At 43.6% G+C, this 961,330-nt stretch overlaps 3 protein-coding genes and 3 long non-coding RNA genes across 13 annotated transcripts; 3 read left to right on the top strand and 3 right to left on the bottom strand.

The window, feature by feature from the left end:
* The first annotated feature begins 16,863 nt into the window (after nucleotides 1-16,863).
* On the top strand, nucleotides 16,864-27,178 carry LOC140207805 (uncharacterized). Its single transcript, XR_011888663.1, has 2 exons — nucleotides 16,864-16,996; nucleotides 25,840-27,178. It is a non-coding gene; the product is annotated as an uncharacterized lncRNA (long non-coding RNA).
* Nucleotides 27,179-122,278: 95,100 nt separating this feature from the next.
* LOC140201242 (uncharacterized) lies at nucleotides 122,279-142,934 on the top strand. The gene is made up of 3 exons (XR_011886805.1): nucleotides 122,279-122,455; nucleotides 122,772-122,881; nucleotides 141,566-142,934. It is a non-coding gene; the product is annotated as an uncharacterized lncRNA (long non-coding RNA).
* Nucleotides 125,320-182,242, bottom strand: LOC140201239 (uncharacterized). Its single transcript, XR_011886803.1, has 4 exons — nucleotides 182,169-182,242; nucleotides 179,334-179,440; nucleotides 174,063-174,121; nucleotides 125,320-125,970 (listed from the first exon to the last, which is right to left on the bottom strand). It is a non-coding gene; the product is annotated as an uncharacterized lncRNA (long non-coding RNA).
* Nucleotides 182,243-182,598: 356 nt separating this feature from the next.
* rad51b (RAD51 paralog B) lies at nucleotides 182,599-881,439 on the bottom strand. Of its 6 annotated transcripts, none has more exons than XM_072264949.1 (11): nucleotides 881,412-881,439; nucleotides 878,848-878,941; nucleotides 871,891-872,004; nucleotides 866,212-866,328; nucleotides 864,893-865,029; nucleotides 863,263-863,382; nucleotides 856,809-856,992; nucleotides 525,152-525,248; nucleotides 480,754-480,872; nucleotides 426,369-426,447; nucleotides 182,599-183,265 (listed from the first exon to the last, which is right to left on the bottom strand). In XM_072264949.1, the coding sequence occupies exons 2-11, from the start codon at nucleotides 878,929-878,931 to the stop codon at nucleotides 183,105-183,107; spliced, it is 1,212 nt and encodes a 403-aa protein (XP_072121050.1). In that variant the 5' UTR covers nucleotides 878,932-878,941; nucleotides 881,412-881,439; the 3' UTR covers nucleotides 182,599-183,104. The 6 variants fall into 6 exon arrangements, with proteins under 6 accessions (XP_072121050.1, XP_072121033.1, XP_072121042.1 ...); XM_072264932.1 differs by lacking the exon at nucleotides 881,412-881,439 and adding an exon at nucleotides 879,996-880,111; XM_072264941.1 differs by lacking the exon at nucleotides 881,412-881,439 and adding an exon at nucleotides 880,024-880,041.
* On the top strand, nucleotides 187,480-194,028 carry LOC140201226 (mRNA decay activator protein ZFP36L1-like). 3 transcript variants are annotated; one of them, XM_072265003.1, is made up of 3 exons: nucleotides 187,480-187,625; nucleotides 188,026-188,066; nucleotides 191,097-194,028. In XM_072265003.1, exon 3 carries the CDS (start codon nucleotides 191,103-191,105, stop codon nucleotides 192,078-192,080), a length of 978 nt encoding a protein of 325 aa, XP_072121104.1. In that variant the 5' UTR covers nucleotides 187,480-187,625; nucleotides 188,026-188,066; nucleotides 191,097-191,102; the 3' UTR covers nucleotides 192,081-194,028. The 3 variants fall into 3 exon arrangements, with proteins under 3 accessions (XP_072121104.1, XP_072121102.1, XP_072121093.1); XM_072265001.1 differs by lacking the exon at nucleotides 188,026-188,066 and having other exon boundaries at nucleotides 187,481-187,625; XM_072264992.1 differs by lacking the exons at nucleotides 187,480-187,625; nucleotides 188,026-188,066 and adding an exon at nucleotides 188,910-189,348.
* Nucleotides 881,440-951,695: 70,256 nt separating the features above from the next.
* LOC140207726 (transmembrane protein 229B-like) lies at nucleotides 951,696-952,205 on the bottom strand. The gene has a single exon (XM_072276309.1). It carries the CDS (start codon nucleotides 952,203-952,205, stop codon nucleotides 951,696-951,698), a length of 510 nt encoding a protein of 169 aa, XP_072132410.1.
* Nucleotides 952,206-961,330: the final 9,125 nt, after the last annotated feature.

The raw sequence follows: 961,330 nt of genomic DNA, 5'->3' as shown, positions 1-961,330 counted from the left end.
TCTCTGCTCCCCTTCCTGCCTTGGATTCTGAAGATCAGCATTTACTACTGACCCTGGTGATCTTTTGCCAAACGGGGCCAGAACCACCTCTCACCCCAGGGTTAAGAGCCTACCCACCATTAGCAGATAATCTCACTCAGGTTCCAACATCTCCACCTCAACAGTGAAGGGCTGAATGCACGACTGTCTCCTCGATCTACTGTCTCAATGTTCAGTCTTCTGGGATGGCTCACATTTTGAAATGTTCTCTTCAGCTGTCAATGCTAGTCACCATGAACTTTGAGGTTTGGTTTTCAAAACATTTTTGGGAGGAGGATTCCCACGTCAAGTTGCTGGCCGTTAGCATGCGCGGTCTTACTGGAATCCCGCAGAGGTCTATGCATGCTACTGTGTCCTCATACCATGCATTTTTGTGCAGATTGTTTCAGGGCCTGTGCCTCATCCATTGAGGGCTGCACCCTCCTCCACCCTCCTCAAGGCAAGTCGAGTTTATTGTCATGAACAATAGAACGCTGTGCAATGAAAAACTTGCCTGCAGCGGCACAGGCACGTAGGTACAGACAAAACACGGAATATAAAAATATACGCAAAATAATACCATACAGCAAAATCACTGGACTGTGCAAGAGCAGGGCAGTGCAAACAAGACACAATCAAAGACAAGCCCATGCTGGTGCAAGAGGCAGCCTATAGTGTTCTGCTACATTGTTGGGGCAGAATTAAGATTGTGCAGGTAAGTTCAAGGACCTGGTGGTCGAAGGATAGCGGAGGCACAAGGGTGTGCAGATGCTGGAAAGTGGAGCAACATGTTTGTCGACTGCCCCATCACCCCAGAGACTCCTGGCCCGCTGAATTCTTCTAATGCAGTGATTCCCAGCAGGGCAGTTGCATGTCCTAAGGGGATGTTAGAAGAGATAGAAATCATCAGGGGCTGTTCAAGGTTCTTGAGCTGGGGGGGGGGGGTGGGCAGTAAGTGGCACCCTAACTTGAGGCACAAGACCTGACTGACCGTGTCAACTCAGTGCCATCATTAACATCCAGTAGGCATTCCCAGATTGTGTTCAGTTTTCATTTTTATTTCACCTCGTTATTGATGGATAAATACATAAATACGGAAACAGAAACCACAGAAAGCGTGTCAATACAATGTACCTGGCTTATGGCTTTATTCTGCTTCCATCAGATCAGCAACACCCCATGTGTCTTATTTGTAATACTGTAATGTCTAATGAAGCCATGGAACCACTAGATTGCAGGAACATTTCAGGTAAAAGACACCCTGAAAAGGCTACTAATGATATTACTCAGTTCCAGGAGATGAAAGAAGCAGTTGAAAAGCATTGCACGCTCATCATTTGCCGAGAAAGCTAAAAATGACTGTGAGGGTGGTCTCATTGCTTCTTATGACATTTCCAAAATGATAGCAAGCTGTGGAAAACCTCACACAATTGGCGAAAGATTAATAATGCCTGCTGTATCACAAGTGCTCACCACTGTTCTCAAAATGGATACCAGTATTTTAAAATCAATTCCTCTGAGTAATAACGCTGTAGCTCATCGTACTGATGAAATGACTGAAGGCACTGAGTATCAACAATGCACGGAGCTACAAAACACAAAATCTGGAATGCAACTGGATGAGTCAACTGTGCGAAATAACAAGGCATTGCTATTGGCATATACACAGCTTAACAAAAATGGAGAAGTGTATGAAGAGATTCTTTTTTGTAAAAAGTTAAAAACAAATATCAACAGAGAATCAATCTATGACAAGCTCAAAATGTATATTGAAGATACAAGTGTTCTGAATAGGAACAAGATTTCTTGTGCAACCGATGGAGCACCTTATATGACAGCTCGCCATGCTGGTTTAGCGGCATTTATGAAATAAGAAATTCAAGTCTGTTTGCAATCCATTGTGTAATTCATCATCAACATCTCGTAACCATAAACCTCAGACAGCAACTTTTCACAACCATGACTCTTGCAATATCTGCTATCAACAAAATTAAAGCTCATCCATTAAATAGCAGATTATTTCACCAGTTATGCCAAGATAATGATGAAGAGTTTGAACGCTTGCATCTTCACATTGAAGTGCATTGGTGGTCAAAAGACTTCTGCTTGAAAAGTTTCTTTGATCTTTTTGACACTGGTTGAATTTTTGCTCAAAGTTGACAAGAGCTTGGGAAACAAGACTGAACTTCTACGTGGAGATGTGGCATACCTAGCCGATCTGTATGACAAAATGAACATTCTAAATGTGAAACTGCAGGGTGAGAATTTTAGGTTAATCCAGGTAAAAAATACAGTGTTCACTTTTATTAGAAAATTGGAAATACATAAAAAAAGCTTTGGGAGAAGAATGTTCTCCAAGATTCCCTGCATAGAAGAAATGGCATTCTCTTTCACGGATGATGATTTGCAAGAGTATTGCTTATACCTGCAGTCACTGACGAAGGATTTTCAGAATTAGTTCAAGGATTTGAACAATCTGGAATTGTGGGTCTGGGTAAATAACTCCTTTCCTTGCAAGGTGGAAGAACAAGAACAGAGTTTGCAAGAAGAAATTACTGAAATTTAGAATATTGAAGAAACAAAAATGCTTTTCAAAAATGTCGGCTTTTGTGATATGTGGTTACATTGACATACAAAGTTTCCTGGTCTTTGGAGAAGAGCCAAACTGCTATTCATTGCATTTCCATCCTCCAGCCTTGTTGAAAGAGGCTTCAGTGCAGTGAACCACAGACACACAGAAAACAGAAACCGCTTGGATGTTGTTCCATGTGGGGATTTAAGGCTTTGGCTGTCACAACTTAACCAAATATTTCAATTCTTGCTAAAAACCATCAAGCTCAAGGATCACATTGATACTGAAGCTGCTGTACATCACGCAGGTACTGCGTAGGCTAGGTTTAAATACAAATACAAATTTAAAACGGAATAATTTTTCTCACGTTTTATTTTAATAATTAAAATAATTTAACAATAATTTTTCACATATGGTAGACATTTTTTTTACACTAAGGGGCTGCCGGAAAGTATATTGTGCCTAAGAGGGGTATTGGCAAACATGATGGTGCTTTAGGGGCTGCTGGGCTAAGAAAGGTTGAGAAACATTGCTCTAATGTATCAGAATCAGATTGAATATCATTGGCAGATGTCATGAAATTTATTGTTTTGCGGCAGCAGTACATTGCAATACATAAAAATCTATAAATGACAATAATAAATAAATATGTATTCTTATGACAGCCACCTCTGATGGTACATCCTGTGCAATGGCTTGTCCTGCCAATGGCTGGAAATGGCAGGGCTGAGGGACGGCACAGAGGGCACTGCTCTTGACTGCACAAGGACAGGCACTAAGCACAAGAGCAATAGGAGCGGGGGTCTGGCACAACTGACAAGACCCAAGATGCCGACAGTGCAAGGAATCCATCGAAACCATCCAGCACATAGTAGTAGGGTGCAAAATGCAGGCAGGGATAGCATACACTGAACGGCACAACTGAGTTGCAGGAATTGTACAGGAACAAGCACCCATCTTGTGTACAGGAACAAGGTGAAGTTACTGGAGTTAGAGCCAGAGGACTGGATCACTGAACTATGAAGAGAAGCGCCCTCACAGTAGATGGGGGACATAATTCACCCTACTACACAACACGTGCATGAACTAGCATCAGGAATAGACTAGACAGTTCCCCTAACCTGCTCCACCTTTCTACAATATCATGATTGTTGTACTTGTAACTCCAACTTTTCATTCCCACCTACCCCCAATGATCATTCGGCCCCTTTGCCTCTTTGTCTAACTCTGCCTTAAAAGTATTCAAAGACTCTGTTTCCACCATCCTTGAGGATGAGAGTTTCCACAGAGTGAGAGTCATGACCTGGGGAGGGAAAATGTTTGCCTCCTCCATGTTTTCATTGGATCCCTTTTCATTTTTAAACAGTGACCCCCCCCCGCCCATTCTTGATTCTCCCACCAGAGGAATCATCCTCTCCCACACTCTCCCTGCTAAGATCTCTTAGGATCTGATTTGTGGAAATTTGAGTTCTTCTCACTCTGTAGAAACTGCTACTGGCAAACGTTACTAAACTCCCACGTTGTTGTACAAGGTCATCCAGTGGAAGGAACCTTCATTCCAGCCCCACCGATACAGTTCTTTGGATCAGGGTCAGCCATTGACCACCCACCAGGTTCAGGAACAGCTACTTTCTGACAACCATCAAGGTCTCATTCTATCTAACCTGTCCCTGCCTCAGCACAGACTAACTCTTGCAATCTTTTGCCAGTTGTGGGAGGGAGCAAGGAGTTGTCAACATATTCTCTTCAGCACTCACTCTCCCTGCTTGAATAGCCCCATTGTCTCTGTCCCATTCACTCTCTCTCTCTATCTCTTTCCTTTCTTTTATCCATTTTTGAATGGTTTCTCGACTGTGTACCTGATTCATGAACAGGGTTAGTTATTAATCTGTTCCTAAGTGTACATCCATGAGGACAATCCGCTCCGCCATCTGTGGACTGGGTGATTACATTTGTCCCTTTTACCTAGACCAGGAGTCCCCAGCCTGTTTTGCACCGCGGATCGGTTTAATATTTACAATATTCTTGTGGGCCGACCGGTGGGGGGTGGGGGGGGAGGGTGTTCGAGTAGGGTTAAACTCACCTCAACGTGTCTTTTACAGTTAGGGTTGCCAACTTTCTCACTACCAAATAAGGGACAAAAGTAGCAGTCAAGTCCCAGGACACTTTACCCCAAGAAAGACTACTATGACCATGAAGCCTTGCGCGGGCACCTGTGTGCGCATACGTGATGTGCGCATAGTCATACTTCATTGATCCCGGAGGAAATTGGTTTGCGACATGATGTGTGCATGTGTGTACGTGCCGATTTTTTCTTTCACAAATCGGTTTTGCCTTCATCTTCCCAACTATACTGTGCATACATTATTTCTACCTTACATAGGCTGTGTATTTATCATAGCATTCCCGCTTTTACTATAGGTTAGTGTTATTTATTTTTGGTTTTATGTGTTATTTAGTATGATTTGGTAGGTTATTTTTTGGGTCTGGGAACACGCAAAATTTTTCCCATATAAATTAATGGTCGTTGCTTCTTCGCTTCACGCCATTTCGGCACGAAAGGTTTCATAGGAACGCTGTACCTTAGCGGGGGAAATATGGGACAAACCAATTTAGCCCAATATACGGGATGTCCCGGCGAATACGGGATAGTTGTCAACCCTGTGTTCAAGTTCAACAGTGCGTGACAGGGAATGAGGGAAGGTGCAGCTGACTCATATCGTCTCCTCACGGCCCGGTAGCACATGCTTGCAGCCCGGTGGTTGGGGACCACGGCCCTAGACAATAGTTGATGCTTGAACAAAATTGCTGACTCAGGTTTTGCATGTCAACATTGAGACTGAACCAGTTCAGAAGAGTTCACAGAGTCACAGAGCATGGAAACAAGGCCTTTGGCCCAACTCATCCATGACGATAGTGTGGCCTAGTGAGACAGGCCCATTTGACCCATAGTCCTCCAAGCCTCTCTTATCCATGTATTTACCTAGTTGGCTTTTAAATGTTGCAATTGTGCCCTCCTCAATAACCATTTCTGGTTGCTCATTCTAAATAATCAGTGCTCTTTTGTGTGAAGAAGCTGCTCCTGGGGTCCCTTTTAAACTTCTCTCCTCTGATCTTACACTCATCTCATCTCCTTTTTAGCTTCCCCTCCCTGGAAAAATGACCGTGACCTTTCACCTGCCTGTGCCTCTCATGATCTTACACACCTCTATCAGGCTACCCAAGATCTGACTTGATACATTCTTGGACTTTGTGGGAGACTAGAGACGAAATTGCAGAACTAATTGCTTCATCATTAGCCACTGGTGAAATTCCTGAAGACTGGAAAGTGACTACTGTTGATCGGTTGTTTAAGAAGGGTAGCAAGAACAAGCCAGGGAGCTGGAGGCCAGTCAGCCTGACATCAGTACTACTACTACTACGTTGACTCAGGCCTAGGGGGCCGGCGTCGGGCACGATGACAGACTCTCCACTTCTCCCTCTCCCTCATCAGTGTGTTCATTAGCCGCGTCTACATTAGCCGCGTCGCTGTCTTCTAGGAGCGTGTTGACCATAGTCTTGGGAGGGCGCCCAGGGTTCATCCTCCCATGCTTGGGCTCCCGTATGATGACTAGGCTGGCAGGTAGCTCGGGGTGGCGTAGAAAGTGCCCCGCTAGTTGCAGTCTTCTCGTCTCGATTTTAGTGGTGAGCATCGGTAGGTCGTCATAGGGCTCGACGTTTGTCATGTGCTGTTGCCAACTCAGGTCAAGAGCATCAGTGGTGGTGGAGATACCGGATGGAATTCTGATCAACAGGATCTACCTGATCAGGAAGGATCAGCATGACTTTGAGTCGTGTTTGAGAAACCTTTTGGAGTTCTTCAAAGAGGTAACCATAAGGGTCGATAAGGGTAGGGCAGTGGATATTATCTATTGAACTTTAGCAAGGTCTTCCTGCACTGTAGGCTGGAATTGAAGTTTAGGTCCCATGGGATCCAGGGAGAGCTAGTAAGGTGGATTTAAAATCAGCACAGAGGTAAGAAGCAGAGGTTGGTAGCTGAAGTTTGTTTCTTGGAGTGGAGATCAATAACTAGTGGTAGACTGCGGGAGCCGTTTTGGGACCCTTGTTATAAGTGACTTGGATGTGACTGCACAAGGCTCGATCATTACATTTGTGGATGGCACGAACTTAGGTGTTGTTAATAGTGAGGAAGGATATAGTGGATTAAGGACTGACAAATAGATTTCAATGCGGATGTGTGAGACGATGCAATCTGGGATGTCAAACCGGAGTTAGACTGACAGTATACTCTGAATGGTAGGCATCAAGGAATGTAATAGAACAGACGGGCCAAGGAGCAAAAGTGCATAATTTGTTGAAATTTCAAAGTTGGCATGGAGATCCTCTCACTCCTGCCTCACTTCCGGCCTTGGTGATGAACCTTCATCTGCTTAAAGGTGCCGTACCTGCCTGGTCTGCCAAGTCCTTCAGACGATCGTGAGATCTGTAGATCATTAAGTTGATTTAAATGTACTTTGCTTAGAAGGAAGTTACATGCTATAGGTTGCAGTGAGAGTAATTTGCAAGAGATATATTTAAAAGTATATTTGGAATATTGTCTGCGGCCCACAGAATATCACCGATGATCACTGGCACCATCTTGTTACTTATTGAAGTGGCCTTACAGTTAGACAGGGTGGTGAAAAAGGCGTTTATCACACTGGCCTTCATGAGTCAGCACATTGAACATAGCAGTATGGACATTATGGTGCAGTTGTATAAGTCTGGTGAGGCCTCGCTTGAAGTATAATGTTCAATTATGGTTGCCCTGTATAAGAAAGATATGGTTAAACTGGAAAGCAGGCAGAGGAGATCCATGAGGATGTTGCCAGGGGCAGAGAACCTGAGTATAGGGAGGGGTTGAGCAGGCTGGGTCTTTACTCCTTGGAACCTAGGAGAGTGAGAGGCGATTTTATAGAAGTGTTCAAAATTTTGAAAGACATAGATAAGGTGCATAGCACTAGTCCCTCTAAGCTGCACAGGAAGTGCTCCTGTGCATCTGGAATCTTCTTTATGTAACGTTAATATAAAGTGCCACGCAGTTTACAGGCCGTGTAAAAATTTCCTGCTCAGAGCAATGGTTTGTCTGCGCAGTTGTGAAAAAGTATGTTAGAGGGAACGTTGGTGGATAGCAGCAGTCTTTTCCCCAGGACCAGGGAGTCCAAAACTAGGGGGAATAGATTCCACGCGAGAAGGAAAAGATTTAAAAGGGACCTGAGGGACAACACCTTCACACAGGTAAGTAAAGGAAATGAGCTGCCAAAGGAGGTGGTTGATGCAGGTAAAATAATTTAATTTAAGAAGTACCTGAACAGGTACATCGGGGTTTATGAGCCAAATGCAGGAAATTGGGACTAGCTTGATGGAAAATGTGGTCAGTATGGACTATATCCATGCTGAATGACCATGGCTCTATGACCTCATAGAATCTTTGACATTCTAGGGTACAGTGTCCCAGTCTATGCAACCTCTTCTTGCTACTCTGTGTTCAGGCAACATCCTGGTAAATCTTTTCTGCACCCTTTCTAGTTTAATAACATCCTTCCTGTAGTAGGATACTTCAACTGTACACGATACTTACCGACATCTTATATAACTGTAGCATAACATGCTTACTCCTGCTCTCAGCACACTGAATACTGAAGGGCAGCATGCCAAAAGCCTCCTTCAGCACGCTGTCCATTTGCAAGGTGTTAGCTCATAGAAAAAAACAAGGTATCCAATAACGTAAGAAGGTCTGGCACCATTTCGTGATTGTTGAAAGGTGTTGGCATTTATTGTTTTAAGTGTCTGTCTCCCTAGAAACTACATGGCTAGCACTGTGTGTGTGTGCATAGAAATTGCAATTTACTCTTTTGTGATGAGGAAAATAGTGTATTGTTACCACACAGACCTGGTCACCCATAAAGGACCAGGAAATTGGAGGAAGTCCCGGTTAAAAGATCAAATAGGTGATTATATTCCAACATTCAAATTAGTAGCCATTCAGTCCCTTAAATCTTTCTAGCATTTAATAACATCACAAAAGATTTCAGTATAACCTTTCACCCCATTGTTTATCAAGTTTCTTGAAAATATTCACAGGCTCTGCTTCCGTTTGAGGGTGGGAGTTCCAAATTCTCATGAGCATCCAAAAAATTTCACCTCAACTCTGCCTTTAACGGGAGACCCTTTTTAGATTGTCCCACCAGAGATGGGACACACACATGAAAAAGCCCCTCCAAGCCTCACACCATCCTGACATGGAGATACACTCAATGGCCATTTTTATAAGGTACACCTGTACACCTGCTCATTAATACAAATAACTAATCAGCCAACCTTATGGTAGCTACTCAATGCACAAAAGCATGCAGACATGGTCAAGAGGCTCAATTGTTGTTCAGATCAAACACCAGAGTGTGGAAGAAATGTGATCTAAGTGACTTTGACCGTGGAATGATTGTTGGTGCCAGATGGGATGGTTTGAGTATCTCAGGAGCTGTTGATCTTCTGGGATATTCGTGCACAACGGTCTCTAGAGTTTACAGGGAATAGTGTGAAAAACAAAAAAACATCCAGTGAGCAGCAGGTCTGCGGGTGAAAGCACCTTGTTAATGCGAGAGGTCAGAGGAGAATGGCTGGACTAATTCAAGCTAACAGAAAGGCAGCGGTAACTCAAATGACCACTCGTTACATTCGACATTCGACACATCGAATTGAAGCTGATGGGCCACAGCAGCAGAAGACCACAAACATACACCAATGGCCACTTTATTAGGTACAGGCAGTGCCCAGTAAAGTTGCCACTGAGTGTACATCACCGGTCCTTCATTGTTCTGCTCTAAATCCTGGAAATTCCTCCCCCCCCACCCCCCCCCGCCACCCAGCAGCACAGTGGGAGCACGTTCTCCAGAAGGACTGCAGTAGTTCAAGAATACATTTCACCACTGCCTTCTCAAGGGTCAATGGGGACAGGCAATTAATTGTGCTTCTTTCAGTGATGCCAAAATAATGAGTTTATGACGTGCTGCAGTTTTTTTATGATCCTGTGCAGCAGCCCCTCCATACCAGACAGTTAGAGTGCTCTCCACAAAGTGGAGAGACATTTGCTGATTTCTTTGGCGACAAGCCAAATCTCCTCAAACTCCTAATGAAATATAGCCACTGGTGTGCCTTCTTTATTAATGCATCAATATGTTGGAGTCAGAATAGATCTCCAGAGATGTTGATACGCAGGAACTTGGAACTGTTCAACCCTCTCCTTGATTTCCTCTTCTTAACAACCACTATCAATTTCTTCATCTCACAAATGATGAGTGCAAAGGATGTCGTTGCAGCATTACTCAACCAACTGATCTTCCTCACTCCTGTACATGTCTGATCACCGTCTGAAATTCTGCCAACAACAGTTGTATCGTTGGCAAACTTACAGATGGCATTTGAGCTGTGCCTAGCCACACAGTTGTGAGTGTGGAGAGAGTAGAGCAGTGGGCTAAGCACACCTCCCTGAGGTGCACCAGTGTTGACTGTTATTTTTTGATCCACACTGACTGTGATCTCCTGACTAGGAAGTCAAGAATTCAGTTGCAGAGGGAGGTATAGAGGCCCAGGTTTTGAAGCTTATTGGTTAGTACTGAGGGGGTGATGGTGTTGAATGCTGAGTTGTAATCAATAAACACCAGTCTGATGTAGGTGTCCAAAGTTCAAAGTAAATTTATTATCAGAGTATACACATGGCACTACATACAACCCTGAGCTATTGCTGTTATCCAGATGGTCCAAGACCGAATGTAAGATTGCATGCAGTAGGCAGATTGCTGAGGGACCAGGTCCTTGTCCAGGCAGAAGTTAATTCAGGCAATAACTGCTATGCTTTGTAGCTTCAAAACATTAAACTAATTCAAGGGAAGACACAGGAGTCCAAAATGTGAGTCTAACTTAACTTTAAGTGGGGTGCACGCGTATCACATGGTAATGTGATGTCATATGTAATTCATTTATTTATACATATAACTTGTAATGCATTATTTAAATGAACAAGAATGCTTAATCAAACAATGTCTACACAAGATCACTCAAATATTAAACACACAACTACCACCAAGCTCTCAAAGCACTTCATCAGTATCGGAAGTGGAGAAGTCGTATCCTGATGGCTGAGGCCCAGAGGCCTGTTCTGGAACTGGAGGACTGTCCGTGTGTGTGGGTGAGAGAGGAAAGGGGCTTGTTTTCTTGTTGTTGTTATTCTTTTTTTTGCTTATTTTGTTGTGTTCTGTGTTCTTCTGTCATTGTGGACATGCTCTGTTGGTGCTATAATGTGTGAGGACACTTGCCGGCTGCCCCCAGCACATCTTCAGGTGTGTTGGTTGTTAACACAAATATATCTATCTAGAGGAACAGGGGAGTAGTGGTTCAGGAAGTTGGCCCATCACCACAGTCTCAGCTCAGCCAAGGGTGCTCAACATGCAACAGCCTTGTCAGCAGCTCCTGAAATGCTGACAGTTCCTTTCCTTGCCACAGATGCCCCTTGGTCTGCTCTGTTTCTTCAGTAGATTGTGGGTTACGCCAGCAAGTCCTACAGCTTCAGGATAACCCTGGCAACTGGCCACTGGTTGGTTGCCAGAGAAATGGAAAGCAGGTCACTAGAGAGAGCTCATCACCCCTCCTCAAGAGGGGCCTATTAAAGTAACTCAGCCATACACGGACACTGCATGGACCCCTCCGTCGCCAGGGCAATCGGGCCACAATTGTATAAGCCGGCATGAGGCATTGACCAAGTGACACAAGGGCACCTATTTCAGAATGCTTTTTCTGGATTTCAGTTTGGCATTCAACACTATCGTCTCACAGACCACAGTGAAGAAACTCCTACCCCTCAGTCTAAATACACCACTGCAATGGTGTATGTTCCTAATGAACAGACTTCAGATAGTTAGAATGTACAACCACTCCTCCCGCTCCATCACCCTCAATATGGGTCGTCCCCCCCTCCACCCCCATGGCTGGGTGCTGAGCCCATTGTTGTACACTCTGCTCACACACGATTGTACGGCCAAACACCTGAGCAATCACATCGTCAGGTTCACCAACGACATGACAGCGGTGCGGCTCATCGCCGACAATGATGAGACGGTTTACCGAGAGGAGGTGGAAGAGCTCGAAGCCTGGTGCCATGCAAGTAACCTCTTCCCTACTGTCAACAAGAAAAAGGAGGTGGTTCTCGACCTCAGGAAAACCTGAACCACTCACACCCCTCTTTACATGGTACTTGTGAGCAGTTTCAAACTCCTGGGAGTGCACATCTTGCATACAAAATCTCGTGGTCCCAGAACACATCCTACACAAGTCAAGAAAACTCATCAATTCCTGTACTTTCTGATGAGACTGGAGAGAACTGGACTTTGCACATCTTCTACAGATGTGCAATAGAGAGCATCCTAACATGGTGCATTACTGCATGGTATGGAAACTGCACTGCGGCAGACAGGATGACTCAATAACGGGCAGTTACAACTACTCAGCACATCACTGGACCAACAAGCCCATCATCAAGAATATATACAGGCAGTCCCCGAGTTACGAACGTCTGACTTACGAACAACTCGTGCTTACGAATGGAGGAAGGATAACACCGTCCACCATTTTAAGTCAGATCTCGTTGCCGTTAACACTGTGTTGAACGTGTAACTTTGTATTTGGCTTAAATTTTTCTTAGCAAGATTCACCCTGACCCCCCTTTTCCAGTCAGAACCGCCCCCACTTGTCCCATTTAACCTGTCTCAGTGCAGGTGGACTTTAGGACCCAGGGGAGCTCAGGACCCGCTGCCCGCGGCTGCTGCTGAATCCAGTGTTTCTGTTCCGTTGACGGAAAACGATCACAATTGAAAATAAAGCAATCGGAAAGAGATGAATCGCCATTGGTCATTGGAAAAGTGTTAAGCTACAGTCGGCCAATGATCGGAACAGTCTTAAAGGATAAAGGATAAAGTGAGAATAATGGAGTATGTGAAAGGCCCTGCCCCGATAAAAGCTGCAATTATTACTAAGCAATGCAGTGGTTTAATTATTGAAACACATACGTTTCTTAAGTGTTTTATATGCATAGAAAGGTAAAATATATACTATATACTAAGACAAATGTTTGACTAACTGATGCTAAATAATACCAGATGTACCTGTTCCGACTTACGTACAAATCCAACTTAAAGGCGGACTCAGGAACGGAACTCGTTTGTAACCCGGGGACTGCCTGTATATACAGAAAGATGCTGGAAGAAGACCAGCCAGCAATATCATGAAGGATTCCCACCCCGCTTATGGAGTGCTTGTTCCACTCCCTTCAGGAAAGATGCTAAGTTTTTAAAAACACAATTCATAGGGATAATTCAGGATCCCGTCACAGAAGGATGTAAGAAATAAAGCCAATTCACTCTTCACTGCAGCCGATCCAGGCAAGTGGATTCATGGAATTGTGCATACCCAGTGGGATGTCAGATCCTGATATCCCTCATTTGCTTTATTACAAGGCAATGTTCCTCACTGGAGCCAAATTTAACCCTTTGTGACTGAAGGCTTTTCTGTGGCTAGAAGCGGGAGAGCCTCTGCATTCCCTCGTACCCAGGCTGAAGTTCCTGCCTATAGTGCGGCCTTGTATCCACAGCTGCTTCTCCTGGGAGATTCTCATTTACTTAGCCAGTGGTAAACAGTGAGATCTGCCTGCCCTTCAGCAGTTCAAAAGTCAAAGTGTCTGCAGTGGATCAACTAAACAGGCAGCTCTTGTCAACCATGACATTTCAAACAGAGCTGCAAACTGAAAGTTGCCTGACTTGAGACGACATTAAAAAAATACGCTCTTTGTTTATGCCTTCTGCTACTTTGCTCCCCATAGCTGGAGGAGGTGATTCTCACTGAGGGATGGTGGGCCTTGATCAAGAGGTTGCAAGGCAGTTAGAGGGGCGGGGGGGGGTGTGGTATGGACACAGCATCAAAGGCTACAGGGAGAAGGCCAGGGAGTGGGGCTGAGGAGGGGGAAAGGAAAGGATCAGCCATGATTGAATGGCGGAGTAGACTCGATGGGCCAAACGGCCTAATTCTGCTCCTATGTCTTATGGTCTTATGGAATTAGGTGAATTAACACCCAATTATGTCTTGTTCCTTAAAGGGTCTGTCTGCTTGAGGGCATGGAGGTGGAGGGTCAGTAGGTGAGATGGAGAAGCTTTGGCTCCTGGCAATCTAGGCAGGTACAGTTCCACAGGCACAAAGTAACTCCTGCTCGTCTGCCCAGCCTCAAGACCCGAATTCCGACTTGGGAATGTGTTGACAAAATCCAGTTGGGTCATGGACGTCACTGACTGAGGACTTGCCTCATGAGAAACAGTACAGGCCCTTCAGCCCTTTACACCGTGCTGACCTTTTAATCTCTTCCGAGATCAACCTAACCCTTTCTGAATCAGAATCAGGTTTAATATCACCGGCATAGTCCTGAAATTTGTTGTTTTGCAGTGGTTGTCCATCGGTAATAAATACTATAAATTACAATGAGAAGTAGGTATTAAAACAAATTAAATATATTGTACAAAAAGAAAGGGAAAATACTGAGGAAGTGTTCATGGCTTCATTGTCCGTTCAGAAATCCGATGGCAGAGGGAAAGAAGCTGTCCCTGAAACATTAGGTCTGTATCTTCAGGCTCCTGTACCTCCGCCATAATGATAGAGATGAGACGGGGTCATCCTGTGTGATAAGGGTGCTTAATGATGGACGCCACCTTTTTGAGGCATCGCCTTTAGTAGGTATCCTGGATGCAGGGGAGCCTGGTGCCCACGATGGAGTTTACAACTTTCTGCAGCTTTTTCTGATCCTGTTCAGTGGCCCCTCCATCCCAGACGGCGATGCAGCCAGTTAGAATGCTCTCCATGGTACATATTGTGGATATTTGTGAGTGTCTTTGGTGACATATCAACCCTCCTCAAACTCCTAATGAAATATAGCTGCTGTTGTGCCTTCTTTGTAATTGAATCAATATGTTCGGCCCAGGATCGATCCTCGGAGATGTTAACATCCAGAAACTTGAAACTGCTCACCTTTTCCACTTCTGATTCCTCGATGAGGACTGGTGTGAGAACCCTTGACTTCCCCTTCCTGAAGTCCACAATCAGTTCCTTGGTATTACTGATGGTGAGTGCAAATGTTTTTGCTGTGACACCACTCAGCCAGCTGATCTCTCTCACTCCTCTACGCCTCCTCATCACCATTTGAAATCCTGCCAACAATAGTGCATTATCAGCAAATTTATAGTTGGTGTCTGAGCTGTGCCAAGGCACAGAGTCATGAGTGTAGAGAGAGTAGAATAGAGGCCTAATGTGGTGCGCCACTGCTGGTTGTCAGCGAGGAGGAGGTGTCGTTTCCGATCCGCTCAGACCATAGTCTCCCAGTGAGAAAGTCAAGGATCCAATCTCAGAGAAAGGTACAAAGGCTCAGATTTTGGAGCTTTTTGATTAAAACTGAGAGGATGACTGTGTTGTACACTGAACTGTAGTCAATGTACAGTAGCCTGATGTAGGTGTTGCTATTGCAGAGAGATGCAAAGCCAAGTCTGCCTAGCCTCAAGCCCTGAATTCAGACTCGGGAAGGTTCTGACAAAATCCAGATGGTTCATGGACATCACCGACCGGGGCAGTGAGATTGCATCCACTGTACGCCTATTGTGGCAATAGGCAAATCACAGTGGGTTCAGGTCCCTGCCTAAGCGGGAGTTAATTCTGGCCATGAACAACCTCTCAAAGCACTTCATCATAGTCGATAGTGGGCGGTAGTCACTGAGACAGCTCATTCTGCTCTTCTTGGGCACTGGTATGAGTGCCACCCTTTTGAAGCAGGTGGCAACCTCCGACTGCACTAATGTGAGGCTGAAGATGTCCTTGAACACTCCTGTCAGTTGGTTGGCACAGGTTTTCAGTGACCTACCAGGTACATCATAGGGCCAGACACCTTGCGACTGTTTACCCTCTTGAAATATGTTCTGATGTCGACCTCCAAGACAGAGATCACATGGTCACCGGGTGCTGCTGAGACTCACATAGACATAGTTTTATTCTCCCTTTCAAAGTGAGCATAAGAGGCATTGAGCTCATCTGGGAGTGAAACATCACAGCCATTCATGATGTTACGTTTCGCTTTGTGGGAAGTAATGGCCTGCAAACCCTGACAGAACTGCTGTGCATCTGTGTCTGTCTCTAGCCTCAATCAGAATTGTCTCTGACGCTTAAGATAGTCTTCTGTAGGGGGTCATACCTTGACTTCTTGTATAGTTCTGGATCACCAGTTTTGAATGCCTCAGATCCAGTCCTCAGCAGACTATGAGTCTCCTGGTTCATCCACATCTATTGATTTTGGTATGTCCGGGACCTTATTGCTGGCACATACTCACTCACACAGGTCTTGATGAAGCCGGTGACAACTGTGGTATATTCATTCAGATTCGATGATGAAGCCCTGAACATTGTCCAATCCACTGACTCAAAGCAGTCTTGTAAACGCTCCCCTGCCTCCCTTGACCATACTGTCTTGGTTTTCATCACTGGTTCCTCCCACTTAGGAATTCTTTTTTCATCCATGTACCTATCTAAGAGTTTCTTAAATGCCCTTAATTTATCTGCCTCTACCACCAGCCCAGCAGTGCACGCACCTCCCTGTGTAAGACCTACCTCTGACATCCCCCCAGTATTTTTCTCTAATCACCTTAAAATTCTGTCCTTATATTAGCCACTTCTGTTGTGGGAAAAATATTCAAGGTTTAAAATAATTTATTATCAGTCTTCAGAGTACTCGAGTGTAACAGTTATCCTGGGTCCAATCCTGCTTAAAAAAACTTAATTAGCATAAAAACACAATAAAAAAACAAAAAAACCCACAATAAATGTAAGTATAAAAGCATCCTATGTACTGTACAAGTCACTGATTAAGTGTGGCTCTATATATCAGATTAGCTTATATGCATAGACTGACTGCATTACATAAAGTGCTGCTTGGTGCAGGAGTATCTGAACTTAAGATGTCTCTGCCAGGAAATGATAAAGTTACGAAGGGGATGTGAAGTGAAGTTGCTGATATGTAAGCATTGCTGTTGGGGAGTGGTGGGATGGATTTAATGGGTGGAGGTGTCGGTCAGCCTGGCGGCTTGGGTGAGTAGATACTTTTGAGTGGAGTGGTCATGGCATGAATGCTGCGTAGCAACTTTCCTGAAGGGAGTGGGACAAGCAGTCCATAAACTGTCCATCAAGTAGCTCCTCCCTTCTCTCTCTGTAGGAACTTAGAAGCTGCCAGTTTCCTTGCAGCAGTTCCAGACAAACTGTGAGCAGCCTTCACCTCTCTCTCTTAATAACAAGGTGCGTGTGTTGAACAACTCTCTCTCTCTTTTTAAAAACACAGTTCATAGGGATAATTCAGGATTCCGTCACACTTCATATACATGAGGAGAAAAATCTTTACATTACATCTCCATCTGAATGTGCAATGTGCAATTTATAATAATTCGTAATAAATAGTATGTACAACAGGACAGTCAATATAGCATAGAAATACAATTGTATAAGTGAACTAATCAGTCTGATAGCCTCGTGGAAGAGGCTGTCCCGGAGACTGTTGGTTCTGGCTTTTATGCTGTGGTACTGTTTCCTGGATGGTAGCTGCTGAAACAGTTTGTGGTTGGGGTGACTCAGGTCCCCAGTAATCCTTCGGGCCCTTTTTACGCACCTGTCACTATAAATTTCCTAGATAGTGGGAAGTTCACATCTACAGATGCGCTGGACTGTCCACACCACTCTCTACAGAGGCCTGCGATTAAGGGAGGTACAGTTTTGATACCAGGCAGTGATGCAGCCAGTCACGATGCTCTCAATCGTGCCCCTGTAGAAAGTCCTTTGGATTTGGGGGCCCATACCGAACTTCTTCAACCATCTGAGGTGAAAGAGGCACTGTTGTGCCTTTTTCACCACACAGCCGGTACAGTGAAAGACTTCGCTATCCGTACGGATGATAACATCACACCGTTACATCAAGATAGTTTGAGGAAAAGGTAACACTAAAATTTATAATGAAGATTGAAAGAGGAAGCGCACTGCAGGCAGACAATATGATGCAAGGCTATGATGAGGTAGATTATGAGGCCAGAAATCCATCTTATCATAAAACAGGTCTATTCAATTGAAGGATTAGCAGGATTAAATAAATAAGTAAAGGGTAGAAACTGTCCTTGAGCCTGGTGATGAATGTTTTCAGGCTTTTGTAAACTAAGGTACAGCTGCTGCCATACCTTCTTCATGATTGTACCAAGATTTTGGGCCCAGTATAGATCGTCTGAGATGTTGATGCCCAGGAACTTGAAGCTGTTCACCCTTTCCACCACTCACTCCCCCCAACGAAGACTGGTGTCCATCCCCCCAACTTCCCCTTCCTGAAGCCCACACGTAAGGTGAAACTGGGTTCAAAAGCTGATAAACCTAGCTGGGAGCCTTGCAAGGGTTGCGCTCGGGGCTAAAGCTCTGACCACAGGCCGTGGTATGAAGTTCCAGCTTGGGCTGACGATACATCCAAATCCCGCAGTGCCTGGTACTTTAGGGAAAGATGCCATGTAAAGGGGTCATTGCAGAATTAACACAGCACTTTTTCACTCATGGTCTGTGATGGGCACTCTGAGCAAGAAGGCTGTGTGAGCACGTTGAGACCTTATCTACACATGAGTGCAGCACTAAGGAACTGGAGCGTCGATGGCCGGGCGGGGGTGGGGGGGGGGAGGGGGGTGCGCGGGAGGAGGTCCATGGTTAAGAAGGAAAACTGAGATGAGATCCTGCCTGCCACCTCAAAACGTTGGCTGTATGATTTCTGGGGACATCCCAAAGCTGTGATGGGCTTGGGAGCTGACTTACTGTCTCATTTGGAGTCAAGCTGACAACTCCCATGCCTCGGAGTGCCAGAGTGCCGGAGTCCCAGGTTAAAACCCAACCCCGGGTGCTATTGGTAAGGAGTTTGTGCATTTTCTGTGTGGTTTCTGCAGGATGTGATCTAGAAAACCGCCATTAGCGTAGAGAGCTACAATGAATGGCTTGTTTTCTCCCTACCCTCTAATCAATAGCAATAGCCTGGGCAACTTCCTTCTTTAGTTGCTGTACTTTTATTCACAGGAGCCCCAGGACCCACCGTCAGGTTCAGCAACAGTTACTACCCATCAACCATCAGGCTCTTAAGGCAAAGGAGGTAACTTCACTCAACTTCACTTGCCCCATCACTGAAATGTTGCCACAACCTAGGGATTCATTTTCATTGATTCTTCATCCCATGTTCTCAATATTTATTACTTATTTATTTATTTATTAATTATTATTATTTCTTTCCTTCTTTTTGTATTTGCACAGTTTGTTGTCTTTTGCACACTGGTTGAACACCCAATTTGGGGCGGTCTTTCATTGATTCTGTTATGGTTATTAATCTGTGACTTTATTGAGTATGCCTGCAAGACATATATGGTGACATATATGTACTTTGATCATAAATTTGCTTTGAACTTTGAACTTTGAAACCCCTTGGCTTTCCGGCTGGCTGGATTCACTGGTTAGACCAAACTTAGTCTTGTGCACGATTCTGGTCACCACCATGTGGTGGAGAGAGCACAGAGAAGACTCACCAAAATGTTAGTTATGGGGAGAAATTGGATAGTCAGGACTTGTTTTCCCTGGAGTGAAGGAGGTTAAGGGATGACTAAATGGGGATATGTATGTCAGGAATAGGTAAACTAGAGAGGCGAGTTTTTTTCCCATGATTGTGGTATCAAAAGTGAGAGGGCGTAGGTTTGAGATGAGAAGAAGGAGTTTTAAAGGGGAATTGAGGAGTAATTTTGTTTTGCACAGAGAGTGCTTGGTACCTAGATCGTGCTGCCAAAGTAGTGGTGGAAGCAGATAAAATCACCATCTTTAAGAGACATTTAGACAGACACTTAAATTATTTATTTGGAGTGCTGCATAGGCAGGGCCCTTAGTATTATCAAGGATCCCACCCATCAATCCAGCATCCTCTTCGACTTTCTACCATCAGGCAAGAGACTACGATGCATAAAAACAAGAACGGTCAGGATGAGAAACAGTTTCTTTCCCCTAGGCCATGAGGCTTCTAAACTCCCTGCCACAAAGTATTCAAAATGTCACTGGTTAATCTGTTCCATACTTCACAATATTTAATTTATGCACTTTAGTTTGTTACTTATGGGTGATGCATCCTTACTTTCATAAGTTACCGTATGTTATGTGTATTACTGTACTCTACACTTGGTTCAGAGAAATGTTCTCTCATTTCTATATGCATTATATGGTTATATACATTATATACAGTATGTGCATGTAGTTAAATGACAATAAACTTGACTGCCATATGATGAGGCACTCAGCTGGCTGAGGAACATTTGTGGGTGGAAAGAGTTGAAGTTTTGGGCTGAGTTCCTGCTTTGGGGTTGAGAGTGGAGCAGTGAGAAGGCCAGCACAGAGTGGAGAAGGGGGGGGCGGCAAGAAGGAATCCTGAGGCAATTCTCAGTCCAGATGTTGGGTTTTGACCCAAAAAGTCAACAATTTCTTTCATCCCACAGATGCTGCTTGACCCTCAGGTTCCTCCCGCAGATTGTTTATTGCTCCAGATTCCAGCATCTGAAGTTTCTTGTGTTCCTGAGGCATAGGAGGAGATCGTCCAAATGCAGGCAAATGAAATTAGTGTTTGTTCATTCATAATGTGTCGTGTTAGATGACATGGGTGGTCATGGTCTTCCCATGACCATGATTGTACTTGGCAAATTTTTCTACAGGTGGTTTGCCATTGCCTTCTTCTGGGCAGTATCTTTACAAGACGGGTAAACCCCCAGCCTTTATCAATACTCTTCAGAGATTGTGTGCCTGGAGTCAGTGGTCGCACAACCAGGACTTGTGATATACACCAACTCCTCACACAACCATCCACCACCTGCTCTCATGGCTTCATGTGACCCTGCTCAGGGCTAAGCAGGTGCTACACCTTGCCCAAGGGTGACCTGCAGGCTAGCAGAGGGGAAGAGCGCCTTACACCTCCTTTGGTTGAGATATATCTCCACCCCACCACTCAATTAGTGTAAATGGATAAAGAGGTCCTAAAGGACTTGGTGGGCTGGACTACTCTATGATTTCATGACAAGATGGTGCAATAATCTACAGTGTGGGCTGATTAAAGCAGAACATCATTACAGCAGCTGACACAGTCCAGCACAGTTCTGGGATGTCTGTTTTCTCTCCATCGCTGAGCCTCTGCTGCAGCCCCTTCGACTCCAGCATTGCAGTCACTGCTTTCTATTCGTTCATGGGGTGTGGATGTCCTCCTTGCCGCTGAACCCAGGGGACAGGAAAGAGTCAACCACAAGGAACATTCACTGCTCTCTATTCATTAATGGGACACAGGAGGAATTGGTGTTGACTTCAGAAGGAGTAGCGGACCGCACGACCCAATTTACATCGGTGGTGCGCAAGTGGAACAGGTCAAAAGCTTTAAGTTCCTCAGGGTCAATATCACAAATGACCTGACTTGGTCCAACCAAGCAGAGTCCACTGCCAAGAAGGCCCACCAGCGCCTTTACTTTCTGAGAAAACTAAAGAAATTTGGCCTGTCCCCTAAAACCCTCACTAATTTTTATAGATGCACCGTAGAAAGCATTCTTCTAGGGTGCATCATAACCTGGTATGGAAGTTGTCCTGTCCAAGACCGAAGGAAGCTGCAGAAGATCGTGAACACGGCGCAGCACATCACACAAACCAATCTTCTGTCCTTGGACTCACTTTACACCGCACGCTGTCGGAGCAGTGCTGCCAGGATAATCAAGGACACGACCCACCCAGCCAACACACTTTTTGTCCCTCTTCCCTCCGGGAGAAGGCTCAGGAGCTTGAAGACTCGTATGGCCAGATTTGGGAACAGCTTCTTTCCAACTGTGATAAGACTGCTGAACGGATCCTGACCCGGATCTGAGCCGTACCCTCCAAATATCTGGACCTGCCTCTCGGTTTTTTTTGCACTACCTTACTTTCCCCTTTTTATTTTCTATTTATGATTTATAATTTAAATTTTTAATATTCACTATCGATGTGTAATCCAGGGAGTGGGAAGCGCAGAATCAAATATCGCTGTGATGATTGTACGTTCTAGTATCAATTGTTTGGCGACAATAAAGTATAAAGTATAATGGGACGCGAATGTCCATCCCTCCTTGCCGCTGATCCCAGGAGACAGTAGGGAACAGCATGCTGCACAGCTGGTGGAGGTGTTGCCTCACAGTGACAAAGATCCTGGTTCTGGCAGCTTCTTCCCGTATCTCTTTTTGTCAGAAAATTGCTCTTCAGGTTGCTATTAAATATATTCCCTCTCACCTGAAACCTACACCTTCTAGTTCTTCAGTCCCCAACCACGTGTGCATTCACCCTGAGCATGCCCACCGTGGGGAAGGGGTTCATTGTTGTCACATGGACCGAGATAATGAAAAACTCCATTCTGCATGCTACCCATACAGGTCATTTCATCAAACCGAGAGATTGAAATGATATAAGAAAGCAGAATAAAGAGTTAAGGTTACAGAGAGAGTACAGTGCAGTGCAGACAATAAGGTGCAAAACCATAACAAGATAGATTGTGAGGTTAAGAGTCCATCTTATTGTACATAAGGTCAGTTCAATAGGCTCACCACGGCCAGGAGGTACATAGAAATGTAGAAATCTACGGCACATTACAGGCCCTTCGGCCCACAATGTTGTGCCGACCATGTAACCTACTCGAGAAACTGCCCAGAATTTCCCTAGTGCATAGCCCTGTATTTTACTAAGCTTCATGTACCTATCTAACAGGCTCTTAAAAGACCCTATTGAATCCAAAAGACACTAGTGTATGAGCTTTCAGGTTTTTGTACCTTCTAGCTGAGGGAAGAACGGAGAACGTAGAACATAGAACATAGAATAGTACAGCACATTACAGGCCCTTTGGCCCACAATGTTCTGCCAACCCTTAAACCCAGCCTCCCATATAAGCCCCCACCTTAAATTCCTCCATATACCTGTCTAGTAGTCTCTTAAACTTCACTAGTGTATCTGCCTCCACCACTGACTCAGGCAGTGCATTCCACACACCAACCACTCTCTGAGTAAAAAACCTTCCTCTAATATCCCCCTTGAACTTCCCACCCCTTAACTTAAAGCCATGTCCTCTTGTATTGAGCAGTGGTGCCCTGGGGAAGAAGCGCTGGCTATCCACTCTATCTATTCCTCTTATTATCTTGTACACTTCTATTATGTCTCCCCTCATCCTCCTTCTCTCCAAAGAGTAAAGCCCTAGTTCCCTTAATCTCTGATCATAATGCATACTCTCTATTCCAGGCAGCATTCTGGTAAATCTGCTCTGTACCCTTTCCAATGCTTCCACATCCTTCCTATAGTGAGGCGACCAGAACTGGACACAATACTCCAAGTGTGGCCTAACCAGAGTTTTATAGAGCTGCATCATTACATCGCGACTCTTAAACTCTATCCCTCGACTTATGAAAGCTAACACCCCATAAGCTTTCTTAACTACCCTATCTACCTGTGAGGCAACTTTCAGGGAACTGTGGACATGTACCCCGAGATCCCTCTGCTCCTCCACACTACCAAGTATCCTGCCATTTACTTTGTACTCTGCCTTGGAGTTTGTCCTTCCAAAGTGAACCACCTCACACTTCTCCGGGTTGAACTCCATCTGCCACTTCTCAGTCCACTTCTGCATCCTATCAATGTCTCTCTGCAATCTTTGACAATCCTCTACACTATCTACAACACCACCAACCTTTGTGTCATCTGCAAACTTGCCAATCCACCCTTCTAGCCCCACATCCAGGTCGTTAATAAAAATCACGAAAAGTAGAGGTCCCAGAACCGATCCTTGTGGGACACCACTAGTCACAATCCTCCAATCTGAATGTACTCCCTCCACCACGACCCTCTGTTTTCTGCAGGCAAGAAGAGAGAATGCCCATGGTGAGTGGGGTCTTCGATTCTGTTGGCCGCCTTGCCGAGGTAATAAGAAATGTAGACAGAGGAGATGAGAGTGTGGAGAAAGTACAATAGGTTTAGTGTAAATGATTGGCTGATGGTAATGGGAATTCACTGAGTGACTCTGTGACTTTATATAGGCCAGGCTGGGTTAAGACAGTTGACTTTCTGCTCTGAGGGACACCAAAGGATCACATAGGGTTTTTCCAGCAATCTAGCTGTCATTTCATTTCAGATTTATTTAAATAGGGAAGTTAAATTTAGTTATTTAAAGATACAGTGCAAAATAGACGCTTCTGACCCTTCGAGCCACACCCCCAGCAACCCCTGATAACCCCAATTAACCCTAACCTAATCGCTGGACAATTTACAACATCCAGGTATGTCTTTGGACTGTGGGAGGGAACTGGAGGAGCTGGAGAAAACCCATTCATTCCACGGGGAGGAGGTATAGAGACACCTTACAGAGGATGCTGGGACTGAATTTTGAACTCTAACGCCCCGAGCTGTAATTGTGTGGTGCTAACCGCTATGCGACCGTGATGTCCAAAATCCCCCAGTTGCTGATTCAACAAGCCCGGAATCTGGTTCACTGGAGTACTGTCAACTTCTACCCTCCCTCTGGACTGATCTGCAGAGACGTCAAAAGCAGCTCCAGTCTCCCAAAAAAGGCATTTTAAGATGAGATTTCTACTGTCACTTACTGTATACGGAATCACTTTGCAATGCATTCCTGCCTTGGCCATTAAGGGAAACTTTAAGGCAGATTTAGAGTAGTGTTTAGCTATCCTGGAATGAATACCCTCTGCAACAGGAAGCTTTCATTCTCCAAGGCCTGGCACCTGACACACTAACCACAGCCAAGTCTAACTTATTAATTTTGTCAGTGTTTTATGCCTGAGGTGCTTCAGTCAGTGAGTCCAACAGAGAAAGCCAGGGAGAACAATACCTTTGTGTGATAATGCAGCTAATTCCTGGGGTGTTGTGCGTGGAGAGCTCAAGGCACAACATCGAATGAAACGTTATTTGTGTCTCATCTCACTGGCTGTCAGTCTGCCTTACTGGAGACCGTTTCACACCTTGCTCCAGGCCTTTGTGTCCGAATGTGAAACATGATTAGCCGTGCAAGTTATGAAGTGTCAAAGGAGGGGCTGGAGCATCTTTTGGTGCGTAATCCATCTGGAAAATGAGATCGGGGGGAAGTGGAGGAATGAGAAGGGTAGGCACTTGGCTTTCCTCGACCTCCTGGGCACAGACCAAGGCTTCCTAATTGGACTCCGTTTTACAAAGAGGGCGTGCTGCTAGTTAGTGAGCTTACAGTGCTACTGATGGACTTAGTGGTGGCTGTTAGTGTCTGCCAAGGTCCTTGTTAGTTGCCAGTCTAGAAGGCAATATGGAAGGTAAATACAGAGCTGGCTGCAAGCCTGGTAGAAAGAGCAAGTTGTGTTAATTAAAAAGTGTATCAATAAATTCACTTTTTTTCTTCTGAGGGCCCTGCCATGTAATCCTTGCTATTGGCCAAATTAAATATTTTGCCAGGATGTTACTTGTTGTCAAAGAAGCAAAGAATTCCTTGAAAGATGGAACTCCCCTCTGGCATCTTTTGATGGTTTTCCTAGTTATTTTGAGAAATCCATCTTTTTCTATATTTCCCTGAGCTGTTTGGAGTTGGCTTTGAGGTGTTACGATGGAGATTTGTGGGGTGGAGAGCAATGGCTGGCTGTCTAGCCAGTAACACCATGAACAGTCCATGAGAGAGGCTGCTGGGGAAATATGTGGGACACTAACCAGTCAGCTGGGGTGCTTAAAATCAGACAGGCCGCTCTCCCACTGTGAGCGCAGAGGGAGCTGGGATGAAAATGAAGCAGTGGGTAGATCACAAAACTGCATGAGAAGCTAAGCCAGGCAAGCAGAATAAATGCTACAATCCAGAGAAGCAACAGATTACTTTGGGCACAGTTTAATGATGACAGAGAATGTAAAACAAGAGGAGAAGTGGAGCGAGTGTGGTTGCTGCCTTTGTACTAAGCAGTAAGAGTGGTCAGGGAACACCTGTGATGAGAAAAAACAGAGTTTTCCCTGAAACATAGTTAACAGGGAAAACAAGTTGTTCTCTTCAACCTGAAATACTGATTCTGTTCCTTTCCCCACAGATGCTGCTCGACCCACTGAGTACTTATTGCAAATTTCTGTGCTGGATTTGTAGCACCTGTGGGTTTTTGTTTTCCACTGTGGCAAGACAACACCATTGGGCCAATGAATACAGAGGTCTCACCCTGTGCCAGCAGCTGTAAACTTTAAAGAAGTCGCCTACGCCTCCATTTGACCCGAGGAGATTAAGGAATTTTTGTTCCGCTCCTTCAGAGCTGATGTCAACCCAAGTTGGCGGAAGACCTCCTGATCTCTACCACATTGTGCCCTAAAGGAACCAGTGTACACTATGCTCCGCGCAATTTCAGAGCGTCCTCACACACCTCACAAAAGGCAACTTCTTCCTGGTGGGCTTAAACCACATGAGAGATAGCTGAGGTTTGTTTCAGGAAAGTCCAATGAGCACAGGCTCATGTGCCTTTGGCCAGCAGGAAAGAATATAAGGAACTGTTCCATCTTGCTCAATCTCTGAACATACCAAATCACTTAAAGCCACTCATGCATTTTTGACTGTGGCAACTACTGTAGCACAAGAACCCCAGCCGTCAGTTTAGGGCAGCAAGATCCAATAAACTTTAACTGCACCATCAAGTGTGTCATCTACATTTAGAAACAATTGCCCACATGCTGGAGAAGTGTACTACTGTCATGTAGAGTCTTTCACACTCACCCCAGGAGAAATGTTGTGGCCTTGTCTTAATGCTGCATTGAGTGAGGATATACTGTACTCTGGTGCTTTTTCCTTCCATTTCAAAAGGGCCCCTCCCAGGAAAGCCATGAGGTTTCAAATTCAAAGTATATTTATTAATAAAGTACATCTATGTCACCATAGTCAGTAAATCCAAGAACCACAATAGAATCAATGAAGGACCACACCCCAACAGGACAGATGGACAACTAGTGTGCAAAAGACAACAAAGTACACACTGTAAGGTTTCACTGTTAATGTAATGGCTTCGCGGCAATGTTCCGCTGTAATGGTTTCTCTGTAGCAGCAATGTTTGGGTTACGACTAGAGATAACGGGGCATGTTAGCCAATGAGCAGGATGTTATTCTTTCTTGTGTGTCTGGGAGCCGGGAATTTGAGGTCTTTTACTGGGGAGAGATGAGGAGAGAAAATGCGAATGGAGAGAGTTGGTAGACCGCCAGACGGAATGAACTTGGAGCGAGGGTCCGAAGGTCAGCGACGATTGGAGGAGGTCGATGGTGGACAAGTGACCTTATCAGAGAGCTCCAACATTGTTCATTAGACAGTTTCATGAGAATGGGCCCTTTTTATTTGTTTCTTTATTAACCATATAGTCAAATTAAGAATTATAAAGCCCAATCGTTTAATCGCATATTGTGTACTTCTTGTTATTTCATGGTACTGATTTGTAACAGGGGACACATTGTGCAGCATCCACCCAAGCAAGATTTCTTAAGTTTGGCTGGGCCGGGGACTATATTAAACTGCTAGCCGAAGCAAGAGTTACTTGTGCAAATACAAAAGAAAAAAACAAATAATAATAACAAATAATAAGCAATAAATATCAAGAACATGAGATGAAGAATCCTTGAAATTGAGCCCATAGGTTGTGGGAACAATTCAATGAAGGGGCGAGTGAAGTTGAATGAAGTTCTCATTCAGAATAAGATGATGACTGTCATGGTCCCGACTGTTGCCTCCTCATATTCTCCTAATTCCCTTTTCCTCGTGTTCTCCCGGGCTTCTTGATTGCGGCACCTGATTCTCATCTAAACCTGCAGCATAAATACCGTCATCCATTCATCGCCAGATTGTTGTTTCTGCCAGTGTGGTGATTCACATTCCCGGCCACTTAGGATTGTGCATTCTAAGTTTTGTTTCAGCGCAGTGGTTTGCCTGTGTTAACTCTGTCTCTCCGTGTCAAGGTAAGTATTGCCTGCTGCCTACCTCTCCGTTCATCCTCCTGTTTGCCGTTCAGCTCCAGCCTCGCTCATGCCCTCGTCTGCATCCCAACTCTATCTACGTGCCAGCGTCCTGTATTTGGGTTCACCCATTCTACGCAACAATGATGCAGTCATTCCTGCTGTCAGTTTCTCATCTGATGTGGAGGCAGGGTAGCAGCAGGAGTCTTTGCAAAGAGAGGGACAAGAGACTGCAGATGCTGTAGTATGGAGTTCTGAAGCAGAGCTTCAACCTAAAGGAACAATTCCTTTCCTCCCAGAGATGCTGATCAAATCATTAAGTTCTTTCAGCAGTTTGTTTGGTGTCTTGGAAGTGAGGCCTGGCTGAGCTAGGTGTAGTAATCGAACGGGGCCCATGAGAAGAGAATAATACATCAGGTTGAATGGATTAGTAGTATCTGGAACATCAGACACTTACTCATTTCTTGCCAAAGTTCACACAAATTCAACAATTTTGACAGACTTGTCAACTCTCTGAAGACTTGATTACAGAACAACTAAAAAATAATTTTATAGCGATTTTCTTGGGGACCTGGGTGTCACCGGCAAGGTGCATGCTTGCCATTTATTGTCCATCCCTAATTCCCCGTGAGATGGTGGTGAGCCACCTTCTTGAAGCACTGCAAGTGAGGGTATTCCCACAGTGCTTTTGGGGATGGAGTCTAGGATTTAGACCAATAAAGATGAAAGAATGGGGACTCCTTCTAATCAATATGTTTATGTTCCATAACTTAGTCGTGTGGTTAGAGGACATTACGTAATCATTGGTCATAGCAGTTCCTCAGAGCAGTGTCCTAGAGCTAACCCTGTGAGTGTATCTTCAGTCTGACCTGAAACATCAACTCCACAGATGCATTGAGTTCTTCCAACCCTTTGTCTATTTTTGCACCAGATTCCAGAATCTTCAGTCTCCTGTGCACCAACCACTTTGCTTTATCTATGACCCTCTTTTCATCCTACAGTCAGAAATGGGCATGTTGTTGATCTTGTAAGTTCCTAGTGGTGCTGTTGCTCTGTTTCTCCTGTACTTGTTCTTGTCTAGCTGGTAGAGGTCAGGGCCTGGAAGGTACTGTCTAAGGGCTGCCCAACAAATGAAGCCGTCCATTCCTGAACGCAGAAAGACGCCGTCAGCATTCTAGCATAAGTGGCAAGCACGATTGAAAGCACGAAAATGCCTGTCAATGACGACATCCAACAAGTAACACCTACCTTTGACGTTCAATGACACGACCAGGTTCAGACCCACGTCATCCCTACCCTCATCTCCATCAGCCATTAGGGCCACCTAACTAACCATGGTTGCTACAAGAACAGATTGGACCTAGGCATCCTCTGATGTCCTGATAATCCAAAACTCGTTCACCATCTGTAAAGGAGGACATTATAAGTCATCTTCCCTTACTGACAGGTGCAGCACCATCACCTACCCAGAGCAAAGCAACTCACTTGAATGGTTAATTGGCCACTGTAAATGACAACTCATGTTCATTCATCATGTGCCATGTTGTATGACATGGGTGATCATGGTCTTTCCACGACCAGGATTGCTCTTGGCAAATCTTGGCAAAACCCAAGGGCAAGGGTGACCTGCAGGCTAGTGGAGGGAAGGAGCACCTTACACCTGCTTTGATAGAGGCACATCTCCACCTGGTGCAGGCAAGGTAAATTGGTGAATTGGTTTATCATTGTCCCATGCCCTGAGAGACGGTGAAAGACTTTGTTTTGCATGCCACCCATAAGGATCATTTAATCACATCAGTGTATTGAGGCAGAATCAGAATCAGAATCAGGTTTATTATCACGGCATGTGTCGTGAAACTTCTTAACTTAGCAGTAGCACTTCAGTGCAATACATAATAATAAAGAAAGAAAAAATAAGTAAATCAATTACAGTAAGTATATCCATGTATATTAAATAGTTGAAGTAAAGCAGAAATAATATTAAAAAAGTGAGGTAGTGTTCAAGGATTCAATGTCCATTTAGAAATCGGATGGCAGAGGGAAAGAAGCTGTTCCTGAATCACTGAGTGTGTGCCTTCAGGCTTCTGTACCTCCTACCTGATGGTAACAGTGAGAAAAGGGCATGCCCTGGGTGATGGGGGTCCTTAATGATGGACATTGCCTTTCTGAGGCCCTGCTCCTTGAAGATGTCTTGGATACCATAGAGGCTAGTACCCAAGATGGAGCCCACCAATTTTACAACTTTCTGTAGCTTCCTTTGATCCTGTGCAGTAGCCGCTTCCTCCCCCCCTCCCCCACCCCACAGAGATGCAGCCTGTCAGAATGCTCTCCACGATACATATGTAGAAGTTTTTGAATGTTTTAGGTGACAAACCAAATCTCTTCAGACTCCTAATGAAATATAGCCATTGTCTTGCCTTCTTTTATAGCTGCATCAATATGTTGGGACCAGGTTAGATCCTCAGAGATCTTGACACCCGGGAACTTGAAATTGCTCACTCTCTCCACTTCCGATCCCTCTATGAGGTTTGGTTCGTGCTCCTTTGTCTTACCCTTCCTGAAGTCCACAATCAGCTCTTTCATCTTACTGACAATGAGTGCCAGGTTGTTGCTGCAGCACCACTCCACTAGCTGGCATACCTCAAGCTAAAACCATTCTGCACATGAATAAAGCTGAGTTCAGCATCGAACATTCAGAGGAACTAACTGCCCCCCACCCACCCCCGATTCACACCAACACCCACAATCACACCTTACCAGAGAAAGCATTCAGGCTCGGAGTTCCAACATGGCTGCCCAAAGAACACTGCCCCACACCCGCCAAGTGGGGGCTCCAAGCAGTATTCCAGAAACTATCAGCCTGACTGCTCAGGCGTGAGGTCAGGTGACTCAAAGACCTCAGAGCGCAGGCAGACATCATGAGTTGCCAGGCACTCTGGGTGGAACTCACAGATCTTGAAAGGCACTGCTTTCCACACCGTTTGGAAATTTTGAGGAAGAAGCTGAACGTACCAACAATTAGTCAGTGCCCAGCTACTGAAGTCAGACCCCCAGGTTACTATTACAGGAACCCCACATGGACTACTGAATTATTGATGGCATTCTGCACACCAGAGGGCTAACCTAAGCAGGCAGAACACACTCAGCTCTGTTTCCCGCCTCCCCCGGCCGATATATGATCTTAGTCCTTCCTGCACGATGAAAGATCAATGTATGAGATCCGAGTGAAGAATTAACAAGGCTCATGGATTCCATGCAGATTCAGAAAGTCATTATGCCCCCATCCTGCCCTTGCAACTGATTTATTACGTGTTAAATGTAAATTACATGATTTCCCCCCCAAGGTCAGAGCAATTATGTTTCACAACAAGGGACCTTTGTTGCCTGATTTTCAGTGAGCTGGAGTTTCTGTCAACATGTGCAACTATTTAAAATTCCTGCCGAAAGTTTAAAAAAAATTGAAAACAGGAGAAGCTGAAAGGAAGGGGGAATGTGTCAGATCGGATGTGAGATGAGCCATTAACACCTCCAACATATGTGGCGTGCTCGAGCTGGCCCTCTCCCCTGGTACAGGTCAGTCCCAGTGTAAGTGGCATCACAAAATCTTCTCACTCCCACGCTATACCCTCCCCTGCTGCACCCAGGGTATTGACAGCACACAACGGCTTGTACAGTTTCGGTCGCCCTGTGATTGGAAAGATGTTTAAACTAGAGAGAATGCAGAAAAGATTTACCAGGATGGTGCCTGGACTCGGGGGCCTGACCTGCAAGGAGAGTTTGTGTAGACCAGAACTTTATTCTTCGGAATGTAGGGAATGTAGCAGATTGAGAGCTGATCTGATAGAGGTATAGAAAACATATCAATCCTCATAGAGGGATCAGAAGTGGAGAGAGTGAGCAGTTTCAAATTCCTGGGTGTCAAGATCTCTGAGGATCTAACCTGGTCCCAACGTATTGATGCAGATATAAAGAAGGCAAGACAGTGACTATACTTCATTAGGAGCTTGAAGAGATTTGGTATGTCAGCAAGAACACTCAAAAACTTCTATAGATGTACCACGGACAGCATTCTGACAGTCTACATCACTGTCTGGTATGGGGGAGGAGGGCTACTGCACAGGACTGAAAGAAGCTGCAGAGGGCTGTAAACTTAGCCGGCTCCATCTTGGGTACTGGACTACAAAGTTCCCAGGACATCTTTAGGGAACGGTGTCTCAGAAAGGCAGCGTTCATTAATAAGGACCCCCAGCACCCAGGGCATGCCCTTTTCTCACTGTTACCATCAGGTAGGAGGTACAGAAGCCTGAAGGCACACACTCAGTGATTCAGGAACAGCTTCTTCCCCTCTGCCATCCGATTCCTAAATGGACATTGAACCCATGAACACTACCTCATTTTTAAAACATATATTATTTCTATTTTTGCACAATTTTTAATCTATTCAATATACATATGCTGTAATTGATTTACTTATTAATTTATTTTTTACTTTTTTTTCTTCTATATTATGTATTGCATTGAACTGCTGCTAAGTTAGCATATTTCACGACACATGCCAGTGTTAATAAACCTGATTCTGATTCTGAAAATCATGAGCGGAAAGCAGGGAGGGGTTGATAAAACAAGGGGCCGTAGGTTTAAGACCAGAGGCAAGATATTTGAAAGGGATATCAGGGGCAGCTTCTTCACACGAAGTCTGATGCATATTTGGAACCAGCTTCTAGAGCCAGTCATTTAGGAAGACATGTTAGCAACATTTAGAGGCATCCAGATGGGTCTGTGGATAGGAGGGGTTAGAAAGCTGTGAGCCAAACACGGGTAGATGGGACAGACTGGATGGGCAGCACAATCTGCATGGATGAGATGGGCCAAAGGGCTGGTTTCTCAGGCCGGATTCCTGTCACAGTATGTGGACAGGCCGACTAGGGGGAATGACATACTAGATCTAGCACTAGGCAATGAACCGGCTCAGGTCACAGATCTCTCAGTGGGTGAGCATCTGGGGGACAGTGACCACCACTCCCTGGCCTTTAGCATTATCATGGAAAAGGATAGAATCAGAGAGGACAGGAAAATTTTTAATTGGGGAAGGGCAAATTATGAGGCTATAAAGCTAGAACTTGCGGGTGTGAATTGGGATGATGTTTTTGCGGGGAAATGTACTATGGACATGTGGTTGATGTTTAGAGATCTCTTGCAGGATGTTAGGGATAAATTTGTCCCGGTGAGGAAGGTAAAGAATGGTAGGATGAAGGAACCAATGGTGACAAGTGAGGTGGAAAATCTAGTCAGGTGGAAGAAGGCAGCATACATGAGGTTTAGGAAGCAAGGATCAGATGGGTCTATTGAGGAATATAGGGAAGCAAGAAAGGAGCTTGAGAAGGGGCTGCGAAAAGCAAGAAGGGGGCATGAGGAGGCCTTGGCAAGTAGGGTAAAGGAAAACCCCAAGGCATTCTTCAATTATGTGAAGAAAAAAAGGATGACAGGAGTGAAGGTAGGACCGATTAGAGATAAAAGTGGGAAGATGTGCCTGGAGGCTGCAGAAGTGAGCGAGGTCCACAATGAATACTTCTCTTCGGTATTCACCAATGAGAGGGAACTTGATGATGGTGAGGACAATATGAGTGAGGTTGATGTTCTGGAGCAACTTGATATTAAGGGAGAGGAGGTGTTGGAGTTGTTAAAATACATTAAGACGGGTAAGTCCCCGGGGCCTGACGGAATATTCCCCAGGCTGCTCCACGAGGTGAGGGAAGAGATTGCAAAACCTCTGGCTAGGATCTTTATGTCCTCGTTGTCCACGGGAATGGTACCGGAGGATTGGAGGGAGGCGAATGTTGTCCCCTTGTTCAAAAAAGGTAGTAGGGATAGTCCGGGTAATTATAGACCAGTGAGCCTTACGTCTGTGGTGGGAAAGCTGTTGGAAAAGATTCTTAGAGATATGATCTCCGGGCATTTAGAGAATCATGGTCTGATCAGGGACAGTCAGCATGGTTTTGTGAAGGGCAGATCATGTCTAACAAGCCTGATAGAGTTCTTTGAGGAGGTGACCAGGCATATAGATGAGGGTAGTGCAGTGAATGTGATCTACATGGATTTCAGTAAGGCATTTGACAAGGTTCTACATGGTAGGCTTATTCAGAAAGTCAGAAGGCATGGGATCCAGGGAAGTTTGGCCAGGTGGATTCAGAATTGGCTTGCCTGCAGAAGGCAGAGGGTCATGGTGGAGGGAGTACATTCAGATTGGAGGATTGTGACTAGTGGTGTCCCACAATGATCGGTTCTGGGACCTCTACTTTTCGTGATTTTTATTAACGAACTGGATGTGGAGGTAGAAGGGTGGGTTGACAAGTTTGCAGATGACACAAAGGTTGGTGGTGTTGTAAGTAGTGTAGAGAATTGTCAAAGATTGCAGAGAGACATTGATAGGATGCAGAAATGGGCTGAGCAGTGGCAGATGGAGTTCAACACGGAGAAGTGTGAGGTGGTACACTTTGGAAGGACAAACTCCAAGGCAGAGTACAAAGTAAATGGTAGGATACTTGGTAGTGTGGAGGAGCAGAGGGATCTGGGGGTACATGTCCACAGATCCCTGAAAGTTGCCTCACAGGTGGATAGGGTAATTAAGGAAGCTTATGGGGTGTTAGCTTTCATAAGTCAAGGGACAGAGTTTAAGTGTCGTGATGTAATGATGCAGCTCTATAAAACTCTGGTTAGGCCACACTTGGAGTACTGTGTCCAGTTCTGGTCGCCTCACTATAAGAAGGATGTGGAAGCATTGGAAGAGGTACAGAGGACATTTACCAGGTTGCTGCCTGGTTTAGAGAGTATGCATTATGATCAGAGATTAAGGGAACTAGGGCTTTACTCTTTGGAGAGAAGGAGGATGAGAGGAGACATAATAGAAGTGTACAAGATAATAAGAGGAATAGATAGAGTGGATAGCCAGCGCCTCTTCCCCAGGGCACCACTGCTCAATACAAGAGGACATGGCTTTAAGGTATGGGGTGGGAAGTTCAAGGGGGATATTAGAGGAAGGTTTTTTACTCAGAGAGTGGTTGGTGCGTGGAATGCACTGCCTGAGTCAGTGGTGGAGGCAGATACATTAGAGAAGTTTAAGAGATTACTAGACAGGTATATGGAGGAATTTAAGGTGGGGGGTTGTATAGGAGGCAGGATCTGAGGGTCGGCACAACATTGTGGGCCGAAGGGCCTGTACTGTGCTGTACTATTCTATGTTCTATGTTCTATGTTTATATATGACTCTATGACTGGATGTTAAAATGCAGACAGCTGAACTGGTCAACAGAGCAGCACTTAAGTTTCGTCAAGGCAAATGGAGAATTTGAATTTAGTGAAGTAATTAAGAAAATCTAGAAAGCATCAATTAGAAGAATGCCTGAATGATTTATACCTTCTCTCAGGGAGAAAATTAGGGCTCAGATTTCCCGTGCAGTACGGCAACAGGCCCTTTGGTCCACTGAGTCTGTGCTGACGGTCAACCAGCCCTTTCACCAAATTCACTAATCCTTTTTTATTCTCCCCATCTGTTGGAATAGCTTTCCATTCTGCTTCCTTGTGCCTCCAGAATACCAGTGCAACTGAGGTGCCTCTGAATGGGTGCTGACGTTTCTCAGGAAAGTGCTCTTCCATCTGAGGCCCTTCTAGAGGGATCTCCGCACCTTCCCTGTGGGTTTGAAGTTGGGTAACTTGCCAGTGAAGAAGCTGGCAAGACAAAAATCCCATGTGCACCAAGGCCCTCAGCGTGCATCTGCCAGGGTTACAGAGCAAAGGTAGGTGAATGAAGATACGTAGTCTAACTGGACTGAGGGAACAGCTTGAAGAAGAAGGATGGTTTCCTTAAAATCTTTCTTAAAATCTCTTAGCAGAAGTAGTGATAATTGGCTTGCATGCCCTTGTTTTGGGGAAGGAAGTTACCCTGCCTCTGGTCACTAACCTCTGACCCTTTGAGGAGGACGTCAGGTAGAGCAAATAGCCAGCTCCTGCTGCAATGCCTTTGGTGGGCTAACAGGTTGTAAAAGCATGACTTTTTACCTCCACCTTCCCCAACCCCCTCCACCCTGCAGTCGCCCGTGGGATGGGACTGCGCCTCAGGCCTGAGTGCTTAAGTGCCTCACAGATGAAATGCCTGAGAACTGGCCCAAAAACACAAGTTTAAGTTCAGGCTTATTGGTGCAGAGTTCACCAGCTGCAAGAAAGAAAACAGGCGGGAGAAAAAGGGATGCTCGCTTGGCGGAGGCAGCACTGGAGGTGATGGGAAATGAGAAAAAAAGGCAAGTCATTGCTTCCGCAAATGTATAATTACATGTGTGCACAGGTGGAATGAAATAATTGCTGTAGCATCCCGGACACAGAGCGTCAGATACACAACATCCACAAGAAAAAGATAAATTAGCTATAAAATATGCCAAAATCATCAGGAGGAGAGTTTCTGGGCAATGTGCAAGAGAAAACTGACGGACTGGCCTTCTTCTCTTTCATAAGGAAATGTAAGAATGTCTTCTAAGTCGCAGTGCAGAAACAAGCCACCAGCCTAACTGGGTTCTAGATGAGGACTCTCCCACTGCTTATCTGATGCACGTCTCTCAAAGACCGTCTGTGTAATTTCTATTTTATCAGCCTGATGGGGTGCATCATTCAGGCCCAGGAAGCTATGGAGAGCAGCCTCACACCAGTGCCCCACCCACTTCTATGCTCATGAATCAGCCGTTGCATGCCTGGGTGGGGAAAACATGATTCCTCTAATAAGCAAATTGGAATAGTTGGTTTGTAAATCATAGCCCAGTCACTCGTTCAGGAATTTCAACACAAGGGCAAAAAGAACATGAAATGTAAACAGAAACACGTTCCACACGCTGACATCTGCTGCAGTCTACAAGTGGATGCAGTATCTGGATAGATAGTAGCTGCCTCTTTAACCCCAAAATCCAGATCGCCTCTATAAGTGCAAAAATATCTTGACAATCATGTCCCTCCCTTCCTCTCTACACCCCCTCTCTTTTCCGGATGTCAGACACCAAAACTATTTAATAATTCCTCATAGTAGAGCAAAGCCCCGGTAATCCGGCCTCTGACGTTTCCGAGATCCTGATGGCCATCGTCTGGGGTCAAGAGGGGCTGGTATACCAGGAAATGTGCAGGGCATAATTTTTACACAGATCGTAGTGGGTGCCTGGTGTTAAAGAGTGTCTTACATAGGCACAAGAATATGCAGCCCATAAATTCAGTTTCTGAAGAGTTGTGAATGGGATTGAACCTTGTCCAAAATTTCCTCTTCTGGCCTTATGATGGAAGGTTGTTAATGACGCAGGTGAAGATTTCTGGGCCCAGAGCACTGTCCCTCAGGAACTCCTGGGGCTGAGATGATTGACCTCCAACAACCACAACCACCTTCCTTTGTGTGAGGTATGACTTTCGGAGGCTTCACCCTCTGATGGTGGATGACTTTAGACTTACCATGGCTTACACATCTCCAGAATTCAGCTGCTTATTTCATATCTGTCATGAGGTCTGGAGCCAACGGGTGCAGTCAACACTCAAATGATCCAACAGTGATCAGGTTGTTGTGAGTAATTATCAGTGGATAATACTGACAAGACATCTTCTGTCACTTTGCTGTTGATTGGGAGTAAATTAATGGGGTAATAATTAGCCAAAATGATAACTTTCTGCTTTGTGTGTAAAGGACATACCTAGAGCCATTGAGTCATGGAGTCATAGAAAAGTACTGCACAGAAACAGGCCCTTCAGCCCATCTAGTCCATGTCAAACCTTTTAAACTGCCTAGTCCCATCAATCTGTACTGGGACCACAGCCCTCCATATGTCTGCCATCCATGTACCTACCCAAACTTCTCTCCCTCTTAAATGTTGAAATCAAGCTCGCATGCCCCACTTTCACTGGCAACTTGTTCCACAATCTCACCACCCTCTAAGTGAAGAAGTTTCCCCTCATGTTCCCCTTAAATTTCTCACCTTTCACCTTTAATCCATGACCTCTAGATGTAGTCTCACCCAACCTCAGTGAAGAAAGCCTGCTTGCGTTTATCCTGTCTATACCCCTCATAATTTTGTACAACTCTATCAAATCTCCTCCCAATCTTCTACATTCCAGGGAATACCTTCCTAACCTATTCAATCTTTCCAGTCCTGGCAACATCTTTGTAAATGATCTCTGTACTCTTTCAACCTTGTTTACATCTATGAGCAACGTTCCACGCTGTTGGGTGGATACCAGTTTTGTAACTATACTGGAACAGCTTGTCTGGAGACACAGCTAGTTTTGGACCATAAGTTGTCATTCTTGCATCTGGGATGCTGCCTGGCCCCGCAGCCTCCAATGCATCCACTTCCCGATTTTGCACAATATGAGTCAATCTGGCTGAAGACTGGTGTGTAAAAACTCGGGAGAAAGTTGGACCATTTACGTGGCAATAGACATGGCAGCCATGTTATGGTGCTCCATGCTGGACCCTGTTTGGAGCTTCCTCCTCCAGTTACCTATCCAATCGTAATTACACGTGGCCAGCCTGCAGCGCCATGGCCCAACACGTCAGCTGTGGGATCATTAATCTTGGTTCCTTCTGTTCTGCTGCGTGCATTTCCCTGGGGCGGCATTTCACTTTTAGATAGCCCTGGCATGGCTTCCAGCATGCCCTCCTCACTGGTCTCAGTGAAGGGAATATTGGGCTGCTACATCCTACACTATCTCATAGACATACATTCTGCAGCTGCTGAATATGCCCATGCCTCTCATGGCTCATGCCATGCAACATCACAGAGGGTGTCCAGAATTATTTTGCCTCAGTGACAAGCTCTGACCACCTCCTCCAGCAATGGCAGTGGCAGATCGATCTGCCACAGTAGCTTGTAGGGGCAAACACATGGATTTCAATCTGACAAAGGAACTGTGGGGTTTTCAGAGATGAGCTGGGGAACAAACAGACTGGAAAGGACTTGCAGAAAGCCTAAGTAGATCTAATGGACTGTATACTCTGCAATATAAAGATTTTGTGACTCGTTTCCTGACCCTTCACCCCCTGAGCACCATAACCACATTAAACTCTCCTTTCCAAGGGTTAAAGTTGCCAATCAATGAGTACGGCTTGGAGAGTTAGAAGGTTATTTTTATCATTCGTTCACATCAGGGGATTGGTGTCAAGGCCAGCATTTATCACACATCCCTCGACTGGTGAGCTGCCTTCTCGAAGGTGAAGGTGCTCCCACAGAGTGGAGCTTTCGACTCAGCCGCAGTGAAGAATCAGCAATGTTTCCAAGTTACATTGGTGTGAGTGTTGGAGGGGAACCTGTGGGTGGCGGTGTTCCAAAATACATGCTGATCTTGCCCTTCTTAGTGATATGTTTGAGAGGCTGGTTTCCATGATTAACAAACAATCTGCTGGCAGAACTCAGCAAGTTAATTCACATCTGTGGGAGGGAATGAACTGTCGACATTTCGGGTCAAATATATTGCGTCAGGATCCTGCAACACTGTATCCCCATGGTTTTTGTGATGGACTGGGCTGCATTCACAACCTGCTGCAATTTCTGTTCGACTTAGGCAGTGCAGTTGCCCCACCAAGCTCTGGTGCATCTGCAGTGGATGCTTTCTATGGTGAGATCTGTAACTTCTGGTAAGAGTCTTTGGGTTAATGCCAAATTTCCTCAGCCCCCTGAGAAAGTAGAGATCCAAAGATCCAAAGTACACTTTTTATCAAAGAATGTATAAATTACACAACCTTGAGATTCATCTGCCTACCGGCAGCCACAAACCAAGAAACCTGAAAGAACCCAATTTAAAAAAAAGAAAGACCAACCCACAATTTGCAGAGAAGGAGAAAAAAACACAAATCATACAAACCATAGAAGCGAGCAACAACAACAACATTCTGACCCAAATTGAGTCCTTAGGCCCAAATGCTGGAGCAGCCCAGAGTAGGCCCAAAGCCTCGGTCTCAGTTCACCGTATAAGAGGTGTAAATCACCGTGAAGCACACAGACTTGAAGCACAGCAGGCGGGGGCAGTTTCACAGCCTCTGTGTTGTGGGAGTGAACATCGTTGGAGAGCCAGTGAAGTCAGCCCAGCTCTCATCTCTGGGTCCAGCAGCCTGCCTTTCCAGTCTATCTAGGCCGGCGTTTAAATTGTTCAAGCAGTGGACTGAAATCTCACATTAGGATCCGGGCACCACCACAGCAACTTGCTATGGACCTAGACCACTGCCTCCCAGCCCAAAGCCGTTCTCGACCTCCCCAAATTGGCTTAGCACTTAGAGCCATCCAACCTCACACCCAGGACGGGCATTGAAACTCCTCTGCCTCAACTCCTCCTCACCAAATCTATCCTTCCAAATCCATCTGTGTCGGCTTTGCAGCTCACCAGCACAGCTCATCTCTCAAATTAATTTCGTCTTCCCTTGCCTCTTCATTGTTTGTGGTGATAGTTTACCACAATTTACTTCAGGAAAGGCGTTATTAATAATGCCTTTATCAAATTTCTTACCAGAAAGCTGCTGCTTGCCTTCAGTACCGCCATCTTAAATGGGAATAATAATGATAATAATTTTACAGAGGTGCTGGTTTTTACCCATGGTGGAGAGAACGAATGTTTAGGATGGTGGTGGGGCACCAATGATGTGAGCTGCTTTGTCCTGAGTAGTGTTGAGAGGTCGTTGAGTGTTGTTAGCACTGCATTATCCGAGCCAGCGGAGAGTACCCCACTGCACACCTGAATACCCCACTGCGCACCTGAGTACCCCACTGCACACCTGAGTACTCCACTGCGCACCTGAGTACCCCACTGCACACCTGAGTACCCCACTGCGCGCCTGAGTACCCCGCCGCACACCTGAGTACCCTACCGCGCACCTGAGTACCCCACTGCACACCTGAGTACCCCACTGCGCACCTGACTACTCCACTGCACATCTGAGTACTCCACTGCGCACCTGAGTACCCCACTGCACACCTGAGTACTCCACTGCACACTTGAGTGCTCCACTGCGCACCTGAGTACCCCACTGGACACCTGAGTACCCCACTGCGCATCTGAGTACCCCACTGCACACCTGAGTACCCTACTGCACACCTGAGTACCCTACCGCGCACCTGAGTACCCCACTGCACACCTGAGTACCCCACTGCGCACCTGACTACTCCACTGCACACCTGAGTACTCCACTGTGCACCTGAGTACCCCACTGCACACCTGAGTACTCCACTGCACACTTGAGTGCTCCACTGCGCACCTGAGTACCCCACTGGACACCTGAGTACCCTACTGCGCATCTGAGTACCCCACTGCACACCTGAGTACTCCACTGCGCACCTGAGTACCCCACTGCACACCTGAGTACCCCACTGCGCACCTGAGTACCCCACTGCGCACCTGAGTACTCCACTGCACACCTGAGTAATCCACTGCGCACCTGAGTACCCCACTGCGCACCTGAGTACTCCACTGCACACCTGAGTGCTCCACTGCGCACCTGAGTACCCCACTGGACACCTGAGTACCCCACTGCGCATCTGAGTACCCCACTGCACACCTGAGTACCCTACTGCACACCTGAGTACCCTACCGCGCACCTGAGTACCCCACTGCACACCTGAGTACCCCACTGCGCACCTGAGTACTCCACTGCACACCTGAGTACTCCACTGCGCACCTGAGTACCCCACTGCACACCTGAGTACTCCACTGCGCACTTGAGTGCTCCACTGCGCACCTGAGTACCCCACTGGACACCTGAGTACCCCACTGCGCATCTGAGTACCCCACTGCACACCTGAGTACTCCACTGCGCACCTGAGTACCCCACTGCACACCTGAGTACCCCACTGCGCACCTGAGTACTCCACTGCACACCTGAGTAATCCACTGCGCACCTGAGTACCCCACTGCGCACCTGAGTACTCCACTGCACACCTGAGTAATCCACTGCGCACCTGAGTACCCCACTGCGCACCTGAGTACTCCACTGCACACCTGAGTGCTCCACTGCGCACCTGAGTACCCCACTGGACACTTGAGTACCCCACTGCGCATCTGAGTACCCCACTGCACACCTGAGTACCCCACTGCGCACCTGAGTATTCCACTACACACCTGAGTACCTCACTGCGCACCTGAGTACTCCACTGGACACCTGAGTACCCCACTGCGCATCTGAGTACCCTACCGCGCACCTGACTTGTGCCTCCACAGTGGAGGGAAGTCACTGCCAGCAGGATGTCCAGTGACGCACTCACGTAGCAGCAGTCTTTATGTGGCTGATCTGGATGGGCTGCTGTTCAAGATCAGAAGGAAAGATTCAATTTGAGCTGGACTTGGCTCAGTGGTAGAGTGTCAGACCCACAGCCCCAGAGACCTGGGTTGTGTGTGTGTGTGTGTGTGTGTGTGTGTGTGTGTGTGTGTCTGTCTGTGTGCGTGTGTCTGTGTGTGTGGGTCTGTGTGTGTGTTTGTCTGTGTATGTGTGTGTGTATGTGTGTGTGTGTGTGCGCGCGTGTGTGTCTGTGTGTGTGTGTGTCTGTGTGTGTGTGTTTCTGTGTGTGTGTGTGTGTGTGTGTGTGTGTGTGTGTGTGTGTGTCTGTGTGTGTGTGTGTTTCTGTGTGTGTGTGTGTGTCTGTGTGTGTGTGTTTCTGTGTGTGTGTGTGTGTGTGTGTGTGTTTCTGTGTGTGTGTCTGTGTGTGTGTGTCTGTGTGTGTGTGTGTGTGTGTTTCTGTGTGTGTGTGTATACGTGTGTGTGTGTGTGTGTGTGTGTGTGTGTGTGTGTGTGTTTCTGTGTGTGTGTGTCTGTGTGTGTGTTTCTGTGTGTGTGTGTCTGTGTGTGTGTGTCTGTGTGTGTGTTTCTGTGTGTGTGTGTGTGTGTGTGTGTGTGTGTGTTTCTGTGTGTGTGTGTCTGTGTGTGTGTGTCTGTGTGTGTGTTTCTGTGTGTCTGTGTGTGTGTGTGTGTGTGTGTTTCTGTGTGTGTGTGTCTGTGTGTGTGTGTCTGTGTGTGTGTTTCTGTGTGTGTGTGTGTGTGTGTGTGTGTTTCTGTGTGTGTGTGTCTGTGTGTGTGTGTGTTTCTGTGTGTGTGTGTGTGTGTGTGTGTGTCTGTGTGTGTGTTTCTGTGTGTGTGTGTGTGTGTGTGTGTGTGTGTGTGTTTCTGTGTGTGTGTGTGTGTGTGTGTGTGTGTGTGTGTGTGTGTTTACACATTCTCCCTGTGATTTCATGACGATTGAACAGCTTGTCATATGAAGAGTGTTTGGTGGCTCTCGGCCTGTATTCACGAGAACACAGAAGAATGAGGGGTGACCTCATTGAAACCTATCGAATGGTGGAAGGCTTCAATAGTGGACGTGCAGAGGATGTTTCCTTTACAGGGAAAGTCCAAGACCGGAGGACACATTCTCAGAATAGAGAGGTGTCCTTTTAGAGTAAAACTGAGGAGGAATTTCTTTAGCCAGAGGTTGGTGAATCTGTGGAATTCATTGCCATAGGTGGCTGTGGAGACCATGTCATTGGGCATATTTAGGGCAGAGGTTGATAGATTTTTGATTGGTCAGGGCATGAAGGGATACGGGGAGAAAGCAGGAGATTGGGGCTGGGAGGAAAATTGGATCGGCCATGATGAAATTGCACAGCAGACTCAAAGGACCAAATGGACAAATTTTGTTCCTATATCTTATGGTCTAATGTCTATGATGTGCAGTTAACTGCAGCCCCCCCCCCACGCACACAGATTGGTTCTGTATGGGTGAGGGGTAGAGTCTAATGGGACTGAGAGAATAAAACGGGGCTGAGTGTAAATATATGATTGATGGTCAGCATTAACTGAGTGGGCTGAAGGGCCTGGTTCTGTTTTGTATTTCTCTGTGAGAGAGTGGATTTTGCTGGGAACTGAGTAGCAAACACACATATTTCCACTCAAGCATGAGTTTAAATGACTAAGTGCCTTTCCACTGTCCTTGACTTTCATCCTGTGCTTTGAATTCTGAAAGGGAGTGGACTGGGCCCAGGGGCTGGTGAATCTCTACAAAGGGAACTATGATAAGGACTATCAGGCACCACACCTTTCCATTTTTGGCAGGATATTCTTCCTCCCTTGTATTTTGACACTGGAAATAATAATGATTCGGTTAGTGTCAAGTGCATGGGGCAAGATGTCAAACTTTAGGAGAAGCAGGACAAGAAATAGCAGGAGTTTGGACAGTCTGTCCAAGGCAAGAGTTGTAGTGAAACACTGAGGCTGAGGCCCATCAGCTGAGCTGTGGAGGCTGTACTTGGATGTAAAAGGCGGGGAGTTGAAACTTGGGGACTCTTTTCACTTTCACTAGAGTGAGTTCTGCTCAGCCCTGGGAGAAATGAGCAGAGATGCAGAAACACTAGAGACTGCAAATGCTGGAAATCTTGATGTATACACACACACACACACACACACACACACACACACACACACACAGACATACACACACTCACACACACACACTCACACAGACATACACTCACACACTCACACTCACACACATACACTCACACACTCACACACACACACACTCACACACACACACATACACATCTCACACACACACACTCACACACACACATACACACACACACACACACACACTCACACACACAGACATACACACACACACACTCACACACACACACTCACACACACACACACACACATACACACACTCACACACACACACAAACACACAGACACACACTCACACACACACACATACACACACTCACACACACACACACACTCACACACACAGACATACACTCACACACACACACTCACACTCACACACACACACACAAACACACACACACAGACATACACTCACACACACACACAGACACACACACAGACACACACACACACACACACACACATACACGTATACACACACAGAGAAACACACACACAAATATCTTTCTGGGTAAACTCCACGTGTACTGAGATACAGTCAAACATAAACACGAGAAACTCTGCAGATACTGGAGATCCGAGCAACACACACAAAATGCTGGAGGAACTCAGCAGGCCAGGCAGCATCTATGGAAAAGAGTAAACAGTTGATGTGGCTTGACCTGCTGAATTCCTCCAGCATTTTGTGTGTGTTGTTTTCGTGGGTAAACTGTTGGATTGGTTCTGTAAACCTGGCATTACCCAGAGCCATTTATAATGCGAGTGGTGCTTTCCCAAATGAGGACATTCAAAGTCTGCATCCTGAAGAACCAGCTCCTGTCTGACAGCACCCCAGTGTGGGTCATAGGTTCTCACACCTGACCAGTCAGCACTCAGTACCTGCACGCCCACGGTCTTTAGAAACAAAGGAACACAGAAAACCTACAGCACAGTACAGGCCCTTCAGCCCACAAAGCTGTGCTGAACATGTCCTCACCTTAGAACTACCTAGGGTTACCTATAGCCCTTTATTTTTCTGAGCTCCATGTACCTATCCAGGAGTCTCTTAAAAGACCCTATCGTATCCGCCTCCACCACTGTTGCCAGCAGCCCATTCCACACACTCACCACTCTCTGCGTAAAAAACTTACCCCTAACATCTCTTCTGTACCTACTTCCAAGCACCTTAAACCTATGTTCTCTTGTGGCAACCATTTCAGCCCTGGGAAAAAGCCTCTGACTATCCGCACAATCAATGCCTCTCATCATCTTGCACACCTCTATCAGGTCACCTCTCATCCTATATCGCTCCAAGGAGAAAAGGCCCAGTTCACTCAACCTATTCTCATAAGGCGTGCTCCCCAATCCAGGCAACGTAAGTCTCCTCTGCACTCTTTCTATAGTTTCCACATCCTTCCAGAACTGAGCAGAGTACTCCAAGTGGGGCCTGGCCAGGGTCCTCTATAGCTGTAACATTATCTCTCGGCTCTTAAACTCAATCCCACAGTTGATGAAGGCCACCTTTGATCACTTGTTACTCTAAGCTGTCCCATTGCATGTCCTTTACTGTACCCCTGGCCTCACCTGCACCTATTTCCGTAACATCCTTCAACCTATAGGCTCCTCTGATTCCCTTCTCTAACGAATTCCATTTTTCAGCCGCTCCATCTCTGCAGAAGTGTTTCCAGGAACTTTTCTTCTAAACCAATGAACCTTTCTGCTTCCCTTCATTCCTTCAATGCGCCCTTTAAGTTCATGTCCTTGTCCAAACTTTCCATAGACTACCTGTATCATAATTACTTATTCTATTCAGGGATCGCAAGACTCTATCTGACACGGGTAATGTAAAATACTGCAACTCCTGTTCACTGGTTTATTGGAGAGACTGGTGGCAGCGGAGCAACGTGGCCTCGGTTAGAGTGAGGATGAGGCTCACGGCACCGGCTTACCCATTGCAGCCGCCCAGGAGGGGAGACTCCAGAGTTGGTGGGACACAGCGTCCATGCTAAACTGTGTTGGCTCGGTGCATTGCATGAGTTCATCTGCGAATTGCTGGGGCTTGTTCTTGCCAATAGCACCCATGCACCATTAATTCACAAGGCATGTCAACTCAGGGTCTTGGAGATACATAAATGTTTTTTGTGTGACTATGTTTACTGCTATGTTATATGTGCTATGTGTGCCTTGTGCTGTGTATGACTATCAGTACTGTGTTTTGTACCTTGGCCTGGAGGAACACTGTTTCATTTGGCTGTATTCATGGATAGCTGAATGATAATTAAAGTTGAACTTGAGCTTGAAGAGATACGACACGTTACCAGGCACTTCCAGCCCAATCAGCCCACACCCGCGCAACAAGTAACCTGCTAGCCTATAGATCCTTGGCATGTGGGAGGAAACCAGAGCATCTGGAGGAGATCTGTGCAATGTCTGGGAGAACGTTTTAATCCCTTACAGACAGTGCTGGGATTGATCCCAGGTCGCCGGTGCTGTAAGAGCACTGCACCAACCATTACGCTACCCTGCTGCCCATTATCTGCCTGTAGCTCTAATATCCCAGGAATAACTTACAAAATGAAATTTTATCTTAAAGGAACAGTGAATTTTAGGTGCCAAAGCACCCCGGCACTAAAAGAATCTGGTGGCAGATTCAGTCTATGGTCCTTGAAGGCGTGGCCAGCATTGTTGTGGTGAATGAAGCTATTACTGCTGATCCCAGTACAGACTGAATACAAAACTGTCAGTGCTTGGACTGTTCAAGAGAGTGAGTGCCTTCATGCTTACTGTCCTGACCAACATGGCCACAAAACCTCAAACAGCAGGTGTCACAGATCTGGTAGTGACTCAGGCTGAATCCTGCAGAAGAGGTATGTGAATGCTGTAGGCTGCCTTTCCTGTACATTGCTCTGAGTACTCGTTTACAACAGTACTTCAGACCAAATATTACACAGAAGCTCTAACCACTGGCTTGGAAAAACACGCCTTAGAATCTTCCAGAAAGTGCAGCAGAAAATCAATGTTCATCTTTTAGCAAATGTCACTAAAATTATTTCCAATTTGTTGTCACATTGCAACTGGTAGGATCTATGTGCCATATTTTCTTATAACATATTAAGAGGCCATTTGGCTTATTGAGAGTGTTCTGGCTGTCAGATCGGTCCTATCAGTCTCACTCCCTCCTTTATTTCCCCATTACATATTCTCTCTCACACACTCACAAGCTCATTCAGTTCTTCTGCCACCTACCCATACAAAAGGCATTTTACAGCATGCTGTTAACCCACCTGTACACACATCTTTGTGGTGCGGATAGAAACTACGCAGGGTAACTGAACGCGGTAACAGATGGAACATGCAAACTCCAGGGGTCAGGATTGAAGCTGGAGACCGTGGCATGAACTGCTGCGTCACACTGTACAAATCATCTGACTTTTCAATAGTCCTCCGAGGAACATCTTATAGTCGGCAATGCAAACACAATCCTAAAACTGACCCAAATGTCTTAATTGTCGTTAAAAAGCAGACAGAAGGCAAAATTCTTGGAGATTTAGATCATCATTCAGGCACAACTGTTTGCCCTGGTTTTTAGATTAACTAGAAATCAGTCAATACATTCATCTGACTGTCAAAGCTCAAAGTACATTTATTATCAAAGTGTGTATACTTTATACAACCTTAACATTCGTCTCCTTACAGGCAGCCACGAAACAAAGAAACCCAATCGAACCCATTACATAAAGAAAGCTGTCAAACACCCAATGTGCACAGAGAGCGAGAGAGAGGGAGAGAGAGAGAGAGATTGAGAGACATTGAGAGAGAGGGAGAGAAAGAGATTGAGAGAGATTGAGAGAGAGAGAGAGAGAGACAGAACGACAGAGAGATTGAGAGAGAGAGATAGAGAGAGAGAGCGAGAAAGAGAAGCTATACAAACGATAAAAGAAAGCAAATAACATTCATAACTGAAGTCTATGAAGACAGTCTCTCCACAGACCCTCAGTTCAGCGGAGAGCTGAGCAAACGTCACTGAGCAAGGAGCTGAACTCTCCTCGGGCCTCAACATCTTGACCTTTTCAATCTGGCCCGGTGCTTAAACCGTCATCCAAACATCGGGTTATGTCACTTCGATACTCTCTGGAGCCTGGACCCCTCCGCCTCGATCGCCCTGTACCTGGCCTTTTCAATTCAGCCTGGTGCTGTGGGACTTTCCTCGCTCTTGCCAGAGGGCTCGCGCCTTGGCTCTGCCACACCGAATTGCCTCCAATTCCAAAGGGAAATTACAGGCTACTGTTTGCGGTGATCTTTTACCAGAAAAAGAGTGATTAACAAAATATTTAGTTAGTTTCTTTGTTTCATCAGCCACCAGCCAAAACTCACTGAAATTCACCAACACCATGTTAAACCAGAAGTCATCTATTATGTAATGTAGCTCCATACAGAAAATTTTTAACGTGGCTCTCTTCCAGGCTATGAATGTAACTCACTAATGCCTCTCATCAATATAATTCAGTGTAAATTATTGTTATTTGATGACAGATATAATATTGTTTTTCCTTTGCCAAATGTCCAACTCGTACTTGCAATACCTCCCTTTATTACTTTACTAAAGTGAAACTCATAATGACAAATATGTATTATGTAATATCAGTTTCCTGCTTCACAAATCAATGAAGTATTTTCAAGCAATTTTTTTGCAGCAGCTTATAACCAAGACATTAAAATTTTCTTAACCATAACACATCACCGTGCTGAGTTGTATCTTCTGATTGTGAAGATATCAGTGACCATGGTCAATCTTAGTTCAGTTACTCAGTTGTCAGCACATTAAACTGGTCTCATACTTCCTGGAGGCTGGACAGATTCCTGGGAGAAACTAAGCTGCCTGGGTCTGTACTCTCTGGAATTCAAAAGAATAATGATCTCACTAAAAATTACAGAATTCTTACAGGACTTCACTGTTAAAATTCGGAGCTGATGGTTCCTCTGGCTGGATAGTCAAGAATTATGGGGTCACTGTCTCAAAATAAGCAGCCGGCCATTCAGCACAGAGAAGAGGTGACAGTGTAACTCCAGTTATAAATCAGTCCAACCTAAGAACGTAAGAAAACTCATCTTCTCCTCTGTGCCAATGCCTCACAACCCTTAAATCTCCAATTTTAAAATGCAGTTGCCTCTTTAAATAATGGCAATGATCCAGCCTCCATGACTCCCTGGAGACTCACCACGCTCTGAGAGAGAAAGATCCTCTGCACCTCAATTCTAAACGTAGCTCTGCCCCCCTCCCCCCGCAGCTCGAGTGGTGGTGGAAACATCTCAGCATCTTCCCTGTTGTGTCCTCTCAGGATTTTAGACCATAAAGACCGTAAGATATAGGAGCAGAATTGGGCATTCGGCCCATCGAATCTACTCTGCCATTTCATCATGGCTGATTCCTTTTCCCCCTCAACCTTATTCTCCTGCCTTCTCCCTGTAACCTGTAAGACCATGTAATATAGGAGCAGAATCAGCCCATTCAGCCAAATTCTATACAGTTTATATGCAAGATCACCCCTCATTCTTTTAAACTATGAAGAATACAGGCCTAATTTCTTTAATCCTTTATCACAGGGCAACAATTTCTCCCCTTAACAAAGCTGATATTTTTGACAAATTATCTGAGGCTGGGACAGTTCATACAGATGGGGTAAAACTGGAAGCTTCTCCTGTGTGTCTTGGGGTCAGGCTGATACAGCCACTGGTGACCCACCTCAGAAAATAACCCGCTCCCAGAGTGACAAAGTTATACAGCATGGAAACAAGCCCTTCAGCCCACCCACTTATACTAACCCCTCACCATTCCCACACCATTGTCCCCATATCCCCATCAACTTCTTCTCATCCATACACTGGAGACAAATTCCAGGGAGAACATGCAAACACTGCCTGAGGACAGGGTTGAACTCGGGTCCCTGGAGTGTGAGACCAGCAGGTCTATCGGTTGTGCCTCTTCTCTTTGATTAAAACCACATGCAGAACATACAGGGAGATTAGCCACCTGTAATTCACCAGCAAGACAGGGATATTCACGTCTGAGTACACACAGGCTGAGGTACTGAAATTGCTTGTACTCACAGAGGGAGCTGCCAGCAATAATAGATAGCATTGACGAAGGTCTCAGTACTGGGGCATGCATGGAGCTGCTGTTCAATTAGATCATCTGTCTCACCTGAACCTAAATCGTTTACCCATCCCCGACCCCAGATTTTCTCACCCCAATCCTTCCCAACCTGATCCAATCCTTGCCACCCTAATCCATCCCATCCAAATCCTTTCTACCCTCCCACTAAATCCACCCCACCTCAATCCTTCCCACCCTCCCACTAAATCCATCCCACCTCAATCCTTCCCACCCTCCCACTAAATCCATCCCAGCTCAATCCTTCCCACCCTTCCACTAAATTCATCCCTAGTCCATCCCATCCAAATCTTTTCTACCCTCCCACTAAATCCATCCCACCTCAATCCATCCCACCCTCCCACTAAATTCATCCCACCACTATCCTTCCCACTCTCACACTAAATCCATCCCATCCCAATCCTTCCCACTCTCCCACTAAATCCATCCCACCTCAATCCTTCCCACCCTCCCACTAAATCCATCCCAGCTCAATCCTTCCCACCCTCCCACTAAATTCATCCCTAGTCCATCCCATCCAAATCCTTTCTACCCTCCCACTAAATCCATCCCACTCTCCCACTAAATTCATCCCACCACTATCCTTCCCACTCTCACACTAAATCCATCCCATCCCAATCCTTCCCACTCTCCCACTAAATCCATCCCACCTCAATCCTTCCCACCCTCCCACTAAATTCATCCCACCTCAGTCCTTCCCACCTTCCCTCTAAATTCATCCCACCACTATCCTTCCCACTCTTCGCACTAAATCCATCCCATCCCAATCCTTCCCACTCTCCCACAATATCCATCCCACCTCAATCCTTCCCATTCTCCCACTAAATCCATCCCACCTCAATCATTGTCCCCCAGTCCTCCCCAATCCTTTTTGTCTCAAAGCTTCCACCCACACCAAATCTTTTCCTTCCTCAGTCCTTCCCATATTCCCATTCCTTTCCTTTCCATCCCCTTCTTCTCTCCCTCCATCTCCATCCCCTTCCTGTCCCTTTCCATCAGATTCCTCTCCATCTCCTCTCTACCTCCCTCTCCACTCCACTCTCCATCCCTTTTCTATCTCCCTCTCCATCACCCTCCTCATCCCTGCCTCTCTCCATGTTTGTCTCCTTCCCTCGACAGAGTGGGAAATCCTCAGTCTGTAGGGTTGTGCCCGGAGCCATGTCCTAAGCATGTAGGAAGAGTGCCACTTCAGATCAGTGGAGGGAGGGACCACCGAACCATTCCACTTATACCTGTGGTTTGACTCTAATTTCTCTCATATGGTTTGCCAAGTGCCTTTGAGGCATGAAGCTCTGGGTTTTATGTGATAAAATCGGTTGACTTGTGGCTGTTTTCAAACACAGCCAAAGGACAGGCAGTCTACAGACCACCCAAAACTTATTCATCCGGCCTCATCTTAATGACTTGTATTTGGCAATTAAAAGAGCAGTGATACTGCTCACGTTTGGCTTGTTATACAGTGAAATAGCAACTTCAGCTGCGTGTGCATGCTGAAGTCTACAGCTTGCTCTCAACAATTCCACTTAGTGTGTTATTGTGCATTCCTTCAGTACGATCAATAGCATCAGTGAACTGGCATCAATTTTCGATATGATCAATTATTCCCCAGTTCCAAAGCAACTGCAGCAATTTTGTTTGTGTGGGGTGTGATTGATTTTATAAAGACATGCACAGTTGTCACTATTGCTTAACTATCTCTGCCAGGCCTGGATAATTAATTTTAAAACTGTGAAATGACATTCCAAAAATAAGCAAGGGATCCAATCGTTATTAGACCAGCAGCTGGAGTTCAAGTCCATTGATCTTCAGATCTGAGTTCAAATTTCTCTGTGGCTGAAAGGTTTTAAATTTAGGTAAGTAAATAAAATTGGAACTGAAAGAAATATATCTTTTGTTGGAAAGGCAGCAATAGCTCTGATGCTTATCACTCCAACCACTGGCCCTTTTTGATTGCTTTGGAGGTTTTCTCTACGCTCCCTCAGGACATAGCTGTCCTTGGCTTAAGCAGAGTCAAAACTGCCCGTGACTGCCCACGTTGTTCTATTCCATGACTCTAGCTCATGGATGTTGGAGACGGTTGAATACAGAGGGAGGGCAGGTAGAGTGGGGCAGGGGGGAGGAACCTTGAGCTGAGTTTTGGCTCTCAAAGAGCCAAAGGGGCAAATGGTAGAAAACCTAAAGCAGCCGGGGCAGGGGAGGGGGGAAGCGTGTGAAATGAGTTCAGGTTGCTCCATTGTCAGAGCCATAGCCTCTGCAGTGACTTGGGGCGGGTCTGACCTCAGGTTGCCAGAGCAGAGGGTGAAATGGATCCAATGGCTGACCCACTTTCTGCCTGAGCCGTCCACCCACTGGTGAACCTGAGCCAGCACGGCAGATGGAACTTCGAAGAGGTGGTTGGAAACTTACAGCCTGTGTCACCCCGATCACATGGGCCACTGTACAACGAGAAAACACAAACTGTGGTAAGTCACTTCCTCCACCCATACAGCCATACTGTAACTGAGAGCTTGTGCATAAACATCCTGTCAAGAGGCTGGAAAACACATTTGTACCCAACCACTAGGCAATAAGGCACCTGTCTCCTACACTATCAAGAACTGTGGTAAGCTCCCATCTTCTAGACTTCATTCTCTCTACAAAGACTCATCTAGGCACCCAATTTTGCCTGACATTTCCTGAAGCTGTTGTAGAGATCTCAAAGCTGATAACCCATAGTTACATTCCCTCCTAATCAATTAACAATCTGTAGCGCTTATAAGCACAACACAGAAAACATCTCATCTGGTTCATAATAACTTGGTACAGCAACTGCTCTGCCCAACACCGCAAGAAATTGTCAAGACTAGTGAGCACATCCCAGTTCATGAAGAAAACCAGCTTCCCCTCCATGGACTCTGTCTGCATTTCCTACCACCCTGAGAAAGCAGCCAAAATAATTAAAAACCCCTCCCGCCCCAGTCATTGTCTCTTCTCCCACCCTCCATTGATCAGAAGATACAAAGCTCGGGAGCGTGCACTAGGATCCTGCACTTATAGGGCTATTGAATGGACTTGTTGAACAAAGAGGAACTCTTGATTTCCCAGTCTACCTCATCGTGGCCTTTGTAGCTCAGGACAACTGAACTACAAAGGCCACTTTCTCTGTAACTGTATATTCTGTATTCCATCACTGATTTCCTCTTATACTGTACAGATGGCAAGTAAGCAAAAACTTTTCAAGCAACACACATCAAAGTTGCTGGTGAACGCAGCAGGCCAGGCAGCATCTCTAGGAAGAGGTACAGTTGACGTTCCGGGCCGAGACCCTTCGTCAGGACTAACTGAAGGAAGAGCTAGTAAGAGATTTGAAAAACTTCTCAATGTATCTCAGTGTGTGTGACAAGAATAAAGCTTACCAAATCACGTAGGCACTAGGACAGGGATCCGCTCATAGGCACCCCAGGGTAATGGTGAATACAGTTTTATTCAAGCCTTCTGGCTCTTCCACAGAGTTTACGGTGAGGGTTTTCGAAGGATCTCACAGACATTCAGATGTGCAGTCTTTGATGCCGACAGTCATACATGGTCTACATGGATAGATACCCAGAACTGGGGCTTCACTTACATTGTCTCCCTTCAGCTAGAGAGGGCTGCAAATATTGGGCAGCAATCCTCTCAAATGGAGGGTTTTGAGTGAGGTAATGAGGAAAACAGCTTCTAATGGCAGGAGGGTCTGTAACCAAAGGACAAGTTGGAAAAGACTCAGAGGTGATGAAAGAAAACTTTATATGATACACAAGCGACCTGCCACCATTGGGATGACGGAAAGCAAATGGATAAGGTCCCTGAGTGGAAATAGTAAATAACGAATGGAGCAGCCTCCTCACAGCTCCAGAGACCCGTGTTCAGTCTTGGCCTTGGATGCTGTCTGCGTGGAGTTTGCACGTTCTCCCTGTAACTACATGGGATTCCTCGAGGTGCTCTGATTCCCTCCCATATCCTAAAGACATACGGGTCAGTAGGTTAATTGTAAAGGTGAGGTGGGGTGCTTGTGAGCACGTGAGGGGGACCAGGTTACAATGGGACATAGATGATGCAATTATCCTTAAAGGCTATTGAGCTCAATTGGCCAAATGGCCTATTTCTATGAAAGACTAAATATGACAGGGCGGGGGAGAGGATCTAATCGGACAGCTGTACCCTCATGGGGTGAGCATCCTTCTCTGGTGCATCATTGTTTGATTCTATGTAACATGCTCAACTTATGGTGGCTCCATGAACTGGTAAAGCTCTGAGTCTCGCATCTTGCAGTGCTGTCGCAGAATGTCCTCATTGCGTCTGTGCCTTCAGTTAAAGGGGATACGGATGGGATTCAGACCCTGAGCGGCTGGACTTGTTTCACGTCTGACAAGAGTCTCAGTTTCCAGCCGCCCTGCCCCCCCCCCCCCCCACCGGCTATGGAAGCAGAGGAAACGTGAAGTCACTTCCTGAAGATATAGAGAAATGCTGTTGAATGGAAAGTGAGAAGCGTGTGGTTAAAGAAGCTGAGGCAAGAGGCCCCAGTGATCACCGGATCTGCACCCACAGCACCTTCACAGACTGCAACAGCCAACCGTGAACACAGCGGCGCTCAGCACGCACTGACATCATTCAAGCATCCTAAAGGTCACTGAAGAAAGTTCCAGCATGCCGGCAGAGATTGAGGGAAAGTCACAAATGACTCAGTTCTAGTACAACAGTGTTGTATCTCTGCATTTTTACAGAGTGCTACGAACCTGCATCAAATGCGTATACATTTTATAATATAACAGAATGTAGCTCTGTGATCACAACATACAGCATGCCTTTCCAGTCATAATATTCAGAGCGTGGTTTCACTCCTTTATACATGAACTCTATGTTTATCACTGTTTTACCTCTGCATTTATTATATACTGTAACAAAGTTCAAAGTTCAAATTTTGTTATCGAAGTACATCTATGTCACCACATGCCAATTCTGAGACTCGTTTTCCTGTGGGCACACTCAGCAATCTATAGAATAGTAACTGTAACAGGATCAATGAAAGATCAACTGGAAGACAACAAACTGCGTAAATGCAAATATAAATAAATAGCAATAAATAACGAGAACGTGAAATAACAAGCAACACACATAGAAGTTGCTTCATAAAAGTCATATCCCTTTTACCAATCAACTGTCCATCTCTTGGCTCCATCCCTCCCCCTCCTGTCTTCTCCTATCATTTTGGATCTCCCCCTCCCACTCCCACCTTCAAATCTCTTACTCACTCTTCCTTCAGTTAGTCCTGACAAAGGGTCTCAGCCCGGAACGTCGACTGCACCTCTTCCTAGAGATGCTGCCTGGCCTGCTGCATTCACCAGCAACTTTGATGTGTGTTGCTTGAAATTCCAGCATCTGCAGATTTCCTCATGTTTGTATGAAATAATAAGCCCTATTTGTTGTGGGAACATCTCAATGGATGGGCAGGTGAAAGTAGTTATCCCCCTGTGTTCAAGAGTCTGATGGTTGAGGGGTAGTAACTGTTCCCTGACCTTTGTGATGTGAGTCCTGAGGCTTTTGTACCTTCTACCTGATGGCAGCCACAAGAAAAGGGCATAGCCTGGGTGGTGAGGATCTCTGATGAGGGAGGCTGCTTTTCTACGACAACGTTTCATGTAGATGTCAATGCATTCAATATCAATGTATTCATAATATTCACAGTATGTTGTATCTATCCATGTCTCTAGGGTTGCATTTACATTGGTCATATTCACAACCCTCACTACCAATTATTTCCCGTCAGTCTATATTTATGATGTACTCACAGCAGAGTATCAGATTTTTAATAAGAACCTAAGCATTAGCAGCAAGAGTAGATCACTCGTCTCCTTGATTCTGGTCTATGACTCAATAAGACTATGGTTTGGAATGCCTCTCATGTCTACAGGCCAAGTGCCAAGCAAGAGAAGGTGGAAGTAGATTGAATAACTGTGCTGAGACTGCCACAGATAGAGAAGAATGAACTGCCTCCTCCTGTGTCAAACTCAACTTTAATGCCATATGTACGCACATGTACTCAAAGGTACAATGAATTACTTTCTTGCAAGCAGCGTTACAGGTACATCACACCTTATAAGTGACATTCACAAGAAAAATATAAATTAAACATGAATTGTACATTATTTTTACAAGAAAGGACACATTTCGACCACTTAGGACTCCAAGGATAAAACAAAGTCAAGATGGTGCTAAACGGTGACTTCTTTGCTTACATCTTCGGAAACAGCTCTATTTCTATCTTTGATATCCCTTTTTTTCCCTTTCCAGGTTCCTTTGAAGACCCTGACCTGGAGTTACACTCTGACTTTGGTTCTTTGCGGGAATGGGACCTGCTCTCAGGGCCTCATGACCGGTTGCTTTTTGATATCCCAAGGACGCCGCCTGGAAGACTAGTGCACCTTCAGGGTGCCGGATTTTCATGGCTCTGGAGGCAGGCAGATTCGAGGTTGGTGCCCTGACTGAGGTGTCGCGAGAGAACACAGAACATCGGGAGCAGCAGGTTAGCTGCCGTGGGCTGTGTGTTCAGAGAGCTGAGCCCTGGGGCCGACTCTTTGGGCAACAGATATTTAACACCATAAATCAGTGCGTTGTTAGTTATGTCTCCCCTCTCGCTGTGAAATGTGGACACCTCTTTTTCCCTTATTAGGAAGAGAGAAAGCTTGTGGCATGTTGAATTACTGGGTGAACATGTAGTCTTTGAGGTACTGTCTTTATTGATACTTTGCTGCACGCTTGAGTGCTCAATGGAGGGTGCTGATGCTTTTTTGCTGGTGGGGGTTGGGAGGGGGTTCTTTGCCTTGCTGCTGCTTGCGTGTGGGAGGGGGGAGCTGGGGGGACTTTGGGGTTGTAACATTTAACTGTCATTCATTCTTTGGGGCACTCCTCTTATTTCGTGGATGTTTGTGAAGAATAAAAATTTCAGGATGTACACTGTACACATTTCTCTGACATTAAATGTACCTATTGAAAAGCGAAGTCCATTTCAGTGCAAAGTGATCAAAATGGTCACAGTGTTGCTAGTCTCTAGAGATTAGGGTTTTGACGCTCAGTTAAAGAGCTGAATGGAAGCAGTTGTTTTTAAACCTGATTGACACAGTCTCAGAATAGAGGGGCATCCTTTTAGAACGGAGATGAAGAGAAATTTCTTTAGCTAGAGAGAGCTGAATCTGTGGAATTCATTGCCACAGGTGGCTGTGGAGGCTAAGACATTTAGGGCAGAGGTTGATAGATTCCTGATTATCAGGGCATGAAAGGATACAGGGAGAAAGCAGGATATTGAGGTTGAAAGGGAAAATGGATCAGCCATGATGAAATGGTGGAGCAGACTTGATGGACCAAATGGCCTAATTCTGCTCCTATATCTAATGGTCTTAAGGCATGAGAATTCAAGCTTCTGTACCTTCTGTGTAATGGTAGCTGTGAGAAGAGGCCATGGCTTGGGTGGAGGGGATGGGATCTTTGATGATAGATTTTCCTTCATGAGGCATCATCTCCTGCAGATACTACTGATGGTGGGGAGGGATGTGACCACGATGTACTAGGCTGAGTCCATACTCTCTGCAGCTTTTTGCAGTACATGCACTCAAAATGTCATACCAGACCATGATGCAACCAGTCAAGGCACTTTTAAAAGTACATCTGTAGAAGTTCATTAAACTGTTCAGTGCACTAAATATTATCAAGAGCAAGGAATTGACTGTAAACTTCAGCAAGGGGAAGTCAGGAGAACATACTCGAATCCTCACTGAAGGGTCAGTGGTGGAAAGGTTGACGTTTTTCATTTCCTGGGCTTCAACATCTCATAGGATCTGTCCTTGGCCTGAGATATTGATGCAATCAGAACAAAGGCACACCAGTAGCAATACCTTATTAGGAGTTTGAGGACATTTGGTTTGTCACCAAAGACTCCAGCAAACTTCTACAAATGTACCGTGGAGAGCATTCTGACTGGTTGCATCACCGTCTGGTAGGGAGGCTCCAATCACAGGATCAGGAGTGGCTCCAGAGGGCTGTAGACTCACCTGGCTCCATCATGGACACAAGCCACCCACTATTAAGGACATCTTCCAAAGGTGTGCCTCAGGAAGGCAGCATCCATCTCTAAAGTGCCTCACTGTCTGGAACATGCCCTGTTCTTAGTAAGGGAGGAATTACAGGAGTTTCAATGTTTCAAAAATAGCATCTTCCTCTCTGCCGTCATTTCCATCTTTGCACTTTTTTATTGTAACTCGTAGTAATTTGTTATGTCTGCACTGTACTGCTGCCACAAAACAACAAATTTCATGACTTATGTCAATGGCAATAAATCTGATTCTGACAGGCCAAACTTCCTTAACCTCCTAAAGGTAAAGATGCTGGTGCTGACTGTGGTGTATGATCATGTGAAGTCCATATTCTGTCTCACCCTTCCTTATTCCCTTCACTTAAAAACTCTCAGCTCTGAAAGTGGCCACCAGCTGAGCTTCCACACCCCTCTGGGGTCATGGATTTTCATGATTCACATTTCTGCTAGTCACAGTCTAGGTGGCCAGGATCTTGTGTTTGCATGTCCTTGCTCTTGGTTCTCCAGCTTCTGGGCATTTCTGCTGTCAATCACTGACAAAATACTCCGGGTCTCATCGTGAGATCATTGTTCTGAATTCCAGTGAGTGAAGTCAGTTTTGCCCAGCTTCTCCTGACATGACAAGCCCTCACCTCAAAAATCTCCACTCCACAGCCTTTAGCTGGAAGCTCAAACTACACATTGTACTCCAAGTGAAGTGTCATCAAAGATCTGGACAGCTTCTGCAAGATCTATTGATTTTTGCATTTCAATCCCCTTATATTAAATCACATTGACTGTTTAGAGTAACTGCGTTCTGTACCCGCATGTTTATTCTGCGTGCCTCGCGCAGACCTCTCCGCATCTCATTATTTTCCTATTACTTACCGTGCAAAAATCATTCTGTTTTTCATTCCCCTGACTAACCTGGATAATCTCATTTTTCCCAATGTTATTCCCCAACTGCCAACTTCTTCCGCATTGGATTCACCCATCTTTATTCCATTACAGACTTTATATCTGTCTCACAGCTTTTATTCCCACACTCTGTTACTGTATATCATTCAACTTGAATATGGTAGGCTCTTCATCCTAATCCCCCACTTCATTTTAATATCTTGGGGATTCAACAGAGACTGAAGTGGAGTAGTCATACACACAAATGTGGCTACAAGAGCAATTTGAAGGCTAGAAGTCTGTCTTCCTAACTCCCCAAATCCTGTCCAGCATCTACAAGGCCCAGGTCTGGCATTTTCACTTGCCTGGATGAGGGCAACTTCAACAACACTCAAGAAGCTCAACACTAAACAAAATTTAGCTGCCTGCTTGATAGGCACCCCATCCACAACCATTCACTCACTCCACCCACCGCTGACACACAGGAAACCTGTACTATCTACAGGGTGCACCACAGCAACCCACCAACACCAGCACCTTCCAAACCCATAGCCTCTAGCAGCCAGAAGAATAAGGGCAGTGAAACTTTGGAGACACCAACAGCTGGAAGTTGCCCTTCAAGCCCCACACCAACCTGACTTGGAAATTTATCATTTCTCCTTTGCCGTCACCAAGTCAAAATCCTGCAACTGCCTCCTGAACAACATTATGGATCTACCCACACCTCAAGGACTGCAGCAGTTCTAGAAGACCACTTTCCCAATGGCAAGTAGAGACAGGCCATTAAATGTTGGTCAACTAGGAAGCCCATGTCCATTGAATGAACTAAAATGTCACCAATGTAAATCATGAATACCTTAAGTTCTAGAACTAATCATTGTGACACCATGATGTATGAATCAAGTATATTATATCTTCTGGATAAGACCAAAGATTGAGGGTCCTACATCCCCAGTCCTTACAGTCACATCCTTCTGCTCCTGACTACTGCCCAAATATAGGCAACTGCCTAATTTAAAGGTACTGTTTCATGGATCATCCTGAACAAGTATCTCACTCTGTCCATAAATTCTGCAGCTTGAACTCCAGCACAACAACTCCAAGCCAAGTATCCTTAAGATGGAGACATATTCTGCAAGTGTGATTGTGGAAATTCTCACAATTCTCAGTAAGTCTTATTGAATTTATTTAATTAGTTTCTATTTACTGGATATTGTTTTTTTTAATGACGTAATCTACCAAAATAAATGAACCTATATTACTTTCACCCATACTGGCAGTGGTAGTTAATAGTGTTATTCTTCTGTTACTCAGTCAGCTGCCCCCACATGGGAGGAGTTCACAAGCAGAGTTATCAATAAAGTACAGCTGAGGTTCCTACAAGGCTGGCGACCTAGTGTGATCTGCACTCTCCATCAATACCGAACACGACAATATTTTCTTCTACTGTAAGCCTTCTAAAAATATAATCACATCAACTTTCGCTAAGCATTGGACTAATTTTGAACGCCTACTGCTAGAAGCCTCCAGAAACCATCACAGTCATTGACAGGATCTCTTCCTCCCTGAGAACAAATTCCCATGATGATCAAATTCCTCACTTTGTTGACTTTGCCCTCCATTTAAGATCGCCTTGTGCATTTGCAAAGAGCTGTTTCCTCGTGTCTTTAGAACACAGATAGTGCTTTATCTTCACAATTTAATCCCTTCTGTATTCATAATGGATTCACACTGCTGCCTCGCTACATTTACAATATACAGACTGCTGTACACAAAGAGGGTTGTTTCTTGAATGTAAAATTTAAACAGGGCAGTTTCCAATACATGCAGAATTAGCCCATTTTAAAATGCATATTAACACCTTGGTATGGCTGCACTTAGAACATACACAAAGATATTTCAATTTATTATATATCTATCATGCTATTTCTCTGTGTTTATAATATACACATGCTAAGCCTACATACAAAGTCAGGAATGGAAAAAATTGAGCATTGTGGGACTAGTGTTCTGAGCTGCAGATATTTCAATGCAAGGAATATTGTAGGACAGGCAGGTGAGTTTAGGGCATGGATCAGCATGTGGAATTCTCACATTGTAGCCATTAGTGAGACTTGGTTGCAGGAGGGGCAGGAATGTCAGCTCATTGTTCCAGACATTTCGTTATTTTAGACATGATACAGTAGGAGGGATGAAAGGGGGAAAGGTGGTATTACTAGTTAGGAAAAATGTCTCAGCAACGTTCTGTCAAGACAAACTGGAGAGCTCGTCTAGTGAGGCTTTATGGGTAGAATTGAGGAATAAGAAAGGTATGCTCATGTTAATGGCATTATATTATGGATTTCCCAACTTTTTGCAGGATTTAGAGAAGCAAATTTGTAGAGAGGTTGCAGGCTATTGCAAGAACCATGAGGTTGTGACGACAGGTGATTTTAACTTTCCACATATTGACTGGGACTTTCATACTGTAAAATGGCTGGATGGGAAAGAGTTTATCAAATGTGTTCAGGAAAGTTTCATACTAGTCCCAACAAGAAAGTGTGATAGTAGATCTCCTATTAAGGAATGAGACAGGGCAGGGAACTGAAATTTGTGTAGGGGAACACTTTGCATCTAGTGATCATAATGCCATGAGTTTTAAGGTAATTATGGTAAAAGATGGGTCCGTCTGATCCTCAGGTTGAGATTCTAACCTGGAGAAAGGCCAATTTTGATGGTATCAGAAAGGATCTGGTGTGTGGATTGGGACAAGGTGTTTTCTGACAAAGGTGTACTTGGTAAGTGGGAGGCCTTCAAAGGGAGATTTTGAGAGTACGGAGTTTGTAAGTTCCCATCAGAATAACAGGCAAGGATAACAGGTTTAGCAAACTTTTGTTTTTGAAAGATATTGAAGCCATGGTTAAGAAAAAAGAGGTGCATAGTAGGTATAGGCAAGTAGGAACAAATAAGGTACTTGTGGAGTATAAAAAATGCAAGAGAAAGAAATCAAGTGGGCTAAAAGAAGACATGAGGTTGCTGTAGCAGACAAGGTGAAGTAGAATCCTACGGGTTTTTGCAGACATATTAAGAATTTTAGAGTTGTACGCTTTGATAATAAAAGAAGTGCTACACCCAGGTTAATCTTTTACTGCTAAAACTGTAGGCTATTTCATTTAATCGTTTTCTGTAAAAGAAGTGTGTTATGCTGGTAGCGTTTGGGTTGCTGTTAAAGATAAGGGGTTGTGATGTTCAGCTTAGGAATGTCAGGTCAGCCAATCAGGATGGTGGAATTAGAAGAAGGTTCTAGAGAAAGTTGGACAGAGAGGTTTTATGATGGACACTAAAGGGGTCGAGGTCCTTTCTCGGCGGGAGATAGAGAGAGAAGAAGATCGAGAGAACCAGCAGTAGGATTCGATCCAATCAGAATGAGCGATTCGATGGAATTCCAGATGGAAAGTTCAATTGGTGATCGGTAATAGGAGTTGGCTCCGTGAGTACAAGGACACCTCTAGCTTTTGAAAGGTTTGAACTCCAATTTTATGCACATTTGGCTGTTTTAATTATAATAGACCCTTTTCTATTTTTTCTTCTCTTTCTTCTTTAACAATCATTTGATTAAGTTGATATTCATAAATATACTTTCTTTATAATTGTATGCAGTGTACGATCTGTTATATCTTGCCGTCCGGTAATTGCAAATGGGCAGCATTTACACAGTATTCACTCAGATTGGAGTGTGGATGGTTGAAACATCCAGGCTCTCCCAGTCTGGTGGGACCCAAGTCATAAAGATCCTCGATATACAGAGTTCAAGAAAGGTGGTTTTCTCACTAGTCTATTGGCTTGTTAGTGAGGGGCTAACTAGCCGTGTTTCTAGAGACACCCAGTAGAAAGGGGTTTCAGAAGAATTTCAGAGATGTATACTTTGATAATAAATGAACCTTTGAAGAGTAAAAGGATATCAAGGGACAATATTAGTCCTCTGGAAGATCAGAGTGGTAACGTATGCATGGAGCTGAAAGAGATGGGGGAAGTCTTAAATAGATTTTTTCCATTTGTATTTACTTGGGTGACAGACATGGAGTCTATCGAAGTGAGACAAAGCAACAGCAAGGTTTTGGACCCTATAAATATTACAGTGGAGAAGGTACTTGCTGCCTTGAGGCAAAGTAGAGTAATAAATCTCCAGGGCCTGACAAGATGTTCCCTTGGACCATGTGGGAGACTAGTGCAAAGATATTTAACCACAGGTGATGTACTGAAGGATTGAAGGTTAGCTAATGTTGTTCCATTATTTAAGAAAGGCTCTAAGAATAAGATGAGAAATGATAAGTCAGTGAGCCTGACATCAGCAGTGGGAAAGTTTCAGAAAGGCATACTAAGGGACAGTATATATGAGTATTTGGATAGACAGGGACTGATTATGGATAGTCAGCATGGCTTTGTTTGTGGTAATAAGTCTAACCAATCTTACAGAGATTTTCAAGGAAGGTACCAGGAAAGCAGATGAAGGCAAGGCAGTGGATGTTGCCTACATGGACCTCAGCAAGGCCTTTGACAAGGTCCCACGTGGAATGTTGGTCAGGAAGGCTCAGTTGCTTGGCACTCAAAATGAGGTAGTAAATTGGATCAGACACTGGCTTCGTAGAAGAAGCCAGAGAGTGATTGTAGATGATTGCCTCTCTGACTGGAGGCCTGTGATCAGTGGAGTGCGGCACTGGTGCTGGGTCCATTGTTGTTTGTCATCTATATCAATGATCTAGATGATTATGTAGTTAACTGGATCAGCGAATTTGTGGATGACACCAAGACTGGGGTGCAGAGGACAAGGAAAACTATCAAAGCTTGCCACAGGATCTGTACCAGATGGAGAAATTAGCTGAAAAGTGGCAGATTGACTGACAAGTGCAAGGTGTCGTTCTTTGGGAGCGCCAACCAGGTTAGGTCTTAAATGGTGAGTGGTAGGGCACTGAGGAGGGCAGAAGAACAGTGAGGCCTAGGAAGACGGATCCATAATTCATTGAAATTGGCATCACAGGTTTAGTAGACAGAGTTGTAAAGATAGCCTTTGGCACATTGGCCTTCAGTAATCAATATACTGAGTGCAGGAGATGGGCTGTTATGTTGAAAATGTATAAGGTGTTGGTGAGACCAATTTGGAGTATTATGCCCTGTTTTTTCACCTACTGCCAGGAAAGATGTCATTAAGATTGAAAGTGCAGAGAAAATTTATGAGCTTGTTGCTGGAATTTGAGGACCTGAATTATAGGGAAAGGTTGAATGGGTTAGGTTAAAGATTGAGGGGGGATTTGATCAAGGTATACACAATTATGAAGTGGGGTAAAAGCAAGCTGGCTATTTCCACCAAGATTGGAAGAAACTGGAACTAGATGACAGGGTTAAGGATGAAATTGAAATGTTTAAGGGGAACAAGAGGAGGAACTTCTTCACTCAAAGGGAATTAAGAGTAAGTTGGATAGTACAGCACTTTACAAGTGTCTTTGGCACAAACAGTATATATAGCTAGAATGCCTAAGTCTTTTGCACAGTACTGTATTTGTCAACATGGAGCAGAGAGCGAGTTTGTAAATCTACCATGAGCAAAGGATGTTGGGAATGGGGAGTGTGGAGTACTGCGGGAGGGGTGTGGGACAGCTGGCAGAGAAGGAGTGCTAGGGTTGGTGGGTGGCGAAGTTGTAGACACACCCAGCCCTGAGACACCAGGCAAGGTCATTTGATTCCAAACAATTGGTTTATTGATCATTACAGAATGTCTCTCTGGTGCTTCTTGCTCCTTCTCCTCTCCCTTCCCCTTTTCCCAATCATGATTCCCCTCTCCCTGCCCCCTTCCCACTCTCAGTCCACAATACAGGCCCAGATCAGAATCAGGTTTATCATCACTCACATGTCATGATTTTTATCTTTTGCGGCAGCGCTACAGTGCAATACATAAAATTACTACAGTACTATGCAAAAGTCTTGGGGACCCTAGCTATGTATATGCGTCTAAGACTTTTGCACTGTACTGTACATGGTTGGGAAGGGTATGGAGGGCTATGGTCCGGGTGAAGGTCGATGGGAGTAGACTGATTAATGGTTCAGCAGAGACTAGATGGACCAAAGGGCCTGTTTCTGTTCTGTAGTGTTGTATGATTCTATGACCATGGTTACCTATCTATATATACATTCAGTGGCCACTTTATTAGGTACAGGAGTAAAACCTGGTGTGGTCTTTTTCTGTTATAGCCCATCCACTTCAAGGGTTGGCATGTAGTGCAATCAGAGATGCTTTCCTGAACACCACTGTTGTAACACATGGCTAGTTCGGTTCCCATCAGTTTCCTGTCAGTGCAACCCAGTCTGGCTATGCTCCATGACCTCTCTCATTAACAAGGCATTTTCACCCACAGAACTGCCGCTCACTGGATTTTTTTTTTGCTTTTCGCGCCATTTTCTGTAAACTCCAGAGACTGTTGTGCGTGAAAATCCCAGGAGATCAGCAGTTCCTGAGATACTCAAACCACCCCATCTGGCACCAACAATCATTCCACATTCAAAGTCACTAAGATCACATTTCTTCCCCATTCTGCTATTTCGTCTGAACAGCAAATGAACCTCTTGACCATGTCTGCATGCTTTTATGCATTGAGTTGATGCCACATGATTGACTGATTAGGTATTTGCATTAATGAGCAGATTTGCAGATGTACCTATAAAATGGCCACTGAGTATATTATACACACTGCCATTTATTTTTATTTATATTGTACACACGACTATTTCTCTGTTCTTATAATGCACAGAAAATGTTGTAAACATATGCTGTTACTTCATTGTATTTATGTTCAACACACAGAGCCCTTTCCTTGTCTTTATATCCAGTGCTGAATGTCTGTACTGCTAGTACGTCCATTTTATCTGTGGAGCGAGATTTCCACCATCATCCTGGTATTGGTGTACATTTCACCCTGGCCAACATCAGCCAGGCACTGGGGGAGCTGCGCACCGTGATCAGCAGGCACAAAACAGCATACCCTGATGCCTTCCCTATCATTGTGAGAGATTTCAACCAAGCTAGCCCAAACAACTACCACCAACATATCACCTGTGCAACCAGAGGAGCCAACATACCTGTCCACTGATACAGCACCACCAAGAACACATACCGTGCCACCCGACGCCAACACCTAGGACAGTCCAATCACCCGGAATATAGGCAGAGACTAAAGACCACAGGACAGGTGGTGAGAACTGAGAAAGTATAGTCAAGGGAGGCACAGGAACACTTTGAGTCAGAACACTGAATAATATTCAGGGATTCACCTTCGTATCTGAATAAATACACCACTGTTGTCACCAGCTTCATTGAGACCTGTGTGGATGAGTGTGTGTCTTTGAGAACATAACCAAGCCAAAAGCCATGGATAAAACAGGAGATTCATCATCTGAAGAGGGCTACATCAAGACTGGTGATCCAGAACTATACAAGAAGTCCAGGTGCGACCTACAGAAGGCTATTTTAGGAGCAATAAAACACAGAAGTTAGACATAGAATCAGATGCACACCATCTCTGACAGGGTTTGCAGGCCATTGCTACCTACAAGGTGAAACCCTACATCATGAATGGCCCTGACGCTTCACTCCCAGATGAGCTCAATGCCTCTTATGCTCACTTTGAAAGGGAGAATAAAACTACACCTGTGCGAATCCAGCAGCTTCTGGTGACTCCGTGGTCTCTGTCTCAGATGCTGACGTCAGAACTTCTTTCAAAAGGCGGACCTGGTAAGGTACAGAAAACCTGGACCAATCAACCGGCAGGAGTTTTCAAGAGCACCTTCAACCTCTCACTGCTGCAGTCGGAGGTTGCCACCTGCTTCAAAAGGGTGACAATCATACCAGTGCCTGAGAGAAGCAGGGGGAACTGCCTTAATGACTATTGCCCAGTGGCACTCACATTTACTATGATGAAGTGCTCTGAGAGGTTAATCATGGCCCAAATCAGTTCCCACCTAAGCAAGGACATGGACCCACTGGACTCTGCCTGTTGACACAACGGGCAATCTCACTGGCTCGCCACTTGGCCTTGGATCACCTGGACAATAGTAACACCTACGTCAGGCTGCTGTTTATTGATTACAGCTCAGCATTCAATGCCACCATACCCTCAGTTGTAGTCAACAAGCTCCAAGACCTGGGCCTCTGTACCTCCCTCTGCAACTGGATCCTCGACTTCCTCACTGAGAGACCACAGTCTACGCAGATCAGAATTAAAGTCCCCTCCTTGCTGATGATAAACACTGGTGCACCTCAGGGGCGTGTGCTTAGCCCACTGCTCTACTCTCTTTATACCCACGACTGTGTGGCTAGGCACAGCTCAAATGCCAGCTATGAATCTGCCAATTATACCACTATTGTGGAAAACAATTTCAGGTGGTGACGAGGAGATGCAGAGAAGTGAGAAAGATCACTGTCTGAGTAATGTCACAACAACAACCTTGCACTCAACATCAGTAAGACCAAGGAATTGTTTGTGGACCTCGGGATGTGGAAGTTGAGGGAACATAGACCAGACCTCGTCGAGGGATCAGTAGTGAGAAGGGTGAGCAGTTTCAAGTTCCTGGGCCTAACATATTGATGCAATGACAAAGAAGGCACATCAGTGGCTACATTTCATTAGGGGTTTGAGGAGATTTGGTGTGTCACCAAAGACACTTACAAATTTCTGCAGATGTTCCATGGACAGTATTCTAACTGGTTGCATCACCATCTGGTCTGGAGAGGCCACTGCCCAGGAATGGAAAAAGTTGCAGAAAGTTGTAAACTCAGTCAGCTCAGTCAGGGACACCAGCCTCCCCTGCTTCCAGGCCATCTTCAAAAGGTAATGCCTCAAGATGGCAATTTCCATCATTAAGGATGCCCATCATCAAGGACAAGCTCTCTGCTCGTTTCTACCATCAAAGAGGAGGTACCGGACTCTGACGACACACACTCAATGATTCAGGACCAGCTTCTTCCCCTCCACCATTAGATTTCTGAATGGACAATGAACCCGTGTACACTACCTCATTATTTTTCCTTCTTTTGCTCTCTTTTTGCACTACTTATTTAACGTAAAAAATATCTATCTTATTGTAATTTATAGTTTTTTATTATTATTATGTATTTTGCAATGTACTGCTACAACAAAAAGCGATAGATTTCATGACATAAGGTATCCGTTAGTCTTGCGAGACCATGGATCTGCGCCTGGAAAGTCTTCACTCTCCAGGGCGCAGGCCTGGGCAAGGTTGTATGGAAGACTGGCAGTTGCCCATGCTGCAAGTCTCCTCTCTCCACGACACCAATGTTGTCCAAGGGAAGGGCATTAGGACCCATACAGCTTGGCACCAGTGTCGTCACAGAGCACTGTGTGATTAAGTGCCTTGCTCAAGGACACAAAATGCTGCCTCGGCTGGGGCTCGAACTCACGACCTTCAGATCGCTAATCGAATGCCTTCCCCACTTGGCCACGTGCCCACAGTGACATATGCCAGTGATATTAACCCTGATTCTGACGTGTACATAATTTCTGTGGGGTTTTCTGTAACGAGCTGCCCTGCTGTCACTACAAAGACTGTGGAGATGGATGGGCCATCTGACCAGGTGGTAGGTGGCACAGTGGCAGAGTCGCTGTCTCACGGCACCTCCTTCGTGGGAGAGAGAGCCCGTAGCATGTTGAAGTGCGGGGAAGAACACAGTTTCTGTCTGATTGAGTCTGGATCATGGTCCCTTTGGAGGCTTTGCTATTGCCTGCATGGTGGGTGGTTGGGGGGCAGATGCTTTTGCTGAGGCAGGTGTTAAGGAGGGGTGAGATGTTTGATGTTTGTGCATGGGGGGTAGCGGGGGCTTTGGGGATCTATCATTTTTCTGTCATGCATTCTTTGGGTTTTTTTCTTCCGTTTTGTCGATGTCTGTGAAGAGTAAGAATTTTAGGTTGCATACTGTGTACTTGCCCTGATACTAAATGGAACATTGAGCCATCGAACTGCTTTCCTTCCACAATGCAAGAACAGGTTGATGGGTTCATCGGCCCGGGTGGGAAGGTGGGGAGAATACAGTTGGGTTAGTGTACATGGAAGGTCCTGTTGCACCTCTTCATCTCTCCATGATTCTGTGACCAGCAAGTCTTTGCAGAGCCAGTTGACTTGACCTGCCTGATCCACATTGTAAGCTCTACTGCTGCTCCTGTAGCTGGAACTATTTGCTCACTCTTTCCCCATTAGTGCAATAACAACACTTCCACGGCACTGTAGAAAGTAACTTGACATTTACTTTTTGAATGTGAGTGGGTGCTGTTATGCACATTTACAGTTGAGTTGCACCTAACAGCACCCTCTCCTATCACTCATTACCTAACACTCTGCGCCTCTGTACACCCACTGAAAGGAATCCCTTGAAAATTATTTTTAAAAATGCAGACGTTGGAAATCTGAAATAACAACAGAAAATGCTTCAAACACTGTTATATTTATACAGCTTTCCTGGTTACACTGACACTGACTTCCAAAATGGCAGGAACTGAAGCCTTCGTTGTGGTCTCAGGTTTAGTAGCCCTTTAGTTGTTTTTCATAGGCTCACTGGAATGGTTCTTGGCAGAGAGAGGGAAGTTAGGGGTCAGGTTAGAGTTTAGGTACAGAGATGTGGGGGAATTAGGCGTCAGCCCAGAGTCTAAGCCTCTTCTCTGTGTTTAAAAGCCAGTGATGTGGGCATGGGGCATCCACGGGCCAGGCCGGCCTGTCTGGCTGGATGTTGGACTGGCAGACCAACATGGACAAGGGCTGGTGCCCACCTCTCCGCCCCCAAGAGTCAGTGAGCTGTCGGTGGGTTCTGTACAGGCAGCAGGAATGGGGTCTGGCGAATCAGTGTGACCAGAGATAGAGGCCTAGTGTCCGGGGTCCTATCATCAGCGAGCCTGGAGTTCAAAGCCTAGCATTCAGTAATCGGCAGGTCCTGGGGTCAATGCCAAGGACTGAGGCCCGAGGGTCAATTCGGAAGTCCGGAATTCGGGCCCCGTGGTCAGAGCCCCCGAACCTGTGAATCTCTGAGAGTCCCCTGGGGAAGTCGAAGTCCGGTGTCTATGAGCCCAAGTCTGAATCTGCTGGGGGCTGGAAGCTGAAGAAACGGCCTGCCCTGAGGTTGTGGTTTGGATGAAAAGGCCTTGTTTTGGAGTTGGTGTTTCGTTGCTTGTGTTCTTTATTTATTTATGTGCTGAGCATTGTGGGGTTGCCATGTTGGCACTAGAATGCGTGGCGGCCCTTGCGGGTTGCCCCCAGACATCCTCGGGCCTGTTGGCTATTAATGCAAACACCGCATTTCACTCTATGTTTCAATGTACTCATGATAAATAAACTGGAATCTCGAACTGACTGATCCACTGGGCACTTCCTACAGCTCTGACCTGCACTACACATCTTTTGCGTCCCTGTCCAGACCCTTTAACTGCCCTCAATAGCCTATCAGGTGGATTATCATCACAGTAAACCTGGCCCCAAATTACCAGAGAACCTAATTTTTTTCCTATACATCCCTCCCTCTCTGCAACTTAAAACTAACTTGATTGCTTCTCTTTCCCAGTTTTAACAAATATTGTCAGACCTGAAACATCAACTATTTCTCTCTCCACTGACCTGTTGAATGTGTTAGTGAAGCTACACTCACCTCTCCACAGCCTTCATCAGTCAGAACTCACCCCTAACATGTCTACCACCACATCTCTCCTCAGAGCCTTCACCGAAACACACTCTTTATCCTGCCAAACCTGACCTACTTATGCCAACACCATTTTATCCTCCCCACGTTGCTACCACCTTCCCACCTCTGACTTGCCGAAAGTAGGTGAAATTTGCATCTACCCTATTAAGCTCCCAACTCACACATCTTCGCGATGAAGTAGAAAAGCAGAGCACTGCAAGGAAACCCACAGAGGGAGCAAACCCCACCCGGACGGCACCCGAGGTCACTGGGCCTGTGAGACAGGGCAGCTGCAAGCTTTCTACTCTTCTCTCACAGCTGCAAGCACTTGTAACTAGTCAGCCTTAACAGGCATATTACATGCCTCTCACCAGCACACATTTCCACTGGAGAATGAGGTGGCACGTTGGGTGTGAAACATCTGGCACGTTGGCAGGCCCATCAGAGGGCCTGTTCATAATGTCTAACAACATGGAGGAGCAACCCTACTAAAGACTTTGAGGCATGTCCCTGACAGAAAGAAGGCTAATTTCGTCAACAAAATGATGCCCAAGCTACTTTATTATTGTACAAGCGATTGAGCAGCCTTCTGTCAGGCATAGACCATAGAACATAGAACTATACAGCAGAGAAACTAGGCCCTGCAGGTTGAACATGATGTCAAATTAAACTAATTCCTTCTTGCCGGCACAGGATCCCTCCATTTTCTGCATATTCATATGTCTATCGAAAAACCTCTCGAACACCTCTATCATATCTCAGAATCAGGTTTATTATCACCGGCATGTGACGTGAAATTTGTTAACTTAGCAGCAGCAGTTCAATGCAATACATAACCTAGCAGAGAAAAATAAATAAATGAACAAGTAAATCAATTACGTATATTGAATAGATTTAAAAAACGTGCTAAAACAGAAATACTGTATATTAAAAAAAAGTGAGGTAGTGTCCAAAGATTCAATGTCCATTTAGGAATCCGATGGCACAGGGGTAAAAGCTGTTCCTGAATCGCTGAGTGTGTGCCTTCAGGCTTCTGTACCTCCTACCTGATGGTAACAGTGAGAAAAGGGCATGCCCTGGGTGCTGGAGGTCCTTAATAATGGACGCTGCCTTTCTGAGACACCGCTCCCTGAAGATGTCCTGGGTACTTTGTAGGCTAGTACCCAAGATGGAACTGACTAGATTTACAACCTTCTGCAGCTTCTTTCAGTCCTGTGCAGTAGCCCCTCCATACCAGACAGTGATGCAGCCTGTCAGAATGCTCTCCACAATACAACTATAGAAGTTTTTGATTGTATTTGTTGACATGCCAAATCTCTTCAAACTCCTAATAAAGTATAGCCGCTGTCTTGCCTTCTTTATCGATATGTTGCGATCAGGTTAGATCCTCAGAGATCTTGACACCCAGGATCTTGAAGCTGCTCACTCTCTCCACTTCTGATCCCTCTATGAGGATTGGTATGTGTTCCTTCGTCTTACCCTTTCTGAAGTCCACAATCAGCTCTTTCGTATTACTGACGTTGAGTGCCAGGTTGTTGCTGCAACACCACTCCACTAGTTGGCATATCTCACTCCTGTACGCCCTCTCGTCACCACCTGAGATTCTGCTCTGAATATCACTGTTCCAGGCACCTACCACCCTCTATGTAAAAATATTGCCTTTTAAACTTTCCCTCTCTCACCTAAAAGCTTTGCTCTCCAGTATTTGACATTCTTATCTGGAAAAATAAGACTGACTGTCCAACTCATGAATGCTTCTCATAATTTTATTCACTTCCATCAGATCTCCTCTCAGCCAATCTTCCCTTATGCCTCATCCGGGCTGGATCCTCACAAACCTCTTTTCAACTTGCACAACAGTCAGCAGAAATAACCATCCACCAGAGCATCACAAATGGCACCCTCCCAAAATCCATAGTCCCGAATACAAAACGCTGGAGGAACTCAGGAGGCCCGAAACGTCGACGGTTTACTCTTTTCCATTGATGCTGCCTGGGCTGCTGAGTTCCTCCAGCATTTTGTGTGCGTTGCTCGGATCTCCAGCATCTGCAGATTTTCTCCTGCCAAAAGGCCTGCATCCCTACAGGAGCCGGAGAGGGCCCGAAAGCCTTGATCTCTGTTCACCACGTGGCGGAGCAAATAGCTGGGAGGTTCGCAGACACAAAGTGCCTAGCAATGGGAGCAGCCTCATGGCCTTAATGCTGTTGAGAGAGGAGGGAACATCATGGGTGAATGAGCAAAATCGGTCTGGCTCTCATCTCTAGTTCCAACAACCTGCCTTTCCGGTCTATCTGGGCCAGTGCTTAAATCGTCCAAACACCCTTCACTTCTTTATCCTTTCCCACTCTTCCTAGTGAGGACCATGCTTTGAACAGAGCACCATAACCATGCTCTGGCTTATTAATATCACCATAGAATGGTCAATGGTTTGCTCATCTTCCTCAGAAAATGACAGCCTGTGTCAGAGGTGTGTTACATTGGCGTTTCTCTCCAGCAGGGCAGAAGGAAATGGAATGGGTTCCTTTTAGATGTAGAGCTGAAGTGCTTTCCCTAACAGAGATGCCCAATTCCAGCCTGAGGCATGAGCTTCCACTTCTGCGGACAATTTGGCACAGACTAACGATGTGCCCTGCTCTGAGATTACAGGATTACAGCAATGGCTGAGACAAGGGGATCAGGCTGCACAAGCCCTAGCATTTCACAGGCTGTTACCTGCTGATAATTACTACTTAAACAGCCAGGGCAGGTGTCCTGTTCTACTCTGAGGGGAACGCCTACTGTTACATCAATTTTCCAGGGCGCCAGGCTTGCACTGAGGTTTTCAGGGCTGCAGAGCCTTCCTGAAGAACTTTGCAACAATTGTGTGCTCTGCAAAGCAACAACCTCTTGTGGGGTATGCAGTACTGCCTAGGCACATATTCTGTATATAGCTAGGGCGCAAAAGACTTTTGCACGGTATTGTATTTGTCAACGTGGAGCAGAGAGCAAGTCTGGGAATGGTGAGGGTGAGTGCCATGGGAGGGGTGTTGGACAGGTGGCAGAGAAAGTGTGTTGGGGGGAATGGCCCAGGTACAGACACACCCAGCCCTGAGACACCAGGCAAGGTCATTTGATTCCAAACAATTGCTTTATTGATCATTACAGACCGTCTCTCTGGTTCTTCTCACTCCCTCCCCTCTCCCTTCCCCTTTTCCCAACCATGACCCCCCTCTCCCTGTCCCCTTCCCACTCTCAGTCCACAACAGAAGCCCAGTTGTTATCATCACTCATGAACTTTGCATATGTGAGTGATGATAAATCTGAGAGTACTGTAGTAATTTTATGTCTTGCCGTACAGTGCAAATCACTGCAGTACTGTGCAGAGGTTTTAGGCACCCTAGTTTTAGACCCTTGCACAGTACTTACACTCAGTGACCACTTTATGAGCCACCACTCTACTTTCTAGAAGAAGGGAAGGCTGCTGGCGGGTCCGAGATACATGATTTTGGGCTTGCAGTAGAGAACGAGCTTGTCAGTGAACTGTCGAATGGGGATCAGTGAACGTCTCATAACGATCCATTCAGTGCTTGGCAACAGCCAGGTGGCAACTGTGTGATTGCTTATGCACCAAATCTGCACTCACATACCTGCCACAGGTAACCCCCATTGTGCATGGGACGGACAACAGGCTTTCCAACCTCAACTGGTTCAAGGCCAAGAACAAGACCAGCACCAACACTGTCACGGAGCTTCAGTATGCCAATGAGGTCATCACAACACGCTCTGAAGAAGATCTCCAATGTAACCTGAATGCCCCTGGCAAGGCAGAGGCCCTATACCAGCCACTGCCTGACCCTCCATAAAAGTTGACAATATCACCCTTGAAAATGTAGGCGACTGTCTCTACCTCGGTAGCATTCCCTCCTCAAAAGCAGATATCTTCTCAGAGGCCTACTACCACCTAATGGAGCCCAAGCAAGATTAAGGAAAAGTGCCTTTGAAGACTGCCACCTACAGGTCCAAACAAAACTTTTGGTCTGTACAGCAGTCATCCTTCCTACTTTACTGTATGGAGATAGACCATGGATCATCTTTTGTACAGTAGGCACATGAAGGCCCTGGAAAAATGCCACCAAAGATCCTTAGGAAAGATTTTTAGATCAGCTGCAAGGATAGACACACTAACACCAGCAACCTGGAGGAGGTCCACATGAACAGCATCTTCACCATGATAAAGTAACACCAACTCCAGTGGGTAGGTCAATTCATCTGGATGTCCAACTCACATCTCCCCAAACAGATCCTTTACTCCCAGTTGAAGGGAGGCCAGCGAGCCCCTGGAGGCCAAAGGAAATGCTTCAAAGGTAACATCAAAATCAGGCCGAAGAAATTCAACATTATATCTAAAAACTGGGAAGACATTACACTCAAAACATACACCTGAAGGATATCTGTTCAAGAGGAAGCTGTGTTGCTGACAGTGACCTCTGCTGTGCCGCAGAGAACAAACAGCAGCTGCAAAAGGAGAGAAGGAACAACCAATAGACCCAAACGCTAACCACAGCCACCACTTACTCCTCCCACACTGCACCAGAATATGTGAATCCCTGAGGAATCACCAATAGACAACCCCCTAGGAGACCATCTTACTCAACTCGAGTGATCTTAATGCTACTACTATACCTGTTTAATGCAAATATCTAATCAGCTTTTGTGCGGCAGCAGCTCAACATAAAAGCATGAAGACATGGTCAAAAGGTTCAGTTGTTCAGACCAAGCATCAAAATAAGGCGTGCTCAGCCTCTCCAGTGAAATGATATTGTGTTTGTTAAATAGGGTACCATGCACAATTCAATTCTGATTTGATGGAGACAGCCGTGAGAAGCACAGAGGAACATCTGGAGAAACTTCTGGAATACCTGGTTCGCTGCCGCTGCTACTGTGTGATTGAAAATCTCCAGAGGGAAGGCCCCAAATCCTCAGCTTTGCCTGCTGCTGGCGACCGGGGCTGGGGTCGAAGCGTTTGGCAGAGATGGTGCTCGGACTTCGGTGTCGGAGGGCTGGTCAGAGGCTTAAAGTTTTCGGACGACTCAGAGTCGGACTGTGGTTGGGCATGGCAGGGAGAGTTTTCTTCCTTCTCCCGTCTGTGTGAGATGTTGGACTTTCAAGAGACTTTGAACTTTTTTTACAGTGCCCATGGCCTGTTCTTTCATCAAGTAACGGTATTGTTGCACTGTTGTAACTATATGTTATAATTATGTGGTTTTTGGCAGTTTTTCAGTCTTGGTCTGTCCTGTGTTTCTGTGATATCACACCGGAGGAATATTGTATCATTTCTTAATGCATGCATTACTAAATGACAATAAAAGAGGACTGTGTGTCCTCATAATCTAATCTAATCTAAATGTAATCTAAGTTACTTTGACCGTGGAATGATTGTTGGTGCCAGATGGGATGGTTTGAGCATCTCAGAAACTGCTGATCTTCTGGGATTCTCAAGCACAACAGTCTCTAGGGTTTACAGAAAACCAAAAAAAAAATCCAGTGAGCATCAGTTCTGTGGGCAAAAATGTCGTGTTAATGAAAGAGGTCAGAGGAGAATGGCCAGACTGGTTCAAGCTGACAGAGTAACTCAAATAACCATACTTTACAACAGTGGTGTGCAGAAGAGCATCTCGGAACACACAACATGTTGAACCCTGAAGTGGATGGGCTGCAGCAGAAGAAGACCATGAAACATGTACACTCCACTTTATTATGTATGGGAGGTTTCTAATAAAGTAGTCACAACAGTTGTCTTCTATCATCTAAGCTGCATGCAACTGAAAGTCCCTTAACCAAGGGAGTAGGAATGCCTTCTGTGACTGTGTGTGTGGCTCTGCAGAGTTAACAGAGGGAGTTAGCTGTGGCATTAAGCTTCAAAGTGCAGTTCTGGTGGCTAATTGGAATTGCGCACTGATCGGTGTACTCATCAGACCTAAGCCCAGTGGACAAACTCACTCACGGGACACTACCAGAGTGTAGTGGTTACCACGGCGTTATTATAGCTCAGGGCGTCAGGGTTCAGAGTTCAATCCCAGCATCCTTTGTAAGGAGTTTATACATCCTCCCCATGGAATGCACAGGTCTCCTCCGGGTGCCCTGCTTTCCTCCCACAGTCCAAAGATGTACCAGTTGGTAGGCTAATTGGTCATTGTAAATTGTCCCCTGGTTAGGCTAGGGTTAACTCGGGATTTTCAGGGCTGCTGGCGGTGCAGCTCGAAGGGCTGGAAGGAATCATTCCACACAATATCTCTAAAGAATTGAACATGTCAACCGGTGAAACCCAGACCCAAATGTGGGCATGAGCATTGACTGAAACAGCTTGCCACCTGGAGTACAAAAACTGTTTTTCAATGTCTGCTTTTGTTTTTAATGCAGCATAATATCTGAAAGTCGTTAAAGTTCATCTTTGTGTCATTTCTCACAAATGAGGTAAGCTGTCTTCTGGAGCAAGGAATAAAGATTGTGGTGATAAATTTCGCACCCACGGTACAGTGAGGGCTTGTTGGGTTTTGTCACTCATTGTAGATACTCAGTGACACAGAAGAGGTTGGAGTTTTAACCCCATCCGTTTTGACTTGAAACCTTCCTGGCTGTATTTTGAATCACTGCCTTCAGAAGTCAGTAGAAGCCTTAGCCGTCTCTTCCATCACTCCAGTCTACTGTTTCTCTTTCTGTGTGATCGTCCCAATTTTATAACATTACTTTTGGCCTTTGTGGTTTTTGTCTCCAAAGGCTTAAACTCTGGAATTCCCTCCCTAAAATCTTCAATCCTATCACTTGTCTTTCCCCGTTAGGATTTCTTTTAAGACCTACTACTTTGTCCAAGCTTTTGATCCATATCTTTTCTGTGGATAGAGTCAAACATTGCTAATATCTCTCTGAGAGATGGTGTGACATGTGCACTATGTGGCCTCAAGTGATGTAAGACACTCACAAAGGAGATAAGAGTGCAAGGTAGCACTGACTGAGCTCCTGATTTGTCATTGTGGCTGACGGAGACTGGCCTAGAGAGCTCATCTCGAAATAGAGTTTCTGCTCGCTTTGGAAACTACTGTATGGAGCGGTAGAGCCCTTCCCAATGTCTGATGCAAATGCAGAAGCCTAACAGCACCCATGTTTGCTTCAGCCTGAGCTGTGTCAGTTTGAAGTGGTCTTAGTTCTTGCCTGGAGTATTGAACCCCAGTGATCACAAGGCCCAGGGCGACTCTTTCCTGTCTGTTCTCTAGCCTCCACTGACCCCATCCACCCAAACTCTGACAATGAAATCTCCACCTTTACACCAATCTCACCGTCTAAATGATCTCCAACCCCTGGCCACCCAACCTACAATTGCTTTGCACTCTTACCCTCCAGGCACTAACATCCCACCCCCACCAACCCGAATCATCTTCACACCTTCTCCAACCGCTTCCTCTGTAATCTCCTCAGTATTGAGCTGTGCTGGTGCCCACACACAAAACTGGCCTTTGTCTCCCTCACACTGTGCTCCTTTACAATGTGCTTTCTTGCCATATTACAGTTTTTAATCCTTGAGGAAGTAATGAGCACATAGTGGCAGTGGTGAGAATTGTGCTCGGCAGAATCCCTGAGGCAAATTTCTCTCCTTCCCTTTGCAGCCCATGCTTCCACTGTAGTGTAGCCTCCTACAGAGAGCCTGCTAAGAGATTCTATAAATAACCCTCATCTCAGCTAACCTGACATCACCATTCACTTCCTCTATTCAGATAACCGCTCCATCCCCAGGTATTGTGAGCTTATTACTGATATGCATTGGTGGCCTCAGAAACTCAGAAAAATTACACGATATTTTGTAGGCTAACTGCAGATGTCCCAAACCACTGACAACTAACGAACAGAAACATGGGCATTTAGCAACTATTCACCAATACGAGGATCTTTAAAACATTAACTCGTCTTAAGTTACAGTGATATTGTAGACCAGGTGTTCCAAACCCTTTTAATACCATGGACCCCCCGACCGTTAACTGAGGGTTCTGTGGACTCCAGGTTGGGAACCTCCTGGTCTAGACATTGTAGGATACGCAGTGGCTATAAAATACAAAAACAACTAACCTTAAACTTGACCATATGTACCAAGCAGGGAATGCTCTACCATTGTCTTCTCACCAGTCCACAAGGGACAATAGCATGGTCTCCAAGATATCCCAGGTAAAATTGATTGGGGTACTCCAAGCTGCTCCAGGACGCTGTTGTTCGCTTCAGATGTTTGCATGATTTGTATTTTTTTTTCTTTCTCTTGTGCATTGAGTGTTGGTCTTTTATTTTTATTTTTATTTTTTTTTTCTTTAAATTGGGTTCTTTCATGTTTCTTACTTTGTGACCTCCGGTGAACAAGCAGTCTCGAGATTGGATAACCATTCTTTGATAATAAACGTACTTGAAATTGGATGGAAGTCATATGCGAGGTTCAAAAATAAAAGCAGGTTTTACACCGGTTTGAGAGAGGAAAGGAGGTGTGAGAGTGAGAGACAACACAATTGAATTTTAATGACATGGTAGGTTGGTCTAGAGGTGCAGCTAATGGAGCTGCTGCCTCACAGCTTCAGAGATCTGAGTTCAGTTCTGGCCTCGGCACTGTTTGTGTGGAATTTCCCTGCAACTGTGTGGGTTTCCTCCAAACGCTCTGGTTTCCTCCCACATCCCAAAGACATGGCCTCTATTGTGTCGCTGGGGAAAACTGGGAAGAATAAAACAGAATGAGTGTAAATGAGTGGTTGAGGGTCAGCACAGAGTCAACGGGCTGAAGGGCCCATGCTCTATGCGTCTATGGCTTCCCTTGGATCTCGTGACCTTTACATTTCAGATCATATTTCAGACATTGCCAACCTGGTAGTCAAGGCAAGATTTAGCGGCACAAACCTAATGGCAGAGCTTCAGAGTTTTCAAGAAGAAACCACCTTAGAAGGCTGGGAGGAAGTAGGTGGGAAGTTAACACGTAGACAGGTCCAAGATTGACGCCAGTACGGAAATAGTTAATTCAGAATTACCACTTCACATTAAACCGTGGGAGCAAATGTAAAATCAGCCATTTGAAGCAGAGACGGGTGCTCCTTAGTGAAGAACGTACTGAGGTTACAGATTGGATGGAGGCGCCAGAAGCTCTCTTAAGCGTTATGCTGAGACTGATGGCCTTCCTCATTATCGTGGGATCTTGTGACGCCAGAGGGGTTGCAGTGCGAATCAGATTGGCCTTGTGGTGCTCTGAGTCAGACAGATTCTTCAGGCTAACCTACGCTGATCATGCCAACCGATCAGTTGGAGGGAGAACTCAGTGTAAGAAAACATTCGCCCACTTGCTCCTGTCCTATAGACGTACAGTGTAAGACACAGCAAATTCTTTCCATACCTTCCCGGGGCTGAGTCAGAATCGGTGGTGGCTGGATCTGAGGGGACAGTGAAACCTCCTCCTGCTCTGATTAGCTGTTCTGAAAGCTGCTAGGCTTTCACTTTGACTTTTGTGCTCACTGATTGGCAACAAACACCAGCTCCACTGATAGAGGCCATTCTATTCTTAGTAAACCATCAATAATTATGTTCCATAGACCCCACTCTGGGGGTGACTTCTGTATCCACACACCAGCTGGATTGACGAGATCTCTACTGGGTCCTGGAACTGTACAGAATCAGACTCCAAAGTAGCACTTCACTGCTCTCGGCTGCATCTTACGAACAGTGACAAAAGAGGTGATTGTGGACTTCAGGAAGGCACAGGTTAACCGTTGCACGTCAATGGCTCTGCCGTGGAGAGAGAGTGAAGAGCACAAAGTTACTTGGGATGCACATAACGGGCGATCCAACCTGAACCCACAACGCCTCCTCGTTGGTCAGGAAGGCACAGCAGCATCTAAGCTTTCTGAAGAGACTCAAGTGTCTAAGGCTCGCCGCTCCGATTCTACCAACTTTCTACAGGAGCACCATTGAGAGTGTCCTGTCAGGCTGCATCATTGTGTGGTACGGAAGCTGCAAGGCATCGGACCGTAAGACCCTACAAAGGGCAGTAAAAATTGCAGAGAATTTCACTAGGGTCTTCCTCACCCCTATTTGTGACATTATGCATGGGATGATCTATTTGGGTATCATGTAAAGTAAAAGCTTTTCACTGTATCTCATTCACTGTATTCATCGGAATAAGTAAAAATTTAAAAAAACAATTCCCAATTACGATCCACCAACAAGGAGCCTACTCTACGTAAAGCTACCTTCGACTACAGAAAGGCAGCTAATGCCACAGACTCTGTCCAGCATTGACCCACCTGGAATGTGCAAGAGATGGGAAACTATGGTCAACAGGAGAAACACGTGATGTCATAGCCAGTCATGTAGAACAGAAAATGGTGAATGATGATGAGGGGTATACTGTACATAGAGTGAATGGGAAATGACCACAGTTTGCAGCTTAATTTTCCACAGTAAATCACCCCTCGTGAATTTATAAGGGTTAGAATCAGGGGATGTGGGAGGGAAAAATATAAGAGTTTAATATCAGCTTAGTGGAAATGGGTGGGTGATGAGGAGTACAGATGCAATGGGTCGAAGAGCCTCTTTCTATGCTGTCTCTCTATGACTTTATGGTTGTTTCCTCTGATGAGAGAGCTAGCATGGACATTGTGGGCTTAATGGCCTCTTTCTGTAAGGGGTCACCAACATATGATCATGACTGAGAGAGATAGCGTGAAAGAGAGAAGAGGAACAGGGAAGAATTTCTTTGTTGGGCAAGGAATTTTCTGCGACAGGGAGTGATCAAGACAGAGACATATGGATCTTTTTCAGAGAGAAGTGGACTCACATTTGAAAGTGTGGAAACAAGTCTATAGAGATGGCAAGGGATTAGTGAATGTTTTTCGAGGGAAAACGGGGCCATGGAGGACTGAACAGCCTTGTTCTATACATAAAACAAACAGTGGCAGCACTCAACGGGTCAAGCATCAGCTGTGGAGGCAGTTGTTTGCCCTGAGGTTCAGGTGAAGGCATCAAGACTAAGGATGCAGAAAGAAAGAAAGAAGAGGTGATAGGGTTAGAGTGAAGCAGCAGCTGAGAGCTGAAAGATGGATCCATGGGAGAAAGGGCTGGTGAGCAGATGAATCCAGGCAGGTGAAGGAGGGGGTAGAGATAACAACAGAGGGTGCGATATGATTGGCTGATGTTGCATTTTAGGACCCTACATTAGGATGAGGGCCATTATTGAGAGGTGAGATAGGGCTGCCAGGTGATGGGTGGAGCCTGCTAAGGAGGTGGGCTTGTGAGCACATGGAACGAGGTGGGGGAATGTTATGTTTGTAACTTTAAACTAATTGGAAGATAAACAAGAGAGCCAAGAATGCATCTCCTGCTCTGTTGTTTACTTTAAGCGAGGAGTGTATGTATCATGTGGTACAGTGATGATGTAGGCAATTCATATATTTATACATATAACCCATAATAAATGATTTAAATACACAATCATTCTTAATCAATGAATATATATATGTATAGGATTACTCAAATATAACTGAAATATTAAATCCGTAAGACCATAAGACATAGGAGCAGAATTAGGCCATCTGGCCCATCAGTCTGCTCTGCCGTTCAATCATGGCTGATCCTTTTTTTCCCTCCTCCTCAACCCCAGTTCCTGGCCTTTTCCCCGTAACCTTTAATGCCGTGTCCAATTAAGAACCTATCAATCTCTGTCTTAAATACCTGGCCTCCACAGCTGCCTGTGGTAACAAATTCACCACCCTTTGGCTAAAGAAATTTCTCTGCATCTCTGTTTTGAAAGGGCGCCCCTCTGTCCTGAGGCTGTGCCCGCTTGTCCTAGACTCTCCCACCATGGGAAAAATCCTTTCTACTCTGTCTAGGCCTTTCAACATTTGAAAGGTTTCAATGAGATCTCCCCTCATCCTTCTGACTTCCAGCGAATACAGACCTGCAAGTTAACCTTTAAGGTGTTCTGCACAAGGACTCCCAAGGCCCTTTGCATCTCAGATTTTTGGATTTTCTCCCCACTTAGAAAATAGTCCGCATATTTATTTCTACTACCAAAGTGCATGACCATGCATTTTCCAACATTGTATTTCATTTGCCACTTTCTTGCCCATTCTCTTAATCTGCCTAAGCCCTTTCTGCATCCTACTTGTTTCCTCAACACTACCTGTCCATCTACCAATCTTTGTATCATCTGCAAACTTGGCAACAAAGCCATCTATTCCATCATCTAAATCATTTATATACAGCATAAAAAGAAGCGGTCCCAACACCGACCCCTACAGAACGCCACTAGTCACTGGCAGCCAACCAGAAAAGGATCCTTTTATTCCCATTCCCTGCCTCCTACTAATCAGCCAACGCTCTAAACATGTTCGTAAATTTCCTGTAATACCATGGGCTCTTGGTAAGCAGCCTCATGTGTGGCACCTTTGTCAAAAGTCTTCTGAAAGTCCAAATATACAACATCCACTACATCCCCTTTATCTATCCTACTTGCAATCTCCTCAAAGAATTCCAACAGGTTAGTCAGGCAGGATTTTCCCTGAAGGAAACCATGCTGACTTTGTACTATATTGCCCTGTGTCGCCAAGTACTCCATAACCTCATCCTTATCAATTGACTCTAACATCTTCCCAGCCACTGAGGTCAGGCTAACTGCTCTATAATTTCCTTTCTGCTGCCTTCCTCCTTTCTTAAAGAGTGGAGTGACATTTGCAATTTTCAAGTCCTCTGGCGCCATGCCAGAGTCCAATGATTTTTGAAAAATCAGTTCTAATGCCTCCACAATCTCTAACGCTACCTCTTTCAGAACCCTAGGGTGCAGTTCATCTGGTCCGGGGGACTTACTTTAGGTCTTTCAGCTTTTTGAGCACCTTCTCTCTTGTAACAGTAACTGCACCCACTTCTCTTCCTTCACACACTACAACATCAGACATACTGCTAGTGTCTTCCACAGTGAAGACTGATGCAAAATACTCATCTAGTTCATCAGGCATCTCCTTGCCCCCTGTTATTATTTCTCCGGCCTCATTTCCTAGTGGCCCTATGTCCACTCTCATTTCTCTTTTATTTTTAACATACTTGAAAAAACTTTTACTATCCACTTTGATATTAATTTGCTAGCTTGCTTTCATATTTCATCTTTTCCCTTCTAATGATTTTTTTAGTTACTCTCTGTAGGTTTTTAAAAACTTCCCAATTCCCTATCTTCCCAAGAATTTTTGCTTTGTTGTATGCCCTTTCTTTTGCTTTTACAATAGCTTTGATTTCCCTTGTCAGCCATGGTGTACTATTTTACCATTTGAGTATTTCTTCATTTTTGGAATATACCTATCCTGCACCTTCCTCATTTTTCCCAGAAACACGCACCACTGCTTCTCTGCTGACATCCCTGCCAGCAGCTCCTTCCAATTTACTTTCTCACACCACTGTAATTTCCCTTACTCCACTGAAATACTGCTACATTAGACTTTACTTTCACCCCGTCAAATTTCAAGTTGAACTCAATCATATGGTGATCACTGCCTCCTAAGGGTTCTTTTACCTTAAGCTCCCTAATCGCCTCTGGTTCATTACATAACACCCAATCCTGCATAGCTGATTCCCTCTTAGGCTCAATGACAAACTGGTCTAAAAAGCTATCTCTTAGGCATTTAACAAACTCACTCTCTTGAGGTCCATTACCAACCTGATTTTCCCAAATGACCTGCATGTTAAAATTACCCATAACTATCATAACATTGCCCTTTTGACTTGCCTTTTCTAATTCCTGTTGTGAGCAGTGGTCCACCTCCCAGCCACGGTTGGGAGGCCCGGATATAATTTATTGGAAGGTAGGGCAAGATGGTAAAAAGGAGAGATGCAGTCAGGACCTCAGCCTATGGTAGACCTGAGGAGGAAAGAAGAACTGGCAAACAGTGTGAGAATTAGCAAAGAATGTTTATTCCTTGCTTGTTCGGCTCACTGAGATAGAACTAGGGAAATCTGAGAATGGACAATAATTCCGGATGGCACCTGCAGAGGCAATGTTGAAGGTTGATGAGTTTGCATCATGATTCAGATAAATTAGCAATGGAAAGGGGCTCTGTCCTGAAGAGAAATTGGGGAGGCATGGAGATTGTCAAAGGCATGGCCTATGATAAGGTGGGGACCAGGAGAGAGGGATTACTGAGGGGTGAGTGCTGACAAGTTGGCAAGGGCCGGAGAATAACAATAGTTGTGCCTGCTGAGATAAAGGTGAAATCACAGCAGGTTACAGCAAGAGTAGTTCAATGTATACAGTATACAACCTGAAATTCTTACTCTTTGCAGACAACCACAGAACAGAAAAAAAGAATGAATGAATGACAGATATGTCAGAGCTCCAAAGCCCCCTCCCAAGCACAAACAGAAACAAAAGCATCAACCCTCAACCTCCTCTCCCCCCCCCACTGGCTCCAGCAAAAGCACCGAACTCTCCCCCACCCCCCATGGAAGCAATAGCAAAGCCCCCAACGAGACATGATCTAGAGTCCATCAAAAATCCGCTGTCCATCTCAGCACTCCAGTATCTCAGACAGGACTTCTCTCACCAGCGAGGGAGAGAGAGATATCACTTCTGCAGCAACCAGTGTGGGAGGGCAGCAACTCACTGTTTTGATGTTACGGTCTGCTGCATCACTTCGAGCCCCTGACTTGAGGACTGCCAGGCTTTCACTCACCGAGAGAGAGTGTACAGAGCCTTCTTCCAGCAGCAGCACACACCGCCTGTTGCCTCGATGTTCCAGTCTCTTGCAACGCTTTAGTTGGCTGGGTTGTCGCAGATCTTCCAGGCCATACCTGGAGATATGGAATCGCCAGGCCACATGGCGAGTCCAAGAATGAGCCCCCCCTGTGCGTGAAAAACCGCAGTTTGAGCAGTAGCTGTAGATCACGGACTCGGACGGGACCCCAGCCACCTTGAAAAGAGAAGAAAAAGCTGTTTCGCGGATGAATTGGAAGAAGTGGGCTGGGTCTGTAAAGAACATCTGGCACCATCTTTTCCAGCTCCTAGGAAGGGAGTCATTTTGGCTCATGTAATCAATACCAGACACTTTGGCCTCACCTAATGCATTGCCCCTGGTTGTAGTCCCCTGTTGCTTGAGTTACTGTATAAGGAGAGGTTGGACTGACTAGACTTTATTCCTTAGAGTGAAGGAGACTGAACAGTGACCTAATAAAGTGTTTAAAACCATGGAGGGTACAGATCGGGTGAATGCAGTCATTTTCCCAGGGAAAGGGAAACAAAACCTAATTGATTTAGGTTTTAAACAAGATGAGAATGATGTGAAAGGACATCAGGGAAAACTTCTTCACGCAGAGAGTGGGGGTTTATGCAATGAGTTACCAGAGGAAGAAGTTGAAGAAGGTGCCTAGGAGGTAATTTTATGTATTGCACTGTACTGCTGTCACAAAAAAAAACAAATCTCATGACATATGTGAGTGATGATAAATCTGATTCTGATCTGGGTCTCTATTGTGGGCTGAGAGTGGGAAGGGGGCAGGGAGATGGGAGTCATGGTTGGGAAAAAGGGAAGGGAGAGGGAAGGGAGCAGGAAGCACCAGGGAGACAGTCTGTAATGATCAATAAACCAGTTGTTTGGAATCAAATGACCTTGTCTGGTGTCTCAGGGCTGGGTGAGTCTGCATCCACACCACTCATTCCACTCCTGGCATTCCTTCTCTGCCACCTGTCCCACCCCCCCACGGCACTCCCTCCTTGCCATTTCCAACAGCCTTTACTCCCACATGATTTACAAACTTGTTCTCCTGTTCACATTGGCACCGTAGTTGTTGTATATGTGTCACACACACACAGAGTTAGCTGCTCACCTGTTCTCCTGGACCTGCTCTGCCAGTCAGCAATGTCACTAATAATCCCAATCCCCATTCACTCATACGTGTTCAGAAGCCATAAATCTGTGCATGACAGCCATGAACGGGAGCCACATGCTGTGGTTTGTTTGGGTGAGCTGGGAGAGGCTTGTGTGAAGCATAAAACACCAGCATGCCAAAGCTAAAAAATTAGCTTCATTTGTCACATCTACATCGAAACATACAGTGAGAAACTTTGTTCATGTCAATGACCAACACAGTCCAAATATGTGCAGGGGGCAGCCTGTGAGGTCACCATACGTCCAGCACCAACATAACTTACCGACTCATCCTAGTCGGTACATCTTGGGAACGTGGAAGGAAACTCTGATGAAACCTATGCAGTGACGGGGAGAACGTAGATTCAGCGGGTAGAATTGATCAACAATCACTGGCTCTGTAAGGTTTTACACTGGCTGCCATGCTGCTTTGCTGTCCGGTAGTGAGTGATCTCTGACGGCATTGTAATTTGTAATACTCAAATCCTACACTTGCCTGGTTCGTCAGTAGGACAAGGCACACTCACGCAGTGGTGTTGTTTCCCTAATCACAATCTTCTATGCACAAGACCTTATTCTGAGATTGAACCCTAAGACCCTTGAATAGAGAGACTGGTTAAAGAGTCTCTCAGCAGCCAGCCAGACAAACCCATGCCCTGTTTTTGGAGGGCAAGCCAATAGCTTCTATAATCAAAGTGCAAAGCACCACAGCTGCAGAAAGACCGAAAGTGAACAGAAGTGAAGAAAGTGAATGTAGATTGAAAGTTGACTGGAGGAACACCTCCCTTCAGACAACAAGGGTGTTTGTGGGGTTCCAGTCAACTGGCCCTTTGATTCCCCAACCAAATCCCATGATGAACCAGCCGACATCGGCCGAAGGTAAGCTCAGGTAAATACCTCACCATCAACAATTTATGGAAACAGCCTGTCCAGTGTGGGTCAGGCAAGCTTTACAGACATTTTCTACCTATAATTTTAACCTGGCTCATCACTCTCCACATCTCTCCAGCTTCAAGATTACCTTTAGGCATTTCTGTCTTTATATCACTCACCCACATAAACTATATATCACTGGACCCTGTGGTATGAGACAGAGATGCACGAGACCCTGTGCTGTGGGACAGAGAGACACTGGATCATGCGGTGTGAGAGAGTGAATTACTAGTGTCTGTGGTGCAGGACAATGAATCTCCGAACCCCTGTGGTGTGGGACAGAGAATCACTAGATCCTGTAGGATAAAATCAATCTCGTTACACACCCCATTTGAATAGGTCCCCTGACCGATCTCTTCCTGATTATCCAGTTCACTGTAACTTGACTTAAATCAACATTTCGACAAGAGGAAAAAGCTGTCAGCGGTAATCCTTTCCAGTCTCCTGGTTCGCTATTTTACAGGCCAAATTCAGCAGCTCATGAAAAAGGGCCATCTGTTTGTCAGCGATTTGCAGGCCTCGTAACTCACTGCAGGAAGAGGTACTCAAAATAAACCGATGGAATCGCTCCCACGGCTCGGTGAAAAGCCGATCTGTCTGTATTGCACAACCTGGGAATCATGTCTCCCTGAGCACTCCCCTCTTCAGTGTCCATCTTCATGCTCATCCTCACGTACTCATCTGATGCATGTCCAGTCAGTGTGTTCCTCATGCAGTCCTCCTGCCTTGGACGGGAAGTGCTGGGATTTTACTGCCACTGTCAGGGAGAAGTAGTGACCTACAGGGCCCCCTACATACCCTAGAGCTTTCCCCAGTTTGTGTCCCTGTATGGTGGCAGGCCTCTCTGCTGCTCCGTCCTGATGGACGTAGCTGGTCTCCTGCCTCTGCTCCTTCCACAGCCCTTCCTTCTCTTCTGGCCAATGCACTGCATCCTCTGTGGACCCCTCAGCCAGCTTCTGACTGTAGAGGATGCCGGCCCCACAGCAGTGATAGTGGGCACCCAGTTAAATAAAGAGCAGCTGGAGGAACTCGATGTGTCAGGCAGCACCCGTGGAGGGAAATGGGGAGATGATTCTTCTTCTGGACATGTAGAATAGAGGAGATTTCCCCTGTGAGTGAGATTACCTTACGCACGTGTACTGCATAAGAAGGCTGGACAGCTTCTAAAATAACAGACAAAGATTCCATTTTCAGTCTGAGTGCATTTTCTATGATTCAAGGCGTGCTAAGTCTACAAACAGGCCATTCAGCCCAACTGTGCTAGCATCTGTGCTCCAAACAAACCCCCTTCTGCTCAAGTTAAGCCCCAGCTTGGCTGGTCTTACTTCATCGGTTGCCTCTGGTGTTAACAAAGGTGTATACTGTATAAAATCTACCTGTTTTTCTGAAGCAGAACTGAAAACTTCTGTCATTCTAAGCAAGTCTTCATTCCCGCGCTTGAGATCTCTCACAGAGCTTGGGATCGCCCCTCTTCTCTCCATTAACCAAGCCCTTGCAAGAATATGGTGAGGTAGATTGTGAGGCCATTTGAACTAGTTAAATGTCTGAGATCCTTCATTGTGTGCTCTGATGAAGTTTCTCTCTCCACGGATACTGCCTGACCTGCCGAATGTTTCCAGCAGCTTCCATTTTCATTCTGCATTTCGCCCAGCTCATCCCAACACATCATCCGTGCTGAAAGACACTGGGAATTCACAGGCTTTGGTACAGAAGGAGACTATCTGGACCTTAGTGACTATGGCAGCTTGCTACCAGATCAATCCATCAGTTCCATCCACCAGCCTCATGGATGTAACAACGAAGGATGTGATCGAGGCAGAGGAATGAAAGGTGGGGGAGTAGCATTGCTTGTTAGGGAAAATATTACAGCAGTGCTTAGGCAGGACAGATTAGAGGGCTTGTCTACTGAGTCCTTATGGGTGGAGCTGAGAAACAGGAAAGGTATGGCCGCATTAGTGGGATTGTATTACAGACCACCCAATAGTCAACGAGAATTGGAAGAGCAAATCTGCAGGGAAATAGCAAGCAACAGCAGGAAACATGAAGTTGTGGTGGTAGGGGATTTTAATTTTCCATATATTGATTGGGACTCCCATACTGTTAGGGGTCTAGATGGTTTATAGTTTGTAAAATGTGTTTAGGAAAGTTTTCTAAATCCATATATAGAGGGACCAACTAGAAGGGATGCAATATTGGATCTCCTGTAAGGAAACGAGTTAGGACAAGTGACGGAAGTCACTTTGGTTCCAGTGATCATAACACCATTAGTTTCAACTTGATCATGGACAAGGATAGATCTGGTCCTAGGGTTGAGGTTCTTAGCTGGAAGAAGGCCAAATTTGAAGATATGAGAAAGGATCTAAAAAGCGTGGATTGGGACAGGTTGTTCTCTGGCAAGGATGTGATCGGTAGGTGGGAAGCCTTCAAAGGGGAAATTTTGAGAGTACAGAATTTGTATGTTCCTGTCAGGATTAAAGGAAAAGTGAATAGGAATAAGAAACCTTGGTTCTCAAGGGATATTGCAACTCTGATAAAGAAGAAGAGGGAGTTGTATGACATGTATAGGAAGCAGGGAGTAAATAAGGTGCTTGAGGAGTATAAGAAGTGCAAGAAAATACTTAAGAAGGAAATCAGGAGGGCTAAAAGAAGACATGAGGTTGCATTGGCAGTCAAAGTGAAGGATAATCCAAACAGCTTTTACAGGTATATTAAGAGCAAAAGGATTGTAAGGGATAAAATTAGTCCTCTTGAAGGTCAGAGTGGTCGCCTATGTGCAGAACCAAAGGAAATGGGGGAGATCTTAAATAGTTTTTTTGCGTCTGTATTTACTAAGGAAACTGGCATGAAGTCTATGGAATTAAGGGAAACAAGTAGTGAGATCATGGAAACTGTACAGATTGAAAAGGAGGAGGTGCTTGCTGTCTTGAGGAAAATTAAAGTGGGTAAATCCCCGGGACCTGACAGAGTGTTCCCTCGGACCTTGAAAGAGACTGGTGTTGAAATTGCGGGGGCCCTAGCAGAAATATTTAAAATGTCGCTGTCTACGGGTGAAGTGCCGGAGGATTGGAGAGTAGCTCATGTTGTTCCGTTGTTTAAAAAAGGATCGAAAAGTAATCCGGGAAATTATAGGCCGGTAAATTTAACGTCGGTAGTAGGTAAGTTATTGGAGGGAGTACTAAGAGACAGCATCTACAAGCATTTGGATAGACAGGGACGTATTAGGGAGAGTCAACATGGCTTTGTGCGTGGCAGGTCATGTTTGATCAATCTATTGGAGTTTTTCGAGGAGGTTACCAGGAAAGTGGATGAAGGGAAGGCAGTGGATATTGTCTACATGGACTTCAGTAAGGCCTTTGACAAGGTCCCACATGGGAGGTTAGTTAGGAAAATTCAGTCGCTAGGTATACATGGAGAGGTGGTAAATTGGATCAGACATTGGCTCAATGGAAGAAGCCAAAGAGTGGTAGTAGAGAATTGCTTCTCCGAGTGGAGGCCTGTGACTAGTGATGTGCCACAGGGATCAGTGCTGGGTCCATTGTTATTTGTCATCTACATCAATGATCTGGATGATAATGTGGTAAATTGGATCAGCAAGTTTGCTGATGATACAAAGATTGGAGGTGTAGTAGACAGCGAGGAAGGTTTTCAGAGCCTGCAGAGGGACTTGGACCAGCTGGAAAAATGGGCTGAAAAATGGCAGATGAAGTTTAATGCAGACAAGTGTGAGGTATTGCACGTTGGAAGGATAAACCAAGGTAGAACATACAGGGTTAATGGTAAGGCACTGAGGAGTGCAGTAGAACAGAGGGATCTGGGAATACAGATACAAAATGCCCTAAAAGTGGCGTCACAGGTAGATAGGGTCGTAAAGAGAGCTTTTGGTACATTGGCCTTTATTAATCGAAGTATTGAGTATAAGAGCTGGAATGTTATGATGAGGTTGTATAAGGCATTGGTGAGGCCGAATCTGGAGTATTGTGTTCAGTTTTTGTCACCAAATTACAGGAAGGATATAAATAAGGTTGAAAGAGTGCAGAGAAGGTTTACAAGGATGTTGCCAGGACTTGAGAAACTTAGTTACAGAGTAAGGTTAAATAGGTTAGGACTTTATTCCCTGGAGCGTAGAAGAATGAGGGGAGATTTGATAGAGGTATATAAAATTATGATGGGTATAGATATAGTGAATGCAAGCAGGCTTTTTCCACTGAGGCTAGGGGAGAAAAAAACCAGAGGACATGGGTTAAGGGTGAGGGGGGAAAGTTTAAAGGGAATATTAGGTGGGGCTCCTTCACACAGAGAGTGGTGGGAGTATGGAATGAGCTGCCAGACGAGGTGGTAAATGCGGGTTCTTTTTTTAACATTTAAGAATAAATTAGACAGATACATGGATGGGAGGTGTATGGAGGGATATAGTCCGGGTGCAGGTCAGTGGGACTAGGCAGAAAATGGTTCAGCACAGCCAAGAAGGGCCAAAAGGCCTGTTTCTGTGCTGTAGTTTCTATGGTTCTATGGTTCTAAGAGGCACAGCAGCATCTTGACTTTCTCAGAAGGTTAAGGGGATTTCGCATTTCACTGAAAACTCTGACAGGTATACTGCTGAAAATATCCTGACTGGTCATACCAAGGTCTGGCACAACAATTTGAATGTACTGTACCAGAATGTAAGAAGCTTCAGAGAGCAGTGGGCTCAATCCAATACACCGGGACACATCCCTCCCCAACACCTACAGTAGGCACAGCCCCTTGAAGGCAACATCTACAACCAAAGATCCCCACCAGCTGGAATCATCATGCAGAAAGTACAGAAGCCTGAAGTCCCATACCACCATATTCAACAACAGCTACTTCCCTTCAACCATTTGCTTCCTGAACCAACCTGTACAATCACATAAACAACAGGAATTCTGCAGATGCTCAAAATTCAAGCAACACACATCAAAGTTGCTGGTGAACGCAGCAGACCAGGCAGCATCTCTAGGAAGAGGTACAGTCGACGTTTCAGACCCAGACCCTTCGTCAGGACTTTTTTCCATAGGTGCCGCCTGGCCTGCTGAGTTTCTCCAGCATTTTGTGTGCGTTGCTTAAAAATAAAATACACAGAATCATACAAGAAAGAGCACAAGTAGCACAAATGTGACAAAGTCCATTGAAGTGCAAAGTAGTTGTAGTATTGCTGTACTGAGGATGTGATTGTACAACACACATCAAAGTTGCTGGTGAACGCAGCAGGCCAGGCAGCATCTCTAGGAAGAGGTACAGTCGACGTTTCAGGCCGAGACCCTTCGTCAGGATTGAAGAAAAAAACTTTTTTCTCCTGTGGACTGGAGCTAAGTGACCACAGGGACAGTGTGAGTGAAGACGAGAGACTCAGATTGACAGGAAGTAAATGTTGGGAGGCAGTTTAGCAGAGCATGGTGGCATCCACATCAGGAGGAAAGAAAAGGCGCGTAAGAGGGTCTAGCACAAATCGACATTGGACAATCAACACCAGGGAGTGTGTAAAAAGAGCTGGCTTTCGATCAGGACTACGATTGAGATTTTAAAAGTAAAGCTTCAAGGCAGTTTCTCTGCATTGTAGAGTGACCAATCAGCAGGAGGAATTCATTAGAAAGGGCCAATAAAATTAGCACAGGTGCAAGAGGAGTGGCCATTCTTTCGAGTGTGCAGTGTTTAAAGAGGCTTTTGTTCACCAGACTTGGATGAGGTAAAGTATCTTGTAAGTTTCTCTCTTTCTGTTCTTATTCGTTCATTCCTCATCTGTTAGGGCACAGTAGTTTAGTGAGAATGGCTCCAGGGGCAGTGTTTTGTACTGTGCTTGGGATGTGGGAAGTCTGGGCGGCCTGCAGTCTCACAGATAAACACATCTGCACCAGATGCATGGAGTTGCAGCTCCTGAGAGACCGTGTTAAGGAACTGGAGCTGCAGCTCAATGACCTTCAACTCATACGGGAGACTGAGGAGGTGATAGGCAGGAGCTACAGGGAGGTAGTCTCCCCTAGGTTGCAGGAGACAGGTAACAGGGTGACTGTCAGGAGAAGGAGGTGAAATGCACAGCCAGTGCAGAGTATCCCTGTGGCCATTCCCCTCAATAACAGTATGTAACTGTAGATACTATTGAGGGGGATGACCTACCAGGAGTGGACCACAGAGGCTGGGTCTCTGGCACTGATCTGATGCTGTGGCTCAGAAGAGCGGAGAGAGGAAGAGGACTGCAGTGCTGGTAGGAGTTTCCCTAGTTAGAGGAGGGCAGTCTTTTTAGAACGGAGACAAGGAGGGATTTCTTTAGCCAGTGAGTGGTAAATCTGGGGAATTCTTTGCCACTGGCGACTATGGAGGCCATCTTGATGTATATTTAAGACAGCGATTGATAGATTCTTGATTGATCAGGGCATGAAGGGATATGGGGAGAAGTCAGGATTTAAAACCTCAAGCGAACTACCTCTCCACCTCCTGAGGGAACAGATATTCTGACACAGAACACCACATCAATGTCAGACCCACACAGATAGGCACCTCCCAGTCACCACCCAGCTAACAGGAGTCACCTGTCACCCATTTCCAACTCATCACCTGCAGCCTATTTAAACCCAGCTCTCACCCACAGTCCTTGTTCAACCATTGAACCAGCCAGCCTCAACCCAGTTGCTTCTAGCCATCAGTTACCTTGTTGCCTGTGACTATAGTATCTGTTCTCTCTTGCTTTGTGGCCCTTCGTGGCTTGTTACCTTGCAGCTTATTAGTAAAGTATTGTTTACTGCTAAATCATCTCTGCTGTTTCGCTTTTGGGTCAAGCTTCCTCTGCAATTCCTGACAATCAAAGCCAGGTATGGAGGCTCCAACACATAGGGTCACAAGCGGCTGCAGGGAATTGCAAACTCTGCCAGCCCTATCAGGGGTACAACTCTCCCCACAAGTGGCTACGGAGCATTGTAGACTCAGCCAACTCTATCAGGGGTACAACTGTCCCCACAAGAAGACATCTGTAAGAGGCGGTTCCCCAGGAATGCAGCATCCATCACTGAGGACATGGCTTCTTCTTATTTCTACCATCAGGGTGAAGGAACCTGCACTCAATGTTTTAAGAAGAGCTACTTCCCCTTTGCCATTGTATTTGTAAATGGTCTATAAGCCTCATTATTCCTTATTTGCATTATAAACGCTAGCATGTAAAGATATGCAGAGCTATGGCCCAGATGCAGGTCGATAAAGCTAGGCAGAATAAAAATTCAGCGTAAACTAGATTAGGTTAGATTATGAGGACACGCAGTCCTCTTTTATTGTCATTTAGTAATGCATGCATTAAGAAATGATACAATGTTCCCCCGGTGTGATATCACAGAAACACAAGACAGACCAAGACTGAAAAACTGACAGAAACCACATAATTATAACATATAGTTACAACAGTGCAAGCAATACCGTAATTTGATGAAGAACAGACCATGGGCATGGTAAAAAAAAAGTCTCAAAGTCTCTCAAAAATCCCATCATCTCACGCAGACGGGAGAAGGAAGAAAACTCTCCCTGTTGTGAGCTTCCAGTGCCGCAAACTTGCCGATGCAGCATCCTGGAAGCACCTGATCACAGTCCAACTCTGAGTCTGTCCGAAAACTTCGAGCCTCCGACCAGCCCTCCAACACCAAGCACCGAGCACCATCTCTGCCGAGCTCTTCTACCCTGACCCCAGCCCCAGCAACAAGCAATAGGCAAAGCCGAGGATTTGGGGCCTTCCCCTCTGGAGATTCTCGATCGCACAGTCGCAGCGGCAGCAAACCGGGCATTTCAGAAGTTTCTCCAGATGTTCCTCCATGCTTTTCACATCTGTCTCCATCAAATCAGGATTGTGCATGGCATCCTACTTACAAATACGATATCATTCACCAGAGAGCTGCGCGCGCTGCGTCGCGCCGCCATCTTCTCCTCCCTCCCTTTTGAAAAGAGAACACTTTGCCTTGAAGAAGGGAAGCAGGTGGAGCAGTTGTAGGAAGCAGTGTGGCTGGTGACAGACCCCCATCCAACTGATGGCAGCCCTTGTGATGAGGAGATATTTTCCCGAGCTCCCACTGGGCTCAGTGTCTACAGGACAGCTCACCCAGTTTTACACAACACGGACAGGGAGGCCATTGTGTGCTTTGTCAGTGAGGTGTATTCCACCCCCCCCACCCCCGACCCAAGGTAGGTGCAGTATCTCCACACACCCCTCCCTGCAAGCTTGGCATGAACACCCTTGTATATACATAGCACACACACATGAGTGTATGCACAAACCCACACTCCTATACTCACACACACAACTCACACACACTCACACATGTGCATACATACATACACACACACACATATATATGCACACATGCACACAAGCACACAAACACACATTTACTTACATACTATACACACTGATACACAGACACACATTTGCAAACACAATGACACAGAGATATACACAAATGAACATACAGACATGTGGACATCTACATATATATATATATATATATATACACACACACACGATTTGCACATATTCACACACACACATGCAAACTCTCACACATCCACAGACACTAAAACACACTCATGCAGTTGTGTGCACAAATGTGTGCATGTGTGTGCACAGTGACAAAGATGTGAACACACACACCCCCATAGAATTTCTCTGGGAATCTCGGGTGACTCCAGTAAAATGCCTTGGATGAGAGCACACCGAATCCTGTCTCATTCATTGGTCCCCGTCTAGGTCAGGATATGGACTTAACCAAGGATGTCCCTTGTTATCGGAAATGGGTGACCTGGCACTGGCCAGAAGGTGCATTCAGGGCAGTCAATGGCCACAGCCGGACTGTTAGAGAGGATGAGGTGCCAAGGGTTTGCACAGATCTCAGGGAGAAACTCGTCGACAGTTTCATCGACAAGACAACACAGCTCTGAAGGCAGCCCTGAGTGACCAGTGGATACCCGGGCTGTTGCCAGCTTCACTTTGGCTGGAGGAAGCTGCAGAGCATGGGGTTAACCTGCACTACCTGCCCTCTGAGACCACTGGCACTCCCAGGAGTGTGGCTATGTACCTGAGCTCCACACTCTGGCTGCACTGAGGCTGCCAACTTCCCTCCTCACCCCTGTATACCCCGTGCCAGGTCCCTGGCTGGTCCATCTGCTGCTCCTTTACCTCAGTTGCTTCTTCTATTCATGTACTTTCAGCTCAAACCAATCTTGAGACACACAACCGATCCACTTCCTGGTCTGATAACAGCCCTCTCTTCAAACAAAGACCAGTACTTTAAATAGGACCTCAAGATGTCCCAGACCACGCAGGGATCAGACTTCATAAACATCCCCATCAGACCGCTCACACCAACATTTCCCACTTTTGGAAAGCCTTGCAGCCCGCACTACTGCCACCTTCCAAAGGACCCAGGAAGGTCCCCCACAGTGGAATCTCCCCATTTGCCCTTGGTTGTTCTCCTGACAGAAGCCAATTAACCACAAGCAAAAGCTCCTAGAAGAGCGATACAAATTTGGGGAAATGCCTGAAAAGTGCTGACCTTTCTAATGTTCCTCACCCAAGCTACATTGAAATAAACACGCAGTCCGGCACACTCCAAACACTGGGAGCAGCTATGTAAAGAGTAAAAGGGAGGCAAGAGTAAATATTGGATTGCCGGAAAATGACACTGGAGAGGTATTAATGGAGGACGAGGAAATGGCACTCTTCACTGTGGAAGACATTAGCAGTATGCTGGAAGTTCAAGAGTGTCAGGGTACAAAAGTGAGTGTAGTTGCTATTACTAGGGAAAAGGTGCTTGAGAAGCTGAAAGGTCTGATGGTTGATAAGTCGCCTGGACCAGATGGACTACAGCCCAGGGTTCTAAAGGAGGTAGCTGAAGAGATTGTGGAAATATTAGTAATCACCTTTCATGAATCAATAGGTTCTGACATGGCTCTGGAGGAGTGGAAAATTGCAAATGTCACTCCACTTTTCAAGAAGGGAGGGAGGCAGAAGAAAGGAAATTATAGGCCATTTAGCCTGACCTCAGCGTTTGGGAAGATATTGGAGTCAATTGTTAAGGATGTGGTTTTGGGATACAGTACTTGGAGGCACATGATAAAATCGGCCAAAGTTAGCAAGTTTTCTTTAAGGGAAAATCTTGCCTGACAAATCTGTTGGAATTCTTTGAGGAGGATAGACAATGGAGAATCAATGGATGTTGTGTACTTAGAAGGCCTCAGACAACCTGCCACACATGAATCTGTCTAACAAGTTAAAAGACTATGGTATTAAAGGAAAGATATTAGCATGGATAGAACAATGGCTGAATGGTAGGAGACAGAGAGTGGGAAAAAATGGAGCTTTTTCTGATTGGCTGCTGGTGACTAGTGGTGTTCCACAGGGGTCTATGTTGGGACCCGATTCTTTTTACAATGTATGTCAATGATTTGGATGATGGAGTTGATGGCTTTGTGGCCAAGTTTGCAGATGATGCGAAGATAGGTGGAAGGGCAGGTAGTGTTGAGGAAGCAGGGAGGTTGAAGAAGGACTTTGACATACTAGGAGTATCGTGACCAGGTTTCACCCCTTATTTTAGAAAGGATGTGCTGACATTGGAGAGGGTTCAGAGAAGGTTCATGAGAATGATTCCAGGAATGAAAGGCTTTATCATATGAGGAGGCATTGATGGCTCTGGGCCTTTACTCACTGGAATTTAGAAAAATGAAGGGGGAATCTCATTGAAACCAATTGAATGTTGAAAGGCCTCAGTAGAGTGGATGTGGAGAAGATAGATATGGTGGGGGAGTTTAGAATCAGAGGGCACAACCTCAGAATAGAGGGACATCCATTTAGAACGGAAATGAGGAGGTATTTCTTTAGCCAGATGGTGTAGAATCTGTGGAATTTGTTCACAGGCTGCTGTGGGGGCCAGGTTATTGGATGTATTTCAGGTGGAGGGTGAGGGGTTCTTGATCACTCAGGGTGTGGAAAGTTGCAGGCAGAAGGCAGGAGAGTAGAGTTGAGAGGGAAATGAATTAGCCATGAGGAAATGACAGAGCAGACTCGATGGGCCAAATGGCTTAATTCTGCTCTTATCTGCTATGGTCTTATGGAAATCTGAAATAAAAGCAGAAAGAGGTAGAAATAAGGTGCAAGTCGGGTAGTACCTGCAGGGAGAGAATCAATGTGTCAAGTCAATGACCTCTGACCAGCACAGAGAATTTGCAGCATTTTCTGTTTTTATTGCAAATAGGCTGCTAACAATCCAAAGCTGAAGTGAATGGGACTCTGTGGGGAAATGAAACCCACTCAGAAGGGAACAGGAGAAATAACCCAGGATATCCAGAGAGCACCAGCCTGATGCTACATTCCTGTCTGTCTAATGAGAATATTGAGTCCTTTCAATATCACTGCCGGATTGAGACACAGGTTCATGCTGCTGGTGAGTATGAATACCACTGTTTGAACATCCTGAAGTGTGCTTACATCCTGCTGGTGAAGATTACGACGTGTGACCTGTTTTCTGGGTTGGGAAATATTGAATGTGCTGCTGACGAGGGTTGAGGCACAGTTTTGTAAGCAATTTTGTGGAACGTGATTGTCGGTGGTAAGGCCACCACATCTTGCCCAACGTCACCTCACCCCTGGAGGTCAGCTCTGTGGTCCATGTTGGGAGGGTGGCATCAGCAGAGTTACCACTTCACAGCTCCAGAGACTCGAGTTTGATCGTGACCGCGGGTTTTGCCTGTGTGGAGTTCGCATGTTCGCCCTCTTCTTGTGAAGGTTTGTTCGGTTGCTCCAGTTTCCTCGCACATCCCAAAGACAGAGAACAGAGAACATTACAGCAGGAGCAAGACCTCTGGCCCTCAATGTCGCATGGAACTAATTAAACTAGTAATTAACTACTTAACTAAGCTAATTCCTTCTGGCTATACAATGACCATATCCCTGCATTCTCTGCACATTCATATGCCCTTCTAAAGCCTCTTAAATGCCTCCATTGTATTTGCCTCCACCGCCCCCCCCCCCGGCAGCACATTCCAGGCGCTCACTCCCTTTTGTGTAAAAAAAACTGATTTCAGACACTCACCACCCTTCGTGTAAAAAAAACTGTCCTGTTCTCCTTTTTGAACTTAGCCCCCACCTTAAATACATGTCCTCTAGTATTAGACATTTCAACCCTGGGAAATGAAATGAAATATCTTTATTGTCATTGCATAGTACAATTTGTCATGCACCAATACAGCGAAAATGAGTTTGCAACTCTTGTACTCAATGCTATAAAACAACAAATAAAATAAATAAACAATAAATAACATCAAGTAACCAGCCAGTACAACCAGCAACCATAAAACCATAAAAAAGATACCTGCCTGTTTATCTTTCTATCCACGCTTCTCATCATCGTGTAGATTTCTACCAGGTATCCCCTTAGCCTCTACCACTCAAGAGAAATTCAAGTTTGTTCATTCACTCCTTATTGGACATGCCCTCTAATCCAAGCAATGTCTTCTGCACCCTTCTCCAAAGCCTCCACATCCTTTCTATAATGGGGTGACCAGAACTGAATGCCGTACTCCAGAGCTTTATAAGCTGCAGCATAACTTCCTGACTCTTGAATTCAATGCCTTAACAAATAAAGACAAGCATGCCGTACGCCTTCTTTACCAATCAATCTGTGCAGCCATATTGAGCATCTTCCAAAATCCCTCTGTGAAGGGTCCTGCCATCAACAGTGTACTCTCCCTTTACATGTGATCTCCTAAAGTGCAATAACTCACACTAATTGTGGTTGAAACTCCACCTGGCATTTCTCCGTCCTTATCTGCAACTGATCTACTATATGTAATGTGGCTTGGTAGGTTAACTAGCCACTGTTAACTATTCAGGGTGTGTAAGTGAGAGTTAGAATCTAGGAGAGTTTGTGGAAGTGCTGGAGAGGGTAGGTTATAGAGAATTAAGTAGCTCTGATGCTATTGCACTAAGAGATGGCATCAGCTCAATGAACCAAATAGCCTCCTTCTACTTCATAAGAAAAGAAATTTTATGTAATTTTAAAATGTGTTGAGGAAAGGAAAATTTTAAAAATGCATATGGTAAAAACCTCAAATAAAAACAGAGAATGTTGGAAACAGGGCAGTGGGGTGGAGATAGGTCTGTACAAAAGAAGGCGCAAGGGACTCCTTCCCTCGGCTAGCCTGCGGCCACCTTTGGGCAAGGTGTAGCTATTGCTTAGGTCCCCCCACCTCCCCTCGTGATCAAGGTCATGTGAAGCCCTGGAAGCAGGTGGTAGATAGTAACAAAAGCAGCTGGTGCATGTCACGTCCTAGTTATATAACCACAGACACCATGCAGACAGTTTCTGAAGAGTATTGATAATTGATGATATCTGTAAAGACACTGGCCAGAAGAAGGTAATGGCAACCACTCTGTAGAAAAATTTGCCAAGAACAATCATGGTCATGGACAGACCATGGTTGCCCACATCATACGACACAGCACATAACAAACTAAGGAATACCCGGAACACTCAGCAGACCAGTTGTATCCGTGCAGAGAGAGACATGGTTAACATTTCAGGGGCAAGATCCTACAAGAACATGTGTTGACACCTGGAGGCAAGTAGTCCTGGTAAAATTCAAATGGTGAAGCCAGAGATATGTTTGTAGTTCCGCTGGTGAGGATAGAATACATTTGTGTCCCTGCTGGTGTGATGGAGGTTATACTTGTGTCTCTGTTGTCAAGGTTCACTCAAGGGTTAATCACTGCCTATCAGGTTGGAATATGTTTATTCTTAGCTGATTTGGTATTGAAGCTTTTTGAAAATATCCTTCTGAATATTAATTCCTTTGTTTTCTCTATGGTTTCTAAATTCCCCGGCAACAAAGTAGGTTTATTAAAACCCAAAAATTTATGGCGCTGCACTGCAATCTACAAAAACACACCAGAAATATGCTCAACAAATATGGGACTTGCCGTTGGCCAAATCAGCTTAGATAAACATTACATTAAATAAAGTGTGATACAGATCGAGATCATCTCTGCACTCACATTGAGTGAGAAAGAGAGGGGAGCGGTGGGAGTGATGGGGGAGCAGAGAAGGAGTTAATACAAGGATGAGGGAGAAGGAGAAGAGGGGAGAGAGTAGAGGTTAAAACTAAGATCAAGGGGTTTAGATGGGGTGGAGTTTGTTCGGTGTGTTCAGAAAAGTTTCCTAATGCAATGTGTGGATAAATCAACTAGAGGAGAGACTGTACTTGATCTGGTATTGGGAAATGAACCTGGTCAGGTGTCAGATCTCTCGGTGGGAGAGCATTTTGGAGGTAGTGATCACAATTCTATCTCCTTTACCACAGCACTGGAGAGGGATAGGAGCAGACAATTTGGGAAAATATTTAATTGGGGTAGGGGGAAATATGATGCTATCAGACAGGAACTTGGGAACGTAAATAGGGAGTAGATGTTCTCAGGGAAATGCACAGCAGAAATGTGGAAAATGTTCAGGGACCATTTGCATGGAGTTCTGCATAGGTATGTTCCATTGAGGCAGGGAAAGGATGGTAGGGGAGAAGAACCATGGTGTACAAAGGATGTAGAAAATCTAGTTAAGCAGAAAAGAAAAGCTTCCGAAAGGTTCAAGAAACTAGGTACTGCTAGAGTTCTAGATAATTACAAGGGTGCCAGGAAGGAGCTCACGAATGAAATTAGGAGAGCTAGAAGGGGCCTAGAGAAGTTCTAGGCAAGTAGGATTAAGGAAAACGCCAAGGCATTCTACAAGTATGTGAAGAGCAAGAGGATGAGCCATGTGAGAATAGGACGAATCAGGTGCGATAGTGGAAGCATGTGCATGGAGCCAGAGGACGTAGAGGAGGTACTTAATGAATACTTCGCTTCAGTATTCACCAGTGAAAAGAACCTTGACAATTGCGGGGATGACTCACAATGGACTGAAACACTTAGTGTAAAGACATTAAGAAAGAGGATGCACTGGAGCTTTTGAAAGATATTAAGTTAGATAAGTTGCTGGGACCTGACAAGATATACCCCAGGCTACTGTGGGAAGCGAGGGAGGAGATTGCTGAGCCTCTGGTGATGATCTTTGCATCATCAATAAGGATGGGAGAAGTACCAGAGGATTGGAAGGTTGCACATGTTGTTCCCTTGTTCAAGAAAGGGAATAGAGATAACTCAGGAAATTATAGACCAATGAGTCTTACTTCAGTGGTGGGCAAGTTGTTGGAGAAGATCCTGAGAGGCAAGATTTATGAGCATTTGGAAAGATATAATCGGATTAGGGATAGTCAGCATAAGCCTAATTGAGTCTTTGAGAATGTAACAAAGCACATTGATGAAGGTAGAGCAGTGGATGTAGTGTATATGGATTTCAGTAAGGCATTTGATAAGCCTTATATCAGAGGCATTGATCATGTGGATAGCCAAAGACTTTTTCCCAAGGCTGATAAGGTTCCCCACGCAAGGCTCATGCAGCAAGTAAGGAGGAATGAAATCCAAGGAGACTTTGCTTTGTGGATCCAGTATTGGCTTGCCCACAGAAGGCAAAGGGTGGTTGTAGATGGGCCGTATTCTGCATGGAGGATGGTGACCAGTGGTGTTCCACAGGGATCTGTTCTGGGATACCTCCTCTTTGTGATTTTTATAAATGACCTGGATGAGGAAGTAGAAGGGTGGTTTGGTAAGTTTGCTGATGACACAAAGGTTGGGGATGTTGTGGATAATCTGAAGGGTTGTCAGAGGTTACAGTGGAACACTGATAGGATGCAGAACTGGGCTGAGAAGTGGCAGATGGAATTCAACCCAGATAAGTGTGAAGTGGTTCATTCGGTGGGTCAAATTTGAAGACAGAATATAATATTAATGGTCTGACTCTTGGCAGTGCAGAGGATCAGTGAGATCTTGGGGTCCATGTCTATTGGACACTCAAGCCGCTGCACAGGTTGACAGTGTTAAGAAGGCATATGGTGTGTTGGCCTTCATCAACTGTGGGATTGAGTTCAAGAGCCGTGCGGTAATGTTACATCTATACAAGACCTTAGTTAGACCCCACTTGGAGTACTGTGTTCAGTTCTGGTCACCTCACCACAGGAAGGATGTGGATGCTATAGAGAGAGTGCAGAGGAGATTTACAAGGATGTTGCCTGAATTGGAGAGCGTGCCTTATGAGAATAGGTTGCGTGAACTTGTCCTTTTCTTCTTGGAGCGACGGCGGATGAAAGGTGACCTAATAGAGGTGTCTAAGATGATGAGAGGCATTGATCATGTGGATAGCCAGAGACTTTTTCCCAAGGCTGAAATGGCTAACATGAGGGGGCATAGTTTTAAGGTGCTTGGAAGTCAGTGCAAGGGGGATATCAGAGATAAGTTTTTCACACAGAGAGTGGTGGGTGCGTGAAATGCACTGCCAGCAAAGGTGGTAGAGGTGGATACAATAAGGTCTTTTAAAGTGTTGCTTCCTCTGATTTTTTTTTTGTTTGTGATAGACCACTTGAAGCTGAACACAAGTATAATTTCAGACTATTTGTATCACATAGGAATTTGGAGAAACAAGAAATTAATTTTTATTGAATATAATGCATTTAATTGCATAATGGTATTGTCGCTTTGCAATAATTCAACTAAGCTAAAATGTTTGTTGATGATTTTCATTTATACTCAGTGTCTGAGGCTTCTCGCTTCAGTGTCTAACAATAATTAGCCAGCATTGATGGATTCCAGTTTCCCTGACACTGTTTCTCCATGACCGCAATGTCCAGGTGAAACCTTTCACCGTGCTCGTCACTGACAGCACCAGGATTTGCAGGGAAGAAGTCTAAATGGGAATGCAGAAAATGAATCTTCAGTGACATGTTGCACTTCATGGACTTGTGTGCTTGAAATATGCTGTCAACCAGCTGCACGTAGTTTGCTGCTCTGTAGTTGCCAAGAAAATTTTCAACAACATCCTTGAATGCCTTCAATGTGATTTTCTCTGGTCCCACTAGAAGTTCTTCGAATTGCCTGTTATTGATGACCTGTATTGACTTGTGGACCAACAAAAGTGCCTTCCTTAATCTTGGCATCAGTTTTTCTGGGAAACATCTGTCTCAAATTTTGAAACCCTTCTCGGAAATTTATAGCCTTTCTAAAACTTGTCCTCCGCCCTGTCTAAGCATGCCCAGGCATGCCTGGACAAGATAGAAAACTTTTCAGCTTACATTGTGGGCAACATTTTAATTGACTTAAATTATGAATTGAAATAACAAATATAGGGGATTTCAAAAAAAATGGTGCATGATAGGGAAATTTCATGGTGATTTTCATGATCAGCAGCCCACAATCCATAAGATACAGCCAAAATTATTCAGGAAGCAAAATCATTGTTATCCAGTGTTATGTTTTCAATCAGTAGTTTCTTGGGCACATCTCATAATTCTGATATGACATAGTTTCATAATTCTTACAGGATTTTCAGCTCATGAAGTCTGTGTTGACCAGGAAATAAGTCCACTTATTTCCCTGTAATCTACCCTGAGATTCTGCCCTATACCTACACTCTAGGGGCAAGTTACAGTGGCCAATTAACCTGACAACTCACATGCCTTTGAGAAAAAACTGGAGCACCCAGAGAGAACCAAAAGGAGAGCATGTAAACTCCACACAGATAGCATCTGAGCTCAGGACCAAATCTGGATCTCTGGAGGTGAGATGAAACTGTACTATTGTGTAACCAATCACTGAGCTCTCCCATGGGTATCCGGGCACCTGACATTTCAGTAGAGTTCTCTTAATAGCCAATATTTACGGTGCTGCTTGGGCTGTAACATTAGTAACCCAATGGGATCCAACTGCACAGCTCATCTATTACACAGACCTTTCTCATACTTCCTTATGGCAGAAAACTGGGCAAGAACAAGAGGAGAAGACCATAGGGAACAGGAAGAGAGAAGGGGAACTTGGGAGAAAAAGTGGAAGAGGGAGGAAGGATTGGATAAGCTGAGAAGAGAGTGAGAACTTAATGGGTAAAAGGGGGAAGGAGGGGAGAGGACCAGTGGGTGAATGGGGATAAGTGAGAAAGGAAGAGAGGCAATCAGATCAAAGAAAAAGGTCAATTCTTCGTCAATGGTGCCTGATCGGGAGAGGTTGTGCAGCCTATTCCTTCTGCACTGCTTTTCACCACAGGCTGTGATCATTAGACAGAGCAAAACAATCCGACACACCAAGATGAATGTTGTGAATTCTCAGTTCTCAATGCTAGCAACATATCTGGCAAATGGCCTCACACACCACATGGGATTCTGATGGAACCAGGTACTTATTCAACTTTTCCTTCAGAAGTCTCGTTGAATCTGCTTCCATCACTTTATCAGACTGTGTACTCCAGGTTATAATAGTCTGCTACTCTGCAGAAGGAATTCTACTCATTTGTGTGTGATTGCCTGATTGTGCTTGTGCGTGTTTGTGCGTGTGTGTGAGCATGTGTGTGTACACATGTATGTATCCTTTCAGGGTAGAGAATTCTGGACACCACAGAACAGGTTCTTGCGCTCCAAGATGGAGAAAGAGCGAGACAAACATGTAGCAATGGTCACCCTTGAGATAGGTATGGGATTAATAGACCCCAGAGACTTCAGCCACTCTTGCCTGTAGAGGCAAACATCATCAGGGACCCACACCATCCTGGCCATGCCCACTTCTGAAGACCCACACCTCAAAGTTCAACAATAGCTCCTTCCCCACTGCCACCAGGTTGTTTCACTGACACAAACATTTCCAACATTATCTTGACTGTTTATTGTTCCTCTCCCTTAATATTGCATGAAGATCATTATGTTAATTCTGTTGTTTATTTTGCATGGTGTGTATGTATAATCTATGTTCATTTAAGTTTATGTTAGTTTATGATTGTCCTTGTCTTGTGACAAATGTGTTGCTGCAAAAAAAAAAACACAACTTTTGTGGCATCTGTGCCCTGTGTATGTGTGCCTATGACGAGAAGAAACTTGAAAGAATAAGATTGAAGATCTGGCTGAATGGTGGGTCATACCAACAACCTCTTACTCAACACCAGCAAAATCAAGGAGCTAATTATTGATTTCAGAAGAAGGAAACCGGAGGTCCATGAGCCAGATTTCATCGGGGGATCAGAGGTGGAGGTGGTCAGCAACTTCAAATTCCTTGGTGTTATCATTTCCAAGGATCAGTCCTGGGTAACTATGAAGAAAGCATGACAGCGCCACTACTTCCTTAGCAGTTAGCAAAGATTCGGCATGACATCTAAAACTTTGACAGACTTCTATAGATGTGTGGTGGAGAGTATATTGACTGGCTGCAACACAACCTGGTATGGAAACACCATTGCCCTTGACTGGAAAATCCTACAAAAAGTAGTGGATATGGCCCAGTCCATCACAGGTAAAGCCCTTCCCACTGCTGAGCACATTGCATGGATCGCTGTCGCAGGAAAATAGCATCCATCATCAGAGACCCTTACTCCCCAGGTCATGATCTCTTCTCACTGCTGCCATCAGGAAGAAGGTACAGAAGCCTCAGGACTCAGCACCAGGTTCAGGAACAATTACCCCTCAACCATCAGGATCTTGAACCAAAGGGGATAACTAACTTCTCTCGCCCCATCACTAAAGTGTTCCCACAACCAATGGACTCACTTTCAAGGACTCTTCATCTCGTGTGTGCAGGATGTGCCCCCTTCCCATTGTTACTGTCAGGAAGGAGGTACAGAAGCCTGAAGGCACACTCTCAATGAATCAGGAACAGCTTCTTCCCCTCTGCCATCCGATTCCTAAATGGCCATTGAATCCATGAATGTGAATTCACTACTTTTTATTTCTGTTTTTTTGCACTACTGTACTTATTTTAACTTAACTAGTTAATAGACATATCTATACTTGCTGTAATTCAGTTTTTTTTCTCTGTATTTATTTATCATGTATTTCATTGAACTGTTGCTGTAAAGTTAACAAATTTCACAACATGCACCGGAGATATTAAACCGGATTTTGATTCTGATGATCTCAATATTTATTGCTGATTTATTTATTTTATTTTGTACTTGCAGTTTGTTGTCCACCTATTGGGTGCAGCCTTTCTTTGATTCTATTATGATTATTGGATTTACTGAATATGCCTGCAAGAAAACAGGTATCAGGGCTGTATGTGATGACATATATGTACAATGGGGAAGATTAGATGGGTTCACAGATTGGAAAGAGGACAGGGCCTAGTATAGGTCAACTGGGGCATCATGGTCAAGTAGGTTCTAGGACCCGTTTCCATGCTGTTTGATTCTATGACTCTGATGAGATGGAAGGAGAGACGGGAGTGACAAGACTCATTCAGAACTCACTCGCTCAGGGGCGTAACCCCCTGTATTCTGGATTTCCGCTGGAGAGAGTGAAACTGGGGGCTGCTTGCTGATCCTGGACCAGATTTTCAGATTCTCCACAATCACAGCTGTTGCAGATTATCCAATGTCCTCTCGCCCACATCCGCGTAGCATGGTTGTCTTTAACGCAGAAGAATCCAGTGAAATTCTTGACAGATGACAGAGCTTCCTCCCCGGCTCTGATTCATAGCTTGGCCTGGTGCGGTTCCATTATCCTCAGCCGCTTGCCTCCGTCCCCGAGGAGAGCATAAGCGATCTGACTGTAAGCCAGCCGCCCTCGATGGGAAGCACATTGATGGTGTGGTGTAGCAGGGCTGCAGTCGTTGACTCCCTGAGTGAAAGCAGCTGGTGTGGTTCAGAGAGAACCCGAGTGACCCCCTGTACTCACCACAACCCCCACCCCCCACCTCCCACTGTCAGCTCAGCTCCTTTAGGAAACACAGAACGTTCCAAAAGCTTGCCTCAGCAAAAAAAAAGTAAACTTGTTTTGCAAATCCAGTACCCTGCCTGCCTCATCCTGAGTTTTTCTTTAATTTATTGGTTCTCTTCCAAGTGGATTAATTTGAAGCCAATGAGTTATTGATCAGACACAAGCAAAAACACTGTGGCTCTATCCCTCATCCTCCTTAACACAATGTCTATACTCACACACGGATCCCCAACCCTCCTGTTTTAATTTGTTTCTTTCTCTTCTGTTGCCAATTGCTCTTTTTTTTAAAAGTAATTGCCACCTTGCACCCTATCACGGACACTCCCACATTCTCTCCGCCCCGAAGGGACTTGGTCTGTAAGTCCGATAATCGACTACCCCGTTGTTTGGGAATCCTGATGGTTTGGCATTGAGTTCTCAGGACCCAATCCCAGACTTCTTGAGGCCTCAGTTCCTACACTCACTTTAAGCTCATGCCGTCTGCTTTCCCACACTCCCTTTCAACTCGCCAGGGCCCTGTTCCGGCACTTTCTTCCAGCACACTGAGGTGCCTTTTCCTGGGAACCACTTCCCCCCCTCCCTTTAAACTGACTGGGAGTCTCGCTGCTGCTTCCCCTTTTAAACACACTGAGACTCTGCTTCCCTCAGCCCCTTCAGGCTTTTTGGCATCCCGTTTCCTGCAAACACTTTAAACGCACTGAAGTTCTGTTTCCCACACTTTTTAAACACACTGGGTTCAATTAAAAAGATTATTATGCCACATCAGATAAAGTGGATTACAAGTACCCTGGGGTTTTAATAGGAGTAACATCCAATTGACTGGAAAATGTTCCAGTCTGACACCTCGATTGCTGTTGGATTGCTGGTGTTTTTCTCTGTTGACCATTCTCAGGCTGTGGCGGAGTTGGTGGCTTGTGTGTGGGGGCAATAATGGCCTTAATGGGACGCCGGCCTAGTCTGGCCTGACCCTTACCTTCTCAGCGCTCTAATTCAGGAACTTTCCAGTAAAGTGGAACGGGGAAGGTGTACACCCACGTTACCTGGCTGGAAATCATGAGGAAGTGAGTTCGAGTCCCACCAGCGCTGTTTCCAGATCTTGCCCTGAACTGATCCAAAAGGAAAGGCTGCTATTAGTCAAGGTGACTCTGAAGATTATCAATAATCTATCGGATCATCGTAAGGACATTTCAGGAAAGGAACCCCATAAGTCATTACCTGCTCTAATGTATCATTAGGTCCTTGTCCCCGGTCCCTCGCTGTCTGCTGAAGTGTCCTCATTTACTGGTGCAACAGTGACAATTTCTAGGTTACGCAGAACAGTACAACATTGGAGCAGACCCTTCATCCCCACAGTGTCCATGCCAACCATGCAGCCAATGAAAGCTCATACTATCCACCTGCATGTGGACTCCATTTTCTGTCTGTTGATGTGTCTGTCTAAATGACTTCTAAATACTGTTATTGTATCTGTTTCTACCTCACAACCCCCAGGAACCTACCAATTCATGCTTAAAAAACTTGTTCATAAATCTCCTTTAAACATTCCTCCTCTCACCTTAAAACTAAGTCCAGTAAGATTTGACATTTCCACCCTAGGAGAAAGATGCCAACTATCTACCCCACTAGTCTCCTCATAACTGTATATACCTGTAGGTTAGTAGAGAAATATCGGCCTTGTTATCATTCGTTCCATGTTCATTGAAAGGAGAAGTGCTACACCTGCCCATTCCCCTCCTCCCTCACCCGCAATCAGGGCCCCAAATGTTAGGCAACACGTCACCTGTGAATCTGCTGGGGTCGTCTATTGTAACGAGTGCTCCCGATGCGGCCTCCTCTACATTGGTGAGACCCATCGTAAATTGGGGAACTGTTTCATCAAGTGCCTCTGCTCCATCCACCAAAAGTGAAACTTCCTGGTGACCAAACATTTTAATCTCAACTCCCATTCCTGTTCTGACATGTCGGTCCATGCCCTCCTCTTGCGCCATGATGAGGCCACCCTCAAGGTGGAGGAGAAACACCTTATATTCCACCGGGTAGTCTCCAACCTTATGGGGCAAATATCAAATTCTCCTTACAGTAAAAAAAATTCTCTCCCCCTTCCTTCTTCTTCTATTCCCCACTATGGCCTCTTACCTCTTCTCACCTGCATATCACTTCTCCCTGGGTCCCCTCCTCCTTCCCTTTCTCCTATGGTTCACTCTCCTCTCCTATCAGATTCCTTCTTCTCCAGCTCTTTACCTTTCCAACTCATCTGGTTTCATCTATCACCTCCTAGCTATCCTTCCTCCCTTCCCCCCACCTTTTTATTCTGGTGTCTTCCCCTTCCTTTTCTATCCTGAAATTTCCACGACCGACTTCCTTCAGCATTTTGTTGTTTTGGTTCCTAAATGGTCATTCTCCCTCCAGCTCTGGGGCCTCAAATACCAAGCTCCCTGTCTTATCCCCGGATAGTTCAGGGGAAACCCTCAGGGAGCCATCTTGCCTGCTCAGCTCGATGAAGACCCATCAGTGGAACTGTGGAATTCCCTCTACTGAACAGGGGAGAAGGCACCTCTGTGCTCATAGACCCACTCACAGAGTCATACAGAGTGAAACAGGCCCCTCAGTCCACAGATCTGTGCCAACCGTCACTATTCCTACATGAATCACATTTTATTGTCCCCACACTCCCATTAATTTCCTCAGATTCCACCACTCATCTACGCACCAGGGGTAATTAACCTACCAGCCCAGGCACCTTTGGGATGGTGGCAGAAACTAGTATTCCCAGAGAAAACCCATGCAGACTCAGAGAGAAGCTGCAAACTCCATTCAGAGAGCACCCCGAGTCAGGATTGAACTTGGTCACTGAGGGAGCAGCTATACCAGTTACGACACTCTGCCACCTTTCTTTGGGTGGCTTTGGGTTTCATATGGAGACAAGTACTGAAATAGGAAGCAACTCAGAAAGTGCTGGAGGAACTTAGCAGGCCAGGCAGTAACTCTGGAGAGAAATGAACGCTGGCGTTTGGGGTCAAGGCCAGATGAAGACCAACATATTGAATGGTGGGGCAGGCTTGAAGGAACCAGTGGCCTACTCCTGATCCTGTTTCTTTGTGTGTTTTCAATGCTGTTGAACTGCTCAGTGAGATCTCCTGCTGAAGCGCCCCTTCCCAAATCCAGTTCTGCTCCTGCATCCAATGCATCAAATGCAGCAACATGGAGCCTGGCGTGGAATCATTTCAAGAGCTCTAGGACTTTTGGATGACTTACTAAATTTGGTTAACTACTGAATTGTTAGCGAATTAGAAAAGATCCGAGAAAGGAATTGTAACCCCCTGGGGAACTGTTTCCAAGTCCAGAAAGACTGGTCTGTTTCAGCCCTGCCCAGTTTGTAGGGTGACCTCGCTGAACCCAAGTGTGCATTCATTTAAACTCTACTCAATACCTGCTCACCATGCAACACCAATTGCCAACAATGTCTATTTGCAGAGGTTACAAACTTATGTATATAATGTACAAAGAGCTTAAAAACAAGGTGGTCTTTCTTAATTCACGGAGTCATTACAGACGGCCTCCCCACAACCTGCCCAGCATTGTTGCTGCTGATAGGGCAGTTGCAACAGGACTGAATCTAAGAAGAAGTAATTGCCTTGGAAAAGCAATATTATTAGCCACCAATATTCCAAATCCAAGAAAGGGAACTGAACTAGCACATGTAGAAATGCTGGAGGAACTCAGCAGGTCAAGCAGAAATGGACAGTCAACATTTCAGGTTAAGACCTTTCACCTGGACTGAAAGGTCGAGGGGAAATGGTCAATAGAAAGAAGTGAGGGGACGAGCTATGACGGGAGCTGAAAAGCGATAGGTAGATCCAGGTGGGGAGGGGGTAACAGGCAGATAAAATGTTCACATGCTGCATAGGATATTCAGGCTGGTACACGGGTACAGTGACAGAGGTTGCTGCATCACATTACCAGAGACGCAGGTTCAATCCTGGCCTTGGACGCGAGCTGTGTGGAGCTTGCATGTTCTCCTGTGACTCTGTGGGTTTTCTCTGAGTGTCCTGGCTCCTTCCCGCATCCTAGAGACATGAGGTAGTCGGTCATTGGGAACTGTAAATTGCCCCCCTCAATGTAGCTGAGTGGTGGAACATGGGGGGTGTGGAGAATAACATGGACTTAGTAAATGGTTGATGGTCAGGAGGAAATCAGTGTGCCAAAGGGTCTATTTCCTTCAGTGATTGGTTTGCCACTTTTTCTGATCTTCTTCATGATCCCGGTGCCACATGTTTTGACTTCCCAGATTGCCCAGACTTTGCCGGAGTATTGTCAATGACATGTTATTTGCTGACCCTCCTCGGCCATGTGACAGGCGCTCTCCTCGTGAACAGCCACGGCACGCATATCAGAAACATCTTTCCCTTGCCCTGCTGTGGTTACAGAAGCACACTTTGGTACGGTAGCTAGTCTGAGGATATCATCCACTGGCAATACGTGGTCAATGCGAACCTTGCGGACAAAAAAATGAGGCCTTTGGAAAATCAGGTAGCACCTATGGAAAGACATGATATTTTAATTCTGCCAAAGGGCCTCAGAGCTGAAATGCTAACTGTTTCTCCCTCCACCAATGCTGCCCAAGTGTTTGCCCCATTTTCTGATGGTATTTCAGATTCCTTGAAAGCCTGGAGTTTTTGATTTTCAGAGACCTTGTGGAATCTGTTTCCAATTTTCACTGGATAATACCTGGTCCTATAAACCTCCTGCACTTCGCCCATGGTCTCACCTCCGACCTGTTGAAGGTGCTTGTGCCTCTCAGAACTTGTGACTGGAGCCATGGTATTTAACCTGTCTCCATTTCTGCTCCTCTGTTTCACTCTCCCGTGGTACATCACAGGCTCCTTTTCCTTCTCATTGCATGTCAGCAGTCTACATCCTGCCGTGGCATGAACTGTGATTCGATAGCTTCAAAACAATGCCATTTGACAACCCACCCACCCTGCGTAACTTGTTTCTGTTGTGGCTCCTCTACCCTCAGAACTGTTTCACTTCCCCATGGGAAGATGGGTGGCAAGGAGAAGTGAAACAATCCTTTACCACATCAGTAAATACAAACTCTTGTCTGACACCAGCGCTTGAGACAAACAGTCTGTGTCAAAGATTCCCCGAGTGTTCAACAAGTGGGTGTCAACCAGTGCCAAACACTGCCGCATTCTGTGCAGTCCTGAAGAGCGATCATTAACCGTTTATTCATTTCCATAGATGCTGCCTGACCTGCTGACTTCCTCCAGCACTTTGTGTACGTTGCTCTGCATTACTTTTCATACACTCGTCAATATTGCCCCTTGCTGCACCTCATCTGGTGCAGTAACAAGAAACGTTCAGCATTTTGAACAACTATTTTGGTCTTCTTTGCCTTGGCCAGTCGTTAGCCCCTGCGGCCAAAACCTTCATGTTCAAGTGTTGCAATCTGATGGCATGAACATTGACTTCTCTAACTTTCGTTAATGCCCCACCTCCCCTTCGTACCCCATCCCTTATTTATTTATTATTATTATTATTTTTATTTTTCCCCTTTTTTCTCCCTCTGTCCCTCTCACTATACACCTTGCCCATCCTCTGGGTTCCCCCACTCCCCCTTTCTTTCTCCCTAGGCCTCCCACCCCATGATCCTCTCCCTTCTCCAGCCTCGTATCCCTTTTGCCAATCAACTGTCCAGCTCTTGGCTCCATCCCTCCCCCTCCTGTCTTCTCCTATCATTTTGGATCTCCCCCTCTCCCTCTCAAATCTCTTACTATCTCTTCTTTCAGTTAGTCCTGATGAAGGGTCTCGGCCCAAAACGTCGACTGTACCTCTTCCTATAGATGCTGCCTAGCCTGCTGCATTCCACCAGCATTTTGTGTGTGTTGCTTGAATTTCCAGCATTTCTGCAGATTTCCTCGTGTTGCACATGGAGTTCCTTTATGTGTTTCCTCTGATGGCTGGTGGATAGTTCATCCTGCATGTGGTTCCATGCCTTCAGAGAAGCTGGCACAGAGCAATTCAATACATGAACAGGCTGTTTGCCCTGCAACATCATGCTGAACCTAAATAAATTAATTAAATGCCTACAACAGGAATTCTGCAGATGCTGGAAGTTCAAGCACAGTGATCTCCCAGTGGCCTGCCAGAGAAGGTAGGATCTCCCAGTGGCCAGACATTTTAATTCCACATCCCATTCCCATTCTGATATGTCTATCCACGGCCTCCTCTACTGTAAAGATGAAGCCACACTCAGGTTGGAGGAACAACACTTTATATTCCGTCTGGGTAGCCTCCAACCGGATGGCATGAACTTTGACTTCTCTAACTTTCGCTAATGCCCCACCTCCCCCTCGTACCCCATCCGTTATTTATTTTTATACACACATTCTTTCTCTCTCTCTCTCCTTTTTCTCCCTCTGTCCCTCTGACTATACCCCTTGCCCATCCTCTGGGTTTCCACCCACTCCCCCCCCCGTCTTTCTTCCCGGACCTCCTGTCCCATTATCCTCTCATATCCCTTTTGCCAATCACCTGTCCAGCTCTTGGCTCCATCCCTCCCCCTCCTGTCTTCTCCTATCATTTTGGATCTCCCCTTCCCCCTCCCCCTCCCACTTTCAAATCTCTTACTAGCTCTTCCTTCAGTTAGTCCTGACGAAGGGTCTCGGCCTGAAACGTCGACTGTACCTCTTCCTAGAGATGCTGCCTGGCCTGCTACGTTCACCAGCAACTTTGATGTGTGTTAATTAAATGCCTAACTAAGTGAATCCACTAAATGTTCGTATCTCTCCATTCTCTGCACATTGATGTATCTATCTAAGAACCTCTTAAACACCTCAATTGCCTCTAATGCCTCCATTACATCCCCTGAAAGTATATTCCATGTACCCGCTGGTCTGTGTAAAAAATTTGCCCCACACATCACCGGTAAATTAGGCTCGCACTCCCCACCTTAAATGCATGCCCTTTGGTGTTAGACATTTCAACCCTGGGAAAAGATACTGGCTGGTTACTCTGTCTATCATATCCTAACCTATTGGGCATTTCTACCTTCTGTTTTAAAAGCCTGCGTTTCTGGTTAAAAAACAATCCTTTTCAGCATTGTGGCCGTCACATTGAGTAACCTAGACATGTTGCTCCCTGTAGTGTTGGTCTTTGCAGCCTGTTTACGCTGTGGTGGTCTTGCTGAGGTAGTCCGATGGTGATTCCACCACCCCGGGAGCAGCAGATTGATTCCCATTGTAGCTCGGAGAGGTTTGTGTTCGTAAACTGGGAGCAATGCGAAAAATGGTGAAACCTTATCTGTCAGAATACAATCATCAATCCAGCCCCTCCCCGGATTTGTGTGTGTGTGTTGGTTTGCACATTTTTCTCAGAATGTGGAATACTTATGCAATGTCACTGTCTCTGCATGGTTAACCAGTGCCTCATCTCATGCCTCAAAGCTGAAGTCATCTTCAACACACAGTTGGTGTGGTGACGTGCTAACAAACCAGGCCTCTCTTGCACAAGTCAGGGGTTTGTCCCTGATTCCACTCCTCCGCCATGACCTGCCTTTCTTCAACACTGGTGAACTGTGGCAGGGCAGGGTAGGAACCTGGAATGTTATTGAAGCATAATGAGATTAACTCTGGAACATTTCCAGACTTCCTGATTTCACCTCAAATTTCTCTCTTACTCTCTGCTTTCCCATTCTCATCTACCCACAGGCTCTAACAAATCCCCATCTTCTAGATGAAGGCACATATAAGCCTGTTGCCAAGTTTGCAGATGTCACCGCTGTGGTGGGCCTATTCTCAGATAATAATGAGAAATGATGAGATGGAGAACAGAAATGATGAGATAGAGGACGGATAATGATGAGATGGAGAACAGAAATGATGAGATGGAGTACAGGAATAATGAGATAGAGGATGGATAATGATGAGGTGAGTACAGAAATGATGAGATGGAGGACAAATAATGATGAGATGGAGAACAGAAATGATGAGATGGAGTATAGATAATGATGGGATGGAGGATGGATAATGATGAGATGGAGTACAGAAATGATGAAATAGAGAGCAGAAATGATGAGATGGAGTACAGAAATGATGAGATAGAGGATGGATAATGATGAGGTGAGTACAGAAATGATGAGATGGAGTACAGAAATAATAAGATAATGGATAATGATGAGATGAGTACAGAAATGATGAGATGGAGGATGGATAATGATGAGATGGAGAACAGAAATGATGAGATGGAGTATAGATAATGATGGGATGGAGGATGGATAATGATGAGATGGAGAACAGAAATGATGAAATGGAGTGCAGAAATGATTAGATGAAATACAAAAATGATGAAATGGAGTGCAGAAATGATGAGATGGAGTACAGAAATGATGAAATGGAGAACAAAAATGAGGAGAAATCCTTTAATTCCTTCAACCAGTCCCTTCCAAGAAAATGAAAACTGTTAACACAGTGAAGCTGATAGAGTGCTCCAATAGTTAGGTCAAGGGACTGCTAATCCATTTTGCTCTTGATCAGTGTGGACAAGTTGGGCCAAAGGGTCTGCTTCTGTGCAATACCACTCTATGACTCCGATATGCAACAACAGCTTTGCCTTCTGGTCTGCGGTGAGCTAACGCACAGTCAAGTTACCAAAACAGTCTCACAGTCTCACCAGAAGTTGTTCTTCATCTTGAAGTGCTTCTCACCAATGAACAAGCATCTGTTAGTGGGTGTCCCTCCCCTGTATGGACCAGTCTAGTAATAAGACCACAAGACTATAAGATATAGGAGCAGAAGCAGGTCATTCGACTCATCAAGTCTGCTCTGCCATTCAATCATGGGCTGGTCTAATTCTTCCAGTCATCCCCATTCCCCTGCCTTCACCCCATACCCTTTGATGCCCTGGCTAATCAAGAACCTATCTATCTCTGCCTTAAATACACCCAATGACTTAGCCTCCACAGCCGCTCGTGGCAACAAATTCCACAGATTTACCACTCTCTGACTAAAGTAATTTCTCCACATCTCAGTTCTAAAAGGACGTCCTTCAATCCTGAAGTCGTGCCCTCTTGTCCTAGAATCCCCTACCATGGGGAATAACTTTGTCATATCTAATCTGTTCAGGCCTTTTAACATTCGAAATGTTTCTATGAGATCCCCCCTCATTCTCCTGAACTCCATGGAATACAGCCCAAGAGCTGCCAAATGTTCCTCATACGGTAAGCCTTTCATTCCTGAAATCATTCTCGTGAATCTTCTCTGAACCCTCTCCAATGTCAGTATATTCTTTCTAAGATAAGGAGCCCACAACTGCACACAATACTCCAGGTGTGGTCTCACGAGTGCCTTATAGAGACTCAACATTACACCCCTGCTTTTATATTCTATACCTCTAGAAATAAATGCCAACATTGCATTTGCCTTCTTCATAACCAACTCAACCTGCAGGTTAACCTTTAGGGTATCTTGCATAAGGACTCCCAAGTCCCTTTGCGTTTCTGAATTTTGAATTCTCCCCCCATCTAAATAATAGTCTGCCCGTTTATTTCTTCCACCAAAGTGCATGACTATACACTTTCCAACATTGTATTTCATTTGCCACTTCTTTGCCCATTCCCCTAAACTATTGAAGTCTCTCTGCAGGCTCTCTGTTTCCTCAACACTACCTGCTCCTCCACCTATCTTTATATCACCTGCAAATTTAGCCACAGATCTATTAATACCATAGTTCAAATCATTGGCATACATCGTAAAAAGCAGCGGTCCCAACTCCGACTCCTGTGGAACTCCACTGGTAACTGGCAGCCAGCCAGAATAGGATCCCTTTATTCCCTCTCTCTGTCTTCTGCCGACCAGCCAATACTCCACCCACGCTAGTACCCTGGGCTCTTATCTTGCTAAGCAGCTATATGTGCGGCACCTTGTCAAAAGCCTTTGGAAAACTATGGGGCAGTCTGGTAATGGAGTGTTCCTTCCCTGCATGGTGCAGTCTACGGCTCGCTCTGTAACGATTTTTATTTTAATTTTGAAACCACTGCTGTCATTTTCTTTATCACTGCTTGTGGTGTACATTGTGTCCAAACTGACCTCCCAACACTACTTGTCCATCTCAATGTTGTGCTAACTTCTCATCTGTGGGTTTTGACCCATCATCGCCTTCCTTCTGTTGTACTCAGCTGGGTTACCACAACTCTGGATCATTGTGTTCTGTCCAGCCTTCCATGCATTTTACTGCGCTAAACCAAAAGGACTGTGACTCTGTGGTTCTCATGGAATCAACGACAGGACTTTCGACCATAGTCGTTTCTTTTGCTACTTGTCAGTCGAGTTTATTGTCATGTGCACCTGTACATGGAAGGCCTAATTCCAGCAACATCGTGGACACAGAATATTAGGGACACAATCCTCACAAGAAAATACATAAATTATGCAAATTTATACAAGGAAGGACGCAGAACAAACAATGACGAAGTCCATTGTACCACAAAGTGATCACAGTGTTGCTGCATTAAGATAATGGTCGGGGATGTACACGTTGGTTCAGAAAGCAGATGGTTGCAAGGAAATCGCTGCTGTTGAACTTGGCGGTGTTGGTCCTGAGGAAAGGTCTCAGCCCATAGACGCTGCCTGACCTGCTGATTCCTCCAGCACTCTGGCTCTACTGTTGGTGGCTACAAGAAGATGACATGGTCTGGATGCTGGGGAGTCTTTGATGTCAGGTACTGCCTTGTTGAGACAAAACCTCCTGTAGGTACTACCGATGAAGGGAGGGATGTCTCTCTGACATATTGGTCTGAATCCACTACTCTCTGCACCTTCTTACTGTCCTGTACATTCGAATTGCTCTATCAGACGATGATACAACCCGTCAGAATACACATTCAAATTGCTCTATCAGACAATAGACAATAGGTGCAGGAGTAGGCCATTCGGCCCTTCGAGCTAGCACCACCATTCACTGTGATCATGGCTGATCATCCACAATCAGTACCCTTTTCCTGCCTTCTCCCCATATCCCTTCACTCCACTATCTTTAAGAGCTCTATCTAACTCTTTTTTGAAAGAATCCAGAGAATTGGCCTCCACTGCCTTCTGAGGCAGAGCATTCCACAGAACCACAACCCTCTGTGTGAAAAAGTTTTTCCTCAACTCTGTTCTAAATTGTCTACCCCTTATTCTTAAACTGTGGCCTCTGGTTCTGGACTCCCCCAACATTGGGAACATGTTTCCTTCCTCTAGCATGTCCAATCCCTTAGTAATCTTATATGTTTCAATCAGATCCCCTCTCATCCTTCTAAATTCCAGTGTATACAAGCCCAGTCGCTCCAGTCTTTCAACATATGACAGTCCTGCCAACCCGGGAATTAACCTCGTGAACCTACACTGCACTCCCTCAATAGCTAGAATGTCCTTCCTCAAATTTGGAGACCAAAACTGCACACAATACTCCAGGTGCATGATGCAACCTGTCAGACTACAATGCATTCGTGCTGATGGGACCTTTACTCATTGCTGGGGATCCTATCACTTTGCTGGCATTGGCACAAATAAACAAACAAACAGACAAATAAATAAATAAACAGACAGATTAAATAGACAGATCAAATAGACAGATAAATAGACAGATAGACCGATAGACAGATAAATAGACAGATGGATAGACAGATAGATAGATAGATAAATAGACAGATGAATAGACAGATAGACAGATTACATAGATAGATTGATAGACAGATAGATTGATAGATAAATAAACAGACATAAATAGACAGATGGATAGACAGATTAGATAGATCGATGGAAAATAATAAAAGCATGAGTTGTAGAGTCCTTGAAAGAGAACCTACAGGTTCTGGAATCATTTCAGCGTCTAGGTGTGTGAAATTATCCACATGCTTTTGAGGTCTGATGGTTGTAGTGTAATAACTGTTCCCAAACCTGGTCATGTGGTGCCTAAATTCCTCTCCCTTCTGCGTGATGGTGGTAGTGGGAATAGACCATGGCCTGGATGATGAGGGTCTTTGATGATGAATACTGCTTTCTTGTGGCAGTGCTCCTTGTAGATGTGCTCAATGATGGGCGGGGGGATTTTCTTGTGATGGACCGGGCTATATCCACTACTTTTGTAGGGTTTTCCATGCTTGGGAACTGGTGTTTCCATGCCAGGCCATGATACAACCAGTCAGGATACTCCCCATTGTGTATCTATAGAAGTTTGTCAAAGTTTTAGATGACATGTTCAATCTGTACAAACTTCGAAGAAATTAAAACCATAAGAATTAGAGGCACTGCCGTGGCTTCCTTGTAATGGCACTTACATGCACGCCCCAAGTCAGATCCTCTGAAATGATAATGCCAAGCAATTAGGTACTGGAGCCTGAAGATGCACACTCAAATGTTTTAAGAAAAGTTTCGTCTTCACTGCCAATCAGATTTCTGTACAGTCCATAAACGTTATTTTTGTCTGTTTTTGTTCTACTTTGTTTAATGTATTTCTTATTGTAACTTATAGTATTTGTTTATGTATCACGCTGCACTGCTGCTGCAGCAGAACAAATTTCACGACGTATGTCAGTGAAAATAAACCAGATTCTGATTCTGATTCATAATCTTACTAACCTCTATCAGATTTCCCTTCACCTCTGTTGCTCCAGAGAAAACGATCCTAATGTGTCTAACCATTCTTTATAGCCTTCTGATTGAGGCAACTTCCGAGGAAACCTTTTCTGTGCCTCTCCTGAGCCTCCACGTCCTTCCACATTGGTGTGTCTGGCAAAATCACCTCCTTCTGTTCACGTGTAGCCGCATCACAGGCACCTTCTCACGTCCTCTATCTCAGTAATGACATCTACTGGGGTATAAACCCTCTCTTCCTTCTGTCTATGATTTGTTGCAGCCTCTGAGATTTACCATAAACCCTGTCTGAGGCTGGTCTGCCACTGCATTGTCCACCAGCCAAATTTTATAATATTGGCTTGTACTTTGCAATCAATTTTGCATGGACTGTTTTTCCCTCACTTCATCTCACCATGATTGATTGGGAATTTCCCAGTGTCAGGTTGTCAAGGTAGAACCAACCATCTCCACAATTGCTGCAGAGAACATATACTCCACAATGATCCTTTGTCATGTCAACTCCATCACCAGTGTTGCAATGTGTTTCACCAAATAAAATCCATTTGCAGAGTGTGCAGATAAACACACAAGGAGTCACAAAGTGAGACCGCTTTATGGAAGACCCTCATACACAGCCTCCCTTAAACATTCTATAAAATTGATACAGTGATAAGGTCACTTGGTCACATAAAATAATCCTTAAAAAAGTACCAGCCTGAAAGCGATTATTACAGCTCACGGATAATGTTACTTCAACGTAGTCACTCACTGTCTCACAAATACCTCTTGGTAGGGCATGGAAAAAGGCCAATTGTAACGTCCTTGCCTCAACAATGATGTCACAACCCTGAGGACTGGCAACACAACAATATTTTGCAAACATATGACTCACATCCTGAGCTTGGAAAGGACACAACCGTGTGGCTCTTCGCATTAGCCACAGACTGTTTCTAGGCACAGAGCAAGAGAGGAAAGCCACACTCACTTTCTGTTCAACTGCCTCTTCACTTCTGCTTTGGGATTTCCCAAGTCTGCAGAACTGTAGACTTGGCAACCCTTTCAGACACAGGCACAGCTATCTGACTGCAGATAGCCTCAGCCCTTCTCAGTATATCATGGCGTCATAGGAATGCTAGTGCAGACTTTGGGACGTGGGCCTGCTGATGTGTGAGGGTGAGTCAGTCAGGGTAAAGGACGGACTTCACTCCATCATTCCTGAGAGCACTGGCTGCTCCAGTGGGCACCACCATCCATTCTGCCATAACTGTGGCATGTACAATATTGACTCTGAACTATCCTTGTTGTCCTAAGGCTCTATCCCTTTAAGGATTGGCTCAGGGGACCAATTGTATTGTTGCAAAGTTTTATAGCGGGTAATGTTCCAGATGCACTGTGTATGTCGGGGGTGGGGGGGGGAACAGAGTAACAAATGTTGTCTGCTTTAGTTTTGAAAAGTAATTTATCATTAATTTCAATTGCTATTTTCCAGAATTTTAAAGTGAACAATACCGAGACATACTGCCAGAAGTGCTGGTTGATAAGGTGATGAAGTTAGACTGGCCAGGCCCAAATGAGGAAAAATGTTCTCACCCCAAAGAGGTAAAGGTGAATGTGTACTTAGAGGTAATGAGGTGCATGATTCTATTGAGGGAATGCACGATAGAGCATTTGCTAGTGCCCAGATCACTGGCATTCTTCTCACTACTAACATGTTTTAGATTCTTCCTTACTTCTAATATTTGTATATCTGTGCACTTGTAGTGCTACTGTGACACTGTAATTTCCTCTATCAGGCAGGAGGTACAAAAGTCTCAGGTCCCTCACCACCAGGTTCAGGAACAGTTATTACCCCTCAACTATCAAACTCCTGAACCAGCATGAATAACTTTACTCACCCAAACTCTGAACTGATTCCACAGCATCATATACAAAAGTCTTAGGCACACGTACATAGCTGGGGGGCCTAAGATTGTTGCGCAGTATTACAGTATTTTATGTTTTGCATTGTACTATGGCTGCAAAAATAAATCCTGACATCTATGAGTGATGATATACCTCATTCTGATCTGGGTCCCTATTGTAGACTGAGAGTGGGGAGGGGACAGGAAGAGGGGTACCGTGATTGGGAAAAGGAGAAGGGAGAGGGGAAGGAGTGGGAAGCACTAGAGAGACAGTCTGTAATGATCAATAAACCAAATGTTTGGAATCAAATAACCTTACCTGGTGTCTCAGGGCTGGGTGTGTCTGAGCCCCCCACCCCTGCCACTCCTCTGCCACCTGTCCCACACCCCACCCTCGCCATTCCAAACATCCTTTGCTCCTGCCAGATTTTAAAACTTGCTCTCCACCCAACATTGACAAATACAGTTCTGTGCAAAAGTCTTAGGCACCCTAACTATACAGTGCCTATAAAAAATATTCACCGCCCCCCCCCCCCAGAAGTTTTCATGTTTTATTGTTTTACAACATTGAATCACTGTTGATTTAATTTGGCTTCTTTTGACACTGATCAACAGAAAAAGACTTTTCATGTCAAAGTGAAAATAGATCTCTACAAAGTGATCTAAATTAATTGCAAATATAAAACACAAATAATTGATTGTATTGACCCCCTTTAGTATGACACACCAAGTCATCACTGGTGCAGCCAATTGGTTTTAGAAGTCACATAATTAGTTAAACGGGGATCGCTGTGTGTAGTCAAGGTGTTTCAATTGATTGTAGTAAAAATACACCTGTATCTGGAAGGTCCAATTGCTGATGGGTCAGTATCCTGGCAAAAACTACACCATGAAGAAAAAGAACACTCCAAGCAACCCCGCAAAACACTTATTGTAAAGCACAAGTCCGGAGATGGATGCAAGAAAATTTCCAAGTCACTGAACATCCTTTGGAGTACAGTTCAGTCAACATCGAGAAATGGAAAGAATATGGCACAGCTGTAAATCTGCCTGGAGCAGGTCACCCTCGAAAGCTGAGTGACCGTGCAAGAAGGGGATTGGTGAGGGAGGCCACCAAGAGACCAATGACAACTCTGGAGGAGTTGCAAACTTCAGTGACTGAGATGGGAGAGACTGCACATAGAATAACTGTTGCCCTGGTGCTTCATTAGTCACAGTTTTATGGAAGAGTGGCAAAGAGAAAGCCACTGTTGAAAAAGATTCACATGAAATCTGAGTTAGTGTTTGCCAGAAGGCATGTGGGAGACTCTGAAGTCAGCTGGAAGAAGGTTCTATGGTCTGATGAAACCAAAATTGAGCTTTTTGGCCATCAAACTAAATGCTATGTTTGGCGTAAGCTAAACACTGCACATAATTAAAAACACACCATCCCTACCGTGAAGTATGGCGGTGGCTGTATCATACTGTGGGAATGCTTCACTGCAGCAGGCCCTGGAAGGCTTGTGAAGGTAGAGGGTAAAATGGATGCAGCAAAATACAGTGAAATCCTGTTGGAAAACTTGGTGCAGTCTTCAAGACAACTGTGACTTGGGAGAAGATTTGTTTTCCACTAAGACAATGACCCCAATTATAAAGCCAAAGCTACACAGGATGGCTTAAAAACAACAAAGTTAGTGTCCTGGAGTGGCCAAGTCAGAGTCTAGACCTAAATCCTATTGAGAATTTGTGGCTGGACTTGAAAAGGGCTATTCACTTATGATCCCCGTGCAATCTGGCAGATCTTGAGCAGTTTTGTAAAGAAGAATGGGGGAAAAATTGCAGTGTCCAGATGTGCAAAGCTGTTAGAGACCTATCCACACAGACTCAAGGCTTTAATTGCTGCCAAAGGTACTAAATACTGACTTGAAGAGGGTGAATACTTATGTAATCAATTATTTTGTATTTTATATCTATAATTAATTTAGATTACTTTGTAGAGATCTGTTTTCACTTTGACACAAAGTCTTTTTCTGTTGATTAGTGTCAAAAGAAGCCAAATTCAATGTTGTAAAACAATAAAACATTAAACATAGTTTAATTAGATTATGAAGACACACAGTCCTCTTTTATTGTCATTTAGTAATGCGTGCATTAAGAAATGATACAAAATTTCCTCCGGTGTGATATCACAAAACATAGGACAGACCAAGACTGAAAAAACTGACAAAACCACATAATTATAACATATAGTTACAACAGTGCAACAATACCATAACTTGATGAAGAAGTCCATGAGCACAGTAAAAGTTCAAAGTCTCTCAAATGTCCCACATCTCACGCAGACGGGAGAAGGAAGAAAAACTCTTCCTGTCATGCCCGACCACGGTCCGACTCTGAGTCATCCAAAAACTTCAAGCCTCCAAATCAGCTCTCCGACACCGAGTACTGAGCGCCATCTCTGTCCGAACGATTCGACCTCAATCTCGGTCGCTAACAGCAGGCAAAGCCAGGGATTTTGAGGCCTTCCCTCCGGAAGATTCCCGACTGCACAGTAACGACAGCAACGAACGAGCATTTCAGAAATTTCTCCATATGTTCCTCTGTGCTTTCACGTCCATCTCCATCAAATCAGAATTGTCGACGGCCCCTATTTAACGGATACGACATCATTTTTCGCCGGAGGGCTGAGTACACGCGGTGCGCTGCTCTCTCTCCTCCCACTATTTGTCTTCTTTTGCACATTGGTTCTTTATTTATGTATAGATTTTCATAAATTCTAATGTATTTATTTTATTTTCTGGTAAATGCCTGCAAGAAAATGATTCCTAAATTAGCAGAAGGTAGCATATGCTGACATATACATACTTTGATAATAAATTTACTTTGACTTTGATTTTGGATTTCAAGTCAAGTGCCTGTGTGAAGATTGGAGAGACAATTTTACTTTGTGTTTTGATCTAGCTGTGGAGGATAAATTAGAGGAAATGAAGGCCAAGATGTGATTGTTGTCAAAGGCAGGGGAGGAGAGGTCTGCACTCGCGTTCCAGGACATGTTTGATACACTGCAGACACACTTCAAGCCCGGAAGTGAATGAGCTGAGTGCTTTTGGATCTCTACATGCAACCAGGGTTAGGGGAATCCACTGACACTTGCTCAATGGAGCTGAGAATGCTGGCAGACTATTGCTGAGTTTAGGGGCTCTCTCAAGCACAGGGCAGCTGATTAGTGAATTTCAAATCCATTCCATTACACAAGATGGAGATAATGAAGTTGCTGTTTAGAAATAGCAATGAACAGCCAAAACAGAAGAGCCCAGATCTGAGAAAGAGTGGGTGGGATGTGGATTGGAAAATCATGTCTATATTCAGTCAATGACAAACAGCAGGTTGAGATGAGCCATGCGGAGTCAAGACTGGGTCAGACTCACAACATCTGTCGAGCTCACTGCACCTTGTACCAGGCGAGGTTGATTCAGTGTATGTTGGTGCCAGGGTGTCCTGTGACATTTCACTTGACTTGATGAGGTGGTGCAGTTGAAACCAACGAGCCATGTGCTGATCATATACAATCAGCCGGCACTGGAAGCAGGCTGTGACATGCCCAGAGAAGGTAATGAACCCAAAGGAACATGGGAGGAACGATGGAATTTTCAAAAAATAAAGAATCACTTTATTTGGCACATGTAATCAAAACATTGAAATGTGTTGTTTGCATCAACAGCCAACACAGTCCAAGGGTGTGCTGGGGTCTGCCGCAAGTGTTGCTCTGCTTTCAACACCAACACTGCAAGCCACAGCTTACTAAACCATACGTCACTGGAGCGTATGTGGGAGGAAACTGGAGCACCTACAGGAAACGCCCATGGTCATGGGGAGAACATCCTCACAGGGAATTGAACCCCAATTGCTGCAGCTGTAAAGCGCCATGCCAACCACTAAGCTGCCTTGCCACTCCTTGTAGAGACAGGAAAGATAATCACTCCCATAATCAGAACTGGTAAAGATGCAGTGAGATGTCCTGAAGCTTGTTCCAGTGCGACACCAGCCACGGATCAGTCTGTCTATCTCCGCGCCACAACGGGTGCCGAGGATACAAAGCCAGAGACAGTCAGCGTGGTGAGCCACAGGTCAATCTCTCACCACTGACTGGAGATGGAGAAGGCCACCAGACAAGTCAGTGGATGAGAGGGCTAGAATATTAGACCACACTTGCAGTATTGTGAGCAGTTTAGGACCCCTTATCCAAGAAAGAAAAATGTGCTGGCAATGGAGAGGTTCCAGAGGAACTTCACGAGAATGATCCTGGTAATGAAAGGGTTAACTTATGAGGAGCTCTTGATGTCTCGGAGCCTGTACTCTCTGCCGTTTAGAAGAATGGGGGGGAATCTCATTGAAACCCACTGAATATTGAAAGCCCTAGACAGAGTGGACATGGAGAGGGTGTTTCCTGTAGTGGGGTAGTTTAGGACCAGGGGACACAGCCTCAGAATAGAAGACATTCCTTTAGAGCAGAGACGTTGAGGAGTTTCTTGAGCCAAAGGGTGGTGAAGCCGTGGAATTCATTGCCACAGATGGCTGTGTAGGCTAAGCCAATGGGTACATTTAAAGTGGAGTTTGATAGGTTCTTGATTAGTGTGTGTTAAATGTCACAAGCTTTGAGTTACTCTCTAAATCCTACTCACCAGCCACAAGGCTCACATCAGGAGTGTGATGGAACACTTTCACTTGCCTGGATGAGTGCAACTTCAACAACAGAGGCTCAACAGCAAACAGGATGTAGGAGCCCACTTGTCAAGCTCCCCATCCACAACCACTCACTCCCTCCATCACTGACCCACAGTGGCAGCAATCTGTACCATCTACACGACCCACTGCAGCCACTCACCAACCCTCCCTAGACAACACCCTCCAAACCCACAACCCTTACCAGCCAGAAGGACAAGGAAGGTGTCCGTTGATCAGGGTCAATCACGGATGTCTACATGATACAGGGCAGTACGATATGGAGGGCAAACTCTTGCCCAGATAGCAAGCTCCCCTCGCCAAACAACTGATGAACCCAAAGAACGGCAGAGACCGATAAAGTCTAGCACCAGTGGAGTTGCAGGAGTTACCAGTCAGCGTTGAACTCAACATGGGACTGCCTTAGGGGCTCCAGCTCTGGATTTTTCCCTTGGGGTTTACTCCCAAAGACTTCCACATGAGTGGGTATAGCTGAAAGGCAGCAGAGGTTTGAGATCAAGAGTTTTCCTTCTCCCAGATGAGCTGCCAACCAAGGCTGATGAACCCCATCTGCCCGAAGGGACTGGTTTTAAGTGCCAGTAACCCACCTTTGCCCCTTTCTCCTATCAGTAGAAGCAGTTCCACCGGGCTCAGTGCTAGGCCACACGTGAAGGTCAGGAGCTGGACTTGATTGTCACAGGCTATTTGAGGCGCATGCCTTTGGGAGTATTTAACAGGTAGTGGGAGCTTGTTCCCATTACCACCCCCAGCTATAACAACCTGAAGGGACCAGAAGGACAAGGGCAGCAAAAGCAAAGGAATATCTTCAAATGGAAGTTGCCCTCCGAGCCACACTCCATGCTGACTTGGAAGTATATCACTGTTACTTCACCTTCGCTGGGTCAGAATCGTGGAGCTCTGTCCCCAGTGCGTGCACCTGCCACTCAAGTAGTGCAGTTGTTCAAGAAGGCAGCTCATCGGCCACCCTCTCGAGAGCAACCCGGGATTGGCAATAAATATTCCTGTTATACGTACCTGGTCTGAATTACAGACTCCTGGAAGGACTCAGCAAGTCAGGCAGCATCTGAGGAAACCAGCAGATAGTGCTTGAGCCTTTGAGCTCCTCTGGCAGATTTCTGATCTGGATTTCCTCATCTGCAGCTTCTTGTGCCTCCTAAATTACAAATTGGTCTCCAGTGTCCCAAAGAGAGAGAGATGGAGGCTTAATGGTCTGGGGAAGTAGGGAGAGGAATGCATTTTCCCTGAGAGCCAGCACAAACTTGATGAACTCGACCGTCAGACTTCAGGAACATGTGCCATATGGAAATATAAGCAGCTGAATACAACAGTTTACACTTGGTGACATCAGAGAGATCGACTCCCGGCCAGCTGCAGCAGACAGCCCTGGGAGGCTCTGTCTCATTAAATGCCTTTGCACCTTCCCATGCCAGCTGGAAAACCAACAGCCTTTGCCCCTCAGTTACAGTACGAGCCCAGACTATCATTTATCACACCCAGAGAAGCATTCAAACCAAATTTATACAAGTCGCATTTCAACTATTGTGATGTTTCATTGTTGAGAGCAGTGTTTTTAATTCCTGGCGGGTTTGTAAGTCTGAGCCAGGATTGTTACCCTTTCTGTGCTGAGTTCACTGTGACCTCAGCTTGGACTATATTTAGTCTCAGCGCGCCTGGGTTAACAGAGTGGGGGAGGGGTGGAGCTGCTGTTCCTTCTCACTCCAAAAGCTCCAGAGTCTGATTAGCTTCCGCTGCAAAATGTGGGTCATTGGTCGAGAGCAGAATTAGAAGCTGCTCCTGTCCAAATCTCAGGCTTGGTTCCCTAGTCTCAAGGAGTCAAAGACCATGTAATAGGGTGACACAGTGAAACAGCTGGGTAGAGCTACTTCCTCACAGCTCTATTGACCAGGGTTCGATCCTGACCTCTGGTGTTATTACACGTTTTGTGTTTGCTCAGGGTTCTCCATTTCTGAGCTCGTTCGGAAGGCATTTGGCGTGGGTGCCTTTATTGGACGAGGCAGTGAATATAGGAGTTGGGACGTCATGTTATGGTTACATAAATTGCTGATAAGGCTGCACAGAGTATTCTGTACAGATTTGGTCGCCGTGCCATTGGAAGAGTATGATTAAGCTGCAGTAAACTTCACACTGACGTTACCTGGATGGCAGGGGTGGCTTTAATTATAAGGAGAGACTAGATGGGTTGGGGCTGTTTTCCTTGCAGCATAGAAAGCTGAGGTAGTAGACTTATACAGTCATGATGGGCTTAAACAAGGTAGACAGTCACGGTCTTTTTCCCATGGTAGGGGAGACTAAAACTAGAGGTTATAGGATCAAGAGTGAGCGAGGAAAGATTTAATGGAGCGTGTTTTCTACACAAAGGGGGATGGGTACATGGAATAAGCTACTGGAGGAAGTGGTAGAGGCATACAATTAAAACATTGAAAAGACATTTGGACAGATGCATGGATTGGAAATGTTTAGAGGGATATGGGCCAAATGGGACTCGTGTAGATTGGCATCTGGGTAGACACGAACAACTTGGGCCAAGAGGCATGTCTCCACACTGTATGACTCTATGAATCTGAAAGGCGGTGTGTGTTGTTGGAGGAGCAGTTGGGTTAACCCTCATGGAGTCACCCCTGAGGAAGGAACCACGTTGACTAAGACCCAACAAGAGAGAGGCAGCCATAGGGCAGGAAAATGGAGGTGAGTGAACTTTAACACATTTATATTCACATGTGCATGAAGGAATATTCCCTGAACCGTCCTTTCTGGTTTCTTGTTATAGAACATAAAAACATAGAAAACCTACAGCACAATACAGGCCCTTCGGCCCATAAAGCTATACCGAACATGTCCTTACCTTAGAACTACCTAGAGTTACCCACAGCCCTCTATTTTTCTAAGCTCCATGTACCTATCTGGAGTCTCTTAAAGGACCCTATTGTATCCACCTCCACCACCGTCGCCGGCAGCCCATTCCACGCACTCACCACTCTCTGCGTAAAAGGCTTACCCCTGACATCTCCTCTGTACCTATTTCCAAGCAGTTTAAAACTGTGCCCTCTCACGCTAGCTATTTCAGTCCTGGGAAAAAGCCTCTGACTATCTCCAAAAATATTATGGTACAGCTTTCCTCAAGGAACCCTTCCCGCGGGGCTGATTTGAATAGAACTGCAGAGCACACGCAGTTCCCTTGTCTGTTCAATCCAGTGACGGTCACAAAATTCCTACTGCATCTTCATTATAGGAACTTTTCGTAAATTCATTTTTAGGATCTGGGTATCATTTTTAAGGCCAGCATTTACTGTCTGTCCCTAACTGCCCGAGTGGTTAGCTCAATCATTTCAAAGTTACCCATCCTGCCACAGTGGCTTGAACGCTGAAACCTAGACTCCAGGCAGATCTAAACCTGGGCAAGTAGATTCATGTAAAATAAACATCTTGGTCAGCATGGGCCAGTTGGACTGAAAGGCTCTTTTCTATGTTATACAACTCTATGACTCTCTGGTGCAGTAGTGAGGGAGCACGGCACTGTCACTGGTGCTGCCCTTTGCATGGGACTTTGAACAGGGACCCCCATCTTGTGGCGGCAGCTGGTGGTGTGGGACCTGAGGCTCCTGAACATGCTTTTTGATGGCAGAAGTGAGAAGAACCAGGGTGTTGAGGATCTACTTCCCTGCAACGGTGCCCCCTGTAAATCTGATCCATGGTGGAGGGGGGGCTTTACCCGTGATGGACTGGGCCGTATCCACTACTTTTTGTTGGATTTTCCATTCAAGGGCATTGGTGTTTCCATACCAGGCCATGAAGCAACCAGTCAGTGCTAAAGAAGTTTGTCAAAGTTTTGAATGACATGCCAATTCTGTGCAAACTTCTAAGGAAGTAGAGGCACTGCTAAGCCGTTTTGTAATGGACCCAAAACAGATCCTCTGAAATAATAGTGCCAAGGATTTTAAAGTTGCTAACCCTCTCTTTCTCTGATCCCCTGATGAAGACTGGCTCATGCTCATGTTTTCCTCCTCCTGCAGTCAATAATCAGCTCTATGGTCTTGCTGACATTGAGTTAGTGGTTATTGTTATGACACCACTCAGCCAGATTTTCAACCTCCCTCCTGTATGCTGATTCATCACCACCTTTGAATTGGCCAATGACAGTGGTGTCGTCAGCAAACTTGACTATGGCATTGGAGTTGTGCTCAGCCTCACAGTCGTAAGTGTAAAGTGAGTAGAACAAGGGGCTCAGCACACAGCCTTGTGGTGCTCCAGTGCTGACGAGATTGTCGAGGAAATGTTGTCCCCAATCTGAATAGAAGCAACTATTGAGATGAAGGTCTTGAAGCTTATTGATTAGTTTTGAGGGGATAACAGTATTGAATGCAGAGCTGAGCGGAGAGCCAATGAAATGGCATCTGCTGTGGACCTGTTGTGATGATCGGCAAATTGGAGCAGATCCAAGTCGCTCCTCAAGCTGGAGTTGATATTTTTTATCACCAACCTCTTAAAGCACTTCATCAGTGGATGTAAGTGCTACTGGGACTATAGTCATTGAGGCAGGTTTCCATGTTCTTCTTGGGCATGGTTTTAGTGAAGCCTGCTTGAAGCAGGTGGGTACCTCAGACTGCCAAGGCAAGAGGTTAAAGATCTCAGTGAAAACACTACTGATTTGACTAGCAAACACAAAGAAATCTGCAGATGCTGGAAATTCAAGCAATGCACACAAAATGCTGGTGGAACACAGCAGGCCAGGCAGAATGGGGCATGGAATTAAAATATGTGGCCACTGGGAGATCCTGCTTTCTCTGGCCAATTCCCATTCTGATATGTCTATCCTTGGCCTCCTCTACTGTCAAGATGAAGCCACACTCAGATTGGAGGAACAACACCTTATATTCCGTCTGGGTAGCCTCCAACCTGATGGCATGAACATTGACTTCTCTAACTTCCGTTAATGCACCTCCTCCCATTCTCACCCCATCCCTTATTTATTTATTATTTTTCCCCTTTTTTCTCTCTCTGTCCCTCTCACAATTACTCCTTGCCTGCTCTCCATCTTCCTCTGGCACTCCCCTCCCCCTTTCTTTCTCCCTAGGCCTCCCATCCCATGATCCTCTCCCTTCTCCAGCCTTGGATCCCTTTTGCCAATCAACTTTCCAGCTCCTAGCTCTATCCCTCCCCCTCCTGTCTTCTATCATTTCAGATCTCCCCCTCCACCTCCACCTCCCCCTCCCACTTACAAATCTCTTACTATTTCTTCTTTCAGTTAGTCCTGAAAAAGGGTCTCGGCCTGAAACATCGACTGTGCTTCTTCCTATGGATGCTGCCTGGCCTGCTGCGTTCCACCAGCATTTTGTGCGTGTCATTTGAATAGCACAAGTCTTCAGAACTCGGCCAAATATTCTGTCTGAGCTGGGTATTTTCCATGGGTTTACCCTCCTGAAGGATTCTTTCACATCGGCCTCAGACACTGAAATCACAAAGTCAACAGGACTGTGAGAGTTTGCGAAGGTTCCTCCATGTTTTGTTGGCCAAAAAGAGCATAAAAGGCATCTGTGAGCAAAATCTTGTTGTCACCTATACAGTATCACTTGGTTTTACTTTGTAGGAGGTGATGGAATTCAAATTCTGCTACAGCTGTCAAGCATCCTTCTTTGATTCAAGTTTGGTCCAGAAATGCCACTTTGATTGTGAGATGGCTTTCGGGAGAACTGCCTGGACTTCTTGTACAAACAAGAGAAACTCTGCGGATGCTGGAAATCCGAGCAACACACACAAAGTGTTGGAGGGGCTCAGTTGGCCAGGCAGCATCCATGGAAAATAGTACAGTCAACGTTTCGGGCCAAAACCCTTCAGCAGAACTGGAGAAAAAACATGAGGTCAGAGTTAGAAGGTAGGGGGTGGCAAGAAAGAAATGCAAGGTAGTAAGTGATAGGTGAAACCGGGAGGGGTGAAGTAAAGAACTGGTAAGTCAATTGGTGAAAGAGGTACAGGGCTGAAGAAGGGGAGTCTGATGGGAGGGGACAGAGGTCATGGAAGAAAGGGAAGGGGAGGAGCACCACAGCGAGGTGATGGGCAGGTAAGGAAATAAGGTGAGAGAGGGAAATGGTGAAGAGTGGGAGGACATTACCGGAAGTTCAAGAAATCGAAGTTCATACCATCAGGTTGGAGGCTACCCAGACAGAATATAAGGTATTGCTCCATCTACTAGAGAGTGGTCTCATTGTGGCAGTAGAGGAGGCTACCGACTGACATGTCAGAATGGGAATGAGAAGTAGAATTAAAATGGGTGGCCACTGGAAGATCCCATTACTTCTGGAGAACGGAGTGTAGGTGCTCGGCGAAGCGGTCTCCTAATCTATAATGGGTCTCACTGATGTTTGGGAGGCCACACCTGGACTTCTTGTATTTTACTTTCCTGTCAGATGTGAAAGGCACTGATCTGGCCTTCAGCAGATTGCAGATGTCTTGCTTCTTCCAGGACTTCCGGTTGGAGAAGACTGAGTGACTTTGTGGGGACACTCATCCACAAGTGTCTTTATAAGGTCCATGACAACTGTGGCGTATTCATTCGGGTCCTTTAGAAGGGCCGAGTCCACCAACTTGAAGCAGACCTGTAGCTGCCCCTTCGCCTCTCGCGACCACATCGCTGTTGTCCTTCGCCCTGGAGCTTTGCCTGTATGCAGGTAGCAGTACAGCAAGATGACTAGCTTTCCCAAAACGTGGTCTATGCATATGGCATGCTTGCATTCATTGGGCAGAGCACTGAGTATAAGAGCAAGGAGTTCACATCAGAGCAAGATAAAACTTTGGTTCAGCCAGACTTGGAGTATTATGTACTATTCTGGTTGCCCCATTCAAGGAGGATGTGGGGGCTTTGAAAACAGTTCAGAAGAGGTTTACCAGAATGCTGCCTGAATTAGAAGGCATGTGATTAGAGGTTGAACAAGCTTTAATTGCTTTTTCTGGACTGTCGGATGCTGTGGGAGACCTGATAGAATTTATAAGATCATGAGAGACACTGATAGGGTAGACAACCAAAGGTTCTTTTCCCCTGGGTAGAAATGCTGAATTCTTGAGGGCATAGCTTTAAGGTGATAGAAGGAAAGTTTAAAGGGGATGTGGGAGGCCAAGGTTGTCATGGGGATAAGACGTTGAAGTCATCTTGTAGATGGGTTAATGAGGACCAATATTCCCTCTGCACATTGAGGCTAATAATTTGTGATGCAATTACAAAGCCACTACCCTCCCCCACCTGGGACAGTCCGACCAGTTTTCATTGTTTCTACTTCCCAAGTATAGCCCCGTCATTAAACGTGTGAAACCCACAATGAAGACTATTAAGATCTGGCTGGAGGGCGCTGACTCTGCTCTTCAGCACCAATTCCGGCACACAGACTGGAATGCGTTTGCTGCCAATGCCACCACAGACCCTCAGATTAACATCGATTTATATACCAACTCTGTCCCTGAGCACATCAACAAGTGTGTAGATAGAGTGACATCACAAAGACAAATAAAAGTTTTCCCCAGTCAGAAACTATGCATGAACAGAGAAGTTCACCTCCTGCTCAAAGCCAGAGATTCAGCCTTCAGGTCTGGAGACTGGGAGGCTGACAGCTCAGCCAGGGCCAACCTGAGGAGGGGAATCTCTCAGGCTAAACACATATACAAACAGAGGATCGAGGAGCATTTCAACTCCTCGGACCCCCAGCGCATGTGGCATAGCATACAGGTCATTACAGACTTCAAACCACCTAGTACTGTTCCCCCTTGCAGCTTTGCTTCCCTCCCTGATGAGCTCAATTACTTTTACGCTCACTTTGACCGAGAGAACAAGGAGGTCACCCTCAAAACGGATCTCCCACCTGGTTAGCTGCCTCTCTCTCTTTCCACCTCCGATGTCTGCGCCACCCTGAGCAGGGTGAATGTACGGAAGGCAGCTGGTCCGGATGGAATACCTGGCCGTGTGCTCAGAGTCTGTGCAGGACACTTGGCCAGGATCTTCACGAACATTTTTAATCCGTCCCTGGCCCAGGCAGTTGTCCCCACAAGCTTCAAGATTGCCACCACCGTGCCAGTGCTGAAACATTCCACTGCCACGGGCCTGAATGACTTCTGTCCAGTTGCACCCACCCCCATCATTGCAAAGTGCTTTGAGAGACTGGTTCTACCATATCTGAAATCCTGTCTGCCCACTACCCTGGATCCCCATCAATTTGCCTATTGCGCCAACAGGTCAACAGAGGATGCCATCTCCACAGCACTTCACTCTGCCCTGACCCACCTGGACAGCCTCAACTCTTACGTCAGAATGCTGTTCATTGACCTTAGTTCGCCATTCAATACTGTGATCCCCTCCAAGCTGATCACTAAACTTCGCCAGCTTTGTATCAGCTCATCCCTCTGCAATTGGACCTTGGACTTTCTGACTAACAGACCCCAATCAGTTAAGTTAAACAACCTCTCCTCCTCCACTCTCACCCTGAGCATTGGTGTGCCTCAAGGCTGTGTGCTGAGTCCTCTTCTGTACTCCCTTTTCACCTATGACTGCGCTCCTGTACACAGTTCTAACTTCATCATCAAGTTCGCAGATGGCACCACGGTGGTTGGCCTGATCAGAGAGGATGACGAGACGGCCTACAGGGATGAGGTCCAGCACCTGACCACGTGGTGTGCCGACCACAATCCGGCCCTTAACACCCAGAAGACCAAGGAGATCATTGTGGACTTCAGGCATGCTAGGAGCCACACTCACGTCCCCATCTACATCAACGGAGCTATAGTGGAGTGTGTATCAAGCTTCAAATTCCTTGGTATCCACATTTCCGATGATCTCACCTGGTCCCTGAACTCCTCCATCCTGATCAAAAAGGTGCAACAGCACCTTTATTTCCTGTGAAGCATCAAGAAAGCTCACCTCTGTCCCAGGATACTGACAGACTTTTACCACTGTACCATTGAGAGTATACTCACCAACTGTATCTCAGTGTGGTATGGCAATTGTCCCATATCGGACTGCAAAACACTCCAGCGTGTAGTGAAAATTGCCCAGTGGATTATCGGCACCCGATTACCCACCATTGAGAACATCTACCATAAACGCTGCCTGGGCAGGGTGAAAAACATTATCAAGGATGCATCTCATCCTAACCATGGACTTTTTACTCTCCTCCCATCCAGTAGGCACTACAGGAGCTTCCACTCCTGCACCAGCAGGCACAGGAAGAGCTTCTTCCCTGAGGCTGTGACCCTGCTGAACCTCACATCACAGCGCTAAGCAGTATTGCACCCATATTGTACTGTCTCAGTACTTTTATGTTTGTGTGCTGTAACACTTACTTTTTATTCGCAGTTATTTTGCAAATAACACTATTCTTTTGCACTTCTGGTCAGATGCTAATTGCATTTCATGTGCTTTGTATCTGTACTCGGCACAATGACAATAAAGTTGAATCTAATCTAATCACTTTGAAAATCTATCCAATTAACCACACTTTCCTGCTCTACCCCATTTACCAACTCATTTGTAAAATATAAACCTAATTCCCTTTCTGAAAGCTCCCACTACCTTCTTGGGCAATACATCTAGAATGCAAACGGTTCCCCCTATGCCACTCCCGAACTTCTCAACAACTCTTAAATCTAGTTACCAGCTCTGCAGGCAGAGTAAGTAGTTAACTTTGATTTACTCACTGTAATAGCCATTTTCAAAACCTCCATCAGATTCACCCTCAACCACAAATGTTGTGACGATTACAATCCTGACTTTGCAAACCCCATAGAAAGCTGAAGTCCCCTATCCCTCCTGTCAACTATGTCCCTCTCTGAAGCCTGGTCACCCTTCTACCATCTATCACATGGTTTCCAAGAGCTATAAAGTCCATATTTACCACAGCTTCCTTTACCCTGTTCTTCTGTCAATAATGCCAAGGACTCCATTTACCTTTTCTAAGTTGCCTTGCCATTCCCAAAGCCTCATCTACATGAACACTAAACTTGCCCTGATCTGCTCTCTGCCTTTCCAAATGCATCGCTTGTTAAACATAACACTCAGATTTATTTACAGCCAATGCAATAACACAGAAGCAGGAAAGCTGAGAGTCCCAATCCTGCAAATACTTAGAAAACAATAATGAAATAATCAGTCCACAGAAGATTAAACCATCCGATTCAGAACACAATGTTCTGATGTAGAAAGGTTTGGGGTAAGTGGCCTTTTGAGACTTCCTGACATTATATCTGCCCAAGAGTACTTACATTGCTAATTTAGGTCACGGGGGTAATGCGTAACCAAAACCACTGAACTGCAAACTGAGCAAATGGTTCTGCAAAAGGTTGGCAGTGCATAACTTAATCAAGTGATGTTTAGTAAGAAGCTGTCAAAGACTCAAATCAGAAACACAGCAAATCGCAGTTAGTTGTTCATATATTGGCTAGCTTTTGTATATTAATTAAGACTTTGATCATATGTAATTAGATTAGCACTGGGGCTGATGTTTTGCATGAATATAAGAACTAAGCATGCTGAATAGCAGAGTTTCTGCAGTTGACCATGTCCTCTATGAAGCCTGGTCACCCTTGTGCTGCCTGACATACTGTTTCCAAGAGTAGTAATGGTAGCGTATTGGTCAGCACAATGCTTTACAGTACAAGAGACCCGGGTTCAATTCCTGTCACTGCCTGTAAGGAGTTTGTATGTTCTCCCCGTGACCATGTGCTCTGGTTTCCTCCCTGTGCCCTGGTTTCCTCCCACAGTCCAGTGATATACTGGGTAGGTTAACTGTTCATTGTAAATTGTCCCGTGATTAGGCTGGCATTGGGTGCCATGGCTCAAAGGCCCAATTCCACACTCTGTCTCAATAAATATATAATGTTTTACCCATTGCCATTCATTTTAGCACTTACAGAAGATAGAACAGTACAGCACAGCACAGGCCCTTCAGCCCACAATTGTGCACTGACCTATATGACCCAGCCCATGATCAATCTAAGCCTTCACTCCCTACACAGCCTATAACCCTCCATTTTTCTTACATCTATGTGCCAAAGAGTCTTAGATGTCCCTACTGTGTCAGCCTCTACCACCATTGCGGTAGTGCATTCCACACACCCATCACTGTGTGTGTAAAATGCATGATAAGTTCGTGGCCTAAGGTAGGAGGAGATGAGTTATACAGCTCTCATTACATGCACGCGCAGTTCAACTCGTTAAGTGATTATGCAGACCACGAACTTGTCAATCACCCCTGCTGCGGACCACTTTCTGGATGTCCAAGATGCCGACTTCTACAAGGAAGGATCCCTATGCTCCACGACCGCTGGACTAAGTGTGTAAATGTAGGAGGGGACGATGTTGAAAAATAAATGTGCTAGGTTTTCTAAAATTGACTCCTTCTACCTTAGGCAATGAACTTATCAATCACCCCTCATAGAATCTTACAGCAGATACTTCAGTCCACAATGCAGTGTCAAACTTTTAACCCGTCCTAACATCAAACTAACACCTCCCTATTACATAGTCCTCCACCTTTCTATCATCTATGTGCCTATCTAAGAGTTTTTTTCAAATATCCCTACTATAGAGGGAGTACAAAGGAGGTTCACTAGACTGATTCCTGGGATGGCAGGACTTTCATATGATGAAAGACTGGATCGACTAGGCTTATACTCGCTGGAATTTAGAAGATTGAGGGGGGATCTTATTGAAGCATATAAAATCCTAAAGGGATTGGACAGGCTAGATTGCAGGAAGACTGTTCCCAATGTTGGGGAAGTCCAGAACGAGGGGTCATAGTTTGAGGATAAAGGGGAAGCCTTTTAGGACCGAGATGAGGAAAAACTTCTTCACACAGAGAGTGGTGAATCTGTGGAATTGTCTGCCACAGGAAACAGTTGAGGCCAGTTCATTGGCTATATTTAAGAGGGAGTTAGATATGGCTCTTGTGGCTAAAGGGATCAGGGGGTATGGAGGGAAGGCTGGTACAGGATTCTGAGTTGGATGATCAGCCATGATCATACTGAATGGCGGTGCAGGTTCGAAGGGCTGAATGGCCTACTCCTGCACCTATTTTCTATGTTTCTATGTTTCTATATCTGACTCTACCACCAACCTTGGCAGGGTGTTCCATTCACCCAACATTGTGTAAAAAACATGTCTCTGACATTTGCCCCCTGCCCCCATACTTTCCACCAATCACCTTAAAATTATCCCCTCTTGTATTAGCCATTTCCACCCTGAGAAAAAGTCTCCGGCTATCCACTTCATTTATGCCTCTTAACATCTTGAACTCCTCTAGCGATTTGCTTGTCATTCTCCTTCATTCCAAAGAGAAAAGCCCCAGGCTCTGTCTTCAAGTTTGCCTTTTCAAAGTGTATCACTTCACACTTTTCTGGATTGAACTCCATCTGCCACTTCTCAGCCCAGCTCTGCATCCCTCAATGCCCTGTGGAAATCCACACTATCCACACTCCACCGATCTTCGTGTCATCTGCAGACTTACTAACCCACCCGTCCGCTTCCTCATCCAATTCATTTATTAAAACCACAAAGAGTAGAAGTCCAAAAACAGGACATGTGGAACACCACTGGTCACTGACCTCCACGTAGAATATAACCTGTCTGCTGCAACTCTCTGCCTTCTGCAGGCAAGCCAGTTCTGTATCCACTTAGCCAAGTTTACCTGGATCCCAAGCCTCCTGACTTTCTGAATGAGCTTGCCATGGGGAACCTTGTCAAACATCCTGCTAAGATCCATATACACCACATCACATCCACAGATCTACCGTCATCAATGTGTTTTGTCTCCTCCTCCATCAGCCTTGTGAGGCACAGCCTGCTCCCCACAATGCCATTCTGACTATTCTTAGTAAGACTATGCTTCTCCGAATGCTCATGAATCCTTTCCCTAAGAATCCTCTCCATTAGTTTGCCCACCACTGATTTAAGACTCACTGATCAGTAATTCCCAGTATTAGTCCTCTTACCTTTCTTAAATAATGGAATAACTTTTGCTATCCTCCAATCCTTTGGTACAACTCCTATGGCCAATGAAGATGCAATCACCTCAGAAAGCTCTTTCCTCACCTCCTGTAATAACCTGTGGAATATTGCAATGAGCCCAGGGACCTATCTATCCTAATGCTTTTCGGAAGCTCCAGCAGTTTCTCAACACATTGCAGCACATTGGCCTGTTTTATGCTGACCTCACATTCAAGGTCCCTCTTCTTGGAGAACACTGAAGCAAAATTTTCATTAAGGATCTTCAATACTTCCTCGGCTTCCAGGCACATTACCCCTTTGACCTTGAGCGGTCTCACTTTATCTTCCTCTTCTTCACTTACATGTCGGATGCCTTGGGGTTTTCCTTAATCTTACCTGCCAAGGCCTTTTCATGTGCCCTTCCAGCACTCCTAATAAACTCCTTCCTGGGTACATTATAGCCAGAATCCTGTCTGATTTTTGTTTCCTCAGCCTTAAGTATGCTTCGTTCTTCTTCTTGACTAAATGATCCATGTCTTTTGTCAACCATAGTTCCTTCTCACAACCATCCTTTCCCTGTCTCAGTGAGACAAACCTATCCAGTGCCTCTAAACAAACTCTACATTTCTGCTATGCACTTCCCTAAGAACATCTATTCCCAAGTTCCTGTTTAATTTGCAGGCCCCTTTGCAGGAGGAGGAGGAGAAGATGTGGCACGACGCAGCGCACGCGGCCTCTCCAGCAATGATATCTGTTATCTGTAGAGCAGGATGCCGTGCACAATTCTGATTTGATGGAGGCAGACATGAGAAGCACGGAGGAACATCTGGTGAAACTTCTGAAATGCCTGTTTTGCTACCACCGCTACTGTATAATCCAAAATCTCCGGAGGGGAAGGCCCCGAATCCTTGGCTTTGCTTGTTGCTCGGCGGCTGGGGCTGGGGTCGAAGCGCTCGGCAGAGATGGTGCTCGGTGCTCGGTGTCGGAGGGCTGGTCGGAGGCTCGAAATTTTCGGACGGACTCAGAGTCGGTTGTGGTTGGGTGCTTCCAGGATGCTGCATCGGCAAGTTTGCGGCGCTGGAGGTTCATGGCAGGGAGAGTTTTCCTTCCTTCTATTGTCTGCGTGAGATGATGGGGCTACCGGGACTTTGAGACTTTTTTTTACCGTGCCCATGGTCTGCTCTTATCAAATAACGGTATTGTTTTGCACTGTTGTAACTATATGTTATAATTATGTGGTTTTTGTCAGTTTTAGTCTTGGTCTGTCTTGTGTTTCTGTGATATCATACCAGAGGAACATTATATCATTTTTTAATGCATGCATTTCTAAATGAAAATAAACGAGGACTGAGTGTCCTCATAATCTAATCTAATAATATCATCATAATTACCCCCCCCCAATTAAATACTTCCTCATGTTGTCAGCTGTTATCCTTGTCCATGGTTTTGCTAAAGTTCAGGGAGTTCTGGCCATTATATCTAAAATACTCACCCACTGAGATCTGTCACCTGTACAGGTTCAGGTTCATTGCCATATCCAGTACAGAATTCCCTCCAGTCTGCCTGTCCACATACACAGCTAACAAATTCAGCTCTATCTAAATCTTTTGTACTAAGGAGGTGCCAATCTGTAGTAGGAAGCTGCACTCACTCATGACAACAGCCCTGGTGGTTTTCTGCCTTTCCAAAGTCTGCTTTTGGGGGGGTGCAATAGAATACTCCTATAAGAGTGATTGCCCCTTCTTGTTTCTGACTTCCACCCAGACTGACTGAGTAGACAATCCCTCCATGACATCCTCCCTTTCTGCAGCCATTACATTATCCCTGATTAGCAATGCCATTTGCCCAGCTCCCCCCCCCCCAACCCCTTTTAATTATCTCCAAGTCCCTTTTGAAACATCTGAACCCTGGAACAACCAGCAGCCATTCCTGCCCTTGCAATAGTAAATTCTCCATAATTACCATCATAAATCCATGTACTTATGTTGCAAAAATCTTTCTCATAGACTGAAAACTGCTTCATCACACTCAATATAAAATAGTTCAAAATCTTTGGGCAATAAAAGTTGTTTATACAAGATATATATCTCCATAATTTTTCCTCTTCGAATTTCCAACAAATGAAATATGTTCCATATTTGTTAAGCTGACTAAAAGACTTCAATAATCATCCCTAGAGGGACTACAGCCAATAACAAGCCAAATCCATGCATTTCCTGAGAATCGATGGCAGCCAGCCGATGTCTTGGGAATAGAGATATCCACAGCTAAGGCTGTGGAAGCTCCTAGGAGCCCAAATCTGTGGGCTGGTCCTCACAGGGGGAGCTGGTAACAGTCAAAGTGTGCAAAACAATTGGACGGCTTTCACTTGACACTGTTCAACGCACGAAACCTGTGGCTGCTTCAAATTCAGTCTTCTCATCAGAAAGAAATTTCCCCTCAAGCTAAAGAGACATTGGCATCAGTAACTGAGACAACAACAATCCAGTATGGGAAATATATCCAGTAAAAACTAAATATATATGTATATATAATAATCAGGACAGCCACTTATTGGGACAACTCTTAAAGAACAAAAACAAATTGAGAAAATAGCTAGGATTCCTTGAGCTTATTTGGGACAGAATGACCCTTAATTGGGACAGGAGACTTGTCAAACAGTTTCTAACCAGTGTCAGTAACATGCACATAGTGTGGCTATTAGACACTATACTGTGCTTAGAGCGAACAATTTTTAAATAGAGTCACTTGTGTGAGTTTGTGTTCAAAAAATAGTGACTTTTGACACTGATAGTTGGTAAGTAATAAACACTAAGACAATTCAGAACTGTCTTGCTCACTGGGGTTTCAAGGATTCAGGTTAGAGAAGCTAGAAACGGCTGTGAGTGAAAACGAAACAAGTTCACTATTTCAACAAATTGAGAACTATGAAGAATTTGAAGGTATCAACAACCATCTTGAATGCTTCAATGAAAATGAAGATTTGAGAATGCAATTTTCAAAAGCATTGCGTGAAGGCAGTCCATTGTCTGCAGAAGGTGTCTGCGCTGATTTTTATCAGTTATAGTCAATCAAAAGAACATGGCAGCGTACAATGGATTAATTCCTCCATCAATAACTATTAGGAACTAATACACAGCTTTATAGTACCGTAGTAATTTTGGTAGTGTTCTAATTTGTTCAGTATTTCAGTTAAATATATAATTTGCTACTCAGTTAAGTAATAGTTTGTCTTTTTGAAAACCTTTCCATAAAATTTCAGCTAATTGGGCAGCTGCATAAATGGTCCAAAATGAATTTGTCCTGACCTGTTCCAATTAATTGAAATCCACCGTATATATGTATCTTTGTGTGTAACTCATTGATTGAAGTTCCTCGTCCTTTAGCAGTATTTCTTTTCAGATGTAATTAATTCATGGAATAGTTTCTCCCTGTGAAAACAAAGAACAGGAGCCAAGCATTTCCCAAATTGGAAGTGATCATTCCAGCTCATATCTCCAGGATATTATTAGCTGCCTTTCCTGTCACACATGCAAAAAGTGCTGGGTTGCTCACAGGGGACAGGGTGGACCCTCCACTGGGAGGCTAGCTGCATTGATATATAATAAGCCAGTGTTGGTAGTATTTCCCATCAGGATCAGGTTTGGGAGCTGGGTTCGAATCCGATACAGACATGAGAGACAGATGTCTGCTGAATGCAGGAGAGTTGACTGGGTTCTTACTGAGTGAGGACTCACTCACACAAAACTGGGCAGCCGTCTGCAGTTAAACTGGCATTCTTCCTCAGAAAAATCACAGAGAGAATGGCATCAGGATCACTCTTTGACATTAGGACAAAGATTTTTTTACTGGGGTAAAGGTAGAGGAAGTTTTATCTTAAAGTCAGTTGTTATAGTGTCATGGAATCAGACAGTACAGAAACAGGCCCTTCAGCCCCTCCTAGTCTGTGCTAACCATCATTTACACTAATCACATTTTATTCTCCCCACACTCCCATTAGCTCCCTCAGATTCCACCACTCCCCTCCACACCAGAGGCAGGCGCACTGGCCAATTAACCCACCAATAATGGATGTAAATGCCAATTTTTACAGATGCATGATATCTGGATGCATCGCAGTTTGGTATGGCAACTGCTCTGTCAAAAACCATAACAAACTATAGAGGTGTGAACACAACTCAGTCCATTATGGAAAGCAACCTCCCATCCATAGTCATTTTGCACTATTTATCTACTTAAGTTATTTTTAATAAAGTATGTCTTTGCTGCTGCAGGACAAATTTAAGTCAGTGATAATACTGGTTCTGATTCATCTGCCAGCACTTGCCCCAGCCCTTTCCTCCACTTTTTGTATTATTCCCCCCACTTTCCAGTCAGATGAATAGTCTCAACCCAAAACATTAACTGTCCATTTCTCTCCGTCGATGCTACCTGGCCAACTGAGTTCCTCCAGCACTTTCTGCATTGCTCCAGATTCCAGCATCTGCAGTCCCCTGGGTCTTCACCCCAAACACTTGCTGCCTCTCCACCTCTGCCCGTTTCAGGACTGTCTGCTTTGAGGCTTGCTGTTGAATTCTGTTCCTGTGAACACATTATTCCTCCATTAAAGGTACTAATTAAGCACGCAATAAGCACTAAATATGCTCAAGGGTGATACTCGTAAGTAGTGAAGAGATTCCAAGTATCGCCTCCGTGGAATCTCAGGATCTTGCCATCAACAGCTTGCACTCCTAGTGCAGTTTCAGTGTAGGTGGAAATGGAGTGATGGTTCCTCTTACACTGTCCTATCAAACTGTGTTAGATTTGCAAAACAATTCTCTCCACACCCTCAACCAACACACCCAGCGTTGTGCTGTGCAGGTTAGAAACAGAGTAAAAGGCGTGCAAGGGATTGCAGATGTTGGAATCTGGAGGAGCTCAACAGGTCAAGTAGAAGATTGTTTGTTGCTCCAGATTCCAGTTGCGTCAGGTTTCAACCTGAAGTGTTGACAATTACCTTCCGCCCACAGATGTTACTCCCTCCAAGAGGACCACAACCTTGTTGTAGGGTTTGGAGGCTTGTGTGCCTCAATGACCCAGAGAATTATGTTGGCTGGAGTCAGGCCTTTCTGCTTTGCCTCTTGGTAGGGTCACTCATGCCAAACAGGTCAAAGGGCAGCGGCCAGATTAAGAGTGAACCGGTCCTCCCGGTTCAAGGGTCACTGATCAAACAAAGTTGTTATGGAAACAGCAATCCAGGTTCAAGGGTGACTGATCAAACAAAGTTGTTATGGAAACAGCAATGAAGAATCCTTCTACATCTGAGCGCAATGATATTCATGAGTCTCAGCCTTGGACTTGTATGGCTGACAGTAGTGAAAGCTGAGAGGGAGCTACCGGCATGATGAAGGAAGCCCTGAACCCCTCCAGAGATGGAGGCCCTTCACTGCTGCCTTAAACACCATCGGTGTAACGGGAAGTAAGTCGATGGAAGTCAACCCACAGAGTTCCACCAGCAGATTGTTACAAACAGAATAAAATTCCCTCCTGACAAATACTGTTAGGTTAAGAATAGTATGAGAAAGATATGGAATAAGGCTTACCCTACGCCATTCCATTCAATACACTCAGAATTGTACTGCACAGAATTGAAGCTCTCTCGAGATTATCCCAATAAATGTGACTAGATGAAGAAAACAAGTTAGACACAGAGCACAGTCTTCCTATGTTCTGGAATAATATAGATAGTAATTAGATATTAATAATAATTAGATATAGAGTGAGACTCCTTTTAAAGTTATCTGACATTTTTCACGTTGTCTGGCAGCCATGAGTGATAATTAGGGTTAGTTCTGTGCTGTGTGCTCTCTGGGACCTTGGTTTAAACTAAATGCATACACTTCCCTAAAGGAGCAGGTTTTAAACCCTCTGCTTGGAATCCCAAGCAAATCAACAGGAACAAACCCGCAGCTGTGGCCCCATTCTCCTCTCTTTAGTGCTCCAGGTTTGACTGCTGTCGCAGGCTAGTCATTTGTTTAGGTACAGTTCAGGCAGAATGCTACATCAAGCTATAGCCACACAGCAAAGAAACATGAGAGTATCACTCCAGAGAGCCAAGAGACAAGTGGTGTTATTACAAGGGGGAAATGCTTATTGAACTGCATTTAGGAATGTGGAGACTGTAGTTTCCTCAGAATGCGAGCCAGCTAGTGGTGAGTTGGGTTTCCCACACAGCCTAGTGGGGCCTCACAAAGGCTGGACAGCAAGGTTCACTTCTGTGCTTGCCCTGGCACTGACAGCTCTGTGCTCACTCCAAATGTACTGCTGGGAATGGCCCAATGTCACTGGACCGATGAGATTGTCTGATAGATTGGGATAAAGTTACACGTGCAGCCTCAGAATGCCCAGTCCCATCCCGAGGCACCTTCCACCAGTTGTATTGATGTGCAATCAGTGTTCTCCAACATTCCAGCAAAGTATTCCTACAGCAAGGCAAATGAAAAGTCAACGTTGCTATTGCTGGAAGAGTTGAACACTTTGACCCAATGCTGAGAATCCCCTTCAGATACAACAGGGTGTTACATGATTGGAAGTGTTTCCTTGAAAGGAAGCTGAGGGTTGACCTGGAAGAGGCGTCCAAAACTATGAGGGGGATAGATACGGTAAATACTGAGAATCATTTTCCTGTTTACAAGAGGTTATTGCTTTAAGCTGAAGATGTAGGAGGCTTAGAAAGAATCTGAAGGGGATTTTTTTTTCACACAAAGAGTGATTGCAATCTAGTATACACAGCCAGCAAAGCTGGTGAGGCAGATAATTCCACAACACTTAGGAAGCATTTGGACAAGCAGTCAAGTCACCAAGGCTATGGATCTAACGTGGTCTGGATAAGTACCGTAGTCGGTATGGACATAGTGCTCCCCAAGGGCTGTTTCTCCACTACCTGGCTCTCCATTCAGCAGATCTCCTGTTGGATTCCCAGCGGTTGAGGAGTTAGTCTGCCGCACCGCCACGCCAGAGGCCCATCCACTAAAACTTTCACCCTCAGCACGGACCAGCCCTCAGTCAGATTTCAAAGTGTCCAGTCTGATAGTCACAGCAGAAGTTACACTCAAGGATGTGGGAGTCAGCTTACTGAGGGAAGGAAGGGCCCACACTGACTATGCTCACTCTGCTGACTTGCTTCAATCACATGCAGGAGGGAACTTGAGGTAGAGAGAGAGGGCAAACAAATCAGTTTTGCTTCCTGGTTTTCCTTTTCCCTTTCTCTGTCTATTGACAGGACAACTACCCGCCATTGCTTCCCCATTATGATGTGTGCTGATGCCAGAGATAGGGGAAATTTTACTCCAATTAAGAGAATGTTGGGGATCGAGCTGGGTGGTGATTCATAATGGTATCACAGGGATAGTTATCCCAGTGCGTGCCAAGTACTCTCCACTCCACTCCCCGGCGTCCAGCAGCGTATCCCATTGTCTCATTTTTCAGTAGAAAAGATCTCACCAGGAAATCGCTTTGAGGTTCAGCTCAGGGTGCTGGAGAGAGGTTGAGATTCAGACCCAGCTGTAGAAAGCTCTCCAGTCTTCCCTTCTGGTAACAGTTTCATTCTCCACTGCGACTGGTAACATGGCTCACCTCTCCTCTTCACGTCCATCTTCAGCCATTCAGTCAGCCCGATCTCTGGGCCTCAGGCTCTATTAATCTCCTCCCTGGCAGCCTTGTGCCATCTTCGAAGTGACAGACATTCATTTCCTGTGGTCTATCACTGCATAACAAGGAAGTTTGTGACACCCACTCCTCATCAAGTGCCAGTCATTGAATGATTTGGCTCTCTAATCCCCTCCTCTTGTATTCTGCCAAATAAAGTCCATGGTAGTCACAGCGACTCTTTAATCCACTCCCTGAACTGCCACAAGCAAGTTCATTATTGACAGCTCTGGCTCCCTTCACTGTGCCAATTAAACCCCATTACTGATCAATGTGACTCTTTAATACTCCCTCTGCTCTACTATGCCAAATCATTCCATAAGGATTGACTGAAGTTTATTAATCCCTCCCAGGTGGACTTTGCCAAGCATTACATATCTTTGCTGCTCTGCTGACAGATGTGGCTGTTGGTTTATTATTGTTTCATGCAGTGAGATACAATGGGAAACTTTCGTTCTGTGCACCATCCAGACAGATCATTCCAGACATGGGGTAGTACAGACGGGGAACAAACAGAACGCAGTGTCCAATGTTACAAAGGAAGTGCAGGCAGGGGAATAAAGTGTAAGGGCCTTGATGGCATAGCGTGGGAGATCAAGAGTTCATCTTTATCACTTAAGAGGTGATTCAAAAGCCCTGCAACAGTGGAGTAGAAGCTGCCCTCGACTCTGGTCGTATGTATTCCATACCTTCTGCCCGAAGGGTGGGGAAGGAGTGACAGTAGCCACAGTGGAAGGGATCCTCGATTATGTTGACCGATTCTTATGTCAACAGGAAGTGTAGAGAGAGTTGTAGAAAACTGCAGTACAGAAACAGACCCTTCGGCCCATCTAGTCCATGCTGAAGCACTTAAACTGCCTACTCCCATCGACCTGCACTGGACAATGGCTCTCCATACCCCTACCATCCATGTATCTATCAAACTTCTCTTAAACATTGAAATCAAAATCACATCTACCACTTGTGCTGGTAGCTCATTTCACACTCTCAACACCCTCAGTGTGAAGTTTCCCCTCACGTTCCCCTTAAACATTTCACCTTTCACCCTTAAACCATGACCTCTCGTTGTAGTCTCACCTAACCTCAGTGGAAAAAAGCCTAATTGCATTTACACTATCTATTCCTGGCATAATTTTGTATACCTCTATCAAATCCCGCCCCCCCCCCCCCCCCGCCTCAGTCTTCTATGTTCTAGGGAATGAAGTTCTAACCTATTCAACCTTTCCCTATAACTCAGGTCCTCAAGTCCCGGCAACATCCTTGCAAACTTTCTCTGTACTCTTTCAATCACACTTACATCTTTCCTGTAGGTAGGTGACCAAAACAGCACAACAATACTCCAAATGAGTCCTCACCAATGGAATTAAGGTTGGTTTTAATCACGGTCTGAGCTGCGTTCACAACTCTTGCAGTATGTGAAAGATCTTCAACATGCTGAATGGTTAACTTGCTTCATGTCTGTGATGGGGTCAAGCATGTAAACAGGCTCCTTGGCCCAGCATGTAAATAGGCTCCTTGGCCCAGCATGTAAATAGGCCCTTACCCAGCATGTAAACAGACCCTTGACCCAGCATGTAAACAGGCTCCTTGACCCAGCATGTAAACAGGCCCTTGGCCCAGCATGTAAACAGGCTCCTTGACCCAGCATTTAAACAGGCCCTGACCCAGCATGTAAGCAGACCCTTGACCCAGCATGTAAACAGGCCCTTGGCCCAGCATGAACACAGGCCCTTGGCCCAGCATGTAAACAGGCTCTTTGGCCCAGCATGTAAATAGGCCCTTGACCTAGCATGTAAACAGACCCTTGACCCAGGATGTAAACAGGCTCCTTGGCCCAGCATGTAAAAAGGCCCTGACCCAGCATGTAAACAGGCCCCTGACCCAGCATGTAAACAGGCCCTTGACCCAGCATGTAAACAGGCTCCTTGACCCAGCATGTAAACAGGCTCCTTGACCCAGCATGTAAACAGGCTCCTTGACCCAGCATGTAAACAAGCCCTTGACCCAGCATGTAAACAGGTCCTTGGCCCAGCATTTAAACAGGCCCTGACCCAGCATGTAAGCAGGCTGTTTTGCCCAGCATGTTGCAATGAAATGGACTTTTTTGGTTCTAATTGTTTTCTTTCTTGTTAAAATGTATGTTTAATTGATGTTCTGTTGTGAATGCTGCTGTTATAGTGCTCTGTACCTGTGAATCTGCTGCAAGCAAGGTTCCCACTATGCTTGTGCGTATATGTACCTGTGCTCATGGCCTCAATTTTGACTCTCAAATACTCATTTACATCAATCCTTCATCAATCCCATTTTATGCTCCCCATCAGCTCCCTCCCCCCAGGTCATTCTACCATTCACCCAGAAGAAAGAAGAAGCATATGACATCACAGAGGAAACGTGCAAACTCCACACAGACGGCACCCAAGCTCAGGACTGAGTGAGGGTCTCTGGAACAGACAGGTAGCAGTTTGACTCACTGCACCACTTCACCCTCCAAATGTGTCAGGGTACGCAGAAATCCTGAAAAATTTATGTCAGTTAAATTAAAGAAAAAATTTCAAAGCCCACAGCCTACCATCAGATAACAATCAGACCTCCATCTGAAGGAAGTGTTCCTGCATCGAAGAGATTCATAATCCCGAGATAAAATACCATAACTTACACCAAAAGCACCTGAAGTTCCAAAGACTGAAACTTTACCCACTCACCGCAACCCACACAGTCATCTCAGCTAGACATACTTTCACTTGGCTGGTAACCCTTCGGTGTCTGCAGCTTCCAGTGAACCTTAAAGCAACAGCCCCACATCCTCCCTTTATTACAACAAGCACATTAACCCAAGGCCAAAGGACTAATGGCCAATCCTCAACCTGCTTTAGGCACAATAAGATGAGTGCTGGCCTACTGGTGGGGTGAGTGCAGCATTAAGCCAGGCACGCAGCTGTACTGGGTAAAGGACGCCAGGTCACCACCTTGAGAAGAGTTACGGAGTTATCCTGGGTGCACCTAACTACTTTCACAATATTTAAGTGCCTCACTGAGTAACTGGGTCACTTCTCTCGACTATGAAGACTAGAGACCAAGCTGGTAACTGGATTTCTATAGGCAGGTATTTGGTGGGGCATCTTTCTGTGCTGGCTCTGATCCTATTCGGAGTGGTCCACTCACGATGGCCTTTCCGGAAACTTCTACATGCCACCAGTGAATACAAATAATTCTTGGTCCTGAGATACATCAGAGGCAACGTGGGTCAGGTCAGCATGGCATTACCGGGTGGATTTGAACAGGCTCAGATGGTCACAGAGTACACAACGCAGAGGTAGTCTCTTCAGCCCAGCTCCTCTATGCTCACCAAAATGTGTTTATTTAGAGATAGAGCACAGAGCAGGCCTTCCCGGCCCAACAAACCCAGCAACCCACCTATTGCAACCAGAGCCCCCCTCATCGCAGGACAATTTACAATGACCGATCAGCCTACTAACTGAATCAGAATCCTTTATTATCACCAAGTACGTGGACACATACAGGGAATTTAATGCTGGTTTCCCTGAGCTCTCCCTGTACAGAATCAAAAAGCAAACAAAACAATAGTGCAAATAATCATGAACTATATACAATGAGGTTATACTTGTGTATGGACAGGTGGACTTGGTTTATAATAGACTAAAATTCAAGTGTTCATAAGACTGATGGCATACGGAAAGAAACTGTTCTTGTATCTATTTGTCCTGGCATACAGTGATCTAAAGCACCTACCAGAAGGAAGGAGTTGGAACAGATGATGTCCAGCGTGTGATGGGTCTACAATGATGCTGCTTGCTCGCTTCCTGACTCTAGATGCATATAAGTCCTGGATCGAGGGCAGCTTCACATCAATAATCCTTTCCGCAGCCCTGGAACGTTTTTGTACTGTGGGAGGAAACTGGAGCACCCAGTGGAGACCCACACGGTCAGGGATGAACGTATGGACTCCTTGCAGACAGTGCTGGAATTGAACTTTGAACTCCAGTGCCCTGTGCTACTATGGCGCTCGTCTAACCCAGACTCACTTGCCTACATTTGCCCTATATCCCGCTGAGCCAGGGGCTCCCAGCCTGGGATCTACTGACACCTTGCCCAATGGAAGGGATCCGTGGTATGAAGAGGGTTAGGAACTCCGGCCCTCCACCTTTCCTGTCGATCTACCTGTCCAAACGTTTATTAAACGTTGCTGCACCGACCTCAACAACTCCCTTTGTCAGCTCACTCCATATACGTAACCATCCTCTGTGTGAAGAAGTTATTGCTCGGATCCCTTTTTAAAGCTGTCAACGTTCCACTTCATCCTATGAACGCCTAGTCTGTAATTACCTTTTGCAGGGAAAGAGCCCTGTATGCATTCAGCCATCAGCATTTCACACATCTCTACAGAGGTCACTGTGGGTGTGGGGTGGAGGCATGTCTCTACCAAAGTAGGTGTAAGGTGCTCCTTCCCTCCAATAGCCTGCAGGTCACCCTTGGGCAAGGTATAGCACCTGCTTAGCCCCCCAGATCAGGGTCACGAGAGCAGGTGGTGAATGGTCGTACGAGCAGCTGGTGCATATCGCAAATCCTGGTTATGTGACCGCTGATTCCAGACAGACAATCTCTGAAGAGTATTGATAATGGTTGGGGTCACCTGCCTTGTAAAGACACACCCAGAAGAAAGGAAAGGCAAACCACTTCTGTAGAAAAATTTGCCAAGTCAAGGACCATCAATGCCTACGTCATACGACACGGCACATAATGATAATGATGATAAGGTCACTCCCACACTACAAGGAATTAAGTCCGAGCCTGCCCAACCCCTCTGTTTAATTTAGGCTCTCGAGTCCTGGCAACATTCTCATAAATCTTCTTTACACTCTTTCTAGCCGATAGACTTTCTTATAACAAGGTGACCAAAACTGTGCACACAATATTCCAAGTGTGGCCTCACCAACATCTTGTCCAGCTGCTTTATAACGTCCCAAACACTGCCGAGAGCGCCTGAAACCACCTCTCAAAAGCAGGCAGGCAGAACTGTTCCAATGAAGAGCCTTTGACCTGTTTCTGTCTCTGTGGTTGCTGCTTGAGCTGCTGAGTGTCTCTGCTGTTGTTCCTTTATGCATCAGATAATGATCCTTTTCCCAGGCAAACCGGGATCTGGAGAACGTTCTCTTCCCTGATGAGAATTCAGCTAATGGTGTTCCAAGGGCATGTGAGGGAAGAGCCCACATCCCTCCTCCCAATGGAAAAAGGTTGGAGCAAGACCTGCCTCTTGCCTCACCGACACCTCCAGAGTGACTGCTCTAGCTTTGACCCAACAAGGAGGGTTAGCCACAGACTCATACAACACAGGAACAGACCATTCAGCCCATTGAGTCTGTGCTGGCCATCAGCCATCCATTGACACAAATCCCATCTTATTCTCCCTCAGGTTCTACCACACACTGACATACTAGACTGAACAATTAAACTCCAAACCTGCTCCTCGTTGAGTTGTGGGAGGAAACCAGAGCTCCCAGTGGAAACCCACATGGTCACAGAGTGAACATGCAAAGACCACAGAGGCAGAAGTCAGGATCAAACCCATGTCTCTAGAGCTGTGTAGATGTGTCTCTACCATCTGCACCATAGTGCTTTCTATGCCATGCTGAATAAGGGGAAGGGGTGCTGTAGTAATCCGGCGGACTGACCGCTACATTGCTGAGGCAGGCAACAACTCTCAGACACCTCCCCTTAATTACCCCTCGAACATGACCTCACTAAGAAGCCCCAGGTCATTGTCTCTGGCACCATCACTGACTTTATTAACTCTGGGGATCTCCTGTCCACTGCCACCAATCTCATTGTTCCTGCACCCTGCACTTCCCATTTCTACCTCCTACCCAAGATCCACAAACCTGCTTGTCCAGGTAGACCCATTGTTTCTGCTTGTTCCTGCCCCACCAAACTTACATCTGCATACCTCAGCTCTGTTTTATACTGCTGATTCAGTTCCTTCCAACTTATATCTGCAACACTTCACATGCCCTTGATCTTTTCAATGACTTCAAGTTCCCTGGCCCTCATCATTTCATTTTTACTGTGGATGTCCAGTTCCTATACACCTCCATTCCCCACCAGGAAGGCCTCAAAGCCCTCCGCTGCTTTCTGGACACCAGGACCAACCAGTTCCCTTCCACCACTCCCCTCCGACTGGTGGAACTATCTTCACCCTCGACAATTGTCCTCACTCTCAACAATGTCTCCTTTGGCTCCTCCCACTTTATTTAGACATGGGCACTCACATGGGTCCCAACTATGCCAGCCTGTTTGTCGGCTACGTGGAACAGTCTATGTTCCAAGCCCACACTAGTGTCACTCCCCAACTTATCCTATGCTACATCAACAACTGCATTTATGCTGCTTCCTGCACCCACATGGAGCTCGTTGACTTAATCCACTTTGCCTCCAACTTCCACCCTACCCTCAAATTTAATAGTCTATTTCCAACATTTCCCTCCCCTTTTTCGATCTCACTGTCTCTGTCTCTGGAGACAGCTTATCTACTGATGTCTTCTATAAAGCCACTCTCACAGTTACCTCTTCCCACCCTGCTACTTGTAAAAATACCATCCCCTTCTCTCAATTCCTCCACCACTGCCACATCTGCTCTCAGGATGAGGCTTTTCATTCTAGAACAAAGGAGATGTCCTCCTTTTTCAATGCTGTCCTCAACCACATTGCTTCCATTTCATGCACATCTGCTCTTACCTCACCCTCCCACCACACTACCAGGGAAAGGGTTCCTCTTGCCCTCACCTACTACCCATTAGCTTCCACGTCCAGCACATGGTTCAGCTGGATCCCACCACCAAACACATCTCCTTCACCACTTCCTGCTTTCCGCAGGGATCGCTCCCTACACAACTCCTTTGTCCACTCGTCCCCCCCTACTGATCTCCGTCCTGGCACTTGTTCTTGCTAGCAGAATAAGTGCTACACCTGCCCCTGCATCTCCTCCCTCACTATCATTCAGCACCCTAAACAATCCTTCCAGGTGTGGCAACACTTCACCTGTAAGTCTGTTGGGGGTCATCTGCTGTATCTGGTACTCCCGGTGTAGCCTCCTGTATATCGGTGAGACACGACGTAGATTAGGAGACCGCTTCGCCAAGCACTTATCAGAAAACATGGGATCTCCCAGTGGCCACCTATTTCAATTCTACTTCCCATTCCCATTCCAACATGTCAGTCCACGGCCTCATCTACTGTCACAACAAGGCCAAACTCAGGTTGGAGGAACAACATCTTATATTCCACCTGGGTAGCCTCCAACCTGATGGCATGAATATCAATTTCTCGAACTTCCAGTAATGTCCCACCCCGCCCACCTCTCCTTCACCATTTCACATCCACTTTTCCCTCCCTCACCTTATCTCCTCGCCTGCCCATTACCTCCCTCTGGTGATCCTCCCCCTTCCTTTTCTTCCATGGTCTTCTGTCCTCTCCTATCAGATTCCCCCTCCTCTAGCCCTTTATCTCTTTCAATTCCCAGCTCTTTACTTCATCACTCCCCCTCCCGGTTTCACCCATCACCTACCACCTTGTACTTCTTCCTCCCCTCCCCCCACCTTCTTACTCTCCGTTCTCATCTCTTTCCTTCGGTTCTGATGAAGGGTCTCGGCCCGAAACATCGACTGTACTCCTTTCCAATAATGCTGCCTGGCCTGCTGAGTTCCTCCAGCATTTTGTGTGTGTTGCTCGGATTTCCAGCATCTGCAGATTTTCTCCTGCTTGTGATGCTGAATTCCTTCCTGCCTGGCCTGATGTTGATGTTGTTTGGGAGTTTTAGTTTCCCTCTTTACTGAGGATGACTTTCAGCTGAGCCTTTGACCAACAATTGTGAGGCACAGTCTCCACACACCTCCCAGCCACCGAACGCAACCAATGTCTGGGCTGCATGTCAGGCTGGGGCCTTCAAGGATCTGATCTCATAGCTGATGCTCATTGAGGACATGACTCTCAGCCAACAGATCGAAGGCAGAATCTGTTACTGCTGGGAGCATGGAAACTTGGACGAAGCCAGGGCTTACACTATAAATAGACAGTACTGGAGATCAGAAAGATGGGGGGGGGGGGTGCAGTTTGTAATAACATCCTGCAAATGGAGGCATGGGGTGGAGAGGAAGATTTGCCTTCATTGGACAGGGTACTGAAGACAGGACACAACGAGGCCACACCTGGAGTACAGCGTATGCTCCTGTTTCCCGTCTGTAGGTAATCTGGTTCATTATTGTCATGTGTACCCAGGTACTGTGAACATTTCTGCTTTGCCTGCCATCCATACAGATCATTTCACCACGTCGCCAGGACGTGTCATGAAATTTGTTGTCCTGCAGCAACAGGACGGTGCAATACGTAAACAATTACAGTAAGTTTCAGTAACAAAAAGTAAATAAATTGTGCAAAGCGAGAGCAAGATCGTGAGGTGGTGTTCAGTATTTCATGGTCTGTTCAGAAATCTGATGGCAGAGAGGAAGAAACTGTATCTAAAATAGGGAGTATGTGTCTTCAGGCTCCTGTCCCTCCTCCCCAGTGATTGCAATGAGAAGAGGGCACGTCCTGGGTGGTGAGGGTCCTTAATGATGGATGCTGCTTTTTGAAAGCCTTTAGAAAATGCCCACAAGGGTGGGGAAGCCCATGGTGGGGCTGGCTGAGACAGCTACCCTCTGCAGGTGCTTTTGGATCTTGTCTGTTGGAGCCTCCATGTCAGATGGTGTTGCAACCAGTCACATTACATCTGTAGAAATTTTCTAGACTCCTTGGTGACATACCAAATGTCCTCAACCATTAGAGGGATTTAAAGGGATATGGACCAAATGGAGGGAGAGGGAATTAACTCAGGGGGACAATTCGGTTGTCACGATTGAGTTGGCCCATAAGACCTGTGTAATGCTGAGACTCTGTGAGTGTGGCCAGCACTGAGTACTCACTACACAACCCTTACTGTTCAAGGGTCCAGAGACAAGAGGAAACTTCAGCAAAGCTGACAGAGGCTTTTCTGAAACAACAGGAATTCTGCAGATGCTGGAAATTCAAGCAACATACATAAAAGTTGCTGGTGAACGCAGCAGGCCAGGCAGCATCTCTAGGAAGAGGTGCAGTCGACGTTTCAGGCCGAGACCTTTCGTCAGGACCGCAGGCCAGGCAGCATCTCTAGGAAGAACTGCACCTCTTCCTAGAGATGCTGCCTGGCCTGCTGTGTTCACCAGAAACTTTTATGTGAGAGGCTTTTCTGATTTTGGATCTAGTTGTCAATCGTGGTTCAGTGATCTGATAAGACATGAACCTGGAGTGACTTGGGCCCGGGTGGGTTGTTGACATGTCAGCAGCCTTCTTGATACAGATCTCCAGTCTAAAGTTCATACTAGCATCGGTTCACCATGGTCTTCACTCCTCAAGATGAGGAGGAGTTGAATGCAGCATCATCTATAAAGAGCAGGCCATCAATACTGAACTGGGTAGCGTGCTCAGAGATCACCTGATGTTGAACAGGATGCTCCTCACCCTCGATTCCACCGGTACACCATGGCTCGCTTTGCAAAGAGACGATAGCAGAGAGAGGACACAGCCAGTATCAGTGGTGAACTAGGGCAATACTTCACTTTCGTACCAGGTGGCTGCTGCCTTGTAAATGCGTTAACTGGGGAGAGCACCTATTGTGGGTTGCCAGCTTTCGACAGGATCATTGCAATCTGAAACCCTTGCCCAAGTCTGACAAATGTTATGTCAAGCTGTGGCTTTTTTCTTTCAAAAAGCGAGCTTGCCTGCAGTGTCTGCTTTCACAACAATCGAAGAGCAGGACACCTCAAGGTCAAAGAACCTTGTCTGACAGTCCAGACAGCCAGCAAATGCTGTGCAAAGAGATTCGGGTCTGCTTTTGAAGTTTCAGAGAGTGTGTGTTTTCCACGGATGCTGCCCAACTTGCTGAGTTCCTCCAGTGCGCTGTGAGTGTTGCTTTGACCCCAGCATCTGCAGAGTATTTTGTGTTTACCACCATCAGGAAGTTGTCACCCAAGCTGCACACCATCCTGACTAGGAAATATACCACCTTTCCTGGGTCAAGCTCCTGAAATTCTCTGCCTGACAGCAGTGTGGGTACACTCACACTTCAAGGGTTACAGTGGTTCGAAAATGCAGTTCATCTCCACCTTGTGAAGGGCAATTAAATGGTGGCTTAGCCTGCGAAGCCCACATGACTATAAAAACACGTCCTCTATGACTCGTATGTTAGTGGTGCCTTTCCAACGTTCTCACTGGGACACAGTCCATGCATTCTCCAGATTCATTATCCCACTTCTGAATTTCTCTTTGTTCCTTGATATACAACAGAATCCCGTTCATCTGTTTTTAACGTATTTTCTTCAGCTCTCTTACTTCCAAAGTCTGTAGCCTCTGACCCCTTATGCTCATTTCAACTTGCTGCTGTTTTCTACCAGGAGCACCCATCCACTTTCAGGAGTGGGTACCAAGGCATAGAGGCACAGGTGACCTTGGGTGCTGTCCATGTCGAACTTGCTCATTCTCCTGGGGAAACCCATGAGGGTCTCCTCTCTCCTCACAAAGACATGTAGATCTGTAGTTTAGTTATCTACTGTTGATTGCCCCAGGTGAGTGGTGGAACAAGGAGAGTCAATGAGAGAGTGGGCAGAAAAGCTTGCAGGAACAATTATTGACTGAATGGAACTACTCCAAGAGCTAGCGTGGACTCGATGGGCTGAATGGCCTGATGTTGCTGGGAGGTATGTTGGGAAAGAGTTAAGGATCCTACCATCAAGGTGAGGCCATCTTTATCAGTTGCTAATCAGTTCTATTTGTGTTTCATACAGTGGCACCCCCATGTAACCCCCAAAGCCCAGGGGTCAGCAGTCTCAAGGAGAAAGGAAAGGTTAAGAATTATTTCAATTCTCTATAAATGTCATAACTTTCCCTCACCTTCCTGCCCTCTCACTATCAACACTCCCTCTATTTGCCCTCTCAGAAAGAGTCAAAGGTGATTCCAAAGGGAATCCCCTGCATGGTAATTCATGGCTATGTGACTGCACTCTCCACCCCTGACTCAGCTGTCTGTGGGTTAAAGAGTTATTCCAGGGAGTTGACCACAAAACCCCGGCAGGTTTGAAAGGAGGTGTGCTGGCCTGCCACCCTCCAGATCAGATGATAAACCTGAACTCTATCTGCCCTCACAGATGGATGCAAAGGATCGCGTCGCTTTACCTCAAGGATCAGAGGATTTCGTTTGGAATTTCAGCATATATTGACATTGTGAAAACATCGTACTGTGGCCTCAGTGTAAATTGATGCTGTGTTTCCATTAGTGGTTCCCCTTTGCAAATCGAGATTTGCCTGTTAAGTACTTGAGGATATGAAAGCCATTATACATGCTCAAGTTATTTCTCTGTACTTCCTGGAAAAAGAGGAGAAAAGCCACAAAGTGGCCAGAAGATGTCTGAAAGGTTTAGAATGCCACACAGCAACTGTGGAGAGAATTGTGATCTAACCAATCTAGAACATAGAAACCCCACAGCACAATACAGGTCCTTCAGCCCACAAAGCTGTGCCGAACATGTCCTTACCTTAGAAATTACCTCGGGTTACCCATAGCCCTTTATTTTTCTAAGCTCCTTGTACCTATCCAGGAGTCTCTTAAAAGACACTATCATATCCGCCTCCACAACCATAGCTGGCAGCCCATTCTACACACTACCCTCTGCGTAAAATCTCTCTAGTTTCACAAAACCACACAGGCTGCTCCTACTTGCATTTGCCTGATGATTTGCAGGGTGAAATGGTTCTCTGATTGTAAGACTCTGGTGAAAAAGGAAGATAGCCTAAGCTAACAGGATGATCATGATGAGACTGCACTCCAAGAGGAAGGAAGGGTACAGGTGGAAATGGAAATGTGGAGTATGAGGAGGGGGTGATGTTCAGAGAAGTTTGGTGGAGGGTTGTAATCCACTTTATTTCTCGTGGGTTCAAATGAAGCTCCATCGTTATTCATTCAGGGATGTTGTCCAGATCTATTGAATTTGCCCATCTCACTCTCCCAAAGTAGAGTGATACAAGGGCTGAGTCTCAGTTATTGCAAATGGGGCAGCATGACAGTCATGGAACGCACCAGCCATAGGACAGTCTGGGCATAGGCTGGCTTTGACATTGGGTAGTCCAGACATTGGATGGTCTGGATATTGGTTGGTCTTGATATTTGGTAGTCAGCATATTAGTTGGTCTTGGCAGTGGGTAGTCGGGACATTGGGAAGTCTGGGTATTGATTAGTCTTGGCAGTGGGTAGTCTGGATATTGGTTGGTCTTGCTGTGACAAGGTTGAAATCTGTTCAATTTAGTTATAAATAATTGTTCAAATAATTTTAAAGAATCAACATTTTTTTAATGTGAATGTCATTTTCAGGTTGAGAAAAAGGGCCTCTGTCATCGTGGCTATCCCTCGAGGTCGAGGATGATGGCCTTCGTTCTGAAGAAATGGCCCACAGGGTGAAGACGCCTGTGCGTGTATTTGTTTAACGTGTACATGATGTTGCACTCCAAGAAGCACACGATACTTCACAAATCAACCAACTGATTCCAATGGCATGGAAACCATGACGATTGGAGCTGATGGATTTGTTGCAGCCTTCATCCGCCTTCACAGCCGTTGAGTTCGAAGTAACTTCGTCTGCCTGTTCCACCATTGAGGTCTTGGTTGGATTGTTCTTTGTCAGGGACCTCACCCTCGACCTTACCGCTATGGGTGACCCTACCAGGAGCATAGCTCCAGACGACATTGCTCTCGGGATCACAGGACCACACAAGCTTCTCCACCATGACAAGGTGACAATCCATGGAGAAGAGAAAAAAGGCATATTAATTTTCAAAATCTCTTACTAGCTCTTCTTTCAGTTAGTCCTGATGAAGGGTCTCGGCCCGAAACGTCGACTGTACCTCTTCCTAGAGATGCTGCCTGGCCTGCTGCGTTCACCAACAACTTTTATGTGTGTTGCATATTAACTTAAAAACATGCAAATATGTTTAGTTGAAAACTCTGAGAATCTGTGTGCAAGATATTCTTTTATAGTATTGAGTACTGAATCTGCCATTGACTTGTAAAGCCTTGCATTCAATTTTCAGCATGCAGTTGATTGCTCATGCCTGCCGGAATGCCGAGGTGGGGAAGTACACACTGTATTCCTCATTCACCTTAAACTCACTGAGGAGTAAACAGTGTAACACATCTGTTTCATTTGCCATCTCCCTTTTTCAGTACTACAATAGCAGTGGGTGGTCTTGGACAGTGGGTGTCTCGACAGTGGGTGTCTCGACAGTGGGGGTCTGGACAATGGGTGTACTGGACAGTGGGTGTTTTGACAGTGGGTGGTCTGGACAGTGGGTGGTCTGGAGTGTGGGTGGTCTGGACAGTGTGTGGTCTGGACAGTGGGGGTCTGGACAGTAGGTGTCTTGACAGTGTGTGTCTGGACAGTGGGTGGTCTGGAGAGTGTGTGTCTGGACAGTGGGTGGTCTGGACAGTGAGTGTCTTGACAGTGGATGGTCTGGAGAGTGTGTGGTCTGGAGAGTGTGTGGTCTGGACAGTGGGTGGTCTGGAGTGTGTGTGGTCTGGAAATTGTCTGATTATCAGTCGATCTTGGGCTTTGTGATTATTGGGTTCATTTAGGCAGCCTGGTATTATAGAAACATAGAAAACCTACAGCAAAATACAGGCCCTTCGACCCACAAAGCTGTGACAAACCTGTCCCTACCTTAGAAATTACCTGGGGGTTACCCATAGCCCTCTATTTTTCTAAGCTCCATGTACCAGTCCAGGAGTCTCCTAAAAGACCCTATTGTATCCGCCTCCACCACCATCGCTGGCAGCCCATTCCACGCACTCACCACTCTCTGCATAAAAACCTACCCCTGACATCTCCTCTGTACCTACTTCCAAGTACCTTAAAACTGTGCCCTCTCGTGCTAGCCATTTCAGCCCTGGGAAAAGCCTCTGACTATCCACACGATCAATGCTTCTCATTATCTTGTACACCTCTATCAGGTCACCTCTCATCCTCCATTGCTCCAAGGAGAAAAGGCCAAGGGCCTTGTATAGCTGTAACATTACCTCTCACCTCTTAAACACAATCCCACAATTGATGAAGGCCGGTGCACTATATGTTTTCTTAACCACAGAGTCAACCTGCTTAACAGCTTTGAGTGTCCTATGGACTCGGACACCAGATCCCAAGGGTCTTAGCATTAATACTACATTCTGTCATCATTTCTGACCTACCAAAATGAACTATCTCATACTTACCTGGGTTGAACTTCATCTGTCACTTCTCAGCCCAGTTTTGCATCCTATCAATGCCCCGCTGTAACCTCTGACAACCCTCCACACTATCCACAACACCCCCAACCTTTGTGTCATCAGCAAATTTACTAGCCCATCCCGCCACTTCCTCATTCAGGTCATTTATAAAAATCACAAAGAGTAGGGGACCCAGAACAGATCCCTAAACACACCACTGGTCACCAGCCTCCATGCAGAATATGACCCATCTACAACCACACTTTGCCTTCTGTGAGCAAGCCAGTTCTGGATCCACAAAGCAAGGTCCCCTTGGATCCCATGCCTCCTTACTTTCTCAATAAGCTTTGCATGGGGTTTCTTATCAAATGCCTTGCTAAAATCCATATACACTACATCTACTCTCTACCTTCATCAACATGTTTAATCACATCCTCAAAAAATTCAATCAGGCTCGTAAGGCATGACCTGCCTTTGACAAAGCCATGCTGACTATTCCTAATCATATTATGCATCTCTGACTGTTCATAAATCCTGCCTCTCAGGATCTTCTCCATTAACTTACCAACCACTGAAGTTATTTAGTGTGGAAATAACTGGTCTGGCCATTGAGAGGTTTGGGCACCAGATGCTGACACCATTCAACATCTAGCATTGGGTCATTCAACAGTCTGTTCATTTGGTAGTCTGGTTATTTGTGACAGACTGGTTATTGGTCACACTGGTTATCGGTCTCACTGGGTATTAATGACAGACTGGTTATTGGTCACACAGATGATTGGTCTCACTGGTTATTAGTGACAGACTGATTATTAGTGACAGACTGGTTATTGGTCACACTGGTTATTAGTGACAGTCTGGTCTTTCTGGGCATTGGACTATCTACTGACTCAGTAGTTTAGTTAGCAGACAGATACCCGGACAATCCAGTAACTGGGCAAATTAATCAATGGACTAACTTGGCATTGTCCAGTCTAATTAGTAGGTGTGCAAACAGGTTCAGTTTCAGGACGAATGGCCAATGGGAAAACTGTCAGATGCATGGACAGAAGTTATGCCATCCTGAATGAGAAATGGCAGATCGATTTTGGAAAAGCAGGTCTTGAGAAAATTGGTTGTGTCGAATGGTAGAGCAAATGCACCGAGGGGTCTCGTGTAGATCAGATATGAGGAAACAGATCGTGGCTATATCAGTCTTAAACATAGATATCAAAATCTATTCCCAGCACAGGGAAGTCTAAAGCCAGTGGCGTTGATTTGAAGTGAAAGGGAAGAATTTTAAAGGAGATCTGAGTGGCCCGTTTTTCACAGAAAGGGCAGTGAATATTTGGAAAGACTTTCCAGAGGAGGTGGCAGAGGCTGCTACTGTTATAATGTTTAAAAGACATGTTGACGAATACAAACGTTTGTAATTGGACAGTTAAGGAGTGGCATGCTATGGGCCCGTTGTGGACAAATGGGGTTAGGGGAGACAGGCATCATTGACAAAAGGAGCTTTGGGGACCTTTTTCTCTGCTGTGGGAGCAGATCAGTCTTGGGAAGACTGTTCTTGAGCTGATTGGTTGGGCAGAGTTTTTTGGTTACAATAGTCTTATGCAGAGTGTTATCTGGCTATTTAGCAGTCAGCAAATCTTAAAGATGTGAAAAGCAAAAGAAATGAAATAGCGATTATCATGAGTGCTGCAAAGAAAAATGCAGGAACTATGACAGGTTTTGCTCTCTAAATATCCAACAGGTTAGACATTCACTGACTAGATAATAAGAGACAGCAGCCTCTACAAATGTGAAGTGCGTTGGTAGAGTAGACATCGAGTGGGTCCTTGCAGTTACGGCAGTGATGGATGGTTTGAAATCTTAAGGCTGTGAAATTATGAGAGGTATAGATAAGATGACCGTACACTGCCTTGTTTCCAGGGCGAGGGAGTCAAAAACTAGAGAGCACGGGTTGGGTTGAGAGCACAGAGATTTAGTAGAAAACCGAAGAGTAACTTCTTCACCCGGGGGTGGAATACACTGTCATGGAAAGACACCTCTGTCCCTACATTATTTCAATGGTTTTCTCAAATAATGTTATGTCTTAGCTTGGAAAAAATTGGAAGTAGAACTTTTGATCCTCGATTCGATTTTGAGAGAAGATGGGGCTCTTTTGCCAAATATTACCATTTAATTTGAATTAATTTATATGGTTTCCTTCCAATCTTATTTTATATAAATGTGAATTGGCGGTTGATGATTTTTCTTCTTTATATATATAGATGATTGTAAGACATATTGCTCCAGGAGTTGGTTCCTAATGGGTTTTTTCCCTCTTTTTTTATTCTTTTTTTCTTTTTCTTTCTCTGTATTTAGTGTTTTATTTCTTTTAGTTAGTTGGGGTTCTCTTTTTTCCTTCTTTTCTTTATAAAAAGTATTTTTTTTCATTATCATACATTATTCTTTTTTGATAAGTTTTTTTCTTCAGCTTTATTAACTGTATATTTATCAATTTGTTGAAGTCTTGTATCATTTTAAAGCTGTAGAAGATAAAAAGATTTTTTTTAATGGAATACACTATCAGAGGAAGCAATATTTAAGGACGTTTGAATGGGTACAATGATAAGAAAGGCGGGATATGGGTCAAAGGCAAAGGGGACTGGCTTAAATGGGAATCTTGGTCGCCATGGACCAGTTGCGCCAAACAGACTGTTTCCACACTGCATGACTCTATGGCCCCATCTTAAATCGGGAATCGCTGAAATGTGCCGAACTTCAGATAAATAAGAGAGAGGGATTTCAAGGTAACATTGATAGGTAGGGGTTAGAGAAAGGTACTGGGGAGCTTTCTAACTGCCAACCCAGCAAACTCTCAGACAGCCTAATGGCCAATCAATGCAATGACCAATTCACAGGTCTACCAACATGTCCAAATAACATGACCCAACCCCCCAAAATGCCCAATGACCTGACCATCATGGTTAAATGAAATATTGTGTGGGAGGCACACGTGAAACACAAAAATAATCTCTGTATTTTCATAACTTAACTAAAACTAGAAATTTGAAAACATTTTAAAAGGCTAATGGAACATTGGCCATTTTCCAAAGGGGTTAAACTATAAGGTAGAGGAAGCTACGCTCCAATTGCAAAGGGCCTTTGATCAAACCCCATCCGGAGTACAGTGTCCAACACAGATCTGTTGAGCTGTGTAGATTTCCTCAGACAGGTATAATGTAGCAAAATGTGAGCCCACCCTCCTCCAAGCAAAGCTAAATCCTTCAGAATATAAAAAATAACAAGCTGTCTTTCACATGGGATGTGAAACCAGAGCTCTATCTGAGTTAGCAGATAGAAACAGAAAGTTGCAAAGGGAAGTTGAAAGGTTAAATATGTAAACTAAACTAAGGAAGACAGAGGTTACATGGCAAGTGAAAGACTTTCTCAAAAAAGGGGAGCATCCTGGAAAAAAAAGAGAATCTGACTGTTTTCTGTGGATTTGCTTTGAATACTGTCTCTATTTCCATGCATTATTTAAAATGCAAAGCATTCAGAATACTGGACTTTATCCAGAGGAGTTAGACTATGAAGCAGGGGAAATTATGCTCCAATTACAAAGAGTGTATGTTCAGACGCCGTGTGGGGTACTATGTACCATGTTCAACTTTGGCCACCACATCTCAGCAAAGATAATTAATGGCCCAGGAAGCAGTGCAGTGCAGAATCGTCAAATTGACACCGAGGTGCGGAAGGTTAGATTACGAAGATAGATATACTTGGCAGAGCTGGCTCTAATTTCCTTCTGGATGGGAGACTAAACCACAGAGGACTTGTCAAGACCATTTTAACCTCTGGAGCATCAAGTGCAGAGAAACCCAAGCTTAGAGTTAGACAAGCCATTTCATATAAAAGGGGGTGAGGAGAACAGAGAGGGCGGAGGGGGGACGTGGGAAGGTCAGTTGATGGAGGCTACGTCAGCTGAAGCCATTATAAGAACAAGGATTTCTCCCCCTCCCAACGTGTGTCCAGAGACATTTGGAATATCCAAGGTGGTTGTTAGGTAGAACCTTATGGAGATGCTATTCACCTCATAGAGGAGTATAAAATTATGGGCCATAGATAAGAATCCCAGTGAAATTGAATCAAAAGCTTGACAGCTTAAGTTTAAGTTGAGAGGTGAAAGATTAAAAGGGACCTAAGAGACGACCTCATGATGCAGTAAGTGGTGCGTGTATGGAATTAACTGTCAGAGAAAGTAGTTGAGGCAGCATTTAAAAAGTATTTTATAAGTATACAGATAAGAACTGTTTAGAGGGATTTGGGGTAAATACAGGCACTTGGCACTAGCTTAGATGGGCATCTTGGTCGGCATGAACTTAGCTGTGCCGAAGGAGCGGCTCCCATACTGGGTTACACTATGACTCCAATGGAAATGAAGCAAGGATTAAAATGAGACATGATGTCATTGAGTAGCGTGAGGGGTCTCAATGACCCATTCTTCTTCCGCAAGGTCTTACGTTACCGCACAGCAGGTCCCCACAGTGTACCAGCAGCAGACATGAAATTGCACCAGGCAGTCTGCCATCCGCTCAGCTCTGGCAAAGGGAAACCTCGATCAACTGAAGCCCTTCTCCTGCTAATCAGCCTTCCTAGCCTCCCCCGGCCCTGATTCATGGTCTTGATACAAGGTCTGGAAAGCAGCTTTCCTCCCACTCCACTACAGTGACTCCTAAACACAGGAGTTTAGAATTCTAAACCCATTGGACAGTCACTTCTTTTTGCTTCCTTAGGGTGGAAAATACAAAAACCTGAAAACGTGGGCCACTAGGCCCACGCACAGCTTCTATCCCGCTGCTGTAAGAAAATTAAACAGACCACTTGTGCAATATGATGGTCTTCTGACTTCACAATCTATTTCCTTGTGGCCTTGCGACGTTTTGTCTGCCTGTGCTGCACTAACTCTGTAACACTTTATCTGCACTCTTGTGTAAGTTCTCCCTTGTGTGTATTGTTCTGTGGAGATGCGATGAAATTTTCTGTATGGGTGACATGCAAAACAAAATCTTCCACTCTACCTCGGTACATATGACAATAATAAACCAATCGCAATGTTAGTGAGGAGGATGCTGGACCAGCAGACCGGAGAGTTTAGACTGCTTAAGACTGAGATGGAAGGAAAGTTCAAGGTTGTAAAACTTCAGAATTATCTACCCATAGGATTGCAGATGCTCACTCATTTGATCTTAATCACTCAGCCGCAACAAATAAATCTCACCAAATCCCCACCCAGAACATTGTCTTTTCACTAATCACCATTCATTTACTTTTAAGGCTGCTCCATCTACCTTTCAAGATGTTCCTACAAGCCATTCCCTTATCTTTGTCTGGGCACATTGGTTAGAAATTGTAAAGCTGGGAAAGTGAGACCTGAGTAGAAATGAGGGCGGGGGGGGGGGGGTTGTGGATGAGGGAAGAAAAATCTTAACACAATTACATAAAATGAAAAAGAAGATTTAGGGATTTTGAAATAATTAAAGGGAAGCCTAAAACTGTTATTACTTCCTATTTCAACTTAAACCCAGAGGCATCTACTGAATGAACGATTTGCTTAAGAATGGAAAGTACCTGATTTTGATGTTTACTGACAAATACCCAAAATAATACAAAACGCTCCACAGAGGATCCAGTGATAAGAATTCGAATGATCACATGCAAAGGGTGAAATCAACAGATTTTTGGATACAGGTAATGGAAGGATATGGGAATAGGGAGGAAAGTAGAGGCATGGAATGGCATACAGGCATCATATTGCCTTCTCCTGCTACTATTTCTATTGCAATCCTGGTCACTGTATGACCTGCTCCAACCACTAAGTTCAAGAACAGTTATTACCAGTATCAGCCATCAGGCAGGCTCTTGAACCAAAGTGACTAACTTCACTTGCCCCATCACTGAAATGTTCCCACAACCTAGGGATTCGCTTATATTGAGTCTTCATCCCATGTTCTCGATACTTATTGTTTACTTATTTATTATTATTATTTCTTTCTTATTGTACATGCACACTTTGTTCTTTGCACACTGATTTTGGTGTCTACAATAATAACTCTGGTTATTTATTCATTTCTGGATTTATTGAATATGCCCAAAGAAACTGAATCTCCGGGTTGTATATGATGACATATATGTTTTTTGATAATAGATTTACTTGGAACTTTTGAGCAAACTTTACAGCACAGCCAGGTTAGTTTCGGAGTAAAGTTCCCTCTACGTCGTCCCTCGCAGATGTTCCCAGACCAAGTCCCCATGCTTCTAAAGCTTACTGGGATGATAAGAGCATGTTCTGCACCCACTGTAAGCAACAAGAATCCACCACCTTCTGTAGGATGGAACATCAAGAACCAATGTACAGAGAAGTTGCTTGATTTGTCACACCTACATCCTTCAGGTCATGTTTCAGCACAAACCCAGAGGAGTAATGTTATTATAATCTACTCTCTTTGCCTAGTGAAACACAATGAGAGTTAATTATACACATTTATTCTCGGATTCCAGTGCCCTGACCCAGTGGTGAAACTACAAACTAGTTAGTGAGTGCTGACTTGCCAATTGGAACCCAGCAGGTCAACTGAGAGCCATAACGCAGAGTCCAACGAAAGAAACCATCAAACTTCAGTCATCCTTTCCACTCTCTAGATTTAAGAATAACTGTCTTCTCTCTAGTAAATGACATTTTTCTAAAAACTGCTGATGCCATAACTGTGAAATAAGAACAGAAAGCACTGGATACTCTCAGCAGATCAGGCAGCATCTTTGAAAAAGGACACAAAGTTAATACTTCAGATTCAGGGGGAATTTTTTAACAAGTGAAAATGAATTTTGACCTGAAATTGTGCTTTAGAAAATAGGAGGAAGGTTTAGGGCACATTTAGAACTTCAGTCAGAAATACTACCTGTTCCGCTCTCCGCAGATGCTGCTGACCTGCAGAGTGTTCCCACATCCTCCCTTCGTTTCTTAAGCAATGGGGATGGGAGAAACTCTAGGTACTGTCATCAACTCTAAACGTTAATTTTGATTTTATTTAATTTCTCACTCGATGACAATAGTGTGACTGTATAATTGCTTCAGTTAAACCCAATATGGACAAGCTGCTGATAAATTTAGTGAACCGCCAAACAAGTGAGCTCTTACCACGGCAACACTTTAAATGATCATGGGACACCTCGACAATGCTCATTTTAGTACAAGGACACTGCCAAGCCAATTCTTTGTCATGTATAAATTACCCCAGTGTACAGGGTTTCTTTAAGAAAAATTCTATTACTCTGAAGATTTCATGAGGACATATCTAATGTTTACTGGACTCGTTGTTCTGAGATTTTTTTTGCTCTTTTGGTCATACCTTCCCTGACCAGTCACGGCACAAACCAGATTGAGATTCATTTATTTATCTCATGTGCATCAAAACAGACAGTGAAATGCATCGTTTGCATTACCAACCAACTCAGCCTAAGGATGTGCTGGGGGCAGCCTGCATGTGTCGCCGCACAGCATAACATGCCCACAATGTTCAGCTGAGCAACACCAGCAACAGTCCTCCTGATGGACCCTGGAGTTCTCGCCACTGGTTCTACAATAGCCTTGTAGGTCTATGCTAAGTGCAAGGTCTAATGTGGAGACCTTGCTTCAACGAGACATTGTGCATCAGTCACGTGCGGCTTTTTTCCCTGCTCTCTAGCAAAGAGAGGATTATCATCTCTTTGCTAGAGAGCTATCATCGCTCTTTGCTATCATCGCTGTGTCGCTTGACGTGGGCGATCATGGTCTTCCCATGGCCATGATTGCTCTTGGCAAATTTTCCCACAGAAGTGGTTTGCAATTGCCTTCTTCTGGGCAGTCTCTTTACAAGATGGGTGACCCCAGCCATTACCAGTACTCTTCAGAGATTGTCTGCCTGGCGTCAGTGGTCAAGAAACTAGAAACATATAAAAATATGAAAGAGATAGGTAAGGTAGAGGCAGGAAGTAGTTTCCACTGATAGGTGAGACTAGAACTAGGGGACATAGCCTCAAGATTAGAGGGAGTAGATTTAGGATGGAGATGAGGAGGAACTGCTTTTCCCGGAGAGTGGTGAATCTGTGGAATTCTCTGCCCAATGAAGCAGTGGCGGTATCTCAGTGAAAATATTTAAGACAAGGCTGGATGGATTTTTGCATAGTAGGGGAATTAAGGGTTATGGGGAAAAGACAGGTAGGTGGAGATGAGTCCATGACCAGATCAGCCATGATCTTATCGAATGGCGGAGCAGGCTTTACGGGGCAGATGGACAGCTCAGCTGCTACTTCTTATGTTCTAACCAGGACTTGTGTTCTGCACCAGCTGCTCATACAACCATCCTCCACCTGCTCTCATGGCTTCATGTGACCCTGATTGGTGGGGGGGCTAAGCAAGGGCTATACTTTGACAATGAGTGACCTGTAGGACAGCGGAGGAAAGGAGACTTGCATCTCCTTTGGTAGCGACGTATCTCCACCCAGCCACCCAAAAGAGGGGATAGATGTCCTAAGGTGCTGAGCTTTGACAAGACTAGAACAAAGTGGAGCAGGTTAAACAAAAGGAGTATCTGGCAAGTCTCTAAGTGAGTTTCGTTCAAGGATCTGGAATGTCAGTAAGAGGGAGAGAGAGACAGATTTCCGTTAATTGGAATTTGGGAAAATGAGTTTGGGGTGAAGGAGTTCAGTTGTGTTGATAAACCAGAGAAGTAGAGAGTGCTCCTTGTGGAAGAAGGGACAGAGATCAGAGAGCTGATGAAAGATTTTAAAGTAATGAAGTGTCCAATGAGCAGGTAGAGAGAAAGTGATCCCAACGTGCGTGGGGGGGGGGGTCAAGAACAAGGGAAATCAGAATGAGTCAGCTAACAAAAGCAAAAGTGGCAGGAAAAGTGACTCCTTTACACAGTGAGTGTTGGGGGCCAGGGGCAGAAACATTCCAGAGACAGTGAACAACAGGAATTCTGCAGATGCTGGAAGTTCAAGCAACACACATCAAAGTTGATGGTGAACGCAGCAGGCCAGGCAGCATCTGTAGGAAGAGGTGCAGTCGATGTTTCAGGCCGAGACCCTTCGTCAGGAGTCCTGACGAAGGGTCTCGGCCTGAAACGTCAACTGCATCTCTCCTACAGATGCTGCCTGGCCTGCTGCGTTCACCGGAGACAGTGAAACATGTTTCTGAAAGGAAAGAAATTTGCAGGGCTTTGAGCAGAGGGTAGGAGGGTGGAATTAACAGGATGGCTTTTACGGAGCAACACACATGATGCTACAAGAAATTCAGCGGGCCAGGCAGCATCCATGGAGGGAAATGGACAGTGCACATTTCAGGTCAAGATCCAGTCCAGGTGAAGGGTTTCAACCCAAAGCGTCGCCTGTCCATTTTTCTCCAAGGATTCTGTTGATCCACAGGGAATTAGATGTCACCGAGGGTCAGACTAGTGACAGAGAGATAAGGAGATCACTGACGCCATGAAATAGAGTAATACAGCCTGGAACAGGCCCACTGGCCCAACCTCTTGTGTTTGGTGTTGGAAGTCCTGAAAGAGTAGAGCAGCTAGTGCAGTAAGTTCTTGAGGATCAAAGTGCACTAATAGTACTGCAAAATACCGGGTCCAATTTACAAAAGATCACTGAAACCAGGCTAGAGGAGGAGAGCACTAATTCATACTCTAGGTGATTACACAGAAATGACCAAGGAAGCGATTTCAACATACAAATTACCGAGGAGGGATTGGTGGCTTCAAGTACATAATTACATCAAGGTAGTGCAAAAGAAAAACAAAAACAGAATGCAGAATATAGAACAAGTGCAGCACATGTAGAGAAAAATAAATTGTAAGAGCCACCATGAGCAGATTGAGCGATCAAGAACCCAACTTTATCATACAAAAGTTTTCTAACGGTGGGATAGAAGCTGGCCTTCAGACTGCTGGGGCATGTTCTCACAGGCCTTTCTGCCTTCTGTCCAACAGGAGAGTGGAGAAGAGAAAAGAACCGGAGTGGCAGGGTCTTTGTTTACCCTGGCTGCTTCCCCTGGGCAGCGAAATGGAGGGGGGCCTGCCTTCCGCGGTGGGCTGAGCTGCGTCCGCAACACTCCGCAGCTTTCTCTCCCGCGCTCTTGGACAGTACAGTTGCCACACCAAGCCGTGGTGCATCCGGACAGGATGCTTTCTAGGTTTGGGCACAGGGGCCAGCTGCGCACTTAGTTTCTAGCGTGCCAGAGGTAGGAAGCTAAAGTTTCTTCAGTTAGGAAGCAGCAAATATAAGTGTATTGGAAACACAGGCCACCTTGTGTCACAGCGCCACCAAAGGAAAGAGCCGGGTACTGCGACTACAGGCACGGCACCAAATGACTGGCTTTAGGTAGCCGGGAGTGGGACCGATTACCCCCGTTTCCTTCCAGCCTCTCCGCAGGCAGTCACTGTCCTTTCAGTTCAGAGTCTGACGGTCTCCAGGGTTCAGGAAGATGCAGAAAAGCGGGTTATTCTCATGTCACTGTGAGAGCGGCGTAGACTCGGATTGATAGGCAGAAGCGGTGAACAACACAGAGCTAAAACAAAAGAGGAAATGCGCAAAAAGCACTAGGTACTTTTTAATATTTTGTAAATATCGCTGTCATGTAGGCAGCGGCTAAAATTAGCCTCTCTCTCTATCTCTCTCCCTTCCTCCCAGCAGTTGAACACTTCAGTGTAAACGCTGTCACATACTGATAGATTACAGTGCGTCACGCGAACAGGCCTTTCGGCCCGTCATGACAATGATGCCAACACAAATCCCATTTGCCTGAATATGATTTTTATCCCTCCTCCCTGAATGCCTCTTCACATTGTGATTGTATCTGCTGCCACCATTTCCTCTGGCACCGACACTCACCACTCTCTCAAACTTAACTGGCACCTCTCCTTAAACTTTCCCCTCCCTCACCTTAAAGCCAAGTCCTCCAGCTCACTTCACTTTGTTCAATAAATATCGATTCCGTCTTTTGGTTATTCAACCTGTGGAGAGAATCTAAATGGGTTCCCCAGTTATTTTTTTTGGGGTGGGGGGGAATTTTCACTGTAACTGGACAGAAACCATGTTTACTCAGGGTGAAGATTTTCACATAAAACAGCCGGTCCCTTGCCATATGTTCCTTACCTTTGGCCTGGTCCAATCTGCCTGTCAGCTACCTCACAGGGCCTTAATGATCCTGAAACCTGAAGGAATATTTCAGAGGTGAAAAGATGTAGAATCACGATTCATTAATCTTCTGAGAGGCTGTCAGTTACCACATACCAAAAGCCAGGTCCCCTGACATTGATATTTTCTACATGCCAGTCCTCTATAAGGAACTTATTTATGTCTTAAGTCATTTATTTCAACTAATTTGCAACATTTCATACGCATTATATTGCATTACCACAGACAGCATTCTGTCTGGGTGCCTAACGGCTTGGTACGGCAACTGGTCTGCACGTGAGCACAAGGAGCCGCAGAGAGTCGTGGACACAGCTCAGCGCATCACAGGAACCAACCTCCCCTCCATGGACTCTGCCTACACTTCCCACTGCATCAGCTTAATTAGAAACACCACCCGCCCCAGACTTTTCCCTCTTCTCCCCTCTCCCATCACGCAAAGCTCATAGGACCAGGCTCACGGACAGCTTCTATCCCACTGTTATCAGACAGACCTCTTGTCCGATCAGATGGACCCTTGACTCCACCATCCACCTCATTATGATCCTGCACCATCATCCATCTGCTCTGCATTTCTTCAGTTGCATGTACACTTTATCCTTCATTGTCATTGCCCTGCTCAACGTACTGTGTAATGATTTGAACTGTATCAACTTGTACAAGACAAGCTTTTCACTCTGATGACCAATACCAACACCAATGATCCCCCAGTGGCAGCAGGCAACCAGTCCCAGATCTGGCTGCTGGAACTTCTCACGGTGGGGAGCACCTTCACCAGAGGGACTGAGGAGCTCGAGGAGCGAGCTGCTCGCCACCTTCTCAAGGGAAGAGAGGGATGAACGGTAACTACTGGCCCAGCTCTCAAAAGAAGAGGAATTGAGGCTCGCTCTCAAAAGAGGCAACGAGTGAGAGGAAACCGCCATGACGTCAACACCATGAGCGAGCAGTCGGTGAGCCACGCTGCCCTCGAGGAGAGGGCACTGCAAGGGAAGGGGCTCTCAGGGGAGGACATGGGGCAGAGTGGATGAGCTACAACAAGTGTCCATCACTGGCCGTTCTGGTGGCTTCTCCCTCATCCCATATGTGGGGCACGAGTGCAGATCCCTCCCTCCAGGCTGGTGCCAACGTACAGCTAGGGACTGACTCAATGACAACCGTTGCTGTCCCTTCCCTTCGTGATTCAGCCTGCAGCAGCATACATCCCTCGGGATCAATAGGAAGGGGCGGTCAAGCACAGCGGCAGAAATCTGTCCCACCGAGGAATCGGCACCCTGAGGTGAGTATGGAGAGTAAAAGCAACATTCAGAGTGACATACTGGACAAGAGAGGGAGAGAGTATGCTGACCGTTTGGGGAAATGACTTGGCCAGATTTAGTAATCTGCACTAACAAAGTGCACCGTCCAGTCCCTGTTGGACACATGAGAGCTCTGTGCCATATTCCTGCCCGATAGGGATGAACGTCTAATGTCTGAGCTTGGCATGACTGTCCATGCCTGTACTGTCATGAACTCCACTCCAGACAGTTAGCAACACGCTAGTTGAACTTGCTTCACGCCATAAGACATAGGAGCAGAATTAGGCCATTCAGCCCATCAAGTCTGCTTCACCATTCCACCATAATGCTGATTTATTTTCCCTCTCAATCCATTCTTCTGCCTTCTTCCCGTAATCCCTGACACGCTAACTAATCAAGAACCTATTATCAATCTCTGCTTTAAATATACTGATGACTTGGTCTCCACAATCATCTGTGGCAATGAATTCCACAGATTCACCACCCTGTGGTTAAAGAAATTTCCTCGTCATCTCTTGTATTCTGAGTCTGTGCCCTCTGGTCCTAGACTATTCAGTAAAGATATTCTTCCCCAACAGACATTGATGCTGATGGGGTCCCTCTTAATGGGAGGGCTGGGGAGGAACAGCTGTCTCCTGCAGATGGATCCTACACCCCATAAGACATAGGAGCAGAATTAGGCCATTCAGCCCATCGAGTCTGCTCCGTCATTCAATCATGGATTCTCAACCCCATGCACCTGCCTTCTCGCCATATCCTTTGATGCCCTGACCGATCAGGAAATGATCAACTTCTGCCTTACCCACGGACTTGGCCTCCACCGCAGTCTGTGGCAGAGCATTCCACAGATTCACCACCCTCTGGCTAAAAAAATTCCTCCTTACTTCTGTTTTAAAGGGCTGTCCCTCAATTCTGAGGTTGTACCCTCTAGTACTGGATACCCCCACCACAGGAGACATCCTCTCCATATCCACCCTATCTAGTCCTTTCAATGAGATCCCCACGCATTCTTCTAAATTCCAGTGAGTACAGGCCCAAAGCTACCAAATGCTCCTCATATGTTAACCACTTCATTCCCAGAATCATCCTCGTGAACCTCCTCTGCTCTCTAATAAAAGGTTTTGGAAGTGGTTTCTTCTCCACAATGTTGGGAGTGATTGTGTGTAGGTGTGACTGTGAGTGTGAAAATGATGATATCGTTGTATGTGTGGGCTTATGAGTGTGAGTGGGTGTATAGCAGAGTGCACACATGTGTAAGGATAAACGTGTAACGTGAGTGTGTGTGTGTGAATATGTCAGTGTGACGATGTGTATGTAGGTGTGTGGAAGCTGACTGTAGTTGTGAGTGTATGGGTAGGTTGTTCTGAACATCCTCTGTTTTCAAAGACCAGGGTTTCCCTTCCTCCACCATTGATACTGGCCTCACCTGCATCTCCTCCCTTTCCCGGACAACTTCCCACCACCTTAACAGGTATAGAGTTCGTCTTGTCCTCACCAACCATCTCATGACCCTCCGCATCCAACGTACCATTCTCCGCAACATCCACCATCTTCAGCCAAACACATTTCCTGCAGGGATCGCTCCTGCCTCAACTCTCTTGTCCATTCATCCCTCCTCACTCATCTCCCTCCTGGCACACATCTCTGCAAGCAACAGAAATGGTACACCTGCCCATCTGCCTCCTCCCTCACCTCCATTCAGGGCCCCAAGCGCTCCTTCCAGGTGAGGCAGCACTTCACTTGTCTATTGTATCTGGTGATCCCAATGCAACCTCCCCTACATCGATGAGACCTGTCGTAAATTGGGAGACAGCTTTGTTGGGCACCTCTGCTCCATCCACAAGAAGCAGAATTTCCCGGTGGTCAGTTTCTACCTCTATTCCCATTGCGACCTGTCGGTCCATGGTCTCCTCTTCTGCTCCTTCAGGGTGGAGAAGCAGTGCCTTACCTTCCATCGAGGTAGCCTCCAACTTGATGGCATGAACATTGATTTCTCCTTCCGGTAATTTTTTACCCCCCCCCCCCTTCTTCAGTTCCCCACTCTGATCTCTGACCTCTCCTCCACACTTGCCTATCACCTCCCTCACCTTCTCCCATGGTCACTCTCCTCTCCTATCAAATTTCTTCTACTGCAGCCTAACCTTCACCTTTCCCAAGCACCTTCCAGCTGTCCTCCGTCCCGTCCCCCCGCCTTTTATTTCCAGCGTTTCTTCCTAGTGCTGGAGGGTCTCAGCCCAAAATGTCGACCGTTTACTCATTTCCATAGTTGCTCCCCGGCCCGCTGAGTTCCTTTGTGTGTTGCTTTCGATTTCCAGCATCTGCAGAACCTCTTGTATTATGATTGTGCATGTGTTGGATATGAGTGTGGGTGTGTGAAACGGCACGTGGTTGTGTGTGTATGTATGTGTGTGTGTGTGTGTGTGTGTGTGTGTCTCTGTCTGTGTGTGTGTGTCTGTCTGTGTGTGTGTGCACGTGCACGCACGCAGATAAATGTGGATGTGTCGTTGAGGATGTGTGTGGACGCATGGGTGTGTGTGTGTGAGTGAGAGAGAAAGGAAGAGGAAGGAAGAGATGGAGAGAGGGGGGAGAGAGAGAGAGAGAGAGAGACAGAGAGGGGAGAGGGAGAGAGAGGGGGAGAGGGAGAGAGGGGGAGAGAAGGGGAGAGGGGTGGAGAGAAGGGAGAGGGGAAGAGAGGGGAGGGGGAGAGAGAGGGGGAGGGGGAGAGAGAGAGGAGGGGGAGAGAGGGGAGGGGGAGAGAGAGAGACAGAGGGGAGAGGGAGAGAGAGGGGGAGGGGAGAGAGGGGGGGAGGGGGAGAGGGGGGAGAGGGGTGGAGAGAAGGGAGAGGGGAGAGGGGGAGGGGGAGCGAGAGAGAGGAGAGAGAGGGGGGGAGAGGGGAGGGGGAGAGAGAGGGGGAGGGGAGAGAGAGAGGGGGAGAGGGGGAGAGAGAGAGAGATAGATAGATAGATAGATAGATAGATATGGATGGATGGAGATGGAGACAATATGGGTATAGATGTTTGAACTAATTTTTCCAGAGAGGGTGCAATTGTGTGTTTGTGCATCTGAGTGACATTGAATGTGTGAGTATGCAGTTTTGAAAATGTAGTTGTGAGTGCACGGTGGTGGCTGGTTAGGCATACCATTGTGAATGCTTATTAAACTATACTGACACACTGAATAATATACTGCACACGAGTACATGAGAGTGATTGCACGAGAATAAGTGCCCAAGTGTGTGGTTGTGAGTGATTCTGTGAGTTTAGAGGAGTGTGTGTGTGAATACGTTGGAGTGAACATGTGCATGGTTGTGCTGGGGCAAGTGCGGTTGTGAGGCACTGTGGAGTGTAGCTGTATTGCTGTGAGTGCGTGAGTGGAAGTGTGCAATTATGGTCATGTGGTTGTGAGTGTGAGTGTGCAAGAATGTCAGTCATTGTGGAATTGTGGAGCTTGTAGGCTCTTGATCCCTACACACACATACAAACACACTCTCACACACACACTCAAACACACACACAAACACACACTCATACAAACACACTCACATTCTCACATATACAAATACACACACATACACACTCTCTCACACACGCACTTAGACACGCGCACACACATATATACACACACTCATACAGACAGACATTCTCACACAGGCACACACACATATACAAATACACACTCACACATGCACTCAAACAAGTGCGCGCGCGTACACACACACACTCCATTGTGTGTGAGAGGGAGCCCAGGCTGCGCCTGAGGACCTGACCCAGGGGCTGATGCTCGGCAGACCTTGTAACCCCAGGGATGGGTGTGTGTACACTGACAGTGAAGACTCAGTTCCACTTCAGCTACCCAGGGCAGGAAAGCAAGCCGTGTGCCTGTGCAGTCGGTCCCCTGTGGGAGCGAGCAGCCAGCCGATCCACCCCACCCCCTCACCTGCAGTCGCTTGTCCGTGGAGCTCCAGACCAGGCAACATGGGGTGACGTGATGCCCGTTTCTTGGTCCTGCTCCCAGCGGCTCTGGGGCAGCCAGGGGACTGAAGCCTGGCGAGAGGCAAGAATTATTTCTGCTTTAATCCCTCCAGCCCCGTCACATGGTTTCACTTAGAACAAGGCCCAAGTTCAAGTGAGAGCTCAGCATCGTGCCCGACTGCTGCTCTGTGCTTGAACGAGACTTTTAAACCCATCAACCCAACAATCAACCCTTTCTTGTGCGAGATCCTCCCTCGGAAGTTCAGGATTTGGACTTAAGATCCCATGTCGGCTCTCTCCCATTGGTTTTGCTATGGGACAGATGCACCCCTCCCCCCAAATCCCTAGCTTTCTTGTTGCCTGTGGACCCTGTGTGCCACCTCTCTGCCTCTCTCTAGCTGTCCTCAGCAAAAGTGGACTTCACCTGAACCCCTCCCCCCACCCCCTGCCATGCCCAGAGGACACGAGAGGTTTGGAGTGATGTGCATTGAATATGGGTAGATGGGAACTACCATGGAGAAGTTTATCTGTTGCTCTGTAGCTCTAAGACTTTAAAAGGGTCAGGCATGTTTTCACAATGGGATCAATGGTTGGGAATCCCAGAGACACCGCCCCCGGAATGCTTAGAGTCAACCAAATCCCCCAGCAATCCAGCACCCGTCAAATACGAGGGGTGATTGATAAGTTTGTAGCCTAAGGTAGAAGGAGATGAGTTATTAACTTCAAACTTTCTGCATAATCACTCAAAGAGTTAACCTGCATGTGCATGTAACGAGAGCTGTATAACTCATCTCCTTCTACCTTAGGCCCCGAACTTATCAATCACCCGTCTGTGGACACTTTCTGGAGGTCCAAGATCCGTATGCTCCACGACCGCTGGACTAAGTGTGTAAATGTAGGAGGGGACTATGTTGAAGAATAAATGTGCTAGCTGTTCTAAAATTGACTCCTTCTACCTTAGGCCACGAACATATCAATCACCCCTTGTAGGCACAGGCCGAGAATGGAGCCTGGGACTTTCCTGGTCAGCAGGACAGCAAGAGGCACACCAACCATGGCTGACTTTCAACAGAAAGGGGCTTCTCTCCCACCCAGTACTTGAGACCATTTCAGTTGGATTTGTGTTCCTACCTCTTCCTTTTCTTTCCAAGACTGCACCGTGAGGTGGAGAGCAAAGATGCTCCCAGGTTCGAACAGCTCGTGCTTACAGAACAGTGATGCAATGGGTTCATACTGAGATGGCCCCAGCTCGGGTTTCTGGCTCTTCCCACCCATCCAGACTGATCAGGAATTAAAGCACAATCTCCTATCAGGCTGGGAAGAAATGACTGACTGATGGATGCGGTTTTTAAATGTAGAAGTAAGACATTTGACCAACAGGAATCACCTTAGGCTCAAGAGTTTTATGCCATGGACCAGTACTGTAAAGTTAGGGGTCTGTGAAGCCCACTTTGGGAACACCTGCAGCAATAGAAATGGGGAAATAAAACAGCAATCGCTGGAGATACTTCTCCACCACCTCGGGAAGGCAGACAAGGATCCCTCCCACCCTGATCATTCCCTCTTCTCCCCCCTCCCACTGGCAGAAGCTATTGACAGCTTTAGAGCCCATTCCACCAGGCTTGGGGAAAACCTCTGTCCTGTTGTTATCAGACAATTAAATGGAGCTCTTGCACACTAAAAGCAGAACCCTTGATCCTCTAATCCACCTCATTTTGTCTGCTGCACTTTATTTGCCCACCTGCCCAGCACTCCCTCTGTAATGGAAACACCACACTCACTGGCCACTTTATTAGGTACATCCGTACACCTGCTCGTTAATGCAAATATCTAATCAGCCAATCCTGTGGCAGCAACTCAGTGCATAAACGCGCGTAAACATGGTCAAGAGGTTCAGACCAAACACCAGAATGGGGAGGAAGTGTGATCTAAGTGACTTTGACTGTGGAACGATTGTTGGTGCCAGACAGGGTGACTTGAGTATTTCCTGGGATTTTCTCTAGAGTTTACAGAGAAACAATAACATCCAGTGAATGGCAGCTCTGAGGGCGAAAATGCCTTGTTACTGAGAGAGGTCGGAGGAGAATGGCCAAACTGGTTTAAGCCTACAGAAAGTTAACAGTAACTCAGAAAGTTGTGTGTTACAACAGTGGTGTGCAGAAGAGCATCTCTGAACACAGAGCTTGTTGAACCTTGAAGTGGATGGGCTGTAACAGCAGAAGACCACGAACATAAGCTCCGTGGCCACTTTTTTAAGTACGTCCTGGAGCTAATAGAGTGGTCACTCTGTATTTAGCCTTCCTTTCTACCAGCTCAATGTATGGCATGATCTGCCTGCTAGCGTAAAAGCTCTTCACTGTACATCAGACGGTAATAAACCCAAACCAATACTCAGCAGGTCGGGCAGCGCTGTGCAGAGAGAAACGGTTGATGGTTCAGGTCAAGGACACTTCACTCAGAGGCGGGAGAGTGAGGAAACGAGTGTGTTTTAAGTTGCGGGGAGGCGTAACGGCAATGTTTGTGACAGGCTGGAGAATCCTCCAGGTTTCTTGGATTTCCTTGGTCTCCACCTTTCCCCCTGCTTCACGTTTAAGAGACTAGAGCTCCACACCAGGGGAAGTTCTTTCAATTTATCAGCGTTGTCGCCAGCATAGACAGGATGTTGTAAGTGTGTCGGCAGTGGCCACATTCACATTGCTCCTACAACCCACAGCACTCCAGCTCTCGCTACCCGCCACCCCAGGAACTGACCACGTCCTGCGTGCTCGCAGAAATCGCTCTATACCGCACGCTCACTGACCTTGACGGGGCCATTCCACAAGTGGTGGAAAAAGTGTGGTGTCCGTGAGCTGGGGGAAAACGTTGTGTCATGGTTACAGCGGAAGGAAGTAGGAGACGATGATGATTGATTGACCAAGGCACTGGGTGGCTGAGGAGGTGGGTCATTCTCCGCAGTCGGGTAAACAGGGAGCCAGATTCATGTACAACAAGCACAGGGCCAGGTTTTGATATGTGCCCTGGAGGGAAATGCTGTGAGTTATCCACTTGTAATGCTCACCCAGTTCTCCCTCCCCTGACGCCACTTTGTCCACTGGTCTTTTCTCAAACTTCTCAGCTTTAGCATGAGCTCTTTGCTTTCTCACTTCAACTGCCCTCATCGACCTATGACCAGATAAAGGGTTATAAAATCTTGAGGGGCATAAATAAGGGCAGTCGCAGTATGTTTTAAACAAAATAAACTTTATTCATAATAAAAAAAACTTGATTTGCAAGAATAAGTGTGCAATGATTTTTCATTCTTCACATTCCTAGTCAATGCTTTCTGTACTGTTCTTTTACGTTCCCACGCATCAATAGCTCTGCCGACACTCATGAGGACCCCTGGGGTGGCATCGTGCTACCACTGTAACTGAAGGGCTTCCTCACCCAACCTGTCCCCTCCCTCTCCAGTAGCAGGACAACCCTATACCGAGGTCCTTCCCCGCCAAGCACTTGTGGTGGCTGCACCAGGCTCAGTGTGCCCCCCAGCACGCGCTCTTGCAGCCCGGGACGTGCCCGTTAGCAGCGTTCGTCCACCGACAACTCGATGTGTCGGCTGACCCACAACGTTCGGGCAGCCGTAAGGGGTGAAAGGTAGTCACACTCTGTTCCCTAGGGTAGGGGAGTCAAAAACTAGGTGTAAGTTTCAGGTGAGAGAGGGGCCTCACGCCTCACACTTGCAGCAGGTCTCACCGGGTCACCGCTCCAGGCCGCTGACAGCTCTCCCAGGGCAGTAGCAGTCACGGCAATGTAGAAAGCCTTGCACCGGGTGGTACCATCCACAGCAAAGTTCGCCATTGTCGGTGGAGTCCCCTGACCAGTGCCCTGGTCCCCTTTGCTCTCGCTGTCGTGCAGATGCTGGAAAGATAAAACAAAACACAAACAGAAAATTCTGGAAATGCTTAATGAGATCTGTAGAGAGAGAAAGAAAGTTAACCTTTCAGGCCAGAGGCTGTCAGAATGGGGAAGGAGTTGTGTTACGATGCAGAGACGATAGAAAGCAGGTAGGGTGAAGGGAATATCCCTGTCTGGGTAAGGGTTGCCATAGTGATAATTGCTGATTAGAGTCACAGTTATAGTTATAGGCCATTTAACCCTCTATGCTGAACAGGTTGACAACTAATCCAGTCCAATTTGCCCGCATTTGGCCCATGTTCCTCCCAGAGGGTCCACAGAGCACTTGCTTAAAGGCATTGCTCTAAGACATAAGAAAGATTTGGAACCTCTGCACCTTCCCTGTCCACGTACATTACCTGTCCAAGTGTCTTTTAAATGCTGCATTACACCTGCCTCTGCCACACTCCACTTACCCACCAGTCTCTGTGTCAAAAAGGTTAGACTGCAAGGCATAGGAGCAGAATTAGGCCATTCGGCCCATTGAGTCTGCTCCACCATTTCATCATGGCTGATCCATTTCCCTATCAACCCCATTCTCCTGCCTTCTCCTCGTAACGCTTCACTCCCTAACTAATCAAGAACCTATCAGCCTCCACTTTAAATGCTCCCAATGACCCACCTTCGCAGGTGGCAGTGAAGTCCACAGATTCACCACCCTCTCGGTAAAGAAATTCCTTCTCATCTCCATTCTAACGCAACGTCCCTCTCTTCTGAGCTGTGCCCTCTGGTCCTAGGACCATCCATTATAGGAAACATCCTCTCCACATCCATTCTATATTCAATAGGCTTCAATGAGAGCCCCCCCCCCCCCCACCATTCTTCCAAATTCCAGTGAGTACAGGCCCAGGACCATCAAACGCTCCTCATATGAAACTCTGATGAGTTTCTCCTTGGGTCCCCTTTAAACCTTTCCCCTCTCATCTTAAACCTATGCCTTCTAGTTTTAGACTGCCCTGCCCTGAGAAAAGTCCTGACGGTGATGGAGAGAGGAAACAAAGGGGTGATGTTAAAGCAGTGAAATGCAGGTCAGGACCGGCAGTGTCAGTAGGAGAACGGAGTGAGTTTTACAGATCCATTACCCACAGAATTGTTCTCATTGCTGCCAAAGCTCAGCCCTACCCTACTGCTCATTCCAACCTGGAGTCACTTTGGAAGCCCAAATCCTTCAACAGTAAAGACTACACTCAGCATCTACAAATGAATAAAGAACAATCATTCTGCCCTTTCGAATGCCTCCCTCTTCACCACAATGACAGTGTCCACCCTTTCCAAGTTTTGAATAGCAGTGAGTTATCAATTGACCGTTTTAACAACCCTTAAGTCTTAAGTATACGGAAGCAGATAGTAGAAAGAAGGTTGGTTGCCCAGTCACTAAGTGAGCCATGTGGATCAGGCTGATTTAGCTATCAAATAATAATGCAGCAAAGTCAACTAGTACATGATTGGGTCAAGAGTTGGTGGGAGGGGGAGGGAATAATCAGGCAGCCTTCCTGTTCTTTGCTAAAATCCAGATTGAGTTCTTGGTATCCTGAGCACCAAGTAAATTTGACGGGCCCTCTGTCCTTTTAAACTTAAACTTGCAATAGAATGAGCTAAAAAGTAGGTTGTAAACACAAGAGATTCTGCAGATGCCGGAAATCCAGAGCAACACACACAAAGTGCTGGAGCAACTCAGCAGGTCAGGCAGCATCAATGGAGGAGAATAAACAGTCAACGTTTTGGGCTGGGACCCTTCCTCAGGACTGTTGAATAAGGAAGTACACTGTTAGTTGTTTACAGGCTGCATCAGGAGGAAAAGTGAGATCAAGTAATCCACGTGACTCCAATCTAGTGAATGAATCCAGCTTTTCCGGGGAGAACCCACTCCTCCTCTTCAGGATCATTGATGTCATCAAACTCTTTGGGAAGTTCTGGAGTGGACCATGGCTTTAGACGTGAGCCCTTCACCCACCCCAGGAAGGAGCAGAGTCTAAAGATATTTTGTACCCTCACATCAAGTCTCCCTTGAGTTGAGTCCTTATCACTGTGTTGAAAATGTGCCAACCCGGTTGCACAGAGCAAGATCCCACAAACATGATCAGGTAACCTGTTTTAGAGATTCCGGTTAAAGGGATAGGGAGTTACTAATTTCCACTACTGCCACAGCCAAAGCAATATTCCCCGTTTTATACCAATCCCCGGCCCCCAATCACTGTTCTTATTCCAACAGTTCCATGGGATCCTTTAGATTCTTTTTAAAAGGTAGAGAAGGTCTCCATTTTTCTTAACTAAGAGACATCACTTCCAAACAACAGAACTCTCCCCAGACGGTGTGCCTACAACCCTGACTGGGAATCAAGAAACAACAGCATTTACTGAAATCCTGAAATGTAAGCCGAAAACACTCTGTGGGTCAGGCAGCATTTGTGGAGAGAGAAACCACTCAATGGTAACAGTTAAACTGAGACGTTAGGTGACACCACCTGACCTGCTCACCAATGACTACTAAGGGACATGAGGAGTTCTAGTTGTTGCACCCTAGGAAAGATGTATTGGTACTCGAGAGGGTGCAGAGGAGATTTAGCATGTGTATGTATTATTTCAGTAACAATGTAAATATATTGTTTGTTTAAGCATTCTCTGTTGTTTATGCATTGTGGCTTATTTATTTACTCATTCACTTACTGAGATACAGCGTGGAATAGATCTTTCCGGCCCTTTGAACCCAGCAATTCCCCATTTTATTCCTAGCCTAATCACGGGACAGTTTACAATGATCAATTAACCTAAACGTAAAAGTATGTAAATGGTATACGTCATCACGCTGCCACATCATAAGTGTGTGCCTCGCTTAAAGTAAAAAACAAACTTAGACATGTATTATGGACTCTCTGTGTTTTCCTTTCAATCAGATTTATATTTTGGAACCTGAGATAACTACCCACCTGTTGAAGTGCAGCGAGACGTTTGAGTTTAAAAAAAAGTGAAAAAGCAAAAATGGTTGAGTAAAATAAACTGCAGAGCATGTGTTCTTCGGAAGGGAAGACAGCTGGAGTTTTAAAAATGGCAGAAAACAAAAGAGTGCACAGGTTCATAAAAAGTGAATACCGGCTGATAATAATCATAAATTTTAAAAAAGAACAGAAATGGCTGGCTATATTGTAAAACTAGACACATTCAATTGCACAGCAGATAACTGGAATATGCATACTGAGCTAATTGTGCAGTATTTTTAAGCAAATGAATAACCAACGAGAAACAAGTACCAGTTTTGTTGGGAAAATGTAACAAAATGCAACATGTTTTGGAGTTACAAAACACAACAGGAGATTACCTAGACTGGAGGACTTCAGTTATGGGGAGAAACTGGATAGGCTGGATCTCTTTTCCCTGTAGTTAATCACATTGATAGATTAGATGATCAATTTTTTTTCACAGGGTAGAGGTATCAAAACAAGAGGGCAAAGTTTAAAATGGAAGGAAGGAGTTTTAAAGGGTGTCTGAGGCAAAATATTTATTTTACACAATGATTGTGAAAGAGGTGGAATCAGACAAACTATTTTTTAAAAGGCTTTCAGACACTGACACACACCAAAGGGCTGGAGAACTCAGCAGGTCAGACAGTAGATGGGGAAGGAAAACGAACGGTTGACGTTTCGGTCCAAAGCAGGACTTGGGCCAAAAACTTTACTGTTAATTTCCCTCCATAGATGCTGCCTGACCTGATGAGTTCCTCCAATATTTTGTGTGTGTTGCTCCAGATTTCCAGCACCTGCAGAATCTCGTCTCCATAGACAATTAAACAGACAAAATACAAAAGGATATGGTTCCAATGAAGGCAAATAGTATTAGTGTGGAGTGCAAAAGCCAGTACCGGCGTGACGGGCCGAAAGGCCCGTTTCTGTGCTGAACAACACAGATGTTGCGCTCAAAAGGGAAAGACTGGAACGCTGTGTCTTTAAATAAAAGCAGAGGGTGGGGAAAGCGAGTGGTGTGTTATTTAAGATTTTTAAAAACTGGGTAAACGTTCTAGCGAACTATCCAAAGCGGGGGACGGGTGAATCGGGGCCTGTTTTGCGAGAGCCGGAATTGTTTATAGTATATGAGAGCAGGAAGTAGTGCGATACGCCGCCATCCCAGAGAGAACCTCCCCTCCCTGTCGCTGGAGGGGGGGGGGGTGGTGGGGGTGGGGAATAGGTCCCAGAGCAAGACTAGGCATTGACCCAGCACATGGAGAGACTAGAGTCGGCAGAACAAGGAGCAGTTGCAAACCCTCAGATGAATCTAAAGAGATTGTCTTTGGGTTCGAATTTCTACAAAACATATCACAGTGGCCGATAAGGTAATTAACTTACAAACAAAAACTTTCAAACTGACCCAGTCTCCGCTCATTCCGACATCCCTTGTTTTGAGAAGAATGTTCGTGTCGCTACAGCGTTTCCACAAAAATAAAGTTGAGTTCACGTAATTGACAACTTTCTGCCGAGCGACAGGCATATGCGGATGGGTTTAAGAGTTTGGGGGTGGATGTTTGTGCGTTATTTTCATTTCCCTAAGGTGTTAAACTGGGGAATCAGCACATTTCTTTGACCTTTCCTTTGCGTCTTCAGTTCTTAGTTTAACATTGAGGAACGCCGAGATGTGAGGGAATTTGACAGAAACGCACGCACGAAACATATTTAGTGAAAGTATGTCTTTTTTTTGTTGTTGCTAATCCGGCAAGTATTTATTAAATTCAACAGGAAATTGGGACCATTTGGAGCGAGTTCTGTTTTTGAAAGAGGTAGGAAATGTAGTTTTTAATCTTCAAAAATTCCGTGAATTAAATCGGAATTCTCGATTCTGTTTAGTTAAATAAAAAGCCTGCCGCATTCCTCCAGCCAAAAGACAAGGCAAAGAAAAACAGGCCTGGCTACTAATATAAATACTGGTTTTCCCCTGTCAGCTGGTTTTAATAAGCTTTTTAAAAAAAAACCTCGGGGGTTATTTTGTTTAGGATTAACAGCTGGAATACTTGACTATTTACTTTAGAAATAATCGCTTACCCTTTAAATTCGTTTTTAGATTTTAATAACATTACCCCTATTTAATTTGAACCCCCCTCCCCAGCTCAAAAAAACCCTTTTAGCGCCATGTGCGCTCTCCCGCCAAAACCCGTTGCAACAGACCGAAATTGCAACCATCTGTTACACATGATAAGCCTCGCACAATGCAAATCAGTCGAAAACGAGTGCCAGAACACGGCTAGTGGACGTCAGGCTTTGCGGGGAAAAAACACTAATTTAGGCTTTAACAAACAACTCTACAAACTTCTAAGCTTATTCAACTTTTAACTGCCTTTAAAGAAACACAAGCACATCAAACCTAGACCCCTTGCAGCCGATTACATTTAAAAATGAGGGAGTGAAAGAAAGCGTTTTAAATGACCGTGCACTCTGTCCTCTAAAACATTTCGCAATAACTTTTACCCCCCCCGTCCAGATCCAATCCCTTTCGAGCTAGCAGCTAGTCCAAATCCCGCCCCAGAAAACAAACAACAATAAAAAAAACGCTTATCAATTAGTAACTTATATTTTCTCATTGAGGTCATTAGAGTGAATTATTTATTACAATAATTTTACGATCCAAAACTTTATTACTTCAAAAATGAAATGATTTTAGATGGTTTTAAAATCGTTAAAAGTGTTTAATGTTTCTTTCTTGGGACGAGTTAAAAAAAATGTTGGTGGGTGTAGTTACTGTCAGTCAAGAAGTTGTTTCGCTTGCCCACAAGCTTGGCTGATTTAAATACCAGAGATCCGCCTACGGATGGAAGGGAAATTATTTATGGCAGATGTCGGACTGCGAGTTGCTAAAAGTCTGTAGGTGAATTTAGCAGAGAGAGGAAAGAAAAATAATAGCAGCCGGGGACTCGTAGTGGTCGATCGACTAGATCTAAGTCAACCCGTCCCGTCTCCGGCCGCCAGTCTCTCCTCTCCGCCGCGTGGCCCTGCTCGCTGTTAACATCGGCAATGTCCACGAAATTAGTCTCTTGTTTCTACGATATTGGAGAAGCTTTATGCAAGGTAAAAAAAAAACAAACTTCGAATCGTGTCGGGTAGGGGAGGGAGGGTGTGGAAAGAAGTGGGCGCTATTATTAACAACACACTGCAGTTTTTAAACACTCCTCTTGTACCATTCAATCCAAACTTGTTTGAAATTTTGCAGTTGGAAAACGAGTCTGTTTTCGCAGAGCCTACGAAAACAAATCTTTATTCGGGTGTTTTAATTTTTAAAAAATGCCATCGGATTTTTAAAATTTCATTCCAGTGTTGGAGTTTCTGCGACTTTGGATTTTCTGTTGGAAGAGCCAGTTGATAGTTTTTTTTTAATTTTGTCTAACTCATTTCTGTGTCTCTGTATTGAATTTTAACTCTAGTAGCTATAACATTGAATCCACTTCTATCTGACTCCCCCTCGCCAAACTGGCTATTTTAAGTTCAGGATCAAAACCTTTCACTCTGAAAAGAGTAATGTTGACTTTGTGTCTGGAGGTTCTGATTTTGAACGTCGCTGGTCTGATTTTGAAACGTTGGCATTGTGATTTAGAACGTGCCCGTGTTCTGAATTAGAGCGTTCGATTCCCGCCAGCTTCGTTCCCCATTGAGTGTCTGTCCGTCTTGTGAACGCGACTCGAGAGGGTCGACCGCCTCCTTGAAACCACCCCCGCCGTACAGATAAGGGGCTGGCAACGGATCCCGCGGGCGGGGATCTACAAATACGACCCGAGCCACATGCGGGGACTCTCACTCACCCGCCTTAAATATGCGCTATACATTTTGGGTTTAATTGCGTACTTTTTTTTTGAGATGTTGCTACTTTATTTTGTTTGCTGGGAGGTGTGTGTGTGTGTCTTATTTTCGGATGGGGTTCTCGGGGCATTGGAGGGAGAGGGAGAAAGTCGGGAGGTAGAGGGATAGGGTGGGCGACACTGGCTTGGTGATTTGCAGGGGAGAGAACCTTAAATCTGTAATCAACAGGTTTAACAAAACCACAGTGGGGCTTTTATTATAGCTGCAGGGGGACTAATTGGTGTCTACTTCCGCCCTGTTAACTGCAGTCTGCTTCTTGCCTGCTAATGAATGTAAACAATATTTTATCACATTTGATGTCAAATTCACCCAGCCTCTACTGGGGGCAGCACTCTTTCTAACTTGTCAAGGCCATCAGGCAAAGAGGAAGTAGGCAAGAGGCACTTTTGTTTTAAGAGGGTGAAACTGGATCAGGAATAGGTACCAGGGCAGTCCTGCAGGGAGGGACAGATGAGGCTGAATTCTACTGCACCCTCCAACACTGTTGGCTCCTTGTGCCTTCTGCCCAATCACCTACAGGGCAGACCGAGGGACGTGTTCAACACCACTGCCTGCTCGCCTCCAATGGGGTGGTAGGCCTGGCCTACAGTACCCTTCCACTGGACAATCCCGCCTCCATAGCCCCACCCCCCCACTTTGATGAAGTCCTATGCTGGTTCTCTTCCCCTCTCCCCCCCCCCCCCCAAATCCTGTACCAGCAACCCCTTCACCCAGGTTCATGAGCAGATTTAATATGGGGCTCATCTTTGGCAATATTCAGCAGATACTCTGAGGCCTGTGCTGAACTGTTAAGTTCTTTCTCCAGTTGGTGCAGTCTTAAAAGGAAGCTGGGAGCAGGGATAAGACTAAAGCTTGCATTGGGCACTTGGGCCGAAAGGCCTCGCTCTGTGTTTTGGTGCTGCACAAGGTCTCTAATATGATATGTCATTTTTCTTCCCCTCGTTGACCTTGCCCATTTGCAGAACAAGATGATGAGCTACAACAGCAACACGGGGGTGCCCCTGCTGGACAGAAAAGCGGTCGGGACACCAACGCTGGTCGATTACCAGAGGCGGCATTCAGTCACCTTCGGCAACACTAACTCCAAGTTCACGCAGAACCAGCTCCTCAACAGCCTGAAGCTGGAGCAGACCGGCGGCGGGGGAGTGGCCAACAAGGAGAACAAGTTCCGTGACCGCTGCTTCTCGGAGACGGGCCTGCAGAAGCCCCAGGGCCAGGTGAACTCCAGCCGGTACAAGACGGAGCTGTGCCGCCCCTTCGAGGAGAACGGCTCCTGCAAGTATGGCGACAAGTGCCAGTTTGCCCACGGCATCCACGAGCTGAGGAGCCTTGCGCGCCACCCCAAGTACAAGACGGAGCTGTGCCGCACGTTCCACACCATTGGTTTCTGCCCCTACGGACCCCGGTGCCACTTCATCCACAATGCGGAGGAGCGGCGATTGTCACCCGCCCATGAGCAGCAGCACCAGCTCCCCCTGTCCTCCTCCAACAAGGTGGACAGGCCCTGCCTGCAGCACAGCTACAGTTTCTCCGGCTTCTCCAGTTCCTCCAACAGGCTGCTGGACAGTCCCACCTCTATCACCCCGCCGCCCATCTTCACCACGGAAGAACTGAGCTCCTCCCCCACCCTGCCAAACTGCGCCAGCAACCCCTTCACCTACTCCAGCCAGGAGCTGGCCAGCCTCTTCGCGCCCAGCATTGGCATCCAGGTCCCCTTGGCGTCCACCGCCAGCACCACCGAGGGCAGCTCCCACTCCCCGACTTCGTTCCTGCTCCGGCCACTGGCCGAGTCGCCACAGTTCTTTGAGACTTCGCCCAGTCCCCCCGACTCGTTGTCCGATGATTGCCTCAGCAGCTCCGGCAGCATAAGCGGCTCAGAGTCGCCCATCCTTGACTTCAACAAGCGCCTCCCCATCTTCAGCAGACTCTCCATCACGGACGACTAGCTCAGTTCCTCCTGCCCCATCCCAAAGAGCCGAGGAGCTGTCAGCAGAAATGAAACGTAGCCCTAATCTGAACAAGCATTTAAGATGGACCTTTTATTCCTTAATGTACCAGTTAGCCAGCTTTTGACCCACTACCCAGGTTAGAATTGACTTGCCAGCTATGTACCATATCCGCTGATGACCTACAATGCAACTGTTGAATTTTTCACTGTGATCAGCAGGGGTACCGCACAATTAATTTAGCTCTTTCTGTTTTGTGTGATCAGAAATTCAGATTTTGGAAATGTTTGGTTTCCCCCACCTTCCTGACGTGTCAGCAGTTTTGGGATTTGCAGAGCATGTTCGTCCCAGTGTAATCTGGTAGGCTTGGACTGCCCGGTCGGATCGGCCCAGTTGAGTTGAGGCACTTTGTTGGAAGAGTTTGACGTCTAACAGCTACCTACCTGCCGGACTGTAGAAGTTTGTGTGTTGTGTTAAAGAGCCGCACGGTGTAATTTCCCGTCGCTTGCCGAGAGAGACTGTTGAAGTAGCAGAACCTAGATGTGATACCCCTTTGCTGTAACTTTTCTGTGCCCTCCCCACTGGAGCTGCTGTACCTGTCTGTGACAGAAGCCTCTCTACCCCCTGCCAGACACAGCTAAGTGGGGATGTGCCGATAAACATCCTACCCTGATGCCTTTGTGACCAGAAAATGAACCGGGTATCAGGACACCTCTGCTCACTCACCCACCCTTACAAACCTCCCATTAGTACCAACCCTGCTTACCTCATCCCTCACCCTGTTTTACCCTTCCTTCAGAGTCCTCCAATGACAATTTATCAATACCGAGACTGGATTTGACAAGCATGGTGCTGATTGCCTCCATTATGGCAGCTGGGATTGACAGTGGCTGGTGACTTCCTATTGCGATTCTGGTTGGCTTGTTTCCGAGCACCCATTGGAGGAAACAAAACAACTGTAGCAATTAGCCATTTCTTTGTGTTGGGGAAGGGGACAGGGATAACTTCCTTGCAGGGGTTTAAAAAAAAAATAGTTGGATGGTCAGTATTCCAGCTTCCAAATGGGTGGGGAGGGGAAGGTGAGAGATACAATATAACCAAGCTAGTCCTTAGCTTTTGGCTTGTGCCAAGTTAATTCATTTTATTTCCTTCTTTTTATCTCCTTTTAAAAAAGTTCCGCAGAACATTCAGAAAGGATTTAAAATATCGCTTGTCACTGCATTCACTTACACATACACACAAAAAAATGCTTATTTAACTTATCAAAAACATATTTATTGCAAAACATATGCATTTTTGTTTGTATTTATCACAATGACGAACGATAGAAATATATTTTTCTTTTATGTTTAAATTATGATCATTAATCTTAAAATTGTGAGGTTTTTCCTTTTCTTATTTTCGTTTTGACAGTTTAATATATTATACTACAATGACGAGGGTTTTTGTAACTTTACTGTTCAGTTATTTTATTTAATAAAAAAGTAATTTAAAAACACAAAAACATTTTGAATTTATTTATTTTTTAGTTTCCCCTCCCTGCCCCCTTCCTTTCTAAGATGAAATAGTGTTTTTCTCATGTATTTTTATGTCAGCCTTGTGCTTACTGCCTTTTCGCTCTTGTTGCCAACGATGGCCTTTATTTTAGGATTTTGGGTCAGCTTCCACAATGCAAGAGAGTTAAGAAAATGCAGATTCAGTACTGTGACACAAAAGTGCCTGTTGAATACATTCCAAGCATCGATGTGTGCTTTCCATGTAATTAATACTTGTATTGATAGGTCCTGCCCTCTTTTAGAGAAAAACAAGCAGGACTTGGCACAAAGAGAAATTGAATGTATTTTTTTTCTCAGTTGTTCACTACATTTGTTTATTTTTAATGTCTGTTTATACAGAATGCTTTTGTAATGACTGGTTCTGATGTAAACCAATAAACCCCAATGTTCTTTTTCCAAAATGTGGTAACTCTGCATTTGTTCCCCTGCCCGGAGCTGTTGCCTAGAGCTCTGCTAAAAATCCGTGACAAGGTAGTGCTAGGGTGTGCTGGTGTTGAATGATGTGCTAATGATGTGAATTAATGCTTTCCTAAAAGAAATTTAATGCAAACACAACGGTCACTGAACTTGCAGAACCTGATCTCAAACTTCGACTTGCTTTTCCAGCATGTGACAGCCAGATCTTAAAACAAGCTGATACTGCTCCACTAAAGCCTAATTAGAGGAAATTGGAACCCGCTAGGGGCCAGGGAACAGAGGGAAGGTTGGTATTGCCTTCACAGCTCGAGTGACCTGGATTTGATCCTGACTGGGACTGCTGTTCACATGGAGTTCGCACATTCTCCCTGTGACTATGTGGGGCTTCCCCTGCTCTTCCAGTTTCCTCCCATCCCCCAATGATTGATGGGTGGGTAGGCCCATTGGCTGCTGCAAATAGGCCCTGCTATTGCAGGTGAGTGGCAGGATCTGGGGAGAGGTGATGGAACTGTGGGCAGAGTAAGATGGGGTTAATATAATTGGATGGTTGAAGGTCAGCAGGGACTTGGGCAGAAGGGCCACCTCCTATGCTCTGACTGACTGATGGAAGTTGCTGTACTTCCAGGGTGGACTGGGAAACTGTGTGTGCTGGGGATAAGTACATTGGTCCAGGCAGTAATGATACACCAGAGGCAGAAGATCGTAACCCAGCCTTGGGCAGTCTGGTAATAATGGAGGTGAGCGGTACCTCCATTATGGGAGAGAGGAACGTGAATATTAGTGAACAACGAAACAAGGTCATCTTTAACACCATAAAAATCTATTGTGTGCTCCGGTGCTGGCTGTTCTGAGATATCAAACTTGCAACTGAGTTGAGTTAGCTTTGACATGTTGCACAAGTAGCTTTTCCCTGCCTTGGAAGGAAGGGGAACAAGTGCATGTTTCAAGGTGCTTGTGGTTTGGAATATTGAGAACTGAAAGGACCTCTTGCCCCAACAACCCCACCTGGATTGGTGCAAAATGCGAGCTTGAAGAGCCCTATGCTGTCTGTATAGTAGAAGATAATACACAAATTGGAACTAAGTGTGGTATGGGGACATGAATAACAAGTTCCTAGGATATGGTTCTAAAGTGGTGCTGTCAATTGCGGTCAATGTGCAATTAGTGCATTTGTGATTCAACTACAGTTAATGCTTTATGGAAAAGGCTGATCAATATATATGGTATATTGTTTTAATATATGGACCAGATTCACTGTTCCCTTACAAGGATGTTTTACACATGGACCAGATTGACTGTGTTCCCTTACAAGGCTAGCTACCTAACAGTGTCTGGTTCCTCACCAACACCTTTCCGCCATGGTGCTGTCAATCTAAACTTGACCAGTGAGGGGAAAGAATGGAGCCAGTTTTAAAGGAATACTTTTGTGGCATCTCAAGTGGACCAGATCTGGATTGCTGTGGCTGCTTGGAAACCTACTGCCATCTCAGATCAGACCCTCAGCCGCTGGAAGTCTTGAAGCAACTGACCCTCATGTTTGGTGATTTTCTTTTTTTTTTCTTTGCTTTCTGAAACAGGCAAAGAATTTTTTTCTTGATCTATTTAAAAGCGAAGCTCTCTGTTTAAGCAGCCAAGCAATAGTTTCATGAATCCAACTCAACCTGCCTGCAATGCCTCATGGGCATGTGATGGTGAACTCCATCTTTCAACTAAAAGGAGACTGGAGGATTTACTTATCCTCCTACCCTTCGAAACTTGGACCAGTTGAAAGTATGTCTTTGCAGGGTAGAGTGTGGACTAGTGCACTCGTTTCATTCCCTTTATCTTGTGTCGCAATCCAACTATTTTGACACTGTCCACCATTGGTGTGGCTGAAAAGTCAATGAATATGGCCTTGTGGTCCATGGGTGAGGGATTCCTCTCCCCCTTCTGCTGTGTTCTTCTCACCTTCTCAAATCTGACTGCCCCTGCCCCTCTCTAGTTCCCTGCCCTTTTCCTTGATCCAAGACTTATCACCTGCTTTTGTTTTCTCTGCCCTCCACATTCCCCGTTCTGTTCCCTAACTTGCTGCTCCTCCCTAAGCCCTCCAGGAGATCTGAAGGTGGGTGGGTTTGCGGAAAGAAAACTTCAAGCAGTATTGAGGTGGGGGGCAATGTGAGTGCCAACAGGTGTGTGGGTGCTTGCCCATCTGGAGTGCCATGACATACTTTCAGCTGAGAGCCTGGCAGCTCCATTTGCCCTGGGCTCCCTTGCCACTGGTCTAAGACCATCCTCTGTCAGGACTGTGGCAGCTGGTCTGTACAACCACCCCATGTTCTTTTTAAAAAAAAAACCTTGTACGGCAACCTTTCACTCTAGTGAGATGTCCAGTATCCTCAACCTGTTTGAACACAGGGACTGATATTTTGACATTGGTATTGGTGAAATACATCAGACAGGAGGCAGCAGCTTGACAAGACATTGCAGCAAGCCAGAGATTTTGGATCATGGTGTGGGATAGATGTCTGAACAACTTCCCTCATGAAACAAATGAATATGTCATGATCTTCTGGCTCATTTGAACACAGAAACAGCAGGTCACAATCATGAATACATTTGCTCAACTCGGGGAAACTCCAGATGAAGCCCAATGAAAATCTCTGCTTTGATTTTGGAAAAACCCTGGACCACAGCCCAGAAGGAGATAATCTGATTCCTCCTGGGCAACTTCAATATTGTGTTGGATAACATGCAATCTTCTGGAATAGGGGAGGGTAACTCAATTCATAGTGTTTTGTCGTAGTTAATAAAAGTCAAGCGCAGGAGCTGAGGGTACTGGTTCATGTTATCTGAGCGAGAGACTAAGACTGCGCTCGTCACTCATGCCAGGCATTTTTGACTGCTACCTCCAACAGCCCAGCCCCAGAACAGGGATAGCAGCAGGAATTCTACTCAAGGGTCATAAAATCCAGTGAGGCTCTTCTAAGAATGAAGGTCTTCCATACATTTTGACAGCCCCAACCAAATGGAGAGACAACCCGTAGTGTTAGCAGAGAAATTCCTGTCTTCTCTACCACAAAGTGTGGTCACGTGACCAAGCGGTTAAGGCATTGGACTAGCTACCTGGAGGTCGTGAGTTCGAGCCCCAGCTGAGGCAATGTGTTGTGTCCTTGAGAAGGCACTTAATCACATATTGCTCTGCGATGACACTGGTGCCAAGCTGTATGGGTCCTAATGCCCTTCCCTTGGACAACATTGGTGTCGTGGAGAGGGGAGACTTGCAGCATAGGCAACTGCTGGTCTTCCATACAACCTTGCCCAGGAAGAAGACTTTCCAGGCGCAGATCCATGGTCTCGCAAGACTAACGGATGCCTTTACTACCACAAAACACTGGAGAAGAGAGGCTTTGATGTTAATGATTGTGACATTTAACCACAAATACAAGATGTCTGTGGATTGGAAACTCCTTCGTACTTAAAGGAAAAAGGAAACAGCTCTCCAGGCATCCAAAGCACATGGTCCAATAGAAAACCCATCACAGCAGGAGGTCCAGTAACTTGCTGGTAACCACAACATGAGCTTACCTCAGAGCTGGTAAGACCACCAGTTATAGCTCAAACATCCAAGAGCTTGTCCTGTTGAGAACAGAGAATGGAGGGAAGCAAAGATGGTAAGAACTTCAGTGAGATTTGTCTCAATCCCACAGGGCAGTTTCCTCTCAGCCACAGAGCAACAAAAGCACACAAAACAGCCCTTTGGCCCAACTCAGTCATGCTAACCAAGTTGCCTACTTGAGCTAGTCCAATTTGTGTTTGGTCTGTATCCGTCTAAATCTTTCCTTCCGAGTGCCTTTTTAAGTGTGTAATTGTACCTGTCTCTACTACTTTTTCCAGCTGTTCATTTCATATACCTACCAGGCAGCATGGTAGAGTAGGGGTTAGGACAATGCTTTATAGTCCTAGGGACCCAGGTTCAATTCCCACCACTGCCTGTAAGGAGTTTGTATGGTCTCCTTCGAGTGCTCCAGTTTCCTCCTACAGTACAAAGACACAGGTTAATTGGTCATTGTAAGTTATCCTGTGATTAGGCTGGGATTAAATCGTGGAAATGCTCCTTTATTCCTGGGAGAAAAAGTCCCAGCCTCTCCAGCCTCTCCTTGCAACTTGAACCCTACAGTCCCAGTAATCGCCTCAAACCTTCTTTGTACCCTCTCCAATTTAATGACATTCTTCCTCCAACAGGATGACAAGAACTGAACTCCAAATGTAACTTTACTAGTGTGCAGCTCACATGTCCTGTAAAGATGGTACATCAGCCTTACTGAGGAGAAGTCAGAAAGACCAGAAGTCACCTGTAAACTAGCGGACTGTGTACCTGCCCATGCGGTCAGTTTTAGTGGGACGGAACTTTCACAGCCTCAAAGGGAAAGAGAAGGTTATACCTTGGAGACACTGTAATCATAACTTTTCTTCAAGACTGTATACCGCTGATGATACCAATTCAGGAAATCGAGATTCTTAAAGTGCAATCTGATTCCACTTGGTTGTGTCACACCAGAAATGAAACTAATTCCCAAGGTCTGTGCAGATCTGCTTTCTGTCCAATTTGATCTCAAACTATATAGTACCTCTGAAAACTGGTATTTCTCGACTCCGGAACATGCCATTACACATCCATAACACCATTTGGGATACACCCTTTAATTTACAAAGCTATTTCCTTACCCAATAAATAACATGCTACTTCCCGCCTCGAGGAATGCATTATACTAAACTACCCATACTGAATGCCATCTATCTTTTTAAAACTATAAACATTTGCTGAAAACATTTTCCGGAAGGACAGCCTCAAGTCGGGTGGAGTTTATCGTCATCTGCACAATTACATGTGTGTACAGGTGCAGTGAAAAACTTGCAGCTCCATCATGGGCATATCTCATTAAATACACAACGTTCAAAACAAAAACATTAATTAAACAAATTATTTATAAATTATACAGAAGTTATATGAACGAACACAATCAGGGTAAAAAACAAGTAAACCAAGTCTATTGTGATGCAAAGTTATCATAGTGTTACTACACAGAGGTAGTGATTAGAGTTGTGCAGTTCTGTGCAAGAACCAAATGGCATTGAGATATGGCAGAAGGGTTCCTATTGTTCTATGATCCTTGCTGACTGCAAATCCTCATTGTTCAGCATTTCAGCAGCGAGTCTGTATGGAGCAAAGCAGCAAACTGCTGGAGAGACACAGTGGGTTAAAGAGCATCTATGAAGACTCGATAAGGAACCGTTGATAATATGGGTCAAGACTCTTCATCGGAGAGTGCAGAGAGGAGATAGCCTGTACAAAGAGCTGAGAGGGAAGGGTGAGGCAGGGCAAGTAGAACCATGTGAGAAAGGAGATGATGGGCAGATAGGTGGGGTGGGGGAGGAAAGGGGGAGTTGGGAGATGGGGGTCAGTGGGTGATAGAAACTCAATAGAGTGTTAAGGGGGCAGATTGAGCCAGGAGAGGGGAGGGGGGATGGAGGTAGGGAGAGGTGGACGGTGGCAAATGGAGACGCAAGAGGCTGCAAGATTGTAGAATTTTGATGAGTAAGGAAGGTGATAAGTGGAACTGGATAAGAGAGAATTGATGAGCAGATGGAACAGTTGGGGACTCTGTGAACCATGGGTGAACGGAGATCCTCAAGATCAGTTCAAGCTTGTACTTGTCAGAGATGGCGGTACTGGTAATACAACTTTTGTGAAGCGTCATTTGATTCGTGAAATTGCAAAGAATTATCACAAAGAAGAGAAAATCTGCAGTCACTGGAAATCCAAAGCTACAAACACACACACAAAATGCTAGAAGAACTCAGCAGGCTGGACAGCGTCCATGGAAGAGTAAACAGTTGAAACTTCAGTCCGAGACCCTTCATCAGGACCGGGAAAAAGATGAGCAGTTGGAGGGAGGGGAGCCCCTTCTCGGTCTGACTTCTCAACCTTTTCCCCAGTCCTGACAACTCAAAGTGTCGACTGTTTACTCTTTTCCATAGGTGCTGCCTGGCCTGTTGAGTTTCTCCACCATCTGGCGTTCATTGCTTTGAAAATAAGTTTGTAGCAACTTTGGGCGTTGAAGTTAACCCATTAATGTCCCATACTAGTATAGGTGAAAGACAGATGGAATCTCCCTTTGCTTAAGCTTCCACTTCTCAAACACTTATGTCTCTTTCTTCTTCCACTGCGATATGTTCTGCACCCACAGAAGCTAAATATTGCTTGACCATTATTTGGTTGACTCATTTTTAATATTACAGAACCTCCTCCTCTGATTGGATGCCCTTCCTCTTTTTGGGATCTTTTGCATCTATTCCCAAAATGCGAACAGCTTCAGAAGCTGTGCTGGTACAGGGTGGAGAATACCCTGTTGCACTACTGATCCCTTGGGTCTCTGATGTTCCTATCATTCATTCTATGGGGTTTCGTGTTTCGTGGATGTCTGTGAAGAGTACGAATTTCAGGTTGTACTCTGTATACATTGATATTAAAATGAACCTTTGAGAGTCCGATAAAGAGGACGGTGATAATCAGCCACACAGAGGGCCAGGACTTGCACCTTTGTCCACTCAAACCTTGAGAGAGTTACTCAGGTGATGGGTGAGGGTCCTGATACAAGGAGAGAAGAATCAAGCCCATGATATTGATAACCGAAAAAATGGTGCGAAGCAGGGTTTCAAAGGAGAAGACGCTAAAACCAAAACAGAAACATTTGGAAACACAGCAGGTCAGACAGCATCTGAGGGCAGAGAAACAGGGTTATAGTTTTAGGTCTGAGACCCTTTGTCAGAAGTCGTCAAGCTGCAAGGTTAGGACGGGATACTGCCAGGATAGGAGACCGTGTACTATAGAGAGAGATTGGACAAAGTAGGGTTTATTTTCTCTGGTGCGGTAGAGGCTAAGGGGTTACCTGATAGAAGTTTGTAAAATCATGTGATGCACAGGCAGAGCAGAGAGCTGCTATCTTCTTCCCAGGGTTGAAATATATAATAATAAAGAACATGTATTTAAGGTGAAGGGGGAAAGTTAAAGTTTTTTTAAGAGTCGTATATGCTTGGAACATGCTGTCAGGGGTGATTTTGGGGCAAATATGATAGACACGCTTAAGAGTGTGTGAGTTGGAGGGATATGGACATTGTATAGGCAGAAGGAATTAGTTTAGTTAGGCAATTAATTACTAATTTAATTCATTTGACACATCCAGTACTGTACTGTTCTACATTCTAGGATAGACTCCTTGGTGAGATTTCAGAGCTGGAGACCGAGGCAGCTTAAAGCACAGTGAAAGTCTGACTTACACAAGACCTGAACTGGAGTAAGGTAAAGGTTTCAGAGGGGCTACAGAATGGGAGGGCATTACAGAGAATTAAAGACAAGGATGAAAATATTACAAAATACTGACGGTTCTTGGCAGGGAGGATATGAAAACAATGTTTCCTCTTTGAAAGAATTTAGAACAATGCTTCACTGTTTAGAAATAAGAGGCAGCCCATTAACGAGAGATGAAGATCATAAGGTCATGAATCTTTGGAACTGTTTCTCAAAGAGCAATGGAAGCAGAGTTTGTGACTGAGGGGCCAGTGATTAGCTCCTCCTAATTCCTATGTTTGTATAACCAAGCATTTTCTGTATGGGATCCACCGCTGTCCGGTGAACACGAGCGATCAGTTCTGGTTGATGACCAGTGACAAGTGGTGTCCCACAGGAATCGGTGTTGGGGCAGCTTCTTTTCACATTATTTGTCAATGATCTGCATGGTAGAATCGATGGCTTTGTGGCCAAGTTTGCATACAATACGAAGATACTGTGGGTGGAAGGACAGGTAGTGTTGAGGAAGCAAGAAGTCTGCAGAAGGACTTGGATTAGGAGAATGGACAAAGAGGAGGTAGATGGAATATGGTATATGGAAGTGTATGGTCGTGCATTTTGATAGAAGGAATAAAGATGTAGACTGTTTTCCAGATAAGAGGTGCAAAGGGAGTCCTCATGCAGGATTACCAAAAGGTTGACATGCAGGTTGAGGTGGTGGTGAGGAAGGCAAATACAATGTTCGCATTCATTTCAAGAGAACTAGAATGCAAAGACAAGGATGTGATGCTGAGGCTTTGTGAGGTGCTGGTGAGGCCTCACGGAGTGCTGCGAGCACTGTCGGGCTCCTGATCTAAGAAAAGATGTGCTGGTATTGGAGATGGTCTTGAGGAGGTTCATGAGAATGATTCTGGGAATGAAAGGGTTAATGTATGAGGAGCATTTGATGGCTTTGGACCTGTACTGGCTGGAGTTTAGCAAAATGAGGGGAGATCTCACTGACATCTATCAAATATTGAAAGGTCTAGTTAGAGTGGATGTGGAGAGGACATTTCCTGTAGTGGGGTGTCTCGGACCCGAGGGCACAGCCTCAAAATAGAATGATGTCCATTCAGAAAACAGATGAGAAGGATTATTTTTAACCAAAGGATAGTGAATCTGTGGACAACATGAGGAATTCTGCAGATGCTGGAAATTCAAGCAACACACATCAAAGTTGCTGGTGAACACAGCAGGCCAGGCAGCATCTCTAGGAAGAGGTACAGTCGACGTTTCGGACCGAGACCCTTCGTCAGGACTAACTGAAGGAAGAGCTAGTAAGAGATTTGAAAGGGGGAGGGGGAGATCCAAAATGATAGGAGAAGTTAGGAGGGGGAGGGATGGAGCCAAGAGCTGGACAGGTGATTGGCAAAAGGGATATGAGAGGATCATGGGACAGGAGGTCTCGGGAGAAAGAAAAGGGGGAGGGGGGGAAAAGCCAGGAGGATGGGCAAGGAGCATAGTCAGAGGGGCAGAGGGAGAAAAAGGAGAGAGAGAGAAAGAATGTGTGTATATAAATAAATAATGGATGGGGTACAAGGGGGAGGTGGGGCATTAGCGGAAGTTTGAGAAGTCAATGTTCATGCCATCAGGTTGGAGGCTACCCAGATGGAATATAAGGTATTGTTCCTCCAACTTGAGTGTGGCTTCATCTTTACAGTAGAGGAGGCCGTGGATAGACATAACAGAATTCCCATTCCATCTGGGTAGCCTCCAACCTGATGGCATGAACATTGACTTCTCAAACTTCCGCTAATGCCCCACCTCCCCCTCGTACCCTATCCGTTATTTATTTATATACACACATTCTTTTTCTCTCTCTCTTTTTTCTTCCTCTGTCCCTCTCACTATACCCCTTGCCCATCCTCTGGGCTTTCCCCCCCTCCCCCTTTTCTTTCTCCCGAGACCTCCTGTCCCATGATCGTCTCATATCACTTTTGCCAATCACCTGTCCAGCTCTTGGCTCCATCCCTCCCCCTCCTGTCTTCTCCTATCATTTTGGGTCTCCCCCTCCCCCTCCCACTTTCAAATTCCTACTAGCTCTTCTTTCAGTTAGTCCTGATGAAGGGTCTCGGTCCGAAACGTCGACTGTACCTCTTCCTAGTGAATCTGTGGAATTCATTGCCACAGACAGCTGTGGAGGCCAAGTCATTGGGGATATTTGAAGCGGAGGTTGATAGGTTCTTGATTAGCAAGGGTGTCAAAGGTTATGAGGAGAAGACAGGAGTATGGGGTTGTGAGGGATAGTAAATCAGTCATACTCGATGGGCCAAATGGCCTAATTCTGCTGCTGACTTTTATGGGTGAACAGAGTTTGGTGCATATTAGGACAACAGCTGCAGGACTTCAGCAGGGCAACAAACGGCGGAGTGAGGGACAAAGGAGATAAACAGGACTGTGGCAGTACACTCTGGGTCTCCTCTGAACCCTCAGCTTAGATTTGCCCCACCCCTGCAACACTCCTGAAAGAACACTCCAGTGCACTCGTAACACCCAGCTCCCTGACAGCAGCCGACCAGTGTAGATTTACATTCTAAGGCCTTTAGTCATATCCCTTTCATTTTTTTTTATTAAGTGCAGTCATGAACAATAACCAGATCAGAAATGCTGATCAAGTCAACTAGTTCCCAAAGAGAATTCTGATAGGCCAATCAGATGGTTCACTGCGGCTCAGCGATAGAGCACAAAAAAATTTCTGTCCTATTGTCTCTGATTTCATTTTGATCTCTTCTTGCCCCTTTTCCAGTATGAAATCTAATAGAAGTTGGACAAATTTGGATTGTTTCCTTCTGGGAACTTCGGAGGCCTAGGGGAAGTGTATAAGATTATGAGAGGCATAGAGAGGGTAGGTTCCTAAAGTTGTCATAGCCGGGGGTGGTAGTGGGGATAAGCTCCCACTACCTATAAGGTGCTCCAAATGGCGTGCGACTCTAACAGCCTCTGACAACCAAGTCCAACTCTTGGCCTTCACGTGTGGCTGAGCTACTAGGCCCAGCGGAACTGTTTCTACTGACAAGAGAAGGGGCAAAGGCAGACCACTGGCACCTCAAAACCAGTTGCTTCGGGCAGATGGGGCTCGTCAGCCTCGGACGGCAGCCCAGCTAGGAGAAGAAAAACTCTGATTTTAAACCTCCGCTGCCTTGCAGCTATACCCACCCATCGGAGAGGCTTTTGGAGTAAACCCCGAGGAAGAAATCTGGAGCCAGGGTCCCTAAGGCAGATTGATGTTGTTTACAACTTCACTCTGGCAACCTCTGTGACGACACTGGTGCCAAGCTGTATCGGTGCTTGCCCTTCCCTTGGACTACATCAGTGACGTGGAGAGGGGGATCCCACTGCATGGGCAACAGCCGGTTCCACAAACCTTCCCATCCAGGCTTGCTCTCTGGAGAGGACAGTCCACCAGAGGTGCAAACCCATGATCCCCTGGGATCGACGGCTGTCTACTACTACTACTAAATAGTCCGTGCCATCTTCCCTAAAATGGATGTGTCAAGTAACGGAGGGCATTAGATTAAGGTGAGAGTGGGAGAGTTTAAATGAGGTAAGTGTCTTACATAGAGAGTGGTTGAAGAATAATACAATAGCAATGTTAAAGAGGCATGTAGGTAGACACACGAACAGGCAGGGAGTGAAGGGGATATAGATCATGTGCAGGCATATGGAATTGGTTTAATTTGACATTGTGACTGGCGTAGACACGATATGCTGATGGGTCTGTTACTGATCTTTGTTCTGACGAGGAAGCCTCTCTGCATATTTATTAGTTTGGCAGTGGTTTGCAGGTATCACTGGCAAACCAGGCACTTCTTGCCCGTCCATTATAAGGTGCGAAGATTCAAGCTTCTTTGCATCACTGTTCCCACATTACTGAAGGGTTGGGATTCAGAGAATTTAGACACACCTACGATAAAGAAATTAACATTAAAAAAAACTGCAGGTGTGGGAAATCTGAAATAAATACAAAAGAAGCTGGAAAACTTGGCTGGCTGGGCTGTAGTTGCGGGACGAGAAACAAAGCTGATGTTTCAGATCAAAGAACCTTCATCAGAGCTAGCAAGACAAATAAACTCATTAGTCTGCAGGGAGGGGGGTGGGGTGGGGGGTGCAGAGAAGGATGTTTCTGATAGGGTGACCATGGCAGTGAACTATAAATAAGGTTGTTTGGTCAATGAGGGAATGGGAGTAGTTAGAAGGTGACAGCATGGCCTGAAGAACTCAGGCAAAACAATATAGGAGCTGCAAAATGCAGAGTAGGAAGACCTGCCTGGCTGGGGATACCTTCCGTTCCCAGAGGAGAAAAAAAGAGGGGAAAAAAACAAGCTGAGCCAGTACCACAGATGGAAGGCTGATATTCAGAGATTCAAAGTATATTTATGATTAAAGTATATATGCAGTACACAACCCCGAGATTTGTCTTCCCACAGACAGCCACGAAACAAAGAAACTAGATGGAGCCTGTTCAAAGAGAAGATCAAACACCCAATGTGCAAAAGGCAAAAAACGAGTGAAAAATGCACAGAATATAAAATGTCAGGCCGTGAAATCCTTGAAACAGTCTCGGAAAGTTCAGTTCAGTTCAGTTTAGTGCTGTGTCGTTCATTGAGTGCAGACCGTGGAGCCAGCTCACCCCAATCAAAATTGCACAGAATAGCAATAAATAAAGGAGCAAGCAGAAACCAGAAACACACGTGACGTGAATTGCAGAGTCCAATCCAGAGTCCATGTCAATTAAACCTTGCCCAAGACCCAAGGCTCCAGCAGCAGCGAGTGGCAGGAAGAGAGATCTGCCAAACGCAGGCAAACGGGGCTGAACGAGCATCAAGTAACCCCAAGTGATCACGGATGGACTGGTGATATGCTTCCAAGTCAGGATAGTGTATGACATAAAGGGGAATCTTCACGTGGCGGTGCTCCCATGTACCGGCTGCCCCAGTCATTTTTAGTGGCTGGTGTCAGGAGTCTAGGCTTTGCTGTTGAAATACCTTGGCGACTTGCCTCGGTGTGGAGATCTAGCAGGGCAGATGCTAATTAAGCCAGCTTCTCTCTTCCGAGGCGGAGCCAGTGTGTTGACAGAGGGATACTCATCCAAGCAGGAGAGAGGTATTCAGTCACACTGACAAGTAAAATCCTCAGGATGCTGGAAATCTGGAGAAATAGGAATGCTGCTCGGTATCCGTACCGAGAGAGACACACACTGACTGAGATGGCACTTACAGCACACAGTGGTCTGAGCAGTAGCAACTGGGGATCAATTCCACCACTGTCCGGAAGCAGTTTGTTTGTTCTGCCCACGACCTGTGGCTTTCCTCCCTGTGCTGCGGTTTCTTCTCTCGCTCTGACGATGCGTGAGTTAGTAGGTTAATTGGTCACGTGGATGAAAGGGGGTGCTGTGGGCCCGCTGGGCCAGAGGGGCCTGTCACTGTGCTGTATCGCTAAAAACGTTTCGGGTTGATTACCTTCCACATCTGACTTGATGATGGAAGAGCTTTGAGTGAGTCTCTCATCACAAGATACTCAGCCTCTGACCTACTCTCGGAATTTGAAAGATTACAGCACAGGAGCAGGCCCTGTTCCCCCCCCCCGCCCACCAAATCCACACTAACCACGATGCCATTCTAAGCCAATTCTGTCTGCCTGTATATCTCCATCCCCTGCTTTCACATGTCTGTCTAAACGCCTCTTATTGTATCTACTTCCACCATCATCCCTGGCACCCAGCTCTCTCAGTGCAAAAGACTTGCCTCACGCATCGCCCATGTGGCCAGAGTATTTAATGTGGTTGGGCCGGCTGAGTTTCAGGTTCATAATGTTGACTGTGGGTCTCTCAGCGGCAGCGTGACTGTTGAACCTCAAAGATGGGCAGTTAGACTCTCTTGTTGGAGAGGTTCATTGCCTGTTGTCAGAGACACTTTTCTTGGATGTAGTTCTCAATATCTGGCTGGTTACCCACCTTGGAGCAACATTAAAGATGCTCTCTGTATTATCAATACCATACAGATGGGCCAAGTGGCATCCAGTATCTTTATTTATCTTTCTCAGCAGTATGATTGCGCCCTCCTCTGTGTGTAAACAGGGCAAAGTTTAGCATGTTGCTCTGATAGCGACAGATTTCAAAGGTAAAGCAAACAGCGCGAGATAAGAAATGGAAAAGGCAAAGAACAAAGTCTGGCCATAGAACTTGAAAAGACTGGGATCACAACCTTCACGTCCCTCCATTATACTGTGGCACAGGTGCATACTTCACTGTAATTGGGGTAAGAAGTACTTCATTATCTGTAACATGGTGCCAGAGTCTACAAAACAGGATCTGCCGATAAAACAAAGACTTCCAGTGGTCGATGTTCACCATAGGAAGCATCCTTATCAGAAGCGTGACAACTACAAGAGAGTTGTGAACGCAGCCTCCCCCAGTGACACGGTCCACACTTCCCACTACCTCAGGAAAGCAAACAGGATCATCAAAGACCCTTCCCGCCTTGGACATTCTCCCTTCTGCCCACCTCCCGTCAGGCAGAAGACACAAAAACACGAGGCATGTACCACCAGACCCAAGAACAGCTTCGATCCCACTGTTATGGGACGCTTGAATGAAGCTCCTATACAATAACTCTTCATCTCTCAATCTACCTCAACATGGCCACCAGACTCTGTGTGTTTCCCTGCACGGCAGTCCGTCTGGAACTGTAACACTACATCCTACATTCTGTTTGCTTTTCCTTTTCAATGCATGGAGTGATCTGGATGCATGGCATGCAAACAAAAGTTTTTTGCTCTATCTCAGTCTATGTGACAACAGTAAACCAATTACCAATTACCACTGATTACAAGTAATCAGGGGAAAATCGTACAGCGATCTCAAGGGCAAAGCCAGAGAGTTCAGAACCACCAGATGAGATGATAGAGGAAAGAAGCACAAAACGACTGGACAGTAGGTCATTAAGTCTCTCAAACCTTATCCTCAAATCATTAAGGACAAGGCTGATCTAATTTCATCAGTCCCTTCCTTCACATCTATCAATCTGAAATTAACCACCTGGCTTCACTTGCTGTTTGTGAAAGAATTCCGCCACACTAAACAGGAGTTTCCTAACCTAGCTTCTGAGAGTCCAGTTCTAATTTTTAGTCCATGTATCCATTACTAAACCCCCAATCACTACAAGTAGTTTCTACTAAACATTAATTCCCCTTGATTTTTGAAAACCAGCCAGCCTTTAATCTTTGAAATTTGGGGAAATACAACCATGGTTTGTGTTACCCTAGTCTGTCACCCCCTTCTCCCTCTTTCTTATGCTAAACTTTTGGAGACCGCATATTATTCAGGTAAATCTATGCTGCAATATATTACCCAAAGTGAACAGCTATAGTCAACCCAGAATTTGCTAAGCCAAAGTGTAGCTTCTCCCACTGTGTGGAGATCTCTAACCATCAGTATTCCAGAAATCTTTTCCATAATTATGGGGAGAAGGCCAGGGAGTGGGGCTGAGGAGGGCAAAAAAGGATCAGCTATGATTGAATGGTGGAGCAGAATCAATGGGCCAAATGGCTTAATTTAATGACACATGGTCTTATGGTCTAATGATAGAACAGACTCGATGGGCCAAATGGCCTAATTCTGCTCCTATGACATATGGTCTTATGGGGTGATGAGAGACACAGCTCAGGAACGTGCACTTTGACCCATCTAGTCCACAATGACCAACAAACACCCATTCATATCCTGTGTTATTCCCATTTTTATTCTCCCCATATTCCTATTAGCTGTTCCTAGTTTCCACCACTCACCAACACACTAGATGTAATTAACCCACCAACTCACCCATGTGAGGGGAAACTGGAGCAACCAGAAGGACACCCGTACACGCACAAGGTGAGTGTGCACGCTTCACGCGGACAACACCCGAGATCAGAACTGAACTTGGGTCTCTGGGCCTGTGAGGGAGCAGCTCTACCAGCTGTTCCACGACCTCACCCACGACATCTTCCCACAGGTACCGTACGTCTCTGTACATGGTCTCCCAAGACTTTGGACTGGCAGTTTCATTGCGTTTAGAAAGAGCTTGGTTCTGTCTTTCCTGGCTTCAAAGTGGGTGACCTCACATTTGACAAGATCCAAAAGTATTTGCGTTAGATTTTCCCATTTGCTCACGCTGTTAATTATTGGTTTCATAATTTGGTTCATTACATTGCTGTCAAAGCTGGTAAGTTATTTTCTGTCTGACCATTGATAAAAGTGATGAAGCTGTAATCTGTCAACATCAGTTACACTCAGTGTGGGGGGAAGGAAATGTTTGTTGTACAGAGTGGTGTTCCCACATAAGGAACGTGTTGCAATGTTTGTGCTTCTGGCTAAAGCCTCTTGAATCTCGTGTGTTCCCAGGAAGGTCGGCTGAGGGTTTTGCAACAGATGCACAGAGGATTCTCCATCTCAGAGTCAGTGCTGGATTGGAGCGTTTATCAAACGAGAGTTTTTCTGAATGATGCAGCTCATGAGGTTTTTATTTACCCAATAGGAAACAGGTTCATTTACCTGCCCATATTCTGTTCTGCAAGTCATTTAGCCAAGAGCAGAGTGCTCCTTGGAGTCTTAATATCACTTGCATGGCCTCATTCCTACCCATGCCATCAAACATGTCATCTTGTCAGTCACTAAGTATTGTCACACCTTATAATGATTGCATTTCATGCTGAAAGGACTGAAGGAGAAAAGGGTGAAGGAGAGAAGGAGAATAAGCAAAGGGGGAATATGAGAGGAGCCCTGAAGTAAGAGTGCACATGGTGATATGAGAAAGAAAATCATAAGGGAAATAGTAAAAGACCAGATTTTGGGCTTAACTGCCTCGGAGGATGTCACAGGACTGTAATCACAATGCCAGTGCACAGTTACATGCGAAATTTGATCACTAATCCGGTAGAATTAATTTAGATCACCAGTCAGAACTCACGGTCACCGCAGATTAGTCAGGCCAAAGGTCCTGTGTCTCTGCTGTATCACTCCGTGACTCTGATTTCAAGTTCACGTTTATTGATGTCACAAGCAGGGTAGCAATCCCATCGGAATTAGCCCTTTTGCTGCAGTAGCACGGGACATACGTTTATAGAAACTTAAATTAACTTAACTTCTGCAAAACGGACAGGTGCACAAAACTAAACAACAGATAAAGTGAACAACACCAGGGAAAGGCTCCTCAGAGCACGGTGGCTTTACAACTTACTCCAGAGAGCAGCTTTCCTAAGGCGGTTAGAGTCATAGAATCATACTGCAATACAGAATGGACACAGGCCCTTCGGCCCACTAGTCCATGGTGACCACGGTGTCCACACAACTAGTCCCAAATCCCTCCAAGGCAGGGGTTCCCAACCTATTTGTGCCACAGACCAATACCATTAAGCAAGAGGTCCATGGACCCTAGATTGGGAAGCCTTGCTCCTTTAAATACCTACCTAAGTGCTTCTTAATAATGTTATTGTACCTGTATCACCCACTACTTCTGGCAGCTCATTCCAAACACTCACCACCCTCGGGGTGAAATATTTCCCCTCGGGCCCCTCTTAAATCTTTCTCCTCACCCAAAATATGTTCCCACTAGTTTTAGTCTGCTCTACCCTGGGGAAAGAACTGTCATCACCCACCTTATCAACGCATCTTACTATTTCAAACAAGGAATAAAGACCCAGACTCTCCTTGTAACTCAGGCTCTTTAGCCCTGGCAACATCCTCATGAATCTTTTCTGCACTCTTTCCACTGTGACAGCACCTATCCTACAACAGGATGACCAAATGGAATATAGTACTCGAAACGAAGCATCATCAGCAACTTACACAATTACAACAAAATGTGCAAACTCATGTACTCAATGTCCTTATTATTGAAGGCCAGGCCAGTGTGCAAACTCCTAAACTCAATGTCCTTATTAATGAAGTCCAGGCCAGTGTGCAAACTCCTAAACTCAATGTCCTTATTAATGAAGGCCAGGCCAGTGTGCAAACTCCTAAACTCAATGTCCTTATTAATGAACTCCAGGCCAGTGTGCAAACTCCTATACTCAATATCCTAATGAATGAAGGCCAGGCCAGTGTGCAATTTCCTACACACAATGCCCTAATTAATGAAGGCCAGCGTGCAAACTCCTATACTCATTTCCCTGACTGATGAAGTCCTGCATGCAAACTACAGTACACAATGCACTGACTAATAAAGGCCAGGCCAGTGTGCAAACTCTAATATTTAATGCCCTAACTAATGAAGGCTGGTATTGAAACTCCAATACTCAATACACTGACTAATGAAGGCCAGGCCAGTATGCAATCTCCTGTACACAATGCCTTGACTGATAAAGGGCTGGCCAGAGTGCAAACTCCTATACTCAATGCCCTGACTAATGAAAGCCAGGCCAGGGTGGAAACTCTTATACCCAATGCCCTGACCAATGAAGCATGTCAACATCAGTGAGTTAGATTGGCTGGAAGAACTTAAAAGGAAGACGGCTTTATAGAGCAGGTGTTAGAGTAGAGGGGGACAGAGTAAGAGGGCTTTGGCTCAACAGGGTGAGGCGAGGTACGTTACTTGTGTAGAATAGAAACAGGAAGTATGTGTGTGAGGCCGGTGTTCTGTACTGGGAGTCAGATGTGGGATCTCTGGGAGACTCCCGGCCTCCCGGACGGCCACATCTGCGCCAGGTGCGTCAAGCTGCAGCTCCTTAGGGATCATGTTAGGGAACTGGAGCTGCAGCTCGATGACCTTCGTCTGGTCAGGGAGAGTGAGGAGTTGATAGAGAGGAGCTATAGGCAGGTAGTCACACTGGAGCCTCGGGAGATAGATGAGCAGGTAACAGTCAGGAGAGGGAAGAGCAAGAGTCAGATACTGGAGAGTACCCCTGTGGCTGTACCCCTTAACAATAAGTACTCCTGTTTGAGTACTGTTGGGTGGGGGTGGGGAACAGCCTACTTGGGGGAAGCAACAGTGGCCATGCCTCTGGCACACAGTCTGGCCCTGTGGCTCAGAAGGGTAGGGAAAGGAAGAGGATGGCAGCAGTGATAGAGGACTCTATAGTTAGGGGGTCAGACAGGCGATTCTGTGGATGCAGGAAAGAAGCACAGGTGGTAGTTTGCCTCCCAGGTGCCAGGGTCCAGGATGTATCTGATCGCGACCATGATATCCTGAAGTGGGAATGTGAAATGCCAGAGGTCGTGGTACACATTGGTACCAATGACATAAGTAGGAAAAGGGAGGAGGTCCTGAAAACAGATGACAGGGAGTTGGGAAGGAAGTTGAGAAGCAGGACCTCAAAGGTAGTAATCTCGGGATTACTGCCTGTGCTACGAGACAGTGAGTATAGGAATAGAGTGAAGTGGAGGATAAATGAGTGGCTAAAGGACTGGAGCAGGGGGCAGGGATTCAGATTTTTGGATCATTGGGACCTCTTTTGGGAATGGCGTGCACTTGAATCCGAGAGGAACCAATATCCTGGCAGGGAGGTTTGCTAAGGCTATTGGGGAGAGTTTAAACTAGAATCGCTGGGGGGTGGGAACCAAACTGAAGAGATGGAGGAAGGGGTGGTTGGCTCACTAATAGAGAAAGCTTGGAGACAGTGCAAGAGGGAGGATAGGCAGGTGATAGAGAAGGGATGCGCTCAGACCAATGGTTTGAGATGTGTCTATTTTAATGCAAGAAGCATCGTGAACAAGGCAGATGAGCTTAGAGCCTGGATCAGTACTTGGAGCTATGATCTTGTGCCCAATACAGAGAACTGGATGGCTCAGGGGCAGGAATGGTTACTTAGAGTGCCAGGCTTTAGATGTTTCAGAAAGGACAGGGAGGGAGGCAAAAGAGGTGGGGGTGTGGCACTGCTGGTCAGAGATAATGTCACGGCTGCAGAAAAGGAGGAAGTCATGAGAGGATTGTCCACGGAGTCTCTGTGGGTGGAAGTTAGGAATAGGAAGGGGTCAATAACTCTACTGGGTGTTTTTTATAGTCCACCCAATAGTAACAGGGCCATCGAGGAGCGGATAGGGAGACAGATTCTGGAAAGGTGTAATAATAACAGGGTTGTTGGGGAAGGAGATTTTAATTTCCCAAATATTAATTGGCATCTCCCTAGAGCAAGGGGTTTAGATGGGGTAGAGTTTGTTAGGTGTGTTCAAGAGGGTTTCTTGACACAATATGCAGATAAGCCTACAAGAGGAGAGGCTGTACTTGATCTGGTATTGGGAAATTAACCCGATCAGGTGTCAGATCTCTCAGTGGGAGAGCATTTTGGAGATAGTGATCACAATTTTATCTCCTTTACCACAGCATTGGAGAGGGATAGGAACGGACAAGTAAGGAAAGCGTTCAATTGGAGTAAGGGAAAATATGACGCTATCAGGCAGGAACTTGGAAGCATAAATTGGGAACAGATGTTCTCAGGGAAATGTACGGAAGAAATGTGGCAAATGTTCAGGGGATATTTGTGTGGAGTTCTGCAGCATCATTGTAGACCCATCACACCCTGGACATCACCTGTTCCAACTCCTTCCTTCTGGTAGACGCTTTAGATCACTGTATGCCAGGACAAATAGGTACAAGAACAGTTTCTTTCCGTATGCCATCAGTCTTATGAACACTTTAATTTTAGTCTATTATAAACCAAGTCCACCTGTACATACACAGGTATACCTCATTGTATATAGTTCACGATTATTTGCACTATTGTTTTGTTTGCTTTTTGATTCTGTACAGGGAGAGCTCAGGGAAACCAGCATTAAATTCCCTGTATGTGTCCACGTACTTGGCAATAATAAAGGATTCTGATTCTGATAGGTATGTTCCAATGAGACAGGCAAAGGATGGTAGGGTACAGGAACCGTGGTGTATAAAGGCTGTTGTAAATCTAGTCAAAAAGAAAAGAGAGCTTACGAAAGGTTCAAAAACTAGGTAATGGTAGAGATCTATAAGATTATAAGGCCAGCAGGAAGGAGCTTAAGAATGAAATTAGGAGATCCGGAAGGGGCCATGAGAAGGCCTTGGCGGACAGGATTAAGGAAAACCTCAAGGCATTCTACAAGTATGTGAAGAGCAAGAGGATAAGACGTGAGACAATAGGACCAATCAAGTGTGACAGTGGAAAAGTGTGTATGGAACCGGAGGAGATAGCAGAGGTACTTAATGAGTACTTTGCTTCAGTATTCACTACAGAAAAGGATCTTGGTGATTGTGGGGATGAATTACAGCAGATTGAAAAGCTTGAGCATATAGACATTAAGGAAGGGGATGTGCTGGAGCTTTGGAAAGCATCAAGTTGATAAGTCTCTGGGACTGGACAAGATATACCCCAGGCTATTGTGGGAGGTGAGGGAGGAGATTGCTGAACCTCTGGCAATGATCTTTGCATCATCAGTAGGGACAGGAGAGGTTCTGAAGGATTGGAGGGTTGCAGATGTTGTTCCCTTATTCAAGAAAGGGCGTAGAGATAGCCCAGGAAATTATAGCGAATTAACAGTGAGTCTTATTTCAGTGGTTGGTAAGTTGATGGATAAGATCCTGACAGGTAGGATTTATGAACATTTGGAGAGGCATAATATGATTAGGAATAGTCAGCTGGTTTTGTCAAGGGCACGTTGTGCCTTATGAGCCTGATTGGATTTTTTGAGGATGTGACTAAACACATTGACGAAAGTAGAGCAGTAGATGTAGTGTATATGGATTTCAATAAGGCTTTTGATAATTACCCCATGCAAGGCTTATTGAGAAAGAAAGGATGCATGGAATCCAAGGGGACATTGCTTTGTGGATCCAGAATTGGCTTGCCCACAGAAGACAAGGAGTAGCTGTAGACTGGTCATATTCTGCATGGAGGACAGTGACCAGTGGTGTGCCTCAGGGGTCTGTTCTGGGTCCACTACCCTTCATGATTTTTATAAATGACCTGGATGAGGAAGTGGAGGGATGGGTTAGTAAATTTTCTGATGACACAAAGGTTGGGGGTGTTGTGGATAATGTGGAGGGCTGCCAGAGGTTACAGTGGGACATTGATAGGATGCAAAACTGGGCTGAGAAGTGGCAGATGGAGTTCAACCCAGACAAGTGTGAGGTTGTTCATTTTGGTAGGTCAAATATGAAGATAGAATATAGTACTAATGGTAAGACTCTTGGCAGTGTGGAGGATCAGAGGGATCTTGGGGTCCGAGTCCATAGGACACTCAAAGCTGCTACGCAGGTTGACTCTGTGTTTAAGAAGGCATACAGTGCATTGGCCTTCATCAATCGTGGGGTTGAGTTTAAGAGCCAAAAGGTAATGTTACAACTATATATCTATGACCTTGGTCAGACCCCATTTGGAGTACTGCGCTCAGTTCTGGTCACCTCACTACAGGAAGGATGTGGAGACTATAGAAAGGGTGCAGAGGAGATTTACAAGGACATTGCCTGGATTGGGGAACATGCCTTTTGAGAATAGGTTGAGTGAACTTTGACCTTTTCTCCTTGGAGTGACGGAGGATGAGAGGTGACTTGATAGAGGTGTATAAGATGATGAGAGGCATTGATCGCGTAGATAGTCAGAGGCTTTTTCCCAGGTCTGAAATGGCTAACACAAGAGGGCACAGTTTTAAGGTGCTTGGAAGCAGGTACAGAGGAGATGTCAGGAGTAAGTTTTTTACGCAGAGAGTGGTGAGTGCGTGGAATGGGCTGCCGGCAATGGTGGGGGCAGGGGGGGGGCGGATATGATAGAGTCTTTTAAGAGACTCCTGGATAGGTACATGGAGCTCAGAAAGATAGAGGGCTATGGGTAACCCTAGGTAATTTCTAAAGTAAGTATACGTTCGGCACAGCATTGTGGGCCGAAGGGCTTGTATTGTGCTGTAGGTTTTCTATGTTTCCATGAAGGCTAAGCAAGTGTGCAAACTCCTATCCTGAATGTCCAGACTAATGAAGGCCAGAACAGTGTGCAAACTCCTAAAGTCAATACACTGACTATTGAAGGCCAGGCCAGTGTGCAATCTCCTGTACACAATGCCTTGACTGATAAAGGGCTGACCAGGGTGCAAACTCCAATGCTAAACACCCTGACTAATAATGGCCAACCCAGAGTCAAAATCCAATACGCAATGGCCTGACAAGTGAAGGCCGGTGTGCAAACTCCTATACCCAACGGCCTGACTAATGAAGACCTGTGTGCAAACTCCTATTCTCAATGCCCTGTAAAATGAAGACCAAGCCAGTGAGCAAACATCTATTCTCAGTGCCCTGACTAATGAAGGCCAGGCGAGCGTGCAATCTCCTGTATACAATGCCTTAACTGATAAAGGGCTGGCCAGGGTGCAAACTCCTATACTCAAAGCCCTGAATGATGGACTCCTATTTAAGAAGGATGGGAGGCAGCAGGAAGGAAACTATAGACCTGTTAGCCTGACTTCAGTGGTTGGGAAGCTGTTGGAATCAATTGTTAGGGATGAGATTACAAAGTACCTGGAGGCACATGACAAGATAGGCCAAAGCCAGCATGGTTTCCTGAAAGGAAAATCCTGCCTGACTAACCTACTGCAATTTTTTGAGGAAATTACGAGCAGAGTAGACAAAGAAAATGCAGTAGATGTGGTGTACTTGGGTTTTCAGAAGGCCTTTGACAAGGTGCTGCACATGAGGCTGCTCAGCAAGATAAGAGCCCATGGAATTACAGGGTAGTTACTTGGGTGGGTGGAGCAGTAGCTGGTTGGCAGAAAACAGAGAGAGGGAATAAACGGATCCTATTCTGGCTAGCTGCCAGTTACCAGTGGAGTTCCACAGGGTTTGGTGTTGGGACTGCTGCTTTTTACGATGTACGTCAATGATTTGGACCATGGGATTAATGGATCTGCGGCTAAATTTGCTGATGATACAAAGATAGGTGGAGGAGCGGGTAGTGTTGAGGAAACAGAAAGTCTGCAGAGAGACTTAGATAGTTTAGGGGAATGGGCAAAGAAGTGGCAAATGAAATACAATGTTGGAAATTGTATGGTCATGCACTTTGGTGGAAGAAATAAATGGGCAGACCATTATTTAGATGGGGAGAGAATTCAAAATGCAGAGGTGCAAAGGGACTTGGGAAACCTTGTGTAGGATACCCTAAAGGTTAACCTCCAGGTGAGTCAGAGGTGAAGGAGATGAATGCAATGTTGACATTCATTTCTAGAGATATAGAGTATAAGAGCAGGGATGTGATGTTGAGACTGTATAAGGCACTCGTGAGACCACACTTGGAGTATGGTGTGCAGTTTTGGGCTCCTTATTTTAGAAAGGATATACTGACATTGGAGAAGGTTCAGAGAAGATTCACGAGAATGATTCCAGGAATGAAATCATTCCAGGTATGAGGAACGTCTGGCAGCTCTTGGGCTGTATTCCATGGAGTTCAGGAGAATGAGGGGGGATCTCATGGTAGGGGAGTCTAGGACAAGAGGGCATGACTTCAGGATTGAAGGACATCTATTTAGAACAGAGATGCGGAGAAATTACTTTAGTCAGAAGGTGGTAATCTGTGGAATTTGTTGCCACGAGCGGCTGTGGAGGCCAAGTCATTGGGTGCATTTAAGGCAGAGATAGATAGGTTCTTGATTAGCCAGGGCATCAAAGAGTATGGAGAGAAGGCAGGGGAGTGGGGATGATTGGAAGAATTGGATCAGGCCACGAATGAATGTCGGAGCAAACTCAATGGGCCAAAATGGCCTACCTCTGCTCCTAGATCTTATGGTCTTATGGAAGCTACAATACCCAATGCCCTGAATAATGAAGGGCAGTCTGAAAACTCCTATACTCAGTACCCTGATAGTGAAGGCCAGGACAGTCTGCGGTCTCCTAAAGTCAATACACTGACTATTGAATGACAGGCCAGTGTGCAAACTCCTGTAGATAATGCCTCAATTCATAAAGGGCAGGGCAGGATGCAAACTCCTATACTCATTGCCCTGACTAATGAACTCCAGGCCAGGGTGCAAACTCCTATACTCATTGCCCTGACTAATGAAGGCCAGGCCAGTGTGGAAACTCCTGTACCAAATTTTCTGACCAATGAAGGCCAAGTAAGTGTGCAAACTCCTATCCTCAATGCCCTGATAAGAAGGCTAGTGTGCAAATTTCTACACTCAATGTGCTGGCTAATGAAGGCCAGTCTGCAAACTCCTAATACAAAATGCCCTGACTAATGAACTGAGGCCAGTATGGAAACTCCTATGCTCAATGCCCTGATGGATGGACAGGCCAGTGTGCAAACTCCTTTACTCAATGCCCTGGATAATGAAGGCCTGTGTGCAAACTTTTTTTCTTAATGCCCTGACAAATGAAGGCCAAGGCCAGTGTGCAAACTCCCGTACAGAATGTCTTTACTTATAAAGGGCAGGCCAGGGCGTGAACTTTTATACTTAATGCCCTGACCATTGAATTCTAGGCCAGTGTGGAAACTCCTATACTCAACACCCTGACTAATGAACTCCAGGTCAGTGTAGGAACTCCTATACTCAATGCCTTGAATAACAAAGGCCAGTGTGCAAAGTCCTTTGCTTAATGCCCTGACTACTGAAGGCCAGGCCAGTGTGCAAACTCCTATACTCAATGTCCTTATTAATGAAGGCCAGTGTGCAAAATTCCTGTACCCAATGCCCTGATTAATGAACTCCAGGCCAGTGTGGAATGTCCTATACATAAATGCCCTGAATAATGAATCTCAGTGTGCAAACTCCTTTTCTTAATGCTCTGACTCTTGATGGCCAGTCCAGTGTGCAAATTCCTACACTCAATGCCCTAATTAATGAAGGCCAGTGTGTAAACTCCTATACTCTTAAGCCCTGGCTAATAAAGACCAGTGTGCAAACTCCTATGTTCAGTACACTGACTAGGGAAGGCCAGGCAATACCTTGACTAATGAAGGCTAGGCCAGTGTACAAACACCAATACTTAATGCCCTGACACACACTCACAAATACCCACACACCCATACACACACAAACAACTACGCACACACACACACCAACACAATTACATGCACAAACACACACACACACACACACACACACACACACACACACACACACACACACACACACACACACACACTCACACACTGTGCTCCAAACCCAGGTCAGCTTCTAGTGCTCTCTCACATACAGACATTGGGCCTTCAACTTCCTCTACAGATACACAGAGATTAACAGACTCAGGGCTTGAGCCACTGGGACTCAACTTGTCAACGTCCAGTCAAACTTTGGGCTTCAGTCCTCGGTTTCAACCCCAGCACTTGCTGATGACAATGAATGAGGTCCTGGACGAGGGCCTGAACAGCAGGCCTTGAACTCCGGAGTCGCCAACGATGGGACCCTGAACACTAGGCCTCAAATTCTGGTCTTGCCAATCTGCATTCCTGAGGAAACATCATGCCTCCTGCCCACATGGAACTCCAATCCTGGTAACCACCAATGACTTGCTGACCTGGGGAGCTGGGGGGCCCTCGTTTTTTCTGGTCTGTCAGCCTGATATCTGACCAAGGATGTCCTTCATCCCACGTCCACTTCACTGGCCTTTGAATGCAGAGCAGAGGCCTAGATTCCAGCTTGACCTCTAATCCCTCCACATTCTTGTCGCTAAGCTCCATTCTGACCCTTAACTCCTCTCTGTCCCCAAAACCATCCCTACAAACCTAAAAATAATGAAAAAAGAACAAGGTCACAGCTGTGTCCTTGACAGTAACTGGAGCTAGATGCTATCTTGTTAATGCTAAGGGGTGCTGGATGCTTGGTGTGGCCCTGTTGGGCCAAATGGTCTGTTTCTGTACCACAGGATGCTAGGTTCTTCTTTTGTGGCAAGAAAATTCAGTCTGAATGAAGACCCATGCCTGTATTTAAAGGATAAACCATGATTTAGCTTTACATTGTTATCACACACTGGTTCTGCACACCTAGTTTAATCCCAATATGGACGTGGGTTCAGACCTCTGCACAGCCATCCCTATTTTGGAAACATCGATGCTTAGGAGCTGGAGAATCCATGATGGTTCCGAGAGATTGGCTGGACAATGGAGTATCTACATCTTCGGCTTATTGGTAATGCACAGATAGGTAGCATGACCTTGTCAAATGATTGGGTTCCATGCAGTTCGGGTGCGTGCTGTGTGGTGGTGAGACTCACTTGCTCACGAGAGTAGTTATCAGTGGACATGTAATCATCATTCCTTGGAGTAGAAGAGACTAAAGGGATTACCGATAGAGGCAGACGAAATTGTGAGAAGCATAGACAGGGTAAACAGTAAGAAACATTTCTCCATAAGTAGAATGTCTAGGATCAGACAGCATAAGTTTATGGGAAAAGATTTAGAGGGGATCGGGGAAGAAGCTTTTTTTTCTCCTAGATGGTGGTGGAAATCTGGAAAACAAATGATCATGGAGCCAAGTAGTCACAAGACATTTAGCAAGGACTTGAATGAGGCTTTGAATCAACATGCCACACTGGGCGATGGACCAAGTGTTGAAATTGGGATTGGTGTAGATCAGCATTTGGTGATCAGTATAAACAAGGTGGGCTGAATAGCCTGCTTCTGTTCTGTACGATTCTATGACTCCAACACATGGTCATGACATTGGCAGCCAGCAAGATACAGTACAGAGCTACATTCAGTTGTCAGCAAAGGCATATCGAAACTAACACTGCACAGCTTAAGGAAATCATCAAGTTCTAGCTTGTTTTCATTAAAGGTTCCAAGATCTGAAATGGTTTTCTCAAAACCTGGCACTGAGAGATTAGAGAAAGCAGCCATCACCAGCACAGAGGGCGAGGTGTGATTGTACGCAAACATCCTTTCCTGCACGCCTGCTTGTCTGACCCTGGGTCACCAGTAGGAGCAGGGTAGTATGACTGAGCTCCTCTGTGATGCCATTTATGATAGTTTTGGAGGCGTGAGAGATTGCACGTGCTGGAACCCAGCGCCACAAACAACCTGCTGGAGGAACTCAGTGGGTCGAGCAGCATCTGTGGGATGAAAGGAACTGTTAACATTTTGGATTAAAACCCTGCATCAGGGCCCAAAACTAGACCTCCATATAATCTCCATCTCACCTCACAGTCGACTCCCAGTGCAGAGTCTAAGGGTAATCTGCAATTAAAATTTTGTAAGTAGTAATGGTGACCACTGAAGCTACTAGTAATGGTGACCACTGAAGCTACTGAAATCTATTTAAAATAAAAACATTACAGCTCTTCAGAGGAATTAAGCTCCCATCCTTGTTAAGAGGGGACCCTCCATCCCAGGTCTCATAGTTTTTGAGGAGATTTGGTATATGATAAAAGACTGTTGGCCAGTTTCTGTAGATGTACAAAGGAGAGTATTCTGACTGGTTGCATCACCGTCTGGTGTGGAGGCTCACCAGGGGCTGCAGAGATACCAAAGTCCCAAGATTCCAGATGATTGGTATTTTATTATAATTGCTGCTTTTATTCAGGTTTATGATACTAGTTTCATACCTAAATTCCTCACTCATAAACTGAATGTGAAATTGCATCATACTGTGATCACTCTTCCCCAGAAGATACTTTACTAGATAAATGCCCAATTTCCTGGTTGGTGCCACAACATATTGTTCTAAGGAACTGTTAATTCACTTAATGGACATCCTCAAGGCTACTTTTAACAAACTAATTTGTCCAGTCTCTACAAAGATCACGTTTACTCATGCAAACACGAGGAATTACTCATGCTAACATTTTCTGCTTGGTCCCATTATATTTTGGGTTACATTTTGTCCTACTGTATAGTTACTGCTGAGATGATGACCACCACACCCACAACTGAGGGCATGGTTGGAGGATGTGTGGCATCCACGTGTGTGGGCAGCTTGCATGCCCGTCTCTGTGTGAGTGTTTTACAGTATGTGCCAGTGGTGCAATGATCTAGCTAAGTATGTGGTCCAGATTTGTGTGTACATTCATATCTACACCCAGTTACCACTTTATTAGGTACACCTGTACACCTGCTCGTTAAGGCAAATATCTAATGAGCCAATCATATGGCTGCAACTCCATGCAGAAAAGCATGCAGACACAGTCAAGAGGTTCAATTGTTGTTCAGACCAAACACTTGGGGAAGAAATGTGATCTAGGTGACTTTGACCATGGAATGATTGCTGGTGCCAGACGGGGTGGTCTGAGTATCTTAGGAACTGCTCATCACCTGGGATTCTCATGCACAATACTCTCCAGAATTTACAGAGAATGGTGTGAAAAACAAAAAAAAACACATAGTTCTGTGGGCGAAAATGGCTCGATAGAGTCAGAATCTTTTTCTCAGGTAGAAATGTCAAGAAATAGAGGACATGCATTTGAAGTGACAGGGAGAAAGTTTAAAGGAGATATGTGAGGCAGGTTCTTTTCTTCACAGGGAGTGATGGGTGCTTGGAATGGGCTGCTGGGCAGAGAAGTGGAAGCAGATAGGATAGTGGTTTTTGGCAGACATTGGATATGCAGGGAATAGAGGGATATGGCCATTCCAGGGCCAGGCAGAAGGGATTTAATGTAATGTGGCATCATGTTCAGTAGGATCATTGTGGGCCGAAGGGCCTGTTCCTGTGCTGCACTGTTCTGTGTTTGTTTGAAGGCATCTGTATCCTTCTACTGGATCTGAGCCTGCATCTCACTGCCATGTAATTGATATTTTGCAAACTCGCAATGAAATATACTTGAGCCTGCCAACCATTGCTGGGTCTTCATAAATTACCTTTAATCTAGAAGGACAAGGCAGCAGGTGCATGGGAACACCAGCATATATACAGTATATCAGCACATTTTCATCATCCCGGGGTCTAAATCCTGGAGCATCCTTCCCAACACCACCATGGGAATGGCTCAAGAAGGCAGTTCACCACCACTTTCTTCAGGATAATGAGGGGTGGACCATCACCATGAGCAGATCCTAAAACATGAGTAAGTAAAATTATTAATGACTACATCTTCCTATCGTTTACACGAAATTCTGCAGATGCTGAGCTCCCAGAACCACACACACAAAATGCAGATCAGGCAGCATCTGTGGAGAGGAATGAACAGTTGAGGTTTTGGGCCGAGACCCTCCTTCAGGACTGGTAAGGAAGGGGAAGAAGGTGGGGGGATAGGTTAAACCAGTTGAAGGGGAAGGTAGGTGAGATGAAATGAGAAGCTGGGGGTGATAGGTGGAAGAGGTAAAGGGCTGAAGAAAGAGGAACCTGATGGGAAATCAGTGGGAGTGACCAGTGAACAAAGGAATCACAGAGGGAGTGATCTGCATTGAAAGTGGAGGGTTGGGAGTGGGCAAGGAAAGTTGTGTTTAGTGGTTGGATCCCATCAAAATTAGTGTGAGTTAACAAGAATGGTGTGCTGGATGCAAAGGCTCGTGGGGTGGTAGGTAAGGACAAGGAGAACTATATCCCTGTTATAATGGCAGGAGGGAGATCAGTGGTGAGGAAGGACAAGGGGAACCATATCTCTAATAAGGCCGTGTGAGGAAGGCTGAGGGCAACTGTGTGGGAACTGGAGAAGACGTGGGTGAAGGTAGCATTGGTGGTAGAGGAAGGGAACCCCCATTCTTTGAAGAAGGAGGATATCACAGATGTTCTGGAATGAAAAGTCTCATTCTAAGAACAGATGCAGGAACTGAGAAAAGGGAATAGCATTCTTACATGACAGGATGGGAAGAGGTATAGTCAAAATAACTGTAAGAGTCAGTAGGTTTATAAAATATATTATTTCAGTCAGTTTATAGAGATGGAGACAGATAACAAGAAAATGGAGAGGGGTGACCGAGATGGATCAAGTAAATTTGAGGGTAAGATGGAAAATGCAGGCAAAGCGGATGTTTCAACAAGATCTGCACGGGTGCAGGAAGCAGCACCAATGCAGTCGTTGATGCAGCGCAGAAGGAGTTGGGGAGTGTTCCCAGTAGAGGCTTGAAACATGGACTGTTCCATGCAGTGGCTGCAGGCATAGCTGGGGGCCATGCGGGTCCAAATGCCAATACCTTGGGTCTGGAGTAAATGGGAGGAGCTGAAAGTGAAATTGTTGAGGGTAAGTATGAGTTCCACCAGATGGAGGAGTGAAACTAGTTAGGTCTGTTGTCCAGAAAGAAACAGAGAACTTCAAGGAGGACAAAATGGAGTTGAGGTATGTGGACATGAGTTCAGTGGGGCAGGAGCAGGCAGAAACAATGAGATTAGCCACATGGTCAAGTTTGTGGTTAGGACATATAAGCAAGCAATGGGGGGGAAGGGAGCAATGAGGTCGGTGGCAGTGGATGTGAAATGTCCAGAGTGGATGAGGCTGGTGAATATGCAGGAGACAATGGCTTGGTGCCATCTTTTACATCTCTGGGCAATACAATGAACTGAGCAAGTTAGTAATTGTGTGATTGCACCAGTTTTATGGTTTCAACATAGACACAGTGTCTATCAGGCTTGTGGCACAGAGGATTCCATGTTAAATTAGTCAAGGCAATCTTTTCCTAAGGTGGACCAAGTGGTCACCTGAAATAAATAGAGCTGAATTCAAACTGAAACAGAAACCTGCCCAACCTAGGTTTCTAATCTCGGTCAGCCTATTGTGGGTTTTTGGTGTATAATCTCCAGTCAAGATATCCACGTAAAGAAGAGGGCTAACTGGTGAAATACAGAAGGCTAAGGGAGGAAAGAGGATAGTAAATCATTGGGATTCTCTGCTCTGAAGGGTTGTAGAGGGTGGGTCACTGGAGGGAGATACATTTTAGAAAGATTAGGGAATTGAAGTCTGTGGGGAAATGGAACAGAGAAGATGAGGCCGAGAACAGACCAGCCATGATTATGTTAAATAGTGGAGCAGGATTGAGAGGCTGAGAGCTCCACTCCTGCAGCTATTTCCTTGTGTTCTTATCAAAACTACGAGAGGCATTTTGCTTTGCCTTGTTGATCCTGTTGCTCACTGTTCCACAAAACTAGCACAGCCCATGCTCCAACCGGCAACTGATCCTAGCTCTTCACTGGAGACCTCGCCTCAAACCAAAGCTGAGCAGGCCCAGGGCGTCAATGTGGCAGTGTCAATTCAGCGGCACCAGGCAATCCTGGCCTTCCTTCTGTGGGCACTTGTCTGCCACTACTGAGCTCTGTCGCACCCACACCTCCACCTTCTGTTCTCAGACTCCGCTGAATTCCCAGTAAGAGCTGGCAATTCCCCACTGAAAGTGTCCCTCAAAAAATCTCCCTCATTCCAATGGGTATCTGTGGAATTCTCTGCCCAATGAAGCAGTGGAGGCTATCTCAGTAAATATATTTAAGATAAAGTTGGATAGATTTTTGCATAGCAGGGGAATTAAGGGTTATGGGGAAAAGGCAGGTAGGTGGAGATGAGTCCATGGCCAGATCAGCTGTGATCTTACTGAATGGCAGAGCAGGCTCGACGGGTCAGATGGCCGACTCCTGCTCCTATTTCTTATGACAAGCTGGAATTAGGGAGTTTCTGATCCCAGCCCTGCCTGCATTTCCAAACAGATTAGCACTGACTGCCTGCGCCCATGAATCGGTATTATGAACATTGCCTATGAGTCAATGGCCTCTCTGTGGAAAGAATCAATCGCAAATGTCTAATGGGGCTTGGAGGCTGACAGCAAATGAAAAGATAATGAATTGTACATAGCAGACTCGCCTAATCAGGAGTTTTTCAACACACCCATCCTCATTATCTGTGCACTGCATAGAACGGACAAGGCAAGACCTTGTTTATCCTCATGAATATGAGTCCATATTGCAGTCTCCTGCTTGACAGGGGAAGGCAGGGTGGGGGGAGGGCAGTGGAAAAACAGAACAAAAGGACCCTTGGAGCACAGAAAACAGGAGAAAGTATGTAAGCTGGGAGATGGAAGCGCAAAACTTGAGGGAGTGTTCTTACAATCTTTTAAGTGCCGTGGTGATTGGAGAGCCCAAGACAGCAGGTCTGCACTGTTCACAGTGCAAGGCATTATCCGTCCTGTAGTCCTCCTGGTCCCTGCAATTAGCAGGCCTCTTCCCGTAAGTGGGCCATCTTCAGACAGTTCTGTCTCATTCAACATTTTCAGTTCGGTTGTATCCCGGGTTAAAAAAACAACCAGGACCTAGAAATTCCTTGACGGCAGAAGTTGCAGGTTAATCCATCATTATGTAGAGGCCAGTGACGGTCAGAGGGTCAGTGTTGTATGACACTTGAGGCTACAGATTGAGTCCATTGGTGCATGAGACCACTGGCATAGGGCCTTAGGGAGGAGGTCACCCTCAGGACATCAGTGCGGGGAGGGAGTTCGTGGACTACCTGAAAGGGGACATGGCCCAGTTGGGTTCCCAATGGAGTAGGATTGGAGGAAAAGGCCAGTTACTCTGAAGAAGCATTTCACAGGTAACATCATCGTTAGGTGTGGAACTCATGTAGAAGACACGTAATCCATATGAATTCCTAGTTAAACTTCTGGACTCGAGCAATCTAAGCCAAAAATGATCATTCTCACTTTCTGCTCTGGTGCAAAATAACGTCCTTTGCACAGAGTGCAAAAAAAGAATAGTGCTACGCATTCAAATTCCCACATCCAAGAACTTCCCCCGAGTGGCTCCTACTCCTACTTTAGAGTCAGAGGATAGGGGTGCAAGTCCTCTACGACTGGAGGGCAGAAACCTAAGTAAATTCCCAGAGTGTTGTATTGGTATTATGATTTATGGTTTTCACATGTACCAAGATACAGTGGAAAGCTTTTGTTAGCCTGCCTTCCAGACAGATCATTCAATGCTCAAGTGTATCCAGGTAGTAAAAATGAATACAGAATGCAGAAAGAAGTATTACTGTTACAGGGAAAGTACAGTGCAGGCAGACAAATAAAGCAGCAGAGGCCACAAGGACTGAGAAATCATAAGAGACCCACTGAACTTTTAGCATACAAGGTTCTTTCAAGCATCTTATAATGGTGGGATGGAATCTGGAGGCTTCAAACCTTTGAGGGGGTGGAAGAAGTGATAATGACTGGGAATGGAGGGGTCTTTGATTATGTTGGGTGTTTTCCCAAGGCAGTGGGAAGGGGAGACTGAATCATTGGGGAGAGGTTGGTTTGTGTTATGGACACGGCTGTGTTTGGTAAGGAAGAAACGGGAGATCTAGTTGACTTGAGGACCTCCAAAGTAGACAGAAATATTCCACATCCTAGTGAAGAGCAAGCAAGGTACAAATTTATAAATTAGGGGCATCAGCCTCTCAGGCATGCTACACCATTGAACAAATTCATGACTGATCTGATTTTAGCATTAAAACTCTGCATTTTTGTCTACCCTTGGAAACCTCCCACTCGCTTGCTTATCAAAAATCTTTCGATCACTGCCTCAAAAATATTCAAAACCCTCTGCTTCCACAGTGCTTTAAGGAAAGGAGATCCAAAGACTACTGACCCTTTGAGAGAAAAGGGAATGATCTAATTTCTTCCTTAAATATTTTTAAATACTGACCTTTCATTCTAGATTCTCCAAGAGTAGGAATCATCCTCTCCATATTTATCCTCTTAAAACTCATCAGGATCTGATATGTCAATGAAGTCACCTTTCACTCCAGTGCCTACAGGCCCCATCCATCCAACCCTATTACAGATTCTTAATGGTGCCCTCACCAGTGTTTGCCCCTCATTTAGTTTCACCACAAAGAGTATTCTTTGAGCATTACTGTGCTGCTGTTTGTGGGCCCTCACTATGCACAGATTGACTGGTGTCTTGCCTGCTGTTCAGACCCAAAAGGTTTCCATGATGTGCCAGGGCCATTGAAATGCTATCAAATTGCAAGTTTATCTCTTTTCACCTCTTGACACTTTAATTTCATTATTCTTTTGGTCTTTGCAGCCATAAAGATGGAAATGGCAACAGGGAGGTCAAACTAATTCATTATCAAAAACAACTGTGTCTCATCTGTCAAGACTCTAATGGTTGCGACTTTTGGAGCTGGTTTATGCCTCTGACACATATTGCCCTACTCTGTACACGCTGCTTATCTGTGTCCAGTATATGTAACACCGATCCATTTCCCTCTGCCTGTAGGGCTGATCTTCCACGGCATCATTGCCATTTATGGGTAGATAACACTGATATGTATCTACACTTGCAAAATCCTGTCTTCCACCCAAAGCATTCATTCTATTCATCTTCCCACAGACCCTACCCAGAACCCAGAATGAGGTTTACTGTCACAGTCTTGAATGACATGACATTTGTTGTTTTGTGGTAACAGAACAAATAATAAATAACAGAATAAATAGTTAAAATATAGAATAATGGACCGTTCAGAAATTGGATGGTGGAGGGGAAGAAGCTGTTACTGATTCACTGAGTGTGGTTTGTCAGGCTCCTGTACTTGCTCCCTGTTGGTAGTAATGAGAACAGGCCACATTTCCGATGGTGAAGGTCCTTAATGATGGATGCTGCCTTCTTGGGCACTGGCTTTTGAAGATACCCTCGATGGTGTGCCTGTGACAGAGGCGGCTGGGTCTGCAACCTTTTTTGATCCTGTGCATTAGGGCCCCCAGACCCAGGCTGTGATGCATTTGATCAGAATGCTCTTCACCGTTAGGAGGGTTACAACTTCCAGACTTTAAGAATTATTATAAAGCAAATCAACTTAGATTTATTGTAACACACATCAAAGTTGCTGGTGAACGCAGCAGGCCAGGCAGCATCTCTAGGAAGAGGCACAGTCGACGTTTCAGGCCGAGACCCTTCGTCAGTCCTGACAAAGGGTCTCGGCCTGAAACGTCGACTGCACCTCTTCCCAGAGATGCTGCCTGGCCTGCTGCGTTCACCAGCAACTTTGATGTGTGTTGCTTGAATTTCCAGCATCTGCAGAATTCCTGTTGTTTTAGATTTATTGCATCTTTCTTTGATGATCGAAAACCGGCATGGATTAGAATAGAATTAGATAAGATAGGAGAAAATATACCTGAAGATTTTATATATAAATGGGAATCTAAATGGATACGGGAAAAGAAAGAATCTCCCATATTAAAACATCTGATTGATCTATGGAATAAGATAAATGTTGATAGTGAAATAAAGAAATCTTTATTAGCAAGGAGACCTTTGTTCCAAAACAGACTTATTCCTTTTACAATGGATAATCAGCTTTTATATAATTGGTACCAAAAAGGGATTAGATCTATAGGAGACTGTTATGAATGAGGTATAATGATGTCATTTGAATAACTAGAGAATAAATATAAAATATCAAATAACACTTTCTTTTGTTACCTTCAATTAAGGGCTTACCTAAAAGGCAAACTGGGTCAAACAATGTTTTTGCCAAAACCCAATGAAATTGAAATTTTAATTCAAAAAGGAAAAATTAAAAAATTTATTTCTTGTATGTATAATTTGATTCAAAAACAGACAATTAAACAAGGAATCCACAAGCCAAAACAAAAATGGGAAACGGATCTGAATATTAATATTGATGAAACAAATTGGTCAAGACTGTGTCTTGACAGTATGACAAATACAATAAACGTTCGACTTAGATTAGTACAATATAATTTTTTACACCAATTATATATTACACCACAAAAAATAAATATATTAAATTCAAATTTATCTGATAAATGCTTTTGGTGTAATCAAGAAATTGGTACTTTCTTACATTCTACTTGGTCTTGTTCTAAAATTCAACCTTTTTGGATAAATTTAAGAGTCTTATTGGAACAAATTACTGGAACTCAACTTCCACATAACCCTGTATTATTTCTATTAGGTGATATTGAAGGGATAAAACCAAAACTTAAATTGAATAAATATCAGAAAGAATTCATAAAAATTGCATTGGTAGTAGCTAAGAAGTCTATAGCAGTAACTTGGAAATCCGATTCGTATTTAAGTATGAATCGTTGGAACAATGAAATGGCTAGTTCTATTCCACTGGAAAAAATTACTTATAATTTGAGAGATAAATATGAAACATTTCTGAATATTTGGCGCCCTTATTTACAAAAGATAGGATGGCATATTTAGTTGCTCCGATGACAAAGATCTTGGTCCCCTGGGGAAAGTAATAAATAAATATACTAAATTTATTTTGAATCTCATGGAGCATGTGGAAACTTTCCACTATCCAGGCAGTTCTTCTTTTTTTTCTTCTTTCTTTCTTTCTTTCTTTCTTTTCTTTTTAGGTAGGAGTATATATCGGGGGGGAAGGGTTAAGGGGAGGGGGGAGGGTAGACATTATCTTTTCATGTATTCACTTTGAAAACTCAATAAAAATTATACTAAAAAAAGAATGCTCTTCACCACACAGCTATGGAAATTTGCAAGATGCTTCGTGACGTACTGCACCAAATTTCATAAGACCATGAGATATAGGAGCAGAAGTAGGCCATTCAGCCCATCGAGTCTGCTCCACCATTCAATTATGGGCTGATCCAATTCTTTCAGTCATCCCCACTCCCCTGCTTTCATCCCATACTCTGGCTAATCAAGAACCTATCTATCTCTGCCTTAAATGAACTCAATGACTTGGCCCCCACAGCCGCTCATGGCAACAAATTCCACAGATTCACCACCCTCTGACTAAAGTAACTTCTCTGCATCTCTGTTCTCAATGGACATCCTTCAATCCTGAAGTCATGCCCTCTTGTGCTAGGCTCCCCTACCATGGGAAATAACTTTGCCATATCTAATCTGTTCAGGCCTTTAAACATTCAGAATGTTTCAATAAGATTCTCCCCCCCCCATTCCTCAAATTCCTAATGAAGTAGACCCATTGGCATGCCTTCTTCAGGACTGCATCAATCTGTTGGCCCAGGACAGACCCTCTGTGGAGCTGGTACTCAGGAACTTGAAGCTGCTCACTCTTTCCACCACTGACCCCTCAGTGGTGTGTGTTCTCTTAACACCCCCTTCCTGAAATTGATTCCCTCATCTTGCTGACATTAAGTGTGACGCTGTTGTGATACCACTTAACCAAACGATCTCTCTCTCTCTCCTGCACGCCTCCTCGTTGCCATCTGAGATTTTACCAGTAGTGTTGTTATCTGCAAGCGTATAGACGGTGTTTGAGCTGTGCTCAGTGGAACACACGACCTTCAGGTGCACCTGTGTTGATTGTTCAGTGAGGAGGAGATGTTATTTCCGATTTGCACAGGCTGCAGTCTGCTGATGAGGAAGTCAAGGATCCAGTTGCACAAGGAGGTACAGAGGGCAAGTTTAGCACTTTGGTGATTAATTCTGAGGGGATAATGGTGATAAACAGCAGCCTGATGTATGATTTTCTATTGTCTAGGTGCTCCAAAACAAAGTGGAGGACCAGTGAGATTGTGTCTGCCGGAGATCTGTTGTGGTGTTAGGTGAATTGCAGTGTGCAGGTCCTTGGTCAGGAAGGAGTTAATTCTAGCCATTACCAACCTCTTGAAGCATTTCATTACCACTGATGTGAGTGCTGCTTGAGGGGGCTCACCGTGCTCTTCTTGGGCTCCAGTATGACTGCTTTCATTTAGAATCAGGTGGGACCCTTGGACTGCAGCAGCGAGAGACTGGAGGTGTCCTTGAATACTCCAGCCAGTTGGTTGGCAAACAGATTTACTGTACCCTGCCAGGTACATCGTCAGGGCCTGATGCCTTGCGAGAATTCACCCTCATGAAGAATGATCTGATGTCAGACTCTGAGGGAGAAATCGCAGGGTCACCAGATGCTGCGGGAGTTTGTACAGGAGTAGTGTTATTCTCCTTTTCAAAGCGTACGCAAAAGGTGTTGAGCATCACTGGCATTTATGCTCTAACAATTCACCTAGTGGCGTGCAAACCCTGTTTCTAGTTCCACACTGAATTGCCTTTTTGCTCTTGTGATGGCCTTTCGAAGGTCGTGCCTCGACTGCTTGTAGGATTTTGGCTCACCACAGACCTAACCCTCAGCAAACTGAATCTCTGGTTCACTGGTGCTTCTGGTTTCGGGATACGCGGTGTATTCTCAAAGGCACACACTCATCCACGCAGGTCTTGATAAAGTCGATGACAGCTGTGACATAATTATTCAAATCCCTGAGTGTGGTCCAGTCCACCAACACAAAGTAGTCCTATAAGACTCCCATGACTTACCAGAGTGCTCCTATACACTGGGAATAGAGGTACACCCAGGTGATAGGACTTGCAAAAGATAACAAAGTGCAAGCTAGAATACTGAACAGTAATTCCCTACTCCTGGTCCAGCTTTACAAAACTGCAGTATTTGCCTGAAAGCAAAAATAGCTAGATTGAAATATTAGAATTATTTTACTTATCCTGAGTGAACTAGTATTTGTGGAACCATATCCAAACAAATTACCCTGAGGGGTAACAACTGAAACGATCTAACTGTGCTGTTATCTTTAACAAAATAGCTGAAGTAGTGTATCATGACCTGTAAGAACTGCACATAGCAGGTCATAAAAAAATCTGAATTGAGAAACTCAGGCTAAATGTGCTGTACTTAAATAATAATATAAAAACAGAAAATGCTGGGAAGTTTTCTGTGGAAAGAGAAACATTTAACGTTTCAGGTCTAAGACGGAGAGATTGTAACTGAGAGAGAGAAAGTCTGGGTAACAGACAAGGTGGGGGAGGGCAATGTGGGGAACAAAGGGAACGTCTGTAATCTCTCTCCACAGCCACTGCCTGACCTGCTATTCCCAGCATTTTCTGTTTCATTTCAGGTTTCCTGAATTTGCACTATTTTTGCTTTCTACTTAATTAAGGTCTGAAATAAAATAAAATAGCTCTACTAAAATACCTATAATAACATAAATCAAATTAAATGCTGACTTCCAATGTCATACATAATGTCTCAAGTAAAATACTGGATCCAAATTACTAAAATCTTTAAACTGTAATACCTGACCTAAAATAGCCGCATTAAAGCCTAAGATAAAACAGATCTCTCTGCTATAAAAGCCACGTATTAATACCTGAAGTGAAGAGAGCATGTATTGGAACACCTGCATGTACACACACCGAGACTCAAATAACAAACCCACTCTGTAGTACCTGAACTAGAATTCTAATGTGCAGTTACCTTATGTAGACACCCAAATTAAAACACTTAAATAGTGACACTGAAATAGTGAACCTTGCAGAAATCTCTGAACTATCTGCCCTTTCTTACCTATTACTCAGGAAATGTCATCAATCAGTTCACCAAAATTCTCCGGATTCTGGGTAGGTTCGGGCTACTGATTAAATAAGGATATAAGTGGAAAGCAGGAAGCTATGGGCTAGTTAGCTTAATGCCTGGAGTTGGGAAAATGCTTGAAGCTATCATTAAGGAACAAGTAGCAAGAAGTGGTCCAATCAGGCAGACACAGCATGGATTCCAGAAGGGCAGGCCCTGTTTGACAAACTTACTGGAGTTCTTTGAGGATATAAGGAGTGCAGTGGATAGAGGGGATGTTGTATACCTGGATTTATAGAAGGTGTTTGATAAGGTGCTGCATAAAAGACGTATTTGCAAGATAAGGACACATAGGGTTGAGAGCAATGAATTTGCGTTGATAGAGGATTGAGTAATCAATTAAAAGCAGAGAGTTGATATATATGAGTGTTTCTCTAGCTGGTATTCAGTGGTGAACAGAGTACCACAGGGCTTGTTGCAGGGGCCTGCAACTGTTCACAATATACAGCATATTAATGATTTGGAAGAGAGGACTGAACATAGTAAATCTAAGTTTGCTGATGACACTAAACTGAGTGGAAAAACAGATTGTGCAAAGGACACAGGAAGTATGCAGAAAGCTATAGATAGGATAAGTGAGTGGGCAAGAGTCTAGAAGATGAAAAGATCTGAAAGATGAAAGGTGTTGGTAAATCAGCATATTGGACTGAGACTGAAAATCTGGGTGAATGATGCTTCTTACTCAACGTCAGCAAGACCAAGGGACTGATCTTTGACTTCAGAAGAGGGAAACCGGAGGTTTTTGAGCCAGTCCTCATCAGGGGATCAGAGGAGCCACGTAAGTGCAATTACGAAGAAAATTTCCTTAGAAGTTTTTGTGAAAGTTCAGTATGACGTCTAAAACTTTGACAAACTTTTGTAGACGTGTGGTGGAGAGTATATTGCCTAGCTGCATCGCGGCCTGGTATGGAAACAGCAATGCCCTTGAACAGAAAATCCTACCAAAAGTAGTGGATACGGTCTAGTCCATCACAGTTAAAGCCCTCCCCACCACTGAGTACATCTACATGAAGCGTTGTTGCAGACAAACGGCATCCACCATCAAGGACCCCCACCATCCAGGAAGTGCTCCCTCCTCACTGCTGCCATTAGGAAGAAAGTGCAGGAGCCTCAGGTCTCACACCACCAGGTTCAGGAACAGTTATTACCTCTCAACCATCAGGCTCGTGAACCAAAGGGGATAACTTCACTTGCCCCATCACTGAAATGTACCCACAAGCAATGGACTCACTTTCAAGGACTCTTCATCTCATGTTCTTGATATTTATTGCTTATTTATTTATTATTATTATTTCTTTCCTTTTGTATTTGCATAGTTTGTTGTCTTGTGCACACTGGTTGTCAGCCCTGTTTATGCAGTCTATTGATTTTATTATGGTTATTCGATTTATTGAGTATGCCCACAAAAAATGAATATCAGGGTCGTTTTTTGTGACATATATGCACTTTGATAATAAATTTACTTTGAACTGTTTTATTTGATAAGAAAACTAAAAGCCATGTTTCTGAAACCGTTGAGGAAACATACTTAACGTAAAACTTTTATATATCAATAGTTCAGGAGCAGTAATTGTAAATGTCACAGTTAACTGACAATTGACAATTACGTTGAGGATGACAATGATACACAACTTGTGTTTGTAGTTTGGGCAATAAGTTGTTGTGCGTTCCATTCTCTCTCTGCTAACAGTGCTGCACATTGCAGAGATTATTTCTTGCCACGAAAGCATTGTAGTCGCACTTACCATGGACAGCCTGCCGTGTTAAAGTCATCACAAACGGCATCAACTCAGTGATTGTCTGTTCAGCAAGGGATCAAATCACCCAACAAGTTGGCCGTCTGTACTTAAGCTCTGTGTCAAAATACCTGGTATCAGTATCTGTACTTACAGTAGCTGCCTGAACTAGAACACATAAAATAGAATTCCTGTACTGAAATGTCTGAAACACACCATTAAGTTCCTATACTCAAATACAATACATATTATGAAATAGCCACATTAACCCTTGCTGAAATCTGTCAGGACAGGGCCGTGCCTTGCTGCTGGTACCACGTAGCCCAGCACTACCTGTCTCGGGTCGGGTTGTTGGCGACTCAGCCGGCACACCCCCTGGTGCACTTCTGTTAACCAGGGAGGAGGGTGTGTAGGCACCCAGCAGGACAGAAAAGTAAAACCTGTCAAAGGGCGGATGAACTCCTTGTGAGTCAACGGCCACCTACTGTCTGTGTGAGGAGTGGCGCACCACACAGTCTTTCGTTTCGCGCCTTGTAAGGCTGGTAGTAGTAGAAATAGCTCATTGTAGTGTCCATGCAAAATCCAGATTGCATTTGGGAAGTAACTTTACGGTGAACGGGAGGGCCCCGGGGAGTGAGTGGAACAGAGGCACCTCGGAGTGCAATTGCATAGTTCTCTGAAAGTGGTTCTCAGGTAGGTGGGGTAGTGAAGAAGGTGCTTGGCATGCTGGAGTTGGGAATATAAGATGGGAGTTACACATGATGTTGCTGAGGTCACACTTGAAGGACCGTGCACGGTTTTGATGGTGCTCACAGAAAAATTGTTATTAAATGAGAAAGGCTGCAGAAAAGATAAACCCAGGTGGTGCCTGGACTTGAGGGCCTGAGTTACGGGGCTGCGTGGACTAGGATGCCATTCCCTGGAAAGTAGGCGACCTGACAGAGGTATATTCTGTACGATTATGAAGGTCATGGATAGAAGGGAATGTTGCTAAAAGCAAGAGGGCGTAAGTTTGAGAACAGAGGTGAGAGGTTTAAAAAGCTGCTGGTGCATTACGGTGAACGTATTGGTTAGCACAATCCATTACAGTACGGGCGACCTGCCGCTGGCTGCAGGGAGTATGTACATCCTCCCAGTGACCATGTGGGGCTCCACGTTCTGCAGACGTACCGGTTGGTAGGTTAACTGGTCATTATAAATTGTCTTGTGATTAGGCTGGGGTTAAACCGGGGGTTGGCGGATGGCTCGAAGGACTGGAAAGGCCTGTTCCATTTTGTATCTCAGTGAGTAAGTAAATATCAGCTCAACTTCCTCACACAAAGGGTGGCGCATACTTGGAACGAGCTGCCAGAACCGGTGGTTGAGTTGGGTGCAATAGCAACATTAAAAAGCCATCTAGATAGGTACACTGATAGGAGAGGTTAGAAGATCATGGGGCCAAACACAGGCAGATGGACGAGCTGGGCCGAATAGCCCATTTCCTCACTGTATGACTTGAGAACTCTAAACATTCCCCCCAGTACACCTGAAATACTTAACTTACATCACCTGACAGAAAATGCCTGTACTTAAAATGCGTTTACTGAAATATTTGAGCTAAGCTATATGAACCTGTTTGGCTGAAACAAAGTACTTGAATTTTAGTGCATGAAATAAAATATAGTAGTCTGAATGTATGAACTAAATTAATTAGGCTGAAATACATCAAAACAAATGACATGAAGTAGAATACAGAAGCTAACATTCTTGCCCCGAAGTACCTGCACCTATGTATCTAGACTAAATTATCACTTATGAACTGAAGCACATGATGAATTAGGACTTGCATTCATCTGGTTATGGAAGGGATGGAGAGTGCTGTAGAACAGAGACACAGAGGTACAAAACTGTACACCTTTCCCTGAAAGTGGCAACATGGGTAGATAGGTGGGGTTGAGGTGCAGATGGCTCCTGAATGGCAGAGGGGTTAAACAGTTAACATTCTGGAGTGGATTAGAGATGAGATAAGGACAAGTGAGCCACGCTCTGAACAAAGCTGATCACAGATTGTGGAATTCTTGTTTTTAAAGCTTGCCCTGACTCTTGGAAAAATGAAAGTCACGTTTTGGCTGACAGCGGAGAGCAGCAGGGTTCCAGAAATCTTCCGAGGACATTCCTGAGGTGGAGGTTATGCAGAAGTCAATGAGATGCAGGCAATACAAGCTCTCCTTTCATTCCAGAGCAACATTCAGCTCTCCCCCATGACTGCACATTGTCCACAAGCACATAATCACCACGGTCCGAGGGTCCGCCGACTCTTCATTGTGACATAAAAATAAATACCAGCCTAGGACACTGGCAAAAGCTGTCCAACAAAAGCAACTCACACAGCCTCCTGGAGGATGAACAATCCCAGAGAGCCTGAATATAATGCAGCAGACTGCAGCGCAGCAGAACTGATCAAAACTAAGTTATGGGCAAAACCAACTTGTAACTGATCAGCTGACTGCAGGCAAGACCACTCCAATGACCAAGGATGCACAGAGTCATAGAGGAAAGCAAACCCTTCAGCCCTTCAAATCCATGCCAGTTACCACACACCATTTTTACATCACTTACTCATTTTATTTCCCCATATTCCTATAAACTCCACTCACCTACACACTAGGGGTAATCTACAGCAGCCAATTAACTTACTGACCCGCACGCCTTTGGGACGTGGGAAGAAAGCAGAGCAACCTGGAAACCCAGGTGACCACAGGAGGAACGTGCAAACTCCACTGTTCAACATTAAAGGTACTGTGTTGTACCACAAGTCCTTGACTGGAGTTGATGGGAGTAAGGGGGGACCTCAATGAAGCACACAATCGATTTGGAAGGCTCAGTTGGAATGATGTTGTTACTGACACAAGCCATGTCGCTATAGATTTATTCACATTAAGTTTCCTGGTCCTGAACACCCCTTTTTCACTATGGATGTCCAGTCCCTAAACACTTTTATCCCCCATCAGCAAGGCCTTAAAGATCTCTGCTTCTTCCTGGACAATAGACCTAACCAGTTCTCCTCCATCACCACCCCTCTTCATCTAATAGAACAGGTTCTTACCCTCAACAATTGCTCTTTCAGGTCCTCCCACATTATCCGAACCCAAAGGAGTGGCCTCGGGGACCCGCATGGACCCCAGCTATGCCTGCCTTTTCGTTGGTTATGTGGAACAGTACATGTTCCAAGCCTACAATGGTAGCGTTTCCCAATTGTTTCCATACCCCATTGACAACTGTATTGGTGCTGCTTCCTACACCCATGCTGAGCTCATCAATTTCATCAACTTTGCCTCCAACTTTCTGCTTGCCCTTCAAATTTACTTCTACAATCTCTGACACCTCTTTCCCCTTTCTTGATTTCCCAATCTCCATTTCTCTGTTCCTCCATGTGGCTTAGAATCTTGCCATTAACCTTGTATTCTGCCTGTAAATCACTTCACAATTTTTACAGGCTGAACTCCATCTGCCACATCTCAGCCCAGCTCTGCATCCTGTCTATGCACCATGGTCACAGCGAATGCAGAATGCAATTGCTTAGCGGAATCGGCAATGGAGAAATTTGCCAATGAAACACGGCTTAGCATTGCACGACGACAGCCAGGCATCACAACCGGATGGTTGCAATTTGTACTGTGGTCCTACAGAACCAGTTGGTACTGCATTTCCTATTGGCTGAGAAGGGTGGGACTGGCGCCATCATTGACCGGCAGTGCTGCAGGGACACCCCTGATCCAGTTAGAAGCTGATAAGGTCAAGAAGATTGGGCAAAGGTTACCTTGGATCTGGTCCCTTCCCTTCTGGGAGGTTGGTAGCTGCATTGTGCAATGGGCAAGGGGGGTTCTGTTCCTGCTCATTGTGATTAATTCTAACCTCTTGCCTGAGGCTGCTTGGCAGAGTGATGGCCTGAAGAACAGCGATCTCCATCATGATCTAACAGCCACCCTCGCTCAACGGGGTTACTGAGAAGGTTCAGGGACCTTGTGCTAGTGGAAGTCAGTAAGATTTGCGTCATTCTTTACAGGACAAAAGGAGGGAATTGTGGAAGTTGTCCCTCACGTAGGCGAGGTGAGGCCTCCAGTAAGAACTGCAGAGATTCTGCACAGATGCCAAAGCTGTGGAAGCCTTGGTCCGCAGGTCAGGATCGGCTCTGTTACACTTCATGCCCACAGCCCTCAGGGACAACGCTCTGGCACAGCGCGGTGGATTGAACGCAGCTGGCGTGTGCACCGTTACTGAATGAAGGCATCATGAGAAGCACCAAGGTACCTGCAGGTCTTGTTCACACACCGGCTGCACCCTGAGGAAGAATCGCAATCAGCTTCAACATCACTGGCATGTGTCATGAAATTTGTTGTTTCGCAGCAGCAATACATAACAATAAAAAAAGGCTATAAATTATAAAAAGGAAGTATATATAAAAAGTTATATTAATTAAGTAGTGCAAAAAGCAAAATAAAAGTGAGCTAGCGTACATGGTTTCATTGTCCATTCAGAAATCTGATGGTGGAGGGGAAGAAGCGGTTCCTGTAATGTTGAGCGTGTGCTTTTAGGCTCCTGCACCTCCTCCTTGGGAGGGCACGTCCTGGGTGATGAGGGTCCTTAGTGACAGATACTGCCTTTTTGAGGTATCGCCTTTTGAAGGTGTCCTGGATGCAGGGCAGCCTGGTGCCCACGATGGAGCTGGCTGAGTTTACAACACTCTGCAGCTTTTTCCGATCCTGTGTTGCGGCCTCTCCACACCAGGCAGAGGTGCAGCCAGTCAGAGTGCTCTCCATGGTACATCTGCAGAAATTTGCAAGAGCCTTTGGTTTCAAACCAAATCTCCTCAAACTCCTAATGAAATACAGTTGCTGTTGTGCCTTCTTTGTAATTGCATCAATATGTTGGGCCCAGGATAGATCTTCAGAGATGTTGCCACCCAGGAACTGCTCACTCTTTCCACTGCTGATCCCTCAAAGAGGACTTGTGTGTGTTCCCTTGACTTCCCCTCCTGAAGTCCCCCATCAATTCCTTAGTCCGACTGACACTGAGTGCAAGGTTGCTGTTGTGACATCAATCAGCTAGCTGATAAATTTCACTCCAATACGCCTCCTTGTCATCATCTGAGATTCTGCCAACAATTGTGTCATCGGCAAGTTTATAGATGTCATTTGAGTTGTGCCGAGCCACACAGTCATGGGTGTAGAGAGAGTGGAGCAGTGGGCTAAGCACACATCATTGAGCTATGTCAGTGAGGAGGAGATGTTATTTCCGGTCTGCTCTGACTGTGGTCTCCCAGTGAGGAAGTCACAGCTCCAGCTACACAGGGAGGTACAGACCCAGGTTTTGGAGCTCTTTGATTAGAACTGAGGGTGTGATTGTGTTGAATACTGAGCAGTAGTCAATAAACACCAGCCTGACTCAGACATTGCTATTGTCCATGTGCTCCAAGGTCAAATGGAGAGCCTGTGACCATGCAGACCTACTGTGATGACAGGCAAATTGCACAGGTCCTTGCTTGGGCAGGAGTTGATTCTAGCTATGACCAACCACTCAAAGCACTTCATCACAGTGGGACTGAGTGCCACTGGCCGACGGTCTTTGAGGCAAATCACCCTGCTCTTCTTAGGCACTGGTATGATTGTCACCCTTTTGAACTTCTGACTGCAGGAGTGAGATATCGAAGATGTCCTTAAACACTCGCACCAGTTGGTGGGAATAGGTTTTCAGTCTTTACTTTCTGCCTATATGCCACGTGTAGAAGTAGAGGCAGGTGATCAGACTTCCCACTGTGTGGGCATGGGATGGCATGGTAAGCATTCTTGATGGTGATGTAACAGTGGCCAAGTGTCTTGGCTTCTCTGGTTCTGCAGATGATCTGCTGGCGCTGGTTGTTCCGGAGACTTCTTCAAGCTGGCATGGTTGAAATCCCCCTCACAGGGAAGGCATCCGGGTGTGCTGTTTCATGACTGTTGATTATGGTGCTCAGCTCCTCCAGTGCAGGTCTGACATTGGCCTGAGGTGGAATGTAAACCACTACCAGGATTATGATGGAAAACTCCCTCAGTAGATAAAATGGATGACACTTGACTGCTAATGTTCCAGGTTGGGTGAGCAGGATTGAGACACAACCGCCACATCTGTGCACCATAATGAGTTAATCAAAAAGCACACTCCTTTAAGGTATTCAGTTGTCCTGTTTTTTCTGTGGTTGGTACAGCCCTCGGGCTGCAGTGTTGAATCCAAAGTGGTGGGGATGAGCCATGTTTCCATGAAGCAAAGTACACAGCAGTCCCTGGTGTCTCTCTGGTACAGCAATCTGACTCTGAGATCTTCAATCTTATTTTTTCAGAGACTGTACATTCAACAGCAGGATAGTCGGTAGTGGGATGGGGAGGGGCATGGGTCTAATGTCCCCTGCATTTCAATCGTAACTGCACACCAGCCTGCATTCCATGCTTCCTTTCCCTTAAAGGGGGAATTGCACTCATGACCCGAGTCTGCAGTCCAGGGTCCGCCTATCTTGTGTATCGATAGATTTTTAAACAAAATGCCTTAAAACAATGTTGCTTACTGAATTACCCATGGCTGTGACTGTGGATGTCAGCTGTAGTAATCTTAAAAAGGAATATTTGATGATTCCCATCAGAGTTGCACGCAAAGTCACCACTTATTGGCGCCATCTTGTAGAGGATGGTGAACACCTCTCTTTTCCAATGCACGATGGTCACCACCTGCTAAGTATGTGCATCCAGTCTCTGGTGCTCTAGACCACAGGACAATCTGCTCTATCCACCAGCCACATCCAGACTAGAAATGTAGAGCTCTCGTTGAAACGGGAGCTTTAATAACCACTCTTACTCAACGAGCTGCAAGAGATTAAAAACATCTCCATTCTACCTGGTAGGAAAATGAAACAGAGTATGATTGTTACCTTGACAGCCTCTGGCAATATGGTCCTTACCCCGCTCGGAGTTTGTCATTAACTTGGAAAAAAAATGTCAAATTTCAATGACACTGTCCTCAGTGAAACACAACTGCAAAACAAATTTAAATCAAAACTGCAGGTGCTGGAACTATGAGATAAAAAGCAGTCTTCAAATATTGATGATGCTTTCTTTTCCCACAGTTGTTTCCTGACTTTCTGAATAGTTCCATCTTGAAAATTGTTCCTTGCTGGGGTTCAATAAGATGGACTTGATCTCACAGTCTAGCTTGTTATGACCTTGTGCCTTGCTGCCTGCCTGAACTTCACTTTCCTTGTATCTCTAACATGTTTGGCATTTTGTTGTTGTTTTTCCTTGTTCTCCTCCAATGCGCTTTGGAATCAATTGATCTGTATGGACAGTCCGCAAGACAAGCTCTTCGCTACTTCTCGGTTCGTGTGACAATAATAAACCAGTTTCAAGTTGTAGACTTGTTCAATGATGCAGTGTCCTCCTACTGAAAGGCTTCCTTCTCTTGCCTCCTCTCCCACTGGCCTGTCTTGTTTGAGGGCGGGGGTTACTCAGCCTGCAGGAGGGATGCTTACCAATGTAGCCATGTCCAGGAGCATGTAGATGGTGCAGGAGCCTGAAGTCAGCAACCCATCATCAGCTTGAAGTAAGAGAGTTATTCAGCACAGGAACAAGCCCTTCAACTCAAATCATCCATTCTGACCAAAGTGCCTCACAGATCTAGTCCCATTTTCCTACATTTGACCCCTATTTCCCTCTAAACTGGGTGTTCCTAACCTGGAGTCCACAGTCCCCTTGTTTAATGGTAGGGGTTCATGGCATAAAAAAGGCTGGGAACCCTGCTCTTAACCTTTCCTATCTACATACCTGTCCAAGTGTCTTTACACCATGAGAAACAGGAGCAGAATTAATCTGCTCCACAATTCGATCACGGCTGATTTATTATCCTTCTCAACCCCATTTTCATGCCTTGTCCCTGTGACCTTTGATGCCCTTACTAGTGAAGAATCTATCAATCTCTGCTTTAAAAATACCCAATGTTTTGGCCTCCAGGGCCGTCTGCGGCGATGAACTCCTCAGATCTATCACTCTCTGAGTAAAGAAATTCTGACTCGGGTTAAATTTAAAATCCTTTCAAATGTTCTGGCAGCTCGTTCAATATACTCACCACTGTCTGAAAGAATGGAAAGAACAACTCACCAGTAGAGTTACAACGACTGGAAGAAATCACCCGCAACTAATAACTCAGCAGTTGATGGTGCTTGTAAATAGCATGGAGGGCTGGGGGTCAGTACGAGCTTGCCATCTAACACTGAGAAGGCACTGGACTTCAAAATACCCACTGGCGTCTACATTGACCTCGTGATAACACCCTCTCTCATATTTATTTTCACAGAAACATCCACATTACCATTCAGCGATTTAAGGCACTCGAAGAGCACCCTCAACATTGTAAAACACGCCAAGGCAAAATGCAAGGAGTGATATCAAAGACAATTTGCTCCAGCCACATACAAGGATATTTTGGTTGACTTAGTCAAAGTCGGTTTTGAGGAGAACCGTAATGAAAAGAGAAAGATAAGACGGTTTTGAGCAGGCATGCCAGCTCTGTTCTTTACATTGAGGCCAACCAGTATGTCTGTATTTAGGCCTCGTCCAGGAAGCACTGCTTTGGAGTCAGCAGTTACGTCTGCAGGCCCAGTGCTGACCACTGTCCTCTGTGTGTTTAGCTCCTATACTGGTGTGGACTGCTCTGTTTTGGGGTATTAACCAGGAGGCAATCAGGATAGGTACTCATCATGGTTCAAAATCCAACTCTGTACTCCTTCTGCACGACAGTCTGTAGAATGCACTGTGCCTCTGCACGCCATTGACTCACGCCACCATTTGATGGTGATTTTATCTTGACCGATGTGAATCCAGCTTGATTGCCCAGTGCTCTGTGTCGCTACCTGTTGTTCTTACGCTGAAACCTCCCTCTTAAACGTGGATAGCATGTTGCTCTGTTGAGAAATGTTTTCCAGATTGTGCGGTCTGCATGTTGTTTATTTTAGTTATCAACTCCAGACACTCATACACCCTCAGGCTATGCGGCAACTGCTCTGAAGTAAACTCCTCTCTCTGTTGGTCTATGGCGTTTTAAAGCTAAACCCACATTTAAAGTTGAACAATGCATAACAGAGAGTGGGGAGGGTGAGAATAGTTGAGAAACTCCTCCCATCTCCAGGACTGCGGAATATTTCTGTTGCCCAGCCAGCACTGCGCAGTGCTCACGTCCAAACGGCGACATGACCATCTGCAGGCGAAGGACGTGCTCAAGCACAGCTCCTCTCTCAGTGCTGCATAGTCAGGTATTTCCCACTCTGAAGGGTTAGCTTTGAATCTCCTGGAATCAATTAGAACGTACAAAAAAAAACTCAGAGAAAAGTTGGCAGCACGTGAAACTCTTCTAAATTTTCTCTGGCTTGTTTCTTTAGCCCAGATAACATTGGGAGCTGGGCCTAGGAACTGAGCAATTCACAAGTGGCTCCCTCCAGCTTAGCAGCTTTCTGCTAATGTCAGGTAACACACAAGGAGTGGAGCTTCTTCACACCATAAGCTACGAGGCTGTTAATTGCAAAGGAGACATTTTCTCTCGGGCAGTTACGAAAAACTAAAATAAATCCACCAGTTTCCCTTTCCCTGGGCTGACCTGTTTTCTCAGCTTTCTGCCACCTCAGCCAGCAGCTAGCTCCCTCTGCTGGCTGGTCCAGAGAGTGATGGCTCAAATATGACTCCAGAAGCATTAAGTCTGCTCTACTAACCTTGAGAGTGGATTGAAGTGGCACTGATAGGATGAGTGTGGTCAGTCCTGTGCCAGCTTTGCAGGGATGCAGGAACATTAATCAAACCAAAACAGTCAACGATTCTTTAACAGCTCTTCAACGGGCAATGCAACACTGAAAAATGACAATTAACCAGAAGGCTGCACGTAAATTGGTAAATTGGTTTATTATTGTCACATGTACCGAGGTACAGTGAGAAGCTTGTCTTGCAACCAGTCATCACATCCGTGCATTGTGGTAGTACAAGGTTAAAACAGTAACAGAGCGCTGAATAAAGTGTTGCAGTGCAGCCAGACGATAAGGTGCAAGGCCATAACGAGGTAGATTGTGAGCAGAAAAGTCCACCTTCTTCTACAAGTGAGCCATTTAATAGTCTTACAATGGTAGGCTAGAAGCTGTTCTTTTTGAGGGTGCTGGGACTCATGCAGTTATTTTTGCAAGATCCCAGGGCCAGCACCATGTAGAACTCAACTCAGTGCCTGAAGGATCTTTTTTTAAACCAGGAAATTTGAATGGGTCATGCGGCACAGAAACAGGCCCTTTTGCCAGCTGAGTCCATACCAATCATGAACCAAAGCTCAAAGTAACATTTATTATCAGAGCACATCCACGCCACACATACAACGCTACCGGCATACTCAGCAAATCTATAGAACAGTAACTGTAATCAGGATCAACGAACAACAAACTGTGAAAATGCAAATGTAAATAAATTGCAATAAGTAATGGGAGTGTGAAATCACAAGATAAAGAATCCTTAAGTGAGATCATTGGTTGTGGGCACACCAGAAATAGCCCGATGGTTGAGGGGCAATAACTGTTCTGGAACCTGGGGGTGCGAGTCCTGAGGCTCTTGTACCTCCTACCTGATGGCAGCAGTGAGAAAAGAGCATGTCCTGGGTGGTGAGGATCTCTGATGATGGACGCTGCTTTCCTACGGCAATGTTTCATGTGGATGTGCTCAGTGGTTGGGAGGGCTTCACCCGTGATGTTCTGGGCCAAATCCACTTGCTTTTGCAGGATTTTCCACTCAGAGGGTTTGGTGTTCCCATACCAGGTCGTGATGTGGCCAGTCAGCACGCCTTACACCACACATCTCTAGAGGTTTGTCAAGGGTTTTGATAACATGCTGAATCTCTGCAGACTCCAGAGGAAATAGAGTCGTTGTCAAGCTTTCTTTGCAATTACATTTATATGATGGGTCCATGACAGGTCCTCTGAGATAGTGACACCCGGGAATTTAAAGTAACTGACCCTCTCCACCTCTGATCCTTCGATGAATATTGGCTCATGGACCTCTGGTTTTCCTCTCTTGGATTCTACAATCAGTTCCTTGGTTTTGCTGACACTGAGTGAAAAGTTGTTGTTTTGACACCACTCAGCCAAATTCTCAATCTCCCTCCTGTACGTTGATGCATCACCTCCTTTGATACAGCCCACAACAGTGGTGTCATCAGCAAACTTGTATCTGGCATGGGAGCTGTACTTAGCCACACAGTCATAGGTGTAAAGCAAGAAGGGCAGGGGGCGAAGCACACAGCCCTGTGGTGCTCCTGTGCTGATGGAGATCGTGGAGAAGATGCTTTTGCCAATCTGAACTGACTGGGGGTCTGTAAGTGAGGAAATCCAGAACCTAATTGCACAAGGGGGTATTGAGGCCAAGGTCTTGAAGTTTATTGATTAGTTTTGAGGGGATACACAAACCCCTCCTCAGATTCTACCAATCACCCACGCACTAGTGTCAATTTACAATGGCATCTTAACCTACAGACTTGCATGCCTTTGAGATGTCGAGGAAACCCACGTGGTCACGGGGAGAACGTACACCCAGACTGCGGTGGAGGTCAGATTTGGAACAGTGAGGCAATGGCTCTAGCAGGTACACCACAGGCTGTTAGGGTACATCTCAACTTGGCATGGCCAAGATTGCAGGAAATGGCGAGGAGTTGTGGGCACAAAGCAATCTGTCATGGAAACCAGCCTCTCCTCCATTGACTCTGGCTACACTTCCCACTGTCTGGGTACATAATCAAAGACCCCTTCCACCCGGGACATTCTACCTTCTGTCCCCACCCCCCCCATCGGCAGAAGATACAAAAGTTTGAGAACGCGTATCATTAGGCTCAAGGACAGTATCTGTTATTAGGATCTATTAAACAGACCTCTTGTACAATAAAGTTGAACTCTTGATTTCTTGATCTGCCATGTCGTGGCCCTTGCATGTTATTTGTCTACCTGCACTGCATTTTATCTGTAACTACTCCCCTCAGTAGTTACCTGGGCCTCTGTGCCTCCCTCTGCAACGTGATCTGTGTTTTCCTCATCGCGAGACCACAGTCAGTGCAGATCGGCAACCACATCTCCTCCTCGCTGTCAATCAATACCAGCACACATCCCGCTCTACTCTCTCTACGCCCATGACTGTCTGGTTAGGCACAGCACAAGCGCTGTCTATAAATTTGCCAAGGACACAACTGTTGTCAGCAGAATCTCAGTTGGAGACGAGGAGGCACACAGGAGTGAGATAAGTCAGCTGCTTGAGGGCATCACAACAACCTTGCACTCAAAGTTAGTACAACCTTGTGGGCTTCAGGAAGGGGGAGTTGAGGGAGCACACACCCGTCCTCATCCAGGGATCAGCAGTGGAAAGGGTGAGAAGTTTCATGGTCCTGGGTGCTAAGATCTCAGCAAATCTATCCTGGGCCAAACATATTGATGCAATTATGATGAGGGCACAGCAGCAGCTATATTTCATTAGGAGCCTGAGGGGATTCGGAACATCTTCAAAGATGCCAGCAGATTTCTACAGGTGTACCATGGAGAACATTGTAACAGATTTAACCACCACTTAGTACAGAGAAGCCACTGCACAGGAAGGATGAGAAAAAGCTGCAAAGAGTTGTAACTCAGCCAGCCCTGCCATGAGCACTAGCCTCCCCAAAATCGAGGACATCTTCAAAAGGCGATGCCTCAAAAGGGCAGCATCTATCATTAGGACATCACCCAAGACGTGCCCTCTTCTCACTGCTACTATCAGAAAGGAGGTACAGGAGTCTGAAGACACTCACTAAACACTTTAGGAACAGCTTCTTCCTCTCCGCCATCAGATGTCTGAACGGACAATGAACCCGTGAACATTACCTCACTATTTTTGTTCTCTTATTGCCCTACATACTTAACTCTAACAATATATTCTGCATTGTGTGTTTTTTTTTATTTGCTCTACCTCAAAGCACTTACATGTGTAATGATCTGTCTGGAAAGCATGCAAACAAAAGCTTTTCTCTGTATCTTGGTAAGTGTAACAAAAATAATTACCAGTTGGTGCATTACCCTTGGGCCTGCAGCTTTTATCCTTCTTGTGCTTGGAGGCTGTGGATATGGGAAGGGTAACCTGGGCATGTAGCTGAAGTGCATTTTTGTAGATATTGTGCACCATGTTCACTGTATGCCAATGGTGGTGGGAGTGTATTTTTCAATGCTGGACAGGTGCTGTTAGCGGGTGCATTGTCAAACTGTTAAGAATTGAACTTGTACTCACTGAGGCAATTGAGATGTATCCCAATGTTCCTTTTGATGGTGGAAAGATCTTGAAGTGATAGGAGATGAGTAAGTTACTAGACTAGTAACACAAAGACTAGACAATGATCCTAAGACACCTCAGTGGTTATTAGACTGGTAGGTCAAAGACTAAACAATGATCCTAATTAGTGGTCATAATTCTATTCATTTCAATAATTAGGGAGAAAGGTAGGCCTGGCCCTCGGGTTAAGATTCTAATCTGGAGGAAAGCCAACTTTGATGGCAACAGAAGGGATCGGGCAGGTGTGGATTGGGACAAGCAAAGTAAGTAAGAGGCTTTCAAAACTTAAATATTGAAAACACTAAATCTCTATCTTCCTCTTAGAATAAAAGGCAAAGCTAACAGGTTTATGGAACTTTGGTGTTCAAAGGATATTAAGGCCCTGAAAAAGGAAAAGAAGGAGGTGTAGGTATAAGCAGTTAGAATCAGATGAGACACTGAGTATAAGAAATGCAAAAGAATACTTAAGAGAGAAATCAGGAGGGCTAAAAGAGGTTATGAAGTTGCTCTGGTAGATAAGGTGGAAGAGAATCTCAAAGGTTTTTATGACTACATTAAAAGCAAAATGCTTAAGTAGTTTCCATATCTGTGTTAGGGGATGAAATAAGTCCTCTTGAAGATCAGTGCGGTTATTTATGCATGGAATTGAAAAAGATGGAGGAGATCTTACGTGAAAATTTTGCGTCTGTATTCCCTTGGGAGACAGACACAGAGTCAATAGAACTGAGAAAAAAATGTAGTGAGGTGATGGACAGTATTTGGATTTCAAAAGAGGAGCTGCTTGTTGCCTTGGGATGACTCGGGGTAGGTAAGTACCCAGAGCTCGGCAAGGTGTTCCTTCAGACCTTGCGGGAGATAGTGCAGAAATTTCAGGGGCCAGGCAGAGATAGTGAACATACCCTTAGCCACGGGTGAGGTGCCAGAGGACTGGAGATGGCTAATGTTCCATTGTTTACGAAAGGCTCCGAGAATAAACTGTAAGCCTGACGTCAGTCATGGGTAAATTATTGGAAGGAATTATAAGGAACAATTAGGAGATGCTTGGATGGGCACCTGGATGAAAGAAAACTGGAGGGCTACGTGAGGGAGAAGCATTAGATTGATCTTGGAGTAGGTTAAAAGGTCAGCACAACATCATGGGTTAAAGGGCCTGAACTGTGCTGTTCTATGTTCTAAGTCTTGTGCATTTGTATACGAATCATTTATATATGTAACAAATAACAAGGGCCCCAACACCACTTCCTGCTGCGCAATTGGTCTGTGATGGTGCTGAACTGGATATTGTTTTTTTTGAATCAAGAAGGACATCTATGTTGAGGAGCTTTTCAAAGTGGTTCTTCAGTTGGTGGTGAATATCTCCCTATTCTTCTCTGTCCCTGGCTATGTCAGCAGGATGCTTGTGCTGTAGACGGCTTTGAACAGAATCTGCACATGATTTCACGATTGCCGTAGGACCGCCTGTGCTCTTTCCACGCAGCATCTGTTCTTTAGGTCATGTATTTGCTGTTGGACCTGGGGTCTTCAGATGCCTGCACAGCTGTTTCCTTTCCCTTGAGCACGGCCCAGCTTTCAATCCAAGAACACCTAATCCAAGCACAGACTGCGGTCAGCAGGGCTGCATCATCGCTCCTGGTGCATTCCTCAATCTTTCATACTGCAATATTAGCCTTCACTTCCAGAAAACATCCTGTTAGATTTGCGCTAATCTACAGTACAAGATTTATTAGATCTACATCCTCTCCACACCAGAACCAAATTCATTCCACCCTTTGTTTTACTCATTCAAGGCATGTGGGCTTCACAAGCTGAGGTAGTATTTAATTGCTCATTCCTGATTGTCCTTGAGAAGGTGGCAGCGAGCTGTCTTCTTGAACTGCTGCAGTCCTTGAGGTGTGGGTACACCCAAAATGCTGTTAGAGAGAGAGTTCCGAGATTTGGACCCAGTGAAGGTGAACGAATGGTAATATATTTCCAAGTCAGGATGGTGTGTGGCTTGGAGGGCAATGTCCAGCTGTTGGTGCTCACGTGCTTTTGCTGCCCTTGTCCTGCTAGCGTATAGATAATTGGTTTGGAAGGTATAGTCCAAGGAGTCTTGGTGGGTTGTGGACTTCAGGAAGGGTAAAACAAAGGAACACATACCAATCCTCATAGAGGGATCAGAAGTGGAGAGAGTGAGCAGCTTCAAGATCCTGGATGTCAAGATCTCTGAGGACCTAACCTGGTCCCAACATATCGATGTAGCTATAAAGAAGGCAAGACAGCGACTATACTTTATTAGGAGTTTGAAGAGATTTGGCATGTCAACAAATATACTCAAAAACTTCTATATTTGTACTGTGGAGAGCATTCTGACAGGCTGCAACACTGTCTGGTATGGAGGGGCTACCGCACAGGACCGAAAGAAGCTGCAGAGGGTTGTAAATTTAGTTGGCTCCATCTTGGGTACTGGCCTACAAAGTACCCAGGACATCTTTAGGAGCGGTGTCTCAGAAAGGCAACGTCCATTAATAAGGATCTCCAGCACCCAGGGCATGCCCTTTTCTCATTGTTACCATCAAGAAGGAGGTACAGAAGCCTGAAGGCACACACTCAGCGATTCAGGAACAGCTTCTTCCTCTCTGCCATCCGATTCCTAAATGGACATTGAACCTGTGAACACTACCTCACTTATTTAACATACAATTATTTCTGCTTTTTTGCACAATTTAAATCTATTCAATATACATATGCTATAAATTTATTGATTTATTTTCTTTTTCTTCTATAATTATGTATCGCATTGAACTGCTGCTGCTAAGTTAACAAATTTCACGACACATGCCGGTGATAATAAATCTGATTCCGGTTCTGCATCCTGCAGAAGGTACAAGTTGCTGTTGGTTGGTCATCAATGCTTGCCCACGTTCAGAAGCATGGAATAAAGGTGCTCCATCAAACAGACTCTGCTGTACAACACCACACCCCTGCTTTCTCCTCCCTGACAATAAAAGTCCATGACGAGATTCTGGAAAACTTGGACCATATCTTGGGGAACACCTCTCAGTGAAGACAGGCCTGATGACAAAATTCACCAATCTCTCCAGTGCACCGACAAGATCTTTGGGCATCAGCAAGACCACAAATCTTGTTTATTGACAACAGTTCCAAACTCTTATGCCTAGGAATAGAGCTTTGACCAACGACCAATGTGGACATCAGGAGGTTGAGAGAAGAGGATTTCACTCAGGTCCACTGACCCAGTTGAAAAAGGCAGCAGAATAATTGAACTTTGGCCAGCGACCAATCAGCATTTCGGATTGAATAGCAAGAGCAAATTGAAGGAAGGCAGGAGCAAGTGCTGGGGTCATCATCTGACTGGACAGTCAGAGTGGTGATCTTGAGGCTTTAGCTCTTCGAGGCTTCAGGGAAGAGAGGCTTCCATCCAAGAAAGCAAAAAAGAAAAGAAAAGCTCAAGGTAAAGTTTTTTTTCCTTCCTTACATTTGCTCAGCTAGGACAGTAGAGAAGTCAGGCAGGACAGTGGAATGCTCCTCTTGCAGGATGTGGGAAGGCAGGGAGACTTCCAGTGTCCATGAAAATTACAACTGTGAGAAGTGCATCCAGGTGCAGCTTCTAACATTCCGTGTTAAGCAGTTGGAGCTGGAACTGGATGAACTCCAGATCATTCGGGAGGCTGAAGGGGTGATAGGGAGGACATATTGAGAGGTATAGTTACACCCGAGGTGCAGGACGCAGGAAACTGGGTGACAGTCAGGAAGGGGAAAGGGGTTAAGAAGCCAATGCAGAGTACTCCTGTGGCCATCTCCCCAACAAAAGATCTACCTCTTTGAATGCTGTTGGGGAGGAATGACCTAACACAGGAAAGTCACAGCAGTCGGGTTTCTGGCACTGGCTCTGCCTCTGTAACTCAGATGGGAAGGCGGGAGAAGAGGGATGGGGGACTCATTAGTTAGGGGAACTGACAGGAGGACCTGTGGGCAAGAACGAGATTCCTGGATGGTATGTTGCCTCCCGGGTGCCAGGGTCCAGAATATCTCGGATCGAGTTCTCAGCATTCTTAAATGGGAGAATGAACAGCCAGAAGTCGTGGCCCCATGTGGGTACCAATAGCATGGGTAGGGTGAGTGACGAGGTTCTGCACAGAGAGTTCAGGGAGTTAGGAGCTAAATTAAAGGGCAGGACCTTCAGGGTTGTGATCTCAAGATTGACACCTGTGCCCACATGTTAGTGAGGACAAAACTAGGAAGATTATATAGTCTAACATGTAGCTAAGGAATTGGTGTGAGGGGGCATAAGATTTTTGGATCTTTGGGCTCTCTTCTAGGGAAAGTGGGACCTGTAAAGAGGGGACGGTTTGCACCTGAACTGAAGGGGGTTTGCTAGTACTGCACGGTGGGGCTTAAACTGGAGTTGCAGGGGGATGGTAACCAGAGTGCCAGAACAGTCAGTGGAGAGGTTGTGGAGGCAGATGTTGGTAAGACCTCATTCAAAGTCAGGAATCAAAAGGTTGAGCATGGTGCGACTAGGGTCCTGAGTTGCCTATATTTCAATGCAAGAAGTATCGTAGAAAAAGGCAGATGAGCTCAGGGCATGGATCAACACCTGGGATTATGATATTGTAGCCATTAGTGAGACTTGGTTGCAGGAGGGGCAGGACTGACAGTTTAATATTCCAAGCTTCCATTGTTTTCATGTGACAGCGCAGAAGGGATTAAGGGAGGGGGGTGGCATTACTAGTTAGCGAAAATATCACGGCAGTGGTCTGTCAGGACAGACTGGAGGTGCTATGGGTGGAACTAGGAAATAAGAAAGGCGTGACCACTTTTATAGGGCTATATTACAGACCATCTAACAGTCCTAGGGGTTTAAGGGAACAAATTTGTAAAGAGATCGCAGATTGTTGCAAGAGACATAAGATTGTTAGAGTAGGTAATTTTAACTTTCCACACGCTTACTGGGAATCCCATACTGTAAAAGGACTAGATATACATTTCAATTCAAATTTAATTGTCATTTAATCATATATGAATACTCATGAATACAGCCAAACAAGACAGCGTTACTATCTATGGTGATAGATAGGAGTCACACTGGAGCCTCGGGAGACAGATGAGTGGGTAACAGTCAGGAGAGGGAAGAGCAAGAGTCAGATACTAGAGAGTACCCCTGTGGCTGTACCCCTTAACAATAAGTACTCCTATTTGAGTACTGTTGGTGGGGGTGGCCTACCTGGGGGAAGCAACAGTGGCCGTGCCTCTGGCACAGAGTCTGGCCCTGTGGCTCAGAAGGGTAGGGAAAGGAAGAGGAAGACAGCAGTGATAGAGAACTCCATAGTTAGGCGGTCAGACAGGCAATTCTGTGGACGCAGGAAAGAAACTCGGATTGTAGTTTGCCTCCCAGGTGCCAGAGTTTAGGATGTTTCTGATTGCATCCATGATATCCTGAAGTGGGAGGCAGAACAGCCAGGGGTCATGGTACATATTGGTACCAACGACATAGGTAGGAAAAGGGAGGAGGTCCTGAAAACAGACTACAGGGAGTTAGGAAGGAAGTTGAGAAACAGGACCGCAAAGGTAGTAATCTCGGGATTACTGCCTGTGCCACGCGACAGTGAGTACAGGAATAGAGAGATGGAGGATAAATGTGTGGCTGAGGGATTGGAGCAGAGGGCAGGGATTCAGATTTCTGGATCATTGGGACCTCTTTTGGGGCAGGAGTGACCTGTACAAAAAGGACGGGTTGCACTTGAATCCCAAGGGGACCAATAAACTGGCGGGGAGATTTGCTAAGGCTGTTGGGGAGAGTTTAAACTAGAATTGCTGGGGGGTGGGAACCAAACTGAAGAGACGGAGGAAGGGGCGGTGGCTCACAAGTAGAGAAAGCCTTGGAGACAGTATGAGAGGGGGAATAGGCAGGTGATAGAGAAGGGACACGCTCAGACTGATGGTTTGAGATGTGTCTATTTTAACGCAAGGAGTATTATGAATGAAGCGGATGAGCTTAGAGCATGGATCAGTACTTGGAGCAGTGATGTTGTGGCCATTACAGAGACTTGGATGGTGCAGGGGCGGGAATGGTTACTTTGAGTGCCAAGCTTTAGATGTTTCAGAAAGGACAGGGAGGGAGGCAAAAGAGGTGGCGGCATGGCACTGTTGATCAGGGATAGTATCACGGCTGCAGAAAAGGAGGAAGTCATGGAGGAATTGTCAACGGAGTCTCTGTGGGTGGAAGTGAGGAACAGGAAAGAGTCAATATCTCTACTGGGTGGTTTTTAAAGACCACCCAATAGTAACAGGGACATCGAGGAGCAGATAGGGATTCAGATTCTGGAAAGAAGTAATAATAACTGGTTTGTTGTGGTGAGAGATTTTAATTTCCCAAATATTGATTGGCATTTCCCTAGAGTGAGGGGTTTAGATGGGGTAGAGCTTGTTAGGTGTGTTCAGGAAGGGTTCTTGACACAATATGTAGATAAGCCTACAAGAGGAGAGGCTGTACTTGATCTAGTATAGGGAACTGAACCTGGTCAGGTGTCAGGTCTCTCAGTGGGACAGCATTTTGGAGATAGTGATCACAATTTTATCTCCTTTACCATAGCATTGGAGAGGGATAGCAACAGACAAGTTAGGGAAACATTTAATTGGAGTAAGGGGAAATATGAGGCTATCAGGCAGGAACTTGGAAGCATAAATTGGGAACAGATGTTCTCAGGGAAATGTACAGAAAAAATGTGGCAAATGTTCAGGGGATATTTGCGTGGGGTTCTGCATAGATACATTCCAATGAGACAGGGAAAGGATGGTAGGGTACAGGAACAGTGGTGTACAAAGGCTGTTGTAAATCTAGTCAAGAAGAAAAGAAGAGCTTATGAAAGGTTCAAAAAAACTAGGTAATGACAGAGATCTAGAAGATTATAAGGCTAGCAGGAAGGACCTTAAGTATGAAATTAGGAGAGCCAGGACGGGCCATGAGAAGGCCTTGGTGGACAGGATTAAGGAAAACCCCAAAGCATTCTACAAATATGTGAAGAGAAAGAGGATAAGAGAATAGGACTAATCAAGTGTGACAGTGGAAAAGTATTTATGGAACCAGAGGAGACAGCAGAGGTACTTAATGAATACTTTGCTTCAGTATTCACTACGGAAAAAGATTTGGCGATTGTAGGGAGGACTTACAGTGGACTGAAAAACCTGAGCATGTAGATATTAAGGAAGAGGATGTTCTGGACCTTTTGGAAAGCATCAAGTTGGATAAGTCACTGGGACGAGATGTACCCCAGGCTACTGTGAGAGTCGAGGGAGGAAATTGCTGAGCCTGTGGCGATGATCTTTGCATTATCAATGTGGACGGGACAGGTTCCGGAGGATTGGAGAGTTGTTGATGTTGTTTCCTTATTCAAGGAAGGGAGTTGTAGACCGGTGAGTCTTACTTCAGTGGTTGGTAAGTTAATGGAGAAGATCCTGACAGGCAGGATCGATGAACATTTGGAGAGGCATAATATGATTAGGAATAGTCAGCATGGCTTTGTCAAAGGCAGGTCGTGCCTTATGAGCCTGATTGAATTTTTTGAGGATGTGACTAAAACACATTGATGAAGGTAGAGCAGTAGGTGTAGTGTATATGGATTTCAGCAAGGCATTTGATAAGGTACCCCATGCAAGGCTTATTGAGAAAGGAAGGAGGCATGGGATCCAAGGGGACATTGCTTTGTGGATCCAGAACTGGCTTTCCCACAGAAGGCAAAGAGTGGTTGTAGACAGGATATATTCTGCATGGAGGTAGGTGACCAGTGGTGTGCCTCAGGGATCTGTTCTGGGACCCCCTACTCTTTGTGATTTTTATAAATGACCTGGATGAGGAAGTGGAAGGATGGGTTAGTAAATTTGCTGATGACACAAAAGTTGGGGGTGTTGTGGAGGGTTGTCAGAAGTTATATTGGGACATTGATAGGATGCAAAACTGGGCTGAGAAGTGGCAGATGGAGTTCAACCCAGATAAGTGTGAAGTGGTTCATTTTTGTAGGTCAAATATGATGGCAGAATATAGTATTAATGGTAAGACTCTTGGCAGTGTGGAGGAACAGAGGGATCTTGGGTCCGAGTCCATAGGACACTTAAAGCTGCTGCGCAGGTTGATTCTGTGGTTAAGAAGGCATACAGTGCATTAGCCTTCATCAGTCTTGGGATTGTGTTTAAGAGTCGAGAGGTAATGTTGCAGCTATATAAGACCCTGGTCAGACCACATTTGGAGTGCTGTACTCAGTTCTGGTCACCTCATTACAGGAAGGATGTGGAAACCATAGAAAGGGTGCAGAGGAGATTTACAAGGATGTTTCCTGGATTAGGGAGCATGCCTTATGAGAATAGGTTTCCTTCTTCTTCCAAGGAGAACTTGGCCTTTCCTCCTTGGAGTGACGGAGGATGAGAGGTGACCTGATAGAGGTGTATAAGATGATGAGAGGCATTGATCGTGTGGATAGTCAGAGGCTTTTTCCCAGGGCTGAAATGGCTAGCACAAGAGGGCACGGTTTTAAGGAGCTTGGAAGTAGGTACAGAGGAGATGTCGGGTTAAGTTTTTTTACTCAGAGTGGTGAGTGCGTGGAATGGGCTGCTGGCGATGGTGGTGGAGGCGGATACGATAGGGTTTTTTAAGAGACTCCTGGACAGGTACATGGAGCTCAGAAAAATAGAGGGCTATGGGTAACCCTAGGTAATTTCTAAGGTAAGGACATGTTCGGCACAACTTTCTGGGTCGAAGGGCCTGTATTGTACTGTAGGTTTTCTATATTTCTATGTTTCTATTACAGGGTCAAGATGCAAAGACCATCACCGATAGTCAAACACTGTATGCACACAGAAGATAATAATCACATAATACGAGTCTGGTAATAAGAGATGGGATAGAATTTGTCAAATATGTTCAGGAAAGTTTCCTTCATCAGTATGCAGAAGTCCCGATGGGAGAGTGTGCAATACTGGATCTGCTATTAGGGAAAAAGACAGAACAGATGACAGAAGTTTGTCACCTTCCCACAGTAGGGGAACGCTTTGCATCCAGTGACTACAATGCCATTAGTTTCAAAGTAAATATGCAAAAGGGGAGGTCTGGTCCACGGACTGAGATTCTAAATTGGAGAAAGGCCAATTTTGATGGAATCAGAAATGATGTGTGGATTGGGACAGGCTGTTTTCTGGTAAAGGTGTACTTAGAAAGTGGAAGGCCTTCAAAAACAACATTTTGAGAGTATGGATAGAACTGAGAAACTGTAAGGGCAAAAAGACCCTGATGGGAGTTATCTACAGGTCACCAAACAGTAGCCTGGATAGAGGCTGCAGGTTAAATCAAGAGTTAAAACTGGCATGTTGCAAAGGTAATTCTACGGTTGTTATGGGGGATTTCAACATGCAGGTAGACTGGGAAAATCAGGTTGGTACTGGACCCCAAGAAAGGGAGTTTGTGGAATGCCTCAGAGATGGATTCTTAGAGCAGCTTGTATTAGAGCCTACCAGGGAGAAGGCAATTCTGGATTTACTGTTGTGTAATGAGCCAGATTTGATAAGGGAGCTTGAGGTAAAGGAGCCATTAGGAGGTAGTGACCATAATATGATAAGTTTTAATCTACAATTTGAGAGGGAGAAGGGAAGATCGGAAGTGTCAGTATTACAGTTGAACAAAGGGGACAATGGACCCATGAGGGAGGAGCTGGCCAAAGTTGACTGGAAAGATACCCTAGCAGGGATGACAGTGGAACAATGGCAGGTATTTCTGGGAATAATACAGAAGGTGCAGGATCAGTTCATACCAAAGAGGAAGGTCCTAAGGGGAGTAAGGGGCGACCGTGGATGATAAGGGAAGTTAAGGACAGTATAAAAATAAAAGAGAGCAAGTATAACATAGCAAGGATAAGTGGGAAGCCAGAGGATTGGGAGACTTTTAAGGAGCAACAGAAGATAACTAAAACAGCAATACAGGGGGAAAAGATGAGGTACAAAGATAAGCTAGCAAAGTTGGGCCCTTGAAGACAGAAGCGGGTGAAATTATTATGGGGAACAAGGAAATGGCAGACGAGCTGAACAGGTACTTTGGATCTGTCTTCACTAGGAAAGACACAAACAATCTCCCAGATGTAATAGTGGCCAGAGGACCTAGGGTAACAGAGGAACTTAAGGAAATTCGTATCAGGCAGAAAATGGTGTTGGGTAAACTGATGGGACCGAAGGCTGATAAATCCCCAGGGCCTGATGGTCTGCACCCTGGGGTACTTAAGGAGGTGGCTCTAGAAATCGTGGACATGTTGGTAATCATTTTCCGATGTTCTATAGATTCAGGATCCGTTCCTGCGGATTGGAGGGTAGCTAATATTATCCCACTTTTTAAGAAGGGAGGGAGAGAGAAAACAGGCAATTATAGACCAGTTAGTCTGACATCAGTGGTGGGGCAGATGCTGGAATCAATTATAAAAGATGTAATAGCGGCATATTTGGATAGCAGTGGCAGGATTGGTCCCAGTCAGCATGGATTTATGAAGGGGAAATCATGCTTGACTAATCTTCTGGAATTTTTTGAGAATGTAAGTATGAAAATGGACGAGGGAAAGCCAGTGGATGTAGTGTACCTGGACTTTCAGAAAGCCTTTGATAAGGTCCCACATAGGAGGTTAATGTGCAAAATTAGAGCAAATGGTATTGGGGGTAGGGTACTGACGTGGATAGAAAATTGGTTGGCAGACAGAAAACAAAGAGTAGGGACTAATGGGTCCTTTTCAGAATGGCAGGCAGTGACTAGTGGGGTACCGTGAGGCTCGGTGCTGGGACCGCAGCTATTTACAATATACATTCATGATTTAGATGAAGGAATTAAAAGTAACATTAGCAAATTTGCAGATGACACAAAGCTGGGTGGCAGTGCGAAATGTGAGGAGGATGTTATGAGAATGCAGGGTGACTTGGACAGGTTGGGTGAGTGGACAGATGCATGGCAGATGCAGTTTAATGTGGATAAATGTGAGGTTATCCACTTTGGTGGCAATAACACGAAGACAGATTATTATCTGAATAGTGTCAAGTTAGGAAAAGGGGAAGTACAACGAGATCTAGGTGTCCTTGTTCATCAGTCACTGAAAGTAAGCATGCAGGTACAGCAGGCAGTGAAGAAAGTTAATGGCATGTTTAGCCTTCATAACCAGGGGAGTTGAGTATAGGAGCAAAGAGGTCCTTCTGCAGTTGTACAGGGCCCTGGTGCGACCACACCTGGAGTATTGTGTACAGTTTTGGTCTCCAAATTTGAGGAAGGACATTCTAGCTATTGAGGGAGTGCAGCGTAGGTTTACGAGGTTAATTCCTGGGATGGCGGGACTGTCATATGTTGAAAGATTGGAGCGACTGGGGTTATATACACTGGAATTTAGAAGGATGAGAGGGGATCTAATTGAAACATATAAGATTATTAAGGGATTGGACAGGCTAGGGGCAGGAAACATGTTCCCGATGTTGGAGGAGTCCAGAACCAGAGGCCACAGTTTAAGAATAATGGGTAGACAATTTAGAACAGAGCTGAAGAAAAACTTTTTCACACAGAGGGTTGTGGTTCTGTGGAATGCTCTGCCTCAGAAGGCAGTGGAGGCCAATTCTCTGGATTCTTTCAAGAAAGAGTTAGATAGAGCTCTTAACGATAGCGGAGTGAAGGGATATGGGGAGAAGGCAGGAAAAGGGTACTGATTGTGGATGATCAGCTATGATCACAGTGAATGGTGGTGCTGGTTCGAAGGGCTGAATGGCCTACTCCTGCACCTATTGTCTATTGTCTATACAACCAAAAAGGTTCAGCAGCCCCTCTACTTCCTCCATAAAACATAGCAAAATTAGGCCATTTAGACCATTGAGTCTGCTCCACCATTCCATCCTGGCTGATTGCAGATCCCACTCAACCCCATACACCTGCCTTCTCACCGTATCTTTTGATGCCCTGACTGATCAGGAAGCTATCAACTTCCGCCTTAATTATACCCACAGACTTGGCCTCCACCGCATTCTGTGGCACAGCATTCCACAGATTTAGAAACATAGAAACATAGAAAATAGGTGCAGGAGTAGGCCATTCGGCCCTTCGAGCCTGCACCGCCATTTATTATGATCATGGCTGATCATCCAAATCAGAACCCTGCCCCAGCCTTCCCTCCATACCCCCTGACCCCCGTAGCCACAAGGGCCATATCTAACTCCCTCTTAAATATAGCCAATGAACTGGCCTCAACTGTTTCCTGTGGCAGAGAATTCCACAGATTCACCATTCTCTGTGAGAAGAAGTTTTTCCTAATCTCGGTCCTAAAAGGCTTCCCCTCTATCCTCAAACTGTGACCCCTCGTACTGGACTTCCCCAACATCGGGAACAATCTTCCTGCATCTAGCCTGTCCAATCCCTTTAGGATCTTATACGTTTCAATCAGATCCCCCCTCAATCTTCTAAATTCCAACGAGTACAAGCCCAGTTCATCCAGTCTTTCTTCATATGAAAGTCCTGCCATCCCAGGAATCAATCTGGTGAACCTTCTTTGTACTCCCTCTATGGCAAGGATGTCTTTCCTCAGATTAGGGGACCAAAACTGCACACAATACTCCAGGTGTGGTCTCACCAAGGCCTTGTACAACTGCAGTAGTACCTCCCTGCTCCTGTACTCGAATCCTCTCGCTATAAATGCCAGCATACCATTCGCCTTTTTCACCGCCTGCTGTACCTGCATGCCCACTTTCAATGACTGGTGTATAATGACACCCAGGTCTCGTTGCACCTCCCCTTTTCCTAATCGGCCACCATTCAGATAATAATCTGTTTTCCGATTTTTGCCACCAAAGTGGATAACTTCACATTTATCCACATTAAATTGCATCTGCCATGAATTTGCCCACTCACCCAACCTATCCAAGTCACCCTGCATCCTCTTAGCATCCTCCTCACAGCTAACACTGCCACCCAGCTTCGTGTCATCCGCAAACTTGGAGATGCTGCATTTAATTCCCTCATCCAAGTCATTAATATATATTGTAAACAACTGGGGTCCCAGCACTGAGCCTTGCGGTACCCCACTAGTCACCGCCTGCCATTCTGAAAAGGTCCCGTTTATTCCCACTCTTTGCTTCCTGTCTGCTAACCAACTCTCCACCCACACCAATACCTTACCCCCAATACCGTGTGCTTTAAGTTTGCACATTAATCTCCTGTGTGGGACCTTGTCAAAAGCCTTCTGAAAATCCAAATATACCACATCCACTGGTTCTCCCCTATCCACTCTACTAGTTACATCCTCAAAAAATTCTATGAGATTCGTCAGACATGATTTTCCTTTCACAAATCCATGCTGACTTTGTCCGATGATTTCACCGCTTTCCAAATGTGCTGTTATCACATCCTTGATAACTGACTCCAGCAGTTTCCCCACCACCGACGTTAGGCTAACCGGTCTATAATTCCCCGGTTTCTCTCTCCCTCCTTTTTTAAAAAGTGGAGTTACATTAGCCACCCTCCAATCCTCAGGAACTAGTCCAGAATCTAACGAGTTTTGAAAAATTATCACTAATGCATCCACTATTTCTTGGGCTACTTCCTTAAGCACCCTGGGATGCAGACCATCTGGCCCTGGGGATTTATCTGCCTTCAATCCCTTCAATTTACCTAACACCACTTCCCTACTAACATGTATTTCGCTCAGTTCCTCCATCTCACTGGACCCTCTGTCCCCTACTATTTCTGGAAGATTATTTATGTCCTCCTTAGTGAAGACAGAACCAAAGTAATTATTCAATTGGTCTGCCATGTCCTTGCTCCCCATAATCAATTCACCTGTTTCTGTGTGCAGGGGACCTACATTTGTCTTTACCAGTCTTTTCCTTTTTACATATCTATAAAAGCTTTTACAGTCCGTTTTTATGTTTCCTGCCAGTTTTCTCTCATAATCTTTTTTCCCCTTCCTAATTAAGCCCTTTGTCCTCCTCTGCTGAACTCTGAATTTCTCCCAGTCCTCAGGTGAGCCACTTTCTCTGGCTAATTTGTATGCTTCTTCTTTGGAATTGATACTATCCCTAATTTCTCTTGTCAGCCACGGGTGCACTACCTTCCTTGATTTATTCTTTTGCCAAACTGGGATGAACAATTGTTGTAGTTCATCCATGCAACCTTTAAATGCTTGCCATTGCATATCCACCGTCAATCCTTTAAGTGTCATTTGCCAGTCTATCTTAGCTAATTCACGTCTCATACCTTCAAAATTACCCCTCTTTAAGTTCAGAACCTTTGTTTCTGAATTAACTATGTCACTCTCCATCTTAATGAAGAATTCCACCATATTATGGTCACTCTTACCCAAGGGGCCTCTCACGACAAGATTGCTAATTAACCCTTCCTCATTGCTCAAAACCCAGTCCAGAATAGCCTGCTCTCTAGTTGGTTCCTCGACATGTTGGTTCAAAAAACCATCCCGCATACATTCCAAGAAATCCTCTTCCTCAGCACCTTTACCAATTTGGTTCACCCAATCTACATGTAGATTGAAGTCACCCATTATAACTGCTGTTCCTTTATTGCACACATTTCTAATTTCCTGTGTAATACCATCTCCGACCTCACTACTACTGTTAGGTGGCCTGTACACAACTCCCACCAGCGTCTTCTGCCCCTTAGTGTTACGCAGCTCTACCCATATCGATTCCACATCTTCCTGGTTTATGTCCTTCCTTTCTATTACGTTAATCTCTTCTTTAACCAGCAACGCCACCCCACCTCCCCTTCCTTCATGTCTATCCTTCCTGAATATTGAATATCCCTGAACGTTGAGCTCCCATCCCTGGTCACCCTGGAGCCATGTCCCTGTGATCCCAACTATATCATAATCATTAATAACAATCTGCACTTTCAATTCATCCACCTTATTACGAATGCTCCTTGCATTGACACACAAAGCCTTCAGGCGCTCTTTTACAACTCTCTTAGCCCTTATACAATTATGCTGAAAAGTGGCCCTTTTTAATGCTTGCCCTGGATTTGTCGGCCTGCCACTTTTACTTTTCTCCATAGTACTTTTTGTTTCTACCCTCACTTTACACCCCTCTGTCTCTCTGCACTGGTTCCCATCCCCCTGTAGTGAACTAACCTCCTCACGCCTAGCCTCTTTAATTTGATTCCCACCCCCCAACCATTCTAGTTTAAAGTCACCTCAGTAGCCCCCGCTAATCTCCCTGCCAGGATATTGGTCCCCCTAGGATTCAAGTGCAACCCATCCTTTTTGTACAGGTCACGCCTGCGCCAAAAGAGGTCCCAATGATCCAAAAACTTGAATCCCTGCCCCCTGCTCCAATCCCTCAGCCACGCATTTATCCTCCACCTCATCGCATTCCTACTCTCACTGTCGCGTGGCACAGGCAGTAATCCCAAGATTACTACCTTTGCGGTCCTTTTTCTCAACTCCCTTCCTAGCTCCCTATATTCTCCTTTCAGGACCTCATCCCTTTTCCTACCTATGTCATTGGTACCTATATGTACCACGACCTCTGGCTCCTCACCCTCCCACTTCAGGATATCTTGGACACGATCAGAAATATCCCGGACCCTGGCACCAGGGAGGCAAACTACCATCCGGGTCTCTGGACTGTGTCCACAAAATCGCCTATCTGACCCCCTTACTATCGAGTCCCCTATCACAACTGCCCTCCTCTTCCTTGCCCTACCCTTCTGAGCTACAGGGCCAGACTCTGTGCCGGAGGCACAGCCACTGTCGCTTCCCCCGGGTAAGCTGTCCCCCCCCAACAGTACTCAAACAGGAGTACCTGTTGTTAAGGGGCACAGCCACCGGGGTACTCCCTATTACCTGACTTTTCCCCTTCCCCCTCCTAACCGTGACCCACTTGTCTGCCTCCCGTGGCCCCGGCGTGACCACCTGCCTGCAACTCCTCTCTATCACCTCCTCACTCTCCCTGACCAGACGAAGGTCATCGAGCTGCAGCTCCAGTTCCATAACGCGGTCCCTTAGGAGCTGCATCTCGATGCACTTGGCGCAGATGTAGACGTCCGGGAGGCTTGGAGACTCCAGGGCCTCCCACATCCGACACCGAGAACAGCAAACTGCCCTCACACTCATACTGCCCCTCTCCTCAAATAACAACAGAAAATGAATGCCAAACCTTCCTCGCCCGTTTCCGCCTAAGCCCGTTGAGCCGAAGCCCTTAAGCCTTCACTCTGCTCCCGGCTCACTCCGCAGCTCGCAAACTACGCTGCCCGCTCTATGAGGCTCTGTTCCTTTTAAATTTACCACTCTCTGGTTAATAAAAAAATCCTCCTTACCTCTGTTCTAAAGGGTCACCCCTCGGTTTTGAGGCTGTGCCCTCTAGTTCTGGATACTCCCACCAGAGGGGACATTCTCTCCACATTCACCCTATCTAGTCCTTTCAACATTCGGTAGGTTTCAATGAGATCCCCCGCATTCTTCTGAATTCCAGTGAGTACAGGCCCAAAACTGCCAAACGCTCCTCATATGTTAACCCCTTCATTCTCAGGATCATCCTCATGAACCTCCTCTGGACTCACTCCAATGACAACACATCCTTTCTGAGACATGGGGCCCAAAACTGTTGACAATACTCCAAGTGTGGCCTGACTAGTGTCTTATAAAGGCTCAGCATTATCTCCTTGCTTTTATATTCTATTCCCCTTGAAATAAATGCCAATATTGCATTTACCTTCTTTACCACAGACTCAACCTGTAAATTAACCTTCTGGGAGTCTTGCACAAGGACTCCTAAGTCCCTCTGCACCTCTGATGTTTGAACCTTCTCCCCATTTAGATAATTGTCCGCATTATTGCTCCTTTTACTAAAATGCATTATCCCAACACTGTATTCCATCTGCCATTTTTTTGCCCATTCTTCCAATTTGTCTAAGTCCTGCTGCAATCGCATTGCTTTCTCAGCACTACCTACCCCCCCCCCCACCTATCTTTGTATCATCAGCAAACTTTGTCACAAAGTCATCAAACCCATTATCCAAATCACTGACAAACGATGTGAAAAGTAGCGGTCCCAATACTGGCCCCTGAGGAACACCGCTAGTTACTGGGAGCCAACCAGAAAAGGCCCCTTTTATTCCCCCTCACTGCCTCCTGCCTGTCAGCCATTCCTCTGTCCATGCCAGTATCTTTCCTGTAACGCCGTGGGATTTTATCTTGTTAATCAGCCTCATGTGTGGCACCTTATTAAATGCCTTCTGAAAATCCAAGTAAATGACATCCTCTGCCTCTCCTTTGTCCACTCTGCTGGTTACTTCCCCGAAGAACTCCACAGATTTGTCAGGCAAGATTTCCCTTTACAGAAACCATGCTGACTTTGACTTATTTTATCATTAGTCTCCAAGTACCTGAAACCTCATCCTTAACAATAGACTCCAACACTTTCCCAACCACTGCAGTGAGGTTAACTGGCCTATAATTTCCTTTCTTTTGCTTTCTTCCCTTCTTGTGGAACGGAATAATATTTGTAATCTTCCAGTCCTCCAGGACCATGCCAGAATCAAGTGATTCTTGAAAGATCATGACCAATGCATCTGCTATCTCTTCAGCAACCTCTCTCAGGACCCTGGATGTAGTCCATCTGACCCAGGTGACTTATCCACCTTAAGACCTTTGAGTTTGCCTAGCAGTTTTTCCTTTGTAATTGCAATGGCACCCACTCCTGCTCCCTGATACTCATGGACCTCTGGTACACGGCTACTATCTTCCACAGTGAAGACAAATGCAAAGTACCCATTAAGTTCATCTGCCATTTCTTTGTACCCCATTACTAACTCACCAACATAATTTTCCAGTGGTCCAAAATCAATTATCGCCTCCCTTTTACTTTTTATATTATTGAAAACCCTGCTTTATATTATTGGCTAGCTTGCCTTCATATTTAATCTTTTCCCTTCTTATAGCTTTTTCAGTTGCCTTTTGTTGGATTTTAAAATCTTCCCAATCATCCATCATCCATGACTTATGCTTCTCCCTCTCAGACTGCAGTATGAATTCAGTCATATTATGATCACTGTTTAAGGGTTCCTTTATGTTAAGCTCCCTAATAAGATCTGGGTTATTACACAACACCCAACCTAAAATAGCTTTTCCCCAAGTAGGCTCAAGCACAAGCTGCTCTAAAAAGCCATCTCGTAGGCATTCAAAAAATTCCTTTTCTTGCAATCCAACACCAACCTGATTTTCCCAATCCCCTTGCATATTGAAGTCTCCCTTTACAATTGTGTCACTATCCTTATACATGCCTTTTCCAGCTCCCTTTGCAATCTTAACCCCACATCTTGGCTACTATTTGGAGACCTATATATGATTCCCATAATGTTTTTTTTCCCCTTGCAGTTTCTTAACTCCACCCACAAAGATTCAACATTCTCTAACCCTACGTCACCTCTTTCTGAAGATGTAATTACATCTTTTACCAACAGAGCCACACCACTGCCTATGCCTTCCTGCCTGTCCTTTCAATACAAATTATGTCCTTTGATGTTAAGCTCCCAACTATGGCCTTCTTTCAGCCACGACTCAGTGATGCCCACAATGTTATACTGACCAATCTCTAATTGTGCCATGAGTTTGTCCATCTTATTCCAAATGCTACGTGCATTTAAATGCAGCACCTTCAGTCCTGCATTCTTCGCCCCTTCGCATTTTGCCTCTGTGACACAATTTAACTCTTTGCTCTGTCTGCATTTGTACCCAATCATTGGCTTGTCCTTCCTTACATTCATGTTACACCCATCATCTACTTGTAAACCTGCTGGCTCATCCTCAGCTCTATCATACTGCCTCCCATCCCCCTGCCATATTAGTTTGAACCACTTCTAACGGCTTTGTTAAACCTGAATATTGAACAAGAATATTGATCCCCCTCAGATTCAAGTGCAACCCGTCCATTTTGTACAGGTCCCACCTGTCCCAGAAGATGTCCCAATTATCCAGAAATCCGAATTCCTTCCCCCGGCTCCATTTCTTCTTCCACGCATTTATCTGCCTCCTCATTCTATTCCTATCCTCACTGTCACATGGCATAGGCAGCAATCCTGAGATCACTACCCTTGAGATCCTGCTTCTCAGCTTCCTTCCTAACTCCTTATATTCTTTTTTCAGGATCTCCTCTCTTTTTCTGTCTATGTCGTTGGTACCAATATGTACCAGGACTTCTGACTGCTAACCGTCCCTTTTCAGGATATTGTGGATGTGTTCAGAAACATCGCGACCCTGGCACCTGGTAGGCAAACTACCATCCATATTTTGTTTATGCATCTACAGAATTGCCTCTCTGTCCCCTGACTATAAAGTCCCCTATAATTGCAGCATCTTTTTCAGTTCCCTACACCTCTGAGCCACAGGGCCAGTATCACTGCCAGAGCCATGGCCACTGTTGCTTCCCCCAGGTAGGTCACCTCCCCCCAACAGTACTCAAAATGGAGTACTTATTGTTGAGGGGGACGGCCACGGGGTGCTCTCCACCATCTGACATTCTCCCTTCCCTCTCCTGACAGTCACCCATTTATCTGTCTCCTGTAGCCTTGGGGTGACCACCTCCCTGTGGCTTCAGTCTATCACTGCTTCACTTTCCCTGACAAGCTGAAGGTCATCGAGCTGCAGCTCCAGTTCCCTAACATGGTCTCTAAGGAGCTGCAGCTCGATGCACCTGGTGCAGATGTGGCCATCAGGAATTCTGGAAGTCTCCCAGAAATCTCATATCTGACTCCCAGAGCAGAAAACTGGCTCTGTAGACATTTATCCCCTACTCTCTCAAGATTTAAATAAGAAGTAAGGAATGAACTTACCTACTTACCTTGCCTCCACCTGTTCTTGCCAAAGACTTGTTGCGCCAAAGCCTTACTACTCTGCCTCAGACTACTCTGACAACAACCACCCCTACAAGGTCTGTTCTGCTGGGTGGTGCCTCTCTTTTTCTGCCTATGTCGTTGGCATCAATGTGTACCAGGACTCTAAACTCTTTGCCAGACCGGCGCGGGAACACTTCTATTGTGTCTGCACAGCACTCAGGAGGCTAAAGAAATTTGACATGCCTCCTTTGACCTTTACCAATTTTTATCAATGCACATGAAGAACATAAAGGAGGAGGAGAAGATGGTGGTGTGACGCAGCTTGCGCGGCCACTCCGGTGAATGATATCTGTAATCTGTCAAGTAGGGGACCGTGCACAATCCTGATTTGATGGAGACAGACGTGAGAGAATGGAGGAACATTTGGAGAAATTTCTGAAATGCGTTTTTCGCTGCCGCTTTTACTGTGTGATCCAGAATCTCCGGAGGGGAAGGCCGCGAATCCTCGGCTTTGCTTGTTGCTCGGCGGCTGGGGCGGGGTTGAAGCGCTCGGCAGAGGATGGTGCTTGGTGTCGAAGGGCTGATCGGAGGCTCGAAGTTTTCAGACGGACTCAGAGTCGGCTGTGGTCAGGTGCTTCCATGCATCGACAGTTGTCAGTGCCTGGTGGTTTATGGCAGAGAGAGTTTCTCCCTTCTGCCGCCTGCTATCGGGGACTATTGGGAGTTGCTTGGAACTTTGAGACTTTTTTTTACCATTCCCATGGTCTGCTCTTCATCAAATTATGGTATTGCTTTGCACTGCTGTAACTATATGTTATAATTACGTGGTTCTGTCAGTGTTAGTCTTTGGTTTGTCTTTTTTGTGATATCAGTCTGGAGGAACATTGTATCATTTTTTAATGTATGCATTTCTAAATGACAATAAACAAGGACTGAGTGTCCTCATAATCTAATCTAATCCTATCCAGATGCATCATGCTTGATATGGAAACTGCTCTTCATGTGACCAAAGAAGATAGAGACTTGTCGACACAGTTCAGCACAGCATGGAAAACAGCAACCCCCTTCATGGACACTGTCCACCTTTTCAATGGCTTGGTAAGATAACAACATAATCAAATACCCCACCCATCCCCAGCACTCTCTCTTCTCTCTCACCCATTGGGTTAGAGGATGCAAAAGCTTTGAAGTACTTACCACCAGAGTCAGGACAACTTCTGTTATAAGAATATTGAATGGTCCTCTTGTATGATATGATTGGTTCTCGACTTCATGTATAAATAGTTTGCAAGACAAGATTTCCACTGTACCTCGGTACATGTGAATCAGTTCTAATTTGTTATGGCCCTATTACCCCTACTAGGGCATTGGCTGCTGACAGATCATCCTTCTCCCAGGAATGGGATCTTTAGAGCTTCTGTTGGCATTTCTTTAATTCTGGGATGGGGTTGCTAGCCCCATGCCAACCCTCCACCTTTTGCAGCCCAGGCTTGGGACTGTCCATAACGGTTAGTTTGTTATGGTCTTGCAACTTATTGGAGGCCTGTGGCACACTTTCTCTGTAACTGTACTATTTTATTCTGCATTCTATTATCGTTTTACCTGAACTACCTCAATGCACCATTGTAACAAATGAACTGTGTGGATGGTGTGTAAAGCAAAGTATTTCACGTATCTTGGTACATGTGACAGTCATAAACCAGTTTAACTGGTACCAAGTTCATGGTCCACTGGTCTCCTTTGTATCTGCTTACTGCAGGTGTCTCAAACAATTGTAGAGAAGCCTCAGCAAAATCCACAGGATCAGTGAACTCATTGCTGAGAGCACTATTCCTTTGCCAGGACCATGCAGAAGCCCAGTGGGAAAGGTGGAAGGAATGCACCACTTCACAGGCCATCACGTGTTCACCCCTTCGAGCACTGTTTGCCATACCTGTGGTAGGGTCTGTGTTTGCCATGTTAGCTATACCAGTTACATCAGAAACCAGAGAACGTGAGTGTAAATAAGTCATCTGGAACCATGACAGTCTGCCAAATACAGAAAGAAAGGATAAAAAAGATGCAAACAGATTATTCTTTTCCACTGTCCTTATTGGGGAACACACGTTACCAGGGTGGGATCTTCAGTGTCATCCTTTAGAGAGTGAAATGCACCTTGATTGATCGCCTCTTTGGAAAATAGCACCTCCAACTCTGCAGGAGGTCTTCAGTAAAGCAAAGAAGCCTTTTCTGCTCAAGTGTCTGCAGCTGGACATGTAACCATGACTTTCTTACTCAGGGCAAGTCGGCCACTGCGGGAGAGCATTTCCATCATGCCCTTTACAGGCAATACACTTAGAAGTGATGCAGGAAGCACAACAGGCAACTTGTGAGCAGTAAGATCCCACAAGGAGTAAATGAATGGATGATCTGGCTTTAGTGATGTAGGGCAGGGATGAATATTGACCACAACTCTGGGTCTTCATTGTAAGGGAAGCTTTTATCTATAGCTCTTACACCAGGCTCTCGAGTAAAAGGGGATAACTACACTCAACTTCACTTGGTCCATCACTGATATGTTCCCACAACCAATGATCTTACCTTCAAGGACTCTTTATCTCAAGTTCTCCTTATTTATTGCTATTTATTTAAATTTGCATTTGCAGTTGGTTGTCCTGCACTCTGGTTGATCTTTCATTGATCCTGTTATTGAGTCTGCCCACAAGAAAATAAATCTCAGCAATACACACAAAATGCTGAATGCTGCAAAACTGCCGAAGGGTTTCGGCCTGAAACGTCGACTGTACTTTTCTCCATAGGTATTGCCTGGCCTGCTGAGTTCCTCCAGCATTTTGTGTGTGTTGCTTGGATTTCCAGCATCTGAAGATTCTCTCTTGTTTGTAAAATAAATCTCAGTATCATATATGATGACATATACATACTTTCATAAAAAAAATTACTTTGAACTTTAACTGAGAGGGCAGTTAGGGTCTCGGCTAAACCTCTCATTTAGGAATCGTCTCCTTGGGATAGCCCGTGGTACTGCAGAGCCCATAATGTCCACAGCACAGTGGCGCCACTGTCTCAGGGTGCCAGCGACCTGTTTTGATCCTGACCTCTGCTGCTGGCTGTGCGGTGTTTGCATGTTCTCTCTGTGACTGCGTGTATTTTCTCCCACATCCCAAAGACACATGAGTAAGTAGGTTAATTGGCCGCTGTCAATTGCCCTAGTGTGTAGGTGAGTGGTAGAATCTTAGGGGAATAGATAGTTTTGTTTTAGATTATGAGGACACTCAGTCTTCTTTTATTGTCATTTAGAAACATATACTTGCATTAAGAAATGATACAATGTTCCTCCAGAATGATATCACAAAAGAACAAGACAAACCAAAGACTAACACTGACAAGACCACATAATTATAACATATAGTTACAGCAGTGCAAAGCAATACCGTAATTTGATAAACAGCAGACCCATGTCCTGGCCGCCGAGCAACAAGCCGAGGATTCGGGGCCTTCCCCTCTGTGGATTCTGGATCACACAGTAACAGTGGCAGCGAAAAAGGCATTTGGAATAAAGTAGGAATAGTATAAATGGGTGGTTGATAGTACAGGCTCAGTGGGCCAATGGGCCTGATTCCATGCTGTATCTCTATCTAAGTCTGTGACCATGCCCTTGCAGTTGAAGAGGTCAAAGCTCAGCTCCTCCAGGGTTTAGATAATTTCTGCTGATACAGGTACGGCTCCACATGCCAGCGTTTCCCAATATTAACCTTCTAGAACCAACCTTGCCTTCAAATGATATCCTGCACTGTGAACACCCTACTCCTCGAGCTTGAGTCCGCTCTGTGCACGTTGGTAGATTTGTCGTGCTGTGCTCACCCTGTATCCAAAACCCAGCAAAGAAAGGTCAGGAGCAGGAAGCTTGGCTGATTCTCATCCTTACCTTAACCCAGCCAGGAGAGGCTAGGGTCTGCAGCTACTTCCGCCCAATCCGGTCAAAATCTAGCTTTGGATTTCTCTTGGATTGTGGCACTTTTCTAAATAAGGTCAAAATAACTGTCCCAGTGGAGTGAAGATTTAGCTGCTGGGATTTAACACGGGGGACAGCAGCACTAGCTCTGCAATTCTGGCTGATAAGTTAAGGATTCAGTGACAACGTAAAACTAGCATTCATTCAGCAAGGAAATGTCGATGACATTACAGAGGACAGCAACAAACACTGGAGACCCCCGTGTGAAGGAGATGGTTTAACAAAAGCAGGGATTAACCCCAGCTGTTTACCTGGTATGGGGTCATCCCTGTAGCATCACCGAGAAGGAACGTGAGAGGCCAGTGACTGAATAACCATAGTGTAAGATGAGCCACAGAGCAACGCATAGTACACGTTTCTGAGTGTATACCCGGTGCATGAACTCACTTGAATGTTGGTAAATGTGTGGACAGTCTGAACACAAACAGTAAGTCCTCTGTTATTACAATTCATGGTAAACTGAATGACGGCACTAGCCTGTCTAACAGCGGGTTACTGGTGTAATTCAACTGCTCATCTTAAGTTAATAGAATAGCTTTGACCAAGCCTGGGACAACTGCTAACGTCTGGATACAATCTCCCAATAAAAGTATCAGGACAGCAATTATAGACAGGAATCCAGACTGAATCCTCCACCTCCAAACACACAGGTCACAGAGTTCCAGTGTTAGGTTTGCCCAGAAAAACTGGGAGGAGAAGAATGAGGTCTGCTATTGAAGTGTTTCTTGCAGGTGAAAAAGCGGAATGAATGGTAATTATTTGGACATGGCTGATCCCATAATCTGCCCAGAATTCACTGCCCTCTCTTAGCTAGGGGCAGCTACTATAAGGCAGGCCATCCCAAGGACACAAGCTTCCCGATTAAAGCGGGCCAGCAGCTCATCCAGTTCTGAGTCACACTGGCCATTGCTCAGCATACAAAGGACTCTGCAACAACCCAAGACTGAGCCACCACACATCGTAGTAGTGACACAGGTAGAGCTGCTGTCTCACAACACCAGAGACCAAGCTTCAATCCTGACTTCAGATGCTATCCATGTGGAGTTTGCAGGTTCTCACTGTGACCGTGTGGGTTTTTTCGAGTGCTCTGGTTTCCACCCACATCCCAAAGATGTGTGGTTTGGTGGGTAAATCAGCCATTGTAAGTTACCCCTAGAGCAGGGGTCCCCGACCTTTTTTGCTCAGTGGACTGGTTTAATATTGATAATATTCTTGCGAACCGGCCGTCCGGGGGTGGGGTTTGTTCAAGTAGGGTTAAACTCACCTCAACATGTCTTTTACAGTTAGGGTTGCCAACTTTCTCACTCCCAAATAAAGGACAAAAGTAGCAGTCAAATCCCGGGACACTTGTGTTTACCCCAGGAAAGACTACTATGACCATGAAGCCTTGCGCGGGCATATGACATGCGCATGCGTGTACGTGCCGATTTTTTTCCACAAATTGGTTTTGGGTTAATCTTCCCAGCTATACTGTACATACATTATTTCTACTTTATATAGGCTGTGTATTTATCATATCATTCCTGCTTTTACTATATGTTAGTGTTATTTTAGGTTTTATATGTTATTTGGTAGGTTATTTTTAGGGTCTGGGAACGCTCAAAAATTTTTCCCATATAAATTAATGGTAATTGCTTCTGCGCTTTATGCCATTTTGGCACGAAAGGTTTCATAGGAACGCTCTACCTTAGCGGGGGAAACATGGGACAAGAGCGGTCCCGTATGGGACAAACCAATTTAGCCCAATATAGGGGACGTCCCGGCATTTACGGGACAGTTGGCAACCCTGTGTTCAAGTTTAACAGTGTGTGACAGGGAATGAGGAAAGGTGCAGCTGACTCATGTCGTTTCCTCACGGCCCGGAAGCACATGCTTTGCGGCCCAGTGGTTGGGGACCACGGCCCTAGGGTATGGGATAGTTGTATGATCTGTGGGAAGTTGATGGGAATGTAGACAATTAAAAATGGAAATAAAGTAGGACTGGCATAAATGGGAGTTTAGGAATAAATGGAGTAGGTGGTCTGAAGGATCTGCCCTTGTACTGTAACTCTCTATAAACTACATCCTTGGGAACAGCCAACCCTCATCCTTTGCGATCCAGTGGCAGCGCAGGGCATTGCCTGTTCCCTCTGGCCAAAGAAGATTGCGAATGTCACCAGTGTGAGATAGGTGTGGCAAGATCAATGTGATCAACAGTTTACACCAAAACCATGGCCCTTAAAGTGACCACTGCAAACTGACCCCCAAAATGTTAGTTAGGTGCTATTTAACTCACAGAGACTGGGAAGGTTCCTTTAGAGGTACAAGCAGCTGATGGCCACCACCCCTAACACCATGTAATCACCTTCCTGTAACCACTCCCTGTTTGTGAGAGCTATTCCACTAAAAGCACATCAAAATGTTGCCCTTCACAATACTTCTGACTTGAGTTACAAAGAGGTTCTTAATCAACACCGTTCACCACCAGCTCTTTCTCTGACCTGAGAGAGAAGTGCAGCAGCCTCCCTTAAGTCCTAATGAGAAAGAGGATAGACCTTCGACTTAGCTAATTACTTTAGTATGCATCCACAAGCTGAATCATTATAATTGGTTTGAGATTTATTTAAAATGGAAAGCCCGATGTGTCAGAGTTTGAGTCCTAAATAAAAATTAGCAGTAGGATGTGCCTCATATTTGGCCACGGGCAATTCTTCAGTGATACAACTCAGATTCATTCATGTCACGACGAATTTGACCACAACACGAGTCCTAAGCTAGTTCTTTCAAATGTTGTGCTGTCTTTGCATGGCTTCCTAGATGAATAATTCAGGGTGTTCCTGTTCTCTGTGATTCAAATAGTCCTCCATTTGGCAATCAGCATCACCGGGCAAGGATTAATACTCTCCGGTCGGGTGATCAGAATAGTAGTACAGTGGGTAAATGTTGATCAGATCCTGCATTACTCAAGGCTTGGCTTGAGTTAGCACTAACAGGTCTCTGCCAGAGTTGTGGCTGATGGAGCTACGAACTCTGATAGGCTGAAGTCCAGGGTCTGTTCCCTCACTCTGAGAACTGCTTCTGTCATCTTCACCTGTGGAATAGAGGTAGAGGAAGCAGTTAATCAGGTGTCTAATTATTGAATTGCAGCCCATCAACACTATCACTGCCATATAACTGGAGGAGCTGCCGCTGTGTCACTGAGTAGGTCCTAGTCTCTCAAAAACAGGAATTGACTAGGTTAAGTTCTCATTCCATGTCAGGAAGCCATTCTCAGGAGGAATACTGCAATAATGGTAGATTTCATATTATACAGCTGATAGAAAGATGCTGGAAGAAGAGAAAATAAAAATAAGTACCAAGAAATGAATAGACACCAATGAGGTTTAGTCTTTGGACATCAGTGAGGATGGAAGCATGGTGATTGGACTCACATTGAGGTTTGCTATGTGGTGGCTAGACTCTCACTGAAGGTTAATGGTGATTATATTTGTGGAGACTGGACTCACATTGAGGTTTGGTGTACAGTAACTGGACTTTGCTGAGGTCTAATAAGACCATAAGATATAGAAGCAGAAATAGGCTATTTGGCCCATCAAGCTGCTCTGCTAATCAATCATGAGCTGATCCAATTCTTCCAGTCATCCCCACTTCCTGCCTTCTCCCCATACTCTTTGATGCCCTGGCTAATCAAGAACCTATCTATCTCTGCCTTAAATGCACCCAATGACTTGGCCTCCACAGCCGCTCGTGGCAACAAATTCCACAGATAATTTGAACTGATGTGTGGAGACTGGATTCCACTGAGGTTTGGGGCATGGTTATTGGACTCATTAGGGTGATTGGATTCGTGTGGTTTGGTATCTGGTGACTGAAATCAATTTGAGGTTTGGGGCATGGTTATTGGACTCATTAGGGTGATTGGATTCGTGTGGTTTGGTATCTGGTGACTGAAATCAATTTGAGGTTTGGGACATGGTTATTGGACTCATTTGGGTGACTGGACTTGCGTGGTTTGGCATCTGGTGACTGAAATCAATTTGAGGTTTGGGGCATGGTTATTGGACTCATTAGGGTGACTGGACTTGCGTGGTTTGGTATCTGGTGACTGGAGTCACTGTGAGGTTTGATGTGTGGTGACTAGCCTCTCTCTGAAGATTGGTATGTGCTGATTGGATTCCAGTTTAGGATTTGTGTGTGGTGAATGGATTCCATTGAGGTTTGGCATGTGATTGAGGTTTGGTGTGTGCTCATTGGAGTCCACTTCGTTTTGGTGTGGGGGTGACTGAATGCCATTGAGGTTGATGTGGTGAATGCACTCCATTGAGTTTGGGTGTGCGCTGATTCGAGTCTGCTGAGGTTTGGTGAGGGGCAGATGGAATCCCTTCTACATTAAGGACCCAGTTTCTTTATTTTGTTAATGTGAACCACTCTACACATATGCATTGCATCTTGTTTACATTCCCATGTTGTTTGGTGTCAGGGTATGACCACATTACCCCATCAAATGTAAACCTCTTCTGTATGATTCAGTGAAAGTCTGGAAATCGCCATTTCTCTTGCACTGAATGTAACTTATTGTGCAGTTGTTGTTTAATTATTTAATGACAGGCCTTCAAGAATGCAAATGTTAATTTTCAGTCAATCCCCTATCCGTGCTCTGAATTAATCAAATGTTTACTTTTAAATCTATTCATAACGCTAAAAGTCAATTAACACAAGGGCCTCAAATCACATTTGCCACCAATGTTAAAAGCATGACCTCATTTTTGGCGTTCCCCCAAAGTCTACTTAAGCTTTACTGCAAAACAGGAACTCTGAACATTAACAGTGACAAGCCCTCAGTCTGGTGAAGAAACAGGAACTCTGTGTAGCTAAACTCAGTAACCCTTGCCCTGCCAGAGAAGCAGGAATTATAAGCAGTTACACACTGAGCAAACCCCACCCTGCTAAACTAACAAGAACTCTATACAGTTCATGTATGAATCAAGGGAGAAGGATTGGGGTCAGTATCTCTGCTAACTACAGATAATGTAATGGCAATAGAAATAAAGGAAAATAACAATATTAACACTGAATACCATTGAACAGGGTGAACAGCGTGATCTACATTGGGTCCGATGCACTGATACAATCATGAAGAAGGTATGCAGCCTCTTCACTTTGTTAGGAGTTTGAGGAAATTTTTACAAATTTCTACAGATGTATAGTGGAGAGCATTATGATTGGTTGTATGGTATAGAGATACGAAAGCACAGGATCACGAAGAATTATGATGGATTTTAGACTCAGCCAGCTCCACCAGGGGTACAATCCTTCCAGCTAATGAGGATATCTATAAGAGGAGATGCCTGAAGAAAGAAGAAGGACCCTTGCCACCTAGGACATGCTCTCTTCTTGTCACTACCATCAGGGAGCAAATACCCACACTCAAATAGCTTCTTTCCCTCTGCCATCAGATTTCTGAATGGTCCATGAATTCAAGAAGATGATCTCGTTATTTTGTTTTCAATATATATTTATGTTTGTAGTTTTATGATAGTTTTATGACTTTGCACTATAGTACTACCAAAAATTAACAAATTTAATGTCATCCAAGTGGAATAAACTTGATTTTTAAAAATCAAAACCCACATGAATTAAGACAGGATTAGATGGAACTAACCAGGTTAGTTGTATTTTACACAGACCACCTAATAATAGAAAGAAATGTTTGCTAAAGTCATGAGTAAAATCATTGGCCTAGGAATTGAAAATGTTTGAAATATTCAACAAGCCCAGTATCATTCTGTGGAGAGAGAAACAGTGCTTCACAGCAATCAATGTTCATAAGGGGTCATTGACCTGCAAGTTTAATTCTGCTGGTATCTCTATAGATGTTGCCAATACTATTGAGTGTCTCCAGTGTTTTTGTTTTTATTTCAGCTTTCCAGCTTCTGCTGTTCTTTAGTTTTCATTCAGACCCAGAAATAATTTTGTGCTATAAACTTGAGAATAAAACTGAATTGGGTGAAGCAAGATAGGTTTGGTGTTTGGGCCTTCCACACCAATACTCCATTGTATGTATCTGAAAGCTGAAACAAAACTGGCCTCCCTCGAAACTTGCTCAGTAAACATCCAATGGCAAGTAGGTACTTTATTAAATATCTTCACAACATAACTTATAGGGCAAAGACAAAAACAAAAGTAGCAGATTGGAAACAAGTTAATAGTGAAGGAGAGAGAACAAGGGAAGATAAACCGTAAAAGAAAAATATTGACAGACAAGGACAGAAAACCAATGAAAAATGTTTAAGATGTCTCAGAGTTCACAAGAAATTGACTTTGAATCGGGATGAAGACAGACGTGAGAAGCAGAGGAACATCTGAAGAAATTTCTGAAACGCCTGGTTCGCTGCCGCTGCTACTGTGCGATCGAGAATCTCCGGAGGGAAGGTCCCAAGATCCCCAGCTTTGCCTGCTGCTGGCGACCGAGGCGGAGGTCAAAGCGTTCGGCAGAGATGGTGCTCGGTACTCGGTGTCAGAGGGCTGATCAGAGCTCGAAGTTTTCGGACGACTCGGAGTTGGACTGTGGTTGGGCATGGCAGAGAGAGTTTTTCTTCCTTCTCCTGTCTGCGTGAGGTGTGGGACTTTCGAGAGACTTTGAACTTTTTTACTGTGCCATGGCCTGTTCTTCATCAAGTTATGGTATTGTTGCACTGTTGTAACTATATGTTATAATTATGTGGTTTTTGTTTTTCAGTCTTGGTCTGTCCTGTGTTTCTGTGATATCACACTGGAGGAATATTGTATCATTTCTTAATGCATGTATTACTAAATGACGATAAAAGAGGACTGCGTGTCCTTATAATCTAATCTAATAATATGAGTGCAGTTCCCCTTTAAGAAAATGGAAGCGTGGATGCTGAGGCAGTCTGCAGGTACAATTGAAACGCAAGGCTTTGGACTCCACTCCCGACTATCCTGCTGCCGAATGTACAGCCTCTGGAAAATAAAACTGAAGTCCTCAGAACAAGACTGCAGTGCCAGAGGGGCATCAGGGACTTCTTCAGGGAAAAATAGCACACCGGTGCCATTTCAGCAGCCCGATGGCTTCACCATTCTCCACAAATACAGGTCAGATCAGTCTTTTGGAGGTAGAGGAAGTGGAGCACGCTTTATGATTAATTCATTGTGGTGCACATATGTGACTGTTCTGTCTCAGTCCTGCTCACCCAACCTGGAACTTAAGCGATCAAATGTCATCTATTTTATCTGCTGAGGGAATACTGCACCATCATCCTGGTAGTGGTGTACATTCCAGCTCAGGCCAATGTCAGACAGGCTCTGAAGGAGCTGAGCACTGTAATCAGCAGTCATGAAACTGTGCATCCTGTTGCCTTCCCTATTATTGCACGGGATTTCAACCAGGCCAGCCTGAAGAAGTCTCTGAGCAACTACCACCAAAGTATTACCTGTGCAACCAGAGAAGCCAACAGACTTGATCACTGTTTTACCACCATCAAGAACGCTCGCCAAGTCATCCCATACCCACACTTTGGAAAGTCCAATCTCCTGGCTGTACTGTCACTCCTGGGTAGTGACTAATGACCACAACACCAGTGGTGAGAACCAAGAAGATAGGGTCAAGGGAGGTGGAGGAGCACTTACAGGACTGCTTTGAGACTGTGGACTAGACTGTATTCAGGGATTTATCTTTGAATCTGAATGAATATGCCAAAGTTGTCAATGACTTCATCAAGGCCTGTGTGGATGAGTGTGTGCCTTTGAAAACATACAGGATATACCAAACCCTAAAGTCTTGGGTGAGCTAGCAGATTTGTAGTCTGCTGAGGGCTAAATCTGTGACACTCAAGATTGCTGATCCAGAATTATAAAGGAAGTCCAGGTATGACCTATGAAAGGCTACTTTAAAGGTGAAAAAACAATTCCGATTGAAGTTAGAGATGGAATCAGATGCTTGTCAGCTCTGGAAGGGTTTGCAAGCCATTATTTCCTACAAGGCAAAACTTAACAGTGATACTTCACTCCCAGATGAGCTGAATGCCTTTTATGCTTGCTTTGAAAGGGAGAATAAAACTACACTTGTTTGAATCCCTGCAGCATCTGGTGACCTTGTGATCTTTAGTATCAAAAGCTGAAGTCAGAACATCTTTCCAGAGGGTGAAGCCTCACAAGGCTTTATGCCCTGATAGTGTACCTGTTACGGCACTGAAAACCTGTGCCAACCAACTGGTGGGAGTGTTCAAGGACATCTTCAATCTCTCACTGCTGCAGTCAGAGGTTCCCAGCTGCTTCAAAAGGACAGCAATCATACCAGTGCCCATGAAGAGCAGGCTGAGCTGCTTGAATGACTATCACCCAGCTGCACTCTTGTCTACTGTGATGAAGTACTTTGGGAGGTTGGTCATAGCTAGAATCAACTCCTGCTTCAGCAAGAACCTGAACTCGCTGTAATTTGCCTACTATCGCTTTAGATTTACAGCAGATGTAACCCAACTGGCTTCCCACTCGGCCTTGGATCACCTAGACAATAGCAATACCCCTATGTCAGGCTGTTATTTATTGATTACAGCTCAGAGTTCAACACAATCATATCTTCTGTTTTAACCAACAAACTCTCTGTACCTCCTCCTGCAACTGAATCTTTGATATCCTCATCAGGAGACCACAGTCAGTGCGGATTGGAAATAACATCTCCTCCTTGCTCAGAACATGTCAAGGTTGTGTGTTTAGACCACTGCTCCACTCTCTCTACATCCATAATTATATGGCTAGGCACAGCTGAAATGCCATCTATAAATCTGGTGATGACACAACTATTGTTGGCAGAATTTCAGAAGATGACAAGGAGGCGCACAGGAGTGAGATAGATCAGCTGGTTGAGTGGTGTCGCAATGACAACCTTACACTCAATGTCAGCCAGACCAAGGAATTCACTGTGGACTTCACGGGAAGTAAAAGTAACACACACCAGTCCTCATTATGGTTTCTAGTGGAAATGGTGAGCAGTTTCAAGTTCCTGGGTGTCAACATCTCTGAAGATCTATCCTGAGTCTAACATATTGATTCAATTACAAAGAAAGCACTCACCACAGCGACTATATTTCATTAGGAGTTAGAGGAAACTTGGTATGACACCAAAGACTCTCGCAAATTTCTACAAGTTACCGTGGAGAGCATTCTAACTGGTCGCATCACCATCTGGTATGAAGGGGCCACTGCACAGGATCGGAAAAAGCTGCAGAAAGTTGTAAACGCAGGCAGCTCCATCATGGGCACTAGCCTTCCCTGCATCGAGGACACCTTCAAAAGGCAATGCCTCACGAAGGTAGCATCCATCATTAAGGACCCCCAACACTCAGGGCATGCCCTCTTCACATAGTTCCCATCAAGGAGGAGGTACAGGTGCTTGAAGAGACACATTCAACATTTCAGGAACAGCTTCTTCCCCTCTGCCATCAGATTATTGAAAGGATAATGAACCCATGAACACTACCTCACTATTTTTTTTGCTCCCTTTTTGCATGACTTACATAATTTAGCTTTTTACTGTATATGTTATTGTAATTTATAGTTTAAAAATATTATATATTGCAATGTACTGCCGCCACAAAAGGACAAATTTCACAACATGTGCTGGTGATATTAAACCTGAAGCTGATTCTACATCAGGATGTGACTTAGAGGACAACCTCTGTTGTCATGCATATGATTCTTTTACCCTGTCGGGGATGTGCTGCCATATTAGCCCTGAGTGTTTTGTAGATGCTTCACACTCCAGGCACCGTGCGTTGGTGGTATAGAGAATGGATGTTTAGGGTAGTAAATGATGAGCCAATCAAAAAGGCTGCCTTACCCTAAATGGTGTTGCCCTTCTCAAGAGATGTTGGCGCTGCACTCATCCAGACGTATTTCACCAACCTCCATATCTGTACTTTGTACATAATGGAAATGCCTTAAGTTGTCAGGGAGTGAGTCACTCCCCACAGCTCGTAACCATGATATTTATGTGGTTGGTCCATTGAATCTCTGGTCAGCGGTAACTCCAGCCCCCATTCTCCAGGATACTGATTGTGGGGTAATGTCAAGGATAGGTGGTCTCTCTTGTTGGAGATGGCATTTACCTGTCACTTCTGTGGTACTAATATTACTTTGTGCTGATCAGCCCAGGTTTGAATATTGTCCACTTCCTGCTGCATGCAGGCATAGGCTTCTTCCTTTGGAGAAGAAACTTAATTTGAACATTGAACAAATGAAAATGAACATCATGTAATCATTAGCAAACATCCCCACTTCCGACACTGTAACTGAAGCAGATGAAGATGGTTGAGTCTAGGAACCTGTTCAATCTGACCCAGAACTTGAGGGGTGGTGGGGGAGGCACATTAATTGATGTCCACAAGCTACAGACACCTTCCTTTGTGTGTGGATGACTCCAAACTTCGGCGTGTCTTCCCACTGGTTCCATCGATTGCAGTTTTACCAGGGTATTTTGAATTGGTCAGATGCTACCTTGATGTCAAGGGCACTCACTTGCACCTCTCCTCCGGAATTCAGCTGTCTGATCCACAGGATCGCACGTGATTGGAAAAAACTGTAGAAAGTTGCAAACTCAGCCAGCTCCATGAAGAGCAATAGTCTCCCCAGCATTGAGGACGTCTTCAAAGGGCGATGCACTGTAAATGGCATTTTCCTGATTAGGTGTGGATTAACTGGATTGGATTTGTGAACAGAACCTACCTGTGCAGCTTTCAGCATTGTCAGGCAGATACTGATGTTGTAAGTGGTCTGGACCAATCTGGTTAGCGCTGAAGCTCATTCTGCAGCACAGGTTGTGCAACTTTTACCACTCAATGCACTTCTGGGAAGAGAAACCTTCAGGCTAGTGTGTACTTTCTGTGATGAGTGATTTGAAGATTCAGTCTTGTTACTGAATTATATAGAGGCGCTCAGTATTGCAATGTCAGCTGTGATTCACTACCCACAAATGAATCAGCAAGACAGAAAGCTGCGTTTTCAAGAGGAATGAGCGATACTTTCGGCTGACCTTTCTGTCCATTACTTTTCATACCGTTAGGGAGGTGTTGTCATTTGAATGGAAGCAACAGAACTTGGAACAGTGGAATATGGGAATAGTCCCTCCAGACCACCAGGTCTGTGTCAACCATGATCTCAATCTCAACTAGTCAAACCTGCCTCTGTTCCCTGTTTGCTGATGTGTCTGTCTAAATGCCTCATAAATGTTGCCCTCATATCTACCAACTCCTCTGTTCTCTGTGTACAAAAGAAGTCTTACACACACCTCTTTCAGATGTTTCATCTCTCACTTAAAGTTATGACCTATAAGTATATGACATTTCCATCCTAAGAAAACATTTCTGCTATCTACTCAATCTACTGTAGTGCCTCTGAAAATTTTGTTTCTCATGATACAGAACATTGCTGTCATGTGTTCTGTTGTATGACGTGGGCGATCATGATCTTTCCATGACCATGATTGCTCTTGCCCAAATTTTTCTACGGAAGTAGTTTGCCATTACCTTCTGGGCAGTGTTTTAACAAGATGGGTGACCCCAGCCATATCTACTCTCTTCAGAGATTGCCTGCCTGGCATCAGTGGTTGCATAACCAGGACTTGTGATACGCACCAACTGCTCATACGACCATCCACCACCTGCTCCCATGGCTTCAATCAGGCTAAGCAGGTGCTACTCCTTGCCCATGGCTGTCCTGTAGGGTAGCAGAGGGAAGCAGCGCCTTCTACATCCTTTGGTAGAGACATATCTCCACTCTGCCACCCACATACAGTATATACACAGCAAATAACATTGTCGCATTTGAGTATTTGGAAAAGAAGTTTGAGGACGAAGAGCATTCTGGGCCCAAGGACTGACCTCAGAGCCCACAAGCTATACCAGAGGATATGAAGATTTGGGAATTGGAGCAGTTATGGGATTTCTCTGATGGGTCGTATTGTGATTATGTGGATGTATTGGCACGATTGTGGAGCAGTCCACACTCATTCAGACATATAGCAAGAAAACAGGCTCTTCAGCCCACTGAGTCTGTGCTAACCATCAGGCACCCAATAAACACTAATTTTTGTCACAGTCTCATTAACTTCGCCTCTGCCCCAACCCACCAAGACAGAACTGCTCAACTACAGGGCAGGGACAATTTACATTGGGCAATTAACCACAAATCAGCACAACTTTTGGGAAACCCCACAGTCACAGGGAGAAAATACAAACTCCAAATGGACTTCCCTAGTGGTCAGGATTGGGTTTCTGGAACTCTGAGCCAGCAGCTCTACTAGTTAGTTACTTGTAAAGTAAAATGTGAAGGTGGCAGTCAGGAATGTTATCAGATTAATTCTGACATCAAATATCAGGAAATAGTTGGTAACATTTTTTTAAAAGAAGGGTCTTAAAGGAGAAAGACAGACAGGAGTGACTCTGGAAGAATTGGGAAGCTCAAAGCCTAGGAGGGCACCAATAGTAAAATCAGGGGTGGACGACAGGCTAGAATGGGAAGAGTGCGGAGACCGCAGGAGCTGTCAGCCAGTAAAATGTCACCAGTACAGTGAAGGGCATTGAAGGAACTGAAGGCCAGATGCCAGATATTAAATTGAAGCACTGCTACATTGTCTGCCAAGGTGTGTAACAGTTGGTGCTGCTGACTCTCCTCATACACAGAATAAACTGCACAAGAAAGTGAGTGAGTGCTTGCTAAAGCTGGAGAGGAGAAAGTTGGCAAGGATGAAAGCTGTCAGAGATTTGTTGACAGGTCATTTCAAACCAGCAATGATGCTTCCTTTGAAAAGTGTTGTAACTTAAACCAGCAGATTTTGGAGACTGGACAACTGGAACCCAGATGTGTGACTAAGGCTGATTCCTCCTGGCTTCCGGTCTCCCGCCCCTTGTTTACACTTCTGGAAGGAAAACTATCACGTGGCGTTTTTTTTAAAGTCACCGAGCAGCACAAGCTGCAAATCCTGGAGAGCCTGCAATAACAGAGCAAACAGTTTGAGACTACATGCTCTTGCTCCCCTTCCCCCAGTCCCTCTATTCTTCATTCATTAAGTTTCATAAGCACACACATATTAAGATAAATTTTCTCCCCTTGTCTGAATATTTCAAGCCCTTTTCATCCTCACAAACATCAGTTGGCCCTCACACAAAATATGAAACATTGTAGAGTGAAACTTCGAGGAGCCTTTAACTTCGACTGCGTTGACTCAAGCTTTTGTTTACAGCACAGGCATTTTGAACAAAGCTTTCTTTACTTCAAAAAGTTGGGTTGAATGACAAATCATTTTTCTATCAGCAAGACTGAGCTATTTCTCTTCAGATATGAGTAATCAAAGCGAAGCACTCAACAATGCCTTCATGAATAAAGACACAAAAGGTGCTCCATCAGTTGACCCGCTGTGCTAAGGAAAAGGAAGTGACAGAGGCTGCGGATACACCTAGCCAATGCTTGGCTGCTTGCCTTGTATTCAGCCGTGCCTCCATTGGGTCAAAATTGTTGAATTTCCCAGCTGAAGTCTGGCAATGTTCCAGTGAAGACAACAATGAAAAAGACACCCACTTGCGAGGTGAAAGGCTGCTCCAACATCAGTAAGGAAGCTTATCACCATACAGTCCAGTGCAAATCTCTTTGCTAATGTTCCTGAACTCAATACCACAGCAATGCATTAACTAACTTTAAAACTCTCTTCCTCCTCTGTTACCTCTGTTCACAACTATTTTTATGCCAGGACCTCTACCATTAACCGAGTGGTCCATGGACCCCAGGTTGGGATCCCCTGGTTTAGAAGATATCATGAGAACCCCTAGTCATAAATATTGATAATATAACCACCTAACCATATAACAATTACAGCACGGAAACAGGCTATCTCAGCCCTTCTAGTCCGTGCCAAACTCCTACTCTCACCTAGTCCCACCGACCTGCACTCAGCCCATAATCCTCCATTCCCTTCCTGTCCATATATCTATCCAATTTAACTTTAAATGACAACATCGAACCTGCCTCAACCACTTCTGCTGGAGGCTCGTTCCCCACAGCTACCACTCTCTGAGTAAAGAAGTTCCCCCTCATGTTACCCCTAAACTTCTGCCCTTTAACTCTCAACTCATGTCCTCTTGTTTGAATCTCCACCACTCTCAATGGAAAAAGCCTAACCACATCAACTCTATCTATCCCCCTCATAATTTTAAATACCTCTATCAAGTCCCCCCTCAACCTTCTACGCTCCAAAGAATAAAGACCTAACTTGTTCAACCTTTCTCTGTAACTTAGGAGGTGAAATCCAGGCAACATTTTAGTAACTCTCCTCTATACTCTCTCAATTTTATTGACATCTTTCCTATAATTTGGTGACCAGAACTGTACACAATACTCCAAATTTGGCCTCACCAATGCCTTATACAATTTCAACATTACATCCCAACTCCTATACTCAATGCTCTGATTAATAAAGGTCAGCATACAAAAAGCTTTCTTCACCACCCTATCCACATGAGATTCCACCTTCAATGAACTATGCACCATTATTCCTAGATCCCTCTGTTCTACTGCATTCTTCAATACCCTACCATTTACCATGTATGTCCTATTTTGATTAGTCCTACCAAAATGTAGCACCTCACATTTTTCAGCATTAAACTCCATCTGCCATCTTTCAGCTCACTCTTCTAACTGGCCTAAATCTCTCTGCTAGCTTTGAAAACCCACTTCATTATCCACAACGCCACCTATCTTAGTATCATCTGCATACTTACTAATCCAATTTACCACCCCATCATCCAGATCATTAATATATATGACAAACAACATTGGACCCAGTACAGATCCCTGAGGCACACCGCTACACATCGTCCTCCAATCTGACACACAGTTATCCACCACTACTCTCTGACGTCTCCCATCTAGCCACTGCTGAATCCGTTTTACTACCTCGATATTAATGCCTAATGATTGAACATTCCTAACTAACCTTCCGTGTGGAATCTTGTCAAAGGCCTTACTGAAGTCCATATAGACAACATCCACCGCTTTACCCTCGTCAACTTTCCTAGTAACCTCATCAAAAAATACAATAAGATTTGTCAAACATGACCTTCCACGCACAAATCCATGTTGACTGTCCCTAATCAGGCCCTGTCTATCCAGATAATTATATATACCATCTCTAAGAATACTTTCCATCAATCTACCCACCACTGATGTTAAACTCACAGGCCAATAATTGCGAGGTTTACTCTTAGAACCCTTTTTAAACAATGGAACAACATGAACAATACACCAATCCTCTGGCATCATCCCCATTTCTAATGACGTTCGAAATATTTCTGTCAGAGCCCCTGCTATTTCCACACTAACTTCCCTCAAGGTCCTAGGGAATATCTTGTCTGGACCTGGAGACTTACCCACTTTTATATTCCTTAGAAGTGCCAGTACTTCCTCTTCTTTAATCGTCATACTTTCCATAACTACCCTTCTTGTTTCCTTTACCTTACTCAATTCAATATCCTTCTCCTTAGTGAATACCGAAGAAAAGAAATTGTTCAAAATCTCCCCCATCTCTCTGGGCTCCGCACATAGCCGTCCACTCTGATTTTCTAAGGGACCAATTTTATCCCTCACTATCCTTTTGCTATTAATATAACTGTAGAAATGCTTTGGATTTATTTTCACCTTACTTGCCAAAGCAGCCTCGTATCTTCTTTTAGCTTTTCTAATTTCTTTCTTAAGATTCTTTTTACATTCTTTATATTCCTTGAGCACCTCATTTACTCCAAGCTGCCTATATTTATTGTAGATCCCTCTCTTTTTCCGAACCAAGTTTCCAATATCCCTTGAAAACCATGGCTCTCTCAAACTTTTAACCTTTCTTTTCAACCTAGCAGGAACATAAAGATCCTGTACCCTCAAAATTTCACCTTTAAATGACCTCCATTTCTCTATTACAACCTTAAAACAAATTGTCCCATAAAACAAATTGTCCCAATCCACTCCTTCTCAATCCTTTCGCATCTCCTCAAAGTTAGCCTTTCTCCAATCAAAAATCTCAACCCCAGGTCCAGTCCTATCGTTCTCCATAATTATAATGAAACTAATGGTATTGTGATCACTGGACCCGAAGTGCTCCCCAACACATACCTCCGTCACCTGCCCTATCTCATTTCCTAACAGGAGATCCAACACTGCCCCTTCTCTAGTTGGTACCTCTATGTATTGCTGCAAAAAACTATCTTGCACACATTTGACAAACTCTAAGCCATCCAGCCCTTTAACAGAATGGGCTTCCCAGTCTATGTGTGGAAAATTGAAATCTCCCACAATCACAACCTTGTACTTACTACAAGTATCTACGCAAACAACAGGAATTCTGCAGATGCTGGAAATTCAAGCAACACACATCAAAGTTGCTGGTGAACGCAGCAGGCCAGGCAGCATCTGTAGGAAGAGGTGCAGTCGACGTTTCAGGCCGAGACCCTTCGTCAGGACTAACTGAAGGAAGAGTGAGTAAGGGATTTGAAAGTTGGAGGGGGAGGGGGAGATCCAAAATGATAGGAAAAGACAGGAGGAGGAGGGATGGAGCCAAGAGCTGGACAGGTGATTGGCAAAAGGGGATACGAGAGGATCATGGGATAGGAGGTCTGGGAAGAAAGACGGGGGGGGGGGACCCAGAGGATGGGCAAGAGGTATATTCAGAGGGACAGAGGGAGAAAAAGGAGAGTGAGAGAAAGAATGTGTGTATAAAAATAAGTAACAGATGGGGTACGAGGGGGAGGTGGGGCCTAGCGGAAGTTAGAGAAGTCGATGTTCATGCCATCAGGTTGGAGGCTACCCAGACGGAATATAAGGTGTTGTTCCTCCAACCTGAGTGTGGCTTCATCTTTACAGTAGAGGAGGCCATGGATAGACATGTCAGAATGGGAATGGGATGTGGAATTAAAATGTGTGGCCACTGGGAGATCCTGCTTTCTCTGGCGGACAGAGCGTAGATGTTCAGCAAAACGGTCTCCCAGTCTGCGTCGGGTCTCGCCAATATATAAAAGGCCACATCGGGAGCACCGGACGCAGTATATCACCCCAGTCGACTCACAGGTGAAGTGTTGCCTCACCTGGAAGGACTGTTTGGGGCCCTGAATGGTGGTAAGGGAGGAAGTGTATACGGACTGGACATCCATGGTGAGGGCCAGGGAACTTAAAATCATCGAAAAGTACCAGAATAGGCACGGAACATATTCCCCCATCAGGAAGGTCTCAAAGCTCTACGCTTCTTTTTGGATTCCAGACCTAATCAGTTCCCCTCTACCACCACTCTGCTCTGTCTAGCAGAATTAGTCCTTACTCTTAATAATTTCTCCTTTGGCTCCTCCCACTTCCTCCAAACTAAAGGTGTAGCTATGGGCACCTGTATGGGTCCTAGCTATGCCTGCCTTTTTGTTGGCTTTGTGGAACAATCTATGTTCCGTGCCTATTCTGGTATCTGTCCCGCACTTTTCCTTCGCTACATTGACGACTGCATTGGCGCTGCTTCCTGCACGCATGCAGAACTCGTTGACTTTATTAACTTTGCCTCCAACTTTCACCCTGCCCTCAAGTTTACCTGGTCCATTTCCGACACTTCCCTCCCCTTTCTAGATCTTTCTGTCTCTGTCTCTGGAGACAGCTTATCCACTGATGTCTACTATAAGCCTACTGACTCTCACAGCTATCTGGACTATTCCTCTTCTCACCCTGTCTCTTGCAAAAACGCCATCCCCTTCTCGCAATTCCTCCGTCTCCGCCACATCTGCTCTCAGGATGAGGCTTTTCATTCTAGGACGAGGGAGATGTCTTCATTTTTTAAAGAAAGGGGCTTCCCTTCCTCCACTATCAACTCTGCTCTTAAACGCATCTCCCCCATTTCACGTACATCTGCTCTCACTCCATCCTCCCGCCACCCCACTAGGAATAGGGTTCCCCTGGTCCTCACCTACCATCCCACCAGCCCCCGGGTCCAACATATTATTCTCCGTAACTTCCGCCACCTCCAACGGGATCCCACCACTAAGCACATCTTTCCCTCCCCCCCTCTCTCTGCATTCCGCAGGGATCGCTCCCTACACAACTCCCTTGTCCATTCGTCCCCCCCATCCCTCCCCACTGATCTCCCTCCTGGCACTTATCCGTGTAAGCGCAACAAGTGCTACACATGCCCTTACACTTCCTCCCTTACCACCATTCAGGGCCCCAAACAGTCCTTCCAGGTGAGGCAACACTTCACCTGTGAGTCGACTGGGGTGATATACTGCATCCGGTGCTCCCGATGTGGCCTTTTATATATTGGCGAGACCCGACGCAGACTGGGAGACCGCTTTGCTGAACATCTACGCTCTGTCCGCCAGAGAAAGCAGGATCTCTCAGTGGCCACACATTTTAATTCCACATCCCATTCCCATTCTGACATGTCTATCCACGGCCTCCTCTACTGTAAAGATGAAGCCACACTCAGGTTGGAGGAACAACACCTTATATTCCGTCTGGGTAGCCTCCAACCTGATGGCATGAACATCGACTTCTCTAAATTCCGCTAGGCCCCACCTCCCCCTCGTACCCCATCTGTTACTTATTTTTATGCACACATTCTTTCTCTCACTCTCCTTTTTCTCCCTCTGTCCCTCTGAATATACCTCTTGCCCATCCTCTGGGTCCCCCCCCTCCTTGTCTTTCTTCCCAGACCTCCTATCCCATGATCCTCTCGTATCCCCTTTTGCCAATCACCTGTCCAGCTCTTGGCTCCATCCCTCCCCCTCCTGTCTTCTCCTATCATTTTGGATCTCCCCCTCCCCCTCCAACTTTCAAATCCCTTACTCACTCTTCCTTCAGTTAGTCCTGACGACGGGTCTCGGCCTGAAACGTCGACTGCACCTCTTCCTACAGATGCTGCCTGGCCTGCTGCGTTCACCAGCAACTTTGATGTGTGTTACAAGTATCTACTATCTCTTTACAAATTTGCTCCTCCAGTTCTCGGTCCCCATTAGGTGGTCTATAATACATCCCTATAAGCATCACTACACCTTTCCCATTCCTCAATTCCACCCAAATAGCCTCCCTAGACGAGTCCACTAATCTACCCTGCCAGAGCACCGTTGTTATATTTTCTCTGACAAGCAATGCAACACCTCTCCCTCTTGCCCCTCCTATTCTATCACACCTGAAGCAACGAAATCCTGGAATATTTAGTTGCCAATCACACCCCTCCTGCAACCGTGTTTCACTAATAGCTACAACATCATATTTCCAGCTATCAATCCATGCTCTAAGCTCATCCACCTTTCTTACAATGCTCCTAGCATTAAAATAGATGCATTTAAGAAACTCTCCACCTCTTACTCTCTGTTTATCCTTAATGAAGCAAACAACTTTGTTATCTTTTTCTTCCTTCTCCCTTACATCTTCCGTCTGAGTGCTCCTGATCTCTGTCCCCTGCCTATCCTCCCTCACATACTGTCTACTAGCTTTCTCTATTTGTGAACTAACCTGCTCTCTCCTAGTCTCTTCAATTTGATTCCCACCCCCCAACCATTCTAGCTTAAAGTCACCTCAGTAGCCTTCACAAATCTCCCCGCCAGGATTTTGGTTCCCCTAGGATTCAAGTGCAACCCGTCCTTTTTGTACAGGTCACACCAGCGCCAAAAGGGGTCCCAATGATCCAAAAACTTGAATCCCTGCCCCCTGCTCCAATCCCTCAGCCACGCATTTATCCTCCACCTCATCGCATTCCTACTCTCACTGTCGCGTGGCACAGGCAGTAATCCCGAGATTACTACCTTTGCGGTCCTTTTTCTCAACTCCCTTCCCAACTCCCTATATTCTCCATAATATGCCATCATTTCTTACATTCAGGAAGTCTCTACCAAATAACATTGTACGAATCCCTTCAGTCCAGGGACTGCAACAGTTCAGGAGGATAGCTGAATTCTACCATCACCATGGGATAAATAAGAATGGGCAATAATGTATAGCACCAAGAACACTACTTCACATACAATTCATAGTATGGTGACTGCTGTAACTCTGCTGTCTTTCCTGTAAGATGGTGGCACGCTTAGACAAAATGGTCTCTAAGGGGACAACCAAAGGTGATATTGTCTTTTTAAAATGTCTTCTTTTTAACAATTGCAAGACAATGCTGGACATAAAGAAATTCAAGTTCTGCAGATCTACTCCATCAGCAAATTGCTCATTTGCAAAGGAGCTGGACTTACAGTGGACCATGTTGTTGCCTGCTATAGAAAGGCATTGGAGTTGGTGTGTGAAGGTGGTGTGCAGCCTAACAGTGAATGATTCTCTTGGAAGTTTTGTTTGCAATCACAAGACCCTGTTGAACATTGCAATGAAAACATTGGCAGCGTTGCCCCGGTTGGACAGAGGACTAGGCCTCGTCCTATGGGCTTGCCTGTTGCAGCAGTCCAGGAGGGGAGATTTTGGAGGCGGTGTGGTGAGGCATCCATTCTGGATCAAACGAGGGGGTGGGGGCGGCCTCTCCCATTGGTGCTGCTTCCTGTGTTCGCTTGGTGGAAGACAAGCTGGATTGCTTATTCTTACCGACAACACCATGCACCATCAATTTATAGGACACATCACTCAGGGATTTGGCCTATAGGGTTTTTTCCCTCTCCGTGTGACTATGTTTACTGCTGTCTGATTGTATGTGCTGTGTGTGACTGCTGGCACTATGTTTTGCACCTTGGCCCTGGAGAAATGCTGTTTGGCTGTATTCATGGGTATTCATGTCCGGTTGAATGACAATTAAGCTTGAACTTTGGCCGCACACAACAAACCCATAAATAACATTAGAGGTTAAGCCTGGCATAATTATGGGATGGATGTTGGTCAGGGCCTCTTTCTTCTGCCCGCATATTGTGCTAGATCAAGACTATAAAGATCAATTTTTATATCCAGAAACAGAAGTTTGAGAGGAGGGGATTTCACTCAGGTCCACTGACTGAGTAGAAAAAGGCAGCAGTGGATCACAGCAGTGTAATTGAGATCTGACCAGCGACCAATCCCCGTTTGAGATTTGCAACAGTAATTAAAGGAAGGCAGGGCAAGCGCTGGGGCCATCGTTTGAGTGATGATCTTGACGCTTTAGCTCTTCGAGGCTTCAGTTAGAGAAGCTGAATAGTACAAGTTGAACAGTTAGGATAGTTGAATGCTCCTCTTGTCAGATGTCAGAAGACAGGGAGACCTCCAGTGTCCATGAAAACTACAACTGAGAACTGCATCCAGCTGTAGCTTCTAACAAATTGTGTTAAGGAGTTGGAGCTGGAACTGGATCATTCGGGAGGCTGAGGGGCTGATAGGTAGGACATATAGAGAGGTTGTTACACCCAAGATGCAGGACACAGGAAACTGGGTGACAGTCAGGAAGGGGAAAGGGATTAAGGAGCCAGTGCTGAGTACTCCTGTAGCCATTCCCCCTAATAAAGATATATCACTTTGGATACAGTCGGCGGGGGTGTGGGTGGTGATGATCTAACAGAGGAAAGTCGCAGTGGGCGAGTCTCTGGCACTGAGTCTGCCTCTGTGACTCAAAGGGAAGGGGGGAAAAGAGGGACACTGTGGTAATTGGGATTTGTTAGTTAGGGGAATGGACAAGATGTTCTGTGGGCGAGAATAAGATTCCCAGATGCTATGTTGCCTTCCGGGTGCCAGGATCCACAATATTTCAGTTTGAGTCCTCAGCATTCATAAGTGGGAGGGTGAACAGCCAGAAGTCGTGGTCCGTGTAGGTACCAATGACATGGGTAGGATGAGTAATAAGGTTCTGCATAGGGAAATCAGGGAGTTGGGTGCAAAGTTAAAGGGCAGGATCTCCAGGGTTGTAATCTCAGGACTGCTACCTGTGCCACATGCTAGTGAGGCCAGAACTAGGAAGATTATATAGCTTAACATGTTGCTGAGTAGTTGGTGTAGGAGGGAGTGCATTAGATTTTTGTATCAATGATCCAGGGAAGGTGGGAGCTGTACAGCAGGGACAGTTTGGCGAGGGACTGGAGAGGGGCTATTATCCTACCAGGAATGTTTGTTAATGCTCATGTTGAGGTTTAAACCAGAATTGCAGGGGTATTGGGAACCAGAGTGTCAGAACAGTTAGTGGAGAGGTAGTGGAGACAGAAGCTGGTAAGACCTCAAAGTCAGGGAATCAGAAGGTTGAGCATGGTGTGGCTAGTGTCCTGAGTTATGTATATTTCAATGCACTGTAGGAAAGGCAGATGAGCTCAGGGGATGGATGAACACCTGGAATTATGACATTGTAGCCATTAGTAAGACTTAGTTGCAGGACTGGCAGCTCAATATTCTGGGGTTTCGTTGTTTTAGGCGTGACAGAGCAGGAGGGATTGAAGGAGGAGCGGTGGCATTAATTAATGTCAGGGAAAATGTCACGGCAGTGTGCTCTGACAGGACAGACTGGAGAGTTTGACTAGTGAGGTGTTATGGGTGGAAATGAGAAATAAGAAAGGCATGGCCATGTTAATGGGGCTATATTACAGACCACCCAACAGACCTAGGGATTTAGAGGAAGAAATTTGTAAAAAGATTGCAGATTGTTGCAAGAAACATAAATTTCTACTGTTTAAAAAAGGCTCTAAACGTAAACCAGGAAATTATAGGCCAATGAGTCTAACATTAGTTATGGGAAAGTTATAGGAAGTTATTCTAAGGGATTGGATATATAAGTATTTGGATAGACATAGACTGATTAAGAGTAATCAGCATGACTTTGTGTGTGGTAGTCATGTCCAACTAACGTTATAGAGTTTTGTGAGGAAGTTACCAGGTAAGTGGACATTGTCTACATGGGAGGCTGTCAGGAAGGTTCAGTCACTCAGCATTCAGGATGAGGTCAGGAATTGGATTGGACATTGGCTTTGTGGGAGAAGCCAGAGAGTGGTAGTAGAGGGTTGTCTCTCTGACTGGAGGCCAGTGAATACTGGTGTGCTGCAGGGATCAGTGCTGGGTCCTTTGTTGTTTGTCATCTATATCAAATATATGGATGATAATATGGATAACTGAATCAGCAAATTTGTGTATGACACCAAGACTGGGGGTGTAGCAGACAGTGAGGAAGGCTATCATGGTTTGCAGAGGGATCTGTATCAGTTGGAAAAATGGCAGATGGAATTTAATGCAGACAAGTACAAGGTTTTGCACTTTGGAGGACCAACCAGGTCTTACATAGTGAACGGCAGGGTATTGAGGAGTTTGGTAGAACAAGGGGATCTGGGAATACAGGCCCATAATTCATTGAAAGTGGTGTCACAGGTAGATAGGGTCATGAAGAAAGATCTTGGCATATTGGCCTTCATAAATCAACGTACTGAGTACAGGAGATGAGATGTTATGTTGAAGTTGTATAAGACATTGGTGAGGCCTAATTTGGAGTTTTGTGTGCAGTTTTGGTCACCTACCTACTGGAAAGATGTAGCAAGGTTGAAATACTACAGGGAAAATTTACAACGATGTTGCCGAGTCTGGAGGACCCAATTTGTGTATACGGAAATATTGAATAGTTTAGGACAGTATTCTTTAGAACATAGAAGATTGAGAGGATATTTGATAAGAGATATACAAAATTATGAAAGGTATAGATTGGGTAAATGCAAGCAGGTTTTTTCTACTGAGGTTGGATGGGACTACAACCAGAGGTCATGGGTTAATGTTGGAAGGTGAGAAGTTTAAGGGGAACATGAGGGGAAATTTCTTCACTCAGAGAGTCATAGAGTGTGGAATGAGCTGCCAGCGCAAGTGGTGCATGAGAGCTTGATTTCAACCTTTAAGATAAGTTTAGGTTGGTACATAGATAGTAGGGATACCGAGGGCTATGGTCAATGGGAGTGGGCAGTTTAAATGGTTCAGCACGGACTAGATGGGCTGAAGGGCCTGTTTCTGTGTTGTACTTCTCTATGACTCTATATTTCAGGTTCTTTCAGATTGAAGTTTGGTGTCTCTGAAATTCAATATCATGGGTTATCAGCACTATTCCCCTGAAGAGTGGAATAGATTGCCCTTAATGGAGGGAAACAGGTATGTTTGCAGAGTCATGGGCTTCTTGATGGTAAAGGCTGCAGCTGACTGCATTCACATCACGTTACCATGTGTTCCAGAAGAGGTAGGGAAGTGTTTCCATTTCCTGACTGTGCAGTACCTCAGTGACTGTACCTTGAGCATCACAATAGTCAATGCAGAGTATCCAGATGGCAGTCACAATGCTTCTGATTTTGCACTAAGTCTGCAGTCCCCTGCATCTTCTACTTAAGAAAATGTACTGGGGGTAATTACTACCACTTGGCCCTCATCTCCACTACAAAACTCACACATGAGAGCAAAATACTTATTTAAAGACAACCTGGTGTGCCAATACATAGTCTTGCTGCCTGGACTGAATTGGGGGCAGCTTTGCGGTGCTGATCTCCAGGTCTATGGCCTATTGCAGGCAGTACAACTTGGAAATCACGTGAGCGCTTGGCTTCCAATCTACTCAAAAGGCATAAGATGGAGAGGAGGAAAGGAAGAAAAAGTAGTGTGTTCCGTTCTTTTCAGGAAACATTGGAGTGCCGTGGAATATTGTGTTTAGTTTTGGTCACTTGCTGCAGCAAAGATGTTATTAAACTGGAAAAAGTACAGAACGTTGCCAGGACTTTAATAACTGAGTTATAGGGGAGGTTGGACAGACTAGATCTTTATTTCTTAGAGCACAGGAGACTAAAGTTTCTAAACTCATGAGGGGCAGAGACAGGGTGAATGCACTCAGTCTTTTTCCCAGGGTTGGGGAATCTAGAACTAGAGGGCATAAAGTGATAGGGGAAAGATTTAATAGGAATTTGTTGGTGTGGAATCCATGTGAATTCTGCTGACAAAAGAAGTGGCTGAAGCAGATATCATCACAACTTTCAAAACTCAGTTGGACAGATACAAGGATTGGAAATGTTCAGAAAGTTATGAGTCTAATGCTGGCTAGCTTGGGTGGCACATCTTGGTCAGCACGAACCATTTGGGCAAGAGAGCCTTTTTTCTTGTTGTATGGCTATGACTCATGGGGCGGTATCTTCAATCACCACAGAGTCAATTCTCAGCTCATTCTTATGTTCCTAATCATCTCAACATCATCTGTACCACAGTACCCCAACGTTCAAACTATACTGGTACATCCAACCATGAAACTCACATGTGAATTTTATTTATTTAGAAATACAGTGCAGAACGGGCTGTTCTGGCCCAACAAGCTGCACCTGCCAGCAACCCACTGATTTGACTCTACCCCCACAGGGCAATTTACAATGACCAATTAATCAGCATGTCTTTGGATTGTGAGAGGAAACTGGAGCATATGGAAGAAACCCACACATTCACGGGAAAGACATACTGATTTGAACACCAAACTTTGAAGTCTTGAGCTGCAATAGCATTGTACTAGCCACATTGCTCAAGTGTGGACAGCAATGAAGTAGACACTACTTGCAAGGACAAAATTGGGAAGTTCATCAGCAGTCTGGGCAGTGCAAATCTTTGAGTTGATGTCCTTCAACTCAGTACCAATATGCAAATGCTGTACTATGAAGCTAACTGATGATAAGCCAGTTGGATGTCAGCAAAGATCTACTGAACACAAATGCTACCATCCTAATGGATCCAGGCTCCATGAAACCACAGCAGTCCACCTGTGCCAGTAGTTCAGCAACTTTCTTTATCTGGGGATCAGAGGGCCCAGTCTTTGGTTAATGGTCTTACCAAGGACTCTGTGATGTTACCGTGGTTTTAGTAATATTCTTTTTGCCAAGGCAGGTGATGCATTGCCTGCCCTTGGTAGTTTTTGTAATTGACACCAACTTGCTCTATAAAAGTAAATATTGTGCCATGTCTTTGGCTGATAGCTGAACAATTGGAAGAATATGTAGTGTAACTGGTAAATTCAAATTCAGATTCAGATTTATTTATTACATGTCCATTGAAACAGGCAGTGTAATGTATTATTTTTGGTAACAGTGAACACATCTAAGGATATGCTGGGGGTAGCTAGCAACTGTTGCCACACATTCCGGCACTTCCATAGAATGCCCACAAAGCTCAGCAGACGACCAAGAAACACAACAAGCAACATAACAACAACAACAACAACAGCAAAACAAGCTCTTTTCCTCCCCCCCCATCCTCTCTCCCACCCAGTCACACACACATTGACAGACCTCCAACTCCAGCAATGCAGCAATGAAAAGTTTTCATGCATGACATCCGAATAGATCATTTCATCACATCAGTGCATTGAGTTAGTACAAAGAAACTGCAATAACAAAATGCAGAATATAGTGTTACATTAACAGAGAAAGTGCAGAGCAGGCAGTCAGGTGAAAAGCCATGACAAAGTAGATTGTCAGGTCAAGAGTCCATCTTATTGTACAAGGGGACTGTTCAATAAACAACAAGAGAGAAGCTGTCCGTGAGCCTGGTACTACAAGCTTTCAGCTTTTTATATCTTCTGCTCAATGGGAGTGAGGAGGAGAGAGAATATCTTGAATGGGTAGTCTTCAATTACTGTATATTGGCTGCTTTACTGAGGCAATGAGAAGTGTAGACAGAGCCCATGGAGGGGAGGTAGGTTTATGTGACGTGCTGAGCTGTGCCCACAACCCTTTGCTGTTTCTTGCAGCCTCAGGCAGAGCAATTTCCATCCAGACAAGCTGGACAGTGTAGGACCAGGTATATGTAAATAAGTAGGTGTAGTACTAGGTGCGTTCATAGATCGATAAGAGACTCTTGCCAGTTGAATGATGAGGGTGTAGTGCAAAGAGTAGTTCTTACAACTGGTGTCAGTGGGGAGAGTTGGAATGTAGAAATGTACATGTAGGTGTTGCACATGCTGCCGGAGCCACAGCATTTGCACATTTTTACCTTGCTGGAGAAACTGTTGACAGCAGGAAATCAGCAGAAGGCAGGTACTAGTCTTGTGCAACATGGGAAAGCCTGAGTGACTGAAAATAACAGTAAAAGCTGACAAGCTTCCTCTTATCTGGGTAGTGAGGTAGTGACCCATCTCTACCAAAGGAGGTGTAAGACAGTAAGATATAGGAACAGAAGTAGGCCATTCGGCCCATCAAGTCTGCTCCACCATTCAATCATGGGCTGATCCAATTCTTCCAGCTCTCCCCATGACCTTTGATGCCCTGGCTAATCAAGAACCTATCTATCTCTGCCTTAAATGCACCCAGTGACTTAGCCTCCACAGCCACTTGTGGCAATAAATTCCATAGATTTATCACCCCCTGACTAAAGTAATTTCTCCGCATCTCTGTTCCAAATGGATGTCCTTCAATCCTGAAGCCGTGCCCTCTTATCCTATACTCCCCTACCATGGGAAATAACTTTGCCATATCTAATCTGTTCAGGCCTTTTAACATTCAGAATGTTTCAATGAGATCCCCCCTCATTCTCCTGAACTCCAGGTAATACAGCCCAAGAGCTGCCAGACATTCCTCATACAGTAACCCCTTCATTCTTGTGAGTCTTCTCTGAACCCTCTCCAATGTCAGTATATCCTTTCTAAAATAAGGAACCCAAAACTGCACACAATACTCCAAGTGTGATCTCACGAGTGCCTTATAGAGCCTCAACATTACATCCCTGCTCTTATATACTATACCTCTAGAAATGAATGTCAACATTGCATTCGCCTTCTGCACCACAGACTCAACCTGGAGGTTAACCTTTAGGGTATCCTACACAAGGACTCCCAAGTCCCTTTGCATCTCTGCATTTTGAATTCTCGCCCCATCTACATGATAGTCTGCCTGTTTATTTCTTCCACCAAAGTGCATGACCACACACTTTCCAATATTGTATTTCATTTGCCACTTCTTTGCCCATTTCCCTAAACTATCTAAGTCTCTCTGTAGACTCTGTTTCCTCAACACTACCCGCTGCTCCACCTATCTTTATATCATTGGCAAACTTAACCACAAATCCATTAATCCCATAGTCCAAATTATTGACATACATTATAAAAAGCAGTGGTCCCAAAACCAACCCTTGTGGAATTCCACTGGTAACCGGTAGCCAGCCAGAATAGAATCTCTTTATTCCCACTCTCTGTTTTCTGTCGACCAGCCTGTGCTTCACCCATGCTAATAACCTCCCTGTAATTCCATGGGCTCTTATCTTGCTAAGCAGCCTCATGTACGGCACCGTGTCAAAGGCCTTCTGAAATTCCAAGTACACCACATCTACTGCATCTCCTTTGTCTACCCTGCTTGTAATTTCCTCAAAAAATTGCAGTATGTTTGTCAGACAGGATTTTCCTTTCAGGAAACCATGCTGGCTTTGGCCTATCTTGTCACGTGCCTCCAGGTGCTCCATAATCTCATCCCTAACAATTGATTCCAACAACTTCCCAACCATTGATGTCAGGCTAACAGGTCTATAGTTTCCTTTCTGCTGCCTCCCACCCTTCTTAAACAGCGGAGTAACATTTGCAATTTTCCAAACATTCGGTACAACGCCAGAATCTATTGATTCTTGAAAGATCATTGTTAATGCCTCCGCAATCTCTCCAGCTACTTCTTTCAGAACCCAAGGGCTCATTCCATCAGGTCCAGTAGATATATTCACCCTCGGGTGCAGAGAGTGGTGGACACATCATGGGCGCACCTCTCTCTACCATCAAGGACAACGTCAGGAGATGATATTTCTGAAAGGTGAAATCAACTATCCAGACCTTGCCCTCTTCTTGGTGATCCCATCAGGCAGGAGGTACAGGACCCACACCTCAAGGTTTAGCAACAGCTTCTTTCCCATTATCATCAGGATCTTGAACTGATCTGAAAATTCTACTCAGTCTTTATTTCCCTAAACATGCATTATTGCTGTTATTTGTACTTATTGCTGGCAAGTTAAGTATAATTTACTGTATGTTAATATGTTTATGCAATTTGTTTGACATGTTTGTAATGTACTGTGCTACAGCTTCTGAAAGCTAATTTTCATACCAGTTATACTCTGGGTATACGTGCCCATGACAATAGACTTGAACTGAATGACCGGAGTGGGAGGGATCTTTAATTATTTTGGCTGTTGTCCTGAGGCAATGGGATGTGCAGACAGAGTCGATGGAGAGGTGGCTGGTTTACATGGTGGGCTGGGCTACGTTTACAGCTCTGCAATTTGTTGCGGTCTTGGGCAGAGCAGTTGCCATACTAGCCATGATACACCCAGACATCTGTGAAGTGTGGTGCACTGGATCGCCATGGGAAGTTGCATCTGTGAGGTTACAGGCAGCCTTTCCAGCAGGAAGCAGAGGCCCTTGCCCCAAATGAGGGGCCTGTCATAATATGAAGGCCCATCTCAGCTCCCACTACCAAACAAGAAGATGTTGACCTTTTGGGCGTGACAGTGGCTACAGATGTGAATTTTAGTGTAGTCTATGTTGGGCAATCACATTAGGAAGGGCCCTACTGTGTGCCATGCTCCTGTCCTCTGGAGGTATGCAAAGCAAGTAGATCATGAGATTGATCAGTGTGTAGTGTTGATTTAATGCTAGGGATCCCCATGAAGACTTCAAAGATGGAGCTAATGTCATATGTCTAACATACACCCGAGGTTCAAGTATTCAGCAGCAGGAAGAAATCACTAAACTCTACACACAGCTACTTGTCTTAAAGGGATTGTCAATTGCTGTTTAATTTCCAGTTGATTTCTCTGGATTCTTGGCACCATGCATCTTGAAAAGGCTTCAATCCATACAAACCATGAGCTTATCCTGCCCACTATACTTTGGCAAGTGAGGAAGTGAGGGTCCCTTTGAATAGAGGGAGTCAGTCAATATTGGCAGCTACTGCAATATGCAGCAAATACTTCCAGCTCCAGGGTGGAGGGAAGAATGATTTAGGTACATTTGTGCCCACCGAGACGGTAACATCCTTCCACAGGGATCAATACTGGGATCTCTGCTGCTTGTGATATGTACAGTACATGCCAAGGTACCACAAAAAGGTTTGTTGCTAGCCAAAAAAAAATTACCCTACTGGGTCAAATTAAAATCCGCTTAACACCACTCATTATCAGCTGGCAGAGATAACTGGAGTGCCAAAATTTACAATTGCACCCTTGATACATCAGCAAGATAAATTGCGAGAAGAATGGATATTAGGCAACATTCCAAAACCGAAAGCACAAAGTTAAGGATTCAGATGTTGAAGACCCTCAGTCATATGTTTTCCACTGTAACTGGTCGAGGTATGTGTGTCCATGGACAATTGTTAGAAAACAAGTCAAGGAAGCTGGCTAAGAAGCTGGATTATGAAGATTTTAAAGCAACAGATGGTTGGTTGTCTCAATGGAAATGCAGGCACTACACTAAATTCAAGGAAGCACATAGTGAGAAAGGTAGCATTGATGCTATAAGTGTAGAAACATAGAAACCTACAAAACTTTCTGACTTGCTTCAAAAGTGCTGTGCAAACGATATCTACGATGCTGATGAAACAAGCCTTTTTTTATCATGCCACGTTGGCCATCCAACATTATCAGGTTCAAAGAAAGCAATGGATTGCATAACTGTGCTGTGTTGTTCAAATATGTCAGGAGCTGATTGTCAGTTATTAGGAAAAGCTTGATGCCAGGCAGGATGTTGGAATGCTCCTCTTGCAGGATGTGGGAAGTCAGGGAGCCCTCCGGTGTCCCTGACAACGACACCTGCAAGAAGTGCATCCAGCTGCAGCTCCTGACAAACCGCGTTAGGGAACTGGAGCAGGAGCTGGATGACCTGCGGATCATTAGGGAGAATGAGGAGATTATAGATAGTAGCTACAGGGAGGTAGTTACTCCAAAGGAGCTGAGGACAGGAAATTGGGTCACTGTCAGGCGAGGGAAGAGGAAAGGGCCGGCAGAGCAGGGTTCCCCTGTGGCCATTCCCCTCAACAACAAGTATACCGCATTGGATACTGTTGGGGGGGGAATGACTTACCTGGGACTAGCTGCAGTAGCCGGATCTCTGGCACTGAGTCTGGCTCTGCAGTGCAGAAGGGAGGGGGGAGAAAGAGGAGAGTGGTAGTGATAGGGGACTCGATAGTTAGAGGTGCAGATAGAAGGTTCTGTGGTCGTGACAGAGAATTCAGGATGGTTTGTTGCCTCCCAGGTGCCAGGGTCAAGGATGTCTCTGATCGCTTGCATGATATTCTGAAGTGGGAGGGTTACCAGCCAGATGTCGTGGTGCACATCGGTACCAATGACATAGCAAGGAAGAGTGAGGAGGTCCTGGACAGTGAGTATAGAGAGCTTGGTAGGAAGTTGAGAAGCAGGACCTCGAGGGTGGTAATCTCGGGATTGCTACCTGTGCTAGGTGCCAGTGAGGGTAGGAATAGGATGCTCTGTAGGAGGAACAAGTGGCTGAGGAACTGGTGTAGGGGGCAGGGTTTCAGATTTCAGGATCATTGGGACCTCTTCTGGGGCAGGTGGGACCTGTACAAGAGAGACGGGTTACACTTGAACCACAGGGGGACCAATATCCTTTCAGGGAGGTTTGTTAGTGCTATTGGGGAGGCTTTAAACTAGATTTGCAGGGGGATGGGAACCAGAGTGCTAGAGCTGACAGTGTGGCTGGGGTGAAAATAAATGATGTTGAAAGTTTAAGCAAATCCACTGATAGAAAGGTTGTGAGTGGTGGTAAAAATCTTCTGAGGTGTATATATTTCAATGCTAGGAGTATTGCGGGGAAGGCGGATGAGTTGAGGGCGTGGATTGACACGTGGAATTATGATGTTGTAGCAATTAGTGAAACTTGGCTACAGGAGAGGCAGGACTGGCAGCTTAATATTCCAGGGTTCCGATGTTTCAGATGTGATCGAGGCAGAGGAATGAAAGGTGGGGGAGTAGCATTGCTTGTTAGGGAAAATATTACAGCAGTGCTCAGGCAGGACAGATTAGAGGGCTTGTCTACTGAGTCCTTATGGGTGGAGCTGAGAAACAGGAAAGGTATGGCCACATTAGTGGGATTGTATTACAGACCACCCAATGGTCAACGAGACTTGGAAGAGCAAATCTGCAGAGAGATAGCAGGCAACTGCAGGAAACATAAAGTTGTGTGGTGGTAGGGGATTTTAATTTTCCATACATTGATTGGGACTCCCATATTGTTAGGGGTCTAGATGGTTTAGAGTTTGTAAAATGTGTTCAGAAAAGTTTTCTAAATCAATATATAGAGGGACCAACTAGAGGCGATGCAATATTGGATCTCCTGTTAGGTAACGAATTAGGGCAAGTGACAGAAGTCTGTGTAGGGGAGCACTTTGGTTCCAGTGATCATAACACCATTAGTTTCAATTTGATCATGGACAAGGATAGATCTGGTCCTAGGGTTGAGGTTCTGAACTGGAAGAAGGCCAAATTTGAAGAAATGAGAAAGGATCTAAAAAGCGTGGATTGGGACAGGTTGTTCTCTGGCAAAGATGTGATTGGTAGGTGGGAAGCCTTCAAAGGGGAAATTTTGAGAGTGCAGATTTTGTATGTTCCTGTCAGGATTAAAGGCAAATTGAATAGGAATAAGGAACCTTGGTTCTCAAGGGATATTGCAACTCTGATAAAGAAGAAGAGGGAGTTGTATGAAATGTATAGGAAATAGGGGGTAAATCAGGTGCTTGAGGAGTATAAGAAGTGCAAGAAAATACTTAAGAAAGAAATCAGGAGGGCTAAAAGAAGACATGAGGTTGCCTTGGCAGTCAAAGTGAAGGATAATCCAAAGAGCTTTTACAAGTATATTAAGAGCAAAAGGATTGTAAGGGATAAAATTGGTCCTCTTGAAGATCAGAGTGGTCGGCTTTGTGCGGAACCAAAGGAAATGGGGGAGATCTTAAATAGGTTTTTTGCGTCTGTATTTACTAAGGAAGCTGGCATGAAATCTATGGAATTGAGGGAATCAAGTAGTGAGACCATGGAAACTGTACAGATTGAAAAGGAGGAGGTGCTTGCTGTCTTGAGGAAAATTAAAGTGGATAAATCCCCGGGACCTGACAGAGTGTTCCCTCGGACCTTGAAGGAGACTAGTATTGAAATTGCTGGGGCCCTAGCAGAAATATTTAAAATGTCGCTGTCTACGGGTGAAGTGCCGGAGGATTGGAGAGTGGCTCATGTTGTTCCATTGTTTAAAAAAGGATCGAAAAGTGATCCGGGAAATTATAGGCCGGTGAGTTTAATGTCAGTAGTAGGTAAGTTATTGGAGGGAGTACTAAGAGACAGAATCTACAAGCATTTGGATAGGCAGGGGCTTATTAGGGAGAGTCAACATGGCTTTGTGCGTGGTAGGTCATGTTTGACCAATCTGTTGGAGTTTTTCGAGGAGGTTACCAGGAAAGTGGATGAAGGGAAGGCAGTGCATATGGTCTACATGGACTTCAGTAAGGCCTTTGACAAGGTCCCACATGGGAGGTTAGTTAGGAAAATTCAGTCGCTAGGTATACATGGAGAGGTGGTAAATTGGATTAGACATTGGCTCGATGGAAGAAGCCAGAGAGTGGTGGTAGAGAATTGCTTCTCTGAGTGGAGGCCTGTGACTAGTGGTGTGCCACAGGGATCAGTGCTGGGTCCATTGTTATTTGTCATCTATATCAATAATCTGGATGATAATGTGGTAAATTGGATCAGCAAGTTTGCTGATGATACAAAGATTGGAGGTGTAGTAGACAGTGAGGAAGGTTTTCAGATCCTGCAGAGGGACTTGGACCATCTGGAAAAATGGGCTGAAAAATGGCAGATGGAGTTTAATACTGACAAGTGTGACAGATACAAAATTCCCTAAAAGTGTCATCACAGGTAGATAGGGTCGTAAAGAGAGCTTTTGGTACATTGGCCTTTATTAATCTAAGTATTGAGTATAAGAGCTGGAATGTTATGATGAGGTTGTATAAGGCATTGGTGAGGCCAAATCTGGAGTATTGCGCTCAGTTTTGGTCACCAAATTACAGGAAGGATGTAAATAAGGTTGAAAGAGTGCAGAGAAGGTTTACAAGGATGTTGCCGGGACTTGAGAAACTCAGTTACAGAGAAAGGTTGAATAGGTTAGGACTTTATTCCCTGGAGCGTAGAAGAATGAGGGGAGATTTGATAGAGATATATAAAATTATGATGGGTATAGATAGAGTGAATGCAAGCAGGCTTTTTCCACTGAGGCAAGGGGAGAAAAAAAACCAGAGGACATGGGTTAAGGGTGAGGGGGGAAAAGTTTAAAGGGAACATTAGGGGGGGGCTTCTTCACACAGAGAGTGGTGTGAGTATGGAATGAGCTGCCAGACGAGGTGGTAAATGCGGGTTCTTTTTTAACATTTAAGAATAAATTGGACAGATACATGGATGGGAGGTGTATGGAGGAATATGGTCCGTGTGCAGGTCAGTAGGATTAGGCAGAAAATGGTTCGGCACAGCCAAGAAGGGCCAAAGGGCCTGTTTCTGTGCTGTAGTTTCTATGGTTCTATGGTTAAGGGGCTAAGAATGGAGAGCTTACCAATCGAGTACTATGCTAATAAGAATGCATGGATGACTTCTGAAATTTTTAAGAAATGACTGATGAGTTGGGAATCAAGCAAAATTCTTCTGCTTGTTGACAATATGCAGCACACCCTAATGTAGAATGCTTGAGAGACTTCCAGCTGGAATTCCTGCCAATGGAAATGGGAATTTGGAAATTTATTGTTGGATTATGACATCACTACATTCATGAAGGCAATAAAGGCAGATGATTATCCGCACTAGGTCTCTGCACTGATTTTATTCATTTACAGACAATCAAAAGAACACTCCAGCATACACACGATGAATTCCTTCATCCGTAACCATTACAAATTGAACACCCAATTTTACAGTACTGTGTTCCAATTTGCTCTGTATTTCATTTAAGTACATAATTTGTTCCTCAGTTAAATGGAAGTTGGTCTTTTTTATACCTTATAACTATTTTCATGAAAATTTTGGGGTAGCCCCTTAATTGGGCCAAAATGTGCTGGTACGTAACATATACACTAAACGGCAGATGAAGATGTAGATCTGTGGATTAGTAAGTTTTCAAATGACACAGAGACTTGTGGAATTCCACGAGGACAGTGAAGAACATTGTCAAATACTTCAGCAGAATATAGATCTGCTACAGATATAGGTGGAGAATGGGAGATAGAGTTTAATCCAACCAAGTGTGAGCATTGCCTTTTGAGAAGTCAAATATAAAGGGACGGTACATTGTTAATGGCAAGACACCTACAGCATTGATGTACAGAGGGATTTTGAGGTCCAAGTCCACATCATTTCTATTTACTGCTCAGGACGCTGGGCGTAGGAGCTATATATACATTGGAGCTGCACTTGAAGTATGGTGTGCAACTATGGTTGCCCCATTTGATAAAGAATATGGTCACTTTGGAAAAGATACAGAAAAGGTTTACCAGGATTATGGAGTATAGGCTATAAGAAGAGGTTCGACTAATATGGGTTGTACTGTATTATCTGGAGTGCTGGAGGCTGAGGGAAGATCTTATAGAAGTTAAGAAAATTATGAGAGGCCTAGATAGGGTAGACAGTCAAACCCTTTTTTCCCAAGGGTACAGATGTCCAATTCTAGAAAACTTGTATTTGAAATGAGAGGGGGAAAGGTAAAAGAAGATATGTGGGGCAAGTTATTTTAGACAGAGAGCGCTAGATACCAGGAACAGGATGCTGGGGTAATAGTGGAAGCAGTATTATAGTGGTGTTTAAGAGGCATTCATATACTTAGTTTAATTTGCAACTGTGTTTGCTGCCGGCATCATGGGCCAATTTCGTACCGTATTGTTCTATGTTCCATGTTCTTGATATCTTACACATTGTTTCCCATTGAATTTCAGAACACTCTGGAATTGGTTCCGCCTCTCCTTCTCCTTCTTGCAATAGCTAGCCAAATCATGAGAAGGTTATTAAAACACCCCCATAACAAAGAGTTTGTGTAAAATGTCAGTTAAAACCCTTCTGCTCTGCCATGTTGCTCTCTGTGGACTTCTGAGCTTGAAATAAAAAAGCACCAAATACTTATAGAATGGTAACAATGAACAGAAATCAACAAACGTGGAGCCTGGCTTATAAGTCTTCCTTTTAATTTGGTAGTGGGAGGTTCTTGCTACTGCTGATGCATTTCCATCTGTGGAAGGTTTAGAGTGGTCAGTAGTTGGAACATCTGGCTCCAAGTTATTACAGCAGTGCCCAATAATTGCTCTGGAATATTGGAACTTTTTGGCTGCAATGAGCAAAGGTATGTTCGGAGAAAAAAGGTGTAGAATTTCATGAAAAGAACCCCTCTCCAACTGTTTTGGCTCATTGCGGCCAAAAAGTTCTATTCAAAAGGTTCAAAGGAACATCTAAACAAGCCTGATGCATTTTGGAAACAAGTCCTGCTGACTGATGAAGTTAAGATAGAACTTTTTGGCCGCAATGAGCAAAGGTATGTTTGGAGAAAAAAGGGTGCAGAATTTCATGAAAAGAACACCTCTCCGACTGTTAAGCACGGGGGTGGATCGATCATGCTTTGGGCTTGTGTTGCAGCCAGTGGCATGGGGAACATTTACTGGTAGAAGGAAGAATTAATTCAATTAAATACCAGCAAATTCTGGAAGTAAACATCACACTGTCTGAAAAAAATAGACGAAGATGAAAAGAGGATGGCTTCTACAACAGGATAATGATCCTAAACACACCTCAAAGTCCACAATGGACTACCTCAAGAGACGCAAGCTGAAGGCTTTGCCATGGCCGTCACAGCCCCCTGACCTAAACATCATTGAGAATCCGTGGATAGACCTCAAAAGAGCAGTGCATGCAAGACGGCCCAAGAATCTTACAGAACTTAGAAGCCTTTTGCAAGGAAGAATGGTCGAAAATGCCCCAAACAAGAATTGAAAGACTCTTAGCTGGCTACAGAAAGTGTTTACAAGCTGTGATACTTGCCAAAGGGGGTGTTACTAAGTACTGTCATGCAGAGTGCCCAAACTTTTGCTTTTGGCCCTTTTCCTTTTTTGTTATTTTGAAACTGTAAAAGATGGAAATGAAAAATGTTTTCTTGCTTAAAATATTAAAGAAATGTGTCATCTTTAACGTTATGCATTTTGGAAATCAGTTCATCTTTTACTCACTTAGCTATTCACAGTAACAGAAATGTTGACCAGGGGTGCCCAAATTTTTGCATGCCACTGTATATACTTCCTCTGTGTGAACAAGTTGTTATTCAGGTCCCTTTTAAATTTTTCCAATCACACCTTAAATCTATGCCTTCTAGTTTTCGATTCTCCACTCCCTGGGAAAGAGACTATGTGCATTCACCTCACCTATGCCCATCAAAGCATTTTATACTCCTCTAGAAGGTCTCCTACGCTCTAAGGAATAAAGTCCCAGTCTGCTCAAACTCTCCCTATAACTCATGCCCTCAAGTCCTGGCAACATCCTCGTAAATTTCCTTCGTACCCGTTCCAGTTTAATGACAACATTCCTATAAAAGGGTGAACAAATCTGTACACAATTGTCCAGGTGCAGTCTCACCAATATTGTGTACAACTGCAATGAAAGGGCCCAATATTTAGTGCCCTGGTTGCTGAAGACTAGTGTGCCAAATGCCATCTTGACCAACCTGTCTATCTGGGTCCTCCTATTTTACAATTCTCCTCAGGGGTCAACCGTTCACTGAGTGAACCTTGTTGTCATATTTGTGCCCACTCTGCATTCTTTTGGTGAGCATTAGCTGCACATGTGCCAGTGCCTTCATTGGCATACTGGCTTGGGCAAGTCACTGCAATATGCATACATCAGATGGCATTTTGGCTACCTGTGAAATGAAGCTAGATTTCCCCTACTTTTGGTGCACCAAGTGGACAATGTATTTTACTAACCTGGGTGTCAGCAAGAAATTTCTAAATCTGGGAATGCTGTGAGTTAAGAACTTTTCCAAAGAGTGGGGCTTGCAAAGAAAATGGGCACAAAATCTTGTCATTGAGCAACTTATCGTATAGCACAGGTCAGGCCCTTCAGCCCATGATGTTGTGATGAACATATTAAAATAGCAATTAAGTGCTTAACTAAACTAATCCCTTCTGCCCATACAATGTCCATATTATTCAATTCTCTTGACATTCATGTGCCTACCTAAGAACGTTTTAAATGCCTCTATCATATCTGTCTACACTATGAGGCCTGGCAGCAAATTCTAGGAATCCACAACTCTCTGTTAAAAAAAAGTGTCCTGTACATCTCCTTTGAATTTACCCCCTCTAACCTTATATATATATGCCCTCAATTATTAGGCATTTCAATCTTGGGAAAAAGATACCACCTATCTACTCTGTTTATGCCTCTCATAATCTTATTAAATTTCTATCAGGTACCCCCTCAGCCTCCATGGCTCCAGAGAAAACAAACCAATTTGTCCAACCATTCCTCATAACACATCCTTAATCCAGGCAACATTCTGCAAAACTTGTATTAATTCACAAAAGCAGACATAGAAAGCATTTTATCAATATAATTTCAAAGCAAGGTATCTATTTTATTTTTTATTACTTTGCTGTCTGAGTTATAAATTACCTCAATTTCTCTGGCGACTGCCAAATTCATTCAGTTTGATTAATGGAAATTAATTTGACCACACAGAATTCAAAATCACTATCAAAAATTTTGGGATATGGAATAAAGATTTATGTGAAAAAAAAGTAAGTGAATAAATACAAAGTTACTTTCTTCAACTCGCATTTATTTGAAAATTTTATCTTTTTGTGAGAAGATAACGCAAAGCCTCATCTTTTCATGTAGAGAAGATGAGGCTTTGCCTTACGGACTGTCTTACAGAAACACAACCCTCCTATAAAGCACTCACCCTCTCACCATTTTACACTTCTCCTTCCTTGCTTCCATTTCTGCCTCACTTTCTCTGTTCCAGTTACCCTTCTCCTCTCTTTCCCTTACAAAAGCTCCAGTTGATGGGGCACCTTGCTTATTTCATGATTTCTGGCCTGACATTGGCTCCAAGAGATCAGTTTGCTCTAAAAACAACAAATTAGATTAAGGGACACCAGTACCCAAAGCATCAAGCGAAGGGAGAATGGAGTGTAAGAGTAAAGGTAAAGGTCCCAAACTTTGTGTTAACAAAGTCCAAGGCTATTGATTTGTTGACTTCTCAACCAGCTCTTGGGGCACCACAACTGACAAGTATGAAGGTGGAACAAATTGGAGATCTCTGATTAATACTACACAAAATCACTGGCTCAGGTTCAGGTTTAACATCTGGAAGTAGGTTCTTCACCCTCCCAACCAGAAGTATACAACCTAAAGTCTCATCTCAAATAACGATGAGTCGGAGTACAAGAAAGAGGTAGAGAGCCTAGTAGCATGGTATCCTTACAACATTCCTTCCCTGAATGTCACTGACTTCAGGAAGCCAGTTACATGCCCCTATTATATTAATATTACTGAGGTAGAGAAGGTTTAGAGCTTTAACTTCCTAGCCATAAACATCATCATTAGCTTGTCCTGACCCAAACGCATAGATGTAACAGCCAAGAAAGCTTACCAGCACCTCTACATTCTTAGATTACTGAGAAAATTCAGTATGCTTCCATTAACTTTCACCACTTTTTATGGGTGCATCACTGAAAGCATCAAGGCTTGGTATGGCAACTGCTCTGCCCTGGAATGCAAGAGAGTACAGAGAATTGTAGACACAGCTAAGTACATCACAGAAACTAGCCTCCTTTCCATGGACTCTCTCAATAAGGAGCCAACATAATCAAAGACCCCTCTCACCCTGGAAGTTCTCTCTTCTCTTCCCTTCCATTTGTCAGGAGATACAGAAGTCTGAAAGCATGTACCACAGGCACAAGACTATTAAAAAGTTCCCTAATATGGTACAATGGACACTTGACTTCACAATCTGCCTCATTGTGATCTTCCATCTAATTGTCAACCTGCACTGCACTTTCCCTGTGGCTGTTGTACCTTACTCTGCATTCTGTTATTGTTTTACCTTGTACTACCTCAATGCACTGTTGTAATGAATTGATCTTTATGAATGGTATTCAAGATTAGTTTTTCCTTGGTACATGTGACAATAATAAACCAATCCCAATAAAGCTGTTTATTGTCTTCTGACAGAATGGCCACTTTGGCAAGACCTGGAGGATGTAAAACCACATTGATTTATTTATTTATGGAGTGTGTGAGTGACATACAGCACAGAATAGGCCCCTCTGGCCCTTCGAGGCACGCTACCCAACAAGCCCCAATTTAATCTAGCCTGTTCACGGGACAATTTACAATGATCAGTTAACCTACCACCTTTGGGCTGTGGGAGGAAACCGGAGCACCTGGAGGTCACGGGGAAAACATGCAAACTCCTTACAGGCTTATTCAGAAAGTTAGAAGGCATGGGATCCAGGGGAGTTTGGCCAGGTGGATTCAGAATTGGCTTGCCTGCAGAAGGCAGAGGGTGGTGATGGAGGGAGTACATTCAGATTGGAGGATTGTGACTAGTGGTATCCCACAAGGATCTGTTCTGGGACCTCTACTTTTCGTGATTTTTATTAACGACCTGGATGTGGGCGTAGAAGGGTGGGTTGGCAAGTTTGCAGATGACACAAAGGTTGGTGGTGTTGTAAATAGTGTAGAGGATTGTCAAAGATTGACGAGAGATATTGATAGGATGCAGGAGTGGGCTGAGAAGTGGCAGATGGAGTTCAACCCGGAGAAGTGTGAGGTGGTACACTTTGGAAGGACAAAGTAAATGGCAGGATACTTGGTAGTGTGGAGGAGCAGAGGGATCTCGGGGTGCATGTCCACAGATCCCTGAAAATTGCCTCACAGGTGGATAGGGTAGTTAAGAAAGCTTATGGGGTGTTAGCTTTCATAAGTCGAGGGATAGAGTTTAAGAGTCGCGATGTAATGATGCAGCTCTATAAAACTCTGGTTAGGCCACACTTGGAGTACTGTGTCCAGTTCTGGTCACCTCACTATAGGAAGGATGTGGAAGCATTGGAAAGAGTACAGAGGAGATTTACCAGGATGCTGCCTGGTTTAGAAAGTATGCATTATGATCAGAGATTAAGGGAGCTAGGGGTTTACTCTTTGGAGAGAAGGAGGATGACAGGAGACATGATAGAGGTGTACAAGATAATAAGAGGAATAGATAGAGTGGATAGCCAGCGCCTCTTCCCCAGGGCACCACTGCTCAATACAAGAGGACATGGCTTTAAGGTAAGGAGTGGGAAGTTCAAGGGGGATATTAGAGGAACGTTTTTTACTCAGAGAATGGTTGGTGTGTGGAATGCACTGCCTGAGTCAGTGGTGGAGGCAGATACACTAGTGAAGTTTAAGAGACTACTAGACAGGTATATGGAGGAATTTAAGGTGGGGGCTTATATGGGAGGCAGGGTTTGAGGGTCGGCACAACATTGTGGGCCGAAGGGCCTGTACTGTGCTGTACTATTCTATGTTCTATGTTCTATTGGCTGGAATTGAACCTGGGTTGTCTGTACTATAAAGCATTGTACTAACTATTATGCTACTGTGCTGCCTAAACCTGGAGTCACCATCCTCCTAAGAGAGGAGATGACAGCAAGAGGAATAAACATTCTCACTTTTCAGTCCACTCTTTTATTGCGGCTGTTGCTAATCATATCCATCATTCATTTTATCTCTGTTCACTTATGCCACAATGGAAGTTTATCTGATGAATACAAAGATATTATTTCTTGCAAGATTAATCACTCTGTTATTTACTTATGCAGAAGCAAATACATTCTGACAAAGGGTGTTCAGGTTTGATTTTTACTTGTTTCTCTTTTCACAGATGCTGCTTGACTTGTTCAGAGTTTCTAGCATTTTCAGTTTGTATTCTCAACTTATCTAATTGTTGAATGAGTGAAAGGTAGTGGAAAGGCGGGCAGCCAGATTAATAGAGAAACCAACCTAATCCTCACTCAAGTTCCTGCATGAGATCTCAATAAAAGCTGCAGGTCATCCTCAGGTTACGACAAGATTCCAATTTAGTGAACTGTTCATAGCCCAAACAGTTGCAAGTTGGAAGTCTGGCTGTGATCTGAGTTCCTTCTGAGCAGAAGATGTCTGCAACTCCAAACCCACCAGCAAATCCATTCTGCTAGTCTCCCAAACACTTAGTTGAATATATGGTCTGTACATAAGTCAGGCGTTCATAACCTATGCACATTACTTCTGGAATCACAAAAATTGCCAAGGGGAGTAACACTGTGATATCCTCTTAGGATAAGCCTTTTCGAGACAAGAATAGCAAATAGATTCTAGTACTAGCATTGATGTACTAACAACACACATAAAAGTTGCTGGTGAACGCAGCAGGCCAGGCAGCATCTCTAGGAAGAGGTGCAGTCGACGTTTCAGGCCGAGACCCTTCGTCAGGACTAACTGAAGGAAGAGTGAGTAAGGGATTTGAAAGTTGGAGGGGGAGGGGGAGATCCAAAATGATAGGAGAAGACAGGAGAGGGAGGGATGGAGCCAAGAGCTGGACAGGTGATTGGCAAAAGGGATACGAGAGGATCATGGGACAGGAGGTCTGGGAAGAAAGACAAGGGGGGGGGACCCAGAGGATGGGCAAGGGGTATATTCAGAGGGACAGAGGGAGAAAAAGGAGAGTGAGAGAAAGAATGTGTGTATAAAAATAAGTAACAGATGGGGTACGAGGGGGAGGTGGGGCCTAGCGGAAGTTAGAGAAGTCGATGTTCATGCCATCAGGTTGGAGGCTACCCAGACGGAATATAAGGTGTTGCTCCTCCAACCTGAGTGTGGCTTCATCTTTACAGTAGAGGAGGCCGTGGATAGACATATCAGAACAGGAATGGGATGTGGAATTAAAATGTGTAGCCACTGGGAGATCCTGCTTTCTCTGGCGGGCAGAGCTTCCCCACCATGGGTCGTATCTACAGGAGATACTGTCTCAAGAAGACAGCATGTATCATCAAAGATCCCAACCAAACGGGCTATGCCATCTTCTCGCAGCTACCATCAGGCAGGAGGTAGAGAAGCCTTAAGTCTCACAACACCAGGTTCACGAATAGCTGTTTACCCTTCAACTATCCTGCTCTTGAACCAATCTGCACCACCCTAATCAGTACCTCAGTATAGCAATACTAGGATCACTTTGTACAACAATGGAGTATTTTTTTGTTCTGATTGCATTCTTTCTTATAAACAAAATGTATAATTTATGTTTATGTTTTCTTGTGAGCTTACACTACACACCAATAACTTTGCTGCAGCTATAATTTTCATTGCACCCATACGTACGTATCCTTGTGCAGATGATAGTGAACTCAATTCTGACTTTGGTTGGTGGTATGGAGTTGGGAACTGTGAGGTCTTTACTGCAATCAGTATCGCTTTCAGGTAAAAGATGGAAATGTTGGTGCAGAATCTAATTTGCAGTCAGTGATGATTTACAGTGTTGTGCCAGCAGTACAAGTGATATTCTGAGCCAATGTCTGTTGCACAGGGAATGGCCACAATCTACATCATGTCAGGCAATCCAGCGCAACTTACGCTGAGGTGGCCAGTCAAAAATCCAGAATGGCGTGGATTGGTCATTAATGTCCAGTCAGTCCATGCTAAAATATATAGACTCTTGTGGTTGAAATTGTAGATCTATGAAATTTTTTATTCAATCCAGTATGGTTAATAAATGTTTAAAAGTTTTCGATCAGACTTGCAGCATCTTGTGACCTATATTTTTTGTTATTAATTCAAACGATGCCATCTGGAGAGTATGCACAAGCTATATTTCAAATGAATTCCTTTCCTTTGTGCAAGCATTATCTGTGGCTCACACCCATCCCACGCAGTAACGAAGCAGGCAGATTACATAGGCAGCTTTTCCCAGCAGTGCAGACTGTGCCATGTATCCGGGAATAGCATGGTCAACTGCTCAAGCGCTGGGATTCCTGAGGGCAATGCAAACCTCCTCTGCAAGCTTAAGAAACATGAAGAGACAGCAGAAGGCCTCACGCTAAGTTCTCATCAATGCCCTTCACTGCAGCCCTTCGTTGACTCCATCTACAACCTCCCAGCTTCTGTCTCTATTTTCACTCTTCCCTCCTCCATTTGTCTATCACCCCTCTTCAAGTCTAGTCAAGGACAGTATTGTTTACAGAAAAGTGCACAAGTATAGTGAGGTATAGTACAGTGAAATATACTACACTCGCTTGCATCAGCATCACAAGCATGTGCTCCACCCTCCCCTTCACCTCTTCAGTTTTGATCTCCAGTTCTGATGAAAGGTCCTGAATTGAAATGATGTCTGTCCATTCCCCTCCAGAGATTTTGCCTCTAGCAGTTTGTTTCTCGTTCTCTCTCTCCTTTGTTTCACTTACAAACTAAAGCCAATGTACGGTTAATTTGAATTTCCACCCTTTATGAATTTTGCAGACCATCATTTTGGAAAAGGAGCTTGACTAAGTTAGTTTACTGATGATCTCCCATCTTGACTAATTCCAAAATTCTGAAATGGGTGTCCATCATGATGGGTTATCCCAGTTTTGATCAACTCATGATGGTTTTCACATTTCTACTATAATTCTGCTGAAAAACTCACACCCTATTATTCCAGCTGGTAATTGTCTCATCTGTGCACTGTCAAGAATAAAAGGGCAGTTTTAATTGCATCGTATGTACATCATCATATCTAAACAGACACAGCCAATCTCCAGATCCTTTCAACACCATTTAACTTCTGTTCAACATTATCACTAACAAGTCCAACTAAGTCTCTTCCTACCATCTTCCATCAGGGCCTCTCAGAGAGAATCTCACCCATAGAATTCACCTCTCATTCATGTCATATTTCTAGCATACATGTGAGCATGCGTGTGCGTGTTTGTGTGAAGGGAGAAGACAGAGGGAGGGATGGAGAAGGAGAGAGAGGGAGGGATGGAGAAGGGAAGAAAGGGAGGGGGAGAGAGAGAGAGGGGAAGGAAGGGATGGAGGAGGGCAGAGAGGGATAGAGGGAGACAGGGAGGAAGAGAGGGGAGGGGAGGAAGAGAGAGAGAGAGAGATGCCATTTGGCCCACACTACCATGCCATGTCTCAGAACAATCATAACAATTGTATTCCCCCACTTATTCTCAGCAGCTTGAGTCTGCCAAGTTTCCATTCTCAGCAAGCACACTCACATTTCCCCTGCTAGGAGGTTCTGTCATCTCCCATTAAATATGCTGCACTCACCACTCTCCTCACACCATCCTTTGTCCTTCTATTTTTTAAGCTGCAAATAGTCGAACTTACTTCCATCTCCAACTTTTTGCTTCAATAGTCTGTGTGATTGTAGTGGAGCACACCATCTCCCTCCAATGCCCCTCTTCTGCTGTGGAGTAAGCTAAGTGAAGTAGCTCTTGTTTGCCTGCCTTCTCATTAATCACATTTCAGCATAAGCATCTCCCAGAATAATCTTTCTTCTCGCTCCTGCACATTTTTCCAACTTAGTTCTTACCCCTTTCTTCTCTTTATCCACTATCTATCCATTACTATTCATCAGCAACATCATGAATACAGGATAGGTTTCTACGTGGATGCTGACCACTTCATTCTTGACCATCATCAACCTCCGTTTTTCTCTTTGATGTCACTCATATCTCCAACATCAAATCATGGAAAAACTGAGTGCATAAAATGCCCTATCACTTTCACCAATTCTGTCCTCTCCCCTGTCACAATCTCCAGTCTCATTTCCACTCATTTGGCAACCACTCACTGGCTTAAACTGGTTCTTGGCTGGACAAACATCCAACTGGCTACAGATGTAGACTATCACAAGGACTGCTACATCTTTACCACCATCTTGGCCATGTGTCACTTAAGTTCTGCAGATCAGTGTCCTTGTCACCTCCAACTTTGATGACCAGCCCCCTATTTTCTACCCACCGTAATCTTTAATTCACTGCCGTCTTCATCTTTGTTCTATATGTTTTCCTCTCAGTGATTATCGCTGCCCGCAGTGATCCATACTGAAGCCCAGTCAGTTAATGCATTATATTTGAAATTCCCATGTTTGTCACTCTCTCCTCCTCTGTAGCCTACTAGCTATACAACCCATCCTCAAAATTGTTGCTCCTCTCACCCTGTCTATTTGCATACCACGCCCGTTGCCACGTCGTCCACTAACCCTTTCCACATAACCAACAACCTAGGTCCCATGCTTCAGAAATCTTTATTACATTTCCAGGAACATGGGGACAGGGGTCGGACAATCAGCTCCTGGAGTGTTCTCCATCATTCAGTTAGGTGGTGCAACCTTACTCGCAACAGTGGTGAGCAGAGTAAACCATTAAGAGCAATTTTAAGGCCCCTGGCTAAAAAAAAGATGCACTGGCACTGGAGAGGGTCAACAGGAGCTTCACTAGATTGACCTGGGAGTGAAGTACTAGGTATGTGAGGAGCAGTTGCTATCTCTGGGCCTGTAGCCAAAGGAGTTCAGAAGGATGAGAGGAGGCCTCAATGAAACCTACTGGATATTGAAAGGCTTAGATTGAGTGGATGTAGTGAGGATGCTTCCAATAGCAGGAGAGTCTAGGACTGAAGGCATAGCCTCAGAGTAAAGGGCTGTCCCTTTAAAACTGAGATGAGGAAGAATTTCTTCAGCCATAGGGTGGTATGTTGCCACATAGAGCTGCAGAGGCAAGTCTTTGGGTGTATATAAGGCAGAGATTGACAGGTTCTTGATTGGTCAGGGGGTGAAGAGTTACAGGGGAAGGCCTGAAAATGGTATTGAAAAAGGATTAGTCATGATTGAATGGCAGAGTAGGCTCGATAGGCCAACTGGCCTAATTCTACCGCTATATCTTATGGTCCACTGGTCTGACAGTTTTCATGATCCTACATCCTTATAGCAGAAATGTCACAAGTTGTGTGAAAAAGTGAGGAATTTCCCTCCTGAATGAAATGAGTTGCTGGGAATACTCATGCCCTTGTCAGCTCTGTGTCCTGTTTGGGCATTAACAAAATTTTTAATTTTGACTTCAGATACCTGAAACACTATTTCCCTCCTGAATGGCCTGCTTCTGGTTTTAAATAGCATCCCATCGTTGGAGATTTCCCCATCCCCAGGAACAAGCATTTCCTACAAATCTTAACTGCATATCTTGACAAACTGAATTAAATCAATGGCTTATAATGCAGGAAATATGAGAAGATCTTATAGGATCTCTCCTCATCGATTAATCCGTACACTGCTGATGAATCTGCAAGGTACTCCTTCCAAGACCAGGACGTCTTTTCAAAAATGTTGTACCCAGAACTGTATGCAAGAACAAAACATGTGGCCTAGAGTGAGCTTTATATAGCTGTAGCAAAATATTTTATTGTTTTCTATACACGAACCCTACAATTGCTTTGGTCTGCATTACTCATGGCTTTTCACCACTTAAATAATACGCTGCTCACTCTGCTCACTCTGTTTAGATTCAAAATGGATGACCTCACAATCAGCTGAGGTGAAATCCATCTGTTACAGTTTTGCCAACTCACCTAATCAATCAATGTCACTTTATAATTTATCATTCCCCTCAACGTGATACCGACAATTATCTGTTTCACCAGCAAGCCTAGTGCAAGGCTCTCTGCTGTATTTTGTGTAATCCCACCCTTTATGTTTTTGCCAGTCAATAATTTGCCTTCAATTTCATGAGTTGCTTCCTATATGGAACTATATCAAATGTTTCCTGGAAGCCCACATCAACAATTTATGACTTAAGTTTGCTCCACAAAGCACTGAGCTGGATTCATTAAACATCACCTACCCTCAGTAATTCCACATTGGCTTGCACTGCTCACCTTAAATTTCTCAAAGAGCTCAGCCAGTCTGTTTTTAATTATATTCGCCATTGGTTTTCCCACAACAGCAGTTCTATAATATTTGGGTTTCCCTATCGCAATTTTCTCAACTGCTTTCATTCAGGACACTCCTCAAAACCTTCTTGCCTTAGGAGTTGGTTAAACATAGAATATACAGCGCTGGTCAGGCCATTTGGCCCAAAGTCCTCCTCATGCGTATCATCCCTATCCCTCCAGTCTCTTCATATTTATGTCAAAAACCCTCTGAAAGTCTACCAAACTGGCTGCTCCCACTGGTAACCTTGGTAACTCATTCCTGGAACCTACCACTCTGTTAAAAACTTGCCACTCACAATCCCTTTAAACTCTCTCCCCCCTCCCCCCCCCCCACCCACCAACCTTAAAAGCATGTTCTGGTGTTTGACATTCCCAACCTGGGGAAAAGACACTGGAGCAGAATTAAGCCATTCGGCCCATCAAGTCTGCTCCATCATGGCAGATTTATTATCCTTTTTAACACCGTTCTACTGCTTTCTCCCTATAACCTTTGTTGCCCTGACTAATCAAGAACCTATCAACCTTTGCTTTAAACTTTTCTAATGGCTTGGTCTTCACAGCTGTCTGTGGCAATGAATTCCATAGATTCACCACCCTCTGGCTAAAGAAGTTCTTCCTCATGTCTATTCTAAATGGACATCCCTCTACTTTGAGGCTCTAGCCTTTGATTCTAGACTCACTCATTTTTGGCAAGCGGGCATATGCAGCCTCAGCCCAATCTCCATCCAGCTAACAGGAAGCACTTACCACTCGTTTCCATATTATTACCTGAAGCCTAATTAAACCCAGCTCTCACACTGATCGGAGATGTAGTGAAGGCTTGACCCAAAAGCAGAGTAGCTGAGATGACTCAGCAGCAAGCAATAATGTTAATAATTAACTGTAAAATAACAAGCCACGAGGGCTGCAAAAACAAGAGAGAACAGATCCTACAGTCACAGGTAACAAGTTAACTGAAGGCTAGGAGCAACTGGTTGAAGCTGGCTGGTTCAAATGAGTGAACAAAGATTGTGGATAAGAGTTAGGTTCAAATAGGCTTCAGGTGATGAGTGGCAAGTGAATCCTGTTAACTTGATAAAGGCTAGGAGGAACCCGTATGTGCAGGCCTGACAACTATAAGAAACATCCTTTCCACATCCACTCCATCCAGGTGTTTCAATATTCAAAAGGTTTCAATGAAAGAGTCCCCCCCCATTCTTCTAAACTCCAGTGAGTACAGCCCAGAGCCTCAGACTCTTCTCATACATGAACCCTTTCATTCCCAGAATCATTTTTGTGAACCACCACTGGACCAACTCCAATGCCAGAACATCCTTTCTTAGATAAAGAGCCCAAAACTGTTCACAATATTCCAACTGCGGTTCACCAATACATTATAGTGCTTCAGCATCACATCTCTACTCTTATATTCTAGTCCTTTCAAAATGAATGGTAACATTGCAGTTGCCTTCCTTACCACCAACTCAACCTGCATATTAACTTTCAGGTAATCCTGCATGAGGATTTCTAAGTCCCTTTTCACCTCTGATTTTTACCTTTTCTCACCATTTAGAAAATAGTCTATGCTGTTATTCCTTCTACCAAAGTGTATGATCATACACTTCTCTAGATTATATTCCCTCTGCTACTTCTTTGCCCATTCTCCCAATCTGGCTAAATCCTTCTCAACACTCCCTGCTTGCTCAACACTAACTATTCCCCCACTTAACTTTGTATCATCTGCAAACTTAGCCACTAAGTCTTCAATTCCATAATTAAACCTGTGGACCTATAATTTAAAAAGAAGTGGACACAATACCAATTGCTGTGGAACGCGGCCAACTAGAATGGGCCTCCTTTATTCTCACTCTGCCTCCTGCCAGTCAGCCAATCTTCTATCCTGCTAGTATCTTTCCTGTAATACCATGGGCTCTTATCTTGTTAAGCAGCGTCATCTGTGGCACTTTGTCAAAGATCTTCTGAAAATCCAAGTAAACAACATCTATTGACTCTCCTTTGTCTACCCTGCCTGTTATTTCCTCAAAGAATCCCAACATATATGTCAGGCAAGATGTTCCTTTAAGGAAACCATGCTGATTTTGACCTACTTTATCAGGTCTCTCCAAGTACCCTGAAACATCATCCTCGATAATGGACCCAACATCTTCCTAACCACTGCCGTTGGGCTAATGAGGCTATAATTTCCTTCCTTCTGCCTCCCTCCCTTCTGAACTGCAATTTTGCCCTATTATCTGCTTGTCCATCCTCATAGTCTTACCACACAATGCATCGACTTTTATACCAACTGCCCCATCCTCAGCCCCATCACTCAAGTTCTCATTCCCCTGCCAAATTAGTTTAAATCTTTCCCAACAGCTCTAGCAAACCTGCCGGCAAGGATATTGGCCCCCCTTGGGTTCAGATGTAATTTGTTCTTTCTGTACAGATCATACCTTCCCCAGAACAGATCCCAATGATCCAGAAATCTGAAATCTTTCCCCCTACCACTCCTTCAGGCATTCATTCATCTGTATTATCATCCTATTCCTGCCTTGAGTAGCATGTAGGATGGGTGTAATCCAAGGACTATTAACTTGGAGGTCCTTCTCTTCAGCCTCTTTGCTAACTCCCTACACTCACTGCGCAGGATCTCTTCCCCCTTTCTACCTATGTCATTAGCTTGAAAGTGCCCCACGACCTCTGGCTGCTCACCCTCCTTCTTGAGAATCTTCTGCAGCAACTCTGGGTCATCCTGGATCCTAGCACCTGTGAGGCAACACACCATCTTGGTATCTCTTTCACAGCCACAGAATCTCTTGTCCATCCCCCTAACTATCGAGTCTCCTAACACTATTGCTCTGCGTAATGTTACCCTTCCCTGCTGAGCCTCAGAGGCAGTCACAGTTCTCACCAAACCCTGGCCACTCTAACACTGTCCATTCCAACATGGCCTCGTCACTTACACCTCGCTTCTTTTTGTCGGCTGCTGCCAAGACCCTAAGAGACCATTATGACAGCAACCCACTGAAAAGTTCCGAAAGTCCCCAAGGTCTTTTTTGTACTGCCTCACCAACAGACAACTTTTCGTGATGACTGCGGTTCAACAAAGGCACATCTTTTGCTAGTCTCTAGTACTCTGGGATCTTGCTTGTTGCTAGTGAGGATACAAAAATCTTTGTTAAATCCCCAGCAATCTCCTCACTTATTTCTTTACATATTCTGGGACATATGCCATCATACCTTATTTACCTTGATATTTCTTAGAAAACCCAGCACAAATTCCCTCCTTTATCCTTGAGTGGATTTACCCTCTCCAGAGTTATCCTTTTTCTTAACTTGAGATTCTTCTTGATCTTGTTCACCAAGGACATTTCCAGGCCCCTTTTGGCCTTTGTAATTCCCAACTTGGGCACTTTGTTGCTATCTCTGTATCCTATGAGAGCCCATTTTGATTTTAGCTTCCTTTTCCTTCCTGACTAAATTTAGGATTTCTTGGGTCTTCCAAGATTCCCTATCTTACCATCCCCATCCTTACTTCTTACTAGAATATTCTGAGTCTGGCCCTAACCATCTGATCTTTAAACAATTACCACATGTTAGATGTAGATTTGTCTGACAACAGCTACTCCCAATCAATGCTCCTCAGCTCATGTCCCGTCCTGTTGTAATTTGCCCTCCCCAGTTTAGTACTTTCTTTCAAGATAAAATTTTATCCTTACTCATCACTATCTTAAAACATAATGAGTCTGTTATCACTATTCCCAAAATATTCACCCATTATCAGGTCTGTCACATGGGCATGCCTGGGCTCATTTCCCAAAAGTGAAGAAAGCTAATGGCATGTTGGCCTTCATAACAAGGGGAGTTGAGTATAGGAGCAAAGAGGTCCTCTTGCAGTTGTACAGGGCCCTGGTGAGACCACATCTGGAGTATTGTGTATAGTTTTGGTCTCCAAATTTGAGGAAGGACATTCTAGCTATTGAGGGAGTGCAGTGTAGGTTCATGAGGTTAATTCCCGGGATGACAGGACTGTCATATGTTGAAAGACTGGAGCGACTGGGCTTGTATACACTGGAATTTAGAAGGATGAGAGGGGATCTGATTGAAACATGTAAGATTATTAAGGGATTGGACAGGCTAGAGGCAGGAAACATGTTCCCGATGTTGGGGGAGTCTAGAACCAGAGGCCACAGTTTAAGAATAAGGGGTAGACAATTTAGAACGGAGTTGAGGAAAAACTTTTTCACACAGAGGGTTGTGGTTCTGTGGAATGCTCTGCCTCAGAAGGCAGTGGAGGCCAATTCTCTGGATTCTTTCAAGAAAGAGTTAGATAGAGCTCTTAACGATAGCGGAGTGAAGGGATATGGGGAGAAGGCAGGAAAAGGGTATTGATTGTGGATGATCAGCCATGATCACAGTGAATGGTGGTGCTGGCTCGACAGGCTGAATGGCCTACTCCTGCACCTATTGTCTATTGTCTAAAAGCATGCTTTTCCTCTCGTTGGTTCTCCAAATACTGTTTCCAGAATTCCTCTTGGATAGCCTGAAGAAATACCACCCCATCTGAGCCTTTGCCATGAAGGAAGTTCCAATTAATACTGAGTAAGTTAAGGTCCCTCACTATGGCTGCCCTGTTGTTTCTGTATGTTTCCATTATCTATCAACGTACTTGTTCCTCCATGACTCAGTATCTATGGGGGGAGGGGGGAATGGCTATAGTATAATTTATAGTCTAAATTCATAAGCTTAATTGCACCTTTCTGTTCTGATTTCAGAACTGCACACAAGTTGCCTCTGTGGATAAATCCTCCCTGCATACTGCTGTCATATTCTTCCTTATCAATAGTGCAGCCCCTCCATTTCTTTTAACCCCTGTATATCACGTCTAAAATAACAAAGCCAAAATGTTGAGCTGCCAGTCCTGCCTCTCACACAACCAGGTCTCTGTAATGGCAACATTATAATTCCATGAACTAATCCAGGCTCCAAGTTCATCCTCCTAGTATTGAAATAAATGCATTTTAGCCCATCAGTCCCACCAGGTTCATTAGCCTGCACCTTGTTGTCCTTACATGTCATACTACTTTTCCTGCACTCAACCCTACCACCTGCTGCACTGTTGCTATGTTTCCCCAGCATGGGGGGGGGGGGGTGGTCTAAAACTAGAGGACACAGGTTTAAGATATAAAGGAAGAGATTCAAAGGAAACTTGAGGGGCAACTTTTTCACATAGGGAATGTGGGTATGTAGAACAAGCTGCCAGATAAAGTGGTGGAGGCGGGTCCAATTACTATGTTTCAAAGACATTTAGATAGGTACATGAACAGGAAAGGTTTAAAGGTATAAGGGCCAAACACAGGGACCTTGACAGGGCTCAGATAGGGACCTTGTTGACATGGACACCTTGGCCAAAGGGCCTGTTTCTCTGCTGTACAATTCTTTTTCTCAGCTAATACAGGACATACTAAGCTACCATCTAGACTGGATACACATCTCCAACCACACTTTCCTCCCTCACCTTGCTCCATCTGCCTCTCATCTTTTTCTCTCCCTGTCTTCCTCCACCTATCATTCTCCTGCCACTGTCTCCTACTCTAACCCCCTCCTCTTCCCTCCCAACATCTTCAACCCCAGTCAACCAATCCGCTCGAAATCCTGTCTCACCATTTCCTTTCGCCTCTTCCATCACTCCTATTGACTCTCAGTCCTGATGCAGGGTTTCAGCCCGAACTGTTGGCAATTTTCTCCCACTTCTAAAAGCTGCTGCTCAGCCCTTGAGTTCCTCCAGCAGACTGTTTGATCTGGATACTTGATTACTTTGTTTAACACGCTGACTTTACCAACTATCTCACCCAGAGTTACATTTTTACAAAGAATATTTTGGGATTTGTGATGTAATGATCAGACTTGCTACTCTGATCTCCTTGTTCAATATGTTTGCTTTTCTTCAGTTCAGATTGCTGGAGGGGTTCTACAATGGTGCTAGAAAGTCTGTGAACCCTGTTTAAGTTTTCTATTTCAGCATAAATATGACCTAACATGTGATCTGAACTTCACGCAGGTCCTAAAACTAGATGAAGAGAACCCAATTAAATAAATAGCACAAAAAACATCGTACTACTTCATTTATTCATTGAGAAAAACGATCCAATATTAAATGTATCTTTTGGAAAAGTATGTGAACCATTATGGGTAGTGCCTTCTACAAAAGCTATTTGGAGTCAGGAGTTCCAATCAATGAGATGAGATTGGAGGTGTGGTTTGTAGAGGTGTGACACACAAAGTGAGGTTACTGCCAGAGCCTGCCCTTCTCAAGAAAGGTCTGTTTATGTGCACCATGCCTTGATCAAAACAACTTTCAGAAGACCTTAGAAGAAGAATCGTAGAGATGCACGAAGCTGGAAAAGGTTACAAAATCATTTCTAAAGAGCTGAGTGTTCATCAGTCCACAGTAAGAGAAATTGTCTACAAATGGAGGAAACTCAGTATTATTGCTACTCTCCCTACGTGTGGGCTTCCTGCAAGGTTCACACCAAGAGCACAATGTGCATTGCTAAAGGAGGTGAAAAAGAACCCAAAAGAACAAAAGGCCTGCAGAAATCTCAAGAACTTGCTAAAATCTATGTTCATCTGTCCCCTTAAGAAAAACACTGGACAACAATGGTGTTCATGGAAGGACACCACAGAGAAAACCACTGCTCCCCAAAAAAAAATATTGCTGCACGCCTCACATTTACAAAAGGCCACCTGGATGTTCGACAACACTTCTGGGACAATGTTCTGTGACCAGATGAGACAGAAGTTGGCAGAAATGCACATTGCTATATTGGGAGGAAAAAGGGCACTGCACACCAACACCAAAACCTCATCCCAACTGTGAAGCATGGGGGAGGGAGCATCATGTTTTGGGGCTGCTTTGCTGCCTCCGGGCCTGGACGGCTTGGTATCATTGAGAGAACAATGAATTCAAAATTGTATCAAGACATTTTACAGGAGAATATCAGGGTAGCAGTCTGTCACCTGAAGCTTAATAGAAGTTGGATAATGCAACAAGACAATGACCTGAAAGGCAAGAGAAAATCAACAACAAAATGGTTTAAAAAGAAGAGATTTTTTGGAATGGCTGAATCAAAGTCCTGATCTTAATTCTATAGAAATGCTGTGAAAGGACCTAAAGCAAGCAGTTCATGCAAAGAAGCCCACCAACATCCCAGAGTTGAAGCAGTTTTGTAAGGAGGAATGGCCTAAAATTCCTCTAAGCTGATGTGCAGGACTAATCAACAGTTACCGGAAACATTTGGTTGAAGTTATTGCTCTACAAGGGGCTCACACCAGTTACTGAAAGCAAAGATTCACATACTTCTTCCAAGAAATACATATAATACTGGATCATTTCCCTCAACAAATAAATGAACAAGTATAATGTTTTTGTGTTATTTATTTAATTGAGTTTGCTTTATCTAGTTTTAGGACTTAGGTGAAGATATGATCACATGTTAGGTCATATTTATGCAGAAATAGAGGAAATTCTACAGGGTTCACAAACTTTCGAGCACCGCTGTAAATTTATAGGGCAGTAATGTGGTGCCAAATATCTCCCCTTAGATATTGCCAAAGCGGAAATCAGGAGAGGTCAGAACAGTGTCAGAATGATGGCTTGAATTTTAAAATCTGATTTGTTGACAACGAAAATTCCTTTCAACCCTTTGGAACCTTAATTACAGATGTCTGTACATCAGGAGCCGTAACAGTTAATTAAGAAAACTGAACAATGGACTTCTTTGTTCAAATCCAACTCTTGTCCAAGGTTCCTTTCAGACACTTCCAGACGTGGTGATCAAAGAACAGATTATCCAGACCAGTGACAGATTTGGGCACAGATAAACATCGCTATGCCAACCTGTTCCAGCTGGCCAAATGACATACTGGTCGTTGTCTTTCAGAAGGTTGGCTCCATTTCTATACTTATACAAAGGCCAGGAGTCAATCTAACAGGAAAAATATTTAAAGCCCTGAGTTTACCTCCAGCTACAATCATTTAACAATGAATTGTAAATGTGGTTCTCACTGTTGCGTGAGCTAGAAACGATCCATATGGCCTGGTAGGTAAATTAACCATTTATTGGAAGCTAGGAAGCAAACAATAACTGCCTGTACTGAGTTACAACTTTTAGCTGAAGTGCAATAAGTTATATTTCAATGAAAGGTAATCTCTGGCATCAACAATGGCTTAGTAGGAGACTCTTGTTCATTATCACCAAGTCTAACTGCTGGATCTCCCTATTCAACATGGCTGTGGGGATACTTTCACCTTCCTGGCCTGTAGTGGTTAAAGGAGGTGACAATCCACCAACTTTTCCAGGACAGTTAGAGTTGTCTTTGTCAGTGACATCTTAATGACTGGAAACATGTAAAACTGATAGTTATGGGTTGATTTATTTAAATACACTTATAGCTGCTTTCTTTGGTTTTATTCTCTGTTAATTGAAGCCATCCAAAATTTGATATCTATGTTCTAAATCACAATAAGTCATCTATTTTTCTCATGTTTGATCACCAACACAGCCTCACAGCTGAAAAATGCCTCAATTTTAATATCCTCGTGTTCCTTAAGTAGAAATATCTGTACCCTCCCAATTGGAACACGGCTAAGTACAGCATGACAGGCATTTTGTTCATGATGTCTGTGCTTAACACAGTGTCGACTTAAACCAGATCACTTCTGACTGTTCATGACCACATCCTGCCATTCCCTGCACGTTCATGTGTCTATCTAGACACCTCTTAATCACCTCTATTCCACTATCATAACTCCTTCCAGAAGTTCTGAAGTATTTTGTATGCCCAAATTTAACACTAGTTGCCATGCCTTCGGCTGCCAATATCCTAAGTTTTGGAAATTCATTACTTAATCCATCCACCATTCGATTTCTCTTTGAAGAGGCTCTTTAAAGTTTACAGGCCAGTGGATCTTATATCAATATTAAGAAAACATTGGAAAAAAAATCTAAGGGACAGGAACTATCTTCACTTTATTAGGTAGAGTAACCATGCCTTTCTGAGGGGAAGTCCTATCCTTTAGATATGATTGAGCTTTTTTGAGGAAGTAACAAAGGGGAGATACGTGCTGACTACCTGAACTTTAGTAAAGTCTTTGACAGGGTCCTGAATGATATTGGTCCAGAAGGTTAGAGCTTATGGGATCCACAGTAGGTTGGCAAACTGTATCCAAAATTGGGTTGGTAATAGGAGGCAGTAATAGGGTTGGTAAATGGTGGTGGAGAGATGCATTTTTTGACTGAAAGTTTAAGACCAGTGATGTAGATTCCTCCCAGTTTTCCTCTAAATTTCCTTTTAACCAAAGTCCTCTTGTTTTAGACATCACCAAGATGGGAAAAAGATTCTTACTTTCTATCCTATCCATAATTTTGGATACTTCTTTCAGGCCATTCCTCAGCCTCCTTTTCTCCAGAGAAAACAAATCCAGGCTATCTTCTTTCTTTAATTACCTGCTACCTTTTGTGAGTGGATGCAGCAGAACAGCAGAAATTTAATCCGGTCCATATGCGTGAGGGTTAACTTCGTCCTATTTGCTCTTAAAACTTCTTCAACTGGCAAGTAATAAATTTACCAGATCAGTTATGGTAGAAAACACACTACACTGAAACCATAGCTTCACAGCCCACTGAAGTTGCTGCTCAACTCCATCAAACCAAACAGAAACAAACCTAATTTAACACACATACCAACTATGTGTGGCTCAGGTCCTCAGATTAGGATGTGGACAGTCTGCCACAGTCACTTCACAATCTACCTCGTTACGATCTTGCACCTTATTGTTTACCTGTCCTGTAACTAACACTTATTCTGCACTCAGTTATTGTTTTACCTTGTACTACCTCAATGTAATGAATTAATCTGTATGAATAGTTTGCAAGACAAGTTTTTTACTGTATCTTGATACATGAGACAATAATAAAGCAATTCCAACTCTGATTCTCTGCAGCTTACCTTAACTTCCTCTGCCCCACTCCTTAAGAACCTATTGTCTAAACCACTTTATACATTGGGAGCGGATAGATGCTCACAAACTATCCACCCAGCTCCTCTGTCACCCATCACCTACTCCTTTTGAGCAGGAATCTGCGGTTCCCACACTGGTCTCCACACCCATCTCAGAACTCACAGAATCAGAGTGGAAGCAAGTCATGCTTGAACATTGGGGACTGCCCGCCCAAGAAGAACAGCACTTGGGGTCAGACACTGTCACTTCAGTGAAGGGTGTGGAGAAGGGCCATAAGTCCATTGCCTTCAAGTCTTGTGCTGTACAGTGTTAAAGGCAAGGTCTGGGAGCTGTGGAAATGCAGCCCACAGTAGCTTCTCTTCCACCGCAGGTTCACAGATCTTTGAAATGCAATAAAAACTGCAGATGCTGTGAATCTGAAGTTAAAATAAAAAATGCTGTGGATACTCAGAAGGTTACTTTTACAGTTCTGATGAAAAGCTCTTCAACATGAAACATTAACCTCTGCCGTTTTCTCTACAGATGCTGCTTGACCTACTGAGCACTGCCAGAACTTTTTCTGCTTTTATTGCATATAGCAAAGTGAGCTAACAAAGCCTTTTAAAAAGTACAAGCAAAAAACTGGGTCTAAAAACGGAATGCTGGAAACTCTTGCTGGGATTCATGTTTGGAGAAGGATAACAGAAAAGAAGAAGAGTTAAGTTAAACAAATAGAAGCTTGGCTAGACCAGATTTAGAATAGCGGAGACAACTGTAACCTCAAGGTTACAAAGGCATTAGAAAGATACAAGAATAGGGACAAAGGAGTAAAGCCAGAACGGAGTCTAGAACTATCAGGATAGATTAAAACAATTAAGAGTGATGCCATCAACAGATGAATTTCTCATATTGTCTTACAATAATCAAGGCTATCCAGCCTTCTGAGTCAATGCTGACTCTCAAGGCAATCCCACAAGTCTCACTCTCCCACTTATTTCCCTGTAATTAATTATCTCTTACACACACACACACACACACACACACACTCCATCCCCAATTCTCCTGTCACCCAACTACACCAGAATTTATTGCATTAATCTAGCAGTCACGTTTTGAATGTTGGGGAAACCAGAGTGCCTACAGTCACAGGGAGAACCTGCAATTCTGCACAGCCAGTACAGGAAATCAGGATTAAACTCGGGTCACTAGAGCCGCGCAGCAAAGGAAAATAAGTCCATTTGTATGGGAGTCCAAACGAATATACAATAAATCTAAAACAGAAATAAAACAAAACATTTTAATCCGAAGAATGGCTGGAATGGGAAACCTGTTCTCACAAGGAGAGGCCAAGACACAAATGTATATAAGGCCAGGCAGGAAATGAAGAAAAGGAGCAGACAGTTTGGTCGATTGAGCTTGGTGAGCAGCGTTGATAGTGATTTTTATACCAGTGATCATTTAGGTGAAATGGGTGCTGGCTTAGTAAAACAGCTTGGTTGCTCATTAAAGAACTCAGATGAATATCACTTCATTCAATTTCTGAGAGTTAACCGGCGGCTAACACCACAATCTTTATTCGAATCTACTGAACCCAAGCCAGCACAGATGTTAGTGTAGTACACATTACTCCCTTCCAATGGAAAGTATTTCTGGTGTTCAAACTAAAAATGTAATTATGAGTATTTAATATCATAACTAATGTTCTCATCCAAAGCAACTATGGTGACTAAATAATGAACATAGTGAAGTAATTTGATATGATTAATTTTAGAAAAAATAAGTTATGTCATTACAAAGCGATAAATCGATTTCCCCTGAATCATTCCTTTACTTCCCCCTCCACCCCATCTCCCCACCCCCTTCCTACTCAACTCCCAGCTTTGATATGTTTCCATCTGGCCGGCCAGCAGCACCTTGCCTTCCACTGCTCTATCTGGCCAGAACAGCTGCCTCATTTATTCCACTGATAATCCCCACACTTCTAATATTATCTTCTTTAGTATATCCGAACAATTTCCACTCCCCCGACAACTCTGCTCTAACCCAATTACACTGTTAAGAAAAAGCTCAAGGATGCAGAAGGGAAAACCACCGTTAAAATAGCCCATTATCATTCTGAGCTGGACCAAGTATATGAAGTAATTTGACCACACTGTCAGTGTAGGGAGAGGAATGCCAGGGGTGGAGATGGAGGCCTCTGCTCATTGCTTCTTTGTTCTCATTTCAACATATAGTCTCTTTCTTCATGGTATCATTGGATCTAAGATATCTTCTGCAACCTCAGAGAACTTCTCCTGATTTTTGTTTGCAAGCCAAGACAATGATTACTTGAGGGCTTTTCCACAGAGGGGAACAGACTAAGATATTAACCTAAGCTTAGTCAACATTGATCCGCTTGTACTTTCCAAATTAGTGCAGCACTATTATAGCTTGGGGCATTCCGGAGTAGAGAGTTCAATTCCAATGCTGTCTGTACATTCTCCCTGTGAGCACACGTGTAACCTCTGGTTTCTTCTGACAGTCCAAAGACATACTGGTTAGTAGGTTAACTGGCCATTGGAAATTGTCCCGTGATTAGGCTAGGATTAAATAGCTGGGTTGCTGGGCGAAGCGGCTTGTTGGGCCAGAAGGGCCTGTTTGTGCTGTACCTCTAAATACATAAATAGATAGATAGATAAATCAATCAATCAATCGGTAAGTATTCGGAGATGGAAGTTAGGCTATGGACCAAAGATGCACACTCCATTCTCCAGGCTGGATGGCATCAGCTAACTCCAAACAGAAACGGGGACAAATTTAGGATCTCTACAGTTTATGATTCAGGGCAATTAAACAATGCCTTTACATCACAAACAAGAGAAACTCTGCAGATGCTGGAAATCCGAGCAACACACATACAAAATGCTGGAGGAACTCAGCAGGCCAGGCAGCACCTATGGAAAAAAAGTACAATTGATGGAAAGATCTTGGTCTGAAACATCAACTGTACTTTTTTCCAGAGACGCTGCCTGGCCTGCTGAGTTCCTCTAGCATTTTGTCTAAGTTGCAATGCCTTTACATCTCAAGGCTTGCAATTTATTTCGAACTGTAGATACATAAACTAGTTAATGGATGAACTTGTGTGGCTCTTGTTATATTACAAGCTTGTCCACTAAAATCAAATCACAAAGGACATTTTAAACATTTGCATATGATTGCTGCAGCTCTCCCCTTGACTACAAAGGAAGGGGGCATAGTTTACATTCTTTGTTGTGCTGGGTGAAAAGTCATTATGATCTTACATGCTGTATTTAGTGGGCTAGTTCATTATGGTTTCTGAATGGGCTGCCTATACCTAATCCAATTAAGACTTTTGGAGGTCTGGAAATAAAACAAGTATTGAAGGTGCCGACATGGGCCGTGGCCATCAATTATGCAGGCCCACATGTCAATTATTTCCTTTTGGCAACTGGATTCATTTGCTACAAATAATGAGCTGTGATTTGGAATTCCATTCCCCAAGGTTACTAAGTAATCTAAACTCTGGTTCATGGAGATTCAATTTTTATTCTCAGCCACATACCTCCAAATGGTGGAAACTATACAGACCACATGTACTTTGTGCTTTGCTGGTTTTCTTGTCTCAGACATAGTTCAGTAGGCAGCACTCTTTCTGCTGAATACAGACAAGAACACAACAGGGAGGGCATCATCAGCCAGGCAATGGTAGAGCAAGCCCCAATGAAAAGTAGAAATGATGATATAGGTTCACTTCTGTAACAGACTATGGCGTGTTGCTTCTCTGGTGCCATAGTACATGAAGTCACTCAGAGGACAAAGAACTTTTGGCAATTAAAAGAAGAACAGCTGGAGGTCATGGGCTATGGGTTCCAATGACACAGGAAGGAAAGAGATTGAGGTAGGTCCTGGGATCAGTATTTCAGGAACCAAGGATGAAACCAGCGCGGCAATCTCGGTATTATCCATAGGGCCACCTGCTGACTTAAACTAAATACAGTTTGTGAGTGGCAAGTGCAAGTTGCCACATGGGTTGTTAATAACAGAGACCGAGATGAACATGGGGAAATTACAAGGTGGGAAGAGGGGCAGCCAAACATCATTAAAAAATTATAGTCTTGGAGAGAGAAGATTCATCAGAGGGTTGAAAGAAAGACTCTACTCCTCAATGATTGGGAAATCCTAACAGACATTAATCAGGGTAAAGTCACTGCTACTCGGAAATGGATGGGTTAATCTATGATAGTGAGCACAGATTTGTTTGATTGTATCTGATGACTTGCAATCACATTTGACTAATGATTCTGAGCATATAACAGAGATAAGCTCTTGAGGGTTACCAGGATGGTGTGCAGAAAGTCTTTCAAAAGATATTTGATAAACCAGTTATTAAATGTCAGCAAATTACAGTTACTTATAGGTGAAACTACTCCCAGAAGCAATGAAGGTCTGGTGACATATTTCTAAATCACAATGGTGTGTAACTTGAGAAAGAGGCTACAGACAGTGGTATTCCATTGGGCCTGTTGTCTTTGTAGGTGGTAAAGATCACAAGCTGGATAGTCCTCTTAAACTGGCCTAGGTGAGTTACTGCTGTAGATTATAGTTGTAGTTTTGTTGATGACTTTGTTGCAAAGTTTGCAGATGATACGAAGATAGATGGAAGGGCAGGTAGTTTTCAGAAAGTAGAGAGGCTATAGGAGGACAGATAAATTAGGAGAAAGGGGAAAGAAATGGCAGATGGAATACAGTGTCGGGAAGTGTATGGTCATGGACTTCGGTAGAAGAAATAAAAGGGTAGACTATTTTCTAAATGGAGAGAAAATCCAAAAATCTGAGGTGCAAAGGGACTTGGGAAGCCTTGTGCAGGATTCTCTAAAGGTTAATTTCACGATCTCTTTGCCTCTATCTCTGGAGACAGCCTATCTACTGATATCTATTATAAACCCATTGACTCTCACAGCTATTTGGACTATACCTCTTCCCACCCCATTACTTGTAAAAATTGCCACCCCATTTTGTCAATTCTCCTGTCTCCGCTGCAACTACTCTCGGCTTTTCATTCCGGAACAGCTGAACGCCCTTCCTCAAAGAAAGGGGCTTCCCTTCCTCCACCATCAATGCTGCTCTCAACCGCATCTCTTTCATTTTGACATGTCTGTCTTCACCCCATCCTCTTGCCACTCCCCCAGGGATAGGGTTCCCCTTGTCCTCACCTACCCCCACCAGCCTCTGCGTTCAGCCTGTAATTTTCCGTAACTTCAGCCATCTCCAATGGGATCCCATCACCAAGCACATCTCCCACCCACCCCCATTTCCTGCTTTCCGCAGGGATCGCTCCCTACCCAGCTCCCTTGTCCATTCGTTCCTCCCCACTGATCTCCCTCCTGGCACTTATCTTTGCAGGCATAACAAGTGCTACACCTGTCTCTACACTTCCTCCCTCACTACCATTCAGGGCCCCATACAGTCCTTCCATGTGAGATGATACTTCACCTGTGAGTCTGTTGGGGTCATCTACTGTATCTGATGCTCCCGGTGTGGCCTCCTGTGTATCGGTGAGACCTGACATAGATTGGGAAACCGCTTCTCCAAGCACCTATGCTCTGAACATCAGAAAAAGTGGGATCTCCCAATGGCCGCCGATTTTAATTCCACTTCCCTTTTCTATTCTGACATGTCAGTCCATGGCCTCCTCTACTGTTGTGATGAAGCCACACTCAGGTTGGAGGAGCAACACCTTATATTCCATCTGGGTAGCCTCAAACCTGATGGCATGAACATTGACTTCTCTAACTTCTGGTACTACCCCCACCCCAGTCACAATTCCTAATTCCCATTTCCCTCTCTCACCTTATCTCCTTACTTGCCTATTACCTCCCCCTGGTGTTCCTCCCCCTTTTCTTTCTTCAATGGCCTTCTGTCCTCTCCTGTCAGATTCCTCCTTCTCCAGCCCTGTATCTCTTTTACCAACTTCCCAGCTCTTTAATTCTTCCCTCCAACCCTCCCCACCTCCCAGTTTTACCTATCACCTCCCCTCCCCCCAGCTTTTAACTCCAACTCCTCATCTGTTTTCCTCCAGTCCTGATGAAGGGTCTCGGCCCGAAACGTTGACTGTTTACTCTTTTCCAAAGATGCTGCCTGGCCTGCTGAGTTCCTCCAGCATTTTGCATGTGTTGCTTGGATTTCCAGCATCTGCAGGTTTTTTTCTTGCTTGAGGTTAATTTGTAGTTTGAGTCTATGGTGAGGAAGGTAAATGTGATGCTACCATTTGTTTCAATGTAGAATACAAGGACTAGAATATAAAAGCAAGGATGTAATGTTGAGATTTTGTAAGTTGGTGAGGCCTCACTTGGAGTATTATGAGCAGTTTTGGGCCCCTTTTCTTAGAAAGGATGTGCTGACATTGGAGAGGGTTCAAAGGAGGTTCACAAAAATTATTCCAGGATTGAATGGCTTGCTACATGAAGAGCATTTGATGGCTCTGGGTCTGTATTCACTATAATTCAGGAAAATGAGCAGTGTCCAAATTGAAACCTATCAAATTTTGAAAGGCCTTGTTGGAGTGCATTTGGAGGGGATGTTTCCTATGGTGGGAGAGTCTAGGACCAGAGGATACAGCCTCAGAATAAAGGGGTGTCCTTTTAGAATGGAGGTGAGGAGGAATTTCTTTAGCCAGAGAGTGGTGAATCTGTGGAATTCGTTGCCACAGGCTGCTTTGGAGAACAAGTGTCTATGTATATTTAGGGCAGAGGTTGATAGATTTTTGGTTGGTCAGGGCGTGAAGGGATATAAAAGCTGTCATCTGGGAGGACATAGTCAGAGTGGTGACCTTAAGACTTTAGCTCTTCAAGGCTTCAGCAAAGAAAGGCTTCACTCAAAGAAAGCAAAGGAAAGAAAAGGAAGTCATTCCTGCCTGTGGCCATCAAACTTTACAATTCCTCCCTTGGAGGGTCAGACACCCTGAGCCAATAGGCTGGTTCTGGACTTTCCTGGCATAATTTACATATTACTATTTAATTATTTATGGTTTAATTACTAATTAATTAGTTATGGTGCAACTGTAACGAAAACCAATTTCCCCTGGGATCAATAAAGTATGACTATGACTGTGAAAAGCCCATTGTTTTCGTTCCCTTCTTTATAGCTGCTCAGAGATGTGGGAAAGCAAAGATACCCTGTGTCCCTGATGACTACAACAGCGAGAAGTAATTCCAGCTGCAGCTCCTAACAAACCATGTTAAGGAGCTGGAGCTGGAACTGGATGAACTCTGGATCATTTGGAAGGTTGAGGGAGTGATACATAGGACATACAAAGAGGTTGTTACACCCAAGATGCAGGACACAGGAAACTAGGTAACAGTCAGGAAGGGGAAAGAGGTTAAGGAGCCAGTGCAGAGTACTCCTGTGACTGCTGCTACTATTACTACTACGTCGACTCAGGCCTAGGGGGCCGGTGTCGGGCACGATGACGGACTCTCCACTTCTCCCTCTCCCTCATCAGTGTGTTCAGTTCATCTACATTAGCCGTGCTGCTGTCTTCTAGGAGCGTGTTGACCATAGTCTTAGGAGGGCACCCAGGGTTCATCCTCCCGTGCTTGGGCTCTCATATGATGACTAGGCTGGCAGGTAGCTCGGGGTGGCGTAGAAAGTGCCCCGCTAGTTGCAGTCTTCTCGTCTCGATTTTAGTGGTGAGCATCGGTAGGTCGTCATAGGGCTCGACGTTTGTCATGTGCTGTTGCCAACTCAGGTCAAGAGCCATCCGGAGCATTCTTGTATAGCAACCATCTAAAGACTTTCGCATAGTCTTGGTGAGTGTCCACGTCTCGCATCTGTACGTGAGAATGGACTCTATGACTGCTATGAAGATCCTCTTTTTAAGCCCTCTGATCAGGTTTGACTTCCAGATTTCCTTCATGTTGTTCATAGCCCTTCACGCCAGTGCCTTCTGTATTTTTATGTCCTTCTCCGGACTCATCATTCTTGACCCGAGGTACTTGAAGTCAAAGAATTTCTTAATAGTATCATTCTTTACGGTCTTGAGAGTACCTTCGTCGCAGTTAAACGCCATGTACTCTGTCTTTTTAGCATTTAGGTGAAGTCCAACTTTATTGCACTCAGTTTTCACTTTTGTCAGTAGCTGCTGTGCTTCCTCCATCTGGTCAGAGAGCAGAACTATGTCATCTGCAAAATCGGGATCTGTGAGCATAACTGGTCTGAGCCTTTTGGTTCGTCCTGATTTTATGGTAAAACCAAACCCCTGTGGCCATCCCCCTCAACAACAGGTATGTCACTTTAGATACTCACGGTGGGGTGGATGACCTAACCAGAGGAAAGTTGTAGTGGGTGAGTCTTTGGCACTGAGTCTGCCTCTGTAACTCAGAAGGGAAAGTGGAGGAGAAGAGGCACACTGTGGCGATAGGAGATTCATAGTTAGGGGAATGAACAGGAGGTTCTGTGGGCAAGAATGAGATTCCCGAATGATATGTTGCCTCTCGGGTGCCAGAATCGGGATATCTCGGATCGAGTTCTCAGCATTCTTAAGTGGGAGGGTGAACAGCCAGAAGTCATGGTCCATGTCGGTACCAGTGACATGGGTAGGATGAGTGACGAGGTTCTGCATAGGGAGTTCAGGGAATTAAGGTGCTAAGTTAAAGGGCAGAACCTCCAGGGTTGTGATCTCAGGATCTCTACCTGTGCCACGTGCTACTAAGGCCAGAACTAGGAAGATTATACAGTTTAATATGTGGCTAGGAGGGAGGGCATAAGATTTTTGGATCCTTGGGCTCCCTTTCAGGGAAGGTGGAACCTATACAGAAGGGAAAGCTTGCACCTGAATTGGAGGGAGACTAATATCCTAGCGGGAAGGTTTGTTAATGCTGCACAGTGGGGTTTAAACTAGAGTTGCAGGGGGATGGGAACCAGAGTGCCAGAACAGTTAGTGGAGAGATTGTACAGGCAGATGTTGATAAGACCTCAGACAAAATTAGGAATTAAGAGATGAGTGTGGTATGACTAGTGTCCTGAACTGCATATATTCAATGCAGCAAGTATCATAGGAAAGGCAGATAATAGTGCTGACGATGAGGTAGCTTCTTTGCAAACAGAGGCAATGTGTAGTGAGGAGAGGCTGTTGACAGGGCAAAATTGCAGTCAACAGGATGACTTGCAATGTAAAAGGCAGACAAAATCAAAAAGGGTGAATACAGGGTGTTGTATCTGAAACCGCGCAGTACACGGAATAAGGTAGATGAACTTGCAGCACAGTCGCAGATTGGCAGGTATGATGTTGTAGGCATCACTGAATCATGGCTAAAAGAAGATCTTAATGTCCAGGGATACAAATTGTATCAAAAGGGCGGGCAGGAAGGCAGAGGGGGCGGCTTTGCTCTGTTGGTTTAAAAAAAATAAAATCTTTAGAAAGAGGTGACATAGGGTCAGAAGGTGTTGAATCGTTGTGGATAGAGCTAAGGAACTGCAAGGGTAAAAAGATCCTGATGGGAATTGTATACAGACCCCAAACAGTAGTAAGGATGTGGCCTACAAATTACAATGGGAAATAGAAAATACATGCCAAAAGGGCAATGTTACAATAGTCACAGGGGACTTCAATATGCAGGTAGATTGGGAAAATCTGGTTGGTGCTGGATTACAGAGGGGGAGTTTCTGGACTGCCTATGAGATGGTTTTTTATAGCAGCTCATGGTTGAGCCCACTAGAGGATCAGCTATTCTGGATTGGGTGTTGTGCAATGAACCAGAATTCATTAGAGAGAAAAAAGATAAGAGAATCCTTTGGGGCAAGTGATCATAATATGATCAAATTCACCCTAAAATGTGAGGAGAAAGTCAGATGTATCAGTATTACAGTGGAGTAAAGGGAATTACAGAGGCATGAGAGAGGAGTTGGCCAGAATTGACTGGAAAAGAACACTGGCAATGATGATGGCAGAGTAGCAATGGCTGAAATTTCTGGAAATAATTTGGAAAGCACAAGATATATACATCCCAAAGAGGAAGAAGTATTCTAAAGGAAAGATGACACAACCATGGCTAACAAGAGAAGTCAAAGCCATTATAAGAGCCAAAGGAGGGTATATAATAGAACAAAAAATTAGAGGCAAGTTAGAGGATTGGAAAGCATTTAAAAACCAACAGAAGGCAACTAAAAAAGTCATTAAGAAGGTAAAGATGGAATACGAAAGTAAGCTAGCCGATAATAGTAAGGAGGATACCAGAAGTTTTTTCAGATACATAATGTGTAAAAGAGAGGCTTTACTGAGGCAGTGATAAATGTAGACAGAGTCCATGGAGACAAGGCTTACTTCTGTGATATGCTGAGCTGTGTTTCACAACTCTGCAGTTTCCTGTGGTCATGGAGCAGAGTATCTGAATTAGATGCCTTCTATGGTGCATTGATAAAAATTGGTGAGAGTCAAAGGGGCATATAAAATTTCTTCAGCCTCCTGAGGTATGTCCTCCAATTCTTGATTCCCCAACCCTGCGAACAAAGACTGTGTTAATTGACCCTATCTATGACTTCATGATTTTATATACCTCTCTCTCTCCCCCACACTTCTAACCTGTTCAAACTCCCTCCATAGCTCAAGCCCTGGAGTCCTGGAAACATCCTTATAAATCTCTTCACTCTTTCCAGCTTAATGGCATCTTTCTTATAGCAGGCTCAAAACTGAACACAGCTGATCAAAACTGAACAATTTTTTTTAGAAAGCAATGATTACAGTCACTGTGAGCCAATGGCGGAAGGAATGAATACGAAGGATGGCAAATGGGATGCTAATCAAGTGGATCGTTTTGTTCTTTTGAGCTTATTGAGTATTCTTAGAGCTGTACTCATTCAAGCAATTGGAGAGTGTTCCATCACACTCCTGACTTGTATATGGTGAAAAGGTCTGGCTTGTGTGAGGGTGAGTCACTAACCACAAGAACCCAGTCCCTAACCCACTCTTGTAACCACAGAATTCATGCAGCTGGTCAAGTTGAGTTTCCCAAGGGAAGATTTCCTGAGGAGCTGGCATTAGGACCAGTACTGCTTTTGGTAATTGTAAGTGTTCTGGACTTGGATGTGTAGGACACACACTAGTTGAAAGTCTGCATATGAGATGAAGTTCAAAAATGCAGGGAAAAGCAACAAATTTCAGAGGACATCAGGCGGTCTGGTGAAATGGACAGACATAAGTAAGATGAAGTTTAAGGTTGAGAAGTATGAAGGAATTAAATTGAATGGGAAGAGGTGCTGTATAATTTTTGCAAGGGACGTAAGAAACACAAAATATAAGGGGGATGTTCACAAGTCTCTTCTGATGAATAACATGTTTTAGAGGGATGATATTACCCTGACTGTGGTATCCAGAAGCAGATTCAAAGATTCAAAAAAACTTTATTGTCATTCTAACCGTACATCAGCTCTGCAGGGCAGAATGAGACAGCGTTTCTCAGGGGCAGTGCAATCATAACATAACAGATGCAACACTAACTAATAAACATAACAATAAATAGTAAAACACAACAGCCACATGTCAGTTAAAATCAGTTATAAGTGACCAGTGCAAGTTAAAAGTGTCCAAAGCAGAGTCAGGTAGAGCAGCTATTTAGCAGTCTGACTGCCTGTGGGAGGAAGCTGTTTAGTAGCCTTGTGGTTTTAGTTTTGATGCTCCTGTAACGTTTGCCTGATGGCAGAACAACAAATAGTTCATGCAGAGGGTGTGAGGGGTCTTTAATGATGTACCGTGTCTTCTGGAGGCATCGACTCTGAAAGATGTCTTGGACAGAAGGTAGGGAGACCCCAATAATCTTCTCTACTCCCCTAACCACCCTCTGTAAGGCTTTTTTCTCGACAGCACTGCAGCTGGAGTACCAGGTTGTGATGCAAAAGGTCAGCACACTCTCGACCACGCTTCTGTAGAATGTAGTTAAGATGTTAGTGGGGCGTGAAGCTTGTTTAAGCTTCCTCAGAAAGTGCAATCTCTGCTGGGCCCGTTTCACAATCCCAGTGGTGTTCCTGGACCAGGTGAGATTGTCCGAGATCAGTACCCCAAGGAACTTGATGTTTTCCACTCTCTCCACTGTGGAGACGCTGATGCTGAGGGGCGTGTGCTCAGGCGGAGTCGTCTGAAATCGACGATCATCTCCTTGGTTTTGGCGACATTAAGCATCAAGTTGTTATCCCTGCACCAGCTCTCTAGGTGTCTGACCTCCTCTCTGTACATTGTTTCATCAGTTTTGCTGATGAGCCCCACCACTGTGGTATCATCTGCAAATTTAATGATCAGGTTCTCCTTGAATCTGGCTGCACAGTCATGTGTTAGCAGTGTAAACAGCAATGGGCTAAGCACACAGCCTTGTGGGGATCCAGTGCTCAGTGTGATGGAGTCAGAGATGTTCCTGCCAACACGGACTGACTGTGGTCTCTGTCAAGCAATCCAGAATCCAGCGACACATGGCAGTGCTAAGGCCAAGCAGTGACAGTTTCTCCACTATGGGATGATGGTATTGAATGCTGAACTGAAATCAATGTGCAGGATTCTGGCATAAGTGTCTTTGTTGTCCAAGTGAGAGAGAACTGTGTGCAGTGTGGTGGATATTGTGTCCTCTGTAGAGCGATTTGGACGATAAGCAAACTGTAGAGGATCCAGCAATGAGGGGAGGCTGGCTGTGATATGAGGCTTGACAAGCTGTTCAAAACATTTCATCACTATGGGGGTCAGGGCAACGGGACGGTAATCATTCAAACAGGCTGCAACTGATTTCTTTGCTACAGGGATGATTGTGGAGGTTTTGAAGCATCTGGGGACAATAGCTTGACTAAGAGAGATGTTGAAAATGTCTGTCAGGACACCTGCTAATACATCAGCACATTCCTTGAGCACACGTCCAGGGATGTTGTCGAGACCTCCCGTTTTTCGTGGGTTGACCCTGGCAAGGGTCCTCTGTGTTTGCTCTGGATCAATGATTGAAGCCGGCTGGTCAGATAGTAAAAAGGGACTGGCTCTCCCCATTGCTGTAGTGTTTGATGCTTCGAAGTGGGCAAAGAAATTGTTAAGCCTGTCTCGTAGAGAGGTGTCGCTGTCATTAGTTTTCTGCCTGATCTTGTAGTCTGTCGGAGCTTTAATTCCCTGCCACATCCGTCTGGTGTCACCTGTGTCACAGAAGTGTCCATATATTTTGCTCGCGTAGGCCCTTTTCACTTTCCTGATCCCCAGTGAAAGCGCAGACCTGGCTGAGCGAAGCGCACTCCTGTCCCCCGATCTGTAGGCTGTGTCACGGGCCTTCAGTAGTGAACGCACCGCTGTTGTCATCCATGGCTTTTTATAACCATGTGTGGTGAAGGTTTTCATCACAGTGACATCCTCCGTGCATTTGGCTATGTAGCTGATTACTGCCTCCGCATACTCCTCAATGTCTGTATGGTCATCATAGGAGGCTGCTGTTTTGACTATGTCCCAGTCTGTGTGCAAAAAACAGTCTTGTAGTGCTGAGGCTGCTCCTTTTGGCCAGACCCTTATCTCTCTTTTCTCTGCTCTCACACGTTTAAGCAGTGGTTTATTTGCTGGTGTTAATATGACAGATATGTGGTCAGAGTGGCCAAGATGGGGGTGGGGGGCTGCTTTGTATGCCTGTGGTGTTTTGGTATAAACCAAGTCCAGTGTGTTGTCTCCTCTGGTTTTGAAATCCACATATTGCCAGAATTCGGGGAACACAGGTCAGAGGTCCTGAGCTCAAAATAAGGGACCAGCCATTCATAACTGAAGTAAGAAGAAATCTTCAGAACACTGCATCCTCAGTCTAACTCATTTGTACTTATAGTCCAATACACCTGTATCCTCAGTTCAGCACAACCGTAACCACAGTCTCTCACCTGTATTATCATTCTAATCCACCAGTATCCTAGTTTAAAACAGCCGTAACCACATAATCATCAGCCTAATGCACCTGTATCCGAGTTTAAAACAGCCGTAACCACAGACCCACACATTATCAGCAGCCTAAAGGCTGATTTGTACTTGTGTGTACCAGCTTACGCCGTAGCCTACGAAAATGGGCTACGCCGTTGTCAGCATTTATACTTGTGCGTTGGCGTGTTTGCGTCGCTCTGCAATTCACCGCCAAAATGCTAGTTGGTGGTGGGGTTTCTATGCCACTGTGCTGAAACTCAACACGAAGAAACTCAAACTTCAAACAATGGCGACTGAAACTGAAGGAGGGTGAATTTTCTGTGTTTGTCCGGCCACTGAGAGACATGGACGAGGAAATGCATTTCAAATATTTTCAGATGTCGGCAGGTAGATTTGACGATTTGGTTCATCGTCTCCAACCATTTATTTCGCATCAGTGTACACGCAGTATACTCAGAGACTGGCAACCACCATTCGAGTTTTAGCTTCAGGTGGAAGTCAACAGGCTGTAGCAGCTAGCTACAAACTGGCGTCAAGCACAGGGTCCTCCATAATCTCGGAGGTCTGTAAGGCTTTATGGAAAGCATTGCAGCCAGAGTTCCTTCCCTGCCCTTCAGTCGCCCAATGGGAAGCTATTGCAGCATAGGAGAAATGCGATGCTACCAAACAGACCAATCGCAGTTGTTGCGGTCTGCGTCGCCGCAACGCGTAGTTACATTTTTGAGGAGGTGCGCGTCAGGCTACGGTGTAGGGTACGCGGCTATGCCGTACTTACGGCGTTGATTTGATGCAAAAGTATAAATTGGCCTTAACGCACCTGTGTTAACACAACTGTAACCACAGCCAACATTTGCAATATCGGTCCAACACACCTGCATCCTCAGTCCAAGGCAACTGCATCCTCAGTTGCAGGTACCTGTAGCTCCAAAAACCTTACTCAGTCTAATACTTGTGGGATATGTATGCTTGAATGAGGATACATAGCCTTGAGACATGAACACCTGTGTTCCAATGGACCTGAGTCCTTATTCTGATACAAAGGTGGAGGATGATAAACCAGCCAAGCAAACTGCTTTACCCTGAAGAATGTCAAGCTCCTTGGGAGTTGTTGAAACTGCAACCATCCAGAGAAATGCAGACTATTCTATTACACTCTTGACTACTGCCTTGTAGGTGGTAGAAATGCTTTGGAATGGCAGGTGGCAGGTGGCAGGTCACTTATCACAAGATTGCCAACCTCAGTTCTGCTCTTGTAAGTACAGTATTTATGTAGCTGTTCTATTTGAATTGCTGGTCAATGGTAATCCTGACTATGCTGATGGCAGTGGGAGAAAGGGAGGACCTTGGTGATTAAACGCACCTGAATCTTCAGTCCCATGTAACTGTACCCTCAAGTACAACATTACTGCTCATCTCCATCCAAAGCATCTGCAACCTCAGTCGAACACACAGCCGTTCTCAGTCTAAAGCACCTATTACACTTGTATCAACGTGTCTGTATCCACACCTGATGCAAGAAAATCGTCCGTCTGACACTTCCTGACACACCGTCTGATGCTCTTTTGTACATCACTCCCGGATCTCCAGCCCGATGATCCAGGATAATTTATCCAATGTACCTGAATTCTCCAATCAATGCTTCCGGATCCGTCGTCCTTTGCATCTGAATTCTCAGTTGAATGCACCTGCATCGCTTGATCTGTATCCTCAGTCCAACTCATTTTCATTCTCAGTCCAATTCCCTGCTATTTCCAGTGCAACACATCACTAGCCTCATTCAAATACAAAAGATTCCTGCCCAAGTGAGATGGCTGAGATCAACTGACTCTTCTTTTCTGCTTTTTCTCCTCTTCCGACTCTCAATAATTGTCCTGCTTTCGAACAACTGTGACCCCCTAGAACACAGGTTCCCAAACTTTTAATGCCATGGACCAATACCATTAAGCAAGAGCTCTGTGGATCCCTGGTTAGGAACCCCTGCCCTATAAGATTGTTTCAAAGTGACACCAAGTATATATTTGCCTCAACATAATTTTGGTAAATGCTCTATGCTAATGAATAGTTGGCCTGAGAAAGCCCCACTGCCACAAGGCTCCAACCTGTGTGTAAGATAAAATGCACATATCCAAAATTGAGCATCTGTCTTCTGGCTCTTAATGAACAAAAATAACCCCAAACCCTTCCATTTGGGTCAGATGATCACCGTAGTCCCTCTTTTGCTGGCAGTGATTAAATTACCCATAAAGGAGCACATCAGCTCAACCCATGAGGATTGGTAACAATATCTGTTCCTTGCTGATCACTAATCCGGTGTTACTCATGTCTGTGTGCTTAGCCCACTGTTCAACTTCCCATATGCACGTTTCGGTGTGGCTAAGCACAGCTCCAATGTTATCTACATATTTGCCAATGACACTGCTTTGTTGGATCACAGATAGATGAGTCAGTTTACCAGAGTGATATAGGTCACTTGGTTGAGTGACGTGGCAACAGCAACCTCTCTCTCGATATCAGCAAAACTAAAGAGCTGATTGCTGACTTCAGAAAGGGGAAGGAAGGCAAACATCCACCAGTCTACATTTGGAAACAGTGGTCGAGAGAGGTGGCAGCTTTAAATTCCTGGTTGTTAACATACTGGATGACCTATACTGGATCAAGGACATAGATGCAATCACAAGGAATGTGTCTTTACTTTCTTAAGAGGTTAGAAAGGGTCAGCTTATCGTTGAACACTCTAATAAACTTCTACGATGTACTGTTGAAAGCATCTTCACTAGCTGCCTTATGGTCTAGTATGACATTTCAAATACACAGAAATGTAAGAAACAGCAGAGAGCACGGACTCAGCCCAATGCATCACAGGCACGTTCCTCCCCACCATCAGTAGTATCTACCAATAGTATCTGAGGAGGGTAGGGCAGTGGATGTTGTCTACATAGATTTTAGTAAGGTGTTTGACAAAGTCCCTCATGGGAGGCTAATCCAGAAGATTGAGCTGCAGGGGATCCACAGTAAATTGGCTGTTTGAATTTAGAACTGGCTTGCACATAGAAGTCAGAGGGTAGTGATTGAAGGATTTATTCGAGCTGGAGGTCTGTAATTAGTGATGTTCCAAAGGGATTTGTGCTGGGACCTCTGCCGTTTGTAATGTACACAGTATAAATGCCCTGAATGGAAAATGTAGATGGGTGGGTTAGTAAGTCTGTAGATGATACCAAGATTGGTGGAGCTGTGGATAGTGTAGAAGACTGACAAAGAATACAGCACAATATAGATCAGTTATAGATATGGGCAGAGAAATGGCAGATGGAATTTAACCCAGATAATTGTGAGGTGCTGCACCTACATAGGGCAAATGCAAAGAGACAGTACACTGTTAAGGGCAAGATCCTTAACAGTGTTGCCGAGCAGAGAGATCTTGGGATCCATGTTCATAGCTTCTTGAAAGTGGCTACAAAGGTTCACAGTGGTTAAGAAGGCTTATAGAATACTTGCTTTTATTAGTCGAGGCATTGAGTTCAAGAGTCAAGAGGTTATGTTGCAACTTTATAAAACTCTGGTGAGGCCACATCAGGAGTATTGCATACAATTCTTGTTGCCCCACTATAGGAAGGATGTCAAGACTTTGGAGAGGGTGCAGAAGAGGTTTACCAGGATACTGCCTGGTTGAGAGGGCATGTGCTATCACTGGAGGCTGGATAAACTTAGGTTGTTTTCTCTGGAGCGGTGGAGGCTGAGAGGAGATCTGATTATGAGAGGCAGAGATAGAGTGGACATAGAGTATCTGTTTCCTAGGGTTGAAGTGTCTAATACTAGAGGGCATGCAATGAAGATGAGAGGGGGAAGGTTCAAGGGGGATGTACGGGGTAAGTCGTGGATGTCTGGAATACACTGCCTGGTATGGAGGTAGAGGCAAATACATTAGAGGCTTTTGAGAGATGTTTGCATATACACATGGATGTAAGGAGGATGAAGAGATAGAGACATGCTGTGCTCTTCTATGTACTAGAGACACTGTCTCAAGATGGCAACATACGGTATAGGAGCAGAACTAGGCACTTGGCCCATCGAGTCTGCTTCGCCATTTCATCATTTCCCTCTCAGTCCCATTCTTCTACCTTCTCCTCAAGAATCTATGAACTTCTGCCTTAAATATACCCAATCACTTAGCCTCCACAGCTGCCGGTGGCAATGAATTCCACAGATTCACCACTCTCTGGCTAAAGAAATTCCTCCTCATCTCCATTCTAAATGCATTTCCCTCTATTCTGAGGTTTTGTCCTCTGGTCTTAGACTCCCCCCACCATAGGAAAAGTCCTCTGTACATCCACCCTATTGAGGCCTTTCAACAGTCAATAGGTTTTCATGAGATCCCCCTCATTCTTCTGAATTCCAGTGACTACAGGCCCAGAACTATCAAAGATTCCTTATATGATAAGCCTTTCAATCCCAGAATCATGTTCGTGAACCTCCTTTGAACCCTCTTCAATGTCAGTGTATCCTTTTTGAGATAAGGGCTCCAAAACTGCTCATAAAGCCTCAATATTATATCCTTGCTTTTATATTGAAATGAACGCTAACATTGCATTTGTCTTCCTCACCACCAAGTCAACCTGCAAATTAACCTTTAGGGAATCCTGCACAAGGATTCCCAATTTCCTTTGCACCTCAGATTTTTGAATTTTTGCTCCATTTGGAAAATAGTTTATGCTTTTATTTTTTCTATCAAAATGCATGGCCATGCATTTCCTCACACTGTATTCCATCTGCCATTTCTTTGCCCATTCTCCTAATCTAAGTCCTTCTGCAGCCTCTCTGCTTCATCAACACTATCTGCCCCTCCACCTATCTTCAAATCGTCCGGAAACTTAGCCACAAAACCATCAGTTACATCATCCAATTAATGCATATAATGTAAAAAGAAACGGTCCCAACACAGACCTCTCCGAAACACCACTAGTTACCTGCAGCCAAGCAGAAGAGGTTTCCTTTATTCTCATTCTTGACAATCAACCACTGTTTTATCTATGCTAGTATCTTTCCTGTAATACCATGGGCTCTTAACTTGTTAAGCAGCCTCATGTGTGGCACCTTGTCAAAGCAGGCCTTCTGAAAATCCAAGCACACAACATCCACTGATTCCTCTTCGCCTATCCTGCTTGTTATTTCTTCAAAGAATTCCATCTGATTTGCCAGACAAGATTTTCCCTCAGGAAATCATGCTGACTTTGGCCTCTTTTATCATGTAGCTCCAAGGACTCTGAAACCACATCCTTAACAATTGATGCCAAAACCTTCCCAATCACTGAGGTCAGACTAACTGGCCTATAATTTTCTTTCTTCTGCCGTTCTCCCTTCTTGAAGAGTGGAGTGACATTTGCAATTTTCCAGTCCTCCAGAACTATGCCAGATTCCATTGATTCTTGAAAGATCATTGCTAATGCCTCCACAATCTCTTCAGATATCTCTTTTAGAACCCTGGGGTGTAAACCATTTGGTCCAGGTGACTTATCTACCTTCAGGCCTTTCATTTTCCCAAGGACTTCCTCACTAGTAATGGCAACTTTACTCACTTCTATCCTTGACACTCTTGAACTTCCGACATACTGCTAGTGTCTTTCACAGTGAAGACTGATGCAAAATATTTATTCAGATCATCCACCACTTCCTTATCCCCCTTTATTACCTCTCCAGCATCATTTTCCAGTGGCCTGATATCTACTCACATCTCTCTTTTACACTTGATATATACTGAAGAAACTTTTGGTATCCTCTTCAATATTATTGACCAGCTTACCTTCGTATTCTATCTTTTCCTTCTTTATTACTTTTTTAGTTGCCTTATGTTGTTTTTTAAAAGCTCTTCGTTCCTCTAACTTCCCACTAAGTTTTGCTCTATTTATACGCTCTCACTGGCTTTTATCCTCCATGACCTGGATTAACACATTGATGTCGTGTGGAGGCTTGTGCGCTTCAAGGTCCTCAACAGGCGGTGCCAATTCAGGGCCGCCCATGTTGGAACGGCTGTGGATGAGATGCCAGACAAAGATTGACCCAACCTTGGCTCCCGAACGGACAGACTCGTGTCTCCCACTCCTGGGTCACACTTCAATTAGAAGTGTGAATGGCTTAGGAAACAACAACAACAACTGGTTTTTATGTTGGCTTTGACTTTTTTTGTCAGCCACAGTTGCATCATCCTGCCTTGAGAATACTTCTTTTCTTTGGGATGTACCTATCCTGTGCCTTTTGAACCGCTTCCAGAAACTCCAGCCATTGCTGCTCTGCCATCATCACTGCTACTATATCCTTCCAATAAATTTTGCTCCTTTCTCATGCCTCTGTAATTCCCTTTACTCCACTGTAATATAGATACATCTGATTTTAGCAGCTTGTCCTCAAACTGCAGGGTGAATTGTTTCATATTATGATCACTGTCTCCGATAGGTTCCTTTACCTCAGTTCCGGGTCATTGCACAACACCCAATCCAGAACAGCTGATCCCCTAGAGAGTTTAACCATGAGCTGCTCTAACAAGCCATCTCGTAGGCATTCCACAAATCCTTCCCCACCGCCCCCCCCCCACACTCCACCCTGGCATCCAGAACCAAAATGATTTTCCCAATTTACCTGCATATTGAAATCCCCTGTGTCCATTGTAACATTGTCCTTTTGACAGGCATTTTCTATCTCCTGTTGTAACTTGTAGAACACATCTTTGCCACTGTTACGAAGTCTCATCAGGGCCTTTTTACCCTTGCAGTTTCTTAGCTCTACCCACAACAATTCTACACCTTCCAATCCTCTGTCACCTCTTTTTTATGATTTGATTTAATTTTTTTTTACTAACACAGCCACCCTACCTGCCTGTCCTTTTGATACAATGTGAATCCTTGGACATAAACTCTCAGCCCACAACATCAAACATGCCAATCTGTACTGTGCTACAAGTTCATTTACCTTATGCGTGCATCCAAATATAATGTCTTCAGTCATCACCCTTTCGATTTTGCCCCCCTTTTCACACATTGCAACTCATCTTTTTGACTGCAATTTTACCCTACCATCAGCCTCTCCTTGCTAGCAATCTTACAATACACTGCCTCTGCTTGTAAACCAACTACCCCATCCTCAGCCCTATCACCGCACTTCCCATCCCCCACCAAATTACAAACGTAGTTTAAACCCTCCTGAACAGCTCCAGCAAACCTGTCCACAAGGATATTGGTCCCACTCAGATTCAGGTGTAACCTATCCCTTTTTTACAGGTTACACCTTCTCCAGAAGAGATCCTAAAATCTGAACCCCTGCCCCCTGCACCAGTTCCTCAGCCACACGTTCATCTGCCAAGTCATCCTACTCTTACCCTCAATGGCACTCGGCACAGGCAGCGATCCAGAGATTACTACCCTGGCAGTCCTGCTTTTCAGCTTTCTACCTAGATCCCTAAAATCTCTCTTCAGGACCTCCTCACCTTTCCTACTTATGCCACTGGTGCCAATATGTACCAAGACTTCTGGCTGCTCCTCCTCCTCCTTTAGAATGTCATGGACCCAATCCAAGACATCCCTGATTCTGGCGCCTAGGAGGCAACATGTCACCAGTGCGTCTCTATCATGTCCACAAAATCTAGCCTCTGTTCCTCTAACTATGCATCATCTATCAGCAAAGATCCCCACCATCCAGACCACATCTTCTTGAAGTTACCATCTAACAGAAGGTACAGAAACCCAAAGGCCCACAACAGCAGGTTCAAAAAGAGCTACTTCCCTTCAACTACCAAATTCATGAACCAGCCAGCAAAACATTATGAACACTTTGCACTAAAACAGACTTTCTTTTTCTGTTCTAATGTGCTTTTATGTTTAAAAAACTGTGCATAATTTATGTTTTTCTTGTGGATACTGCTTATACGATGCTCTGTTCTTGTAATGTTGCAAGTTTTTCATTGCACCCGTGCACACGTATACTTGTGCATATGACAATAAACTCGACTTTGACTTCAACTTTTCCAGCTCTGGAATGGCCTTGAGAATCTGATTAAGCTCCAATTCACATTCCCCAGAGCACTGCCCAAGTCCAGCCCAGTCTGCAGTTTGCACAGCAGCCAAACTTTCTTTTTGTTACTTTGCTGCCTCACTTCGGAGAAGGTGAAGGCCATTCCCTCCCACCAGGAGAATAAAGAAAGGAAAGAGCTTGCATGCACTCGGGTGAATTGGCAAACAGCTCTTTCCCACAGGCCCCTGCAGAGGAAGTGCTTTCTTTCACAATGGAGTGAGCTTGCCTTCAAGGAACTGATCACAGCAAAGGAATGTCATCCACGAAATGCATTCTGTCCTTTATGGTTAATTACCCGTTGGGAATGTCATATTGTAAATATAGGTAAATTTATCTATTATTGTCACATTTACCAAGATATAGAGAAAAACTTTGCCTTTGTATGGCATCCATAGAGATGACTTATTCTAACAGTTCATCAAGGTAGTACAAGGGAAAACAACACAGGAATCCAGAATAAAGTGTTACAGTTACAGAAAAAGTGCAATGCAGGCAAACCTTAAGGCCAAGGCCATTGTGAGGTTCAGACTATCTTATCATACTAGGTTTTGTTCAATAGTCCCGTAACAGTGGCAGAAAAGCCTTGAGCCTGCTGGTACATGAGTTCAGGCTTTTGCATCCTCCACACGATGGGGGGCAGGGGGAAGAAAAGAGAATGTCTGCGGGGGAACTCATCTTTGATTAAGCTGGCTGCTTTGCTAAGGTAGCAGAAATGTGGTTCTAGACAACATAAGCTGAAATTCCACCCTCACGTGACAAGTCAAGTTCTATTTTCTCTTTAACCAACTCTGTAACAAGAATGAATCCAAACAAGTCAATAACCTCTGACTCTACACAAGTCTCTATCCCACACAACATGGTTGGCATATGATTTGGGCCATTTATGTCAGCCTTGCCCACATCCTGAGAACAAACAGAAAAATTAGAAGATTATCATCAACAAAACAATATGATGCGAAGTTGTTGCTGGGTAGCTGTGATTAGTGAGCCACAGCTGAAAAAACTCTCGAGTCTCGAAATTTAGTCCGGCATCTTATTTTAGGGAACAAAAGGAGGGAAAGTTTCACTTTGGTTCTTCTATATTTCCCTGTTTTTTGTAACTGTTTTCTGCAATTAAGCCTGATGTATGCAGTATAAAATCAGACAGAACCAAAGTCGACTGTGAACAGAGAGTGGGTCATTTCAGGAGAGGAGACACAATAAAAGAATACCGAAGACAGCTTCAAATAAAACCATTGTTTGGAATAAGCAGCTACTAAGGAAATACACATAATTCAAATGTACAGCTGAATGTTGGTAAGGCCACATTTGGAACACTACATACCGTTCTAATCACCATGCTCTCTGAAAGATGTCATTAAACTTGAGAGGGCACAAAAAAAGATTTACGGATGTTATCAGGACTGAAGTGCTTGAGTGAGAAGGAGAGTCTAGATAGACTGATACTGCTTTCCCTGGAGGCTGAGGGATGAACTCAATAAGTCGTGTAACATCATAAGGGGCACAGGTAAGGTGAATAGTCAGTCTTTCCAAAAAGTTTGGGAAGTCAGAGGACTTAGGTGTAAGGTGAGAGGGAAAGGTTTGAAAAGAACTTTGGGCAAGTCTTTCACACATGTGACAGTGTGTTAATGGACCAAGTTGCCAGAAGAAATATTTAAGGAAGGAACAATTACAACCTTTAAAAGACACTTAGGCTACATCTACACTACGCCAGATAATTTTGAAAACCCCGGTTTTGAGTAAAAATGATAGGCGTCCACACTAAGCGTTTTTCAAAATATCTCTGTCCACATTAGACGGATATTTGGGCGAATCTCCTCCTACTGGGCATGCGCAGGACACACAGAACACAAGCGAAGAGGAAACGGTATACTTGGTGCGCGTTTGTCCAGTTACAGAGTAGAAAAACTTAAAAGGAATTGCTCTTGGCTCTCGTGCAGGAGGACTCAAAACTAAAAAAAAACAAATACTGGAGCGTATGGAGGCAACCGACAGGGAGTTCACGAACAGTATGACCCGGTTGACGACGAACATTGAAAAACTGACTAACTCTGTTGCATTAATAAAGCACCTTGTTAAATGTATAAAACATGTCTGCATCAGTGTTATCTTGTATTTCCATACAATGTTACATTAGGCTGTTACAGATCTATTGTCAGAGAAGTACTTGCATAAATAGGTAAAGCACCTTCATACAAGCAAGGACAGAAAACAGGGCGAAGTGAGTATACTTATTTATTCAGTAAGCTATGGGTCAAAGTATTTGGTGAGTACATTTCTACCTCTTCTGGCTTCAGTCTCGTTGCCGTCTGTTCTGAAATTGTTAGGTTCTGTGAAGCGCAGAATCAAATTTCGCTGTGATGATTGTACGCTCTAGTATCAATTATTTGGCGACAATAAAGTAGTAATAATAATAAGAAGAATAATAAGAAGAAAACAATGAAATGCCGCGCTGTCACCATTTGTTCCGGCACGTCATGACAGCGGTTTTAAAAAGCTCCGGTTACCCCGTACACACTGCAACGGATATTAGGCGTTTTCAGATTTATTCACTCTGGAGACCGTTTCTGAAAATCTCCGTTTTCCAGGGCTGAAAACGCTGTTTCAGTGTGGACAGAAGGTCAAAATGAAGAGAAAAAGCTTTGTTTTCAGAATTATCCGGCGTAGTGTGGATGTAGCCTCAGACAAGTAATGGATAGGAGAGGCTTAGATATTGGTAATACACAGGCAATTGGGAGCAAACATGAGGAAATCTGCAGATGCTGGAATTTCAAGCAACTCACACAAAAAATGCTGGTGAACACAGCAGGCCAGGCAGCATCTATAGGAAGAGGTACAGTCGACGTTTCGGGCCGAGACCCTTCGTCAGGACCTATAAATGCTGTCTGGCCTGCTGCGTTCACCAGCATTTTTTGTCTGTGTTGCTGGCAACTGGGAGCAGCTCAGTTAGGCAACTTGGTTACAATGGGCATTATGGGCTGAGGGGCCGGTTTCCATGCATTATAGCTCTATCACTCTAAAATTGTGACAGAACTGCACATCAGGGCTTGAGACCGTGTCTGTACATTGAATAATTTTTGCATTTCAATGGAATTTTGCGTCCAGACACAAAGTGAAGCAGCCCTGCATGCATGGAACACTGAATCACTTCAGTAGAACCACTGATCAGACAACAGGAAACCTAGTTATTTTACACTGCCATTACTTAACAAAGCTTTGGGAACATGACTGCTAATCAGCTGCCAGATGATCCTTAAAAATCCACACTTATTTTTTCTTTTAAAGACCATGAGCCAGACATTTGCCTTACCAGTGGCACAAAATAGACAATATGGATCATTTGCCGATTATATGCAAGCAATGACATTAACTTTTAGGTGCTGTGTGTCGTAGGCAGCCAATCCATGATCACCTGGATTTGCATGTTGGCCTTCACAAGTCAGGGCAATGAGTATAAAACTTTGGAAATCATTGTGTGTTTGTACAAGATGCTGGTGAGCTGCATTTGGAGTATTGTGTTTAGTTTTGGTCACTCTGCTATCAGAAAGATGTTGTTGAACTGGAAAGAGTGCAGAAAATTCTCGATGAAGGGTGTTGGCTTGAAACATTGACTGTTTATGCCTCTCCACAGATGTCGCCTGACCTGCTGAATTCCTTCAGCACCTTGTATGTGTTATACAGGACAGATTTACAAGGATGTTGAGGGACTATGTTACAGGGAGCTATAACTTTATTCCTTTGAGCGGGGGAAACTGAGAGGTGATCAAATGTTGGTAGATGGGACTAGCCTAGATGGGGCATCTAGTTGGCATGGACCAGTCGATCCTAAGGACCTGTTTCAAGCTAAAAAAAAATCTGACCTGTTTTGCAACATTGTCCAAAGAATTTCCTCCCCTTGCAAATCCTTTCTCATCTGTGATCATGCAATTCACAAGCTACAACACATTTCACTAGATTCTCTCAATAACTTCCAGTCCTATGGACTCTTTAACATAGCAAAACAGCTTTAAGTGTTTCAGAATTAAATGCAACATATCAAATTCAGCTGTAAACCACAACAATCTGTCCATTTTAGGACTTGGTGATAGCTGGACTACTATTAATACCCAAACCACTCTAATATTTTACTTGCTTTCATAAGTTACATAGAAACATAGAAAATAGGTGTAGGAGGAGGCCATTCGGCCCTTTGAGCCTGCACCGCCATTCAGTATGATCATGGCTGATCATCCAACTCAGAACCCTGTACCAGCCTTCCCCCCATACCCCCGATCCCTTTAGCCACAAGGGCCGTATCTAACTCCCTCTTAAATATAGCCAATGAAATGGCCTCAACTGTTTCCTGTGGCAGAGAATTCCACAGATTCACTACTCTCTGTGTGAAGAAGTTTTTCCTAATCTTGGTCCTAAAAGCCTTCCCCTTCATCCTCAAACTGTGACCCCTCATTCTGGACTTCCCCAACATCGGGAACAATCTTCCTGCCTCTAGCCTGTCCAATCCCTTTAGGATTTTATACGTTTCAATAAGATCCCCCACAATCTTCTAAATTCCAACGAGTATAAGCCTAGTCGATCCAGTCTTTCATCATTTGAAAGTCCTGCCATCCCAGGAATCAATCTGGTGAACCTTCTTTGTACTCCCTCTATGGCAAGGATGTCTTTCCTCAGATTAGGGGACCAAAACTGCACACAATACTCCAGGTTACACATTGGTATAACACATCTTTCAGTGAACCTGGTGAGTTTAAAGTGAGTGGGCAATATACAAGCATTCTAGGCCCTGTCTATAACTTCAAACCCATCCACGTTCCTGACTTCCAGTGTTCTGGACCCAGCCGTGGCTCCAGTCGCCACATATCTAGCCCACTGTCTGGATCTGGACCTGGATGCACCTTGAATCCCTGGCCTGACTACAAAAACTTGTTTGCACTCAGGATCTCAGCTCACATCCCAAACTAGTGAGTGAGCTGGATACAGTACCATCAGAATTTCTGAACAATTGATGGTGGTTTCTTGGAGTTTTACTACACCAAGATAATTGCCTGATAGATGTAGCTTTTAAGTACTGTTTAAATGATATAAAGAGGTCTTAAAAGGAAATTCCAGGGATTAGGTTCTTGGCATACTGTATGAAGGCTCAGTTGCCAACAATTAAGTAATTAAGTTGAGAAACATATACATCTCATGCAAGTTGTAATCTGGACAGGATTACAGAGAAAGGAGAAGCAACAGTGTGAAGGAGTTGAAAACAAGGTTAAGGAAGATGTTATCAAACCTGAAGAACAGGAAAAGTTGGGAATAATGGTTCTGAAGCAAGGAAGGATACACTGGACTAATCAAGACTAGAAGCAAAAAAGGTATGGTGAGCGTTTCAGCTGCAAGTGAGCAGAGGTAAGAAAGTACCTAACAACAATCAGAAGACAGAAGAGGCAGTCCTGTTAATGGCATAGACTTGTGGTCTGTTTGTTAGAGGAGCAACAAACAATTCCAGCAAGCGCAAGCTTTGGTGTCTCCAGCAAGGGTACAGATTCAGATAGCTTTCCAGCAAGAGGGATGGAATTGGAATCAAGGGGATAGAAGTTGTCGTGTGAACCAAAGCCAAAGGCTCGACTGTAGAATTTCTACTATATGTACTCCTGGAGTTAGGCAATAAGTAAGTAGATACCTTGGCCAAAATATTCCACGCCAACTATCAAAAAATCCTTAAAACTAATCCCATTTTATTATTCCCGCATACCCATTGGCTCCCCAAGGATCAACCACATTAATGGCGATTTACAGTGGCCAATTATCCTAGCAACCCTTTGGGATGAATGAGAAAACTGAAGCATCCAGGGAAACCCATAGGGTCACAGGGAAAATGTGCAAACTCTACTCAGACAGCACTAGAGGCCAGGATTGAACCCGGGTCACAGGAGTTGAGAGGCAGTAGTGTCACAAGTGGTCAATGGCTGAAGGTTGGATAGGCTGGACAAGACAAGACAAGACAAGACATGTCATGACCTCATAGGATGTTATTAGTGACTCTGATCAGAGATGTTTAAAGAACGTGGCAGAAATGGAAAACTGCTGAAAGTAGAACACAAGGACTTCATGGAAACTGCACCAATCTGGGAAACCACATCATATTCAAAGTGCTCAGAGAAGAAAAGGTGTTTAGAGATGGTTTGTAATTTTAGGGATAGACATGTTAATCACTACAGCAGGCAGATGATCATTGGTGCACCACATTAATTCTTATTTTGGCTCCTTTATCAGTGCATGCCTTAACTTCACCATCTCTAGAGGAGATGTTCACCCAGACTTAGTTAGCCATAGGTCTTTATACAGATACTATCTCTGCATTTTTTTACCTCGCATACATCTCCTCAGGTATAGCAACCAAGATTGACAAATTATGGATGAGGTCTGACCAGTGGCAGTCTATGCAATCGCAGTCACTTTTTCTTATTGTAAATCTCAGTGGAAATGTCGTTTCTGAACTGAGCAAGTTACGGATCCAAGATCAACTCCAAAGAATTGAGTACATAACCCAGGCTTAATTTTGTTAATTTCTGGGGTGAGGGTAATGTTGGCAAGACCAGCATTCATTCCCCATCCTTAATACCCTTAGGACCATGTGTGTCAAGAGGCCATTGCTGTGATGATGGCCAATCTGGGTAAAGAGGTAGATTCTCACTGTAAACAACAAAATGAAACAGAAGGGTTTGTAGTTTCATGGCCATCATTCCTGGTGTTAAGATTGACATCTGCATTGGAAATGCTTTATTCTCCTGAGATCCTGGACTAAAGGCCCTGTCTGGTATTTGTCTGAAATACCAGACAAAGAACAAAGAAGATTCCATATCTTCAAGATTCAAGATTCCATATGTTGAATGAAAAGAACAGCACAGGAGCTGCCCCTAATGTTCTGCTCCACACTTATCCTACTACCAGGATAGCAAACCTGATGTAGAAACAAAAAAAACTATAAATACAGTATTTCGCCTTTATATTGCTAAACTGTAGGAGAAGCCGCCATCTTCCATCTCATTGTAATGAGCTTTAACACATAATAAAAACAGAAAATCTGGAAAAAGCAACAGGTGCTGCCTTTGACCTGAAATATTAAACTGCTTCTATCTCCACAGATTTAGCCTGACCTGCTGATTGTTTCCAGTGTATTCTATTCCAGATTTTCATTTTGATGTACATAGCTTATTTAAATAAGCCTTGATGGTATGTGGTGCTCGAGTTGACAAGGGTTGTGGGTGGATAGCTACACAGCTTGGTCCTATCAAAGAGGAGTATTGGAATTTGTCTGATCCTCACAAGTTTTTGCAAACCTACTTATTTATTTCTTCGTGAGTCTAGCCCTAGGTTTCACAGCTTCAGAGTTGAAGAGCTTCACTATGGGAAAGAGACAGAATGGTCAGCAATTTCTTTTCTTTGGGGGTGGTGGGAGAGAAGGTAAAATCACTTATTCACTGTGGTTATTGAAAGGGAGCCTGGTAGGAATGAACTCTGCGAATGAAATATCAAATGGAGCTTCTGACTACAGCTCTCACAGTGTGCATGATAGTAAAGTTGGCCCTCCTTATCCACGGGTTCCGCATGCGCGGATTCAACCAACCGCGGATCGGGAAAACCCGGAAGTTCTCTCTCCAGCACTCATTGTTTGAGTATTTTTTCTTATCATTATTTCCTAAACAATACAGTATAGCAACTATTTACATAGCATTTACATTGTATTAGATTATTAGATTAGGTTAGATTATGAGGACACGCAGTCCTCTTTTATTGTCATTTAGTAATGCATGCATTAAGAAATGACACAATATTCCTCCAGTGTGATATCACAGAAACACAGGACAGACCAAGACTGAAAAACTAACAAAAAACACATAATTATAACATATAGTTACAACAGTGCAACAATACCATAACTTGATGGAGGACAGGCCATGGTCACAGTAAAAAAGTTCAAACTCTCTCGAAAGTCCCACATCTCACGCAGACGAGAGAAGGAAGAAAACACTCTCTGCCATGCCCGACCACAGTCCGACTCTGAGTCGTACGAAAACTTCGAGCCTCCGATCAACCCTCCGACACCGAGTACCAAGCACCATCTCTGCCGAACGCTTTGACCCCAGCCTCGGTCGCCAGCAGCAGGCAAAGCCGGGGATTTTGGAGCCTTCCCTCCGGAGATTCTCGATCGCACAGTAGCAGCGGCAGCGAACCAGGCATTTCAGAAGTTTTCTCCAGATGTTCCTCTGCTTCTCACGTCTATCTCCATCAAATCAGAATTGTGCATGGTACCCTACTTACAAATACAATATCATTTCACCGGAGAGCTGCGCGTGCTGCGTTGTGCCACCATCTTCTCCTCCCGCCTCCATCTCCTCCATTATATTAAGTATTATAAGTAATCTAGAGATGATTTAAAGTACACGGGAGGATGTGCGTAGGTTATATGCAAATATTACGCCATTTAATATAATGGACTTGAGCATCTGTGTTTTTTAGTATCCACAGGGGGTCCCGGAACCAATCCCCTGCAGATAGGGAGGGCCGACTGTACAAGCTAAAGGTCCCAGCCAACACACTTCCACCCAAGAGGTTCATGCAGTGGTTTAGAAACCTCAGAGCTTAGGAACTGGCCTAAGCCTCAGATAAAAGATTTCCATATTAACCTACAATAGAAGAAGATGGCAATCAGCCTATTGAGTCTATACCAACTCATGGAGAAATCCCATTTCTTCACTAGTTTTCCCAATAACCAATTCTCTCTACATTCCCATTCCTTAATTTATGGGTGGACAGAATGCTGCAGGATTTTTGTGGATACCTTTGGCTTATTCAAGGATTAATTTGCCCATGTTTTGATGCCATCTTCTCCATTGAGGATCCAACTACTTTCCACCAGGTAGCCATCTTTCAAAAAACATTACCCCTTTCTGTAGTGGGTATTCTGCAGACTCCTTCACTCCAGTTAAACCAAATCCAGTCAATCCTTTTCTTCCCCATAACTAATGTCCTCCAATCTGGACAACATCAATGCAAACAGTTTTTGCCCTCACCTCAACCCATTGTTGGTGACACAGTGACATTGTTAGTGCAACTGCTATCTCATAGCACCACCCACCTACTGTAGGTTCAATCTTGACATCCAGTGTTGTCTGTGTGAAGTTTGTATATTTTCCTTTTGACTGTTTGCTAATAGCAGCTGGATTCTTTCTTAGTCTCAGACACCATTAATATAAGGAAGTCTCTTAATGACTAAATGCCTATTGGTCACTTTGAGCTAGATCGATGAACTCATTTTTGGATTCAGGCTTATCACTTATATGTACATTAATGTTCTTTCATAAGCCCAAAGGAATGTTATGTACTATAAGATAATAGGGGAGTGACCATTAGAATGTCTAATTGTTTTATGAGGGTATGCTGAACATTGTGCTGATGAAAACTTGTGTTGCCTGAATGAAAGAAACTAGACTTAGTTAATGTAAGAATAAAGAATTTGGCTGCCTTTACTGGTTTTGTTGGATTTCAATGGAGGGCTAGAAATTGTGATCAGTGCCTAGGACCCAGAGGTAGCTTCACAAATGAGTCTGAGTTCAGAGTTCCTGACAACAGCGACAATCAAGTGGTAACTAAGAAATCTGAAGTCTTTGTGGAAATCCTGTTGACTTGCTACATAGTATTTTGTCTGATTTATTTGTGCCTTCTATTTTATGATAATAAATTAGGCTTAAGTTACTTTGTTGTGCTTATATGCTTATTACTGCGTCTCCTAGTCACTCGAATAGTTTGGGTCTTAACAACCCAGTCCATTGCAGTGCACACCTCATGAAAGGAAAGGAAAGTAAAAACTAAGTCAATCTGTTTTCCAGCTCCCATGTGTTTTTTTTACCAATTGGTTTGATGTTTTGGAGTTACAAAACATGAGAAAGGATAATTCCTGTAGGAGTGACATTCATAACAGTGAAATACAACAACCAACAAGCCACATTGGACTTGTATGTGTTAGAAACAGGAGGGCCAGCATTGTGGGGCCATGATTGGCTGAGACAATTACAACTTGATTGGAGATCCATCCACCATTTGCATGCCACATCTTATGAAATACAAGCAACTGAAAGCGAATTAAGAAAGATACAGGATGATGTCACAGGAGTGTTCAAGGATGGCATTGGAAAACTCAAGCATATAAAGGGTGAAATTGTATTAAATGAAAATACCACACCCAAGTTTAGCAAATCCTGTCTATTCTTTGTACCATCCATGATAAAGTAGCTAGTGAGCTAGATTGCATGGAGGCTGAAGGAATTCTTTCCAATGTTGAGTGGAGCCCATGGGCAATGCCAGTGGACCCAGTAGCCAAAAAGAATGGGTCTGTTAGGATCTGTGGTAATTTTAAGGTCACTATCAACCCAGTACTGAAAGTAGATCAATACCCTCTGCCTAGGATAGAGGATATCTTTGCAAACCTTTCACTGGGAAACAATTCAGCAAAGTGGACTTAGCTGAGGCCTACCTACAGATGAAGATGGAAGAAGAATTCAAAGTGTTTTTCACCACAGATAATCACAAAGGGTCTTTTTGCTAAAAAAAAGCTTATTTCTACACTCTGGCAGAAAGGTATGGACCAGGTGCTGCAAGGCTGCCCAGTCGTCCAGTGTTACCTGGATGATGTCATTGTTACTAAAAAGGATGAGAAGGAACATCTCCAAAATCTCAAGACAGTGTTAAAAAGGTTAGAAAATTATGAGTTCAGAGCATGGTGCAACAAGTGTGAATTCTTTAAACCAAGTATCACTTACTGTGGTCAAATCACTGATGCACAAGAATTACACAAGTGTGCTGAGAAAATTCAAGTAGTGGTGGATGCCCCAAGGCCAAAGGATATGTCATAGTTGTGGTCCTTTTTAGAATTTGTCAATTAATATAACGAGTTTCTGCCAAACCTGGCTACTGTACTCATCACCCTTGACCTTATTACTACAGATCTGGAAGAGATGGCAATGTGAGGTGGCTTTATAAAAGACAGAGGAAATGGTGACGTCAGACGCTGTATCGACTCATTACGATCACATATCGTCTAGTGCAGCTTGCCTGTGACACCTCGCAATATGGTATAGGTGCAGTCATATCACGTTATATCAATGCCCCCATAGTTTTTGCATCACTGCTGCAGAGAAAAATTATGCACAGATTGACGGAGTCTCGTCTGGGGAGTAAACATTTTCAACCAGTATCTGTATGGGTGTGAGTTTACTCTTATTACTGACCATCAATGATTAGTGTCCATTTTAAATCCACAGAAGGGTGTTCCACTAATACAGAGGTGGGCTCTGTTTCTTGGAGAACATGGTTACAAAATCGAATTCAAGAGGACAACTTTATACTTTATTGTCGCCAAACAACTGCTACTAGAACGTACAATCATCGCAGCGATATTTGATTCTGCGCTTCACACTTCCTGGATTACAAATATTAAATACTAAAAATATTTAAAATAGTTAAAATTAGTAAATATTAAAAATTTAAATTATAAATCATAAATAGAAAATAGAAAAATGGGAAGTATGGTATTGCCGAAAAACCGAGAGGCAGGTCCGGATATTTGGAGGGTACGGCCCAGATCTGGGTCAGGATCCGTTCAGCAGTCTTATCACAGTTGGAAAGAAGCTGTTCCCAAATCTGGCCGTACGAGTCTTCAAGCTCCTGAACCTTCTCCCAGAGGGAAGAGGGACGAAAAGTCTGTGGCTGGGTGGGTTGTGTCCTTGATTATCCTGGCAGCACTGCTCCGTCAGCATGCAGTGTAAAGTGAGTCCACGGACGGAAGATTGGTTTGTGTGATGTGCTGCGCCGTGTTCACGATCTTCTGCAGCTTCTTCCGGTCTTGGACAGGACAACTTCTTTACCAGGTTGTGATGCACCCTAGAAGAATGCTTTCTACGGTGCATCTATAAAAATTAGTGAGGGTTTTAGGGAACAGGCCAAATTTCTTTAGTTTTCTCAGGAGCTAAAGGCGCTGGTGGGCCTTCTTGGCAGTGGACTCTGCTTGGTTGGACCAAGTCAGGTCATTTGTGATACTGACCCCGAGGAAGCTTTTGACCTGTTCCACTTGCGCACCACCGATGTAGATTGTGTCTTGCTGTCCACTACTCCTTCTGAAGTCAACAACCAATTCCTTCGTCTTGCTGACATTGAGAGATAGGTTATTGTCCTCACACTATGCCACCAGGTTCTTAATTTCCTCTCTGTACTCAAACTCATCATTACCCGAGATACGGCCTACAATTGTTGTGTCATCAACAAACTTGTATATTGAGTTCGATGGAAACTTGGCTCCACAATCATGGGTGTACAGTGAGTACAGCAGGAGGCTGAGTACACAGCCTTGTGGGGCACCGGTGCTCAGAGTGATTGTAGAGGAGAGCTTGTCCCCTATTTCTACAGCCTGGGTCCTGTCTGTGAGGAAGTTGAAGATCCAGCTGCAGATCTGAGTGCTAAGGCCCAGGTTCCGGAGCTTAGGAATCAGTTTATTTGGAATGATAGTATTAAAGGCAGAGCTGTAGTCAATGAAAAGGAGCCTTACGTATGTGTCTTTATTCTCCAGGTGTTCTAAGGAGGAATGTAGGGCCAGAGAGATGGCATCTGCCGTTGACCTGTTGCTCCGGTAAGTGAATTGCAAAGCGTCGAGTTTGACCGGTAGGCTGTGGTTGATGTGTGCCATAACCAATCTCTCGAAGCACTTCATAGCAATTGATGTCAGAGCCACAGGTCAATAGTCATTCAGGCATGCCACCTTGCTCTTCTTCGGCACTGGGATTATCATTGCCTTCTTAAAACACGAGGGGATCTTAGACTGAAGCAAGGAGCAGTTGAAGATGTCAGCAAACACTCCAGCTAGCTCGCTTGCACAGGCCCGGAGAACCCATCCCGGGACGCCATCTGGGCCTGTCGCCTTCCTTGGATTTATCTTCAGGAAGGCCCTTCCAACGTCCTCCTTGGTGACGATGAATCCCGATGCCACCAGATCTAGTTCATCCGGAGGGAGCAGGACGCTCCTCTTCTGTTCGAATCTTGCGTAGAATACGTTAAGTTTGTCAGGAAGAGAAGCGCCACAGTTATTAATATTCCCAGCCTTTTCTTTGCGCCCAGTGATCTCATTTAGACCCTGCCATAGTCTACTGGCATCCCTTTGGCTAGCCTGGGCTTCCAACTTGGCTCGATATTGCCTCTTAGTGCCCTTAATGGCTTTCCGGAGTTCACGCCTGGATTCCATGTAGCGACTGGTATCCCCGGACCTAAAAGCCGCAGCTCTAGCCTTTAAAAGGGACTTGACCTCATAATTCATCCAAGGTTTCCGGTTAGGGAATACCCGGATCATCTTGCGAGACACACAGTCCTCCTTGCATTTCCAAATAAAGTCCGTGACAGCTGAGGCATACTTACCGAGGTTAGCTGCTGAGATCTTGAATACTAACCAGTCCACCGATTCAAAGCAGTCACGGAGGACCTCATCCGTTTCCTCCGTCCAACAGGACATTACTTTTGACACCGTGACCTCCCGCTTCAGTTTCCGTTTGTAAGCCGGGAGGAGGAGTACGGCCTGATGGTCTGATTTTCTGAAGTGAGGTCGTGGGACGGAATGGTAGGCATCCTTGATTGCTGTGTAGCAGTGGTCAAGTATATTCAGGCCTCTAGTGGGGCAGGAGACATGTTGGTATAACTTTGGCAGCGCCTTTCTGCGGTTGGTCTGGTTAAAGTCCCCGGCTGTAATGAGCAAAGCCTCCAGATACCTGGTCTCAAGTTCACTGATGTTGGCATACAGTATGTTCAGAGCACACTCCACGTCCGCCTGGGGGGGAGGGGGGAGTGTAGACCGCTGTCAGTATGACCGAGGTGAATTCCCGTGGCAGATAGTAGGGACGACACTTCACCGACAAGTGTTTCAGGTCCGGGCTGCAGGAGCTTGTCAGTGCCACTGTGTCCGAGCACCACGCAGTGTTGATCAGTAGGCAGACACCACCTCCCCTCGTCTCGCTCGAAGATGCCGTGCGGTCCATCCGATGGATCGAAAATCCCTCCGGTCGGATGGCACAGTCGGGGGTGGCAGGGGAGAGCCAGGTCTCGGTGAAACAGAATACACAGCAGTTCTGCATCTCCCTGCAGTAGGTGAGTCTCCCTATAAGATCATCCACCTTGTTCTCTATGGCATGCACATTAGCTCGTAGGATGGTGGGCATAGGGATCCTGAAGCCCCTCAGCTTCAATCTGATTAGTAGCCCAGCTCTTTTCCCATGCTTCCTCGGTAAATGGTGCATCTTTCCAGGTTTCCATCTATGCAGTGTGTTGTTGTCAGCTCTTTGATGTTGGTGGACACGTCCTGCGGGAATCGATCGCCCGGTCGTGTCGTCGTACACTCCGGGTTGGGCCGAGTAACGGGGGAGGCTCCGCTGCCACTTCCAGCTGCCGGGGGCCCGGGCTGTCGATAGGGTTGGGCCCCGAAGCCGACACTTAATCCCGGATGGCTGGGCTCCTTCTTTAAGCCGAGTCACGGTTGCGGAGGCCTCCGCTCCAGTTGAGCCTCGGGCTCGATTTCCGAGGTCAGTGGCGGAGGCCTCACTTCCGGCAGCTGTGGATGGCTACCAACGGGGCTTTACGGTGGTCACTCCAGGGAAGCATCTGGGGCACCTTGAGGTCTCCGCCGTCACTTCTGTGTGGTCGTCTGCTCCAGAGAGGTGCTGGTCAGAATAGGCCGTGTCTCCAAGCGCTCCGGCACGGTAGCAGACCGTGGGTCTCCGGGAATGTAGTGGGCCTCGCTGGTCGGGTCCAGGTGTGGTCCAGAGTTTAAGAAGCAGTTCTGGCGAGGTGGTCTCCAGCTGGGTCAGTAGCTTCGCCAGGGTGTTGTTGATCTTCATCTTGCTAAGTTGGAGGTTTAGAAGGGTTTCTCGGGTACAGGATAGTGGAGAGGGCAGTTTGCTCGGGACAGCATGTGTAAAGTCGCCAGTTACCGGCGCCATCTTTAACTTACCATGGAAATGCAGATGGATTGTCCTGTTTACCCTTGGAAAAGGAAATTCCTGAAAGATTTACAAAAGAAGACAATCCTCTTGACGTATTCCCCCTAAAACAAATCAAAGGTCTCCATATTACAGCAGGGATGATCCAAAGGGAAAAAGAAAAGACCCCACACTGTCTCAGTTCTACATGACCACCCAAAGTGGCTAGAATGTGCAGTGGAAATTGCAGTTCCCCTATTTTTACCAGCACCAGAATGAACTTGTTCTTGATGGAACACACATCAAAGTTGCTGGTGAACGCAGCAGGCCAGGCAGCATCTCTAGGAAGAGGTACAATCGGCGTCTCGGCCTGAAACGTTGACTGTACCTCTTCCTGGAGATGCTGCCTGGCCTGCTGCGTTCACCAGCAACTTTGATGTGTGTTGCTTGAATTTCCAGCATCTGCAGAATTCCTCATGTTTTTGTTCTTGATGGGGCTGCTTTATAAGGAGATTAAGAGTTCTTGTGCCATCCAAGCTGAGAGTTAAAGTATTGGAGGAGCTACATGCTGGTCATCTAGGTGTGATCACAATGAAGGCATTAGCTCAAAGCTTTGCCTGGTGGCTTGGGATAGATCAGCAGATTGAACAGCTTGCCATACACTGTTTGGGATGCCAACTCATTCAGAAGAAAGGCATCCAGAGCTGTCAGAATCACTTACTTCATTCCTGGAGTCAAGTCCTACAAACACCATGGAGGGAGCTGCAGAGCATCAGCTTGTTTCACAGCCACGTTTCACCTGCCAAGCAGAGTGACCCCCCCCACCCACCTCCCCAACTGTTAGGAAAGATGTTATCCCACAAGAGTAAGAAATCCTCCACAGCGATTGAATCTTTAGACCCGAATGGGAAAATTTAAAAATTACTATGCTGTGGATGTCTATACAGTATACTATGTTTGTAGTTGAGATACATTATATATTAAGTTGGGGTTTATAGCTAAACGGGAGGGGTGTGGTGTATTTATTATTTCAGTAATATTTGAGCAATAGTGTAAAGATATTGTTTGATCATGCATTTTTTTCTGTTTATATGATTCATGAGCAGTTATATGTAAAAGTACATGAATGGCATAAGTCATTACATCACCACTTAGTTGTGTGCCTCACTGAAGAAGAGGAAAGAGAAAACTAAGTCCACACATTTCCCGGCTCTTGTGTTATTTCTTTCAATTATCTTTATGTTTTGGAGTTACAAAACCAGGGATGTGAGGAAAATTGGTTATAGGGAAAAGTAGTGAAGAAATGGGATCGTCCTGCGAGCTAGTATTGAATTGATTGGCTGACTGGCCTTCCCTTTTGTAAGTAAATATGAAAATCTTTTACTCTGCATTTCCTGGGTGTCTGCTACTTGAGAAAATTAACAGCTATAACTATGGCACTCTCAAGGATATTCCAAAGATCCCTTCATTAACATATGTGATACAAATTTCTGTTCCTTATATCGCCCCATTCACCCATTGTGTTCGCTTAATCAATACCCGATTTCAAACTTGCATACGACTTTGTCTCTCTCCATCCGTGTAATCTTTTCCTGTGCTAAAACCCAAATAAATCTCTCTTCTCCCACAAGTCTGGCCTCCAACATATTCCCAGTTTTAATAACCCTCCTCTTGCAGTTGTGCCTTCAGCTTCCTCGGCCTGAAGCTCTGAAATTCCAGCACTAGATACCTTCTCCACCTCTTTTTCCTTCTTTGAGAAACATCTATAATATGACTCCTTGACCGTCCTTTTGGCTATTTGTCCCAACAAATTATTGCATTTCAAATTTTCTTTAAGACTGCTTCTGCTAAACATGTTGTGTGCTCTAGTACATTAAAAATAATGTATAAATGTAAGTTGCTGTTGTTTCATTGGTGCATGCCTCACTATGCTGGCAGGAGTCAGGGCTTTATGCTTTTGCTCTTGGTAGGATCATCCATGCCAAACAGGTCAAAGGGTAAGAGGCCAGACTACGAGTAGTCCATCAGACTTCCAGTTTCGGGGGTTCAGCTCAGGGTTAACAACCCTGACTGGTCAAAACAAATTGTTACAGAAATAGTAACGAAGAGTCCTTCTATATCTGTGTGCAACACTATGGACAAACAGAGATGGTGGACCTCAATTGCTACTCTAATCACCAGTGGCATAACAGACAGTAACTAACTAGGTGGGCACTTGGCTAGGGGAGGCATAGAAGGATAGGAGACAAAATGCTAGAGGAAGAATAGGGTCCTAATGCAGGCAAGTGGAATTAGTGTAGATGGCAAAACGGGAAGCATGGACGAGTTGGGCTGAAGGGTCCATTTCTGTGCCATATGACTATGACCAATATACACCCAGTGCTCACTTTATCAGAGACAGGAACTAATTAATAAAGTGGCTAAGTGAATTTCTGTATGTTTGTGGTTTTCTGCTGCTGTCACCTATTCGTTTCGTTGTTTGATGTGTTATGTGTTCAGAGATGCTCTTCCGCACACCACTGTTGTAATGCGTGGTTATACGAGTTACTTTCACCTTCCTGTCAGCTTGAACTAGTCTGACCATTCTCCTTTGGCTTTTCTCATTAACAAGGCATTTTCACCCACAGGACTCCAGCATATTGAATGTTGATTTTTTTTTTTTGTTTTGTTTTTGCGCTATTCTCTGTAAACCCTAGAGACTTGTGCACAAAAATCCCAGGAGGTCAGCAAGTTCTGAGATACTCAAACCACCCCATCTGGCACCAGTCAAGATCACATTTCTTCCCCATTCTGATGTTTGGTTTGAATAACAACTGAATCTCTTGACCATGTCTGCATGCTTTTATTCCTCGAGTTGCTGACACATGATTGGCTGATTAGATATTTGCATTATTGAGCAGGTATACAAGTGCATCTAATGAAATGGACACCGAGTGTATGAGAAATAACAACTACGACCTTGCTGGGTTAAGCAGCTCAATTGATAATCAGCTGACTCAACTACCTCCATTGTTTCCTGTGGCTCAGTGGTAACATGCTCTTCAAAGGACCACACCCTACAGATTTGAGTGTTCCATCTAGGAAGATACACAGGCAGAGTGATTGGAGAAAAAGGTGGTATTAGTGGGATGGGCTGACTCAGATTGGGAAATAATACCCCTGAGGACAGGTAGAGGAGAATGGAGGAGGAAGTAGCCTCGAGTATTTTGCAGTGTACTGCAGTGCAGCAGAGTGTGGGTATGCTATCATTAAAGGTCAGGATGAGGTTGAGTAAAATGATACAGTTGGCAAGTAGAAAGGATAAATATCAAAGACAGGGAAACAGGTGGGTTATACTGGAGTAAGAGGAAGTGCAGGTAGGTGGGAAGTGATTAATATTAGATATTGAACTGCTATGTGTAGGAAGGGAGAGATAGTTATTAAGATATAATTATCTATGTTAGATAATGGTTGTTATGGATTTAAGGGCATCCCAAGGTGGATGAATAAACAAGAATTAAAGGAGGTAGGAAGGGTAAATGAAGCTTAAAGTACCATGAAAGGGAAAGAAAGGGTTAACAACATTCAATATGGGCAAGGTTTAATGTGCATAGAAAATGAGTAAATATCTATGGTGAAGGAAGCTTACGTATTGAGTGAAGGGTTACCATTACATTAGAGCTGTTGTGAGTGGAAGGAATGGGTTAATGATAACATTTGATCACTATTAATGTGGAAGGAAGAGTCATGGATGGGCAAGGAACAGTTAATAAAGAAGACTAGTTGATTGTGCTTGCAGGAATTTAATTGTGTGAGAAGGGTTAATGCTGATAGAAAAGGTCAGGTTAATGTTAATATTTGTGTTTATGCTATTCTTGCTGGAGGAAGTTGCTGTGAGAGGTTACGGTATCTGTCCACACCCCCCACTGCTCCCAGTGGGAGGGGAAAGATGCAATCTGACACAGAAAAAGATTCTATTCTATTTATTTAATTTATTTAGAGATACAACATGGAATAGGCTCTACTGGCCAGCAACCCCTGCTTTAACCCTCACCTAGTCTTGGGACAATTAACAATGATCAAGTAACCTACCCAGTATGTCTTTGGACTGTGGTGGGAAACCGGAGGACCCAGAGAAAACACACACATTCCACATGAGGACATACAAACTCCTTATAGAGGACAAACAAGCTGCAGATCTGCAGATGCTGGAAATCCAAGCAGAATACACAAAATGCTGGAGGAACTCAGAGGGCCAGGCAGCATCTACGGAAAAAATACAGTTGATGTTTCGGGCCGAGACCCTTCGGCGGGTGTCTTTTTTCCATATATGCTGCCTGGCCTGCTGAGTTCCTCCAGCATCTTGTGTGCATTCCTTACAGAGGACGCTGGAATTGAACTCTGAACTCTGACATACACAGCTATAAGAGTGTTGTGCTAACCACAATGTGACAGTGGTGCCCACAGTATCTATCTATTAATCTAGTTCCATCTATAAGGGAGAAATTTTACCAGCTCATCCCCTGACCTGATTACTGAAAGTATTAAAAATGCCACAATGGTTTCTGTACAAATGACAAACTTCCTGTCAGTGCAGTTTTGTCTCTCCCTACTGTGATTGCAATGAATCCTTGACTTCTTTGCTAGCTATGTTAAAATGCAATTCTCTTTCAAACAAAACAAGCAAACTCTCATATTTAAAAACTTCTCTCATCTAGCTGATGACAGAACCAGAGCTAAACTGAGTTAGTGCCCTGCCCCTTGAATTACAATTCCATCTCCTATTCCTAATCCTTTTCCTAAGAATGTGCCCTTCACTCCATCCTGTGTGAAGGACAGATTCAGTATGAATTTGGTACAGCATTAGATAAAAAGGCTATCTACATGTGCTGACACTTTAATACAGAATTAGTGTCTTTCAAATTACTTTAGAACTGGACTCTCCTTCAACCACCTGGAGTACTGTGTACTGTTTTGGTCACCATGTTATAGAAAATACATCATTAAGATGTGAAGAGTCCAAAGAGGATTTACAAAGATATAGCTAGGACAAGACGGCTTAAGCTATAGGAAGATGTTGGGCAGGCGAGGAGTTTATTCATTGGAGCACAGGAAGCTTTGTGACTTTGTAGTAGTATACAAAATCATGAGGGGTATGGTTAGGATGAATGCACATTTTTTTCAGAGAAAGGGAACCTAAATTAGAGGGCACAGGTTTAAGGTGAGAAGGGAAAGTTTTAAAAAGGACCTGTGGGGCAACTTCTTCACACAGAGGGCGGTAGGTATATGGAATGAGGTTCCAGAACAGGTGGTAGAGATGGATACTATTACTATATTTAAAATACATTTATACAGGATAGAGTAGGTTTAATGGGACTAGCTTACTTAGTTGCACGGACAATGCCTAATGTAGAGTTCTATGCCTCTCTGATGAGGCAGAGCGTTGTTTTCCAACTCATTTTGCAACAGAAATTCTTGTTTCATCTCCAGTTTCTCTATCAGAGCACTTCCTGAATGGAAGGCAGCTAATCAAATCTCATCTTCTGTGCAATCAAGATCAATCCCACTTCTCCATTCTTTCCAGTTAATGCTAGTCCCTTCATGCCTGATACTAGTCTAATAAGTATTCTTCACCCACTCTGAAGCCTGGACAGCATTCATGAAGTGGGGTGCCCAAATGGGTAACACAGGGGTGCCACTCTGACACAGCTACCCCACATACTGAACACTGGTGCTGTCTCTGTGGAAATTTGCAGGTTGTTCCTCTGACTGTGTGGGCTTCTTCTGGATGCTCCAGATTCTTCCCACATCCCAGAGATGTGTGTTTTGGTAGGTAAATTGGCATTGCAAATTGCCCCGAGGACGTAGTTGAGAATATCAGGGGAGTTGATAAGATTGTGTTGAGAATAGAAAAATTGGATTAATGGTCATTATGGATTTAGGGCCTGTTTCTGTGTTGTATCCATCTATGAATCAATATGACATCTGAAGCCTGGGCAGCAACTTGTAAAAATCTAGCTTACCGTACATGGATGTTGACTTTCAATGTTCTGTGTTCAAGGATACCTTTTACCCTTTGTTAGAGCAGCATTTTGCAGTCTCTCTATCTGAACTATATCCTGCTTTTCTAATTTCCTCACCATGATTGATAACCTTACATGAGAAGTAGCAATTTGAACTAAATGCTACATGTTCAACATGGGTAGGAATCAAAGCAGCAAATTTCTAAAGGAAGCCGGGCAATTGGGGAGACTGTTTAAAGGATCTTTACAAAGTAAAATTTATTATCAAAGTACATATACTTATTGCTTTTGTACTCTTTGTCCTTGTTTATAAAGATTAGACTTTGAACAAAAAATCCTACAAAAGGTAGAGGATTTGGCCCAGTACATCACATGTAAAGGTCTCCCAACCATTGAGCACATCTACATGAAACACTGTCATAAAGAAATCAGAGATCCCCATCACCCAGGAGATGCTCTCTTCTTGCTGCTGCCATCGGTAGAAGGTACAAGTGCCTCAGGACTCATACCACCAGGTTCAAGACAGTTACTATCCCTCAACCATCAGGCTCTTGAGTAAAAGGGGATATCTACTCTCATTTGCCCGATCACTGACATATTCCCATAACCAATGATCATACTTTAAGAACTCTTTTATCTCATGTTCTCCTTATTTATTGCCATGTATTTATATTTACATTTGCACAGTTTGTTGTCTTCTGCACTCTGGTTGATCTTTCATAGTTATAGTAATTACTATTTTACAGATTTGCTGAGTATGCCTGCAGAAAAATGAATCTCAGGGTTGTATATAGTGACATATATGTACTTTGATAATAATTTTTACTTTTAAACAGTCTCTCCAATTGCCCTGCCTCCTTTAGAAATTTGCTGCTTTGATTCCTACCCACTTTGAACATGTAGCATTTAGTTCAAATTGCTACTTCTCATGTAAGGTTATCAATCATGATGAAGAAGTTAGAAAAGTAGGATACAGTTCAGATAGAGAGACTGCAACATGCTGCTCTAACAAACAATCTTGTATCCATGCTATCTTTCCAGTAGTACCCTGTGCTCCTATCTTACTAAGTAGACTCATGTGCAGCACCTTGTCAAAAAGCCTTTTGAAAATTCAAGTAAACAACATCCAGACTCTCCTTTATCCATCCTAACTCTTATTTCCTCAAAGAATTCAAACTTAATTGTCAGGCAAGATTTCCTATTAAGAAAACCATGCTGACTTTGGTCTATTTTATCATGTACTTCAAAGCACCGCAAAATCTTATTCTTAATGTCTCCAATATCTTTCCAACCACTGAAGTCAGGCCAATTTGCCTATAATTTCCTTTCTTCTGCCTCACTCCCTTCTTAAAGAGTGGAGTGACATTTGCAATCTTACAGTACTCCAAAACCATTCCAGAATGTAGTGATTCTTGAAAGATGATTACTAATGCCTCCACAGTTGTTTTAGCTACCTCTTTTGGAACCTTGGGCTGTCATCCCTATGGTCCAGGTGACTTAACTACCTTCAGAACTTTCAGCTTCTCAAGCACCTTCTCCAAAGTAATAGCAACTACACTCACTTCTGCCCCTGACACTATTGATTTTTTTGCAAACTGTAAGTGTCTTTCACACTGAATATTGAAGCAAAATACTTTCGTCCACTATTTCTTTATCCCCAATTACCACCTCTCCAGCATAATTATGCAGCATTCAAATATCCACTCTCACCTCTCTTTCACTCTTTACATATCTTTAAAAAAACTTTTGGTATCCTCTTTGATATTACTGGCCAGCTTACTTTCATATTTCATCTTTGTTCTCCTTATGCTTTGTTTAGTTTCCTTTTGTTGGTTTTTAAAGGTTCTCAATCCTCTAACTTCCTATTTTTCCCACTCTGATTATTTTTTGCTATATTCTTTGCCCTCTCTTTTGCTTTTATGCTGTCTTTGATTTCCCTTGTCAGTCACAGTTGTCTCATCCTCCCTTTAGAATTTGTTCATTTTTGGGGTATATCTATCTTCTACCTTCCAAATTGCCACCAGAATCTCCAGCCCCTGCTGATCTGTCATCTGTCATCTCTGCTGTGTCTCCTTCCGGTCAACTTTAGCCAACTCCTCTCTCATGCCTCTGTAATTCTCTATACTTCACTATAATACTGATACATCTGACTTTATCTTCACCCTCTCAAACTGCAGGGTCAAGTCCATCATGTTATGATCACTATCTCCTAAGGGTTCCTTTACCTTAAGCTCCCTAATCAAGTCTGGTTCATTACCCAGATCTAGAATAGCTGATCCCCTAGTGGGCTCAACCACAAGCTACTCTAAAAAAAGCTCTCTTGTATGTATTCTACAAATTCCCTGTCTTGGGATCCTAGCATGTACCTGATTTTACCAATCTATCTGTATATTGAAATCTCCCATGACTATTGTAACATTACCTTTTTTATATGCCTTTTCTATTTCCCATTGATACTTATATCCCACACCCTGCCTACTGTTCGGGGGCCTACATGTAACTCCCATTACAGTCTTTTTATCCTTTCAGTTTTTTAATTCTACCCACAAGGATTCTACATCTTCCGATCCTATGTCACCTCTTTCTAAGGATTTGATTTCATCTTATTCCAACAGAGCCATCTCACTCCCTCTGACTATCTGCCTGTTCTTTCGATACAAGGTGTATCCTTGGATGTTAAGCTCCCAATCATGATCTTCTTTCAGATAATAATGATATGCACTCACGTCGACCTCCAGCAGTTAATAAGAACAGCTAGGGAAATATACATACTGATAGCAACCTCCTGTATGTACTCATAGGAACCCTGGATAAGATTAATACATCCAATGTCCTTGAGTATGCAGTTACTGCCACAGTCCCTGAAACATCCTGTAATTCTGAAGCCCTGCCATGGACCCCTAGCAAACACTGACACATGCCTCCATAATCTCTGTAAGTAGTAAAACACTCCCAGAAAAAAAATCTCTAACGTGCTGTTAGTGGGCCAGTGACAACTCGTAAATTTTCAGAGAGGCTCTGATAAATAAAATTCACTTCTTTTAAAGAGTAAAATGCATGTTCAACCATCCCCATAATGCTGGTACATTTCCAGGGCTCCCTGCAAGAACTGTTGCAGTTCCAATGAATATATACAAATATGGACCATCTCAAGAATTACTTTTCAATTGGGATACCCTGTAAATAGTAATATAGTCCCCACAAACCCCAGTATTTACTTATACAGTCGCCAAGGACTACGGCAAATAATGATACTCTTCCTCAGGTATTATCATGTTCAAAGGGACTAAATGCAGATGTTGACATTTTCTCAGACTCTGCTGTACAATTCCTAACACACCCCTGGGGAATACCATAAAGTCTATTGTAATTCTGTAACACTGAAACAGTGCCAAGTTCTCCCAGTTAGCTCTAATAGTTTCCAAGGAATCCCCTGTAATACTGACACACTCCACCAACACTGAAACTACCAACAGTGTCCCAGGGATCGTCTATACATGCTGATACATCTGAAGGGAATTGTTCTTCTTAAGTAGTGCCTGAGGATTATGGATGAATTGCTTCCGCTCACTTTGGTCAGTCCTAAAGAGGTTGATGACTCCAGTGTTGGAACTGCAGACTCTCTCCTAGATGGAGCAAGTGATGGGTGGTTTGGAAGGTGGTTCACTCCTTCTCCATTTACACAGGTTTGTGTGTGGTCCTGATTTATGGGCTCTATATCATCCAAATGCCCCTCTTCATTCTGTGAGGTCAGTGGCCATATATTATCAGGAGTTCTGAGCATATCCTTGAATCTTTACCTCTGTTCACCTGGTAATCTTTTCCCAAGACAGAGCTTGAAATAGAGTGTCTGCATTGGGAACATGGTATGTGAATGATATGGCCCAGTCCAACCTAGCCCTACAAATAACAACATAGATTTAAATCACCCTTAGCGACAGGTGAAGTACCAGATGATTGGAAGATAGCCAATATCATTCTGCTGTTTAAGAAAAGCTCTAAAAATAAACCAAGAAATTTATAGGCCAGTGAGCTTAACATCAGTAGTGGGAAAGTTACAGTGCCTATAAAATGTATTCACTCCACTCCCCCTCAGAACTTCTTATGTTTTATTGTTTTACAACATTGATTCACAGTGGATTTAATTTGGCTTTTTGACCCTGACCTACAGAAAGGACTCGTGTCAAAGTGAAAATAGATCTCCACAAAGTGATCTAGATTAATTACACATATAAAACACAAAATAATTGATTGCATAAGTATTCACCTCCTTTAATATGATACACCAAATCAACACTGGAATAGCCAATTGGTTTTAGAAGTCACGTAGTTAGTTAAATGCAGACGTTTTTGGAGACCTGTATCCAAAGTGTTTCAACTATTGTAGTAGAAATACATCTGGAAGGTCCAACTGCTGGTGAGTCAGTATCCTGGCAAAAACTACACCATGAAGGCAAAAGAACACTCCAAGCAACTCTGTAAGAAGGTTATTAAAACACACAAGTCAGGAGATGGATACAAAAAAGTTTCCAAGTCACTGAACATCCTTTGGTGTACAGTTGAGTCGATCATCAAGAAATGGAAAGAATATGGCACAGCTGTAAATCTGCCTAGAGCAGGCTGTCCTCCAAAACAGGGTGACCGTGCAAGAAGGGGACTAGTGAGGGAGGCCACCAAGAGACCTATGACAACTTTGGAGGAGTTACAAGCTTCAGTGGCTGAGACGGGAGAGACTTCGCATACACCTGTTGCCCAGGTGGCTCACCAGTCACAGCTTTTTGGGAGAATGGCAAAGAGAAAGCCACTGTTGAAAAAAACTCACATGAAATCTCAGCTAGAGTTTGCCAGAAGGCATGTGGGAGACTCTGAAGTCAGCTAGAAGGTTCTATGGTTTGATGAAATCAAAATTGAGCATTTTGGCTATCAGACTAAAAGCTATGCTTGGTGTAAGCCAAACACTGCACATTATCAAAAACACACCATCCCTACAGTGAGGTATGGTGGTGGCTGCATCATGCTGTGGGGATGCTTCACTGCAGCAGCCCCTGGAAGGCTTGTGAAGGTAAAGGGTAAAATGGATGCAGCAAAATATGGGGAAATCCTGATGCAGTCTGCAAGAGAACTGCGACCTGGGCGAAGATTTGTTTTCTAGCAAGACAATGACCTCAAGAATAAAGCCGAAGCTATACAGGAATGGCTTAAATAACAAAATTCATGTCCTGGAGTGACCAAGTCAGAGTCCAGACCTAAATCCAACTGAGAATTTTGGCTGGACTTGAAAAGGGCTGTTCACTCACGATTTATATGCAATCTGACAGAGCATGAGAGTTTTGTAAGGATGATTGCAGAAAAAGTGCAGTATCCAGATGTGCAAAGCTGACAGAGACCTATCCATACAGACCTGATGGCTGTAATTGCTGCCAAAGGTGTATCTACTAAATACTGACTTGAAGGGGATGAATACTAATGCAATTAATTATTCTGTGTTTTATATTTGTTAGTAATTTAGATCACTTTATAGAGATCTGTTTTCATTTTGATATGGAAGAGTATTTTTTCTATAGATCAGTGTCAACAAAGTCAAATTAAATCCACTGTGATTCAATGTTGTAAAACAATAAAACATGAAAACTTCCAAGGGGATGAATACTTTTTAAAATCACTGTATTGTAAGGTTTTCTAAGGGACCAGATATATAACTTTTGGATAGACAAGGACTGTTTAAGAATAGTCAGCATGGCTTCATGCATGATGGATCGTGTCCAACTAATCTTAAAGAGTTTTTTTGAGGAAGTTACCAGGAAAGTTGATGAAGGCTAGGCAGTGGAATTTGTCTATATGGATTTTAGCAAGGCTTTTGACAAGGTCCTGCATGGGAGGTTGGTCAATGAGGTTTAGTCACTTGACATTCAAGATGAGGTGGTAGTATTAGGTTGCCTGACTGGATGCCTGTGACTAGTGGAGTGCCACAGGAATCAGAGTTGGTTCCATTGTTGTTTGCCAGCTACATCAACAATTTGGATGATACTGTGGTTAACTGGATCAGCAAATTTGTGGATGACAGTAAGACTGGGGTGTAATTGACAACAAGGAAGACTATTGTGGCTTGGAGCGGGATCTGGACCAGCTGGAAAAATGGGCTAAAATGGCAGGTGGAACTTAATGCAGACAAGTGCGAGGTGTTGCACTTTGGTAGGACCAACCAAGGTAGGTCTTATACAGTGAATGGTAGGGCACTGAGGAGTACAGTAGAACAAAGGGATCTGGGAATACAAGTACACAATTCATTGAAAGTGGCAGTTGATAGGTTGTGAAGAAAACTTTAGGTACATTGGCCTTCATAAATCAAAGTATTGTGTATAGGAGATGGGATGTTATGGTGAAGTTGACAAGGCCTAGTTTTGAGTATTGTCTGCAGTTCTGGTCCAGGAAAGACCTACAGGAAAGATGTATAAAAGGTTGAAAGTGTACAGAGAAAATTTACAAGTATGTTGCTGGGTCAGGAGGACCCGAGTTATATGGAAAGATTGAATAGGTTAGGGGAGATTTGATAGATATATACAAAATTCTGAGGGCTATAGATAGGGTAAGTGCAAGCAGGCTTTTCCCAATGAGCTTGAGTGGGACTACAACTAGAAATCATGGATTAAGAGTGAAAGGTGAAAAGTTTAAGGGCAACATGAGGGAAACTTCTTCACCCAGAGGGTTGTTAATGTGGAATGAGCTGCCAGCACTAGTGGTGCATGCAAGCTTGATCTCAGCGTTTAAGGGAAGTTTGGATAGGTACACGGATGGTAGGGGTATGGAGGGCTATGGTCCTGGTGTAGGTTGATGTGAAGCCTGCCTCAATTAACTGTGCTCATTGAAATGGGATACCCTGAGGCCCTCTTCATCATTTCCAGTGACTTCAATCAGGCCAACTTCAAGAGTATGTTACTAAAATACTACCAGCATGTCTCCTATCCCACCAGGGGCTCAAATACCCTGACCATTGTTACACAATCATCGAAACTGACTGCCCAGCCATCCTCTTGCCATAGTTTGGTAAATCAGACACCAGAACTGTACTGCTTCTCCCTGCAGACAAACAGAAGCTGAAAAAGGATTCAGTCCAGAAAGTCATTTAGTGCTGCCTTGAGGAAACAGATGAGCTTCTCCATGACTGCTTTGAGTCAGTCGATTAGCCTGTGTTCAAAGACTCAGCCGGCCGCCTATATGAGTATGTCACCACTGTCATGAACTTCATCAGAGAGTGATTTGAGGACTGTGTATGAAAAGGGACAATCCAAACGTTCCCAAACTGGAGACCATGAATGAACTGGGAGATTCATTCCATACTGAATAATAGGTCTGCAGCATTGAAATCAGGTGGCCCTAACCTTTTCAAGAAATTGAACTAACAGAGATATCAAAAGACAATACCAATCCAAAATGAAGTCTCAGGCCAGCTATTTATTGTGGCAGGGCTTACATGTTATAACAGCCTACAAGACAAAGTCAGGCAGCAGTGCCAACAACAGTTCATCCCTTCCCGATGAACTCACTGCACTCTTTGCATGTTTTGAACAGAAGGGGATTGGAATGTTACCACTCACCCCAACAGCTCCCAATGCATGTGAACCCAGCCACCTTTGTATATATAAAATCAGTCTTCTGGAAAGTGAATACATAGAAGTAAGGATAGGTAGGAACACTTCCATCACAATTATCCTCAATACCGGTGCCCCATTAGGCTGTGTCTCAGCCCTCTACTCCATTACCCAGACTCTCAGCACTGCATGGCCAGATTCTGCTCCAGCTTCACTTACTAGCTGCAGGCGCTGCCGCTATAGTAGGCCGTATCTCAAAAAACGAGCAGTCGAGTACAGGAAGGAAATAGCCTCGTGCCATATATGTCATGACAACAATCTTTCCCTCAATGTCAACAAAATGCAAGAGCTGGTCATTGACGTTAGGAAGAGGGGTGATGCTGAGGTCGAGGGTTGACAGCTGTAGGCTCGTGGGAGTGGACATCACCAATAGATTGTGCTGGTTCAACCATATAGATACCATGGCTAAGAAAGCTCTCCAGCACCTCTACTTAATCAGGAGGTTACAGAAATTTGGCACATCTCCATTGACCCACACCGGTTTTTATCGATGCACCATAGAAAGCATCTTATCTGGATGCCTCATGACTTGCCATAGGGATCACAGAGAGATGTGGACACAGTTCAGCACATCACGGAAACTAACGTCCCTCTATGGATTCTGTCTACACTTCTAGATGCCTTGATAAAGCAGCCAAAGACCCCAGAAACCCAGGCATTCCCTCTTCTCTATTCGGCTCCATTTCACCATTAATCGCCTGATTAGAGCATTGAGGCAGATTGAGATAGAGGCGAATGCAGAAGGCGGGCAAGAGTTTCAGCGCTGACAGCTTGCCTTTTGGTCGCTGCTGGAGAGGGAGTCTGTGAGCGGCCTATTGCCGTGTGGCTTGCTCTGGCAAGCGGGTAGGCCTCTCTGCCTCGAGTGGTGTCCCTCTCTTTCAATGAATGTCAGTGATATTGTAAGATGGTATTGTGGTTCTGCACTTATAGATTCGACTATTGCATTTATGGATCGTGGACTCTTTAGACATAATTTTTATATTTTGTGTTTTTATCCTTTTCCATTTTGTTGTGTGAGGATAGGATGTTTGGGGGTTGATGTTCTGTTAGTTTCTTGTGTGGGGGAGGTTTTTTTTCTGGAGGGGTTGATGTTCCTCTTCCGTTTTGTGCGGGGGTAGGGAGTTTTCGGGGGGGCGGGGGTTGGTGACCGAGATGCCATTCTTTTTTGTATGGGGAGGGGTGGATTTGATGTTTCTCTCTGAATGACTTTCATCTTCTTTCTTTGTTTCGTGGCTAGTTGGAGAATACAAATTTCAGAGTTGTATATGGACACCCGCATTGGTAATGAATGAACCTTTGAACCTTTTTCTACCGCCTCCCATTGGCCAGAAGATACAGAAGCATGAAAGCATGTATCACCAGGTCCAAGATAGTGTTATCCGCTGTTATAACACTATTAGTATGATAAGATGGACTTTGGACCTCACAATCTACCTTGATATGATCTTGCACCTTATAGTGTACCAGTAACATAATTTCTCTGTAACTCCAACACTTCATTTTGCATTTTGTTATCGTTTACCTTCTACGACTTCAATGCAATGTGTAATGAATTGATCTCTATGATAGGTACATAAATTATCAAAAACTTTCTGGACAGATCATTGCAGTTTGAATCCAGGTGGCATTCTAAAGGCATAAGGACAAAGGCATAGCAGCTAATTGGTCATATGAGTCTCAAGGACCAACCGAAAATCTTGACACATGTTCAGGGAAATCGATGCAAAATAATGGCAACTCCTATAGTAAGTGAGAAATCAGTTTATTATTGTCACATGCACCAAGGTAAGTTCAAGGCTTTGAGAGACAGGACTTATCATGGACCAACAGAGTTAAGGGTAATGGACAAGTGAAGTGCTTGGTCGGGAAGGCTTTAAAGAGGGAAGAGAAAAACTGCACTGGATTGAAGGATATTCACCCTTCTCAAGATGCACCTGGCCTTGTGTTCATGACAGAGGCTGATTGTGTTTGTAGTGATGGCTGCAGGGCACATGAACTCCCCACCCCATTGTCTGTGTTCTGCCTCTTTTAATTGTTGATTGTTTGCTCTCAGAAGTCTACCATTAGTGTGGTGAAATGATGTGACACCAGCCAGTCTAGCGTTATCCCACAAACAGCAGCTCGCCTATTGTGCTCCAGTCACAGGGCAAAGGTGAGAGAGGGAAAGGTCATTGTACACAATGGTGGAGCATCCAGTTTGTGTGGTCCTGTTGTGGAGACTGCTTCTGGTCAGCCAAATAGCACAAAAGTGTGTGTCAGGACGCAACTAATTACTGCTGAGTAACTTTTGTGGGTGGGAAAAGAAAAAAAGGACTCTGTGAGGCCATGTTTGGTGCTACATCTTTTATGTAAATATGGATCCCTAATGGACCACGAGCTATGCTTATATTGTGCTGCGCGCGTCACGGTCTGCAGTGAACGTGGGAATCCCAGCTCTGCGGAGTTCCTTAGAGGGTAAGTTATTCAGGGATTGCCTGCTCAGCATAGCTCTGTTAGGGGCGACCTCTGACAAACAGGCTGAATTGATAAAAGCAAATCTATTCAGAGACAACTGATCCACTCCACTGCTTGCTGTCTTGCCCATGACATGCACGGCGTTTCCACTGGCTGGCTTGGGTTACAAAGTTGTAATGGTTATGGAAGAATGCAAGCTATCCTGTAGCACAGGTTCCACTTCAACTCTCACATATTACTGTATTTTCCATTGCAAGATCTCTTGTCTCCAATTGCCCTACCCAGTTACACTGCCTTTTATCCCACTGCCAGCATTTGCGTAACATGAAGCAAAACTGTCCAAAGAGAAGTTTAAAAAACCCAACTATTTTAATCCCCGAATGACTTTTCTCTTGAATTGCCCACAGCAGAGTTCAGGAATTAGTCTTTAATTTCTGGAGATGCCAGGATAATCCTGGAAGGTTGGCAGTTAGCAGTGAGCTGGGAGGTAGCCACTGCTTGGAACTTCCCAGGCACTTGTGGCTTGGCCTAACTCAGAGGCTAACTTGGCCTCGCTGAGTACAGCGCACCAACACCATGTGCTGCTCTCAGTCCTTCTGGTATTAGGGAAAATGGTGAAATGCTAGTATTAAATATAGCCCCCTGTCTTTAAATACTATACCTCAGAACAATGCCACATTCTGAGTGCCATAACATTCTCAAGGTACCTGCTGTTTCCACATAAAGGAACGTGGATAATTCCTCTATCTCCCATCAACTATTACAGGAAAAGTTTTGTTTTGGCAAGCTGATTCATTGTTCAGCTCCCTCCTGCCTGAACACCACCAACCTGGTTCACAATCCATATTATTTTTTGGTATTACATGGACAAAATGCTGGAGGAACTCAGCAGGTCAGACAGCATCTGTGGAAAACAGTAAAGAGTTGAAGCCTTGGGCCGAGAACCTTCATCATGTTTATTTGGTGCTCACTCTTTGAATGGCTCATGTTGACAAAGCCACCAGAGAAAACATTCGAATAGGTAAAGGATAATAATTTTTGATGGTCTGTGATATATTTGGCATTAAAGGCAGAACTATAAAGAAGTGTCACTCAACTGAGTAGTGCTGCTGCCTCTCAGCTCCAGAGGGCTGGGTTCATTCCTGACCTCAGGTACTGTCTGTGTGGAGTCTACACGTTTTCTTTGTAGGTGGGCTTCCTCTGGGTGCTCTGATTTCCAACAACATCCCAAAGACATGTCATTTGATAGGTTATTTGGACTCTTCAAATTGCCCCTAATGTAATGTAATGTACATAACTGGTAGGAGATAACTTGTGAGAATTGGTGGGGATGTAGGGAGAATAAAATGTAGGAACATAGGGAGGGAACGTCGACTCAGACCATGAGAGGCCTGCGTCGGGCATTTTCATGCCTTACAAGGCGCAGATTGGAAGTCTGTGTGGGGCGCCATTCCTCGCACAGACACTGGAGCAATGTGTGATTAAGTGCCTTGCTCAAGGGCACAAACACGCCGCCACAGCTGAGGCTCAAACCAGCAACCTTGAGATCACTAGTCAAACGCCTTAACCACTTGGCCATGTGCCCAACACAAGGATCATAGGATCAGTGTAAATGGGTGGTGATGAAGGGCTTTTGTCTGCACTGTATGACTCTGTATTTCTTCTTAATTAAGGTCCTAAGAGACATCCATGATAAGAGGAGGAGAGAAACAGCAAGAAGGGAAATAGGAAGAATAAGAGGGAGAATGAACTAGAGGATTGAGGAGCAAAAAGCAGAAGATGAACATGAGGAGGAAAAAGAGGTGGGTGAAGTGGCTGAACATAAGGATAAAGGTTTAGTGGAGAAAACTGGTGCCAAGGTAAAAGATCAGCCATGATCTTACTGAGTGTGGAATAGATACGAGGACCGGAATGATTCTATTATTGATGTTTTTATTGAAGAGGAAAGGAGATGAGAAAGTTGAAAGTGAAGGAGAAAAGGGAGCAGGAGAAGGAAGATCAGAAGCATTGGAGGATCAGGACCATGAGGAGGAAGCAGTGCTGGAAGAGAAAAGAAGCAGAAAGATGAAGGCAGCGGAGACAGAAGGTGGATAAAATTTTGCAGGAGAACGAGGGCAAGAAGCAGGAGGAAGGGTCAGGAGGCATAAAGAAACCAGAAAAATAACTGGAATTTGAATCTTTTAGAAAAGAGGATGAAAAATAAAGGGAACTTACATGGAAAATGCAAGGAACTATTCAAAAAGGAACAAAGATTGGGTAGTTATGTTTTCAAACAATCAGTTTCAAAACAAATTGGTAAATGACTGCGGCTTGTTTGGCAATCTAGGGCAGAGAGTGTTTGTGGTCTATGGGTCTGTATGAATACCGTTCTGTGATTCACTCCCACTTTGTTTTGCCAATTAATCCAAGAGTTTGTGGACTTTAAAGTGAGAGCAGTGCTTTACAAAGCAAACATCTCACACCTAGTCCTCCACCACAGCTCAGCTGGTACATATTAAAAGCCTGTGTCATAGCACATGTGGTATTGGACTGTTTAAAACTGTTTGGACCTTTCTCTATATTAAGATTTGTTTATTTTAATTGATATTTCATTTTCTTTTTTAGTCATGCAAAATTCCTGCAAAGCAGTCTCTCCTTGTACTGTGCTGGTATGTTTGAGTGAGCAACCACCCCCTTGTCCAACTCTTTTCCCATTATTGACTGCAAGCAAAATCTGATCAAAGGTCAATGAACTGAAATATTGACTCTAGCCATTTCTCCACAGATAGCGTGGGACTTGCTGAAGTTTTTCACACTTTGTGTTCTTATTTCTTCCCATCGGTAGTAGGGATAGATAGATAGATAGATATACTTTATTAATCCCGAGGGAAATTTGGTTTCGTTACAGCCGCACCAACCAAGAATAGAGCGTAAATATAGCAATACTAAAAACCCCAACAATCAAACAACAAAATGCAAACTATGCCAGATGGAAAATAAGTCCGGGACCAGTCTATTGGCTCAGGGTTCCTGACCCTCCACAGGAGGAGCTGCACGTTCGATGGCCACAGGCAGGAACGAGCTCCCGTGCCGCCAAGTGTTGTATCACGGCGGAATGTGGCCGAAGTCCAACAGTTAAAAGGTTCAATATCCAGTCTGCAAACACGTTCCTCGATCGTAATATACCCTGGATTGCACCATCCGTTGTTAGCCAGAACAGTAAGCACCGAACTCCTTTACGCTCACTGCTCTCAGTGCACTTCCGGTCAGCCGGAATGGTATTACCCACCGAACTCCTCTTCTCCAAAAGTCTCTGTTGTCTCGACCCGGTCCTCTTTCCTCGGCTTTGTGACCCCCTCTGTGTGTTTTCCTCCGGATTTCAGCAGGTGTGTCCACCGCTCTGTTCACTAAGCCCGCCGGTCTTTGCTGGTCCGTGAAATACACAATGCGACCTTGCTTCTGTCCCACGCGTCGGGATGTAACCATTTCCAGCGCTAAAGAAAACTCAAATAAAACTCTCTCTACCAGCATGTTAGAGAGAGTGCAGCTTCGACACGTTACCGTGAGAAAAAAAATACAAAAAATACAAAAAAAAATAACGTAAATTAGAAAGTAAGAAGAAGAAAAAAGTAAGAATAGATCGGAACGGCTGTACCAGGCTGCATGCACAACCGGCGCATGCGCACGAGAGGCTACTCACCCTAGATAATCAGTAGCTCTATTATTTATCTGGATAAATTCTGTATCATTAATATTGTTACAGATAAAGAAAACCCCACATGTTTCTATTTTCAATCTTTCTCCAGCCTTGATGTTTTGCTTTGCAGAGAAGGGTTGAAGACATCTAGATTTCCAAGCACTTTATATGTGAGAAGTGTTTCTGAATATAAAGTTGATCTAATTTTAGGGTTATAGTGCTTGGTTATAAGACTATTGAATAGACCTCTTGTATGATTAGATGAACTCTTGACCTCACAACCTATCTTGTCATGGCCTTGCACTTTATTGTCCATCTGTACGGCACCTTCTTTGTAACTATACTACTACATTCTGCATTCTGTTACTGCTTTTCCCTTGTATTACCTCAATGTACTGATGTTTTGAAATGATCTGTATGATTGTTACGTAAAACTAAGTTTTTCACTGTACATGTGACAATAATAAACCATTCATCAATGCCTTGCTATTTTATAATAGTCTGTTCATCTTTATTAAGCTTAAGCACATCAACTCATGTACTCAAGCACATCTTATTAGGCCATGGTTCAAGGAGTAAGGTCACCCCAGCACCAATATTTCAGGAGTAAGGCACAGAAGAGGAGTGGAGTGGAGCCAGGCTCGAATCTATTCTCACTTAACTCTCTCGCCCCATGAATATACTTTGTGGTAGAGATCCTGGCAATGGAATCAGAACTGAATTCAATTGTCATCACAACCAAAATTAACATCTCAAGAATGGAAATCCCATGGTGATCAACATTATAGTTGACAACAAGCCCCATTGGGAGATACGATGAGAGATTACCAAAGGCCTGGACAAAGACGTAGCTTTTTTAAATGTCTCTTTTTATAAGTCTCTTAAAGGAGGATGAAGACACAAGAATTTTTAAGGAGTGGCTTCATTAACAGGGCCAAAGGAGCAAGTATCAAATATGGATGTGGGCACGATGGATGAACGGTCCTGCCAGAGTCAAATCAGGCATTTTTGAGGATCAAAATGTAAATCTAAACTGTTGGTAATTAATTTCATTAGATGAAAAAATGGGCAATTTCAATCCATTTTAAACATGTGCAACAACATTGAATGCTGCTTTCAGACAATTGAATGCCTGCTTCTCCTGGGTTCAGTATCCTGGAGTTCAGAACCTAATTTTTCCTTTAAAGCAAGTTAATCATACACGGCATATCAGCACGCACCCTTTCAACACACTAAATCAACTGACACAATCTGGAATACAATCCCGCTTTATCAAGCTCCTAAATTCTTGCTAATGGGTCTCTGTCTCTTTCTGTCTCTGTCTCCACCACTCTTCAATAACCTCTTCAGCTACTTTCATTCAGCTGGGACCGTTGAAAAGGAAATTTTTGCAGGACTGTAGGGAAAGTGGAACTAATCAGACAACTTTTTCAATAAACTGAAATAAATAAAAGCACAAAAAATGCTGGACACTCAACAGATCCTGTGGAAAGAGAAACAGATTTTATGCTCAAGGTCAACAGCCCTCCCCCACCATTAGAAAGTGTTAATAATGCAAGCTTTATGATAGGGAAGCTAACAGAGACGTCTGTGAATGGATGGAAGGCTGGAACTGAAAGAGAAGGTGGAGGAATATAAAGGGGGATGGTAATGGGACAAATATGGAAACAAATAATGGGGATAAAAGAAAAGTAAATGCTAATAGAGGAACACTATTACAGCTGACCCAATAGTAACCAGCAGGTGATAATGTGGCTGGCTGGAGCATTTCTTGAGTTTATATTGTACTTTACTGGACAGAGTAGGAGATCAGAGTGAAAAAGGGAAAGGAGATTATTGGCCAGATAGCTGCCCTCAGTGGTTGGGAAACTGTTGGAGTCAATTTTTAAGGATGTGGTTTCAGGTACTTGACGACAAATTTTAAAATAAGCAGAAGTGAGCACGGTTTCCTTAAGGGAAAATCTTGCCTGACAAATCTGTTGGAATTCAAGCAAGGATAGACAAAGGAGAATCAGTGGATGTTGGGCACTTGGATTTTCAGAAGGCTTTTGACAAGATACCACACATGAGACTGCTAAACAAGTTAAGAACCCATGGTATTACAAAAAAGATACTAGCATGTTTAGAGCATTAGCTGATTGGCAGGAGGCAAAGTGTGGGAATAAAGGGTGCCTTTTTTAGTTGGTTGCCAGTGACTAATGCTCTTTCACGGGGTCTGTGTTGGGACCACTTCTTTTTATGTTATATGTCAATGATATGCATGACAGAATTGATGGATTTGTGGCCAAGTTAGCGAGCAATACAAAGATAGGTGGAGGGGCAGGTATCGTTGACGAAGCAGAGAGGCTATAGCAGAACTTTGACAGGTTAGGAGAATGGGCAAAGAAATGGCTGATGGAATGCAGTGTCAGGAAGTGTGTGGTCATGCACTTTGGTGGAAGAAATAAAAGCGTAGACTAACTTCTAAATGGGGAGAAAATTCAAAAATCTGAGGTGCAAAGGGACTTGGGAGTCCATGTGAAGGATTTCCTAAAGGTTAATTTGCAGAGTCTAAAACCCCACAGTCTCAGAATAGTGGGATATCCACCTAGAAAGGAGATGAGGAGGAATTTCTTTAGCCAGAAAGTGCTGAATCTGTGGAATTCATTGCCACAATGGCAGAGTAGACTCGATGGCCAAATGGCCTAAATCAGCTCCTATATCTTAAGGTCTAAAACTTCATTTGACTCTGACAGGAAACTTACCTGCATTTGGTGAGGGATTGATATTATGATTGGAGGGTTTGAAGTACATTCCAAGAAACATTAGCATGGATTTTGGGAGGGGACAGCAGACGGATGAAAGAACATAAAACAGGAGTGGGTGTAGGCTGCTCAGCCCTTCAACCCTGTCCCCGTTAGTCAATATGATCATGGCTGATTTCCCCAAGGCTACATCTCCTATTGGAGATGTGGACATAGTTTTCAAATATAAAAGCGACCTTCAGGCGATGAGGCAGAAAACAGAGCGAGTATTCTGTTGGTCCAACACATGAGAGCATATCCAACATGAGTTGGTTTCTGGAGAGACAGGTTTTACTCTTCTACAGGCTCCAGCAGTCATCATGTTAAGTTGAAGCGCTGAAGGAGTAAGTTCTGGTCGAGATTTTATGGTAATATCTAGGTTAAACCGGAAACATTTATGACTCATTGCCAGAAAATATTATTCTTGGTTAGAGACTATTGTATAACATGAACTATTAAGAAGGGGAAGCTGGAATTTTTTGCTGAGGGTCAAAAATGGATTTTCTCTGGATCTGTGAGCTGCCAAATATTGCTCTCCTGCTTTACAAAACAGGAAACATTTTATCCTGCAGATACCTGCCACAAAAACGTTTCTCTCCAACCCCAATGATTATAACCCATAAGACAAATTCTCTCTGTTAAACAAATTGGATCTGGCTCAATGAATGTACTTTACCCCCAAGACACAAAAAAAAATCTGGGTTCAGATGCCATCTCAGAGATTCGAGTTCATATTCCAGGCCAGCAGTTCAGAGAACTTGCTTTACTATTGCTAAATCACTTTGGAGCATGCTCAGACAAAATCCCACCACAGCAGCCACTTCATTCAAAGCAAGATCCTGAAGCAGAGTTTCAAACCAAAACGTCAAAAGTTCCTTCCCCAACCTCCCCCTCTGAAAGATGTTACTTGACCCGTGTAGTTTCTTCAGCAGATTGCTGCTCCTGATTTATGTCTCTGTTTTCTCTCTTTCCCACTTATGACCAAGGGTTTCAGACTCAAAAAATTAAATGTTTCTCTTTTCACTGATGCTGTCTGCCTTGTTGAGTGTCTCCAGAATGTTATCATTACTTCAGTTTTCTGGCATTTCCGGCACTTTTAAACTTTATTTTTTATTTTTATGCTCACAAATAAAATGAGATGATGCCCAAATTGTCATGATTTTGAATAGGTTAGTTGATGATCTAGCACAAACAGAGAAATATTAACTGCACTTCTTTGAAATGCTGTAATGGCATCTTTACTGTTTTCCAGAAACATAATTCACCCCACTTTTTAAGAAGGAAAGGAGGAAAGAAGAAGGAAATTATAGGTCAGTTAGCTTGACTTTAATGGTTGGGAAGATGTTGGAGACGAGGTTTCGGTGTACCTTGGGACACATGATAAAATAGGCCAAAGACAGCATGGTTTCCTTCTGGGGAAATCTTGCCAAACAAACTTGTTGGACTTTGAGGAAGTAACAGACAGGATTGACAAAGGAGAGTCAGTGGATGTTGTTGACTTGGATTTTCAGCGGGCCTTTGAAAAAGTGCTCCACGTGATGCTACTTAACAAAATATAAGCCCATGGTATTCCAGAAAAGATACTAGAATAGATGGAAGATTGGCTGAACTGACAAGAACAAAGTGCAGGAATAAAGTGGGCCTTTTCTGGTTAGTTGCTGGTGAATAATGGTGTTCTGCAGGGGTCAGTGTGGGACATTTCTTTTCACGTTATATGTCAATGATTTGGATGATGGAATTGATGGCTTTGTGGCCAAGTTTGTGGATGACACAAAGATAGGTGGAGGGACAGGTAGTGCTAAGGAAGGAGGGAGTCTGCAGAAGGACTTAAACGGATTAGGAGAATGAGCAAACAAGTTGCAGATGGTATATACCGTAGGGAAGTGTATGGCCGTGCACTTCAGTTTAAGGAATATGTTGTAGATTTAATATTTCAGTAATACTTGAGTATTATTGTAAATATATTGTTTGATTAAGCATTCTTGTTCATTAATAATTCAGTACAGGTTATATGTAAAAGTATTTGAATGGCATACGTCATCACGCCACCATATCATAAGTACTTGCCTCGCTAAAGTAAAAAAAAAGTTTACATGCATCTCTTAGTTCCCTTTTTTTTGTTCTTTGTTTCCATGTTAATTAGTTGTTTCTTTTTGGAGTTACAAAATATAACAGTGGCAACCCGGAAATTTTAAATGAACTTGAGATGACTACCTACCTGTTGAAGCAAAGCAAAACGTTCTAGTTAAAAAAAAAGTGCAACGGGAAACGGTCGAGTAAAAAAAAGTGTAGCACATGTTTCTTCAGGAAGGGACAGAAATGATTGAAATAAGACAAAAAGCAAAAAATGGATGAAATTCACAGCTTCATAACCATTGAGTACAGGTGACAATAATCATAAATTTTAAAAAAGCAGAAATAGCTGGCTACATCAGAAAGATAGATATGCTGGATTGCACAAGGGATAGTTGAATATTGTATACTGAACAAATTGAGCAGTATTTTATAGATATTGTATAGCCAATGAGATGACTGTTCCAGTCTTGCTGAGGGTATTGGGTGGAAGAGCATACAGTTTGTGTATTAGTTTGACTGTGCCAATTCAAACTAGCTGAAATGAGCTTTGTTGATATCATAAAAGCAGTGCAGGAATATTTAGAACCAAAAACTTTGTGAATTGCAGAACAATTTAGGTTCCTTAGGTGGAATCAAAAGGAAGTGGAGTTCATTTCAACTTACATGATTGAACTGAAGAAATTGCCTGACCATCGTCAGCTCAGTGATAGACCTAATGATGCACTCAGACATTATTTAGTTTGTGAAATTTTACAAGAAAGCATTCAACAATGGTTCTTAACTGAAGCACAGCAGACATTTAAAAGAGCAGTTGAAATAGCTGTATCAATGGAAATCAGAAACACAATCCAGTTGGAGTCAAATATGAAAGAGAGTGTGAACAAAATTGCAATGTCCCAAACAGAAAATGCCTGGCCAAACAAATTGTTTTCAGTCCTGCTAAAGGGTCTCAGCCCAAAATGTCGACTGTACTCTTTTCCATAGATATTGCCTGGCCTTCTGAGTTCCTCCAGCATTTTATGTGTGTTATCAATAAGGATGACAAGAAACATCTCCAAAAGCTCAAAGCTGTGTTATAACAACTGGAAGATTTTGGGCTCAGAGAACGATGAGACAAGTGTGAATTCTTTAAACCAAGCAACATTTTCTGTGGTCACACCATTGATGCACAAAAATTACACAAGTGTGCTGAGAAATTTCAAGCAGTGGTGGATGTCCCAAGGCCAAAGGATGTGTCACACATGGTTCCGGTCCTTTTCAGGATTTGTCAATTACTATAAAAGGTCCCTGGCAAACCTAGTTTCTGTTCTCCACCTTTTGAACTCATTACTATAGATCAGGAAGAAATGGCAATGGACAAAGCAGTGTGGGGTGGTTTTCCAAAAGGTAAATCAACAGTGAAGTCAGACACAGTATTCATACATTATGACCCACATCATCCAGTAAAACTTGTCTGTGACGCCGCGCCCTATAAGTGCAGCCATGTCACGTTCTGAGTGATGGAAGTGAACACCCCAAAACCTTTGCATCCACCTCCACAAATCATTTCCTTAGCTCCAACCATAAAGCCATTACTGTCACCATGTTCTTGCAAAAATCCATGTTTTTAAAATCAAGAATGTTGTTGGAAATTGGAGGAGATTTAGCAAGAAACAAACAGGGGAGAGGGTTTGCCATCCGTTCTAGTGATCGGAAATACACTCTCTGAAAGTAAGTTCAGTTACAACTTTCAAAAGTATTTGAAGATCAACATTTAAAAAGGAACAAATGTCAGCGTTGTGGGAGAACTGTAGGGAAGAATGAATTAGGTGGTTTTTGCTAAGTGTTGAACCAAGCAAAATGGGCTAAATGCTCTCCTGTACTATATCTCTCTATGGAATGTGGAGGAAATCTAGCCTTGCCTGCAGACAACAGTTAGGGTTCATTACTATCTGTGATAGTTAATTTTATCAGACCACGATCTGTATTGCTTTATCACAAGTGGCATGCTTAGAGAACCTAAATTCTCCAGATTTGTTCTAGTTTTCTCTGTAGGGCCCTGCAACCAAATTTCCTTCAGAAGTGTGGAAAGTGCAAAGTGCCGATCTTATCCCTTACACATGCACACACACACATATAAGCAGCCAGTTAAGAGTAGTGCTCACGTCCAGAAGAGCACAAATGCAAAATAGACTATTTCCCATTGTTTCAGAGTTAACGGGCCTGGTGACCATTACGGTATTATAGCAATGCTATACCCCCTAAGCTTGAACCGATTAAATCTGCAGAAAAAGAGCTGTGTTGTGAAGTGAAGCTAATTTGATGCAGGCTTGTGAAGCATTATAAGTGTTTTTTTAAAGCAACATACCCAAATATTCGTCTGTACTGACTATCAGCAACCCTGTTCTCTAGTTGTTGAGCTCCTGGCAATATAAATTCCGTTCATTAAACATCTTCCTGTGTCTCAGATAACATTTTCAGAGTTCAGCTCAAGTTAAAGCTATGTCAAGCTCTGTCCATAAGACCATATGACATAGGAGCAGAATTAGGCCATTCAGCCCATCGAGTCTGCTCTGTCATTTCATCGTGGTTGATCACAGATCCCACTCAACCCCATACACCTGCCTTCTTGCCGTTTCCTTTGATGCCCTGACCAATCAGGAAACAATCAACTTCCATCTTAAATATACCCACAGACTTGGTCTCCACCGCAGTCTGTGGTAGAACATTTCACAGATTTTCTACTCTCTGGCTAAAAAAAATCCTCCTTACCTCTGTTCTAAAGGGTTGTCCCTCAGTTTTGAAGCTGTGCCCTCTAGTTCTGGATAACCCCACCAGAGGGGACATCCTGTCCACATCCACCTTATCTAGTCCTTTCAACATTTGGTGGGTTTCAATGAGATCCCCCCACATCTTCTAAATTCCAGTGAGTACAAGCCTAAAGCTGCCAAACGCTCTCCATATGTTAACCCCTTCATTCCTGGAATCATCCCTGTAAACTTCCTCTGGACTTTCTCCAATGACAACACATCCTTTCTGAGATATGGGGCCCAAAACTATTGACAATACCCCAAGTGTGGCCTGACTGGTGTCTCATAAAGGCTCAGCATTATCTCCTTGTTTTTATATTCTATTCCCCTCAAAATAAATACCAACATTGCATTTGCCTTCTTTACCACAGACTCAACCTGTAAATTAACCTGCTGGCAGTCTCGCATGAGGACTCCTAAGTCCCTCTGCACCTCTGATGTTTGAACCTTCTCCCCATTTAGATAATAGTCCACATTATTGTTCCTTTTACCAAAATACATTATCGTACATTTCCCAACACTATATTCCATCTGCCACTTTTTTGCACATTCTTCCAATTTGTCTAAGTCCTGTTGCAATCACATTGCTTCCTCAGCACTACCTGCTTCTCCACCTATCTTCGTTATATCCGCAAACTTTGCCACAAAGCCATCAATTCCATTGCCTTTATTGGATTTTAAAAGTTTCTCAATCATCCAACTTCCCACTCACTTTTGCTACCTTAAATGCCCTTTCCTTGGCTTTTGTGCAGTCCTTAACTTCCTTTGTCAGCCATGGTGCCTAACCCTGCCATTTGAGAACTTCTTCCTCTGTGGGATATATCTATCCTGCGCCTTGTGAACTATTTCCAGAAACTTCAGCCTTCTCTGCTCTGCCGTCATCCCAGCCAATATCCTCCTCCAATCCACCTAGGCAAGCTCCTCTCTCATCCCTCTGTAATTCCCTTTATTCCATTGCGAGACTGAGACATCCTACTAATGTTTCTCTCTCTCTCAAATTGTAGTATGAATTTAATCATATCATGATCACTGCCTTCTAAGGGTTCCTTTATGTTAAGCTCTCTAATAAGATCTGGGTTATTACACAAAACCCAATCTAAGATGGCATTTCCCAAGTAGACTCAAGCACAAGCTGCTCTAAAAAGCCACCTCATAGGGATTCAACAAATTCCCTCTCCTGCAATCTGACACCAAACTGATTTTCCCAATCCTCTTGCATATTGAAGTCTCCTATTACAATTGTGTCATTACCTTTGTTACATGCCTTTTCCAGCTCCCTTTGCAATCTTAACCCCATATCTTGGCTACTATTTGGAGGCCTATACATGATTCCCATAATTACTTTTTTTCCCTTGTAATTTCTTAACTCCACACACAAAGATTCAACATCTCTGATCCTATGTCACCTCTTTCTGAAGTTGTAATTCCATCTCTTACCAACAGAGCCACACCACTGCCTATGCCTTCTAGCCTGTCCTTTTGATACAAAGTATATTCTTTGATGCTAAGTTCCCAACTATGGCCTTCTTTCTTGGGTGAGAACAGGCGCAGGCTTGAACTCAAGCCTGAGAAGTTAGAGGTATAACAGGTGCAGGCAGGATGGTAGTTCAGGCAGTGGAACGCTCCTCTTGTGAAAAGTGAGATTGCGTGGTACCTAACAGTCTCCCTGATGACTATATTTGCAGGAAGTGCACTCAACTTCAGGTCCTGACTAATAAGATCAAGAAACTGGAGTTGGAGCTGCATAAACTCAAGATAATCTCGGAGGTGGAAACCCTTACAGATGAGACTTTTACTGAGATGGTCACACACAGAGTGCAGGCTTCAGATGGTAGCTCAGTGAAGACCAGGAGAAGTAAGGGGATTAAGGAGTTAGTGCAGGGTTCTCCAGGGGCCATTCCATTCCCTTCAGCAACAAGTATACCCCTTTAGATACTGCTGGCGAGGATGACCTATCAGGGCATAGCATCAGCAGCCTCTCCAGTGGCACTATGGCTGGCTCTGAGACTCAGCAGGGAAAGGTAAGGTCAGGCATCATAATAGGCAGACTCGACAGTTAGGTGGTGAACAGGAGATTCTGTGGACACAAAAGAGCCACCAGGGTGGTGTGTTGTCCCCCAGGTTGTAGGGTCCAGGATGTCTCAGAGCAGCTGAAGGCGATTCTCAAGAGGGAGGGTGAGTAGCCAGATGTCGTGGGGCACTCCCAAACCAATGACATTGACAGAAAAGGGGAAGAGGTCCCGTGTGGTGAGTATAGAAGAGCAGGACTTCTAAGGTAGTAATTTCTGGATTACTCCCACGTGCTAATCAGGGCAGGAACAGAATGATAGTACAGATGAATGAGTGGCTCTGGAAATGGTGCAGGGGGCAGGGTTTCAGATTTCTGGATCATTGGGATCTCTTCTATGGAAGGGACAGTATAACCTGTACAAACAGATCAGGTTACACCAGTGGGACTTCCTGTCTCTATCCTAGTTGTGAAAGTCATGACACAGAAATTAGAAAATACAATTATACCAGAAATCAAACCCAAACTCTGGGTGTGCTATGTGGACCACACCTTTGTGATTATCAAGGACAATGATGTAGAAAGAACACATCAACTGCTAAATAATGTCTTTAACGACATCAAATTCACAATGGAAATTGAAAAGGAAAGCCAGCTCGCATTCCTGGATGTTCTTATCAAGAGAACTACCACTGGCCAATTACAGACATCAGTTTACAGGAAAGCAACACACACCAATCAAATTCTGAACTTCAATAGCAATCACCCGAAGTGTCACAAACAAAGCTGTGTGAAAACCTTATTCAAGAGGATTGAGTCCCATTACAACACCACAGACACAAAACTGGAAGAAGAAAAGCTCCTCTTCAAGGCCTTTCAACAGAATGGATATCCAAGAAGCTTCATCTGAAGGTATCTCAAGGTCAGAAATCCAAATATACAAACTACATAAACGATGAATAAATGAATTGGACTGTATTGCCATACATAAAGAATGTCTCAGAAATGACAGCAAGATTGCTTCAGCAGCACAACATCACAGTTGCTCACAAACCAACTGCAAGTTTGAGGAGGAACTTATCAAAACTTAAAGTGCAACAAAATGTAACTGATAGAACAAATGTTATCTACAAAATCCAGTGTAGTGACTGCGACAAGTACTATGTTGTTCACACAAGAAGTAAACTATTGACTAGGCTACTCCAGTATCAGTTAGTGAGCAGAAGGCATGACCCACTCTCGCTAGTATTAGCTCATGAAGATGAAGAAGGACACCATTTCAACTGGACAACAGCCAGAATCTTGAGCGAAGCAAGAACAAGAATTTCTCGAAGCGTGGTTCTCTACAGAAGGATCCATCAACAAACACATCAACATACATCTGGTATATGAACCCTTACAGAGAAAAGAGAAACGACGTCAACAATCAACGAATCGCCAGTAATCTCAGGACCTGGACAGCAATGGACCTTCCTAGAAGCCAGCCAGTCGGAATCTTCCATTGCTAAACTGTTCTCAGGTGTTTTGAGCTAGTCAACCAGATCATGACATCTAATCAATATTTATTTGGACTCCGGAGGAGTATATAAGCCGGCATTCTGAGAAAGCAACACCCTCAACTGCACACCAATGATGGCTTCTCGATTGAAACTGAAACGTCTGCAAGTAGTTTGCCAAGTTTGGCGATCAACTCAAGCTTACAAACAGAATAAGGTAGATATTCTTGTAGTGCAGATACAGAGTGGCAGGTATGACATTGTGAGCATCACTGAGTCATGGCTGAAAGATCAGTATTCCGAGCTTAACATCCAAGGATATACATTGTATCAAAAAGGCAGGTAGGCAGAGGGTAAGAGATGGCTCTGTCGGTTAAAAATGGGAAATCAAATTCTTAGAAAGAGCATACTTAGGCTCGGAAGATGCAGGATCCTTGTGGGAAGAGTTAAGAAACAGCAAGGGTAAAAAGAAACTGATGGGATTTACATGTGGACCCCCAAACTGTAGCCAGGATGTGAGATGTGAATTATAATGGGAGACAGAAAAGGCATGTAAAAAGGGCAATGTTATAATAGTAATGGGGATTTCAATATGCTGGTAGATCAGAATCAGATTTAATATCACCAGTATATGTCGTGAAATTTGTTAACTTTATGGCAACAGTAAAATGAAATACATCATAAATACACATATAGAGAGAAAAAACTGAGTTACAGTAAGTATATATAAAAGTTTATTAAATAGTTAAGTTAAAATAAGTAGTGCAAAAAAGCAGAAATAAAAAAAAAGTAGTGAGGTAGTGTTCATGGGTTCAATGTCCATTCAGAAATCAGGTGGTAGAGGGGAAGAAACTGTTCCCGAATCGCAGAGTGTGTGCCTTCAGGCTTCTGTATCCCCTTCCCGATGGTAATAGTGTGAAAAGGGCATGTCCTCAGTGGTGAGAATCCTTAATGATGGACACCACCTTCCTAAGGCACTGCTCCTTGAAGTTGGCTTGGATACTATGGAGGCTGGTACCCACGAGAAAGATGACTAATTTTACAAGTTTCTGGGACTTATTTTGATCTTGTGCAGTAGCACCCCTCCCCAATACCAGACGGTGATGTAGTCAGACTGCTCTCAATGGTACACTTGTATAAGTTTTTGAGTGTCTTAGTTGACAAACTAAATCTTCTCAAACTCCTAATGAAATATAGCCTCTGTCTTGCCTCCTTTATAGCTGCATCAACGTGTTGAGTCCAGGTTAGGTCCTCAGAGATATTGACACCTAGGAACTTGAAAATTGCTCACCCTCTCCACTTCTGATCCCTCTACGAGGATTAGTTTGTGTTCCCTCATCCTACCATTCCTGAAGTCCACAATCAGCTCCACAATCAGTCTTGCTGAAGTTTGGTGCAAGACTGTTGCTGTGACACCACTCAACTAACTGATAAATCTCGCTCCTGTACGCTCTTTCGTCACCATCTGAAATTCTGCCAACAATGGCTGTATCATTAGCAAATTTATAGATGGCATGTGAACTACGCCTACCCACATAGTCATGGATGTAGAGAGAGTAGAGCAGGGGGCAAAGCACATATCCTTGTGCAGCACCAGTATTAATTGTCAGTGAGGTGGAGATGTTATTTCCGATCTACATAGATTGTGGTCTTACGGTTAGGAAGTTGAGGATCCACTTACAGAGGGAGGTACAAAGGCCTAGGTTCTGTAGCTTTTCAATCAGGACTGTAGGAATGATAGAGTTAAATGCTGAGCTATAGTTAATAAACAGCATCCTGACATAGGTATTTGCATTGTCCAGGTGATCCAAGGCTACGTGGACAGTCATTGGGATCGTGTCTGCTGTAGATCTTTCGTGACAATAGGCAAATTATAGTGGGTCCAGGTTCCTCCTGAGACAGGTGTTGATTCTAGCCATGACCAACCTCTCAAAGCATTTCATCACTGTAGATGTGAGTGCTACTGGATGATAGAAATTGAGGCAACTCACGCTGCTCTTCTTGGGCACTGGTATAATTGTTGTTCTTCTGTAGCAGTGAAGGATTGAAAATATTTTTGAATACTTTGAAAAATTACATTGGGAACATCAGGTTGGTGCTGGATCCCAAGAGAGGGAATTTGTAGGATGCCTACAAGATGGCTTTTTAGTGCAGCTTGTGGTTGTGCCCACTAGAGAAAGAGCAATTCTGGATTGGGTGTTGGGTAATGAACCAGATTTGATTAGGGAGCTTAAAGTAAGAAAACCCACAAGGAGGTGGTCATCATAATATGATAGAAATAACTGCAGTTTCAGAGGAAAAAGCTAAAATCATTTGAATCAGTATTGAATTGAATTAAATTGATCTTATTTCTTACATCCTTCACATACATGAGGAGTAAAAATCTTTACGTTAAGTCTCCATCTAAATGTGCAATATGCAATCATAGTAAATAAAACCGTTAATGTAATATAGAGTATACTCGGAGTCTGATGGTCTGGTGGAAGAAGCTGGTGGTCCTGGCTTTTATCATTTCCTGGATGGTCCCCAATAATCCTTCAGGCCCTTTTAAATATCCTGAATCATGGGAAGTTCACAACTACAGATGTGCTGGGCTGTCCGCACCACTCTCTGCAGAGCCCTGCGGTTAAGCGAGCCATACTAGGCAGTGATGCAGCCAGTCAGGATGCTCTCAATTGTGCCCCTGTAGAAAGTTCTTAGGATTTGGGGGCCCATACCAAACTTCCTCAACCACCTGAGGTGAAACAGACGCCTTTTTCACCACACAGCTGATGTGTACAGACCAAGTGAGATCCTCGGTGATGTGGATGCCGAGGAACTTGCTGTTCACCCTCTCAACCCCAATCCATTGATGTCAATAGGGGTTAGCCCGTCTCCATTCCTTCTGTAATCCACAACCAGTTGCTTTGTTTTAGTGATTGAGGGACAGGTTGTTTTCTTGACACCACTGTGTCAAAGAGATGACTTCTTTCCTGTAGGCCATCTCGTTATTGTTTGAGATAAGGCCAATCAATGTAGTGTCGTCGGCAAATTTAATTAGCACATTAGAGCTGTGGGTGGTGACACAGTCATGGATATACAGGGAGTAAAGGAGGGGACTTGGTACATAGCCCTGAGGGGCTCCTGTATGGAGAATCAGAGGGGTGGAAGTGAGCGAGCCCACTTCCACTTTACAATGGAGTAAAGGGAATTACAAAGGCATGAGAGAGGAGCTGGCTAAAGTTGATTGGAAGGGGACACTATCAGGAATGATAACAGAACAGCAATGGCTGGAGTCATTGGGGACAATTCAGAAGGTGCAGGATAAATGCATCCAAAGAAAAAGTATTCCAAAGGGAGGATGACGCAACCGTGGCTAACAAAATACAATGTAAAACTAAAGGAGATGGCATATAATAGAACAAAAATTAGTAGGAAACTAGAGGATTGGAAAGTTTCTTAAAACTAACAGAAGCTAACTAAAAATGCCATAAGGAGAGAAAAGATACAACATGAAGGTAAGCTAAAAGAGATACCAGAAGTTTTCTAAGATACACAGTCCAGTATAAAGAGTGAAAGAGGGGTGAGAGTGGATATCGTACTGCTGGAAAATGATGCTGATGAGGTAGTAATGGGGAACAAAATAATGGCAGAAGAACCTAATATGTATTTTGCTTCAGTCTTCACTGTGGAAAACTGTGTAGAAGTGAGTGTTGTTGCTATTACTAAGGAGAAGGTGCTTGGGAAGCTGAAAGTTCTGAAGGTAGGTAAGTCACCTCTAGCTCCATAGGAGTTTGTGAAGATTCGGCATAACACTTAAAACTTTGATAAACTTCTATCGATGTGTAGTGGAGAGTATACTGCATTACAGACTGGTATGGAAACATCAATGCCCTTGAATGGAATATCCTGCAAAAAGTAGTGTATACGGCCCAGTCAATCATGGGTAAAGCCCTTCCCATCATTGAGCACATCTTCTCTAAGCATTGTTGGAGGAAAGCAGCATCCAACATCAGGGACCCCCGCTACACAGGACACACTCTCTTCTTACTGCTACCATCAAGAAGGTGGCACAGGAGCTTCAGGACTCACATTACCAAGTTCAGGAATAGTTATTACCCTTCAACCATCAGGTTCTTCAATCAAAGGGGATAACTTCACTCAACTTCACTTGCCTCATCATTGAAATGTTCTCACAACCTATGGACTCACTTTCAAAGACACTTCATCTCATATCCTCAATATTTATTGCTTATTTGTTTATTATTTTTATTTATTCCTTTTTGTACCTGCACAGCTTGTTGTCTTTTGCAGACTGGTTGAACGCCCAAGTTGGTGTGATCCTTCATTGATTCTGTTATGGTTATTATTCTAATATGGATTTATTGCGTATGCCTGCAAGACATTGAATCTCAGGGTTGTATATGGTGATAATAAATTTACTTTGAACTTTGAAGAGCATGCTTTATTCATTCACAAATGTTTGCACTGCCAGTAAGGTGAGCATTCAATGCACGTCTTCCTGTGGTAAACCTGGGCAACCAATAAGGCGAGCTGTTTCAAAAGAAAGTTAAGCGTTAACCATATTGCAGAGTTCTATGTGTACACCGGAAGAGTTGCGACCTCCATTGCTCCCCCAATTTGTTCTTAACCTGGTCAAAAAGGCAAGATTAGCTACACAGCTCCTATTCAACTGTGACTACACAACAGTTGTACAATTTTCACATTGCTATGCATCTGGGTGTTTATGTACAAGCAGACTAGGTCAACTCTGCAGGCTTCCTCCCTGAAGAACATTACTCAGCCAGATTGCCTTTTTTATGAGTCATGGCCACCTTCACTGATAGCAGCTTTTTAGCTCTAGAGTTTAATTAATGAATGCCCCAGCTGTTGTCATTGGATCTGAACTAAATCCTCCGGATAATTAGTTCAGGCCTTTGAATGTAACCACTATCCTACTGTTCCATGTTCTTATTAAATGCCATATCAGGTTCAGAGGGCTGTTTGGCTGCTTCTGCTCATACTCGTATGCCACTGAAGTTGCAGTGAACCATTGGGAGAGCAACCTTTGAAGTAAACCAAGCTCTGTTATTTAGATTAATATACTCCCACACTGTTTGTAGAGTAGCAGAGAAATTCTCCTTCAATTATCTACCTTTCAAATTTTGTCAGTCAAGCACTTTACCTTAGTTGTTACCTTTCTACTATGGGGGCCTTGCTTTCTGCAAATTGCTGAATGCATTGTTCATATCATCATGGTTCTCACAGTGCTTGCAAAAGCCTTTGGATATCCCTAGGTCATGAAAGATGCTGTACCTATTCAAGTAACGCACACAAAATGCTGGGGGATAGACGCTGCCTGGCCTGCTGAGTTCCTCCAGCATTGTGTGTGTGTGTGTGTGTGTGTGTGTGTGTGTGTGTGTGTCTGTGTGTGTGTGTGTGTGTGTGTGTGTCTGTGTGTGTGTGTGTGTGTGTGTGTGTTGCTTGGATTTGCAGCATCTGGAGATTTTCTCTTGTTTGTACCAATTCAAGTTATTGCTTTCTGTCAACTTAGTTGATTAGTTCCAGACTTCCAACATCCGGTGATTTTGGTACCACCCTCTGATGTCCATACTCATAGAAATCTGTTCACTTAACACAACATTGTAAATACTTTCATCTGTGGACAACTTCAGTGAAGATATTCTGACAGCAATTGCTAATGGCGCTCTAAGTCCCCAAACAACTTTAAAGATAGTCAACAAATAATATTTAACATCAAATTTGTAATATTTACGGTCATATTTGCAAATTGGTGCAGGGGTAAATAGGCCATTTTCAGGTTGGCAAGCTATGACTGTGGGCTGCCACCAGCATCAGGGCTGCAGCCTCAGATATTTCCATATTTTTCCGTAAGATCTTGTATTAAAGGAGAGACAGTCACCATTGATTTGTCTGACTAACTTCATAGAATATTTCCAGGATGTACTGTAAGAAGTGTTAATGAGGACAGTATATGTGATGCTGTATACATGAATTCTAGTTAAGCAACTGACAAAATCACACATTGGACATCTTATCTAAAAAGGGATATATAGTAGCATTAGAAGCAGTCCAAAGAAGATTCACTAAGATAACACTTCATCTGTGAGTCGGCTGGGGTGATATACTGCATCCGGTGCTCCCGATGTGGCCTTTTATATATTGGCGAGACCCGACGCAGACTGGGAGACCGCTTTGCTGAACATCTACGCTCTGTCCGCCAGAGAAAGCAGGATCTCCCAGTGGCCACACATTTTAATTCCACGTCCCATTCCCATTCTGATATGTCTATCCACGGCCTCCTCTACTGCCACACTCAGGTTGGAGGAACAACACCTTATATTCCGTCTGGGTAGCCTCCAACCTGATGGCATGAACATCGACTTCTCAAACTTCCGCTAATGCCCCACCTCCCCCTCGTACCCCATCTGTTACTTATTTTTATACACACATTCTTTCTCTCACTCTCCTTTTTCTCCCTCTGTCCCTCTGAATATACCCCTTGCCCATCCTCTGGGTCCCCCCCCCTTGTCTTTCTCCCTAGACCTCCTGTCCCATGATCCTCTCGTATCCCTTTTGCCAATCATCTGTCCAGCTCTTGGCTCCATCCCTCCCCCTCCTGTCTTCTCCTATCATTTTGGATCTCCCCCTCCCCCTCCAACTTTCAAATCCCTTACTCACTCTTCTTTCAGTTAGTCCTGACGAAGGGTCTCGGCCCGAAACGTCGACGGTACCTCTTCCTAGAGATGCTGCCTGACCTGCTGCGTTCACCAGCAACTTTGATGTGTGTTGCTTGAATTTCCAGCATCTGCAGAATTCCTGTTGTTTGTCACTAAGATAACCCCTGGAATGAGAGGGTTTTTTCTATCAAGAAATCTACGCAATTTGGGTTTGTATGACTTGAGGTTTAGAAAAATGAGGTGTGATATATGATCCTGAGGAGACTGGACAGGGTAGATATTGAGATACTTTCATCGCTCGGGGAGTCACAGAAAAGGGACGTAGTGGTTGGTTACTTAAAACTGAAGTGCGCAGAAACTCAGAATAGAGCTAATACTTGGAATACTCTGCCACTGAGGGTGGCAGCTATTGGAAAGGTCAAGGAATTGAAGGAAATTGCCACAGAAGAGGAACTGAGGCCAGCATAGATCGGCCATGGTTATATTGAATGGTGGAGCAGGCTTGTGGAGGCTGAGTGGTCGACTCCTGCTCCTGTTTTATTATATTCTTGTGATTGATCAGGAAAGTAAAGCCTAAGCCAGTGGTGGTGAACCTATAGCACATGTGCTCAAGACGGCACACACAAAAATTTTGTTGGCCTTGCCATCCCGTGATTCTTTAAACCCCCACAAATAATAAAAAGATACGTAATGATTAACTTTACTGCCAAATGAAGCAATGGATGTCCGTGTAGGTGGATGGGTTGGAAAAGTAGTTTGATTTACTGTTGTTATTTTGTTGCATTTTGTACCGTTTTGTTAGGCATTGTGGGCATGCTATGTTAGTGCTGGAATATGTGGTGACATTTGCACATCCCCTAGCACATCCTTTTTTGTTAACACAAACTGCATGTTTTGATGGACATGTGATAAATAACACAACGAAAGTTTACAAGGAAGTTGCTGGGTCTGAAGGACCTGAGTTATAAGGAAAGATTGAATAAGGTTAGGACTTTATTCCTTGGAATGTAGGAGGTTAAGAGGAGAATTAATAGAAGTATACAAAGTTATGAGGGCTATAGGTAGAGTAAATGTAAGCAGGCTTTTTCCACTGAGGTTGGGTGCCATTACAACAAGAGGTCATGGGTTAAATGTGAAAGGTGAGAAAGTTTAAGGACAACATGAGGGGAAACTTCTTCACTCAGAAAGTCTGGAGTGAGCTGCCAGCACAAGTGGTGCATGCGAGCTCGATTTCAATATTTAAGAGAAGTTTGGATAGGTACATGGATGGTGGGAGTATGGAGGGCTATGGTCCCAGTACAGGTCGATGGGACTAGGCAGTGTAAATAGTCTGGCATGAAATCGATGAGCCAAAGGGCGTGGTTCTGTGCTGTACTTTTCTATGACGCTATGACTGTATAAATGGATAAATGAATTATTTTTTTACAATCTGAGAGCAGTGAAATTCTTTTCACAGCTCATTTTGGACACAAAATTTGGTCAATTGAAAAGCTGAACTAGAATATATGAAAAAGATTGGCTGTTGAAACAATGAGCACACATAAATAAACAACAGCACTGCTCTCATTTCTCCTTAAAAAAAAGCTCATGCGAGTGAATTTTTTAGAAGCTCACCACCAATCTGGCCATACACTCTCATAAAGAACTGGCACACTTTATCTAAGGGAACTAAAGGAAAGAGACACGTTGGCTCAGTGGGAGAGTGCAGAGGGTGATGACTGATGGGTTTTGTGACTGAAAGGCAGTATATAAATGATGTGGATTTAGATGTCACAGGTACAATTAAGAAGTTTGCCAGTGATTTGAAGGTTAAAAATGAGGCTGATAGAAAGCTGCAAACTTTAAGATTACTGGCAGACCTCTTAACTGTGCGCACAAAGATGCCAAAAAGGATTTTACCCTGCAGAAGTGTTTGGTAACACCAGCTGAAGGATCAAACAAGATGGGGAACGCACAGTAAATGGAATAGAATAAGAAGTGTGGAGGAATATAGGGGATTGTGGAGTGGTTGTCCACAGATTCCTCAAGGATAGTAGGAGCAGTGAATAAGGTGGTTGAGTTAATAAATAGGGATCTTTCCTTTATTGTCCAATGCACAGTATATAAGAGGAGGAAGGCGTGCTAGAACAGTGGAAAACATTGATTAGATAATGGCCGAAGGATTGGAGTTCTTGCCACCACACTGTAAAAGGCATGTGATAGATCCAAAAGGATGCAGAGGGGATTTTCCAGGAAGTTGTTGGGGCTAGAGAACTGTATATAGAACATCTAACAGTAAAGCACAGCTAGGCATTTTAGCCCACAATGTTGTGCTGACTTATATAAACCTACTCCATGATCAATCTAATCCCTCCCTCCCACATAACTGATAACCCTCCACTTTCCTTTCACCTATGTGTCTAAGAGTCACTTAAATGTCCCTAATGTATCGGTCTCTGCCACCACCCCCAGCATTCCCCATATTTACCAGTCTCTGAAAACAACCTACCTCTGGCCTACCCAAAAATTTCTATGCCTCTCATAATCTTATACCCCTCTTTCAAGTCACCTCTCAGCCTCCTTCACTCCGAAGAGAAAAGCCCAAGCTTACTCTATCTTTCCTCATGAGATATACTCTCTAATCCGGGCAGCATCCTGGTAAATATCCTCTGCACTTCCACATCCTTCCCATAATGAGGTGACCAGAATGGAACAAAACACTCCAAGTATGATCTATTATTGTTCTATAGAGTAGCAACATTACCTTGCAATTCTTGAACTCAGTCCCTCGACTAATGAGGCCCACAAACCATACGCCTTCTTAACTACCCTATCAACTTGCTCGGCAACCTTGGAACAAATGACACCCAGAGAATTAAATGAGTTGTATAAAATAATCAGAGGGCTGGGGGGGGGGTGTGGAATCAAGAAATATTGACTTCCTGTAACAGCAAAGATAATAATAAGTCGGAGACTAGAAGTCTCTGTCTGAGAGGGTGGTGTAGGGAGGAACCCAGACCACAAGAATATCTGAATAGTAACTTGGGGATTCACAAACCATAAAGTAAGAATGGAGAAGAGGGAAGCAGGAGAAATTCAATCCACGTCGAGGCATCTTGGATATATTGGACTAAATGAATTCATCTGTCCAAAATTTTGCTGCGATTGTCCTGGTCTTTATGCACATCACTCAGGTAGGCTTCACTAAATCAAAATCTTGGGGACTGGTCATGAATCAAGAGACCAGTAATCTGCTCTAGACACTGACCATCTAAGCTCCTCCAATGCAGACACACACCATTTTGCTCCCTATTGTCTGGCTCCAGGGGTGCAGACACCAGCTGCCTGACTCTGCTGGTGTTGATGCCCACCATCTGACTCCGCTGGCGCAGACACCTGCTGTCCGATTCCACCGTCACAGACGCCCGCTGTCTGGCTCCCCTGGCGCAGACAGCTGCTGTCCGGTTCCACCGTCACAGACGCCTGCCGTCTGGCTCCCCGGCGCAGACACCTGCCACCTGGCTCCAATAGCACAGACACCCGCCATCTGACTCCACTAGCACTGGCTACTGTCTGGCTTAGTTGCAGATGCCCGCTATTGGACTCCCCTAGCAAAGACACTCTGTCTTATGGCTCCCCTAATGCAGCCCCCCACTGTCTGGCACCCCCAATGCAGGCGCCCACCATTTTAATATCCATGATGCAGGCACTCACTGTCTGGCTATCCCTGATGCAGAGTCCTGTCATTTGTTCCACTCAGTTTGGAAGCTGGAAGTTTCTGGGACAGAGTGGGGAGCGTTAATACAAGATGATATGAGAAATATTCTGAATGCTGGGAAGTGTTTTAAAAGCTTGACTTGTTTGGAAGGCACACACAGATGACTTAAGAAAAATATCCCTCTGAGACACGGTTAGAGGTGCATAGAACCATCTGAGTCCTGGCATCGTGTGTGAGAGTGGCAGGGTGCTGGATGATGGCTTGGTCTAGTACCTCAGCCCTGTTCTCTTTCAGCCCGTATTTACTTGGCTCTGTCCACCGATTAGCAGAGTTTCTAACTCTGAGATGGATTGCTGGCACCTTCCCACCCCATAATAAATGTCAACATTGTGTGCCTTGCTCGCGCTGAGCTTCCTCCTTGCACCTGCTCCTTGCTGCTGTGGAGAACAACCCGACCAACCCCGCCCCCCCCATGCAACACACTTCAGTCTCCTATTCAGCTGCACTTTCCCACCCGACTCTGCTGGGGTGGAGCGAGGAGGGAGAGGTCACACGACGCCACTGCCCTGTTCTCCCTTCTCACGGTGCCTGTGGGCCCTGTTGCTTATTTTGCTGTGAGGCACTTGCTCCAAGGCCTCCGAAGTTCGGCCATCCCATGCTTTGTTCTCTGTCTCTTCCCCCACACCCTCCCCCACCCAGGATTACAGCGATCAATACAGGAATTGTGCAAGGCCAAAACAAGGAAAATAGGCCTGACTTAAAGCATGAATGCCCTCACTCAATCACCACTGAGTCTTGGCAGTGAATAGAAATACTTGCATAATGGTAGAGTTCCCTTCGGAAGAGAAAGTGAGAGAGAGAGAAAGTGAGAGAGATTGAGAGAGTGAGAGCGTGAGCTGGTGAGGGAGAGAGAGAGAGAGAGGGAGGGAGAGAGAGTGAGAGAGGGAGAGTGTGTGTGTGAGAGAGTGTGTGTGTGAGAGAGAAAGAGAGTGTGTGTGAGAGAGAGAGAGAGTGTGTGTGTGTGTGTGTGTGTGTGTGAGAGAGAGAGTGTGTGTGTGACAGTGAGTGTGTGTGTGTGTGTGTGTGTGTGTGTGTGTGTGTGTGAGAGAGAGAGAGAGAGAATAGAGATAGATAGAGGAAAAGGAAATGGTTCAATTGAAAGTCTTGCATCTTGCCTGTCCTTAATTGCCTTGAACTGCTGGAGGAACTGAGAAATGAAAGCACTTAAAGGACAACAAATAAAATACTACTTTGACTGCCATAGAAATACATTCCTACAAGCATTGTTAATTAAAAGAGCTCGAGTACAGGCCTCTGAAAGTCTCTGTGGATATCTAATTAGCAATTAAGTTAGAAAAGACAGGACAAGGGCAATTTCCCTGTGAAAAGAGGTCTCATTTTACTGCCCTGCTCCAGATCCACCCCCACTCTTGCCCTTATCTTCCGTTCACTCTTGGATCTCTGCAGCTTATTGTCAAGTTGCCTCCTTCTGCACTGTGAAGGACAGGGATATAATGAATGGAGCCACCAGCGGCTGTTTCTCGAGCTTCCCATCGCTGCCTAATCTCCCTGTTGTCTGGCCTCTCAATGCGGCATGCACTCTGCTCCCTAGGTGACATTTACTTTGATTTTATTTTTGCAATGCAGGGCCTGGGGTAGGGGGATGAGGCCTTTGAGATACAAGAGGAACTTGGTTCTCAGCTTACTTGCCAGATTCCCAGGCGTGTGGGGAGGTGAGGTCAGTCTGCACACCTATGGCAACAACATCTGGATGGCATGCCCTGCATCGAGATGATCTCTCTTTGAATAAAACGTGCCACAATCAGCAAAATGCTGCGAGCACTCTGAATCTATTGGGGTGGCAAGGCTCAACTTCGTGCCTTTTCTAACCACCCAGAGCAGGGAAATGATTTATTTTCAGACCTTCTCTTGTGCTTTTTGGAAGTGGGGGATCTGTTTTACATTCTCTCTCAGGGTGCGAACTGCTTTCTCTGATTTGCTGACATGCTCCCGTGCCAGCTGTTCCTCATGAGCTTGGAAGGAGATTGATGCAATGTCATACAGGTATATGGCGCAGGAGCACGACCTTTGGCCCACTGAGTCCATGCTGACCATCAAGCACACAATTGTACTCAGCGTAGTCTAATCGTATTTTATTCTCCCCCACCCACCCATTCCCATCCTCCACACTCAAACACAGCCTGAGGGCAACTTACAGTGGCTTCTTAACCTACCAAGCCGAATGCCTTTGGGATGTGGGAAAAGAAGATGGAGTCTCCAGAGGAAACCCCACATACACGGCACTGGAGCTCGGCATTGAACCTGGGCTGCTGGAACTGTGAGCCAGTAGCTTTACCAGCCATGCAAATATGCTCAGAAGGAGGAACCCTTGCTGACTTTCTTCACAACTACCTGTCAGCCCTGATGTTTGTCAGATCCTCTACCTGTTGCCCCAGCAGCAGCAAGCTACTTCATCACCTGTCTGGGCTTGAGTCCTGGAACTTGCCCAGTCTGCATGGGTTCTCACTGCTACACGTAGTACCTTACTGCAAGAACACACGATGGAGCTTATTGCCAAAGGTCACAGCCTGAGAATAAGATCAGTCTCAAAGAGCAGAGAAACTTTGGAAATCTATACCCCAGGTGGGATTGGAAGCTTACTGTTCATTTGAAAGTAAGACATTGGTTTCTGGACATTAAAGTGATGAAGGGATATAAAGTCAAATAGTCATACTGCATGGAAACGGACCTTTTGGACCAACTGAATATGCCAACCAAGGTTCCCATCAAGGCTAGACCCATTTGCCCATGGTTGGCTCATAGTCCACGAAACCTTTCCTATCCGTGTACCTGGCTAAGTGCCTTTTAGACCATAGACACAGGAGCAGAATTAGGCTATTCAGCCCATCGAGTCTGTCTACCATTCCATCACAACTGATGTACTATCCTTCTCAACCCTTCTCCTGCCTTCTCCCCATAACTTTTGACTCCCCTACTACTCCAGAAGCTGTCAACCTCCGCTTTAAATATACGCTGTGGCAATGAATTCCACAGTTTCACCAGCCCCTGCCGGAAGAAATTTCTCCTCACCTCTGTTCTAAAGGGATGGTGTTCTACTCTGAGGCTGCATCCTCTGGTCATAGACTCCCCACTATACTATAGGAGACAATCGTTCCATGTCAACTCCATAAAGGCCCTTCAATATTTGGTAGATTTCAATGAGATCCCCCCCCCCCCAGTTCTTCTAAACTCCAGCAAGTACAGTCCCAGAGCCATCAAATGCTCCTCACACATTAACCCTTTCATTCCTGGGATCATTCTCATGAACCTCCTCTGGACCCTCTCCAATGCTAGCACAACATTTCTTAGATAAGGGGCCCAAAGTAGCTCACAATAGTCTAAGTGCAGTCTGACCAATACCTTATAAAGCCTCAGCTTTACATCTTTGCTTTTATATTGTAGTTTTTCTTCTATAATTTAAATGCTGTTGATGTACATGTCTCAACAGCTTCCTATGACAGCTCATCCCATATACCAATACATTTCTTCTTGGTGGAAAAAGTTGTCCTTTAGGCTTCTATTAAGTATGTTCCCTCTCACCTTAAATCTATGTCCTCTAGTTCTTGATTCAACCCTAGGTATAGGTGAGTGAGACAGTGCAGAAAAATGGCAGATAGACCATCAGCTATGACAAGATGGATTGCAAGGTAGGCTTGCTCATAACTTCTCTTGACTTTAACTTTGCTTCTTTATACTGGCAAGTGGCAGCATTTCAGCTGGAAGAATATGGGTTGCAAGACCATCACAGAGAGCTGAGCATGAAATTCACGCTAATGCTCTCAGCACAGTACTGAATGAGTTTTGTGCTGTCAAAGAAGATGTTAAAACAGAACACAGTTGCTGTCTCGGATTTACAGTATAGTGAAGGAAGGTTTCAGCCAGACATTTTGACAGGTGCCAGCTTTGCATGCCAGTATTCTGCCCTTTTATAAACAACCAACACAGCGTCCACTCTGTGTCTCCCTTTATCTGCAGGTACATTTGAGCAAACAGGGTTTTGGTTATGGAAACCCACCAGTACTGGCTCTGTGACCAAAAACGATCTCCTGGCATGTGTTCAATGAATCATTAGATACAATTGCCTCTCACAGTCAGAGTTATCATATCTGTCTTTCTCTTCTGTCATCCATGTCCCTCAGCTCAATGAGAGCCACTGACAGGGCTGTTCATCTGTGTCATTAAGCCTGAAGCCGGAGCCTTGGCTAATTTTTCACACAATGGCCAGCCTGATGCACAGTGATCAAAAAGAACGTCCACTGTGACTAGAACACTCCTCCGATGTTACCATTCAGAGTGGATCATCTCAAACCAGAGCCCAGAAATAACAGCAACCTCTTTTGTTGCTGAACAGCATCTCTAATTTAATCCATTCAGGACTACTAATCATCCTGTTTACAGAGTCTGAACGTGTCCTAACTCTGGGAATGCAAGTGAATTTGGACAGGCATGCACTGGAAGACCCTGACTGACAGCTGCTGACAGAGAAATAAAGCAACAAATGTGACTTTCACAGTCACCTAAACAACAGGGACATGTACTGCACACTGTCAATTTAACCCTTGTTGTGCAACTGCCTGAGAATTGGGTTTCCTTATCTTGGGCGCTAAAACATTTTTGTGTTTAGTGCTTGCACTAAAATGGGTCTCCCTCAAAAATAAACTGAAAATAGCAAGTACACACAGAAAGAAGGGTTAAAACATAATGTAGGGCACTGCCATTAAAGGCATACTTTCCTTGTCAGTCGGACAGCAGCTAAACATATTATAGCTGCCATGAAGGAGGGGTAAGAGGAAGGAAATTCACAGAGAAAGATGAAGGAGTCTCATCAATCAGATACATCCTGCCGGAGTGGAAAGGTACAGCCAGGTGACTTACCAAAACTATTTTTTGTTTCCCTTGGGAACAAAATGGGAAATTGCAGGCTGCAGATATTGTGATGAATGGGTGATAGTAGTACAGGTGTGGTAATAAACAGGAGTCTGCAGTTAGTACAGGTTACTGTTAAATGGGAGACTGTGGTAAGTAGAGAGCATGTAGAAAATGAAAAATTGTGGTAGTGGGAAGTTTGTACAAGGCATTGTGGTTAATAAGAAACCATTCAGTGCAGTGTACTGTGGTAATGCAAAGCATATTACTACAAGGTAACATCTTAAATAAGCGAATGCGTAGGAGCCTGTACTTAGTACAGAGTAGTGTGTCAACTGGGAGGCTGTAGTTGGTACACAGTACAGTGGGTAAGGTTAGTACTAACCTTACCACTATACTAGTTAGTACTTGCTTGTACTGCGTTGCCTTAAAAGGCTGTAGTTACAGGAATGATTTTGTATTAAACGCAAGACTTTATTTAACAACGAGTAGTATGATAACTGTGAGACTGCAGTCAACACAATGCAGCATGGTAAATACCAGCCTGTGAACAACAGGGTATTCTGATGAATGGAAAATTATCATGTTAAATGGATGTTGTAGTTATTACAAGGCATTGTGGAGGTCATAGTTATCACAGCATAACAGTATATTGAGTTAAAAGGGCAGAATAATTAGAATAGATTATTGTGAAGAAGGAGGGTCTGTGGTTGGAGGTTGTAGTTATTATGGGTGTTGTGAGTGACCACAGTTTGAACAGGCTATTGCAGTATATGGGAGATTGTAAATATTGCAGAATTTTGTGGCAAAATGAAACCAGCCAGTATGGAGTATTGTGGCAAATGGGATGTTGCAGTTGGAATAAGACATTCTTGTATGAATAGTTAGTATTACATATTGTGTTAAAAGGGAGTGTTGTTGCTAGAGGTGTTATGATATATGGGAGACTGTCTTTAGTGCAGATTACTGTTACAAAAGGATTAATATATTGTGGGGAGTGTGAAATGAACTCAATTACATTAACAACAGGCAGTCTTGTAAAATAGCTGCCAACTGATTTATACAAGATCTTTTCCTGTGTGTTGCAGCCCTGGAGACCAGCTCTTTCTATGTCGTAACTTTCATAGCACTGAATTGTGATAGTTTACTCTCCTATTCTTGCTGGAAAATAGTTCAACAGTTTCGGGGTCTGTCAGCATATAGCTAAAGATGCTCAATCGTGCAGGCCATTATTGTGAAATCCAAGTTTACTACCTCTCCTTGGGTATTTCTCCTGTCCCTATCGATGACGCAAAGATCATCGTAAGAGGCTCAGCAATCTCCTCCCTTGCTTCCCACAGTAGCCTGGGGTATATCTCATCTGGTGACTTATCTAACTTAATGCTTTTCAAAAGCTCCAGCACATCCTCTTTCTTAATGTCTATATGCACAAACATTCCAATAGCTGTAAGTCATCCCCTTCAATTGCCAAGGTCTTTTTGCCTGGTGAATACGGAAGCAAAGTATTCATTAAGCACCTCCTCTACCTCCTCCGACTCCATGCACATGCTTCCACTATCACACCTGATTGGTCCTATTCTCACACGGCTCATCCTCTTGCTCTTCACAAACTTGTAGAATGCCTTGGGGTTTTCCTTAATCCTGATCACCAAGGCTTTCTCATGGCCCCTTCTGGCTCTCCTAATTCCATTCTTAAGCTCCTTCTTAGCAATTTTCTAGGAGCTCTGAGAGTATCTAGTTTCTTGAACCTTTTGTAAGTTTTTCTTTTCTTCTGAACTAGATTTTCTACATCCTTTTCTTTTCTCCTACCATCCTTTCCCTGCCTCAATGGAATATACCTATGCAGAACTCCCTGTACATTTTCCCTGAACAATTGCCACATGTTGCTATGCATTTCCCTGAAGACATCTGTTCCTATTTTAGGCTCCCAAGTTCCTGCCTAGTAGCATCATATTTCCCCCTACCCCAATTAAATATTTTCCCAAATTGTCTGCTCCTATCCCTCTCCAGCACTATGGTGAAGGAGATAATAGTTGTGGTCACTACCTCCAAAACACTCTCCCACTGAGAGATCTGACACCTGTTCGGGTTCATTTCCCAATACCAGATCAAGTACAGCTTCTCCTCGAGTTGGCTTATCTACATATTGCATCAGGAGACCTTCTTGAGCCACCTACCAAACTCCACTCCATCTAAGTCCTTTGCACTAAGGAGATGCCAATCAATATTAGGAAAGTTAAAATCTCTCATATCAACAATCCTATTATTATTGCACCGTTCCAGAATCTGCCTCTCTATCTGTTCCTCTATGTCCCTGTTACCATTGGGGTGTCTATAAAAAACACCCAGTAGAGTTATTGCCCCTTCCCTATTTCTGACCTCCACCCACACTGACTCAGTAGACCATCCCTCCATGACTTCCTCCTTTTCTGCAGCCGTGACACTATCCCTAATTAGCAATGCCACGCCCCACCTCTTTTGCCTCCCTCTCTGTTCTTTTTGAAACATCTAAAGCCTGGCACACTCAGCAGCCATTCCTGCTCCTGAGACGTTCAAGTCTCTGTAATGGCCACGTTATAGTTCCACATATTGATCCACGCTCTAAGTTCATCTGCCTTGTTTATTATAATCCTTGTATTAAAATAGACACATGTCAAACCATCAGGCTGAGTGCATCTTTGCTCTAACATCTGCCTATCCTTCCTCACAAACTCCCTACAAGCTGTCTCTACTTGTGCTCCAACCTCCCCATCCTCTGCCTCTTCCCACCCCCTGCAAATCTAGTTTAAACTCTCCCCAATAGCATTAGCAAACCTCCCTGCCAGGATATTGGTCCCCCTCGGATTCAAGAGCAACCCATCCTTTTTGTACAGGTCACACCTGCCCCAGAAGAGGTCCCAATGATCCAAAAATCTGAATTTCTGCCTCCTGCATCATTCCTTCAGCCACGCATTTATCCTCCAACTCATTCTATTCCTATACTCAATGTCGCATGGCATAGGCAGCAATCTCGAGATTACTACCTTTGAGATCCTGCTTCTCAGCTTTGTTCCTAACTCCCTGTATTCTGCTTTCAGGATCTCTACCATTTTTCTACCTGTGTTGTTGGTACCAATATGTACCACGACCTCTGGCTGCTCACCCTCCCATTTCATGATATTGTGGACATACTCAGGAACAACATGAACACTGGCACCTGGGAGGCAAACTAGCATCCTTGTTTCTTTTATGCGCCCACAGAATCGCCCATCTGTCCCCCTAACTACAGAGTCCCCTACTACCGCTGCCACCCTCTCCCATTCCCTACCCTTCTGAGCCATAGGGCCACACTTCGTGCCAGAGGCACGGCCAATGTTGCTTCCCCCAGGTAGGTCGTTTCCCCCAACAGTACTCAAAATAGAGTTTTTATTGTTAAGGGGGTCAGCCACAGGGTTGCTCTCCACTATCTGATGCCCTCCTTTCCCTCTCCTGATGGTCACCCACTTATCTGTCTCCTGTGGCCCCGGGGTGACTACCTGCCTGTAGCTCCTGTCTATCATTCCTCACTTTCCCTAACAAGCTGAAGGTCATCAAGCTGCAGTTCGATGCACCTGGCGCAGATGTGGCCATCAGGGAGGCTGTCTGTCTCCCAGACATCCCACATCTGACACCTAGAACAGAAAACTGGCCTCACAGTCATACCCACTATTTTTGTCAGAGGGAGAAAAAAAAAGTAACCTACCTTGCCTAGGCCCGATGAGCCAAAGCCCTACGACTCTGACTTACACTACTCGGACAACAGCTCCTTCAACGACCACTCCGCTAGCCAATGTCTCTCTTTTATTTTGGAGCTTTCTTAGCGTCCTTGCGTGATGACGAGCCACTGCGTCTGCGCACTTCTCCCCAACCTGTGCGAGGCTCACTCTCTTCGAATTGATTGATCCGCCGCTAATGCACCGAGCCCTGTGAAATGCTCCTTTTTAAACTTTTCTTCCCTACCTGTGTGAAGCTCTCTCTTCGAATCGATTGCGCCGCCGCTAATATGTTAAGTCCTTGCATTTTATTGTCTGGCTGCACTGTGCTTTCTCTGTAACACTTTCTTTTGAATTCTGTTATTGTTTTTCCCTTGTACTACCTCAACATACTGATGTGATGAGATGAACTGTGTAGATAGCATTCAAAACCAAGGCTTTCATGGCACCTCTGTACCCGTGACAATAACAAACCAATTTACTAATGTAGGAAATGAGGCAGCTGGTGCACAGCAAGCTCTCCCAACGACAAAGTGACATGACCAAAGAAAATGCTTCACTGATGTGAACTTAAGGGGACACCATCCAACAAAAGAGACCCCAAAACATCCTGTCATTTTAACTCTTCCATTCCATTCTGACCACTCTGTCCTCCACCTCCCACACTGCTCCGCCAATGCTGAATGTGAATTTGCAGAACAGCACGTCATCTTCCAGCGAGGCCAACATTGTTCAAAAACTTTAAGTAATGAGCATTTGCAGAATTTCCTGTTTTTACTTCAGTTTCCAGCTTCCATCATGCTTTTATTTTCATTAATTTCAAATAATACATCAGCTTCTCTGATTTTCACCTCATGATTTTTGTTACTACCTGCATTGGCTATAAAGCATGTGAGATGTTTCAGGCACTGCAGAAATGTAACTTGTTTTCCGTCATTAATTCACTGCTGCCCTGAATTTCTCTTTTATTTTTCCTCTTTTTCTCTGTACACTCACACCTTTCCCTTTTCCTACTTCTAACAAAAGGTTAGCGACCTCCTATGTCTTCTTTCTCCACAGCTTCTATTTTTAGCACTTTCTGTTTTGATATAAATATTGGATAACTTCATGATTTTTTAAAGCAAAATCACCTTAGCTTCTTTGTCCAAGCAAACTACTACCACGCTTCTAACCCCTTTTCCTTTCTTAAGTCCTTAGGCACACATAGCTTCCTGGATTCAGGTGCACACTTCCAGAAAACGTACAGTATTTCTGAAGCCCTTCAATTAGGTTTCCATACCTGCCACAGCACCAAAGGCCATTACAAAACGACAAACAGTGCCAACACTTTGACGGTTACTTCATTGACTCTTCAGCTTTTCTGGGATGTTGTGCAACTTTTTTTTCTGTTTATGAACAAGAAACCCTAGGCAGTTTGTGGGAACACAGAACCCCCAAAGAGATATAATGGAGGAATGTTGGAAACTGGAAATAAAGCTGGCAATATGTTATAAGTTCAGAGATTGGTCCAGATGAAAAGTCTTGACCCAAAATGTCTGGATTTCTCCAGCATCTTGATGTTGCTACAGATTCCAGCACCTGCAGTCTCTTATGTCACCATTAATCCTGGGTGCTGGACTAAACATCCAGAGAGAATAGTTCTAATCCTGGCAGTAGAATCTAAATACAGGTATTCAAATCATCTGGAATTACAATAAAATGCTACCTTCAGTCAGGAGACAAATGGATTTCTTTAAGAATGCACCTGATGTCTAATGCCACATATTGAAGTATGTATATCTGATACCCTCTTATCAAGACCAATCTTTTTGTCACTGCAGGCCCACAGTCAAGTGGCAGACTCTTAAAGACCTTCTGAAATTGCTTTGGATGTATTCCAAGTGCAATGCTAAAGCAGAAAGAGAATCAAGAGAGATAGACCACTTGGCATCAAGCCAAACACCAGACTTGGACATGGCAGTGCCATTTCAGTTAGCCAGTCCTCCTCACTGGTATCTAACTTTGGAGAACTATTGCTCAGAATGATCAGGCCTGATACTGGTGTATTCACAGAATCATACCTTAGAGACAATGTGCCAGAATTCTCCATTACAATCCTTTTGGCCTCTGTGCTGGCTAAGCTGTTCCTGTACAGTAACAACATTGATCTCTACCCAACAATGTGGGAAATTGCCCCACAATGTCCTATTCAAAAAGAAGTGAGACAAATCAAATCCAGATATTTGTATTGGTTTTGGTATTGATTTATTGTTATCACATGTACCAAGATACAGCGAAAAGCTTTTGTATTCCTGCTATGCAGATAGATCATTCCACACACAAGTACATCAAGATAGTACAAAAGGAAAACATAATGCAGAACAGAGTGTTGAAATTACAAGGGCCATGACGAGGTAAGACTGGGAGATCAAGAGCTCACCTTTTAGTGTCTGAGAGGTCCATTCAAGAGTTAGCTAACAGTGAAATAGAAGCTGTCCTTGAGCATCGTGGTACATGGTCTCAAACTTTTGTACCTTCTGCCCAATGGAGAAGAAAGAGAGGGCTCTTTGATTATACTGGCTCTTTTCCCAAGGCAGCGGGAAAGGGAGGCAGAGTCAATAACGGGAAGGCTGGCTTGCATGATGATTGGGCTGCGTTCACGACTCTACAATTTCTTCTTGGGCAGACGGTTACCATACCAAGTTGTAATGCATCTGGAGAGGAGGCCTTCTATGGTGCATCTGTACAAATAGGTGAGAGACAGCAAAGATATGCTGAATTTCCTTAACCTACTGAAGAATTACAGATGTTGGTGTGCTTTCTTGGCCACAGAATCCAAGTAACTGGATTTGACCAATTGTGGCAACAAAGAGTCCTAGTAAAACTTAAGTCACAGGGGAAAAGACTCTATGGCTGGAGTGAAACCTTCACTCAAGGGAAAAGTTTGTGTTTGGTTCTTAGAGGTCAATCATCCTGCTCCAGGATATCACTGCAGGAGTTCCTTGGCTACAGTGTCCTAGAGCTAACTATCTTCAGTTGCTGCATCAATGATCTTCCTTCCATCATAAGGTCAGAAGTTCAGACGAGTGTTGATGTTTGCATAATGATCAATTCCATCTGAAGCTCCTCAGCAAATGAAGCAAGTACATGAAGCAAGACCTAGATAACATAAGTAGCAAATACTGTTCATGCTCCAGATGTGCTGGGCAATAACCATCTCCAACAAGACAGATTCTAATCACCTATCCGTCACATTCAAAGGCACTGCCATCCTCATACCAGAGCCTGATATCCTGTGTTGAGTAATTCACTTTCTAACACCACAAAACTTTTCCGTCACCCACAAGGAACAAATAAGGAGTGTGATAGAACAATCTTGACTTATCTGGATGATTACAGCTCCAATAACTTCATGATGCTTGGCATCACCCAAGACAAAATTTTCTATTTGATTACTCCTCCATCCACAACCTTAAGTATTCATTCTCTCCACCACAATCACATTATAGCTGCAGTGTGTACCATTTTCAAAATGTATTACAGTTACTTGCCTGGGCTCCTCTGAGAACCCTTCAAAAACGAGTGACCTTTGGGCCTGGAAGGACGAAGGCAACGTGCACATGGGAGTACCACTATCTCCAGGCTTCCCTCAAAGATGCACACAATTCTGACTTGAAAACATATAATATATCCATTCCTGAGGCAAGATCTCAACTCAGAACTTCAACTGATGTAGCCTGACTTGCTAAGTTCCTCCAGCCAGTCACAACTCCAGTCACCATGTCTTGATAGCAGTCTCCAGAACGGTGTGTGGAGTATGCGCTCGCTCCCTGTGATCACGTGGATTTCCATCCGGTGCTCCATATCACGCTTACTAAAGATATGTGGGCTGGCAGGTGAACTGGCCACTGTAAAATTACTGGTGTGTGGCAGCAGCTGAGTTGGGGTGCGGGTTGGGGGGTGGGGTTGAGCTGATGGGAATATAAGGGGAAACATATAGTGCCCGTTTCTCTGCTATATGGCACTTCAGATTAAACCAAAAGAGTCTGGATTTCGGAAGGTAGGAGATGAATCTCAAGAACTAAAAGCCCTGTAGGTAGCAAATGACTGAATTTTTGTTTAACTCTTATTTTCCAACAGCATATATCAAGGTGGAAAACAGAGAGTTGATCACTAGCCATTGTGAAGGGAAAACGTTTCAACTCAAACGGAAAGAGCAATCAGGGAGAGAACTGCAACAACTGAGTCCCAGTGGGCTGTTGACAGTTTGTCTCAGCACAGCTCTTTTAAATGAAAACAAAATCAGAGATGCTGCTTGTTTAACCGGAAGCTTGGACTCCGTAATGGCCAGGATGACTTCACTGAAAAGTGCACACACACGTACACACTATAGCAAGCCCTCAGTCTGCTTATTTCAGTGTTAGTATATTACAACTATCATCAGAATCCCCGAGCAGCACTCTTGATTCCTGCTAGAAAATGGGAAATGGAAGGAGGGAGAATATCTTGAAGAAAAGCATGAAATGGTTGCAGTTAGAATGCACCTACCAACACTTAGTCTCAGCTGAAGCTGTCAATCTCTCCAAGATGGTACTGGAGTTTCCAGGAGTAAAATTTCTAGAAATATTTTATTCAAAAAAAAGAATCAGAACATCAAAAATATTAAGCACTTACCTTACTTTTTTGAAGAAACTCAATTATTTGTTAGAAATGGATCTACAAAAACAAACCTGATCATAGAAACTCATGCAACACACATCAAAGTTGCTGGTGAATGCAGCAGGCCAGGCAGCATCTGTAGGAAGAGGTGCAGTCGACGTTTCAGGCCGAGACCCTGACGAAGGGTCTCGGCCTGAAACGTCGACTGCACCTCTTCCTACAGATGCTGCCTGGCCTGCTGCGTTCACCAGCAACTTTGATGGGTGTTGCTTGAATTTCCAGCATCTGCAGAATTCCTGTTGTTTTCATAGAAACTCATTTTGGGTTCTGCCAAAATCACTCAGCTCTTGACCTCATTACAGCCTTAATTTAAACATTCGCAACAGAGCTGAATTACAAAGGTGAAGTGAGAGGAGCAGCTCTTGACCTTAAGGCAGCACTTGATTGAGTATAGAATCAAGAAACCCTGGGTTTTTGGGAAAAATCTCTACTGGTGGGAATCATACCCAGTGCAATGGAAGATGGTTGGAGGTCAATCATCTTTGTCATAGAACATCTATGCAGGAGCTCTTTAGAGTAGTGTCTTCAGTCCAATCATCTTCAGCTGCTTCATCGATGACCTTACTTCACTTGTACGGTCAGGAGGTGGGATATTTGCTGATGATTGCACGATGTTCAACACCATTTGTAACTTCTGAAATAATGAAGCAGTCAACATCCAAATGCAGCAAAACCTGGACAATACTCAGGCCTGGGCTGGTAGGTGGCAAAGAAAATTCACTCAAAGCTACTGCATTCCAGTGGCAATATACAGCAAAAGAAAATCCACCTCTCAACTCCTGGCATTTAATGGCATTACCATCACTGAATCCTCACTATCAATATCCTGGGAGTTAACATTGATCAGAAACTAAACTGAAGGACCAGAGGGATCTTGAGGTCCGAGTCCATAGGACGCTCAAAGCTGCTGCACAGGTTGACTCTGTGGTTAAGAAGGCATACAGTGCCTTGGCCTTCATCAATCATGGAATTGAGTCTAGGACCAAGAGGTAATGTTGCAGCTAAATAGGACCCTGGTCAGACCCCACTTGGAGTTCTGTGCTCAGTTCTGGTCACCTTACTATAGGAAGGATGTGGAAACCATAGGAAGGGTGCAGAGGAGATTTACAAGGATGTTACCTGAATTGGGGAGCATGCCTCATGAGAATAGGTTGAGTGAACTCGGCCTTTTCTCCTTGGAGCAATGGAGGATGAGAGGTGGTCTGATAGAGGTGTATAAGATGATGAGAGGCATTGATCGTGTGGATAGTCAGAGGCATTTTCCCAGGACTGAAATGGCTAGCATGAGAGGGCACAGTATTAAGGGGCTTGGAAGTAGATACAGAGGGGATGTCAGGGGTAAGTTTTTTACGCAGGGAGTGGTGATTGCGTGGAATGGGTTGCCGGTGACGGTGGTGGAGGCGGATACAGACAGACATACTTTATTGATCCCGAGGGAAATTGGTTTTCGTTACAGTTGCACCAACCAAGAATAGAGTATAAATATAACAATATAAAACCATAAATAATTAAATAATATGTAAATTATGCCAGATGGAAATAAGTCCAGGACCAGCCTATTGGCTCAGAGTGTCTGACCCTCCAAGGGAGGAGTTGTAAAGTTTGATGGTCACAGGCAGGAATGACTTCCTATAACGCTCTGTGTTGCATCTCGGTGGAATGAGTCTCTGGCTGAAAGTACTCCTGTGGCCAACCAGTACATTATGTAGTGGATGGGAGACATTGTCCAAGATGGCATGCAACTTGGACAGCATCCCCTTTTCAGACACCACCGTCAGAGAGTCCAGTTCCATCCCCACAACATCACTGGCCTTACGAATGAGTTTGTTGATTCTGTTGGTGTCTGCTACCCTCAGCCTGCTGCCCCAGCACACAACAGCAAACATGATAGCACTGGCCACCACAGATGATACGATAGAGTCTTTTAAGAGACTCCTGGACAGGTACATGGAGCTCAGAAAAATAGAGGGCTACGGGTAACCCTAGGTAATTTCTAAGGTAAGAACATGTTCGGCACAGCTTTGTGGGCCGAAGGGCCTGTATTGTGTTGTAGGTTTTCTATGTTTCTATGAGCCACATACACATGGCTACAGGAGCAGATCAGAAATGAGGAAAACTGCAGGGAGTAACTCATGTTCTAACTCCCCAAAGCCTGTCCACTGTGTATAAGGCTCAAGTCAGGCCTGTGATGGATTACTCTCACTTGCCTGGATGAGTGCAGCTTCAGCTACACTTAAGCTCAACACCAAACAGGACATAGATACCTGCTTGATAGGTACCCCATTCACAACCATTCAATCACTCCACATCTGATGCACAGTAACAGCAGTCTGTACTACCTACAGGATGCACTGAGCAATCGACCAAGATTCCTTGGACTGCACCTTCCAAACTCATGATCTCTACCAGCCAGAAGGACAAAGCATGGGGCTTGCTCTGCAAGGCACACACCATCTTGACTTGGAAATATATCGCTGCCATTTCCTCATCATTGCTAGGTCAAAGTCTTTGAAATCTCTTCCTAATAACATTGTGGGTGTACCCACATTTCAAGGACTTGCAGTAATTCAAGAAGGCAACTCACCACAACTTCTGTAAAGCGCCTAGGGATGGGCAATTAAATGCTAGCTCAGCTTGCAAAGCCAACATCCCTTGAATTAATATATAAAAAGACTATACAACGCTAGCAACACATTACACAAAAGAGCCTAACTGCTCAGTCAATGGCTCTCTACCATTTTGCCCTATTACTAACATACCATTTCATTTGTTCCACACATTGGTCTCCCCATTCTTCCTGACTTAAACTAACTTATAAACTCTTCTCGGGCTTCCAGCTGGGACCAGGCAGTCCCAAAAGCTATCGGCACGACACAGTAGTTTTGTTCTGTTGAGGTCGTTGTTGTTGTCCTGTGGTCATTGCGTACGCAATGTTCTGCTACTGCTGATTTCTCCAGGAAACCTAACAACGAGGAGGAACCCGTCATGACTGCCTGCCTTCACTAATTTTCCACGGTCTCTAAAAGGATCACCAGGATCCTGAAGAAATATCAGATTAATACCACCCACCAACCCGTAAGGAAGCCCAAATCCTAGCTTATGCGGGTCAAAGATGACCTGGGATTCAGGACAGCTGGTGTTTACAGGATTCCCTGTGAATGCGGAGCAGCGTATATTGGCCAGGTACGGTGGAAATTTGCATCAAGGAGCACAGGAGGTGTATCTGTTTGGATTACCCAGAGAAATTGGCTGTATTCGCAATTGATTTTGGTGGCACTAAAACTACTGTGTTGTGCCAATGGCTTTTGTGAACACCTGGTGAAGGAAGCCACTGAAATAAGACTAGAGAATAAGAATTTTAACAAAGCCAAAGGTCTCGCTCTAAGTAAGAACTGAAATACAATTTTAAACAAGCTGGATAGTGGAAACCTGATTGTTTGAGGACTAACCAATCAAGAGGGATGGACAATGGGAGTTGAGTATATATACCACTGGACTAGACGTGCCTGGGCATTATCCCTGATGAAAATGGTGGAGTTTGTCATCAAAATGTCGGTTGAAATCAACACCTGTACCTGGCTGGAAGCTAAAGAAGAGTTTTTACGTCATATATGTTGGGAAAGTACTAGGTCCTTTTTTACACTAACTTGTTTTCTCTCCTTTTCAGTTCTGATGAAGAATCTTTGGCCTGAAACGTTAATTGTTTTTCTTTCCACAATTGCCATTTCACTGGCTGAGCTGTTAACATAGCAACATGGCCTGAGTGAGCAAGACAAGGAACAGGATGTGTCTTTTAACAATTATATTTCAGAATTGGGAAATTAAGCACATGGGCTGAGAAGAAAGCCCCAGTTTGAAGGAGTGAATTCGCTGCTAATTCAAATACAAGATAAAAAATAAGAAGCAATTGAAGTCAGAATGGAGAGGAAACTTTTTTCCCTCATATTTCCCATTTTTTTAATAAACCAACAATTTGTAACACTTGAAGGAATGACATTCTGAACCTGAAATGATTAATTTTCAGCAACTATAGTTTCTCAGCATCTATTAACCCAGTTCCTCCAGCATTTTGTGTATGTTGTCCTGGTAACACTGCCTCCGTACAAAACTGAATAAAGAATCCATTGCACCTTTAGGCATGAAATTACTACTGCCAATAAAGATAAAGAGAATATCGTGACCTTTCAATTAGAAAAAGTACCAGATAATTTATTATTGACTATGAAAACCATTTCAGCTTATATATCTGTATCAGTAGAGTAGTTCCTACCTTGAAGAATAAGGCCTGAATTTTGAATGGTGAAATCAAACATGGCAAACGGAGCAAGTGGAGACTTGGCAACAATGATCTGAAAAAAAAGAACAAAGGAGAAAGTAAGATGAGTTAAATACAAAAGAGTAAGGCCAAATCTGCAGGAAGTATAATAGAAATGGAAGCTGCTCGTAATTCCTTCTGCCACCTTCAAGCTATTTTGAAAATTATGAATTTACAGTCCAGAAGAAATACCTCAAGTGAACATCAGAAGAGAAGGCTTCTCATCAACAATTTAATGCAATATATGCCCACTTTTGTCCGACATCCCTGAAGACTTTTCTTCAACTAAAGTCTATTAGTTCTAGATGTAAGACTATAAATGCCCTATTAACAATGGCTGCACTCTGAAAAGAACTGCAAATTCCCTAAAGAATTCAGCATGCTCTCTTTGACCCTCACCAATTTTTATTGACGCATCACAAAGAGCATCCTATCTAGATATATCACAGGTTGGAATGGTAACTGTTCTGTCCAAAGCCACAAGGAACGATGAAGACTGTGGACACAGCTCAGCTCATCATGGAGACCAGTCTCCCCTCTGTGGTCCTTGTCTACACTTGTTGCTGCCTCTATAAAGCAGCCAGCTTAATCACAGACCCCTCCTACTCTGCACATTCTCTCTTCTTGTCTCCCCCATCGTGCAGGAGATGCATAAGCCTGTAAACACACATCACTAGATTCAAGGATAGCTTCTATCCTGCTGTGATAAGACTAATGAATGCTCCCCTAATACGATAAAATAGATTCTTAACCTCATGATCTACCTTGTCATGGACATGCACCTTATTGTATGCCTGCACTTTATCCATAAATGTGACACTATATTAAAATATAGAACAGTACGGCACAGCATAGGCCATTCAGCCCACAATGCTGTGTTGACTCTTTTAACCTATTCCAAGATCAATCTAACCCTTCCCTCCAACATAGCCCTTCATTTTCCTTTCATCCACCTTCCCAAGGATCTCTTAAATGTCCCTAATGTTTCTGCTTGTACCATCACCCCGGCGGTACATTCCATGTACCCTCCACTGGCTATGTAAAAGATCTACCTCTGACATCCCGTCTATATTTTCTAAAATCACCTTAAAATTATGTCTTCTTAATTATGTTATTGCAGCCCTAGGAAAAATTTACTTGCTGTTCACTCTTTCTATGCCTCTTATCATCTTATACACCTCTATCATATTCTGCATTACTATTATTTTTCCCTTGTACTATCTCAATGTACTGATGCAATGAAATGATCTGTATAGATGGTATGCTAAACAAAATTTTTCATTGTACCTCAGTATATATGACGATAATAAACCTACAGCATTTGCATGCAGGATGATTTCCAAATTTCACAGCAGAAAGACGTGCTTCACCCAGGACATGCCCTTTTCTCATTGCTACCATCAGGAAGGAGGGACAGAACCCTGAAGGCACATACTCAGTGATTCAGAAACAGCTTCTTCCCCTCTGCTATCTGATTCTTGAATAGACATTGAACCCATGAACACTACCTCACTTTTATTATATATTATTTCTGTTTTTGCACTATTTTTAATTAAACTATTCAATATGCATATATACAGTTAGTGTAATTATTTATTTATTTGTTCGATATTATCTGGTATTGCATTGTACTGCTGCTGCTCAGTTAACAAATTTCATGACTCGTGCCAGTGATATTAGACCTGCTCTGTTTCTGTTTCACAGTACTATTCTAGAGATAAACGCCCTGGCCAAAAGAAGACCTACTCATTTACCTATAACTTCCATTTAATGACTTGAATATTTCAAATCATCTGTTGACCTTCTAAGTTCTACACTGCCACCTTGGTTTGTAGATAAACTCCTCATAATCCAGGACATATCTACTCTGCACTTCTTCCAATACTAATCCTTCCCAGAGTGCTGACAGTACTCCAGGTACAATGTAACCACAGCTCTGTAGAACTGTGGAATAATTTCCAACCACTTGTCAACAGCTCTCTGTTTGCTGCAGAATGTGTTGGGAATGTAACGTTAATGCCAGTGATGCTCGGTATGATTTGTCATACTGTGGATGTTTCTTCACTTCTGGGCACAAACTATCAATGTTGCCACACAGGATTCTTCAAAAGTCAAGGACAGGAGAGTGAAAGAGCATGACAATAAACAAGATGTAGCTTCCCCTATACAGTACATCCCAGATCAACTATGGCAGTGTATTAGTATTTAAATAATAAAGGCCCTCGCCTGGGTTTTGTGCAAGGTTCCAAACCTTATGTGTCTTAATGCGAGTCTCCAAAGTTACCCTCTACTAAAACTGTCACACTCTTGAGTTATGATCCACACACTTCACCTATAGATATGACATTGTTGAAACAGTGTAAGCCTTTGTTTCCTTGAGATTTGACTACTTCTTAGCTAGTCTAGGCCCAGCCTTCACTCCCTGCCAATTGAACTTGTTCCACTCCTCAGTTGTGTGGCCCAACACATTCTAAATCCCCTACCCACTGATGTACAGTGGTTCCAGTTAACTATATACACTGTCTTACTTGCTTTCCAATATCTCCTTTCCTTATCATAGGAGAAAGATGATAAAGCAGTAAACCACTGGAACAGGTCCTTCACCCTCAGTGTTGGCGCCAACCTTGATACTAATCTAAACAAGTCCAACCCACCTGCATAAAGAACATATTTCCTGTATGTCCACATGCCTAAATGCTCCTTAAACATTACTATCGTATCTGCTTCTATCACTTCACCTGGCAGTGCATTCCTCTTGATCACCCACGATTGTTAAGCATCAGGAGACGTGTTTTCAATTGTTAAGACCATGATCTGCCTTTCGCACCCTTTACCTCAGGCTCTTTACCAGGTTTTACTCCATTGCGTGGAATAACAAACCCCTCATTCTATTGTATGAAAGGTGCCTCCTGAGAATACAAGCTCCAGTGTGTCAACCTACTCCACATACAAAACATTAGGAGCTGGGGCTTAGGCAGCTATCAGTATGTCCCACTACCGAATCTAATTGGTAGAATCACATCTCAGAGTGATCAGATTGCTCATATCTTGTACTTATTTTTCAGGAAAGGCTACATTTATGCTCTCAGAGCATTCTCACTAGTTTCATTCCTCCAGTTATTTCCCTGTCACCTCCTTTCTCTCACACGCCCACCACTCCTCTGATCCTGATTCTCCACTCATCCACATACACAAGGGATAATTTACAGTTACCAATGAACAAACTTTGGGATGTAGGAGGAAATCGGGGGGGGGGGGCGGTGGGGGAAGAGCCACTTGTTCACAGAGAGAGAGTAGGTATCTATCTTGAGTTTATTGGGTAGGTCATCGACCTAAACAAAATATATCTTTCTATTTGCGAAGGGTAAACTGGCACTGGTAAAATAATAAAATAATAAATTAAAATAGAGGAGACTGCACTGTCGAGTCTGGGTGTGATCAACCATAGAACATAGAACATAGAATAGTACAGCACAATACAACCCTTCGGCCCACAATGTTGTGCCGACCCTCAAACCCTGCCTCCCATACAAGCCCCCTCCTTAAATTCCTCCATATACCTGTCTAGTAGTCTCTTAAATTTCACTGGTGTATCTGCCTCCACCACTGACTCAGGCAGTGCATTCCATGCACCAACCACTCTCTGAGTAAAAAACCTTCCTCTAATACCCGCATTGAACTTCCCACCCCATACCTTAAAGCCATGTCCTCTTGTATTGAGCAGTGGTGCCCTGGGGAAGAGGCACTGGCTATCCACTCTATCTATTCCTCTTATTATCTTGTACACCTCTATCATGTCTCCTCTCATCTTCCTTCTCTCCAAAGAGTAAAGCCCTAGCTCCCTTAATCTCTGATCATAATGCATACTCTCTAAACCAGGCAGCATCCTGGTAAATCTCCTCTGTACCCTTTCCAATGCTTCCACATCCTTCCTATAGTGAGGCGACCAGAACCGGACACAGTACTCCAAGTGTGGCCTAACCAGAGTTTTATAGAGCTGCATCACTACATCGCGACTCTTAAACTCTATCCCTCGACTTATGAAAGCTAACACCCCATAAGCTTTCTTAACTACCCTATCCACCTGTGAAGCAACTTTCAGGGATTTGTGGACATGTACCCCGAGATCCCTCTGCTCCTCCACACTACCAAGTATCCTGCCATTCACTGTGTACTCTGCCTTGGAGTTTGTCCTTCCAAAGTGTACCACCTCACACTTCTCCGGGTTGAACTCCATCTGCCACTTCTCAGCCCACTTCTGCATTCTATCAATGTCTCTCTGCAATCTTTGACAATCCTCTACACTATCTACAACACCACCAACCTTTGTGTCGTCTGCAAACTTGCCAACCCACCCTTCTACCCCCACATCCAGGTCGTTAATAAAAAGCACAAAAAGTAGAGGTCCCAGAACAGATCCTTGTGGGACACCACTAGTCACAACCCTCCAATCTGAGTGTACTCCATCCACCACGACCCTCTGCCCTCTGCAGGCAAGCCGATTCTGAATCCACCTGGCCAAACTTCCCTGGATCCCATGCCTTCTGACTTTCTGAATATGCCTACCATATGGAACCTTGTCAAATGCCTCACACATCTACTGCACTACCCTCATCTATACGCCTGGTCACCTCCTCAAAGAACTCTATCAGGCTTGTTAGACACGATCTGCCCTTCACAAAGCCATGCTGACTGTCCCTGATCAGACCACGATTCTCTAAATGCTCAGAGATCCTAACTCTAAGAATCTTTTCCAACAGCTTTCCCACCACAGACGTAAGGCTCACTGGTCTATAATTACCCGGACTATCCCTACTACCTTTTTTGAACAAGGGGACAACATTCGCCTCCTTCCAATCCTCTGGTACCATTCCCGTGGACAACAAGGATATAAAGATCCTAGCCAGAGGCTCAGCAATCTATTCCCTCACCTCGTCGAGCAGCATGGGGAATATTCCATCAGGCCCCAGGGACTTAGCCATCCTAATATATTTTAACAACTCCAACACCTCCTCTCCCTTAATATCAACATGCTCCAGAACATCAACCTCACTCATATTGTCCTCACAATCATCAAGTTCCCTCTCATTTGTGAATACCGAAGAGAAGTATTCATTGAGGACCTTGCTCACTTCCACAGCCTCCAGGCACATCTTCCCACCTTTATCTCTAATCGGTCCTGCTTTCACTCCTGTCATCCTTTTTTTCTTCACATAATTGAAGAATGCCTTGGGGTTTCCCTTTACCCTACTCGCCAAGGCCTTCTCATGCCCCCTTCTTGCTCTTCTCAGCCCCTTCTTAAGCTCCTTTCTTGCTTCCCTATATTCCTCAATAGACCCATCTGATCCTTGCTTCCTAAACCTCATGTATGCTGCCTTCTTCCACCTGACTAGATTTTCTACATCACTTGTCACCCTTGGTTCCTTCACCCTACCATTCTTTATCTTCCTCACCGGGACAAATTTATCCCTAACATCCTGCAACAGATCTCTAAACATCAACCACATGTCCATAGTACATTTCCCTGCAAAAACATCATCCCAATTCACACCCGCAAGTTCTAGCCTTATAGCATCATAATTTGCCCTTCCCCAATTAAAAATTTTCCTGTCCTCTTTGATTCTATCATTTTCCATGATAATGCTAAAGGCCAGGGAGCGATGGTCACTGTCCCCCAGATGCTCACCCACTGAGAGATCTGTGACCTGACCCGGTTCACTACCTAGTACTAGATCTAGTATGGCATTCCCCCTGGTTGGCCTGTCCACATACTGTGACAGGAATCCATCCTGGACACACTTAACAAACTCTGCCCCATCTAAACCCTTGGAACTAATCAGGTGCCAATCAATATTAGGGAAGTTAAAGTTACTCATAATAACAACCCTGTTATTTTTGCACCTTTCCAAAATCTGCCTCCCAATCTGCTCTTCTATATCTCTGCTGCTACCAGGGGGCCTATAGAATACCCCCAATAGAGTAACTGCTCCCTTCCTGTTCTTGACTTCCACCCATGCTGACTCAAAAGAGGATCCTGCTACATTACCCACCCTTTCTGTAGCTGTAATAATATCCCTGACCAGTAATGCCACCCCTCCTCCCCTTTTTCTGCCCTCTCTATCCCTTTTAAAGCACTGAAATCCAGGAATATTGAGAATCCATTCCTGCTCTGGTGCCAGCCAAGTCTCTGTAATGGCCACTACATCATAATTCCATGTATGTATCCAAGCTCTCAGTTCATCACCTTTGTTCCTGATACTTCTTGCATTGAGGTACACACATTTCAGCCCTTCTACTTTACTACCTTTACACCATTTATTCTGCTTCTCTTGCCTCAAAACCATCATCTACATAATCTGATATCTTCTAACAAAATTTTTAAAAATTAAAAACTTTATTAATATAGATCCAGACAAATATAAAAAGTTAAATGTATGCAAAATCACCACCAAATACAGTGGATTTTGGTTAACTGGGCCATCGGGTAATCAGGTCAGCTGTTTATTTAGGTCACTATGCTGCTTAATTGGAACAGGAGACTTGCCGAATGGCTTCTAATCAGCATCAGTCGCATGTGCTTGTGTGGTTCAGACACCACACCGTGCTTAGAGAGAACAGTTTTTAGGGAGTGTCAGTTGTGTGTCTGTGTTCAAAAAGCAGTGATTTTTTTGTTACTGGCAGTTGGCGCAAAATAAGCAGTAAGACAATTCAGAACGGTTTTGCTCACTGCATCTCCGAGCATTGAGCTTGGAGAAGCCAGAAATGTCTGGGAGTGAAAATGAAATGATTTCACTACCTTAACAAGTTGGGAACTATGAAAAATTTTAAGGTATTGACAACCATCTTGAATGTTACAATGAAAATGAAGATTTGGAGGATACAATTGTCGAAAGCATTGTATGAAGGCAGTCCATTATCTACACTAGGTGTCTGCACTGATTTTGTTTACTGCAGTCAATCTAAGGAACACAGCAACTGGATGAATTCCTCTGATGATAACTATTAAGAACTAATACATAGTTTTATAATACAGTAGTAGTATTGGTAGTGTTCTAATTTGTTTTGTATTTCATTTAAATACATAATTTGTTAGTTAAACTAGTTTGTCTTTTTTATACCCTCTTAACTATTTCCATGAATCTTCGGCTAATTGGGGCAGCCAAAATGGTCCTGGTGTGTCCCAATTACCCAGAACCCACTGTAAATAAAACTAATCACGAATCCATTAAAAATATGCAGAATTTCAGAGATTCCGCCTAGCACTTTCCTTGATAACAAGGAGGCGAAATTTTATATTGAGTGATGCCCAGATATCACATGGCAAATAAAAAGGGATCACTTCCTCTGAATATCAAAGACATATCCAAAATAGATGACCTCTTCAGTGCCAGAACTGAGAGGCAGCAACGTTAACTTGGCAATGCTTTGTGCAAGCACACACAATATAGATCCTGGAAGCATCAAGCAAGTCCTCAAATCAAGAAAGCATCAAATAAAGTCACTCCTCGTTCCATGGAATAAGGACCGAGCCAAGTCAAACTCTCCCTATAACTGAGATCCTCTAGACCTGGCAACATCCTTGTAAATGGTCTTGCTTACTACTGCTTCTGCTTCTTGCTAGATTTTCTGTCAGCTTCTGATAGATTAGAATTTATTTAAAATCTTACATCCATCCCACAACATGAGGGAGTATAAATTTTTGCATTATGACTCCGTTGCAATGTACAGACATATGAATTTAAAAGTCTAATGGCTTGTAGAAAGAAGCTGTCCCGTAGATCATAGAGTCACAAGCAATTCAGCATAGGTACAGGCTTTTTGGCCCATTGAGTTCATACCAACCATGGTGCCCATCCAGCTATCCCCATTTCCTGCATATAGCCCATGTCTCTCTAAGCCAGGGGCTTCCATCCCTTATTATGCCATGGACCCATGGACCCCAGATTGGGAACTCCTGCTCTAAATTCTGCTCCTCCATATATCTATCCAGTTACTTCTTAAAATGATACTATCGTACTTGCTTCAATCACTTTGTCTGGCAACTCATTCTATATAAATTTATCACGTTCTGTGTGAATAAGTTGCCCCATAGGTCCTTTTAAATCTTTCTTCGCTCAGTTCAAACCTATGGCCCCTAGTTTTGGATTCTCCCATCCTGGTGAAAAGACTGTTAACACCCATCTTACATATGCTGTTCGTAATTTTAAACACTTCTATAAGGTCACCCTTCATTCACCTACGTTCCAAGGAATAAAGACCTAGCTGGCTAACCTCTCCCTAACCTGGCAACTTCCTTGTAATTCTTTCTGCTTTCTGTTAAATCATTTTGATTTTTGCTCATGCGTCTTCCCAGTTATAGCCCATGGCATGCTTTGGAAAATAAATGATCGCCAGACAGTCAGAGGGCTCTTTGATCCACTGTCTTCACTGAGCATCAGCCACCCATTTATATTAACCCGACATTAATCTCATCTTTTAAAATATTCTCTACCACATGCTCAGTAACATCCCCCAAATCCTACCACTCACCTACACACCAAGGCCAATGTACAGTGTCTAACCCACCAACTCACGCATCTTTGGGGTGTGGGAGAAAACAAGGACACACAGTGGAAACTCATGAGATTACAGAGAAAATGTAAATATTCTATACAGACAGCACCCGAGCCCAGGATGAAACACAGGTCACTGGTGCTGTGAGGCGGCAATTCTATCAACTACATCACTGTAATTGGAAAGGAATTGTTAAAAGTAGGAAAGGCAGAGAAACAGACATCTCTGCAAGTCATGAACTGCAGAGGCTAACTCAAAATTGTACAAGGAATTATTTTGTGTACATGACTTCACGGACAGAAATTAGTTCAATGTAAGGATGGATAAAAACCAAATATTTATTAGGATATGTAAGGCTTGATACTTCACTGGCTGCTGAACTGAACCAGTGCTGTCACTTACACCGAGTTTCTCCCCCTTATTTAATTATCCGAAATATCTTTTATTGCTAACTTCATATGAAAGACAATGCCATGAGAACGTTTTACCTTTCCTTTACATTGGTTAGGGATACATTTCTTTTAATCTAGTAAGCACCTAAGTCTGAGAACTCTCTTTCCCTCATGCAGCCCACAAAGAAATTTGTGCTGTATTCCAAAACTGGGAATATTATAATGCTGTCATTGGCCTTGGATTAGGAGGAACATCTTAGCAAAAAGAATACAGATGATCTGGTCAAAACACCAGGAAAGATGTGATTAAGCTAGGGGTGGTGCAGAAAAGATTCATAAGGATGTTGCCTGGACTGGTGGGTTTGAGTTACAAGGAGAGATTGGAAATGCTAGGTCTGTTTTTCCTGGAGCAAAGGAGGCTGAGAGGAGACATGATAGAGATAAATAACATGATGAGAGGCGTAGATAAGGTAACTAACCAGAGTCTGTTTCCATGGCAGGGGTGCCTAAAGCTTTGAGGGCACAGGGTTAAGGTGAGAGGGAGGAGGTTTAAAGGGGATCCGAGGGATAAATTTTTCACACAGAACGTAGTTAGTACCTGATGTGAGCTACTGGGTCAGGTGTAAAGGTAAGAACAGGAAGAACATTTAAGGGGTATCTGTACAGGTACTTGAATAAGCAAGGCATAGAGAGATACAGAATTAATATACAAATGTAGGTAAGCATGGTTAACATAGATGGCTGCAAAAGCCGCAGTGGGCCCATGGGCTTGTTTCAATCCTGTATAACTCCATGCCTCTGTTCTGAGTGAGGAAAACACAAGGGTTGGGGTTAGAATAGGGAATCCATCAGGAATCTGAAGGTCTGTTCAAAGGGCCAGAACATCCAGCTGCTCTCTGCCAGTAACTTAGCTGACAGAAATAGCCACAGCGCTGGCTGATCGGCTACCCCTATTAAGCCTATCAAACTTCCACAGTTCAGTGAATTTCATCTACAGCACAAGTAAAACTAGCCCCCAGCAAAAAATGATTTTTCAAATCAAGTTCAGCACCTACCTTGTACAAGTGATTGCATGGATAATTATTGCCAAATGTATAACTAGGTTTCAAATAGATTGTTTAATTTGAATGGATAGAACTTTTTTTTTAGCCTTTTCAGTATTTAATTCTATTTGAATCGGAATATAACAATTACGCACAACTTCATAATTCTTTGTGTGATTTTGTAGAATGAATATCACCACTTGCAGAACCAGTAAAGGACTCTGCCAATGTGTGTTGCTTTATAAATGTTATTTTTCACAGCTAAACCAAGTCCTAACTGGAACAGATTTGATTGACAGATTTCTGTAATAAAGTAATATCAGACAGAGGCAGTAGGAACACAAGGTACTTTATGACTGCCCACAGGTAAATTTTCATGGGCAGGTGGCAATGAGTTTGAGTCCCATGGCTCTTTGTGCAGAGAATGAGCGCACGCTGTCTCACCTCCAACTTCAGCACTCTGAGCAGATGCATTTCCTTTAACAAGACTTCCAACATAGCTACCCCCAACTTTCCACTGCAACCCTAGCCACTTCAGAATAAGAAAGAGTTAGATTTTATATTTTTAAAGTTTTTTCCTTATAACACAAGAACAGGCCTTTTCGCTCACTGGGTCTATGCCAGCTTTTTGGCTCAAGCTCATCAGTCCCATCCCCACACTTCTTTCCCTACAACCTATTGTCTCTCACATGTGCATTGACTCCTCCCCATCTCCTGCCAAACACCTCAACGAGAGTGATTTACAGTGGCTAATTTAGAACGTAGGAGGAAACATTAGCACCCAGAGGAAACCTATAGAGGGAAATCGCGCAAACTTCACTTAGGTAGCTTCCATGGTTCGGATTGAATCCAGTTCACTGATAGCACGATTGTACCGTTGTCCTCCCCAGGTCTCACTCAGCCAGAGACCTCCAGCATTCTAACTATCAAGGTACAGTAAAAACAATGTTGGCAGTGCCCAAATCATTGATAGTGGAGGCTGCTCGCTGGCATAAAGGTTCCAAGGGAACAGTAGAGAGAGGTTCCAAAGGTCATCCACTCAGTCACCTTCTGCTCTGAAAGTAAGTGACAGCTATCACTCCATGTTGGCAGCTCTAAGGTCTTAGCTCATCAAGGAGAGTGAAGTTGAATGTCCAGACCTGCTGTCTGCCACCTTCTTACCAGTGACCACGCAAAGCATCAGCAAGTCTGCTGAACTCCTGTGCTTACAATCCAATTCGTGTTGTTGTCCCGGTAAAAGTAGAAGAAGTTAGCACAGCCCCAGAACTGGTTCTCTGACCTCATGGGCAAGGATGACACTTGAATTTCCTTCATGAATGAGGAAAATAGAGTGAAAATAGATCAGGGTAAAGCAAGATGATAATCAAAGAGCACAAATCTGCTTGTGCCCTACATCTGAGGGGGAAAAAAAATCAGAAAATACCGGAAGCACTCAGCGCGTCAAGCAGCATCTGCAAATGGAGAAACACCAGGGCAATAACTTTCATCAGAATTGGAGAAAAGGAGAATGAGAATTACAATCAACTTTAATATCACTGGCATATGTCGTGAAATTTGTTAACTTTACAGCAGCAATACAATGAAATACATGATAAATATATACAGAGAAATAAAACTGAATTACATTAAATATATATGTCTATTATTAGGTTAAAATAAGTAGTGCAAAAAAAACAGAAGTAAAAAAGTAGTGAGGTAGTGTTCATGGGTTCAATGTCCATTCAGAAATTGGTTGGCAGAGGAGAAGGTGTTCCTGAATCACTGTATGTGTGCCTTTAGGTTTCACTCATTTATTTTAAATTGTGCAGGAGGTTATACAGAACAGAGAGAATGTCCATAGTAATCTGTTAGAGCCCGATAATTTCCTCCATTTTCCCCACCAACTCACCCACCCACCCACACTGCCTCATTCTGGACAGAAACAGTTAATATTTCAGGTCGATGCCCTTTCATCAGAAATGGAAAAATGAAAAATGTGCACTTTTTAAGTTGCAGAGAAGTATTGGATTGGAGACTAAGTATGTGGTAAAATGGCGATCTATCACAGGCTCTAAAATATGGGATGAGAAGGGGAGGTGCAGAGAATGTGAAAGAAACTATTCTACAGGACTCGGTAATGGTCTCTAATAACCTGTGACAGACACACACACACGTTGATATCTCCGCCCCTCATACGCTCTGCAACTTCAAACAGGTTTGTTCTCTCACTTTTTCAGTTCTGATGAAAGGCCAACGACTTGAAATATTACCTCTGTCAACCTCTCCTCAGATGCTGCCTGACCTGCTAAGCATCAGGAGCATTTCCTACTTTAATTTTAGCAAAGAAATATTTGATTGGAAACTTGACTTCATTTGAAATACTCAGCAGATCAAGCTGCAGCAATTTGGAAAAGCAACAGTTAACATCCTAATGGTGGCACTGCTTTTACTTGATCCCCTCCCCCATCCTTTCTGCAAATTAACAAGCTTCCTTTGTCTCTGTCTCAGATCTGACAAAAGGTTTTCAGTTTGAAACATTAACTCTGATTCTCTTCTCACAGATTCAGCCTGGCCTTCTGAGTATTTCCAACATTATCTGTTTTTTATTGAACTAAAAGACAACTATTATTGCAGAGAACACCCAGGTCTTTCTTGCATAATACCCTAGGATATTCAATGTCTATCTGAGGAATAAGATGGCTTCCAGATTTAATGTCACTCACAGAAGGAAGGGGAGTATTGGAAGGAATGTACAAACTTTTTGATGGAACAACGGCACATTAATTAAACTCGAAATGCCACCTCGCTGCAGGTAATGAAATGAAAGGATGACTACTTGAATATCTCACTTGAAAAGAGGCACTTCTCACACTGTAGCACTCTCTCAGTATGGCATTGAAGTGTCAGCCAAGATTATACAACATTTTTCAAGAATCCCTTCTCTAAGATCATTCTGCACTAAAATATTTCCATCAGATAACAGTATCTACAGACATCGGAAAGAATTTGGAAGACTACAGCATGTGGTCCATAAAGTCCAGATTTTGGTTTCAAAGATAAAGTGCAGAAGTACAGGCACAAGCCTGCTCAGAGATGTTATGCTTGGATTGGGATCTGATGTGGTTGAAGTGAATAAACTCTGGGAAACAGGAATGCTACATTCAGTTGAAGAATGCCTTTATCTGGACTGTGTCATTTCTGGTATGCTGCAGTGTTATCCAAAGTAACCACTCAGTGAAACAGCCAACAAGCTGGGCCAGAGTCACGTTGGGGCCTTACTAATTCAAACACTTAGATTTATGTAATCTCTTCCATAAGTTCAAGATGTTTTATAAGCATTGAAATCTTTCTAGAGTGCATTAATAAAGCAGGGATCAGCAGCATTTTTCCACGCATTAGAAGACATTGTTTGTTTGCACAACAAAGTGCAAACTACCAGACAATTTTAACATTTGGATTCCACAACTCAATTCAAATTTCAAATTTGGAAAGGTTACGAAATTGGGGAAATACAGCAAAGAACTCATGGCCTGTGGAGCAGGAGCATTTTGTGATGACACAGAGGACTTTGAGCTTACCCATCAAACAGAGTTGGTGGATTCCACCTGAACCAACCACCCAATCAAAACCTAGTGCCTGTCTGTAGCAGAACCTGCTGGTCCCACATTGATCTCGTCAGCTTCCTCAGAACTGGAATGGAAACAATTCCTCAATTCCAAGGGACTACTCAAGAAGAAAGATGAAACACCAATCTACAGCCAGTTACCAAAAGCTTGCCACTTGTTCTTAAACAGGTCAGTCGCTATTCCATTATTTTCATTAATCATAGAGTGGCACAGGACAGAAAACGGCCCTTCAGCTCGCTGACTGTATTGTACATCCATATTAATCCTATCTGCCCTCATTAGATCTGTATCTTTCAGTGCCTTCCTATATCAAGGTCTGTTTAAATTCCTGTTAAACATAGTAATTGCATCTGATTCATCACATTTTCTGGGTGTAACTTCTGCCTGTTACAACATGATCCGGCCAACAGTCACATCTTCACCTCTTCTCACCTTTCTGTATTTTGCAGGGACTGCTCACTCTGTGACTCACTGGGCCCCTCTCTGTTACTACCCACCACTTCCCATCCATGGCACTTGCAGATGTTCCACCTCCTTTTCACCTCTTTCCTACACCATCATCCAAGGACTCAACAGTCATTCCAGACGAAGCAGCAATTCACTTGTACTTCTCCCAACCTCGTCAAGCCAACCATATGATCTTAAGTCACTCTGTGCTTTGAAAACTCTTCACCCAGGTCTGAGGAAACTTGATTATCCCAAAAAATTGACTACTTTCCCTTTCCACAGATGCTGCTTGACTAGCTGAGATCTTCCAGCGTTTTCTGCTTTTCTTTCAAAATTCTATCAGGTCTTTGGGACTTTCCTGTTTTCAGGCCTATGAACCTATGTATCTAGTAGTTTTTCTTTAATGGTACTAATCTCTTTCACTTTATAAGTTCTGGATACTTGGTTTTCTGATACTTCAAAAGATTTTGGTGACTTCTGGGAAGATAATACAAATTATTTATCTAATTCCTCTGTTATTTCCTTATTTCTGTTATTTTTTTCTATCTTCATCTATAAGGAATATTAAATTGCACACTTGTACTTTCACTTTTACATACTTACGGAAGCTCGTGTTGACTGTTTAGTCTCATATACTTTTTTTTCTTCCTTTATCAATTTCTTGGTCATTTCTTCAACGAATTCAAAAACAAATGTGGTCTGTGGACTTCCTATTTTGTCTGAAAACTTTATAAGTATTTTCATTAGATTTGATATTCCCTCCGCTTTTATGTACTAGCCACTTATCAGTTCCCAGCCTCTGTCTCACAGCTTCCTTTCACTTCATGGTCATTCTCCCCCTGCATTCTCAGCCCTAATGCAGAGCTTTGACCCAAAACGTTGACTTTCCTTTTGCCTCTACAATTGCTTCGTCACCCATTGACTACTCTCTAGCAGTTTATCTTTTCCTCTGGGTTCCAGCACCTGCTGCCTCTTTGGTCTCCTGGACCACTTGTGTTTCTGTAAAGAGATGTATTTTTGTTGCAAAGCACATCATATTTCTGGAAAAGATGGTCTTTGTCTTTCCACTTTTCCCAGTCTGCCATTCATGCCTTTGGTTTCCTTTGTTTGGGTTGAAAGCCTGAGCACATGATTCTTTCCCTTGAACCCAATAATATTTTGCCAAAGCTTTGGCTTTGGGTAGGCCATTATTTACCCATAAATGAACACAGCTTGATTACAATGGATAGGTCACAAAATATTGAAGTTAACGCTAATTTCCCAAACTTTTGATAAATTGCTGCATAAAATTTTGTGCAACAGGTTAAACCAATAAATTATGAGCAATTCTCAAACCACTGGAGGAATGAAATGAATCAGCAGCATCTGTGGGGGGAATTGGACATGTGATGTTTTGGGTCAAGTCCGTTATTCTGAACTGAAAGATATAGGGAGATGGTCAGTAGAAAGAGGAGAAGGAAGGGGTGGGGCGAGAGCTGGCAGGTGATAGGTGGATCCATGTAACTGGGCATGATAGAATAGGGCTAGAAGCTGGGAGCTGATTGGTGGAGATGACAAGGGCTGAATATGATGGAATTTGATAGGAGAGGAAGGTGAATCATGGGATAAAGAGAGGAGTGTGGGAGGGCAGAGGGGAATAGAACAGAGGGAAGCCAGTATAATGAGTTGTGGCATAAGGGGCAGATGGAGAGAGTGGAGTGGAAGGAGACATGGTGACAGGGGCCAAGTGTTGCAGGTGTTGTTTTGTTGCATCTGTAGTCTTTTGTTGTTTCTAAACTACAGACAATTCCAGAGTAGATTCCAAATATCTCCTCAATTTTGTGCTCTCTGTCATAGAGTCATAGAGAGATATGGCATGGAAACAGGAGCCTGGGCCCACTGAGTCTACACTGAACATCAGCTACCATTTACACTAATCCCCACATTCACATCAATGCACTTATCTTCCACCACACGCTGAAACACTCAAGGAAATATACAGTGGCCAGTTAACCCACCAACCTGCATATCTTTGGGGTGTAGGAAGAAACCAGAGCCCACAGAGGAAATACATGTGGTGACAGGGAAAACATGTTAACTCTCAACAGAGGTACTGGAGGCCAGGACTGAACCCAAGTCACTGGATTTGTACGGTAGGGGCTCTATTATCTGCACCACTGTGCATCGTTGACTTCAACATCACTGGGTTAGTGATGGGGAAGTAGCACCCAGGCCTCACAACCCAGCCACTCACCTGTGAATGCTGCTGGAAAATGCAGATGCATTGGGGTTGACTGCAGTGTACTCTTGTAAGGATACCTTTGACATAGAGAATAAACAGTGTTTGTGATGTACAGCAGGGTTTCCAGTCTGGGAAAAGTGAGAATCTTATACAAGGTGTTAATCGTAACCTCAGAATGACTTACTGGCACTTTGCAGACATTGAAGTACTTTTGAAATACAGTGGATTCCAATTAATTGGGATCAGTATATTTTGTTCCACTTGTGCAGCCGCCCCAATTATCTGAAGTTTCATAGAAATAGTTTAAAAGGTTTAAAAAAGACTAACTGAGAAACAAATTATGTAGTTAAATGAAATACAGATCAAATTTGAACAGCAGCCAATCAAGAGATTGGGAGCGAGAGAAGAGGTGACTCTCACAGTCGGTGAGTGTGCATTAAAAAGCATTGCTTCACTGGAACTTCAGTGTTTGCACAGCAGTCAGTCAGAGATTGTGAGCAAGAAAAGAGGTGACTCACACATTTGCATGTGTGCAGTAAAAAGCAGCGCTTTGTGGAAGTTTCAGCGTTTGAACAACTACCAATCAGAAACTGAGAGTAAGGGAAGAGATGACTCATATAGGTCTTATGGTCTTGTGAAATGCATTAAACAGTAGTGCTTCGCAAGAGTTTTGCCAATTGAACATCGATCAATCAGAATCAGGTACAGTATCACCATATTTCATCATCTTAGCGGCAGCAGTACAATTCAGTGCATGATAATATAGGGAAAAAATAAATAAGTAGATCAATGACAGTAAGTGTATCTATGCACATTAAATTTAAAAATGTGCAAAAACAGAAATAATAAAAGTGAGGTAGTGTTCGTAGGTTCAATGTCCATTTAGAAATCAGATAGCAGAGGGGAAGAAACTGTTCCTGAATCACTGAGTGTGTGCCTTCAGGTCCTTCCTACCTGATGGTAACAATGAGAAGAGGGCATGTCCAGAGGGATGGGGGTCCTTACTGATGGACGCCACCTTTCTGAGGTACCACTCCTTGAAGATGTCTTGAATACTAAGGACCCAAGATGGAGCTGACTAATTTTACAACTTTCTGTAGCTTCTTTCAATCCTATACAGTAGCTCCCCATACCAGACAGTAATGCAGGCTGTCAGAATACTCTGCACAGTATATTTGTAGAAGTTTGATTGTCTTAGGTGACAAATCAAATCTCCTCAAACTTCTAATGAAATACAGCCACTGTCTTGCCTTCTTTATAGCTGCATCAGTAGGTTGGTCCCAGGATAGATCCTCAGAGATATTGAAACCCAGGAACTTAAAATTGCTCACTCTCCCCACATCTGATCCCTCTATGAGGACTGGTGTGTGTTCTCACCCTTTCTGAAGTCCATAATCAACTCTTTAGTCTTACTGACAGTGAGTGCAAAGTTGTGGCTGTGGCACCACTCAACTAGCTGGTATATCTCACTCCTATATGCCCTCTCGCCTCCATCTGAGATTCTGCCGACAATGGTTATATCATCAGCAAATTGAGAGATGGCACTTGAGCTATGCCTAGCCACACAGTCATGGGTAGCTCACACATTCAGCTCAAATCCCTGAGGTGCACCAGTGTTGATTGTCAGCAGGGAAGAGATATTAATACCAATCCTCTCAAAGGTTTCAAAGATACATTTAATATCAGAGAAATGTATACAATATATATTTTGAAATTCTTTTCCTTTGCAAACATCCAGGAAAACAGGAGCGCCCCAAAGAATGAATGACAGTGAGGTCTCATGAGTGCTTTATCGAGCCTCAACATCACAGCCCTGCTCTTATATTCTATACCTCTAGAAATGAATGCCAACATTGCATTTGCCTTCTCCACCACCAACTCAACTTGGAGGTTAACCTTTAGCGTATCTTGCACAAGGACTTCCAAATCCCTTTGTATCTCTTCATTTTGAATTCCCTCCCCATCTAAATAATAGTCTGCCTGTTTATTTCTTCCACCAAAGTATATGACCATACACTTTCCAACATTGTATTTGATTTGTCACTTCTTTGCCCATTCCCCTAAACTATCTAAGACTCTCTGCAGGCTCTCTGTTTCTTCAACACTGCCCACTCCTCCAACTATCTTTGTATCATCGGCAAATTTAGCCACAAATCCATTAATCCCATAGTCCAAATCAGATGCCAGGCAGGATAGATGAGGTCTCCTTTTGCAGGATGTGGAAAGGCAGGGGGAACTCCAGTGTCCTTGATGATTTCATCTGCACGATGTGGTACATATAGGTACCAAATACAAAGATAGGAAGAGGCACGAGATTCTGCAAAGTGAGTGCAGGGAGTTAGGTGCTAAGTTGGAAGGCAAGATCTCTAGGGTTGTGATCTCAGGATTGAGGCCAGAAATAGGAAGATCATACAGTTTAACACATGGCTAAGGAGTTGGTGTAGGAGGAAGGGCTTCAGATTTTTAGATCATTGGGCTCTCTTCCAGGGAAGGTGGAACATGTACAGAAGGGATGGTTTGTATCTTCGCTGGAGGGGGGTCTAATATCCTAGTGGGAGGGATTGCTAGCACTGTACAGAGTAGGATAAACTAGGGGGATGGGAAGCAGAATGCCAGATCAGCTAGCAGCTGTGGAGGCTAATGTTGGTAAGACCTCAGACAAAGTCAGGAATCAAACGGTTGAGCATGGTGCGACTAGTGTCCTGAGCTGAAGATTATTTAAGGCAGGTGTGCGCAGGTCATGGATCAACACATGGATTTATGATATTGGAGCGATCAGTGAGACTTGGTTGTAGGAGGGGTAAAACTGGTAGCTCAATATACAGGGGATTCGTTGTTTTAGATGTGATAAGAGTGGGAAGGGGTGGCATTACTAGTCAGGGAAATTGTCAGGCCAGTGCTCAGTCAGAACCTACTTGAGAACTCGTCTAGTGAGGCTTTATGGATGGAAATGAGGAATAAGAAAGAGAGTGTGCGATACTTGATCTGCTATGAGGGAATGATACAAGGCAGGTGACAGAAGTTTGTGTAGGGGGACATTTTGCCTATAGTGACCATAATGCTATTAGCTTCAAGGTAATTATGGAAAGGAGTAGGTCTGGACCTCGAGTTGAGATTCTAATTGGAGAAAGGCCAATTTTGATGGTATCAGAAAGGACTGGGACAGGCTGTTTTCTGGAAAAGATGTACTTATTAAGTGGGAGGCCTTTAAAAGTGAAATTTTGAGACTACAAAGCTTGCATGTGCCTATCAGCATAAAAGGCAAAGATAACAGGTTTTGGGAAACCCTGGTTTTCAAGCGATATTAAGACTCTGGTTAAGAAAAAAAAGGAGGTGCATAGCAGGTATAGGCAGATAGGAAGAAATGAGGAGCATAAGAAATGCAAGAGAAGGAAATCAAATCAGGAGAGCTAACACAGGGCATGTGGTTGCTCTAGCAGACAAGATGAAGGAGAATCCTAAGGGCTTCCACAGATATGTTAAGAGGAAAAGGGACAAAATTGGTCCCAGGTAAACTAGAATGGTAATCTATGCATGGAGCTGAAAGAGATGGGGAGATCTTAAATAGATATTTTGCATCTGTATTTACTCAGAAGATGGTCACGGAGGTTATAGAAGTGAGGCAAAGCAGCAGCGAGGTCATGGACCCTAAACAGAATGCAGAAGAGGAGGTGTTTGCTGTCTTGAGGCAAATTAGGGTGGACAAATCCCTTGGCCCAGGCAAGGTGTTCCCTCAGATCCTGAGGGAGGCAAGTGCTGGGGCCCTAGCAAAGATATTTAGATCATCCTTGGTGACAGGTGAGGTGCTGGAGGATTGGAGGATAGCCAGTGTTTTTTCCGCTGTTTAAGAAAGGCTCTCAGAATAAACCAGAAAACTGTAGGCCTGTGAGCCTGACCTCAGTAGTGGGAAGGTTACAGTGACTATAAAAAGTATTCACTCCCCTCCCTTTGGAAGTGGAAAAGTTACAGGTAAGTATTCTAAGAGAATAGATATATGAGTATTTGGAAATACCTATAAATACAAATACCTATGTCAGGATGCTACTTTTTGACTATGGCTCAGCATTTAACACCATCATTCCCACAGTCCTGATCAAAAAGCTACAGAACCCAGGCCTCTGTACCTCCCTCTGCATCTGGATCCTTGACTTCCTAACTGGAAGACCACAATCTGTGTGGATTGGAAATAACATCACCACCTTGTTGACAAATAACACTGCCGCTGCACAGGGATGTGTGCTTAGCCCACTGCTCTACTCTCTCTACACTCATGACTGTGTGGCTAGACTCTTACACTGAACGTCAACAAGACCAAAGAGCTGATTGTGGATCACAAAGAGGGTAAAATGAGGGAACACAAACCAATCCTCTTAAGGATCAGGAGTGGAGAGAGTGAGCAATTTCAAGTTCCTGGTCAATATCTGGATGCAACACATTGATGCAGCTATAAAGGAGGAAAGACAGTGGCTATATTTCATTAGGAGCTTGAGGAGATTTGTTTCTTTAACTAAAACACTCAAAAACTTCTACACATGTACCGTGAAGAGTATTCTGACAGGCTGCATCACCATCTAGTATGTGTGGGGCTATTGCACAAGATCAAAGTAAGTTGCAGAAATTTGTAAATTTAGTCATCTCTATCATGGGTACCAGCCTCCGTAATATTCAAGTCATCTTCAAGGAGCAGGGCCTTAGGAAGGCGGCATCCATCATTAAGAATCTCCACCACCCAGGACATGCCCTCTTCACATTGTTACCGTTGGGAAGGAGGTACAGGAGCCTAAAGGCACACACTCAGTGATTCAGGAACAGCTTCTTCCCCTCTGCCATCCGATTCCTTGGACATCGAACCCATGAACACTACCCCACTACATTTTTTATTTCTGTTATTCTGCACTACTTATTTTAACCTAACTAGGGTGGCATGCAAAAGTTTGGGCACACCGGTCAGAATTTCTGTCACTGTGAATAGCCAAGCGAGTAAAAGATGACCTGATTTCCAAAAGGCATAAGGTTAAAGATGACACATTTCTTTAATATTTTAAGCAAGAGAACTTTTCTATTTCCATCTTTTACATTTTCAAAATAACAAAAAAGGAAAAGTGCCTGAAGCAAAAATTTAGGCACCCTGCATGGTCAGTACTTAGTAACACCCCCTTTGGCAAGTATCACAGCTTGTAAACGCTTTCTGTAGCCAGCTAAGAGTCTTTCAATTCTTGTTTGGGGGATTTTCACCCATTCTTCCTTGCAAAAGGCTTCTAGTTCTGTGAGATTCTTGGGCCGTCTTGCATGCACTGCTCTTTTGAGGTCTATCCACAGATTTTCAATGATGTTTAGGTCGGGGGACTGTGAGGGCTATGGCAAAACCTTCAGCCTTCACCTCTTGAGGTAGTCCATTGTGGATCTTGAGGTGTGCTTAGGTTCATTATCCTGTTGTAGAAGCCATCTTCTTTTCATCTTCGGCTTTTTTACAGACGATGTGATGTTTGCTTCCAGAATTTGCTGTTATTTAATTGAATTCATTCTTCCCTCTACTAGTGAAATGTTCCCTGTGCCACTGGCTGCAACACAAGCCCAAAGCATGATCGATCCACCCCCGTGCTTTACAGTTGGAGAGGGTTTTTTTTCCATAAAATTCTGCACCTTTTTTTCTCCAAACATACCTTTGCTTATTGCGGCCAAAAAGTTCTATTCAAAAGGTTCAAAGGAACATCTAAACAAGCCTGATGCATTTTGGAAACAAGTCCTGTGGACTGAAGAAGTTAAAATAGAACTTTCTGGCTGCATTTACAAGCTGTGATACTTGCCAAAGGGGGTGTTACTAAGTACTGACCATGCAGGATGCCCAAACTTTTGCTTCGAGCCCTTTTCCTTTTTTGTTATTTTGAAAATGTAAAAGACGGAAATAAAAAAGTTTTCTTGCTTAAAATATTAAAGAACTGTGTCGTCTTTAACTTTATGCCTTTTGGAAATCAATTCATCTTTTACTCGCTTAGCTATTCACAGTAACAGAAATTTTGACTGGGGTGATCAAACTTTTGCATGCCACTATATTTAATAGACATATATAACTTAATGTCACTCTGTTTTCCGCTATACTTACTTATTATGTATTTCATTTTTCTGCTGCCGTAAAGTTAACAAATTTCATGACGTATGCCAGTGATGTAAAATCTGATTCTGATTGTGGATAGACAGGGACTGATTAGGGATAGTCAGCATAGCTTTGTGCATGGTAGGTCATGTCTAACCAATCTTACAGAGTTTTTCAAGGCAGTCACCAGTAAAGTTGATGAAGGCAAGACAATTGTTGTTGTCTACATTGACTTCAGCAAGGCATTTGACATGGTTCCGCATGGCAGATTGGTCAAAATTCAGTTGATTGGAGTTATATTAGATTAGATTGTGAGGACAATCAGTCCTCGATTATTGTCATTTAGAAATGCATGCATTAAAAAATGATACAATGTTCCTCCAGAACAATATCACAGAAACACAAGACAGACCAAGACTAAAACTGACAAAAACCACATAGTTATAACATATAGTTACAACAGTGCAAAGCAATACCATAATTTGGTAAAAAAAAGTCTCAAAGTTCTGATAGCCCCAACATCTCACGCAGACGGTGGAAGGGAGAAACTCTCCCTGCCATGAGCTTCCAGCTCCGCAAACTTGCCGATGCAGCACCCTGGAAGCACCCGACCACAGTCCGACTCTGAGTCCGTCTGAAAACTTCGAGCTTCCGACCAGCCCTCCAACACCGAGCACCATCTCTGCCGAGCGCTTCAACCCCGGCCCCGGCCACCAAGCAACAGGCAAAGCCGAGGATTCGGGACCTTCCCCTCCGGAGATTTCGGATCACACAGTAGCAGCGGCAGTGAAGCAGGCATTTCAGAAGTTTCACCAGATGTTCCTCCGTGCTCTCATGTCTGCCTCTATCAAATCAGGATTGTGCATGGCCTCCTACTTGACAGATTACAGATATTCATCACCAGAGAGGCTGTGCATGCTGCGTCGCACCGCTATCTTCTCCTCCTCCCAACATGCAAAGTGATGTAGCAAATTGGATTGGACATTGCCTTTGCAGGAGAAGCCAGAGAGTGGTAGTAGATGGTAGTAGAGTTGCCTCTCTGACTGGAGGTCTGTGACTAGTGGAGTGCCACAGGGATTGGTGCTGGGTCTATTGTTGTTTGTCATCTATATCAACGATCTGGATGATAATGTAGTGAACTGGACAGCAAAGAGAACTATCAAAGCTTGCAGCGGGATCAGGACCAGCTGGAAGAATGGGCTAAAAAATGGCAGATGGAACTTAATGTAGACAATTGTGAGGTTTTACACTTTGGGAGGACCAACGAAGGTGGGGCTTCGCAGTGAATGGTAGGGCACTGAGGAGTGCAGTGATACAAAGATATCTGGGAATACAGGCCCATAATTAATTGATAGTGGCGTCACAGGTAAATACAGTCAAAAATAAAGTTTTTGGCACATTGGCCTTCATAGATCAAAATATTGAGTACAGGAGTTGGGATGTTACATTGAAGTTGTGTAAGACATTGGTGAAGCCTAATTTGGAGTATTGTGTGCAGCTTTAGTCACCTACCTACAGGAAAAATGTAAATAAGATTGAAAGAGAACAGAGAAAATTTACAAGGATGTTGCCAGGACTGGAGGACCTGTGTTATAAGGAAAGATTGAATAGATTAGAAGTTGATTCCCTAGAACGTAGAAGATTGAGGAGAGATTTGATAGAGGTATAAAAATTACAAGATGTACAAGATCTGATAGGGGTATAGATAGGGTAAATGCAAGCAGGCTTTTTTCACTGAGGGTGTGTGAGACTACAACTAGAGGTCATGGGTTAAGGGTGAAAGGTGAAATGTTAATGGAAACACGAGGGGAAACTTCTTCACTCAGAGAGTGGTGTGACTGTGGCAGAAGCTGCCAGCACAAGTGATGGATGCAATTTTGATTTCAACGTTTAAGAGAAATTTGGATAGATACATGGATATGAGAGGTATGGAGGGCCATGGTCTGGGTGCAGATCGATGGAACTAGGCAGCTTAAATGGTACAGCAGAGACTAGATGGGCTGAAGAGCCTGCTTCTGTGTTGTACTTCTCTATGACTCTATGGTTCTATGATTACCAATACTAGTACAGTTCTACAAAACTGTGCATTAGTTCCTAATAGTTATCAACAGAGGTATTCATTCAGTGTACGCTGACGTGTTCTTTTGATTGATTATAAATGAACAAAACCAGCCCAGGTACCTAGTGCAGATAGTGGACTGGCTTTAAACACTGCTTTCAACAATTGCATCCTCTAAATCTTCATTTCAATTGTAACATTCAAAATGATTGTTGATACCTTCAGATTCTTATTGAAGTAGTGAAATCGTTATATTTTCACTCCTGGCCGTTTTTGACATCTCCAAGCCTGAATGCTTGAAATCCCAGTGAGCAAAACAGTTTTGAATTGTCTATATTTAATACTTGCCAACTATCAGTGACAAAAGTTACCATTTTTTGAACACAAACATGCAAGTGATACTATTTAAAAACTGTTTGCTCTATGTTCAATGCCTCTTAGATATTGCAACTGTATCCACATCAGCCACTTCTTGTAAAATTAGCAGCACAGAAATTTAAGTAATGATTAACATTTGTCCTCATGTAAATCCTGAAAGCAAATACGATACTGAAATAACCTTTTTATGAAAAGCAAAAGACAAACTGTAATACAATATCCAACACTGGGAAAAACAGCACCGCAGAACACAAAGTCCTACAATATATTGAGGGTCCTCTGCATTCCAAACAGAAATTGATTCATAAACTATTTCATCTACCTCTGCAGAAATACTCAAGTACAAAGTAATTGCATTCATTTTCTCACATTCAATCTGTTCCTTTTTTCTTCTTTTGCCTGTTCTGCTGCTGGCGTTCAGGGCAGCATTGAAGGTTTTCCATCTCTGGCAGCGTTCACTGCTTCCTTCATGCCTGTAGCTTCCCCTCAGTTTCTCTACTGTTAGTCATGCAAGTCCCAGGTAGAGACTCAGGAATACCGTTGCACTCAGATGTAGATGGATTCTTCATTGCTATTTCTGCAACAGTTTTGTTTGACCAATCAGGGTCGTTAGCCCTGAGCTGAAACTCTGTCCATTTAATGTAACAGAAATATAAACAGAATATATACAGTACAGTACACTGAGTGTAGGAATAGAGTTTATTTTGTGAATTTGAAAGGTGACCCATTTACAATCTCCAGCTAAACAAGGTCTTGATGAGCTAATTACTTAAACTGCACATAATGTTGTTAGAATGAGTTGCTAGTTTTTTTATGCAAACACCTACTACAAGATAAAAATGCACAGTGAATGACTGGTCTCTCTTTAAAGTTGCTTTTTATGTTACAAAGATGGGCAGAGCAATGGCTGATGGAATTTAATTCCATTAAACGTAAACTGGTGCATTCTAGAAAGACATGCATTGTGTATGTCCTGTACTGTAGTAGGGCCTACAATACAAGAGCAAGGAGGTAATAATATACCTTTTTTTGGCCACAATTGGAGTTGTGGCTTCAATTCTGGATGTCATTGTCTAGGAAGACATGATACACTTGAGAAGGCAGAACAAATTCACCATTATGTTGCCGGGGCTGGAGCATTTATGCAACAAGAACCATGGGATAGGCTAGGTTTGTTTCCTTGATGTAGATGAGACAGAGAGCGACCGGACAGAGGTAAACAATATTCTGCAGTGAACAGATAGGACAGATGATTCAAGACTTTACCCCATAGCAGTAATGTCTAAAACAAGAGAGGAAAGATTAAGACAAGGGTCAGGAGATTTACAGGGCAGCTGAGAATTATTTTTCTCCTATCTTCTTTACTGTCAGCACACTATGCTGCATAATGTTTTGCAGCAGTATTCCAAGGCTTCTTTGACAGCACTCCGCAAATTTAACACCATTATCTCTTGCTAAATCCAAAAGGAAGCAAGTGTATGGAAATACCACAATCTTCCCCTGCCATAGAAATTTTTATCTGTTTTAACACTGAAGGAATCCGGACACTCCCCAGTTAATAGCATTGAGACAAGCATATTAAATGACACAGGTCAACATGTTGTCTCACCCCCAACTCTGTGAAATTAGAAGTACACAATTCTTCACTGTCTTGCCAGTAATCCCCACATCCTAAAACTGAATTTAAGACAAATCCAATTTGAGAGGGAAGTTCGGCATGGTTAGGGTGTCTTTTACACTAAACTTACAAAATCAGCAGAAATTATTTCCATCAAGATTTAGTCAATATTTACCAGCAATAATGGTGTAACACCTTTCACACGAGGGTCAATTCCATCTACAACAGTTGTCCTGTCTTCAGGTTAAATTACTGTGTATCCAGATTGGCAGCTTTGAAAGTGTGGGCAGGGAAATGTTTTAAAAAGTCATGAAAATACATCAGGCAAAGGTCAGTAATGTGAAGCCCAAGGATTGCAGATACACACAAAAGAGGAGCCTAAAGTACTTGAACAGAGCACAGAAGAGGCTCAGGGAGAAGGGAATCTGCAAACTGGAAAATTATACATCCTGCCTCTGCTCCGGTTTGTCTAAAACCACATAACGATGTTTAACAGTGAAATTTATATGAATCTCATTTATCATCATAATACTGGCTTGCTGGCATCCACAAGTAGATGTACAGTACCCTAGTTATTATTGTGGGTTGGATGGATGAACCATATGGTTAAAGTGCTAGCACAAGAAGTTTGAAAGACAATAATCTGAAAAATACATCGGGTTTTATCATGATAATGTATCAGACTTGACTTAGAGCCAAGGGTAACAAAATGTCAGTAGACTGTGGTTGATAAAATGTCCCTGAAATATCAAGTATTTGACTCCAGAGAAAATTGGTGTCTTCATTTAAGTAAGAACAGATATTTTAAATTGCAAACACACTGTTTTTAAACATCACTACTGAATTTAAATGATTAGAAGGTGATTCCTAAGATAGGGAATGATCTGAGGCCAAGTGCTGGAAAATGGAATTAATATGGATGGATACCCACCAGCCAGTCTAGGCGTAATGAGCTGAATGGCATGTCCCTGTGCAATATGAATCAAAAGGGCTACTTACAAAAAATGATCACATGGAAATAATTCTTACATAACCAGGCTTTCTTGCATAACTCCCAGTGATTACCATGTGTTTTGCACTTATTTTCTGCTCTGTGCTGTGAAGATATTATTGGAAAATGTCAAAAAGGCCTGCAGTTACCCCTATGGGTAAATGAAAAGAAAAAGAGGAAGCATTTATGTTTATCGATAACACACAAAGTCAAGCTGTTGGAAAAACTTGACAGCAGTGTAAATGTGAAGCATCTGGCAGAGGAGCGAGCACTGTGAGGGTCATGTTTTTTGACTTCTCCAGTGCGTTCAACACCATCCGCCCTGCTCTGCTGGGGGAGAAGCTGACAGCGATGCAGGTGGATGCTCCCCTGGTATCATGGATTCTTGTTTACCTGACTGGCAGACCACAGTACGTGTGCTGGCAACACCGTGTGTCAGACAGAGCATCAAGTGCACCATCAAACTTTACAACTCCTCCCTTGGAGGGTCAGACACCCTGAGCCAATAGGCTGGTCCTGAATTTATTTCATAATTTACTGGCATAATTTACATATTACTATTTAACTATTTATGGTTCTATTACTATTTATTATTTATGGTGCAACTGTAATGAAAACCAATTTCCCCCGGGATCAATAAAGTATGACTATGACTATGACTATGGTGTAGGAATGACCACCATCTTGGACCCAAAGGGACAGAAGGACAACTGTTAAAGTTCTCTGTTGAAAGTAATGAACAGAAGTTAATAAAAAATAGAAAAACACTGCATAAAGCAAAAAATGAAGATCTTGATCGTGTTTGAAAGAGTGGATTAGTCAGCGTCGGAGTGAACTGCTTAACATTATGCTGATCATGAAACAAGCCAAGATCCATCACAATGAACTGGAAATTGAAGGTAATTATGAATATTCAGCAGGCTGGTTGCAGAAATTTAAGAAAAGGCACCGCTTTAAACTTTTAAAGATTTGTGGTGATCACGAAGCAGCAGAGAAACTCACTGATGACTTTGTCAAGATCTTAGCTGAAGAAAATCTAATGCCAGAGTAAGCCTGATGTTCCTCCTCACAATGATGATGTACAATGTGGTTCTCACATTGATGTGGTTGTAGTGTTTGGTGCTGCATTTGTCCCCTTTTGTAAGTGAAGATCTTCATATTGTTTGGCAATTACAAAACATTATTTTTGCATGAAATCTAATTTTCATCAACACTGAAAATCCCAATTTGAGTGTAACGTGACCAGCGTCATTATTGCGTTAAAAATAAAATGTTGACTTTTTCAGAGTTTTTATTACATTCACCTGTGACTAAATTCCATCTTGTTTTTATACCTGAACATAAAACCTAAAATAAAAAGGTAAGCTACAAATACAGTGCACTTCTAATCAAAACAGTGCATCGTAGGTGGAGACTGAAAACCTGTCATTTTTGTTATTCAACAGCTGATTCAGGTTTTCTCTCCCGATGCTGCTGTGTTCCTTCTGTTACCCTGCACACATTATAGCTTCACTATATTAATGGTATGGAATCATTTTTATCATTAAGTATATATGTCTGATGAACAAGTGTAAGACAAAGACTGCTTACCAGTAGCACATAAATTCAGAGTTGGGAATAATGGTGATGCCAAACAGCCACTGACTGTCCACCTGAGCGGTCAAGGTAGTGATAGGTTACCTTTCTGATGGTTCAATGTACACATTATCGTTTCATGCACAAAATTGTTAAAAACATTTTGTATGAAACTACCTTCAGGTATATGTATAAACTGTATATGTAATGTGATTCTTCCATGAGGAAGGAAGTACAGAAGCCTGAAGGCACACACTCAGTGATTCAGGAACGGCTTCTTCCCCCTCTGCCATCTGATTCCTAAGTGGACATTGAAACCATGAACACTACCTCATTACTTTTTCATTTTTTACTTTATTTTGCACTACTTACCTTAATTTAACAATTTAATGTACATATATATACTTAATGTGATTCTGTTTTTTCCTATATTTCTCATGTAATGCATTGTACTGCTGTTGCAAACTTAACAAATTTCACAACACATGCCTGTGATATTAAACCTGACTCTGTTTTTCTGATCCTGGGATTTACATGGGTTTTGTTCTTAGACTTGGGTCCCATCCCCAAGGTATCTCATTACGTAGATGCAAATAGTTCAAAATTTGAAATCTGAAACACTTCCAGACGCAAGCATTTCGGATGAGGGGTGCTCAACCTGCAATTCCATTAGTGCTCAGTTGTTCCGGCTATAACAGTACATCAGTTAGAATTCACTTCCCATAGCATTGCTCATGGACAGAAACTTAAATCAAAAGATGCTGTTGTTTATTACGTTGTCTGCATTTGAGAAAAAAGGCATTAAAGCATATATATTAAACACACTGAGCCAAATAAATTCATTATTAAACCCTACAACACATAGTCATAGTCATACTTTATTGACCCTGGGGGAAATTGGTTTTCGTTACAGTTGCACCATAAATAATTAAATAGTAATAAAACCATAAATAATTAAATATTAATATGTAAATCATGCCAGGAAATAAGTCCAGGACCAGCCTATTGGCTCAGGGTGTCTGACCCTCCAAGGGAGGAGTTGTAAAGTTTGATGGCCACAGGCAGAAATGACTTCCTATGACGCACTGTGTTGCATCTCGGTGGAATGAGTCTCTGGCTGAATGTACTCCTGTGCCCAACCAGTACCTTATGTAGTGGATGGGAGACATTGTCCAAGATGGCATGCAACTTGGACAGCATCCTCTTTTCAGACACCACCGTCAGAAAGTCTAGTTCCATCCCCACAACATCACTGGCCTTATGAATGAGTTTGTTGATTCTGTTGGTGTCTGCTACCCTCAGCCTGCTGCCCCAGCACACAACAGCAAACATGATCACACTGGCCACCAGACTCGTAGAACATCCTCAGCATCGTCCGACAGATGTTAAAGGACCTCAGTCTCCTCAGGAAATAGAGACGGCTCTGACCCTTCTTGTAGACAGCCTCAGTGTTCTTTGACCAGTCCAGTTTATTGTCAATTCGTATCCCCAGGTATTTGTAATCCTCCACCATGAAAACACTGACCCCCTGGATGGAAACACGGGTCACAGGTGCCTTAGCTCTCCTCAGGTCTACCACCAGCTCCTTAGTCTTTTTCACATTAAGCTGCAGATAATTCTGCTCACACCATGCGACAAAGTTTCCTACCGTAGCCCTGTACTCAGCCTCATCTGCCTTGCTGATGCATCCAACTATGGCAGAGTCATCAGCAAACTTCTGAAGATGACAAGACTCAGTGCAGTAGTTGAAGTCCGAGGTGTAAATGGTGAAGAAAAAGGGAGACAAGACAGTCCCCTGCGGAGCCCCAGTGCTGCTGATCACTCTGTCGGACACACAGTGTTGCAAGCACACATACTGTGGTCTGCCAGTCAGGTAATCAAGAACTCATGACACCAGGAAAGCATCCACCTGCATCGCTGTCAGCTTCTCCTCCAGCAGAGCAGGGCGGATGGTGTTGAACGCACTGGAGAAGTCAAAAAATATGACCCTCACAGTGCTCGCTGGCTAATCCAGCTGGGCGTAGATACGGTTCAGCAGGTAGACGATGGCATCCTCAACTCCTAGTCGGGGCTCTTAGGCAAACTGGAGGGGATCTAAGTGTGGCCTCACCATAGGCTGGGCAGCTCCAGAACAAGTCTCTCCAGGGTCTTCATGATGTGGGAGGTCAATGCCACTGGTCCGTAGTCATTGAGGCCGCTGGGACGCAGCGTCTTCGGCACAGGGACGAGGCAGGACGTCTTCCACAGCACAGGAACCCTCCGGAGCCTCAGGCTCAGGTTGAAGACATGGCGAAGTACTCCACATAGCTGAGGGGCACAGACTTTGAGCACCCTGGTTCTGACACCATCCGGTCCTGCAGCCTTGCTTGGGTTGAGACATTTCAGCTGCCTTCTCACCTGTTCAGCTGTGAAGCCCACCGTGGTGGTTTCGTGTGGGGAAGGGGTATAGTCAAGAGAGCAGGGTGGGGGACTGTGAGGAGGGGTAGGAGGGGAGAGTGGAATATGTGTTGGTTGGGGGCCGACAACAGATGACTCATGTGGGGGATGGGCAATGTCAAATCTGTTAAAGAACAGGTTAAGTTCGTTGGCCCTGTCCACACTGCCTTCAGCTCCTCTGTTGCTAGTTTGCCGGAACCCAGTGATGGTCCTCATCCCACTCCAGACCTCTCTCATGTTGTCCTGCTGGAGATTCCACTCAGGCTTCCTCCTATACCTGTCTTTAGCCTCCCTGATCCTGGCTTTCAGGTACTTCTGTATTGCCCTCAGCTCCTCCCTATTTCCATCTCTAAACACCCTCTTTTTAGCGTTCAGGATGTCCTTAATGTCCTTTGTTACCCATGGCTTGTTATTTGAATAACAAAGGACAGTTCTTGTCGGAACATTGCAGTCCACACAGAAGTTCATGTAATCAGTGATTACATCAATATCCTCTCCATGTGGCTCACAGAGTGCCTGCCAGTCTGTCACCTCAAAACAACCCTGGACCGCCTCATAAGCCTCCTCCGACCATTTCCTCACTGTCCTCGAAGTTGCAGGTTTACTCTTCACCAGAGGCACGTAGCAGGGTTTTAGATGCACCAGGTTGTGATCTGACCTTCCCAGTGGGGGAAGGGGAGAGGAGCTGTATGCATCCTTAACGTTAGCGTATATCAAATCCAGAGTCCTCTCCCCTCTGGTTGTATAGCTCGCATACTGAGATCATAAACAGAGATCCAGTAAATGACTAAAGGAAGCAATCTTTCTTTTGAAAGAGCTGCCCATTACCTACTGACTTGTTGGATTCCACTGTGAGCAGAGGTTCAGTGGTACCACTCTTGCTTCTAAATCAAGGTCAGAAGTTGTAGCCCAACTCCAGAGACTGGGAGGATGACTGAAGTTGAAACTGGTGCAGTACTGAAGGAGTACTGTATGAAAGTTGCTGGTGAACGCAGCAGGCCAGGCAGCATCTCTAGGAAGAGGTGCAGTCGACGTTTCAGGCCGAGACCTTTCGTCAGGACTAACTGAAGGAAGAGCGAGTAAGAGATTTGAAAGTTGGAGGGGGAGGGGGAGGGGGAGATCCAAAATGATAGGAGAAGACAGGAGGGGGAGGGATGGAGCCAAGAGCTGGACAGGTGATTGGCAAAAGGGATACGAGAGGATCATGGGACAGGAGGTCCGGGAAGAAAGACAAGCGGGGGTGAACCCAGAGGATGGGCAAGGGGTATATTCAGAGGGACAGAGGGAGAAAAAGGAGAGTGAGAGAAAGAATGTGTGTATAAAAATAAGTAACAGATGGGGTATGAGGGGGAGGTGGGGCATTAGCGGAAGTTAGAGAAGTCGATGTTCATGCCATCAGGTTGGAGGCTACCCAGACGGAATATAAGGTGTTGTTCCTCCAACCTGAGTGTGGCTTCATCTTTACAGTAGAGGAGGCCGTGGATAGACATGTCAGAATTCCACATCCCACTCCCACTCTGAAACGTCGACTGCACCTCTTCCTACAGATGCTGCCTGGCCTGCTGCGTTCACCAGCAACTTTGATGTGTGTTGCTTGAATTTCCAGCATCTGCAGAATTCCTGTTGAGTACTGTATGAGGTGCCTTTTTTTGGATGGGACGTTAAACTGAAGCCTCGGACTGAGTGAAGAAGACCCCACATAGAAATAATACTTAACCCTTAACTGACATCATTTAAAGCACAGGTTGTGGTTTATGGGAGCTTGCTGTGTACACAGGAACAGTGGAATTTCTCACATTACAATCTACAATAGATTCTGGTTAATTGGGCTATTGGTTAATCAGGGCAGCTACTTATTCAGGACAAATCTTAAAGAACAAAAACAAAGCAAGAAAATAGCTGGGATTTCCTTCATTTATTTGGGACACTATGCTGCTTAATTGAGGCAGGAGACTATTGCCGAACGTTTTCTAACTAGTGTCAGTCACATGCACGTCATGTGGCCATTAAACATTACATAGTGTTTAAAGCAAGCAGTTTTTAAATAGCATTGGTAGCATGTTTATGTTCAAAAAGCAATGACTTTTGTCACTGATAGTTGGCGAGTAATAAAGCATTAGATAAATTACTCTCTGCTTTTTCATGTATTCAGGCTTGGAATGCCAGAACTGGCATTTTACTCCTTCAACAAGTTAGGCACTATGAAGAATTTGAAGACATTGACAATCATCTTGAATGTTACAATGGAAATGAAGATGTGGAGGATACAATTGTCCAAAGCATTGTATGAAGGCAATCCATTATCTGCAATAGCTGTCTGCTCTGACTTTGCTCATTTATAATCCATCAAAAGAATAAGTCAGTGTACAATGATTGAATTCCTCTGTCAATAACTATCAGGAACTAATACACAGTTTTATACTGCTCTACCAGTATTGGTCATGTTCTAATTTGTTCTGTATTTCTTTTAACTACATAATTTTTTTTACACAGTTTGTCTTTTTATACCTTTTTAACTACTTCCATGAAACTTCGGCTAATTGGGACAGCTGCTTATTGGAACAAAATATACTGGTCCTGGGTGTGTCCCAATTAACTGGAATCCACTGTATTTCAAAAGTATTTCTGTCTCTGCAAAGTGCCAGTAAGTCATTCCGAGGTTACGATTAACACCTTGTATAAGATTCTCACTTTTCCCAGACTGGAAACCCTGCTGTACATCACAAACACTGTTTATTCTCTATGTCAAAGGTATCCTTACAAGAGTACACTGCAGTCAACCCCAATGCATCTGCATTTTCCAGCAGCATTCACAGGTGAGTGGCTGGGTTGTGAGGCCTGGATGCTACTTCCCCATCACTAACCCAGTGATGTTGAAGTCAACAATGCACAGTGGTGTAGATAATAGAGCTGCAGTCCAGAGACCTGGGTTCAGTCCTGGCCTCCAGTACTTCTGTTGAGAGTTAACATGTTTTCCCTGTCACCACATATATTTCCTCTGTGGGCTCTGCTTTCCTCCTACATCCCAAAGATATGCAGGTTGGTGGGTTAACTGGCCACAGTAGAATGACCTGAATGTTTCAGCGTGTGGTGGAAGCTAAGTGCATTGATGTGAATGTGGGGATTAGTGTAAATGGTAGCTGATGTTCAGTGTAGACTCATTGGGCCCAGGCTCCGGTTTTCATGCCGTATCTCTCCATCACTCTATGGCAGAGAGCACAAAATTGAGGAGATACTTGGAAGCCCTCACTTCGGGAAGTCTGATCACCTGGCTGTACTTCTACTCCCTGAGTAAAGGCAGAGATTGAAAACTGCAGCACCAGCAGTGAGGACCAAGAAGGTATGGACAAGGGAAGCACAGGAGCGCCTACAGGACTGCTTTGAATCGGTGGATTGGGCTGTATTCAGGGATTCATCTTTGAATCTGGATGAATATGCTGCAGTTACCGGCTTCATTAAAACCTGTGTGGATGAGTGTGTGCCTACAAAGCCTCACTGAACATTCCCAAACCAAAAGCCCTGATGAACCAGGAGGTACGTCGTCTGCTAAAGGATTGATCTGTGACATTCAAGTCTAGCAACCCAGGTATGATTTGCGGAGGGCTATTCAAGGGCAAAGAGACAATTTTGAATGAGGTTAGAGGTGATATCAGATGCATGGCAACTCTGGCAGAGTCTGCAAAACATTACTTCCTACAAAGCGAAACCCAATAGTATGAATGGCAGCTATGTTTCACTACCAGATGAATTCGACGCTTTCTATGTACGCTTTGAAAGGGAGAACACAACTACAGCTGTGAAGATCTCTGCTACACCTGATTACCTTGTGAGGCCGATGTTAGACTGTCTTTAAAGAGAGTGAACCCTCACAAGGCAGAATATCCCGATGGAGTACCTGGTAAGGCTCTGAAAACCTGTGCCAACCAACTAACGGGAGTATTGAAGGACGTTTTCGCCTCTCACTGCTACAGGCAGAAGAACCCACTTGTTTCAAAATGGCAACAATTACACCTGTGCCTATAAACAATAATATGGGCTGGTTAATGACTATCGCCCTGCAGCACTCACATCGACAGTGATGAAAAGCTTTGAGAGGTTGGTTATGACTAGACTGAACTCCTGCCTCAGCAAGGACCTGGACCCATTGCAATTTGCCTATCATCACAATAGGTCAACGGCAGATGCAATTTCAATGGCTCTCCACACAGCTTTACACCATCTACGTCAGGAAGCTTTTATCGACTACAGCTCAGCATTTAATACCATCATTCCCACAATCCTGATTGAGAAGTTGCAGAACCTGGGCCTCTGTACCTCTCTCTGCAATTGGATTCTCGACTTCCTAACCGGAAGACAACAATCTCTGGGGTACTGCAAGCCTGTGTCCAGAATCTGTGTGGATTGGTGATAACATATCCTCCTCGCTGATGATCAACACTGGTGCACCTCAGGGGTGTGTGCTTAGCCCTCTGTTCTACTCTCTATATACACATGACTGTGTGGCTAGGCATAGCTCAAATACCATCTATAACTTTGCTGATGATATAACCATTGCTAGTAGAATCTCAGGTGGAGATGACAGGGCGTACAGGAGTAAGATATGCCAACTAGTGGAGTGGTACTGCAGCAACAACCTGGCTCTCAATGTCAGTAAGACGAAAGAACTGATTGTGGACTTCAGGAAGGGTAAGACAAAGGAACACATACCAATCCTCATAGAGGGATCAGAAGTGGAAAGTGTGAGTGATCTGTGTCGAGCCATTCCTCAGCCTTCTTCAGCGAAGGCTGACAGGTCTGGTTCTGCGCGAATCGGACATGGGGGTCGTCCTCTCGGCCTACGCCGATGACGTACTCCTCTTGATGACAGACCCCTGTGACCTGCGGAGGATGCGCGAGTGCCAAGATGTTTTCTCGGCGGCATCCTCCGCCAGGATCAACTGGGCAAAATGTTCCGGACTCTTAGTAGGTCAGTGGCAGGTGGACTCCCTGCCGGAGGAGATGAGAGCTTTTGAGTGGAGCACCAGACGTCTTCTCTATCTGGGAGTCTACCTGAGTCCTTCTGGGGAGACCTGGCTGGCGAACTGGCAGGACCTGGAGACGAAGGTCATGGCCCGGCTAGGGCGCTGGTCAGGCCTTCTCAGGGTGCTTTCCTATCGAGGCAGGGTGGTGGTCATAAACCAGCTGGTGGCCTCCATGTTGTGGTACCGGATGGTCACCTTGGCCCCCCCCTGCCCCTTTTGTCGCAAGAATGCAGAGGAAGCTAGTGGACTTCTTCTGGGGAAACAGGAAGCACTGGGTCTCTGCGGCGGTTCTGAGTCTCCCAGAAGGAGAGGGCGGACAGTCGCTGGTGTGTGTACGCACACGACTGGCGGCTCTCCGCCTCAGGACGCTGCAGAGATTCCTGTACGCCGAGCACCCTCCCAGGTGGCACGTGTTGGCGACTTTCTTCCTCCGGAGGGGCTGCTGTCTTGCCGAAGATATGCAGCTACCACCGGCGGGCGTTAGCCGTGCTGCTTTGCAGAGGCTGCCCAGCTTCTATCAGGACCTACTGAGAGTCTGGAACATGGTTGCCTCAGGCCAGGAATCCCCTCCTCTGGCAGAGGGCGGGGTCCTGGCTGACCCTTGCCCTGTCTCAACGGATGTCAGTGCGGCTCAGGTGTGTGGAACGACTCGGGCTGAGCTGCTCGTCGGGCCCAGGCCCCGCAGCCTTGCCCGAGAGACGAATCCACACAACTTGAGCCGTCTTTCATCAACACCCACAATCCCATTCAGGGATGCAGGCAGGAGGTACCTTTATGGGCTGCTGCTCCACACCCTCCACTTCCTAGCATTTGTCCACCGTCCCGACACACCATGGCGGTCGGTCTTTCCACCTGGAGGTGAGGGGGGTCCCCAATGGAAGTCCCTCTACAAGGGAGTCCTCCCCATGCACCTTGGGGATCTCGGCTGGAGGGTGCTGCATAAAGCGGTGCCCTGCAATAAGTTCTTTAGTTTGTACACGGATCTCCCAGCTGCGTGTCACTTCTGCGGGCTGGAGGAGACCGTGTACCATATGTATGTGGAGTGTGTGAGGCTGCAGCCCCTTTTCGCGTATTTGCATGGGCTGCTTCTCGCCTTCTGGTTGCATTTCAGTCCCACCCTATTCATATATGGTCATCCAGTAAGGAGGGGGGCACGGAGGGATGAGGATGTCCTTGTCAACTTGCTCCTGGGGCTGGCGAAAATTGCCAACCGTGGCTTCTGGAAAAGGGTAGCAGGAGGTTCTCCCCGGGCGGACTGCCTGGCTATGTTTAGGGGGTATGTTCGAGCCCAGGTGAACATTGAAAAGGAATACGCACAGTCCACGGCGACCGTCGGGATGTTCTGGGACCGTTGGGCTCCGCGGGGTGTAAATGCCATCATTGATGAGGATGGCAATATATTGGTTTAACATGTATTGTCTGTTTGTAGTGTAGTAAATGTGTTAGTCACTGGGTTTGTAAATATTGTATAGCACCGACATTTGTAATAAAGAATTTTGCAGTAAAAAAAAATCAGTGATTCAGGAACAGCTTCTTCCCCTCTGCCATCCGATTCCTAAATGGACATTGAACCCTTGGACACTACCTCACTTTTTTTTAATATACAGTATTTCTGTTTTTGCATTTTTTCCCGTTTATTCCATATACATAATTGATTTATTAGTTTATTTATTATTATTATGTTTTATTTTGTTTAATATTATTTTTTCTCTCTGCTAGATTATGTGTTGCAATGAACTGCCGCTTCGAAGTTAACAAATTTCACGTCACATGCCAGTGATAATAAACCTGATTCTGAATCTACCCTGGCATTGCCTGCAGTTTAGAAACAAAAAGAGACCACAGATGCAACAAAACAACACCTGCAACACTTGGCCCCTGTCACCATGTCTCCTTCCACTCCACTCTCTCCATCTGCCCCTTATGCCACAACTCATTATACTGGCTTCCCTCTGTTCTATTCCCCTCTGCCCTCCCACACTCCTCTCTTTATCCCATGATTCACCTTCCTCTCCTATCAAATTCCATCATATTCAGCCCTTGTCATCTCCACCAATCAGCTCCCAGCTTCTAGCCCTATTCTATCACGCCCAGTTACATGGATCCACCTATCACCTGCCAGCTCTCGCCCCACCCCTTCCTCCTCCTCTTTCTACTGACCATCTCCCTATATCTTTCAGTTCAGAATAACGGACTTGACCCAAAACATCACATGTCCAACTCCCCCCACAGATGCTGCTGATTCATTTCATTCCTCCAGTGGTTTGAGAATTGCTCATCATTTATTGGTTTAACCTGTTGCACAAAATTTTATGCAGCAATTTATCAAAAGTTTAGGAAATTAGCATTAACTCCAATATTTTGTGACCTATCCATTGTAATCAAGCTGTTGTGGCGACCCACTTTCTACACAAGCGAACCGGCTCACAAAATAGCCCGTGTGCGGGGAGAGACTTTTGTAATGCACCTCTGATGTCATTTCCGCCCGGAGAGGGCTGGAAGGGAACTGCTTAAAAGCCAGTGCCGCGAAGTTTGAATAAACGAGTCTCGAGTGCGAATTACAGACTGCGTGTCGTTATTTCTAGCTCTGTGTGTAGCACATCACTACATTGGTGACCCCAACGGTCCAAACGGAATTTGGACCAAAGGTGATCGATTCTTCATCTGTTCACGCAGTTTTGCTAAAACTGCCAACTTTCTGGACGCTGCGACCACACCTGTGGTTTGACCAAGCAGAAGCCCAGATTCGGCAGATATCTTTGGATTCCACACGTTACTATTACGTGGTGAGCTCCCTTGACCAGGAGACAGCCGCACGGGTTGGGGATTTCATACAGCCACCCCCTGAAGAAGGCAAATATGCAGCATTCAAAGCGCTGCTCATAGAGACCTTTGGCCTCTCACAGTGTGAGCGAGGTGCCCGCTTGCTGCACCTGGACTGTTTGGAAGACAGGTCGCTGTCAGCATTAATGAACGAGATGCTGGCCCTGGCTGAAGGACACAAGCCCTGCCTCATGTTTGAGCAGGCATTCCGAGAGCAACTGCCCGAGGACATACATCTGCTGCTGGCCGACACAGATTTCAGTAACCCCCGGAAGGTGGCGGCCCGGGCAGACGTGCTGTGGAAAGCCAAGAGGGAGAGCAGGGCGTCCGTCGGACAGGTTACCAAGCCACGCGCCCAACAGCAGGCCAGATCAGGCCCAGCAACGGAGCGCACACAACCCAGAGGCAGGAGTGAGGAGGCCAATGGACAGTGGTGTTTCTACCACCAGCGGTGGGGCACAGAAGCCCGCCGTTGTCGCCTGCCCTGCAAGTTCCCAGGAAACGCCAGGGCCAGCCGCCGCTAATGGCTATGGGACAAACAGTCGGGACGCCGCTTCTTGGTCAACACCGGAGTGGAGATCAGCGTCGTACCCCCGACTAGGTATGACACCCGCAACAGGGCGACGGGACCCACCCTGAGGGCCGCAAGCAGCAGCACGATTCGGACCTACGGCACCCGCACAGTGCAGCTAAAGTTTGCCGCCAGCCAGTTCACGTGGGACTTCACACTGGCCGCAGTGGCCCAACCACTCCTGGGGGTGGACTTCTTGCAAGCCCACAGCCTGCTGGTTGACTTGCAAGGGAAAAGACTGGTCCATGCCTAGACTTTTCAGACATTCTCCCTGGGTGAAGCCAAGTTGCCGGCCCCACACCTGGACTCCATCATGCTGTCTGACAACGAATTCATCAGAATCCTGGCGGACTTTCCATCGGTTCTGGCACTGCAGTTCACAGCAGCCATGCCCAGACACGGAGTACAGCACCACATTCCGACCCAGGGACAACCCCTCCACACCCCGCGCATGAAGGCTCCCCCCGAACAAGCTCCGCCTGGCGAAGGAGGAGTTCAAGAGGATGGAGGAATTGGGAATCGTACGGCGGTCCGACAGCCCATGGGCCTCCCCCTTGCACATGGTGCCCAAAGCAGCCGGGGGCTGGAGACCATGCGGCGACTACCGCAGACTGAACGAGGCTACAACTCCAGACCGCTACCCCGTGCCGCACATACAGGACTTTGCAGCGAACCTGCACGGGGCAAACATCTTTTCCAAAGCAGACCTCGTCCGGGGGTACCATCAAATCCCGGTACACCCTAAAGACATCCCCAAAACAGCACTCATCACCCCGTTCGGCCTGTTCGAATTCCTCCAAATGTGGTTCGGCCTGAAGAATGCCGCACAGACGCTCCAGCGACTAATGAATGCGGTGGGACGCGACCTGGTCTTTGCATTCATCTATTTGGACGACATCCTCATAGCCAGCAGTAGTTGTCAGGAGCATCTGTCCCACCTCCGCCAGCTCTACTCCCACCTGAGTGATTTCGGCCTCACGACCAACCCGGCCAAATGTCAGTTCAGACTCGACACCATCGACTTCCTGGGCCACAGGATTACCAAAATACGGGGCAACACCTCTGCCCGCCAAGGTAGACACGATCCGCCACCTCGCCCGGCCCAACACAGTCAAAGGCCTGCAGGAGTTCGTTGGTATGGTGAACTTCTACCACCGCTTCCTCCCCTCAGCAGCCCGTATCATGCACCCTTTGTTCACCCTGATGTCAGGTAACAGCAAGGACATTACTTGGGACGAAGAGGCCGAGGCCACTTTCATTAAAGCCAAGGAAGCCTTGGCAGATGCCACGATGCTGGTGCACCCCAGAATGGATGTTGCAACTGCCCTCACAGTGGATGCATCCAACACAGCAGTCGGTGGGGTGCTGGAGCAACTCATCGAGGGGCACTGGCAACCCCTGCCATTCTTCAGCAGGCACCTACAGCCACCCGAACTCAAGTACAGTGCTTTCGACCGGGAGCTGTTGGCACTATATCTGGCAATCCGGTATTTCAGGTACTTCTTAGAAGGCAGGCCGTTCACCGCGTTCACGGACCACAAACCGTTGACCTTCGCATTCATGAAGGCGTCCGATCCCTGGTCAGCCCACCAGCAGTGACATCTGTCCTACATCTCCGAGTACATGACAGACATAGAACATAGAACATAGAATAGTACAGCACAGTACAGGCCCTTCGGCCCACAATGTTTTGCCAACCCTCAAACCCTGCCTCTCATATAAGCCCCCAACTTAAATTCCTCCATATACCTGTCTAGTAGTCTCTTAAACTTCACTGGTGTATCTGCCTCCACCACTGACTCAGGCAGTGCATTCCATGCACCAACCACTCTCTGAGTAAAAAACCTTCCTCTAATATCCCCCTTGAACTTCCCACCCCTTACCTTAAAGCCATGTCCTCTTGTATTGAGCAGTGGTGCCCTGGGGAAGAGGCGCTGGCTATCCACTCTATCTATTCCTCTTAATATCTTGTATACCTCTATCATGTCTCCTCTCATCCTCCTTCTCTCCAAAGATTAAAGCCCTAGCTCCCTTAATCTCTGATCATAATGCATACTTTCTAAACCAGGCAGCATCCTGGTAAATCTCCTCTGTACCCTTTCCAATGCTTCCACATCCTTCCTATAGGGAGGTGACCAGAACTGGACACAGTACTCCAAGTGTGGCATAACCAGAGATTTATAGAGCTGCATCATTACATGCGACTCTTAAACTCTATCCATCGACTTATGAAAGCTAACACCCCATAAGCTTTCTTAACTACCCTATCCACCTGTGAGGCAACTTTCAGGGATCTGTGGACATGTACCCCGAGATCCCTCTGCTCCTCCACACTACCAAGTATCCTGCCATTTACTTTGTACTCTGCCTTGGAGTTTGTCCTTCCAAAGTGTACCACCTCACACTTCTCCGAGTTGAACTCCATCTGCCACTTCTCAGCCCATTCCTGCATCCTATCAATGTCTCTCTGCAATCTTTGACAATCCTCTACACTATCTACAACACCACCAACCTTTGTGTCGTCTGCAAACTTGCCAACCCACCCTTCTACCCCCACATCCAGGTCGTTAATAAAAATCACGAAAAGTAGAGGTCCCAGAACAGAACGTTGTGGGACGCCACTAGTCACAATCCTCCAATCTGAATGTACTCCCTCCACCACCACCCTCTGCCTTCTGCAGGCAAGCCAATTCTGAATCCACCCAGCCAAATTTCCCTGGATCCCATGCCTTCTAACTTTCTGAATAAGCCTACCGTGTGGAACCTTGTCAAATGCCTTACTAAAATCCATATAGGTCACATCCACTGCACTACCCTCATCTATATGCCTGGTCACCTCCTCAAAGAACTCTATCAGGCTTGTTAGACATGATCTGCCCTTCACAAAGCCATGCTGACTGTCCCTGATCAGACCACGATTCTCTAAATGCCTATAGATCCTATCTCTAAGAATCTTTTCCAACAGTTTTCCCACCACAGACATAAGGCTCACTGGTCTATAATTACCCGGACTATCCCTACTACCTTTTTTGAACAAGGGGACAACATTCGCCTCCCTCCAATCCTCCGGTACCATTCCCGTGGACAACGAGGACATAAAGATCCTAGCCAGAGGCTCAGCAATCTCTTCTCTCGCCTCGTGGAGCAGCCTGGGGAATATTCCGTCAGGCCCCGGGGACTTATCTATCCTAATGTATTTTAACAACTCCAACACCTCCTCTCCCTTAATATCAACATGCTCCAGAACCTCAACCTCACTCATATTTTCCTCACCATCATCAAATTCCCTCTCATTGGTGAATACCAAAGAGAAGTATTCATTGAGGACCTCGCTCACTTCCACAGCCTCCAGGCACATCTTCCCACCTTTATCTCTAATCGGTCCTACCTTCACTCCTGTCATCCTTTTTTTCTTCACATAATTGAAGAACGCCTTGGGGTTTTCCTTTACCCTACTTGCCAAGGCCTTCTCATGCCCCCTTCTTGCTCTTCTCAGCCCCTTCTTAAGCTCCTTTCTTGCTTCCCTATATTCCTCAATAGACCCATCTGATCCTTGCTTCCTAAACTTCATGTATGCTGCCTTCTTCCACCTGACTAGATTTTCCACCTCACTTGTCACCCATGGTTCCTTCACCCTACCATTCTTTATCTTCCTCATTGGGACAAATTTATCCCTAACATCCTGCAAGAGATCTCTAAACATCAACCACATGTCCATAGTATATTTCCCTGCGAAAACATCATCCCAATTCACACCCGCAAGTTCTAGCCTTATAGCCTCATAATTTGCCTTTCCCCAATTAAAAATTTTCCTGTCCTTTCTGATTCTGTCCTTTTCCATGATAATGCTAAAGGCCAGGAAGCGGTGGTCACTGTCCCCCAGATGCTCACCCACTGAGAGATCTGTGACCTGACTCGGCTCATTACCTAGTACTGCATTCCCCCTGGTCAGCCTGTCCACATACTGTGACAGGAATCCGTCCTGGACACACTTAACAAACTCAGCCCCATCTAAACCCTTGGAACTAATCAGGTGCCAATCAATATTAGGGAAGTTAAAGTTACCCATGATAACAACACTGTTATTTTTGCATCTTTCCAAAATCTACCTCCCAATCTGCTCCTCTGTATCTCTGCTGCTACCAGGGGGCCTATAGAATACCCCCAGTAGAGTAACTGCTCCCTTCCTGTTCTTGACTTCCACCCATGCTGACTCAAAAGAGGATCCTGCTACATTACCCACCCTTTCTGTAGCTGTAATAGTATCCCTGACCAGTAATGCCACCCCTCCTCCCCTTTTTCCGCCCTCTCTATCCCTTGTAAAGCACTGAAATCCAGGAATATTGAGAATCCATTCCTGCCCTGGTGCCAGCCAAGTCTCTGTTATGGCCACTACATCATAATTCCATGTATGTATCCAAGCTCTCAGTTCATCACCTTTGTTCCTGATGCTTCTTGCACTGAGGTACACACATTTCAGCCCTTCTACCTTACTGTCTTTACACCGTTTATTCTGCTTCTCTTTCCTCAAAGCCATGTCTCCAGCTTGTCTCAGGAAAGGACAACATCGTGACGGACGCACTCTCCAGACCAGCTATCCAGGCCCTGTCTCAGGGGGTGGACTATGCAGCACTGGCAGAGGCGCAGCAGGCAGACGACGAGATGCCCAGCTACAGGACCGCAGTCTCGGGTTTGCAGCTGCAAGACTTCCTTGTAGGCCCAGGTGAGAGGACCCTCATGTGTGACGTAGCTATCGGCCAACCTCGCCCCATCGTCCTGGCAGCCTGGTGGCGGCGAGTTATTGACTCAGTACACAGCTTGGTGCATCCATCTATCAGGACAACCGTCCAATTGGTCTCCAGCAAGTGTGTGTGGCACGGACTTCGCGAACAGGTCAGCAAATGGGCCAAAACGTGCACGCAGTGCCAAACAGCCAAGGTGCAGCGGCACACCAAAGCCCCGCCGCAGCGGTTTGAACCCAACCGCCGGAGGTTCGACCACATTCATGTGGATATCGTGGGGCCCCTGCCAGTGTCGCGAGGAGCATGGTACCTCCTAACTATGATAGACCAGTTCACCAGATGGCCAGAGACGGTCCCACTCAACGACACCACTGCTGATTCCTGCGCCCGAGCGCTGATTGCAACCTGGGTAGCACGCTTCAGGATACCGGCCCACATTACCTCCGACAGAGGCGCCCAGTTCACCTCCAGCCGGTGGTCGGCTGTGGCCAGCCTGTTGGGAACACAATTACACCACACAACTGCCTACCACCCACAGTCGAACGGACTAGTGGAACGCTTCCACCGTCACCTGAAGTCGGCCCTCATGGCCCGCCTGGAGGGGCCTAACTGGGTGGACGAACTTCCCTGGGTCCTGCTTGGAACCTGCACAGCACCCAAACAGGATCTGCACACCTCGTCGGCCGAGCTGGTGTACGGCACACTCCTGGTCGTCCCAGGAGTGTTCATACCAGCCTCAAGGGGGCAAGAGGAAGAACCCGCAGCAGTCCTGGACAGACTATGCGAAAGGCTCGGCAACCTGGCCCCCGTACCCACTTCACAGCATGGACAGATCCCGACCTGCGTACCCAAAGACCTGCAGAACTGTAAGTTTGTATTCGTACGACGGGGCAGACACCAGGCACCGCTACAGCAGCCGTACGAGGGGCCATTCAACGTGATCAGTAACAACGGGTCCATGTATGTTCTGGACATTGGGGGGAAAGAGGAGGTTTTCACGGTTGACCGACTAACACCGGCCAATGTGGACTTGGCGCAGCCAGTCAAGGTTCAGGCACCGTGGCGCAGAGGCAGACCGCCCAAACAGAGACTGATCCAGACTGTGGACACTGGGGGTGTATCGCCGGCTCTGGGGGTGGGGGGTTTTTGTGGCAACCCACTTTCTACACAAGCGAACCGGCTCACAAAATAGCCTGCACGCGGGGTGAGACTTTTGTAATACATCTCTGACGTCATTTCCGCCTGGAGAGGGCTGGAAGGGAACTGCTTAAAAACCAGTGCCGTGAAGTTTGAATAAGCGAGTCTGGAGTGCAACTTACAGACTGTGTGTCGTTATTTCTAGCTCTGTGTGTACACATCGCTACACTGTGTTCATTTATAGATAAGTAATGGCCTACCCAAAGTCAAAGCTTTGGCAAAATATTATTGGGTTCAAGGGAAAGAATCATGTGCTCAGGCTTTCAACCCAAACAAAGGAAACCAACAGGATGAATGGCAGACTGGGAAAAGTGGAAAGACAAGGACCATCTTTTCCAGAAATATGATGTGCTTTGCAACAAAAATACATCTCTTTACAGAAACACAAGTGGTCCAGGAGACCAAAGAGGCAGCAGGTACTGGAACCCAGAGGAAAAGATAAACTGCTAGAGAGTAGTCAATGGGTGATGAAGCAATTGTAGAGGCAAAAGGAAAGTCAACGTTTTGGGTCAAGGCCCTGCATTAGGGCTGAGACCATGAAATAAAAGTGAAAGGAAGCTGTGAGACAGAGGCTGGGAAGTGATAGGGGGCCAGTACATAGAAGCGGGAGGGAGTATCAAATCTAGTGAAAATACTTATAATGTTTTCAGGAAGAATTGCAAGTCCAGAGACTGTAATTATTTTAGAATTACTTTAAGGAATGACTAAGACATTGATTAGGGAAGAAAAAACGTTTACAAGACTAAACAGTCAACATGAGCTTCTGTAAGTTATGTATTAGTTGAAGTACAAGTGTGCAATTTTAATATTCTTTATAGATGAAGATAGAAAAAAAATTGCAACTGAAATAAAGAAATAACAGATGAATTAGACAAATAATTTGTATTATATTCAAAGAAGACACAAAAACTTTCTGAGATACCCGAGATCCAAGAGTCAAGAGCGTGTAAAGTGAAAAAAAATTAGTGCCATTAAAGAAAAACTACTAGATACATCAATTCATAGGTCTGAAAACAGGAAAATTCCCAAGAACATGATAGAATTTTGAAAGAAAATCAGAAATGCTGGAAGATCTCAGCCAGTTAAACAGGATCTGTGGAAAGGGAAACCAGACAATGTTTGGGACAATCAAGACTCTTCAGACCTGGGCACAGAGTTTTCAAAGTATAGCTGGGTGACAAGTGAATTGCAAGACTTACGATCATATGGTTGGCTAGACTAGACTGGAAGAAGTACAAGTGAATTGCTGCTTCACTTGGAATGACTATTGAGTCCTTGACTGGTGGGGAAGAAAAGAAGGCAGTTGGAACATCTCCTCCAAATGCATTGGGAAAATGCCATGGGATGGGCAGTGGCGGGTAGTAACAGAACGCGGACCAGAGAGTCACAGAGTGACTGCAAAATGCAGAAAGTCAAGGGGAGGGGAAGATGTGACTGGTAGCCAGAAAATATTGTAACATGCAGATATTGCAAAGCAATTGCTATGTTGAAAGCAATAGCTCACGGGGTGGAAGCTGAATACCAGAGAACCTCTGTCCTAGCAGAGAGGGGATGAAAATAGATATGCAGGAAATAGAAAAAATGTGGTTTAGAGCTCCATCTACTATGGTAAAGAGGAAGCAATGTTTCAATAAGAAGAAAGCCATTCAGAGCCACCTGGGGGAAGGCTAGATGTTCCTTAAATGAGAGTAACTCTCTCCATCACCTCTTCAGGTAGCACAATTCAGTCATTCAGACCCTATCCCTCTGTATGAAATAGTTCCCCTCAGACCTCCTCTAAACCTCACACCTCTCATCTTAAATCTATATTGTACCTGCAGATCACAGAGCTGTCAAGAATGGAATTAGTTTCACACTCTATTTGTATCCTGAAACTTTCCTTCACTCAAGGGATTTTGGTGATGGAACCTGCTTTTATCATTGTATCTCCAGTTGAGTTCTGCTTCATTTTAGAGACGCAGCTGTACCTCCTCCACCTCACTTATATAAACAGTACGTTGAGAAAAGTGTAGTCTCCGTTAAGAAACAGCAATCTTCTTGAGGTTTAGACAACTAAATGTGGATCTGGGAAGCAATGTTTGCTGCCAAAGTAGAAGGTTGATGATCTCACATCCACGGACAGGCATGGGAGTTGGTCTATTAAAACAGCTCTCTCAACAGGCCCAAGCTCTACGTGTGGTGGACCACCAACAGCTCCGAAGCACTAAGCAATTTGGAGCATTGCACTAGGGGCTCCCTACACCCAAAACGCTAGAGAAAAAATCAAATATAAACAGGGAATATTGGAAAAGTTTCAGCATGTCAGGCAGCATCTGTCTCATGTATAAGACCCTTTGATAAAATGAGAAAGAGAGAAAACAAGTTAGTCTTCAGCAGGGTAGAAGGTAAGGGAGAGATGGGTAGGGTACAGGGAATATCTCTGCTGGAGTGAGGCCACATGAGGTAATGTGGTAGTCAGAAGCAAACTATGCTCCTTTCTGCTAATGGCAGGGCTGTGGGGCATGTCCAGCATTCCGCAGCATAATAATGGTGATAAATAAACTGAGCTTGAGAGAACAATTCTGCTCCTCTCCTCTGTTGATCTACTCCATTCTTTTTCTTGGTGTCTCAGTTTAAAGGCCTTTCCTCTAACACTGCAACAGTGCCTCAGCCTTGTACTGGATCTTCAGATGAGTTTGTGGTCAGGTTGTTTGGAGCAGATTTTGAACTCCTGCCCATCTGACCCAGAGGCGAGATTGGTAGAAAATGAGCCACAATTTACATCAGACAGAGCTAAAGAATTGTTAGGTAAATATTGCAATAAAGATATTAAATAATGTTAGAATGAGCCATGAGACAATTCAGCCAATTCCTTCTGACCAGCAATTGATTTTATATACAATTTTGAAGGAATGGAATGAAAGGAATGGAAACCTCAGAACTAAGTAATTCCTCCTATAACCTTAGGCTACTACAAAGTGTTTTTTATTTTTTATTAATTTAGAAATACAGCACAGAACAGGCTCTTCTAGCCTAATAAGCTGCACCACTCAGCCACCCAGCTATTTAACCCTAACCTAATCACAGGACAATTTACAATGACTAATTAGCCTATTAACTGGTACATCTTTGGAATGTGGGGAGAAACCAGAGCACCCAGAGGAAATCCACACATCAACGGGGTGATTGTACAAACTCCTTAGAGACATGCTGGAATTAAACCCCGAACTCCGATGCCCAGAGCTGTAATAACACTGCGCTAACCACATTTTATTGCGCAGTCACTGTTGTAACATAGAATCTGTGACACTCAACAAGGGACTGACAAACGGGAATGAATCAGATGAAGGGTTCATGAATGCTGGTAAGGAGTAAATGGAAGGAACCTGACTTCCCTTCCCTATCTTCAGAGTACACGTCCAGAAAGGGAGGACAGAGCTCCTTCAGCATTGAAATAGAACTTCAGCCTTCAATATACTCAAAATTTCAAAGTTAATTTATTACCAAAGTACAAATATATCACCATGTACAACCCTGAGATCTGTTTCCTTGCAGGCACACACAGTAAATCCAAGAAGCATAATAGAACCAAAGGTCACACTCAACAAGACAGACAAACAACCAATGTGTAAAAGACAACAAAATCTGCAAATACAAAAGAGAAAAAAAAAAAAAAATAGTAGTAAATGAATAAGCAATAAATATCAAAAACATGTGATGAAGAATCCTTGAAAGTGAGCCTATAGGTTGCGGGAACAGTTCGGTGACTGGGCGAGTGAAGTTATCCCCTTTGGTTCAAGAGCTAGCTGGTTGAGGGGCAATAACTATTCCTGAACTTGGTGGTGTGGGTCCTGATGCTTCTGCACATTCTTCTGATGGCACAGTGAGGAGGGAGCACAGCCTGGATGGTGGGGGTCCTTGAGGATGGATATTGCTTTCCTGCAACAGCTCTCCAAGTAGGTGTGCTCAGTACTGAGGAGGGCCGTATCCCCTACTTTTTGTAGGATTTTCAGTTCAAGGGCATAAGTGTTTCCATACTAAGCCATGATGCAACCACTCCATATGCTTTCCACCTCACATCTATAGATTTTGTCAAAATTTTAGAGGTCATGCCAAACCTTGGTAAACTTCTAAGGGAGTAGAGGCACTGCGTGTTTTCTTCATAATTGCACTTACGTGCTGGGCCCAGGACAGGTTCTTCCGAAATGATAATACCAAGAAATTTAAAGTTGCTGACCCTCTCCACCTCTGATTCTCCCGAAGAGTCCTGGCTCATGGGCTTCCAATTTCCTCCTCCTGAAGTAAATAGTCAACTCCTTGGTCTTGCTGACATTGAGCAAGAAGTTGCTGTGGCACCACTCAGCCAGTTTTTAAATCTCCCTCCTACATTCTGATTCATCACCACCTTTGATTCATTCAACGACAGTGGTGTTGTCAGCAAACTTAAATATGGCATTGGCACTGTGCTTAGCCACACAGTCATAAGTATAAAGCATGAAGAGCAGGGGGCTAAGTACAAACCCCATTTCCAGAAAAGTTGGGATATTTTCCAAAATACAATAAAAACAAAAATCTGTGATATGTTAATTCACATGAACCTTTATTTAACTGACAAAAGTACAAAGAAAGGATTTTCAATAGTTTTACTGACCAACTTAATTGTATTTTGTAAACATGCACAAATTTAGAATTTGATGGCTGCAACACACTCAACAAAAGTTGGGACTGAGACATGTTTACCATTGTGTTACGTCACCTTTCCTTTTAATAACACTTTTTAATCGTTTTGGGACTGAGGATACTAATTGTAGTAGATTTGCAATTGGAAATTTTGTCCATTCTTGCTTGATATAAGACTTCAGCTGCTCAACAGTCCGTGGTGTCCGTTGTCTGATTCTCCTCTTCATGATGCGCCATACATTTTCAATAGGAGATAGATCTGGACTGGCAGCAGGCCAGTCAAGCACACGCACTCCATGTCTACAAAGCCACGCTGTTGTAGCCTGTGCAGAATGTGGTCTGGCATTGTCCTGCTGAAATAAGCATGGACATCCCGGGAAGAGACGTCGCCTTGATAGCAACATATGTCTCTCTAAAATCCTAATATACACCTCAGAGTCAATGGTACCTTCACATACATGCAACTCACCCATGCTGTGGGCACTGATGCACCCCCATACTATCACAGATGCTGGCTTTTGCACCTTTGCTGATAACAATCTGGATGGTCATTTTCATCTTTGGCATGGAGAACTCGACGCCCATTTTTTCCGAAAACTAGCTGAAATGTGGACTCATCTGACCACAGCACACAGTTCCACAGTCTTTCGGTCCATCTGAGATGAGCTCGGGCCCAGAGAACTTGCCGGCGTTTCTGCATAGAGCTGATGTATTTGATCCTCCTGGCATAATACAGTTTCAAGTTGCATTTCTGGATGCAGCAATGGACTGTGTTGAATGACAGTGGTTTTCTGAAGTACTCCCGAGCCCAGGTGGCTATAATTGTCACAGTAACATGACGGTTTCTTAGGCAGTGCCGCCTGAGGGCTCGAAAATCACGTGCATTCAACAGTGGTTTTTGACCTTGCCCTTTACGCACTGAATTCTCTGAATCTTTTCACAATATTATGTACTATAGATGGTGAAAGACCTAAATTCTATGCAATCTTGAGTTGAGAAATGTTCCTTTTGAACTGACTAAAAATTCTCTCACGAATTTGGCACAAAGGGGTGAGCCACGACCCATCCTTGCTTGCAAAGACTGAGCCTTTGATGGACGCCACTTTTACACTCAGTCATGATACCTCACCTGCTACCAATTAGCCTGCTTAATGTGGAGTCTTCCAAACCAGTGTTACTTGAATATTCTGTGCACTTTTCAATCTTATTTTAACTCTGTCCCAACTTTTGTTGAGCGTGTTGCAGCCATCAAATTCTAAATTTGTGTATATTTACAAAATACAATTAAGTTGGTCAGTAAAACTATTGAAAATCTTTTCTTTGTACTTTTGTCAGTTAAATAAAGGTTCATGTGAATTAACATATCACAGATTTTTGTTTTTATTGCATTTTGGAAAATATCCCAACTTTTCTGGAAATGGGGTTTGTACATAGACTCCTGATTTATGCATCTTTGCTGTCCAGATGTTCCAAGATTGAGTGAAGAGCCAATAATATGGTATCTGCCATGGACCTGCTGTGCTGGTAGGCAAATTGGAGCAGATCTAAGGCATTTCTCAGGCAGGAGTTGATATGTTTCATCACCAACCTCTCAAAGCACTTCATCACATTGGATGTAAATGCTACCAGACAATAATTATCCAGGCAGGTTACCATGTTCTTCCTTAACACCTGTAGAATTGAAGTCTGCTTGAAGCAGGTGGGTACCTCAGAGTATGGAAAGAGGACACTAAAGATGTCAGTGAACACTCCAGCCAGTTGATCAGCACAGGCTTTTAGCACTCAGCCAGGAACTCCATCTGGGCCGGATGCGTTCCGTGTGTTCATCCTACTGAAGGCTGCTTTCACGTCGGCCACAGAGACTGAAGTTACAGGGTCATTGGCGGATGTGGGAGTTAATGATGGTTCCTCCAGGTTTTGACGGTCAAGGTGAGCACGGAAGGCATTGAGCTCAACTGGGAGCGAAGCCTTGTTGTCACCAATGTCACCTTGATTTCACTTTGTGAGAGGTGATAGCATTCAAGCCCTGCCACAGATGTCAAGCATCTTCAGTTATTCAAGTTTAGTCCAGAATTGCCACAACATAGTGAGATCGTTTTCTGGAGATTGTATCTGAACCTCAGCAGATTATGGATCTCACACTTCATTCAGGGCTTCTGGTTAGGGAAGGCTCTGAATGATTTTGTGGGGACACCCTCATCTAAGATTGTTTTTATGAAGTCCATGACAACTTCATTCAGATCCTCTGACGAGTCCTTGAACGCAGCCCAGACTACTGACTCAAAACAAGCCCGTAGCCACTCCTCTGCCTCCCACGACCACCACTTTGTTGTCCTTATCTCTGAAGCCATGTCCTTTAGCCTCTGCTGGTATGTAGGTCGGAGAAGGACAGCCAAGTGATCAGATTTCCTGAAAAGCAGTCAAGGCATGGAATGCTAAGCATTCCTTATTGTAGTACAGCAGTGGCCAAGTATGTTGTGACCTCTGGTGCTACAGGTTATTTGCTGATGGTACTCGGCCAGGGATTTCTTCAAACAAGCTTGGTTGGACTGTTTCTTGTTTGGTGATAGCAGCATTCGATGTCTCAAATGCCTGATCAATGTTGGCTTTTGGTGATACTGGGTAGAAGATCTTGCATTGATTGGTCTTTTAGTTTGGCTTGGAGTCCACTGCTCCCCCCCAGCCACTTAAAGGTGCCGTACCTGTATGCTTGAGAGTTAAGCCCGCGGAGTCCTTCAGAAGACCCTGAAATTTCTAGTTCACTGAGACGGTACAAAAGTATGTTGCTTAAAGGTAAATTACATGCTGCAGATTGCAGTGAGCGTAATTCAAGAGAGGTATATTTAGAAGTTTTGTAAGCAGCTTGTAATATGTCATCATGGTTCAGGGGTTCACCAGCACCATCTTGTTCAGTTGGATATAAGGTTCAAGTCCACAGACTGCTGACTCATAGTGCATGGTGTCATGGAATCATACAGCAGGGCAAAAGGCCCTTGGCCCAACTTGTCCATGTCAACATAGATGCACATCTAAACTAGTCCATTTGACTGCTTTTGGCCCATATCCTTCTAACCATGTGTCTGCCCGAATGCTTAATGACATCTATGCTTTAACAGGGCAGCCAAAACTATATTTCACGTCCGACCTTACTGTCACTTTTTTACAAATAACTTGAATGAGAACACTGTACAGTTAGAGCTTGGAGGGGAAAGACACTGCACAGAAACGGTCCCTTTGGCCTATCGACTGTGCCTACCCATTTACATTAATCCAATATTCTTCCCATTTTTCATTCTCCCCACATTTTTACCAGATTCTACCACTCACCAACAACACAGGGGCAATTTACAGTCATTAATTTACCTATCAACCTGTATGTCTGTGGGATGAGGGAGGAAACCTTTGTGGTCACAAGGAGAACATGGAAATTCCATTCAGCACCCAAGGTCAGGATTGAACCCAAGTCTGTAGTGTTGTGAGGCGGCAGACCTAGGAGCTGTGCACTGTGCTGCCCAGTATGCGAGGTCTCCTCCTCCTGTTTTAAAATTACTATGCTAGTCATTCTAAAACTGAGAACATGAAATATGTTTGTGTTATTCTGAGATGCACGGTCTTTGAGACAGAGGAGAGAACGGGGGTCAGTCAGAAACCTGCAGCACACACACCTGATTAATGTGCTGCTGTGTGCTACAAAGGAAGTGGATAAATAGTAATTTGGGCTGATAGAGAAGCAACTAGCTTTTACAGTATTTTTTGCAAACTATTACCAACAGCTTCTCTTCACTCTTACTGATTGGAGCTCTGCATACCGCCCCTGTGGTCAAGATCTTTAACCTCGTGTGGCAACCCACATATTGAAATGGAGGCTTTGTTTCTTCTGCCGCCGCTCTGGCTTGCAGCCCCTGAGAATCTCACCTGCCTGCTGTGGTAGTCCAGATACTGCATAATGAGCCTGGTGTTGACACTGTGGCTCCACGTGTTTCCCAAGGCTGCAGTTGCATAGCCCGTTTCTCCATCAGGGCTAACCCCACAACCTGCAAGCAAGAGCAAAGCACAGAAAGTAATTTAGCAGAAAGTGACAAAGCAAACTTCATTTATTGCTGACGTTTTGTGGTGATGAACCTAATCAACAGTGGGGCTGAAATACCTTTATCAAGTACTCCTCAGCAAACCTGTAGAACAGGGTAGAACAAAGCAAAGGAATTAAGTATTGTATATCTGAAGCATTTTCACAGTTGCATTGTAGTAAATGCAGCAGCCAATTTATGCACAGCAAGCTACCACAAACAGTAACCAGGCTTTTTTAGTGCTAAATTCTGGTCAGGAGGCCTGAGGTAGACAGCCATGCTATTCATTGAATAGTGCCATAGGATCTTTCAAGTTCAGCCTGAGGAGAGAGACGGGTTTCAAATGAGCCTCACATTGAAAAGATAGCATCTGCAAAAGTACAACAATCCCTCAGTTGTGCACTGGAGGATTATAAAAAACCGCCTATTCCAGTCTCTGGAAAGAAAGTTCAAAGTTCAAGTTCGCAGTAAATTTATTATCAAAGTACAAATATGTTACCTATACTACCTTGAGATTCATTTTCTTGCAGGCACGTTTGAGAAAAAAAAAGTAGTAGAATTTTACGAACAACTATATATAAACAGAGACTGGCAAACAACAATGGCAAAAGAAGACAAAATAACACTGAAAAAAAGAGCCCTTGAAAGTGAGTCTGTAAGTTACAGAAACAGTTCTGAGTAGTGGTGAATGAAGTTATCCGTGCCGGTTCAAGAAGGGTACTAACTTCCGGTAAGGTGGCAGCTTCTACAGGGTTAACCAAAGGTGTTATTGTCCTTTTAAACTGTATTTATTATGATTGCAAGACCCTGCTGGACATTAAGAACTTATAGTATTGCAGGTCTGCCCCATCAGCGAGTTGCTTGTTGGTTTAGAAACTGAAAGAGCTGGTCGGTGCGGACCATGGTGCTGCCCATGACACAGAGGCGTTGGTGCGTGAAAGAGGAGTTCTGTCAAGCAGTAAGTGATTGTCTTAGTCGCTTTTCTTGCTACTGCAAGAAATGTTGGATATTCACGGTGTGGAATGCTGCAAGTCCAATTCATTGGTTTATTGGCAAATAGTCATAGTCATACTTTATTGATCCTGGGGGAAATTGGTTTTCATTACAGTTGCACCATAAATAATACATAGTAATAGTAATATTACTATTAGTAAATAGTAAATAGTAATAGTCATGGAAATAATAAATAGTAATAGAATAGTAATAGAAAATAGTAATAAATAGTTAAATAGTAATATGTAAATTATGCCAGTAAATTATGAAATAAGTCCAGGACCAGCCTATTGGCTCAGGGTGTCTGACCCTCCAAGGGAGGAGTTGTAAAGTTTGATGGCCACAGGCAGTAATGACTTCCTATGATGCCTTGTGCTGCGTCTCGGTGGAATGAGTCTCTGGCTGAATGTACTCCTGTGCCCACCCAGTTCATTATGTAGTGGATGGGAGACATTGAACAAGATGGCATGCAACTTAGACAGCATCCTCTTTTCAGACACCACCGTGAGAGAGTCCAGTTCCATCCCCACAACATCACTTGCCTTACGAATGAGTTTGTTGATTCTGTTGGTGTCTGCTACCCTCAGCCTGCTGCCCCAGCACACAACAGCAAACATGATAGCACTGGCCACCACAGACTCGTAGAACATCCTCAGCATCGTCCGGCAGATGTTAAAGGACTTCAGTCTCCTCAGGAAATAGAGACGGCTCTGACCCTTCTTGTAGACAGCCTTAGTGTTCTTAGACCAGTCCAGTTTATTGTCAATTCGTATCCCCAGGTATTTGTAATCCTCCACCATGTCCACATTGACCCCCTGGATGGAAACAGGGGTCACCGGTACCTTAGCTCTCCTCAGGTCTACCACCAGCTCCTTAGTCTTTTTCACATTAAGCTGCAGATAATTCTGCTCACACCATGTGACAAAGTTTCCTACCGTAGCCCTGTACTCAGCCTCATCTCCCTTGCTGATGCATCCAACTATGGCAGAGTCATCAGAAAACTTCTGAAGATGACAAGACTCAGTGCATAGTTGAAGTCCGAGGTGTAAATGGTGAAGAGAAAGGGAGACAAGACAGTCCCCTGTGTAGCCCCAGTGCTGCTGATCACTCTGTCGGACACACAGCGTTGCAAGCACACGTACTGTGGTCTGCCAGTCAGGTAATCAAGAATCCATGATACCAGGAAAGCATCCACCTGCATCGCTGTCAACTTCTCCCCCAGCAGAGCAGGGCGGCTGGTGTTGAACGCACTGGAGAAGTCAAAAAACATGACCCTCACAGTGTTCGCTGGCTTGTCCGGGTGAGCGTGGACACGGTTCAGCAGGTAGACGATGGCATCCTCAACTCCTAGTCGGGGCTGGTAGGCGAACTGGAAGGGATCTAAGTGTGGCCTGACCATAGGCCGGAGCAGCTCCAGAACAAGTCTCTCCAGGGTCTTCATGATGTGGGAGGTCAATGCCACCGGTCTGTAGTCATTGAGGCCGCTGGGGCATGGCGTCTTCGGCACAGGGACGAGGCAGGACGTCTTCCACAGCACAGGAACGCTCCGGAGTCTCAGGCTCATGTTGAATACATGGCGAAGTACTCCACATAGCTGAAGGGCACAGGCTTTGAGCACCCTGGTACTGACACCATCCGGTCCTGCAGCCTTGCTTGGGTTGAGATGTTTCAGCTGTCTTCTCACCTGTTCAGCCGTGAAGCCCACCATGGTGGTTCATGTGGGGAAGGGGTATAGTCATGAGAACAGGGTGGAGGACTGTGAGGAGGGGTAGGAGGGGAGAATGGAATATGTGTTGGTTGGGGGCCGACAACAGATGGCTCATGTGGGGGATGGGCAGGGGTCACAATGTCAAATCTGTTAAAGAACAGATTTCTCTCCCAGTAAAATGCGTGGTCTCCCAGTGGCCATGCATTTTAGTTCTGCGTCCCATTCCCATTCTGACGTGTCTATCCACGGCCTCCTCTACTGTAAAGATGAAGCCACACTCAGGTTGGAGAAATAACACCTTATATTCCGTCTGGGTAGCCTCCAACCTGATGGCATGAACATCGACTTCTCTAACTTCCGCTAATGCCCCACCTCCCCCTCGTACCCCATCCGTTATTTATTTTTATACACACATTCTTTCTCTCACTCTCCTTTTTCTCCCTCTGTCCCTCTGACTATACCCCTTGCCCATCCTCTGGGTCCCCCCCCTGACCTTTTCCTTCTCCCTGGACCTCCTGTCCCATGATCCTCTCATATCCCTTTTGCCAATCACCTGTCCAGCTCTTGGCTCCATCCCTCCCCCTCCTTGTCTCCTCCTATCATTTTGGATCTCCCCTCCCCCTCTCAAATCTCTTACTAACTCTTCCTTCAGTTAGTCCTGACGAAGGGTCTCGGCCTGAAACGTTGACTGTACCTCTTCCTAGAGATGCTGCCTGGCCTGCTGCGTTCACCAGCAACTTTGATGTGTGTTGCTTGAATTTCCAGCATCTGCAGAATTCCTGTTGTTTGCAAATCGCTACATCTTTGCATTGGTGGTGGAATGGTGGAATGGGTCAATGGTTGTGAATGGGGTGCTTATTGAGCAGGCTGCTGTGACCTGCAAGGTGTCAAAATTTCTGAGTGTTGTTGAAGCTGCACTCATCCAGGCAAGTGAGAATATTCCATCACACTCCTTCCTTAAATCTTGTGGATGGTGAATGTGCTTTGGGGAGTTAGGAGGTGAGTTTCCCAGCCTCTGAACTGTTCTTTTAGCCACATTGTGTATAAGACAACTCCAGTTCAGTTTCTGGTCAATGGTAATCCCAAGAATTCAAGATTCAAGTTTATTTATCACACGTAGATCGGAATAAACAAATGTATCCTTTGTGTTAACAACCAACAGAGACATGGATGTGCTGGGGGCAACCCGCAATCACAAGTCTTGCCATCACATTCCTGCACCACAATAATATACCCACGATGCTTTGTAGAGCAACACAGAATACAACAAAATATAAACAAGCAACAAAGTAAGCCCCATTCCTCCCTTCCACACATGCATATACACAGTTCTCTTCAGTCTGCAGATTCAGACTCAGTCATGCATACATTGAACCTTTGAGCACCTCAGTGGGCTCACAGAGATTCACTGACCCGGGTGTCTGGTCAATGGGCCTTGACTTTTGGACTTCCAATTCTTCCCCTCGGCCAGCATCAACATCAGTACTCACCCATCACCGAACACTAGGCCTTGAACTGTGGATTTGCCAAAGGCAGGACCCGAACACTAGGCCTTGAACTCAGGTCTCACTGATTTGCGAACCCAGGGAGTCACTGGGCCCCTTTCCTCCTGCCTGCTTGGGCATCCAGCTCCAGAACCTGCCAACAACTCACTGACCCTGGGGGAGCCACCAACCTCCGTCCACATAGGGCTATCGGCCCAACATCCAGGCCCCGCACACGGATGTCCCAAGTCTATATCACTGACCTCGAGCACTGAATGGAGACTTAAGGCTCCAGCCTGTCCTCTAATTCTCCTACAGCCCTCTCCCTAAAACCCTAATTTGACCCCTAACTCCCTTCTTTGACCTCAAAACCATCTCCATAAATCCCAAAAAACACTAAAAACACTCAACAAAGATCGCAGCTTTGTGCCATCTTGATATAGATAGTGGGAGATTCAGTGATGGTAATGCCATCAAAAGTCAGGGAGTGATAGCTAGATCTTCTGAGGTTGGATATTGTCAATGTTTGACATTTACGTGGCAAGTTACATTCATGCCAACCATCAGCCCAGGCCTAGAAATTCTCCAGGTCTTACTGCATTCAGCAGACTGCTTCAAAATCTGACGAGTCACAGATGGTGCTGAACATTGGCGAGTCATCAGCAAACATGCCTGCTTTTGACCTTACCACTGTAGGAATCATCGAAGAAGCAGCTGAAGATGGTTGACCTTGAAGACCAAGCATCAAAGATGCCTGTGGTTGAGATGACTGACTGCCAATCATCTTCCTTTGTCATGGATACAATTCCAATCAGTAGAGGGCTTGCCTCTAATTCCGAAAGACTTCAGTTTAGCCAAACCTCCTGAATGCCATTTTCAGTTAAATGCTACCTTAATATCAAGGGCAATTAATAATACAATAAACTGTTGTTCTTCATGCTCTTCACTTTACGCTCACCCTTTTGCCTGTTCTTGCTTTGTACATGGTCTCTCCTGCAGTATGTGTAGGGGATTTACACATGTGCTCATCCTCTTGCATATACTTATACAGTACACACATTCTCCCACCTGTACTGGCACTTGAACTGTTAGTTTACCTACAGTCATCCTGCCTATTGTCACTGCTTTTACTCAACCTGTTGCCAATAATCGCACTGTCCACGGAACCACAATGTGAAAACTTATCCAGCTCAAGTTTAAGTTTAATTGTCATTCAACCATACATGAATACCCATGAATACAGTCAAACAGAACAGGTTCCTCTGAGGCCAAGGTGCAAAACACAGTACCAACAGTCACACACAGCCCAGGCACTTACTGCACATATAAGATAGCAAGCGGATATAATATAGGAAGCACATATAAGACAGCAGTAAAATACAGTTACACAAAAACAGTGTAGTCCAAGTCCCTGAATGTTGCAGCAGACTGCAGTCGAACACAATACAGCTTGTCTTCTGCTGAGTGAACACTGGGTGCAGCAACAACTCCAGCATGGACACCATGCCACACTGCTTCTGTCACTCTGGTGGAGCACCCAGCTCCGACACCTCTCCCGGGCGGCAGCAAACAAGCAACACCACAGCTTAAGACCCAGTCTTCATTAAGACTGAGGCCACACAGCTCCCCACCATTTGCCAGTAAACCAAAGTTCAAAGTAAATCTATTATCAAAGTTCATACGTATATGTCACCATAAACAATGATGAGATTTATTTTCCTGTGGGCATACTCAATAAATCCAATAACCATAATTGAATCAATGAAAGGCCACACCCAATAGGAAGGACAACCAGTGAGCAAAAGACAACAAACTGCATATACAAAAAGAAAGAGGAAAAAAGAAATGATAATAATAATTAATAAATAAGCAATAAATATGGAGAACATGAGATGAAGAGTCCTTGAAACTGAGTTCAGTGGTCGTGGGAACAGCTCATAGATGGGGTGAGTGAAGTTATCCAACTGACTCAAGAGCCTTATGGTTGAAGGGTAATAACTGTTCCTGAACCTGGTGGTGTGAGCCCTGAGGCTCCTGTACTTTCTTCCTGATGGCAGCAGCGAAAGGAGAACATGTCTTGCAGCATTCCACACCACCGATGCCCAACAGAGAACGTTAGCTTACACACTGACAGCTCTCTGTCACAGGCAGCATCTCAGTCTGCACCAGTTCCAACTCCTTCAGTTTCTCCATCAACAGGCAATTTGCTGATGGGGTGACCTGCAGCAGTTTAAGTTGTTAATGTCCAGCAGGCTCTTGCAATGATAAAAAAATACATTTAAATAAGACAATAACACGTTTGGATGGTTCCATAGAGGCTGCTGCATCTGAGGGCACCAGCAGCTTACTGGAAGTGTCATATTCAATCAAATGCTCTCTTAATGTCAAAGGCAATTAACTATTCGGTAAACCATAAATAAAATCCCCATAAATAAAATATTCTCCTCCCACCTGCAACTACCCTTTGCAAATTCCTACCTGGATTTATCCCTAACCATTTCTGCCAGTAATTATAGCCTTCAGTCTCCAAGCTCCTCATTACAATTCAGCAAGATCCTATAATCTTGTGTCATTACACGAGATTCTTTCCTTGATTTCATTGTATTACAGTTTTAAGGGTCCTTCAGTGCAATCGATCCATGCTACTATGTTTGACCCACACAAGCCTCCATCCACTCCTCTTCAGAATGCATCTGAGTTCCCTTTATCTGTTTAACTGGCTTCACACCAGCACCAAGATTAAACTTCAGGTGGTGGCAAATTCCAGGTCACTAAAGTGATCCAACACAGGATAGCGCAACTCACATTTTGACTGTCATACTGACATTGATTTCTAGTCTCAGTTTTAACTCTTTTATTCCCACCGCACCACATAGCCCAATGAAAATGTTGCGTGGAGAGTTAGGGTGGGTGGGTGCAGCTTCAGGATGAATTAAAACAAAGTAAGCTCCAAACTCCAACATCCCAGCCTTTCTCATTTTGTTAGGTCAAACTCAAGCCACCAAGCAGACACCCACAAAAGTGTGGCCTGATGGCATCGTCAGTGTGCAGTGTAGATCACCAGGATATCTACATCGTCAGCTGGCTGGCGGGAGACGCCCTTTGGTTAGGGCTGATATGCGTCAGGCATGATTCAGAATCCTTTGGTAAGGGTTAGTATGTGTCAGGAGTCATTCAGAACCATTTGGTAAGGATTAATATGTGTCAGGAATCATTCAGAATCCTTTGGTAAGAGTTAATATGTGTCAGGAGTCAATGAGAATCATTTGGTAAGGATTAATATGTGTCAGGAATCATTCAGAATCCTTTGGTAAGGGTTAATATGTGTCAGGAGTCATTCAGAACAATTTGGTAAGGGTTATTTTGTGTCAGGACTCATTCAGAACCATTTGTTAAGGGTTAATATGTGTCAGGAGTCATTCAGAACCCTCCACACTTGATGAGAGTGGCAACTTCACTGTCAGTAAATGGCCGACTTTGGTCTGCTTTAGGATGAAAGGTCATTTTTTTTCTCCACTCCTGCTCAGAAGTTCAGAATATTTTATTTTCACTTCAGATTTCCAGAGGCTGCATATCTTTTTTTTGCTTTTACATTGTCTTTCAAAACTTTTCAAAGTACAAATTAAGGCAGCATGGTAGCACTGCAACTTTCCATCCAGTTCAGACCCAGCTAGCAGCAACCTTCCACTCGGATAAGGACAGTGCGAACGCCGGTCTGCTGGGCCTGTAGTTTGTGACCCAGCCTCAGCATTCATTGTACCACATCCTCACTTCATCTAACTCTGATGTCCCAACAAGCATTTGCACAAACCAGCTGTCAAACTACTGCAATCTGACCCGATATCTGCTACTGAGTAACAGAGAACAACATTAACATTTTCACAAGGTTTAATAGAGTGCCGCACCTCTTCAGAATGTGGTCTGAACAGTTTCCAACCTTCACTTTGGCTGATGATGTTTGCTTTTGCTTGTGCAAGTATAGCATTGCTCTGCTGGCCTATTCAGTTATTGCACTGTGCAGAGTAGAGTGGAGCCACACTGACCAGTTAGATCCCAAATCCCACATGGGGCTGTGGTACCATCAGCTGAATGCTAGCCCATTTTGTCCAGGCTGAGATTGCTAAATGAATGCTGGGAGACGCAAATTCTAACTACCAACCTACTAGAATACTTTTACTGCCACAAGACAATGTTTTCCATGACAAACTGGTCTGGGACGACTTAGTGGCTTTGGAACAGTGCAAGGGAATTACACAGGCAACAAGGATTTCCGCCCAAAGAAAGAAAAAGATAAACAGAATATTGAAAACCCAGCTTTATTAATAGTGGTATTGAACCCACTTTTATTTCACACACTGCTGCTCTAAGCCTCTCTCCCATCCCCTCTCCACTTTATTGTGGCTCTGGATCATTAATGAATTCACCAGCTCTGCTCTGAACTCAGATCAGAGCTTCCTTCCCATGTCTCACTTTCACTTGCTAGTAAAAGTGGTTTACAATGTACAGAATAAAATTTTCTCAATGTTTACTGTCATCAAACTGATAATGATGTTGCTTTCTCTGTTGCAAATTGCTGGCAATAAATATGACCGCAGTGGGTGCCTGGAGGAAAACATATTGCACTAAAACATGTAACTGCTCATCTTTACCAGTTGTACTCAATAAAAACAGCAAAGAGACAATGGGCTGGAACAGCACACAAGGATACCGGAGTGGTAAGCAGCAACAGCTGAGCATGTGATCTGAGCACATTGGTGTTTCTACAGAGCAAAACAAACTAAATAAAAGGAGTGTTCACCCTAAAGCAAGTTAAGGTTTGCCCTTCCAAGCTGCATTTTGTTTCACAAAATATCCTCTCCACACAGAATTTTCATGATTAAAAATTGTTTATTTTAAGGTGATAAACTTCAGTTAAAAACAGACATCATCTTTGTGAGGAAAGAAATAGTGGAAGAACATACCAATGAAATGGTGTTAAGAAAACAGGGTGTGGTTTTTAAGCAATAAACAAGATGCTGAAGGTTCTCAGTGGGTCAGGCAGCCTCTAGTAAAAGGATATGGACAGTTGACCTTTCTTGGGTCAAAATCCTTCATCAATACTGATGAAGGGTCTCAACGTGAGAGACTGGTTATCCATTTTCCTTTACAGATACTGCCTGAACTGCTGAGTTCCTTCAGCATCTTGCTTGTTGTTCCAGATTCCAGCATTCTTAATCTTGTGTGCCTACAGCAATGTTCTCTCTAATTTGTAATAACCAGCATGCGCAAAAATCATGTGCTGTACAATTTTTGCCCAGTGACAACAACATGCGAGCACCGAATCTTTAATGTATTGTACGTAACTATTTCTCGTAGCTGCTTGTTCCTGATCTCATGAGCTTTGGGTGTAGCAGTTTTTACTGTTTCACTTAGCCATTCTGCTTTGAATGAACTAGCAGTTCTTTTGCACTTCATGCCCTTTGCTTCTTTGGAATTCGACATGATGGCATCCGTCTGTCTCAAAGGTCAATGGAGTGTGTGCTATGGGTCAGTTCGTTGCAGAGCTACAATGCCTGCTATGGTTGTGCTGTCTAGTTTTGGAGCGGCAGGTCTTGCTGCAGTTTCTGCAAGTGAATGTTGGGCTTATCACTCATAACTGCAGCCTCCCGTGTTGGTTCTGTCACTACAAACAGTGGCACTGGAGTGACCACCCCAGGGTGGAAGGTATGGAGATCTTGGAATTTGCCATCGTGAATCAACAAGTTCTTCATTAAATAAGCCAGTTCTAAAATCTGCAGACAATCATCACACACTCTACTGTCAACACCATCCACATTAGAAACCAGAAAAGAAAACGTGATTGTGTACAATTGTGAAATATACGTAACATGTCCACAAGGTAGAGGGTGACAGCCTTTTGTGCACAATTTAAATTCCTTTGAGCGTTAGTAGCAGAAGATGTGTGTGCATGCACATGGGGTCACCTTAGAGGGAACATTGGTCTCCAATGCTATTTAGTACAGCTTTTCATTCATTCACCTGTTCACACTCTGCATCTGAACATGTCACCAATCAAAACTGAAGTCTGCACAGTGATCAGGAGGCCATTATAATTATTGCAGGTCTGCTGAAGGCCTGTCCCAGAGGTTTTAAGCCACCCATCATTCCTAGAATCCAGTTCTAGCATTAATACTATTCAGATTAACTGAGGAACAGAAAATATTAGCTCCATACAGTAAACTATAGACTAAGAAGAAAATTCAACATATCCAGGTAATGTTTGCTGACAGATCCTCTTGTCTGGATCCTATGATTTTGTCCTTCCACATCATCCGTGGGCAAACTTTGGATATGCATCAACATGGATATCAAAAATAGCTTCTAGAGAAAGAGTTGGGAACTTAAAACAGGAAAGGAAATTTCTTCATTCAAGAGTCTGGGATCGCCCTTAAATTCTTATGGCAGAGGGTTAGAATACTCGATTGATAGGCAGACCTGAAACAGAAATCTCAATGCTTAATGGAAGTAAGAGAATAAAGGGATAAGCACAGCAGGAAAGTGATGACCTGATGTGTGTGTGTGTAAACTGCACCTATACCAACTTCAGCTTCTTATATTCTTATGTTATTAGACTGTAGACCCATTGCTCTGGTTCCTTAATATTTCAGTGAAATATCCTGCACTGTGCTATTAGATGGTTAGGGCTTCAATGGAGTAAGTTTGCTTCTGCTGGCAAGAAGGCTTGTAGCTAGCACAGTTACGACGACTGGCAAAACAACCAGTGAGAAAACAAGATTTTTTTTTAAACCCAGCAAATCCAGTGCAGTGTTTAAAAGTTAGATGAGTTAGATTCAAAAATAACATTCCACAAAGAGAAAATTTGCCAGATCCAGCTCCATGGTAGTGCAGCAGTTACCGTGACACTATTACAGATCGGGGCATTCTGGAGTTCAGAGTTCAATTCTGGCACCATTCTGCAAGGAGGCTCTGTACGTCCTCCCTGCGGAATGCAAGGGTTTCCTCCGGGTGCACTGGTTTCCTTCCACAGTCCAAAGAGCTACTGGGTAGGTTAGTTGCTCTTTGATTAAGTTGGGGTTAATCGGAGTTGTGGGGTTGCTGAGGCAGCATGGTTCGAAGGGCCGGGAAGGCCTACTCCACACTGTATCACTAAATAAATAAATACATCTCAGAGAAAGAGTAGGGAATGGAATGGAGTCGATGGAGATTGGGTGGCTCTTGTTCTCTGATCTGAGAGTTGCCGAAACTAAGAGCTCAGTTAAGGAGTAAAAATCAAAGGATGTTAAGATCTTGATTTCATTTGTTTTCGAGGACATTTTCAAGTATTATAGATGTCAAATGTCACAGTGCTCGTTACAGTCTCTCTTTCATCTTTCATGTACTTTCACTTCCTCTAAATAAATATGTCTTTGTGCTAGTTGTGGTGTCTGCGTCACCTCTTCAATGCAGTGATATTCCCCAAGTAGAACATAGTGAATCATGTGTTGAATAACCAGTGTGGGCCTCGTGTTTAACGGTATGGTACCATAGCAATTTTAAGTAGTGCTGCATGCCATCCCATTGGAACTTAGCCATAGATGAATACCCCTGTAAAGTACTTTATACATGATTCAGTCTCTATAAAAGCAACTTGCTGCCAATGAGGAAGAAAGTAGTAGTTAAAACAAATTATATTTCTCCCTTACACTAAAGTAACCTATGGTATTATTTCCTCTTGCATGCAGTCATGGATGACTAAAGGTTTGGTGCAGAACAGATAATGGTTTTTTTTTAAACCCATAGCAACAAATTAGTAGCAGAAAGAAGGGGGCAGTCTGGTAGGAAATAGGTATATGTGAAAATATACCCGAAGGGAAACTTGAATTTGCTATCCACCGTGCTATTAAAAATGACAAATGACCAAAATAGTATTACAGAAATTTAAATAAGTCGTTGCCGGACACTATATTTAGCTGTCACTTTGAGGTGAATGAGGTCCCATTGGTCTTTGTGGGTTCCTGTCCTGTGAATGTTTCCATTGAGATCAGCGACTCAACCAGGAAGTGTGGAACTAATTATAGAGGGTATTATACTGCTTTGACCCAGGGCACAGTGAGCTATACAAACGCACCGTCTGGGCCTAGAAGTAAATAAATCACGTTGCACCTTATATGACAGCCCCATTGCAAATATGGCAGCTCTTTGCTCTCCCATTTCTGCTTCTAAACTGCCTACCCCTCCTTCACTCAAAGTTTGGTGGAAGAGGTTTGAATAGGTGGCAAACTTTTAGTGCTGGTAAACAACCAATTGCATGCATTACTAGACTACTTTCACAGAATCATACAGTAAAGAATCAGGTCCTTTAGCCCACTGTCTCTGCTGATCACCAATCACCAATTTACACCTATCCTACAGTAAACTCATTTTTTATTCTCATTAACTTGCCCCAGGGGCTACCACTCACCTGCACACAAAGACCAATTTACAGTTCCCACTTCACCTATTAATCTGCATGTTTTTGAGATGTGGGAGGACCCGGAGGAAACCTAGGCAATACAGGGAGAAAGTACACAAGGAGCACACAAGATCCTGACTCAACCTGGTTCTCTGGTGCTATGAGCCAGCAGTTCTACAAATTGAACCAGTCCTTTCAATGTCTATTCAGCAACCCATTAAACAGCTTAAAGTGAGGTATTTTGAATGCTTCTAATGCCATACCATATGGCTCTAACAGAGTAGGAACTCGTAGAAAAACATAGAAACATAGAAAACCTACAGCACAATACAGGCCCTTCGGCCCACAAAGTTGTGCCAAACATGTCCTTATCTTAGAATTTACTAGGCTTACCCATAGCCCTCTATTTTTCCAAGCTCCATGTACCTATCCAAAAGTCTCTTAAAAGACCCTATTGTATCCGCCTCCACCACCATTGCCGGCAGCCCATTCCACGCACTCACCACTCTCTGCGTAAAAAACTTACCCCTGACATCTCCTCTGTACCTACTTCCCAGCACCTTAAACCTGTGTCCTCTTGTGGCAATCATTTCAGCCCTGGGAAAAAGCCTCTGACTATCCACACAATCAATGCCTCTCATCATCTTATACACCTCTATCAGGTCACTTCTCATCCTCTGTCGCTCCAAGGAGAAAAGGCCGAGTTCACTCAACCTGTTTTCATAAAGCATGCTCCCCAATCCAGGCAACACCCTTGTAAATCTCCTCTGCACCCTTTCTATGGTTTCCACATCCTTCCTGTAGTGAGGCGACCAGAATTGAGCACAGTACTCCAAGTGGGGTCTGATCAGGGTCCTATATAGCTGCAACATTACCTCTCGGCTCCTAAATTCAATTTCATGATTAATGAAGGCCAATACACCATATGCCTTCTTAACCACAGAGTCAACCTGCGCAGCTGCTTTGAGTGTCCTGTGGACTCGGACCCCAAGATCCCTCTGATCCTCCACATTGCCAAGAGTCTTAACATTAATACTATATTCTGCCATCGTATTTGACCTACCAAAATGAACCACTTTACACTTATCTGGGTTGAACTCCATCTGCCACTTCTCAGCCCAGTTTTGCATCCTATCAATGTCCCGCTGTAACCTCTGACAGCCCTCCACACTATCCAAGTATCACACTATTGTACGTAAACAATGGTCTGATTTGATTGCCAAAATCATAACTTGTGTTCTCATATTCCACTTGTGGAGCAGATACTCACATTACTCCTGGCAAATTAGTAGTGATGGCTGGGTACCCCAAAAAGCTAGGAGACACATCCATAATGTCAAAGATTACAGAATACTAGAGGTGTCTGACTTTTCAAGTCTGGGAAGAAGGTGTCTCAAAATTGGCCTTATTAAATTGCATAAAATACACAGCACAAAAGACCATTTAGTGCATCCAGCCCAACTCATTTGAAGCTCTCTTCCTCCCTTACCAAAAACACTCAACATAAAGTAAGAGTTGCTCACTCCTTGCATACTGATCTAGCTTTCTCAATACAATTAATTTCAGCCATTCATTCACCATGGTCAGCTAATGGCATATCCCTATTCATTTCCTTGGTGGACATCAATAAATAGCCTTTCATTTTGTTCTTTCCCACTGATGGAAATGGCCTTGCCTAGAAATTCTAGCCAACTACTTTACAGGGTAGGAGGAAGGGGCAGTGAAGAGCAAATTCCACTCTGTGCATGGGAGGCGGGGAGGAGAGGGAGTGACAGAATCACAGATAATTTGTTTCAAATGTTTGGAAAAAAGACATTGGCAGTTTGGAACATCAGTAGGGTTGGGAAACTGGAGCCTGCAAGTTGAAATGGGGGAGTCTGGGGAAGGGGAAGTGTGGTAGACATCAGGGATTGTGCTTCAATAGTGGACTTTCAAGAATGTTGATTGGGGTAGATTTAGAAGCCAGGGTTTCATCGAGAGGGGTAAAAATCAGAGATCAACAATTTCATTCGAAGGTAATTAGAGGGTCAGGAAGCAGGATTAGAAACTGGTATAAGGGCCATTGTGGGGACTACATAAGGGCACTAATGTCAGGGAACTTTCACAAGGAATGGGTGGGTGCAGGGCAGGAAAAAAGGAGAGATAACAGGGTGGCCAAGAGCACAGTTGTGCTGTTAGTAGAGCTGCTGTCTCACAGCTGCAGTGACATAGTTTCAATCCTGACCTCGGGTGCTGTCTGTGTGGAGTTTGCATGCTCTACCTGTGACTGCACAAATTTCTTCTGAGGCTCCAATTTCCTCAAATATGTCAAAATTGGTAGGCCAATTGGCTACTTTAATATGGCTGTGGTGTGAGTGGTAGAATTGGGGAAAGTTGGTGGAAATGTGGAAAGAATAAAAGAGATGAAGAGGAAATAGCTGGTACATGGTTGGTAAGAATATTTGTTTGACTCTACAGCTCTAATATGTCACTTTGTGAGCTCCATGTGGAAACAGAGTCATAGTGATGCATGCTCAAAAATGCTCTGTCACATGTCTAGAGAATTGTGAAACACCCTGGAAATGGTCAATGTCACTCCCACTTTTCAGTTGCTTCACATTGAAACTATGCTCTGGAACTGAATTTCCAGGCATGTATGTCTTTTCTAACATAGCTTATTTCTTGAGACTGTTCTGTCAGAATACTCCACATTCCCTTCACAGCACCAGCAAACTCCTGCCTCTAGCCCATGCATCAAGAGTAAAGAAGCACAATTTTGATCATCTGTCCTACAGTGGAATAACTGGCTTTCTGATGCACCAGGGCTTCAAAGGACCTTTCAGTCATCTCCTCACTGCTTCAGAGCCTCTCCCTTCATAGGCAGATCCCTTCGCAGCATCCGGAGCATCTATGAGGCACTACCTGAAGAAGGCAACATCTATCATCAAAAATTTCCACCATCCAGTCCATGCTATCTTCTTGTAACCACCATAAGACAGGAGTTCCAAAGGCTTTAACTCCCAAACCTTCAGGTTCAAGATCAAATATTTCCCTTCAAATATTTGACTCCTGATTTTCCATTGGAGGATAAGCAATCAGTTGAACTCTTGTCATGGCCTCACAACATTCAAAGTGCTTTACAGTCAATGGAGTTTTAGAATGAAGATCCATCCACCATGCTCTCAGGATAGCAATCCTTGTTTCAGTTATCAGGCTGCTGTCTGACTTCTGAACCAATCACCCCTTTTAGATTTGTTTCCTAGTACGGTCTCAAACTCTTACTATCACTTTAGCATTTCCTTTGCACCACCTCAGTTTGCACTACTATATTTTGCACTATTGCTATTTATGTGCTTGTCACTGTAGTTATTGTTGTATCATTTGACCCGCTTTATGGGCAATGATGGTAACCTATGATAAGGGATGAGGCAAGAATCAATGTTAGAGGACTATGGTCCTCCACTAGACAGAAGGCAAGGAAACAAGTCCATTGGCCCAGCAATTCCTCCTCAGGTTTGTCACGTCTGCATCACTACTTTTTGATAGGAACCTAAAGCAGAAATTAGATGCTTATATTATGTTAATAGAGGGATAAATATTAGCCAGTATATCATAAGAAAACACTGCTTTCATCACCACAGATAAATCTCTCCAATGTCAGAGAGATTGTTCATGATGTTTCTGCAGTTTCCAAATACTTTGTTATTGTACCACTACATCTTTAGTCCTGATGATATGCAACAATTTAAAAGTCTGTTGTTAATGCAAGGAATTTAATGTAAGTTCTGCTTTGCAGAAAAGAAAGCTGTCCCACAAAAAAATCACAAATGAATTAATGATTTGTGTTGTTCTGTTTTCTTTGTTCTGTTTATGCAATGCCTGGCCTTGTTTTTCTTCCAACTCTACAACATGTCAAGCCTCCCTCCAGAAAGCCAGGCCTATCAGTGTGAAAATCTAGCAATTTCTCAACATTAAAATTCACATCTTTGTTTACAAATCCATCCATGATTTTGCCCCACCATCACTCTGTCTGTCACTTTCATATAGGTCAGCATGACATATCTAAATCCCTTCAGTTCTGGCCTCTTGCATATCCCCAATTTTCACTGTTCTCCCATTAGATCTTCTAGTGCCTTCAGCCACTCCACCTAATTAAATATTTCTTTAAATCAGTCTTTTGCAACTCATTTGACCAAGCTTTTCTTTCCCACAAAGCATCCCCAATATCTTTTCAAGTGTTAGGTTTTGTTTCATGGCATTCCTGTGAAACATCTCGGGTGCACGAAAGGCATTGTTGTACCCCCTCACACCTCCACTGAAATCCCTCATACTTCAAACAACAGGAATTCTGCAGATGCTGGAAATTCAAGCAACACACATCAAAGTTGCTGGTGAACGTAGCAGGCCAGGCAGCATCTCTAGGAAGAGGTACAGTCAACTTTTCGGGCCAAGACCCTTCGTCAGGACTAACTGAAGGAAGAGCTAGTAAAAGATTTGAAAGTGGGAGGGGGAGGGGGAGATCCAAAATGATAGGAGAAGACAGGAGGGGGAGGGATGGAGCCAAGAGCTGGACAGGTGATTGGCAAAAGGGATATGAGAGGATCATGGGACAGGAGGTCCAGGGAGAAGGAAAAGGTCGGGGGGGGACCCAGAGGATGGGCAAGGGGTATAGTCAGAGGGACAGAGGGAGAAAAAGGAGAGTGAGAGAAAGAATGTGTGTATAAAAATAAATAACGGATGGGGTACGAGGGGGAGGTGGGGCATTAGCGGAAGTTAGAGAAGTCGATGTTCATACCATCAGGTTGGAGGCTACCCAGATGGAATATAAGGTGTTGTTCCTCCAACCTGAGTGTGGCTTCATCTTTACAGTAGAGGAGGCCGTGGATAGACATGTCAGAATGGGAATGGTATGTGGAATTAAAATGTGTGGCCACTGGGAGATCCTGCTTTCTCTGGCAGACAGAGCACAGGTGTTCAGCAAAGCGGTCTCCCAGTCTGTGTCGGGTCTCGCCAATATATAGAAGGCCACATCGGGAGCACCGGACACAGTATATCACCCCAGCCGACTCACGGGTGAAGTGTCGCCTCACCTGGAAGGACTGTCTGGGGCCCTGAATGGTGGTAAGGGAGGAAGTGTAAGGGCATGTGAGTACTTGTTCCACTTACAAGGATAAGTGTCAGGAGGGAGATCAGTGGGGAGGGATGGGGGGGACGAATGGACAAGGGAGTCGTGTAGGGAGTGATCCCTGCGAAAAGCGGGGGTGGGGGGGAGGGAGAGGTGTGCTCAGTGATGGGATCCCGTGGGAGGTGGCGGAAGTTACGGAGAATAATATGTTGGACCTGAAGGCTGGTGGGGTGGTAGGTGAGGACCAGGGGAACCCTATTCCTAGTGGGGTGGCGGGAGGATGGAGTGAGAGCAGATGTGTGTGAAATGGGGGAAGATGCATTTGAGAGCAGAGTTAATAGTGGAGGAAGGGAAGCCCCTTTCTTTAAAAAAGGAGGACATCTCCCTCATCCTGGAATGAAAAGCCTCATCCTGAGAGCAGATGCGGCGGAGACGGAGGAATTGCGAGAAGGGGATGGCATTTTTGCAAGAGACAGGGTGAGAAGAGGAATAGTTCAGATAGCTGTGAGAGTCAGTAGGCTTATAGTAGACATCAGTGGATAAGCTGTCTCCAGAGACAGAGACAGAAAGATCTAGAAAGGGGAGGGAGGTGTCGGAAATGGACCACGTAAACTTGAGGGCAGGGTGAAAGTTGGAGGCAAAGTTAATAAAGTCAACGAGCTCAGCATGCGTACAGGAAGCAGCACCAATGCAGTCGTCGATGTAGCGAAAGAAAAGTGGGGGACAGATACCAGAATAGGCATGGAACATAGATTGTTCCACAAAGCCAATAAAAAGGCAGGCATAGCTAGGACCCATACGGGTGCCCATAACTACATCTTTAGTTTGGAGGAAGTGGGAAGAGCCAAAGGAGAAATTATTAAGAGTAAGGACTAATTCCGCTAGACGGAGCAGAGTGGTGGTAGAGGGGAACTGATTAGGTCTGGAATCCAAAAAGAAGCGTAGAGCTTTGAGACCTTCCTGATGGGGGGATGGAAGTATATAAGGACTGGACATCCATGGTGAAAATAAAGCGGTGGGGGCCAGGGAACTTAAAATCATCGAAAAGTTTAAGAGCGTGAGAAGTGTCACGAACATAGGTCGGAAGGGATTGAACAAGGGGGGATAAAACCGTGTCGAGGTATGCAGAAACGAGTTCGGTGGGGCAGGAGCAAACTGAGACAATAGGTCGGCCAGGACAGGCAGATTTGTGGATCTTGGGTAGGAGGTAGAAACGGGAAGTGCGAGGTGTGGGAACTATAAGGTTGGTAGCAGTGGATGGGAGATCCCCTGAGCGGATAAAGTCGGTGATGGTGTGGGAGACAATGGCCTGGTGCTCCTTAGTGGGGTCACGATCAAGGGGTAAATAAGAGGAGGTATCCGCGATTTGTCGCTGTGCCTCAGCAAGGTAGAGGTCAATACCCCAGACTACAACAGCAGCCCCCTTATCGGCGGGTTTAATAGTAAGGTTAGGATTAGTGCGGAGGGAGTGGAGAGCAGAGCGTTCCGAAGGAGTGAGGTTGGAATGGGAACAAGGTGCGAAGTCGAGACGGTTGATGTCCCGTCGGCAGTTAGCGATAAAGAGATCCAGAGCAGGCAGAAGACCAGAGCGGGGTGTCCATGAAGAAGAGAAGGGTTGAAGACGCGAGAAGGGGTCATCGGTGGGGGTGGAAGAGTCCTTGCCGAAGAAGTAGGCTCGGAGACGGAGATGGCGGAAGAAGAGTTCCGCATCATGGCAAACACGGAACTTGCTGAGGGGTGGGCGAAGGGGGACAAAGGACAAAGCTTATCCCTTACTGAGGACAGAGCGCTCTGCCTTAGACAGTTGAAGGTCGGAGGGGATGGTAAAGACCCGGCACGGATGAGAGCTGGGATCCGAGGGGGGAGGGGGCAGGCTGGGGCTGTCAATGGAGAGTGGAGGGTTGGGGTGAGAGGAAGATGGAGCCTCTGAGGACCCAGGAGCTGATGATGGGATCTGAAGGAGATGGGATTGCAGAGTATTGGTGGGGGAAGGGGAGACGGGAGTCGCAATAGCAGCACATAAAGACCCGGCCTGGAGTTCAAGGCTGGAGTCGCAGTTGGTGGTTGCGCAATTGCTTTGAAGGTGTCCATGGTCGTTGCTGGAGTCCGGGTTTTGAATATGCCCTGAGGTGTTGGAGCCGGCGAGATCAATGGCAGCGGCCGCAATCTGAAGCCCTCATACTTCCTCCTGTTTGTACTCCTCTATTGTCTCATTTGAAGCATTGACCATGGTTAGCTTCAGGCATCAGGACCCAAAAATACATCTCACTGATCTAGATTCTTCTGCAGAAATAGGTGTGATGGCATGATGCTAATTCATTATGAAAATTTTTATAAGATTTCATATTCTATCTTATTTATAGGGCCCATTTCTAGTCCAAGGGTAAATTGGTGACTGCAATAAATAGATCTGAAGTTAACAAAAATCAGATAAACAAGTATGCTTATAAATGCATATATACTGATATGCACAAGGCAAAGATTAGCATGTATAATGAGCACAGGCATGCATGAATGCTTTGTCAGGGCCTAATATAGCCAGGCCCACAAGTGTTACTACAGACAGGCAAATAAGATCAAAAACAACACACACAAAATGCTGGAGGAATTTAGCAGGTCAAGCAGCATCTATGGAAATTAAGTGCGCGCACACACACACACACACTCGCATATGACGCCATATGGTTCCTATACAGTAGTGTGCAAAAATCTTAGGCACTTAAAATGTAGTTAGTGTGCCTAAGAATTTTGCACAGTACTATAGTAATTTTATGTAATGCACTGTATTGCTGCCACAAAAAAAAGACAAATTTCATGACACATGTTAGTGATGATAAACTTGATTTTGATATGGGTCTGTCGTGTGGACTGAGAGTGGGGAGGGGGCAGGGAGAGGGGAATCATGGTTGGGAAAAGGGGAGGGAGTGGGAAGCACCAGACAGACGGTCTGTAATGATCAATAAACCAATTGTTTGGAAACAAATGACCTTGTCTGATGTCTCAGAGCTGGGTGTGTCTGCACCCATGCCATGCCCGCCCCTCCTCCCCACAACCTTCACTGCCAGCTGTCCCACACCCCTCCTGCGGCGCTCCACCCTCGCCATTCCCAAAATGCTTTGCCCTCACCAGCTTTGCAAGCTTGGTCTCCACCCAACTTTGACAAATACAGTTACTGTACTAAAGTCTTAATACTAAGGGATTAGGAATACTAAGGAATAATATCGCAGTCACCATCACATAGAATCTCATAATGTAGAAATATTTTGTAGGTGAACATGTACATGTACCCAGACAGCCAATGTTCTCAACCAACATGCATCCAAACATACGGTTGTTAAAAGTTACGTAATTTTCCTGGTGAAACATAGTGTTCTCTGAGGCAAATAGTGAGCAGCAAAGGAGAAACTTCTGGTTCCTGGAAATTCTCTGTGGTCAGCTGGACTAAGATCCATCAGAAATAAAACTAAAAATTCCCACTTAAACCTCCCTGCCTCTTTCCTTTAAGACTTGCTCTCACGAAGGATTACCTGTCCTACCATGTTAAGTCACTTGATGGTAAAATTTATTTGGTAATGCCCTGCAAAGTGATATGCAACATCTGACCAGGTTAAAAGTACTAACATTATTGTTGATGATAATTGGATTTATATACGGATTGATGCAGATAGTCTGTATGAAGATTTTTTTCTTTTTGCAAGATGACAAATGTAGCCCACAAAAACTGCAGTTTTCAGTCATGTCCCGATAGATTAGATCTATTAACATTAAGTTCACTTCACTCTCTCGAACACCATCCACCCTCCCCTTGTACGTCTTTTGAGGACAGCCTCAATATAAAAATATCAACATCTTATTCAGACCATCGAAGGCATCTTTGATGTGGCCTTTCTTTCATTTTGTGGAAAAAGAGCGGAAATGTTTTGATACATATGGAAGTTGTAGCTTATTTTCAGTTTGACAGCTAAATTCCACTGTGCCAAAATAATCTGCAGTTAAATACAAGCTGGACCCACGCTCCTCCCAGAGGCTTGGAAGGTAGCTGGGATGGTACAAAATCACAGAAAGGCTTAGAACACTACAGCACACAAACATGCTCTTCAGCCCATCTAGTCCATGCCAAACTATTAATCTGTCTAGTCCCATCAACCTGTACCCAGACCACAGTCCTCCATACACCTACCATCAATGTACCTATCTATATTTCTCTTAAATGTTGGAATTGAACACAATCATCACCTCATGAGTGAAGAAGCTCTCCCTCATGTTCCCCTTAAATATTTCACCTTAAACCCTTAAACCATGACCTCTAATTCTAGTCTTACTCAGCCTCAGTGGAAAAAGCAGCTTGCATTTACCCTATTTACACTCTTCATAATTTTATATACCTCTGTCAAATTTCCCCTCATTATCTTATGCTCTAGGGAATAAAGTCCCAACCTGTTCAATCTTTCCCCATAACTCAGGTCCTCAAATCCTGACAACATCCTTGTAAATTTTCTCTGCACACTTTCAATCTTATTGATATCTTTCCTGTAGGTAGGTGATCAGAACTCACCTAGGTCTATTGTTGTACCAGAATGTCTCCGGAAGGGCATAAGAAGGGGCTGGGTGAAAGAATCAGGATCTAATGGCTCAGTTCATAGCAACAGAAATGGAAAATATACCTGACGACAGGTGACACCCTTGAAGCTGTATCCAACACCTTTAGGAGAGGGCTATCACCAAAATAATTCACACCTCAAACATAACCCTCAGTTTCCCTACTTTATGGAGCTGAGATGTACAGAGTAGCCAGGACCTAGCTTCAGATAAAAGGCAGTCTCAATCAGGACATTGCAACTTTGGCCTTTGAATGTTCAGGATGGAATATAGTGGTTATTCCTGATTGGCATGAATTGATTTCAGATCAATCCAAGTTTGTTCAGCCTCTCCTAATAGCACATACCCTCTAATCTAGGCAGCATCCTGGTGAACCTTGTCTGCATACTCTCCAAAGCGTCCACATGCTACCTATAAGGGGGCACCCAGAACTGAAGGCAATACTCCAAATGTGGCCTAACCAGAGTTATATAAAGCTGTAACAGTGTTTTTAAAGTAGTTATAACCAGCTAGTTCCCACAGATTCAATCTGATTTGCACATAATGATGCTGCCTGGAAAATAAATACATACTGGGGCCCCTGGGATAACTTCCCATTATTTTCCAATACCTTTTCCATCTAACAGAGGAAACTAGAAAAAAAGGGGAACATTCCTATAGTAAAGTGACACTTGTGTCTCTCAATGCAGGAAATGCATCATCCCAGTATCTTCACTGGGAGAGATTAGTAGACTTAATTCACATAGTAATTGCTGGAAATGCAGGAAGCATCTCACAGTCAATGTCAAAAACACTGTGCATTTGGTGTAGATTGCTCATAATATTTGTAGCACTACGTTGTCATGAGAACATGCTGTGATTGGCATGTGGAAAACAGGGAGACTAGTCAAATCAGTTATGAGAGAAGTCAGCATCAGTTACGGTTAAGTTCATGGCAAAACCTATTAGATGCTATTGTTTGTTTATTATTTACTTAGCTGTTTTAGGGATCAACCATATTGAATCATGAGCAGGTCAAATCAAAAAGATGACACATTTCCTTTCTTGAAAGGCATTAATAAAGCAAGTATATTTGCCAGCAATTTTTTTTTCTCTGGTGTCAGTTCACAAATAACAAGATACAACTGAATTCATTGTCACCATTTGCTCTGGTGGGATTTAAGCTCAAGGTTCCTGATGTGCTGATCCTGTACTCTATCACGCCAACTTTGGTCAAACAGTTGCTGACTATAGTAGTTTTAAGGCACATATGAATACAACTTGTTGATCTAACATAAAGGTACATTACAAGATTTATGTACACCCACTCGGCACCAAACTGTGCCAGGCATCATCCACTGATTTCCACTCTGAAGGCTGAAATTGCCACACTTCTGACCAAGAGCGTACACAACACACCGAGTCAAATTCATTCCAAGACACTTGACATATAAATATTAAAAGAAACACAGCAGCAAGCAGATTTGATTTCCATTCAACTCATCCTTCAGCTGTGCTTGTTTACAGGGAATTGGAAGCTAGACAGGAGATCGCTACAGTACAGGAAGATGAAGGAACAAAGCTGTGTTGACGCTGAGTCGATGCGAAGGACTTTAGTGCTCAAATGAATCAGATTTCCTCCACTGCGCAAGTTTTGTCCATGTTCACTTGATGTCCCATATGGACAAAAGCTGTGTCTGATTTACCAAACCACTGTATAGTACCAGAGGTGTTTCCAACCACATGGCAGCTGGGTGAAACAGGGGCTGATGTAACCCGCACCACTGGCATTCTGCAGTGTACTGGCATCCACAGAGCAATCCATATGAAAACCCAGTTTACTTTTAATGGGGCCATAAATTCTACTGACAGAGTCAGAGGTGTTACCGTCTGAAGCTCTTTTCTTCATTTCAGTAAATCATACAAGAATAAGTAATAGTCAGCACCCCTCAAATAACGTGCATACGCCAGGTTGGAGGTGAAAGGAACAGGTACGAAGTAAGGTCTTCGTCCAGAAACGTTAACTCAAAGGTTTCAAAGGTACATTTAATGTCAGAGAAATGTATACAATATACATCCTGAAAAGCTTTGTCTTCTCTTTCCACAGATGCTGCCAGAGTTTTCAGCATTTTTAGAGTTTATGTGGGCAGGTAGAGGCCAAGACTCAGGCATTACAGAAATGTGGGACAATTTGGCATTAGCTGTTAGAGAGATGGATGCAGACTGGGACTAGAAATGACAGAAATTGGAACAGTTTGGGTTGGGGAGTTATGGAGACAGAAAACCAAGCTGCTCTGGAATGGAGGCAGCCGGTGATAGTATTGACTTGCATCAGATACCCCAGAACAATGTAGTTCACACTGTTGGTTCTGGGTAAGTGAGACAGCATAGAACTGGGCCCTTCAGTCCAATCAATCCACACTGACCTTATATTCTATCATTCTCATCAAATCGCCCTTCTATTTGACCAGCACACTGGAGTCAATTACCTACCAGTCCATGTTTTTGAACATAGGAGGAGATCAGAGCGCTAGAAAATATCCACACGGTCATAGAGAGAACGTGCAGACTCCACACAGACAGTTCCACAGGATAGGATTGAATCCAGAACTCCGGTGCTGTGAGGCAGCTGCACCACCAGCTGTGCCAGTCTTTCCTTTTGTCCTTCCTGTAGGTACACTGATTGGCTGGACTCTGGACAGATGTGCTGAATGGTGAAAAAAACCATGAGGATTTACCAGTCCCTCCTTTCATTAGCTGATTTTAACAATTTTGCATATACATACTGTACAGAGAACAGGTTGAGCCCAACGGCAAGCTGACTAGCAACTAGGTTCCAAATGCAAAGAGGACAGTATCCATCAAGGAGAAGCCCTGTAATAACCTCAGTACACACATGCATCATTTATTGGGTAAAAGCTGCAAAACCACAAACTGGCAATTTCCTATTCACATATCATCAGATGTTCATTGACCAATTTTGATTCACAATTATGCAATTGCAAAATACACCCTTCTCGTCCTTGTTTGCAGATGCCCCCAGAGCAACAATTCATCTCTACATCAGTAATCTCCTCCAAGGTATCTTCTCTTCTTCAGAACTGGCCTCTTGAATATCCCCTGTTCTGCTTACCAGCCATTGCTGACCATTTAGTGGTCTTGGCCCTAAGCTCTGTAATTCTGTCCCTAAACCTCTGCACATTTTTTACCTCATCCTCAGGGTTTTTCAAAACTAACCTCTTTGCCCAGTCTTTTTTTTTCCTAAACACAAAATACTCTGCAGATGCTGGGGTCAAAGCAACACTCACAACACGCTGGAGGAACTCAGCAGGTCAGGCAGCATCCGTGGAAACGATCAGTCAATGTTTTGGGCCGGAACCCTTCGTCAGGACTGAAGAGGGAAGGGGCAGAGGCCCTATAAAGAAGGTGGGGGGAGGGTGGGAAGGAGAAGGCTGGTAGGTTCCAGGTGAAAAACCAGTAAGGGGAAAGATAAAGGGGTGGTGGAGGGGAAGTAGGGAGGTGATAGGTGGGAAAAGTAAAGAAGGAATAGGGGAAAACACAATGGGTAGTAGAAGGAGGCAGAACCATGAGGGAGGTGATAGGCAGCTGGAGGAGGAGGCAAAGTGAAACTGGGATACGGGAAGGGAGGGGAACAGAATTACCGGAAGTTGGAGAATTCTATGTTCATACCAAGGGGCTGGAGACTACCTAGACGGTATATGAGGTGTTGCTCCTCCAACCTGAGTTTAGCCTCATCATGGCAGTAGAGGAGGCCATGTATGGACATATCTGAATGGGAGTGGGAAGCAGAGTTGAAGCGGGTGGCTACTGGGAGATCCTATCTGCTGTGGCGGACGGAGCGGGGGTGCTCAACGAAGCGGTCCCCCATTCTGCGTCGGGTTTCACCGATGTAGAGGAGGCCGCACCGGGAGCACAGGATGCAATAGATGACCCCAACAGACTCACAAGTGAAGTGTTGCCTCACCTGGAAGGACTGTTTGGGGCCCTGAATGGTGGCAAGAGAGGAGGCGTAGGGACAGGTGTAGCACTTACGCTTACAGGGATAAGTGCCGGATAGGAGATCCGTGGGGAGGTACGTGTGGATCAGGGAGTCACGGAGGGACTGATCCCTGCGGAAAGCGGAGAGAGGTGGAAAGGGAAAGATGTGCTTAGTGGTGGGGTCCTGTTGAAGGTGGCAGAAGTTGCGGAGGATAGTGTGCTGGATCTGGAGGCTGGTGGGGTGGTAGGTGAGGACAAGGGGAACTCTGTCCCTTTTGTGGTGGCAGGAGGATGGGGTGAGGGCCGAAGTGCGGGGAATGGAGGAGATGCGGGTGAGGACATCATTGATGACGGGCAGAAGGGAAACCACGAACCTTAAAGAAAGAGGACATTTGAGATGTCCTGGAACGGAAAACCCTCATCCTGGGAGCAGATGCGGCGGAGACGGAGGAACTGGGAATAGGGAATGGTATTTTTGCATGTGGCAAGGTGGGAAGAGGTATAGTCGAGGTAGTTATGAGAGTCAGTGGGCTTGTAGAAGATGTCAGTGGACAGTCTGTCTCCAGAGATGGAGACCGAAAGATCGAGAAAGGGGAGAGAAGTGTCCAAGATGGACCAAGTGAATTTGAGGGCTGGGTGGAAGTTAGAAGTAAAGTCGATGAAATTGACGAGCTCAGCATGGGTGCAGGAAGCAGCACCAATGTAGTCGTCAATGTACCAAAGGAAAAGTTGGGGAGCAGTACCAGAATAGGTTTGGAGCACAGACTGTTCCACGTAACCAACAAAGAGGCAGGCATAGCTGGGGCCCATGCGAGTTCCCATAGCTACACCCTTAGTCTGAAAAAAGTGGGAAGAGCCAAAAGAGAAGTTACTAAGTGTGAGAACCAGTTCCGCCAACCGGAGGAGGGTAGTGGTGGTGGGGAACTGGTGAGGTCTATTATCCAGAAAGTAGTGGAGAGCCTTGAGGCCTTCTTGATGGGAAATGGAGGTGTATAAGAATTGGACATCCATAGTGAAAATGAAGCGGTCGGGACCAGGGAACTGGAAGTTATTGAAGAGGTGGAGGGCAAGGGATGTATCCCGGATATGGGTGGGGAGGGACTGAACTATGGGTGACAAAATGGAGTCCAGGTAGGCAGATAGAAGTTCGGTTGGACAGGAGCAGGCAGAAACTATGGGTCTACTGGGACAGTCAGGCTTGTGAATCTTGGGGAGGAGGTAAAACCAAGCGGTACAGGGTGTGGAAATTATGAGTTTAGCGGCTGAGGATGGAAGGTCTCTGGAGCTGATAAGGGCGGTGATGGTAAGGGAGACAATGGTTTGATGTTTTTTGGTGGGGTCCTGTCCAGGGGTAAGTAAGAGGAGGTGTCAGAGAGCTGCCGTTTGGCCTCAGTGAGGTGGAGGTTCGTCCGCCAGACTACTACGGCACCACCTTTGTCAGCGGGTTTGATGGTGAGGTTGGGATTAGTGCGGAGAGAGTGGAGGACAGTGCGTTCAGAGAGAGTGAGGTTGGAACAGGAGAGAGGAGTGGTGAAGTTGAGACGGTTGATGTCTCGGCGACAGTTGGAGATAAAAAGATCGAGTGCAGGTAGAAGGCATGGGCGGGGTGTCCAGGAGGAGGAGGAGGGTTGAAGATGGGAGAACGGGTCATCAGTAGGGGGAGGGGAATCTTTGCCAAAAAAGTAGGCTCGGAGACGTAGGCGATGGAAGAAGAGTTCAGCGTCATGGCGGGCACGGAACTCACTGAGGTGTGCACGGAGGGGGACAAAAGTGAGGACCTTGCTAAGGATAGAACACTCTGCTTCAGAGAGGGGAAGGTCAGAGGGGATGGTGAAGACATGGCAAGGGTTGGGGCTGGGGGCTGGGGGCTGGGGTCAGAGGAAGGTGAAGAGTGGGAGGTCTCAGGAGGGAGGGGGGGTTGGGATATTCAGGGAGAGTGGGGTTAGGGGAGGATGAGGGATCAGAGGAATGGAGGGGTGATGAGGGGTTGAAGGAAGGTTGGGAGTCGCGGGGAGGAGAAGAGGGTAGTGGGGGAATAAGCAGCAGTAAGAGCGGTCCTGGTCTGGTGAGGGTCGGGACCTCGGTCCGAGCTGGATCTGGAGCTGAGGGTGGCGAAGCCTGTAACCTGCAGGACCCCAGAACTGAGGTCGGAGTCGGAGGTGAGTGAGTCCATGGCCCGCTGGGGGCTGGTGCCCATGTCTAGGAGGCCGTGGTTCCAATCGGGGTCAGAATATGAGGCGGATGGGTCTTCGGCCTGCTGAAGGCCTGAGAAGTCGAGGTCCGAGGGGTCGGGGTCCGGGCCTGGAGCCGGTCGTTGTCATGGGCTTGTGGTCCTTCTTGGATGCAAGGAAGGAGAAGAAACGGCGGTTGGAGGCATGAATCCGGCGGAGAATGAAGTGTAGGAGAGGTCCATGGCAGACGGTGGAGAGTGAGGCCCAGAGTGGTGGTAGAGAGAGGGACAGGGCCCGTAGGTATCTCCGCATGGCAGTGAGCGTGGCGCAGAGAATCCGGCGGGCTGGGCCCGAACTAGGAGGCCTGGAACCGGAGCTGGAATCCCTGCGGTAACAGATGGTGGTGGAGACACGTTCCCAGGAAGGAGACGTGGCTGTGGGAGCGGGTCTGGGTCAGGATCTGGTTGAAGAGTCGGAGAGAGGCGGAGATCACAGGGGGGAGCAGTGAGAGAGGGTCTCACTGAATTCCCGTTGAAGGGAAGATTTAAACTTCTTCAGGGTAGGCATACCTCGAAGAAACTTCGCAGCGGAGTAGCGAATCGTAAACACAAAATACTCTGCAGATGCTGGGGTCAAAGCAACATGCACAACATGCTGGAGGAACTCAGCAGGTCGGGCAGCATCCGTGGAAACGATCAGTCAACGTTTCGGGCCGGAACCCTTCGTCAGGACTGAAGAGGGAAGGGGCAGAGGCCCTATAAAGAAGGTGGGGGGAGGGTGGGAAGGAGAAGGCTGGTAGGTTGCAGGTGAAAAACCAGTAAGGGGAAAGATAAAGGGGTGGGGTAGGGGAAGCAGGGAGGTGATAGGCAGGAAAGGTGAAGAAGGAATAGGGGAAAACACAATGGGTAGTAGAAGGAGGCGGAACCATGAGGGAGATGACAGGCAGTTGGGGGAGGGGGGCAGAGTGAAATAGGGATGGGGAAGGGAGGGGGAGGGAATTACCGTAAGTTGGAGAATTCTATGTTCATACCAAGGGGCTGGAGACTACCTAGACAGTATATGAGGTGTTGCTCCTCCAACTTGAGTTTAACCTCATCATGGCAGTAGAGGAGGCCATATATGGATATATCTGAATGGGAATGGGAAGCAGAGTTGAAGTGGGTGGCTACCAGGAGATCCTGTCTGTTGTGGCGGACAGAGCAGAGGTGCTCGATGAAGTGGTCCCCCAACCTGCGTCGGGTTTCAGCGATGTAGAGGAGGCCACACCGGGAGCACCGGATGCAATAGATGACCCCAACAGACTCACAATTGAAGTGTTGCCTCATCTAGAAGGACTGTTTGGGGCCCTGAATGGTAGTCACTCTGCCCCCTCCCCTAGCTGCCTATCACCCCCCTCATGGTTCCGCCTCCTTCTACTACCCATTGTGTTTTCCCCTATTCTTTCTACACCTTTCCTGCCTATCACCTCCCTGCTTCCCCTCCCCCAACCCTTTATCTTTCCCCTTACTAGTTTTTCACCTGGAACCTACCAGCCTTCTCCTTCCCACCCTCTCCCCACCTTCTTCATAGGGCCTCTGCCCCTTCCCCCTACAGTCCTGATGAAGGGTTCCGGCCCAAAACGTCGACCGATCTTTTCCACAGATGCTGCTCGACCTGCTGAGTTCCTCCAGTGTGTTGTGAGAGTTGCTTTTTTACTCCTGTTGTCTTCATGTCTTCTCCTAAGGTCCCAAGTCATAAAAATAGGCCCTTTGATCTCCCATGAGGACAATCAAACTCTCATTTACAATTATCCAATCTTCCTCTCATCAATGGTCTCCAGATCCTCCCACCTCTATTTCACTTTACAGTAGCAAATTACCTATCAAACCGCTTGCTTTTGGGGTAACAGAACACCAAGGGGAGTCCTATACAGGCACAGAGAGAAATGTAGCTGACTGGATAAAGCACCATTGTGCCAATGACGGGACAACATCGATAAGCCTGCATTGGCTTTCTCTTTGGTTCTTGCTACAGCCTTTGGAACAAATCAGTCAGTGAACTGTGACCCACATTAAACTCCCCTAATTGTTGAGAAGTTGAAATATTGACCAGGAGTGATTCTTCTCCCGCAGGGGCAGGGGTTCGAAACAAAGGTAGCCACAATTACTAAGGAACCTGTTGCAATCAACTTATCCCTTCTGTTAAATCAACAGACCCTAAACAGGACTCATGACTACAGGAGAACAGCCAGTACATATTGTTAAGCTACTGATGCAAAGAAACCATCACAACAATAATCATTTGCAGAAAACTTCATTTTCAGTCCTTCTGGTGTCTTGCATTTTGTCCACCTTTAAATGTAGCAAAACATCTTAAAATATCTTGTAAGAGCATTATCAAACAAAATATGACACGAGGCAAAGTAGCGACCTGGGTTTAATCTTGACCTCTGTGTGGAGTTTGCACATTCTCTCTGTGATTGTATGAGTTTCCTTATGTGCTCCAGTTTCTTCCCACATCCCAAAGATGCATGGTTAGATAGATTAATTGGCCACTGTAAACAGTTCCTTGAGTGTCAGCCATCACAGTAGAGGTTGGAGGATCTGGGAGGAACTTTTGAGAATAAAACTGAACAATTATAAATGGAAGCTTGATGATCTGCAGAGAATAGGTGAGCCAGAGCGCCCATTTCTAAGCTGTATGTTTCTATGACATGAATCCCTAGAAGATTTGAATTGACAATTGGCAATTACTATTGTCACAGTAAAAATATTTGTTTTTGCATAACATCCATACATATCATTTCCAAAATAAGTACATCAAGATAGTACAAATGGAAAAGCAGCAACAGGTTGCAGAATATAGAATCAGAATCAGGTTTATTATCACTGGTATGTGTCGAGAAATTTGTTAACTTAGCAGCAGCAGTTCAATACAATACATAATATAGAAGAGAAAAAAAACAAAATAAAATAATAATAATAATTAAATCAATTACAGTATATGTATATCGAATAGATTAAGACTTGTGTAAAAACAGAAATAATATATATTTTTAAAAAATGAGGTAGCATCCAAGGATTCAATGTCCATTTAGGAATCAGATAGCAGAGGGGAAGAAGCTGTTCCTGAATCACTGAGTGTGTGCCTTCAGGCTTCTGTACCTCCTACCTGATGGTAACAGTGAGAAAAGAACATGCCCTGGGTGCTGGAGGTCCTTAATAATAGAAGCTGGCTTTCTGAGACACCGCTCCTTGAAGGTGTCCTGGGTACTTTGTAGGCTAGTGCCCAAGATGGAGCTGACTAAATTCACAATCCTCTGCAGCATCTTTCGGTCCTGTGCAGTAGCACCCCTCGCCCCCCCACATACCGGACAGTGCTGCAGACTGTCAGAATGCTCTCCATGGTACATCTATAGAAGATTTTGAGTGTATTTGTTGACATACCAAATCTCTTCAAACTCCTAATGAAGTATAGCTGCTGTCTTGCCTTCTTTATAACTGCATCGATATGTTGGGACCAGGTTAGATCCTCAGAGATCTTGACACCCAGGAACTTGAAACTGCTCACTCTCTCCACTTCTGATCCCTCTATGAGGATTGGTATGTGTTCCTTCGTCTTAACCTTCCAGAAGTCCACAATCAGCTGTTCCGTCTTACTGACGTTGAGTGCCAGGTTGTTGCTGCGGCACCACTCCACTAGTTGGCATATCTTGCTCCTGTACGCCCCCTCGTCATCATCTGAGATTCTACCAACAATGGTTGCATCATCAGCAAATTTATAGATGGCGTTTGAGCTAAACCTAGCCACACAGTCGTGGGCACAGAGGAAAGTAGGGCAGAGGGCTAAGCACACACCCCTGCAGTGCACCACTGTTGATCATCAGTGAGGAGGAGATGTTATCACCAATCCGCACAGATTGTGGTCTTCCAGTTAGGAGATCAAGGATCCAATTGCAAGAGGTACAGAGGCCCAAGTTCTGCAACTTCTCAGTCAGGATTGTGGGAATGATGGTATTAAATGCTGAGCTATAGTTGATGAACAGCATCCTAACAGAGGTGTTTGTGTTGTCCAGGTGGTCTAAAGCCGTGTGGAGAGCCACTGAGATTGCATCTGCCATTGACCTATTATAGCAAAAGGCAAATTACAATGGGTCCAGGTCCCTGCTGAGGCAGGAGTTCAGTCTAGTTATGATCAACCTCTCAAAGCATTTCATCCCTGTAGACATGGGTGCTACCGGGCGATAGTCATTAAGGCAGCTCACATTATTCTTCTTAGGCGCTGATATAATTGTTGCCTTTTTGATGCAAGTGGGAACTTCCGCCCATAGCAGTGAGAAGTTGAAAATGTCCTTGAATATTCCCACCAGTCGGTTGCCACAAGTTTTCAGAACCTTACCAGGTACTCCAGTGGGACAACTCAGCCTTGCGAGGGTTCACTCTCCTTAAAGACAGTCTAACATCGGCCTCTGAGACAGAGCTCACAGGGTCACCAGGTGCAGCAGGGGTACAGGTGCATAGTGTTACATTTATAGAGAAAGTACAGTGAAAACACTAGACTAAAAAGCAAACAGTTAGGTTTTACAGAAGAGTGAGAAAGTGGCAGAGATTGTCGAAGGTTTAGAGAACAAACACCAGAGTTTAGGGCCAAGGCCACTAAATAGCTAGCAATCACAGGTGAACAGAGCAAGAGCTATTCATGAGGTCAGCCCTGAAGGAGAACAGATAACTTGGAGAATACAGATGTAGAAAAGAATTGTGGACCCGTGGGCATCTGAAAACAAGCATGAGAACCATACAATATTGTAATTCCATAACTGGGAACCAATATAAAATGGTGAAATTGTGTAATTGGGACATTGCAAGTTAGACCATGGCAGCAGACTTTGGATAATATCTAATTTTTAAGAGCAGGAGATTTGGAAAAGACTGCGTCAAAACAACTAAGCCTAGGGGATGATAAAAGCAAAGGTAAGGGCTACAGCCTGTAATATTTTAAGTAGGAAGGTTTACTGTGAAGATGCAAATAGGTGATCTTAGCAATGATGCTGAAGACGTGCAGTAATTTCTGCTAAGCATCAAAAATGAAACCAGAAGTATAAATATCTGGTTTGGCCTCAAGCAGTACCCAGAAAATAAAGGCAATTACATGCCTGTACTTTGGTTTCAGGCTATGCTGAAATGCCTTGCAGTAAATGATTACTTCCACTGCAATGTAAGAACAGTGAGCGATAAGTAGAAATCAATGTCAAAAGAATAGAACCTTCAGAATGAATGTGTCAGAGGGATTGGGGGGAACAGGCCGAGAGCTGAATGTGCCAGGTTTCAGAGACGAACAGCAACTTTTCTGCCTACAGCACCGTCACTTCTACTGTGATGTACAGTGAGCCACCAGCCAGGCTTTAAAGGATTGAGGGGAGAAGCCAAACCAAGATCAGGCCAACATTTCCAAAAATTCCACTCCTAGATTCCTGCTGAATGGTTGAATACAGTTGGTTATTAAGGGAATCTAGAGAAGTGGGGATCACTCCGTCCTTACTTGTCTCTCATTCCACCCTCTCGGCCCTCTCTCTGCCCATTTGATCCCAACTCATCCTTTGCTTCAGCCACTCGACCCTCACTTCAGCTACTTGGAATCCACTTTACCCTATCTCTGACCACACAAACCTTGTTCTTGCTGCCCGGTCCCCATTCGTACCTCACTATGGCCACTCAACCGCTTACTCATCTCTTACCCTGGTCACTTGTCTCCCATGACTGCCTGTTCCCTCTTTGCAAAGTGGTTTAAATAATGGGCAGTCCTCAAATACATGTAATCTTTCTTTAGCAAGATTATCAAAACAAATATTAGCTCGATAACAAACTGTTTCAGGAAAAAAGTGAAATCTATCCCATATTAGTAATAAAATTCCTAGCAAAAAGAAAACAAAGCTTAAGTTATCTAAATAAGTAATGCTGAACCATTAATCCTGAGTAGATTGTGTTTGATATTAAACATAGATCAATTTGAGTACTCTTGCAATCCTCACTGTGCATGCTAATCCCATTAATCAAGGCCAGATTTGGATGCAAGCAGCTCTGGCACCAGAATCACTGCAGAGTTTTGTGGTATTGTGTATGCTGAATAATACAGAGCAAGTTTTATTTAATTGCCAGAGAATCATAGCTCTCAGATCTACTGAAGTAGAGCTTCAAAAACACAGGCCACATCGTTGGTGGTTTCAACCTCTTCAAGCACAAGCAGGATATGATTTAGGTTGTGTTTTCATTCTCACACAGCCCTAAGAGCAGTACCATAGAACGTGTTTCTTACCAATGGAGATCTAGTCCCAATCTAAGAGGGACAGGTTAATTTCAAGCCCAAAGAATCTTTGCTGCTTATTGAAAAGATGAGGCAAGATTAAGGAAGCAGAAACTGGTAGTTGGAGGATGCGTGGAGAAGAAATGCCAGGAATCAGATGAGCAATCTTATGGTTTTTGAACTTTGATCAAGCGTAGAATTAAAACTTTCTATAGTCAAGTTAAAGTGATAAAGTATCCTGAAATACTTTGTAGAGATTCTTATTTTATTCATGAAGAAGGACTACACGATACTAAAAGGTTAGGATGATCAATAGCCACATTATGTGGGATCACTCAATTCCACAGCCAAATGATGTCAGGACCTTTCCATTCTACAGTTGTGGATAAACAGGTCAACTCCAGCCCAATGTCTGAGATCAATGGAATCAATCCAAAAGTCACTAGATCATTCCATCCCATGGCTACGGAACACTAGACTAATTCATTCACATAGCTGAGGGTCATTGGGATCACTCAATCTCTTAAGTGAAGAATGCTGAAATCATTCCCTAGAATGCAAGAGTAGGAAGATTATGGTGCAACATTATAAAACATCATTTATGCCATGGCTACAAACAGTGCACAATTCTGGTTGCCACACTATAGTACAGATATAATGGAGAGGGTACGGAAGATGTTGCCTAGGATGGTGCTTCAATTATGAGGAGTTATGATGTTAGCATCAGTTTATTTTCCTTGGAGTAGTTGGGACTGAGATATACAAAGAGAGGCAAAGAGAGGGTAGAAAGTTGTAAACTTTATCACATAACAGGAACATAATACATTAGTTTAGGGCAAGAGGTAAGCTTTTCAGAGCAGACCTATGTGAGGATTTTTTAATCCAAATGATTGCAAACTGAAATATGTGGCCTGAAGGGGTAGTCGAGACAGGTACTCCCAGAGCATTTAAATATCTGGAATGGCACTTGACTTACCAAGGTATGAAAGGCTATACATTAAGTGCTCCCAAATGGGATTGATAAAGATAGGTGTCAGACATCAGCACAGACACAGTGGGTACAAGGTGTTTCATTGCTATATAATTCAACCCCAAGTTACTCTGAATGGGATTTCTCCTGTCAGATCCTCAGTTGCTCTGTACCCCACTGGGAAGGTGGGTGTACTGCAAAGTGAACCCAGGATCACTCCATACCTTTGTTGGATGAATGAAGATCAGCAGGAGGTGTGGTTACTTGCCTGATATTCGATTTATGACAGACTGCTGGAAGAAATGCTTCTAAACCACTGTTAAATGTAGCAATGAGTGTTTGGGTTAGCAACATAAACATGTTTGATGTAAAACTTGTAATGGAACAAAGAACAACTGAATCTGTTGATAGCAATAGGTCTGAGCCAGGATCTAAAAGAAGAGTCTGCAAATAGCAGAAGCCACTTTGATCAGCGGACACAAGAGGCCATCCTGTGGCTATGATACAGTCACCACAACTTTATTGATTGGGCTTGGATAATCTTCTGACAAGACATCTTTTGAGGAAGGATGTGAATTTCTATCATTATTTCCCAGCTCTTTACTTCATCCCTCCCCCTTCATGTTTCACCTATCACTTTGTGTTTCTCTCTTCCCTCCCCCAATCTTTTAAATCTACTCCTCAGTTTTTCTTCTCCAGTCCTGCTGAAGGGTGTCAGCCCGAAATGTCGACTGTAACCATGGATACTACCTGGCCTGCTGAGTTCCTGCAGTATTTTGTGTGTATTGCTTGGATTTCCAGCATTGCAGATTTTCTCTTGTTTGTGATTGAATTTCTATCATGCCTTTCACAGTGATTAGCAAGACTTTACAGCTGATGAATTATGAAAAGAGTAGTCACTGCTGCAGGGTACAACAGTACATTTACATAGGAGAACGGCAAACAAGCAGAAGTGTGAGACTGGATGCATAGTCTGTCTTATGATTTTGAATAGTAGCCTTTGAGACAGCTTGAGATGTTTTACCATATAAAAGATGCCAATATACACGTAAGTTGTTGTTAGGTAAATGTTTGCCTACTCCCTGGGAAAACAGCACTTTCATGAGATCTTTAACACACCTGAGAGGGCAGACTAGGTCTTGGTTTAAGTACACTTTCTAGAATCTGTACTTCCTCAGACCTTCACTGGAATATTCAGATAGATTGTGTGCTTGAATCTATGAGGGAAGGTTTGAATTAATAAAGCTCTGATATTAAGCAATAAACAATCTGATGCAGGAACTCAGTAGGTCGAGCAGTATCTGTGTGAGGGAAGGAATTTTCAACGTTTCTGGACATTCCTACCATCTTTGACTTAGAGACAATGGTTCAGCCTTTGAAACAAAGATGAAAAGGTATCAGGAATTCATTTAGGTGATTGTCACAACTAGAATAAAGCTATATTAGATACCAGAGTCTAAACCTCATCTGTACTGAGTTAGCTGATCTCAACTAATGGGAAAGGTAGAACTGCATTATTGCCAGAAGTGAGGTAGTAGAAGTGGAATAAGCTGATCAGAATCAGAATCAGATTTAATATCACCGGCATATGCCATGAAATTTGTTAACTTTACAGCAGCAGTAAGATGAAATACATGATAAATAAATATAGAGAAAAAACTGAGTTACATTTAGGGCATATATGTCTATTAGGTTAAGTTAAAATAAGTACTGCAAAATAATAGAAAAAAAAAGTAGTGAGGTAGTGTCCTTGGGTTCAATGTTCATTTAGGAATCGGATGGCAGAGGGGAAGAAGCTGTTCCTGAATCACTGAGTGTGTGCCTTCAGGCTTCTGTACCTCCTTCCTGTTTGTAGCAATGAGAAAAGGGCATGTCCTGGGTGGCTGGGGTTCTTAATGAAGGACGCCGCCTTTCTGAGGCACTGCTCCTTGAAGATGTCTTAGATACTATCGAGGCTAGTACCCATAAAGGAGCTGACTAATCTTACAAGTTTCTGCAACTTATTTCGATCTTGTGCAGTAGCTCCACTATACCAGATGGTGATGCAGCCAGTCATAATGCTCTCCACAGTACATTTGTAGAAGTTTTCAAGTGTTTTAGTTGACAAATCAAATCTCCTCAAACTCCTAATGAAATATAGCTGCTGTCTTGCCTTCTTTACAGCTGCATCAATATGTTGCACCCAGGTTAGGTCCTCAGAGAAAATTTATTATTTTAACAATAAGCTACATAACAGATCAACTAAGTGACACCCAGGAACTTGAAAGTGCTCACTCTCTCCAATTCTGATCCTCTGTGAGGATTGCTTCGTGTTCCCTCTTCTTATCCTTCCTGAAGTCCACAATCAGCTCTTTGGTCTTGCATATAAAATCAAGCACAGGAAATAGATGAGGATTGGAGTGTGCGTCAGGAGGACTTAGGACTGAAGGAACCTGTGTCAATAGAATCCCATTCTGAAACTTCTGATCATAAATCTACTTACACATTTTTATCGTGAAGTAAAAAAATACAACTGTTGGGGGAACTCACTGGGCCAGCAGTGGCTGTGGAGGAAAAGGGATAGGAAATATTTGGGGTTAAGACCAAGTATCAGGACTGATGCAAGACCTCGGCCCAGAAAGTCAACAATTCCTGTTCCCTCACCTGCTGATCCCAGCATTGTGTCTCCATATTTTGTGTGGAGTCTATCACAGGAAGAATTATATACCCAGGCCCTGAGAAACAGTGAGCCAAATAATCATCTCATTATCTCAAACTCCTTATGCACACCTCCTCCCAAGGTTCACAACAGGAGTTGCATTGAGAGTGGAAATATAGAGAGATATCCTCGGACTTCCAGCCAGGTACAAGTATCAATTGTAATTGATATTTCGATGACAATCTCTGCCATCTTCATCAGGGATGATACCTGGGCATGTCTCATCCGGTGGTACTTATACCCCTGTCATCCATCCCTCCTGATTGATTAGTCCTCATCCAATCAGGTTTCCACTGTCCCATCTTGCTTACAATCAAATTACAGTCTTACCTAGAGGAAGACCTTAGTCTTTGTTAAAATTCTTTTTCTCTAGTTTTATTTCTATGGCTTCCTTCAACAGGCGGTCCCAAAAGCCATTGGTGTGGCACAGTAGTTACGTGTCGTCGAAGTCAATCGCATGGTGGAAACCCACATCAAGGAGCATAGGAGGTGTATTCGTTTGGGTTACCTGAAGAAATCAGCAGTAGCAGAACATTGTATTTGCAACAGCCATAGGATTAACTTCGACGGCACAAAACTACAGTGCCGCGCCAATGGCTTTTGGGACCGCCTGGTGAAGGAAGCCGTAGAAATAAAACTAGGGAAAAAGCATTTTAACAAAGATTAAAGTCTTGCTCTGAGAAAGAACTGGAATTTGATTGTAAACAAGGTGGGACAGCAGAAACCTGATTGGATAAGGACTAACCAATCAGGAGGGACAGGTGATGGGGGTATAAATACCACCAGACTGGACATGTCCAGGTATCATCCCTGATGAAGATAGCAGAGCTTGTCATTGAAATGTCATCGAAATGTCAGTTAAAATCGATACCTGTACCCGACTGGAAGCACAAGAAGAGTTTACTTGTCATATGAGCTGGGAAAGCACTAGACCCTTTTTCATAGAGAAATATCGTTTACCTGTGGTTGTGCTGGAAAACCTCCAAAGACCGGTATATCACTTATTTTGAGTCAGGACTTCCTGTAAAGTTTAGTGACTGATGACCATGAAGCAGCAGTTGCAGGGTGGTAAATGACAGTGGGAACAGCGATGTCACGAGATGGGCAACTGCTAATAAGGGTGGGAAGAATGACAGCAGTTATTACATCTGGAGAGGGGTGATGGTTAAATTAGAGGGTAATTCATTTGCCCAGACTCCCAAAAATAACTGGCCAAAACAAAATAAACCCCATCTCATGCTGCACTCTACCTCATTTTGTCAATCATATATCATCCCATGGAGCCTCACTTCTTCTAGGCAAGCTTGTTTCTAGTTTCCTCACCCAAATCTCTCTCACAATCATTTCGTCAGCAAGCTCTATTTCCTATAATAGTGGGAGGTCACAGGGTAAAGGCGCAAGGCCCTGTGCCTCTTGCTCAGTGGAAGTTCCAGTCCTACATTCAGTGGGTTATACCCAGGGCCAAAATTATCTGACAGGACATAGCTTAGACGTCCTGACTCATGGCACCTGTTTTTCTTTCCCCAGTGACAGTGCACTATTATTGGATCCTGAAGCACCTTAACCAGATCAGGTAGTAGTGCAATACGGTTTCCTCATAATCTGGTAGGAGGATACAGCTTTCATTCCTTAAGGCAATTAATATGAATATTATTCAGCCAGCGTGAGTCTTTAGTTTTAGTAACTTCGATGCATACTTTCCAACATTACAACACTAGCCCCATCCAAAAGCCCCCATTCAAGTCTGGCACTCACAGCAACAGAAGCAATTTCTAACTGAACACTTCCTTCACAGATGCAGAGAAAGACAACTGTCCCAATCCTTTCCCAAACCAGTTCCTCTTGAGAAACATTCATCACCTGTGTGAAATTCCATCTGTGGGCAGAAAGCCAGGAGGCCAGAGATGGGGTAAACAGCTCTCTTTGCAGTTTGATCAGCGATTTGCAATTTCTATGGTGGATTTTTTTTACAACAGGCTTGAATGAAGTACCATTCAGACAGCATTAATGTCAACTTCCCAGCCACTAGTTCTAATTTCATTCGGTAAGAAATCTGCCACCACCAGCAGTCTACATTGAAGCAGATGATCCACTGACTCCACCACCTGGAAATAAGATGCTTCTGTTATCAAATTAATTAAAACATCCTCAGTTTTATCTTTTGAAGCAGTCACTGCAGTTATAATGCGGGACATACAAGACACCATTGGAATTTGCAAAGCAGTCATTGTAAAGTATAATGTATGGGTTGCAGTGGGATTAGATGGCGAATGAGCACGTCATTTACGGCCAGATCAGATATCAGATCAGCCACTGCTATAAGCAATGGTTCAGATATCCGTGAGATCACCAACCCCATTAAACACCAGCTTACGGCATGAAGTGATTTTTTTTGTCATTTTATATATAATATACATACAACACACACCTAAGAATACTGAAAAAGATGATAAGAATTTAAGGTCAGACAGAGTTAATTCCATGTGCAGGGAAACAGGAGTGAACAGGCATCAGATGACAAATCAGTCAGAGTTGGGTTTGTGCAAACTATGTACTGACTGTGATTTTACCCATTTGCCTCCAATAACACCGGCACAGTGCTGCTGTGATAGTGCTGCTGCTGTAAAGCACTCACAACCTAAGTTCAATCTTAATGTCAGGCACTGTCTGAGTGGAGTTTGCACGTTCTCTCTGTGATGGATGGATTTCCTCAAGGTGCTACAGATTCCTCTCAGTCCCAAAGATGTGTTGGTAGGTTAAATAGGCACTGTAAATTGCCACCAGTGAACTGGAGGTGAGTTAGCATGGACACAATAGGTAGAGTGGCTTCCTTCTATGTTATAAGAGAACATGAATGTGATTGCTGTGGTTTGACAATTTTCTACCTGTTCGAGAGCAGGTACTGAGGCAACACATGCAAGAGTGGATTGTTCTTTTTGCTTTCTGTGTGCTGTACTTTGAAAATTACAGGCCCTCCCCAACTAATGAAGGTTTGACCTATGTAGAGCCCATATGTGCCCTATGAATGACTGTTTTGGAGTAATGTTTCCTTTTTTTTTACAGCTGCCTAGACCAACCATTGCTGTGAGCAGGAAATTTTTACACAGTCTGAAAACTGTGTGGCACTTTATATTAACATTATATAAAGAAAATCTTGTTGCATGGCAACAAAGGATATGTGCGTGAGAGCATTTCAGGTACTGTGCAGTGGTGTGTCCACACAGCTTAGAGGGAACAGTGCTCGGGAGGCCAGTGGTATGCATTTGCCAGCTGCCTTAATATTAGCTGGAACTACCTCACATCAAACCCAAGAGGAATACATTCTATTTAACAAGTTTATGACTACTTTGTGAAGCCTACCTAGAGACATACAGCTTGTTATTCATTACAAAACCCTTAATAGCATTTAAAATCTTGCATACACCATAATCTTTTAAAAGAATATTATTATTAGCCCAGGATAGTCTTGGGTTAAAAATATGTTAATCAGTTTTATTATTAAGAGTGACAAAACAGGATTAAAATGCTTCTCCGGATTATCTATTCCTATAGGCCAAGCCACCTGTGCAGGCATCTTCTGCCATGTGCTAGTCTGTTCTCAGCTGCATTTATGACTTGTGAACTGTTCAGGTTATGAACAGTTCGGAATGGAACCCTGCCTAATGTGGGAATGACCTGTATGTAGAAAGGCGGATTTTAATATCTACAGCACTGTTTATGATCCTCTTGGGAAATTCCAAAATGCCTTACTGGCAGTGAATCAGTCTCAAACTATAGTCACTGTTGCAATAGAATCTAACAGGCACTAGGGCCTGGATCAGTGTTATCACAAGGTCTTTGTATCATTTCTCTGGCATAACAGGATGTTGATTATGGCAAAATTGTGCTCCAAGCACTCCATCAGGAGGTGGATTCCAGTGGAGTTATCTTTCCTTACTCTAACCTTACTTGTCAACTTAGTAACAGACTGCATGTTTTCCAACCCCAGCACTGAAGGGGGTTTAGTTTGTCGCCCTCTGGGCAATGGGCCAAGGATTTTCCAAGGTCGAATATGTTCTTCTTGAGCTTTACCAAGAGCTTCCAGGGTTGAGAGATGTGCTAATGAAGCGGCATGCTCATTCCATATTGACTGAGCCATGAGACGATTTGCCTGTCCTACAGAGATCTAACTGAAATGGGAAATAATTTTGATCTTGATGGCAAAGCCTAACCTACGAAGACGTTACCTTCCCCTAGTTTGCCCCGCAGAGGAAGTGTACTCACTACCTTGTTCTAGAAGCTGGTCAGTGATGTCATTGCCATAGCATCCAAATTCCTAAACGATGACAACAGTGCAATCTTACAGTCTATCACAGCCAGAGTGGTCCATGAGATTCTGCATTTTATACTCAGAGTGGAACTTGCATCTGTGTGCCTTCTTTTAATTGCAACTAGCTGTTGTATATCAGCTACTGCACAGGCTTTGACAAAATAAGCTCTTGGTTCGGTGGCAAGGGAGCCAAAACCACTGGAGACCAAGTCTGCAGCATAGACATTACTATCAACACACATGGACTCGTGAAACAACAAAGTGAAGGTCAAGGTACAAAGCAAGGTAAAGGAAGCAACTATTACCTTCAGATCAGAATAGGTCATCCACCACTGAGCTCGGCCAAAAGCTGACAGGGCTTCTGGTGACTGAGAATGACAGCCCAATTCAGCAATAACAACATTCAACTGCAACATGACTTTGACCCATTTGACTTCCTGTCATTTGAGGTAACGGCTAATATTCCTTTATCCCTTAGAATTACATTGTCATGGTAAGAATAGAGGAAGTATATACAAGTATAAACTTAAAGAACATCTTTTTCCTTGGTAAAGGATCTACAACCTTTATTATCTCTATTTTTTTCCCTTTCAGGGTTCTTTTGAAGACCCTGACCTGGAGTTACACGCTGACTACGGTTCTGTGCGGGAATGGGACCCGCTCTCAGTGTTACTCTGCACGCCAAGGGCTTGGCCTAAGAGCTCACTTCGCCTTCGGAGGGCCGAGATCTCGTGGCTCTGGAGACAGGCGATCGAAGGTCCGTGTCCGGGCACGAGACCGGTGTGTCATGGGAGACGAAAGATCTAAGGCTGTGTGCCCAGAGACCCAAGATCTTTGAGCACAGAGCTTGAAAAAAGCGACGCAACGGACTTTTAACATCGTAAACCATTAAGCTGTTTGTTATGTCTCCCCTCTCGCTGTGAAACGGAGACACCTCTTTCTCCCTTATTAGGGAGAGAGAGAGCCCGTGGTATGTTGAATATCAGGTGAATGTGTAGTCTTTGGAGTACTGCAAGTCTGTGTCTTTGCTGTTGCTTTCGCTCATGCTTGAGTGCTTGGACATGGGTGCTGATGCTTTTTTTTGCCAGTGGGGAAAGGGGAAATCATTGTTTGCTGCTGCTTACACATGGGAGGGAGGAGAGCTGGGGGGGGACTTTGGGGTTCTATCATTTAACTGTCATTCATTTTTTGTGGGCACTCCTCTGTTTTTCGTGGATGGTAGTGAAGAAAAAACATTTCAGGATGTACAGTATATTGTATATATTTCTCTGACATTAAACGTACCTTTGAAATTAAGGTGCTCAGATGATCATGAGCACCGTGCACCAGTGTGGAAATGAGACTGCTAAGCATCCATGCTGTTGGGTCATCTGGATCAAGAGTATTAACGGCTCTAGTGCACATGAACAACTGAAGGGTTCCCTGTGCCGAGTCATGTTTCTACAGTTTGGCAGAAATGGCCCTGCTAAGGGACTGACCCATAAAGCAAGTGAAAATCAAGGCACAAAGGAGGCATCCATACCTTCAGATGACAATAAATCATCCACCACTGAGCCTGGCCTAAAGTTGGCAGCTTGTCTTTGACCAATCCTGGTTGTAATTTGGTTTGTCAGAATGACCTGCAAAAGACAATAACTCTGTTATAACAGGGGAATGGTGTACCTCACTTTATCTGCCTTTCCAATCAATCTATCAAATCTACACAGTCTTTAGCTATGGTTGCTTTTCCCAAATGTATGCATAACAAGCCAAGCAATAGCTTTAGAGTTATAGAGCTATACAGAAAGGAAATAGGCCCTACAGCCCAACTCATTGACGGTGATCTAGATGTGTTCCTGAGTCATTCCCACATCTATATTTGGCCCACATCTTTCTAAACATTTCTTAGCCATGTACCTGTCCAAATGTCTTTTAAACATTGTAAATGCACTTATTCTGTTATGTTGTTCCACCCTCAACACCCTCTGTGTGAAAAAATAGACCCCTTACGTCCCCATTACATTGCTTGCCTCTTACACTTAAAACTGTGTGGCTTCCAGTTTTATACCCTGCTATCTCAGAAAGAAAACAGTGACAATCCATTTATCTATGCCTCTCATGGTTGATTTTATAGATATCTATAAGGTCATCACTCAGGGATGGTCTCCGTACAACCCAAAACCCTCCAGTCCCAGCAACATTCTTGTGAATCTTTTCCACACCCTCTCTAACTTCATCCATCCTTCCTGTAGTATGGCAACCAGAACTACACACAATAGTGTACCGGGCCGCAAAGCATGTGCTACTGGGCCGTGAGGAAACGATATGAGTCAGCTGCACCTTCCCTCATTCCCTGTCACGCACTGTTGAACTTGAACATAGGGTTGCCAACTATCCAGTATTTGCTGGGACATCCCGTATACTGGGCTAAATTGGTTTGTCCCGTATTTCCCCTGCTAAGGTAGAGCGTTCCTATGAAACCTTTCGTGCCGAAATGGCGTGAAGCGAAGAAGCAATGACCATTAATTTATATGGGAAAAATTTTTGAGCATTCCCAGACCCAAAAAATAACCTAACAAATCATACCAAATAACAAATAAAACCTAAAATAAGTAACACTAACATATAGTAAAAGCAGGAATGATATGATAAATACACAGCCTATATAAAGTAGAAATAATGTTATGTACAGTGTAGTCAGGAAGATGAAGGCAAAACCGATTTGCAGGGAAAAAATTGGCATGTACGCGCATGCGCACATCGCATGCGCACAGAGGTACCCGCGCAAGGCTTCATGGTCCTGGGGTAAAGTGTCCCGGGATTTGACTGCTACTTTTGTCTTTTATTTGGGAGTGAGAAAGTTGGCAACCCTAACTGTAAAAGACATGTTGAGGTGATTTTAACCCTACTTGAACACCAGCCCCCTCTAACCCCCCCGGTTGGCCGGTCCGCAAGAATATTGTCAATATTAAACCGGTCCGTGGTGCAAAAAAGGTTGGGGATCCCTGCCATAGACCAATCCCCAAAAACATAAATCATGCGAACAATAGAAGCGAGTAACAACAGCAGCGTTCCGAACCAAATGGAGTCCTTGGAACCAAATCCCCGAGGCAGCCCAGAGATGGTCAAAGCCTCGGTATTTGGTTCATCATATTAGTGGAGTAAATTGCTGCAAGGTTTGCAGACAGAAAGCAAAGCAGCTGGGGGCATTCTCACAGCCTCAGCGTTGCGGAGAGAGGAGCCCCCAGACTATCTCGGCCAGCGTTTAAATTATCCCAACCTTACACTAGGTCCTGGCCCTGCCACGGTGAATCACCCTGGGTCTGGATTTCGCTGCCCGATAAATCATTCTTTACCTCTCCAAATTGGCTCAACATCCAGAGTAATCTAACCTCACCCGACACTCTGACTTCCAGTATACCTGGGCCGGCATTTAGATCGACCAAATAGCAGACTGTGTCTCACATTAGGACCTGGGCCTTGCTGCAGCGAATCACTCTGAGCCTAGTACACACTGCCCAGCAATTTGGCTTAGACCTGGATTTCACTTCCGAAGAAGCCATCCTTGACCTCTCCAAATCAGCTTGGTGCTTAGAACAATCTACCCTCACACCTGGGCCAGCTGGGTGGGCATCTGAACTCCTCTGAACCGTCTTCTCCCTCCGAATAGTTCACTCCAACCAGCATGCCTTCAACTTCAAGTGCATTGATTTTGCAGCGCACCAGCAGGGTGCATTTGTGAACTTGCTTTGCTTTTGTTTGCCTCTTCATTGTTTGCGGTGATAGTTTACCACAATTTACTTTTTAAAAATTGTTATTAATAATGTTTTTAAACAAATTCCTTTGCTTTTGAACTACCAGTAAGCTATCACACGTCTTCAGTAGTGCCATCTTAAACCAGAAGTAAATACAGATGAGAAGACTGATGCCATTCTTCCTGCTACAAGACCTCCTTTGTTACAGTCTGGCACGATGGTCTCACCCACAAAGGGCTCTGCGATACAAGGCAAACAACAGGTAGGCTGATCAGCGCAAGTAGCGTTTTCAAGCACTCTCCCTACTGATGGAAAGGGGAATGATGTTGCTCAGAAATGGAGCTGAGACATTTGGTGGAAGAGTTCCTGTGAAGATGTGCATTGTCAATCTGAGCTGGATATCCATGTGCTTGATATGTGCTGAACAACTCCATACCAGCGCACGATGCTTTGCATATAAAACAGCCAGGGCTTTCACTGCAAGAAGGATGGCAGTTTGCTACAAAAGTTCTTACACTTCTGCAAATTATTGACTGTGACTACCGATCACAGAGAGATTTAATCACACAACAAAACTGCATGTACCTCCTCTTCCAGCTCATGAAATTCATGATAGTCAAGGTGTTGGTTTCAGGGAACAAAATACTTTACTAATTCAGAAATGAGATGTCAGCATCAATCCCTACCAGGTGAGTAATTTGTCAGTCTTCACATCAACAATCCCAGGAAAGTCACACTATGGACAGAGTGGAAAACTTTCTAGATACACCCAAGCCAGACAGAAAAAAAACAGGCAAATGCAAATTAACCCTCCTCTGTTGCATCATGACAATTGCAATAAACCAAGTTTGAGATTAAAATTTGGTCACCATGGTGGTGTAGCAGTTAGCGCGATGCTGTCACAGCCTGGGGCATCAGAGTTTGGAGTTCAATCCAGCGGCCTCTGTAAGGAGTTTATTTGTCCTTTCCATGGAATGCATGGGCTTTCTCTGGATGCTCCGGTTTCCTCCCACAGTCCAAAGTCGTGCAGGTTAGCACGTTAATTCTCCCACAATTAGGTTAGGTTTAAATCCGGAGCTGCTTGGCAGCACGGCTTGAAGGGCTGCTGTATCTCTAAATAAAATAAAATAATTTATATTCCCTCTACACTATTCGGTCAGGGTAGATACAACCACTCAATATGAAATAGAGCATCTGTATATTCTGTCATCGGTTCCTCAATCATTAAAAGTTAGAAAAACAAAGCTAAATGGTTGTTCCATTTCTCCCATGAGCACCCCAGGGTCCTTGATTAAAATATCAAACTTAGACAATTTCACCCTTGTAGACCTCCAGTCATCGGGAACCAATCTGAGAATATCCAATTTTATTTTGTACCAATTTGTGGTACACCAACAACTTGCATTTATATGGCATCTTTAATGTAATAGGGTAGCTCAGGGACTCTACAAGATTATACATAAAAAATGAGAAGACATTAGAAAGTGGAAGCACCTTGCTCGGAGGTTTTATCACACATTACAGAACTTCTACTACGTGCTAATTACAGGGAATTAAGAGAAATGAAAACTCTCTTTGCATGCAATCAAACAAATATGTTAGGCACAGGCTCATTGGAACCACATTGCGCAGCTGAATAGTGATCACTCAAAGCCTGAAATTATCAGCGTCAAAACAAGAGGAAGGGTGGAAGCAGTGTGGGTTTAAAAATGGGGCGCATATGTGACCACAACACATGCAGCCAACAGCAAGAAATCCAGCCAGTGTGCTCAGCTGTTTCCACATCACGGCTCAATGTGCTTCTCAAAATATAGCAAACAAGATGTCTTTGCCCAGGGTTTGCTTTCTGGTGAGGGGTTTACTCCTAATCATTAAACATTATATACTCCATACAGCAATAACAAAAGGTATTTATCATTAACATAGCAAGGTACCCCCAGCACTGAACAGGAAAGTTACCAAACAAAACTTGATGCCACAGCACAGGAAATGAAATGACAGATGAGCTTTATACCTCCTCTCTCACTACTATTCAGGGCCCCAAACAGTCCTTCCGGGTGAGGCAACACTTCACTTGTGAGTCTGTTGGGGTCATCTATTACATTCGGTGCTCCCAGTGCAGCCTCCTCTACATCAGTGAAACCCGACGCAGATTGGGGGATCGCGTCGTCGAGCACCTCCGCTCCGTCCGCCACAACAGACAGGATCTCCCGGTTGCCACCCACTTCAACTCTGCGTCACATTCCCATTTGGATATGTCCATACACGGCCTCCTCTACTGCCATGATGAGGCCAAATTCAGGTTGGAGGAGCAACACCTTATATACCGTCTGGGTAGTCTCCAGCCCCTGGGCATGAACATTGAATTCTCCAACTTCCAGTAATTCCCTCCCCCTCCCTTCCCCCATCCCGGTTTCACTGCCCCTCCCCCAGCTGCCTATCACCTCCCTCATGGTTCCACCTCCTTCTACTACCCATTGTGTTTTCCCTTATTCCTTCTTCACCTTTCCTGCCTATCACCTCCCTGCTTCCCCTCCCCCACCCCTTTCTCTTTCCCCTTACTGGTTTTTCACCTGGAACCTTCCCACCCTCCCCCCACCTTCTTTATAGGGCCCCTGTCCCCTCCCTCTTCAGTCCTGACGAAGGGTTCCAGCCCGAAACATTGACTGATCGTTTCCGCGGATGCTGCCCGACCTGCTGAGTTCCTCCAGCATGTTGTGAGTGGAGCTTTATACAAAGAAGGTTTTAAGGATCATCTTAAAAGGAAGAGAAATATAAAGAGCAGACATTGAGAAAGAAGGTGGTCTGCAAATGTAATCAAGGAACACCAAGTGACCAGAACTAGATAGACAGCAGAATCTCAGAGGATCGCAGGGCAGTGGAGATTACAAAGTGGGAGGGATAAATTGAGTAGGATCTGAAAATTAGGATCAAGGTTTTGAATTTGAAGCATTGCTTAACCTTAACTGAAACTAGGTCAGCCAAGGGTGAATAAAACTGGCTCAAATTAGATATGGATGGCAGAATTTTCAAAAGCACTGCTATTTGTCCTCTGTTTAATGCAAACTCAGCAAAGTCCATACTCAATCTCTCTGCCACTGTGCATCATCAAGGACAAAGATGTACAGGTGGAGTTGGGGGTGACGGGAAAGAGAAACAGGCTGAGATGGAAGTGAAAAAGGCTGGGAAAGTGGGACAGAGAGACAGGAGGGGTCAGAAAGAGAAGACAACAGTTGGTGGAAGAGATGCAGGCAGGTAGGGGTGGTGAGGGATGAATGGGAGCAGACAGACATGGGAGGGGAAGGCAGGTAGAGCTGGTGGGGAAAGGCAGAAAAGTGAAGGGGGAGTTGATGGGGGAAAACAGGGAGTGAGGAAGTCCAGTAAAAGGATTTAGTAGATGGATCCACCATGTAACAGGAGCTAGAGCTAGGTTTAGAGTTGCAGCTTCCATTGCCTGGGTTTATTGGAAGCTGCTCCAGTCACCACACAGCTTGAGGCCTTGTCTGCTGAAGGCATAGCCTAACTTTGCACTAAAACCTCCGCCACACTTTAGATTATTTGCCTAAAAGTAGCACATTGGGTGTAAAATGTTTTTCATATCCCACGGTCACAAAAGCTACGATTAAAATGCCAGTTCCTTCTTTCTTTATTTTTAATCAAAAGACACAAACAACTTGTGAGGGTTTGGGGAGTCTGTGTCTATTTTTGCTGTTGCGTATGACTTTAAAAAGCTGATGAATTATCTGACAAAGCTTGTTTGGAAATGTATGTGAGTAACTGCAGGCTTTGGTCTGGTTACATCAGATAAGGTGGGTTTCAGACACTGCTTGTTTCCATTTATTTAATCCACTGTCAGAAAGAGATTTACTAGTGTTCAACCCCACATGGTTATAGGGCAAGAGCTCTGCTGGGCCACCTGCTTGCTCCGTTCACTTCAGAAATGACACATTTCAGCTTCTTCCTGTCTGGTGCTGTTGACCTGTTCATGCCTCTACGCTATCTCTGCTGCATCTACAGTCAACACTGAGTAAGAACAGACCATTTACAGTACTCCTATCAGACACACTACAGTTCACGTGTATGCCTCATTGCCAGCCACTCAGTCTCCACAGTACACAAGGAGTATAAAAGGAACAATTTTGTCCTGTATCAGCCACATGTAACTTAGAGTAGCATCTGCATACCTACAGAACACAGAATAAAATACAGTACAGCCTTTCCTGTCTGATGCTGTACAGGTCATATAGCTAGACAGAGGGAACCGGTCCTTCAGCTCACAACATCACTCCTGACCATCAAGCAGTGATTCTACACAGATTCTATTTCATTTCCACATTCCCATCAGCTCTCCACAGATTCTACCACCCACCTACGCACCAGGGACAATTTGTAATGGAGTGGCTAATTATTCCATCAACCTGCATGTCTTTCCGAAGTGGGAAGAAGCTGGAGTAACTGGAGGAAACTAGAGCAGCTGAAGGAAACCCACAGGGAGAAAGAGAAAGCGGCACACAGACAGTGCCCGAGCCAGGATCGAACTGGGCTCCCTGGTGCTGTGAGGCAACAGCTTTACACAGGTCACAACAGGGGTCAGAGTAGGAGCTAGGTCACTGGAACAGTAAGGCAGCAGTTCCACCCACTGTGGTATTGTGTCACATTCGTGCACATCTCAAAAGCTGGCTGCTATATAGCCACATACCAAGTAAAACCTGGTTACGACCCCAGTGTCATGCGTGTATCATACAAAGGGTAGAAGGGGACATTACAGCCTCATCTGGTTTTGCGCAGCCTGCATCTGCCTCAGAATCGGCACCTGCCTATCCTATCCTGCATCGCCTGACACCTTCCACCATGTCCAACAATACAGCCACCTCAGCCTTGTGTACATTCAGTGACCAAGCATCCACAAGTTCACTACCTTCTGTCTAGATATTTCTCATCTTACTCCTAAATCGCTGAAACTGGGGACCCTGCTCAAAATTCAAAATTGACGATTTTTCATATCATTTCCAGTACACAAGTGTAAAGGATCCGATGCAGCACAAAAACACACTAAAGAACACAATGAATACAAATACAGTGGATTCCAGTTAACTGGGACACATCGGGACCAGTATATGTTGGCCTAATTAAGCAGCTGTCCCAATTAGCCATAGTTTCATGGAAATATTTAGAAAGATATAAAAGGAGACAGCAAACAACAGGAATTCTGCAGATGCTGGAAATTCAAGCAACACACATCAAAGTTGCTGGTGAACGCAGCAGGCCAGGCAGCATCTCTAGGAAGAGGTACAGTCGACGTTTCAGGCCAAGACACTTCGTGACGAAGATCCTGACGAAGGGTCTCGGCCTGAAACATCGACTGTACCTCTTCCTAGAGATGCTGCCTGGCCTGCTGCGTTCACCAGCAACTTTGATGTGTGTTGCTTAAAAGGAGAGAGACTCAGTAATAAATTATGTATTTAAATAAATACAGAACAAACTAGAATACTACAATTAGTACTACAGTACTATAAAATTGTCTATTAGTTCCTAATAGTTATTGATGGAGGAATTCATCCAGTATGCGCTGAAGTGTTCTTTAGATTGACTGTAAATGAACAAAATCAGTGCAGACACCTAGTGTAGATAATGGACTGCCTTCATACAATACTTTCGGCAATTGCATCCTCCAAATCTTCATTTTCATTGTAACATTCATGATGATTGTCGATATCTTCAAATTCTTCACAGTTTCTAATTTATTGAAGTAGTGAAATCGTTTCATTTCCTCTCCCGGCTGTTTCTGGCATTTCCAAGCCTGAATGCTTGAAACCGCAGTGAGCAAAACGGTTCTGAGTTGCCTTACTACTTATTTCTCAACGATCAGTATCAAAAATCACCACATTTCAATACAAACACATGCAACTGATGTTATTTAAAAACAGTTTGCTCTAAGTGTGGGGTAGTGCCTAACAGCCACACAAGTGTACTTGACTGATACTAGTTAGAAACTGATTAGCTACAATGTCCTGCCACAATTAAGTGACATAGTGCCCCAAATAAATGAAGAGAATTCCAGCAATTTCTCAATTAGTTTATGTTTTTTAAGTGTTGTCCCAAATAGGTGGTTGCTCTGATTAACCAAGGCCCAATTAACAGGAATCCACTGTACATAAGAGAACTTACAGTATTGTGCAAAACTTATAGGCACATATATATAGCTAGGGTGCCTAAGACTTTTGCCAGTACTATATTTGTCAATGTGGAGTGGAGGTGAGTTGCAATTCTAGCGGAAGCAAAGCATATTGGGGTTGGTGAGAATGAAACACCACAGGAGGGGTGTGGGACGGGTGGCAGAGAAAGAGCGCCAGGGGGAGGGGTGGTGTGTGTGCACACACACCCAGCCCTGAGACACCAGGCAAGGTCATTTGATTCCAAACAATTGGTTTATTGATCATTATAGACTGTCTCTCTGGTGCTTCCTACTCCCTTCCCCTTTTCCCAACCATGATTCCCCTCTCCCTGTCCCCTTCCCACTCTCAGTCCACAATAGAGACCCTTATCAAAATCAGGTTTATCGTCACTCATATATGCCATGAAATTTGTTTTTTGTTTTGTGGCAGTGCAGTGCAATACATAAAATTACTACAGTACTGTGCAAAGGTTTTAGGCACCCTAGCTGTATATATGTGCCTAAGACTTTTGCACAGTACTGTATAGACATAGATTGATTGTATGTCCATAAAGTGACACCAGATACAGGAGTGTCTGTACGTCAGGTACCTCTGTCAGGATATGATAAAGTAGTGGTGATGAGGGATGTGGTGGGGTGGGTTAGTGGGTTAGTATTGATCAGTCTTACTGCTGGGCCAAGGAACTGTTTTTGAGTTTGATGGTCCTGGTGTGGACACAATGTAGCCTCCTCCCTGACGGGCCTGGAGAAACAATCCACGAACAGGGTGGGTGAGATCCTTCATGATTTTGCTGGTCTTTTCTGGCACCTTTCAGTACATACATCCTTGGTGGCCAGCAGGCTAGTATCACTGCAAACTGCTTTGGGCAGTTCTGACTACCTGTCTGCGTCAGTACAGTGTTCATGCCATGCAGAGATGCAGAATGTTACGATGCTCTCTGCTGTGCATCTGTAGAATGACATGAGTAGAGATGAGCTCAATCCAGCTCTCTTCAGCCCCCTCAGAAATTAGAGGCACTGGTGAGCTTTCTTGATTGTGTAGAATATATTCTGGGACCATGAGAGGTTGTATGAGATGCACACTCTCAGGGGTTTGAAATTTCCACTGTTGTGCCGCAATGTAAAGAGGGGTGCAAGTGGTGTGGGTTTTCCAGACATCGATAACCAACTCCTTTGTCTTGTTGACAATAAGCAAGTGGCTATTTGTCTGGCTCCAGGCCTCAAGCTCTTCCAGCTCCTCTCTGTAGGCCGGTTCATCTTTGTTGGTGATGAGCCCCACCACTGTTGTGTCACAGGCGAATTTAACAATGTGATTACTCGGGTGTTTGGTGGTGCAGTCCTGCGTGAACAGAGTGTACAGCAGTGGGCTTAGCACACAGCCCTGAGGGGGTAGTCATGTTGAGGATAATGGGGAGGGAGGAGTGGTTGTGCAAACTGACTATCTGAGGTAAAGAAGAACATGGTATCATACTGTGCATCCAATCATGCCATCAAAGAATTTTATACAAATCCCAGCTGCAACAATGATAGCAAGACATTTAGTGCTGAGAGAGTGGGCTAAATTTGGCTAAAATTTCACCTGATTCATGCCAAAAAGTGGACAAATGGGTGAGGAAGAGTACAGGAGATTGGAGTCAGCAGGGAACGAAGAGATTATTTTATTTAAAAATGCCTGGCCCTTGGTTTTAAATGTTGACATGATGTTATAGTTCCATACTGGAAGGGAAGGAAAACAGAAAAATTGAGGAGGATTGGAGCAATGCTGAAAACTTCTACTCTGGTTAGTGGCAGTACCTGTAACAATTCTGCCCAATTCATGGAACTTTGTATCATTACACCTGCTGCTTTTGATTCAAAGCTGATTGTATTCGTGAAACTGACTGAGGCACTGGTGATTTGGAACACTTTCAGCCGTAACCCATTTGTGAGACGTCTTGGAGTTTGAACATGAACCTGGAGTTGAGATAGCTGACGTACGGTTGGCAATGGTAAAGTAGTGAAAATCCAGCAGAGATAGGTCACCACAAGAAAATAAACAAACAGTTCCCCCCTCTATACACCAGCCAAACTTACTGCCTGCATCCAGCACTGTCCCATTTACCTGCTGGCCATTGGCTTCATGATCTACACAGGCTCTTGGTCTGTCAAACCTAATTTCTAAATACCTGCTTCCAATTACCTCACCATTCTCAATCTCTGAGAACCACCCACCAAGATTTCTGCACTCTGCCAATTCCAGCAAATTTGACATTCCTTTCTTTCATTGTTGGCTGTGCCTTGGGCTGCCCAAATCCCTAATCTATGGAATTCACTCCCTACACCTCTCCATCTCTCATATTTTTCTGCTAATCCCAATACCATGCTCTCTGACTGAACTTTTGCCCATTTCTCTTAAAAAAAAGTAAGTGCCAGCAAATGCTTTGCACTATTTAACGTGAATCCCCAACAAAGGAATTTGGAAGGCAGTTTACAATCAATCTTCTGACAGATAGTAAGTTGCTTTCATTTGGAATGTACTTACTGAATGGGTGGTGGGTGCAGATTCAATAGCAACTTTCAGTAAGTAATTGGATCAATTCCCTAAGAGAAAACAACTGCAGGGCTACCAGCTGCAAAGCTAAACTCTTTGAACAAAAATGCAAAAAAAAAGAGCAATCAAAATGTTGGGAGTACAGTACATACCTCCAAATAGTCTGAGGGAAACTTAGGAACTCACTGTAGATGAATGTCTGGTGAGTGCAAAAGCACTTGTGCAGTAATAGTTGGGGGTTTCAATTATTCTGGGATACAGTAAGTGTAAAAGATAATAGGTATCTTAAGAGCAACAGATAAAATGCTGGAGGAACTCAGTGGGTCAGGAAGCATTCGGGGAGGGAAATGGACAGTTGATGTTTTGGGTTGAGATCCTTCATCAGGCCTGGACAGAGGAGGGATAGCCAATAGAACAAGAAAAGGAGTGGGGCATGGACTGGTGGATCATAAGTAGGTTCAGATGAGGGGGTAGAGTTGGAATGATGTAAGAGGCTGTGAGGTGGATAGGTGGAAGTGACAAAAGGGCTGAAGTAGATCGGATCTGATAGGACAGCAATCAGAATCAGGATATATAAATAGTGCCAAGAGAGCAAAATATCGAGATAGTGTTGATAGTTTCTTAGCCCATTTAGAAATCTGGGCAGAGGGGGAAGAAGCAATTTCTGAAACATTGAGTGTGTGCCTTCAGGCCCCTAGACCTCCTCTCTGAAAGTAGCAAAGAAAAGAAGGCATGCCCTGGTGGGGGTCCTTAATTTTTTGAGGCATCACCTTTTGAAGGTGTCCTTGATGATGCGGAAGCTAGTGCCCGTGATGGAGCTGGCGGAGCTTAGAACTTTCTGCAGCTTCTTCCGATCCTCTGCATTGGAATCACCTTAGAGGATGGCGATACAACCAGTCAAAATGCTCTACACAGTACATCTGTAGAAATACCAAATCTCCGAAATCTCTGAATGAAATATAACTGCTGGCATGCCTTCTTTGTAATTGCATCAATATGTTGGGCCCAAGATCGATCTCCAGGGATGTTCATAACCAGGAACTTGAAACTGCTTACCCTTTCAACTGCTAATCTGTTGAGGACTGGTGTGTCCCCTCCACTTACCCTTCCTGAAGTCTACAACCAATTCCATGGTCTTACTGATGTTGAGTGCAAGGTTGTCGCTGTGATATCATTTAACCATCTGGTCTATCTCACTCCTGCATGCCTTCTCATCACCATCTGAGATTCTGCCGACAACTGTTGTATCACTGTCGAATTTATAGATGGCTTTTGTGCTGTGTTTAGCCACACAGTCATGGGTGTACAGACAGTAGAACAGCAGGCTAAGCATGCACCTTTGAGGTGGGTCAGTGTTGATTGTCAGCGAGGAGCAGATGTTATTTCCAATCCACACTAACTGTGGTCCTCAAACGAGGAATTCAAGGAACCAGGGGCAGAGGGAAGTACAGAGGCCCAAGTTTTGAAACTTGTTGATGAGGACTGACAGGCTGATGGTGTTAACACTGAGTTGTTAATCAATAAACAGCAACCTGAACATGGAATAAAGGTAAGGAGGTGAGAAGGTAAACTGGTGGGAGGAATATCTGGGTGAAGGAGGGGAAGATGGAGATGGAGTCGGTAGGAAAAAAAGTGGGTGAGGTAGGAAAATGGAGGGACTGTGAACAAAGGCCTACATTTCTTACCTTAAGAGGCCTCAATTTAATTGAAGAATATTTGTTTTAATCAGCCCAAAAACAAGACAAAAGGCTAACTCTTGCTTTAGCTGCAGAGAATGAAATTGGGCAGGTGAAAGGAAGACTGGTGGGAGAATGTTCGTAGGTAGCAAAGAAAATTGAAGAAAAGGTTCTAAATCGGGGCAAGGTCAAATCAACGAGACTGATCAACAATTTAACAAAAGTGGACTGGGAACAACTATTTGAGGCTAAAATCGATCTGAGAGCAATGAGACCCAAGGTGGACAATCTTGGGGTTCAGGGTGAAGATAATTCAACAAAGGAAGTGGGTGGATCAATCTTAATTTGGTTCCCAAATGCGCAGATGAACAGATGTTTAAGAAAAACCTAAACAAAAGAAGCTTTGCTGAAACACCAATAAGTTAATAGTACAGAAACCCAAGAAAAATACAAAAAATGCAAGTGAGAAATAAAAATGGAAATTAAGAAACTGAAGATGATATAAAAAAATTATAGGCAAGGAAAATCTAAAGATGCTTTGTATGTACATAAAAGAGCAAGAACATGATTAAGTAAAAAATCAAGACCCTGTTCAGGAAAAGGGTATCTGGCGTAGAGGTGCAGCCTGTGGGCAGGTTTCTTAGTTAATATTTTCTGATCATTTTCACTGAAGAATAGGATGATGGCATCACTCGGTTACGTAAGAATATGAAGTTGGATAAGTATATATATATATTTTTAAAAGTACTAAAGGATTAATCAGCTTTGAAAAGGGATAAATTATGAGACTTGGATACAATACATGCTAAGCTATTAAAAGATGCAAGGAAGCAATTGCAAAGACCATAATTCTTCAGTGCATCTTGACTATAAGAATGATACTTGAGGACTGAAAAGCTGTAACAAACCTTTGTATTAATAAAGGAAAGAAGAGATAAATTGACTATTACAGGCCATTTCAATTAACCCTGGTCATGGAAACCATGGGAATATTAATACGTACTGTATAGTGCACCTTTAAAGCCAGCTTCATGTCATGTCTCTTAGGCCTGAATCGACGACCTCCCCCTCCCCTCATGTCATGTGGAACTTTCGGTATATTATGGCACTCTGACGCAGCAATTTAGTTCTGTGACTGCCTTCAATAAAAGCGCAACCTCTTATGCGAGTTGGCAACATAAAGGAACCTACAAACACTACAAGCACAAATATTCTTTTAAAATAGAAAGCATCAATAAATTGTCTGATTAAAACTATTGAGGACAGAACAAGGAGAATCAATGAAGACAGAGTATTGAAGTAGTCCACATGGATTTTATAAGACCATAAGACAAAGGAGCAGAATTAGGCCATTTGGCCCATCGGGTCTGCTCCACCATTCAATCATGGCTAATCCTTTTTTCCTCTCCTCAGCCCCACTTCCCGGCCTTCTCTCTGTAACCTTTGATGTCATGGCCAATCAAGAACCTATCAATCACCACCTTAAATACACCCAATGAACTGGCCTCCGCAGCTGCCTGTGGTAACAAATTCCACAAATTCACCATCCTCTGGCTAAAGAAATTTCTCTGCATCTGTTTTAAATGGATTCCCCTCTATCCTGAGGCTGTGCCATCTTGTCTTAAGACTCTGCCAGCACGGGAAACATCCTTTCCGCATCTACTCCATCTAGGCTTTTCAATAGTCGAAAGGTTTCAATCAGATACTCCCCTCATTCTTTTAAATTCCGGCCAGTACAGGCCCAGAACCATCAAACATTCCTCATATGATAACCCTTTCATTCCCAGAACCATCCTTGTGACTCTCCTCAGAACCCTCTCCAAATGCCAGCACATCTTTTCTTAGATAAGGAGCCCAAAACTGTTCACAATACTCAAAGTGAGGACTCACCAGTGCCTTATAAAGCCTCAATATCAATTCCTGTTCTTATAATCTAGACCTCTTGAAATGAATGCTCACAATGCATTTGCCTTCCTCAACATTCAAGTTAACTTTTAGGGTGTTATGCACAAGGACTCCCAAGTCCCTTTGCTTCTCAGATTTTTGGATTTTCTCCCCATTTAGAAAGTAGTCTGCACATGTATTTCTTCTACCAAAGTGCATGACCATACATTTTTCAACACCTACCACCCCACCAGCCTCCACGTCCAGCACATAATTCTCCGAAACTTCTGCCATCTCCAATGGGATCTCACCACCAATCATATCTTTCCTCCCCCCCCACCCCACTTTCTGCTTTCAGCAGGGATCGCTCCCTGCACAAATCCCTTGTCCATTTGTCCCTCCCCACTGATCCCCCTCCTGGCACTTATCCTTGCAAGCTGAATAAGTGCTATACCTGCCCCTACACCTCCTCCCTCACTACCATTCAGGGTCCTAAACAGTCCTTCCAGGTGAGGCGACACTTCACCTGTGAGTCTGTTGGGGTCATTTACTGTGTTCAGTGCTCCTAATGTGGCCTCCTGTACATCAGTGAGACCCAATGTAGATTGGGAGACCGCTTAGCTGAGCAACTACACTCCATCTGTAAGAAAATACGGAATCTCCCAGTGGCCACCCATTTTAATTCCACTTCCATTCCCATTCTGATATGTTTATTCATGGCCTCCTCCACTGTCATGATGAGCCACACCTAGGTTGGAAGAATAGCACCTTATATTCCGTTTGGGTAACCTCCAACCTGATGGAATGAACAGTGATTTCTTGAATAGATAATCCTTCCGCCACTTCACCATTCCCCTTCCCTTTCCCCTCCCTCACATTATCTCATTGCCCGCCCATCACCTCCTTCTGGTGCTTCTCCCCCTTTTTCTTTCTTCCATGGTCTTCTATATCTTTCACCTATCATTATTTCCCAGCTCTTTATTTCATCCCTTCAAGTTTCACCTATCACCTTGCGTTTCTCTTTCCCCTCCCCCCCCCCACCTTTTAAATCTATTCCTCAGCTTTTTTTACTCCCACCCTACTGAAGGGTCTCGGCCTGAAACGTTGACTGTACTCTTTTCCATTGATGCTGCTTGGCCTGTTGAGTTCCTCCAGCATTTTGTGTGTGTGTTGCTTGGATTTCCTACATCTGCATATTTTCTCTTGTTTGAGATTGTATTTCGTTTGCCACTTTCTTGCTCTTTCTCTTAATCTAAGTCCTTCTGCAGCCTAGCTGCTTCCCCAAAACTACCTGCTCCTCCATCAGTCTTCGTATCATCTGCAGACTTGGCAACAAAGCCATCTATTCCATCATCTAAATCACTGATACACAGCATAAAAAGAAGCGGTCCCAACACCGAAAAGTGTTGAAAGGTTTAGAAAGGTTTTTGAGAAGATCTCACATGGCAGGCTAGGGAAAAAAAAAAATTACAAGCTCAGGGGCCCATGAGAGTGGCAAACTATCCCAGTGGCAGGGGTAAACAGTGATGGTTGATGATTGGAAGGCTTTTACTATTAGCTCAACAGGGCCGTGGTTGCTTCCTTGCTATTTGTGTTATTTAGTAATGATCTGGACCTAAATGTAGAGGACTTAACAGGAAAGTTTAAAATAATACAAAAATGACTTTATGATTGACAGGGAGGAGGAAAACTTTGGATTGCAGGTAGGAAAACAGTAGAAGAAAATTTCAACCATCCAAGTGCACTTTCCTATATACAAGTCCTCGATGGCATTGAGCAGTTTTGACTGTATGTTGTAGAACCCTCCTGTCCGCCGCAGTATAGTTTCCATACCATGCGGTGATGCAGTATGTGAGGATCCTCTCTACTGTGCATCTATAGGTCGTGACTATTGATCTGCATTGTCCAACTCTCTTCAGCCTCCTTGGAAAGCAGAAGCTTTCTCGATTGCGTAAGATATGTTCTGGGACCATGAGAGGTTGTGCAAGATGTGCACTCCCAAGAGTTTGATGTAAAGGGTAGTGTGAGTACTCCTGAAGTCAATATCCATCTCCCTTGTCTTGTCGACATAGAGGAAAAAGTTATTTGCCTGACAGCAGGCTTCAAGCTCTTCGACCTCCTCTCATTGTTGTTGGTGATGAGCCCCACCACTGTCGTGTCATCGCCAAACTTGACATGTGATCAATGTGGTTACTCGGGTATTTGGCCATGGAATCATGTGTGAGCAGAGTGTACAGCAGTGAGCTCAGCATACAGCCTTTGGGGGCACCCGTATTGAGGATGATAGGTAGGGAGGGGTGGTTGTGTAACCTAAATCTTTGAGGTTTGTTGGTTAAGAAGTCCAACACCTAGTTGCACAGTGGTGTATTAGACAGGGGAGTTTTGGTCACCACATTCCAGTAGAAATGTGATTGCACTAGAGACACTTCAGAGGAGATTTATGAGGATGTCACTCAGGTTGGAAAGCTGTAGGGAAAGATTGCACAAGCTCTGATTCTTTGGAACTATGGTGCCTCAACTGTTTACACATAGCAATAAAATACAGAAGGCCCATAAACCAGGGAAAGATGTAACCTATTGGGGAGATAAAGGTCCTTTTTCATCCAGTGGGCAGTGACAGTCTAGGACTCACTTCCGAAAGGACAGAGGAGGCAGAAATTTTAATCACATTTATACAGTATTTAGGTGAATATTTAAAGAGCTTTGATGCCAGGGCTACTGACAATGAACTGGAAGGTGGGGTTAGGCCAGGAATCTTTTTTTTAAACCATCATGGACGTGTCAGTTTCCCAGCCACATTCAGTGTTACAAATTCTCTATGATTCTCAGTCACAGTATCATACAGTGAGGAAACAGGCCCTTCCACTCTCCAAGTCCATGCTAACAATCAAGCACCCATTAACATCAGTCCCATTGTATTCTCCCCACACCTCCATCAGCTCTCCACTTATTCTGGCACTCACCTGTACATTTAATTTTGGCCATTTAAACCACCAGCCCACACATATTTGGGATATGGGAGGAAACTCACATGGCATAGAGAGAAGAGGCAAACTTCATGTGGACAGTACCGCAGATCAGCATTGAACTGGGTCTCTGGAGCTGTGAGTCAGTAGCTCCAGTTCTATGAAGAGTGTGGAGGAGAAGAGCTGATCTGATAGATATTTCAAAGAGCCTGAAAAAGCACATAGATTTGACCAACAGAAAGATTCAATGATTTGAAGTGCATTTTTTATTTATTGAGAAAATAAATAATGCTTTTCCTGGCAACTACTGCTACTAAAAAATTAAAGAATTCTATGTACCACCTATAGATAAATAAATCTTACTGTAGTAAAATCTGGATTTTACAATCTATGTGTCTCTGGCGTTTTATGTCAAGGGAAAATACCTGAAAAATAACCTCTGTCCAGTTGATGTTGTTTGTTGTTGTTTCTTCAAAACACAACCAAATGTCACTTAATAAAATCTGTGCTAAATTCCACTTAAATAACTTTCGATTAAACTTACTACAATCACGCTGCCTGAACACTGCATCCACAACTTTAGATTTTTAGCAGGCTGTTTAAAGAAAGGATGCAAGCTCTTTCGTTTTCTAAATAATGGCAATGATTCCTAAAGCAGGGAAGTTGCATTAATCCTTTTACAAATAACTGGTTAAGTCCCAGCTGAATTATTGCTGCCATTTTGGGACATCACATGCGAAGAAGGCCTTGCTGAGAATAAAACTATGAATGGAAGCCTTCAGTTATGTGGAAGGAACTGGAAACTGAGTGTGCTGTTGTTCAACTGGAGACCCAGTAATGCAATTCAAAATTATGAGTTTTAAAGGAGCAATGAGGAGAGACTTTTTTTTATCAGTTTTATATGAATCAGTAACCAGAGTTTACAGAACATGATTGACAAAAGAGACGTGAGAGAAGGAGATTTTTTAAAAATTAGAGTTGGAGGGCACTAAGAGATGGAGGATGCCAATTCAACAGAACTTTGCATTTATAACAAAATGAAACGGCCCATTAAATCCATGCTGGGTCCCGAAGAGCAATCACATCAATCCAATTTTATCTCCCCTTATTTCCCTGTATCCCTGGAACTTATTAGCTTGTACATATACCCATCAATTTCCCCTTTAAGCTTTTTTTTTGTCATTGACCCACAGCACATGTTTAAGATATGTGAGGAAATCCACACAGTCAGAGGGAGAACAGGGAAACTCTGTCCAGGCAAAAGGTGAGGCCGGAATCTAAACCGGGTTCCTACAGCTCTGAGGCTGCTGCACAAACTGGGTAAGTAACTGACAGGAAAATTTTGGAGTGTTATTGTGAAAGAGCCAGAGATCAGGAACTGAGCAATTAACTCTTTTAGACAGCCAGTTTAGATGCAGAGGGACAATTTTTTTGTGCATCCACAAAGCCCATCATTTAATACCCATCACTAAATGCCCTTGAATAGATGATGGTGGTGAAGGCAGAGTTCCAGGTGTTTGACACAGTGACAACAAAGCTATGGAAGTGCCTTTTGAAGTCAGGTATTACACGAATTCGACATTAATCCCACATTCCCATTCTCTCCAGTTTCTACTGCTTACTTACCCACGAGAAAAAACTTGCAGTGGGCATTAACCCCTAAGGGTGCATATCTTTGAGGGCAAGAAAGGAAACTGGAGTACCCGGAGGAAAACTACCCATTTACAGGGAGAATTTGCAAATGTCACACAGACAGCATCTGAGATCAGAGCTAAACCCGTGTCCCTGGAGTTGTGAGGCAGTGGCTATACTGGCTATGCCACTGTGCTGCCTAATATGTTAACTACTCCTCCTTCTTCAAAAATTGTCTGGCATTCCAAGTATTTCCTTACTTTATGTTTGTATTTCAGATTTCCAATACACACAATATTTCACATTTATTTTAATTCAGGACATTCTTTTGTTACTTAAAGAAAAGATCTAAAGCTTAGCTTCATCGCAATATACAGTGAAATGCATTATTTGCCTCAAAAGTCCAGGGATATGCTGGGCAACAGCCCTCAAGTGTCGGCATGCTTCCAGTGCCAATGTCGCATGGCCACAATTTACTGACCCTAACTCATACACTTATGGAATGTGGGAGGAAACCAGAGCACCCAGAGAAAATGCACGCGGTAATGAGAAGAATGTACAAATTCTTACAGACATCAATGGGAAATGAACTCCAATCTTCCAATTGCTAGGACTGTAAAGTGTTATGCTAACGGCTAAGCTACTATGTCATCTCATAGTACATCAAATTGGAACATGAAATAGATATTAAGTTCTACGTACTGCAGAAGGCTATGAAATTTTAAAATCCAGTTTGATCTTTTTACATTATATACCAAGTGACTGACAAATTGCCCCCTCTGGCCCATAAAAAACTGTCCTACATTTTTACTGTCATATATTATGTATTATAACATACAGTATTCCCTCTCCACCTCACTCATAACCACCTGACATCTAATTTTTCGGGAGAAGTAAAAAACTGGAATTGAAATCCAGGTCAACTTAGTGGGGATTCCCCGGGAGATTCCTCCACAGAGGCACAACACAGTCTTGCAGGCAAAATATGCAGCTTAGCCATTCTGGGTGTCACCACAGACCACAATTAGTGAATCTTGCCAACAAGTCAGCTGCTCTATCCCCTGTACAATTGCAAGTGTCCAGCTGCTGACTCATTGTGCTGTCCCACAGCCCTGTCCCACAACCTGAGAATAAACAAGACTCCAACAAGACACAAGATCCAACTTGTAAAAAAGAAATTGAAGAGGTTTCTTTAAGAAAACAAGTCTGCTCATTATAAGCAGACTTCGGCAAGTTTAGTCCCAGCTGCTTATGTGTTTGAAACAATTCCAAGAGATTTCTTATTTTAATTTTTGAACTTACCTCAGAAGAAATCATGTTTCAACGTGTGCTGATGTTTACACATTGGAGACTAGCTACTCAAGCTACTTTCTTAGGGGTTTTACTCTACAACGTTCCACTTGAGGTGATGGGATTTACACATGAATATCTCATGCTAGCTAATTTTGCTCTCAGTTAAAGGGAATTAGCTACTATTTCTTCCTCTTTGGTGGGTTATCAACCAACCACTTTTATGGTTGATTCACATACCCACTACCTCTTAATCGAGATTTGTCACTCGTCTATGAAAATGAAATGTTAACTTTCAATAACAAAGTCAATGTTAACTTTCAATAACATATCAAAGACACTCTATAACATTGCACAGAATATATCTCAGCTTATGTTTCCTGGGCACCAAACATATACCAGACTATGTTTTACACCACATGTAATGCATCCAAGTCTGCTTTAAGAAATGCTTTTAACATGTCCCTGGCTATGTTTGATCCTGCATCTAATATATCCCAGACCACGTCCTGGTAATAACATGTGCTTGGGTGCCCATCTGTACAAAATAAATTCTCTCCTGCTCACCATCTAAATGTGCAGGGCTGCAGGCAGAACTGGACCCAAGAGGGGTATACCCATTTGCCAAGATTCAAGGGATACATTTGCTCCTGTCCTGCCTCCTACACCCTTCCTGTAAAATTCTCCAGGTTCTGGCTGACTGAATTACAGCAGCTTGTAAAAATCCTGCTGACACAACTCTCTTTGTCTGCTTTCCAAATAAAAAAAATCTCAAGGGCTTATCGCAGGGTAATAGAACTCTGCAAATGTTTCAAGTTCTGTTTCACCAATCTACAGTGCATGGTATGCTCAGAGAAACGTCTAACGCCCGAGCAGCACCTTCCTTTCTGCAACAGGTCAAGCTTACACTTCCAGAACCAAATGAACAGCAGAGGTACAGGGATGGTGGGGGGGAAACCAGAAACAGAAACATTTCAGAGATTCAGGATTGATTTCTTTGCCCAGGCAGTGGTGAGAATGTTGAACTCACTACCACATGACATGGCAGCTTTAAAGTAGTTAAGGAAAAACTGAAAGGAAGGGGCTGGTTTGGACAAAATACCAGAAACCATTCGTACATCTTGCAGTTTCATCATCTGCAGTAAGCATTTACTAAAGCATATCAAATCAGGTTGCTTAATATTTCAAACAGAGCACAGATAAATCTATAAAAAAGCTTCTGTAATTTTTGGGCATAGGTTATTCATAGAAGAAAGGTCAGGAGGCTTCAGCATGATCTAGAGCGTCAGAAGCCATACAGTGGCTAGATTTTTTCTTTGTAAGGATCTGGTGACACTAATGCCTCATTAGTCCTAAAGTAAAGCCAACTAGAACCTTAACACAAGAACCAAGAATGCAAGTTCCTTTTGCCACTTTTTTTTTTACATATTACAACTGCCTCTCAGCCCCAGGGTTTGATCCTGACTCTCCAGTGCTGTCTTTGTGGCGCTTGCATGCTCTCTCTTCGACCACGTGGGTTTCTCCTGGGTGTTCTGATTCCCTCCTACATCTTGAAGAGGCGCAGCATGGTAGGTTAGTTGCTGACTGTAAACTGTTCCTAAATTGCAGCTGAGTAATAGAATGTTGTGTTGGCGCGTGGCCAAGTGGTTAAGGCATTCGTCTAGTGATCTGAAGGTCGCTAGTTCGAGCATTGGCTGAGGCAGCGTGTTGTGACCTTGAGCAAGGCACTTAACCACACATTGCTCTGCGATGACACCGGTGCCAAGCTGTATGGGTCCTAATGCCCTTCCCTTGGACAACATCGGTGGCGTGGAGAGGGGGAACTTGCAGCATGAGCAACTGCCAGTGTTCCATACAACCTTGCCCAGGCCTGCGCCCTGGAAACCTTCCAAGGCGCAAATCCATGGTCTCATGAGACTAACGGATGCCTATAATAGAATGTAGAAAGGTTGGTGGGATTGTGAAGGGAATAAAATGGAATCAGTGTAAAATAGGTGTTTGTTGGGCCAAAGGTTCTGTTTTCATGCTCCAACTAATTAATTCTACCTCTAGGTATGGTTCACACTTTCAGCACATCTCATGCACTATAACGCGGTCATTGTGACTCTGGAAGTATAAGCAGCAGCTGCACTGCACAAAGTGAGCTTCCTACAAAGAACAATGAGATAACGGAAAGACTTTGAGCTTGAAACACTAACACTTTTTCCTCTTCACAGATGCTGACTGGCCTGCAGAGCATTTAGACCATTTACTTGCTTTACTTCAGACTTCCAGCAGTTGCAGTGTTGTCCTTCACCATGGAAAAAATAACCTATTTACTTGTTTTCAAGATATTGCCATGTCATCTTTTACAGCTACCTGATCGAGATGATAGAGGCATTGCTCAATATCTCATCAGATGAGGACTGCATCTTCAACAGTGCAACACTCTTTCTGCCTGGGATGGGTCTTAACACTGATTCAGAAGTGCTATCCGGGGATGTAATTGGACAATACTTGCCATCCATGGACCCAACCCACCTAAACTCACCAAGGCCTAACATGGTCCAATTTCACGGACCTTCTGCGCTAAGGAAGCAGACATCTAAGATGCAATGAGCTCTCAGTAGTGATTCAGCCTCACATGACATGGTATCACATTAATGATCTTTGATTGAGGAAAGAAAAAGGACAGAGGTTTATCTTCCGTCAATGCTGGAAGATTTTTAAAATAGGTTTTAAGTGTCTCTGATATTCATTATGTGATGCATATAATTAATAAGTAAATAGGATGAAATAAACATATTCATAATGCAATAAAAGCTAAAGTAAAAGAAAATCTGCAGATGCTCGAAATCCGAGCAACACACACAAAATGCTGGAGGAACTCAGCAGCACAGGCAGCATCTATGGAATAGAGTACAGTCAATGCTTTAGGCCGAGACCCTTCATCAGGACTGGAGAAAGAAAGATGAGGAGTCAGGATTAGACGGTGGGGGGGGGGGGGAGGAGAGAAAGAAACACAAGGTGATAGGTGAAGCTGGGGTGGGGTGTGACGTAAAGAGCTGGGAAGTTGATTGGTGAAAGAGATAACAGGCCGGAGAAGGTGGGGGGTGGATCTTGTAGGAGAGGATAGAAGGCCATGAAAGAAAGAAAAGGGGGAGGAGCAGCAGAGGGGAGGTGATGCATGGGTGAGGAGATAAGGTGAGAGAGGGAAAAGGGGATGGGGAATGGTGAAAGGGGGGGGGCTTATCTGAAGTTTGAGAAATTGATGTTCATGCCATCAGGTTGGAGGCTACCCAGATGGAATATAAGGTGTTGCTCATGCAACCTGTGTGTTACCTCATCGCAACAGTAGACGAGGCCATCAACTGAAACTCTCAACTCTCTTGAATTCAGCAGTGTTGCTGTAAATAGGAGCATGTGCAATCCCCCTTCGCTTCCTGAAGTCAGTGACCAGTTCCATTTGGTATGTTGAAATTGAGGAAAAGATTGTTGTCATGACAACATGTCACTAGTTCTCTACCACCTTCCTGTATTCCAATCATTGTTATTTGAGATATGGCCCATACATTGATATCATCTGCAAACTTGTCGATGAACTTAGAGCAAAATCTGGCCATGCAGTCGTGAGTGTCTAGAGAGTAGAATAGGGGCTGAGGATACAGCCTTGTGGGCACTAGTGTTGAGGATAATCATGGTGGATGTCTTGCTGCCTACCCTTACTGTTTGCACTCTGTGGGTCAGGAATCCACCATTAGTGTGGAAGTGAGTTTACTTGGAATTGTGGTATTGAAGATGGAGCTAGACTCAGTAAATAGTGGTCTAACATGGGTGTCTTTACTGTCCAGAAGGTCCAGAGGTAAGTGAGGGGCAGGGAGATGGCCCCTGCTGTAGACCTGTTTCGGTGGTTGGTGAATCGCTGTTGGTCATGGTTGTCATGGAGGCCGCAGTTATTGTGCGCCATGACCAGTCTCTCAAAGTACTTCATGATGGTGGATGTCAGAGCCACTGGGCGGTAGTCATTAAGGAACTTAATAACTGCAGTACCATGATACCTAATGACTAACATTAAGTTGCCATGGTTGAAATCAGCAAGCCGAGTACAGACTGGGAATGAAGTTTTGGTCCTTCTGATCTTCGCTGAGTCGGCAGTGGTATAACCCACTGAACTTTAGTTTAGATGTAAACACCTCCTCTTAATCTTTGCTGACACCTTTGGTGTGGTAATGCAGGAGGACGACAGTAGTCACCTCCTTATGACTTACACTGAGACCCCTGTGCTCATTTTGTAAGTGGTTGCAAAACGTAGTCATCAACATGTCAGTCGATAGCCTCCTCCACTGTCGCGATGAGGCCATACTTAGGGTGGAGGAGCAACACCTTATATTCCATCTGGATAGCCTCCAACCTGATGTCACAAACATCGATTTCTCAAACTTCTGGTAATGGCCCCCCCCCTCCACCATTCCCTTTTCCCTCTCTCACTTCATCATCCGCCCATCAGCTCCCTTTCGTGCTCCTCCTTCTTTCTCCAACCCTGGACCCCTTTCACCAATCAACTTACTACCTCTTTACTTCCACCCTCCCCCCCCACAAACTGGTTTCACCTATCACTTTGTGTTTCTCTCTTCCTCCTCCCACCTTCTAACCCTGACTCCTCATCTTTTTTCTCCAGTCTTGCTGCAGGGTCTCGGCCGAAAACGTCAACTATACTCTTTTCAATAGATGCTGCCTGCCCTGCTGAGTTCCTCCAGCACTTCATGTGTGTTGACTGTACTAAAGTAAACATATTTAAAATTACACACGTTCTCTGTTTCCAGGTCCAGAGTCTCCAATGCAGGATTAGTGAGGTAAAATACGAAGTATTCTCAGCAAATCTGGACTCAACCACTGGAGCAATCCTTGGACCTCAAGTAGGAATGGCTAAATGTCAGCAATTTCTCTTGGAAGCAATGGCTCTACTGACAACATTTGGCCCGAAGTGACTCTGAAACAATCTGGATATCCCCAAGGATGTGATAGTAGATGAAAATCTTTTGACATACAGTCACGGTTAGTCTCTAGGTTAAAAAGGGCAGCCAATACGTGGTCGGCAAATTTACCCAGTGAGCACTGAGAATATTCTTTTAGGAGATATACTTGCACATTCAAATGAAATGAAGTATGAGGAGAACATGGGGAAATAGCATTGAGTTAGATCAGTCATGAATGCAGAGCAGATTCAAAGGGACAAATTTCCTATTCCCACACTTTCCTCCCATATTTCTTAATAATTATCCTATTTTTAGCTGGGGAGAGCTTATTTTATTTCTTTAATATCTTTTAGTGAGATCCTTTGAAACCACTTGCAAAATGAGCACAGGGGCCTCAGTGTAAGTCATAAGGAGGTGACTACTGTCGTCCTCCTGCATTACCACACCAAAGGTGTCAGCAAAGATTAAGAGGAGGTGTTTACATCTAAACTAAAGTTCAGTGGGTTATACCACTGCCGACTCAGCGAAGATCAGAAGGACCAAAACTTCATTCCCAGTCTGTACTCGGCTTGCTGATTTCAACCATGGCAAATTAATGTTAGTCATTAGGTATCATGGTACTGCAGTTATTAAGTTCCTTAATGACTACTGCCCAGTGGCTCTGACATCCACCATCATGAAGTACTTTGAGAGACTGGTCATGGCGCACAATAACTCCAGCCTTCCTGACAACCATGACCAACAGTGATTCACCGACCACCGAAACAGGTCTACAGCAGGGGCCATCTCCCTGCCCCTCATTTACCTCTGGACCTTCTGGACAGTAAAGACACCCATGTTAGACCACTATTTACTGAGTCTAGCTCCATCTTCAATACCACAATTCCAAGTAAACTCACTTCCACACTAATGGTGGATTCCTGACCCACAGAGTGCAAACAGTAAGGGTAGGCAGCAAGACATCCACCATGATTATCCTCAACACTAGTGCCCACAAGGCTGTATCCTCAGCCCCTATTCTACTCTCTAGACACTCACGACTGCATGGCCAGATTTTGCTCTAACTTCATCGACAAGTTTGCAGATGATACCACTGTAGTGGGCCATATCTCAAATAACAATGATTGGAATACAGGAAGGTGGTAGAGAGCTAGTGACATGTTGTCATGACAACAATCTTTTTCTCAATTTCAACATACCAAATGGAGCTGGTCACTGACTTCAGGAAGCGAAGGGGAATGCACATGCTCCTGTTTACAGCAACACTGCTGAATTCAAGAGGCTTGAGAGCTTCACATTCCTAGGAGTGAACGTCACCAATAGTTTGTCCTGGTCCAACCACATAGAAGCCATACCAAAAAAATTCACCAGCGCCTCTACTTCCCCAGGAGGCTACAAAAATTTAGCATGTCCTCTGAACTTCACCAGTTTTTTATCAATGCTCCATAGCTTCCAAGCAGATGTAATACAACTTGGTATGGTAATTGCTCTGTCCATGACTGCAAAAAGTTGTGGACACATGTCTCCTCTCCATGGACACTGTGTACATTTCTGACTGCCTTGGTAAAGCAGCTGGCATAATCAAAGATCCCACCCACCCTAGATCTCCTCATTCTCCCTCCCATCAGGCAGAAGATACAAAAGCCTGAAATCACGTATCATCAGGTTCATGGACAGTTTCTACGCCACTGTTAAAAGACTATTGAACAATCCTCTAGTACGAAAAATGCACTTGTGACCTCACAATCTACCTTGCCATGGCCTTGCACCTTCTGGCCTACCTGCACCGCACTTCCTCTGTAACTCTAACACTTCAATCTATACTCTGCTATTGTTTTATCTTGTACTACTTCAATGCACTGCTGTCATACATTGATCTATACAAAACGTGTACCGGACGAGTTTTTCACTGTACCTCGGTACATGTGACAATCATGAATCAATTTACCATCTGCCAGCACAACAACTGACCATAGGTCCTCGGGCTGGAATGGAAGAGACCATGCCATCAGCAAAAAGTGACTTCCCTCACCTCATCTGATAATCTGCAACAGCACCCAAAAAGGGAAGACATTGCATTTACTGCAAGGGTTTGGAACACTAATCTCTCATGTGTGAAGACCTTCAGAGTTACTCACACCCAGTGGACAGAGTGCCAGTTTCACCTGACTGTTTACACAGCTCTAACCTAAAAGACCAGCACATTCTTCCACTCACTTGAGCAGAAGACACAGTACAGTTAATGGAGTATTCCAATAGAAAAGGAAGTAAGCTATTGAAGTATGCATAATTTCCCCCAGTGATTCCTTCTGCCTTACAAGGCACGAAACAAAAGACTGTGTGGCGCGCCACTCCTCACACAGACAGTAGGTGGCCGTTGACTCACAAGGAGTTCATCCGCCCTTTGACAGGTTTTACTTTTCTGTCCTGCTGGGTGCCTACACACCCTCCTCCCTGGTTAACCAAAGTGCACCAGGGGGTGTGCCGGCTGAGTCGCCAACAACCCGACCCGAGACAGGTAGTGCTGGGCTACGTGGTACCAGCAGCAAGGCAAGGCCCTGACCTGCCCAACGCCAGCTTCCTAGGCCTGAGTCGACATCATACTCCCACTCCCAGTAATTTCTCTCCTTAATGCACGAATATTCAAGCTGTTCTACATCCCCCAACTAAAGTTCTAAAGTTCAAAGTAAATTTATTATCTAAGTACATATATGTCACGCTGAGATTCCTTTCCTGTGAGCATACTCAGTAAATCCAAGAATAGAATCAATGAAAGGCCGCACCCAACAAACAACCAAAGTGCAAAAGATAACGAACTGTGTTAATACAAAAGAAAAAAAGAAATAATAATGATAAAACATATAAGTAAAAAATATCGAGAACATGAGATGAAGAGTCCTTGAGAGTGAGTGCATAGGTTGTAGGAACAGTTCAGTGATGGGACAACTGAAGTTGAGTGAAGTTATGCTCACTGATTCAAGAGCCTGATGGCTGAGGGATAATAACTGTTCCTGAACCTAGTGGCAAGGGTCCAAAGGCTCCTATACTTTCTTCCTGATGTCAGTAGCAAGAAGAAAGCATAGCCTATCTGGAGGGCATCCTTCATGGTGAATGCTGCTCTCCTGCAACAGTGCTCCATGTAGATGTGCTCAATGGTGATGAGTGCTTTGCCCATTGTGGACTAGGCCATATTCACTACTTTTTGTAGGATTTTCCATTCAAGGGCATTGGTGTTTCAATACCAGGCTGTGATGCAACCAGTCAATATACTCTCCACCAAACATCTATAGAAGTTTTTTAGATGTCATGCCGAATATTTGCAAACTTCTAAGGGAGTAGAGGCGCTGCCACGCCTTCTTTGTGATCGTACTTACGTGTTGGGCCCAGGACAGATCCTCCAAAATGATTACACAAAGAAATCTTCAGTTGCTGATCCTCTTTATCTCTGAACCCTCCACAATGAGGACTGGCTCATGAACCTCTGACTTTCTTCTTCTTAAGTCAATAATCAGCTCCTTGGCCTTGGTGACATTGAGTGAGATGTTATTGTTGTAGCACCACTCAGCCAGATTTTCAGTCTCCTTTCTATATGCTTATTTGTCACCACCTTTAATTCAGCTATCAACAGTGGTGTCATCAGCAAACTTAATATGCTTTTGGAGCCTCATGGTCATAAGTATAAAGTGAGTAGAGCAGGAGGCAAGCCCATGGCCTTGCGATGCACTTGTGCTGATGGAGATTGTGGAGGTGAGTTGTTGTTAATCTGAACTGACTGGGGTCTGCAGGTGAGGAAATGGAGGATCTAATTGCACAAGGAGGTATTGAGGCCAAGGTTTTGAGGTTTATTTATTACTTCTGACAAAATGATAGTATTGAATGCTGAGCTACAGTCAATAAAAAGGGTCCTGATGTAAGCATCTTTGCTGTACAGATAGTCTAGGACTGAGTGAAAAGCCAATGAAATGGCATCTGCTGTTGTACAGGTAGGCAAATTGTACAAATCCAAGTCACTTCACAGGCAGAAGTTGATATGTTTTATTACCAACCTCTCAAAGCACTTCATCACAGTGAATATAAATGCTACTTGTCATGTGACCAGCAACAATAGAATTGAGTCAGGTTTTATAAACAAACATAAACACTTATTAAACTCTGCTAAACAATAGCAAAAAGTATTCAAACGACTAACTTAACTGTAAGTTAACTGCTATACGGCAACTCTGGAACAGTTCTTAAAGTGGTAAATTCGAACAGTCTTTAAGTGGTAAATTCAAAAGTCCAAGTGATTTACACAGTCAATAAGGAGAGACTTCTCTGGAAATGGACTTCTTCGAAGACGTGACATTACTGCTGATTCTGTCCAAAGGATTCACGACGAAGAAAATAAAATGGCTTCAAGGAACTGACCTCTTCTTGGCGAATGAACACTGCAAAAACCTTCCTGACTTACAGGGGTTATCTCAGATGCAGGCCATTTCTGAACGAAGATTCAATAAGGTCGATCGCGGAACGACACCGACTTTACTCAATCCTTCAGGTTAGTAAGATCTTCACTCTCCAATACTAGGCTTACAACAGAAAGTAAAACTCCACTTTAAAACGAAACTGCGTCATGAGACGAATACGCAGCATAACGGAGTAACTGACAAATTAAACAACGAATCAACTGCATAACAACCTGTTGAGAAAATATCATCACGTGACCTTACACTGGTGGGAAAATTACATCATCCCACCATCACAAGACCATTACATCATGCTCACAAGATACTCAATTACATCATGGTCATAAGACAGTCACAAGATACCAACGAGGTATGTAACACCTCTCTCCAAAAAGGGAAAATTTTAGTCTTTTATGAGTAAAATTTTAACAACAGTTTACAAAAAAAATACAATTGTATAAAATATACAATATACACAATATACACAGTATTATGATACAGAACCTTGCAAACTAATATACAGTAGGAGTGTTACAAATGTTAAAATATCACTCCATTTACATTGTACTTTCAACATCTAGACAGTCAGCAACCACATTATCTTTACCTTTAATATGAGTTATCAAAATATTATACTCCTGTAACATCAAACTCCAATTCAATAACCTTATATTTTTGTTTTTTATCTTACTCAAAAACACTAACGGATTATGATTGGTGTAAACTATGAGTGGTTTCTGAATTGTATCAACATACACATCAAAATGTCGTAAAGCCAAAACAAGAGATAATAATTCCTTTTCTATGGTTGAACAATTTCCTTGATGCAAATTAAATTTCTTCGAAAAGTAAGCTACTGGATGATCAACCTCATCACCCTCATCCCTTTGAAATAACACTGCTCCTGCAGCCTCATCACTAGCATCTACAGCTAATGAAAATGGTTTTTCAAAGTCAGGTGACCTGAGCACAGGTTGATGACATAGCGTAGTTTTCAATTTATCAAGTGCCTCCTGACAAGACTCTGTCCAAACAAACTTTTCACTTTTCTTCAAGAGATTAGTTAATGGAAGGGCAATGTCAGCGAAATTCTTACAAAATTTACGGTAATATCCTACCATTCCAACGAATCTTCTGAGAGTCTTTTTACCAGTTGGAGTGGGTACCTCTAAAATTGCCTGAACTTTTGCCTGAACAGGAGCTAACTTACTTTGACCCACAACACACAGTGGCATGATCAAATTCACTTTTAGCTAAGTTAATGGTTAAGTTAGCTTTTGAAAGCCTTTCAAATAGTTTCTCCACCACAGTAATATGTGCTTCCCAAGTATCAGTTCCTGTAACTAAATCATCAATATAAGCATCTGTATCTTTTAACTCATGAATCACAGAATTAATCATCTGCTGAAAAGCACCTGGAGCATCCTTCATCCCAAAGGGAAGAGCATTATATTCATATAACCCAGATGGGGCTACAAATGCAGAAATGTCTCTACCTCTATCCGTCAATAGAACACACCAATAACCTTTTAACAAATAAATCTTTGTAAGGAACGTTGCTTTTCCCACTTTATCCACATAATCATCCACTCTAGGGATTGGATATGCATCAGTTTTTGTCACAGCATTCACCTTCCTGTAATCAGTACAAAACTGAATACTATTGTCTGGCTTAGGCACCATAGCACACAGTGAACTCCAATTCAAATTAGAAGGTCTAATAATATTAATCTCTAACATATACTTAATTTCTTGTTCAGCAATTTCACATTTTTCCATGTTCATCTGATATGGATGTTGCTTTATGGGTTTGGCATCTCCAACATCTACACCATGTGAAGCTACTGTGGTTCTTTTAGGAACATCTGGAAATAAATCCCTATATTTAAAAATTAACTGCTTCATCTGGTGCCTCTGCTCTGGCTGTAAATGAGCCAATTTCTCATCAATATTTTTCAGAATTGTCGAGTTTGGTAACCTGGCAGTAATAATGTTGGGCATAAGATGAGTTTCAGATGAATCATCCATTAAGTTCCTAGTGGGATCAGATTCATTATTATTGACCACAACTGTCATAGTAGCAGACTGTTTCTCATAATATGGTTTTATCATATTGATATGACAAAGCTATGTTGGCCTTCTTCGATCTGGTATTTTTATCACCTAATCCACATCATTAACTCTAGATATAACCTCATAAGGACCATGAAATTTAGCTTGTAAGGGGTTCGTTTGCACCGGGAAAAGATCCAACACCTTACCTCCAGGCTTAAATGACCTCATTCTAGTTTCCTTATCATACCAAGTTTTCATTTTCTCCTTAGCTGATTTTAAATTTTCCCTAGCTAAGCTACAAGCTTTATGCAATCTTTCCTTAAATTTTAAAACATGATCCAGCAAATTAGTATGTACCTCTTTATTAATCCACTGTTCTTTTAACAAGGCCAAAGGTCCTCTAACTCTATGCCCAAACACAAGTTCAGAAGGACTAAAACCTAGGGATTCCTGCACTGACTCCCGTACTGCAAATAGAAGTAAATGTATGCCCTCATCTCAATCATTTTCATTTTCCACACAATACATCCTAATCATTGTTTTGAGGGTAGAATAGAACCTCTCCGAAGCTCCTTGTGGTTCTGGATGGTATGCAGACGAGGTAATCTGTTTTGCTCCCAGTTTATAAACTATCTGCTAGAACAATCCAGACATAAAATTACTACCTTTATCAGACTGTATTTCCTTAGGCAACGCAAAGTAAGTAAAGAATTTTATAAGAGCCTTTATTACAGTTTTAGCCGTTATATTCCTAAATGGTATTGCCTCTGGAAACCCAGACGCTGTGCACATGATGGTCAGCAAATATTGATGGCCAGTTTTGGTTTTTGGCCATAGGCCTACACAATCCATAATAATTTTGGAAAATGGTTCACCAAATGCGGGAATAAATTGCAGTGGGGCCACTGGATTAAATTGATTAGGTTTACCCACAATCTGACAAGTATGACACATTTTGCAAAATGTCACCACATCTTTTCTTAAACCAGGCCAGTAAAAATGTTTAAAAACCTTGTTCACAGTTTTCTTCACACCTTGATGGCCACCCAAGGGCACACTATGAACCATAGTTAAAACCTCATTCCGATAAACTTTAGAAACTACTACCTAGTGAAAAACCTTCCATTCCTCACTTGCAGGAATTGTAGGTGATCTCCACTTCCTCATTAATACTCCCTTCTCAAAATAATATCCTACTGGCACCTTCTCAATTTCACTATCTGGAAGACCTTGTTCCTTTAATTTGATAATCTCAGGGTCTTTATTCTGCTCTGTTATTATCTCCTTCCGAGACAGAGACAAATCTTCATGGTCAGACTTACTACAAGAATCTTGATCAAACAATAAAGGTAAGAAAGTTTCTGACACATCCTCAAAATTCAAAGCCTGAGTTGAACAGTCATGGGTAACAGACCCATCCTGCACATCAATCTTTTTAGCCATAGCTCAGGTTACAACACAGGAGAAATCTGTGTTAGAATCCATCTTTGGTTCCTCAGAGATGGACTTTATTGTCAAATGCACTTCAGGAAAAACTTGTCCATCTGCTAAGTCATTTCCTAACAATAGAGAAACATCATTCACAGGTAAACTGGGTTGTAGTCTTACTTTAACAGGTCCTGTAACTAACCCTGACCTTAAATTTACTTTATGCAAAGCACTCCCAACACCTCGTATATAGTTTACCTCCCCAATGTCAGACTCATCACTAAACTTCAGAACACTGTCTAACATAAGTGACTGAGAAGCTCCAGTATCCCTAAGGATTTTTATTGGCACTGGAGTGGATCCCTCTTTCAAGGATACAAATCCTTCGGTTATATCCTTTCTTAACTTGGTCAGACTCTGACAAAACTTCATTTGTATTTATCGAACCCTGTGGATTTATAGGTGTTTCAATATGTTGCACACAAGCATCTGGGACTGCCTCCTTCTCGTTCTTCCTCAATCGGAACCAGTTAGCTATTACGTGACCAGGTTTCTTACAATAATTACAAATAGGACCAAAATGTCTTTCCTTCACATGTTTCCTTTCATCCTTACCTTTCTCACTAACTTCTGATTTAATTTCTGGTTTACCTTGACTTTTTGTGCTATTTTTCCTTTTAAAAGTTCTACCTGGAGGAAATTTACTCTTGTGGATTAAAGCATACTCATCTGCTAATTATGAGGACACTCGTCCTCGTTTACTGTCATTTAGAAATGCATGCATTAAAAAATGATACAATGTTCCTCCAGAATGATATCACAAGAAACACAGGACAAACCAAGACTAAAACTGACAAAAACCACACAATTATAATATATAGTTACAACAGTGCAAAGCAATACCATAATTTGATAAAGAGCAGACCATGGGCACGGTAAAAAAAAGTCTCAAAGTCCTCATAGCGTCATCATCTCACGCAGATGGTAGAAGGGAGAAACTCTCCCTGCCATGAACCTCCAAGCACTGCCAACTTGCCGATGCAGCACCACTGGAACCAGACAACCGCAGCGGACTCTGAGTCAGTCCGAAAACTTCAAGCCTTCGACCAGCCTTCGTCACCAAGCACCAAGCACCATCCTCTGCCAAGGGCTTCGACCCCGCCCTGGCCACTGAGCAACAAGCAAAGCCGAGGACTCGGGGCCTTCCCCTGTGGAGATTTCTGACCACACAGTAGCAGCAGAAGCGAAGCAGGCATTTTAGAGGTTTCACTAGATGTTCCTCCGTGCTCTCATGTCCGTCTCCATCAAATCAGGATTGTGCACGCACCCTACTTGACAGATAACAGATATCACCACCGAAGTGGCTGCTGGGAGCTACGTCGCGCTGTCATCTTCTCCTCTTTAGCAGACTCCTGCAATGTAGCAGTGTCCCTCTCATTTAAGTATGTCCTTACTTCAACAGAGATGCTCCTTTTAAATTCCTCCATTAAAATCAACTCTTCTAATTTATTATACTCCCCATTCACATTTTTAGAGGAAACTCATTGCTCAAAACACACAGATTTACCATAGGCAAATTCCACACAAGTTTTTTCCACAGATTTCTTCAAATTTCTGAATCTTTCTCTATAAGTTTCTGGAACCAGTTCATATGCTTTCAGTATATGCTGCTTCACAATATCATGATCAAGTATTTGCTCAGCAGTTAAAGCTGTATAAATTTGTTGTGCCTTACCGTTAATTACACTTTGTAACATCACTGGCCATTTCTCTTTCATTAAATGGAGGAGCCAATATAACTTCCTGACTAGCAACAAACCGTTTCCAGAACCAGAGGACTGATTCTCCATCTTTAATTTCTCCATTGCTAGCTCAAATTCCCTCTTTTTATCTGCTTCTCTAGCTTCAAATTCCTTCTGTTTATCTGCTTCTTTAGCTTCGAATTCCCTTATCGTAATGGCTTCTCTTTCGGCCACCTCCACTTTAAGTAATTCCAACATTATCTGTTCACTATGTAATTGCATCTCTAGATTACTCATTGGAAACATATCTAACACTTCTTCATCAAAATCACCCGACTCTTTATAGTATGCCGCAATTTTTCTCTGAATTACTGGCTTTGTTGTAACCTTCGTAATTCCTTTAAGGTCCAACCTTTTAGCAATCTCAGATACATCACTCTTTTTCACCTTCGCTAATAATTCCGGGTCTGGCGATGCCATAAACTCGTCAATATTCATTGCTGCCGAATATCACCCACAGACCAATCAAACAAAAGAATCGGGTATTTCCCTTTTCCAAATCAGATTGATAATTAAACAAGCACTTAAGCTCAAAATCGGAACAATCCAAATGAGCCCCCAATTTTGTCACATGACCAGCAACAATGAATATAGAATTGAGTCAAGTTTTATAAACAAACATAAACATTTATTAAACTCTGCTCAACAACAGCAAAAAGTATTCAAACGACTAACTTAACCGGAAGTTAACTGCTATACAACAACTCTGGAACGGTTCTTAAAGCAGTAAATTCGAACACAGTCTTAAAGTGGTCAATTCAAAAGTCCAAGCGATTTACACAGTCAGTAAGGAGAGATTTCTCTGGAAACGGATTTCTTCGAAGACGTGACATTACTGCTGATTCTGTCCAAAGGATTCACGACGAAGGAAATAAAACGGCTTAAAGGAACTGACCTTATCCCTGGCGAATGAACACCGCACAAACCTTCCTGATCTTACAGGGGTTATCTCAGATGCAGGCCACTATTTCTGAACGAAGATTCAATAAGGTTGATCCAGTATTAAACCGCTGAATGACACCAACTTTACTCAATCCTTCAGGTTAGTAAGGTCTTCACTCTCCAATACTAGACTTACAATAGAAAGTAAAACTCCACTTTAAAACAAAACTGTGTCATGTGACGAATACGCAGCATAACGGAGTAACTGACTAATTAAACAACGAATCAACTGCGTAACAACAAGGGTTTCCCGTTATATACCTGTTCAGAACGTGTCATCACGTGACCTCACACTGGCAGGAAAATTACATCACCCCACCATCACAAGACCATTACATCATGCTCACAAGATACTCAATTACATCATGGTCATAAGACAGTCACAAAATACCCACGAGGTATGTAACATATTCAATGATCGCCATTGAGTTAAGTTACCACGTTCTTCTTAGGCACTGGTATAACTGAAGCCTGCTTGAAGCAGGTAGGTACCTCTGACTGCCGAAATGAGAGGTTAAAGATATTGGTGAACACTCCAGCCGGCTAATTAGCACAAAGCATCTTTCCCTTTTGAATAAGAAAGGAGTGGATTCTAATACAGAAATGCATTCAAATCTCAGTTCAGAAGCTTCAAGATAAAATCCAGACCTCTGCTCCTGCATTGTAGTGCACAAAGGAATGCTTCAGTACTCATAAACACTAAACTCGGGCCCCATCTGTTGTCTCAAATGAGTGTTAAGGGTTCCACAGCATTATTCTGAAAATCAGCAGGGGAGTGTTTCCCCAAGACTCTACCAGTACTTAGCTCTCAACAAATACTAGTAAAACAGATGTTCTACTTATTATCACATTGCTGTTTGCAAATTGTCTGTCTTTTTTCCTGTATTTTATCAGTAATTACATGTAAAAATATGAGTTCAATGTCATTTGATTTTAGATGTAAAATATGCCTCATATATGCAAGCTTTATCCCAATATAAATTATCAATAATTGCAGATGCTGTGAATCTGATATAAAAACAGAAAATGATAGAAACATTCAGCAGTTCAGGTAGTGTCTGTGGAAAGAGATACAGAGTTAGCATCTATTTGAACTGTGTTTAGAGAGGACTAATACACAGCAAATAGATCACAGGAAAAATCATCAAACTATAATTGGCAACACACCATTAAAGAAAAAGCTGGGTTAAGATAGTGAGTACTAAAGAGCATCTTAGTGAGTGACGTGAAAATCCAGAGGATCTAGGCAGCTGGGGACTACTACAGCCAGTGTGGAGGAATTATATTCAGGGCTCAGAAATCAAGAAGACCTTCATGAGGGCAAGCCCTAAAATGAAAAGTTTTAAAGCAAATCTCAGTGCCCAACTTTGACGCTGTGTCTTTGGAAACCACTCAGTGCAGTGAACGCTGATAAGTGTGCAGCTGGACCCAATGAGGTCAGCTCAGGGCAGTGCTCAACCCACTGCATCGAACAATAACAACATCCCCAGAGGGCCCCACCCACCCAGCATGGCTTGGAGCTTCATCAAAGGTTCAACAAGCCAAGCAATCTCTGCTCATCAACAAAACTCACCACCCAGCTTATCTGCACAAGGCATTTAGGTCAGCAACAGGGTCAGAGTCTATCGTGAGTCAAACTCCTCCCATTTCAGTGACTGTCTGAAACAATGAGGACAGTATTCTATACTTTAAGATTTTTACAGTAACTGCAATTCCAGCCTCATTTTTTGTTTCCTCCTTTATCAGAAATTTAGATCATCTCCAATTGTTCCATACAGGGTTGAGCACTCTCCGGGACAATCCGGAATCTCTCCAGAGGATACCCAGGAGGACCACAGTTTAAGGCCCTACTGCCACTGGATATTGAAGTCTCTCAAGCATATCATGGGTGCATTATTTAAAGAAGAAATGTGAGTGGCATTAATACTCTATAAGTAAAATATATTGACTTAATGGCACAACAAATACAAATAAAGACACAGAGTCCTACAATAATATAGTAAGGATATGACCCCTTGACCCAACAAGTCTATGCCAACAATGGTGCCCACCCTTCTAGTCCCAATTTCCCGTGTTCTGCCCATACCCTTCCAAGCCCCAGCCCTCTATGGCCCTATCCAAACGCTTCCCGAAATTATACAATTGTAACTGCCTCAACCACTTCCTCTGGCAGCTCATTCCATATAATTCACCACCCTATGTGCATGAAAAAGTTGTTCTCAGGTCCCCTTTAACTTCTTCCCCTCCCACCCTAATCCTATGCCCTCTAGTTTTGGACTCCCTTATCCTGGGGGAAAATAGACTTACCAGCCACCTTATCCATACTTCACGTAATTCAAACACTTCTATTAGGACCACATGTATTATCCCATATATGTATACGTTTTGTGAATTAAAAATATTTTAGAATAAATAAACAGGAGGAATATCATAGCAGACTATAATAAAATGACGTACATTTAACATGCATTTATTAATTATACATTTATTAAGTGTTGGTTAGTGGACTAAAAAACACCAAGCTGGACATTTTAGAGGTGCTGACAGATGTATGTATGACAGATGTGCAAAGATACCTCCAGGGAAATGACTGACCACATCAACAAATCAAGTTACAAGAGACTGAAGTTCTATGTCATACTAGTTGGGGAAAATCAACTGACTGCATCTCACCTCTGAAATGCAAAGTTAAAAATCAAGAGTGGGGGGTAAACGAGATAATAAATTGTCACCCAGTGAAAGACACACTGGAATATTCCGAATGATCATTAAAGTTAACAATATCAATAGATCTACAACCAATGACATGGATTTCGGGATGAGAAAAGTTCATCAAATCTGCCTTAGGATATACTGCAGAAGGCCATTCAGCCTACTGAGTCTACAGAATCTCTCACAGTATTCCCAGCGGTCCCATTACCCGACTTATTTCCCTGCAACCTATTCCCTCTCCTAGCTATCAACCCCCTGATTTTGTCTGCTACCTATATACATTTGGGGAAATTCTATAGCAGCCAATTAACGCTGCAAGCTTACAAAGGGTAGAAAATGGGATACAGTAAGGCAGTGGTGTGCCTGATTAGACCATAAGACCATAAGACATAGGAGCTGAATTAGGCCATTCAGACTATCGAGTCTGCTTCACCATTCCGTCATGGCTGATCCCGGATCCCACTCAACCCCATGCACCTGCTCTCTTGCCATATCCTTTGATGTCCTGACCAAACAGGAAACTATCAACTTCCACCTTAAGTATACATACGGACTTGGCCTCCACTGCAGTCTGTGGCAGAGCACTCCACAGACTCACTACTCTTCTGGCTAAAAAAAATTACCCTTACCTCTGTTCTAAAGGGTCACCTCTCAATTTTGAGGCTGTGCCCTCCAGTTCTGATACCCCCAACATAGGAAACATCCTCTCCACATCCACCCCAACTAATCCTTCAACATTCAGGTAGGTTTCAATGAGATCCCACCCTCCCCCCATTCTTCTAAATTCCACTGAGTACAGACCCAAAGCTGTCAAACGCTCCCCATATGTTAACCTCTTCATTCTCAGAATCATTCTCGTGAACCTCCTCTGGACTCTCTCCAATGACAATGCATCCTTTCTGAAATAAGGGGCCCAAAACTGTTGTCAATACTTACTAGTGCAGCTTGACTAGTGTCTTAAAAAAGGCTCAGCATTATCTCTTTGCTTTTATATTCTATTCCCCTTGAAATAAATGCCAACATTGCATTGCTTTCTTTACCACAGATTCAATCTGTAAATTAATCTTCTGGGAGTCTTGCATGAGGACCCCTAAGTCCCTCTGCACCTCTGATATTTGAACCTTCTCCCCATTTAGATAATAATACACACTATTGTTTCTTTCACAAAAATGCATTACCACACATTTCCCAACACCATCTGCCACCTTTTTGCCCATTCTTCCAATTTGTTTAAGTCCTGTTACAATCACATTGCTTCCTCAGCACTACCTACCCCTCCACCTACCTTTGTATCATCTGCAAACTTTGCTACAAAGCCATCAATTCCATTATCTAAATAATTGACAAACAGCAGTCCCAACACTGACCCCTGAGGAACAACACTAGTCTCTGGCAGCCAACCAGAAAAGGCCCTTCTTAGTCCCACTCGCTGCCTCCTGCCCATCAGCCATTCCACTATCCATGCCAGTATCTTTCCTGTAATGCCATGGGATTTTATCTTGTTAAGCAGCGTCATGTGTGGGACCTTAATAAACGCCTTCTGAAAATCCAAATTAATGACATCCACTGCCTCTGCTTTGTCCACCCTGCTTGTTATTTCCTCAAAAAACTCTAACAGATTTGTCAGGCAAGATCTCCCTTTACAGAAACCATACTGATTTTGACTTATTTTGTCATTAGTCTCCAAGTACCTCGAAACTTCATTCTTAATACTAGACTCTAACACTTTCCCAGCCTCTGAGTTTAGTTTAACTGGCCTATAATTTCCTTTCTTTTGCCTTCCTCCCTTCTTAAATTTGCAATCTTCTAGCCCGCAAGACCATGCCAGAATCAAGTGATTCTTGAAAGATCATAATCAATGCATCCGTTATCTCTTCAGCAACCTCTCTCAGGTCTCTGAGATGTAGTCCACCTGGCTCAGGTGACTTATCCACCTTAAGATCTTTGAGCCTGCCTAGCAGTTTTTCCTTTGTAATTGCAATGGCACTCACTCCTGCTCCCTGACACTCATGGACCTCTGGCACACTGATAGTGCCTTCCACAGTGAAGACAGATGCAAAGTACCCATTAAGTTCATTTGTCATTTGTTTGTCCCCCCTTACTACCTCACCAGCATCATTTTGCAGTGGTCCAATATCAATTCTCACCTCCCTTTTACTATTTATATAACTGAAAAAAGTTTCGGTATCCTGCTTTATATTAGTCTGCCCTCTTATTTCATCTTTTCCCTTCTTATAGCTTTTTAAGTTGTATTTTGTTTGATTTTAAAAGCTACCCAATTATCCAACTTCCCACTCACTTTTGCTGCTTTATATGCCGTTTCCTTGCCTTTTATGCAGTCCTTAACTTCCCTTGCCAGCCACTGTTGCCTCCCCTTGCCATTTGCGAACTTCTTCCTCTGTGGGTCATCTATCCCGTGCTTTGTGAACTATTCCCAAATACTTCAGCCATCTCTGCTCTGCTCTCATCCCCGCCAGTATCCTCCTCCAATCCACCTGGGCAAATTCCTCTCTCATGCCTCTGTAATTCCCTTTATTCCTGTTATAGAAATACTAACAGCCTGCAAATGATGGAAATATGAAATAAAAACAGAAAATACTGTAAACCCATAACAGGTGAGGCAGCAGCTGTGGAGAGAGAAACAGTTAACATTGAAAATTTTTTATCAAAACTGGCAAGGGTTGTTGTGGTGTTATGCAGTTTTCGGGTAAAGTATTCTGCTTGATAGACAAGGAGAAGTAGAAAGACAAATAGGGAGGGAGACCATGAAAGTGAAGAAGGGAGGGGGAATAGAGAAGGAGAGAGGGAGAAAGCAGAAGAGCAAGGGAGAAAAAGGGGCGAGGGAGAGAGGGGAGACAAAGAGAGGGAGAGGAGGGGAGAGGGGAAGACGGAGAGCGAGGGAGAGAGAAAGAGGGAGGAAGGGAGAGAGGGAGGGAGGGAAGGAATGAGGGAGTGAGACAGGGAAAAAGTGAGGGAAGGAGGGAGGCAACAGCAAAGCTGTGAAATCAGTTCATAACTGCGGCTAAAAACCAAAATCACAGTGCTGCAAATGGCCAGTAGATCAGATGGTCTCTGAGGAGGGAGGAAAGATGAAATAATAACAAGTAGATAGCCTTACAGCAGAAACGGCCAAATCATGTTAAGCAGAGAAATCTGAGTTGCTTTATATTGTTGGATTTGACCTCAATTCCCAAAGGCTAAGTATAACCAGATGTTAGAAGAGCTATTTTACAAGCTTAAGCTGAACCTTGTTAGAACAGTGCAGGTATCTACTCAAATGCATCAACATCATTTTGTCTGCAGCAATATTCATTTAGAAAGTAATGCATCTAAACATATTGATAGGACTTAAATGAAAAACAACATTTGAACAAAATAGTGACCACACTTTCAGTTCCCAGAGATTACTGCGTTGGTTTCAAATTAGCAACGATCAAACCAAGAATCTTCCCAATTTGTACTATTTTAGGTGACATACATCATGATATCAGCTAATAGACACCAAGAATCAAACGTTAGGTGTGTAGCAGGTCATCAGCCAAGTAGAACATCTATTTCTCAAGCAGTGGCTGTACCCATTATTTGCAGATCAAAGATCACCAGGCACAGGTACCTTTGCAAGAGATGCCGAGAATAAATGGGTCAAACTAATGGGGGAGGGGTGTAAAATAATTTCATTTTACTCCTGTTAATGCCTGAATGTAAAGCACAATTCAACAGCATTCCTATTATGAAGTGTAAAGTTTTTGTTCTTTGACTTATCGCAATTCACAGGTAGGGAAAGAACAGCTTCAATGGGTTAGAGACGGGTTTTTCACAGACCACATTCTTCCTGCATTGCAAGGATGTGTACTGCACCCTTTCAGCATCAAGAACTTGTAACTCCTTCATAACTATGACCCCATGACATCTCAGTTCATATCTGTCAATCAGTCCCTTTATTCATTACTGGCCCAATACAATTTTCTAATGAACACAGAGCCAGGGAGAACCCAAGTCTGTTGCTTGCCGTTGCGGAATTGACTGAACTCAGCACATATCTGGTACAGATATTAGAAATGGCCTGGTTTATGAAATATCTGACAGCAATACATCTGTGACCATCACCATCACCAGTAAACTTTGCTATAAAACAAGTATACTCAGAGCTGATGGATCAAGAACAAACCACCAAACAGTTTCCAATACTCATGACAACATTCACCATGTAGACATTGTAGATGTGCTTGTGGAAATGTACCAGTCTGAAATCAGGACCTTCATGAGATTGTAAGGTTAATAACTCCACAGAGTAATGCATTTGCACAGGAAGTTACCAATAGTACACAGGTAGGTTCTTTCTTCTTCCACCTCTATAGGACCGAAGATACAAAAGCACAAAAGCATATAGCACCAGCTCAAGGGCAGCTACTACACCACTGTTATAAGACTACTGAACAGTCCCTTTGTACCATAAGGTCGACTAGTGACCTCACTATTTTCCTCCTCGTGGCTTTGCACCTTCTTGTCTGGCTGTACTGCACTTTCAGTCTAACTGTAGCACTACATTCTGCATTCTGTTATTGTTTTTCTTAGTACTACCTCACCGCACTGATGAGATAAAGTGATCTATCTGGATGGAATGCAAAACAAATAGACAATAATAAACAAGTACTACTACTTCTACCAAAAACAACTGGATTATGAGAGGGTGATCAAAATAACCCAGCCAAGTATCTGAAACAAAGGGGTTTATTACTACCGACAAGGTAGCAACCAAATTTTGGGCTATTATCAGAGTGAAAGTTAAGACCTCACTCAGCAAATATGAGGAAACTGCACTTACAAGATTGTTAAACAGGATGGCATGTAGCATAGTAGTTAGTACAATGCTCTATAGTACCAGTGACACAGGTTCATTGTCTGCTGCCATCTGTAAGGAGTTTGTACACTCTCCCCATGACTCTGTGGGTTTCCTCACACAGTCCAAAGACATACCAGTTGGTAGGTTAATTAGTCACTGTAAATTGTCCTGTGGTTAAGCTAATCGTGGGTTGCTGGCCAGCACAGCTTGAAGGGCTGAAAGGCCCAGTTCCACGCTGTATTTCAATAAATAGATAGATAGATAGAAAGAAGTCAATGAGTACCACTGCAAGAAAAATAAGTTAAGATGGTTACAGTCAGGTACAAACAGTCCAAGTGTATGTCTTACTGAGGGAGAATGAGGGAACTGGATTATCAGTAGAGATACAATTAAAATTTATCCATATTAATAAAATCCTGCAGCCTTGGTCAGGCACAATAAACTTTCCAAGCCACTAATCTTCAACTTAATCAATAACGTACAGTGAACATGGAAAATATTTACAGAACAGACCAAACAGACACAAGCAGTGACATTAAAGTTTACCAGAAACCTTCATAATTCCCATAATTGAAGTGATGCAACCTCATCCTGATTGCCACCCAATTTCAAATACCAGTCCTGGGACCAATTCCATATCAAGATGAAATCTATCAAGATTCTTAAAGTAGAAAACTCTTAAGCATCCAAGCTCAAGAACCCAAGGTGATACTTGCTTTAAAAATGTTCTGAATGGTAGAGTGTACGATGAACAGGAATGTATACAGGAATGGAGTGGAGCGAATACTTTAATAGATAGATGCAGCAAAATCTCATAGCTCACGGTCATAGAGCCAGTTATACAGCATAGAAACAAGCCCCTCAGCCCAACTCGACAATGCCAACAATATGCCTACCCAGCTCGTCCCACTTGCCCGTATTTGGCTCATATCCCTCTGAAACTTTCTAATCCATGTACAGCACCTGTCTAAATGTCTTTTAAACACAGATATTGTACCTGCTAGTACCACTGTTTACGGTAGCTCAACCCACCAGTCTCCCTGTGAAAAAGCTGCTCCTCAGGTCCTCTCTTTAAATCAGCCCCCCCCCCACCCCGCCAACCCCTCAACTTAAACTAATGACCTCTGGTTTTAGACTCCAGTACCCTGGCTAAATTGTCCTGGGTATGATTCTAAACTGGAACTGGTGACAAGGTTCTGATTGGTGACTTTCAGAGCTTTGGGGAAAGTGGAGTTACCTTTAGTCATTCATTGCTTCCAGGGCCACTCTGACTCAGAACGGTAGTACCTGCAAGGGTTCCTGCTCAGAGTACGAGCAAAGGCAACAACAGATCCGGCAGGTTCTGTAACTGAACTTATGACGGAGAAGGTGGATGAGCTAGGACCTCAAATGTCAACGGCTATAGTACAGGCAGATGAACATTTGGGACGAGAAATGGCGATTTCTATAGTTCGCCCAACGGTAGGCAATAGCAAACCACTGTTGCTAGATACTAGGTTTCCTAGAATCTATTTGCTAAGAAAACCATGGTCAAACTCACAAAATGTATCACACAACAACAGCGTCAAGATTACCTTCAAGACAATTCTGAAGATGCTTCGCTCGGTAAGGTTGATTCTGGTCAGCAGGGAATCCCTGACTGTCATCAAGCTACTGCTCATAAAATTCAAGTAACACAAAAGAAAATTATTACCACTTGGAATGTAAGAACTCTATATCAAGCAGGGAGATTGGGCAATGTGATAAATAAAATGGAAAGACTAAAGATTAACATCATGGGAATTAGCGAAGTTTGTTGGATAGGTGCTGGAACATGTCAGAATAGAAATAAAACACTAATTTATTCTTGTGGAACATCCCATACTAATGGAGTAGGAATTCTTATGGAAGAAAACATGGCAAAAAGTGTTTTAGGACATTGGCAATATCAGAAAGAGTGCTCCTTGTTAGATTCAGAGGACAACCATTTGATTCAGCAATTGTACAGGTATAAGCACCAACAACAGATGGAACAAATGAGGATATAGATAAATTCTATGAAGAGCTTGAACAAGTAAAGAATGGATGCAAATCTCAAGATATTGTTATTGTCATGGGAGATCTAAATGTTAAAGTAGGACAAGGTGCTGATGGAAACACCATAGGAAAATTTGGACTAGGAGAAAGAAATGAAAGAGGTGAGAAATGGGTAGAATGGTGTTAGATGAATAATCAGGTCATTATGAATACATACTTTAAAAACCATCCAAGACGCTTGTGGACCTGGAAAAGTCCAGGTGATAACACTAGTAATCAAATTGACTTTATTACTATAAACCAGAGATTTAGAAACTCAGTGACTCAATGCAAAACATATCCAGGTGCAGACTGTAATAGTGACCATAACCCAGTAGTATGTCATGTAAAAGTAAAACTTAAAAAACTAAAGAAGCAAAAACCTGAACAATCCCTTGACTACTTGCAATTAATTAAAGAAGAAAACTTAAGACAAAAATTTACAATTGAAGTAAGGAATAGATTTCAGTCTAGAAATAGAATCTGTTGAAGATGATAGCAATCATGTAGAAATGAAATTTAACTCTCTAAAGGATGCCTTGGTAGAATCAGCAAAGTCAGTGATTCCTAAAAAAGAAAAAAGCACAAAGAATAAATGGATGACAGATGAAATCAAAAATCTGATGGAAGAAAGGAGACGGAAGGAAGCAAGTCCTATAGAATATAAGTCCTTAGATAAAAAAGTTAAAAGCTTATGTCAAAAAGCCAAAGAAGAATGGTTAAATCAGGAATCTGAGCAAATAGAAAGAATCCCTATTACTGATCCAAAAAGGTTACATCAACAAATCAAGAACATCACTGGTAAAAAGCTCCTCTGTTCTTCAGGTGGATGTTTGAAAGCAAAGGATGGTACCATTATCATGGAAAAAGATGAGATTATGAACAGATGGACTGAGTATATTCAGGAATTGTAATAGTTAACCAATGACATTTATGAGACTGGAATAATACCAGAAAAGATGAAAAAATCAGTATTTATCACTCTTCCTTAAGAAACTTGGAGCAATAGAATGTGAATTACATAGGACCATAAGTTTAATGAGTCATATCACCAAGATACTTCTAAGAATTTTGATGACAAGAGCTAAAAGTAGGATACAAGCTGAAACAGAACAATGTGGTTTTGTGAAAGACAAAGGTACAAGAAACGTAATATTGATGTTAAGGATACTATCAGAACAAGCTATTCAAGTGCAAAAAGATTTGTTTGGTTTATCGACTACACAAAAGCATTTGATAAAGTGAAGCACAATAAGTAATCTGAAATATTACAGAAAACTCTAGATCTAGATTCGAGAGACCTTTGCCTAATCAGAAATCTGTACTGGGAGCAAACTGCCGCTGTAAGAATAGATGGAGAAGTGAGTAAGTTTACGAAAATCAAGAGAGGCGTTAGACAAGGGTGTTTTTTTTCCCCTGATTTATTTAATGTGTACAGTGAAACAATATTACAAAAAATAAGAGACATCTTGGGAATCAAAGTTGGCAGTGAAAACATCAATGATTTTAGATATGCAGATGACACTGAGTTAATTGCAAGTACGGAGGAAGAACTACAAAACTTAATTGATATAATTGTTGAAGAAAGTGCAAAAATTGGTCTATCTATCAATTGCAAAAAGACAGAAACTATGGTGATATCCAAAAAGAAGGAGAATCCTATCTGCAGGCTGAGAATAAATGGGGAAGACATAAAACAAGTATAGAACTTTTGCTACTTAGGAAGCTGGGTGACATCAGATGGCAGGTGCAACATGGACATCAAAAGAAGAACAGGGATGGCAAACGACACCTTTACGAGAATGAAGAGTATACTGACCAACACTAAACTAGGCATGACAACCTGCCTCAGAATACTGCAATGTTACGTTTATCCAGTTACGTTATATGGATCAGAATGCTGGACAATATCTAGTAACACGATGAAACGAATTGAAGCAGCAGAGATGTGGTTTTTGAGGAGGATGCAAAGAATATCACGGACGAAACAAATATCTATCGAGGATGTCATGAACAGAGCAAACACAAAAAGAGAAATAATGTATGAGATCATGAAAAGGCAACATAACTTCATTGGACATGTGATTAGGAACGAGGAGTTAGAATGCACGGTAATTATGGGAAAGATTGAAGGGAAGAAAGCAAGAGGAAGACAAAGACAAATGATGATGGAGACAGCAGCCAGAGAACCTGAAATGAATACCAATGAATTGATCCACTTGACCCGAAACAGGAGTGTGTGGGCCATGGTAGTCAAAGCTGAAGCTGGGCATGGCACCTGATGATGATGACGACGACAACCCTGAGTAAAAGACTGTGACCATTCACTTTAATTCTATGCCAGATGATTTTATAACCCACTGTAAGGTCACACCTCAGCCTCCTTTGCTGTAGGGAAAACATCCCAGTCTATCTATTCTCTCCTTATTACTCAAATTCCTCATCCAAGCGAATCTTTTCTACAATCTCTCCAGTTTAATCTCATCCTACTTATTGCATGGCAACCAGAACTGCACACCATATTCCAGGCATGGCTTCAACCAACATCCTTTACAACTGTAACATGATGCCCTAACTCTTGTACTCAATGTGTCCAATGAAGCCATTTGCCTTCTTTACCACCTTGTCCACCTGTGTCACCACTTTCTGGGAACTATGTAGTTGTACTCCCAAGATCTTGTGATTCACTTGTCTGCCCTACCCTGGTTTTCTTTCCCAAAATGCATCATTTCACACTTGTCTGAATTAAATTCCATCTGCCATTCTTTTGCCCACTTTCCCAATTATTCTAAATCCTGTTGTAGCTTTAAGCAACCTTTTAAACTGTTCACCATATCATTAATTTTAGTGTCATCCCCAAACTTACAAATCATCCCACTCACACTCTCATCCAAAATGTTGCAGGCCTACTACCTGCATACAGACAGAGCCTAAAAAGCAAGGCTCCAGTGATCAAGGCATCTAAGAGGTGGTCGCAGGAGGCAGCAGAATGGTTACAGGATTGCCTTGAGCCAATGGACTACGCCATGTTCAAGCACTCATCTGAGGATCTGTATGACTACACCAGGGTTGTAACAGACTTTATTAAAATAGCTGTTGATGAGTATATCCCTATGAAATCATTCAGGGTTTACCCCAATCAAAAGCCCTGGATGAACCATGAAATCTGCAATTTGCTGAGAGCCAGATCAGAGGCATTCAAGTCTGAAGATCAAGAATGCTACAAGGGGTGCAGGGATGAGCTCCAGAAAGCCACCTCACAGGCGAAATGGAGATTCCCGACTAGACTGGAATCAACGAAGAATGCTCAACAGCTACGGCAGGATTTGAATGCCATAACTTCCTACAAAGTTAAATCTAGTGACATGGGGACAGCAGAGCTTCACTTCCAGATGAGCTCAATGCCTTCTATGCTCACTTTGACCACCAGATCAGAAAGGAACCACCGTGCACCCCACACATCTCCCGGTGATTCTTTGATTTCAGTATCTGAAGTTGACATGCAGGCTGCCTTCAAGAGAGTGAATACAAAGAAAGCATCTGGTTTGGACAGAGTACCTGGCCGAGTACTGAAGACCTGTGCCAACTAACAAGCTAGTGTGATCTTATCAACCTCTTGCTTCAGTAGTGTGTGGTATCCACTTGCGTCAAGCAGCTTCAATCATAGCGGTGCCCAAGAAGAGGGTGTTACCTGAGTCTTGATTACCTGACTGACAGACCACAGTAGGTGTGCTTGCAGCACTGCGTGTCCGACAGAGTGATCAGCAGCACTGGGGCCTCACAGCGGACTGTCTTGTCTCCCTTTCTCTTCACCATTTACACCTCGGACTTCAACTACTGCACAGAGTCTTGTCATCTTCAGAAGTTTTCTGTTGACTCTGCCATAGTTGGATGCATCAGCAGGGAAGATGAGGCTGAGTACAGGGCTACGGTAGGAAACTTTGTCACATGGTGTGAGCAGAATTATCTGCAGCTTAATGTGAAAAAGACTAAGGAACTGGTGGCAGACCTGAGGAGAGCTAAGGTACCGGTGACCCCTGTTTCCATCCAGGGGGTCAGTGTGGACATGGTGGAGGATTACAAATACCTGGGGATACGAATTGACAATAAATTGGACTGGTCAAAGAACACTGAAGCTGTCTACAAGAAGGGTCAGAGCCATTTCTATTTCCTGAGGTCCTTTAACATCTGCCGGACGATGCTGAGGATGTTCTATGAGTCTGTAGTGGCCAGTGCGATCATGTTTGCTGTTTTGTGCTGGGGCAGCAGGCTGAGGGTAGCAGACACCAACAGAATCAACAAACTCATTCGTAAGGCCAGTGATGTTGTGGGGATGGAACTGGACTCTCTCATGGTGGTGTCTGAAAAGAGGATGCTGTCCAAGTTGCATGCCATCTTGGACAATGTCTCTCATCTACTACATAATGTATCTCTCACCTACTACATAATGTACTGGTTGGGCACAGGAGTACATTCAGCCAGAGACTCATTCCACCGATATGCAACACAGAGCGTCATAGGAAGTCATTCCTGCCTGTGGCCATCAAACTTTACAACCCCTCCCTTGGAGGGTCAGAAACCCTGAGCCAATAGGCTGGTCCTGGACTTATTTCCTGGCATAATTTACATATTACTATTTAATTATTTATGGTTTTATTACTATTTAATTATTTTTGGTGCAACTGTAACCAAAAACAATTTCCCCCGGGATCAATAAAGTATGATTATGACTACTATTATCCTGCCTCACTTACATCCATAGTGACGAAGTGCTTTGAGAGGGTGAATTTGAAACATATCAGCTCCTGACTGAATGGCGACTTGGATCCGCTCTAATTTGCCTACTGAAGCAACAGGTCCACAGCAAACGCCACGTCATTAGCTCTTCACACAACCCTGGAACACCTGGACAGCAAAGAGGCATATATCAGGATGCTCTTTATTGATTACAGTTCAACATTTAAACCCATCAAACCCTCAAAACTAATCAGTAAACTCCAAGACCTGGGCCTCAATACCCCTTTGTGCAATTGCATCCTATATTTCCTCAGTTGCAGACCCCAGTCAGTGGCAAAAACACATCCTCTACAATCTGCATCACAGGTGCAGCACAGGGGTGGGTGCTTAGCCACCTACTCTTCTCACTTTACACCTATGGCTGTGTGACACTGTATTCAAGTTTGATATGGGCCATATCAAGGGTGGTGATAAATCAGCATACAGAGGGAGATTGAAAATTTGGCTGAGTGGTGTCATAACAACAACCTCTCACCAACTGTCAACAAAATCCAGGAGCTGATTATAGACTTCAGGAGAAGGAAACCAGAGATTCATAAGCCAGTACTCAATGGAGGAGCAAGAGAGGATAACTACATTCATTCTCGAACAAAAGAGGGTAACTACACTCATTCTATTTCTGGTGTTCCCGCAATCAATGATCTCACTTTAAGGACTCTTTATCTTGTTATCTTATACTCTCATTATTTATTACTTTTAATTTATACTTGCATTTGTAAAGCTTGTTGTTCATTGATCCTGTTTACAGTTACTGTTCTATAGATTTGCTGAGTATGCCCACAGGAAAAAGAATCCCAGGGTTGTATGTAGTGGCATGTATGTACTTTGATAATAAATGTTACTTTGAACTTTTAATATAAATGACAAACAACAGAAGACCCAGTACCATTCACACAACTGCCACAGAACTCCAATCTGATAAGCAACCCTCCATTATCACCCTCTGTCTTCTTACACCAGGCCAATGTTGTATTCAATTGGCCAGCTCACTTTGGATCTCTGTGATTTCACATGATCTCACCTTCCAAACTAGCTTAACCTCTGCGATCTCATCAAAAGCCTTACTGAAGTCCACCTGCCTCCCTGCCTTCATCAATCGTCTTGATCACTTCAAAAATTTTAAATCAGATATGTGAGACATGATTTCCTAATCATAAATCCATGGTAACTATCCCTAATCAATACTTGACTTTCTGCATGGAAGCTTGGCAATACATGCCACAACAAATCAGCGTGGTGTAACTTACACGCAGTACAGCATGGTACAGGTCCTCTCCAGGTCAGAGTTCCCCACATATCTATAACATGTACATATAAATGGTCACTTGACTGACCAGAGGTATGGATTTGCTAGCTGTTACAGGGCTGCGTGCACCTTCTTCAAGAAAGGGAAGTCAGTAGGACATATACCCCAGTCCATCAGGAAGGAGGTACAGAAGCCTGAAGACCCACACCCAATGTTTTAGAAACTACTTTTTCCCCTCCACCATCAGATTTCTGAATATTCCATGAAAACTTCCTTGCTATTCCTCTTTTGCTGTATTTATTTTGTGACTTATAGTAATTTTTATTTTTTTTATTGTAAAAGTTCAAGTTTATTGGTGGTACTAAAACTGATTCTATTTCTGATTCCTCTGCTGTGTGTGAGCTCTAATTTTGATCGCATTTCCAACCTGTGAACGTTCAGGTTATGAACAGTTCACAGGAGCAGAACCATGCTGTAACCTGGACACAAGTGGTAAAATTATTGGATGGAATTGCACTGACCTCCTTGCATTTAAGGTAGACATTCATTAATGACAGGTACAACTCAGACAAACAAAGAGTTTGATACAGAAAAATCAGTGATGAAACACTCATATTTTAATGAAAAACTTTGTTGCTTTGGTTCACATAATGTACAATTAACCTCCATGTGTTCAGTGACAAGTTGCTATCCAGAGGGTAACCTGGCATGCAGCATCTCTAACCCAGTGTGAAGAAATTAACCAAGCATCAGAAAACTCAGACCAGTTTTGTTTAATGTGATTTGAGCCAAGCCGCTCTTGCTTACTTGTGTGAGTCAACAGCAAACTATTTCAAAACAAAACACATTCAAAGCCTTTTAGTTAAGTTCAATCCACTTAAGATCTCTTAAAAAAAACACCAATAATTAAAAAATAATGTAATGCTTGGCTGGCATGAGTTTCACAAGGATGATCAAAAATAAAAGTTATTCAGAACAATGAGCAAGGATGGAAGGTTCAGAAACATTAAGAAGCCATCATCTTCACAGAGAAATGGATTGCATTCTTCAGTCGTCAAATAAGTACATACACTGTCCAACAAACTCCACTGGGAAATGCTCTCTGCGAAACTAAACTCCACCCAGTGGCCCCAGTTGGAAATATGGTGTGCTCTGCTCTGCCCAGTAGTCTGGCCACTATCATATTTTAGGATGATTTGTCGGGACCAGTGCAGGTTCAATTTGTTCATTGCCTTGGTCATTATCCCCATCACACACAAGAATTCCACAATCAAAGGGATCGATCTCGGCAGAACTCTGATGACGCACAGCATCTCAGATAACCTTAGGTGTTAATTTGCCTGGAATCTTAAGATAAGATTTTCTCACAATTATCAGTAAGGAAGAGAGACTTTCTACTAACACTAACTAGAGAGGGCAAATTTAAGATAAATGGAAAGAAAATCGGGGGAGGTGAGGAGGACTACTGTGATAATCTGGAATGTACTATCTGAAAAGGAGGATGCAGAGTCAACTATAAATTTCAAAAGGATACTTGACAATTTGGGGAATGCAACAGCAATATAGAACTGACTGTACAACCCTTTCAAAGAGATGCTTGAAAGATACACTACAGGAATATTCCAGTGCTTTAGAAGGCCACCCAGCCCATCAAGTCTGTTCTACCACTATGAAAAATACAGACAGTCCCACTCAGCCACTATCTGCCTAATGTTCTTTTCAAGTACTTCTGAATGCCAGAACTGAATCTGCTTTCCCTGGCCCACTGGCAGTACATTCCAGATCCTAGCCACTTGCCGCATAAATAAATTTTCCCTCACATGACTTCTTGTCCTTTTGACAATAACCCTCATTCTATGTCCTCTGCTACAATCACCTTCTGTGCTTTATGATTCTAACATCAAAACTAACCTCAGCAGGAAAAAAAATCAAATTTGCTCAAGGGTGGCAAATTTTGTAAAAGATTGCCTAAGATTTGCACTCACTGACCAGGTTCAATATAATGCCTTCCTATGGGATCTGCCCAAATTGCAAACTGGAAATCAGTCAATGAACTAACCACAGAATACAACTTTAGTCCCTTCCGAAATTAATTCAAACAATAATGGCTAACCTTAAGACAGGATCTAGAGCAGGGTTTATGGTGAGTAGGATGAAAGAGGAAGGCTGCTAATATGTAATTTCATTGCAAATATTGTTTTTTTTTGATTTAGGCAAATGGGAATGTTCTTATTAACACAATTTAATTTTGCCCTATTATAGTAACCTACTAAGGTCAATAGTATTATGCCTTCATGCCCAACCAAGGTGGAAAATTGCAGCTTTTAACTCCATATTTGCCTGTAAGTTCCAGAACACTGCAAATTTTTCCCATCAATTCGGAGCCCAAGTCAGGAAGGTTAGTGATCAAATGCTCAATTGGCCCTGTCTAAAAAGTTAAGAGTTAGGAGAGGTAACAATGGAGCATGAACTTGTGAGCAAATGCACTGAGGGTGGGATGCCCTTGAAGTGTGACAGTGGGCTGCTCTGTGTCCCATGTTAGCCCTGGGCTAGGAAGACTGCAGTGGGTTAGGAGTATCCAATGAGGACCAGCATGCTCCAATTTCTTGTGCGACATATCAAAAGCAGTGCTATGAGATGAATGGTGATGTCTCAGAAACTGCACCAGCAGTTCAAGGCCAACTCATTACCAAAGTGGACAATCAAATTTTCACAATGACACAATGGTCACTAACCTAGAAAAAAATTCAACATTCAATTGTATAATGCTAGAAAAAAGTGCTACACAATTGAATATCTTTCACTATTTGGAAGTCATATTTGCTTTAATATTTCTTCTGCTCAAACTGTTGTTGCTTTCTCTTCTCAAATGAATCACTTTCATAATGTATGCTATTACACTGTCAAGGTTTATGCTATGAGATTAACTTCAAACTGCATGCAACACAATTGTAAATTCAGAGGGATTCACAGAGGCAACCTCAGTTAAAAACCCCAAGCTTCCTTGGTACTTAGTTTCACAGTGACAGCACACTGGATGAGGGCAGTTACTCACAGTCTCACAAGCTAAATAAATCCAGCTTTACTCCTCTACAATTTACCATTATTATTGAAACCTCGCAAGACTCTCTCCAATGCAAACGGCATGCATTTGAGATCTGCCCTCTGTCTCATGAATACTGTAACTCCCCAAATTCTTTGGTGGCAACATAAATATTTAAAAATAGTTTGTGCAGCTGGTATCTGGGAGTACACAGAGCCTTGCAGACCAGGCACTGCAGCTCAAAGGGGTGTGGGAAGAGCAGAATGGAGTGGCACTGAAAGGGGAAGAGATAATACCTGCAAACAAAAATGAGAATCTTGAAGAACACATGCCAAGATAGAGGAAACTTCATGGAGCTTGGAAAGAAACCTGGAAAGCAATGAATAAATCCAGTTGCCATGGTTCACCTATGTACAAGTAAAATAGGTAGATATATGGAGGAATTCTTGCTGAAAAAGTTACAGAGCATGGCTTCGAGAGGGTAATAAACTCTGAATTCTTGTCCAAGCAGAGCCAGAGTTAGAAAATTACTGTTAAAGGGGAGGGGTCTGGGAGAGAGGGTAATTTTATGGGACAATGACAGGACCAAATGTGAGACAGGAAAGAGCTGAACACAAGAGATCCTGCAGATGCTAGAAATTCAGAGAAGCACACACAAAATGCTGGTGGAACTCAGCACGCAAGGCAGCATCTATGGAAATGAATAAGCAATCGACGTTTCAGGCCGAGATCCTTCATCAGGACTGGAAAAGAAGAGAGAAGAAGCCAGAATAAAGAAGGTGGGGGGAGGGGAGGGGAGGAGGACAAGCTAGAAGGTGATAGGTAAAGGCAGGTGGGTTGGGGAAGGGGGATGAAGTAAGAAGCTGGAAGGTGATAAGTGGAAAAGGCAAAGCATTGGAGAAGAAGGGATCTGATAGGAGAGGAGAGTAGATCATGGGAGAAAGGGAAAGAGGTAAGAAGCCAGAGCGAAAGAATGAAGGAGGAGGAAGGGGGAGGAGAAAAAATTGAGAAATCTATGTTCATGCCATCAGGTTGGAGGCTACCTAGATGAAATATGAGACATTGCTTCTCCAACCTGAGAGTAGTCTCATCATGGCAGAAGAGGAGGCCATGAACGTATCAGAACTGGAATGGAGATGGGAATTGAAATGGTTGGTCTCCAGGAAATTCCACTTTTTATGGATGGAGCTGTGGTGTTTCACAAAGTAGCCCCCAACTCTATGTCAGGAAAGAGCTGTGTTGATGGCATAGTCATGGCCTGACTGGATGGGACGCATGTCTTAGCAAATGCGGTGAATAGAGAAATGGTAAAGACTTTAAAGCCAGCACAAAATGGTGAAGGACCTTGAAGAAATGCAACTAGCTAAAGTATAAACAAAGAAAAGAAAGCATCAGAAAGAAGGGAGGGTGTTGATGGCTAGAGCACAAAGTTAAAGGAATCTAAAAAGACAATTAACCATAAAGGAAAAGTAAATTCTGGAAAAATGTGTTAAAACTCTCCGTACAGTGATGCACAAAATGTGATAAATGGGGCTTGACGGCAAAGTGCGTGAGGGAGGAACAAACTTGTTGAGAGCACGGAGTCATGGTTACAGAAAAAATAGAATTTGAAGTGAACCATTGCTGGGTATTACATATTCACAAAAGAGATAAAAAGTAGGTGAAACAGCTGTACTTAATAGGGATAACATAATGGCAGTAGAAAACCACCGAGCCATAAGAAGGACAAAAAAGGATTTCATATGATCCAAAGTGCAATGTGTCCATGGATAGACATATAGGATAATAAAGGATCAAGCACACTAACAGACAAAATAAACACTGACTTTCACTCAGTTCAATTAATGGATAATGCGAAGGAGATTAGATTACAACATTTTCTAAAATTATGGCAGCCAAAATTACACACGCAGTACTTGTACCTGCCATTGTTATTAAATACACACACCAAGCGACCACAGACATCAACAGGTGACCCAATCAAATGGTGTAGTTTGAGGGATACATAATGAAAGAGAGCACTAACAATAATTTGTGTAACTTGTTTATATCAAAACGATGCCAATAACCATCGGCTTTAAAGTCTACAGCTTTACATTGACTGATCTTTCATGTATTGTGATCAACAATCACCCCTTTTTTTCTTTACAGACGCCTTTCACTTTGCAGACTATGATTGTTTCCTCATACATTATCTTACATTTATATCCACAGTAAACTCTTCTTTTACTCAAAGCAACACACACAAAATGCTGGAGGAACTCAGCAGGCCAGGCAGCATCTACGGAAAAGAGTAAACAGTCGATGTTTTGCACCAAGGCCCTTTATCAGGACTAGAAACAAAGAGAAGTCAGAGTCCTATCCTCATTCCTGTTTTACTCACTATGCTTAATTCTTCTAAACCCCATAGATTACTGCTAATCTTCTTTCTGCTCTACAGTCATACAGTGTCTGTCATTTATAAATTTGTTAACATGCTATAAACTTCTGGCATCTTGCCCCATATCACCCACAAGCATTGTGAACAGCAAAGATCTAAAACAGATCCCAATGAATCAACTCTGAATACTGCATCTCCATTAACTCTTGTTTACTACAGAAGATCTGCAGATGCTGGAAATTCGAGCAACAAACTCTTGTTTACAATAGATCCATAAACTCTTGTTTACTGTCATTCCCTGTCAATTTTCAATCCTCTTAGATAAAATATTATCGATTTAATGGCCTTGATGATGCCTCTTTTAGCTCTGGCATATGAAGTGCAGAACAGGCTGAGAGAAAGGGGAAAATCCTTTGGAAATCTATCAGTGCATAACAAAATTCATGGATCAGCTTTCCTCTCATCATTGTATAAATGTTAGCCCAATGTGTCACTAACATATACATGCACAGAATAGTTCAGTGAACAGTTGTACACAGTTAAATATCACCCACTGAAATGTACAAGACTTGGCAGACTAACTACAACAATTATAATAATCTATGAACTAGCTGGTACAGTCCGTACAAGTGTGTAGACAGCCTCCTGCATAATCAATAGGCATCATATTTTAAAATCACTGTTAAAGTCAAGCAATAGTGACAGCGGTTTCACAGTTGAACTGCTAAATAGATTCCTTCCATGTAATTAAAGGCTGCTCTGGGCCCTTCACTTTGGAACAGAAGGACAAGATGACTAGCAAGTGGCCTGGTAACTTTAAGCTAAAACAACTCCAGGCTCAATGCAATCACTGAGTGTTAGATCAAGAATTCTTTAATAGTCAAGCAAAGTATAGCAATACTAGAAGCCCGAAATAAATGCTGAAAATACTGGAATACTCAGCAGATCGGGCAGCCCTTAGAGAGAGATAAACTGAGCTAATGCTTCAGGTCAATGGCCCTTTGTCAAGTAATTTCCAGATTTCATGGAAGATCATCAACCTGAAAATGCTAGTTCCATTTCCAGCATTTGCTGATTTTTAGTTCAAACTTTGATGCCCAGCCTGTACTAGGAATAGAATATAGTCCTAATACAGGCATTACTATTAACAACAAACTGCGTCATTAGAATGCCCTTCCCCAACAAAATGTCCTCACTTCAACCACAGAAAAACATCTCATGCAACACCCCCACTAACCCCACTCCAATATAGCAGTGTTTTTTTCTTGTTCTATGTTTGTTCCCAATTATTTTCCAGTAAATCTGAACCAAAAAAGGATCTTACCGATCAGTGAACCCAAGGCTACAGGGGGAATCTGAATGCAGCCCTTGCAGTCAACAAACACAAAAGCCTTTCACATGTGACTGAAAGATGATTTCAATTTACTTAGCAAATTCTAACGTCTCCAAGACATCTATTGTACCATGAAATACTATTTTTACCAGAGTCACTTTGTAATGAATGCAATGATCTGGCCAACTTGCCTATAGCTACCTTGCAAAAACCGCAATCATGATCTGGTAGTTTGTTTTGGTGATTTGAATGATGGATAATTACTGGCCATTGCACTACTGGTATTGTAATCTACTGTCCTTCATAAGTTCAGTGCAGGATCCTTTATATAACAGGTGGTCTGCTGTTCAAAATGTCATCTTAACAAAGGTAAATTTAGAAACACAAGAGACTACAGAGGCTAGATATTTTGATACATTTAAAAGCATTAGGCCATTCGGCCCCTCAAGCCTGCTATGCCTTTCAATATATTCATGACAGATCTGCCCCAGGCCTTATCTCCTCTATTGTGCCAGTTTCCCATGGTTTTCAATTCTATGATTTTTGAAAACAATAACATTATCTACTCCCTCTTTAAATACCCCCCATGATCTGGCCTCCACAACCCTCCAGGGTAGAGAATTCCAGTGGTTCAACAGCCTCTGTAAGAGGTTCTCATGCACTTCAGTTCAAATTTAAATTTATTGTCATACGGATATATCCCCAGGATATTTTAGACATTTGCAGCAGCAGAACAATACATTACAAACATAAGTTAACACAGACTTAAATTAATATAAATTATACCTAAGCTACAAGATAAAAATAAACTAAATAAACTTAAGGACATTTTCTTGAGAGACAAACATGGCAAGTTGAAAGATAGAAGAATTATAACAGGTAATGTTAGGGTTTTTCAGATTGGTTCAAGAACCAAATGGCAGTAGGGAAGAAGTTGTTGTTGAATCCTGAGGTGTAGATCTACATGCTCCTGTACCTCTTGAAACAAAAAGGGGGCATGGCCCTGAAGGTGGGTATCTTTAATGATGAATGACGCCATCCTGGGGCATCACCTCTTGGAGATATGGTTGATAGTGGGGAGAGCTGTACCCGTGATGGAACTGGCTAAGTCTAACATTCTCTGCAGCCTTTCTGTGCATTGGACTTTCGATGCAAGTCTATAATGCAATCAATTAGAATACTTTCCATCATGTATCAGTACAAGTTTGTTAGAGTACCTGATGACATGCCAAATCTTCTCAAACCTCTAACAAAGTGGAAGGGTTGGCATACCTTCAGTTTGACTACATCAATGTGCAGGGGTCAGGCTAGATCATCCATGAGGCTGCTCATATTTTCCATCACATAACCTTTGATGAGAATTGGTACGTGTTCAACCATCTTCCCACTCCTATAGACTACAATAGTCCACTATCAGTTCCCTGGTCTTGTAAATGTTGTTGTTACAAGACTATTCATCTAGTTGACTTATCTCAGTCCTGTATGCTGTCTCATCACCATCTGTGATTTCTGCCACAACAGTAGAGTGTAATCAGTGAATTTGTAGATGCCATTGTAGCTATGCTTAGCCACATGGTTGCAGGTATAGAGATAGTAGAACAAGGGTCAAAGCACACAGTCCTCCAAGAGGACTGGAACCTTGTTGTGGTTTGGAGACAGAGAGAGATAGAAAGATATTGAGATAGAAATATGCTGACTCCTTGTGCATAAGTATTGCAACATTCTCTGGCTCTCACAATATCCTCAGGATTGATTGCATATCTTTGAAGTGGAGTTGAAACTAATTACAGCCACTCACCACCCGTAACTGTGCCTGGGCTGAGAATCAAAAAGTACCATCAAAATAATGGTGAAGGAAAATCAAAACAGAAAATGCAGATGCTGGAGATCTGTAATAAAAACGGAAAACACTGTAAACATTCAGCAGGTCAGGAAGTGTCCATGGAAAAAGAAACAGAAGTACGGCTTCAGGTCTGAGACCTTTTGCAAGTCTAACACGGTGTGAAACATTCACTATGTTTCTCCTGCCACAGATGCTGCAGACCTGCTGAGTGTTTCTAACATTTTTGTTTTTATCTGAGGTGGAAAAAATCTCCTTTTGATGACATATTAGAATTCGCTCTCAACAAGAGGTCCGTTCTGTTTGTGTGTCATGTGGCATGAACATGTATTTACTTAAGTCTAAGAAATACAATCTATCAACATCAACAATACTGCCAAAATGAGTAGAGGATTCAATCAGAGTAATTTTGCTCCAAAGTCAAAACAGGCTGAATTCATTCACCTTAAAGTCATGGGGTCGAGAGAGAGGATGTTCTATGCAACTTGTGCAAGAAAAGTACACAATCAGACAATACAGTTCCCTGCACAGAGGTAAATCAGGTTTCTGCCTAAGCCTGTACCAAATCAGGGTGTTACCATGTGCTGAATTGGCTTGGGAACCGGCAATGCCAAGAAATTCAAGAGTTATGAAAGCAAAGCAATCATGTCTGATTTTATGGTGTGTACATAAAGGCTCACAATTTCTGCAGTTTTCTCTGGAGTATCCCTTTCATTCTTACATTATCCTTTAATTCCCCAGAACATTGCTGTTTGATTAATCTTCTTCAGTTCTGTGGATCTAACTCCACTTCAAAGATATGCAATCAATCCTGAGGATATTGTGAGAGCCAGAGAATGTTGAAATATTCATGCACAAGGAGTCAGCATATTTCTATCATCTTCCTTCTCCCCAACCCCTAGAAACTGTATTGCTTGTGACATGCATCCACACAGATCACATCAACACCAGTCCGTTGGGCTTGCCATCAGCCAAGAGATATTCATCAAAGGCTCTTTGGTCCAGTACCCAGACTAAGTTTTTCCATTCATGGAAAAGGTCCCAAACCCTATCTGCATTAGCTGATCTGAGTCAAGATTTAGAACTGGCCGAGAGAGATGAATAAAAACAGCTATCGTTCAAGCATCTAATAACTATCCAGTAACTCTCTGTCACATTTCTATACAATGAGAATAAGATCTATACCTGCACATTAGTCATCCTACTGTTGAATAATCTGCTGATGTTCTGAACTCTTTAGCTATGGCTGAAAATGGCAGTGAGCCACTATGAGATTATGCCTCATCAGTCTATGGGTGATGAACTAGGAGTATGCTAGAACTGCAGTATCTCACGTACCAAGTTTCCCATTTCAGCTGTAATGCAGTTGCCATCCTTACCAACTGTACTTTAGCAATAGGGGAGATATGTCAAAATAGTAAGGTTAGGAGATACAGGGAAGAATAACAAAGAATATCGATACAAGGAAGAATCAAACCACAATCTTGCTGGCATCCCTATAGGTTACCTAGAATAGAACAGCAGCTGTCAATTGCCTGGAAGCAAGTCAGTACAGTTAGGTAAGTATCCACAATGCAAGATGGAACAGCAATCCCATGCAGCTGTGCTTTCCAAATACTTTATTTGAAAATTCCTTCATTTCCCTCAAAGCCACAAAGGAGACAATTTGGCCCAAGAAGCCAATACTATCATGAATGCACACTTCTGAGCTTGGCCTGTAACCTTGTGGGTACAGCTTGTTTAGTGTTTATCTAAGCACTTTCTGCTTCCACCATCCTTTCAATACCTTCATTGCTCACTGAAGCAAACAAAATCTCTAGTCCTTTTTTAATCATTCTACCAACTGGTTTGAAAATAACACCCCTAGCAATTGATATGTCTGCTGAGAGAATTAGGGCTTTCTATTCACTCTATTTACTCTTGAAATAATATTCTAAACCTCAATCAAATATGCCCTAAGCCTCCTCTGTTCCAAAGAAAACAAAACCAGTTTATTTAATCTTTCCTCAAAACTAAACTGCTCCAGTACTGCCAACACCCTTTTCAAGTCAAGTCAAGTCAAGTCAAGTCACTTTTTATTGTCATTTCGACCATAACTGCTGGTACAGTACACAGTAAAAACAAGACAACGTTTTTCAGGACCATGGTGCTACATGAAACAATACAAAAACTACACTGAACTACATAAAACAACACAAAAACTACACTAGACTACAGACCTACCCAGGACTGCATAAAGTACACAAAACAGTGCAGGCATTACAATAATTAATAAACAAGACAATAGGCACAGCAGAGGGCAGTAGGTTGGTAGTCCAATGGCTTGGGGAAAAACTGTTTAACAAATAAACAGCTGAATAGTGGTTTCCGGGATCACGTCTGTTTCTGTACTCCCGCAGAGTATTTCGTTGAAGTCAGATGTAGTCTAATTTAATGTCCATTGGAAAGCAGAATGGACGGGAGAACCGGCTGGGTAGGGCTTGCTTTTCCCCTGGCACGGACTCCTGCCCGCTCGCCTTGCTTCCGCTTCCTCGCACACTGCTTACGACGTCCCCACCTCAGGCCTTTACATTCTTCTTTGTACCCTCTCCAGTGTTATCACGTATTTGCCATAATTTAATAATCAGAATTGTACACAATCACCAGTTGCAACCAGTTCTAGCATGACTTCTACTATTCCTCAGCAATATGGGAACATATTTTGTAAACTTGTTTAATCATCTGTTCTATCTGCCCTGCCTCCATGATGGATTGGAGTAACATTGGGCCTCTGTACTTCTCAGTACCCCACTGTTCATTGTGTGTCCTCTTCCGTTGTTTGTTTCTCTTCATCAACACATTACTTCACACCACTCTGGACTGGTCCCACTTGCCACTCTCTACCACTATGATTGTTCTATTAAAATCTCTGCAATGTATTGCTTCTTTCCTCATCATGAGTTGCAGGGTGAATTTCTGCATCACCTTTCATTGATATTTACTGGAAGGGGCCAGAATTGATCCCGTAGAACTGCAATGTAAAAACCTTCCAGTCAATGAAATTAAACATATTTTGTTTCTAAACCTTTTTCTTGCATTGTTACTGTTTTACCTCATTCTAGCTCAATATACTGTGTACTGATTTGATCTGTACAAAAAGCATGCAAGACAAGATTTTCACTCTATCTTGGTACATGTGACATCAATACCCCCCCAACTCAGTGCAAGCACTGAAACTGGGATACACAGTAAAGAGTGGTGAAGGTTGCAGGGAAGTAAGAGAATTGAAGTAAAGGGAAAGCGGGGAACGAGATAGAGAGAGAGGTTAAAGAGCAAGCTGCAATTAGGGAAAGAAGGAGTCAGGTGTATGTGACAAAAGATTATCCTCAGAAAGGTGGCATGCAGTGAAATCCACTAACACACTAAATATATTTTAAGAGCTCATATGTGCAACCCTACTGAACTGCCTATTGCCCTAAAAGCAGTGAAACAAGGATAGAGGTGACTGCTCTGTTTAGCATCAAGCCACCAGAGAGATAACTATCTAATAACCTCCTGGAATATTTTTGCTGGCATCAGTCCTAATGGCAGAGAAACACAAACTTCCACCACAAAACAAAAGTATGATTTTACCTGATTCTGTTAAAGTGCAAACTGAGTACCAAATCCAATCGATTATTAACCTTCTAGCTGGTACAACAGGTCAATACACCAGTCATGGGAGGTTAATGAGTTTGATTCCATTTCTGGATAGAAAGCATCTTTGTAATCTCTTGGAGGGAACAGACGCCCACGGGGAGCTTGAGGCCAGCGACCTAATTAATTTTCTTTCTAACCTCCGACTTTGATCAAGAGAGGAACAGTGTTTTCAGCAATGTGCGGCAAGGTTCCATGCAGTGCATCCAAGTTCATTCAAGCGGGGTGCATGCAAGAGTGACTGGGACAACAGAGCAGGGGGTGGGAAGGTGTGAGGAACCATTTAACCAGCGTGGTCTGCAGAAGAGATGGAGCATGCGCTGGTGGATACAGCAATGCTTCAGTGACCTCGAGCTGGCGTAGCAACATATCTTTGTGGGTAAAAAGGCCCTTAGATGACTTACTCATGTTCCAAAGGCAACCTGCTGGACGAAATGATTTCAGCATCTGAGATACCATAAGAGGCTGTGCCTCCAGGCTAGAGGGGATAGTCTGGGAACAAACATCAGCTAATTCAACCTGACACACACAGAGAATTTTGTTTAATGATGGCAGGATGAATTATTTAAGTTAGAGGGTTACAGATGCTTTGTCACTGAGTATAACTATGGATATTGACAGTTTATTGGATCTTTGAGGAATCAAAATAAAGGGGAGAAGGTGGGAGATAAAAGTGGAATTCACACAGAAATTCAACTATTCTCTTATGAAATGGCTCCTTTTTCTAACACATTCTTCTTTTCATAGTCATGCACTACGAGAACAGGCCCTGTGGCCCAAAACAAAGGGCAGCACAGGAAATCAGTATTCTCCAACACCATCTTGCTTCAGCCCATAAGATCTGCAATCTGCTGAGGGCTAGATCATTAGCATTCAGGTCTGCCACCCAAGTAAGATACAAGAGGACCCCGTAAGATCTCCGGAAAGCCATCTCATGTGCCCAGTGGCAATTCTGGACCAAACTTGAATCTCTGAAGGACGTGTGACAGCTGTGGCAGGGTTTGAATGCTATCACCTCTTACACAGTGAAACCAAGCATACAGGTAACAACAAGCCTTCACACCCAGATGAACACAATGCCTTCTATACTCGCTTTGACTGCCAAAACATGGAGGCGACTCCTCAAACTCCCACAACACCAGATGACCCTGTGATATCAGTCTCTGAGGCCATCGGGAAAGCATCCTACAGGAGGGGGAACCCATGGAAAGCAAACGGCCCAGACGGGTAATCTGACCAAGGACTAAAGACCTGTGCTGATCAACTGGCAGGACCGTTCACTGATATCTTTAACGTCTTGCTTCAGCAATCTGAGGTACTACTGTAATGCCCTTGAATGGAAAAGCCTACAAAAGATGTGAATATAGCCCAGTCCATCATGAATAAAACTGTCTCCACCATTGAGACCCTACATAGAACGCTGTCACAAGAAAAACATCACCCATCATCAAGGACCCCCACCACCCAGGCTATACTCTCCTCTCGCTGTTGCCATCTGGAAGAAGGTACGGGTAACTCATGACCCACTCCACAAGATTCAAGAATAGCTATTCCTCCCCACTCCTCCCTCCAACCAACCATCAGACTCTTGAACCAGAGGAGATAACTTCACTCACCTCATCACTGAACTGTTCCCACAACCTATGGACACACTTCCAATATCTCTTCATCTCATGTTCTTTGTATTTATTGCTTATTTATTTACCTGCTTGTTTGTTTGTTTATTTATTTAGTATTTGCACAGTTCATCATCTTTTGCACATTGGTTGTTTGTCAATCCTGTGGGTGCAATCTTTTGTTGATTCTACTGTGTTTCTTGGACTTACTGTGTTCCATATCCTGCACAAAAATGAATCTCAGGGCTGTATATGGTGTCATATATGTACTTTGATAATAAATTTACTTTGTACTTTGTCTCAACTACATTATTCTGGATATGTCCTGTGTAAAAAAAAATGTTGCCCTTTAAACATACACAAGATGCCGGAGGAACTCAGCAGGTCAGGCAGCAGCTATGAAAAAGAATAAATAGTGAAAGTTTCGGGCTGAGACCACCCTCCTCCCCACACCTGTTTATTCTAATTGGGGCCTCCTCTACCTTCCTTTCCTGTGCTGATAAAGAGTCACAGCTCAAAACATCGATTGTCTATTCCCTTCCATCGATGTTGCCTGATCTGCTGAGCTCCTCCAGCATTTTAATGCATTATTCTGGATCTCCAGCATCTGTTGAATCTTGTGTTTATAAGCTGTCCTTTAAGTTTTTATTAAATCTTTCTCTTCTTACCTTAACCTATGCCCTCCAGTTCTAGATTTTCCAATGCTGGGGAAAAATACTGAGTGCACTCATCCAATCCATGCCTTTTATAATTTTTACACCTCTGAAAAAATCACTCTTGAATACCTATGCTCAAAGGAAAAAAAATCCTATCCAGTCCAAGCTCTCCCTATAACTCACTCTCTCAAACACACCTTTTCTCCACTCTTTCCAGTTTAATAACACCGTTCTTGTAGCAGGGTGACCAAAACTCAACACAACATTTCAAGTGCTTCAACAGCCACCCATAAAGGCAACAAGATTGGATTGATAACTCAGCCAAAGGAGAACATTTTCAGGAAAGCAGCACTTTTCCGGGACTATGCTAGTGTTTGCTTCGATAATCCATCCACACTTGGTCTTCCCTGCATTCCACAAATGCAGTCGACACTTAACTTCCTCCTCTTTAGGGTAGCCTCGCATAGTCAATAAATACTGATATTGCCAGCAGCATTCTCACTTCTTTTATTTCCTGTTATTATTTCTGATTTCCAGCACCTGAAGTTTTCTGCTTTTGGATAAATCAACTAAAATTGGGTGCATTCATTCTAAAGCAAGTTCTTTATAGAAAGAGATCAAAATTATGCACTAAACAATGGCAAGGCACTCCTTTTATTCTAATGAATAATAACAATATCAGGATTTGTACTGGGCACATCACGTTTTGTAGTCATGGTTCCACTAAAAGATTCTTGGTCAAATGCAGCAAAGGTTAAATAAAGAGTAAATCTCCACACATAAAAGTTGCTGGTGAATGCAGCAGGCCAGGCAGCATCTCTAGGAAGAGGTGCAGTCGACGTTTCAGGCCAAAACCCTTCGTCAGGACTAACTGAAGGAAGAGTGAGTAAGGGATTTGAAAGTTGGAGGGGGAGGGGGAGATCCAAAATGATAGGAGAAGACAGGAGGGGGAGAGATGGAGCCAAGAGCTGGACAGGTGATAGGCAAAAGGGATATGAGAGGATCATGGGACAGGAGGTCCGGGAAGAAAGACAAGGGCGGGGGGGGGGGGACCCAGAGGATGGGCAAGGGGTATAGTCAGAGGGACAGAGAGAGAAAAAGGAGAGTGAGAGAAAGAATGTGTGCATAAAAATAAGTAACAGATGGGGTACGAGGGGGAGGTGGGGCCTAGCGGAATTTAGAGAAGTCGATGTTCATGCCATCAGGTTGGAGGCTACCCAGACGGAATATAAGGTGTTGTTCCTCCAACCTGAGTGTGGCTTCATCTTTACAGTAGAGGAGGCCGTGGATAGACATGTCAGAATGGGAATGGGATGTGGAATTAAAATGTGTGGCCACTGGGAGATTGCCCCTTCCTGCAATTCCTCCGTCTCCGCCGCATCTGCTCTCAGGATGAGGCTTTTCATTCTAGGACGAGGGAGATGTCTTCATTTTTTAAAGAAAGGGGCTTCCCTTCCTCCACTATCAACTCTGCTCTTAAACGCATCTCCCCCATTTCACGTACATCTGCTCTCACTCCATCCTCCCGTCACCCCACTAGGAATAGGGTTCCCCTGGTCCTCACCTACAACCCCACCAGCCTCTGGGTCCAACATATTATTCTCCGTAACTTCCGCCACCTGCAAATGGATCCCATCACTAAGCACATCTTTCCCTTCCCCCCCCCCCTGCATTCCACAGGGATCGCTCCCTACGCAACTCCTTTGTCCATTTGTCCCCCCCCATCCCTCCCCACTGATCTCCCTCCTGGCACTTATCCGTGTAAGCGGAACAAGTGCTACACATGCCCTTACACTTCTTCCCTTATCACCATTCAGGGCCCCAAACAGTCCTTCCAGGTGAGGCAACACTTCACCTGTGAGTCGGCTGGGGTGATATACTGCGTCCGGTGCTCCCGATGTGGCCTTTTATATATTGGCGAGACCCGACGCAGACTGGGAGACAGCTTTGCTGAACACCTACGCTCTGTCCGCCAGAGAAAGCAGGATCTCTCAGTGGCCACACATTTTAATTCCACGTCCCATTCCCATCCTGATATGTCTATCCACGGCCTCCTCTACTGTAAAGATGAAGCCACACTCAGGTTGGAGGAACGACACCTTATATTCCGTCTGGGTAGCCTCCAACCTGATGGCATGAACATTGACTTCTCTAACTTCCGCTAATGCCCCACCTCCCCCTCGTACCCAATCTGTTACTTATTTTTATGCACACATTCTTTCTCTCACTCTCCTTTTTCTCCCTCTGGCTCTCTGAATATACCCCTTGCCCATCCTCTGGGTCCCCCCCCCCGCCCTTGTCTTTCTTCCCGGACCTCCTGTCCCATGATCCTCTCATATCCCTTTTGCCTATCACCTGTCCAGCTCTTGGCTCCATCTCTCCCCCTCCTGTCTTCTCCTATCATTTTGGATCTCCCCTTCACCCTCCCACTTCCAAATCCCTTACTCGCTCTTCCTTCAGTTAGTCCTGACAAAGGGTCTCGGCCTGAAACGTCGACTGCACCTCTTCCTAGAGATGCTGCCTGGCCTGCTGCGTTCACCAGCAAGTTTTATGTGTGTTGCTTGAATTTCCAGCATCTGCAGAATTCCTGTTGTTTGAAGAGTAAAGCTCCCTTTGTTATGTCTTATCAAACATTTCTGAAACTGTGTACAGCAGCTTTACATAATATCCCCCTTGATACACAATTGAGACTTCCTTTTTACTACAAATACAAGCCATTGTAGTGGTTTTTCTCAAATGGCATCTGAATTTATTGGGACCATAGGGAATTTACAGGGAATTTTATGATCCATTCCCAATCAAATCATTCCAACAAGCCACAGAAAGATAACTGTAATTGGATCAACAAAACAATCTGCTGGAGGAACTCAGCAGGTCAAGGAGCATCTGTGGAAGATTTCATCAATCTGGTTATATATAAATCTCAAATTAACAGCACAAAGGGTCTCAAAGTCACTGCATCACAGTTCCTCTTTCCAGAGTATCTATCAGTTATTTCAATCCAGAGCATCAGAAGAAGAATAAGATTTATTTTCACTGCCTTGTATGACATGACATTTGGTGTGGCAACAGTACTATGCAAAGAAATGAAATTACTATAAATTACAAACTAAATAAGTAGTGCAAAAAAAAAAGGAATAATGAAATAGTGTTCTTGGGTTCATGAACTTAAATCTAATGACAGAGGGTAAGGAGCTGTTCCTGAATTGTTGAATGTCAGTTTTCAGGCTCCTACACCTCCACCCCAGCAGCAGTAATGAGAAGAGGCCATGTCCTGGATGGTGAGGACACTTAATGACGATGCTCCCTTCCTGAGGCACAGATTTTTAAAGAGATCTGTGCTTGTGGTGGATCTGGCTGAGTCGACAGCCCTCTGCAGCCTCTTGCGTTCCTGTGCATGGGAGCCTCCTTAACAGCTGTGATCCCACCCGTCAGAATGCCCTCTATAATGTTTGTAAGAGCCCTTTATGACATAAAGAATCTCTGCAAACTTCGTGATTGCATCAACATGCATGTAAGTAATGTTCACTCTCAGTTATTGTTTCTCAACAAGCATTTAATGGTATTAACATCTGTTGTAATCTCTAGCATTATTGGCCACCACCTGCGTGTCTGCCACACTCCTGGTAACTTAAAGAGACTGGAACTGAGTTGCTTGCTCATAAACATTTTTTAGAGAAAGCAATAAGACGGGAACATTGACTCCCCTCACTCTGCCCCTGAAATCCCAGCAATCCAATTATGTAGAAACACATAGGCATTGCCTTGGAAGGTAAATCCAAATGAAAAAATATTTTGAATGGCAGAAGGATAACAATTGAGATTTTAATGATGTATACCATGATTTATGGAACATAGCTGTTGAGACTATTCCAGAGACTTATAGATTGCCTATAGTGCCATGATGAAAAATTGATACCACCAATGAAAGTATAATTAATCTCTCAAACATGAGGAAATCTGCAGATGCTGGAAATTCAAGCAACACACACAAAATGCTGGTAGAACGCAGCAGGCCAGGCAGCATCTATAGGAAGAGGTACAGTCGATGTTTCGGGCCGAGACCCATCGTCAGGACTAACTGAAAGAAGAGATAGTAAGAGATTTGAAAGTGGGAGGGGGAGGGGGAGACCCGAAATGATAGGAGAAGACAGGAGGGGGAGGGATGGAGCCAAGAGCTGGACAGGTGATTGGCAAAAGGGATACGAGGCTGGAGAAGGGAGAGGATCATGGGACGGGAGGCCTAGGGAGAAAAAAGGGGGAGGGGAGCACCAGAGGAAGATGGAGAGCAGGCAAGGAGTAATTGTGAGAGGGACAGAGAGAGAAAAAGGGGGGGGGGAGATAAATAAGTAAATAAATGGGATGGGGTAAGAAGGGGAGGAGGAGCATTAACGGAAGTTAGAGAAATTAATGTTCATGCCATCAGGTTGGAGGCTACCCAGACAGAATAGAAGGTGTTGTTCCTCCAACCTGAGTGTTGCTTCATCTTGACAGTAGAGGAGGCCATGGATTGACATAGCAGAATGGGAATGAGACGTGGAATTAAAATATGTGGCCACTGGGAGATCCTGCTTTCTATGGCAGACAGAGCGTAGGTGTTCGGCAAAACGGTTTCCCAGTCTGCGTCGGGTCTCACCAATATATAGAAGGCCACACTGGGAGCACTGGACGCAGTATATCACACCAGCGGACTCACAGGTGAAGTGTCGTCTCACCTGTAAGGACTGTCTGGGGCCCTGAATGGTGGTGAGAGAGGAAATGTAAGGGCAGGTGTAGCACTTGTTCCGCTTACAAGGATTAGTGCTAGGAGGGAGATCAGTAGGAAGGGATGGGGGGTACGAATGGACAAGGGAGTCGCGTAGGGAGCGATCCCTGCAAAAAGCAGAAAGGTGGGGGGGAAGAAAAGATGTGCTTGGTGTGGGATCCCATTGGAGGTGGCGGAAGTTACAGAGAACTACATGTTGGACCCAGAGGCTGGTGGGGTGGTAGGTGTGGACAAGGGGAACCCTATCCCCAGTGGGGTGGTGAGAGGACGGGGTGACAGCAGATGTGCGTGAAATGGGAGAGATGCGTTTGCGAGCAGAGTAGATGGTGGAGGAAGGGAAGCCCCTTTCTTTAAAACAGGAAGACATCTCCTTTGTCCTGGAATGAAAAGCCTCATCCTGAGAGCAGATGCAGTGGAGACGGAGGAATTGCGAGAAGGGGATGGCATTTTTGCAAGAGACAGGATGGGAAGAGGAATAGTATAGGTAGCTGTGACAGTCCATAGGCTTATAATAGACATCAGTAGATAAGCTGTCTCCAGAGATAGAGACGGAAAGATCAAGAAAGGGGAGGGAGGTGTCGGAAATGGACCAGGTAAATTTGAGGGCAGGGTGAAAGTTGGATGCAAAGTTGATGAAGTCAACGAGTTCAGCATGCATGCAAGAAGCAGCGCCAATGCAGTTGTTTATGTAGCAAAGGAAGAGTGATCTCAGCGGGTCTACCAACCCCGGGCATATTCAAAACCCGGACTCCAGCACCATCAATGCGGGTTCCAACGACAATGGACACCTTCAAACCGATTGTGCAACCTCCAACTGTGACTCCAGCCTTGAACTCCAGGCCGGGTCTTCACATGCTGCTATTGTGACTCCCGTCTCCCCTTCCCCCACCACTACTCTGCAACCCCGTCTCCCTCAGATCCCATCGTCAGGTCCTGGGCCCTCAGAGGCTCCATCTTCCTCTCACCCCAACCCTCCCCTCTCCACTGACACTACCAGCCTCCCCCCTCCGATCCCAGCTCTCATCTGTGCCAGGTCTTTACCATCCCCTCTGACCTTCAACTCTCTGAGGCAGAGCGCTCTGTCCTCAGTAAGGGCCTTACTTTTGTCCCCCTTCGCCCACACCTCAGCGAGTTCCGCGTGTGGCATGACGCTGAACTCTTCTTCCGCCAGCTGAAATCTTCGAGCCTACTTCTTCGGCAAGGACTCTCCCACCCCTACCGATGACCCCTTCTCCCGTCTTCAACCCTCCTCCTCTTCATGGACACCCTGCTCTGGATCTCTTTATTGCTAACTGCCGATGGGACATCAACTGTCTCGACTTCACCACACCTTGTTCCCATTCCAACCTCACTCCTTCCAAACACTCTGCTCTCCACTCCCTCCCCACCAATCCTAACCTTACTATTAAACCCGCCGATAAGGGGGGATGCTTTTGTAGTCTGGGGTATTGACCTCTACCTTGCCAAGGCACAGCAACAACTCGCTGATACCTCCTCTTATTTACCCCTTGATCATGACCCCACTAAGGAGCACCAGGCCATTGTCTCCCACACCATCTCCAGCCTTATCAGCTCAGGGGATCTCCCATCCACTGCCACCAACCTCATAGTTCCCACACCCCGCACTTCCTGTTTCTACCTCCTACCTAAGATCCACAAACCTGCCTGTCCAGGTAGACCCACTGTCTCAGCTTGCTCCTGCCCCACCAAACTAATTTCTGCATACCTCGACACTGTTTTATACCCCCTTGTTCAATCCCTTCCCACCTATGTTCATGACACTTCTCACGCTCTGAATTTTTCCAATGATTTTAAGTTCCCTGGCCCTACCGCTTTATTTTCACCTTAGATGTCCAGTCCCTATATATCCCCATCCCCCATCAGGAAGGTCTTAAAGCTCTCCGCTTCTTTTTGGATTCCAGACCTAACCAGTTCCCCTCTACCACCACTCTCCTCCATCTAGCGAAATTAGTCCTTACTCTTAATAATTTCTTCTTTGGCTCCTCCCACTTCCTCCAAACTAAAGGTATAGCCATGGGCACCCGTATGGGTCCCAGCTATGCCTGCCTTTTTGTTGGCTTTGTGGAACAGTCCATGTTCCAAGCCTATACTGGTATCCGTCCCCCACCTTTCCTTCACTACATCGACCACTGCATTGGCACTGCTTCCTGCACGCATGCTGAGCTCATTGACTTCATTAACTTTGCCTCCAACTTTCACCCTGCCATCAAATTTACCTGGTCCATTTCTGACACCTCCCTCCCCTTTCTTGATCTTTCTGTCTCTATCTCTGGAGACAGCTTATCTACTGATGTCTACTATAAGCCTACAGACTCTCACAGCTACTTGGACTATTCCTCTTCCCACCCTGTCTCTTGCAAAACTGCCATGCCCAGTGGCCACATATTTTAATTCCACGGTCCCATTCCCATTCTGATATGTCTGTCCATGGCCTCCTCTACTGTCAAGATGAAGCCACACTTGGGTTGGAGGAACAACACCTTATATTTCGTCTGGGTAACCTCCAACCTGATGGCATGAACATGATTTCTCTAACTTCTGTTAATGCCCCCCCCCTTCTTACCCCATCCCATTTATTTATTTATTTCCCCCCCCTTTTTTTTTCCTCTCTCTTTTTTCTCTCTCTGTCCCCCTCACAATAACTCCTTGCCTGCTCTCCATCTTCCTCTGGTGCTCCCCTCCCCCTTTCTTTCTCCCTAGGCCTCCCATCCCATGATCCTCTCCCTTCTCCAGCCTCGTATCCCTTTTGCCAATCAACTTTCCAGCTCTTAGCTTTATCCCTCCCCCTCCTGTTTTCTCCTATCATTTCGGATCTCCCCCCCTCCTTTCAAATCTATTACTATCTCTTCTTTCAGTTAGTCCTGACGAAGGGTCTCGGCCCGAAATGTCGACTGTACCCCTTCCGATAGATGCTGCCTGGCCTGCTGCGTTCTACCAACATTTTGTGATAACTAATCTCTCTCTCTCTCTTTTGCAACTTCACCACTTAAATAAAAAGCATTTCTGTGCAGTTAACTTTACTGTTCCTGATGAGAGAAGCTTATTCAACACAGATTATCTTTGAAACCTTTCCTTCTTTGCGGATAAGCACACTGAATTCATTGGGGCAGAGGCACTTGTGTCTTCCTGAAGCATATTCTTTGAAGGTTAACATCACTTCTAGCTTACTGTACTCTGCCATATGCTATACAATAAAACTGTCCACAAATTTTCTGTTCTTACAACCTTTTAACCCAATTGATTTCAGTGAGACCTCTGTACTTCAGGAATTTGGTGTTGTTTTCCCTACAGGTGAAGTGCAGGTTCTCTGGGTTAGATACAGAAAGTACTATAAACAAATGATGCTGAAAGATAAAATAAAAACACAACTGTTTCTTTCTATCCCGTCTCCATTCCACTGAGACAAAGCTTTCAACCTTAATAAAGTACTCAATATGACCAGAAATTATTGAGATTTACACTCGTTAGCTCCTGGATTTAAAGCTGTACACATGTTCACTGATTGGTATTCTGGTGTACCCAAGATTTCCTTCAATACATTATAGACATCTGTAACTGCACCTACTTGTTTCTTTAAGACTCTCCTTATTCCGTACATTTTTTGTGTTGCTCTGTGCTCACGGTCCTTAACTCTTGTTAACTGACTCATGCATACTTTACGTGTGCATTTTGCAGCATGGTGGTTGTCCAACATGTCCGACGATCACAAGAAACCTGTGCAAGAGAGTTTTTAAAGTGGAAAAGCCGTTGCACTGGGGCAGTTCCACTCTCTGTCTTGGTAGTTCAGGTCCAATGGTACAAACAAGTGTCACAGACTGGGATCTTCCTTGGTTGCAATGGATGACCATGACGTCTTCTGTGCCTTGTCACGGTCTTTGCTCTCCATGGAACATTGCAGTACCGCCTTCCTAGCCATTGGATCTCAACTGCTCAGTCCGCCAGAGCGGACTTTGCATCCTAGGACAGGGGTATGTCCAGTCTCACAGGGGTAGGAAGCCGCAGGCTGCACTTACCTGGTTAAGCTCACTTGTCGAAGCGATGTACCCCTGTAGACGCTGTTGCATGCAAACAGCTAACTGAAGCCACAGGTGAGAGATGTGTGCCTAGCGCGGACGAAGGGTGAGTGAGCAGCCCTGGAATGGACACAACAAGCCCCCTCACCAGAGATGCTACCCCTCCCTGGACATCCCATTTTGCAGCATTGATGGTGGTTAAATAATCAGGAGCTCTGCCTGATTTTCTCTCACGGATGCAGCATAAACTATATTCACCTAGTGGGACACAGTGAGAGAATCAATGCGTGGATAAACTATTGATAATCAAATTAGCACTGAGATCGTGAAGTCTGCTTTCAAACAAAAGAAGAAAGGACAGGGCACTATAAAAGTAGCAGGGAGTAAAAGAAATCAATGTAGTCCAGATACAAGAAGACACTAAAAGTTAAATTAACACCTGCACCCACATGGGTTAAATCAATTCTGAGACACTGTATCCAGTTCTGGATGCTCAATCTCAGGAAGGATGTATCAATCTTAATGAGGATGCAGAACAAATTCATCAAAATTATATTGCTGCTAAAGGGAGTAAATTGTGAGCAGGGGTTGCATGGACCAGGTTTACATTAGCTTAGGTATGGGATGATTAGGTGATCTAATTGTGATGTTTAAAATAATTAAAATATTTGATAAATAAATATTTCCTCACAAGGAATTCCAGAATAAGAAGAATCAAAACCAGAACTGGGATAAGAGATGAGATAAGACGAGACTGTTTCCACAACAAATAATCTAGACGGCTCTTTCAACAAAATCTGAAGTTAAGAGGCTCAAATAAAAATTCCAACTTCAGAAATTAGATTTTAGTGATCAGTAAATGGAGTCAAAGCATAACCAGTGGCATCTTCAGTTCTGTACACCTCCAGCAGCAATGAAAACTGAAAGCTTACTAAATATCAGACATCACCAGCACTCTTTATATTTAAAAGGATCTCTTGATTAGTGCCAAATTCAGAAGGAAACAATCCATATTTGCATTGCTGCTTGGAGAATTTGCACACCCATTGTTAAGGTGCACTGAAACTCTCACCATGACACTCTGTTTTCTATTAATCAGGCTAAATGTCTTCATTAAACATCAAGCTCTGACATGAGATTGAGATTCTTCTAAATCAGGGGCTCCCAATCCTTCTTATGCCATCCACCAAAAGCATTAACAAAGGTTTGGAAACCCCTGTTTTAAATGAAGATGCATCCCATTCATCTGCTAAAGATCTATTATTGAATTTTATGTTGATCATAAAATGATTTTGCTCAGTCCTAAACCAGAGACTTCAATAAGGTTTATTGCTATATTTACCAATGGATCCGAATGGCCTACTTCTGCTCCTAAATCTTATGGTAATATAAAACTAAGGAGTAACACTTCTTCCCAAGGTGCAGTCTGAATGCAGAACTAGTTAACGCAGAGCAGTTGAGGTGAGTGACACTCTTGGAATTAGAATCTAGAGAAGTATATGGGGAAAGCAATAGAAAGTTTACATAACATGGAAGGGGAAGAGGCTCATGTGGCTTTGATCAAATGGCCAGTTTGTGCAACATAAATTCTACTGTAATTCTACACCACCAGACAAACAGATGGATTTATGACTTATCTAGTCTAAAGCAGTCACTAATCACTTTTGACTATTTCTTGACTTGCTATCTACCATCTTATCCTGCCCACAGTAAATCTTTTTTTTGTTTTTCAGAAGATAGTCTCATTAATCATGATGATTAAACTACCAGTTGCTTGCGAAGATTTATCTGGCCTCATGTGGTCTATGTGTCTACCTACCCATTAAGATTGACTCCCAATAAGGAAATGGCAGAGAAATTAAACAAATATTGTGTCCCTTTTCAAGAAGATACAGAAAACTTTCCAAAAACAGTGCACAGTTCTACAGTGAATAGAAGCAAAAAGAAATTAGCAGTAGTTAAAAAATAGTATTGGAGATATCAATGAGACCAAAAGGCAATAAATTCCCATAAGCTGATGACTTGAATCTATAGTTTTGTAGGAGGTGTGTACAAAGATAATGGATGCACTGGTTGCCAAGTTACAAAATTCAATAGATTCGTGAATCATTCCTACTGATTGGAAGGAAGCAAATATATTCCCATTATTTAAGAAAGAAGGGAGTGAGGAAATAGAAATTGCTGACATGTGTTGCCAGGAAGATGTCAAAATCCATTATTAAAAAGGAGGACACATCAAAATTAATGAGTCAACATGGATTTACAAAAGGAACAAAAAATGTCTTGGGAGTTGTGAGGTTGAAACTAGCAAAATACATAAAGAAAAAGATGATATGGTGTATTTTAACTTTTAGAAAGCTTTCAATAAGGTCCCACACAAGAGGTCAGTAAACAAAATTGACACATCAAATTGGGATTAACAATGGTGTAGGTTAATGAGATGAGAAAGCTGTAGGAATAAATGAGTTATTTTGGGTGATAAGCTGTGACTCCTGAGGTGCCTAGGGTTTGCTGCTATTGTCCAACTGTTCAAAATTAATATTAGTGGCTTGTATGAAAGGATAATATGAATATACTCAAGTCTGTTGATGATTCAAGGCTGGTTTCAGGGGAATATAAACTGGCTAGATGAATGGGCAAGGACATAGCAACTGACATATAATGTGGAATAGATACCAAGTAGGGAAATTAAAACGATGGAAGAATAAAAGAACTGTATACGAAAGCACCTGTGTGCCCTTGTATATTAATCACTGAACGTTAACACGTAGGCAAATTGGAATTTACTTCATGTGGATTTCAGTTCAAGAATAAAGGCATCCTGGTGAGACAGCACTCACTGTCTCACAGCCTACAGCAGTAATCTCCCAATGTAATAAATTATGTACTTTTGATGGAGAGAGTACAATAAGAAGCCTTCAGATTAAATGCTGGACTGGGGTTTTATTCCAGGAGGAAAGAATGATAGGCAATCTCATTAATATATAAAATATTCCTATTGGGGAAAGTGCAAGAATGGTGTTCACTCTGGGTCTGATATCCAGAACAAAATAAGGAATTGGCCATTCAGGACTAGGATGAGAAGAAACTTATTCACCCAGACAGTGGTGAATCTTAGAAAGTCTCTAATCAAAGAGAGCCATGATGACTTAGTCAGCAAATCTATTCAGGACAGATTAAAAATATTTAGATATTAAAGAAAAAATTTAGTCATGATCTTCCTGAATGCTGAAACAGACAAGAAGGGCCAAATAGCCGATACCTAATTCTTCTTCTTCAACTATCTTATTGGCTAAATCAATAACCCAGTGTGGGAAATTGCTCACTTTTTAAACTCTGCTCACAGTTTCAATGTCATTACAGGACCACCACATAGGAATAACAAGGAAAGTGTGCAAGCACCTTTACTTTCTTAGAAGGTTAAAGAGGTCCGGCATGTCACTGAGCACTCTAACAAACTCCTTCAGGTATACTGTTGAAGTATCCTGACTGGTTGCTTCATGGTCTGGTATGGCAATTTGAAAGCACAAGAACATAGGAAGCTGTAGAGAGTGGTGGATTCAGCTCAGTACAATATAGGCACATCCCTCCCACCATTAAAAGTATCTACCTGAGGCACTGTCTTAAAAAGACACCTATCATTAAAGATCCCCACTACTTAGGTCATGACATCTTCATGCAGATACCATTGGGCAAGAGGTACAAAAGACTGAAGTTCCACACCACCAGGTTCAAGAACAGCTATTTCCCTTCAACAATTTGCATCTTGAACTAGATAGCAGAGCTTTAATCAGAATCTCAGTATATTCACACAGAGCTTTAATTAGAATCTCAGTATATTCACACAATGACCATTTTTCACAACGAACCATTTTTTGTTCTGTGTTCTTTCTTGTATAATATTATGTAGAATATATGTCTTTTATGACTGCTGTGTCCCTAATGCTATGTGCTTAAGAATTTGCTGCAAGTATGTTTTTTTCAATTATACCCATACATACACGTAGTTGTTGCAAATGACAATAAGCTTGACTTTGACTATAGGTCTAATTTTTCCCTAGTACTGCACACTCTTCAAAGCCTAATGCCATCGGAGATCTCTACCCACTTCCATTTCTGGCCTCCGTGCCTGGAAAACATTGATGGGGATCTTGCTGCAAATAAAGCACTATTAAAAGGGGTGCGGCTTATGAAAGTGTGATGCTTCACAGACTGGAAGTGTGGCAAGTTTGCAGCCTTGACCAAATAGGGAGACCAGACAAGTAGCACCTTCAACCTGTACATCCATCATGAATACTTTTGAAAATAATTATCATGCATCTGAAAAAACAGCAAGTCAAGGCACTGAGTAAGATGCACAGAGATATATCATTATAACTATACTGGAACTGAGAACACATCCTGTATATCGGAAAATTTAAAACAGGAAGGGAATCTTTTCTCTAGAAAATAGAAAGAAGATGGAATGACATAACAGAGGTGCTTAGAAGTATGAAGGGCTTGACAATATCAACAAAAAAAGCTACACATGAAGCTGGTCATCAATCCAATAAAGAATTTAGAATACTTTGTTTAAAACACAGATTGATCAGAATGTAGAATACATTATCACCTCAAGTGACTGCCATGTATTTTAGAAGCACAGGGAGGTAAGGAAATTAAATAGGGTTCAGTTCAACTTCAAGTTCAATTTATTGTCATTCAACCATATACATGTGTACCACCAAATGAAACAACATTCCTCTGGACAACACAGTACAGATAACTCACACACACAACACATAAAGTAATATTACCTCAAATAAATTAACAAACAGTAAGGTGCATTTATGACACAAGATTAAAAGATGAGCTTCCAGATGAGCTCAATGCCTTCTACGCTCTCTTTGACCATCAAAACATGGAGGAAACATCATGAACTCCCACAACCCCCCATGATCCTGTAATTTCAGTCTTTGAGGCCAACATGTGTGTAGCCTTCATGAAGGTGAAACTACAAAAAACATCCAGCCCAGACAGGGTAGCTCTCCAAGTACTAAAAACCTGTGCTGATCAACACAAAGATTTTTCATCTCTCGCTTGGGCAGTCCAATGTACCCACCTACTTCAAGCAGGATTCAATTATACCAGTGCCTAGGCAAAAAATGGTAACCTGCTCCAATGACGATCATCCAGTGGGACTTGCAGCCACAGTGATGAAGTGCTTTGAGAGGCTGGTGATGAAACATATCAACTCTTGCCTGAGAATGGGACTAATTCTGGAGCAACGTACTGATGCCAGAATACAACAAATTTCATAACATATGCCAGTGGTTTTAAACCTGATTCTGATTCAGTGGTCCTCTCAATCAGACATACTGTATATTGTAAATGAATGAATAGAGAGCCCACCCTTTCCTGAATGTAGCAACACAGATGGCTAGGGTAATGGTAACATGTGGCATGCTTGTCTTCATACTTCACGTGAGAGGTAGGATGCCATGTTGCAATTTTACAAAACACTAATTAGGTTGTACTTGGAATCTTCTGTGCACCTTTGTTCTCCACACTAAAAGGAGAATATACTGGTCTGGTGCTAGAAAGAATACAGGGGAGATTCACCAAGATGTTGGCTAGATTGGAGGACTTTAGTTATGGGAACAGATTAGATACCCAGGGTTGTTCACCCAGGAGCAAATGAGGCAGAGGGTGATCTGATAAGATTATGAAAGGCATTAAAAAGGGCAGATAGTCAGACTCTTTTCCCAATACCTGTAATAGGAATATCAAAAACAGACAACATAGGCTTAATAAGAGCTGAAGAAGTTTAAAGGAAATCTAAGAAGTAAGTTTTTTTTTAAACCAAAAGAGTGTTTGATATTTGGAATGTGCTGTCACAGAAGGCAGAATCAGATACAATTACAGCAGTTAAGAAGTATTTGGACAGAGGGTTAAATAGGCAAAGCTTAGAAGGAAATGATCCTAAAGTAGGAAAATGGGAGCAGTAGAGATGGGCAAGGTGGTCAGCATGGATGTGGAGGCTGAAGGCCTGTTTCTGTGCTACACAAACTCTAGGATTTTTTTGAAAAGGACGCATTGCTAGGATTGGAGAAGTAGGGTGGGGAGAGAGTAACAACACAAAGCACTTCAGCCAAATATCTATTCCCTTGCCGTATACTATGCACATACTTGGCCGCAAAGAGCATGCAATGTGATCAGAGATATAAAAAGGATGAGGTATTTGTAGAATTTCCACCAGCTGTGTCTTAATAGAACAAACTAAAATACACTTTTAAAATACCTCCGGATTTTTGATTTCAGACATCACTAAAACATATTCACGAGGAAATCTGCAGATGCTGGAAATTCAAGCAACACACACAAAATGCTGGTGGAACGCAGCAGGCCAGACAGCATCTATAGGAAGAAGCACAGTCGACGTTTCCGGCCCAGACCCTTCGTTAGGACTAGTGCTTCTTTCTATGGGTGCTGTCTGGCCTGCTGCGTTCCACCAGCATTTTGTGTGTGTTCACTGAAACATATTGGCCTTTTAGACCCTTGAGCCAGTTCTGACACCCAGTCTGATTTAAAGAGTCAGAGTCATACAGCATAGAAATAGGCCCTTCAGCCCATTTCACTCATGCTGACCATACTGCCCACCAAGCTAGTCCCATTTGCACATATTTGGACTACATCTCTCTAAACCTCTCCTATTAATGTACTTATCCTTGTGCCTTTTAAATGCTGTTATTGTACCTGCCTCAACCATATTCTCTGACAGCTCATTCCAAGTGTGCACCACTCTCTGTATGAAGATGTTGCCCCTCCGCTCCCTTTTAAAATCTTTCATCTCCCATCTTAAACTTATGCCCTCTAGTTTTTATTTACACTTCCCTGGAAAAAAAGCTCTGTGTGTTCACCATATCAATGCCCCTCATAATTTTATATACCTGTACAAGGTCACCACTCCAAGGAATTAAATCCTAGCCGGCCCAGGTTTCCCCTATAACTCAAGTCATAGCAGCATCTTCGTACATCTTTTCTGTACTCTCACTTGTTTAACGATGTCTTTCATTTAACAGGGTGATCAGATCACACGACATTCCAAGAATGATCTCACCAATGTCCTGCTTAACTCCAACAGTCCCTTGCAGTTCACAGTCTTTAATATCCTTGTTCAACATAAACTTAAAGATTAAAGATTAGCTTTATTTGTCACAAGTACATTGAAATGCACAATGAAATGCATCTTTTGCATCAAATTAAATCAGGGAGGATTGTGCTAGGCAGCCTGCAAGTGTCACTACGCTTCTGGCACCAATATGGCATGCCCACAACTCACTAACCCTAACCATATGTCTTTCAAATATGGGAGGAAACAGGAGCACCCACTGGATACTCACGCGGTCACGGGGAGAACATAAAGACTCCTTACGATCAGCAGCAGTGCTGTAAATCGGTGCTTGCTGGTGTTGTAAAGTGATGCGCTAACCGTTATGCAACCATACATAACCGTGCTGCCCCACTTTATTCAACTGACCCAAGAACTGTCAGATTTTCCTCACCCGTTGTTGTGGATTCTTCCGTTCCAGGAAACATTTGCTAACAACTGCATCAATTCCTTTAATTACTTTAAACAGTGCCCTGAAATCAACCCTTTAATCTTGCCATCAGCACAGCACCATCTTAAAACTCCAAACTGCACAACTTGCCTTGAGGTTACAAAAGTACCACTAAGGTGGATTTGATAACGTAACTGTGATAAACAAGAATCTGTAATGAGAAACAGCCCACTGGATTCCTTGCAGCCTTAAGTGTGAATCCAGATTTAGATAGTGCAGATGATAACAACACTGCCCAACAGACAGGGAATGATTCAGTGTGCTAAATTCCAGATTATTGTTTTGCCGCCAATTTGTTGACCATCCTCAGGACGAAAATAAATACGAAAATCACCCGGGATACATGGCCCAACATTGCTGACAGCTGTTGCAGACAAGTACAGCTAGACTTCTGGTGAGGTCAGCTAACACGGCTTGGGCCAAATTGGACCCTGCTCTTCCCCGTGCCAGCTTGCAAATAAATAAAGTAGTCCAGGTGAGGGGTGGTACATGTGGGATCGCATGTCAACAAGACGTCAGTAATGAGGAAGAAAGAGGAGAGTGGGAAAGAGTTCAGAAACAAGAGTTCTGGGATTCATTTCTCTTCCCCACCCCCACGAACACATGCCAGGGTCTGGTTACTCTCAGCTAAACCTCCCCTTGAGAAACTCAACTCAAGGCTGACAGGTGCCAAAACACAAAAAGGCTGCATTGAAGACATGAAGTTCCGGCATAGGCCAACTGGGGCTGTGTAATTAATCCACAGCAGTTGGATCTAAGCAATGTCTCTTTCCATGACATCAGCTTGCTCTGCCTGGAATGTTTGCAAGAGTGCTGGGTGATTGACTGCCATCCGAATCCAGCATCAAATCAGAGCACCTTGCAGCTGCAAGCCAGCTGAGGAGGGTTTAAAGAGAAACTACAGCCAGAACGAAAAGAGGGAATGATCTTCGGTCCAATTTAACAACCATTTCTCTCAATCAACCGGAGTCTAAAGCTGGGCAGAAGAACTCCCTGAGAAGATGACATGCAGACCTTTCAGGAATGAATTTCAAAGATAAAACCTAGAAAAATACAGCACAGGAACATGCATTTCAGTCCACAATATTTTGCCAAGCCAATTAAACAATTAGTTAAAAGCCTAATTAAACTATTCTCTTCTATCTATGCAATATCCATATTCTTCCATTCCCTGCACATTCATGTGCCTATCTAAGAGCCTTTAAGATTACCTCTTGGCTTCATTCCTCTGCCCCAGGTCTACTGAAGGTGGCTTTCAGTAGTTGTAGACACGGATTGGGAAACATTTCACTGTCAGTGACTTCGATAGTAAGGCCAGACTGCTTCCCGCACCTAGAAACCCCCAATTACATAAATACATTGTTCTGTTTAAAGATTTGGGCAGGGAATTACTAACCACATCACCCAAACAGTTAGTGAAACAGCTAGGTCAGATGCCTGTTGAAAAACCTCTGGGAACATCACAGTTGCATAACAAAATCAGAGAAACTTACAACCCAGGACAAGGCCATTTGACCCACTAAACCCAACCAACCAGTTCTAGATGAGCGTTAATTTCAGTTCAATAAGTGCCATATTTAAATTTACTGATGACACGACTGTGTTGGCCAAATCAAAGCTGGAGATGAATCAGCATATAGGTAGGAGATTGAAAATCTGGCTGAGTAGTGCCACAACAACCTCTCATTCAAAATTAGCAAGACCAAGGAACTGATTATTGACTTTAGGAGAAGGAAACCACAAGTCCATCAGGCAGTCCTCATCAAGGGATCAGAGGTGGAGAAGGTTCGCAACTTTAAATTCTGCAGTGTTATGATTTCAGAGAATCGGCCCTAGGTCTACCACATAAGTGCCATTATGAAGATAGCACAACAGCACCTCTACTTTTATGCCATCTAAAACTTTGACAAACTTCCAGGTATGTGTGGTAGAGTATTTTGACTGGTGGGATCACAGCCTGGTATGGAAACACCAATGCCTTTGAACAAAAAATAGTGGCGATGGCCCAGTCCATCATTGAGCACATCTGCACAGAGCACTGCTACAGGAAAACAGCATCAATCATCAAGGACCCCCACCATTCAGGCCATGTTCTCTTCTCACTGCTGCTATCAGAAAGTAGGTACAGGAGCTTCAGGACCCACATCACCAGGTTCACAAATAATTATTATCCCTCAGCCATCAAGCTCTTAAACCAGAAGGGATAACTTAACTCATCCCTTCACTGAACTGTTCTTGTAACCTATGGACTCACTTTCAAGGACTCTTCATCTCATGCTCTTGATATTTATTGCTTCAGTCGGTCAGTAGTTGCCGTCCCGAATCCGGGGTTGGCGGCTATGCACCTGAATCTTCTTCCGTTTTGCGGTCTTTTTCTGGCCTCAGCATAACTCAACCCGTCCATTGCCTCACATTATCGTACCAAGTGGTTCGCTGCCCTCCTCTTTCCCTCTTTCCTTCTATCATCCCTTCCAATAACAATTTCTGCAGTCCACCACCTCTTAACAAGTGCCCGGCATATTCCAGCTTCCTTTTCTGCACATTCTTCAGCAACTCCTTTTCTCTCCTCACTCTCTTCAACACTTCCATATTACTGACTGTTGTAGTGAGGATGAAATCATCGGAGAGGCAGAGTCACTGGTAGATACAAAGCAGCTTCTTTATTCGACACAACAAGGTACAGCAGGCATCATACGGACGGAGACGCTTTCGGTAGAAAGGTCTGCTAGCTCAATGTGGGCTCGATATTTATATGCTAAACACAAAGGCAATCGCTACTTAAAAGTTATAGACAATGCTTCCTTTTGAAGCTACATACAAACATCACACCTTCAAATTTCATCCTTTCTTTCCAACGCCAACATGTCTGGGTTGGTATCCACAGCCTTTAGTTAAATCCACAGTACATTTATTTGGCATTTTACGTGCTAACATAGAAGACAATTAATATTTATAATGTACAGATAATACTGTCTTCGAAACTGCCTGTAAACTTCACACTTACATCCGTAGTGTCTGACTAGTATCCCGATACCACAGCTTTTAGGAAATGCATTGTTGTGGACTCAATCCACAGCACTTTGTCAAATAGCAGTCTGGTGGCCAAAGTCATTTAACTATCTATCCAAAAAAACTCACTCTAACACTGACCTTCATCACCCATCTAATTTTCTGCATTCTCCTTAAACACATTTCAAATGCCTCCAGTCATCGTTGCCCTTCCTTGCATAAGGTCCACGATTCGACTCCATACAACAGACTGCTCCAGACGTAGCATTTCCAAATTCTACAACGCAGCCCAAAGTCCAACCTCTTGCCACACAGCACGTCACTCAGGCTCCAGAACGTTGATCTTGCAATCTCAATTCTTCGTCTAGTTTCTGTATCACATTTCCCATCCTCTGTGACCATCTGTCCCAAGTACACAAACTTCTTGACTTGCTCTATGCCTACGCCGTTAATTTTGATACTGATTTTGGGGACTTCTCTCTTCTGTGATATTACCATCATCTTCGTCTTTGCAGCATTTATTGCTTATGCATTTATTATTCTTTTTTTTTGTATTTACTTGTTGTCTTTTGCATATTGGTTGTTTGTCCATTCTGTTGGGTATGGTTTGCCTCCCTGGTGTCAGGGACCACTATGTTTCTGAACGCATTCACAATATCCTGAAAAGGGAGGGTGAACAGCCAGAAGTTGTGGTATATATTGGTACCAATGACATGGGTGAAGAAGGGAGGAGGTCCTGAAAAAAAAATTACAGAGAGTTCTGAAGGAAGCTGAGAAACAGGACCTCAAGGGTAGTAATTTCAGGTTTGCTGTCTGTGGCACACAACAGTGAGGATAGGAATAGAATAAGGTGGCGGATAAATGCGTGGCTGAAGAGTTGGAGGAGGGGCCAGGGATTCTGATTTCTAGACAATTGGGACTTCTTCCAGACCTGTGCAAAAGGGACGGGTTGCACTTGAATTCAAAGGGGACCAATATTCTTGCGGGCAGATGTGCTAGAGCTGTTGGGAGTGGTTTAAACTAATATGACATGGGGATAGGAATCAGTATGATAGAGCTGAGGATGAGCCAGCAGGTTTACAGGTAGATGATAGGTGTAACATGAGGGTAAGGAAGGACAAGCCAATGATTGGATACAAATGCAGACACAGCAAAGAGTTAAGTTGTAGCACAGCGGCAAAACTCAAAAGGGCGAACCAATGGGTGAAAGGGACTTTTAAAATATGGAAAACTGTTATAAAATATAAACTTAGAGGGAGATACAGGTTCCCCCCGCCATCCGAAGGTACAGCGTTCCTATGAAACGGTTCGTAAGCCGAAATGTTGTAAAGCGAAGAAGCAATTACCATTTATTTATATGGGAAAATTTTCTGAGCGTTTGCAGACCCAAAAATAACCTACCAAATCGTGCAAAATAACACATAAAACCTAAAATAACAGTAACATATAGTAAAAGCAGGAATGATATGATAAATACACAGCCTATATAAAGTAGAAATACTTCTCTACAACGATTGCCTGCACAGATCTCCGTAGCAAAAGTCTCACGCAAGTGCTTTCGGCAGAAAATCTCACGCAAGTGCTGTTGGCATAAACGCGCTCTCCAGTAACCTTTAAACTATGAAGCTGCCAAATCTACCAAATAACACGTAAAAATACACAGCTGATATAAAGTAGAAATAATGTATGTACAGTGTAGTATCACTTACCGGAATTGGGAAGATATTGAGCACACTGATGATGGCGTGTTAGACTGAGTCGTCGCAGGTTGGGTGGTGCAATGGCCCCCACCCTCTGTGCCGCCGACTGGTACATTGCCATGAAGCACGCAAGGGTAGCCGGGAGGCACACAGCACATCTTTAAGAAAAAAGCCAAAATAAACATGCTAATTAATTAGGTGCTACCTGGCACGTAAATGTCGGCGCAGATCAGAGGCGATTGCCAATTGCATCGGCACTGATCTGGGCCGACAATTACGTGCTAGGCGGCACCTAATTAATTAGCATGTTTATTTTGGTTTTTTTCTTAATGATATGCTGTCTGTGTCCCGGCTACTGTTGCACTTTCTGCGGATCAGTATCTGTCCGTGGCCTGGGGGTTGGAGTGGTGGGACACTGGGGTGTCATCTCATTGTCGATCAGGGCAGGCAGCTCATCTTCTCCCATGACTGCCCGCCTCAATGTCGAAGGTCGAGGTTCGGTGTCTGCTGTGGCTGCTGTGGAAGGCTTGCTTGACTGCTGAGCCTCCTGCATTTTTCTATCACACAGTTCTTTAATAAGGACTCAAACCATCCTGCAAATATCTCCTAAACCGACGTAACCTTTCAAAATTAAAAGTCATACTTTATCATTACTCATTCGGTTTCGATTGTTATCCTTTTTTCTTCTAATTGCATCAGCTCTTCATCTGTCAGTTCTTGGTGATGGGATGCCAAAACCTCTTCAACATCATGTTCGTCAGCTTCCACAAGCCAAACTCACTTTGTCCTTGCTTCGTTCACCATGATCAAAACGTCTAATTATGTCTAGTTTTACCGTAAGTGTAACACCCTTACGGGCTCTTTCAGGCTTTTCCGATACCATAGAACTCATCTTGCAAATGGCTGCTCACAGACACGTGTTAAAGCAAAGCAGTTCCCAATCTGGGGGAGAGCGGCTGCTCGGGGCGCGCGCTCTGCCTTTTATCGCGTGCTGAATTTTTTTTTGTAACAGTGAAAACAGCTTCTGAAAGCGAAAACAGGCTACTAATGTAGGTCTTTCGTAACAGTGAGGTTTCATAAAGCGAACATTCGAAAAGCGGGGGACACCTGTATTGCTGTTCTTGAATGGTGTGCATATGACTCGGATTTTATGCTGAATAAACTGGATGCTAGATTTAAAGACTGGACAGCCAAACGAATAACAGTTCTTTGCAATATAATGAAAGAAGGAACACTGATCAGTTTTGAAATGCTTAAAGAGAAAAACTTATTAGAAAAACAAGACTTTTATCGGTATTTACAGATGCGACAGTATGTTAAAAGGAGGGTTAAAAATGTAACCAAGGTCAGTACATATTTGACAGAGCTATTTAGGAAAGCATATAATTCAGATAACAGTAGTAGAATAATTTCAAGCGTGTATAAGGGTTTGTCAAATCTCAAAACACATTCGACTTCATACATTAAAACAAAATGGGAGAAGGAAGGAGGGATAATTATATCTGAGGAAGACTGGACAATAATATGGAGGTATCAATGGAAGTGTACCAGTTCACAGAAATGGAGGGAGTTTGGATGGAAAAACTTGATAAGATACTTTATTACACCCTCTCAGAAATCCCATTATGATAGTAACCCCCCTGTTTGCTGGAGAAATTGTGGAAATCAAAATGCAAACCATTATCATATTTTCTGGGAATGCCCTGTTATCAAAGACTATTGCAGTGGGACACACAATGCCCTACAAGACATCTTTAAATGTGAAATACTCTTAGAAAGTAAGACCATATATTTTGGGTATATACCTCAAGAATGGTTGAAAAGAGATAAATATTTAATGAATAAACTGCTAGTGGCTGGTAAAAAGACCCTTACCAGGAAATGGTTATCACCGGAGAGCCCAACTTTAAACACATGGATGGAAATTACAATGGACATTTACAAAATGGAGAAGATAACAGCATCTGTTAATCATAAGCTGGAACAATTTGATTCATAGTGGGAAAAATGGTTTAACTACATAACACCTCATAGGCCAGATTTTATTCTCACAAATCAATAAATATGTTGTAAAAAACAAGATCACTCCCCACCTGTACATAGTTTTCTCCTTTTGATTGTTCTTTCTTTCCTCTCTTTTCTATAAGTGTATACCTCAGATAAATATTATGTGGAGATTTGTGGCAAATATGAATATATGATATATATGGATATATAGATTTCGGAGGGAGGAGAAGATGGCGACACGACGCAGCTTACAGAAGCCACTCGGGTGATGATGATATCTGTTATCTGTCAAGTAGGGTGCCGTGCACAATCCTGATTTGATGGAGACAGACGTGAGAGCACGGAAGAACATCTGGTGAAACTTCTGAAATGCCTGCTTCACTGCTGCTGCTACTGTGTGATCCAGAATCTCCGGAGGGGAAGGCCCTGAGTCCTTGGCTTTGCTTGTTGCTCGGCGGCCGGGGCGGGGTCGAAGCGCTCGGCAGAGGATGCCGCTCAGTGCTCAGGGTCAGATGGCTGGTCGGAGGCTCGAAGTTTTCGGACGGACTCAGAGTCAGCTGTGGTCGGGTGCTTCCAATGCATCGGCAAGTTTGCAGCGCTTGGAAGTTCATGGCAGGGAGAGTTTCTCCCTTCTACCGTCTGCGTGAGATGATGGGGCTATCGGGACTTGAGACTTTTTTTTTACCGTGCCCGTGGTCTGCTCTTTATCAAATTACGGTATTGCTTTGCACTGTTGTAACTATATGTTATAATGATGTGGTTTTGTCAGTTTTAGTCTTGGTCTGTCTTGTGCTTCTTGTGATATCTCTCTGGAAGAACATTGTATCATTTTTTAATGCATGCATTTCTAAATGACAATAAACGAGGACTGAGTGTCCTCATAATCTAATCTAATTTGTACAGTATCTGAAATACATCTTATGGAAATGTTTGTTTGATGATGAACTTCATGGACAAACTCATGGCGCAATTAGAGATTGGTCGGTTTGAGGCACTGAGACATGGCTGAAAGAAAGCCATAGTTGGGAGTTCAACATCAAAGGATATACTTTCTATCGAAAGGACAAGCAGGAGGCATAGGTGGTGTTATGGTTCCTTTGGTAAGAGATGGAATTACATCTTTAAAAGGAGGTGACATAGGGTCAGAGAATGCTAAATCTTGTGGGTGGAGTTAAGAAACTGCAAGGGTGCAAAAAAACCATTATGGGAATCATATCGGCCTCTAAATAGTAGCCAAGATGTGAGGTTGAGATCAAAGGGAGCGGGAAAAGGTATGTAATAAAGGTAATGACACAATTGTAATGGGGGACTTCAATATGCAGGGAGAGTTGGGAAAATCAGGTTGGTGTTGGATTGCAAGAGAGGGAATTTGTTGAATGCCTATGAGATAGCTTTTTAGAGCAGCTGGTGCTTGAGCCTACTTGGGGAAATCTATCTTAGATTGGGTGTGGTGTAATAACTCAGATCTTATTAGGGAGCTGAATATAAAGGAACCCCGAGAAACCTCTGCAGGACTGAATCCATGCTGCAACCTGAGAGGGAGAAGCACATGTCAGATGTCTCAGTATCGCAATGGAATAAAGGGAATTACAGAGGCATGAGAGAGGAGCCTGCCCAGGTGGATTGGAGGAGAATACTTGGGGGGGGGGGGAATGATGGCAGAGCAGAGATGGCTGACGTTTTTGGGAATGGTTCACAAGGTGCAGGATAGATATGTCCCACAGAAGAGGAAGTTCTCAAACGGCAGGGCTAGGCAACCAGGGCCAACAAGGGAATTAAAGGACTGCATAAAAGCCAAGGGAAGGGCATATAAGGTAGCAGAAGAGAGTGAGAATTTGGATGATTGGGAAGCTTTTAAAATCCAACAAAAGGCAAACCAAAAAAAGCTGCAAGGGAATAGATGAAATATAAAGCAGGATACCAAAAGTTTTTTTAGTTATATAAAGAGAGAAACGGAGGTGAGAGTTGATATTGGACCACTAGAAAATTGTGCTGGTGTGATAGTAATGGGGGACAAAGAAATGGCAGATGAACTTAATGGTTACAGTACTTTGCACCACTCTTCACTGTGGAAGACACTAGAGGTGTGCCAGAGGTCCGTGAGTGGCAGGTTTTAGGAGTAAGTGCAATTGCTATTACAAAGTGCTATGCAAACTCAAATGTCTTAAGGTGGTTAAGTCACTTGGGCCAGAGGGACTAGATCCCAGAGTCCTGAAAGAGGTTGCTGAAAAGATAACTGATGCATTGGTCATGATCTTTCAAGAATCACTTGATTCTGGCATGGTACTGGAAGACTGGAAGATTGAAAATGTCACTCCACTCTTTAAGAACTGAGGAAGGCCAGTTAGCCTAACCTCAGAGATTGGAGAAGTGTTGGAGTCTACTATTATAGATGACGTTTCAGGGTACTTGGAGACTAATGATAAAATAAGTCAAAGTCAGCATAGTTTCTGTAAAGAGAATTCTTGCCTGACAAATCTGTTAAGAGTTCTTCAAGGAAGTAACAATCAGCCAGGATATCACTTACTTAGATTTTCAGAAGGCATTTGATACGGTGTCACACATGAGGCTGCTGTAGAGGTAAAATCCTATGGTGTTACAGAAAAGATACTGACATAGATAGAGGAATGGCTGACAGGCAGGAGGCAACGAGTGGGAATAAAGGGGTCTTTTCTGGTTGGCTGCCAGTGACTAGTAGTGCTCCTCAGGGGTCAGTATTGGGACCACTACTTTTCACATTGTTTGTCAGTGATTTGGATAATGGAATTGATGGCTTTGTGGCCAAGTTTGTGGATGATCCATGCATACAGTTGAAGTCAGAAGTTTACATACACCTTAGCCAAGTACATTTAAACTCAGTTTTTCACAATTCCTGACATTTAATCCTAGAAATCATTCCCTGTCTTAGGTCAGTTAGGATCACTATTTTAAGAACATGAAATGTCAGAATAATAGTAGAGAGAATGATTTATTTCAGCTTTTATTTCTTTCATCACTTTCCCAGTGGGTCAGAAGTTTACATACACTTTGTTAACATTTGGTAGCATTGCCTTTAAATTGTTTAACTTGGGTCAAACGTTTTGGGTGGCCTTCCACAAGCTTCTCACAGTAAGTTGCTGGACTCAGAACTGGTGTAACTGAGTCAGGTTTGTAGGCCTCCTTGCTCACACACGCTTTTTCAGTTCTGCCCACAAATTTTCTATCAGATTGAGGTCAGAAAATGACATCAAGTCTGGTTCACCCATGGGAGCAATTTCCAAATGCCTGAAGGTACCACGTTCATCTGTACAAAGAATAGTACGCAAGTATAAACACCATGGGACCACGCAGCCTTCATACCGCTCAGGAAGGAGACGCATTCTGTCTCCTAGAGATGAACGTACTTTGGTGTGAAAAGTGCAAATCAATCCCAGAACAACAGCAAAGGACCTTGTGAAGATGCTGGAGGAAACAGGTAGACAAGTATCTATATCCACAGTAAAACAAGTCCTATATTGACATAAACAACAGGAATTCTGCAGATGCTGGAAATTCAAGCAACACACATCAAAGTTGCTGGTGAACGCAGCAGGCCAGGCAGCATCTGTAGGAAGAGGTGCAGTCGACGTTTCAGGCCGAGACCCTGACGAAGGGTCTCGGCCTGAAACGTCGACTGCACCTCTTCCTACAGATGCTGCCTGGCCTGCTGCGTTCACCAGCAACTTTGATGTGTGTTGCCTATATTGACATAACCTGAAAGGCTCCTCAGCAAGGACGAAGACACTCCAAAGCTGCCATAAAAAAGCCAGACTACAGTTTGCAAGTGCACATGGGAACAAAGATCTTACTTTTTGGAGAAATGTCGTCTGGTCTGATGAAACAAAAATTGAACTGTTTGGGCATAATGACCATCATTATGTTTGGAGGAAAAAGGGTGAGGCTTGCAAGCCAAAGAACACCATCCCAACCGTGAAGCATGGGGGTGGCAGCATCATGTTGTTGGGGTGCTTTGCTGCAGAAGGGACTGGTGCACTTCACAAAATAGATGGCATCATGAGGAAGGAAAATTTAGTGGATATATTGAAGCAACATCTCAAGGCATCAGCCAGGAAGTTAAAGCTCGGTCGCAAATGGGTCTTCCAAATGGACAATGACCCCAAGCATACCTCCAAAGTTGTGGCAAAATTGCTTAAGGACAACAAAGTCAAGGTATTGGATTGGCCATCACAAAGCCCTGACCTCAATCCGATAGAAAATTTGTGGGCAGAACTGAAAAAGCATATGCGAGCAAGGAGGCCTACAAACCTGACTCAGTTATACCAGTTCTGTCTGGAGGAATGGAATAACATTCCAGCAACTTACTGTGAGAAGCTTGTGGAAGGTTACCCAAAACATTTAACCCAAGTTAAAGGTAATGCTACCAAATACTAACAAAGTGTATGCAAACTTCTGACCCACCGGGAAAGTGATGAAAGAAATAAAAGCTGAAATAAATCATTCTCTCTACTATTATTCTGACATTTCACGTTCTTAAAATAAAGTACAGGGTAGTGATCCTAACTGACCTAAGACAGGGAATGTTTTCTCGGATTAAATGTCAGGAATTGTGAAAAACTGAATTTAAATGTATTGGCTAAGGCATATGTGAACTTCTGACTTCAACTGTAGGTAGAGGTGCTGAGGAAGCAATACAATTGCAGCAGGACTTAGACAAATTGGAAGAATGGGCAAAAAAGTAGCAGATGGAATACAGTGTTGGGAAATGCATGATAATGCATTTTGGTAAAAGGAACAATAGTATAGACTATTATCTAAATGGGGAGAAAATTCAAACATCAGACGTGCAGGGGGATTTAGCAGTCCTCATGCAAGACTCCCAGAAAGTTAACTTACAGTTTGAGCCTGTGGTAAAGAAGGCAAATGCAACGTTGGCATTTATTTCAAGAGGAACAGAGTATGAAGTCAAAGAGATAATGCTGAGCCTTTATAAGACACTAGTCAGGCGCACTTGGAGTATTGTCAACAGTTTTGGGCCCCATATCTCAGCAAGGATGTGTTGTCATTGGAGGGAGTCCAGAGGAGGTTCACAAGGATAATTCTAGGAATGAAGGGGTTAACATCTGAGGAGCATTTAGCAGCATTGAGCCTGTACTCACTGGAATGCAGGGGGATCTCACTGAAACCTACCAAACGTTAAAAGGACTACGTGGAGTGGATGAGGAGAGGATTTTTCCTATGGTGGGGTTATCCAGAACTAGAGGGCACAGTCTCAAAATTGAGGGGTGATGTTTTAGAACAGAGTAGAGTAGTTTTTTTTAAGAGAGAGAGTAGTGAATCTGTGGAATGCTCTGCAACAGACTGCGGTGGAGGCCAAGTCCATGGGTATATTTAAGGCAGGAGTTGATAGTTTCCTGATCAGTCAGGGCTTCAAATGTTATGGCGAGAAGGCAGGTGTATGGGGTTGAGTGGAATCTGAGATCAACCATGATGAAATGGCGGAGCAGACTTGATCGTATGAATGGCCTAATTCTGCTCCTATGTTGTATGGTCTGTTATTGATTCTATTGTGTGTCTTGGATATACTCTTATGCCTGCAAGAAAATGAATCTCAGGGTTGTCTATGGTGCCATATATGTACTTTGATAATAGATTTACATTGAACATCTTTATTGTCTGAAGCACAGTATGCATTAGCAGTGAAACCATGTTAGAACTGTATAAAACATAAACAAAAAAATTGCTGGAAACACTCAGCAAGTCAGGCAGCATCTATAGAGATTAATGGCCTGTCATCAGATTTGGAAAAGGAAGAAAGCAAGTGGATTTTAATTTGCAGAATCATGCAAGGGTGTATAAAGCTTCTCCTTATCATGATGCTGCCTTAACCTGTTAAATGTTTGAAACATTTCCTGTTTTTATTTCAGATTTCCAATATCTAGAGTTCTGTTTTTACTTTCAATTTGTACGCAAAACATTAGGTCACAATTAGTGCACTGCACACAATTCTGGTCACAGCACAACCAGAAGGATATGATAGCCCTTGAGAGGGTGCATAGGAGATTTACAAGATGTTCCCAGCACCAGAGGGTTTTTGCAGTGACAAGAGACAATCTGAGATGGTTTTGTCAGGATCATTGAAAAGAACCAACCTCATCACCTGTTTGATAACATTCCACTGAAATGACTTGGAACATATATTACATTAAAAGTGCCATAAAAATACCAGCCTTTATTACTGGGGAACTAATACAGGTACTACATTCACTGGGGCAAAAGCAGATGCTCATTCCAATGTAGCTGCTCTCCCATAAAGTATACTCTATGCATCTTCCCACATAACTGCTGACTGAAGCAAAACAGTACAAATAAGGCAAGTGAAAGCACATAATGAAAAAAAAGTTAACATCATTATTGGCCAGAGAAAAATCAAGATACGTTTAAGAGGAGAGCTTTTTTTCTTTGGATATGTTGGCTTAGCTGATAGAACACTTCCCTCTGAGATTGTTGCGACTCCTTTCAGGAATCAATTCTGACACCCCTCGTGAGTGAGCCATTCCCAGAGGTGTGTCTTTTGGACAGCACACTAAAATCTGTCCCCTTCTACACCTTTAGGACATAAAAAGCTCCCTGGTATTGTTCTAAAATGGAGCAGGAGGTTTCTCCATTTTGTCCTGACTAATACTGGTTCAGAGAGATAGGAGCCAGTGTTCTCAACTAGAGACTTAAGTTTGAATCACACCACTGCACTGTCAGTAATGGCGATCACAAAACAACAGGAACACTTATCTGGTACACACACATCTTCCAGAAAATGAAATCTGCCATTCTCCCCCAGTTTGGCTAGAATGAGACTCTTGCCCAACAATGTGGGTGACACTTTAATTGTCTCAGTTCTGGGACAATCAAGGATGGACAATAAATGTTGACACTGGCAGCAACATCTACATCCAGTGAACAAATGATTAGAGGGTAAAGAACATGCTGCAAGCCTCACAGAGACCAATGTCATCACTGGGGTGGGATAGAACAAGCCCAACTTATCCAACAGCTGGGACAAATGATGACAACAGTACAGCCACTCTCCCAAAAATATTAACAATAGAATCAATAAAGCTATGTAATTTTAAAATATTAAAAATTAAAACATCTAGAATTATTAAAATGCTGAACAAAGCTCAATTCATTTTAACTTAATTTAACTTTAATTGACTACTTTGTACCTTTCTTCCTTACACCTATTCTTCTCCATTAAGTATGGGCTCGCTATTTCTGAACTTGGTAATTCCACATTCTTTCACTAAGGTCCAATGTTGGAGTGGAGTTGAGGTTCTAGCAGGAAACCTCTCAAATTTCCTGACACCTACTGGGTAACTATTGGTAGTTCAGCATAGACCTGCCAGCATTTCTCAGCAAATTCACACCCAGTTCTCTTTAAACAGATATCAGTAATTACTTCTTTATTTCCTTATGATACAGGAACCATTTGGCCCAACAAGTCTATGCCAACTCATAGAGCAATGCCATTCCCCTGCTAATATCTCACGTAACCTATTCTCCCCATATTTCCACTCACTTACAGTAGGAGCAATTTATAATGGCCATTTCACCTACCAATCTGCATCGCTTTAAGGTGCAAAAGGAAGCCAGACCCCTGGGGAAAGTTGTAGGGCACCCAAGTGGAATACGAGTTGCTGTTCTTCTCATTCATGTTAACAGTGGAGAAAGCTTAGAGCACACAGATAGGTGCGCCAATGGGGAAGCAAATTAAAATGATGGCTTGACATTGGTAGTGGGTGAAGGGAAGAGAAAGGTGTTTGTGGTAGACAGGCCAAGGAGACACAAGACACTGCAGATGCTGGAATGTGGAGCAACACAGTGCTGGAGGAACTCAGCAGGTCAGCCTGCCATGAATCCATAGTTATTGGTGCCAAGGTTTTCTAATGAAGGACACCTTACGACTCATGGTTGCACCAACGCAATACTTTTCCCCATCACACTTTCCTCCTATCTGATTTTCCTCGTCTCTCCACAGACACTAACAAAGGTCGATTTTGATCCATCGAAGAACTATCCGTGCTGTCATTATATTACCAGAGGTTGCTAGCTGAAACTACCGAAATTGAAATTAATTAACAATATGGCACCAGCAGCAGAACTGCCTAGTCCCCATAGGAACCAATTTTTGCATGACCCAGCTGAACAAATACGGGACGATTAGACATACCCCCAAGTGGCAGCTAAACAACTTGCTTAGAGTCAAGGAATGTTCCTTTCTCATCCCAATGGAAAAGTTAATTGCTGGCCTGGAGAGAGCCAAGCATAATGATTTCCTTATATAAACATGAGGTCCGCTATCGGCAGCCAACACAAAGAAACAGAGATGACTACTCCGACAAACACTATATTGCGATGGCCTTTCTCTTCCCTAACAAAATATTTTGTTTGTCGATAGTGAGGACAGGAAAACTGGGAAGCCAGGTACACTGGCTGCCCTCTCTCCCTTCGATAATATTTTCTGTAAAAGGGTCCAGCAAAACTTACATAATGAAACCCTCGAGGCGATGGGGGAGGAAGGAAGAAAGAAAAAAATGAGTTAAATCTTTGACCAGGCACAATTTATGAGTGGGGGTGGGGGAAGCAAAAATAAACATTTCACTCTCCAGAAAGTATGAGGTAGAGCCTGCTATATTCATCAAATGCCAGTGGAAACAGTCTCATTCAAGGCCAATTTTGAGCGCATGTTCCTTTCAATAAATATTTTGATTCCATTAGTCGAACAGCTGGCAAAGTGTCTGAACCACAATTGTTTTAGCTTTCAGTAAGAGTGTACCAACAGATCTCATTCACAGTTACATGATCCCTCTTTACAAGCTCAAATCTCCAAAGCCTTGTGAAGCCTGTTATTTACTGTTTGGAGGGAGGAGAGCAAGAAGCTCCGCACCTGTTAACCCTTTGGATACCAATGTTTACTGCTTGTCTCCTCTGCTTTTGCTGCTGGTTCTTACTACAGCCCAAACCGTCCAACTGGTTCCACCATGTTGGAGCCGCTCTTATTTGTCTCAAACATTTATACGAAAGCCACGTGAACAAAGCAAAGTAGCTTAGATGGTTCTCGCGAGAGCAGAGAAGTTCTGATTAGAAACAGTTTTGATGGAGGCAATAGGGAGACACTGTTGAACTGTTTCTACTACCAGAACAGTCTGCATAAAGAATTAATATAACTTGCAAAAGAGCAAGAGGAACAAGAGGTGAAATTCTTTGAAAAGTAAATTTCTCACTGGGAGACTACAGTCTGTGTGGATCAGAAATACATCTCCACCTCAATGATAATCAAAACTGGCACATCTTAACAATGTGTGCTTAGTCCACTGTTCTACTCTCTCTACACCTATGACTGTATGGCTAGGCATGGCTCAAATGCCATCTATAAATTTGCTAACGGCACAACAACTGTTGGCAGAATTTCAGATGGTGATGAGAAGGCATACAAGAATGAGGTAGGTCAGTAGGTGTTTGAGTGGTATTGTAGCAACAACCTTGCATTGTGTCAGTAAGACCAAAGAATTGATTGTGGACTTCAGAAAGGGTAAGATGAAGGAACACACACCAGTCCTCATCGAGGGATCAAAAGTGGAAAAGGTGAGCAATTTCAATTTCCTGGGTGTCAATATTTCTGAGGATCTATCCTGGGTCCAACATATCAATGCAGTTACAAAGAAGGCACAACAGTGCTATAATTCATTCGCTCGAGAAGATTTGGTATGCCACCAAAGACACTCACAAATTTCTACAGCAGAGCTACCGTGGAGTGCGTTCTAATTGGCTGCATCACTGTCTGGCACAATGGGAGGCACTGCCCAGGATCAAATAAGCTGCAGAAAGTTGTAAACTCAGTCAGCTCCATCATGGACACTAGTCTCCTCAGCATCCAGGACATATTCAAGGAGTGATGCCTCAGAAAGGTGGCATCCATCATTACGAACCCCTCTCACCCAGGAGATGCTCTCTTCTCATTGCTACCATCAAGGAGGAGGTAGAGCAGCCTGAAGATACATACTCAACAATACAGGAACAGCTTCTTCCCCTCTGCCATCAGATTTCTGAATGGATATTGAAGCCATGGACACTACCTCACTACTTCTTTTTCTCTTTTTGCACTACTTACTGGATTTAACTTTTAAAATATATATACATATACTTCCTACTGCAATTTACAGTTTTACTATGTATTGCAATGTACTGATCCCACATAACGGCAGACGACAGTGATATTAAAACTGATTCTGATCTGGAATGCACTGCATGAGAGCGGAGTGGAACCAGATGCCATGACATTCCTCAGAAGGAAATTGGATTAGTAATTCAAGGGGAAACTGCAGAGCGATGGGTAAGGATCAGGGAGAGATTTATGGCCACAATTACTTTAAGTGCTGTATGATACCATGATTCACTGTGCATCAGGCATATTCAAGGTAAAGAATCCACGTTAAAGATGACTCAATGTTTAAACAATCACTGAACTGTTACAGCATAGGAGTTACCCGTAAGTTCATATCAGCACTTTGTAAAGCAATCGCATCAGTCCCCCTGTACGCTTGCACACTACTCTCCCCAGCTTATCCAAATTTGCTTTTGTTTCTACCAGAATCATAGGTAGTAACTTTCTTGATCAGAACAACACTATTTTCTCACACCTTTCGTGCATTTTGAAGTTGTGTTCCCTGGACAATGAACCATTCTCCCAATGTGGCCTTCTATATATTGGCGACACCCGACGCAGACTGGGAGACCGTTTCGCTGAACTCCCGATGTGGCCTTCTATGTACTGGCGAGACCCGACGCAGACTAGGAGATAATTTCGCTGAACTCCCGATGTGGCCTTCTATATACTGGCAAGACCCAACGCAGACTGGGAGACTGATTCACAGAACACCTATGTTCTGCCCGCCAGAGAAAGCAGGATCTCCCAGTGGCCATACATTTTAATTCCACATCCCATTCCCATTCTGACATGTCTATCCACGGCCTCCTCTACTGTAAAGATGAAGCCACACTCAGGTTGGACGAACAACAACTTATATTCCGTCTGAGTAGCCTCCAACCTGATGGCATGAACATTGACTTCTCAAACTTCCGCTAATGCCCCACCTCCCCCTCGTACCCCATCCGTTATTTATTTATATACACACATTCTTTTTCTCTCTCTCCTTTTTCTCCCTCTGTCCCTCTCACTATACCCCTTGCCCATCCTCTGGTTCCACCCCTTTCTTTCTCCCTGGGCCTCTGGTCCCATGATCCTCTCATATCCCTTTTGCCAATCAACTGTCCAGCTCTTGGCTCCATTCCTCCCCCTCCTGTCTTCTCCTATCATTTTGGATCTCCCCCTCCTCCTCCCACTTTCAACTCTCTTACTATCTCTTCTTTCAGTTAGTCCTGACGAAGGGTCTCGGCCCGAAACGTCGACTGTACCTCTTCCTAGAGATGCTGCCTGGCCTGCTACGTTCACCAGCAACTTTGATGTTTGTTGCTTGAACCATTCTTTACTCTTTGTTCACCCCATCTAAAACAGTCACAATCATCTTATTACTCCGAATTCTCCTCCAAATCTCTGTGCACTGACAGCACAGTCTCGGCTTCTGGTTTAACTGAAGCTGAAATGTTGCAGTGCCTAAACCATTCCAATAAGTGCGTTTTGCACCCTCTCACATTCTCCTTAAATTGTAATAAAGGGAAAAGCAGAAAAAAATAGAAATAGGGGTAGATCACTCAGACCGATGAGCCTCCTTTCACTCATATGCAATACACTAGTTGAGACCTAGCCAACGTTTTATAAAGGTGCAACCTAACTTCCCTCTGACACCTTTATTTATGATGGACAGTCTTCCATATGCTTTACTCACCACTTGCATTTATACTCGTGTATATCCAGGCCCCTTGCCCCTTCCCACTTCTTAAAGCTAGTCTATTTTTATCTCTTGTTCTTGAGGCAGGGTAAGGATCACAGGGTGAAGTAAACAAGAGAAGTGGAACACCAAGTCAAGAGGAAGAAGGGAGCAAGCTTAAGGTTTAGGAAGCAAGAGTCATAAAGTTACAAAGTAGCCAGTAAGGAGCTTAAGAATTGACTAAGGAAAGCAAGTAACAGACATGAGAAGGCCTTGGCGAGTAGGGTTAGGAAAAACCCAAAGCAGTCTATACATGAGTAAAGAATAGGAGGATGACTAGAGTGGGATTGAACTGATCAGGGATAATGACGAGAAATAATATGTGCCTGAGGTCAGTGGTGAGGGGTTGGGGGATCTTTAATGAATATTTTGCTTTGGTATTGCAGGGGTTCCTAACCTTTCTAATGCCATGGACCCCTGCCATTAACCAAGGGGTCTGTGGACCCCAGATTGGGAAACCAAGTGAGAGGGAGATTGATGAATAGGAGGACAGTACAGAACAGAACAGGCTAAGATGGTGGAACATATTAACATTAATAAAGAGGATGTACTACAACTTTGGAAAAACATTTGGATAGAAAAGTCCCCAGGGCCGGACAGGATAGATCCCAAGTTGGTAGGAAGGGATGGAAGATATTGCTGCACCTTTGGCAATGATCTTTTTGCATTCTTATTGGCCACAGGAGTAGTACCTGAAGACTGGAGGGTGGCAAAAGTTATTCGTTTGCTCCAGAAAGATAATAGTAATAACCTTGGGAATTATAGACCGGCAACACACACAAGATGCTGGAGGAACTCAGCAGGCCAGGAAGCACCTATGGAAAAGATTAAACTGTCGATGTTTCGGGCCGAGACCCTTCATCAGAACTACTTGTTAGGATTTGGAGGGGAAGGTCATGCCTCACGAGCCTGACTGAATTCTTTGAGGAAGTGCCAAAACAATCTGATGAAGGTTGAGCAGTGCAGGTGGTGTATGTGGACTTAAGTAAGGTGTTAGATAAGCTTCTCCTTGGTAGGCTCATTCAAAAAGTCAGGAGGCATGGATCTCTGCTTTCCTCCTCCTGAAGTCTATAAGGCTCCTTGGCCTAGCTGACATTCAATAAAAGGCTGTGGTTATCACACCACTCAGACAGATTTTCATTCTCCCTCCTATATGCTGATTCTTCACCACCTTTGATTTGACTTACGACAGCTGCGTCATCAGCAAAGTTGAATATGGCAATAGAGCTGTGTTTAGCCTCACAGTCTTAAGTGTAATGTAAGTAGAGCAGGGAGCTAAGCACACAGCCTTGTGGTGAATCTGTGTTGATGGAGATTGTGGAGAAGATTTAGTTGCCAATCTGAACTGACTGGGGTCTGCAAATAAGGAGATCCAAAATTCAATTGCACAGGGAGGTATTAAAAACAAGGTCTTGGAACTTATTGGTTAGCTTTGACGGGATAATGATATTGAATGCCGAGTAGTAGTCAATAAAGGGCATCCTGATGTATGCATCTTTTAGAAACATAGACAACCTACAGCACAATACAGGCCCTTCGGCCCACAAAGCTGTGCTGAATGTGTCCTTACCTTAGAAATTACCTAGGGTCACCCATAGTCCTCTATTTTTCTAAGCTCATGTACCTATTGAGGAGTCTCTTAAATTTTCAGTCTAGATGTTCCCAGGTTGAGTGAAGAGTCAATGAGACGGCATTTGCTGTGGACCCGTTGCTCCGGTAAGCAAATTGGAGCAGATTTAAGTCGCTTCTCAGGGAGGAGTCGATATTTTCATCACCAACTGTTCAAAATACTTGATCACTGTGGAATAGTGATTGGGGAATAGTCACTGAGGTACGTCACCACGCTCTTCTTGGGCACAAGTATAATTGAAGCCTGCTTGAAGCAACTGGGTACAACACACCTGAAGTGAGAGGTCAAAGATCTCAGTGAACACACCAGCCCAGATCCACACAGGTCTTTAGTACTTGGTCAGGTATCCCATTTGGGCTGAATGCTTTCCATGGGTTTACCCTCCCGAAGGCTGATCACATGTTGGCTCTAGAGACTGAAATCATAGGATCAATGGGGGATGTGGGAGTTCATGATGGTTTGATGGTCAAAATGGGCATAGAAGGCATTGAGCTTATCTGGAAGCAAAGCCCTGCTGTCTCCTATGATGCTTAATTTAATTTCATAAGAGGTCACAGTATTCAAGCCCTGCCACAACTGTCAAGCATCCTTTGTTGATTCAAGTTTAGACCGGAATTGTCACTTCGCCCATGAGAAGGATTTGCAGAGGTTGTGCCTGGATTCTTGTAACTTTCTTGGTCACCAGACTCGAATGCTTCTGATCTCGCTCTCAGCAGATTTCGGATCTCATGGTTCATTCAGGGCTTCTGATTGGGGAAGACTCTGAATAATTCTGTGGGGACAGCCTCATCTACAGCTGTTTTAATAAAGTCCAGTACAACCATGGAGTATTCATTCACGTGATAAGAACATAAGAAATAGGAGCAGGAGTAGGCCATCCGGCCCATCGAGCCTGCTGTGCCATTCAATAAGATCATGGCCGATCCGGCCATGGACTCATCTCCACCTCCCTGCCTTTTCCCCATAATCCTATAATTCCCCTACTATGCAACAATCGATCCAACCTTGTCTTAAATATACAGTATTTACTGAGGTAGCCTCACTGCTTCATTGGGCAGAGAATTCCACAGATTCACCACTCTCGGGGAAAAGCAGTTCCTCCTCATCTCCATCCTAAATCTACTCCCTGAATCTTGAGGCTATGTCCCCTGGTTCTAGTCTCACCTACCAGTGAAAACAACTTTCCTACCTCTATATTATCTATCCCTTTCATAATTTTACATTTCTATAAGATCTCCTCTTATTCTGAATTCCAGCAAGTACAGTCCCAGGCGACTCAATCTCTTCTCATAGTCTAATCCCCTCATCTCTGGAGTCAACCTGGTGAACCTTCTCTGCACCGCCTCCAAAGCCAGTATATCCTTTCTCAAGTAAGGAGACCAGAACTGCACACAGTACTCCAGGTGCGGCCTCACCAGTACCCCGTACAGTTGTAGTATGACCTCCCTGCTCTTGAATTCAATCCCTCTAGCAATGGAGACCAACATTCCATTTGCCTTCTTGATAGCCTGCTGCACCTGCAAACCAACCTTTCGTGATTCATGCACAAGCACTCCCAAGTCCCTCTGCACAGCAGCACGCTGCAATTTTTTTTACCATTTAAATAATAATCTGCTCTTTCATTTTTCCTTCCAAAGTGGATGACTTCACATTTATCAACATCGTACTCCATTTGTCAGACTCTTGCCCACTCACTTAACCTAGCTATATCTCTCTGCAGACTCTCCGTATCTTCAGCACAATTTGCTTTTCCACTCTATTTAGTATCATCAGCAAACTTAGATACACCACACTCAGTCCCATCTTCCAGATCATTAATGTATATTGTGAACAGTTGCAGGCCCAGCACCGACCCCTGCGGCACACCGCTCACCACTGATTGCCAACCAGAGTAATACCTATGTATCCCAACTCTCTGCTTTCTATTAGTTAACCAATCCTCTATCCATGCTAATACATCAACCCCAATCCTATCCATCCTTATCTTATGGATAAGTCTTTTATGTGGCACCTTATTAAACGTCTTCTGAAAATCCAAGTAATTAATGTCCACCTGTTCCCCTCTATCCACTGTGTTCGTTATATCCTCAAGATCCTCAGAAGAGTCCTTGAACATGGCCCAGTCCACTGACTGGAGGCAATTCTGTGGCTGCTCCGCTGCTTCCTGTGACCACCTCTTTGTTTTCCTAATTTCTGGAGCTTTTCTCTTTAGCCTCCGCTTGTATGGAGGTAGGTGAAGGACAGCCAAGTGATCAGATATCCCAAATGCGGTCTGGACATGGAATAGGCATTCCTCAGCTTAGTAAAACAGTGGTCTAATATGTAAGGAGCTCTGGTGCTACAGGTAATTGGGCAGGGTTTTCTTCAAACAAGCCTGATTGAAGTCTCCAACTCTGATCTGAAATACACTGAGATGGACAGTTTCTTGTTCGGAGACAGCATCATGACTGTTTGATTATAGCCTTGGTTGTGTGGGTTCAGAATTGGCTTGTCCACAGAAGGCAGAGAGTAGTAGTAGATGGAGCGTATTCTACCTGGAGGTCAGTGACCAGTGGTGTTTGCAGAGATCTGTTCTGGGACCCTTGTTGTAACTGTTCAAAGCAGAGGAGCAAATTCCAGGATAACACTGAGAATTCTGAATCGATCAACTCAGAGCACATGAAAGCCCAGAGACAACAGTAGAAGCATCACCACCTATCTGTCAACCCGACCAAATGCCTCTGTCTCACTTGTCTAGGAACACCACATAGGCCTTACAACCATTTCAAAAACCAGTGAAATGGTGGCAGCAAGCCATTTCAACATAAATGGGCCCCCATGTAGAAGAATTTAGGACTAGTTTATCACAAACAATCCAACAACATGTGAGAAAGTGAGTCATAAATCGGACACAAAGGATTGAGAAAGGGTAAAGTTAGGCAGATCAATTATAATGTGTAAATGTGAGGTTATCCATGTTGGTAGGAAGAATAGAAAAGCAGATTATTAAAATTTTGATTATATTCAACATCAGCGTTCAAAAAATCTGGGTGCTTCATAAAAACACTGTAAAGCAAGTAATTAGGAAGGTAAATCAAATGTTACGTTTCATTGCCAGACGTAGAGCCTGATAGCGATACCCACATGGTGTGTTGCCTCCCAAGTGCCAGGGTATGGGATGTTTCGGATCGGGTGCGGAGTATTCTGAAGGGAGAGGATGAACAGCCAGAATACTTGGTACACTTTGATACCAATGACATAGGTAGAAAATGGGAGGAGATCCTGAGGAGAGAATTCAGGGAGTTAGGTAAGAAGCTGAAAAGCAGAACCCCTAGGGTAGTAATCTCAGGATTACTGCCTGTGCCATGTGCTAGTGAGTGCAAGAATAGTTTGATCAGGTGTATTAATGTGTGGCTGAGGGACTGGTGTAGGGGGCAGGGCTTCAGATTCCTGGATCATTGGGGCCTCTTCTGGGGGAGGTACAACCTGTACAAAAAGGGCGGGTTACACCTGAACCCAAAGGGGTCCAATATCCTAGTGGGCAGATTTAATAGAGTTGTAAGGGAGTGTTTAAACTAATTTGGCCGGGGGATGGGAACCACAGTGATAGGGCTGAGGAAGGAGAAAAGAGAAATAAGTCAACGATAGCATGCAACAGAGATTAGGAAAGAACAGGCAGGAGATGAGGCTTAATCAAAGCCAGTGGGATGAGTTACAGGGCAATAGAGGCATGGTGCAGTTAAAACAGAAAGCAACAAATACTGGACTGAGAGTGTTGTATTTGAATGCACGAAGCATAAGGAATAAAATGGACGATCTTGAAATTCAGCTACAGGTTGGAAAATATGTTGTTGTGGCCATCTCTGAAACTTGGCTAAAGGATGGCTGCCATTGGGAGCGGAACATCCAAGGATATATGGTATATCGGAAAGATAGGTCAGTAGGCAGAGGGGATGGTGTGGCTCTGTGTATAAGAAATAATATTAAATCATTGGAAAGAGATGACATAGGATCAGAAGGTGTAGAGTCTCTATGGGTTGAGTTAAGAAATGGCAAGGGTAAAAGGACCCTAATGGCAGTTGTATACAGGCCTCCAAACAGCAGCCAGGATGTGGATTACAAATTACAGCAGCAGATAGAAAAGGCATGTCAGAAGGGCAATGTCATGACAATTGTTGGGGATTTTAACATGAAAGTGGATTGGGAAAAACAGGCCAGTACTGGACCTCAAGAGAAAGAAGTTGTAGAATGATTAAGGGATGGCCTTTTAGAACAGCTTGTTGTTGAACCCACTAGGGGATCGGCTGTGCTGGATTGGGTGTGCACAATGATCTGGATGTGATAAGAGAGCTTAAGGTTAAGGAACCTTCAGGGAACAGTGACCACAATATGATTGAGTTCACATTGAAATTTGAGAGGGAAAAAGTAAAATCCAATGTGTTGGCATTTCAGTGGAATAAAGGAAATTACAATAGCATGAGAGGGGAACTGGTCGAAGTTGACTGGAAAGGGTCATTTGCAGGAAGGACAGCAGATCAGCAATGTCTGAAGTTTCTGTGAAAAATGAGGGAAGTGCAAGACAGATATATTCCAAATAAAAAGACATTTTCAAAGGGAAGGAGAATACTACAGTGGCTGACAAGTGAAGTCAGAGCCAAAGTAAAAGCAAAAGAGAGGGCATACAAGGAAGCCAGAGCTAGTGGGAAGATAGAGGATTGGGAAGATAGAAGGAATGGGAAGATAGAGGATTGGGAAGATAGAAGGAATGGGAAGATAGAGGATTGGGAAGATAGAAGGAATGGGAAGATAGAGGGATTTTAAAAACTTGCAGAAGGAAACTAAAAAGGTCATTCGGAAGGAAAAGATGAATTATGAGAGGAAGCTGGCGACTAATATCAAAGAAGATACCAAAAGCTTTTTTTAAAGTATATAAAGGGTAAAAGAGAGTCGAGGGTAGATATAGGACGGATTGAAATTGATGCTGGAGATATTGTAATCAGAGATGCAGAGATGGCAGAGGAACTGAATGCGTATTTTGCATCAGTCTTCACAGTGGAAGACAGCTGCAGTATACCAGACATTGAAGAGTGTCAGGGAAGTGAAGTTTGTGTAGTGAAAATTATGACTGAGAAGGTGCTCAGGAAGCTTACTGGTCTGAGGGTGGATAAATCTCCTGGACCTGATGGAATACACCCTCAGGGTCTGAAGGAAGTAGCTGGAGAGATTGCGGAGGGAAGCATTAACGATGACCTTTCAAGAATCGATAGATTCTGGCATTGTTACCGGATGACTGGAAAATTGCAAATGTTACTCCACTATTTAAGAAGGGTGGGAAGGAAACTATAGGCCTGTTAGCCTGACATCAGTGGTTGGGAAGTTCTTGGAATCAATTGTTAGGGATGAGATTACAGAGTATCTGGAGGCACAGGACAAGATCGGCCAAAGCCAGCATGGTTTCCTGAAAGCAAAATCCTGCCTGACTAACCACTGCAATTTTTTGAGGAAATTACAAGCAGGGTAGACAAAGAAGATGCGGTAGATGTGGTGTACTTGGAATTTCAGAAGGCCTTTGACAAGGTGCCGCACATGAGGCTGGTTAGCAAAATAAGAGTCCATGTAATTACAGGGAAGTTTCTAGCATGGGTGGAGCATTGGCTGGTCAGCAGAAAACAGAGAGTGGGAATAAAGGGATCCTATTCTGCCAGTTACCAGTGGAGTGCCATAAGCGTCGGTGTTGGGACCGCTGCTTTCTACAATGTATGTCAATAATTTGGACTACAGTATTAATGGATTTGTGGCTAAATTTGCCGATGATACAAAGATAGGTGGAGGAGCAGATAGTGTTGAGGAAGCAGAGAGCCTGGGGGGAGACTTGGATAGTTTAGGGGAACGGACAAAGAAATGGCAAATGAAATACAATGTTGGAAAGTGTATAGTCATGCACTTTGGTGGAAGAAATAAATGGGCAGACTATTATTTAGATGGGGAGAGAATTTAAAATGCAGAGATGCAAAGGGACTTGGAAGTCCTTGTGCAAGATACCTTAAAGGTTAACTTCCAGGTTGAGTCGGTGGTGAAGAAGGCGAATGCAATGTTGGCATTCATTTCTTGAGGTATAGTATATAAGAGCAGGGGTGTGATGTTGAGGCTCTATAAGGCACTCGTGAGACCACACTTGGAGTATTGTGTGCAGTTTTGCATTCCTTATTTTAGAAAGAATATACTGACATTGGAGAGGGTTCAGAGAAGATTCACGAGAATGATTCCAGGAATGAAAGGGCTACCGTATGAGGAACACAGCTCTTGGGCTATATTCCCTGGAGTTCAGGAGAATGAGGGGGGATCTCATAGAAACATTCCGAATGTTAAAAGGTCTGAACAGATTAGATATGGCAAAGTTACTTCTCATGGTAGGGATTTCTAGGGCAAGAGGGCATGACTTCAGGATTGAAGGACATCCTTTTAGAACAGAGATGCAGAGAAATTACTTTAGTCAGAGGGTGGTAAATCTGTGGAATTTGCTGCCACGAGTGGCTGTGGAGGCCAAGTCATTTAAGGCAGAGATAGATAGGTTCTTGTTTAGCCAGAGCATCAAACGGCATGGGGTGAAAGCAGGGGAGTGGGGATGACAGCAAGAATTGGATCAGCCCATGATTGAATGGCAGAGCAGACTCGATGGGCAGAATGGCCTGCTCCTATATCTTACGGTCTTATAAAAACAGTGAGTCCTTGTTCCAGCAATAGTAGCTTTCACAAGAATCCGTCTTCTTCATCTGCTTATTTAAGAAGCAGTGTTTGTGGCTTTGAAGCTGTGCACCAAGGTCTTGATACCCAAGTGAGAGTTGAATAGAATCGGCTTATACCCTTTGGAGTTTAGGTGATCCTGTTGAGACATGGATTACTTGTGGAGCATTATGGGGCACAGTCTTCGTACAAGGGGTTTGCTAATTAACACAGAGATCAATAGGAGTTTATGAATGAATGGTTGATGGACAGTATGGACTCAATAGGCCAAATGGAATGCTTCCTTACTGTATTGCTCTATGACTTTATCTCTGTTGCAGAAAGCCATAAATCTACAATTTGAAAACCATAAATGTTGAGTCATTAAGTATATTCAAAAAGTTAAAGTAAAGTTTATAATATGAACAGGTATATGCACTCTCATTTACACAGCATCAGATAAGCATCATATAAAATTCACGGCTTTTATAATCAGCAAATTGATTTTGGACTGCGGTGAAATCAACGGTCATGGCGATCAGGCAGGATGAACAGTTCAGCCGTGATATTAAATCATAAAGCAGACTTGTGGGGTCCTATTGCCCACCTTGTCACCTAGCAGTGGAACAGTTTAGCACTGTGGTGTGTACTGGGAATAATTTAGGACTGTGATACATGTGGAATAGTTTAGAGTCAGAATGTATATTGGGAATAATTTATTATTTTCTTGTTTTTGATTGCCCATTGGAGGAAAGGGTTTCTAATGAACATTCCCATCAAATCTGTCTGATATTATAAACACCTCTAGCAAATAAATCCTCCACACTCAAACAAATGCACGTCAGGGTTATATAATCTGTCCTCTAAGACACCCTGTGAATCAGTGCTGCTTTTCTTCCAATGGATCCCTCCGATGTGCCTGGCCTAGAACAGAATCAGATTTACTATCACCAGCATATGCCATGAAATTTGTTAACTTAATGACAGCAGTACAACGAAATACATGATAAATAAATATAGACAAAAAACAACTGAGTGACATGTCCAAATATGTCCAATAAATAGTTAGGTTAAAATAAGTAATCCAAAGGACAGAAAGAAGTGAGGTAGTTGAATAAACTCTTCTCGGGCTTCCAGCTGGGTACAGGTATCGATTATAACCGACATTTCAATGACAAGCTCTGCCATCTTCTTCAGGGATGATGCCATCCCTGGCATCAGGAATCAGGCATCGTCTTTGGGAAACATACACCCCTGTGCAGCGACAGTGTAAATTGTCAGCAAGGTGGAGAGGGCAAGACTCTATTAACCTTTCCAAAAACATTTTTATCAGCATATAGACTTGTAATAATGACCATAATTTGACTTATTGGTCCTCCACATTTCCTAAGAAAATCTTGCATTTTATTTTGCTTAGGGCTGATTATTTCGCTACAATGAATTCCACTAATGGGAATGGAAACAATTTAGATTTAGGACAGGTATCATGGACACATGAACCATTGACAGCAAGGATGTTTCCAGGAGTGAGTTTATTAAATTATTTTAGTCCCAACTTAAAAGTCAAATTCCTTAATTAAAGAAAGAAACAGAAATCTGAGTTTATTTTGCTGTAAGTGACGCTCCACACACCAGGGTACAATAGTTTAATTCAACAGGAAACACTTGTGGTGATCAGGCTGAACCAGGCACACAAGAAGGAAAGGCAATGATGAACGGTGCAGAGTGAGAGGAAAACAGAAGTACTACAGTGTTCAAGGATAACAGGAAGTGTCCAAGGATGACAGGAAGTAGCAACAATAGCTCTCATCAATTAACAACAAATAGCAAATCTTGAAAAAAAATCTAGACAAAGGACTGTCATCACAGGATACATTACTAATATAGCCATGATTTCACTGACTAATAAACAATTACAACTCTTATCTAGAAAGTACAAGACTGTGTGACTGTGTCGCGCTACAGATTTGATAGGGCTATTTGCTTACTGCACTACGTAACCATAAACACAGCAGCATTCAGACTGGACAAGCATCAACGTATAGTAGACCAGAGTTGTCCAGCAAAGATCTGCAGCCTTCAGTTCTGGCCCAATAGTACTCAGCCATCCACCAAAACCAAGTAGAAAAAAAAGTTTTGAAGAACTTACATTTAAACCAATTTTACAGCCAATTATTGTTTCTGATAATTACAAAATGTAGCCAATTTGTGCAGTAACAACAAATAATAATGGCCAGATCACATTCTGGATGATGGACCAATTCACTGGAAGATTATGTGCACAAAACTCTAAAGAACAGGCATTTCCAATCTCATCCTACCCAGAGTTTCTTCTTGTAGTGATTCACATCACAAAGAAAATCCCCTGAATCTTTATGGTTGTTGTGGGTTTTTGTGAGACTGGTGTAAATGGATGGCTGATAGTTGGCACAGCCTCAAGGGGTCAATGGGCCTGCTTCTGTAATTGAATTCCTACGGCTGTCATCTCATTGCCACACTCTACCAATATTCTGCACATATCTTTTTCTGCCTCAAATATATAATCATTTCCTATTAAATTATACATTGATAGCAGTCTCAATCACTCCATGTGGAAGATTATTCCACTTCAACACTCACTTTTAATGCAATTTGTCAGCTTTTGTTCTTGTCTAAACCAATGACTCATATCAATGACTCCTTCACCATTTTTCTCTGTTTGCTCTAATAAAGTCTTTCACTTTGTAAAGTACATCTGTAACTCAAAACCAGTTTCTCTGCTCCACTGAGGCTAGATCCCAGGATTTAAACTCTCTTCTCTCCTGTAATTCTCCATGTGGTATATTCTGCTCAAGCTAACATTAACTTGCTCCACAACGTCAACATCTTTTCCATAATCAGACTGCTCTAAATTACTTAGTGTACTAACTAAAGCCAAATCATTTGCATGCACAAATTTATTACCTCCTTTCCCTTGTATTCTGCAGCCATATTCATGAAGTAACTACAATAATACTGAACTCGTTATTGGAGTGATCCAAAAGCATTTGGCTTTTTTTTTTGAAGGCAGTAATGCATTTGGTTTTCCATGTTTCTCTGTGTACTCAGCTCTTCAACAAATTTTAGTATACCGCACATCACGGTGCTTCTCCACAAATAAAACCTGTACTGACTGCCTTTGAACATTGAGTACAGTTCAGGCAAATAGGGTTCAACCCCGGCTGCAGCCTGTAAGGAGTCTGTACACCCTCCCCATGAAACGCGTGGGTTTCCTTCGGTGGCTCTGGTTTCCTCCACAATCCAAAGACATACCAGTTGGTAGGTTAATTGGTCATCATAAATTCGGCTCGGGCTAAGTCAGGGGTTGCTGGGCGGCACGGCTTGAAGGGCTGGAGGGCAGGGTGGGCCTGTTCCACACTGTATCGCTCAATAAATTCTGTCTGACATCTTGTGGAGATGAGGGAAATCAGGAAAAAGATGGGATTGATTGAGAAGCATACCAACATGGAGAAGACACTCCAATCCTCACTGAGGGGTTGATAGTGGAAAGAATGAGTAGGTTTAAGTTTCTGGCACCAACATCTCGAAGGATCTATCCTGGGCCCAACACGTTGATGCAATCTCAAAGGAGGCACACCCATTGCTCTACTTTTTTAGGAGTTTCAAGAGATTTGCAAACGTCTATAGACTTAGTGGAATGCATTCTGTCTGCTTACATCACAGCCTGGTATGGAGGCTCCATGCACAGGATCAGAGTTACAGATTCAGCCATCTCAGCCATCAACCCTGACAACCCACTCAACCATCGAGGATATCTTCAAGAGACAATGCTTCCAGAATGCAGCACCCATCACTAAGAGCTCTCACCATCCAGGACATGCCTTCCTCTTGTTACTATTGACAGGAAGGAGGTGCGGGAGCCTGAAGACCTACACTCAATGATTTGGAAATATTTCTTCCTCTCTGTCATCAGATTTCTGAATGGTCCACAAAATCATGAATATTACTTTGTTACTCCTTTTTCGTACTATTTATTTATTGTAATTGATAGTAATTTAATGTCTTTGCATTACACTGTTGCTGCAAAGCAACAAACCTCACATTGTATGAGTCAGTGATAATAAACTGATTCTGCTTTGGGTGCCTCCTGTAAAAACCATTATGCTAATAGTACAAGTTACACTCGGCCTGGAATGGCTCGATTAAGATTCATTTTCAAACTTTCCCCACAAACTGTTAAAAGAAAAGAGTGCTTCCTGATTCCACTTTTAAACAGCCCAGATATGATCATAAGGCTGATCCAGATTATCTTAATTTGTTGATACCTATTACATCAAACCCTCTAAACATTTTAAAAGCTCCAATTAGTTTCCTTTCAACCATCAAGTTTCAAGGATCAAATCTGAGTTTATGCAACCTGCCTTCACAATTTAAACCTTTAAGCCCTGAATTATTCTAATGAATCTACTGTATATTGTGTAAACACTTCCAAGGCATAAAGCTAAAATCTGAAAGCATGAAAAGACAAGCAGTCCCAGTAAGGACAACAACTTCTAAACACAGGAGGGTTAAGAAAAAAAAGGATCTAGTGCTTTCCTGGTGTATATGCCAAATAAACTCTTCTCAGGCTTCCAGCCGGGTACAAGTATCGATTATAACCAATGTTTTGATGACAAACTCTGCCATGAAGCTGGTGAGATATGTTTACAATTGGACAGATGTTAGACATGGGTTGCATCACTGGACAAAGAAAGCAATTTCAAACTGGTAAATTAGCAAACTGGTCTATTAGCATGAATAAATTCTTCTCAGGCTTCCAGATGCGCACAGGTATCGATTTTAACGGACATTTTGATGACAAACTCTTACGGGTTTGTGGATGGTTTTAATCCGGTATTTCTTCAGGTCCTCAAAAGGGCCGTTTTGCCAATACTGAACATTACAAAAGGAGAGCAACTGGCCCTCCAGGTGAAACCAACCATCACAATTTTACCAGTGGACAAAGGAAATGTGACGCTCCTGATGTCCTTGGAGGAATACCACAGGAAAATCCACCAGATTCTGGACGATTCCTCTTACAGAGTTCTACAGTGGGATCCCACGGATCTGATTGTGAGGATGACCTCCTCTTTACTGAAGAAATCTGGACTGCCTGCAGACATATGCAAGACACTTGTACCTCAAGCCATGGTACCACCAAGACTTTATGGGCTCCCTAAGATACACAAGGACAGCTCCCCCCGAGGCCTATCATCAGTGTGATAGATTCTCCAACTTACTACCTTGCTAAGCATTTAATGACCATGCTGTCTCCCTTTGTTGGGGACAGTGAGCATCAAGTCATGAATTGGACCAACTTTGTGAATACAATAACTAGCATCCAGCTGACCCTGGAGGACATAATGATCAGTTTTGACATAGTGTCCCTGCTCACGAGAACTCCCATTAAGGAGACCTTGGTCGTCCTGCGGTCAAGGTTTGATAAGGGTATCACTGACCTTTATGAACACACCCTTACATTAACATAGTTCCTCTATTGATCAGCACATATGATCTATCACAGAGATATTGTTGAAAGAAAGGCAAGACTGGCAATTCAACATTCCAAGGTATAAAATCACAAGCAGGGTGTTTGTAAAAGGCAGCGTTATTGCAGTGTTCCCTCAGAACTCCATTAGTGCAGTATAGATTGCTGAACGAATATGCAAACCATAACTCTGTTTCAAAGTAGTCATGGAAAGAAGCAAGGATATTCTGAGAAAAGGTGAAATGAAGTGGGATGGATTTCAATATCATAAAACAGGGTGAGGCAAAAGTAGATTGGGAACGTCTACTGGCAGGCAAGTCAGCAAATGCCGTGTAAAAACATGAGAGACTGCAGATAGTAGCATCTGGAGCAACAACCAAGAAGCTGAAGTAAACTTAGTAGGCCAGGCAGAATCCATAGAGGGAAATGGATAAATGTTTCAGATGACAGACCTGGATGCCAGTGCCAGGCCAAGATGTTCCCATAAGGGTGAAAAGAAAAGATAGCAGGTCCAAAGAACATTGGATGACAAGGGATATTAATGCCTGCATTAAAAAGAAGGAAGCATGTGGCAGATACAAAAAACTGAAAGGAAGGAAGCTCTTCAGGAGTATACAAATGTCAGAGAGAAGAGCAAAATCAGCAGAGTAAATAAGGAAACATAAAAAATCACTGGCAAACACAAAGCATTTTCTCAGTATAATAAGGGCAAGGGAATAACCAAGGAAAGAGCAGGGCCCATTAGAAACCAAATGGCAACCTACGCATGGAGCCGGAGGATGTATTTGAGGTCTAAGTGAATACTTTTCATTTGCACCAAAGATGAGTACATTCTTTCAAGAAATCTTGTAGGGAGATTGGGTAATTTGGGAATATGTTATCTATAAAACGGAAGAGGGATTACATGTCAGCAGGCTTAAAGGTCGATAGATCACTGGGGACTGACAAGGTGTATCCCAGGTTTTTGTAGGGGCAAGGAAGGGGATTGCTGATCATGGGTAATGTGTCTAATGACTGGAAGACAGCAAATATGATACCTTTATTAAAGGAGGACAGTAGGGAAAGGCCACATAATTACTGCTTGAAGTCAATGTCAACGTTAAGGAAGTCAGTGGAAAAAGTTCTAAGGGACAGGAGTCATTTACATTTAGAATTAATCGAAAGGGAACAAAATGTACTACTGAGTACAGTGTATCTGAGGTAGTCTACATGAATTTCTGCAACTAAAGAATCACATGGAAAATTGGTCCAAAATGTTAGTGCCCCTGGGACTTCAGGGAAGTTAGCAAATTAAAAACAACAATTTTATAAATCATTTTCTAATCTGTGCAGATTAGAAACAACATCTCCACCTCATGGACAACCAACACTGGCACACCTCAGGGATGTGTGCTTAGCCCACTGCTCTATTCTGTCTACACTCAGGACTGTGTGGATAGGCACAGCTCAAATGCCATCTGTAAATTTGTTGACGATACAATTATTCTTAGCAGAATTTCAGATGGTGATGAGGTGGTGTACAGGAGTGAGATAGATCAGCTAGTTGAGTGGTGTCACAGCAAAAACCTTGCACTCAATGTCAGTAAGACCAAAGAACTGATTGTGGACTTCAGAAAGGGTTAGACGAGGGAACACACATCAGTCCTCATAGAGGGATCAAAAGATCCTGGGTGTCAACACCTCTAAGGCTCTATCCTAGACCTAACATATCAATGCAGTTACAAAGAAGGCATGACAATGGCTATATTTCAGTAGGAGTTTGAGGAGATTTGGTATGTCACCAAAAGCACTCACAAATTTCTACAGATGTACCGTGGAGAACATTCTAACTGGCTGCATCACCGTCTGGTATAGGGTTGGGGGGTGGGGGTGGTTGGCTACTGCACAGGATCGAAATCAGTTGCAGAGTTGTAAACTTAGTCAGCTGTATGATGGCCACTAGCCTCCACCGTATCCAGGACATCGTCAAGGGATGATGCTTCAGAAAGGCGACATTCATCATTAAGAACCCCATCACCAATGTCATGCCTTGTTCTCATTGCTACCATCAGGAAGGAGGTACCGAAGTCTGAAGACACACACTCAACAATTCAAGAACAGCTTCTTCCCCTCTGTCATCCAATTTCTGAATGGACATTGAACCCATGAACACTACCTCAGTATTTTTTAAAAATTTCTATTTTTGCACTATTTATTTAATTTAACTATATTTACTGTAATTCAGTTTTTTATTATTATATATTGTTTTGCACTGATGCCGTAAAGACAACAAATTTCACGACATATCCCGATTCTGATTCTATACAGACGATATAGGTCAAAGTACTTTATAATGGGGTAAAGTGCAAACATGAAAATAAAATACAAAAAGCAAGTTTAAATAACTAGGTTTTGAGCTGGTGCTTAAAAGTGTCAACTGAGTCTGCATCCTTTTAGGTATTGAATTCCACAGTTTAGAAGTGTAATTCAAAAAAGCTGACCTACCAATTATTTTTTGATAATTGAAAAAGACCTGAGAACTCAAGCAGGATTATAAAACAAAACGATTCTGTGGTGTGCTCTGATCCCAGAACACTGAGAGCTTTAAAAACAAGCATAAAAACTTTAAAATGCATTTAAAAAGATACAGGAAGTCAATGCAGAGAAGCAAGGACAAGAGTGATATGTACCCTCATCCTGGTTTTAGTTAAAAGTCTAGCAGCAGCATTCTGAATGAGTTGTAGATTGCTTTGGAAGGCCAGTAAAAAATAGCATTCTAATTTATCAGATATAAAGGCATGAATTTGCTTTTCAGCATCATTACATGACAGAAATAGATACACCTTTGCAATATTTGGATGCATAAATGGCTTGATAAGTGGAGACAGATGTTAATGGTGATTCTGGGGATTGGAAGCCTTTATCATTAGGGTAGGATGGTCAGAGTAATGACTGATGGAACTTAAAGTTATTTGTCATAAATACATAATGATGCACTTTGGGACAACTAAATGGGAAGTCATTCACAATGACCAGTAAAACCTTAAGTATTGAGGAACAGAGGGCCCTTAGTGTACAAAGATTCTTGAAGGTGGCAGCTCAGACAGATAAGACATATGGGATACTTGTTTTCATTAGCTGTGCAGAAGCTAAGAACAGGGTATTATGGTGACACATACAAAATGCTGGAGGAACTCAAAAGGATAGGCAGCATCTGTGGAAAGGGATAAACAGTCAATGTTTCAGGCCAAGACCCTTCACCAGGATGGAGTACCTTCAGCATTTTGTGTCTGTCACTCTGGATTTCCAAAATCTGCAGAATCTATTGTCTTTTGAGTATTATGGTGCAACATTCATTCCGCCAGCACCCTATGGGAAGGCTATCACGGCACTGGTGGTGGAGGTTGGTCCTCTCACAACATTAAAGAGGAATCTAAATGAACACCTAAATAACCAAGCATAGAAGTCTGTAGACCAAGACCTGCAGGCGGGACTAGAACAGATGGTGGTTTAGACATGGTAGGTTGAAAAGCCTGTTTGTGCACTGCATGACTCTATGACATCGGGTGAGAAGTTAACAAGAAAAAAAAGTGATAGAATCAGCAAATGACCTTTTTTTCTCTGTTACACTGCTCAGGACAGGGTTTATCATTCCCCTACATCCCATTTATACACTTTTATAGCACCTTTCAAGACTGCAGTATAGCCAAGGGTCTCATGACAAATAAACTGCCATCAATTACTGTATGTAGTTTTGGAAATGCCTCAGCCAATGTGTACTCACTATAAACCAAAACCAGATAATGTCACCAAATCTGACTGATCTTTATTTGGATGAACAAATACTGACCAGGACATCACCCAGGTCATTTATGTCACAGTGGTGCAAGCTCAAAGAGAGCAGTACAGCTCACCTTCAGCACTGAGATTTATTTTTTGGAATGGAATTTAAGTCCACGAGCTGGTGGTTCAGAGCCACAGCTGACAAATTAAACTAACTTTCTATCAGATGCAATGGCAAGCAAACAAAAGGAACCAGAGGCCAATACTAAAAGCTGTACTAAATGTTATCAAAAACTAGGAGCGGGTGGAAGATTATAAACAATCAAAAATAAATTGGGTAAGTAATTAAAGTGGACCAAAATTAAGAGGAAGGAAATTCCTGTCTTTTTCCCAGTAAATAATAAAATACAGGAAGGTCCAAATTTGCCAAATCATTCCCTTTGGTCCTGTGGTGCTTTAACATTGGGTCTGATGGAAATATTGCCTGTTATTTTCCAAGTTGCTGATTATTGCCTCTGTCTCAGTTCTGTTTCATTGTGCAGGGTGTGCAGATGGGGGAGAAGTCTATTAGGATATCTAAGTCATGTATCTTCTGACTTTCTCCACTGGAATATGGCTTGAGTGACACCTAGAAATCTGCCCTCAGTCAGCAGCACTAAACTGGCTGCAGTGTCACTTATACCTCAGCTGTTTTTGACTCTCTTTCAGAATCAATTGAACCAAGTTTTGAAGGCACACAGATGACATCTACTACACAGCACTAATAACCAGAGTTGGATGCCTATGCAGTTTTTAATTCTGGTTAACTGATACAGCCATTTAGAACACAGAATGAAAATTCTCAGAAATGGGTCAAACTTGCACAGGTTGTCCACAAGGAAGAGTTTGAACACAGCTATGGTAAGATGTGTCAGTGCTAAAGTGGAGATGTTTTTCACTCTCCAAATTGTACAACACTCAGTCTTGCACTCTAAATGGTATGGAAGTGTAATAGTGTCTAGGCCACAGTGAACCACCATAGCTTACGTCGTTGTTATCCCTCTCAAAACAAACTGAACCTGTTTAGGCTTCGTTTGCTGAACTTTCCCCAGCATCCTTCAGCTTCAGAGTACATATGATTTAATTAGGCAAGGACAAGATAGCCTTCAGTCACAGATTAGTAAAACATAAAAATGTTCAAAGCAAATTTATTATCAAAGTATTTATTTGTCACCATATACTACAATGAGATTCATTTTCTTGCAGGTGTTCACAGTAGGGCAAAGAAATACAACTGACATATTGGAATGGGAATGGGAAGTAGAATTAAAATGGGTAGCCACTGGAAGATCCCACTTGTTCTAGCAGACGGAGCATAGATGCTCGGCGAAGCGGTCTCCCAATCTACATCAGGTCTCACCGATGTACAGCAGGCCACACCAGCATGCACCAAACACAGCAAATGACCCCAACAGACTCACAGGTGAAGTACCACCTCACCTGGAAGGACTGTTTAGGGCCCTGGAGGAGGTGTAGGGGCAGGTGTAGCACTTGTTCTGTTTGCAAAGATGAGTGTCAGGAGGGAGATCAGTGGGGAGGGACAAATGGACAAGGAAGTCACATAGCAGAAAGCAGAAAGTGGAGGGAGGAAAAGATGTGCTTGGTGGTGAGATCCCGTTGAAAGTGGCGAAAATTATGGAGAATTATGTGCTATACACCTTTTACACTGCCTGAAAGAGTGGTGGAAGTCAAGTTGCTGGCAACACTTAACAAAGTTCTTGATGAGCACTAGAATTGCCCAGGTATAGAAAGCTATGGGCCAAGTACTGGAAAATGGGATTAAAAAGGATAGGTGCCCACTGTTTGGTATGAACTTGAAATGAATAGCCAGTTTCAATGCTGTTTAATTATGACTGAAGATTTACATGAGGCTTCTTTAAGAAGCAGCACACAATCTGCTGGATGAACTCAGCAGGTCAAGCAGCATCTGTGGGGGACAGGAACTGTCAGTGTTTCAGATCGCAAACCTGCATCAGAATCTGAGCCAGATCTCAACCAAAAATGTTGACAATTCCTTCAACTCCACCCCCCCCCACCCACCCCAACAGATCTGAGTTCCTCCAGCTCCAGATTTCAGCCAATGCTTCTTTAGAGGATTGGCCAGAATTCAAAATCTTAGTATTAGCAAAATGAAATGAAGAAAAATAAGATGGATTTTGAGAAGAATATTCTTTTTGGAAATCATTAAGGAAGGCTAAAGAATGGACAAAGAAACATTTAGCCAGTGCATTTCTTCATTTGATTATTGCCATGAACTATTTAACCAAGAAGAAGGTGGAGAGTACTTCTGCTAGCAGCGAAGAGTTATGATCTGGATGTGTTTTCTGGAAGAGCGCTGGAAGCCAATCCAATTGCACCTTTCAAATGATAATTGGACAAATATCTAAAATGGAGAAAACACAGAGCCACAGGATGTGAAAATAATTGCATTTTCAAAAAGCACTACAAGTATGAAGGACTGAATAAGTTCCTTTTGTATCGTGAATTTCACAATTCTATTCAATAATTTGTATATATCTAAGACAAATATCACCAGATATTACTCAGGAAAATCAACACAAGTCAAACAGGAGGCTGCAATTCATTGATTTATTGCCCTAATATTACAGATTATCAGAAATATTCAGTCAAATGCAGATTCAGATTGAAATGTATTTATCACACGCACATCGAAACATACAGTAAAATGTGTTGTTTGTGTTAACAACCAACACACCCAAGGATGCCCCAGGGCACCAACAAGTGCTGCCGCGTAGAAAAGATGCTGCCGAAAATCTGAAATAATACTCTGCAAAAAGCTGGAACAATTCTCCTTCCTGCATTTATCACCACTGTCTTAATGCAACACCAACTGCTACGTGTCAAGTTGATACTAAGAAAGGGAATGTTGCACTGTGCCCTCATGCAGTCAGGTTCAGATGCTTTAGGAATATTCTCTACATCCAGGGCAGGGGCTCCCAACCTGGGGTCCATGGCATAAAAAAGTTTGGGAACCCCTGATCTAGACAGATAATGTTCTCAATGAACATTCTTATATTCCAGGTTCCACAAAGTTCTGCTGAAAATACTAATGGTGGTTACACTGAGTACAGTTGCCCAGCCATGAAAGGGTGACCTTTCTCATTGATAAACACCTTCCTCCCTCTAACTACAATATATCACAGAATGGACACTGACTTTTTGCCACGATAATCACTCTTCAATGAATTGCTCCATGGCTGCTTTGTGGCCAGAGGGTTGGAGTGCTGAGGCGCAGGGTGTAAATCAAACAAAAGACCAACAAACAGGTAGCCTGTCCTGATAATCAAACAGTACGGTTACTTCTGCATGCAGATGGAAAAAGCAGGAACCCATACTGTCCCAACAGCTGCTTCATGGGGTGAGGGAAGAGTCTGTACACGGCAGGAAATAGGTTACCAGTGAAAGTGTGAATGCGTGCCCATGCAAATAATGGGCACGGGAATATATGACTGAGAAAAGACCCGCATTTTTACGATATTTATCATAAAATATCCAAAAAGTGCCCCAAAATGCTGCGTAGAGCTGAAAAACTACTTTAGAAACAAATTGTTATTGCAATGTAGGAAAGCTAGCATCTAATCTGTGCACAGCAACATCCCAAAACAGCAATGAAATAATAACTGGTTACCCTTTAGTTAATAAAGTTGGACAAATGATAAATATTGCCTACTTGCTTTTGAAATGGCTCTTTGGAGATCTTTTACAGTGCAGCACTTTCTCAGGAATCCACTGGGATTGTCAACCTAGAATGTGCATTCATTTGTCAATAGGGGTATAACAGCAAAATACTTTTCAAACTGAACTGCAGTTATCTTGGACAGCAGTTCAAACTAAAGGCACAAAAGGTGCAATACCTGTCAACCAAGCAACTTATTCCTGCCAACTTCAACCCCCAAAATGTTAATCAACACCAAACACAGCATTCCTGTTTCTCATTCAGTTTATCAGAATAGCGTGACTAAATCTGTTAAATTTTGCAAGGGAACATCAGGTGCTGTTAAATAGATAACAGATAAGCATTTTAAAGTAATTTAAGGCAGGTCTCCAGGTTCATTCTTTGCCTGTTGATATGACTGACAGTTGCTGCAGGGAAGACAAAGAGTTTTCTTCCCTGCATGTCAGCATCAGGTTACCACTAATAAGGTTATCCTCAGTCCAGAGAAGGGAGAGACAACAAGAAATAGTGCTGACAGCAAAAAACAAAGACACAGTTTAAACAGTTTGTTAGTACTTTTCAGCCTTCAGGGAGTACATACAAACTGGCCCCAAACCCGCACTCCATAAGAAAATGTCAACACAATTCCAGAAAGCAATAATGCTGCACAATACAGCTAAATCCTACAGTTAAGGGGAATATAGATGGAGATGGAGACATTTGGAACAAAAAGGATTTAGAAAAAGGGAGTGTTTCATGCACAGGAAATATAGGCAGGAAAAGGATAGACTATAGATATTACAGATAAATAAAGAAGGTATAAGATAAAAAATAAAAATATTGAGAGAGAAAGAAAACAAAGGACATAGCAAATGAATTAATACACGATTGAACCAAAATTAGCCTTAACACACTAAGTTAGGAGAGGAAGAAGCCATCTAGGGTATCACTGCTGATCACCACCTCTCCAGATAAGTATATTTGTGTGGCTAGTGGAAAGTTGGCTGAGAGAGAAAAAGGTAGTCAACAGCCATGTTTAAGGCACAGTACTTTTAGGATACAGATTATGCAGTGGATGCAAACTGCAGTAACATGCAGCGCACGAAACAGGCAGTGAGCAAACAGACATAGATCAGACAGTGAACATGCAACCGCCGATCAAGCAGTGAACACAAATATCAGGCAATGAATTTTGACCACCACCAGTAAGAGGAATGAGCCAGGGTGGGGAAAAGAAATTGAAGGTATTGAGTGCACTGTAAAATATAGAGAGACTGGGAAAGGAACTATTGGTAATCTGTCATTTCTATAAGCAATTAGACAAAAGTTATGCTGTCAAAGTAACAGAAAATAACTTCACTCAGGTCTTTTAACTGATTGTTACTCAATTGCACAGTCATTCTACATCTGGAAGACATAAAGATTAAATACAAGTTCCATGATGTGCATCTACAGATTTCCAAAAAAAAAAATGTTTTGGCCAATTGACTGCTTGATACAACTTTTGACAGATACATTTGAACTGCATACAAATGACCCTGGAGCATTTTATTCAGCCTGTAGTATATCGCTAAAGCCAATAACCACCTTAAAAGAAACTACTTTTACTACTTCAGCTCTGTAGTGACTTGGCATAAGGATAATATATCAGATTGTATGGGATGGCTTTGCTTAGAAATAATCTTCAGTGGAATCAGCAAGATAAAGACACCCATTTTAAACTGCCCAGTGTATCTTTTAAATGTATCTCCCCAGCTGCACAGTACCTAAACTGTAAAGTGGTGTTCATGACTCTTAAAGAATTCCCATGGTTATACTTGTTGTTTCTTACACTTCCCGCTACATCTGACCTTTCTGTTTTGCTTTACCATAGGCCATTGGTGAAACAACAGCGATATTATGAGTAAAACTAACAAGAACACTGTGGAAAAAGTAAATTGGATTAAAAAGAAACTAACTTGTAAAGCAAATCAGTAACAGTTAAACAGCTTCAAAATTTATATATTTCACTCTGAAACACAATTTAACAAAACTGTCTGTTGTGTCTTTCTCCACCTTTAATATTTTTTACTTCAAGATCTCAGCTCCCCATACATACGTCAATCATTCTCCACCATTCACTTCAATCATGGCTCGAGTGCATGTTAACTCTGCATATTGAATTTTGCTCCTAAGATTTTGCTACTCTATATGACAGCATCCACAACCCACAGGAAGAGAAGATTCCAAATTCTCATTAAACTGTGGATGAAAAAAGTGCTGCTTGATTTTCCCACCCTAAATATAATTTTAATTTTAAAAATTTGCATAATACTTCTCCAATTCAGCACTTTTGAATACTCTTAGGTGCATTTCATTGCCACTAGTCACCATTTTAACTGCGCACTGCAGCTTGGAAGTTGAGCAAACGAGCAGAAAAATGGTGGACATGAATTTACATAATGTCTTTCACAACCACAGAACAACTGAAAGCTTTTGCCAACAGTGAAATAATTTGGAAGAAGAGTTACTATTGTAAAGTTGGAAATGGAAAAGGCAGTTTGCACAGACCACGATCCTTCCTGAAAGTGTAGTGAGAGCATGAGTTTATTATTTCATCTGAAATGTGGCAAATTCAACAGTGCAGCTCTGATTTAGTGGATTACATAAATGACAGCCAAAATTCTGTGTGCAGGAACCAGGAGTGGGATCAGTCTCAGAGGCGATAGCACTGCCCACTGAGCCATAGCCAATATTGCATATGCAGCCGGAGAAAAAGGAACAACAATGCGAGGACTACAGAGACCAGTTGCTGACACCAACCATGAGCAAGGCTATGGAAATGCACCAGAAAATTTAAGAGCTACGAACAGAAATATCATCAAGGGTGCATTTTTCCTGAATAGGTTCATATTGAATTCCCCCTCAAAATACACCCGAGGTGCACTCTTCCCTACAGAATATGCTGGATCAGAAAACTTGAATTCATACTATTCGTAAGTGTTTTAAAACCAAATAATTTGTTTTGCAGACAAGTAATTGACGCCAAAGTGCATATTTGGGAGGTATGATTTTCTAAACACTATCGCTATGGCAAAGATTATAGACTGGGCACGTTACAGTACTTGTGAAGGAATATGTTACAGAGCATGTGACTTGCTACAAAATATCTTAGGTACTTTTCTCCAATCGATGTGAAATGTGTGTTTTTCCCTATAGAATAAACTGCATGACTTTCTAGATCTGAAAGTTATAAAGATAGGAATATTTTGGAAGGAACAGCACCAACGTGTTATTATCATTGGTTTATCAACAAGTGGGAAGACCACTTGAGTACAGAATTTCCACATGAATGCTCATAACACCCAGCATCATCTCATTACCATATGCCTTTTGACCCTTCCACTGTCTTCAGGTTTTTAGATTGCTTATCAACATCCGGTTGATCAGAAATTTCATCCAACCATATATTAGCAGACCAAAACCAATGCCTTCAGTCCCCACGATTGCCCCACTGGCTCTTCAGAAACAGCTTGAATTTGAACCATGCTATTCACAAATTTCATCATATTTGAGATGAGCTTTGGACCCAAAATTCAGGTCACCACCAAAACCATCCATTCTTACTTGAACGCATGGCAAATGAGAAACAATTTTATCCAAGTATGGAATTTCATTGAAATGACAAACATGGGAACAGCCCTTCAGCCCTAAAGATCTAAGTTGTTGTCTAGACTGCATAAATCCAGTCCAAGACTGGAAGAAGCTGCAGAAGATCGTGAACACAGCCCAGCACATCACATAAAACAATCTTCCATCCTTGGACTCATTTTACACTGCACGTTGTCGGAGCAGTGCTGCCAGGATAATCAAGGACACGACCCACCCAGCCAACACACTTTTCGTCCCTCTTCCCTCCAGGAGAAGGCTCAGGAGATTGAAGACTCGTACGGCCAGATTTGGGAACAGCTTCTTTCCAACTGTGGTAAGACTGCTGAACGGATCCCGACCCGGATCTGGGCTATACCCTCTACATATCCGGACCTGCCTCTCAGTTTTTTTGCACTACCTTACTTTCCCTTTTCTATTTATGATTTATAATTTAAATTTTTAATATTTACTATTGATTTGTACTCCAAGGAGCAGGAAGCGCAGAATCAAATATCACTGTGATGATTATACGCTCTAGTATCAATTGTTTGGCGACTATAAAGTATAAATCCTCCTGCCATGTTCCTTTGCCTGTTATATTCTTCCATTCCTTTCTGCAGAATTACAAGTATCAGGAATAATTTTTACTGTCTTAAGCATTCTAAGTGAAGTTCCACAGCTTTCCTATTATACTTGCATGCTATATATGATGGGCAGAAAGAACTATAATATAAATAATGATAATGTGTACACATACAGTGTACCTGATACTTTGTTTTCTATTTTACAGAATATGTGTGAAGCTGAAGAGGCCAGCATTTATCACCTATTTCTAATTCCCTCGAGAAGTTAGTGACAAGCTTCCTTCTCAACCTCCTGCTGCCCTTCTGACATGGTACTTCCACAGCCAGAGAAAAGTTATTGATAAAGAAGTTCCACAATTTAGGCCAATGAAGAGATAGCAGCATAACTTCAAGTCAGGATGGTGTGAGACTTGGAATGAAACCTGCAGCTGGGTAATGTTTCTGTGCACTTACTGTTCTGTCCTTCTTGAGGCAAAGGGTGAGGAGTTGGGAAATGTACGTTGATTAACCAAGGCAGGTAACTGGATTGCATTTTGTAGATAGTACACACTAGTACACATGGAGCATTGCTTTTGGAGGAAATAAATAGGGTACTTTTCCCTGGGTGTGTAGGAAGCTCATCCAAGCAAGTGGAGGGAATTTAATCACAATTCTTACTTGTATCTTGTAGATCCTTAAAAGATTTTGAGCGCCATGAGGTCAGTAATTCTCTAAAAGAAAACTCCTATTTAGTTACCAAAGTAATTGTGCTGCTGGTGCAGTTGAGTGTCTGGTCCAAATTGATGATGTTAGGAATCAGCAACAATACTGCCTTTGAAAGTGAAAGGTAGGTGTTTGGACATTTCTTGTTGTAGGTCATCATAATTTGACAATTTTATATCTCAAATATTATGTTATTCATAATCCCATAACTGTGGGTAGTTCTGATTTCCAACTAGGGAGTTCAACCAGCTACATAACCAAAATTCTGGAAAAACTCAGCAGGCCAGGCAGCATCTGTGGTTGACGTTTTGGGCTGAAACCCTTCGGCAGGACTGGAAGAAAAAAGCTGAGGAGTAGATTTAAAAGGTGGGGGAGGGGACGGGAGAGAGAAACATCAGGTGACAGGTGAAACCTGAAGGAGGAGGGATGAAGTAAAGAGCTGGGAAGTTGATTGGTGAAAGAGATAGAAGGCCATGAAAGAAAGACAAAGGGAGGAGGAGCACCAGACGAAGATGATGGGCAGGCAAGGAGATAGGGTGAGGGACGGATAAGGAGATGGGAAACGGTGAAGGGGGAGGGGTGGGGGGCATTACCAGAAGTCTGAGAAATTGATGTTCATGCCATCACGTTGGAGGCTACCCAAATGGAATATAAGGTGTTGTTCCTCCAACCTAAGTGTGGTCGCATCACGACAGTGGAGGAGGCCATGGATTGACATATTGGAATGGAAATGGGAAGTGGAATTAAAATGGGTGGCCACTGAGCAATCCCGCTTGTTCTAGCAGAAGGAGCGTAGATGCTCGGCAAAGCGGTCTCCCAATCTATGTCGGGTCTCACTGATATACAGGAGGCCACACCAGGAGCACCAAGCACAGTAAATGACTGCTACACTGGCACCTGCATGTCTTCTCTTGTTTGTGAGTCCAGCTAGCTACCCTCAACATTCTGTCTCAATACTACAAACAGCAATCTGGACACTTCCGCTAACCAAAAGCTCAGCTTCAGAAGGCACTAAGACATTGAGGATATAAAAAGACCAGAAACTATGTATTTAGCAGCAAATGATTCACCTCCTGACTCCCCAAAGTCTTTGCACCATCTACAATACTCAAGTGGGAGTGCAAGCAATTTTAACCATGCGAAACTAGACGTTCCTGCCTAAATTCTACCAATATGTTGATTTTGCTACCAGAGGTGAAAATACACAAGATCTGGTTTATACCAATATACCAGGTGTCTGTAAAGCAGCCTTTTGACCCCACATTGGACTCTCAGATCACTATCTGTAATGTTAATTCCAGCATACAAACCTGTGATCAAACACATCAAACCAGTTCTAAAGGTGGTGAAAACCAGGCCTGAGGGTACAATCTCTGCACTGCAGGACTGTTTGATAATATGAACTGGAGAATGTTCAGGGAGGTTGCTACTTATGGCAACCATGTTAACATTGAGGAATATGTGGATTCTGTGACCAGCTACGCAGGGAAGTGTACTGAGGATATTACCATCACAAAACACACCTGGCTGAGGGCCAATCTGAAGCCATTGCTTGATGCAGAGATCCGTTCATGGCTGAGAGATCGCGATTCTGCCTTTAGATCGGGGGATGTGACAACTCTCAGGGAAGCAGGAACTGTGCTTTCCCACTCCATCAGGAAGGGGAAATAGGAGTGTTCTTAGAGAATTTACAGTCACTTCTGCGATACCAGAGACACGAGGCGCATATGGCAGGGAATTCAGAAGATTACAGACTACAAGTCTACCTGCGCATCAGTGACAAGGATGCTTCACTTCCTGAGAGGCCACATGTCTTCTACACCCAGCTTAATGTGCAGAACAAAGTGCAGGCGAAGAAGGCACCCCTCTCCCCAGGGGAGCAGACACCCCATCTGGCTGAAGCTGAGGTGAGGAAGACCCTGGTCAGGGTCAACCCCCACAAAGCTGTAGCGCCCGCTAATATACCAGGTCGGGATCTGAAAGACTGTGCAACCCAACTGACAGAGGTGCTGATGGACATATTCAAAGTCTTTCTGAAAGAATCCATTGTCCCCGCGGTTTTCAGCGTGGCAACCACCATTCCGGTGCCAAAGAAGGTGACAGTAACCTGCCTAAATGACTATCATTCAATGGCATTAACATCAACCATTATGAAATGCCTTGAATGGCTCGTCATGGAGCACATTAAAGCCTTTCTTCCAGCTCAATTGGACCCATTCCAGTTTGCTTATCGCTCAAATCAATCCACTGACAATCCAATAGTCTCTGCCCTCCACCTTGTCCTGTCCCACCTGGAAAATCAGGTCTCGTATACCAAACTGCTGTTTACAGGCTTCAGTTCAACGTTCAACACCACCATGCCCAGAAACTGGAGATGAAACTGTCCTCACTGGGTCTCAACACCTCCCTCTGCAATTGGATACTGGACTTCTTAACAGTAAGGCCACAGTCAGTCCTTGTGGGCAGCACCATCTCATCCCATTATGCTGAACACCGGCGTTCCACGAGACGTGTGCTCAGCCTGCTGCTGTTCACACTGCTGAGGTACGACTGTGTCACAGGATCCAGCTCAAACCAAGTAATCAAGTTTGCAGATGACATAGCAGAGGTTGGCCTCATCGAGAATGATGAGCAGATGAAGAATAGAGAGGAACTGGAGTGGACAATGTTGGAGAAATTTTCAAATCTCCTACTAACTCTTCCTTCAGTTAGTCCTGACGAAGGGTCTTGGCCTGAAACGTCGACTGTACCTCTTCCTAGAGATGCTGCCTGGCCTGCTGCGTTCACCAGCAACTTTGATGTGTGTTGGAGAAATTTTGTCTCATTTCTATATATATTATATACATGTATGTAGTTAAATGACAATGAACTTCACTTGACAGTTGACTAAGATCAAATATTCTCTCTGTTTGCCTCAATGAGTATAGTCCTGCAAACTGCAATCCATCCCCTGATGGATTGGTGAGAGAAGAACAACCCAAGCCTGAATATGAAGACGACAAAGGAAATCTTTGTGGATTTCAGAAAGGTGCAGACGAACCATCTCCCTCAGTGAACAAGAAGGCACAGCAGCGTCTCTACTTCTTAAGAAGATTGAGGCAAGCAAGCCTCCCCACTCCCATGTTAACTGCGTTTTACAGGAGTACCATTGAGAACTTCCTGACAAGCTGCATCTCCTGGTATGGGAGCAGTAGAACATCGGACCAGAAATCCCTACAAAGGACTGTGAGAACAGTTGAGAGGATCAGAGTGGTCTTCCTACCATTCATCAGGGATATTCATCAGGAGCACTGCGTAAGCAGGGCCCTTACTATTATTAAGAATCCCACCCAGCCATCCAACATCCTCTTTGACTTTCTACCATCAGGCAGGAGACTACAATGCATAAAAACAGGAATGGTCAGGATGAGAAACCATTTCTTCCCCAAGGCTATTTGGTTTCTGAACTCCCCGTTACATCGTATTCGGAAGTGTTACTGGCTAATCTGTTCCTTACCTTACAATATTTAATATTAATGCACTTCAGTTTGTTATTTATGTGTGATTCATCTGTAGAATTTTTTTAGATTATGAAGACATGCAGTCCTCTTTTATTGTCATTTAGTAATGCATGCATTAAGAAATGATAACAATATTTCCTCCGGTGTGATATCACAAAACACAGGACAGACCAAGACTGAAAAAAACTAACAAAACCACATAATTATAACATATAGTTACAACAGTGCAACAATACCATAACTTGATGAAGAAGTCCATGACCACAGTAGAAGTTCAAAGTCTCTCAAATGTCCCACATCTCACGTAGACAGGAGAAGGAAGAAAAACTCTCCTTGCCATACCCGACCACGGTCCGACTCTGAGTCATTCGAAAACTTCGAGCTCTGATCAGCTCTCCGACACTGAGTACTGAGCGCCATCTCTATCCGAACGATTCGACCTCCATCTCGGTCGCCAATAGCAGGCAAAGCCAGGGATTTTGAGGCTTTCCCTCCAAAAGATTCCCGACCACGCAGTACCGACAGCAGCAAACGAGCGTTTCAGAAATTTTTCCAGATTTTCCTCTGTGCTTTCACATCCATTCTCCATCAAATCAGAATTGTCCACAGCCCCTATTTAACAGATACGATATCATTTTTCACCAGAAGGCTGTGCACACGCAGCACGCTGCTTCTCTCTCCTCCCGCTATCCTTACCTTCATAAGTTATTGGATGTTTTGTGTACTACTACACTTTACACCCAGGTTTGGAGAAATGTTGTCTCATTTCTATATATATTATATGGTTATATACATGATATACATGTATGTAGTTAAATGACAATAAATTTCACTTCACAGTTGACCAAGATCAAATATGCTCACTGTTTGCCGCAATGCGTACAGTCCTACAAACTGTAAGAAATCTACCACTATCTAAGTAAATGCAAATTTCTTCTGTCCACTATGGTGGCTGTAGTTCAAAATTCAAAGAACATTCAGTATCAAAGTACACCTATGTCACCAAACCTGAGATTAATTTTCTTGTGGGTATTCACAGTAAATTCAAAGAAACACAATAGAATCAATAAAAAACTATGAGGCATCCGTTAATCTTGCAAGACCATGGATCTGTGCCTGGAAAGTCTTCACTCTCCAGCGCGCAGGCCTGGGCAAGGTTGTATGGGAGACCAGTAGTTGCCCACGCTGCAAGTCTCCCCTCTCCACGACACTGATGTTGTCCAAGGGAAGTGCATTAGGACCCATACAGCTTGGCACCAGTGTCGTCGCAGGGCAATGTGTGATTAAGTGCCTTGCTCAAGGACACAACACGCGTTGCCTCGGCTGGGGCTTGAACCCTCAACCTTCAGATCATTAGTCGAATGCCTTAACCATTTGCCACGTGCCCACCAATAAAAATAAAAAACTACACACAACACACAACAAAAATGGACAAATAAACGATGTGCAACAGAAAACAAAATGTGCAAATACAAAAAGAGGGGAAAAACAAAATAATATAATAATAAACAAACAATAAATATTGACAACATGAGTTGTAGAGTCCTTGAAAGTGAATCCATAGGTTGTTAAACCAGTTCAGTATTGGGTTGAGTAAAGTTGAGTGGAGTTGTCCCCTTTGGTTCAAGAGCAAAAAAACCCAAATATAAACACAGAAATAAGTAAGTACATAAGCAATACCGAGAATATGAGTTGTAGAGTGCTCGAAGGTGAGTCCACAGGCTGTATTCAGTGATCAGTTCAGTGTTGAGGTGAGTGATGCTACCCACGCTGGATCCCCACAGGAGCCTGATAGTTGAGGGGAAATAACTGCACCTGAAACTGGTGGGGTGGGACCTGAGGCTCCTGTATCTCCTTCCTGATGGCAGCAGTGAGAAGAGACACTACCTAGATGGTGGGGGTCTTTGGTGATGTGACAGCACTCCTCGTAGAAGTGATATAACCAGTCAGTATACTCTCACCACACATCTACAGATGTTTGCCTAAGTTCAAAGTAAATTTATTATCAAAGTGCATATATGTCCAAAAGACCATAAGACATAAGAGCAGAATTAGGCCATTTGGCCCATCAAGTCTGTTCCGCCATTCAATCATGGCTGATCCTTCCCCCCCCAACATCATTCCCCAACCTTCTCCCCATAATTTTTGATACCATGTCCAATCAAGAACCTATTGATCGCTCCCTTAAATACACACAATGAATCACCCCCACAGCTTAACAATTGACCCCAACATCTTCCCAACCACTAAGGTCAGGCTAACTGGTCTATAATTTCTTTTCTGCTGCCTTCCTCTTTTCTTAAAGAGTGGAGTGACATTTGCAAATTTCTAGTCCCCTGGCACCATTCCAGAGTCCAACGATTTTTGAAGAATCATTACTCATGCCTTGACAAACTCTACCGCTACCTCTTTCAGAATCCTAGGGTGCAGTTCATCTGGTCCGGGTGACTTATGTACCCTTAGGTCTTTCAGCTTTTGGAACACTTTTTCCCTTGTAATAATAACTGCACTCACTTCTCTTCCTTCACACACTGCAACATTTGGGTCACTGCTAGTGTCTTCCACAGTGAAGACTGATGCAAAATACTCATTTAGTTCATCTGCCATCTCCTTGGCCCCTGTTATTATTTCTCTGGGCTCATTTTCTAGTGGTTCTACATCCACTCTCATCTCTCTTTTATTTTTTTACATAGTTGACAAAGCTTTTATAATCCACTTTGATATTGTTTGCTAGTTTGCTTTCAGGTTTCATCTTTTCTCTCCTAATGATTCATTTAGTTGCTATCTGTAGGTTTTTAAAAGCATCCCAATGCTCTATCTTTCCACTAATTTTTGCTTTGTTGTATGCCCGCTCTTTTCTTTTTACATTAGTTTTGACTTTCTTTGTGAGCCATGGTTATACTGTTTTGCCATTTGAGTATTTCTTCATTTTTGGAATACATCTGTCCTGCACCTTCCTCATTTTTCCCAGAAACTCACACCATTAATGCTCTGTGTCATTCCTGCCAGCAGCTCTTTCCAACTTACTTTGGTCAACCAACACACATAAAAGTTGCTGGTGAACGCAGCAGGGCAGGCAGCATCTCTAGGAAGAGGTGCAGTCGACGTGTCAGGACGAAGGGTCTCAGCCTGAAACATCGACTGCACCTCTTCCTAGAGATGCTGCCTGGCCTGCTGCGTTCACCAGCAACTTTTATGTGTGTTGATTGGATTTCCAGCACCTGCAGAATTCCTGTTGTTTACTTTGGTCAACTCCTCTCTCGTACCACTGTAATTTCCTTTACTCCATTAAAATACTGCTATGTCAGACTTTACTTTCTCCCTATCAAATTTCAAGTTGAACTCAATCGTATTGTGATCACTGGCTCCTAAATCCTCTTTTACCTTAAGCTCTGGTTCATTACATACCACCCAATCCAGTATAGCTGATCCCCTAGTAGGTTCTAAAAAGCCATCTCATAGGCATTCAATAAACTCACTCTCTTGAGATCCATTACCCACCTGATTTTCCCAATCAAAGTGCATATTAAAATCTCCCATGACTATCATGACATTGCCCTTTTGACATGCATTTTCTGTTTTCTGTTGTAATCTGTGGTCCACATCCCAGCTACTGTTGGGAGGCCTGTATATAACTGCCATCAGGGTCCTTTTACCCTTGGGGTTTCGTAACTAAACCCACAAGGATTCAACATCTTCTGATCCTATGTCACATCTTTCTATTGATTTGATGACATTCTTTACCAGCAGAGCCACGCCACCCCCTCTGCCTACTTTTCTATCCCTCCAATACAATGTGTAACCTTGGACGTTCAGCTTCCAACTACAACCACCCTTCATCTACAATTCAGTGATGGGCACAACATCATACCTGATAATCTGTAATAGTGCAACAAGATCATTCACCTTGTTTGTTACACCCTTTGCATTGAGATATAACACTTTGAGTGCTACCCTTTTTCATTTTGCATCCCTAATGCACTAATACTCACCCTGCTGGCTGCAATTTTGCCCTATCATCTGCCTGCCCTTCCTGAAAGCCTGACTGCACGTTATCTTTGCTTTTTTATCATTCATCCTATCCTGAGTCCCTTCATTCCAGTTCCCGCCCCCCTGCCAAATTAGTTTAAACCCTCCCCAGCAGCTCTAACAAACCTGCCCATGAGAATATTGGTCCCCCTCTGGTTCAGCTGCAACCCATCTACAGGTCATACCTCCCCCAGAAGAGATCCTGAAGTCCTGCCCCCCGCACCAACTTCTTAGCCACACATTTTTGTGCCAAATTATCCCTCACTAGAACATGGTACAGGTAACAATCCAGAAATTACTATTCTGGAGGTCCTGCTTCTCAGCTTGCTGCCTAGCTCTCTAAATTATCTCTTCAGGACCTCATCGTTTTTACTTCTTATGTCACCAATATGTACTAAAAAATCTGGCTGCTCTCCCTCCCCCTCTAAAACGCTGTGGACATCCCTGACCCTGGGAGGCAACATACCTTGATATCAGAGATGTCCCTGATCCTGGCACCTGGGAGGCAACATACCATCTGGGTGTCCCATTCACGGCCACAGAGTCTCCTGTCTGTTCCTCTGACTATCACTAACGCTCCACTCTTCTCCCTCTTTCCCTTCTGCACCATGGACCCATGCTCAGTGCTCATAACTGGTCTCCATGGCATTCCGCTGGGAGGTCATCCTCCACAAAAGTATTCAAAATTGGTATACTTATTTTTGAGGGGAATGGCAAAGGGGTGCTCTGTGCTCACTGCCTATTCACATTTCCATTTCTCCTGACAGTCATCCACCTACTTGCCTCCTGCAACTTTGGGGTAACTACTTCCCTGTAACACTGATCAATTATCTCCTCACTCTCCCGCACAAGCTGAGGGTCAGCCAGCTGCTCTCCAGATCCCTAACATGGTCTTCAAGGAGCTGCAGCTGGATGCACTTAACACAGATGTAGTTCCCTGGGAGACTTTGGGTCTCCCAGGACTCTAACATCTGGCATGAAGAACACACAACAGCTATTTACTACACTAAGTATTCTGAGAGAGAGAAAAAATGGGAATCTTAACAGAATCTTGCTCAGAGCCAATGCCTATTCCAAGCCGAAGCCTCCCTTGAGCCAAAGCCTGACACTCCTACTCTCACCACTAGCCTACTCCCAACAATGGCCGCCCCGCTTGTCCCTGCTGTACTTTTATTTAATTCACGGTGCTCTGCTCCCACCGTTGATTGAGCTTCCAGAATGTCTGAACGCCTGCGAAGCTCTCCTTTTAAGCAAGCATTGTTGACCTGCGAGAACATTGCTCCCGCCACTAACTGGGCCTCCGTGTCACCGTGCCCGACGCCGGCCCCCTAGGCCTGAGTCGACGTAGTAGTAGTAATGTCACCATATGCAACCCTGAGATTCATTTTCTAGTAGGCACACTCCATAAATCCATAATAGAATAAAAACTATCGATGAAAGACCCCACCAACTTGGGCATACAACCAGGGTGCAAAAGACAACACATACCCCTTCAGTTGACCTTTGAACTCTATTGGCTCATGTCTTTTGGGTTCGTAAATGGCACCTATTTCAATATGTTTGTATCTACAAATCCCAAAGAGGCAAAGAGACGCGAATCAATAGAATTCAAAGATCAAGGGAAGGGGTAGCCAATCAGGACCGAGGAAGACTATGGAGGCCTATATAAACACGAGCACTCCCAGAGAGTAACACCAACAACCACGCACTGAGGATGCCACCTCGACTGGTGATGAAATGTCTGCAAGCTAATTGCCAAACTCAGAATATAAGGTGCTGCTCTTCCACACTGAGTGCGGATGGCCTCATCTTTGCACTAGAGGAGTCATGGACCAACACGTGGGAATGGGAATAGGAATCAGAATTAAAATGTTTGGCCACTGGGAGGTTCCACTTGTGACAGATGGTGCGGAGGTGCTTGATGAAGCGATTCCCCAATTTATGACAGGTCTCACAGATGTAGAGGAGGCCGCATTGGGAGCACCGGACACAATAGACAACCGTAGTAGGTTCACAGGTGAAGAGTCGCCTCACCTAGATGGACTGTTTGGGGCCTGAAAAGGAGTGAGGGAGGAGGTGTGCATGTTGCTTTGGATTTCCAGCTTCGGCAGACTTTCTTGTATTTAGATTTTGAAGGAAGTAAAGCAGGAAATGATAGCTAAATTAAAAGGAAATGTCACATGGCTCTCGATGTTATACAGTGCTCAGAGGAAAAAATATGTGGAGTTTCTAAGGTATAATTAGAATTAAGTGTTGTGGAATGTTTGGATGCAATTTTACACACAAAGAAGGCACTTAGATTTTTGGAGAAGAAAAAGAATGTAGATTTTTGAAGACATAAAATCTTTGAAATATAATACTACAGTAAAGGTGCAAAGATCTTTTGCAAAAATTATACAATAAAGGTATGTTGCTTTTTTAGGATAAGTACTGGGAAAATGAGAAGCCACAAGAAGTGATAGAATATGAAATGGAGTAGAGAAAACATTTCTTCCTCCTACCAAAGTCATCTTGTACAATTCAATGAGGTTCTTCACAGAACACATCTGGACAACAGCTGGTTCCATGCTTGAGAAAGCTGGTGCTGATCCTTTTCAATTGGGTGTTATGCTTTTTTTCCTAATTTTCTGGCTTCTTACCTGCCTTGCATGTTGCATCTTCCACAGTACTAGGGGCCTTTCCATTTAAAAAAAGAATTCTTCTTTGCTTGGATTGGAATCTCTTCATTCAACAAATACATTTAATTCCTTATTGTGTAAATATACCACACCTCAAAATCTTACTCTAACATAAGGGGCAAAGAAAAACTTACTGCATTCAAAATGAACCTTTCACATTTGTTACTGGGCCAACCTGCCCAAACATATTCACAATCAGCAAATCATTCCAGAAGACTCAAATATCAGTGCTGAAAGACAAGATCATGAAGGGAGAGCAGGGTGACAAAGGCATGTTCTTACTATAATGACAGCTTCCAACAAGAGTCAGCAGAATCTTTAACTCTTTGATTACAACTCTCCACTTCACTCTGTCTGTACATCACAGAATTTCCTTTCATGTCTCTCTGCACCTAAGAATTTGATCCTTCTCCTTTCTTTCACCATCCTACATGTTTTACTTCACCTTATCTCTGTACAGTGGAGTCATCAAGACTGCTTCATTCTTGTTCTTTCCCAGGAACTCTTAGTGTCAAACTCCTCCCCTTCTAGTCTTTTCCTGCTAGGCTGAGAAATAGCCAATTACAGACAGTAAGTTAATAGCCCTGAATTAGTCTGACAGGACATACACTCTGTAGTCACTTTATTAGGTACAGGAGTGGAACCCGGTATGGTCTTCCACTGCTGTAGCCTATCCATTTCAAGGTTCAACATGCTGTGCATTCAGAGATGCTCTTCTGCACACCACCGTTGTAATGTGTGGTTACTTGAGTTACTGTCGGCTTGAACCAGTCTGGCCATTCTCCTCTGAGCTCTCTCATTAACAAAGTCATTTTGCCCACAGAACTGATGCTCACTGGATGTTATTTTGCTTTTCACACCATTCTCTGTAAACTCTAGAGATAATTGTACATGAAAATCCCAGGAAATCAGCGATCTCTGAGATACTCCAACACTCCGTTTGGCACCAAAAATCATTCTAGTCAGTCATTTAGGTCTCATTTTTTCCCAATCAGATGTTCAGTCTGAACAAAAACTGAACCTCATGACCATACCTGTATGCTTTTAGGCATTGAGTTGCTGCCATATGATTGGCTGATTAGATATTTACATTAATGAACAGAGGTACAAGCAGATCTGATAAAATGGCCAGAGTGTATTTGCCTTTTCCTTCACAACCTTCAGCTTGAAAGCAGTTTGCACAAATTGGTGGATGTACCAAGTAATTTCGAGAAACAAAAGGACTTGATAAACATAAATCCCAATGCTTTGCCGCATTGGTATAAGATCAGGTATAGAAAGATTTAAAAATTTAAATGATTCCCTGTCAGGCCTGAACAGGCTGAGTTAATTAATTCCCACATTGTTACCTATCATCTCATTTTCTACAAGATTATTTCATGCTTTAACGTGCAAATCCAACAAATTTTTTAAATAGATAGGGAGAACAAGGGTAAAATACAATTCCTACGCAGTGAACACAGTATGGCACGTCGCAGTCTGCAACAATCCACAACGTCACCCTGTCCAATTTCAAACTGCTGTTTGATTTGCATATTAAAAAAGGCAGACACAAAAAATCTGATTCTGATTCTGATAAACCTATCCTTTTATGCAGCAGCAAATCCCAGGACACTCTCTTTGCAATCACTAAAACTTCGGTCTTAATTTAGGTAATGGGCCTTGGCCATTTCATAAGTTCTAACTTGTCCAATATCAAATTATACTACACAGAATATATACTTTCAGTCTATTCCAATGGCCAATTTGGGGGCTCCACCAAGCTATGTATTGCATTTGCTAGAAAACAATGTTCACCGTCACTGGATGCACTAACTTTCTTAAGCAGTCACTGGGTCAAGGGCAACTCACTTTCAAACCCGTTGCATGGACTCTGAGATCGCTGATGTGATAGCCACAGATGATGCTCAAAGGGGTGAGCAGATTGGTTGTATGGGAATTTTTATGTTTATTCAAAATATACTTTAATCATAAAAAGTCATGTAATACAGACCACTCAAATCAACATTTTCATAACATGTTATTCCTATTATTTTTATTTTATTTAGAAACCCACCAACCTATGCCATCCAGCAAGTTACCTATTTAACCCCAGCCTAATCACAGGGCTGTTTACAGTGAACACTTAACCTACTAACCTGTGTGTCTTTGGACTGTGGGAGGAAATGGGAGCACCCAGAGAAAACCCACATGCACATAGGAAGAACATACAAACTTTCTTACAAAGGACGCCAGAATTGAGTTCCAAACTCTGATGGCCCAAGTTGTAATAGCGTCGCACCAACCGCTATGTTACCATGGCACATTTCCTGTTAACATATCATCAATTAGCAGTCATAGACAATCTTCTGCAAATAGTTCTGTGGTTTTGGCATGGATTTCAATGAATCAGTGTGCAATGTGCAACATGCTTTTCTTCATATTGTATGTCAATAATTTGGATGAAGGAATTGATGGCTTAGTGGCCAGGTTTGCGAATGATATGAAGATAGGTAGAAGGGTAGGTAGCATCAAGGAAGAAAGGTGTCTGCAGGAGGACTTAGACAGATTGGGGGAATGGGCAACGAATTGGCAGATGGAATATAATGTAGGGAAGTGTATGGTCATGTACTTGACAGGAGGAATAAAAGCGTGGACTATTTTCTAATAGAGAGAAAATTCAAAGATCAGGAGTGCAAAGGGACTTGGGAGCCCTTGTGTAGAACACCCTAAAGGTGAACTTGCAGGTTGAATCGGGTGGTGAGAAAGGCAAATGCGATGTTAGCATTCATTTCAAGAGGACTAAAATGTAAAAACAAGTATGTAATGGTGAGGCTTTATAAGCATTGTTCAGTCCACACTTGGAGTGTTGGACCTCTTATCTAATAAAAGATATGCTGGCATTGGAGAAGGTCCAGAGGAGGCTCACGAGAATGATTCCAGTAATGAAAGGGCTACTGTATGGGAAGTTTTTGATGGCTCTGGGGCTGCATTTGTTGGAGTTTAGGAGAAGAGGCGAGATCTCATTGCATCCTACCATATATTGAAAGGTATAGATAAAGTGTATATGGGAAAGATGTTTCCCATAGTGGGGGAGTCCAGGACCAGAGGTATAGATAAAATGTATGTGGGCAAGATGTTTCCCATAGTGCGGGAGTCTAGGACCAGAGGGCACAACCTCAGAATTGAAGGACATCCATTTAGAACAGAATTGAGGAAAAAAATTCTTCAGCCAGAGGGTGATAAATCTGTGGAATATATTCCCACAGACAGCTGTGCAAGTCAAGTCATTAAGTATACTTAAGGCGGGGGTTGATAGATTCTTGATTAAGCAAGGTGTCAAAGATTACGGGGAGAAGGCAGAAGAATGGAGTTCAGAGGGATAGTAAATCAGCCTTGATGGAATGGCAGAGAAGACTCAATGGGCTGAATGGCCTAATTGTGTTCCTATGTCTTATGGTCTTATAGCCTTATGTCAGGACTGACCTAAACTGTGACTCTTCCTCCACAGCTCCCCATGATGCACCAAACTTCAGCGAATTGATCGATCCATTGGCCTAGACCTCTGAGTGATTAGGTTTGCAGCACTTTGTTGTGGGAAGCACCTTGCTCGGGAATACTAGCTAGGCTAGGGCAAACCATTGGGAATCTTTACTGTGCTGATCAAAGTTGGGTTCATTATCATGTGCACAGGTGCCATGAAAAACTTAACTACAGCAACATCACAGGCATATAGCATCATACAAGTAGCATTCACAAGGAAAACCATAAATAACAAATTATGCACAACTTTTGCAAGAAGGAACACTATTAGAACGAAACGAAGGTCCTTTTAATGCAAGGTGATTAAAATGGTTATAGTGTTGCTACACTGAGGGAGTCTTTAGGGTTCTGCAGTCTGGTTCAAGAACCAAATGGTTGAAGGAGGGAACTGTTCTTGAACCTGTGGGGTGGAACTTAAGGCTTCTGTCCTTCCTACCCAATGGTAGCTTTGAAAAGATAGCATGGCCTAGATGGTCAATTCTTTGATGATGGATGTTGCCTTGTTGAGGCGGTGCCTCCTGTTGATATTGTGGAGAAGGATGCACCTATGATGAGTCCACTCATCTGCAACTTCTTACATTCCTGTGCATTCAATTTGCTGTACCAGACCATGGTGCAACCAGTCAGGATATGTTCAACAGTACATCTGTAGAAGTTTGTTAAGAGTGCCAAACCTCCATAACCTACTAGGAAAGTAAAGACACTAGTGTGTCTTCCTTGTGAGTCCATCTATGTGGGACTCAGTACAGATCATCCAATATGCTAACCTCCAGAAATTTACAGATGTTGACTCTCTCCACTGCTGAGTTCCCAATGTAGACTGGTGCATGTTTGTATTCCTTCCCCTTCCTAAAGTCAACAATCAGCTTCTCAGAGGCAACTGATAGTTTCCCATAAGCAACTGATATTTGTTGCAGTATGTAGGAAGTTCTATATTCCTTCTGCTGTTTGTGATGCCAAAGACATGAGGTGTTCAAGCATCTTCCTGGATGTTTATTCCCTATCTTGAGCAACCAGGAATTCCTTTATGATAATGTGATGATTACCTCTTTAAGAAGTCTTAAAAATACCTCAAAATACTAAATCCCAGCATAATTTTCACCAATTCCTAAAATCACGGCTATACTTTCCTCATTCTCTCTGCTCCTGGATAATGTGCTTTATTCTTAACTAGTCTTGGCAGGCCTCCTCAATTTTCTGGGATTGTGGTAATCAAAGGATCTTTGCTCAGACATTTAACTACCTGATGACAGAATAAAACACTCAAAAAGAACCAGCCCGAGTGAAATAGACGACCTGCCATTCCTCCTCACACTAGCACTTCTTCAATAATGTGTTCATAGTTCAAATGTTTGCAGTTTTGGAAAGCATCCAACATCTCCAGGTTTTCTTGTGGGAGATGAATAAGATAACCTTCCTGACAGTGAACAATGACTTTGTTGCAAACAATGTCACTGTTTATAGTAAGCTGCCTATACAATTGCTTTTTTGTTTGAACTATTTGCCAGGTGAAAGGGGTTAGTGCTGGGAAATGGAGTACAATTGAGGACAGAAACTACCTGCCTTTCTTGGTTCTGCAAACAATAGAACACATAGAATTTACAGCATGGACACAGGCCATTTGGCCAGTTCAACTTTGATCATGTTTATGCTCCACACAGGGAGGTACTGATATCTATCATCAAGGATCCCCAACATCTGGGTCATGCCCTCTTCTCTCTGCTACCATCCAGAGATACAGATGACTGCCCACAACATCAGGTTCAGAAACAACTACTTTCCTACAACCATCAGGTAGTTAACCTGACCCGCTCAACTCAAACGCTACCTCATCAATGAAAGACTTCAGACCACCTCTTGTTCTACCATGGACTTGTTTCTAATTGTGTCCTTTTTTGCACTAAGATCTTGATAATGCAGTCTTTTTTCTCTCTCTCTTCACGTTATGCATAATTTGGGTATTTTCATACTCTGTGTCTCTCTCACTTGCATTTGAAAGAAGCACAAACTGTTCACACTTCTCAATTAGTTAGAACTTTTATGTGCTGATATCACCTGATAGATGACATGTGAGTTGGGTCCAATAAAATCTCAGTGTAAAGGGTCAAGCAAGGCACTGACATTGGCCCAATGTTTACCTCAGTCCTCCTCCCTACTACCACACCTCACCTCCAACAAATTCTCACAGGAGGGAGTTAATTAACAGATTGAATGGCAAAGTGTTCAACTTTCTCAGCTTCCACATCAAAACCAAGATCGCTGAGATACACTTGTTTATACCTATACTTGGACACTGAGCTCTGAGCCATCACTGACTCATTTACTGGTGTATGACACTAAACATCCAGGAGATATAGCACTTCTACCAACATGTTCCCAGCAGGCTAACTCCCCAGCAAAGTGTGGACACACCCTCCACCCCATAACAAAGATCCATAAAGAGATTGTGAAAGTATGGGTCATCTTCTGTATCCTTAGATTCCTCCTCCAGCATAAGCAGGAATCAATGCCAAGCTACAGCACAGCCTTCAGTCACCTCAGGAAAAGAGCATCTGAAGGCCAAGTCCTTTGAACAAATAGAGTCTGTGGGATTAACACTCTCCAGTCTACATCAGAGGCACAAGCTATCTATAAGTGGACAGATCCCACTAAGTAAATAGGAAAAGAACTGGAAAATGGACTGTAGTGAAGAAAAATATGCCGTTTGAAGAAGGCACGCCAGTGGCTCTACTTCTTTAAGAATATGAGATTTGTATGTGACCAAATCTTGCAAATTTCTATAGCTACATGGTGTAGAGCATTCTGACTGGCTACATCACAGCCTGGCATGGAATCTCCAATACACAGAATCACAAGAGTATGTAAAGGATTGTATATTCAGCCAGCTCCATTACAGGTACAACCCACTTTACTGTTGAGGGCATCTTCAAGAAGTGCTGCCTCAAGAAGGCAGCATCCATTATTAAGAACCCAGACCACCCAAGGCATTACCAGTTCTCATTACGCACATCAGGGAAGAGGTACGGGAGCCTGAAGACCCACACTCAACATTTTAGGAACCATTTCTTCCCCTCCACCATCATATTTCTGGACAGTCCATGACCCCATGAACACTACTTCATTGTTTATTTTTGAACTATTTTGTAATTTTTAGTAATTATGTATTTGCACTGTAATGTAGCCACAGAACCACATATTTCATAACATATAAATCAGAGATAATAAATCTGATTCTGATAAACTAATAAAAAACATTTTACCTATATAGTGTGATGTTGAGCAGTTTGAGATGCAGAGGGATTTAGATTTTCAAGTGTATCAATAGCAAAGGACTAGTACTGTATTCAGGAACTGCATGCAATTAAGTTAGTTAGTACAAAGTTATAATTTATTGCCAATGGAAATAAATACACAAGTAGGGAGGCTATGCTTCAGATCACAACCTTTGACTTTCTCCCGCATGTCATATATAGAGCACTTTGTATGGTATTGGTTCTTACTCAAGGAAGGATGTTAATGCTTTGGAAGTGGTTTTATCAAACTAATAACTGAAATGGGTGGGTAGTCTTAGGAGGAAAGTTAGCACAAGGTAAGGTTGTATTCACTGGAGATTTCAAAAGAGAGAAAGGGAACTTGACTTAAGATACAAAATCCTGAGTGGCCTTGACAGGATGGACATTGGGAGGATGCTTCCCTATGCAGAAACCTAGAGATAAACATCGCTTTTTAAAGGTAAAAGGATGCCCATCAGAGATAACAGCTCTGATGGGTATCATCTCTCTTTCTTAGGATTGTGATTTTGGATTTCTTTTCCTAACGGCAATGGAAGTAGAGTATTTGGCTATTTTCAAACCAGAGGTAAATAGAGGTGAAAGATTAGTCAGAAATGTAGAGTTGAGGTTACAACCTGCTCAGCCACTATCTTATTAAATGGCAGGGTAGGATTGAGTGGATGAGTAGCCTATTCCTCCTCCTAATTCAAATGTTTCTATGTTTAGCAATACCACCTATGCAAAACCTTCAAACCCTCCATTTAGAGTATGATAATTACTCTAACTTGATATCCTCCTCATATCTAAATCTTTTGTACAGTCAGTCCTGACGAAGGGTCTCGGCCCGAAATGTCGACTGTACCTCTTCCTAGAGATGCTGCCTGGCCTGCTGCGTTCACCAGCAACTTTTATGTGTGTTGCTAAAACACAGAAGATGCCTTCTCCAAAAATGATACATAGGCTACTGTCAGGAAATGTTATACTAATCACAACTGGAATGCTATGTTTATTTTTGATTCCACTCAACACAATGGATATTGAAGGTTTGTCAGGTGGAAATATTGCAAGTCCTTCTCACCACTAACACTCTCTCAAGCTGGGGGCAAATTGAAAATTTCAAAACAAAAGATAAACTTACAAGATTTGGAATTAAGATGATTAATTAGAATTTAAATACAATCATTAATGGCATAGTTGGTATTTAACAAACATGAGGGGTTGAGTCACTCACTGCTTTGCTCACACAAAGCAAATTGCAGCAATGCAATTAGCTTTAATTTCATAATTTTTTATTTATTTTTCTCCTCTTTTGAGCAGCATTTTGTTTGAAGTAATGAAAGTTGGAACTTCCTTAACAGTGACAGGGTACTCAGGACCATAGAGGCCAAGTAACTTGACAGAGGTTAGTGACAGAAATGTAGCAAGGAGGACATATCTGGTTTACACGGCACCCGACATAGGGAAGTGCGACGTTATGCACTGTGGTAGGAAGAACAAAGGTGTAGACTATTTTCTAAATAGGGAGAAAACTCAGAAATCAGAGGTGCAAAGAGACTTTGGATTCCTAGTTCAGGATTCCTTCAAGGTTAACTTCCATGTTGAGTTGCTAGTAAAGAAGGCAAATATAATTTTAGCATTAATTTTGAAAGGACTAGAACAAAGAACATGCTCAAGGATGCACTGCTGAGCCTTTATAAGATGTTGGTCAGACCAGTGGGTCAAATGTCTAATTCTGCTCCTATATCTTATGGTTTCCAGACTGATTACTTCATAGGAAGGCTAGGTAAAGCATCTGACCAATCCATCATCAAAAGCTTTACACCATTGTAATGGGTAAGATTCCTTCTGCTTCTCATTTTACTTTCTTCTGACTGCTGCTTCACCAAACAGAAAGTAAACATCAGCAGAGCATTTGCACTTTGTCATCTACACCAACATCCTGTCAAATGCTGTTTTCTATTAGTCTAAGGTTGCAGATGGAAAAGGAACTGGTGTTATAATTAGCGTGAAGACTTTGGGTTCATTTAATCATTTGGAGTCCATGTGAAGCAATTATAGCTGTTCACAACACAAACATGCAAGTCCATGTTATTAACACTAAAAATGTAAAAGTAAGTGGATTTTTTAAATTTCTAAAATAAATCTTATGATAAAAAAGATAAACTAAAGAATAAAAACAGTGCAAGTCTATTTACATCCTTCATGTCATTTGGCCAAAACATTCAGTAATGTTATTACATTATTTGTTGTGCATATCACCCTTGTGGCACCCTGGGGTGATGCACCCTCCCATTGTTTGAGGGGCTACCCCCTCCGTGTCCAGTAGCAAAAGGTCCTTTCTGACAGAGCCTTAGCATTGGCTGCACCAAGCTTCAATGGATCACTCAGTGTGTACTCCTTTAGCTCCCGAATGTGCCAGTCAGCAGCATTCCTATGTGGACAACTCACTGTGCTGGTTGGAAGTAGAGAGGTAGGTAGGCAAGCAGGCAGGCAGGGTAGATGAGGGTAGGGCAGTGAATATTGTCTATTCAAAAAGGCCTCTGTCAGGGTCCCGCATGTAAACTGGTCTGGAAGGGGGTCCCCTGGAACTCAGAGTAAGCTAGTTAGGTGGGTTTAAAATTGGCTCAGGGGTAGGAAGCAGAAGTTGGTGGTTGAAAGCTGTTTATCAGAATGAAGGCCGGCGGCTAGTCGTGTGCCACAGTGTTTGGTGTTGGGACCCTCATTATTTATATAAAAGATTTGGATGTGAATGCTCAATTGTTAATCAGCAGGTTTGGGGATGACACAAATTAGATGTTAAATGTAAAGAAAGTTATTAGAAGGTTAATCTTGATTAGTTGGGGAAGAGGTTGAGGAGTGACAGATGATTTCATTACAGGTAAGTGTGAAGCAATGTATTTTGGAAAGTCAAACCAGTATAGAACTATGAAAGGCAGAGCTAGGGAATGTAATGGAACAGAGAGACCTACAAGTACATGAGCATAGTTCATTGAAAACAGTGACAAGGTGGTGAAAAAGGCAGTTAACATGCTGGCTTTCATCAGTTGGAGCATTGAGTATAGATACTGGGCCACTGAGTATAGGAGTTGGGACATGATATTGCAGCTGTACAAGTCATTGGCAAGGCCACATTTTGAGTATTGTGTACAGTTTTAGCCTTCCTATTATAAGAAATATGCAGTTAAGCTGGAAAGAGTGCAGAAAGGATTTATGAGCATGTTGCTAGCGCTAGAGGGCCTGAGTTATAGGGAGAAGTTGGCCACGTTAGGTCTTTATTCCTTGGAATATAAGAGAATGCAGTGCTACCTTACAGAAATCTCCAAAATATGGGAGGCATAGATAAGGTGGATGTTAGCAGTCTTTGCTCCAGGGTAGGAGAGATCAAAGCTAGGAGGTATAAATTTATGGTGAGAAAGGAAAGATTTTAAAGGGAACAGAAGGACACAGAGTGTAGTGATTATATGGAACAAATTGTCAGAGGAAGTGATCGAGGCAAGTACAATAGCATCCTTTAAGGACTTGGATAGGTACCTGGAGAGGCTGTGCTTAGGGGGATATGGGCTAAATGCAGACAATTGAGTCCAGCTGGATGGTTGACATGGATTTGTTGAGCCAAAGGGCCCATATCCATGCTGTATTTCTCTAAGCCTCTAAGACAGATACACACAGGAAGCAGCAGGCAACCTTGTGATAACAGCCAGAAGCTAATCTAATGGCATCCCAACTCCCATCACTGTGGCAATACTATTCCTGCAGTGCCCGACCACCATTGTGAAGAATCATCTCAAATCCAATTGGATCATGCTTCTCTGGAGTGTGATACATTGTGGAGGATCATGGATGGTGCTAATGCCAATAGAACCTCAGTTATTTTCATCAATTCCTCATAGTTGCAGAATAAGTCTAGAACGTTCTCACATAAGGAAATCAGATTCTCCCTACTAGGAGGTCTCACTAAGTGGCTGTCTAACAGCCGCAAGTCTGAATGCATTTCTATATTGATACTGCACCCAGAGTAAATTTGCTCAAATTACTTAAAGAAGCAGCACAGAGATTTACAGCTTTACATATTTTCCACCTACTCCACCTCTTGTCCCAAAGCCTATTTTGTTATTTTTACATTGACATAACTCAGTCACAGTACAATAAAGTTAAAAACAAAGTATGAAACAGAACTGTATTTAATTTTTACTCAGTTTGTAATTATCTCAGCAAGGAGGGGCAAGTTAATCCAATTCTTTTTGGCTGTCCCTGTAGGCAGAATCTACTGCAACCATCAGACTGAGATATCTACATCTTTTCCCTGCAAGGCAGAGTTCGCTCTTGAAGGGCTGGGAAATGAGCCTGCACCCATTTCTGTCTGTCCCTTCAGGGAACAAGGTGGTGCTGGTAAAGGTTGGGAAGGGTAGTGGGAAGGAGCCATTAAAACTGACAGGTTAAGAAAGCTGTGCCTACATGCAAAGTCCCCACAGGGTGAGGAGTCAGTAGGAGAGGCAGGCTGAGGAGGCATGCATCCCTGTGAAACTGTGAAGCACTGCCTGGAGGCAGTTAAGATAACAGAAGGAAATTTCTCCCTGTGTTCAACCTGATCGATGGCTAGTCAGTAACCTAAAATTATATCCCACCATTATAAATCAGTACAAAATGAAAAAGTTTAAATACTGGGTATTTATATGGACCATTAAATTCAAGAAAGAAACTCCCACTTATACAATGTCTTTCATGCCCTCCAGTCAATCCAAAGTGGTAACAACCAAAGAGCTATTTTTTAAGTGTGCTCACCATGGCAATTAAGTGCAAACTTGTCTCTTCAAAAAGGGAAATTACAGCCATATCTTCATGCTCACCTTCAAAGTTGGGTGCCAAACTTAACTGTCCTCTTTTTTAGCAGTTTGATAATTTAGCTTCCTATCTCTATATTCTTCTTCACACCCTCCCAGCTGCCTTCCTACAGTCATATGGCAAGCAAATGCACTCCCTGTTAACCATCATATCAATCATGTATGTTAATAGAATCCTTGCTTTCTTTAATATTGAAATAATGTAACAGGTTGTTCAAAATAATGAAAACAAAACATGCATCATGAAAATAACATTTAGATATATAACAAGTAATTAGAAAGGCACACTGATCTTTAATGCATAAAGATTTGAATACAAAAGAGAGATGTCTTGACCCAACTACAGAGCCCTGGAGAGATCTGGATCTTTATCGAGCACCTTCCCTCTGTCTGCCACAAAAGACAGGACTCCCCAGTGGCCATTTAATTCAATCTAACTTCCTATTCCCATTCCAACATGTCTATCCATGGCCTCTACTGCCAGGATGGACCAAACTCAGGTTAGAGGAGCAAAACCTCATAGTATGTCTTGGTAGCCTCCAACCTGATGGCATTAATATTGATTACTTTAACTTCCAGTAATTTCTCCCATCCCCTCACCCAATGCTCCTTTTCCATTCCCCACTGGTTCCTCTCTCACCCCTTCTCCTTACCTGCCCATCTCCTCCCTCTGGTGCCCCTGTTCCATGGTCCAATATCCTTCCCTATCAGATTTCTTCTTCTTCTTCTTCAGCCCTTTACCTTTTCAACATATCAGCATCTAGCTCTTTACTTCATTCCCCTCCCCTACCCACCCCGTCACCTGGTCCCATCTATCAAGTGCCAGTTTGTACTCCTTTCCCTTCCCCACCTACTAATACTGGCATTTGCTTCCTTTCTTTCCAGTCTTAATAAAGGGTTTTGCCAAAATGTCAATTGTCTATTCCTCTCCATATATGCTGCCTGACCTACTGAGTTCCTCCAGCATTTTGTGTGTGTTGCTCAAGATTTCCAGAATCTGCAGAATTTTTCATGATTATGATTTGGACAGGTGCGGTCTCCCTACCTAAAGAAGGAAATACTTGGTATAATCAGTGAAGGTTCACCAGATTAATTCACCATGTGAATTCCCATTCTGATTTGTCTGTCCACGGCCTCCTCTACTGTAAAGGTGAAGCCACACTCAGGTTGGAGGAACAACACCTTATATTCCCTCTGGGTAGCCTCCAACCTGATGGCATGAACATTGACTTCTCAAACTTCCACTAATGCCCCACCTCCCCCTCGTACCCCATCTGTTATTTATTTATTTATATACACACATTCTTTTTCTCTCTCTCCTTTTTCTCCCTCTGTCCCTCTCACTATACCTCTTGCCCATCCTCTGGGCTTTTATCCCCCCCTCCCCCTTTTCTTTCTCCCTAGGCCTCCTGTCCCATGATCCTCTCATATCCCTTTTGCCAATCAACTGTCCAGCTCTTGGCTCCATCCCTCCCCCTCCTGTCTTCTCCTATCATTCCGGATCTCCTCTTCCCCCTCCCTCTTTCAAATCTCTTACTAACTCTTCCTTCAGTTAGTCCTGATGAAGGGTCTCGGCCTGAAACATTGACTGTACCTCTTCCTAGAGATGCTGCCTGGCCTGCCTAATTCCAAGAATGGCAGGTTTGTCCTATGAGCAGAGATAAAAGAGACTGAGCCAACCCCTTCTGGATTTTAGAAGAACAACAGCCAAACTCACTAAAATGTACACAAATTTCATGGGGCATGGCTGTGTAGATGGAGGGATGATGCTACCCCATCAGGGTGTCCAGAACCAGACTCAAGAGGCTCACCATTCATGGAAGAGATGAGAAGAAACTTCATCACCGAGACAGCTGTAAATCTTTGGAAACCTCTACCCATGAGAATCATGATGGCTCTGTCACCGAGAGGAACAATAAAAATGAGGTAAAAAAATCAGCAAGAACAAGAATAACAAATTATTCTGCGATGTATGTGTTCTTGGACAACAAAGAGCAGCACTACACCCTACCCCACTCACCAAATCAATCATCCAAAAATTAGGTACCATATAACTTGAAGTATTAAATGTGCATGTATACATTTCTTCCATGTGCCCTTCCAATACCCAACAGACTTAAATTGTTAAATTCAAACCCAAATCCATTGAGCCTGTGCTATCATGGCCAACACGTTTAAATTCACTTCCATACTTTACATGCAGACCCAGACAGAAAATATCAACAGCTAAAGAACACACACACACACACACACACACAAAATAAGCATACAACAAATCAAGAGCAGGAAACCAAGCTCATTTTCTTGATTTTTTAAAAATCTCCTTAGCCCAGGGGCTCAGAGACCAATTAACTCAACACAAATCAGGGAACAAACTAGGGAACATCTGGTCTGTACAATTCATTGCTGCTCTAAGTGGTGCCTTTAGCCACTGGACCACCAAGGGACTGAGAAATTCCTTTTTGACCTTGTACAAAGGTCTTTTAAAGGAGAGTTATGTAATCTTTGGGGATTTTGGGAATCTTTGGGAAACTCATTTGAAATTGCCAGAAAATAACCAGAAAGCTACAAAATAATCCTCCTTCTTTCACTTCAGCAGAATTGTTTCTATTTCAGCTCCCAGTTCATACTTTGCTCTCAATGCCCCCTTGGCACACTGGGCAGAGATCTGTGCCCGTAAGGATATAGTGAATGCCTTCTTACACAATGGGGCAAAAGAATTTATGAGCCGCATCATATAAACACATTTCAATACAGTATCAATGGACAAGCCTCTTAGTAAAAACTTTATCACTCAGTGCTCCTCTGCTCCTTGATACGCAGCTATGTCATGTTCCTATATTCTATCAAGTACAGAGCTTTGCATTTCCCCACATTTCCACTGCATCCAAATCAAGACTCACTACACTAGTTTCCTGCACTAACTCATTATTTTCCTTAAGTGTCAAAAACCATACACAGATATTTAGGCACAGTAATTTTATTAGTTAAATGTCTGCACGTTTTAAACAAACTAGGCTACACCTGATCACCACTACTTGCTTCACTTCAGCTGCTCTTCCACACACTTCCAAGGCAGCTGCCACTGGATTTTGAAGTGTGCATTGCTTCAAATATATTCTGAACAATCCTGAAATACAAGCCTTTCTGTTAACTACTTTTTAAAATGTCCTCTCAATGGGCCCTGGCTGTTCATTTAATTTCCTCAACAAACACCACAATCTAGGTACAGCCACATCATATAAATCCTGGCTCTTTTAAAAAGCATATTATTGATTGCCAAATATTCAGGATTCAACTTGCCCTTGATCATAATATCTTCAGTCTTTTTCCAGTTCAATGTTAGCTCTCAAATCAAATACCCCCATACAAATTCAGACAAATATGGTATACCGCAGCCCTCATCCACTCATTCTAAAGCAAGAAAGTACACAAAGGAAATGGCAAACAGTGGGCACAGCTAAGCTGTCTAAATGTGGCCATAATCAAAATGGTACTACCTAAAATCTCCATCACAGGAAAAAGAAATCAATCAGGTCCAACTATTTTTTTCCAGTGTTTATGATCCACATAAGACACTACCCACTCACTATTGTTAAACCTTCTCAAACTTATCCTTTCAAAAATTTATTTTGCTTTATTTCAACTGCACTAATGATGTCACAACTTATACTGCCTGCGACAGCCAGTTCTATATTCTTAAACAGACATAAAGGTTTCTTCCAATTACTGCAATGGACACGGAAAACTGTTTTCTGTGTTATTACTGAAGTTATAAAGGAAGACATCCATTTCCGTTTTCTCCTTTAAAGTACTCTGTATGGTATCCATGATTCTCTTCACCAAGAGGAATTAAAAAAAAACATTATCTCAGTCCCAACTGGTCACTATCCAACTGACAAATAAAGCACAGCAAAGAAAAAGGAAAGCATATAGAGAAATCTATCAAGGGTTCTGGCATGCAACAAGCGACAATGAAACCGACTGACTGACAAGCAAGACAAGGCAAAGAGAGCAGTCATCTGCCTTCATCCAAAGTTAGTTTTGCCAGGAATAGTCTATGAAAGGACTGAGCATGTTTGATAAACTCTGGCACCAGTCAGCCTCAGCTGCAACAAATGACTGATGCTCATTTTTGGTCCCATTCCCTCTTGATCACTGAAGCTCAAAACAGAGCAAAGTTGATGTTGTATAGACTTAGCAATCAGCATCTAGACCTGAAAGATCCTTTTAATGTGGTCGCTGTCACTCTTTCATCCAGGCATTCTAAAACAATGTACCAAGATAAATAGTGCGGGTGGCAGTAATATATATGTGTGTGTGTGTGTGTGTGTGTATATGTGTATGTATGTATATATATATATACACACACACACACACATATATATATATATATATATATATATATATATATATATATACATACATACACACACACATACACATATACATACATATAGATATACATATACCCTTTAACAAACTTTCTTTGAATCCTACTCATTCAAGTCCACCCCACCATGCTGAGAAATGCATTTCAGATCATAGCCATGGGGGAAAAAGAAACACCTTTTTCCAGGTTCTTTCACCAATCTACCACTTCAAGAACTGTTTCTGTTTCAAGTTTCTCCACATTATTGAATTTTTGCATCCATTACACTTCTCTGATATATCTTCTCCACTCCTCCATCTAAAGTTCAATGCCAAGAACAGGACGCAGTTCTCTGATTGGGACCAGTTCACCACTACTACTAATTGTACAAAGGAGTGCTGGCCAGGAACATAACAGTAAATAACAAATGGTTTCATAATGACTGTAGCTTACAAGGTCTGCAGCAAGAAATAGCAGTTTCTTAGGGTTTTAGCTGATTATTCACAGTAGATAATGGGGAGATACTCCTTAGAAGATAGATCTGATAAACATTAGGAGTATTTTCCCAAGGTAGTGCAATATCCTCAAGAGAAAAAGGAGAGCTTGCTCCACCTTAGGATGCTAGTCCTAGTGTTAATCAAATATGTGTTCCCAAGAAGATGAAAGGAATGGCATAGGCACTAAATACTGGGGAACATCATTGTCAAACCCCAAGCCTCCTTAGCTAATACCCATAACTGTGTTCTATTTGAATGGAGTTAGGAAACATAGGAGGAGGGGATTAGCATTTTGCTCTTGGAGTCTGCCTCAAGGTCTAATGAGATAGAAACATAGAAAATAGGTGCAGGAGTAGGCCATTCGGCCCTTCGAGCCTGCACCGCCATTTATTATGATCATGGCTGATCATCCAACTCAGAACCCTGCACCAGCCTTCCCTCCATACCCCCTGATCCCCGTAGCCACAAGGGCCATATCTAACTCCCTCTTAAGTATAGCCAATGAACCGGCCTCAACTGTTTCCTGTGGCAGAGAATTCCACAGATTCACCACTCTCTGTGTGAAGAAGTTTTTCCTAATCTCGGTCCTAAAAGGCTTCCCCTTTTATCCTCAAACTGTGACCCCTTGTTCTGGACTTCCCCAACATCGGGAACAATCTTCCTGCATCTAGCCTGTCCAATCCCTTTAGGATTTTATACGTTTCAATCAGATCCCCCCTCAATCTTCTAAATTCCAACGAGTACAAGCCCAGTTCATCCAGTCTTTCTTCATATGAAAGTCCTGCCATCCCAGGAATCAATCTAGTGAACCTTCTTTGTACTCCCTCTATGGCAAGGATGTCTTTCCTCAGATTAAGGGACCAAAACTGCACACAATACTCCAGGTGTGGTCTCACCAAGGCCTTGTACAACTGCAGTAGTACCTCCCTGCTCCTGTACTCGAATCCTCTCGCTATAAATGCCAGCATACCATTCGCCTTTTTCACCGCCTGCTGTACCTGCATGCCCACTTTCAATGACTGGTGTATAATGACAGGTCTCGTTGCACCTCCCCTTTTCCTAATCAGCCACCATTCAGATAATAATCTGTTTTCCTATTTTTGCCACCAAAGTGGATAACTTCACATTTATCCACGTTAAATTGCATCTGCCATGAATTTGCCCACTCACTCAACCTATCCAAGTCACTCTGCATCCTCTTAGCATCCTCCTCACAGCTAACACTGCCACCCAGCTTCGTGTCATCCGCAAACTTGGAGATGTTGCATTTAATTCCCTCATCCAAGTCATTAATATATATTGTAAACAACTGGGGTCCCAGCACTGAGCCTTGCGGTACCCCACTAGTCACTGCCTGCCATTCTGAAAAGGTCCCGTTTATTCCCACTCTTTGCTTCCTGTCTGCTAACCAATTCTCCATCCACATCAATACCTTACCCCCAATACCGTGTGCTTTAAGTTTGCACACTAATCTCCTGTGTGGGACCTTGTCAAAAGCCTTTTGAAAATCCAAATATACCACATCCACTGGTTCTCTCCTATCCACTCTACTAGTTACATCCTCAAAAAATTCTATGAGATTCGTCAGACATGATTTCCTTTCACAAATCCATGCTGACTTTGTCCGATGATTTCACCGCTTTCCAAATATGCTGTTATTACATCTTTGATAACTGACTCCGGCAGTTTCCCCACCACCGACGTTAGGCTAACCGGTCTATAATTCCCCGGTTTCTCTCTCCCTCCTTTTTTAAAAAGTGGGGTTACATTAGCCACCCTCCAATCCTCAGGAACTAGTCCAGAATCTAACGAGTTTTGAAAAATTATCACTAATGCATCCACTATTTCTTGGGCTACTTCCTTAAGCACTCTAGGATGCAGACCATCTGGCCCTGGGGATTTATCTGCCTTCAATCCCTTCAATTTGCCTAACACCACTTCCCTACTAACATGTATTTCGCTCAGTTCCTCCATCTCACTGGACCCTCTGTCCCCTACTATTTCTGGAAGATTATTTATGTCCTCCTTAGTGAAGACAGAACCAAAGTAATTATTCAATTGGTCTGCCATGTCCTTGCTCCCCATAATCAATTCACCTGTTTCTGTCTGTAGGGGACCTACATTTGTCTTTACCAGTCTTTTCCTTTTTACATATCTATAAAAGCTTTTACAGTCAGTTTTTATGTTCCCTGCCAGTTTTCTCTCATAATCTTTTTTCCCCTTCCTAATTAAGCCCTTTGTCCTCCTCTGCTGAACTCTGAATTTCTCCCAGTCCTCAGGTGAGCCACTTTTTCTGGCTAATTTGTATGCTTCTTCTTTGGAATTGATACTATCCCTAATTTCTCTTGTCAGCCACGGGTGCACTACCTTCCTTGATTTATTCTTTTGCCAAACTGGGATGAACATTTGTTGTAGTTCATCCATGCAACCTTTAAATGCTTGCCATTGCATATCCACCGTAATCCTTTAAGAGTCATTTGCCAGTCTATCTTAGCTAATTCATGTCTCATACCTTCAAAGTTACCCCTCTTTAAGTTCAGAACCTTTGTTTCTGAATTAACTATGTCACTCTCCATCTTAATGAAGAATTCCACCATATTATGGTCACTCTTACCCAAGGAGCCTCTCACGACAAGATTGCTAATTAACCCTTCCTCATTGCTCAAAACCCAGTCCAGAATAGCCTGCTCTCTAGTTGGTTCCTTGACATGTTGGTTCAAAAAACCATCCCGCACACATTCCAAGAAATCCTCTTCCTCAGGATATCTTGGACACGATCAGAAATATCCCAGACCCTGGCACCAGAGAGGCAAACTACCATCCGGGTCTCTGGACTGCATCCACAGAATCGCCTATCTCACCCCCTTACTATCGAGTCCCCTATCACAACTGCTCTCCTCTTCCTTGCCCTACCCTTCTGAGCTACAGGGCCAGACTCTGTGCTGGAGGCACGGCCACTGTCGCTTCCCCCGGGTAAGCTGTCCCCCCCCAACAGTACTCAAACAGGAGTACCTACTGTTAAGGGGCACAGCCACCGGGGTACTCCCTATTACCTGACTCTTCCCCTTCCCCCTCCTAACCGTGACCCACTTGTCTGCCTCCCGTGGCCCCGGCGTGACCACCTGCCTGCAACTCCTCTCTATCACCTCCTCACTCTCCCTGACCAGACAAAGGTCATCGAGCTGCAGCTCCAGTTCCGTAACGCGGTCCCTTAGGAGCTGCATCTCGATGCACTTGGCGCAGATGTAGACGTCCGGGAGGCTTGGAGACTCCAGGGCCTCCCACATCCGACACCGAGAACAGCAAACTGCCCTCACACTCATACTGCCCCTCTCCTCAAATAACAACAGAAAATGAATGCCAAACCTTCCTCGCCTCGCCCTCAAGGCTGATCCTTCCTTGTTCAATATCTGGGTCCAGTTTAAAGAGAAATTGTTGATGTCAATGTGCACATTGAACAGGGAAATCCAATGGTCAAACAAAATAACTTGCAATCCTTTTGGATAACAAAAATCTATCAATCTCAGACTAGAAACCATCATAAAAATATAATTGCAAAGAAAGCACAGCAGTGCCTCAACTTCCTCAGGAGTCTGCAGAGATTTGACATGTCATTAAAAACCTTGGCAAACTTCTATAGAAGTGTGGTGAAAATTATGCTGACTGGCTGCATCATGGCCTCATGTGGGAACACCAATGACTTTGAGCAGAAAATCCTACAAAAGGTAGAGGATTCAGCCAAGTACGTAACTGGTTAAGCGCTCCAAACCATTGAGCACATCTGCATGAAACATTGCCAGAGGAAAGCAGCATCCATTATCAAAGATCCTCACCACCCAGGCCATGCTCCTTTCACACTGTTACCATCAGGTAAAAGGTACAGGTGCCTCAGGACTCACACCACCAGGTTCAAAACCAGTTATTGCCCCTCAACCATCGGGCTCTTGAACAAAAGAGGATAACCACACCATTTAAGGACTCCTTTCTTGTTACATCATCATCATTATTTATTGCTATTTATTAATATCCGCATTTGCATCATTTGTTGTCCATTCTATAGATTTGCTAAGTATGCCTACAGAAAAAGAATCTCAGAGCTGTATGTGATCCGATAATAAATTTAACTTTGAACCTTGAAATTAAAAATTGACTTATGAATGAAGGTCTACAGAAGTGTGTTCCAAACCTTATCCCTCTATTGCTCAGAGGCATTTTCTAAAAAAAAGACCTTAGAGGCTTGGTTATAAATTTTGAGACAATGTCTTCTGGTTCAATAGGACAGGATCTGAACATTTACTCTGTCTTGAGATCCTTTGTTTTGTTTTCCATGTTCAGCTTAGATGAGGGAAGTTAAGACCATGCAGAACAAGATACATGCTGGTCTAATCAATTGAATCAGGGATTGGTTGGGGGGGGGGGGGTTAAACTCAAAACAAAGATCCTGTTGTCCATATAAACTGAATGCATTCCCAGGAATGGCTAAAGAAGGTTTAGGAGTGATGCGCTTTGTGAACATTACTAGTCTGTGCCCGAGGCTCTCCAAATCACAGGCTGATGCATTAAACATGTACAGAGGTATTTTCATACACCACTTCTTTTATTACAACAGACCAAGGTATTGGGACAATTTACAAGTATGTATGACACTCTAAGACTAATCTTCAGTTTAGTGGAGTCAGTTCTTCAGATCTCTGAAACCATGATACTTGGTCTGAGGTCTGAGGCAACATTCTGCCAGAAGCAAAGTGAGAGACTCAACAAACAGTTAAAAGATCCACTGCAATTTTTCTAATGCACAAGCAAATATAAATACTTCCGAAAGAGAGTTCTTCCACAACATCTCTTTGTTCAAAGCCACTTATAGTAACTCAGAAGTGGCATATTGTGTTGAAATTTTATGCTTCAGTAAAATGGAATGGCAAGTAAGTAAAATGTGATCCTGAAGAATGTGCAGATGAGGTCACAGTTCCCCCAAAGGCTGTATTTTCAAGTGAAATGTAGATACTGGCTGTGTTGTGAAGCCTTTATTCATAACATATAATCAACATTTTACCAAACAGAGAGAATTCAGGCTCCAGTTATTTGGACCCTGCAAGAATATTTCTCCCCCAAACAGTAAACATACAGAGAATTCTTTAACAGAATTCAAACATAAATGCTCTAAATTAATCCAGACTCAAGTGATTATTGTGGTAAAGGGTTCAAAAGGAGCAGAAAGTAAAAAAAAAAGTTTAGGAATTTTAGGAATTAAAAAAAAAGGCAATCAGCTGGAACTTTTTAATCCAAAGGGCAGCTGATCAGTGCAATAATTTACGAAGGAAGGCCATTGAGACAAACAGGATCAATGAGTTCAAGAGACAAATGCGTGATCTTCTATTGTTGTAAGTATAAAGAGGTTTAACGTGATTTCTTTCCTCCCATGGTTCTCAAAGCTTTGGTCTGCTAGAAATTCTAACATCGTCTGAATAGAAATAATTAGAGTGAAGGAAAATGGGTAGGGTTGTCCTATATAATGTACTTTTCTACTGATAACCATGACTTTCTTTTATTCTTCTTAAGCAATTCTCTCTCTACATTTTATCTACATCCTTGTGCCTTGACCAGTAGGCTGTCGGGTACTAAACTACTACTTGCATTTTTCCAAAGACACAGAGGATACAGATTTAATCGCTGTAAATGCACAAAGAATTCTCGTCATTCATGTTGCTACCATTAAATAGTAATAGGAAGATTGTTCTACTCACCAGAAACAAGCTTCATGCACCTAACACAGGAAGCAAATCCTAGAATTTGAAAGCATGCAGATGGGGAATAGCCAAGATGGTATCAAATATACTTTACACTACAGAGCAGGTCACTTGGCACAACCAGCCTATGCCTAATTTTATATTTTCCTCTATCACCTCTTACTATATCCTGACTATTCCCCTCTATACCTCAGGTATATGAAATCTTCCCTTACCAAATGCAATTTCCTCCAATAATTACATTTAGCAGCAGAATACCCCACACCCTCTTCTTGATGGCCTATTTCTGAAACAAAACAAAATCTGAAGAACTGGAAATCCAAACAACACACACAACATGCTGGAGGAACTCAGCAGGCCAGGCAGCATCTATGGAAAAGAGTAAGTAGTTGACGTTTCGACCGAAACCCTTTTCCATAGATGCTGCCTGGTCTGCTGAGTTCCTCTAGCATGTTGTGTGTGTGTGGCCTTTTTCTGATCTCATTTCCTATATTCCGGGATGTTTCTGACCGCGTCCACGATACCTTGAAGTGGGAAGGAGAACAGCCAGAGGTCGTGGTACATACTGGTACCAAGTACAAAAAGGAGGAGATCCTGAAAACAGACTACAGGGAGTTAGGAAAGAAGTTGAGAAGCAGGACCTCAAAGGTAGTAATCTCAGGTTGACTGCCTGTGCCACGTGACAGTGAGTATAGGAATAGAATAAGGTGGAGGATAAATGCATGGCTGAGGCATTGGGGCAGCGAGCAGGGATTCAGATTTCTGGATCATTGGGACCTCTTCTGGGGCAGGTGTGACCTGTACAAAAAGGACGGGTTGCACTTGAATCCCAAGGGGACCAATAAACTGGCGGGGAGATTTGCTAAGGCTGTTGGGGAGAGTTTAAACTAGAATTGTTGGGGGGTGGGAACTGAACTGAAGTGATGGAGGAAAGGGAGGTTGGCTAACAAATAGAGAAAGCTTGGAGACAGTGCAAAAGGGAGGATAGGCAGGTGACAGAGAAGGGACTCACTCAGTCCGATGGTTAGAGATGTGTCTATTTTAATGCAAGGAGTATTGTGAATAAAGCGGATGAACTTAGAGTGTGGATCAGCACTTGGAGCTATGATGTCGTGGCCATTACAGAAACTTGGGTAAGAATGGCTATTTCAAGTACCAGGCTATAGATGTTTCAGAAAGGATAAGGAGGGAGGCAAAAGAGGTGGGGGTGTGGCACTGTTGATCAGAGATAGTGTCATTGCAGCCAAAAAGGAGGAAGTCATGGAATGGTTGTCTACAGAGTCTCTGTGGGTGAAAGTTAGGAATAGGAAGGGGTCAATAACTCTACTGGGTGTTTTTTATAGACCACCCAATAGTAACAGGGACATCAAGGAGCAGACAGGGAGACAGATTCTGGAAGAGAGTAATAATAACAGGGTTGTTGTGGTGGGAGATTTTAATTTCCCAAATATTGACTGGCATTTCCCTAGAGTGAGGGGTTGAGATGGGGTAGAGTTTGGTAGGTGTGTTCAGGAATGTTTCATGACACAATATGTAGATAAGCCTACAAGAGGAGAGGCTGTACTTGATCTGGTATAGGGAAATGAACCTGGTCAGGTGTCAGGTCTCTCAGTGGGAGAGCATTTTGGAGATAATGATCACAATTTATTCTCCTTTACCATAGCACTGGAGAGGGATAGGAACAGACAAGTTAGGGAAATGTTTAATTGGAGTATGGAGAAATATGAGGCTATAAGGCAGGAATTTGGAAACATAAATTGGTAACAGATGTTCTCAGGGAAACAAATGGAAGAAATGTGGCAAATGTTCAGGGGATATTTGTGTGGGGTTCTGCGTAGGTATGTTCCAATGTGGCGCGGAAAGAATGGTAGGGTACAGGAACCGTGGTGTACAAAGACCGTTGTAAATCTAGTCAAGAAGAAAAGAAGATTTTACAAAAGGTTCAAAAAACTAGGTAATGATAGGAATCTAGAAGATCATAAGGCTAGCAGGAAGGAGCATAAAAATGAAATTCGGAGAACCAGAAGGGGCCATGAGAAGGCCTCGGCGGACAGGATTAAGGAAAACTACAAGGCATTCTACAAGTATGTGAAGAGCAAGAGGATAAGACAAGACAGAATAGGACCAATTAAGTGTGACAGTGGAAAAGTGTGTATGGACCCGGAGGAAATAGCGGAGGTACTTAATGAATACTTTGCTTCAGTATTCACTACAGAAAAGGATCTTGATGATTGTAGGGAAGACTTGCAGTGGACTGAAAAGCTTAGTCATGTAGATATTAAGGAAGAGGATGTGCTGGAGCTTTTGGAAAGCACCAAGTTGGATAAGTCACTGGGACCGGACGGGATGTACCCCAGGATACTGTGGGAAGCGAGGGAGGAGATTGCTGAGTCTCTGGCAATGATCTTTGCATCATCAATGAGGACAGGAGAGGTTCTGGAGGATTGGAGGAATGAGGATGTTGTTCCCTTACTCAAGAAAGGGAGTAGAGATAGACCAGGAAATTATAAGCCAGTGAGTCTTACTTCAGTGGTCAGTAAGTTGATGGAGAAGATCCTGAGAGGAAGGATTTATGAACATTTGGAGAGGCATAATATGATTAGGAATAGTCAGCATGGCTTTGTCAAAGGCAGGTCATGCCTTACGAGCCTGATTGCATTTTTTGAGGATGTGACTAAGCACATTGATGAAGGTAGAGCCATAGATGTAGTGTATATGGATTTCAGCAAGGCATTTGATAAGGTACCCCATGCAAGGCTTATTGAGAAAGTAAGGAGGCAGGGGATCCAAGGGGACATTGCTTTGTGGATCCAGAACTGGCTTGCCCACAGAAGGTAAAGAGTGGTTGTAGATGGGTCATATTCTGCATGGAGGTCGGTGACCAGTGGTGTGCCTCAGGGATCTGTTCTGGGACACCCTACTCTTTGTGATTTTTATGAATGACCTGGATGAGGAAGTGGAGGGATGGGTTAGTAAATTTGCTGATGACACAAAGGTTGGGGGTGTTGTGGATAGTGTGGAGGGCTGTCAGAGGTCACAACGGGACATTGATAGGATGCAAAACTGGGCTGAGAAGTGGCAGACGGAGTTCAATCCAGATAAGTGTCAGGTGGTTCATTTTGGTAGGTCAAATATGATGGCAGAATATAGTATTAGTGGTAAGACTCTTGGCATCGTGGAGAATCAGAGGGATTTTGGGGTCCGAGTCCATAGGACACTCAAAGCTGCCACGCAGGTTGACTCTGTGGTTAAGAAGGCATACGGTGCATTGGCCTTCTTCAATTGTGGGATTGAGTTTAAGAGCTGAGAGGTAATGTTGCAGCTATATAGGATCCTGGTCAGACACCACTTGGAATACTGTCAAGCAACACACATCAAAGTTGCTGGTGAACGTAGCAGGCCAGGCAGCATCTGTAGGAAGAGGTGCAGTCGACGTTTCAGGCCGAGACCCTTCGTCCTGACGAAGGGTCTCGGCCTGAAACGTCGACTGCACCTCTTCCTACAGATGCTGCCTGGCCTGCTGCGTTCACCAGCAACTTTGATGTGTGTTGCTTGAATTTCCAGCATCTGCAGAATTCCTGTTGTTTGGAATACTGTGCTCAATTCTGGTCACCTCACTACAGGAAGGACTTGGAAACCATAGAAAGTGTGCAGAGGAGATTTACTGGGGTGTTGCCTGGATTGGGGAGCATGCCTTATGAGAATAGGTTGAGTGAACTCGGCCTTTTCTCCTTGGAGTGATGGAGGATGAGAGGTGACCTGATAGAGGTGTACAAGATGATGAGAGGCATTGATTGTGTGGATAGTCAGAGTCTTTTTCCGAGGGCTGTAATGGCTAGCACAAGACGGCATAGTTTTAAGGTGCTTGGAAGTAGGTATAGAGGAGATGTCAGGGGTAAGTTCTTTTACACAGAGAGTGGTGAGTGCGTGGAATGGGCTGCTGGCGACGGTGGTGGAGGCAGAAACAATAGGGGTCTTTTAAGAAACTCCTGGATGGCTACATGGGGCTTAGAAAAATAGAGGGCTATGGGTAAAGCCTAGGTAGTTCTAAGGTAGGGACATGTTCAGCACAGTTTCGTCGGCCGAAGGGCCTATATTGTGCTGTAGTTTTTCTATGTTTCTATGCAAAGAAAACTTTTCTTTGGAATTTATTCATCCTTCCATGTTCTGAACTTGCTGACACAATAAAGCAGGTTGTTGATGGGCTGAGCAAAGGCTTGAACATATATCTCTCCACCCAATCAAAAAAGGGTAAGAGAAAATAAAGAAAGGCAAACAAGGTGCAGCAGAATATTACCGAAGAAGGGGGAAGATCATAAGGTTGGCAGAGGGCTGGCTGGAGTTTATTGTTTGTCGGGAAGGGGCCAAAATGAGTTTCAGTGGGGGGGGGGGGTTGCAAGGATGAAAGTTACTAATTTACTTATATATCCCAGTCTATACCCTGCCAATAAATCAGTCTCCAGGGATTGGCCTCAGGAACTCCTGCAGCTAGCCAGTTGAAGTATGAGATGGGAATGCTGTCATCAGACACATCCTTATTGCAAGGGTGACACGAACCATTCTGCTTCACGTAAATACCTTAGAATTATTCTTTTCCACTCCAGTAAAAATTGCTTTCTAGTTGTGCAAAGCTGAGAAAAAAATCCCTGTAATACAGAGCAAAGATATTAAGCAATAAGAATTAATGTCTTGCCCCATCGAAACCAGGAAATATTCCTGTTTCTGCTCAATGTATGATAGCCTTTTCAACTTGCTAGGAGATTGGCCATTTTTACTGAAGAGGAAGGATTGTAATCCACCTACTGTCTTTTATTGGCTTTCCTCCATTATGTCCTGTTTAAGTTTGGAGAAAATAAGAAGTCGGACATTCGATACATCCTTTAAATTTGAGCAAATCAGGCGACCTTTTATTCAATGTTTTCATTTGATTTGATTTATTACTCTTCTAATTTTTTTTCGAAGTTTTAGATTTGATCAGAAAGTCTTTCTTTTTTTTTCTAGTCGTATCCTCAGAATGGACTGCCCAGTCCCCTTTTTTTGTATAGTGTAGTGGGGTTTTTTTCCTTCATTTAAAATTCAAAGTTTTTTCTTTCTTTTTCATGAACTAATAAGAGGAGAATTGCTGTTTCCTTTTTTATTATATATTATACACAAGCTTAACACTATGTATGATTTTAATAATGTCTATTTCAATCTCTGTATTGTTATTGATTATATATATATTTGAGATAATTCTCCTTTGTATTTATGTTCCTTTTAAATCAGTAAGAAGATTAATAAAGAATCAATATCTCCAAATTAAAATACCATCTACATTAATCAGAACATAAGATGTATTTTACGTAGAATTTATGCTACTAGTGCCCACTTTGCAAGTTTGACTCAAAAACAACCGCCTCATTACTTAGTAGCTGGCATGAAGGAGGGAAAACTAAGGGATCCAAAGAGTGTGAATTAGGAGCAGAAAATAAAAGAATGTCTGAACTGTCACAAAGTGGAAAATTAACTTATTTTCCCATGAGTGTGCAGTACTTTAAAATGGGGTGAAGAAAGTGGAAGACAAAAAGAAACACAACACAAGTTGAGGATTAGTTCACACAACACTCTGCAGAGTAGGTAATAAAAGATATTAATCTGGAGTAAAGGGGAGAAACCTGAATTTTTCCTTCCAGTTTTCATGAGCAAACAAACTGCTTTAAGCAAGCTCAGCAGAGGTCACTAATGATTTAGATCCCCAGACCAAGTTAGCCAAGCTGTTCTAAACTCATTTCAAGGCTCAAGTGAAACAATGCTGCAAGGTTGGAGGGCAAATTTTCAGGAACAATAATTAGTCTGTCTGTCTCCTATTAGTACCAGTCATTCCTGATTCCAGTTTTGCTTTAGGGCCAGTCATGGCGACGATGGATCATAAATGTACAGCTCTCAGCATTCATCTCCACTCTATTCTAACTAATAGCCTTTCATGTGGGCTGTTTATGCCTTCAACTGTTTACAAGTCAAAGGATCTGCTTCTGGGGATTTGTGAAGTTTCTTAGCTCAGACTTGCTGCTCGTAGGGTGGGTGGCGGGGCACTTAACAGTGATATCCCTGCAGTTAGTAGGGGCTCTACCACATTCTGATAAGGTCCTAATCTTAATTGATGTTCAATGGGCTGCCAAACACAAAACCAGGAATAAACACTATACATTCTGATCAGGTACCTGTTGTGACAAGCAGCCACAAGGCATTTGTTAAAAAGACCGTCATGAAATCAACACTTTTCCCATTAGAACACAACAAAATCTGTGTTGCATCAAACCTACTCTACCACTGTGAGTTTCACTGCAGCAAAGTTTCTCCAAGTGCTTCACAGGAGTGTTATCAAGTACAAGTTTGAAACCCAGGCACATAATCAAGTACATCACAAATAAGAGTAGCCCTAATATTTCACAGAATGCTGGCAGATTCATGTGGAACCTCACAACTCCAGAAAAGTTGTGTATTTCCCACTTGTGATCCAATGTTCGATGCTTTATACAGTCCATCAGTGGAGGGTGAATTTCTACAATTGCTTAGCACTTACACACATAAAAGTTGCTGGTGAACGCAGCAGGCCAGCAGCATCTCTAGGAAGAGGTGCAGTCGACGTTTCAGGCCGAGGCCCTTCGTCAGGACTAACTGAAGGAAGAGTGAGTAAGGGATTTGAAAGTTGGAGGGGGAGGGGGAGATACAAAATGATAGGAGAAGACAGGAGGGGGAGGGATGGAGCCAAGAGCTGGACAGGTGATAGGCAAAAGGGATACGAGAGGATCATGGGACAGGAGGTCCGGAAAGAAAGACAAGGAGGTGGGGGGGGGGGGGACCCAGAGGATGGGCAAGGGGTATATTCAGAGGGACAGGGGGAGAAAAAGGAGAGTGAGAGAAAGAATGTGTGTATAAAAATAACTAACAGATGGGGTACGAGGGGGAGGTGGGGCATTAGCAGAAGTTAGAGAAGTCGATGTTCATGCCATCAGGTTGGAGGCTACCCAGACGGAATATAAGGTGTTGTTCCTCCAACCTGAGTGTGGCTTCATCTCTCCTATCATTTTGGATCTCCCCCTCCCCCTCCAACTTTCAAATCCCTTACTCACTATTCCTTCAGTTAGTCCTTACGAAGGGTCTCGGCCTGAAACGTCGACTGTACCTCTTCCTAGAGATGTTGCCTGGCCTGCTGCGATCACCAGCAACATTTATGTGTGTTGTTCCTACAACTATAGACTCACTTTCAAAGATTCTTCATCTTATGTTCTCAATAATTATTGCTTATCTATTTATTATTATTATTAGTTCTTTCTTTCTTTCTTTCTTTTTGTTTTTGCAGATATTGTTGTCTTCTGCTCACTGTTTGCCCACCTTGTTGGTGCGATCTTTCACTGATTCTATTATGGTTAATGGATTTATTGAGTATACCCACAAAACAATGAATCTCAGTTGTACATAGTGAGGTATACGCATGTACTTTGATAATAAATTTACTTTGAACTTTGCAAAACATAAAAAAGACTGTGGATGCGGGAAATCTAAAGCAAAGACAGAATACTGTGGAAATACTAGTAGGTCACACTACATCTGTGGGAGAAGTAGTTTATTTCCAGCATTTTCTATATCTAGTGTGGGGTCCATGAGTCCACTAATAAGAATGAAGAAGAATAAAGTGATTAGAGTAAAGTAATAAAGTAAGAAGAGTGAAGCATCTACCACTTTCCAATTTATTGGCTTAATTAAAATGTTTTAATAGGTTTTACATATTTTTCACTGTGTTTAAATGTATTTTCAAACTTTTAAATCTTTATAGAATATTAAGTTTGCACTAGATTTTGACTGTCAATAAAAATCAGATCCTTCAAAAGCATTAGTTTTTTCAGCAGTTGATTCAGATTAATCACCAACCAAAATATTTCAATAGAATTTACATTTTATGGTCGTGCCAGGCTTTGCTAGTCACATAGTTCATTCCTAGGGACCCAATCAAGACCAATATGGGTTCTAACACATCACACTCAGCAGAACCCTTGAGGCATTAAGGTAGGTAAATCAAAGCTTGCTCTAAAGGAAGTTGTAAGGACTTACTTGGTGGAGAATTAAAGAGGGACTTTAAAAGATTAAGGTTAAGGTAGGTAAAGACATTGCCTCCAAAAGTCCAGTGATTACAAAGGGAAGTAAAGGAGACTGGAATTGGACATATGCAGAGTTCAAGAACTACAGGGGGAGACAAGATCACAGAAGGATGGACAAGCTTGTTATTAAACTGAGGTGTCATCAAAGTAGGTCAACAAGGAAAGGTATGGCATAAATAGGATGAAACAAGTTATGATACAGATAGCAATAGTTTAGATGTTCAGGTTAATAGAGGGTACAAGGTGTTAGTCTGACTCAAGACAATGGTTCTAAATTTTCTGATAGTTAATTGAAAATAATATCCAACAGAAGAATGTGAAAATAGTTTTCAGAGCATTTCATAATTCAATCTATTTATTGTATTTGTTACCATTCATTGAACTAGAGACCTAATAGAGCATCTAACGCATTGCAAGTTTATGGCTCATTCAAGCAGCAACCTGCCCTCGCTACCCTCATTAAACTACTTTGAAAAATGAACCAGCTTATGAACCTAGATGCTTCGTGCTCCAACATTTCACAAATTAGTCATTGATCCTGGTCTGTTGGAGGCACAAGGGATTGAGACTTATATCTTTTGAAGAAAAAGTCAATTACGGTATCACTTGAATGTTGTTTCTTAATCATTACTGGGTCTGAATCCTTGAACTCTCACTTCACCTAAACTGCACTGTAGGAAATGTAACTACAGTGGCTCAAGTAGGTAGTTCACTACCCATCTTCTCAAGGTCTATTAGAGATCAACAATCTCTAAAGCAGTTCTCTTGTGAATGATCTCAGCTACAATACTGCCATCATTACAACTTGGAAGCCATTAATTGTAGATGTTTTGTATACTTGTTTTACCTCATACAAGAAGAAAGATTGTAGCTTTACAGAGAACTAAGTTTCTTCCATGGTGTGCACATCAAAATAAAGCACAGCATCTGTGATTAAATGGCCTATAACAACAAGACAATGTTTACCACTATTAACTGACAGATTAAATACTCCAGATACAAAATTTGTAATGTTATTCCTTATGCCAAATTTATAATCATACCTATTGTTTCCACTGCCTTAATAGCATCCCTTGCTTTCAGCACATCCCTTCTTTCCACTTCATATCAGACTCATTATTAGAGAATTAAAAATAGTTCCTTTCATTCCTACAGGATTAGATTGCAGTCCTGTTTCAAAGTTCAAAGTAAATATATTATCAAAGTTCATATACGTCACCGAGATACATTTTCTTGCAGGCATTCACAGTAAATACAAAGAAACAGAATAGAATCAATGAAAAACTGCACATCAACAAAGACAAACAACCAGTATGCAAAAGACAACAAATTGCGCTAATACAAAAAGAAAAAAAGCAAAATAATAAATGATTATTATTTGAAGGGTAGTAACTGTTACTGAACCTGGTGGTGTAGCACGTAAGACTCCTGTAACTCCTTCCTAATGGAGGCAGCGAGAACACAGCATGCACTGGACAGTGGTGAGGGGTGGGGTGGGGGGGGGGGCCGGAATCCTTGATGATGGAAGGACTACATTCCGATCATTTAGGAGTGTTCACAATAAAACGCTGGCTCGAAGCTTTGTCTGATAGCCTGGGATGGCTCAGCGGATTGAGCAGCTTGCTATTCCCTCTTTAGGATGCCAACACAGCCAGATGGTGCCGAAAGCAGCACCTATCCATCCCTGGGAATGGCACAGGATTCATGGGGATTTTCCAAACCATATATGGGCACAAATTTCTTGGTAGTGCATCCAGCTACCAAGTGCCAGAAGTGGTCCTAATGTCCTCCACTACAGCCTCGCACACTGTTGATGCGTTGAGAAGCCTCTTCTAAAAGACTGGCGTTCCAGAACACTTAGTCACTGATAATAGACTAATTTGCTGCGAACAGTTTCAGTCATTACTGAAAATCTGCACCATACCACCAAGCTACATATGGCTTGGTGGAAAGGTTTGTCTATAATCTAAAGAATGCACTGTGAGCATTGTCAGCAAAATATATTATACTGACACCGAATCAGAAGCTCACCAATTTCCTCCTTACATATTGCAATGCAGCACACTCCACATCCAACAACTCACCAGCTTTGCTGTTCCTGAGTCATCCCTTGCGCTCACGTTTCGACCTCCTCAAACCCAATCTCAGAGGGAGTATGTATAAGTTCAAAGTAAAATTTATTACCAGAGTACATACAAGTCACCACATGCAATCCTGAGATTCTCCTCCCTGCAAGATACACAGCAAATCTATAGAACAGTAACTGTAAACAGGATCAATGAAAAAAGCAAGAGCATAGAAGACAACAAACTATTGAAATGCAACGATAAATAAATAGCAATAAATAATGAGAGCATGAAATAACAAAATAAAGAGTCCTTAAAGGGAGATCATTGGTTATGGAAACATCTGTATAGATGAGTATAATTATCTTCTTTTGTTCAAGAGTCTGATGGTTGAGGGGTAGTTACTGTTCTTGAACCTGGCAGTGTGAATCCTGAGGCACTTGTACAATGGTTGGGACATTATGTACTGGGCTGAATCCACCACCTTTTGCAGGATTTTCCATTCAAAGGCATTGGTGTTCCCATAGCAGGCTGTAATACAGCCAGTTAATACACTTTCCACTACACATCTGTAGAGATTTATCAAGGTTTTCGATGTCATGCTATATCTCTGCAGACTCCTAAGGAAGTAGAGGTGCTGTCATGCTTTCTTTGCAATAACATTTATATGATAGGTCTAGGACAGGTCCTCTGAGATAGTGACACCAGGAAATCAAAATTACTGACCCTCTCCACCTCTGATCCGCCAATGAGAGCTGGCTCATGGACCTCTGGTTTCCCTCTTCTGGTCTACAATTAGCTCCTTGGTCTTGCTGACATTGAGTGAGAGGTTGTTATGACACCACTCAGCCAAATTTTCAATCTCCCTCCTGTAGGCTGATTCATCACCACCTTTAATATGGCCCATAACAGTGGTATCATCAGCAAACTTAAGTATGGACTTAGAGCTGTACTTAGCCAGACAGCTAAGTACAAGTGGGACAAACAGCTGAGACAAATTTAGGGCTCCTCAAACAAAGAGGTTCAATGTTTCACTCCTGCACAAGCAATCCTGATGAGGGACTACAGAGATGTTCAAAAGTGGGTACTTGGAAAGATTAGGGACAGAATTGGACCGCTCTCCTACACAGTGAAAATTGCATCTGATGTCATTTGAAGATGACACATCAATCAGTTGAGGACAGCAGATTCAATTGTTAGATAAGAAAGCTGTCCAGAGCTGTCAGAATCACCTCCTGCAGTTGCAAAGTCAACTCCTACAACCGTGGAGGAGGCTCTAGAACCTGATAGTGTGTCACAAGGGCCAAGCAGATGATTCCCATAACACCCCCCCCCACACCAACTCCCTTGTCAGGAAAGACATTATCCCACAAGAGTAAGAAATCCTCCACAGCAATTAAAAAGTACTGGACCTAGCACTGAACCTCTGCGGAAAACAACTGGTCTCCAACAGCCAACTTTTTGCCTTCTGCCAGTCAGTGCCAGATTCTTTCCTGCAAAGTACCATGTTCTCTTATTTCAGCAGCCTCATGTGGGGCACCTTGTCAAAAGCCTCTTAAAACCCAAGTGAACAACATCCACTGACTCCCATCAAAGAATTCCAACAAATTCATCAGCCAAGATATCCCCTTAAGGAAACCATGCTGACTTGGACTTATTTTATCATGTGTTTCCAAGTACCCCAAAACCTCATCGGCAGTAATGGACTCTTATCATACTTTATACTTTATTGTCGCCAAACAATTGGTACTAGAACGTACAATCATCCCACTGATATTTGATTCTGCGTTTCACACTCCCTGGATTACAAATATTAAATATTAAAAATTTAAATTATAAATCATAAATAGAAAATAGAAAAATGGGAAGTAAGGTAGTGCAAAAAAACCGAGAGGCAGATCCATTCAGCAGTCTTATCATAGTTGGAAAGAAGCTGTTCCCAAATCGGCCGTACGAGTCTTCAAGCTCCTGAGCCTTCTCCCGGAGAGAAGAGGGACAAAAAGTGTGTTGGCTGGGTGGGTCGTGTCCTTGCTTATCCTGGCAGCACTGCTCCGACAGCATGCGGTATAAAGTGAGTCCAAGGACGGAAGATTGGTTTGTGTGATGTGCTGGGCTGTGTTCACGATCTTCTGCAGCTTCTTTCAGTTTTGGACAGGACAACTTCCATACCAGGTTGTGATGCACCCTAGAAAAATGCTTTCTACAGTGCATCTATAAAAATTAGTGAGGGTTTTAGGGGACAGGCCAAATTTCTTTAGTTTTCTCAGGAAGTAAACGTGCTGGTGGGCCTTCTTGGCAGTGAACTCTGCTTGGTTGGACCAAGTCAGGTCGTTTGTGATATTGACCGAGGAACTTAAAGCTTTTGACCTGTTCCATTTGCATACCACTGATGTAAATTGGGTCGTGCGGACCGCTACTCCTTCTGAAGTCAACATCTTTCTAACCATGAAGTCAATCTAACCAGCCTATAATTTTCTGTCTTTTACTTCCCACTCTTTGTAAAGAGTGAAGTGACATTTGTGATTTTTCTGTCCCCTGGAACCATTTCTGACTCTATTGCTTCCTGAGAGATCATTAATGCCTCCACAATATCGGCAGCTACCTCCCTCAGAACCCTGGGGTATCGTCCATCTGGTCCAAGTGACATCTACCTTCAGACCCTTCAGCTTCTCTGGCACTTTCTCCTTAGAAATAGCAACTATACTCACTTCTGCCTTTCTTGAATTTCTGTCATGTTGCTGGTGTCTTCGTCTGTGAAGACTGTCATCCACCATTTCTTTGTTCCCCATTACTCCTTCTCCAGCGTCATTTTCCGGCAGTCCAATGCCCATTCTTGCCTCTCTTTTACTCTTTACATATCTGAAAAAAAACTTCTGGTATCCCCTTTTGTATTGTTAACTAGCTCTAGCTTTTTCTTCCCTCATTGTTTTTTTAGTTATCATCTGTTGTTTTTTAAAAAGCTTCCCAGTCTTGCTAGTTTTAGCAATATGCCCTGTCTTGCTTTTATGCTAAATTGACTTCCCTTGTCAAGCAAGGTTGCCCAATCCTCCTTTTACAATGTTTCTTCTTCTTTGGGATCAATTCTCTGCAGGTGTCCATCCCCCTTCTCACCATCACACTTTATTGCGTTTTGGCTTTTCCCCTTCAATACCGTTCTGCTATGCTCAAACTGCCAGACACATTTGCTGAACTTCACTATTTGTGCAGTGTTTTGAAACATCATAAATGTGTGAAATGTGAGGTCCTTTTCTCTGCAACATACACCTGGAAAGGCATCACTCAAAGTCTCTTTTTCAGGACAAGCCCAAGTTTATCCAGTCTTCCCTCACAAGTTAGAGGTGAGGTGTGTGGCTTTTCCATATGACAGCCCTTAGACTGGCGGTGTTGGTCTTGGTGTACTGTCTCCTCTAATTTTTTCCCCCTGCATTCGCTCTATTGTCTCCTCCTTTTGAAATAAATTTCCCATTTCATTGTAGATTTCTCAAATTAAAATGGTACTTCCCCACAAAATGATCTTTATTTTGAACAATCATTAATTCATTAAAACCAACTTTGATCTTCCCTCTTGCCACCAAGTTTTTTCTATTCTTCATCCACACTGTCTCCTTCCAGTTCCTACAGACATTACACCAAGTAAGCAGCTAAAGATGGCAACCGAGGGCAATTTCTTCCAGTTCATCTGCGAAACAGTTTAATTTCTTCACTTTAATGTCTTTTCTTTCCTTTTCAAGGTGGCTGGAATCCTGTTGGAGTCCATGATCTACAGCTGCACTCAACGGTAGTTCTTCACGGCAATGGGTTCTCACTGTCAGAGCTCACCGAGAGGCCTAGTGTTTGTGAGTGAGAGAGAGTGAGGATGAGGGTGAGAGAGAGAGTGAGAGAGAGTGAGGGTGAGGGTGAGAGAGAGAGTGAGAGTGAGTGAGACTGAGAGATTGAGAGAGAGAGAGAGAGAGAGAGAGAGAGAGAGAGAGAGAGAGAGAGACTGAGACTGAGAAGTTGAAGTGTTGGGTAGACAGTAGTTTTTTGATGGACTTTAGATCATGGTCTCTGGGGGCTTTGCTACTGATGCATGGTGGGTGGTGGGGCCTGATGCTTTTGCTGGAGTAAGTGGGGGTGGAGGGGGAGGGGGGCTTTGGGTTTTTAATGTTTTTCTGTCATTCATTTTTTGGGATATTTCTGCTTCATGGATGTCTGTGAAGAGGAAGGATTTCAGATTGTATACTGTATACATTCTCCGATATGAAATTGAACCACTAAACGTTTTTAGGCACTTAGTGACTAACTAATGGTGCAAGAGTGCAGTCTCTCACTCTCTCTCTCCTCTCCCTCTCTCTCTCTCACTCGCACATACACCAGTACACAGGTACATGTAATTATCACTGTTTTTCAAGACAAAAATCACAGAAACAAGACAAAAGTTAAACACACTAATCTTGACCTCTTTCAAACTTTGAAGCATTCCCAATTTTATGCCGATAAACTGAAACACAAGCTCACTAGTGATGGTCCAATGGTGATGCAGTGTTCCAAAGTGCAATCTCCAAAAGTGCATCTGGACACTTTTACAATCCAGTTTGCTCCAACTCCAAGCATTGCAAGTGTGCTTTATGCATGGCATCCTTCCATTTTTCCAAGCAAAATTCAAGCCAGATATGTACAGCACTTGGTATTCAATTGAATCCCATTAATACGGTGCAGGTGTGACAGACATTTACTAAAAGCACCCATTTCTGTGAGAATGGTCGAGGCCATGATGATTTATGTACAATTATTGTAATTGCCTTGTGTTTCTGAGTTTATGGAATGTGGGAAAAAGAATGTGCTTGAAGAGGAACTTTGCCAATGCTGGTGATCCATTACAAATTTCCTTAACCTGCCAAATGGAGACAACATATACTTAGGAATCAAAATCAGGATTATTATCACTGACATATATCATGAAATTTATAGTTTTACAACAGTAGTACAGTGCAAAATATAAAAAGTTACAATAAGTCGTGCAAAAAAAGAGCAAAACTGTGGTAGTAGTGATTGGGTTCATAGATCATTCAGAAATCTGATGGCAGAGGGAAAGCTGTTCCTAAAAGGTTGAATGTGTGTCTTCAGGCTCCTGTACCTCCTTCTTGATGGTACCAATACGAAGAGGGCATGTCCTTGATGGTGAAGGTCTTTAATTATGGAGGTTGCCTTCTTGAGACCATAAAAACATCTTACTAACGGTACAAACAACACTTTTTGAAGATGTCCTTGATCGTGGGGAGACTAGTACTTATGATGGAGCTGGCTGATTTTACAAAACTCTGCAGTTTTCCTCCAATCCTGTGCACTGGTGCCTCCATACCAGACAGTTTTAGCAAGTGACTCTAATGAACCTTGCAGATTTAAGATTAAAAATCTTGCAGACCCGATTTAAGATGGTGCCAGTGATCATTGGTGACGTTCCGTGGGCTGCAGACAATTGCTCCAAATATACTTTTTAAATACATCTCTTGTAAAAGAGGATCTAGTACTTTTCTGGCGTATATGTACCTGACTGGAAGCCAGAGAAGAGTTTATTCGTACCTCTTGTAAATGACTCTCACTGCGATCTGCAGCATGTAACTTCCCTCCAAACAATATACCTTTAAATCAACTTAATAATCTACAGATCTAATGATCGTCTGAAGGACACAGGGGACAAGGCAGGTATGACACCATTAAGTAGACGAAGTTTCATTGCCATGGCCAGAAGTGGGGGTGGGGGGAGGGAGGACCTATAAGCCAGGCTGAAATGCCTCCTCTACCCAGCACCTTGTTGTCAAATGTGCAGTCTCTGGAGAACAAAATTGAGGCCTGAGGGCAAGATTGCTGTATCAGAGAGAAATGAGATCCTGTTGTATGTCTGACCGAGACACAGCTTTCTCTAGACACGCCAGATACAGCAATCAGACCCGAAGGCTTCTCAATTTACAGAATGGACCAAACTGCCGATTCTGAAAAGGGAAAAGGTGGAAGTATGTGTTCCATAAACCCTCGGTGGTGCTCCAATGAGGCGGTTTTGTCGAACTCATGTTTCCCTGACTTGGAACACCCAATAGTCAAATGCCTCCGTTCCATCTACTTAAGGAATAGTCAACTGTAATCCTGATTGCAGTTTATATACCACCAGTGGCCGACTATAATCAAGCACTCACAATACTGCATGATGCTGTCTCCAAACAAGGAACAGTCCATTCCGACACATTTCAAATTATAGTCAGAGACTTCAAGCAGGGTTGTAATATAACCGCCAGCATAGAACCTGTAGCACTAGAAGTCCCAAAACACTAGACCACTGTTATACTAAGATAAAGAATGCCTACAGTTCTATGCCCAGACTGCATTTCCGTAAATTGGATCACTTGGCAGTCCTTCTCCTACTTGCATACAACAGAGGCTAAAGAACAAAGCTCCAGAGATTGGGACAGCTAAGAGGCGGTTGCGGGAGGCAGAGGAGAAGCTACGGGATTGCTTCAAGTCAGTGGACTGGGCTGTGTTTAAGAGCTCATTTGGGATTCTGAATGAATACATGGTTGTAACAAGCTTTAGTAAAGCAGCTGTAGGTGAGGTGTCCCCACAAAATCATTCAGAGTCTTCCCCATTCAGAAGCCCTGGACGAACCATGAGATTCAAAATTTGCTCAGTACCTGATTAAGGACATTCAAGGTGACCAAAAAAGTTACAAGAGGTCCAGGTACGATCTCTAAAAAGCCATCTCACAGATAAGGTGGCAATTTCAGACCAAATTTGAATCAGCAAAGGAATGCTCAACAGTTGTGGCAGGGCATGAATACCATCGCCTCTTATAAAGTCAAATCAAGCAACAAAGGGGACAGAAGGGGTCTGCTTCCAGATGAGCTCAATTGCCTTCTATGCTTTCTTTGACCATTAAAACATGGAGGAACCATCACAAACTCCCACATCCCCCAATGATCCGAAGATTTCAGCCTCTGAAGCTGATGTGTGAGCAGCCTCCAGGAGGGTGAACCCACGAAAGCATCCAGCCCAGCCGGGATACCTGGCCAAGTGCTAATGACCTATGCTGATCAACTGGCTGGAGTGTTCACTGAGATCTTTAACCTCTTGCTTTGGCGTTGTGTGGTGCCCTCCTGCTTCTTGTAAGCTTCAATTATACCAGTGCCCTAGAAGAAGGTGGTGACCTGTCTCAATGACTATCACCCAGTAGGATTTACACCCACAGTGTTGAAGTGTTTTGGGAGATTGATGATGACTTAGATCTGCTCCTATTTGGCTACAGGAGTAACAGGTCCATAGCAGATGCCATCTCATTTGCTTTTCACTCAGCACTGTAACATCTGGACAGCAAAGATGCATACATCAGGATGCTCTTTATCAACTGCAGCTCAGCATTCAATACCATCATCCTCTCAAAACTAATTAGTAAGATCCAAGACCTTGGCCTCAATACCTCCTTCAACACATCTCCTCCATGATCTCCATCAGCTCAGGTGCACCACAAGGCTGTGTGCTTAGTCCCCTGCTCTACTCACTTTACACTTTTGACTGTGTGGCTAAGCACAGCTCCAATGGTATATTCCAAGTCTGCTGATGACACCATTGTCATAGGCTGAATCAAAGATGGTGATGAATCAGCATACCGGAGAGTGACTGAAAATCTGGCTGAGTGGTGTCACAAGAACAATGTCTTCCACAATGTCATCAAGACAAAGGAGTTAATTATAGACTTCAGGAGAAGGAAACCTGAGGTCCATGAGACAGTCCTCATCAGAGGACCAGAGGAGGGGGTTAGCAACTTTAAATTCCTAAGCGTGATTATTTTGGAGGACCTGTCCTGGGCCCAGCACACAAGTGCAATTACAAAGAAAGCACACACCACACCTGTACTTCCGTAGGAATTCGCAGGGTTTCAGCAAGACATCTAAAACTTTGGCAACATTCTATAGATGTGTAGTGGAGAGTATATTGACTGGATGCATCACAGCCTGATATGGAAAGACCAATGCTCTTGAATGGAAAATCCTACAAAAAGTAGTTGATATGGCCCAGTCCATCATGGAAAAGCTCTCCCCACCACTGAGCCCATTTAGTCATAGACATAGTCATACTTTATTGATCCTGGGGAAAATGGTTTTTCGTTACAGTTGCACCATAAATAATTACATAGTAATAAAACCACAAATAATTAAATAGTAATATGTAAATTATGCCAAGTCCAGGACCAGCCTATTGGCTCAGGGTGTCTGACCCTCCAAGGGAGGAGTTGTAAAGTTTGATGGTCACAGGCAGGAATGACTTCCTATGACGCTGTGTGTTGCATCTCGGTGGAATGAGTCTCTGGTTGAATGTACTCCTGTGCCCAACCAGTACATCATGTAGTGGATGGGAGACATTGTCCAAGATGGCATAGAACATCCTCAGCAGCGTCTGGCAGATGTTAAAGGACTTCAGTCTCCTCAGGAAATAGAGACGGCTCTGACCCTTCTTGTAGACAGCCTCAGTGTTCTTTGACCAGTCCAGTTTATTGTCAATTCGTATTCCCAGATATTTGTAATCCTCCACCATGTCCACACTGACCCCCTGGATGGAAACAGGGGTCACCGGTACCTTAGCTCTCCTCAGGTCTACTACCAGCTCCTTAGCCTTTTTCACATTAAGCTGCAGATAATTCTGCTCACACCAAGTGACAAAGTTTCCTACCGTAGCCCTGTACTCAGCCTCATCTTCCCTGCTGATGCATCCAACTATGGCAGAGTCATCAGAAAACTTCTGAAGATGACAAGACTCTGTGCAGTAGTTGAGGTCCAAGGTGTAAATGGTGAAGAGAAAGGGAGACAAGACAGTCCCCTGCGGAGCCCCAGTGCTGCTAATCACTCTGTTGGACACAGTGTCTCAAGCACACGTACTGTGGTCTGCCAGTCAGGTAATCAACAATCCATGACACCAGGAAAGCATCCACCTGCATCGCTATCAGCTTCTCCCCCAGCAGAGCAGGGCGGATGGTGTTGAACGCACTGGAGAAGTCAAAAAACATCACCCTCACAGTGCTCGCTGGCTTGTCCAGGTGGGCGTAGACACGGTTCAGCAGGTAGACGATGGCATCCTCAACTCCTAGTCGGGGCTTGTAGGCGAACTGGAGGGGATCTAAGTGTGGCCTGACCATAGGCCGGAGCAGCTCCAGAACAAGTCTCTCCAGAGTCTTCATGATGTGGGAGGTCAATGCCACCAGTCTGTAGTCATTGAGGCCGCTGGGGCACGGCATCTTCGGCACAGGGACAAGGCAGGACGTCTTCCACAGCACAGGAACCCTCAGGCTCAGGTTGAAGACATGGCGAAGTACTCCACATAGCTGAGGGGCACAGGCTTTGAGCACCCTGGTACTGACACCATCTGGTCCTGCAGCCTTGCTTGGGTTGAGACGTTTCAGCTGTCTTCTCACCTGTTTACATGAAACGCTGTCACAGGAAAGCAGCATCCATCATCAAGGACCCCCACCACCTAAGACGTGCTCTCTTCTCGCTGCTGCCATCAGGAAGAAGGTACAAGATCCTAAGGATTCATACCACCAGATTCAGGAACAGTTATCACTCCTCAGTCATCAGGCTCTTAAAACAAAGTGGATAACTTCACTTGCTGCATCATTGAAATGTTCCCACAGTTAATGGACTCACTTTCAAGGACTTTTCCTCATGCTTTTGACACTCATTGATTATTTATTTATTATTATTGTTTCTTCTTTTTGTATTTCTACAGTTCGCTGTCTTCCGCACGCTGCTGGCAGTCCATTCCATGCACTCACCACTCTCTGCAAAAAAAAACTTACCCCGACATCTCCTCTGTACCTACTAGCCTTTTCAGCCCTGGGAAAAAGCCACCGACTATCCACACGGTCAATGCCTCTCATCATCTTGTACACCTCTATCAGGTCACCTCTCACCCTCCATCGCCGCAAGGAGAAAAGGCCGAGTTCGCTCAACCTATTTCATAAGTCGTGCTCCCCAATCCAGGCAACATCCTTGTAAATCTCCTCTGCACCCTTTCTATCGTTTCCACGTCCTTCCTGTAGTGAAGCAACCAGAATTGAGCACAGAAAGCATTCTTCTAGGGTGCATCACAACCTGGTATGGAAGTTGTCCTGTCCAAGACCGAAAGAAGCTGCAGAAGATTGTGAACACGGCGCAGCACATCACACAAACCAATCTTCCGTCCGTGGACTCACTTTACACCGCACACTGTCGGAGCAGTGCTGCCAAGTTAATCAAGGACACGACCCACCCAGCCAACACACTTTTCGTCCCTCTTCCCTCTGGGAGAAGGTTCAGGAGCTTGAAGACTCGGACGGCCAGATTTGGGAACAGCTTCTTTCCAACTGTGATAAGATTGCTGAACGGATCCTGACCTGGATCTGGGCCGTACCCTCCAAATATCCGGACCTGCCTCTCAGATTTTTTACACTACCTTACTTCCCATTTTTCTATTTTCTATTTATGATTTATAATTTAAATTTTTAATATTTACTAATTTCAACTATTTTTAATATTTTAAATATTTAATATTTGTAATCCAGGGAGTGTGAAGCGCAGAATCAAATATCGCTGTGGTGATTGTACGTTCTAGTACCAATTGTTTGGCGACAATAAAGTATAAACTATAAAGTACTCCAAGTGTGGTCTGACCAGGATCCTATATAGCTGCAACATTACCTCTCGGCTCTTAAACTCAATCCCACGATTGATGAAGACCAATACACCGTATGCCTTCTTAACTACAGAGTCAACCTGTGTAGCAGCTTTGAATATCCTATGGATTTGGACCCCAAGATCCCTCTGATCCTCCACACTGCCAGGAGTCTTAACATTAATGCCACATTCTGCCATCATATTTGACTTACCAAAATGAACCACCTCACGCTTATCTGGGTTAAACTCCATCTGCCACTTCTCAACCCAGTTTCAGATCCTATCAATGTCCTACTATAACCTCTGACAACCCTCCACACGATCCACAACACCCCCAACCTTTGTGTCATCAGCAAATTTACTAGCCCATCCCGCCACTTCCTCATCCAGGTCATTTATAAAAATCACAAAGAGTAGGGGTCCCAGAACAGATCCCGAGGTACACCACTGGTCACCGACCTCCATGCAGAATATGACCCAATCTACAACTACTCTTTGCCTTCTGTAGGCAAGCCAGTTCTGGATCCACAAAGCAATGTCCCCTTGCATCCCATGCCTCCTTAGTTTCTCAGTAAACCTGGCATGGGGCACGTTATCAAATGCTTTGCTGAAATCCATATACACTACATCTACGGCTCTACCTTCATCAATGTGTTTAGTCACATCCTCAAAAAATTCAATTAGGCTCATAAGGCACAACCTGCCTTTCACAAAGCCATACTGACTATTCCTAATCATATTATGCCTCCAAGTGTTCATAAATCCTGCCTCTCAGGATCCTCTCCATCAACTTACCAACCACTAAAGTAAGGCTCACTGATCTATAATTTCCTGGGCTATCTCTACTCCCTTTCTTGAATAAGGGAACAAGATCCACAACCCTCCAATCCTCCGGAACCTTTCCTCTCCTCATTGATGATGCAAAGATAATCACCAGAGGCTTAGCAATCTCCTCCCTCGCTTCCCACAGTAGCCTGGGGTACATCCCGTCCGGTCCCAGTAACTTATCCAACTTGATGCTTTCCAAAAGCTCCAGCATGTCCTCTTCCTTAATATCTACATGCTCAGGCTTTTCAGTCCACTGTAAGTCATCCCTACAATCGTCGAGATCTTTTTCTGTAGTGAATACTGAAGCAAAGTATTCATTAAGTACCTCTGCTATCTCCTCTGGTTCCATACACACTTTTCCACTGTCACACTTGATTAGTCCTATTCTCTCACATCTGATCCTCTTGCTCTTCACATTCTTGTAGAATGCCTTGGAGTTTTCCTTAATCCTGTCTGCCAAGGCCTTCTCATGGCCCCTTCTGGCTCTCCTAATTTCATTTTTAAACTCCTTCCTGCTAGCCTTATAATCTTCTAGATCTCTATCATTACCTAGTTTTTTGAACCTTTTGTAAACTCTTCTTTTCTTCTTGACAAGATTTACAACAGCCTTTGTACGCCATGGCTCTTGAACCCTACCATCCTTTCCCTGTCTCACTGGAACGTACCTATGCAGAACCCCACACAAGTACCCCCTGAACATTTGCCATATTTCTTCCGTATGTTTCCCTGAGAACATCTGTTTCCAATTTATGCTTCAACAGAACACCTGAAGGAAAATGATACAGTCACAGCGAGGGCATGGAAACTCCACACAAACAGCACCCAAGGTCAGGATTGAATTTGGGACCCTGGAGCTGTGAAGCACTGACTCTACCACTGTGCTACCTCACTCATCCCATTTATCATATATTCTCATATATCAAACTTGCCATGCAACCTGGTGAATCTTCACTCTGATAGGAAATTATCAGAAGAGCAGGTTTTACTAATAGGGAGAACAAGCAGGCCAATATCACAGATGAATGACCTGAAATAGGTAGTTCTGAAATAGGCAGAAAAATCGCATTTCTTGAAGTGGTGGAATTTTAAGAAAAGTCCATAAGGTTGTCAAGATGGATGATAAGGTGTTATTCCTCAAGATACTGTTGTACCACAGTGTTACAGCTCAGAAGACCACAGTCAGATGGTCGGAGTGGAAATGGATTTCCACAAGCAACAGGAAACACTGGACATAATGCACATGCAGTTCCATGGAAGTACCATCAGCAGAGCAGGGAATTGTGCTGGGGACAGTCCGTTTGAAATTCTGAAAGCTGATGGGAGCAGATGCATTTAGTTGTGAGATCTTGTTAGAGCTAGCAGAAACTGCAAATGAAGAGAGCGGGTGACAGCAAGCTTACAGGAAATAGATGAAGTCCATTATCATACAGGAGGAAGCCAGTTCAGGAATTTCAGATGCCAGCCTAATTTTTTGTGTTCAGTGGCATACAATCACATGTGGTCCTTTTGAACATCTACATTCCCAACTCTCTCACAATTTAACAATATTCTACTCCCCTGTTTTAAAAATTGAAATGGAAAACTTCACATTTTATTTTCACATTACACTTCATAAGCTCTGTTCTCATCCCCTCATTTGGTTTCCCCATATGCTCTTAAAGTTTCCTTACATCCACTTACCTAGTCTTGAATCAGCAGCCAACTTGGAATTATAACATCTGGTCTCCTTTGCCAAATAATTGACATAGATGATAAATAAATACGCCAAAGCTCAATCCCCACAGCCTAGCAACAGCAAAAAAAAAGTTTATTCCTATTCCATGCTTCCTACATGTTAACCAATCCTCAATCCATGCCTGCGCATCATCTCAATTCCATGTGCTCCAATGTCCTGGATCAAACTGAATCGAAAGCTTTCTGTTAATCTAAATATCTCAAAACTAGTTGCTTCCCTCTAACCTATTCAGCTAGTCATATCCTCAAACAACTCTAATAGATTAGTCAAACATAATATTCTCTGCATAAATTCTGAAGAGCTTAAGTTGGCCTTCTTTCATCTTTGAACATAGAATAGTATACAGGTCCTTCGGCATATGATGTTGTGCTGACTTTTTAACCAACTCCGAGATCAATCTAACGCTTCCCTCTCACATAACACTCTGTTTCCTTTCATCCACATGCACTCACAAGAGTTTATTTAAATGTCCCTAATCTATCGGTCTCCACCACCATCCCTGGCAGTGTATTTACCACTGCGTAGAAAACCTACCTCTGACATAGCCCCTATACTTTCCTCCAATCACCGTAACCCTGGGTGTCAACATCTCTGAAGATCTATCCTGGGCATAGTCCATTGATGCAATTACAAAGAAGGCACAATAGCAGCTATATTTCATTAGGAGTCTGGGGAGACTTCGTATGACACCAAAGAATCTCGCAAATTTCGACCTATGTACCACAGAAAGCATTCTAACTGGTGCACCACTGTCTGGTACAGAAGGGTTTCTGCACAGGATTGAAAAAAGCTACAGAAAGTAGTGAACTCAGCCAGCTCCATCGTGGGCACTAGCCTCCACAACATCAAGGACATCTTCAAAAGACGATGCCTCAAAAAGGCAGCATCAATCAGTAAGGACCCCTCCTCCCCATCATCCAGGACGTGCCCTCTTCTCATTGCCACCATCAAGGAAATGGTAGGAACTCAATGTTTTAGGAACAGCTTTTGCCCTCTCCACCATCAGATTTCTGAATGGACAATGGACAATGAACCAAACACACCACATCAATTTTTTTCCTTATTGTTGCACTACTTATTTAATTTAGAATTTCCAAATATATTTCCTATTATAATTTGCAATTTTTTATTATTATGTATTGCAATGTACTTCTGCAACAAAACATCAAATTTCAGGACATATAACAGTGGATATTAAACCTGATTCTAATTCTCATTTTGATCCTGAAAATGATGCTCTTCCATATTAGCCATTTCTGCCCTAGGAAAAAGTCTCAGATTATCCACTCTATCAATGTCTCTTTATCATCTTATACACCTCTATCAAATCACCTCTCATTCTCCTTCGCTTCAAAGAATAAAGCCCTAGCTTTCTCAGCCTATCCTCATAAGATATGTTCTCTAATCCAGACAGTATCTCAGTAAATTTCCATTACACACTCTCTAAAGCTTCCACATCCTTCCTATAATGAAGCGACCAAAACAAAACACAACACTCCAAGTGTGGTCTGGCCATTTTTATGGAGCTATAACATTAACTTGTGGCTTTTGAAATCAATCCCTCAACTAGTGAAGTCCAACATTCCATACGCCTTTTTAATAATCCTATCAACTTGCACAGCAACTTTGAAGGATCTATGGACGTGGATCCCAAGATCCCTCTATTCCTCCTCACTACGAAGGATCCTGACATTAACCCTATACTCAGCCTTCAGGTTCAACCTTGCAAAGCATATCACTTCATACTTTTTTGGATTGAACTCCATCCGCCACTTTTCAGCCCACCTTTGCATCCTATCAATGCCTATGAAAACCTTCAACAGTAGCCTTAACTCAACTAACCTTCATGTCAACTGCAGACTTACTAACACACCCTTCTACTTCCTCCTCCAAGTCATTCATAAGGATCACAAAGAGCAGGGATCTCAAAACAGATCCCTGTGGAACATCACCTCCAGGCAGAATATAATTCCTCTACTACCACCCTCTGCCATCTTTGGACAAGCTAATTCTGGATCCACACAGCCAGGTTTCCCTGGATTCCATGTCTTCTGACTTTCTGAATAAGCCTACCATGGGGAACCTTGTTGAACATCTTACTAAAATATATATACACCGTATCTACAGCTCTATTTTCATCAATCTGTTTTGCCACTTCCTCAAAGAATTCAGTCAGGCTTGTGATGCATGACCAGCCCCTCAATAACTATGCTGACTATCCCTAATCAGATTATGTCTTTCCAAAAGCTCGTAAATCCTGTTCCTCATAACCCTCTCAATAGTTTTCCCACCACTGATGTAAAACTCTCTGATTTATAATTCCCAGGATTACCCCATTAACTTTCTTGAGAAAAGTAACAACATTTTCCACCCTCCAATCTTCTGGTACTACTCCTATAGCCACTGAGGACACAAAGGTGAGCAAAACACCAGGAATCTCATTCCTCTTTTCCTATAGTAGCCTGGGGTATATCCCATCCAGTCCCAGGAACTTATTCATCCTAATGTTTTTCAAAAATCCAACATCAAGAGAGGACATGTCTAATATGTTCCAGCATACTAGCCTGTTCTATGTTGTCCTCACATTCATCAAGGTCCCTGTCATTGGTAAATAGTGAAGCAAAGTATTCCCTAAGGACTTCTCCTACCTCCTCAGACTCTAAAAACATATTTCCTCTTTCATCCTTGATCAGTCCTATACTCACTCTAGTCATTCTCCTGTTCTTCATCTACTTGTAGAATGCCTTGAAGTTTTCTAAATGAGGAGGTATCAGTAATTTCATGCTATTGTGTGAAATTTATTGATTCAATTGAAGGATGACTTTTTGTCAGGGTGGGGACTTTGTAGCTAAAGTGCACCCTCCACTCAGAACTTCTGAACATGCTTCAGCCTTGTCTTTTCTTCACACATACTGCCATCATTGAATATGAGATGGAATGTTCTAGGAGCTTTACCTCACCTTTGAGCTGCTTAAATCCACACCACCATTTTCAGCTGATTAATAACACACTTGTAAGTAATGCAAAAGTCAGAGTATATGAATCACATGTGATAATGTAGACCCAAGATTCAACTTGAGTTGATACACTGGGATATTCTCCAAGTAATTGCAACCAATAGCCCTATTGCCAACTGTTCTCAAGTAGATTGATAATTAACAGACCCAGGACTTTGTGATTTGTATTGCTCACTTTTTCATCAAAGCTACAGGTGAAATATTAAATCGGGGAGAGGGCGGCTACATTTTTAACTGACACTTTTGTCTCTTGAGAGGAAGAAAACGCTGAAAAAAATTGCTTTGGATTGTTTTATTATTCTATTGAGAGGACAACTTACAGGTTAACAACATAACAGGCAAAGGTGGATAGTTAAGTAAGGATAGATATAAATATAGTCACAAACACGTGAAAATCTACAGATACTGGAAATCCAGGACCTGGTTAATGGTCTTGACCTGAAACACCGACTATTTATCTATTTACTCTTTTCCATAGAACCTGCCTGACCTGCTGAGTTCCTCCAGCATCTTATACAAGCTGTAATAAACATATAGTGTTCAGAAACCTGATAATTCAGGCCAACTGATCTGTGCCAGAAATTCACACCTGTATTTTTCTATTCTTATCTCCTACATTCATTTTTCCAGCTTCCCTTTAAATATATCAATGCTTTTAACTTTGTATAAAGAAGTGCCCCCGAACTTACTTAGTGGATTTATTTGTTATAATTCTGAAGTTTGGTCTTCCCTATATACAATATTCTACTGGCTTTAGATATCTGCATTCTGCAAGATCAAGATCAGCAGTGACCTGATAATTTGTTGGCCAAGGAAAATATTGATTAGGACATTGGTGAGCACGTCCCCACCTTTTTAAAAGTAATGAACAAATATGCTTTATATCCTATTACATATATACACCAGAAGGATTAGATTTCAGAAAATAACAGGATTAGCACAAATCTACCAATCCATTTCAATGCTGATCCAGTCTGAGATGTTGACAAGGTTAACACTGGAGGAGGGGTAAGTTGTAAAACATAATAACTTGAGTGAGCAGCCAAGACTTAAGACTGGGCTGAGATTCCAAAACATCATGTGGAATGACCCAATGAGTGTTGTCAGACTGAGTACAGAGCACACACTATATACATGAGAGCTACCCCTCAAACTTCATCTCCAGACTGAACCTCCTCCCCCTTGGTGTTCAAGAGAAGTCCTGCTCAAATAATATTAGCACACAGTTTCTTAACAGCAGCTCACTCAGAAGCATTCTTTCTATTGCCTCCATGTGCTGGGACAAAAAGCACCCGGGTGCCTTATTTTAAGAAGAGTGGGGACATTCACCAATGCCCTTAATGACAATTATCCTCAGCTAAATTACCCATTCATTGTGGATAGTGGAACTTTGCTGTTTGCAGTTATCATAGTATTGATTCCAATACCAAAGTGTTTTAATGGTTGTGAAATACTCTTGGGTCCTACAACACAAACAGAAATACAAATACAAATCCCCTTTCTTGACCTTTCTGTCTCTATCTCTGGAGACAGCTTATCTACTGATGTCTACTATAAGCCTACGGACTCTCACAGCTATCTGGACTATTCCTCTTCCCACCTTACCTCTTGCAAAAATGCCATCCCCTTCTCGCAATTCCTCTGTTTCCGCTGCATCTGCTCTCAGGATGAGGCTTTTCATTCCAGGACGAAGGAGATTTCTTCCTTTTTAAAGAAAGGGGCTTCCCTTCCTCCACCATCAACTCTGCTCTCAAACACATCTCTCCCATTTCACACACATCTGCTCTCACCCCAACCTCCTGCCACCCCACTAAGGATAGGGTTCCCCTTGTCCCTCACTCCATCCTCACCTACCACCCCACCAGCCTCCGGGTCCAACATATAATTCTCCATAACTTCCGCCACCTCCAACGGGATTCCACCACCAAGCACATCTTTCCCTCCCCGCCCTTCTGCTTTCCGCAGGGATCGCTCTCTACACGACTCCCTTGTCCATTCGTTTCCCCCCCTCCAATCCCTTCCCACCAATCTCCCTCCCGGCACTTATCCTTGTAAGCGGAACAAGTGCTACACATGCCCTTACACTTCCTCCCTCACCACCATTCAGGGCCCCAGACAGTCCTTCCAGGTGAGGCGACACTTCACCTGTGAGTCGGCTGGTGTGATATACTGCGTCTGATGCTCCCAGTGGGGCCTTCTATATATTGGTGAGACCTGACGCAGACTGGGAGACCGTTTCACTGAACACCTACGCTCTGTCCGCCAGAGAAAGCAGGATCTCCCAGTGGCCACACATTTTAATTCTACGTCCCATTTCCATTCCAATATGTCCATCCATGGCCGCCTCTACATCAAGATGAAGCCACACTCAGATTGGAGGAACAACACCTTATATTCCATCTGGGTAGCCTCCAACCTGATGGCATGAACCTTGACTTCTCTAACTTCCGTTAATGCCCCTCCTCCCCTTCGTACCCCATCCGTTATTTATTTGTTTATTATTTTTTATTTTTTCCCCTTTCTCCCTCTGTCCCTCTCACTATATCCTCCTCTGCTGCTCCCCTGCCCCTTTCTCCCTCCCTCGTCTCCCGTCCCGTGATCCTCTCCCTTCTCCAGCCTTGTATCCCTTTTGCCAATCAACTTTCCAGCTCTTAGCTCCATCCCTCCCCCTCCTGTCTTCTCCTATCATTTTGGATCTCCCCCTCCCCCTCTCAAATCTCTTACTATCTCTTCTTTCAGTTAGTCCTGACGAAGGGTCTCGGCCCGAAAAGTTGACTATACCTCTTCCTATAGATGCTGCCTGGCCTGCTGCATTCCACCAGCATTTTGTGTGTGTTGTTACAAATGCATCTCTCTTTTTCTCTGTGGAAGTGCTGACAATGGATTAAAGTGAAGTGGATTGTAATGCCTCTTATATCAGAGAACAATAGACACACCCCAAAGGAGAAGAGCAACTATGCTCTACAAAAAGGGTATGAGGGGGAGCATCCCCCAGGGGCATTAATAACTCTATCAATATGTGGGTGGGAATCTAAACAGGTGAGAAATGGAAAGCTTCCCAGTCAAATTTGGAGTTAGGCAAAACTGCTATCCTTCCTCTGCCTTATTTTCATATTGAACTGAGTTTCTTGCCAAATCCATCAGGAAGTATGCCAACATTAGGGATGTGATGATGTCAGGCAACAGAGGAATTTGGGTCAAAGCTTCTGCAGTTTTCTGCTCTGATCCACGATGGCTCCTCTCCTGCACTCAGGTACAACTGACCTCGAGCCAAAAAGAAATACAGCAGAAATAAGGTAGGTTCTTTGTAAGCTGCTCTGGTGAATTCCACTGTCGTGATGAGGCAACACTTAGGCTGGAGGAACAACACCTTGTATTCTGTTTGGGTAGCCTCCAACCTGATGGAATGAACATCAATTTCTCAAACTTCCAGTAAAGTCTCTACCCTCCCCTCACCATTTCCCATCCCCTTGTCCTTCTCTCATGTTACCTCCTTGCCCACCCATCGCCTCCCTCTGATGCTCCTCTCCCCCCACCCACACTTTCTTCCATGGCCTTCTGTCTCTTCCACCAATCAACTTCCTAGATCTTTGCTTCATCCCTCCCCCTCCAAGTTTCACCTATTACCTGGTGTTTCTCCTTCCCTTTCTCCCACCTTTCAAATCTACTCCTCAGCTTTTTTTCTCCAGTCCTGCCGAAGGGTTTTGGCTCAAAACGTCAACTATACTTTTCTCCCCCATAGATGCTGCTTGGCCTGTTGAGCTCCTCCAGCATTTTGTGTGTGTTGCTCAGATTTCCAGTATCTGCAGACTTTCTCTTGTTTCTGGTGAATTCTTTGTCCACTTCACCATCAGATGACCTGATAGAGACAGGAGAATGGTTTGTAGAGCATGTACCAAGAACTGAGTGTCCAACCAAGGTGAAGCAGAATCTAGGATTAGCGCTTCTTCTCAATTATGGGAAAGAACCATATCTTGAGCTGCAAGGTTCTCTGAATGTTGCTGCTCATGGTACAAGTGGAGAACATACATTAGTCACCCTATTCACATTCTATTTCATCTGGAGATCAAGAATGGGTCCAGAATCTACAGAGACATGATGTGCATTGTACCAGAGAAAAAGCAGGGGAGATAAGAATGCCCTGAGGCCTTCATCCGAATAGCCACCTCATTGTGGGTTGTATCAAGTTGTGTATTAACCCTGGGAAGGAATTTGCCAAGAGTCATCATGTGCTGTCCTTGAAGCTGCCTGACCATCTTGCCAAGGAATGCTCTATTCAATTGGACTGTACCAGGCCATTCATGCCTTATAGCAAAGCTTGCTCTGAACATCTTTATCATCTCCAAATCAATGTCCTTGAAACTCTGTGGGAAATGGTGAATCTTGCTTGATGGTTCATCAAGCAGGCTGTCAATTTCTTGGCTGAGGCCTGATGACCACAAGGCACAATATCACATGCCTTGAAGATCTGCATTCCCTTTCACAAGACCTGCAGCCAAAAATCTACCTAGCCAGTCTTGCCCATGTCAACAATAGCTCTCAGTAACCGAGCAGACTGGCCAATCCGATTAAGCAATTGTTATTTATCCTCAGTATAAAAGAAAGATTAAATAAACAAATATTTGAAATGGGTTTTAGTTTGAACCAACATTCCTTGTAAAATATTTCGACATTTTATCATTCTCCTCCTATACATGCCAAGGAATAAAGCTTTTGCGCCTTTGTTCCAGAAAAGTTAATAAATAAGCCATGTGCATTAATTGATTTCCATGCTGCGTTTACCATCCATCTGGATTTAATTACTGCTGGGAATGAGTGTGTATATATAACAGCAGGAAAAGCCTTGCTCACAGATTTCTCACGCTCAGAGGTTCTCTTTTTGGGAAATCTTCATATGTGGGATGTGATGAGATTTAGCGGGAGCAGCTGCCCCCACACTTTGATGGCACTTGAACATTGAGTGGCAGCAAAGTTATAAAATCCAGCAGCCCCCTCTCCAGTCCAAACCTCGATCATAGGGGGTAGTTATGAGGGCAGATAGAGCTCTCACTTTGTAATTACCAAACTGTTGCTCCACCCTGATTATTTTTGTTTCAGGACAGGAAGAGGCAGCATTCATGCCAGTTTCCAACTTAACACATTCACTGCCGGCCAAACACAGTCTTGATGCTTGTTTAAATATTCTGGTCCCTGAGATCTCTGCCCAAATGCCTGACAGCCTCCATAGGGGATGATCAATCAAGAAACTCCTGCATTTATATGCTGCATTTCATTTCACAGGACATCCTGAAGGTTTAGCAGCCATGAAGTTCTCTTAGAATATACAGAGAAACTTCTTACAGACAGCAATGTGATACTGCGTAAATCAGGAGGTAAGGGCGCAAGGTAGCAGCTAGTGGTTGGGGATGAACTCCTGTTGTCACAGAGAGGTACAACACGGAAACTAAAATCTTATCCCAACCTAACGTATTCTGTCCACATTCCCTCTGGCTCTCATCCACAGACCAAGGTAATTTACACTGCCCAGTTAAATTAGTGACCTGTGTCATTTTGTGAACATCCAGAGAGATCCACGAGGTTGCAGAAAAAGCACACAGACTTTGCACCAGCAGCACCAGAAGTCAAGAGTGGACTGGAGTCAATGGAGCTGTAAAACAACAGCTCTACTAGCTGCACTGCTGTGCTACCCTCTTTGATTAGCACCATGAGTTCTTTTGGGTTCACTCAAGAAAGCAAAGAAGTCTTGGTTTAATATCTTGTCGGAAAGGCTACTGATAGTTTAGTACTCCCTCAGTAAAGCACTAAAGAGCCAGGCAAGTTTAAGTATTCATGTCTCTGGAACAAGATCTAATTCAGGGAGAAGAGTGAATTTACTGAGCCATGAATGTTACAAATGGAATTAGTGAATCAGGAGCCTTCCAATTAGCTTTGCGAGGGAAAAGGAAATTGAAGCATGAAGTAAAAACTTGCCACATGTCTGGTATTGAGTGTGGTGTTGTGGCTCAGAAAGAGAAGAGAGGTGAAGAGGACTGCAGTAGTGATAGGAGATTACATATGAAGAGGAATAGAGACAAGATTCTGTGGACACAATAGACACCCATCTGGCATATTGCCTCCTAGGTGCCAGGGTCAGGGATGTCTTGGATTGGGTGCACAGCATTCTAAAGAGCAACCAGAAGTCTTGGTACACTATTGGCACTAATGACATAGGCAGGAAGAGCAAGGAGGCCCTAAAGAGAGAATTTAGGGAGCCAGGCAGAAAGAGGCAAAGCAAGACCTCCAAGATAGTAATCCCTGAATTGCTGTCTGTGCCATGCAGCAGTGAGGGTAAGAATAGGCTGATTTAGCAAATGAATGTATGGCTGAGAAACTGGTGCCGTATCAGGGGAAGGGGTTCAGATTTTTGGATCATTTGGATCTCTTCTGGGGAAGATATGACCTGTCCAAAAGGGACGGGTTACAGCAGAACCCAAGGGGGATCAATATAATTGAGGGCTAGTTTGCTAAGGCTGATCAGGAGGCTTTGAACTAATTTGGCAGGGGGATAGGAACCGAAGTGACAGGGCTGAGAATGGGGTAGTTGGTTTACAAACAGAGGCAGCATACAGTGAGATTGCTAGCAAGGAGAGGCTGATGAGAGGGCAAAACTGCAGTCAATGGGATGAGTTGCAATATAAAAAGGAGACAGAATTGAAAAAGGTGATGAAGGTGTTATAGTTGAACGCACACAGCATACGGAATAAGATACAGTAGATGAACTTGTAGCACAATTACAGAATTGAATTCAATTGACTTTATTACTTACATCCTTCATACACAAGGAGCAAAAAATCTTTATGTTACGTCTGTCTAAATAGGCAATGTGCAATTTGTAGTAATTTATAATAAATAGTATATAAAACAGGATAGTCAATATAACATAGAAATACAGTTGTGTCAGCATGAGTTAAGCAGTCTGATGGCCTGGTGGAAGAAGCTGTCTTGGAGCCTGTTGCGGTACCATTTCCACAATGATAGCAGCTGGAACAGTTTGTATTTGGGGTGACTCAGGTCCTCAATGATCCTTCAGGCCCTTTTTACGCACCTGTCTTTGTAAATGTCCTGAATAGTGGGAAGTTCACATCTACTGATGTGCTGGGCTGTCCACACCACATTGCAGAGTCCTGGAATTGAGGGAAGTACAGGCAGTGATGCAGCCAGTCAGGATGCTCTCAATTGTGCCCCTTCAGAAAGTTCTTAGGATTTGGGGGCCCACACCAAACTTCTTCAACTGTCTGAGGTGAAAGAGGCACTGTTGTGTCAATTTCACAACATAGATGGTATGTACAGACCACGTGAGAATCTTTGTGATGTTTATGCCTAGGAACTTAAAGCTGTCACACCCCCAACTACAGATCCATCGATGTCAATAGGGATTAGCCTGTCTCCATTTCTCCTGTCGTCCACAACCAGCTCCTTTGATTTTGCGACATTGAGGGAGAGGTTGTTTTCTTGACACCATTGTGTCAGGGTGATGACTTCTTCTCTGTAGGCTGCCTCATTATTTGAGATTAGGCCAATCAGTGTAGTGTTGTCAGCAAATTTAATTAGTAGATTGAAGCTGTGGGTGGCAACACAGTCATGGCGATACAGAAAGTAAAGGAGGGGGCATGTTTAACGTTGTGGGCATCATTGAATTGTGTCTGAAAGAAGATTACAGCTGGAAGCTGCCAAGTTTGCAGTTGATATGAAGATCAATGGAGGGGCTAGTAGTGTTGAGGAAACAGGTAGGCTGCAAAAGGAGTTAAATAGGTTAGGAGAATGGGCAAAAAAGTGGCAAATGAAATACATGAAAAAGATATATGGTGTTTAGAAGCCGGTGAGAATCAGGCTGAAGTTGGTGCCTCTTTGAAATTGGATATATCGATGATCAGAATAATTATAAAAAATGTAGACAAGATGAAAGCTTCTGCAACAATGACCGCAAAGCTATCATCCATGAAGATGATATGCTTGAAAAAATGGAAAATAGACTAAATATATGGATGGGTGACCAAACACAACAAAACATGTGCCTAAGCCAGCTGATAATAATGGAAAAGGCAAGAAGCATCTTCAATCATATTCAAGAAGAAGATGATGATACATCAGTAACATTCACAGCCAGTAAAGGCTGGCTTGGTAGGTTCAAACAGCACAGTAACCTCCATAACGTACGCATCTCTGGTAATGCAGCTAATGCAGACTGCAAGAGCCTTAATAACGAAGAGCTTTGAGAATTGGCAGAACACATCCTGGGTGAATCAGAGGATATGGATCAAGAAGAAGAAACACCAGCAAGAAACCTCACAAAATTCCTCAGCATTAGCATCACCATCACCATAATCACACATATCATTATCCAGTTTATCGATAATGACCCTGACTGGGAGCAAAGCAATGAGACAAAGAGAGGTGTTCTCGATATGATTACCTGCTACCGAGAAATGCTTTATGAGAGGAAACTTAAGAAAATGTAGTCAAATCTTAATGCCTACTTGAAGAAGAAGCCAAAGATAGAGGAAAACCCACAGCCTTGTCCCTCCTCTAAGATGTAACCACTACTCGCTTCCCTCTGCTGCAGCTGCTGGGATGTGTTGCTGCTCCCCTGATGTACAGGATAAGCCCATCTGCCTGTTTGTCACTCCACAAATTACTATGTATACATAAAATAATATATCATATATCACGGGTTTGATGCTTTTTAAAAAATCAGGCACACATATCCATTTATGCAACGTTATAATAACCCCCCCGCCAATAGCGCTGATTTACACAGCATATCCTCAGCGTTAAGCGGGACCTGAGTGTGTCTGGTTGAAGTCAAGCATAAGTTTGTACTGAGTATAAACATTGCACAGACCAAAAGGGACAAATGGTTATTTCTATACTGTAAATTCTGTATTTTAATATAACCGTACAAAGCTTATCCCCTGACTTTTACAATATCCTGAAATCTCCCTTCCTGAGCAACAATCTCACTGCTTCACCAATGGTGACATAATCTTCAATATACTCTACAGTACTTGGTGTAATTCTCTCCTCTGATTCTATTATCCCTTCCTTTGCTGCCTTATAGCCCATTCCTTTGAGCAGTTCTCTAGTTATTACCCCAAAACTTTCTATGTAGCAGTCAAAAGTGCAATACAAATCTGCAATACAAGTCTGCTATTTTGTAAATACCAATGGACACAACATCAGACTCCACTCACACAGTTGAATAGTTTGCCAACATTCATTGCTAAGGCTAGATCAAGTTGAATGCCAGATTGGGTTAGAGGTTATATTGCAGCTGTGGAGGTTCGATGCAAAGAGAGCTTGTCCTTTTAGAAGAGAAGAAAATGGTGTCAAAAGAAACTCCAGCAATATCTGTACTTTTCAAATGCAGCACCAATTAAAGTATAGCCTGAACTGCCAGATTGTAAATTAATACAGCTGTATTACTCCCATTTCAAACATCAACAGCAGCCTATGTTTAAGTATTTCCAAAGCTGTCTAGATTGTTTCCTGTGCTCAGCCTTTGGCAAAGATACATAGGGAGGAGCAGGCACAACATTGTAAGAACAACAATCCACAAGCAGGGTATTGTATTCACTGATTATTCCTAAGAGTTCTGTGCTCAAGAATCTTTAATCGGGTCATGACACAAATAGGTACATGTCATACCTGTTCCCAAAGACAAAGTCAGAATGTTGCTCATACCCTCAGATTACTTCACTGACTTTCCATTTCAAGATGCCAAACCTGATCCCACCAGGCATCTTATCTGGCAAAGACATCAAGTGGGCCAATTAACTTTGTATGGTAGATTAAAGGGAAAACTTGCTATAACAGTGCTCTTCATGTCCTGAGGACATTGCAAAGAATTTCAAAGCTCGTAAATTACTTTTGATTACAAAGAACAGTGGATAGTTAAAATATGAAATAAAAGTAGCAAATACACAGCAATTCAGGCAGCATCCATGGGGGAGAAGTAAGGTTAGTATTTCAAGTGCATGTTTTTTAAGTATAGCCATTGTTCAACTGTAGGAAACATGGCAGCCAATTTACACAGAGACAATAAAACAATGATAAGGCAATAATATATTTATTTCATTGGATATTAACCAGAACACTGAGGAAAATGTATCATTTGGAAAGGCTGCTGCAGTTTCCAGTCCACCTTGCTATAAATGGTAGTGTTTCAAGCAAGCTAATGCGTGCATGAGAACAAATGCCACCCTTGGGATTCTGCAAGACAAGGTGAGGAAATGAGTACCGAGACACCAGAGATAATTCACCATGAATAGCAACATACACCAAAGGGAAATGGAAATATCTGCAAGATTTACAAGCTGCTTTATTTTATCATACAAAAATGCATCTTCCATGATTCCTTTTCGCTGTCCAAGAATAAATGGCAAGTGATAACTCTGAATCTGGGGAGTATTTGGAATTTGAATTGATTCATTACAGTCACAGGCTCCAAGATATAGTGAGAAGCTTGTCTAAAATATTGCTCATACAGATCAATTTGTTACACAGTGCATTGAGGTAGCACAAGGTAAAACAAAACAGAATGCAAAATAAAGTATAACAGCTACGGAGAAAGTGCAGTGCAGGTAGACAATTAGGTGCAAGGTCATAACAAGGTAGATTGTGAGCTCAAGAGTCCTCCTTATCCTACTAGGAATCATTCAATAGTCAGGCTTTGTACCTTCTGTCGAATAGGAGAGGGGAGAAGGGAGAAGGGAGATCTTTGATTATGCTGGCTGCTTTACTGAAGTAGTGAGAGGTATAGACAGAGATCATGGAAGGGAGGCTGGTTTCTGAGATGTGCTGAGCTGTGTACGCAACTCTCGGCAACTTCTTGCAGTCATGGGCAGAGCTGCATTAAGCCGTGATGCACCCAGATAGGATGCTTTCCATAGTGTCTCAATAAAACCTGGTGAGGATCACTGGGGACATGCCAAAGTTCTTTAGCCTCTTAAGGAGGTGTAAGTGTTGCTGAGTTTTATTGGCCATGGCCTTGTTGGACCAGTACAGTCTGTTTGTGATGTTTACTCCAGGAGCTTAAAGCTCTCAACCCTCAGCACTGTTGACGTAGACACAAGCATGTGTACTGCTCCCCTTTCCGAAATCAATGACGAGCTGTTCTGCATTGTTGATATTGAGGAAAAAGTTGTTTTTATGACACCATGTCGCGATTGCCTTCCTGTACTGTGACTCATAATTATTTGAGATACAGCCCACTACAGTGGGATCAATTGCAAACTGGTAGATTGAGGTAGAGCCGTAACTGGTCATGCAGTCATGAGTACATGGGGAGTAGAGAAGAGCTTGAGGAGGCAGTCTTGTGGAGCAGCAGTGTTTAGAATAATAGTGGCAAAGGTGTTGCTGCATATCCTTAACGACTGTAGTATTTTGGTTTCAGAAGTCATGGATCCAGTTGCAAAGGGAGGTGTTCCTTCCCAGGTCTCAGAGTTTAGTGATGAGTTTGCTTGGTCTCTTTTCCACCAATTAGTGATGATTATCAGGAGTGCTCAGTACGCAGAGCCCATAGCATTGCCAGTGATTCTTCAGCACCCGACACAGAAAGGAAAAACGTGTTTTACCTTATATTTGCTAGCTGCTTTAGTCTTGTCTGTGGTGATTGCTCCATAATTGCTACATTAATTCGAGACTGGGGTAATTTTTTTGTAATCACACCTTTGTATTTTCTCCACCAACTTTACTGAAGGGGCTCAGTTACATTAATATCTATGACCAAGGTATCTGATTATCAGTTAAAACTGCAGTGGTAGTGGTGGTTGAGGGGGGCATTTCAGCTGAACCAAAAAGAATTCTTAACCCTCCCATACTGCTTAGTGTCCATGAAATAAACATTTAAATTTCTGCTATGGGCAATCAGAGGAGAAATTCTCAGGACCATTGGCACAAAATTTTCATTGATTTGGTTAGAACACAAACCAAATTTGCTTTGCTTATTCACTAATATTGCAAGTTAGAGGAAGACTCCCAATGAACAAAATTTCAATTTATTTTCCGATCAGCGAAACTAGACAGGGCTACAAGGTTGGAGCTGTTAGCAAACCAAAGGCTGAACGAAAAATGTTTTGGGGTTTGGGATTGGGCAATCATATAGCGAAATCTCCCACAAAATGATTGTGCTGAGCTGATAATGGCAAAATTCCAATGCATAACACCATTTACAGCTAAATAATAAATTCAACTGTCAATTAAGAATCAATAAAATTATTATACTGTATTCCATTTTCACCATTTTAAGCTCAGGTGTCATATTCTTGCTGTTTCTCAAATCAACCCTGATTTTACTGCTCCACTATTTGTGATCTGGCCTAAAGACCAGACTCAGAAATGCCTTCTCTAAACCTTTCCATTTTTCATTTTCTCCATTTGCAGAATTGCAGAGAGTTGCAAATACAGCCCAGTCCATTACGAAAACCAGCATCCCCTTCATTGAACACACATCAAAGTTGCTGGTGAACGCAGCAGGCCAGGCAGCATCTCTAGGAAGAGGTACAGTCGACGTTTTGGGCTGAGACGCTTCATCAGGACTAACTGAAAGAAGAGCTAGTAAGAGATTTGAAAGTGGGAGGGGAAGGGATGGGGTACAAGGAGGAGGTGGGGCATTAGCGGAAGTTAGAGAAGTCAATGTTCATGCCATCAGGTTGGAGGCTACCCAGACGGAACATAACGTGTTGTTCCTCCAACCTGAGTGTGGCTTCATCTTTACAGTAGAGGAAGCCGTGGATACACATATCAGAATGGGAATGGGACGTGGAATTAAAATGCGTGGCCACTGGGAGATCCTGCTTTCTCTAGCGGACAGAGCGTAGGTGTTCAGTGAAAGGATCTCTCAGTCTGCGTCGGATCTTGCATTGACTTCTCAAACTTCCGCTAATGCCCCACCTCCCCCTCATACTCCATCCGTTATTTATTTATATACATACATTATTTTTCTCTCTCTCCTTTTTCTCCCTCTGTCCCTCTAACTATACCCCTTGCCCATCCTCTGGGCTCCCCCCCCCCTTTTCTTTCTCCCTAGGCCTCCCGTCCCATGATCCTCTCATATTCCTTTTGCCAATCACCTGTCCAGCTCTTGGCTCCATCCCTCCCCCTCCTGTCTTCTCCTATCATTTTGGATCTCCCCCTCACTCTTCCACTTTCAAATCTCCTACTAGCTCTTCTTTCAGTGAGTCCTGACAAAGGGTCTCGGCCCGAAACGTCGACTGTACCTCTTCCTAGAGATGCTACCTGGCCTACTGCGCTCACCAGCAACTTTTATGTGTGTTACTTGAAATTCCAGCATCTGCAGATTTCCTCGTGTTTGCGTCCCCTTCATTGACTCCAACTATAATTTACACTGCCTTGGAATGTAACCAACATTATCAAGGACTCTTCTCTTCCCATCCTGGTCATTCGCTCTTCTCTCCTCTCACTTAGGGCATAAAATACAAAAACCTAAGAGCACGAACCACTAGACTGAAGCACTGTTATCAGATTCTTGAACAAACCTCCTACGTTAAAAGATGAACTCTCAATCTCCAAATCTACCAAATCATGAGCCTTGTATTTTATTTGTCTACCTGCCCTGCACCGTAACTGTGGCTAGATTCTGCATTTTGTTTCTCTTTTTATTACCTCAATGTTACATGCATAGAATGATCTGTCTGGTTGGCATGCCAAGAAAATCTTTCTCACTGTATCTCAGTACATGTGATGATAATAAACCAATACAATTCAACTCACCTCACCAGTTTTAAAAAAGCTTTGGGGTACCTGTCCTAATACATCCTTATGCAGTTTGATGTCAATTTTCCTTTAAAACATATTGGGATATGTTGCATTTACAAAGCACCATTTAACATTGTAAAATGCTACAGTTATGTACATTTCCTTAATAAATAATTAAATATATATTGAGACATTGTCTCTTCCACCAGCATCATAATCTTGCATATGCTAGGTTTATACAAGGTCCCTAGGATTGTGCAGCATTGAAAGAGAGTGTATCAGTATTCATAGTAGTTTTGCAAGCTATGTAATTACAGTAGATTCTGGCTAATTGGACCATTAGTTAATCGAGGCAGCCACTTACAGTGCCTTTAAGAAGTATTCACCCCCTCCCCCATTGGAAGTTTTCTTGTTTTATTGTTTTACAACATTGAATCACAGCGGATTTAATTTGGCTTTTTTGACACTGATCAACAGAAAAAGACTCTCGTATCAAAGTGAATACAGATCTCAACGAAGTGATCTAAAGTAATTACAAATATAAAAACACAAAATAATTGAGTCCATAATTATTGACTCCTTTAATATGACACACCAAATCATCACTGATGCAGCCAATTGGTTTTAGAAGTCACATAATTAGTTAAGCTATCCTAGCTACCTATGCTTAGTCAAGGTGTTTCAAATGATTGTAGTAAAAATACACCTGCATCTGGAAGGTCCAACTGCTGGCGAGCCAGTATTCTGGTAAAAATGACATCATGAAGACAAAAGAACACTCCAAGCAACTCCATGAAAAGGTTATGAAAGTATAACTCAGGAGATGATACAAGAAAATTTCCAAGTTACTGAATATCCCTTGGTGTACAGTTAGAATATGGTGCAACTGAAAACCTGCCTAGAGCAGGCTGTCCTCAAAACCTGAGTGACCAGTTGCAAGAAGTAGTTCACCAGTTATAACTTTATGGGAGAGTGGCAAAGAGAAAGCCATTGATGAAAAAAACTTACATGAAATGAATTTGCCAGAAGGCATGTGGGAGACTCTGAAGTCAGCTGGAAGAAGGTTCTATGGTCTGATAAAACTAAAATTGAGCTTTTTGGCCATCAGATTAAACACTATGTTTGGCATAAGCCAAACACCACACATCATCAAAAATACACCATCCTTCCTGTGAAGTACGGTGATGGTTGCATCATGCTGTGGGGATGCCTCACTGCAGCAGGCCCTAGATGGTTTGTGAAGGTAGACGGTAAAACCAATGCAGCAAAATACAGGCAAAGCAACACGCACAACACACTGGAGGAACTCAGCAGGTAGGGCAGCATCCGTGGAAATGAACAGTCAACGTTTCGGGCTGGAACCCTTCATCGGGACTGAAGAGGGAAGGGGCAGAGGCCCTATAAAGAAGGTGGGGGGAGGGTGGGAAGGAGAAGACTGGTAGGTTCCAGGTGAAAAACCAGTAAGGGGAAAGACAAAGGGGTGGGGGAGGGGAAGCAGGGAGGTGATAGGCAGGAAAGGTGAAGAAAGAATAGGGGAAAGCACAATGAGTAGTAGAAGGAGGCGGAACCAAAAGGGAGGTGATAGGCAGCTGGAGGAGGGGGCAGAGTGAAACTGGGATGGAGGAAGGAAGGGGGAGGGAATTACCAGAAATTGGAGAATCCAATGTTCATGCCCAGGGGCTGGAGACTACCCAGACGGTATATGAGGTATTGCTCCTCCAACCTGAGTTTGGCCTCATCATGGCAGTAGAGGAGGCCATGTATGGGAAGATCGTGGTTTCCCTTCTGCCATCATCAATGATGCCCTCACCCGCATCTCCTCCATTTCCCGCACTTCAGCCCTCACCCCATCCTCCCGTCACCACAACAGGGACAGAGTTTCCCTTGTCCTCATCTACCACCCTACCAGCCTCCGAATCCAGCACATTATCCTCCGCAACTTCCGCCACCTTCAATAGAACCCCACCACTAAGCATATCTTTACCCTCTTTACCCCTCTCCACTTTCCGCAGGGATTGTTCCATTCGCCATTCCCTGGTCCACATGTCCCTCACCACAGATCTCCCACCTGGCACTCATCCCCGTAAGCTGTCCCTACACCTCCCCTCTCACCACTATTCAGGGCCCCAAACAGTCCTTCCAGGTGAGGCAACACTTCACTTGCGAGTCTGTTGGGGTCATCTATTGCATCCGGTGCTCCCGGTGCGGCCTCCTCTACATCGGTGAAACCCGACGCAGATTGGGGGACCGCTTCATCGAGCACCTCTGCTCCGTCCATCACAACAGACAAGATCTCCCGTTTGCCACCCACTTCAACTCTGCTTCACATTCCCATTCGGATATGTCCACACAAGGCCTCCTCTACTGCTATGATGAGGCCAAACTCAGGTTGGAGGAGCAACACCTCATATACCATCTGGGTAGTCTCCAGCTCCTTGGCATGAACATTGAATTCTCCAACTTACGGTAATTCCCTCCCCCTCCCTTCACCCATCTCAGTTTCACTCTGCCCCTCCCCCAGCTGCCTATCATCTCCCTCTTGGTTCCACCTCCTTCTACTACCCATTGTGTTTTCCCCTATTCCTTCTTCACCTTTCCTGCCTATCACCTCTCTGCTTCCCCTCCCCCACCCCTTGATCTTTCCCCTTACTGGTTTTTCACCTGGAACCTACCAGCCTTCTCCTTCCCACCCTCCCTCCACCTTCTTTATAGGGCACCTGCCCCCTCTCTCTTCAGTCCTGATGAAGGGTCTCGGCCCGAAACGTCGACTGTTCGTTTCCACGGATGCTGCTCTACCTGCTGAGTTCCTCCAGCGTGTCGTGCGTGTTGCTTTGACCCCAGCATCTGCAGAGTATTTTGCGTTTAAAATACAGGCAAATCCTGGAGGAAAACTTAATGCAGTCTGCAAGAGAACTGCAACTTGGGAGAAGATTTGTTTTCCAGCAAGACAAAGACCCCAGGCATAAAGCCAAAGCTACACAGGAATGGCTTAAAAACAACAAAGATAATGCCCTTGATTGGCCAAGTCAGCATCCAGACCTCAATCCAATTGAGTATTTGTGGCTGTTGAAAAGGGCTGTTCACTCATGATCCCCATGCAATCTGGCACAGCTTGAGCAGTTTTGTAAAGAAGAATGGGGAAAAATTGAAGTGTCCAGATGTGCAAAGCTGATAAGAGCCCTATCCACAGAGACTCAAGGCTGTAATTGCTGTCAAAGATGTAGCTACTAAATACTGACTTGAAGGGGGTGAGTAAGTATGCAATCAGTTATTTTGTGTTTAATATTTGTAATAAGTTTAGACCAATTTATACATATATGTTTTTCTCTTTGACACAAAAGAGCCTTTTCTGTTGATCAGTGTCAAAAAAGCCAAATTAAATCCACTGTGATTCAATGTTGTCAAACAATAAACCATGAAAACTTCCAAGGGTGGTGAATACTTTCTATAGGCACTGTATTTGGGACAACTCAAAGAACAAAAACTAATCAAGAAAATAACCTGGATTCCCTTCGTTTACTTGGGACACTATGACACTTAGTTGGGTCAGGAGACTGTCGCTGAACAGCTTCTAACTGGCTACAGTTGCATGCGCTTGTGTGGCTGTTAGACATTACACCTTGTTGGGAATGAACAATTTTTAAACAGCATCAGTTGCATGTGTTTGGGTTCAAAAAGCAGCAATATTTGTCACTAATAGTTGGCAATAAATAAGCAGTAAGACTATATTCAGAACTGTTTTGTTCATTGTGGTTTCAAGTATTCAGGCTTGGAGCTATAGATGTCCTGTTGAAGGGTCGCAGCCTGAAACATCAACTGTTTATTCTTTTCTATAGATGCTGCCTGGCCTACTGAGCTCTTCCAGCATTTTGTGTGTATTATTTGGATATACGAAAAAGGCCGGGAATGAAAATGAAACGATTTCACAATTTCAACAAATTCAGGACTAAGAAGAATTTGAAGGTATTGACAATCATGTTGAATATTACAATTAAAATGAAGAATTGTCGGATACAATAATCAAAAGCATGGTATGAAGGCAGTCTACTATCTGCACTAGGTGTCCATGCTGATTTTGTTCATCTGTAGTTTTCAAAAGAACACAGCAGTGTACACTGAACGAATTCCTCCACTGATAACTATTAGGAACTAATACACAGTTTTCTAGTACTGTAATTGTACTATAGTGTTGTAATTTGTTCTGTATTTCATTTAAATACATAAATTGTTACTCAGTTAAATCATAGTTTGTCTTTTTTTTAATATCTTTTTAACTATTTCCATTGAATTTTGGCTAAATGGGGCAGCTGCTTAACTGGGCCAAAATGTACTGTTCCTGATGTGTCCCAATTAACTGGAATCCATCATCTTTGTAGAGTGATCACCAGGAGGATGTCAAGGATTAAGACATTCTTAAGATGGAAGAGTTACAATGACTCCATCTTGGAGAAAGAACACTAGTTTTGAAAAGCATTCCGCAAAGTCAAGAAGTTTGCTGAGTACATCTGAACCAATATGGTTACAGATGTCCAAAACTACCATCGACAACTAGATCCCTTCAATACAGATCCATGCATAAATTTTACAGGTTTTGAGGAGTAAGCATCAACAACAGTCGGGTGCTGGCTGAGAATATTTTATATTGTCCAATCAGATCATTAGGTTGAGCTAAAAGTGTGAAGACTCTACGGACTGCGACAAGCATCCTTGAAGCTAAGCAAAGTACAGAATGACAACTGCCCATCTGCTGGAAGATCAGTCTGCTGGCCACTGTCGATTGGAGATTTGCTCAAATTATAGATTCTCCAGGGCAGGGCTACTATTAACATTGCATTTGTACCAACAATGAATTACCCATGTCAGAGTGCTGTAGGAGATATACAGTAAGGACCCAACTTGTCCAAGCCGACCAGGATGTTTATCAGAGACAGTCTCATATACCTGCATTTGGCCCAGATCCATCGAAACCTTTTCTATCCATGTAACTACCCCAATGTCTTCTACACATTGTAATTGTACTTACTTCTACCATTTCCTCTAGCAGCTCAGTCCTTATATCCTCCATCCCCTGTGAGAAAATGTTACCCCTCAGGTCTTTTTTATATTTATTTCTCACATTTAAATCTATTTCATCTAGTTTTAGAATTTCCCACCCTGGGAAAAGCTGTGACCATCTAGTTTATCTACATACGTAATAATTTTAAACCTTTGTAAGGTCATTACTCAGCCTCTTATGCTCCAGGAAAAGAGTCCCAGCCTATTCAGCTTCTCCTTATAACTTAAGGCCTCTAACAGCATCCTGGTGAATCTTTCCTGCACCTTTTTCAGCTAATGACATCCTTCCTTTAGCTGGACAACCAGGACTGTGTAAAATTTTCCAATTGTGGTCTCACCAGGGACTTGTAAAGGTGAACATGGTATTCAAACTCCAGTACTCAGTGCCCTGACTCAGGAAGGCTAACATGCCAAATGCCTTCATCACCACCCTGTCTAGCTGTGTTGCCACTTTTAGGGAACTTTGTATGTGTACCTCAAGGCTCTCTGGCCTACAACTCTCTCCAAGGCCCGACCATTTATAGTGCATGTCCTTCCCTGGTTTAATTTGTAAGTGCAACATCTTCCAAGTGCACTCTGGCCTTACAGACTTCTGTTTCTATTTCCTTATACACATTACAATAAGCTGTGAGAAATGTTTTGGAATTCAAGCGGAATGAGTGTACATTAACGTAAATCTGCTTTTTTAATTCCCACACCTCAATAGACCTACTGGGCATTTCTAACACTGTGTATTTGACACAATACCTTTGAGTTGGGTTGGGAGAAATCAATTGCCTTTTAGAACAAAATGACTTCAAAGGACAGAGTGCAACAGCGTGCAGAATGTCATTCTGCTCCAGCAGGCAGACTGAATGAGACAAATTGAGAGAGAAACAATATCGGCAGTGACAAAAAAAAACAGCAGCTCAGTCAAGGCCTTGAAATGCACAGGAACCGTGAATTTAATCAGTGAAGCTAAATGGAATCCCGTTACAATGAAGCACTGCAAAGAAAAGGCAGCCAAAGCCCCCAAATGCCCATGTAACCCAGGCTCCCTGCTTCCCTCTAACCCACACTCACTAGCCAAGCTTCTCTCCTCATTTGCTAATGTATATGGTCACACCTCCCAGCTCCACAGTCCATCAAAAGGAGTCTGGTATGCTTGCAAGGATGGCGAGATGTTAGTCATTAGCCATTACATTAAATAGAAGCTGTTGAAACACAAAGGAGCTCCTCTTGCTGAACATGTTCAAAGATGGAACATTCTGCTTTTCTAGCAGGTTTTGAATTACATGCAACAATCCGCCTATCTTAACCTTTTTCAATTTCTATCCAGACACCCCAACACTTCAAAGACTACTTCCATGCCACCAACTGAAAAACAATCCTGAAAGCAATTACTTTTAGACTATGTTCTTCTGGTGACAAGCTCATGCTGAAAGGCTGTTGATAAGAATGTCCTTTTTGCAAGTGAACATACCATGATTGTTAAGGTTAGCAAGATAGATCACCGACATTGTATAAGTCTAACAAGATAAGAAAAACTTTGCTGCAGAAGTCACACCTCAACATTAACATGGGCCCCAAGGATGAAACAACACAGACTTTATTACATTACAGACAAATGTCACCATTAGTAGGAGTGTTAGGGCAATATGAAAATGAATCAAATTTCAGATTAGTTCATTGTTACATACGCTAAGGCACAATGGAATTTTCTGCTCACATGAAGTTCACAGAGAAGATAGTATACATGCCGATAATAAATGCAAGAATGAGCATGAAACAGCAAAATGGTGCAAATTGTAGTAGTGCAAAAAGAAATGCTAAAGTGACAACAACAGAATAGCTAAATATCTGTAGAATTAAGAATGCAAAAACTCAGATGCACCACTGGGAAAGGGATATGAAAGAGTTAATTGCTCTGGAGTCTGATAGCGGTGGAGAAGAAGCTGTTCTTGAGTGTGGATGCCTGGGCTTTCAAAGCTTCAGCTTCTTCTCTCAGAGAGTAAAGGGAATGGCCAGGTGGCAGACATCCTTGACGACATAGTTGCCTTCCTGAAACAATATGCAATGAAGAGGGACTGGATTGAAGGAAGTGATAAGCCTGTGATACATTTGGCTGTGTTTACCACTCTCTGCAGGTTCCAAATCAGAACATTTAGCATACCAGGCATAGATGCAACCTGTATGAATACTTCCTCTAGCACATCTGTAGAAATTTGAGAGAATCTTCATGGTCATTCTGAATTTTCTCAAATACCTAAGAAATAAATATGTTTTCTTCATTAATGCATCAATGAGATTGCTGACGATATGGATGCAAGGAACTTGAAATTGTTACCCATTTTCACAGAAATTTTCACATTAATGGAACATTAATGATGATGCTCATTCTCCTTGCTTCCTTGGGTCAACAATCAACTCTTCCGTCTTGCTGACATATAATTCATATTTCAAAGTAAATTTATTATCAAAGTACATATACGTCAGTATATACAATCCTGAGATTCATTTTCTTGTGGGCAATCACAGTAAGTATAAGAAACATGATAGAATCAATAAAAGACTGCATCCAACAAGGCTGACAAAGAATCAATGTGCAAAAGGCAACAAACTATGTAAATATAGAAAGCTGTGCCAAACATGTCCCTACCTTAGAACTACTTAGGCTTTACCCATTGCCCTCTATTTTTCTAAGCTCCATGTACCCATCCAGGAGTCTCTTCAAAGACCCTATCGCTTCTGCCTCCACCACCACTGCCGCCGGCAGCCCATTCCACGCACTCACCACCCTCTGTGCAAAAAACTTACCCCTGACATCTCCTCTGTACCTACTTCCAGACACCTTAGAACTGTGCCCTCTCATGCAAGCCACTTCAGTCCTGGGGAAAAGCCTCTGACTATCCACACGATCAATGCCTCTCATTATCTTGTACACCTCTGTCAAGTCACCACTCATCCTCCATCGCTCCAAGGAGAAAAGGCCGAGTCAGGGGTAAGTAAAAAGAAAGAGAAATTAATAATGATAAATAAGCAATAAAATTTGAAAAACATGACATGAAGAATCCTTGGAAGTGAGTCCATAGGTTGTGGGAACAGTTCAGTGACAAGGACTGACTCATAGACCTCTGGCTTTCTCCTCCTGAGGTCAATAATCATCTCCTTGCTCTTGCTGACATTGAGTGAGAGGTTGTTGTTGTGGGCTAGGTTGTTGGTTTTCAATTACAATTCAACTTCAGCATAGGTCCAAGGTTGATATAACAGAGTCTGTACTCTGGTACTTAAGTCTGTGAACAATTTCACAGTTGGTTTATGGCAATTTAAACATACCTCACTATTTTCATTGGACTAAATGATGAGATTTATTGGGGTACAATTACACCCCACTGTTAGTTCAAAACAAGAAGGAACAAAGGTCAGCAATGTTTCCATTCTAAACAAAGTGGACCTGCAGCATTTTTTGCCTTCTAAGGCAGTCTTCCGGGGATGAGGAGGAGATCAATTCCAAGTGGGTGGATTCTGGAGGTCACGAATGCAAGGCCTGTAGATTTTGTGGGGAGATGGGGTTCAACAGGGCTGGCAGGTAGATTCATTAGATTATTAAGCACTACTTCCGCTCTTTGCACAGGCCTTCACATTCTCCTGGAGAAGCAACCAGGACATTTTGAATGGCAAGGGAATAGCAGATGTCACTAAATTGTTTTCTTGGCTTTCCTGGAATCCCTTGGAGCCGTGGAGCAGGAAATGCTGTGTTTATTTCAGGAATTTGATATCAAGAGTGCAGACAACATGACCAGTACATTGGAGCTGGAGAAGTGTGATCAACACCTCCCTGTTGGGTACATTGACCAGAGAACAGATTCTTATTTTGATTCCTTTATACTGTTAGCACATGTGGATGTTTTTGTGGAAACACGACTACCTCCAACAGTGCTTTGAGGTACCTGCTGTAGGTAGTCAAGTCTCTGATTCATACAAGAGAATGGAGACCAGGGCTGCCCAGCTTGAGAACTTGGTCTTAACAGAAAACTGCACTGGCATGCTCAAGATGGTGGTGAATTTCATCTTCAGCGACAGTGGCCACACTTGGTACACTACTTCGACGAGCGGGCTAAACCAGGCGAGGGTAGGTGGCAGGCCACATACCCCAGTGAGATAGGGACATGTCTGATCTCACATTGTGAAGTCAGTTCTGGCATACTGGGTGGCATACTGGTTGGATGAGATCCAATAGCCATCTATTCTGCAACACGTGTGGAGAATGAAGGGCATGACAAGGCACAGAAGTAATGGTCATGCTCTGCAACCAAAGAAGACCTCAGCTCTGACAACTATTCATACCTCTGGACCAGGATTTTCAAGATTAACAGAGTGGAACTGTCCCAGTGCAATGGGCTTTTCCACTTTAAAACATTTCCACACAGATTTCTTCATGCAGTTCACATCATCTAATGCACAATAGTACTGCACAAATCTAACTTTCATCATCAGATACAACAGACAATCAATCAATCATCATCCATCATCTGCCTTCATTGAAAGTTGACACCTGAGATATGACAAACGATCTATATGACCAGGGTCTTGCTTGGGTCTTCATTCCTGGGTTGGAGTTGGGGCAGAATGGTGAAGGTCCTTTTCTTTCCAGATGCTAATATGAGGCCCATCCTCTTATATACAGAAGGAATCAACAGCAGTTTGGAACTTTGCTTCCATAAATGCCATCTACAAACAATAAATAAATGATAGAGGTGAAAGTGATCTCAGTTTTGGACTGGAAATGCATTCTGAAGTTTCCCACATTCTGTATATTAATTCCCCTCTAGCAGGAAGCTTGTTGAGGATGTAGTGAAATATCACAACAAGGAAGGTTGAGAAGAGGGCTGATGCAATGACACGCACTAACAGGAAAAGACTAAGGAGGATTCATCTAGGATGGCAAGCCAGTCCATTCTGCTGAAATAAACATTTCAAAGCTCTCAACTAAATCTCTGTCTTTGAAGTGAGAACTCTTGATTGTATTCAACAATACAGTGCTCATTACAATCGCACTGCCAAAAAACAAAGCCTCTGAATCAGACGAAATCCCAAATGAAGTACTCAAACACGGTAGAAAAGAACGTTTGGCATATATTCATGACCTCATTTCCCTCACTTGTGAAGAGAAAAACATGCCAAGCGACCTCAGAAGTGCTAGAATTATGACAATATTCAGGTATCAAGACTTAACCATAATTATAATTTGGCACCGATATGTACATGACCACTTGAGGGTAGTATCAAGAGCTCTGGTCCAGAAAAGAGAAAAGGGATAACTTGAAAGGTTTGCAAAATTTACTCCTATTCATACGTTCATCCAATCTTTTAATGGCTATTTTCACTCATGTTGCTTATTGTACAGTCAGTTGGTCTTCAAAACCAAAGCCTCACTCTCCAATGGCCTAAATATATTTTTACATTTGAATCAGTATCTACAGACTCACACAGGTCAAAGCACATTAAAGAACTAACAGTGCATTCACCATAGAACAATGATATCCTCACTCCAGGTTTCAATCCAAAACAAACAAACCCTATTTAAATATCATCAGAGAAAAAGTCAAAACAACAGCAACACTTGGTGCTTTGTTAAACTGTGGCCTTGACTTTAAAGCTATGTATAGATATGCAATAACATTTAGCATAAGACGAGGAGCTGTAACTTCATATTATCACAATGAGGTCATTGAATAAACACAGCTGCCAACATCTATTCAAAGCCATTGGCATTAGAAACCTAGTTAACTTAATACTCTTGGAAACTCAAGCAGAGCAGGACACCTGTCGGCTACATTGAATGCTGAAGAAAGTATGACAGCCTCAATTTTACATCAAGTTTTAAAAAAATACACCCTTCACAGTGCACAGTGTTCATGATTTTCAGAACACCCCAGTACAAACAGTCTTGGGACATCTGGGAGCACCAAACCACATTTCCATGATCAAACCAATTGAAACTTCTACAAACTTTTTTTTTGTTCAGAAGATATTGAAGGCTATTTAATCCAGGGAAACAAATTAAGTTAAAATACCATTGGGCCATGTTCTACTTGAATAACAGAACAAACCCAAGAGGCCAAAAAGTCTCACTTTTTATCTATTTTTGACTGGGTATTTGTCTTTGGCATGGATACTGAATAAATTTAATAAGGGATATATGCATTTCTGCAGAATTCAGTGATGAAGCTTATATGGTCAGATACATGAAGACTACAAGGCAGTTTAGTCTTACTGCAAATGAATGCGAGGGTCAACAGGACCTGTGGGTCTGACAAGAGACCATGAAGCCCAGATTAGGCATTGTTAATATTCACTCCATATTTTGTACAAAATCATGTAAAAAATACTGAGAACTAAATCCTGCACTGCTAAACCGCTATAAACCAAGAGTGCATTCAGGCATTGCGTATGATGTTGAGCAATGAAACAAACTCAAGTGAATTTTCTTGTCTGAAATGACATACTGAAGCTACATACCTAAGCACTATATATAGATAAATATAGGGGATAAAATCCAAAGGCAATACTTTGAGATTGCCTTTGAAATTTTTTTTATTGAAGCGGGACCAGCAAATGAACAACTCTGGAGACTTCATTGTCCCTTCATCCAGAAGACCAATAGTGCAGGCTTTGCTCAGAATGGACAGATGCTAGAGAAAATGAAGCCAGGCTGCTGCAGCAAGAACAAAGGCAGTCAGTCATACACTTAAGTAAATGTGAAAACAATAGAACTGCAAGAGATCAATCATTTCATATCAATAATTCACTCTTACTGAACACTGCTTGTAAGGCATTGTAAAATTACCCTCAAAGGCTTTGAGAAGTTGAACTACTGCAATTCTATCAAGTTCAAGCTCAATGTCATTCAACCATACACATATATGCAGCTAAGCAAAACATTTCTCCAGCACCAAGTGCAAAACACGGTTCATATATCACATACAGCAAGCACAAAACATATTAACAGATAAAAAGAGTACTCAGTAGACATTCAAGTTGACATAAAGTGCATATACAACATATAAATATTTAACTGCATTACTGCTACTGGCACTGTCATAAATAATGTGCACTCGGTGGTAGCAAGTTACTTAGAAGTGTCACAGCCTGGGGAAGAAGCTATTACCCAGCCTGATGATGCATCTGCAGTACTGTTTGGTATAATATCGTGATTTTGATTTATGATAATGAAGTGATATATTTCCAAGTCAGATGGTACACAACTTGAAAGGGAACCTGCAAGAATGAGTATCTGCATACATCTACTGGCTTTGTATTTTTAAGTGTTAAGGGTTTTGAAGATTCTGTCACAGCAACTTTGATGAGTTGCTGTTCTGCAGTACATTTTATAGATGGTACACCCTCCACAGTCAAACTGTGTCAGTGATGGAAGGAGTGAATATTCAGGGCAGCAATCCAGCAGGCTACTGTCATGGAGAGCCAACACAACCAATGCCCATTTGTCGGCTGACAACTAATCTCAGTCTGACTTTAACTGATTGGTTATTGTTCCTAACGACGTCTCCAATTTTCTTCATAATCCGTTTAAATAGTCATGTTTCGGAAGCACCATCAAGTTTTTTGGCTGCATGGTTTTATTGAATAAATTTATTTTGTGTTTCGACTTTGTTCTATCTCCTGGCTTTGGGTCTCATCAGTAGTTATAAATGAGCAAACACAATAAAATGGCGACGATGTGCTTCATTACATTAACATGACAATTTCAGCAGAACACTTAGGCAATTCTACAATAGCTGCAGCTGAAGTTAGTCAAAACCTTGACCAGCAAGTTATTAGTCAGTCCAATGACATCAATGTCAAACATTGAAAACTTATGTGAGTCACTTGTTGCTTCCATTACCAACTTCCAGTTCAATACCACTTTGGGAGTTGCGTTTGAATGTTCATTCAGATATTACAAAGGTATCTTCCAGATGGAGATCACCAGTAGAGATGACACACACAGTGCCCTAAAGATTACTGAACGTAAGCATTACTTCAACTTTATCCTACTTAAGAAGCCACATAAACAGTCATTTGACAAAACTGACCAACAGATCACAAGCATTTTTGGACAGCAGTCATCTTCCTTCAGTGTTCACTACCACTGCCTAAAACTCATCAAACATGATGTCAATGACTTCATGACAAATGCTGCTGTTGTTAATTGTGAATGTGAAAAGTTCAAGCTGGGTAACATGACTGAATCACAGTTCAAATGTGTGATTTTTAATTTGTGGACTTCAGGCACCTGGTGATGCAGACAATTACAAACAGCTCTTGGCCAGACTGGAGCAAGACCCTGATATGTTTCTACAAGCTGTCACTCAAGAATGTCAGCAGTTGATCATCTGAAACATGATTCCAACCTGGTCGAACAGAACCGTGTAAACACAGTTTTCAACGGCCTAGACATCATCATTCAGCAGGTCTCCAAGCGGCCAACCACAGCTTGTTGGAATTGTGGTGCATGGCATTACACCAGAAACTGCCAATATAAGAACCACATTTGCAGCAAATGACAACGTGTGGTCACAAAGAAGGGTTTTGCCGTGCAAATCTATTAGGAGTTTAATAGCCACGTTCAAATTTGACTTCACCACCTGGAGATGGTACATCAATGCATTTATCAAAAATCAATTGGTCAAGCTACAACTCAATACGACATCAGACATCACCATTATCTCCAAATGCACATAGTGGGCACCAGTCAAGACAACTCATCATTCAGCCAGTAGTGTATTGGGTAAACTGCACTGAATGATGAAGCTGAATGGTAACTAAGTCAATAGTGTGTGTTACCCAAACAGACTAGCTAGATCTGAATGTCCTTGGCATTGACTGAACGGACAAGCTAGATCTCTGGAGCATCACTCTGGACGGGGTGTGTACAAAGACAGTGGCGAGTGGCAGCTCAAATCATGTCAGTCACTGCCGTAACATCATCAATACATGAAAACATGCAACAACTACAACATACAACAACAGCATCAGTGTTTTTAGATGGTTTAGGTCACTGCACCAAACTGCAAGCAAAACACCACCTATGTCCAGATGCAAAGCCAGTCTCTGTCCCAAAAGACCAGTGCCATACGCAGCTTTACCAATCACTGAGCAAGAGCTAAATTGCCTACAGGCTGATGTGATCAAAGCTGTCAACTACTCATATTGGGCAGCTCCAATAGTCACCATCAAGAAAGCCAACTGTACAGTAAGATTGTGTGCACACTTCTCAGTTGGTTTCATTGCAGCTCTGGAGACACACCAGTACCCACTACCGGTACCTACAGATGTCTTAGCAAAATTGATCAGAGGTCACTACTTTGCAAAATTATACTTGACTGAAGGCCATCTCCAGGTAGCAGTGTTGGAAAATTCACAGGACCACATTTTGAACAAACTACGAGACTTTTGGGTTGTGACTTCGAACAGAAAAATGCAGCTTCTTGATATCATCCAATAAGTATCTGGTGCTCATCATCTCTGCCATCTTAAAGACACATCCACCATCAAAAATCAGCATCTTACAATCATTTTTCAGCATGATCAATCATTACTCAGGATTCCTCCCAGCAACGCACCAGTGCCACACAATGCCCTGCTCAACAAAGGTACCACGTTAAAGTAGTTCAAACAATGTCAAAAAACTTTAGAACAGGTGAAGAATACGCTGTTGTCTGACCTTCTCCTGATGCATTTCAACAAAGGACTGCCAATCATCATTGTGACAAATGCATCCAATTACAGAGTGGCTGTTGGTATATCCCATAGCTTCCCTAATGGTTCTGAAAAAGCTGTCATGCATGCAGCCAGATCACCATAAGACATAGGCGCAGAATTAGGTCATTTAGCCTATCGAGTCTGCTCCCCCAATCGATCATAGCTGATCTGCTTTACCTCTCCTCAGCCCCTCTCCCTAACCTTTTTCCCATAACCTTTGATGCCGCGACCAATCAGGAACCTATCAATCTCCGCCTTAAATACCCCCAACAACCTAACCTCCTCTGCTGCCCCTGATAACAAATTCCACAAATTCATCACCCTCTGGTTAAAGATATTTCTCCATATCGGTGTTTTAAATGGATGCCCCTCTATCCAGAGGCTATGCCCTCTTGTCCTAGACTCTCTCACCATGGGAAACATCTTTTCCACATCTACTCTGTCCAGTCCTTTCAACATTCGAAAGGTTTCAACGAGATCCCTCCTCATCCTTCTGAATTCCAGAGAGTACCAAAGCCATCAAACGTTCCTCGTATGATAACCCTTTCATTCCTGGAATCATCATTGTGAACCTCATCTAAACCCTCTCCAATACCAGCACATCTTTTCTAAGATGAGGGGCCTTAAACTGTTCACAGTACTCAAGGTGAGGCCTCACCAGTACCTAATAAAGCCTCAGCATCATACTCTTGCTCTTGTGTTCTAGACCTCTTGAAATGAATGCTAACATGGCATTTGCCTTCCTCACCACCAACTTAACCTGCAGGTTAACCTTTAGGGTGTTCCGCACAAGGACTCCCAACTCCCTTTGCATCTCGGATATTTGGACTTTCTCCCCATTTAGAAAATATTCCACACATTTATTTCTCCCTACCACCGAAGTGTATGACCATGCACTTTCCAACATTGTATTTCATTTGCCACTCTCTTGCCCATTCTCCTAATCTGTCTAAGTCCTTCTGCATCCTGTTTCCTCAACACTAGCTGCCCCTCCACCAATCTTCGTATCATCTGCAAACTTGGCAACAAAGCCACCAATTCCATCATCCAAATCATTTATATACAGCATAAAAAGAGGTGGTCCCAACACCGACCCCTGCGGAACACCACTAACCACTGGCAGCCAACCAGAAAAGGATCCTCTTATTCCCACTTGCTGCCTCCTACCAATCAGCCAATGCTCTAATCACGTTAGTAACTTTCCTGTAATACTACGGGCTCTTGTCTTGGTAAGCAGCCTCATGTGTGGCGCCTTGTCAAAGGCCTTCTGAAAGCCCAAATATACAACATCCACGGCATCCCCTTCACCTATCCTACTTGCAATCTCCTCAAAGAATTCCAACAGGTTCGTCATGCAGGATTTTCCCTGAAGGAAACTATGCTGACTTTGTCCTAGCTTGTCCTGTGTTACCAAGTACTTCACCACCTCATTTTTACCAATTGACTCGAACATCTTCCCAACCACTGAGGTCAGGCTAACTGGTCTATAATTTCCTTTCTGCTGCCTTCCTCCTTTCTTAAAGAGTGAAGTGACATTTGCAATTTTCCAGTCCTCTGGCACCATGCCAGAGTCCAATGATCTTTGAAAGATCATTTCGCCACAATCTCTAATGCTACCTCTTTCAGAACCCTCAGGTGCAGTTCATCTGGTGTGGGTGAGTTATGTACCTTTAGGTCTTTGAGCTTTTTGAGCACCTTCTTCTCTTGTAATAGTAACTGCACCTACTTCCCTTCCTTCACTACAACATCAGGCACACTGCTAGTGTCTTCCACAGTGAAGACTGATGCAATATACTCATTTAGTTCATTAGCCATCGCCTTGTCCCCCATTGTTATTTCTCCTGCCTTATTTTCTAGCAGTCCTATGTCCACTATCATTTCTCTTTTATTTTTAACATACTTGAAAAAACTTCTACTATTCACTCTGATATCATTCACCAGCCTGCTTTCATATTTCATATTTTCCCTTATAATGATTTTTAGTGCATTGGCTTAGCCCAGCTGATGTGCATACTACGAAAGAAGATCAGGGTTCTCCGCCGGGCAGAGTGGCATCGGAGGCGGCGGCGTGAAAGGGCCCGAAAACGTGCTGCCTTTATCGCCAACCCCTTCAAGTTCACCAAGGAGTTGCTGGGGGAGAAGCACAGTGGGAAACTGGCCTGTTCGCAGGAAGACATAGACCAACATCTGAAAAAGATATATAATGATCCTGAAAGAGAGCAGGAGTTGGGAGAGTGCAACATCATAAAAGAACCCCCTGAACCGGATGTGCAGTTCGACATGTCAGAGCTGCAACTAAAGAAAGTCAGAGAAGTCATCCGCAAAGCAAGGGCAAGCTCGGCTCCAGGACCAAGCAACACCTCGTATAAAGTGTACAAGAACTGCCCCAAACTCCTGCTACGTCTGTGGAAGATCCTGAGAATCTTCTGGGGAAGGGGGAAGATCCCAGAACAGTGGAGTGTGGCTGAAGGGGTGTGGATCCCGAAGGGAGAAAATGCCACCCAGATAGATCTGCATCATATCATCTCCCTGCTCTGTGTCGAGGCAAAGATCTTCTTCAGTGTTGTTAGAAACGGGCTGTGCACCTACTTAGCAAAGAACACCTATATTGATACAGGTGTCCCCCGCTTTTCGAACGTTCGCTTTACGAAACCTCGCTGTTACGAAAGTCCTACATTAGTACCCTGTTTTCACTGTTACGAAGAAAGGCAGCGCGCGATAAAAGTTAGCGCGCGCACCGAGCAGCCGCTCTCCCCCGGATTCGGAACAGCATTGCTTAAACACGTTGCATTGAGCAGCCGTTAGCAAGATGAGTTCTAAGGTGTCGGAAAAGCCTGAAAGAGCTCGTAAGGGTGTTACACTTAGCGTAAAACTAGACATAATTAAGCGTTTCGATCGTGGTGAACGAAGCAAGGACAAAGTGTGTTTGGCTTGTGGAAGCTGACAAAGATGATGTTGAAGAGGTTTTGGCATCCCATGACCAAGAACTGATAGATGAAGAGCTGATGCAAGTGGAAGAGGAAAGGATAACAATCGAAACCAAATGCAGTAGCGAAAGTGGAGCAACTGCGTGAGATTTTCGCTGCAATGATAAAGTACGACTTTAATTTTGAAAGGGTACGTAGGTTTAGGGGATATTTGCAAGATGGTTTGAGAGCTTACAAAGAACTGTATGATAGAAAAATGTGCGAGGATCAGCAGTCAAGCAAGCCTTCCACATCAGCCACAGCAGACGACGAACCTCGACTTTCGACATCGAGGCAGGTAGTCATAGGAGGAGATGAGCTGCCTGCCCTGATCGATGATGAGAGGTCACCTCCATGTCCCACCACCCCAACCCCCGGGCCCCGGACAGATACTGTACCGATTTGCGGAGAATGCAGCGGCTACCGCTGCATTCTTCGCGGCAATGTATCGGGTCGGGGGCCCGGAGGGTGAGGGTCACTGCAACACCCCAACCTGCAACGACTCAGTCTAACACACCATCATCAGTGTGCTCGGCGCGGTCTTCCCAATTCCAGTAAGTGATGCTACACTGTACATATATTATTTCTACTTTATATAGGCTCTGTATTTTTACGTGTTATTTGGTAGATTTGGCAGCTTCATAGTTTAAAGGTTACTGGAGAGAGTGTTTTTGCCGAGAGCGCTTGCGTGAGATTTTCTGCCGAGTGCGCTTGCGTGAGATTTTTGCTACGGAGATCTGTGCAGGCAATCGTTGTAGAGAAGTATTTCTACTTTATATAGGCTGTGTATTTATCATATCATTCCTGCTTTTACTATATGTTACTGTTAGTTTAGGTTTTATGTATTATTTGGCATGATTTGGTAGGTTATTTTTGGGTCTGCGAACGCTCACAAAATTTTCCCATATAAATAAATGGAAATTGCTTCTTCACTTTACGACATTTCCACTTACGAACCGTTTCATAGGAACACTCTACCTTTGGATGGCGGGAGAAACCTGTACATCAGTCCAGAATGGTGGCATTTCAAGGATACCAAGCTGTCTAGAGCATACCGGTGTGGTGACACAGTTCATCAGGGAGGCCAGAGAGAACAAGGGCAACCTGTCAGTATTGTGGCTTGACCTGGCAAATGCATATGGCTCCATTCTGCACAAGCTGGTGCAGCTCACACCGACAAAATATCACGTCCCCAGCAGAATCAGAGACCTTATCGCTGATTATTACAGCAACTTCAGGATGAGGGTCTCTTCAGGAGCAATTACATCAACCTGGCACAAGGTGGAGATCAGCATCATCAAAGGGTGCACTATCTCAGTGACACTGTTCTCCCTAGCCATGAACATGCTCACCAAGTCTGCTGAACCAGAGTGCAGAGGGCCCAGAATGAATTCTGCTCAACGACAACCACCTATCAGGGCATTCATGGATGACCTCATAGTCACCACAGAATCAGTCCCAGGCTGCCGGTGGATTCTGCAGGGGCTCGAAAAGCTGGTGGAGTGAGCCCAGATGCGTTTCAAACCTGCCAAATCAAGATTGCTGGTGCTGAGGAAAGGGAAGGTGGAGAACAAGTTCCGGTTCAGCATCGCAGGCACAACCATGCCAACCATCACAGAAAAGCCAGTCAAGAGCTAAGGCAAGGTTTCTGACAGCTCTTTAAGGGACATGGCATCCATCCAGGCGACCTACACCGAGTTGGAAAGCTGGCTGAAATCTGTGGACAAGTCTGGCCTACCTGGGAAGTTTAAAGCCTGGGTGTATCAGCATGGCATTCTTCCCAGAATCCTGTGGCCCCTCCTTGTCTATGCAGGTCTGATTTCGACAGTTTAAACCTTAGACAGGAGGGTTAGCAACCACCTCAGGAGATGGCTGGGGCTGCAAAAGAGGCTGAGCAGCATCGCACTCTATGGACACCACAACAAACTACAACTGCCGTTCAAATCCTTGGAGGAAGAATTCAGGGTAACAAGAGCCAGAGAAGTGCTACAGTATAGGGACTCAAGTGATCCAAAAGTGGCTAGAGCAGGGATCCAAGTGAAGACTGGCAGGAAAAGGAGGGCAGAGGAAGCTGTTTAGGAAGCAGAGGCGAGGCTGCGTCACAGGAGGCTGGTAGGAGTGGTCACACAAGGCCGAGCTGGGCTAGGATCCTTTCCAACTCCTCAAATGGACACCAGAGGGAAGGAAAGGCGTTGTCTAGTTCAGGAGGAGGTGAGAGCAGTAGTGGAGGAGATGAGAGCCTGCAAGGCGGTGGGAATGAAGCAACAGGGAGCTTGGACAAGATGGGAGAATGCGGTTGAGAGGAAAGTGACCTGGGCTGATCTTTGGAAAGCCGAACCACACCGCATCCAATTTCTCATCCAGGCTGTGTACGATGTGCTTCCAAGCCCATCAAACCTGCACACATGGGGCAAGGCAGAGTCATCTGCGTGCCCACTGTGCTCCAAGCGAGGAACCTTGGAGCACATCCTCAGCGGCTGCGCAAGGGCACTTGGTGAGAGACGGTACCAGTGGAGGCATGATCAGGTCCTGAAGACCATCGCTGAAGCTGTCAGCGCAAGAGTTGAGTGGGTGAAGCGGTCCCGATCCTCCAAGCAGACCATTGCCTTTGTCAGAGCTGGGGAGCAGCCAATACCTGCCAAAAGAACACCTGCAGGCATCCTGACCTCTGCAATGGACTGGCAGCTGTTGGTGGACCTCAAATGGCAGCTGAAGTTCCCCAACTGTATCGCAGCCACCACCCTGCGACCAGACATTATCCTTGTGTCTGAGTCTACTAAGCAAGTGGTGCTGCTGGAGCTGACAGTCCCATGGGAAGATAGCTTGGCGGAGGCCTTTGAAAGGAAGCTCTCCAACTACACAGGACTGGTCAGCAACTGTCAGCAGGCTGGTTGGACAGCAAGGTGTCTCCCAGAGGAGGCTGGATGTAGGGGATTCACAGCCCGTTCCTTAGCTAGAGCCTTCAGCAATTTAGGCACCGAGGGAGAGAGGAAGAGGAGAGCCATCTGCAGTACCACCAATGCAGCACAGAGGGCCTCAAGATGGCTGTGGCTCAAGAGAGGGGAGCCATGGAGTCATAAGTAGCTAGCCATCTGGACACAAGCTGGGATCTGATCAGCCCTGGCTGGGTCACCTGGAGGAGGTTGTATGATATTGAAAGACCCGAAACACCCGAAACACCCGATGATTCCAGGAATATCACTGAAGATGTGTCCAGAAGCATCAGTAAATGTATGTACACAGCTAGTTGCTCTCTGTAGGTTTTTAAAAACCTTCCAATCTTCTATCTTCCCATTAATTTTTGCTTTGTTGTATGCCCTTTCTTTTGCTTTTACAATAACTTTGACTTCCCTTGTCAGCCATGGTTGTACTATTTTACCATTTGAGTATTTCTTCATTTTTGAAATACACATGTCCTGCACCTTCCTCATTTTTCCCAGAAATGCACACCATTGCTGCTCTGCTGACATCCCTGCCAGGAGCTCCTTCCAATTTACTTTGGCCAACTCCTCACTCATACCACTGTAATTTCCCTTATTCCACTGAAATACTGCTACATTAGACTTTACTTTCTCCCTGTCAAATTTCAAGTTGAACTCAATCATATCGTGATCACTGGTTCCTAAGGGTTCTTTTACCTTAAGTTCCCTAATCGCCTCTGGTTCATTACATAACACCCAATCCTAAAAATCTGATCCCCTAGTATGCTCAACAACAAACTGGTCTAAAAAGCCACCTCTTAGGCATTCAACAAACTCACTCTCTTAAGATCCATTACCAACCTGATTTTCCCAATCTTCCTGCATGTTAAACTCTCCCGTGACTATCATAACATAATAATGGCAGGAGACTGATCATGTAGCTAGAAATAACTGGGTCCCAGCCTCTGCCTTGAGGAAGAACTATTGTATCAGCATGCTTAAGGTGAATAAACTCCAACAATCACAATCATTTTCCTTTGTAATTACAGTGTTGTTTTCCTTGATCCCCAATAACTTCAGTTCTATTAATGTTTCTTGAAGTCAAGGGTAATGACTCTTATGCCATTTGAGAATTCACCCGAACAACACACACGAAATGTTGGAAGAACTCAGCAGGCCAACCAGCATCTATGGAAAAGAGTACAGTCGATGTTTTGGGGCGAGACCCTTCGGCAGGACTGGAGAAAAAAAGCTGAGGAGTAGATATAAAGGTGGGGGAAGATAGAGAGTAACACAAGGTGATAGGTGAAACCTGGAGGAGGAGGGATGAAGTAAGGAGCTGGGAAGGTGATTGATGAAAGAGATACAGGGCTGGAGAAGGCAGATTCTGATAGGAAAGGACAGAAGGCCATGGAGGAAAGAAAGGCGGGGAGGAGCACCAGAGGGAAGCGATGGACAGGCAAGGAGATAGGGTGAGAGGAAAAAGGGGATGGGGAATGGTGAAGAAGGGTGGGGGAAGCATTACTAGAAGCTCAAGAAATTGATATTTATGCCATCAGGTTGGAGGCTACCCAGACAGAATATAAGGTGCTGTTCCTCCAACCTGAGTGTAGCCTCATCACGACTGTAGAGGAGGCCGTGGATTGACATATCTGAATGGAAATGGGAAGTGGAATTAAAACTGGTGGCCACTGGCAGATCCTGCTTGTTCTGGCAGACGGAGCGTAGGTGCTTGGTGAAGCAGTCTCCCAATCTATGTTAGGTCTCACTAATACACAAGAGGCTATCCAGGAACACCGGACACAGTATATGACCCCAACAGGCTCACAAGAAAAGTGTTGCCTCACCCGGAAGGACTGCTTGGGTCCCTGAATGGTAGTGAGCGAGGAGGTGTAGGGGCAGGTGTAGCATTTATTCTCCTTGCAAGGATAAGTGCCAGGAGGGATATCAGTGGGGAGGGATCAATGGAAAGGGAGTCACGTAGGGAGCAATCCCTGCGAAAAGCAGAAAGTGGGGGGTGGGGGTGGAGGGGAGGGAAAAATATGCTTGGTGAGATCCCGCTGGAGATGATTGAAGTTACAGAGAATTATGTGATGGACGTGGAGCTGGTGGAATGGTAGGTGAGGTCAAGAGGAACCCTATCTCTGAGAGGATGGTAGGAAGATAGGATAAGAGCAGATGTGCGTAAAATGGAAGAGATGCGGTTGTGGGCAGCGTTGATGGTGCAGGAAGGGAAGCCCCTTTTTTTTTTAAGCAGATGTGGCGGAGACTGAAAAGTTTGAGAGAAGGGTATGGCATTTTTACAAGTAACAGGGTGGGAAGAGGTATAGTACAGGTAGCTGTGAGAGTTTGTAGGTTCATAATAGAAATCAGTAGCTGAGCCATCTCCAGAGATAGGGACAATGAGATCGAGAAAGGGGAAGAGAAGTGTCGGAAATAGACTAGGTAAATTTGAGGGCAGGGTGGAATTTGGAAGCAAAGTTGATTAAGTCAACTAGCTTTGCATAGGTTTAGGAAGCAGCACCAATGCAGTCATCATATAGTGTTGGAAAAGTGGGGGAGTGACACTAGTGTAGGCTTGGAACATAGACTGGCCCATGTAGCCGACAAAAAAGCAGACATAGCTGGGACCCATGCCAGTGCCCATGGCTACATCTTTTGTTTGAAGGAAGTGGGTGGACCCAAAGGAGAAATAATATTTAGAGTGAGGACAAGTTCCGCTGGACAGAGAGAGTGGTGGTGGAAGGGAACTAGTTGGGTCTGGTGTCCAGAACGAAATGGACAGCTTTGACGTCTTCCTGGTGGGGGAATAGAGGTGTATAGGGACTAGATATCCATCGTGAAAAAAAGATGACGGGGACCAGGGAACTTGAAATTATTGAAAAAATCCAGAGCGTGTGAAGTGTCATGGATGTAAGTAGGAAGGGACTGAAGAGATGGGATAAAACAGAGTTGCGGTATGCAGTTATGAGTTCAGTGGGGCAGGAACAAGCTGAAACAATGGGTCTACCTGGACAATAGGGTTTGTGGATCTTGGGTAGGACGTAGAAATGGGAGGTATGGGGTGCGGGAACTATGAAGTTGGTGGCAGTGGATGGGAGACCCCCAGAGCTAATAAGGTCAGTGATGGTGTGGTGCTCCTTAGTGGGATCCTGTTGGTCCTGCCCCCACTGAATTCGTATCTGCATATCTCGAAGCAGGATCTCCCAATGGCCACCCAATTTAATTCCACTTCCCATTCCCATTGTATTATGTCAATCCATGGCCTCCTCTACTGTTGTGATGAAGCCACACTCAGGTTGGAGGAACAACACCTTATATTCCGGCTGGGTAACCTCCAACCTGATGGCACGATTGTTGATTTCTCCAACTTCTGATAATGCCCCCCTCACCATTTCCCATCCCCTTTTCCCCCTCTCTCCTTATCTCCTTGCCTGCCCCCTTTTCTTTCTTCCATGCTCTTCTGTCCTCTCCTATCAGACTCCCTCTTCTCCAGCCCTGTATCTCTTTCACTAATCAACTTTCCAGCTCTTTACTTCATCCCTCCCCCTCCCTTCACCTGTCACCTAGTGTTTCTCTCTCCTCCATCTTTTAAGTCTACTCCTCATCTGTTTTTCTCCAGTACTGCCTAAGGGTCTCAGCATGAAGTGTCAACAGTATTTTTTTCCATAGATGCTGCCTGGCCTGCTGAATTCCTCCAGCAACAGTGTGTGTTGCTTGAATTTCCAGCATCTGCAGATTTTCTCTTGTTTATGGCGATTCATCTCTTTTGTCTATGTTTGGGTCAAGACTGCATGCCTACAGAACTGGCAGCTAGCACAGGGAAATTTAAGGGGAACTCTAATGGATATATATATATAAATATATGCAGTGTTTAGACAGAACAAAACGTGAAACCATTTCCAATACCAAATCAGTTGCAGAGCATTTTTAATACATTGGTACACATGCCAATTTCAAATGTGCAGAAGGAAGGAAGTTAAATAATAACTCAGAAAAAAATGGTTGAATACCTCTAAAGATTTGTGACATGAATGGATAATTCTTTCCAAGAACTATCATAGATACAATAGTACCAATGCTGCACTCTGTGACTTCCACATCTCAGCTGAGACTGAGAGGAGACACGATAAAAGTTTAAAAGATTGTCAGAGGCATGGATAAACAGATAATAGAGATTTCTGATTCAAGTGGGCTTGCACAGGGTGAGAAGGGCAAGTTCAAAGAAGATATGCAGAGCAAATTTTTATTACACAGAGCACAGAGTGTCTGGAATGGGCAGTCAGGCGTGGCAGTGGGAGCAAATAGAACAAAGTGTTTAATAGATTCTTAAATAAGCACATGAACGTGTAGGGAATGGAGGGATGTGAACATTATGTCAGCAGAAGGAATTATTTTAGCGAGGCATTTAATTACCAGTTTTAGTGATTCAAAACAACACTGTGGGCCAAAAAGCCTGCTACTGTGCTGTGATGTGCAATGCTCTATGGCTGACCTATGCTGGTGATCAAACACTCTTCTGTGCCTGCTCCCACTAGCCTTCAATTCCTCGATCTTTCAAATATTTATTTAACTTCATCTTAAATATTTCTAATGACTTGGTCTCTGTAACCTTTCGGGGGTGGACTTCCAGAGATTCACTGCTGTCTGCCAGAAGAAATTTTCAGACTTCAGTTCAATATGGCCAACCTTTATCTTGTAACTTTGCCCCTTTGTTTGAGACTCTCCTACAACTGAAATCCTCATTTTCTGCATCATACTTCATGATCACATCGAAAATTGTTAATTGGGATGGATTCAGGGTCGGCTGGGGTTGGCTGCTTCCAAGGTATTGGCAAGCTGACGGTGCTTGGAGGTTTATGGCAAGGAGTTTCTCCCTTTTGCCGCCTGCTATTGGGGACTCGGGAGTCGATCGACTTGGGGACTTTGGGACATTTTTTTACTGTGCCTATGGACTGTTCTTCATCAAATTATGGTATTGCTTTGCACTGCTGTAACTATATGTTATAATTATGTGGTTTTATCAGTGTTAGTCTTTGGTCTGTCTTGTTTTCTGTGATATCACGCCGGAGAGACATTGTATGCATTTCTAAATGACAATAAAAGAGGACTGAGTGTTCTCATAATCTAATCATCCTGGAATGTCCTGAAGTCAGGCATGTGACTATGGCAAGATCAAACACAATGTGCTACATCTATCCTTCTCTGCCAGAAATCCCACAGCTAATTGTGCTGCCTTGGTCACTTGTGCCTTGTAGAGGAGAACAACCACCTTGCAGAACCAGTCACCCACAGTACAGCAGAGGTCTCATACTGATAATGGTAAGGTAGGTGAGGGGTGAGTGACAATCTTGTTTTGAGTCAGTTAATGGAAGAGGAACTAAATATCAACACTTGTGCTGTTCCCTACTCTACGTTAACCAAACGCTAAGCTTGTGATAGACCACAGGGGAAGGTTGGCACCATCAATGGAAAATATGAATTATGCCAGCAGAAAATAGATTTGTTCTTCAAAGTACTCAATTTGAAATGACTGAAACATAACTCAGAGCACAAGGAGCTGGCAATCAATGCCATACACTCACCGTTATGAATTACTCACTAGAAGAAGAAAAATATTTCATGTAGTAGCTTTCACAAACTCAGTTTGTTTCAAAATGAAGAACATATTTACTTAAATCCCACTAGTAATATGATTGCAGGTAACGCAACAGTCAAATGTGTACACAACAAGTTCCTGAAAACATCAATGGCATGCTCAGCACAGCACTGAACCATTCACTTAGATTATGTGCCTAAGCCTCATGAGATGGTCTTGAACCCATAAACCTGACTCAGATGTGAGTCACTGAGCCACAACTGAATTCTCTAGCTTGTGCCAAACCAGAGCTTTAACTGGCTGGAAGTTGCACCGGAAAGTCTCTCAGCCTCTTCAGCTTCTCTAGTCACTAATTACTCTATCCAACGTGTTCCTGCATTGCGGTTCATGTGGCTTGGCACAGTAATAGCATTCTCCTTGGAAACAGAAGGTCGTGAGATTAAAGCCCACTGCAGGACGTGAGTATGCAATGCAGGTTAATGTTCTGTCAAAAAAAAGAATACACTGTCCGTGCTGAATCTGACCCATACATAACTCCAGCTCCACTGCTGTGGTTGACTTAACTACCCACAGAAGTGACTGAGCAAGGCCTTCAGTCCAGAGGTATCTGGGGATTATGTAAAACAGTACCCTAGTCATGAGGTATTAACCAAGAATAAGTAAGGAAACTCTAGTTCAGTAGGAAGATACTGCTGTACTTTTAGGGTGCTGTATGCTACAATGCTACGTAAGGCATTTATGATGCCATTTCAACTGCATCTCTCCCAGTAATCTCTCATCCCATCCTCTCTCTGATGAAAGAAGTTACACAATTGCCTTCTCAATGTTAGATATCCTATCAGGCCTTTGATTAAAATGTAGAGTCACCACCTACAGGAGAGAACAGCAGAGCAAATTGTAAACAAACCAAATTATCTGGGGCTATCTCACACTTCTCATTTATTTCAAAGTTTTATTTTAAAAAGAGCTATGACTTATCTCTTCAATGGCTCAGAACATAGTCTCAAAGATGTATTTGTCTTATTCCGGGAGGAGGGGGTGGCACAGTGCAAATCTTTTGGCAACACTATAAACTCCAGACAAACCCGAGAAATACAATTCTTAAAACTAAAGTGTCTCAAACCACCTCTTTATTGTTCTACTCTTTGCTGCCTCAATTAAAGAATGCCTTAAATTTTGAGATGATTAAAGAATTTTATAAATAAGTTGCAGGATTCAGGTGCTCTCTGTGTGAGACAGAACACACACACACACACACACACACACACACACACCCACCCACCCCATGACTATGTGGGCTTCTTCTGAGTGCTTTGTTTTCCTCCCACATTCCAAAGGCATGCGGGTGATTACATTAATTGGCTTCTGCAAATTGCAGCTAGTGTGCAGGGGAGTGGTAGAACCTGAGGGGTGGGGAGATTGGGTTATTGATTAGAATTTAATTAATTAATTTATTTATTTCAAGATACAGCACAGTAACCAGGCCCCTTCAGCCCAACAAGCCCCTGTTGCCTAATTGCACCCATGTAACCAACTAACCAACTACTCTGTACATCTTTGGACTATGAAAGAAAAGCAGAGAACCCACAGGAAACCCAAGTGCTCATGAGGAGAATGTACAAATCCTCCCGGGAGGGGGGAGAAGATGGCGGCGTGACGGCAGCACGCGTGGCCACTTCGGTGAATGATATCTGTTATCTGTCAAGTAGGGGACTGTGCATAACTCTGATTTGATGGAGATAGACGTGAGAGCACGGAGGAATATCTGGAAAATTTCTGAACTGCCCGCTTTGCTGCCGCTGCTACTGTGTGGTAACCGGAATCTCTGGAGCTGAAGGCCTCGAAATCCTCGGCTTTGCGTGTTTCAGTGGCCGGGGAGAGGTCGAAGGCGCTCGGCAGAGGATGGCGCTCGGGAGGCTGTATCAGAGCGGCTGGTCAGAAGCTCGAAGTTTTCGGACGGATGGACTCAGTGTCGACTGTGGTCGGCTGCTTCCAAGGTATCGGCAAGTTGACGGTCCCTGGAGGTTTATGGCAGGGAGCTTCTCCCTTTTGCCGCCTGTTATCAGGGACTCAGGAGTCCATCGACTCGGGACTTTGAGACTTTTTTTTACTGTGCCCATGGTCTGTTCTTCATCAAATTATGGTATTGTTTTGCACTGCTGTAACTATATGTTATAATTATGTGGTTCTGTCAGTGTTAGTCTTTGCTGTGTCCTGTTTTCTGTGGTATCACTCCGGAGAAACATTGTATCATTTCTTAATGCATGTATGCATTTCTAAATGACAGTAAAAGAGGACTGAGTGTTCTCATAATCTAATCTAATCCTTACAGACAGCAGCGGAGTAGAATGCAGATCACTGGCGCTGTAGTAGCATTACTCTAACCACTACACTACCATGCCAGCCCCTGAGAATGTGGAGAAAATAAAATGGGATTAGCTCAAGATTATTGTAAGTGAGTGACTCGTAGTTAGCACAGACTCTGGGGGTTAAAGGGCCTGTTTCCATTCTCTGTGACTCTATGGTTTCTCCCCAAGATGAAATTGAGTTAGGGATTTAAATGAAAACTAGTTTAACTGTAAACTTAAGTAGAAATTGAATTCATTGTGTTAAGCATCAACATGCAATCATAATTAGGTAGAGGCATGCAGATCAGACAGAACTCATTTCAACAGGGAAGATACTGATGGGCTGAATTCTGCATGTTATTTTGGTGAACAGATCTATGAGGGGAGATGAGCGGCTGAGTCTGTTCTCTCTGGGGCAAAAGAGAGTAAGAGTCATGCTGCAAGAAATAAAATGAGGGGCAGAGATAGCATAGACTGCAGGAAAAATTTCCCCATCTTAGATGAAGATAAAACTAGAGGACATTGAGTTAAGGTAAGAGGGAAGAGATTCAAAGGAGATATAAGGGGATTTCCTTCCCGGAGGAACTGGTAAGTCTCTGGAATGCACTGCCCAAGAGAGTAGTTGAAGCAGGCTTATAGGCAGGTGGTTTAAGAAGTATCTATATGAGCAACTGAATGGCCCAGGAATAGAGGCCATGGACCAAATGGAAGACAGAATTAATACTGAAGGATGCTCTCTGGTAGGCATGGATGAGTTGGGCCAACTGGCCTGTTTCCTTGCCGAATAATGCTATGACATCAGTAACTCGAAGTTAGGCAAATCAAAGGGGAATCAGACATCATGGATAAGGATACCAGAGGCATTAGATACATAACAGGAATTACCATCATATGCCTCTGCCCAGATGCCTGAAACCAGCAGCACTGGCTCACATCACAGTGGTGCGCAGAATTTATTTCCAGATGTGGGGGAAAAAAGCCTTCAACCTGCAAAAAAGCAATCAATTTGCCTCTGTGTAGAGCACCAAGGATTATGTGAAAATAACATATCAGATCTGCATTTAATAAATAACTGTTGCTAATTGAAAACTGAAATATTCTAACTTTTAGCCTTGGTTTTGAATTATCAGCTCCGATCCCTGGTGAGTACCTTCTCAGCCAGAACATTTCAAGGTTTAAGGACCCCAAAGGCCTGAATTTTAATCATTTAAACAATTTGCACTTATACACTAACTTTACCAGTGCAAGGTATTACAAAACACTTAGTAAAACAGAATGGCAAAAAGCTTTGAAGGAAATTAACACAGGATTTGTAAACAAGGATTTAATCTGAACCTTTGCGAGACAGGGAATCAGTCAGTGAGGCAGGCAGAGGAATGTCTGTGGCCTCAGTGAGAGGACAGAAACAGGCCCTTGGTCCCAACTAGTCCATGCTGACCAAGGAGTCCATCTAAGCTAGTCCCATTTACCTGCATTTGGTTTATATCTCTCTCAACCTTCCCCAAACATGTAGCTGCCCAAGTACTTTTTAAATGTTGTTAGTGTACCTGCCTCAACCACTTCTTCTGGCAGCTCATTCTACATACAGACCATTCTTGTGTGTGAAGATGTTGGCCCCCCCCCCACCCCCAGGGTTCCTTTTAAGGCTCTCCCTTCTCAACTTAAACCTATGCCCTTTTGTTCTTTATTTCCCCAACCTGAGAAAGAGACTGCACATTCCCCCTATCTATGGCCCTGATGATTTTACACATGTATATAAGATCACTCCTTATTCTCACACTGTATGTTCAAATATTTTAAACTTACAGGTGAGATCCAAATCAGAAATAATAGTTTTGTGTTCTGTGCCTGTACAAATTTAAGCTGTTCAGCTGATGCTATCTATTCTTTCCTCAACTCTCCCAAGCAGGAAGATTACTTTCTGGGAAGAGGTGACCCACCACTACGTGTGAATGAGGTGATTTAACTGGGCAGCTATAAATAGCATCCTAACAAGCGGGCTGGCTCAGTAAATTTGCATTTCGATTAGGAAGAAGGTCTACCTGGTAACAAACCTCCTACTGCAAGGCATAGCACACCTTTAGTACTTGACTGAAACATCAAACTTGATGTTGAACTCACGCGTCTGGAGTCAGCCACATGCAATACAGTAAACTGCAGCCAACGTGGGCAGCATTACCTCACTTCTCAGAATAGATCAGGACAGAAGAGTGTGATAAGGGAAATAGAGCAGGTGTGGAGCAGATAGGGAGGCTAGAAGCAAGAGGGGCCAGAGCAAAACCTACCTTGGCATCTATGAACTTTAAACTTAAAGTTATGAAATTAAAATGGAATAAAATGCTAGTGTCAGTAGAAGTGAACATGAAGCTACTAGGTGCTGTGAGAGCCCACCTGTTTCACTAAAGGCAAGGAAACTCCCAATCCTTACCCGGTCTGGCCTGTACATGAATCTGAACCCTGACATCAATGACTATAAGTTAACCTCCATAGTGTTCAAACAAGACCCAGGTTCAAAGGAATGGATAACAAAATATTAATCTTTCCAGTGATGTGTAAATCATCTAAATACTAAATAAAAGAAGAGAGGTGGGATGTGTGGAGAGATCATAGGGGCAAAATTCCACAGCATTTTTCCACTGGCGGGAGTATTCAAAGACATTTTCAATCTCTCATTGCTTTGGTCACAAGTTCCTACCTGCTTCAAAAGGGCAACAATTATACCAGTGCCCATGAAGAACAGCCTGAGCTGCCTTAACAACTATCGTCCAGTAGCACTCACATCTGTTGTGATGAAATGCTTTGAGAGGTTAGAATCAACTCCCATCTCAGTAAGTACCTGGACCCACTGAAATTTGTCTATCACCACAATACCTCTACGGCAGATGCAATCTCAATGGCTTCCCTTGGATCACCTGGACAATACAGAGACCTATGTCAGTATGCTGTTCATTGACTATAGTTCAGCACTCAACACCAACATTTCTACAATCCTAATTGAAAAGCTACAGAATCTGGGTCTCTGTACTTTCCTCTGCAACTGGATCCTTGACTTCTTAACCAGAAGACCACAGTCTGTGCAGACTGGAAAAAAAACCTCCACCTCACTGACAATCAACACAGGTGCACCACAGTAATGTGTGCTTAACCCACTGCTCTACTCTCTCTGCACCCATGACTGTGTGGCTAGGTAGAGCTCAAATGCCATCTATAAATTTGCTCATAATACAACCATTGCTGGCAGCATCACAGATGGTGACAAGAGGGCGTACTGAAGCAAGATATACCAGCTAGTTGAGTGGGGTCATAGCAACAACCTTGCACTCAACATTAGTAAAACCGAAGAGCTGATTGTGGACTTCAGGAAGGGTAAGATGAGGGAACACAAACTAATCCACATAGAGGGATCAGAAGTGTAGAAAAGTTCTTGGGTGTCAATATCTCTGAGGACCTAACCTCGATGCAACATATCGAAGCAGCTATAAAGAAGACCAAGACCACAGCTATATTTCATTAGAAGTTTGAAGAGATTTGGTTTGTCACCTAAAACACTCGAAAACTTCTACAGATGTACCGTGGGGAGCATTCTGACTGGCTATATCACCATCTGGTAAAGGGGGAAGGCTATCACACAGGATCAAAGTAAGTTGCAATAAGTTGTAAAATTAGTCAGCTCCATCACAGGTACTTACCTCCGTAGTTTCCATGACATCTTCAAGAAGCGGTACCTCAGGAAGGCAGTGTCCATCATTAAGGACCTCTACCACCCAGGACATGCCCTCTTGTTACCATTAAGAAGGTGGTACAGAAGCCTGAAGGCACACACTCAGAGATTCAGGAACAGCTTCTTCCCCTTTGCCATCCTATTTTTAAATGGACACTGAACCCATGAACACTACTTCATTATGATTTTTAATTTATTTCTGTTTTTGCACTACTTATTTTAACTAAATTATTTAATATACATAGATATACTTACTGTAATTCAGGTTTTATTTTCTATATTTGTCACGAAATACCGCAAAGTTGACAGATTTAACGACATATGCCAGTGATATGAAACATGATTCTGACTAAGGTCCTGGACAGCTGAACAGAACTGTAGGATGATTAAACTGACAATGATACAAGGGCAGAATTTGTGGAGGAATGTCAAGCTGAAGAAGATTAAAGAGGCCATGGAAAGATTTGAAAACAATGTGAAGGATTTTAAATCCAAGTTATTGTCAGTCCAGAGGTTAAACGTGGCCATTGTGTGAGAAGGTGATGAATAAAAGGAACTTAGTATACATTAGACATGAGCAGACTTTTATTTAAGCTTAAATACCACGGTAGTCTCACAGTTAGTGCAACATTATTACAGCTTGGGACATCAGAAAATTTACAGAATGCACTGGATATGAGGACAGTCAGAAGTGTGATGACCCATGAAACAGAATGTTTAGCTGGGCTGACAAAGGATAAATCGCAACTCATCTGATGTATTAGAAGTCAAGCAAGGATGTATTTTTCACTAGATACAATAGACTAAAGCACCTGAAAAACAAACAGGAGCTATGTCCAGTTAAACTACAAAATTATTTACAGGAATGGTTACAGGAACCTGTTATGGGGGGGAGAAAAGTCCAGAATTCACATAATACTTGCATCAACTTCATTTTGTATTGGAAACATGCAAAGATATTTTCCAGCTTTAGCTGTAGCTCAATGGCAAGAGACTAGGGTTGAAATACCAGACCAGTGATAGGGACACAATTTAAGCAGTGCCATCAGATCTCTTCCATTGGGTGAGATTTAAACTGAGCCTACTTATTCCCTCTGAGTGAGACAGGGAGTTTCTATGAAATGTAAAAAGAAGAGCGCACAACTTTTTTCTGATGTCCTAACCCATAGTTATCCCTCAAATGACGTCACTGAAGATTATCTAACATTTTGTATATTGTGACAATAGAGGCAGTTATGGAGTGTCAGCATTCCTAGAAAACTCTACACATTGTGATTTACTATAACACATGAATCTCTTCCCATTGAGCCCTTTGTTATAAACAGTGATTGTGTTCCTACAGGACGTTCTTTAACCAAGTATATTGGCAATGACAAAGTGACCCACTGCCATTACTTAACAGCTGAGGGCAACATTGAACTTAGAGGATGGACAAGAAATTTTGTCAAGTTTTATTTTTAATTATTCAATATTATAAGCATTAAGATTTGAATATGATGTCACTGCAAGGATTGGGTTGGATTGGATCCACTTCTTGGACTAGAGAAAGTGTGGCAAGGGCTCCCTTACCACACACCATCTCCAGTCCAAGAAAATCAGAATGTCAGTGATGATCAGTTACAAGTCTGATTAATTTCCTCTTTTTTTAATTCAGAGTGTGACTGGAGAAATTGGTAAATTGGTTTATTATTGTCACATCCACCAAGGTACAGGAAAATACTTTGTTCTGCTGCCACCCATACAGATGATTTCACCATATCAGTGCTTTCAGGGAAAAGAATATAGTGTAGAGTTAGAGTGTGCAGTTTAAGCAGAAAAGGTGCAAGGCCATATTGAGGTCTGAAGCAGGAATCTCCCAGCTCTGTGGAGAATTTTATATTATACATAAATATACACTCCATGGGAGTTTATAAAACAAAATTATAGCCATGCCAGCCTTTAGGTAAGATATACTGTAAAGCTAACACATACAGGGAATAGCAAAGCTGATCCTATCCTCACCTATGTCCCTCTACAAGCCCCGACTAATGAAGGGCCATTGGATGATAATCAAGGGAAGTACAGCTGGAAACCAAAGGTTCACTCAATACGCAGCAGATATCCAAGTGTGGATGTATATCAAATACTGCATCCACTGGCAAATCCTTCAAGAGGAACGTGGATTACAGATGCAGCTTGATTCAGGAACCATATAATCATACAACACAAGAACAAGTCATATGGCTCATTATTTGTTGAAGACTTTTGAACGGATTTGCTCATTTGCTGCATTTCTTCCCCTTAGCAATGTTTTCTTTTTTTGAAAAGACTTGGTCCACTCATTTGTGAATATAGGAGTGAATCACGGAAAATTCACAAAACAAATGGAGTTTCTTTGGCCTAATGTGTTGAAGCTGGTCAAAGACAGCAACCCAATTTAATCCCATCTTCTAGTTATGACACTTCATTAATCATCCTTGAATGCTTAAATATTATGAAGGTTTCTATCTCAACCAACCTTGCAGACTGTGTGTTCCAGACCTCTACTACTCTTCAGGTGATTTGTTTGCCTTATTTGCCCTGTAATACTTCTAACAGTTACTTTAAATCTATATCCCTTCTGCGAAGGGAAATAGATCTCCTTATTTGCATTAAGCCCCTCTGTTTTCTATACCTCTTTCAGGTCCTTTCTCAACCTACTCTATTTCAAAGAAAAAACTTGAGCTTATCCAGACTTCCCTCATAGCTACAAAACTCCAGTTATTGCAATACTTTCAGTACAATCACATTTCTCCTACAGTCTGCTGACCAGAACAGTAAGCAATAGTCAAGCTGATGCCTACCTAGTGTGGTGTACTGTTCCACCATAACCTTCTTGCTTATATATCTTATGCTTTGTCTAACAGAGAAAAATAATCCATATATATCATTAACCATCTTGTTGACTTACTTTGCTACCTTTCACAGTCCATGATTCTTTGTTCCACCACACCACTCAAGTTTATCCCATTTATTGTATATTCTTTTGACCTAGTTGCACTCCTCTACCTGGATTATTTCAAGTCTATAAATTAAATTCTATTTGAAATTCTTCGGCACAAATGACCTATATCTTCTTATCACAAACAAGAAAAAATATGCAGATGCTGGACATCCAAGCAACACATACAAAATGCTGAAGGAACTCAGCAGGCCAGGCAGCATCTGTGAAAGAGTCCAGATGATGTTTCAGGCTGAGACTCTTCTGCAGGACCATAGATCTGGCCTGCTGAGTTCCTCCAGCATTTGGTGTGTGTTACCTATATCTTCCTAGTGTTTGAAGTTTTCCCCCTCACTGTAAACTACAAGTGTTGATTATCTCTAAACTTCATCACATCTCCTACATTTAGATCATGGCATTTTAATTACTCATCTTAGAAATTCTTAAACGTAATGAAAATTTCTGCATTGTTTCTGCAGTCAACATTGTTGGCTGTGAACTTCTGAACCCTGCACTCATATCATAGATACTACTTTACTACTTATAATAAATCACAACTGTATTTTATGTAAAACAAGGACTAAGTTTAGAGTTCTATGGATTCCCACTGGGACTGCCTTGCAGTTTCAAAAAAAATGTCCTCAGCAACACCACTGAGCCAATTTTGGATCCAACTTGCCACTTTCTGACCAGCTTGCCAACATGAAGTCTTTCTAAACACCACACTACTCTCACCAAACCTCCACAAAGAATTAAATCAAGTTATTCAGACTTGACCTTCCCATAGTAAGTCCAGGCTGGTTGTACCCAATTAATCTACTACTTTCTCTATGAAGGCTCATATTTTTCCGTAGAATCAACTCCAATAATTTGCCCATCACCAAAGTTAACCCAACGGGCCTATAATTACTTAGTTTATTATTGTGGTCAGTCTTTCGTTCTGAATGCACTTTGTAACCTTCAGAGCACTCAGTCTAAGCTGCGAGCCACTAAGAACAAACAACTGCTTTTTGAAGAGTTTGAAGCCTTTAACAGATGTCAGTATTGACACACCAAGCCAGCCGTAGAAACACTTTATTTTTTGATGGAACTGAAGCATTACACGGGTCAGTACCGAACAGAGTACTACACGACCACAGCCCAGCAGGAGAACTCTCAGGGACTGCCTGTGGAATTCCAGCTTGCAGCTCAGCCCCTTGGGTACAAATGCACTCATTTGCTTGTGTCACCTTTACTCGCTCTCTAAATGGCTTCAGAGAGAGCAATGGGTCAGTTTCTTATACTCTTGCAGGATTAAGAGCGTGTTTTCTTTCTCTTATACGCTTGTTTGGCAAATTATAGAATCATGCAGTTCAGGATAAAAGGCTCTTTGTGCTTCTGCTGGTTCTTTGAATTGATCCAATCAATCCCCATCTCCTGTTCTCTTTCCTCAGTCCTGCATTTTCAAGTTTGTCGTTTATAAATCTACTACAGAATCAGTTTCCACCATCCTTAAAGGCATTGCATATCAGAACACTTCATCTTTTCTGAATTTTAAATCTTTGCCACCCATTTGCCACAATGCTAACTGCTGCAAGGTCATATCCTTCCAGATGTATGAGACCCTCTTGATTTTGAGTGCCACTATTCCACATCTTTTTTAGCATTCTGTTCTAATGTAAGTAAACAGTTTCTCCAAACTAAATCAGACTAAGTCCCTCATGGCTGGATCAGCCAAAACTCATATTTATGTAAGGCCTGACAATTGATAGCAAATCCAAAAGTTTCAAGGAATAAGAAAAAAATGTCCCACTAAAGTTTGGACAAGTTCAGTTTATGCACTGACCTCTTGAATGACCGAATGTTGTTGCTGACAGGCTGGAAGTTTTAGTCAACATTCATACTTTAAGAGAATTGATATAAAAACTAGGAGACTTTAAACAGGTTCAAAATACATATGGTTATTGTTAAGGTCAGTGTGTTCAGTCTACGCAGGCAAAGTTTGAAGATTAGTGTATCTGCAATATTACAAGCTGTGTGCTCTAAGAGTCCAATGGAGCTATACAGCCTTCTGAACAGCAGCACCACTAAGTAATTGATATGCCTTGTAAGTTTAACTATTACAACTTCTAGAGTATTTAAATCACAAAATTCCCTGCAAAACGAAGTTGGTCATTTGTCTTAACTCACTGGCATTCATGCTCAAATTGCTCTAACTCATATTATTCTATCAGCATTACCTTCTACCCAGGTCTCCCCTGCTATCCGAAGGTAGAGCGTTCCTATGAAATGGTTCGTAAGCCGGAATGTCGTAAAGTGAATAAGCAATTACCATCTATTAATATGGGAAAAATTTTTGAGCTTTCCCAGACCCAAAAAATAACTTACAAAATCATGCTAAATAACACATAAAACCTAAAATAACAGTAACATACAGTAAAAGCAGGAATGATATGATAAATACACAGCCTATATAAAGTAGAAATACTTTTCTGCAGCACTGTCTAGCGCAGCAAAAATCTCACGGCAGCACTCTTGGCAGAAACACGGCGCAAGCGCTCTCAGCAGAAACACTCTCTCCAGTAACCTTTAAGCTATGAAGCTGCCAAATCATACCAAATAACACATAAAAATACACAGCCTATATAAAGTAGAAATAATGTATGTACAGTGTAGTTTCACTTACTGGAATCGGGAAGACTCCAATAAATTGCAGTTTCGTCACAGTTAAACACTTGCTTATACGAATAACCACCTTCTGTAATTATTTTCTTCAGTTCTGCTGGGAACTTTTCGGCAGATTCAGTATCAGCCCAAGCACTCTCTCCAGTAAACGTTAAACTATGAAGCTGCCCTCGCCTCAGAAACCAATCAAACCACCCTTGACTACCTTTAAATTCCACTTTCGCAACACTTTCATCACCATCATCCAGTGCTTTCTGTTTCAGCTTATTAAACAGACTGACTGATTTCTCTTTAAATATAAGAAAACTTAACAGAACACCACGCTTTGTACACCCATCAATCCACTCAAGCAATAGACTTTCCATTTTATCCATTTTTGGATGCCGACTAAGAGAGACCACTTTGCTATGAGCAAAACCAACAGTAACATCGGCAGCTTTCAAAATTCTTTCCCTCTATGTATAAATAGTGTGAATGGTGGACGCAGGCAAGTTCAATGCGCGGACCATGTCCTTACTTCGTTCACCTTGATCAAACGCTTAATTATGTCTAGTTTTATGCTAAATATAACACGCTTACTAGCTCTTTTAGGTTTTTCCGATACCTTAGAACTCATCTTGCTAACAGATCACAAAATAAATCAAGATAAAGCACGTGTTTAAGCAATGGCGGCTAGAATGCACTTCCAGGGGAGCAGCTTGGCTGCTCGGGCTGCGTGCTGCCTTTTTTCGTAACAGTGAAAACACCTCCTGTTAGCGAAAACAGGTAACTAATGTAGGTCTTTTGTAACAGTGGGGTGTTCGGAAAAAGGGGGCCACCTGTATTCATTTCTCCGTCATGCATTTATCTTGCTCAAGTTCAAGTTTATTGTCTTTCAACTGTATAGTGGTGAGATAAGTTCCTAGGATGCGCTGGGACACATCACCCACAATATAACCTGGATCATTGGGTGGTTTGGGTCTTTCAGCATCAAACACACTCGCCCAAGTGACCCAGCCAAGGTTGATCAGGCCTCTTCATGTGACCCAACAGCATTGGTCCATGGGTCACACCTCTTGATCCATAGCCACCTGGAGGCTCCCTCAGCAGCCTCTGTGATGGCCTGATGGTTTTTCTCTTTGCAGCCCTTGTAATGCTGAGGAGAGAGTAGGTTCTGCAAAGTGAGTAGCCAGCAAAACCTCTACCTCCCACCTGGTTTGCACTGTACATGCATACCACCAAACGAAACAAAGTTCCTCTGGACCAAGGTGAACATATAACTCACGCACAGCACATAAAGTAATATTACCTCAAATAAATTATATATATTCCACAAGATGGGCATATAGCATAAGATGCATTTATGATACAAGTAAAAAAAGTAAATACCATAACGTTACTGGCACCTCATACACGAGACCTGGGTAGTGACAGGGAGTTCAGTAGTCTCACAGCCTGAGGGAAGAAGCTGATTCCCATCCTAATAGTCCATGTCCAATGCTATCATACCTTCTGCCTGATAGGAGGGGGAGAGGTCCTGCATACACAGGTTTCTGATAAATACTTTGGGATGGGTGCTAGGGAGACCCCAATGATCCTCTCAGCAGTCCTCGCAATCCTTCGTAGGGTCTTGCAATCAGATGCCTTCCAACTCCTGTACCAGAGAGTGATGCAACTGGTCAGGACACTCTCAATAAAAACAGTATTGTAAAAATTGGTTAGATTGCACAGGTTGGAGGTGGGCGAGGCCTCGTTCACCTCAATCTCCTCAGGAAATGGGGACACTGCTGTGTTTTCTTGATTAAAAAAGTGGTGCTGAGAGACCAGGTGAGATTGTCCTTTATATGTACTCCCAGAAATTTGGTGCTCCAAATTCCCTCAGAGGAGGAGCTGCTTACGTGCTGTGAGGAATGGTCAGCCCGCACCTTCCTAATAAGACGCAAGACCATAGTGAGGTAGATTATGAAGTCAATAGTCCACCTTATCATACTAGAGAACTATTTAGCAGTCTTAAAACTGCAGGCTAGAAGCTGGCCTTGAGCCTGGTGGAACATTCTTTCAGACTTTTCTATCTGATAGAAAATAGGAGGAGAGAGATTGTCTGGGGTGGGTGGGATTTTTTATTATACTAGCTAATTTATTGAAGCAACAAGAATAACTAGAGTCCATTAAGAGGAGGCCAGTTTCCATGATGTGCTGAACTGTGTCCACAAATCTGTAGTTTCTTATGGTCATGTGCAGACCAGTCGCCACAGCAAGCTGCTATGTATCCAAATAGATTGTTTTCTACAATGCATCAATATAAATCTCAACAGAAACACATCAAATTTCTTCAGCCTCCTGAGGAAATAGAGGCATTAGTGAGCTCTTTTGGCCATGCCGTCTATGTGGTTAGACTAGGACATGCTGTTGGTGATGTTCATTCCTAAGAACCTGAAGCTCTCAGTCCTGTCAACCTCAACATCAATGATGTGAACAGGAATAAGTACTCTGCCATCCTTCCTGAAGTCAACGACCAGGTCTTCTGCTCTGATGACATTGAGAGAAATGTTCCTGTCATGGCACCATGCTACTAAGCTCTCTATCTCCTTCCTGTACTCGGACTCATTAATATTTGAGATATGGCCGAATACAGCGGTAACATCTGCAAACTTGTAGATTGCCGTGCAGTCACTAGTACTTTGGGAGTAGAGTGGGGGCTGAGGATGCAACCTTGTGGAGTACCAGCGTTTCGAATAATTGTGGCAGGGATGTTGTTGCCTATCATTATTGAGTGCAGTCTGTTGGCCAGGAAGTCAAGGATCCAATTGTAGAGCAAAGAATTGACTCCTAGGGTCTGGAGTTTGATGATGAGTTTTCTTGGAAATATAGTATTGAAAGCTGAGCTGTAGTCAATAAACTATAGTTTGACATGGGTGTCTTTACTGTGCAGATGCTCCAGAGATGAGAGTCAGGCCTGGGAGATTGTAGACCTGTTTTGGCGGTAGGCAAATTGCAGTGAGTCAAGGTTGTCTGAGAGGCAAGAGCTAATGCATGCCATAACCAGCCTCCCAAAGCACTTCAATGATGGTAGATGTCAGAGCCATTGGGCTGCAGTAATTTAAGCACATGTCTAGGAATGTGAATGTCAGTCTCACCTGGAAGGACTGTTCAAGTCCTTGGCATCCCTCTAGTTCACTTATTAGCTCACTTCTCAATTACACTTAAGAAAAAGGATAATTGTTCACAGGAATTTAAGAATGTTTTACTGCAAAATTGATCGCACAAAGTTAAATTTTAAAAGATAGCCATGCTGACCTTATAAAAGAGAGACGTGGAAAAATATTACCAAAAAACAGAACTTAAAGTAGCATCTTTTGTTGTTTTTAAAAGGAAACATGATGCAAAATTATAAAACAGGAAACCATTTAATCAAAAATGGGGGAAGAACAGGGAAAAAATGTGATAGTGACATCTGTGGACAAGCAGTAGTAAAATCTGATCATTCTGCTTTGGTACAGAAAGGGTTAAGCCTAGTGTATTCACAAACACCACTTTCAGATTTTAAGTTTACTTCAGATTTTCACCCCAAATCTCACAGAAAATGAGGACACTACTTCTTTGGAACTGTTCTATGTACTTGAGCGCATTTTGGAGGTGGTTTGTGAGAGCAGGATAAGACAGAGGGGAATGAGAGGATGTTGTGTGCATAAGATTGTTCGGGGCCTACAAAAGGAGCAGTGTCTCTCTAAACTGGCTTTGGGAAACTTCCTGGCTCTTTTTGGCTGTTATAATACAGTGTCTCAGACAGAACATCTGTTCGTTCTCCATTCACAGCATAGGGGGAGGGGAAACGATTCCACTTTAACACCTTCATGCCCAAGGGAATCTTTCTGCACCCTACCTAAAACATTAACCACAGCAAGGAGCTGCCTTTGTATCATAGCACAAAGGAGTCATTTCTACAGAATGGTCTTCCTGGAGTGGCAAGAAAAATTGTATGGAGTGTATTATGAGGGCTGAGGTGGTCACCACATAGTCTCCTAAGGACCTCCTCCGCTTTATGGATCCAGAGTGAGCCCAAGCCACAGTCATATATCAATATGCTGATATAACTTAATCTTAAATCACATTAAAGGGCATGACAATGGTACTTTGTACTTTGTAAAAAAAAAGCCATGCTTGCTTCTATATTTCTCACAACTTCCAGGATACACACAATCCTTTACAGCCAAACATACTTTACAGTTGTAGATATGATTGAAATGTGGAACACCTGGCTGCCAATTCGTGCACAGCAAGCTCCCACAAACAGAAAAGTTACAATTTTCCAGATGAATATTAACTGGACACTGGGAGAGTGTTTCCTTTTCCAACATGGCCCTGCAGAGTTTGTGGCTTAACATCTCATCTGAAAGACAAGATGTCTGATGTAAGCAGCTTTAGGCAAAATCTCTCATAAAACACCCATATGTTCTTGATCATACATTTAGTTTGTATCAAACCTAGTATCATTGGCTCCTTTCCAGAATTTCCTGCTATGCTGTCGTCTTCATTCATGTTTCACTATCCTCAAATGACTTCTAAGTCCCAGTACTCCGATTACCAGGACCTTAATTTTAACTTTATCCTGCCTTCAGGCTGATTCTGAGCTGCTTACTTATTCTCTGTAATTTTAGCAATATTGTTTCTGCTCTGAGCATATCCCTGAATGTGTATTTAGTTTCCCACTTGTACTGCTTCCCATTTAATCCCCACACCCACAACTCTTCAGCTCAAACATTTTTCTGAAGCACTGCACATCTGTTTCACTTGGCCTTTAATACACCATTAAATCTAACTCTATATCATCAGTGGAATCCAAGGCTAACAGTACTCCTTTAGTAATCACTACTGGTGAATTTCTAACAGAATGCCAGTGGTCCAAATCGCTTGCTGTTTAGTTCTGTTTGAATCTTATAACTTTCTCCTCTGAGTCTTACTGATCCATACATTTTGCCTTTAGGACTAGTAGTGATTTCACAATCTGGTGGAATTCTAGTCAAGCATTCCCTAGAGTATGTTGAACTACTCACAAGCATGAGGCCATATGGCGTCACCATGCTCTGCATGCACGCAAGTGTGTAACATGTGCAAACAAAGCTACAAGTGAGTGTTTATTGTGCATGCCTGAGCAATAAGGCAATTGTGAACCAGCAAGTATAACAGAATCACAAACAAAAGAAAATCTGCAGATGCTAGAAATCCAAATAACACACACAAAATGCTGGAGGAATTCAACAGGCCAGACAACATCTATGGAAAAGTGTAAACAGCCAATGTTTCGGATCGAAACCCTTCTTCAGCACTGGAGTAAAAGGATGAGAAGTCAGAGGAAGAAGGCTGGAGGAGGAGAGGAAGAACTACAACGTAGTAGGTGATACGTGAAACCAGGAGGGGGTGGTGAATGAAGAGCTGGGAAGGTGATTAGTGAAAAAGATAAAGGGTTGGAGAAGGGGGAATCTGATAGGAGAGGGAGAAGGAGGAGGAGCACCAGAGGAAGATGATGGGCAGGTATGGAGATAAGGTGAGATAGGGAAACCGGAATGGGGAATGAAGGGGGGAGGGGTGGGCAATTACCGTAAGTTCGAGAAATCAATGTTTGTTCCATCAGGTTGGAGGATACCCAGATGGAATACAAGGTGTTGCTCCTCCAACCTCAGTGTGGTATCATCGCGACAGTAGAGGAGGCCATGGACTGACATGTCAGAGTGGGAATGGGAAACAGAATTAAAATGGGTGTCCACCGAGGGATTCCACTTTGGCAGACTGAGCATAGGTGCTCAGCAAAGTAGTCTCCCAATCTTTGTCAGGTCTCACTGCTATACAGGAGGCCACACTGGGAGCACCAGGTACAGAAAGTGACCCCAACAAACTCACAGGTGAAGTGTTGCCTCTCCTGGAAGGACTGTTTAGGCCTGAATGGTAGTGAGGGAGAAGGTATGGCACTTGTTCTGCTTGCCAGGAGGGAGATCAGTGGGGAGAGATGATTGGACAAGGGAGTCCCTGTGGAAAGTGGGTGGTTGGGGCGGAGGGAAAGATGTGCTTGGTGGTGAGATCTTGTTGAGTACAAAATAATGGTTGTGAGCAAAAGAATATCTCCATAAGCCTGTGAGTTTGCCTCTGGCTGTCTACCCAAGTTAATGTACATGCAAGAGAGTAATTACATATGTAAGCACATCACATCTAGAATAAACCATCAGTCCTGTCAGCAATCTGTCGACCAACATGGATATTCTCTCCCTTCACTTCCAGCATACCGTGGCTGCAATACACATCATCTACACAATGCAAAGCAATGAATGCCAAAGTTTTTCCCACAGCATCTCCCACAACTCTGAAGCCTTCTATCTTCCTAAGTCACACACCATCCTGAGAAGAAGAAATTACTATTTTTCCCATCGATACTAGTTTATGCCCTAACTGAATAACATTATGGAAGCATCTTCTTCAGAAGGGCTAAAACAGTTTAAGGAGGCAATCCTTCACCATCTTCAAGGACAAAGTACAATAGTGATGTTCACCACATTTGAAGAAACTGACATCAAATACCCCAATATGAAGATTGCATCTCCTTAGATCCTGCACAGATCAGCTAGCAAGGGTACTTGTAGACATTTCTCACCCCTGCCTGTTTTAATTTGCTTTAAGAAACCTATTATCAACCCAGTGCCCAAGATAAAGTGCTTTAATTACTGCTGCCTCATGGCTCTAACATCCACCATCATAAAGTGCTTGAACAAGCCGGTCAGGATCAGGTTTCTTGTCGCTGCCATGAGTCGTGAAATGTGTTGTTTGTTTTGTGTCAGCAATACGGTGCAGGCATAACAGATGACCGTAAATTGCAATTTAGTAAATAAATAGCGCAAAAGGGGAATAGCAAGGTACTGCTCATAGATGGTTCCCTTCTAATGGCAGAAGGGAAGAAGCCACGCTTGAAACATTGAGTATGGGTCTTCAGCTCCTGTACCTCCTCCCTGATGCAGTAATGAGAAGAGGACCATCCCAGATGGCCATGGCAGGCATTAACTCCAGCCTTCCAGACAACCTTGACCCTCTGCAATTCACCTACCACTGAAAGAGGTCTACAGTGGACACCATCTCCTTGGCCATACACTCATCTGGCAGAATGCTGATTTCATATAGACCTTATCAGCCATCTAACAGCCTAAAGAATAAATGGAAAGAAGTCATCCTTGATCTTGAAGGACTTGTCACCAGATCAACTTAAGAAGTTTGGCCGGACATTTGAATCACTCAGCTTGGATTTTTCATTAATTGCTTTTCTCCATCAACATACTCTACATTACAATAACAGAAAAGCTTTTCAAAGATAAGGAACAAGAGCAAATCTGCAGATGCTGGAAATCCAAGCAACACACACAAAATGCTGGAGGAACTCAGCAGGCCAGGCAGCATCTATGAAAAAGAGTATAGTCAACATTTCAGGCTGAGACCCTTCATCAAGGGTCTCAGCCCAAAACGTTGACTGTGCTCTTTTTTACAGATGCTGCCTGGCCTGCTGAGTTCCTCCAATTTTTTTTGTGTGTGTTGTTCAGAGATAAGGACTTCAGTGCCTAAAGAAAATTTTAAACTAAGGCTAGTTCACTCTGCACTTGGTAGTGTTTGGATAGATCATGTAGGACTACTTTTCTTTTTGTTCAGGTAAGACAGGGTAGAGTGGCCTCTACTGTAAATTTAACCTATGCTACACATAACTCAAGAATATCTGATAGATCAATTGGGAGGGTGTTTTATCCTGTATACACCTTATGTGTTAAGAGTGGAGTTTATTTCACATTTAACTCTTGCCATATTTGCTCTGAAATTAGTGCTATGCTGTACATACTAGTCTGATATATCCCAGCAAAAAGTATGAAATTAATTCTATATTACCTTGCAAGTTTTAAATGTGGCATTGTGTAGAAAGTTTCATATATAAACATATTTACATACAACTGAAACAGTATATGTTTAATGAGGCAGACTCCTTCTGTGCTCAACTGGGAGAATTTGCTGCTCGCACTGATCACTTTCTGTTATATCTGAATAAAGCACAAACTCAATTCCAAAAACATTAAATAAAACAAATTCAGATGTGAACGAAGCATTGATTTTGAAACTAGCAAACCACTGACATCTATGGATAAATAATTAGTACTACAAGCAGGTAAATGAATGCCATGTTTATTTAGTGAAACATAAAAAATGGTGAGAAAATTTGTCCCTGAACTTAACTATAGATCATTCCTTGCATATCAAATGACCGAGCAGTAGAGCTCAGCCGTTTTATCAAGAAAATGATTATTCTCTAAAAATCCATTCAATTTGTTGTGTTTTTAAAAACGCAAACACGAGGAATTCTGCAGATGCTGGAAACTAGGGTCTCGGCCTGAAACGTCGGCTCTACCTCTTCCTAGAGATGCTGCCTGGTCTGCTGTGTTCACCAGCAACTTCAATTTGTTGTGTTCTATTTCTAATTGGAACTATTTCTAATATCCATATCTTTTTATTTTTCAAGTAATATCAGACAATGTCAAGTAATTTCCCCTTTCTATACCAATTTCAGATCTGATTCCATTGCCTCAGCAAAATTTCTCCAAAAGTACTCCTTGATTCATTTATTAGTATCTTCAATCTCTGTTCTCTGGTTATTGATTTGCCGGCTTTTCTCTATCATTATTATTCCTATTATAACGTATTATTAATTAACAATTGGTTGTCCTTCAGCTCTGATGATGACAGTTAGATTTGTGCAGTTTGACTGTAGATGATGTGAACTGCATTGGGGCGGTTCTACTCTCTCAATCTCAGACGTCAGGGTGCAGTGGTATGAGTAGTCCTCACAGCTGGGGTCTTGCTTGGTTGTAGTAGATGACCATGACTACTTCACTCCCTTCTCATGCCCTTCACTCTCCGTGATGTGCTGCAGAACTACCTTCCTAGTCATTGGATCTCACTGTTGATTTCATCCACCCAGTCTGCCAGGGCTGACTTTACATGCTAAGTCAGGCATGTCCCTGTCTCACTGGAGTATAGGCCACGCTGGCTAACCTCACCTGTGCTGGAGTGTGGACACTGTCACATGAAAACAGCTACTTGGAGCTACAGGTGAGTGTCTGGTGGTTACCAAAAGGTGAGTGAGCTACACCACAATGGACACAAGAAGCCTCTTCGTCAGAGATAATGCAGCATAGCATTCATGGGGGTGAATCGATAAGTAAATCCACAATAATTTGGGCTATAATGGATCCTTGAGAAGATCAATGAAATAACATCTCCGTTGAGGTGTGATTACAGACTGTGTGACTAGCTGATATAAACATTATTCCCTGAAAGATATGAACTTGCATATGTTCTGGGAATCCTTTCACATCATAAAGATCTAAGTTTAATGGAATACTTTATGAACAAATCTCACTTGAGTGCACAGTTACAATTTTAATATTAGAACTCAGGATTAAAAAGATATATACACGTTCATGGAGCGCCTTCCATTACCAATAGTTAAGTGAAAAGAGACACAAGCCCTTATATTAATAATCACTTACATTGCAGAGTGCATGATTAAATGATGGTGAAATCTAAAGCTAAGATTAAACTTATGACGTTGTTGGACAGACAACTAAGATAATGCCTCTGCTCACATAAAGCAACATGCAAGCTGCAGGATAAGCTCTGGAATCATCATTGACCCAGGAAGTTGGTGCACTCAGGGTAGCAGAATAAGTAGAAAGCAGAACAGCAGAGGCAAAAGAGAGTTTTTTGAACCCTTCAATGTGATGAACCTCCCAGATTCAGAATAAATTCTCATCCTGTGAAAAATTCACATCCAGCACAAAGTGTCAGCCTTTAATTTGTAACAAGGAATGGAGACACGGCAAGGGGCAGCCTGTCCTCAAATGGCAAGCATGGCAAGGGTACCGGTTGCTTGTGAACTCTCAGCTGCAACTGAATCTCACTCCATAATTGTAATTCTCTCATGAACTTGCACTATAAAGCATTACTCCATACTAATGGAAGGAGGTTTCAAAGAAAATACCACAAAATATCACATCAGGTGAAGGGTCACATTAACAAGCAGTGGAGCAGGAGATAGAGAGGTGGAAATATTTACGAAGAAAATTCCAAAGATTGGGGCAGCTAATACACAGCTATCAATGGCTGAGTGAGTACAATTACAGATGTGCAAAATAACAATTCACAACAGAAAGATTTTGCTGGACTGAATTAGGATGTGGCAGTCTTGTGTTTCAAATAAGAAGGAAAAGTGTGTGGGGCAAATCACCTCAGAGAATTTAGGTAACACCTTGAAGTGAAAATCTTAATATGGCCTGTTTTTGGCTAAGGATGTGGAAACAATTCCATGCTTCACTGAGAGCCCCTGAATGGTCAAATCGTGAAACTACAGCTTTGAAATAACTGCCTGAGCCTTGAAGGTCAAAATAAATCTGAGTGTTTTAGAATGGCTGTGTGCCAAGAATAGAGAACTAAACACAACTACTTCTGGTCACAATGCCAATATTGCAATGCTGGAGCACACAAGGCGAGCTGTGACCTCCTCTGCTTATCTTTCAGATCTGAGCTCAGTATATGTTTACAGTACACCCTCCCAACCAGGTATTGTTTCTGAACCAGTTCTCCTGGCTCTGAGAGAGCTGGAACGCCCTCAAGCCAAATATGAGGAAAATTACTTAAACATTCAGAGAGCAGCTGGTATTTCTTTCAAATCCCAAGAGATCTCAAGAGATAACAAATAAGCTATTTGTTTGTGAGCCTGAATCAGTAATATAATGCAGGGCCTGGGCAATAAAATGACATGGATAACCATGCAAGTGGACCATACAAAGCTGCATTCATAGCACAAATTCTCCAATTAAAAACATTACCTAAAGAGTAGAAAGATATATAAAATTGATCAAGTATAACATTTCAACAACAATTGAGAACTCTTAGCATAAGACAGGCCACACAATTTCCTGGAATGGCTCCAATTTCCTGCAGAAATGAAGAATTAGCCCTTTTCTATTAACCATTTTGTTTGCTTTTTCAAACAGACTTCTGCCCATGTCTCATCTTCCTTCTCTCTTTTGATGTTGCGTCAGCAGATTAACTAACCACAGTGCACAGAAAGAATCCACATCTTTCATCAGGCAATACTCATGCCATAGAACCATACAAGCATCAGCACTAAGGAGTTACCAGTGGGCTGATAAGGAAAACGTACACATGGAAGGACACAGACTGAGCAACACAAGCTTAAGTCATGGGGGAAGGAACCAACAAGTACGCCAGCAGACCCCAAAGCAGAAATGCACTTTAGATGGAGACACAAGAGAATGTAGATGCATGAATCTGGAGCAACACAAAAGGCACTGGAAGAACTCAATAGGTCAATGGCATTTATGGAAGGAAATGGACAATTGACATTTTGGGTCAAGACCGTCCAACTGGATCTTTGCAAGGATTCAGCACCTTTTGAGTTGACGTGTATTTTACATTTCTACCTTTGCCCCCACCATAGGTCTCAGCTATAGCAAAGCAATAGCTGTGGTTTGGATAATAGCAGTCATACCTTTACCTCAGAATGACATGGGTTAAAACTCTATTCCAGAGCCTTACACATCATATCGCTGCACGGGCCAGGCACAAAGGGGTGCAGGATGCCTTCTTGCAGATGAAATGCTGAAATGAGGCATCCTGTGCCCGCTGAGTAAAGACCCATAATAAGGCTCTCTGGCTCCTTAAGCAATATTTATTCAATGAAACAGAACCTGTTAAGCACTAATGGGCTGTCACATTTGCTGCCACACTTCAAAAGTGCTTGGAATCACAACTATATTGCACATTCTGCCCGTGTCAGTTCTGTGAAGGAGGTTATCAAACACTACTGGGGGATCTTGATCAACTGAAGAATGGCAACTGGAGTTTAATTCAAATAAGTGTGAGTTGTTGCACTTCAGAAAGTCAAATCAAGCTGAGACTTTCACAGTAAATGGTAGGTCTTCGGGAGTCTTGTAGAAAAGAAGGGCAGGTGCATGGTTTACTGAAAGTGGAGGCACAGAAAGACAGAGTGGGGAAGAAGGAATTGGCATGCTGGGCTTCATCGGCCAGGACAGTGAGTGTCGGAGTTGGAACATTATATTGTAGTTATAGAGTATTGGGTACAGTTTTGGTCACTGTTCTATAGGAAAGATGTTATTAAATTGGAAAGCGTACAGAAAAAGTTCACTGGGACTTGAGGTATGGATTTATAGGGAGAGGATGGACAGGGTAAGACTTCTGTTCTAAAACATTTGAGAGTTGAGGGTAGGAGATTGAGAGGGTTGGGGAATTGAGAGCTGGAGGTCATAGGTTTAAGATGAGAAGGGTAAAATTTAATAGGAATTTGAGGGGCAATTTTTTTTACACTGAATAAGGAATGAGCTCCTGGGGAAGTGGTTGAGGCAGGTACAACAACTTTTGAAAGCCAGTTGGTACATGGAGAGGAAAAGTTCAGAAGGATTTAGGCCAAAAGCAAATGGAAATAACAGAAATATGTACTTTCATGAACCAAAAGGTGTGTTTCCATGCTGTATGACTCTAATAGTATATACTATTCAAGATAAGCTTATGCTGTAACTGTTACATAAACCAGGGCATCAGTTATAAAGCTATTGCTTGCATCCATCAATATACTGTATGCTTTTCAGTAACAGCACTGTTCCATACACCCTTCAGTATGTTCATCTCCTTTATGGGAGAGGACTAGGCTCCTCTCTGGATAAACCTTAATTACAACATCCTGCTCCAGGATAGACGCAGAACACTTTTGTTCAGATTACAAAGGTGACTCAAGTTTTCAGTTGTCTGTGACTTGAATTTTCCACACTGTTCCCACTCTGGCCTCCTACACTGTTGCAATAAAGCTCCGGGAAAAGGACGCATTACAGCCTTCCGCTCTCAATGCTGAATTCAACAATTTTAGATATTCAACCTCTTCAATTTTAAAATCACAATTCCAGCTTTGTTGTTTTGTCTCTTCTCCTCTAGTAATTTTATATGTCTGGGAAAGGATAGGCAGAGGCAAAGACAGAGAAGCAGGACCTTCATTGCTCCCCTAAACACCAGTGGCGTAATGGGCACTCTAACACCACTACAGGAGATGAACCAGATCTCAGGAAGTGAAGCAGTAATGAATGATCATCCATGGCTGGGGACCCTGCAGCTGACCTAAGGGCACTTCTGAAGATGCGGCAGACAGCAATGCCAAGCATTAAACAACATCTTCCGGTAAATCTCACTGGAGTCAAAAGAGACTACAGAAGCTGGAATATAAAGCAAAAAAAAAACAAAGTTGGAGGAACTCATCGAGTTAGACAGCATTTACAGAAGGAAAGGGACAGTCAATATTTTGGGTTGAAACAAATCTTTTGTTATTCACTAGTATTTCCCACCCTCTCTCAACCAATATCACAGCTTTGGAGACCAGGAGAAACTGAATGACCTAACACAGTCCTTCCTCATTTTTCTTTACAAATCTGACCATTCTACCTTTGGCTCTCCTCTCAGTTCCAAGGAAGACCTTTCTCTGTAACTTTTCTCTGACTTCTCCCAGTTCCAATAAGAGATTATCAACCCATTTTTTGTTCTCCACAGACACTGTCTGAATTTCTTCAGTTACTTTGTACTCGTTCAATTTTCCAGCAGTTGATTAATTTGCTTTGTATTCTCCTGGTCTACGCTTTTCTATTCAAAGTTCAAAGTACATTTATTATCAAAGTATGTATACGTTATACAACCTTGAGATTCGTCTCCTTACAGGCAGCCACAAAACAAAAAACCCAAAGAACCCATTAAAAAAAAACACCGACGAACACCCAATACACAGATTGAGAAAAAAACATAAATTGTGCCAACGATAAAAACAAGCAACAGCATCCACAATAAAAGCGAGTCCATAGACACAGAGCCCGGAACAGCCAGGACAGGCCCACAGCCTCAGCCTTAGTGCAGCGAAGAGTGAAGTAAATGTCGCAGAGCAGCAAGCAGATCCTCACACCTCTTGTCCCAACACCCTGCCTTTTCAATCCCTCCGTCATATGGTATTTAAATTGTCCAAACATCAGGTTGTTACTTGCTCTAAGAACCAGGCCACATTGCAGCAACATGCTCTGGGCCTGGACCTCCCGTCACATTCTGGTCTGTACCAGAGAAAACTAAAGAAATTTGGCCTGTCCCCTAAAACCCTCACTAATTTTTATAGATGCACCGTAGAAAGCATTCTTCTAGGGTGCATCACAACCTGGTATGGAAGTTGTCCTGTCCAAGACCGAAAGAAGCTCCAGAAGATCGTGAACACGGCGCAGCACATCACACAAACCAATCTTCCGTCCGTGGACTCACTTTACACCGCATGCTGTCAAAGCAGTGCTGCCAGGATAATTAAGGAGAGGACCCAACCAGCCAACACACTTTTCGTCCCTCTTCCCTCCAGGAGAAGGTTCAGGAGCTTGAAGACTTGTACGGCCAGATTTGGGAACAGCTTCTTTCCAACTGTGATAAGACTGCTGAACGGAACCTGACCTGGATCTGGGCCGTACCCTCCAAATATCTGGACCTGCCTCCCGGTTTTTTTGCACTACCTTACTTCCCATTTTTCTATTTTCTATTTATGATTTATAATTTAAATTTTTAATATTTTTAATATTTAATATTTGTAATCCAGGGAGTGTGAAGCGCAGAATCAAATATCGCTGTGATGATTGTACGTTCTAGTACCAATTGCTTGGCGACAATAAAGTATAAAGTAAGTATAAAAAGTACCTTTCCAAATCAGCCTGGTGCTAAGATCAATCAGACCTCGCTCTCAGTTTAGGTGGACGGGCATGGAAACTCCTCCACTCTGACTTTTCTCCACTTCACGCACCCCAACTCTGACTCAACCTCGCTCCAACAACTTCTCCTCAAAAATGCCTCAACCTCGCTCCAACTTTGCATCACTCCCACACGTCTCAATCCTCAAGTCAGCCTCACGTTTGCTTGCCTCTTCAATGTTTGCAGTGATCATTTACCATAATATTTTTATAGAAAAAGTGTTACTAATAAAGTATTTAGTTGAATTTCTTGCTTTGGGAACCACCAGTAAGTTGTCGCTCGCCTTAAACCGAAAGTATTCATTCACCATCAACATTTATTGCCCTACCTTTCTTTGAACTTAGCTGCTTTCTAGATTATTTCAGAGAGTAATTAAAAGCCACCATTGAATTGGGGATCCACATCAGCTAAGTTGCTAAGATTTCTCTTCCTGAAAGAGAGCCAAGTAGGTATTTGTGGCAGTGTAGTAGCTATCTTATCAGTACTACTTTAAAAAATCTTTTTTTATTATTACCCATTTAAATTCTTTAGCTTCCATGAGGCATTTAGAACTATCTTTGGACAGAACCTCAATACTACTCCACATGACACTCAAATTATGTGGCGGTTTCATGATGTGAGCTGAGTGTCATCTACAGGTCGGATGAGGAACAGCACCAAATCGTGAAGTTACTTGAAATGCTGGGGACATACAATGTTGTGGGCTGTCTACTGTGCCTGAAAACCTGTGCCTAATTAAGCCTGTCTACAAAAAAATGAATTATACATATAAAAATAATTAAATTTAATTATTGTAAAGCAAAGGGAAATTAAAGCATATGTTGTGACAACTGGCCATCACATCTCCAAATACAGCCATTACCACATTTCAAGACTGTGTAGTAGATAGTGCTGCTGCCTCATAGTTCCAGTAACTTGAACTCCAACGAAGTTTACATGTTCTCACTACAACTACATGAGTTTCCACTGGGTGCTCTGGTTTCCTCACACTTCTCCAAAAATGTGCTGGTTGCCTTCTGTAAATATCTCCTAGTGGAGGTGGAGGTGACTGACAGAAGAATCAAGGTTAGAGTAAGGAGAGGAGGGTGAGCTGTGGGAAAAGTTGATGGATATGTGAGAGCTAAGCAGAGGTATGGAATTTGCATGGATTCAACAGGCCAATTTCTCTGTCAGAAGAAATTTGGAGCAAAAGGTACTTCACAGTGTGTAAAAGCATTTTTGACTATATCAAAGTTGCAAAAGTTTTATGAACATTTAACATTTATTTCAAGAGGCTTTCTTTCTGGACTTTATTTCAGCAGTTCGGATGAAGGCTGTCAACCCAAAAATATCCTCTGTTCATTTCCCTCCGCAGATGCTACCTGATCCATTGAGTTCCTCCAAAATGTTGTTTGTTGTCTGAGATAGTCTTTTGATGAATTTAAGAATGTGAGGATTCCAGATAATATCCACACGCTGGAAAGGAATACAGATAAAGGGGTCTAGCTCAGTTAGTCAACTTGTTCTGAATAGACCAGTTAGCTGAAAAGCCTGTTTCTGTGCTATATCTCTCTATGACTTGAACTAGAAGGGATTGCAGACAGGGAGATTTACAAACAACAATTTAGGAATTATTATGTTAAGAGACAGTTGCCAACATAGTTCAGTTTTGGTTTTGAATGAGCTTCTGTTTGCAAAGGGCTGAATATGAAAGACTGACTAGATAAGCACTGCAGTAAAAAACACATTGGTGAGTATCAGGTCCTTTCAGGTATCTGATTACATGATTCAATTCTGCCAAGTCATATATAGTACTGTACAATGGTAACAACATAACATGTAGCAGAAGCTGAAAACCTGAAATAAAAACAACAGAGCAGTGTATAAGTACTTCCAGCATTTTTGAACATTTCAGATTTGAGACCTCTCACCAGTACCCAATATTCCTTTTGTGTACAGAAGCTGCCTACCTGCTGAGCATTTCCAGAATTATATTTTAAAAGTAAAACATTAGGCTTGTAAGCCTGTGGATAGGTTTGGGAGCAATGGGAAATTGCTTGGTCTGAGGATTCTTACCTTTGCTAACACCCATACAGAGTACAAAAGTGTGTCTAGTTTGCCTACAGGTGGATGAAACTTCAAATTGCCTTTGCACACTAGGTAGATATGTAAATGAGATTCCCTCATAACATCAGGAATTGGGTCTGTTGTGAAGAAGCCACAAGTGCAAAAATAATTTCAAAAACTCCCACATCATCTTGCATTTAATTAATTCTAAAAATTGTATCAAGGCACATCTCAGTTCAACATAATCCTCACTGGATGAAATGCTGTATTTGCTGAAATTCCAAAACGCATTCCAAATGTTGCAACACTCAACATATCAGGCAGCAAGAGATGAAAGAGAAATACTTACCTGCAGTTTTTCGTTTTTCAATTTTTACACCAACCTGAACATTAACTGCTCTTTTCTCCATAGATACTGCTGACCTCCTGAATATTTACAATATTTGCAGTTCTTTGATTTGCAGATATTTCCAGCCCAATGAACTTGCATTATAATTGCCTAACTAACCTTTAAGATTCTTCAGAGGACAAGGAGGAATTTGAGAGATTCAGGCTTCAAAAGTCAAGATCCAGCAAAACTGGTGGGACAATGGGGATGTATAAGCAGCTGGTGCTATAGATACAGAAGAAATGTTGCATTTAGTTACAGAAAATAACTTCATAAAATACTCTTGCTACATAAAGAATGGACAAAGATAAGCTGAAAGGAGGAGCGTAATGTCTAGGTCTGGACTCCCCAAAGGAAGAATAAACCTGGGATCGTCAAAATTAAGCTTATTGTCATATGTACAAGAGTATGCATGCAAAAATGCAATGGAAAAACTTGCAGTGGCATCATAGGCACATACAGTAGTATCATATAAACAGAAGAAAAACAGATTTTATAAATATTTTACAAGAAAGATCACAATTAGAACCCAAAAAAAAGACAAAAATCCATGCTATACTATATAGACTGCAGCAACGTTTCATTAAATCAATTCCTGGGATGGGAGGTTTTGCCAAGCAAGGGAGACTGAGCAGACCAGGGGTGTATTAGGTGACTTCACTGAAACATACAAGAATAAAAACACAAAATGCTGGCAAAACCTCAGCAAGTGAAGCAGCAGCTATGGAAAGAGAAACCAATCTTCGACTCAAGAAATTAACCATTTCTTTTTCCATAGCTGATTTCCAGTAGTTATTGTTTTTATTACAGATCTTTTGTTTGGAATTTTCAGAATTCTTACAGGCTTGACACAGATACTAGGAGTCATAATCTTAAAATAAAGGACAATTCAAGTCCTTTATTTGTTTTATGAACCTTTGGAATACTTAACCAAGAGAGCTGTGCAGGTCTAATAACTAAACATGCTGAAGGTAGATTATTAGGTATTAAATGAACAAAGGCTAATGGGGTAAGTGCTGGAAAGTCTTACTGAGATAAAAGTGCACCTACTGTTTTACTGAATGCAGAACAGACAGAAAGGCCTACTCATATTTATATTTCTTAAGTAAAAGGAGGAGACAATTTCCAAATGAAATCGTAAACAGAGGAAAATGGAACATTCAGGCCATGTTCATAATAAGGACACTTTCATTCAGATTAATTTGTGACCACTCACTCCTGGAGCACATTTCCCATTATACCATAACCCTCATCTTTGTGATGTAGAAATTTCAGTTCAGTGTTGCCCCCCTTCAGAAATTTCCCCAGAACTAACAATTACAAAACTGACAAGGTTCATCCTGATCATCTACACCCAGTCATAGTACAACTAGAACACACGTGGAAATTGAGCATTTGTCCTATTGAAGTGAGTTTGGGAAATCAATCATACAAACCAATGAGATGGCAGAAGAGAGAGATATTTTGCACCAAACTTCAATACAGAAAATAGAAGTAACATCCCACAATTAATTGTAAGTCATAAAGTTACAAGTCACTTAACAAAAACAGGAACATGTTTCAAAGCAAAAATTTGGCACCAAACTATTTAAAGGGATGCCTTAGCCAATGTACAAACTTTTAGATATTCCAAGCGAGCCAGGGAAAATTAAAAAAAAATAAAATCATCATGTTTCTTAAAAAAACACCAGACCACCAAGCAGAACTAGAAACTCCCAAAAAAAGATGAACAATATTGAAGTAACATGAATCCTACATATTTCATATGTTGATGGAAGCTAGGGAAAGACTGACATTCAATACACAATTTTGATTCTGTTTCCTGTTCTCCACAAAACTACATATCTTGGTTCATTTACAGGGTTAATTATTATTGTATCCATGGCCCTGCTGCTAAATGGATACCTATGGAACAAATGTCTCCTCTATCTGGGGCCTGGGGGAATTACATTTGAGGCAACACACATAAAAGTTGCTGGTGAACGCAGCAGGCCAGGCAGCATCTCTAGGAAGAGATACAGTCGATGTTTCGGGCCGAGACCCTTCGTCAGGACTAACTGAAAGAAGAGATACTAAGAGATTTGAAAGTGTGAGGAGGAGGGGGAGATCCAAAATGATAGGAGAAGACAGGAGGGGGAGGGATGGAGCCAAGAGCTGGACAGTTGATTGGCAAAAGGGATATGACAGGATAATGGGACAAGAGGCCTAGGGAGAAAGAAAAGCTGGGGGGGGGGGGAACCCAGAGGATGGGCAAGGGGTATAGTGAGAGGGACAGAGGGAGAAAAAGGAGAGAGAGAAAAAGAATGTGTGTATATAAATCAATAACGAATGGGGTATGAGGGGAAGGTGGGGCATTAGCGGAAGTTTGCGAAGTCAATGTTCATGCCATCAGGTTGGAGGCTACCCAGACGGAATATAAGGTGTTGTTCCTCCAACCTGAGTGTGGCTTCATCTTCACGGTATAGGAGGTCGTGGATGGATATATCAGAATGGGAATGGGACGAGGAATTAAAATATGTGGCCACTGGGAGATCCTGCTTTCTCTGGCAGACAGAGCATAGGTGTGAGGCGAAATGATATCCCAGTCTGCGTCAGGTCTCCCCAATATATAGAAGGCCACATCGGGAACACCGGACGCAGTATATCACACCAGCTGACTCACAGGTGAAGTGTTGCCTCACCTGGAAGGACTGTCTGGGGCCCTGAATGGTGGTAAGGGAGGAAGTGTAAGGGCATATGTAGTACTTGTTCCGCTTACAAGGATAAGTGCCAGGAGGGAGATTGGTGGGGAGGGATGGGGGGAACGAATGGACAAGGGAGTCGCGTAGGGAGCGATCCCTGCGGAAAGCAGAGAGACGGGGTAAGGGAAAGATGTGCTTAGTGGTGGGATCCCATTGGAGGTGGCGGAAGTTACGGAGAATAATATGTTGGACCCGGAGGCTGGTGGGGTGGTAGGTGAGGATGGAGTGAGGGACAAGGGGAACCCTATTCCTAGTGGGGTGGCGGGAGGATGGAGTGAGAGCAGATGTGCGTGAAATGGGGGAGATGTGTTTGAGAGCAGAGTTGATGGTGGAGGAAGGGAAGCCCCTTTCTTTAAAAAAGGAGTACATCTCCCTCGTCCTGGAATGAAAAGCCTCATCCTGAGAGCAGATGCGGCAGAGACGGAGAAATTGTGAGAAGGGGATAGCATTTTTGCAAGAGACAGGGTGAGAAGAGGAATAGTCCAGATAGCTGTGAGAGTCAGTAGGCTTATAGTAGACATCAGTAGATAAGCTGTCTCCAGAGATAGAGACAGAAAGATCTAGAAAGGGGAGGGAGGTGTTGGAAATGGACCAGGTAAACTTGAGGGCAGGGTGAAAGTTGGAGGCAAAGTTAATGAAGTCAACGAGCTCAGCATGTGTGCAGGAAGCAGCGCCAATGCAGTCGTCGATGTAGCGAAGGAAAAGTGGGGGACAGATATCAGTATAGGTTTGGAACATGGATTGTTTCACAAAGGCAACAAAAAGGCAGGCATAGCTAGGACCCATACGGGTGCCCATAGCTACACCTTTAGTTTGGAGGAAGTAGGAGGAGAGAAAGGAGAAATTATTAAGAGGAAGGACTAATTCCGCTAGATGGAGCAGAATGGTGGTAAAGGGGAACTGGTTAGGTCTGGAATCCAAAAAGAAGCGGAGAGCAATGAGACCTTCCTGATGGGGGATGGAAGTATATAGGGACTGACTCTCATAGCTATCTCGACTATTCCTCTTCTCACCCTGTCTCTTGCAAAAATGCCATCCCCTTCTCGCAATTCCTCCATCTCCGCCGCATCTGCTCTCAGGATGAGGCTTTTCATTCCAGGACAAGGGAGTTGTCCTCCTTTTTTAAAGAAAGGGGCTTCCCTTCCTCCACCAACAACTCTGCTCTCAAACGCATCTCCCCCATTTCACGTACATCTGCTCTCACTCCATCCTCCCACCACCCCACTAGGAATAGGGTTCCCCTTGTCCTCACCTACCACCCCACCAGCCTCCGGGACCAACATATTTTTCTCCGTAACTTCCGCCACCTCCAACGGGATCCCACCACTAAGCACATCTTTCCCTCCACCCCCCCCCCCATTTTCCGCAGGGATCGCTCCCTATGCGACTCCCTTGCCCATTTGTCCCCCCACATCCCTCCCTACCGATCTCCCTCCTGGCACTTATCCTTGTAAGCGGAACAAGTGCTACACATGCCCTTACACTTCCTCCCTTACCACCATTCAGGGCCCCAGACAGTCCTTCCAGTTGAGGCGACACTTCACCTGTGAGTCGGCTGGGGTGATAGACTGTGTCTGGTGCTCCCGATGTGGCCTTCTATATATTGGCGATACCCGACGCAGACTGGGAGATCGTTTCGCTGAAAACCTACGCTCTGTCTGCCAGAGAAAGCAGGATCTCCCAGTGGCCACACGTTTTAATTCCATGTCCCATTCCCATTCTGATATGTCTATCCACGGCCTCCTCTACTGTGAAGATGAAGCCACACTCAGGTTGGAGGAACAACACCTTATATTCCATCTAGGTAGCCTCCAACCTGATGGCATGAACATTGACTTCTCAAACTTCCGCTAATGCCCCACCTCCCCCTCATACCCCATCCATTATTTATTTATATATACACATTCTTTTTCTCAATCTCCTTTTTCTCCCTCTGTCCCACTCACGGTACCCCTTGCTCATCCTCTGGGTTCCCCCCCCCCCCTTTTCTCTCTCCCGAGACCTCCTGTCCCATGATCCTCTGATATCCCTTTTGCCAATCACCTGTCCAGCTCTTGAATCCATCCCTCCCCCTCCTGTCTTCTCCTATCATTTTGGATCTCCCCCTCCCACTTTCAAATCTCTTACTAGTTCTTCTTTTAGTCCTGACGAAGGGTCTTAGCCCGAAACGTCGACTGTACCTCTTCCTAGAGATGCTGCCTGGCCTGCTGCGTTCACCAACAACTTTTATGTGTGTTGCTTGAATTTCCAGCATCTGCAGATTTCCTCGCGTTTACATTTGAGGCAGTAGCTTTTACCCAAATCATGATTGATACAAGTTTGATACAAGTTGTTGAATCATGCACCAAGCATCAACACTGTACAAGAGACCAAACCAGTAAGGAAGAAGTGTTAGACTCTATGAGAAGCAGCCAGTAACGCAAGAAGGTCTGGAACTATTTCATCATTGCTGAAAGGTGCTGGACTTGGACGTTGGAGGTGTTTGGTGTTTATTCTCCAACAGTGTTTGCAGCCTCTTAGTACATGACACTAATCTCTGCTGTAGCAGTGACCCTACACCTTGTTGTGATATCAAGTCACTCTCAGCACAGAGCTCCACCAGGGTAGCCTTTTGTGCATGAGACCCATTGTTGCCATGGGGTTGGAGAATGGCCATCATCTCAGTGGACAGTATGGCAAATATATGGTGGTAAAAATGATTATCTGCCTTTCTTTTTGAGAAATATATTTTGGGTCTTTATGCTATTTTTGTGGCAATAATAATGTCCTTCAGACCAATTCTGTTATTTTTCAGAGGACCTGACCTGAAGCTTGCATTCAATGCAGCAGCTGGAGTGGGTCAAATTCCAGCCCAGATTCTGTGCCAAAGGTTGAATGGTGCTGCTAGTATATTTGCTACTTCAGTGCTCCAGTGAACTCCAATGTTCTGTTGTGGACTGGTATGGTAACTAATTTCTCTGTGACCCTGTGGGTTTCCTCCCACATCCCAGACATGCACAGGTTAGTAGGCTGATTGGTCATTGCAAATTTACCCTTGTGTAGAAGAGTGGTAGGATCTGGGGGAGTTGATTGAGATAATAAAATGGAATTAGTATAAGATTCGGCATGGACTCTGTCGAAAGACCTATTTTTGTGCTATACAGTCCTATGATTTGCCTTGTCACTGGTTCTCTCCCATTCACTTGCTTGTTAGACAGCATGTGCCAGTGTGCCCTTTTCATAATCATTCTTTTAATTGGCCAAGGTTTATTGCCCACCCCTAATTACCTTCAGTAAGGAATTACTCAGTAGACTGTGACAAACCTTCTGATAAAGATGCTCCCACAGTTGCTATTGGGTAGAAAATGGCAGGATTTCTATATAGTCATAATCATACTTTATTGATCCTGGGGGAAATTGGTTTTTGTTACAGTTGCACCATAAATAATAAATAGTAATAGAACCATAAATAGTTAAATAGTAATATGTAAGTTATGCCAGTAAATTATGAAGTAAGTCCAGGACCAGCCTATCGGCTCAAGGTGTCTGACCCTCCAAGGGAGGAGTTGTAAAGTTTGATGGCCACAGGCAGGAATGACTTCCTATGACGCTCTGTGCTGCATCTCGGTGGAATGAGTCTCTGGCTGAATGTACTCCTGTGCCCAACCAGTACATTATGTAGTGGATGGGAGACATTGTCCAAGATGGCATGCAACTTAGACAGCATCCTCTTTTCAGACACCACCGTCAGAGAGTCCAGTTCCATCCCCACAACATCACTGGCCTTACGAATGAGTTTGTTGATTCTGTTGGTGTCTGCTACCCTCAGCCTGCTGCCCCAGCACACAACAGCAAACATGATAGCACTGGCCACCACAGACTCGTAGAACATCCTCAGCATCGTCCGGCAGATGTTAAAGGACCTCAGTCTCCTCAGGAAATAGAGACAGCTCTGACCCTTCTTGTAGACAGCCTTAGTGTTCTTTGACCAGTCCAGTTTAGTTTCATATCAATGATAGTGTGATAGTGTCAGGATAGTGTGACACAGATGATACAATACAAAATGCGGTATTTTCCTGGCCCTACTTCTCTTGTATCTCTCGATAATCGAGTTTATGGGTGTGGAGGTGCTGTCGGAGAAAGTTAAGTAAGTAGTGCATTTTGTAAATGGTACCCATTCCAGCTATATTTGGAGGTTAAGAGAAGAGGAAAGTCTAGTCCTGAATAGTACACAGCTTCTTCACAATTGTTCATATTGCACTCATTCAAGCAAGAGAAAATACTTGTGATATACGGTGGAAAAATGTATGTTGTCTCACGTGAACATGCACTGCCTTAGAAAATATGCTTTTCACCACCACATAACTGTATTCTATATCCTATGACTTCATTCTGAAGTGCAATTACTACGGTAATCATGGAAGTGCAAAAATCTAACCTCTGCATAACAAGATCCCACAAAGAGCAGCCAAAACTAATTTATCAGTGCCTTTTTTAAAAAGTGAGTCACTTGAGGGATGTTTATTGTTCTTAAATGAAAGTTGCATGTACAAGATTACAAGATGTGGGGAGAGTACAGGAAGGTAAAGTTGAATAGAGCAACCTTGTTCTTTGTTAATTCAAGCAATATGGACTTCACAGGCAGTACCCGTGCCAATCCTTAATTGCCCTTCGGAAGCTGGTGTTGAACTGCCTTGATCCCACTATAGTCCTTGAGGTGTGAGTATACCCCTGTGATTTTGATACAGCCAGAGAAGGAATGGTAATATTTGTCAAAGTCAGGATGGTGAGTGGCTTGGAGAGCAACTTCCCTGTCGCTGCTAAACCCAGGATATTGATAGTGACATTATTTATTTGTGGAGCATAATCAGATTCATAATTATTTATCACATGTATATCAAAATATACTGTAGGAGCTATGCATCTATCTTTATGTGCATTGTATTCTGTGCTGCACTTTTATTACAGCAACTAGTCACATGAGTAGGGGCGTAGTAAAAGCAAAGGGAGTAAGTTATACATTCATGCTTTGTTCATGGTAGTCTTCGGTTGGGGATCAACGAATGGCATATCTTTTGTTGACCGCTCAATTATGCTTAATTTCACTTAGTTTCATTGCCTCAAGATTGTACGTTGGCTAACTGCTAATGAAGGATCAAATACATTTCTTCGACTTTAGGAACAATCATTATTGGAGCTGAGGGCGCACCATATAAGTATAATAAATCTGTGGGGGCCGCAGCACGGCAATTTGGTTTGGTTAGAATTGGCCGCTACACATATAGTACAGTGAAATGCGCCATTCTGTTAACAACCAAAACACCCAAGGATGTGCTGGGGGCAGCCCACAATTGTCGCTACACATTTCACCAGTGATGTAGGATGCCCACAGTGTTTCACAGAACAACACAAACAGCAGCAGCAACAACAACAACAAAACAAGCCCCTTTCCCACGCTGCCATCCACCTACTCACATACACAGACAGACCTTCACCCCCAGGACGGGCCGCCTTTGTGCCTCCACTCAATGGCCCCGGACTCTCAGTTGCACAGGCATCAGGCCTCCAAACTCTATTCCTTGGCCCGGACTTGCAGACTGGGAGACATTGGGACTCTGACCTCCAGTCTTAGGAGTTTTCACCCACAGGATTCCCAATCAATAGATTAGCTTTTTTGTTTTCTTTGCACCATTCTCTGTAAACTCTAGAGACAGCAGTGCATGAAAATCCCAGGAGATCAGCAGTTCCTGAGATAATCAAACCACCCAGTATTGGCACCAACGATCATTCCACAGTCAAAGTCACTTAGGTCACATTTTTCCCTATTCTGATGTTTGGTCTGAAAATCAACTGCATCTCTTAAACATGTATGCATGCTTTTAGGCATTGAGTTGCTGCCTTGTGATTGGCTGAATAGATATTTGCATTAACGAACAGGCGTACCTAATAAAGTGGCCTAAGTTTAATGAGCTATATTAAATGTTATACCTCTTTCAGTAGGTGCATTCATGCAATACAGGAGTTGAACATAAACCCACCGTAGAGTTGGAGGAAAGAGCATGAAACTACAGCTGAAGTTTCAGGCTCACATAAAAAATCATTATTTGCAACTGAAGACATCAGCCAGACCTTTGTAATTTCTTTTGCAAAGAAAAAAATGGAAAAATAGAATTAAGAACAAAATGATTCCAGTCCATTGGAAAGTCATTAGTTAGACACAAGGCTCCAATCCTATCTGATATGGTTTGCTTGAGTTATTAATATTGAGTTAATCTGCAGATGGCATCACAGTATACATCCAAAATAAAAGATTGCTTCAAGTGCATCCAGCAAAACAAATAGACAAGATAAGGAGACATGACCTCCACATATAAATCATACTGGAAGAAACTGAATAAATCATAACTAGAAGTTTGGTCTTGTTCACAGATGTTTGAGTCAAGGGGTAGTTAGAATGTAGTACAGTACAGCACAGGAACAGGCCCTTCAGCCATGATGTTACACTAACTAATTAAATTAGTAATTAAATGTCCAACTAAATTAATCACTTCTGCCAATACAGTGTCCATATCCCATCATCCTCTGCAGATTCATGTGCTGAGTTAAGAGTCTCAAATGCCTCTTTCATATTTGCCTCCGCTACCACCTCTATAACCATATAACATATAACCCTATAACAATTACAGCACGGAAACAGGCCATCTTGGCCCTTCTAGTCTGTGCCGAACTCTTACTCTCACCTCGTCCCACCAACCTGCACTCAGCCCATAACCCTCCATTCCTTTCCTGTCCATATATCTATCCAATTTAACTTTAAACAATAACATTGAACCTTCCTCAACCACTTCTGCTGGAAGCTCATTCTACCAGTACGCTCCAAACACCCACTACTCCTTGTATAAAAAAAACTTATTACACACATCTCCTTCAGTCTTACTTTCTCTCATCTTAAATGCATGTCCTCTCATATTAGGCACTTTGAACCTGGAGAAAGATGCTGGTGACTACTCTGTCTGTGCCTCTTATAATCCTGTAAACTTTAGGATTTTGGTCTCCCCCAGCTCCCAATCCTCCAGAAAAACAAAACAATTTCTGCCTACAGCTCTTGCAGTATAATCTAAGCAGCTTTCAGGTAGATCTCTTCTGCAATCTCTCCGAAGCCTCCACTTCTTTCTAATAATGAGGCAACCAGAAATGGATGCAATACTCCAGATGCTGCCTGACCAAGCTTCTATAAAGCTGCTGAATAACTACCTGACTGTTGAACTCAGTACTTCATCTAATAAGTGCAAGCACCCATCAACATCTGCAGCCATTTTAACAGTCCTATGGACATGGACTTCACAATCTCTTTGTACTATTAAAGGTCTTGCCACTAACAGCGTACTGTCCTTTTACATTTGACCTCCCAAAGCACAACATCTCACACTTGGCTGGATTAATCTCCATCTGCCATTTCTCCAACCATATCTGCAAATAATCTATATTCCAAAGTTCAAAGTTCAAACTAAATGTATTATCAAAGTACACATATGACACTGTATACAACCTTGAGATTCATTTTCTGGCAGGCATACTTAATAAATCCAAAAAAGAATAATCATCGATGAAAGACCGCACCAACTTGGGCATTCAACCAGTGTGCAAATACAAAAAGGAAGGAAAAAATAATAATAATAATAATATAATAATACAGTAGATAAGTAAGCAATAAATATTGAGAATGAGATGAAAAGTTCTTGAAAGTGAGTCCATAAGTTGTGGGAACATATGAATGATGGGGCAAGTGAAGTTGAGTGAAGTTATCTTCTTTGGTTTAAGAGCCTGATAGTTGACAGGTAGTAACTGTTCCCGAACCTGGTGGTGTGGATCCTGAAGCTCCTGTACCTTCTTCCTGATGGCAACAGCAAGAAGGGAGCTTGTCCTGGGTGGAGGTAGTCTCTGATGACGGATGCTATTTTCCTGCAACAACATTTCGAGCAAGTGTGCTCAGTGGTGGGGAGGGCTGTACCTGTGATGAACTGGGTCGCATCCTCAATTTCTTGTGGAATTTTCCATTCAAGGACATTGGTGCTTTCGTACCAGGCTGTGATGCAGCCAATCAATATACTCTCCACTACACATCTATGTTCTTCTAAGTTTTAGATCTCATGCCAAATCTTTGCAAACTCCTTAGCAAGTAGAGGCACTGTTGTGCTTTCTTCGTGCTGAGCCCAGGACAGGTCCTCCAAAATAATAACACTAAGGAATTTAAAGTTGCTGACCCTCTCCACCTCTTCCGATGAGGACTGGCTCATGGGCCTCTGATTTCCTTCTCCTGAAGTCCATAATCAGCTCCTTGGTCTTGCTGACATTGAGTAAGAGGTTGTTGTTATGGCACCACTCAGCCAGAGTTTCAATCTCCCTCCTGTATACTGATTCATCCCACAACAGTGGTGTCATCAGCAAACTTGAATAGTCAGCTATATCCTTTGGCAACCTTCTACACTATTCACAATGCCACCAATCTTTGTAATGACTGTGAACTTACTAACGCATCCATTCGCATTTTCATTCAAGTTGTCTACATTTACCACAAATAGCAAAGGTTCCAGTATGAAACTCTGCAGAATATCACTAGTCATAGATCTCCAGCCTGAATAAACCCCATTGACCACTACCCTCTTTTTTCTATGGGTAAGCTAATTCTGAATGTAAACATCCTTCCCATTTTAAAAAAAGAACACAATTTCTAACTGATTTGCAGATATCAGAGTATCAGTACCAAACACTCTTAGAGCAGGAACAGCACAGGTTCCCTTTACTGTTACGTAGAGTACCAGAACAGTTAGGATAGTGTTCATTGACAGATGTATTTTTGAAAATTTATTCATTCATGGGATGTGAGAATTGCAGCTAAGCCAGCATTTATTGCCCATCCCTAATTGCCCTTGAGAAGGTGGTGATGAGCTGCCTTCTTGAACCGCTGCAGTCCCTGAGGTGTATGTGTACCTACAGTGCTGTTAGGAAGGGAACTCCATGATCTTGATCCAGTGACAGTGAAGGAATGGCGGTGTTTCCAAGTCAGGATGCTGAGTGACTTGGAGGGAGATTTCCAAGTGGTGGTGTTCCCAAGTATCGGCTGTTCTCATCCTTCTAGATGGTAGTGTATCTTGTAGATAGTGCACACTGCTGCAACTGTGCGTCAATGGTGGAGAGATTGGATGCTTGTGGAAGGGGTACCAATCAAGTGGGCTGCCTTGTATTGGATGGCATCAAGCTTCTTGAGTGTCGAGGGAGATGCACTCATCCAGGCAAGCGGCAAAAATTCCATTACACTCCTGACCTGAGCCTTGTAGATGATGGACAGGCTTTGGGGAGTGTGGAGGTGAGTTACACACCACAGGATTCCTAGCCTTTGACCTGCTCTGGTAGCCATGGTGTTTATATGGCTAGACCCGTTCAGTTCCTGTCAATGGTAACCCCCAGGATGTTGACAGTCGGGGATTCAGTGATGGTGAATGTCAAGGCACAATGGTTAGAGCCTCTCCTGTTGGAGATGGTCATTACCTGGCACTTGTGTGGCTCGAACAAAGGTCTTTGATGAAGCAACTAAAGATGGTTGGTCTCAGGACACTTCCCTGAGGAACTCCTGCAGTGATGTCCTGAGGATGAGATGATTGACCTGCAACCACCAAAACCATCTTCCTTTGTGTCGGGTATGATTCCAACCAGTAGAGGGTTTTCCCCCTAATTCCCATCAACTTCATTTTAGCTAGGGCACCTTGATGCCATACTCAGTCAAATGTCACCTTGATGTTGAGGGCTATCACTCTCACCTCACCTCTGGTATTTAGCTCTTTGGTCAAGAGCTGAGTGGCCTTGATGGAACCCAAACTGGGCATCCGTAAGCAGTTTATTGCCGAGTAGGTGCTACATGATAGCACTGTTGATGATCCCTTCCATTACTTTGCTGATGTTTGAGAGTAGGCTGATAAGGTGGTACTTGCTGGGTTGGACTTGTCCTGTTTCTTGTGTACAGAACATACCTGGGCAATTTTCCACATTGCTGGGTAGATGGCAGTGTTGTAGCTGTACTTGGCTAGCGGAGTGGCAAGTTCTGGAGCACTTTAGGACTGTTGCCGGGTTTTTGTCTGGGCCCATAGCCCTTGCAGTATGCAGCGCTTTCAGCTGTTTCTTGATATCACATGGAGTGAATCAGATTGGCTGCATACTGACATCTGGGATGTTGGGGACTTCTGGAGGAGGCCAAGCTGGTTCATCTACTCGGCACTTCTGACTGAAGATTGTTGCAAGTGCCTCAGCCTTATCTTTTGCACAAGTGTGCTGGGCTCCTCTGTCATTGAGGATGGGGATATTTGTAGAGCCTCCTCCACCAGTGAGTTGTTTGATTGTCCACCACCATTCACAGTTGGATGTGGCAGGACTACTGTTAAAGTGAATTTTTTTTGGGTAGATGATTTGTTTACACTTAAATGACCTTGGCCACCAGACTTCTATTTGACAAAGTACTGTGGATTGAGTCCACAACAATGCGCTTCCTAAAAAGGTGTGAATACCAGATACTACTGGCGCCATAGTTTGACCAGATGCTGTAGTTTCGAAGTCAGAATTATCTATACATTATAAATATCAATTGTCTTCTATGTTAGCACGTAAAATGCCAAATAAATGTATTGTGGATTTAATTGCATTCCTAAAGGCTGTGGATACCAACCCAGACATGTTCGCGTCGGAAGGAAAGGATGAAGTCAGAAGGTGTGATGTTTGTATGTAGCCTCAAAAGGAAGCATTGTCTATGCATTGTCTATAACTTTTTAAGTAGTGATTGCCTTTGTGTTTAGCATATAAATATCGAGCCCACATTGGGCTAGCAGACCTTTCTACCGAAAGCGTCTCCGCCTGTACCTTGTTGTGTCGAATAAAGAAGCTGCTTTGTGACTCTGTCTCTCCAGTGATTTCATCCACGCTACATCAACTACAGAGCTTACATCTGATCCGTTGGTTGTGGGACCACTTTGCTCTGTCTATTACTTGCTGCTCATGGTGTTTGGCATGCAAGTCGTCCTGTACTGTGGCCTCACCAGGATGACACCTCATATTGAGGTATGCCTGTATACCTGGTGTTGACCTTGGCATAACCTCCCGCACTCCTCATTGAACCAGGGTTGATCCCCTGGCCTAGAGTTTTGGTGATTCTATTGAAAATGATGTCTGTGCTCACCAACTGATTTATCAATTTCACTGGAAAGCACTTGATAGATAGCAGGAAATAATATTTCAAAAGCAGGCTTAGATTCAAAGCATAAATCAAATTACTCTGGTTCTCAAAAACTAGGATCAAAGGAATCAGGAAAGAATCGCCATAGGCCAATTAACTAGTGACAAATAATAATATAGTAGTTCTTCATCACTGCGAATCAGTTCTTAAACCCATACCAGGTTCCTAACCCACCACTGGCACCACTCAAAAACCCTACACCATCACAATCAACCAAACTGCCTCCCATTCAGACTATAGGTACTGGTTTGTATTGTGCTGATGTTCTACGAATATTACCTGTGCTCCAACTGCATTTTGACCAAATGCCCTTTCTTAATTTCCTCAGCTTTCATTTGGGAGGCAGCATCCATGACGGAGTCCAGAACAAGGGAGTATATGTTAAAATTAGAGCTCAGTTTTTCAGGGCTAATAGCACCAGAGAGTAACACATCACAGAAACAAGCCCTTCAGCCAATTCGCTCATGCCAACCGAGGCAGCCCCATTTGCTCACGCTTGCTCTGTATCTTTCTAAACATTCACTATCCATATACTTATCCATTTTTTTCTTAAACGTCATTTTATTTGTCTCAACTACTTTCTGTCACAGCTAATTCCAAATGCATACCACACGTAAAGTTACCTCCAGGTTCCATTTATATATCCACCTCTTCGCTTAAACCTGTGCCCTCTAATTTTTGATTTCCTTTCCCTGGAAAAAAAGACTGCATTTACCCTTTCTATGCCCCTCATGATTTTGTATGCCTCTAAAAGGGCCTCCTTCAATTTCTCATGTTCCAAGGTATAAAGACCTAGCCTACCCAAACTCTCTCTTTAACTTAAGCCCTTGCAACATTTTCATAAATTTTCTTTGCACTTTTTCCAGCTTACTGACACCTTCTCTTTGAGTGGGTTATCAAAACTCAACACAATACTCCAGGTGCAATTTCACCAATGCCTCGTAGAACTGCAACACTATGCCTCAGCTCTCATACTCAGTGCCCTTACTGATGAAGGCCAGTGACCCATATGCCTTTTTCACCAGTCTGCCTGTGACATAATTTTTAGTGAACGCTAAACCTGTACTACATGGTTCCTCTGTTCAGCAACACTCCCCAGGGAACTAACATTCACTGCGTAGGTCCTACTCTGGTTCAACTTCCCAAAACGCAATACCTCAGAAATATCAGGATTGTTCTCCATTAGCCTACTAGTCTAATTGCTCAAAATCTCCATGAAAATTTTAATAACTTTCTTCACTATCCACCATACTACTTAATTTTAGTATCATCCATAAGCTTATTAATCATGCTTTGCACATTCTTATCCAAATTATTTATATAAATATCAACAAGCCCCAGCAATGATCCGTATTGCATAGCACTAGTCACAAACCTCCAATGCGAAAAACACCCTTCCACCAGCACCCACAGCTCCCTACCACTGAGCCAACTATGAATCCAGTTAGCAACATTTCACTGTCCTCTCACTTTTCAGACTAGCTTTCCATACAGGTTCTTTATCAAAAGTCTTGCTGAAGTCCATAGAGACAATATTCACTGTCCTGCCTTCATTTATCCCATTGGTCATCTCTTCCAAAATCTCCACAGATACAATTCCCCATGCTCAAAAGCCATGTTGGCTATTTCTAATCATGACCGGGATCAGTTCTTTACAAAGGTCAACAGAACTGAAGAGCTCTCACTAAAAAGATCACGAAACTAAAACTGATAGATGTTTCTGGGGGAAGAGGTATAGCAGCAACAAGAGTAAGCAGAGAAGAAAGATAGTTTAACTGTGATCCCATCAAATGGCGGCAGACGCTCAAGCAACAACATGACCAGCGTTTTGGTCATCTCTGCCTGACATTAATCAAGTTACCAGTCATCAACCATTGAATGTTTGGCCATTATCATATTGCTGTCTAAAGAAGCTTGCTATGAGTAAGTTGTCCTAAATTAGAATAATGGCTAATCTTCCTAAGGAATTTAATTATCACTAAGCACTTAGCAACATCCAAGCTGCTAAAACAACAATACAATCACCACTTTAATCTTTTTCCTTCAGAGGAAACTAGATCCACTTTAAGATGGTAAAGTAATGTGAAGATCAGATTTTGTTTCAACATCACTCTCCTAGCACCTTCAGACCCAAAGACAATTAATATCCTTTCCTTGCAAAGGAAGCCAATAAAACTTACATCAGTCAATTAAGTGCTAGGCTTTCAGGACAATGCAATCCATTCAATTTATGGTAATATTAATTCCCCACATTGTGTATTTTGATACCTGAAGGAAAGGACTAGACACTGAAGCTTATAAAATGGCTGCAATGTTTTTTGCTGTTTCAAAAAGTCATGGGTAAGAAAATAATGAAACCCACAATGATACCAGAAATCTGAAGCAAATGACTGGAAACCACCTCTTGTCTATTTCAAGCATAAGTGTTTTCTCCAGAACAGAAACTAATTATAGGCAAACAACATTTAGGCAGAATGGAATGGAGTTGAAGAGGGTTTAGTGTTGAATGGGGAAAGTAAGGAAGTTTGTCTGTTTTGAAACAAGGCAAATTAAACAACCCATTGTCTTATACTGCATCTCTCTAGCAGTTAACCCTCATGGTATGAACTAGCAAGTCTGAAATCTTTTTTTTATCGAAGGAATGACACAATACAGAATATATAAGGGATTACATTTTCCTCCATTTTGCTTTAGTATCGTACCCCCAAAATGAACTAGCAAGTCTAAGGTACTAAACCAGGGATTCCCAACCTTCTTTATGCCATGGACAAATACCATTAAGCAAGTGGTCCATGGAACACAAGTTAGGAACCCCTGCTTTAAAGAGTGCTTGTTTGAAAAGCTGTGTTTTTAACTTAAAGCTGATTACTGCTTTCCTTTTACATTTTAAGAACTGAAGACTGAATCCCATTTACGACCAGACACTAAACAAAGCATAGTTGGAAGTTTACTTACAGTACATTTGTTTGAACTTACAACCAGCAGCTGCTGTGTTTAGAAAGTAGATTAGCAAACATGAGCCAGGGTGCAAATATCTATCACAGAGGTATTGCACTTTAGGAGGGCAAACAAGGGTAGAACTTACATAGTGAGTGGCAAGACTCCAAGGATTGTAGTAGAACAGAGGGATCTCGGAATACAGATCCATAATTCCTTGAAACTGATGTCACAGGTCGATAGGGTCACAAAGAAAGCTTTTGGCACACTAGCCTTCATAAGTCAAAGTACAGAGTACAGGAGTTGGGATGTTACATTGAAGTTGTTTTAAGTCATTGGTGAGGCCTAAATTGGAGTATTGTTCACCTACCTACAGGAAAGATGTCAATTTTTTTTCACTTGCCTGCAGGATGTCAATAACATTGAAAGAGGGCAGAGAAAATTTATAAGGATGTTGTCAGGACTTGAGGACCTCGGTTATAGGGAAAGGTTGAATAGGTTAGAACTTTATTCCCCAGAGAGAGGGGAGATTTGATAGAGGCATACAAAATTATGAGGGATATCAATACAGTAAATGCAAGCTGGATTTTTCCACCAAGTTGGTTGAGGCTAGAACTAGAGATCACGGGTTAAAGGTGAAAGGTGAAATGTTTAAGAGGAACATGAGGGGGAACATCTTCACTCAGAGTGTGGAATGAGTTGCCACTGGAAGTGGTGGATGTGGATCTGATTCTGATTTCAACATTTCAACAAGGGAAATTTGATGGGAGGTGTAAGGAGGGCTACGGTTCAGGTGCAAATCAATGGGACACGGCAATAATTTAGCATGGACTAGATAGGCTGAAGGGCCTGTGTCTGTGCTGTGGTGTTCTATGACTCTATGGCATACAATAATAAACTAGGAATAACATAATAGGAAGAAGTTCTGCAGGTGCATGGAAAGGAGGCAAGTAAATGCTTCTACCTTTGGACTTTACACAAGTCCAAGATCCAACTTTCTCACCCTCATACAGAAATGATCTTTCTAAGGAGAGGTCTTCCGGTGAGATAATTATTCCTGCTTCAGTATACAATACTAATTCTAAAATAGCCTGCTCCAGGGTTGGTTTGCAATGTTTTGCTGAAAAATACATCTTGAACAATGTTTATGAATTTGTCCCCAAAGGTACCATTGTCAAATCTGACTTGTCCAACCTAAATGATTACTGCATGAGCAATTTCAACTAGGTCTGTGGAGACCCCTCCTCAAATCTGCACAAATTCTTCTCCACCTTGATGATAGCACATTAAACATGATCCTAACCAACAATTCCAAAAAAAGCTAATCTCATTGGCAATTGGTATTAAGCAAGGCTACATAATTTCATCAACAATGTTCTCAATGTTTCTCGCTGTGATGCTACAGTTCATCTCCAACCAGCCTCCTAGAGAAGTTTAATTAAAAAACACATGAAAAACTGTTCAACCTATTTTACCTCCACTCCAGAACCCTCACCCTAACCTCCATAATCAAGCTTTAGTTTGTACATTACATATCTATTTGTGCATGTTCCAAAGCCAAGCTCCTGATCAGCATCAATTTATAAACACGAGAAAGACTGGAGATGCTGGAAACCTTGAGCAACACACAAAATACTGGAGGAACTCAGCAGGTCAGGCAGCATTTATGGAAATGAATAGGTAGTCGACATTTCGGGCCAACCCACTATTTCAGGACCGAGAAAGAAGGGGGAAGATGACCATCTATTAATTTTCATAGATGCTGCCCAACCTGCTGAGTTCCTCCAGCATTTTATATGTGTTGCTCAACAATTCCCTTATCTGCAGTATCTTTTGTACTTCTACAGCAAACAGCCTAGGTCCTATTAGACCATAAGATATAGGAGCAGAATTAGGCCATTTGGCCCCTCGAGTCTGTTCACCATTCAATCATGGCTGATCCTTTTTTCCCCTCCCATTTCCCCGTCTTCTCTGTAACCTTTGATGCCGTGGCCAATCAAGATCTATCAAGCTTTGTCTTAAATACACCCAACAACCTGGCCTCCACAGCTGCCTGTGCTAACAAATTCCACAAGTTCACCACCTTCTAGCTGAAGAAATTTCTCCACATCTCTTTTTAAATGGATGCCCCTCTGTCATAGACTCCCCCACCATGGGAAACATCCTTTCCACATCTATTCTGTCGAGGCCTTGCAACATTTGAAAAGTTTCAATGGGATAACTCCTCACTCTTCTAAATTCCAGCAAGCACAGACCCACAGCCATCATATATTCCTCATATGATAACTCTTTCATTTCCAGAATCATCCTTGGAAACTTCCTCTGAACCCTCTCCAATGCCAGCACATCTTTTTTTAGATAAGAAACACAAAACTGTTCACAATACCCTAGGTGCGGCCTCACCAGTGCATATAAATCCTCATCATTACACCCCTGCTGTTATATTCTCGACTTCTTGAAATGAATGCTAACGTTCCATTTACCTTCCTCACCTCTGACTCAACTGCAAGTTAGCCTTTAGGGTATTCTGCACAAGGACTCCCAAGACCCTTTGCATCTTTGACTTTTGGATTTTCTTCCCCATTTAGAAAACAGTTCGCACATTTATTTTTTCTACCAAAGTGCATGACAAAGCATTTTTCAACATTATATTTCATTTGTCACTTTCTTGCCCATTCTCCTAATCTATCTAAGTCCTTTTGTAGCCTTCCTCTTTCCTCAAGACTACCTGCCCATCCACCAATCTTCATATCATCTGCAAACTTGGCAACAAAGCCATCTATTGCATCATCTAAATCATGAATATACAGCATAAAGTGACCACAACACCAACCCCTGCAGAAAACCACGAGTCACTGGTAGCCAACCAGAAAAGGATCCTTTTATTCCTACTCGTTACCTGCTACCAACCAGCCAATGTTCTAACCATGCCAGTAACTTTCCTGTAATACCATGGGCTCTTAACTTGGTGAACAGCTTCACGTGTGGCACCTTGTCAAAGGCCTTCTTAAAGTCCAAATATACAACCCAACTGTATCCCCTTTATCTATTCTACTTGTAAACTCCTAAAGAATTCCAACAGGTACATTAGGCAAGATTTTTCCTTAAGGAAACCATGCTGACTTTGTTCTATCTTGTCCTGTGTCACTAAATACTCCATAACCTCAAAATCCTTAACAATTGACTCCAACATCTTCCCAACCACTGAGGTCAGGCTTACTGGTCTATAATTTCCTTTCTGCTGCCTCCCTCCTTGCTTAATAAGTAGAGTGACATTTGCAATTTTCCAGTCCTCCAGAACCATGCCAGAGTTCAACAATTTTTGAAAGATCATTACTAATACCTCCACAATCTCTAATGCTATCTCTTTCAGAACCCTAGAGTGCAGTTCATTGGTCGAGGTGACTTTTGAACCTTTAGGTCTTTCAGCGTTTTGAACACCTTCTCCCTTGTAATAGTAAATTCACTCACTTCTCTTCCCTCACACCCTTCAATACCTGGCATCTAGTGTCTTCCACAGTGAAGTCTGATGCAAAAGTCATTTAGTTCATCTGTCATTTCCTTGGCTCCAGTTATTATTTCTCCAGCCTCATTTTCTAGCGCTTCTATACCACTCTCATCTTTCTTTTAATTTTATATATGCTTAAAAAAGCTTTTCCTATCCTCCTTGATATTGTTTCCTAGCTTGTTTTCATATTTCATCACTTCCCTCCTAATGATTATTTCAGTTGCTTTCTGTAGATTTTTAAAAGCTTCCCAATCCTCTATCTTCCCACTAATTTTCGCTTTGTTGTATCCTCTCTCTTTTGCTTTGACTTCCCTCCAGCCATGGTTGTACTATTTTGCCATTGAATATTTCTTTGGTTTTGAAATACATCGATCCTGCACCTTCCTCATTTTTCCCAAAAACTCGCACCATTGCTGCTCTGCTGTCATTCCTGCCAGCATCTCCTTCCAATTTACTTTGGCCAACTCCTCTCTTATACCACTGTAATTTCCTTTACTCTAGTGAAATACGGCTATGTCTGACTTTTTACTTTCTCCCTATCAAATCTCAAGTTGAACTAGATCATATTGTGATCACTGTCTCCTAAGGGGTCATTTACCTTAAGCTCCCTAATCATCTTCAATTCATTACATAGCACTCAATACACAGTATAGATGATTCCCTAGTAGGCGCAATGACAAACTACTATAAAAAGCCATCTCATAAGCATTCAACAAATTCACTCCCTTGAGATCCATTACCAACATGATTTTCCCAATCTACCTGCATGTTAAAATCTCCCATGACTATCATAACATTGTTCTTTTGACACACATTTTCTATTTCCCGTTGTAATCTGTTATCCATATCCTAGCTACTGTTTGTAGGCCTGTATATAACTCCATCAGGGTCCTCTTACCCTTGCAGTTTCTTAACTCAACCCACAAGGATTCCACATCTTCTGATCCTATGTCACACCTTTCCAATGATTTGGTGCAATTCTTTACCAGCAGAGCCACACCACCCCCTCTGCCTACCTTCTAGTCCCTCCAATACAATGTGTAACCTTGGACATTCACCTCCCAACTACAATCATCCTTCAGCCACGATTCAGTGATGGCCACAACATTATACCCAACAATCTATAAAAGTGCAACAAGATCATCCACCTTATTTCTTATATTCCATGCATTAAGACATAACACTCTGAGTACTGTGTTTGCTACTCTTTTGATTCTGCATCCCTAATGCACTGATACTCACCCTGCTGGCTACAATTTTGTCTATCATCTGCCTGCCCTTCTTGACAGCCTGACTGCATGCTTTTTTGCTTTTTTACCATCCGTCCTATCCTGAGCCCCTTCACACTTCAGTTCCCATCCTCCTGCCAAATTAGCTTAAACCCTCCCCAACAGCTCTAACAAACCTGCCCGTGAGAATATTGGTCCCTCTCAGGTTCAGGTGCAACCTGTCACTTTTGTACAGGTCATACCTCCCCCAAAAGAGCTGCCAATGATCCAAAAACCTGAAACCCTACCTCGTGCACCAGCTCCTCAGCCACATGTTTATCTGCCAAGTCACCTTGTTTCTACCCTCATTGGAATGTGGCACAGGCAGCAATCCAGAAATTACTACTCTGGAGGTCCTGCTTCTCAGCTTTCTGCCTAGCTGTCTAAATTCTCTCTTCAGGACCTCTTTGCTTTTCCTTCCAATGCCATTGGTACTAATATGACATATAACAACAAGACATATTATTCTAGACCTAAAACATGCATGTTGCAAATCACAAACTTTGAGAGACATCAAGTGGAATGCAGCATTTTTTTTTTACTCTTTTGAACCATGTCACCTTGGTCATGGGATCCAAATATACCAATATATATCAAGACTATTAGTCCTACTGAGTCTAAGAAGGAACTACAGTTGACAAAAAGGTGAGGCAATAGAATAAAACTGAGACTACAATGGCAAAAAGATCATACCTATAATTCTTAAGTAACAACGAACCCAACACCATTTAGAAAACTTTTAGATTCTCCTTGTGAATGCTCCAAGATAGCTATTAATATGTTGGAAAATATCTGATGTATTCAGATCCCATGATCAAGATGATATGGTTCATTAGAGTTTAAAAAAATAAATAACGCTTCACTTGATGTCTCTCAAAGTTCGTGATATGCAACATGCATGCTATAGGTCTAGAACAATCATACAACTGTGTTCTGAAATGAAGGGAGAAATACTCAATGGTATTGAAATCAGGTCTGGACAAATGAATAAAACTTTTGTAATATTGATTTGTAAAGCAATTTGACATCCAATCTTGGAGGTCTTTTTTAACAGATCAAGAATCCTACATCATTTGGGTGAAATTCAAAAAGAAATGGCAGATACTGGAAATCTAAACCAAAAACAAAAAAATGCTGTGAATATTCAGAGAGTGAGGCCGCGTCTGTGTGAAGTGAAACAGTTAATGGTTTAGGTCTAACAAAATGACTTTGATCTGAAACGCTGACTGTTTCCCTTCCTGCCCTGCGGAGTACTTTTAGCATTTTCTGTTTTTGTTTTTGATCCCACGTTGTTCCCCCACCAAGTCAGTCATAGTCATCACTGCTGACCAAACTTTATGAATTATTTACTGTCGCTCAGAAAGCACCTTTCTGGAAGTTACTCACCTGGAGTCCATCTGGGTTTGCAAGATTTCCAGTTATCAGCCTATCTCCTAAAATCAAAAACTAACCTCCCAGATACACATCTTAGCAATCTGAGTTAGAAAGTAGGAGAAGGAATTTTATTCTATTTCACTCCAGCCAGAAGCAAGGCTGCAGCTTTCCCAGTAGGTAATGTGTTCTGGAGCTTATGTGCATTACAGAACTCAAGGACACACTGATTGTTCTTGAGAATACAAAAACTGTAGTTGTAACAGCCAGGACATGTACCAGAAGCACTGCGTTCGCAGAGCTCTCAGTATTGTCAATAATTCCTCCCATCCGTCCCACAATCTCTTCAAAATCCGAAACACAAAATACTCTGCAGATGCTGGGGTCAAAGCAACACTCACAACACGCTGGAGGAACTTGTTGCCCGACCTGCTGAGTTCCTCTTGTCAATCAAAGGTATGTTACACCATAGCCAGTCCTGGTCCAATCACATTGATGTCTTGACCAAGAAAGCTCACCAACTCCTCTACTTCCTTAGGAGACTAAAGAAATACTGAATATCCCTATCAACCCTTACCAATTTTTATTGATGCACCATAGGAAACATCTTAACTGGATGTATCACAACTTATTATGACAACTACTCTGCACATGAGCGCAAGAAACTGCAGAGTTATGGATACAGCTCAACACGTCACGGAAACTAGCTTCTCCTCCATGGACGCTGTCTATACTCCTTACTGCCTCAGTAAATCAGCCAGCAAAATCAAAGACCCCACCCTCCCTGAACATACTCTCTTCTTCCCTCATATCAGGCAGAAGATACAAAAGCTTGAAAGCAAGTACCATCAGGTTCAAGAGCAGCTTCTACCCTGCTGTTATATGACTATTGAACCATTCTATAGTATGATAGGATGAGTTAATGACCTCACAATCTACCCTGTTACGATTTTGGAATTTATTATCTATACTGCACTTTCTCTGTAATTGTTACAATTTATTCTACATTCTGATACCGTTTTATCTTGTATTACCTATATGCACTGAGGAACGAATTGATCTGCATGAACAGAATGCAAGGCAAGCTTTACACTGCAACACACACAAAATGCTAGAGGAATTCAGCAGGTTAGGGAGCTCTATAGAAATGAATAAGCAGTCAGTGTCTCAGGCTAAGATCATCTTCTGGGATGAAAAGGAAGGAGGAACACCGCAGAATAAAAAGTTGGGGGAGGAGGAGGAGGATAGTTGGAAGGTGACAGGTGAAGCCAGGTGGATTGGAAAGATAAAGGGCTGGAGAAGAAGGAATCTGATAGGAGATGAGTGGACCACAGGAGAAAAGGAAGGAGGAGGGGACCCAAGGGGAGGTGGTAGGCAGGTGAGAAGAGTTAAGAGTCCTGAGTGGGGAATATAATAAGATCCTCAGGGTGGAGGGGCAACACCTTATATTCCATCTGGGTAGCCTCCAACCAGGGCAAGAATATTGATTTTTCCTTCCAGTAAAAAAAATTCCTCCCCTTCCCCTCTTTTTCTATTCCCTACTCTGCCTGACACCTCCCTTTGGGTCCCCTCCTCCTTCCCTTTCTCCTATGGTCCACTCTCCTCTCCCATCAGATTCCTTCCTCTCCAGCCCTTTATCTTTCCTGTCACCTATCACCCTCAAGCTGTTCTCCTTTTCCTCCCCCCTCCCTTTTTATTCTGACATTTTTCCCTTTTCTTTTCAGCCCTGAAAAGGGTCTTGGCCTGAAACGTCAACTTTCCACAGGTGCTGCTCAACCTACTGAGTTACTGCATCATTTTGCCTGTGTTGCTCTGGATTCCCAGCATCTATAGACTTTCTCATGTTTAAGCATTTCGTTGCACCTCGGTACATGTGACAATAATAACAATCCAAAATCTAAGTCTAAAACCATCCTTAATTGCCCTTGAAAAAGTGGTGGTGAGCTGCCTTCTTGAAACACTGCCGACCTTGAGGTGTAGGTTTAACATCAATGCTGTAAGGGAAAGAATTCCACAATTTTGACTCAGTGCAATGAACAAGTGGCAATATATTTCCAAGTCAGGGCGGTGGGTGGCTTGGACAGCAACTTGCAGATGGTGGAGTTGCCAGGCTTTTGCTGCCCTTGTCCTTCCTGCTGATAGAGGTCACAGGTTGGAGAGGTGAGTTCCAAGGAGTCTTGGTGAGTTGCGGCAAATGGTACAAATGGACACTGGTGTGCGCTGGTGGCGCAGAAAGTGAATGGTTGTGGATAGAGTTCCTGTCAACAAAGAGTTCTAGCAAAATTTTGAGACCATATATGTGCATAGTCAAAAGATAATGTCCAAAAATAAAATTGCAATTATTTGCAAATTACCCAGCAAAAGTGCTCAACATATAAATATGCATAGATAAGGTGTGTGCACACAATCTTTTACCCAGTGAAAAAGAAGCAATAGGCTTAAGGTGAGCTGGAAAGGATTTAAAAGAGACACCTGGGGCAACTTCTTCATGCAGAAGGTGTTGTATATGGAACAAGCTGCCAGAGAAAGTAATGAAGACAGGTACAACAACAACATTTAGAAAACATTTGGTCAGCTACATGGATAAGAAAGGTTTAGTGTCAAATGCAGGAAAAAGGGAGAAGCTTAGATGGGCATCTTAGTCAGTTTTCCATATTGTATGACTCTATGAGCTTTGCAGATTGTGGAAAGTTAAGTGGTGAGTTACACATGCTGGCTTCCTATCCCCTTACCTGCTTTGACGGCCTCATTGGTCAATGGTAACTGCTACAGTATTGATAGTGTCAAGTCAAGATTACTATCACATGCAGAAGTACATTACTGGAAAAGTGCCAAGAAAAACTTACAGTACTTACAATAGCATCACAGGCACACAGCATTAGAGAAGCAACATTCAAAAATTATACCAAACTTTGCCAAAAAGAACACAATTAGAAGAAAAATTAGAGGGAATTCAGTGATAATAATGTCATTGAATGCGATAACTGGATTTTCTTCTTGTTGGATATTGCCGTTGCCTGGCACATGTGGCATGAATGATCCCTGGCACATGTGGCATGAATGATCCATACCACCTTTCATTCCAAGCCTGGATAGTGCCCTTGCTGTGTGTAGTTGTTTATGGACTGCTTCATTATCTGAGGAGTTGTGAATTCCTCTGACCTTGCACTCAAGAAAGGCACTGAAGAAGTAGCTGAAGATAATTAGGCCGAGAACACTACCATGAGGAACTCTTGTAGAGACGTTATGTAGCTGAGATGACACAGGTGGACTGGTGAGCATGTTTGCAGAGAAAATGGCAGAGAGATAGGTTAGATAATCAGATTTCCCCAGGGAGGAAATGTCAAACATCATTTTCCCCTTTCATTTAAGGTGAAAGGGGAAGAGTTTAAAGGACATTTAGAAGGCAAGGTTTGTTTTACACAGACTGTAGGCATCCAGAATATGCTACCACAAGAGGTGGCGGAAGCAGGTACAATCACAGTATTTAATGAGCACTTGCACAGGCACAAGAAAAGTCAGGAAGTGGCAAGATACAGACGACATGCAGGCAGGTGGGATTAGTTTCAATTGGCATTGTGGTCAGCACAGACATCATGGGCCAAATGGCCTGTTCCTTTGCTATACTACTCTAAGTTTTAAGCCTACTACTATATTAATGATTTGCATTGATTAGTACAACCATGCAATAATTTGTACTTTATTTCAATGTTTTGCTTAAAACATCTGCAATGAAAAAGTTGTTTACAACTTATCAAAAATTTCAACAGAGCATTGAAATGACATTGCCCTCTCCCTACATGATCCTCCAGCTACACAGAGAATTCCTCAATCTTTCCACTATCGGAGTTTGATGTGCAATCAATATCATGTTCTATTCCATTTCATTCCTTTCCCCTGGCAACTGGCTTTCATCGTTTCCGAAATGGTCCATGCTTCCTCCAGCCTGCACCTTATCAGCCTCTTCCATTCTAAGTTCAAAGTAAAATTTATTATCAGAGTACATACATATCACCACATACAACCCTGGGATTCTTTCTCTGTGAGCACACTTAGCAAATCTATAGAACAGTAACTGTAAACAGGATCAATGAACAACAAGCTGTGCAAATGCAGATATAAATAAATAGCAATAAATAATGAGTATGAAACAACAAGATAAAAGAGTCCTTAAGTGAGTGCAGTTCCCCTCTTGAACCTGGTGGTGCAAGTCCTGAGGCACCTGCACCCTCCAGTAGATGGCAGCAGCGAGAAAAGAGCATGGCCTGGATGGTGAGGATCCTTAATGATGGATGCCGCTTCTCACTCTGGTGGATCTTTAATATTGCTAAAATGCTGTTCAGTTCCACTCACAATAACTATTACAGGACACTATAATAGCTTGGGTACTCAGACTCTGACATCTAAGAAAGTTAATTTCACAGAATGAACTTAGCTATACAGAATAAGTTGGGTTAGCATCTCAGCCATTCTGCCACTCACCTGCAGAATTTGTTAGCTCACACTAAAGGTGAAACTGATACATTACAGTTATCAGTGTGTACCCATGAAGTTTCAGAAAAAGCCCAGCAAGACTTTGCCCTTGGAGGGAAAAAAACAGTCTGCCCTTATAAAAAGAAACGAAGGTGAATCCTAAAAAAAAGATAAACAGTTCCTCCTGAGGGGGCTACAATACCAAAGTGGGAAGGGACATAACCTAACAAGGCAGGATCAGTAAGGAAGGAATGGAAAAGGCTAACCCTAACAGATTGCTTCTCTTGACAAAATATTTGAAAGTAAGTTTCATATTACAATTGCTCTGTTCTGTCAGAGAGATGACACAAATAGTACTGCCAATCACTAGCAAATACTGATTAACATTATTTTCTGAGCAAGGGACTGCAAGGGCATCCATGTGATATGCATCACTACTGAATGCTGACTACCATATCTACTCTATTACCTCCACCAACCCAGCCCCAAAATATCCGAATCTGCTGCAAGATGATCAATATTAAGGCTTTCAAGGATATCTCCTCTGTCCATCATCAGTCTCCCACCTCACAGTTAGTTCATCAGGTAGCACCTCATCCTGTCACTCTCAGCCTTCAGGTATGCAGTACTGTATTTCCACAGCTTGTACGCTGCTCTGAAATCCGTATTAAGAAACTCTCAGCTTCTCTGACAAGAACCACCAGGGAAGGATAATGAAGAAACCGAGAAGCTAATTGAAAGTGTTCCCATTCTCAAATAATAAATCAATGACCATCTTCTATTGGGAGATTGGGAGCAGAAGATCAAGTTGGTCAAAAACAACGTACATAATAAAGGGGACTGCAACACAGTTGATCTCCATATCAAATATCTAAACTGCATTTCCTAACCTGGTCAAACATTGCATCGAACATTCAACCGACTGACCAGCCTGTGAGCTAACAACAAGATGGGCAATGGCCCGCAAGAGAGCAGAAAAAGCAGCAAGTAATCGACCCTTCCAAAGTCATAATTCATGCAACTGCAGGAATGAACTTGAAGACAAGGGAATTTCTTAATGATGACTTTTGCCAAATTGCAAATACAATTATAAACAATAAGTAATATTTTGACAACTGACAGAAACTTAGTATTTATTGCCCTGAGAATCTTTCACTGTTGTTCCTCTCATTTCAGTATATTCAGCAAGACAAGGGTTAATTACTGCATAATGCACACAGTTCCTGTGTACTCATCAAGAGAACAAGAAGATATTAGTGATAAACATTTGAAAATGTTTTTCTATGTTGGACAATAACTGAAAAATTTAAGCATCAATCACCTAAACCAGTGGAGAAAATCTACAATTTTATAACTCCTTAAGAAAGAAACTGTCTTCCTTTTTTCTTTTGGATTAATAAACAGTTTTATGACCACTGATGCAGAAAAAGATCTAACAGAGTCCTGGTCTCAGTCCAATGGAAACTTTCATCAACATAAGCATGTATTTCATTAAGTCAAGTTCAACCCTTAAGCTGTTTATTAACTCACTATAAATCAGATAACACAAGGAACTTTTATTGCCCTATAAAATGTTGACTAGAACCAAATGGACTTCAGAATGTCCTGCCGTTCCATCTACAACGCAGTATAGTAATGTGGAATCAAAGACAAAGACACATTGTGCAAGATTAATGATATTTGGGGCACTAACAGAACTAGGTTCAATAATCACCTTGGCTCAAACAGAGGTCACTTATCACTCAACATGTTGAATAACAAAGTCACAATATTCCCTTCTACACAAAGATCTTCCCTGACTTAAGTTTTCTGTAGAAAGTAATTATGGTCTTAAACTATGCATTATTTCACCTTCTTTAATAAAATGTCTTAATTAAAAGATGAAACTACCATACATCTGCAAAAAGTGGAAATAAATGTAGTCAACAATTCTACACAGGACAATCATGGCTCAACATCTTGTAGAATACAACAAAGATATAACTGGAATGACAGATGTAGGGAAATACAGTACGGATGAAAAGTATTGTGGAGGTACAACATAGAAAATATTCAATATCTCAATCTGTTATAAGGTTAGGAATGCAAGAATAAACATTTGGAAAGTAGTGAGATAGCAGTTAAGGCCAATTCCTCTATGGTTTTAAGAAAATAGAAATATCCTGCAAGATTATGTTCTGCGACCACATCTGTTTGTGTTGAAAATTCATGCTTTGGATTTTGAACTTAAAGTGGTGGTAGAAGTATCGATCAAAACTTAATTCTTTAAATGATCAAATGAAACACAAAGAAATGAGATGGAATAATGGATTAAATTGAAAATATGCAATGTAAAGTTGCTAAGTATGAAAGTCTATGTTGGTAAAACAAATAAAAAACAAGTAAAGTCTGAATGGATGGGAGCTTAGAGCTATGGAAGAGCAGAAGCAATTGAAGGAACAGCTACAGAGCACTAAAACTGTGCATCGGCCTAACAGTTATAAGAAAAATCTATGCAAATTCAACATTATAGCATACTCAGCACTTTGCTGGTACAGGACTACAGAGTATCTGGGCCAGGGGTTCCCAACCTGGGGTCAATGGACCCATTGCGTAATTGTATTGACCCATAGCATAAAAGAGATCATTCTAACCATTACCCCAACACCCTTCAAATTCACTTCCTTTTAATGTCACATAGTGTCATAATAAATATTCCACTGAGCCCCATAAGTTTAAAGGGCGTCCAGGGTCTTGGTGAGTTTCAGGGGAGTACAGGAAATATCACATGAGCCAGATGCCAAATCATCATGATTTCTGAACAATCAAATGGCAGGCCAGAGTTTTACTGTGTATGAGCCTACTTTAAATCTTAAGACCTTGTGTGAAGTATGAATGCAAAAAATCATTGCCTGGTATGAAGAAATACAAATACTTCAAAACAATACTTCATTTGTTTTCTTCCCCATAAGAACTGTGAAAGAAATGAGCAAATATTGAAAGAGCAGGATAAAGCAGATTAATTGAAGAGCTATTGAAAACTTGGGGTCATTTTGATACAAGAATTTTAGGAAGCAAGAGAAAATAATCTATAGCAAGGTTGAAGAACTTACACTGAGGCTTTATCATAGTGTAGCAGTCAGCAGAATGATTTACTGCACCAGCTGTAAGCTCAGGTTTCAATTCCCGCCACTGTCTAGAAGGAGTCTGCACGTTCTCCCTGTGAGTGCATGCGTTTCCTCTGGGTGTTCCAGTTTCCTCCCGCACTCCAAGGTGTACAGGTTAGGGTAGGTTAGTTACGGGCATGCTATGTTGGCACCAGAAGCATAGCGACCCTTGTGAGCTGCCCTCAGCACAGCCTCAAACTGTGTTGGTCATTGACACAAATGACGCAATTCTCCGTATGTTTCAATATACATGTGACAAATAAAATTAATCTTTATCTTTGATTAGAAGGGATAAGATAGAATAAGGGAACAGTCCAAGTAATGCTGGAGTGAAGAGTGAAAAGTATGCAAAAATGTATTTGAAAGTCGGTTTCTTTTTTGTTGCGGTTGAAATGTACTATAAATGTCAGATTGCTATTTCATCTTCATTGGAAATGTTACAGCACTAAGCTTGGCAAGTTCACTTCAAATCTATGGATTTTGCGTATTTTCTGCATACCAATGAATGGCCCAATTATCCAGTATGGAAACAAGACCCATGGAAAATTTGGTAGCTTTGCACCCACACACACAGCTCACTTGCCTGCCCTTATGGCCAAAGCCAACAATTTGTAGTTTTGCTTTAAAATAAGCTAAATATTGGACTACAGAAAACCACCCAAATACCTCAAGAACCATCTGGAAACTTTAGTAATAAAGAAAGTATTTTAAGTTGCAAAATAAATCATGGAATCTAATTGTATACTGGCAGATTTGGAGTGTGCATCTACTGGAACACAAGTGGAATAGAGAAGTCTGAAACTAAAACTTCAAAGTTGAAAGCCTATTCTGTATCTGGGTCACAGAACTAGCCAAACTGCACCACAAACCAGGGAAGATTCAATCCTAACACTCCTGCTCAATGCGAGCAAATCACCGTCTTATAGAATCCTAGATCTTTTGGATATAGAGCATTAAACTCCAGGTCCCCTTAGTGTCTCGTGATTTTAAAAGATCCCATGAAACAAACTGAACAGCGTACTTCATGGTGCCTTGGCTTGCTTGCTTTTTTTCTTTTCTTTTCTTCTCCCTCTCCCTCTCTCTCTCTCTCCTAAAGTGATTATCACCACTGCAGCTTCTGGAACCACACTGGCTATGTCACAGAATTGTTACAGCATAGATGATGGCCATTTGCCTCAAATAAATCTGTTTCAGTTTTACATTTCAATTCAGCTGCTTCCAAATTCCTTACTGCTCTCCAAATTCCCATCCAACTTATTTTTGGTTCTATTACATAACAAGCGCACTTAATTCCTGCACAAGTTTTTGAAATCTTCAGAAATGTGAAAGCAACAATTCGAATGTGAATCTTTGCTCTCAATTGGCCTTGATCAGCCCCAATTAATTTATAGCCGAGTTGAAGACAACAGTAAAAATAAATTATTTGTTCTGAAATAATCTTGCACTGGAGACCTCATGTTGATCTCAGAGGTTATTTAGGAAGAGTAAATGTTACCAGTTATCTAATGAATACGGTGAAAAACATCTAAAGGACCCTCATTAAACAAGAGCCAAAGTGGACATCACGATGATTCATTTCTGGTGCAATTGCCAAAACTATTTCCCTTAGTGCTAATACCAAAGGCAAACTAGGTTCTGGCTAAATTCAGCAACCCCTTGCACCTGGCATGTATGACAGTTTTATAGAATCTGCTGTCCCTCAACTAATTTCACTCTTGCTTCTTGCGATCTGGGGATTTGAGTCCCACTTCAAGGGACTTCAGCACAAAAATCTAGGTTGGTACTCCACCTCAGCAATGGAAGACAATGGAAGGCTACATCACCTTTCAGATGAGATACTGAATTAAGATCCTGTCTGCTCTCATGTGGATATAAATGATTCAGAGGTTGCGTAGTTTTCCCCATCTAGTTGATGTAATACAACCTTTTCTGTCTCTGCAAAATCCTTCAAAGCCATAGGCAGAATAAGCAGACCAACATTAATGTTGGCTCTCCAGCATAGAATTTCTAACAACACTCAAGTTGGCTCCATTGGTCAGGCCATATCATTCGCACATCTGCTATGGGATTCAGAAAAGGAGCTATCTCCAATTGTCAAGAATTTTCTCAAAACTTCCTTAAAAAGTAGCAATATTTCTGTCAGCTATGAATCCCTAACCCATCACCCAACAAAGAGCAGCAGAATTCAGGATGGCACTGAAAGCGTCTAGGATAAAGGAATGGTTCACATTTCAGACCCTGATGAAAAGTCCTCAACATCTCTTTGCACAGTATGACCTGCTGAGAGTTTCCAGCATTTTCTGTTTTTATTACAAAACAGACAGAGCACTACCTCCCACTCCACCGAGAGCATCATATCCCACCTGTGGCAAGAACGTCTTTGGATCCCACATTAGCATCAACTATTTTAGAACTTACAGTGAAACAAGTCTTCTTCAATCCTGAGGGGGCATCTAAGAAAATGTTAAATAATCCAGAAACATTATTTCAAAGAGTTAAGCAAGTTATTCTTAATATCATGCTTACCTAACACTAACCCTAACATTTACTTTCCAAGCAATAATATAAAAAAAGGTACTCATTGCCACTAAATGTGGGCAGATGCTGAGAGAAAATGGGTTTGTGGATCCCCTACATTAATGCCGGAGCCACAATACCAGTAATAAGCTAAGCATCATGGAACATTCTGAAAGACACTTGAAATCTGCTGTATAAATGCAAGTGTGTGTCCATTTCACATAATGATCTTAAGCAAACATTATTTGACATTGTATAATATTAATAAGCAACAACTAACAAACTGCAGATGGAACTCGGTGAGTCAAGCACCATTGGTGGAGGGAAATGGATGGTCAACATTTCGGATTGAGACCTTCCATCTGAACTAAAAGGTCAAGGGGAAATAGCTAGTATTAAGAAAAAGGAAGTGGGGGGAGCAAGCAATAGGTGGACTTAGGTAAGGAGGGGTGATAGGCTGATGGAGGGAAGAGTGGAAATAGTGACAGAGACTGGGAAGTGACAGAAGGCGGTAACAAAGGGCTGTGGATGGTGGAATCTGATAGAAGAGAAAGTGAGGGAGGTGGGAAGAGTAGATCAGAACAATAGGGGTAGAGGAACCCGTAGGAGTACATGGGAAATGTTGACTGTCTGTTTTCCTCCACAGATGCTGCTCGACCTGCTGTTCTTCCAGCATCTTGCTTGTTACTCTAGGTTCCAGCACCTACAGTCCCTTGTGTATCCATTACTAATTATGAACTAGATACATCAATTATAGCAATACAACTATAAGGACTACTGCCTCATACCACGTTCAACCCAGGTGCCTTATACCACCATCAACTCTGAACTTTGGGGCTGTCTGTCTAGAGTTTGCAAACTCTTGCTATTACTGTGTGGGTTTCAGCTTAGAGCTCCAGTTTCTTCCCACGTTCTAATGATATGCATTTGCATAGGTTAACTGGCAATTGTAAATTGCTTTCAATATGTAGGTGAGTGGTAGAATCTGGGGATAAACTGCCAGATGCTGGCAATTTGGGAAAAAGAGATTACAGGGAAAATTAATGGGGTAATGGTAATGCTTTAAAACCAAGGGCTGAAAGGTCTCCCTGTATGTGTAAACGATGACATAAACTAACAAAACAACCACAAAGATATAGTAACATGCAAATATTGCACTTTAAATTTTAAAATATTGTTACATTTATTCCCTACTAAACTGGACCAGATGAAAATCCACACGATATTGGAGTAGAATTAGGCTATTTGGCTCATTAAGTCTGTTCTACTATTAAATCATGGCTAATTTTTTCAACTCTCCCTGAAACCATACCCTGTACCAGTCAAAAACCTATCAATCTCTGCCTTAAATACACCCAATGACTTGGTCTGCCTAGTCCTTTGCAGCAATGAATTCTACAGATACAACACCCTCTTTTTGGAGAAATTCCTCATCTCAGTTCAGCAACACCCTTTATTCTGAGGCTGCTCCCTCAGATCCTGGACTCTCCTACTGATGGAAACATACTTTCCATGTCCACTTTATCTGTGTTCACAACAACATAAAAGTTATTTGGTTTTTGCTAGTAGTCATTGTTGCAACTGGCAAAAAAGGAATGAAAATGTGCAAATGACAGAGAATAAGTTGCAACCAAGTAAGAGCTGATGGCAATGGTGTTATGAACTGGTATGGATTCAACAGCTTTACAAAGTTCTTTCGATGTATGACAAAAGTAATTGTAACTGAGTATATTGACTGTAATAAGCAAAACCTTGCTTGTTTCAATGAACTATGAACATACATTTTTTATATTTTAAGGAAAATGATTATACAATGTATTTAATTTTATGTATAAAACATGAAAACACATCAGGCATTCCTGACAACAGAGTTGTCATCAAATCGACAAATAATTACGATTCTCATATCCAACTCAAGCATTTCCAGTAACGAATGCAAGAGGGGTCGACTAACTATTCATTTCCATGGATGCCGCCTGACCTTCTGAGATCCTCTAACATTTTCTGCGTGTTGCTGCAAAACGGCATTTTTGAAATGGAAAATTGCAAACAAATTTCTATATAGGAAAAGTCATCAAAAAAACTTGGATATATCAGAAAATTAGGTATTCACAAACAGAATTAGTTTAAACAAAGAAATAGGCTCTAAAATTCATCCTAAAATGGAGAGGTAAAGAGGGGGAGGTGAGGAGGGAAAGAAATGAAAAATTTGGGTCCACTGTGGTTGAAGTCAAAGAATTGAGCAATTAAAAGGCAAAGAATAGAGAAGCACAGCAGTTACGAAATAGTTTAGCTACAGGTAGCTTCAGAAGTAAGAAACAGAAGCCATGGAGACACCAGAAATGATACTGAGAATTATGAACTGGAGACTTTTACCAGATAGAGAGCCAAGTCAGTCAGTGAACACAGGAATGTTAATTAAAAGACTTGGCCATGGTTGATGAGCTTAAATCTACAGACTCTTAAGTCTACATGCCAGCAACATGACAAGTTGTACCCACAGCTTAAGCTGAGAAGCAAAATAACACATCATTCACAGTGCTAAAACCAGGCTATGGAGATCCAGTTATAAAGTCATATCAACAAACACAAGAGACAGGGTTATTTAGGCAACAAGTATCATTTATGCTTCAAGCTTCCATTCTCTCTTGTTCCACTTCAATCACAAGACAGATCAATGATTCTAAAAAGGAAAAGAAAAGCTATTCCATCCAGTGATTGAAACTTTGAGGTGTTCCTTATATATCCTTATTGCACAGGAGATCACCTTTTGGCCCATCCAATCTGTGTCAGTCTCAGCCCTATTCTCCTACTTAAAGCCCTGCATCCTAACTTTTTTCACATACCCATCAACACCCACCTCAAATTTTCCAACCATCCTTCTACATTGAAGGAAATTCACTCTGGAGAATTAACCTACCAAAATGTCTTTGAGATGTGGCAGAAATTTGGAGCGCCCAAGGAAAATAGACAGTGAGAAAATATAGCACTGGAGGTCAGGGCCAAGACAGGATCCCTACATCTGTGAAGCAATGACACTACCACATTGAACCAGTTAACAGCATCAGATACCACTTTCAAATCTGTCAATAATTGAAGCAAGCTTGGTTTATCAAAGTAAAGGGATCAGATATCATGGTCATGGAAGCCAACAAGGCTGTGTACAGAAAAATACAAGGGGATTTCATAAACTAGTTCTCTCAACATGGCGATGTGTGGGAATTCCAGAAGATTGAAGAATACCAACTTATTAATATTTATAAAAAAGATGAGCTCAATGTATGAAAATCATCACGTTATTGCTTTTCACCACATGGAACTGTCTTGTCCACATGTTCTGATACATTTCCCTATTACCAGCAGGGCTTCTCTCCATGGATCCAGACCATCTCCAAGAATGTCCAATAGGATCATTATTGCTGCACAGATTTATAAACAAATATTGTGACAGTATCTGGACCTGTATATAGTTTCATTAACCTGACAAAGGCTTTCACCAGTTTTTGACTTGATAAGTAATGAAGCCTTGTGAAAATCACTAGACAGTTTTGGCTATCTTACAAAATTCATTAAGGTCCGCAATGAATAGTTGCTTGTTAGTGTTCTCCACACTGGTTTGGAGACAACTCAACCCAGTGACAACTCAAGCATCAGTCCAAGCATGTCTTTATCTTCCTACCACTTCTACTAATCCTCACCAAAGGCAATCTCGTCAAGAACACGTCAAAATCACATAGCTCTTAAATAAATTTTAGAAAGCTAAAAAAGTATAAATTAAAATAAGGTCTGACCCTGTGTAGAAGGAGGGTTACTTGGAAATGGAATGACTATAAAATGCACAGTGAGCTCAAAGACAAATACTTCCAAGACATCCATCACTGATTTCCAATGTAGTGATGAGTGTATTACCTTTGCCAAGTAAGATTTCTTTGCGGAAGAGGTGCAGCACAGACCTCATGATAGAGCAACTTGTCTTGTTTATTAGTGTCACTGCCTAACAACTGACCCATCACAATTTACTATCAAGGAAGAGGTTCTGGAAACAGTTGAACATTTCCCTTAACCCAACTTTCCCAAAATGCGATACTGAGGTACTGTTCAAGATCCAATGCACAAAATACTGTTTAGCAAAACTGTTCCATGTCTTTCTGAGTGTGACCTGCATATTGGCACCAAATATATACAGTTCAGCCATCATCCTTGCACTCTTTCTAAATGCCACTCTATATATGTGGTCGGTTGCTTCCAGGATGCTGCATCGGCAAGTTTGCGGCACTGGAAGCTCATGGCAGGAAGAGTTTTCTTCCTTCAACCATCTGCTTGAGATGATGGGACTTTTGAGAGACTTTGTGACTTTTTTTTACCGTGCCCATGGTCTGTTCTTCTATCAAACTACGGTATTGCTTGCACTGTTGTAACTATATGTTATAATTATGAGTTTTTTGTCAGTTTTTTTTAGTCTTGGTTTGTCTTATGTTTCTGTGATATCACACCGGAGGAACATTGTATCATTTCTTAATGCACGCATTACTAAATGACAATAAAAGAGGACTGCGTGTCTTCATAATCTAATCTAATCTAATATGTCACATTTTATTTATTTTTTAACCACTGAACATCATTGGCAAGTCTAGCATTTATTGGAAACTGATTAATTCTATCACTACTTTAAGCAAGTGACTTGTCTGGACATTTCAGAGAGCTTTTAAGAATCTGGGGTCACAGCACTGGCTGATGTCCATCAGAGAAGGAAACACATGAACCAATCAGGTTATGTGGTCAACCTGGTAGTTTTGTGGTCATTATTATTAACGACTAGTTTGTTTTGAAAATCCAGATTTGTCACATTCAAATTCATCAATTAGATGGTAACATTTCAACTTTGGCCTCAAAGTTATTTATTTCCCTGCATTACTAGCCTGGTGACTAATATTGCAGCACCACCAACACCACTTCAAGAACCTGGAGAAATTCTACAAACAATGCCACCTGAAAATCTGCCATAATAACTTTGAGAATAAGTAAAATAACTAAACTGCTGGTCATAGCCAACAGGACCAACGTTAAAACATTAACGACACTTGAAACAACACAAAATGGATGCTCAATCCTCAACCTCCCCAACAAATTTAATACTCCACTTCAGTTTTAGACTAAGATCCTATTTTACTCATAGGATATACCAGAAAGATACACAGAAGGTGTACCTCAGAATGAACAGGCATGGACATGAAGTTGGCAACCAATTGATCTGAACAGCAGCAAAATATCCATCAGTGGAGCGTTCACCAGATCAGAAACATCTTGAACAGGGTGCGTGAAAAGGAAAAGGAAAGAAAAGCCAGCCAGCAGGCTGCTATCCCAGATGGAAAACATCTGTAATTTCTGTGGACGCATTTGCAATTCTTGATTGTAGAGTCATAGAGCCATGCAGCACAGAAATAAGCACTTCCACCCGACTTATCAATGCCAACAAGTCATCTACCTGATGTGGTCCCATATGCGTGCATATCCCTCCAAGGCATGGGTTTCCAACCAGGAGTCCACAGACCCCTCAGTTAATGGTAGGGGTCCATGGCATAAATAAGATTGGGAACCCCCGCGCTAAAGCTTTCCTATCTGAACATAATTTAAATGTTGTAGTTGTACCAGCCTCTACAGCTTCCTTTGGCGACTCTTTTCACATACTCACTATGATCCGTGTACAAAAAGTTGACCCACAGATCTCTTTTAAATCTTTCCCCTCTCACATTAAACCCATGCCCTCTAGTTTTAGACTCCTCTTTATGGGAAAAATACTGTGATCACCCATCTTATCCATGCCCATCATGATTTTATAAACCTTTATGAGATCATCCCTTAACCTCCTACGCTCCAGTAGAAACAGTCCCAGCCTCTCCTTATAACTCAAGCCCTCCAGTCCTGGTAATATTTTCATGACTCTTTTCAGCACATTTTCCAGCTTAAGGTATCCTAGTATTCATAAGTGAACCACTGTGATTACCCTTAAATCAAACTGATCAGCACTGTCAATCAGAAAAATGACATTGCCTGTGTAATCAATGTCCAACTTAAATAATTCATCCAGACAAAAGTACTTATCACACCAACCCAAGCTTTCAGTAACAGCCATTTTAACAGCTAAAACCAAGCAAAATAAAGGAAGATTCTGAATGCTTCTGAAACCTACCAAGACCACTACTATGAAATCAATGAGAACATTCATAATGGAATCTCGAAATAAATGAATACTTTCTTAAAAATAGAAGTCACCCAGCTTGCTCATCACAAACCTGCTTTGCCTAATAAAGGCAGGAGAAACTGAGTGTGTAGCAAAAGAAGAAATATAGCAGTACAGTTGAGAGCCAAGAAACGAAAGGTTAAGGTCACAAAGAGTTATTGGATGAAGACACTGGAATTTGTTTTTGGGAGAAATTTGAGTACTGGCAGAACAAAATGAAACTGATGCAGAAGTATCCTTTCCAAAAGCAGTATGAAGATTTCAAAACATGGAGGGAAGCAGGTCGAATAAACCAATTAAATATGCAGAGGTGATGTGTTTTGGCAGCAGGAACAAAGAATGAAAACCTCACAAAGAATCGAAAAGATCTAGAGAGGTGTGATGGAATATGGAATATATTGAAAGCAAGATTACAGTAGATTTAACTTCTTAAAATCAGGGTAAGATATTCAAAAGCTAAGGCTGTAATACATTCCATCACCAATGGTTAAGCCATAGTTGAGTGTGCACCAACACAGAAACTTCATTAGAGCTACAGAATGGACAACTCTGTTGATGCAACGGGATTATTCCAGGGATCTACAACTATAACTATGAAAAGTCAACATACAAACTGAGGAGATTCATTAGAAATTTTTTAATGAAAAAGCGTGAAAGTCTTTGACAGAACAAATTCAGAAAGATTACTTCCTTTGACTTAAGTTATATAACAATATTGATTTGGATCTTTAGTGAAGAGATATTTAGAAAACATTCTTTACACAGAAATCTGTGCCGGTGCGAAATATTCTATAGCTGTATGAAGTTGAAGAGTCCTTTGATTTTTTTTTCAAAAGCACAAAGCAACGATTGTTGGAAAGGAACATACAGACCAATGGAGGGTGGCAGCCAAAAGAGAGGGGACATTACTGGAAAGTTTTGTCTTGCAAAAGTGCTAGCAAAAGACTAGGGTGCTTCTTTCATAATGTCAGTTTTTATTTTCAAAATGAAATGAGATGCTTATAGATGTGGTTACAGGGAGAAAGCAGGAGCATGGGGTGAGAATAGTATGATTGAACAGCGGAGCAGACGTCATAGTACAAATAATCTAATTATGCTCCTATGTCTTACGGAGATATTTTAAACTTAGTTCTCAAGTCATAGAAGAAAATTTAAGGAAAACATTGATGATGCCAGCTCAATTCTTCGGCCTGAACAAAATCCTGCTAAGAGGATCTAACAGGTTTAATGTAAACACATGGATTACTTTAAATGGAGAGTCTGCAGACAGATACAGATAGGTTAAGTGACTAGGCAAGGGTCTAGCAGTTGGAGTACCATGTTGGTAAATGCGAGGTCATTCACTTTTGAAGGAAAAATGAAAGAGCAGATTATCATTTAAATAGTAAAAGAGGATACTAGAAGTATATTTTAGATACATCAAGAATAAAAGAGGTGAGAGTGCATATTGGACCACTGGAAAATTACATTGGAGAGGTAGTAAGGGTGGACAAAGGAATGGCAAACAAACTCAATAAATAATTTCCGTTAGTGTTCTCTGTGGAAGACACCAGCAGTATGACAGAAATTCAAGAGTGTCGGGGGCAGAAGTGAATGTAGTTGCTACTGTTATGTAATAGGTGTTTTGGGAAGTTGGCAGGTCTGAAGGTAGATATGTCACCCGGACCAAATCGATAACATCCAGAGTTCTGAAAAAAGTAGCTGAAGAGATTGTGGAGGCATCAGTATTCATTTTTCAAGAATCACTACATGCTAGAAAGGTTCCACAGGACTGGAAAATTCTAAATGTCACTCCTCTCCTTAAGAAAGGAAGGAGGCAAAAGAAAGCAACACTTACAACACACTGGAGGAACTCAGCAGGTCGGGCAGCATCCGTGGAAACGATGAGTCGACGTTTCGGGCCGGAACCCTTCGTCAGGATGCTTCAAGGAAGCTATAGGTCAGATAGCCTTACTTCAGTGGTTGGCAAGATGTTCAAGTCCATTATATATAAGGTTTTGAGGTACTTGAAGGCATATGATAAAATAGGCTGAAGTCAGCATGATTTTCTTCATGGGAAATCTTTTCTGACGGAGCTATAGGAATTCTTTGTATACCTGCCTGTTGTTTCCTCAATGGAGACTCAGTAGATGTTGTTTACTTAGATTTTCATTAGGCCTTTGACAGGGTGCCACACATGAGGCAGCTAGACAAGATTAGAGCTCATGGTATTACATGAAAGATACCAGCAAGGTCAGAAGATTGGCTGACTGGCAAGAGGCAAAGATTGAAAAAAAAAAGGGGGTCTATTCTGGTTGGGTGCTGGTGACCAGTGGTGTTCTGCAGGGGTCGTTGTCGGGACCACTTCTTCTCATATTACGTATATGTCAAAGACCTGGACAACAGAACTGATAGCTTTCTAGTCAAGTTTACAGAAAATACAAAGATAAGTGGAGGGGCAAGTAGTACTGAGGAAGTTGAGAGTCTGTAGAAGGACTTAGACAGAAGCAGAAAGTCTGCAGAAGGACTTGAGCAAGGAAATGCCTAAGGGAAGTGTAGTTATGCACTTTGGTAGAAGGAATAAAGGTGTGAACCATTTTCTAAACAGGAAGCAAATTCAGAATTAGAGGTATAAAGACACTTGGGAGTCCTAATGTAAGATTCCCTATAGGTTAACGTACAGGTTGAGTCCATGGTATGGAAAGCAAATGCAATGTTAACATTCATTTTGAAAAAAACTAGAATATAAAAGAAAGGATGTAACGATGAGGCTTTATAAAGGCATTGGTCAGACGGCACAGAGCATCGTGAGCAGCTTTGGGTCCCTAATCTGAGAAAGGATGTGCTGGCAATAGAGAGGGTACAGAAGAGTTTCACGAGAATGATCCCAGGGAACAAAGGGTTAATGTATGAGGAGCACTTGATGGTTCTCTGCCTGTACTCTCTGTAGTTTAGAAGAATTTGGGGGGGGGAATCTCTTTGAAACTTATTGAATCTTGGAAGGACTAGATAGAGTGGACATGGAGAGGTTGTTTCCTATAGTGGGGGAGTCTAGGACCTGCGGACACAGTTTTAGAATACAAGGATGTCCCTTTAGAACAGAGATAAGAAATAATTTCTTTAGCTAGAGGGTGGTGAATCTATGAAATTCATTTTACAGATAGCTGTGGAGGCCAAGACATTTGATATATTTACAACACGCTGGAGGAACTCAGCAGGTCGGGCAGCATCCGTGGAAACAATCAGTCAACATTTCGGGCCAGAACCCTTCATCAGGACTGAAGAGGGAAGGGGCAGAGGCCCTATAAAGAAGGTGGGGGGAGGGTGGGAAGGAGAAGGCTGGTAGGTTCCAGGTGAAAAACCAGTAAGGGGAAAGATAAAGGGGTGGGGGAGGAGAAGCAGGGAGGTGATAGGCAGGAAAGGTGAAGAAGGAATAGGGGAAAACACAATGGGTAGTAGAAGGAGGCGGAACCATGAGGGAGGTGATAGGCAGCTGGGGGAGGGGGCAGAGTGAAATAGGGATAGGGGAAGGGAAGGGGAGGGAATTACCAGAAGCTGGAGAATTCTATGTTCATACCAAGGGGCTGGAGGCTGATATATTTACAGTGAATTTTGATAGGTTCTTGATTAGTAGGGCATCAAAGTTTACTGGGAGAAGGCAGGTTAATGGGATTAAGAATGATAATAAATCAACCATGATGGAATTGAGAAGCCGACTTGATGGGCCAAATGGCCTAATTCTGCTCTTCTATGTTATGGTATTATGTCTTATTTTCTGAGTATGAAAAAACATGGGTCAGTAAGCATTACCCTCCCACCCAGATGGATGTGTTTTTTTACTGGTTTGTTTTCAACTACAACAGTGGTTCACAACTTCCGGGCCGTGGTCCAATACTGGGCCGCGAAGCGTGCAGTGGTAGCCAGGACGCACCCAGTGCCGCCCGGCACCTAATTAATTAGCTTGTTTATTTCGGCTTTTTTCTTAAAGATGTGCTGGGTGCGTCCCGGCTACCACTGCATGTTTCGCAGCCCAGTATTAGTCCACAGCCCGGAGGTTGGGGACCACTGATCTATAATCATTAGCATTTCTGAAGCCTTGTTAATGTGATCTGATCCATCATAGCATTTCAATTTAATTGGTTATACTACCTAAAGGGAAAAATATTGCAATTCTGGAATCTACTTCATTTATATTTGTCATTGTCAAGCATCCGGAGGCCATTTATAAGCAGAGGACAAAGCAATCACCAAAATCGGCACATTACAGGCAAGCAACACACATCAAATTTGCTGGTGAACGCAGCAGGCCAGGCAGCATCTCTAGGAAGAGGTACAGTCGACGTTTCAGGCCAAGACCCTTCGTCAGGACTAACTGAAGGAAGAGATTTGAAAGTGGGATGGGGAGGAGGAGATCCAAAAAGATAGGAGAAGATAGAAGACAGGAGGGGGAGGGATGGAGCCATGAGCTGGACGGGTGATTGGCAAAAGGGATATGAGAGGATCATGGGACAGGAGGCCCAGGGAGAAGGAAAAGGGGGAGGGGGGGAAAACCCAGAGGATGGGCAAGGGGTATAGTCAGAGGGACAGAGGGAGAAAAAGGACAGAGAGAGAAAGAATGTGTGTATATAATTAAATAACGGACGGGGTACGAGGGGGAGGTGGGGCATTAGCGGAAGTTAGAGAAGTCGATGTTCATGCCATCAGGTTGGAGGCTACCCAGCTGGAATATAAGGTGTTGTTCCTCCAACCTGAGTGTGGCTTCATCTTTACAGTAGAGGGGGGCCGTGGATAGACATATCAGAATGGGAATGGGATGTGGAATTAAAATGTGTGGCCACTGGGAGACCCTGCTTTCTCTGGTGGACAGAGCGTGGGTGTTCAGCAAAACGATCTCCCAGTCTGCGTCGGGTCTCGCCAATATATAAAAGGCCACATCGGGAGCACCGGACGCAGTATATCACACCAGCCGACTCACAGGTGAAGTGTCAGGTGGCGTTGCTGGTTAAAGATGAGATTAACGCAATAGAAAGGAAGGACATAAGCCGGGAAGATGTGGAATCGATATGGGTAGAGCTGCATAACACTAAGGGGCAGAAAACGCTGGTGGGAGTTGTGTACAGGCCACCTAACAGTAGTAGTGAGGTCGGAGATGGTATTAAACAGGAAATTAGAAATGTGTGCAATAAAGGAACAGCAGTTATAATGGGTGACTTCAATCTACATGTAGATTGGGTGAACCAAATTGGTAAAGGCGCTGAGGAAGAGGATTTCTTGGAATGTATGCGGGATGGTTTTTTGAACCAACATGTCGAGGTACCAACTAGACAGCAGGCTATTCTAGACTGGGTTTTGAGCAATGAGGAAGGGTTAGTTAGCAATCTTGTCGTGAGAGGCTCCTTGGGTAAGAGTGACCATAATATGGTGGAATTCTTCATTAAGATGGAGAGTGACATGGTTAATTCAGAAACAAAGGTTCTGAACTTAAAGAGGGGTAACTTTGAAGGTATGAGTCGTGAATTAGCTAAGATAGACTGGCAAATGACTCTTAAAGGATTGACGGTGGATATGCAATGGCAAGCATTTAAAGATTGCATGGATGAACTACAACAATTGTTCATCCCAGTTTGGCGAAAGAATAAATCAAGGAAGGTACTGCACCCGTGGCTGACAAGGGAAATTAGGGATAGTATCAATTCCAAAGAAGAAGCATACAAATTAGCCAGAAAAAGTGGCTCACCTGAGGACTGGGAGAAATTCAGAGTTCAGCAGAGGAGGACAAAGGGCTTAATTAGGAAGGGGAAAAAAGATTATGAGAGAAAACTGGCAGGGAACATAAAAACTGACTGTAAAAGCTTTTATAGATATGTAAAAAGGAAAAGACTGGTAAAGACAAATGTAGGTCCCCTGCAGACAGAAACAGGTGAATTGATTATGGGGAGCAAGGACATGGCAGATCAATTGAATAATTACTTTGGTTCTGTCTTCACTAAGGAGGACATAAATAATCTTCCAGAAATAGTAGGGGACAGAGGGTCCAGTGAGATGGAGGAACTAAGTGAAATACATGTTAGTGGGGAAGTGGTGTTAGGTGAATTGAAGGGATTGAAGGCAGATAAATCCCCAGGGCCAGATGGTCTGCATTCCAGAGTGCTTAAGGAAGTAGCCCAAGAAATAGTGGATGCATTAGTGATAATTTTTCAAAACTCATTAGATTCTGGACTAGTTCCTGAGGATTGGAGGGTGGCTAATGTAACCCCACTTTTTAAAAAAGGAGGGAGAGAGAAACCGGGGAATTATAGACCAGTTAGCCTAACGTCGGTGGTGGGGAAACTGCTGGAGTCAGTTATCAAAGATGTGATAACAGCACATTTGGAAAGCGGTGAAATCATCGGACAAAGTCAGCATGGATTTGTGAAAGGAAAGTCATGTCTGACAAATCTCATAGAATTTTTTGAGGATGTAACTAGTAGAGTGGATAGGGGAGAACCAGTGGATGTGGTATATTTGGATTTTCAAAAGGACTTTTGACAAGGTCCCACACAGGAGATTAGTGTGCAAACTTAAAGCACACGGTATTTGGGGTAAGGTATTGATGTGGATAGAGAATTGGTTAGCAGACAGGAAGCAAAGAGTGGGAATAAACGGGACCTTTTCAGAATGGCAGGCAGTGACTAGTGGGGTACCGCAAGGCTCAGTGCTGGGACCCCAGTTGTTTACAATATATATTAATGACTTGGATGAGGGAATTAAATGCAGCATCTCCAAGTTTGCGGATGACACGAAGCTGGGTGGCAGTGTTAGCTGTGAGGAGGATGCTAAGAGGATGCAGGGTGACTTGGATAGGTTGGGTGAGTGGGCAAATTCATGGCAGATGCAATTTAATGTGGATAAATGTGAAGTTATCCACTTTGGTGGCAAAAATAGGAAAACAGATTATTATCTGAACGGTGACCAATTAGGAAAAGGGGAGGTGCAACGAGACCTGGGTGTCATTATACACCAGTCATTGAAAGTGGGCATGCAGGTACAGCAGGCGGTGAAAAAGGCGAATGGTATGCTGGCATTTATAGCGAGAGGATTCAAGTACAGGAGCAGAGAGGTACTACTGCAGTTGTACAAGGCCTTGGTGAGACCACACCTGGAGTATTGTGTGCAGTTTTGGTCCCCTAATCTGAGGAAAGACATCCTTGCCATAGAGGGAGTACAAAGAAGGTTCACCAGATTGATTCCTGGGATGGCAGGACTTTCATATGAAGAAAGACTGGATGAACTGGGCTTGTACTCGTTGGAATTTAGAAGATTGAGAGGGGATCTGATTGAAACGTACAAATCCTAAAGGGATTGGACAGGCTAGATGCAGGAAGATTGTTCCCGATGTTGGGGAAGTCCAGAACGAGGGGTCACAGTTTAAGGATAAAGGGGAAGCCTTTTAGGACTGAGATTAGGAAAAATTTCTTCACACAGAGAGTGGTGAATCTGTGGAATTCTCTGCCACAGGAAACAGTTGAGGCCGGTTCATTGGCTATACTTAAGAGGGAGTTAGATATGGCCCTTGTGGCTACGGGGATCAGGGGGTATGGAGGGAAGGCTGGTGCAGGGTTCTGAGTTGGATGATCAGCCATGATCATAATAAATGGCGGTGCAGGCTCAAAGGGCCGAATGGCCTACTCCTGCACCTATTTTCTATGTTTCTATGTGTCGCCTCACCTGGAAGGACTGTCTGGGGCCCTGAATGGTGGTAAGGGAGGAAGTGTAAGGGCATGTGTAGCACTTGTTCCACTTACAAGGATAAGTGCCAGGAGGGAGATCAGTGGGGAGGGATGGGGGGACGAATGGACAAGGGAGTCGCGTAGGGAGCGATCCCTGCAGAAAGCAGAGAGAGAGGGGGAGGGAAAGATGTGCTTAGTGGTGGGATCCCGTTGGAGGTGGCGGAAATTACGGAGAATAATATGTTGGACCCGGAGGCTGGTGGGGTGGGAGGTGAGGACCAGGGGAACCCTATTCCTAGTGGGGTGATGGGAGGATGGAGTGAGAGCAGATGTGCGTGAAATGAGAGAGATGCGTTTGAGAGCAGAGTTGACGGTGGAGGAAAGGATTTTGTGCCCCTCACTCTCCCTTGACCATGACTCTGAGGCAATGCTGATAATGGAATTCCTTGTTCTACTGGATATCACTGTACATACTGCCTTTTTGCAATTAATAGATGACCCATTTTTGCACTTACTTCAACAACTATATCAATTAAGTTTTGCAGTTCTTCCTCCGTACTTGCAATTAACACAGTGTCATCTGCATATCTGAAATTATTGATGTTTTCACCACCAACTTTGATTCCCAAGTGTCTCTTATTTTTTGTACTATTGCTTCACTGTACACATTAAACAAATCAGGGGAGAAAACACACTGTTGTCTATCTATCAATTGCAAAAAGACAGAATGTATGGTGATATCCAAAAAGAAGGAGAATCCTATCTGAAGGCTGAGAATAAACGGGGAAGACATAAAACAAGTACAGAACTTTTGCTACTTAGGAATCTGGGTGAAATCAGATGGCAGGTGCGACATGGACATCAAAGAAGAACAGGGATGGCAAACGATACCTTTACGAGAATGAAGAGTATACTGACCAACACTAAACTAGGCATAACAACCCACCTCAGAGTACTGAAATGTTACGTTTATCCAGTTATGCAGTATGGCTCAGAATGTTGGACAATATCTAGTAACATGAGGAAACGAATTGAAGCAGCAGAGATGTGGTTTTTGAGGAGGATGCAAAGAATATCGTGGACAAAAAAAATATCTAACGAGGATGTTATGAACAGAGCAAGCACAAAAAGATAAATAATGTATGAGATCATGAAAAGGCAACGTAACTTCATTGGAAACACAAAATTCTCTGCAGATGCTGGGGTCAAAGCAACACGCACAACACGCTGGAGGAACTCAGCATATGGGACAGCATCCATAGAAATGAACAGTCAACGTTTCGGGCCAAGACCCTTCACCAGGACTGAAGAGGGAGGGGGCAGGGGCCCTATATAGGATAATGTGCTGGATCCGGAGGCTGGTGGGGTGGTAGGTGAGGACAAGGGGAACTCTGTCCCTGTTGTGGTGACGGGAGGATGGGGAAAGGACCGAAGTACGGGAAATGGAGGAGATGCGGGTGAGGGCATCATTGATGACGGCAGAAGGGAAACCACGATCCTTAAAGAAAGAGGACATTTGAGATGTCCTGGAACGGAACGCCTCATCCTGGGAGCATATGTGGTGGAGACGGAGGAACTGGGAATAGAGAATAGTATTTTTGCATGTGGCAGGGTGGGAAGAGGTATAGTCGAAGTAGTTATGAGAGTCAGTGGGCTTATAGAAGATGTCAGTGGACAGTCAGTCTCCAGAGATGGAGACCGAGAGATCGAGAAAGGGGAGCGAAGTGTCCGAGATGGACCAAGTGAATTTGACGGCTGGGTGAAAGTTAGAAGTAAAATCGATGAAATTGACAAGCTCAGCATTAGTGCAGGAAGCAGCAACAATATAGTCGTCAATGTAGCGAAGGAGAAGTTGGGGAGCAGTACCAGTAAAGGTTTGGAGCATATTCTGTTCCACACAACCAACAAAGAGGCAGACAAAGCTGGGGCCCATGCGAGTGCCCATAGCTACATCCTTGGTCTGAAGAAAGTGGGAAAAGCCAAAAGAGAAGTTATTAAGTGTGAGTACCAGTTCCACCAACTGGAGGAGGGTAGTGGTGGTGGGGAACTGGTGAGGTCTATTGTCCAGAAAGTAGTGGAGGGCTTTGAGGACTTCTTGATGAGGAATGGAAGTGTATAAGGATTGGACATCCATAGTGAAAAATGAAGCGGATGGGACCGGGGAACTGGCAGTCATTGAAGAGGTGGAGGGCGTGGGATGTATCCCGGATGTAGGTGGGGTTTGATTTCCTTCTTCACCTTTCGTGCCTATCCTCTCCTTGCTTCCCCTCCCCCACCCCATGATCTTTCCCCTTACTGGTTTTTCACCTGGAACCTACCGGCCTTCTCCTTCCCACCCTCCCCCCACCTTCTTTATAGGGCCAGCCCTCAAATTCACTTGGTCCATCTCAGACATTTCTCTCTCCTTTCTCGATCTCTCGGTCTCCATCTCTGGAGACAGACTGTCCACTGACATCTTCTATAAGCCCACTGACTCTCATAACTACCTCGACTATACCTCTTCCCACCCTGCCACATGCAAAAATGCCATTCCCTATTCCCAGTTCCTCCATCTCCACCACATCTGCTCCCAGGATGAGACTTTCCGTTCCAGGACATCTCAAATGTCCTCTTTCTTTAAGGATCGTGGTTTCCCTTCTGCTGTCATCAATGATGCCCTCACCCGCATCTCCTCCATTTCCCACACTTCGGCCCTCTCCCCATCCTCCCGTCACCACAACAGGGACAGAGTTCCCCTTGTCCTCACCTACCACCCCACCAGCCTCCAGATTCAGCACATTATCCCCCGCAACTTCCGCCACCTTCAACAGGACCCCACCACTAAGCACATCTTTCCCTCTCTACTCCTCTCCGCTTCTGCAGAGATCGTTCCCTCCGCGACTCCCTGGTCCACACATCCCTCCCCACGGATCTCCCACCCGGCACTTATCCCTGCAATCCTGAGTGCTACTTCTGTCCCTACACCTCCTCTCTCATCAGCATTCAGGGCCCCAAACAGACCTTCCAGGTGAGGCAACACTTCACTTGTGAGTCTGCTGGGGTCATCTATTGCATCCGGTGCTCACGGTGCAGCCTCCTCTACATCAGTGAAACCCGACGCAGATTGGGGGACCGCTTTGTCGAGCACCTCCACTCCGTCCGCTACAACAGACAGGATCTCCCGTTTGCCACCCACTTCAACTCTGCTTCCCATTTGGATATGTCCATACATGGCCTCCTCTACTGGCATGATGAGGCCAGACTCAGGTTGGAGGAGCAACACCTCATATACCATCTGGGTAGTTTCCAGCCCCTTGGCATGAACATTGTTTCACTCTGCCCCCTCTCCCAGCTGCCTATCACCTCCCTCATGGTTCCGCCTCCTTTTACAACCCATCGTGCTTTTCCCTGTTCCTTTTTCACCTCTCCTGCCTATCCCCTCCCCCACCCCTTGATCCCCCTTACTGGTTTTTCACCTGGAACCTACCAGCCTTCTCCTTCCCACGCTCCCCCCACCTTCTTTATAGGGCCCCTGCCCCCTTCCCTCTTCAGTCCTGACGAAGGGTTCTGGCCCGAAACATTGACTGTTCGTTTCCACGGACGGTGCCCGACCTCCAGTGTGTTGTGAGTGTTGCTTTGACGCCAGCATCTGCAGAGTATTTTGTGTTTACAAGAAACTATCAACCTCTGCAATAATATATCCAATGGCTTGGATTCCACAGATACACCATCCTCTGGCTAAAGAAATTCCTCCTCATCTCTGTTCTCAAGGGATCCTGAGGCTGTGCCCTCTGGTCCCAGACTCCCCAACTATAGGAATCATCCTCTCCACATCCACTCTATCTAGACCTTCCAATTTTCGACAGGTTTCAATGAGATCCTCCATCATTCTTCCAAACTGCAGTGACTCCAGAGCCATCAAACACTTCCCATATGTTAACCCTTTCATTCCTGGAATCATTCCCATGAACCTCCTCTGGGCCCTCTGAAAGGCCTTTGAGCATTTTAAATGTCACTGATTATCTGAAAATTGCTTCAGCAGATTTAGATTATTAAATTATTTTAATTTTGTTTAAGCATTCTTCACAACATATTTAAGTGCTTGAAATTAAATAAAACAAAGAAAGATAAACAATCTACTTCCCGCATGTTTTCAGTTAAGATCAGTGACCACATTCGAATGAATGAGATCACAATACATACACCAGCTATTGCTGGGGTAAGCTTGAGGGACCGGACACAAAGTGCATCCAGACCTTCAATAAGTCCAATGTGGAAGGCATGAGCTCAAGTTCATTCCCATCTGCTGTGTTGTCATACAGTTAGTCAATAATTCCCTTGGGAACTGTTGTCTGAAAGCTGGGTTGATTTCCAAGTCAGGATATTGGTGCTGGTATTTGTACTGGATTAATATTGTCACATGTACTGAGGTACAGTGAAAAGCTTGTCTTGCATACTGGTCATACGCATCAATTCATTACACAGTGCATTGGGGTAGAATAAGGCAAAACAGTAATGTTAGGATGTTGGGCTGTAGTATGATGGACTTCACTGTGCAGTTTGAGAAGGAGAAGCTAAAGTCTGATGTATCAGTATGATAGTAGAGTAAGAGGAATTACAGAGGCATGAAAGGGGAGCTGGTCAAAGTTGACTGGAAGGGACACTGGCAGGAACAACACCAGAACAGCAATGGCTGCAGTTTCTGAGAGCAATTCGAAAGGATAGATGCATCCCAAAGATGAAGAAGTATTTTAAAGGGAGGATGAGACAACTGTCACTGACAAGGGAAGTCAAACACAGCATAAAGACAAAAGAGAGAGTGCACACTATTTAGCAAAAATTAGAGGGAAGTTAGAGGACTGGGAAACTTAAAAGCCAACAGATGCCAACTAAAAAAGCAATAAAGAGAGAAAAGATGAAATATCAATGTAAGCTAGCCAATAATGTTAAAAAAAGCATACAAAAAGTTTTTTCAGATATGTAAAGAGTAAAGGAGGCAGGAGTGGATATTGGACCACTGGAAAATTATGCTAGAGAAGTAATAATGGAGGACAAAGAAATGGCAGATGAACTGAATAATTATTTTACATCAGTTTTCACTGTGGAAGACACCAGCAGTTTGCCAGAAGTTCAAGAGTGTCGGGGGCAGAACTGAGTGTAGTTGCTATTACTAAGGAGGAGATGGTCGGGAAACTCAAAGTTCTGAAGGTCAATAAGACAACTGGACGAGATGGACTATACCCCAGGGTTCTGAACGAGGTAGCTGAAGAGATTGCGGAGGCATTGGTAGTGATCTTTCAAGAATCAGGAGATTCTGAATAGTTCTGAAGGAAGAGAAAATTTCAAATTTCATTCCACTCTTTAAGATGGGAGGGAGGCAAAAGATGGGAAATTATAGGTCAGTTAGCCAGTGGTTGGGAAGATGTTGGAGTCCATTATTAAGGAGGAGGTTCCAATGTAACCAGAATCATACAATAACATAGGCTGAAATCGGACTTCCTTAAGGGAAAATCCCAAGATCCACAAACCTGCCTGTCCAGGTAGACCCATTGTCTCAGCTTGCTTCTGCCCCACCGAACTCATTTTTGCATACCTCAACACTGTTTTATCCCCCCCTTGTTCAATCCCTTCCTACCTCTGTTGGTGACACTTATCATTCTCTGAAATTTTTCGATGATTTTAAGTTACCTGGCCACCACCGCTTTATTTTCAGCATGGATGTCCAGTCCCTTAATACTTCCATCCCCCACCAGGAAGGTCTCAAAGCTCTCCGCTTCTTTTTGGATTATAGACCTAACCAGTTCCCCTCTACCTCCACTTTGCTCCATCTAGCTGAATTAGTCCTTACTCTTAATAAATTTCTCCTTTGGCTCCTCCCACTTTCTCCAGACTAAAGGTGTAGCCATGGGCAGCCGTATGGGTCCCAGCTATGCCTGCCTTTTTGTTGGCTTTGCGGAACAATCCATGTTCCAAACCTATACTGATATCTGTCCCCCACTTTTCCTTCGCTACATCGACGACTGCATTGGCGCTGCTTCCTGCACGCATGCTGAGCTTGTTGACTTCATTAACTTTGCCTCCAACTTTCACCCTGCCCTCAAGTTTACCTGGTCCATTTCCGACACTCCCTCCCATCTCTAGATCTTTCTGTCTCTATCTCCGGAGACAGCTTATCTACTGATGTCTACTATAAGCCTACTGACTCTTACAGTTGGACTATTCCTCTTCTCACCCTGTCTCTTGCAAAAATGCCATCCCCTTCTTGCAATTCCTCGTCCTCCGCCACATCTGCTCTCAGGATGAGGCTTTTCATTCCAGAACGAGGGAGATGTCCTCCTTTTTTAAAGAAAGGGGCTTCCCATCCTCCACCATCAACTCTGCTCTCAAACACATCTCCCCCATTTCACGCACATCTGCTCTCACTCCATCCTCCCGCCACCCCACTAGGAATAGGGTTCCCCTTGTCCTCACCTACCAAATCTCCAGCATCCGGGTCCAACATATTATTCTCTGTAACTTCCGCCACCTCTAATGGGATCCCACCACTAAGCACAACATCTTTTCCTCCCCCCCCCCCGTTTTCCGCAGGGATCACTCCCTACGCAACTCCCTTGTCCATTCGTCCCCCCCATCCCTCCCCACTGATCTCCCTCCTGGCACTTATCCGTGTAAGCAGAACAAGTGCTACACATGCCCTTACACTTCCTCCCTTACCACCGTTCAGGGCCCCAGACAGTCCTTCCACGTGAGGCAACACTTCATCTGTGAGTCAGCTGGGGCGATATACTGCGTCCGGTGCTCCCGATGTGGCCTTCTATATATTGGCAAGACCCGACGCAGACTGGGAGATCGTTTTGCTGAACACCTACGCCCTGTCCACCAGAGAAAGCAGGATCTCCCGGTGGCCACACATTTTAATTCCACATCCCATTCCCATTCTGATATGTCTATCCACGGCCTCCTCTACTGTAAAGATGAAGCCACACTCAGGTTGGAGGAACAACACCTTATATTCCGTCTGGGTAGCCTCCAACCTGATGGCATGAACATTGACTTCTCTAACTTCTGCTAATGCCCCACCTCCCCCTCGTACCCCATCCATTATTTATTTATAAACACACATTCTTTCTCTCTCTCCTTTTTCTCCCTCAGTCCCTCTGACTATACCCCTTGCCCATCCTCTGGGTTTTTCCCCCCCTCCCCCTTTTCCTTCTCCCTGGGCCTCCTGTCCCATGATCCTCTCATATCCCTTTTGCCAATCACCCATCCAGCTCTTGGCTCCATCCCTGCCCCTCCTATCTTCTCCTATCATTTTGGATCTCCCCCTCCCCCCTCAAATCTCTTACTAGCTCTTCCTTCAGTTAGTCCTGACGAAGGGTCTCGGCCTGAAACGTCGACTGTACCTCTTCCTAGAGATGCTGCGTGGCCTGCTGCGTTCACCAGCAACTTTACGTGTGTTGCTTGAATTTCCAGCATCTGCAGAATTCCTCGTGTTTACATTACAGGCAAGGGCTGGTAAGTGGAAAGCAAGAGACAGGCAATAACCATCTCCAATAAGAGAGCAGTTCTAACTGCCTATCCTTGACATTTAATAACATTATAATTGTTCGAGAATCAATTATCCAAATAATGCACTTGCACTTCTTCCAGTCAAGCGTATTGCCCAATGTGTCTCTTCTACAGCAAAGAAACCAAACACAGATCAGCTGAGAGCTTTGTTGATCAATTATTTTCAATCTACAGGGGCAACTTGATTCTCCCTATTGCATCCCACTTTTAATTGGCTATCTTATTCCTAGCTTATCTATCCTTGGTCTCCTGCAATGTTATAACGATGCCCAGCGCCCTATCACATCTTCCATCCTGGGAAGCTGCAGCCTTCCAGGCTCAAAATTGAATTCCCCAACCTCACATAACTTGCATTCTTTGTCGCAAGCAATCTCTGCAACCAGTCATCTACCTCTGACATTGGCTAGTCTTTTTTCTCCCCATCTCCTGGGCATTTGTCATTGACTTGGATTATGTAACACTGGTTGTTTTCTCTGCAGTTTCACTCTCTGTCTGCCCTCATTTCAAAGTTTAGTTCATTTTCTCTCCAACTCACCTCCCCATCAACCCATCAACCAGATGACCTCTGCAACATCTCCACTGCAACTCCACCTCATCAAAGATATTCCCTTTGTCCTGTCTATTCCTCCCACAGCCTCTCTGTAACTTAAAACCAAGCTGTCTTCTCTCATCAGCCTGAAATATAAACTCTATTTCTTTCTCCAAAGATGTTTCACCGACCTACTGAGTAAGTTTGCTCTGTAATTTGTTTCTATTGGAAATACACTGCCATTCTTTAAGGCGATTCTCTAACCCTTGAACTCCTCCTTCAACAGTATTGTCAGGGTTTCTTCACCATAGAATCAGAATCAGGTTTATTATCACCAGCATGTGTCGTGAAATTGTTAACCATAGGACTGCAACACTTCAAGGCAGCAGATAAATACCAACATCCTAAGGGAAATCAGGGATTGGCAATAAATGTCAGCTTCACCATTGGCACCCTTATCCCCAAAGCAGTGAATTTAAAAACATTCAAAATGATGATTATCTAGAAAGTACCACATCAAAGCCATAGAGCAGAGTAAAAACAATCTCTACCCAGGGAGTCTAATAATGGCCAAAATTATTCTGACAAGATCAGTCTGGCTAAGCATCCAAATTAAGATTGAGATTACCCCAATGTTTTCCAAAGGTAAGAAGAGATTTTAAAAAGTTGCCAAGTCAGAGCTTGCTGCTAATGTTCTGTGCAAACAAAATGAATCAAGGCATAACGAAGCCTGGTTCAGTTGCCCGGATACATTCAACATCTGCTGTCTACATAGTACAATTTAATATTAGTGTACTCAAATTTAGTGTTCAATCCAAACATTTTGCAAAATTAGTGGGAGGGAGACATTAATCAACTCATCTAGTCTGGATTCAAGCTTATGTCTCCATAGATCAGAATCTTAAGCCTGATGGACGAACAGTCACAGGATTTGCAAGTCAAGATGCATTGCTCCAAAGAAAATGCATTTCCCTTATTAACCTATTCAAAAGTTTCTGACTGTGTACACCGTTTTTCTTTTGTTTGCAGGCTTCTCCAGTAGATGCTATGCGGGTAACTCTCATGGTAGTATAAGCACTCCTTCTAACTTACTTGCAGCAGTTTTTGGAGCAACAACCTCAGAAAATGAAGTAAATTTGAAATACATCCAAATTCTGACAACTCACCATGTGTTTAATACTTTACTATTATATGGCACCCTTAATGTACAAACTCCAAAAATAAGTAATGGCTTCTATTAGACTTCTCCTTTTTCACAGAAATGTTTTTTTTAGCTCATTTGCCAAAGCTACAATGGCAAATTCAATTTGAAACAACTACAATTGTGCGAATTCCAGCTTTTAAACTCTTTCCATTAGAAATATGCTCTTGTAAATTGGTACAAGTCTATTTCAAGGTTGTAAAATGCCATATTTCCAGCACTGTACATAAGCAATTATTAAATCAGATTTTCCTAAATCAGTTTTTGTAGACACCTCCATTCAGTTTGAATTGTTTCCAAGGAAATGATTATTGAGTCATAACTCCTCCAGTTTAATGTTCTATGAAGTGGCTGAAGGCAAGTTCCCCTCTCCTTTCCTTAAGATTTTAAACCTGAACCCAGTTGACTACAAATTGTTTAGTGCCTCTAAAAAGTAACTTACTCAGTCAACTCAGAGAGCTGAATATTCTTTCTGGAGGAGTTGATATACAAAAGTTTAATAGCACGGCAATGTGTTGAACTCCTGAAGGTTTTTTTCTTCAAGGTGGAGCTCACAAGCAAGCCAGTTCAACCTGGCAAGATTGAATGGAACCAGGAACAATCAATGCATAGTGGAGTTGGGATAAGAATCAGTTACCTGGAGATGAGCAAAATTGAGAACGTTCATCTCAGAGGGGACTATCCAAGAAGATTTCCCAGTACTGCCTGGTATCCGCTCAAGAAGGCTCACTTCAAGACACACAGGAACAGGATTCCCAAAGACCTCCACAGATGAGCCTCATGGCCAAAGCAGCAGACAAAACATTAAGATTATAGTTAGGGTGAATGTGGACATTTTTTTCTCTCTGGATGGTGAATCAAAAACTAGAGGATATAGGTTTAGATGAGAAGGGAGTTTAATAGGAACCTGAGGGGCAGCTTTTTCCACTCAGAGAGTGGTCAGCATATAAAGTATAATGAGCTGCTGGAACCAGAATCAGGTTTATTATCACCGGCATGTGACATGAAATTTGTTAACTTAGCAGCAGCAGTCCAATGCAATACATAATCTAGCAGAGAGGAAAAAATAGTAATAATAATAAATAAAATAAAATAATAAATAAACAAGTAAATCAATTACATATATTGAATAGATCAAAAAACGTGCAAAAACAGAAATACTGTACATTAAAAAAAGTGAGGTAGTGTCCAAAGATTCAATGTCCATTTAGGAACCGATGGCAGAGGGGAAGAAGCTGTTCCTGAATCGCTGAGTGTGTGCCTTCAGGCTTCTGTACTTCCTACCTGATGGTAACAGTGAGAAAAGGGCATGCCCTGGGTGCTGGAGGTCCTTAATAATGGACGCTGCCTTTCTGAAACACCGCTCCCTAAAGGTGTCCTGGGTACTTTGTAGGCTAGTACCCAAGATGGAGCTGACTAGATTTACAACCTCCTGCAGCTTCTTTCGGTCCTGTGCAGTAGCATCCCTCCGTATCAGACAGTGTTGCAGCCTGTCAGACTGCTCTCCACTGTACAACTATAGAAGGTTCTGAGTGTATTTGTTGACATGCCAAATCTCTTCAAACTCCTAATAAAGTATAGCTGCTGTCCTGCCTTCTTTATAACTACATTGACAAGGTTAGGTCCTCAGAGATTTTCACACCCAGGAACTTGAAGCTGCTCACTCTCTCCACTTCTGATCTGGCATGTGTTCCTTCGTCTTACCCTTCCTGAAGTCTACAATCAGCTCTTTCATCTTACTGATGTTGAGTGCCAGGTTGTTGCTGCAGCACCACTCCACTAGTTGGCATATCTCACTCCTGGATGCTCTCTCGTCACCACCTGAGATTCTACCAACAATGGTTGTATCATCAGCAAATTTATAGACGGTATTTGAGCTATGCCTAGCCACACAGTCATATGTATATAGAGAGTAGAGCAGTGGGCTAAGCACACAACCCTGAGGTGTGCCAGTGTTGATCGTCAGCGAGGAGGATATGTTATCACCAATCCGCACAGATTGTGGTCTTCCAGTTAGGAAGTCGAGGATCCAATTGCAGAGGGAGGTACAGAGGCCCATGTTCTGCAACTTCTCAATCAGGATTGTGGGAATGATGGTATTAAATGCTGAGCTATAGTCGATGAACAGCATCCTGACGTAGCTGCTTGTGGTGTCCAGGTGGTCTCAAGCCATGTGGAGAGCCATTGTGGAGAAGGTGGTTGAGGCAGTACATTTGCAACATTTAAAAAGTACTTGGACAGATAGATGTATATGAAAGGTTTAGAGGAATATTATCCAAATGCAGGCAACCAGGACTATCTTAGACTCCCTCTGGTGCCCCTCTTCCTTCCACTTCTCCCATGATCCACCTCTTCTATCAGGATCCTTCTTCTTCAGCCTTTTACCTTTTCTACCTATCACCTCCCAGCTTCTCACTTCATACCTCCATACCCCAACCACTGACTTTCCCTTTACTTGGCTCCTCCTATCACCTTCCAGCTTGTACTCCCCCACCTTCTTATTCTGGCTTCTTCCCCCTTCCTTTCCAGTCCTGATGAAGGGGTTCCGCGGTAAATAAAACACTTTATTCCTCTCCATATACGCCGCCTGACCTGCATTTTGTGAGTGTTAAACTAGCTTAGATGGGAATTTGGTTAGCATGGGCCAGCTGGGTTGAACAGTCTGGTTCTGTCCTTTGGTATTGGCCAACTTGTCTGACCCACAACTTCCAAAAAAATTTTATTTAAACATCAAAACCAGATTGGGCAATGCACAAAAACTTTACATTCTTTAACCTAATTTCTGGACAATATCTACATTCTCTCACTAACCTTGGACTTGAGCTCAGATCTGACAAACAGTAAACTTTATACAAAATGGCAGAAGCTACAGCCACTTTGTCTTAGCATTTCCACAATTAAAACGATTCACAAAATGAAGTTCTGGCGATTACTTCAGAGGAGTGTTTCAGGCTCTAATTCAAATTTTAAAAATATTCTTGCATAGCTGGGGTAAACTTTAGTTGGGGACGCAGCCTAGTAATACATCAATGTTTCAGTGCTATATCTGTGGTATAAAGTTGGCTTTGCCCGTTGTGTGCATGAGTACCACAGCCAACTTGCAAACTTGGCAAACACTGGTGAAAGGTGCCAAGAGGGAAAAAAGCACAGATCAGTCTGGCTAGCATTCCAAACCACAATTTGAACAAAGGTTCACTTGATGGAACTGGTGCCTAAATTCATGGAGTACAAATGCACCCAGAGGTGATAGTGTGATGGGCAAAATGAATTGACAAGGTAACAATTAAAATAAGCGGGTCAGCCCTGTGCCAAACAAATGCAGCCAAACACAAGCACAGCTCTATATGCATTTAACGTAATCCCACACTACCCACATAGAATCAAAATTTTCCAATATCCAAACCGACTAGGACCTAACTCGTTTATAGCAGTGTCTGGGGCACAGGACCTTCAGTTCAAATATAATAAATGTCTTTACAATATAAATATAAATCAGAACAGTCTATTGTGTTCATTACATGTGTTCTTTGCATGCCTGTGGTTACATATCAAAGCACCAAAGAGGAAGGAAATCATGTCAGGACTGGTTAAGCACCAACTCATAATACAAACAATTTTTTAAAATAAAAAAAATTACACAGCATGTCACCTCCCTTTTCAATAGTGCGTACTTGGCTGACATTAACTGTTTCATTGGAACGGCAAAGAAATTTACAAGTTTACACAAGTTTTCATTCTGTAGCTTCTTTAAAGAAAGTATCAGCCAGCAGCCTGAATATACTCAGCATGCAGAAACTTAGTTATGTCCAAATTTCAATCGCCTGGACCTTGTCTCACAACAGTTCTCCCATTCTGCTCCCTGTTCATTAATATTTCTTCAATCCGACTGTACATTCCTCCCCAAACTTCTCCACCAATTCCTGAGCCAAATTCCATTTTCCAGACTTCTTGTTTATTTTCCTGAACCTTCATCTTCACTGGAATACAATATTTTGGCAGACTATCTTCCCAACAGGAGACACAAGAGACTGCAGATATTGGAATATGGAGAAGCAAACAATCTGCTGAAGGAACTCAACAAGTCGAATAGCATCTTGGGGGGGGGGGGGGGGGGCGGGACTGTTGATCTTCTCAGCCACTCCCACAATGTCTTCCATGCCCTTTGCTCAAATAAATCAACTCTTCCTCCTCCTTGCCCTCTCTTGTGGCTGAACTTGCATTCTTCCCAACTTCAAATAGTCCTGCAAAGTGCATCTCAAAATCAGAGACTGGGTCACACAGCATGTAAACAGGCCATTCGGCCCATTACACCCATCCAAATTAATCCCATCTTCCAGCACTTGGCCTGTGGCCTTCATTCCTGGGAAATTATCTGCACATCTGGACACAACTTAAATGCTGTCATCAAGTCTGCTTCCACCACCCTCGCAGGTAGTGTATACCAGGTACTTGCCAATCTCTGAGTGGAAAAAGGTCCCCATCAGATCCCCTCTAATTCTCCTCCCATTTCCCCGAGATCTATGCCCTCTGGTTTTATCTGCCCTAGATGTCAGAAATAGTTTCTCCAGTCTACTCTACTTACAGTCTTCATAAATTCAATAATACCTCAATGATGTCGTCTTGTAACTTCCTCCACTCAATGGAAAACAGATAAAGTCGTTTCACATAAATGAAATACTCCATCCATGCAAAATCCTGGTGAACTTCCCCTGACCCATCTCTGGCACTATCACAACTTTTTAGTTTGGTGATCAGAAATGCATGCAGTATTCCTGCCAACGGTTGACCATGGTTATACAGTTGGAAGAAAACCTCTCTGCTCTCACATTCAATGCCACAACTAATGAAGGCCAGCATCCCATAGGCCTTCTTAACCATACTGAACATATCTCCTTCTTCAGTTGTTCATCGAAATCCGATGACGACGTCTACGCCTTTAACGGTGAGATCTTTGATGACTATACAGTCCCATCCTGGACCCACATGCTCTATTGCAGGTGGGACATGTATATGTGGTAGTGGTGGCAACCATGGCTGCATTTCTCCTGGCCCTCTTCTGCTGTCTTCTGGTTGTTCTTTCCATCTCCAGAATACGAACTCCATCCCTACACAGCTGTCGCCAAGTGGTACGGTCAGCAGCAACATCCTCCAGGTCCTCGGGTCTGATCTTGAACTTCCTTAAAGCATTCTTCATCTGATCCTTATAGCGCTTCTTTGGTCTTCCAGCTGAACGTCAACCATGATGTAGCTGGCCGTATAACACTCTGCAGGGTAGCCGACATGGAGGCATCCTTATCACGTATCCCAGCCCCTGCAGCTGATGCTGGGTGATCATGGTCTCAATACTTCTGCAGTTGGTCTTTACAAGTATTTCAGTGCGAGGCACCCGCTCACGCCAGGTAATTCCCAGGATGCGCTGGAGGCAGCTTATGTGGAAGCGCTCCAAGGGCTTGATGTGACGGCTGTAGGTTACCCAAGCTTCACAGCTATAAAGGAGGGTGGTGACACAGACCACTTGCTGTCACTATTTAAGTAGCCGAAAAAATAATGTGTTTAGCCGTATGTTGGTTAATCCACTTGGACCATATCGAGAAATGATGGACCCAATTTCATTTTTCCAAAATTTGCCCACTATTCTAGGTTCCAGAATCCACCACCATCTTTCTTTCTACCAGGTGTAGAACATAGAACAGTACAGCATAGTACAGGCCCTTTGGCACACCATGTTATGTCGAACTTTTAACCTACTCCACAATCAGTCTAACCTTTCCCTCCTATGTACCCCTTCATTTCCCCTTCATAAGGCCTGGTGTATTAACTCAAGAGCATTACAGGCCCGGCAAGATTAGTTTGAAGTGAGAAGTACTTAGTGATGTCAAATCAAGCATGAGGTTTTTAAATTCAAGGTAGAATTTAAGTGGAGATGAACGATGAACAGGACTTGTTTTAAGCAGTTATATTTAGAACAGACTTCTGGTTGAATCCAAGATAATAAAGTAAAGTGAACAGCATAGAGTAAACAGCTGGTGTCATTTTCCCAGAGCTGAGGTGTCCAATACTGGTGAATATGCATTTAGGGCAAGAGGGGAAAAGTTTAAATGAGATGTGTGGGCAAGTTTTTTTAACACAGAGCCTAGAATGCACTGTCAAGGGTGACAGTGAAGCCATAAACAATAGGGGTGTTAAGAGGTTCTTAAACTGATACATGAATATGCAAAGAATGGAGAATATGGACCATGCTCCACCAGAAGAGATCAGTTTAATTAGACATTAATTAGATCAGCACATAATTGTGGACCAAAAGGCCTGCTCCTGTCCTGTGCTGTTTTATGTACAACAGCATTAAATTAGTGAGGTCAGCCATCAGAAGTTTGGAATTACAAGTTCAGAGTTAACAAGAGAAATAAGTGTTTGAATAGTAGGTCAGCCAAGACAGGAGCACAATCAGGCAATGTGAAAAGAGATGGAAGTTGGCAGTCTGAAACTCAACTCAGGTTAAAAAGAGCACGAAGGTTGAAGTGGGCTATGATTGTGATATGTAGGGTATAAAAGGCCTGAGCTTTGGATGAATCAAATGGTAAGCTGGTTCTATTATCGTCATATGTATCGAGGTGCAGTGAATTTTTTTTCTTGTTTATCTTCCAAACAGATCAATTCATTACATAGTGCATTGAGGTAAAAAAATAACAGTGCAGAATAAAGTGTTAAGTTACAGAGAAAGTGCAGTGCAGGCACACAATAAGATGCAAAGCCTGTAGATTCTGAGGTCAAGAGTCCATCTTATTGTATTTGAGTCCATCTGAGTGTCCAGCCTGCAAACCAGTTCAACTGTGAATAAATAACTGCACAGAAAGGTTGCATAGTGTTTACAGCAAGAGTTGAAAATGATGCTCCCCAGTGACTGACAAGAACAAATTACAACTTATCCACAAAAGATGGTCAGAACCCACAGATCTATAGAGGGAAAGTTTGCCAGTCTGGTACCTCACAACTCCAGTGACCCAGGTTTAATCTTCACTTTCAATGCTGTGTAGAGTTTGCACATTCTCCCTGTGAATGAATGGATTTCTTTCTGGTACTCCAGCTTGCAGGTAAATTGGCAGGTTAATTAGCCACCATAAATTACCCCTGATGACTTGGTGAAGTGGTGGAATCTGGGGATAGTTAAAGGGAATGTGGTGATAAGAAACTGTGATTTATGTCAACTGGCATTTAACAGTCAGCACAGACTTGATGGGCTGAAGGGCCTGTTTGACTGAAAGGCTCTATCACAACACAATGGAAATGGAGGCAGTGGAATGTGTTGAGGTACATGGAGTAATGCAACTGAATGTCACCATAGTGCGTGGAAGCTGACCTTAAATGAACAGCATTGTGTACAAGGAACAGGAGTAAGCACCAGGAGCCCTGCTCCACCATTAAATTTTTTCTACAACTGATCTGTGACCTAACACTACATACTGCCCTTTGCTATTTGTGTTAATACAGCTGGCTGACAAAAATAATAGAATTCTTATATAAGAGATCATGGAATACATAGCTTTAAAGTTTTAATCATCTTTTCTCTGCCTACGGCCCCATGACATGAGTAAGCAGTTTCCCTTGTATTTACCTCATCAGTTTCCTTCATCCAAGTTGCAGATACTTTGGCTGCAAATGTATAAATAATATTTGAAGTGAAGATCAGCGACAGCAAACAGTACAATGGCGCAGAAGTGCAAGAGGATAGTGTGGTAAGCCATATCAAATTAGTAAATTAGTCTATTATTGTCACATGTACCAAGGTAAAGTGAAAACTTTCAATTTGCTTGCCATCCATACAGGCAGTGGAGAGAACAAGAAGGGATTGCGTACCATGCTGTCAGTGACAGTTATTGAATGTCATTTATGATTGATTGTAATCTTTTTAGTCAAGTTGGAATATCATGAAGTCAGTGGGAAAGCGAAGCATAAATCTAGAAGGAAGTTATAAATAAAGAAGATCCATTGAAAGGAATGATATTAGTGATGGTAATTGTTTGCAAGGACAAAGACAGGGGGAAATACCAGATGAAAGGTCTCGACCCAAAACGTCAACAGTTTATTCATTCCCATAGATGCTGTCTGACCTGCTAAATTCCTCCAGCATTTTGTGTGTGTTGCTCAGGAAATGGAAGAAGCTTTGTGCACAGTTAGAGTGGAGGGAATCCATGTATAGGTACATTTTGAAGGGAAAGAGAACCTGAAGGGCGGAAACTGAAAACTGAATAGCTTCAAGGTGATAGAAGGTTGTTTATCTGCATTGGTTGTTGGAAACTAGGATTGTTTCATTGGACAGAAATTAAAATATGGACAGTATGTCTGATGGTGGTGTATCCAAGCTCACCTCAGTGTACAAAACTTCTAAGAAGAAGCACTTAAATAGTGCAAGCCTTCCTGGTTAAGCTTGCATCCATAGTGTGGTTTTACAGGTTGAGGGAAGGATAATCTGCTCTTTACAGATAGCCATGAACTTGTTCATTTGAACTTGCAAATTGAGTTAATGAAGCAGATCCTGCACTCAACAGGAGTAAAGTGGTTGAGGGAGAGCGACGATTACAGAAACAGTTGTAAATCTCTAATGCAACAACATGGAAACATGGAAGATTTACCCTTAAAATCAACTGCAAATTCCATATAATTTATTAAACTGAGGTCCTGAAACAAATAAAAAACATTGACTTTTAAATTCATAAAACCTGATCTCCTAGTACAAAAGATTAAGAAAATCAATTTGTTTACTATTTGAAATGAGTTCTACTGGTACCACAAAACTAGTCATACTCCAGGCTACTAGCTCATAGTTGACATTGGCACAAGTCAGGACTGAGGTCATCTTTATGTGTTCTCAGCTACAGTACAGTCACGGTAGGAAAGTAAGGTAGTGCAAAAAAACCGACAGGCAGGTCCGGATATTTGGAAGGTATGGCCCAGATCCGGGTCAGGATCCATTCAGCAGTCTTATCAATTAAACTTTATTTATTAAAAAAAACCTAAGGAATAAACAGTGCAAAGTGCTGTACATTCTTTGCATCATTTGGTCAATACATTCAGTGAAGTTGGCACATTATTTCCTCCATAGCACCATTACCACATGATCCCTGCAGTGATGCACCTTTCCATTGTTTAAGGGACTTGTCCAACGCACTCAAACCATCAATATCCAGTAGCAGAAGGACCCCAGACTGCGGTCCTTCTCCATAAAGTCTTTGTGTTGACTGCAGCAAGCTTCAGTGTGCCCCTCATCACATCCTCCTGCAGCCTTAAGTGTGTCATTGAGCGGCATTCCCTTAAGGACATCTCACTGTGCTGGAAGACCAAAAAGATTCCAACAGACTTCCACTGAGCTGATTATCTTCCAGCAGCACTTAACATCTACGTGTGTCCTCGGGAACAGCCAGCAGATCGGACAGTTCTCTGTCACCAAAAGCTCAAAATGAATGATGACAAGGACCTTTGTATCTCTCTCTGTCCTCTTAGCAAAGCTGGCTCCTCCTCAGTGCAGTCGCACCAAAGGTAGCATTCATTGGAAGTAATATTCCAAACGTACCAAAAGACCTGACCAGAAGAGCCCCAGTCACTGCCAGCCAAGTGAGGTCTTCATACTGTTTGGCAAATTCTGGCAATGAGAGACTTTGCCATTTGATTTGAATAGAATGCTCAGGGAACTACCCTACAGTATCTATCATATCCTTGTCACACAATATTTCCAAATACTCTGTGTTGACATCTGCCTGATGAATTTGTGGTCCACGAGGATGTTTGCTTACAACTTTTCCACAGAGGGAGGCAGACAAGTGGATCACAGTTAGGAGTGGGAAGGGGAAGTGTCAGGTACTAGAGAGTACTCTAGTGGCTGTGCCCCTTGACAATAAGTACTCCTGTTTGAGTACTGTTGGGGGGTGGGGGGGGGGGTCAGCTTAGCTGGGGAAGCAACAGTGGCCATGCCTCTGGCACAGAGTCCGGCCCTGTAGCTCAGAAGGGTAGGGAAAGGAAGAAGAGGGCAGTAGTAATAGAGGACTCCATAGTTAGGGGGTCAGATAGGCGATTCTGTGGACGCAGTCAGGAGACGCAGATAGTAGTTTGCCTCCCTGGTGCCAGAGTCTGGGATGTTTCTGATCGTGTCCAAGATATCCTGAAGTGGGAGGGTGAGGAGCCAGGGGTTGTGGTACATATAGGTACCAATGACATAGATAGGAAAAGGGAAGAGGTCCTAAAAGGAGAATATAGGGAGTTGAGAAGAAGGACCGCAAAGGTTGTAATCTCAGGATTACTGCGTGTGCCACGCGACAGTGAGAGTAGGAATGGAACGAGGTGGAGGATAAATGCGTGGCTGAGGGATTGGAGCAGGGGGCAGGGATTCAAGTTGCTGGATCATTGGGACCTCTTTTGGCGCAGGTGTGACCTGTACAAAAAGGACGGGTTGCACTTGAATCCTAGGGGGACCAATATCCTGGTGGGGATATTTGCGAAGGCTACCGGGGAGACTTTAAACTAGAATGGTTGGGGGGTGGGAATCAAATTGAAGAGACTAGGAGAGAGGAGGTTAGTTCACAAATAGAGAAAGCTAGTAGACAGTGTGTGAGGGAGGACAGGCAGGGGCAGAGAATGGGAGCACTCAGACCGAAGATGTAGGGGAGAAGGAAGAAAAAGATAACAAAGTTGTTTGCACCATTAGGGATAAACAGAGAGTAAGAGGTGGAGAGTTTCTTAAATGCATCTATTTTAATGCTAGGAGCATTGTAAGAAAGGTGGATGAGCTTAGAGCATGGATTGATACCTGGAAATATGATGTTGTAGCTATTAGTGAAACATGGTTGCAGGAGGGGTGTGATTGGCAACTAAATATTCCTGGATTTTGTTGCTTCAGGTGTGATAGAATTGGAGGGGCAAGAGAGGGAGGTGTTGCATTGCTTGACAGAGAAAATATTACAGCAGTGCTTTGGCAGGATAGATTAGAGGACTCATCTAGGGAGGCTATTTGGGTGGAATTGAGGAATGGGAAAGGTGTAGTAACACTTATAGGGGTGTATTATAGACCACCTAATGGGGAGCGAGAATTGGAGGAGCAAATTTGTAAGGAGATAGCAGATATTTGTAGTAAGCACAAGGTTGTGATTGTGGGAGATTTTAATTTTCCACACATAGACTGGGAAACCCATTCCATAAAAGGGCTGGATGGTTTGGAGTTTGTAAAATGTGTGCAAGATAGTTTTTTGCAGCAATACATAGAGGTACCAACTAGAGAAGGGGCAGTGTTGGATCTCCTGTTAGGGAATGAGATAGGTCAAGTGACGGAGGTTTGTGTTGGGGAGCACTTCGGGTCCAGTGATCACAATGTCATTAGTTTCAATCTAATTATGGAGAACGATAGGACTGGACCCAGGATTGAGATTTTTGATTGGAGAAAGGCTAACTCTGAGGAGATGCAAAAGGATTTAGAAGGAGTGGATTGGGACAATTTGTTTTATGGGAAGGATGTAATAGAGAAATGGAGATCATTTAAAGGTGAAATTTTGAGGGTACAGAATCTTTATGTTCCTGTTAGGTTGAAAGGAAAGGTTAAAAGATTAAGAGATGAATGGTTTTCAAGGGATATTGGAAACTTGGTTTGGAAAAAAGAGAGAGATCTACAATACATATAGACAGTTTGGAGTAAATGAGGTGCTCGAGGAATATAAAGAATGTAAAAAGAATCTTAAGAAAGAAATTAGAAAAGCTAAAAGAAGATATGAGGTTGCTATGGCAAGTGAGGTGAAAATAAATCCCAAGGGTTTCTACAGTTATATTAATAGAAAAAGGATAGTGAGGGATAAAATTGGTCCTTAGAGAATCAGAGTGGACAGCTATGTGCGAAGCCAAAAGAGATGGGGCAGATTTTGAACAATTTTTTTTCTTCGGTTTTCACTAAGGAGAAGGATATTGAATTGTGTAAGGTAAGGGAAACAAGTAGGGTAGTTATGGAAACTACGATGATTAAAGAAGAGGAAGTACTGGCGCTTTTAAGGAATATAAAAGTGGATAAGTCTCCAGATCCTGACAGGATATTCCCTAGTACCTTGAAGGAAGTTAGTGTGGAAATAGCAGGGGCTCTGACAGAAATATTTCAAATGTCATTAGAAACGGAGATGGTGCCGGAGGACTGGTGTACTGCTCATGTTATTCCATTGTTTAAAAAGGGTTCTAAGAGTAAGCCTAGCAATTATCGGCCTGTGTGTTTGACGCCAGTGGTGAATAAATTGATGGAAAGTATTCTTAGAGATGGTATATATAATTATCTGGATAGACAGGGTCTGATTAGGAACAGTCAACATGGATTTGTACGTGGAAGGTCATGTTTGACAAATCTTCTTGTATTTTTTGAAGAGGTTACTAGGAAAGTTGACGAGGGTAAAGCAGTGGATGTTGTCTGTATGGACTTCAGTAAGGCCTTTGACAAGGTTCCACATGGAAGGTTAGTTAGGAAGGTTCAATCTTTAGGCATTAATATTGAAGTAGTAAAATGGATTCAGCAGTGGCTGGATGGGAGACGCCAGAGAGTAGTGGTGGATAACTGTTTGTCAGATTGGAGGCCGGTGACTAGTGGTGTGCCTCAGGGATCTGTACTGGGTCCAATGTTATTTGTCATATATATTAATGATCTGGATGATGGGGTGGTAAATTGGATAAGTAAGTATGCAGATGATATTGAGATAGGTGGAGTTGTGGATAATGAAGTAGGTTTTCAAAGCTTGGAGAGAAATTTAGGCCAGTTAGAAGAGTGGGCTGAAAGATGGCAGATGGAGTTTAATGCTGATAAATATGAGGTGCTACATTTTGGTAGGACTAATCAAAATAGGACATACATGGTAAATTTTAGGGCATTGAAGAATGCAGTAGAACAGAAGGATCTCGGAATAATGGTGCATAGTTCCCTGAAGGTGGAAGCTCATGTGGATAAGGTGGTGAAGAAAGCTTTTGGTATGCTGCCCTTTATAAATCAGCGCATTGAGTATAGGAGTTGGGATGTAATGTTGAAATTGTACAAGGCATTGGTAAGGCCAAATTTGGAGTATTGTGTACAGTTCTGGTCACCGAATTATAGGAAAGATGTCAACAAAATTGAGAGAGTACAGAGGAGATTTAAATAGAATGTTACCTGGGTTTCATCTCCTAAGTTACAGAGAAAGGTTGAACAAGTTGGGTCTTTATTCTTTGCAGCGTAGAAGGTTGAAGGGGGACTTGATAGAGGTATTTAAAATTATGAGGGGGATAGATAGAGTTGACGTGGATAGGCTTTTTCCATTGAGAGTGGGGGAGATTCAAACAAGAGGACATGAGTTCAGAGTTAAAGGGCAAAAGTTTCGGGGTAACATTAGGGGGAACTTCTTTACTCAGAGAGTGGTAGCTGTGTGGAACAAGCTTCCAGCAGAAGTGGTTGAGGCTGGTTCGATGTTGTCATTTGAAGTTAAATGGAGGGTTAAATGGAATGGACGGTTATGGGCTGAGTGCAGGTCGGTGGGACTCAGTGAGAGTAAGAGTTCAGCACGGATACAAGGGCCGAGATGGCCTGTTTCCATGCTTTAATTGTTACATGGTTACATAAAGACAGGAGGTGAGGTAATGTCCAACTGACTGGACCATTGTACGACAATGGAGCCAGAAACATCCTTCAAACACTGGGGACAAGTCGAACCTCAACACCTGCTGACATTGACATCTTTGGTCCCAAGCACAACTTGGTGCAGACATCAGGCTGAGCTGAATATTGAGTATGTTGTTGACCATGTTGTCCAGAGATTTGCACATCCTGACCCATCAAATTCAATGGATCCACGGAGGAATCTGAAGCCTGGGCAGAGGAGTAGGACAAGACACACCTGCACCAAGTACAACAGCACAAAAAGCATTTTGCCCCTGATAAACAGGTTCTTCCCAGATATTGAGAGGGAACATTATTCCCACAATCCCAATTTTTGTTTAACCGTTCCTTTCTGCTCAAATCAATTCTTGCAACACATCTCAGCCCCTCCTAACCTGATCCCCAGCATCTTCAAGTAGTCAGATCTAATGTCAAAGGGAATGGTGAACCAGTCAGGCCAACCGCCAGAGCATGGTCTCGCTTTCCCTGCAGTTTAACTCTGGCATCTGATGTCAACTCAAACCGGTCACAGATGCTGGATCAGAACAGAAGACAATAATGACTTCCATGCAGAGGGAAGTTCTGACCTGAATACTTCCACCGCTTGGTAATGTCATCCCTCTTATGCTCTCATCCTTCCTGGTAGATTTGTCAAAGAATTCTATGCAACACACAAATAAGACATGTTAGAGTGGACAATCCTGCCAAGACTAGACGTTATGGAGTAACTATCTGTTTCCCACCCACTGATTTGGACTGCATACAAGTATGCGTCAGACAGTTGGATCCAATCCCTGATCCTCACCCGAAAGCCCATTTTGGACGGCACATCCATTGTGTACGTGTGTGATATTCTGTTGCAGGCCTTCCCCTGTTCCAAACTGACCATGGTAACATAGATGCTGACATACTAAAAAGCATGATGAAATTTATCCTTCATGTCCACCTTCACCAGGAAGTGGCTCTCAAGATGTAGAAAACATCCACGGCATAAAACTGCATCTCTACTTAAGTGATATATCCCAAGTTCTGTGTTCCTTTGACCATCCCACTCCCAAATTTCCCTCGGATAAATGGGTCATGAGCAAAAACAAACAGCTCAACATTACCATCCAGTGACTGAAATGAGCCATTGCATGATTAAACTTAAATTTTAAAAAATTGAAAGTGAGTCTTAAAAAGTTTACAGTAATAAAAAAATAAGAATACAGTGAAAAGCAAAGGGAAAAGGGAGGAGCTTCTTACACATCCTATAACATTTTTTTGTTTCTAAGATTCTCCTGGCGGTGGGACAAATAAAAACAGTGAATGAATGCACAAACATCAAGAGGGAAAGAATAAAAGATGAAGATCACTAATAGAGCAAACAGTGCTGGACAAAAATAAAACAGAACAGACAGACAAACACTGGTAAGTACAGTCACACACAAAGACCTGGGAAGACAAGAGACAACTTATCTAAATGAGGAAAATCAAGCAAGAGTTGGAGAAAATATTATAAGCTGGGAAGGTAATTAAAACAAAAAAGAGACAAAAACAATTTAAAGCATCATAAGAACTGGCAATACATGAGCTGTCAATGATAGCAATTTCCTAGTCTATTTTACTCCCTCCAAATACAAGGCAATAATTTGTGGAGTTTCACACTGGAAAAACTCACACAATTAATTGACAGAATCCCAAAATGTTACAGCCACATGCTCTGCTCCAGATTCTGGAATAACTTTGACACTGGGTAAGGATATCACTCAATGACCCTAGTCTGTGCAGGGTTCTAGGACCTCATAAATAGCGTTTGGAGAGATGAAATGCACCACAGTGCTCTGAGGGGGAGAAAAGATGAACTCAACAAAATGTCCTGTTGTACATACGCAGGTATCCTATTATCCAGTTTTGGAAAATAGTTTGTATGTTCCGACCCCTTTCTGCACCACTCAACAACTTTCATCATTACACTGATAACTGCACTGATACTCCTTTTGCACAAGTGCAGAACTCAATTTTATCACTTCCATCACCAATTTCCATTCTTCTCTCAAACTCATATGGACCATTTCTGATAGTTCTCTCCCTTTTCCAGATCTCACTGTCTCCATCTCAGGAGACAAACTATCCACTGATATTTTTACTATAAACCCACCAACTTCCCAGTTACTTCGACTGCACCTTTTCACATCCTATCTCTTGTTAGGACACCATTCCTTTCTTCCAGTTTCACTATGCCTGCCACATCTGCTCTCAAGATGAGGCTTTCTGTTGTGGGACATCTGGAATGTCCTCATTTTTCAGGAAGCATGGCTTCCCTTCTTCTGTGGTTGGTGGAACCCAATCTTGCATTACCTGTTTCTCATACTTCCGCTCTCACTGTTTTCTTCCCACACAGAAGAGACATTCTGTTTCCCTTGTCCTTACCTTCCACCCCATGAGCCTCTATATTCATGATTACCATCTGACTGTTTAATTTGTAAATTAACTGTTTAATTGCTATTTTCTTTGCAGCTTAACAATTATCTGCTTGTATATTAAGTACAGTAACTTGTATATGCATATGGAAATTTAATATGCCTCCAGTGGTTATACAAAGTATAATTCTGGAAAGCTCTGGAAGCTTCTTTGTACAGCATTATTTGAATAATGACTTTCTAATTGGTTAACTCTTATCTATAAATATGAATAGAATTTTCCTTATCTGTTGGTACAAAATAGCTTAACACAAAGCAGCTCCATCTTCTTCACAATTTAGTCTCTCGTCTTGAAGCCTTCTGCTACTAGCTTCTGATCCTGTTTCCTTGTTTAATTAAAGCTGAATAAACTGATCTTGAAACATCAAGTTTTGTACCTCTTTTGTGACTGCTGAAAGAAACTTGGATTAAGATATCAGAATCCAACACCAAACTTTATCATTTCTGCCAGCAGCAATCTGATCCCACCACCAGCGACATCTTCTCCTCTCCACCAACTCCTTTCCAACTTCTACAGGGACAACTCCTTCCATGACACCTGATCCGCTCATCCCTTCACACCCATCCCTCCCTTATCCCTGGCTCTTCCCCCTGCCCTTGCAATAGATGCGACACTTGCCTTGCACCTCCCCACTTCAGCACCATCCAGGGACCAAAACAGTACTTCCACGTGAGGCAAATGTTCACATGCATTTTCTACAACCTTGCCTGTTGCATATTTGGTGCTGTTTTGCAGAACGCCTACGCTCAGTCTGCAATGGCCATCCCAAGTTCCAGTTGCTGACCATTTCCCCTCTCGATTACCACAATGACCAATCTATCCTTTGCCTTCCCTACCACCAGGATAAAGCCCAACTCAACACCTTATGCAACCCAATGGCATGAATGTTGAGATTTCCTATATTAGATAAATTCCACCCACTTTTTATCTTCCCCCTTCCCTCCCATTGATCCTCTAGTTCTCAATTTGTTGTCTCCCTTCCCATCCTCCACCCAGCCTCACATCAGCCATCTTTGCCCCTTCCCCTTTCTCCATCCATCAACTTCATACATAGGATCCTGCTCCCCACCACACACACTCCTCCAATCTGGCTCCAACTGGTGCTCGCCTCTCCCTTCCTCTCTAATAGTTCCATCCTTTACCAGAACTGGTGCTTCTGTTTAACTCCCTCCAGAAGCTGCATCCCACCTTCACACTCCCTTTCCCTTACCTTGCTCCAGCTGTTGTTATTTTCTTTTCCTCTCTGTCTGCCTCTATCTATCACTCACCTGGCACAGTCTTCCAACTCCATTCCAACTCACCTCCCCTACCTGCCTGTCATCTTACACACAACAGTCCAGCAATCATCTCAGAGTCCTAACCCATTCGCCTTCTCTCTATGCCTCTCACTTTCAATTCTAATGCAGGGTTTCGGCCTGAAACAGTGACAATTTCTTTCCTCCCACTAAAGCTACTCAACCCACTGAGTTCTTCCAGCAGATAGTGTGATTCCTATGTGCAGAAATGGTTCCTTTGTATACTGTCACAGTTTTCCTCTATATAGTGTGAATGAAGTAGTGGATAGTTTCTCAAGCCAGTTAGCAGTCTGGCAAGTTAGTGATAACACTATTTTTTGTACTTTCCGTCCAATACCCCCCCAAGATCAGTATGAAGTAGTGGAAGGAATCAAAGGCTGATTAATGGTCTGGCAGGCTACAATGTTATCGTCCTACACAGCTGTATCCACTGGTTAGAGGTTTCATTCTGCATGTTCCAGAACCCAGAGCCAAAGCTCCAGTCTCCAGTCCAAATCAAAAGGTGGATTTGAATCCTTTACTTTTTGCCTCAATTAGTCCTGAAACCAAAATAAATTCTAGTAATGATTGACTGATAAACATTAAAACAACTGCCAAAAGCTGACAGGAATATTCTCTCTCATCAATAAAATTTCTGCAACAGCTAAGCATGCAGAATGTTCATTTTGGTTGGATGCAGCAGAGAAGCTTCCAAAATATGCCTATGAATTGTTGAGCAATCCCACGCCTATTGGGTGTACTCATTCATGGAGAGATTGTCATGAGATTCTCTGCCTTATGAACTCGGCCTTTTTTCCTTGGAGTGACGGAGGATGAGTGATGACCTGATAGAGGTGTATAAGATGATAAGAGGCATTGATTGTGTGGATAGTCAGAGGCTTTTTCCCAGGGGTGAAGTGGCTAGCACGAGAGGGCACAGTTTTAAGGTGCTTGGAAGTAGGTACAGAGGAGATGTCAGGGGTAAGTTTTTTTTACGCAGAAAGTGGTGAGTGCGTGGAATGGGCTGCCAGCGACGGTGGTGGAGGCGGAAACGATAGGGTCTTTTAAGAGACTCCTGAACAGGTATATGGAGCTCAGAAAAATAGAGGGCTATGGGTAACCCTAGGTAATTTCTCAGGTAAGGACATGTTCAGTACAGCTTTGTGGGCCGAAGGGCCTGTATTGTGCTATAGGTTTTCTATGTTTCCAAAATACTACAATAAAAACACAGGTGAAAAAGGGATTGAAAGAAATCAAAGGTTATACAAAAGAAAGTTTTAAAAATTCTAAAAAGTCACTTGTTTGAGATTGTGTAAGCAAACACAAATTTTGCGTATTGTATTTGGCAAAGCAATTAACTCACCCCAATGAACAAAAAACAAGAAGAAATTCTATCTGATGGTTTTCTACTGGTACCTCACATCAAATCCCATTCATGCTTGAGTAAAGCAACAGCATGAATGATTAAAAAGGAATTTATTGCTCTAAGGGCCAATGCCAATCTTTAACACCATTTCTAACAGAAGACATTAGTCCGCAGCACTTAGTCCTCTAAAAACATGGCAAGTACATTTCAAATTACAGCACAGTTCCACCAGCCAGCTTGTAGAGTAACTCCACTAACATATAACAGCAATGGAGCTCTTAAACCATTTTCTTAGATTCTCTGGGCTACTGGTTGAAAATGCCTGTCAGTTCCACACAAAAACATCACATTAATTATAAATCATATGTCTATTGTTAAATTGAATGGACATAATGAATGGATAAAAACCTTTATTCCAGTTAAGCTGGAACACATTGAAAAGAAAGCTGATTTTTTTAACGTTGTATGCACTAGGAACTGTGCATGTAACCCAGTTGTGGCAACTATACACAGCTCAATACAAAAATTAATATTTAATTCCAAGAGGTTTTAAATTTGTAGCTGGTTGTAATCTCAATGACTTGCTCAAACTTCATCTTGCCAAGTGTTACTGCATCTACTGGGAGACTGGAAAGGAAGCAGGCAGGGGAGTGGAGCAACCACTGAGGAGAAAATCGCCATTATATTATTAACAGAATGGCACTCCACCAAGATCATCATTACCATCACTATTCAAGCAGATTCATCACATCACAATAAATACTTATTACAAGAAATCTTTGCCCTTAACATAAACATTCTAAAACTCCCATAGCAGCAAGAGTTCAAAAACAAATATAATGAGAAATAGTATAAGAAAAGTGGGGGCATGTTTTACGAGAGCAATAAGGTAATTATAGCTCTGTGCAGAACAACGAGTGGACAAGTATGAAACTGTGGTAGGATGTCTCCATCAGCACATCATCATTTGCTGCTCATCCACCCAAAAGTTGAAGGACAACCATTCAACCCACATAGTGAACAATCCAGGACTAACAAACATTGTTTTAAATTCAAATAATCATTTTGTTTTTCTGGAAGAATCCAAGGCTTACCGGAATGGAGAATTCTTCTGCCAAATACTTTAGCATAGCAGCTTCGCTCAATAGCAGGTTACTGCGCTCTGAAAGGTTACCCTGAAGTTGCGTGTCAAATTCCTTTCGAATGACTGACGCAACCGAATCCACTACAATCAATTTCACCCCTTTCGAGATAACATCATCTTCCAGGGACTCGACTCTAGTTTTAGAAAAAGGGAGGGAGAAGGAATAGAAATCACCACATAAATCCTTTAACACTCAGAAGTGGAGAGTGGGCTGATTCCTGAGCTAAGGATTATCCTTTCATAGTGGCCAAAAAAATTAGATCCACATTCTTTTCGAGTTTAGAAAAATACAAAATCTTAATGAAATAGAAAAGATCCTTCCTGATATGATAAAGTAGATGTCAAGATGTTTCCATGAAGAATCTCAAATATGGGTATACATTTATGAAATAGAGTGGTAGAGTCCTACAGCATGGAAACTGGCCCTTTGGCCCAACATATCCATGCCGACTGCATTGCCCAGAGAGCTGGACCCACCTGCCAGCATTTGGCCTAGAGACTTCTAAATTCCTCCTAACCACATACTTATCCAGATAGCTTTTCAAAGTTGCTAATGTGTCCACCTCAACCACTATTTCTGGCAGCTCATTCCAAATATGTGCCATATTTTGCATGAAGTAGTTGTCCCTTTTGTGTCCCTTTTAAATCTTTCACCTCTGATGTTAAACCTATGCCCTCTTGTTTTTAGCACCCTATCCCTTACTTGCAGGACATGATAAATGTTTGGAATTCTCTGCCACAAATGGTCATGAAAAATAGATCATTGTGCGTATTAAGAGGAAATAGGTAAGTTTGTGCAAGACTGAGGGAACTAGCACAGAAAATGAGATAATATCTGGGGCATATCAACCATAATGAATGGAAAGCCTGTCTGATGGGCAAAGTGACCTACCCTGCTCCCATTTTCTTATGTTTTTAAGATGGGAATGTGGGAAGACAAGGTATCTTTCTATCTCCCTGCAGAATATTTCACTTTAAAGATATTCTTTAGCCTTGAAACAAAGCTAGTCCACCAAGATAAGGTATCAACTATGAAATCCAATGTTCACACACAGAGGTAGTTTCATGATAGGGAAGGTCACTCAGTCATGATTGTCACACAGCTTTGTAGATTTGATATTAAAAATCAAATCAGCCAACTGCAGGTCAGGCTCAAGGGACCAAGTGACTGATTTCTGCTCCTAATTCATTGCTCTATTCCCATGTCAAAAGACGGCTACAGAATGAACCTTGGGAATTTCTTCTTTGCTCCCTAGTGGGGTGGAGAACTGAGCATTTATCATATCTCCATGCAGACACTAGCTAGTTCACAACAAGCAACTGGGTAATATGAAATTTAAATAAAAAGGAAATCTATGCAGATTTTAGTGAACACAAAAAATCTGCATTTCCACCAGAATTTGCTTTCAGTCATTCTACACTCATTTCTTGGATCATTACAAGTTTCCCAAAAACACCACATAAAAGTACTTCAGGTCCCACTTTGATACATAGCTGTTTCATCAGCATCCTCACAACCTTCCCTCTGATTTTCCAACGGGGAGGGGGGGATTTCCCACAATTAAAATGAGAAAACCAGATCCATCAATTTTTATCTCCCTTCTTTAATAATATGCCTCTCCCTGGGCACCACCTCTGCAAGTTTATCATAAGGACTAGGACAAGACTTGCAATCTGGACAGAGTTAGCTGATCTCAGTCAGAGTACAAGTAGTAAGCTATCTTCTCCGTGGATTGTCACGTTGTCGTGGTGGAGAAGCTTGTGTGGTCCTGTGATCCCGAGAGCAATGCCGTCTGGAGCTATGCTCCTGGTAGGGTCACCCATGGCAGTAAAGTCGAGGGTGAGATCTCCGACAAAGAACAATCCAACCAAGACCTCAACGGTGGAACAGGCGGACGAAGTTACTTCGAACTCAATGGCTGTGAAGGCGGATGAAGGCTGCAACAAATCCATCAGCTCCAATTGTCGTGGTTTCCATGCCATTGGAATCAGTTGGTTGATTTGTGAAGTATCATGTGCTTCTTGGATTTCAACATCAAGTACACGTTAAACAAATACACGCACAGGCGTCTTCACTCTGTGGGCCACTTCTTCAGAACGAAGACCATCATCCTTGACCTCGAGGGATAGCCATGAAGTAAGCTATAATGTGACTGCTACCTTCCCAAGAAACAGCACCTTAAGAAAGTCAATGTTATAGTAGATCAGGCTTTAGTTGCCTTTTATCTATCAAAATCAGTTTATAAGCAAAGCTGCCCACATTATGTAAATAGTGTTCCTTAATCTATCAAATACATAATGGAAACATGTCTTACAGAGAACTACCTGTACTTAAATCAGCTAGTGATACAGACAGAAGAGTGAAGATTCAACTGACAAAGCACAAAGATACAAGATGATAGAAATCGAGGATCATAGACAGCTCAGGTAGCTCATAACATTCTTAAGTTGGAGGTGAAAAGATACAGAATACGAAGGGATTGAAAACGCAAATGAGAATATAACAAACAGGCTTTGGCCAGATTGTGAACAAAGTAGGTCAGTGAGGCTTACAACAAGCTGGAGGAACTCAGCAGGTCGGGCAGCATCCGTGGAAACGATCAGTCAATGTTTCGGGCCGGAACCCTTCGTCAGGACTATAGAGGGAAGGGGCAGAGGCCCTATAAAGAAGGTAGGGGGAGGGTGGGAAGGAGAAGGCTGGTAGGTTCCAGGTGAAAAACCAGTAAGGGGAAAGATAAAGGGGTGGGGGAGGGGAAGCAGGGAGGTGATAGGCAGGAAAGGTGAAGAAGGAATAGGGGAAAACACAATGGGTAGTAGGAGGAGGCGGAACCATGAGGGAACCATAGACAGTTGGGGGAGGGGACAAAGTGAAATAGGGATAGGGGTAGGGAGGGGGAGGGAATTACCGTAAATTGGAGAATTCAATGTTCATGCCCAGGGGCTGGAGACTACCCAGACAGTATATGAGGTGTTGCTCCTCCAACCTGAGTTTGGCCTCATCATGGCAGTAGAGGAGGCCATGTATGGACATATCCGAATGGGAACGTGAAGCAGAGTTGAAGTGGGTGGCAACCGGGAGATGCTGTCTGTTGTGACAGAGTAGTGGATGAGGTGTATATGGATTTTAATAAGGCATTTGTCAAGGTTCCCCATGGTAGGCTTATTCAGATATTCAAGAGGCATAGGATCTGGGGAAGCTTGGCTATATAGATTTTCAGAATTGGCTTGTCCAAAGAAGGCAGTAGTAATTGAGCATATTCTGCCTGGAGGTCGATGACCAGTGGTGTTCTGTTGGGACCTGTACTGCGACCACTGCTGTTCACTAAATTTATAAATGACTTGGAAGTGGAAGGATGGATTAGTAGTTTTGTGGGTCAATTGAAGATTGGTGGATAGTGTAAAATATTCTGTCGTAGGTTACAATGGGACATTGACAGCATGCAGAGCTGGGCTGAGGTGTGGCAGATGGAGTTCAATCCAGGAAAGGGTGAAGTGATTAACTTTCTAAGTTCGAACTTGAAGGCAGAATTCAGGGTTAAAGGCAGGATCCTTAACAATGTGGAGGAACAGAGGGATCTTGGTGTCCACGTCCATAGATCCCTCAAAGTTGCCCTGCAAGTTGATAGGGTTGATAAAAAGGAGTATGGTGTGTAGGCCTTTATTGGAGGAGGGATTGAGTTCAAGAGTTGCAAGGTAATGTTGCAGTTCTGGTTTGACCGTGTTCGGTTTTGGTCACCTTATTATAGGGAGGATGTGGAAGCTTTAGAGAGGATATAGAGGAGATTTACCAGGATGCATGTCTTATGAGGATAAGCTGAATGATCTAGGGTTTTTCTTTTTGGAGAGGAGGAGGATGAAAGGTGACTTGATAGAGGTGTACAAGATGGTAAGAGGCAACGATAGAGTGGACAACTAGTAACCTCTCTAGGGCCTGAAATGGCTAATATAAGGGGGCATAACATTAAGATTTTTGGAGTAAAGTATATAGGGGAATATCAGAGGCAGTTTTTTTTTATATAAACACGGAGTAGTGGGTGCATGGAATGCATCACCAGCAGTGATGGTAGAGGCAGATATATTGGGCACGTTTAAGCATCTCTTAGGTAGGCACAAGGACGAAAGAAAAATTGAGTGCTGTGTAGGAGGGAAGAGTTAGATTGATCTTAGAGTAGGTTAAAGGATTGGCAGAACATTGTGGGCTGAATGGCCTATACTGTGCTGTCCCATTCTACATTCTAATAACTGACAACATGTCCACAGCTCTATAATCCCGAAGGTTTATAGCACAGTGTGCAGAAATTCCTTCTCTTCAGTTCAAGGTTATGAGGCCAAGCCCTCTGACTGGCCAGCCAGAGGAAACATTCTCAGGATTTTGTGTCTCAATAATGTTTTTTATCTCTCATTTTACTATCAAGTACTGTACCTCTCATTCACCTCCTGTTAATTTAAGGCAAGACGACACAATCTAACCTTGTAGGACAAGACTTCTTATCAAGAGCAAAGGAATCTAAAGGGCATCACTTCCACTTATATCCTTCTTGGGGAAAAGTATACACTTTCAAACTGCATAAAGTTCTTATATGGATATCTGCAGAAATACTCACACTTACACTTCATTATTGCTGTGGTCAACAACCCATTCAACTTCCAAACAAGAGGCTCCACTTCCACCTAATTTTCTGTCTTTGGTTTACCAAAATCACCAGACTGCCTGCATATCAGTATTTACTAGCTTCTAACTACTGAAAAAATTGTTTTTCTGTTCTTCTTCCCAAAATGAATAACCTCACATTGTACCACAGAACATCAAGGCTTCTTCCACTTTCATTCTCCAGCTCTTTTGCAGTGAAGGCCAACGTTCCCCTAAGGCTCCAATAATCCATTTCCTGACTATTCAGAAATCCTATGCTCTTTTTTTAAACAGACCAGGATCTTGTTTCCTGAACATCCCTTAAAAGTTATCTGAATCACTGAGAAATGCTATGCATCATCTAAAAAGTGAATTAAAATGTAGTAAGGTATTAATGAATAACAGCCAATATTCTGGAAATTTGCAAATCCAGCACCAAAGAACTGAGCACGGCAGATCATCACAGTTTTACAGCTTTGTACTTTCTGCATTAGGACCACATATAGTTCTGTGCAGTGTTCTGTAACCTGTCTATGTTCAAACAATATCTTGTTTCTGTTCTTCCTTCTGAAGCAGACAACTTCATTTTCTTTCACATTACGAACCACTCACAAAATTTTCGCTTTTGTATTCCTTTGAAGACCATGTGCTCTCCACACATCTATCAATAAATCTGGCTACCCTCTGTAGTTACTGCCTCTTACACCACTAGTGTTTAGGGCAGCAATGAAGATTTCCATCTCCGTCTGTCCTTGGCCATTTTCTCTATTGTGCCCCAGGTGTGGTTTAGAGTCCTCATTTCTGCCTCTATAGTACAGCGCCAAGTTGTCTTTGGTCTCCTGTGTTTCCTACACCCCTCAGAGGTCCGGTCCAATGAAGATCTGTCTTGATGATGGATTTGCCCTCTCTTCTCATCACATGCCCAATCCATCTCCAGCATTTCCTCATGATGATTGTGGCCATGTCCTCTTGATGACGCTAGAGGAGTAGGACGTGGTTGGAGATCTTTCTTGGCCAGAAAGTCTGGAGGATCTGCACTCTATGCTTTCATCCAATTCATTGGGATAGATGAGAACTAGTCAAGTGCCTTGCATAGCATTCAAACTCATTACAGGTCCACTTGAAAATGATCCATTTATCCAAATTCTATTTTGTAAGTGGATTGGCTAATTATTAATATCAATGTATTATCAACTTGCTCTGAACTCTGTGCAGTAATGCGTTGTGGTGCTTTAGCTCTTTGGAAACCCAAAAACACTACTGATTGCCCTAAATCCATCCTAATTCCATGTAACAGCCACAAGAAAAATTGCCACCACCAATTTTCATTGGTGGTAGTGCCTTCAGCAATTTCAACCCCAAGCTCTTGAATTACTTATTTAAACTCTTCTGTTACGTACCTGCATTTCCCTCAACCCCACACTTTTCCCTTGCCCTTTAAGATGGCCCATAAGATTAAGTTTCGAACCAAGTTTTTACTCATCTACACTGTCACGCCCTTATATGGCTTGCCCTAAAAATTAATTTGATGATCGCTCTTGTGAGCACTAAAGCTAAGTATAAAAATACAAGTTGTTTTTGTTGCCATAAATAAGAAAGCAATTGAACGCAAGAAGATAAGAATATAAAAAGCATGTTCTTAGTTGTAACTCGTGACAATATATTTGGAATTTGTGCAAAACAATTTAAATGCAGTGCATTTCTTTTCCCTTCATGTTCTCAAGATCAAAAAAAGGGAAAACAGAAGGATGAGAATAAAACTGAAATGATTTACCTTCTCAATACATCTGAGCATGTGAGTTCACGGTACAGGTGAATTTTATTGGTCATTCTGATCAGGTCCTGCTCTGTACAGAAATAATCGGGGAAGCGGCACCTTGCTATTTCTACCAACCTGAAATAAAAGTAGACTGAGGTTACATCTGAATGCAACTGCTGCTATAGTTCATAAATCACGAAGGGCCCAAACTATGCTACCACAAAGAAATCCCTTGAATATAACCTCACCATTATCGGAAACACACTCCCTCAAAGAGGAAGATCTCCATCTGTAAAACTTGCATCCAAAAATAATATATCAAATATTTATTCATTGTGATGCAGCGTGGAATAGGCCTTCTGCCCCTTCGAGCCACACTGCCAGCAACCCCAGTTTAACCCTAGCCTTATCACAGGATCATTTCCAATGAACAATTTATCTACTAACCAGTACGTCTTTGAACTGTGGGAGGAAACCAGAGCACCTGGAGAAAACCTATGCATTCCACGGGGAGGACATACAGAATTATTGAAGTAATTTAAAATCATATTGAACTCCAAACTCCAATGCCCCGAGCTGCAATAGCATTGCATTAACCACTAAAATAACATTGCGTGCAATATAGAGCACAATCATACAATAAGCAGCAAGAGCAATTGCAGGTTCATCAGCTTTTGATGGTGCTGATGGAAGGGAGAGGATGTCAGCAAAGCACCATTCTTCAAAGAGCCACTTCTTTCCCACCCCTATAAATCAGACAGAACAGGCAATGGCAAACTTGCCAAACTTGGGGGGGGGAGAGGGGGGTGTGGGGAGGGGGGGAGGGGTGCATTCCACAAGGAATGTCTAAGAATTTGGTTTCAATTCTGTGGCACTTAAGCAACAGCTGTTTAATTTGGACCAAGTCTGATTTAATCCAGGTACTGCCATGGGCCAGCACCGGCTAATTCTCTATCAGAGGAACTGTGAATACCTAGAAGCCTCAGAAACCAGACCCACTACATCACAAAGGGAACACCGATGAAGGAGCAGATGAACTTTCTCATCGATAATACTGAATTTCTGCAGTGATCCAACTTATATCTTTGAACTGTACTAGATGCTGAACAAAAAGTCTCAGTACTTAACTTCTCTCAGACTCCTGTGACAATCACAACATCTACCCTCCTGCAGATCCCAGCCGTTAGTCTGGAGCCAAGTGGTCTCAGAAGAAACCAAAATGTGGTGAACAGATGATTACCAGGACACAAGCTCAAAGCCAGTATCAATGTCCTATTTCACCACCACACTGACCATCAGGAGAAGGCACACAGCCTCATTTACTGGCTTAGATAATGCTACATTTATTTTGCAGTCAAGATACAACTTGTCATGCTTGCACCTTCGGCAAAATAAATGCAAATGCTTGGCAGGTTGGACTAGCTAGACTTTTCACATCTGGTTTGGGGCTGCATTTCATCATTAAATCTGGAGATATATTAAAATTCACAGTTTTTACAGTATCTACACACATAAAATAAGTTGCAGTTTTCTTTGTAGTTCACAAAAGATTGGGTATATTTCTTACAGTGCAATTTAAGATCTTGATTGCTAGCAGTTTAGTATAGTCGAAGGGCCCGTTGTGCCTCAGAACCAATACTCTCACCTTTCAGCACTGAAAGCAGACTCTGTATCGATGTAAATTACTGTACCATCCAAGCCACCCATGCTGATTGGCAAGGTTGCCAACACACTCAACATTATACAGAATTGAGTCTTTCCACAGCCTGAAGGTCCTGTCACCTGAACACAAAGGAACACATTTAAGAATTATTCCTGCAAGAGCTAGTACTAGGTCAACAAGTTTGAAAAACGACAGCATTAACCAGAGAGTATCTCAGATGTTGTGTTGCAAGTTGATTCACGTCTTCAGAATAAAAAAAGTCAAAATTAATCGCAGCCTGGTACATTTGCCTACAATATTTGTATTGCTCAAATTCAGCAGAACTGAATTAAAATTACATAACTATATCCATCCAGAAATGTATACTGCTGCAGAAAGAGCATTCTGCTACAGATCAGTGACAGCAGGTTGGATTCCTGACTCGTACCCCATTTCTTCACCCTAACAGGGATAGTATACCTTACCTTAATGTCCAAAGTCTCCAAAGAAGTTGGTTAAATGATAGAATCCCTGCTACTGGACTAGGGATGGATGTGTAAAAATGCTACTGGCATAATGCCACAGCAAGATTCAGGGAAAAACTGCAGCTGATAAAACATGCGAAAATAGTTTCAGCCAATTCCAAACAAGATAGATCAGCTGGTACTCACAGCACACAACTGGGTAATCAAAGATCATTTTAAAAACCCAGGAAGCATGAGGACAGAATGAACACTGGGTGGTCGGTTTATGATGGATGGAAGTAGAGAATAAAAACATGAAGGGGAAAAGACTTAAGAAAAAGTGTTTCTTGGAAGGAGTGTGGTACAAAGGGAGATAGAGTGGGAACAATGGGGAATTAGCAGGGTAAAAGTTAATGTGTGATAGACAAAAAGATTTGTTTGGAAATGGGAAAAGGAAAAAAAGGGTGAGGAAAAACAAAAGAAAGGTGTTGATATGAATACTGCCTAATTACTGTTTGAGGCCTCAATGTGAACAATGAACTAGTGGCCCATATGTAAGCAGGTAAGTGGAGGGAGGTTGGACAAAAATTCACAAGGATGGAAGAAATGTTGGGATTTTTAAAAATACTAAAATCAGGACTAAGTCTGAAGTTTTTTTTTGGGAGGGTCAATATTTGTGTGTTAATGTCTCATGACCAATTCATAGAATTAACATTTGTAGTACTGCATTTACCCAAGTACAATAAAACCTCATCTTCAACGGTGAGAAGTCATCTCCAATGTGCTATGACATCATCAGTTATTAAGAAAAAGTCACTAACAGGAAGAGAAAGGATTGGGTGAATCTTTGAACCTTACCTCAGTGAGGGTTCCACAAGCCAATCCACCATGAAGAACCTCATCCAGGTCCACCAGAGAAGTGGGGAAGAAGGCAGTGGAAGGGCAAGAATATCTTTCATTTTTCATTTCAAGTGCCTGGTGTAAACAACAAAAAAAGTTCTGTTCGCAGCACATCCCATGAATTTACATCACAATGTTATCAATCAGGAATTTAAAATAATTGCAGCAGACAGTAATCTGGCCTTCTGGGAGGGCATTATGCAAATTTTGATGTTTACACAAACTCAGCGGAGAAGCTTCACAATCACCCCCTTACAACTACTAAGCAGAGTGAACAATCCACATGGAGTCCACTAAAATGTTCACATTCAGAATGGCTACAAACAATCTTCTGAAAGAATTCTGCAGCAGCATCTGAAAGAGGAAAAGAATTGCAGGTGTTTAGGGTCAAGAGAGAATTTGAAGGTGGTTAGCTCCAACACAAGAGACAGCATAAAAGAATGTACAGTACTTTACTGCTTCAGCTAATACCAAATACACCAACTGAGGATTTTAGATCCCTTATAAAAATGTGCAAAACGAAGAGCAAAGGGACAAGAGAAAATGAATGAACTATAATAAAAATCTATAAATGGAACTATATCTATACTGGAACTTACATTCAGATGGAATGCAGTTTAGTGTTAAAATTTAAAAAAACACCACATAAACACGAACAGCTAGCAGTACACTTTTTGAAAGGAATTTTCCTCACCAGAACATAAGTCCTGGACAAAGCTTTCTGAAGTCAGATATTTCTGATTAGTATCCAGTTGTACATAGGACAAGCGAAAGCTGTGAAGAGGTATTTAGCTGACTAGCAAAATGACATCTGTGTATTCCCATAAACATCAACTTCAGCAGAAATCATCTTCCACTTTGGGTACAAAGTCAACAGATTTTGTAGTCAATTCTCTTGATATTATACAGGTGCTTTACTGTCAGATGCCTTTTGCAGGCAGAGATCACTGCCACCAAGTACCATGAGATTCGAGTGAGGATTGAGATCCATGTCCAGATACCTTTCCCTCAATCAACCAAAGGGTAAGCTGGCGCTCTAAAGGTGGCTGTGAATTATATCCCCAATTTCTGCCTTTGTTCAGGAGTGGGTCCCAAGATAAGATGGATTATTCATGTTTTTCAGGATCTGCCATGAACCTTCAGCATCAGAGCACAGCATGGTGCAAAAGGAGTAACTTGGTAGAGAACTTTTGTCTTGTGGACGTTCAGACCAAGGTCCACCCTTATTGCTTCAATGAACAAAGAAACAATGGCTTGGAGTATTATGAGCAGTTTTGCCCTTTATCTAAGAAGCGATGTGCTGGCATTGCAGGGGGTTCCAGGTTTATACCTAGCGTTTCACGGCTCTGGACCTGTACTTTCTGTTGATTAAAAGAATAATATGGGATCTCATTGAAACCTATTGAAAATTGAAAGGCCTAGATAGAGTGGACATGGAGCGGAAGATTCCTTTTAGTGGGAAGTCTAGGTCCAGAGGGCACATCATCAGAATACAAGAATGTCCCTTTAGATCACAGATGAGGAGGAATTTTTTTTACTAGAGGGTACTGAGTCTGTAGAATTCATTGCCATAGATGGCTGTGGAGACCAAATAATTGGGTATATTTAAAGTGGATATTGGTAGGTTCTTAACAAGAAAGGATGTCAAAGGTACAGGAGAATGGGATTGAGACGGATAATAAGTCAGCCATGACGGCAGAGGAGATCCGCTGGGCCAAGTGGCCTAATTCTACTTCTATGTCTTATGCTCTTACGGTTTAACTCACCTCTGAGCATCTGTAAATACTTTACTGATGCAAAGAAATTTAAAAAGTACAATGTTGTGGTCTCTCACACCAACCATACAGAACAGAATATGATGAGCAATCAATATAACGTCCGCTGTACAATCACATGACAGCATGCAACTGCAGGTCAGGAAACTAATAATTCAGCATTCACATGAGGGATTCTGCAGATGCTGGAAATTCAAGCAACACACATCAAAGTTGCTGGTGAACGCAGCAGGCCAGGCAGCATCTCTAGGAAGAGGTACAGTCGACGTTTCGGGCCGAGACCCTTCGTCAGGACTAACTGAAGGAAGAGCTAGTAAGAGATTTGAAAGTGGGAGAGGGAGGGGGAGATCCAAAATGATAGGAGAAGCCAGGAGGGGGAGGGATGGAGCCAAGAGCTGGACAGGTGATTGGCAAAAGGGATATGAGAGGATCATGGGACAGGAGGCCCAGGGAGAAGGAAAAGGGGTGGGGGGAAAAAACCCAGAGGATGAGCAAGGAGTATAGTCATAGGGACAGAGGGAGAAAAAGGAGAGAGAGAGAGAAAGAATGTGTGTATAAAAATAAATAACAGATGGGGTACGAGGGGGAGGTGGGGCATTAGCGGAAGTTAGAGAAGTCAATGTTCATGCCATCAGGTTGGCGGCTACCCAGACGGAATATAAGGTGTTGTTCCTCCAACCTGAGTGTGGCTTCATCTTTACAGTAGAGGAGGCTGTGGATAGACATATCAGAATGGGAATGGGACGTGGAATTAAAATGTGAGGCCACTGGGAGATCCTGCTTTCTCTGGCGGACAGAGCATAGGTGTTCAGCAAAGCGGTCTCCCAGTCTGCGTTGGGTCTCGCCAATATATAGAAGGCCACATAGGGAGCACCGGACGCAGTATATCACCCCAGCCGACTCACAGGTGAAGTGTCGCCTCACGTGGAAGGACTGTCTGGGGCCCTGAATGGTGGTAAGGGAGGAAGTGTAAGGGCATGTTCCGCTTACAAGGAAAAGTGCCAGGAGGGAGATCAGTGGGAAGGGATGGGGGGGACGAATGGACAAGGGAGTCGCGTAGGGAGCGATCCCTGCGGAAAGCCGGGGTGGGGGGGAGGGAAAGATGTGCTTAGTGGTGGGATCCCGTTGGAGGTGGCGGAAGTTACGGAGAATAATATGTTGGACCTGGAGGCTAGTGGGGTGGTAGGTGAGGACCAGGGGAACCCTATTCTTAGTGGGGTGATGGGAGGATGGAGTGAGAGCAGATGTACGTGAAATGGGGGAGATGCGTTTGACAGCGGAGTTGATGGTAGAGGAAGGGAAGCCCCTTTCTTTAAAAAAGGAGGACATCTCCCTTGTCCTGGAATGAAAAGCCTCATCCTGAGAGCAGATGCGGCGGAGACGGAGGAATTGCGAGAAGGGGATGGCATTTTTGCAAGAGACAGGGTGAGAACAGGAATAGTCCAGATAGCAATGAGAGTCAGTAGGCTTATAGTAGACATCAGCAGATAAGCTGTCTCCAGAGATAGAGACAGAAAGATCTAGAAAGGGGAGGGAGGTGTTGGAAATGGACCAGGTAAACTTGAGGGCAGGGTGAAAGTTGGAGGCAAATTTAATGAAGTCAACGAGCTCAGCATTCACTTGTTCTGAAAGAGACATAGAATACTACAGCACAGAAACAGGTCCATCAGCCCATCTAGTCTGTGCCAGGTTATTATTTTGCCTGGTCTCTGCAATCTGCACCTGAACCATAGTCTTGCATACTTCTCCCATTCACGTACTTATGCAAACCCTTAAATGGTGAAATCAAAGCCATGATTTCTGCTGGCAGCCCACTCTACGCTCTCACCACCCTGAGTGAAGAAGATCCCCCTCATATTCTCCTTAAACATTTCACCTTTCACCCTTTATCTGAGACCTCTAGTTCTAGCCTCACCCAACTTGGTGGAAAAAGCTTGCCTGCATTGACCCTATCTATACCCTTCATAGTTTTGTATACCTCCATCAAATCTCCCCTCATTCTCCTACATTTTAGGGAACAAAGTCCTAACCTATTCAACCTTTCCCTATAACTCAGGTACTCCAGTGATGGCAACATCCTTGTGAATTTCCTCTGTACTCCTTCAATCTTATTGATATCTTCCTAGTAAGGTGATCAAAACGGCCTCACTAACATCATATAAAACTTCAACATAACATACCAATTCCTGTACTTAATACATTGATTTATGAATGTCAATGTGCCAAAGGCTCTCTTTAAGACCCTATCTACCTATGGCACCACTTTCAAGGGGTGGCTCTGTATTCCCAGAACACTCTATTCTACCACACTCCTCAGTGCCCTAACATTCCCTGTGTTAGTCCTACCCGGTTTGTCCTCCCAAGTGCAACACCTTACACTTGTCTGCATGAGATTCCATCTACCATTTCTTGGCCCATTTTTTCAGCAGGTCCAGATCCTACCGCAAACTTTGAAAGCGTTCCTCTCCGTCCACTATGCTCCCAATCTTGGTGTCATCCGCAAATTTTCTGATCCAGTTTACAATTATATCATCCAGACCATTGATACAGATGACAAACAACAACGGACCCAGCACCAATCCCTGTGACACACAACTAGTCACCCTGACACTGCAACATCTGGCTCACTTGAGAGTTCGGAATGTGGGTGGAGATCCAGAGTGTAAGCAGGATATGCAGCCCAAGCCAGGGGTTCAGAGTCCAGTGGGGATTAGGGTCTGGACTATGGGTCAGGTGTACATCAAGATCCTGAAGGTGAGTAGGTTTGTAGCCAGAACCAGTGTCCGGAGTGGCCGCGTTTCCTGATCCTTTGAAACACAATGGAGTTAATGGAGAATTAAAGGTGCACCTATTTAACATGTAGGAGGGGTAAGATAAAACAGTGGAGACACAGGTAACTATAAATGGCATAATTTGTAGCAATTATTAGAATCAGAAATGTTTAATATCCCTGGTATATGTCATGAAATTTGTTGTTTTGCTGCAGCAGTACACTGCACTACATAATGGAAAAAAAACTATATATTACAATAAGTATACTATATATAAAAAAATTAAATTGAATAAGTAGTGCAAAAAGAGAGAAAAAATATGCAACACACATAAAAGTTGCTGGTGAACGCAGCAGACCAGGCAGCATCTCTAGGAAGAGGTACAGTCAACGTTTCAGGCCGAGACCTTTTGTCAGGACTAACTGAAGGAAGAGTTAGTAAGAAAAAAATATATAGTGAGGTAGCATTCGTGCATTCATTGTCCATTCAGAAATGTGATGGCACAGGGAAAGAAGCGGTTCCTGGAACGTTGAGTGTGCTTTCTCCGGCTCCTGTATCTCCTCCTTGATGGCAGCAATGAGAAGAGAGCAGGGTACTTCCTGGGTGTTGGGGGGATATCAGGAATATCCAATAATCCAGAAAATCTGCTGTTCGGGCACTACCAACGTCCCTAACATGCTGGATTTTTGGAGTTTTACCGGTACCAGGTCATTTGCCACACAAGCCCACAACACTACTGCATCACTTTACTGAAGCATCACCTTGCTGCAGGGGTCCTCAAGAGAAAGCAATATATCAAGGGTACACATTAAGACCAGATGCAGCAAGCCCAATTGGTAATCTCCTTGTGAGCCAGCAGATGCATAATGGATCAAATGGCCTCCTCCTGGGGCACCTATTTTACAATACATCAAATATTGTTCCACTAATGCCTCTACGAATCAACAAAGGTGCAATATGGACTACACCAAGAAGATTTACATCCTCAAAACTAAGAGAATTGGGGATAGGGAGCATAGAAAGATAGCCAAGGAAGGGAAAATTACACATTCACTTGATAGTGTGAACCGAGGAAAGGTGCATTTACTTACGGTAATCATTTTAGGAGCACAAGCTTTGCTGACAATTTTTGTCAAAGCATACACTTTATTGATACTCTGACCCATGTGGCGCATCAACTCCAGAGACGAAAGGGATAGGAAATCCTGTTAAAAACAGAAGATATACCGCAAAACCTCAGTGACAGACTAGGCAAGAAAATTGGAATACAATCAGAGGAGTGTGCAGGTTTGAGTCAGCAAACGGGGTACATGTCAGCACCCCATGCCTATTAATTATGTAAAGGACAATGCATGTATACACAATAGGATCATTTAATGTACATCTCCAAAAGCAATCAATTTTCAAATTTGTCTGTTCAATCTACATGGTGATGCTTATATATAAAAAAAATCTCTAAAATAAGCTCTCTGGCAGCCAAGTAAAAATTCAGAGGCTATTGAGGTAGGAAGACCAGAACTAAGACAGATGAGGCAAAGTTGCATTGAAATAAAAGAAAAAAAAATCATGTAACTCTTCTGATAAGGTTACATCACCCATTGCATGTCATAACCAAGTCATTTTGATGCGACACAATTCTAGAAGATAACAGCCACAATGTGCTCAACAAGCCTCAAATCCATCAATGTGAAAAGAACAGATAATTAACTAATAGTAATAGTTTAAGAAAAACTATTGTCCATGATCCTGGAAAAATGTTTCTCAGTATATAGGGACAAGATATTTTGGGACTTTCTAAGAGAGAAAATGGTTTCTCATTTCAATCACTTAACTGAAAATAACACCTTTGCAAATGCAGCACTTCCACTGCTGTCCCATGGTGTCAGGGTAGTCCATATACTCAAGTTTCTGGAATGGGACAGAGTCCGGCCAAGTGTGAGGTCTTGCAGTTTGGGAGATCAAATGTAAAAGGACAGTAAACTGTTAATGGCAGAACCCTTAACTGTGCTCATCTTCAGAGGGATTTTGGGGTCCAAATCTGTAGTTCCCTGAGAGGAACTATCCCTGAGAGATTGATAGGCAGTTAAAGACGATTATGAGAGGCATAGATATACAGCCAGTATATTTTCTCAGAACTAAAATGTTTAATACTAGAAAGTATGCACTGAAGGTGAAAGGGGGCAAATTCGAATGTGTAGTAAGTTTTTGTTTTCTCTGCGTAGAGTAGAGGGTGCCTGAAATGAATGCACTACCAGTAGCAGTGGTGGTGGATGCAAATAAATAGAGGCATTTAAGAGACTCTTAGATAGGCACATAAATGTGCAGATAATCGAGGAATATGGACATTGTTTAGGCATAAGGGATTAGTTTAGTAGGTGCTTAATTAGTTATTTAATTAGTTCAACATAACATTGTGGGCTAAATTGCCTGTCCCTGTGTTGTACTGTTCTATGTTCTAAACATTATTTTCTATAACTATGTCACAGAAGGTTCAGAGGATGTTAGCGAGAATGATTCCGGGAATGAAACAGTTAACGCTTGATGGCTTTGGGCCTGCATTTGCTGAAGTTTAGAAGAATGAGGGGGGGAATCTCATTGAAACTTATTGAATATTGAAAGGCAAGACAGAGTGGATGTGAAGAGGATTCTTCCCATAGTGAGGGATTCTAGGAACAGAGGGCACAGCCCCAGCATAGACGAACATCCATTCAGAATAGAGATAAGGAAGAATTTCTTTAGGCAGAGGGTGATGAATCTTTGGAATTCATTACCACGGATGCCTGTGGAAGGCAAATTATTGGATATATTTAAAGCAACGGTTGATTAGTCAGGGTATCAAAGGTTACGGAGAAGGCAGGATAATGGGGTTGAGAGGAATAATAAATCTGCCATGATGGAGTGGTGGAGTAAAATCGATGGGTCGAATGGCCTAATTCTGCTCCTATGTCTTATAGTCTAACAGCACTCCAATTACCACTAATCAGGTCAAGGCTTGAAAGAGCATTTACAACAATGTTTGTTTGTTTGTTTATTTATTGGGATACAGTGCAGAAAAGGCCCTTCGAGCCACACTGGCCAGCCACCCCAATTTAACCCTAGCCTAATTTAACCCACCACTAAGCACATCTTTCCCTCCACCCCCCCCCCGCATTCCACAGGGATCGCTCCCTACACAACTCCCTTGTCCATTCGTCCCCCCCATCCCTCCCCACTGATCTCCCTCCTGGCATTTATCCATGTAAGCGGAACAAGTGCTACACATGCCCTTACACTTCCTCCCTTACCACCATTCAGGGCTCCAAACAATCCTTCCAGGTGAGGCAACACTTCATCTGTGAGTCGACTGGGGTGATATACTGTGTCCGGTGCTCCCGATGTGGCCTTTTATATATTGGCGAGACCTGACGCAGACTGGGAGACCGCTTTGCTGAACATCTACGCTCTGTCCGCCAGAGAAAGCAGGATCTCCCAGTGGCCACACATTTTAATTCCACATCCCATTCCCATTCTGACATGTCTATCCACGGCCTCCTCTACTGTAAAGATGAAGCCACACTCAGGTTGGAGGAACAACACCTTATATTCCGTCTGGGTAGCCTCCAACCTGATGGCATGAACATCGACTTCTCTAACTTCCGCTAGGCCCCACCTCCCCTTCATACCCTATCCCTTATTTATTTATTCTTATATTTTTTCTCTCTCTCTCTTTTTTCTCCCTCTGTCCCTCTGAATATACCTCTTGCCCATCCTCTGGGTCTCCCCCCCCCCTTGTCTTTCTTCCCAGACCTCCTGTCCCATGATCCTCTCGTATCCCCTTTTGCCTATCACCTGTCCAGCTCTTGGCTCCATCCCTCCCCCTCCTGTCTTCTCCTATCATTTTGGATCTCCCCCTCCCCCTCCAACTTTCAAATCCCTTACTCACTCTTCCTTCAGTTAGTCCTGACGAAGGGTCTCGGCCTGAAACGTCGACTGCACCTCTTCCTAGAGATGCTGCCTGGCCTGCTGCGTTCACCAGCAACTTTGATCTGTGTTGCTTAACCCTAGCCTAATCATGGAGCAATTTACATGACCAACTCGCCTACCAACTGGCAAACACGAGGAAATCTGCAGATGCTGGAAATTCAAGCAACACACACAAAAAATGCTGGTGAACACATATTTTGCTGCCTGGCCTGCTGCATTCACCAGCATTTTTTGTGTGTGTAACCTACTAACTGGTACGTCTTTGGACTGTGGGTGGAAACTGGGGCACCCGGAGAAAACCCACGCATTCCACAGGGAGGACATACAGACTCCTTACAGATGATGTCGGAATTGAACTTCGAGCTCCGACACCCAGAGCTGTAATAGTGTCATGCTAACCAGACCTGAGTTATAGGGAAAGGTTGAATATGTTAAGACGTTTTTCGCCGGAGCACAGGAGAATAAGATCTGATAGAGGTATACAAAATTATGAAGGGTACAGGTAGGTTAATGCATGCAGGCTTCATTCCTCAAATTGAGTGACCAGAACTAGAGATCATAGGTTTATGGTTAAAGGTGAAATATTTAAGGGGAATTTGGGAGGGAACTACTTCACACAGAGGGTGATGCAAGTGTAGAACAAGCTGCCTGTGGGTGTGGTAGACGGAGATTCAACTGTGACATTGAAGAGAAGTTTGCATAGGTACATGAATGAGCAGTATAGCAGACTATGATCCAGGTGCAGCTCGATGGGCCAAGGGAAAAAGACCTGGCAGAGACTAGACAGGCTGAAGAGTCTGTCTCTATGCTGTAGTGCTCTACAATCCTACGGTCACTAAGACAAGTTATGGGTAAATCAAAAGTTCCTCCATACCGCTGCAGAATGGAGTGGAAGTGGAACAAGGAAACAATGGGGCTCATGTACAATAATATACTGTATTTCTTCATTACTCTGTGAACAGAAGAGAATTTGTGCAGCATGCAATAGCTTTCTACTGTCAGTAAGGGCCTCACCTTTGTCCCCCTTCGCCCACACCTCAGCGAGTTCCGTGTTCGCCATGATGCGGAACTTTTCTTCCGCCATCTCCGTCTCCGAGCCTACTTCTTCGGCAAGAACTCTTCCACCCCCACCGATGACCCCTTCTCCCGTCTTCAACCCTCCTCTTCTTCATGGACACCCCGCTCTGGTCTTCTGCCTGCTCCGGATCTCTTTATCGCTAACTGCTGACGGGACATCAACCATCTCGACTTCACCGCACCTTGTCCCCATTCCAACCTCACTCCTTCGGAACGCTCTGCTCTCCACTCCCTCCGCACTAATCCTAACCTTACTACTAAACCCGCCGATAAGGAGGGTGCTGTTGTAGTCTGGCGTACTGACCTCTACCTTGCCGAGGCACAGCGACAACTCGCGGATACCTCCTCTTATTTACCCCTCGATCGTGATCCCACTAAGGAGCACCAGGCCATTGTCTTCCACACCATCACCGACTTTATCCGCTCAGGGGATCTCCCATCCACTGCTACTAACCTTATAGTTCCCACACCTCGCACTTCCCGTTTCTACCTCCGACCCAAGATCCACAAACCTGCCTGTCCTTGCCGACCTATTGTCTCAGCTTGCTCCTGCCCCACCGAACTCGTTTCTGCATACCTCAACATGGTTTTATCACCCCTTGTTCAATCTCTTCCTACCTATGTTCGTGACACTTCTCACGCTCTTAAACTTTTCAATGATTTTAAGTTCCCTGGCCCCCACCGCTTTATTTTCACCATGGATGTCCAGTCCCTATATACTTCCATCCCCCATCAGGAAGGTCTCAAAGCTCTACGCTTCTTTTTGGATTCCAGACCTAATCAGTTCCCCTCTACCACCACTCTGCTCCATCTAGCGGAATTAGTCCTTACTCTTAATAATTTCTCCTTTGGCTCCTCCCACTTCCTCCAAACTAAAGGTGTAGCTATGGGCACCCGTATGGGTCCTAGCTATGCCTGCCTTTTTGTTGGCTTTGTGGAACAATCTATGTTCCGTGCCTATTCTGGTATCTGTCCCCCACTTTTCCTTCGCTACATCGACGACTGCATTGGCGCTGCTTCCTGCACACATGCAGAGCTCGTTGACTTTATTAACTTTGCCTCCAACTTTCACCCTGCCCTCAAGTTTACCTGGTCCATTTCCGACACCTCCCTCCCCTTTCTAGATCTTTCTGTCTCTGTCTCTGGAGACAGCTTATCCACTGATGTCTACTATAAGCCTACTGACTCTCACAGCTATCTGGACTATTCCTCTTCTCACCCTGTCTCTTGCAAAAATGCCATCCCCTTCTCGCAATTCCTCCGTCTCCGCCGCATCTGCTCTCAGGATGAGGCTTTTCATTCTAGGACGAGGGAGATGTCTTCCTTTTTTAAAGAAAGGGGCTTCCCTTCCTCCACTATCAACTCTGCTCTTAAACGCATCTCCCCCATTTCACGTACATCTGCTCTCACTCCATCCTCCCGCCACCCCACTAGGAATAGGGTTCCCCGGGTCCTCACCTACCACCCCACCAGCCTCCGGGTCCAACATATTATTCTCCGTAACTTCCGCCACCTCCAACGGGATCCCACCACTAAGCACATCTTTCCTTCCCCCCCTCCTGCTTTGCGCAGGGATCGCTCCCTACGCAACTCCCTTGTCCATTCGTCCCCCCCATCCCTCCCCACTGATCTCCCTCCTGGCACTTATCCGTGTAAGTGGAACAAATGCTACACATGCCCTTACACTTCCTCCCTTACCACCATTCAGTGCCCCAAACAGTCCTTCCAGGTGAAGCAACACTTCACCTGTGAGTCCACTGGGGTGATATACTGCATCCGGTGCTCCCGATGCGGCCTTTTATATATTGGCGAGACCCGACGCAGACTGGGAGAACGCTTTGCTGAACACCTACGCTCTGTCCGCCAGAGAAAGCAGGATCTCCCAGTGGCCACACTTTTAATTCCACATCCCATTCCCATTCTGACATGTCTATCCACGGCCTCCTCTACTGTAAAGATGAAACCACACTCAGGTTGGAGGAACAACACCTTATATTCCGTCTGGGTAGCCTCCAACCTGATGGCATGAACATCGACTTCTCTAACTTCCGCTAATGCCCCACCTCCCCCTCGTACCCCATCTGTTACTTATTTTTATACACACATTCTTTCTCTCACTCTCCTTTTTCTCCCTCTGTCCCTCTGACTATACCCCTTGCCCATCCTCTGGGTCCCCCCCCCCCCGCCGTCTTTCTTCCCAGACCTCCTGTCCCATGATCCTCTCGTATCCATTTTGCCAATCACCTGTCCAGCTTTTGGCTCCATCCCTCCCCCTCCTGTCTTCTCCTATCATTTTGGATCTCCCCCTCCCCCTCCCCCTCCTACTTTCAAATCCCTTACTCACTCTTCCTTCAGTTAGTCCTGACGAAGGGTCTCGGCCTGAAACGTCGACTGTACCTCTTCCTACAGATGCTGCCTGGCCTGCTGCGTTCACCAGCAACTTTTATGTGTGTTGCTTGAATTCCCAGCATCTGCAGAATTCCTGTTGTTTGAGCTTTCTACTGTATTGTGTTTAGAATTTTTTTTTAAATATACTTTATTCAAAAATAAAATTATATACAATGAACCATTCTCAATCCTTCACAGATGTTTCCATTACAGGTTTTACATTTCCACACTTTTAGCCACCCACGTGGCACTCTGTTGTTTCCTCTTTCCACACCATTGTTGACGGGTATACTCCCCGCCCCTTGAACCCTCCCACTCCCGCGGGAGAAGAACCCTAAACAGTGGTCCTTCTCCACCGGGCCCTTGCGGTGGCTGCACCAAGTTTCAGTGCATCCCTCAGCACATACTCCTGCAGCCGAGAATGTGCCAGTCAGCAGCATTCTCCCACCGACATCTCCATGTGCTGGTAGATCAAGTTTCAGGCCGACCAAAGAGCGTCTTTCACCGAGTTGATGATCTGCCAGCAGCACTGGATGTTGGTCTCCGTGTGCATCCCCGGGAACAGCCCGTAAATCAGGGAGTATTGTGTTTAGAATTACATCACTCACTGGTTGCCTTACCCGACAGTTGATGATCTGGTACTTCCAAAGCCTCTCACATAAATCCAAAGGCAATCCTGTTCTCTTTAACATTTTATTAGCCATGGTTAGCCACCTAAATTGAAGAAATTAAATCAGATATGAACAATCACATCATAGCATACACATCCATCTAGAACAACAAAATGCTGGAGGAATTCAGTGGGTCAGGCTCCATCTATGGAAATGAATAAAGTCCACATTTCGGACTGAGACACTCATCAGGAAGGGATGCATAGGTGCTGCCTGACCTGTGAGGTTTCTCCAGCATCTTGTGTGTGTTGCTCTGGATTTCCAGCGTCCGCAGACTCTCTTGTGTTTATACATCTATCTATATTTGCAGTATTTGTTCTGCAGCAAGCAGTCATCACAGTGACTTTTGCTTAGGTGTCAGTTTGTGTTCTCCCCCACAACACCAGGGGGCAGAGTGCAATCCTAATCTTGAATGTAGTCCATGTGGCTCTGCCCAGGACATCATGGGTTGCCCCTGGGTCTCATGGTTTCATCTGACATCCCAGCTCAGTGATTATTCAGCAGCTCAGAGTTGCTCTTCAATGTAGCCAAGTGCCAAAAAAAATTGCAGAAAAGTCAGTGGATATGTGAGAGAGACTAATTTGCAGGGCAAAAGGGAAATAAGGAGGTGGGAATGCAACTGATGAGGTTGCTCTCTCGAAAGGTAGCAAGGATTTGGTGAACTGAATAACCCTCTTCTCTGTTGTACGAAGTCAAGGATTCCTAGACGAGCTGAATGTCACCTCTCCTCTTTTTTCGTGTTGGAAATATTTGCATAGAGGCAGACTGCCACTTGTTCACAATTGGTCAAAATTAACTCAAGCAAATGCAATGTTTTAGAAACTAATCAGTCTTGGGAAGCAATGGAAGGTTGGAACAAACTGGATCTCCATCCCCACTTCCCCAAGTTATTGTTACAGACCCTAGACCTTTAGTGGGATACGAACCAAATGGACTAGCCGACATAGGTGGTCAGCATAGAAGGGTTTGCGTTCGTGCTGAATTACTGTACGGGTTCTCCCTCCACCCCTCACACCCCAAGCACACGCCCCCTCCACCCCCGACTCTTTTCTTCCCTCTCCATTACCCAAGTCTCGGACTAGAAGCCTCCTTCTTACTCTGCACAACCCTGGACGCCCCGTTTACCCCAACTCCCGACACCAGACCCAGCTCCACACTCGGCCCTGCGCCCGAGCGAGAAAAATTCCCGGGCTCCAGGACGACATCTAAAGCTTCAGACCCATTGGTTTGCGCCTTCAACAGCCTACACCAATCACTGCGACTGATAAAAATATGGGCTCGTCGCTGACCGAGCAGGCCTCTTCCATTGGTCCGTGTGCTCAGAGCCTCCAACCAATTGCTGTTAAGCGAGCCGAAAAGCTCCGGTATATTAGCCTATCACGGTGGCAGGATGATGGACTTGGAGCGAATGGTTGTTCTCGGTTGGGCCGAGTTTTTGCGCATGTGCGAGATCTAGCTGTGGTTCGAGCTGCTTTCGTAAGTGTGTGGTCCTGCTTCTGCCTTTTGTATGGGGGTAGTCAAACGGTGGCAGCTGAGCAGCCTATAACTATTGTAGGGCAAGCACCAAGCGGAGTTGTGTCTCCAAGTCTCCCAGCACGTCGAGAGATTTGTTCTGAGTGCTATAAGTTTTCTCCCCCGGAAGGATATCTAACACTCTCCTTGCCACTTTGCCCAAACACGCTGTGAGTGTCCGGGCAACACATTGTAAACACAACACTCTCCTTGCCACTTTGCCCAAACTCGCTGTGAGTGTCTGGGCAACACATTGTAAACACAACACTCTCCTTGCCACTTTGCCCAAACTCGCTGTGAGTGTCCGGGCAACACATTGTAAACACAACACTCTCCTTGCCACTTTGCCCAAACTCGGAAGTTTGCACCGTGGGGCGGCGGAGCCGGTCCTGGAACGTCAACACTCCTGCGCCAATCGAATCAAGTGAATTTTATCGTTATTTAATTCTATACATGTATATAACGTATCCGAAGGGTCTCGGCCCGAAACGTCGACTGTACTCTTTAACGTAGATGCTGCTTGGCCTGCTGAGTTCATCCAGCATTTTGTGTGTGTTGCACGGATTTCCAGCCTCTGCAGATTTTCTCTTGTTTGTGGTATCTAACGTATATCTGTCATGGTCCAGTCCGTGAAATCCGTATTCCGGTTCACGGTCCGGTCCATCAACCCTTGCTCCAGGTTTTCCTATCTACCCTGTTTCAGTTGTTGTTGAGCTCTAATTGAGTCAGCTGATACTCTTAGGGGCTGGCCGCATAAATACCTTCAGAGCCCAGGGTGCAGCTGGTGGATTGTTCTTGACCTTCCTCTGCCTTCTGTTTCCTCGCCTGAAGCCCTGCCTTGTCTTGCCGGTAACTCTCACCTCGCCTTGCATTGCCTGAAGCCTTGTCTTGTTGGTAACTCTCGCCTCGTCTTGCCTTCAGTCTTGTCCTGGAGCCACCCTGTACCTAGCTCCCTCCTGTCCCTTGCTTCCGTCGGGTAAGCCAGGCCGTCTCGCCATTACCTGTGGTTGGTTCTGTCCCTTCCTGTCCCATGCCTCCGTTGGGTGGTGATCCGCGCCCTGCCCCAGAGGAGCCTGCCTCGCGTCAAGCCTGGAGACTCCGGCCTCCTGCCTCGCGTCAAGCCTGGAGACTCCGGCCTCCTGCCTCGCGTCAAGCCTGGAGACTCCGGCCTCCTGCCTCGCGTCAAGCCTGGAGACTCCGGCCTCCTGCCTCGCGTCAAGCCTGGAGACTCCGGCCTCCTGCCTCCTGCCTCCTGCCGAGCCAAGCCAAGTCTCTCAGCCTCCTGCCTCCTGCCGAGCCAAGCCAAGTCTCTCAGCCTCCTGCCTCCTGCCGAGCCAAGCCAAGTCTCTCAGCCTCCTGCCTCCTGCCGAGCCAAGCCAAGTCTCTCAGCCTCCTGCCTCCTGCCGAGCCAAGCCAAGTCTCTCAGCCTCCTGCCTCCTGCCGAGCCAAGCCAAGTCTCTCAGCCTCCTGCCGAGCCAAGCCAAGTCTCTCAGCCTCCTGCCTCCTGCCGAGCCAAGCCAAGTCTCTCAGCCTCCTGCCTCCTGCCAAGCGTTGCCTCTAGTCTCTAGCCTCAAGCCTGAAGACTCCAGCCTAGTTCTGCCTGCCTGCCAAGCTTCGTCCTTGCCTAGTTCTGGGGTCCGAGCCAGAGGCAAGACCCAGGGACTGGGTCCTTGTCCAGTCTCTGACTCGGAGTCCAAGCCCGGGCTCCTAGCTCTCTTGTTCAGTCCTGTTCCAGGTTCCTGGTTTTCCTGTCCATGTCCTTGCCCTCGCCCTGTATCCTAGTCCTGTCCCTAGTACTTCAGTGTCTGTGTCTTGCACTTGGGTCCATTCCCAGCCGCCTCCTTATGGCAATATCGTGTACAGTATATAGAAACGAGACAACTTTTCTTCGAACCAGGGTGTAAAGCACAGTAGTACACAAAGCACACACAACGCATGATAACACGTGAGGGTAAACGCTGCAGATAAATCACACATACATAACAAACTAAAGTGTATTATTATTGAATATTGTAAGGAACAGAACAGATAAACGTGTGGCACTTCGAATATGATGTGGCTGGGAGTTCAGAAGCCTTATGACCTGGGGGAAGAAACAGTTTCTCTTCCTGACTGTCCTTGTCTTTATCCATTGGAGTCTCCTGCCTGATGGTAGAAAGCCAAAGAGGATGCTGGATGGATGGGTGGGATCCGTAATAATACAAAGGGCCTTGCGTATGCAGCACTCCTGATAAATGCATAGGAGACCCTAAGGCTCCTACATTGAGTTCAACACTGACTGGCAGTACACATCAAAGTTGCTGGTGATCGCAGCAGGCCAGGCAGCATCTCTAGGAAGAGGTACAGTCGACGTTTCGGGCCAAGACCCTGATGCATCCTGACGAAAGGGAGATTCCTTAGATCCTCTCAGCTGTTCTCACAGTCCTTTCTAGGAGCTTCTGGTCCGATACTTGACTGCTCCCGTACCAGATGGAGATGCAACTTGTCACAACTTGCTCAAGGTGCCCCTGTAAAACACTGTTAAGATGACAAGTTATTGTGCAGCCTGTCTCATTATTGGTGTGGCAGAGAACCGCTTGTATTTTATTAGAATTACCCAGGATGGCAAACTATTACAGCATATAATGGCCATCAGGTCTGTACTATATATAAGAGCAATCCAGCAAAGCCATACCCCCACCCTCTTTCCGTAGTCTTGCAAGCTCATTTAAGTTTGCCGCTTCTATGACCCTTAGCCATGTATCCCAATGCTAACCAGTCTCACTGCAAAATGCAAGAACTTTTCTTCACATTGGTTATGCTCTTTTGCTAATCACCTTCATGCACTTTCCCCAGTATTTGTTTATTTGCCTTAGGGATCAACTTATACCCTTCATGACTGTAAAAACCTTCATCCAGTCACATCACAACTGCCTCTGTTACACAGCTTCTCCAGTTAATCCACATTGCTAAAGTCCTTAATCCCCGAGATCATATTTATAACTCTCTTTAATACCTTTGCCCAAAATTGCAGTCAATTATTGAAGAAAATTAGAGTGCACAATTAGATAACCATAATTCATAAGAGAAGAATTAGGCCATTCAGCCCATCGAGTCCACTCTGCCATTTCATCATACCTTATCCCAGATCCCAATCAACCCCATACACCTGCCTTCTCACCACATCCCTTGATGCCCCAACCAATCAGGAATCTATCAACATCTGCTTTAAATATTCGCACGTACTTGGCCTTCACCACAGTCTGTGGCAGAGCATTCCACATACAGGTTTCCCCCGCCATCCGAAGGTAGAGCATTCCTATGAAACGGTTCGTAAGCCGAAATGTCGTAAGGTGAAGAAGCAATTACCATTTATTTATATGGGAAAATTTTGTGAGCGTTCGCAGACCCAAAAATAACCTACCAAATCATGCCAAATAACACATAAAACCTAAACTAACAGTAACATATAGTAAAAGCAGGAATGATATGATAAATGCACAGCCTATATAAAGTAAAAATACTTTTCCACAATCGTTACTGCACTGTTCTCCGTAGCGAAAATCTCACGCAAGCGCCGTCAGCAGAAAATCTCACGCAAGCGCTGTTGGCAAAAACATGGTGCAAGCACTCTCCAGTAACCTTTAAGCTATGAAGCTGCCAAATCATACCAAATAACACCTAAAAATACACAGCCTATATAAAGTAGAAATAATGTATGTACAGTGTCGTATCACTTACGGGAATCGGGAAGACATTGAGCACACTGATGATGGTGTGTTAGGCTGGGTTGGAGTTTGGGTGGTGCAGTGGCCCCCACCCTCCAGGCCACCGACCGATACATTGCCGCGAAGCATGCAGTGGTAGCTGGGAGGCACACAGCACATCTTTAGGAAAAAAGCAGAAACAAACATGCTAATTAATTAGGTGCCGCCCGGCACCTAATTAATTGGCTTGTTTATTTCAGCTTTTTTCTTAAAGATGTGCCGTGTGCCTCCCGGCTACCATTGCATTCTCCACGAATCGGTATCTGTCCGTGGCCTAGGGGTTGGAGTGGTGGGACACTGGGGTGTCATCTCATCATCTGCTTCCATTAGAGCAGGCAGCTTACTTTCTCCTATGACTACCCGCCTCGATGTCGAAGGTCGAGGTTCGTCGTCTGCTGTGGCTGAGGTGGAAGGCTTGCTTGACTGCTGAGCCTCGCGCATTTTTCTATCACACAGTTCTTTGTAAGCACTCAAACCATCCTGCAAATATCCCCTAAACCGACGTATCCTTTCAAAATTAAAGTCGTACTTTATCATTACTCATTCAGTTTCAATTGTTATCCTTTTTTCTTCCAATTGCATCAGCTCTTCATCTGTCAGTTCTTGGTCATGGGATGCCAAAATCTCTTCAACATCATGTTCGTCAGCTTCCACAAGCCAAACTCACTTTGTCCTTACTTCGTTCACCATGATTGAAATGCTTAATTATGTCTAGTTTTACACTAAGTGTCACACCCTTACGAGCTCTTCCAGGCTTTTCCAACACCATAGAACTCATCTTGCAAATGGCTGCTCACAGGCACGTGTTTAAGCAATGCTGGCGAGAATGCCGTTCCGAATCCAGGGGAGAGCGGCTGCCTTTTATCGAGCGCTGATTTTTTCGCGTGCTGATTTTTTTCGTAACAGTGAAAACACCTTCTGAAAGCAAAAACAGGGTACTAATGTAGGTCTTTCGTAACAGTGAGGTTTCGTAAAGCGAACGTTCGAAAAACGGGGGACACCTGTAATACAGTAGAGCAAAGGGCAGGCTTTTTGGTCTGCAATGTCTGGGCAGGCCATGACGCCAATGCAAATTAATCATGTCTGTCTGTACATGGGCTACCTCCTTCAATTCCCTGCCTGTCATGCATCCATCTAAATGCCTCATAAATGGTGCTATCATACAGTGCCTGGTGAAAGTATTCATTCGGCCCAAAACCCTTTGTTGGCATAAACGAGTACTGTATTACATCCAGAGATTTTGATCAATTTAACTGAGTATTTTCATTTGTGAATCACATGCGCCTTTCTCAAAGGTTTCAAAGGTACATTTAATGTCAGAGAAATGTATACAATATACATCCTGAAATTCTTTTTCTTCGCAACCATCCACAAAAACAGAGGAGTGCCCCAAAGAATGAATGTCAGTTAAATGTTAGAAATGTTGAATGACAGGCAAAGCACCCCCCAGCTCCCCCATCCCACGCATAAACAGCAGCAAAGCAACGATCTCCCCTCCGCCACCAGCAAAAAAAGCATCAGTGCCCCCCCACCGAGCACTCAAGTGTACAGCAAAGCATCCTTAAAGACACAGACTTGCAGTACCCCAAAGACTACTCGTTCACCCAGTAATTTGACATACCACAGGCTCTCTCCCTAAACAGGGAAAAAGAGGCATCCCTATTTTACAACAATAGGGGAGACATAGCAAACAATTTGCTGATTTACAATGTTAAAAGTCTGTTGTGTGACTTTTTCCGAGCTCTGTGCCCAAAGAACTTTGGTCTCTGGACACACAGCCAGCTTGCTGCTTTCGATCTTCTGTGTATTCCCATGACACACCAGTTTCCTGCAGAGGCACCAACCTTGAGTCCACCCACCTCCAGAGCCACAAAATCCCGGAACCCTGAAGGTGCACTAGTCTTCTAGGCCCCGACTTTGGTATATTGAATAGCGGCCAGTCGTGAGATCCTGAGAACAAAGAACCAAAGTCAGCGTGTAACTCCAGGTCAGGGTCTTCAAAAGAACCTATAAAAGGGAAAAATAGAGATATTAAAGATAGAAATAGAGCTGTTCCTGAAGATGCAAGCAAAGGAGTTGCTGTTAGGTGCCATTGTCTCCTCCTAAGCTCACAGTAGAACCCCAACAAATGGGAAAATTTGTAGAGCATGAAACACTCTCTGAATGAAGACGTTTCCCTTCATGGTCCCCTTAAATGTTTTACCTTTCACCCATAACCCATGACATCTAGTTGTATTCCCACCTAAATTCAGTGGAAAAAGCCTGTTTGCATTTACCTTGTCTATGCCCCTCATAATTCTGTACATCTCTATCAAATCTCCCTTCAGTCTTCTAAGTCACAAGGAATAAAGTCCTAAACCTATTCAATCTTTCATTATAATTCAGCTCCTCCAGTCCCGGCAACATCCTTGTAAATTTTCTCTGTACTCTTTCATCCTTATTTACATCTTTCCTGTACGTAGGTGACCAAAACTGTACACAATACTCCAAATTAAACCTCAGCCAGGTCTTCACAACTTCAACATAACATCCCATCTCCTGTACTCACTACATTGACTTATGAAGGCCAAAGTGTCAAAAGCTTTCTTTACAAACTTATTTAACTGTGACACCACTTTCAGTGAATTATGGACCTGTATTCCCAGATCTCTTTGTTCAACATACTCCTTAGTGGCCTGCTGTTCACTGTATCAGACATATTCTGGTTGGTCCCACTGAAGAGCAAAACTTTGCACTTGTCTGCATTAAATTCCATCTGCCATTTTTCAACCCATTTCTCCAGTTGGTCCAGATCCTGCTGCAAGCCATGATAACCTTCCTCAGTGTCCACTACACCCCCAATCTTGGTGTCATCTGCAAATTTGCTGATCCAGTTATTCATATTATCATCTAGGTCATTGATATAGATGACAATCAACAATAACGGACCCAGAACCGATCCCTGCGGCACTCCGCCAGTCAAAGCCTCTGTCCATCTACTACCACTCTCTGGTTGCTCCCACAAAGCCAATTTCTAACTCAAATTACTACCTTACCTTGAATGTCGAGCGACTGAACCTTCTTGACTAAGGTCACATGCGGGACCTTGTCAAATGCCTTGCTAAAGTCCATGTAGGCAACTTCCAGTGCCTTGATTTCATCAACTTTCCTGGTAACTCCTTCAAAAAACTGTAGAAGATTGATTGGGCACGACCTACCATGCTGACTATTCTTAATCAGTCCATGCCTATCCAAATACTTATATATCCGGTCCCTTAGAGTACCTTCCAATAACTTTCCTACAACTATAAATTATTGTAGATTACCATGATTGCACATTGCACATTTAGATGGAGATGTAACAAAGATGTTTACTCCTCATGTATGTGAAGGATGTAAGAAATAAAGTCAATTCATTTCATTCATTCCACCTGATGTCAGGTTCACTGGTCTATAATTTCCTGGTTTATTTTTAGAGCCTTTCTTAAACAGCAAAACATTAGCTATCCTCCAATATTCCGGTACCCCACCTATCTCTAAGGATGGTTTAAGTATCTCTGCTAGGCCCCTGTACTTTCTGCACTTGCCTCCCACAGGGTCTGAGAGAACACTTTGTAAGGCCCTGGGGATTTATCCACCCTAATTTGCCTCAAGACAACAAGCACCTTTGCCTCACTCCTATAGACTCTGTGTCCATTCCTTGAGTAAATTCAGATGTAAAAAATTCTTTAAGATTTCCCCATCTCTTTGGCTTCTCTCATGGATTACCATTCTGATCTTCCAGAGGACCAGTTCTGTCCCTTACAATCCTTTTGCTCTGAACGTATATGTAGAACTCTATAGGATTCTCCTTCACCTTGTCGCCTAGAGAAACTTACACCTTCTTTTAGCCCTCCTGATTTCTTTCTTGAGTGTTCTCTTGCATTTTTATATTCCATAAGCACCTCATTTCTTCCTGCCTGCCTATACCAGCTATGCACCTCCTTTTTTTTCACTTAACTAAGACCTCAAAATCTCTTGAAAACCAAGGTTCCCTAAACCTGTTACCTTTTATTCTGACAGGCACAATTTTCCTTCTTGTGAAATTGCTCAAGCCAGCCTGTGGTGTAGTGGCATCAGCACAGGACTTCGAGGTGAATGGACCTCAGGGTTTAAGTTCGGCCAGCACTTGCACACTTTCCATCCGTGCTGGGCTGAGCATTGAGCTAGCAACTCGGCCTCATAAAAGCAGATAAACGCTAAGGAAACAGCAAAAAAATGCCGCCCAAAGCACCACAAGGCACAATAAAGGATCAACAACAACAAAATTGATCAAGTTGTGTCAGGTTCGTTGGGGAGCGGCAGTGAACAACAATCTTGAGGTCTTGCCAGAGCTGTTCGATTGGGTTACTATCAGGACTCTGACTGGGCCACTCAAACATATCAATTTTCTTTATAGGAAGACACTTCATGGTGGTCCTGGCACTGTACTGTGGGTCATTGTACTGCCAAAATTTGAACTTCCTCCCCAGTTTAAGCTATCTGCCAGAGGCTAGCAGATTTTTATCCAGGATCTCTCTGTATTTGGCAGCGTTCACCTTCCCATCAATCCTGACTAGATTTCCAGTCCTTGCTGCTGAAAAGCATCCCCATGCCATGATGCTTCCTGCACCATACTTTACAGTGGAGATGGTGTTAACTGGCTGATGCACAGTATTAGATTTACACCACACGTACCGCTTCGTGTTGAGGCCAAAAAGTTCCAGTTTAGTCTCATCGAACCACAAGACATGCTTCCACATGTGAACCTCGGGTTCGGCCAGCTGTGTTAATCTAGGGGGGAGACAACCCCCGGCCTGGCCAAACCTGAGAAATCTTGTTACAAATCAGTACCACAAAATAACAAACAGTACACAATGTGCAATTAAAAGATTGAGCTTTATAATTCTTAATTTGACTACAGGGTTGGTAAAGAAAACAATAAAGAAAAAGGGTCCATTTTAACGATACAGTCTAATACACACGTTGGAGCTCACGGTTTTCCCTGTCTGTTCATTCTCCATCGATTTCTACTGGGCATCGTCGACTCCTGACCCCATTCCAAGTCTGCTCTGTCCTGCAGTCTACGACTTCTCCGTTCTGGCATCTTCTCTTTCCAACTTCTTCTGAACAAAAGCCCGCGAATCCCTCGCTCTCGGGCCCACAAGAAAGGAAACCACTCCCATCATGGGACGCCACGCATTCCAAAGTCCCCATTATCTCTAGTCATAACCCAAAACACCACTGCTGCTACAGAGAAACCATTACACTAGCAGTTAAACCTTTCCCAGGGCATTACATGCATCTTTACAATACCTTCTAAGTTTTGCTTTGCAAAGTCTTTACAGGCAAGGACATACTTATTTTTTAGTTATTTTTTAGTTATCTTACCACTCTTCATAAATATCCTTTTTATGTAAGGCCTTAGAGATTGTGAAGCCATAAACTTCATCTCCAGTTGGAGCCACTGACTTCAGCAGCTCACTCAGAGTGACTGTTGGTGTCACAGAAGCCTCTCTTTTCCAAGTGCCATTCTTCTCCAGCAACTAAGTTTAGTGTGACCTAGGCAGTGTGGATATGGTTTCACAATTTTTCCACTTTTTCACAACGGACTGCGCTGAGCTCCGAGGTATGTTCAGTGCCTTTCAGATGGTCTTGTACTGTTCCCCAGATTTTAGCATTTTCCTGACTTGCCTTGAATGCTCTTCATTTTGGTTTGGTCTTTTGAAAATCTACCATAATGTTGGACCTTACAGACAAAGGGAAGGGAACGTCGACTCAGACCATGAGAGGCCTGTGTCAGGCATTTTCATGCCTTACAAGGCGCAGATTGGAAGTCTGTGTGGGGCGCCATTCCTCGCACAGACACTAGAGCAATGTGTGATTAAGTGCCTTGCTCAAGGACACAAACATGCTGCCACAGCTGAGGCTCGAACCAGTGACCTTCAGATCACTAGATGAACACCTTAACCACTTGGCCACGTGCCCAACACAAAGGGGTATTTAATCTTATGAATTCATTGAAAACAGGTGATTCTCCAATTTTATACATTAACAAATTGGGTGAATTGGTAAAGTAACACAGTGTATTGCACCTGTGGAAAGTGAACGTAGTAATTATAAAGGGGATGAATACCTTTTCAGCTTTGCAATTTTGGTTTATAATTTTTAGTAAGTTGTTAACAGGTTTTGGAATTTTTCTTTTGATTTGACTTGATGCACAACATTTTGTAGGTTAGCTCAAAAAATCTTGCTTCAATACATTCTAAATTTAGGAAATGAGACAGTAAAATGTGAAATTAGTTGTGGGGGCCGAATACTTTTTCAAGGCACTGTGTCTACAAATTAGTTAGCATGGATTAAGATCAGTTAACAGACAAAATTCAGAAAAGAGAAATAAACAGGTAATTTTAGAAAGGTGTGGCTGGTGCCATGTCACAGAGATTGATGCTGACGATCTGCACCAGTGATTGGAATGAGAGGATTAAGCTTAATTATTGTTTTATTCACCCATTCTGGAAATCTGAACTTCACAGTCAAGGTTAGAATTTATTGTGAATTCCTATTTGCCTTTGAGAAGGTGGTGGTGAGCAGCTTCCCACAGTGCTGCTGGGGAGGGAGTTCCATGATTTATACCCAGCAGTAACTAAAGACCTACAATATATGTATTTCCAAATCAGGATCCTGTGCAACTTGAAGAGGAACTTGCAGCTGGTGGTGCTCCTGTGTGTCTGCTGCTCTTCTTCTTCCAGGTGGTAAAGGTTACTGATTTGGGAGGTGTTGCTGGTGTAGTGTAGGAGATGATGTGCACTACATTTTGAACATGCAAGCACTGTGCACCTGCGATGGAGAGAACAAAGTTGCAGGTTGTTCGTAGGTGCCAAGCAAGCAAGCAACTTTATCCTAGATGATATTCTGTCCTGATAAATCGTCTCAGGCTGAAACATTGACTCTTGATTCCTTTCTATAGATACCGCCTTACCTGCTGAGTTCCTCCAGCATTTTGTTATTACTCCAGAATTCCAGCATCTGCAGAATCTCCTCTGTGTATGTGCGTTACCTTGGATGACACCAAGGTTCTTGAGAGCTGCTGGTGTTGCTTTCATCCAGGGGAGTGCAGGGTATTCGATCGTGTTACTGACCTGTGCCTTGTGGGTGGTGGTGGTGGTGCCTCAAGAAAAGATTTGTGTTAGTATCCCCCACCCCCACCCACCCCTATTTCTGTGCTAGTCCAGTGGAAGTTCTGGTCATCACAGAATACTCAGCAATGATAATGTCATTGAAAGTAAAAGGCAGGTGATTACTCTGTCTTATTAAAGATTGTTATTGCCTGGCACATTTGTGGTACAAATCACAGCTCATGGATGTGACCTAGATCTTGGAACATCATTTGTTATGGTGTATAAATGGATTTGAATCCATTCCTTTCTTTGGCTGAATGGTGGAAATGTGTCTAATTTTGCTGATATACAAAGCAAGACAGTAGAGTGGCCCATGAGGATACAGGGAGACTCCAGTTAAAGCCAGCCTCAGCAAATGAGCAAGAATGTGGCAGATTAGGATCAGAATCAGAATCAGGTTTAGTTACACTGACACTATATTTTCAGGAAGTCCTCGATGCTGGGGAGCCTATTGCCCATTCTGGAGCTGGCTTTTTCCAATCCTTTGCAGTGGCCCTACCATACCAGATAGACATGAAACCAGTTAGCAACCAGTTAGAATATCTGTAGAAATTCTTTGTAATCGCATCAATATGTTGAGCCGAGGACAGATATTGAGAGATGTTCAGACTCAGGGATTTAAAACTGCTCACCTTTTCCACTTCTGATTCCTTGATGAGGACTGCGTTCCCTCGACTTGCGCTTCCTGAAGCCCACAATCACTTCCTTGGTCTTACTGAAGTTAATGGTGATGATGATGACGTTGACTCAGGCCAGAGAGGCCAGCGTCGGGCATTTTCATGCCTTACAAAGTGCGGATCAGAAGGCTGTGTGGGGCGCCACTCCTCACACAGACGTTGTGCAGTATTTTTCTTTATTTTATGAGGTCGAGTTGTGAGCTCAACACTCAACCCAGCACGGATGGAAAGTGTACTTGGGAGCGACCCGACTGGATTCGAACCTGGGAACCTCCGTTCCAGAGTCCGGCGCTGATGTCACTGCGCCACCAGCCAACCTGAAGTTAAGGGCATGATTATTGTTGTGACATCACTCAACCAGCTGATCTATCTCACTCCTGTACGCCTCTTTGTCACCATCTGAAATTCTGCCAACAATAGTTGTGTCATCGACAAATTTATAGATGACATTTAAGCTGTGCCTAGCCACAGGGACATGAGGTAAGAAGAGTAGAGCAGTGGGCTACGCATGCATCCTTGAGGTGTGCCAGTATTGATTGCCAGTGATGAAGAGATGTTATTTCTTCTGATCCGCACTGATTTTGTCTGGATGAGGAAGTCAAGGATCCAGTTGCAAAGGGAAATCAGAGGCCCAGCTTTTGAAGCTTGTTGATTAATACTGAGGCTAGAATGGTGTTGAAAGCTGAGCTGTAATCATTAAAGAGCAGTCTGATATAGGTGTTGCTGTTGTCCAGGTGATCCAAGGCCGAGTGGAGAGCCAATGAGATTGCATCCGCTGTAGACTTATTGTGGCGATAGGCAAATAGCAGTAGGTCCAGGTCTCTGCTTAGGCAGGAGTTGATTCTGGCCATGAACAACCTCTCAAAGCACTACATCACAGTCGATGTGAGTGCAACTGGGTGACAGTCATTGAGGCTGCTCACCCTGCTCTTCTTGGGCACCGGTATGATTGCCACCCTTCTGAAGCAGGTGGGAATCTCCAACTGCAACAGTGAGAGATTGAGGATGTCTCAGAAACATTCCTGCCATTTGATTGGCACAGGTTTTCAGTGCCCTACCAGGTACACCATCCGGGCCAGATGCCTTGCGAGAGTTCACCCTTACGAAAGATGATTTGAGTCGGCCTCCGAGACAGAGATCACCAGATGCTGCAGGGATTTGCACAGGCATAGTTTTATTCTCCCTTTCAGAGCGTGCATAAAAGGTATTTAGCTTATCTGGGGGTGAAACTTCACAGCCATTCATGATGTTACGTTTTGCCTTATAGGAAGTAATGGCCTGTAAACCCAGCCAAAGCTGACGTCCATCCTATTCCATCCCTAACTTCAATCAGAATTGTTTTTTATTTCCTAAAATAGCCTTCTGTAGATCATACTTAGACTGGTTGTATAATTCTGGATCACTGGTCTTGAATGCCACAGAACTAGCCCTCAGCAGAATACAAAGCTCCTAGTTCATTCACGACATTTGGTTTGGATATGCTCTCAAAGGAACACACTCATCCTCACAGGTCTTGATGAAGTCAGTGACAACTATGTTGTATTCATTCTGATTCAAAGATTAATCTCTAAATATTGTCCAGTGCACTGACTCAAAACAATCCTGTAAGCCTTCCTCCACCTCCCTTGGTCCTCATCACTGTTACTGCAGTCTTTAATCCCTGCCTGTATACTGGGAATAGAAGTACAGCCAGGTGATCGGACTTTACAAAGTGTGGGCGTGGGATGGCACTGTAAGCATTCTTGATGGTGGTGTAACAGTGGTCAAAAAAGGATCCATTGCTTTCCTGGCATATATGACGAATAAACTCTTCTTGGGCTTCCAGCCGGGAACAGGTATTAATTATAGCCAACATTTCAATGACAAACTCTGCCATCTTCTTCAGGGATGATGCCCACTTCAGTGGTCATGTGTGTTGGCTCCTCTGGTTGCACAGGTGATATGTTGGTGGTAGTTGTTCAGAGCTGGTGTGGTTGAAATTCCCCACGAAGACAGGGAAGGTATCAGGGTGCTCTGTTTTATGACTGATGATCATGGTGCTCAGTTCCTCCTGTGCCTGCCTGACGTTGGCCAGAAGTGGACTGTGCACCACTACCAGGATGACAGCGGATGCTCCCTTGGCAAATAAAATGGACGACACTTGGCTGCTAAATGTTCCAGGGCAGGTGAGTTCGACTGAGATAGAACCATCATGAATGTGCACCACAATGCATTTATCATGAAACATACTCTGCGTCTTCTGCGAGACTTCGCTGTCCTGTCTTTGTGGAGAATAGTGAAGCCCTCAGGCTGCATCTGTCATCACCAATAACAAACCAAAATAACTGGGCTCAGAACACACTCTGACAACTCAACCATTCCTTTTATTTTACTTGTGCACAAGGAGAACAGCATGGCCCCTGTCACCCACACTCTTCTGAAGTCAGAACAGAAACTGCTATTTTTATACAGAATACACTTACAGATATTGATCATTGTAATCTATATGTCTTTGAATTCCTTACCATCAAGATCAATCACCATTCATAATAGAGGTGTTAAAAGTCAAAAGGAACTTCAAGCAGACAGCCCACAATATATTGAAGTTAGTAAAGGCAATAGAACCTTAACTATTGGGTATGTTTCACATCCTACTGTTATCTTGTCGGTCTCTGACACCCCGTTATTGTGTAAAGGGATGCTATGCCTCAGGAAGACCTTCCTGGAGAAGTTTCTTATAGAGGCCTCACTCGTTTGGCTGGAGTACACACTGCCACAGCGTGATCTCATCTGTAGTAAGCAGAGGTGTCTCTACTGGTCTCACTTCCAAGGCCTTACTTGACTACAACTGCTCCAGGTTATCACTAGCTGACTGCAATGTCCACATTGCCCTGCGTCCAATATGGCTAGAAGTTGGAATAAATTGTGGAAAATTGTAAGGTCTCCAATCTATTTTTGCTGAGGCTCCAGCAGATTTTTTTTGATGTATATACTGTACATACTGTCTTTGTCCTTTGCTTTCATAAATTGGCTTTCTTTTTGAATTTCTTTTTTTTTGCTGTGTTCTCCCTTGCCTCTTGTTCCTTTTTTGTCACTGAGCTTTTTCCTTTGCTGAGTTTCTTTTTGTATTCTCCCTTGCCTCTTGTTCCCTTTTTACCCCTTTCTTTGGTGAACCTATTTCTCACTTGTGTTAACAACCTCTTTTGTTCTGCACTGCCTTGTTCTCTAGGAGAAGCATGGGAGCAGAAGCACCTGGAGGTATGGTTGCAGCTTGTTCAAAATGGAAGGGAGTTTGAGAAAATGATTAATAAGAAATACACGATTCTGGGCTTTATCAATAGACGCTGAGAGTGTAAACGCAGAAGGTCATGCTGATCCTTTATATAAGCCTGGTACATCCTCAGCCAGAGTATTGTATTTAAGTCTGGTCATTTCTTTGTAGGAAGAATCTGGAGACACAAGGGAGAGTCCAGAGGAATTTATGAAAATGGGATAAGTGATATCAATTACAAGGACAGAGCAGTGAAACTGGGACTGTTTTGTTTAAGAAAGCTGAGAGGAGGGTTGATAGAAATATATAAAATGATGAAGAGTGGATATTCAGAGTGGGTATTTGGGTACTATTATTGTTTGTAACAGTAAGGGATGGATCGTAATCCAGTTTATATTTGGGACTTGAGTGGACAAGAGCAGCTACATGCCCATTGGATAAAAGACCATGGGAGTAGGAGACATTTGGTGAACAATCTGTTACTTGTGAGCATGGACTGTTATTAAATAAATAAAGAAAAACAAGAAAATATTTAATAGGACCTTGCCGTCATTGCTCCTGAAATCTGACTATGAATCTCTAAATGCAGAACTTCAGGGCAGTCAAGAAAACTATAAAAGTTGTGTTTTCTTTGAAAAGCTATCTGTTCACACTTTAATCCCAGACAACAAACATTTCCCACATGTATGATTGAGGAAGCTGGACTCACTTCCTTCCCATACACCCTCAAAAACCACACACACTTGCCATGTTAGCTTTATTTGTGGATGCCTCAAGTATATACGAGCAAACCTATATATGAAGTAGAAATAAAATCTGGAAGGGAGGCTGGAGCAAACATGTTTACTCAAAGAAAAACTCTTCAGCATTGTACCTGTAACAACATTTTAAGGAACTGTTTGAATTCTGCTTTGTGACAGTATGGGTCTTGCCCAAATTCAAGCTGGTGCCCATGTCCTGACTGAACTGGTTCCTGGGGACAAGTACATATTGCTTTTGGTGCTCAGGAACAACCTGGTGGGCCCAAGACCTGCAGGCTGGATGTAGGCCAGACACTGACCTGTGTTGGTTATAACAGTGGTCCCCAACCTCCGGGCTGTGGACCGATACCGGGCTGTGAAGCATGCAGGGGTGCAGTGGTAGCCATGATGCACCCAGCACATCTTTAAGAAAAAAGCCAAAATAAACAAGCTAATTAACTAGGTGCCGCCTGGCACATGAACGTCGGCCCAGTTCAGAGGCACCTAATTAATTAGCCTGTTTATTTCAGCTTTTTGCTTAAAGATGTGCTGGGTGCGTCCTGGCTACCACTGCACCCCTGCATGCTTCACGGCCCGGAGGTTGGGGACCACTGGGTTATAAGGACAGAGTGGAGAGACTGGGACCTGGGCCTTAAGGTGGCTTCACCAGGCCCTCATACCTGTTACAACCACCCAGATGAGGTGCCAAAAGCAATGTGAGAGACTGGGCTGGATTCCATGCTAGATCCCTGCAGGTCAGCTGTCCCAGCAATAATGCTCTCCAGTGTTCACTCCCTGGAAAACAAACTGGATTACCTTTGTCTGGCGAGATGAGGAACTGTAGCATGTTTTTTTTTCTTACAGAATCATGAATTCAGGACCATTAACCTTCAGGCCATACTACTCAGGGACTTGTGCTAATATTATTTTGTGACTGCATTCTGCTTCATCATAACTATCTGTGCTGTGTGTGAATGTATGGACTGTGTTTTGCACCTTGGCCCCAGAGGAACAGTGTTTCGTTTAGCTCTATACATGTGTATAATTCAATGACAATAAAGTTTATTGGCCAGAAAGAACGACAATCTACAAATCAGTGAATTTGAATGAATCAAGGACAGAGGAAGCAAGTAGCCTTTGTTCTTGCCCTGTGCTTGAGGATGGAGGCTGCTATTTTGTGAAGGCACTCTGTTCTCCATTTTGTGAGCTTGACATGCTGGGTTTGATCAATGTTTTAAAGAAGACACAATGATACTTAAGGTAATTTGCTGGAAAGATCATTTCCAAGTAGGAGGTTATTTGTGAGATGTTCTTTGGTTGGCTATAATACACAGGTTTGTGAGGGTTGGGATTGGTGCCTGCCTGGAGTGATTCTAGTTCATTGCTGATTGAGAACAAAGACCCATAAATTATCGACTGTCACTTGATGGGAAGAGGGCAATAAGTGGATGCTGGCTTGGAGCAGAGCCAAAAACAAGGTGTTAAAGGACAGACACATGACCTGTGGCCAATGACACTGGAATGCAATATTTGAATTGATAAGGACTGGTTATAAAAGTGGATGCTTAGTGTGTGCTGGCAGCAGTAACCTCGAAGAATAGCCATCACAGATAAAAGCATGAATGACCCTGCATGGAATACATGGAGAGTAAATCGGGTCTCCGTGGAACACCTGGCTGGCATAGACTCCTTTGGCCAGGTAATACCTTTGCTATTCTTTGACAGTTCAGGAGAGTCAGGGATACTTAGCGGGTGTGTACACAAGGTATTTAGTGTATGAGTTCACGTACTTGTTAGTGTAAACAATAAAGGTACTTGTCGGTAAATACAGATTTCTCTGTGCCTCACTGATCATTGTTACAAGGGGTGATTCTTACAGCAACTTGGACTTGCAATAGACTTGTTGACAACGATAGACGGAATGTCAGAGAGGGCAGGCACAGATGGGGAGATTGGGAAGGAAGGGTTGCAGAGTGGAGAGATGGTATCAGAGAGAGGGAAGTGAAGCAATTTATGAAAGAGGGATTGTTTTCCACAAGGTTGCAAGCCCTGCCCACAAGATGTTCCTTGGGTGGGATCTGAATTTAGAACCTTGACTCAGAAGCGAGACTCTACTTTGTTCACAGTCTTTGGCAGTCACTGGAAATGGCAGCATAGATTCTCCTGAATGTCCCTGAACAGGTCAGTTAGAGTTAACCAAAGTTTTATAGTTATCATTACAGACACCATCTTTTTATTTTAAATTGCAAATTTGTTTGATTTTTTGAAGTTGCCCAGTTGCCATGGTTGATTTGAACTTTAGCACCCAGTTTAATGGTCCCATATGCTACCCAATCCAAGTCACTATTCCATGGCCAGTTTGTGAACATAGGAATTGGGGTTGATGCACAATAAGTTCATGCTTACCTGTTTAGTATCTCATCATGATGGGTCCTGCTACTGTAATCTATGGAGCAGATTCAGCTGTCATTCTTTTCAGACATGCCCATGTTCAACAGGACTTCATGGCAGCAGGATTAAAAACATGGGGCAAGGGTCAGTGTTGTTAGGCCTTACCATCACCAAAGCATTCCTCCAAAATGCACATTTACCTAGTTTCTCAATATTCCGTATTTGAGAAAACTTTTTTGAGAGGAATTCCCAGAAGTGATTCGAGTGAGGAATATCCCTGGAGCAGTGCTCAAGTAGATTTTCTGCCTACTATTAAGGCCTGTTGTCCTCATCAAGACACATGCTACATCCCTGTTGTCTATACACATTCTAACACTGGAGGAATGGTGCTGGTGTCACTGGTATGTGGCCAATGAATCCCATGTATGCAAGTTCAGTTTCATAATGGTCATGCTTAGAAATACACAATCAATTTTACATTTCCATTCAATTTCTAGGTACATTAGGAACCCACATTTCACAACTGAATTAGCCCATTATTTCTCTAGTGATCCAAAGGGAAACAGGGAAAAACAAAATATTCTCTCTGGAAAAAAAAACTTGCATTTATATAGCACCACGATGTCAGAGCCTCTTTCAAGAGGGTGGCCCCTTGCAAAGTGCCAGGCCTTGATGGTGTACCTGGTAGGGCTCTGAAAACCTGTGCCAACCAGCTGGCAGGAGTGTTCAAGGGCTTCTTCAATCTCTCAGTGCTGCAGGCGGAGGTTCCCATCTGCTTTAAAAGGGTGACAATCATACCAGCGGCTAAGACAAGCAGGGTGAGTTGCCTCAGTGTCACCCAGTGGCACTCACCTTGACTGTGCTGAAGTGCCTTGAGAGGTTGGTCATGGCCAGAATCAACTCCTGCCTAAGCAGGGACCTGAGCCTGCTGCATTTTGCCTGTTGCTACCATAGGTCTACAGCGGATGCAATCTCACTGGCTCTCCACTCGGCCTTGGATATCCTGGACAATAATAATACCTACGTAAGGCTGCTTTCTATTGATTACACCTCAGTGTTCAACACAATCATGCCCTCAATTCTAATTTTGACAAGTATCAATCAAACCATAGTATAGAAACTGCTTTGCTTAAAGTAGTTAATGACTCACGGTTTAATGCCACTGCAGGTAACATATCAGTGCCTGTTCTCAGATTGGAACACAACATTTGATACTGTAGATCATTGCATTCTCATAAACCCCCTCAGTCAATGTGTAGGTCTTTCTGGTACTGCCTTAAGCTGGTTTCAGTCTTGTGTAACACAAAGAAAATTATTTGTTAGCTGTGGTGATTGAACACTTGAAATCCATGATATTGTTTGGTGTGCCACAAGGGTCAATTTTAGGCCCGTTGTCTTTCTCAGTCTACACGCCGCCATTAGGTCAGATTATTTGAAAACACAAGGTGAATTGTCACATCTGGGCAGATGACACACAGCTGTATTTATCTATTACACCAGAGGCTCTAAACCCTCTGTCTGGTGTCTTACTAACATTACAGAATTTCTCACTCTTTAGAAAATAGTTCTACTATTTGAATTAATTCCTTTAGCTTTACTGATGAAGGTGACTATAATTTCAAGTTGTCCTTGTACAGAATGTGTGCAAAGATAGAATTAACTTTTGGTTCTCTCTCTCTGATATAATACCCTATTTTCATCCAGTTCAGTAAATTAGAGAGCAGTTTTAAAGCTAGACAAAACCATAGTGAGCTTAGGGAGATACCCTGGGAAATCCCCCCGTTTATTTTGATAACAGTAGTTGTTCTTTTTTGGTTGCTAATGGACAGAGTCATTACAGGAATTTCACAAGTATTAGGTATAGTTTATATATTCTAAAAGTATCTATTAACCATGAGCGTGGGACAGAATTAAATGCCTTTGCTAGTCGATACAACAACATGAAATATATCTGCCTTCTGCCGGGCTTGACTTAGAATACAGAATCTATTATCAGTTGTTTTAATGGCATCCGTTTTGCTCTTTTGTAAGTAAATTGTGGTTATCTAAGTGAATGGTGATACGTTGCAAGGTGCATGATGTTACAATTTTATAATTAATGCTAGGATGATATTTTGATGGTTCACTTCTAATTTCTCTTTTAGGTAAGAGATATGTTATTGTTATTGTAAAAATTATTGTTATGATTTATTTTTTAAATTTTTTATTTTCTCAGCTCAAGCTGGAAAAGCCTGAGGTACAGACATAGCCAAGAACACTCATTTCTGAATTGCTGGGAAATCTCAGACTATTCTAGTGATGTTTGGTATTGTGGCTTTCTGAAGATTTAGCTCTGTAGCCCTTATTGTTTGATGCTATTGTATAATGACTTTTGGATGATGCCAGTTGTAGATATTACTATTGGGATATTGCATACCCTGTTCATGTTCCATAGTCTTTCAATTTCTTCTCTTAATGACACAACCATGGCTACCAAGAGGAGTCAAAGCCAACATAAAAGACAAAGAGAGGGCACATAATAGAGCAAAAATGAGTGAGAAGTTAGAGGATTGGGAAGCTTTTAAAAGCCATGAGAAGGCAACTAAAACTGTACTGCTGGTACAGTTCTGGTACTGCTCCCCAACTTTTCCTTCACTACATTAACGACTAAATTGGTGCTGCTTCCTGCACCCATGCTGAGCTCATCAATTTCATCGACTTTACTTCAAACTTCCACCCAGCCCTCAAATTCACTCGGTCTATCTCGGACACTTCTCTCCCCTTTCTTGATATCTCGATCTCCATCTCTGGAGACAGACCGACCACTGATATTTCTACAAGCCCACTGACTCTCATAACTACCTCGACTATACCTCTTCCCACCCTGCCACATGCAAAAATGCCATTCCCTATTCCCAGTTCCTCCGTCTCCACCGCATCTGCTCCCAGGATGAGGCTTTCTGTTCCAGGACATCTCAAATGTCCTCTTTCTTTAAGGATCGTGGTTTCCCTTCTGCCGTCATCAATGATGCCCTCACCCGCATCTCCTCCATTTCCTGCACTTCGGCCCTCACCCCATCTTCCCGCCACCACAACAGGGACAAAGTTCCCCTTGTCCTCACCTACCACCCCACCAGCCTCCGGATCCAGCACATTATCCTCCGCAACTTCCACCACCTTCTACAGGACCCCACCACTAAGCACATCTTTCCCTCTCCACCCCTCTCTGCTTTCCGCAAGGATCGGTCCCTTCGTGACTCCCTGATCCACATGTCCCTCCCCACGGATCTCCCATCCAGCACTTATCCCTGTAAGCATAAGTGCTACACCTGTCCCTACACCTGCCCCAAACAGTCCTTCCAGGTGAGGAAACACTTCACTTGTGAGTCTGTTGGGGTCATCTATTGCATCCGGTGCTCCCGGTGCGGCCTCCTCTACATCATTGAAACCCGACGCAGATTGGAGGATCGCGTCGTCGAGCACCTCTGCTCCGTCCACCACAACAGACAGGATCTTCCGGTTGCCACCCACTTCAACTCTGCTTCACATTCCCATTCAGATATGTCCATACATGGCCTCCTCTACTGCCATGATAAGGCTAAACTCAGGTTGGAGGAGCAACACCTCATATACTGTCTAGGTAGTCTCCAGCCCCTTGGTATGAACATAGTATTCTCCAACTTCCGGTAATTCCCTCCCCCTCCCTTCCCCTATCCCTATTTCACTCTGCCCCTCCCCCAGCTGCCTATCACTTCTCTCATGGTTCCGCCTCCTTCTACTACCTATTATGTTTTCCCCTATTCCTTCTTCACCTTTCCTGCCTATCACCTCCCTGCTTCCCCTCCCCCACCCCTTTATCTTTCCCCTTACTGGTTTTTCACCTGGCACCTACCAGCCTTCTCCTTCCCACCCTCCCCCCACCTTCTTTATAGCACCTCTGCCCCTTCCCTCTTCAGACCTGATGGAGGGTTCCGGCCCGAAACGTTGACTGATTGTTTCCACGGATGTTGCCGGACCTGCTGAGTTCCTCCAGCGTGTTGTGAGTGTTAACTAAAACTGTCATTAAGAAGGAAAAGATGGAATATGAAGGTAAGCTAGGTAATAATATTAAAGAGGATACCAAAAGTTTCTTTAGATACATAAAGTGTCAAAGAGAGGTGAGAGGGGATAGCAGACCCCTGGAAAACAACGCTGTAGAGGTAGTAATGAGGGAAAAGGAAATGTTGCATCCATCTTCACTATGGAAGCAGTATAATGAAAGTTTCAGAATGTCAGGGGTCAATGTGTGGTTGCCATTACTAGAGAGAATGTTCTTGGAAACTGAAAGGTCTGAAGGTAAATAAGTTACCTGGACCAGATGTGGTACATATCAGGGTTCTAAAAGAGGAGGCCGAAGAGATTGTAGAAGCATTAGTAATGATCTTTCAAGAATCCTTCTAGATTCCGGAAGGGTTCTGGAAGACTGGAAAATTGCAAATGTCACTCCACTCTTCAAGAAGGGAGAAAAGCAGAAGAAAAGCAACTATAGGCTTGTTAGTCTGACCTCAGTGGTTGGGAAGCTGTTGGAGTCGATTGTTAAGGATGTGGTTTCAGGGTTCTTAGAGGCACATGATAAAATAGGCCATAGTCAGCGAGGTTTCATCTAGGGAAAGTCTTGCCTGACAAATCTGTTGGATTTTTTGAAGAAATAACAAGCAGGATAAACAAAGGAGAATTAGTTGATATTGTGTACTGAGATTTTCAGAATGCCTTTGACAAGGTGCCACACATAAGGTGCTGAACAGGTTAAGAGCCCATGGTATCACAGGAAAAATTCTAGCATGGATAAAGCAGTGGCTGATTGACAGGAGGCAAAGAGTGGGAATAAAAGGAACCTTATCTGGTTGGCTGCCGGTGACTAATGGTGTTCCACAGTAGTCTGTATTGGGGCCACTTCTTTTTACATTATATGTCAATGACTTGGATAACAGAATTGATGGCTTTGTTGCAAAGTTTGCAGATGATAAGAAGATAGATGGAGAGGCAGATTGTTTCAAGGAAGTAGAGAGGCCACAGGATCGAGACGGATTAGGAAAATGGGTAAAGAAGTGGCAGATGGAATACAGTGCCGTGAAGTGTATGGTCCTGTACTTAGGCAGGAGAAATAAAAGGGTAAACTATTTCGTAAATGGAGAGAAAATTCAAAAATCTGAGGCACAAAGGGACTTGGGAGTCCTTGTGCTGGATTTCCTAAAGGTTAATTTGCAGGTTGAGCCAGTGGTGAGGAGGCCAATGACCTAATTCTGCTCCTATGTCTTATGGTCTTAATACAACATATTTCTGCTTATTAATTCCTGTTTACGTGTTTGGAATGGTTATATCTATTAAGTAAGTTGTTCTTGGTTGTTTATCCTGTACTGTTATATCTGGACAATTATTATGGATTGTCCTATCTGGAATAATAATCAGTGATATAATTTGTAGGACTCTGACTCTAAAACTGGTTCTGTTATTATTATGAAATTGTAAAAACACTTTTTCTCAACTCAAGCTGGTAAAACCTGAGGTATGGGTATAACCAAGCATGCTTATTTGTCAACTTTTGGACTATTCTAGTGGTGTTTAGTATTCTGGCTTTCTTTTTTTATTGTTATTATTTTTTTATTGCAAAGTATTGTGGCTTTCTGAAGATTTACGTAGATATTACAGTGTAGCCCTAATTATTTAATGCGATTATGTAGTGACTTTGGAATGACACCAGTTGTAGATATTACTATTGGGACAATGTATACCTTATTCATGTTCCAAAGTCTTTCAATGTTCTCTTTTAATTCAGCATATTTCTGGTGTTTTTCATTTATTGATTTCTGTAGGTTATATGTGTTTGGAATGGCTATCTCAATTAAATAGGACCTAATTCTTGCTTATTTACCTTGTATCATTTAAGGCCATAAGACGAGGAGCAGAATTAGGCTATTTGGCCCATCTAGTCTGCTCCGCTATTCAATTATAGCTGATCCCTTTTTTTTCTCTCCTCCTCAACCCCAGTTCCCGGCCTTCTCCCGGTAACCTTTGATGCTATGTCCAATCAAGAACCTATCAATCTCTGCCTTAAATATCACCCAATGACCTGGCCTCCACAGCTGTATGTGGTAACAAATTCCACAAATTCACCATGCTCTGGCTAAAGAAATTTCTCCACATCTCTGTTTTGAACATGAGGTTAATAACCATAATATATGATTTATTTTATGAGTTTGTATTGCAAAACAAGATTTTGGTGATTGATGGTTGTCACTTGATTGTGCCTGTGTAAGTAATCATTGTGTTAACCCTCTACAGGATCATCCTCATCTTCATCATCATCCCCCTTCCCCTCCTCCTCATCCTCATCATCATCCTCATCCACATCGTCACTATCATTACTATTATTATATTTTTATTTATATTTTTCTCAGCTCAAGCTGGTAAAACCCAAGGTGCGGACATGGCACACTCATTTCTCAACTGTTAGGAACTTTCACACTATTCTAGTGGTGTTTATTATTGTGGCTTTCTGAAAGTTTACATAGATATTACTGTGCAGCCCTAATTGTTTAATGCTATTGTGTAGTGCCTTTGGGATGACACCAGTTGTAGGTATTACTATCGGGACAGTGTATATACCCTGTTCATGTTCTAAAGTCTTTCAATTTCCTCTCTTAATTCAGCATATTTCTGGTGTTTTTCACTTATTGGTTTCTGTAAGTTATGTGTGTTCGGAATGGCTATATCTATCAAATAAGTCGTTCTTGCTTGTTTATCCTGTATTATTATATCCATATGGTTGTTATGGATTGTCCTATGAATGATGATATAATTTGTGATATTCTGACTCTTAAACTGGATCAGGCTTGTATTTGCCTATCAATTTGCCTATCGCACCAACAGGTCAACAGAGGACGCCATCTCCACGGCACTTCACTCTGCCCTAACCCACCTGGACAGCCCCAACTCTTACGTCAGAATGCTGTTCATTGACTTCAGTTCGGCATTCAATACTGTGATCCCCTCCAAGCTGATCGCCAAACTTTGCCAGCTTGGTATCAGCTCATCCTTCTGCAATTGGACCTCGGACTTTCTGACTAATAGACCCCAATCTATTAAGTTAGACAACCTCTCCTCCTCCACTCTCACCCTGAACACCGACGTGCCTCAAGGCTGTGTGCTGAGCCTCTGCTGTACTCCCTTTTCACCTTTGACTGCGTTCCTGTGCATGGTTCTAATTCCATAATCAAGTTCGCAGACAGCACCACGGTGGTTGGCCTGATCAGAGGGGATGACGAGATGGCCTGCAGGGACGACGTCCAGCACCTGACCACGTGGTGTGCCAACAACAACCTGGCCCTTAACACCCAGAAGACCAAGGAGATCATTGTGGACTTCAGGCATGCTAGGAGCCACACTCACGTCCCCATCTACATCAACTGAGCTGTAGTGGAGTGTGTATCAAGCTTCAAATTCCATGGTGTCCACATTTCCGAGGATCTCACCTGGTCCCTGAACTCCTCCATCCTGATCAAAAAGGCGCAATAGTGCCTTTATTTCCTGCGGAGCATCAAGAAAGCTCACCTCTGTCCCAGGATACTGATGGACTTTTACTGCTGTACCATTGAGAGCATACTCACCAACTGTATCTCAGAGTGGTATGGCAATTGTCCCATATCGGACTGCAAAACACTCCAGCGTGTGGTGAAAACTGCCCAACAGATTATCAGCACCCAGTTGCCCACCATTGAGAACATCTACCATAAACGCTGCCTGGGCAGGTTGAAAAGCATTATCAAGAATGTATCTCACCCTAACCATGGACTTTTTACTCTCCTTCCGTCCGGTAGGTGCTACAGGAGCCTCCGCTCCTACACCAGCAGGGTCAGGAAGAGCTTCCTGACCCTGCTGAACCTCACATCACAGCGCTAAGAGTATTGCACCCATACTGTACTGCCTCAGTACTTTTATATTTGTGTGCTGTAGCACTTACTTTTTATTCGCAGTTATTTTGTAAATAACACTATTCTTTTGCACTTCTGGTCAGATGCTAACTGCATTTCATTGGCTTTGTATCTGTACTCAGCACAATGACAATAAAGTTGAATCTAATCTAATTTAATCTATTTATAGTAAGGTGTGATTTCATTTCCGAGTTTGTATTTTAAAGCAAGATTTTGATGAATGATGTTTGCCACTTCATTGTGTCTATGTAAGTAATCATAGAGACATAGAAAACATAGAAAACATACAGCACAATACAAGCCCTTCGGCCCACAAAGTTGTGCCGAAGATTGAGTTAAACTGCCACAGGATCCTGTAATGTGTTGGATTGTTTCTGTTTTTTTCTTAGCATTTTCCACATTTATTATCTTGAATTTGTTGGTCTTTTATTATGTATTTTTGATAATTATTTGTGTTAACCACCCGGTCCTGTAATGCCACAAGGAACCCTTCTGTTTCTGGGAAAAGGTCTCTAACTCTGAGCTAGGTGTTTGATGGTTCCTTGTCGACATCTAGTCTGCTCAGATCGTAGGGATGTCTTCCATGGAGGGTCATGCTCTTCCACTAGTTAACTTTATCTTCAATAGTGATAATGTCTTCATTTTTCTGGGTTGGTTCTCATTTAGGTTTAGTGGTGTATACTTCTTATCGGAATTGCCTATGTTTGTGTGGAGTGCTGATTCCTGTTTTTTTTTGATGGAAGTATATCCTTAGAAGTTTTATCTGAGTGTTGTGCAGATTTTTAATGCCTGTTATTACTCTTCCCCCTTCAGTCCTTGGTAATGTTAAACTAAGCACATTCAAGTGTACATAATGTTTTCTGAAAATTGTTATTTCAGTTCTTATTTTTCTTTGTAAATTTTCCTGATCAATTTTAGACCAAGATATTATGCCAAACGAATACATTAATATAGTGTCTATTGCAACACACACAAAAGTGCTGGAGGAACTCAGCAGACCAGGCAGCATCTATGGAAAAAAGCATAGTCGACGTTTCAGGCCAAAACCCTTTGGCAGGACACTCACTCTTTTCCATAAATGCTGCCTGGCCTGCTGAGTTCCTCCAGCATTTTGTGTGTGTTGCTTGGATTTCCAGCGTCTGCAGATTTTCTCTCGTTTGTGAAAAGTGTTTATTGTCGTTGTCATATTTTTACTGTTGAGCTCTGTTTGGCAGAGTTTCTTAAGACTTAAAGTAAATTCTGTCAAAACCTTTTCCTTTATCACACTCTGATCTATTTTCTTTCCTCATTGATATCCCAGATATTTACATGTTTCATATTCATCCATCAGTTGTTGTCATGGTCCGGTCCGTGAAGTCTGCATTCCGGTTCACGGTCTGGTCCGTGGACTCAAGACTCCGGGTCTTCCAGCTGTCCCTATTTGACTAAATCAAAGGCACCTGATTCCCATCTATGGGCTTGCAATATAAGTAGCCTTGGGATAGAGGTAGGTTGCTGGTGTTGCAGGAAGTATGGGATACAGAGGGAGATGATGAGAAATAAATTAAGGGAGTTGGGGATGCAGGAATTCACATTAAAAGGGTTGCTGGGCATGGGTGAGAGAGCACGTCTGAGTATTTTTAGCGTTTTTAAGGGGTATAGGGTTTTTTTATAGAATATGACGAATAAACAGGAATAGGATACTAGGATGGTCAAAGATGGGAGGGTGAAGTGTAGGTGTGTGTGCGTGTGCGAGCGAGCAATTGGGTGAAGGGATTTAGAATGTATGTCTAGTGCACATTCTGGAGCAGAGGGTGGCGGTAATGCACCATTAAGCTGGATGCCAACCGCTGTAAAACAAGATACAGACAGACAGGTAGGCTGCTGGTTTGTCTTGTCAGTCCCCCTTGGAGCAACTTGTTGGTGGAAGGCTAGAGCAGCTGATTGCCATCTTTAGGCTGTGTTGGGGAACCATCCCCTCATGGAGCCTTGCTGTCAGTAGTTGGAGCTGTCTTTGTGGTATGGATTTGGTTGTTTCCTGGGCCAGCTGAGTGGCTGCCAGCCACTCCAAGCTAGGTAGGGATCTGGCTGTTTCTGTAGCCAGCTGAGGTTGCTGGGTGAACTAAGACTTGGAGCTACCCTGGAGCAGAGATGGAACTGTCTGTTGTTCTTTGGTGTTTGTCTTGACTTGTCCTCGCTTCTGTGGGGTAAGCCAGGCTGTTTTGCCGTTGCCCTGTGGGGGGTCATGTCTTGTCTTTGCCTCTGTTGGGTAAGTCTGGCTGTCCTGCTGTTACCCAACAGGTGGACTTGTCCCACCTTGGTATGGAGTAGTTGAGTCCTGGCTTGTCTTAGGACAAGTCCTGGCTCATATTAGTGTTGTCTTAAAGATGAGTACTGGCTTGTCAAAGGATAAGTCCTGGCTCTATGTTGATGTTCAGTTCCCAGTCTGTCTCTTAGCTCTAGCCTCCGAGTTATTAGCCTCCAGATTTCAAGACGAGGGTCCCGCAGCCAAGCTCCGGGCGCCTGAGCCTCGAGGGTCCCGCAGCCAAGCTCAAGACCCAAGACCCTAGAGCCGGAGCCTTGAGGGTCCCGCAGCCAAGCTCAAGAACCAAGACCCCAAGCCTCAAGCCATGCCATGTCATGTCCTTGCTCGGTTCTGGGGTCCCAGCCCAAGGCAAGACCCAGGTTCTGGGTCCTTGTCCAGTCTCGGGCTTGGGTCCCACTTTCCCTAGCCCAAGTCTGCATTCTTGTACCTGCTCCTGGTCTGCATCCTGTCACGTCCCTACTCTAGTCAAGTCCTGTTCCTTGTACTTCAGTGTCTGTGTCTTGCATTTGGGTCTGTTTCCAGCACCCCATTGTGACAGTTGTATTGTATTCTGCTGCTCTGTTTTGTATTCTATTAGCTCTATTGCACTTTCTTTATGTTTAATGTTCTACATTTATCCAGTTCAAAGTTCATAATTATATTTTTCAAAAATAGTTCTACTATTTGAATTAACTACCTAGCTTAACTGATGAAGGAGCATATAATTTGAAATCATCCATGTGTAGAAGGTGTGAGAAGATATAGCTCATTTTGTTTCTGATTTGGTCCCCAGTTTTCGTCTGGTCCAGTAAATTAGAGAGCAGGTTTAAAGCTAGACAGTAAAGTGGACTTAGAGAGTTGCCTTAGAAAATGCCTTGGTTTATTTCGATAATGGTGGTTGTTCTTTTTTGGTTGTTAATAGACAGGATGATTATAGTATGCTAGTGCTTCATTAGGTGCTGCAGGAATTTCACAAGTATTAGGTGTAGTTTATACATATTCTGAACTTGTATTAATCATCAATGTGGGGCAGAATTGATCCCTGTGTTCGTTGGTAATTCTGTTCCGAAGTTGGCAACATTTTGGTTGGTTGAATTTAGTTTCAATGTCCTATATAAATCTTTTTCATTGTTTCTGAATTGATAATTCTGTTTTTTTCCATCTGGTACATTTCATATATCTATTTAGTCTGGTTTTGTATGCACCAAGCTTTTGTTTTTGTGTATCTATTGACTCTACAGTACTTTTGTTCGCTGATCATATATTGTATGGATCTTCTATTTCCTTAGCTTTTCTCTTCACTTTCTTGCTCAGGTTATCCTTTTTATTACTCTATTAGGCGATCTATTTCTAATCTTAAGGTATCAATTTTGTTTTTAATCTCTTATTTGCTCTTATTTCATTATTCAGTTTTGGAGTTTCTGTTGATGAGTGCTTCTATTTTGGAGCCACTGCACTGCTGTAATGCTGCACAGTATGATATTGGGTGTAGTTCTTCAAATGTTTCAAGTTTTCCTAAAGGTTGTGATAATATAATATTGTTGAGAGTATTAACAATATTTGCAAACTTTGACATAATTCGTTTTGGTATGTAGGGTCTTTTAGTTGGGTCATCCCCTTATATTCTGCTAGTGTGGTGTTAAATATTAGAATAGTCTTGTCTGTAAGCTCAGCTTCATCAGCATTCTACAGAGGATCTGGATCTGTGTTATTGCTGTTAATGTCTGATTGTGAAGCAGTTTAAATAATTGTATTTTCATCGGTGCTTTGGTGGGTTGAGTCTTCATTATTTTCTGGCATGGTATTGTCATGGACTTTAGGTTGGTTTCTTTCGAGCTCTTGTACAACTTCATGTTTTATGTCTATAGGGATTAAGTTTTTTTTACTGTCACTGTACATTGACCTGCTATTGTTGTGCAGTTACTTGTATGGAGTGGTATTGTGCTATAAACTATTGCTGAAGTTTGTCCCTGTATGCTGTCATGTCGGTCTCAAGTTCCGTTACTTGATAATACACACGCATTGTGAACGTGTTTAATTCTAATGACCATTTCATGTGTCTTTTTCTTTTCTTAACTGCTTGAGTGGTCTTAGTTGTAGGTGGACTTCTCCCCTGAGAAACACTTGCAGCAGTCACAGCCTGTGGTGTTGGTGGGCTACTTGGAATGCTGGTTGTATCTTTTTTGGGTTTCCTGGTGCCTGCCCACCCATTCAGCAGTGCACCACTAGCAATTTGCTGACTGTCCCACCCAGTGCTAGCTCCAGTCATGCCCTGGTAATCCCCAGGCAGTGGTTGTATCACTCTATTCCATTGATATCTCTCCATTTCCAAAACAAAAGGGTATTGTTTTTTATACCCACAGCCAGGTTTCGGTTTCACGCGCCCCTAACATGGAGAACAGAGCACTGCTCAGTCTGGGTACAGATGTCTGGATTTGTTCCAGGACCGGGTGGGGGTGTCCATGGTTGATTTTACACCAATGAATGTCTTCTCCCTGCACCTCACGTCTCAGATCCCAGAACGTCCCACAGAGCCCAAAACCTTAAAGCTGTGCTTCTGTACCTCCATCTGCAACTGGATCCTTGACTTCCTCAGTGGGAAGCAACAGACTGTAGATTGAAAATAACATTTCCTCCTCACAGACTATCAACACTGGTGCACCTCAACGATTCCTGCTAAGCCCGCTGTTCTACTCTTTCTACATCCATGACTGTGTGGCTAGGCGCAGTTCAAACAGCATCAGTAAATTTACTGGTGACACAAGTTCGAAGTTCAAAGTAAAATTTACTATCAGAGTATATAACGCTTACAACCCTGAAATTCCTATGGAATAGTAACTGTAAATAGGATCAGTGAAAGAGCAAGCTCATAGAAGACATCAAACTGTTGCAATGAAACTAGAAATAAAATAGCAATGAATAAGGAGGGTGTGAAACAACAAGATAATGAGTCCTTAAAGTGAGATTATTGGTTGTGGGAACATCTCAATAGATGAATGCCCTTTTGTTCAAGAGCCTGATGATTGAGGGGTAGTAACTGTTCTTGAATCTAGTGGTGCGAGTCCTGAGGCACCTGTACCTTCTACCTGATGACAGCAGCGAGAAAAGTTAATGGCCTGGGTGGCGAAGGTCTTTGATGGATGCTGCTTTCCTTCGAGAGCGTTTCACGTAGATGTGCTCAATGGTTGGGAGGGCTTTACCCATTATGTACTAAACCAAATCCACTACCTTTTCCATTCAAAGGTGTTGGTGTTCCCATAATGCAGGCAGTCAATACACTTTCCACCACACATCTATAGAAGTTTAAGGTTTTTGATGTCCACAGCTTTCTAAGGAAGTAGAGGACCTGTTGTGCTTTCTTTGCAGTTATATTTATATGATGGGTCCAGGACAGGCCCTCTGAGGTAGTACCACCTAGGAATTTAAAGTTACTGACCCTCTCCACCTCCGATCCTCCAAAGAAGACTGGCTCATTGACCTCTGGTTTCCCTCTCCTGAAGGCTACAATTACCTACTTTGTCTTGCTGACACTGAGCAAGAGGTTGCTGTTATGACACCACTGAGCCAAATTTTCAATCTCCCTGATTCATCACCACCTTTGATACGGCCTACAACAGTGGTGTCGTCAGAAGAATTGAATATGGTTTTGGAACTGTGCTTAGCCACATAGTCATAGGTGTAAAGCAAGTAGAGCAGGGGGTAACCGCACAGCCTTGTGCTGATGGAGATTGTGGAGGAGATGCTTTGCCAATCCGAACTGACTGGGGTCTGCTAGTGAGAAAATCCAGGATCTAGTTACTCAAGGGGGTATTATAGACAATAGGTGCAGGAGTAGGTCTTTCAGCCCTTTGAGCCAGCACCGCCATTCACTGTGATCATGGCTGATCATCTGCAATCGGTATCCAGTTCCTGCCTTATCCCTATAATCTTTGATTCCGCTATCTTTAAGAGCTCTATACATAGAAACATACATAGAAAATAGGTGCAGGAGTAGGCCATTCGGCCCTTCGAGCCTGCACCACCATTTATTATGATCATGGCTGATCATCCAACTCAGAACCCCGCCCCAGCCTTCCCTCCATACCCCCCGATCCCCGTAGCCACAAGGGCCATATCTAACTCCCTCTTAAATATAGCCAATGAACTGGCCTCAACTGTTTCCTGTGGCAGAGAATTCCACAGATTCACCACTCTCTGTGTGAAGAAGTTTTTCCTAATCTCAGTCCTAAAAGGCTTCCCCTCTATCCTCAAACTGTGGCCCCTCGTTCTGGACTTCCCCAACATCGGGAACAATCTTCCTGCATCTAGCCTGTCCAATCCCTTTAGGATCTTATACGTTTCAATCAGATCCCCCCTCAATCTTCTAAATTCCAACGAGTACAAGCCCAGTTCATCCAGTCTTTCTTCATATGAAAGTCCTGCCATCCCAGGAATCAATCTGGTGAACCTTCTTTGTACTCCCTCTATGGAAAGGATGTCTTTCCTCAGATTAGGGGACCAAAACTGTGCACAATACTCCAGGTGTGGTCTCACCAAGGCCTTGTACAACTGCAGTAGTACCTCCCTGCTCCTGTACTCGAATCCTCTCGCTATAAATGCCAGCATACCATTCGCCTTTTTCACCGCCTGCTGTACCTGCATGCCCACTTTCAATGACTGGTGTATAATGACTCCCAGGTCTCGTTGCACCTCCCCTTTTCCTAATCGGCCACCATTCAGATAATAATCTGCTTTCCTATTTTTGCCACCAAAGTGGATAACTTCACACTTATCCACATTAAATTGCATCTGCCATGAATTTGCCCACTCACTCAACCTATCCAAGTCACCCTGCATCCTCTTAGCATCCTCCTCACAGCTAACACTGCCACCCAGCTTCGTGTCATCCGCAAACTTGGAGATGCTACATTTAATTCCCTCATCCAAGTCATTAATATATATTGTAAACAACTGAGGTCCCAGCACTGGGCCTTGCGGTACCCCACTAGTCACCGCCTGCCATTCTGAAAAGGTCCCGTTTATTCCCACTCTTTGCTTCCTGTCTGCTAACCAATTCTCCACCCACACCAATACCTTACCCGCAATACCGTGTGCTTTAAGTTTGCACACTAATCTCCTGTGTGGGACCTTGTCAAAAGCCTTCTGAAAATCCAAATATACCACATCCACTGGTTCTCCCCTATCCACTCTACTAGTTACATCCTCAAAAAATTCTATGAGATTCGTCAGACATGATTTTCCTTTCACAAATCCATGCTGACTTTGTCCGATCATTTCACCGCTTTCCAAATGTGCTGTTATCATATCCTTGATAACTGACTCCAGCAGTTTCCCCACCACTGACGTTAGGCTAACCGGTCTATAATTCCCCGGTTTCTCTCTCCCTCCTTTCTTAAAAAGTGGAGTTACATTAGCCACCCTCCAATCCTCAGGAACTAGTCCAGAATCTAACGAGTTTTGAAAAATTATCACTAATGCATCCACTATTTCTTGGGCTACTTCCTTAAGCACTCTAGGATGCAGACCATCTGGCCCTGGGGATTTATCTGCCTTCAATCCCTTCAATTTACCTAACACCACTTCCCTACTAACATGTATTTCGCTCAGTTCCTCCATCTCACTGGACCCTCTGTCCCCTACTATTTCTGGAAGATTATTTATGTCCTCCTTATCTAACTCTTTCTTGAAAGAATCCAGAGACTTGGCCTCCACTGCCTTCTGGGGCAGAGCATTCCATATATCTACCACTCTCTGTGTGAAAAAGTTTTTCCTCAACTCTGTTCTAAATGGCCTACCCCTTATTCTTAAACTGTGGCCTCTGGTTCTGGACTCGCCCATCAGTGGGAACATGCTTCCTGCCTCCAGCGTGTCCAATCCCCTAATAATCTTACATGTTTCAATCAGATCCCCTCTCATCCTTCTAAATTCCTTCTATTGTTGGCAGAATTCCAGATGGTGCCAAGATAGATCAATTGGCTGAGTGTTGCCACTTCAACAACCTTGCACTCACTGTTAGTAAGACCAAGGAATTGATTGTGGACCTCAGGAAGGTGAATTTGAGGGAACACACACCAGTCCTCATTGAGGGATCTGCAGTGGAAAGGGTGAGCAGTTTCAAGTTCCTGTGTCATGATCTCTGAAGATCTATCCTGGGTTCAACATATTAACACAATTGCAAAGAAGGCACGACAGAGTTTGAGGTGATGAGTTATGACTTTCACAAATTTCTACAGATGTACTGTGAAGGGCATTCTAACTGGTTGCATCACCATCTGGTATAGAGGGACAACTGCATAGGATCGGAAAAAGCTGCAGAAAGATGACCTCAGCCTTCAAGACACCTTCAAAAGGCGATGCCTCAAAAACACTGCATCCATCATTAAAGACCCCCATCAACCAGGAATGCCCACTTCTCATTGTTACCATCAAGGTGAGGTACAAGGGCCGAAAGACACACATTCAATGTTTCAGGAACAGCTTCTTCCCCTCTGCCATCAGATGTCTGAATGGACATTGAACCCATGAACACTACCTCACTCTATTTTTCCTCTTTTTGCACTACTTATTTAATCTATAGTTTTAAAAATTATATATTGCAATATTTTGCCACTACAAAACAATGAATTTCAAAGTTCAAAGTACATCTGTGTCACTATATGCAACCCTGTAAGCCTGCTGGCTCATCTTCATCTCTATCATACTGGTTTCCATCCCCCTGTCATATTAGTTTAAATCACTCCCAACAACTCTAGTAAACCTGCTCGCAAGAATATTGGTGCCTTTCGGATTCAAGTGCAACCCATCCCTTTTTGTACAGGTCCCACTTGCCCCAGAAGAGGTCCCAATTATCCAGAAATCTGAATCCCTGCCTTCTGCTCCAATTCTTCAGCCACACATTTACCTACCTCCTCATTCTATTCCTATCCTCACTGTCACGTGGCACAGGCAGCAATCCTGAGATCACTACTCTTGAGGTCCTGCTTCTCAGCTTCCTTCCTAACTTCGTATATTATGTTTTCAGGACCTCCTCCCTTTTTCTACCTGTCATCGGTACCAATATGTATCTTGACTTCTGACAACCGATAATTGTCCGTGAGCAGAATTTAAACAGCATTCACTACAATCAATGTTCCTCAATTATAGGTCAATTAGCCTAACCTCAGTGGTTGGGAAAGTGTTGGAGTCTATTATTAAGAATGAGGTTTCAGAGTTCTTGGAGTCTAATGATAGGATAAGTCAAAGTCAGCATGGTTTCTGTAAAGGGAAATTATGCCTGACAAATCTGTTAGCATTCTTCGAGGAAGTAACCAGCAGAGTGGACAAAGGAGAGGCAGAGGATGTCAGTTACTTGGCTTTTCAAGGCATTTGATAAGGTGCCATGCATGAAGCTGCTTGGCAAGATAAAATCCTGCAGCATTACAGGAAAGATACTGGCATGAATAGTGGAATGGCTGACAGGCAGGAGGCAGCGAGTGGGACTAAAGGAGCCTTTTCTGGTTGGCTGCCAGTGACTAGTGCTGTTCCTCAGGGGTCAGTATTGGGACCGGGACTTTTCCCATTGTTTGTCAATGATTTAGGTAATGGAATTGATGGCTTTGTGGCAAAGTTTGCGGATGATACAAAGATAGGTGGAGGGGTAGGTAGTACTGAGGAAGCAATGCAATTGCAGCAGGACTTAGACAAATTGGAAGAATGGGCAAAAAAGCGGCAGATGGAATTCAGTTTTGAGAAATGCACAATAATGCATTTTGGTAAAAGGAACAATAGGAGCTATCATCTAAATGAAGAGAAAATTCAAATGTCAGAGGTGCAGAGGGAATTAGGAGTCCTCGCGCAAGACTCCCAGAAGGTTAATTTACAGGTTGAGTCTGTGGTAAAGAAGGCAAATGCAATGTTGGCATTTATTTCAAGGGGAATAGAATATGAAAGCAAGGAGGTAATGCTGAAGCTTTATAGAACACTAGTCAGGCTGCACTTAATGTGTTGTCAACCGTTTTGGGCCACATATCTCAAAGAATGTGTTGGCATTGGAGAAGGGCGCAGAGGAGATTCATGAGGGTGAAGGGGTTAACATATGAGGAGTGTTTGGCAGCTTTGGGCCTGTACTCACTGGAATTTAGAAGAATGCAGGGGGATCTCATTGAAACTTATCAACTGTTGTAAGGACTAGATCGGGCGGATGTGGAGAGGATGTTCCCTCTGGTGGGAGTATCCAGAACCAGAGGACACAGCCTCAATATTGAGGAGCGACCTTTTAGAACGAGAGAGTAGCGAATCTGTGGAATGCTCTGCCACAGACTGTGGTGGAGGCCAGGTGTGTGGGTATATTTAAAGCAGAAGTTGATAGTTTCCTGATTGGTCAGAGCATCAAAGGATATGGTGAGAAAGCACGTGTATGTGATTGAGTGGGATCTGGGATCAGCCACGATGGAATAGCAGAACAGACTCCATAAGACATAGGAGCTGAATTAGGCCATCTGGCCCATCGAGTCTGCTCTGCCATTCAATCGTGGCTGATCCCTTTCTTTTTCTCCTCAACCCCAGTTCCCGGCCTTCCCCCTGTAACTTTTAATGCCCTGTTCAATCAAGAACCTATCAATCTCTGCCTTAAATACACCCAATGACCTGGCCTCCACAGCTGCATATGGCAACAAATTCACCACCCTTTGGCTGAAGAAATTTCTCTGCAACTGTTTTGAAAGGGTGCCCCTCTATCCTGAGGCTGTGCCCCCTTGTCCTAGACTCCCCCACCATGGGAAAAATCCTTTCCACATCTACTCTGTCTAGGCCTTTCAACATTTGAAAGGTTTCAAGTTTCAATGAGATCCCTCCTCATCCTTCTGAATTCCAGCAAGTACAGACCCAGGGCCATCAAACGTTCCTCGTATGATAACCCTTTCATTCCTGGAATCATCCTTGTGAACCTCCTCTGGATCCCCTCCAATACCAGCACATGTTTTCTAAGATGAGGGGCCTAAAACTGTTCACAATACTGAAGGTGAGGCCTCACCAGTGACTCGATGGGCTGAATACCCTAATTCTGCTCCTACGTCTTATGGCCTTATGGACAGATTGTACACCAGCATAAGATTATAAGTAGTGCATTTACCAATTTTTCAACTTTATCAAACAGTTAACAGAAAAAGAAAATGAAAATAAAAGGGCCCATTACTGTTAAACCAGTCCAATGTGCGCATAAATGTTGAAGCTCATTTCTGAAGTAGTCAGGTGTATTGCTTTACTCACATGTTGGACCCACAGTCTGCGTGAAGGACACCAATCACAGTTCGAACTTTCCTCTAGGTCCATCTCAGGTGAACTGTCTAACTCAGGAATGTTGGCACTTCCTCCCTGGAACCATTCATCTGCATAAAGTGCTTCTTACAATGGGGTCTCTCCTTTAAGTGACATTCTGCATCTTCCCTTGTACCCTGCTCTTCAGCTCCCACTAAAAGACCCCAAACCAGACTACTGTCCTTCAGGAATCTGATCTTGCCCAGAACCTCTTGAATGTTCCAAGGAATCCCACTGGGCAGTTACAACGTGTACCAAGACAAGCCTGATTGGCTGAAACAACATCCTAAGTTGGACAACATGGCTCCTTATCTTTAGCTGAAGCCAAAACACTCTTACTGCAGGACACACTGCTTTTGCAGAAAACTGCTAAAATAAAAATACTTCACAGCATCACAGTAAAAATCTTAACCAGGGCATTACATCTACTTTTCAGTCTAGGACTTTGTGAACATTGAACCTAATGCCATCACAGGGGTGGAGTCAGGAGTGAACTCACTGGTGGGGGACATATGCAGAAAGCTTGTTTGGAAAGGTAATCATGAGGAAATCTGCAGATGCTGGAATTTCAAGCAACACATAAAAGTTGCTGGTGAATGCAGCAGGCCAGGCAGCATCTGTAGGAAGAGGTACAGTTGACGTTGATTTTTGTGTGTTGCTTGGAAAGGTAATGTTGTTGCTATGATCCGTGGGTTTCAACCCAAAGAAATAATGGCTGGAGTCACTTAGCACTTGTGTGAAAGAGTGTTTATTTGGTGTGTCAAAAATCTAACTTACAAAAATTAGCGAAAATAGTGAAAAGAAAACTGCCTATATTTACAAAAAGGTATCTACCAGAAAACACAATTATAGCTACATAATATGTCCAGTGTGAACTCCTGTTTGCGCTCTCGCTCTCTCCCACTACTGAGAGCAAACCAACCCTTTTGTTTAGGAACCAGGACATACCATTTTTAATTACCCACAAAGCTAACTTAAGATTAGTCAGGAACTAGAAAATGATGCACCCCACAATGTAGTTACAATCATATTACAAAATAAGTAGAAGTATCTACCTTAAATTCATTATATAAACAATATACATACATTCACACATCCCCATTACTAAAGAAATGGAATATTCCACCATGTAAGGCAGAAAAGGCACCACAAAGCCAACCCATTATAAGAATATACCAGGGGAAGACATTAAAGTGTGCACACTCACAGCAACAATGGCAGAGTGACAAGGAAGTGTGTGTGGAGTGTGTTTACTGAATGCTCTCTGTCACAATTATAATCCCACATAACAAGGGACAAATTGTGCATGGACCCAATGTACCCAAGATCCTGGGAAGAGCAACTGAACTCCTGTAACTGTGGCAACTTGCTCTTGAACTATATCCCAGCCCATTTGGCATTAAGATAACACACTCAATGTCTGCCAAAATAGATTAGTCTACTTTTAAACTCCCATCACCTTTTTGACGTTAAACAGTTCCTGTGCTAAGATTGATATATAATATGCTACTATTTTGAAGAAGAGTTGGCAAGTTCTCTGTGACCTGACTAGTTTTAGCACTCAATCAAAATCATTACTGAAATATATTATCTTATCCTCATAATACTGATGTTTTAAGCGATCCTATGGAAATTTGAACAGTATCTACACTTCAAGAAGATTAATAAATTGTTAGTGCTTCAGGCCAACCTGAAAACATTTTTCTTTTTTTAAACATGATTTTTTTAGGGAATCAGATGTTAGGAAGAAGCAGTTAGCCAAAAAAAAAAGCTGGATTCAATTTAAGGACTTGAATATTTTATTGCATGGGATGCTTCTACATAGAGTTTTTTAAAACATCATGTGGACAAGATGGGACCAGATACTAAGAAATTCATAAGGACATGTGTAGAGAGATATTGCGTCAAGACTGATAAAGGCATATGGCACAATCACAACATTGCACACTGTAATTCTGTGAATAATTGGGGCACATCTTTGTGAACAATTGTGACTATTTAACCTGAACCCAGACTGAGAAGTTGAGGACAAATGGAAAAACAAACACAGCAGATGCCAAAAAACCCCCCAGAAATTTCTGTAAATACTGAGCAGCTGGAGCTGTGGAGGGAGACTCAGATTGTAGTTCAGGTCAATAACCCTTCATCAAAATAGTGTAAGGAAGCAGAGAGACAGAGAAAGGAATAGAAATTCAGAAGAGTCATCAAATAGAAAGGTTAACCATCATTTGGAAGATAACAGTAAATAGATGATGTCGGTGATGGAACAAGCTAAAGGGAGTAATAAAAAGACAAGCAAAGAAACAAAGGACAGGAGCAAAATAAGAGTGAATGGGAATAGCAGAATCATAATCAACAAATGCATTGACCTGCAATGAAAATTATATAAATATTGCATTAATTTATAGTAAATCTTGAACAGTATTTGATCATCCTCACTTATCCTCAGAGAGCACCTCTTGGATTCTGTTCAAAAAACCAACATTTGTAATTTTTTTTAAATTTGTGATGGTTTATAGAATAATATATATCACAAAATGTGCAAATGGGTAATCATGATTAAGATTCTTTGTCTGTGAGGACAAGAAGGTCCATATGTTCAACACTGGATTGCGGTGTTGGATGATACAGTCTGAACACGGCAAGCGTGTGTGTTGCGTATGCTTTGTAAGCCTGAAGACATTATAAACTGAATAATTATAAAGGGGGATTGTGATGCCCAAGTGTTCACTACACTTTGGGAGTCATATTTAACTGATGATGTTAACGCATCCTGCTGGAATTTTTAAAGATCCAGCTGACCTTCATCCAACTTTACTATTTTCTTGGATGAAAGGCTGCCTCCTAATGAAGGGCAGAAGAAATTTTGTTGGTGCTCCACATAAATGCTGTGAGGGTGGCTTACAGAAGCAGAGCAAATGGGAAACAGAGGTGGTAAGAGCAGTCAACGTTCACATTCTTCTGCCCAAACAGGTGCAAGCTGTTGGCTGTTGCACCTCCCACAGCCTAATTCTGAAGGACAGGTGAGCAATATTAGAATCCAGCTCTGTGCATTCCTTAGGAGAAGTTTTTGAAGATTGAGTTCACCGTATGTAGACCACCCTCTCTTCTCCCAGCAATTTCACCTACTGGCTACAAATCTACACCAACACAGATCATTCTTTAATCGCCTATACACGAGAAATGAGCCTAGTATATGTAACCTTTGCTCACAATTTAACCTCTTTAGCGCTTGTATTAATTTGCACTGCACAGCTTCAAAGCCACTACATCTTCCTAAGATGTTGTGCCCAGAAGTGAACATATTGCTTAGGATGTCATTTGTCTTAAGGTGTGTACAACTATAATTTTTCCAACTCTTCGCGGTTTGGCCTAGACTTCAGATGAAAATTCTGTAACTGAATTTCAATTCCCTTCACATTAAACAGACTCCTGAAAAAGAAGCTTAACTAGAATTTGAGCAGTAACAATGAAGAAATGGCTAGATGTGACTAGGCTTTGCAGCCTGCAAGGCAAAATATTGCTTTTGTTCACTTAAACGTTGGCTTAGATATAATGTTTTACATAGAATTTATTCACCTAGATTTCTACGTTTAACTCTCAGGGTAATTAGACTGATCTTCACAAAGCCGGTAATTTGGAATTAATCTTGGCTATTCTGTCTCAAGGGTATCCTTGTGCTTTTAAAGATTGATGTAACTTTGAATTCAGTGATTGTTAAGATAATTGCACAGTCTCCATCTAAAGCGACACTAGTGAGGAGCAAATCATAGCTTGTGTTGATCTCCCTGCTGTAACACTCTTTGTCACTCTTGAATATAGATATTTCTCTATATTATCTGTGTAGAGGAGGTTGTTCTTACTGAAAGCTCCCAAAGCTGCAGTGGACAATTACGTTGTAGTCTGATGGTGCTTCCATGAGTACAGGCTGTGTACTTTATGAAAGGGACCTAGTTGTCCCCATAGTAAATCCAGGACAAGCCAGGTGAGAAATGTCAGCTCACCTCTCACTCCATTCCATTCTATGAAACCCAAAACCCAACATTTCCTGGCTGTTTTTTTACTTACCTCTAGTGACATTGATTCTTCTCCCTCCTTTTCTGAGATAATGAACTGTCACTGTTAAACAGTCTCTAATTGTGACTTTTTTTTCCTTTTCTGATCCTTTAGTTGCTGCACAATGACAACCTGTTGCAGTCTGCTTTTTCCCCCCCATTTGGCCTGGAAGGTTTAGTCATGTAGAGTCCAGGGAGAAGTAGGGGATTCAAAGCTGGTTCAGAGGTAGGAAACAGAAGGTGCTGAGTGGCTCATGGTGTGCCACAGGGATCAGTGTTGGGACTCTTGTTATTCATTATTCATATAAATGATTTGGATGCAATTTCAAAAGGTTTGATCAGTAAGTTTGTGGATGACATGAAATTAGGAGGTTTTGATAGTGAAGAAGTTTATCGGACATTACAGGAAGATCTCAATCATGACAAATGGATTTCAAAACGGGTGGTGAGTTGGTGCATTTTGGAAAGTCAAACCAGCATGAAGTGAATGGTAAGGCACCAGGGAATGTAATGGTTCAGAGGGACCTAGGAGTACTACTACATCAACACCTAGATCCACCTATCACCTTCTGGTCTGTACTCCTTCTCGCCCCCCCCCCCTTCTTCTGGCATCTTCCCCCTTCCTTTCCAGTCCTGATAAAGGGTCTCAGCTTGAAACGTCGACTGCTTATTAATTTCCATAGATGCTGCCTGACCTGCTGTGTTCACCAGCGCGTGGTTCTCTGAAAGCAGTGTCACAGTTAGACAGGGTGGTGAAAAGGTGTTTAGCATTGCTGCCTTCATTAGACAGGACACTGACTGTCAGAGTTGGGGCATTATGCATTCCAGTCCTCTTGAAATGAATGCTAACATTGCATTTGGGTACCATACCACTGATTCAACCTGCAAGTTAACCTTCAAGGGGTACTGTGCAGGACTTCCAAATCCCTTTGCACCTTGGGTTTTTGAATTTTCTCCCCATTTAGAAAACAGTCTATGCTTTTATTCCTTCTGTTAAAATGCATGACTATACACTTCCAGGCATTGTATTCCATCTACCACCTTTTTGCCCATTATCCTAATCTGTCTAAGTCCTTCTGTAGCCTCTCTGCTTCCTCATCAATTCCTGCCCCTCCACTGATCTTCATATCATCCACAAACTTTGCCACAATGACATCAGTTTCATCATCCAAATCGTTGACATACAGCGTAAAAATCAGAGCTTCCAACCCCCACCCCTGTGGAACACCACTAGTCACTGGCAACCAATCTGTAAAGGATCCCTCTATTCCCACTCTTTGCCTTCTACCAATCAGCCAATGCTCTATCCATGCTAGTATCTTTCCTATAATAATATGGATACTTATCTTACTAAGCAGCCATTTATGCAGCACCTAGCCAAAGGCCTTCTGAAAATCCAAGTACACAACATCCACCGATTCTCCTCTGTCTATCCTGCTTGTTATTTCTTCAAAGAATTCCAACAGGTTTGTCCGTCAAGATTTTCCTTTAAGGAAACCGTGCTGACTTAAGCCTATGTTGTCATGTGCCTCCAACTACCCCAAAACCACTTCCTTAACAATTTACTTCCAACACCTTCCCAACCACTGAGGTCAGGCCAACTGGGCTATAATTTCGTTTCTTTTGGCTCTTTCCCTCCTTGAAGAGCGGAATGGCGTTTGCAACTTTCCAGTCCTCCAGAACCATGCCAGAATCTCTTGATTCTTGAAAGATCATTACTAATGCCTCCACAATCTCTTCAGCTACCTCTGTTAGAACCCCAGAGTGTGGTCCATCAGGTCCAAATGACTTATCTACCTTCAGACCTTTCAGATTCCCAAGCAGTTCAGTTTCAGTTTCCCTGTTGGTTTTTAAAAGCTTCCCAGTCCTTTAACTTGTCACTAATTTTGTTCTATTATATGCCCTCTCTTTTGCTTTTATGTTGGCTTTGACTTTCCTTGTCAGTCATGGTTGTATCATCCTGCCTTTAGAATATTTCCTTTTCTTTAGGATTTATCTATCAAGTGCCTTCCGAATTGCACCCAGAAACTCCAGCTGTTGCTACTCTGCCATCATCCCTGCTAGTGACCCCATTCTATTAATTCTGTCATATTACGGTAACTGCCTCACTGGGCTCGTATGCAAACTTGGATCATTAGCGGGCTCCACTAACAGCTACGTGACTTAACAGTGAGAAGGCCACCTTTCACAATCAATACACGTCTAGGATCGGAATGATCTGGGGTTCAATCAAATGGGAACGCGTGATGTTCCTATTAAAGAAACCTCGATTTGAATGAATACTGTGTAAATACTGCCCTTAGGCAATTATAGGCCGCTAAGAAATGACAGATTGTACACCGCATAAAATTATAGAGAGTGTATTTACAAGTTTTTCTACTATATCAAATAGTTAACAGGAAAAGAAAATAAACATAAAAGGGCCCATTACAGTTAAACCAGTCCAATGTGCACATAAAGTTAGAGCTCATCTTGAAGTTGTCTTTACTCTCGTGCTGGACCCACGGTCTGCGTGGAAGCGCACACCACATTCCGAACTTCGCTCGAAGCCTGTCTCGAACGGATTGGCTCTCTCAGGAGTATTAGCCTTTCCTCCTTGGAGCCATTCATCTGCACAAAGCACTTGGTGCAATGGGGACTTGCCTTCCAACGGCATTCTGGGGCACCTTCCCTCCTCCACGGCTCACACCAAGAGCCCTACTGTCTTTCAGAAAACCCTAGCCTCCGTAGTATCCAGGACGTCTTCAAGGAGCAGTACCTCAAAAAGGTGGCATTCATCATAACAGACCCCCATCACACAGGTCATGCCCTGTCCTCATTGCTTCTATCAGGAAAGAGCTACAGAAGCCTAAATGTACACACTCCACTTTTTAGAACAGCTTCTTCCCCTCTGCCGTCTGATTTCTTAATGGACATTAAACCCATGAACACTACTTCACTAATTTTTTATCTTTACTTTTGCACTACTTATTTAACTATTTAATATATGTATGCTTATGCAAGTCATTTTTTTCTATAATTATGTACTGCAATATACTGTACCGTTGCCCCAAAACAACAAATTTCACGACATATGCCAGTGATATTAAACCTGATTCTGATTCTCATCCTCAGATTCTCTTTTGGGATCCAGCAATAACTTGATTTTCCCAATTTATCCGCATGTTGAAATCTCCCATGACTAATGTAACAGTGCCTTTTTGACATGCTTTTTCTGTCTCCCTCTGTAATTTGTAGACCACATCCTGGCTCCTGTTCGGAGGACTATAAATAATTCCCATCAGGGTCTTCTTACCCTTCCAGTTTCTTAACTCTACCCTCAAGCAGCTCTGCCATCATCCCTGCTAGTGTCCCCTTCCAATCAACTTTTGCCAGCTCCCCTCTCATGCCTCTGTAATTCCCTTTACTCCACTGTAGTACTGATACATCTGATTTAATGTTACCTGACCCATAGTTACACCTCCTGTCTCAGACTAAACATTTAGTTCTTAACCTGAGGTGTGAAACTTCTACCAGAAATAAAATTTCCACATTGTTTCTTCCCCCTCTGAGGCACTGAAATATCTGCAGCTCTGACTACACCTTATCAAATGGGATTCCAAATCACTTGAAATGCAAACACTTTCTGCTTCTGAGATCCGCGTATGTCGATGCTAGTTCCATCTTAATTTCCTTTACTTATTTATGTTTTAATTTTTCAGGTTTTGAAAAATTCACATTAAAACTTCCATTCATAGCTTTGTTAAATTGCTTCAGTCTTTTGATTTCGTCTGCCCCTGTTTAATTGTTTTAAAATCTCAGATTGCTGTACCATTGTCCTACTGGTTTTCTGGGCTAATGAACTTAATTTCAGAATTCTGTAAACACGCTGCCATTTGTTGCTGGCAATTTGGAGTTTTGGGAACAAATGTTCCTGATGAATTTACGGAAGTGTCTTTATATCACATAAAAATTCTATGCTTCATGATTTTTCCTCCCATTGAACTTGAAACTAATTTTCTCATTGCTTCTGTATGGTTCTTGTAATGTGTATCTCATCAACCAGTGAATGACACTTGTCTCTGGGTTGCCATGATGACACATGGCATCCTCTACATTAATAATGGAGAAGGCTTCTCTCAGTACTAGACTGAGAGCCCCCAAAGACATAGACATAAGCATGAGAAACATGGTAATCTCATTCTGCCCATAATGAAAACTGATGGGATCTGCTGACATTGTGCTTTTCTATAATTCCACATCTTATTCAATATGAGATCAGGATATCTGAAAAAGTACTGACTGTCAGAAAGATTCAACAGGTCTGGCATTATCTGTAAAGAGAGAAACAGAGTTAAACTGTCCATGGAACCTTTTCCTGATGTATGGCAATGGTAATGACCAGGCCCTATGGTCAATTTACACTCTGAATCTAATAGCTTAGATAGTGGCAGCTATGAGGCTGTTTGAACAGCTTCAGAGCAATCACACACCTCAAAGAGATATCACAAAAAAATAAGGAAATTGCTAATTATTACTCACTTTGTTAACTATTTTATGCTACATATTAGGAACTGCACACATCTGTTCCTCCAATCAATTAGATTGTTTTTTTCCCTTCAATGCCAAGATGTAGTTTGCACTTCTCAGGAGTTTCGGCTTTTGAACAGCGGCCAGTCAGAGATCAGGATTCATAAGCCAGTGCAAATTAAAATAAGACAGGGGCAAGCAGAGCAGCATTTGTTAGAGTGGGAATTTTGTGGTTTTAGCTCTTTGATGCTTCAGTGAGGAGAGGCTTCAGTGAGAGAAGGCAAAAAAGCTGTAGGTTGAATATTTTTTGGTTTATTTATTGTTCTTTCTCTTTATAATTGCACCGTCAGAGCAATAGGGATGACAGGCAGGACAGCTGAATGTTTCTCTTGTGCGATGTGGGAAGGCAGGGAGACATCCAGTGTCCCTGATGACCACACTTGTGAGAAGTGCATCCAGCTGCAGCTTCTAACACTCCGCGTTAAGGAGTTGGAGCTGGAACTGGATGAACTCCAGATCAATTGGGAGGCTGAGGGGGTGATAGATAGGACACATTGAAAGGTATTTACACCAAAGGAGCAGGAGGTAGCAAACTGGATGACTGTCAGGAAGGGGAGAGGGTTTAAGGAGCCAGTGCAAATTACCCCCTCAACAACAGATATACCGCTTTGGGTGCTGTTAGAGGGGATGATCTAGCACTTTGTCAAGCTCTGTGGCGCAGAACAGAAGGGAGAGAGGAGGTGAGCTGTAGTGATAGGGGATTCGTTAGTCGGGAACAGACAGAAGGTTCTGTGGAAAAGAGTGGATTCCTGGAGAGTCTGTTACCACCGGGGTGACAGTCTGGGGCATCTCAGATTGAGTACTCGGCATGCTTAAGTGGGAAGGTGAGCAGCCAGGGTCTAGGGTCCATTCCGTATAGGTACTAATGACATAGGTGGGACGAGGTTCAGCAGAGTGAGCTTAGGGAGTTAGGCGCTAATCAAGAGACAGGACCTCCAGGGTTGTGATCTCAGGGTTGCTACCTGTACCACGTGCTAGTGAGGCCAGAAATAGGAAGATCATACAGTTTAATACGTGGCTAAGGAGTTGATGTAGCAGGGAGGGCATCAGATTTTTGGATCATAGAGCTTTCTTCCAGGGATCTGAACAGAAGAGACAATTTGCACCTAAACTGGAGGGGAATAAAGGCTGAGCAGAAAGGTTTGCTTGTACTGTCCGAGGGGGTGGAGTTTAAGCTAGAAATGCAGGGGGATGGGAACCAGAGTGCTGGATCAGGTAGTAGATTAGTTATGGAGACAGATGTTGATAGGACCTCAGACAAAGTTAGGAAGCAAAATGATGAGCATGGGTAGGACTAATGTATATTTCAATGCAAGTATTATTGTAGGAGAGGCAGATGAGATCAGGGCATGGATCAACACATGGAATTATGATATTGTAGCCATTACTGAGACTTAGTTAAGGCAGGGGCAGGACTGGCAGCTCAGTATTCTAGGGTTCCTTTGTTTTGGACCTTGTAGAGCAGGAGGGATTAAAAGGGACGGAGCAACTTTATCAATCAGTGAAAATGTCACAGCAGTGCTAGACAGGACAGACTGACGAACTAGTCTCGTGAAGCTTTATGTGCAGAACGAAGAATGGTATGACCACATCAATGAGGTTGTATTATAGACCACTCAACAGTCCATTGGATTTAGAGGAACAAATTTGTATAGAGATTGCAGACTGGTGCAAGAAATGTAAAGTTTCTTTTAACTTGATTTTAACTTTCCACATATTGACTGGGACTCCCATACTATAAAAGGACTAGATAGGATAGAGTTTGTCAAGTGTGTTGAGGAAAGTTTCCTTAATCAGTACATAGAAGTCCCAATGAGAGAGTGTGCAATACTTGATCTCCTATTAGAGAATGTGGCAGAAGTTTGTGTAGGGGAACACTTTGCATCCAGTGATCATAATGCCATTAGTTTCAAGGTAAATATGGAAAAAGATAGGTCTGGTCCTCAGGTTGAGATTCTAAATTGGAGAAAGGCCAATTTTGATGGTACCAGAAAGGAGCTGGCCAGAGTGGAATTGGGACAGGCTGTTTTCTGGCCTACTTGGTAAGTGGGAGGCCTTTAAAAGTGAAATGTTGAGAGCATAAAGCATGAATGTGCCGTCAGAATAAAAGGCAAGGACAACAGGTTTAGGGAACCTTGGTCTTCGAGGGATATTGCGGCCCTGGTTAAGAACAAAAGGAGGTACCCAGCAGGTTAAGGCAGGTAGGAATATAAGAAATGCAAGAAAACGCTTATGAAGTTAAGATGGCGCTAAACGGCGACTCCTTTGCTTACATATTCAGAAACAGCCTCATTTCTATTTTTGATATCTTTTTTTCCTTTTCAGGGTGAGGGGGTAAGACCCTGACTCTGACTTCAGTTCTTTGCGGAAATGGGACCCGCGCTCAGGGCCTCAGGACCAGCTGCTTCTTGATATCCCAAGGACGTGGCCTGGAAGATGAGCACGCTTTCAGGGTTCCGGATATTCATGTCTCTGGAGATGTGCTGATTCCAGGCCAGTGCCCCCGACTGAAGCGCTGCGGGAGAACGCGGAACATCGGGAGCAGCGGGTTAGCTGCCGGGGGTTGTGAGTCCAGAGAGCTGCACCTTTCTGTTGCCAACTCTCTGGGTGCAGAGCTCGAAAAAAGCAACACAACAGACTTTTAACATCATAAATCAACGCGTTGTTAGTTATGTTTCCCCTCTCGCTGTGAAACAGGACTCTTTTTCCCTTATAAGGAGAGAGAGAGAGAGAGAGCCTGTGCTATGTTGAATTATCGAGTGAAAGTGTAGCCTTTGGGGTACTGAAAGTCTGTGTCTTTACTGATGCTTTGCTGCATGCCTGAGTGCTCATTGGAGGGTGCCGATGCTTTTTTGCTGGTGGGGTTGCTGCTGCTTGTGCTTGGGAGGGGGAATTGGTGGGGGTTCTTTGGGGTTCTAATGTTTTAACTATCATTCATTCTTTGGGGCACTTCTCTTTTCGTGGATGTCTGCGAAGAAACAGAATCTCAGGATGTAAATTGTGTACATTTCTCTGACATTAAATCACCTGTTGAATCCTACTGAAAGAAATCAAGAGGACTAAAAGAAGACATGAGCTTACTTTAGCAGGCAAGGTGAAGGAGAATCCTAAGGACTTCTACAGATATGTTAAGAGCAAAAGGGACAAAGTTGGTCCTCTGGAAGACCAGAATGGTAATATACGTGTGGAGCCTAAAGAGATGGGGGAGATCTTAAATGGAATTTTTGCATCTGTATTTACTCAGGATCAGGACACAGTCTAGAAGTGAAGCAAAGTAGCAGCAAGGTCATTGACCCTCTACAGATTACAGAGGAGGAAGAGTAGGTGATTTGTCTTGAGGCATATCAGGGTGGACAAATCCCCCGGGCCTGATTATGTGTTCCTTTGGAGACAAGTGCAGAAAATGCAGGGGCCCTACCAGAGATATTTAAATCATCCTTAGTGACAGGTGAGGTACCAAAGGACTGGGCAATGGATAATGTTGTTCCACTGTTTAAGAACAGGGAATTATAGACTAGTGAGCCTGACATCAGTAGTGGGAAAGTTATTGGAAGGTATTCTAAGGGACTATATATATATTTTTTTTTCATTCATTTGTCTGTTTGTTTGTTTCTTTATTTATTGAGACACAGTGCAGAATAAGTCCTTCTGGCCCTTCGTGCCATGCCACCCATCAATCCCCCATTTGACCCTAGCCTAATCGCAGGACAATTTACAATTAACCTATCAACTGGTACGTCTTTAGACTGTGCGAGGAAACCAGAGCACCTGTAGGAAACCCATGTGGTCACGGGGGGGAACGTACAAACTCCTTACAGACAGCAGCGGGATAGACGGGGATTGATTAGGGATAGTCAGCATGGCTTTGTGTGTGGTAGGTCATGTCTGAACAAGCTTATAGAGTTTCTCAAGGATGTTACCAGGAAAGTTGTTGAAGGCAAGGCGGTGGATGTTGTCTACATGGACTTCAGCAAGGCATTTGACAAGGTCCCTCATGGAAGTTTGATCAAGAAAGTTCAGTTGCTTGGCATTGGAGATGAAGTGGTAAACTGGATTAGGCACTGGCTTTGCGAGAGAAGCCAGAGAGTGGTAGTAGATGGTTGCCTCTCTGACTGGAGGCCTGTGAAACTAGCAGAGTGCTGCAGGAATTGGTGCTGTGTCCAGTGTTGTTTGTCAGCCATATCAATGATCTGGATGATAATGTGGTTCATTCGATCAGCAATTTTGCAGATGACACCAAGACTGGGGGTGTAGTATACAGTAGCGAAGGCTATCTGTGTTTGCAGCGGGATCTGGACTAAATGGGTAAAATGGGCTGGAAAATGGCAGATGAAATTTAATACAGACAAGTGCAAGGTATTTCACTTTGGTTGGACCAACCAGAGTAGGTCTCTCACAGTGTGTGGTAGGACACTGAGGAGCACAGGAGAACAAAGGGATCTGGGAATACAGGTCATTAACTCACTGAAAGTGGTGTCACAAGTAGATAGGTTCTTTAAGCAACACACACAAAATGCTGGAGGAACTCAGCAGGCCAGGCAGCATCTATAGAAAAGAGTCTTCAAGGTGTTCCCAACCTTTTTTATGCCGTTGACCAATATCATGGACCCCAGGTTGGGAACTCCTGGAGTAAACCATCGATGTTTCAGGCCATGATGCTTCATCAGGACCGATGGTGAAACCGGGAGCGGGGAGGTGGTGAAGCTGGGAAGTTGGTTGGTGAAAGAGATAAAGGGCTGGAGAAGAGGGGATCTGATAGGAGAAGATAGAAGTCCTTGGAAGAAAGGGAACGGGAGAAATAGCAGAGGGAGGTGATGGCCAGGTAAGAAGGGAAGGTGTGAAAGGGAATCGGGAATGGAGAATGGTGAAGGAGAGGAGAGGAGAGGGGGTCAGTTACCGGAATTTCGTGGCAGTAGAGATGGCCGTGGATTGACATGTCAGAATGGGAATGGGAGGTAGAATTGAAATGTGTGGTGACGGGAAACATCCCACTTTTTGTGGCAGACAGAGCAACAGTGCTCGGCGAAGCGGTCTCCCAATCTACGAAGAGGCCAAACCGGGAGCACCAGACACAGTAAGTGACCCCAACAGTCTCTCAGGTGAAGTGTCTCCTCAACTGGAAGGACTGTTTGGGGCCCTGAATAGTAGTGAGGGAGGAGGTATAGGGGGATGTGTAGCAATTGTTCCACTTGCAAGGGGATAAGTGCCAGGAGGGAGATCAGTGGGGAGGGATGAGTGGACAAGGGAGTTGCGTAGGGAGTGCTCCCTGCGGAAAGCAGAAAGTGGGGCGGGGGGGTGTGGAGGGAAAGTTGCGCTATGTTGTGAGATCCCGTTGGAGATGGTGGAAGTTACCAAGAATTACGTGCTGGGTGCAGATGGTAGGTGAGAACAAGGAAACTTGCTCCTGGTGTGGCAGCGGGAGGATGGGGTGAGGACAGATATGCACGAAATGAAAGAGATGCAACTGAGGGCAGCATTGATGGTGCAGGATGGGAAGCCCCTTTCTGTGAAGAAGGGTATTCAGCTGTTCTGGAATGAAAGGCCTCATCCTGAGAGTAGATGCAGCAGAGACGGAGGAACTGAGAGAAGGGGATGGCATTTTCACAAGTGACAGTGTGGGAAGAGCTATAGTCCAGATAGCTGTGAGAATCAGTAGGTTTATAAAAGTTATCAGTAGATATTCAATCTCCAGAGAAGGAGACAGAAAGGAGAATGAGGTGTCAGAGAGGGACTGAGGGCAGGGAGGAAGTTGGAGACAAAGTTGTTGAAATTGACACACTCCAGCATGCGTACAGGAAGCAGCACCAATGCAGTCATCAATGTAGCGAAGGAAAAGTGGGGGAGTGACACCAGTGTAGGCTTGGTAGATGGACTGTTTCACGTAGCCGACAAGCAGGCAGGCATAGCTGGGACCCATGAGAGTGCCCATGGCTACACCTTCTGTTTGAAGGAAGTGATGGAGCCAAAGGAGAAATTGTTGAGAATGAGGACCAGTTTCACCAGACCCAGAAGGGTGGTGGTGGAGGGGAGCTGGTTGGGTCTGTTGTCCAGAAAGAAATGGAGAGCTTTAAGGCCTTCCTGATGGGGGATAGGGACTGAACACCCACAGTGAAAATGAGTCGATCAGGGCCAGGGAACTTAAAGTTCAAAAAGATGGATGTGTCATGGATGTAGGTAGAAAGGGACTGAACCAAGGGGTGTAAGACTTAGTTGGGGTATGCAGACCCAAGTTCAGTGGGACAGGAGCAAGTAGAAACTATGGGTCTACCTGGATATTCAGGTTTGTGGATCTTGGGTAGGAGGTATAAATGGGAGGTACAAGGAAAGGGAACCCTAAGGTTGGTGGCAGTGGATGGGAGATCTCCAGAGTTGATGAGGTTGGTGATGGTGCAGAAGACAATGTCCTGGTGCTCCTGGGAGGGGTCTTGTTCAGGGGCTAAGTAAGAGGAAGTGTCTGAGAATTGTTGCCTGGATTTAGCAAGGTAGATGTCAGTCCACTATAGCGCTCCCCTTAGTGGGTTTGATGGTGAGGCTGGAAATAGTACGGAGTGAGTGGAGAGTAGCACTTCAGAGGGAGTGAAGTTTGATTTGGAGAGAGGAGTGTAAAGCCGAGATGGTTGATGTCTTGTCGGCACTTAACAATGAAAAGTTCCAGAGCAGGCAGAAGACCAGAGGGGGGTGTCCAAGAAGAGGAGGAGGGTTGAAGATGGGAGGAGAGTCCTTGCCAAAGAAGTAGGCACAGAGATGGTTCATTAAGAAAGCATTTGGCACGTTGGCCTTCATAGATCAAAGTACCTGTACTGAGTACTGTTGTTGGGATGTTACGTCAAATTTGTCTAAGATGTTGGTGAGGCCTAATTTGGGGTATTGTGTGCAGTTTTGGTCACCTACGAACAGAAAAGACGTAAATAAGCTTGAAAGAGTACAGAGGAGACTTACAAGGATGTCGATGTGACTGGAGGACCTGAGTTATAGGGAAAGGTTAAATAGGTTAGGACTTTATTCCTTGGAATGTAGAAGATTGAAGGGAAATTTGATAGAGGTATGAGGGGAATATATAGGATAAATTCAAGCAGGCTTTTTCCACTGAGGTTGGGTGAGACTACAACTAGAGGTCATGGTTTAAGGGGAACATGAGGGGAAATTCCACTCCGAGAATGTGAAATGAGCTGCCAGTGTCAAGTGGTTGATGCGATTTTGATTTCAATGTTCAAGGGAAGTTTGGATACGTGCATGGAAGGGAGGGCTATGGAGGACTATGGTCCGGGTACAGGTCAATGGGACTAGGCAGTTTAGATGGTCTGGAATGGACTGGATGGATGGGCCAAAGAGCCTGTTTCTGTGTTATAGTTTTTCTGGTTATGACTAGTATTTATTGCCAAGCCTACTTGTCCTATAAAGGTGGTTTTGAATCATTGTTGTCCCTCTGGTGACTGTTGGGGTTGGGGTTGAGGATTTAGCTCCAATGGTGTTAAAGAAACCACTATGCCATACTTCCAAATGAGGACAGTGTGGGTCTTGAAGAGGAACCTGAAGATGGATGTATTCCCACTGCACCTGCCTGCATTGTCCTCTTGGTGTTCATGGATTTAGGAGATGCTATCCACCAACAATGTTGCCTTTTGTAGATGGTACACACTGAAGCTGCAGTGCCCAGGTGGTGTGAATGCCTGGAATACCAATTGGGCAGACACATTATCATGAAGTCGCAACCTCTCCTTCTGCAGCTGCATCCTCTCCTCCCTGACCAACACACCACAATCATTAGGGACAGTCAGCCCCACTTCTGCCAAGGTTCTGCTAAACACTGCTCCACAAGCCCCTAGTCTGTTGCCAACTCTACTCTCTGTTCACTTATGACTGCATGGCCAGATTCTGTTCAACAAGTTTGCAAAGAGTGGGTTCAATCTCGAATAATGACAAGCCAGAGTACAGTACAGGAAGAAGATAGGTACCATGACAACAACCTTGCCCTCAATGTCTGTAAAGCAGACGAGCTGGTCATTGGCCTCAGGAAAGGACGTGGTTCACTTGCTGCTGTTCACCTGACGGTGCTAAGGTTGAGAGGGTTGGGAGCTTCAAGTACCTCAGCGTGAACATCACCGATAGCCTGCCCTGGTCAACCACATAATGTCACAGCTAAGAGAGCTCACCAACACCTCTGCTTCCTCAGGAGACTAAAGAAACTTAACATGTCCCTGTTGACCCTTATCAATGCACCATCGAAAGTTATTGCTTTACCTTGTTATAGCTCAATGCACTGTGCATCTGATCTGTATGAGCAGTACGCAAGACGGGCTTTTCATTGTAACTTGGTCCATGTGACATAAAGCAACTCCAATTCAAATTCCGAGCTTTCTCATTGCTGTTGGAACTACGCTAATACAGGCAAGTGAAGAGTATTTCACCACACTCCTGATTTGCTCTTTGAAAATTGTGGATGAGAACCTTCAAAGCTGCGTGTAGAATTATTCACTGTAGATTAGTACCCAGAAGTCTTCTCCTCGACCCATAGCACCAATGTGGGTGATGCAGTTAAGTCAGTGGTCCCCAACCACCGGGCTGCAAAGCATGTGCTACCGGGCCACGAGGAAACGATATGATTTGGCGACATGAGTCAGCTGCACCTTTCCTCATTCCCTGTCACGCACTGTTGATCTTGAAATAACCTACCAAATCATACCAAATAACACACAAAACCTAAAATAACACTAACATATAGTAAAAGCAGGAATGATATGATAAATACACAGCTTGTATAAAGTAGAAATAGTGTATGTACAGTGTAGTTTTACTTAACAAAATTGGGAAGATTAAGCCAAAACTGATTTGTAGAGAAAAAAATCGGCACGTACACGTATATGCATGTCATGTATGCACACAGGTGCCTGTGCAAGGCTTCATGGTTATGGTAGTCTTTCTCAGGGTAAACACAAGTGTCCTGTACTTGACTGCTACTTTTGTCCCTTATTTGGAAGTGAGAAAGTTGGCAACCCTACTTGAAAACCCTGCCCTCCCTGTCGGCCAGTCTGCAAGAATATTGTCAATATTAAACCGGTCCGCAGTGCAAAAGAGGTTGGGAACCCCTGAGTTAAGTTTCTGGTCCAAGTGATAACTAAAATTTAGAAGGTGGTGGGGATGGGGGGTCTTGGCAATGACAATACTATTAAACATCAAGATTGTTAGACTCTGTCTGTTGGGGAATGTACATTGCCTGGCACTTGTGTAGCACAAATACTATTGCTATTTATCTGCCCAACCAATACTATTGCCTTGATTTTGAAACGTACAGAAAAGGCTATTTCTTTTCTAAAGAGCTGTGAATGGAGTTGAAAATTGTGTCTTTATAGTTGGCAACATCTTACAGGTTGGAAAAAAAAAAAGAACTTGCAAATTCTGGGAATGATGATTTCTTCACCCCAAACTTGTGGTTTTATCATCCCTCCTGAAGGTTACTGAACCATCAGCCATCAATTTACACCAATCTTACATCAATCCCATTACTTCATTTTCATCGCATTCTCTTCAACTCTCTCTACACTTCACCCCCCCATCCCCTACTGAATCTACCATTCACCTCATACTAGCAGCAATTCACAGTGACCAGTTAACCTATCGATCAGCACAATTTGCAGATGGAGAGAAGCTGGAGGAACCAAGCTAAACACATGGGTTCACAGGGAGAACATGACTACTCCACCCGAGGTCAGAATTGAACCCCTGGGTCTGAGGAGCTGTGAGGTAGTGGGTCTGTTATGCCACCCAAACCAGGACTATTGAAAATCAGCCACACTACAAAAACCTCTTCAGAATAATGAAAACAGTATAGAATTATTTAACTAAATTTGGCAACTCAAATTATTTTTTAAAAGTTGCTTGGAACATGCCTTTCTCTTTAACCGCCTTGCTGCCAACAGGTCAGAGTTGTTAAACATGTGACAGGTACAACCTGGTGCATATTCAGCAGGTAAGTTTCACAATGTTACTGCCAAGCAGTTCTAGACATTTAGCATTTTTCCACTGGAGATATCCAGTTCGCAGAAAATTCGGGACTTTGTGTACATTTGTGTGGGAATCCTGAATTCCCTAATGCTCATTGTGTCAGCATACAAATAGACCTGTTGTAGCTTCAGCATATTTATTGGTTGTAAGTAACTGACAGATAAAGAAAATGCCTGACCTAAATATTTTAACAGAATGGCAGAGAAACTGTAACACAATTTATAAGGAACTGTAAAAGTGGTGGCTGTGGGACCCATACCATTCTTGTGCAACACCACAACATTGTCACCCCAATCCCAACCTGGTTGAATATTCTATTGTTTATGAGGATTGAGTTTTTCAGTGCAGTAGAATAGGCAAAGTAAGACTAAATCTTTCAACTTTCTCTCTGATTGTACAGGAAATCACAGCAACTGAGAAGCACCCTCCAGAATCAAAGTTAATGGCAGAAAGTGACCAATATGAGTGATTTGTGAGAGAAAAGTTCTCTCTGCTGAAAAATACGCCTTGCCAATATGTATTATGTAATTCAGAGCAGAAGTTCCATTTCAGTATTTGGCTCTAAGATTATCGCCACTCTCACCACAATAAATTAGATATTTTACTCTTTAATAAAATCAAACAATTTTGAAAGCAAAACTATTATGGTTAAAAGAAATTGTCCAATTCCCTTGAAGAGCAGTACTGTCCTCTGAGGATTTAGAATGCCAAACATGGAACCTGTAACACAGAGGAAAGATCATTTAGTCAAATGTGGGCATCTGTTCTGTGACACACATCTTCTGCTCTGTCTAAGCATAAAACAAGAAATAAAAAATAAAACTAATTTTATGTTTGACTGTTCCATGTTCTAAAATAATATTTACACCTTTGTGGAGAAGTGCTAAATAGTAGTTCAGAGCTAGTTATGCAGCAGTTTCTTTTTACACTCTCTTCACACCAGCTGGTGGGATTTGGCATTAGCTGTGAAATAGAATGTTAAGTGTTGATAATTAAAACACGGAAAAGTACAGCCCAGGAGTAGGTTCTTTGGCCCATCTGACCATGAGGCCAATCTAACTAATCCCATCTGCCTGCATTCCCCAAACTCTGCCTCTTCACATGTCTGTTTAAATGTCTCTTAAACATTGTTATTGTATCTGCTTTTACCACTACCTCTGGCAGTGTATTCCAGATACCTGCCACTCTGTATAAACAAAAACTCAGCTCACATACCTGTACCTCCTAACACTTTTCGCTCCTTACCTTTAACTTACACCCTCTGGTATTTGACACTTCCACCTGGGAAAAGACTCTGTTTATCTACTCTCTCTGTGCCTCTTAATTTTAAATTCTTCTATCACGTCTCCTGTCAGCCTCTGATGCACTAAAGAAAAATCCTAAATTTGTTCAACTTTAACTTCAACCGTATTATAACTAATACAGTCCAGTCAGAATCCTCAGCAGTTTAAATGTGCTAATCATTTCATGACGGATCTCAGTTCTCTGCAGAACACTTAATTTCAGAGCCCAAAGCCTCAATTCTTCAAGTGATTACTCTGTAGTGGACAGACCTAGCTATACCACACGTATCAACAGAATTAAAGGAGGTACTCACGATGACCATGTCAATGTTTTGTTATTTAAAATCTTTCAGTTTCTGCTTCTGTTTGTAGTTAACTGGCTGATGCTCCAAGGGACCCGACAGCTTTTCAGCCTAACCTTGTCCTCCAAGTCCATCTTTTCCGTGATTAGGGTCATTTAATTTTCTCAAGGAGCTTGTCATCTCTCAGGTAGTTTGAAAACGTGTCAAACACTTCCATATTCCATTCTGCTCTTCAGTATTTTCTTGCATCTTGTAAGGGACTTTGGTGATTGAGTAAGGTTACACTGCAAGAAAAACAAAGTACAAATCTCTTGTGAAATAAGATGCCCTCTCTGCCATCTGTTTGCCCAATGCAAAAGCTGAATATACTAAGTTTATCAAAGCCATTCATAAGCACTCTCAGCCATAAATAATCTTCGCAATGTTAGTGTAAACTAGAATTTCCAGGTTGTTCACTGTTATCATAATCTCATGTTATTCTCACCTGTGCTCTTCTGAAGATGCTGCCTTCCATTCATGGGATTTTGAGTGGTGATTTTTAAAAAATATATATGCGTTTAAAGAAAACTGAGAACTACTGTCAACCAATTTAGATCTCCCTTCTATCACTGGAGTTCATAGATCTCAGTAACTTCAGAGTATAAATATGAATAAATGTAATTATCATTTTCACTCTCACAGCTAGATTCACTAGGCACCTGGATGTCAAACAAAACTGCACCTCTGGAATAACTTCAGTTAATATTTAACAGCAGTTAATAATTTGTTGGGCAGTGAAAATGATTACAACCAGGAACTGGAGTTGATGAGCATAAATTGTTAATTGTAATGCAATTGATCAGACTTTCTTTGGGGATTACTGGTGTGATTTTCCATTCCTTGGTGTCTCCATACTGAAGTGTTACCACAAATTTAAGACTGCTTCAAGTGCAGCTAAGGCTCAGCCATATTGGTGTAGGATTGGACATGGATAATAAGCTTTGTTTCCTAAAAGGCAGTATTGAATCATTTGGGTTACAATGGCAATCTATTTATATCCAGTTTTGCTCAAAGCGCCTGTTTCATATCCAGATATTCAATACAAATACTGGAGCTGTCATGGTGGAATTTGAGCACATCCCTCAAGCCCTTGGATTGCTGGTCCAATGTCCTAACTGCATCAACTAATAATACAAAGACATTACTTGCCCTCATGTTAGATGATGAAGCCTTCCAGAGGATGGAAAGACACAAAGCTACATACCTGCTTGTCAGGAGAGGTGCCGTCCTCCAGGATGTCAAGGTAAATCACAACTCCAGTCAAAAAGGGTCAACAGCAGGTTGACAACTTTGTCCAGATCTCCAATGAACATTGTGAACGTGCCAACCTTATTGGTTTGCAGACACCTCTCACCATGGCCTTTGTCTCATTATGCAGCCGGCGGTTGAACAGGATGTCGACTTTCATGATCTCTCAGGCATCAAGCAGCACCTTCAGCTTCTTGCTTATAATATCCATCAGTTCCTGGTGTTAGACCAAAACTAGACCAGCCAGAAGATGCTGGGGCTTTCAGAATAAAACTACATAACCGCCCCAATCTCAAGTTAATCATAGTTACCGGTGAAAAGAAACATTTCAAAACAGTTCAATATCTAATTTAGTTGCTCATAGCTTATTTTTGCTATGAGGCATTATGCAAAAGGACAAATTTTTGTCTGCATGCTGGACTTGCAGCCGAATCTAGTACTTGCCACACAGGACTAATTCAGAACCTAGAGGTGGCTAGTTGTTTATTTACTATTCAGAAATGGAATCAGTTAATTCCCTTGGTTGACAATTTGTAGATGGTGTGCAAGGCAGGCTCTACGAACATTTTCACACTTTGAGAGTGATTTTACAGCGAAAGCATATGCCAGTATTGTAATTCACCAATCCTTCAGTATTATAACACAAGCCTTTGGTTTTTTGAGAAAAGGAGTCTTTAAAAATTAAGACCTCAAATCTGGCCCAAGGCTTGGGGTTCATCAGGAAGCAATGATCCCTGTTCTTTGGACTACCTTCACCAATTACCTTGATAATACTGCAGAGAAAAAGCCCCAGTGTTATCTCAATAAAATCCTCCAACTATGTCATCAGAGAAAGTAAATTAATGTCGGCATCCTTACCCAGGCCAACATCTTCAGAACTGAGGTCTCAATTAAACTGAGTCTGTTCCAGAGCATAGACCTTATTGTTCACATGCTTGATATCAGACCTTTCTGGAACAGACTCTTTTGATTTCTGTCACAAGAGATTACTGTAGACCCAGAGAGAGATTGAAATATGTTTTCAGACTCTCATCATAAAGGGTGATATTCCAATGACCTGTGGGATTCCCTGGCAACAATGATTCAAAATGGACAGAGTGCATTTGGGATGGTATTGAGTACTCTGGAAATATGTGTCAGCAGCAGCACCAGTTTAAAGGATAGAAGGAATGCAGGCAGCATGCTGAGCTCATTAGTTATCTTGGAAGCAAGATTTCCTCCAATCTGAGACTCCCCAAGGGGATTATTACTTATGGCTTCTGCCACACTTGTGGCTGGTCAGTGATTGCTTTTGGGCCATATTAGACCACAGAATCTGACTGAAAGCACTCTAAATTTACAAGATTTTTTGTAACTCAAATGGCAATGGAATTGGCCAAAACCTATTTTTAAAACTCCAGATTAGGCTGCTGTAAAATCCACACAAAGCTCTAAGCTTTCTCTGGCGTTTTGTTTTAACCAACAGTGCCACCTCTTTGCACTTTATCAGGCCAGATGCAGAAGCAAACATTTTGGTTCCCTCAAATAATGCAGATGTTGCCAATTTAACCAAAACAAGGGAACCACTGGCTGCCTCTCCACCTCGCAGAGGTTACTCAGGATGGCCAATATAAATTGGCCTTGTCTGCATCCCATGAATGAATTGGAAAGCGAATTCCCTAAGTGCATTTCAGGTTAAAGCAGTTAATTGAATAAGACAAAAATAAAAAGAAATAGCAATGTGCTGACAAGGACAGATGAGAAGGGCTGGGAGGATGGTTGACTGGATTATGAACACTGACACCAACCAGCTGAATCTATAGATATGATTTTTAAACAACCTGGATGGGATTATTTCCTAAGAATTCTACTTAGAAATTAATTATCTCCAACTTCAGAGGTACAGCTCTGCCCAGGTTAATAACTTCATCCCAGTGCTGACTCCTAGCTGTTTCTCAACACAACATGGGTCCACATCATAGAGATAGAGAAGAGAAAACTTCGGATCAAATTAAATATCATCCTGAGAATGATTCCTTACCACATTCAAACCATTCGGAGATACAGCCTGGCTAAATCTATTTAGTTTAGGGGCTGTTTTCTATTCTGAGCAGAAGACAAGTATTGGCATGCAGTAAACTTTATCACTTCTGTTGCTTAGGTTAGTCAAAGCCAACCAACTGAAAAGCCTTCATTTTTGCATGGCTGCCATTTACTTCATCTTCAAAGTCTCCCCTTTTCTCTACCTATTGCTGCATATTCAGTGACTCAGCCTTTGCTGGAAGAGGGGGGTGGGGTGGAGGTACCACAGTACATTGTGTGTAAAGTGTTTTCTTATAGCCTATCAGGTCATTGCCAGCTGCAAATGTAGCATTCCAGTCAGGTCCATTTCCACCAGTCCCTTGTGAAAATCCTGATCGATACTGCTTCCACTATTCCAACAGGCAATGAGTCCCAGATCAGAACCACTCACGGTGTTTAAAAAAAATTACAATGATATTTCCTTGTATTTTTTGCCCAAAGTTTAAAAAAGCAAGGCTATGTCTGTGAACCACTTACTATTGGGAACAGCTTCCCTCTGTCTACTACCCTGTCCATGCAGTCAACATGGTTTGCTCTTGACTACTGTATCCCCTCAGGTCAGGGTAATCAGAGGTAGACAATCCAGTGACATCCACTTCCCTTGAACAAATTCATAAAAGTCTAAGTCATGATCTTATGCAGCAGGGGAAATACTTTTTCTTTGGTTTCTCCTTCAAATTCTTTCAACTGGATTGACCTATTCTATTATGTTCCAAGGAATACAAATCTAACCCAGAAAATTACCCTTTCTTTTCAACTAAGTTAAATGCCTCTTTTATTCAAGCATGGTCACTGCTCTGATTTGGATATGTAGCAACCATTCTATAAACAATGTCTGACAGACAGTAAGTGGCAATGACCAGATAACTTATCTGTGAGTTTGGCTGAAAGATATTGACTAAGACATTGTGAAGAGCTCTTTAGCTCAGCCTTAAATAGAGCCGTGGATTATTTAATGGCCAGGCACACAAGACTTTGATTTAAACTCATTTGAAAGACAACAATGGAGTATTCCCTGAGGCCTGTACTCACATCTGTCAAAACCTAGACCTATATATTACCTTACCACCCTCTAAAGATAAAAGAGTAGAGTTATCATAACACTGTTTCTATAAAAGCCTCATTAAGCTTACAAGTTCAGTTGCGAGGTTCACAGAATAGTACTGTTGGAATTTTCTGTGTAAAACTGCACTGTCAGTTTTAGCTCGGTGCAACTCCTGAACTATTTCTCACCAAAGCCAACTTTAAACCTTGTGGATGCCACCTTGGCAAACAACTCCTAAAGGGACATATGACAACAAGAAGAAACTTCTACCAGCTGGCAGAGTGTAGCTGCTTAATGAATGGATGCTGCAGTGCCAGAAGGTGATGGTGCAGTTGTGGATCCAGTGAAACTGATGCCTTACAGTACCAGAGACCAGCGTTCGCTCCTGATCTCAGCTACTGTCAGTGTGCAGTTTGCTTGTTCTCTCTTCCCTTCCACAAATACATGCAGGTTGCTAAGTTAATTAGCTACAGTAAATTGCCAGTGAATTATATAATCTGGGGAGGGGAGGGGGAATGGTGATTAAAAAATGACGGGCAAAAAAATGGGATTATATTGATGCTTGCCACCCTTGCCATTTTCGGTAGGCTAAAAGGCTTGTTTCTGTGCTGTATCTTTCTATCACTGACTCTAAGATGGTACTTGCAGACATTCAAAGGGAGCTTAGCAGGTTCATGAAAGGATGAGGCATTTTCTTAGGACAAGGGAGCCACAAGTATCCACAAGGGCTACAGCCAAGTGGTCATGGTAGGATATTACCAGGGAGTTTTTCATAAGGATTAATACAACACAGGTACAATCACTGACTACCTACACATTAGGGAAGCATGCAATGCAAGCAAGTGCCTGTGCCTGTACTGTCCTTTTCTGTGGACGTAAGTAATTGGAACAAGGTGGGGAGAGGGGAGTTCGTGGCTCCACTGTTCCTATCATTCATTCTATGGGGTTTCTTGTCTTACGGATGTCTGTGAGGAGTACGAATTTCAGGTTGTACACTGTATACGTTCTTTGATATTAAATGAAGCTTAGAAGTGTACTGGATATAGTTCTCGTCACGTAACAGGAACGATTTGAGCTGGGATTGATGCACAGCACATTTATAAGGATGCTGGCCAGGAATGGGATATTGTGACTATGAGGAATGACTGAATAAGCCACAGGCACTTTCTTTGAAACTAAAGAAGCTACGGGAAGACAAAACTGAGCTGTATAAAATAATGTCATCCTTCATAGATCCTTGAGCAAAGATCTATTCCCCTTATCAAAGGGGTCAAAAAACAAATAACATAGAGTTCAAGTAATTGGTAGGAGGACTGGGGAGATGACGAGGAAACCCAGAGAGTGGTCTGAACTCACTGCCTGAAAGTATGGTAGAAGCAGAAATCCTCATCATATTGAAATGTTACTTAGTTGTGTTCTTGAAGTGCTCTGACTTGCACATAGTGCTGGACACTGGGATCAGGCACAGGCATAGTTAGACAAAAGGCCACATCATTCGTAAGTTTTCCGTGTTTCCATGATTCTCCCCTTCAGCATGGAAATTGGGTGACCTTTCCAATGCATTCATCAATAGCAACAGTGAGATGCGGAGGAGAGCGGAAGCAGTAACCGGGAATGATCCTGAGACTAACAAGGTGATGGTGACCTCTATGGGCAAAGCAGTCCAGTCCACAAGCAAGGTTCATGGTTGCAGAAGCTCACAGATGTCTGTGAAAACAAAGACAAGGGTGATTTTACACAAACCCTTTAAGTAGATTAGTTCCAAGGGAAACAGTTAGTAAAACCTATCTGTCAGAGAACCGACAGTTCCTTTCTACTCATGATTTCTACTAAATCAGTCACATTGGAGGTGAATTTTGCCTGATGCTTGACCTGCTGGTGGATAAGATGCTCACATGAATAGAAATTCCATCAAAAATTCATGAGTCAAATTTCTTGATGGGCATTAAGTCACCCAAAAATGAGCACTCATTATTCAAGTCTGGTTTTCAGCTACACAGTGCTGTTTTTTTTTCTTTTGGAGTTACTTGAAGGAATTTCTAGGCAATATCTTTTAGATTGAGCTTCAGGTTAGAAGAATTTCGACTGACGTGGTCTGAACTTTTCAGGAGAATTATATACAGTACTTCATAATACGCACTCAAGTAGCTGAATTATTTTTAAATTAGTTTCTGAACCCTCCTTCCTGTGAACATTGCCAGAGATGGTCTAACTTGAAAAATCTCTAAAGTGCACAGAGTGAGAAATGACGTGCCGATGAGGGTAGGAACAGTTGGTTGACCCCCACTCATTGCCTGGCTGGATTTGACAGGACAGCTATCCTAAGCCGGCAAAAAGTCTTCAAATATAAAGATTGGACTCTAACTATGCATTGCAACACCAATCTACCATTTTAACCAGAGAAAGCAGAGGTGAAGTTGCCGCTGGTTCCTTATTATAAGGTACTTCCTTTATTTCATAATGAAGTATGAGACCAATATTGGATAGCTTCTCTTTTCTTATTATTTTCCTGACTTAGAAGCTGGGTCCATGGATTCTGAGCCCCAAGCTTGGAAAGAAATATGTTCTTGTTCTTTGCTGGTTTCCTGGTGAATGCAAATAAACCCCAAAACAAAAATGACTGAAAATGCCAACAGTGTGCTTCAAACAAAAGGGACAGGTCATGGGTGGGACTTCTCATCACAAGCAAGGGCTGTTGCCAGGACATGGCCGGTTGACATGAGTAAGGCTCCCTTGGCTTTGCCAGCACTCCCAGAAATGCTGATTGGGAGGATCACACCGGTGGGTTTCAATGAATTCAGTCAACAATGAGACGGCAGTCCTTGTCACTGACACGCAAAGTCCCGTGCCCTTATGTCTGTTGGGTGACTTTGAACAACAAAGCATCCTAGGATCATTGAGCTCAGGACCAGCCCAGGACTCAGTCCACATGAGGTTGGAGAGGTATATATAGGGATGCGGGCAACATGTGCAGAGCTGCCAAAATCCTGTGCAGATACAGGGCATCACATCCGAACGTGATTCTTGGCAGAACAACTCCTACATGACTTACTTCCCTTGCTCCGTGCACTCAGCCAACACATCACCCCTCTCTCCTTGTTAAGTACGTCCCTTTCCTGCCAACACCAGTCTCAACAACTCAATTAAGAACATAAACAGGAGCTGGAGTGAACCATTCAGCCGATTGTGCCGGTAAATGGCTGATCTTCTACCTCAGAATCACTTTTCAGCATCAACCACACATCCCCTGATTTCCTCAACATCCAAAAGTCCAGCAACTTGTCTTGAATTTACTCCGCAACTATCTAGCATCCTTATGTAGAAAACTGGATGAAGACGTTTCATATCATTTCAGTCATGGATCATTTATTTTGAATTGGTGACCACAGGTTGGAAACACCCCACCCAGGATAACATGCTCCACAGAAGCAGCCAGACTATGCTCATAAAAGCATTTTATATTGTCTCTCCTTCATCAACCTTTAAAGAGTACAGGCACCTCCTACTAGATCTGCACCCACTGGATGAGCCAGAAGTGCATCCCCTTCAGCAGGGTGGGCAGGATTTACAACCCCAGTCTTCCTCCAGGAGACACTCACAAAGACTGTGTTTTGTCTTGTCATACATAACCACCTCTGGTTAAAGATACACATGGCATTACACCTGCATCTCTGTCCTTAGCTCCCCACAGCCCCATTCCTCACGGCTCCCTCGCCGCCCACATTCACTGACCCCACTCACTAGTTTCTTATTCATTCACTGCTCCAGTCTCTGTCTCCTCCTTCCTAATCACAACGCCCGCGTTCCCGCCTCTCCACTCAATACTCCCAGTGGTTTGCTTGCCACATCGTTCATGCTCCTGTCCACTTTGCCAGAGCTCTGCCACTGACTCAAAGCTGCACAGAAACACATATGTCCTCACCTGTACCAGTTATACAGTGACAGACCCATCCCCAGCAGTACTGTATCCCAGTGTTATACAGTGACAGACCCATCCCCAGCAGTACTCTACCCCAGTGTCATACAGTGACAGACCCATCCCCAGCAGTACTGTATCCCAGTGTTATACAGTGACAGACCCATCCCCAGCAGTACTGTATCCCAGTGTTATTCAGTGACAGACCCATCCCCAGCAGTACTGTATCCCAGTGTTATACAGTGACAGACCCATCCCCAGCAGTACTCTACCCCAGTGTCATACAGTGACAGACCCATCCCCAGCAGTACTGTATCCCAGTGTTATACACTGACAGACCCATCCCCAGCAGTACTGTATCCCAGTGTTATACAGTGACAGACCCATCCCCAGCAGTACTGTATCCCAGTGTTATACAGTGACAGACCCATCCCCAGCAGTACTGTATCCCAGTGTTATACAGTGACAGAACCGTCCCCAGCAGTACTGTACCCCAGTGTTATACAGTGACAGACCCATCCCCAGCAGTACTGTACCCCAGTGTTTTACAGTGACAGACCCAATCCCCAGCAGTACTGTATCCCAGTGTTATACAGTGACAGACCCGTCCCCAGCAGTACTGTATCCCAGTGTTATACAGTGACAGACCCAATCCCCAGCAGTACTGTACCTCAGTGTTATACAGTGACAGACCTGTCCCCACCAGTACTGTAACCCAGTGTTATACAGTGACAGACCTGTCCCCACCAGTACTGTAACCCAGTGTTATACAGTGACAGACCCATCCCCAGCAGTACTGTATCCCAGTGTCATACAGTGACAGACCCATCCCCAGCAGTACTGTATCCCAGTGTCATACAGTGACAGACCCGTCCCCAGCAGTACTGTATCCCAGTGTCATACAGTGACAGACCCATCCCCAGCAGTACTGTACCCCAGTGTTATACAGTGACAGACCCATCCCCAGCAGTACTGTATCCCAGTGTTATACAGTGACAGACCCATCCCCAGCAGTACTGTATCCCAGTGTTATACAGTGACAGACCCATCCCCAGCAGTACTCTACCCCAGTGTCATACAGTGACAGACCCATCCCCAGCAGTACTGTATCCCAGTGTTATACAGTGACAGACCCGTCCCCAGCAGTACTGTATCCCAGTGTCATACAGTGACAGACCCATCCCCAGCAGTACTGTATCCCAGTGTCATACAGTGACAGACCCATCCCCAGCAGTACTGTATCCCAGTGTTATACAGTGACAGACCCGTCCCCAGCAGTACTGTATCCCAGTGTTATACAGTGACAGAACCATCCCCAGCAGTACTGTATCCCAGTGTTATACAGTGACAGACCCGTCCCCAGCAGTACTGTATCCCAGTGTCATACAGTGACAGACCCATCCCCAGCAGTACTGTATCCCAGTGTCATACAGTGACAGACCCATCCCCAGCAGTACTGTATCCCAGTGTTATACAGTGACAGACCCGTCCCCAGCAGTACTGTATCCCAGTGTTATACAGTGACAGAACCATCCCCAGCAGTACTGTATCCCAGTGTTATACAGTGACAGACCCGTCCCCAGCAGTACTCTACCCCAGTGTCATACAGTGACAGACCCATCCCCAGCAGTACTGTACCCCAGTGTTATACAGTGACAGACCCAATCCCCAGCAGTACTGTATCCCAGTGTTATACAGTGACAGACCCGTCCCCAGCAGTACTGTATCCCAGTGTTATACAGTGACAGACCCAATCCCCAGCAGTACTGTACCTCAGTGTTATACAGTGACAGACCTGTCCCCACCAGTACTGTAACCCAGTGTTATACAGTGACAGACCTGTCCCCACCAGTACTGTAACCCAGTGTTATACAGTGACAGACCCATCCCCAGCAGTACTGTATCCCAGTGTCATACAGTGACAGACCCACCCCCAGCAGTACTGTATCCCAGTGTCATACAGTGACAGACCCATCCCCAGCAGTACTGTATCCCAGTGTTATACAGTGACAGACCCGTCCCCACCAGTACTGTAACCCAGTGTTATACAGTGACAGACCTGTCCCCACCAGTACTGTAACCCAGTGTCATACAGTGACAGACCCATCCCCACCAGTACTGTATCCCAGTGTTATACAGTGACAGGCCCGTCCCCAGCAGTACTGTATCCCAGTGTTATACAGTGACAGGCCCGTCCCCAGCAGTACTGTATCCCAGTGTTATACAGTGACAGACCCGTCCCCAGCAGTACTGTATCCCAGTGTTATACAGTGACAGACCCAATCCCCAGCAGTACTGTACCTCAGTGTTATACAGTGACAGACCTGTCCCCACCAGTACTGTAACCCAGTGTTATACAGTGACAGACCTGTCCCCACCAGTACTGTAACCCAGTGTTATACAGTGACAGACCCATCCCCAGCAGTACTGTATCCCAGTGTCATACAGTGACAGACCCACCCCCAGCAGTACTGTATCCCAGTGTCATACAGTGACAGACCCATCCCCAGCAGTACTGTATCCCAGTGTTATACAGTGACAGACCCGTCCCCACCAGTACTGTAACCCAGTGTTATACAGTGACAGACCTGTCCCCACCAGTACTGTAACCCAGTGTCATACAGTGACAGACCCATCCCCACCAGTACTGTATCCCAGTGTTATACAGTGACAGGCCCGTCCCCAGCAGTACTGTATCCCAGTGTTATACAGTGACAGGCCCGTCCCCAGCAGTACTGTATCCCAGTGTTATACAGTGACAGACCCATCCCCAGCAGTACTGTATCCCAGTGTTATACAGTGACAGACCCGTCCCCAGCAGTACTGTATCCCAGTGTTATACAGTGACAGACCCAATCCCCACCAGTACTGTAACCCAGTGTTATACAGTGACAGACCTGTCCCCACCAGTACTGTAACCCAGTGTCATACAGTGACAGACCCATCCCCACCAGTACTGTATCCCAGTGTTATACAGTGACAGGCCCGTCCCCAGCAGTACTCTACCCCAGTGTTATACAGTGACAGAACCGTCCCCAGCAGTACTATACCCTGGTGTTTTACAGTGACAGGCCTGTCCCCAGCAGTACTGTAACCCAGTGTTATACAGTGACAGATCCGTCCCCACCAGTACTGTATCCCAGTGTTATACAGTGACAGACCCACCCCCAGCAGTACTGTATCCCAGTGTCATACAGTGACAGACCCATCCCCAGCAGTACTGTATCCCAGTGTTATACAGTGACAGACCCGTCCCCACCAGTACTGTAACCCAGTGTTATACAGTGACAGACCTGTCCCCACCAGTACTGTAACCCAGTGTCATACAGTGACAGACCCATCCCCACCAGTACTATATCCCAGTGTTATACAGTGACAGGCCCGTCCCCAGCAGTACTGTATCCCAGTGTTATACAGTGACAGGCCCGTCCCCAGCAGTACTGTATCCCAGTGTTATACAGTGACAGACCCGTCCCCAGCAGTACTGTATCCCAGTGTTATACAGTGACAGACCCAATCCCCAGCAGTACTGTACCTCAGTGTTATACAGTGACAGACCTGTCCCCACCAGTACTGTAACCCAGTGTTATACAGTGACAGACCTGTCCCCACCAGTACTGTAACCCAGTGTCATACAGTGACAGACCCATCCCCACCAGTACTGTATCCCAGTGTTATACAGTGACAGGCCCGTCCCCAGCAGTACTCTACCCCAGTGTTATACAGTGACAGACCCAATCCCCAGCAGTACTGTATCCCAGTGTTATACAGTGACAGACCCGTCCCCAGCAGTACTGTAACCCAGTGTTATACAGTGACAGACCCAATCCCCAGCAGTACTGTATCCCAGTGTTATACAGTGACAGACCCGTCCCCAGCAGTACTGTAACCCAGTGTTATACAGTGACAGGCCCGTCCCCAGCAGTACTGTATCCCAGTGTTATACAGTGACAGACCCATCCCCAGCAGTACTGTATCCCAGTGTTATACAGTGACAGGCCCGTCCCCAGCAGTACTGTATCCCAGTGTTATACAGTGACAGACCCATCCCCACCAGTACTGTATCCCAGTGTTATACAGTGACAGGCCCGTCCCCAGCAGTACTGTATCCCAGTGTTATACAGTGACAGGCCCGTCCCCAGCAGTACTGTATCCCAGTGTTATACAGTGACAGACCCGTCCCCAGCAGTACTGTATCCCAGTGTTATACAGTGACAGACCCAATCCCCAGCAGTACTGTATCCCAGTGTTATACAGTGACAGACCCAATCCCCAGCAGTACTGTATCCCAGTGTTATACAGTGACAGGCCCGTCCCCAGCAGTACTGTATCCCAGTGTTATACAGTGACAGGCCCGTCCCCAGCAGTACTGTACCCCAGTGTTATACAGTGACAGACCCATCCGCACCAGTACTGTACCCCAGTGTTATACAGTGACAGACCCATCCCCAGCAGTACTGTATCCCAGTGTTATACAGTGACAGTCCTGTCAGTACTGTACCAACTTAGTAATGGCAGGTCCTTGCCCATCAATGTGTATTTCTGAGTGTAGGGGGTATGTGTTCCTGTATCTGGGTTTGGTATCAGAAGACAGGACCAAATCCGACATGATCCCTACAGTTCTTCTCCCTGGACGCCTGCTGCATGGATCACTCTGATGCCAGGCCCATTCAGGTTCTCTGGGATTGGCACTATGGGCTCCAGGCCTGGTGCTGTGGGGATCTTGTGACCCGCAGCTGATGGATACAATGAAATGGTACCTTAACTATTCCCAGAAGTTCGGTGGAAGTCTCTGACAGAGAGAGGGAGCTGGATTGAGGAGTGGAAACTGGAGAAGGGAACAACTGAGTTGTCTGGAAAGGAGAGGAAGGGAAGGGAAAGAAGCCTTGAGCTGCCGGTAGCCCCATATAAATGACAAGACATGAGGTATTAAAGTTGAAAATTGGCTGCACTGCACAGCGTAACATTTCCCCATCCTACGCACCTAACCTACAAGGTTCGTTCTGGACCAGTCCTGAGTCCTGAAGTACTCTGGGCATGTTTGGTTCCATGTTAGTGACAAGAGTCCGGGGTTTTACAGTCCCTGGGAAACATTGCCGGCTCAATGCTGACTTCCAAGTTAATTGAAACTTACCTGGTGCGACCTTCCCAGCAGGCTATTTCAGCAGAGTCATTCCTGGGGGAGATGGCACAAGCCCCATCCTACCTATGACCTCCCCTTTAATGGTCAAAGTACATCGCAGCACAGCCAGGGTCTCAGTCGGATTTGAGGTAGCCGTTTGCCACGAAGCCACTCGGGGGCAGGGTGCCTGAGGCGGCTTCGAGGTGGGGCTCGAAGCGGAGTCGCAGGGTGTTCCTGATGACCAGTTTCTCCATGATGAAGGAGGCGCAGAACCAGGGAACGGCGTACTCCAGGGTGATCAGGCCCATGAAGTCAAACTCAAATGGAGAGTAGTCCCAGGGGCAGGCGTCGAACTGGCGTAAGACGTAGCCCGTGCAGAACTCCCAGATATAGGTCCAGATGGTGTAGATGAGGCAGCGGGTAACAGTGCGGCACCTGTCCCTCAGGTAAAGGTACATTTTCTCCACTATCAGCATGGAGGTCCCATAGATGAAAAGGGCCCAGACACTGGTGACTCCGGGGAACTTCCAGTTGAAATGCACCACAAAATCCCACGCTGCTGTGAACATCACCTCGCAGAAATAGCCGTGGATGGCATAGAGGTACCACCGAGAGAGGGCACTCAGGGGCTCAGCTGTGGCCATCCCTTCAGCCGGTGGAGGGAAGGGATTAAAGCAGATGGAGGGGGATGCAGCTGCAAAGGCAGCACAGATCCAGTTACACAAAATGAAGGCAGAGCAGTCAGCACAACCTTGGAAACGGAGAGAATTAATTTTTAAGCAGACACCAACCTGCCAAATCCCCTCACCCCTCATTAATCAGCTCTCAGCGCCTGTGCCGACATTGGATCTGCATCGGGTGAGCGAGAGAGAGAGAGAGAGAGAGAGAGGAGAGGGAAGCACTTAGCAGAAGCAGAAGCGGAAAGTACCACAGCTCAGATCGGAACGGGGAATGGTGTGGAGCTTCAATGGAGCATCCCTGCAGCTTCTTAGAGGGCAGAGGAGAAGCGGGGACATGAAAGGGAGCCTCTAAAACAGCACGGGCACACTACAACGTGCATTTTAACTCCCAGTCTATCAGGAAGATGGTAACCAAAGATATTAAATACTCTACAGTCACCTAATGTTGTGAGGCTGTCAAAGTATTTTAATTTGAAGATGAGGGCTGAATGGAGACCAGAGCCAATATTCAGCCATTTCTCTCTCTTTTTTCTCACACATGCACATACAGAATCTTATATGTGCCCATTTATGTCAGTGCAAATATATCATAAGTATTTTATGAGGATGGATGTACTTGCATGTGTGTACACGAACGGGATAAACATTACCCATATATTCGCAATGGCTACATTTACACTGCCATGCAATGCTGCCTTAGGAATGCAGCCAGCTCTTCAGTCAATAAAACAAGGCACTGCACGAGACTTGGCAGCAAGGAAATATACTCCCCAGATTCTGTGCACAGCCACTGACGACAGGATGACATTGGTTCCATTGTTTAGCTGACAGCTGGCACAAAGTGCTTATGTTATCACTGGTACAGTTTGTATCGCAGAGAAACAGAGTCCTTTAACTTTGCATAACTTGCCTTATCAAATACAAACCCATTGGCTCACACATGGAGATTACATCGGTACAAATGTTGATCATTTGCAGCATAAAAAATCCTAATAAATAACTTACTTCCATTCAGAGGCCTTTTATGTGTCTTATTATTTAGTCTTTGTTGTGTCGTTGTTGCTCTGATTTCTCTTTAGAGTGAACTACCAGCAGCCCTGCAGTCTAGATAAGTTTGTTGCACTATATTCTGCTGGTAGGAAGGAGGAAGAAGATCAAACTTGGAAACAAATTTCAAGAAATGTGAAAAAAGATTTGGCCTCATTATCATCTGATCATTTGGTGGGGTTCCTCAGCTTTTCACCTGATCCCACTCCCATCGCCACGCCAGGACCAGCAGACTCCAAAAGAGCAACTTTTCCCAAGCAGTAAGCTGACCAACACCTCCACCCACTAACCCACCACCACCACTTCATCATTTCCCATCAGAGACACCTTATGGACAGTGCCTAGTACCACTTCATGGACATACAATCGATCTACGCATAGAAGCTGTCTTATGTGGTTATATTTATTGTGATTTTTATTATTGTGGTCTTTATCCGATTGTGTTTTCTTTTGTGCTGCATTGGATTTGGAGTTACAATTATTTTGTTCTTCTTTACACTTGTGTACTGGAAATGTCATTAAACAATCCTGAACTGTTAAAGATTAAAAATAAACTTTGTTTCTATGCTGTACATCAAAATATCGAAACATACAATGAAGTATGTCATTTGTGTCAACACCCAACACAGTCCAATTTGTACTGGGGTAACCTGCAGTTGTCGCCATGCACCGGTGCCAACTTGGCATAGCCACAACTTCCTCACCCTAACTCGCACATCTTGGAATGTGGGAGGAAGCCAGAGCACTGGGGGGAAATCCACGTGGACATGGGGAGACGGTACAGACTCCTTCCAGACAGCAATGGGGGTTGACTCCCAATCGCCGATCCCCGCTGCAGTAATAGTGCACTATTCCCCCGTACTGCCCACAGTGTGTGTGGACTCCAAAACTGGCCAGATCGGCAGTTGCCATGCTGCATCCTGGGTCTGCACCCTGCTCAACTCCAGGAACATTACTGATAACTGTGGAGACACAAGAGTTTGCTGATACTGTAAGATGGAGCAAAGAATGAAATGTTGGAGGAACTCGGGCTGTTAAGCAGCATCAGGTCGAGACCCTGCATCAAGACCAACTGGAGAGGGAAAGCAGCCAGTACAATGAGAAGAAGCAGAGGCTGAGGTAGGGACCAATGAGTGATGAGTGGACTGAGGAGGCACGAGAGGTGTGGGAACTCGAAATGAGGGAACACAACGTGTCTCATCATGACAATCTGCCACATAATTATTTGAACACTGGATTTTCCAATTTCAGTTCACTGCTGCACCCCTAGTGTTCCTCTCTCTCCTTCCAAACTGTGCCAGTCTTCCCATTGTTGTTCCCTTCTCCAGACCCTCACCCCATCCTGGTTCCCTTCACGCCATGCTCTTCACCCACCGGATATCTCCCCCTTCATGTTCCACCTGGTCACCTCTCCCTTGAATGGCCCCCATTATTACCTTCTTGCCTTATCCAGATTCTGTCTCTCGTAGCCTTCGCAGACCCGCTCACCCGACTGCCTCCCTGACCCCACCTGGCTTGCTGATAACTATTCTGCACGTGCGTCACAGTCGGGTCTCAAGTACAATGCTGCAGATGCGAGAAACCGGAGGTAAAAAGTGAAGCATTGTGGGGATGCTCAGCAGGCCAGGGAGCATTCACGTGGAGCGAACATGATCAGGAGAGGTGATTGAACTGAATTCCTCCTTGCTTCGCAGTTGCTACCCGACGTGCTGAGTAATCCCAGAATCTTCTGTTTTTATTGCAGTCAGGCCTGATGGTGTCCCCAGCCCAGCATCAATCTACTCATTTTCTGGCAGGTCTTTCTATAGTAGTTTAGGGACAAGGATTCTCAGTGGTTTTGTCTTTATTAATTCAGGATACAGAGGTAATCACTCTTGTCTGTCAGCACAATCAGATTCATGACCTTTCCATCTACTATACACCAAATTGCATCCAATTACAGACTGGCTGTGTTTGCTGAACTGTGATATTTGCAACCTCCTAATTTGTTCCTGAAGGCAGCCGGAGAATAAGGTTTCAGCTAAGTGGGATGGTGTACTGTGGAAATACCATCTGCTTTATTCATGAATAATTCATCGTTCCTAAATGAAGCAGTAGAATGAAGAATAAACCACCTGAAATTAATTTTGTGGCTGTAATTTGGACTGGGGGTGGGGGCAGGTTCCCTGCTCTGAAATTATCGGATGTAGAAAGAGTGAAGAATTTTTTCTCTTCCCTGCCTGGGGCACTGATGTTCCCTGACTTCAACACAGACTGAGTTCTGAAACTGCTGTGCCTCAGGTATTAGCGTTAACCGTTCAGCTGTCTGGGAGTATTGTGATCTTTCAAATCAGCATGGTGGAAAGTTTACAACCCAGCAGGTTATTCAAGCTGTCATTTCTGTGTTTTTCTAAATGGCTCTCTAGCCTAATCCCAGCTTCCACCACTAATTCTGTGGACATGCAGGATGGTGATTCTTCAAGAACCTTTCCTAGCAGTTCCCAAGTGTGAGCAGAGTTCCTACCATTACTGCCCCTTCAAGTGATGACTTTCAGTCTCCTGTCACCATTTTCTGTGAAGCCTGTTTCTTTATTCAACTCTACTCCTTTATCCAGTTATATTAAATCTACAGCATGTGCTGCCTTTTCCAATAACTCCATACCGTGTAGAGTGGACTATTCACTCCATCAAGTCAATGATAGGGCTCAGAGAAATTCCATACCCTCATTAATTTTCCTTGTGATTCTCCTCACAATTCTATTAATTCCCCCTTCTGCAGGTCCTACCCCACACCTACCATCTAGGGACAATTTACATTCCACAATTAACCCAGCAATCCATACATCTTTGGGACCATAGGACCATAAGACATAGGAGCAGAATTAGGCCATTCCATCATGGCTGATCCAGGATCCCACTCAACCCCATACACCTGCCTTTGATGCCCTGACCGATCAGGAAATGATCAACTTCTGCTTTAAATAAACGCACAGACTTGGCCTCCACTGTAGTCTGTGCCAGAGCATTCCACAGATTTACTACTCTCTGGTTAAAGAAATTCCTCCTTACTTCTGTTCAAAAGCATTGCCCCTCAAATTTGTGGCTGTGCCCTCTAGTTCTGGATACCCTCACCAAAGGGAACATCCTCTCCACATCCACCCTATCTAGTACTTTCAACATGCAGTAGGTTTCAATGAGATACCCCTAATTTCTTCTAAATTCCAGTGAGTACAGGCTCAAAGCTGCCAAATGTTCCTCATATGTTAACCACTTCATTCCCAGAATCGTCCTTGTGAATCTCCTCTGGACTCTCTCCACTGACAACACATCCTTTCTGAGATATGGGGCCCAAAACTGTTGACAATACTCCAAGTGGGCCTGACTAGTGTCTTATAAAGCTTCATCATTATCTCCTTGCTTTAATATTCTATTCCCCTTGAAATAAATGCCAACACTGTATTTGCCTTCTTTACCACAGACTCAACCTGTAAATTAATGTTTTGGGAGTCTTGCACAAGGATTCCCAAGTCCCTCTGCACCTCTGATGTTTGACACTTCTACCTGTTTAGATAATAGTCCACACCATTGTTCCTTTTACCAAAATGTATCATCATACATTTCCCAACACTGCATTCCATCTGCCACTTTTTTGCCCATTCTTCCAATTTGTCTAAGTCCTGCTGCAATCACGTTGCTTCCTCAGCACTACCTACCCCTCCAACTATCTTTGTAACATCCGCAAACTTTGCCACAAAGCCATCAATTCCATTATCTAAATCATTGACAAACAATGTGAAAAGCAGGACACCTGATAAAAACTCATGAGATCACAAGGGGAATATGCAATATTGACATGGACACTGCCCAAGTTCAGGATTAAATCCAGGTTGCTCAATCTGTGAGGCAGCAGATCTACTGGCTACAGCACCATCCTAAAGGAATTGCCCCTCTGCTAAAGAAAATAGATTATTCTTCTTTGTTTAGGTCTCTAATCCTGAGAGAAGGAACATTGACTGAACAGTCAACAAGCTGCTGGAGAAAGCCAATGGGTCAGATAGCATCTGGGAGGTAAATGAATAGTTCATGTTTCAAGCTGAGATCCTATGTCAGCTCATTCCTCCATCTTACTTTGTTCCCATTTCCAGCTTCTGCATGTCACGTGCCTCCATGGAATGAGCAATCTTTGTCTTTGAAAATGAGGAATTTCGGATCAAGACAACGCTTAATTTGAATATTTCTCCCTACAGGAGAGTTTTAGCAATGTTAAGGGGGTTGTGCTGTTAGAGCACAGTGAATTTTGACTCTATGTAGAAAGCCATTGATTGTGAGCTGACAACCCATGTGCAGGTCAGAGTGCATACAACAGATACAATGAACATCAACTGAGACAGAAAGGGCCTTGAAAACACCAAACTGCTTTTAAAGACTTCCACTTGAAGGCCTGTGTGTAGGTGGAGTGTGTGGCAGGCATCTGGCTGACTGGAGAGGCCCACCAATAAATTACTGCCAGAAGCAAGTGTGAATTTCCTCTGGCCCGTGTCTGACGGAGAGTGACACAAGGCCAAGATTTAGAAAAAAGTTGGATTAGTGTTTTCAGAGAAAAAAGGAGTAGGAAAAAAATTAATAGTAAAAACAAGATTGAGTGTATGAAAGGGTGTTGCCGTCGTGGCTATCCCTCAAGGTCGAGGATAATGGTCTTCGTTCCGTACAGAGTGAAGATGCCTGTGCGTGTGGTTGTTTGACGTGTGCTTGATGTTGCACTCCAAGAAGCACACGATACTTCACAAATCAACCAACTGATTCCAATGGCATGGAAAAAACCTGATAAAGAACTAAAGAAGGGAATTAGGAAAGGTAGGAGGGACCATGAAAAGTCCTTGGCAAGTAGGATTAAAGTGAATCCAAGGGCATTCTATACATACATCGAGTGAAAGGATAACTAGGGAAAGGGTGGAACCACTCAATGATAAAGGGGTGGGGGTGGTGAACACTTGTGTGGATGCAGAGAATGTGAGTGAGGTACTAAGTGACTACTTCACTTCAGTATTTACCAAAGAAAAGGATCAGTGCTGAGCGTATAAATATGTTAGGATGTTTAGAGGTCAAGGAGAAGGAAGTGTTGGGTCTCCTAATCACTATTAAGGTGGATAAGTCCCCAGGGCCTGATGGGATTTACCCCAGGTTACTGAAGGAGGCAAGAGACAAGATTGCTGGTCCCTTGACCAGTATCAGTGTGTCCTCTCCAGCCACAGGCGGGGTCCTGGAAGATTGTCCACCGGCTAATGTTGTAACTCTGTTTAAGAAGGGAACATGTGAAAATCCTGGGAACTACAGACCGGTGAGTCTCACATCAGCTGTAGGGGAAATGCTGGGGAAAATTCTTAGAGAAAGGATATGTGAGCATCTGGAAACCCCTAGCCTAATTAGGGAGAGTCAGCGTGGTTTTTTGCAGGGCAGGTCATGTCTTACCAGCTGGATTGAGTTTTTGACAAGGTGACGAGAGAGACTGATGAGGGTAGGGCAGTAGATGTCGTCTACTTGGATTTTAGTAAGACGTTTGACAAAGTCCCTCACGGGAGGCTAATCCAGAAGATTGAGATGCATGGGGTCCATGGCAAATTGGCTGTTTGGATTCAGAAATGGCTTGCAGATAGAAGAGTGGGGGTAGTGCTTGAAGGGACTTATTCGAGCTGGAGGTCTGTAATTAGCGGTGTTCCACAGGGATCTGTGCTGGGACCGCTGCTGTTTGTGATGTATATAAATGACCTGGATGAAAATGTAGATGGGTGGGTTAGTAAACTTGTGGGTGATCCTAATATTCGTAGAGTCGTAGATAATGTAGAAGACTGGCAAAGAATACAGTATGATATAGATCAATTGTGGATGTGGGCAGAGAAATGGCAGATGGAGTTTAACCCAGATAAATGTGAGGTGTTGCACCTTGGTTGGGCAAATGCAAGGAGACAGTACACTGTTGATAAGATCCTTAACAGTGTTGCTGAGCAGAGAGATCCTGGGATCCAAGTTCATAGCTCCTAGAAGGTGGCTGTGCAGGTCGATAGGGTGGTTAAGAAGGTTTATGGAATATTTGCTTTTATTAGTCAAGGCATTGAGTTCAAAAGTCAGGAATTATGTTGCAACTTTATAAAACTCTGGTGAGGCCACACCTGGAGTATTGCATACAGTTCTGGTCACCCCACTATAGGAAGGATGTTGAGGCTTTGGAGAGGGTGCCCAAGAGTTTACCAGGATGCTTCCTGGTTTAGAGGGCATGTGCTATCACTGGAGGCTGGATAAACTTGGGCTGTTTTCTGTGGATCGCCAGAGACTGAGGGGAGACCTGATAGGGATTTATATGAGAGGCATAGATAGAGTGGACAGAGTATCTGTTTCACAGGATAGAAATGTCTAAAACTAGAGGGTATGAATTGAAGGCAAGACGGGGTAGGTCCAAGGGGGATGTGAGGGGTAAGTTTTATACTCAGAGTGGTAGATGCCTGGATTGCACTGCCTGGTATGGAAGTAGAGGCAAATACATCAGAGGCCTTTAAGAGATGTTTGGATAGGCACATGGATGTAAGGAAGATGGAGGGATATAGACATGGTGTGGATAGGAGGGATGAGTGTTTGAGTATTTTTGACTTGCTTTTTAGCTAGTTTGGTACAACATTGTGGGCCAAATGGCCTGTTCCTGTGATGTACTGTTCTATGTTCTGTGTGTACTTGGATTTTCAGAAGGCCTTTGTCAAGGTGCCGCACATAAAGCAGCTGAGCAAGTTAAGAGTTCGTGGTATTACAGGAAAGGCACTGATATGGATATAGCATTGGTTGATTGGTAGGAGGCAAAGAGTGGGAATAAAGTGAGCACTTTCTGATTGACTGCCTGGACTAGCAGTGCACCACAGGGGCCGGAATTGGGACCACTTCCTTTAAGTTGTTTGTCAATGATTTGGATGATGGAATTTATGATTTTGTGGGCAGGTTTGTGAAAATACTAAGTTAGGTGGAGGTGCAGGTAGTGCTAAGGAAGCAGGGAGGCTGTAGAAAGACTTAGATATATCGGGAGAATGGACAAAGAAGTGGCAAATGGAATACAGTATCAGAAAGTATATGATCTTGCACTTTGGTAGAAGTAATAAAAGTGTAGGCTGTTTTCTAAATGGGGAGAAAATTAAGAAATCCGAGGTGCAAAATGACCTGGGAGTCCTCATGCAGGATTTGCTAAGGTTAATTTGCTGGTTGAGTTGGTGGTTAGGAAGGCAAATGCAATGTTAGCATTCGTTTCAAGAGGGCTAGAATATAAAAGCAAGGATGTAATGCTAAGGCTTTACAAGGCACTGTTGAGGCCTCACTTGGAGTATTGTGGGCAGTTTTGGGCCCCCAATTTAAAAAAGGATGTGCTGACACTGGGGAGTGCTCAGAGGAGGTTCATGAGAATGATTCTGGGAATGAAAGGGTTAACACATGAGGAGCGTTTGATGGCACTGTACTCACTGGAATTTAGAAGAATGTGAGGGAGGTGGAATCTCATTGAAACATATTGAATGTTGAAGGGCCTAAACAGAGTGGATGTGGAGATGTTGTTTCCTATAATGGGGAGAGAGTCTAAAACCAGAGGGCACCACTTCAGAATACAGGGACGTTGCTTTAGAGTGGAGACGAGGAGAAATTTCTTTAGCTAGAGGATGGTGAATCTGTGGAATTTGTTGCCACAGGTGGCTGTGGAGGCCAGGTCATTAAGGTGGAGGTTGATAGGTTCTTGATTAGTCAGGGCGTGAAAGGCTACAGGGAGAAAGTAGGAAAATGGGGTTGAGAGCAAAATGGATCAGCCATGATGAAATGGCAGAGCAGAACAACGGGTTCTCAAAGTGGCAACCTCTCCCAGCAAGAAGGTGAAGGGAAGCTGGGGTCAGAAGAACCACTGCAAGTCTCCCACCCTCCTGGCTTGGAAGTACTGTCTGTTTCTTCGTCATCACTGGCTTCAAATCTCGGAACACCCTTCCCACCAGTGCTGTGGGTGTGCCTTCACCAGTGGTTCAGGGCGGCTCACCATCCCCTCTTCA

This window comes from Mobula birostris, chromosome 1 (assembly GCF_030028105.1).
Source record: "Mobula birostris isolate sMobBir1 chromosome 1, sMobBir1.hap1, whole genome shotgun sequence".
Classification (NCBI taxonomy): Eukaryota; Metazoa; Chordata; class Chondrichthyes; order Myliobatiformes; family Myliobatidae; genus Mobula; species Mobula birostris.
Note: the sequence above shows the minus strand (reverse complement) of the source record. Positions and strands in the feature narration are given on the sequence as shown.

Excerpts from the sequence above, each read along its gene's own strand:
- LOC140201226 (XM_072264992.1), top strand. The coding sequence starts at position 189,295 with ATGTCCACGAAATTAGTCTCTTGTTTCTACGATATTGGAGAAGCTTTA. Across the intron at positions 189,349-191,096 it reads TTGGAGAAGCTTTATGCAAG|AACAAGATGATGAGCTACAA; the intron begins GTAAAAAAAAAA and ends GCCCATTTGCAG.
- rad51b (XM_072264949.1), bottom strand. The coding sequence starts at position 878,931 with ATGGCTAATAAAATGTTAAAGAGAACAGGATTGCCTTTGGATTTATGT. Across the intron at positions 480,873-525,151 it reads TGATTTATTGTCATCTGAAG|GTTGTGGGGTTAGCCCTGAT; the intron begins GTATGGATGCCT and ends TCTTGCTTGCAG. Across the intron at positions 183,266-426,368 it reads TTCAGGCCTTATTCTTCAAG|CATCTGCACGACAGCGAGAG; the intron begins GTAGGAACTACT and ends TTATCTTTCCAG.
- LOC140207726 (XM_072276309.1), bottom strand. The coding sequence starts at position 952,205 with ATGGCCACAGCTGAGCCCCTGAGTGCCCTCTCTCGGTGGTACCTCTAT.